The following is a 971,874-nucleotide window of genomic DNA, read 5'->3' as shown; positions in this document are numbered from 1 at the left end:
AAATAGCAATAAAGTTATCGGGGAGAACAGTGAGAAGTGTTAAAGGGAACGAAAGGAATAGGAACATTTATTTTATAATGTGTGTTGAGGGTGTGGGTGAAGGAAGAGAGCGCACATTTACACAGGTTGCGGCGAAGAGAAAATTCGCCCTTTTCTGTGTATAAAACTTCTAATAAGTACTTCCCTTTGCTGGTTGTGCATTTTAAGTTAAAGTTAAATATTTCGGCGAGCTGTGATGAATATGCCAGCAGTATTCTGTTACAAGCGGTGAAATGTGCAAATTTGTTAAAATGTATTAAGGGAAGGATAGGGTGTGTTATTTGCGAGCCGAATAAGCAGTTGGTGCAATCGGGTTGGGTTTTCTTCATTCCAATTTTTCAATTTTTTTTGGTTGCATTAGCGCAAATCAGCAGCAGTGGCACAGTGGATGACGGTGATGGGTGCGCATAGTCAACTTCAAAAAGGCATATAACTAAAGAATTCTAAGAGAACAAAAGATGGAAATAAGTCTATAAAAACAACGGCAAACTTTGAAATACAAAATAAGAAGTGCTAAAATACAAATACGAGATATGAAAAAATTGTGAAAATTGAAATTTACACAAAGGTGTTTCAAATGAAAATATTGTGTTGAAAAGGTAAATAAATTATTTGTGTGGTGTTTGGTGTAAACATAATGCAAGGGTTCTTTTTAGCTCCCTTCCGTTCAGTTCAAATACCAAGTTTGAAGTGAGGAATTTTAGAAGAAGTCATTAGATCTGCTTATATTATCAAAAATATAAGCTACCCCTATACATTTGATTATAAAGGATTAAAGAAAATGATATGGTAAGTTCATAAATATACAAAAACATTTAATGAACACTTATTAGTACCTAAAATCCATATTATTGTTACACTGTACACAAGTTATATTACATAATTATTATTGTAATATTTAAAATCAAATTAATTTATTTGGATACCTCCATACAAAAATTTATTTCCACCTACTTCTTTCGGTTCAAACTTTTAATTAAAATCATTTTTTTCATGTTTAGAGCGAAAATTCCGTTTCGCAAAGAATCAAAAACAGATAAATGTGTGTGTCCATTACCTGGTTTGCGTGACGAATATATGAATGTATATTTATTATCAGAGCTGACGCCGCACCGCGCATGTGTCTCAGTCTCTCTGGTTGCAAATAGAAAGTACGCATATGTATGTATTAACATACATATGTATGTACAAATATATCTATGTGATATTTTTAAGGACCTTTTCGCCTCCTCTTTTATTTAGCTCTTCCTTACACGCCCTTTTTCTCATGTGTTCACCTCTCTGTTTTTGTTGCTCTTTTAGTTTTTAGTTGGTTTGCTTTTGGTACAAATAAGAAACAATAATTTTCATGAAATTCATGATTAACGAGTAATTTCTTTTAATAAAATTCTTATATATTATATATACATACATTATTACAAAATATTAATCGTAATACCTACGATTCATCTGGACCATTCATTTTATTTTATTTTTTTAATTTTAGTGTGATCTCACCTTATGTATGTATGTACATAAGTACTTTCAAATGTACTACATCGTTTATTTCTAATAGTTTATTTTGTAACTGAACTAAAAAAATATATATTTTTCTGTAGTAAAACCATTTTTCTAACAAAATAGCGTCTATGGTGAAGTCGTTAAGAATAAAGTATTTTTCGTAATGAAGTTTTTTTTGGTACAAAATTTCTACAATATAAGCAATAATTTATCTGAATATTAAATAAAAAAATTCAGCATAAAAAATTGGACATTACACTTTCGACTTGCCCTTCAAAATTGCAATACAACAGTTATAAAACGATGCGACGGACTGGTTTGAATAGCAATAATATTCGTTTTTGCTATATTGGTAAACCAGTTTTTTACTCAAGTAACCGTAATATTTAAGGCATCCGTAAGCGCACGAGTAAAGCTTTCGGTATACACAACGCTTGCCATGTCTGCCACAAAGCATTGTGAAGTTGCAAAATTTTGAGGTATATTGCGCGATCTGAGGAGTTAAACGTCTGACTCATCAATTTCTAGTTCCACCATGCAAGCAGCTGATATTCTGCCTGATTGCATGTTGCAGTTGTCGAATGTGAAATTTACGTCTTTAAGGGCTCACGTGATAAGGCCTCAAACCATGCGCTTTATACATTACTATGTATATTATGTTGCTAACAAATCAACTGCCTTGCTTCGGTTAAAATAATATAAATAATAAATAAATAATATTCGGCTCATAGTTTTTTTTTGAATAAATTTTTGTATTCAACATTTTGTTGTTGCATTGAATAACAAATTTAGCAAAATATCATAGTTTCTTATGATTTTTCCAAGTAGGTATCTCTTTTTTATTTCGACGAATTTAATCAATGAGCCATTCAGCGGAATACCTAAAAGCGATATTGAAAAATACAACCAACAAATTTTTTGTGACTCAACCGTGTGTTGTGAAGTAAGCATAGAAAAAAAACAAAATGTATTTTATTTACATTGACGACCCCTTGTTTTGTTTTCTATGGGGAAGCTAAAAGCACAGATAAGATAAGTGTAATAACTACAATAAATTTAGAATTTCCAAATTTGTCTTTTTACGTTCCAACCTTTTGGTGTTTATTATTGTCTAATAATTAATATAATAATGTTTAAATGCACACCAAAAATATACTTATGTAGATACTTTTATGTCAGCTTAGGTGATCAGTTGCCATTGCTTGGACGGCGGATTAACACATTTATCGGTCTTGTTGCTCAACAATTTATTGGGCATGGCATGGCATGCCAAAAATCTTCTAAATTTTCTCAAACACTATTGCGCACAATCATAAGTGAAAATAAACAGGATGTTGAATTAAAATTTCATTTTATTATTAAAAGTTAATAATCGAGTAGAGTCCTTGTCGATAAAAATCCGTGCCCTTTTGTAAAAAAATGAATTATAGTACATTTTACAATGTAGGAATATGACTCACTGCACTTCTTTTGTTCAACGTTAACCTTTCAATATGCCACCCTGCTCTCTCCTCTTGAATTTTCTACTGCAATCTTCTTTTTAAGCTTAAGCTGCGGTTTGTCGGCCGACACCAAAGCACGCGCTCGCTCACGCGGATGTATGAGACGTGTTTTGTTTGGTAAACCAACGCATTTGTTGACTTATTGTCTTTCGTATCACTTCCACTGACATTGACTCCCGTCTGCTTATCGTTCCACTGCCTTATGCGTACTCTTATTCGTAATAAAAACCAATGAGGCTTATTTGCACTCTTATTTTTTTGATCTGATCGAAGAATCGACGCAATGCCGATCACTCAAAAAAGCACGAGGTGGATCTGCATATTAACGGAGAGCCACTACCGGCGTACCTTTGATTTCAATTTGAATTTTTCGCCGTAAACCCTTTTAGCAGACGTAATTAGTCGCCATTTAGTTGGCTCGCTTGCCTCATGGGTGCTTGTGTTGAATAGCGATTAGGTTGCTTTTACAATTATGACCACGAACTGGAATTCTTTCGAGTTTTAATACTTCTTTGGCGTTGCTAATATCGCGACAAATATTGGTTAATTCTTTAAGAAAATGAATTGAAAATTAGTAAATTAAAACGGCTTTATCCAATATGGTTTACCTGATTGATTTGTATGCGAATTCTTATACTGTCACTTGGGTTCTTGAATACACAGACACAATGGAATAAATGAAGTTGAATATAAATTATATAAAATTTTAGAAAATATATGAAAAAATGCAAAGATAAGCAAAAATTTAAATTTTGGGGCGATACAACTAGGCAATCGTCTTGTAGTCTTGATGAAACGACTTCTTTATGAAGGGAAAATGAGCAATGAACAGCATAAGCAAGAAGATAACAAAAGCAAATATCCAACTTACATAGCTTGTGGCGAGAATTAGTTATGTGTGGGTAAGGTAAGCTGGCTAGTTTCAATGACTGCAGTGAAAAAGTGTGGAATCTGCAAAAATGGGAAATGCAGTAAGAAGGTAACATAACACAGGCAATGAAACATAAAACTGCAAGTGAACCAACAAACAAACGTACGCTTAGTTTAAAATGCCGGCGACCAGTTTGGCATATGGTGTTGCCACAATCGCTCTGTCACGGTCAACATTCTAACCATATGGTGGCACGGTGAGGCTGCACGAAAGCCAGTGATCATAGGCTACAGACGCTTAAAAAATCTCAAATCAACACAAAAATCCCAAAGAATACAGTTTTTTATATCATTGGCTTACAGTAGAGTGTTTATGTAAGAATGATTTAATGCGTCTAAAATTATAATGTTCTATATTTGTACAAAGGTTTTTTCGGGAACTTTGTATAAAATAAATTGCATTACATGACTGAAAAAATATCTTAAGACGTGTGCCAATGTTCGCACATACGCCAATGTGCAAAAATTATGAATTTAAAAGCTCTCCGACTCACTCTTTATCCTCTTTTTGGTTGTGGTTTCCACAGATGGTCTAACTACGATTTTCTTTTTCACGGACTGAAAATTTTCAAGCCGACACGCCTCAGTGCACAGAAAAGCAACACAACACAATATATTAAATTGTTGAGTCTAATAAACTTTTATTAGATTACACCGCAATTAAACGAATTTCGTCTTGTTATGTTGAATGGCAACAAAGTGCGAAACAAAAAAAACTAACTCTTAAGAGAACCAACTTGTATGCAATTTGGGTAATGCGGTGTGCTGGTGCATATTTTTGTATATACTTGTATGTATGTATAATTTTTTATGAAAGTCTGACAAAGTATAGCTTAATTCCATTGCGGGAAGGTTTGCTTTACGTCTGGGTGACTTACTTAAATGTTTACTGCTTAAATTAGGTACATAGATCGAGCAATGTCTTCCTCTTTCGTATTTATACTTGAGATCCAATGATGATTTTACTGTTTTGTTCTGTGTATAAGTTAATTATAAAAAAATAAAAATAGAGACATCAACCTTTGCATTTTAGTTTTTCAAAACAAGTGGTGGGCGCCGATTTCAGCGAAACAGTATATACGAAATGTTCCCTATTCGGAAGTGAAAAATACAAATTTCTCAAAAACACCTTCAAAAATCGGAATACTTAGATTTTAAATATCTACCTAAAGTTAGTGCTCCTCGTCTTTTTCGCCTTCAAATTATAAACCGCATAAGAAAGCATGTAGTTTCACAAGAGGATTTAAAGCGAGCTTGTCGCTCTGAAACTCAATTTTGGATTCTATTTAGCGTAATTACCAGTTTCACAACCTCTGTTGGTGCTGCTTGCTTTGTATGTCAAAATGTGCCTACTCTAGAACGTATGTAAATATTTCTGGTGCCAACGAAATTTCCGGTTGATTACGCATTGCTGACTGCTGACTAAACATGGCTATCGTCTACCTACTTTTTCATGCTGAACATTTGTTTACGATTACAAATATAGTATAATTTTGGTTTGCTCTAGTTTCGTTTTTGCGATTAAAGCGGCCCTTGAAATTTTGACTTGGGCAACATTTTCTTCCATGATCCATCCAACAAAGAAAAAATTTATGCAATTCGTATTTGGTGCGCCAGTGGACAGCGGGCGGATCTGCTAATTCTTGGTTTACTTTACTGGGTGCTAACGTTTTACTAAGGTTTGTGTAAGATGTTTTTTAGGCATATATGTACAAGTATTGTTGGGCTAATCTCTGGAGAGTGACAAGTAAATACATATGTGCCGAACGTTTGGTTCAGTGCAGCGGTAAATGGTTAAAACTAGTCGGAGTGGTCAGTGTCTACAGCGGCAGTGACATCAACTCTTATACTCTCGAAGTGAGACTTCTCGGCAATGTGAGTGGCAGTTAGATTATATTCTTCACAAGTCATTTTATTGCTCCTTTTCTTACTGACTTTACATTTAATACCGATTTGGACTTGCAACGGGCATGCAAGCAGCAATACACACCATATATGCTTACAGCCCGACGACTTATAAAATTGCATATAAATCCGTACATTTATATGTAAATCCACTGCACCGAAGCCATTGAACTTGCTGCTGTGGAACCGCATGCAGAAGGGGTAGGTACCGCGACGTTTGTTGGAAGAAAGTGGGAAGTGGAGAACAAAATCGCAATCCAGGTGTGACGCATGCCTCATGATCGTCTTCTGGGAAAAAAAATCATGTACAATATGGATATATTCATATGAGTCTCTCTCAGTTGATAAATACAGTAAGCATATGCTGATAATTTCAAATAAAAACAAAATAAAAAAGAGTTATATTAGTACACCTAGATGTCTAGTCCCGACCATGAAGAAGTTCGAATTGCAATTGCCCGCCTCAAGAACAACAAAGCGGCAGAGGCCGACGGACTACCGGCCGAGCTATTCAAACACGGCGGCGAAGAACTAATAAGGAGCCTGCATCAGCTTCTTTGTAAAATATGGTCGGACGAGAGCATGCCCAACGATTGGAATTTAAGTGTGCTATGCCCAATCCATAAAAAAGGAGACCCCACAATCTGCGCCAGCTACCGTGGGATTAGCCTCCTCAACATCGCATATAAGGTTCTATCGAGCGTATTGTGTGAAAGATTAAAGCCCACCGTCAACAAACTGATTGGACCTTATCAGTGTGGCTTCAGACCTGGAAAATCAACAACCGACCACATATTCACCATGCGCCAAATCTTGGAAAAGACCCGTGAAAGGAGAATCGACACACACCACCTCTTCGTCGATTTCAAAGCTGCTTTCGACAGCACGAAAAGGAGCTGCCTTTATGACGCGATGTCTGAATTTGGTATCCCCGCAAAACTAATACGGCTGTATAAACTGACGTTGAACAACACGAAAAGCTCCGTCAGGATCGGGAAGGACCTCTCCGAGCCGTTCGATACCAAACGAGGTTTCAGACAAGGCGACTCCCTATCGTGCGACTTCTTCAACCTGCTCCTGGAGAAAATAGTTCGAGCTGCAGAACTAAACAGAGAAGGTACCATCTTCTATAAGAGTGTACAGCTGTTGGCATATGCCGACGATATTGATATCATCGGCCTCAACACCCGCGCCGTTAGTTCTGCTTTCTCTAGGCTGGACAAGGAAGCACAGAAAATGGGTCTGGTAGTGAACGAGGGCAAAACGAAATATCTCCTGTCATCAAACAAACAGTCGTCGCACTCGCGACTTGGCTCTCACGTCACTGTTGACAGTCATAACTTTGAAGTTGTAGATAATTTCGTCTATTTAGGAACCAGCATTAACACCACTAATAATGTCAGCCTGGAAATCCAACGCAGGATTGCTCTTGCCAACAGGTGCTACTTCGGACTGAGTAGGCAATTGAAAAGTAAAGTCCTCTCTCGACGAACAAAAGCTAAACTCTATAAGTCGCTCATAATTCCCGTCCTGCTATATGGTGCAGAGGCTTGGGCGATGACAGCAACCGATGAGTCGACGTTACGAGTTTTCGAGAGAAAAATTCTGCGAAAGATTTATGGTCCTTTGCGCATTGGCCACGGCGAATATCGCATCCGATGGAACGATGAGCTGTACGAGATATATGACGACATTGACATAGTTCAGCGAATTAAAAGACAGCGGCTACGCTGGCAAGGTCATGTTGTCCGGATGGATGAAAACACTCCAGCTCTGAAAGTATTCGACGCAGTACCCGCCGGGGGAAGCAGAGGAAGAGGAAGACCTCCACTCCGTTGGAAGGACCAAGTGGAGAAGGACCTGGCTTCGCTTGGAATATCCAATTGGCGCCACGCAGCGAAAAGAAGAAACGACTGGCGCGCTGTTGTTAACTCGGCTATAATCGCGTAAGCGGTGTCTACGCCAATTAAGAAGAAGAAGAAGATGTCTAGTTTTTTAAATATATATCTAATCATGTGAGTAAATGATGTGGTTATAACATTTCGAAATGAAGACATTTTTGGCAATTTCAAAGACCATACTGTCGATCCGAATTCGCATCGCTTTTTCCAGGTTAATTGGCCTAATCTCACCACTCTAATTCTACAAACTTACAACCCTCCCAAGTTTAAGTACTTGTGTTCGGTTTCAAAAGGCTTTTCTTATGGAAGAACCCCAGTTGTTTAGTTAGGAAGGTTATTTTTTTAGAGAGATTCTACTCCACTTCAAGAAGCTCATTCAAAGATTCGTTTCAATGACAGAGGAAACACAGTTTTAAAGCAAAGTCAATAAAGTCAAGAATGGATGAAAATATAAAAACAATAACAATATATTAACGAAAAGTAAAGGTCATATACATTTCTTTATGTGATTCATGTAATTTGAATGGACTTGTCCGACTATTCACAACTTTGTCATAATTGCAATTGATTGATAAATGTCAGCAAATTGAAAAGCAGGAAATACATACATACATACGTACATTTATATATACAGAAGAGCGCCTTGAAAGCGTATTGCAGCAGAAATATGAAGTGTAAGCACAGACATGACCAGGGCTCAGTTTATGCCGCGCGATGAGAGCTGTAAGATGAAATAATCTGTAGGCTGTGCGTCGCCTCAGGCGCTCTGCCCCCTTCATTATTTATGATGTTTGGGTTCATTTCAATACATAAATGACATTTTGCGTTCATTATTTGTTTTGCCTTATAAATAACCATAAATAATAGGAATTTATAAAAATCAAATATATTGAGGTCATTACGACCGACTAATGAAGGTCGCAGCCCATCGACTGACCGACTGGCATACCAACGGCCAGATCGGCAACCCGACTATCTGCAGTGGCACGGTGCAACGCACGCCGCAAGTTTATGCGGCCATTATATCACTGCCTTACGCAGTTGTGATCGTGTTCGTCAATTAAGTGCAGTCGGCACTGCGCTCGGTGCAGGCTTAGCTCCACTTCAGATTTGCCCCTAGCCGGTTTTTCGTATGCGTCATTTTATGACGATTTGTATGATTTATTGCACGCCCATCTGCTTCTACGGTCAATACATCGAACGTATGTGTGTGTGGACATCTAAGTAGGCTTGTATTTACACTTTAAAATGGGCATAAATGCTCAGTGCAGGAAATTTATTTCCGCTTGGCTTGTGCATCGCCTCTGAATAAATTACTGTAGAATTCTTTCGACATTTAGTTTACTAAAATAAAACAAACTTGCACTTGCAGACGCACATAAAAGAAAAATGGGTTGACTAATCAGTAGAAAAGTAATAAAAATAAATGATAATATTGTAGAATTGACGACTTAAGGAAATATCTATGTACTGATTAATCGTTGAGGAGTGTTTGAAGCGTAGTAGACAAATTTTATAATTATTGAACCGTAGAAAGTGGTCGGTCAAAATTTAGCTATTTTTACTTTCAAGCAATATCATGGACTCACCTTCTTTCGAGCTGTTTTCCTAAGTAACTCTGAACTGATACTTACTGTTGTATACATATACTATACATACATATTTTAGCATAATGTGATTAAAAAATCAAATATCCTTGACATTTCACGTTGGTCAGAGGGGTTAGTGAGTGGCCCTGTCTCAAAGTCGTTCCCTGTATATGCTAAGTAATTGCATTGATTGCAAGAGCAGTAAAGTGCGTCAATGTCTAATAATTTGAGCATTCTGCTTATGTAAGCATGTACTTGGGCACTTAAAAAGCGAACGAAGGAACATGGAAAATAGCGAGAACTCGCAATTGGTGCATGTCATGTGGCAATAGTTTGAATTAGAATTTCCATCACGGGCCACATACCCAAATAAACAACTTTAATTGCAAATAAAAGAAAAAAACAGAAAATCCGAACAACTACGTTTGTAATATTAAAGCGCCTGAAAACCTCTAACAAATTTGTATTGTCACGCCATGCTCACATTAACTCACGCTCTCGCGCTTTCCTCAGCAGTCTCACAAAGCATTGAAAAGTGAAATGCGTTGAGTCATTTTCAGTGAAAAGCGATGACTACTTCACGTCTTATCTTAAATGGGTCATATCATTCCCAGGTATTACGAAATACGAACACTATCTTAGGTAAACATTTAAGCCAACAATTTTCAAATGTTTACTTTTTATCAGTTACATGTTCTCCACTTTTTTGTTGACATCAGTCACAAAGTGTCAAATCTGTAAAATACAGTTGTAAGGTCAGTTCAATGTAATCGAAGCAGTTCTGACTGGCTTTGATACGCTGACGCCTATGTGTGCTATGTAAGCATAAATGTGCAGCTCAATTCAATCAAATGCGAAAAGTTACATATCTTTGAGTAGGTATGAGTAAGTACCCTTTGTGTTAGTGTCGGCACCTGTCGCATAATTAGAGAGACGCAAACAGTCAATATAACGAGCGTTAGACCAGTCAACTCTTTGCTGACAACGCAATGGCTATAATCACGACGATCGTCAATTTTAATGCGGCGCCTAACGTGGCTTGTGTCAACGAAGCCAACAAACGAAAGCACAGCGAAGCATTCATGTAAAGTTTCTGCAGCCAAGGGGGGAGGAGATGTAAATGCACTGCCGGCGTATGTGACGCAATGGATGACTGACGCCTTTGCTTTTGTTTATGTGAAAACCAAAAATATTGATAACAACAACAACAACTATCGTTGAGACAAAGGTGAGGTCGAAAAAGTTAATCAATGAACTCACCGCGCCGAACGATTGGGGTTCAAGAATCGAGCTTAATTTCTGAATTACTGAATGCGTTCGTGTCAAGCGATGGAGAAGCCGGCGAATGGTAAGCAATTACGTGTGTGCTTACTTCCACAGCTCTACCGTATTCCGCCTTGCTCAGCATTTCGCAGAATTTTCCTATGTTATGCATTATATTTACTGCAGTGAAATAAGATCTGGTGTAAGTTTTTTAGGGTTTCTTCGTAAAGCAGAATGCCAATTGCTCTTATGTTAAATTCAATGCATACAGGGTTTGTCCGGAAAGTAATAGGACTGAGTCGATTAAAAAAAAATTATTGAAGCGATCGTTACCATTCTTTAAAAACTTTCAAAAAAAGGTCCTTCTGAGTCGATGCAGCGCTGCCAGCGCGATTTCCAAGAATTGAAGGCGTCACGGAAGGCATTCTTCGGAATAGTCCTGAGAGCCGAGGTGCAGGCTGCTTGGTTTCCGTCTCTCTTCTCAAAATGCTTGCCTTTCATCGGTCTTTTCAGGTAAGGAAACAAAAAAGTCCGAGGGGCCACATCTCGGCTGTAAGACAGCTGCAGGACGGCTGCGGAAGCGTTGGGATGCCGTCCTTGGTTAGGTAACTGTTCCCAAGAAAGGCGGTGTGAGTCGGGGCGTTCTTGTAGTGCAACTTCCAGTCGGCTGCGATGTCTTTTCGGACCCGATTGACCCTTCGTTTGAGTCTCTTGAGGATTTCCACGTAAAACTTTGGAGGTGACGGTTTGTCCAGGATTACCAAATTCATGGTGGAAGATGCCTTTGATGTCAAAAAAAAAAAAAATAGACATCATTTTCACTTTGGATTTGCTCATTCTTCCTTTTTTTGGGCGAGGACGACAGCGACCTCTTCCCGGTCCTCCAACAAGACCTGGTGCTACCGAAACACCACTTCTTGCTAAAGCAACAGCTTGGTAAATGTAAAATTAGTTATGCTATAACAAATGGCCCACCCTGTATGCAGGCAGGTATGTGCATTTGTTTATTACCATCATTTGTATTTTGAATGTTGCAATTTGTGACTCGTTGCTGTCGCAGTCGCAACACACCTTTTGTCCATTTTATTGTTTCGCATATTTTCATTTCTTTATGTGACGTTCAGTGACTCAGTGGCTCAGTTTACTGCTTATCCTTTAACTTCTTAAAACCTTGTCGATAAGCGTGTAAGGGGGTGTTCCTGTGCGTGTATGCCTGAGCTCACATTTAGGTAATGGCTCTTCACTTATAGGTTAATGAAAAAATCCAGCTGTATTCGCTGACTTTATTCTTAAATCTACAAAAAATGAATTGAGGAAATCAGGTCATATCCTTAGTGCATGAAGGACACCACCGGACTGCAGTTTCCTGAAAAACTTTATGTTGTGTTATGTCAAACATATGTAAACCCTACACATAGCAACATATTCTTTTGTGTCCTCGTAGTAGAAGCGGTTAAAGAAGAGTTTTCTATTTAAATTCTTGAAATTCTAACCTAAATATTAACTCAGATGCACTAAGCAGCAACATCTACATGTCGATGTATCTATGTATGTATATGCACTTGTGGTACGTTGCTTGAATTTATGATGTAGTGGAAGAAATTCAGTTCCTTCTTAATAATTTAGAATTAGAGGTGATTTTTCAAAACCAAGCATTGAAGACGTCACGGAAGGCATGCTCCGGAATAGCATTGAGAGCCGAGGTGCTTGCTGTTTGGATCGCCTCTGTCGTCTCAAAAAGCTTGCCTTTCATCGGCCTTTTCAGGTAAGGAAACAAAAAAGTCTGGGGCCCACATTTGGGTTGTAGGGCAGCGGCAAAAGCGTTGGGATGCCGGCCTTAGTTAGGTAGCCTTTCACAATAAAGGCGGTGTGAGCCGAGGCGTTGTCGTGGTGCAACTTCCAATCGGCTGTGATGTCTTGTCGGACCCGATTGACCCTTCTTTTGAATCTCTTAAGGACTTCCACCTAAAACTTGGCGTTGACGGTTTGTCCAAGAGGAACAAATTCATGGTGGAAGATTCCTTTGACCAGCCGCTTGTTCGTTAGCTAGGAACGCCCTCTACCGAATCCAGTCGGTACGCGCATCAGTCCTCTTACTTTTCGGACAAACCCTGTATTTCTTAAGAAGGGGTCCTAGTAGGGGTCTTGCAACCGAACTTAGGCTTTTCTTATGTCTTATTACGCGCTTTTGAGTTAACATAGTTGCCACATTGGTGAAATTCATTTATTCGCTTTCCATTTACTTCGATGCTTCGCAACCATTTGGAAGCTCAATGCATAAAGTTCACAGGTTAATGCCCGACAAAAGTTGTACTTGCATTATATAAATTCAAATACTCGCACATTCAAACCAATGGCTTCATTATGTTGTTTTCTCCATGATTGCAACGCGGTTTTGTTTTGCTCTATCACTTTGTCGCATTGTCGTCGTCCAACCAGAGTCAGACTGGCTGCGCGTTACAGAAATAGTCACTAGCTTCCTTCCCATCATGCTGCCCACACACACCGCACTACTGCCATTTCCATATCTCCTTTCCACCAGCTCTCCTCGCACCTCACCTACACTACTTCTGTGCTCGCCTCTTTTTCATTCATTCACCCGTTCGTCCATTCATGGTTTGCGAATTCTTTGCTTCGTCTTACCCTTCGCCACCGCTCTATTGATACCACAAACAGACTCATTCGAGTCAATAGCGGAAATCGATGTATGGCCCTCCTTCGTTCCCACACACACACTTTCGTACGATTTACTATATGTTAATATTCTGTACATAAATACGTACATATGTGGACCAAAGGAAAATGTGTGGTTCGCACGTGAGTGTATTTGTTGGCTTTCCTTTGGATTTGTGTATTTTTAGTTTTCATGTAGGAATATATCCTTCTCCCTTCCGTAGAATACACACTTACATAAACACAATTTTTGTTATAAGTACTTCGTAGTGCCTTAGAGCTTAATTCTTACTGCCTGTTAGCCATATGTATGTGTAACGGATTCCATAGAGTTTTGGTAAATGCCTCAAAAGAGGGATCTCGAAACAGTTTGGGCATTTCCCGTGAAGTTGTGAGAGCAGCATATTTTAAACAATATTTTACATACATACATATATATGTATGTATATTGCTTACATATTTATTTAGATGTGCATACATACGTGTGTATGTATATATTTACAAGTTTTTTGTAATATCTTAATTGAATCGTTCCTTCTTTTGCAGATCTCATAAATATAGTTGCTACGACTCGAACGGAAAACGAATCCTTGCGTTATAATCAAGAATATATGGTATATTCGCCTCTTAACAGGAAAGACTCTCATTCGAAACGCCAGTAGTTTCAAAATCGACGCCTCTTACTGCATTTAAATATTTGTATTTATATATATTCTTACGAATTTGCACGCAAGACGCTTTGACAACATCAGTAAATTCTACAACAAACACCTAGTTATTAACTCGTACTACTCGGAGGGAGTGGAAAATTCGTTATACAATAGTGGAACTCCATATTAGCAAAGTAGCTCGTAGCGGTTCATCAGATTTTTATAAATATTTTACACAAAATGAAGTAAGTATTTGAAACTGATTGGAATTCATATTTATTATGTCGATATATATCACATTGCTTACATAATTAAGAGAAGAGAAGAGTGAAAACCGTTAGAAACGAGCTGCCACACTTTTTGAATAAACTGTTTACAATTTCATTGCCACTTTATCAAAGCAGAGAAGAAAAAAAATGCAGGAATTTAACTTTGAGATACATAAGTTCCATATGTATGTATGTGTGTGCATATATGTAGATATGTGGAAATTACAAATATTAGACAGAGTTCACCATATTACATATAGCAGATCTTTCGATATAGCTTTGCTCATATATCGAATTGCAACCGACACAATCGTCGTAATTATTGCTTGTTAGTTGGAAATTATTGATCGCAGCTTGTTGGCAATGAATAGAGCATCACAATTTGCGACGACGGTCCGTTCGTCCGTTTGTCCGTCCGTGCGTTTGTTCGTATTACTACAATTTCATACTATTTTGTGATTTGTTGTTGTATTAGCGCGTGCTTGCTTCAGCTTTCTGTCGTCAATTGCGCTTGTTTACAACAAATCAGCAATTTCGCGAGATATTAGAATAGGCGACTTATGAAAAAGACGAAGTGATGGAAAGAGAGAGAGAGAAAAATCACTTTTAAGTTGTGGTGATCGTAACTGTGATTGTTGTTGCTTAAAACTATTCAAGGACGTTTCAATTAACTTGTTGTCTACACATACTACTTCATAGAAGCAGAGGCTTACACAGTGTAAAGAAAGAGTTGTGAGTTTTATTTGGAGGTTATACCTTTTACTAGTATTTTTGTTTCGAGCTTTATCCATAAAATATGTCAACTTCTTGCCACAATTCAAATGTCCATTGTGCCAGCTACATACATGCGTTCAGTCACCTATGTAGCTACCGGGAAGCGGCAACAAAACTGTTTAATTCACTTAAAGCTCAACCTGGTAAAAAGCATACGCCCGATAGTGAACGGCACACGGCAAGCGGCAGGTGCAAACAGTACAGTCATAATATTTAAATGTGGCACTGTGGCAGTATGGCAATACTTATGGCACCATCGCATGTGACTTCATTTTGACTTGGTGTCTGTCGTTTCCATATTGTCTGTATTGTTGTTGTATGGTTTTTTGCGTTGTTGGTGATGTTTGCATTATCTCATTTTCCATAAATGGTGGATAATGGAATGGCGACACAGCTAGAGAAGTCGCAAGCGCGCCTATCTCGATTACCAACTTCAACATGGGTGTGCCACATGTCCACTGGGCTTTTGCCACCTCCACCGAGTACAGACTTTACTGCTGGTGCGCACAACACACACATGAGTGCATACATATGTATGTATATATAGTACATGCACATATGTATATATAACTGTTGACAGTGGGGCTGTTAATATGCTGTTGACGATGATGAGGCGTCAAACAATTAAATGCGCCATACATACATATGTACTCCTTCGTAGCGCGTGTTCCTCCCCTTCTGCGAGTCATGGGAGGTGCGCTATATGCGGAGCAAGTTGGGCCAGGCAGGCAGTCGGCAAAAGTCGACAACACAGCGCCTGTTACGCGTTGATGTGTCTATTTGCCGCAGGATCCGGCACTCGAAGGACGTGCATGCGGTCGCGGTCGGTTGAAACACGTGTTTGGAAGCGAACGACGAGCGTTCCTCCGAAGATTATATGGAATTTACGGGCAGACTGGAGCAACTGCTGTTTGTTGCAGCGCCAGCATCATGGGAAATATGTGTCAACACGAAGAGTGAGTGTGAATCTGCTTTCGGGGAATATTTTAAAAAGTGTATTAAGTTTTCAACAATATTAGAATTCGCGAGGTTTTAGCGTGTTCATTCGTGGTTATGTGTTCAGAAATTTGAAATCCAGTGCCGCTTTTACTACATCACTTACAAATATACGGTTAAAAGCAGTGATATGTATATCATATACATACATATATTGTAATGCTGTGAATTCGTCTCGGATTTTTGCCCCTTGAAGTATGTTACAAAAAACACAAATACGCACACCTAGCGGCTCTGTTGCTCCGCATATAGTGAAAACGATGTGGCCACAGTTCTGTGCTTACCTGTGTGTGCCAGAGTATACATAGGTATATGTTGCATCTTGTATTCGTTGACGGTACTTGGTATTCAAATTCTGTGTTCTCCAGTAGGGAGGCACTTGGAATTCATGTTCCACGGTGTAGTTTTTAGGAAGCGGTGTGTGGTTCTATGATGGTGATGTTGTGGTAACATCGCAATTTAGGTTGTCTTTCAATTCCAAGCCTGCACCAGCAAAACGTGGCTATGATTTAGCAACTGCTGTGCTGGTGCACACGCAATAGTTGAACCAGTGCTCCACTCTCCGTCGCGCTCCACTTGGTCACTAAAAAACATCTTCATCAGTCGTGCTCAGGTTCGGGCCTAAGCTGTTCTCGCGTCTTGTGCTCTTACTCTAATGAATTGCCCACTATAAGAGTCGTGGTAAGGTTGCAGTTAGTTGGCTATGCACCTCTCAAACGCCAGTGCGTCGTCTTGGAGTTAAGCGCGTTAATTGATGTAAAGTAGCCACTTGAGTTTGCCGCTATCCAGCACGAACGCAAAATTAAAGCTGCTGCAAATGTACTTCGTGAACGGCTTCTAAAAGCTTGAGAAATATATTTCTCTTCATTCAAATATAAATGTTATTTGCCTTTCAACCGATTTTGCCCGCATTGCCAGTTCTCAGTGTTAAAATAACGTTCTATAATTTGTAACCCTCTGAATGAAAACTCGATTGCAGCGGAAGTAACTTGAAAAGATTTTGAGGTCAACGCAATCGAATTAAGAACTATTGATTTAGTGCGTAAATAATATGTTCACGCAAATGTACATACACACATACATACAAAGCAAATGCACTTACAACCTTGACTGACTTTAAGCGGTTTCCAATTTCAAGCCGTGAATTACATAAGTATTTAATGTTTTTGTCGACTTAAATTCAATGAAAGAACATTTCAGATTTTGCTTCTTTTTATTTGAAGCTTCAAAAATTAGCTTGGAACAGCACATACTTTCCGTCCTCTCTTTATCTGCTTTCTTTACACTAATGCAATTCGGGCTTTGTGAGGTTTGTAAGCAAGCTCCACGGTTCTGCCTCTTCCCCCAATTCCCTTTTAGATTTTTTTACGAAGCCAGAAATTATGCTGTGCCTATTGCCGCTCATTTACACTCCAGCATTTGTGGGTGTGGTGTGTCATTTATGTTTTGGTTCTTTAGACAGCCGCCCTCTCGACCCCATAAGCAAATTCACAAATTCACCAGCACAAACAAAGCGAATTATTGCTAAAGGCGCAGAATGTGTGTTCCACAGAGTGAATTATCGTGAAAACTCTGCATAATCATCAACTTCTTTTGCGTTTTCTTCTGTTTGTGTTTATGTTCTCACCCGTCGTCTGTCATGCGGACATGTAACTTTTGTTGTATTTTGCTCATTTTTCTCATGTCTTCTCTCCGTTTGTTTACACGGCTTTTTCTCAGTTGTTACGCCTTGTTTTCCGTATCCTGCCAGGATATCCAGCACATCATTGGCGCCAATGTAATTCGTCATCGGTGTGTTGTGTGCGGTCGGCGGGCAAATGACTAGCTCTGCGGGGTAAGTGGTCGATTTGCTGGTCTGTCGTCCGATCGCCGTCGCGCCATTAAGCTTTGTCGGATGCCTTTTCACTATCAATGCTCCTTGCGACCGCTGCGTTTTAGAAAATCAAGATTTAATTAGACAATTTTTCGGTTTATCCCGCTGGACTAAATTTTCATTTTCTTTGCTTTATTCATCTGGTCTATTCATGTGTAGTCATAATGGATCGTCTACAAAAATGTTGCTGGGGATTGACACTGTAGAAACAATGTAGTGTTTGGGCGATGCGGTGTCGTATTTATGGACCACAAGTTCAACGTCGCTTGAGATTTCTACTAGAATAGTTAATTATTATAGCGAGAGTTCTGAGGGAAATACCACCCTATGTATGTATGTATGTAGGTGTACCATACTTACATTTTTTTTTTAGATGGGTATTGAAATGCGGTTAAATAAAAACCAAAAACAAATGAATTACAGCGCGGAAATGTGAATATTGCAAACTTTTTCTGAAATAAAGTAAAAGCAACTGACTTTGCATATAATGATGATAAGCAAAATCCCTCCATGATGTATATATTATAAATACATAAGATTATTTTCTACAGTTTGTGAAGGTTCCATGCCGCCGACATATTTGGTTTCATAAGGCGATAAATGAAACTAATAAAACAATGCGAATTTCCTTGTAGAGCTCGATCCGAAACGCATATACAAAAGTTGCGATATAATGAAAAACCGCATTCCGAGATTAGTCACCCAACACACCGCAGCCGATTGGGTTTTATACCCTGCGTAAAGTATTTACATATATTCTTTAAATTGTTTTTTCGAAGATCCGCCGCTGAATTTACATGGATCCAAAGGATATTATTATTTCAGCGACGAAATTTTAAAGAAATTTCTGTTACGGAGACACCCTATACCTGCAATGTCAATATTTTGGCGCTTATGTTGAATTTCTCATCCAATCGCTGAACTCTAAGCCTAAAAAATCGAGCGAAGCGCCATTGGACTTCAATCACAGTGATTTCTAATTGAGTGTTTGCAGATATAATTTTAAGTGAAGACATAATTGAAAAAACTTTGCTTTGACCTAAAAATTTTAATATGTAACGGTAAGAATGGCTTCACTTGGAAAATCGCTGTGCAACGCTACGATGCTCAACAACAAAGCAGTGTTTAACGATGAGCTAGCAAGTGACCACTCTGTGAGAACAACCTAAGCATCGCCTTCAAGCAATGTAGAAAACGTTGTTTCAGCACATTCTTGTCTTTATTCACTTCTTAATTATTTTTTATCGATGTGTATTTCTTTAATCATATTTTGGACTGAGTACCTTTGCGCCAAGAGTGATTGGCGGGAACAGCATGCGCGCACGGTTTTTAATTACCCCTAATTTTACTTCATTTATATTCGTTTATCCGTAGAAAGTTCTTTGCTTAGCACTTCCACTTGATATTCATTTCACCGCATGGAAAATGCCACATATTGCAACGCAGGCGTTGGTAGCGTATCTCTTAGTTTCCATTCACTTATATAGTCTTCCATGTGTACATACATATGTATGTACGTATGCGTGCATACTTGTGTGCTTATCAAGAATACATTGTTCGTTCCATCGTTTTCAGTAGACATGCCTAAAAGTGCGCTGGCGTCTCGAAAGCGCTTCCATTTGAAAAAGGCCTTACTCTTTTCATATTTGTATGCATTCACTCATATCTTTCGCTGAGCACTTCGTCTTCTTGATGACAATGATTTTTTAATTAATATTTTATTGACTCTAACGGCCGGTGGCTGGCAATTTGCTCTTGGCAAACTAGCTCTAGCAGAAGATAGACAATCTGACCATCTCTTACCGCTGAGTGTCTCAGTGATTATTGTTCGCTTGTTTACTTGTTCTCTTCGCCAACTGCGGCTTTGCTTGCCGAGTTGTACTGCTAAGTTTGTTCATTCAAGTTGATGTCGGTTCAATCAATCTGTCCTGTCCGTTCACCCCTCCGTTAACACCTTTTCATTGCCCATTGCCCATTGCGTTTTCTGTTTTTTGTATGTGCACTTACTATTCTATGCGGAAGACAACATTAAATGTGATTACTGTCGGTCGGCATCTGAAAGATATGCCCATAATTGTACATATGCATGTATGTATGGTGTATATATGTTGATACATGTAGCGCTGTCTCTCTGTGGATTATCGCGCTCCCAAACCGCATACCGTAGTGGTAGCGTTGGTTCTCGAGAGTCAATTGATCAGCGCTGCGAGCGGAGGCCGGTCGGATGGCGTTCAGTTAGATATCTGGCTTAGCCAGCGCAGTCTCAATCTTAGTCTAGAGTCTCCATGAGTACATTCGACATTCAGTGCGCGGGCCTTAGTTGTTAATCAAGTCTTGTTGTGATCGCGTTCGGCGAGCGCGCTTCGTTGTCTAGCGCATGCTATTTGTTACAGTTTCAACAGATATTGACTGATCGCCGTGGTTAGTCTATTATTTTGTCGATTGCGAAATTTCGGCAATCGAACTCGGCATACAAAATATATACTTAATACATATTTGACCAGCGATTTCTGGCTTATATGGGCTTCTAACAAGTATTGAGCGGTGTTTGTAAGATTTTTAAACAGAAATTCGCTCGTGTGGAATACAAAATATAAGTGAACTGTATATTCGATGAATTTTGCGAATATGTAATGATGAAGTGCATTCCCAATACAACCAAATGAAATAAGAAAAGTATAGATTTTAAACGTTAAATAGTTATGGTTAATATGCGGTCTTTTGTGGAAATGTTACCGAGAAGTTGAAGTATATTTACGAAATCTCAAAGTACAATCGAACGCCAAAGTATATTTGTAGTGGGCAGTGACTGTGTGCTCCCTATAACCATGAAAAAGCTTTACGCCAAAGCATCTTTTAAAAGTAAAAAACCCAGCAACAAAAATGTTAACGAGGACTGCGTCGATGGTGATATATACATCAATAAGTCGCAGCATGGCCCAATAATACTCGCGTATCAAAGTGGTCCCGCACAACAACAGGACCAACAAAATCCAGCTGATATTGATGTGAACACAGCAACAATGCGCAGAAAACACAGAAAGTCTACTTCCGAAGTAGCTCAGTCAGCAGCCAATGCCACAGCGGCCAGTAATGCAGATGAATCATTTTTCCCGCCACCACCCTCACGCACGCCCTCCTCAGCATCGTCACTGTCCGCGAGCAATCCCGCCATCGCGCGTCTTTATCAGCCAGACGATTCCCATTACTACTACTCGATACAGGAGCTGCAACAGCTTAATATGCTCGATCATCGACACCCGCACTTCCACCGCCATCAGCAGCACCAATTGCTACACCAATCCAATTCAGCGTCGGCCTCTGCAACTGCCGCGGCCGCAGCAACAACCACATTCTATGAGCATCATAAACTAGTATTGCACTTGCCTATGGCTGCAACAACAGCAACAGCAGCATCGCCCATTTATGAGGCACCGCAAATTGTCAACAATGCAAATGAGGGCGGTGGCGGTGCGCGTTCGCTAGACTACAACTACAATGCCCATCATCCGGCACCGCGTTCATACTTAGCAGCTGGTGGCATTGATGGACACGATTTGGATAAAGATAACGATTTTATGATGGACAGCGACGGCAGAATTGCTGGCTTTGGTTCATTGCCCATTGTGGAAGCTGCGATCAATGCTAGACGGTTGGGTTCGTCACCGCCCTCGTCCACGTCGCATCGCTCTTCCACGCTGTCGTTCAACAATGCACGCAAGTTGCAACACACGCACTCGATGCCGTCCATTTGTGTGAGGAGCGACAGGTCAGCGGGGGTTGAGGACAACGCCGATGATGATTATGACGGCTATGAGATCGGCGCACTGCAACAATTGCATGAATATAGACAACAACAACAACAGCAAATGCAGCAACAACAAGCTCAACATAATCAGCATTTTCATCCGCAGCCGTCGCGTCATAATTCGGTCAAAGCGAATTTAATTAGTAATTGGCCAACAACAGCCAACGCTGGATATATGTACGTAAGAGTGCCGATGGCCAATTACTGCAAGTGATATTCGTATGCATGGTACTCTAAATTGATTCTACTCGAATATATGGTTCCTTTAAACTAGGAGGGACGCTTATAGCAAAATTACAAACGCTCGAATTAGCTTCTAACGGCTGGCGTTTGTGTGTTGGAAAATCATTTGCATGACATACAATCGAATTGCAGTGATGATCTATATGTTACTTACTCTTTCTAAAAACTAAGTATTACAATGCTGAGGATATTTGTTCTATTTTGGACTTGCAGTTAAAGTTTATTGACCAGTTAGGCTCCTGCCATAGTTGAATGCCCGCTTGTTTTTCCTCACATATTTATTGTTCTAATCGCTTTCTTATACTCGTACGTGTCCACCGAGAACTTGATTTCTTATTTTCATTTACTTACTTCCTTCTTCTTATTGCATTCTACATTCGAACACCGTATCGAATCCCCGTGAGTCATGGCCTCAATATGTGCGCGCTGTGTTGTGCTCGTCTCATCCACACCGGGGACAGATGCAATCTTCAGCACACTCGCAGCCATTGCCCTGAAAACCATAACACATGACACACAAGATATTAAAGCATACAATTTTTATCTGCGCTCTGGCGGACACTTTTATTCGCGATGTTTTATAAACGCTTAAGTTTTACAAAAATTTATGTTTTATATTTTTTATTTAATCGTTTTCCAGTCGCTTTTTAGTTGCTTGAGCGAGAAGTTCGCAGCCCCAATACGTGCATAGAGGCGAGTGTTTGCATCCACACAGATGTGTCTCGCATAACCTTGATCTGCTCGTGTTGGTAGCGCAACGCCTTAAATATCGCTCAATTTTGCGCAATTAAGTTTCAATCAGCAAACGCCAATCAACGCATGATTTGTGTGCAGAAGACCAAAACTGCGATTTTATTTATACAATATCTTTCAACTGCAATATTTATATATACATATGTACATATATATACATATATATGTGTGTGCATGTTGCATATTGCTGCAAGTGCAACGCCAATTAGAGCCGTAAATTACTTGCAACGCTCGAGTACCTTGCAAATTTCACTTGCAATTTTCCAATTTATGCGGACTTATGGAATTTATGACTATAATATATCCATATGTAAGTAAATGCTTGCAACTAATTTGTAATTTAGCCAACATGTAAACATGCAAATACAGTTCTGGGGCGCAACGACTTGCATATACATATGTATATGTATGTATGTATGTATGTATGTATGTATCTATGTATATATGGTTAGACGCTTGCACACATATAAAGTTTTCACTTTTGACTCAAATGCTCCAAGTTGCCAATCTTGTGCTTTCTGTCCAACAACAACAACCCGTCCAACGGGGCAAGAAGTTCACTTTCATTACACGTAACACCTACTGAGTTATGTGTCTCTCGTACGTACCCACGTATGCTCATGTGCACACAAAAGGCCGCAGTACGTTTTTGTCATCGGCGCATTATCATCATCATCATTTGTTGTTGCCAATGTCAGAAGACGTAATGACAAACGCATAATCTGGCGTTGCATAGAAGTCGCGCTTAGCACACAACTTGCTTGACTTATAGCAACTCAGTCCATACTGGAACTAGTCTGCCATATGTTCATAAAGTTAAGTATTTGCGCACGGCGACTGGTTTTCAAGCCTTTTCTTTTCTTTCCTCCTTGCCTTTTATATTCTTTGCGTTTTGGTCGTTTGGTAACTGTTTTTTGTCGCTTTTGCTTTTTTATTTTGAAGTGAACACATCAACTCGACCGCCTTTTGTGTTGACTCTTGTTTTTAGCCATTGCAGTTTTTTCGTTGTTTCGTTTTCATTTTGGTAAGACCGGGTCGTTTAGGCGAAATGTAGGAGTGCAGTCGGTTTGCCGGACTGCTGATTGTCGCTACATAAAATTGTTCGAAGTGAAACCGCACAAGTAAAGTGTTGGCTTTTTTAGTGGTGTACGGATTTCGTTAATGCTTTTGACTTGTGATATTTTTCGCATTGTTCCTTTAAAGAATCGCACCTCGGTTTTTGTGAAACAATGCTTTATCTGTCTGTTTTTTCTTTGCTACACCGTCAATCTGCTATTGTTTGTAGCGTACACACTTATTGACTGCGCCTGTGGCATAATCAGAGAACTTGTTTATGGTTATGTATGTCGGCATGGACTAGAGTAAACAAAGTCGCACATGTGCGGATTTTTTCTAAGTCATTAAGTCAATATTTTTTTTGGTTGGTGTTAATCCTTAAACGAATTACATATGTATTTACAGTCGTTTTCTTTCAAAATAGCTGTGAAGCAAAAAAAATCCATTGTTCTTATTTACGCGTTTCACTTTACCCGGTTATTATATATGACAATGAGTGAGAATAAATCTAAATCTGGAAGAAGTGAGCTTTTTAAAATCAACAGGGTTAAACGATTTACTCAATACAAACCGACGAGTCAACTTGCTCTATAAAAATAGTTAAAAGCGCTTAAGCAGCACGAGTGCAAGTAAGTATACATATGTATGTACATACATATGTATATGCATGTGTATATATGGTGGACTTGCTTTCCCAGTTTTATTGTTGACGGTTCTTTCCGCTACCTAATCGTAATTTTTTTGCTACTACAACATTGTCAAACCGAACGTGTTCTTGTTTTCATTAGAAGTGATTCATCCACAGAAATGTTAATACCTAAGGTCCACTTGAACTATGTGGACAGTTGTGTGAAAGAATGATAGGCAAACCTGACACACCATGTGTGTAAGAGTGTGTTTGTCAAGCAGGGCACGTTGTCTCAGGTTTTGCGTTACACTTTCCTCACCATTGCTAGCTTTGTTTCAAATATGTGATCCATGTGTGAATGTAACACACACACATATGCATACATAAGTATTGAAGAATGCAATTGCAAAAAGTTTCTTACTTTGTAATTTCCTGTTAAACTCATTCAAGTTGCTGACATTTGATGCAATGTATTATATAATATGTGATTTTCCCACTTATCTCATGTTTGTTGCACTCTTTTCATGTTTTGTTTCAGCAGTGAGCAAAGTATTATTGGCGCCCGCGCCTCCGTCATGGTTTACGATGACAACCTGAAGCGCTGGTTGCCGTCGGGCACCTCGGCCGGCCTCAGCAAAGTGCAGATCTACCATCATCAACAGAATAACACATTCCGGATTGTTGGACGCAAACTGCAGGATCACGAGGTCGTTATCAATTGTTCCATACTGAAGGGTCTCAAATATAATCAAGCCACACCAACATTTCATCAATGGCGCGATTCCAAGTTCGTTTACGGCTTGAACTTTTCCTCTCAACATGATGCGGAGGCCTTTGCTCGGGCTATGGTTCATGCGTTGGATGTGAGTAATTTTAACTGATTTGGGTAGACGATTGGCAAATCTCAAATTTACTGATGTTTCTATGCTTTGCAGGTGCTCAGTGGTCGGTTGGCCAACAACCCGGTTATGGGCGGTGCAATGGGTATGGGCGGTTTACCCACAAATGGGAATGGTTTTGAGGAGGATATGGGCTATCGTACGATGACAAGTGAAGATGCGGCGATTTTGCGGCAGCAACAACAAATTACTGGACAAATCACACCTTCCGCTCAAACTCCAACTTCACAGGCCAATCAAAACAATATACCACAAAGCCCACCGACTCCGCAGGGACATCATCGCACCAGCAGGTAAATAATCGCATTAATATGTAGATTGTACTCAAGATGCTGGACTAGTGAAAATGGAGAAATTGTAAGATATGTGAAGTTTCAACAGAAATGTTGATATACTCATAGGAGTAGGATAAGCATTAAGTGGGAATTATCATATCACTAAGCAGTCATGACAAGCTTCTTTATTTGGTGAAATAAAAGTAACTACTTTTTTATGTTGCTATTTATGTTGCTATTTTATGTTGGTCGATTAGTTAAAATTATCTGGTGATACCTTGAGAAGTATTGGTTAAAATGCGCAGATAGTTCATTCTCCATTTTTTTTACGATAAGTCCAAGTTTTAAAACGCTTATTTAATATATTCATCTAATTTGCATATTCTTATAAAACATTTTTTCTTTTTTAATAAGTTTGGTTAACATCTTCTTTTTACTTATCTTGTTTTGTTTTGTCTTTTTTCTGCACCCGATCTATAAAATTCACGAATGACTTGTGTCATCGCCTCCTTACTAACCGACCTCCCTTTCTGAATACGACATGCACTCTGTTTACTTAAATTTTCATAACAATTTTTTTTCTCCTTTAATTGAATTCGTTACTAACTAACCCCAAACCTGTCATCTATCACTTTTTAAATTCCCTCACTTAATTGTCACACCAAATCACATCAAAATCAAAATCTTCCTTATCGAATTTGCCTATCCGAAAAAATCCATTTCACCACTAAAGAAATTCCCTTAGCGCTCCAGCGGCTCCGCAACCACAGCAGATGACAATACCGCAGCAGCAGCCTCAGCCGCCATATGGTCAGGCGGGCCAGCCCAACGGTTTACAGCAACAGACGCATATTCCACCTGTTCCGGGTCAGCCGCAGTACCACGCACCTCAGCAGATGCAACAGGCTCCACAGGCCTCGCACGTTTATTCCGCACAACAGCTGGTTAACGCCGGCTATCCGCCACAATCACAGGTATGTCTTTCGAAGGTAAACGTACAGTTGCCTTTGGTGTTTGCGTATTTAAGAGCATAGCTCAACACAAAACTATTTGTTTTTGTGATCGTTTATTTATGCTTTAAATTTCTCTTTCATTTCATCTGAAATTTGTGTGCTTTACATACTTTGAAATTCTGTTGTAATTTTGGTTTAAACTTGATCCTTGTACACAACTTTGGAATCCATTAAAAATTGGCCTTCGATCGGAAAAATCGATAATTGCAAAAACAAAAAAAAATCTAAATGTACATAAATATTGAAAACATCCAAACAATAAACTCCTGCTGCCTGTCCGCCCGTCCGCCTATCTGTAATGCCTGTATTGCCTGACTTGCCATAATTCTTATCACACCAACTACCACCAACCATTGCAACCAACCACAACATCATTCGTCATCATCACAGTACCAGCCCAGCCACTTTATGTTATCTAATTCTAATCCGAATCTTAATCTGCATCAATATTCACAACAGCAACAGCCGCCGCCACAATGCATACCAGGGGCGCCTCAGCCACCAATGCCGCCACCACATCAGAACGGTATCGGTGGTGGCGGCGGTGGCAGCGGTCCAATTTACGTTTCTTCTTCGCAATCGCAGCCAGCGCTGCCCACATCCGTTAGCTCGAGTAGTGGTGTATATGGTGGACAACCAATGCAGATGCAGCAGCCACCACAACAAGCTCCAAGTGGTGTAATGCAGAATGGTGGTGGCAGTGGTGGCGTAGGTGTTGCTGCTGCTGCTGGTGCTGCTGCAGCACCGCCACCGCCACCACCACCTCCATTCGGAGGCATAGGTGCTCCAGCTCCGCCTATGATGGGTGGTAGTAGTGTACCTCCAGCACCGATGCCGCCACCGGCAAACGTTAATCGTAGCGCACCACAAGCACCAGCCGCACCGCCACCACCGCCGGCAGCAGCTGCGGCGCCACCACCACCACCTCCGCCTCCCGCGGGAGGCGCTCCATCATCGAAAAAGGACGATCCTCAAGCCGATCTTATGGGATCATTGGCGGCTCAGTTGCAACAAGCCAAGCTGAAGAAGAATAAGGTAATTTATATTGATCTGCATTAAACGTAATCGTAATATCCCAATTAATTTGCAGCCATCGGCGGCACCTACAGAAAATAGCGGTAGCAGCACCTCAAGCGGCGGCAGCGGTAACTACGGCACAATCGGTCGGAGCTCCACCGGTATGGCTTCCATGATGGATGAAATGGCTAAAACATTGGCACGACGACGTGCACAGGCCGAAAAGAAAGAGGTAAATCGTCTATCGTTAACGTTTATACTGGAGAAAATGTATGCATTTCCGTTGCGCTATTTTAGCCCGAAGTCGAACCGGAAGTAAAACAGCGTCCCTGGGAAAAGTCAAACACTTTGCCACACAAACTTGGCTCTTCATCATCGAATACGAATTGCAATGCCTCTTCCAATAATACATCGAACAGTGGTAGCGAGTCACCACGACCGATGCGCAAGCGATTTGGTAGCGCTAGCGAGGAGACGATACTTAAGGTCTGTAACATTCCTCGTCATAACATTTGGTAGTATTCAAAATTTTGTATTTGATGTGGCATTTGTTATTGTACAGCAGGTTAATGGCGATGGTCTGTCATTGGCTTTATCAAGCACTGAGTTGGACACTTTAAAGGCTGATATTCTGAAAGAGATTCGCTCTGAGATACAAAAGGTTAAACAAGAAATTATAGAAGGTTAGTCTTGATACACACATCAGCTTTTCAGTCACATTCACTGTAAATATATATAATAACAATTTCAATGCTTGCAGTTATAAAATCCGAATTCAATCGAAGATAAGATCGGCAACAGTCTGGTACGAGCAGCTTTAGCAGCCGCCGAACGGTGATCAAAAATATATTTGTCGGTGATAAAGTGAAGTAGTTGGATGTGTGGAATGTATTGGAATTCGTTGTGGACCTATTTGTTTTAATTTAGCAACAAACTGCAGTTTGCAAAAAACAACAAACATTCTTTTATATATATACATATATATATATTATCTACAAACGTTTAAATGGAAAAAACGGAATACTTACTTCCATAATTATACATAAAAGCTAAGATAAAAAATAACACACATTACTCAAGCTAAATATATAGCTTAGGATATCAACAAGTTATGTAGCACGGCTGGTGCTAATCTAACGGTCATAACAACACAACCATATTAACAAGTAACGAATAAACAATGAACTGAATACGTATTGAAAATTTTTAAATAAATACAAAATTTAATGTAGTAGTCAATAATACAAAAATTACAAAAATAACAAAAAATAACAGTGAAAATGATATCCCAAAACACACACTTACTCAAATTGCCGGCGTTTTCATGTTCATTTACATACCGAAGTATGTACGCATTGTAGTAGCCATCGCGAAAAACCCTTCTTCGCGAAGCAAATAGTACGTTATCAAAACGCAACGCAACGCAACGCGTTCAAACAGCACGTGGGCAATCCACGTATTACGTGTTAATGTCGCTTTGTGTAGGTGATTGCAAGCAAACGTTTCATATTTCGAAAATATCTCTCGAAGTTGAACCTTCGTACTATAAATTTATTAAAAATTCGTATTAGATAAAAAAATAAATACATACATATAAAATATTTAAGTGTAATATATCGTTGCTCGCTCCATGAATCTACAAATAATATATACAAAATTTGAAGAAAAAATATGTTCAAACTGATCATACGATGTTCGCTGTATTTATATTACATTTACTATAGACATAGTTTTACTATTAAAAAACAAAATTGAACAAATAGTATAATTATCCACATACATACATAGGTTTAGTTGAATATGTATATTTTTTGTGCTTTATTTTGGCTAAACGGAATACTTCGTAAGTTGTCTTCGGGTGGTAAATCAAGCAAGTCTCTCGTACAAAATTTGCCAATATGTATTATTTTTGTGTATTTAACTTTATAAACTGCCGCATACATATTCTAAAATTCTATAGTTCCTTATCATATACGCAGCATCTGTAAGATAATTTTCCATTTTGTAGGCAAACGCGTTTTTAGTCCGGCTGCGAACATCAAAAACTGTAAACTTGGATTCTATTAACCCAATTATGTATGGTATATATGCTTTTGAAAGGAACAACACATGAAACATAACTAAATGAGCGAATCGTTTGCAATGCAATGACACCGCCAAATTTTGTATTAGATTTTTTTTATACACACACATACGCATATGTTAACATATACATACATGTGTTAAGTATATGTTTTAATTTCTATTACTTCAATGCATTTTTATTTCTTTTGCACGTACACACCGTTCTGTGTGAATTATTTATAACGTATACTTATACATATACATAAATATATACATACATACATAGTTATAGTGCGATTTAAGTGCATTCATGCGACCATTCATTAATATTATATGTACTACATAGCAATTATCTAAACACTTTGTAAAGCAAAAATTAAAAAAAAAAACAATGAAAAATAACAAAAACTAAACACAAATTCGATTACATACCAGAAGAGAACTGCTTTCTAAATGTTACTATTACTATTATATAATATGCATACTCTGATAATAATACAATATATCAAACGTGAATAAAAAAACAATGAAATGAACGATTAAAAACATTCATGAATTGTAAGAGATTAAAACTAAAAAAAAGTACTAAACATAATTGTTAATATATAAGTACATATGTACACGCGATTAGATCGACGCATCGAAGATGAGCTACGAATGCGAATGCATAAGAATTTGGCCGAAATATTTGGAAGCGTAAATTCGTAGATATGAAACTTCTTCAAATAAGTAGTGCGTAAGTACAGTAACACTAAAAATTATGATAAAACGAATACTTGCAGATTATACGCGAAAATGAGCGCTCATAGCTGCAGCTATGTCTTTTTTTTACAGTTATACACATAATTTATTAACTGGTAATTAGAGAATTTGGATAAACTTCAAAGTTGTGGATTTAGTGGCAGACACAGCTGCTGGCTGCATTAGAGACCTAAAATAAAAAAAAATAACTTTCAATTTACATTTGTTTTCTAAGATAATGCGATAGACCATAAACCGTACGTTGACATAGTAAAGCGGATGCTGCTGTGAAGCTGCAATATTTCTTATGCTGTTAAAATTATTGATTTCCATATTTTGTGTTTCGGTAAGCCGCTACGCAACTTTCAGCAATGACAGTGTTTTCGAAAGCATTCGAAACCCTTCCCAAGTCGTAAAGTTTCGAAAATGCAGCGCATTTCTGCACGCTTTAAACATCAATCAGTCGACAACAAGTCTGCAAATAGTAAAATTGTTTTAGAGTTTCCACATATACAAATACAAAATATAGGCTATAGTAAACGCACTACAAACAAACACATGGATTTGTGCAAAAAAGTGTGCATTGTATGGCAAACAGTTGTGAGTAAAGGAAACCAAACTAGTGAGTAAGTTTAAATAAATGTAGTTTACATAAGCACAGCGAAGCAAATCATTCGAAATGAAAGCTGTGAAAAGCAGCATATAAAGAATGTATGTATGTAAGTGTTGAGTACTAATACCAGTAAATACTTCCGTATGTGACTAAGTTGACAAGCCCAAAGGTGGTTGGTAAATCGAGCCGAGAATCGAAAGAGCTTGGCAAAAATTGTCGGAAAATACGGACTTGTATGTTATACTGATTAAAAGTTCAGCTCAGAAAGTGTGTACAAAGGCTTCTCAGCTGCTTACCCACTTTGTTTCCTTGCAGTATTTTGTTTGTGAACTCACGGCGCGCCGCGGCGTACTAGTTGTATTGTTGTATGTACTACATGTATGATTTTATTCTGAGCGATAAAAACTACAAAAACCACAATTGAAGATGTATTAAACTAATAACTTTGTCACATCCTTGTTTATAATAGATATACATATGTATGTAACACCACTAAACACGCTTAAAATCTAAGTAATGTAATAAGTTTTTAATTTAAACAAATACAGAATAAGGGAATAACGAAAATTGAAAACAAGAAGCGATGATTTTTTACAATTGACATTTAATTGATAATTTAGTAATAATAAAGTGTTGAATATACATACATACATACATGCGAAACCTACTTAATGAAAAGCAGAAAAAGAAGGAGTAATTGCATAATAAAAGAAAACATATTCAAGACGATATACAAAGACTATCAAGATTCATATGAACATACACACTTATGCGGCACCAAAAATTGACAAGTAGTTAAAATACAAAACTCGCCATTGAGCGATGCATTTCAACACACGAATAAGTAACTCAGCATTTCGGAAGTAAAAAACGATTTCAAAGTAATAATTGACATGCATACATATTTGCAATCCAATACATATGGTAATACAGAAGCAAAATAGACAGAAATGAAATAAAGCCAAAAAAAAGTTTATGTAAAATAAAACAACAAGAATTGTGTATATTTCAACAATTTGAATAAGGCGTGGGTTGGGAGAGATGAAGGATGAAGGTGCAAGCAAGCACGCTGCTCAATAATGCACATAATATTTCCTCACAGGTGTAGAATGAATATCAGGGGCACAATCAAAATATATTTTTCTACGCTCTGCTTCGGACTATAAAAGGCAAGTATCTTTAATAGTTTACCATAAATACCAATTTGGTTCCTTACGTTGAACTTATTTAAAATTTTGACAGAGGTGTGGTGTATGCACTCTCACGCTTGACGATGAATGCCACAATTATTGCTTATCTAGCGAAGTATCAGTTTGCACTAGTTCTAAGAGAAAACGGTACATTCAGCTGCTACTGATAGTTCTAGTCCCTTCAGTTATTCCATTAGTTTTTACTTTCACACTTTTAATTTGTATTTTTTTGTTATATTCTTTCTATTCCAGTCGTAAACCTTTATTGCAGCAGCTTTCATGTGCAATTTGAAAGTGGAGAATACCGTTAATAATTGCAAAGCTTCCAGCCACTGAAGCATATACACAGGCGTTCCTGAAATAAACAAAATGGATTAAAACGGTTAAATTTAACTTTAAAGCTGCGCACACGTCGGAAAGCTTACCAATAAACTTTTTGATGATTTGTAAAGAAAATAGGAGTGTATGCGTGAGAGTGAGAGAGCGGCGAGCGCCAAAACAATTACATCGCGAGAGTGGCAAAAAGTTGTGTGCTGTGAAGGGCGCATGTGGAGAACTGGGGCAAATAATGACGTGTTTTAAGCGAATCTGTGTGTAGCCGTGTGAAGGCAGCAGGCAGCTTTGCAAAGTTGCCATAAAAGCAGCAAAAACATTGAGTGAGTATCTGAGTGCGTGCGTGTGCTTGCTTATCTTATAGATTCTCGTTTGCTTGAGCAGACTTCAGTTTGAAACTGAAACTCTGCGAGTAAGGTACGTTTAGCGGCAAACAAACATAACACAAATATACAATATAAAGTGCTGTGTGATCAAAAGAATGGAAAAGAAATAATTATAACAATAAAGCCAAAGTAGAGACTAACTAAAATGTGCGCGCCGTCGCTGATTTTCGGCAAAAATACACTTGGATATTAATGTGTGTTGTGTGTGTGTGTGTGCTACGAATCGCTACAGTTTTTTTGTATTTAATGTGTTCTAGCTAATTTCTGCGTGCTCTGCCCCACTCTACTACATATTTTCTGTTTGCCAACCCCCATTTGCATAGCTTTCGAAAGTGGTTAAAACGTGGAATGAATTTCCACAACGATATCTATTTCAAAAATCCATCTCTGAAACAGCAAAGCAAACATGCTATTTATTCCATAAAAACAAACAAAAAAAAAAAATAAAATCGAACAGCTGATATCATCGTTGCAGCAGCCAACAGCCACTGTGCAGCAAGCGCCCCCTTTTGGCCATGATTTGTCAGGTTTTTATTGACATAACAGCAAAGTGAAGGCACCATATTGATACGCTCGGTAGCCAACAAAAACCAGAAGAATGTGTGAAAATATTTGTACATACATACATACATATGTATGTATGTATATGTGTAAATCTGAAAAATAGAAAAAGCGCAAGAAAAACAAAATAATAATTGTAAATCTGAAAATCCGAAAATCCGAAAAGTATACGATATACATAAGTATGTACATGAATATGCACAGTTGCACATACTAAGTACACACACTTATAATTCAAGCGAAATACTGTAATCTATTAAATTGTATTTTAAAGAAAAAATTCGAAAATTATATTAAATGAAAGGAAACTAAAGTGGCTGCCGCCCAAAATTTTTAGCCATAACAAACAAATGCGCTATTTTTGTCACTCAATAACCATTAGCATTAGCGAATTAATAGCGAGCGACCGTGTTCCGTTGATATGCACAAGGCATTCCCGGGCGTCGTAGCCCACATGATAAGCACATTGTTTACTAACAATAAAAAATAAACGTTGAAGTATAGAAATTCATAACTTAAACACATGCACATACACACATATACATACATACATATACATATGTACATGTACATATATACATACATAGTATGTGTGTATGTGCAAGTGTATTTTGAAGTGGAGTAGCTTGCCAAACACTTTGATGGTAAACAAATTTGAGGTGTTCCACGGCACTAATTAGTAATTAGAGTAAGAGTTGGATGTGTTGCCGCTAGGATAGTCAAGTATTGGAATTGGTTAAACTAAATTAAAAAACAAAAGTATTTCATATTCTTGCAGTAAATTTTACCGTGCGTAAAATTCAGATATCTCCATCGACTATACTCGTGTAAATTGAACGTAAACTGAAGCAAACTTAATGCAGCCGCTGCAGCGGAAGGCACACTGAATTCATATTGACGAGTTCATGGCAGCGATAGCATATCGTAATTGGTCACAAAAGCGATAATTGAAGAAACACACATAACTCAACTAAAACAACAACAAACGTCGAATATACGCAAAAACCGAACGATTATAGATAGAAAAGCAATTTATTTCGCAAAAAAAAGCACAGTGAAGAAAAACCATAAAATATAAAGGTAAATAAAGCTGACAAAAGTCAACATAACAAATAATAGAAACAGAAAAGAGAATTCTTCAACGCGCACTTTTCCTGCTGTTGCGCTTCGATACGTGCCGGCGTACAAATGTATAAGTGCATAGAGGACAGCATCTTGTAAGCAGTAAATATAGTACATATACATATATGTATATACATATATATATACACGTATGCGCATCGTGATCAGCTCGTCCTTACCGAACTCGCAGCAATTCAACCAGTGGCCTTGCTCCGTTCTACGCGCACAACGTTCATCCTTTCACATCGTTTAAGACACAAACTATCAATCGAGTGAGTTAACCGCTTTGGCATACTCTTTAATACAAGCCTCGCTGCTGCCTCACTCTTTGCTCCATTACTTATATACAGACTTACATATGTATGTATGTATGTATATACACCTGCTACATCTGTATATATCTATTCTTGTGTTTTAACTTTACCGTTAATAATATTATTTTTAGCTCTCATATATTCCCCACATACCCTCTATGGAATTCGTTGTACAAAATTTTCGCTTAATTTTTAAAATTATTTTTTAATACTTTTTTTAAATTTGTGCTGTCGTGAAATTGTTTTTATTGGCGGAGAATACTTTTCACCAACGAGCCGAGGAATGATTTATATTCGTGGAAGATTGTTCTTTGTGTTAAAGGCGTGATTTTTTGACATTTTATCACATTAAATATATTCGTATACATATTTATGACAAGCGCTTGTTGATTCGGTCGATGCACCTGTCAAAAAACGAGAAGGATAAGAAATAACAACAACTGCAACGTTGCTCTGCGAGCTGCGTCTGAAATAACGGATTATTGAGCGGCAAAAAATATAGTTTTTGACCTTAAAATAATATTTGGTAGTCGAAAAAGTCTTTTCGTATTTCTATTCAAATTTCAACTTATTTTTTTTACATTTATAATAAATAAATAAACAAATATGTATGTGTCATTTTGGTCGACCACTTTTTGCCATTTTTCCGCTAGAGACATTATTCCATCAGTGTAAATCGAAATTTCCAGAATGGAAGCGAGCAACACGATCTGATACAGCATCGTCTCCGGAAACTTCACAAATTTCATTGGTGGCTTGCGTGACATTCTTCCCATTTTTATACAAAAATTTCAAAATACTATAGCGAATTTTTGCATTATTTTTAAACATTTTTGATCAGCTGTAACTTTTTTTCCACTTTCTCGAATTTATGTATTTTTTGGTTAAATGCAGCTTAAAATCTCACCTTTCCAACACAATGATTTATGGTATGACACAATGTGATAGGTAGCAGTGGAGACGCTGCAACGACATCTATTGTCAAAATACGAAAAGACTTTTTCGACTACCAATATATAAAAATAAGCACCTAACGGTTTACAGATGACATCCGAATTTACAAAACGAAATTGGCGCTTACTAAATTTTATTTATTTGGTAATACATATCTATGTGTTTGTATGTATGTATCAGTTTTGACTAACTCCACCAGCACACACACATATTTAGGACGTTTTAACATGTGTTTTCTTTTTTCCTTCGTATTGATTTAACAACATTTTCTAAACAACATTTTATCTAATTATTTTAGCATTGTTTTTGTGGTGTTCATGGGAAGCCAATACAGTCCATGGCAGACAGTTACATGTATTTTGTGTGTTTGATATGCATATGTACATGAGTACATAAGTATGTACATATTGACAGCAAGCGTGTAGAAAAAACAATATTGTATTAAAAAAGTTTATCATATTTTTCATGGTTTCACTTGCTTACTGTCCATTTTATCTGCTTTTCCTTGTGTGCGGCTTAATTCGTGTACATTTTTAACCACATGCATACACACATATGAATGAATGTACCTGAACAAACAATTGAATACGAATAAAATCTAAAAAATCTAATTAAAATTTTTAACTCATCCATGAATAAACATTGGTGACACATCTACAACAACAAACAATTGCTACGCATAAATAACTTTCAAAAACCGAAATATTTTGAATTTGCGCACCAACGAAAACTACATACATACATACATATTTGCAATAAAACTTGAAACAACGCAACCCGTTGACGGATTTGGGCGCCTCTCATACGCCGACTTCGCTGTGGAACGCATTTAATGGCATGTAAGTAACTTTTTTTTTCTAAAAACTATATACATACATATATACATAGTATATACTCTTATGATGTAATAGAAGCTTATGCATGGACATAAGAGAAGGGATTTCATCGCTTAAAAATATTTATTAAGCTGCTCTGCTTAGTGAAACTCTGCTCTTTATTACGCTTTTAATTCCATACAAACAGTCTGTGCGAAGGAATCGTTTGTGAGTGGCATTTTCGGCTAAACTTCCAAAACTGGGTCACGTTGCCCGCTAACAAATTGCTTCATGATGAGCAGTCGTTAACAAGGAGTCCCAAACCGACTATTACCACGCAAGCCCTATCATTTACACCGTTGCCACCCAGTTCACAGACATGTAAATATTTTAGAACTGTTCGGCAGATATACCATACACACATATAAGGATGTATGAATGTATATACTTTTTTTTGTTTTGCTGTCTTTCCATATATACCTACATACATACAAACGTCTGTATGTTATAAGTGGTGGAGTTATTTATTGTGGTTACGAATTCTAAAAGTTTTGATATAGACCAGGAAATGCACACATACTTGATTTGTGGTTTTCAAAATTCAGCTTTTTGCATTGAAAATATTGGAACTGAAATTCCCTGGCAGTTAGTTTTCTGTCCAGAATTAATTTATTGCATCTCTGGTAAACATTGTAGCGGCAATCTTTCTTCGTCCTTCAAGCTTTCACAATTAGAACAAATAATTAAAGCTGATATCCTCGCTTCTCCTTTGTGTTCGAACAAGTCAGATTACTGCACTTGTCCCACATTTCTCTATATCTTTTACGCTATTCGCCATTTGTCCGTTTCTTCTTCATACCGAACACTTTATTTCCTTTACTTCTTTTATTTGCTGTTGTTGAACTATTCCTTCCACTATTCTACGCCACTAACCCAGTTTGCCACATCGACTTTCAGTTGTTGAAATTTCCGTATCGAAGGCAACTTAGCCCCAATTTATTTACGAAGTTCACATGAAAATGTGTATACTCACGTGCTGCAGCAGCAAAAGGTTTCTACCGTGTTGCTGGAAGCAATGACGACGTTCAAAGAATGTGTGTATGTTTCTAGACACGTTGGCACCAGTGTTTTCTCTGCACCCTGCGCAATCTCCGTTTGGATGGAGCGGCTGCAGTCGGTCGTTTTGTTTACAAAACACAACACTTTCGTCCTTCGGTATCTACAAACACAAATATATTCGAGTTGCATAGGTACATATGTATGCACGTAAATACGAATATTTCCCGGTGGTACAAGAAGTTCAGTTTTGATTAAATCTGAGAAATACATACATATATTTTATTCAAATACGAAAAATATTTTCGGATGATTATGGGTTTGCTTGTGTACTAAAAGTTAATTCGTTCTAAAAAAGCGAAAGTCACTAAAAACAAAATATCCGAAAGGGTTGACATATGGTTTAGGGCGAGAAGGAATGCTTTAAGCACATGCAGGAACACGAAGATCATGTGCAAGAGCCCTGTGGGTCTCCGTGGGACCAAATGGGCATACTGTAAGTAACGACGATACAGAAAGTACAGAGAAGTAGGCATGAGAGAAGCGCTGGAACAGCCCCTATGTCTCTGTCCAGCACTATCTACACGGAGAACATCCACATATATGGCGCGACAGCCGGGCAGTAAAACTTAACCTTCTCATTAGCTATATTAAAGGTCAATGCTTAACCCATAATAATTAGTCCTTTGTAGATGGGTTGAAAATCAGCTGTCACAATATCTCGTCATCTGTCAATACAAATTTCTTATTGACGGCCATTCAAAAAAGCCAATTGAGCACATCGTTGCCTAAAAGCAACTAACCTCGAATTAGTATTCCTTACTTGTGCATTGAATTGTATTTGTTTTTGTTTTACTCTGCTCGCACTATGTGGAATGTAAGCTATGCAAGTAGTTGTTGGCTACGGGCATCACCTTAGTGATCTCACTCCAATTGCCTCGCGAACGGGCAACGAATCACATGATCGCTTTATTACTTTATTTATTTATTTTTCTACTTTTTTATATTATTTTTATTTTGTTTTTCCAAAGACAACATTCATTTGAATTGAGCTCAGCATTTAAATTGGCAGTCAGCAGAATAAAAGACATGAAAAGGCAAACAAGGATCGTTCAAAGCGATCTCGTACAGACAAATATGGCGGATCAGCAACACTCATTGTATATACAAATAGGTGTTCAAATACATATTTTTGGTGACAAAATGCAAAAGGAATTTCGTTATACACACTGTTAATAAATTAAAAAAATGGAAAAACAGAAAAAAGATAAAAACTGTTAGTTTGTTGACATATTATCGAGAGTCTTTCTTCAAAGGGTTTCGAACAGCTTAGTGACTGCAGACCGTAGAAAACGTACCGGCTTGTACAGTTCCTTCCGCAATCTTCTCCTGTGTCGAAATTTCTTAGTTCAAACAGAGAACAGTCGACAATTTTTCTTTTAAAAATACTTGCCTTCTTTATACCTGATTTGCTCGAACATACAGCATATATAAATGCCAATAAATCAATATTTATATACAACTTATGTATATAGCCTTGTCCATTTTAACCTCAACCGAGGCGTTAATAGAGTAATTAAATAACTTGTTCGCATTAAATATTGTATATACATATGTATGTATGTATGTATGTATGTATGTATGTACCTATGCAGTGAAGTGTGTACTACAAATGGAAAGGTATTCTTTGCTTCACATAGCTTATTAAATATTTATAAGGAGCATGACTCTGTTTTTGCTTGACACTCTGTTCTGACCGCGACAGAAGAAAAACACGAACTTCCCGTGTCATTCCTGTGTATTCCAAAGGTTGCAAGTTCAACTGAGCAGCGAATATTAAGCATGAGTATGACTATGTTTATGCATGTGGATGCCCAGCAGGAAAATCAAATCATAAATATTTCGACATAAGGAAGTCATAAACAATTCACTTTTGGAGCTCTACCACAAGCTACGACTACGCGAAGAATCACAACTTTACTTAGATACGAGATCAAGCAGGTATAGGCATATACATATGTATGTACATATGTATAAATATAGATTTGCATGCATGCGCTTGGAACTCGGGGAAATTATGTTTCCATTTATATTTACCGCTTGCGTGCAGCGAAAATTGCGACAAACGCTCGAGTGTTCATTTATAATCATTTCTGAATGGCGCAGCAGAGCGTTTTGTACCAGTTTCTACATGCACACATACATACAAACGTGCCATGCTACGTGAATGTGAATATGTCACCGAGACCCAGTTTCCGCTTCCGTTGCACCTACATATGTATATAAGAGGTGTTTCAGTTTACACTGTGAAATGTGTGAGTGACCAAGAAGAGACTGAAATTTATTGGATCTGCACATGAAATGCTTTCACACTCGGCTGCGGTGATAAGCCGCCGGCGTCGTCAATGCCGCCTTACTTAAGCGTTGATAAATGCAAGAGTCCAACATGCAGAGTGGTCGGTAGTGGGACGTCAGTTTCCCTGTCCATTTACATGCTTATATGCATGTGTCTGTGTAGTGTTCTATGCACTAATGATATGGCAACGCTAAATTGGAGAAATTCTATTTCTTGTATATTTTTGTGGCATTTCATCAGTTGATCAAGGATTTCGAGACAAACTTCCTACTTGCTACCTAAAATTGCATTAAAGTGTGTGTGTGTGTGTGTGCGACTGATGATTATAATAATAGTAGGCGATATTTATATAATTTTCTACACGAACTACCTAAGTAATTGAAGAACAGGTTTCAGTAATAATAGTTAATCACGAGATAAACGCGGCAATTAGCTGGGTTGTGTAGACGCTGTACTAGTATAATATTAAGGGAGCAAAGTTATTTGCGGGACTCACAGAGTATAAGCTTGGCTACTTAACAGTTAGCAGCAATGAAATATTTATAGTTTGTTTGAAATATTTTAAATATGCAGTAAGACCTCGATTAAATGGAACATGCCAAAGTAATCATTTTCACTCAGATTTTAAGCAAAGTAGAGTAATCAATTACATTATAGATATACACGGTGTATACGTATACTATAGTATATCTATTGGGTAGTCGAAAAAGTCTTTTCGTATTTTGTCAATAGATGTCGTTCCAGTCGTATATCTCTAGTGAGTGTCGAAAATACTTGTTCGACTCAATATACTTATTTCCATATTACACATATATGTACATACATATGTACATTCACATTTAAGTATAGGCATTTTGTTGACTGCATTTGAAAAATCGAAATATTACACAAACACAAAGTTTTAATCTCAAAACACTCAGTGCATCGTTTTGTCCTCGTTAAACTAACTATATATACACATATGTATGTATGTATATAAATATGGCTTTTTGCATTGTCCAGCGGTAAATATAGTCTTCACGCAAACAAAGTGGCACAAATGATTACAAATATCAACAACAAATGAAAACTCGAATCCGAACATGCATCTATACATACGCACATACATAAATACTATATGTTTATGTGTATAAAAATACTGTTTGTGTACTCGCAAACTGAATTACTTGTTTTGTTGTGTACTTTAAACTTTACACCTGTAACCGACTTGAGCGATCACAAAATGCATCAATGTAAATTTCCAATGGAATTATTAATGACTGCAAAGAGACGGCGGCATAAAATGCTAAATAATTAGCCAGAGGTTCAATACACTCCGCGACCTTACGTGTGTGCGGCGTGGGTTTGTTCAGCAAAAGCTTTGACAATTATAGTACTAACATTCTGTAGACCATGGCGTAGAAACGGGGAGCTTTCACAATATTGCCGGTGTACTGATTGACTACCAGAAAGGGGTTGCTATCAGCCCAATTACGTTTGGAGTATTCACTAACACTCTGTCACTACAAAAAATGATAGACAAAGTTGCCTCAAAACCAAACCGAGATTTTGCCTCACCACCTACTTAAAGTTGCCATCCTGAAATTATTATGCCAAAATATTAAAATTTACGGTATCAAAAGATATGACTCAAAGCAAAAATATTGAGCGCGCGCTTCGAAAGTTCTGAATATCGAGTTAAGCTCTTATTTCTTGTAGATACTGATATGCTGATATATGTATGTATGTATGTATATGTGTATGTATGCACACGTACATATATCGCCCAACCAAACGGTAGGGCAAATTGGGTGAGTTGATATCGATTTTTTATCATGCTCCTTAGACAAACGAATGAAATCAGCAATGTGAGAAGCTTTTGCTCGGTGCTATGCAATTTGCAATGCTTGTATTGACTTGCGACGTGTTTATGTAGCTTATTTCTAATGAAATTGGACAGACAAATAAATTTCGTATAACTCATAAATGAAGTCATCCAGCACCCCAATTGGTTTGTCCGAGCACATGCTAGTTGTTATGAACTTCCTTTTTTCCTACCCCGACCCGGAGCTTGTTAATGATTCATGAGATATTGTTGCATTTGTCATTTGTCGTTTTAATTTGTTGAGATGGGCCTAATATTCGCGATTTATAAGTGGCTTGTGTGCGGCGTTGAGTGGGTGTTTGGGCCATATATTGAATTGGCATGTGTGGTTACGCATACGCCCCGTGGACGTTGCCTCCACCTAAATATTAATTAATTTACTAATAAACGCACAAATAAACCAATAAAATACACACTCGTGCGACTGATAACTTTTCGAGCAAATGATGGCCGCTTAATGTAGGATTTTTATTATACTCGTACGATAATGCTAAATAGATTTAATATTATTTCTAAAGATGACTCAATGCCCGATACAGTGGATGATTCAATTATTATTAAAAATGTAAACGTTGCCCACACACTTGCATTCGTTCACAAATCAGCGCCGAAAGCATTGATGCGCGGCGTGGCAAACAACTGGACATGTTGGAGCCGCCACAGGAGGGGGTAGGGGGGTGTGTGTGTGAGGGTTTGAAATTAATAATTTTTGAGAGTTTCATAAATCTGCGTTGTGGCCTTGTCGCATGATTAAGCACATCGTTCCGAGGGCTGATCTTGGGCGAAGATAATATTGTTGAAGCTTTGACTGAGATTTTGTTTTTGTTTTTAGCTGTTGTTCTTGTCGTGCTATTTAGTGTTATGCTGTGTTTTGCTCTCACATTTTGCTAAGCTGTTATTATTGTTTTAATAAATGCATGGTATGCTTGATTTATTTCCAAATGCGTTTTGTTTCGATAAAAGAATTTTCGAATAGCACTAGTTGAACCTCATCTAAGCACCCCTTTTGCGAAAACTCTTGACTGCGCTAGTTTCTTGCGAGTTCTTCAGTATGTAAACGGCGCGTTTAAACTTGGTCGGCGCGTTGTCACTTCTTAGCTGTTGTTAAATTGATTTAATGTTAGAGCTTATACCCGTGTACCGTTATTTTATTCGCGTAGCTGTAATTTTATGTTCGCCAGCAATTATTTTGTTACACTTTGTGGCTGTCATTTTCGCAAGTGCACATACATATGTATATACATACATGTACCCATATTCACACGTATGTATATGTAATTATATACATATGTTTTTACATAGACGTAAATGAGTATGCACATATGTTTATAGATAAACACATAAAAATGGAAATATGTGCACTTTCCTTCGCCAAGTTTCCACTCAATGCGTTTAGAGTCGTGAAGACACGTGAAGAATTGAGCTTTGCATGCGCACGCAACGCTTTTCCCTCTTCTTGTCACATGGACAACTGTCAGGCATTTCTGGCGGCCTCAAACCGTTTTGTTGGGCATTTTCTTGCAATCGGTGGATTGGCTGATGTGCTGGTTGATAAGCGATGAGTAACTCGCAGTGATGCATTAATTGAGCTCCAGTATTCAAATTTGCAAGTCTTGTTGGTATTTTATATACATATTCACATGTTCATGAACATATGTATGTATGTATGTATGTGTCATTATAGACGCAGAGCTCATGGTTATGCGCGCAATTAAGCCAAAATTTAAACTGAATAAATATATGTACATATGTACATACATACTTATGTACATACACATGCCTATATATTTTTTATCTACACAAATGTATGTTTCTGCGCTTGTATGTCTGTATGTACATATATAATCGTTTGTAGGTAATGAATGGAGTTGCTTTCTAAAGTGAAACTAGCCGATTAAAAATGAACCTCTGCCCAGTCCCCCACCTCACTAAGCGGCACAGCCACTGGGCCTAATAAGGGCTAGAGCCATAATTTCATTATTCAAATTAAGAATCCACTAACTTTTACCGCAACACTAATTTCACTATGACCGCAAGCAGCTGCCATTAGATCAGCGCTTCATAGCTACACTCACACTCACATTCTTATAGCAATTGCTTCGTTGTTGTTATGATTTTTTCATTTCGTCATGGCACAGTTTCGAAAAGAAATGTAATTTGAGTTGGCACAAAGAGTTTGTTGGCTTAGCTTGGCTTAAATAACGCGCTTTTGACTGTGTGCATTCGCATATGTTCGTATGTGTGATCGACAGTGTTCGTGCTTGTGTTAAGTGTACGTTTGGTTTCTGCCTTGAATGTATTTGCTTTCTTCTGCGGTTTTCTTGAATGACGCAACAAGTAGCTCTGCCTAACGTTAACGTGAACTCTCAGCTCCATCGCTGCTGGTTGTTGTCGCTTTGTTGTTGTTGCTGGCACATGCACACAATATGCCTCTGTCGGCACGGTTGTTTGAGCCGAATGAGTGATGAATGACTTCTGCGATTTATTTCGCTGCGATGAATTCGGCGAGAATAAGCAAAGAAAATCGAAATTTCACAAGCTAAAGCAGATCGCAATCAAAACCAACAACTCGAATGCCATAGAAGAGTGAGAAAATGCAACTACGCCACTCTGTAAAAACAATCCAAGCTTTGCTTGTGTTCTCATATTCGAAGCAACTCTTTGTGCATATATGTACATACATACACACATATGTAGGTAATTTAGAAGTACACAAATGTATCTGCTGGTATTTTTGCTGTGATGACGTGATTTGGGTGTGTTTGTCCAAAAATTTTCGCGCGTTGATCCCGATTCGGCTGAACTTCACTTTCGCGAAGACGAGCGCAATTAAAGTCCACGCGTTATCCCCAAGTGCACTGGATTTTGTAGAAAAAAATACTTTAATGCGTTGCTCTACATACAGTTGTTGTACTATGTATATAAGTATGTATGTATGTACGCATGTACTTATGAGCAGCATATAACATTGTTTTTAATTTAATTTAGCTCGTAAGCTTTTGGGTGTGCCCCAAAAATAGAACTCACACCAGTCCAGTTCACACCGAGTGCCATAAATGTGCGAACTTTGTTCTTTTTTTTGTTATTGGCACACGCAGAATTGGCTCACATTGTGCGACGCCGCTCCTCTTTATGCTCTAACCCGATAAATACAATGTGCTCTATTATGTCAGCACTTTAATAATTAAATATAAAGTACTTAAAAATTGCGAAAGGGGCTGCAGAAAGCAAAAAAAAAATGCGAAGATCCCAAATGACGAATGGTTTCAGTCGAGCGAACTTTCGCACCCATGAACCGTCGGGTGAAAGTCTGTCATACAATCCGCTGGCACCTTTTCATCAAAAGTCGCGTATCCGTTATGAATAGAAAGGATTATTTATTTTAGTCTAAAAGAGGTTTATGTGCTTTAATGGTTCCTATAGAACAATCTACTGCATCTATATTGCTTTGTTTTGATTTTTTCGCATTAACAATACGTTAGATCAGATCGCTACGTTGTTGTCTTTGCTCGCAGTTGGTTTGGGAATCATAAGTACCTTCATATTGGCCTATTGACTTCATTGGCGGCGTCCCAAACGTCACAAATATATATCGAGCCACATGTGTATACAATATACATACACACATGTACATATATAAATATTTGCATATTTCTAAGTTTACTCACACATGTGTATTTATTATAATAACTCTTTAAGAGAGCGGTGTGCAGTTGGATGTGAGTGGAGCATTTTCACAATGAAAAGTGTTGGCATTATTTTGTTTATATCTCCTCTTTACTACATATTCGCCATTGTTTCTTATTTTGATATAAAGTTGATTTTCATGCTTAAATTGTGTCTCGCTAGTCTTGTTCTACGAACTGTTGTTCCCATTCATCGTCAGCATAACGCGCTTTTACGCTGGCTTCGTGTGGTAAAGGTCATTAGTCTTCAAAGAGTGTGAAATTCCTGCGATTTCAGCGAAACAATCGAACCTTTCGGTTTTGAATGAAACAATGGAAGCGTTTTTAACATCAATTTTCAGTACACTGTTGGAAAAGACGGTCACAAATGAAATTTCTGAGTCTGAAAATTAGTTACACTTCTATTTTCTTGTTGATTTGATGCTCATTTTCTTTCAGTCCGCATTGTTGTATTAGTAACACAAAATATTTGGCTTTCGAAATTAGTTTCCTGCTGCGCTTCGGATATTCGTGGGTGGCTTTAAATTAAGATTTGTAAATAAGGTAATATACATATGTACGTCATCGTGATGACATCAGAGAGCAATGTCGACTGGCACTGCTAAATCTGTCTGCAAAAGTATAAGCAGATATACATACATACATGTATACTATATATACATAAATCTGTATATCTACTGCCACGTTGAGTGGTTAATGACGATTTGTTTTCATTATTGTATTAGTTACCTGCGTTTTGCCTGATTTTGGAGTGCCGCGAATCGAACGTACAACCGGTATAAATGTAATTAGTTAAGATTGAGTCATGTGTAGAAGTTCACGCAAGTGAGGAAAGTTCTCTGATCGCCATTCACTTCGGAGTGGCCAGAAACGATTCTTTACATATGGCTCAAGCAGTTCAAGACTTCCGGTCTTTGACCAAGTATCCTGTGGGTAGCCAAAGAACATCCGTTTGAAGGCGAGCTAAAATGAGAAGGCGAATCATTCCCTCCACAGGGTTGTGCGCTGGATTTGGGACCCGCCCCTAAAAAACAGTACCAATGAAACGAGCTTTTAGACAGGGTGATTCCCTCTCATGCGCCTTTTTCAATATAATTCTGGAAAAAGTGATTCGTGCTGCTAATCTGAACCGCAGTTGCGCTGCCTATTCTAAAAGTACATTGGTACTGGAGCACGGAGATGATATTAGAATAACGCTTGCCCACAGTTGCCGCCCTATTGTACCACGCAAAACATGGACGTTGACCTGATATAAGAAAACACTTGGAGCATTTGAGAAAATTGTTGTTCGAAAGATCTTTGGAGTCGTCCGCGTAAGCGATGAATATCGAACCACGAACTGCATGAACTCCACGTCGACACGGTTAGGCTATGGCGTTCGCATGGACGATGATGATCTAAATGCTCGAAGAAGAAGAATGACAGAGGTACTCAGGGTCTATATTTTCTAATAGTGCTTTTTCTTTCCGAAGGGTATGAAAAATATTCCAACAAGAGTCTTACTTTAACACTAGCTGTTGCGGGATGATGAAAACTTTGCCCAAAAATGTGTTAATGCATATTGCATATTATTGTTATTGCTAAGAAAACGAAATAATAAAACTCGCAGAAGACGTATCAGCTTCGATTTATAATTCACTAAAGAAATATGTATATATAGATATACGTATCTGTATATAGTAAGTATATATGTATGTACATATTTGTTGTATATTCGAACAGTATTGCCTGAATTTGTGTTTAAGTATTTATTTATTTGTTGCTGTTGTTGTTGCATGCTGTCTGCAACAAGTGCCAAATTCATTGCGGCCATTGTTCATTCATTCAATATATCATGTAAATTGTTTGTTTTACATCAGCCAAGCATCTTGTGTTTAGAAAAAAATAATTCACTCACAAGAATAGACATTTAGCTGAAAGAGATTTCGCAGATTCCGTTTTGGCAGCGCGCTGAATTCGGTGCATGCACAAAGCGCATACAGACTTCGATGTGTTTATATTTGCATATTTAAATATGTGGATCTGCGGAGGTGTATGCATACACTGTTTGCAATGAAAACTGTGCAACATGCTGCTGACAGCGGTCAAATCATCTGCTTTTCATTTTCAGTATGAAAATCCAGTGAATTGGTCATTATACACGAATTCATTCAGGCGAATGGAAGTAAAAAAATTTTCTATTGAAATATCAAGGCAAGAGATTGCCGAAAAACATGCTCTATATACATATGTACATTTCGAATATTATATATTGGAAAACATTTTTCCGAGAACAAGCGAACTGTGGCAGAGACAGATTAGCAAAAGATCGTATTGGCGGCTGAGTTTTGAAATCAAAAACGCACTTCAACACCATATGCACATTTGTCTTTTATATATGTACATATGTGTAAATATTCACAAGTATACTTGTATATAAGTATGTGTAAGTATATAAATGTTTATAAATACTAGGACCGTTTTTTTGAGCAAAAATAGTTTACGAAAAAGTGATTTTATTGCTTAGCATTCATTAACTTCTTGCTTTGGCATCAAACGAAAGCCATTCCAACTGCGTCCAGAGATACGATTCTTAAAATAGTTTTTGGTATTGTCATTGACGCCGTGTGAGCTATTTTAATGCGCTTGAAATTAATGCCTTTGTGGGAAAAACTAAATTAACTTCAAGTTTGTTGTAGTTGTTGCTGTATTAGCACTCGTATTGCCTAGAGCTCCACTAACGCCACGACGGAGTGGTGGCATAAATAGTTGAAATAGTCGAAATGAAAATGTTTCCATATAAAAACTCCGGTGAATCCATTATTCGCATAGCACTATATTTCGTATAAATTAAGAATGTCTAAGTAACACGCAGCTGCCATGAAAGCGTAATTATAGAAGCGAGAATACTTGCCCGTGTCGTGCGTCCTAAGTCAGCTCAGCCTTCGCACATATACATATATGTATATACATACATATGTACAAGATCTGGTTGTGCACCCAATTACGTCATCTCGTGTGAGCAGCCAACGATGATGTCGGCAACCATGCGGTAATAGAAAAAGTCACACACACACACACAATGTAAAATTTATTTTCGATTTTAAAAAGTATGACGTCAAAACTGAGAAGGTGTAAAAGTGGCAATAGTGGCACCCGCTTCCGACAGCTGCTACACACAAACATCCTGTTGAACAACAAGATCGGCCATCATACACACATACCTACATACCAGCATACGAGTAGCTGCATTAAGGTGTGAAAGAAAGTTCGGTGTAGTACTTATGAACAGATGGTGAGCGTCTGCGATTGTTGATTAGATGTAGTGGCCGAGCGTATTCGTGAACTCAGCGACATCTTCCTAACTTATTGTTTATTGGCCATTGCGTAGGGAGAGATTTACGAATTCAGAAAGCTTTTCCGATTTTCCAACACACGGCGTTTATCTCTTTGCGACGACGCAATGCCGTTCTACGGTTCGCCAAAGCGGTCGCGGTGACTTCTAGCTCCATGCGCAATCTCTGCCGGCTGTTCTCCTGCTGCTTTATGCTCGCCAACTCTTGACTGCCACCGACTGTGGCGGATTTCAGCCGATCTCCTTCAAATTTGGCGTTCAGTTTGGTTTCGCTTTGCTTTCGAAAGGTTTTCAATTTAGTTTCGTTCTATACTCCTCATTCGGTTCGGTTTCGTTTTGTGAATTTCGCTTTGATTTGGTGTAAAGAAATTTTGTTAATAAGCTAAACGGGATTTCTAAAGCGATGAGCGATGGCAAAATGTGATTGCAATTTCTTTATTGAACAAAATTGCGAGTTTGCCTCAAAACATTTGTGCCATAATTACTTGTGTACGCTAAGTCTTTAGATATATGGACATATGTATATCTATAGTGCTCAAAGTGTATGCTCCAGTTTTTCTGATTTCCAAAATAGCAAAACAACACAGATTTACAAAATATTTCAATTGTGAAAAATTCATCAGCTAGCGTGCTATAAATAGCTGGTTGAAATCTTTTTGGCTTCCATATTAATTTTCAGAATAACTTTACTCGCTGCGAATCCCCATACACTTCGGTCATTCGGCCGAGCACTTTTCGTCCATAGTATTCGGTCAACGAGAGTTTGGTTATTTTCGCAAGTGAAAGTGTGCATTTTTGTGTGCGTGTGTTGGAGGATCCCAAATGGGTTCTGACAAACATCACCCAATGCTCAAGTGAAAACCGCAAGTCCTACAAGGCCAAAGATAAACACTTTTTTTTTGTATCGAAAGTAAAGACCTTACGCAAATGCACTGATAAACAAACAAACAAAAAGCGGAAGACGATTGAAAAAATCATTTATGAAATGCAGGAATTTTGTTAAATTTGTTGAAGTGTGATTTTGTTTCTTCGCTGTGATTTTCGACGTTCTTAACTAATTTGAATTTGCTTATTCTTCTTTGACTGGAGCTAAGAAGTTCACTTAATTCGGCACGGTAAATATTTTTCTTCTAATAAATTGTGTTCACATTTGACCCTTTGACCCAGTTTTTTTATAGTCAGTAATGAAAATACATATTTTATATAAGGTTTTGTGTTCTTTTTAATTCGATCCTTTAACTTCTACCCGCAGTCACAAGCCTCCGAACGTATTTCTTCTTGAAAAAGTAGTATAAAGATGCGTTAGCCGTTCGGAGTCGACTCTTTTTCAGATATATCAAAGTCAGGGTGGGTTTAAAAGGGTTTGATGGATTCGTTACGCTGATGATTATGGTTGGAGGTAACGGATGTTGTTGTTGTTGGTGTAGAGTCTGAAAACATTCCTCGAGTAATTGACAGTCCGCGGCCGGATAAAAATCCGGGTCCGTTCAGGTTACTTAGACCCGAGTGTCATGAGAACGGTTAGTTAACGGATATAGCTTATTGCTTTGTTGCTCCCGATTGATGTTATCAGTGCCCTAAGTATATTTTTTAGCAATACATAACCCAGCGCAATCAAAGAGTTTAGCGAATATAACTTCACCAGACAATTTTAGATATTGTAGAAATGAATACTCAATCTGCTAGATTTTAACACTTTGTTGACTTAGCCAAAATCCCTGCTGTTATCTCTATTTTCAGATATGATGCGTAAAACCTGATTTATGCATCTGCCATCGCACTGAATTATGGATTTAGCAGATCAAATCGATGATTATATTTGTTCATTTGAAGGAATTGGTGATTTAACAATGGACTCACTAGCAATGTTCATATTTATTTGGGCTGTATTGGCCCTCTTCTTAGTATGGCTGTGTAAATTTTTATACAATAAATATGTGGTAAATAACAACAAAACGCCGACAAGTCAGAGCAACAGTCGGCAGAGCAGTGTGGCGCCCGGTGCTGCCAGCACAACGAAAACTGAAGCAAGCAAACGACTATCCGAGCCGAGAGAAGTGATGGCGAGCAAAGCGGATTTTAAGGTGGGCATAAGAAAATATCCTAAAGGCGGATCTTAGAATGCCATTTTAAAACTGTTAACCATATGTGTTTGTATATATTTTTTGTTGTAATTAGGACTTAGCTGCCAAACCCGGTGGTGCTGCACGCGGTCGCGCGCCCGGTGGCGGTGCTGCAGGTGCAGCTGCTGGTGCTGGCGCACGCCGCCGCATGGTGCGACAGGGCTCTACTGGACCGGAAAGCCGCAAAAAACGTTATGTGCCGCCACCCTCCAATGTTGTTGGACCCGAAACAGTGAGTTGTGCAGCAGAAATGAGTTGACAATATAAAGCTAAGTTATCTACATTCCAATTTAGACTTCCGTTACTTGGACCAGTCAAGTGTTCCGTTGGCTTTACAGCGATCTTGTGATAGTCAACGAATTGCTAACCTCTTGGGTTATAGCCTTAAATGAAACTCTGAAGAAATCGATGGAAGAGGTGAGTTGCCAAACGATTTACTAACAAAACATTAATATTCAAATAAACCGGAAAGTCTACATTTACAATTAATACAATAAAAAGGAATACAATTTAACATCGTTATGTACATACATACATATGTATGTATGTAAATCTAATGTAAATTGTGCAGAGCTTAATGTTGCTAGGAACGTAAAGCTCGGTATGACCTCATCAAACGGCAGCTTATCGATGATGAGTTTAATAACGCGCCAAATGCGGCACTGAGATTATTTCGCAATTAAATTACATTTAGGAAAGCAGACTCAAGAACTTCATGGGTTATTAATACTGTGATTTCCATGACTCTTTACCTGTAAACTAATAGACCGAGCGAATATCATTATTGGCAAAAAGAGGAGCATAAAATTAGATTCCCATTCTATTCCAAATTTGTTTCAGATTAAGATTCTTCTTTTCTTCAGTAGTAGTGATTGTAGTTCGTGACGTCATGATATGGATTTATGTTTATCTCTTTATCGTACAAACAAATACACATATGTATGTATATGTACATACATATGTATGATTACGATATGATTCACAGACAAAAATGTTTTCATTGATTTTTGAAAAAATGCGAAATATGCGCTCGAATACAAATAGCTCCTGCGCCTTAAGCCAAATTGCATGAAAAGTTCATTGATTCCAACCAAACTATGAGATCACTTAGCTGATTTGTTTTGTTTTGTTGTTGCACAAGTACGTGTATAATCCGTCGTTCCGTCGTCATCTAACAGAAACTCAAATTGAATCACGCATTACGTCAGACATATTTTAATATATGTTTTATATATAAACATACATACATATGTATATGTGAACATACAATTTTACATTCATAAACACGCTCGCCAAATTTAGTCTCACTTGAGTGTTTTTTAGAAAAAAAAAATCAAATAAGACCGGCTTATAAGAAGCATTCGACGAAAGCAAAAATCGAAGCGATGTTTAAGCAATAAAATTGAAATAAACATAAATATACGAAACGAGAAACACCAAAAACGCGGCAGACAATTTACATATCCATACACACTTACATATGTACATACATATACATATATTTATATTGTTGATAGGCGTGTAAATATGTATACACACATGTAAAGACACGAAATGGGTTTAATGTTAACCTTGGCCCCGGTTTCAGCACATAATAAAGAAGAAGAAATAATATAATAATAACAACAACACTGAAAACGTCAGGCCGGCGATAAAAGCAGCAAAAACAATTCGAAGCGCCAAAGGCCAGAACGACATGAAATTTTTCATATAATACATACAAACAGGTCTGCTTACAAATGCACATACATATTAATATTTAAAAAAACACGCGAAGTAACAATCATAAAGTTGGGTTCACACAACAATATTATAAATGTTTGTATATGTTTCACAGTCATTATTTACTGTATGTATTTACTATTTATACATGTAATATTAATACCAGGGTACAATAGACTACAGTTCGTAGTGAAATTCTCTAATATTAATACCAGAGGCATTTAAAAAACTCCTTAATATAAATTTATTTACCACTTTCAGCATGGCGTCGCAGTGGAGGTGGTGCGCGTGCTGCCCGACAGTCCACCACCCAGTTTGAACAATATATTTTGCAACTGTGATGAAACGAATCCTTCAAATATGGTAGGTCTCACTGCGCAATAATCATTTCAAGCCTAACGTTAACACCTCTGTCTCTTTTTCTTCTCTCCTCCACTGCCCACAGCTGATCACCTTCGATTGCGATGCACAGCCGGTGCTGCAGGTAAAGACGTATCGTCAAAAGGCGGGCAAGGTTGACACCTCGCATTACAAAGTGACCATCTCCCGCTTCCGTGCGCGAATGGCTACCGCCATGAATTACAACACACTCAAGGGCGAGATGAAGGTGGAGGGCTATCCTGATGTGAGTGTTCATGCTAGTGCTTTTTAAATTTAAACAAAATTAATATGAAATAATTTGTGACAATATTTTTATGTGCAGATCCGCGTTGCCATGAATAGTGTGGGCGCCATCAAGCCAATGGATCAAGATGAGCAGCAGCTGCAAGGTGTCATTAGTGACATAATCACCGCCACACTGCGCGACACTGTCTATCCAGTCGACTTTTCGGTCTACGCAACCTGCCCTCGGGCCGAGATCGACCCGCTTGACATGCCTGTAATATATCCCGTCAATTATGATGCGTTAGCGGTGAGCGTCAGTACACTGAGAAGAAACATATTCATAAATATCAAATCCGTATACGGGGTTTCCTTTTTTTTCGTTAATTTCATTGTTTAATTGTTTATGTTTTTATAAAACACTTTCCGAATCATTAAACGATTGGCAGTGACAACTCGTACAGATTTTGCATACTAAGCTGGTATGTGATTACAGAGGTACATCACTCTACATACATACAAACATACACATGCCAAGTATATATTTGGCATTCGTCTCGATCGCCCCAGAGTTTGTAAAAATGCCGTGTCACAAAATAAACACTGTTATTCTTCTCATTGTTCTACCCACTTCCGCGCATTGCATGTTTGAAAATGAAAAATTGTTTCAGCCTCAACATTGTTGCCGATGAAATTTGCCTTTTGTTTACTTAAACGTAACAAACATTATATAACAATTAACAACAGTTAAAAGTCAAAATCACTTTTTGAAATTCATTTTCAAAAGTTAAGTTCATTTTTGTTTTTGCTTTCTCTCATTTCAGAGGGCTTATCAATATTATTATAATTATTGAACATGATTTCGCAACTGAATTGTTACAATTTCCAAAAGACAAAACATAAATTTGTAAAGAAACTCTCATATTGTACCGAAAAATATACATATATGTACTTATGTAGAAATACTAGTTATCAAATAAAAGGCAAATTTCATTGCCTTCGTAAACTGGAAAACATGCTTTACATTGCCAAAAATTGTCCGCTCATTTTACTCAACAATTTTTCTCGTTTCATTTCTCTTTCATACTTCACAAAAAAAAACAAACTTAACACCCTTTATAGCAAAACTTGGAGGGCTCTAATTTGTCAGGTCTGCAGCCTATGATCTCTGGTCGTCGTTTGCTGGTAAAAATTGTGAAAGGTGAAGGGCTGGCCGAAGCCAAGGACCCCTACGTTGTGGTGGAAATGGACGAACCTGCACAAAAGAATCAAACCGGCGCTCGGCAGGGTGCCACGCCTTATTGGGATGAGCATTTCCTATTGTAAGTGCTTACGCTTCATTTGCTTAGCTCGATTGTTTGATTTTTCTTTTGTTTTCTTTTTAGTGAATTGTCTCCACAATCAGCGGAGATTTTATTCGAAGTATATGATCGGCCTGCTAATGGCGTCGAAACGGCCAAATTCCTCGGTTTGGGTTTGGTGGGCATTGATGAGTTGGCCGTCGGGCCTGCATCTACACAAGTGCTGACACTGCAGCCGCGTCCGTATGAGACGAATCCGGTGAGTGGCACCATCACTGTGGACTTTGTGTTCATTGAAGGTGCCGAAATACCCGCTGGACCCAAACCGTACAAATTGAAGGAGGCCTTGAAGATCAGCACGCCAGTCATTAACGAGCACATGAAGAACGGCGCCGGTTTGGCTGATGCGGCTGTACGCGCCTTACAGGATGGCGCACTCTCCACAACCGGACAACCCAGCAAGAGCACACTAATTATACATAGCGTCCAAAGGGTGAGTTCCAGACTTTCACGATTTTTCGAAATCTCATTTAAGCCTTTAGCTGCCTATGGAGAAATGGTGTGCTTTATACATATTTCAGGCGGAGATTCATATTGAACCGTTTATTAAAAATTGAAGTCTCAAATCTCCGCCCAAGCAGTGGATTTAATGTTTTATTTAATTTCGAATAATTTCGATGCTAAATTTGGTTTTTGTTTTTCATGTTGCTCACTCCCGCTCTCTCACCGTCACATTACGAAACGCTTTTGAAAAATAAAATTATTTCCTGATTCGTTCATATTGCACCATCACGCAACGTCAAAACAAATGTAGAACCAAAACAATTCAAATGCATTTAAGGTAAATTTGTATTTAAGTTTCTCAGCATCTGCATACCGATTCACGTTTTGTTAATTAAACCTCTTTCATTTATTTTTAACATTATTTATACAACTTTTTTATATAAAAAACTAAAAATTTCTTTTTGAGTTGCACTCATTTTGTGCATAAGTTATTTATTTAGTTTTTGGTATAGTTGAGTACATAACCTTAAAAAGTAGATAAGAAACTTATGTTTACGTATTTTTTCTTCGTTTTGGCTCGCTTTCTTCAATTGCTTGTAACTCTAATGATTCAATGCGCTTTCTAACTAAAATTAACCTGCGAAATCACTTCCAACCGAAATTTCGTCTGCAACGGAAATAGGTTGAAGTGAACAAGGACGGCAGAATCGAAGTGAAAGAGTCACCACAGGAAGAAGTCGACGGTGCTGTGACACAAATTTTAGAATCCCCATTAAACGACAATACGAGCGAATCGTTGCCCACCGCCAATACGACAGCGGATATCGAGCAAATACAACAGGAAATTTCGGTGGCGACGGACATAACCGCCAGCCCCACAGACTCATGTCCACCAAACGATGTGTCTCTAGATGAATCGGGTGTGGCATCAGGTAACAGCAGCGCTTTGGTTGCGTCCAGCGCCGAGGTGAGTATGCCAAAATTGTTCTCTTATTCGAAAGCACGCTGCGAATGTTGCAATTTTGCTAAAAATACTTTAATATTTTGTTGGAATGATTTTCAATTAAAACTGAATTCACTAAAAATAAACAGCTTTGTGTTTTTTAAGTATGTCAGGCTTAGCACTCAGTGATTATAACTTGAATCAAAATAAGCTTGAGTCAATAGTCCTCAGCATACCTTAAAATACACAAAGCTTCAGGCTCATAGAGCGGATATTTTTGTCGTTGTAAATTAATTAAAGTTTTTCATTTCATTGCACAGTTTGGTCAACCGAATGCCGCTTCCTCACCACAGGCACACAATGGCTACTCACCATACAATGGCAACTCGACTACAAACGGTTCACAGAATTATGGCTATCAAAGCAATAGTTTGCCCCGCAATGGTGCTGCGACTAGCACACCATTAAGCAGCGCTGAGCTGGACGAGAGAGGACGGAGTAAGAAACGAAATTTCTTTGGAACATTAAAAAAACGTTTAAGTCGATCCAAAACACGCACCCATTCGGCTGATCGTGGCGCTTTGACGCCGTCCCACAATAATAACGGTACCACCCCAACAGGAACACTTAACGGTGATTCACGTTCATTATCTGTCGATCGTGCTGTATTGTCTAAAAGCAATTCACTTGGTAATTACCATTCACCCACCTCTCCAACCAACCACTTGGTACTTGATCTAACACTTGTGTGGACGTAATTTTCACTCGCTCTCTTTCATAATATGCTTCTTAACTATTTATGTGTGGAAAAATTGTCGCTAGTTTAAGCGCCGTTATTGGATTTACTATGCTTTCCTTTATTCTATTTTAAAAAAGAAAAGAACTATTTTTTTTCTTTACGTTTGACAGGAACTGCTTTATAAATAGTTAAAAATATTTTGTAGACATCTTTATAACAATAAAATACTTTATTATTTTTTTTATTTTATTTTATAACTTATTATTTTTAATTGCTTAACCCAAATTTTAAACAAGTTTTCCAAATTGCGGATTTCAATTTCAAAAATGCACTGATTATTACTAATTAAATCTTATTTTTGCGTATTATTTCTTATTGCTGTTTTTATAGTTTTTTGTGTAGCTAAATCCACATATAACTGTACTAAGTAGTCCTTTTTGTTTTGTCTATCTCTGTTTCTTTATCTCTAACCTAACACTTTCTACTGTATTGTATGTATTTATCTTTCTTTTCCAAACACAATCCCTAATCTAACCTACTCTACCACGAAAACTATGCTACTTCAACGCCGAAAATATGAATTGTATGTATGTATGCCCCCTTAATCAATATTAAAACATATTTATGTACATGTGTAATACTAATATATGCATATACTCATGATATACTCACGCAAACATATATACACACACGTGCATATCAATTTCGTACTAACAAAACACTTTAACTCATTATTTCCTTCCGCCTCCTTTAATTTGGGTTCGCGTCAAAATTTTTAACATTTAATTTACCGCTTGATTTGATTAATTTTAAAATACTCTTAATGCATTGAAATGTGCATATTCAATCCATATACTACATATGTTATTAATTTAATTTTACTCTCTTTTAATTTCATATGTTTCCATCTTATGATTTTGGCCGATTTTGTTTTAATACAAATAAAAAAAAACGAAAAAAATCAAAATGGGAAATCTGTTCACTTTTGGATAATTGATAATCGAACTCCTTCACCCACCGCTGTATATTACTACCACTACTTGTGTTACTTAACAATATTTTTGCTGCAAAAAAATGGAAACACCCTGAAAATATCTTTGGTGAAATGTATTTTATCGTAAATGATGTGTAACAATTGAAACTAAACTTATAAATTCGTTTCGGTACTTCGAAACTGCACGCTTTTCTTAATTTTATTTTCGTAAAAAAAATGAATCTATACAAACTACACAAAACAACGAAAATACTCAGGCTTACGCGCTGGTTCGTCACGACTTGATCACTCAAGGCAATCTTCAATTTCAGAATCGTCCGCAATCTCAGGTTTCTCGTCAGCCAGCAACAAAACGTACGTACATGAAGCATCCACGCTGGTGCTGGAGACGATCGAGAATGGCGTGAAGCGGTGAGTCAATTGTCGAGCACTCGTTTATTATACTTACTCGTATGTCTTAAGTGCTAATGCGTACATTTTTTCTTAGGCATTTCATTGTGCCGCTGGCAATCGCACAACGGCCCAGGTGGCGTCGCAAAGGCACAAAACTGCACATTTACAATGACCACACCTTTATCGCCAAACATTTGAGCGGGTAAGCGGCGACGAAACTTTCGTTTGGCTTTCTGATAAATTTTCTATAAAATTGCTTGTTGCATCCACAGTGGCGGCTTGCAATGCCAAGTCTGCATGAAGTCCATCCCGCGACGACCGGGCAAGCAGGGCTACGAATGTCGTGACTGCAATTTGATCTGCCACAAACAATGCCACATACGCGCACCACAGGCGTGTCCGAATCCTACAGTGCTTTCAATGGAATTGTGAGTAACAAATTATAAATGTTGAACAAATTGATAATCTGTTTTTTGGCGTGCAGAATTGGCTGCCAAAACAGATTGTGGTGATCGTGTGTGGGAAGCATAGTTTTACTAATTTTAATTTTCTTAATTTTCTCTCTTCTCTCCTCACCCTGTATGGAAAATTTTTAATTTTGTTGTACTTCTAAATAAAATACGTCAAACACCAACACAGGACCTCATTTCCGGTACTCACAGAACAAGATATACTCTAGTCAACTTTATATTTGAATTTCTAGCGCTCATAAGTTTTATTGTCATAAAAACTTTGAATTTTTCATTGAAATATACATACATTGATTGATATGTTTTTAATTTATGCGAAATACTGGAGAAAACATTTTCTTTCAAAATTCATAATTTTAAAAAATCTCACAACAAAGACAAATATCTTAAGCTAGAGAAGTTGAGTTTTGAGCTTTTTACGGCTTTTACGAAATTGTTTCTAAACTTTCAACCCGCAACGCTTTCGCATTGAAAACCAATTAACTTTTACGCTTCAACCGCTTTTTTAAATATTGTTATTTTGAAAATGTTCATAGGAAGTCATTATTCACTTCACTTAAACGAAAAATTTAAGAATTTCTTTGTATCAAAACATTTTGAAGTTTTTAAATCAAAATTAGTTGTGTAACTTATAATTTTGCCTTCAACCGACTATATTTTGTCATTTATTTATTGTCACACTGATTCTAATTTTTAAGACGTATCACTCACAAAAGGTCAAGAACTGTTGGCCGCATGCTCATACATATAAAACTTGCTTTCAAAATCTTAAGTTGTAAATGGTTTCCATATACATATATGTATGTATGTATCTTCATGGTATATAACATCTGCTATACATACGCTTGTCATCTAACTGTTTACACAACCCAAAATAATGCCAATCCGCACTTAACCCATGCACTCTATTAACACAGGACGATGACTTCTAATGAAATAGCTCTAAAAACGCCAGCATCCACGCTTAACTAACCATTCTATAAACACAAGTTTGAAAACAATTTCACTGTCGTCAGCTTTATACACGAGCTTTTCGTGCAAGCTCAAGTTGCAATATGCTATACATACATACATATTTTCATGAGTTTTGAACTCAAAATCGTAAAAATTTTCCGCCGAAGCCATAATATTTAAAGCTCAAGCTGTATTCAATACTCAGAAGTCCATAAAAGTCAATAAGGTACTGCGTAATTCGGCGCCTTGTTTCATAGGTAAGCCAATTGCATGTGTTCACCGAGTTCGAAAAGTTCGACTCGTTTTTTTGAAATATTTTACTTAAAATCTTGAGTTGTTTGACAAATAACGCCGAAAATGAACGCTTAAATACTTGGATGTTTTTGCTCTTAAGCTAATACCAATCTTTGGATGCTGCCTTGAAATTTTTTTGCTTGTTTTTCAAGTGCTAACTAGTCGAAGTTGTGCTAATAGTCCAGCTTTAAAGCATGGTTTGTGCCTTAATTGTACCCGCCATTTCCGCTTGCTACTAAAACGCTTGGTAAATTTGAAATTAATTTCTAAACTAAATTTCAATTTGAAATTGTGATGTAAATCTCAAACAAGAAATTTATTAGTATACTGTACAAAAACTTTTCTGTGAGTTCATGTCCTTGTGTTATTTTCTTTGTTGAACCGGAAACGGATTCTAATGCGTTTTGCTCTTTCAAACCATTTAACACTTTCATTCGAATATGCAAATTCTTAAGTATTAAATATCTAAACGTTTTTAGCCGCTGCGGCATTCAATTCTATTCTGTTTCCTGCTATAAAACGCATTAAACATAAAGAGTTTTGTAGATAATATACTAATTTGTTTTTTTCTGACTATTAATACAGATCGAAACTTAATTCTGCCGCTGCGGATCGCAGTATAAGAAAATTATGAAAGCGTATATAATGCACAAACATCCACAACCATCTATGATCCGTCACAATAGCCTCGGCGCAGCACACCGTACCAGCACCGCAGAAAGAAAGGAACACATTCGAACTTATCCACAAAGGTTCCGGGGGACAGGTCGAGCGGTTACAAACATTTAACGTTTTATTTTGCTGTTATTTCATGTAATACTTCTAGTTTTTTTTTAAAGAAAATTTCAAATACTCGCACACGACAAACTACATAATTGATCATTGCAAAAAATTTAGATGCTAAAATCTTAATTACGTCGGAAATTGCATGCTAACTATTTTTTGTTATATTTTTTACTTCTCTGTGAATTTATTCTCACTTACTTTGTGGTAAAGAAAATTTTCACTTATTTGTATATTTTTTCATGGTAAGATTTTGTTTTAAGTTATAGTCATTATGTTATTGCAATTGCAATATATTAACTAAGTCTCTATCAAAAGTTACAGTTTTTAACAAATAATAAAAATTCCCCGTTAATTTTTTAAATTTTGTAAACCATAAAAATGGGAAATTTGTAAAGTTAAAAAAAAGTTTATAATTTTAATACTTGTTTATTTTAAACGTGCAATATTCACTATATAGTTTAAGTAAATAATTTTTTAAGAGCTTTTTTTGTAATTTTAAAGTTTTTAAATCTGTAATTAAAAAAACTTAAATCACGAAAACTGTACACATTACAAACTAAACGATCACAGTACGAAAACACAAATGAATGTTCAAATAACGTAATTATTAAAGCGAATATGTATCAGGAAAAAATAAAAACTGGTGGATTTTTAAGCGAAACTGCAAAACAACGTCTTTTGTTTATTAATAATATGTAATGTATTTAAGTCTTTCGGAAAAGTCAAGTCTTCGGCTACTTGAGTTTCTGTTTTATGGCAATAAAAATAAATAAATAATTGTTAATATTTTATAACACCCTGTACAACAAATTTAAAAAACAAAACACGAAACTTGACCGGTAGATGTCGCTTTAGTTGCTTCCAAAATTTCTATATGTGGAGTTTCAGAAAATGTCAAGTAATACATTGAATATTTTCATCAATTATAAATATTTCAAAGGAATAATACATATATTTACTATCCTTTCATTTCAAAATTACATAAATATATTATTTTCATTTTGCAATTGACCATGCTAATTGATAAAAAAAAAGACGTTTCCATGCAAGCCTAAATAAATATGAAGTTAGAAACCCAATTTGCTGTCAAATACGAGACACTGACAGCGCAGCACTAAAACGTCGACAGCGAAGGCAAGGTAGCAGCAGAGCGATATCCATCGTCTCATTTGTTAATAATTCGTTTCGCTGTTTTCGTGGTCGTCAAGTATGCTGCGTCGCGTATCGAGTGAAAAATGTTCAATTTCCAATTAATTTATAAACATAACAAGTAAAAAGTTAGAAATACAGAAAAATCATTTTACTAGTGTGTTAGTGAAAAAGTGTTGTACAAATGTAAAGAAAGTGTAAAATGTATTGGAGATAAAATACAAAAAATTAAAATGACTGTGTGGCAGCAGTAGCAGCAGCAGTGGTGCCTGCGACATCGCCCTGTTTTTTCAACCATCTTCTCCGCTATTGTCTGCCTATTCAGACAGCGGGTGCTGCCTCGAAGTCTTGCAATTCCGTAGTTCTGCCAGTATTATAATTTCCATGTTTTCTTGCTTAGTTTCTTGTGCGAAGTGAATTTCCAATAATAAAATCGTGAAATTTTCTGTTTAAAATTTGTATTGTTTTTTAGCAAATAACAAATTGAAAAAAAAAAAAAATGTTTATACTCCCAAAGTGTGGGATGTTCGGAATACAAATGGTGTTTCTTCCATTCGTTAAAACGTTTTTAAAACCTAAATGTGTAAAATTATTAAAGTTGTATACGTGTGTAGTGTATGGTTTCCGTCCTTCACTTTCTTTGTTTCTCTGCCTCTAACTCGCACCATTGCTACTGCGTTAACTCCTTATAAAGCGGAGCTTCGTGTGGTTAGTGGTGCGCGAAGCTAAACGTGGAAATCCAACTCTGCGAAGTTGTCAAAGTCGTGTTGTTATTTTAATATTTGACACGTATTACGTATGCAATACTATTTTACATTTTACAGTTCCTCTGAGGATTTAGTGCGTCCAAATAATCCTAAATGTGTGAAAGATTCTCACTCGGGAGCAATTACGCAAGCTCTTCCAAATGATAGGAGCGTCGGATATGTGAAAAGATATTAGCAGAAGTGTAGTGTAATTTGCAAAAAAAACACCATATTCACAAAGTTATTTGCACAGTAGATCTAGTCGTACCAAACCAATACTAAAGGCTGATTAAGAGTTATTTTGTGTTGTGCAAATATTTGACGCTGTGACGATATGGTGATCTGCGACGAGTGACGAGCAGGTGGTGGCTACACAAGTAGCAGCCGCTACACATAAGTTGTTCGTTTCCTAATTAAACAATCGTATTCAAAAAGTGTTGAAATGGCGCTTACTTGCTATTTTAGTTTATTAGAGAATATTGTTTTTGCTATAGAATATTTCAGACAGTGACTATAATTTATTTTTGATATTCATTTCCTCACAGTGCTGAACTATCACTTGGGTAACCGCAAGTTTCAAGTGACAATATTTGTAAAAATTTAGTGAAATATCTTTAATTTACCTAAAAAATCATAAAGTACAATAAAATAAATTAAAGATATTTAATAATACGTCTAGGTCAATTTAATGATATTACAAAAAAAAAAAAAAATAATATAAATAAATTATATTGAGTGGTCAGACTGCTCCTCGGCTTTCGAGCTTTTAAGACAGATACGTGATTATACTCAAAAGCAACAATATGGCACACGCCCACCATAATGCTGCTAATCTGCTTAGTTCAGATATATCACGACGCAATCCACAGGATGAATACGAGCTCATACAAAAGATCGGTTCTGGCACATACGGTGATGTTTATAAGGTAATTATCATTGGTATATATTTGTTTATTGTATGTTAGTCATGACAGTTTAATTGAACTTTAGAAAGACATTTGACACTTACGACCAATAAACGATATTTCAACAGCCATAATACGATACATATGAACGCACTCAGTACACTCTTCCACACATACAAGGGGAAATTTATAGCCCTCAAGTTAGAGTGCTCTTATCTTAACTATCGCCAGCAATAAAATTTTAAATTCTAATTTCGATAATATAAAGAATGGGAAGAGAGCGAAAAAAGAAAGTCCAAATAAAAAATGGTCTTTGTGGAGAAGTAATGTTTTGGAATATGAAATATATGCGGAGAGGGTGGTGTAATTGCTTTAAACACCATGCGTGGGAGTCTCATTTAGTTATTAGTCTGTACGGCTAAAATCTGTATAGCACAGTTAAACTCCACATCGATATCGTGTTCTAAAATTGCTGATTTAACCAATAATTTGATTCCATATTGTCACTTTTATTGCTCTATTCTATACAAATCAAATTAACTCATTCAACTTATACTTTATGACAAGTGTTTGCTTGTTGTTTTACCTCTTTTTGTTTTTTTTCTGTTCTGGTTTATTGCTGCCGCCTGAAAACCGTTTGATACCCTTGACAGGATAACCGTCACACCAATTTGTACAACTAAAGTTGCTGGCAAGCAATTACATATAATACCCTTAAGCAGAGCGTTCTTATCCCAGTCAGTCATGCCTGACAAATGTCAGACTGGTCGCACCAGCGAGCCTTCATCATTTACCAACAACCAGCGCCTTAGCATCTCCCTCTTGGTGACCTCTTGGTGACCGCAGTTCGGCTGCAGCTGTTGTTGCGGTGGCAGCCTCTAGTGGGGCAGTGTCCTCGTAAGCACTTTAGCCCGTTTATATAACACTTCCATGCGGCTATCTTCGCTTGTACGGCTTAAGGTTGCCCACGGCCCACGCTCGCCGCCGGCCATCCCTTTGCACCACAGTCACAGCTGTAGTCTGCGTTTGGCTGCTCCAACTTCATGTGGTAATGACAGGATTGGTTACTGCACAAGCTGAAGGCTGTTCCAGTGGAAGACTTGGCTAACTGGTATTTCATCTGTTTGCTGCTTCCGTGTCCAGGAGTAAAATGAAAAAAATTAAATGATACCACAAAAGGCGTGAGCATCCAAACTTGGTTTATTTCCCTTGCCAAACGATTCCGCTACGTCAGCCCTTAAATATACACATTTTGTTATTTTGATATGAACTCCCTTATAGCCTCTTATTGTTTTTGGTTGTCCAAAAAGTAGGCGGCATTGCGTTGCCCAGAGAGACCGTTAAAGAGTTATGTATGCATAAGCTAGCCACTAGAAGGCTAAAAGCGTCTGAAAAAAGTTATAATAAATAACTGTAAATTAAAAATTACGATTTTAAGTAGATTTTAGTTTGTGAGCGGAAAAATGTTGTATTTTTATTCTCCCTTCACTTTTAAATTCTATGCGGCTATGAAAGGCTGAGCAATTATCGTCATCGTTTGTAATGCTTTCGGACATGTTGTAATTACTTTTTTATCCACTCAATTCTCTGGGTCACTTTTGTTTGGCTTACTTTCCTTTGTCTAGCTTCGTTTCTGTATGCTTTCCGCTTTGCTTTCTGTTTGTCTTGTAAGCTGTTTGTTCTCTCATTTAAAAATCCTTTCGCCTCTTCCAGTTGCTTTGTCCACTGGAGACATTTGTATATCCGCATTAGTTTGCTTCCTTTACGATACAGATGTTATTTAGGAGATTCATATAGTCATAATGTTATAAATTATAACGATCCGAAAACATAGGGTTGAGAATTGTAAAGGCGTGAATTCATTTTCGTATGTAATCCAACAAAAAATTTATTGAGCATGTGTAAAACTTCATAATTTTATGATTTTACGATACGTTCTAACAAGGTGGGAGTCCCCTAAGTAGGTGCAGCTGCAAACTAGGACTTTATGGTCATACCTAGACAAAAAGTTTGGAACTCGAAAGCGTAAACGTGTTCGAGAATGACATCATAATGAGTTAAGGTGAAATTTTAACGAAATTGCGGAAGCAATAACAATAACAAATGGCGGACTTATGCTCATGAGTTGATACGAGTACATACAATGTAGAAACGTTTGCGTAGGCACACTCGGGTGTTTACTTAATATCCAGCAATAAAACAAGTATACTATAATTACTGCAAGAAGAACGAAAAAACTCTAAACGAAGTGCGAATTGAAAAATGTGCCAGAAGTGAGAAAAGAGTTCTGCAGAATTAACAAATTCGCAGACATAATATGCGGAACTTCGCAAGGAAACGCAAATAATGTAAAAGGGAAAGGTGAAGATACAACACAATACACTAGTAATGGAAATACACCTACAAGCAGCCAATTTGCAAACCATTTAATTTCCGCTTATTTATGTGAGTGCAGTAGACAGGAAAATCGAAATAGAGGAATAGCGTTGGAGGAGCTACTAAATATGTAGGCTCTAAGGCAGCTAACGTTTGGGTAATCGTCCTGGAGCAGTAACCAGCTGAGTTGTGAATGCAAGTTGACTCTCCAGATGCGTTGTGCTCTCTCCAAATACACACCCTTACATTTCAGAAATGAAATTTCGCTCCCATAACTAGAAAAATTCGCCTTAGTGGAATATAATCCCTGTGATATGTGCACATGTTCTGCTTTTATTTTATAAAATTCTTTTATTCTTAACGTTTATGTTGTTTTTTGTTTTTTTTTTGTTTTGAGTTTATGTACATACGTACATATGTTCTCGCATCTGTAAGCCCTCTAAATTGCATGTGCAGAGTTGCAGTGATGCAATGGCGAATACTAAGAACTCGTAGCTCGCCCAAAGAGGCCGGATGAAAACCCGACTTTGATAGAAGGGTGGCGATAGCACAGAGTATATATATAGTATATATATATATATATAGTATATTCGTACATACATATATGTATGTATGTGTATGTAGTACCATACATAGCTGAGGGTAGTGGTGTGATTGTGGCGGCTGTTGCTTTATGCCTTTTTATTCGCTCATTCATTCTTTCCCTCATTCACGGCTTCCATCCGTTCATTTCTCTGCGTGCACAGCGAACTTGTCTGACGACCTTGAGTGCTTTGCTGTTGTGTTTGTTGTGCATGTTGGACCAGTGCATAATAGTGTTAGTATGGGACGTTGACGACGTCCATGCAGGAGCCGCAGTGGCGGGCAGCCAGCCGAACCTTCACATTGGCATGCTTCCATCGTAATGGCCATTACTCGCCTGTTTGGCAAACTATTCCGTACAAAAAGTAAATGGATGCGAACATGGATGTTGCAGCACAAATGAAAGGAACTTTTCTCTAATTTAGTAAATTTTAAATTTCATTTGCGAAAAAAATGCGGAAAATCGAAAACGGTCGTGAAAGGGTTAAGTTTGTGTGAATGGAAAAGTTTCGCCGACGGACGGCTGACAAAGACAAATTAATGCTACTACATACATACATATAAACAAGCACAGCATTCCGAAATGCACATAAATAGCTGGAAGAACTGCGAAATCGACAAATTGTGATAAACAACAACTTTGCCAAAAAAAGTTGTAAAGTGTTCCTAATTAACATTTTAATTGCCATGACATATCGACAATACATATACATACATACATATGTATATCCTGAAAAAGAAATAACGAAGGCAAAATTAGATTGCTTTATTTCTTCTAATATGTTTTCTAATCATAAGCATTGTCACAAATAATTATCACACAATACTTTTGTACTTACATACATATGTATGTACATATGGTATATACACGTATTGGATGTGCGCACATAATTTATACCGTTTCAATATTTAACTACGGCTTGACTGGCGCAACGCCACAAGAAGTAGAAATTACCTAAATAAAATATGTGCATACATATGTGTGTATATACGTATGTATATATGAGCGCAAATGCACGTGTGTGTGAGGTCTCCACTTTTAAGCTAAAATTTGGTGATATAAGGTCATACATACATACACACACATATGTACTTCTGTAAGCACGCCGCTGCATTTGTGTATGTACTTGTACACATATGTACTTAGGCAACACTTTGGGTCCACAATGGCGTTTTTCACTTTCGGTTATTTAATTTATGCAGAGCCTCCACAAACTATTCTAAATTCCATCAAGTAATTTTATATTCTCACACCCATGAAGCCTAAATCTATGTATGTGTGTCTGTGAGTAAATACAATTGCATCAACAAAAGTTGTTTTTCGCAATGAAGACTCGTAAGCCGACTCACAGGTACGTTTGTGCTTATGTGTTGGTATGTATCATTTAAGCATGTTTCGGTGCCTCGTCTTGGAAATTAAACTTCATAAATTGTCAACAAATTGTTTAAAATACTCTTGTCAGCCCTAACTTTTTGAAATTCGTGAAGCGCTTTCTGCATTCTAGCTTAAGCTTGATTAACCTAAAAGTAAATTGATAAAGTTGCTGCAGCATATTGATTTCTACGTTAATCATTAAATTAAAAATGAGCCTGCTGAGAATTTTGGCTGATACTAGAGACTTCAAATAAGTATCAATGGCCTTTTTACTTATCAAAGCACCGAAACAATATTAGACCGTCGAAATAACAGTCCTTGACCGACTAAAATCCGGGTCTATTCCGGCATCGGGGGACCGGCTGTTGTGGGAATTGACACCTGGTAACTGTTGTATTTGTTAGCATCTGTGTAGGTCAAATCAAATGTTATGTTGATGTTGTTGTAGGGGCAGAAAACATTGCTGAGGTAATTTGTAGGATTGCTGCCAGTTTGACAGTCCTTGGCCGGATAAAAATCCGAGTCCGTTCCGATTATGACTGTCGGGGGAACGGTACAAATGGCCATCATAGTTTATGATAAGGTTTCCAAATCAAAATTATCATTTTTATGTAATATACATATATATATATAATAATTTTTATACCCTGAACAGGGTATATTAAGTTTGCTACGATGTTTGTAGGCAATTGAGAAGTAAAGTCCTCTCTCGACGAACAAAAACCAAACTCTATAAGTCAATCATTATTCCCGTCCTGCTTATGGTGCAGAAGCATTCGATGGAACAATGAGCTGTTTGAGATTTACGACAATATCGACATTGTTCAGCGAATTAAAAGATAGCGGCTACGCTGGCTAGACCATGTTGTCCGAATGGACTAAAACACTCCAGCTCTGAAAGTATTCGACGCAGTACCCGCCGGAAGAAGCAGAGGAAGAGGAAGACCAGGTGGAAAAAGATCTAGCTTCGCTTGGAATCTTCAATTGGCGCCACGTAGCGAAAAGAAGAAACGACTGGCGCGCTGTTGTTAACTCGGCTATAATCACGTAAGTGGTGTCTACGCCAGTAAAGAAGATTTAAAGCTTCGGTCGATTAGAAAAGTTCACCTTAACCTCACAAAAAATATAGACACCTATGTATGTATGTCTGTGGATTTTCAAGTAAGCACTGGAATTGCCGCTTACCTTATGCTTAAGTATAGACAAAGTGTGATAACAGCGGCTTTCTGTTGACGCCGCCGACGCTTCGGGCGATGTGGAAAGCGGAACTGCAGCGCGGTGGCGTTTTTGTTGTCTTTTGATTTCCCAAAAAAAGCAAGGTGAAGGAATTAAAAACAGCGATACGAAAAAGTAAAAGAGCACTTGACTTTTTGCCGTTGGTTGCTTATTTGTTTGTTGGTTGGTTGCTGGTTTGGGCTGTCTCGCTTCTGATTTGTTTTCTTTTCTGTTTCTGTTTTGTTTGCCATCAGGCGGTCGAGCAATAGGCTTGGGGACGTACTTATGTGTGTATTCAATTTTTAAAGCGCTCTTGTTTTCTGCTCATTTTCCTCGTTTGCCACAACAACAACAACTGTGCAACACTTAACTTTAGCATGACTTTTGTAATTTTTCCCTATTTTCATTTGCCATTACGTATTGCCATTAGGGTGCATCTGTTGAGGCGGCAATTATTTATAACTGTAAAGTTTGTTGAACCGCCCGCCAAGCGAGCGCCCACTGCCTAATCTGGCGGCTTCGGGTTTGCTGCTCTCAAAGTGTTTGCCGCTCTTTTTTTATACAGATAGTTTACAACGGCGCAGACGTACATAGTGTATACTGTGCGCTGCCCCTTTTGGCTTCGAAATTTGCTCATATGAATCACCGCTGATCGATTTCCACGCGTTGCGCACCACGAAAAGCAATATCTGCAAACATTTTCTATTAAATTAGTATCTTTTGCATTTTTCGTGTGCTGCTTTCGCGCATTCCGCACACTTATTTCATTGGGTTTCCATTTTATTCTTCGGCGTTTTCGGGCTGTTGGCAAATGCCTTTGGTTTTTACAATTTCTCAATTGCGGAAACTTATACAATTACCTTCCTCATTCCAGCAACATGCAAGCCGCTCGCACTTCCTTTCCTTTTAATAAATATTTCAATGAAATAGGGCAAAATACCAACAGCACCAATAGCATGGTGTGGGAACGGTGGCATTTGAAAACACAAAGCGTAAATAAAAAATCGCCCGCGTTTTTCTTTTTTCCGAGGAAAAAATACACCTAAAGGTGGCTAGTATTGAAATCAGTGCAAAAAACACACACACTTAAAACAATGGAAAACCAAACTTGGTTCTAAAGAAAAATTGCCAAACAACAGTAGCAACAACAATCCGTTGGCTCACATTTTGTATTCCATTATCGCCTTCACAATTGCTGCTGTCACGTCATTTCATGCTGTTTTCGTCACCTCTCGTTCCACAAAATGCTCGCAATCGCGCTTTCGTAGCGACGACCTACGCGCCCCTTCCGCAGCTGAAACACGCAATAAAAAGTAAGGAAAATTGTTGTGAAAATGTCAACTTCTCTATGTTGCGGCAACGTACAACGGCAACCACCAACAGTCCTTACGGGACCAGCTGTAACTGTTACTGTGCGCATCACAGACGGGAGGGATAAATTTCGCCGCGCATAACGAATTCTTCAATTATGCAATTTTCTATTTGCCGTTGTCGCCTTTTTCGGTGTCGCTTTCGGTTGCAGTTTCAGTTTCAATTTCGTCTTCGCTGTGGTCCGCGGCATGCCACCGCCTGCGTGTTGCTGGCGTGCAGCCATTACGCCGGAATGACCGAATTCCACGCTGCGACTGTAACATTCGAACAAAATATGTTTTCCTAAAAGTTTTACACTGCCGAAATGCCGCAATCTTTTATGCAAAATGCGGGCATTTGCTGCGGGTTAAACGGCGAAGCACAAATTTGCGGCAATTCCAATTGACACATTCATAAATTTCACATTTCTCAAGTTTAAATGTAGATTTTTCAGAAGCAAGGGAAAAATAAAACTGACTTTGGTGCAGCTGGAGAGGTGTAAACTTTATTTCAAGCTCCAATCTTTTGACTTTTATGGCGTCAAGATTTAAGTGTTTGTGAAAGGTTCTGCAAAAGATTTATGGTCCTTTGCGCGTTGGCTACGGCGAATATCGCATTCGATGGAACGATGACGTCCGATCTAGAAGTACTGTATTTAGTACTGCAGTATTTATATGATTTTCTGAAACTGCCAAAGCTCCTGCGGATCTTGAGAGCCCTTCCAGTAAGACTTCAAGCAAACAGGTTGCATACCAGTGCGAACAAGCCTAACTGCTTCTGAAAACCTCCGTGTTTCTCTGGCCGTTGAGTGCGAAAATGGAGGGCGTTGCTGAAACAGACAATTGGGAAGTTCAGACTGTGCGCATTTGCCAGTTAGCCGCAGGCAGTTACTTGACATCCGCCCGATCGGCTGCCCTTGCTGTGTCCGCTGCCAGAAACGGAAATTACATAAGTTTTTGTGTAGCGACTTTGGCGTTCGAGCCGCAAAGAAAGGCAAACTTTTGTTGCCGAAAATTTGTGTAAATTTTAAAGTATGTCTGTATGTGTGTGTGTGAATGTAGGCGTGACTGTGAATCTGCACGTGTGTATGTGGCTCCATCTATGGTAGTTACGCAAAGTTATCTAATAATTTTCTAGCTAACACACACACACACACACATAAGCGTGCTTTCACTGACTCGTACGTCTATGCAGAGGCAAGTCTTTTGAGTATGGTGGGGGGGGTTGATTTTTTGGACGCTTTAAGTAGGCACTGGGCTTCCGCACTTTGATGAGGCGCTCCATAAAGAATGAAATAATCCGCTTAGGCGCATTAGGCCTCCGAACAATTCCTCGTCCTTTTAGCGTCTACTCCATTCGATAGCGTATTTGTGCCGAGCTTTGCGCCAATGTTGCCAGTTTGTTGAAATAATATTAGTTGGCTGCCGGTCGCCCTGTGGAACAATTAAAGTGATTATTCTGAACTCGCAAATGGAACTTCCGTAATAAGAAAGTAAGTTTATAATTGAAATTTACATTTACTAGTGAAACATATTTTTTCTTACTCATTTCGTTTGGCAGCACCATCACTGTTAGTTGATTAGTTCGTTTGGTTTGGTTTGGTTTGCCTATTTGTTCGCCGCCTGCAATAACCGTTGTTCATTATTAACGGAATGGCCAAACTGATGGCGCCACTTAACTTTGGGCGACGCGCTTCGTTCCAGTGTCGAGTGGGGGACGAGCGATTCGTTGGCGTCAAAGTGCTGATGGCGAATCCGACACAGCAACCCACGAACCGAAATGGCTCAAAGCATATGTACACATGCATATATGTATGCATGTATGTATGGGTGTTGTATGACTGTGCGGCTGTGGGCTGCGATTTCGTCGTTCGATTTTTCTGTTTATTGTTTCGTCAAGTTTACGAATTTGCATACGATTATTGATTCATTGTATATGTGTTGTGCTACTTACCCACTTGTTGTTTTTGTTGTTGTTTTCACTTTTCACGACTCACACACGCACCTTTCTATGGATTCTCGCATGTTCGCAATCGATGGAATTATACCAATTGTAAAAATCGCTGTCAGGTATCGTAGTTCGCTCTCAAGTGCGGCCACTTTTTGATTTCAGTTATTTAATAGTGTCATATTATATATTAGAGGTATAATATAAGGAGGAGACGAAATGAAAGTTTTGTTTAATGAATTTTAAGTTTTGATTTTTATATCTGTTCAGGGTATATGAAGTTTTCCACAAAGCTGCGTCGATTTAGCCTAGTCCGTCTCATTGTCCGCTTCTCTGTCCTTCTGTTTGTCTATTCAGTTAACTAGTCCCTTAGTTTTTGATATCTCGATATGAAATTCCTTCCTCCCAAGAAGCTATTCCTTTGTCAATTACTGAACGATCAAAATTATATTCTTGTATCGAAAACTGTTTTACAAGGTTTGTCCTGAAAGTAATAGGAATGATTTTTTTTCCGTCGCGACTATACTTCGGAGCGTGCGCGCACCGACTGGCTTCGGTAGAGGGCGTTCCTTGCTAACGAACGAGCGGCTGGTCAGATGTCTCCGAGCACCTGGAGAGTCAGGACAAACATTTTCGCGTGACGTGTTTTTGTGAGAGGTGCAAGCCGAGAATGCAGCGCTTATTAGAGCAGAGGTACGTGATTAAATTTTGTTTGAAACTCGGTAAATCTGCGATAGAGTCGTTTGATATTATCAAGTAGGCTTACCCAGATGTCGTTTTAGCAAAAAGTGGTGTGTTTCGGTGGCACCAGGCTTTTTTGGAGGGCCGGGAAGAGGTTGCTGATGAAGACCGGAAGAATGAGCAAATCCAAAGTGAAAACGATGCTCATTGCCTTTTTTGACATCAAAGGCATCGTCCATCATGAATTTGTTCCTCCTTGACAAACCGTCAACCTCAAGTTTTACATGGAAGTCCTCAGGAGACCGAAACGAAGGGTCAATCGGGTCCAACAAAACTTCGCAGACGATTGACCCCCAGGACTTTTGTTTGTTTTCTTGCCCGAAAAGGTCGATGAAAGGCCAACATTTTGAGACGACAGAGGGGATCCAAGCAACATGCAGCTCGGCTCTCAAGGCTATTCCGGAGAATGCCTTCCGTGACGCCTTCAATGCTTGGAAATCGCGCTGTCAGCGCTGCATCGACGCAGAAGAAGCCTATTTTGAAAGTTTTTAAAGAATTGTAACGATTGGACAAAGCCTGTATCTTGAAATGAATTCCGCTTAATATGTTTGGTGTAATATTAATTTTTCTCTACGGAATTCAATTACTTTCTTTTTAACGCTGGTACTGCGAACATCGAATGCAATCGCCCCAACGCTCCTCTTTCTCTATTAGTAAAGCTATCAGCGCAACTAAGTTGCTCAACTATTGCACCCCCGTCTGCAAATAGTTTAATTGATGGCAACAATGTTTTTAATTGACGTAACTGCGTTGCATAAAGCGCAATTTTTGATTTATTTCCGCAGCGAAGTCTGCTCGGCGCTTCATATCCCAGTTTTATTCGCCCTGAAAGAATTTAAAACAATTTTGCCAGCGACGAGCATGAACCAGGACGGAGCAGCACGCTTGCCATAGCATAATGTGCTTCCCTGAACTTACGCGCACACAAACGTACACCGTGTGTGTGTGTGTGTGGGCGTTAGTAGTAATCAAAACTTTTGCTCCTCGTTAGCATGAACATGAAATATGCATGTGTTGGTGTGCTTGAAAAAAAGCGGCGAAAAATAAAATTATGCTCATATCACATAAGCATGTATGCATGTATATGTGTGTCGGTAGAGTGTGGGCGGTGGCGCTGCTGGCACACGGTAACTGATGCCCTGCGTGGAAATCCAACATAATGGAATTAAAGTGTTCCTATTCAACGTTGTTGTACGAAAGTTTTCTCCTATGCAGCGCTAAATTTCAATTGTTTTATGGCAGTGTGTTGGTGGCTGTTGTGTTGCTGCCAATTTGGAGATCCATAAAATGTTTTTGGTGTTTATCGCTTTGCTGTTGTGTGGCAAGAGTCCTTGAGGCAATTACTGCATTTCGAATTAATTCACTTTTAAGTGTAAATGTCTACTGTTTTCTATAAATATGTAATTGTGTATGTGTGTGTGTGTGCATCGCTGCTTAACAATTGCTAATGAAGCAAATGTTTTCGATTCGATTCTATTCAATGAAGTAAATGTGTTTTAATTGTTTTATTTTTATATGAAAATACACACACACACATATAAATAGAGAAACGAGAATAAAGTCAGCTGCATGAATATTTGAATATGCCATGTAAATAGAACGTAAAATATTAATCAAATTGAAAGAGGCGCGTGAAAAGTGTGTCCTGCGTTGCGTATACGCCGTGGAGTGCCATTCGATTGAGTTGTTTGCTTAGCTGATTTTGATTATTAATTGAAAGCGAAAAGCTTTTAGCGCAAAATTTTCTTTAATTTAGTGCTTTCATATACTTAATATTCTTTTATTTTCGCCATGATTATGAAACCATCGCGTTTTATGCAATTTTAACGCTTGTGAAAATAACGTGATTGTGGCCGTATCCAGCCAGTCGCTGGTCATTTGTCTGCATTAAAAAGTAAATTTTGAATATATATTTTGCAATTTCAATCTGCTCTTTTTCGTTATCTATTTTCATTTATATTCATACATACATACATGTATACATATATAGAGAGAAGTGTGAGTGTATTGGCTCATTGCTGTTTTATCTGGCAGTAAATTACATTTTAAGCTGCTTTAACTGCCATTGCTCGCCACACACGCCGCTGTGATCAGTAGATAGCAAGCAGTGAGCGTTGAGCCGGCGGCTAACGGGGCTGACGGGGCCTACGCTCATCAAATTTAAGCCATTTTAAATTGACAACAAAGTGTGCAAATGTTTGCGAAAATTCCACAAAAACAATAACAACACCATGCACATCAAGTAACCCAATGAAAGCAAAGTGTTTTACTGCGCTCACTATTCTACCTTACGGTTGCTATTAAAACAACAACCACACTAAAGCCAGCAGCATGTCGGCGCTGACTGGCAACCGATCTCCATATTTTACACGAGAATCTGAAAGGGATTAAACTAGTACCAGCAGACGCTGCAACGACGACGACAACACAGCGCCAATGCTGCAACTGGCGAGAGGGGCGAGCGGTGGGGGCGCTACTTAGTATGTGTATGAGACATGTGGATCGTCGAAGTGGGGGGGGGAGGCAAATGGTTATAGGTGCTTGTGGAATGCTTTGAATTGCATTTTCTACATTTTCCGCAGACTCAGGGATTTTCATGCGAAAATACACGAATTCATGAGTCAAGGCGGCAGGCACAACAATAGCAACAGCGGCGCGCAGCGTTAGCCAATTAAATATACAAAGTATTAAAAATGTAATTACCAAAGTTACGCTATTCCATTGTAAGCCTAGCGTACACAAACAAAACAACAACAACAAACGATGACTGTGAAAATGAACACACAACAACATGGCAACTAAAGCGTACGTGAAACAAATGGTTGAAACTGCAAAACAAAAGCGAAAACTGGCAAAAAACAAAGGAAAAAAGAACAATAACAACAACAGCGCAATCAGAAACAGTAAAGTGCCAGCAATGACAGTTGTGCAATACTTCACACTTAGTACAATAAATATTCTTACCGAAATTTAAAATGTATGAACCAGCTCGTATGTGCGTATGTGTGGGTGTATGTCAGCTGAACACGTTCAATCGTTTATATTTGGTAGTAACGGTCAGTAGTAGGAAAACTTAGTAGAAAACGCTTTCTTGCGTGAGGGAGAGTAAGCGTGTTAAGTGTCTATGTCGTCTATCAGTCATTGGGGTGCAAGCGGACTAGCATGTCATTCTACGGTGTTCTTCAAATAGTGATTATAAATAAGTATATTGCCAACTCTTTCCTGTGCTAACTGCACCGCGCAGAACTTCCGAAGACGCTGCAAGCCAGTTTAATTTAAAAAGTGGTTACGTGAGGAGTAAACTGACAGGTGCAATGTAACACTTTGACACTCACCTTCTCTCTCTTATCTCAAATTTTTCTGATTAAATTGTATGTATATTTGCAAGAAACTTTCGCATATGAACGATGACACATCGGAGTGCGTGGCCGTTGGTGGGCCATTATGTCAGCTTTGTGGTTGCTGTTGATTACGCGTTAATCGCTTTGCTCATTACTGTATTTTTTCCTCATCACCGGCAGTTTTATATGCCACAATGCAGATTATAAACTAGAACTTTCGCATGTATGCGAATAAAATGCTTTTTTCTGATATTTTTTTCGACGGCTGAAACGATTGTGTTGGCCATTCCATTCTTTGCCTACTTTGGCATAACATTCTGATGATTTCAAGCACTAATAATAATAAGGTTTATTGAAAAAATAATTTTGATTAATTTTGTTGTGCCAATCACGCTTTACGCTCATCCGTATTTGAGTACTGCCCACAGTGGATTTGGCCGCTGCCAGTTCCACATTTTATACCGCGAAGTCAAATTGTTCAACTCGTTGCTTAATAAACAGTGATAAAATGAAAACAGAAAGCAAAAATGAAATTGAACACATTTTCGAAAGTACATACACATACACAAGCAAAAACATTAAAGGAAGTGCTCAATGCCAGTGCAAAAGTAATTGAATAATAAAAAGAAAAGAGCCGATTAAATGAAGGAGGTTCGGTAGTAAATAAATAAAAGGGAATAATTAATTGTGGAAATACTTTCAAAAAATTCTCGTTAAGTAGTTCACAAAATCTAATAATGAAGAATTTACTCCTAAGAATTCAAACTTTTTCGTTTTTTAAAAAATGTCTCATTTAGGCCCTCTCCCCCGGAGAGTTGTGCGTTATTCCCTCCAGGTGTGCCATGCTCTTGAGCACTGCTCAGGTTTTCGAAAGCGGTTAAATCTTCAATGAAAACACAAGACTGACAGTAGTCCTATTACCTCTGTGTGGCGCAAACTTGAGACATTAAGTTGCATAAATAATATGTACACATGCATAAGAAAGCTCCGCTTGACTGACTTTCGGTAGCCGAGGCAGCCATCCGAAGAGAACATCAGACGCGCTTCGACAACAGAAATGCCAAGCGATTGAGGGTATGATGTGTCGCCATACAGTTCGAATGTTTCTTGTTTTTTGTGCCATTACCCGCCAGCGCATATCTGTAAACGTTGAAGCACATAATCAGTTTTTACTAATTGCGCCCATGCATACATATATACATACATACATACATACATACGTACGTCTTATATGTACATCGATACATATGCTGTGTGTAGTGGAACTCCAGCTGTTCTGGCTCGAGCGAACAAAGGTTGGTTCAACTGCGCAGTCCAAAGTTTGCGACGTGTTTATGTTCTTCCAGTCGGTTGGCTTTATTGTCATTGACGTGCGCTTCGATAGACATAAGAATTATGTATGTGGATACATATTACATACATGTGTCTTTGTCTGTACTCTTCAGTCTCATGCAAATTGCTTAATTATCCGCTTTAGCTTGTACTCATGTATAAGTGTATACTCTTGTACCTTCGCTTGGTTCTAGCTCTATAAGATTGCGCTTACTTGCCTCCATTTATCGTAGCTAGCGGAGTTTGACTTGCCTTCTTTAAATCACTCTCTCACTTCTCTCAAGCCCACACAGAATTATGTTCACTTTATTCCACTCATGAAATATTGAAAATATTCTCGTTAATTTCAATTTACATACATATGTACATACATATGTGCATAATTTATTATTCCACACCACATTCACTACTTCTCATTAAAGTATTTCCTTTGAGAAATTATGCCATTGCATACGCATTCGCGACATTCTCAAGCCAATTTTACGACTGGTTTTCAGCACCTCACTTTCAAACCTTTAACTAATTGATCTCTTTTTTTGTACGATTATCAGCTCCTCATGGTAAGGGATGTGGGTACTGGGGTGTGTTTTCTAGGGAGTTTATATTTATGAATATTTTTGCAATTAGACAAAACGGTTCACAATTTGATCGAGTTAGTGACATTTATTTAAAGAAGTAGCCTCTTCGTTTGATGAGAATCGCCGGTAACACAATGTAACTGATAAGTGCTGCTACATCTCAAGCTAGATCAGGTCATTTAGTTATCTTTATGAACTATCCTTTCAACGTTCTTCCGTTTGGACTGGCTGCTAGAATGTAGGGTAGAATATTGGTTGCGTATACTCGTACTGACAAGTCATGAGTCTTTCGAAAAGAAAGGAATAAGCTCTGTAAAAAACCCTGGTCTCGATAAAGACCATAATTTAAAGAGAGTTTCTTACGACACACATTTTGGCACACATTTTGAAAGTCGTAAGAAGGTAGGTTCTACTTTTCACTCTCCTAGTATCCAACTCTATTTCGCTGCTCGCGCTGAGTTCGCCCCATTGAAGATGGGAACATTTCAATTAACCTCCGCTAATCCCGTTGCTTTATTCGCTGTTATGGTGAGGCCGCATGTTACTCAGAACGCAACGGTAATTGTTATGTGTACATGGGCGAGAACTTACTATACACACGCATGATATGTGCCGACGACCTAAAAGCCAGCGCTTGTGGTCCAACAATTTGTTGACTGCAGAACGTAACCAAACCAAACCAAACAAAAAACGAAAAAAATAAACAAATTTTCAACCGTTAGTTATGGGTTTGCGCATGTACTTGTTGTCGAGTGGGTAATACCTTCTTTATTTATGTCTACGTTCACAGTTGTGCCGTTAATAATATTTATTTTCGTTTCTGTTTTCACAGTTGTCACTGTTATTGTTGTTGTTATCATTATGGCAATTCACTTTGTGACCAAACGTTGCCGGCCGTGCGTGAGCGCGGGTTTTTGTGACACATATGTGTATTCGTGCTACATACGACCCGGCAGGAAATGCACTTGCTAATTCGGAAATGACTGGACTCTAATATATTAAGCCACAAAATACTTCGTGTGACTTTTCTTCATGAGAGCAAGTGAATTCGGAGAAGAAGCCTCATTACTCGGTATAATTCTTTAAAAACATCAACAATTTCGATATAATTGATTTAGAGAAGCAGGCAGAGAAATGACCCATCAAAGGCAGCTATGATGGGTCATTTCTCTGCCTGCTTCTACTGTCTTCTTAAAAATTTACTTGTGAAAGCAACAACAAAGTTATAGAAACAAGAGAGTATGCGGATACCTCATTAAAGTGGTATAACTTCTATCTTCAAAGTTTTGTTTTGCATATTTTAGGTCACCTTTACTATTGTGAATGGTTCAAACGCATGGTACGCATTTCTTTTTTTTTAACATAAAACACGAATTAAATTATAATATTTTGTGGAATACTACAATAAATGGTTAAAGCAATATTTTTAAACATAAAAAAAAAATAATTTCGCCTTTGAAAAAGAATCATAACACTAGCGCAGGGTAGCATCACAAGTGTTGCCTCTTTGTTAGAGCTATATCAGATGTATAATTTGTTCGAATCGCTGGAGCATAACGTTTGGCGAATTCAAGACAGCCACTATGCCCTACTCTTAGCGACTACTGAAGTACGCAGACTGTACAGCATAGGATATGAGTTTTCCTACAGGGATTGTGTTTATGCGAAGTACGGCACTGTGCATAAAATGAGGTGCTTAGCCCGCTGATTAAACATTTGCACAACTCCAAATGCCCTATCTCACACATTGCGTCACACCTTGTTCTTTGCTTAGGCCTCGTTTGTAGCTCAGCATTTATTTCAGATAAATTCCAGTCATAAAAAAGCAGCACTAATTTCATTTCAAGACTTATGCTTAGCTTAGGTGCGAGATATCGCTGGTGAATCAGTAGAGTTCTGTGACCCTAAGCGTGTAATTGTCGTCCTTAGATACTCCCGATAGACCGACTGTCTGCTCGCTTATAAAAAATGGCGCATAAAGAGTGGTAATGAACTCTAATGAGGGCACAGCCATAGCAAGTTACCATATTAACAACAAATAAGAGAATCACTTCCATAGCAAGCAGTTCATTGCCATTATTGGCATTCGGTTAATCGCCCACTGCAGGTAAGACTCGGTGAATTCAACTGGGATCGGGTAGACGTGCAGATGGAGTCATTTAAGCCAGTGTCTGCGCCAGTCGAATATTTTGAATGCTCTTTGGAACTTACCATAATCTAGTAAAGACTGTGAACAAACGGAAAAAAGGTGAGCGAAAAGGAAAATAGCGAGAAAAAGAGAAAGATGTGTGAAAAACACAATGGTCGATAGATTTTCAGCGCATTACACACTTTGTTTTGAACAACGAAAACTGCAGTTGCTTCTGTGCTCTCACACTGGCCTACCCCCATTGCAACAGGCGCATGTAATTCAAAAAGTGGTGTAGCGTGTGTTTGCTAGTGCTCGTGTAAGGCTACACGGTGCAATTGCAACTCATTTTTATAAACTTGTACTAACGCATTTTACATGCCCTTAAATTGTGTACATATCTACATCTGTTGGTACGTGCCCCTGAGGGTGTGTATGTGTATGCGGCAGAAACACGATTTTGAAAACATACTCATGCCCTGGCATATGTGCTGTGATGAGTGAATTAACGGTGAACCACCCACACTTGCCACCACCGCCAACGGCAGCTGTGGCAACAGACTGATTGCCACGCCACATTCTGGGTGTTTGGGTGTGAGAGCGTACGCCAAAGTGGGTCAAGGTCAAGTAGTCATCCAGCTTGCGCTTGCTCACTCACCAGTGCTGCTTCGTCAGTCAATTTGACGGCCTCAGTGCATGGATGTACACTCGACCGGTGTTGCGACGGCCGAAGAGCTCGCCTCCCATATGTATTTTCTTGTATAAGCTTACATATGTACATATATGTAAGTATATGGTATGTATGTGGCCCACGTATAGGTCTGGTATTTTAGTTTTCGTACGTGCTCTCACATGTGCTGACCTTACGTGTTTCGTAACGTTTGTTTTTATTAAAAATTCCGTGTTGTCTTCAGCTTCGGTTCCCGTAGAAAAATTGTTATTTCTATATTTCTTTAAATTCATATTAAGGTGAGGACAATTTATGTAATTCATCGCATTCACAGTAGTTATGATCATTAAAAATTTTGGCGCTGCGACAACTTGCTCTCACTGTCATTCTATAATAAGAAAAGCCCCAACTTGCAGTCAATTCCGAACGAAAGACATGCTTTTATGACAGCTTTTTTGATAATTCTTGAAATAAGTTCAAGCAAGCTTTTAGGGGGGTTTATCTCGGTTAAATTTTCTGACCACTTCCACAAAATAGCAAAAACCACACAAACGGTCTAAATGATCCTGGCGGAATGTGACATTTTTGCCAAACTGTTTTTATAAAATTTATATTTATCACAAATATTTACGAGTTGGCAATAACGCTCGACTGCCTGCTGGTGAACTAATCTGCTTAACCCCCTTACCGCTGCAGTCATGCTTTGAGTGCTTTTTACTTGTTTTTTTTTTTAATTTTCGTCTGAGCGAAAAAAATTTGTCTATACTTTTTCATTTGGTCGCTCCGTTTGAGCGTTTAAAATTTAATAGTCTTGCTGTTTGTCTGTCCATCCCTAGATTGTGTGTGTGTGTATGCCTTCCAACCGGAAATTACCAGGAAATTCAGGAATATTTTTGTTCTGTGTGAAAGCTCAATGTTGACTATCCTTTTTATTATTTTTTCATTACTGCGCCTGCTTCTACAATATTTCACCTGCCGTGATTTTGCAAATTGCAATTTGGTATATTAGATTTGGCTGAAAATCGCCCTCAACCTCAACCCACGTGCTGCTGTCTGAGAGTGAGTTTAGTTGAAGTGACTCGCTGCATTGTGTGAGTGTATGGCTGCCACTTAGCAAAAAGCTTTCATTTTAAGCCTCCTCTGAGGATCCCAATAAAATTACGTTTTATTTGAATAATGGTTTTTCTCTCACTACCGCACAGGAAAGTTAGCATAAATTGCTCAGAAAGCGATAATAAAATCTGAAAATGTTTCCCTACAAAATATTCCGACCAAAGCTTACTATTTTTAAACCAAAAAACAAGCGTAATGGTTTTCGCTGATGACATAAGCGACTCGATACATGAGCTAATAGAAAACGTTTCAGCTTTCTCACAGCTTCTTTGCCAATATCTGTCGTGGCCTTAGTTCCTCAAGCGCGCTTTACAAAATCCTACTTTTACATGTAAACTCTTCAGCTCTGTTATGCTCCCTAACCTCTATTAAATGATCCAGTAAAATCATGCTTTCTGTCCACATCGATTATTATTTATGCAAATAAGTAACTGTCCTATATATGTACATAAGTATATGCATGCATGTATGTATGTGTGTGTGTACTTACTGCTTTTGTGATTAATGGGCTCTATTGTCTGTCTCTGTTAGTAGCCCATTTATCCACTCTTAGTTGGTTAACTTTCCGTTTTTATAACGCCCAATTTCTCTCGTTCTGCATTCGTTTTTCCTTTCGCTTTCATTTTGCATTCGTTCTTCTTCTTCATGGTTGCACGTACAGTTATCGGTTGCATGTTGCAATTAGCAATTGAAACTGTCTTTTCAATCCCCCGTGCTACAGTGTTCCTTGTATGCTTCGTGTGCCTTTGTGTGCTCGTACGTGGGTGTATCTGCCTGTGTGTGGTTATGTATTACCAGCTAGAGCTGAAGTCATTCTTTGTAAACACTCGGTGTACAGGGTGTACAGAGGCGAGACACACTTGTCTTTGTAGCTTCTTGGCTGTGCGTGTTTGTGTGTGTGTGTGTGTACTGTTCTCAATAAAAGCGCTTTGTGTTCTGCTAATTATGATGTTTGACCCCTTTTCTGCGATGACCTCATGTAGCTGCCTTTGTCGTGCTTTGTTTCGCTCCCCCAATGTAAGTCCGCATAATTTATGCCCGTCAATGTGCTGTTGTGTTCGCTTGCGTCAGTTTCAGAGGCTTTTAGGGCAGAAATCGTAAGTGTTTGTCATCATCGATTACAACAGCCTGTACATTGCACTGGTTTTTAAGATCGATTGTGATACCATGTCGCTCAATAAGAGCTTCGCTCCACTCTGCTCACTGCCATCACGTTGAAAACAATTTTTATGTGTCTCTTCTTCGCCTTTTCTTGCAAATTGTCGATTTATTAATTTCGCCTCTCGTCGTCTCCGTTTTGTTTTACGCATGAAAATTATGAAAATTGTGGGTTCGGTTTCCGGAAAGTTTTCCGCACTCTCCACCCCCTGCTAATTGCAATGTGATTTATTTGCGTGTTCGCTTTAGGCGTTGGACATTGATTTCTGATTAATCTGTTTAAGGCTACATAAAATGTCATCCTGCGCTAAAATTCTTACTGATTCATTTACTAACTGTCACCTTCTTTTTAACGGCCGCATTCTGATTGCTCTGGTTGGGCGAATCTCTGTCCTTTTATAGGCGAATGTCGTGGCGCAGATAAATGTACAATTATTTATAAATTACATGCGGTTTCTTTTTGTTGCGAAGAAGCTCCAAAATGCGCAAGTTGCTTTCATTGAAATTAATTTCGTGAACCCACAATATTTACAGCAAAATTTCTGTGGTCGCCAGCAGTTTTCTACTCCCACTCGTTGCTCAGCTTAAGTTGCGTGTGCTGATGCTCTTCTTGTGTAATAATTCTGCAGCAACAAATGCCGAGGTTCATCGAACATTCGCGTGGTTAGAACTCCAAGCCACTAATTTGATTTATTCACTTTGTGAAGTTGAGTTTCGTCTGCTGAATGCAGTTAAGAACTCAAGCCGAAGCCATTCAACTAAGTACTGAGTTTGCCGCTAACTCTCTCCCTCGCTCTTCTTTTCATCAGCAACTTGCGACTGTGCTACAAGAACTTACAGGGTATGTTCGGAAAGTCGTAGCACTGAGTCGATTTCAAAGCATTGAAGACGTCCCGGAAGGCATTCTCCGGAATAGCCTTGAGAGCAGAGGCAAGGAAACAAACAAAAGTCCGGGGGGCCACATCTGGGCTGTATGGCGGCTGCGGAAGCGTTGTGATGCCGGTTTTGGTTTAGTAGCTGTTCACAAGAAAGGCGGTGTGAACCGTGAAAGGCGATTGACCCTTCGTTCGAGTCTCTTGAGGACGTAAAACTTGGTGTTAACGGTTTGTCTAGCAGAAACAAAATCATGGTGAACGATGCCTTTCACGTCAAAAAAAGGCAATGATGTCTCCCAGCACGGTCTTCATCAGCGACCTCTTCCCGGGCCTCAAAAATGGTCTGGTGCCACCGAAGCACACCACTTCTTGCCAAAGTAACATCTGTGTAAGCCTGCATGATCATATCAAACGTCTCTGTCGCAGATATATCGAGTTTCACCCAGAATTTAATCGCGTACCTCTGCTCTAACGAACGCTACATTTTCGGCTTGCACCTCTCAAAGAAACACCTCGCGCGAAAAGGGTTTGTCCTGACTCTCCAGGTGCTCGGAGACAACTCACCAGCCGCTCGTTCGTTAGCTAGGAACGCCCTCTACCGAATCCATTCGTGCGCGCACGCTCCGAAGTACAGTCGCGGCGCGAAAAATAGTTCAATATATCGAAATACCCTTAAAGCACTTTTTTACTGCATCACAAATAATTAAAGGCTTCGCGGACAAAACGACAAAAACTTCACTGACCTGCTCCCCATAATGACTCAACTCTGCTTATTAGTATGCAGATTTCAACTTGTGAGTGTGTGTGGCCGCCAGCAAACAACACAGGACATTGCCGGTTATAATTAAAATACACAGATGGCGAAGTTACGGACTGACCGCCAACCAAACGCCCGCTTCCAGCTTGAGGGAACTAAAATAGCGTTCTGCATTTCTTTTGCATGAAATTGAAAAATGCGCTAAAAAGCCAAACCAAAAGGAAGTAAGAAATAGTAAAGGGAAAAGAAAATCACTGCACCCAGGCGTCGACGGTGGCAACTTCAGGATGATGAACTCTCGACTTTCAGGAAAAAGCAAACAAAAAAGGCTTTGAAACCGACCACCCTTTTGTTGTTGTTTTTCTTTGGCATTTTCCGTTGTTTATTTCGCCCGCAAGTGGCGACGCAAGTCCTGCATGTCGGCTGTCTGTCTATGTGTCTCTTTGTCTCCGCTGCCACCGCTAGCATCTACTGCGTTGCAGAGCCTTTCCTTCTTTCTTCCTTTGTTGTCTGGCGGTATCCACAACCCCAACTGTATATACCGCATTTTATTGTTTCGTTGCTTTGTTTTGCCTTTGGTGGGCGTTGTTGCTGTGCACATACGCACACACACACTGTCGACAGAAAGTGTTATGATGTGGTGCAAATGTAATTAAAAGAGACACTTTGTATTGCGGGTCCAAGTCGCTCGGCGTGTCAACTAAGCTTCACTTGCAGCAAAATTAAATAAATTGGCAGCATATTTGTTGGTCTTCAACAGACATATACCATATACATATATATTGTGTATATATGCAACAGATCAACTGCCTTGCTCAGCTGCACTACCGTTGTGTTGCAAGTACGCATATTGCATTGCATTCGGTTGTTTGCCATAGTGTCTGCACTGCATGCAGGTTGATGAGCGAGTCCGTTTTTGGTTGCAATGTATGCGCAGGAGTCCTTTGCGGTTTTTCACCTTCGATCAACTATATCTCTTGGAGTGAATGGAATCGGAAAACACAGGTTTTTATGGTCGATTTCTGTGCCAGAGACACAGTGTTGGCAGGTTAGGGAACTATATAAAACTAGTAAACATTTACAACCACAAAGTATAGACAATCAATTGAAAAGATATGTATGTAAAGCCCGATACTGTCGCAAAATTCTATTAAGTGGTTTACTTCTCTTATGGTTCTATGAGGTTTGCAAGGCGAGGAGGGTTAACCTCTATGCTTTACTGTTTTTCAATTTACTTTCAAGTGCATTAAATTTGTGCGGCCACACGTCCAAAATGATTCTTTATTCAGCTGTGTAACAATAAATATTTGTAAGCCAATGGGCTGAGCAGAAATCGTTTACTTTTGTTATTGGCTTTTGAATTTATTCCTAATCTACATTTTATTTATTTGAGCAAATGCCTTTGTGCATTCAAAACACCCTTTATCTATTGACTTTGGTGATTTGGGAGCTCAATAAAAAGGTTACTCATACGCCATGGCGCTCATATTTATGCTATCCCTGACTGTCGCTTGCTACACCCACATACATATGTATGCATATTTAACACCGTCAGCAATCTTAAAAATCTGTCGACTTTATTTATTGCCTTACGTACCGCACTCACACGCACTCACAGGCACACAAATCACGTGGGGCGCCGAAATTTATAGTTTCAACATATAAACTTGTCGCTTAAAGATTTAAAAAAGGCTTATCCATTGTGCTGATCCCCAGGCAATACCAATATATCGCTCGCAATTTTCTTCGTTGCTGTCCATTATGTTATTGTTTTTGTTGCTCCTTTTGCGTTTGTTTGGGCTTTACGATGTAATGTGCTTGCCATTTTTAACTCGATTTTGATCGTCAATTTATTTTCGTTTTACGCCATCAGTGTGTGCTTTGGTGCTTTCTTAACAAATAGACGTCTCGTAAAATATCAATAACAGGCAATAGCCTATGAGTTCAATATGGTCCGTTGGCACTTCCAACCACAGCTGCAAACAAAGCAAACTGGCAGTCCTTTATAGGAGTTTGCTGTTGTTGGAGAGCCGCATACACGCAAATATAAGTGTGTATACATGCTAGTGTGTCCAGACATGCCTGAGATGTGCCTGTGTTCATACTTCCCAATTTAATTGACATTTTTCCTGTTTCCGTTCGGTCATCATCATCAGCGCACGTCGAGGCACGAAACACGAGACTTGCGTTTGCGGGGTGTATTAAACGTTGAACGGGTTTCGTGTGAGTTTATTTAGCGGTTTACCGAAGGTGTTAGGCTCACAACGCTGAGTCAGTTTGATTATCATTCATACGTTTTATACTTTTGACTTCTGACTCCTGACTTTATTACCTTTGATCGCGTGTCGGAGACAACGTTTTAAGTGCAATCATTGTTTAAATACCTGTATCTATCGTTGCAGGCCATCAGATTCCTTTTTCCATCGTTGAAAAAGTCTTTTCGTATTTCTAATCAAACTTCAACTCATTTTTTTATATTTATAATGAACTTTAATGAACCAAATACCACTTTTTGCCATTTTTCCGCTTGAGACATTACTCCATCAATGTAAAACTTTTCTGGTTTCTCGGCGGAAAACTACGACAAGTAAATTTTACAGGCTTCTGAAGCCAACTTTACTCCATTAAGGAAGTTCTGCATTGACCAAAACAAATGGTAGTCCGATGGTACAAGGTCAGGGCTATATGGTGGATGCTTCAAAACTTCCCAGTCAAGCTGTCCCAGATTTTGCCGAGTCATCAAAGATGTGAGTGGTTTAGCGTTGTCCTGATGCAAGACTACGGCCTTTCTGTTGATCAGTTCTGGCCGTTTTTTCGATTGCTTACTTCAATCTCATCAGTTGTTGACAGTAAAATGTAGAATTCATCTTTGAACCAGGCTGGAGCAGCTCATAGTATAACCTGTCGAGGCGTAAATCCTGGCCTTGCAATCATTTGTTGAGCTTCACCACGCTTGAACTATGATCTTTTTCGCACGTTATTGTCGTATTTGATTCACTTTTCGTCTCCTGTTACCATTCACTTCAGAAATAGTTTAATTACATTTCGTTTCAGCAAAAAATCGCAGATGTTAATTCGGTCCATTAAATTTTTCACAGACAATTCATTTGGTACCCAAACATGAAGCTTCCTTTTGTAGCCAGCCAGCCTGCAATGGTTCAAAACCGTTTGATGATGAATGTTAAGTTCCTTAGCAATGCCATGGCCTTAGCAATGCCATGGCGGTCCTGGTCAATCTTTTCCATACTTTCATCGACTTTTTCAACGATAGGTCGACCAGAGCTTCATAATTTTCACTCATTTTTGAACAGCTATTCAACTATATTTTTTTTTTATTAAATGAAGCTTAAAATCTCACCTTTCCAACACTTTTGCCCGGTTTCACAGTCCATACTTATGTTGTACTTAAGATAAAACAGGAAAATATGAGAGACTTAAGCAGTCCTTAAATAACAGCTGATTTTTGTTTTGATTGAATTTTAGCACTCGAGATATACGACAACGGTTCTTTTGTTGTTTTCATCAATTTTTGATATAACAAAATACGTTATAATTTAAATAAAACATATTTTTTTTGTCGACTGCCCAATATATATTTTCGAAATATATTTTAAAGTCGATTGATTTTATTTCTTTAATATGGTATGACACATTTTTTTTCTACTTTCTACTTTTGCGACTAATTTTTGAAGTCGATTGTCTTAATATTTTTTTCTACTTTCTAGGTAATTGAACGATTAACACCACACCCATGGCTTCTAACTCTGAACTTTTGAAAGTAATCAAACCAATTATAGCAGGTAAGACACAATTTCATTCTTCGGGCTGCCCTTTCATGAAAGCATAATAAATTTAACGGAATCATAATTCAAAGCCAAACTTAAAAACTTTCTCTAAATAAACCAAATTTAGTTTCTGTGCTCTGAACTAAAGCATTCTTGGCTTGGAAGTAAATTTTATTTGATGTTAACAGATAATCACCCTCAACTGATTCCTTATGTGCGCATTTTGCACTAATGTGCATTGGCAATGCGTCCCGAGTCCTTAATTTGCCAACTATTTATAATAATGGGAACACTACTGGTGCATGCTGTTGGCCGCTTACCCTCCCCCTTCATTCCACACCATCAGTGCCTTGTCGTGCACTTGCCTCCACTTCATTTCTGCTGGATGCATTTGCTTGTTGTTTCCACTCATTTAACTTGGATTCTACTCTGCCCGCATTCGCATTATTAGCGAACAAGCAGGTAACGTCGCTGGCGAATCTATGCTAAACCGCATGCACTGCAGCACACCGCCTCACCTCGGCGCCGCCAACCTGGCATGTTGTCTAGGCGGATACAACACATTGCGCCGTGCAATTACGGTTACGGCGATGTTGCGAAATTGTGCCAATTTCCGACACAAATAAAAACGGTCCACTACTCCGTGGCAGCGTCTCGCCGCCAATCCGTCAATATGGTGGATATCGAGTATGGAGTTGGAGATGAAGTTGCGCGCCCACAAGCGCTGCCTTAGTCTGTGCATAGTGAGCGTTGGTCTCTGCTGCTTCACCGGCTCACTCTCAACAAGGATATTTGCGCTGATGGCACTGCTGGAAAACAATGGGGGAACGCAGCGTGCATTGCGGCTCATCACTTGAGAAAAAATCATGAAAATCATAAATAGTAGAATGTAAAAATCGCAGTTTGAATTACATTTCCAGCGCTGGCGTAAATCTGTGAAGCATATTTTATTCGTGCGCAAGCGGTTGGCTGGGTAGCTCAGCGCACCGTCTCACCGTTAGATTGCTGTTGGATCGCTGCCGAAGTGCTTGCGGTTCGCGGTGGTCCTAGCGCTGTTTTTGTTGTTACATTTCGTATGCAAATCCTAATTTATTATGCGACAGCTACACTTGTAAGGATCGCTCTCGGGCAGCAATCCGCTTTGCAAATATTCCCACTCGGCAATGGAGTGTTTCATAAATCGTTGCTTACAATTTCATGCTGGATGACATTGTCCGTAGTCTTTCAGATACGTTTCGTTCCTTTTTTACAATTTCCTGTCGTTTGCTCTTCGCGTTCCTTTGCTTGGGGCGCTGTTTCGGCGTTTTCGCATACATTTCTGACTTCTCCTGCTGGCGCTTAGCGCGGTCGTGCCGTCGTACCGCCGTGCTCTTCAATTAAATGCAGCGTATACAAATGCAAGTACTGCCACTATTTAGAATTTGTAGTTGCAGTATCCACAGTTCAGCCTCATTGAGCATTCCTCCTAAGAGGGCTTTTATGCGCATATTCTTTATGTTATTTTTACATAACTTAAATTATTCTAGCGAAACTCCCTCCTTTCCGTGTCAGCTTTTCCGCTTTCGCTTCTATGTGGTATTCTTTTTATTACTCCTGCATTCAGTTATTCTTGTTTTTGCTGTGGACCGCTGTAGGGGCAATCAGCAACGTGCTGCACTCGGTCCAGCTCCTCGTTAGCTAAATTAATTTCTTGGCTTTCTGTGATTTTTTCGCCAGTCCGCAGAGACTTTTTACCCGTTTCGCGCAAAAATACAAAGCGACCGAAGCGCTGTTAAGGAAATATGCACAAGATTTTATTATAATTAAATTGTTAAATTTATGGCAAGAAAGTGGTAGAAAGCAACAGAAGAAGCAGTTTGAAGCAAAGAAAACATGAAAAATGTCGACTAAAGCTCTTTGTTCGATTCCGAATAGATTCTGCAAACATACTTTTTTGCAGACACAGTGGCTAAGATTTTGTGGGTAGGTCTCTCCTTCTTCGTGCAAGTTTAGAGCTCCACTATTTGCCAATTATTTCAGCTAATTCAATTATAAATCCATATTAAAACATTTTTCCAATTCTTCGTTGGATTTGAAGCTTTTCCATAACGAAGTACGAATATAATCATATAATCGTAGACATAGTCACTGGCTCTTTTCAGCTATATCTGCCATGAGCACACACGAAATGAGTCTACGTGCTTACCCTCTACTCCACATTCGCTTATCACAAGTCTTTCATCTTCTATTCCCGAGCGTGCGTCCACCAAACTCGTATGTTCACTCTGTTTACACTAATCTGTCTGTACTTACATATCTTTACGAGCCAATTGAGACGCGCGCGCCAACGCTCACACGCACACAAGCATACGCGGTGTGAGTGTGTTAGTAATTTGCCTTGCTTTGCCACCATTGACAACGTTTGCATTTACATACATATGTACATTTGCACACATCTACCCTCGCGCCTCGAGTTGCTTTCATGGCTCCGTCGGCCATCCTATGATTCGTTTTGAGAGCATATTGTGTGCTCGAAAAGTTTTTGGCTGTGCTTTTCGTTGCTGCCACAGTCAAGCGCATGAAATATTTCAAACATATTAACATGCACACATACACGCGGAAGCATATGCCGTGACAAACACACCAACACACTCGCAGGTTTGCATACAATCTTGCATTCATACATTTTTTGTAGACCGGCTGCTGCCAGGTCCTTGGCTGTGGTCCGCTTGGAGAAGCGCCAATTGAATAAAGCGAGCGAAATCAATTGCCAGCGCAGGCTCACACATGTGTGCTGGGTAAGCGGCGGCTGAGCATGAAGACGCGCTGTCTGTCAATCGTAACCTTCAAAGCCGCCGCCTTCGTCTCTGTCTTTCTCTGTCTCAGCTTCGCGCGGTTGTGTTGATGAAGCCTCTCCAAGAAAGTTTGCACTTTGACTAGGTTTTATCGCCGTTTTTGCGCCCATATTTTGTCGAAGTTATTTAAACTTTTGCTAAATTGAATTCTATTACACAGACCAATATTGAAATTGGTAATCGGCGGCGCATGCTAGATGCACCAATTGAAGGGCAAACCCGGTGAGGGGCGAGCTCAGCTCACTTATGCTACTCATCAAATATTGGCGTACACACATGCTCTTGTGCCAAGCTTCTTCCTCCTTCCTCCTGCTTGAAGCGCCTCAATTGCGGCAATGTTCTAATAAGAGGCAGCATGTTTCATTTAAATTTATGTGCGGAGCGTCTTGTATATTTCCAGTTGCATTGCTTTTATACTTCGCATATGTGTAATTTTATCTTGCTCCAAAGTATTTTTCTCGCTTTCCTCCTTCCTCAACATTGATCAGCTTTTGGCTCCAACTCCCTTTGGTTTTGCCTTGCTTTTGATTTTGTATAATTCTCCTGATGGTCGAAAAATATCTACTATGTATGGCAGAGGCCAAAGCAATAGCCTGTAATTCATAAAATATTGCAGACTGTGCCTTTATCTAACTTCTTCCTCATTCTTGCAAAATGCCTGCCTCACACAACTTTATGTTCTTTCCCTTTATACGCGAAGCGGCAATTCTTCTCTGAGCTGCTGCAACGGCAAAACTCCTGTCGTAGCAATCATAAAATGTGTGTTTGAGAAATTCACTGCGAAAGTCTTGCTGAAAAAGTTGATAGAAAAGCTGAATTGTTTGTGCCTTGTAATCTTTGAATAAACCATGCTATGCAACTCCTATGAGGCAACCATTTGCATGATTTAATGTTGTGTTTTTACTTGCAGTGCTTGTTTGTCATTTACGCATCACCCTCCCTGCCGGTGGCGGCTGCTCCTCCATAAATTATGAATATTCGACTACATACCATGTAATCGCATGTCGGATTAATCGCGTCAACGAGCAGCAGCTATCAGGCGCAAAATAATATTTTGTGTGATCCACAAGTTCCACCTTTGCCTGACCGTCTACTCGTGGGGTCGTGTTTTTTCACGCTGTTTTTGACGCGTTGATATTTGATTGTGCTGTGGGTGATACTGTTTGTATCGAGTCCCAAATCCAGTCAATCGTTGTTGTTTTAATGGATTATCTAGTCCCCGTTAGAATGGTAAGGAGTATTTGAGTTGCCGTCGACCTTATCTAACGGGAGGCCCAGGAAACGTGCTGCTTCGACGGGGTCGGACCAAAGGGAAACGGGTGTCAGATGAGTGGAGTTCGCGGGCATGCAAAGAGGTGGCCAGTGTCATGCGGAGACCCCTTGCTCGCGGAGGTAGTATATTGGATTTGCAGGGGTCTATTCTGGACAAATAGGAGTTTAACTTGCAATATCCAGAACGAACCTGCGCAAGGGTTACTTGCGTTTCTCGCGGCAACTCGAGCTCTTCACCTGCATTGGGTGGTGATTTGACTCCAAGAACGCCATTCACTGGAAGGGAGTCGGTAAAGGTGTTGATAGCTTCACTGTAAATGGCGGTCAGTACCTGTCGGAAGTTAGTTGCGCCCGAAGTCCGATCAGCATATTGTCATCGACGTAATTGAGGAAAGATCTCTTAATGTTCCTAGGAGCCGGTTCCGCTCCAAACAGGTGGCTGCAGGGGTGATTTCTGCAAAAACATCCCAGCATCACTATCCAGTCAATCGTCTTCGCTGGTGCTGTAATCCAGGTCTCATAGGCCTTAGTCTCTGCTTTCTACGCTTATGTTCTGCTGATTTCTGTTCTGCATTATCAGAGAACTCACTTCTTCAAGACTTGATTGTAATAGCGTATAGTCCAAACTTTTCTATCCAAATCGTGAAAATATTGCGGTTTTCAACAGTTTTGGTCGATAAAATTGATTATGTTGCGAAATGTTAGATATTGAGCGTACCTCTGCAGCATTATTCTTGTGGTGTTACTAAGTTAAGTTTATCAAAAACGCATTTTTTTATATTTTTCCTGTCTGCAAATTCCACTTTTCTATAATTTCATTATATTTCACTCTTATCAGCTAATTCGGCGGCGTGCGATCAATCAGCTCGTCAGCTAGCAGAATAAAGTACATTTTTCGCTAATCCGCTTGGCAGAAGCTTACATAATTTATTATCATGACTTATCGGTGTTGAGTGAGTTCCCCGAATTCACCTAATATTAAATTATTCTATCAATATGTCGCATCGGTTTTCTATGCGCTTTCGAGTGTCACTATTCTCCCCAGTGCCGTTGTCTGTTTTCGACTAAGTACATGTGTGTAAGTGTGTTCAAACGCATGTCCTCTTGTTTTTATTGTTTGTGGCCAATGGAATGCGCTTGCCTTAGTTTGCTTTTGTGTTCGTGCACATGAAATTAACCATTTTTATTTGATTTTATTGAAGGTTTGCTGTTTTCAAGTGTCGTGACATGTTATCAATCTCAAATTACTCCAACTTGCATTTTCTGCTTTTATTTGATTTCGCTTCGATTGGCTCCTCATTTGGTGTGTGCTTGTTCCTAATTTTTATCAATTTTCTCGCATTTCAATTTTATGAGGGATCGTTGCTATTGTTCTCCCCCGTTTCCCTTTCTTATCAGGCGTTCGAGGTGTTTTTTATCGTTCCATTTCGGAGTGTATTTTCGAACCCAATCAAAGTCCATTTTACTGTGCGGCCGTTATGTTTATGTGTTTGCATATATTTCTGTTCGTTTTAAACAGTTTTTAGTACTCAATAAATATTTGTTGTTGTTTATTTTATCTGGTTTTTATAGCAAACGGTTTCTAGTGCGATTTCAAACGAAAAACAGAATTTATTAAGAAAATAATCATAAAATCTCACAGTTGTAGGGAAAGATCCCCACGAGTTTATTTTTAAAGGCTTTTTTCGCCAACATTTTTCAAATTTGCTTGATAACTTTATTACCAAAAATCGACGATAGTGTGACAAGGCTGTCACGCTAGGTGTGACCCTTAAAAAAATTAGTCATCGTGCCGCTATCGCTAAAATAATATGCCCCACGTTCTCTTTGTTAATTCCGATGAGTAAAGTGGAGCAAGAGTTTATCGCTGAACGAGGTCCCTTCTAGGTGCAAGGGATCCCAATATCCTGGTCGATTTTTCTAAAATGTCCTGTATTGAAAAGTATCAGAATATTCGAAAGGGTTTGGCCTTCTCTTCTCTTAAGCTCACATTTACCTATTAGTTTTTCTTTAGTTTCGCTACTCCTGATCATTCGCAATATACGAGTATACATATGTCTAAATATTAGCATAAATTCTAATAGCCAAAATAGCCAAGGCAGCGAAGTAGGAAAAGCTGTATTCAAAACTCAGAAAAAACCTAAAAATGGCAAATGTTGCACCAGCCACCCACTCTTATAGTTGGAGTTGGGTGCCACAAAGTTTTCGCATCAATGTTCGAAATTGACGTTGAAGGTCAGGTTCGCCCTGTGTAAATGAAAAGCTATAGTGTAAAGCTGTCGCAGCAACAATAATTCTAACCAAAGGCGCAAATCCACTTAATCCCGTTAAGCCAGACGGGAACGCGACACGCATACAAACCTTTACACAAACACCCTCAAACCCACATTGTGGTTGCAGGGTATACGAATGGTTTTACGTCTGAGTCCTAGACTAAAGCACATATGCTAACCCATACACAAGTAATACCTTTACCAGATTCATAAATAAAAGGATCATATTGTCCACATTGACATATTTTTAGCATTGGGAAAAAACAACAGCAGCAGCAACTGTGAGGTATAGCAAAGTCAATGCTTGGTTCTGTGTTGCAAATCGCTGTAGAAGTGTGTTGGAGCAAATGTTTGCCTGGAGCACATCCTGTGAGGAAATCAAAACCTTGAACGTGCTTCAACTGCCTCGAAAATTAAGAGGCATATTGAACGAATGTGAAGGAGTGGCACACGTACGTCTACGACACACTGACACACTCTTCCTAGCTCTGCTTCCGCCGTCCTGCGTCGAGAAGTAGACCGGATACCATTGTCACTGGGCTTTGCTTCCAGCTTTTTCTTCATCTTTTCGAAAAGAAATTAGGCGAATGCACAGACAAATGTATGAGTGGGCGAATACGAACTACTCGATTGCCATAAATCGCTTTCGAGTGGCGGAATGAGCACAAATGAGGAGCACAACAAAAGTAGCAGAGGGAATTGTTGCAATAAGTGGAGGAACGTGGTGGCCACCGAACGAAAGTGAAGCCAGCTAAACCATATGTAATTGTGGATCTGGAGCAGACGTGCAGCACAAGCGTTAGGCAGACTGGTTGCGCAAGCTTTGCGTAGAGGGAATGGAGCGTATACATGTGCACAGGGTGATATGTTGTGGGCGGGTATGCACGTATATACGTGTAACTGCCGCACGCGAGCAGAAAAGTAGGGCAGCTCACCGGCTTAACACCGCTGAGGCTCGCAGGTAACTCTGTTAAATGCTGTAATTTTTGTGGGTATCGGTTCCTGAAGCCTCCGACTCACATACTGACGACGGCATTGCCGGCGGCTGTGACAACGACCGCTGGCAAGCACACACACACTTCGTTGCTTCGGCCTTATGCTTGTGCTATAAATCTAAAGGAATTAAGCAAATAAGTTAATCCTTTGGAGCAGCGATTCCAGCGACATTTCTGTCGCCGTCAATTTGTGTGTGCCTGGCGCACACATATTTACACATTTCTCTTCTTCACCTCCATAAGTTTTCGTTTCTACTTACTAGGGAATTTATAGACGATTATTCTGGTATCGCTTTCCTTAGCTTTTGTGCGCTTTATACATTTATTGATCCTATATTAGGGAAAAGTTATCTTACAATGTAATTGAAATAGCGTTCGCCTTGCAAAAAATGGAGACCGAAATTGCGAAAGGAAGATGTAGGATTGCGCCTTTTTAGATCTTCAGCTGAGTTTCTCCTTTTATTATGCGTCTTGTTGTTATCTGAGAAATGTTTCGACATATAACTTTTAAGCCGGCTACGAACGGCGTTTGCCTTCATATGCCGAAAGGACAAATCTTTCCTGTATCTGTCGGACGAGGGATCAAACTTAAGATTGTAGTACGTACCCCTTCACACCTGGCTTGATTAGTCATTAGCATTGCCCAAAAACCACAATTACCGCAATTTTTTTAATATTGTTTATGGAGCGCTGTTGTTGTTGTTGTTTTAACGATTATTCAATCCCCGTTAAGATGGAAGGGAGTCGGTGGAGGTGTTGATAGCTCCGCTGTGAATGGCGGTCAGTGCTTGTCGGAAGTTAGTTCCGTCCGAAGTCCGGTCAGCGTATTGTTCGATGTCATCGACGTAATTGAGGAAAGACCTCTTGATGTTCCTAGGAGGCGATTCCGTTCCAAGCAGGTGGCTGCAGGGGTGATTTCTGCGGAAACATCCCAGCAGGAACTACTTGGAGAGAAGTTCATTATGCTCCTTAACTGGGAGCATAAGCGCCTCATTATGTAGATGTTCAATGAGAGACATCAAGAGACATCCTGTCGTAGTCCGGAGTACAGTGTTCTGACAAGTCTGTAGCTTCTTCATCTGTGTTCCACTGCATCCAGGCGACCATATTGGTGCGGCGTAGTTGAGGACCGGCCAGCCGATTGCCTTGTAAGTTGCCAAAAACGTTTCATTGTCTTTTCCCCATGTGCTGCCGGTTAGCGACTTGGAGATTTTGTTGCGGCTCTGTACCTTGGCGATAATCGCGGTCATATGAGGAGTGAAGGAGCATAGACTATCAAAAGTTACACCTAAAATCTTAGGGTTATTGACAGTCGGAATTTAGACGCCATCAACTGCAATATTAAGCTCAAGTCTGTACTCCCTCGTCCAGTTCGTAAATATGGTCGCTGTAGATTTGGTGGGGGACAGTGTTAGGTTCCGTGCAGAGAAGAAGCAAGAAAGGTCGGAGAGATAGCCGTTTACCTATAGCGTTCTTCTTGACTGCCAAACCTTTATAATTTGTACTCAGCTCTACATATTGAACCATAAACTCGCTGGAGGCCGACAATTTACGGCTAATCAGAGAACCGTTAAGGGAAATGGGAAATTGAAAAATATTACAAAACATCAAATGGCGCTTCGGCATTTTTATTATGCGAATTGCAAACAATTGTGGCCTGCAACCAACTCCCTCCACCGCTGCGGAGTGTCTCACTTTATATAGAGACCAGAAGGTGCCAAAGCAGAAAGCAACAAAACCAAATGCGAACTGCGAATTGTGACGAAAAGCTGAGAATTTTTAAAAATAACACAAACACTAATACAATGGCAAATGCAAATGCAAATGCAGAAACCGAACGAGCTCACCCATCCGCTTGCAATGTCAGCATAATAGGCATACCGGCACTACAAAAACAACTGTACTGATATTAATAATTTACGCTGGCCGGGCTGAGCGCTAAAAGTGGCACGCACATCGGCATCATCGTCATCATCGCTGATGACTGGGATGAAGAGGGTGTGCGGTCCAATCGGCTGTCAGTTGCATTGTCAGCTGCCGCGCGCTGGATTAGTTGCCACGACTTTGTGGCGGTTAATTTCTGTTTGGCTGCGGCTGATCCAACTGAAATGTGTTGCTGCGTCTGTCTGCCGCTCTCCGCACACGCGCCAAAGCCGATATTCCCGGGAGACATTGTCGAACTGCGGTTGTGGCTGCCACAAATTCACAATGCAACACATAAGCGCTAAATAGCGCACGCATCCGATTATATTTGAATTTTAGCTTTTGCTTTGGCATTTTTTGTCGTGCTGCCACAAATGGCACTTGCGGGTTCGCTCGGCGCACCGTGCAAAATATTTCAATATGCAACGAATTCTAAAAATGACATTTCTGTATTTCTGCATTGCTGCATGATTCACATTAGAAAGCTGTAAGCTGCCAGCTCACAGTTTTTTACTGAAATGAAAAAATTGCCTTTGGAGTTCGCATAAATTGGTATTTCGCGCTTCCATGACGCAAACGCTAACCAACACCCCGTTTTTTTTTAAATTCCTCGTTAAGTTTACGATTTTCCATAAAATTAAGTTGAATGAACGGTTAACCTAGTGTTTTTCCTTTAATTTCTCGCAGATATATGGTAAATGTGTTTCTGTGAGTATTTGCAACAAGTTAGCATAGATTGCTATGATTTTCATAAATCGCTCAGCGTCAGCGCTAGCTGCTTAGTTTTCGTTTCTCGCTCTTCAAACGTATTTGAACATCTTGGCTGGCCTGTGCTGCTCGGCAAACGCTGTGTCGACGCAGCGGAATCCGCTGGCGCAAGCTCGGCATTTGTTTTCGATCATCTCGTGCTGGCGCTTGCGAAGGCGAGCATTTATAAACAAAGCCAACGCATTGAGTTTGCCGTTGATTATTTGTATATTTTCGAAATCTTGATGATTTTCAGCAAACGACGGCCGGCGCATAATTGAAATTCACATTCTTGTTATATTTCCTTTTTTGTTGCTATTGTTTTTGTGTTTGCAAAGGCATTCTTTTTCACAAATTGCAACGTCAGCAAGGCAAACGCGCTGTTGTGTTTGCATGAAGAATTTCAGAATTTCAGAATTTCATAAAAGTTTTGAAAAGCGCTTGTTTTTGAAATGTGCGTTTCTTCGTTCGTTTCCCTTTTGTTCATTTCGTTTCGCGCTGCTTGCCATTTTGTTGTTTGCATACGCATTAAAATTCCTGCTTTGCTGTTCGGGGGAGCGCCTAAAAATAGCGCCATATAAATTGCACTGGTGTGAGTGTGTGCCAAACTATGCTTCGTCTATCATAAAGCGGCCTCTACTTGTCGCCCCTTGCCGCCACGCCTACGAACTGCTGGCGTGCGGTTGCGCTTTTGCTTCATTTTCAATTTCAGTTTCAATTCTAATGCAAATTTAATTAATATTCTAGTTGTTGTTGTTGCTGCTGCCGCCATTTGTTTGCCTTTGTTTGTGGAGGGCTTTGCGCCTTACTTGTTTGCTCGTATGTGTCATCGTCGTCGGCACTCGCTAGCTGCTTAATTAAAATCATACACTAAAGCGGTCATCTACAGTCACACACACACACACACACATCCACATGCAGATGTATATAAGCACCAAAACACACAAGCTCACATGTAAATAAGGTTTGTAGCAAGCAATTTGCATTCTGCTCGTCTGCCCACATACATACATATGTTCCCACTCACACATACACTGAAACAATTTTCCACTGTCCGCCGTTTATTTGATTGGCTTTATTGCATTCCATTTCTTGTTCTTTCGTTTTAGTTTTGTTTATAATGAAATAGTTGATGATGATGAATGTTTTTGCGTGTGTGTGTGTGTGCATTCGCCGTGGAATTTGAGTAGCCATTCATGATAAATAGATGCAGAGAAAAGATAAGGATGCATTTCGCTGGAGCAAGCGCTGTAGGAAATGGTTCACGGACTAAGGTACAGGTTTTGTCCAGAAAATAATAGGACTGATTTTCTTCCGCCGCGACTGTACCTCGGGGCGTGCGCGCACCGACTGGACTCAGTTGGGGGCCTTCCTAGCTAACGAACGAGCGGCTGGTCAGTTGTCTCCGAACACCTGGAGAGTCAGGACAAACATTTTCGCGTGACGTGTTTCTGTGAGTGGTGCAAGCCGAAAATGCAGTGTTCGTTAGAGCAGAGGTACGCTTTTAAATTCTGTGTGAAACTCGGTATATCTGCGACAGAGATGTTTGATATGATCAAGCAGGCTTATGCAGATTTTGTTTTAGCAAGAAGTGGTGTGTTTCGGTGACACCAGGCCTTTTTGGAGGGCTGGGAAGAGGTCGCTGATGAAGACCGTGGTGGGAGACCTGCTCTTTCCTGCTTTTAATAACATTGTTCTGCATAATTTAGCTTAATTTATTGTCGCATAGCTCTTAGCTTTTCGCCTAAAGCACTTCAAAATCCAGTTATTTCTTCGGCGTGGTCAATATGAGGCCGAAGCCGTCCTTTACACCTTTACACATTTACCTGTCCTAATATATATACATGTTTATGTTATTTTGCGTCAGTTCGTGGCATAAGTATTTGACAAATCACCCGCAATAAAATGAAAGGCCTTATCTTTGCTCTTTTGCAGACGACAGTAGCCATTTTACGATTGCCGGAGAAGTCAGTTTCAAAAAGGAAAGGAACTTCCTTCGTTTCTTTCTTTGAAACTTCATTTCTTTTGTGTGTCTGTTTATGTATTTTTATCGCCTTCAAACCCACGCCTCTTCATTTCAATGGCACCCACTTAAATCGTCTAAAAAATTTGTATGTTCTGGCGCCTTCTTTCTGACTTTTGTTTGTTTGCCTAGCTTCTTTTCCCACCGTGTTTGCTGCAATTTGTTTATATTAATTCTTTGTCGAAAAAACGACGCAGCGACGAAAATTCGTTTCTTATTTCTTGTCACCGGGCTCGCAGTATTGTGTGTTTGCCCGTTGTGCCCTGGGGTCATTTGCAAATTTCTTTGTGCTCTTGACTTTTAACTTAGCGTTAAGTTGTTAACAAATTTCGCAGACGCAAAGCGGGGGTGTTTCGTCCACACACACACATACATACGTGCCCTGCTGGCCTCCGTCTCAGTCCGTCATATTTGTCAGCAGTTCTAACGTCGCCGCTGTGTTGTGAAGCTGCGCTGTTGTTAAGTGAAATGATGGAAATGCTAATGTCTCGTCGCCCGGACGGGCTTCGGCAGTCAAACTTGGCGCGTTTGCTCGTTATTATTGTCGCTTCTATTTCCATTACTTCCATTAAGGCGCGACAATGACGACAGTCGGTATACATGGCAACCGTTCCCACAAGCGTGTAACTGTCTTTTTGGTCTCTGCCATTTAATTAAGGGAATGAAATGAAATTGGTGCGACCTGTTTTGACTATCGTAGCTATTACCGAGCACTCTGCTACTTGGAGAACGGATGGCGGTGACATTCGCAAAATGGTTCACTCGGTTGCTCTACCTCCCTCGCACTCTGCCCTTGTACTTTCTTGCGGAATTTCGAGGCGACAATTTAATGTGACCTTGAAGGTCGCAGATTTCCTCAATGCATTCGTGTCGCTACCTTTATTTCTGGAAAATATTCTTCTGTTTAAACTTTACGCCTTATAAATTTGACAAGGCCATTTTCCGTTAAGTCTCCTTTAGCTATCAAATTGGGCTGACAATGTTTCTTGCTTTAAAGAGTACTTAGTGTGTGAAGAGCGTAATATTGATTCAAAAAACGTAAAGAGTTAATTAAGATTTTATAGGTAGATAAGGGGTGCAGTGAAAGTACGAACTTTGTTAAATCTAAGAGTGCGACACGTCGACATGTAAGCGCCAGCAGTTTGTCTAAGGATAATTTATTCACTCAACTAACTGACCTACTGCCTGTTTGAGCAAGCAACTTGGTGCCGGTGCTAGCACACAATGAATGGTCAGGGCAACTGACAGCAATAACTTAAGCACCAAACTCTATACGCTGACGTAAACAAATATCGCGTCAGCTACGAGATGACTAAAGCAACGGAAATGGGAAACTGTGCGATGCTGACTTGACTCCAGTCCGGTTGGCCGTAGACAGCCTATTGCAAGCAAGACCCTCACCTCGTAGGGAAGTGCAAGAGCAAGGCGAAAAGGCTCATGACATAGCGGAGCAGAGAGTGGCAGAAATTAAATAGTTCCCACAATACCTGACAGCATGCCAAATGAGTTGGCAAGAGAAAGGCGAGCTGCTAAATATGAGGTTTGCAAATTTACGGTTGACCAGTACAGCCACCCTTTGCGTGACATAGCACAGCAATGTGGGCGGTTGTGTCTGCTATATTTACAGTTAGTTTTTCTCTCCTTAACTAAGAATACATTTGTAGTTGCCAGTTACTTCCTTGCCAGCCCCACCTTGATTTGTTAGTTCTGTGTAGTTTTGCATGCTTTGCGGCATTAACTGTATACAGTGCCATGCACAATCACTTCCCGTTCTTCTTTTGCCAACTTTGCGATGTTCAATGTGAAAAGTTCCGTCAAGTTGAGTTGGTTTTTATGTTGGCCACTTCCGCATCAACGGTTCGTTGTCCAGGTATACATTGCCAACCAATCGGTCTCCTTCCCCTTAACTTGGCATTTCCTATGCCTCATCGGTCTTTCTGCGTTTACCCTTTTAATTTACAGTCTTCCGAGGCTGCTCCCCGTCACCTTCGTTGGCGCTTTGGAAAAGTTCATTCATTTTCCGCGGCAGTGTTTTATTATGCATTTCCTTAACTAATTTGTTTTTCTTGAGGGCTCCTCTTTCATCCTCTCTTCTCCCTTTGCTTCTGCTCTTGGCTTGTCAGTGTACTTTCTTGTTCTTTTCTTCTATTTTCTTCAGCCTTGAGGCAGCTGGCGTATTTGTACATGTCGTTGTCTTGTTACTGTTGTTGATGTCATGGCTGGCATGGCAGGTAAAAATAATCTTCCACCGATTGTTTTCTTTGCTTGCATCTCTCTCTCTCTCTCTCTCTCTCTCTGGCGTTGCTATTCGCCTCTTGCTTCGCGCTTTTACCATATTCGCGTGCGTTTTATTTGTTTACTCCGGTCAAGTGAGGTACTTACGTTGGTTAGTTGGCATAATAATTGCACAAAAGTAGTTATAATGAAGGTAACGGCACATGCTGAGCACACGGAGGTTATGCAAAAATGAAATAAGCGCGCTGGAAAAGCAGGTCAGATGGACGTCTTCTGTATTTTGTCTAACGAACTTAAGCTAAAGTCGTTGCGAAGAACTCTCACAAGTTCTCTTCCAAAATTGCTTCCCTTATAGCGAAATTCAGGATTGGTTTTCAGCAGTTTCTTCTTTTGGTTCTGTGCTGGTTTCTGCTATTAAGAAAATCACTTTTGATTTTCAGTCTTTAGCTAAATAATTGGAGTCAGAGGTTCCCAAATGGCTCATGCAGTGACTTTAAACAATTCAAGTAATAGAACTGAGTCGATTTAAAAAAAATTATTCAACCAATTATTACAATTCTCTAAAAAACTTTCAAAATAGGCTTCTTTTGCGTCGATGTAGCGCTGCCAGCGCGATTTACAAGCATTTAAGGCGACGCGGAAGGCATTCTCCGGAATAGCCTTGAGAGCCGAGAGCTTGAGTTGACGGTTTGTCCAGGAGGAACAAATTCATGGTGCGCTATGAGTTTGATGTCAAAAAAGACAATAAGCATCGTTTTCACTTTGGATTTGCTCAATCTACCCTTTTTTTGGCGAGGAGACGTCGGCATGTGTCACTCGGAAGATTGTTTCTTCTTCTTGCTAGAGCAACATCTGGGTAAGCCTGTTTGATCATATCAAACATCCCTGTCGCAGATTTACCGAGTTTCACACCGAATTTAATCGCGTACCTCTTGTCCTGACTCTCCAAGTGCTCGGAGACAACTGACTAGCCGCCCGTTCTTTAGCTAGGAACGCCCTCTACTGAATCCAGTCGGTGCGCGCACACTCCGAAGTACAGTCGCGGCGTAAGATAATAAGTCCAATTACTTTCCGGACAATCCCTGTATATAAAATGTCACGCTGTTTGTAAGACCTGGAAGGAAATGAGGTGAACGAGCCATGTCCGTCTGTCTGTATAAACGCACAGTAGTTCGCTAGTTTTTGATATATCGATCTGAAATTTGGCAGACGTTTTATTCTTCTCAATAAGCTGCTCATGGCAAACTTTTGCTGAGATATCTTTATGGAGATATCTACCTAGGATTTATTACGTAAGGCGATAATGCAATCTCCGAGGAAATCGTTTAGATCGAGTAACTATAGCGTACAGCTAACATAAAACTGAACGATCGGCATTCGGCTTGTTCTCTCTCTTTCTTTTTGTGAGTTGAATTATGTGAGCGCGCGTAGCAGCTGTATTCTCCAGGGTTCTCATACATTTTTGAAAATCTGCTTTTGGCATAAAACTTAAATGTTCACCTCATAATGCTATTTGTGACGTTAACTCAAGGAAGATTGTCCACATCGGTGCTGCAGCTGTGCCACCACTAGTTTGCACAACTTCGTCATAAAGTCAAGCGCCTTCCCAAGTCTTCACTCACTCGCTCCACCCGGGTGCATACGAGCTTTCTTCCAGTTATGTCTCAGTTAAATGCCAAATATAAAATAAGCATTTTGCTAAACCAATGCTCACAAACACACGCTCACCAACTACCAGCAGAATCGCATTGCCTTTGAACATTTTTTGATTGCATGACAGCGGAATTTTTATTGCATTTCAGCTACGTGAAAATATTGCAATATTAAATGCGAGACACCGCTTCGGGGGTTGAGTGTTTTGTTAAGCAGCAGATTTAAAATTAAAGTTCCTTTTAAAAATAACTCAGCTTTAAACACAAATATATACATATAAAATATATACATTTTGCCACCCATCGCCATTTTCCAACAGAACTCTCATACAACATGAATTCCGGTACTTTGTCTAACCGTTCTTTTTATTCCTCCATTAAAGTCGCTGGTTATCGCAGCTCTTCGTAAAAGCCTCATAATACTTGTGGGTTATGGGGAATGCTTGAAGTACGGCAGCAGTTTGGTCGTTGTTAAAAAGTAGCAACAAAAACACCTGCTGTTACGAATTCGCCCAAAACAAAAAGCTTCGCTGTCAAAGTTCTAAAAAAGTACAGCAAATAAGATGAGCTTAGCATAATACACCCATTAACTGAAATTACCCAGAAAAAAGAGTGAAGATTAAACGCCTTATTAATCCACGCATTAGAAACCGAGCAACGTATATTCTTACATAACTGTTCGCACATGCACATGTGTGTGTGTGCGCTCTTTTATGTTTCATGGGGCGTTCGATGGTTACAGAAGCGCCACCAATTTCATTTGAATGAGTCTGCGAGTGCTAACATGACACAGACAAAAGCGCGGTATGAATCGTACAAAAGTGACACACAGTTACACACATACACAAACAGTTATGAACCGAATCACTTATGCGTTGGGACTCAAATCCACGCGAGCTCTACATTAGCACTTATATCCTGTTGGTAATAATATATGAGTCTGTGCCCCTGCAATCTCTGCGGTAAGCAATGCTAAGCAATCAGAGGTCGAGTATGGAGTGCGGGTTCTTGGCGCACAATTTTGCGTGTGCTCCGAATGCACTGACAAGTTTCTCACCTGCCGCGTCGAGTTAGCTTCTTTGAATTACACGCTTCGCTAGCGAAAAGTGTATGAATGTGTGCGCTTGTAACATTTCCGATGAGGACTTCGCTCTCTTGTTATCATTCCACATAACTGTCATGTGGTTCAGCCAAAGGTTGCTAATTATAAACTTTGCATTGTAGAGGAAATGTTCGAAGTATTTTTGCATTGAATTACAAACACATTCGCACTTATACAGATCCATACTTTGCAGTATGCGCGTCTAGTTATGCCGTTGCAATGTCTGGCGTTATCAGGAAATATAGTGTTCACAAATAAGAAGTGCAGCAAGCCACCAAATGAAAGGGAAGCTCAAGAGAAGCGAATACATTGCATAATTTCTAATTTTCTCATCGGCTTTTGTAGTTTCTCCACCGCGTGATTATTGCCACACAATGCGCTTAGGTAGAAAAGCTCGCACTTTTAATTTGTAATAACGAAAGACGAAAGACGAAAGAAATATTTATGGTTTTACTTTTCCGCCGCAACTTAACGATTTCATAGGTTTTTAACCTTGCAAAATACACCGCATTCTTTTGTATTGGAAAGCATTAGTTTGAGAGCGAAGAGAGCGCAGTGGCAGGTCGGTAGGAAAATATCTGCTACACAGCGTCATACAGGGTTTGTCCGGAAAGTATTAGGACTGAGTCGATTTAAAAAAAAATCTATGGAACCAATCGTTACGATTCTTTAAAAACTTTCAAAATAGGCTCCCAATGCCAGCGTGATTTCCAAGCATTGAAGGCGTCACGGAAGGCATAGCCGGAATAGCCTTGAAAGCTGAGGTGCATGCTGCTTGGATTCCCTCCGTCGTCTCAAAATTCTTGCCTCTCATCGCCCTTTCTGGGCTGTAGGGCGACTGCGGAAGCACTGGAATGCCGGCCTTGGTTAGGTAGCTGTTCACAAGAAAAGCGGTGTGAGTCGGGGCGTTGTCGTGGTGCAACTTTCAAATCAGCTGCGATGTCTTGTCGGACCCGATTGGCCCTTCGTTTCAGTCTCTTGAGGACTTCCACATAAAACTTGGCGTTGACAATTTGTCCAGGAGGAACAAATTCATGGTGGACGATTCCTTTGATGTCAAAAAAGACAATGTGCATCGTTTTCACTTTGGACTTGCTCATTCTTCCCTTTTCTGGGCGAGGAGACGCCGGCGTGTGCCACCATGGCTCGTCACCTGTGATTACGTTATTCAAACGTCTCTGTCGCAGATTTACCGAGTTGCACCCACAATTTAATCGCGTAACTCTGCTCTAACGAACGGTGCACCACTCACAGAAACACGTCGCGGGAAAATGTTTGTCCTAATTCTCCAGATGCTCAGAGACAACTGACCACCCGCTCGTTCCTTAGCTAGGAAGGCCCTCTACCGAGTCCAATCGGTGCGAAAGAAGAAAATCAGTCCAATTACTTTCCGTACAAACCATCTATTTAAAAAGTGTTTCGAATTGTATCACACAGAGCAGAGAGAGACGTGTCATTCAATCGATTGTTGTGAGGCGGAATGAGTCAAGCGAATTAAGAGAAATTTAAAAAGTGCTACAAAAGTCTTTAAATGTATGTGTGTATGTGTGGGTGTGTGGTGCATATTATAACTGTATAAAAATGTACTCATCAATGCATGAGGGTCCGGGGTTGCCACAGTGGCTGCCAACAACACGAGCGTCCAAGTAGCTGCCACAGTCAAAGCGGAACGCTCTTCGGTCTTATCATTCAATCACGCGCCGCTTTGCCAATAAAAATGTATGTACGATTTTATGTGCTTTTTTGAATCTTCCATGTTTTTCTTTCGTTTATTCTTTTTAGTAGTGCAAGTATGCGGAGACAAAGCATGCATTCGTAAGCACTTGATGCATTGTTTGCTCGCGTGTACGAGTGTAGAAATAAGAACTTAAAAGCTCATTGAATTTCGTAAGTAAGAACCGTTAAACGTAATGATTTGCAAGAAATTATAAATCTTTTCGCTACTTTATATTAATAAAGCAAAATGATAAGTGACAATGCACCGTCGTTATAGCTGTTCAAACATAAGATTTCAAAAGCTTCTCTGCACCAGTGGGCTTCAGATCTGACTAACCGAACAAAGTTTATGCCGTCGTTTATATTTGTAGTAAGTAAATGTTTCGGATTTTCAGAATTATGCAGTTTTCAAATCAGATCGGAAGTGCTCGCCAAATAAATTCAAACTTTTGAATTGTTTAAGCAGTAAAAAGCTTTGCAGTGCTACCCACACATACATGCTCGCAGTTGGTACTTGAGTGTTACACTTGGATCTCTAGCATGAATCCCTCAACCAACGCTTTTAATAACTCATATTTGTAGAGCGGCGGAGCAGTGTTCGCCGACCACAGTCGGAAGAAAGTGTAAATAATTTGCGATTTCTTTTATTTGCAATTCCAAACTTTTTACGTCTGCAGCTTCTTCTTAGCCTTGTCTCTCTTTTCGTCTTTCGAATCGATGTGTGTGTATGTATGTAGCCGATTTACCACGCCACTAACAGAGCGTCAGGCGCGCACAGACAACAAAATATACAAACACACGAACTCATCTTGGAGGCGTTGAACGGCATTTCAAAGACAGAAACTTTTCGAAATTCACTTAAAATGTTAGTATGTGGTAGTTGAAGAGCGTTTTGAGCGCATACTCTCATACGCGCCCACATACATATGTACATATTTCCACGTTTAGTGTTGTTGTTGAAATGAGAAATCCTTTAAATTTTTTCATTTAAAACGTTGTAGCAAGCTTTTGAAATGCACTCACATGCATACAAACAGCAACAACGGCGGGTGTACGACCCTCCGCGGCTGATCACACTGCCGACCCATCTTTTTTGAGTAATTGAAGACCTTTGTTTTTTGTGTGCGTTGCTTTTGTTTTTGCTTACCACATTTATATTATTTCCTTTATGAGCGTTGACTTTTTACTGGTCCATCGTTAATTTGATTAATTTATAATTGGAAAATTTAATATTGCCCGCTGACTCTTAGTTCAATTAATTGCAAAAATACGAGTGGTCAGGTGGATGTGTGTGTGTGTTCCGTTAAGTGCGCCTGTGTCGGGGGGAGGCAGGGAATTACGTGTGGCGAATCATGCGTATTGAGAATTGTTGCTGTTCAGACTCTTTTCGGATTAGTACTGAAGCTAGTTTGTCGCTTATCGCCTAAGTCATACTGCTATGCTGTTGTTGTTGTACAATAACAACGGACAATATTTCTGAGTACATTTAGAGCACTTCTACCGAGTTGACCGTCCTTGGTTGGATAAACTTTCGTGTCCGTTTCGGGAAACTCGACAGGCATGAGAATGCAAGGCCTACGACTGTCTGAACTGTTTAAACCGACATGTTTCTGTAAGTGGTGAAAGCCGAACAGCGTTCGTTAGAGCAGAGGTACGCGAATAAATCCTAGGCGTACCCAGATGTTACTTTAGCAAGAAGTGGTGTGTTTCGGTGGCACCAGACCTTTTTGGAGGGCTGGGAAGAGGTCGCTGAAGAAGACCGTGGTGGGAGACCTGCGACTTCGACAAACACTGACAATGTGACTCGTATTCGCAAAGTTTTGAACTCGGACCTTCGACTAAGTATTCGCTTAATTGGCCAGTTGTTAAGTTTATCAAAATCTGTGGTTCATGACATTGTGACGGAGCACTTGAACATGCGCAAGGTGTGCGCGAAGATGGTCTCAAAAGTGCTCACTGACGACCAGAAATTGCGGCGAATGGAAGTGTGCCAAAGAAATTTGAACATGTGTGAAAGGGACCCCCAATTTTTGAATAACGTAATCACCGGCGAGGAGTCATAGATCTTTGAGTATGATCCCAAGACAGAGAGTCAATCATTTTGAGACCACAGAAGGGATGTAAGCTGCATGCACCTCGGCTCTCAAGGCTATTCCGGAGAATGCCTGCCGTGACGTATTCATAGCTTGGAAATCGCGCTGGCAGCGCTGCATCGACGCAGAAGGAGCCTATTTTGAAAGTTTTTAATTTTTTAACTGTAAATGTTCAATGAATTTTTTTAAATCGACTCAGTCCTTTTATTTTCCGGACAAACCCCATACCCTTAAAAAGTCTCTGTTTGCTCCGCAGAATATATGTATATTGCTGCACCAAACTAATCAAAAGACTGGTTAAGGTTTCCTTGCATTCGGCGTATTGCTCTTTTCGGCGCTGAGTTCCATGCGACAATATCTACACACACTTAATTTATATGTTCATTTTTTTGCTTGTGTCTATTACAAATTACAAACAATTGAACAATGACTTGCTTACCTGAGATTGCGACAGACAGACGAACGCTTGCATTGCGCTGTTCAACGAAATAATAGCATAATTTCCGTGTCCCTGGCAATACAAAATTAATGGATCGCATTAAATTAATTAAATGCATTGTCATTTGGCAAATGCAGCAATAAAACGGTCGTTTCAGCGGGTGTGAACGAAGTGTTGTCGGGGCGTGAAAGCACAAGTGAACTATTGTACGACTTCCCTACGGCCGACCCCTGTTGTAATTCAAACCGTATTCTCTCAGAAAGACTACCAGAGAAGAAACCTTCAAAAATACGTTCCCAATTTTGCACAAACAGACAGCAATGTCCGTTACTTGATGTTGCTTCGAAATTCACTTCGTGTTTTGGTAGAAATTTTGCCAATATTTGAATAAAAAGTGTTGGTAAGGAAACCTTTGGACCGCGCTGTTTAATTACATGCCTACACAGCCACCGTCATTGGCTGTAGTACAATTGCCTACAATTTCTATTGTTGGAGACGCCGCGGCTGGCGGAGTGACAGTGTAGATGTAGCAACTGTAGCACCGGTCTGGGTCAATGTCAATTTGAATTCATTTAGAATACAAATTGAATTTCGTGTCAGTGACAAGCAAAGCAATGTTTAAAATGCATGCCGACAACGAAGATGTGTGGAATGAACGAAAATATAAAAAGACGTGCGAAAGGTACATCACTGATATATTAAGGGTCTGGCGAAAGAAATTTGTTTTCCGAGATACTACCGGGATAGAAAAAACAGCAGCCAAACAATGTACAGGGTTAGTCCTGAAAGTAATAGAACTGAGTCGTTTTAAAAAAAATTATTGAATCAATCGTTACAAATCTTTAAAAACTTTCAAAATAGGCTCCTTCTGCGTCGATCCAGCGCGATTTTAAATCATTGAAAACGTAACGGAAGGCATTCTCCGTAATAGCCTTGAGAGCGGAGTTGCATGAAGCTTACCCCTCTGTCATCTCAAAATGCTTGCCTTTCATCGGCCTTTTCGGAGGGCCACATCTAGGCTGTAGGAAGCGCTGGGATGCCGGCCTTGGTTAGGTAGCTGTTCACAAGAAACGCGGTGTGAGCCGGGGCATTGTCGTTTTGCAACTTCCAATCGTCTGTGATGCCTTGTCGGACCCAATTCACCCTTCGTTTGAGTCTCTAGAGGACTTCCACCTAAAACTTGGCATTGACGGTTTATCCAGGAGAAACAAATTCCTCTCCTCCTTCTATCCATAACTGAAAAAAATTCATATCTGGGTCCGCATTACATCATAAAACAATTTCGAATACTCATCAGTAAGAATTATGAACTTCTTCTCGGCGACCGTCCGAGTGTACGGCAGTTATAAACATTCAATTGTCGACTTCGCCAGATTTTTTATGTGCAAGCAGAAATAAAAAGAAAATAGTAAAAAAATAAGTCACACGTCTTGTGTGCAATGTACTGTAAATGCACACACATGCAATCGTACGCATAGCATGGCTGTCGTTGTGACAGGTCATTTTTGCTGGTGGCAAATTTATTGTTAACCCAACGATAAATTGCAAAATATTTTCACATTGTGCAACGAGTGCTAGTTTTTTCGCACTTTTCATGTGTGAAGGAAGCTCCAACATACACACACACCCACATGTAGGCACAAACATTTGCACTGAACACACGTTGATCTCCGCCCATGCAACACACATAGACGTGTGTGCGTGAGGCTGACTAAACGCTTGGGTTGGCCGAGAGAGGGGGGCGGAGGCAGGAAATAGCCAAACAGGGCAATTGGACATAGTACTTTTATCATTCGCTTTCACTTCCTTTTTGCTCGTATTTTGAAAAATTGTACAATATTTACACTAACTAGTTTGGCAATTTATCTCCGAGAAGTGCACACACAGCAAAACTGCAAGCTGGCAACCAACAATACGTGGACAAAACAGCATCCTTTTATAGCGAGCGTACACATCAAGCTTGACACACACACACCCACATACATACTCTTTTACATGAATATTAACAATAAAAAACGTCACGACTTGCTGCATGGAGCCAAATAACTGAAAGAAGACCATTAAAGAAAACACTTTATCATCATTATCTGCCCGAGGCAGGCGATAATAGAGAAAGGATTCTGTAGGATGTCCAAAAAAGTCCTTGCCCAGTTAGTTTGCCATTAAAATAGTATAGATAAGTTAAATAAGAAAGTTATAAAAATTTTACGAAATAAAAAGTTATTATTCGCCAAAACGACATACGAAAATAATAAAGATTAAAGATCGACCTCTTAGTCGAAGTAAAAAATAGGAAATGGGTCTGGTGGTGAACGACGCCAAGTCGAAATATCTCTTGTCATCAACCAAACAGTCTTCGCACTCGCGACTAGGCACCCACGTCACTGTTGACAGTCATAATTTCGAAGTTGTAGATAATTTTGTCTATCTTGGAACCAGCATCAGCACCCACAACAACGTCAACCTCGAAATCCAACGCAGAATAACTCTTGCCAACATGCTACTTCGGACTAAGGAGACAATTGAGAAGTAAAGTCCTCTCTCGACGAACAAAAACCAAACTCTATAAGTCACTCATTATTCCCGTCCTGCTATATGGTGCAGAGGCATGGACGATGACAACATCTGATGAGTCGACGTTACGAGTTTTCGAGAGAAATTGCGAAAGTTGTAGGGTCCTTTGCGCTATATGAGATATACGACGACATTGACATAGTTAAGCGAATTAAAATACAGCGGTTACGTTGACTAGGTCATGTCGTACGAATAGACGAAAACTCTCCAGCTCTGAAAGTATTCGACTCCACTCAGTTGGAAAGGTGGAGACGGACCTGGCTTCGTTTGGAATTTTCAATTGTCACCACGTTGCGAAAAGAAGAAACTACTGGCGCGCTGTTGTTAGCTCGGCTATAATCGCGTAAGCGGTATCTACGCCAGTAAAGAAGAAGAGGGAAGAAAGGTACTCTCTCTCTTCTGCCTTATAAGTTCATCCTTTTATACTTTTGACACCAATAATCCGTATCTTCTGAGCGAATTCTCGCAACCAAAAGCCACTCTTGCAAAAAAAATAATTATTATGCCATACTTAACAGTTAAGTAATTGGAAACTGCAAATGGAGGAATGTAAAACTCGAGAAATTAAATATAATATGAGCTTGTTAACATATACATGTGCTTTACTCCTTGTTAGTGCCGTGTGCTGGGAAACAAAGGAAAATATTGACAGAAAATAGCAATCAGAAAAGTAACAACAACAAAGGGAGTGCTGTGCTGAGTGGCGTGGAATCGTGTTGCAAGTATGTAATTTACCGCAACTGATGAATATGCTGTCAATCTCTGCCCTCAGCAGCGCGAACTTGCGTACAGCCCCTCCCTCCTAAAGGGTGATTGCGCCTTGTCATTGCAGTGTGGTTGAAGAAGGCAAAAAGAAGTGAAACGAGAGACATACACCCGCACTTTGATACAAAGCAGATATAATCCAGTTGCTCATATTTCGCCAACTGCGACAAAAATGCCGAGGAAAGGAGTCTTGCGCAGGAAAAAATTCGAGAGGATAACGAAAGAATCGCAGCACAATGTATTTAATGATTTGTGGATTTACAATGGATAAACTTATATAATGGCTTACATAATCCAAACCAAAAACAATATATTTTTCAGCGCTTCTACATTTGGACACTATTACCTATGATGAAAACGACCCAATTTGGCAATAACATTATTATAACGGCCAGGGCGCTACCGATGCCCCAAAGGTCGTTTTCCATGTAGCATTCGCTACTGCAAAGACAGCGGTGCGCTTGAACTATGCATTCGTTTCCCAGTTGCATAACCGGTGCGGCCCCAACACTCATCTGCGCCGCGTCCTTCACATCCAATCCACAATATATGCTCGGGTATCAGTACTGCGATTGGCAACGACGGTGATCCCATTGACCACATAGTCCTGCCCTTGCCCCGACCGACAAACACCATCCGATTTGCATAATGCTCGCACTATCCGGTCTCCGGTTACCTGTGCCCACAGGATCACTTCCCCAATAACATGGTGCTCATTTACATACATGTGTGTTTGTGTGCGTGTGGCCTGAGCTACTAACTATATACACTGATAGTCATCCCCACAATCTTGTTGGGCGTAAATGTTGCATAACAGGCGGCGTCCCTTTGCTGGCACGTCGTCGCATGCATTCGGCTGCTTACCCTTACGTTGAGTCTTCTGCACAGATTACGCTTATTTACTGCAAACGAATATGCTGAGGTGTTGTCAACAAAATCGGTTTCACGGCTGACCAGTTGGCCCACCGCCGTTTGCATGTAATAATAGGTGTCTGCGGCAGTATGTGCACAGGCCAGTGTGCTCTTTAGCTAGTAATTGGTTTTGGCTAATGTGGCTCGTCATAGATTTCTGTCTACCTCTGCTAAATAATAGAATAATATTGTGCGATGTTATCGAACGATTGATTTTGGTATCTATAGCCGTTAAGGAAACAAGCAAATATTTTGTGGTTCTAAAACACAAAAATCGAAGCTCTGCTCCCATTTACGAAACAATGTAGTTTGATTACAAAAGCTCACAATGCCTTCGATCCCTCGCGCTTGACACGAACACATTTACATTGTTAGCATAGCAGGACCATAATTATGCATACTGAACTTCCGTTATATAATGAAAGGTATATAAATCTTCCGCAGAACCTTTCTCTCGAAAACTCGTAACGTCGACTCTTCAGATATTGTCATCATCAATACATCGGCCCTGCCGCTTTGCTGTTCTTCAGGCGGGTAATTAATATTCGAACTTTTTCATGGTCGGGCAATGGAACATACGCTTCATCATCATCGATTAAGGAATCGGGTTCGCCTTCTCCTGGTGTTATACTTTCACTGCCATTCAGCAGGCTGTAGAAGTGTTCCCTCCATAATTTTAGTATGTTGTGGGCATCGGTCTATAGATGACCTCTGGGGGTTCTACAAGAGTATGCTCCGGTCTTGAAACCTTTAGTTAGCCATGTTCTGTTCAGCCAGATAGTTTGGTGAATTTTTCTAAGCGAAAGTTACTTTCTTTGCCCACCCTGGCGTTAAAATCGCCAAAATCTATTATTTGTCAACGGTCCGATTGAGTAAAGCTCTAACTGTACTTCGGTTTATTAAAGCAAATCCGACAGGTATCACTGGCGCTCACCAGTTTTGGTTTTATCACAAATAAAAGTCGATTCCAACAAAACGGTGAACCAATCTGCAGTCATTTACAGTATTACCATCAGCAATTACGCGTGAACTCAGCTCAACAAACAAATGAATATTTTTATTTCAGGAGCAGGAAAGAATTGTAAAAATTTCGCCAGTTAAATGCTCATTCCGATTTCATTGCCTCTGCTACAAAAGAAAAAATACCAACGAAGAAGAATAGTTCAGAGGCATGGCTTGGGCATTTTATGGCAGCTTTAAAAGAAAAACGTTATTGTTCCTCCCTGAGTGCTTTCCACCTGTTACCTCCACAGCGTCCCCGCCCCCGAATTATACCGTTGTATTTGGATTTTTGCTGAAAATTAAGAACGCAAACAGGCGAACTGGCAAACAGCAAGCAGTCAAATGGATTAGAAGAAAATCATAAAAAAAAACTAATAAAACAACTTAATAGCATCTCACTCAGCTTTCAAGTTCCCGGCGCTCACAAACCGCACGCATTGCGAATGCAAAATGCAAAAGATTGATTTCGATAAAACCGCATTTTGAGCGAAATAAATGCATTCGATTGTGAATCTAACGAAAATGCAGCAAAATGCAAATTGAAAAACCCACTGACCTGTAAACATGACAAATACGACTGCGATCCTTATCCAGCAGCAGCGACAACAACCACCCACTGCCAATTCGCAACCGCAAAATTGCAACCCCCCCATCTCTTTCGAGCGCCTTTACCTACCCACACGCCGCACTATCGGCTGGTTGGGTGGACGGGTGGACGGGCCGCTGGCGCTTCATAACTGATCTGCTGCATGCTTTGCTCATTTGCTGGGAAATGCAAACTGAGTTTGAATGGAGTGTCCTGCGCAAGCACCCGACAGCTGTTGAGCAGTATCCTTTCGGTGCATCTCATTGCACTTGTTTGCCTTTACGGTGGCTGCTTTTGTTTTTGTTGAACATTTGAGTAGTGACTTACGTTAAGATGTGGTGTAAGCTGCTTTCCAGCTATCAACTACGGCATTGAATTCATCAAATTTCACTCGGCAGCGAATTCGGTGCTTCTCTGTAAAGCGAATGACTCAATGTTGGCTCAGGCGGTCAAGTAGAGGCCACAAATTGGTGGCAGTATTCAGCTGTTCATTTGGAGTTCAGCAGTAACTGTAACTATTGTAGTTGTTTAGTTTATAAAACAACTCTTAGGGAAATTCGAGAGTTCTTCTTTGACATTGCATGAACAAACTCATCCTTCTAGCCTAAAAGTATGCATAGACATTTTAGAAAATACCTTCTAAATCATCACCAGGTACTACATATTATCTGGCGCTTAAAATGATGATATTTGCTTTTGATTATAGTATATATATAAATATAAAGTTATTTCTTTATTTTTAACTCTGTCTTTCTAATTCAAAATTGTTCAAATAGCTTTCGCTTTCTTAACTTAAATATTACTTAAATTTATTTCCAACCCATTAGTTTTGTCATTTTTGGTCGCACTTTTCCCTTCGGGATCGCACGCTGTCGCCAAGGTAGGAGTATCAGTCGCGATTTTGATACGACCGAGTCAAATAGCCAACAGAATGGCATTTAATGGATTTTCTTAAACTTCAACTATCTCCAAGTAAAGTGCAATCAACGAAACTAACTGCTCACTGCTTTTAGCCATTCATTTTTCCATCGCTGACGCTGCTAAATTCAATTCAACTTTCAATTCTCCCCCCGCCAAAGCGTTCACGTCGATTGCTTTTTAACCAAGTTTTGCATTTCTATTTGCGACAAAGAAAAGTGGAAGCAGCGGCGTCGCAGCAGCGGCAGAGAGAGCGCTCCAAGTGCAGCAGTGAAATTTATTGAAAATTCAAATATTTGCATGCAACATAAAATGGCAGCAGCCAAGCACGTTGAGCGAGCGGAGAGAGGTTGCGACAGGCGGAATGTAAGGTGTTGCGCTGGGAGAAGACACACGGAAGAGAAGCGCAAGTGTGTATAAACTTTTCTTCTCATTGTATGTGCGCGAGAGTATGCGTGTGCGTGCGTGCTCTTGTGTACCTGCGCTTGTGTTAGTGGCATAATAATAAAATGTAAATCATTTTTTTTTCGTTCCTTCCGCTTAACCACTTTCGCCTAGCACTTATTATTATGCGCCAAGTGAAAGCGAAAAGAATTGAAAATTTATTGGCAAACCCATCAACTGCTCGATAATGCAGCATCCAGTCCCCCACCAGCCTGCTTAGTCATACCGCAACGCGCCCTGCAACTCTTTTTCAATCAAGCGTGTAAATGGCAATCTTACCACCTTTTGCACTCGCTTCACAATGTTATTCTTCCATAGAGAGAGTGTTTGCCCAACACCAATTGGCACTCTGTCGTGTTTGAGGAATCATTTGAATAATAATAAGCTCAATTTGCATTCATTATCGGCGGCATTTACCGCTGCGTTGCTAGTATATTCACTTCCATCATTTCTTAATGTCTGCTTTTGTTCTCTCTTTGCCACAGGCGAAGCGCATACAGAGCAATGAATTGGCCGCAATCAAAGTCATCAAACTCGAGCCCACCGACGACATACAAATCATCCAGCAGGAGATTATTATGATGCGCGATTGTCGGCACAAAAACATCATCACATACTATGGTTCGTACCTGCGGCGCGACAAGTTGTGGATCTGCATGGAGTACTGCGGTGGCGGTAGCCTGCAGGACATCTACCAGGTGACGGGACCGCTAACCGAACAACAAATCGCCTACATGTGCCGTGAAACATTGAAAGGACTCGAGTACCTGCATACGATGGGCAAGATGCATCGTGACATCAAGGGCGCCAATATCCTGCTAACCGAACAGGGGGACGTCAAGTTGGCCGATTTCGGAGTGTCCGCGCAGATTACCGCCACGATCAATAAGCGGAAGAGCTTTATCGGTGAGTTTAAAACTGTTCGTAATATTTTATATATAAAAAGTACGTGTTTCGTTGTTTGTCCGCGATGGACTCCTAAACTACTGAACCGATTTTAGTAAAATTAAGCATACTGTGTCCGGTTTGAACCAACTTAGAAGATAGCGTTTCATGAAAAAAATTAATTTGTATATTGTTTATGAATGTTACCTACATTTAGGCGCCTCGTTCGGAATCTGTTAGTTTATGAATGTTGTCTACATTTAGGCGCCTCGTTCGGAATCTATTAGGTTATTAGCTGATTCGCTGTGAATTTCTTGTTACTCTTTTTTAAGCGAACCGCAGAAGTTGTGAAATAATGTCTCCTTTATGAAAACTTCGTTAAGAAAATTCCAGAAACTTCGGCCGACCAATAATTGAGCGAAATTGAAATACTAATGCAAATGGTTATGTGTGCGTTGTGTAAGTAGACGCGAATGGCGCTCCACAGCAGAGCGAGAAAATGGCAGAACTTTTAATAATAAGCTCGTAAAAATATTAAGCGCTGTGGATGGGGATAGGCAAACGACTTGCAGCTAAAGAAAGTCCTTATTAAAAAAGCTTACTACAAGACATTTGATTTCTTCAAGCTTCGACAACAAGGCAGTCCTATGTAAGCATGTCTAATGGCAACTGAAAGGCGAAAGCAAACAAAAGCAGCGAACATATAGCGAAGGAACGGACAAATTCTCGGTTGGCAAAAATGACCATTGTTTCGTTCTGTGCTTCACTGAATCATACAAGAATTTCGAAAGTAGGGTAAAAATTCAAAATAGAAACAGAAAAAACGAGTCGAAATGTCATGCGACGCCCACACTCAAATTACACCCGTCGCCCGAGGCCGGCACGAAAATGTCTCTGCGCTTACTACTTCCTCAATTGGTCAACGTCTATTGTGGTTTCCTCTATCGCCTTGCTTCTTCTGTCATTTCTCGGCTGCTGCACAGGATTTGCTCTACATTCTTCCATGCTTCGCCGCTGTTGCAGTCGCTGCTGATATTGTTGTCATTACTATTTGCTTGTTTACGACTGGCTTCTTTGTTGTCCTACACATGTAGGACCAGCATATGTGAGGTGTGTGTCTGTGTACGTTTACTCGCTCTCCTAGTCCCGCAGCCTTCCGTGAGCAGAGCGAAGATATTTAAAGAGTAGCTGGTGTTGGCGACTGAGCTGCCTCCTTCCTTAAATGGGCTTAGCATGTTTTCAAGGCTTGTTTGCAGCTCAACTATGCTCCCTATTAGTTTCCTCTTCCCCCATTGTGTGTTTTTGATTGTTCTTTTTTTTTGTAATCTGTTTGCTTGTACCAAATTGAAAAGAATGCGGCTTCTTCGCTTCGATGGCATTTTTATGTAATTTGCTCATGGCTTGGTCCTTCCCTGTGGTTGTGTGTCGTTGATTTCATTTAAATTTCATTATTCCAGTTTTTAATTTTTTTTATTCGCTTTCTCCTAATAGTTTTCTCAATTACGAAAAGAAAAAAAATATGTAAATATATTTGTCAAAAGAAAATCGAATATTTCGGCTAACAACAGCTGTGGCCTCCATGGCACCTCCAACCAGTTCCATTTCATTGATTTTGTGGTTTACCTTAACTCTGCAGGCTGTTTTAAGCCGTCCAGCAAGATTTCCTCTCACTCTGTGCCTCTCATGCATCCTTAACTTTCCTAATCTTAAAATTAATTATTTTTTAACTGTATCCTGTTCTCGTGCAAGTTTATTGAGTTTTATGCTTAAATCTTAGCTCTTGTATTACTTTGTTGGCGACTCCTCTTCAGGCTTACGTTTCATCAACGTCATCACAACTTGCCGAAAATGTTGTTTGAAAAATGAGCACTTTCCCAAATATTAATGAAGATGGATGTATACGTTTGTCCTTTCGTTTAATCGGCTCGTGTGTTAGAAAGTAGCTTTACTTTGATTACACTGAGAGAAATTAGCGGTCATTGAAATAATGCCTTATTGTGGTGTCTCAGCAAAAGTGGTGCGCTGTGCTCTATGAAACCATAGTTAAGCCAATAATGTTTCTTCTTGCGGTCTAACGCTTAACCTCTGGACCTATGCCCTCCAATGAGCTTGGCAGGCGCTGGTCAACAACTAGGACATGTGTGACTGCGAGATCCTTCTGGCCTAAAGTGCAGCCAGGTCCTTCTCCAGTTGATCCCCCCAACGGAGTGGAGGTCGTCCTCGTTCTCTGCTTTCACCGGCGGGTACTGAACGAAAATATTCAAAGCTAGAGTGTTTTCTTCCATCCGGACAACATGACTTAAACAGCGCAGCCGCTGTCTCCGGATTCGCTGATCTATATCAATGTCACCGTATATCGCGTACAGCTCATCGTTCCATCCACAAAATCTTTCTCTCGAACACTCCTAAGGCCTACTCATTAGATGATGTCATTCTTCATGCCTCCGCGCCATGTAGCAGGTTGTGAATGATGAGGGACTTGTACACTTTGGCTTTCGTTCATCGTGAGTGGACTTTACTTTTTAGTTGCCTGATTCTGCGTGGGATTTTAAGGTCACAGTACTACTAAATGGTTATTTTGTCGGACTACTAAATGGGTATATGACAGTTATTCTTATCAACCGAGCCATTTATCGAAAATGAATTGGAGTTCTCCTCCGCCACGACTACGAAGAAATGACGTTGTCCTTAGTCAACAATTGTGGGCTGTCCTTAAATTGTTTATGAAATCGAAAACACCCCATTACTGCCTCAATTGCATTCTAATCACTTTGTAATTTAAGATGGAAGTGAGAATTTGCACCTTTCAGTGGGGAACAATTATGTATGTGTGTGGTCAGAGTTAGTTGATCGCTCGGCTAGGTGCAAGATGTGGACCGGTGGTGGAGGGACATGCTGTTGATTAAATTAATTAATTTTAAAGCGCATATGTTTCATTTTATACGGCAGCGTCATGAGCCGGCGACATTCGAACGTGGGAGAATCTACACATATGTGTGTGTATGAGTTTGTGCGGATATTTACTTTGTATTTGTAACACTGTAAAGAAGTGTTGATATACCTTTATGCTCGATTTTATGTGCGTGTTCGTCTTCATAGCAGAGCGGTGTGGAGGGACCACTTTATGCAGTGTCCATGTAGCTTTTTTGCGTTTGCTTTTCGCTACATCTTCTTCAGTGGTTTACTGGGAGAACTGGCGGTCCATGCTTTAACCTTTTGATGTTATGCGCTATTTTGACGCTGTTTATCGTGCTTCATTTTGTTATTTGCCACCTCGCTGGGCCGCTTTGCCCTTCCGCTCGCTGCTTTCTAGCAATTTCATGCGCTCCATTAAAATGTCAATCAACAGAAGTTGTTCACTGAAAAGAGAAATAAACAAATGGCGCAAAACTAACAAATAAATATGGTCAACGCTGCTGCAGTGCGCGCGGCTATGTGTGACCGGTGCACCGCAGCGGCCATCATTGGTCAACCGAAAGGCTGCTGGATAAAGCGTTTCATTTAATTATCGCTGTTATCCTTTCACTGTCATCGAATTGTGGATTTCATTATTTTCGAATGCCGGTCATGAAATAAATTCGAAATTATTGACTTAAACCAGCAACAAAGGCAGCAATTACAACGCGGCGCTGCAGCAGCTGTCGATGCTAGCGATGGCGCGGTGAAAGCGGCGGAGGGAAAATGATTTTGGAAGAAGCAGTGTAGCGCAAATCTATTGAATATTGACCACGCTATTTACCCAAATTATCACAGCCATTTTCATTTGTCCGACAACGGTGTTTGCTATTGTTTTTGCTGCTTTTGTCCCGCACTTACTTTCTCATCGCGATTGATTGCCTTATTTAGTTGAAATGAGATATGCGAATTTTTGTGCGTTTTGATTTGATGCCGCCCATTTGAAAAGGCAATAGTGACAAGGGTTCGAACTTGGGGAGCGTCGCCCCTGAAAGTTTGCACTTCAATTAACGGAGCTATAATATTCCTGACAGCGCTCGCATGCCAATCGTGCGAGTAAAAGTGAAAAATAAGCTGTTAGAGAATTAAATGAATACTGAAAAATGTGGCATTAATAGACAAAGTGCCGTATTGTTTGGGGAAAATTGATTTGTCTTACCTTTTTGTAGCAGCAACGAATTTCAAATGAATTTTTTGTTGCAAAAGTTATTTACTGTAATTTATTCGACTACGTGTCAATAGAAAGTTTAAATATCCAATAGAAAGCTTAAATATCCGTGCACAGTAGAGAAAATTGGAGTTCAATCAGCTAGAAGGCATATGTTACTCATGCGCCATGTTGATCATAACAAAGTATAGCCATTGCTCACAATACAGTTAAAAGGCAAGAATCACCAAGGATAGCAGATGCTCTAATGAAATTCTACTGCACACTTATATTTTATAATCAAATCGAGTTTTTGGCGAAAATTTCCAGCGTAAATAATGAAATTAAGTTTCCCCTCTCTAGTAATAAAATACATGGAGCGACTTGAGGAGGAGGGTTTTTCATGCGAAAACAATGTGTAAACTCAGACAAATGCTTGTAATAACAAACAGTTGCACATTGTCATTGAATAAACAAGCGCAGACTAGTGGAGGCGGCGAACCAGAAGCCAATAAAATCAAAACGCTGGAAAATTTGCAGACAAATAAGCGAACTGAATGCCCCGTGCCGAGGAGCAAATAGCGTATTGAATCAAAAAGTCGGTTGAATTTTTGCAAAAATTAAACGAGGAAAATCATTGTAAACGTAATGAAGGGGGAATATGCTAAACGGAGCAATGGACCGTGCCAAATTCGACGGAAAGTTAGGTAACATTTGAGCTGGCGCACCTATCAAGCGGCAAATTGAAGTGGAAATGGTGGAAAACAAGCACTGCGTTGCAAGTAGTTGGAAGTGGAATATGTAGCGAAAAGGAAACGAAATTTCTGCATTCAGCATAAGCGAATTCACATGTTTTCCTGTGAGTGGAAATTCGCAGCATACGAAACGAACTTATGAGCGCCGGGCGTATGTTGCCAAGTTTTGTCTGGTGTTTGGTTGCTTTTCTTGGCTAGCAAACGGTGAGCAAACGTGCATGCGTACATGTGTGGGTGGAAACGAGTATATCATTTATTTTCCATGCATGTTTTGGCATGAGTGATGATGAGCGCTGCGAACGTGTGGTTAGTCAGAAACAAAAAAATTGATTTGAAAATTCTGGAAACGCTTTAAATTGTAAACAGTCTGCACGTGTTAGTCGATTTTGGTCGAAAGGCGCCTAACAGTATGCCTCGCTTGCATGCACACCACTCAAACACACACACACATACCGAAACAGTTGAGCAAATATGTGTATATGCTCGTTTGCTCCACTTCTTCCTTGTATAAAACTAGCAACTATTTCGGACAGCGTTTCTTGCTATCAGCTCCAATAGAACTTCTCAAAAACTGAGTTTAAAGTCGCTGAACTTTTAAACAATTTGTTATACTCCCGTCACATCCTCCATCTGGGCGTAATATAATTCAATCGAAACGCCGAAATTTCACATATGACATATGCTTTGTCAGACAGCTCAGATTTGTCATATTTGAAGCAACATTTGGGACAGCAAATGTCAAAATTCCCGAAATGTCTAACAACGTGTGCATTTAAATTTCGCCGCCGAACTGTCAGCCAATTCAGATTTGAACATAGCCAAATAGACATGTACCAAGCAACAATGTTTGCACAAACCTGCACTCATACAAACATTCATGCATGCATACACATGCGCGTGTATGTGTGTGCGTTCACGGGTGCCGATGTACAACACCACCACGACAGATTCGCTAAATGCAACCACGAACACATCAATTCTGGTCGGCTGCCATCCGCCGCCCTCCTTCGACCGCCCGTCCCTGACCCACTGTACCCCACCAAGCCGCCGTTTTCACCAGCGCGCACCGAGCAAGTAGGAAGGAAGCCGCCATTTGACATGTTGGCCTGCCTATCGCCTGCCAGTTGACGAACTGCCTCGTTCTCGTGCATGTTTGTGTGTGTGTATGTGTTTGAGTGTGGACGTGTGCGTGAGTTATGAATAGGCATTGGAAATAAACGTGCGCTTGGAGTTATATCTGTCGGTTGTTGAATGGGGGTTGGCAGCAAATAAACGCTTTTCACTCTGTCTTGTCATTAAATCACTTGAACGTTCTGCAGTGTCATTAGGCTAATTTGATAGAAGGCAAAGCGGTTGTAGCGCGCATAAAAACTAAATACTTTGGCTTTACGGTGGCACAATGTGCTGAATCCGCTTTCAAATGCGCCTTCTGTGCGCATAAACAGTACAAACTCATGCATGCATTCACGTGAGAGAACATGAAAATCGCTGCTGTCGTGCAGCATTTTACTGCCGTGTGCTGTGTGCGTGTATGCGTGAGTGTGTGAGTAGGCTATGCATATTATTGCACATTGACATTTGAAAGACCAAACCAGACGGAACATGCACAAACGCACTAATAAACTTACTTAGGTAATCATGACATGACACACTCACACACCTGCAGAGCTAAGTATTTGCAAGCGAATATCAGGCTACGACAACGAATGCGCGCCCTGCAAGTGTGGCATCAGCAGAAGCTAATTCCTATCTTTGTTGTTGTTGTTGAGTGAATTCATGGCGTGGAAATGTGCCGCAAACTCAACTCAGTTATGCACGAAGCAACAGTGGTTATTCTCACTGGCTCATAGAAATCCATGCACGAACCACAACTTTTTGTAGCGCGTTGAAGAAATGATGCGAGAATATGCGTTTTTCTATGAAAATATTGACAACTGTGAAGAACTGTCACTTTTTTATAATAAATTTTTAATTATCAAAAATATATTATAAAAAAAATTAAAAAAAAAAAGTCAAAGTCAAATTCATGGCGCTAAAACGGTCTCACATTTTCGTGCTGTGACGGTCTAAATTCACGTAGCTAGCGTCCTGCCATTCTCCTTGTTGCATTTTGTGCTTTTCAACACAACTTGACATTTCTCCTTTCAATATGTGAGCCCCTTTGGACATTGCTGGCTCTACACCAGCTCTTACCTTATATGTACTTTTGTATATGGTATGTAAGTGGTTGTTTGTATTGTGTTTGTGTCTATTTTGTTGTGTCATCGGGCACTCAACGCTGCTTAGTCAACGTTCCGCCACATTATGAAGGCTTTCCACTTGGCTCTTTTCACCTTTTCAACAAATGTTTGTTTGGTGTTAATGATGTGGGCCGTTTGTCATTTGTTGTTGTTGTTGTTGTAGATGATGATGTTGTAGATGTTTTTGTCGTGCTACCTTTCAACTTCTTTGCAGTTCGTCTGCACAACAACGACAGTTGGCGTCTCGGTGTCTCCTCTCTACTACCGGATGACTCTGATTTCCATGCTGCATCTTTGTTGCTGACTTGTTAATGACACTAAACGGTATACACAAGCGCCAACATGTACACGCACCCACACATGCATGCCGAGTATCTGTGCGATGCGCTAACAAAGCAGTTTGCCAGGTTTGCCAGGAAATTCGTATGAACTCGGCAAGGACAACGGCAGCAACGACAAAGAGTTTACATTAGTGGAACAGTAACCTTTCAACTCTGCTTTAGTGTAGAGCAGCAAAAATGCATACAAAAGTGCATTACCTGCATGAAACGAAGAGACTCGACGCACCAACTCGTCCTACACTTGTGCCACGCTGCGTACACGTAACAGCACCTGCAGCTGCTGTCAGTACAATAACATTTACTCAGCCGCCCGCATGTCTGCTGCGATTCCAGCAACTGCAGGAGTGTACGAGTTTGTTTGAGTGTGTGCGTGTGTGTGCTTGCAAGCTTTAAAGTGATTCTCATGACAGTGCTTAAATATGAACAAGACATGCCATGCCTATCTACGTAGAGGCAATATGAGTTGAGACTCCTGTTGCTTGCCACACTTCTCACGCGACACATGCGTTGCTGCCACAACACTCACATAATGCGCTCATCAGCGTTCCTATCAGCCAAGGGGCCTTGGTTGCTTGTGCTGGCTCTGCGGCAACTACCTGCAAGTTGGGAGTGTCCGCTGCCGGATGACAACTCCACAAAGTACTCATGCGTTATCAGCGAACGCGCACTCATCGCAGCGCAGCTTTCATAAGAGCTTCATAGCTTATGTAATATCATATTTTTGTATTTGATAATTAAAAAAAAATTAAGCGTGTAGTAAGTTAGGGTTAAAGCTTCAGTTTTAAATTCGTCTTCTGGTAATAGAAATACAATATTTTGACTAGATTGACTAATTTTCATAAGGCAGTCTAATAAATCCAAAGAAAATGTCTGTAGAATGCCACAAATTATGTCCGTCTGAAAATTCTATGGCTCATCTCTTGCCCGTTGAACGCTTAAGGCTGACTGTGTATTTGCTTAACCTCTGCCGGCTGCACTGTTCCACTTTAATAACTAAGTAGCTGAGCGTCAAGCAGTCGTGTGCCGACAGCTCGCTTTAAACTATTCGGATGTGTATTCTTCTGTCGTCATATTTTCCATTAACATTTATATTTAACTGAAAGAGGTACTATTTACTTGTTCGACGGTGGCGGCTAAGTGGTGCTTAGTTGGCGGACAAGCGCGTCTAAGCGGATTCTTCAAGAACTCGCAACACACATTTCTGATATCAACGGCGCATAGCGTTGACCAAGCGTCCCCACCGCGCTTTCATATCAGCTGCTATTGAGAGCTGGTTTAGCACATTGCATTGGTATTCAGCGTACAGCATTCAGCTTAAAATGCTTTTCTTTAGTATTCTTCACGCTTTTCTCAGCCAACCGTTCGCGCTGCTTTTGTGGCTGTTGTTGTCCTGCTCTACGGCCCGCCGTACTGTCGCACTCAGCAAAGCCAGCGTTTGAGTGCCTTTATTGACATGTCATCTTAGTTCAAAGAACTTGTTCGGATTTCTATTTTTACCTCGTGTTCGCATTATATTCTATTATTTGCTGCTTCCTGCTATATCTTGGCATCCCCGCGATTTCTTTGCATCCGGCTGTGTCATCATACAGCAGATGGCAGTCCACATAACTACTGCGATGGCTTAAAAGTTCAGTGATATTTCAAGTGCTAGTTTTGGCGGTGGATTTGCCAGAGTGCGATCACCCGCACCACTGCTCACCCTCTAAACGCACCCTCAATTGGCTGCATTCTTCAGCTGCTGCTGCTGAAAGCGAGTGCCGCAGTGCGTTATAAACCGACAGTATTTCATTCATTCATTCATTCAGTCAGCCGACCACTCGTGCATTCACTTGGCTTTATGTGCCAAATAACCGCATATCCACAGTTGCACAGACCCTGCCGCCGCGTGTTCCATGCCTGTGCTACACTGCGTATGAGTGATGTGCGCTTTATTGAGGCCCATTCAGCAAGCACGCGTTGAAAGATGATAGATGTACGAAGGGCTATTTGATTTGTTTGTTTTCTTACTGCCCTAGTGTATTTAAGCCAAATCCTTAGATTTGCAACATTTTCATGCATTGCTGAGTACTAGAGCGTAGTGTACTGAAATGTTCAAACATGAGCACACCGATTTAAGCGGTTACTTTTCAGAGCACTGCAGGCGAGAACACTACTTAAACATATTTTGAAATTCTTGTTCTAAATGCAGCATTGTGATAATGTCTGCAGGCAAAGTTACATTAAATCGTATTTTATTGCACTCTGTTTGCATTAGTTTGTCCTCAAATATTGTGGGAATCTGTAGAATTTCTCGGTTGAATTTAACAGCAATTTAATTGAATTAAATATTATTCGTGCATATTCTGCTTGTCCAAATGCCATGCTCCTTTCAACTATGTCACCAATTAAATGTATAAATTGTAGTAAATTCAAGCTCACACGACACGACACGCCTTCTGTGTGTTGCAGATTGTGTGCAGCTGACGCAACGGCACTGTGGTGGTTGAGCGAAGTGATATTACTCGTATTCTGGTATGCATGTGGTGTTTGGAAACTGAAAGGGATTTTGAGTAGTTTATGTGTAAATCAGGTTCACTACTTCAGGTTCTGTAAATATTACGGTGTTGTAATTGCTCAAATGCTACTTCTACAGCGATTTCGTAGCAAAATATGTTGGAACTGTTTTTTTTCCTTTGACCTACCTAAACTATCGGTGAATTCCTCTTCTTATTTTTAATAAAAAATCAATAAACCATTTAAAAACTGCTTCTAGGGTCGCATTTTCCATGCTTTCACATTAGTTACATTGCTCCCATTTGTTAGCCTTCTAACTTTTGGCGAATTTTTCAGTCACTTGTCGGGTGAACTCGCATCACTCATACGCCATGTGCGCCCAGAGTGCCATAACTGTGACTGCTGGGCCTTCTGTGCATGGCGGACGGTTGTTGTGCCTGCTGTTGCCCTCGGCTATAATTTATGCAGCTATACTAATTGCAAGTTTGTTCGAAGTTGTTGCTGCCACAAATTCATTAAATCAACTTGTAATTAAAATGCTGTAAATAAACCACAGCACATCGGCGCCGGACGAGAGTTAGGCGTGCTGAGTGATGCATCATGGGTGCAGCTGTGAACTGCCAGTGTGTGCAACTCAATTAAACGACAGTTACTTTGCGCCGAAATTAAAAAAAAAAAAAAAAACAATTTAATTCAACTGAAAATTATGACACCCTTTTAATTTAATAAATATTATAGGCATACATCTCTCATCATAATCACTCTCTATCTCTTTTGCGCAGGTACACCGTATTGGATGGCGCCGGAGGTGGCCGCCGTGGAGCGTAAAGGCGGCTACAATCAATTATGTGATATATGGGCGGTTGGCATAACGGCAATTGGTAAGTTTACATCATTTCAATTGGCACGTTTGCCATTAATATTTCAGAGAACACACTTTACAACAACAACAACGACGATCCACGTATGTAATTTGCGAGCGTCATAAATTATTTCTCAGCCAAGGACATGTACCCTAATCGATTACTTTTTGTTATTATATTTGAGTTGTTGTTGTTGGGAATAAAGTTGTACGCCGGGAGTTGATACCTAAGTTATTGCACTTTTAATAGGTTCACTCGCCGCAGCATTTCAATAAACCCACAACCGCAACACACAGCCACACACGAAAGTGTACGCACGACTTAGGACCGTGTAGGTGCGTTTGCGTGCGCCTGTGTGTAGGTTGTATGGGCCTTATGGGCACATATATTTGTAATATGTCTTGGGCATGCGTGTTCACGCACTGAAGCGTCAGCTCCTTGATCCCATAATGGCACAACATTAATTTCATTAGAAACTCGACGCAGCGCAGGCAAAGGAGAGCCGCACGCCTTCCAAGATGGCCCACAATTATTTCTACTTAATTTTTATGGCGATTGTGTTTGACGTTTGTCACAGCCAATACAATTTGTGCGGCGTACATATGGTATGTCTACTTTATGGTAATGGTCAACGGATGCCGAGGAATATAAGTGCTAGTGCCTCTCTGTCGTCGTAAGATGAATTGTTTCGTGAAATCTGAGTGTTTATTTGCTAATCCCCAGCATGAACCAAGCATCATGTTTCAATAAAAATATTTATGCACCAACATTTACATATTTTCAGCTGCGCACTGAAGATCCTTTGTAATTTTCGTGATTGCTTTCTATTTTTTTGCAGAACTTGCCGAACTCCAGCCGCCAATGTTCGATTTGCATCCGATGCGTGCGTTGTTCCTAATGTCGAAAAGTGGTTTCAAACCGCCCACATTGAGCAACAAGGAGAAGTGGAGCACCACATTTCACAATTTCGTGAAGACGGCGCTGACGAAGAATCCAAAAAAGCGTCCGACCGCCGAATGCCTGCTGAAGCATCCGTTCGTGCAGGGCGACATGTCGGTTCGTGTGGCCAAGGAGTTGCTGCAAAAGTTCTTGAGTCCCAATCAGCAGTTCTACTACTATTTGGACGGGGAAGAGGAGGTGAGTGGAAAATATCTGATTACTTAATAGTAGTTTATACTAAACGACGCCAAGCAGTCTTAATTTTTCGAAAACTTTCAAGGGTTTTGAACATAATAGTGGATATCGTGAACTGCTTTGAAACTTAAAGATAAAGTTATATAAATGTTCTTTGTCTTAAACCACAAGTTTAGGGTTTCTGGCTTTAAATACAGAAGTCTAGCGGCTTGTTGTCCACAGCGTATGAGTGACTCACGATGGTGTAGTCTACATTACCGGAACGAACCTTGGTTTGTATTTGGCTGAAGACTGTTACCGCAACAGCATTCCTCTGAAGTGTTTAGGGAGTGTTTTCTGCCGCTACAAAAACAACAATAAACGCATAAGGGAGGAATGACAGTTGTATATTTATTTGTAGTAGTATTTATCGGGATGATTTTGGAAGTGTTTAGGAGAAGTCTGATTCAGCAAAGTTGAAAAAATACGTCCTTCTGGAGATTTTGGCGAAAAGTCCAAAATAAAACGGTTTAAGGACTATGTCAGTTCGCTCAATAGGAAACCTGTAGGTACAAATTTCCACATACGCCTCTCTCGCCTCCATTTTAGGCGGACGTCTATAATTTATTGGGCCATCGAAGTTTACGACTGTCATTACAAGTGGAGAGAGCTGGTATTTTTGAAAGTCGAATACAAGGCACACATACACATCCATACAACCACACAAACGGGACTTGAACTGTAATTTGTGGCACGTGGAGTGAGCTGAAAAGGATAAATGTGACTTTTCGGTGACAAGTTTTCTGTTTAGATTTTCCAAAACCGACAACCTTTGTGTGCCGCCATCGATGACAACTTCTCATGTGCATATGCTCTAACCGTTATTTCTTGTGTACCAATCGCACTTGTTGTGACACTGGCCTATTCGCGTCTGTTGGGCGCCAGACATTTGTTAAAGGTTCCTTTGTTGACGCGTGTTTTTTTCTAGCAAATCCAAAAAGGATAAAATTTTTAGCATTTTCAATAGATTTGAAGTAGTTTTTGAAGCCTTCCACACTCTGGCAGATTGCTTTCGCCTTGCTTTTGTCATTTCGGCACTCAATTAGATTTATTGATTGTTAGGTAAACATTTTTGATTTATGTGCATGCTGCGGCCATGGTGGAAGCGCGCACTTGTGCACGCACACAACGCCACTTGCTGACACTCTATCAGTATGTGTATGGCCGTATCTGTGTAAGTAATGAAGCTTAAAGCAACACAGCGAAATGTGGCGGCTGGAAATGGAACTTTATAAGCACCAGCTAGGCTCGTAGGCATTTGCGGTGGCGTTGGTGGCGCACTAATATTATTATTTTTAAGCTGCCGCTTCAGCAATTCAATTCCGCTGAAGCCTTGGTTGCGTGCAATATTTTTATAATTTCTATTTTGTTTTGTTTTCGCTGCGCTGTGGATGCTATTGAAAATATTTACATATGCATATATGTATGTACATACAGACGCACTAAATATACCATTTTATTTCTAACTACCGCACGCAACCAAATATTCAAGTTGGTTCACTTGCGTGTTTACACTCCCTTCAGCTCGCTGACGCTGAGTTATTAAAGGGATTTGGGAATTTTTAACATTTTTGTTTCAAATAAAACTTTAAAATATGAAATACTCTTCATGTTTACATGTAGTGCTCTACAAATTTAATCAATTTCCTTTCAGCTACGATCTCTGCTCACGTGTGTGCTCGCACAAATACATGGACATGCTGAATTTTTCATCAGTTTAGATAGATAGTCGGTCAGTTGCTGAGTCCCTTTGTCAATTTGCGTAAACGAATATTTTATTTTATTTGCATATTTCTTTCATTAGTAAAATTGTAAGAGCATTTATTGATTGATTGATTGCTGCAGATACTATCCAATTTACAAGCCTCCTTCCCGCTGTAGGGCACTTTGAGGCAGGCCGATTGTGGCTGCTGCCATTGATGCTGATTTTAAGAATACTCAGTTCGTAAATTTTAAGTGGGGGCATTGAAGTGCCATTTCTATTGCATGGGCAGAGACATAAGGGCCGCAAGTGCAAACAAGAAATACACCAAATTCAAATACAAAATGGGAGAATTGTTGAAATTTATGTTTTTTCTTCCGATTTTGGAAAAACTATATAATAAATGTGGATTTTTATATCTTCTCTCCGCCACTGCAACGAAACAATAATTCCCTGCATAAAATCGACATTGACATGCTGCCGTATATTAATAAATTGAATTTCAACTTGAATTAATTTTTTGTCTCTTTTTTAATTTCCTTTTATTGCGCTCCGCGTCTGTTCGTTATGCTCCAATGTTGACCTTCGGCTCCATGCCCTGCGCGCTGGTCACCAATATTTTAAACTAACAACAACAACAATAACAACGGCAACCACAATCACTCGAAATAAACAAACGAAATGCCAAAATAGACTGTCGCCAGCGTACCACAACGAATAGCAAGCAAAATGACATCAAGGCCAAATGGTATTTCACCGCAAAATCACACTTTGAAAACAGGTAAGTGTTTCACAGTTAACCTCAATCGTCTGCCATATTATATAACGTGCTTACGTACGTAATCTTACCGAAATATACACCCTATACACACACATATCTATGCAACTGTGCTTGGAGAGGGGAGTAAACCGCGTCGTTGTGCTCGCTTCTTCAAAGGAAAGAGAGGTGCTGACGCTTAAGCATATTTGTGGTGTACTCCCCTTTCTTCGAATGCGTGCTGCACCCTTCTGCTGTAGCGCGTTTTGCTTTAACGCCACCACTTTAAATGCTCCTTTACTGAGATACTTTTGGGCTTTTGCTTTCAAGTGGAAAAGCATTAAAGTGATATTCGGCGGTTTTTGTTTAAGTGTTTCTAAGTAGCGTTAATCTGCTCATACACATGTACACACGTGTTATATACATATATATATGTATATATATATGAAACTAACTGATTTTTCATTGTAGGCATGACAACGAATTCGCAGTGGAATGATCGCTCATCTAGTCCCGAAACTTTGCCCAGCGACATGTACGTATATTCATTTCATTTTATTATTTCGCTATGTATTGTAGTATATTATATGTTTCTATGTACATATACAAATATTTACCGTATATTTCAATTTGCCAAAGCGAAAAAGGAAAAAAATTGCTTTTTTTCGCTGTTACACGTTTGCCGAGTTAAATGTGTCTGTGAAACGCCTGAAAGTATACTTCAATTTCCTGTTTGTCTACATAATTGCTTTATACGTCGTATATTGAATGTAACAACAAAAACAACAACCGCATAACAACACTAAAACGATTTTTTTCATTAAGCTTACGCTGTCTTCTTGTATTATTTCCGCCACATATATTCCCTCGAGTTTGACACGAGAGCTAACAAGCACATCTGCACACTCTTGCCTACGTTTTGGCGCGCATAACTGCACACAACACATGTGCGAAGCATATACATACGCCTGGGGAACATAACAAACACATTATTTATATGCACACACATACATACATACATACATGCACACATTGTTCAATAATCACACCACACCTATAAATACAAACATACATACACATCGGCGTAGTTTTTCAAAAAGAGTAAACAACTTTTTCAAATCACGCTTCATACACTCTGCAAACGGCTTTTTCGAAATCTCGCTCATTTTTTACTTTCACTACAACGTGAATCTTGTTCACAACAACATCATCACAGTTTTGCTGAAACTTTAATTTCATTCTTATTGCTTTTGATTTCTTCGAGTTACTATGCGCAGTTGCGTTCGATTTAACCCTTATTATCTGGTAATTATTTTTGTAAACATAATTTTCTCCAGCAACTTTTCGTTTTTCTTTATTTTTAGTCCTTTAGCTGCAGTGCGGCGCCGAAAGCTCACCGGCACTTTGATTATGAACATGTCCTTAAGGTTGGCTCACACAAACACCGAACCAGTACACGCACACATACGCACAAGTACAGTGTTCGCTGCACAGCAATCTCGCTTCAGTGCTTTTGTTTGCAATGTTAAGTTTTTTTGTTAATTCAAAAGCCGCTGCTGCACGCCTGACTTTATGTTTCGCATTTCTTCTGGCATCTCGGCTGCTTTTTTCGCACCTAATTGCTTCCGGTTTGTTGCTGGCACGCCGGCGTATTGATGAAAAGCGCCTGTCAATGTGCCGCCAAATAAATGCTGGGCGACTTTTTAGCGCAGCCAAACCACAAAAAACACAAAGTTAAAAATCCAAAAATGCACTTTTTGTGCCGCTCGCCCGTTTCGCAACCAAAGTTATGTTTCCGCTTAGCAAATTGCTTATTGCCGCTGGCAACTGCTGTGTGTATGCATGTAGAGTTGTGTTGGAAACTCTCACGCGTGTGTGTATGTGCAGTGTGTGCGAAATATCAGTGCACAAATGCAGCAATTTGCGTTCTTTGCTTCACTTTAATTTTTTTATTTACGATTTTCCTATTTTCACGCTTGAATTTTAACTTTTTCGTTTTCATTTCATTTTTTCTTGCATCCTGTTATCGCATGTTTAGCCCTAATGCACTATGATTATTATAAACTGTATGCCCTCGCTGCTCACGCTCCGCACTCTGCACTCCGCATACCAACCAACAGTTGGCAAAACGTTAAATGAAATTTCACCAAAGTTTTCCAGTTTTCCCTTCATGCAATTTACTAATTCACTTCGTTATTTTGGCTATTTTGTGCGTTTATCTATGATTTACTCGCTTTTTGCCGCCGAATTTGTGATAAAGGATTAGAGGAGCGCGGGGTTGAATTATGAAAAAATTTGAAAGCAAAATACTTTCATTTGCACTGAAAAAATATAAATTTTGATGATAATTTTTTAATGCCGCGCTGATATTATGTAAACTGTGGTCAATGTGTTTTCGCTAAGTTTTTAATGGACAACGAAAGCATCGAAAAAACGTTGGGAAATGAAAATATTTTTAATTGAAAAATATAATAATATTAAATGAATGAAATTATGTGGACATTTAGTTTGCAATTTTGGCTCTTTTATAGATGCAACGGTTAAACAAATTCTAGTATTTAATTGAATTTAGTTTTTACAAATATTGGGTAGTCGAAAAAGTCTTTTCGTATTTTGTCAATAGATGTCGTAGCAGTCGTACATATATCTCCAGTGCTACCAATCACATTGTGTCATACCATATAGAGTTGGAAAGGTGGGACTTTAAGCTTCGTTTAAAAAAATATTCAATTCGGGGTAGTAAAAAAAACAATTACAGCTGTTCAAAAATGAGTGAAAATAATTCGCAATAGATTGAAATTTTTGTATAAAAAAGGGAAAAATGCCACGCAAGCCACCAATGAAATTTGTGAAGTTTACGGAGACGATGCTGTATCAGTTCGTGTAGCACAACAATGGTTCGCTCGCTTCCGTTCTGGATATTGTTGGAATAATGTCTCTAGTTGAAGTTTGATTAGAAATACGAAAAGATTTTTTCGACTACCCAATATTTTCTTGATTTCTTATTAATTTCACTAGTTTACGGTTAAAACCAAAACCGAAAAGAAGAAACGACTGGCGCGCTGTTGCTAACTCGGCCATGAATCACCACGATTTACTAATATGTATGTCAAAAATAGCTGTACGTGATGGAAATTGTTTGAACTGAAATTCCTAATCAGGACACCTCAAATACCCCACAAACCTCTTAGCACATCAAACGAACATTTTTCCTTTAGTTTTTTGAGTAGTTTTATCTATGATTTAGTTGGAAGTGTATTGTTGTACGACAAGCGGCTCTACACCCACACGCTCCACTCAGGCGCGGAAGGGACTGCAAGAGAATAGGTCCCAGACACCAACGCAGCAAATACTTTGCACATTTTCGAAGTACATTTGATCTTATTTATACAAAAAAATGCAATTCACAATTGGGAAAATTTCAATTTTGTTTGCTTCTACCAGAGTTTTTCTTTAATTACCAGTTTTTATTTATTCAAAATTTTTATTTTTTTCTTTAGTTATTATCTGGCACTTATAGCTCCGCTAGAGCCATATTAAACATGAAAAAACTCCAAACAAAAAAATGAAGCAGCATTTGAGGCGCTTACACGTGCACCTTCTGCTTTCACCTTCACCCTTGTGGCGTTAGACGCTTGCAAATGCCTTCTGCACTTAACTCACACACTCAGACCGTCAGCAACTGTCAATAATTTGGCTATAAAGACGACGCACAAACACACGCGTACACACGCGTACATGCTTTGAATTCCAAAAAATATGTACTTATGACCTTTTTTTCATTTGTGTTTGACTGCAGATATTTATTCCCCATTTTTCGTTTCTATTTCTTTGCAATATTGAAACTGCAATTTCCAATTTATGAGCGCGAGCAAACATTTTATTTTATTTCGCCATTTTCGTGGTCTCGCCTGTGCTCTGCTCTTGGAACACAGTGTGTTTGTAATTTAAGCGAGTTAATGAAAAGTCCCGCAGCCCAAGTTGGACTCTTCGTGCCGTGTCAGCGCGTGCACCTTAACCTCAAAATTTTAATTCAACTAAATTTTATTTTATTTTTTTTTTTCAATTTAATTAATTTATATTTGACTGTTCTTTGCACGTTTTCTCTCTTCTTAACTGTCACCAACCACTACTCTTCCATTAGAATATCCTGCCTTCTCCCACCTCTAACTCCACTCTTTTTTGCTTTTTAACACTTTTCCGAAGAAACAAGCGTCTTTTCTAACTTTTACTTTTTGTTGAATTTGGAAATTTCTTTTTCAATATTTTAATTTATAAATTATTATGTTTTTGCCACAGCATTTGAAAGAATATTTGAATTTTGCTTGTATTTGATGTATTTTCTCATTCTTATGCTGTTTTTGTTATTTTTTTCTTCTTGCATTTTGTTTGTGTTACTTGTAGGAGCCTCTTACAGTATATTGATGAGGAGCTAAAGCTAAGGTAAATACTTACAATAATAAAAACAACAACAACATTTACAAATACAACTATCAGCACGTTTACTGCAAATGCCGTGCGAAAGAAAATATCCATTTTTTCGAGAATTTTTTTTTCCAAATACGCACCAATCGTATCGAAATGCTAAATTTAGTGTTCTACTTAAAAGAAGAACCGAGATAATGTCACCCAGCTATTCATAGTCATACGCAACATTTCTTGCCATAATTCACGAGCGCAGCTTTTGCCATAAACGCGATGGAACTGAACACTTTTTATTTTTATCATTTATTTTATTTATATTTAGTTGTTATTTTTATTTTTATTTTATTTTTTTATTTATGTTTTATTATACTATTATAATTTATTACCAAATATCAGCTAAGCTTAAAACCTGAGTGTAACCCTCGCAAATTTGTGCATTGAAGTTGAGCTGAAAGTTGTGAAAGAAATTAATTAAATAATTATTCACAAAAACCGCTGAATGAATAAATTATTCATTTTACGTAATTGAAATTAATGTTTTATTATGCTTTCATTTTTATTTATTTTTTTGCGAGTTTTTTTTTACTGAGAGAAGTTATTCCAGTATCGCTTAAACTGTGCTTAAATAAAAAATATTTTTGTCTCTCTCTCTCTCCCTCTCTTTCCTTCTGACATAAACTCCTTAATTTATTTGTGAAAGTGTGAAATAAATTCAGCGAAATATTTCAGAACTCCTTCAAATGCACAAATTTGCGTGATTGAACTTAATTATGATCATAAATCGCCCCACATATAATTTTGCATATAATTTTTTATCCAAGAAAAGCATCATCAAATTGGCCATAATTCAGAAAATTCAATATGACCCTTTCACACACCCTTCACCCATCAATTTCTAGTTTATATGCAATTTATTTTCGCTTTCTGTGTATATTTTATTAGCATATTACCCTCCTCGCATGCTAGTCATAGACAAAATAGACAATTCTCTTGTATACGTGGACCGTTGTATGGAAATGGCGCTAATCGCGCAGAAATCCATATTTGTGTGACGCAACTGTGTTGGTGTTGGTGTGCATGTTTTTAGCACTTTGGGAGTTCTTTGTCCCTCGATCCAAAGATGTCTATGTTCCGCATAATTTCCAATACATTAAATTTTTTATATGTTTCTGAGAAAAGAACACATGCCGACTCAGCAGATACACTGTCTGTGGAAAATCGTGCAGCAACAATGGACTCGAAACAGTCTTTTCGCATTTTGTCAATAGATGCCTTGCAGTCATATATGTATCTCCAGTGCTACCAATCACATTGTGTCGTACCATATAGTGTTGGAAAGATGAGATTTTAACCAAAAAAAAGTTACAGCTGTTCAAAAATGAGTGAAAATAATAAAGAAATTCGCTATATTTTCAAATTTTTGTATAAAAACGGGAAGAACGCCACGCAAGCCACCAATGAAATTTCTGAAGTTTACGAAGACGATGCTGTATCAGTTCGTGTAGCACAACAATGGTTCGCTCGCTTCCGCTATAGTAATTTCGATGTGAAAGATGTACCTCACTCTAGTCGACCTATCGTTGAAAAAGTCGATGAAATTGAGGAAAAGATTGACCAGGACCGTCACATAAGCAGCCATGACATCGTTGAGGAACTTAACATTCATCATCAAACGGTTTTGAACCATTTAAAAAAGGCTTACTACAAAAAGAAGTTCGATGTTTTGGGTATCACATGAATTGTCTGTGAAACATTTAATGGACCCAATTAACATCTGCGATTCTTTGCTCAAACGAAATGAAATCGATCCATTTCTGAAGCGAATGGTAACAGGGGACGATAAGTGGATCAAATACGACAATAAAAGCTCAACAAATGATCGCAAGGTCAGAATTGTCGCCTCGAAAGGTTATGCTGAGCGTTTGGTGAGATTGGAAAGGAATCATCCACTATGAGCTGCTCCAGCCTGGTTGAACAATTGATTCTTTATCCAGAAAAGTTTTACACTGATGGAATAATGTTTCTAGCGGAAAAATGACAAAAAGTGGTCGACCAAAATGGTACATATTTGGGTCATTAAAGTTCATTATAAATATAAAAAAATAAGTTGAAGTTTGATTAGAAATAGAAATCTTTTTCGACTACCCTATAGATTTATTTTCCAAGACAACACTACAATGTCTGAAGAAATTTTCTAGATCGGACTACTATGTCATATAGCTGTCATACAAACTGAGCGTTCAAAATCAAGTTCCTGTATGGAAACTTCATTATTTGTGAAGGGTATTATAGCCGAAGTGAACGTTTTTCTTGCTTCTTGTTTTGTTTTGTTTTTTTTTTTCGTGAAAAGATGCTTTGCTTGCTTGTTTTTGTATATATGTATATATTAGCGTCCATCGTTATATCTGTTTGTCTATGGTGTATTTATATAATTTATGTATGCTACATGTCTCCATAACTGCTCTATAAGTTTGCTTATTTTTCTTTATTGTAGTATATGTGTGTGTGTGATTTCAGTGTATAACTCAAAATTCGCATGTCAACCTTTCCATCCGTCTCTCCTGTTTTTAAGATGACTTTTTTCGCTTTGTTGTATTTTTTTGCTTTTATTTTTGTTTTATTATTGATTGCCCTTTAATCCACCAGCAGCAATGTGTAAAATATGAAAATTCGTTTGCTGTGTGTGTGGAAAATTATATTTAGGTGACACACACACACACACATGTTTACTTTATTAACTAGGGTTTTATTATTTTTTATTAAATTTCCAAATACTTTTAATAACTTTTTCATAACCTTATTTTAAATTATTTTTATTAATTTTCCAAATACAAGAAAAAATTATTACTTTTTCTTCGTTTTTTTGCATAACACTACTTGATATACAAAGAATGTTCTTGCTATCGCAAAATCGATGGACCGAACCAAATTTCAAATTGCCTACCGAACGATTTCATTTAAGACATCCAATAGTTTACATAAAAACTACTTTTTGTTTGGTTTAGCCCCAGGCAACTTAGCACGAGTCTCTAAAATTAAAGCCTTGCGAAATTTTCGCTTATATTCAATGCTTAAAGGTTACATAAAACAGTAAACAGTCAACAAACACAGCAGAATCCAAAAGCGACACAACCAAAATCACCAAAATCACCAAACTCCACACAGCAACCAATCAAGTAATCGTCGTCGGTTTAGTTCGAGAGTCTCCGCATGCCTTCTATTTGTGTGTGTTCCTTACGTAATCGCATACTTACACACATACATATGTACATGTGTATATGTGCATAACATAACTTTCGATTTTTTTTTATTAATATCTGAACATTATTTCTTTCATTTGCCCGAAATAACGGTATGTTTTGTTGTCGAATATAATTTGACTTGCATACACACTCTTTATTAATAATACAATAATACATTCCATTTAATTCACTAATTTTCATTAACAAAAATAACAATAACAAGTGCAGCACTAATCTCTCGTCCGCATAACTGTATTAATTAACTGTATTCAATGAGTAGAATTGCAAATGTTTTGGAGTTGAACTGAAAAACGCTTACCAAGTAGCAGTTATACAACAACAAATAACATAACTAACTGTAAAATGCATATAAACCAGAACAACAACAACATACCTTACTCAGCACAACGCATCTATTCGCCTCATTGCATATACACATACATACATACATACACATGTATCTGAACTATGTAAAGTATTCAATAATTTCGCTCTAAAATCTCGTAGCAATGTGAATTCATATATAAACATGTATGTATAAGATAGCCTAGTTATAGGCGCACAAGCGCTCCCACTGCAATCACTGCTCATTTGTCGCCTTTTATATCTTTTCTCCCGCTCTCACCTTCATGCACTCGTCACCTTTTTGTGTTCGGTGTCACCCAAATCGCTCATCACACATTTGTTTGTTACGCGCGCACACGCTGATTGCTGATCACTGCTCACTGCTCACATCCTTACAGAGCCACCCTACCGTTAACCGATACCAAAGATCTGCTTAGCACCGAATGCCACTGCGCGCACAATGGCGGTAACGGTAACGGCAACGGCAACGGTAATGGCAACGGCAATGGCAATGGCAATGAAAACGGTGGCGTCAGCGGCGCCAACGATGCCGCAGCGCCAACCGCGCCCGACGACATCAGCAGCTCCAACGCAACCTCCGCGGCGCCATCGACAGCTGCCACTGTGAATGGTGGCGATGCTGTCGGCTCGGTTACTAGCGCGAGCGGCTTGGGCCATTCGATGTCTGCCTATTTGGGACTGAGTTTCGGCTTCTCTAACATGCGCGCAACGTCGGTTGATGCTGTGGTCAATAACACCAATCATGACAGCGATGCGCGGCACCACCACCAACAGCAGCCACATTATCACCATCATCATCATCATCATTACATGCACTACACCAACAACAGTAACAGTAATAGCAACAGCAACGGCGGCGCCAGCAGCAGCGGCAGCAATATAAATTCGCGCTCAACCAGCGCCACCGGCCTGTCGATATCCACGTCCAGCAACTCCTATGGAACCGCAGTTGGGGCGCCAGCAAAGCTAAATGGCCAATCGCAGTACACGTCATTGTCCTCGTCCTTGTACAATCCACTGGACAATTTGAGTTGCGAAAGCGGCGGCGGCGGCATCGGCGGTGGTATTGGAGGTGGTGGCTTTGGCTTTGGCTTAGGCGGCAGTGTTAGTGGTACTAATGGTGGCGGGGGAAGTGGTGGTGTTGGTATGTTAGGAATTGATAGGAGTAGCGGAGGTGGTAGTGTTGGTAGTGCTGGTGGTTTTGGTGGTGTTAGTGGTGGTGTCGGCGGTGGTGGCGCGTCCCCATCACCATCGTCATCTTCGTCCGCGTTTGCTCGTGATGTGCTTATGCATTCCTCTGCTTCCACGTCACATTTATTCACTAATTTGCTGCGTAATAATGGCACCAATTATTTTAATAGCAACACTTCGGTGACCGATTCGGCAACAACAACTAGTGCATCCGTAGCAACGTCGTCCATATCGGCCATCCCTGCCGGCGCGGCGGCTCCGTTGTCGGGAGAGTGTACGCCCACATCTGGGCAAGCGATTGGCGGCAGCAGCAACGACAGCAATTGTGATTATAGGCATGAGAGTAATCAGGTGCGTATGCGCAAACTAGACGCCCTCGCTGCAAGAGAAGTTCGATTGACTTTTTCACTTTCTCATTGTACTATAGAACGGTCTGGAGGACTCACCACGCCGCCACAGCTCAATGGATCAGCTGATTGGGCTGCTCAATGACATGGGCAAATCGTCGAGAACACGCAGTCTCAGCGATGGCGGCACACAAGACGACGAAGGTAACACAAAAACAATTCTTACTTTTCAATATCACAAATTTTGTCTAAATATTGTCTTGCAGTGGAGAAAGAAGCGCAACCGGATCTGCTCAATAATACGCCTCCCGTGCCTCCGAAACGCTCACATCGTCGCCGCCATACCCCGCCACGCCCCATTTCCAATGGTCTACCGCCCACGCCAAAGGTACATATGGGCGCATGTTTTTCGAAAATCTTCAACGGCTGTCCACTCCGCATACACTGCACAGCCTCGTGGATCCATCCCGAAACGCGCGACCAGCATCTACTCATCGGCGCCGACGAGGGCATCTTCAACCTAAACATGAACGAGCTGCACGATGCCGTCATCGATCAGCTGTTTCCGCGTCGCACCACCTGGCTGTATGTGATTAAGGACGTACTCATGAGTCTATCAGGTGAGCGACATTTGGAAATTCCACAATTTGCACTTGCTAATCTCTGTTCTACGTCCAGGAAAATCTTGTCAATTGTATCGACACGATCTGATCGCGTTACATTCCAAGCAGACGCACCGTTTCTCGCTGCACATGAACAAAATACCCGAAAGACTGGTCCCGCGCAAATTCGCGCTCACCACAAAGGTGCCCGACACCAAGGGCTGCACCCAATGCTGTGTAACAAGGAATCCTTATAACGGCTACAAGTACTTGTGCGGTGCCACGCCCAGTGGCATATTCCTCATGCAATGGTACGATCCGCTGAACAAATTCATGCTGCTTAAGCAATGCGAGTGGCCGGCATCGAGCATACTGGGTGGGGGACATGGCTGTGTGCTAAACGGCCACACACCCGTCTTCGAGATGATCATCACACCGGAGCTGGAATATCCAATTGTCTGCACGGGCGTGCGAAAGGCACTCAACGGCTGCCTGAAGCTCGAGCTGATCAATATGAATAGTGAGACCGCGCTTTTACCACATGTGGACCGCATACTAATACTTCATTACATTTCTTCCTTAGGCGCCAGCTGGTTCCATTCAGACGATATGGACTTTGATGCCACGGCCACAATGGTGCCACGAAGAGATCTGTTGAAAGTTGTGAAGGTGCATCAGGTCGAAAAGGATGCGATACTGGTCTGCTATGGCAACATCATACAAGTCGTCACGCTACAGGGTAATCCAAAGCAACACAAGAAATTGGTCTCGCAACTCAATTTCGATTTCAATGTGGACAGCATAGGTAGGTAGCAATGTAGCTGTGAACTACCAAACACCTGAGTGCTCCATGCAATGGTCAAGGCCTCCTAGAATTAAATAAACTAATCATTCTGTTTGTTTGTGTGTGGGTGTTCTATGTAAATTATTTTGAATTTTCTGCTTATTCTTGCAGTTTGTCTACCCGATAGCGTATTAGCATTCCACAAGCACGGCATGCAGGGCAAGTCGTTGCGAAACGGCGAAATTACGCAAGAAATCAAGGACATGAGTCGTACATATCGACTGCTCGGCTGTGATAAGTAATTGCCTCACTCCATTACCGTTAGAGTAGAAAGTACTAATTTGTTTCTTTGTCTTCGCTTTGCAGAGTCGTCGCTTTGGAGAGTCAATTGCTGCGCACCGGTTCGCTGGGCAGCGAGGAGGGACATGATCTTTACATTCTAGCCGGCCATGAGGCCAGTTATTAATTAACTATATAATTACAAAAATTATAGTGTTAAATGCAATTAACTACATATGTGAAGCAAGTGAAACAAAATATTATGTTTACTACAAAAAAAACCGAAGCAAAAATGCAAAGGGAAAACTGAACAAACTGACTTATGACGTATGCATACATAAGCGAGTATAAATTTAAATAAAATGAGCATGTGAAATTAAGTGAAATGAATGTCGGAAAAATGAAAAAAAAATCTTACTAAACTTTTGGTATAAAATTAAAATTAATTTTAAGCATTTTTCTAGCGTCCGTTTTTCTTTTTTTTTTTTTTGTAAATTTGCACATAAAAACAAACAAAAAGTGAGTGTGAAAGCGCGACAAAACCAGCGAATGTTGCGCTGCGCCAATGCCAAAGCGTTTTGAGATTAAATGCAGATTATCTGCGTTTTTTATAGTGTGTACAGATCATGCAGCGCCAAGTCAAAATAGAGCCATTATAAACAAAGTTGTATATAAGCCGGATTTCATTAATTGTTTTGTGAATGATTGCGCAATGCGCATGAAATACTGAAAATATTATTTGTATATACAAGCTATTATCGCTTATGTAATTTCGTTATTTTTAAATTGCAAAATGATTTTAAGTTAGTGGCTGCAATACATGTAACTTTCTTAGATTTTACTAGACCTAAACACGTTTGCATATATGGAACTACTTTAAGTGAATATTTTATAGATTTTCACGGTATTTGCATACAAGGTATTAGAAACGAAATGGCAGAGCGCTGAATAAACAGCAAAGTGATTGATTGATTGTTATGAAATACATGCTTGAAAGTTGAAACATAAAACACTGCGAAAAATTAGGTTAATCAAGTAAATTATAAAGCATCTGACATTGCTTGCAATTTTTAGTATAAAAAAATAAAATAATAAATATAAAAAACAACTGAGAACTATGTATATTTACAAACACAGCACATAAACAATTTGAAATCAACACAACAAAAAGGACTACTGAATGCAATTGCAATAAAGAGTATTTTAGCAAGGGCTGTGCGAGCAGTCGTATGAAACATTTTAGATCCGCAGTAAATTTAGCTTTCACCTTACGCTCCTCCAGTTGATTTGAAACTTTGCAATGTTTGCAACAAATATGCGCACAGCCCCACTTCTACGAGCACGCTAGCTAATAAAACTGGAAATTTGAAAATAACTGACTTAAACCGTAAGAGGATATATATAAAATCGGATATGTTGTTTGATAAACTAGAGCATTGAATTTTAGATTACTTTAAGTAGCATGATAAATGTGAGTGTTAAGCGTAAGAAAGTATATTTTTAATATATATTTGGGCATACACACACACACAGCTCTGTGGACACACAACCCAAAACAGTGCGAAACGCTAATAACGCCACTGCAGATCTAAGTCATTGAGAAAATGTAAAAAATGAATATGCAGCGCGGCGAATTCCTAAACTTTTAAGTTTTTGTGAAGTTTTGTTAATTATCATTTAATTAATAATAATTTAATTAATGTTCTTCTTGATTATGTGCAACTTCCGCCATTTAGTCGCTTAGCGGAAAATATACACACGTTCACCGTTGACACTAATTCAAACATACCAAACTCCCATTCATACAACAACACAAAAAAGTTAATTGCGAACAGCTTTACACAATGTAAATGCATTAAAAAGCTATTTAAAGAAAAAATAGAAAGAATTCATACATACATACACATGCATTTAAACTGTCTAAGAACGAAAGAAGTCAACAAAAACTCACAAATTATTAATAAATGTAAATGTATACCATATATTTAATTGGACCATTATACTATACAAAGAAGACTTGTAAAAGCTATTCCAGGGTCTCCACAGAGATTCCAGCGCGTGTGTAGTAACAGCATTCACGCTTCAAAGCGGTTCGAGAACTGCATACGAAGCAAACAAACGCCGATTTAAGTGATACAATTGTAAATTTTTAATTACTCTAATTTGTTGCATAAGCGACCCTTTAAGCTACAAACAAATAATTGCCGTTGTGGCAAGCGATAGAATTATTAAATATTAACTATTGTATTTAACTTATGTTTTATTTTAATTAAGACAAGTGAAGATATAATAAATTAGCTTCTAGTGCGCTATTGAAATGTTAGAATTTAACTTTAAGGAAAAATATATACATACATATATGCGTATGTGTGTAGAAAAGTGGCGGAAAATCAAATCAAAGTGCGATGTTAGACATAGAGAGAGAGAGTAGAGATTTAATTCGGAAATTTGTACGCGAAGAAAGCTTTTTTGGAAGTTAAGTTACGTAACGTAACGTTTGTATGTAAGTAAGCAGCGTAGCCTCTAAGGGTGTGTACGAGTTTGTGTGTTTAAGGGACATAACGATTTCTATTGAGTATTAGGCATTAAATAAAGAAACAATTCGAATGCAAAACAAAAACACTATAGTTCGTTGAAAATAAATAAAGTACTAAATATATATGTATATGTATGAACAAAACATAAAAGCAAAAAAACTTTCTTAGTCGAAATTTGAAGCATTACAATGCAAAACTAATGGGGCAATGAATTGTTGCGCAGCACGAGATTGAAATACAGATTAATAAATTGCAATTAAAAAGAGAAAACAAATGCTTTCATTTCAATTTCATATAACAGTTTTTAAAGTTGTTTTTATAACAGTTTTTATAGTTTTTTTATAACAGTTTTTATAGTTGTTTTTATAACAGTTTTAATAGTTTCTTGTAACAGTTTATATTCCCTTTGCATTAGTTTTTTATTACCCCACGTCACTCTGTTTCTCTTTAGTTTCCCAATAGGTTTTGTCGCGCACAGAGCATCCTGTACCGCTTTCATTTCGGGGTGACAATTGCCCAACACTGGCGTATTGGAACTGATTAGAGATAACAAATTTACTTTACTTGTTTATCGATTTATGTCTGTCACAAAGAGGCGACAAAAAATTTAACTGACGGGAAAATAAATATCACGAAATAATTAATATCAAATAATAATTTTGTGCATCGGTTTTAGTTTTACGTCAGTCAAGTGTGGATAAAGAAACTTAGGAAATCGTAGTAAAGTTATCGATTATTGTTGGTAATCGTTCTTTGTAGCTGTTGACATCGCTACAGCTGCTCTGACAGTTTCTGTGCTGCAGCAATCAGCTGCGTTCAGTCAGAGAACTTATAAGTTTTAAGTTCTCTGGTTCAGTACACTTTGAGCAACGCGTTGAAACGGTTTGGTTGAATTTGGTTGGCACATGGAATATTTAGTAGCGACGGTGAATATATATACATGCTAATAGGTGTGTGGTGTGTTTGGCCAGAGAACACACCGTCGTTCTCTCATTTCTACCGACTCTTAGTTGGTATATGTAGCGTACTCGTTTTCACTTGTGCGAAGTAGGTGCGGGTGTGTGCAGCCATCTCTATTTTCGGTGTTGTGTTCATTGTGCAAAACAGCGAATTAAAGTGCAAAGTGTTTGTAGCAAAAATATTCGTGAAGAATAAGTGTAAACCAAAATTTGTGATTTTATTGAAACAGAGTAAAATTTGACGATATTTTCATTAAAATTGTTGCTAATTCTATGTTGGTGCTGTTTGAAGGAGTGAGTGAGCTTGTGTTACGGCTTAGCCGAGTGAATGAAATTCCATTAATACTACAATTATTATACCATACATAGGTATGTGCAGCTATATTCCAAAGTTTGTGGGCTGACCAGGATATCCAAACGTCTGGATTAGCCCTGATTTTTACTAAGCTATGAATGCCAATGTTAATATTTTTGATAAAGTGACGTCATAGTTGATGGTCTGGTCGACGGTTGGAAATACTAACCCTTGCATAGTCCGACTCGTCATCAATTGGGTGGCTTCAACGTAGTGTTTTATTGCCTTTTTTGTTTTTTTTCTTCGCTATTATCTATGTATAGTGTATAAACGAAAAAAGTGTGTGCAAAAATATTGAATAAAATGTGTAATACTACTGAATGTATTTCTGCAGAAGAAAACAAATCTAGTCGAAAGAGAAACGAATAGGTGACTTTTAAAGGTCGCTAAAACAAGAACGACTGCGAAACCTATTCTGCAAAAGAAGAGAAAAAACAACAACAGCGACAGACAACAAAGCACTCGTACACGAATGAAAACAAGAAGGATAGGTGAAGGCATTAAGGGACCAGAGGAATGATATGGAGCGTAGTGAAATTAATGTGTAGGGGGATAAAGTCCTTCATATAATGTGGAATAATATTGGCTATAAACTCTGTGCGTATGCTAGTGTTTCTTCAAACAGCTCTTGCTTGACTTTTCACAGCGCATGCGCATAGCTCATTCCTTGCTACACAGCTGTGGAATAATCAAATATGTCCTTGTTAAAAATGAGCAAATAATATTACTTTTAAGCACTTTATATCTTCGAAAACAATCCTTTGGAGCAGCTGCGAATTTCAAAAGGATTGTAAAAGTATCCTATCTTGTTAGTTGCTACCTCATATATTTTGAGTTGGTGTAGGTGCAGTAAAATACATACATATGTACATATGTACATTTTTATGTATGTACTTATATAAATACATGTATGATAAAAAGGTAGATAAAATTGAACGGTTTATCTTCTTATACTTTTCAAAACACTTTGTGATCATCTATGCTTAAACATCTGTTCTCCAATGGCTAAATATATAAGTATGTACATATGCTTGTACATATGCTTGTCCATTGGTTGGTTATATTGGAGTATAGTCAAAGATACAGTTATATGATGGTAATAATCTTGTTAATAAACCTCGAAAATATATTTCATAGCGTAGTCATTCGGGAGGGAATTTAATTCACATATCAACTGTGTCAAATTCTTCTGCACAGAACCTGTATTAGGTTTTCAATATGAACTTTTCAAGTTATTAAAAAAAAAAACTCTAAATTTCAGATTTTCTTAGTTTACTATTTTAGACTTAGTATGTCATTTTTGAAATTTATTTTATTTGTTTTTTTTGTAGAATTAAATATTAAATTTTATTTCCCTTAAAATAGCGAAAAATGTGCTCCGCAGCAATGAGCATGGTATAGAATCACTAATAGATGAATAAGATTAAAAGCATAGCAAAATGCCAATAGACTACAATACGAGAATTATATTGTTTACCTTCTTCGCTTTCCACTTAAGGTATATACGGACTTACGTATGTGTATACATACACATGTACATTAATACGCAAGTCTATCAAATGAAATTGCTTATAAAAATAACGCATAACATTGAAAATATACAAGTTCGGGTTATCAATGCACTGAACCAGCCTCGTATTTTTATATGTGTGTGTATGAATACTGGTGCATATGCAACGGCATTAACCGATACAAGTGCACGACAATACACTGATACATATTTGACATATCAGGCAAATCGGTTGTAGCAGAAATTGCGTTGTTTACCTAATTCCACGCAAAGTGTAAATTGCCTTTTAGCTGGCACACACAAACAACAACAGTAAAACTCATTAAAACGCTAACATGCAATGGCAACAAGAATATGTCTCTGTACCACATTTATAATTGACTTACAGTCGCATTGGATCGTCTATAAATAAGTCAGTCATGATTAATCTCAACGGAATATTGGCAAACACACAAACAATAATAATACATGTATATGTACATATGTATGTACATATGTTTATTAAACACTATGCAGGCATGTGTCTTTGGCTGTTAATACATACTTATGTATGTACATATGTACATTGCATATTTATGCATGCGATGTGCCAGTTCATCAGCTAAACTGCTAGAGCATGTAACGGGGCTCCCAAAGTGCTAATCCTGGCGTGCGAGCACATGACAGTGCGTCAATAAATGGACAACTACAACAAGTGGTAAGACTGGGAACGGCAGCTGTTAACTCGAAAGTGCTACGCAATAATCCGACAATAAGGCGTTGCAGAAATTTAAGAGAAAAACTATAAAATCTCCATGAATTTCGCAAGCAGACCGGACAGAATGAAATCTGTTTGAGCAAAACGTGTACCTCCATGCTAGCCAATAATAACTTATACCTACATACATACATATGTACACATTTGTAATGTGTGTGCACTACTTGTGTACGAAGGCATGTACATATGTATGTATGCATGTACATATGTGTTTTAGAGATTTAGTCACAATTGCCAAAAGACAACATGACGTAAAGCCAACAAAGATAAGAAAAGGCAGAGGCGGACTGCTGTGACGGAACTGCTGTGACTTAAATCGTATACTAAATACTTAGATAGAAGCACCCTTTCTTCGCTGGTTGTAGCTTGATAGTTCTTTATTTTCTTGTTTTAGACAAAGAACGCGTCACAGCGAGTAGTCAGCAGCAGAGTTGTTCACACGCGACGTCCGTAACGTACATGGTGCAGTTGTGTATGGGAATTTAGTTGATGTCGTTGTTGTTGTGCAAATCGTAGTTAATTAACGCGCAACTTGAGCATATCTTAACATGCGTACATAATTCTCTTCTTCAGCGTTTCATTACCCATTTACGAAAATAAAAATTATTTTTCGATAGTTTTGTGGAATAGTATCGGCAAAGTATCTTTGAAAACCGACGCAAGTAAAATCATAAAAATAAAAATTGAAGAACACCGCATAGTCACAGCAGGTGTACAGCTAGTAACAAATAAATCAAAGCCGTGAAAACCGAAAATCTAACAGACTTGTAAAAAAAAATATTTTAATTATATATAATTGTGGTCACCCAAGGAGTAGAAAAACCAACAACACCCTTAGCTCCAGCGCCGAAATCTTTAAACCGCTCAACTCGCCGCCGCTCAGCGCCTTTACTTTGGTGCTGATTTCTTGTATCTTTTGCCGCCTCCGAACCGTCGACGGTTAGTGCCCTGCAGCACCTGCAGACCACCTCCGCGGCAGCTGCCAGCGTCATGGGCAGCGTTTGGAAGCGTTTGCAGCGCGTCAATAAACGGGCCGCCAAATTTCAATTTACCTCATCCTATCATGAGCTGCGCCTAGAAACGACTGCCAAATGGTGAGTACTTTCCCACAATTCTTTTTAAATAAATAAAAAGACTACTGATTATCAAAAAGCATATTTTATATCATATAAATTGTCGAAATCATAAATATGTATGTGTATGAAATTTCAGTCTTTACCCTAGAAAAGGGTCAAACGAAAACAAACCCTTTATTTTCATTTAAATCGTGACGAAATCATATTTCTTTCTGATATTGTTGTATTTGTTGCTCTAAGAAAATATGCACTTAGGCGAAATTATTGTAACTAAACCCATAATAAGTAGCGAAAAGTACTCTCTGTGTAAATATCCAATTGAAATCCTGTCAGAAATTGATTATCGAAGGAACGCTGAAGTTACGAGCCACCGATTTTTTTCATAGAACGAGCTCATATACATACTTACATAAGTCAAATGTGCCGAATTCCGCAAGCTAATTGCCTAAAACACTTCGTAGTAGCCACACACTTTCACATATATGCACATAGATATAGTATATATCATTCCCATTTCTGTGTAAATATGGACACTTGTGTTCATACATACATATGTACTTATTCACCTACTTTGCATTGCGCTTAATGAAATACTTAGTGCATATTGGAACTGATTGCCACATAGACCCACAATATTCTCGCCGCAAACCGCACAGACAATTTGAGCCGCTTAAACGAGTACATTTGCTTCCATACATAGCAACATGTCCGCTATGTTTGCGGATTGCGGGCTATATGCACATACATATGTATGTACTTATATTAGCATAATAATCGAGTAACTTTGACAGACTTTGCGAATATAAAATGTGGACCGATGCCGTTGCCGTTGCTTCCCGAAAGGTGAAAAGAGCGGAAGTGGATGCGTATGCAAATTTCGGACGTTTTCGAACAGCAAATAACACTGAATGAAAAGTGTCATAAAAAGTTGTGCGATGGAATAAACAAAAGGTAAATGCACTGAAAAAAATTGGAGACTAACTCGAAAATTATCCACAATTTTTAATTACCCCTTGACATGGATTCAAATGTGAATGGCTCCAGTATATCCACATACTGACACCGGTATATTTTCCCCATTTATGTGAACCCGACGCCATGCCATTAAAACGCCCCCCAGACCATGATATTTACATCGTGCTTAACGGGTTTCTGGTATACCTAGGGTTAATGATTTGATCTTGTGCACGACGTACAATTGTTTTTCCAGCTGGACCCATCCTATTTATCTTGGTTTCGTTACTCAAAAACACGTTTTTCCAAAATTACGCTCGTTTGTGTCTGTGAACTTTGCAAATGCCAGTCGAGTTTTGATGCTAATTCGTCTGAAAAGTTGAGCTTCATTGAATCGTTTTCCTACAAGCTTTCAAGACCTATCCACACCATATTCTTCATTCTCTGGCTGACTTAAGAGGATCGGCTCTTCTCTTCCATATTATAATTTTGTTAACACTAATATCGGAGGCATGGACGATGACAACATCGGATGAGTCGACGTTATGAGATTTCGAGAGAAAGGTTCCGCGAAAGATTTATGGTCCTTTGCGCGTTGGCCACGGCGAATATCACATTCGATGGAACTATGAGCAGTATGAGATATACGACGACATTGCCATAGTGGAGTGAAGGCTGGGTAGGTCATGTTGTCCGAATGGACGAAAAAACTCCAGCTGAAAAGATCAGATGGAGAAGGACCTGGCTTCGCTTAGAATCTGCAATTGGTGCCACGTGGCGAAAAAAAGAAACGACTGGCGCGCTGTTGTTAACTCGGCAATAATCGCGTTAGCGGTGTCTACGCCAGTAAAGATAATATCAATCTTACGCGGTCTTGGTATCTTGTTGTTGACACAACATGGGTGTTCTTTCTTGCATAATAATCATTATAAGCCAATTCCACAAACGATCCTCTTCTCTGTTAAAATTAAAGCATCGCGAAGGTGGAGAGTTTCGATTTCTCTCCGTGTACGCGTTCCACATTAGCATACCCATACGAATCGCGCTCAATGGTCAGACAGCCGTTTGTGTGGTATATACATATGTGAGTATATGTGCTCGGACGGCCTAATTTTGAGCTCGTGCAAACTCAAAAGTGTGTTTCGTCTGTGTGTGTAGAGCCACTGTAATAATTTGTAAAGGTTTGTTTGTTTATCTGACTGCGAACGCACCGTTGCAAATGTTTTGTAAAAATTCATTCACCCATTCTTTCTTGATATGCTTTTTGCCTTTAACTCTCTGCTAATTTTGCCATGCAGCCGTACCGCCTTTGCTGGCAATGCCCGTTTTTTCTAACTCAATTACTTTGCCATTCAGTGCGGTTCGCGCCGCCTCAACTCGGAGCCGGGCTTACCTTTGTTTTGGCGCGGCAACTTTTCTTCAAAGCGGCAACTCGAGCTAATCGCATACACACATAAAGAAATCGTGAGTGCGCAATGTATATGTGTTCATGGCAGTTATCTGAGCGATGGAGCGGTTGCGCGGTTATGCGGTTGCGATGAAGCAACAATGAACGCTCTGCTTTTGAATTCGCTTTTAACTGTTTTGTATATGATTTGGTTCTGATTTGTTTTGTCGTTGAATTACCACCTGTAGCGCAAACCTACACTCAGACACGTTACCCATACAAATTCATACATACATACATATGCCCATGAGAAGTTTTGCTGCTGATCGGTCGCAGTACTCGCGCTTTTCAGTCCGTCCGTAATAAATTTTCCGCACTATTTGTGGCTATTATGATTTCTGTTATTGTTATTGTTATATAATGGCGCAAAAGGGGTACGCAAGGTAGTCTTCTATGGCTAATTCATACTCGTGTGGAACTTTTATGACGACTAGAATTACACATGACATACAAAGATACAGATCGGTCTATATATGACAGGATATATTTATAAATGTTGTCGATGTGCGTACATTTAGAATACAAGTACTATAGAGACGTTTTTCGCATTTTTTTCTTTTCATGCGCACGTATGGATGTGTGCATATATTTTGCAATGGGTGTGCTATAAATTATTGCATATATTTTCACAAATTTTCAATATATACATAATACAAATGTGTTGTTCTTGAGCGCATTTTCAATGACAAATAAAGCGAGCATGGCCACCTTCTGTAACACCGGTCAACAGCATTTTTTGGCACCGGTTATACAAACCTTATTTTTGTTGCTTCAAAAAATAATAAAAATAAAAAAGTTCTGTTTAGCTTTTATGAAAATAGAAAAATTCATTTCAATAAAAATGGACACAAAATTTTCATATAAAAATTTATTAAGAGTCTCAGATCACCATTAGGATTCATTCTAACAATAGGCATCATAAAATATTGGGTAGTCGAAAAGCCTTTTCGTGTTTTGTCAATAAATGTCGTTGTAGTCGTATATATCAAGTGCTACCAATCACATTCTGTCATACCATATAGTGTTGGAAAGGTGAGATTTTAACCAAAAAACCTTAAATTCGGGGAAGTTGAAAAAAAGTTACAGCTGTTCAAAGTGAAAGGAATGAAGAAATTCGCTGTATTTTAAAATTTTTATATAAAAAAGCGAAAAATGCCACGCAAGCCACCAATAAATTTGTGAAGTTTACGGAATCGATGCTGTAACACTTCGTTTGGCACAACAATGGTTAGGTCGCTCCCGTTCTGGAAATTTCGAAATACGAAAAGACTTTTTCGACTACCCAAATATAACAAGAATATATTAATTAAAATCCATTTTCAAAAAGCAAAAAAAAAAATTTGTTGACCAGTGTTGTGGATATGAATAATAAATATAACAATTCTTTTGCGCATTGGGAATTATTCGGAAAAGCTTTGGCTGAAAATGATTTCAATAAATAAAGCGCTTTTTCTTCTTATTAATTTCGCTTGTTGAGCTGTTGTTTGTGTGTGTCTTTTGCGTTTTTCGTGCATAACGTGATATTAATGCAAACTTAATTGCTTTTTTATTTACTTAGAAAATAAATAGGTTTTCCGACTTTGGCACGAAGAAAAGAAACCTCAATAAGACGAAACAAATTATACGAGAAGCCGAATTCATTACGGATAACAACAAATAAGAATATTGAAAAAGTCACACCCCTTTACAAAATATTAATAATGTTCTTATTTTGCTGCATGCCCCCAATAAATAATATTTTTACATTGTATCGAAACGTTTATTTACTATTTTCACTTTCAGGTAATATTCATGCCGTTAGATTCCCATAATTAAGTTGCCATATGATATTCAATTGCTTTTATTTTATTCGCTTTACTCGTACGCGGCTGCTCATCTGATGTCATGCGCTCCACATGGTGGCCCCCTTACATATGTATGTACATACCATACTCGCCACACACGCCCGCGCACACGCGCAGCGAAAAAACAACAATTTACATTTTCAGTTTGGGCAAGGGGTTAGTGTGAAAACATGTCACTCGTTGTCTGTCTGTCTGTCTGGCCGTCTGTTAGTCACCACCTGTCGCTTTCGCGGTTCTTATGTTGCTTCTGCCACTATTTTTGCGTTTTCCAACACTGCTTTGGTTCTTCTTTCCCGCGTGCTCTCTCTTAAACTGCCTTCTATTTAGTTTCTATATTTGTATTGTTTATTATTTGTGTTAATATTTAGATTAAAAAATTGTTGCTGTTCTGAAGGCACGCAATATTGTGTAAGCAATTTATAAGTAAACAAACGCTGATAACATCATTTGATTAGGAATTCTGGCCGCCCTCGGGTTTTGTTCCTATAAAGGCAGTATTTATAGGTGTTTGTGTCATGACTACTCTCTTGACATTTAGATCGAGAAACAAATGTGTGATATGGCTTCTAAGGATTAGAGAGCAAATGCTTGTACAAATGGGGTATTCTGGTCTAGATGCCTAACCTTTACTGGTTTAATTTGACTTTTGAAAAATCCTTTTAGGGTGATATTTTTGAACATCTAAACCATCAAATTATGAATAAAATTTTTTTTTCAAATTTCTAAACAAAAATATACCCATAAAGCTGCTTTTAAAAATAAAGAATGCTTCCACCAGTTCCATGTATAAAGCTCATCAAATATGATTCCATTTGTTTGAATCCAAAACTTTGTCCTCTAAAAACGAATGAAATCTCACTCATTTACAAATATAAAGCGTTAGTCGTACTAAGTATTGCCTAACTTTGAATCGAAGCAATATAATATGGAACTCTGCAGATATTTCTAGGTAAAGAGAACGTCAAAACATGAGTGTGAATGGGTATTTCTTCATTTGATCATGGTATGGGACTTCATAGCTCTACAAGTAAAGCAGTCCTTGCAGTCTAACTAAACCGCGTGCTATGTTGCCGGCATCTTTGTATCGAAAAAATTACCTATAAATCCTTTCACCTTCGTCAGCGAACTCAAAACGCAATTGGTAATACAACAGCAGGCGCGCCATCGAGTTTTCCACTCGTCTATTGCCTGGACACAATGACTCCCAGCTTCCTTCACACTTGCCGTCTGTTTGCCATCGGCGCGTCGAAAACTGATGTGTAAGAGAATGATTGGCATCGAACGGCAAATACAGATGTATTTCGCCTGGCGTTACGGCTCACTTCGGCACTACAATTAGTAGACAGTCGAATTGACAGACCGGCAAGAGAAGCTGAGTGGATGACGGAATAGTTGAAGGGGTGGATGGTTGGTCGGATGAATGAAAATACTGTTAGATTGCATCTGCGTTGTACTTCGTGCGAGCAATTAATTCCGTATGCATGTACGTACTTCCAGATGCTGCATATCACCGCTTCCTGCATGTTTGCTGCTCCGCACCGCCTCTTGATTTCCTCCAGCTAATGCTTGCCCGCAGGCACTATACATATAAACACTTGGAATGCGGTTAAAAGTTCACTCTCACTTAAGTTTAGATAAACTCCCGCCAGCCACTACCACCCACCCACCAGCGCCACATGCTTTATGCTTTGCATACATACATATCTGTCTGAAGCCTTATGCGTTTAAAACCGAATGAGGAACGACCTATTGTTTCTTATTCACTATGGATTTCAAAACATTTAATTATCGGAAAATTCATTACGCCTGCTGTACTACTACTATTGTATGTGTGTGCGTCTACGCACTGAGAAATAAGCCCTTCCATTGCTTCACTTAAGAAAGCATCTTTGATGAATCGTCGATGGGTTTAAATGCCTTCGATGGTTGAATAAATTTGATGCCCACAGTGAAGATCTCATTTAAATGCAAAAATTTTCATTTTATTTATTATTTTATTCATTATAAATAATATTTTTATTTTTGATTCTTAAAAGCATTGGTTGGACTAATTAACCAATGCCACCAATAAAATTACATACATACATATTATTTGTGGTGACGTGAAAATCAATAACTGTCAAACATTTCAGGCATTATAACGTGTTATTGTCAATCACATTGTTGTTGTGTTTGTGTTCGTTCCCACTTGTCAAAATTACAAATAGTCGCAATAACAATAAAAACACCATTGACTCAAAGAATATTAACAAATAATATTCTTTTGGCTTTCATTTGTTAACATCTATCTCCTTGTACATACATACATATATGTATGTACGTCTGGCTGTGTGTATGTATAAAGCCTTTTATTAACTACACTCATGCCCTGCCATTTTACACCAATTTATATACAAAGCGTTTATTTCATTCTGGTTGTAGGGTCGTTGCCGGGGGCCCTGCCCAGTTCGCCAGCTGGCTAATGATACATGTGTATATATATGTGGTGTGTGTACGTATTCGGTGTTGTTATGTGCCGGTGGTGGGTGTGTCGCCGGTGTGTGTAGCGTGAGCTGTACGCGTAAAATATCCGTCGCTTGCTTTAATAATCAATAAAATTTAGTATTGATAGCATGAAATTACTTTATCCAATATAGCTATATTAAGTTAGTAAAATCTCACTTGATTCAGCTGAAATTATAGTCTGAAAGACTACAGATTTTGGTTAAAATTCGTTTAACAAATCAACACCTTTGCTTTGCTGGTGCATTTTTTTCTATAAAAACGAGCTTTTGAGCCGCAGATGCGAAGCATAGTAAAATAATGTAGTGCTCTTTCGTTAGTTTCCTTCGTATTCCTATCAAAAAGCTCTGCAATTATTGGAAATTCTACAATATTCTGAGCGGTTATACTTAAGGGGTTAGGTGGGTTTCAGAGGTAAAAAAAAGATATTTTAACGATTTTTTGTCAATATAAGTAATCATATATTTAAAAAATATAATATGGCAATCAAAGGTACATATTTAAATAATGTCTCCTGAAATTTTGACATAAAAATGTTGAAAATTCAGCCGTTGAGACCTCATCTCCCTGGGTGTCTCACAAAAGGAGTGCTCTCGACGTGAACAGCATAACTGATTATTGGTTCATCTTATATTAAAAAACGAAACATATTCCGTTAATACATATATAAATCTCATTTTTTAACGAAGGAAATAAAAAAATATTAAAATTTTCATTTTTTTCTCAAACTTGGACGAAAATATATTGTAATGAAACAAAAAGTCCTTCGTTGAATAACTAGATAATGTTATTTTAAAGATGTATACACAATTCGAACTAAATCATAACTTTTCGAGAAATCGTGTCCGACTTTAAAACACAGTTTAGAGAAAAACGCGTTCAAAGACGGCGCACTTAACGCACAAATTCTCAAGGCAAATCTTCGAAATTATTACTCGGATCAACTTCAAAAATTAGGACAATATTCTAGAGGTTTTGTAGAATTTAATAAGACAAACGAAACAGTAATAATAATAGGCATTATCAAAGTAAATAGTAAATCTGCTTCCGAAATAAGCGGAACTCGAAATACAGCAAAGAAAATATTGAGATTCGAAACATATTTTCTTCCAATTACTAGAAAAATATTCAGTGGAGAGGTCATGCCGCGCTCTTCATTCTACCACTTATCACCATGCTGTAACCCAACGTATTTCCTTTCATGTTGAAGCGAGACGGGCTTGTTTATTCAGTTGGAACCTTTGCTTAGTGATTGCGTCTTACTTCATGCATCGTTGCCATGGTACAGTGATTAAAAGTGACTCACTTCCGTCCAAATCAGTAATTATTTCATAAACTCTACAATGCTATATAACACATACATATGTGTGTGCATAGATATGTACAGATCTACATCGTTTGCATATAATATAATTGTTTTGCTAAAGGCATAATTATAGTTTTGAAAATGTGGCGAACTGGTTTTAAGCTGTGACTGCCCGCGAACACCCAATAAAAGCTGATACCGAAACTACTGAATGTTCAAAGAGCAAGCCGTCAGCGGCTAATTTAGGCTGCAGCGCTAACTGCTATTAACAGTTTTTATTTCATGTTCGTTGGCTTTGCCACTAAGCTTTTGCTGGCATAACGCTGCTGTCATTAAATTGGCATTAAGAAAATTACATTTTTGGGCGTTTGTTGTTGTCCTTTAGTCTTTGCTTTGCATATCACACCAAAAACTTCCTTCATGGTGTGAAAGGAACGAGGAAAGAGCACACATAGTCGAGCACCACCGTTGCAAATCCAGCTGGTTCTACTATTGTTGGCGATAAAAAACCGAGTTTGTGCGTATCGAACTCTCTGGTTCCGCATAGCACTCTTGCGCAGCCAAAGTCGCATATGACGCCTAAGGGAGCATTTTGGGTAAATACCGTCGACGGCCAGCAGCAAGCCGGCTACCCACCAAGCCTTGTATTTCATTGTCAATAACAGCCATACGAACGGCTACAACTACTAACTTGGTTCTTCAAACTGCCGGCAGCCGTCTGAGCTTCTTCCTGCCGTTGATGTCAGCGGTATAGGAAATGGGCGGTATTTCGGGGGTGGCAGCGCCGCATGCGAACGCTGACTCATCTCGTTGTCACGGCTTTGTCTCGGCCGAAGGGTTGCTGCTTGCCTGTATCTGTATATATGTGTGTGTGTGTGGCAAGTTCGTGTTGATTATGTGCGGCCATTTACATTTCGTTTCTTCAAACGCCAATAACATTAGCACTGGCATCAGGATTGCTAAAGTGGCGAGCGGTGTAAGCGACGAAGAACTTACAAGCAGCTCCTTTGAACCGTAAGCCATAGCTTCTTCGCCGCAATCGATTGAGGGCTGGTAGCGATAGTCATAAGACATTCTTACTGATCCTTTGCCGGCGGTTTAGAGTTTCAAAAGCAATTTAAAATCGCAATAAACTTTGAATTCCTTTTCTAAACACTGTGGGCCTAAATTGGCGAAAACACTTTTTTGTTTACACACATTCGACAACAGTAGCTTTTAAACAAAATATATGTCTTATAACAAATTTTATTTAAGATATTGTCGTCAAGCCTTTTTAAATTTCATTTCCGGCTAGCGAAAAAGAAATTTTCACTCATATTTTATATGGAGTATTTCCAATTTTGTCCCACTGTGAATCGACACATTTTTATGCAGCTTTCTTTAATAGTATTTTACCTTTTTTGTCTTATCCTCCAGATTTGGTCGTATTTATTTGCTTATGTGCGGTTGTATGAGTAAAGTGGCCTCAATTTTATGCGGTTTATAGCCTATTGCTTTTGCTGCTTTTCTACGACATTTCCTAAAGATTATTTTCTATAATATCCTTGAAAAGGACCATCAAATCAAAGCATATACATATGTATGTATATTTTACAGGCATTCCACATTCCAGGCTTAACGTAAAGTTTATCCTAAAAGTAAATGATAATAAAATAAATATTTCTTGTGTCTTAGGAACAGCTTAGCTGAGCTGCAGCGAAATAATAATGACTACTCTTCCTTACGATTTCTGTGGCAGTTTCTGCTTAGAATCATTCCATTTGAAATTAAAAATTATGTTCACTTTTTATCGTAAAACTTTCTTGCTTAAAGGTTTACTATATTCTTATGGCTTTCTTAAATGCCTTTACGACAATCACAACAACAAGTGATTGTACAACAATAAGTGATTGCTTTATCGCTTTGTGCATGTTTGTTTGTTTCCCCTTTGGTTGTATCTGACAGTACGTTCTTTAAACCAAAAGCAGTGCCATGAAATGCCTCAAAGTGTAGACTCTTAAAATCCCCAGCGAGCGCCTGGTGTGAAGTGATAGGCATATTAGAGCATATAAGCACATATGTGTATATTTATGTACATTGTACATATGTGTATATGTATGTATATGCGCGAGGTAGTCATAAAATAAGAATTAGTTTATCTACAAACAATTTTTTATTTTCGAATAATTTGAGTTATGGTTGGAGCAGAAGCAGTACTTGTGCACTTGAAGCTTTTCTCATTTTGATTATCGAAGTAAAGCGATCGTTTTTTGTTTAGAAACATTCTTCTCACCATGACGTACGAAGTTTTCATTTTATATTTCGGGATTAGAGAGCAAAAACAAATATTAAAAATCAAAAATCGCTTTATTGTTTTTTTTTTAATATTCTTTATATTAATATTTTTTAATATACTTTTATATCTTTAAAACATGCAACCTGAACGAATCAATCGCTTCTGGTGCTGTCGAAAAAGTTGACCTCTTAGTTTATTTTTTTCGTACGAGAATAAAAAGAAGTCAAGCGGTGCCAAGTCCCATATTCCTTGCAATTCAGTATCGTGGTCATCCTTATAAAACATTCAGAATATAAATGAGTCCTGACAACATATCAAACCCTCGATGGAAACAGTTACATGCCAAATGACAACACTAATACACCACTATTGTGTGTCTAAAAGAACTGATGCTTTGTTGACTACGAATATTGTATGATGGACAGACGGACATTTAAATGCATATAACGCCGTACATAAATATTTATACGCTCATATGCATTATCTTCAGTTAAGCATATGCATTGTCTGTATGTAAAAGTGATTGGCACCCTTGAGGCGTTCATTCCAAAGGAACAGATACATATAACTCTTCCGAAGCAGGAAATGAGCTTCGGGGAGTGAGTAGCGTGCTCAAGTGTGTTGTTAACCGTACTTACAAATATGTATATACATATACACGTTTCGCAAGCATCCTTACTTCAGCAAACAAAGGTATGTCAAGGTATGCATTTGCGAATGCGAATGATCGCCTAAGTGCGTGCACACAATATGTAAGCACGACATGCACTAGGGAGCAAATATCGATTGTCGCCTCACACATTGAAGGTGTTGAATCGACGAACGTCACATACGTCAATATATCAGCTGTCGCCATTCACCAATCGCTACTCATCAGCTCCGTACTTTATTTTAGCTTTTGTTTTTTGCGAAGCATACGCGCTTTACGGTATCCACGGCCTAAGACAGCTGCGTAGCTACAGCCTAGCTGCAGCAACAACAAAGTCAACAATGTAAAATATTAAAGGCCATAAATCCGTGGCCGTAAAAGCCACTGTGTGTTGACACGAGCGCCCATATCGGGAGCGGAGATCAAATGACGTTGCCACGATGACGCCGCTTCACTGGCGCTGGGGGAGCTCGAAGCTGTTGTGATGTTTTGATGTTATGCTCGTTAACGCAAGCTCATTGGCTGTCAGCTGCTGAAGTTGTCGATGCTGCGATGAGGTTGAGCGGCGATGATGCAATCAGCGTTTGCGTTCGCTTATGCATACATCAGAGTATGCGTGTGCATGTGTGTGTGAGTATTGTGCCAAAACAAGCTTTAATAGAATTTTATGAAAATTTTCATGCAAAAATGGAGAAACAAGTCTGCGAATGATTACAAAAGCAATATTTAGAATCGAATAAATATATTCAAAAGCGAGCATGTGTGCATATGTGTGTATGTATGTGAGTACCACCACTATGCATGTAAATTTGTTGATTAAATTATAAAAAATCGACACAAGTGAATCGATTGTTGTACACAAGAGTATTAAAAGCGGTAGACCGACTCTCTTGGATATATCGGGGCATACATATCAGAGTAAACATGCCTAGATAAGGTGGCGCATTTCAAGGCGCTGTGTAAACATTGATAAACTGATAAAACTTGACGATTACTTAGTGAATAATTTGTGCGTCGAATGGGAAGAAGACTTTATATCTGCCACATATCTTTTAGTTATAACTTCATATGCTTATTCACTGCTTAGATAGGGAGTGCGACGCAATTTTTCTCAATTTTGGTTCATTTGAATTCCAAAAATATTAAATTATGATGAAGCGCGTTGGAAACCACCCGGGTCGTCGAACCCGCTGCTGTTTGTCACAATCACTCACCACTTTTCGGCTAGTTTAATTGAAATCTGCTGTTTTGTTGTGTAAATAAAATTTTGAGTTGCTTAAGTAAATATGTGCCTTTGCGTGTGTGTATGTATGTGTGTGATTGAGCTACATATGTATATTCGCGATAATTTGACTAATTGACCGCTCACACTTTCGAAATTCATAATTTTATTTGGCAAATAAAAATAAAAATAAAAGCAAATTTATTAACAAATTCATTTGCACCTGAAACAAACAGTTTAACGGCGAAGAGAAAACATTATACGAATAATTTATTGAAATTGATGACTTAGCCTGCTAATATTGACCCTGCCCTGACTCTGCACCATTGGACTGCCATTTGTTTAGGTCAATGCAGAACTCCCTTAAGGGGGGAGCCTGCTTTAGAAGATTCTAAAAATCGATTTTTTTTTGCTTAAATCTCTTTAAAAATAATATAAGAATATGTCCCCAAAGAAGGGAAATAGTGACCGAGCGTCAAGCAGATATATTAGCGCTTGGGCAGAAAACGAACATTTTGACGCGCGATTTCTCGGTTTTTCATTTTTACGATTGTTCTTAATTGGCGGGAAGGATAGAAAAAAAACTAAACGTCGTATGGAATTGGGGCAAAGTCAAGTTTGAACATATTTTTAAACAACATAAAGTAAAATTTTTTTGGTCAAAAACCACTTTTGTCAATTTTTCAAAAAAGTGTTTTGTGGAATTTTTTTTAGTTTAACTAGAAGATAAATTATTAAAAAATATGAACCTCTTTGAATTTTCTGTTTCCGATAGAAATTGCGACCTGCATCCTGTCCGCCGTACGATAAATGCACATGCGAGATGCATCGGTTAATTGCTTCCCAAAGCAGAATATCAAAGATTTCGTATCCAAAAATTAGTGAATGATGTTTAAATATATATATGTATATATAACTATAAACTCTAGAAATTTCGCTGTAATAATTTATTTCTTTCCCTCCCAAAAAAATTCTCAAAAAAATTGATTTTTTGAAGCTTCTAAAGCAGTTGGCTTCAAGAGAAGCCTGTGAATATTAATTGTCGCAGTTTTTTGTCGAGAAACCAGAAAAGTTTTACACTGATGGAATAATGTCTCTAGCGGAAAAATGCCAAAAACTGGTCGACCAAAATGGTATATATTTGGTTCATTAAAGTTCATTATAATTACGATATACATATAACAAATAAGTTGAAGCTTGATTAAAAATACGAAAAGTCTTTTTCGACTACCTAATGTTTTCTATTCCAAATTTAAAGTAAGCGGAGTAAGCGGGTCTTCTTAACCGACCTCAATCCCAAGAATATTGAATTGAGGCTGCCTTTCCTACCTGCCTTCACTGTCAGTTACTAGCCCCCAGCAATTTTCCCTTTGATTCTAAGATCCCATATGAGGGATTCAATTGACTTTTTCTTTTTAAAAAATTCAATATTTCTTATCGTGAAGGAAATGTTCTTCCCTTTAAAACCTTCAATGCAGCTGCCTGCCATATGTGACATGTCGGCCAACTTCGGCGACGTCTCCGTGGCAGCACGCGATTATCGGCATGTGGCAGTAGCAGAATGAGCAGCAACAGAAGCTGCAAGGGGCGTTGCAACAGACGCCACTGGTGCAGTGATTGTGCGGGCGTAATCAACCATCTAGGGAAAAGTAAATATGAAAAATCTTCGAGCACAAGCCGCAGTGCTGCGCTACTCGCAGCGGCGACAATACACGGATTTTTTGTTGCTTAATATATCTGTAATATTTTCTTACGCCGTTCTTCTTTGTGCTTAACTTTAGTATTTTCCGTTTTAATATATTTTTATTTCTGGTTTTAATACACACTGCTGCTGCATTTATTTGCGCGAGATTGCCATTGCCGCACGCCTGTTGGCAGTGATAAAGCGAGGCGAACGAGTAAACATTCTTTCGAATAAATCAAAAGAATGCGCAAGTTGCTTACAGTAGTGGCTATAAGTTCAAAGTACTCATTGTTGATAGTCCCGGTTGGTGTGTTGGCGCAATCTGCAATAATATTAAATCCTACAACGAGCTGTATATACCAGACATATGTCCAAGTGCATGTTGCCCCGCCTCCACCGAACATTGATTTTATACACATTTGCGCATATTTATGCTCACAAGGCTCTATATACCATCTAGGCCCTATAGGATTATATAAATATATACTTATAAGCACTTACGAAGCCTTGGAGCTGGCATAAGTCTAGTTTGTAATGAGTCACTTCTTGTACCATAGTTAATAATCGTAGCGTGTAAGTCGCCGAAGATATCTATATAAAAATAATAACATAATATGAAGCGTGTGTGTATGTGTATTGCGAAAATTATAGCAAAACGAAGAAAAAAACTTAGTTTCAAAGCTGTAATACCCTTCACAGATACAAAAGATGCCTTACATGCACTTTGATTGGACAACTATAGCATATAGCGGTTGACCGATCAAAATGCATGTAAGGCATCTTTTGAATCTGTGAACACTTTCTTCAGAATTTGCATTACGGCCTTAGAAATAACCCATGCCAAAATTTCGTGAAGATATCTCGTTATAAGATAAAGTTTTCCATACAGGCACTCGATTCCTATCGTGCAGTTTGTATGGCAGCTATGTATGTGGTATAGTGGTCCAATATTGGCCGTTCCGATAAATGAGCATCATCTTGGTGAGAAAAAGACGAGTGCAAAATTTCAGATCGATATCTCAAAAACTAAGATAGTACTTCCAATAATTTACATATACACTTAATAGAGCCTTCGTGGTTTCCTTCTGGTTGTTTAACAAACTTCCAGACAAACTTAATATACCCTGCTGCGGATATAAAATCGTTGCTTCTCTTCTAAATCTCACATCGCAGTTAAGTTGATTGCAGCTAAATCCCAAAGTTTATTCCGTCGACTGTCTAGTTACTCATCCCAACTAAAAATATTCAACTTTATTGTTTTCTTGAATTTTATTTTGGCTCAATGCCAAATTTCAAGTGACTTAATGGCGTTCGCGGGTGTGCTGTCTTCGTTATTTCTCCCCGCCTGGTTCTTCCGCGGGTTTGCTTCTGCTCGATTTTGTGCTTTGTTTCTTGAGGCATCAGAACGCGTTGGTCTGGCTGGCTGTCTATTGTCTGCGGTAGTTTCATAGTGACCCTGTCTACTTGACCGCTTTAGTCTGGCTGACACGCTGTCTAAATGCGCAAAACCCGTGCAAAGCTCGCAAATATGTGTGTGCTCTTATATGTGTGTATGGTAGGTTTGTGTGCGAAGCCATCTCCACATCCTTGAATTTAATTTGTAATTGAAATTGTAAATATTTACTGGCTCAGCATTGCGCGAGGCCCGAAACACCTATTGGCAGAGACCCCAATTTATTTATGCGCCACATTTAATTTAAATGTGTTGAATATTTTTTATTGCTGTGTGCACTAAAAACCGCTTATTCGCGACTTTCCTGAACTCAATTAAAATAATAATTGTAAAAAATATACCTCAACTCCATAGCTTGCTTCCAAGAGGTCTACATATCCAACCACTTTATTGTGCTTATGTCATAAATATCAAAATAGGGCTGTCAACAACGCCACTTCATCATCCTCATTCGTGAACATCATTTGAACGCAATGCACCTCGTTGCCTAAATATTTTCATCAACATTCCCAGCTCCCTCTTGAGTTGACATAACATGAAATCCGCACAATAGACCAGCCAACCATCCAGGTAACGGTAACTGTGCCTGAACATACGAGTATGCATGCTCAAATATAATTGCTTTGTTGTTGTTACACCGGCTGTGCGCAATTTCGATTCGGAAGCAGTGGCGCATGTGGGCACTCGTAAGCCCATCTGCCTGTATGCAGTTGTTAGGCCTTTTTGTGCTCTAAATTTTTCATATTTTCCACTTTCCTGCGAGTATTTTTCGCTTTCACAAATTGCAATTGACGTTGTGCAAATAGAAACAGGAGAAAATACAAAAATCAACGCAACTGACAACATTTAAAATGCACCTTCTGCCGCAAAAGCGAGCGCGCGCACTCGAGAAAGCTCAAACATGACATTTTTGTTTATAGAAAAAAGCTGGAAAATCCAAAAAATAAGCGACAAGTGAAAAAGGGGCACGAACGAGAGGCATGGAAAAGTGCGTACGCTGTGAAGAACGGATGCTGCCAGCTGACCTAGTTTAAGCGCCAATGTCGTTGCGGCAGCAGTGTGCGTCTCTCAGCCGCGCTGCAGCCACCACTTGCCTTTCTAGTCGCCAACGAGCGTCGAGGCAGAGCTGACAGCGACTGCTTGTGCAGCTTGAATGTGCAATATCCTTGGTGCCAGAGCAGCGATTTTACTTTCGTTTGGCGCGCCACTTGCAGCGTGCCGCGACCTTACTGCCGCTCTTTAGCTGGTGCCTCAGCTGCAGTCGCCAAGCGTTTGTTCTTAGATGTCTTCTTTGCTGCTGGCTGTTTACATTTGTGGCAATGCAAATTACGCTGCTCCTCTTCGGTAGCCTTACGGCACTTGTGCCTATCAACCAGTTTCAAAAAGCACAAATAAAACATTGAGATTTTGTATGAAACTACTACTTAATTGCATGTGTGTACAGGGATTGTCCGGAAAGTAATTGGACTGAGTCGATTAAAATAAATTTATTGAACCAATCGTTACAATATTGCTTGGATTCCCTCTGTCGTCTCAAAATGCTTGCCTTTCATCGGCCTTTTCAGGCAAGGAAACAAAAAAATGTCCGGGGAGCCACATCTGTGCTGTACGGCGGCTGCGGAAGCGTTGGGATGTCGGCGGTGTGAGTCGGGGGGTAGTCGTGGTGCAACTTCTAATCTCCAAAAAAGCCTGGTGCTTGCTAAAGCAACATCTGTGTAAGCCTGCTTGATTATATAAAACGTCTCTGACGCAGATTTACCGAGTTTCTAACGAACACAGTATTTTCGGTTTGCACCACTCACAGAAACACGTCACGCGAAAATGTTTGTCCTGACTCTCCAGGGAAGCGGAGGCAACTGACCAGCCGGTCGTTCGTTAGCTAGGAACGCCCTATACCGAATCCAGTCAGTGCATACACGCTCTGAAGTACAATCGATGCGGAAGAAAATTAGACCTATTACTTTCTGAACAAAGCCTGTATGCGCAAATGGGTGAGGAGACGTTGTGTGTGTAAACAAACTTGTGCGTATACTTTACTTTTGAACTGTTGTTGCAGCGCTTAAGATTTCTCTACAATAATTAGTCAAAGTCATAGACAATTTTAGTTTATATTTTATGGATCCTATGATTTTTATTTGAACATAATTAATATATAAGTATAATCGACAGTTTTTGGGTTATCGAATTGGTAATATAAACTATAAATTTCCTTCATTTCAGGCGCCCTTCAAATCTGTCCGTTGTTTGGACACGTCGTTCGCGCCGTGTCGTTTCGGTGCCGTTAGCCTGGGAGCCGGATATGGTGAATCCGCTGGTGGGCCACATATCCTGGCCAGTGCCAGACAATCATTCTATTTCGGTAACGCTTTTCAAGGATCCACGCACCCACGAACTGGAAGATAAGGACTGGACGTTTGTCATAGAAGATGTGAGTATCTGCTTAGTATTAGAACACAAAATGCTACGATTCATGGATTCAATCAGCAGTTCGAAGTATGCTTTTATATATCAATTATCAATTCTGGTTTAATTGGCTCAGCATTCGTGCTCCCGACCCAGCCAGTGGCGCACTCGGAAAGAACGATGCGAATGGCGTTTTATATTTTGGTATTTCCTACTCAAAACAAGCCAATTGAAACCAATTAAGCATGACTGATCGACATCAATAGCCGTAAACAGTAAATATTTTGCGTGTATGCAACAAAATCAAATTGCCAACGTCGGCAACATTCCACTTTTACTCTGCCACATTTATTTCAAACCATTTGGTATACAAAATTAGTTACTGGCGTCACTTTTTTTTGCTTAAAATCGCTTTTTCATAGTGTTTTAAAATTGTTATTTTTGTGTAGTACAGCTCTGAAATCGGCTGGCTTTTTGTTGGCTTGTTTAAATTCTTTGCAACTTAAAACTCCCTTTATTTTAAATGTGTAGCATAATTTCAAGCTTCGATAGAAAGTATGGAATTTGGTGATGCGCCTAAAAATATGTTAAATTTCTCTCCATTGTGTCCATTTGATCGAAGTGAATACTTCAAACCTTCTTTAATTCTTTTTTTACTCTTGAATCATAAACCATGTCAAGGCGAGTGCATGTTGGCTAACCCACCCATTGTCATTCGCGGATGCTTCTTTGTTGTCTGCACTCATATTAATGGAAGACATAATTTGTAAGACAGCACTCCTTGTGACCTGAATGACTCCATATTGCGTACGAGCCTGTGTGTGTGTGTTGAAGTGACAGTTAAGTGAATTAAGGATCCCTTATGGGAGTTTCTTTTAACCGCAGTCGTCAGACTTGCACCTTGGTAACTCGTTATTCCCTAGGCGCTTAGTGCTTTTTATCTCCCGAATGCGCCTCTACAACATTTGCACCGACTAATTGCAAATGCGTTTTTGTGGGAAAATATATTGAAATAAACAGTTGAAAGCGCATTTAAATTTTTGTACTTGTTATTTATTCCATTCTGACTCCCTTCGAAATGCTCATTTGCTATTTAAATCACAGCAATGCTAATGTCTTTGCTGAGCTTGACTTGCTTTAACAGCGACTGGGTTGCTTAATTGAAGTGAATGGAATTTAATGAATATTTTATTGTTTATTCTCATGCGAAATAAAAAGCGGAATTAATGTGGAGGAAAATACACCCGCATACCCCTTTGCATTTTGGGTGTTAAGGACGATTTATTTACATTTTCACTTTCAATGCCTCGAATTTCTGCTTCCGAATACTCAGAACGTTGTTGTTGCACTCCAAAAATGTTTCAGTTGCTCTTTTCCTTTGCGCTGACTGGACTCAAGGACGACGTTTCGATGGCATGTTGGTTGGCCTAGTCCCTGTGCCGTCACCTCTAATTGAATAGACGTTTTCGTCAACGTACACGGCAAAGGCGTTACCCAACGCTACCCAGTTGGCTTGGTCTCTGTAAGACTTGGCAATTTTGCTTTTATTTTCTCGTGTTTTCTGTGTCCTTCCGTACGCCTTTTAACCTTTCCAGTCGCTCAAAGTGCCGCTAGTTGCTTTTGTTGAATTATGATTGCTCAATTTTGTTGTTGGGGCTGGGTGCTTCGTCATTGCCGTTCGATATTCAAGTTCTGTTTTGTTTTACATTTTATTTTATTGCTGTATTTACCGTTTTTTGTTGCTCTAAGGATAGCAACATGTCGGCGCTTTCAACGACTTTCAACGCTTTGCTTGTGTGGCATTTCTCGCATTTCAAGGTTGATTTTCATTTGCAGTAACTTGCAGTGCTTTTTAAGTGGAAATGAATTGCACATTTGTACGAGTGCCCGTGAATGAACATTCACTCACACACACATACACATATCCAAGCATTTGTACAAACTTTCATTCGTCAGCGTTTGGCGCCTATAACTAAGCCATTATAAATATGCGATCGATAGTTGACAGTCATATTGAAATGCTAGTGGTGAGCACTCGCTGTTTTGTTGTTGTAAAGACTGTTTAATAAGAAAAGGTTGCAGACATAATAAATATATACTACTTTTATGCTAAATTAATTTGTTAAGCGTGTACATACATATTCTACGCTGCATTTACACACATACACATACAACCAACTAAGTCATCGTGGAGCCGCAGAGTCCACCTAGACCGCGCGATATTATTTTTGAGCAGTTTGTTAATACAAATAGTCCGCATAATTCGAATTCATCAAATATTCTCAGCGAATTCATAAACTTGCCGCATGCCAAAGTCACGTACACCTTCACGTTCACATAAGTATCAATAAAATTAATTCAAGAAAAGATAATCGTGAAGAACTTTCATTGCGTTGCCAAATGGCGCTCTATGTGGCGTCGCGAAGTGTGTCTCGGCACACACATTCCTTTTCGTCTCGACAGACGTCACACGCTGTATTCAACTTCCCTAAGAATATCATTAGGGAGTGTCGGTATTAAATTTAGAAAAATTTAAAATTCCCCACTTTTTTAGACTCTGCCAAACATTATAGTAAAAAAAAAGATTAGGATTACAAGTAATGAAAATTCAAATTAGTAATGTTTCTCGTTTTGTAACAAAAGCAACAGTCCCAGGCCAAAAAGCTACTCCTTTCCTCTCGTTCCCACGTTAGTCGGGGTAAGTAAACGGAACGGACCCGGATTTTGATCCGGCCAGGAACTGTCAACTCGGCACAATTTCTCGAAATTACTTTCTCTTTCCCTCTCGTTCCCACGTTAGTCGGGTAAATAACCGGAACGGACCCAGATTTTTATCCGGCCAGGAACTGTCAACTCGGCACCATTCCTCGAAATTACTTCAGCAATGTTTTCTGCCGCTGCAACAACAGTAACTCTTTCTTCACTATTGCTTTTCCAAGTATTAAAAAAATTATTCAATTCCTTTAAGAAGTATGTTTTGCGCTTTTTTTCAGATAACACATCTCGGCAAAAAACGGGTCTTGGCCTCGGCTAGCATAAATATGCGCAAATACGCGAGCATCGAGTCAACACAGCAGAGCTTTACGCTGAGCCTGAAGCCGACCTCGCGTAAGATTACCGCCGCCGAACTGGAATTGACAATCAGTTGTGTGTTCCTGCGGGAGGGCAAGGCGACGTAAGTGCATTTGCCATACAAACACAACATTTATATGCTTTACTAACATTTAGTTATTTGACAATTGCAGTGATGAGGATATGCAGAGCGTCGTCTCGCTGATGTCCGTCAATAATAATTGTGATGTTGCTCCACTGGACGACCTAGAGGATATACCCGATCTGGAGAGTTCGGGTGATATTTCGGATCATTTGTTTGATTTTACGCAACAGTTGGAGCAGATGACAACTAGTTTGAACGGTTGCATGGATCTGCCAACGCCATTGAGTGGTGCGTACCCGAAACTTAAAATATTAAATTTTTTTTCTTTTGGTTTTCATTTACTGTTTGTCCTGTGACTAAGAAACATAGTTTGTTACTATACACTCTAATTGAGGTTATGTAGTTGTAGTTGATTAGTGAAATTGTAATATTTTGATGAAATTTTTTCAAGTACAGTAGTGCTGTTAATAATTCCAGTCATTGTTAGCCACGCATATGTAAAAATATATCCGTATATATACTCGTATAACATACATGAAACCCAAGTAGTACAGTATCATACCGACACAATTTATCAAGTTTTGAAACACGTGAGGAACCATTCTCAGAGTAACAGGAGGGGGTGCTTAAAATCCTTCATTTCTTCTAATGAAGTACTTTCGGCCGAGCAGGAAGACATTAGCGAAAGTTTGTTAGCTATTTGACCCCATTTTATCCAATAAAATTTAACTTAATTTTTTTAAGAAGACAAGAAGTCTATTTTTTGGTTCCGATGATTCGAAAAAGCTTTCCTAACGAACATCAATTAAATGTACTTCGGAACTTCAAATGATCAATGGTATTTTCGTCCAGGGTAATATGGAGGCTCGAGAGCGGTTCAGTTATTACTAATGGGAGATTTTCAAAGTTCAAAATATGTGTGCTGGAAGTCGATACTTTCTTACAGGATAGTCTGTTATTTAAAAATTATAATTAATTTGACTGTTTTCAAAATTAATTGAATTTACATTTTCTCTTACCCGTTTCTCTTTCTCTTTCTTGACTCGTTTCTTAAATTTAATGCAATTGTTTCGCGTTTTTCTCTCAAATCAACTTTTTCACAAAAATCATTTGGTATTCACTCATTGCATCTGTACTTATATACATATTACATAACAACTATCAATTTATTAATTTATGTAAATGTGTGCAAACTTACTTTGTTTTATACAAATTTATGTTTTTGTTTTTGTTGTAAATAATATACTCGTTACCTTCGAAACACATGCATACCAACACACCCATACACTTGAACTACATACACACATGACCACCAATGTGTTAACCGTTTGTAAATGTCCGTATGTATGTGTATGCGTAGTTCCTTCCTTGTCCGAAGATCCAACTCCATTGGCTGAACATAATCGTTTGAATTTTGAATTCGAATCAGAGAAACAATTTGGATTCGACACTAGTGACGAGCTACTCAAGACGCCCAGCGCTGCGCAACCACAACCGCAATCGCAGCCCGAACCGCAACCAACAGAAAAAGAAAGCGCTGTCGCTGAACAGGAGTCGAAGTCATCGGCACCTGCGCTGAACCCTGCCACACCCTTAGAAGACAGCGTGCTGCCGACCAACCTAAAGAGCAAAATTATTACATCCACTCCAATCGCCACTTTTGCTAAGGGCGCGGATAGCAAACCGAGCGAGCCGAGTGATATTAGCGCGCGTCGTGAACTCAACTTTCAAGCCAACAAAAGCAGCAGCATTGACGTGTCATCTGCGCAGCAAAATGGCGACAACAAGAAAGTGGTGCCCAGCATTACTGCCGATGCTGCCTGTGAGGAGTCGAAGGCGGTGGATGCCAAACCTGAACAGAAATCAGCCAAAATTAGCAACGGCAAGTCTACAACACTCAGTTCATTGCTATCCATGTCGACTTCGGCTCCGACAACAGTGTCGACACCGAATACGACCGCTGATAATGACAACTTGAAGGAGACGTCCGTTACTGCAGGTAGCGGTAGCGGTAGCGTGGCACCGCCAAAACCTGCGCGCAGTGAGTCAAAACGCGCCGAATTGCCACCGCTTAATTTGAAGAAGAGCTACGATCATGACAACAACAGCAATAGCAACATAAGCAATAATATGACTACTACCAGCATTAGCAACACGAACAACAATCATTTGAGCAGCATTAACAGTAACAACAGTTTACAGCTGAATGGCTCTGCCAAGCCGGTCGAGAAGATCGTGTTGAAGGAGAATACGCCGGGTCAGGACTTGCTGGAGTGGTGCAAGGATGTTACGAAAGACTATCCCAACGTGAAGGTGACTAATTTGACGACCAGCTGGCGCAACGGCATGGCATTCTGTGCGATCATTCACCACTTTGAACCCGGCCTAATGTGAGTGTACAAGCGCTGACCATTATCCAAACTTATTTCTCTTGTCTGCTTACCTTTTCAGCGACATGTCAAAACTCTCCGCACACGACGTTGTAGGCAATTGCCGCATCGCCTTTGACGCCGCCGAATCGTTGGGCATTCCACGCGTGATTGAGCCGCGTGACATGAGTTTGCTGGCGGTGCCAGATAAATTGGCTGTGATGACGTATCTGCATCAGTTGCGTGCGCATTTCACCGGCAAACAATTGCAAATTGAGCAGATTGGTAAAGGCAAAAGACATTTCAATTAATCGATCAATATTTATAAGCAAAACAATTATTCTATTATTATTCCATTCTCAATTTACTTTTTTTAATTAATTGCTATTTTACACTATCACCTAAACTTGCTATGCAGGACCAACATCCGACGAGTCGAGTTATGTGATTGGCAATTACAAGTCGGATAACCTTTCGCAGAATCTACTCAATTTAAGCCACTTAAAAGCGCAACTGTTGCACCAGAACTCACTAGATGACGACATATTCGGTGTAGAGACGAAAAATAACTCGGGGCCCTCACAGCCGTCACCGACAGCGAAGAAAGATGTAAAGAACTTAATACTCTCTGGCTCGAAGAACATTTTGGGCAAGGTGCTTTCACCCAGCAAAGATAAGAACACGATCAACGCATCGCAACATGGTCAAGTGGGTAACCAGACACCGCCTGCCGAAGGTAAGGAGAGCACTAATGCTGGCGACCTAAATGTGTGTGCTATGACTCTTGAGTCCAATCCGGTGCAAGCCGATAAACAACAGTTGGCACCCCATTCACCTACAGCATTGGACCCGAATGCGGCGAATGTAAGTAATGAGTTCGTTGGCTACAATCGCTTTGCGAAATTTGCTCATAAGTCAGTTGCCTGTGAGAGTTTTTTGATCATATAATACATTTACGTAGAGCTAGGCTCATTTTGTTGGTTTTTATTGAATTGTTATATTTGCGCTAATTTTAGATTTAATTGACTCTATATTATTTGTATATAAGCTTATATTTCCTACGTTAGTTTATTTACTTAGTTTTAATTAATTTTGCTTTGTTTTTGCACGTTCATACTTTTGTTCGCTTACGTTTTCGCTTTCGTTTTTGGCTTATCGTTTTCGGTTTAACATTCATCAACCCGCGCGATCACCAACAAAAAACAAAAAACAAAAATATTTATATAAATCTGCAAATGCATTAAATATGTCACAGCGCATTTTGTCACGTCACAAGGAAATGAGCGAAAAGGCCAAGCTAATGATTGAAAAGCTGAAAGTTTCCAATGGCGTGGAGCGCAGCGAGCACGACGTAAGTAACCCTCGAGCGCGACATAACAGTTGGCAGCGGCGCAGTTAGAAGCCTTCGGCTCGAGCCAGCTTATTTACTTCATATTCGTTCGCTCTTTTGATACTTAAAAAAAAATATATTAATTTTTCATTTTGTACTTTGACATACTACTAATGTTTCGACCCGATTTCAGGAGGAACGTAAGCAACGTTTGCGTGAGCAGGCGCGTCGACTCATTCTCGAGACTCGAACCAAATCGGTGAATGGTGGCAGCGGTGGCGGCAGCTTGGACAGCCCGACCACGCCGACCAAACTGAAACGAATGAACTTCTCGCCCGAACGCACCATTTCACCCATCCCCAACGGCATCGAGGACTATGGCGTGCCCAGCACGGGCAGCAACTCACCAACCAAGGTGCCGATGTCGCCGTCGAAGAAAATAACACCGCCACGTGATGTGGACACGCTTTCGACGACCACAAATAGTAATAGTAAATTGATGAGTCCTAGTCATAGATTAAGCGAACGCTTCAGCAATGGCACAAGCAACAGCGGTAGTAATAGTCCACTGCAGTCGTTCAATGCCGTCATGGAGCGCATTTCACCAAAGAACGACAAGAAGGTATGTGTGCTCGGTAGGCGTAAAAAATTTTGAGTACTATTTTAAGTATATATTGTTCACTCTGCAGGGCGACAAACGCTCATACATCGAATCGGAACTGGAGGCACTCGAGCGCGAACAGGAGGCCATCGATCAGAAGGCCAGCTGCCTAGAGAAGAAACTACGCGCAGTCATGGGCGGCAATCCAAGTAATAATCGTTCACAACGTAACCCTTTTATTAGATTAATACGCAATAGTATTGGTGGTGGTGATAGTATACGTATTAAACTGCTTGACATGGATAGCGATGGCCAGTTTTCATTATCGCCTTCGGGCGAAGACACTTCGCCGTGCACATCATCGGGCTCGGTGACACCCTCATCCTTGTCCAGCGATGAGGAGACGTCCGTACGCGCAGCCGATGTGCGATCGGCGTTGACGGTGGACGGTGCTGATGTTGATGAGAATGTAGTGCGTCGACGGCGCAAGCGGCGACGTCAACACCGTCATCGCGCGCCTACGGCGGAGCATGCTAGTCAACATCAACAACGAACGCCACGCAGCCGTCCACGTTCACAATCATGTATTGTCGATGCGAATGAGAATCATAGAAATCATGCGCATCCGCAACAGTCGCACAATAGGTTTATAAGTAGCCGAAATTTCGCAAACGCTTTTGCGCCGTTCAATTTTATATTCTCCTCCTCCTCCAATACGAACACAACTACAACCAGAGCTTCCTCAAATCATTCCTCCTGTGATAATCTGCCAAAGGTGCACTTACACTTGCCTTGTGATGCTGAGGGCGACATTGACGACGACACACGACGGCGCATCCGTTGCCGAACCGAGGAGCCGCCTAGCGGCCGAAGACAATCGCGAAGCCGCTGCCAGTGCCATTGTCGCGCTGGTGGCGACTGCGATGGTGGTAAACAATCATTTTTGCATTACGCATTACGCCTTACGTCTTAACGCCTGTAGTTACTATTACAAACACAGTTACAATTATAATTACTGCTTAACCACTACTACAAGCGTCAGAATATATACTGCAACCAAAAAGGAAAAACTTGAAAGCAAGGCCGCACATAAATGTGAAATCGCCATTGGCATGCGCGCAACGCTTACTCGCTTACAAAAAATACACTGTTAACGCGGTGGAGCGCTCTTTGCTGTTTTTTTATTTGAGTGCATTAATGGGCTGTTACTTGCATCGCTGCGGATGTTGTGCTGACATTTAGCTAATTGGAAGTTCACCGCGTTCACTGTCGGCATTTCACTCGCATTCGACTCGCTTAGCTTGAACGCTTCTCCACGCGCACGCGAGTTGTAACGCAAGCGCTGCTCGACAAAGCAAATTTGTATAACTGCTACTTGCTTGCTTTTGCCGCTGTTAATAATGCAAGCTGTAATTAACACACTGTTCGCGTCCATTTACCTTTGTATAAAAGGCATTAATCGCTCATGCGAGCGGTTGCAGCGCTGCCGTTGCTCTAACATTTTAATCGCAACTCATACTCGTAATCTAACTGTTCTTAACACAATCCATAACTTGTAAAAAATCGTACATTAGACTAGTGAAGCTTGTTGGTTTGCGAAATGCCGCGCAACTTGTGTGCAGATAAAAAGGGTTAAAAAAATTTAGAATTAATCAAAGACTTAAATTGGCCGAAGGAATACAATTGAAAAAAAATTGCTGCACACCAGTACGCGCGCCAGCGGAACCATAACACATACCTATATTTGATTCGTAATGCGCTACTCACCACATACTAAACTCACCACTTGGATTCAGATTTTTACGCTACAAAAATTGCGAAAACCCGATTAACGCTTACTGTATTACGGAAATCGTTTAAATCTGAGTCCCTTTTGTAAATTTTTTCAATAGCTGCGTTGCATTATTCCAATAATATATATGTTAGCATAAGTTTGATTCCTTTTTGTAGTTGTTTAAATGTTGACTCATAATCTTAATGATTCAGTTATGTAATTGCCGTGCTAATGTAGTGGTCATATAATAATGTTCCTTCTTAACTTCTCGCGCAGAAACCGATGAGACGGAGGAGCAATTGCTGTCGCAGTGGTTTACGCTGGTTAACAAGAAAAACGCGCTGCTGCGCCGCCAAATGCAGCTCAATATACTGTAAGTGTGTGCGAAGCAGTTTGGAAAGTAGTGATTCTACGGTCGCAAGACCTTTATTTATGTACTTTTCAAGAGTAGCCTCTGAATTTTTCACATTTTCTTTTTTTTCTCTTTTCGCAGTGAGCAAGAAAGTGATTTGGAGCGCAAATACACGCTCTTAAACCAGGAGCTGCGGGCCGCGCAGTCTGTGGAAGATTGGCGAAAAACGGAAGCACAGCGTGAAAAGGAGCGGCTGCTGCTCGAGGAGCTGGTTGCTATTGTGGACAAACGTGATGAGCTTGTGCAACATTTGCATAGTCAAGAAATTGCGTAAGTTAACGTTAATAAGCGTATTTGACGAGTTGTGTTCTCCGACATTTGAATATTTCAGTATCGAGGATGACCACGAAATCGCGCGCGAACTGGAGCAAGTGGACATCAGCGGCGACAAGGACAAGTGCGTACTACAATAAGAGCACCTCGGCGCTGCTGCTGCTCGGAGCAAAGTGTCAAAGTCGGGTGAGTCGCATGGCTGTGCACGTGCGAACAATGGAAAACAAGTGAAACGACAAAAAAAAGTGAAATTAAATGTAGTTAGTGTTTGATAATTTGTGAATACGTTCCAATATGCAACTGACGTATTCATTTTCTACAACAACAGCGACCATTAAGGAAACATTCGCTTTAACTATAACCTATTGCTTATGAATTTATGTATTTACTTACATATATATCGTATCATATGTATGTTAGTTGAAATATGTGCGTAAAGCAGTGAACTATTTTATTTGCTAAATTAAAGTGGCGGTGTGAACGCTTTTGTGCAAAACAGGATTGAATACCTTAAAACGGGGAATAGACAAACTTAATTGCCAGCAATTGGAAATATTCAGCGCTAAATTATATTCATTTGTATGGGTGAATGAGTGACCTACATAGCACAACTTCTTATGCATACCCTCGCTTGCAGGCAACAAAATATTCAACGATGACAATTACGTAATACGGATTTGATCAGTGTAATATTCTGTCTAAAAGTAAGAAAACAAAAAATATAATCAAAGAAAATTAACTAAATACTTAACACGAGTTGCATAACGACAAAATACGAGGCCAGCGTAGAGCACAAAATCGATTCTTGAACACTTGGCATTGTAAGCGAAACAACTCCCGCTTTTCAGCACTACGCTCTATCGCTGGAGAATATTTCATTTCGTTCTCTGTGCTTCAAAAGCGAAACTTTTACTTTGAGCAAATCATTTCCATGGCAAGTGTGTCAAAAGAACAATGTCAAATGCAACTCAAACACAAATTTGAAAAACGTCCGTTAGTTTTGTAAGCAACAACTGAAACAAAAAATGTAAACACAAGAAGAAATACCGAATAGTGAATATAAACCATAAACCGTTAACTATGATTTTTTACACAGCTTTCATTTGACAAACGCTTATTGTGCCATTTTTCTGTTCAACTCACTTTCATTTTAACAGTTCAACTACTTAGATACTCATTTTCACACCGTTATATACATTTGTGCAAAGCCTTTACTGAAACACTTCAACATTTCACACCTGACTGCGTTCGGGTGGCGAACTTCATTGCTTCAACTTAAATTAGCTTTATCAATTGCTTTAGTTGAGTTATGTGTGTGCGTGTGTGTGTTTTCGGAACGCACCATTGTAAACTATTTTGAATAATATAAATATTTTTAAGTTGTAATTATGTTTTAAATAATGAAAATACAATGAAATTAGTTAATAATTTGACTAGTGTGATCCTAACTGTAAACTGTACCTACCTATTTATTATTAAACAAAAGCAAAATAAAATGTAGTTTAGATATGTATGTGTATATTTAGTTTTGTTGCAACACTTCTAGTTTATTTTTACTATAATTTAATTACTGCGTTGAGTTTTTTTATTTTAAGCAAATGGTGACTACTCAGTTTTACTACACTCCCCCAACGCCGCTGGTTTGCTTTTAGCGAGTTTCTTTGGTTTCATAAGAAACTGCCGCGAAGACTATCTTGTCTTGGCGTCGAATCTTAACATGGGTACTTAGGCAATTAACATTTATAATATTGAACTAGAACTGACCCTACGAGCAGAAATTGTATTACATATGTATGTAAGTCAGATAATATATAATATAAAAATACAAACATAAATATGTGAATGATATAAATGTAACATAATCAACTAAAGGATATATGTATGTATATGAATAAATATGAATGAAATGAATATGGGAAACCGCATTTTTTATTTATGAATATGAGCTAAAGAGCATCAAGATGAGGTGAGGTCTATCCGACTGACATGGGAATGTTGTATTATATCTGTTGTTGTTTTTGTAGCGGCTGAAAAAACTTCCTGGAGTAATTTCGATCGGACAAACTTTACTTAGACTCGACTGACGTTGGAACGTAGTAATTTATATGCTGTTGTTGTAAGGCAGAAAACATTCCTGAAGTAATTTCGAGGAATGATCCCAAGATGGAAGTCCTTGGCCTGCAGAAATTTGGACCGGATAAAAATCCGAGTCCGTTAAGTTTACCTAGGCCCGACTGTCTGAACTGGAACGGAGTAATTTATTTGTTGTAACGGCAAAAACATTTCTGAATAAATTTCGAGGAATGGTGCCGAGGTGAAAGTACTTGACCTGATAAAACTTTAGGTCCGTGCCGTATACTTAGACCTGACTGTCATGGGTAGAGATTAATATACCTATGCATTTTTATGGTGCCTAGAAATACATTTTATTTTATGCTTCAAACCGAATGTGTATAAAAAACGAAGTATATGCGCAGGCGCTGCTCAGCAATTATAAATAAATGTGTAATCATAACGAAATCTCTCTATTAAGAGAAAAAAACTAATACTATAAATGTTTATCATTTATTTGTCATATATTCATTAATTTTTAATACTAAAGAAATGATATAAAAACTTAAAAATTATTATTCTCATTATTTACATTTTATGTAGTATTATAGCTACATTTAGTTAATAATTTTGTTACAAACGGTATACGCACTTCACAATTTCTTAAGTGTTATGTAACTTATTTTAGTAATGTTAATTGATAAATATTTATTTAGGAAAAACTTAAATTCCCTATGCTACAAATATAGATGTAGATATGTATGTGTAAGCACACGATTTGCCTATCACCTAGATTACAATTACTCTTTATATATTGATATGTAGACGGTTTAGCGTAGACGGAAGCTTTTTAAGTGCACTTTTCAGAGGGTTTGCAGCATCTCGCGTGTCAAATGGAAGATACGAGTACTACATACTCTAAGTATTTCTTTCAACAGCAAATGTAATATGTGAGTAAATATGCCTGAAACACACGATTCCTCGATGCTCAGCGCTTGGGAGTCGAAACTGAATTAATTCCATTATTAAGGCACGAATTTTCGAGGTTTTATGTATTGTCACTTCTCTCTCTCACTCTCTCGCTGTAGTAAAGGATTCTGTGCAGTTATTATTTGAAATCTGTAGTCTTTGTTCGTTTTAATTTTTTTCCAACGGAAGCTACTTTCGGAAGATTTTATCTTTACTACACCTTCTTAGCGTTTTGGAAGTTGTTTTGGAAGTCTTTAGTATCATTAAAACGCAAACTAAAATCTATGTTCCTCAAAATTACACCTTTAAGCCCCTTACAAAGTATTTGTCCCTCAATTTAGTTTCAAATATTAATAACGTTTCTTTAAGCGGCGCTCTCTGTCGTGGTGGTCACCGCCGTAGTATGAGTTGCCGCTCGCGCCGCTGTTGCTGCTGCTGCGGCTGCTGCCTCTGCTTGGCGACGCTCCTCCTCCATTTCCAAACGCTCAACCTTCCTGATTTTATTCAGCTTTCCTGTGTGTATGTACATGTATAAATAATAAAAGTGGTTAGTGATTCAAGTATTTGCAAGTACTCACTTGCACATTTCAGCATGATCGTGCCCCACCAAATGGACCAGCCCCAACCGACAAAACAGAAGAGCACGCAAAACAGTTGCGCCATGGCAACGATTATGTTGATTATGAAAGAACCGAAGCGCGCCTTCGCGCTGTCGTATTGCGAAAAGCGTGGGATGCCAACGCAAAGGCAAAAAATGCCCGAGAATAAAGTGCCTGTAAGAGAAACAAGAGAAGAAGAGAGTAGAAAATACTCGTAAGTGCATTCGTTTCGATGCACTTTACCTAGTCCTGGAAAGATGGTGTTACAAATGGCGCAAAACCAGGCTAAAGAGAGCGGCATTACCGGAATGGCGCCTTTCATTTTCGAGCTATACTCCACTAGGTCGACATGTAGCTTGCGTCGAGTGTCCTGAGAAAGTTGTGCAATTCAGAACAAGTTCATTAATTTCAAAGCGGGACAAACTCACCTCACTTGGCGGTGGTGGCGCCTTCATGCTTGCGCGCCGACTCTCACTTGGCTTCGGCAACTTTTTGCGTCGACAACACAGCAGTCTGCTCCAAAAGCGTTTGCAACAACCCCTGGAAGAGAAATAATTTCTGTAAACAATACAAAAATTGTTGGATAAATGACTCACTGTGGTCGCACTACTTCGGATGTAGTCGCACCTTCCAAAACAGATGCATCACTAGCTGCAATACCACTTTCCGGATCTTGCCAGGCCACCGAGCCAGTCGGTGAAACCGTCGAGGCTATGGTAGCGCCCCGTCCAGCTTTCTTGCGTCGACAAGGTATACAAAAACAACACTTCTTCAATTCCGTCTCATCACCAGTTGTGGGATCGACCTTGTTGACACGTCGACAACAAAATAATTTGCTCCAGCAGGCGCCACAACCGCCTTGTTTGGAATGCGGTAGGTGCGGTAGGTGCGGTTGCTGCCACCGCAGACTCCGTTTTGGTCGCCACTGTCATTTTTGCGCGCTCATCCGTGTGGCTGGCAGCCACCTTCGGTTGCTTGCGACAACGTTTGCAGCAGTTCAATTTTTGCCAACAGCTCGTTTTGGTTTTGTCGCCGTCCGTTGGATGCCGCGCTTCGTCGATGACCTCGAGGTTGGTGGTGGAGGCGCTGCTGGTCGCAGAGAGCACTGGCTCCTCGCTTTCATCGCCGGCCAGGCTCTTTTTGCGACGACAGCAACGCGAGCAACGTAGGCGCCGACATGGAAGACAGAACTTCGTGCAGCAGCGGCAACAACCGGTCGGCGTCCCTAAGTCGTCTTCTTGCTCCTTCAGAAACTCTCGGCTGCCGTTGCTGAAAATACATAAGACCAAGGAAGAAATAATAAGTAGCTAGCAGCCAAGGTGTGTCCAATTGGAAATATAGTCAATAAAATTCCTTTGCATAAAGTAATATTAATTGGAACTTGGATCAACGAAACTGCTGAAGTCAGTATACTACATACCATACATTGGATACAAGCAAAAGCACAATATAGAAGCCTTTCGTCTATACATGGAAACATGCACGCCAATCTGCCCTGTGCGCGGCATTGGTGTAGAAAGCAACGGTAATATACAAGAAAACTTCGACGTGCCTATAAAGGATTATCGCGACAGGTGCGGTTAATGGACGACTTCCGCTGCTGCCAATCGGCCCGCAAGATAGGCATTTCACTAAGCAGAGACCTGTGTGCGGGCAGCGACCGCAAAGGCGAAACGGCAGTGCTTCTTAGTGGCAACATGGCATTGCCACTTCGAGGATGGTGAGTGCGGCATTTATTGATTGCAGACAGCCGTCCGTAGACTCGTCAAAATGCATATGCAAATTAGGGTCATCAGGCCTTCAATCTCATATATATTTGCAGCTGTGTATATGTTTGTTATACACACACACACAGATACTCGCATTCGTGGACTCAAACCCATTCAGGCAATGTGAGGGCCATATTGGCGACTCATAAAATGTTTGTAATGTACATCCGCTTCCGCTGCAGCGCCGTAAGTGCTGACATTTCCTTCAATATAATTACAATGTCCATTTGAGTGACCTTATAGACGAAATACCCACACACACATATACACTTGTATAGGCTGACAATAACTCAAACATACATATACACGTGTGTGTAAAATAAAGAAGTTGGTAATGAACCAACAAAAGTTTTGCTGCTGCAGTTTGCCTGGCATAATCATACCAGTGTAGATATGTAAGCAAAACATGTTCAAATATTCCAAAGCTAACAATCTGATTTCCTTAAAAATACAAGTTTTATTCCCTGCAGACATTCCCTGTGCTCATGCTTGCACCGTAAACTTTCTGGTATTTTGTGGGGTCCATATGTTACGATTAGTTACCTCGCGTACAAGTTTATTTTATTTTCCATATACATTAGTTTAGTTTTCATATAAGAATCTGTACATAATGAAAAACTCTCTAAATTCTGGGTTTACGACGAAAAACTCTTTCCTCTGTTGGTTCATATGTATAATACATTTTAAAAATCCTCCATTAGATTTTTCTTTTGGAAAAAATGGAAGTAACTAATTCGTCTCGTTGTTCAAAAAACAAAAAGGCACTGCGTATGAGTAACATTTTACCTTTAATTTGAAAGCAACAATTTATTGGTAGTAGCCCATCATAGATGAATATTGTAGAGATATTTTAAAATTATTCACAAAACAAGAAAAAACTCTAACTTCGGTTGCACCGAATCTAGAATACCCTTCACTAATAAAAAAAAAAAATCTTTCTATACAAGAAATTGTTTTAGTTCGGCCGGTTTGTATGATAGATTATGTAGATTTCAATAATATTTAATTTTGCCTGCAATAGCCAAAGCAACTCAACCATTACAAAAAGTATTCTGAATACCAGGTGATTTTATCACACCGCACACCAACAACACTTGAGATCATTCACCCACACTCACAATTGCTTTATTCCTTATCAGAATCACGAACTTGTTGGCCAAAACCGAACACTCTTCTCAAATGCGAGCGGATATGGATGCACAGCACGCACTTTTCGTTCAGCGGGTGAAGGCCAGTTGCGGTTAAAGGTCTTAAGGCAGCGTTCCAGTTACGTCAGTGGATTGCCGCAAAATGTTTCAAATACAAACTAACTAACTTGACGAATTAGAATCTCGAACTTCATTGTTTTTGCCTTCACACGCATTTTCCAAACAACAACGTAGTAACGAACGTTGAAAATGTGTGCGACCACCGCACGAGCCAACGACCAAATACGCTTTGGCTGAGCCCAAAAATCAGCTCACCAAAAACAAGCCGAAAATTATGTTTAGACAGGCGCTGCCTAGCGAAACAACGACATGCGAACGTGCGAAAAGTTACTGAAATGGTGGAATTTAAAAAGCATTGACAAGGTCAATAGCAGCACGCCGCAACGGAACCTGCACAGACTAACACATACACGCACACCTTTCAGACACTCACTGGGTTTTTGGTGCGACACTTAAATCGGTTGGGAAATTGTTCACCACAAGCATTGCTGAGTGAAACGCGAGTCATGGCCGGTTAACTGCCTTTTAATTGCAAAACTCCTTATTGTATGCAACGGACGGAGACATGATTATGAACTGACGACGGTGGAGTTCAGTTACGCGTGCCAAAATGTTTGTGAGCATGAACTGTTATTGGAGAAATGAATGAGCGCAGAAAGGGTTGGTTTAATCATTAATAATAGTAAGTTGAATATATTTGCATCGATCCTAAGCGCCAATTTGCGAATAGCGAACTATTTGGAAAAGTAAAACATTGAAATATCCGACAAAATTGCCAGAGATTTTTTGACATAACAGTTTAAGAAGCATTAAGGAAAGTGATATGTTAAGTATATTTAAGAGAAATGTACCCATGTACCAGACAAAGTGTTCGAATGTAAAAGTTTTAAACGCGGTATAAACAGAGGGATACTCGGAAATCCTCGCACAGCCAATTTAAACACACTCACTTAGAGAAAACATCGTTTTGACCATTTTCTCCTCAAAAACCAGTGATTTAGGAAACAATTTTATTTTTCTAAATTTCTGGGTAAACTCAAATTTAAAATTTCTTTAACAGAAATATGCCCCATGCGATTCTACAAATTTTTGCATTTTTACATTTTCTCTACGACCAGAGGTTTAGAAGTTATAAGCATTTTTGTATTCGGCGGCTACTTACTACATGCTTCTGGTCGCCTGGTAGAAATCTGAGATTTTGGCAAGTTTTCTGCAGCGGCGGTAAATGCACTTGCTGGATGTGTAGCATACGCAAAGGGGCGAAATTGGGAATACGGAAGCGGGCATATATAATGCCCGGAAACGGGAACAGGATTTCGACCGGAAGTGGAGTAACGGTATCATACTTCCGGTCCGAATACTCAACCGGAAATAATAAACCGGAAACGGATGTTCTCGACCGGAAAAACAACAACGGTAAAAACCAACCGGAAACGGGCGCAAATTTGGACCGGAAGTATTGGTCCTGTTCCCGGGAATATAGTCCCGTCACCCTACTTCCGAATGGCAGCTTCCGCTTTCGGTTGAGTGCCCAGACCGGAAGTATGATGTCGCTATTTCACTTAAAAACTTCCGTTTCCGGCTAGTCACTTCCGGTTGAGTGTTCGGACCGGAAGTATGATACCGTTATTTCATTTCCGTTTCCGGTTGAGAGTTCGAACCGGAAGTACGGTACCGTTATTCCATTTACTGTCGGTGTCCTTTTCCTATTTCCGGGCATTTCATATGGCCGCTTCCGTGTTCCCCATTTCGCCCCTTTGCGTATGCAAAGCAAGTGCATCTGCCACCGCTGCAAAAAAAATTGCATTCAATTTGGTGCCAAAATCTCAGATTTCTACCAGGCGACCAGGAGCATGTAGCAAGTAGCCGCCGAATACAAAAATGCTTATAACTTCTAAACTACTGATCATAGAGAAAATATAAAAATGCAGAAATTCGTAGAATCGCATGGGGCATATTTTGGTTAAAGAAAAAATAAATTTGGATTTACCCAGAAATTTAGAAAAATAAAAATGCGTTCCAAATGGCCGGTTTTTGAGGAGAAAATGGTCAAAATGATTCTTTATCTTAAGTGTGAGTGCTGAAATGGGGTGTGGGAGGATTTCCGAGTATCTCTCTGTTTAATCCGAGTCCAAAACTTTTAAATTCGAACACTTTGTCCATAAACGAATAGTTTTTGATGATAGTATACAACTTTTTGTTTGATAATTCTTTTTGACAATTAGGCAGTCCAGATCTGATCTGAAAGCCGGTGTGAAAATTCGACAGTGGGCGTGGCATCGCCTACTTTTTGGTGAAATCACAAATCTCGGAACCCGACAAACCGATTTCGACAAAATTTAGTATGTTGCATTCTTCTCATATTCCTATTTGACAGTGTGAAAATGGGCGAAATCGAACATTAACCACGCCTACTTGCCACATAGCACAATTTTAAAATCCGCTTGATTCTTTCACTTTCCAGTACACAAATGAAGAAGTAACTAAAATAACGGAATACAATTTTGCACTAACAATTCATTTGAAGAATTCCACTTTATGATCAAAAATTGTCAAAATTCAAACAAAACTGTTCAAGCCCCTAGGTACCGAATAAGTGAACCCCAGTATCTATAGTTGACTTCTGGCCGAAAATATCGGCCAATGTGTGAGATATACAATTGAAATTCAGACAGAGTCCGTATTTCTGTGTATCCAAAATGGATTGAATTGATGATTGTATGTGAGGTAGCTCAATGTTAAGTCTAACTTTTTTTATAATTATCGAATTTATTTCTCATAATATTTAATTATACCATTTTGTTGTAGCTTTAACTAAAACGCATTCACTCAAGCCAGTGCATTCTCTTGCAACTCTTAGAAGAAGTTCGGGAATACCTTCACATTCCATTAAATGTCATTAAATTATCCGCTTATTAAACAAATAGCAAGCAAATACCTGAAAAAGTATTTCTCAACGTCGGCAAAGTCCTGCGGCAGGTCAATGTGGTAGATTGCCGAATTCTTGCGTTTTCCCTTTTTCTGAATCATCGTGCGGCAATTGGGGCGCCTGTAATTGGCGTAGACTTTTTGGGTTTTCCAACCAAAATCACGATTTCACTTAGCACGACACTGTGTCCGCAAGCATTTGCGACCGCTTTTACGTTAATTATTAGAGGTTAGCACTCGCGGCTTGTTGGTCTCTATTGTTGCGTGAGCAATGCACGAGTTCGGTACACTGATTGAATTTTCGGATTAGGAATTTCAGAAAACTTTCACTCGAGCATTCTACGCGCGCCTTCACAGCTGGGAATGCAGTGATGAATTGAATTTCAAAATGCAGTTAGCCCCAATGTAATTGCATGCCACAAGCACATGCGGTCGCGCGGTCGCCAGCTGTGAGCGTGTGTTTGCGTGTGTGTGTGCGGTTAAACGGCAGTTGTGTGGTGTGACGTGTCGCGTTCGCCTCGATTGTCCAGCCTAAACTGATTTCATAGCTCGGGCGGCCGAACTTACGGAGCAGCGCAAGAAACTTTCAAATCAATTCAACTTAATTTGCAATGGCTTCACCACAGTTGCCCCTTCCACCCCGCTGCTTTCCGCGCACACATTTCGTGTTTCAATACGACAACAATAACATGTATTTATTCAGCTACATACATTTACATATCATCAAGAGTACCACTTAATTGCTGTTGCTGTTGCTGTTGTTTTTGTTATATTTGAAGCGCCGTTGTTTGGCGTTGAATAAACACGAAGGACGAAATGGCATGCCGTGGAACGGATATCCTTAGCCAAGTGCCGGCTCCAGCGCACTAGCAGTCCAAAGGGAGGTGGGCTAGGCGGGTGCCTTCGAATGGACTGCTGATTGAGGAACCCGTCGATTCCGTACTTTTTCGGTAGCAACTTTGCGTTGCGGCCCTGGCCGTTGTGCCCGCTTTGCTATGCGGTGGTGAGTTGGGCAAGAGACCAACCTGTCATGATTGCGATTACATACACATGTTATTGTACGTACATATGTATGTTTAACCTGTTATGTGTGGCCCCACTACTAATCCACACAGTGGAGAAGTTTATAAACGGGCCGAGGTATATATGTACATATTTCTATAAGTATGTTGCATGCAACGTTCGCTGCGTTATTTGTGCCAAGTGCTGGTTACCGTTATGTGTAAAAACCTAATATATATAAAGAAAATAGCAAAACAAAGCAACTACGTCGCTTTGAAGGCAAGCGGTATATGAGTTACAGTTTAAAAATGCTAGCAAATAATTACCAGGCACACAAATATCATTTCAAGCTGTCGTATGGGTCAGCCTCGATATTAGTATATTGGGAATTAAGTCTCCGAAAATGTAAAGAAGAAAGCAGTGCTAAAATAAACTCACTGATCAACGCGGGTGCTTCTTATTTTGCTTTAAAGTTCGAAAGATTTTGCTTTTCAATAACAGGTCTATCATTTTCAGGTTCGTATTCGCCAATGCAATAGACTTAAGATGTCTAATCAATTAAGCGATGTTCACTGTCTCAACTAATATCTTCTTTCTAACCCACAGATCCACGTGGTCATTTTGTCCGACCAATGCTCAAGAATTCTAAGGGTCTTAATACCATATCCTCTGGGTTTCTTCACGTGCTAATTCCATCACAAGTTTGCATAATTCTCGCCACAAGACTGACGCGCCTTATGTGCGCTCGACATAATACAAGAAGAGTACCCAAGCCTACATATAAATATTGTATCCTTCTGCATTTGTATTCTCACTGCACGACAACAACTCTTGAAAGCGCTGTAGCAAGTAATGAAAGCCGCTTATCGCCGACTAAATGTTACAATAATAAACGTGAATATATTTCACATGTAAATGGGCATAAATATGACAGCGCCGAGGGGAGTAATCAGCGGAAGTTGCATGAAAAAGTGTGCTGCATATGCTGCAGAGCCAAATGTATACACATATTTATGCATGTGTGTTTCTGTAAGTTTGTAGTTCGGCCAGTCGTACTGCAGCGAGCCAAGCGAATATCTAATAAATTATTTATGAAAATTTGAAGTGATTTGGAATTTCTGCAAATTACCCCATCCGTGACCTTTCAACTGCCGTCTAACCGAAGGTGTCGTGGCAGACACTGATGGTCACGGATAAGCGTCTTATTGCCGATGATATTGCAGGTGTCAAGGTGTCGGCGACGGGACTTGTGAAAGGAAACGCCACACTTTATGAGCATGATGGACATGGCAGCGCCTTGTGTTCCTCGTTGTTGCATGTCAGCGGACGTGTGAAGCCTTGGTAAGTGTCTTACAACTGCGCGTTTGTATCCCATGCATTCAGTGGGAGTTTATTACCACAAAGAAAGCGCCTTGGCATCTTGATGCCTACTAAATCATTTTGGCTTACATCAATGTAGCTTATAACAATAACAACTAAAAATCATCTACACTGATAATGAATATTTGCACTAAAAGGGAATAAACGTTAAGCTTAGTCTTCATAGTGTCTTGACATTGTGTACATATAAACAATATAATGGCTTGAATTGAACTTGAATTGTTATATAAAATATTATACAGCTCTGGTTGGCTGAGCTTTAGATGGCAAGACACATGCCTCGAAATGTAAGGGGCATGTATTTTCAGCGGGAAAGTAAGTGCGTGCCACACACTAATTTCTCTGCAAGCATCTTTTAATTTTCACACACACACACTCATACACACATACATAATGTGCAATAGGCTAATTATGGAAATTGCTGGTGCAGTTTCTAAATAAAAAAGGCAATTTCGCAATTTATTGCGTTAATCGTCGTTTGTTTGTATATAGTACATTTTTAGTAGTAGTTAGTTACATGTGTCACGCTACTGCGGCTTATATCTGGTAATACGAGTACACGATTAATCGTGCAATACTCTAAAACTCTATATAAATATATACATAAATGTAAATATATACATATATAGAGAGTCTTCTAGGTTTATGTTGAATTCGGTCGATTCAAGCATGGTGGGAATGCTGAAAGTGGACACCGGCATCTTACTTTCCATAGCTCCGTCTGAGTTTGCTTGCCACAGCCACATATTGATGCCTAGCTTGTTCAAAATTTATATGTATACCGACATATATATATATATATAGGATGATAGTGTCATGTGAAAAAGTTCACGCAAATGAGGAAAGTTCTCTGATTGCCATTCACTTGGGAGTGGCCAGAAAAGATTCTTTTACATATGGCTCATGCAGCTCACGACTTCCGGCCTTTGACCAAGTATCCTGTGGGTAGCCAAAGAACATCCGTTTGAAGGCGAGCTAAAGTGAGAAGGCGAAACATCCCCTCCACAATGAAATGAAAACTATTCGGCAACCTTTGATGACGACCCCCCTTTTGCTGACGACCATGGCAAAGTCCTCTCTCGACGAACAAAAACCTACCTCTATAAGTCACTCATTATTCCCGTCCTTCTATATGGTGCAGAGGCATGGACGATGACAACATCTGATGAGTCGGCCTTAGGAGTTTTTGAGAGAAAGGTTTTGCGAAAAATGTATGGTCCCTTGCGCGTTGGCTACGGCGAATATCGTATTCGATGGAACGACGAGCTGTATCAGATATACGACGACATTGACATAGTTCAGCGAATTAAGAGACATCGGCTGCGCTGTCTAGGTCATGTCATACGTATGGATGAAAACACTCCAGCTCTGAAAGTATTCGACGCAAAACCCGCTGGGGGAAGCAGAGGAAGAGGAAGCCCTCCACACTATTGGAAAGACCAGGTGGAGGATAACCTGGCTTCGGTTGGCATTTCCAATTGGCGCCACGTTGCGAAAAGAAGAAACGACTGGCGCACTGTTGTTAACTCGGGTATAATCGCGTAAGCGGTGTCTACGCCAGTAAAGAAGAAGAAAAATATATTTGTATATATAAATATACATACATAGAAGCTACGAGTGGCACTCAAAAGCAGACCACATATGACAGTGAAATTAATAAAACCGGCTTAACGCCGAACACCAAAAAGCGACATTCCGCCGCCGCCACCATTTGGATTGCACGCGATTTCAACACGGCTGTACATTTGCACGAACGTATGTACATAGGCATGTGACACATGCTCGTAAAAGTGGTAAATCACTTGCTAATTGGCTTTGTAATGCCGTGTTGATGGCTGTGAATTTTATAAATGGGCCTCACATGACCCAACCTATTTCTTTGGAATGAGAAATTATGATATTTTACTTACCCACTGCCTACCGCTGAGCCGCCCTGTCCATCCGGCGAGCGCCGTTTTATATCGTCGTCAGTAGCACCATCTCCTTTGGCACCATCGCTGCCAACTCCATTCCGCCCGTTTCCACTCGCATCAGCGCCATTCGCACGGCCTTCGTGATCCAATATTGCCCCAGCAACTGTTTTGTCCGCTGCACCGTCCCCATTGTATGTGTAATTCTGGAAATTTGCATCGTCACAGTCAACTTCTGGCATAACTGATACTGATAAAGCACGTGCACTAACCCGTTCGACGGTGGCGTCTACGACGCCCCCATGTGGCATCGCCATGGCGCCCGTTGTGGCAGCTGCTGCGGCTGCTGCCGCCACAGTGACGTGCTCCGTAGCGTGCATGGACGCGTTCAATACTGAAACATCTGCCTCGATCGGCTGTGTTGGGGGTAGCGGAGATTTTTGTGTGGGCGTCGTAGGCATAACACCGCTACTACCATTTTTGTGCGTCATTTTTTTCGTGCCCGCTGTTGAGGTTGGTCCCTCAGCGGTCGCTGTGCGTGAAATCGATTCTCCGGTCGCGCCACTCTCACCACCATTAGCAGCAGCTGCTTTGCCAGCCTGTTTGTTTTCCACAACGGTAGCTACACTCGATGTGGGTGATCCTGCGCTATCTGAAAACCGACCCATATCACTTTCGAGACTTTTCAAATCGGTGAGATTTTCATGAATGGTTTTATGAATTTCATCTGTCGCGACGGTAACAGTCTTTTGAATATTCTCCAGCGTCTTTTGCGATTTCTCTAATATTGCTGCAGGTAGACCAGCCATATCTTCAGGTGTCTTCAGTTGTGTACGACTGTTGCTTTTTTGTAAATATCCTGGTTTTGCTAAAAAATAATTTAGAGAGTTAGTAAGTTTGAATTATTGGAATATATGATACATTTCTCACTAACCGTTCTTTTTCAAGCCGTCAGTTGTCTCCTCAGCAACCGCCGGGACCGTTGTCTTCTTGCTAAGGTTGCTGTCGGAGCGCTTCATGCTGAGCAAACTCATTCGAGAAGCCATGCGGACAAGTGATACATTGGAAGGATGCCTTTTGATACCTGAGGTGGATCCACTGCTTCCCGTGCTACCAGAACTGATGTTCGGTGCGCCTTTTGCGGAAGTAGCAGCGACAGCAGCTACCCCTGCAGGTATTGCAGCTATTTTTGTTGCTTCGATTCCCACAGGGCTACCACTTTTCAGATTACTAGCATCTTCTTTGCTCGAAGAGGCATTTTCTTCTTCTTGCTTAGTCATTTCGGCGTTATTGTCACCCTTCCTCCCTTCAGCTGTTTCTGCTTTAGCCTCTTTTCCTTTTCCTTTGGTTGTTACCGATTGGCCCTTGGTAGTAAGCTTCGTTGCATTTTTTGATGTAGTATGACGTTTTGTCCACTTGCCGCCAAAGCCACAGCCGCTGCAGAAGAATTAGCAGACGCTTTCTTTGTGGTTATTGTTGCAACCGTGCCTTCGCGCTTTATATTTTTTCCTGTGCCAGCTTTTGGCGTGTCTTTTTTTTGTACATTGGAACGTTCTCGTATAAAGTTTACCCTTTCAGGTTTTTGAAGATTACTTGGTTGTTTTTTACCAGACGCCGCCAATTTATCCACGGACGTTGGTTTGCGTTTCACATTTGACTCGGGTTTATGTATCGATGACGGTACTTTTTTGGCACTTTTTGGTTTACTTCGTTGATTTAATGGAGTTCGCGCGGGCGATATTCGACCTACGCTTTTTGCACCCTTTGATTTCGAAAGTGAACGGCTGTTTAGCTCCTTTGGCACCACTGATGACGATTGCTTCGCTTTTGTTACACTACCAGCCCTTAATGGTATACGAGATCGCGAACTATGCCGCGACTCAGATCGCTCCCTAATTTTCTTCCCTCTCCCACGGCTTCCTGATCTCTTTTTGTGAGGTGGGCTGAGTGACTGTCGCCGTGTACGTACTCTTCTGTTTGAGGCTGGGCTGACAGAAATGGATGTTCGCCGTCGAGTGGTTGCTGGTGAAGGTTCAGTGCTTCTTTTTCCAGAAATAGGGGAAACATTACCGGTAATTGATGCTGTTGAATGTATGCTCATTCTTGAGTTAGATCGGGAATTTGCTATATCTTTAGCCATTTCCATTCGCGAATTCGGTCGTGTACTAGCACGTGACGCTGCTCGCGATATTGGATGGGTAGATGCGCGAGAAGTAGAACGTGATGCCGGTCTGGAATTGCCACGTGAAACTGGTTGGGAAGCATCGGTCCTTACCGTAGCACGAGAAGTTGTTCGACTAGATGTTCCTCTTGAATTCATATCAGATATTGGCAATTGAGACATGAACTCTTTCAATGGCGATGAAGAACGCGAAATTGGTCGCGAATTCGAAGAGCGCAAAGGTATCTTTGAAAATGACTCCCGCCGAGATGTCATATCCGAAAATGCTTCTGACGGTGCTAATGAGCCAGCAATATTTTGTTCAGGACTTTGTGGTGAGCTACTATCTTTGTTCGGTGTTCCAATGATGGGTGAAAGGGTTGAAGGCTTAGCAACTTTTGTGCGCGATGTTCGGCCACCAGTCAAACTTGCTGGTGGTATTAAAGATTGTCGACGTTTTGTTTTGGGGCTTATAGCTGGCAATACCGATTTTCTACGTTGCTGACGAAAACTAAAATCGGATGTGGTAATTGAACTTATATTAGAACTCCGCCGATCTGAAGCTGTTTGTGTCGAACTTCGACGCTCAGGTGATGTGGAACTTGAGCGTCGACGACTCTGTAAAATGTGTGTAGGTGTTGCAAGAGGAGTTTTAAGCTGCCTACCAAGAGGCAGGTCCTCCATACTTGTCCAGTTTGAACGTAATGGTAAATTCGAAGTGTTCCCATTTAGTATGCGGAGCAAACCCTTTTGTTTCCGAGTGGGATTGGGGTTGGGCTTAATGGGGCGAGGCAATGCGCCTGGTGGAAATACTGCTGGCTCTATATGTAGATCGGTGACGGAGCGATTGAAGCGTGGAATAGCAGTTCGGTATGGATCGGTGATAAAAGGTAGAGTTTCACAACTTTTTATTTTTGTTTCATTTGCTTGTTTGGCAAATGTTGGCAGTGTCGAAGGGCGACGCAATTTTGTTTTGGGTCCCGCTGAAGGGGATGATGGTGTAATATCTTGCGATGATGACAGTGACTCACGATGTTGCAGTATGCCACGTTGAGTCATCATGTTTGGCGTATGTCGCCCAGTCATGTTAAATTGTACAGAAGGGCGAGGAGAGTCATCGGCGGGAGCTTGAAGTTTCTGTTGTGACAACTGTGGCAACTTGAGTTGAGAGGCTGATAAAGATTTATGTTGCATATACTGTCGTGGTTTAGCAACAGGTTTCACTGGCGATATGGCGGACATTTTTTGTGGTGACAGCTGCTGGTGATTGTGCGGAGATGGACTATGAGTGCGTGATGATTGTGGTGATTTTTCTGAAATAATTGTAAATGATGTCTTCTTGTGAAGGCGTGTCTGGTCAACCCTGCAAAAGGCAAAATTAAAATATTAAACGTTTTCCGTCTAGTTTTCATCGTAAATATTATTTATTTATTACCTAAATTCGCCCCCAGTGGCTATTAAGTTCCGCAATATCACCGGTGACATCTCGCGTTTGATGAAACTTTGATTTTCGTCTGGCATTGCGGTTAGAAGATCCGGCGGTGGTGGAGCAGCTGGAGGAGGTGGACTCACCTGATTCGAACTACCTATAGGACTTTCGTCTTCGTGTTGCAAATACTCTTGAGGAGAGAGCAATAATTCTGTTTCAATTTCACGGAGCAGCGTTGGAGACGGGTCTGGTGGTCTAGCTGGTGGTTGGAAACTAGTCGAAGGCACAGTTGAGTTGTCTGCATTATGTGCCCTTTCCAGCCGTTCCTCTCCACTACTAGAACCGTTCGAATCATTTATCATTGCTGCAACCGGAGAGTGGTGCATAGGCATATCTTCTCTTTTAATCAACATAACGTTCTTGGAACTTGGACGTAGTCTTGGTATCTTACTGAATTCAGGATAATCTTGAGTTGCCGGCCGAAACCATTCGTTGCTTGTATACGATTCGTTCGGAAATTGATGAGGAAATGGATGATTTACAGAAGAAGACGAGTTTTCCATATGTGTCTCTTCAACGTTGCTATAAAGAGAGAAGATTTGTTAACATTTTTCATTAACAATTCGACATATTATACTATATATCGTTCACCTCAGTGCTCCAACATTCGATTTGAAATCTTCACTAAAACTAGATACACGCCTTGTTGCCTCTGAGTACTCGCGGACACCTTTTGTATCTCTGACTTCATAAGACTCTACTATTTCCGTTACATCTGTCGGTTGCCTGTCATCGTATATTGTGTGATGGCGATTTGTTGTGTCGGGTGCGAGTAATGTGTAATTTGGTGACTCCCGTGCTTCAGAGCTTGAATCACCACTGGAATTCGGTAATATTTGAATATCTGGTGGTTGAAGACGCGGCATGGGAGTGGGAAGCACGTCGAAGTTTCTGGGAGCTACATTGTCAGACATGCGTCTACTAAAGGCGGAGCTGAAAGGCACATTAGAAAATAGGCGTGTGGGTGCGGCCCTTTCAACTTCTATTGAAGCGAGACGGGCACTAGTGTCCTCCTCAGAGCCAGAGCTGATGTCCAACGACACTGGATGGAAAACACTCACAGGATTGAATTGTGTAGTGAGAAAATCGGGCGGAGGTGGCGGTGGAACAGGATCACCGAAAAGACTGTTATACTGATTATCCATCTCAACATCGACTGAGGTACTGCCGGAAGGACGCGTACTGCTGAGTCGGGAATGTGTGTGCAAATGATAAGCACCGCTTGTTGTGGAGGTGGCCGCAGAGGTAATGCGCCCGTTGGGAAATTGAGATATTGAGGATGGTGACATTGTATGATAATTGTAGTCTAGAGGAATGATTGCTGGTGTGAGTGTTGGTGTGCTGTGCGTGTTCGAGGAGGAGTTCGATGCGGATCTTGGTGGATACGCAGAATGGTGTGGAGGAGTGTTAGATGAGGATGAAGATGATGGCTTGTTGTTCATATTAACATCGAACGTTGGCTGCTTTTGGTGTAGAGGACGACTGCTGTTTCAATAAAGCTTTTGCCTGTGGGAATCTCGAGACGAGAAGGCGAAGCTAATCTGCAAGTAAAGTGAAAAAAGTGAATTAAATTGAAATACATTAAGCTCAACTCATCACCTGTACACATAGTCTTCGTTCGCAATGCGTTGAGATCGACCTGGTAGTTTTTTAGGCGCGTTAAAACAAAATACGTCCGCATTTATCTGCATTTGTGTAAGAAAGTTGAAATACACCTTGGTATATGTGAAGTTCGATGTTGGATGTTCGAGTTTGCAGTTACAACGTCTTGCTTCCAACATGCATGATGTGCGTTCGCAGACTTCAAACCAATAGCAATACTTTTTATTCGAGTTTTGGTTTTTGCTTAGAGATTTGTGCATGCATGGATTAGCCACTTGTGGCCCATTTGAGTTGCTTGTAGAATCTATTAATTTTGTATTTGTTGATGTAAATGCCCTTCATTGTTTCTACGATACTGGAAGATACATTTACAGTGCATGGAAGATTGTTCCGGAAGTTACTTCGTGATTTGATGACCGCCAAAAGTTTGCATCTACAAAAAGTTTATAAGCGGAGGAAACATTAAAAATTCTGAAGAAGAAGAAATCAATTACAAGGCTTCACATAGTTCTCGGAAGATACTTTTCTCTACTTTTTTGGCGAACGCGCACTTAAAAGTCGGAAGGCTGACGCGTGACACAAAAGGACGGTTGAGAGCGCCAAAGCTGCCGCTTAGCTTTAATACTTTAGTCGAGCAGTGGAAGATGGCAACGCGCAAAGACCGCACTGGACACTTTACTACACCGACGTGCCAATGGCAAGTGTTGCAGACGCTCGTCACTTGTCTGCTTCGACGTTTCACTTCGTTGGCGGCAACTATGCGCGCTTTGTGCATCGCATGTTGCACGTGCCAGCAATGCTGCAGTTGCACGTGTGAGTGTGTGTGTGTGGGCTGAGGCGAATCTTTAAAATTTTACGCTTCGTTTCACGTTTATCACGGGCGCAAGTAAGCATTCATTATTTCGATTAGCTATAATTTCTTTTCTTTTCGTCTTGTACATTTTACCGTTGTTGGTGGCTGGCTGTTGGAATTCAGGCATCGCTGTGTGAAAGAGAGCATCAAATTTAAGCAGCCTTCACAACATGCCACGAGATGCCCTCACGATTATAAATTATCAAACAACAAGTAAGTAATTAAAACACACATTCAACTACTTAGTTTCGTACATATGTGGGCAATTTGTATGAGTATAAGAACTCCAGGGAAGAGGCTATCGGGTTATAGTCAGTGTAGATGATGTTGCTTTCATAGTTAGAGATAAATTCCTAGGAGCGGAGTCACAGGAGAAGAGGCGCAGTAAGTGTTTTTACGGATGGATCGAAGCTGAAGTGGAAGATGGGAGAAGGAGTCTACTGTCGCGAGCTCTTAATCAACTCCCAAAGTATCTTTCAAGCAGGCAGTGAGCTCAAAGCTAGCCAAAAAGTGCATGACCTCACCAGCTGTGGCATCAAGTTACTTCGATATTCAACTTGTCCGGATGCCTGAGCGGAATCGTCAGCTAAGGTTAAAGCGTCTTGGTTGGCGAATTAGCTGGAGTAGATACCAGCCAGCTCAATCAATTTGTGGCTGGCTCTAAGCGCTTTGTAAAAATACGACGGTCTTTTACATTCGCACTTACAGTTCCGGGCAAGACAACGGATAAGCGTCTCTAGCAGTCCACGTGAGATTATACGTGATCTCGCGATTATCAGCCTTGCATAAAATAACCTTAGCTTACATAGCAAAACCTACCGAAAAACAGAAATAATGCCAACCTAGATGAAAAAACTTCCCGCTCAAAATAATTAAGCATCAATATCACCTGGCCATTCAAAGGGACTTAGCGCTTCGCTGCCCTAATTTCAGTATAAAGTTATTATTGAAATTAATTTGGCATTGATTTTTGCTTCTCTTTCGCTTATTAAGTATTTAGCCTACTTTTGTGCGCCATACCCCCGCTGGTCAGCGCATTTGGTGGTTACGCTTATAAAACTTGGGCTCTGCTTTGACCGAAAAGCTGTCGCTAAATATAGATTTCGACTTCCTTTTTGTTTTGATTGAAATGTGTATGTGTGTGTGTTCTGGCACTGTCACCGACCCCGCCGCCACCCACGTGCATGCATTCCTTTGTTTACTCTTTTCTTTCTTGTTTTCATGCGGATTTTATGGCACCCTTATACTTATTCGCACTACTTTTTGCCGCATTCGCGCTAACGGTTCTTGCGAACGCGGCGCACACCGTGTTCTTGTCGATGTAAAGATAAGAAATAAATAAAGGAATCTGGGTCAGAGCATTTATGCTTTTATGCTGAATGACTTCGGTTGCTTGACATGTCCTTTGACCCAAATGGCAGACTGAGTAAATTAGCGTTGTGACACCTGGTAATATCCGTATACCGAAGTGTTGAAGTGTACAGAAGTTTACGCACCCAAATGAGTGGAAGCGAACGGGCTAGGCGCTTGAGTGAGCGCCTCACAATGATTTACTAGTGACAGAGAGCCATTGAGAGCCGCAATTGGAATTTGGGGGCAGGCGGGTGTTTGCTGTTGAACGCGTGGCGTACGGTGGTGGGAACCTTTGCGGGTGTCTGCAAGCATTTTTCTCGTCGGAAATTATGAGGCTCCCGGTACAATTGAACACTGCGAAGCTACTGCCTTGTTTTTACAACCTTTTGCGGCATGTGTTCCTATAAATCACAGAACATGTTTTCGCAGATTAAATGCAAATTTTCCGTAATCATTGCGCTGCACTTCCTGTCAAATAAATTTCCAACTACACAAGTGCCAAAAACAAAATGTCAAATAAGTTTCGCCTCAGCCGCAATTAAACTGTGTGGCATTGTGGCTACCAAACCTTTGTATGGTCGTGTGAATGCCGGCTGCACGGCGCAGAGTGAAAGTGAGCCAAATAAATCATGTTGCAAAAATAAACTGTTGCACAGTTGCAGAGTTGCAAATAACGGTTATTTTTGTTGAAGCGCCGCGACGACTTTAAGACACACACTCACATAAACACGCTAAAGCAAAAACGAAAACTCGAACCGGGAGCTACAGTGGTTGAGCGGCGATAAATTTTACTCGTTGTTTAGGGGCTTTCTAGAAGAACACTTCGAAAAAGCTATTTATGTCGAGGCGAAGGAATGTCAGTACGCTGAGTGTTCACTTAAAAATTAAATTCAGCTTAAAAGATGCACAAAGCACGCTTCTTATTACCGGAGAGAAAATTGGTTCTCAGCTTGGTCTTATCATTTCACAGCTATCGGCAGAGTATCGTTGCAGTTTATGTATTGAGCGCTCTTTTTTCATCAAAAATTTTAACGCTGCACATACTTTTTCAAAAAATATCATTCCATTTATCACCTCACGCAATCACAAGTGCCACTTATACCGTTAATAATAATATTTGATTTTTATTTGTTCGTTGAAAACGCCAAAGTCTACGATTTCTCGTAGAATCAGACTTTGAGTGCATCAAATTGGTAAGTTTAATTTAATTTTGACTTTTCAATTTCAATTTAAAGTGTTTTTCACACGCGAGACACTAACAACGCCATACAGAAGTCAGAAGCAGCGAAGCGCCTTTACCGACTATCCAACAAGCGCGGCGCCAACACCAAAGCGTCTTTAAGAACAAAACTTTTGTCAGCGCAATAAGAAGGCCTACTAACTTCACTGAAATAACTTGGTTAGGTGGCGGCTTTGCTAACTCGTTGAATGCCCCGCAGGCCGCCTGAAGCGTGAGAAGTTCTTGTTCGGATTCTCCCATTGAAGTAATTTCTCACTCAAGCCGTGTAGTAGTGATTCTTATCGAACGCGCACACACACCCGTGCACATTTAGTAGTTTTGCAACACAAACCACTGGTGCACACCTACACATTCCCGCAGCACCATAACTACTAACGACTCTCCTCATACCTGGTATGGCAAAGCATGTGTAAGCATATTACCTTCATGCGCGCGTGTGTGTGTGGCACTGATTATTTTGCTTTCTGTTTTTATTTTGCTCTACGCGGCGAAATAACCTGTTGTTGTCGCTTTAAACTCGCGAACTTCGCCACTTTTCAGATTTTCCACGCGACGTGTTAATCGCTCTTTTGTAGAGTAGTCCACTATGAAAATTTTCTCTGAAATTCAATTATTGCTGTATTGGTGGTTGTTGTGTATTGCACTATATTTCAATAAACCCCGATTTTGTGCCTTCTGTGCCTGGTAAACAATTTGGCATGTGACTCTGAGCTTGTTGCAGCGAAGCGGGCAGAGGAGCGCGAGTGATCGCTTTGAAAATTATTTGTTTCATTAGTTCTCTTACAATCGGAGTTTGTGTCAATGAGCAGTGATTTCAATTATTCGACCCCTTTCCGTTTGCGCTGGGACTATCAAGCTCGGGAATAAGTATGTACAGGATTGGTCCGGAAAGTAATAGGACTGAGTCGATTTAAAAAAATTTATTGAACCAGTCGTTACAATTCTTTAATAACTTTCAAAATAGGCTCCTTTTGCGTGGATGCAGCGCTGCCAGCGCGATTGCCAAGCATTGAAGACGTCACGGACGGCTTTCTCCAGAATAGCCTTGAGAGCCGAGGTGCATGCTGCATGGATCCTCTCTGTCGTCTTAAAATGCTTGTCTTTTATTGGCCTTTTCAGGCAAGGAAACAGAAAAGGTTTGGGAGGGCCACATCTCGGCTCTAGGGAGGCCGCGGAAGCTTTGGGATGACGGCTTTTGTTAGGTAGCTTCACAAGAAAGTTGCTGTGAGCCGAGGCGTTGTCGTGGTGCAACTTCCAATCGGCTGCGATGTCTCGTTTGAGTCTGCAGACTTATACGTAAAACTTGGCGTTGACGGTTTGTCCAGGAGGAACATATTCATTGTGAACGATGGCTTTAATGTCAAAAAAGACAAAGAGCATAGTTTTCACTTCAGATTTGCTCATGCTTCCGGTCTTCATCACCGACCTCTTCCCGGCCCTCCAAAAAGGCCTGTTTGCTAAAGCAACATCTGGGTAATCCTGTTTGATCATATCAAACTCCATTTAAAAGAAGCGGACACACATCTTCAATTACAATGCTTTAACAGAGTCTCCACTATAAGACATGCGTCTAAAACATAAACAACTTTGCACTGTCTTTCATCGGCAAAGTTGATTGAATTTCCTTGGCTTTGGCCGAGGGGTCAAAGCAATAAAAATATTAGAACAACAACAATAGCAATACTAATAACAAAACACAAGTGTAACGACACTGCAAATGAACCGCACGCAAAGAAGTAACATAGCCAAGAGCACAGCCGAGTACCGAAAGCACCGGCTGTAAGCTGGCTCTCCGTGCGAACAAACAGCGCACTGAGAATCCCGTTAGACCCACTGCACTGTGAGTGTGAGTAGTAAGTTGGAGGAAGTGCATTGCTTCTGAAAATGTGTGGAAATCCTTGGCTAATGGCCACGCGCGGCACTGGGTTACTAGACAAGCCAGCGAGTCAGTCGGTCAGTATACCGTGTATACGAGCCGATGTGTGAGTGCACAAGAGTTTGTGTTGGCGAATCCATACATGCATGCGGCGTCTGCTGGCACACACAGGGGCAAACGTCGATTGAATGTCGAGTGCGAGGACGAGCCACTGCGGTCAGCGGCCGAAGCGGCCCACCTGAAGAAAGCGTACTATGTAGTTGAGTGCATAGCATAAGCAATAGGTAGGTACGTAAACCGCTGCCATGTGGTTACGCCATAGAGCCATACTGCTGACTGTTGATGTTGGGCCTTTGAATGGGCCGTTCACCAGCAAGATATTTATGTAAACATAAAGCTTTCAAAATGCAGCCGCTCGCTTTGTGACCGAGTGGGTGGCACGGTTATGGTATGCGGTAAGTCCGCACGCCTGTGTTCGTGATATTGCTTATATGAATGCATGTGTGTGTATCGGTTTTGTCATGCACCGCATTTTCACTGGGATTTTCCTCTACGCGAGCAATTTTTTGACGATTCATTACAGGTAAAATGTTGAAATTTTCATATGCCGAGTTAAATGACCGATTTAATGAGGAGTTGTAAGGCAAAAGCGCTTAGCCTTAAGTATTTTCAGCAGAATTTAAGCACATTTCATACCGAGAACGAGAACTACCTTAATCATTTTTGCACGGGACACATAGTACTTGTATTGTATATAACATATGCATATATATGTATATTCATATATAGTATTCACATATTTAGCTTCACTGCTATAAATTTATCTATTCCATTTTCTTCTTGCTCACTTAAATTTGGTAAAACCAAAGGTTGGTTTTGGGTTTGGGTTTGGGTTTTAGGCGCTTTAGATTCGCACAACAACAATTCCTTGCGCAACAAACTAGATTTTAATTTAAAGAATGTGCACATTCACAATATATATATATAGTAGATATATATTGATATAAATTTTTGCGACCGTACCGCAGTTTCAAGCCGTTTTCCTTTTCTGCATCGATCCGCTGCACTTGCCGTCCGTTAAGAAACTGAAAAGCATTTTTCCTCTCGCTAGCCAACTTGAATTTCCTTGCCACTTTACTTTCAGTGCCTGTTAATTTTTATTTTCCTTCTTTATTTTGTGAAATTTGCCTTTTTCCCAAAGAACACAAAGTTGAGTGGTTTTCTTTTGGACACATTTCTGCGCTGCACGTGTGTATGTATGCGACAGCGCATGTGTGTGTGTTAGTGTTAGAGAGTGTATGTCACAGCGTGCACAACTTTCTCCAAGAATTGTTTTTGCTTTAGTTGTTGCGATTGGCAAACTCGCATTGCTGGCTTGTGAATTGGCTTGGCCTGCGACGGCCGCGGCCGGTCACCGCTGTGGACGAAGTACGAAAACGTGGGTCAGTAAACCTACTTCCGGTTGACATAAATTCGCCTTGGACATGAAAACGTCGCTGGCGGCTACCACAATGCAAACTACACCGGCACTATACCTATACAAGTGACAACTAAAACAACAACAAAGGATAACTAAAAGCAGTACCGTTACTACAAATACCATTCCGAACTCAATGATCAACTCGACTGTTGCCGGCAACAGTCGCACATGTAGGCGAGAGACCCAGAAGTGAAGGCTGGAATTCCTGGCATCCAGAGCTGCCGCAGTGCTTCGCTTAGAACCGACAGTTTGACTCCTTGTAGTGCGTTGGCTGTAAAACCGATTACATTGCCATTCGCGCAAAAGTAATCGTCGCCAACTAAGGAAAGCATTTTTTAAGGAATAAAACTCATTTAATGGAAATTTCGCAAGCAACCTTTACGAGCAGATCACTTTATCACTGTAGATCTGCTTTAAATCTCTAGTAACAAGAGTCTTCACACTGGAAACTCAGAAATGTCATATCATCAGATTGACATCTGTAAGTACGTGTATGCTCAAATGTGTCATGTATGCCTATAAGTGCATAACGATAAATAGTGCTTGGACATATGCTCCTTGCGTCCCCCCTGAAAACACTTCCGTCACTAGCACTTTTGACAACAAAATCTTCGCCCGCTGACGCGCGTTATATTAGCCACGTTTCCTGTGCTTGTTGCCTTCGCTCCCACGCACCGGGCGTTTGGCGTTTTGAGTGGCCGTCGAGGAAGTTAATGCAGTCAGCTGGAAAATTGGTGAATTACCTAGCTTGTCGCCAACAAATACCTCATCACATGTGTGAAAGCGAACCGTTAGCCGGAGAGCGCAGGGAAGACCGACATGAAAAATGGACATCAGCAAACCTTTTTTGGCGAAGAAATTAAGTGAGTGGGGGGTATGTGGTGTGTATAATGTGCCAAGGCAAAGCGAACGCTGCTGAAGCCATGGAAATATGAGTACATATTTCGTGACACAATGAGAATTGTGTATTTACTTCCGCGCACACGCCACACAACTGTTCTACTTGAACAAAAATTAATGAATTGTAAGACACATTTTTAGTGGTGTTAATAATTACCGTTATTGTTATTAACCTGCCAGATTATACAACAAAACAGTCGCAGAGGCAGCAAAAGTAAGGCATTGCACTGATACATAAGTAAATATGACTCGGATGTGGCCTGTTGGAAAAAGCACACAAGGTTTGATAATCATCTTATGTAACAGAAATAATTATTAACAAAATATTAATATAAAAATCGAAGCAAGTATTGTTAAGGTCTTAATTCATATTTCTGCATCCGTTCATCCCATCGATTTAAAAAAAAATTATAGAACCAATCATTACAATTGTTTAAAAATTTTCAAAAGTCGTTCCTTTTGCGTCGATGCAGCGCTGCTAGCGCGATCTCCAAGCATTGAAGGCGTCACGGAAGGCATTCTCCGGAATAGCATTGAGAGCCGAGGTGGGTGCTGCTTGGATCCCCTTTGTCGTCTCAAAATGCTTGTCTTTATCGGCCTTTTCAAGCAAGGAAACAAAAAAATGGGGGGAGGTGGGGTTTCACATCTAGGCTTTAGAGCAGTGTGAGCTGAGGCGTTGTCGTGGTGCAACTTTTCTCATTCATCAGCGACTTCTTCTCGGCTCTTTAAAAAGGTCTGGTGCCACCGAAAGACACCGCTTCTTGCTAAAGCAACATCTGGGTAAGCCTGCTTGATCATATCAAACGTCTCTGTTGCAGATTTACCGAGTTTCATACAGAATTTTTTCGCGCACTCTGCTCCAACGAAGGCTACATTTTCGACTTGCACAACTCACAGAAACACGTCGCGCGAAAATGTTTGTCCTGACTCTCCAGGTGCTCGGAGAAAACTGGCCAGCCGCTCGTTCGTTAGCTAGGAACACCGTCTACCGGTACGCGCACGCTCCGAAGTACAGTCGCGGTGGAAGAAAGTCAGTCCTAATACTTTCCGGTCAAACCCTGTATCAGAAGTGTGGAGAAGTGTCTTCCAAGATAAATTTTGATGTCTTCTTATTACGACTCACAATAAGCTTGAAAATGTGATATTGTCTGCCAAGATTCTATGGTTTATCTCAAAAAAGTTATAAAATGTTCAGTCAAATCCTTACACAACAGCACCGACAGTCGTGGAGAAATACAACTTTATTTCACTTAATTTTTCCTACAATGAGTGTTAGAATTTCGGCATTCACACGCAAAATTTCAAGGTAAGCCAAATCATTTAACTACAACAATCAAAAGATTAACTAACGACCGACGTCACCGACATTTTTATTCATATGCCCAATTCGCTATATTTTGATTATTTTTTTGTTGTTTTTTCTTTGTTTATTTGTACTACTTTCACAATTCGGATCTGGGAAAATCCTATGTGAAGAGTTCAAGCTTGTTCAAGGCATGCCAAGAAAAGGGGGTGCCAACTGGCTGAAATGAAAGCAGGTCAAGGCTTTGAGTCATACGCAAGACAGGCGACTTGCCTGTCTACGCAGCTGGAGATAGAAGTAGTGGGAAATGCTTAGCCGAATCGTTATATTTAATGCGTGTATACCAGCATTCTTTTCTCCGTGCGTTTATTAGTGAAAAGTCACAATTGAAAGTTGAGTAACAAAAAGCATGCCGATTCGTTTTAGATCAATCCGCACATAGGCTGCCGAAGTACAGTTGTTTGGGGAGTTTCAAATTGGAACTACATTTAGGATAACGATTTCTACAAATCAAGCTCCTTTATCTAAAATGCCCCCATTCCCTTCCAGCGCCTATTATAATTAGTCAATTGACTCGTTGATAAATTGTACGCTTACTGTCGATAGAGTAATTACGCAAATTGCTGCAGGTTTCCATTAATTTTCTACAAATTTATGTGCACTTGTACTTACTTCACAAATGAGTTGAGCAAAGAAAAAGCTCAGCAAGTGATTTGAATAGACCAGCTTAATAGTTCAGCAGATTTCAGGGAGTGTTCAACGACGGTTGATGCCATGACGGCATGACACATATTTCAGGCAATTTCTTGCTTTGCGTTATATAATATTTAATAATCTTAAGTGAGCTACACCCTCGTATTGGCCAATGGAGCCGGCCAAAGCACTTTCATCAAACCACAGTCCGCCGTTAATTTGGTGCAATTACCCGCTGCACCTTTGACAACACCCTCAATCTCAGCAGCAATGCAAACAATTTTCCCTCAGCACACAAATTGTGAATTGTGCATCCGCTTTCCGGTCCCACTTTGGCTGCGTCTATTCTCGAGATATTTGTACAAAATGAAAAATTTGCAAATACTTGCAATTTGTCGAAGCCACGTGAGCGCAGAAATAGTTGGCTGCGGCACACCAACTGCCACATTCTACACGTGCCCGATGACCTGTGGCTTGCAGCCAATGCCTCACCTCGAGGCACGACATATGCAAATTCTTGGCGGCTGATTGCATTGTTTAAGTAACTCTAAGATACACCCAGATTATTGTCTGCTGACCCATATTTACTTTCGATTGAATAAATGCTTTGAAATTTGCCGCCGCACATGTTGCATGCCAGCCACGACAAGCGGCCTTAATTGAATGCTTTCAAGTTGCTATGATTGCCAATAGTGGCAGTATTTAATAAAAATATTTTACGGCTGTCGAATTTCATTACAAATCGAATGCTTTCATACCTACTGGGGCCTTTGACAAATGGTTCTTCCTTGGTTAATTGCAATAAGAAAAACTTTCTTTTTTGTCTTTCAAGAATTGGAAATTAAATTATTCAAATACTTGGAAAGGATTGCCGTGCCTCTAAGCACATACTTGGGGGTTTAACTTTCTTTAACTTTGGCTGTCCAATGTTAATTGTCTGCAGTTTTGGTTTGAATAATAGTTTCCGATGTCTTTGTAGCTTTCTGAATATTCTTCTGCTAAAATGTGTTCATCCATATTGAGGCTCACTAATAATAATGTACCCATTCCAAGTTATGATGCTCAGACATAGGCAAATAACGCAAACGTGTATGTATGTATATATACAAGTATATCTACCTAAAACTGTAAACATTAAAGCACGACGATACGCTCTGACAAGAAGCTTTCGTAAGTTTACAGGAATGAAACTTTTATCGGGAGGCAATAACTTTTTGCAATGGTGGTTATTACGGTTGAAAGCTATATAGCTTAAAAGCCATGGAAAGCTTAATGAAGATTAATGAAGCTTTCTGAAGCCTAATGAAGCTTTCTGTAGCTTTAATAGAAATTCGTTACAAATTATGTTTATTGCTGAATCAAATAATGAACTGTTTATTAGATTACTGCTATGATCGGTAAATATCTTATACACTTTTATTTGTCATAAGCTGCCTTTCAAAAATTTTTATAATCGTATTGCACCAAAATGATTGACCTTAAAATCGTTGAATTTGACTGCGCTAATAAAGCGTGTCCGTGGAGTGGGAATATACCCATAATCATCGGTTGATATGAGTGGCAAGCTTCTTGGAGGTAAAATTGTTCCAGCTGAAATTTGAATAAATTTTATATCGATATCAGATGAAAATATTTCCATACATACACTTCGTTCCCAGTATCGGTTCAATTGCCACACTTCCGAGAGCGTTTGCATTATTGAAAAACACGTCGCAAAATTCTTCCGTAGGCGTCGAAAAGCAATGAGAACCTCCAAACTGTCACCGCAGTACGCCGCAGCAGCGATTAGGAAGACTACAACGGACCATAAAGGCATGTTCATTGACAACGCCCCTTCTGGTTTCATTAAAGAGTATAACAAATATACAAAAGTGATATTGTACCAATAAAGTATGAATATCACGCAGCCTGCCTGCACACCCAGTATGGCAGTCAACCGATCGGCGAAGCGCTGCAGTTGCTTGCGCCTCGCCATCAAAGCATTGAATTCATTGATGAGCTGGGCACAGCGTCGTGGAAAGTTCTGAGGACACGCACGCCGCTGTGCGCTCAACATGGCTGCAGCATCCACTATGCGCTGCAACGCATCGTTGAGCGCTTCTAAGTGAAAATTCAAAACACACATGCCGAAAAAGAAATGATTCACAACTTGGTTGATTATTGCCAAATAAATTGCCATCAGTATAACAGGCTCCTGGTCCCGCCAGTTGCCTGAGCGCCATGCCGTCGCAAGGCGCAACATATCGTTGGCAGAAACAAGCAACAATTTTCGGAATAAAGCAAAGCGAAAGCGACGCACCGACAGTGACGCGTGTAAAGGATAATTGACTCTTATACGAAACAGACGCTGAAAGTCTATAATGAGCGCGATTATATCGTGACGCCGCCACCAATAAAGTGCCAAAATAAGCACACACGCTACCGAGCGTGCCAAGGACAATGACGTCAAGAGAAACTGAAAGAGTTGGCGCGCCTTGGGGTTGCGCGTAAAGTTCATAGCGTCGAGCTTGAATTGTTGCGGCATCAGTGCAACTACCAACAGATTGACTAGTAGCGCGTAGACTGCAACACGGGTTGTAGGTCGTATGTTGTGTGTGTGAAAATCATACTCGAACCGAAGTAAACCGAATGCGAGCGAGTAATAATAAGTAAAGCGGTAAAAATAGCGTAAAAACTGAGGCATGTTTTCGGACTAACGCTACGGCCTAGCCGCGTCTTGCAGTTAGCCTCAAAATGACTTGAATTGCCAGCGCATGAGCTCTACCGCGATGCGTATCGCAATGACAACTGAAGATGGCGGTGGAGCCTTCCTATCAGCATTAATTAATGAAACAGCGTCTATACATATGTTTATGTGTATGTGTGTATGTATGCCGATATATTGAAAGAGTATTGATAATATATTTTTGATTATAATTTACAAAAGTAGACAGGAACCAAAGTGTGTGGCCTAATAAACACTGCGGAAAATTGGAAACACAGTACATACTCATGAAAGTATTAATCCTTTTGACTATTGTTACTGCCATTTAAAAACGGTGTTTCGAATTATATCGCTGTGCAAGTTTCTCACCAAACCGCGATGGACTCCTCAACTACTTAGCCGATTTTAGCAAAATTTAGCACACTGTGTCCAGTTCGAACCAACTTAGAAGATAGGATTGTCCGGCATATACGTTATTGACCACATTTCCGGTGTATATGTATATTATATGTACTCTTTAATAGTTAGATACTTTGAGTAAAGCGAGGGAAAATTCGAAATCAGCAGACAACGTTTTTTCATTGGTCTCTGAACGAAATAGTAATAATTTTACTTGAGATTCCCATTACTTATTTACCGAGATTAACTTTAAACATAGCTTTAACCCTACATTGGCGGATCCCCTCATTATGCATCTGATTTACACTATGAGCGCCACTAACAGGGTCGATATGTTATGAACACGCTATCGTCCGATATATTCGCGGTCAACAGGGGATATCTGCAGGTTTTTTTTTTAATTCATTTTTTTTCTCTCAGTGTATTAGCAGAAGCATTGAGCGACAAAAATGACATTTTTTTTGTTCTGCTTTCCTCTACGCTATACCCAAATACGTTAGATATAAAGAGAATGTTGAACAGGAATAACGTGTGCTGACCAGATTTGAAGACTAATAATAAAAGCATGGAAGATCGCCAAGGAAGAGCTGTTGCAATAAGTCGTTGGTTACAAAAGTCTACCAACTATTTGGGTATCATTTGTGGTATTACCAGATTTAAGGTGGATTTTTATACGCAGACAATTAAGAGTTCGCGCTTAATGACTGTCTACGTTCTGATCATAAACATTCTAACTGCAGTTTCGTTGCCTTTTCTCTACTTCTACATTGTGACAAACTTAACAGGGGACTTCACAAACAACTTATTGACACTTACCAATATCGTGGATGTGGCAACACTTTTTAGCGTCGTAGCTTTTAATATATTATCACGCTATACCCGAGAAATGGCTTGCATTGGATTACTGAAAGAGATCTTCGCTCTAGATAGAGCATACTTTCGTGCACTACCGACGATGGTGGAAATGCGGCGTTGCACGAATCACATATATTTTACGAAAATGTTGACTTCATTATTCTATGCGATTTGGCCTTTTGTTGGCACCTTACAAGCAACGAAGAAAATCGATATGAAAGCGTTGTCACTATCATTTTACTTCAGCTTTATTATAGCCATGTGCTATGGCACTCTCAATTTGTATTTGATTCAAATGTACGTGTTAAAAACGAATCTTGAAAAGTTGCGGACGTCCTTGGAGAGTATGCGTAGGTGCTCCAGAGGTCGGGTGCATGGCAATTATGTGCCTCTACAGCGACTAGCTTTCGCTACTACCAGCGAATTGGGTGAACTGGCGAAAGTGCATGGACGTCTGTCCAGATTGCTTGTACGTCTTAATAATACCTTCAAGTGTCAAGTTATTGGCGAGGTACTCAGCTATATAATCACGAATGTTTCGTACTGCTACTTCATACATTTAGTGGCGAACAGTATGATAGAAACGATTAAAAGCCCATTCCTTTGGGTGGCGAATTTGTCAACCGCATTTTTGGCGCTCCTGGACATAAATTTGCTTTACTGGATCTCACATTCTACCACACATGCTTTCCTGGAAACGGCGCACATTCTGCAACGCTATCGGACGTTGCCATTTACGAGTCAAAATCTCGAGCGGCAGGTATGCCAAGCGTATTGTAAATATCTTCTCATAATTTTTTCATAATCTTTAATGGTTTATATTGCAGTGTGAACAGTTTTGCCTGCAACTTTGGCAACAGGAAATGCGAATAGGTGGCATGTTTTCGCTGAATCGGCAGACATCTTTGGCTATGGGGGCCTTTATGTTACGGCACACAATCATTCTAGTGCAGTTTGATTACGAGTCGCGTATGTCGGGAGCGAGTTCGAGTATCACAATAGACTCCCTTGTTGATATGCTTCAATTTAGTAAAGTTTGAATTACCCATTTTCGATGTGACGGGAAATTTCTTGTAACTGATCTTGCCTTTTGAATTAAATTGAATTTCTTATAATCAACTTAAAATCAAAACAAGATCTTTCGAACATTTTTGCTGAGAATCCTTCGGAGAAGGCGGTCCGATAAGTAGTCATTCTAACAGATAAAATTTACTAATTTTTGGTAAGGAAAATAGTTTAAAAAAGGGGAAAGAGCAAAATCGAACAGTACTTTGATCCTTTTTTTGGAAGAGAAAGGGAAAATCACACAGTAAAATAAAAGAGGAAAAAGACTCTTCTTCGAATTCTTTGGAATTTATCCAAAGAATTGTTTCTGCTATACCGAATTTGTGTAGCGAATCGACATCGGTTTGCAGAAAAGCGGTTTTTATTATGCAACACCTCCAGAAGTTATATTTTTGCGATGGGTCAAATGTATATACATAGCTAAAGGAGGTTAGGTTAGGTCGCAAGGTTGATACAGAATCTCTGAATCTAACTTGGACAGCTATTCGATTTTTCTGTTACCTACAAACTCCTAAAAGTGGGATCATTAGATCCACATCGATTGACCAAGCGTTTTGAGCTTACCACTAATTTATTAAGCTCCTCGTTTCACGTGTCTCTTTGGTGGGCTAAGTACTTACTAAACCGGCTTAATATGTAAGTAGAATATGAATATGCCGCACTTGAGCTGAGGCCTCATTTTAGCGTACAATGGATATTTTACAAGCATTTAATTGATTTAATTGAGTGCCTTGGGTATAAATGGCGATAGCTATCTGCTGCTTCGTGGAGTTGGCAACCCAATTACGGAATGACAGCAGTCGCTAACGGCATTCAATCGGCTACACTTCGCTTGATAAGTTACAATGTCAAAAATTATTACACTTTGTTTGCAATACATGAACTATACCGCTATTTTTCTCGGATTCACCAGACTTCGCATTGATTATAACAGCCAGAAGATATACGAATCGAGAATCATAGATGTCTATGTTGTGATTGCCAATATCATCACAGTGGTGCTGCTGCCATGTGCTCATGCAATATCCATCAAATATATAACCGCAAATTTCAAAAATAATTTACTCGCCTTCACCGATTTGGTCAATCTGTTGATCGTTTACACAGTTGTTGTGTTTTCGGTAGTGAGCCGCTGCCGCCGTGAGCGTATCTATAAGGAGATATCGCAAGATATTTTCAAACTGGACAGAACTTACTTTAATAAACTGACTATGAATGCACGCATCGAGAAACTGGCCGATTTGGTCATATTACTCAAAATGGTCACTACCAGCCTTGATCTATTTATTCCCATCTATGGCATATTTAATCAGGCGATACGCGTGGACGTTTATGTATGGATGCTGGCGTTGTACACAAGTCTCATAGAGAGCATTTTGAATTCAGTGCTGTTCTTGTTCTTCTACATGCTCTGGCAGGTGCGGAAGCGCATGTGGCGCCTAAACGCACGCCTCAAGGAATTGCTGCATAGTCTGCAGAAGTTGCATAAGAGCGCCGCTGGCTTATTGCTGCCAAACAGTTGCACTCTACAGCAGTTTAGTGCATTGGCAGCGGAGGAGCTGTACGAAATAAAGGGGGTGCATGCACGACTCAGCGCGATGTTGTTGCGTCTGAACTCAGTCTACCGATGGCAAATCATTGTGGTGTTACTAACATATTTAATAAGCAACATATCGTACGGATACTATTTTGTGGTCTCGCTAAGTGACCCCATTAATATGCCGCAGAGTGTGCCGTCTATAATTACGTCATTGGTGGCAAGTATGATTGTCTTTATTGACATCAATTTGCTGTACTGGGGCGCGGACGCTACGACGTTCGCCTGCCAATCGACCAGGCAAATACTACAACGCTTCCAAGTGCTGCCATTGATGAGCTCCGCTTTTGAGCGACAGGTAATGAACATTTTTTAAATAGAGTTATAATTTGCTTTAAACTCTACTTGCAGTGCGAAAGTTTTGCTCTACAGCTGAGACAGCAAAAAGTGACTATCAACATCGCCGGCATGTTCTCCCTGAACCGGCAGACTTCACTGGCTCTTTGGGCCTTCTGCGCGCGCCACATAGTCATATTGGTGCAATTCGATTTTGAAGCGCGAAAGAATTCGAAACGATCAAGCGGCGTACTGGAGCGTATTAACCACATGCTACGGCTTGGTGATGACTATATAGATGTATGAGGCAAAATGTTGGCTCCACAGTCATAAGATTCCGCTGAATTTGATAGTTGGCACAAAATTTAAACCAAAACTGTCATTATATTTATAGTCGTATGGGTAAAATAGTGTTTCTAAAACAAACTTATTTTCTAATTAAATAAATTGATATAAATGTGTTGCTCGCTTTTCCACCTTATATTTATTTGTGTTGTGGTATTAAAGTAATGCCGTCATTCCAAATAAACAACAATTCCAAATTAGTTGCGCTTCTACTTCAGAGAAAGTTTGTGTGCCATCAATATTGCATCTCAGTTGATGGCACCTAAAACCTTATCACCTGGATCGCATACCACCACCTCGTTAATAAGTCTGTATGTCATTAAGAACAATGTGCGTGGGGGCGACTTCTGAGTCGCTAATGACGCCCGACATTCAACGTGTACGCAGTAAATAGCTTTAGACAGAGCTTCAGTTGCCCTCGAAAGCAGGCACATGACATAGTTCACGCGCCAAGATAATTATGCATAAGCTCTGGTTCCAGCGCCTTTACAACTATGTCACCATCGCACTGGGCATGACGTCATTCAATTACAACGCCACATCAGGCACCTACAAGCAACAGCTATGGATGCAGGTGTTAGCTTTGGTGGCCAATCTGTGGACGATCCTATCGCTGCCTTTCATCTTTTGGAATGCCATGAAGCGCTCCTCCACGATACAATGGAACCCCATGATGACATATATCGATTATTTAACAAATATCATACGCAGTTTGGCGGTGCTCTACATCATACTGAAACGTCCAAAAATCGACCTGGTTAATTACGAAGTGTTGCGCAAGTACCGACATCTGCGGAAGACCTACCTAGCGCTGCTGCCGCGTGTGGCTTTCATCGAATGGCGCATGAATCGCCTCATATTTGCCAAGTATATCAATGTGAGCATACTCGTCGTTATAACCGCGGTGATTTTCGTACAAATCAAGTTTGAGTGGACTTGGTCGGACTGTTATTTCTTCTTGATGGTGCTACAAACCACGACCATACTCCGTCTGACGACATTCAATTTCTTTTGGTTTTTATGGTCTATTTGTTATAGCCTGAAATACGTGCAATGGTACCTAAGGCATTTGTTACAGGAAATGAGCGACAGCGTGCGGCATGGCAAGCGCTGGCGCCTCAATATGTTGGCTGGCGATGTGCAACGCATATTGGAGGCACATTGGCAGCTGTCTGAACTGGCGTGGGTGTTGATGCGGAACTATCGCTTTTTGGCGCTTGCCGTGTTCCTGGATGAGGTTACTTCGCTCGAACGGCAACTCTACTATGGCATCATTTTTACTTTCGATCACAGAGCTGAGCTTTATTCCTTAGTTGCTGGCACAATTTATTTCGTCGCCATGATATTTAGTATGTATTTGGATTTCTTAATATGTGATATAACGGTAAAGAGCTATTATGCGGGCATCAATCAATTGGGCTGTATTTCTGCAATGAACGCGCAATGCAAAGCACTCGAAGAAACGGTGAGTAGTCCTGAAGTTCGGGGAATATCCGATTTATTCTCACTTGGGATTTCAGGTGGAAAAATGTCTTCTACGCAATAACAACAGAAGATTCCACTTGGACTTGTGCGGCATGGCGACCATAAACAAGCAGACTTGGGTGTACATCATGCAACAAATCACCTACAATAGCCTCACTCTGCTGCAGTTCCATATAATCCTCAACATGAATAAAAATTTTAGTTGAACATCAAGAAGGTCTGGAGGAAATGTTTCATTCAAGTGAATATGGTGAACTTGTAATTGACGAAGTCCTGTCTCTCTCCAGAAAGATTTAACATTTTAAATCTTATTACACAATACGTAGTTCATAATTATAAGTGACTTTTGTTTGCTCAAATAAAAAAATTTGTTTGAATGGTTTTGTCTGCTTATTTGCAGACTTTAGTCAAAGGTCATGCCTGCACATGTTCTATTGCAAAGACAATTCAAATAAAGAATTAATTGGTACAAACTCTGCATGTTATTCTGCCAAAAATCTCATAAAAAATTGCGCATTCTAAAGACTAAGCCAAACACGAAGTGAATGCAAAAACCAAACCGATCGCCTGCTTGGCCGATGCAGTTGATACTTGACTCGATTGTTTTGCTCAAAAACCTCTTTCACATGTCATGCAAACTAATCCAAATGCATCTCCGAGCGATAGCTTTTTACAAAGTGCACAATTGCATTATTAAGTATTTTGAGATTCGATTTGATAAATTACACGTTCAAAAAACTCATTGCTGAGCCAAGCACGCACTCACTTTACTGTTCAATGACCAGTCGTTTTTTCAACTGCCAAGCGCTTGGCTCTGTACGCGCTCATAGCCACGGTTATGTCTGGTGCTAAGGTTTTCATATTCCGTGTGTGGTATTATTACCTGTTGGCCACCGGCTTTTCCTCGCTGTACTTTGACTTTTGTCGCAAACGGCTGCAATCGCCGCGTTGGCTGTGCTACTATAGTCTCTTCATAAACGCCTCATTGCTGCTGCTGCTACCCTTTTACTATATAAATGGCATAGTGTACCTAGACGACTTCGCGGAGAAACCGCTGCTGGCGACAATCGGGCGGTTCAATGTTGTGGCGCAGAGTTTCGTCATCGTCTACACATTCATCATGCGCCACCACCAAGATCAGCAATTTTGTGGAATTGTGCAGACTCTGCAGCGTTTGGAAAGGCTTTATTTTGAAAATTGGCAGGAAGCGTCTAGCGGCAATTATAGCAGGCTTTTCTATCTCAAACTCTTCACAATTTTCTCGCAGAATGTTACGCTTGTGTTGGGTTGCGCAACCATACTGGAGAAGCGTTCGCTGACTTGCATAGATTATCTGTTGAATGTGTACTTTTTCATAATATGGAATACTCTGCACACAATTATACTCGTCTACTTCCTCACACTGTTGCATATCGTTAGGCGCTATGACGTGTTAAATATTTATTTGCAACGGCGCTTGCGGTGGCTCAGCGCAACGCCAGCCGGCTCTTCGGTGCGCATAACACACAACTGCTTATGGGAATTGCGGCGGCTATTGCAGGTACACGGGAAGCTGCAGGCGCTTGTAGCGCAAATGGTGTATATATACCGCTTTCATATTACCGTCATGCTACTGATCTTCTTCTTCAGCAGCACGGCCACTTTTTACATGGCCTTCATCAATTTGCCGAATTGGACGAACCGGAAAGTGTTTGTCATATTGTCCTTCGGGCTGTTCGCCATTAAATCGTTTGATGTATTTTTATTAAATCACTGCTGCGAAATTTTGGTTGCGCGACACAGTGAGGCGCTGTCGTTGCTCCAGCGCCACCAGCAACGTCTGCACATGTGCGCCAAGTACGAGCAACTGGCAAGTGCAATAAAGATATTGGATTTACATTTTCATTTGGGTGGAAATTTATATTGTAATTTTAATTGCAGTGCGCAGATTTCGCTTTGAATGCCGCGCTGTCGAAATTCAGCATCAATATTTATGGCATGTTCGATATGAACCACCGCGCCACGCTCGTCGTCCTACGCAACGCCGTTATGCACGCGCTCATACTAATACAATTCGACTACATAGTGGATCCAGCAAAGCGATACGCAGCTTAAAAGTGTCCGTCTGTATTTATTGTCGTTTGTACTTTCTTATGTGAATGTGTCATATTTTCATTATTAAAGATTTTCCTCCACAATTTAATAGTGTTTATGGGATTTCGCTTCAGAATTGTTGGACGTGTTCTGCATTCTTCCTTCATATCAGCCAGCCCTACACTCAACAGTCGCAGCCGCAAAAATCTCTGCTCGCAGAAGTTGTTCGCAATTGAAGTAAGTTTGAACCTTCTCAACAACTCATAGGTTTAATAGTAAACATAGTGCATGTGGAGAACTTTTTGTGAGTGGCTTCCTTAAACCATGAAATGCCTCTAGATGAACTTTTATTTATCTACTCATTTGCTTGAGCACACGTGCCTTAACGTTGTTAAATTAGAGTACATGCAATTCCCCTGGCACCCATACACATTTTTCACCCCAACAACCGCGCAATCTGAGTTTTAAAATCGACAAACATTCGCTACATAGTAGGCCCTTTTCAAAACCGCAAGGTGATTGACAATACCGCCGAGAGATTTGGTTTTAAGGGATGAGTGGCTACCTGAGATCATAAACAAGCAAACAGCAATGCAGGTAATATGCATTATCTTTCCAATGGTTCATCTGCTAACGCAATCCAATCTTTGCATGGAAATTACCACAACCTCAACCTTTATCTCGAAAACTTGAGAAGAATATTGGCGACGAAGACCGAACCGAACCGATAACCACTACTCGAACTCACCTCACATTTTTCACTCTGGCCGAAAAGATTCAAATTTAATTACCACGAATTCAATCTTTGTCTCGAAAACTTGAGAAGAATATTGGCAAAGAAGACCGACAAGCAGTACTCGAACTCATCACACGTTTTTCATTTGCGTTATGCTGTATTCTGCTTTCCCTTCAAGAATGAAAAATACAGTTATGGTAAATTGCATTTACATACATATATATATGCTGGATAAGTTGATTGCTGCATTTCATTTCGAGTACATGCGGGGAATAGTCTCAGTAAGTACATAGAGTGATGGTATCGTTACCCTGAAGGTACTCCATTAAAAATTCCGATAGACTGCATTTCAATGAACGGTGGACGGGCTTTAGATTAATTATATTTATTTTCCGATAAATCGTGATGCTGATGTTGCGATAATGCGCACCGTTACAGGTACGTTACATCAGTTCGACTACAGTACATTTGGTGGTATTTAACGGAGCACTTGGAATGCAGACCGCTAAGCGCACGAAGCTTCGAAAGGGAATTTTATGTTATGTGAATATTGTTGCTGTCGTCCTTGGCATCGCGAGTTTCAAGCTGAATTTTAAAAAACAACGTTTAGATCGGCCACTTTGTCTTCGCTTTTATGTTGTTTTTGCGAATGTGGTGACGCTTCTGCTCATGCCGGCGTTTTACATCCAGCAAGCGACCGCAATGCAAAGAACTCGTAACAAAAACAGTCTAATCAACTTCTTCGATTGTGTGGGTATCATCTTCACATTTACAGCGACGGCAACTGCAGTATTACTCCGTTGGAAACATGAGGCTCACTGTGCTCGCATAGCTCAAGCAATTTTCAAACTCGACAAATACTACTACAACAAGTTTCCTTTCGACAATGGCAAGGACCGGCACTCAGACTATTTTCTATACTTCAAGACGCTGACTTTTTCGCTCCATGCAATCGGGGTTTTCTATGGCGCCATTCAGTTCTCGCACATCGACAGCTTCAGCGGTCTGCTCTTTGCTATATACTATGCTTATGTGTACAACTTGCTTTATGGCTCGCTCTTCATCTACTTCTGTTTCCTGTGGCTTTTGCAGAGACGGTTCTCGTTGCTTAACACCAATCTGAGCCATTTGCTCCATGCACTGCAGCCGTCGCAAGGGGTCAGTGAGGGCGCATTGCAAATACCACAGTTGGACATATTTGGTGTCAAAGAATTGTCGGAGATCTCCAAAATACATACACAGCTGAGCGCACTAACTACGTGTCTCACCGCTGGCTTCAAGCTGCAAATTTTAGCTGGGCTCCTAACCCAACTGATAAATGGCATCACTTTTAGTTATTATGCTTTCTTATTGAACAAGAAATATTTCCATATCCACTTCGATATGCCCACTACAATTCTGGCTAGCGCATTTACTTTGATGCTATTTGTGGATGGGTCTTTGTTGTACTCGATAGCGGAGGCAACAGCTAATGCTCAACGCTCTACATCGCAACTGCTGAGACAGTTTGAAACATTACCCCCTTCATATGAAGGCTTCGGACATCAGGTGAGACTATGAATCCCTATTAAGAAAGTACATTTTAGTTGAATATTTTCTCTTCTTACAGTGCGAGCTCTTTGCCTTGCAATTAAGACTCCAAAACGAAAATGTCAGCATCGCTGGTATGTTTCCACTCAGGCTACAGACTTCACTCGCAATGATGGAATTTACCCTCAGGCATATTCTCATTATAATGCAATTCGATTATCAGTTTCGTATGCTGAATGCAAATGAAAATACGGTACTGGATTACTTTAGTAGGCTGCTAAGTTTGAATTACTTCGAGCACAAATAAAAACCGTAAAATCCAAATATATTCCTCTATCTTCAATTTTCTTACAGAAATATTTCCTATCATAGAGCCATGACATTTTAAATGTTCTTCTTATATAATATCTTACTAATTTATACCATATACAGGGTTTGTCCGGAAAGTAATAGGACTGATTTTCTTCGGTCGCGGGGGCTGGTCATTTTTCTATGAGCACCTGGAGAGTCTGAGCAAACATTTTCGCGCGACGTGTTTCTGTGAGTGGTGCAAGCCGAAAATGCAGCGTTCGATAGAGCAGACGTCCGCTATGACATTGTGTGTGAAACTCGGTAAAACTGCGACAGAGACGCTTGATATGATCAAGCAGGCTTATTCAAATGTTGCTTCAGCAAGAAGTGGTGTGTTTCGGTGGAGGGCCGGAAAGAGATCGCTAATAAAAACCGTGCTGGAAGGCCTGTGATTTCGACAAACGCAAAGTTTTGAACTCAGAACGTCGATTAGGTATTCGTTTAATTAACTCAAACGAAGGGTCAATCGGGTCCAACAAGACAACGCAGCCGATTGGTACTTGCACCACGACAACGGCCCAACTCACTCCGCCTTTCTTGTGAACAGCTACCTAACCAAAGCCGGCATACCAACGCTTCCGCAGCCGCCTCACAGTCTGGGCCACATCTAGGCCCTGGACTTTTTTTATTTCCTTGCCTGAAAAAGACGATGAAAGACAAGCATTTTGAGACGACAGAGGGTATCCAAGCAGCATTCACCTCGGCTCTCGGATAATCTGGAGAATGCATCGAGGCAGAAGCAGCCTATTTTAAAAGTTTTTAAAGAATTGTAACGATTGGTTCAATAAAGTTTTTCAAATCGACTCAGTCCTATTACATTCCGGGCAAACCTTGTACATAAGTATGTAAATATTAGGGTGAGTCGATTCCGGACTTTTTTCGATTCGGGATTTCTAATAGTGCGGAAAAGTTGCCTTAGTACTTCCTGATTCCAATGCAACTTTTTGTTTTGAGACCGAATTGCATCTTCAACCCCAACGCCGGCCTTGAAATTTCGGAAATTCGCCTAAAATCGTGAAATTGTCTACCTAGCGCCTGAAATACGCATCTCATGGCACAATGTATGCAACAAAAGTTATTTGTCACGTCATTTGCTACCGAAATGGTATATGTGATCATGACCGTAGGACGAACCGTTCCCGAGATACGAGCGAAAATGCGGCGCGCCACAGCGCAAGGTGAAAATCGGCTTGCGGCCACACTTCTTGACGTTGATTTCGCCGAATGCTATCACTCACATTCATTCACCTGCGCCATACGACACGTTCGGACTGGTCTCCACATAAATATTTTTTCATCGAGTTCCTTCACTCTTGTCGTTGATTTCGCCGAGTGCTATCACTTATATTCTCTCAACAGAACACAGAACTCAAAATGTCTGTATCTAAATTTAAATTTAGACAGAAATGTCCTGTGTTTGGCATATATCCGTACAATCTCTCTGAGTCCCAGTTACCTACTTACCAGGATGTTCTTTTGTGTTATCAGCTTGAAACATTTCGTATAGGGCGACTTCGAGGCGACAACTATGAACCTAGGAGTAAAGAGGTTACAGAAATAGTTGCAAAAAAGGTTGAAAATACTTTCACACACCAGAGTTGTACAAATGCTCACCACATACCATAAGAAATTTCTGACTTTTAAACAAATGTTTTTAAGGAACACAATAGGTTTGAGCTCTAAAAGAGACGACTTTGTTTCTTCTGCCGGAAAATTATTTGACATCGACATGACACCAGAAAACATTCTCCTTAGTATGATGACTGACGAACGGATAGAAGTCGGAAAGTTGGCCCTTGACCGTCTTCTGGCAGCCAGAGAAGCAGAGTCTGGCACTGTAAATGGAAGGGTTAGATGTAATAAAGTGCCAAAGCTGAATTTCAAAGCTAATATTATTATGATTAACTGGAAGACTATTACCTTGACTGTTCCATCAGTTCTTTGTTCAGTTCTAACGAAGAACTCATAAAAGGGCTGTCGGGAGACACTGCAGAGGTATGGAATTTTAGTGAATTCCCCTCTCACACCGTGGCAGTCGAGAGAACCGTCAAACTGGTGACAGAGGCATCTTCTAAAGTTATTGACCCCCAATCTCGTGATCGTTTTATACGCTCTACACTGAAATCTAGGCAACAAGTGCCAAAGTTTAGTACAAAATCTGATTTTATCAATAAATTTGACACAGATTCAGACTAAAACAAGCCTGACATATGGTTGGTTGGTTGGGTTGGGCTTGGGAGGAACCCGAAGAGCAGCCACCTCCACGCGGTGGGTTCTGGGTGACCAATACAGGTTAGCTGAGAGCTGCAACAATTTTCACCTTGCGCTGTGGCGCGCCGCCTTTTCGCTCGTATCTCGGGAACGGTTCGTCCTACGGCCATGATGACATACACCATTTCGGTAGCAAATGACGTGACAAATAACTTTTGTTTTATACATTTTGCCATGAGATGCGTATTTCAGGCGCTAGGTAGACAATTTCACGATTTTAGGCGAATTTCCGAAATTTCAAGGCCGGAGTTGGGGTTGAAGATGCAATTCGGTCTCAAAACAAAAAGTTGCATTGGAATCAGGAAGTACTAAGGCAACTTTTCCGCACTATTAGAAATCCCGAATCGAAAAAAGTCCGGAATCGACCCACCCTAGTACATATCTCCCTTTCATAAATAAAAAAAACTCATTTCTATCAAAATTAGAACTCGATTTCTAGTTATTTATCTTGGAAACTTGTTATTCAGTAAGTACCGGGAACAAATTTGAAGCTCTCTTATTCTTCATCATCGTTGACACGAAATAATTTATCTAATCTGTTCAAGACTGCATTGTCCGTCGATGGTTGTAATTGCAAACCAATATCGAATTGTACCAGTACAATTATCTGAGTCAACGCATACGTCCAAAACGCCAGCGCTCTTTCACGATTCATTTGAAACATACCAGCCAGCTTGATGTCCATGTGCTGACCCGTCAGCTGCATGACAAAGAGCTCACACTAAAAACACACACAGTCAATTTCAGCCTTAAAATAACTGCACATACTCACCTGTTGATCAAATTCGTCGCCTAGTGAGGGTAACACCTGGAAACGTCGCATTATATCCGACATTTGCTGCTGTGCGTCTGTAATCATATGCGAAATCCAGTAAACCGAATTCATATCAACGAACAATATGGCTGCATATGAAAAGAACAATAAAGTGTCCACATCGAACTCCCAATCCATCGAGCCACTCAACCCCAAAGTCAAATAATACCCAAACGAAATGCACTCAATCACATTCTTTAGCAGCACAGCCAAAATCTGCACTTTGTAATCCCTGTTTAGATGCGACAGCAGCCTATTGAGAAGCGCATGTACTTGCGATATTTTAAGCAAAATGGCGGTAGCTTCTAGAACCGAACGCTGCTGCGTACGTCCAATAGGCATTTGCTGCAGCCGGCGCAGCAAACCAAGCACAGTCAAGTTGAGCAAACAGAAGCGCTTCCGCAGCACCCACAACCAGTGGTAGTACATGAAGAGGGCCATCGCCAGTATGCTTTGCGAGTAGGCATAGTAGAAGGTCTGCAGAAACGCAGGAACATCCAACGTATCGCTGACTGTCAGCCAATCGTAAAACGGGACAACGGTCTGCAGGCATAGTGTAAACATTTTAAAGTACAGCAGATGATCTGATCGATGAGTCACCGATCTTTGGCCAGCACACATATTCTGAAAGTGTCGTCGGTCCAGTGCAATAATTGTTTCGGCCAATTCTAAATGTATGCGCTCTCGCCGACCACGCATTAGCACCGACAGTGCGGCGGCAACGATACTAATGAACATATTCGCCGATTCCGTGAGGAAAACCAAATTTTCTTCGAATTGTGAAGAAGTATACATGGCCTCGTAAAAGTAGAAAACCGGCCAGGCCAACAAGTAGGCAATATTTACGCAAATCACAAAACGCGCAACGTGCCGGGATTGAACCACGCGCTGTGCTTTGAAGTCGATGCGAAACCGTGTTAGGCCCAAGAATATCGCGAGTATGTTAAAATATCCAATGATGCGTGGAAGCATCAGCGAGCGCTGTGTTTGATACATTGCTGAGATATTACCGAAGGACTTGGCTAGCTCCGTGCGGTTGGCGTGTAACTGCCGTTGCTTCCTTGCGTGCCTGTACAAATAGTCGGACAGTAGAATGTAAGTAAGTATTGCCCATAGCAACAGAGGTGTTGGAGGGGCATGCCAAGCTTCACACGTTATCACACAACGGCATACCGGCGCAATCCAAGTGCATTCTGGTGAACAGTTATAATTAAAGTGGATAACGGGTGTGTATTTAAATATTATCATATTGTGCGGCTAAATTGACGGTCGCCGGTGATTATTAATATGCATTGCATTGCAATGGATAACGCGCTTGTAGTATTCCATAAACAGCCAACCGGCCAGTCCTTTTGTTCGCATTACATAAAGCATTCACGAATGGCTTGCAAAAGTCAGCCAATAATAACAACTTTTCGCATTCGAAATTCGATGCATAATGCGACTTACTCAACTGGATGTGAAGCGAATTGCTTTTGCGATTTCATTGACCGATTGAAAAAATTGTGAAACAAGACCCGCAGGCATAAATGGCAGTGAGAGATCGCCGGCGCTGATAGTCCTTGTTGAGGTTGTAATTGCGTGGCGTACGAAGAGCCAATTAATCAACATTAATGCGTGACAAAAATAATTTCTATGGCAATCGGGATCTCGCAAAGAAAAATGCTCGGAAGCGCCGACAATGTGATAGTTCGATTATTTCATATTTTCATTCATTTAGTATGTGTGTGGGTGTTGGTGTACGGCCGAGCTCAACAATTTTATTCACAACTGAATGACTGGGGCTTTATGTTTACTTTTTATTCGCGCAAAATGACAAAATATTAATGCGGAGTTAATTTGAAGCGAGTTGTGTTTACTGCGTTGAGCTGCTGCTCTGCAATCAACAATTGATTTTTGTTGCTGTAAAATTCAGACACAGAAAGTCTTGTTGAATTTATTTTAAACATTATTTTAGACTCATTGTGGACCGTGCTTGCCAAGTCAGGTAGTTGGACACACCGAAGCCCGTTGCGATTACTATAAAGAGCTGGCTGCCACGCTCCGCCATAATGGCAATATTTTCTCTGGTGCAGGTGTAAAATTAGCAGGAAAGGAGGACGTAATGAAAGCAGTGTAGTGAAAACAGCAGCGGAGGAAGAACCCGTAATTGCGCAACACATGAAGTGTGTAAATTCTGGCCGAAAATAAAAATGCAATTTCGAAAATAAAATGCAATTCCGTTATGGTAATTCACTTCGTAACAAGATTTTGCGAAACAAATATTTGCGCGTCCATAAAAAACTTACATAAGCTTTAGTTAAGAAAGCTGGTAGGATATGCATAGCGCACAAAGTATTTTTTTCTATAGTAGGAGAAAGCATGGACAGCCATGTGCGGAACTTTAATCCGCTAAACCTAACCTACTCCCAACTCATATCTCTCCCACGGAACCACTGGATTAAGTATTTCTTCATGGGAGAAAGAAAGATCTTAAGTCTCATCCATCACAGGGACTGACGCACGAAGGTTGCAAAGGTGCCAATATCACCGATTTTCAACAACTTCCGTCTGCTTTCGGAATGGGCTCAAGAACTTAACATTAATCAAAAAAAATTTTGTTTTACAAATTTGGTGGAAATCTTGTAATTCTAATTTCATGCCTAACCAATTAGGTGTTGCTTGATTATATTAAGCAGCATATTCATGCATTATCGAATAATATTGCCGACCCTGTAAGGCCACAAGTCTTCAATGAGAACTCCAGAATTTCAAACTTTTGCTAATTTTTTTATTCTCCTAAAAATTATTTTTTTCTGTAATTTTATTACACTCAACTTCAAACCTATTTTACCCGCTCCTAATAGCTTATTGTGTTCGCCCATATTTGCCCTCTCTTTTTCCGGCCTTCACGGCGTGGCTGCATTCAGATTCAATCACCATTGTAAGCATTCGGCAGAGCAAAAGCAAGTAACGGAGCAATGCTCGCCAGCAAAAATGGCTTTAGATTTGTCAAATGATTTTTGAAACGGATGTGTTGACGGCACTGAAAGCGATAGTGGGAAATAAATTACATAAGTACGAACGAATAAAAGGCCGCTACAATTTGCCATTACCGCAAACCTTTTTATGCCTCTCGCAATTAATGTCAGGAACACACAAACACGCATACAAAAACTTCGATATTTCAGCGAAAATGTTAATATTTACTATATACATTATATAAAAATTATGTGTCACGTTGTTTGTTCGCGAAGGACTCCTAAACTAGAGTAGAAAATAGGATAATCGAAACAATTCATAATTAAGAAGTACAATGAAGCTGTATTAAATGGACGCTCTATGAAATCAACACCACATTAAGCGGACATCTCCATTAACATATTGACCGGTTTCACAATTTGTTGATATTTATTAAGTACAATTTATTAACCGGACAATTCTAATAACTGGACAGAAAGGCTGGTATAAATATATAAATTTTAATTTTTTTTTCATACCAAACGGCTAATTTATATTCGTTACGAGCACCTATAAAATTGAATATAAATGCTCCCCCTTCAAAATATGATTTCAAACATTTTAAAGTCCTTTTTTGAGTAGCAAAAGGTATTCATAGCATGAAGTTCCATACATAACAACCTGGAATTGGTGAACCCCACAATTGTTCATTGAGATCGTGTAAATACCCCAGCTTGGTGTATGGGCTTCCTAAATGAACACACATACGCATATTTAGGACAGAGAGCATAGTATACAGTGAACAGCATTGCAATACTCGACTCTTTTTGCTAATTAGCCAACTTTTTACATAGCTCTCTGCCTGTGCAATGCCGCAAAGGTAGCTTGGAAAGTTTTTCAATTTATCGCAATTATGCTTTTTGTCTTTATTTCGCTTTCATTGCAATCAGTAGAGGCAGAAGCCACAAAAGTCCTTGTGATGTGTTAAAAACTTTTCAATTTTCCACAGAACAAACTGAGCTCATGTGTATATGCCTACACCATTTCGTATGGCTTTGAATACGCTTAAAAAGGGCAACATTGACAACAAAAACTGGAGTCTTCCAAACTTAAATTATAGACTCACAATTGAGCAATTATTTTAACTCGTGCGGTTACTACAAAAATGGTTAAAAATGGTCACAAAATTGGTAATCCCCAGAGGGCAGAGAAGAAAAATAAAATAGGCGCTTTTAGCAATTGCCAAATAAACGCAACGTTTTATTTATATAAAAAATTTATTTTATTATATACTTGAATCTACGCTTATCACTATATTTATGTTGTTTTAGGTCCAAGTACATCACAAGATTGTGGAAAAGCCTGAAATATTAAAATAAACATCGATTTTTTTGCAAGCTCTTTAAAATTCGCACGATAATTTGCTCTTTATGATTACTTGGTCAACTCCCCTTAACTGAATTAATCCTGCTATCGCCGTAAAAAGTAAGAAACCAAATTTAATGTAAATGTCTTGCATGTTGCAGTGGTGGAAGCGCCACACAAACACCTCTACCAGAAACATGAAATGGCTTTAGCTTCAACGAAAACGTTTCGTTATGTGACGTACATGTGACGCCAAATACAATGCTACACTTCGCGAGAAATATATGTTGCAGTGTGTAATCCGCTGAGAGCACAAGGCTTCCTGCAATATTCCACCAATATGGCAGCGTGCTTTTATTGCCCCCTCAGCAGCTCATAAAAGTCCTCAACCATACAGATTTGTTTGCGCTCTGCGTTCAACAACTGCCGATCGTGCTGAGAATAGACTGCCCATACTACACGCATATGCTTACACACCGCACACATACGCTCACGCACTTAGATCACATATAAGACTAAGGAAGGTCAAGAGAAGACATTCGTTCAACTCCAAATAATTTTTTGGTGAACCTTTCATGTATCATCTGCGCTACCCCGCTCACGCTTCCTTGATGTTAAGCAGCTCCCTTAATAAAGTCCCTCACACTACCAATGCGGTTACCTAATTCTCCGTATATTTGGTTGTATGACTCCGTAAAGTCAGTTGCATCTCGAATAATTCAACCATCGCTTGGACTCTTGTTCCGCTCCAGCTCACAAACTCAAATGCCATAAATCAAGGCGCAGCAAGTGCCACCCAACCTGTGTACCCATAGTGATACTCACACATCTTCACGCATTTACACACACCATTATAAGTCATGAAAGGCTTTGGTATCTGAAATGAATGGTTTTGCGAAAATCAAGTATGTGTTTTGTCTTCATTTTTCATGAGAACATATTTATTATAATAAATATTGAATATTTAAAGATTAACTTTTAAATTTAGTATACAATTTGCTGCAGTTTATGCTTGATCTGCTTCGCAAATTGCCACAATCAATTAAAACAAAAGCAAACAAATACAATTCTATTCCATATGTGTATATATTTCAGCATTGTTTGCACTTGCTCTAGCCTTTTGTGAATTTTATTAAGAAATTTGCAGAAATTTTGCACAATAGCAACTCAGACGCAATTAAAATGTTACTCATACGCCTGGGCAAACAGCAATCGTTAACTGCGCACACTTTCATTAATATATTTGCGTAAATGAAAACTTATATTTTAAGATTGAAAAATTTCCAACAAAAGTTGCCGCAAAGCAAACGAGGTTCGGGGAAAGTCAACTTCTAGCCAGCAGAGAACTATTCGTTGCTTATTTTGCTTGCCATATTTGCCATAGGTGAATGTTTCGTGCTAAATAAGCATTGACCGCTGCTTTCTCTTCGTTTCAAGAATTAATTGAATTCTCCGAATTCTTGCGCTCAAATGCATTTACCGACCAACTACGCATCAGTGATTTTTATTGCCTAAATTTCGCATAAATATACGCTTACAATGCCCTGTTTCCACACACTGAAATACACATGCATTTGTAGGCACACACATGTATGTATATATGCGTGTATTCCTAAGGTAACGACATAAGATAAGGATATTCCTTGCTGTGAAAACTGTGTGAGTGAATTCTATGCCATCTAATGACTTCATGGAACTGCAAAAACACATAGTTAAAAACTTAAAGAGAATTTGCCACACTTTAAACCATAATTTCAAATGGTTATTTAAATGAAGCAGCGAAAGTTTTTGAGTTTACGAATTTACTTTTTTCCCTTAAATTTATCACCGCACGCGCAGTGACGGACCAGTCTTGGCCGAAAATTCGCCGCTCAATCAAAATCATATGTGTGTGTGCATGTGTGCGCGTTCGAGCAGACGTGTCAAATGGAAGCAAAGCTCAACTGTCACTTCCGAAGTTCTCGGCCTGCCCAGAACTCACTCACCAACTCAGCCGTCTGTTGCTTTTATAGCCAAAAAAGGTTTTCGCACATTAAACACGTTTCTGTATTAAAAGAAAAAGTGGCAAAAACACTTTTAAACAGAAGAAATCGGGAGGAAGCAAATGACAAATAAATTATGCGAAACGTTATTCTTTTCGCCGGTCCATCCATCACTTTCTGGCGCACAAAATTGTCATTTTACTTATTTTATACTGATAGCGTGTTGAGTGCGGGCGCTGAAGCGTATAGAGGCAGCTTAAATTTTGAGCCTCCTTAAAGAGGTAATCGTCTGCATGAAATTATCCCTTCTTGTCTCTAACATCATTCGCTTTGCTTTCGCGTGATGCTTAAGAGACGCAAGTGTACGCGAAAAGTTGATGCACTAGCACAAGCAGTTCTCTGCGACCTTATAAGTGCGAAGTTATGAAGTCAAAATTCTAATAAAAATTATCGTTTATGGATTATATATGTAAGTGAACTCATAAAAGAAAGTTGAATGTGGCGGTCTGCCACTAAGCCAAACACCCACAACAACCTTAGCTCACTAATGGAGACGGTGGTCGCAGGGTCGAAGCACAAAACTCATATCAATTAATTTTTAAGGTTATGCGCATGCAGTAACACTTAATAGCTAGTCTTAATAATGTATACATGTGTGCAAAAGTGTATGCGTTTGTTTACAAAAATTCACGCTTTTGATCATTCGCTCATTGACTTTCAAACAAGTTTCTTCAACTGCAATCAACTGCGCTCAGACTTTGGATATTAAATTTCTTTGCTTTGAGGCTTTAAGGAACGCTTTATGTTTTGCTGCTCTGCTTGTGCTCGAGTCAAAATTAAATGTTTCTGGTTCGAAGCGAATGGCAAGGCAAAACCAGATAATTAATGCGGTCGATGGCAATCACAAAGGCGAATGAAAATGGCTCAAAAGCCAAGCGCAAAGTGCAAAGGAAAACATTAAATGGAGTAGAAAATCTAATAGCAGAAAGGTTTAGTGTTACGACGTACTCATTACTATACTGAAAGAACGGTTCCGAAAACAGCTTGCAATCGTCATCAAATAAGTTTCCTCTAGGTTCGCATTCTGGCTAAATAAGAAAGGCGTCTGACAGAGTCTATTGCACGTGCGGAGGCGGTCCCCACATCTTGTTGGCTTATATCGAGACGCAGACGAAAAACTGGCCTACAAACCAATCATCTGACGAAAGCATAACCGCCAATCACACATACACATGCACATATTAAGTATACAAATTTAAATAAGGAAAGCGTCAAGTCGAAACACTGCTTGGTCTACTTGAGTTTTCTTGCCGTCAAATCTTACTCACCTGAAAATGGCAGCTGTGGCATAAATCGCGTTTTGAAGGCGTCGCTATCAAGTTAAGTGCCTGTGCCAGCAAGTTAATATTTAATTAACTCAACACTCACATGTAGACAAGGCGATTTTTTTTCTCTATGAAAGGTTGCTGTCTACAACATGCGGAGAACTTTTATTGGATAAATATTTCTTTTGAAGTCAAATTTAAAATTTTTTTTCTAGGATCGTTTGTAGATATGTTTAGTGCTATTCACTAAGTGAAAGACTCAAAGAGCGGATCTCAATTGTGTGGTGAAAGCACAAGAGGGCCAGCTTTAATGCACTGGATTTTCTGCATCAAAATGGCGCAACCAGCGCTAATTTAGCTCGAAATGGTAGCACCACTAACCTCTTACTTATAACAATTTCCAAAGCAATTTTCAATAAAACTTTCAAATATGTATATATATATATATATATATATATATATATATATGTATTTCAAAGTATTTAGGAATAATACTCAATTTTTTTTTGCCTATTTTAATACAACTTTTCTACTTCTTACATTGAACCTTCAAATCTGCTGAGGATAATATAAGACGAATTTATCTTTTAAAGATAAAACATGATTGCTTAGCTTGAGCAGCTGGGAAAATGAAAATCCCAATTAAATTCCCTTACCATGAACTTAATACTATTTCGCCGCCAGCATAGCCTGGGGTCAATGTTAAAAATATGCGAGTTTTGTTTTCATGAATGAAGTGCCAAATCCACAGGTGGTCTTATAGATTCCAAAAAAATTTTGTTTGCTTTTCGCAAAGAATGATTCGTCTTGATTTTTGTCTTGAGTGGCGCTCTTTTTGACGCAATGACTGCGCCTGCGCATAACCTCAGTTCCACAATTCATTCGCTTGTACCAGCTGGCCGCCTTTGCGGTGTAGCAGATAATATTAATACAGAGCCTTGGAAGCTGTGCGGCAGTGAAGACTTTGCGGCTGATCAAAAAATCCAAATTGTGGTGAGAGCGTATATTTTCGATATAAATACGATATTTATGAAATAACGTGGTGACAAAGTCGTGAGTTCGACTGCACATAATCCATACTTTCAATAGCGATTAATAAACATATAAACAATAACAGTCCGTCGCCAACTTTCAAATAAAATAAATTATATTTGCTTGTATCTTATTGGCTTCTTGCTTGTCTCTTCACTTATCTACTTTGCTTTGGTTAATTAAAACTCTGTCAAAAAAATTTAAAATACAATTTTTAAAATAATTGAAATTGAAATAAATTTACTACAAGGTTTATAATTTTGTGCGTAAAACGAGAAGAGCTTCCACTCCTCGTCACATCCACTTTGAAGAAAAGTATGCCTGAAAAACTGTAAAAATCCTTTATGTAAACGATGAATGAACAATGAACTGAAATAAAATAAATTGTTGACTTTGAAAATTATTTTATTGGAAGAAAGTTTAATCGAAATTTCTCGCTACGCTAAAAGCAGTAAATTCTTAGTAAAGTCAATTCATGTTGAAAAACTAAAATGTAAAAAAAATCAGTTCAGCTGCGAAATGCGAGTAGCGAATAGTTAGCATGGAAACTGCACAGAGGGGCTCTTTGTAACTGCACACTGCCCTTTTAGCAGCTAGGCTAGAAAACTTTGTCAATTTGCTGCCCAATAGTTGCGAGGAAAAATTTTATATTGGCGATTTTTCACAGTTTTGATTTCCTTACACTTCTTACAGTTTTTATATTATTTATGTATTTGCTCTTATAACCATTTGGCCTCGAAAGAAAAAAGTAAGATGTTTGCACTTCATTTTGAAGTCTTAAAAGTTTGATGCAAGGCGTTAAACTGATGCAAGAGGCTTAAGTTAGAATACTTTCAGAGCTGGAGTGTTTTCGTCCATACGCACGACATGACCTAGACAGCGCAGCCGATGTCTCTTAATTCGCTGAACTATGTATGTCAATGTCGTCGTATATATCATACGGCTCGTCGTTCCATCGAATGCGATATTCGCCGTGGCCAACGCACAAAGGACCATAAATCTTTCGTAGAACCTTTCTCTCGAAAACTCGCAACGTCGACTCATCAGTTGTTGTCATCGTTCATGTCTCTGCACCGTATATCAGCACGGAAATGACTTATAGAGTTTGGTTTTTGTTATTCGAGGGAGGACTTTACTTCTCATTTGCCTACTCAGTCCGAAGTAGCACCTGTTGGCAAGAGCTATTCTGCGTTGGATTTCCAGGCTGACCTTGTTTGTTGTGTTGATACTGGTTCCAAGATAGACGAAATTATGTACGACTTCAAGGTTATGACTGTCAACAGTGACGTAGGAGCCTAATTGCGAGTACGAGACTGTTTGTTCGATGACAGGAGATATTTCGTCTTGCCTTCGTTCACTGCCAGACCCATTTGCTTCGCCTCCTTATCCAGTCTAGAGAAAGTAGAACTAACAGCGTGGATGTTTAGGCCAATGATATAAATATCAAGGTCCTAAGCCAGCAGCTGTACACTTATATAAAAGATTGTACCTGCTCGATTAAGTTCTGCAGCTCGAAATATTTTCACCAGCAGCAGATTGAATAAGTTAAACGATAGGGAGTCACCTTGTCTGAAACCTCGTTTGGTATCAAACGGCTCGGAGAGGTCCTTCCCGATTCTGACGGAGCTTTTGGTATTGCTCAACGTCAGTTTACACAGCCGTATTAGTTTTGCGGGGATACCAAATTCAGACATCGCGGCATAAAGGCAGCTTCCTTTCGTGCTGTCGAAAGCAGCTTTGAAATCGACGAAGAGGTGGTGTGTGTCGATTCTCTTTTCACAAGTCTTTTCCAAGATTTGGGCATATATCTGGTGGGTTGTAGTTTTTCCAGGTCCAATCAGTTTTTTGACGGTGGGCTTTAATCTTTCACACAATACGCTCGATAGAACCTTATACGCGATGTTGAGGAGGCTTATCCCACGGTAGTTGGCGCAGATTGTGGGGTCTCTTGTTGTTGATTGGGCAGAGCACACTTAAATTTCAATCGTGGGACATGCTTTCGTCCGACTATATTCTACAAAGAAGCTGATGCATGCTCCTTATCAGTCCTTTGCCGCCGTGTTTGAATAGCTCGGCTGGCAATCCATCGGCCCCGCCGCTTTGTTGTTCTTCAGACAGGTAATTGCTATGGATAACATAACAGATTTAAAAGTTCTTTCCTCCAATAGTTTTAAATATATTTATGTATTTAAACTTTAAAGCACTGATTGTTCCATCGCATTCGTTTTACAGAGCTGCCACTGGCATTATTATAATATTGCAATAAGTGAAGTGAGAAAGATAAAGAACAACCTCGATTAAATATTTTTTTTTAATTTTGCATGTTGCGGAAAACAAAACCAACGAACACAAAAGCAAATTTAAATTTCCTCCATCTAGCCGGAATCCCTTTTGCCGAAAGCCCTAACAAATAGATATCACTCAAATACGCACACACATAAGCGTCCCCCTAGGCCTCTCTAAGCTAATAATTTAAGCAAGTGTGGACGCAAATGCATAGTTGTATTCGACAAATCGCCAACATTTCACATAAATAAGCACTCTGGTCTTTTGTGGTTGCCATAGTTGTGCGAAAATTTGCGAAATTATGCTAAGGAGGAAATTCGTAAACAAATGAGCGCATAAAGGCTGAGTGTACATTTGCGCCAAAGAGAATTTCCATCACACATTTCGCATATTTGCGGATACCTGCGCCACACTGGTTGTTTTTCAGCAATTTAGGCGCGTGCAAACAACAACAAAAAATGAGAAACTGCCACCAAAGCGTGTGTGTTACGGCATGAGGCGGTACTTGAAGTTCACACTATTTATATGTGTTCATATTTGGAATTAACATATTTTATATGGAGCATACGCCTTTGACTTGAACTTGAAAAGCTGCAGCCTTTACGTAAATCCAATTAACGCAAAATACATAAATGTTTCTAAACAATCACAACTAACGAAATCAGCGCTGAGTTCAATAGGAAATAATGACTTCAAAGGTAGAACAGATGGAATAGATGAATTCGATTTTTGAAGCACATCAACTTGGCAGCCACCAGCCCAACATATCTAATTTATGGAGCAGCCGACAGCGACCAAGTACGTAATCTTTAAATACATGCCAGCTAGCGTCCAAGCATATTTGTGTGCAAGTGTACTTACAGCACGCCGAGTGCCGCAATCCCTTGAAAACATTGCGGCATTGACAAATCGTTTCCCCGCGCTGGAGCATGAAGTCCCACCAATAAAACTCAGCAAAAATTACTCCGAAACCTCTCGCTAGTAAAAAGCCGCCGGCATTAGCAAATCTACCAAGTGAGCGCATACCCGTGCGGCTAAACAACACGCTTCCCCACAACTCAACCGTACGCCATCACTCATTCCAGACATGGGCAGTCGCACAAATTAGACAAACGACCGGCAGGCGCTGTCGGCTATCGGCGAATGCCGCAGTTACTGTTGTTAATTGATTGCTGCTGAGATTGTGTGCATCTCTAAGTATGTGTGTGTGTGTACGTGTAGCTGCGATGAGGCTTCCCTTGAAATGCTTGCTTTCTTCGGAATCTCACTAAATGTTTGGCTTATGGCGCGAAATGCCGCCGGCCATTGTGCTGCCGCGACGTAAGCAGGCAAAGTGGCGGAGCTGTGAAAACGTATTGCATAACCGCTGAAATTCGGGCTGCACAAGCATTATATAGAAAGTAAATTACAGCATCAGAGTAACGGTTCAATTAATTTATTTATTTTAATTTTGCGCATTTTGCCCCCGAGTGTAGAGCAAGCTGGAAGCTTGGAATATCATTTCAATAGTTTACTAAAATTATTACAAAATTATAAAGAAATCCAACAAACCATAAAAATAGTATTAAGAGCTTACTTTGGCATAGTTATAATGAGTTTAACTAAAATATTTTTTCGACAGCTTTTGGCGTACTTGTAGTTACAAATTGCTTGAACTCGGTATTTTGTTGCTCACCTCCATTGAGAAATTAAAGATTCTTTGTTTGCGTTTTGAGTGATTTCGTGCGCCGAATTGTCAGTTGTTGTTGGAAATAAAATAAGAAAGTGGAAACAAAACAAACGCAGTCATTGATATACCTGCGAGCGCATTGATGTGTACTAGATCCTGATGCTACTATTCCAACAGTTTGACCAAGAAATATTACTTTTTCTTATGAATTTTAGTGAAACTTGACAACATTAGCACGATTTTAAGTTGCACAAAAGTCATTTAATAATATGCAACCATTCTAACCTTATTTGACGAAAAGGTAATCAACTCATTAGTCATCGAAGTGAATATCACTCATACGCCACGCCGTCCGGCATTTTGCTATAACTGGGCTCCCTTTTCAAAGTAACTCATATTTCAGTGGAATTCTATAGATAGTATTGTTTTCCAGGAATTAAGAAGAATCAGCTTAAAACCTTAAGCGTTTGCTTAGTTGCGTTTCAGTCAATATGGCTCGTTAAGCGTAAAACGAGCACAGAACGCAAAATGCTTTTGCCACTTATTTATCAACCGCTGTGAAAAGTGAAAACGGTCGATTGAGAGGCAGTTTCTGCCTGCAACTTTTTATTCGTAGGAAACACACATACACACGTATCCTTAACGGACACTGTAGATTTCTATAAAACATAATGGATCGGCTCTAAACTCTTACGCAGCTGATTCATTACTACAAATTTGTACAATTATCAGCAATTATCAGCTTTCAAATTCAACTACAGCGGCTTTACTATGAAGACGAACGGAATAATTCCAGCTTTACAGCTTTTATGCCGAAACTTCTGGGACTGCTTTCATTAGTCCCATAAATATAAGTTCCTAAATCTACTTTTACCCTCGCAACTATAAATAGTATGTGGCTCGTAATTACACATACGACACCGGTAAACTAACGGAAAAATCATTCGAACTAAATATGGTTGAATTCAAGTAAGTTAATTAACTTCTTGGAAACCTTAACATGAAAGTGTTCCACATAATGTTACAATTACGCAAATAAGCTTGCTTCTACATAATTGAAAACAACAAATTTCTTCGAATTCGCTTTGAGCCGGAGAAGTTAAATAACCAAAACAAAGTTCTATATTTTCTCCTTGGCTCTTTAAGTTTTTAAACCTTGAAGTCAGCATAACTGCTCCCTCCCAAAAAATGTCGCCGCAATGTATTCCGCCACAAAACCAATAATTTAATGAAAAATATGGAATGGTTACATGAAAAGTTGTGTTATTTTGTAATCGCATCATAAAAAATATACTTCACATTTTTCATTTTTTATTAATGTGAAACCGAGCTGCAAACACCAAAAATTCCTCACAATTTAATTTCAGTGTTTTGCAACGCTGCATGGTTCAAATCACTCAGACAGTCATTCAACTGCATTCGTATTAAATTTGTAACGCGACTTTTGAGTTTCACAACAACAGTGTTGGCCTTCGTATCAAATGTTACAACAATAATATGTACTAGTTGGTACAACAGTTATTGAATATTGGTTTCGGAAACATATGGCAAGCTCAAATGCATACTAGTTACTGGACGGAAGGCTCTACGATAGACAGATGGGAGCACAAGCTATATCGTCTGCTTGTTTAAAAGGAGTTTTGACACATAGACTAACTTTTCAAACAAATAAATTAAATTAAATAATTTTTTTCAATTTCTTCATTATTTTCACTCAGTTTTGAACAGCTGTAACTTTTTTCAAATTTCCCGAATTTAATTTTGTTTTTGGTCAAATGAAGCTTAAAATCTCACTTTATGATATGACATAATATGACATGGTAGCACTGGAGATATGCGACTGCAACGACATCTATTGACAAAATACGAAAATAATTTTCCGGCTACCAATAAATACATTTAACATTTCCCTCGCCTCACAGAATGATTCACATACAAATAATGCATTGGTGTACACATAGTCTGGAGAGAATTTCTTATCGGATATAGACCCAATTTACGTTTCAATCGTTCAAACGTCTCCGAGTCATATCTGTATAAAGTTTAAAACAGAGCGATTCACTAAGCTTGAACTCTTTCCGAAAGTTTCAATGATAGATTTCCCACATATTAAGAGGTCGTCCAATGAAGTCCTTTCTACCACCAAGGGTTAAGTACTATATATTAGCTGAATATTCGATTTAAGTACGATTGACCCGTAGTGCAAACTATCGTTTTTAGAAGGCAGTAACAACAAGATTATTATGCAAAGATATCAATGCAACGCAGCTCATCAACAAAAGTAGATGGACATGACATGAACTAATTACATTAGGAACGAAAATTTTTATAAATTTCATGCAATCGGCATACGGCGCTCGTCAGGCATGTATCGCATTACTTATTGGCTACTTTATGGTCACTACTGTTACTCGCTCGCTCTGGGTACACTACGTTTTCGTTATGATTTCAATAGCAACAAAGCGCACATCACACCTTTCATCACATATTACAGCGCTGTTATGAATGTGCTGGCTTTAACAACATTGCCTTGGACTTACTACACAGCTGTATGCACATTTCTGAAAAACGAGCGTGTGAGCCGCCTGGGTCTCTATGTCTTCATAGCGACCAAAACACTGCGTTTACTGGCTGTGGCGCTGGTCATCGTCTACAATTGGCAACGGCGTCGTGATATCTTGAAGTTTATACGGGATATTAACCATTTGCGTTGCGTTTACTTTGCACGCTTTCCACTACCGTTCGAGTGGCAACGACGCTTCGAAATAAAGATCATAAAAAATATGCTCTCTGGTATACTCTTCGATGCCTTAAGGCTCATCATAGTGCTTGGTGTTCATAAAAATCAGGTGAACGTGACCTTCATTATCAGCAACGTGTTGTTCTCTCTCATCTCCAATATTCTCTATTTGAATATGAATCACTACTATTTTGCCATGCGAACCATTATACTCTTCGGGAATGTGTTAAATCGCCAATTAGCCGATATTATTAAATCTGCGAAATCCGTGACACGACTACGAGATCATCAGCGCTGCCGAAAGCAATTCAAGGCGCGCTGTCTCACGTTAAGCCGCGAGCTGGACGAATTGGCGTTGGTGCATGTACAGCTGCAGAGCTTGGCCTTACGCATAAATGACATATTGAAATGGCAAGGTGTGGGCGTACTGCTCAATGTGTTCATTTTAAATATTTCTTTAATACACACCATTTATTCGGTGTTGTGGGTCGGTGAGTTCACAATCAGTCAATATGGCTGGGTGTCTGTATTGATGGGCATCGCATATCTGGTCTACACTGTGGACATGGTGGATTTTTTTGTTACGATACTCGAGCACGTGCGTGTGTTTCACAAGTCCTCTATACATTTGGAGCTGCATGCTAACCTGCCGCAGATGAACAAGGAGTTCGAACGAAGTGTGAGTAAAGTGATAAATATTAACAAAAGACGCTTATATTCTCCCTTTAACTTTTCCATAGGTAGAGAGCTTTCAGCTGCAGCTGTCGACTAACGAATATCAAATGAGCTTATTGGGTTTATTCAATTTCAACAGCGAATGTGTGTTCTCAATGTTTGCTTCGGTGGTGGCTAACTCTATTTTAATTATACAATTTGACTATCAATATTTCCAGTAAACCAACGGCTTGGTTTAGTACATCGGTAGACTGTCAGAAGTGAATTTAGCCCCTCCACAAGCTATTACAGTCAACGTGGATCTCGTAGTCACCAAAAGATAGTACTTTTCAAAAAGTGTTCAACTCAGTGGTTAGTTAGTGGAGAAGACCAGTTTGCGAGAACTAAAACTTGCATTTTAAATAAACCAAAAGAAGAAATTGACGCCGCTTTATAAAGAATTCCTGTTCAACCCACTGTTCCAGGAGTCTCCACGAATGCTTTGTATCATCTTTTGGGCAAATAACGCGAGGTTCGGCACTTTTCGCTTTACTTGCAACCAAAGCTTTCCTATGGCACTGTCTAAACAAATTCGTGTTTACTCGAGCATCAAATGCAATTCACATTTTATTCGTCACTCTGGAAATTTATTTGCAGAAAGAAAATCGAAAGCAAGCAGAGAGAAGCCACCTCATTTGAAGAAGTCACAGTGATAGGAAGGGAGTAGAGTTGACAATAAGGCTGGGATTTCGGTGAACTGCAGTCATGTTAAAAGACATATATACAACGGGTTAAACTCACTTTCTTACTGCTATAGTCGTGCAGATTTCAAAATCTCTGACAAGACACTCACATATATTTCATTGAAGTTATTGGCAAATCAGAGACCACATAAACTCTCAATTTTACAAGAACCTCTGTTAACAACTCATTTGTGCACTAAAGACTCAGAAAGCTCGCTGCTGAAATAAACTTTTAAAGCATTTACATATCAGTAGAATATAATATGGGTATATATAATATTAAGCTTAAAGTAAACCGATTTTTTTTCACTGGCGTCTGGGAATTTGTGTGCTTCCATCGTTATCACCTTGTAAACCATTTGTGTGAGGTCATGTGCGCACACGTAAAAGCAAGCAAATACATGCGAATGTGTCTAAAGGTGAGCGTTGCCACGTAAAGGTGAGCATACATACATACCTACGCTGTATACATATTATATACAAATACAATTGGAAGAAGCTGCGGCATCTGAAAGCACTTGTTCAACGTCACGACACCTCAAGGTATATTTTGTTTGCTGCCGGCGAGGAAAGGGAAAACAAATGCGGGATTAGAAGAAAGCGACGATAAAAAGAGGCAAAAGGCCTGCAGCTGAAACAATTTGATCCTTTGCGAAACTTCAAAAAAGTATAAAAATTAAGTAGAAGTACAAACAGTTAACTGTTAACAACTACAGTTAATTGTTTAAGAGAAAAATTAAACAAATCAAATTAGCAAATAGATTAATATTCAACTAAAAGTACATGTAATGTAATATATTGGAAAATTTAAGCCTGAAAGAAACGTTTATTAATATTATTGTTTTTGTATACCATAAATAGCTTTTAATATTACTGTTATCTCGAATTTTGCTGTTTACCTTTATTCAATTTACGGGCAGTTTCTGCAACGAATTCCAGTGAAACAGATAAATGAAAAACTAAAATGTGAAGGTTCGGCATTTTATTTGATTTATTTGCTTATTTTCAAGCAGAGATTAGAGATTAAAATTATTTATAAAACAGTCGTATTTTCTTTTATGCAAAGGCTTCTAAATGAACAGCCGGATATTTTCTCAATTTTCAGGCAGAAACCATTTTTTTGCTAGTTATACTTCAAGAAATTAGGAAAACTAACCACCGAACACGAATCACTCTTCACCACGACATTGCGAGCTCTTACATATCAGCCGAAACAACTGCAAGTTTGAGCACTTAAAACATCGTTTTGATGAGTCAACTGTCATACAGACCTGACTTGGCACGGAATGACTTCTTTTTATTTTCGTACGAAAAAAATAAACTAAAAGGCCGAAAATGCTTCTACAATTGGTTCAATCGCTTATAAAAGTGTATAGGTCTTAATGCAGTATATTAAAAAAAAAGACAATAAAGCAATTTTCGTTGATTAATATTTGTTTTTGTTCGCTATTCCCGAAATATGAAAGGCCATCCACGTATGTGTATAAGTATATGTGACTGTGTGTAAGGAGATACAATCTGCTAAGAACATATAAATGTCTGTATTTAGTTAGCTTGACAGCTCTTTGGCGCTCGAATTTATTACTTCCTTAAGACACAACGACGAGGAAACAAGGATTAAATGGCTCGCATTAATTTGTCAATGTGTGTTAGAACTGTGCCAGCATATGCATGAGCATGTGTGAGTAGGCTTCAATTCTCTACAGGTAATAGAACCCGAATGGAGTCACGTCAGACGCACAACTTCGCAAATAAATAAAAAGGGTTAATATTGAAGAGGCGCAAATGGCTGGATTTATGAACACCATAAGTCAGTTTTGCATTCGCTCAAGAAGCTTATAGAACACACTTACACCGTTTTCGCTGAGTTAGCAATTATTTCGTATCCTTATTGAAGCCGTCATTTCTCAAAGCTATTCTATCAAAATCCAACGTAAAATCCAGCAGTGGCTTTAAAAATGCAGGCCATCACTGCCAGTAGAGTGTTAACTCCTTCGCATTTTGTTTTCATTTCAGTTTTTGTTTTTGCTTACTTTTCGCGGGTATATAACCAAAGTTACAAAGTCAAAACCATTATTTTCTTATATTTTCAATATTTGCGAGCACTTTTCACACTTAAGCATTGTTTACAAGCGTTAATGCCGCAGGACAGCACGTGCCTACCAACTTCTAGGTACTGCATTACATATTGGGTCGTTCACTAAGTAATTTCCCCTCTTTAGTGTAATTTAAGCACGATTTTTTTATTGTGTAAAACATTTTATGAAATTAGATATTGTCCATTTTAGACCAATACCTTTTATCATCTTTTGGACAAGAGATTGAGAATTGTTGACTGGTTCAAGATATTTTTGACGTCCTGATTTGATGTGAAGGTTCTCTCATCCGACCCATTTTGCAGAAATCGGAACAAGTATTGGGCCGAAGGTGCTAGGCATCGAGAATATGGTGGATGTGGTACCACATTCATGTGTAGAAATTCACGCAAGTGAGAAAAGTTCAGTGATTTCCATTCACTTCGGAGTGGCCAGAATCGAGACGACATCGTCTGGGTAGCCAGAAAACATCCGTTTGAAGGCGAGCTAAAGTGAGAAGGCGAAACATCCCGCCACGTAAAAAACACTACCATTGAAAAAGCATAAGCAGCCTCATATGTGAGACCCCCATTTGATGATGACCATGGCAAACGCACTAAGGATAGCGATTTAAGACCATGCACTTGGAATGTTCGGTCCCATAATTAGGAAGATGCCGCTGCCTAGCCGGTTGATGTCCTCGTTAGAGTGAAGGCTGACATCACCACCGTCTAAGAAATGCGATGGATGGGACAAGGACTGAGATGAGTAGGTCCTTGTGGCATTTACTACAAGAGCTATATAAAGGAGCGCATATTCAGTGTTGGATTCGTGGTGAGAGAGAGACTCCGTCACCGATAACTGTCATTCATGAACGTCTAATCACAATCCACATCAAAGTGAAATTCTTCAACATATCGCTAATTTGCGCTCACGCCCCAACGGAAGAGAAGGACGATGTGACCAAGGATGTCTTCTATGAGCGCTTGGAGTGCACCTATTAGAGCTGCTCGGTCGAGAAACTCAGCTTATGGGTTGAGGCTGATCGAAATATGGTCATCTGTGATACTAGATTCCAGCATAGAAAAATTCATCAAGCTACCTGGCTGTCTCCAGATCGAAAAGCCACGAGGCCAAAGCCGAGGTCCTAACATCGACTCGGACCACTTCTCGCATTATTCTGGTAGAACAGTACATCTTTTCTATTGTTCAATACTCGCCTCTTCTATTTGAGTGCATCACTCAATTTGTCCAGCTGATCACAATACACTTCAGGATTAATCATGGTATTGTCGGGCAAAAGCTCAAAATAAACAACTCCATTAAAATTCCACAACTAATTTTGCCATTAGCCTTCGGATAACATAGCTTTTCCTTGTACATCACATAATTTTCGCCTTTCACATAAATTACTGCTTTCGATATTTCATCTTTGACAGGGCATCAAGCAAAACCCATTCCAAAAAATTTAACAACTATTATTACTCTTTGTTTACAAACATACAAACAGGCCTTACTATGTCAGCTGTTCGAATATATAACGTTAAGGCGGTTAAGTGCGAAAAAATATAACGGTAAGGCGGTTAAGTGCGAAGTTCGCTGCGAAAAAATTCAATAAAATCAGCTGTTGTCATCAAACGAAATTACTTAGTGAACGACCCAATACTTATGACTTCGCAACCACAGCCTGTTTATGTTCACAGAAGTCACAATATTTTGTGATGATTTCAGAAGCTACGAAATTCCATTTCCAAACAATAATATTTATTTTTGTTAGCCTGTTTTAAATTTCTTTATTTTCGAATACATTTTACACTTTTAATATTTATTTTCACACTGACTGTATGTATGTATGTATGTATGTACATCTTCCTTAATTAATACGTTTTCCTCAAAGGCTTAAAGTTGCAATTCAGGCGTCCACCGAACAGCTCTACACGCATTGGAGCGCTTTTTATTACAATAAATCAAATTTTAGTTGCATCTAACAACATCGCTGCATAGGTGTACATACACACACCTACAAATACATATGTATATAGTGCCAATATGCGTATACATACATATATGAAATGCCGCGACTTAGTAACGCTCCAAGCTATCCAAAGAGTATCTGAAATGCATTTAAGCCTGAAATTAGCAAATAAATTGTAAACATATCTCAGCTATGTGCGTGTGTGGCGTATTCCGTGAGTTCCATTCGGCGCGCAAACGAAAACTAGTATCCAACTTTACTATCAACAAAACTGATTCCTTTTTTGTTTCTTTCTTTCTTTTTTGCGCTTTTGCCGTTTGTTTACTGCTGGACAACACTATTTTGCAGCAACAACTGTGCATGTGAAAAGAGTGAATGAGTTGCATGGTTTTGAATGAGAAAATTTTCGAAAATATTTACATATGCAACTGATTGGGTTGTGTGTGCGTGTATGCGTCGACTATCTTAGTGCAAAAGGCAGCTCGTATTCGGGATTGTGGAGTGAGGAGTGAGGAGGGGAAAGCACATAAAAAACGTAATCAAATCAGCTGTGCTCATCTGCAGAGTGAAGGATAATAAAGGAAACATGTAAAAATAAATTCGCTTGAGGGTCAGCGAATTCAACGAACTGTGCAAACACAGAAAACAACCAGAATTGCTTTTGGTCAAATGACAATAGATAATCTCACAGCTTTTTATATACATATATACTGGTAACAATTTTATAACAACAAAACATGATGCACTGACAGCTCGCGAAGGCCGAAAGCAGAAAGAGACAAAATAAAATGAACCTTTCAACGTCGCGCTAAAAAGACAACAACAAAATTTGTTAAAGCTGATCAAAATCGGTCTAAGCTTCTTTAAACGTAACAAACGTGGCTCTATGAAATTGTTGCCTTCAGCAACTTTTATTCTTGAACTTATTCTTAATCAGTTTGCTAATCTTATAACGCATTAAATGATTGAAAGCACTGTTTGGTAACTAGTAATGGGTATATGTATATTGAAAACTTTAAGCAGCCTCTCTCCTAGTGGATTTTACGAGCAGCTTACACAAGGCTTAACAAGGCGAGCGCGTTTTCCAATATGTGTCGGTGTCGAATGACATTAGAGCTTACAGCCCCTGACATTGTCAAAGCAGGTGAGTGGTAGTTCGCACATCTAACCCGCATACCCTGGAGGTCGCCTCTTCATAAACGGCTAAAAGAGTTACCAGTTTTTATCAGACGTGTTCACAAGCACGTGCACAAACAGGTTGCTTTAATTTCTTTACGTGGAACTGTGAAATTATTTCCAGTCACAAACCTTCTGTGCGGTTAGGTGGGTGTAGCACGAGGGCACCATTTCATTAATCTTCCGCGTGTTTTGCCATAAATTATGGCAGATTTGCATGTAATGTGATAAACAACATTGCGCCCACCCTTTACATTTTTATACTCAACGGTTTTATACTATTACTTACAAATGATTTAGTAGAAGAGAAAAAAGCTTGGGTGTTTTTATGTATTCGCGTCTCTTGAGTTCATTCTTTATTTTCATGTTACGCACATTTACTTATGTTTTTACTTTTGTGTATAGGTATGTATATACAAACATGTGTGTGTGAGCGTGTATTCTTTACTAGCTAAAATTACTTACAAACAAGGAAGAATGTGGTAGAATGGAGCGGGAATGTTGCCATATCGTCGTGACAAAAGTAAATTAAACAGTTTGCTTGAGTGTAACACCCCAACAATAACACATACCACATATGTGTATGTATGTACATATATATTCCCCGTGTGTGCGCACGTATTTATGTGTGTTCGTGTACATACCAGATCAGGATCTCAACTTCCAGTTCGGGTTGCCTTTCAGTTGTGATTTGTTATTTTTATGTACAGTTAACAAACGTACTCACAACTACACATATAGGGAAGTTATCAATTTATGCAAATATGTACATTCACAGTTAGAGAATTAGTAATTACACACATATAAAAATACTATGCGAGTATATACAATAACAACAACCTGATTTAACGTAAAAAGTCTTAACTCTACTTCTAGCAGTAAGTTCACAGTTAGGCGAAGTGTTTTTAAGCGTGGCTCAACACGACAAGATATTTGTGTAATTTTTTTATGTATTTCCATATTCTTATATAATTACTAAACTATTTACTAAACTGTTTACGAAACTATTTAGTTTACGGTTTCTTAATACAATTAAACAAAATTTCATTATATATACATAAGTACATATATATACATTAGGCAAATGTTTGTTTATACACTGATGAGCAAAGCGGTGATATTTAAACGGCAAACATTACATATACATATATCAAGAACACGTATACTTCATAAAAATCGCTTTTGAAAAGGCTTTTAATTGCCATACTCAACTTTTGCTCGTTAGTGTATTTGCAACAAACGAACGGTAGCAGCACCACCGCTTCATAATATCAACAAAAACAGTTAAATATAAAATCACCGTTAGCATAATACCACTTGGAGTGTACCCCTTAAGATTAAAACATAGTGAAGCGCAGCGTCATGTTGCTGATTAACTCACAGCGGCACTATATTCCCGCCCGAAGCGAGCTGGTAACACTGTCTGCTCGCCTTTTTCCGCTTTAAGTCGCTCGAACGCTTCATTAGTGCGCATTTAATTGCACCACACAATGTTATTCTTCCCCCTTACAATAACCCCAATAATGTACAACAATAACACTACACTTAACTCATTAAACTATCTAAGACCCCATCAAGTGGAACACGTAGTACATGTGATGGCACAACGGACAGTTGTGTGCGTACGTGTCTGGGTGTGGGTGCTGTTATGATCACAAGTGTTACGCAGTGCGTTACATACTTAAAGAAATTCGTCCGCTTCCAGCATCATGACGACCGTATCTCACCTCTTGTCGCCAGCGGCGTGGGTGCCGCCGCCAGCTCCGTTTTTCTGCAGCGTGACGCTGTGGTGCAGCGGCATTGAGGCTTGCCGTTGAAAGCTTGTGCTGGTGGTGGACGCGCCACCAGCGCTGCCGCCGCCGCCATTGGTGCCGCCCCTGTTATTGTTGATGTGCATCGATGCGCGATTGTAGTTGTTGACGGTGGAGCGCCGCATCGACATGATGCTCGTTTCCATCACGCCCGTCGCTGTGGAGTGTTGGCGGATGTGCGGCTGTCGTTTAATGCACAGGCAACACAAATAGCGTTTGAAGTGCTGCCGGAACACGCCGGAGACGCAATACAACGCGACGGGATTGACGCATGAGTGCAAAAAACTGCGAATATTAATAGAAACGGAAAGGTGGCGATCAGATCAGGGAAAAAATTTAATTAGTGCAATGATGTAAGCTTATGTGCGCTGTGCATGAAAATTACATTTTCTTAGACTTCGGCTGCTGAGGGTAAGTCTTAGATCTACATTCAGCTCCTAAATGTTTTTCTCAAGCACCTTACCTTTTCTCAATAAAAATGAACGAATAGGGGGCGAATAGGGGGCGAATACGAATGTAATTGCGAATACTATTTCCTTAGCTGCTTTAATTTGTGCAATTACTGAGCATATTTACAAGATAATCCACTACTCTAATTTATTTATAATGCAGTCGTTTGCCAATAAAAATTCCGCGAGAGTAACTGAAATTAAACTATCCGGATTAATTAGATAAAATTGCTTCTCGCGCAATATCTCTTTTGAATCTGCTTACATTAGAGTAACAACTGCAATAATAGCTCCACTTTTCCTATTTCCTATTTCAATTGCAAAGGCTACTTACTTTCTCGTAGATAATAGATACAAAAATCGTGAAAATCTCAAACGAATGTGCGAGCTACATGCATGACTGCTGAGGTACAGGAATGTTACAAAGGCAGTGAAGTCAGCACACAAAACGTTGAAGTGGAAAGGACAGAAATGTTGGAAAGTTTCGAGACATGCAAATCAACGCTGGATTTGCGGGTTCACATTGTCGCTTGTGAAGTCTAAATAGGCGCCATATTACCAATATGTATGTACACAAGACACAATGTTGCACTGCGTGATATATTGGAGTTATTATTTTACACATTAAGCTCAAGTTAGCGCAACGCCAAAAGTAAGAATTTAAGACAAGTGTCATCTGGCCCTTTCAAACCAAATTCGATCCAATGAAAATGGTAGACATTTTATGAACTTAGCCTATATAATTGTACATCTGCTACAACGTCTATATCCTGGATTTCTCCAACACCTCGTCTTCCACTTTCTGCCTGATGTTATATGTTCTATCAAACACCCATAAGATATAAGTTGAGGTTTGCACCACAACCCAAGCTATATTGTGCTCATATTGTCGTATACCCTTAACCTCTAACAGTTACCTTAACCGTTGCAGCACACTTCTCTCATTGCTTACCTTGCACAGAATCCTATTATGCGAACGGCATGCCAGAAGTCATCAAAGTCATCTATAGCCGTGGGATTTAAGTGGAACCACAACTCGAATACATGGTAAGGGAAGAAGCAGACAAAAAATACTACAAAGAATGAGAGATAAAATTAACATCAACATTTTTCTTCTTCGAATTTTCAAAAACACTGTATTTATTTTTCTTTTCTATTAAATATTTCAATGGCTCTTTTTCAGCTGACAACGCCTTCACACCGGGCTTCTACTAATTATGTTGACAAATCCAACTGACAACCCAATGCAAAAAGTTCCTTTGTCTGGCAACACCATTTTATGAGTAAACACTAAGCAACAAAGTGCAGAATTACATTGCAGTCAACCAGGAAAAGCTTGCGACTCATGGGAATCATTGTCGAAACTTCTCTTAAAATTTTTTTTCAAATACTCGTCGCTCTTTCAGGAGACAAAGAGACAATAAACGAAAGTTTTTGTTTCATCTATTAACAATAATTATGGTATTAAAATTTAGATGCTCGAATAAGTGAAGTTCGTCATTCAAATATATGACAATACAACTGGCTGTAGGATGAAGGAATAATATTGAAGAGAAAATGGCCCTCTTCAAATGCATTCTTACATAGCTGAAAACCTCTGCATTTATTGTGTCATATTTGGCAATAAAAGTTTTACACAATACAAATCCACACTGCCAACACTAAATTCCTCATTCGCTCGCTGCCTCCCCTGCACCCTTGCCTCCTGAGGCACGTTTGTGTGCTGGCGCAGATTTAATTAAGCATTTCTGCAGATGTGTCATCCCACGACTATTCTCCAAGCACTCGGCACATCAATATTACACAGCATATTGCTAAACTGTTTCCAAGCCCACACACAGCCAACTGCCCACAGGCCACACCCATACCCATTTATCTCCTTGCCATTATTGCAGTTGTAGAGCGACTGCCCATTATTTGATTTAGTTCGTGCGTCAACTTACTCACAACAAAGGAGACCACCATTCGCGCCACGTAACGACGCGCTCGCACCTGCGACCGGCTTTGCATGCCCAACGCCTCGCCGGGCATTTCACGTGCACTCGTGTGCAAACGCTTGGCCATGAGGATGTACAAGGCTCCGATGATGAACAGCGGCAGCACATAATAGATGATCGCCTTGCTGATCACAGCGTATCTGTAAGAGAATTAGGAGAAAAGAAAAGTAAAATAAGAGTGTTTACAGATAATATAGCTAAGAAGAATCTAACTCTCTGACGTGTACTTAATACAACACATATTTGTTCCTCAATTTTTTCTTAATAGATGTAAACTTTAGAATCTGAACACCAGTGTAAGACATTGCTAGAAGGAGTTCTTTAAGCGGTCATTGGTAAATGAAACAAGTGTTTCTGACATTGATTATGTAGATCGAAAAGTTTCCGGGCTTCTGTTTTGGCAAATTGCTCCCCAGTAGAAATATATTAAGTTGTCAAATATCTCCCTTCCTCATTTTTGTCTTTTGAATTACGCGGCTATGTATAAAGCGCTACAGAGCTCGTATCTGGCAATACTATACATCTTTGAAAGATTTTGACATAACCTACAAAATGACGCTATGCATGATTAGTTTGGATATTGCGTTCAACAGTTATGGACGTGTAAATATGGAGTTCACTAACGCCGAAATTCGCGCGTTCCGTGAAAACGACACCATGGATAAGCCAACCGGCGGAAGATCTGTGACGACGAATATCGATCAAATCATGGAAAACATCGAGTTAGACCGGCATGTGGCAACTCGTGACATCGCCCAGAAGATGGGAGTTAGTCACCAAACCATTTTAAACCATCCGCAGAAGGCTAGATACACAAAAAAGCTTGATGTTTGGGTGCCGCATGATTTGACGCAAAAATGCGTTCTGGACCGAATCAACGCCTGCGATATACTGCTGAAACGGAACGAACTCGATTCATTTTTGAGGCGAATGGTGGCTGGCGACGAAAAATGGATCACATGCGAATATCAAGCGAAAGCGGTCGTGATCGAAGGAAGGAATCGTCCCAAACAATGGTCAAGCTGGGATTGACGGCCAGGAAGGTTTTGCTGTGTGTTTGGTGGGATTGGAAGGGAATCATCCACTATGAGCTGTTCCCATATGGCCAGACACTTAATTTTACCATCTACTGCGAACAGGCTATCGACCAGAAGCGCCCAGAATTGGCCAACAGAAAGGGTGTAGTGTTCCTCACACTTCGTTGATGACTCGCCAGAAGCTACGGGAACTCGGATGGGAGGTTTTATCGCATCCACCATATAGCCCGGACATAGCGCCAAGTGATTACCACTTGTTCCTGTTCATGGCGAACGCCCTTGTTGGTGTAAAGTTGAACTCAGAGGAGGCTTGTGAAGAGTGGCTGTCCGAGTTCTTCCCAAATAAGGAGGGAGGCTTCTACGAAGGGGGTATTATGAAGTTGCCGTCTATATGGAAACAGATTATCGAACGAAACGGCGCATATTTCAACTAAATCCGATCACTGCAACACTTTTTATAAAGCATTCAATAAAGAGCAAAAAAACGGAAGGGAGGTATTTGACCACCTAATATATAGTCACTTAAAGTGCAAAGTAACCTACAAAAATCCAATTGCACGTCCCAAGGTAGTTCCATAGAATGAGAAAGTACAAAGGAGGGGAAATGGAAGTCACATTCTTGCTACACTCAGATATGGTCACATTGTGAACTGAGTAGAATTTGTCAAGCAAACACATTCTTTTCGAAACGACTCTTTTGTACCCATACAGTCATAAAATGTCAATAAAACCTAATGCGGTTCAATAGTTTAGGCAAAACTTGAAGCGTGTGGCTTGTGATTGTTATTGTATTTGAGTTGCTATACAACACAGAGTGGTAAAAAGAGAAATTTGAGCAGGGGGAAGGAAGGTAAAATTGCAAAATATACAAATTTGTAAAAATTTTCTGGTAAAACTCCATTGTTTTCATTTTAAGGATTATGTTTTGACTAAACTCACTTGGAATAAGTCTTATAATTGGGGCGATAACGTCCGAACGGCGAGCAAATGACAATTGTCAAGTTCTTACTATTCTTGCTTGGTGGAATGTGTATCTCTTGAAGATCGGAGACAATAAACGACGGCGCCGCCAGCAAAATGGCCACTATCCAGATCATCGAGGCGGTGAAAACGGTCAAAGGCCGCGTCTGCAAACAAAAAGCAAGTAAATGTAAATAAGAAAAATGTAATGCCATTTAAATGCAAAGTAAAGATGCGAAACTGAGCTCGCACTATTCATGAGCAGCATTTGCTAGCAACCGACAGGGACACTCACCTGCAGTTTGCGCAACGGATTCACAATGGCGAAATAGCGTTCGCCAGACAGGGCGGTCAGTGTAAATACCGAAACGCCAATGGAAATGTCTTTGAAGGACTCACTGATGCCACACATCTCGGCACCGAAGTTCCAACTCTCCTGTGTGTAAACGATGGAGGCCAATGGCACACAAATGGTAATGACCAGCAGATCGGCCAAGGCCAGCGAGAGAATATAACTGCAACACATTGTAAAAGTCGAAAGAACAAGTTGATAAAAGAAAATGCAAATACAAAATTTAAGTTATACAATATTTAGTTCAAAGGGTACAACAATAAATTTAAGCAAAAGTAAAACCTATATATTTATTTAAATTTTTTATTTCTTCCCTACTCGCTTGACAAATTGAAACTTCACTCGTATGCAAATTCTCGGCGAGCATTTTCTATGTATGTGCTGGGTCCTTGGAGCATTTCCCTTTTTGTGGACTTTTGGCTTTTTATTTCGCAACGAATATTTGGGTGTTTCATGCCACAAGTCGTATGAGCGACAAGGCAAGAAAATTTAAAAATGCCTAAGCACCCTAAGCACCAATATCACTCATACGCCCATGCGAACCCTTTGAAATAAACGAGTCAAAGGTAAATTGCAGCCCCAAGAGCGGCTCTGATGACACTCCCTCCTTCAATTAGTGGAGAGGCTTTTCAGTTCTAAATTTCTAACGTGTATAATAGATATCAAAGGACCAAAAGTACAGCAAAAACAGCGAAATGGATGAGACGGAAACAAGAACTCACATTTCAATAAATGTGACACATGCATTGAAGTTCTGAAAGCGGTAAAGCGAAGGTTCATAGCGACTTATCAACGCACAAAATACAGTCACAGCTCCAACAGACTGTCATTCGGTAAAATTTCAGCAACAAACATCAAACCAAATGAAATGAGGAAACAGCTTTATTGGCAGCGAAGCGAGGCGGCTCCCACGTCAAAAAGTCACGAAGCGAACGAGTAAAACTGCACACATGACTGGTCGCAGCGGCAGGCGTGTGTGACGTGATTTCGATAAGCGGGGCGCACACATCAAAGTGACGAGGAGGAGCAAAAATATCAACAATGAGGTAAAGCACAAAACAGTCGTTCTTCACTGCATGTGTGAGCCTACCGGTGCTGGTGTACAACCGGCTGCGGACACCAAGTGAGGAAAAAGCTGATTTGCGGTGTTCTTTTGTGGATTTTCATTCTTGTGATTGCCGTAATATACGCGCCACTGAAGCTGGGGAAATTTTTTATCTGAACGGTGTGGCTTGGCGCCCAGCCCAACGATATCACTCTGAGGAATCAGGGTAACAAATGTGTAGTTTTGAATGAATGCTGGATTGCCAATGCATTAGACGAGCATATTCGCATACATAATATCAACATAGCCCCGCCTGCGTTTGGCATATAACTACAGACACTGATTACCGCAATTGATCGAGCTCAACACACAATTTAAAGCAAATGAATAGTTAATAAGGGGGGGAGTGAATTGGTTTATTTTTAGCAGGAATAGCACATTTTTATCTCTGCAAATTTAGCCTTCAAAGGAGTGAAGAGTCTTGCCATCAAGCGCATTACCCACACCAGAGGGTCCCAGCAGTTCAAGCTGCGCTTGTATCGACCTGTCAACAACAGTTATGTAATTATGCAACAGTGAGGAATCACAGCCGGCAACTAACTTCTCTGAAAGACACTTATAGCATGAAAGCGGATGTGTTGGTGTGCACTCAAATAGCCAAAGGGCATACTTCATATTCGATCTACGCTATTTGAAAGCATTAGTGTTAGACACTCATACATATGTAAGTACAAGTGCATATATTTGTGTGAGAGTGCAAGCATGTATTTTGCTTTATGGACAAACAATTTTGAATTGTGGGCATTTGTGTCATGTCACTTGGGTTTACGAGTGCCGAGAGATGGCCGCTCCCAAGCTTTTTATTGTTAAACTTTCGATTTTTCTTTCGATTCGAATTTGAATTTGTTTATTGTTTTGGCAAATAATAAATATGAGCGAAGTTGTGAGTAACAAAACTTTAGTTTGGAAGAAAGGCTAAGTCTGTTTGCACAACCAAATATGTTGTTGGAGCCATAGGTATTTAAGAAAAAAATGCTGATAAAAAGTGTTATACTTATAGTTTCTTATATTTTAAGAAATGTATGAAATTTTTTCTAACCCCGATTTTTTCCGAAAATCTAAACTTGAATTGGCATAAATCGGCTTGTTTCAAATCGTATTTTAATTACTGTTTCTATTGGCTCCAAAAGTCTGGTGTGCTGTTCTGAACCACTAAAGCTTTTCAGAAATTGTTATTAAAGTGTATTTCTGAAAGTTCTGCAAACATATCATCAAAGATATCTAATGAAGTAACCTATTCACTATTACTCGATACCATGGAACAATTTTTTACAAACTAAAAACTCGCACTGTGAGCAAAACTGATGATTGGAAAAACATTTTGGCAACGCATAAATAAAATATAAGCCACCTAACACTTGGTCGCAATACCATCGCTCTGCTCAACTTAAGTAGCCCACATTTATGGGCACATAATAGCTCGCTAAATTCAGCGTCCTGGAAAAAGCACTTGCATTCATTGCCGGCGTTTGGCTTTTAGCAACTTACGTGTTGGGAATGTTGCGCATGGAGCGATGCCGAAAAAATATTATCACCAAAGTGCCATTACCTAAAACGCCAACAATAAAGATGAGCGCAAACAGCACTGTGATAATATAGGTTTCGGGTCGTTGTGAGGGTGGCACATAATCCGTGGCGGGATCGATGTCCGCATCATCACCCCACACCGCACCCACAAACGCACTCTTGTTGCGCAGGCTTTCTTCGAGGCTGGTGCTGGCTGCCACTCTACCGATAGCAGAAGCCAAGGCTGGGCCACCGATATCGAAGTATGACGAGCGTGACGTTGTGGTTGAGACGTGCATAGCCCACGGCAGAGCGGTGACCAGCCTCCCGGATGCTGGCTGTGACCCAAACATGCTGCAGTGTAGTGGCTGACAACGGTCGACGGACGCGGACTGTCGCACGAACTGCCTTATTGGGTTACTTAGCTGTTAACGCCTTGGCTGCACAGCTCGGCTCGGCTTTGACAGATGATTTGCCGTTGAGTGATGAGCGCCACTACTTGTGTGTGTACTCGTTGGAATGTCAAATATGTTGAGTGGGTTTTGACTATGCACTGGTCGGTGGAATAATAGTGTACATTTTGGCGATGTCTTTTGGCATTAACTTTTCGTCTTTATCTTTGTTGTTGTGGAGAATGTATGCTTTTATATTCTTGGCGTTGCGGCTGATACACAGCTCACATTTAGTAGAGTTTATTCACTGCAATAAAAAAAGAAGAAAACGTTATAACTACCGTCGGTTACTATGCGGAGAAATCTATTTTTAGTTATTTGTTTTTGTTTCTGAACTTTTTTTTATAATTTTTGTGTCGCTTTTTTGCTCGTAATTGTTTAGTGAAGCTTACGTTAATGGCCTGGTTCAATGGATCAACGAAAATAAGTGGATTTCAACTAAAGCATTGATGAGTGCAAACCCATATTTATGGCTGGAGTATCTCCTAATACACAGAAATCCTTTTACTTACTGAAATAACAATAAAAATGCCTTTTATTCTCTTACATCCACGCACATCTTGAACAGCGCAATTTCGTTACTCTCACTGCGTTGTGTCATGGCTAGATTTATCTTAGCTCGAGGATAATTAGTCATGTCAGCGGGAACAAAGCTCAGCGACGTTGAGCGTGCAGCTTTGAATCCCCCAACGCACTTACATGAAATGTCGTAGGCATGCCGCGAACATTTGCTTACACCGAACGTTGTTGTTTTTATTGTAACAGATTTTCCTCAAATCTGCTGAATTTTATGTGTGTATTTAGAAGACTTTGAAATTTCAGAAAACTCGAATTTACAATGGAGAAATCTTCTCTCGCAAATCAAATTTAAGAATTAATTATTAATGAACTTGATAGAATTTGTCAGAATGCTTTAATGTTTCTTCTATGTATATTTCGACTTATTTCTGGTTTCACCACACAAAACTCGCAGGTTAATTATATATATACTATTATTTGTTATTTGTATACTTACATATTTACGTATATGAGTATGTACGTACCTACATATTATGTACATGTGTGTATGCGAGAAATACTTTGCAAGTCAAACAGACAATACTAATCCCTTTGTTGTTAGAAGTTCTACGCTTTATACCCTGAATAGGGCATATTAAGTTTGCCCCGAAGTCTGTAATACGCAGAAGGAAACGTTAGAGACCCTAAAAAGTGTATACAAGTATATAAACGATCAGCGTAATGATCTGAGTCGATTCGTCTGCAAATACGTGAACTCGTCCTTCAGTTTTTGAGATATCGATCTCGAATTTCGATTTCGGACCACTATAGCATGCCGACCGGACAAAATCATTTTCTTATATATAATTTTTTTATTTGTGAAGGGTATTCTAGCTTCGCAGCAACTGAAGTAAAAATTTTTTCTTGTTTTCTGTTCGCTTTAAAGCATTTCTTTCTTGCGATTTTTTTCCAAGTCATTCGTTCGTGCTGTAGCAACGTTGTCGTCGTCCCGCCTTAAGCACATGCACGTAAATTAAATTGAGTTGGCATTTATTCAAGAAATATATTATAAAAGTGGTATGTCGGCGCTTAACTTTAATTGCCAATTCAGCAACAATTGCGCTTCACGTTCTGCGTGTGGTTCTTGCACGCTCTTTCGTTGCGTTTTTTTCATGCTCTTTCTTTTTATTACTTGACTGCCAACATGCTAAGGACTCTCGTGTTATGGTAATAACTGTTGTAATTACAGCGACACTAAGTGACAGTAATGTCGCGTATCCATGAAATATCACTCATACGCCGCGTACGCCCTCGCAACGGCCACGAACGCCGCAGCAGCGTCAACTGTCATGTATTGGTGTAATTAAAACGACACGTGAGCATGTGAAAGGCTAGTACGCACCACCCACACATACACACACTCTCAAGCACAGTGAGCTCAAATAAGTGTGCATGTGTGTAGGTGTTGGGACGCAAACGCTAAATTGCATAAAGGCCGCGCTACACATGCGTATAATCAACCACAACATCATATAAAATATGCCATTGCGTTTATTAATATTTCGCGCGCAATTAGAAACCGCGTTGTAAATTTTGCAATTAAATCGCCAAACTCTTTTCCAAAATCATGCATTGAACTGTAAATTTGGCCGTAATTTAATTTAATTGAAAATTATTTTTATTGACCTCATTTGCGCAGCACCAACAGTGCGAAATCAATTTCATAACTGTGATTTATGGGCCCGCACTGCCATTGCGAATTCCAGCGAAATAATTTTATTCCAGAAAACCAGCTCATTTCTGATTGCTATCATTGCAAGCGCTTCTAGGTAGCTTGTTGTCGATGTAAATGCTGCTAAATTTTTGCAAATTCAGCGGTAAATATAAGTTTTAAGTATCAAGCAGCAGACATGGCAATTTATATACTAGACATATCCTTTGTGAAAAGTTTAGGCAAGCAGTTCACATAAGCCCTTCCGAGCTACGCAAATCGGTTTTACATATGGTAACAATAGCAGCACAGAAGCTCCGTTATTTGCTCGGTACATAGTAAAGCAATATGAAAGAACTAAGCTTGCGAGGAACTAAAGACGGCATATTTAATAACATTCCATTAATTATTAATATCCTTGCGCTGCTGCGTCGATGGTAGCAGAGCAAACATTATCTTACAAACAATTCAGAAAGCGAAACATATTATATGCATAGTACACATATTTTGTAATGTATTACATATGTATAGGCAACATTCTATAGCTCGGAGGCATACACTAAGGTTGATGTCAGAGTGGAAATGAGAAGCGTCACGAAGACTGAAGCGACAACAGTTCAAGCGAAGGCCGAGCTATAGCAAGCCAGAGCGAAAGCGGGAAGGCGAGAAGAGTTATTGCATGACGTTTTGAGATAAAGTGTTTTGCATTTCCAAGTCTGGGAATACAGGGTTTGTCCGGAAAGTAATAGGACTGATATTCTTCCGCTGCGACTGTACTTCAAAGCGTACGCGCACTGGATTCAGTAGAGGGCTTTCCTAGCTAACGAACGAGTGGCTGGGTAGTTGTCTCCGAGCACTTGGTGGTGGGAACCGAACAGCAGCGTTCGTTAGAGCAGAGGTACGCGATTAAATTCTGCGTGAAACTCGGTAAATCTGCGACAGAGACGTTTGATATGATCAAGCTAGCTTACCCAGATGTTGCTTAAGCAAGAAGTGGTATGACAAAAGAGATAATCTTCCGAGTGGCACACGCTGGTGTCTCCTCGCCTAAAAAAGGGAAGAATGAGCAAATCCAAATTGAAAATGATGCTCATTTTCATTTTGACATCAAAGGCATCGTCCACCATGAATTTATTCCTCCTGGACAAACCGTCAACGCCAACTTTTACGTGGAAGTTCTCAAGAAACTCAAACAAAGGGTCAAGACATCGCAGCCGATTGGAAGTCGCACCACGACAAAGCACCGGCTCATACCGCCTTTCTTGTGAACAGCTTCCTAACTAAGACCGGCCCAGATGTGGCCCCACGGACTTTTTTTTGTTTCCTTGCCTGAAAAGGCCAATGAAACGAAAGCTTTTTGAGACGACAGAGGGGACGATTGGTTCAATAAATTTTTTTAATAAATTTAATTCGACTCAGTACTATTACTTTCTAGAATTAGCTAGAATTAGCACCAGTTTATAGCATCGCTTTTCGCTTCCACTCTGACATTAGCCTAACTCAACAGATATGCTCATATTTCCTGCAGATACGCAACACACTCGCACATCGATTTGCCGTAAACTTTGTTCGGCTTCAATATTGCTGCTCATATCACTGCTTACCATAAGTGTGTGTGGCACACAAGCACATCCACATCAGACACACTATTGAATTGTTGCCAACAAAAGTTTAAGCTCACACAACTTTCTGGCAACACTTCTCATGGAACCCAAACACACACTCATACACCCCTCCCCCACTTCCGACCACACTAACGTTTTAGGCAATCAATGATGTTTGCAAATGAGTTTCGGCAAGTCTGAAAAGTTATGCCAATGCCGTAAGACACTCAGGCAGCAATACTAACAACAATTCACAGGAAATAAAAATCACTAAGTGCTGAACTAATCGATTGATCCATTTGTTTCTAAGTTTTTGTTTGGGATTGAGTTGAGTAAGAGCCGCAATTCAAAAAACAGGGGAATATTGGAAATTTACGCCATTAAAATAGGCTTTCAGCAAGTGCGGTTTTGTCATTTGGGACAGACGATTGATACTACATAGACGAACATATTTGTAAAGTTGAAAATTTTGAAATTTTGTAAAATGATAAATTACTTGAAAAAGCTTCCTGGATAGTCGGAAGCATTAAAATATTCAAATATGTATGGCTCAGTGTGCCGTTAAACAGAGGCAAGTCGCTGTTCACATAACTGTGTAGTAAAAGTTATTGTTGTTCTTGTGGAGAGGTATTTGGTATGAGTGCATTTGGTTCGCATCCCCTTTCGCAAATGTCGCCAAACGGAAATCAACACAAAACATATTGCCACGTGGCAAATAATGTGGTTTCCCATATAAGCGACTTGCATGGCGAAACAAAAACCATTCACTGTCAAGTTGTCATTTTCACTTAATTTTTATTTTCACAACAAATGCATATGTGCTCATAAGCCACTTGGAAATGTCTGTCAAGTGCAAAAACGAAAATGGAACATTAGAAGGTTTCTGATTCTGATTCTGATTCAATACAAAAAGCGTACGGACGTAACGCATTGCCGGTGCCAGCGTGACGTAGACACCAAAACTCTACCATAGCCAACGCTGACCATCTGGACCAACAGCGTCCTCACGTAATTTCCGCACACTCTGTCAAGTTGTCATGCAGAAGCTTATACATATATACATAGATGAGTTGTAATTGTGGCATAAAGGTGCATGGATAACGGTTTTTCGCACTTTATTTAGAACTTTTACGACTCTTACTATTCCTCAGTGATGGCGACGGCTAGTGTGCATTGATTTGAGCATTAAACGTGTCTGCAGACATGCTCGACACAACTTTCAATTTCCAACACATTTGTAGCTCTGTAGTCTGTCTGCTTCAAGACTCGCTGAAATATGTATGTAAGCCACAAGGGCACCGCTACCACAAATGAGAGAGTCAGGATTTAGATTTTAATTAGTGAAATTGGTTTGGAGGCGGAGTATGCGTGGTCAACGTGATTTGTATATATTGGGGTATTGCGGTGGCTTGCATTGGCAATCAATATAGTGACGACCGAGTATTCAAATTTAAGCAAAATCAATATGTTTCATACATTTTCAAAGTATATAGAATTGAAAGGGAACGGTTTCAATTCCCATACTCATTTTCATCCAAGAATTACAAGACATAATATGTGAATTAAGAGTCTAAGTCAACGAAGCTAATGAAACACTTTTTGAGCAGAATATTCTTCGAGCACATGGATTTAAAGACATTTACAACGTAATAGGAAGATATTGGGTAGTCGAAAAAGTTTTTTCACATCTCTAATCAAACTTCAACTTATTTTTTTTTTATTTTATATTTATAATGAACCAAATAAGTACCATTTTGGGCGACCAGTTTTTGCCAATTTTTGGCTAGAGACATTATTCCATCAGTGTAAAACTTTTCTGGTGTCTCGGCGAAAAACTGCGACAAGTAATTTTCACATGCGGACAGCGGATGATTCCTTTCCAATCTCACCAAACACTCAGCATAAGCTTTCGAGACGCCAATCCTGGCTTTGCGACCATTTGTTGAGCCTCACCACGCTTGAACCATGATCTTTTTCGCATATTATTGTCGTATTTGCTTCACTTTTCGTCTCCTGTTACCATTTTTTAAATGGTTCAAAACCGCTTGATGATGAATGTTACGTTCCCTACTGATGTCATGGCGGCTTATGTGACGGTCATGGTCAATCTTTTTCATAATTTCAACTACTTTTTCAACGATATGTCGACCAGTACGAGGTGCGCCTTTCACATCAAAATTTACAGAACGAAAGCGAGCGAACCATTGTTGCGCTACACGAACTGATACAGCATCGTCTCCGGAGACTTCACAAATTTCATTGGTGGTTTGCGTGGCATTCTTCCCTTTTTTATACAAAAATTTCAAAATATAGCGAATTTCTTCATTATTTCACTCACTTTTGAACAGCTGTAACTTTTTTCAACTTCCCCGAATTTAGTATTTTATATTTAGCATACTTTAAAGACTAGAACCAAAAGCCGCATTGATTATGAAATGCAGCTTTGAAAGGGCATTCCAGTTCCTGAAATTCATTATTTTTTTAAGCATTATCCGTAACCTTCAAAACAAATATCTATATACATATGTACATATGTATGTATGTATATAAAAATGAAACCCGTTTTCCGTTGTCACGGCATCACGCGTGAATGGCTGGACCGTTTTCACTAATTCTTTTTTTGTTGTATTTCTTATTATTAGGAGAAGGTTCTTATGTAAAAAAAATTACGAAACTTGCCGGAAAACGCCTAAAAACAGTCCTTTTCTTTTTCCCATACAAACGTTTTATTTTATATATACATATGTACATACATTCGGTCGCTTGCTCTTTTATTCCGGCTATTTAAAAAAAAAAAAACAATTTGAAAATTATTCAGTGAAAACTTTATGTGTGTTTCAAACGAAGTGATCAATTACAGATCGAAATTTGTTGCGAAACCACGAAGAGGTCCCGCTAATATCGGTCGGTGTTCTTTTTGCCAACAACGCCAAGGCACATGGACGAGTACTCCCAGGATGCGATGACATACGTGTGGAATTATGGATCGGGGTCAATCAGCAAGCGATCGTCACGTTGTCACAGCACGACTTTTCAAACAACAGTTACGATGTTCTTCTTTGGATGGTGGACAGTGGTTCCACCAGATCAAATTGATGAAATCATTTCTGCGGAAATTCCTGATGCAGAGAAAGATCCAGTATTAAACGAAGTGATGAAAACCAATATGGTTCATGGACCTTGCGGACACCACAATCCCACTTCGGTTTGTATGTCTAACAATAAATGCCATCCACTTGCTTTTCTTTCGGAATCACAAGCTGGAAATGATGGATCCAATCTATCGTCGTAGCTCATCAGACGACCATACAACTTAGAGTAGTGAAAATCGAAGTTGACAACATATGGATGGATATTTGTCAATGTTTGATATTGTAGTTTGGTGAAATCGATCAAATATGTTTGCAAGTAAGTCACCAAAGGATGCAATATGGCGGTTATTGGTCTTGAACGATACAGTCGAACTGCAATAAAGCGCTTTGTAGGATATTTACTTCAACCCAGAGAATATAGTGCGGCCAGTGGAAACACCGCCAGCAACAAAATTACGCAGAAAGGAAGACCAACCAGTAGATTGACATCCAGGTGTGTTCTCAAATAATGCGTTTCGATGAATTTACACAATCCACCGGGAAAACGACCTTCGGTTCCTATTGGATAATGTACGCATTTCAACTTCATTTGAGTCATTGCGTACTGTAAATGGTACGGTGTGTACAATTTTTTTAGAAGAAAGCCTGCAAAATATGTACGATGCGATGTAAATGAAGCTCGCAGACTTTTCGGGAAGATCATTTCGACATATCAACCTTCAAATCCGCTCCAATTATGGTATACGAACAAAAATTACATTGTCGAAGACATTTTACATCGTAATCGCTAAGAATTGGAAATGTGTCAATTCTGGTTGATACTTCCGGTGGTTTAATATCAATTCCATCTGCCGTTTATCAATTCATGAAAGATGAACTCATAAAGAATATTCGGACATTGGCCAAATTATCGTAACTACGATTGTGAGTGCACGCACAATTATAGCTCCCAAAAATACCGATGTTGTTGACTTAAACTGGAAGATTTGCGCTCATAAAAATCGATCGATCGTCTTGACAATGAGACGAAGCCGCGAATTATCAAGTGGAATTTCTAAGTGCTTTGGAGAGGCTTGGTATGACACCGCATTATTTGCATCTCAAAGTTGGATCTGTCGTTATTATGTTTCGCAATCTTCAAGCACCGAAACTGTGTAATGCAACCCGACTGATTGTAACGTAGCTATCTTATAGAATGGGGCAGAATGCTTGACTCTACGAATTCCTCTGAGCTCCAACGATTTGCCATTTCAGTTCAAACCTTTTCAGTGTTCAAATAGTTCTACAATTTTTCATATCAGTTCCAACGCATTCCGTTTCCAGTGAAAATTGCATTTGAGATGAGAATCAATAGGACACAAGGATAGTCGCTAGAAGTGTGTGGCATAATTTTGGAAATGCTATGTTTTTCACACGGCCGGATATACGTGGCGTGCTCACGAGTTGGAAAACCATCTTCTCTGTACATTTACGCACCGAAACAGAAACAAAAAAATATTGTTTATCAAGCTTCGTAACATTGAAAAAATTTGGAGAAATCGAAAATAAATGATTTTCAACACAATATAAATTCAGCTTTCTTTTCATTCCAAAACACATAATTTCAGGCAGGACAACGGCTGGCGGGTCAGCTAGTATATACTTATGTATATATAAATGAGAATATACTCTGAAATCGACTGTTCACAAAATAAAGTTCTATTCATTTTTTAATTATTTCAATAACAGCAAAATTATTTGAATTTTTATTTTAAATTTTTTATTTCGAACATTTGGCCGAAAGCTTTCTTTTTTAAAAAGGAATTTGATGTTCTGTTCGTAAGTAGTTTTTATAAAGAAATTTATATTTAATTTATCATTTCTACATTTTAGGTTCCCTTTGATTCTGCAAATCATTTGTTTATACATAAAAATTAATTTGCGCGCATTTTTATTTATTTACCTTTTAGCAATCCAATTGAGTGAAATGAGTAAAGTGCTAAACGAAAATGAAATTGTTGTAGCGTGGGAGATACTGTTCGCGTGAAACCGGTAATTGTGCGAATACACGTACTTCTGGCTGTGGAAATGTGCGTATGCATAGAACATTGTTGTTATTTTTGTTGTGCGTATGTGTTCTATTAGCGCATAATTTTCAAACGCTGCTTAAAAATAATAAAGTAAATTAAATTAATTGTTTTTTTTTTCGCAGTTTCTCTCTCTCTTTTTAGTTTTAACGCTTTGTGAGTGGTTTATGTGGCGTGGAAAACTTAAAATGCCAAAGAGTTTGGAATGCAGTTTCTCATTTGTAAATTTATGCGTGCGTAGAGACACAAACACATTTACATAAAATATATTTAACCCATTTAGACCTGAAACTATTTTTTTTTTAATTGAAGTGTTTTTTGTCTATTTTTATGAGACCTAGGGTATCACAGAACATAAAAAAAATGTTAAAAAAATACATTTCTACAGGTTAGGTAGAAAAGGCCGTATCGTATGTGATACCGTAGGCTCATATACATTTGTATGTATGCAATAATACAACAAAAAACAGTTCCTTATCAAGGGTACTTCAAAATAATTTAATACTTCTGGTGTATCGTATATGAGACGGTAGGTCTAAATGGGTTAAGGCGTTGAAAGTTTTATACAATAAATAGTTTGCCATACAAAGAGCATTGCCGCCACCGAGACACGGTGCTTGCGGCTGTAGCAACTGTTGCCAGGCCACCCGGTGAACCGCAAGCTAATCAAATTTATGCTTCTAGTAAGACTATTTTCTAGTAAATCTACATTCTGCGGTGAAGTGCTTTCAAAGAGAAATTTTTGAATATTTGCCTGAACCTCAGACATACTATATATAAAGCAGGCTGAAAAAAGCACAAAAAATTAAATTGTCAAATAAATTGTTTACTTGAAATAAGGTGCAAGCCTCAACAGCTAAGAAAACCGAAAGCCAACTTCAGTGTTGTCACTACGCCAAGGAGGACGTCGCATGCTTCATTTTGATTACTTTTAGCGCCAAACAGGCGCAGACACCTAACGTCAACAAAACGAGTAAGTAAACAACGTGTGTGTTCATATACCAGATCCTTAAATTTCCTTAGCTCATCATTCACGGAATTTCAACGCATTTCATGCAAATTTCTGGCAGCAGCCGCCGTTGTGCTGTTTCCGGTATTCCGGGAATTCCTACACTTTTATGCCTTCGCTTTCTAAGTAGTTCAGTTCGTGGCGCTTGGTGTGCTTCACTTTGACCTTTTGTCTCACTTATGTGAGTGAATTCTGCGCTAATGGCCAGACCCGACCGCCAACGCAAGTGTCGCCCATCCACAGCTGTTTGTGAAATTCGGTGTGTGAGTGCGCGTCGTGGCGTGTGATGAATTCGAGGTGATAAAATTAATGCTTTAGCCTGGGGAAGCTTTCAAGGTACTCGCAGAAACATTACAAAACTGCATTAGCTCCCCGGTGTTGCTCAGACAGCAGAAATTTCAGTGGCACTACATAAGTAAAACATATTAAATTTGCATTATTCTCGTTTATTTACATTTTTGCTTTATTGTGCGTCATAAATCACTGCAGCAATATTATGTGCTAAATTTAAATTTCAACACTGGCTGAAAATTAGCATATATGTATGTACTATATATACTCCAACAGAAAGTGTAAGTAAGAAAAAAACTCCAGATTACAAGAGGAATGCGACAGATTTCACTTTGGTAGTGGCAGAATAACGCTTTTTGTGGGTAAGAAGGTTTGGAAACAGAACGAATAACTTTTATTCAAAAAATCCGTTTTAAAGCTAATAAATTCTTAAAGCTGTTGATATTCGATATTTAAGATACAAAGTAAAAAATTAGAAGCCATGCATATTACATTGGGTCCGTGAGGCTATCTTTACCACTCCCTCTCAGTCAACCTTTATTTTAGGGTTAACCATCGCTCATTAGACGCTCCATTGCGGGAAACAAAGGTTGCCTTAAATAAATACTCGCACTGCATTTACCATATCACCCGAAGCCATTCATCAAGTTTCCGCTAATATGAGCAGCAAATGCACACACGGTCGATTGGCGCATACTAATTCCTTCCAATCCCACTGTGTTACTACAGCGACCTGCCCTCTGATGTCATTAATCAAATTTCACTTATGAGTGCTTGAGCACAAACACACACGCTTACACATATTGATGTCGAAATAAAATTTTAGGAACTCTGCTGTTCATCCAAAACAAATCAGCCAAATCAGCATCCAACCACTGCGCAGACATGGCAATAACAAAAGTCTATATGTATTTTCGTAAGCAAATAAGCCGGAAGGTAATCATGTAGATACATATGTACATATACTTTTGTGACATTTAAGCTTAGTTATGAGCGTTGGCGAGCAACAAACAAAAATTAGCTCCGGAAGTCAATATTGAATCGAGCTAAACACACACACAGGAACCCCAAGCTGTCTTCCTTCGAATGTTTGCTTGTATGAGTGCGCCTATTTTCGGCTGCCGGTTATTGTGAATACAGACGAAAGTCAGGAAAGCCATGATTTCGTGCGAGCAATATTGAAAAATTCCTACAGCAGTGTATGTGAGTAATTGGAGTGAAGTGCAAGGAGACATATATGCATGTTTGTATACTTATGTCTATGGCGCCAGCCGCTCGCTTTGTGGCGACCGCAAGCAGTGCTATATGTAGTTATCGTTTCAGGGCTATGTGAGTTGGTTTGCATGCGTGAGTTAACAGCGTACTCTCCAGCCTGAAAAAATTAGCTGCGGAAGACAACAAAATGCAAATAATACATCGCTTTACACGAGTTTTGCTGCTTCTCCGCCTCGCACTTTCCATATTTTTCTTCTTCTTAGTTGGCGTAGACACCGCTTACGCGATTATAGCCGAGTTAACAACAGCGCGCCAGTCGTTTCATATTTTTAGGCGGTCAATTTACCCAAAGTTGGTTAAATCGGCTGATTTAAGCTGTCCTAACGGGTAAAGAAAATATTAAACAAAAAGTGCTGAAATTTATTGGTCAAATATACAAGTTGTGAGCCACTGATGCAGCGCCAACTGTGAGATTGCTCAAATTTTATTGTAACTTATGTATAGGTTACTGCAAAATCACATTTCCAATCACCTCAAGGCATCGGTGGCGACATCAACAGGTATTGGCTATCAGTCAGCTTGATAATTGAGTAAGAGCGACGAGAAAAGAGACAAAAACAAACAATCAAACTGGCTGGCTAGTAAAAATGGGGTATAGGCCTTATTGGAAATCACCTTCCACTTTAAATATAACATTACACTCTTACAACCGCCGTTATGTCACTTCCAGCAGATGAGCACACACTGATGTAAATTTTCGACTTTGAGCTTACAGCCAGCATCAAAATCATCCAACAGTTAAGACAGCTGGCGGCACTCACCCAAGCATTCGCAGCACAACAAAGTAATAACTTGCAAAACTTCCACTTTCTTCGGTTTTCAATGAAAAGTTTAAATGTCTCTTTCCTCACTTTCCTCTTCAAAGATTAGTGGGGCACAGCCATCGCTTTCGACTCTTTAATAATGCGAAAAGAAACAAATGGATTTGTCTAATAATCCGAGAAGCGACAACTTCCGTATGGAAGCAATTTCTCAGGCACTTAATAACAGTCGAATAAAAGAGACGTGACCAACATTATTGTAAAAAATTTTGATTGCTTTGCTTTGGCACGCGAAAAAATTCAATTTGCCATCATTGAAAGTGACACTTAAAGCCGCCGTTACGCAGCGGAGCACCAGGGTATCTGCATTAGATTGATCATTTTTATTGTCATTCGAATAAACAATGTTACTTGGTATCACAAATGGAGTGAAATTGAATTTTAAATTGACGCCAAATATAAGCATTCCAGCAAAAGTCTTTGAGGCAGCAGCCAATGGCTTACTGGCAGTAAGGGACAGTGGAGTTTACATTGCCGACGAGTGGTTGCGAAATAGCTTCTTATTAGCATTGCCGAAGATAGCTTTGAAATGCAAATGAGTTCAACTTTAAGGTGAGGTGAGCTTAATTGTGGCCAGGTAAGGCGGGGAGGGTCAAGTTGAGGCTATCAAAACCGAAATATAAATTAAACTGTGTAAATAAAAATTCACTCTTAGCCATTTTCTGCGCCTTCATTAGCCGGTGAGAAGATTTACTGAAAATTTTTATTTGTATTTGTGAAGGATATATTAGCTTTTTCCTTATTACTTCTGCTGCTTTACCACAATTTAAACATACGAGTATACATATTTACATTTTTCGTTTCTAACTTCGCAATCTTTGCTTAAACACAAAGCGAAACAGCTCAAAGCTATCCAATTAAAATATTTGCCAAGGCAAATGTTAATTTAAAATTACTCTGCGTGCTTTTTAAGTCCAACAAAATCACCTTACACCAACGACATCCTTCAATTCTCAATCGTTAACAAGCTAATTAAAAGTTTTACAAAGCTCAAAAATGCTTTGTCCACAATGTATTTAGCACAGCATACAACAACAAATGCTGAAAAAGATTGTGTGGCACTTAAAAATTTCCTCGCAGCAATTTTAATTTGACAAATATTTATCAGGAAAAATGTGAATAGGGGGTACGCTTGTAGATGGCTAGTTAGCTAAGAGGCTGCTACAAATGGTAGATAATAGTGGACACTTTTACGGCTCCATTAAAGTCCAGAACATAATTCATATAGAATTGGGATCTTTGGTTTCTTAATCCTTAAGCCGCTAATACTGAAGATAGATTAGTAAGTTGAGGATTGAAAACAAACAAAATTAAGGTTTGTGAATCTTTTATATATTTATGTAGTGGATCTGGCCACGCGTTGCTGTGGTATACATTTTCTACTGTTATTCATATAATAAACTATACTAAGAATCCAAGGGATTGTACTTGAAGTTAAATTTTGAGTGTGTTCATACAAATAAATTTCATTGGAAGCAATAACGAATTTAAGGCTGCTTTCTCAATGACCGGCCAATCTACATGGTTAATGAAGATGTCCGCTTAATAGAGCGTTTATTTAATAGAGCTTTCACCGTATTTTTTATTTTTGAATTGTTTCGACTATCCTATCTTTCAAGTTGATTCGAACTAGACACAGTGTGCTAAATTTTACTAAAATCGATTCAATAGTTTAGGAGACCATCGCGAACAAACAACGTGAAATATAATTTTTATATATAATGATAAAGATAAGTGCTTAAAGACTAGGGGATATAAATAAGGACAGAGAGTTTTAAAGTAAAATCCAATCCAATGAAAAAATTTTCAAACAAATTCTCTCACATTGCTCGTATAAAGTTCATGGGAATTCATATATTTTTTACATTTCCATTTGCATTGTCAACTGCCACTAACAGCTGTCTGGCTGTTAATCACTTTTTTTTTACATTCGCAGAAAAAATACACATACTCAATTAAAATGCAATATGATAAAATTAAACTAAATGTAGAGGATTTAGTATCACTATCTTCAATATGCTAAAAAGAACTCTCAGAACCAAATAAACTAAAAAAGGCGATTTGTAGTCATTTCTTTAATGCCTTTTACTAAAAATCACCCACAATGATTGCGAATCTTCTGTAATCTCGATGCAAGCCTGTAAATTTTACGCTTTTCTAAAACATCTGCTAAAACTTGTTTACTTCCAAGTTGAGTTGAAAGTTGAGTTTAAGCGAAGTGCATCTAGATTTTATTGTTTCGAGAGTGTGTGTGGGCATATCTTTAAGTTTTTTCTGTTTTCCAATTTTTTTATATCATTTAAAACTTAAAAGCTTACCAAAGTTGTATTTTCTCGTCGCTAAAAGTCAAGAGATCAGCACAGAGTTTTTTTTTTTAATTTTTGTGATTTTAAACACTTTAAAAGAATTTGGACATTATGACACTTTTTGACACTTATACATATAGTACATGTATGGATGTACGTAATATTTGCAAATTTTTTCTTTAACGCCTTTTACACCAACATGAAATCTGATTTTGATTTAAATCTTTTCTGGCATAAGCCCAATGACCACCAAAATAATATTTGTATTTATTTAAATTTTTTTTAGAACTTCGTACGTTTTCTTACATCACTTTTACGAATTCGAGAAACACCGCAAGATAATTATGACTCGTAAACACACATTTCCCTCTACCAAAAACACTTGGTTTTTTCGGTTTGGGGATTCGAAAACACGTCTGACTGCTGCGGAAGCGCACGAAGGACTAAAATTGCTGGCACCAAGCAGACACTGCAACATCTGCCAGCCGCCGCAGCCTGTATTTTTCTGTTTTCTTTCGCAAGAGCAGCGCTACCAAACTTTTGCTTGATTGGAGGGGGGCGGTGATAGGAGGAGGCACATACAACCAGACATCCGCAGCAACAATATCGCATATAAACAAACCATAAAGCATAGCCAATGCTCAGCGGCAGTCGATAAACTGTGGATCGGAAGCCACGCGGTATGTGGAACTCAAATTAAAGCGACACGCACGTGGTGGGCCGAAGCATTTGAAATCATTCGTATCTGGTTGCTTAGCTGCTGTGCTGCCGCTTTTCATTCGCGCCTTTGGAGGTAAATAAACAAAATTTGCCGCGGCTAAAATAGTCTCCCTATTTGATAGCTTTTTTCTTCAATAATCAAATCTAGGAAAACACAAAATTTAATCAGCTCATTCTTAAAAACTGCCCAGCAACGAGAGCGGCACAACCAAAGAGAGATTGCAATGTATGGCATAGCTTAACGGTTCAGTAACCAGCACGCCGCGCATTTTCGCCTTTTCGACAATTACATATATCCGTTATTTTGTATTCCTAAGGCACCGTTACTTATTTGCTAAGCTGTATTTTCGTCACTGACACGCATGAATTCACGTATGTATGTGTGCGTGTGTGGTTGAATTCTGCATGTGACGTGGGTTCGTTAGAAAATAGTCCGCACAATTTGGTTCTCCAACTTGTTTAAATTAGATTATTGTTATTTTTTTATTAGTGCTGCGAGCTTGATTATAATTTGTGGCTCATTGGCATTCGTTTGCTGCTCGGTGCTGAAATATGTATGTTCCTTCATTGGCGATATTTTAATTAAACATGACAGGCGACATAACAACTTTCATCTATGTCGGATGGGAAAATAACGACGAAGTACCTATTTCCGAAGTGACTGTGGCGAAAGCGTGCGAAGAACTGTTGCTAATACTCTTATATTTTGTAGCTTCTGATCAAATTTGACTCGGACTGGTCGATATAACTGCAACTGCAAATCGAATCGATATACATACATTGTTTTCCTAGATTTATACAACGTGAAGATTTTTTATCAACACAATCGCCATAAAATCGCCATTACCGCAGCGAAACAGTTATTTTTTGTAGCACTTTCAATAATTCTTAAACAAATGACCAGACGACCTCAATTAATTTTTTTGTGTTCCCGGTCATATCGTCTGCGTAAACATCCAAATAAAAAGGTTAAACGAAATTAGTGGGAGTCAAGCAATAAAGGAACTAGCCGGTCACTATTTCTAAGAAGCATCCCAGCGAATTCATTGTAGGCGGTTAGCAATGCGTGACCAATATTGATATGTAAATATATGCAGAGATCTACTTTTATAAGCGCACATTGTATTTTACTCCAACACTTGTCACTTTTTGCCAATGGATTAACGTATGGTGCGACCCAAGCACAATCTTGGAGTAACACTTTGTTTTCCGTCCCGGCTGGTATTAACGCCCTCCCGCCTTCACATCCATATGACAATATGCCTTGCCAGAACGCTCTTTCAGTGGTAACAGGTTGTGGCGGTTTTGCTTGCCAAAAGCTCTGCACAGGCCCTGACGCTCCAGCATTTGTTTTTTTACCAACGCCAACTGTTGTGAAGAGTAAAATACTTTAGTTCAGCTAACGATTGTTTATAACGCGGTAAACTAATCGAGAGAGATCATCAACACGACGGAATCGATTTCCGAATATTCAACTCGATTGAATTTAAATGTAACACCGTTAACCATCAACCACTAGAAGTATTTTCATCCCTCTAATTCGCAAATCGTGAGATTATATAATAATCGGTTGCAACCGAACTCCGTCCTCCTTTATTTATTATATTTGTTAGCTTTTTTCTTTCGTTTCATATCGCAAAGACGATATTTATGAATAATGGATTTCTTTAGACTCGTGTGTGTTGGCAGCCTTCCGCTTGTTTATATATTCATACTTATATACGCATTCTTATATTGTATATAGTAAGCAGGAGTTTAATATGGGAAGGTAAGTGAAGACAAATGGAGTCACATACTCGTATATGTGTTTGTGGCATGGAATTTTTTTGCTTTGTGCTCTGCTGCTGCAGGGATTACTAGCAAACATATGTTTGACGGATAATGATTTACAACGGAGCAGCTTTTAATCGCCGATAAGCGGAAAAGCGGAAACTGGTTTGAGATGGTTATTAAAGAAACAGGTGGCAGAAGCTTAGTCCTTCTCTTATTATTTCTTCTTCTTCTTTCCATGTTGAGATTTTTTTTGTGTACATATGTATGTGTCATTTAATCAACACATTCGTTTTCTCCACCAAAAAGTAGCAAAAACTTCAAATAGAGTGTGAAGCCTTTAAATTGAGGGAATAATTTCCGTAAAAAGCAAATTAGCAGATTTATATTTAAGCGAAAATTGCTGATGCTTGTGCCCGCTGTTAACACGTGTGGAATTTAAACACGCTTGGCACTTTTAAATCCTTTGTAGTAAGCTATTTCGCAAGATTATTCGTTCGAAATACCCAGTTTGGCCTAGTCCTTTGACCGACGAACACAGCGGATGCGACTTCTAAAAGCTAAACAGCTCATCCATTCAAGCAAACCACTGCAAGAGACTCACACGATTTGCATAGTACGCAATGCAAACAATGCTTGTTTGAGTCCGAAGCGCTGCAAAGCATAAAGTCTGCGCGTTTTCCATTTTCCACTGACCTTAGCCTAGGTCGGCTGACTGGGTAGCCGAACGTAGTTTTCGTAGTTTGGTTTCCGCCTCTTCGTTGATTAGCTTCATCGCTAATTTTCCCTTCACTTAACCTTGTTATCTGGCTAAAAGTGTTGCATGGGTCTTCAGTATTCCGTTATATCATAGATCAACAAGTTCAAACGTTTCAATTGAACAGAGAAACTTTGTTAAGGTGGTCTTTGTATTATTTTTGCGCTTTGCAATTTCGGCGAATTTCATTGTGATAAGCCCTTCATCTCAAGTTCAAGCTAAGTCCGTTCTACCGCTTACTGTACCATAAATAGAATTTTCAGCAAGCTGGACATCAACCAAGGGAAAGAGGCGAAGTTTGATCGTTTTCACTAGTTCACGCAGCAAGCCAAATGAGGTGAATTGCAGTGACGGTTATTCAACGGACCAACTTTTAATTACGTCCTCCATGTCGCAGCCTTGCAACATCAAATAATTACGCTTTGTAATGGGCAGCCGCAAAACTGTTAGATGCGCAAATTCGCGAAAACTTTCAAAACTTGTTAATAACGGTGATTACGTAATTATGCAATTAAGTGATTTGCCATAATTTCAACGATTGGCAGCCCTCGAGTATGCAAGCATGCACCAATTAAGAATATAAAACGCATACTTTCCACACAAAATATAATCAGATTAAGCGCGCGCATTAAATTGACAAGTTTCAATTTGAGTATCACGGTAAACTCATTGGACGTGCGTTCACCAGCTTTACTAAATGAACTTCAGATTTCTTTCGCGTACATTTCCACTGCGCGATTATTATTTCTATGTGCCGAAATTGTGTCTCGGTGCGCTGGGCTTTTGGCCGCTGGACACAAGTGCGCCGAATGCATCCAATGTATGGGCTTGGGTGAATCTCATAATTTTGACTATTGGAGTCTTTACCGAGATCCATGCGGGCTGCACGGTGCTGAAGACCGATCTGGAACTCGCTTTGGACACACTCTGTCCTGCCGGTACCTCGGCGGTGACATTACTCAAAATGGCTTTGATCTATTACTACCGCAAGGATTTGGCATGGGTGCTAAAGCGGATGCGTGACTTGGTGTATGAACGCAACGGTGAGCTCTTAGCGTTGTGCCAAGTATTTTGATTGTGTGATTTTCAGGCTTGGTATTTGAATTCTTCTTTTTTACGCGCTCATCTTTGCGCTCAAATTTTACAGTGTCAATAAATACCGTTAAGAAGCATATTGTACGCGCGCACGCCGTTACGGCAGCACGTCTCAATTTCATACCATTCGTTATGGGCTTCATCACGTGCACCTCGTACAATCTCAAGCCGTTGCTAATGACTCTGATACTCTATATACAAGGACAAGAGCCCATGTGGAAGCTGCCATTCAATATGACGTGAGTGTGCGTGAGTGAGTGCCTGCGCGCTTGTCACATGGCATACGAAGCCTCCAGGCGGCGTTTAGCTATGCGTGTGTGTGCGCGGCTGCAACAAGCAGCTACTAAGTTGAGTATCTGCATTTTCTCATTACAGCATGCCGTCATTTCTACTGCACGCGCCCTACTTTCCGCTAACCTACATATTCACCGCCTACACGGGCTACATTACGATCTTCATGTACGGCGGCTGTGATGCATTTTACTTCGAATTCTGTTCGAATACAGCGGCCCTGCTCGAACTGTTGCAGAACGATTTGAAGTCTATCATACACTTTGGTGAGTGAACGAAATAGTTCAGAAGAAACACATGTCTTAATGTTGTTACAGAGATTTGAGGTAATTAAAAATGTGCGACAGCGCTTGAAGAAAGTAAAAATTATAATGCACATGCAGCAGCAATAGCAATAACTTACTTTTTCAGACCAACTCAGCTTAACAACGGAGGAGTCCACCGTGCTGGAGTGGCGTTTAGTGCAATTCATAAAGCGCCACAATGATATTATCGAGTTAACGCGCTTCTTCTGCAAACGTTACACTGTCATCACACTGGCGCACTTTGTCTCTGCTGGTCTGGTGATTGGAGCGAGCATATTTGACCTTATGACGGTATGTCAGGGTATTTAAGTCTGCTTCAGGACACGTTAACCTACTCAGGTCAACTGTTACGCAGACTAAGATTTAATAGCGCGTTGAGCAAAGTAGCAGATACACACTTACACATTTGGTTGCTCTGCTCTTCGCTCCACAAAATGCAAGGGTTAAGCCTTTTTAATTATTTTTTAGTTTACCGGCTTCGGCATTGTCATCTACATTGGCTATACCATCGCAGTTTTGGGTCAGCTCTTCATTTACTGCTATGGCGGCAGCATGGTGGCGGAGAGCGTAAATATTCTAGCAAAAATAATATAACTACCCACCCATCGTGTTCACTTTGTCAATGTATTTTTTATATTTTTTTATTTATTTATTAGTATCATTTAAAAAAAAAAATAAGTTGAAATTTGATTAGAAATACGAAAAGACTTTTTCGACTACCCAATACAACATGTTTTATATTTTTTTTATATTTTGTTTAATTAAGAGTCATGTCATGCTGTGTAAAGTTAACAGATTTTATTTGAGCATTTAACTTCCCTTTGCAGAGCGTTCAATTGGCCACCGTGGCATTCGGCTGTGATTGGCATGCCTGCAACCCCAGACTGCGTCGCTATGTGCTGATGATAATTATGCGTTCGCAGCGTGCCATCAACATGTCAGTGCCATTCTTTGCGCCCTCGCTAATCACATTCACGTCGGTAAATTGTGCACTATGAAAGTTGAGAGCTCACACCAATTTTTGGCATTGCATTTTGTCTACTCCACAGATACTGCAGACATCTGGTTCGATTATAGCTTTAGCCTCCTCTTTCAAATGAATGATAGAATAAAATCTGTGGCAAACAATGAGCTTAATCGCTTGTAAATAACTTACAGCGATAATGGCAACGCATTAAATTTAATTCTTGTCGCACTGCAGTAGCTCAACTGGGCTAAATGTAACGTATACGCCACGCTGATTTTTTAAGCTCTTTTTTTATTAGTAATTACAAACAACCAGTGGTAATTAGCATACACAGATTAAATGTTATTTGTATTTGATTCTTATCCGATATTACTACACGGAATTGAGGTTGTGTAACCGTTACTCAGTAGTGTATTGAAAGCAAAAACACTTTCCTATTAAAAAATTAAAAACAAATAAAATAAGTGTACGTAGTATGTTAAATAAATGTTGTAGCACATAATTAAAGTTCATTCGAGTAAATATGAATTTATTATGGTTTTATTATTGCGATTTTTTCATTTAGCTTATGCATTTTAATTACAAATAAAAAAAATTAATATGCAAAACCATGCAGCTCTCTTTAAGCGTCGTTTTTCAGACACTTTTTACATGCCAGTAACGGCTTCAAATGAGTTAATCACTAAAGTAATTATAGGGAACTATTTTGAATTGCAATTTTCATTAAAATTTTTAGCGACCTCTTCCATTCTAGGCTAAAACGCAACTCTTAACTTTCATTTACTTGAAACACCTGTTTAGCACTTGCAGCAGATGCGCCAGGCTGTCGATTGAATGGATGGGATAATTAATAGGCAGCCTGGCCAAAAGTTAAGGAGCATAGCAGGAAAGCTGAACGTTCAATAGTAATAGAGAGCTGCATTTAAAATTGCTTCCAAACTGAACGTTGCTCACAAGTACTTGATTATGATCCACATAGCTCTCTCCTAAGGAGCAAGTTAATGCAAAAGCATTCATGATTGGGAAAACAAATTTAAACATTTTACTTGTAAGTTTGTATGTGTAGCGCAGTTTAGTGTTCGCAGAACAATTTGTTTACGCCTCCGCCAAGGGATTGCAGCCTACGGTGGCAAGGTGTATATGTGGCACTAAATATGTTTAAATTGTGGGCGAAAATATATTTTCATGGAATCTCTCTTAATTCCGAGAATATTTTTAATAAACCGATTGTGGAACATTTGCGGTGGCTTCGGTGGCTTATCTGTAAGCATTAATGTAATTACAGACTGAAATGTCAAGTTAAATAAATCAATTACAACAATTATGCGTGCTTTTACAGCAATTTTACAAAAACAAATTTAATAATTTTCCATACAAAATTTTGGTTGGCTGAGTTTTTGTGCCTTTCGTATTGAAATTCATGTCGCTGGTGAAGTGCGTACATGCATACGTCTGTGTGTGTGTGTGTGTTTTGGTGTAAATAAGCGTAGGCACGTGAGGGTTGATAACGTTCATTTGTGGCGCGTGCGGGAGCAATTTGAATGAACGGATTCTCTGGCGGCGGCGCAAAGTTAATGCAAGAATAATTGCCATAATTTAAAAGGAGCTGAGCATGAAGGGGGTAAAAATTAAATTTAAAGTAGTACCGGCAGTTTCTATTTCAAAATACACATTTGAAAGTAAGGCTGTGCTCATTGTACACATCTTACGATTTAAACCTTTTATGTTCACAGTAGCCGTACGTTTGAGCTTTTGTGAGGCCGCCTACTACTTGGTTGTTACTATTCATTATTTATTTATTTATTTTTATTATTTATTTATTTTATTTTTTGAAAGCTTTTGAGAGTAAATTACATTTCAACTGATTATCATCTAGATGGAATAAGTTGGCATTTCACGAGGCATATTTATAAGTTCATTGGTACGTCATGTATTCCCCACGTACGCCTTGAAGTGAGTGCTTCATAATTAAAAACAAACTAGTAACAAAACAACACAAGGTTTGCTCCGAAAAAGGCCACCACTACTAAATCAGATGCAAGATTAAACAGCAAGTTGCACAAGCTCGCCGCCTTGATGTCCTTCAAAATCACTGGCGTGCGTTGCGGCAAACATATGTGTGCTTGTATGTAACAACTTTTGCACTCTTTATGCTGTATTTTTCGTTTTTGAGTAAATATTTTCAAATTTTTTTTATGCGTCACAGTTTCTGTTTCACCGCCTTATGTTTTGGTGCGAATGTTTAGCAATGACTTGTTTCTCCTATCATTAAAGTGTCATTAAAATGTAAATGCGGCAAAGTTAATATATTCTGTATATTTTCATCAAAAATAATCTAAAATTAAATTAAGCACTAACAATATTTTTAACAACACAGGGGGCAAGGGACGCTCAAAATCCGGTTTTGTGGACTCATTCGGTTCTTTGTTGAAACGTAGAATATAACACCCCCAAGATTTGGGATCTTCTCCTAGGGATGGACTTACGATAGTTTCCCTTTAAGAATGTGCCAGGCAGTAGAATCCATACATTGATATACCTTTTAGGTATAAAGATTCCTGTTTTTAAATCCAACAGCATTTACAAAGTCAATAAAAAGTTGCGCTATATACCTTTTCTATTTGAAACTGTAAAATGCTAAAGGTTTAGTATTGATGGTGATGCAATTCGAAAACGCAATGTTGAACACTCAAAACTAAACGCAGTTCAACATGAAAACAAATTTATTCAATCAAACTACGCAGATCCAATTGCTTGCCTTAGGCCGCACGTCGCTCACCTGGACAAACGCTCACCCATCTTTATGCCGCTGCCCAATTGCAGAGTTCCAAACAGAATTATTTCATGCATTTTATGCATGGCAAATACGCCATTATTCAACACCGCGTGCTCCCCCTCGACCAACAACATTTCACCGCCGCGGCAGCTGCACCCTCCTCCTCAACCATCCACCACTGTAAACCAAACCAAATTTGCACTTTGCTTATGTGGAGCAAAGTGGCGTTTGTTTTTGTTCTTGTTTATTGGTCGGATGCATTCACCGCGCTTGCCGCTGCAACAACAGCGCTGCACGCTCATTATTGCAGCATAATTACCATTTTGTTGGAACTCATATATTCGCTGCACACGCTTTAAACTCCCTTAAATTGTATGCGACGCGTTTGTCGTTTGTGTTGGTTTCTCGTTTTTACGACCTGTCAACGCTAAATTTATTAGTCTTGTTTGCTTTGTTGTTGCAGCGAAATGTTGTTTACCACATAGGTGGCGCAAAGGCAGTGGACAGCCAACACACGGAGGAAGAGGGTGTGGCTGTGAGCTTCGCTTGTAATTATTATGGCAGCTTGAAAACACTCGTTGGCCAGATATGTTAATTCACAGCAAGAGTTACTCATACGCCATGGCACGCTGGCACTATTTGTGAGCTTAATGCGCAGGAATTACACAAATTTGTATGCGTTGATGACAAAGTAAAGCAATTATAACTCGGGAAACTTAAATAAACATGCAACTTATGTATGTACATATGTATTTACGTTAAACTTTCATTTTGAATAATTCGCTATTTTGCTGGTAACTAACTAAAATTCGCTTATTTAAACGTTTAATCAGTAGAGTGCTGATGTGAAAATTGTAGTATATGCAGTGCTTACAAGCTTGAAAGTCGAAGTTGAAACACAGCATCTGACACATTATGGGAGAGATAGGACCGGCTATGCTGTAAAAGGTGGCGCTGTTGAAATTGGTGACTTCATATGACGCCAATTACCCGATTTTGTGTCCTTGACATCGACTTGAAAAGCCTAAGCAAACTCATATTTATCACAACTTTAATGCTTCAAATTGCACACAGTTTACCAGCTCGTATATTTCAATCAACAGCACGCTGCCGCACAGCAGCAGCAGTCGAAAAGCCACAGTAGCCGCTCCAGCACCTAATTTATCACTCGTAGCACTAACCGGCATGCCGATTCAGTGCACAGTACCCACACATACACAATGTGCTGCAAAGTTTTCAAGTGTTGCAGCACAACAGGATTCGGATGGCAGCCTATGGGCTTTTCGCTCAAGCTACCTACTGTCTTCATTTCCAGCACCTCTAAACATTAGCACAGTGTCTGTCCAGTGGATTTACTGTTCGCACGCACACAATGTCTACAAAAATAACACAAATGCCACATAAAGCCACAAAGTCGCAGCAGCGTAAGGCGAGTGGCAAACAGGGTGCAAATAAAATTGCTTCGGCACAGAAGGCAGCTGAAGATAAGGAGTCGTGTGACAACTGCCACACACACTCACCCATACACATGTGTAAACATGGCAGACGGTTGCTAGTTTGTTGGCATAGTTTTGCCTGAGACATGAATATAAATGCAATTTATCACAAAACTTGTAACGGTAGTAAAGCACCCAACAATGACCATGTAGTTTATACTCCATTATGTTGCTGGAGTGCGGATAAATCCAATTTCATGCCTTGTTTTATGACAGCTCAAGCTTAATTTCGTTTAACGCTGGACAATGTTGCATGCTCGAGCTGGTGCTGCGCGGCGGGCGGGGGCGTGCCAAAGGATGGCAGTTGCTTGGCAGACATTTATGACAACAATTAATATGCTTATGTAATACCGCTCAATTACTAAAAAAAAATTGGATATACAAGTATGTACATGTCATGTAAAATTAACTGCGCAAACAGCTGGAAGCAATATCATTTCATTTGCTTTAGCATCTTCGCTGTGCACTTAAATTTACTTGGGCACGCAACTCCATCATTTCCCAAACTTTACTTTTCTCAACTTTGCTGAGTTCATTTTGTCTGCATTGTCTGCAGTCTCTGCTAATTATTATTAATAGCTCTTGTTGTTGTTGTGTGCCGCTGCTGCTCAAAATGTCTTGCTGGCAAGATGTGGCAACTCCGGCGTTCCGACTTTTGCGTACTCCTCGCATACTTAACGGTCGCAAACAGCCAGCGGCCAATCGCCAAACGGAAAAACATCGAAAGAAAATAACAAAAGACATTATAATTGAAAAAGTTGCGCTGCGCTCGTACGCTTGGGGCACCAGCGCAGCATTGTCAACCCAAATGCAAAGTTGTTGTCGTAACAGGAACCTCATTTTACCAACGCCGCGTCAAAACTAGCTACTTCTTGGCAAAGGGCATTCAAAAGAAAAGCGGTTCGTTGGACAATTTACAAAAGAAGCGCGATTTTATTTATCGCAATGCATTTCGTAGAAGTTGGTTCGAACCGTTCACACCAAAGTCCCTTATAAGCTGCAATGTTTTGAACCAATAATGAAAAATGCCAAGCGCAAATATTTTGGGGAGGAAATTAAACACTTTTTGCCACATTAATTTTCAATTCCTTCCCGTTTGTTTCTAGCCGCGTGAATTCTATGCTACACTTTGCCCTTAGCACAACATAAAATATTTGTTTACAAGAAAGCAACACTAAATAACTGTTTTGCATACCACATGTCGCATGCCACAGGCATTGTTGCAAAACAAATATTTGTTTTGACATAACTTTAACTCACTTTGTGTCGATAACAAAATGAACAACAAATAGGAATACAACACCACTTCCCACACCGGAATCAAATTCAAAATAGAACAACAAATTTAGCAACAAAGTATACCATTGCCACACGCCCGCAAACAGCATGCCACTTGTAATGCAAAACTTGTACGCGTCATCGCATAAATTTTAATTAAAGAACGGAAATAAAGAATGGAAGTCATCGACAGCCGCCAATGACAGGCGCTCCATGCCTGTTTTTCTGTCAGCAGGCTCTTCACTTCAGCCGCCTGCTCGCCTCTTACAGGCACATCGGCCAGTGTCAGGAGGGTAGCCAGGGGCGGATCCACGGGGGAGAAATTGAGGAGAGTTCCTCTCCCCAAAAGTTGAAAGTTATACATTGTTTCCATCATAAGTGACACTCCGCGAAGAAAAGGATTTTGAGTTCCAAGTACAAAATCATATAGTTCCCCCCCCAAATTTCTACTCTCGATCCGCCCCTGAGGGTAGCCCCGTCTCCTCTATGCAAATGCTGTGTGTCACAGCTGTCGCTGTGGTGTTGTCATGTTGTTGTTGACTCATAACTTGTGTCATCTCTTTTTACTGGCAACACTATGCAACAGACTGTAACAGACTTTTACGTGTCGTTGAATATGTCAGAAGCTGTTAGAGTGTGATTTCAACGTAAACGCAACGAACGAGCGGTGGGAGAGTCGGAAGCAGGAAACAACTACAACATGCTTCTTGAAATAATCTTAGAGACTGCGAAATTGCGCAATTAGAAAGCGGCAAGGCATATTAGAAATTCTTTACGCCTAATTTTACTGTAACAAAATGGAAATGTATGAGCCTCTGAATTGTGGTAGATTCCCTACTTCGAAATTCCCACAGTTATTAAAATTATTATATACTAAAGTTGAGAAATACTTATTAATGAGTATAAGTGTCAATGTTTACTATTCAAATCGAACAAGTCGAAAAACAATTTCTCCACACCATGAAAAAGAATTTTAAGTACGAAGTAAATTAAAGAAATAAAGAAGCATAAAGTCTCTACTTAACTAAGCGAAGCTACAAGTCAGCGACCAAAGCTCCATGTTGTATCTTTGCTTAGCACTCCTCTATAAAGACAACAAATATAAAATGAGCAACTGCTGCAGAGTAGTAAAAATACACTTTCTCATTGCACTTTCCTTTAACATTTTGAGCATTCATTGCAAACCCTTGTCCGCTTTAACTTTTTGATTCACTTACAAAACTTAGCGCCAACGAACTTTGTTTTACTCCATGTCAAACCTTTGGGGCGACAAGACTCAATGAGAAGAAGCCAGTTGAAAAATAGAACAAATTATGCGTTTGGAAATTAAAAATGAAATTAAAGCCTGAATTGAATAACGTTGGATATTTTTCACACCACTAAGTAGATTAGACCCAGCCAAGCAGAACATACTCACACAAACGGCTAGTCAGTTGCCTGCCACGTCAGATTTACGGCTCTCTTGCGAAATGTTCGAATTTCAACAAAAATACCAAGTGAAAATACGAAAAAGGATCAAAGACAATAATATACCTAGAAATATCGTAAACGATGTGCTAAGAAGCGAGCGGCATGCGGTGTTTGTGTCTTTATGAGCTATTCAGCTGTATTAATCATCCGCATCCGATTGGCCTGCGATTTTCTGTGGAATGAAATGCCTATCGAGTCTAATTAATCAGTATTTATTACTAATGTTTTGTTGTTGCTGTTGTTGGCAGTTGTCTGCCACATTCTAGCAGGTTTCGTCGCCAGTAAAGAAGAATTGCAAAGAAATAAGAAAAATTAAAGAAAAACCACATATATTTGGGGCTAACTTTGTTGCCTTTTGTTTTCTGCATAAAAATGAGCCACATACGAAGCTACAGCACCAAAAATTAAAGGTCGTGAAAGTGGGAAATTAGATAAAAATTTAGGTTCACGCTAATTATAAGAAATCCAGCGCAGTAAGCATGCTCGCATATCCTTACCCTTTGGTATTCAATCTTTTCGAGCTTTTCGCTTTGGCATAGATAATTAAATGTTTCGGCTTCGGCTTATTTTTATGCGGTCCCCACGGTATTTCGGTATTTTCCTTAATTATGAAGTAGTAATTTGTGCTCCAAGTGCGTGTGAACGTGTGAGCGTGCGCTTGAAAAATTGTTGGGCTTAATTGAATGCCGGAAATTAATTTAGTTTTTTCTTTCATTTTGCTGTCTGCATTTCAATTTCTCAGCGATAATATTGCGAGCATAAGTAATTAAGTAATAAGGCGCTTAAATTCAGTAACCGTTATTCAGAAAATGGGAACGATTGCAAATATCCGCCACTTTATTTCTTAAGTTCACTTTGATTTCAGCGTTTTTGCAGCAATAAATAAGGAAAGTACACGATATTATTATCTTCCAGCGGAGCTTGAATTTATAAAACAAATCAATTTTAATACCGAGCCCCAAACAGGAACAAAAGGACAGGTAGCGAAAATTCTCATTCAGTTTGGAGCCAGAAAAGATTTTTTCACATATGGCTCAAGTAGCCCACGACTTCCGATCTTAGACCAAGTATCCTTTGGGTAGCCAAAGAACATCCGTTTGAAGGCGAGCTAAAGTGAGAAGGCGAACCATCCCTCTCCAGGGTTGTGCGCCAATAAAAAGGATAACTCGGCTATAATCACGTAAGCGGTGTCTATGCCAGTAAAGAAGAAGAACACCTAACAGGAATCTCTTCAAACGTTTTATACAAAATTGTTTAAGCGGCGTGAAATATTAAATCTCCATTGTCTCCTAGGCTAGAGTACGCCTTGCTCGCGTTTAATCTAATTAATATAACAGTAATTTAACAGCTGGCTCAACAATCTTATTTGTGGTCTTAATTGTATATAAATATTGACTGGCTATTTATCTTGCAACTCTCAGCACGTGGCACATTGTGAACACGACGCGCTGAATAGAAACCGTAAACTGCGCGCCATGAGAACGTGATAATGTGACAACGGGCAACAATTGTCAAGTGAAATGAACACAATTTTAATGAAATCTTTAACTGCGCACAGTCCATTGTTGTACTTGTAAATGAGCGCTTGTAAAACCACTTTATTTTAAGTAAAGGTGTTCCGCTTATACATATATACATATATCAATGTAGGTTAGCCGATACACTTAGACAAGTTAGACGTGAAGTTGTGTTTTTGTTATAATGGACCTTTAAGTAGCAGAAATTAAGGCCACTTCAAGTAGCATAATATAAATTTGTCGGCAAATTTATGTGCGCTTTTCAGCAAGGGAACATAAAATCACTTGCCAGCACATTAAATCTGCATATATTACTCAATGCCAATAAAGTTGGGGCGTTGTCACGTCCGCCGCACCTCCGCGCTGCGTTGCGCGCAGTTGTAATAAATCCTTTGGGCCAAGTCGGTCGTATACTCATAAAATTGTGCTAACGCTTTTACATATTACTGCTCTGAAGCCAGCGAGCGCATAGCGTGTTGGCACTTACGACGGTATGTGCGTTGGAGCGTGCGTGCGCCTAAGCTGACAAAGATGTGACGCGCGTGACATAACTGCGTGCTTGGAAGCTGGCAGCGCACCGGCTGTGTTATAAATAAATAAAGAGTTCTGATATTTTTTTTTTGGGAAACGACTGCAGGAGTAATACATTAAAATGATTAAAGCACGAAAACAGAGAATTCGACTGCAGAGAGGTACAAATTGTCGCGCAAATTGATTTTAGTTGTTAAACCCACCGTGGACAGCTCGGTACTGTACTCGCAATTAACTTTATACATCGTTTCTGGTTGGTAGCTAAACCATTTGTCTTTACTACCTTGGACAAAACAACTACCTACCTGCACCTGCTGCAACATGAGTTTCTGGGAGCGTCACAAGCACAACATCTACAAGTATGGTCACATTTACGCCACACTCTACGGTCTTATGGTAATCAATTACATACCGCAGCGTCCTACAAATACCTTCACGCATCGCCTAGCCGTTATTTATGGGCACGCGCTCAGCGTTTGTCTGATCCTTGTGCTTCCGATTTATTTTGCGCGCAACATCTCCGTGCTCACTGCAGCTGGTGACCAGCGTGGCCACCTGTTGCTACTGGTGAATTTCGCCAACACCTTGCTTAAATATATCACAGTTGTGGTTACGTATGTGGCCAATTTTGCACATTACGCAGCCATACGCGCCGTCACTAGAGTGCGTCAGCAGCTGGAGGACGACTTCAACGGCAGCCTACGTGCGCTACCAGCATACGATGAGCGTCCACGGAAACAATTCGAAGCGATGCTGCTCTTTAAGTTCGGCCTTATCAACGCCATGATGGCCGTACAGGTGGCGAACATACTCTATCAGCATTTTAACGGCGCACATCCGGTACGCGTGCACATCGCTGTGTACACATTTGTATTGTGGAACTATACCGAAAATATGGCCGACTACTTTTACTTCATCAATAGCAGCGCTTTGAAATTCTACCAACAACTCAATCAACAGCTGCACCAAGTATTGCGCGAAAACAAACTGTTGCATTACTTTCGACTGCGCGGTCAGCGGCGCGGCACTGTGCCGCATTTGTGCGGCTTACTATGCGACCGCCTGGATACGTTAGCGCAGCGCTACCGGCAGATAAATCAACTATACCAAGACAGCCTGACAATGCATCAATTCCAGATACTCGGTCTTGTCTTCATTACGCTCATCAGCAACCTCACCAACTCGTTCATTCTCTTCAATCTGTTTGTGAAGCATTCAGAGTCAGGCGTCTCGCCAGCTATTGTGCTGAACGCGGTGCATGCCATCATCTTCTACGTGGACACCTACATTGTGGCGCTGGTGAGTGAGAACATCAATCTGGAATTGCGAAACATTAATCAAACCCTGCGGCAGTTCAATCAACTGGCCCTGCTCGATGCCCGCCTGCAGCAGACGGTGAGTACCGAGGGCAGAACGCTTTTGGCTTATTGTGTGGATTTGCAAATCAAATTAAGTACTTATATCCTGTTTTCGTTAATGCAGGTGGAAGGTTTCGCGCTCTACGTAATGAACAATCGGGTTGAGGTTCCTATCTGTGGCCTCTTTATGCTGGATAGGAGCTTGACATTTGTAACGGCGTCCACCGCTTTGTCATATTTCATAACGCTCGTGCAATTCGATATGAATTTGACGTAAGCAGTGTAAGACAAATTTTAATTGAAATCATAATAAAATAAGCGCACGTCTGGCGGACATTGAACTTGAACCGAAGCGTCTCAACTCATTACAAAAAACATTGAAATTTAAATATATTTTTACTTCTAGTTGAGCCACGCCAAAGGTATGACGAGTAATGCTAAGGCGTGGCCAATTTAAAAACTCCAACATATAGCCTTAATGACAAATGAATTGCCTAAAAATAAATCAAATTCACTTTGTTAGACTCTATTCTTGGAAATCATGGAAGTCTTTTAATTCGAAAATAAATTTGACGTTCTATATGGAAGCGTAATGCTCATTTAAAGACCGCGTCAGTTTTGTTGCGTAAGTCTTCGGCAAAACATAACTGTTTCAGACGAAAGAGGATTAAATATATTTTAGGCAGTTTCCTTTTTTGGTTGTCTCCCGGGAGAGTTCTCACAAAGTGTAGCGCTTATGGCCTACTCGCCTGGTGTACAATTTGTTCCTGAGCTACCAGTAAAATGAGTGTGTTTGTTGGCTCGAAGGCAAAGACAAATTATTTAATCTACTTTAAAATTCATTTGGCGCTTATCTAGACGTGGGTGGTGTCTCCAACAAACACGTAGGTCGCAAAGGTTCATATGTAAATGTATGTGAGCTCAGTAGCGCCGCAATGCAGGCAAGGTAAGGGTACATAGGTGAAGTAAATACATATATCAACAATTGTAAAAGCACAAAGGTAAATACTCCCGTTACGAGTGATTTTTTGATTAATGCGCGAATAGTAGAAAGGCAGTATTATTTTATTTATACTAAAAAGGGTGGCAGTTCAAAAGAAGATCTACTGAGCAGAAGCTTTAGTATAGTAGAAGTTAGGTCATAATGGTGAATGTGGAAACGAAGTGTTTTTAAATAAAACAGATCTCGCGATATTCGACCAAATTTAAAAACAAATAGCGTTCGCCGAACTTCTTCGAGGAAACGTTTAGCCTCTTAGAAGCTACACATCTACATAAAAGACACTCAACCACAGAAGTTTCGTCTGTATAAACAATGCAATTTTATATATGTATCCATTAACCCCCGCACCTTTCAAAACTCGGACAGTTTACTGACCGCGCTTAACAATGTATTGGCCAGTCGCTATACAGCAAAGCTTGAAGGTCCCACTGTCTCACAAATCCTTTAAAATGCATAGCCCTATCATTGAACTAATGGAAATATCTGCCTCATCAATCAACAGATAGTCACTCAGAGCAAAATGTTGCTAATTTATTAAAGGGTAAGCACAAACTCCAGCGTAGTCACGTAACAGTCGATACGTATTACGCTGAACGCCAACACGTCAATTTTAGCTGCACCAGACCAATGCCGTTAGCCGCGACGTCAGCACTGCCGACAGTCGAGCCTCGGCGTTGGCAAGTTTATACCTACTACTTTGCTCTCGTCATCGGACTTATCGCATTTCGTGCCGATTTCGCTCAACGTCGCGTCTATCGTTGGCCGCTCATGCAAATCTACGCCTGCACTTTAAACGCGCTGACAGTCGTTACTTTACCATTGTCGTACCCTACCGCCCTAACCTACTTAGATTACCTCAATGAAAATCGCTTAATGAAAATGGTAAACGTCGTCAATACAACACAGATATTTACGATTACCGCATTGGCCATCGTTTTTCGCTGGAAGTGCGAACATACAATATTCGAAGTTCTAACGCGGATGCTGGAATTAGAGCGCGAGTACTTTGATAAATGTGTGCCTGCTGTGGTGAAGCGATATTGCGAACACTGTTACAGCAATCGTTTGCTTTGGATAAAATACTTCAGCATCATCACTCAAGGCGTCTACACTGCATATAACCTGACTCTTATAATACCGGAAATTAATCTCACCTCGCTTCTCTATAGCTCACATATGCTCTGTTTAATCAGCGTGCTTTTACACATGATCCTACATTACTTCCTTGCGATGTGGTATGTGTGGCAGCGGTTTTGCTGGTTAAATGTTCAACTGCAACGTATTTTCAATATTCTTCAACTTTCGGTGCATAAGCGCTATAGCAGCTCTTTACGGAGGCACCTGAGAGGGCGCTTGGCGAGGGAATTGATGGATGTGGCGCGCGTGCACCGACAGCTCACAGGATTCGCTGAGCGTCTGACCGACTGCTACCGACTACAGTTAGTCGCGGTTCTATTAAGTAAAATCATCAACAATATCTCGATCGGTTATTTGTGCTTCAAATATGGTAGTAACCCCTATTTTAAGAACCTAGATGCATTTAACCGATCGTTCAGCTTCGTAGCATTTGTGATGACCTTATCAGACTCATTCTACTTGGACATACTCTGCGATCGTGTGGCTATTGCTGCTCGCGAAACAGCGGAGGTACTAAAACGATTTCACGAGCTGCTCAGAGTTGACGACCGTGTTGATTATGCGGTGCGTATGCTTTTAAATGTTATTTATGAGTGAGCACTTGTAAAAACTATCCAAAATTTTTCGCAGTGTGATTTGCTTTCCCAACATTTGCGCTTTTGCAAGCTAAGTATTACTGTGTTTGGCGTTATCGGTGTGAATAAGCGACTTTCCTTTCTAGTCTTCGGAGGATTCGTGAAGAATGTGTTGCTTCTGTTGCAGTGGGATCTGGCAAAGCAATTCGATTAGAAGCAGAATAATCTAAGGAATGCAATGATATCTTATAGAATAGAAATTATATAACAATATAGAAATTATATTACATTATAGAAATTAGCATTGGCAAAAAATTAATTTTTAAAGATGTTAGAACCTCAACAAATATCAGTAATTCCAACCCACATTTAAATTACTGTTGTTTTTTTTACTGAAATGTTTTTTTTTTAACATTATATCTAAATGGAGAAAAATTCAGTTTTATTTTTCTACGCACGTTCTGCAAGTAAATTAGACTACTAGTGCGACGGAGTAACTTTTCCATGTGTGTCAACTGCTGCAACAACGTGTAATGTTGAACGTGAACTTTGTCATTTCTAAACAAAAACTCTGTATCGATGTCGGGAAATAAATAAGTTTATTTATGTAGAATGGTGTAAACGAAACTCTAATTTGTATGGTAAACACAAATCATCAGAAAATTATTTTATATAAAAATGGGTGAGAGTGAAAAGCTCAATTGCAAATTCGACTTTCGGTGCTTTGATGAATTGATGTGGCAACATTGCAATTTAGTTTGCAATTTTTAACTTCGATTATTCACTGCCAAATTGCAACACGTACAAGTCTCACCAATTCAATTTTTGGTGAGCGCATTTGTGCGTAGACAGCGAGTGACAAGGTGTTCAAACATGATGTGCGAAGTCCACCAGCAAGTTGCTTCTGTATTCCATATGGAGTGATAGTAAGCGAGGGTATGTAAAGAATTCCGTGCACATTGACTGTTATTGTGTTCCGTTTTGGCAGCACACTACCAAGTCTGGATGCCAAGCGCCAACGGATAGGCTCTGCTGCATAGCTGTCACAGTTTTTTTTTTGCGTGTTTCCATTTCATTAAAGGTTCAGCATGTGTACGCGTCACTATTAAAGTATTCGAGTGGGGGCTGGTTGCGTGTTTTGGTGCGCAAAAAAGGCGATTGTTTCTTGTACTCACCACCGCTCAGCGCACCAGTTTGTCAAGCGCTATCAGCAACCCATTGTCATCGTGAAAGTGTCGTAGACAGCGCTTTAGAGTAACGCCTCATATTGGTGGCTTTTACAGGAACATGTTATGCGAGCACTAATCTACCTGGTGTGGATTTTTTGTGCTAGAAATCCAAGTTCCTTCTGCATTAAATTCTGCTTTAATATAAATGAAGAATTAAAGACACTTGATTAATAGGTCGTGGGCATAACTTTACATGGAAATTCGAAATAAGAAATAGATCGAATAAAATACTCGACTTTCAACCACTATTTCGGAGTAATATTTATATTATCAATTTTAACAACACTTATTCACCATCCAACCTGCACATCACACATATCCATATACACACTTTTATGCATATAACTTCGAATGAGTGCAAACGCAATACGATTCCCTTTCAATGTTCACCACTAAATAAATCACTTAATAATATGGACAGCTTTCGTTTTCTTGAACCTTGTGACCCGTACACACACACACGTCGACTTTCAGGCAGACACCGCACAGCCGCGAGAACTTTAATGAACATTTATTTCATTCAATCTCTGATTGAAACCTCGTTGCCCTGTCCCTAAAACCTCGAAGGCTTACTAGACTCCCTCTTCTCCACATTTAGTCTTAATTTATGCCTTAACTTGGTGCTTGATTTAACTTTTGTATACATAATTTCTCATTATACTGTCCCATCCACCGCCAAAGGTCTGGGTTATACGAGTATGCAGGTATGCGGTCGGTTGTTGTCATACGTTGAGGTCTAATTAACCGACATATGTAGATATTTGTTACGAAATGAAACAATGCATGCAATAACACATAAGTGCACGAAGATGGCCGAGTCAAGTAGTTTCGCTCCTGTAAAAAGCGTAGTGGACATTCTATATTAATTCATTATTTTTATACACTAGCATAGGTTTCTTTCTCATGGAATATCGAAGCTTTATCGACATCATAATGTAATCTCGCGGGAAGCTGGCTGTTAGCTGGCTCTATAAAAGAAAAGCCGGCACAGTGCCTGATCAGTGCTTCGATGACGCTCGCACCGCGATGTGATGTGATTTAACAGTCATAATGTAATCTCGCGGGAAGCTGGCTGTTAGCTGGCTCTATAAAAGAAAAGCAGGCACCGTTCCTGGCCAGTGCTTGGGTGACGCTCACGCCGCGAGGTGACTTCAACGGTAGCCAGCTGCCAGCTGTCTTCTTTTCTTATATAGAGCCATCTGTGTTTTTACCACAAAACTTTAACTGTTCCGCAGAAAATTGGTGATTATGGCTAAATGAAGATTTAAAACAAATTACTTGCGACCGCAAAGCAAGAGGGAGGAAATGCGAGCGTTAAGCATTTCTTGGCTTGATATAATTTCGTTTTCACTCAAGTTAATCTCGTTAAGGATTTCAATTAGTGACAGTTTCTCGTTTCACTTGAGAGTAACAGTCGCCTTCATTATACTTACACGCTCCCCACCTCTGTTTTGGTCATCTTAACAAACACAAAGGGCGATATGTAAGTATATGCGCTTTATATATTACTTGTATTATGTACCATTCCAAAGAGTGCAACACCAAGCCAAGAACACTCGATGAGCTTCGAAGTGGGTGCTATGTTGGCCATTATGACCATTCATATTTCTCATTAAAAGTAATTGTTTATTTTGCTGAATGACAAGTAAATAGCCAAGATAGTATAATGCAGACACATATGATTATTGAAGACGCTTGTAAACATCATTAAACACATAATACATATGTATGTACACACAACAGTAATAGCATTGTTAGCATAGTGGATAAAAGAAAATTGCGTTTCTTATTAGGAATAACGAGATCCCCAAATGTTTATTCGAAAACCCCCCATTTGGCAGAGTCTAGTCAATACAAGCCTTTTTTTCAAGAGCAGAGCGCAAATATGCGCACTTGGGAACCTGTGTGAGTGTGTAACGATATATTTAGATATACTCGTAAGCAGAAGCTCTGCCGGTGCCGCTGGCTCAACCCGCTTTTTCCTCATAAGAGCACAATGAACGTAGCCTAGAACATTAACACAAGTTGGCAATCCACAAAAAACTTGTTGAAAAGAGCACACACACCACCACATAGAGTCGTGCATAGACTAATGTCCAAGCCATTAAAGGATAGAACAACAAAGTTTACTTGTTGGACTTTATTGACCAATTTGCATGTACCCATTTTATTTGTTCTTTTTCATAGACCAAGCTTTCTTCGCCGACCTGCTCTTTCACCATTCTACTTAATTAATTGTGTTAATAGAAGTTTGGAGTTGTGAACTTGTAATGATTATTGCTGCCAAGACCTACACATACTTCCTAACCAATTGAAACATTTAATGGTATTACTGTCGGGAATAAATACAGCTCTCCAATGTGAAGATGTTCAGCACAGTCTGACCAAATGTTTCTTAACGTGTGGAAGCAAAACGCGGAGGGCAAAAAGCTCAGGCAGCGTGGCAAATTGCATCACCCGCAGCGTTTTCACTCCAAAGTGTTGAATCCCGGTTATCGCAGGGATGTGGCACAAAGATTGCGCCTTGCCATTGTGGACACCTTTTGGGAGTACACACAGACAACTAAAGTAAGTGGCATATGGCTACTACGGCGGAACAGAACCCATGGCGTTTCCAGGTATGTATTGTCGTCACCCCGCCATGCATATACTTACATATATTCGTACCCCATATGTCATCGTAATAAAACGATCCGATAATCAACTATGGCGATAGAAATTTAGTGAAACAAGAATATACTTTTAGTGGAGTTGAAAATGTAGAATGCAGGAGAAGTTGTAGTAAAAGAGTTTTAATAAGCTAGATAAAATAGTATAACAAATCTTAAGTTCAATTTCAGTTTCAGTTGAAATTTTATTTTTCATAACCTTATTTTCTGTCTATTTGAAAACCAGGTGGATTTGGTCGAGTGTGCTCATCAATCTGTTCCTGCTCGGAGTTTATTTGTCTCTACAATTGTGGCTGAAATTCTATTCGTACCCCATCTTGAACACTATATCCAGTGACCTGGCCATAACCGACGTCGCATTTCCGGGCATTACCATTTGCAGTCCCAAGGTGGTAAACCGCGAGCGTGTACAGCGTTATATAAAGACATTGTAGGTTTTATCAACTTCATCTAATACAGAAAGAAGCATGGATGCCTAAAAGATTTCAGAAGGTTTAGAATTTTGTGTAGCGTGCGATAATCTGGTATTCACAGTTTGTTTGCATATCTTAACGATTTCTTGAGGGTATCCCTGCCATTATATGTTCTTAGGTAAAAGCTTGCATGTATGTACATTAGGGTGTAGTATATTATTTCCCATGTTGATTTTTTTAATGCAAACGCTTCCTTAAGTTTCAGTTTTTGCCCCAAAAATTAAGGATACGTACACCATGTGGTATGAGCAACACAGAATGTATGGTAAATGATTTGTTGAATGCTCAGTTCGATTGTTGTTGTAAATCAACATGAAAAATAACGGACACCAAAATGTACATACATACATATATAGTACATATGTATTTATATATTTTTGATTATAGAAAAATTCCTGCTGGTATCGACCCACAAGATGTTGCCATTGGTTTGGAGTATATAAACGCCTTCACCGATCAGAATTGGAAATCACCACCGCAAGATAGCTTCAAAACTGCTGATGAAGTGCTGCGACTAAACAACTTGACAATTTACGACGTTGCCAAAGCAGTTAGCGGTAGTTGTAACGATTTTGTTCAACGTTGCTACTGGGGCATTGAAGAGTTCCCTTGCCGTCAGAAACACGAGTATCTGTCATTCATATCTACCACGTCATTTTTAGGTCCTTGTTGCTCATTTAATTATAATCCAAAGAATCTCTCCTATGTCCCTTTTTCGGCTAATATTTTCGGCATAGATGGGGGCTTAACTATTGTCGGCGTTGAGGGCTCCGAACGGAATCTTTCAACCGGCCTAATTGTGCTGGCACATCACCCTATGGACTACGTAACTGAAGCGACATCTTCAGTAACAATTACTTCGAACTCAGAGAGTTTTGTTGAAATCTCACCGACTGTACAAAGCTCCTCAACCGAAGTACTGGAATTATCACAAGGCAAGCGTGATTGTCTAATTTCAGATGACCTCGAATTGCATAGTTATCGGCAAGCAGCTTGTTCACTCGCTTGCCGCACAGAAGCTATAATGAAGACGTGTCAGTGCGTACCGTATCACATTCCGAATGCGAAGGCCGATTATCGAGAGTGCAAATTAAATGACAGTGTATGCTATTCCAAAAATTTTGGTTTGTATATCGTTTATCTAGCGCATACACTTGTTGATTCGTCTTAATTTGTATGTGTATCCTCTGTTCTAGATGCTTTTAAAAGCGTGAAGTGCGAAATTTGTCTACCAAACTGCTATGACGTCACATATTCAACTTTAGCCTACAAAACCGATCTGAAACTACATAATTGCTCCGTCAGCACACATTAGTAAGAGAAATAGCGTTAACTAAATGCTCAGCTTACAAAAAAAAAAAATCAATTTTGCGTTCACATATATGTATATATTTACAGTACGACTACCTTTGATACACAGGATATATTTATCGTTCGTGCTTATTTGACAAAGCAAACAGTACCAGCTATACGCAAGGTGGTGGTCATGTCATGGATCGGTTTGTTATGTGTGTAAATTTATATATTTTAGGTATAAGAGCACATAATCAGATTATCTATGTTCTCTTTCAGCGGATTTGGGAGGAGTGTTTAATTTGTGTCTAGGAATCAGCATGGTATCCCTAATAGAATTCGGGTATTATTGCACACACCGTTTATACACCAATTATAAAGCACGTTGCGTTGTACTTCAGCCGCTCAATCGTGGAAATGTTGAAAAATAATTGATTTCAAGTACGATTCAATAAAAACATTTTAAAATATCTTTAATAAGATAACAAATTTTATTTTTTAATTATCATAACCTCTAATTTTAAATTATTTTTACATTTTTAAGCCTATGTAAAGATAGTTCCATCAATTCACTCTTTCTTCTTTTTGCTTTTGTTAAAGTTTTTATCCCCTTTTCGTTTACTCCCGATTTTTTGAGATTTTTCTTCTTCCTTCTCAGCGTCGCTGACATCATCGTCGTCACTAATGCAAAAAATAGGTCTATTAGGTAAATTCTCTAACAAAAATACTTTAGACTTACCAAATAGTTTGCATATTTTCAAACATATCCTCGTACTCCTTATCCTCTGGAACAGTAGCTTTCACAATATTTTTCTTTTTTGTCGAGTTTTCGGTTTTATCCAGGTCTTCTTCAGTTGCTTCAGTTGTACTACTGTTGGGGTTTTCGGCCGACTGGCGTATTAAAACGCGTGTTGCTTTTGATTTAACATAGCATTGATACAAGAGTACTGTAGAATCGACGTGATGCACACGCACATAACGATCCAAAGAGGCTGAAGCTAGGTATTTACCCGTAGAGTCTAATGACACATCACTGATGGCACCAGTAAATCCTTTGTAAGTATGTACGAAAGTCTTCATGCGCCTTATATCAAATGCCTGCAAATATGAGTTTAGTACTAATATTGATCACACTTATTTTTGTTCTGTATCTTACCTTCATAGCGCCCATAGTAGTACCCGTATATATATAATTTCCATGTGCGACCAAAGTAGCAAAACTCATTTGTTCTTCGGTAGCAAAACACTGCACTGGCCGCCGTTGTTTACGTGTGTCATAAAGCCGCACATAACCATAACGAGAACAAGTAGCCAGCGTATGTGGTGAATCTATAAATCCAACATCACTATCCCACACAGGTACCTCCAACTGGAGGTAATCGTTTGGCAAATTTTTCGAAGTGAATATTTGTTTCCCATCTGCTGCCATATCCAAAACCTTTAAATTGTTTTGACGGCCTTTACCTCCTGTAGCTACCAGATTTCGATTGGTTGGACATTGCCGCAAATGTGACATGTCGTCGCCACTACTAATAATGAGCTCTGAATCAGTGCTGCTTGAAATGGATATTCGTTGCACTTGACCATTAGAAAATCCGGCGGCTAAGTAATCGTCAAAACGCGCAAAACCTACTACGGGCGCAAATTTAAGTTCGATTGTACGTTCTACTGTGTCACTGCGAAGAGAATGCATGTGGACACTTTCTTTTGCCCGCCCAATAAAAATCTCTGAGGTATCATTCCCAAAAGAAAGCGCAGTAACCCTATCGTCTTTCTCAAGCTGATTAATATCGTATAGATTACGTTGAACAAAAGGATTATCCTCAAAAGCAGGAACAAACCCTGAGAAATAATATCAAGGAAATTTTTTTGTATTAAATGGGAGTCAGATGAAAACATTTAAGTATGTAGATGAAAACTATGAACATGCTTCAATTAAAATATATTAAATTTCTTTTGACGAGGTAATTTGATGCGTTTTATCAGTATGTATTATGTATGTGGAACATTAATGCTAGAAATATATATAATTTTAACTTACTTTTGAACGTGCCGGTACTAGTGCCTACGTATATCTCGTGATTTTCTGTATAGTTTGGACTTTTTAAATTTGCTGTAGACCACTTCATTTTTAGCCACAAACTTATAGAATACCCAGAAAATATTTAAAAATTTAAACAATAAATTTACCACAAACAAATCGAAATAGCGCGCACGTGCATAAACAGAACAAAACAAATGTACAAAATATATTATTGACAATTCCTAAAATGAATAGTGTCAGAAGAAATGAACTGAATGTCAAAATCATCTGTTCCGAAGAATGAATTTTTCAATATTCGATTCAAATGTTTAATATTACGCATAAAATAGCAATTTGTTAATTTCATAATAATAAAAAACTCATTTTTTAAATATATGTAAATTTGATAATATAAAAGCATTTATCTAATAAACAATTTGTAAATTTTAATAAAAGAACAATTTGTAAATTTTAATAAAAGAAGTTCCGTCGATATTGCAAAATCAATTTAAAAAAATACCCGCCGGAGAAAGTTTACAATTTAATTTAATGAAAAATAGTTAATACGAAATACCCATAATCGTTTTTTAATATTAGTGAAAATGTCATTGACAAAGGTTTACGACGCGCCAACAGTTTTCAGATATTTGAACGGTATTATGAATATTTACAAACCTGCCGGAATGAAAGTTAGTCATGTAAAAAACGCAGTTCTTCACAACATAGTCCAAGGTAAAGATAATATAATAAAAATTGTTCAAATATCAATGACAATTATTTTTGTAGATTTGAATGATATGCAGGTACGAGAACCTCGAAGACTGGAAACACCGCTTTTAGAACCAGGAGGTGATGCAAATCCTTTGTTGCGTAAAATTCATTCGATTGATTTAGCCGACCATGTGTTAGCAACAGGGCCAAGATACCAAATATCAGACATACGTTGTGCACTAGTCGCCGGATTGGGTATACACACGAGCGGTGTGCTATGTAATTTTAAGTTACACTTAATTCTTTACAAATTAGCTCTTTAATGATTATTCACTTTACAGTGTTCGGATTGAATAAGGGCATACGCCAGTCGCAGCTCATTCAACGAAATCGTCCGCTGCGTGCTTTTCATATAACTGGTCGAATGGGTGTCGCAACTGAAACACATTTTGCTGATTCACGCATAACGGTTAAGTCCGATCATCGGCACGTGCATCCAGAACGTATAAGTGCTTTAGCAGCATCGTTACAAGCATCTCACCAACGTAAAATGTACGAACTCTGTGGTGTAGATTTACAATCACAAGCAGCCTATGAGATTGCTTGCAAAGGATTAATCCGTCCAGCGGATAATTCACAGCCAATTATATATGGTATCAAATTAATAGATTTTAAGCGTCCGGAATTTACAGTGGAGGTGCATGCGATCAATGAAAGTGAGGAGTATCTGGCCTCTCTGGTGAATGAGATGGGCATTGAATTGCGTACGGTCGCGCACTGCACGTCCATACGCTGCATACGGCATGGGCACTTCGATGTAGAAAATGCGCTGCTCCGACATGGTTGGAGCTTACGAGGTGTAATGAAAAATATGAGAGAACAACGGAAAGTTTTGCAGCAGCATCCACATCTCTTAAAACAAAATAAAATAGAACTCAGAAGCGATTAGAAAAAATAAGTTTGTTTATTGTTTAGTATTGAAATGTTAACTTATTTAATATAAAAATATAATGATAAGTTGTATAAATATATATAAATGTCTCCATTAAACTTCAATTCGTACAATATCATCCATCAACCGCATCCACACGTTTCGCTTTGGATAATAATGATATTGTTAAAGAGCGATATTTCATTTTTTGAGAGAGTTTATTCTGGGCGAATAATTTTTAGTTAAGCTCTTAAAGCTTTACGCCCTCGTTTTTCAACGGTAGAGCATTCGACAATTTTCAGAATTCGTTTTGAAAATGTGCCATTCGATCCACACCACATTGGTGTCGACCATCAGTCGAGGAGAAACAGCAGCCAAGTAAAGTCGCTTTCCGATAAGCAGTTGTTAGCAACTAGTGACTACTGCTATGAAAATACGTATTTAAAACATGTCTTAATTATATATATTTTTTAAATGAAAATGATCAAATTTTGTGTCAGATAATATCAGAAGTGCATGGAAAGTGTCGAAGTGCAGAAATAATCATCGTGTGCTAAAAATAAAATATCAATGTACAAACACACACATATATATGTATGCATATGCAATTATATCCATATACATAAATACTCTGAAATGAAGCAGATATAAAACTTTTAGTGAATGAATCGAAAATTAAACCAACGCTAACGGGAATACATTTAATATCAAAAAAATATTATTTTTAATAATACGTCAGAATTTTACGAATAGTACAATATTCAAAATTGTTCAAACATGTCTACCTCACCTCCTGATTCTCTCACGACAAATAATTGTGCCGTGTGCCAAACACCTGCGAAGCTATATTGCTCAGCATGCAAGCTAGTAAAATATTGCGGCGCTGATCATCAGAGGCAGCACTGGAAGCAACATAAAACCGAATGCCGGCCATTTCGCACAGCCAAAGACAAGGTTTTAGGTCGCTATTTAAAAGCCACGCGCCCAATTAAAGCTGGCACTGTTATTTTCGCTGAAATGCCTATTATTGTCGGTCCAAAGTGGTATCTAAATGAGCGCGAGGAACAAGTGCCTGTTATGCCATGCGTGGGTTGTTTCACACCTTGTCGAATGGGAGCACATCATTGTCCCAAGTAAGTCAAAATTTTGATGCGTCAGTTAATTTTTAACTTCCGCCAAACGGAACTTCCGAGCAACGGAAGTAAAATTGTTAGACGTGTTTCTGATGGAAATTTGTACATTTATACTCTGTTAGGAATAATTTGTACTATGTTGACCAATTTCAGATGCCTTTGGCCAACATGTTTACCGAACTGCGGTGGGTTAGATAACCCAAATCTTCATGGTCTTGAATGTTCTATATTAATGTTGGGACCTGGACCCGCTTCCTCGGATCCCCGTTCACTCATGGACTACTATCGCTCTGATGCCTTGGTTGTCTTAAAATGTTTGTTGCTACAACGTCAAAATCCCAAAAAATGGACTGAATTAATGGACATGCAAAGCCATGAGGTGGAACGCGTTGGCTCCGAGCTACACAAGTAAGCGAAGTTTTTTTCCAGAGCATAAAAACTATAAATACAACTTCACTATCTCTCACTCGACGAATGCTTAGTGATGCAGAGAAAAGGGTTGTGTCTTATCTTCAACGAAACTTCCTACAACGCCTTAAAAGTGTGGAGCAAAAACAAAAGGAAAAATATCTGCAAGAGTATGACACAGCGGTACTACATCGAATTTGCGGTATCATTGAGACGAATTATATGTGCATCAGCTTACCGTCTGGCATGGAGTTAAGTGGTGTTTACTACACCGCCTGCATGATGGAACACGCTTGCCAACCAAATTGTTATTTTCAATTCGATCAGCGCAAAGGCTTCAGAATCTCTGTCATAGCCGGCAGAGATATTGAACGTGACGAACACCTGATTATTATGTACTCGAATATGCTGTGGGGCACACAGATGCGTCAGGAACACTTGGCAATGACAAAGCATTTCCTCTGTAAATGTGAACGCTGTCGCGATCCCACCGAGTATGGTTCGCATTTCAGTACAATGCTATGTATGGGCGATGAGGGCGAGTCATGTGATGGCATTCACTTGCCAAAGGATCCACTTGATATGAAAAGTGATTGGGCATGCACCAAGTGCCCTATCATGATCAGTGGGGAAGAGGTGAGATGACATATTTATTTGTAATCCTTCTACTTACTAACTTATAATCTTCTCATAAACCCACACACATATGTGTATAGGTGCGATATCTTCTCACGCAAATGACCGAAGAAGTTGACAATCTACTATCACGCAAGCCCACAGTTAAGCAATTGGAAGCACTGATTAACAAGCTTTCGAAGTTTTTGCACCCCCATCACTACCATTTATTCAATTTGAAGCACACGCTCATACAACTCTACGGCACCGAAATCGGCTACTCACTGAAAAATTTAAGTGACTCTCTTCTGAATAAGAAATTACAGTTGTGCGAGGAACTCTATGACATTTGCCAGAAACTGGATCCATACACTATTCGTTTGTCCATTTACGTGGGTATTATTTTGTTTGAAATGCAAACGGTTCAGATTGAGCACGGTAAGCGCTTGCTTGCAAACGCCATCAAGCGCGAAGAGCAAGTCGCCACGGCATTGAATTATTTCAATTCCGCTCGCGAGAAACTGCTGAAAGCTGCTAAGATCTTGGAGAAAGAGCTGGACAATGTGGCAGGTAGCAAATTGAGCGATGCTGTATTGAAATCACTTAGCGAATTGGATACGCTAATCAACAACAATAGCTAATTGTATTTTTGTAGTCATCCAACGATCGTTTTTCAATATTAATACATTTTTTAAAATGAACATCATCTTAAACAATATTTTGCCTCGATAGATTCCAGTAATGAATGTTTAATTTATTGAAAATCAACTCGTCTTTTTACCATGTTGCATTCGCATTTCTTATTTACTTTCGTAAACATGAAGTATAAGAAAACAAAAATAACAAATAGTAATGTCTGTCTTGCGTTTTTAATTAAATTTAAATCTTGTTTACATAAGAGTCTTACGAGTTTATTTAAATACAATGAATATAGCTTTTTCATTCAGCATTAGTTAAATATGTCAACTGGTTCTTGAGGGGCATCCAAGTCCCTGTACTGTGTTAATTGACGATACTTATTAGCGGGTCTGTAAGCATATAAACATAAATAGAATTGTTTTATATTTAACATACTTCACTTTTTCTTTGTAGTTTATTAAAAATTACTTAGTGCAGTAAATTAAAAACGAAAATCAGGAAAAGTGAAAATTAATATTGACTTCAAGCAATAGTATGCGAAAGGCTTTTTAAGTGTTTTCAATACTCTCTTTCCTTGGCAAATATTTTACAGAAAACATTTTTAAACTAAACACAACCGCTAAGATAATTTAACTATTTATAAGGAAATCATAAATTGTATACGGTTAGTTATTCGCTGAATGTCATTTTATGTTTGTAGTTGTAAACAGTACATTTCCTGTGGCCTCTTTCAGATTCTACATGGTACGTGTATTTAAATCGTATGTTTATATTTCTTTTTTTTATCTGAAATTTGGCGTGTAAATATAGCAGTTGTATGTTGTTGTAGTGCTCCTACGAGTCAACACAATTTATTCGAACATATCGAAATTCGCGGGCGCGTCCAAGTCATGATAACCAATAATACGACGTTGTTGTTCCATTGGTTCTCTGTAAAAAGGTTGTACACAACAAATTTCACAATACGTTCGTAAAATATACATTTTATAAAAGAAAAATTAAAAAAATGATCAAGCAACAAAGGACAGGAACCATAACTACAGCTATCAATACTTTACAATATTTACAACATAAACATTAACATCTATCTATATATACATATATGAATGTCAGTTCGTTAACTATAAACTACCTGCGACCAGGTCCAAATCCTCGTCCCCCACGGCCAGGCATCATCATCGGCGGCGCATAAGCCGCATATGGCGGCATAAATGATGGTGGATATGCCGGTGCTCGATAACTATAGAAATAAGGAATTGGTATCAGTAAATATATTGCTAAATATTGAAGTGAAGTATAACTCACCCAAAACCACCTGACTCTGAAGTGGTACGCTTAGTGGAACTGGCATGTTCGGGAAGTTGTGGTCGTTTGGGGTCCCGTAGATAGTTATTGAAGAACTCCACCTCCTTCCGCACTTCGTCAACCTTCTCTGTATGCTTATTGAATATATGTTTACGTATAAATTCTGGGCCTTTGAATTTCTTGCCCGAAAGCGGACACAACCACTTGTCTTTCGCCAACTCCTGAGTGTTCGCTTGAATGAACTTCTCGACTTCAGCTTCCGCATCTTTGCTGCCCAAATTTTTGAGCTCTTCATCATCTATTGGCGTCGTCTTGGCCAAAAATGTTTGCATTTTGCTTTCGAAATTCTTAATATAATCCTGTATGTCGTTCTGTAGAACTTTTGCTGGCGGCGGTCCACGTGCGTGTATTATGCCACAACGGTTTGGCATCTCATCTTCGTAAGGGTATTCACAGTGATTGTAAAAATCCACAGAATGCACAATGCGAAGATATAAAATTAAGTTGTCAAGCACCGAAATGAGCTGTGCATCTCTTTCAATAGTTTCACCCTCGGATTCTTTATTTTCACCTGATATACCCAGTAGTTCATCTTCTTCAGCCGAAGCTTCTTCAATTAAGAAATCTGTTATATTTTGTAAAACTGGGTTGTTCGACTTGAAGCCATAGGAGGCACCGGCATCATCATTGCCCTTGCGATTCTCCATGTTTTGATCTCCATTGTCCTCTAAACTCTTATCCTGTCAAAAGATTGTTACTTAGCTAAACCAATTTTCCAATTATACAACATATTTCTAAATATTTACCCATAGCTTGAATTTCTCATCCAAATTCATGGCAATCTTCGCACATAACTTGATGTCAGCGCGCACAATAGTTTTATGAGCCGTCATTCCATTTACTGGACGCACCCGTCGACTTAGGTCACGATTCACAATCGCACCCATTTCGCAATCCCGCAGCCGAGTATTATTTAAATTCCAACAAATCTCTTTTATGTTCACATCCCTTTTGAATGTTACCCAGCCGCGACGGTACCAACGGCGATCCACCAAGGGATCGGCAATAGCTACACGCAGATATCCATCAAAACGTTGGCACAAGGCTTCAATCTCCGCTTTGGTAATTGATGGAGCTAAATTTCGCAAGAATATGGACGAAGTTCGGTGAAGCGCCCGCGGTTGTGGACCATCCTTTACCTTGTCCAAATCGATAGTCTCAGGCTGGTCTTCAATATCCATTGTTTTATCTTTTTCTTCACTAGTTTCCTTGTTTTCACTTGAGAGTGATTCATCCTGGTCGGCTTTATTTTCTTCGTTCTTTGAGTCTTTTGTATTTGAGCTTATTTCTTTCATACCTGTATCGTCAGGTACTGTTTCATCGACTTTGTCAGAATCAATTTTTTCAGTAACTGATTCTCCATTACTTTTTTCTCCCACTTCTACAGACAAATCTTCTGTATCCATACCATTTTGAGTGACCTGTGACTTGTTTTCGTCCTCACCATTAGATATATTATCAACCGTGGCAATTTCTGACACTTTTGTTTCTTCTTTTGTCTTATCCTCAACTTCTTCTTCTTTGTCTACTGCCATTACCTCTTTCTCCGTCTCTTTATCTTCTTTAACACTACCCAAATCATATTTGTCTTTCAGTTTTTCATCATCGTCTTCGTCACTAGAGCTGGAGCTACTGGAATCCGAGTCAGAAGACGATGAAGATGATGACTCAGAACTGGTACGTTTCCGTTTTAGGGACTTCTTGTCTTTACTCTTTTCATCTTCATCACTTTTATCTTCGTCGTCCGAAATATCTTTTTTCTTGTCATGCTTGTTATTTATAGTTTTGCTATCAGCGTCTTCTTCGTCCCAGTTCTCTTCATCATCTGAAATTGCTGCCCGACGTATCGGCCTTGGGGACACCACCTTGGGTTCATCCTCGTCTACATTGCGTTTTTTGCCAACTGAAGTAATGATGACATCATCATCGTGTTCTGGTTTCTTATCAAAAGACCTTTCCGGAAAGGTGTATTCTCGGGGTTTTTCATCAAGAATTTTCAAATCATCATCCGTGCCACCTTCTAATTTAATAACCACCGTATCAAGCAAACGCAACAAGGGATCCGTTTGTGATGTATCAATTGATACTGCTTTCACTTGACCATTTTCCAAAACTTCATTAAAAACTTCAACCCGTTTCTGAAATAAACAAATTATCAGGTATATATTGAAAATTACAAATTTTATGTAGGAGCAGTATAATACCTTCAAGAAGCTCAATTGCTCTTCCTTACGTTTAACGCTGTCCAAGGGATGGTATTTATTTTTAAACCTGTTTAAATGAAATTAAAAATAAGAAAAAAATTATATTCACATCATTTAAGAATTAAAATGTACGAGAATATATAAACATGTATTTCTTTCTTAGTATTATTATTAAACATAAAGTACGAAGGCTGAAGACAAATCTGCATGACACTGGATGTTTAGTTTGAATTAGCTGTAAATGTTAATTTTTCGAAGATTCATCATTGCTAGTAAGCTAAAAAAATTGCAATTTTCACTCGGTACAGAAGTAGTTGTAAAGTGCCATATCATTTAAATTTAATTAAGAGTTAAATACCCAAATCTTACCTCTTGGTCAAAATTTTTCATATCTTATGTGTATTTCGTTTGAATTTAAAAGCGGATAAAATTAAAACGCGATCAAATTAACACACTAGAGCATTGCTCGCCCAGTGCAAAAGTTACAAAAATTCGGATATCTCGATATATATTTCTGAATATATACGAGCAGCGCGAAAACGAGAATGTGATAGTAGTAGTGGTAGTTGGGAACATATTGTAGTAGCTACGTGCGTGAGCGTGTGTAGCCTTTTCGCTAAAATTGAGCTGCTGCTGCAACCAGCTGCACAATATTTTGCACATACATAAGTTTAACAGCAAATCTCAAGTAACGTATAGCTCCCCATACGCAAATAGCTGTAGAGAAAAACTTTGTTATACAAAACTTTACAATAATTTTAAATTGTAATTCATATCAAAACATTTTAAAGGAGTTGTTTAAATAAAAAAATAAATGTAGGTACATACATATACATAATAAAAGAAAGTTAACAAAAACTTTCATTTTCCAAGTTGCATTGGTTTTCATTTCTAACGTACTATATTATTGAGTATCAACAAACGATTACAAAACTACTTTACCAAAAGCAATCTGGATTTCGTTTGTTAATTTTCTTTTATATTTATTATGCCTTACCATTCCTCGTCTTTGTGAGCGACGAAAAATTCATTCAATTGTTGGCGCTTGAACTCTGTTTTATATTCACTGTATTTTTTCAAGACTTCGGAGTCGGAAATTCCATCATCCTGTGTGTCTAAAAACTGTTTTAACGTAAGCATTGCGGGCTGTGTTTGCAAATCGTTTGCGCTTTGTGACTCTCGAGCCGCATGTGGTGCATGGCCATGGCCACCGTAACCGCCATGATAGCTATGTGCAGCATAATGTTCATTCCATGCGTGCATAAGATAGGGATCATAACCTGTGATAAAATATAAAATCATAATTTACGCAAATGACATATAAATATTAGTCTTATGTGCATACCATAACGTGGAGTAGCACGCATGTCATCACCCCAGTCTGGTCGCATTCGTTTTGCGGGAGGCATTTCCCGACCAGGAGAGCCATAACGTTCACGACCGCCGGTACGATACTCTCGATAATCTGGCCTAGGTCTGCCACCGCTTCCACTTCCACCGCCTCCTCGGAAGGGATTACTGTAAAAAAAAATATATTGCTAATTTATATTTACAAAACTGAAAAAAAATGTATATACTAACCGTTCTGCCCATTCATCGCGCCCACTTGCGCCTGTGCCTCCACCACCGCGACGGTCTTCACGACGCTCTGAACGGTAGCTATCTCCCGAGCTGCGCTCGCCACGGAATTTATCGCGACGTTTGCGATCGTACTCATCATCTGAATCGGCCATCATCTATCAAGTGCAAACAAATAAAAATATGAGTTTTAAATACACAAAACTTCTTCATATGTACATTCTAATTTTGTGGTAGGTGGAAAAAATGCTAGTTCAATATCAAGAGAAAGCGCTGAACATAACCTCAACCTGAACTGAAGATAACAGCAACTTTGTCCACGACACATTTTGTAACACCGACATCGATTGTAAATTGATTTTGTAGTTATTTTTACATTTAATATTGGCAATTTCACTTCACATTGTTTATAAATCATACATTTTTATGTCCATATATATAATATATTACACAAACTCTTATCACGAAATCGGGTCGTTTTTACTTTCACAATGATATTTATTATTTAAATAATATAAATCACACAATATTTTAATTACTTACCAAGAAGTTCTCGAAAAAACTTACAGAAAAGACGCTGACGACACGAAAAAAAATTAAAGTAACGTTGGTATACTTTCAGCAATGATAGACGTATAAATGACACATATATCAGGTAAACACCGCTTTATATCGCGAACTGCTGAAAGTCAGCGCTTGTTGTTAAAGCATTGATCCTGCAGATGGCGCTTCTGAATACAGGGTAATACAAGTGAAAGGTTTTTGGAAAACAATATAAAGTATATTACATTTAATTTTACTTTGTTTTGTATAAACACTTTAACCTTACTTTGAGAAAAATTGAATGAAAGATATATTGAAATATTTTTAATCTGGCTATATATAAATGTCAAACGTTGTCAATAAAGAAATGCAAGATTTATATACACAATTTCTTCCAGGGTATGTTCATGTGATTTTTGTATATGTGCATATGTATGTATGTAGAACCGCAGGTAAGAAATTTCGAAATCTCACCTTTCCAACACTATATGACATAGCATAATGTGATTGGTAGCACTGGAGATATAGCTATTGACAAAATACGAAAAGACTTTTTCGACTTACCAATATAACGTTGAACTAAGATCCAGGATCATTAACAATTACACATTGCATGACATACTTGAGTGCAGTCATAGATAAACATGTGCTACTCGCTTATGTAGACCCTAATAGCTGTTTCATATACAACTTTTGCCGCACGTTGCTTCAGATATTTCTTTGACAGAAAAGTTTTATGTTTTCACACATTTTTCGCAATTTTCATTTCATTTTCCTATATTCTTAATATATCTACATAGCTTTATAACACTTATGTACATCAGAACTACATTGGAAAAACTCATTCGAGTACAAAATCCCTTGATCTCTTCACCCTTGTCTCTTTGTTTGCAATTTTCTATAAGCATGCGAAATTTAAACAAACAAAAAATTTCAACCAGCATCCACGACAACAACAACAGAAATACGATATGAGCAGTCTCCCAAATATGTTGTCACCTGAGCGCTGTTGAATGTGTGTTAAGGTCAGGGTGAAGCCGCGCGATGATGAGCCGGCGCTAATATACACCATAAAAACAAGCATGTACACAAGTTAACAACAAACACACCGCATACAGTAGGTGGTGGCAGCGTCTGCTTGTGCGCATTTGTATAACACAGAAATTATCAAAAGGCGCTGCAGTGAGCAATATTAAAATTAAAAGCACAACAACAGACTACGCATCGCTGCTAAAATTGGAAAAGTGACAATAGGTCAACATGGCTATGGCCAGCTTTTGGCCACAAAACTTGACGAATGCAAAAACTGCATTTTCCAGTTTGCAAGCACGTTTCTTAATAAGCGCTCCTTTTTGAGACTGGCGGAGACTGGCTCTGCGTTCATTAATAAACCAATTGATTGATGCAATTTTTTCACATATTCAATAATCGCCTACTCTCCATATTCGCAATTCGGCAATACTGCGTGTTCGGCATTTGTAAGCGTGTAAAGCAAGCCGCATTTTTATGGTAATACAAATAAAGTGTTGAAATTATTGCCGACTGAAAATGTGTTGCTCACACGGCGAGTATAACTATTAAATTAGCACGTCAATCGCTGGCGCGCTTCACCGCTTGACGCTTGAGCAACCAACAGCATCATCATCACCAACGCTAAGCATCATGATCCGCAGTCATCACTTTTCGGCCCGACCACAAAATTGAGCAGCCAGCGACATATGAACCGCGTTTCTAGTCATCTGCGGTTATTTCTTTACAAACTGGTTCATAATTTAATAAATTTAACTACATTCATAGTCATTTATGAATACGTGGATGCGATATACATATGTATGTACATACAAATCTACAAAGTCATACTAGTTTTGGTTAATTTGTATTGGACGCTAAAACTCAAATTCATATCTGCTATTAAATCGATGTTGGGCTTTAGGTTATATAATTCATAGTTTTATTCATATGCACATCTAAATTTAAAAGTTCAGTGCTTTACCTGTTTATTGTTTCGGAATTCTAAATTTTCCATATCTCAACACGGTCTGAATAATACGGTCATGCTTAGCCATACATACATATGTATGTAGGTATGTATGTATGTGCAGTTGTATATAAACTATCTTTGTTTATAACTTAATGAGAAATTAGGCAAGTCAACACTTGGCTGAATATATTTGTATGTTTTGACGTCAACAGTCATGTCTGTATAATTTTCAAACACCTAAAGGCACGAGATAAATCACCAGCTTGTTGCCCTATTATTAGAGATTACTGTTTATTTATGTATTTATTTTTAATGATGAATGGAGAAATATAATCCGCAGCCAAATCTGCAAATCTCAAGTACAGAATAACAGTAAACTTATAGAACATATTCTGTAACATGCAATTGTGTATATGTATTTATTATATATTTATATACCCTCATTAAAAATATAGGGCAGCTGAAATGAATAATTATCATTTAGTCGAAAAAGTATTTTCGTATTGAACTTAAATTTTTGCCATTTTTCCGCTAGAGACATTATTCCATCGATGTAAAACTTTTCTGATTTCTCAGCGAAAAACTGCGACAAGTACTTTTCACAGGCTTCTCCTGAAACCAACTTTACTCCATTAAGAAAGTTCTGTATTGACCGAATGACAAATGGTAATCCGATGGTGCAAGGTCAGGGCTATATGGTGGATGCAGCAAAACTTCCCAGCCAAGCTCTCCCAGTTTTTGGAGAGTCATCAAATATGATTGTGTTCAAGCGTTGTCCTGATGGAACACGAAGCCCTTTCTGTTGATCTGTTCTGGCCGTTATTTTCGATTGCTTGCTTAAATCTCATCAGTTGTTCACAATAAAATATTGAATAAATCGTTCGATCAGGCTAGACCAGCACATAATGGATGATTCCTTTCCAATCCCACCAAACACTCAGTATAACCTTTCACCATGAAGCTTAAGTCTCACCTTTCCAACACAATATGACACAATGTGATTGGTAGCACTGGAGATATACGACTGCAAGGACATCTATTGACAAAATACGAAAAGACTTTTTCGACTACCCAATATTTCCTTTCCAGACGTGAGCTAATATTTTTTGGAGGAATTCAAATGTTTTATATTCCGCCATTATTCATCTAACTATTAAAAAACAATAAAATCGAGGATATTCCCACCGATATAAATGTGCATGTGTACATACATATGTATTGCTAATACAATAAACAATGCAATTTCAATAATTTTTAATAAAAACCCGTAATGCAATAAAGTTAAATCCACTTGACGCCGGCTTAATGTATGCGGCAGTTGTGGGTATTTAAATAAATTATTGATTGAATAAGCACACGCGAACGACAACCGCCAAACGGTAAATGGCTTAAGGCTCACGCTTAACGATCTACTCTTTACGATACCTACGAAACTACACAAAGAAAGCAGACAAGTCATAGAATTGTGTATAGAAACCGGGCGCGAAATGAAAACAATTGGCAATATCACGGCCACAGCCAATCCCGGATATCGGCTCGTTCGTCTACACCGTCAAACAATAGATAGAAATTCACAAATATTAATTGCTAGAATCTGACGAAAAGCAAAAGCTGCACGATTATCAATTTGCAAAAATTAGCAAAAACAAAAACAAGTACCGTACTCACATACTTATGTATATACATATCTACTACATACATGTGTTCATTTGTATATAATTAATTATAAATCGCACGCCGCTGGCTGGCAATCAAGCCATGTTTAAGTCCGAGATCCACCTAGGTAAGGCGATGTAGACATACGCCCACGAAATGAACGTTGGAACTTATATTTTGTTAGTAAAACCAGAAATTGCCCAGCGCCCTAGAAGCTGTGAAACCAATAAGTGGTCAAAATATAGATACGTACGTAAGCATGCAAATACAATATGTATGTATGTATGTATTTACAAACCAAACCTTATCTATAATATTTGCACAAGACTCTCCGCTAAACCCGATTGTAGGAAATATGTTTATGTGATTAGGTAACCTCTGAGTGTACTGATCCTCTCGCAGCATTCTACCCGCTGCCAATCCGGCATGACCGGAAATTTTATAATCACTACCGGTACATGCGTAGAATGTGTTGTTTTGCATTTTGTTAAGAACAATATGGCAGAAATGCTTAAATACTCAGCTTTTTCTTAAGAATAATATCGTGGAAATGCTTAAAATCTCCGTTTTCCAAAATCACCAATCTGTTTTAAAGTAGCTCTGATGCAATTCAGTAACAGATGATTGAGTTTGAAAGTTCGGGCTGGAATCGGAAGCTTTCCTTTGCATAGAATAGCATATTTAGTGCATAGCATGGACATACATACATACATACAAACATATATGCACACATTACTGTAATATATTCCCGTTTCTATAGAAAATAAGAGTCTTTTTTTCTTGCCCGCTGAATTTGATAGAATTCTCGCAAACTGTTCCGGTTCTTCTATTTTTATATCTTCTCAGAGTTCAACCAGTTTTCAATTAGCATAAACCAATAAAGTTCGGCACCAACATGCAAATCCACAAAAATCGTGTCCCATTGGAACAAAAACAGTAAACTAAAATAAAGCAACACGACGAGCATGCCTCGCTGGCGAAAAGACACCGCGCTGTGCACCAACACTAAAGCTTACAATTTTCTTTTGAAGATGCATGTCAAACGAAAATGTTTGTCTCAAGAGTCTGTTTAATTATGATTATGAGCGTCCTTGCACAATCCGTCATTGCCATTAGTTATGCTGTTTGTGTATGTACATATGTATGTATCGAGTCTCTCTATATTTGCGTTACGTCATGGCAATATTTTATTAAGTTTCATTGAAGTTTCGTATCCGATGATTATAATTGTCTATAAGCATGCATGTATACGTAGCGATGGTGTTTATAGACGCTATCGAAAACCTGATGGCAGCTGACGGCTGGCTTTTGCTGGTTCAATGGAACACTGCAAATTTTAATTACTGTTTAATGCATTATTACAGTGGCAATATCTTACCGCCATTCTATTTTTTAGCTGCATATTAAGCCCTTAATGAAGGAAAAGATTTTTAATATCTGCACATACATATGTACATATGGATGTATGTATGCATTTACTAAATGGCATATGACATACTATAAAGTTACAACAGTTACAGTGTTATGACCTCACCAACATTTCGATTCGATTATGTATGTTTTAACAACCGTATTTCATAAGTTACGGCGCTAGCTGCATGGTACCATTAATTGCTTCGTTAATTGATCCATTCCATAGCTGATTATGAATTCGATAATGGGAATAATTATGATGATGATTTGCAGTAGGTACCGTTATACCTATGTATAAATAACAATTTTTTATTGGTTTTCCATATGCATACATACATATGTATGTATGTGTATATGTATATACTATATATGTACATATGTGTGTATAGATATGTATGTATATCAGAAATGATATTTGGCATGGATCCGGAAACTATGCTGGTGTATGCAGTGTTTCGTTGGAGATTTTACAACAATACCAATTAAACATAAAAGTATGTTTTTAAATCGGTCAACTTAATATTTCTCTATTTTTAAAAAGTCTTTTGGAAAATCGTAATTAGAAAGATCAAGAAATCCAAACGCACTCATTAAATAAAGTTCTTAATGACTCAGGCACTCTGCACTAAGTCAAGTCAAATCTTCGTAGATTCATACTTACATATATGTACATATGTGACCTGGTCTACGAAAAGGGAACTAACGTGCGAAAACTAGTTTTCTGGGGAACAGCTGTTAAAAATAACAACTCTCATCTTCCATCCGAATCAACCCAAAAGTGAAAATGACACCTAAGCCCCCTTTCCGTAGATCAGGTCACATATACATATGTATGTGGATATTTGCATTCCACCTATGTATGTATGTATATAACTCCTTGGCATTTGACACAGCCATGTACTTGAGTACGTACATATGTATAAATACATACATACATGTGCATATGTATACATATGACATATATGTATGTACATAATTTTACATGTAGTGGCAAAAACTCCCAGCATCGTCTCAAAGTAACAGTAATAAAGTGCATATATGGCTGTCGCTTTGAAATGAGATTTTTTCCAATGCATAGCTAATAAATTTCCTAAAAATCACAGCGCTGCAAAACTAAGCGCTAAGTTATTAAAGACAAAGCTTTATACACACAATCATACATAGGTACATACATATGTACATTGTAGTATGTACATAGATATGTATTAACGAGCATATAACAATGACTGCATGATATAAGCAGTAGTAATGTAAGAAAGTTAAAACGTGGTGTTGAAATATGCATTGAATGCGCTGAGCAGTCAGCAATAATAACGCCCCAACACCGCGATTGTTCATTTGTGTGATCAGCCAAGCAACCGATCGATTATACGCGATGCAAAACAATCTCGTATTCATCAGCATCAGCAGCAGCATTTGTTTTGCCATATTTATATATTCATACATATGTATGTACATATATGTATGTATGTGTTTGTTTGTATTTTAACTTTGCGGTTTCGAAGCGCCTGCGCGGCTCCCTATTTGCGCCTTACATCAACGCCAAAATGATCATTAAAAAAGTAGAAAAACACAAGCAAAACACTAGATTCATCACGGAGCGATTGAGTTTCGCGACGTGATGCAGCAGCGCAGCGGCTGACGATCGTTCGATCACACATCGTTATTGACTAGACGTCGCCGTCAGCAGCTCAGACGGACGACCTGTTAAGCGCTGGGCGCACAATGCTTTAAGTTGTGGTGGCGAACTGTGGCAAGACACGCTTAAGAAACGCGCGCTTATTAAAACTGTAGAACTCGTGCGGTGCGGACGTATTTTTTGACTTTCCGCGTTCACATTAACTACACAGAAAGTGAAATAAGTTACCACAGTACAAATGTACGCTACTTAATTTAGTAAATCGTGCTGCTATGGCTATTATTTAATGCCTTCTTACACTCTTTAAATATAAATGTTGCTTCAATCGTCTCATTATATGTATCTATCTGTAGATAGTACACACAGTTTGATTGTTTCTTTTTTTTCTGTAATGAAGTGGCCAATTTTACGTATGTAAATAATACGGCTATGTGAATGTGAAAAGTTACTTTTGTATTGCGGAAAATCCTCAAAGTGCATCTTACTTTCAGACTCACAAACACGGATTACCTCACATTTTACATACATACATGTGTATATACATATGTATGTATGTATGTAGATACTTAAAGTACTATATGTTAACCGAATTAATGCGATATGCTGAAATAAAACTTGAAAATAAGCTGAAAACAGTGACATAATGTAGATTTTAACAGAAACCCGAATAAGTGAAAAAAAATAAAATAAATTTTATTAAATAAATGCTGTAATAAGTGTTAGCGGAGAAATCGATAATAATTCAGTTGGGAATTAATGCCCGCACACATATCGAAAATTTGAAATATTAAAGATAATATTTGTGAAAATCAAAACACTGAACAAATCAATGTCATGTTTCATTTATTGGCCGATTATATCGCAATCGTAATTTTGTGTGAAAAGTGCCCAGCTGAGATATACATACATACGAGTATATAATAAATGATATAACATAATATTTAAAAGTTTTCGCGACAACTTGAATATAATTCACATTTTCCTCTTCTTTTTAACTCAACAGCTCTTGAAAGAAAGTGGAGTTAAGCGTTAAAGTGATTTCAAGTGCCAAACAACCAAGAAACAAAATTTTAAAAAGGATTTACAATTGCCGTATAATACAAAGCGGGCATGATGCGGTCACCAAACGGGCGTATGCCTCATCAGGGTCTGAACAGACTTTGGATAGCTACCACTATTTGTGCCATTACCGTTTTGAGCGGGTCATTTGTGCGCCCCGCTTTCGGAGCACCAGCCAAACTTGGTATTTTTAGTCCTTGATCACTTGTTTTTTGCTATTTTCTTTTATTATTTATAAATATAAATATAAAATATTTATTGTATATACATAAATGTGTAGATAAATAACGTTAAGGTAACTCGTATATCTTATCAATCTTGGCTTCTGGTTTTGGGGCTTCATTACTAATGCTACTCTGCTATAAATCTTATTGTAATTTCCGCTTTGCATCAATGCCAAAAAAATTATTACAAAAATGCAAACTTTAGGCGACTGGAATAGACATACATACATACTAAGTATATCCTCTCAAATGAAACAATATTGGGTAGTCGAAAAAGTCTTTTCGTATTTCTAATCAAACTTCAACTTATCTTTTTATGTACATATATACTAATAAATTAATAAACAAATATGAACTATTTTGGTCGACCACTTTTTGCCATTTTTCTGCTAGAGACATTATTCCATCAGAGTAAAACTTTCATCAGTGTAAATCGAAATTTCCTGAACGGAAGCAAGCGAACCATTGTTGTGCTACACGAGCACAACAGCATCATCTCCGTAAACTTCACAAATTTCATTGGTGGTTTGCGTGGCATTCTTTCCTTTTTTATACAAAAATTTTAAAATCTAGCGAATTTCTACATTGTTTTCACCGAATTTAATTTAAAAAAAAAAAATATTAAAATCTCATTTTCCCAACACTATACGAGTATGGTATGACACAATGTTGTTGGGAGCACTGGAGATATACGACTGCTCGACATCTATTGATAATAAACGAAAAGACTTTTTCGACTACCCATACATATGTATATACTGTTGTAGCTAACATAATTACTTATATATACAAATTAATTTGTAAATAACATTCATTCACACCACTGTTAATGTAGTCATTTACCTGCTGAATTTTCTCAAACCCAACTGAAAGTGCATTTGATTGTGTGTTCCACTACTATGTTGGGAATTACCAATCTTCGGAGCTAATTGTTTGGGCATATGGCGGCATTTCCTTGTTGGTATCCGCACTCCAAATGATTAAAGACATTACCTTTTTTTGTTTTGCAACTAGTCGTCTAATGTATTGGTTTCTCCAACGAAGGTATATTTCCTGATGCTATCCTATGAATACTGTATAAGTTATGCCCGCTTTTGATGGCTGCATCATTTTCGTAGCTCTTGATTTTTACCATTTGTTTTATAATTGCTCAAAGATTATGGCAATTTTAAACTTATTATCGTTTTGTCAATAAAACTTTGCACCAATTTGCTTTGCCAAAGCCAATATTTACTCACTGTCATGTATTTTTTTACAAATCAATAATAAAATAAAGATCGAACCATATTTTTATTTTATTTTTGGGTTCACGAAACTGAAAAGTTATTTATTTTATGGACCTGTCTAAGTAACAAGTACCCTTTGCATTTAGCTTTTTAAATACTTTTTTATGTACAGTAAGAAATTAGCTTTTCGGTATTAAGTCGACAGAGACATTTGTTTTGCTAATTGAGTTGAAAAAGAAAAAAAATTAAATCATACATATATTTGGCGATTGCCACTTCCAAATGGCATTCGAACTTGAGATCTCTCAATGAGCGTGGGACTTTATTTAAATGGCTTTGAAAGATTATATTAAGCTAAATTTATGCGGTCGTTCAACGGAATGTCATTCATATAAATATGACAGTTGTCAAACCAGTGGGACACATTTGCTCACACCCAATGCTCCCTTAAAAGGACATGCAAGATACAACCTACAACCTCCAAATCTATACACCATAAGAATAAATCAAAAAAATTAAAATAAAAATCTACAAGTGGAATAAGTATGGAAAAGAAAGGTCACATGTGCATATACATACATATATATATATATATACATACATACATATGCATGCTCACACACAGCTTTTTTTACGCATCAACCGGAATTAATTAAATATTAAAGATAAATATTTTTTTCATGAAACGTTCCCCGTTGGCTTCACACCTCAAGTAAACCATAGTCATTGAAATGTCAAACAATTTATTTAAACATTATAATTGGCTTTCACTCCCCGCCGCGCGTTCAAAACTTCGACAATGAAGATAATTAAAGCGACAAGACAACTGATGTTTGGGACTTTGTTATGGTATCTTTTTAAGTATTATTTTGATCAATTATTCAAATGGCTAGTTTGTAGATCCACTTAAAGAGTGTGAGAATATTTATACACATGTATTCATAAGTGCGTATGTGTGTGTGAATATATTTGGATACATTTTACTGCTTTTAACGCAAATCTAACAAACTGTTCTTTTTATATACAAATTCTGTTGAAGATCTACAATTTGCCATTACAAATTTATTGCATATTAAATTTATTATTTATGGCTTTAATCAAAATTTAATTAAGTAAAAAGGCAGTTATAAACCAGTTTGACAAGCGAAATTGTCATTTTAACAACAAATAATAATCCTCCTCCTTTGCCTTGGCATTATATCATACAAACATACACAACTACATATATACAAGTATATATTTACTCATCCGTTTTTGTGCAGTAGAAGTCATTCGATTGTGCAAGCCACGTACCGTGTATGTAAGTATGTATATACAGAAGACGCAAATGTAGATAAGTATGTATGTGTATATGTACATATGTAGATTCACTATATTTACGTAGAAGTAGTAGAAAAATATGCACGCATACATACAAGTACACACTAGGGTGACTCTACGAGTATTAGCACCCGACCTGACACCGACCACAAAAATCACAGTCAGTCACATAAATAGTCGTTTTTTACAGAGCAGGTCGGGAACTTTAGGGCCACCTTGGTAAGTGCATCCATTTGAAAACGTTTTGATAATATAAGCATCTTTTGTAGATATGTATGTGGTTTATAATGAAAATACACTTTTTATCAAATGTTTGTGCGTGTGTGTGTGTGTGTCACACAATTTAAGCTGGAATTTCTGAGAATTCTTTAACAACCTTTGTTTCAAAACAAGCTGTCAGCCATGGCTGCGAATACTAACTTGGTGAGCAGCAAGTTTTTTTTAGTTGTACAAGCCCATGAGTCAGTAACATGTTCAATAAAAATTCTTGCAAAATCTCCATAATTAGTGGTACTAGGAGGCGTGAGTGATTAATGGCAGAATAATACAACCAATTGATGGAATGTATGTAGTATATTGTACGGGAAGTGAAAATTAAAGAAACTCGCATTTCAGATGTAGAAATTTTCTAGCGTGGCAGCTACGATTCGTTAGCGTTTTTCAATATGAGACACTGTGAAATGAATTCTAAAACATAAATTTTGAATACAGATATCTTAACTGTATTCAAAACTTGTTTATTGAGAGATGGCCTTAAATTATTAATTACAATTCGAATCCTAGTATGAGCCATACAGTTAAGGTGTCTAATGGGAGATTTCAGCTGATATTACAGCGGATAAGTAAAATGTGCTGTTGATACCTGCAACAAAAATTGCGACAAGTAATTTTCACAGGCTTCTCTTGAAGCCAACTTTATTTCATTAAGGGAGTTCTACATTGCCTGAAACAAATGGTAGTCCAATGGTGCAAGGTCAGAGCTATATGGTGGATGCGTCAAAATTTCCCAGCCAAGCCCTCCCAGTTTTTGTCGAGTCATAAAAGAAGTGTGTGGTCTAGCGTTGTCCTGATGGATGATCCCTTTCTGTTGATCAGTTTTTTTCGATTGCTTGCTTCAATCTCATCAGTTGTTGACAGTAAAATGTATGTAAAATCAATCGTTCGAGCAGGCTAGAGCAGCTCATAGTGGATGATTCCTTTCCAATGCCACCAAACACTCAGCACGACCTTTCGGGGGGCAATCGTGGCTTTGCGACCATTTGTTGAGCTTCACCACCACGTTTGGATAATGTTCTTTTTCGCACATTGACGTATTTGATCCACTTTTCATCTCCTGTTACCATTTGCTTCAGAAATGTTTCGATTTCATTTCGTTTCAGCAAAGAATCGCAAATGCTAATTCGGTCCAATAAATTTTTCAACACCGGCTTATGTTATTTCTTAATTACTTGAAAATAAAGTGTTAACGGTGTAAGTGAGCCTTATTTGCAATATATGATCATCTTAGCCAACAATGGGTCAGAATATTATGAATGTGGTTCACCTTGGTAATACTATCGTGGTGTAAAAGTCCACACTCAAAATAAAGAAAGAGTGTGGAAAAGACGGTAAAATACAGATATTAGTTATGAGAAAACTTTTATTCGACACTTTTGACTATTAATTGTTTGATTTGCTTTACGTGCCTATTCTATGCAATGACAGAAATGTAGTATAGAAAATGTTTTAAATTGAATATGTATGTATGTAACCTAACTTTAACAATTTAGGACACAATTAATAATTCTAACAATCAACTTATGAATGTTTTGCATAATTTTTGCATGTTAATTTTTCAATAAATGTGCGTAGATATACACATACATATGTATATGTTTGTATGTTTTTAATTGTTTGCATTCGCTCGTTTTATACATAAAAAATACACGTTTTTTCAAATATGTGCGGTACAATGCACTGAACTGCGGCACGAACATAATGATGCACGCAGTCAACTCAATTCCATGATTTATTACCAGCACACACACACCACATCCACCAAGTACACATACGCACACACTTGTAGTATATAATACATACATATGTATGTAGTATGTATAGAATATACTTTGATATACACTTTCCACAAAACATTAGCACATAAACACCAAACACAATACAATAAGAGATCAGCAATCGAAAAACAACAAACAACAACAAAAACTTAATTTTCAGATGGTATTGGGCCACCACCAGAATCGCCATTCCCTTTAGAAGCACAACCAACACAATTTTCCGATGCGATAGCTGCGGCTCTTAATAATGATAATAGTGCCAGAGACGTTAAAGGCTTCAGCAAAAATCAACCGTCGGCGGTCGATAGTTATGGTAATCCGATTGAGACGCTGAAACCCATCGATACACCCGATGGGCGGAAGGTAATCAGTGCGCAGGGTTTACAATTTGAAATACCCAACTATGCTTCGGGCATAACTGAGATAAAGAAGCCGGCCGACGACTTACTGCCACCATTCATTGGTGAGTTAATAAATAACACTAATACAAAATATACAAATTTTAGTGCACCAAACCAATTTACCAAGTCAAATACGAACGATCAACAACAGAGCGTCACAAAAGGTCGAATTAGCAAAGCAAAGTTCGAAACAATGTCTGGTGAGGTGAACAGCGACAAAATGATCGTATTTGTTAGCAACAATGATTCGATGGTCACATACCCTAATATCAACAATGAAATTGATGCTAAAGTTAAACGTATTAACAAAGAAACTGGATCAAATGATTTCAGTTCTCCTCAAATAGCGCCAGATCATGACGAAAAATATCAACTTATTAATTTTACTGATACTGACATACATACAGCCAAGAGTTCTGGCAGCAATAAAACACCAAAACAAAGCAAGCACTGGTATAACGCGGAACACACGCTTAATGGCACTAACGCGTTCGAAAGAACCACAAATGCATTCGGTACAAACACTACCAACACTGCCAACACACTCACAAGCGCACCAATTTCGTATACTTCTACGTCTCCGCTCTCGCAAAGATCACCATTATTTACACAATTAGCTAATTATATATTTACTAAGCATTCCTTAATTGAATTAACCCCCAAACATCCAAATAACATAGTATTTAGTACACCATATCCATTAACGTCCCCATCAATTCCACCACACGCTCCTATTGACCGGGCTGACTTTAAATCACCTCATTTCTACCCGTTTGAAAGAGAAAATCAAATATACATCGCTAATCCTAGAAATAAGAATTTTATTTCCCGAGGCAAACGAAGCTCCATCTCCACACATCACAAAAATATCCCTCAACCCCTAAGTAGTGGTAATTTTAACTATCCAAACGTTCCTACTGATATAGCCACTATTAATCGCATAGCTGCTAAATACCAAACTCCCCTTCCCGCCTTAGATCCCATTGCCGTTGCTGTATCGACGGATGGAGAAACCGGTAGGAGTTCAGTTCCAGGACCTTTGGCTACAGCAATCGCGGCAACGACAGTGGATGTGGAAAATGCTCAGCTAGTCGAATTGAACCCGAAAGGCACGAATGTGCTTACTACAAGTCAAACAGATAAGAAACTACCAAATCATAACCTTAACTCGTTGCCATCATACATACTTGAGTTAAACGACCCGGATATTGGAGGACCTGTAGAATACATGCCAGCTGAGGATGGGTCATCCTTGAAAGTTATCGCATGGGATTTATTACCACCAATTGAACAAGAACCTACCATAACTACATCGGGAAATCATTTACCAAAATCTGTATCTGGTACACATAACAATAAAGTATCTTTAACTGCGGGACAGAGCTTTAGTGCACAAGCATCTGAAATTGGTGTTTCCAATAAAGGAAGTGTTTCCGTGGCATCCCTTACTAGTCCACAAGAAAATAGGATTTATTCTACGAGTTCAACTACAACTACTCCCAAATTGACTACCGCGCGTACGACCAGGCCCACAACCACAACTACTACGACAACAACGAGAGCTACTACGACAACCCGCCGTCCAACCACCACAACAACACGTCGTACTACAACTACTAGACGTAATCCAACAACTACATCAACAACCACACCAGCACCACTTAATCCAAACGACTTTTTCCAATTAGAAAATGGTGACTCATATACTCTACCATCCTGGTTAGCTGATATTGATGATCCTGAATTGGATGCAGCAGTTAGTTTTATTCCACCAGAAAATATACACGAATATAATGATACCATTTCGCGGGATATTCTTCCTCCACTTGAACCATACACCGATCTTAATGACATTGAGTTGCCTGAAGAGCTTCGTACAACTTCCACCACTACCAGTCGGCCCCGTACCACATCTACGACACCTAAGCCGCGTCAAGCATTTACTACCACCCCTAAAAGTGTAACTGTATCCACACCTCGACCACATTGGGTACGCGCTTATCCCACAACTGCCAAAACAACCACTACTACAACCACTCAACGACCCAACTCTTTTGATGATCGTTTTTCTTCCAATCATATTGCACAAACGCATGATTCGACATTTGCCTCATCTTCTACCTTTCCCAATTCGAAAGTGCACACGTCATTCCTTAGTAATAGCGTCATCAGTACCACGACTAGCACGACGACACCAAAACCTCGACTAACGACATCGGCTGCACCATCGCACCATATCAATAGATATCAACAAGACAACAATAGATTTAATGAAAATTCTTTCACTATCACAGATCATACAGCAAATGCTGAAGTGAAAAACAGTCAAGCAGTCACAACATCAAAATTCTCTAATTCAAATCCCTTCTTGCCAGCACACAATAGTGCCACACGTCCGTTTTCGTCTCAGAATGCAATTAAATTTACTACCAGCACGTCAACGACTACTACAACTACAACTCCTGCAACTCCAATAGAAGAAAATCCATTCGATTCCGTCACTTTACCATCGTGGTTAGCTGATTTCGATTATCCCGACTTGGCTCCAGGTGTACCGTTCATATACAATGCTGAGGAATCGAATTCGGATGTCTCCAATGATTTGCTGCCACCTTCGCAGCTGTCTGCTGAAACAACAGATACAACAAAACCAATTTTCATAACATCCTCTCCCACATCCTTTAACTCCTTTCAAATTGCACCAAGTTCAACTAATCGGCACGATTCCACTTTCGCTTCCGCCTCCACCTCTACTACACGTACTTTCGCTTTTAATAATTCCCCATCAAAAGTCATCACAACTGCCAAACCATTCAACATCCAAAATCCATTCGCGAAAGTGCCTAATAGCAACAATAACAATCAAGAGCCAATCACTGTGCCACCAGTGCTATTTAGTCCACCAACCGCAGATGCTGAGAGTAAAGTCGACATTGTGGCCGTGAACGATGTCAGCAAGGCAGTTCCTCATTTTGATCGTGAAAACGCAGCAACAACAGCTGACCAATTTCATAACAACAAACATTCCTCATCAAGTTTTAATAAAAATTTTGCAGCTCCATTCGAACCAACGTCGACGGCTGGCAGCGCCGATTCATCGGCTTCTACAGATCAAGATTTTGGTAGCTCAACGAAAACCACATTTTCGAAAAGTAACGAAGGCAAAGTGATAACTAACAACGTATTTGGTACTTCCAGCGGCGTTACAAGCGCATCTAAACAAAGTGGATTTAGTGCAGGTACCACTGCCGGGCAAGCAGCTTTCCAAAAAGGTAACTCTTAAATTTAAAAAAATAATAGTTTACACATACAGCCAATAGTTAGGGTAGTCCATAGTATAGTAGCTTCCAGGAATCAGAATCCCACTTGAATAAGTGGTTTTGCAATAGATCTAAGAGAATTTGATAGATCGATTAGTAGTACCAACAATTGAACAGTTAAGGATACAACTAAACTAGGAACCAAAATTCAAACACTTTTACTGATAGCATATACTAATAATTATTATTGTACACCTATCAACAAATAAGACAATAACCCTATATTAGATAAGGACTAGAAGTTGAAGGTCGCCGAAACCACTTTTCCACTTCACTGAGAGATTTTATAGGCATCTAGTGGTCCTATATGGCTTCCGGCAATTGATCAGTTTCTTGGACTACGATCAACTTCTCGACTACTTTCCTATTCAGAGATAAACAATTAATTTGATATTTTATTAATTTTTATGGAACCAATTGCTAATTTCATTGTATGTATTTAAAATGTTTTAATTTCCATTGACAGACTTCCAACATAGTAGCAGCAGTTTCATCGGAACTTCAAATACCTTCAATAAGGCTTCAACTCCGAGCGCGTTTTCAACTTTCAACGGCGCTCAACAGAGCACGAATTTCAATAGTTTTAATAACAAGGGCAATAATAGACCAGTAACCAATGTAAATACTGGAAAATACACTGGAGGTTTTGGCGGATCTCCAGGTGTTTTGGGTAGTGGAAAAATAGGTTCCGCAGTGCGATCAGATGGATCCATACGCCCTGCGAATGTTGCATTTACACAGGGAACGGCCATTGCACCTACAGCACCACCAAAGCTTCCAACCAATCCTAACATTGCAAATCGCGTTGGAATTTCAACTTCCGCCGGTTCCCCGGTCGACACTGGTGTGGGTGCTAATAAGTACCAAGGGACATTCGGTGGACCACCCGGAGTGTTGATCCCGTTTGACAATGTCAAAGCGAATAAATAGAAGTAAGGACAGCTACGAACTCATCGCAGCATCAAAGATTATTTATTTATAACATACTTTTGTTTTTACAATATGTCAGAGAGTAGTATTTTAGAATATCTTTCGCAATTCTGGTTACATTGAATATATCGAACATGTTAAGACAATGTTAATCCCACACTTTTCTATATGTGCTTATGTATGTATGATCATGAGTGTAACATTTTATGTAATTGCAAATAAAAATTAAAAAAATTGCTTATAACTTACTTGGTTTATTAGTTTCCACATACAATAGATAAATATACATTTCTCGGACATAACACTATTTCCTTCAGTGAGGTTTGTATAGACAATTTGAGAGCGGCATTGTGATTTGAAAGTCATGAGGTTGCTTCAACGGTAGCTGGCTGCCAGCTGGTTCTATATAAGGAAAGCAGGCATCGTGCCTGACCAGTGCTTAGGTGAGGATCACGCCGCGCAGTGATGTGATGTGAAGTCATGAGGTGGCTTCAACGGTAGCTGGCTCTATATAAGGAAAGCAGGCACCGTGCCTGACCAGTGCTTGGGTGACGCTCACGCCGCGCAGTGATGTGATGTGAAGTCATGTGGTGGCTGGCTGCCAGCTGGCTCTATATAAGAAAAGCAGGCACCGTGCCTGGCCAGTGCTTGGGTGAGGCTCACGCCGCGCAGTGATGTGATGTGAAGTCATGAGGAGGCTTCAACGGTAGCTGGCTGCCAGCTGGCTCTATATAAGAAAAGCAGGCACCGTGCCTGGCCAGTGCTTAGGTGAGGCTCACGCCGCGCAGTGATGTGATGTAAAAGTCACAAGGTGACTTCAATGGTAGCCGGCTGCCAGCTGGCTCTATATAAGGAAAGCAGGCACCGTGCCTGGCCAGTGCTTGGGTGATGCTCACGCCGCGAAATGATGTGATTTGAAAGTCAAACGCTGACTTTACGGTAGCTGGTGGCGCGCTGGCTCTATATAAGAAAAGCAGGCACCGTGCCTGGCCAGTGCTTGGGTGAGGCTCACGCCGCGCAGTGATGTGATGTGAAGTCATGAGGTGGCTTCAACGGTAGCTGGCTGCCAGCTAGCTCTATATAAGAAAAGCAGGCACCGGCCCTGGCCAGTGCTTGGGTGAGGATCACGCCGCGCAGTGATGTGATGTGAAGTCATGAGGTGGCTTCAACGGTAGCTGGCTGCCAGCTGGCTCTATATAAGAAAAGCAGGCACCGTGCCTGGCCAGTGCTTGGGTGAGGCTCACGCCGCGCAGTGATGTGATGTGAAGTCATGAGGTGGCTTCAACGGTAGCTGGCTGCTAGCTAGCTCTATATAAGAAAAGCAGGCACCGGCCCTGGCCAGTGCTTGGGTGAGGCTCACGCCGCACAGTGATGTGATGTGAAATATGAGGTGGCCTGGCCATGTGGTGGCTGGCTGCCAGCTGGCTCTATATAAGAAAAGCAGGCACCGTGCCTGGCCAGTGCTTGGGTGAGGCTCACGCCGCGCAGTGATGTGATGTGAAGTCATGAGGTGGCTGGCTGCCAGCTGGCTCTATATAAGAAAAGCAGGCACCGTGCCTGGCCAGTGCTTGGGTGAGGCTCACACCGCGAAGTGATGTGATGAGAAGTCATGAGGTGGCTTCAACGGTAGCTGGCTGCCAGCTGGCTCTATATAAAGGAAGCAGGCACCGTGCCTGGCCGGTGCTTAGGTGAGGCTCACGCCGCGCAGTGATGTGATGTGAAGTCATGAGGTGGCTGGCTGCCAGCTGGCTCTATATAAGAAAAGCAGGCACCGTGCCTGGCCAGTGCTTAGGTGACGCTCACGCCGAGCAGTGGTGTGATTTGAAAGCCACAAGGTGGCTTCAACGGTAGCTGGCTCTATATAAAAAAAACTGAAAAAAGCGATCATGATAAACTCTTGAGGCTTGTCGCGTTACTGCTAAGCGGATGATTGCATATATACATACATATGTATGATCATGAGTGTAACATATGTTGTAATTGAAGATACAAATAAAAAAAGAATTGCTTATATTTTGGATTATAAATTTGAATAAATAAAAGGTAAAATATATATTTATTTTTAAATGTTTTATTGTTAAGTAAATTTATGCGGAAGTAGTCAAACTACGAATTGAACATGAATGAGATGAAATATAAAGATGTATCTATTTTTAAAGCTAAATAATTTTTAAATTAACAATAGAGTTCACTTTTAAAGAGGATAAAATCAATCCTTCTTTGGTTGGGCGCTAGTGGTCGTACTGTTACTATTGCCGGATGCAGAGCTACTGATGGAAACCGACGGATTAATCGGATTTAAAGTTATAACTTTCGGTGAGGTTTGTATAGATGATGTTGAGCCAGCGGCATTATTTTGACCACTATCCTGTGCTGTGGTCGCCTGAGCTACTATGGATACACCAGGTGCGGTTGAGGATGAACTAACTGGGTTTGTGCCGGATATGATATTTACCATTTTACGAACCGTTAAATTTCGATTAAATACGTGCGAGCTCAAAGCTGGTATTTGTTTCAATCCTCCGGGTTTTACAACAATATTTCGAATTTGAGGGCGGTCGTTCAACACACTGCTACCACTACTTGTAGCTGTAGGATTTCCGGTGTTAGTGATACTGCCCACAGTCGAAGGAATGGCTGCCCCACCAGCAGTTGTACTAATAATTTGCACTTGTGGTAACGACTTTGTGGAAACATTTAGTATGCCTGATGTCTGTCGCGCACCAATACTAACTGGAGACTTTAGTGTCTGTAAATTCACCTGTTTCACAGACGACACAAGTGGACTGCTGCCACTAGCTGTACCCACTGGCAGTTGAGTCGTCGTTAATTGCATTGCTGGACGGGGTACAAGTGTTGTTGCAGATGTCTTCGGATTCGTTACAACAACCTTAGTGTATTTCGGCAATTGTTGTGCGACATTCGATCGGGAAATAATATTCGGGCACGGTTTCATGGTGCTACGATTGATAAAAACTACCTTATTCTGCTTATTGACTGAGGTTTGAGTAGTTTGTTGTAAGATTGGGCTTCCAATGGTTTTATTAATTATATATGTGCCACCACCAGTCTTAGGCGAAGTGGTCACAATACCAGTCGTGCTAGACCCAGTGGAGGTAGCTTCTTTAATAATTTTCTGACTTATAATCAGTTGCCCGACACCGGAAGTATTGGCTACAAAAAGATTAATGCAATTTATTAGTTACAGAAGAAACGAAAGATTTGAAGTACCCACCTGACTTGACAGATGCGGTAGAAGAAGCCACCGAATCAGACAGATTGCCATCGTTATCAGCAAACACAATTGGCATATCGATTATGTTTGACAGATCCATATTGGAGGTGGATGAAGCTTTGGGCGTACTCCCTTTTATGCCACTAAAAGCTGCGTTTGCTATTTGCAGTGTGGTTCCACCACTTACATTTTTCATGACAGTGTACTTTTGCTGAGCCGTACCAGGTGGTGCAGCTGTAACAAATTGCGTCGTCTGACCATTGGGAGATTTCAAAGTGAATATCTGTTGTTGATGATTTGCAACGGAACTGCCAGTTGGTGATGTTGATACAATACTGCCGATGTTTGTATTTCCAGATGTGCTATTCTGTTGCATCGACGCCGTTTTTATTGTATAAATTTTCGATTGTGATTGCAAGGGCGGCTTCAGTTGCACGAACTGATTAGAAGGTATCATCTTTATTTTTGCACCAGCCGGAAGAGTTTGCTTTTGCAGAGGATTCATTAATGCGGTCTTTATTGGAGTAGACTTTGATGGTGCAACAATTTCATAATTCGTTACTATTTTCTGTGCACCTTGAGCAGTGTCGTTACCGGAGTTCTGTATCGAACCATCTTGCTCATTCCCATCACCCAATATTGACTGTATGGCCATATTCAGATCATCGTTCGTAATAGAAGAATTTGTTGATAACTGTGTCTTCTGTTTTTGTACCTGAACAGTTTTGGAAGTACCACCTGCCAATGCAGTCGATGTTGTTTTAGCTGAAGTAGTTGTGGATGCTATCAGGGGACGCGTTCTAGGTCGGCCGACTGCAAATATACATAGGAACACAGATTAACCTTTCGAATTAAAAGAATTCATCATCAAATTATTGTTGAAAGTAATAAAAAATCAATTTTACCCTTTCGTTTCACTTGGAATGGTTCTGGGATTTTTACTTTTTTTAGTTTGGCTTGAATATGGAAGGGATTTGAAGGTAACGGAAAATTCAAATGATGTCATATGATGATGATTAGTTCATGAAAAATTAAATATTTAAGTATTTGTTAAATTTGATTAGTATTGTTATACTATAATAAAAGTTAGATTTAACAAAATATTGTGACATACTTGAATTAACATATTTGGTCTTCGCTGGCGTTTCTTGATCTGAGTTCATAGCATCATTTTTACGCTTCCTTTGTAAAGATCCATTTTTAGCATTACCTTCAGCGCTACTACCACCAGCGTTGTTATTAATTGAGTTTCGTCCTTGTTTAGTGTTAACGAAACTAGTTATTGTTGTTGGAACCCGTGGTCCAGGTGGATTAGTGAGAATTCTTTTTATAAATTCATATATTTCGTCCTGAACACAAAAATAAATTAGTTAACACTTTTGACGATCTAATTCATAATTAAACGTACCACAACCATAGCGTCTACCATCGACTGTGTAACATTATCTAACTTCCTACGGCTTTTAGGAACGCGTAGAACATCATCTCCACTCCCCACCACCACCAAAGAACTTTCCGATTGCATTTTTTCACGTAACGATTCCATTTCTTCGGTACTGAAATATAAAGTTGCAAAATTAACTTTTTAGTAAATGTGGCATGAAAGAAGTCTTTCTATATACCCTCTACCTTGTTTTTGCTGAATTTTGGCCAACCACAAATAGTATTGGTATCTTTATGTCTAATAAGCGGTCATCAGGAGTACCACGAATTCCGTTAAATGTGTTATAAGCAAAGCCCATACACACTACGCATGCTACATTCTCCGACATCGCCACTTGCAAAGCAAGAGCAGCGCCAGCGTTGAATCCAATCAATATGATACTTCGCTGAGCATTTTCGTTGCGCAACTCTTGTATTTTTACTCGAGTGATTGACACTATTTGTTCTGCTACTTGCTCTAATGGTTGCCGAACTATGTGAGTAACTGCGAATTAAATAAAAATTTATATAAATTGATAATTTAACATATGTATAGTTGAGACTATACGTGCGTTTGGGTACTTACCATTCGATGGTAAAGTTACTTGTACAATTTGTGTTATGCTAGCCAATTGATGATACCATTTTTGAAGGCGATTAGGTACTGGACCACTGGTAGGCACAGAAGGCAGAGCAACAATTACGGCATTCTGTGTTAGTTTTCGGGTCTTCGTACTAACAATAGGCTCCCATTTGTTTTTCATTACCGGCGCCAGAAGTTCTTGACTAACATTTAGCGGTCGTCCAAATAACATTTTATCCATGAGTGTTGGCAATTTAGATTTTAATGTTTGCAAAATATCTAAATAAGACGCCATATATGTTGCTGGAAGTGAGTCCATTAACATACAATGCAACCATTGTGTGAGTCGCGAGTCCCAGGCAACAGCAGCCAACGCTCTGCGCATTCGACTAGCAGACTTATCGACTGCAGCACGACGCTGCATAGATTCGTTTTGACGATTAACATTGGCTAGACGTCCTAATTGATCATTATCCAAAATATTTGCTACTTTATTGAAAAGTGTCTTTTGCATGTTACTCCAACCAATTCTAGAAGTATTTTACTTAATAATGTTTTGCTAATGTTGTTAATAATTTTGTACTTACTGGTTAATACGTGCTTCCCAATCGTCGTCGTCTGGATTATTATTTTTAACGTATTTAGCGATTCGAGAGCACTCATTCATTGCTTCTTTGGCCGCTATTTCATTGTATGAAGGCACATTGGCCTGATTAAAATCTTCAAAATCATGCTCTTCGGGATGGGTATGACAGGAAGGGCACTGTGGCGTACGTCGAACCAGTATTGTGCGAGCTGGTAACAAACCAGTGGTAACACTGCCTATTGGCCGGGAGTTATCTCTCGTATAACTATGTTCCATTTTATTATTACCACCACTCCCACTAATAGAATTAAGAGTGTCACACACAGATTCAAAAGATGAGTTTTTATGCTAAAAAACATGGGATAACGACAGTTTACATATTTTTCTGCGACATTACGACAGTTAATTATTGATATACGATAAATATATATATATTATAAATGACACAAAAAAATTGACTTTTTTCAATATTCGGGCAAAAAATATTAACAATACATAAAAATATGCCAATTTATTAATGAAAATAAATATCTTTCATCTTATTGGGATTATAGTTTAGAGAATTACACTTTGTGGATTGCTCAGTACTTTTGCTAATGAATAGAGATGTTAATGATGCAGCTTGTTAAAAATATACACTAAAAGCATTTAAGTATTTCATTTGGTATAGAGTTATATAGTGCAAACACATTTTTAATTTCCAATAATATTTTATAAATTTATTTCTCTTTAATAAAGGTTAATTCTTTCCATCAAGACACTATTATTGAACAATTTGCTTTATATCACTACTTAGCTTTTTCGCAATATGGCGTCACTACATGTAGTTGCCATATATAAAATTTTAAAATTTTTACAATTAATCAAATTGCAGACTGCAAACATCAATTTTTCGATATATTTTTTGTATTTAAAATTGGAAACTTTAATACATCCAGCTACGATTTTAAAGTTGAAATGTTTTCTCTGCAGTTTATAATTATATTTATTCGATATAGTGGAAAGTACATGGAGAACCTCTTCTATTCAACCATAGCTTTTTTAACCCTAAATTGGTATACTAAAACCCACTTTTATTATTAGATGCAGTTCAAATTTATATGGTTTATAATAACACTCAATGGTGGTAGAACACAAGTATTTGATATTTACCACAGACAGAACATTTTTGTACTTTTCAATATAAACTATATTTAGTTATGTGTGGCATCATTGTTTTTCATTCTCACTAAGTGTTGTAATAGATTGTTTTGAATTTCACCATTATTTTCCACAATATCTATAAACAAATAAGCAATTAGCTCAAAATCTAAAAAGTTAATGTTCACAAGTAGGGTTTACTATTGAGGCACTGTTTTTGCGTTCTGCGATTAACGAAGTAATTACAAAATTTGTTACCTCTATATCTTCATCATCAGAAGCACCAGATGCTGTGCGAGTTCCATCACATTCTTTGCGCTGTAAAAAGTCTTCGAACAGTTTCATATATGAAGTCATCATCACCTGTAGTTTTCCACCTAAGTAAATACTGCTTCACGTCTGTAATTTTTTCAATAGTATTATAAACTGAAACATTTAATGTAAGAACTTTTGCAATGTGCACTTATTAAGCACATCATCCAACACTCTGCCGATAACAACTTTGACAACTAATAATACAACTTGTCATCAAATGTCAAATAATTAAAATCGCGACTTGCAAAAATCTGTGATTTCCTAACCAAAAGGATAGAAATTTAGTTGTGTGAATAATTAACCAAAGAATGTGTTCTAAAAGTTGCATTAAAAAGTTGTATGCGTTTTAATTTGTAAAAATCACATCTCAATGATTGGTATTGTGCTCATGTTGAATGCATGCAAAGGTATGGTGACTTTTATTTATGCTGCCAGATCATAGAAAACCTACTTATATATTTCATTGATATCCATATAAAAATCTATAAATATTTGTATTATACAAAAAAAATTAAAACTTTATTGTGTGAATATGGGTTAAATTTTTTGGAATGAAATTCAATGCATTATACAAATTTTTTCATTACTGTTTACGTAAGACAAATGCCAGAGAACGTAGAAAATATTTTCAATCTATTTACTCAATCAAGTGGCAACGGTAAGAACTGACAAGTGCGTAAACTGCATTTATTTATAAATTTGTGTCTTTACAGTACATTCGCGATGGCATTAGGACAACAGCACGTGTTAGGCTTTTCGCCTAATGGCAAATTATTTGCTTTCATCAACGACCAAGGTATTCTGAGGATATGGGACACAGAAACCAACGAACTAAGGCAGGAGTACACACCCAATCTCCAATTGTCGGGTCCTTGTACTGCTCTCACGTGGGTTATAACTACTTCTTCAACCGGACATAGTGCTGAAGGAAAAAAGGTTTGTTAGTTATCTATTTTTCTGAATTGTTTTAATACAGTATTTCCAAAATAGGCGAAAAAAACTCGAAAATCACACAACGGTCCAAACCATGACACAGAAGCGATATACCTGGCGCTGGGTACTAGCAATGGACACATTTCTCTTTATTCTTACGCTTTAGGCAAGGTAAGGCCTTCTAATGAAAAATTGAGTAAAATTCATATAACATATACGCTTTTAATATATGCAGATCGAGCGAAACTTAAAAGGTGAAGGACACAGTGGAAAAGTTACCTGCCTTACTCAAGATGCTGAAGGTCACTTATATAGTAGTGGAGAAGATTGTCAGATAATAAAATGGGCACTATCTGAGGAAAAGCAAATCTCATCTTGGTCAGTGGGGCCGGAGAAACCGTACAGCATTGTTTATTTAGAATTATCAAATAACTTGATTGTCGGAGGTCGCCAAATTAAAGTTTATTCAGTGGCCACGCAGGAGTTAGTACAAACGTTTACCGGACACACATCCGACATTAATTTGATGAATTCGTTGGTACTAGATGGGAGCAGCGAATACGTCGTAAGCACATCACGAATGGAACGGATAATATGTATATGGAAAATTGGGAAAAAAGGTCGTAATAAAAATGCTAGCTCCACTCTAATTATGGAAGACGTAGCACACTGTCTTACTTGTCAAGTAGACATTGATCGCAATGTAAGAGTTGCGAGTGTAACACGCAGTGGTGTGATTCATATGTACCTTATTGCAGTAGAAAAGTAAGTATATATTTATTTTTGTTCCATCAGATTATCCTAAATTAAGTGTGTTTGCAGCATTAAACCTGAAAAACCAATTAAACCAAAGTTGACCATAGAGGTTGCGTCAGATAGTGCAACAGTAATTGCTCCAATACCAGCTGTTTCCGTATCACTACAGCACAGCAGTCGCCCACAAGAATTAATTTTCGGTTATGGAAACAAAAGCTTTCTGGTTTTTGAACATTTGACTCCGAATTTCACTGAAAAGTTGCAAGTGCTCATACGCACCGACCCAAAAACGTTATACTTGATGCGTGGGAAACTATCAAAAAAAGAAGGAAAAGCTGGTGACGCACAAAAAACTATTACTCCAATCGTCAATGAAGCCGACGTAGAATACAAATCTTCGGCTACAGTTCCAAAGAAGAAGTTAAAAGCAGTAGAAATGCCAATGGAGTCCCGACTACAAAATTTGAATTTAAACGCTGTTGCTGGTACTGGAGCACCCCAAGCTCAAAGCAAAGTTCAGTTGCTAGTGCAGGCCTTACACAGCAAAGATAATGTGTATGTATCAGTTTATTTTTTCATATAATATTATAAGATTATATGGTATTGAAGAAGTGACCATTAATTCATTTATCAAACTTGTTGTCCCCTATTTAGTCTTCTACGTTCTGTATTGCATACGCATGATATTAAAACTATTCAACTGACCCTCCACAAACTACCTGTGCAATACGTAGGGCCGTTAGTCAATGAGTTAACTCAGTTTATGCAACAAAAACGCATGAAGTAAGTAATACCTAAAGTTCTGAAAATTGTATAAATTTTGGAAATAATAGCATAAATACATTGCAGTGTCGAGTATGCAGTTGATTGGCTTAAAATCCTTGTCCAGACGCATTCCAGTCAACTAATGGCTTTGGGATCTGAAGATCTTCTAAATAAATTCGGTCCATGCATTGGTTTAATAGAACATCGCGTGAATTGTCTGAAGGAGTTATCGAAGTTTGTTTATTTTATTATTACGAAATATTCTCGAACTGATGCAACTAATTATAATATTTTTTTCGCAGGGTTGCTGGACGTTTGGATTTGTTGATCAATCAAATAAAACGCAACACTAATGAGGATAATTTAAACAGTTCAAATGTGTTGGTCTATGAGGATAATGGTACATATGCTCTAAATATCTTTTCCTGCAAAACAAAAAATTTAATAATTGTTTTCAGATTCTTCGGACTCTGAAATCGAAGATACAGGCGAAAAGAGTGCCTCCGATGATGAATGGGATGAGGATATTGAAGAGGACGTTGAGAACATGGATCAAGCTGATGAAGATAATGATGAAAGCGAAGCTGATGACGCAGAAGAAATGGAAACTTGATCGTAAACTTTCTCTCAAAACTTCTTTCTTAAACAGCATATGTATGTTATTATATATTATAAGTAAAAACATTAGATTTTTAACAACATTTTTTTTGTTTTCCTTTGAACCTTCGGAAGCACTATTAATTTGTATATTTTTGTAAGTAAAGTTTGTTGAACTCGGATCCAAAAGTAATTAAGCTGCGAACAAATTAAATATTCAGCGAAAAACAATTTATTTCCAGCTAACATCAAATTTATTTTTATTTTGATATACATACATACAACAATTACTAATAGTTTTTGTCAGGACACGTGAGTGAATCCTTTGTGACATTAATAATAATAATCATTCAACAACAGCAGAGGATAGAACGTTAACAAAACCAGAATGTAACTTTACTAATAGGCTTAATGAGTCTAACAGCCATTTCTAAGTGTCTTCAATCCGCTAACCACATCATTGCGTTTGATAACTAATCTAAATTTATTACGCATTCACAAGTAAAAGCATTTTGTAGAACAACACATACAAATTGAGACTTTAATTTATAAGTTTTTTAGATTATAAGTTTCAATCAATATCATTAAGCATGCTGGTGAAAACCATATTTTAAGCTGCAGTGTTTCATTTTAGTTTAACAGAATTTTTGTTTTTGTGTGATCTCATAGCTGTTTTTTGATGATTTTTACGCTTCTAAATGCTTTCGGTCTTTTGTTCTTCCTCTGGAAAATATTGAATGTGGTGCATTTTGAAATAGTCCACAATCTAGTTTACCAGTTTGCTTTAAGGAAGTTGATGAGACCATTAGTGGACGCATCGTGTGTAGTTATTTCATTTGACGTGGCCAATTCTGGTTCAATCGCTTTTGCTAATTGTTTACCTAATTCCACACCCCACTGGTCGAAAGAATTAATATCCCAGATGGTTCCTTGGGTAAAGATTTTGTGTTCATATAAAGCTAAAAACAAAAATTATTATTTTTTATTTGGACAATTTTCCATCAATAAGTTACCAATAAGGACGCCCAAAATGAATGGTGTAACTTTCTTTACAACAATTGAGTTGGTTGGACGATTACCAGTAAACGTCTTATGTGGCAAGAGCGCATCAAGTTTCTCGCCAGACAAACCCGCCGCTTCAAGTTCAATGCGCGCTTGTTCTTTTGTTTTCCCTTGCATTAAAGCCTCAGTTTGGGCCAAAAAGTTTGCCAATAATATTTTGTGATGAACACCGCCGGCGATTGGATTCTGTGTCTGAGCCGGCGCAATAAAATCACAAGGTATTAATCGAGTTCCTTGATGAATCAATTGATAGAAGGCATGCTGCCCATTGGTGCCAGGTTCTCCCCATACGATTGGGCCGGTATTGTAATTGACAACCTTTGAGTCGGTCTTAGTTACAAATTTTCCGTTACTTTCCATATCGCCTTGTTGAAAATAGGCAGCGAAGCGATGTAAATATTGATCGTAAGGGAGCAAGGCATGTGTTTCGGCGTTGAAGAAGTTCGAATACCAAACACCCAACAGTGCTAGTATAACTGGCGCCTGATAAGTATATAATTGTTTTATTAAAACATCGTACAATTGCTAATTATTCACAACTTACATTCTGCTCCAAAGGCGCAGTCCGAAAATGATTATCTAAGAAATGGGCTCCTTCGAGCAATTGCTCGAAATTCTCAAAACCTATTGAGAGACATATAGACAAACCAATGGCAGACCAAAGCGAGTAACGTCCACCAACCCAATCCCAGAAACCAAACATGTTTTTACTGTCAATACCAAAAGCTGTTACTTTTTCCTTATTCGTAGACAATGCCACAAAATGCTTAGCAACAGCGGCAGGCTAAATTCGGTAATTAAATAGAATGCATTAGCATTGACAAGTCTAACATAATATATTTTTATAACATACATCTTTAGCGTGCTCCAGTAGCCAGTTCTTTGCTGATGTTGCATTAGTTATTGTCTCTTGCGTGGTGAATGTTTTTGACGCAACAATAAATAGTGTAGTCTCATAGTTCACACGTTTTAGCACTTCAGCCAAATGTGTACCATCAATATTTGAAACGAAATGAGAGTGCAAACCCTTGCAATATGGTTTAAGTGCTTCGGTCACCATTAATGGACCCAAATCAGAGCCACCAATGCCAATGTTAACCACATCGGTTATTTGTTTGCCTGTACATCCACGCCATACGCCTGATATGACTTGATTAGTGAACTCCTTCATATGTGACAATTCAGCGCGCACTAATGGCATGACATCATTGCAATCGACAAGGATAGCATCGTTTCCACGATTGCGTAGCGCTATATGAAGTACTGCTCGATTTTCTGTAATATTGATGGGTTGGCCCGTGAACATGGCATCGCGGGCAGTAGTTACTTTGCGGGCTTTAGCCAACTCAAGTAGCAGGGGCCATACGTCTTCCGTAATGCGGTTCTTTGAGTAATCAATCAATATTTCGCCATCATTGGGAGTTTGAAGACGCAAACTAGAAAAATAAAAATTAATTAAGAGTCAAAAATATAAAACGGCTGTATAAATTTTTTTTATTCAGTATACAATTATTTACAGACCAAAAAAACAGTAAATTATATTTTCAATCATTCTGCAATTATTGCTTAAGGTCAATTCATTAATAGCAAGTTTTTCACACAAAAAAACTTTAAGATTTTGATCTTTTAAACAGAGAATCTTATCATTTCACTTGAATAACATACATTATACATAAGTATGTCTCACATATGACTTACATTTGCCCACTGACATTCAAAGGCTTAGTGTATAACATATAGAACAAAAAAATTATAATTTGATAACTTTCGTAGCAAAAGGATGTTGAGAGCAGCCTTATAATCTTCCTAAACAAAATCTAATTGGTGAAAATAAATTATCATTTGGACACACTTATGTATGTACATATGTATATACGCACGTACATACGGTGTGCTGTAGGTCAACGTCAAGGTCTAAAATACATTCACTCGCTTAGTTTAAACATGTAACGAAATATTATCATTAATCGCCTTCTAAATCATTGCTAACATAATCAACACCTGATTTTTTGAAGAATATATATTAAGAATACATACATATACTATTATACATGTTGGCATAATTTCTCGTTTGTAAAACAGAAAATAAAAAATGTTTATCAAATTGGTGTACACATCAATATATGTATGTACTCATATTCAATTAAGGATATACACATTAATAGAATACATCTACCTACAAATTCTCTGCTAAACCAAAATTTTTCACGTAACCGTATTTTTCACCCATTCGATATAAACACCGGACTACTCACCTGTACTTCTTAAAACGATTTGTATCTCGGGCGAAAAGATCCTTCATATTAATGTCTTTGCCATGAGCATTATAAAATTGTTGTAGCTTTTGGTAAGCCGGTTCCTCCGTAAGCAGTGGAAGTGGTCCTGCCATTTTTATTACTATATAATTTCTTCTGATAAAAAAATTGCACAGAATTTGACTTTTATGAATACTGAGTGTAAATTGGAATTTGTTATAAAGTATATATAACAATGCACAATTGTGTAAAGAACTTCGTTATTTTATAAAAGAAATTAATTGAAAACTCGAATTATTCCAACTCAACAACGTTCCCACAAATGACCAGAGGAATTGTAATTTATAACGACTAAAGCAATCCCACTCCACGTTCGAAACAAATTCAACTTCTCTCTACGTTGCTTTGTCAATGTCGAATGAAAAACTAAAGCCAAACACACAATGCGGTGCGTAAGATTTGTTTAAGTTTTATGTAAGTTTTACTATTGTAGCCGATTTAAAGCTAATAATTTATATCATTACAGTGCTTATGTTGACTGTCATCATCACACTTGTCAGAATCAACAAAATCAAATAATCTTTGAAAAAAAAATTAATTATAGACAAATGTTTTTAGTACAGAATTGTATATCATAACTTAAGCATAATGCTTAAGTTTAATATATCCCCAGGTTTAACTTATCATTAAGTTCTCTTTTCTTTTGGACAAAAGTTACAACAGCGCCATCTATATGCCTTTTCGTTTATAGCCTAATGCAAAACTAACTGCATTTTCAGTTACCTTCAAACTTAGTTTAATATCTTTGTTAAAAATCAGAATTGTAATGAAGAAAATTCAAGTTATTTCATATAAATTAGGTTTGAAAAATGTTCGGAATATAAATAAAATTAGCAGAGGTGGTATTTCGGATCTGGTATCAACTGGTTGATTGGTTCATTCTGTTGTCAGTTGGCTGCACTGGAATATAGTGTGTATTGGTGTGTGTAATTAAGAAGTCAAATTCCAACAAAACACTAAAACTAAGTAGCGCATAATAATTGGGAAAAATATGGTTCAGTGCAATGGATTTACGTGAGATTGTATTAAAGTTTCAATAGAATGTTTAGAAAATAGTAAAATGCATTTTTAACTAGAATAATATATTAAAGAAATATGTAATGTGATTATAGCAAACCTAATCTCGCGAAAAACGAAAGATACAAGAAAGTGTCACAGGTCTATTGCAACTGCTAAAGAGCGGAAAGCGAAAAGAAGATAGTAAAAGGTAAATAGGCATATAAAAGAGTGCTACTTATCCACAATAGCGATTCGTTTAATGAATAAATGTTATTAAATTTATGAAATTATTTTCAAATAATAAAGTTATGCCAGTGTAAGTTAGTAGCATGCGTTGCCGCGTGTACGTATTCAAAGCAGTAGAGAACCGACGCCTTCACCTAATGTTAAGAGCGGTAACTATATAAAACTGTGCGTGGTTTCAATGATGTTGCATACGTAACCTTGCAAATGCGTAGCACAGTAGCATCTTTTGTCCAATGGCCAACCGTAACATTGGAAAAATTTATTTAAAAAATTTACAATTTAGTGAACGTGTTAGCTACTAAAAAGGATATTAACTGGATATCGAGTTTTTGTTAAATTATACTATGTGTTTAAATCATTACTAATTCATGCATAATTAAAAACGAATAATTTTAATAATTTGTGTGATTTTTGTATTTACAGAATAAAAATATCGGAGTTCATTACAGCAAAGTTATTCCAAGGCATTGCCGAACATAAAAAATGTCCAATTCGACGTCGTGCAAATCAGATCTTAGCACTTCCAACAGTAACTCTACACAATTATCCTCAAGCAGTAATAATCACAATTGCAGTAGTAACACCAATAACAATGCCGAGCAGCCCCAAACAAAAAGACAAAAAATTGAAAAAATCAGTAAAACCAGTAGAGTTGTTAAATCGGTTTCTTCCAAGGCAACGGCTGTGGTAGAGGCAAAATGTTCTCCCCCACCAGACATTGTTGACACCGGCGGAGTTAATGCAATGCAAGCAAACATCAATGGCAAATTATTAAGTAATAATAATCATCAACAGTTACGATGTTCCTCGCTTTCGTCATCCGCCAATTCAATATCCACACCCAGTTCTACGAATAATTCTCCTACATCCACACCGAGTGGATCACGTGCTACTTCATTGTCTCATTTATTAAATGAACAAAGCAATGCAGCACAAATTTTGCCTGGAATTTTAGATGTCACAAGTAGTACAAGTTCCGCAGATATATTAAAAAAACAAGAAATACCCTTAAAGAATGCCGATATTATTGGAAACAGCGGTAGTACTAATACGACTGGTGTAAGCTCTGACGAAGTCGATCGAATACCATTTCAGATGCCTGATTTATTATCTATAACTGTAAATACAAATAGTACTAAGATATTAACGGCACAAACGATAGAGCAAGAGATGCAGACAACCGCAAGTCTGACGTTAGCGGCAACACATTCAGAGGACATGCGAGAATTTGAAGCCTCCTTAAATAAACAATGCCTTTGCGGTGTATCCGAACGTACACTACGAAAGCCATTTCAGTCACATTACTCGATCGACACAAATGGGCAAAAGCGCATTGCGAATCTTTCGGAATGGCCCACGGAAAAGCTTCTGCAATTTCTCTCTAATTTACAGCTTTTGTTCGATATATACCTTAAACAAAATTCCAAAGGTTTTATATGTGCAAGAATAATGGACGTCTGCGACGTTCTCATTCGTAACGATCATAATCTTATTGATGAAATAATTGTTTTGTCTAGTTACAACAATGAATATGTACAGTTTTTAGCTGCTAGAGTATTGGCATCATTCTTGGTGATTGCAAAACAGGAGCTGGATGATAATTGGCTTAAAAAATTGGTTGATAATCTTTTTAGCTTTGAACGATTGGATAGCTCGGCAGTTCAAAAAATTCATTTCAGTTTGGAAATCATCAAAAGAATAGTTGAATGGAAAGATATGGATTTGCACCCGCTTGAAGACGAAATCGTTGACACCCAGGTGGGTAGTGATGTTTCTCCGGATCAAAGTAGAAACACATCATTCGGCAACACAAGCGCAAATGAAGAAAGAGACACTTTGGATAACGAAAGATTTTTTCATTTCCAACCACAGCAACCAACATTGGAAACGAATTATTTTGCATTGCAATTTCGAGGTGCACTTAACGGTACAGTTGACCACGAGGAAGGACTGGACGGTGCGGAGGAGGGAATCGAAAATGATGAGGATGAGTTGGATGATGACGTGCTAGAGGAGAGTATGGTTCAAGCGCATGCGCGAAGACACCATCACCATTTATCACAAATGTCGATGCAACATCAACATCAGCAGCGTCAACACCATCTTCAACATTTTCCCTCCTATGATATTATTGAAAGGACAACAATACAAAATAACACAAGCTTTCTTCCTACAATATCATATGACCCATCTAATGCTGTACCGCACTTCGTCAGTGCTCCTACACATCTATTTGAACAGCACGTAATTCATCAAAATCACGTTGATGATCATTCCCATGCGCCGTCTTTAAATACTCATGCAACACACTTTTCGAGCATTCACAATCCAGCTGAGCTGAATGTGAGTATTGGCGATGTCGAAGAGCCCCAAACAAATTCTGTTTCCAGTTCTTTTGTATCATCAAGTTGTCAAATAATCACACTTACGGACTCTGAGAGTTTCGATACGTCACATCTAAAAGGTGTCACAATTAAAATACTCGAAAATAAGTGGCCTGCATTGGTAAAGAATATGAAAGCTCTTATTGTTAATCATATGCATATGGATCATGCGGAGCATTGCATACTAAATTTCCTACAGCTGTGGGAAAACATAATTTCAGTTAAGGCGAATCTCTCTGTGGTCGAAACACGCCCATTTTATGCCCAGTTGGATAAATTTGAATTACTTTTGCAACAACAGCAACTTTCCTGTACTGTTTATAAACAGCTGCTATGCTTATTTAATGAAGCATTGTGTTACGGCTCCACACTTGCACTGCAGGACATGCTACCGGTCGAGACTTGTCATTTAGCACAAAGAATTGTGCGGCATGTGAAAGAGGCACGTATTTTAGACTCTCTACCGCGTCGTCAACCTGAAAATATGGTCAGTTTTTTGGGCTTCAAGCGCGCAGCTGTTGCTTATTTAGAAGGTACGCCATGGAATCCAAAGCTGGAACGATGTACAGCACAAATGTGTGGTTCAACGCCGCACTCTGGTGAAAACATTGGTTTGTCCACTCCGATGAATCGAGAATTCGCTAATAACGAAAGCATTCCAAATTCTTCAGGAATATTGTCAGGTGGTCCAATTGAGCTTGACGCCAATGCCATTGAAATGGATAAAACAATTTTACAAAAAATGGTGCTTCTAGTTCTGAAATCTGTTGCTGTAACTGTTAAAGAGATACGAAGTGATTCTTCGGATTCGTCGATCGATTCTCAAGATTGTGACGCCTATCAAGATATGGTGTTGATTGAGCGTTCAATACGCGATGTTTTACGGAAATTGGAATCATTTATAAAGCACAAATTAGAATTTCATCCTGAGTGTCACTTTAGCAAAATACTCATACATCTTTTCGACGATCAGGATGATCATTTAATTGAAGCTATGGTGTGTACCTTGGATGTCACAGCAGGCATATCTTTTCGCAATAATGCATTTCCTGAACTCGTGTCCATGTTGAATCCGGTATATACATTTTTAGAGTTCCTCAAAATGATTTCCAACAGTTCAGACCTCTTACTGGATCTACTGGTCAGCAATGAAACTTGTTTTCTACTCTATCTCCTACGACTATTAAAATATATACGAGCAAATTGGGACATGTTTCTACGTAGTTGTCACGATTTTGGAATGGGATCACCCGTCCTCGACGAAGCAATGAGTGTGTTGATACGATTGCGTCTGCACATTTCCCGATTAGTAGCTCGTCAATTGTATCCCTACGATATTTCACCGGTGCTGCGGCTACTGGAAAGCTGTGAGAGCCTTTATGAGGGCAATGAACGTAGCTTAACATAAAATGTTCCTTGGGACCTTTTTTTATTTTAATCAAAAATCGCCTAAAATACTTTATCGAAGAAGTTATTTATTTATTTTGTATTTAATTTGTTACGATGATGAATATTGTTCTATATATCTTTATATATGTATAAGCCTTAAACATACGAACATTAGTGTTAACATGAAAGACTTGAATAACTTTAGCAAATAGCAATTTTTAGTGATTTAAAATATTTGGTTTTAAATCAAACGTCAAAACAACTTAAATCTTAATATTAGCACTTCTAATTAATCTAATTTAATTTGTTGTTTAGTGCCTTTTATTAAATGAATTTAAGTAGCATTAACATTTTAAAATAACTACAAAAATTTTGGTTTTAATTAGAAAACCTTGATATTTTGTTGTAATTGGTCTTGCCTTAGCTTAAGTTGTACTATTCTAAATTTAAGATAATTTTATATATATGTACTTCGTAAATTAAATAATTCTTAATTGTTAACATATCAGCACAATACATATGTCCTTTTATATATTCTTTTATTAAATTAATATATTGTATTGAATAGCTTTTTTAATTTAAAACTTAAGTGGATGTAAATACGAACTTCCAAGAATGCATATATATACGTATATACTTATTTAAATATAACGGACGAATGTCACACTAATTTTAAAATATACCTTTGGTATTTAACGGAAATTGAAACATTATTTTTTTATAACACCAAAAAAATCATGTACATACTTACAATATTTGTAATAATTTTTAAAAGTTTTTACATAATAAACAAATCTTTTATATTATAATTGTAAAGAAAAAACATTTTACTTTATGGCTCAATATAAATACTGCAGACACTGTCGAAATTTGATGTAACTGGACTGGTTCTTGCCAACCAATTAATCAGAAAATCATACAATAACGATGTTTTTAAGAGAATACCATATATTGGCGTTCTTTTATGTTCCTATTTTGGAATTGAATCGTTTTAGTTTCTAGTGGCGATTTATCATCCGAACACGTCGTTTAACTTCATGAAATGGTATATCTTGTCCATGGTCAATCAAATTAGTTTCCAGACCAATATGTGCGCCGGATAAAGATGTACGACGAGCCAGATTCGAAATCGGCAAAGCGACGACTTTTACGTTGTGACGTTGGAAACTTAATGAAATTGGCACCGAGCAACGTCGGCCAGAGATTTTTGGCGGAGTGTATTCTGAAAATCGGATAAACGACCTCATTTCCCTATTTCTTAGACTTCCATTCGTTTTGTGTTATACTGACTTACCCAAAGGATTAGATGAATTTTCACCACAACTCTGTTTTTCCCTCGATGGCCGCAATGGTAGACCATGGATTCTGCATTGTATATTTGCTATGCGCTTATGCTCGTCGAAAGATGTGAATTTCCGTAAATTGGAAAGTATTACAGATTTTTTCATTGTAGTGTCATTGAAACGATCTACGGATTGTGATCGCATTTCCAATAGTGATTCTTTTTTTGATTTGCTACTTGAAGAGTCTAAAGCAAAATTTGTAAATGTCAAAATGATTTGCCAATTTGTATAACATTTCTCATCCTCATCAATCACAACCAAACTTATGACTGCAATTTCTTATTTGTAGTAGTCAAGTGTAATTAGAAATCTTCTTATCAATTACCAATTTGCATATTCCCACATTTATATATGTATATAAGTAATATATTAAACATATGTTGTTTTTAGGAAAAAGTATTTTTTAAGTTTTAAGTTATCATCCCACATTTGTAAATGAAACAGCAAACATTTTTAATTACAGTTAGAGAGAGTTAAAAATTTATTGACTTTTGATGCGTAAATCTTGCATATGAAATTCTTGTTTAAAATTCATACAATCCAATAAACGTTCAGACTATGACCAATACTTGTCCAGAATTTCCATTTAGTGTACGAAAACAATAAAATAGTAATAGTCTTAATTTACAACAAGTTTACATAGGTATTCAAACATAGTTAATGTACATTTTAATATGCAATCGTATTTATACATACTCATATATTTTAAACATTATAGGATAACAACAGCTCACACATAGACAACAAAGTTTTTATGAATATTCGAACGAAATATATTTCTGATATGAAAAAAATGCAATTTGAAATAAAATATATAGTTGGAGTTTTCAAGGAGAGTTAGAACTTAGAGCTGGAAGGTTGTGCTGTTAAAGTGCGAACAATACACGATACCATAGATAAATTGAACACATTTAGCATGTAGGAAAGTGCAAGGGTCTTTCAGTAAGTACGAGTACAAATACGTTGGAGACCTGAAATTTAAAGAAGCAAACGTAAAGAAGGCGAAAGGTTTGACTTAGAGGGCTTATCAATCTATTCTGTTTACTCATATTATTAAAGAAGTATTTTAGCTAATAGGTAACACGCATAAAAATATTAAAGAAAAATGTATGTAATTAATAAATATGTACATATGTACATGTAATTCCAAAAGAAATGTAATCAACAGAAATAGATATAAACATTTTTATATGCATACGTGCACATACATATGTATGTATATTTATGCAAATATATTACAAACATCAAAATACACAACACATTTCTTTTCGAAATATTAACACCACGCTATATTTTGTGAAACTGAATTCAAAGAGCAACGCATCCAAGAATAATTCTATTAATTTATTCAAAGGCATGTAAAAATATACATATGCATGTGTATCATGTTTAATCAATAAGGCAAAGGATAATCGTCGAATGATTTACGGTAAAACATAGAAAATATTTTTTTGATTGAGAACATATGTAGAAGAATTTATCTTACGTTCTATGTTTTTTATTTAGTAGATAGGTTGTTTTAGAGAACGTAAAGTGAACGAAAGTTAGTAAGTGAATGTGTATTTTCTATTAAATTTTGGCATCCTTTAAAGATAAGGCGAAACGCTGTTGCAAAATATGACTACTTTAATCACTAAATTCAGCTAAAGTTATTTTTACTAGATACAAATGTAAATGTAAATATTTGACTACGTTAAATACTTCATATTCGGTTTGGTAGATTTCCGATAGACTTTTACCATTATAAATGAGAGTATTTAGAAGGCATACATAGATAGCTGTTACACTTTCATTAATAATTATTTTAATTTTTTTCTAGATCTAGTTTATATCTGCTAACAATTACAGAATTTATTTTTTATGTTTATTAATAATTTTTTTAAATAATTATATTTTTATATAATTTTTAATTCCTAATGAATTCTAAAAATATTAATAGCACCCTTACGATTTATTAAATGATGTACCTTTTGAAGCTCGACGGTCTTGTTTATGAGTCTGAGCGTAAGATTGCAAGGAGCAACGTCGTAACCTTTTGTCGCCTTTGTTTTGCTAGAAAACGTAAAATAATTATGTGACGCAAATGAGTTTATAACTCCTCTGTGCAGCAACTGTACAATATTATAGAACGTTCGCAAACTTACCGATTTGTAATGCTGATTTATGTCTGAAGCGGCTTTTAACAGCAAATATATAAACACCAATGCAAACATATAGATGATGGGTTCTGCAGTGTTTGATTTTTTTGCCGTTGATTGATCCTTTTTATTATTATTGTTGATGACCGTGCTGTTATTATTCTTAGCATTTTTGTCATCGATTTGTGGCGGAATTTCGCTTTTATCTTTATTAGTATGTTGTAAATCAACTATGTCTCTATGTTTTGATTCTTTCTGATCGTGGTTTTCACCATTCTCAACATTTAAGTTTATTAAAACCGATTCTTCAGTTATCTGTTCACATGCAGTATCAATTTCTTTTAACTGATTTTCTTTTTCGATAATCTCGTTTACCCAACGCAAATCCTTTGTAAAAACTTCTAACTCAGTGCACAGGTCTTTGTATTCCAATAGTTTTTCAAGTATTTTTATTCGTTTAGTTGTTTCCTCTGTTTGCATTTCTTGGTCTTTTAAAGTATTACCAAAATCACTATTTTTCTCATCTTCTGGATTACCATAACTCAAGTATTTGAATTGAATTGCTGTTGTTGTTAAATACAATGTAAAAAATACAATCAATACACCTACTGGCACCACATGGCGAATATTGTTGTTTTTGTTAATGTTTATTTTAGCTGGTGAACCTGATCCTTTCATGCTAGCCTCATACAATTTCACTCGTTCAGACACATGATGTCTGAACTGTTCTGAAAGATCTTTGTTTGTATCTTCACAATCTTTTTGCTCATTGACAAATGACATGATTTATAAACCTAAACAAGGAGAAAAATCTCAAAAATGTTGCATAAATACTCCCAAAGAAACAATAAATTTGAAACTAAAAGAAAGAATATTTCGTTAAGAAACATTGAGAAAAACCCTAATTTAATTCAATTTGTACTCGTACATATCTGTATACATACATACATATCGTCACCTGAAATGCAAAATAACGTAACAACATTTTCGGAAATTTACAGTGGCATGAATGAAACATGAAATAAAATGGAACATGAGTGAATCAAAGTTTTAATATTAGTTAAAACTGGTTTATATCTGACCGCAGAACCTGCAAATGTTGAACATATGTAATATTATGTATGTAATTTGAAGTAGTGAAGCTTAATCAATAAGACACTCAATTTCGAATTTTTTGATGATACGTTATTTTGCATTTCAGGTGACGATATGTATGTATGTATGTACTTCATATATTAGTAATGCGCTTAAACAAATCGGTATTACGAGGATATTTGTGTGAAAAATCAATAGGATTGCTTCTGTAAGTCTAAATACATATATTTATGTCTTAAAATTAGCTGAATTTCCATTGTTTCATTATCCAATTATTTTCACTTAACATTGCAAATATACATACTTATATCCGAATAAATAATGTTATTGTAGTACTTGTTGGTAAAAACTTTCTTAGTAAAGTTTAATATATTTTGCTGTACATTATTTAAACTTCACATTTAAATCACACCAAACTTTATTTTATAATTTACTTTAACATTTAATGTTTCGATATGTCTTTCCATTTTCTTTAAAGTACTAAAATCATTTAAAAGTTTGGTCTTTGACGATAATTCACGAATATGCATGTATCTCCCAGCATGCCGCGTACAGTAATCTGCCTTTATTGCACTTCCGGACAACAGACCAAACTTGTGTGACAATAATGTCAAATAGGTGTAAATGTTCGCTTGGGGAATAGTGCATAACAGATATAAACTACATACATACGTGCAGCTTTTAGTGTTTTCTTTATTGTACCTGTAACAAGCAACATGTTTATATAGCATTTTATAAACTATCTGTTGCACCAACCCCCAGCAAAATCATTTAAAACGAAGAACCAGTAATGCCTCTTCCAATTCTACCCAAGTCCGAAATTTAATTGAAGGGAAAGCAACGTAACTTAATTTGTTTGAAATACTTTCATTTGAAATATTGAGACATACAACAATCCTAAAATAGTTATATTGATCGCAATGCTATGCATCCAGTTTTTTAATAAATAACTTAGAGAGGGAATGAATTCTGTAAAGTTTACAACACTTTTCTAATGTCGTAATTTGTATGTGACGTCACTAAAAGTCATTTTTGTTTATGAATATAACATCTTGATTTGTAGAACAGCGAATGCATTAGATAGATAGAATGCATTGAATTTTATTTGTTTTTCGTGTTTATTTTTGATTTTGGCAGTAAAGAAAAAAATTGTAAAATGTATGAAAATGTTTAGTGGAGAATGTTTACAAAACATATGTACTATATATGTATATTAAGTCTGACATGAGTATAATCATTGCGCTTCATGCAAAACAAAAAAATGTTTGTAGAGAGCATTTGGGTGCTGCGCTCTGTTCCAAAACAAACGGTGGTGACGTCACAAACGATGATTCTATCGTTTGCTTTACTTTGAAATGTCTATCATTCGGTGCACTAACAGATTCAAATTTATTTTAGCTTATACCGATATCGAAAGGAGAATCAACTTCATCAATCGGACAAAGCAATTAGTAGCCAAATGAAAAATAATTTTCAACTTTAAGATTTCAAGCGAAAAATAGTCAAATATTAAGTGAAAAATAGATAATATAATAGATAATATTGCTCTCCAGAGCATTTGTGAATATAAATTTGTTAAAATTTGAAGTTTGTTTATGGTTTAAAATGGTTATGGTCACGGGTATGTAATTTTCTAAACGTTAGAGCTACTAATTTTTGCATACTTAGAAACATTTGTAGCATTATTATCTGATCCAAGATCATTTCAACAGTCCTTTTTGGGATTATAGGCTTTATTTGAAAGCTTCCAACGTCTTTTTGCAAGTTAACGACGTACATAGTATGTACATATATAGCGGAAGAACTGTACATGCATCTACATACGTACATTAATAGATATTATTGATATATAAATAGATAAATAGCGAAGAGTATCGATGATCTCACATATACCCCAATCATCAACGCTTCCTATTGAATATTAACCCATATACATACGTACATATGTAAACATCGTATGTCCATATGTGTTTAGTTATATTTGCAGAATATGATTAGTCATTAATTTTGTTTTCGCTCTCACTGTAGAAGTAACATTAATACATATCTATCCAAAGGTTAAGCCGTCGGATAAGCTTGTGTTTCAACAATTTATTACAGTTTACCCTTTCCAACTTTTCTAACTCTTATAGAAATGTCTCTTACTAATACAGTTAATATACATATTGCCTATATACTATAAGTTCATAAGTGGGAATATATAATTGCATTTACATATAATATACATATGCACTTTAGCGTAATTATGTTTCAACTAGCTTCGTGTAGCTAGTAAGGTCATAGCGGATTGGATAATATGGACAAAAATAATACGCATTAGGAATGACAAATAAAAAGTAAACCGATAACGTGTACAGGTTGATAAGGCTCAAAATTATTATTTTTTTACTTTTTCAAGCATATCCATTCTTAATTATCATTATCTTCATAGAACACTTCGTCAAAACCGAGAGTATTTTTGAAATTGACAGGATGGTGCAAATAGAAATGCAGGAGGTTTTAAAATGGGCGCATGAGCACCAGTTATATGCCACACTCAGTCCTATGATATGTGGCATTTGCTTAGCATTTTTTTCATATATGCTTGTGTATTTGGATAGCGACGTGCCAGGCTTGAATCCTCCTTCACCTTTTTCACCGGTAAAACAAACGTAAGTTAAACCCTATATTTACTTGGATTTTATTCACTTGTATTTTATTTCATTCACAGATACTTTCGCGAACGACGCAGTGCCTTACATTTGGGTTATATAATAGCTTTAGCTTCTGGTTTAATAGTCACTATCTTTTTGTATTGTGATTTCAGTAGTGTAAACTAGCTTGAAAATTATTCATGAATAGTACCTGTTAAGAAAATATGATTAATGAATTGAAAAAAAAAAAATAAGTACAAATTATTTTAAGTATTCGGAAAAGTATTAGTATCCTTTAATATCAGCAAATGCATAATTTATTATATTATATGAACACATCGCGTACATATTTGTAGATGTCTAACCAAATATACCTGCTTATTCTCATATATTTGATGTTTAAAAAAATTTATTTCACTATGTTTTAAAATTTTTGAAGTAAATTCTAATTTCCACTCTGTAGCAGCGCAAAGGAGGAAACGTTTTGAATTCGGTTAAAGTACCGAATCGACTGCATGTACTCTTCCTCTTCGATCCTGTTTAGTTTGAACGTCTGGAGCCGATTTTCCCCAATAAAACGACCAACGGCTCGTAAATAACAACCTAGGCAAAGAAACTATAGAAATGGGGATTTTGAATAATGGCAGACATACCTGAATCTAATCCAATTAACGTAAAGTCATAATAAATACTTTGCAGTATTGGACCTCCATCGAAATTTCGCAACAATAAAACATTTTCTCCTCTTTGTTTTCCAGTAATTATCTTTTTTAATTGCCCTAAGTAAATACGAATCCGTAAATTTAATACAATATCAAAATATTAGTTTTTTACAAACCGTAAACATCCCATAAGGCATCCAACGTTGGGTATTGCTTATGAATTTTTAAGCAAAAGTCCACTCGTCCCACTAGTACCATTTTATTTCGCCCATTCTTGAATAAATTCGACTGCTCTTTCATTGGTGAATTTGCGCCTTTCACATCAAAGCACTCGTTGCGAAAATCTTTAACAACCACGTCAATAGTTCTATTAAAACTACCCTTTATTGGTACCGATTGTGTGACACTTGGTTTTGGAAGTGGTAGGAGGACATATTCCGAATTTCGGTGTGTATTCGGTGTTAAGACTGTGGTATTAAATCGTCCTTCAGGTTGTGGGTTTTTAAAGAAATAGTCATTGGATAACTTCATTTGTTTTAAAGGTTTGTCAATGGTGTAGCTTTTATGTAAGTTTTCAGCGGTTTCAAACTTTCCATGTAAAGCGGCCACAAATCGGTGACACGAGTTAGATGGTTTGGAACCAGGTTCCACCGAATACTTTCGATTACCTAATTATGTGTACATATTTTTATTCTAAAGTTTTGCTAATACTATGAATACTTACTGGAAGCATACATTTCCACTAATTCTAAGCGATTTTACTTCAATGTTTACCGCTTTAATAAAGTTCTTTTTCCTTTCTCGGAAACTTTTATAACGGAACTTTAACAATTTACAGTAAGAATGAGTTATAACATTATTTGCCTTTCAAAAATAACCTTGACAATTTTTTGTTTATTTAAATATTGCAATGTTCTTATTCATTCACAATATAAGCTTGTAAAATGTACCGTAATATATAATTCACGTTATTATCAAACCGTTCATTTACACTTAATCGTTATTCTTACACACTATGTATGTATATCTACATTCCTACTACATAATTATATGGCATTCAAATATATTTTTTACCTAATATTATAAATCGATGCATTAAAAATCATATTTTTCGAGTATTATTTACAAATTCCCAACATCATTAAATCGCTTCAATTTCTCAGGGAAGTTATCTCTAAAGAGTACAGGATCTGCCCGAAATTCTACACTGCGCAACGGCATGCGACCGTAAATGCTGGAAAACCTGTCGATGCAAGCTGATCTTTCGCGCATATGATTTAAATCAGCAGATAGCATTTCTGTATTAGTACATTCAGGACATTTAAATTTTTTCCGTGGTGTGACTTTTATCGGGGGCTTATTAGTAATGTTTGCAACAAGAAAATTCATAGCGATATCTTCGCAATTCATATGCTGGTCCACCCATTCTTTAATATTTCCAGGCATTGCATATGTGTACATATGACTCCAAAATTTATGATGAAAAGCGGCGCCAGTGAGAACCATTGAAATTTGGTTAGTCCATTCTGACTCGTAACGCCAATGCATCGATGCATTGTCCCACACATGAATTCGACTTGGAAATCCTACTATGCGATCTGGAAACTCTCGCCAAACTTCATATCTAAAAATAAAGCAAAAGTAATTAAGTTTCGTTAATCATTCTTCAGGTGTCCCTAATCATTACCCGAAATCCAGTTCATCAGTGGTAAGCATATTAATATCATCATCAATCGTTAAAATTGCTTCAGTTTCAATTTCATTGTAGGGATAAAAACGGTTTGATAGCTTGTTTGCACGCGTTTGAATAACCTTTAGCGGTTTCGGAATTGTGGGAAATGAGGATACTGAAATGGAAGTTATCAATTAAGCTATATGACTTAAGATATATTGAATATATTACAATGTGGTGGCATCTTATTTTGATTATTCCAAATAACAAGTATGCTCTGAAGAGATGGCACCATAGCTAACTTTTGAATTAACGTGAAAAGGCTCTCAACTCGATCATATGTTAATATCACAGCTGTAAATCCTTGTGACTTGGGTGAAATGACAGGCAAAAATAGTGGGTTGAAAGTACTTCGATAATTATCATCTGGTTTATTCCAATCCATTATGCTACGAGCTCTATGAGGAAATATCCTATTTTCCAAAATTTCCAATGATGTAAGCGTTATGGTATTTAAATCTTTAAAATATCGATTGTACACCCAACGGCCGTGACGTTGTAGTTCAAAAATTTTTGTATGCGATACTCTGCTCAACTTTTTTACTATAGAATGAATTTCTGCCTCACGAATACTTATCGAAAACAATGTCCAATCAAGCACGTCCTCAAACGGCAATATAAAATTATCAACAGCAATCAATGGAATGCAGTTATAGGCTAGCATTTCCATTAAATCCGATTTACCTGCGTTTACACTATGGGAATATAAACAGAAGGTTCCTTTTTCGTATGCCCGTGGATATTCAACACTTTTACCACGACTGCTATTACAACGTAGCATATTTTTTGAAGAATAATCTATACCATTTTTAATACATTTATCAAGCAGTAGCACTTCGCTTGGGTTATCGTCCACTAGTGAATGAATTTGTCTATGGTATTTTGGATACACGTTTGGTAAAATTATTACCAATAAATTTTTTCGAGGTAAATGTGTGGATTTTGGCGATAAATCTGACACATGTTGTTGTGCAGGACTATAAATAGGTAACGATAAATCAAATCCGTTCCGATAGCTCCACGAATCAAATCCTCCTCCAAGAATTATGGCACGATCAGTTTTCAAAGTACTCCCATCGATCCGTGGTATCATATTAAAAATAATATGATTCTCTCCATTATCCCAATAATTTTGCATCGCTAGTGCACGTTCCACTGCATTTGATTTAACTAAGTTACTATTCAAAGTATCAATGCTTGGCAGGAACAGGCAGGCTTCATTCGGGTTAGGCGTATAATATCGACTTCGGACAACCGCTTCAAGTATTTGGTAGTATTCTCGAGTAAGAATTGAGACTGCTTCCCCTTTTACCTCATCGATGTATTCTTGAAGGGGATATACATATACAGAAAGACGGTCGTGTCCTTTTTGTCCGCATTTGTATAAATTTATACAATCCCACATTCTACAACTGTCGTCTCGGTTACGTGCTTCATCGCTGTCTTTTGATAACAAGATTTCACGTACATGAATAAGGTCAAGCGGAACTTTATTGTTGTTTCGTCCAGCTTCATTCCGTAAATTAAATATATTGCACACGATGCAAACACCACAGATAGTCAAAATCAATACAATTATATATGAAACTAAAGTTTGGAAACGTTCGCTGCGATGATTGAAAACTGCTAGCAATTTCTTCATTCCTAACTTTTTGGTGGTCGCTAGAAGGATACCAATGTTTTCCAAAGACCACAAACTACGAACTTCCTCCAACACCAACTTAGTGATGCCACTTGTTAGCATTACAACAGAAAGACATAAATCGGTAATATCAAGTTTTCAGATATGGAAAAGAAAGTGTTATTCTTATAAATATTCAAGTTTTTGTAAATTATTATTGTATTCTTCTTTTAGTAATAGGCTTAGTTGGCGTATATTAATTGTTATATCAAACATTGTAAGAATATAATAAAACTTTACTTTCAAAGCCTGGCAACATATAATGTTTTTGAACATTTCTAATTTTTGACATTTGACGTCTCCAACTTTGCATTCGACAAATCTCTTTAAAGGAACTCCAGTTGATTGTCCACGCGTTATTAAGGTTTTTTGTCAACAAAAGCTTTATTATTGAAAATAATATTTCTAGTTTTTAATATAAAAGGTTTGAGGAAAGAACGGCAAAATGAGTACAATACTTGAAAAAATTGCTGCCATCGAATCCGAGGTAAAACTAAAATTCCAAGTGAAATAGCAAACTAAATAAAAACTAACCTTAACATTATATGCCGCCTACGAATGTATGGTATGTCTACCAATACCATGGCAAATTTGGAATAAAATCATAGATGGCACGCACCCAGAAGAACAAAGCGACATCGGCTCATTTGGGGCTTTTAAAGGCTAAGTTAGCGAAGCTGCGTCGTGAGTTAATATCCCCAAAGGGCGGTGGCGGTGGTGCCGGTGGCGATGGTAACAGTGTTAATTAGATATATGTATATAATTTCGGGTAAATATGGTGTTTTTATAGGCTTTGAAGTTGCGAAAACTGGAGACGCTCGAGTTGGGTTCGTGGGGTTCCCGTCAGTTGGAAAATCAACTTTGCTTTCTAATTTGGCAGGTGTTTACAGTGAAGTCGCAGCATATGAATTCACAACCTTGACCACGGTCCCTGGATGTATTAAATATAAGGGCGCAAAAATTCAAGTAACTCGTTTAAATTCTATAAATTATTAAAAGTAATACTTTTATCTTTTTTGTTATTGTGCAGCTTTTGGATTTGCCTGGAATTATAGAGGGTGCGAAAGATGGCAAAGGTCGAGGTCGTCAAGTTATTGCGGTGGCTCGAACGTGTAATTTAATTTTTATGGTTCTTGATTGCCTTAAGCCTTTAGGACATAAAAAACTACTTGAACATGAATTGGAAGGCTTTGGTATTCGTTTGAATAAAAAACCACCAAATATTTATTTCAAACGTAAAGATAAGGGAGGCGTGAATCTGAACAGCATGGTGCCGCAATCTGAGCTGGATGCTGATCTAGTTAAGACTATTCTTTCTGAATATAAAATACATAATGCTGACATAACATTACGATATGATGCGACAAGTGATGATTTAATTGATGTTATTGAAGGAAACCGGATCTATATACCTTGTATCTACTTGCTGAATAAAATTGATCAAATATCCATTGAAGAACTCGACGTTATTTATAAGATCCCACATTGTGTTCCGATTTCGGCGCATCATCGATGGAATTTTGACGATTTGCTAGAAATGATGTGGGAATATCTCAAACTGGTTCGAATGTGAGTTATACGATTCTATGGATTTGAGAAATCATCTAATTTACGAATTTGTTTCTTTTTACAGTTACACCAAACCTAAAGGCCAACTTCCGGACTATAATTCGCCTATTGTACTACATAATGAACGCACAAGTATCCAAGATTTTTGTAATAAGCTGCATCGCTCAATTGCGAAGGAATTCAAATAGTAAGTATTTCCAATTTCAAATAATTGGGTTTTATTAAAAAAACTTTAATTTATTAGCGCTTTAGTTTGGGGTTCTTCTGTTAAACATCAACCACAAAAGGTTGGCATTGAGCATATTCTTAACGATGAAGATGTCGTGCAAATTGTGAAAAAGGTTTAATAGTCTAACAGCTGTTACATACATATACGAATATGCGATTGTCAAAAGTTTTAAAATGAAATAAAAATGTAATTTTTTCTTCAAGAAATGTTAGTAAACTTCAGCAGTTATTTAATAAATCAGAAATACGATACACCTTTGGGAGATAACAAAGCCAGAAATTATTTTTAAATATATTATATTCAATCCAGTTTTCTCGTTTCGTATGTTTGCATGCATATTTATATGTGATTTTTAGAGGCATATATGTTATACATAAATACTTAAATGCTATCTAAATTAATTTCTTTTCTTGTTTTATATTATTGTATATAAACGAAACAATTTCTTTTTATTACTATGTTCTTTGTGTAATTGTAATAATGAGGCATAACAATAAATCTGGGATTACGAGAAGTTTGGCTGAATAGCAATCAAATCCATAACATCGGCCAAGACTCCCAGTTATACATATTCAAAAAAGAAAAAAACATACACACAAACATTAGACTCGGCCAGAGAGTTTTAATCGGCTGTTTTGAGCCCCAGATGTAGACGTAACAGGAAAAGCGTGTCTAACAATAAAAAAAAGAAAAAAATAAAAATTCACCTACTAGTAAGGATTTAATAGGGTTTCTTTATCGTTTTAAAAATGTACAAATTTCCGTTACTAAATGTAACGAATAGGTGTGTATGTATTTAATTATGTTGTTACGATTCCCTGCATAGTACGTATGATTGCTCCAAGGCGCTTTGCCGGTTTAGGAGGGATGTAAATATGGACGTCTGGTTATTTCGACCACGCCATTGTACAGATTTTATGAAACGGTTCTTCCTGCTCGCAATGGACCGCGCGTTCGCTTGGCTGGTGGCTCAGCCATACTACCATCGTCGTACGTGACAGCGTTATCCTAAGAATAAAAATACAAATTGTATTAAATCTTGCATTAGTTTACCCTATTCCCCGGTTTACTCACTTGTGCATTGGTTGGCGAGTTTTCATTGCTCGGCAGATGATCAGTTCGCTTATCACCAACTAAACGCAATGTAAGATTCGCACTGCTGGCGGCCGAAGTATTGATTTTTTTAACGACCGGTGCTGAGACTGCTGTTGATGAGGTTAACTTTGACGCCGCAGATATTGGACCTGACGCTAATGTGTAAGTGTCTAAAGGTATGTATACCTTTGTATTGTTGTCCGGTTTATCCATAGGTTTATAATACATTTCTGGTAAGTGTATTGTTACAGGAAAAGAGTTTGAAGATGTGCTGCCATCGCCTATTTTCGAGTTGATTATGTACAGTGCTAGATCACATGCTGCCCACATTTTCTATATTAAGAAAAAAATATATATACATTTATATAATTTTAACAAATAATTATATTTTTACTTACTAAGTTATATGAATTATCTTCTGCATTCGGTGTCGTGTCCTGGTGGTTTTTCATCATCTGTATCAGATTCACATAGAAGCTGTAAGAGAACGCTTCACGCTTCATCATAAGTGGTTCAAGAATAAAGCGCAAACATTTCTCCACTTGTTTTAGCTGTACACGATCTTCATAGTCGGTGAAGGCTGGGTCATGGGCTAAAACAGGTATCGCAAACGCTAACATGAAATCAGGTAAAAGGTAAGCGGTTTGCGCATCATTTTTGCTCTCCGTCGCTATAAATTAATTTGTTTTAAAAATATTTTTGTGATAAATTACCAAGAACTACGTACACATTGTCGCTATTGTTTTGATATATTCACGCCTTTTGTTGACGTCCATTTCCACATAGTTCCGAATGACCTCAGATTGTCTATAAATAAGCAATCAGGTTAATATTACAAAATTAGTATCTGAAAGCAACATATGAGGTTAATGTGGGCGCACCTTTTTTCAGTTTCACGACCAACTAGAACATAATATCCCATAAAATCGAGTGGTAAGCATTTATTGGGCAAACCTTTGCCCAATCCTTTATGCAACTTCTGAGCGAATATATCGCGCACCTCAGACACGGGATCACACTGTAAGAACGCAAAAGACATAAACATACATGATCTATAAGTATCTATTTAGATATATATTTTCTGATTCTCACCATGACTTGCGATAAATTGAAATATTGTTCAGCATTGTATTGATCTCCAACTCCTTTTTGCTCGCAAATCTTCAGCATAGCACAAGCAGCACTAAGCCTTAACCATGATTTTTCAGCGGGACACAAGCGATTCTGTTCCAACAAATCACCACGCTGATTTATGAAAGCGATCAGCATACGAAATGTTTTCTGTGCTGCATGCTCATCTGATCGCAAACCGATTAGCCAACGTGCCATTGTTTTAAGAGCGTCCAATTTGCAAAGTGTGTCAGCAGGCAACATTTCTTTACTACACCAGTCACCAACCGGCAGGTCGCAGTCCCGTGTTTCAGAAACGCCTTGAATCAGTAACTCCTTGACAACACGTCTTGCAATCATATTTTTGACTGGAGTGAGAAAGGCTTGTGGCATATGGTAGGCAATATGGCCCAGGGTACAAATTTTTGTATGTTGATATGGATCTTGTGGAGAGAGTGTAACCCGTAAAGATTCAATGATTTCATTAAATATTGGATGAATTATAGGCGTTTTTGTTGCAGGATTGATAGAATCAGCACCAGCACTTCCGGCCATTTGAGTTTGCACGTTAACAAATATGCAACGCACTGCGTGTTTGGCCTGCTTTACCGTTCCTGTTAATGCAAAGTCTTTGCAAATTGAAGCCAGTGCTTCCAAAACAGTTGGATTGATGTCACATAAGGGCTGATATCGGCCTAGATGTACGAGAGCCTTCAGTATAAGAGGTGCAGCGTAATCCTCCTCGTGACTTAATAAGGCGATCATGTGTCCTAAGGTTTCATCGGTGAAAAAATGCGCAGAAAATATATACGAAAGCATCTACATGAAAGAAAGGTTAGGCCACAACTAGGATAAAATAGTCATTAATCTTACACATAAGAATTTAAGACCACGTTCACCGGCTTCCTCACTGGGTACACCCATTTCTTCTACAATTTTGCCACGTTGCATGCATTGGTCAACAAGGCTGAAAAAATATATTAGGATTATCAAAAATTTCCAAATTGCCTCATAAAAACTATGATCTTACCCTATTAAAATACCGATTGATTCCTTATCTACCATGACTGACGCAATTCGTTCAATCAACATTTTGACGGTATTGTAATATAAGTTGGCCGCCATTGGATTTCCAAGTTTCTTTAGAAGCAGTGACATAGTGTCAGCACATTCTTTGCAAGACACATCCCGCTTTAAAATTATCTCCATATAACGTAGTAAAGATGCATCTTTGCGCATATTGACGCTGAATTTCGCTATAAATTCAGTCGCTTTAAGAGGATCTGGCAGTAACCTATATTCATTATATTATATTAAAATTTGCTATACATTTTATTGTGTCAACTTACTTGCAAATTATGGCCTGTTTAACGTTAAGTTGGTTTTGCATTTTTTGTGTAAGTTCTTTGGTGTGATGCATTTTTACCCAATCACTAACGGTTTTTCTTGTTTTCATTTGATTTTTTTGAATTTCCATAAACGCTTTCATAGCATTATCATCGAGTGTACCCAGAAGGAGGTATAACTTCTTCATTCTTTCCTCTGAAGGCAATTTGTACGGTACGAGGCAGGTGATAAGTAAACGTTCAACGAGGAGCCGATCCTCGATTCCGGGCATATAATAACCATGTAATATTTTATTTTTTATCCAACTTACAGATTCCTTTAAGTCAAGCGACAGGTCATTGGGTTCACATAAAACCCTTTTGTAAATAAATGCCAGCCCATTCATAGCTTCTTTACGGATTTTAAATTTTTTATCCAGCGTGCGTTCTCGTACAATATGCAATAAATCTTGTGATTCACATACTATATTAAATTCCCTTTTGGCCGTCGCAACAATGGCCATAACCACTTCATAGCGGACTGTTTCATCGGAATCATGTTGACGGGCGCGTAAACAGTCGGTTATCTCTTTTCGCAAATGTGGATGATTTAATAGAAAATGCATTGAAGATTGTACACACTTAACGCGTATCGCTGCAGCAATGTCGCAAAAACGACCCAAAAGCATTCGCAATAATGAGGTATGTTTTTTTGAAAGCTGTGAGTCCTTTTCGGAAAACATTCGAGCTAATAAGGATACCGCCTCTGCATTGGAATAAAACAAAAATACATAAATTCACTATATAAACTAGAGAAATATTAGAAGAAAATTCCTTACTCATCCTCTCTATTTCAGTTGTAGACTTTAGTTTGCATTCCAGTTGTGGCAGCACGGAGCACATCAGATTCGGACTAATTTGATATAGTTCGTAGATGAGATCATACATTTTTGCTGTAACCGCAATATTTTTATCAATTTTACCCAATATAAGGACTTGGTTAAAAAACTAGAAAATAAATTTGATTATTTATTTTCAATATACAAAATAATATAGTAATCATACAATTTTTATGATGGGTTCCAATGCGTAACTTGTCTTTTGAATCAATTGCTCCGCTAAATGATAGGCGTGAATGTTAGCAGATTTTTGAGGCTCTACAATGTTAATCAAGATTAAATCTAATAATGGTGTAGTCAAATTGTCAGCTTCCGTAATAAGAGGACTCATGATATCAATCATGAAATTTTTTACTTTGGTGCTGTGATCATCGCTAAAATACAATCGTATATTAATTTCATTCAATGAAGTAATATTTTTAAAATGTGAACACTTACTTAATAATTCTAAACATCATAGCAAAGAGTTGGCAGAAAATTTTTTGGCAATCTTCAATTTCAAAGCACATATTGAAAGATTTTACGAAGGCTAAGTTTTCAAGCAGGTAAAAATACCTTTTGAAAGACGCATCTTTTGGATCTTTGAGACCGTTAAGCTGTTTGATGAAAAACATAAATATAGCTTTGATTTGGTCCTGGTCTTTATAAGGTGCCTCGGGGGCAAAAACTCGCAATATATCAGCAATGCAACATGCCACTAAAAGTTGAACATCGCGCGATGAATGTTGTAGAAAGTATTCATCTACCAGCATCAGTGCTAATTGTATATAATCAGGAACGTGTTTTTCATCTTGGCCCATAGCTTGTAACGCATGAGCTAGAGTCTAGAAATGAAAGTAATGAAATCAGAGCGTTTTTTGTAGCATTCAATCTCTTACCTTAAGTCTGCGGATAAGCTCGTCCGTCCCTAAATCCTCAGTCAGCGGACGACAACCTGAGGGATATTTTACGTCCGTCATATTTGTTTATGAAAATATGCCGATTTATTTGTTTAAAAGCGGACTATTTTTTTTATTTTTTTACGAATACTTCGAAAAGACTGTATGAGGAATAGAAAGATATGTACTGCTTAATAAAATGTTATTAACTCAGGATTGCATTTATTCATATATTTAATATTATTGTCAGAACGCAGCGCTATATGCACAAAATATACAAGGAATGGAAATGGAAGAAAAAATTAGTAAATGTAAATATCGCGAGTTATTGAGGATAACAGAGTTGCCGAATTACTAAATATTTATCATATTTTTTGATAATTTAAACATCTATTTTTTTCACTATTTTTTACAAAACCCATAGAACTGGATATAACATTTTCTTATCTATATATAGATCGAGGAGGCACAAATTTCATTTTTAATTATAAACAAAGTTTTGAAACCAAACAACACCCCAATCAATACAAAATTTAATTTTTATATCTTGCAATGGCATCACTGGATACTGTATAAAAAAATCTGTAATTCTGCTTAACAATCTTGGGACTTCTGCGAATGCTTTTACATATTTACACAATATAAATATATTAACAATTTATTTTTCACTTAGAGCTACTTCATATACCGGCTCGTTCTCATATATTTCTCGTTTTTTGCATTTTCTTATCGTCTTAACAATTCACATCAGCTATAGTTGCCGCTGTGGCTGTCACTACCACTGATACACAACACAAAACATATTTTATTCTTACATATTTACTTAATAAAGATTACGCTCTGTAGCAGACATCGAACGCTCACTTTTCTTGTTTTTTTCACGAAATCTGCATATCTTTGCACAAATTCTTAATAGATTTTCGCGCAATTACTTCACAATATTTTTACGCTATTCTTTCCGTGTGTGCTTCTTCTTTAACCGAATGTAAAACCGAACGCCATCTTTTGAGGCGTCGCTATTGCTCAAACTTCCGTTGTAGATGGCGCTTCTGTCAAACTAGTTCAAGTTTTACCTCCAGGTGGCACTATCATCAAAAAGCAACTGCAGTATTATTGAATATTCAGCGCTGATTTCAAATATAATTTATAATTATAATATAATCATAAAATAAAGAAGAGAAATATTTTAATATTTTCCATTCCGTGTGAATCATTTGAAAATATTAATTGCATGATTTTGTCTCATAAGCATTTTTATGCGAAAGTATTTTTATGAATAACTTTATATCCATGAACGTTTGTGCAACTCTGGCGTTGCTTTATCTCGTTTGACTATTAACAATCGTTTTTATGTCTGGAATAAAAATTTAGAATCATTCATTTAGTTCACCTCCTTTAAGAACTAAATTTAAAAAAATTTAAACTTATTCTATGACGCATATTCGCATATTTTATAAGAATAAACTGTTGTGAAATTTCTACTATATCTGATTGTGATAATTGCGTACAAATATTATTAAGATATGATGGAGCAAATACCATATACTTGGTTATTTTTTGCAGCCGGTGCGATTTGGTTTATCAGGTATTCGATATTGTGATCTATTTAATACTATGAATGACAACAGCAAATTTTTAACAGATTATATATGCAAGGAGGCAAATACCGGAAGAGTACCACCGCAATGGGGAAAGTGGTAATTGTAACAGGAGCAAACACAGGCATTGGAAAAGAGACTGCTCGTGAGCTCGCTAAGCGTGGAGCTACTATCTATATGGCTTGTCGTGACATGGCAAAATGTGAAAAGGTGAATATTACTATCATTAAACATTAAACCAACAAATTATTTCCATTTGAATTCTAATTGTTATATTTTTACACTATATAATCCTTTTTCGAAATTGGAATCCAAAATCGAAATATTTGCCTTCGAATTTCGAAATTAAGCTTATTGAAAATATTATTATTAGTTATAGTAAGTTCATGACAAGGTCAATTAATGGACATACATATTATACGTGTAATTCTTATTTCAATGAAGTACAACACTTTTTGGTCAAACTGATGTGGCAGGTGCTACAAGGTTTCAAAAACAGAATTTCGGTAAAAATTAAGAATTAAGAATCATTTAAATAAAAAGAAAACGTAGATGAATACAATTGGTTTGCTCCAATACTAATCTGATTGTTATACCGTGTTATTAGTACATATGTACATATAATTTTTCGTATTTCAGGCACGGCAAGAACTCATCAAAGATACTTGTAACAAAAACATTTTCGGCATGAAACTTGATTTGGCTTCCCTAAAATCAATTAAGGATTTTGCTGATAAGTATGTATAATATATTTCATACTTGACTAATCTATTAAATTTGAAACTAAATTTTTAGCTTTAAAAAAATTGAGTCGAGATTGGATATTTTGATAAATAATGCCGGAATTATGCACTGTCCGCGCATGGTTACTGAAGACGGTTTCGAAATGCAGATTGGTGTTAACCACTTAGGACATTTCTATTTAACTAATTTGCTTCTTGATCTTCTAAAGGTATTTATTGTGCAATTATTAGTGAAAATATTTTATTCATAGTTTATATATATTGATTCTAAAGAAATCAGCACCCAGTCGGATTGTAGTTCTATCAAGCTTAGCGCATAAATTTGGACCTTTTAAAAAAAATGATTTTCTTAGTGAACATTCATACAGCCCTTCAAAAGTTTATTCACACAGTAAAATTGCTAACATTTTATTTGCACATGAATTAGCTAAGCGATTACAGGGTACAAAAGTGACTATAAATTCATTACATCCCGGTGTAGTTGAATCTGAATTAACGAGACATCATACTATTATTAATAACGCAGTTTTTCGGTATGTACATATAATATTTATTTCAACATTTACTAAAATCAATTAAATATTTATTATAAAGACCAATTGCGACCGTTTTGAAATGGCCATTTTTCAAAACCACACCTAATGGAGCACAAACTACAATATACGCAGCCTTGGATCCCGACTTGGAATTAGTTAGCGGAGCTTATTTTGCTGATTGTCAACCGAAAAAAACTACGGCAGTTGCTCGAGATGACCACTTGGCTAAATGGCTGTGGGATGAAAGTGAGCGTCTAATCAATTTGAAGTTGATACAGTTGGGTATAAATGAAAACTAGTATTGATAAAATCTGCAAAATTTTGAACGATTTCTTTGTGATTTAAAAATCAATATTTATCCCAAGCTTTATATGCAAAACAAAAACTTATAATAAATAAATATTTACAAATACATTGTATATGCTAAACACTTCAATATTACTTTAATTTATTTTCGAAATAGACTCGTTTAAAAGGAAATGGGGCGCACATGCTACAATTGGTCTGAATGACGTGAAAATCAATCAGTATTTATTTATCTTGGGAGTTTCCTCTTACATATAATTCTTTTCCTATTTTACACAAATTTTAAATTATTTACTACCCATTGTATAACAATACTCCGGAGTATTTTATGCTCTGTATCCCTCTGTACGCTTTTAAAATATTAAAAATTTTGAACGAAAAGAAGCTTTAATTATTACTTGCTTGATTAAAATTAGTCGTTATGCCCCTCCCCTAATAAAACAAAATTCATTTGAACATATTTTTTTTTTGTTATTTATTATACAAAACGAGATGCACGAAAAGTTTTTGGTAATCTATATTTTTAAGTTCAAAATTAATGTAAAATTGCGTTTGTGCTATTAATAATCAATATCTGAAATGTGCCCCCATAAAGATTTATACAAATTTTTGTAATTTAATAAAAGCACATTGTTTAATGCAATAAAAAATATTATTTGGGCGATTGTTTATAAAGCAGATAAATATCTAATGGATGGCTCGAAGAAAAAACATTACTAAACTGGCAAGAGTTAGGCTTATAAAGGATTTGGCATCCGATGCGCCGGAGGTGCTTGACTCAATAACCTCAATTCGACCTTCCAATTCAGGATATATGAAATCACGATGTTTTAAATATTCAACTAGCGCTTCATCATCACTCCATTTCATCAATATGGGTTCTGTACCATTCTCAACCAAATTGTATTCATCTCCACCATTTACCAAGAATGCAGTAGATATAATCTTATATGTTTTGGAATCGTCCAACGGTTCGTAATCTGGCATATCACATTCACCACAGCGTACTTCCACCGAAGTAACCCGACTACCCTCCTCATTGCGGTAATCGTATGTGACATGTAAACCAGAAAATTGTAGAAAACCGCCATTAGAGTCTTGAGTGCGTTTTTTGGCCGACAATTCGAGGCTTTCGCGTAGTCGTTTTCCAGATATACTAATCACATACAAATTGTTCTTAAACGGCAGAACAGTTATAACATCATTTTCTGTAATTGAACCATCCGAGCGCTTATCGATTCCGGAACGTATACCTATTTCGAAAATAAACATAAATTTTATATCCATTTGAATATTTCTTGCCACATACCTCCGCCATTCATGATTGCAATTGGTGCATCAGTCCAGAAAGCACCACCTTGGTCTTCGATAACTCGAGCATAAATCATTGAGTCAGCAACTAAATTGCCCAAATTACATTCCACACTGCGACACACAGTCGAACGACCATCTAATTGCACCTTTGTATGACCTACAATTGTGTTCTCCAGATCGGTAATGTTTGGACGATACACATCAAGTAATTGTAGAATATCGCTTTCTCGTGGCACATCAGCGTTCAACAAAATTGGCGTGCCATCAATTTCGATCAGATTTCCGTCCTTATCGAACTAAAATCATTGTGTTCTTTATGTATCAAGCAAAAGTAAAAATCTTAACTTTGTGATAATTTACCTGTAAATGCAATTTTCCTAAATATTTTGTGTAGGCATATGCTTGCACAACTGGCACTTCTTTGCCGCTCTGCTGCTTCACAATTGTCGGATAGGGGCCTTCAATAGGTTCCACATCGGGCGCGTTCCCGGTATATAAAAATGTGTGTGAATGACCTGAACACATAGAAAATGTAATTATATAATAGACAGTAGATAAGGGAATATAAATTATTTTATTTACTTATATATTAAAAACTTACCGCCAATAACCAAATCAATTTCTGGACAATTAGCCGCTATCTTCTGGTCTGTTTGATAACCTGAATGGCCCAAAGCGAATAATATGTTTATACCTTGTGCTTTCAACTTTGCAGCCTCCTCACTAAAATCATCGTCAGATTACAGATTTTGTATTCCATTATATATGTATGTATCTGCTACTTACTTAATGCATTCAATTTCGTCTTTAAATTCAAGGGTGTTGGGTGTTATTAAAAACTTGGTATCGGGTGTCAAATAACCAATTAGACCAACTTTTGTACCGTTAACTTCGAGGACTGTTGAGTTCATTAAATTCTTGGCCGCACTCAGTTCGGGCGTCTTACTTAAATCCAAGTTGCATGTCAAAACGGGGAAATTAACTTTTTCCAGGAATGGCAGGAGACCTTCAATTTTTTCATCAAACTCATGATTGCCCAGTGACTGAAGATGAGAACAGCAAAGTGAATAATTTTTAATACAATTTTTACACTAACTGATTTAACATACAATTGCATCTGGTTGCAATTTATTCAGGAATGCTGCACTAATATTATCCTTGAAAATAGTGAACCATGGCGTGCCGGTGTATGTGTCGCCAGCATTCAAATAAATCACGGGTGTGCCACCGTTCTTCGCCTCTTCTCGATATTTTCGCACTCTGCAATTTAAAAATGTGCGAATGTTGTTACTAAAAAAGAACAGAACAGGAAATAAGACTTTCGCACACTTACTCATGTGCAACTCGCGCGAATCCGCCGTAGCATTTATTGGAATCGGCATCCGCTTGCAAACAGTTGCCGCCATTTACGTTCGTCTGTTCGAAACGAGCATGCATGTCATTGTTGTGCAACACCATAAACTCAGTAGCCACAAGCGCTTTTCCACCGATCGGGTTGGCACGTGATTGGTGCATCAACACGACACAGAGCACAAAAAGGTATAAAATTATTTTGGCCATTTCTTTGCTAAGTCTGCAATGAAATTAAGGTTACTTAGATTTGATCGTCTATTGATTATAATTTCCTTAATTATACATAATATACTAAACATCGCAAGCTTATACTCGTCAGTTTTAATATATTTTGCTTATTAGTTTTTTTTTTAATATTTCCGTTTTATTATTGTTGTAGTAGTTTTAAGCCCTTCAGTAAATATAAAAATGCAAACAATAAATTTGAAAATTAACGTCTCATTATTTTTTTTACCGTCTTTCCAAAACTCTGATGATAGTTGGTTGTAACTGAGCCTTAAATAGACTTAATTTACTCTGAAACTTAACTATTTCATTGCCCAAATATCTGTGTATTTCTTTTCCTTAAGGGGCTATATCAGTGTGAAACTTTCAAAAAATCGATATTTTTTTTTGCTTTTTCGATAGTTTATATTTTGAAAAATATCCAGTGAAATCGGCCGACCGATTGACTTCAAATTGAAACTGAGTATTCTTGAATATATAATATTTACTATACAATGACCTACGATATTTTTGATTGGTTGAAAATTGTCAATTGGGCATTAAAAAACGACCGTTTTTTTTACCTAAAAAACGAATTTTTTTCAGAACTACGCCATTTTGTTAATTTTTGATATTTTTCAAAAATCGTAGGTCATTATATAGGAAATACCTTCAGCAGTTGGAGAACTTTTTTTTTCGCACCTCCGAACACAGCACATATGTAACTCCGTTATTTTTCAATATTAAAAAAAAAATCTTAAAATATAGCTTATTATGTCCAAAGATCTTCGAAACATCCGAACGAATACTTTCTTATAAAAAATTCACGAAAATCGCCTAATTTTTCATGGATTGCACTGGTATAGCCCCTTAAAGAAACTTATCCGTCGTAATTATATCTTTTTGCACAAGAAGAAAAACTCCAATATACTCGTAATCAACGTATATTTTTGGAGCTTCTCATTTTCTATTTTTCTTACGAAAATACCGTTATTTTTGAAGTTGGCTTCGCATGATCAAAAATAAAACACAACACAACCAAATTGAATATAAAACGTGACTATAAATGTGTACATGTGTATGTATGTGTGCATAGAACGTGAACCATGGTCCAATATAATATAAACACATAGTTACATATACTTATGTATTTGATTTCGTCAAACGAATGTCGTGAGTAATTAACCGTTGAATTTGAAACTACCTTTTCTGCGGCAGGCAAACAAGTGAACCGATCTTCTACAGGATTTAGACGCGATTAATCGCTCTAACTAAGCTGACAGGAGAATTGCGCTAAGTTGTATATTTTTACTTGTACATACATATGTACATACACGTGTTTGTGTAAAGACATGTATGTACATACATAAATCTGCACGTAAATTACGCTATCTGACAAACATCATTTTGGGCAATAAAAGTGGCAGACTCGAGTGCTATAGTGTCGATAAGATACTATGTACTTACATATGTACATATACACATACATATACATATGTATGTCCACAAATATACATAACAGCTTTGGCAAATAGTTCCTCAAAATGCAGAGTTTTGTTTTTAGAGTTACATAAAGTAACGAAGTTCTAAATCTTATCTTGTCGTGAGTGCTCGATGAACTACCAACAATATTTCGCTAATATAACTCATTAATTTTTGTGTAGTATGTTATATGTCAATTATGGCTGTGAGATTGTTTTTATTGACATTCAGTTATATACAGCAAGAAAATTTCAAGAACCTTATCAACTAACTGTAATTGCTGACCAGTTTTATACACTCCTGTTATAATATTAGGGCATGTGCACGAAAGTATTATGTGTGTAGAATATTTAAGCACACGTTTTTTGCAACCGAGAGGCTTAGATCTGTTATGCCTCACACAAAGTCCAGTCAGCACATTTTACACATCGTAACACCCAGAAGGAAATCACAGAAACCCTTTAAAATATAGATATAAATGATCAGAATGATTAGTCAATTAAGCCATGTCCGTCTGTCTGTGTATACGCGAAATAGTCTTTCAGTTTTCGAGATATCGATCTGAAATTTTGTTCAGAACATTTTCTCTGCAAGAAGCTGCCGACATTGGATCACTATATGCTAACTTCCATACAAGCTGAATGATCATGGTCAAGTTCATGTATGAAAAACTTTTTAATTTGACGAGATATCTTCATAAAATAAGTCATGCATGATTGTTCAAAGCACCGCTACAATCTCCGAATCACTATCATATATTGTACTCTAACTACAAAAGTATCACAACTCGAAAAATGACAAATGTTCAGGAGAAGCAAAAAACAGTTCAGTCAAATCGTCATTAATAATATAGAAAATCTTCTTTAAAAAGCGTCTCTCTCAAATATGACTGATTTTCCAGATAAACAGAGAAATTAAGACACAATTTTTAGTTAAGGGATCCGATAACACCGTGGTGATCATCATATTTATTTCATCAAATGTGACACATTTCATACAATACAACTGATTAAATTCACTGTATTCCAGATAAAGAGGCACAACTTCGCAGAATACAACAGAAAATTCGCGATTTATTTCAGTAGTATTCTTTAGTTATTACAGGGTTTGTCCGGAAAGTAATAGGACTGATTTTCTTCTGCCGCTACGATGTTGCTTTAGCAAGAAATGGTGTGTTTGAGATTGCGACAATGTGACTCGTGTGCGCAAAGTGCTTTTGAACTCAGACCGTCGACTAAGTATTCGTTTAATTGCCCAGATGTATTGTAACGGAGCAAGAGACTCAAACGAAAGGGCAATCGGGTCCGACAAGACATCTCGGCTCTCAAGGCTATTCCAGAGAATGCCTTCCATGACGCCTTCAATGCTTGGAAATCGCGCTGGCAGCGCTGCATGGATGCAGATATGTAGGTTCAATGAATTTTTTTAAATCGACTCAGTCCTATTACTTTCTGGACAAACCCTGTACAGCACGAGCGAGGCAAAAACAAAAAGTAGATCTAACGGTGATTTTGTAGTTACGTGAGATAGTGATGACAAAGCAATTTCTTGGATAGGTAGATATGTAATTGTATTGCGAATTGAAATATTAAAAAAAAAAATTGTTTTGAAAATTAAGTTCTTGTATTCAAACTTTTTTATATGTATGTATGTGAAAGATAATACAGCTTCGGCGCAACCGAAGTTAAGGATTTTTCTGGTTTTTATTTGTATTTATGAGGCTGTATATCGTAAATAACCCGCCAATGACATATTTATAAATTACACAATTACAATAAATTAGCACACTAACTGCTGCCTTTACTTGTAAATTTTAACCGCAGGACACTCCTTTAGTTATCTGAATACATACATATGTACATACATGTTTAAAATTTTTTACTCATTCATGACATGCATATGTATGGGTGTGTAAAAAACTGACAATCCTACCAGTGCCCTTAGTTTAATTAATGCAATATTCTTAGTAAAACGTGATTAAAAGATGTAAATACTACATACATACACCTACATGAAGTTCATTGTTTTGCGTCTCGGTTTGTATAATTATTGTTAAACATGCAAGCCTTAAATCATATGCTTTTATATTGTATGAGTGAGCATTCGCAGCTGAACTAATTTCTTTAATTTCAAAATAAACATTTGGGGCAAACAATGGAATTTAAAGTGGGTGATAGGCAACAATTGGCACAACAGCAACAAGGCAGTCTGGATGCCACAGAACCGAACGCCCGAAAAGTGCTAGTTCAAGGTTGCCTGTTGAGCATGGAAACACCATCACAAAAGTATTTCAAACCGTTATGCCATACACATACGGATACTACATATTAGTATATTTAGTAAAATAATTATAACAAAAACCATGTTACGTACATTCTATACATACATATGTACTTGAGCAATAAAAAATTGCTAATTCAACATTCCTTATATGTATGTATGTATGTATGTACATATATATAATATGGTATATGAAGTCATTTGCGAACATTGTTAATTGCAAATACATATCTGTATATATGCACATCCATACGTACATACATACATACATATGTACATATGTACATAAGAACGTTGATACGTTTTTCTCCAAGTGTCCGACTTTTAATTATTCATTACTTCTTTTTAGGGAGCGTTTTATTAAGGCCATTTATAAATGCAAATAATGACCGTTTCATAACGGATTCCGTTCCTTAAATTCATGGAAAGTAATTTGCGAGTAATCGACTTGGAATGTAGCAGGGCGCTAACATAATTCATATAATAAAAGAATATTAAAAATGTAGATGTTATAAGTAACCAAGATATATAATACAATGTTAATTACACCCATACTCGTGTTGTATTTGCAAAAATTATTAATTCTGAGGTCATGTTCATAAAGTGTTCACACAGCAAATTACCCATACGCTGTATTGTAAGTGGAGAATTTAGGTATTGGTATTTGAGAACTTAACACGCAGAACTTTGTTTACGTTTATTTTATATCTAAGTACACGCATACTTATGTATGTATGTATGTTCGATCTGAGTATTGAAAAGTATTCAGACCTAGATCTACGAAGAGAGCTTAAGGGCTGTTTTTTCATTGTCTGCTTAGCAGCCATCTGTCAGTTAAGTTCTGTTTGGCTTAACCAAGACTCCTTCTTTTGGTATAGAAACTTTTTTTTATCCAGAACTTAACTGCTAACCTGACATTGAGGAAACGTCCCTAAGAAAAGCAGGTACTAAAAAAACATAGTTTTCCATTTTATACTAATAAATAAATAAACAAATATGTAACATTTTAGTCGACCACTTTTTGCCATTTTCCGCTAGAGCCATTATTCCGTCATTGGTGGCTTACGTGACATTCTTCCCTTTTTTATACAAAAATTTCAAAATATAGCGATTTTCTTCATTATTTTCACTAATTTTTGAACAGCTGTAACTGAAAAGTTCCCCGAATTTAATTTTTTGGTTAAATTAAAATCTTACCTTTCCAATGCTATATACATATGGTGCGACACAATGTGATTGGTAGCACTGGAGATATACGAAAAATACAAAAAGACTTTTTCGACTACCCAATATTAAGCTGATTACTCGAAAAAGGATGCGAAATATGTCTATATAAATTAATTACTTTATTTTGTTTTTTATTGGTTTGTTTTCAGCAAAATTGCATAAATCGCGTTTTCATTGTGGTATATTACTTTGCAATTAATTTAAAATATGTAAATATTCTAATCGCACTTGTATTAGGATGCTACAACTTGAGCCACGCCTGATAATTTGATATATCTATATTCATACACACATATACATATGTACTTATGTAGATATCATTCATTCTTACACCTATGAAATGTACTTAGCCGAGCTTCTCCTCACATTTGAGATGTGTACGTTGATGTTATCTTATGATGAGTTTTAAATCATCTCTGTCGCCATGAAAAAGGCTCGTTTGCCGGAAACTTAATGTTTTCAATGAAATTATTGCGGTAGCTTAATGTGGGGAGCGAGTGAATCGGAAACTCAAATATTTAAATTCAGTTAGGTTTGTGGAGTGGAAATCCACTCATCAATTCATTTGGTTAATGTTTCGATTGGGAAGCGTCTTTCATTACTAAAGATCTGAAATACGTACAGAGTACACCAACTTTGACTTTCTCCAAGTCTTGAGGCTAAAATATATGAACGCATCATAGGTCACTTGAGGACATAAGAAAGCGAAATAAATTAAAGGTCGTTGCAGCCAAGAAGTAACACTCGTTTTTCTCATAATGAGCCTGTTTTGTAAGAGAAGTAAGTTTGTAAGGTGAGAATGGAAACTGTAGGGGACTTGTTGAAACAAAAGTGTGGAGTTTACCTGCAGTCAATATGCAAAACCTAATACAATCTTACTTATGTACATACATACATATGTACATACATATACACAATGATGCAAGATATAATTTGAAATGCGTTACATATGTATGTATGTATATGCTTACATATGTATTTTTTAAAACATATTTTTTGATTGGAAATTTTGAAAATTTACTTCAGATCTTTTATAAATCAGTTATGTACATATGTACATAGTATATAATAGATTTGAATTTTTAAAATATAACAAAATATAATATTAATTTATAGGCATATGTAAAAATTTAACCTCATTTATCAATCGAACCGTAAGAAACTGGTTGCAGATGTTTTTTCCTATACTGTAAGTATTATAAATAAATATGTGTGACGGCAAACAAAATCAACAGGAAAACGCATCTGACAAGCACGCGATCATTGTATCTGCAAGTGGCCAATGACAAAAAGTGGAGAAAGAAAAACAAATCAAATAACATATAATTTTCTAAATTTGTCCTATTATATGTACATAACATTATTTTAGATACAGTGGCGGCAAAATTTATGCCGGGGTCAAAGAGTATATCACTTTTATCAATTAAAGAGATGTAAGATGGGAATTTACAGAGATATTAACACATATTCGCGCAAATAGGCAATGCTATCACTCACTTGATATGTATGTGATCATATGTTGTATAACTTCTCGATAGGTAAATATTAAAACGAATGCACAAGCGTAAAAATCTCGTTCACTTAAGGCCCTATTTAGCACTTTATGACAATGTCACGATCAAAAACAACCCGGCAACTGGTTCGTACTTGTACACCTACTCGCGTACGTACATTTCGTACATGAGTTCGAGCAACTAAACAAAACAACAGTGGACGCAACCTGCAAGACCAGTGCCAACGACTCCACTAGATGTTTTGAAACAAATTTTGTATATTGTGCCACAGGGCCCAATACATGCGCACATTCATCAGTAGGAATATGCGAACAACCAAACACACTTAAATGACTGTAGGAAAACGAATGCCACGACGAACAGAGCATTACGCAGTGTTCCTGCTGACGAGCGTTTTTAGCAAGCTTTTAAAATATATACATATGTATATCGTTTTTCTAAGCTCGGGAGAAAACGTGAATGGTATTTGCCATACTAAACCGACTCATGACGCCCAAGTGTGAAACTAGTGATGATGAGTTCCTAGAATAGTTTAAGTCTAAATGATATTTGCACGTACTTACATACATACGTACTAAAAATACGCACATACATATGTATGTATTATGTTTGTTGTATTCCGCTGGCTCTGAATTATTGGAAATAAAATGTAATAAATTAATAAAAATAAGTGTGCGTGTAAAGCTGTACTAATGCTGTTATTTTAGTTTACGGAGATATTCAAAATTGTCCCGTTAGTTATATAAATTGTTTTATTAGTACTTACTACACGAATGCCTGTGTGCTATAAGCTTATAAACAAAGTCGATCATAAAGATTAGATCATATATGTATGTATGTATATGGTATTGTTGGTTTTATTCAATAATATAATTTTCATAAGATTAAGAGTGTCGGTAGCGAGTATTTGCTAGACCTATAGAAATATAAACACCTATCTCTAACTTATCTGGAAATTCATATTTGCATTCATATACATATGTACATACATACATATGTACATGTGTACATTTGAAGTCGTTTGTATGTAAATACCCGTACTTATGTATATAATTTTATGTTTAGTCAAAACTACTAATCGCAAATGGATAATATTTTAAAAAATTAAGTATTTGAAGTATCCTTTTTGTTTTGATAAAAAATTATTTCGAGTTAGCAATCAGAATTTTAACTCAGAAACATTTATACGTACATATGTATGTGCTACCCAAGTATAATATATCCGTTACTGCAAAGGAAATAAAAAATAATACAAACGTAATTGAAAGAAGTTCTTCAATTTTCATACCTTGTACATATGTATGTATTTATAATCATACAACATATGTATGTATGTATGTATATATGCGAATGCACTATGTATATATAAAAATAACAGCTGGAAAACCACGAAACGAATGTACGTATTTATATAAACGTTTATATATGAGTTAATAACACGTGACAATAATCAATATTTTTTATTTATGGCTAAATTTGCAGTTTGTGTAGAAAAAATAAATAAAAATACTTCTATTCTCATGGAAGTAAATTCAACTTTTTTAGTTCCCAAAACATTCTAATCAATAAAAATGCCTTTATAACAGAAACTTAATATTATTATAAATAAGTTGAACATTATTTACAAATTGTCTTCTGTAACCGTTTGCATAATAAAATAAAACATAAAATACAAAATTCAAAAATTTTTTTTTTTACGAAAATACTGAAAATTTTCAGACTGTAAATAAAATTACCTAAATGAAAGTGTGTGTTGTGTCGAATTTTTAAAAATATGATTATAGAATGTATTCGTTTTTTATTGTTTTTAAAATTAAAACAATACATACGAATGTCGAATGTTTAAAATAACTTACTTGATGAATATGTTTTACACTTATTTCGCAGTAACTGTATATGCTTAAAAAAATACATACATATACATATGTATGTACTTCCTATAAACACAAAAACCAACTGTTACTTTTCAAGTTTTTTTTTTACATCGAGTTTTGTTTTTGGATATGTATGTATACGTTGAGGTCGTTTTTTAATCTCTTTATTAACAATTGTAAGCGGCTCTTCAAGTTAATTAATATGAGAATATCTTGCATTTATAAGATAACGAAATTTTAGGGCTTTGTTCAAGCAATTTGAAATGAAACTACATTGCTCGCAAAATTATTTGTCGCACAAACGTGTTATTTTTATGAAATAATCTCCAAACACTTATACGTATGTAAGTATGTATGGGCTTTGTAATCTCCGTTGCTGAATTTTTTACAATTATCTGACATTAACGACTAAGCGTGTTCTGTTCTGCCGCCCCTACACAACCTTTCGATCGACTAAACTTTACGTGATTTACGATGTTCGCCCACGCTCGGATTTCTTACGAGTAAAAAATATCGTTTGACATGTACATATTTACTGTACGATGTGCAGTTGTGAAATCCGTAAGTAGCTGAATTCGCAGTAACACAATATACATATTCACATATCTACGATAATTGTATTGGAGTTACATGGGTATAGCTAATAATGTCATAATGCGAATACAGATGAATCAACAAATATGTATATAATAATTATTTTGATAAGAATTCCTTTTATTTTTGTAAATATAATGAAATTTAAATTTTCTGAGTATACGCTTAGCAAAAAAAGAGTTATCCAAATCGTTATTAAACGTATATGAGTTACTCTTTAATATTTTACTTAATAACAATATAAATTCAACAGATACTGATTACACTTTTAATATTTAATATTATTTATAGGTTTCAACCTTTACAGAATATGGATTTTAAGTTAATTAATTTTACATTTTATATACATATATGTTATATCTAAAATTAAGACATGTTTAAAGTACGGTTGTATAATGATTGACGCTTAGCTACGCGAAATGGGCATCGCGTCATCATTCTGAACACAATGAAACCACAAATTGATAGAAGCAGCCAAAATAAATATAAAAACAGATAAATGAATCGGTTGGGCAGCCAGAGTACTGTGTAGCTAAGTTGATAGTTTTCTGCAAAGTAACGCATATATTAGTATGAAAGTATACTATTAATATTTATCAAATCGAATAATCATAATTAACTCACCTAACACCGCGTACCCAAGACCCATCTTCATTTTCCCCATGCGGTACGAAGCTGTAGGTACCATAATCTCCAGATACTGATGCTCCTTCTCTTTTAGAGAGCGCAAATCGAAATGTCGCACTGTCGACTCATAAAAATTTACTACGTGCGTTGATGGATGTATGAATATTCTAGATTCATGCCAGTGGCCAGAGAATATAACATGAGGATCCAATTCACTAAGTACCGAACGCAAAAGTGGTCCACCACCAATGAGAATTGGGGCATGCGAAATACCTACACGTAAGCGTTGTGCATTGTGTTCACGGTCTGGATTCGAAAAGTCGAGCATCATCCGATTTATTTTAAAAAACCGTAACATATTTTCGTAGTCAAAGAGATCTTCACTTTGGAAAGACTCTTCGAAGCGGCGCACATTTGAATTTGAAATATATTCTCCATCCTCACCGCCAATGTCGTTATCTCCCGGTACATGAATCCGCTGCGCATATGGAGAGATTAATTTGAACTATATACATTCATACATACATATATATATTTACATGTTAAATTTTGAATGTAGCTCAACCTGAAATGCGGGTAACTTACTTTTATGTTTGTGTTCGTATTGTAAATTCGATTGAATCGTTTGACGTAGCTATCAAAGTCTTGTTGGTTTGCAATGCTTCCCTCATCTAAGAGATCGCCAAGAAAGCAAATAATATGTGGCTGTGTAAAGTCTAGTGTTCGCTCAAAAGTCTTTTTCAAATATCTGGGGCGAAAAAATTAAAGTAGAATTTATTTTTTAAAACTTATAATGATTAATGATTTATTTTCACATGGTGAACACATAAAAACCTTATAATAAAATGATTTCAACCATATTGGTACAAAAATTGTATTTTTACCTATCTGCATCGTAACGCGAAATAGGGCTCCAAAACCCCTTCTCGTAAGAATTGCCAATTAATTGTGGATCCGCTACAAACAATATTCTTGTACAGTTATCTAAATAAAAGTAATTAGCAAAAAGTTATAAATATTAATGAATTGTATTAATTACCGTGTTTACAATAAATTTGTTGCCATGTGGTCTGGTTGATGTAATAAACTATAAATTCGTTGAAGAAAACCAGCAACAAAGACAGAGATATGAATCCACGTATTATTAACCTAAAAGATAAGCTTTATTAATCATCAAGATTTGAAATATGTCAATACAAACGTACCGATTTATCAATCGAAGCGATGCCATAGTATATGTCTCGAAAATGTTTCACTTTGTTTCTTCTTAATAAATAATAATAATTCTATAAATAATTTAATTCCATAAAAGCAGCTAAGCTTTCAAAAATGTAGTTCCTTTTTATTTGGTTGCTACATAACACCGTGTTCCTTTTACTTCTTAGGCTCCAAATGGCCTTTAAAATAAAACCAAACTAAAGTTCATTTACTATGTCTGTCTTAACTGATAATTAATTTTGCAACGAAATTTACATGCACTAAAATAGCAAACAAGCATTCTCAATACTCATTGAGCGATACTGTTCCGGTTGAGGTCCACTATTTATGTTCACAAATTCTGCGATAAAAGGCAACCGCTTTCAGCCTGGCTGTATAAATAATAAACGCCATTGTAGCAGTCTGCTACGTCACTTCTTTCATAATTTAATTAAAGAACATTAACATTTGGCTTATGGCTTTCGATTTGTTGATTGTATAAGAGCATATGGTGTATGTTTATACCTATGTATGTTTGTATGTGGTTATATATTTTTTGTTATGCTGCCTGCTCCATTTACTTAGTATATTGTGGGTAGGTCTCTTGTATTCGCATTAACTCTTTTACAATCTCATTATTTATTTGTAGGTACTTAGTTAAAGGTTCTCTAACTTTTTGGCTTTAATTATGCAGATGTATATTCTTGTGAAGAAGAAATTGTTGCTGCATCTTATTTGGCTGCATATTTATTTTGGTGTTTTTCCCTTTACAGTTGTTCTTCAGTTTTGTTTTGCTTAAGCCTTTCGTAAAATTGTTCCCAGTTTGAAATTTTTTCTGCGCGTGGATAAAAGTTGATCGTTTTAAATCATGAGAGAACCTTAAAAAGTGGCAACTTTCAGTACAAGGGCTTACATATATTCAAATTAGTGAGCCCCTTTTTCACAGTTGGTTATTATTATTTTTGGGTATAAAGCCAAATATTAATGGTTTGATATAAAGCAAAGAAATTATGGCTATTTTTTTTCGGTGCTTCCAAGCAATCAATACAAGTATTTAACTAGTAGATGTTATGTATATTCCGCACGTGCTCTCTCAATCCACATTTTGTTGTGAAGCGTCTTTGGCAATAGGAGCATGGCACAACACTACGTTTGCATTTATCCTTTAAAATATGTTCATCTAGCTTTTCTTTGAAACGAAAAGGATAGCCACAATGTGGACAATATACAATTTCATTTTTGTGAATAACTTCATTATGGTATTTCCATTGATCATAAACCTTAAAGTATTTGTTACAATCTACACAATGATAACGTGAGCTTGTTTGTTCCGTGTGTGTAGTGATGAAATGACGTCTAAGAGTAAACGTTCGAGTGAAAGATTGCTCACATAGTGGATCAGGACATTTGAAACTACGAGGTCCATGCCGCTGCTTTATATGTTCTAACAAGTGGACTTCCCGCATATAAGCACGACCGCATTCATTACATAAATGTTTTTTATCTGCAGGTAGTATTTTGTGGTCTATCTCTATATGTCTATACAGTGTTGGTTTCCAAGAAAAGCTTTCAGAACAAATAGTACATGTATAGATATTTGGATCGTACACCCCATGCTCAATTTGTTTGTGTTCTATAAAACGTTTACCTATCTTGGTAGTAAAGTTACATCGATCGCAATCAAAGCTGGACACTGGTGTAACTTTTTTACTCTTTAAACGTTTTTCTGCTGGTTCGTAATTATCTGAGAACTGACTTTCGTGGTCTCCAAGACATTCAGAATTGTTGGGATTTTCATTTTTTATCATATGAAGTTGCTTGACAGATTGTAACAAATGCTCACCATTTGGTTCCAATGGTATTGATTCTTCCAAATCACTACAAGCGGAAGCAGGCTGGTATTTTCCATAGCTTTCTACGTTAGAGCTTTCTGTCTTCGGAGTTGGAGATTGTCTTGATAAGCAACTTTCCTTTAAACGACGAAACTGGACAAATTCTTCTGATTCTTGGCATCGCAATATAATCTTTTCCGCAACCAATATCGATGCAGCGCAGCGTCGGCAAATGTGTGCCTCTGGCTCAAACTTTTTTGAAACCTGTGGAAAGTACGTACATACATAGTATATTTTAAAATACGACCATTCTGAATTAATAGCAAATTTTATAATGTACTTTTACTCCACTGATGTTAAAAATAACACTAGGTAAATATTTTTTCCTCATACATTCGTAGAGAGAAAAATTCTTAGGATTTTCTTCAAAACAAATCCGACAACAGAGAGTCATTTTTGATTATTTCTATGCACCTTCTCAAATATTTTGGTTGCTCAATACGTTCCACAACATACATATGTATGTCTAATCCAACAGCTGTTGTAAAGCGTTCGCTTTTGGATGTAATTATTCAGACATGGCATATTAGGGTGGTGAAGTTGTGGTAAGGTAAAAAATGAACTTTCCAGGTGGCAGCGACAATAATTGCAATGTGACTAATATCTAGGAAATGACTAATATCCGAGAAGTTAGGTATTTCGACCCGTGATCTTCACTGCTCTGGACGTTTGCCCCTGTGAATAGGCTACATTTCTTTGTACATGTATTCCAAAAGGTAAATTGCGTACAAGCGTAGTATAAAGGAAGTGTTTAGATATCTACATAAGTATGTATGCATGTAGCACCGAGCATTTGCATATCGCAAAACTGTTTGTATGTGTGTTTGAAGGTTTTTAGAATATCTACATATTTATGTGACAGTGTATGTGAATCGGGTGAAAAGGAAACAACTTTAGGGGTAGTCAATAGGAAACCCCCTCGGAACACTATCGTAACAATAACAAAAGGCACTTCTTTGGTTTGGCGGGCGGTCGTACCATAAATCTTTAACTTTATGGCATCAATAAATGTCGAGGAGAGCTGCAAAATCGTCGTCGAGCAGAAATGGCTGCGTCGGCAGCGACGTGCTGAAGGATTCGTAAACACATACCGACTGCTTATGTGACGGACAACTGAACGGTAGAGTGCCAAGATAAAGCTGGTTGGTAGTATTCCGATTAAGTTGGCTGACAATTACCACCCCTCGCTAAAATGTTTATGCTTTCTCTGCCTCATTATTTAGAATTGTGTTTATGTACCGTCATGCGTACATACATACATACATACATTGGCCGAGTGTTTTCTAATACATATGTACATATGTATGTATGTAGGTTTGTGCTGGTGTACCCGGTAGTAAAATTATGAAATACACAAACAAGATACATTTATGTTCTTGTTGTTATGTAGCAAGGTTCAAGTAGACCACCGCTTTGACTCTTTTAATTAGAATATTGATTGATTTAATATTTTGCTAAACAAATTAGAGAAATAATTTGAAACTCGCACAGTATGTAGTAAAACTTTTGCAACTTACATGTCGTTGCCGCTTGAGGGGCTAGTACAATGTACAATCTCTGAGTTGTGTTGCTCAGAAGCCTGAAAATTCGTCAACCATGAATAGTTGGTAGTTTCGTATTATGAGCGCTCGGAAATTTTCGACGGGGTAGGAATATATGTATGTATGTCTTATTACTATCCCCCATAACTGCGCCAACAGCAAGGATATGTCCTTATTACATGCCACACCATGTCGGCGCATAACGCAAGGTTAAGGGGTGTACAAAAACTATAAAATCCGAATTACTCTGCGCAACGTCACTATGACGCGGCTGTGCGGTTGGGTCGTTTGAATGAACGGTCGTAAAACAGCGAGCAGTCGTCGATGCTCGTAAATGCGAACATCATTATCGGCTTTAGGGCTGATGAACATTATCGCGCAGGATTAAAACATGTACATATGTATGTGTGTTTAATCATAACAATCTTCAACTTTGATGAAATTACTACTTCTTGCGCTTTCTCCACGAGTTTGTCATAAAAATCCACTTCCACATGCGGTCGTGCGTTTCACACCTTACTTGCACAACAAATCAAACTGCTAGAGCGCATAAATTTTCTACTTTACTTATACCATACACTTCTGCTACTCATACTACCAAATCCGTTCATTTACTACTTTTAAAAACCTTACCTAGTTTTATCATCCAGCTTAGCTCTCTGCCTTGTGCAACCCCCAGCCGTACACTTTACTAGTCTAGAATGCAAGCGTGACCGTCACGGCGTCCTTTGGTTTTCGTCCTTTTCATTTTCATCGCATTGTTATCAGGAGCTCGCAACACAAAACGCTCATGAGAAAGGCTAATAAAAAAGTCGTAAACTCTTAAATTGACGCTTAGAAAGTGGCTTTCCGCTACAGAACTTTGCAGTTGAATGGGTGGAATGAACTTCTATTTGCTGCCACAGCATTTTACGATCGCGCACGCACAGTTCTCCTTGCGCCGCTGTGTTTGTGGGATGTTAATTAAGCCCGAATACGAAGGGAAATTGCTAACAAAGTTTATGGTTTCGCTTCCATAAAATTGTTTATTAAATAATACGCACACATACACGTATAGCAGTTTGAACTTTCTCAATTCAGTCGAATGCGCCTCATTTTCCTTTGCACAAGCACACAAATTCGTAAACAAACTTCACTTGTATTATATGTGTGTATGTACAAATGTGCACAACTCATATTTAATAAAAGTAAGAATACATACTCTTACATTCATACTTACGTATGTGCTCATAAATAATTTCCTTTATATTAATTTATGTACCGTATGTAATTATGTAAGAATTTCTTATGTAGGTATACATATGTATATCTGTATGTAAAATTAGTATTGTTGGCAACAGTATGTATGTACCTGTAGACTAAACAAAATAAAAACATGAAAAGAAAACAACAACATTACCGAAATTTCAGTCAGTCCTACCAATGTTATTTGGAGGTGTCGACGATCGTTTTCGAACCTGGTGGCGTGCTCTATTCGGGCGACTTCATGCTTCAGCAGCAACCATAAAATAAAGTAATAAACACAAAAATAAAAATAAAATGCACACCGAACTGCTTCATAACATCAAAAGAAGTTCTCGTCATCAGCATCAGCTGCAGCAGGAAGAACGGAAGCATTGCATTACCAGCAGCGAACGCTCCAAGTAAACAAGTAGTGACCCCCATAAGATGCGTACAGATCGCTCGACACCTCGAATAGTTTGTAGTTTTGTACCACACAGAAAGACCGAACGTCGTATACGAGTATATTATATAGCGTAAGTTCTCGTCCCATAAAAAAGCATAGAAAATTGTCTGCGTAAAATTTGATTGCAGTTCGTGAGACAGAAGCGTTCGTTTGTTTTCTGAAACAGCAATAAAAGAGCGATCAAACTGGAAGCGGTTGGATTCGTTACTTTATGTGGCCGCATTAATAAGGCATTAAAAAGTTTAGCAGTTGTGATACGACAATATCCACATTCTCATACTTTAATGCATACTATGTTGTGTGTGATTGGACTGTCGAGGGAGCAGGTATTGTATACATGCATACACATGTATGCACATATACACACATGTTTGAAAGTAAACAAATCGCTGTGTAATGTTTTTAATTGCTGCGAGTTCAAAGTGATCGCAAAGATCAAGGTGTGAAGTTTGTATTTGATGTCATTGCATACATATACACACATGTGTATGTATATTATGAGCATCTTTTTTAATATTTCACATCATAATTCAATGAAATATTTTCACTTTGTACTGCTTTACGGTAAATACGAATATGCATAAATATTTACCAATTTACTGCATGAATGTACATATATGTACATTCATGAGTAAGATACATGCATATGTATATTAATTTTTAACTTTAGATCCCAATACTTAAAAGCATTTCATCGACAAAAATAAATTAATATTAAATAGCAATTAGCAAATAACAATAAACTTTTTTCCACAATCGAATAGTTAATATTTCTTTGTTCTTTACAGCAGAATGTTGCACAGAGTTTACTAATTTTTTCACATATCGAGAGACATGCAAGAGAAATAGGCTTAAATATACTAAATGTGTACATTAAAATGCCAAGAAGAAATGGCTGTTTAGACGGACAATTTAAAAAGAAAATTAAATTTTCTCGAAGAAGTTAACAGATAAAACTGTAAATTTCACGAATAATTGATATGTTACAACAATCCTTTGAAAATGGAGTCCAAATACTCCTCTCCCTTCTATACATAATAAAATGATTAATTAACCCTTTGCTCAATGCTTTTGATCAACTTTCTTTTTATGAAAGATGCCTTAATGGTATCCTGCAAAAAGAAGAAGGAACTCACTAGTTCGGATCCGATCATGAGAAGTCGTAGTTCTCATTTATATTGTATAATCACAATTGAAAGTGAAAATTTGTTTCAAATATTTTTCGAAATTCAAATATGATATTTCTTATCAATAACGTCTGATTGCACTCCTCAATATATGTATGTGAGTATGTCATGAGTAAGATACCTAATATAAAATGAGAACTTTTCATTATTAAAATACAACTATATTGACAAAAATATGGATTTTATTTAACATTAAATATCTTATTAGCCTTATCACACGAAGCAACTTTTGTTAAACTTGGTTTTTCCACAAGGAGAATCGCGCCGAGTTTCCCGTGTTTCTTTGTTCTTTACAGCAGAATGTTGTACGTTTTTAATTTTTTTTCTATCGAGTACATGCATTTGCGTATATAGAAATAGGCTTATTTTGAATATATACTAAATGTTAACATCTTTTGGTAAGTAATTTGCAAATATGTAACAAATATACATAATATAATATAAATATTTTAAAAAAAATGACGATAAAAAAATCGAATTAATTAACGATATTTTGAAATGTATGGATGAAGCCATACAAATTGATTCAGACGATAGTAAGATGCTTTTGATATATCTTTGTTTTAATAAATAAAATGTATTTCTTAATTGACAGAGCTGATTAATATATGTATGTGATAGAGTGGCCCAAATACCTATAATCAAAAAGAAGCGACAATGGGTTAAAGTAAATTTTTAGACAATGGGTTAAAGTAAATATGAAAGAGAATAAAAAACTATAGAGTTGCGCAACACAAGTTGCTCGTGTGAAGGTAATGGGCAACAGCAAAAGAGAATCGCCCGAGAATCAGCAACAAAAGTTGCTTCATGTAATCGTACACTTAACAAAGCTGCTCTCCCGGGAAAGGGTATCAAAATTTCTCATGAAAACATAACTACAAATACCATACAATCATCTGAAATTATTTTCTCGCATTTGTTTTGTTCTCTCATTCATTTTAAAGTACCTACCGCGTATGGAGAAATTGGGAGAGATAAGTACATATAAGTATATTGGAAACCGGCTTTTGGCAGAGATACTCCAATAGGATAGATGCCGAAAGGTAGCTGGGTGGTTGTTTAGCGTTTGGGTGTTCATTGCTGCCTGGCTGCGTGGTTAGCCGTTCGTGTTCCTGTTCTTCAACTTCAGTTCTTGTCGGACATTGAATGAATACGGTCGAGTTCTTGTTAAATACGCGCGTGTTATTAAACTCTTCATTTATGTGAGAGGGATGTGTATAATTGAAAATAAAATTTAATATTTTTATAAAAAAGTAAACATTTAACAACAAAAAATATTTATCATATGCGTTAAGAATAATTTTCGTTGTTGTCAGTGAATTTTCGATACAAGGCCTATTCATTCAAACGTTTTTTAATTAAGCTGTACGAAGGTAATTGAACTGTCTCGCGTCGATTTGTCGCAGTTGCAGACGCTATTCATTGATATATAATATAAGTATATTAACACGCCGCGCATATCTTCGCGATACATATTTCCTATGGACACATTAATGGATATACCATATACAAATACATATGTATGTACACATCAGCTAGTACACTTAAAGCAGCATATGAACTTACATTAATGAGCGCGTACAATTACCGACGACGGCAACAAAGTCGACGATTGTAGCTTCATTTGTTTAACACATACCAACACACGCACACCCATAAGTTTTCAGTTTGCTGTTGACGGTATGATTGTTGTTGACGGTATGATTCCACACAAACGATAGTGCCATCAATCGTGCCGCACGCCTCCTTTTATCACATTCGGCACAAATACGCGTCGACAGAGCCGTGGCCGCGAGCATTTCTCATTGCGCGGTTCGATTTCAAAGTTAAATAATACAAACAATACCCATAAAAAGATTACAAAAATACTATGCCGGTATGGTACAACAACATCAATTTATTAATTACACAAATATCGAATGCATTTTTATCTCTGGTTTCTCCTTCGCTCCGGTCAGAAAGTTAAAGTAATAGACAATAACCAGTGAATACCCAAGGCATATAGTGAGTGTGTACATAAGAAACGCGTTTATTTGAAAAGTGCAACGGCGAAAAAGTGAACATCAAACAATCCAACAACTTCCCTACCAAAACGGTACTAAATAAACTTGCGGCTTTCGACAATCAACGCTCGCCAGAAACATCGATGCATTTACGGCTGCACTGACCAAAAAGTGCGAAATTGCCGAAGTTCGGTACTGTGTTTATCTCCAGATACGTGTATGTCGATGCGTACCGGTGTATAAATGTACTAAGGAAAATAAATATTGGCTGGAAAACAACAAATATTTGCTTAAGTGCCAAGTGAAGTGAGTTGGTTGTGACCCCACACGCATATACATATGTACATACAGATGCGTTTTCCATTGCTTCCCTGCTTGGTGTAATATTTCTGTGAATAATTATTAAAACCATCGTTCACCCATAATAATCGTTTTCGTTATAAATTTACACCAATGTGGTCGTTGCAAATCCGCGGCCAGTAAAAATATATATATACTTTTACGTGCTTACTTCTGGATCTAAGAAAAATTATCCGATAATCGAAATGGATTCTTCCCGCATTTTTAATTGGTTATTGACTACAGCACTCTGTCTACTCCAACTAATAAGTGAGTACATCATAAAACCTAATCACAATTAAATGATAAATTATATGTGTATGTAGTTATATATAATACCGTGTCACACATACTTTAATGGCACTAAAAAGTGATACCTAGGAATCTAAACCGTAAATGTTAAGATAGATAGATTTATTGTGTGTGACTGGACCAAATTAAAGTTAGGGGAAGATAATACCGCTCTAGACCCTTGCTAGCTCCCATAAAACACTAATAATACTCATAATGGGCGATCACGACGAATCGCTCTAAAAGATCTGTTATTGTCTAGAATAAATAAAAAATGTTGCTTTATTGTCCTACCAAGGAGTTTTTGAAAGCTCGAATTTGATTATACCTTTTACCTTATTTTTCGGATATGTGTGGCTGACTCAGCCAGGTCAAAGCTTATCAACGTTCTTCTCGGTTAGTTTTATAGGGTAATAGTATATACAAGTATTTATCGAAACAGGGGAGTCTTGACATGCATACACTTTCATGTTACCTGTAAATATAAATTAAGATACATAATTAAGTTAATTACGAACAGCAATCTTAATGTTTTTATTTTTTTAATGGGCGAGTGTGTGTGCATGTGTTTATTGTCTATATGGCTTTGGCAAAAAGTTGTGGATATGCAAAGTAGCTGCCTTGATTAAATGTTGGCGGTCAATAACTATGTCACAAATTCTTTCAGTCCGTTACTCCTAGTAGGTACAACAAAATAGTACGTATTATCCACCTTCTGAGCTGTGGTTATTACTAACCTGTTTCCTATCATTCCACATGTAAAGTATATTGAAACAGTCATTGAGAATGTAACAAATACTTCGTTCGTTTCTATGAGAATCTTAATTTATTTAAATATCTACTTAAGTCCCTTGGAAGAACAAAGAGAGATTCTAGAGAACAGTCTTAGTTGAAGAGCCGATCTTATTGTGCTATCTTTCTGCATAGATACTTACATATCCATATATGCATGTATGTAGTGTGTACATAAATTTTCACATATACATACATACACATACATATATGTATAAGTGATTATAATGACGCAGCTTTACATTATTATATTATGTTGTACCATTGCAGTAAGTACTCGTAGTAGTAATGCTTGTACCTAGGTTCAGCACTATGATTGTTTCCGTCTCGTTTCGCTTTGTCTTCTTTGCTGCCGGGCTGGTATAAAACGAATTAATTTCTAGGGTTACTGATTTGTTCTTTTGTGTTATATTAAGTCGGATCTATTTTTATGCACGAGTGTGCTTTCTCCATTTGAGCAATTAGCCACTGACAATGCCTTTGTAAACCGTACCCAACTCACTTTTCTTGCGCTCCTTCCGAGTTTCCTTGTGCGGTCGCAAGACAATATTTTCCTTTCAGTAGCTGTCAGCGCTTACTTACTTACTAAAATCTTGTATTTGTTGGTTTGCATATTTTTTCCACATAAATAACTTAACATAAATTAGTCCACTTGAAGAACTCTTAAAAGACAAACTTAAGACTACAACCGAAATACTATTGGAATTTTTTTTTTTACTTCAAACAATGTGCTTCACTATTCCTTTGTATTTGGGCCGCCGTCGTAGCAAGTAATCATTTGTAGTTTCTTCCAAGGTTTCAGTTTCATTTGTCGATATCTGCTTTTTTCGCATTAAATATTTTCTAAGCGGAATCATCATCTATTTTGACATCGTTGTATTGTTCATGCAGTCCAATACGTTACGGAAATTTCGAAGTTTTCAGTTCACATTTCTGCCATGAGAGATTCTTGGGCACTCGCGAATTTATTATATAGGGATATTGAGCATTTAACAGCCCAGTTCTCCGCAATTATCCACAAGAATACATGTACATATATCTTAAAAGCAGCATTTATACACCTACTCATTTCTTCTAAAACCCAATGGTTCATCGATATTTACGTGCATAAAGTGTAGGATTATAGAAATTATTGACTGTTTATTTGCGGTTGCTGAGAGATTATGCCTGAAATTTTTTATCTGCTTTCATTCCTCAACAAATGGTATCATCCATTGTTTCTTTTCTACTTATGATTCATCCACAATCACTTTCGCGAATCTCGATGTACAATAAAATGCTTTCAGCAGCCACAGCAGGGCCAACGAAATCAACAATAAAAGCAAGGACAACACCGCTGATTGCCATTAATGCAGTTGCTGCCATTCAAATGTAGCGGCAGCAAACGGCGCCAGTTTAGGTCGGTGCAGTAAACTCTCATGGGCGTAGCGAATATGCTTTGAGGGGGAATTATCCATGTGAGGCCGAATTGGAACCAACTTACATTGCCGAATAAGAGGAAAAAAATATACGAATATACATATATATATATATATACATATATATTATAACCGATGCATTTTATGGGAGCGATACGCATGCGCTCCCCTTGCATTTTAGCGTTAAAACGTACTTAGGCAGTTACACGCAAGACACCGGTTACGAAAGTATTTGTGTATCGTCAATAAGTTGGCATTACCTGTTTGTACGTTACGCCACTGTAGCGAATAAGCCCTTTAGCAGCTTCAGACATTTTTGCATTCAACAGTCAGTTTGTATGTCCGCGCGCCAATTGTCTGCCGACCACTCAGTTTAGCCTAATTATCTGGTGTAGGCACTTTTTTGTACAACATACTTCCTCATCTTCTGGTTCCTCACATTCTTACTGTTTGCCGGCAAAACTTCATCAATGTGATCACAAGAATCTGTTTGAAGTGTTGCACACTAACTTTCGACTTTTGTTGCGATAGTATTGGATACTTGCGCTTCTACCTTCTTCCAAACCTATAAACGAACAATTTGAACTCATCGCGCCAATTTTGAACACTTCTGCGAAAATCGTTAAACCCTGGTAATATACTGCTAAAGCTATAGAGATCTTCAGTGAATTTTATTCGTACATTCAGCAAGCTGTGTTTAAAGCTTCGATGCCTTCATACCATCAAAATAAATTTGGCCCGACCTAACAAAAATTCCTCTAGAAAATATGATGTTATTAGTGATTTTAATAAAAGTTTTACATTAAAGATTTTTAGCGAATATTTTTTACCATATATGTACATCTGCATGGATGGATAGTAAATAATTAGGTATTGCACTGCGACCTAGGGTCGGTTGTGCCCCCTCTTATATCACATATGGTCACCAAGGTCCAGCATCATGAATAATTCCAGGAGCCTGCTGGGTGCTACTGAGGGGATGTGATCCCTGTCCACGTAGATGGAACCCTGGGCCCTAAGCCTGCTTCTGCAAATTGCTGGACAATCCAGAATAAGGTGTGCTGGTGTTTCCTATTCCAACTCGCAGTACCGGCAGTTTACGCAAGAGACTCTGCCCATGTTAGACAAGTGCTTCCTGAAAGTTAGGTTAATTATTTCCTTAAATCTAGAGAGGTTGTACCCTCCTAGAAGCAGCTTGGCATGGCACATTCCTGCTGTCTGCTGCCAGTACTGTTCTCTCTCCGCTCTCTCCTCCGTGCGGAGCAGCTCCTTAAGAGTGTGGGATCCCACTGCGATGCATGATTCTGGTCCCGTCATCTTGGACGCTGCCGCAGAGCGGACTAGTTCGTTGACTAGCTAGCTATAAGTTATATGCACATACGGTAATTCTACTTCATCATGCCTGATGAGGATTGATAAGGCTCAATTACCTCAATAAAAAAATTCCTTAATGACCTCAGATTTTATATCCACAGAGCAAAACTGAAGATTAGAACGAATACGGAATAATTCTGGAATAACAAAATAAATGGGGTTATAACATATATTCTTCATAACAATTAAAAATTCTTCATAAATGTGACAACAACAAATACCTAAAACTTTTTTGCAGCTTCGACTCGGTTATTTCTTCTTCTATATCCAACTGAATGCCTACATGTATTTAAACATACATATGTACATACATATAGTATGTACATTTGTACACACTGTAAAATTCTCAAAAAAAGTTTACTCAGTTGTCATTGGAAATACGAACGGTTGAGTTGCTGTCTTTATGGCTTCATGACACATAATGGAGAGGATCGAAAAACCGTGAAAAAGTCCTCATAAAAGGTGGAACGAAAACAACAACCGCAGAAGTCGCAAGACCATCGATTGTGTGTGTTAGCCATTACCACTGAGTACAAAGTTTTTCTAGCCATTAATGGATGGCGACGACCTCAAATGTTTTCCAACATCACTCCACATACACATACATATGTATGTATACACTTGAATATGCTCGTAAACAAATGTACGTTTGTACGGGCTCGAACTTGCATGTCCAATCACACCGGTGTGTACATATGTATGTCTACGGGTAATCGTTCATATACATACATATATATTTATGCAAGTATAGCTCCATATTTCAAACATTTGTGAGCTTGTCGGTTGCTGTGATGTCTGCCCGTGCACTTCCTTTCCTCCTTCCGCTTCCCTTGCCTGGCTGTCTGTCTGCCATCGCTATTTGTCTGGCTGCAGACGCGGTCCTCCATGTTGTTGCTATTCGTGCCGTTGTTCTGCAATTTGCCCGTAACGAGAGTTGGTTTGCGCTCTTGTCTTGCTGTTGTGCGACTTTTATTTTTTTCCTGTCTGTTTTTTTGGTTCGGCGTTACTCTTTCTTTTGTAGAAAATGCTTGTCCCTACTGTTGCAACGAAAGGTTGCTTATTTGTTCCATATTGTTGACTGTTGCAAATACAAGTGCTTGCGCGTCGTTGAGCTTTAAATGAGTTTTAAAACTTTTGCAAAATAGAAGCATCATTAAAGCGTATCTCGATTTCAAATTAGTATTATTTTTATCGTAAACGATATAACTTCGTTACACATAAAATGCATAGCTGATTATTTCAAATAATATTCTACAGCTTCCGCCCAATCAGAGTCATCGCGATTCATCACTACGCCTCAAAGTCAAACCGTCGTAGAGGGCGAACCAATTGTGTTTACATGTCGGGCAAGTTCTGCCGATGGCCTCCAATACGCTTGGCTTCATAATAGTAAGTAAAAGTATGCTTTATATGAGGTATGCCTGTCTTTAACCTCATATTTCTGACTTTAGATGTGCCGGTAAAAAATTCGACTCGTGTGCGACAATTGGAATCGGATCTTCACATTGAGAGTGTGCAGCGCGATGCCGATGTCGGTGATTATGTTTGCATAGCGACTAGCACGGCAAGCGGAGCTCGTCAAGCTTCACCCCCGGCACGACTTAATGTAATATGTAAGTAGACTTTTACAAACATTAGTTAAACTCATTGGAATATATGTACATATACAAACTTTCCTCTTGGAGTTGTTAATTATATTCAACTAATAATTAAATTAAACTCTATAAATAAAAGTAAATAAAATTTCGTAGTCATAATCAAATAATGAGTATTTAAAGTGATTAACGTCTGTCGTGGCAGATGTGCCACGAAAATTAGGTCCTATGAAGTCACGAACAAGCTATTTCTTTTTATCAGTTTATACATTTCAGCATTAATAGACTCATAAGCATTCATTTCTTTTGATTTGGAACCGCGAGTTGGCGCAATAACCGCGAAATCGTTGTCCATAAGTAAATAAAAAATCACTTCAATACGAAATGCCGGTATAACATATGTTAAGATGGCTCCAAAATAAGCAGTTGGTAGCATGTGTTGCACAGATTTTCGATTTAGCGTTGTTTTATCTTAGTTTTGTTTACTTTTCATAAGATGCATCAGCGCCAAGTTGCAGACTTCTTCATCTTAATTGACTGCAGTTTATGTTCTTGTGGTTATTTGTATGGAGTTTATGTTTACCCCGTCGTTTTTACGCTGTTTTCTGTTGTTGTCAGTACATTAAATATGGTTCCACACACGCAGTAGAATATGTACCTTTAGGTGCCTCGTGTCAATTCTTCAAATGGGCGCTCCAACTGCACTTGCTCGCCCCATTTACAATAGTATTCATTCTCAACTCGCCTCTTCATTTGGCTTTTCATATATTATGGGTCGATTTCCCTCTCCAAATGTCTTTCAACAAATCATTTACGTCTCGAGCGTATTCTCGCTATTTATGTACATAAATATAGAACACATGTATGTGTATACATATGAACACAATTTGTATATGTACACTCATTTATATGAAAAGAATTTACCATGTTATAAAACTTCATCTGCATTATACAAGTGTTTAATGGGAAGAGATTCGATAATCACCTGATTTTCTTACATTTTGATGTCAAATTTTACTATATACAAGATTTTTTCGGAAAGTAATAGGACTGAGTTGCTTTAAAAAAATGCATTTAATTCGTTACAATTCTTGAAAAACTTTTAAAATGGGCTCCTTCTGAGTCGAAGCAACGCTGCCAGCACGATTTCCAAGCGTTGAAGGCGTCACGGAAGCCATTCTCAGGAATAGCCCTCTGTCGTCTCAAAATACTTGCCTTTCATCGGCCTTCTCAGGCAAAAAAACAAAAAATTCTAGGGGGCCACATTTGGGCTGTAGGGCGGCTGCGGAAGCGTTGGGATGCCGGCCTTAGTTAGGTAGCTGTTCACAAAAAAGGCGGTGTGAGCCGGGGCGTTGTCGTGGTGCAACTTCCAATCGGCTGCGATGTCTTGTCGGACCCGATTGACCCTTCGCTTGAGTCTCTTAAGGACCATGAGAAACAAATTCAAGGTGGACAATGCCTTTGGTGTCAAAAAAGACAATGTGCATCGTTTTCACTTTGATTTGCTTATTCTTTCCTTTTTTGGGCGAGGAGACGCCGGCGTGTGCCACTCGGAAGATTGTCTCTCGGGATCATACTCAAAGATCCATGACTCGTCACCTGTGATTTCGTTATTAAAAAATTGGGGGCCACTTTCACACATGTTCAAATTTTCTTGGCACACTTCCACTCTGCTCTAACGAAAAAATCAAAATTCGGTGAAGCCATCTCAGCCGAGAGATAAAACCAGTGTTTGGAAAATTTTATTAAGAGTTGCCATGCTTGTACTGGCTCAAAAAGGGTCTATTTTAAAGATTTAATGTAATTTAAATGCAAACCTATAAGATTTTTATGTGATCTTCAGAATATACTTATATTTTCAATAGTCTTGAAAAATATAAAACAGTTCACATAATACCAGAGTAGGCACGTATGTTCCATAGCCACCACCTCTTGCCGCCATTTTTCTTGTTCTTATTTGGTTTTAAATGTGTGTGCGTATTTTTGATATAAGCACATTCATACATACATATAACTTCACGTGGTTCTGCCCAAGCCAAGTCAATTTTATTTCATGATTTGCTGAAGGCGACATTGCCTCCACCGCTATCACTGTTCACACTGCTGTCTTCCCGCTATTATTCTGTTATTCGTCTGCGTTCAGCTGCTGCTCGTAAAATTTTATGCGTTTTTCCGGCGTTGAAAACGAAAATGAAATGGAAGTTGGTGCACAATTCTGAACAAATGCCAGCTTCTCGTATTCAAGTCAAGCCGAGCCGGGGTGTAAATGTTATGAGCGACTGTAATGTTGGTAAACTTTACGTAGCAAATACACAGTATATACTATACATATGTATGTGTGTGGGGTATGGGTATTATGTGTGTGCATAACAAGTATTACATACTCTTGTTATGAGTGTTTGTATGCGGGTGGGTGATGGAAAAGCAGTGGGACATGGTGTGCGGAGGGTCGTTAGAATGTTTATTCCGTTAGTTGTTGGGTTGTGCTGATGTTCTGCCGTTTTTAACGATTTGCCTTTTTATTTTGTTTTTATGTTTTCATGCCGCTCTGCTGCATTTAACGACTTTTCTCCGTCTTCTAGTGTTATCCGGCCACCCCAATTTCAATTTTATAAGCCCGTTTGTGCGTATATATGTAGGTATCGGTGTAATGCGATTATTTTATACACTCTGGTGTTCTTTGCAAATGTTCTGATTTTTCCAACATTTCCTTAATATTTTTGTTTCACTTCCATGCATATTTGTGTTTCTTAAATACCATTTGGTTATAGAAAATAACTCTGAGAAATGAAGTATGAAGTCTCGTTTTTCGCCAAGTGAGTGGGTGGCATTGGCGTATTACGTCGCTCAAGATGTAGACAAACAACCCCGTGAAAATTACATTCCAATTGTAAAGGAACAGCGACTGACTTTGCAAACATTGTTTTTAGCGATTGTTGGCGATTGTTTCAATGTCCTCATTCATTCTCAACGGCATTCAGTAGATCCTTGGTTTGCCATTCATTGTCAGACAAATATTATTGCTTTTGTTCGCTTTCTTTGTTGTAAGGGGAATGATTTTGTTGTTTTTGCTCTCCTGTTGTTGACGTTTATTGTTTACATTGATGCGTGGGTTGGAGTGCTGTTGACTGTTATGTTCACTTCAATTGGGTGGCAGAGTGGTACTGGTATATAGGGTAGCATATACTGCTTCTTTGTGGAGACGGTGAGAAAATGTGTGTTAATATTGCATAAAAACGAAAATTGGTTAGCAACAAGATAATCTTTACCAAAGTAATTAGGCATTCAACAAAAATTTCAAATTTTAACACGAATTATGTATGTATGATTAACTTAGGAGTATGTAAGGTCATACATATATGCACTTTATTATAAAAATTAAATTTTTGATTCTATTCTTAGCAAAATACCTATGTAAATAATCTTAGGTTTAGGCAGTTAAGAGTCGTTTTCTCAATTTCTGCTTAGCTGCCATCTGTCAGTCAAGTTCTGGTATACTAAACCAAGACTTCTTCTTTCCCCAAAGAACCTTTTTCTTTTCAGAACTCAACTAATAAATGACTGCTAGTCAGACATAAACAGTCCTCATTCGTTTGCCATAGTCTTCAACAAAAGGGGGTCTCTCATCCGAGGCTGTTTAAACATTTTCATTGGGGGCGCTTTTTACGTGGCGGGTCCCAAATCCAGAGGATGTTTCGCCTTCTCACTTTAGCTCGCCTTCAAACGGATGTTTTTTGGCTATTCAGAGGATACTTGGTCCAAGGACTCGGCTATGACCGCGTAAGCGGTTTCGACGCCAGTAAAGAAGAAGAAACAGTCTTCATAGTCTCCCATAACTGGAAAATTTCATGAACACAACGTTTTCGAACACTATTTTGGTAATATTTCGTTCAAATTATCTTTGATAAACGGACAAGTTTTCATAAAATTTGTCAAGTAATTCATAGATCCCACTTTTATAAGTTCTTATTAATATTTTGTGTTCTAAGACATTTTTTTAAAGATTAAGACGTAAAATGAGCACAGCAAACAAATTGTCTGGTTCGCGCTGGCTCAACGGAAACTAATAGGAAAATTGTCATTCATTCACTCCTGGCTGAAATTTATTAATCGACAGATTTGCTCGCATTTATTAGATAAATAGAAATATAGTTCTGAGTTGCAGCTTCTAACTCTAAGAATACATTTTAAATAATGTTTTGCCACGCCCTCACATATAGACTAAGGGAACTAGCCGGACAAACACACTGGGATGGTGGGTGTTCGGTTATGACGAATTTCACTGTATTACTAAAACGAGTTTCGTAGTATCTACATATGTGTTTATATGTGTGTGATATAGATGGTTGATTGCAAATTTACATGTATGTATATATTACACATGTATTTACTTTCATTTGTATTCGTCTAGTTGAAAGGCAATTGAACTCACATCGCTCCTTGCATCGTCAAAGGTGCAGCAATGTAATCACTTCGCGTTAAATTTATTTCCGTCTTTTAACACCTTCATTTACCTTCGAACAATCAAAGTGAAATATTTCTCGCACTGCATTTCCAAACAACGTACTATAAACAAATTTTTTGTAAGGCTAAAAATAAAGCAAACATGTTAATTACAATCGCTGCATCAAGGTATAATTGATTGATAAACTTAACCTATTTGTTTACTCAGTATACGATCGCTGGCACGTCAGGGTTAGGTAGCAAAGAAGACTAGAACAGAGCACCAACATATGTATATAGTATGTACGTAGTGCTGGAAATGTTTGTCGTAAACCAAAAACTAACTATCTAAGTAAAGGAATGGCAGCCGACAGTTAATATTGGTATGTTGATTGGCATTACCTACCTGAATTATCTTTTATCTATGCAGAAGCATTTTTAAATTTGGTTGCTAAATAAATTATACGTGTGAGTTCAATTTCAATGTAGCAGGAGGAAATAAATGATTATAATTTCTATTAGCGCTATGTATTCGTATATTCAAATAGATTACACTACTTTCGCTATACACTCCAAGCTAAGTAGCAGCCAATCAATCAAAGGTTTTATACTCATACTTAAAAAAATTCGTTCACCACCTTAATTTGTAAGCCACTTCAGTTGCCAATACTCCGTTTTACCTCTCTTTAATATCTTATTTCGCCAATTTGCAGGGATTCAGGCGGCTTCTGTGCAATTGTCAAGCAGCAATCACAATGAAGTCACTCTCAAGTGCCATGTGGAGGGCTCTTCTGGCGACGGAATGCTCGAAATCGAATGGTTCCGCAACAGTGAAAAATTGAGTACACTCAAAAATATTGAACTGCAACAAAATCGACTTATTATACGCCAACCCAGTGCCGCAGATAGCGGACTCTATCGCTGTATAGCCTCTAATGCAGCTGGGCGTGCGATGAGTAAGAAAGGCTACGTATTAAAATGGTCGAACAACAAAAGTGGTTCGTTTGAACGCGACAGCGCCAGCTTTACGTCTTCCAGCTGCATTCCGCGACTCAAGAAAAATCAAAAATTGCCCATAAACGCTATGAAACAGATATTTCTTTGCCGTGGCAAGCGCGGTGATCAGACAAGCGAAGACAAATTACCAGCCGCTACAGATGTTACCATCACAAAGGGACCAGTCAGCAAGCAAGTCAAAGAGAATGAGCCTACAGAAATGATTTGCCTACATTCAGTACCGGAAAAATATCATCAAGTGCAGTTACGGTGGCGAAAGGACGGTAAAATATTTCGTATGGTGGAACTCGGTGCATCTGCTACCTCATCCATGTCTGCACCCACTGAAACCGGCAAGGAATTGGCACCACGAGAAGATACTCGCATAGTGCTCAGCCGATCTAATGGCTCATTGCTGTTCAGCAATGTGTTTGCAAGCGATGCCGGGCAATATGTTTGTCAAATCTACGTGGACGGTCTTCGCCCCATTACTTCGGAACCTGCCGAGCTACAAGTCATCGAACAGTTAAAGTTCATGCCGCAACCGACGTCAAAAAACTTAGAACTGGGTAGTGTTGGGAAGGTGCATTGCAAGGCGCAAGGAACTCCATCGCCCAATGTCAAATGGATACGGGTGAGTAGAAGTTGCATGCCACAAGTAAAGTGGCATTAAATACACAATACTACAAATGTTAAAGAGCTTATATGCTGCTGCTGATGATGGTCATTATAATACGAATATTCAGCACAAGCTGGAGACAACGAAAAGATGAAATATTAAATGTTCAAACAACATGGCAGTGCCACAAAAGCTCAACGGCTTTTTCACTTACCATTGTCTACTTTAAGTAAAACTTGGTGAATGCTTCTGTTCACTTTTCAAACAAAGGCACAATAAACGATGAAATAGGCATGAGAATAGAGACAACTTCAGCATGCCTCACTGAGTTTCTTGGCTGTTGTTTTTTGACAAAGAGAAAAAAAAATATCATATAAAAAACTGTAAACATATTGCTAAACTTGAAAACCTTATGGTTGTATACAGTTTTAATAAATTTCTGAATTTAATCGTCAAATACTGCAAGACTGCCTTTAAAGAAGCTGGAATTGAATATCTATTAGAAATTAGCTGTACTGATATTGACTTGCATTAGTCCTAACTTTCGTTTATGGCTACACAAATCCAAATCGTCCCTATGGTCCTGTTTTAAAATGCCTTTAATAGATAGGTTTGAGCTCCCTGCATTAGTTTCAGGTTGACTGCAGCACAAAGTGATAGAATCACTTTGGAAAATGAAACTGCGGCTACCCAAACTTGCAGCCAATACAAACACAAAAAAAATCTCGATAGCTGGGCGAATTAGTTTGGACTATTGCCTCAGCGTCCACTTTTATGCACAAAAGTACATTCATAGACGTATGATTACCTGCGGTGGTCCAATAGTTACACTATTTTAAAACACACGCCAACGTGTCGAACACACATAGTATTTATATGCAGATACCACAAAGCTGACGAGCTCAAGGGCATGCTTCAAACGAACAACCGACAATTGTTTCTGATGCCTGAAAAAATTTGAAAACACAGCTTTTTTGCTTTAATATGTACATATCCACAAACTTCAAAGGATTTACTATTCATTCTAGTTGTAGTTTTTTGTGGAAACATAATATTTTTTTAATCCTTAATGGATTATTATGTGTGCACATATGGGATGCATGTGGTTGAAATTTCCGTACAAACTTAGTAATATATTTTAATTAGTAATGAGTAAAATATAATATTTTTATTTATATTGCATTCATCAATTTCCGTGTAGGAACCTGGTGCTCAATTGCCCGAGGCAATCGATGACATCAACGGTACCTTAATATTCAAGAACGTCAGTGCTGAGCTCCGCGGCAACTACACCTGTGTGGCGAGCAATTCGCAAGGTCATATCAATGCCACTGTTACCGTTAATGTAGTAGTGGCACCACGATTCTCCGTTGCTCCCGAAGGTCCTATCGAAACTGGTGAAATGGGGGTGGCGGTCATGCACTGTCAGGCAATTGGCGATCCCAAACCAACAATAAAATGGGATAAGGACTTGAAGTATTTAAGCGTGAATAATACGGACAAGAATCGCTTTCGTTTCCTGGAGAATGGCACGCTCGAAATACGTGACGTACAGCCGGACGATGAGGGTCGTTATGGATGTACGATAGGTAATAGTGCTGGACTGAAGCGCGAAGAAGTGCGATTCGTTGTGAAATGTGAGTAAAGTTAATTTTAACCATTTTCCATTGAATTTAAAAATAATAAAACAAGAACTGGTTGGGGCTGGGGGTTTCTTAAAAGCGAAATATTTGCTTACAGTTTCCTTTAACGTTTGCAGCTTCTGATGCAACATCGGAAGAATCCGGTGATGGCTTTCTAATTACACGAGCTGTTCTCATCACAATGTCAGTAGCTTTTGCTTACATAATTTTGGTTGTTGGTTTAATGATTTGGTGTCGCTTCCGTCGTCAAGCGCGTAAAGCACGCCTTAATGAAGCGAATAAAGATAACCCAGAGTCCGGTGAGATGGGCAAATTACCCGAAAACGAGCCATGCCTGCCAGATCACGCTTCTTCGGGAAAAGTACGCAAAGTAAATGGTAACAACAACCCGCGTGGCAGCGGCAATGAAGCAGCGAAATCCGATGACACTGCTTGCAGTAACCACTCCAAAGGCTCAAAACGTTCGCACGCCTTGGATCAGCTTTCCCTGCCACGTTCTGGTATCTCTGAGTTGATACAAATAGGTCGCGGAGAGTTCGGTGATGTTTTTGTGGGAAAGGTGAAAGCGTCGGTTATTCGCCAAGTAGATGAAAAAGATAACGAATCGGAAAGACACAATGCCAGCGATAATAATTGTGCAATCACTTCAATCGAAAAACGACGCTCGAAAACGTCAATGGACGACATCGAAGAGATACGAGAAGAGCAGGAAACAGGAAGTGCCGATGGTGATACAACTTCTACAACAACAGATGAATACAAATTAGTGTTAGTGAAGGCTTTGAATAAGTTTAAGGATGAAAATATTTGTCAGGAGTTTAAAAGGCAAATCGATATGTTTCGTGCTATTTCACATAAAGGTGTGGTCCGATTATTTGGCTTATGTCGTGAAAAAGATCCTCATTATATGGTTTTAGAATACACCGATTGGGTGCGTGCAATATGAAAATTATACCAGTGAATATCATTTAATGACTTATACAATTTTTACTATAAATAGGGTGATCTGAAGCAGTTTCTTCTAGCCACTGCCGGGAAAGTGAATACTTCAAATAATTCTGCTCAATCTCCTCCGCCATTGCAGACCGGACAAATTTTGGCGGTAGCATACCAAATTGCACGCGGTATGGATGCCATTTATCGGGCTCGATTCATACACAAGTAAGCATTTTGCAATCACATGACCTTGTAGAAGTTTCATTATAGCACATTTCAATTTACCATTATCATCGTGTTTCATTTTGTAAGGGATTTGGCGACCCGTAACTGTGTCATCTCTAGTGATTTCATTGTAAAAGTATCATATCCCGCCCTATCGAAGGATAAATACAGCCGCGAGTACTTCAAGCATCGCAACACTCTTCTACCCATTCGTTGGTTAGCACCCGAATGCATTCAAGAGGATGATTTCACAACTAAGAGTGATATCTTTGCATTCGGTGTCGTTGTTTGGGAATTATTCAGCCAGGCCACGAAAGTACCTTTCGAAGAGCTGAGCAACGAAGAAGTCATACAACGCAGCCAATCGGGTAATTTAGATTGGGCATGTGCAAGTGGTACACCGGACAGTCTCAAGGATATTTTGGTGAGAATAACATTCATGATACATATAACAAACTTAAAATAATTAAATATTTATTCGTAATTAATTTACTAAGAACATTTTTTTTTGTTTTGAGGACGTTGCTGAATGCATTTGAATACAAATTTAACAGTTTTTGCACGTTTCCTTTCTTTTATAGGTTACCTGCTGGAACTCTAACCCTAAGGAACGACCCTCATTTAGCCAACTGTGCTCAGCGCTCAGTAAAGCAATGCAAAACGGTGATAAATAATTTTCATACATAATATTACTTCTACTTAAAATATGATTTTACGTGTAAGTAACATATACATATATACATATATATATTTATTTAATTAGCTGCATAGATTAATTTCGAGGGATTTTAGTGTTAAGTCTAAAAAATTTGATTCCAATAATTATCGGCTAAGTAGTTTCCAGAATTCTAAATGGTTTGATTATGTAAGTGTATGTGGACTTTGACTGAGCAGTTGTGGAAAATGTGTTAAACACATCGATAAAGAGTACTGGTTTATTGCCGCCTAAAGTTTCTTAGAAATTACCCGCCAATCAGCTCCACAATATTTATGAAACAACTGGAAGAGTACAGATAAATGCATTTACTAGATTTAACTAATAATCGATTTGGTTGTACAAAAGTATTGGACATGCATATATTTATAGCCAGAAATAATGAAAAAGTAGTATTTTAATTACAACATTTACAACAAACATATGTACATACACATCCACTTACCATATAAGATATTTGTGAAATTATTTGCAATGTATTGAAAACTAGGAGCAGCTACAAACCGAAACTTCCAATTAAGTTTTCCTTAGAATAATTAACATGTTTACATATGTACATGTTTTATATGTGTGTAGGTATAAGGTGGGTAATGACATCTTCTTCAAAATGTATTATATGGCATGCGTACTTTGAGCTCATATTTATTTATTTTGTACAATTTTTGCAGTGCAAATGCACTTGTAGTCTTGTTTCAATGTCCATATGTATGAACTTGATTCAGAAATCAGCAACGAATAATTTAGGTTAACATGCAATAAGTTTAATCATATCTTAGGGCTTTATATTAATAAGTTACTAGCCATTTTAATAAGCATACAATCATAAGTCATAGAAATTTCACTGTACATACAACATACATATGTACACATATAATATTCACAACGATTATTTATTTATGTAGAAGCGATATTAAATTCATATAAGCAGAGTACATCCGCATATAACCAGTGAAGCATTTACATATAAACTAAAAAAAAAAATCGCCCAATCTCTTGTACATCAAGATTTAGAAAAATGGTTACCACATAGTATTTATCTTCATACATCCGTACATCATATGTACAAATACTTAACAAAATGCCATAAGATATGAGTGTATACATATACATATGTATTATAAGTATTAAAAGGATGTAATGATTTATTTAACATTCGAAACTCTTCGAAAAGCATCAAAAACACGAAACCGCTACCAGCCTTTTGCTAAATAATAATCCTCAGTGTCCATATGCTTTCCACAAAACTGATTAAATTATTAACATCGACTTAAATTTGCAATATATACTTCTTGAATGGTTTCTAATGTAGCTTTATAAGAGTTGTATATTCTTATTACTTTTGTATGTTGGTTTCTTCCATGATAAATAGTCATAATAGTATGGTTAAGTTTAAAATTATTGAAAATTATTAAGTTCTTTTCAATTTTTCATTGAAATTTCAATGAAAATCTATAAATTAAATATATAGTAGCTTACCATACATAAGTATGTATATGTAGTATGTATGTATAGTATATTAGTTCTAAGTGCAATTTAAGCTTTTCATGTTTGGAAAACAATATTTTTTTTTATAAAAAATACATTTATGTAACTAATAACTAATAAAATATGCAATAGAGATGAAAACAATCCTTGTTTGTCTTAAATTGTCCTCTCTTAGCGTTCGTCCATATAATATGCCAATTACAATGCGTGTATGTATGTTTGTAAACACTTTTCAAACTTACTTCCCATGCTTAATGGAGCAGCCGAGATGCTCAAACTTTTGCGCAAATATTACAAATAAATCTGAATGAATGAAAGTCGAGCAAACAAATTAGCGCCAGCGCATCGCATAAGAACACTAATTGTGCACAAACAAACACACACATATTCGTACTGGATTTTTACAAGTATGTGAAAATATATGTGTTCTTGTTGTTAACTCTGCGCTTGCTTTCGCACACGTCTGTAAATGTTCTGTCAAACATACAAACAAGTATACGGACAATGTATATGTATACATGTGTATATACTTAAGTGTACCAATTCAAGAGCCGACAAGTATGATGAAGTTTTCGGGTTAATTGATGAAGCTCATGCTTCATTTCCGTATCCGTTTCCGGAATGAAGCATATGGTGCATACGCAGCCTCAAGAGGCGAACTACGGAGCGTATGCGCAACATTGGGTTAGAATAGTAAAACGGCACGAGTGTGTAGCAAGCGTGAACTTTCGCAGTCACTTTAATATTGACGCATCCTAGTGAAGTGAGAATCCTCGTATACACCACCCTACGCAAGAGAGAAGCTCATTAAGCAGACAGGAAAATATGAAGAGGAAATAAATGAACCATATTTATTCACTCATTTGTCATGAGTAAATGCTGAACATGCTTGTGTCAATGTTGCTGATAATGAATAGACAATGAGAACATAACAGGCCACCGTGTAAACTGAGCATTCTTTGTTTTTGCTTGTTCGACATAGTTTCTGGAGAGCTTGTTCGCCGTTGTTGTGTGATTGCGTGTAAACGTGCATGTCCTTATTAAGTGATAATACAGCCTATAGGCCTGTACAAATTTATAAATAAGCATGCAATAAATGTGTCGAGTATGAATTTGAAGCAAAAATAGGTTTGATATTTTTTTCTCGGCGACTCAGCGCACTACTGAGATGCCCAATGAATTATTATTATAAATAGGCGCCTCTAAAATACAAATAAAATTATTAGTTGAAATTTAAATTTAAAAAAATAATAATTTGGTTTCAGTGAACACAGATGGTATCAATCGAGGTAAAATATGCAAAATGAGTGAGGAGAACAACCATTCATTGTTGCAAGACAAATCCCATCAAAACTAAACACACAGAGAGTTGTTCCTTTTCTCTCAAACATATCACGAATGTTCATGTGCGAACTGCTGCCCAAACACATACATAACTACACACTAGATATGCATTTTTTCACATTAGGCTGCATTGCAGCAATCGAAAAAGTAACGACTTTTTGCTGCTTTTCATTTAGCCAATGCATTTTGTGCAACAATTTTTGTTGTACAACTATAAAAGTCCGCAAGCAAAGACTGCAGGGGTCAATATTCAATACTGTCCTCCAAACTCGAAGCGTGTTTATACACATGGATTAGTGCAGCTAAAACAACTAGGCACCGTCATGTGTGAATAGTATGTATATGAATATACATATGTATCTAGTATACTTTTTGTAGTTTTTGTCTATTTTTTTGCTTGCAAATTCATAGTGAACCCTTCTTCCAAATAAGTGCAAGCACCTGGTGCACACAGAATTTCAATTGAGCATTGTGTTTGTATTTGCCGTCTGTCTCAGGCATGATGTGTTATTTGACTAACACCGCCGGCAGCAGTTGGGCGAAATTGTATTATGAAAGAAACCAATCCATGGACGAGACTGTTTTTATACTCTTGCAACCAGTTGCTACAGAGTATTATAGTTTTGTTCAACTAAGCGAGATAGATATATAAATGAACAGGATGACGAGAAAAAGGACGGTGATTTCATGCTGGAAAGAAGTTTCTTACGAGATTTACTGTAAAACTCTGAAAAAATCGAGCCTTTATTATTACTCCAGATATTCTTAGCTTCCCAAATGAAGAACTGATCTATCCAATTGAAGGATTTGCTTGAATGTTTTAAATGATATGAAGCAAATCGAGGAGAGCAATTTTTTTCTTGTAACCTCAATATTTTCGTTACAGAGCTTTAACCGCGTTCCTTAACTAAATAATGTATTCAAAATGCCTAATTTCTTTAAAAACCGGCGATTTAGGACACAATTTAAATTTTATTAATTTCTGGGTAAACTCAAATTTAAAATTTCTTTAATAAAAATATGCTCCATGCGATTCTGCGAATTTCTGCATTTATATATTTTCTCTACAACCAGTAGTTTAGGAGTTATAAGCATTTTTGTATTCGGTGGCTGCTAACTACATGCTCCTGGTCGCCTGGTAGAAATGTCAGATTTTGGCACCAAATTGAATGCAATTTTTTCTGCAGCGGCGGCGGATGCACTACAAATTTGTATGATGGGTATAGCGTATGTAAAGGGGCCCAATCGGGTACACGGATGCGCATATACAATGCATACACAAAAGGGCGAAATTGGGAATACGGAAGCGGGCATAGGATCTCGACCGGAAGTGGAATAACGGTACTAGTGTTCGGACCGGAAGTATTAAATCGAAAACCGATTTTCTCGACCGGAAGTGTGACATTGGTACCGTACTTCCGGTTCAATAACTCAACCGGAAACAGGTGCATATTCGAACCAGAAGTTTTGATCCGGATTCCTGGAAATATAGTATTGTTATCCTATTACCGGTCGACAACTCCCGTTTCTCGTTTGATACTTCCGGTTTAGTATTTGAACCGGAAGTATGACACCGTTGTTTCACTTCCGGCCGAAAACATTTGTTCCGGCCGGTCACTTTCTGTTTGGTATTCGGACCGGAAGTATGGCACCGTTATTTTACTTCCGGTTGAGTGTCCGTTTCCGGTTGGGATTTCGGTCCGGGAGTGCGGTTCCGTTATTCCATTTCCTGTCGAAGGCCTTTTCCTGTTTCCGGGCATTGCATATGGCCGCATCCGTGCTCCCTATTTCGCCCCGTTGAGTATGCTATACCCACCATGCAAATAATGTAAATGTAGTGCATCCGCCGCCGCTGCAGAAAAAATTGCGGTTCAATTTGGTGTCCAAATCTCAGATTTCTACCAGGCGACCAGGAGCATGTAGCAAGCAGCCGCCGAATACAAAAATGCTTATAACTCCAAAACTACTGGTTGTAGTGAAAATTTAAAAATGCAGAAATTTGCAGAATCGCATGGAGCATATTTTTATTAAAGAAATTTTAAATTTGAATTTACCCAGAAATTTAGAAAATTAAAATTGTGACCCCATTTCGCCGGTTTTTGAGGAGAAAAACGTCGAAATGATTCTTTCTCCTAAGTGAGGGTGTTGAAATAGGGTGTGGGAGGATTTCCGAGTATCCTTCTATTTATTCCAAGTCCAAAACTTTTAAATTCGAACATTTTGTCCATAAATGAATAGTTTTCGTTGGTATTATCCAATGTTTGTTTGATAATTCTTTTTGACCATTAGGCAGTCCAGATCTGATCCTCAGCTCGCTCTTCGCTGCCTTTAATGCCCGTCTGCTGCCCTCCAAAATACAATGACCCCCTCTCTCTCGAATCTTAAAAGTTGCAAGAAAATACAATGTTCGGTTGCAACCGAACTTAGCCTTTTCTTACTTGCTTTTTAATAATTTTTTTTTGAACCCTTGTTATTACAGCTAACTGTATTCCATTAATCTTAATGCTTTTTATTCTCAAAAGTTTTCCAATTCAATCAAAATATCTAAAAAAGAGAATAGATTAGATATTATATGAACAAATTTAATGAAACTTTTAAGTGGTTTCCTTGCATTTGGAAGACTGTGACTTAATTTATTGGGATATCAGCGAAATTTAACATAGACTGAGTTACTGCCAAATACGAAATAGCTAATGTGTTCAATAAGGCTTACAATATCTTATACTATATTATGCTGCGCCTATGGACAATTTACAAACATGCAATCTATACACACACGCGTACAGATGTTGACGCACCATAACCTCCACGGTAGGTGCAGCAGTGAATTGGAAGAGAAGACACAAATAGAACACCAACAACAACGGCAAATAAAAACAACAGACACATGTAATATATCAGACATTGTAACGCCTCATGCCCATGGAAACTTCAAACGGTTACATAAACTTCTGCAGCGAAGCAAGTCTGGAGAGTTTGTAAATGAACTACTTTCGAGAACAGCAAGGCTGTATGAAATGGAAATAAATATGAATGATTTGTTGAAAGATGAAAGCCACAAATTGATGAGCAGCGTGTGATGCCTTGAAAGGCAAATGTATTGTCGAACTGAGGGGTCGGGGCGCACGATAGCAAGACACTACGTGAATGAGCAGGAAGCAAACATGAGATCACACACATACATATGCATGTGCACCTGGGTCAATGGTTCAAATTGTAAACATTTTTATTTTAGAGATCTAACGCACTCTAGACACACCTAAAACATACTTTGTCAGGCAATGGGCTCATATCGTCCAAATTTACCTGATGCAGCGGAATAACTTTATCTGTAATTTATTTTAGAGTATAGAATGTATTCATGTATTCATTGTGTAGAATTCTAAACTCTAAATATATGTGTACATACATTCATATATAATGTATATGTATTATAGTAACTATTGTAGTTAAACAATGTATTGGTCATACAAACGCCCAGTTTCATTGCTCAGCAGTTGCTACCGTTAATTTGAATTGCATAAATAAGTGGTGCATCATCTGGCTTTATGTAAGAACTCCGCACTCCCCTTGTTGAACCATGGCCATTATAATAATACGCCACGAGCTCCAGTCAAATCCTACACCAACTAGAACGCGATGTACTTATTCCAAACTGTGGCACGTGTGTGTGTATGCTTGTATTTCCACTTGCTGGTGTTTCTGCTTGGCCTGCTCCACCTTGAAGCATGGCAAAATGCCACTTCATCCGCTGTTGGTTCATGATTTGTACGCACGCTTGCATAGAATAAAAACAAAAACAAATATAGCTGCAGGCATGCATCTCGGATTATTTTAAGGCATTAATTGAAGCCAGAACGGGCAACACTGCGCAAACCACTTCACTTAACACCACACAACTCCCAGCTGTACGATGCGATGCTCTTGGTTTGGTTGTTACACACAAATGCACGCATACAAAACTGCACTTAAATTGCAATTGAAGCCTCGCCATTGCAGCATCTCTCACATGCCACTAATACACCTATGCACATATGGACGTAAATCCGTACACAGGTATGTAAGGATGTGAAAATGCCCGGAAGCTTTCTACTATAGAGCCGACCAAATATAGGCTATCTATGAACTAGTCACATTTGGACTAACATGAAAGGTAAAATACAGTTCTATTTTTAACTTGACTTAAAACGAGTATATAGTATAATATATATATTATGTATACCTGGCGACTGAAGCTTATGTTAGAGTTTTTAATTAATAAAAAACAGAATTATATTATTTTTGCTTTTCTTTTGCACGACAAAATAAATCCTACCACTACATCGCTCCAGAAATATGTTATGTCAAATTCGCCGTGGAAAAGCGCTGATTATATACATATATATATATATGTATATATGTATATGCTTGAGCATAGAAATTTTCCTACTGGGTATTGCGATATTTTATATTGTATATGTATGTTGCACATAAATACATGTTGGTGAATGGCAACCTGCACATTTATGTTGGCAGCACGCTGTTCTATCTGATGACTGTGATGATTATTCTCGCCTGGACCGTTATGCTGACATTGCAAAGGGAGGCGTAGTTGGTGGCGCTGGGGCATAGATAACGCTGGGGAATAGGGGAATACTACCATCAAAAAGCTCACATAAAGAATATTCAAATAAAACGAAAGCACAAAATGCTTAGGAATGAAAGTGTTACATAAGTGCTGAAGTGCAACAAAAATTGCAACCATTTCGAATAATACCCTGCACCCTGCACATATGCACGCACATCCACGGATATGAAAAGAGAAGTGAATAAAAAATTATAATTACGATGTGTATAAAACTCGCCTGCACAATTTAAGAATCCAGATCGAGAAGCAAGAGCTCGGCTGACTTTGAATGCGCTATAACACAGTATATTTACTTATGTACGTAAAATCCGGCGTTGTATTTGGTGTTGAAAGCCTTACTACTTCATACATTCATAAAAATCTCCGAATTGGCAGATAATCCTGGATGCTACAAATGCAAATTACTCTTGGCAATTTTTGTGTGATGACTTTCAAACGTCTGAATTCAGAGGCTGTTAAGGAAGCGTTGTTTGTTACAGATGAAATATAATATGAAAGAGACGCGTCAGTAACAATTTCTAAAGCTCGGCAACCCACTACGTCCTTTTGCGACATCATTTCATTTTAACAAATCCGCAACCTGAGTGTTTAAAAATTTTTCGATTCCAACACAACTGTTATGTTTACAGTCGATCTCAAAGATCAGTAAGTTTAACTGAGTTTAACTCTCTTATTGTTCATATTCACCAAGTTTACCTGAACTCGCTAAGTCCTAATGTTTCCACATGCGAATATGCACTTATGTGCCACCTAATGCGAATGAGTAAGCATAAGTTCCACAAGTAGTTGGGGTCGAGTAACCGTCGAGTGCACACATCAGGATGCATAAATAAACAATTTTTTGTACTCAAAATCATAACCTAACAACACTCGCAAGACAGACAGCAAAAAACAAATAATTTATGCCGAGAGGTAGGTACTCAGGTTTATTTTTTTAATGAATGGCGAAATGACGGGAATAGCTGTAGTCTTTATTACATCGTAGCCAAAATTGAAAAGGCTCACGCAGCCGTGAAGCCAACCATCGCCAGAGACTTTTTTTACAAACGTACAAAAATGTGTTCATATGTATAATATTATAGCTAATACAGACATTCATACATATGTACGTACATATGTATATGTTAAAGTATCGCACTTAGCATAGCATCTGCAGATCTATCCTGTGTCACAATTAACACACTCGCACACAGGGACCTCGTAGCACAGCTTACCAGACTTCTTCAATTGCCAAGTATTTCTTACTGTCTGTTACCTGCACACTACTTCCTTTTTTAAGCCAATATAAATACTATATCAACGTTTAATCCAACATCAATAATGATGCGTTTAATAAATCTAGGGTCCTCAGCTACGTTCAAGCAACTTATTTGCGACTTCTACTCAACATCGTTTTTGCAGGTCTATTAAAAAGTTCATGAGAGATTTCGATATCCGCTATCTCTCTGATGCCATCACGAGAATTTTCAAGCACTGTTTCTTTAACAGCGGTGGATGGACTACTCGCATGAAAAGTCTTTGGTGACTTCACGATTTTCAATAATTTGTGCCACTCGAGTAATTTGGTTCGTAATAAGGTAGACTCCCTAAGACAATTCTGCAACAATTTCAATGATTTCCGTAACAGTCCGTGTAAATTTTGGTGTTACAGCCAGTATCGAGCCCATCAGGAGTAACAACAACAGTAATGTTTAACAGCTTTAAAGGAATAAAAGGAGAAAAGTAGAGCCTGTGCGACTTGGCCTTCGTATACATCCAAATGGGTTATGTGTATTAAAAAAATGTACATATGTGCATTAAATTGGATTATTTTCCTATGAAAATATGCAAAAATAATGCAATATTAGTATTTTTAAATTTTTGGTCTGTGGTGAACCAGCTAGTGTAAATGCCCATACATATGTATGTTGGTATTGCAACATAAAATGTTCCTCCCAACGCCGGATGATGAAAATTTGGATCTGCCCAGTTTATGAAAATCTAATCGTCATTGGAATGACGAATGATGGATATAAATTTCAAAAACTTAGTAATTTCACTACTTTGTCAAGAGATTGAATAATCCGTTTACACATAAATAAAAACATAAGATTTGTCGCCGGATTGAAATTTCTACATATTTATTTTAAATAATTCGTTTTTGGAAACATTTGTTTTTGTATTATTGAATACTGTTGGCTTTGTTTTACGAATGTCTATTGTAGTGTTGTTACCTTTGTAAGAAAAAAATAGAGTGAATTTGTTTAAATAATATATATGATCAAATAATAAAACGCAATTATTTAATTCCGATATAAAAAAACAAATTAGGAATACAATCGCTGAGCTAATTTAGCTAGAAGTGCTCGATTTGACGTATAAGACTTCATTTTGCAGATACAAATGTATGTGCATATGTGTGTAGTAAGTTTGTAATCAGTGCGAAAAACTAGTTTCGGCTTTTAACCCACTGTTCAACCCGGGAATTCCTCATAAACACATGTACTTATGCCAAAAGTTTATATTTTATTTAAATTCTCATTTCACCAGATCAAGATAGGTATAATTAAATTTTTATATTGTTCGGTTAAAATATTGTTCAATATTGGAATTGATTTATTACTGAATTTTTACCATTGCTTCAGGGTGGACCAAAAGGTGTCCTAATGCCTAAATAATGAGAAAAACTAGATAAATAAGCTTTTATTTTTGCAATATAAAAAAAATAAGTTGAAGTTTGATTAGAAGTACGAAAATACTTTTTCGACTACCCAATATTTGAATTTCGGATTGCGGTTAAAAAGATGTTCCGATTTTCGGGTACAGTAATACGAGTTCAGGTTGTTCATGACAAAGGTTTTCGGAAACTATTTTAAATTTTCATTATCGAAAAATCCTTGCTTCGACCGTAATCTTGCATTTCCTAACCCGACATCGCTCTCACGTACACATTCAAATATGAAGGGACTTATGGTCCACCCTGTATTTTGCATGCCCATCCACACATTTGATCGGGCGCAATTGAAAATATTCCCGCGGTTCGACTTTGAAATTTATCAACGGTCTTACACATACTATGTTTTTTATATTTGATAAAAGTTGTATATTTATAATTCAGTTATTTCATTCATTATATTTATTGTGTTTTTCTGGTCAGCTAGGACCGTTTTTATATTAATTTTGCGATTTTTTTTGTTTTTATTTTTAAGTTCTGCTTGTCAGCGGTTGTGTCTGACGTATATATATTTTCAATTTTTATTATATTTGTTTAAAGTAGCAAAAAATCATTGAACGTTTACTTTTTCGCCCTATTCAATATTTTCTTTTACAAGCAATTCTATTCTCATGTTGTTTGTTTGTTTTATTACATTCAGAGAGTGGATGACAGAACTGAGCCGTTCTTTTCGGTTGATATTAATATTTTTTATCTGTTTGAATAACCACACTCCAAATTTTTCATTTTTTCATACGCTTTTGCAATTTTTTTGTTTGATTTTTTCAATTATTTCTCTCTTACATACATGTTAATTACTTTTGTTTACCTAAGCCTGCCCAATCGCTTCTCAAGTATATAGAAGATGAAACTCTCTTCAATTCAACCAAATGCATTCATTACAAAATAGAGCAACTTTCAAATTATAATCCATTACAAATGTACACTGAAACGCATTTGCTTCAAGTAAATGACAAAAACAAATTTTTATTCAAGTGAAAAATATGAAAATTTGGTATTGTTTGCAATGCTTGTATGAGTTTAGTATGGTTGTTGTAGTTGGTGGTGGTGGTTATAAAAAAAAAATATATTAAAATTACCTCATCGCGCCAGAGATTATGAAACTATTACAATTTTAGGAAATTATAAAATTCAAACCACAAGTGTGGCTGGTTTTCAGTTTTGCTTTTGTTTCTTTCGGCGTGCCACCTTCCGAATTCTTGGTTTCAATTCTTCTTCTATTCCAAGTTTTGATTTTTTCATTTTCAGTTTTAGTTCTTGATTTTCATATAATCTTAATACACAGTTTTGAAATTACTGTGTACACGTCACTTGGCAGCTTTGCATTACTCGCTAGGATGTTATATTGATTGTATGTTAAAAAACGCTTGCGTTTTGATTGGTTGAATTGAAAAGGTAATTAACTGAAATCAGAAGCGAAAAGGCATGAATCTTAATTATTATGGGGAAAATCATGAAAGTTGAAAGTTGACAAAAGATTTTCAGCGAATGTTAAATGGTATTACTTTTTAGATGTGGTTCTCATTATTCAGTTTTCAATTTTTAAAAAATATTACATATTTATATCATATCTACCTGACGTTTTTTGTTCTGAATTGAATAATGAGGACCACTTCTGTGTTTTCTGACGTTGAGGCTAGAAGCAGTATGAATAACATATTTAAAATTACGAAACTTTTTAGTTCGGCTAGCATGATGTGATTTCCATAAAGGTATTTTAATTAGTTGGCTCAGCAACACGATGAACCTGCAAAACGGCAACAGCTTCTTCAACTTTGGCTTTCAAAGCATCTTGATCCTCTATCATGTGCAACAATTCGGAATTCTCTATCTCTAATAACATTCCGGTAATCTTGCCAGCCATAAGTGGATGCATGCGCTCGATCATAGGATACAAGCGTTCACCCAAAATTTGTTTTTGTTCCTGTGGCTTGGCATTAGCCAATAAAGAAGCAATTAGCTTCTCTTGACCTAAAAGAAAACAAAATATTGTGTTTATTTCAATAAATTCTAGTTATTTTATGATGCGACTAACAAAACAAAAATGTAACTTACCCTTCTGGTGCATTGGCTGCACTTGCGGTTGTTGTTGGACCGGTTGTGGAGGTGGATTGCGCATGTTGGCGGTATATTTATAGTTGGCAGCGCGTTGCTGAGCACCGCCTGCAGTAATTGGTGCTCCAGCCATTGGAATATTACCCGCAGCGACTGTTTGCTGACCTGTGATAGCGCGTGCGCCAGTATTGCGCATTGTGTTGGCAGCGGCGGCTGCAGCGTGCGCGCCTTGAACTGTCTGCGGTTGGCCACGGGCAGCGGCTGCTGCTGGGCGGAACTGGGCGTTACCGGTTGCTGCCATGGCGGCGGCATTTGTGAAGCTACCAGCAGCGGCTGCAGCGCCAGCCTGTGTGACACCTTGTACGCCAGCGGCAGGGCGCACCTGTGGTGCCCATCTTGGTGTGTTACGAATCGGTTGGGTCACTTGTGGACCAAAGAAACGTTGCCCTGGCGCCATGGTTGGTACGAAAAAGCCGCCTGCGGCGTTTGGTTGGAATATTTGACCTAATTGTTGCATACGCATACCCGACATATGACGCATGTATTGTGATGCCAAATGTGCTTTACGGTCTTCTTTACGTTGAGCCAAAGCTACATACAATGGCTTCGAACCGACCACACGTCCATTCACTTCAGTGACGGCACAGGTTGCTTCATTGGGCGAAATGAAGCAGACAAATCCAAAACCTTTGGAACGTCCCTCTTCATCGGTCATAACCTTGGCAGATGTAATGGTACCATACATCGAAAATTCTTTGCGTAGACGCTCATCATCTACACTGTCATCCAAGTTTTTAACATACAAATTAACGCCAAATACCGATTCTTGCCGTTTCTTCTTTAATTCTTCGAACTTGCGCTTCAGTTCTTGTTGGCGTTCAGCTTTCTTCTGTGCACGAGCAACATATAACACTTTACCCTCGCCCATATCTTTTCCATTTAACGCGTCAACAGCGGCTTCAGCTGCTTCGGTGGTCTCATAAGCTACGAAGCCGAAACCTTTACTTTTCCCATCGTCTTTAACCATTACCTGTGGAAGATATAAGCAACATGGTCATATCGGTTATATTACTACATTTATACATTTAATTTAACAATTAATTCCATCTCTAGTATATCTGTAAGTCTTCAACTTTTGTCAAGTGATCTGAAGGATCCATCGACATGGTAAGCACAGAATCTGGTTGTTTCTTTTACAGCCATAAATCTTAATCCTGTGGCAAGTTTACCAAACAATCAATGGGTAGTAAGCTGTGTAATTTTCTTAATTTTCGAGACCTAGACCAATTTATATTTATATAGTACACTTTATTGGAAACCTGTGATTCGTCAACTTTTGTCAAGTGATCTGGAGGATCCATCGACATGGTAAGTACAGAATCTGGTTGTTTCTTTTACAGCCATAAATCTTAATCCTGTGGCAAGTTTACCAAACAATCAATGGGTAGTAAGCTGTGTAATTTTCTTAATTTTCGAGACCTAGACCAATTTATATTTATATAGTACACTTTATTGGAAACCTGTGATTCGTCAACTTTTGTCAAGTGATCTGGAGGATCCATCGACATGGTAAGTACAGAATCTGGTTGTTTCTTTTACAGCCATAAATCTTAATCCTTTGGCAAGTTTACCAAACAATCAATGGGTAGTAAGCTGTGTAATTTTCTTAATTTTCGAGACCTAGACCAATTTATATTTATATAGTACACTTTATTGGAAACCTGTGATTCGTCAACTTTTGTCAAGTGATCTGGAGGATCCATCGACATGGTAAGTACAGAATCTGGTTGTTTCTTTTACAGCCATAAATCTTAATCCTTTGGCAAGTTTACCAAACAATCAATGGGTAGTAAGCTGTGTAATTTTCTTAATTTTCGAGACCTAGACCAATTTATATTTATATAGTACACTTTATTGGAAACCTGTGATTCGTCAACTTTTGTCAAGTGATCTGGAGGATCCATCGACATGGTAAGTACAGAATCTGGTTGTTTCTTTTACAGCCATAAATCTTAATCCTTTGGCAAGTTTACCAAACAATCAATGGGTAGTAAGCTGTGTAATTTTCTTAATTTTCGAGACCTAGACCAATTTATATTTATATAGTACACTTTATTGGAAACCTGTGATTCGTCAACTTTTGTCAAGTGATCTGGAGGATCCATCGACATGGTAAGTACAGAATCTGGTTGTTTCTTTTACAGCCATAAATCTTAATCCTGTGGCAAGTTTACCAAACAATCAATGGGTAGTAAGCTGTGTAATTTTCTTAATTTTCGAGACCTAGACCACTTTATATTTATATAGTACACTTTATTGGAAACTTGTGATTCGTCAACTTTTGTCAAGTGATCTGAAGGATCCATCGACATGGTAAGTACAGAATCTGGTTGTTTCTTTTACAGCCATAAATCTTAATCCTTTGGCAAGTTTACCAAACAATCAATGGGTAGTAAGCTGTAGATATTGATGTTTGCTTATAATGCTAAATAGTTTTAACTTACCTTATAGCTGGTTATTTTTCCGAAAGGCTCAAATAACTCCTTCAACTTCTCGTCATCAAAATCTTCTCCAAAATTCTTTACGTACACATTAGTAAACAGTTTTGCTTTTTCTCCCAATTCCTTCTCGCGTTCCTTGCGTGGAATGAATTTACCTACGTAGACTTTTTTAGCATTTAACAACATGCCATTGACCTTTTCTATCGAAGTGTTAGCTGATTCTTCGGTTTCAAAATGTACGAAACCATATCCTTTTGAATTGCCCTTTTCGTCGGTTGCAACTTTACAACTCAATATGTTGCCAAACGCAGAAAAAGTGTCATAAATCGCTTTATTGTCAATACTTTTATCAAGATTTTTAATAAAGACATTTCCCACGCCCGAACGACGCAAAGATGGGTCCCGCTGTGACCACATAATGCGTATAGGCTTGTTACGAATTAAATCAAAATTCATCGTATCTAACGCGCGTTCCGCTGTTAAAAAGTAAAATAAATATTTTAGTTATTAATGGAATTCAATGGTAGAAAAAGTTTCGTTTTCCTCAAATTGAAAAACTACGTTTTTGCCAAAATGTTACAACTAAGCGAAAAAACATCAAGATAAGGAAAAAATTTAAAAGGTCTTAAAAAAAAATGACACATACGAACGCCAAACCCTTTGGAGGGTTTTACTATACTGACCTAGTACCATCACCCTGACTTGGAATTTCTCACCCCCCAGATTAGCTGTTGTACTGTGTAATTCAAATAATATATTATTAAAGCAAGTTTTCTTTTGTTCGCTTACTAATGATGCCAAGTATAATAAGATTTAATTAGAACAGCATGGTAAGTAAAGCGATCTTTCTCTTGCATTTTCTGTATAGTCCGTGAGCACTTGGTAACTCATAAACTACGTTACGAGAAATGCATGTGATACTAATAAAAAATATACCTGAATTGTTCTTCAATACTTGTTCTACAAAAGTTTTACAAACTTTTTTAAAATTATTCTGTTTAATATGCTTCCTCCCTCCCTCCCTTTTTCCATAATATTCTTCAAGCAAAAATTGTGCACCCGAAATACTTCGCAAATGTCAATATATGTAAATAAATACTAAATGGCTGATTTTCAAAAGTTTGTGGCAGTGACCAGTAAACACATACAACATGCACCGATGTCTCTTTATCACGATATTACTAAGTCATATCGTAAAATTTCTTTTCACAGATGTGCTTGTCATGCAAAGCACGTGCGAAAGTGTCAACGTAGCATTTGCACTAAAATTTAAAAAACGTAAATATTAATTAAAACTATATCCCTATGCGAAATACACAATCTAAATACAAATGTAATCGTGTTTAGGTAAAGTGTTTTTCAAATAAAAAATATATATATGTACATAAGTATAAATACATATCAATGTGAAGTCAATGAACCCCAGGTAAAAAAAAAATAACGTAAACTAATCCAGAGTAGTGAAAGTTGAAAAATAAATCATTCATGAATCCTGCATACGTGACATTTTTTCAGGGAATTTCAAATATAAAAACATATGGTATATACATATGTATATACATAAATATACGTAACAACTGAATTTGTAATTAATAAATATTGACTTCTAAAAATATCTGAGTCATAACTCAAATAACCTACGGTCCAGAGTTAATGATGAAAACATAAGTAAAACGGAAACAAAGAAAATTGCTTTTGTTTCCCCATGATAGCCTGTAAATCAGGTACAAATACATATACTGGAATTAAAAATGGCCGACACATGTGGTGAAAACTACAGTAATGCCAGATCACATAATCTATAACCACACTAATTTAAAAACTACATTTCCACTACATATCAAATCGATTATTCGCAATATAAACATCTTATATCTTCCAAAAAAAAAAAAAAAAACTAAAGAAAAATGTCTTGGAATTTCTCTTCATATTTCGCTACCATAAATATTTTGAAATCTTACCGTCAGCTGGTTGCTGGAAATTTACATAGGCATAGCCCAGTGAACGACGTGTAATTACATCACGGCAAACTCGAATGGATAATACCGGACCAGCGGTTGAAAATTTTTCAAATAAACCAGCCTCGTTGATATCCTGATGTAAATCGCCAACATAAAGTGATGCCATTTGATAGTTGGGTCCTCCAGAATTCATTTTATTATCTGTCGGATACAATTTATCTTTGCACGCTTCTTTCAATTGCTCTCTTCAATAACGTTGAAGAGAAAAATCTACACAAAAGAAAAACTTAAAAGAACTGTAAAGAGAAACAAATTAGTTATTTAGTATTATTATAGTACAGGAAAATTTTCATGTTAAAATGCTAATAATAAAGTGGCAACCCCAAGAAACACACGTTTCGTACTAATGCGGCGCTGGCAATTGCTATTCAGTATAGGGAATAACAAGAAAAAGAAATTAATTTTAATACAAAAATTGTTATAAAATCCGAACACCTTCCATAAATATATAAAGTTAAATTTCAAACAATTTTATATGTGTTATTCCGGTCCCCCCACGAACCTACTTTTTGAAAACCTCGTGTGCATAAACGACCACCATTTTTCTTTAGCTTTGCTTCGCCATGCCACGCCACAATCGAATTTCACCTTTATCGGTTATACATAAAGATTACATTATTTTGTAATTTTACTTACGTTTTATACACTTGCTCGATTTTTGCTACTTTTTGCAATTTTTTTTGTTGATTTTTATATATTTTTATTTTTTTTTTTGGTTTTTTAAATGATTTTTTCACAAAAATATGTGATAGTCGCGAGCTTAATTTACCACACGACCACTCACCACGTCGGACTCAACACGACTCAATTCAATTTCCATTTTCTTTCGGTTCACACGAATGCGCCATTTTCGACATTCCATTCACCTCTCAATCATGGAATGTGATTGATGAACCTCAGAGTTGCAACAAGTATGCGAATACATTATGAAGTGCTTACACTCTACTTCTAATCTCCTTATAGTTCAAGGATTGTTTAGTGTCATAATACCAATCCATATACATTTCGTTATCAATATATGTATGTATGTATTATTGTAAAATTTTATGCATTTCTAAGGCACATGTTTTTGTGATTGTTCCTAAACGCTATTTATAAAGGGAATACAATTACCTTTGATCGAAAAATAAATTAATCCTTTTACAAATCACCGCTTTTAACCAAATATTCACAGGATAGCAATGAAGATTTTTTTAGCGACGGACACCTTATGTAAGGATTTCCACAGTAGTATCGGGCACACTTTTATAGTTGACGTTGGCGATTATGTTTGTATGTATCAATTGAAATAGTAAAAAAAAATGTTCACAAATTTGAAATGCACATAAAATCGGATTTCGGAATTAAAAAAATATTTGGCTAACTATCGGACATTTAATCTTTTTTTTGCACAATCAAAATGCGAAAGGAAAAACGAGACATTTTTGAGATTAGAATCAAACAAAATATTTTCTTTTTTTTGGTTGATTGCGAGAATTATTTTATTTGTTTTTTACAAACATGCAGAACGAAAACTACAATTTTTCCAAAATAATTTTTCCTCAAATGTTTCTCGATGTATTAAAAATTCATTGAGTGCCTAGATTCAATCATCTACCGTAGATTTAAAGTGTATCCATGAGGAGTGTATGTGCACATAAACATATAAAACATTTAATTGCGCTTCTTTTTGCCCTTCTTTTTTTCAACTTTCTTCTTGCTACGACGATATCTCCGAAAAGCCCGTTGGATAATTTTTGCTGCACGGGTCATCATGAATAGCATTACTCGTTCCTCGTGCTTCCGACGATCTTCCTCCTCTTTTGTTTTAACAATGGCTTCATATTCAGCCTCTTCTCGTTGGTATTCGATAAGAAATTCATCAAACTGTTTTTTCTGCTCGTCGTATTCTTCTTGTAGGTAAACGTTCTCTTTAATTTTTTCACCAATGTTTTGATCAAATTTTTTCAACAAAGCTTGCAATTGTAAGAGTAGTTTATTTCTAAAAATATTCAAATACTTACTATTAGAAGTATTTATAATTATGATGTTAAAATGTTAATTAAACTAATTAACTTTAACTAATTTACTAAAAAGTTAGGTATCTGAATTTAATACAAAGTCATAAACTGAGAAGTATGTTTGGACATTATTTCTTACTTTTCATCACGCACCTCCTTTTCATGTAAGAGGTTTTGTTTTAACATTTTTTCATAAGCTGCCTTTGTTCTCTCGAGTTCTTCTTCCAGTTCCTTTTGCTTTATAACACTGGCCATATGTATATTGTGAATTCGTCTACTGGACTTCACCCTGCAATACAGCAATGGATAAGCTAAATACGTGACTGGATTAATGGGTTCGTAACATAATATATTTACAGTTCTTCTCTAATGCGCACATTATTGTCCCATTTTTTAAATGCTAGATCAGCCTCATATTTTTTAATAACACCATCCTTTGCAGCTAGTTTCCAACGTAAGTTAATTTTTTGATTGTGTAATTTTCCCTGGAATTCTATATTTTAAGAAAATCAAGAGGGTACCCTTAAATGTGTATAGAAATCGTCTATACAATCCTTAATCTACATTTTACCTGCTATATTTTTCTTCATCTGCTCGTTATCATGATAAACTTGATGAATTTTCTTTTCCTTTGCCAACTCGGCCATCGCCGATTTACTCAATCGCTCTTGAGCTATATTTTGCAAAAGTGTAAAAGCATTCAATAGAGACTTATCCTCATCGCTTAATTCATCGAGCCAATCGGGCAAAGAATGCAACATTTCATAGTTTTCATGGAACATGTCAATTAATTGTAACAGTTGTAGATTTTCCTCAGGATTAAATTTTTTTTCATTCGTTTTCTATAGTTGGGTGGAAAGAACTGCTAAATTATAGCCTGAAAGATGTACGCATTCAAAACTTACATACCTTTATAATTAAGAACGATTGTATGGTATGCCAGCACTTTTCATATTTTGTTCCTTTCAAATGTCTTCTCACCGTCAATGGGTTCTCTAACACACGAGGAATCAGCAACGATATCTTTAATTTCTCAATGGACTCATTTACAATACGCATGACACTGGCAACCTGAGCAGCTCGCTCGGCAGACATCTCAGCTGCCAAAGGGAATAAACAAATACACATCAAATATAACTTCCTTTTGCAATTATTAATCTTATTCTGGCCTACTTACCATTTTCATATTCGTTTTTGTTACTCATGGCAATTATTTTATCTTCATAGATTTAAAATTATGTATTTAAAAAATATATTAAAATTGTAAATTGAAAGCAGTTAACGAGAAAACTGAATGCAAAATAAAGAAAGGGTTGCTATAGAAATTTATTTTCTATGTACATATGTACTATATGTATGTTGGCTCGTACGTTATAAGTAAATCATTCTATATTCTTTAATATAAACTGAAGCTGTTATTCGGTGTTTTTTCTTTAAACGATTTGTGGATAAAATATTTTGAAACAAACATTTATTTTTCCTTTTACTTTTTTAATACATAGACATCCCAATTAAACATATTACATACTAAACATAATTCAATTAATTTGTATTTATAATACTCAAAAAATTGTCAATAGTTCCATAAATTTATGGGTTGCTTCTAAAATAATGGAAATGTGTTATCCACATATAACATCCAGACTACAATTTCGCTATTGGAATCCTCCTCAATAAAAAAACTCTAATTAACATATACCATATATAAAGATATTTAATAATAGACGCAAAACTTTAATTTTACTTAATTTACTATACCGATTTTGGCTACAAAACTTCTCAGCAGTGGGCTTAAGCTTAAAGAGAATTTTGATCCAAAGAAACTTCGCCTAACCACGCAAATTTCAGTTTGGCTGTTCGCTCTTGTCATAGTGCGCATATAAGTATGTTTCATGTATGTATAAAAATTTGTATGTGTATATTACTACTTGCGCCATTGCACTTTCAAACCTGTATAATGTTAAACTTTTCATTCAGTACACTCCTCGAAATTAATACTTATATGTATATGTTACTTAATCATTAAATATACATAACTAAAACTGGCAGTGAAGAAAATTATAATTGAAAAATACGTGAAATATACATACTTATATTTATATTTCAAATTTGCGGAAACTATGTATATTATAACTGAAACGAAAAGTATAAAACGAAATATAATCATTCAATTCAACATCTTTATAGCATTGTTTCATATAATATTAGACTGGTTTAATGGTTTGGTAGTAGGTTGAAGTGATATCATTAGAAATACACGAATACACAAATCGAATTACTTCCTTTGTATGTGAAAGTAAAATAGTAAAATACCGAACATTGCTGATAATTTCAAGCAAACCATTTCTTGTTTTGTTTAAATATTATTCGTTCATGTATTTATATATTTTTTTAAGAATGGAAAAAATAAATAACAGCCAATTAATGCGATTGGGACTTAAATTTACTATAAACAGTCTGTACCAATATATAAATTAAAGTAAGAACTTAAAAATATTTTAGTGCTCTACTTACAATTCGCATTGTTCACAATTAACATGTCAAATATATGCAAACACAATAATTTAAGGCAACATTTAAATGAGCAAATATCGTAAAAATCATATGACTGTATATAAATATCCAATATATTCCACGAATTTTGGTATATGACTTAATGTGTCCGAAAGCGATTTTTGAACAATTGTCCACGATTAAGTCTTATTTATACACAGTAAACTTGCATAAAATATAAATCTTGTTCGGGAAAAGAAGCTTCTTTTAGTGTTCACATTCTACCGTTGCTGTTGTGAATTTTGTTGTTGTCGGCGAAATTTTTTGGGTTAATTGTCCTTGCGACGAAGCTGTTGCCACATCGCCCCATTCAATTAGATATTGCCGCTGACCATCGGCCAATTGTCGCTTGGCACGAATGCAAAATTGTTCACCAGATTCAATGCGATTCACTGCGCCACCAAAGTACTCCTTAACGGACTGTTTAAGATCTTGCATACTATTCGCATTCGAACTTTTGTTGTTATTTTTATGTAAAGCCTGTTGTTGCTGTTGTAATGTTGCCAGCGTTATATTGCTGGATGAGTTAGTCGATGATACAGTGCTTGCACTAGAAATTGAGCTACGACGACTATTAGCGGGTGAAACCTTTTGGGGACGTTGCCTCAAACGTCGACCATGCGACGGTTTAGCTTGTTGTATTATTTCTACTTGTGCATCCACCCCCGAACTCGTTGAGCCTGGCGGCGACGAAGACGATGACGATGATGATGATATTGATGAAAATGATGCAGTTGTAGCTGTTGTTGTTTGACGTTGACTTTGTTGCTTGTTAAATGTGGACAATACTTTAGACGTATTTGTTGTTGTGAGTTGGGTTTGTGTAGTAAGCAAGTCTTTGGCATGTATAGGGAAAAAGTTCCTAGGAAATGGATTGATTGTTGTCGTACTAATAACCTGAAAGTATAGTATAAAATAAATAAGTATTTTACAAATATATTAGACCATTTCACCTCCACATTTGATGATAGGCGACGAGTTCGTCTCCTCCGCACCTCCTGATTCGGACCAATTGTTATGTCTTTGGCACTCAGTCTTCGCTTGATTGTGCGTACTGTACGGGGCTGTCCGGCAGCCTTGGCTAAATTACTTGTACTTAGATTTGAAAATATACCTGCGTTTTTAAGCGCTGCCAGCTTAGAGCTGAAGTCCAAAGCTGTTGTATTAAAAATACTGCTTTTAATCATTGTGCCGCTTCGATTAAAATTTAATAAGTTTTGAACACACCCCGATGAAGTTCCTGTCGTTTGGGATGCGGGTATATTCTTTTTAGGTGTAATTAAGCGAAATGGGTTATTAAGACCTAAAAAGTTTTTCGGCGGTGGTATGATAACATCAAGTGATGTACCTCGACTACTGGACGAATTCTCATCCGAAGACGAATCACAGATGCGACTGCTGTCATAGCGCTTAGCGGCTGCCTCAGCAGCAACCTCCTTGTAGGAATTTGATAATTTAAATGCTTTGCGCTTACGACTGTTCCGCTCTGTAATCATTGGCGACACATTGTTATATACTAATGATGCAGAATTGGGGTTGACTGTATTAGACATAAGTGCCCTATCAACGATTTTACAATCAAATTCACTCTCATCTGTAATCTGTTTAATACTTCCAGTTAAACACTGGGGTGTCTTTAATGGAGATACATCTTTTTCTTTAATTTTATCTTTTCTTATTGAATGGCTAGACTGTATTGTACTATTAGCATCATTAGCATTTTCATCGTCCAAAACCGATATCTCCTCACACAATATAGTATCGTTATTATTATGCTTTTTGACTGATTTTTGCCTCAAACAACTTGTGTTTACATTTTGTGTTGAATCCTTTATTTTACGACTCTTTTCCATTATATGTTTAATGGGGATTTCATCATCTGAAGTAAATATTTCGTTTTCTTCAACACGAAATTCATATATATCTGGAGGAGCATTCCGCTGTGAAGATGAAGAAATTTTGGAAATTTCGTCACTACTCTTGTATCTATAAGAAATAATAATATATATAGTATTTTTTTCCTTGTGTTAGTACCTTATTTATACATACTTGTTGTTTTGAAAATGCTTGTCCACTAGTTTTGCTCGATCCTTCATAGGCTTACTGCAACTAAATTTTAAATATTGTATAAATTTGTGAAAATACTAAGTTGATTTTGAGCTTACCGAAGGCAAAACCAAACCCCGCTGCCCGGTGTGGTTTCTCTGGTACAACTACGATGATATCCACGCCGACAATCCTCACATGTTTCTATAACATCTTGCTCTTGGACACGCTTGCACGCTACACACATTTGAGCATTACCATTCCCACCACTATTTTCCAGCCGCCTCATCTCTTCAATGCCGCACCATAGCTCGGAGTTATCGTCAAAACGTATCAAGTACTGAATTGTTTGTATCTTACTCATCTCAGAATCAGCGCTGCTGCCGATAACCGTTCCCAGATATTGACGGCCATCATCCTTTCGGATAAACACATCCTCGCCCATCATAAAAGTGGCCTTTGATAAAGAAACGGATGAATTTGCAATTTTCTTGTCATCTATTAAGCTATCAAGAGAATTAGGAGACGAAGTAGTGGGTGTTGGTGGTGTAAGTAGAGTTACTGATGAGGCTGTTTCATTAGCAGCAACTTGCGTTATTTTTACCGGTGCGGGCGATTGTGGTGACACCGATTTTGTGTGTTTCAAATCGACATCTTCACTTGAGTCGTGTAATACTGCAATGTTATGTTGCTGTAATATAAGATTTGGAGAAGAAACGTCATCGCATTTAGTTGTGTTTTTCATACGAATTGCCTCCGGAGTTGAAAATTTTATTTTATTATCTTCTATTTCGACAATGCTATTTTCAGATATTTCATTCGTTTTAGTCACTCTTTCAGTATCAGTTGCATTCTCCTCATCGCTAATGACGTATTCGCATTCTTCATCATCCAGTAGGTCAATACTGTGCGTAATTGTTGCAAAGGGTTCTCCCGCAGCACTAGATATGGTTTTGTTCATTAATCTCCTCTTTGAAGGTGTACAAACCGTTGTTTGTGATGTTACACTATTTCTTTTAGTTTCAATTGATGCATTTCCGATTATTATTTGAGATGTTGATTGTGAAGCTAATGCACTTCTCGCAGGCGCCAAATTTAATGACAAAGGTGGTGAAGTACTATTTTCGGGGGAGGTGGGTGGAGTATGTGGAGTTGTTGTTGTAGAGTCCGGTTCATCAATCACTAATGTAGAATCGTTGCTAGCGTAAGAATCGCTATGTATCGCTCCACCATTACTGACCGGGTCCAGCACTACTTTGTGATGAATTGCTGGTATAATTGGGGATGGCTGTTGTGGGGTGTGAGTAGCTAGAGAATATGTATTATCGGGTGATGTTATTGCAGAAGTTGCCACTGTTGCGGTAGATTCAATACCAGTATTCATCCCGGAATTATCGCTATAATGATTATTAATACAAATATTAATACGATCCAACACAAGAGTTGAGTTCGAACTTGTCGTTGTGGCGGGGGAAGACACCAATGTGGGTGAGCTGTTAACTCCATCAGCAACCGGTGAAGATTCTTCTGTAAGAGTTGACATCAGCTTTGAAGCAGATGAAAGATTATTTGCTGTAGCTACGCTATCGTTTGTGTTATTTGACATAGACATAAAGAATTGGTGTTGAGCGTCATCTTGCGTGATATGCAAAGCAGTCGCCGATGAAGTTGGAGCAGAAAAATGTTGTTGTGTGAAATGAGTTGGTAATGCTGTCGACAACTGCTGAGCATAAGCAGATTGCTGATGTGGTGTGTGATAGAACTGTGGGAGTTGTATTATATCGTCGTGCCCAACAGCTGCTTCATCTTTAGCCATGTTATATATATGTTGTTGGTGTTGTTGTTGCAACGTGTTTGGCAGTGTTGTAATTATACGAATATTATTGGCGTTCCCGTTGTGGTAACAGCCCGTGAGTGTATTAACATCTGACGACCTGCTGTTAATAACTCCTGAAGTTGTTCGTGGTTGCATCTGCGCTGAAGCTCCATATTGACTTGCAGAAAAATTATTTGTTATTAAAATAGTATTGCCATGTTGATGCTGTGACCGGTTCGCTTGTTGCACGGAATTTGATGATGTAGAAGTTAAAGACGTTGTTGCTACCCCGCCATAGAATCTCTGTGATGATGGTTGAATTCCAGGGACAGTCGTATTAAAAAAAGTTTTGCCCAAGGTAGTGGTCAATGGTATTTGACGTGGACCGAATAATTCAGTTGCTCCGGTAGTTGTAATCGGTATAGAATTTGTGGTAATTTCGGGTCCCTTTTCTGAACATGTGCTAACATTTGGAAGTTGTAATTGTATTGATTGCTGATGCTCAGATATGGGTAAAGTTGAAGCAGGAGGAAGGAAAAAGTTACCAAGGGCTGATAAATGTTCATTCGGTGCTCGATGCTGAACATTATGAGGATCCTGATGAACGTTTAGGTCATAAGATGCACTATTCATGGTTAGAAAATTCTGCCAAGACTACAGATGGACTAATAGTAATTTCGATGTTAATAAGTATATTCGATTTGTCTGCAATTGTGAAGAAATTGTTATACATACATTTGTTTATTAGTGGCAGAATACAAAAATTCTACCAGGATGATTTTTTGTTCAATATTTTTTATAACAGCTGGCAATACTACCTTATTTTACCGGCAAGTGTCTGACATTAGGTGTGAAGAGGACAAATTAATGTGCACTTTTCATTTTCCATTACTGGAACAGACAGTGTAAACGATTATACACATATATTTCAGCAATTCTTGTAAACCAATGTTCAAATTTTTATATTAATTTCATTAATTTTACTTATCACCAATATTGTTATTTCAATCAATGCAATATAATCATTTTTCATACAAAGCACATTAAAGAATGTGAGCAATCTTTACACAAGTTAAGATTCGTAAAGCATTTTTTGTACTCTTGGAAATTTTCTACTTCCGAGTCCCTCTTAACTCAACTAATGTGGAGTATTTTATATAATCTTAAATATATTGAAATTATAGTTTAGTTTATTCGATTTTCAATCATATTTAATAATATTCAAACGATGAAATATAAATTTTCCACTCGGAATTTGTTTTAACACCGTCAGCCATTTTCCCAACACACGAACTGATTTTTCCCATTTCTCTTTACCTTCCCAATTCGTGCGCTTCTTCACTTTCCAGGCTAGAATTGGTTATTGACAACTACTGTAGTCACAGGGTTGCATAAATGACCAGATATAATTAATTATATTATATACACTTCTCTGGAATTAGTTCGCTTTATCGTTTCGTTCAGCCACTTCTTGGGCCACGCTTAATTCCTTTAATCTTTTTGACGCCATAAACGAAAGTCTTTGTTTATAATTACTATGAAAGCTTGACAGCTGCAAATTGTTTAAATTTTTTCTATGTCATTTATGGTTGAGATACAAAGTATTTGTTCAAGCACATTTATAAAGTTTGAGTTAATATTTTTATGATTATTATATAGCGTTTTTAGATAATTCCAACTTTTCAAATAAAATAAATAATTTGTTGAAATCAACATTGCGATAACCCTTATAAGAAGAGTACAATCTCGTAAGTAGACAACATGTACCTTTCTATCACACTCCTTTACATTTATTGTTGTTGTGAATTTCAATCAAATGAAAAAGTGAACGCAGTGAAGTCAGACATTTTTTAATACGCTATATACATTTTGAAAAAATATAAATTAACTTTCAATAATAGTGGAAAAGTTGTAAAAAGTGTCGTACGATTGAATTTACATACGCCAGATTTGTATTTGAAGCATATATTTACTGGATTTGCTTTTAAATTATTGGTAAAAGTTGGAAATTTTCCCTTGCCTGTTTTGCTTCGAATACGATATTCGTGATGGTCGTTCTGTTTCGAATATTGTGCTACTTCTTAAATTTCGTTACCATTTACGTTTTGACACTCGCCTTTGCTTTTATTTCCGTGCAATAGTTTGTCCATCCATTCATTTGTTTTTTATACGATTAGTTTCATCTCCACTTTTGGTCTTTTGTGTTTTTGATTTTGAGGAAAATGAGCTTTGAGAAGTTAATTAACAAAGTTATAATTTAAAGTAATTAAGTACTAGTGATTAAAAAGATTAAGTGAAAGAAAAACAACAATAAAATACAGTTGTTAAAAATCACACAGAGACATTTAAATGAAAGCTCGGAAGCAGTGTAATAAAAACTTGTAACAAATGGAAATGATTTTCAGTTTTTAATCAATAAGTACAAAGCAAAACGAAAGTGAAGAAACCATCTATATGGCAAACACACGTAGTAAAATTGATGGGAAAACAAAACAACTGGGAATAGAAAAAATATTTTATGACGACACACAGGTGTGGTGTAATTCATTCACTTTGCAGAAAACAATTTTGTTTTAATTATAAATCTAAAATAGTTTATGTTTTCTTAATTAAGCATAATTGAGCTATACAAAGACTTATTTGATTAGAAATATACTTTTCTTGGAAATCAAAATACATAATTAACATTTTTAGGAAGAGAGTACTACTGCAACGAAGTCATCTAAAAACAAATTAAGTGCTACTAAACTAAAAGCGAGAATTGGACATTTAGAAGCCGATCAACTTAAACAAGAATTTCTAGAAAAAGAACAAATGCACACTTTTAGTGAAACAGGCGCCGGTGTGCCGGCTTTCTTGGCTAAGTTATGGCGACTGGTGGATGATCCGGATACCAATCATCTCATCTGCTGGAATAAGGTAAGTTGTTTAAATACATTAAAAATATATGTAACATTTATGCATATGGAACATGTGCACTCATTTAAAATTAGTTTTTTCTTGCTTAAAGAAATTTGGCAACAATGCCAGTGATTTTTAGTTTATTTGATATGTATCGTCAATTATTTTCAAGTAAAAGCCTAACAGTGGATTTTTATTCAATATCAACCACCCATATAAATACATACAGAGAGTAATGCACTTGTTTTTGTTAAGAGCGTAGAAAAAAAATCTGTACAATTTATAATTTATTTGTTAGTTCCAATGTATTAAAAGTGTATTGTTTCAATTTGTAAGCATTTTCAGTGGAGAAAATCAAATTAATATTAATACTTACGTATTTTTTGTATATAAATATATGTATAATAATTTCGTATATTATTAATGACAAAAATATTTTTTAGAATGGTGGCTTAAGTCCATAGCGACAACATAGCGTTATTATTCCTTATATGAATATCTAAATTGTGGTCACTTTTACCACATTCATATGTGTGTATATTCTTTAAACTGATTATAATTGCAAAACATAAGTTGTACATCGATAGGAAAGCTACATACATATAATATTTAATATTTTTTTCAGGATGGTCGAAGCTTTATAATTCAAAATCAAGCTCAGTTTGCTCGTGAATTGCTCCCTCTGAATTACAAGCACAACAACATGGCCAGTTTTATTCGGCAATTAAATATGTGTAAGTTGAATGAAAACATAGACTAAAGTTAAATGAATTTAATGTTATATTATTATTATTAAAATTCCAGATGGCTTCCACAAGATAACATCAATTGACAATGGCGGCCTAAAATTCGATCGGGATGAAATGGAATTCTCTCATCCATGCTTCAAGCGAAATTGTCCATATTTGCTTGAGCATATTAAGCGAAAAATCGCCAATACAAAAAGTCTAGATGACAAATCAGGTTTGAAGCCCGAAGCTGTCACGAAAGTGCTGCAAGATGTTAAAGCAATGCGTGGTAGACAGGATTCGCTTGATTCACGTTTTTCAGTTATGAAGCAGGAAAATGAGGCTTTATGGAGAGAAATAGCTTCTCTGCGGCAAAAACATGCCAAGCAACAGCAAATTGTCAATAAAGTAAGTTATATTTCACTTGTATTGATTGATTTTTTCCGTACATCAGTTTTCCTTTGCTTTCAAGCTCATACAATTTTTAATCACAATTGTTCAACCATCGCGCAACATGACAAGTGTAAAACGACATATGCAGTTGATGATACATGATACACCGGACAATGCAAAACTTCGCAACAAGAGTGAATCCGAATCTGAATGTGGACCAGTTATTCATGAGCTCGGTGAAGAGTTGCTTGACGAAGTCGCTGATCCTGACATTGATCTAATGTAAGTTTACTGTTAACATATTATATAAAATATAAATTTTCTAATACGAGACATGTTTCCTTGATTACCTTAACACTATGCCAGGGATGCATCAAGTCCATATAGTAAAATGATTCCAAATAATGATACAGAAGGAAATAGATCACCGCTAAACATTGAGCGACCCCATTCTAGTGTTAGCCAAGGATCCCAACACTACGACTTTTCGAATCAGAGCACGGATGACGCAGTTAACACTGCTGTGACTGGTCCGACTTGTAGCAGTGGTGGTAGGAGTAGTGTAAATGCAATAAACAACATGACATCTCAGAAAATCGGTATGGAATCGGACTCATCAATTATACAGTCAGTAAATCCAGATGGATCGCAGATTTTCTATCACGTTACCGAGGTACCCGATGCAATAGACGCGCATAATAACGACGTCATGCCTGGTGCATCGCCAAGTTACAGCGAGGAGAACGTGTTGACTACACCAATGGTTCGTGAACAAATGGCACGCTCACAGCAGCTGAAACAAAGAAATAAGCGACGCCGTATACAAATTGATGATGATGATGATTCCACAGATATCACCGCTTCAATGTCGAAGATAAGAAACGTTGAAGGAAAACGGCAGTCACCACTATTAATCAAAAACGAGAAAGAGCCACAAATCGACCCAATGTCGTTCTTAAATGATTTTCCAGACGACCATAACACACATGCAAGCGTTTCCGGAAATCTTAAAGAAAATCTTGCAGCAAACCGAAGTGGTTCTAGTTTACTAAATGCTGGCAATATAGTAACTGGTGCCATATCACCAGTCAGCACAGCTAACAAGAGTCCCCTACTAGGCCAATCGACAAATTTTTATAATTCAAATGAGTTTATTACATCCGAAATGCCTGCTGATATATTTGAGGTGAGATTCTATTAAATATGTGCATAAATTAAATTTTCTTCTCACGTTAGTTAATTTAAAATCTTAGGAATCTCCATTAATATCCGCTGAGCCAAATAGTTATAATCAGCAACAACAGAAACAACAGCAACAAATACAATATGGTCGAACAACGGCTAACAGTGGCAAGTTTTCTTCATTTGTCGCGCGTAGTAATAATAGCGGCAACGTAGCAGCAGCTTCCAATAGGGCCTCAACATCTGCCGCAGCTGCTGCCAACCAATTTAGCAACGATGACAGGCAGAGCAACATCAATTCTCCTGTAACCTCACAACAGGGAAAGACCATCAATAATGGAAATAATATGTCTTTAGCTAAATATAAAAGCGGTGGTACTGGAAATGAGGGAATTATGCGGTTAGTAACTGAGAGAGATCTTAGTTACAATAAAGAATTCTGAAAGCTAATTTCTTTTACATTTATTTACATTTAGTGATGAAGTGAACGACCATTTGGATAATGTGCAGGATGAATTGGAGTCGCTTAAGGATTTGCTACGCAGTGATGGCTATTCGTTAGATGCAAATACTCTGTTGGGCGTAAGTATTTCTTTATTGAAATGTTAGTTCCTCTCTTATGTGTACCACTTGCAATTCACTTTTTTTCGTTGCACCTCAGTTTAAGTGTCTTGTGGTAACTATAGTGTATAAAAATTGCCTTAGTACAAATAGTAACTCGACGCTAGTTTATTTTTATTCCAAATGGATATGAAGTTAATATAAAGAATGTTCTAGTTTTCTTCCACACCAGTGCCTAAATATACTGAATGAAGGAAATAAACCAAAACACACTTATATGAATATTGTACACATGTTTACAAAAATATTTTTCAAGTTTGCTTCATTGTGAACGCAACTTTGTCTAATACTTTTAGATTTTTGGAAACTATTTCAAAAATACTCGTTCCTTAAAAGTTATGAATTAAGTATAAATAATATTTTACGACTTACAATTATTATTTTTCTCTCTTTTTGATATGAATTCTAAAAAAAATGTACACAAACAAAACATTTTTGAATGAAACTGCATTATGTCTTCAAAAAATGCATGATACATAAAACGTTTTTTCTGATGAAATTCTACAAATGTGCCAAAATCTAGAACGGAGATGCTACAAACACGAATACAACCAATCGATTTTCCCTGTCATCACAACTGGATGGGGAGTTTCTCACGAAGGTCAGCCAATTATTGACGTTTTCATTTAAAACTGAGTCTGAGCTAAATTATGGCTGAAGTGTCATTAATGAAACTGTTAAACCAGTACAATACGTATAAAATTCCCAATGAAACTTTAAAATTACGTTTAAAAAGTTAAGAATGTGTGGTAATATATAGGCTTTAAAAATAAAACGGCTCATTTGATATTATTATGGCTTTGCACAATTCACAATTTATTGTTTAACCCATATTCTTATTGTCCACATATATTAAAAATTAATTTTAAATATATTTTACTGATGTTCTCTTTTATTTATTATAGCTATTCAATGATTCCGATATTTTAGGACCATTCGGTTTAAATTTGGTTAATGAACCCAACAATGAGAAAAAAGGTGTGTGAATCAAAAATGATGTTTAATAATCTTAATATATTTATTAATGCCATTTACAATCAACAGGTTCGGAGCTTATATCGTACCAGCCAATGTATGATCTTTCAGACATCATAGATATCAATGACAAAAATGAACTGGAATGTATGTTTTTAATATTACTTATTTTTAATAATAAATAAATATAAATCTTTATTTCAGCTGTTGATCAAGCGAATAGACCAAGTAGTTCAAGGCAATTGCCTCAGTTGGAGCAACAGCAAAGAGAGCCGCCAAGTGGACTGAACACACCATACAATGATTATTTTGCTAATGCACTTGAACCAACTAACACACCGCGTAAAATAGAATCTGCAAGTCTTTCTGATAGTAAAACTAAACATCCAAACTAAGACAGTCTTCGCACTGTTAATAACTTTGTATATTAAAAGAAAACCAGAATTGAAAATTATCGTTATTCAAATATTGTTAAAATATAAAATATTAATATGGCATCACAGAAAATCCCCTCGGCTTTGCAATGGGTATAAAAAAGAACAAAAATCATTTGAATCTACATATATGTATTCCTTAAATTCTAACTCTTGTTAGCATAACACCGAAGCAATTATCTGTGCTAAACGCAGTTATAAAATTAATTGGATTTTTGTGTACATAACTGAATTTTATATTCATTATTATTGTTATACTCTTGTAAAAAATTTAAACTCGGTACCAAAATGTGAGAGCATTAGTTTTGAAAGTAATCTAAGATGTAAAAATAATAACCTGAAGGTTAAATTTTTAAAAACCTGAAGGGAAAGGTGTAATATTGTGTCTATAATCCTTGCTAAGATAGCTGTGTCAAATAAATGTGATTACAACTTCCTCCCAGATAGCAACAATAAAACATTACAGTCATTTCATTACTGGTTATTTACCTGATAAGCGCGTCCCAGACCATATTTGCAAAGCAAATTTTTCTTTGACTTTCATGGAATTGACACGACTAAGCATTCTTAATTTTCATTATTATTCCATTAAAAAAAAATATTTTTATTATATCGAAATTATATTTTTTTAGACTAAAATACATGTTATTGGCGCTAGTAGCTTGTTTCATTTTGTTTTTTTTTTTTATACAGAAACTTAAAAACAATATGTAAGAATTAAAATTGAAAGTTACCATTAAAGTGGTAAATATATATATCAAAAGTACGTTTAGTTTAGCTATAATTCTGTCGCAAGGAAATCACACAAATGTTTACACAGTGTCGACTCACTTGGATGTCTACATTATTAACATCCGTTTGTAACATCTATAATAACATAAGAAACAAACACAGTGAAAGAAAGCATATAATATTCTTATTAGATATAGAAATGAAAACGACATTTCGTTTCGTCTTTTACACTAACTATAGTTTATACGCTAATGTATTTAGAAATTTAAGTGAATTTTGGAGCAGTGGAAATAAAACTAAAATAGACGCAACGCAAAACCTTGTATTTTTAGGGAAACATTTGAGTTGTATTTCGGACTTAAAAATATGTTCCTCATTTTGACATTAATGTTTACTTTACAGCTATAGAAATGAAATATTATGATTATGGTACAATTAAATAGTGATATTAAATGACGTAATTTGAATTGCTAACTAACTTTGATCTTTATACTTGGCGTCTTTAAGTATTTTGGCAAACTCAAATTTAACGCGTTCCCTTTCAGGACGTGGCATGTTACGCAAACTATCTACTAATGAGAGGCAATATAGTTCAATTGGATCATTAATAGGCGTCAAAACTGGAAAGGGAGCCGGCATGGACTTTCTTTTTGACGCACTAGTCATAATATCAATTGGCTGCCGTTGGAATGCTGCCGTTTCTGCCTGCTTTGGTATTGGATATTTATTATTTTCACAATTCCGTTCCTTGCCCAAAATTACGATTGGTGTTAGTAATTGCGACGAAAGACTTGAAGCGTTTGAATGCGAGGGTGAAGAAGGCGCCATTGGCGCTACCATGTTTGAGCTATCAATTTCAGCCTTTTGAAGTGGAGTTGATATATTTTTATGTCCAATTGTTTGATCATGCTGTGGTTTGTTTAATTTTTCAATTTTGGTTGGAATATTTAATTCAGGGAGTATCTGCTCGTCGTCGTAGCAAACATTGTTGCCCGTAGGTAGAGAAATATCTTCATTCTCGTGGATTTGCTGGGATGGCATAGCGACATCAACGTTATAATTTTCAATCCCGTGATCTCTTGCTGCGCTGCCATCGTCACTGTGTTCTATTTCAATAATTTCAAATGTGCTGGTGTTTTGAGGGTCCATATACATGAAGCTGTTGCTATCATTATCGCTGGAAATAATTTAATATCCTGTCCATATTTGTTATAATCAGTGGGATGTTGAATTATACTTACGAGCTGTTGTATGACGAGTTCATATGCGGCACTTTTTTGTAGGTTTGTGCAGTATTTTGCAAAAAAGATAGATCTTCTGTAAACCGACGTTTTCTTATATTCGCATTTGCCAAACCCGTTTCCAAGCTTTTAAGTTCTTGTAAGTAATTATATCGAATGTTTTTCCATTTGGTTTGAAGAAATTTGGCTGAAATTAGTTTTTAAATGATATTAAATATTTTCTATGTTAATATTAATTAATATGTTCATACAAGGCGTTCGCATCTCCGCAGCAATTCTTTCCCAGATTGCGATTCGAACTTGATAGCGTCTGTAATGTTCGTGGTTAACATCATATATAGCCGGATTATCGCGCACTAAACGTATCAGACGATCGTCTAAAATTTATTAGAATTTGAATTATAGGATAATTATGACATTTTCCACCATAAATATTTGTGTATTTTAAATCATATAGCTAAATGTGAGGGATATCGTCCCGACTGGTGAAAGCTTACCAAAGTCCGGTCCATAGGTTTCGCGCATTTTACAGAAAATACAAACACTTTTTATATATGTTATCAAGTTTTTTATTTGAATATAATTGATGATATTATATTTTTAATGATTTTCACCAGGAAAAATAATATTTTTCAACACCTGCTTAGTATAAATCCTGCATCCTTTTACTTGTCTCAATTTGTTATTGTTTAATATCTGCGCATGTCCTTCGACGATGTTATGGCAACTATTAAAAGATATTAACTTGTCAAATTCCAGTAGATGTCGCCAATACAATTTTTCTCATAGCTATATAAATAAAAATTTATAATATAAAATATATTTATTAAACGAATTTTAAAAATATTTTAAATATTTATGTAAAAAAGAGTCCAGGTTGGTTTAAAATGGTTGATCTGTATCGTTTGAGCGACGATACTCCCAATTAGACACTTGATTTTGAAAATTGATTGTACCGGGGCCCTTGTCAAGCACGTCAGAGATGTTTGTTAGAACGACAATTGTATTCAATCACGTTTATTTTTATGCAATCGTTTTTGCAAAAACAAAGTACGGCGTGAATGTCTGTTGATAAAACAAATCAATTAACCATTTATTTTTGCGTTAAAGTGGATACCCTTTTCAAATTAAGAACGGCTGCATACGTATTTCAGCTCACTTACTTAATGTCATGGGCAGTCCCAGTTTTGGGAACTTTGGTCCATTAATTGGTGTGGTCTATGTGAGCAGTACACATTGCCGATTCCTTGTATGATTAAAAATTTAAACAGAAACATACATACATTGCAACAAAAATATTAACTTATTTCCATAAATAATTTCAGATTTACTCAACCAAAAATGCGGAAGTTTTAACATTTCATGAATTGAAATTACGGCAAATTGTGCACAATGCTGGTTGGTTGGAGTACGATCCTATGGAAATATGGAAGAGTACTCAAGAATGCATCGAAGTATAATAGTTAACACACATTTCTATTATATATTCTTTCAGTAATATTAGTTTTTTTTTTTGTGCAGACTGCGTACAAAAATCTTATTATTTTGGAAATCAATCCGTATGATTTAGTAGCAATAAGTATTTGCAATCAGCGTGGAACAACACTGTTATGGGACAAAGAGACGGGAACTCCTTTGTATAATGCTGTTGGTAAAAATCACTTTACATACATATTATAAAGACACTTAGACATTTTATAATTAGGTTGGAGCGACTGCCGTACATCCTCTCTTTTAAAGACGGTTCTTGGCAATGTAAATTACGATGTAGATTACTTGCGACACAAAACAGGGCTACCATTAAGTACATGCTTTAGCGCGCTTAAAATCAGATGGCTTCAGGAAAATATAACATCTGTATCAGAAGCAATAGAAGTGGGCACGTGCCTGTTTGGCACACTTGATTCTTGGATTCTATGGGTATATTTGTACTATCGCAATAAATTTACGCAAAATATTATGCTTTATATTTTTTATATAGAACCTTACTGGATCAAACATAAGTGGAGTGCATATGACTGATGTTACCAATGCAGGTTATACAAGTCTGATGAACGTTCATACTCTCCAATGGGATGCTAAGATATGCCAATTTTTTCGTATTCCCATGGAAATACTGCCGCGAATTCGTTCAAATTCTGAATTATATGGTTACGTAATAGGAGGTTCACTAAACGGACTTCCGATAGCAGCGGTATGTAATAATACTTTTTAATGTTTTAAAGTTGCATCAACTTTCAGTTTAATTTTACAGTGCATTGGCGAACAGTCTGCTGCCCTATTAGGTCAGTTACAAACAAAAGTTGGTCAAAATGTTTGTATAATTGATGACAGTTGCTTCGTGCTGCTAAACACGGGGGAAGAGTTAATAGATTCTTTTAATGGATTACTGTCGGTAGTTGCATATAAATTAGGCCCAAAAGTTCCTGCTTACTATTCCTTGGAAGGTGCTATTTCTAATGCCGGGGCTACGGTCAGTTGGCTAAAGCAAGGATTACGTATATGTACTGAAATAAATTCTAATGATAATGCTGTTGAAGTCCTCAGCACATTTCTTGGAGAAAGTTCAATGATTTCATCTTCTTGTTCATCAGGTACGTTATTGACGGAGACACAGAAAACATTCTCCCAATAATTTCCCCCCAAAACAGGTATCTTAAATGTCGATTGTGGATTAGCAGCAAAGCGTTCAGAGATAACATTTGTGCCTGCTTTTCATGGATTATACGCGCCATATTGGCGTTATGATGCGCGAGGGTAAGCTTTTAAAGCCTTTAGATTATGCGTTGTTACCCACATCTTTTTTATTTCACAGCGTCCTACTAGGTTTAACTAGTCAAACCACAGCAGAAAATGTCACGCAAGCTGCTTATGAAGCAACTGGTTTCCAAATTCACGAAGTAATTGATGCATTTAAACGTGACACACCAACATGGAATCGAAAAAGCCACAAAGATCGAATTATATTTTGTGGCGACTATGCAGAGAACAACGCTTTCGTGCAATTCATTGCGGACATTGTTGGTTGTCTGCTGGAAAGGCCTCAAACGACATCACCTGCATGTTTAGGAGCAATGATATGTGCTGGCATAACAATGAATGTAGTATCTTTGCTACAGGCAGAAGTGATGTATCCGCCACCCGTGGATGCATTTACTCCAACAACCACCGCCAACCGTAAGTGAATTTCTCAATATTAATAAATTAAACAACCAGTTAATTTGATTTAGGGCGAGAACAACTGTATAAACGATGGAATTATGCGGTACGAAAATGCTTAAATTGGAATAACTTTGCTACTTATGAGGAGGACTTGGAACTTTTTGCGCAACGTGACAGTGATCCCAATCTTCCAATACGCCGTTCGCTACCTGGCAGCATTTATATAACTAGTTCGTTTCTGCTTTTGCTTGTAGCAAACTTTTTGCGTGGCCGTAACATTACATAGATAAATGTATGTACAGTTATAAAAAAGTGTTTGAAAAGATAAATGTATTCCTATTGTTAGCGATCCTTATGATGTTGCATTAATGTTGTAATTCTATCATTTTAGTTTAGTTAGTTAATGATTATGTGTGCGTGCATCTAGTCACGGAAATTACTCAACGCGCTTCCTTTTAGTATATCATCAAGTTTTTTTTATCTTGCATTTATTGCATTACATATATTTTGATCTGCAACTTTACGCAGATTGAATAATTTTATAATCTCGTTAAGTTAAATTGTGACATTTCCGATGTAATAAAAAGAAGATTTGTGTCTTCGTCAATTTATGATAATTAGGTATTTCTTTCAAGATCAATTTAATAAATTGTCTTAAACGTTTAATTGTGAATAAAGCGTTTAACTATTTTGATTTATAAACTATATAATTTAAACAAAAAAGGGTTTGCATTTCAAACCCAGTTAAGCAAAAAGTATTATAGTATTTTATGATTTTTACCCACTCGAACTTCCTGTATCTTACTTTGGGAGGGGAGGAGCGTTTGCTATAACAACGGGTAGTTGCAGTGGCGTTTATAAATTATATTGGCACAAACTCTTTAAATTAAATACATTTGACTTATTAGTTTAAATATGCTTTAATAAATATTAAACTAAACGAAAATGTTAACTAGAAACATTATTAAAGGAAAATTAAAGGCTAGTTTGCTACTAAATAATGATTATATTTTCACTTTGTGGCTTTCCTGCCTGCCGGACGTTTAACTTGTTTTAGTCATCGTCATCATCGTCGTCATCCTCAGATGGTACGAAAAGGTCATTTTCTTCCAAGAAGTTTGCCACACTCTTGCTTATAGCAGCACCAAGAAAGAGACCGGGCAGCACGGCGCAGAAAACAAACACAATACCAAAAGGTGTTTGTTGAGGTTTAGGCTTCAATGCACCACTGCGAAAATGAGTACCTTGTGTCATATATGCTAATTTGGTTCGTTCTTCCAGAGATCGACCAAAGGCACCACGGGTTAGCAATAATGGCCGTATAAGGCGAGAAAAAACCATTATAACTTAATGTGCGTTTCCAGTGGTGAATTCAAATATTTTTCTAGAATAAATAATAAAAAGTTGATGTATATTAGCGTACACACGAATACAAAGCGCTGTTTTTACATAAATTATTACTTAATTGGAATTGATACTCTAATTTTGCCCATTTTATATTTTCAGAAAAATTTGTCAATATTACTTACTTTTCGACCCACAAGTATTTGTGAATGTTATTGTTGTTATTTGACTTTTCGATCGAAACAGCTGATTTTGCAGAGCATGGTTGCTTTTACTGTTCATAGTAACGGTATATTTATTTTGAACTATGTAAGTCCTTACTATATTTTTGTACAAATAAATTGATATGTAATTATGTAAAAATATATGCAAGGTTCGAAGAAAAAGGAAGCAAAACTAATTATTATTTGTACCTTTGATAGATGCCTATCGAGCTAACCTATAATTTATGATAAGTATAAATACATTTTATGTTATTAAAAAATATGCACGCCTTATTTTTCGGTTATTTGGATTCATATATGTATTTATAAATTTATTTAGAACTAAAAACACCATATAAACGTAAGGTTTATTTTAAATAAATATTAATATTTTATATATAGAATGTCTTAAGCCGTCTCAACATCATTATACAGGATTAAATCTCTGATTCGCCCAAAATCGAAAAACCTATAACAAGCCCCTCATCAGCGCAATGAATACCGTTCACTTTAATTAAATTAACGTACCGTTCCCACGACAGTCGGGCCTGAGTAACCGGAACGGAGGCGGATTTCTACAGAATTTTAAATTTATGTTTCGACATGCGAAGTAAACGTTGCAGCATTAATTATTAAAGGATCCTTGTTACTTTTTCGCAAGATTTACTGCACTTCATTAGTGTGTTTCTACAAAATAATTGTCATTCAAATTATTATTTCTAGTAGATTGGCTTAATCGTTGCTGAAATGAGATATTAGGCCAAGATAAAATAACATCCTTTACAAACCCGTTTTATAATAATTTCAATAAACTGATTTTTTTTGATGCTACTGTATTTGTCACATATCTTATACATGTGCATAATCAAATATTTCATATTGCCCTTAAAAGTAAATGTTAAACGAATGTTTGAGACATACTTTATGAATATAGGTGCATAAAAAATTAATGTGCTAAATAGTTTTCAAATAAGTCAGGAGAAATGTCTTATAAATATTGATATTGTGGAGGAATCGTAAATATTACTAAACGAAGCAGTGGTTGAAGTTCTTTCAGTCATTCTACATTTATTATGCTGCCTTTACAGAAATTTATTATTTATGTTATGTATTCATGGCAATGATTTAAAATGTTATTTTCTTCATGATTGTGCTTGTATAGAAAGTAAATACATGTGGGATGCACCCTCATCCTGAACTTTATTTTAAGTATAAAACGTTCAATATTTTTGTTATAAAGTTATTAAACTATAGACCGTTATTTTGGATCTGTTTCTTTTTGCTGTTAATCTTAGTTTATCAAATAGTGAATTGGACATGATACAAATAATTTTTGTAGCATATGCAAATAGTTATATACGTATGTACATATACATATATATAATATATGGCAGCCATTCCGGTTATTCCAAAGAATTTTTGAGGCTTTTTGCTAATAATAAAAATTAACTCAGTTAAATATTGTAATAATTAATAAAAATACGTTAGCGTAGTTTACCTCTGGTTTGAATTTTTTCTGGGTTTTTGTTGAAGCTTTTGAACAAAAACTTTATTGTTCTGATTATTTTGTATTTATAATTAATTAGTAATATTTCTTCATTTATTTTTAAAAAACGTTATGCAAGTTGCACATACAATGTGTAAAAATATATTTAACTAATTTTTGTTTTTGATAATATAGCACTTACAAATTCTTTACATTTCTCATTTATTTTGTGTCCGGATTATTATAATATTTATTTCGTATGTAAACGTAGATAGTTACTGTTAACATAAATTCCTAAAAATTCTCTAACAGAAAATACTTTGTTGAAATGAACTAATACAAAGAATACGTGAACATTTACACAATAGAAACATCTACTTAATATATCTTGATAATTCTACAAATTATATCAAATATGAATACTTATTTAACAGGTGGGAAGGTAGGTCAACGATCAAGCAGTGTATTGATATTTTCCAAATAGTTTACACGCATATAAATTCATACGTATATATGTACATGTCTCCAAGGAACTAACTGAATGCAGGTATTTTATATTTTATCATTAAAGTTTGATAACAATAATATATATAAGTTTAAGCTTTAAACTAAAAAAAACATATAAGTATGTACATAATTAAATTTGTTTACACACAAAATCTTAGAAAATGTTCATTAATATTTCAACAGACTGTTATACACAAGCATTTACTATAACTTACACACTATAAAAAAGGATTTGCACAATGGGATTACAATTGTTTAACACGTTGAAAATGGCTAGTAATATACCATCATTATACAATCATATAAATACATGTCAGCTTACTTTGAAATATTTGTAATAAAATTAGTGGCGAGTTATTCGCGTGAAAATATTCTGATTTCAAATCACACTTAAATTCGACAAAATTAAATTGACGCAATAATTACAATGTCAGTTATGTATATTGTTTGAGCCTATGACATACATAATTATTCAGTAAGTTTAGGTTAGTAGTCAAAAAATAAGATAAAAATGTTTAAATTAAGTTTTGAAATAACATGTATGTTCATACATTCATATACATATAATACATAAGTATGTACATTATTGAATATATACTTAGTTATATCGTGCATACTATACTTCTTATCGCAGAAGTATGTAATATACACTACAATCAAATAATGTAAATGCATTGAATGGTAATTGTATTTAATACATTTTTTGGAGCTATTATATTGAAATAATAGGAGACGAATAAACATCATATTTTCGTGATGTTATTAATGATGGATCAATGCGATGATTACAGCTTTTTATTTGTCTCCTATGTACACTAGTCTATTTCATTAAAAGTGGTATGCGTCTTAGTTCTGATGTCGCTGGTAGCATTGCGGTTTAAATCGACGCTTTCCGTCGTTGGATGCTGCTGACCTGTTGCCGGTCATAAATCTGGGAAACGACGGGCATCTTCCACATAATGCGACGGTACATCGAATAGTGTTGCCGGTATGTTGTCACGAAATTCAAACTTTTGGAAAGTTATTTTCGCTGTCACTGTGTGCAAAACTGGTATCTCTACTTTGACGGGGAACCCACTTGGTAATTTGAGCGTTATAAACTCACGCAATTTATTAATGTGTTTGAAAGGAGCAATTACTTCCAATACATTTAATAGCATTTCGACGCTAAGGGGAAAATCTTTACTCATAGCTACTGTGGCCCGTATAGACTTGTTTGATTGCTTATGTACTGGTGGTCGTCCCAAATGGGGACATTTACCAATTGGTGTGTTAATATACTCCTCCCATGTAATGGTTGGTGGGGGCGGTGGTTGCAATGAACTTCTTCGAGGCATTTCTGATGCAGAGCCATTTATTGAATCCCTATTTAATCCACCCTCCCCGTTTGCACTTGTTAAGCTAGCACGACGACCACCACGTGTTATTGTATCAACAATAGCTTTATTTTTTTGGAGATCCTCATGTGAGAGATGCTCTCGCCTTTTACGTTGTTTTAAAATAAGACCCTGTATCGAATATAAATCGCATTGGTATTGTCCGCTGACTAATTCTTTTCGATCCTCGCGGAAAATCCAACCGCTTTGCGCTCGAGCAAACTGTATGCTTTTCGTTGACATTTGAGCAGCTAAAATATCCGTAGACATTAGTACATCTACTTCGTCTTCAATATCTGTATCTTCATATCGAACGTGCTGATAACATTCATATTCGTTATCTAAAACTGTTAATGATTCATGAGGTGGTCGATCACCACGAAAAATAAAAGAAATGTCCCCCCTCTCCCAACGCATATCATTGAAATCTACTAATGTTGTGTCAAGGCGTAGGGTGGCTCCCGACTTGTGAATTCGACAGATATCGGACGGCAACATACGGGATACAAGTGGAACCCATGAAGCAAAATCCCATTTGAGTTCCATATAAAAGTCTTTCATTTGTTCAAGAGCACGAACTAATTTAGCGCGACGAGTTTCCATATGCTGACGGGATTGCTGTTTAAGTTTACACAGCACAGCGGAGATAGTTTGTCTATCACCGTAGCTAATTGCTTCAGCTAGTGGCGACCATCCTTCATTGTTTTTTACTTTTACGGGAGCGTCATGAGATAACAGCAAATTGATACACTCTTTCCTTCCTAACATTACTGCTAGATGTAAGGGTGTGTTTCCATGTTTATCTTTACAACCGATTTCTTCTTGCGTTCGCCAGCTATTTCGGGGCCGTTGAAGAAGTCTTGCCAAACTTTTAAAATCACCTTGAAAAACACTTTTGTGTAATGGGTACTCTTCATTCTCGCTTAATATATTTGATGAGCAAGCACCCATAACTTCCCTCTCTATAATTGGAGATGCAATAGGAGTTGAAGTTAACGACAATACTGGTGACAAGTACGGGGGAGATTCATTACCAGCAATTAGTGTCGACTCAATATGCCCCCCTCCACGATCTATACTGCTTTTAGAAGCATCAGAGTTGGTCTTACAATTAGATTCAGGACACACATCTAACCCGCCTTTACCACTGCCACCTGCCCATTGTTCGGTGTGTTTGTTTTCAAGACTTTCGACCTTTTCCTTGGACATTGTTTTTGACATGTAAATGCTCACCACTTAAAGTTTATTTTGGTTTTATAAATTTTTCTAAACACTTAAAACAAATAGTATTTTTAATCTTTCCTCCTATATTATTGAATTTTCACAACAGTCTCTGCTTTTTCTACTACTTCGTATTTGAAGTATTCAGGGTTGATTTGACTTTCTTTGGCTATGCATTGAATTTCATACCAGAGAATGTACAGAGAGTGTGCATTAAATTCTCTGCAGAAATTTCGTCAATCAGCTGTTTTACATTAGTAATAGATTTTGTAAATTGTAATAATCGTAACCAAAATATTTTGTTTCTTCCTCTGTTAGCGCGTCATGTAAATTTGTGGTATTCTTGAATTAAGGCATAATCTATATTATTTGTCTTTTGAAAAATATGCCCCAATCACTCACAATTAACTACCGGCCTCCAATGACCGATTCTGAAGATTCAGATAGCTATGATGGTTATTATTTCGGTGATATGGCAAGTAAAAGTGTAAAAATGAGGATACTTTCAATGCACTCATTCGTTTCAAGGACATTAGATAAATATTAGCACAGTTCTAATAGGGATTCTTATTCGTATTTGCAGCCATCAAAAAAAGCTCGTTCGCCGACTATATGGCAACAGGAACAAAACAGTCGTGAGGAAATAATACTCTCAATCATACAAGGAGATTCTGAAAAATTTAGGCAGCAAATAAGTGACCACAAGATATCGGTCAACGAACCAATAAATGGTAACACCTCTCTTTTATAAATATAAAAATGGTAAATTTTGTTAAGAATTCATACATTTTTAGGAGAGTTTACTCTTCTCATGACTGCTTGCCGAGAAGGGCAATTGTCTATCGTGCGGCTACTACTCGAGGATCTCAATGCGGACGTCAATAAACAGGTGGATTCATTTACACCACTAATGCTAGCATGCCAATGTACAAGTAAAGATTCGCATACAATTGATCAGATAGTACAACTATTGCTAAAACATGGAGCTGTGATAAATCTTTCCGACAAATATGGAACTACTCCTTTCATGCATGCCTGTAAAAACGGGTATATCGCCGTTGTGAGACGAATGCTAAAAGATGTGTCCTTCGATGCTGTTGACAATCAGGGATGTACGCCGATATTTCATGCAATAGAGAATAATCGTACAGATGTGGTAAAACTCTTGATGGAAGTTGGTGTAAATGCAACTATAGCTAATAGAAAAGGTTATACGCCAGTACAAGTAGCACAATTTCATGGATTTTACGATTTACTTGAATTTTTACCGAAAGAAAAAGTGACATATGTTGTCCCACCTCAATTTCTTGGCTACAACACATTGCGTGATTACATACCAAGAATTTTTTTGAAATCTGATTGTCCCGAATACTTCCAAGAAATCAATGCAATCCTATTATCTTTAAATATGGATCGATTTTTGGAACATTTTGCCAAGGAACAAATTACACTTTTGGATTTCCTATCAATGAATGACGATCTATTGAAAGATGTTGGAATTAAATATCCTATTTTTCGAATGAAAATAATGAAAGGACTACTTGAGTAAGCTTGCTGTAATATTATAATGTATACGCTTTAATTTTTCTTTTATATAGTTTTCACCTACATCATTGGTCAAAAAAATCAATCGCTCGCGTCAGTAGATCATCAAAAGAAAAGTAGGTTCTTTATAGAATCATGTATATGTTTATATTTTTAATGTCTTTATAGTTTTTACGAAATTTTAATGATTACGGCCAATCATTTACAACATTTGGTAATATTGACAGCAACGCTTCGCTTTATAAAAGAAAATATTCAGTCCAAAGAATTAGGATATGTGTCACAGGAACAATTACAGTCATTGCAACAAAATGTTAATACATATCGGGTAACAATAAAGGAACTCCTCAGAACTACGGAATATGTAAGAAATTTCTATAACATAATAATTAGGTGAATTCACCGTTATCATTTAATTTCAGTTATCTTCATTTAGTCCTTCAAAAAATCCTTTGTATATAGATTATGATGAGTATCTGGCTGAAACCAAACGCTTGAAACTGAAAAGTTTTTTCAAATATACTACAATTTTTGTTGGAGTATCCGTATTTATTTGTCTCAAAATACGAACGATTTTCTTCAGCTCATAAAAAAAAAAATATTAAAAAAGTTTAGTACTATATGCGAAATTTTTTGTCCCTTGAATTGATTTAAAATTTAATATACATAATTGCATTTAATGAAATTTATATGAGTTTATATTAAAATTGTGTAAAAAAAAAAAAAAAAAATTTGAACCATTATAATTTAATTATATTTTTCAAACATGAATTTTAGATATCTTTAAAACAGGCAGACTTGTAGCAGAGAAAGTATGTGGTATTATTTTAGTTATCCTTTGCTTACGGCATCTATTTAAGGACAGTGTGAATTCAATAATGGAAAGAGCGTAAATATATCACCCTGTTACAAAGTGTACCAATATCAGCACGTTCCACTATTGGGATCCGCATTAGCATCAAGGTAGAATTCTACGTCAAAACACTTAAATAAATATCTGATTTTCAATACACCGACAGTATCGAAATATCCTTATTTTTTAATAAATAAAAACAAATCAGTATTTAAAATGTTGCGACAATTATTGGTAAGCTCAAATAAATAGATGTTGCATAACTTTTTTTAGACAATGTAAATATGTACGTGAGTGTACAAATTTTATTAGAGTCAGGGTTCTCGCCGGACGATTTTAAGAATGCAGACATTTTCTTCAAAAGCTACAATTGGGGATGACAAAAATAAGCTAAAGGTATTAAATAACGCTGATGTTCCAATAATTGATTATGAGGATCCGGATTATTTACCGCTTCCCGAGTATCCTTTACGACCAGATGAGCCGCTAGAAGTGCGGAAACAGCGGTAAGTCCTATTTATATAATCTTATTTCGAAATAACTCAAATATAATTCCACAGCCTTATTTATCAATCTCGAAAGCGTGGTATGCTTGAAAATGATTTGATACTTAGTACATTTGTTGCACGTTACTTAAAAGATATGGATGCTAAATTAACAGCACAATATGACCAATTAATCAATGGCGTAACCAATGATTGGGACATATATTACTGGGCCACAAATGTTAAGCCAACACCCCCAGAACATGATAATGATGTTATGCGACTACTTAAAGAACATGTTGCGAATTCGAAACGCGAACAACGCCTGTGTCAGCCGGATTTGTAAATATTATTGTTTTGAAATTAGTTTTATTCCCTGTTGCTTATGCACTTATAGTTGTTGATAAATATTTCTAAACAAATAAAATAAATCATTACTACATCAAGCTACACTAACATCGTTCAAATACTTTATATAGTTGTGACAAATTGGTCAATTCGTACAATTGTTGCTTCAAATGATTCGGTGGGAGCAAGTACCGTTTAAATGATGGATATAAGACATGCTCTACAAGCCAATTGTGCCGTTGTGGCAGTGATTCTATTTCCAGTACACTCGTTAATGCATAAAATTGAGCGGTTTCTCGACAAAAAGTTTCAAAACATTCTACTTCTGATTCCCAATCCACTTCTGTAGCCAGGCGCAATATATACATCGGCAAATGTGTGCTGCTGGGATAATGTTGAGGTAAAATGGCGGGTAATGCCTCTAATTGACCTTCCTCATTAATTCTTAAGGAGAAATATTCACGCATTATGGGAGCTTTTTCGATAAGTATTTTACATGCACTTTCAGCGAGTTCCATTTTATCGCCATCCTCAGGCGACCATCCAGCTTCTTCGCACTCCAATGCTATTCGGACAAGCTCTTTAATATTTAGAGGTGTCTCCAATTGAATATGGGGAAGATTTTGAAACTCAAATATCAAGCGCTGATAAAAGAGTTCCTCACTGGAATAATATAGTAGCAAGTAAAAGATTATAGTAAATAAAATGGTATATATAAAAATATATAATACTAAGAATGTGAGTTCATATTGAATGTTTATGAATGTACATACCAAAATTTGGACGTGTTGCACAAATATAGTTTAGTGTCATATTGAAATAAAGCATATGTTTGGTTCACTATTCCAACAAACACAAGGTCCTTCAATATTTTTCGTAGCATGACATTAAGTCTGCGTTCTACATTTTCCTGCATTTGTTTTATACTTGTAAGCAGCAATTCGGACTTTCGCGCTGTGTTTATTTTAAAGCTCTCATCTTCAATATGAGTGAAAGAAGTTGAATGTGAATTGTTGACTTCTTGATTAGGAATGGGTTTTTGTGAAAGAAACTTGTCCAATTTTTGTTCTTTAGAATCGGTTCGAACACGATCTTTATCCATACGTTCCTTATCAAAATTTTTTAGAGACGCTTCATTTTCATTATCCTTCATGTCTGGATTGGATATACCCGGTAATCGCAATTGTTTATAAAAAGTCCGTGATGTATTGCTACCTAAAAGCTTCAGTTCTATGCGACGCTTAATTTTATCTATAATTTCATCCTCGTATAGGAAATGAACTTCATGTTTTGTTGGATGAACGTTAACATCTAAATGTGTTGGTGTTATTTCGAGGCTTACATATGTAAAAGAATGCATTCCTTTCGGAAGGTAAGTACTGTACACACTATCTATGGCCGCTTTTAAAGCTAAGTCATGTAAATACAAATAACAAGTTTAAGATGTAATATAACCCCATGTGACAGATTCTCTTACTCACCACTTGAATCTACCAGTCGATGATTAATGAATAGTAACATTATTCCCCGTTTTTCTGAATAGTCTACATTCGTTACCAACGCTGTGAATTTGAATTTATGAACATCATCCTCCAATTCAACGGGCAATAAAGAACGACCAATTTGTGTTCCATATATATCAGTGATATTGCATTCGCGTGTACGACGACCAGTAGTACGCAATATTGGGGGTTCGCCATACTTTTTGAGTGTAAAAGCAACACTTGAATTGTGTACAGCATATTTGGAGATAACATCACAAATTTTTTGCATTTCCTCAGCTGGCGATTTCAAACACTGCCTCCTTTGTGGCATATTATAAAAGAGATCTTCTACCGTAATAATAGTTCCTTGATTTCCGGCACTAGCTTTTGGGGTGCCTTTCATCATTCCATCTTCATAAGAAGCTCTGTAATAGTTTTTCATTATTTTTATACATATTATTCAATCGAATGAGAAAGTAAATTGGTATATACTTGTAGCCGCACGATTCATTTGCTGTTTTAGTTTGTATACTTAAATGAGCTACATGGCTTATACTAGCCAGAGCTTCACCACGAAACCCAAAAGTTCCTATGTTGCTCAGATCTTCAAATTTTGTTAATTTAGATGTTGTAAAGCGTTCGCAAACTATCGGAAGATCCTCCCGCCGTATACCGGTACCATTGTCTTGTATCTGTAATAGTTTCAGGCCGCCAGTTTTGACGGTCACTTGAATATGTGTCGCTTTTGCGTCCAAGCTGTTAATTTTGAAAGGAAACATCATTTTAAAATTGAATGGAAGGTATTATGGTATCTGGATTAATCTGCCAACCTATTTTCGATGAGTTCTTTAAGCGCATTTGCAGGCTTTTGTATGATTTCTCCTGCAGCGATTCGGTTAACGACAACTTTATCCAACTTTTTTATTACCCCAGGCTCCATTAGGACAACAAAATATTTACTCCTCTATTTCTTCCTGAATCAATCATCTAGAAATATTTGTAAACAACTAACTTGAGCGCTTCCCAGTATTTCATATACGTACATATACATATTTACATACAAATCGTTTAATATAAGTTTAATACAATGATATGCAAAGCGAAAAAAATTGTTTTGATATCATGGTGTGAGTTATAAGCTTATATGTATTCTGGAAAATGTTAGAAGTGAAACAGAAAAGGATAATTTTTGTAATATAATGCGGGACTTGTTTGAAATAGTTTTTGAACCACGTTAAAAACACACCAATTTCCATTACGGGATTTCTGAATCGTTTCAATCATACTTAAGTTGCTTGACAATTTTTCGCCAGCTGTCAGTGTTGTTTATGTTCTATGGTTTTGTTTCTATTGGCTTTGCTTTTCTGCCATATTCGTTACTCGCTTGGTAGGTTTTGCTCAGTCTCTCTTTGAAATTGTACGGATAGGTAACTTGACGTAAATGTTGTATGGATACGTGCGTGGATACGGATGTTTATAAAGTGTTGTCGCTTTTGCAATGAATTAAATCCTTTATGTATTTGTAATATGTGGAGTTTAGTGACTACAAATTGATAGATTTTTTAATAATATTAAAATGTCGACGTCAATAATTCAAATATCATTCTATCCTGTAATGAATTTTTAAATATCTCGGTGCTTAAAATTAGTGATTTAATACAGAGAGTTGCAATTCTAAAAGGAATTGTATATGCATACGAATGTGTGTAAGCAGTAAGTAAAAACGTAAAGTGGATAAAGCAAAGTAAAAAGGTAGCAGGCTTGTGTGTGATGTGAAAAAGGATAAAGTCTTTGAAAAAAGTGAATAAAAGTAAAATGTCATATACAAAATATTTGGATATTAAGGAGAATTCCATACACGTTTTATTTTAAGAGCCTGGGTAGGTAAATATACCAATTGCTTGATAATGTTAAAAGAAGATTTTCTGCTATGTGCAAGTGGCGACCGGTTTCAATAAACAACTCGTTACTATTGGTGCTGCGGGCGTCACAATAATTCTAAAAAATAAAACTAGTTTAATATGAGAAGGGAGAGATAACTTTTTTAACAAATCTACAAAATAATTGAAATGAATTAAAAAGAATATATGTAATTCTGATTGGACATAAGAGTTAGTGACTAACAGGTATACAATTTATTTATGAATACCGCGCATGCATGATTCGCACATAAACAGAAGACATATGTATGTATGTACTTACCATATAATACATAAGATGCATAACCAGCAATAACATATTTATGGCAATTGCAAAAAGTTCGTGCTGATGCGGTTATTTATCTACGTATGTACATATGTGTAAATGTGTGCGTTTAAGTCCTTATCAATATCTATGTACCTTCAGCCTTCCTCTACCGTAACGTCTTCAGTTCGAAAAAATCATCTACATATCAATGTGCCAATTGTTAACCGTGAAGACATTTACATAAATATTAGACTATTCTAAAGTGCAATATATAGATGTATACATAAATGTATATTTGTATATAAATACTTGAAAATTGAAGTAAATAAAATAAATTAGTGATAATCGCAACGGCAATAAATTAATGTCAGTGTGTTTGTTTAAAAAGAAAGCGCTTTGAGCGCAAAAAGTTGTATAAAACATTAAAAAAAGAATATTGAGAACCTAAAAATTAAACAACTATACGAACCAATATGATTTTGTTTGGATTGATTTGCCTAAGTGTGCTTGCTGTGGATGCTAGGGATTTAGCAACGAGTAGCGAGACAGCTTATGGCAGTAAAACTGCAACAACATCTGGACCAGAAATCTCCACCAGAACTCTTAATGAAACACGTAAGTTAATGAACTTCATCTTCCACATTATTTAATATTAAAAAATGTATTCCTAAAAAATATTGAAAAAAATAATACTAATGACATAAAAAATTTGAAGGATTCCTTAATTAAATTATTAGGATTTCGAATGGTTTATAGTTTTGGGTGGCGTTCTGATAAAAGCTTAAGCCATTCAATGAATTTAAATTTAAATATGTGTGTTGGGCTATCTTCATTGTTATTTTTCTTTATACAAGATTATGTATAGATACATACATATATGTACATATGTACATACATATATACTCGTATATACATACATATGTATGCATATACATAAAGTCTCTATACTGAAACAGAACGGAAATTAATTAAATACATTGAGCATATGAGGTCTAGAAAATGTGTGTGATGATTTGGACGATTTTATTTGAGAGTCTTCACATGTCAGAAACTTTACATGTGGGAAATATCGTTTCCATCTCTCAAATATTTAAATTAAACTGGTGTTATATGGCAAGTAGGCACATTAAATTACCTTCTCAGTTTTTAGCGCTCATATAGAATTGTTGACGTACATATGCTCTACCCGACTTATGAGTCGGATATTCTCGGCCGCTGTTGATATTAGAAACTAAGGGTTAGGCATTACGAACCTGCAGAAGTCAACGTTTCGAATTTGGTAGGCGCGTTGGATGCACTCTAAGTGATTTTCGGCAATTACATGTCATTAATTTGCGGACACGCCAGAGCAATAACATGAGCACAGCACTTTGGGTAGCTATGGACACAACGATTTGTAGCTGGAGCCACATTGAAACTGTGAACGTTGTTACAAAAAATACTTGTTAGCATTTTTGCGAATGTGTTAATGTTGTGGCAACGTTAAACTTACAAGACGTGGTACATACCGCTTTCATATGGGTTCTGTGTGTACTGCGTTTCACTGTTCCGAAAAATAATTGGCTCCTTGGCGAAAAAGGAACATGTGCGCAATTGCAGGTCAATATCTCAAAAATTCTCTCAGACCAGTTCGCGTACAGGCCGACGAAGTCGCGCACTCGTTTTGTTCTTGGTGTTTCAAGTAAAAGAATTGTGGGTCATATGGACGCAGGTCTCATTTCAGTAGAGAATAAGTGAATATACATATGTAGGTCGAATTCTGGTAGGTAAAAGAGTTCCGTTGTCAGAATACTTTACATTATAATTATTATTTTGACAGCGCTTAAGCAATAAAAACAAGCGAAAACCTATAATATATAAATTTGTGTTTTCTGCAAATGATCCATGCATTCGCTTAAATGATGAAGCCAGAATTGTTACTCTATAATTATACTGATATATAAAAATACATAATACTCACAATTTACTAAGAGGTATTATTCTGGTTTTTTTTGGACTAGTTTATCTTCAGTCCGAAATTCTAGTGGAATTAAATTATTAGCAGCAAATTATGTAATATGATATATTTGTATCATACGCATTTGAGTTATTTAGCAGCGCTTAGCTGTAGTCAATGCTGCAATACTTTCTCTGCGGTTTTGGTGTCCGATTTATCTCACACCTAACTGATTGTGGCCGTTGTGGCTGACAGATATCTGCGAATTTATATACATATGTACATGCGGCACCAGCAACGAATAGTAAATTTTCCAATTACTAAGCAGAAACAAGTATTTACACGGCAACTATTATTTTTTAGCGTTAGCAGTGTCGGCCGACTGATGCACCGGAGCTAAAATCTGCTTGATAACCTTTTATATTGCTTACGAGATTAGTAGCTAAGCGTTGAATCAGACTGGTGAAAGATGCACGCAGTAAATTCATGTGTGTGTTAGAATATACGGATGTGATACTGAATACCTAATTGAAAGTCGAAAGAAAATCAGAATTCGCTGTTTTTGTGTACTATCTGTTGTCAGACATGGTTTGATACACATTTGCTCGACCGTGTGTCGCTGACGTAGCCAGGTTATCGAATGCCAACAAGCGATTATGCTCGATCGGTGCCGATGTTGTTTGCTACGTCTATATTTACATACCATACAAGGTTACTGATACGTTTGCTAACGGCAGTTCTGGGGATCTTCATTTATATATGTACATATATCTGTTGAGATCACCATGTGAACATATAACGGCTGCTGACAGCTGCGACACAACTTTGAAATTTGAGAAAATTTGTATGCAATTCATGCCTGAAGCTGGGATCTTCACTTCTCTCATCAGCTTAAGTTTAACTTACCACACATACGCCCATTTCAGATGAGCCGAGCTGCTTGGTAGGTTTTTCCAAGCCGCTCTGCTCACTGGCTCACTGGAATCAATATGTTCGCATAGCACTCAATAGCGAGTTGTGTTGCTATTACTCTCGCTCGTTATTATTAAAAATTAAAGGACCAAATTGACTATGCTTGTAACAAACGTCTTAACATATCTTACTGCACATTATGTTGTAGTGAATTATATTAAAAGTAGAACATTGCAATTTACGTGATTGTTTGGCTATTTGATTCGGTTCTGCCTAAAAATATGATTAACTCTTTGGTCACCGAAGCACTAACCAGACACGGTGCCTGCTTTAATTATATACAGTTAACTGGTAGCTATCTTTCCGTAAAGTCACCTTGCGACTTCAAAATCAAATCACATCACATTACGGCGCGAAAGTAACCAAAGCACTGACCAGGCAACGAGCCTGCCTTTCTTTTATAGAGTCAGCTTACAGCCAGCTTCCTGCGTGATTGCATTATGACTGTTAAATCACATCACATTACAGCTCGAAAGTAACCAAAGCACTGACCAGGCAACGAGCCTGCTTTTCTTTTATAGAGTCAGCTTACAGCCAGCTTCCCGCGTGATTGCATTATGACTGTTAAATCACATCACATTACGGCGCGAAAGTAACCAAAGCACTGATCAGGCACCGTGCCTGCTTTTCTTTTATAGAGTCAGCTTACAGCCAGCTTCCTGCGTGATTGCATTATGACTGTTAAATCACATCACATTACAGCTCGAAAGTAACCAAAGCACTGACCAGGCAACGAGCCTGCTTTTCTTTTATAGAGTCAGCTTACAGCCAGCTTCCTGCGTGATTGCATTATGACTGTTAAATCACATCACATTACGGCGCGAAAGTAACCAAAGCACTGATCAGGCAGCGTGCCTGCTTTTCTTTTATAGAGTCAGCTTACAGCCAGCTTCCCGCGTGATTGCATTATGACTGTTAAATCACATCACATTACGGCGCGAAAGTAACCAAAGCACTGATCAGGCAGCGTGCCTGCTTTTCTTTTATAGAGTCAGCTTACAGCCAGCTTCCCGCGTGATTGCATTATGACTGTTAAATCACATCACATTACGGCGCGAAAGTAACCAAAGCACTGACCAGGCACCGTGCCTGCTTTTCTTTTATAGAGCCAGCTTACAGACAGCTTACAGCCAGCTTCCCGCGTGATTGCATTATGACTGTTAAATCACATCACATTACGGCGCGAAAGTAACCAAAGCACTGACCAGGCACCGTGCCTGCTTTTCTTTTATAGAGTCAGCTTACAGCCAGCTTCCCGCGTGATTGCATTATGACTGTTAAATCACATCACATTACGGCGCGAAAGTAACCAAAGCACTGATCAGGCAGCGTGCCTGCTTTTCTTTTATAGAGCCAGCTTACAGCCAGCTTCCCGCGTGATTGCATTATGACTGTTAAATCACATCACATTACGGCGCGAAAGTAACCAAAGCACTGACCAGGCACCCTGCCTGCTTTTCTTTTATAGAGCCAGCTTACAGACAGCTTACAGCCAGCTTCCCGCGTGATTGCATTATGACTGTTAAATCACATCACATTACGGCGCGAAAGTAACCAAAGCACTGACCAGGCACCGTGCCTGCTTTTCTTTTATAGAGCCAGCTTACAGACAGCTTACAGCCAGCTTCCCGCGTGATTGCATTATGACTGTTAAATCACATCACATTACGGCGCGAAAGTAACCAAAGCACTGACCAGGCACCGTGCCTGCTTTTCTTTTATAGAGTCAGCTTACAGCCAGCTTCCCGCGTGATTGCATTATGACTGTTAAATCACATCACATTACGGCGCGAAAGTAACCAAAGCACTGACCAGGCAACGAGCCTGCTTTTCTTTTATAGAGTCAGCTTACAGCCAGCTTCCTGCGGGATTGCATTATGACTGTTAAATCACATCACATTACAGCGCGAAAGTAACCAAAGCACTGATCAGGCAGCGTGCCTGCTTTTCTTTTATAGAGTCAGCTTCCCGCGTGATTTCATTAGATATGACTGTTAAATCACATCACATTACGGCGCGAAAGTAACCAAAGCACTGACCAGGCAACGAGCCTGCTTTTCTTTTATAGAGTCAGCTTACAGCCAGCTTCCTGCGGGATTGCATTATGACTGTTAAATCACATCACATTACGGCGCGAAAGTAACCAAAGCACTGATCAGGCAGCGTGCCTGCTTTTCTTTTATAGAGTCAGCTTCCCGCGTGATTTCATTAGATATGACTGTTAAATCACATCACATTACGGCGCGAAAGTAACCAAAGCACTGACCAGGCAACGAGCCTGCTTTTCTTTTATAGAGTCAGCTTACAGCCAGCTTCCTGCGGGATTGCATTATGACTGTTAAATCACATCACATTACGGCGCGAAAGTAACCAAAGCACTGATCAGGCAGCGTGCCTGCTTTTCTTTTATAGAGTCAGCTTACAGCCAGCTTCCCGCGTGATTGCATTATGACTGTTAAATCACATCACATTACGGCGCGAAAGTAACCAAAGCACTGACCAGGCACCCTGCCTGCTTTTCTTTTATAGAGCCAGCTTACAGACAGCTTACAGCCAGCTTCCCGCGTGATTGCATTATGACTGTTAAATCACATCACATTACGGCGCGAAAGTAACCAAAGCACTGACCAGGCAACGAGCCTGCTTTTCTTTTATAGAGTCAGCTTACAGCCAGCTTCCTGCGTGATTGCATTATGACTGTTAAATCACATCACATTACGGCGCGAAAGTAACCAAAGCACTGACCAGGCAACGAGCCTGCTTTTCTTTTATAGAGTCAGCTTACAGCCAGCTTCCTGCGTGATTGCATTATGACTGTTAAATCACATCACATTACGGCGCGAAAGTAACCAAAGCACTGACCAGGCACCCTGCCTGCTTTTCTTTTATAGAGCCAGCTTACAGACAGCTTACAGCCAGCTTCCCGCGTGATTGCATTATGACTGTTAAATCACATCACATTACGGCGCGAAAGTAACCAAAGCACTGACCAGGCAACGAGCCTGCTTTTCTTTTATAGAGTCAGCTTACAGCCAGCTTCCTGCGTGATTGCATTATGACTGTTAAATCACATCACATTACGGCGCGAAAGTAACCAAAGCACTGACCAGGCACCGTGCCTGCTTTTCTTTTATAGAGCCAGCTTACAGACAGCTTACAGCCAGCTTCCCGCGTGATTACATTATGACTGTTAAATCGCATCACATTACGGCGCGAAAGTAGCCAAAGCACTGACCAGGCACCGTGCCTGCTTTTCTTTTATAGAGTCAGCTTACAGCCAGCTTCCTGCGTGATTACATTATGACTGTTAAATCACATCACATTACGGCGCGAAAGTAACCAAAGCACTGACCAGGCACCGTGCCTGCTTTTCTTTTATAGAGTCAGCTTACAGCCAGCTTCCCGCGTGTTTGCATTATGACTGTTAAATCACATCACATTACGGCGCGAAAGTAACCAAAGCACTGACCAGGTACCGTGCCTGCTTTTCTTTTATAGAGCCAGCTTACAGACAGCTTACAGCCAGCTTCCCGCGTGATTACATTATGACTGTTAAATCGCATCACATTACGGCGCGAAAGTAGCCAAAGCACTGACCAGGCAACGAGCCTACTTTTCTTTTATAGAGTCAGCTTACAGCCAGCTTCCTGCGTGATTACATTATGACTGTTAAATCACATCACATTACGGCGCGAAAGTAACCAAAGCACTGACCAGGCACCGTGCCTGCTTTTCTTTTATAGAGTCAGCTTACAGCCAGCTTCCTGCGTGATTACATTATGACTGTTAAATCACATCACATTACGACGCGAAAGTAACCAAAGCACTGACCAGGCACCGTGCCTGCTTTTCTTTTATAGAGTCAGCTTACAGCCAGCTTCCTGCGTGATTACATTATGACTGTTAAATCACATCACATTACGGCGCGAAAGTAACCAAAGCACTGACCAGGCAACGAGCCTGCTTTTCTTTTATAGAGTCAGCTTACAGCCAGCTTCCTGCGTGATTGCATTATGACTGTTAAATCACATCACATTACGGCGCGAAAGTAACCAAAGCACTGATCAGGCAGCGTGCCTGCTTTTCTTTTATAGAGTCAGCTTACAGCCAGCTTCCTGCGTGATTGCATTATGACTGTTAAATCACATCACATTACGGCGCGAAAGTAACCAAAGCACTGATCAGGCAGCGTGCCTGCTTTTCTTTTATAGAGTCAGCTTCCCGCGTGATTTCATTAGATATGACTGTTAAATCACATCACATTACGGCGCGAAAGTAACCAAAGTACTGACCAGGCAACGAGCCTACTTTTCTTTTATAGAGTCAGCTTACAGCCAGCTTCCCGCGTGATTGCATTATGACTGTTAAATCACATCACATTACGGCGCGAAAGTAACCAAAGCACTGATCAGGCAGCGTGCCTGCTTTTCTTTTATAGAGTCAGCTTCCCGCGTGATTTCATTTGAAATGACTGTTAAATCACATCACATTACGGCGCGAAAGTAACCAAAGTACTGACCAGGCAACGAGCCTGCTTTTCTTTTATAGAGTCAGCTTACAGCCAGCTTCCTGCGTGATTGCATTATGACTGTTAAATCACATCACATTACGGCGCGAAAGTAACCAAAGCACTGATCAGGCAGCGTGCCTGCTTTTCTTTTATAGAGTCAGCTTCCCGCGTGATTTCATTAGATATGACTGTTAAATCACATCACATTACGGCGCGAAAGTAACCAAAGCACTGACCAGACACCGTGCCTGCTCTTCTTTTATAGAGACAGCTTACAGCCAGCTTCCTGCGTGATTACATTATGACTGTTAAATCACATCACATTACGGCGCGAAAGTCACCTAAGCACTGACCAGGCACTATGCCTGCTTTTCTTTTATAGAGTCAGCTTACAGCCAGCTTCCTGCGTGATTGCATTATGACTGTTAAATCACATCACATTACGGCGCGAAAGTAACCAAAGCACTGATCAGCGTGCCTGCTTTTCTTTTATACGTCAGCTTCCCGCGTGATTTCATTAGATATGACTGTTAAATCACATCACATTACGGCGCGAAAGTAACCAAAGCACTGACCAGGCACCGTGCCTGCTTTTCTTTTATAGAGCCAGCTTACAGACAGCTTACAGCCAGCTTCCCGCGTGATTGCATTATGACTGTTAAATCACATCACATTACGGCGCGAAAGTAACCAAAGCACTGACCAGGCACCCTGCCTGCTTTTCTTTTATAGAGTCAGCTTACAGCCAGCTTCCCGCGTGATTGCATTATGACTGTTAAATCACATCACATTACGGCGCGAAAGTAACCAAAGCACTGACCAGGCAACGAGCCTGCTTTTCTTTTATAGAGTCAGCTTACAGCCAGCTTCCCGCGTGATTGCATTATGACTGTTAAATCACATCACATTACGGCGCGAAAGTAACCAAAGCACTGATCAGGCAGCGTGCCTGCTTTTCTTTTATAGAGTCAGCTTCCCGCGTGATTTCATTAGATATGACTGTTAAATCACATCACATTACGGCGCGAAAGTAACCAAAGCACTGATCAGGCAGCGTGCCTGCTTTTCTTTTATAGAGTCAGCTTACAGCCAGCTTCCTGCGTGATTGCATTATGACTGTTAAATCACATCACATTACGGCGCGAAAGTAACCAAAGCACTGACCAGACACCGTGCCTGCTCTTCTTTTATAGAGACAGCTTACAGCCAGCTTCCTGCGTGATTACATTATGACTGTTAAATCACATCACATTACGGCGCGAAAGTAACCAAAGCACTGACCAGGCAACGAGCCTGCTTTTCTTTTATAGAGTCAGCTTACAGCCAGCTTCCTGCGTGATTGCATTATGACTGTTAAATCACATCACATTACGGCGCGAAAGTAACCAAAGCACTGATCAGGCAGCGTGCCTGCTTTTCTTTTATAGAGTCAGCTTCCCGCGTGATTTCATTAGATATGACTGTTAAATCACATCACATTACGGCGCGAAAGTAACCAAAGCACTGACCAGGCAACGAGCCTGCTTTTCTTTTATAGCGCCAGCTTACTGTGAGGTTGTAGCGTGGTCTTGTGCTAGTACATGATGTGGTCCTGCTTTTTGCAAGAATGTTTAGCCAAACTATCGCTATTTTTGTCGGAGATCATGAAGATCTCTTTCATTTTTATAGCCAGCTATGCTTCATTTTCGAAAGGCGTGGGCGTTTTCAGGAATAGTAGCGACTCTTCGAGTGGTAAATTATTTTTGGTCTGCACTTAGAAGTCAATTCATCGTTCCTGAGCGATTTCTTCTCTTCTTCACACAGGTTTAACTGGTGGATTGCGAAAGTGTTGACTACGTGCTCGTGCTGCTATTCAACTCCTTTCTCGACTGTAATGTTTCGTCAGCCGTATTGGAGCGTATATACTATGTGTATATATGGCATATGACTTGGGGAACACCAACATATCTAACATAGGCCGATTCACCTCACACTTGACAGTAATTCATCATCTACTTCTAAATCAATTAACATATTGTGCTCGCGGAATGTGCTGCCTCGCAGATGGTAGTACTCTGCGCCACCGTCTTATGGCGTGTGTTTGAGCTGTCACAAAGTGAAAAAGTTAAGTGTCACACACTTGCCACTTGTGGCTGCCACTATGCTGCGTGCACAAACACCTACACAATCGATTTATTACAGCACTTGCGTGTACTGCCGCGGGATAAGCCCGCAAAATTTCTGTCTCAGGGAATTTTTTCTACAGCAGTATCTTTTGTGTTCACTCCACCCACCACTCCATAGAACACTGTACCTTGCCACACTCGGCTCCACGCTTGACATACATATCTGAAATGACACAGAATCTGCAAGCAAGCCAAGAAAATGGCAGCTAAACGAGTTTGAATGCTTGATCATGCCCCAACTGGCTGCACTGCATCCAATTCTTTCTCGTTTTCCCCGTTTTTATTTGACAGCCGTCAGTTGATTGCTGACGCTATAGTTGTTGTTGTTGCTTTGGACGTGTGGCAAGCCGTTTGCAAATACTGCAAGTGTGTTGCGTGAGTAATGGAGTGATAAGAGTGCGCCTTGAAGCATTTGCACTTGGCACTCGTGCGGCGCGCACCCAGCCGAGAATGTTTTACTCGTAGATGCAGTTTGCCTCCACATGGGCGCGTATTTGCGGTGCGAGGGGGTGCATGTGCATTGCCGTTCGCCTCTGTTGATGTTGCACTTGAATAATCGGTGGAACTCGTGTGCTGGAAATTTATTTACCTCATTCAATGAACCGCCAATTCAAGTGGCAAATGCAATGCGCTGTCATCGAAATCTAAAAGTGGGACACAAATATTAGAAAAAGTGCAGAAACCAAAAATAATATATGTTTACATAAATGTATTATGAAAATCGACGCGGTGTTTGTGTAAAAAAGTGATTTCCATTCATTCTTCTTTGCTTTTGCCACTTGAATTTCAAGGGTGCGCCTAGCTAAAGTAACGCCAATAATTTATAGGACTGTTCGATTGATGACTCCACTCAGAAAATGGACGAACTGTTCAACTTAGCCACATCTGTGTGTAAAAATGTCGAGAAGACGCGTATTTGGAAACTGTAAGAAGTTGCAACACTCTGAAAGCCTCTAACGTTTTACTACGAGATTTTCTTCCGTAATACAATATTTTCCCAAATGACTGCACACCTATACCGAGTTACTGCTGCCAAGCCGTTACCCGCTAAGAAGGATGATGCGGCTACTGATGGCCGCTGGTAAATTGCTGTCTATTTAATTCTATTAAAATCGCATTTCATTCCTTGACAGCTGTGGCTTTTCGCCACTCCTTGCAGATAAAACTACCGCGCTCCTTTGCGCGGCGGTAGCTGCTACATTCTTGAGTGCAAATACCTTCATTAAAATTCTAAACATTTTCATTTTCAAATCATCTGCAAATTGTTCACGGCCAATAATTTATTTCGTCTGCCATTTGCCCTGACAGCAGCCTGCTCTGCAACCGAACGGACTCTGGGTTGTGGGGTGCTGGAATACTTAAGCAAATAAAATACTCGAACGCTTGGGAAGGATTTTATGCGTTTCAGCGAATTCTTAATTCAAAATCAACTTAAGTACGTGGGTGTAAATGTCGGTGTATTGAGGGGGAAGGATGGGTTTGACAAGCACCTGCAAAAATCGTATATATGTAATATGCAGCGCGTTTTCTACTTTCAAACAACTTATGCAAATTCAAATTCGAGAACCTTTTGTTCGCTTACGACACTGCCATATTTTCGTCGATAAGAAAAATTGTTTATTTTGGAAATATTATTTTTTAATTTCGAAGAAGAAATTTCAACCACGAAACCAATTGGGTGACTGCAAAGGGATTGGCCTAACTAACTGATCAGAACGTTGGAATGAACTGATGTTAACAGGCCCTTTAAACTAACAAGTCTGCGAATTTGTCAAACTGAATGTTTTTCCTACATTTCCTTCGCTTCGACCGAGTTTTCATTGCAAGCCTTACTAAAATGGCTCAAAGAATTCCGAGACAGGCAAATAAATGGTGTTGACATATTTGCAAACAATGGACAAAGAGTAAGTCGGTAAGTCGCGGAATAGTTTTATTAAGACGGCGTCGTTTCGGCTGTATTTTATGCTAACAGCAACTTCATTACCCACTGAGCATACAAATTATACGTACTTGAGTTGAATCAGGCGCGACCGGAAAGGTCAAACGATTGACAGTAGCTGCGAAAAGCGAGTTTAAGAAGCAATGAGCATATGCAAGTGAATGTTGAAAGAATATCGGAAAATAATAAAGTCAGCAATGCGTTCAAATGCTTAGCCTTAACAGCATGCCTTGGTTGAACACTGCAAGTCCATGCCTCAGTGGGCGCACTGGATATGCTGTCCGGCGAAGAGATCTCGCTGCGATGTGGCAACTGGGCGAGGCGTTGGCGCACAAAGTCAATGTACTTTGTGATCGTATAACCATACAAGTATATATTCATATATCTTGGCGACTTCCAGGCCTTTCGCTGTTTGCTGCAGCATTTTTTTATTTGCCATTTCGTTTTTGTTTGCCTTGCTTACGAGCCTGTCGTTTGTGTGCGTATTATTGTTGCTTGCCTTTTTCATAGACTTTTTGCTTTTTGTTATTTGCTTTAGTCGCGCTTCGCGGCCACTCGTAAAAAGTCAACAACGTGTCATAGCAATTTGCACTTTTTCTTGGTCTATGGTCAGTCGACCGTTCGAATCTATTTGTGTGTTACTCGCTCGCTGCATTCACTGGCTTAGCTGAGTAAGCATTCTGTGTGGAATTAGTGATGTGGTTGCCTCACAGTTTCTTTTATCACTTGCTAGCCTACAATCATATGCGCTCATACATTTTTAATAATGTCCTGTGAATCGAAGGGGAAAAAACACGGATGTCACTCCATGTGTCATTAAAGTCCAAATGTGGTAGTTCAGCACTGTACATCGAAGTAACTTCGGGAATGTATACATACATGTCACTCAGATACATACATATTTGCATATATAAGTGTATTAATTATGCATTTACTATGTATTTATGTGATTTCGGCTAAAATATCATCAGTATATTTCCAGGAAAAAGTGAATATTGGCTAGTCGAAAAAGTCGTTTCGTATTTTGTCAATAGATATCGTTGTAGTCGTATATCTACAGTGCTACCAATCACATTGTGTCACACTATATATTGTTGGAAAGGTGAGATTTTAAGCAAAATTTTAACAAACAAAAAATTTAATTCGGGGATGTTGAGAAAAGTTAGAAAAACGAAAAGATTTTTTCGACTGCCCAATATATACACAAATTGCAAATAGTATTGCGATTGGTGTATGCAAATTCAGCAATAAAGCGCTAACTTAATTGTAGGTACTTTTTGGTAGCACTAGCGTCCATATTCTTCATACCTAATCCAGTGTGTAAATTTCCAAAAAGTTGTTTGCTTACATAAACATAAGCTTTTATTATTTGGCATTCTCCCTAGTCCGTCATTAACGTTATTTCGCACATCTTTCGAGCGTGTGCTCCCCTAACGCAGATTATTAACTAAGTTTTTCCGCTTTACTACCAAATTAAACAGTCCTATTGCGCTACTTTGAGTCGTCGTCACCAACATCGTCGTCGTCGTTTCTGTGTATTAATTTGCGCAAAAGTTGGTAAACTTTTCTCATCTTATTGTCAGTGTTGTCAGCAGCCAGCCAGCCAGCCAGCCAGCCAGCCAGTCAGCTCATTTGAAACCCATCCAAACCCACATTGGTTGCATGCTAACTTGCTTATGCACAAGCAGGCCTCCAACTTGTTGTCCTTGGTTTCAACATAATGTTTCCTTAGATACGCATCAGCATACTCAGTCACACTCTAACGTCTTTGCTGTGCTTGAGTCGTGCGGATGCTGAGCGTCTAGGCCAGAACGGTGGGCTCTGGGATGTGTGGCGTGTGGGTCTGTGTCGTTGGAGCTGGCCTGAAGTTTCTACGCTCACTACGCTCATTTCCGGCTATATTACTTAATTGTAACTTCTACTTACTCCTGAGTGTATGCTTGAGTGGACGAGTGTATTCCCAGCAATTAGCTGACTCAGTTTTTTCACAGACAACATACCAACTAGGACACAGTTAACTACAGCCGCAAGCAAGACGAGTAGCGTTTAAAACAGAAAAATTCTGTCGTTGCTTTTGCCATCGAAATTTTTATCGCATTCACACATACATACATACGTATACTTCATAGTGAAATTGGTTGCTGCAGAGCGTGCGGCCGCTTGAATCGCCGCTGTTTGACACACTGAGTGGCTGAAAAACTAACAATTTCACGCTGCCAGTGACGCGGCTATACTCCCAAGGAAATTATAACATATTTCTACTTATACAGTTGCACCCCATGTATCATTTATGTATGTGTACCGTGTACTGTGTTCTTGGTTTAATAAACTATTCAACGAATAAAAGATGAAACAGTACGAATGCAGCGTTGCTTTAGATCCCCTGCAGAGTGCTCAGTGATCATATGCTATTATGAAATTAAAAATTTCTTTCTTTTTTTACGTATACTCTATGGAGATACACTTTGTAAACGGACTGTATAAATATGTACATATTTATATATATCCATGTATGTATATATTTTTTGTTTTTATTCACAAATTAACAATTTCGTTTGTGTTTTCTTGCTGGTTCTTCGTAGGCGCTGTGCCATTTATACTGGACCGGGTTTATTGTCATTAGGGTACTTGTAGTATCAACATTTTAATTGTTTCATTTACATTAATTTGCATTCATTTGGCATTAACTTTGTATTTACTCCGCCCGCCACCCATTTCCCACACCCATTTGATGGCCTGTTGGGTTTCATATTTTCGCAATCGCCACTGCGGCCACGTTGACTTCTAACTGCGTGACTTTGCTCCTCACACATTGTCAGAAATATATATACTAGCGCTGCTCTAATTAATTTGCCTACAATTTCATACTGAAATGTATAAATATCCGCAATTCGTTATTCTTCAATCATTTTGCGCAATTTGTAACGTGGCGCCCAGTTATTTGCGCAATAAAAATCAATGAAATTATGAACGCTTCTGCGGAAATTGTTTTCAATTTCTTTAAATTCGAATAGAAACTTATTTTTTGATAAACAATTTCTGCATTTTGGAAATTGTTGTTTTCGACAATTTTTTTTTACTTGAAACTAAGAATTGTACGCCAAAAGGCGCTATCAAAGTGTTTCGTAGTCAACGAAAATTTTTTTGTAAATGATATTGTTGTAACAACATTGGTTAAATGTGGTACATGAATGCTTCCCAAAGCGCCTAGTATCGTACTTGTGCACTCCGCGCCGCCTCCGAGCTTGTAAGCGAGCGTATGGGCATATGAATGCGACAAGTCGTTAATGGTTCGTAGGCACCGCCCGCTTTGTCCCACATACGAATGTCGAATGAACATCCAGAAAGCGGGCATATCATAATTCATCTATTTTGCCTGCTGGCGGGTAGTTATGCCTTTCAGCGCGCACTAATCGAATTAACTACTCGCTCAATAGGAATGAATTAAAACCATTTAAGTCGATGTGGCTGGTCAACAACAAATCAACAATTGTGTGCCACAAATTACGAAAGTAAGCTAGTAAAAAGATCGCAGCAGAGTTCATTATTCCTTCTTTTACCCTCAAATGAAATTTGAGCCGCGAGTTTTAGAAATTTGTTTCTTGCTAATGACGTGTGAAACGTATGTCCTATTGTTAGTTTCCAGCATTAGAAGAGCACGGCATTAAAGAAAGAAATAATTGTTTGGAAGATTGAGAATTTTTGGGAAATCAATGACTTCAAATATTTCAGGTGTTACCGAACATTTTGTACTCTCGCAACTTGTAAGAATCAAAGTCCGGGAAATTTCTTCAGTTCACAAAATTGTATATTAAAAATAAGGGATTCGGCCACGCGTTGCTGTGGAATACATTTTATACTATTCAATACAGTGAAAATTTTATTTACGAATCCAAGGGATTGTACAATTGTACTCTAGTTTTGAATATGTTTGTACAAATAAATTTCATTGGAAATAATAACGAATTTAAGGCTGCTTTCTCAATGTCTGGTTACCAGCGTTTCTGATCAGTTAACAGAGTTGTCCGCATAATAGATTGTACTTAATACATATCAACAAAGTCCATGGTTAATGGAGATGTCCGCTTAATAGGGCGTTCATTTAAGAGAGCTTTTACCGTATTCCTTATTTATGAGTTGTCTTAACTATCCTATCTTTTCAGTTGGTTTGAACTGGACACAGGGTGCTAAATATTACTAAAATCGGTTCAGTAGTTTAGGAGTCCATCGCGGACAAACAACGTGACATGTACTTTTTATATATAAAGATATGGGAGTTGGGATAGCATCGAACAGGTTTTTGTCTATATTCTGTTCATAATGTGGCATACTTCAAATGCACTATCTGTGCAAAGTTTTATCCCTTTATATTAATTGCTTCAGAACCTTCCTCTCGAAAACTCGTAACGTCGACTCATCAGCTGTTTTCTTCTTCCATGCCTCTGCATTAATAGGAGGACGGGAATAATGAGTAATTTATAGAGTTTGGTCTTTGTTCGTCGAGAGAGGACTTTACTTCTCAATTACCTACTCAGTCCGAAGTAGCACCTGTTGGCAAAAGTTATTCTGCATTGGATTTCGAGGCTGACATTATTGTTGGTGTTAAAACTGGTTCCAATATAGACGGAATTCGAAGTTATGACTGTCAACAGTGACGTGGGTGCCAAATCGCGAGTGCGACGACTGTTTGTTTGATAACAGACGATATTTTGTCTTGCTCTCGTTCAATACCAGACCCATTTGCTTCGTTTCCTTATTCAGTTTGGAGAAAGCAGAACTAAGGGCGCGGTTGTTAAGGTCAATGATATCAATATCATCGGCGTACGCCAGCAGGTGTACACTCTTATAGAAAATTGTACCTGCTCGATTAAGTTCTGCAGCTCGAATTATTTTCTCCAGCAGTAGATTGAAGAACTCGGCCGATAGGGAGTCGCCTTGTATGAAACCTCGTTTGGTATCGAACGGCTCGGAGAGGTCCTTCTCGATCCTGATGGAGCTTTTGGTATTGCTCAACGGTCGTATTAGTTTTGGCCTAAAAGCCTTCAATTGATAATTTGGGTGGAAACTCGTTTCGAAACACAACACAAATTTAATATATTCTAAGCAATTATTATTAATTCATTTCAAAATAGAACTCTATTTCAATAGTGATGGTAAATATTTCTAAATTTGACGGATGATTGATCAGATGGCCAGCAGTCATACAGTGCGTTAGATTGTTCTGAAAGTGACAATTGGTTACAATTTAGTGTAACAATAGAAGCTGCCTATCGGCTTTCGCATACGCAGATCCATACACACACACACCAACATATGTATGTACGCGCACGTGTGTGTGTACGCGCGTTACAATAATGATGAATCGTCGTAATATAACAATGGCTAAATTGTAAATTGTAATTTATAAATTGCAAATTGCAAATTATAAATTGCGCGTTACACACTCGCTCACTGCAATTGCCACTGTAGCGTTGGCGATCGCTATTGTGCGCCGGTGTATCGCCAGTTGTCTGCTGTCGTCTTTGTTGTAGTTGTTATTGCAGCGTGCTGATGCCGCGGCAAAGTGCAATGCGCTCCCGTCGCAGTCTCTTACAGCGCCAGCTTCAGCTCCAGCTCCAGCCCGTTTCAGCTCAATACAAGCTATTGTTGTGTTTTTATTGTTGCCTTTGCGTACGCAAATGCCAGTAATTTCGAGTGTTTTTGTTGTGGTTGTTCATGGGTTATGTGTAATTGTTATTGCTGTTACTGGCTCATAAATCGTACAATTGGGTTAAGTGCACGTCTTTGAAATTCATACTCTCGCATATACAAATGAGTACGTATGCCCGTTTATATTTACATATATGTATATAGAATACATATATGTACGTATATTTTCAATTCCATATATTACATATAGATGTACGATTCCCGCTAATCTACAGATAAGTATACCTTCGCACGCAGACTGCAATGTATGTACATATGTATGCATGCAAACATGACACAGAGCCCGTGACAAGCTCCATCTCTTGCTCCTTCCCCACCATAGAATGCTTCACTTCGCTGCATAGTGCTGTACTTAAACTCATACTCATACATACATATGTATGCGTGTGCGTGTAATTGAGTGACTGCCTGCCAAGTGCCGCCTCGCTGGCAATAATAAATAGGTTCAAGTGGGCGAAAAAACCGGCAGTCCCATGAATACTTCGGAGCAAATATGGATGATTTTATATGAACCGCGCGAATTGCAGGCTCAGCGCCGCAACTGTGCGTCACAAGCGCGAGTCTCAATTGTGTGTGTGTGTGTGTGTATATGGTGTGCACGATATCTCATCTTGTCAGTTTAATTGACAATATAAATGCCTTGGAATTTTCGGCAGAGGAATTTTCGCTTAAAAATAAACTGAAATCTGTTTTTGTTGGCCGAGTGCCAAATACTTTGACTTTGCTCCAAATTTTTGCTTGCATTGTTGCAAATTTTCGCAGCCAGAAATATATGAACACTCGGGTTTATGTGAGTATTGCTAATACATGTGTACCCTATATACATATATCAGTAATAGGCCGTTTGCTGACAAGCGGAATATGCCATTAATGTAACACATGTACATGCATATATACGTATGGACATCAAAATGCTTGCTGTGTGCCCTTTAGTATTAAATGCAGAAGGCACGAGTGGTTACAGCTGCTTTAAAAGCGAACTAATACAAAAATACGTGTTGATTCCCGATCTCTTTATAACTATATAATCAGCAATGATTTTGCTGTATTGCATATTTTTTTATTTAGAATTTCTTACAAACGTCGACTATTTTATTTCGCTCGTCAATTTAATCCTTTTTTGCCAACAAAGTCATCGCGGCTTAACACACCCAAATGACAAACAAACTCGCACAAAGGCAATGCAATACAATGTCAATAGCGCGTTTAATATTCTAGCCGAACATCGAGTGGAAACGCCTTGAATACACAAAGGCGTCGGGCGTTCAGCAAACTGTCTACTCGCAAATTGATTAATTTACAATAAACACACAGCCCAGGTAAATATTGAATGAGTTGCTTTTGCCATTAATGAAAGCCACTTATCCACACCCACACACACATACATGCATTTCTACTCATTGCATGCTTGCAGCTGCCAACCGCTGACCACTAATGCTAAGTCCGCTTGCTCTTCGCAAAGCCGTCTACTTGCCGCACCTCGTGCATCGCGGATTAAGCACAACTTTTGCAGTTTTCATTGCCGATGAAGTAACGTTCTCTGTGAACGCTAGGTAGTCTGACTTGTCTACACATTGCAACAGCGGCAACGAACGAGACGAAGGCAGCAAATGACCATATTCGTGCGGTCAATGTGCCGAAGCTGTCAGCTTCAGCTGAGCTGTAGTTGAATCACGATTGATAAATAAAAAATATCACATTAAAAATTTAGAAAAGCAGTTGGCTTCCTGATGTTGACCGATAAACCACCATCCATCACTGTCTTATTTATTGCTTGGCCTCGAATGTGCCAAGTTTGTCGACTTTTCGAAAAGTGCAGTTTTACTCAACACTCGTCTTATGTTTTCCATGTTTTTCAAGGTTTCTAATCAATCGAAGGAACGGAAATGTATGAAAATTCGAAAATATCTAGTGAGCTCTATTATTTTACGATTATTCAGGCCAGCGATAATTTTATCGCCGTTTCATGGATATGTACATATTTCACCAATATCCTTCCCAACAACTAAGTTAATTTCTAGTATAAAAGAGTTCTCGGAAATTAAAAATGGTTCATAAAAGCCATAAATTATGATTCTGAAAAAATGAAATGGTCTTTGTATAAGATTGCGTTCCTCGTAACAACCATCGCTAAGATATACCAAATCACATTTCGGTTTTGTAAAAAATTTCGTTTCAATGATATTTTTGTGTGTTTGGTTGTTGTTACAGAAAGCGAAGCATTATTAAAGGGAATTCGTTCTTTTCTTATATGTACATATCTGGTACCAACAATCCGTCTTCGGCTTCGGCAAAACTTTCGAATAAGTACCGAGCTAAGAATAATGAAAAAGTGTTATTTTCAGAAATTACTTTTGGATTGTGATTTAAGATCTAAAGAATGTTTTCGACCTGTAGGCGGTTAACATTAAGAGTTAAGAAGTTTTTGGGATAAGAGTTCCCTATCATCCCTTTTGTTTCATGCTGGTTGGACTGAACGGCAGGGATGCTTTCATTTCGTCCAATTTTAGCAAGCGCGTGTCTTCAACTAACGATTGCTTTCATTGAAAAATTGATAGACGGAATACTTTTATGTTTCTAGATTCACTCCAGTTTTATGAAGGCTCGTACAAATTGTGGACTCTTTTAGATTAATCCATTAAAAACTTGTTTCAAAATTGGCTTGGCAGCCGACAAACACATATAAATATATGTTGATGTATATGCCTGTTTCTGTAAGTATATGTATGTATGTATGTATAATGGGGTAATTGAACCACCTTGAAGTTGGGAAAGAAAATTTCATTAAAGAAAATGCAAACAAAAAGTTTAATAATCAAATGTGAAATATACGAGATGTGTGTATGGTTTCGTAATTTCGGAGGGGTGGAAAAATGTGCTGTAATTTCATAAGACACAACATGCCCATAAATGAATCTGCACATATTGTTCTTACAACCCTGTAGAGTTCCTAATCGTATGTACATATGTATGTGTGTATGTGACAAGCAATGAAACCAAGTAAAGTGTACATTTATTAGACATGCTCGTCTGTGGTATAGCGAGTGTCTAGCCCACTATGTTCGAAGAGACCAAACGGGAAGGCTTTATGAATTTTCGCCATGCACAGGAACGTTTGCCTAGCTAAATCGGGCGCTCAAGCGGGCATGGGCAATGATGAGATGTGTGAAGAGATGGCGGGCTGGCAATGTGGCAATATTGGTGATGACAGAGGGAAGCAGCGCCACCGCTTAGTCGTAGTCACTCGCGACGAAGCATGGAGTCGCCGTCGTCGTCGAGTTAACTTATGTGCGGCAGAGGCGAAGGCAGTTACAGTGGCAGCTTTATGCCTTCATTAATTCCGTGTAACTCATGCGGGCTCGACACTCATACGTACCCACTTCTCACTAGCACACACATACACACACACATCTAGTGAAAATCACATGCGTAAGAATAAGGCAGAATGGATGTTAAGAAACAAAAAGAAATGAAAAAACAGAAACAGAAAACTGAAAGGCAACGAGGAGATCTTGTAATTGGCTTGAGTCACGCAAAATGAGTAGTCGCGAATCGACTTTGGCTTACTGATAATGCTCGTCGCAAAGCATGTACTGGGGTGTGGGAGTGTGAATGGAAGGCGACAAATTGTAACTTTTCAAATTTAACATTGACGCAGTACGGTGGCGGTGTGTGTGAGCTTTTGTGAGCAGTAAATTGGAAAATTAACACGAAAATTTGCGCAGAGCCGCATAAAAAATGAAGTGTTGACAAGGAGGAATACAAAAAACTCTAGTGAGCAGGAGAAGCAGGGAACAAAGTTGCGGTAGTTGAATTATATTCTGTTAGGTTTAGTAATTACATAAGGAATCGTATCCATATAAATGAACTCTTGTTCAGAAATCGTTTTTCAACTTATGTTTTGTTCGACGATTACTATTTTTAGACAAATCGGAAATTTTATAAAGCAAAACAAGAGCATTTTATATGGAGCTTATCCTGTGGCCTCCTCTATCTGATTGGAATAGCCAAGAAAAAACGTTAACTTCGGCTGCACTAAAGCTACATATATACCCTTCACAAATACTAAAGATTCCTTACAAGAAATTGATTCCAATCAGTCAGTTTGTATGGCATCTATATGTTATAGTGATCCGTTCAGAACTTTGGAGATTACAGTATTATCTTAGGGAATATCTCTTGCCGAATTTCGTGAAGATATCTCGTCAAATGAAGAAACTTGTATGGACAGCTTCTAGTATTTGATTCCGATTGTTCAGCTTGTATGTATAGTGGTCCGAGATAGGCGGTTCCGATAAATGAGCAACTTCTTGGGGGGGTGTAAATCGTGTGCAAAACTTTACACAAAATATCAAAGCATTTTTTTTACTATCCGAGCGCCACTAAGAATTATCTCTCCATGGGCCTTACTTTATGGACGAGACGCTCGAAGTAGGCGAATTTTCCATATTTTTCTCACGTCTGCTCTATCGCGAAAATTCCTCTTTAAATAAAATGATTGACGAGAGCTAAGCTGCTATTCAACCCGCTAACACCAGAAAAATCTTGTTTGTTTTTGCGATTGAGCGTGCTTGCCAGTCAGCTGCGTAATTTGAGGGCGTCCAGCTGCGTTGTGGCAGCATAAAATTGACGTTTGGGCATTAATGGGATTTCTAATAATGACAAAAGCAGACTCTCGAAAGCTGAGAACGTTACAAATAAGCAAAATTTCGCGCTTCATTGTAGTTTCTATTACCCGCTTGCAACGTGTTCCCGGTCCTCGTTGTCCCTGAAGTTTTTATAGTTTTTCAGCTATTTTACTGCTGCTTCACTATGATGACGCATAAAAATGTCACAAAGCAGCTGCTCTGCGATGATGGACAGCCAGCCGCATACTCCGCACTAACACTTGATGCTATCGATTGACATACGTGGTCATTAAACGGAGCAGGATGCGTTATTGTGGCCAACGGTACTCCCACGGCTACCGCTGTGTCGCTTGGTGATGATGAAATGTGTGTGAAATTGAGTGTGCACGAGTGGGTGGATAGTTCACGTATTACATGTCATGATATTGAAAACGGAAGAATTCGAAGAAATGCTTGTGCGGACTCACCGATTTATGGACGATCTTGCGAGTAACTTTGTGCAACTCTCATGTCTACGAGTTCTAAATAGTTTTTAAGCTAAATATATATGCATTTGTTTTGAATTTCTTATGTGCCTAAATATTTAAGTTTTCCACTCACAGCTCCCACCATAGATTTTCGTTGAAATTTTTACTTTTGTCCACTAGAACTTTCTTTTGAATAATACAACTGTCCTTGTGCACAGATTATGCCCAAGTACGTTGCTTTCATATTCATATTCCCCACTGTGTTGTACGCATCAGTTCATTGAAGCCGCTGCAGTATCAACGTCAGACTCCACTTCAAGTCATTCTTTGCCGCATCTTCATTAACATCGATTTTCATTTTCAATTAAGAACTGTACGTAAGTGATTAAGCGATTCCCTCCAAAGCGGCACGGCATTGTGCAGTTGAGTGCTGTCGAGCAATCGCCTCACCGCCGCTGTCGTTTTCAACATCGCAGCGCGCACAACCAATGCGCTTTTCCAACCAATGCGCGTACCCTCAGCAATGCCTCAGTTGCCGTCGTCGTCGTGCGTCGGAAGTGCGAAGTCATACAATCGTTGCGCCCCGAGGCTTCTTTGCCACCGCACTGCGGCAGCACCTGCAACTTTTAACAACCTTTCACATAGCTCCACGCAGCATTCAAGAGTTGCAAAATATTCCTTTATGGCTGGCATGAAAAGCAATAACAAAAACCACAGCGCAACCAATGCCAAAGGCGAATTGCAGAGCCATATGCTAAGTTACAGTTGCGCGATAGGGATGGTGCACGGTGAGCGGAGAGGTGGTGGTGTGCGCTGTGTGTTGGGTGGTAGTTGATGGGCGTCGCGGCGGCACTCAATTACCCTTTCGCACGGCTGCGGCCATTTCGAGTTCGCTCAGCTTGCCGCATAGGTAGAGTGTGGCTGCCAAGTTGGCGAATGGTGTATTAATTAAGCACCCGACCGCAACACTTGCTGCCTTGCCGCGCCCCTTCATCACTTAACGACGAGCGATCGGTACGTTATTTGTACTTCACCGTCGTCTTTCACTGCGCTCTGCATTCTTCCAAGGTTTTGAATAAAATTATGGATTTTTAATTGAAACGAACTGCGTTGCCTTACAGCAGGTGCTGTGTGTGCGCGTGTCTTTGCGTGTGTGTATGTGGGGCGCGCATTTGGTTTCTTTTAAATTATAATAAAACGCTTTCGCGTACTGTTCACCAGCTTTCTGTTTCTGCTGCTTTGCATCTGTTCGTTTTCAATTAATTCATGTATTTTTCATTTGCTCTTTCGATGAGGAAACTGCAAATTGAAAGTGAGAGCGGTGTGGTGGGTACATTCAAGCAATTTCATAGAAGAAATGCATTGTAAGATTTGCCAACAGTCGAAACTGTTTTCTGGCATAAATATTTCAGAATTTGCGCTAAAAAGGGTCAATGGAAACTTTAAATTGGATTAACAAGAACCCACCAATGAATGTTTAATTCACTAGTCCTCTCCATAACGGACTAAAGAGTCTGCGCACGATGTGAATTTTATGTATTTTATTACAAAAATCCATTTAGGAAAAAAAATTGAGCACTTTTTTCCAATTTTGGGCCTTCGTTGGTGCTCAAGTTAGCCTTTCTGTGTGGTTCGGTGATTTTCTAACGCGAGGTTCAGTTAATTTTTCAAGCAGTTTCCCCAAATCCGTAGTAGCGCCTCACTGTGGTTTCTCAGCCGCCTCACATAGGCTAAACGTGTCGCTTTGTGCCTGAAATAGGAATTAACAATTAACAACTTAATTAACTTCCAATTAAAGTTCAAAGGCGCGGAGCCACAGAATCAAACATTTCCGCTGTTTACAAGCTTAAAAAACCCACACCACACACACACTGATAGACGAGTGCGATCATATATAATACATGTAAGTGTGCATGTGTGCATATGTGAAATAGCGCTGGGGAAACACCTGGCGGGCAAATTGGTGTGGGCGCGTGCTGCACCTGCATAAAAGTGCCGTTGTATGTGCATGCTGACAGCAAACGTAGTCATGCTCACATATTTATGTTGTTTCAATGTACATATGGATGTATATAGGCGCATTCGAGTTATTGACGGTGTGGGTGTGTGTGTGCGTGGCACAAGTGAGACATTTGTTAAACATTTAATTATGCGCTTGAGTGAGGCCAGCTATGCGATTTTCGAGCTGCGCTTGCGCTTTTTGCGGCTGAGACCATTTTTCCGCTTATTTTTTACAGTGAACTTTTTTCTTTCTTTTGTTTTTTATATGTGGCTGTTTTTCCTTATTTTGCTACATTGTAATTGCATGTGGCATGCCGTTGTACATAAATATACACACACACATACGAAACTGGAATCTTTCGTCGTCGTGAGTTATCTGGCAATTAGCAAGTTGCTTTGCTTGTAAAAATTTACAAGCTTAACCATTTGCAGACGAGCGGGGCTTATCCGCTTGGCGGCGTCTGAGTCATATGTGTGACACACTCCCGAGTACTCGCACACGTTTTGGCGTGCAACATTTTTATACTCTGGCAACATGTCGCTGTAGAGTATAATAGTTTTGTTCACCTAACGGTTGTATGTATCACCTAAAACTAATCGAGATGAATATAAGGTTATTTATATATAATTGATCAGGATGATGAGACAAATTGAAATCTGGGTGACTGTCTGTCCGTCCGTCCGTGCAAGCTGTAACTTGAGTAAAAATTGAGATATCTTGATTAAACTTGGTTCCTTGCCAAAAAAAGCAGGAGTTCGTAGATGGGCGTAGTCGGACCACTGCCACGCCCACACAACTCCATTAACCGAAAACCATAACTAAGCACTAAGTTAAAATATAAAATTGTAATTTGACATTGGCGTTAGCAGTAGAAAAGGGCACCTGTGGGCAAAGAGTTTTGAAAAGTGGACGTGGCCCCGTCCTCTAATAAGTTTAATTTACTTATATCCTATACCACCAAAGCTACCAAATTCACCTATTCGCAACATTGTAAGAATTCCTATCGGCAGTGTGAAAATGGATGATATCAGATGATAAGCCACGCCGAGATGGTATGAGAAAGCTTTAATGGAGCCGAGGTCAAAATTAGATCATGGGCGTATCACAGCCCACTTCTAGGTGAAATCACATAGCTCGATTTGAATCAAAAATGGTACGAGACATTCCTATGAAACAGACTAAAGCCACGCCTACTGCCCATATAATACAATTTTGAATATCAATTGAGTGAGTCACTTTTCAGTATACAATCAAATGACTAAATATTGCGTATATGGAACCAAAAAAGTTCTAGCCCCTAGGTACTGAACATGTGAACCCCAGTACTTAAAGTTGACTTTTGATCGAAAATATCGGTCAATGTGTGGGATATACAATTAAAATTCAGAGAGAATTCTTTCTTATCATAGTAGTTCTGTGTATCAAAGATGGGTTGGATCGGGTCAATACATTCCTGAGCCCCGATATATGTACCTAATATAATGATTCTCGAACTTCGGTGTGACTTTATACCGCATATATTGGTCAATATGTGGGTTATCTTAATAAAAGTAAGAAAGCGAGCTTTTCGTATACCGGTTCCTATTTATGCTTACAATGAATAAAATCGGGCGAAAACTGGATCTAGACCCCATATACATACTTAACAAGCCTTACGTACCTGAAGGTACATCTCGGTTTTTGATCTTTGTAAGTTGCAACAGTATGAAATGCTCAGTTATACCCGAACTTAGCTTTTCCTCACGTGTACAGCATAGTCTAAATGCTGTTGTCTCCAGTGTTGCCACACAACAACTTGGCATTGGCCGTAGTGGCGGCAGCGACAATTTTGCTGAGCACTTTTGGTGCGACGGCGCTTTAGCGGCATTCCACCTGCTGGCCACCCACATGCTTGCCAACACCTACATATGAATATACGCTATTTTGTGTTCGCTGCAAATTTGTCGTTATTTTTCTTTTCTGTCACTTTGGTGCTTGTTTTTGTTGTATGTTGTTGCTGTGCTAAGCTAATGTGTTTAATTTGGTTTTGTTGTTTTTTTATCTGGCTCCTAGAGCCGGCACTTCAAAATAAACAAAGGTGTGTATTTGTGCCGGCATTAAGTGTTGTTGCTGTCGCTTTAACCATTTTCAGTTGAATTTTTGCTCGAAACTTGACTGAGCAAATATTTTCTTACATTGATATTTGATTCCATTATGTTTTTTAAACTTTTTTCTATGTGTTTGTTTGATTTGGAAAATATGTTATGTTTCCGTCACAAGTTTATTGTTGTTATTTTTATTTATTCGGTTTTTGTTGCAGTTTTTGTTTATTTACGTTTCTAAGTTCTCAAAAAAAAAAAATTGCAATATACTAGCCACAAACGAGAGAAAAGGTACACAGATGGCTAACATAGGAGAAAGTTATGCATGGAAATGGTGGACAATTAATGAAATCAGGTGTTGATTTTCGCACGGACGAACCAGAATTCCTTTCTTCCGTTATGCGAAGTGGACTATGGATCGATTGTCGAGAGCAATACATAACAATGCAATTGGAAAACAAATTTGTTTTCAAGTTTGCCTCCCAAATTTCTAATTGAAAGTCTGCACAATATTTTGTCTGATATTTATAATATTTATTGTATCTCAAACTAATGTCTGTGAACAAAAGCCGCACAGAGCCGCCCGACCATAATTCGCAAGCGAGAAAATTCCATCAGTTTCGTTGCCGCGTGGGTGACTGTGTAATTAAGCAAATTGAGCATAAATTAATGCATTAAACACCCACCGTGAACTGTGGATATGCAAACAACGGACCAGCTGAAAAGTACCAACCACAATGAAGCGAAAGTAATAATAATAATTACAACAACAACAATCACTGATTGTTATAGGCAAACGTAGCTAACAAAGCCGCGTCGGACCGAAGAGATTCTGGGGAATTTACATACACATACACATCACATACATATGTATGTACATATGTATATGTATATAAATTAGAGCGGGTCGATTTTTTTTCTCTAAAACCGCATTTGCTAGAAATGTTCTACGAATCATTCTGACGAATTTTGCATAAGAGACTAAAACCGGTTTTGAACCAGCGATTTTTAAGGCGAAGTTGCAAAGATCTGAATAATCAGTTGTATGGGAGATACATATGTGATAGATTTGTTCGATCTGACCGAATCCGACAAATTATCAATTGTATATCAAAATGCACCTACAAATATATCTCAAAAACCGACAAACAAATTTTTATGATCCCTAAAAAATTTCGCTTTAAAAAACGCTGGTTCGTTTTTAGACCCATAGTCTCTTGGGCAAATGTGTTCCGAATGATCCGCAACACATTTCTCACATACACGATTTTTCCGATTTTTGGCCCCCTATAAATCGACCCGCTCTAATGTACATATACCACGTTAAGGAAAATAAGTGCATAGCACTGTTTCTTGAAGTCTTGTGCACGTAAATTGACCACAAAAGATTAAAGCACAATAAAATCCAACAAAATTGAACAGAAAATGTGCAAAAAGGAAGCAAAAAGCACGCACAGGAGCTTTCTTCATATTAAATATACTTGTACATGCATGAGCAAAAAATTACGAATAAATATGTATGCATATCCACATATACATATGTATATATATTTGTATGTGCGTGCGTTGCTTTTTTCGTAAGTCAAAGCGCAAGTATTACGCTGGTAATTCTATACTTTGCCGAAAATCGTAGACCGCCACATTTGCACGTACCGTCTGACTGCACTTATTCGCGCTGGCGTCCATTAAATATGTACATATATAATATGTACATATGTATGTATGAATGCGTGTCATATGTACAAGCACTTGCTATACACTTGCTTGGGCACTTGATGGCATTACCCACTCAACGCCGGGCATCTACACGCTCCAATTTGCGCGAGCACTCGTATGTGATCAGTTGTGGCACATGTGAATATGCATGTTTCATTGTTTTTGTATTCTGACCTGATATTATTCTATTATATTTTTAATACAAATCAACGCCTTTGTTTAAGTTTTTATCCTTTGGACAAAGTGTGAACAATCTGCATACCTTTACACCCTGCTTAATGGTTAACAGTTAGCGATCAAATTTTCAGCAGTAGAAATGGGATACTCTTGCAATCAACAATGGTATGTATAAAACCTCCATATATACTGTGTTCCTGTGCTTGTGTCATACCTCACAGGGCTGGATTGTTTTCATTATCAAGAAATTTGGTTGATTCTTACATTACTCGAGGAAGGAAAGCGTCGTGTAAGTACCACAGTTGGTTCTGCATACGCGTTGCGGTTCCGTACAGGGACTGAGTCGATTTAAAAAAAGTATGGAACCAATCGTTACAGTTCTTTAAAAACGCGTCGATGCAGCGCTCCAGCGCGATTTCCAAACATTGAAGGAAGGCATTCTCCGGAATAGCCTTAAGAGCCGAGGTGCATGCTGATTGGATCCCCTCTGTCGTCCCAAAATGCTTGCCTTTCATCGGCCTTTTCAGGCAAGGAAACAAAAAAGTCCGAGGGAGTCACAATTGGGCTGTAGGGCGGCTTCAGAAGCGTTGGGATGCCGGCTTTGGTTAGGTAGCTGTTCACAAGAAAGGCGGTGTGAGCCGGAGCCGTTCTACCGAATCCAGTCGATTCGCGCCCGCTCCGAAGTACAGTCGCGGCGGAAGAATCAGTCCTATTACTTTCCGGACAAACCCTGTATTTCAATGCGATAAAGGTATGTGCACTTTAAAGTTTTCCTCAAAACTGTTTGAGAAATAATTTATGCAATCACAACAACAACGTGGATTAGACATTCAAACTTTTGCACTTCGCACATAACTGGAAAATCGCCTTAGCTTCCAAACTGGAAAGCTTGGAGGGTTGTTCAACTCGCACATTTTTAAAGAGGCAAGATCCACACCACAAAAGCATTTGCATTGTGAGATACCCCGCTTCAACTGATTTATTTAAGGTTTTGTGTTATAATTTTAGTTATATTTAACAGGTTGCACTGATAACCTACAACCGGCAACCGACTAACCTCACTATCCATTGAAGTGGCAAAATTTTCTTTTACTTTTACTTAAACACCTTCGATTAAACAGTGTCCTTACACATTCTATGCGTTCCATTTATTCAGTCATACTCGCATTATCGGCTGCTTCGTTGGCTGAGCTGAAAATTCAATAAATTATTTTAGCTTCAATGCCTGATTATTTTAAATCGATTGGCTGATGCATCATAATTCCATTGAGCGGTCTCAAATATCCTTTTGCCTTCATCCTTTCTTGAGTGCCGAGCTTGTGGCTGTGTATGTCTGTGTATCTGCTTTTCTTCAACTCACTGCAGCGTGTTTTCTCATTTTTCAAACTAAACAAGTGGATACGCGCTTACATTTTACCAGCATAAATAGGTATATGCATACACACTCACATACATAAATACATACATACATAAATGTCTGTACGAATACGTGCGAGAATGTACTTTGCTCGTTTGCACCTCCGCTGTGCTTTTGTTCCCGGTGTGCTGCGTTGCGTTTCGATCAAAATCAATTTAATTTGACGCTTCCTGATTAAATTTCAAAATCCACAGACGGACGAACGGCGCTGTGGCAGCTAAAACCACAGGTGAAAGGAAGCTGCACACTTTCGCTTAGTGGCGTGTTCTTTCACAGACATTCCGCGGTCCATTTCTGCGCTTCGAAGAAAATGAAAAAATATTAAACTTTGCTTTTGTGTAAAAGTCAAACGAAATCGAACAGGGGTACCTGAGTGGGGCAGCTGACAGCTAGTTTGCTATCGAATACTGTCAAATAAACGAAAGTAGAACAATTGTTGCAATTTCCGAATGCTTTCTTCTTTAACCGTCGCAATGTGGTGCTTTTCTAGAAGATAATCGTGAGTTTGAAATGTACAAAAACTGGAAGGGTATGACGAGGAATCAACGATTATCTAGTTAACAAATGTTTAAAGTACGTAAACCTGAATCGAGCAGATTATAACTCCTCAAAACGCTATTCCATTTGATCCCATTATAATGGGTAGTCGAAAAAGTCTTTTGGTAGCACTGGAGTACCAATCACATTGTGTCATACCATATGGTGTTGGAAAAGTGAGATAAAGATTTAACCAAAAAAAATTAAATTCGGGAAAGTTGAAAAAACGCTATAGCTGTTCAAAACTAAGTGAAAATAATGAAGAAATTCGCTATATTTTGAAATTTTTCTATAAAAAACGGAAGAATGCCACGCAAGCCACCAATGAAATTTGTGAAGCTTACGGAGACGATGTTGTATCAGTTCGTGTAGCACGACAATGGTTCGCTCGCTTCCGTTCTGGAAATTCTAGAAAGATGTACCTCGCTCTGGTCGACCAATCGTTGAAAAAGTAGATGAAATTATGGAAAAGATTAACCACGACCGTCACATAAGCAGTCATGACATCGCTAAAGAACTTACCATTCATCATCAAACGGTTTTAAACCAATTAAAAAAGGCTGGCTACAAAAAGAAGCTCGATGTTTGGGTACCACATGAATTGTCTGTAAAAAATTTAATTCACATCTGCTATTCTTTGCTGAAACGAAATTAAATCGAACCATTTCTGAAGCGAATGGTAACAGGAGACGAAAAGTGGATCAAATACGACAGTAATGTACGAAAAAGATCAAGGTCCAAGCGTGGTGAAGCTCAAAAAATGGTCGCAAAGCCAGGATTGACGCCTCGAAAGGTTATGCTGAGTGTTTGGTGGGATTGGAAAGGAATCGTCCACTATGAGCTGCTCCAGCCTGGTCGAACGATTAATTCTACATTTTACTGTGAGCAACTGATGAGATTGAATCAAGCAATCGAAAAAAAAAGGTCCAAAACTGATTAACAGAAAGGGCTCTTTCATCAGAACAATGCTAGACCACACACATCTTTGATGACTCAGCAAAAACTGGGAGAGCTTGGGTGGTAAGTTTTGATGCATCCACCATATAGCCATGACCTTGCACCATCGGACTACCATTTGTTTCAGGCAATGTAGAACTCCCTTAATGAAATAAAGTTGGCTTCAAGAGAAGCCTGTGAAAATTACTTGTCGCAATTTTTCGCCGAGAAACCAGAAAAGTTTTACACTGCTGGAATAATATCACTAGCGGAGAAATGGCAAAAAGTGGTCGACCAAAATGGTACATATTTGGTTCATTAAAGTTCATTATAAATATAAAAAGAAATAAGTTGAAGTTTAATTAGAAATACGAAAAGACTTTTTCAACTACCCAATATTTATTATTTTTTTCAGATTCTAAAGTTAATGAAATAGGCTCCATGTGCTGCCATCGACTTGGGAGCAAAGTTCTTATTGCATGTGGAAAGCTTATATAATTTATCAAATCATTTGCGGCTCTGCTTTTCCAACTAAAAAATATACTTTTATTTGCATTTGAATTAACGAATGCAAACATTTCTGCAAAGAATGGCCTCCATCTATGTTTATTTCATCTTTTTCTAGTCTCCCGTTTGCTGTTACATTCAATTGAAATTAAGTAACACAAAACATGAATAATTCCATTACAATTCGGTATCAAATGCCAGCGAAACGGAAAAATAAATTTGAAAAATACCTTCAAATACAAAAACAAAATAAAATATATTGAATAAATATGTACGCAAATAAGCATTCAACATCAATTTAGCGATTACTTCATTCCACCATCGAAATTGATTTGTGTCGACGTCTTTCTATTCAACCGATTGATTTATGAGAAATAAACGCAATAAGAAAATAGAAACAATATTAGCGAGCTGCACAATTCAATTAAGGTTTCACAGTCAAATCATTTCAGTTGATTGAAAACTGTTCTCTTCGAAAAAATGTTTACTTTAAACTTAAAATGTTGCTATCTTCACTTAACCCACTTTGAATGGATTAGCAGACATACATACATACATACTTACCTGGGCTAAGGGCGGTAAGCTTATAAGCACTATAAGCGCCTAACTAATGATTTATTAACAATACCTTTAACCTGATCAGCCAATTTGGAGCTGGCAGCAGCAGGCAACCCTGTCAAACGCCGTGATTTATCGATCAGAAACATTGATTATTCCAATTTAATTACAGTTAGTATATTATTTGCTCCTCGTGTGCCAAAGTGTTGTGATTTATGATGAACTCATTAAGCTGCCGAGCAGCTGCTGTCACACGGAGTTGAAAATCATCGGTTTCGTTTTCTAAACGTGAGTGAGTGTGTGTGTGTGTGTAGAAAGTAAATTTGCTTGCGTCAAAATCGATTTAAAGCGAAAATACATTTAAGTACGATGCACAAGCCGCGTTATCAATTACCACGAGTGACTCCAAGTGAAACACCGTTACATTATATATATGTACATACATATGTATATATGTATTGTACGTGATTTTATTGAAGAAATAGCGAAAACAAAAGTTTGAAAATAGACCTGGATATGACTAGCATTAGGCAAATAAATTTTTGGCTCATATAACGGTAATAAAGGCAGACCGGAAGGCGTTATTTGATATGACCGAGCATGTAAAAATAATTTTTTCATAAATATGTATGTATATGAATTCAATCGAATTATAGCACGTTCCCCGGATCATTTCACTTTTGCGTTTACGTATTTGGCTAAAAATTCAGTCAAAATCAGTGAGAATTGCAATCTCAGTGATATCATTAATTGTTCGCTCACAAATTCGGTTACTTATCATAACTTGTTTCAGCTGTAATTCTGCGAGCGTGTAGCTATTTTTTCCAAGTGTATGCTGCTCCTTAATTCCTGACCCGCCTGCTAGCATTAAAAACTGACCTTCGCCGGGTCGTTGCTTTTAGCCTTCGCTCCATTAGCTGTCTGTCTGATAATGCAGTGCTTTCCAATGCTCGGCGCAACCAGTTTGTTAGCCATAATTGAATTTGTCTTCAGAGCCGAAATGTGATTTGCGCTTTTATCTTTATTTCCTTGCACTTTTCTTCCCTTCAGTTTGCACTGCCGCTGCAACAACTCTTGCGTAGGCTTCTTAGTCTCGATCGCACGATACACGAGGCACTGTGTTTGCCTGCTCAATCTGTCGGAGCTGCTGATTTGCAGCTGCCTTCAATGTTTACTTACTTTATTGTTGTAGTTTTGTTATGCATATTTTAGTACGCGTTTCTGTGTCTGTAGGGTTCCACGTCGTCTTGTCGTAAGCAACTTTGTTTGGCAGTTACACTACGCGTCGTTTTCTTGTTCAGTGAACAGGTTTATGATATGCTTATTCTGGACAGCAAGCGCTTCAAGCACAAAACAAAAAAATAGCAAAAAGATCAAGTGGGGTCTCTGGTCTTGGTTACTTAATGTGACCTAATATATGAGTAGAGAAGGGAAAGATGGAGAGACTGAATTGAAGTGATTTCTTTGTTCATTCGGATCTGACCTGGCATCTGTCGTTTTGTTCATTTTGACTGAATAATTAGCCGTTTTTGAGTAACTTTGAAATTTATTCATATTTCATATAATATTTATATAAATTGCTAAGCCTTGTACTGCTTAATAAAAGTTCCTATATTTTTCTTTTTTTCAGGTAAGCATTCAATCATATTTTCCAACCAAGTAAGATCTTTTGGGTAAGAAATATAGTAATTTTACTTAAGTATTTATGGTGGTAATACGAAACTAGGCTATACAGGGTTTGTCCGGAAAAAAATGTATTGAACCAATCGTTACAATTCTCTAAAAACTTTCAAAATAGACTCCTTCTGTGTCGATGCAGCGCTATTTTCAAGCATTCAAGGCGTAACGGAAGGCATTCTCCGGAATAGCTTTGAGAGCCGAGGTCCATGCTATTTAGATCCCCTCTGTCGTCTCAAAATGCTTGCGGAAGATTGCCTCTTTGTCACGGGATCATACTCAAAGATCCATGACTCGTCACCTGTGATTAAGTTATTCAAAAATTGGGGAGCACTTGCACCCATATTCAAATTTTCTTGGCACACTTCCACCCGTCGCAATTTCTGGTCGTCATCACCTTTGGGATCATCTTCGCGCAGACCTTGCGCATGTTCAAGTGCGCCGACACAATGTCATGAACTACAGATTTTGATAAATTTAACATGTGGGCAATTAAACGAATACATGTAATTAGTCGACGGTCTAAGTTCAGAGACAACTGACCAACCGCTCGTTCGTTAGTTAGGAACGCCCTCTACCCAATCCAGTCGGTGCGACCACGTTGCGAAAAACAGTCGCGACGGAAGAAAATCAGTCCTATTACTTTCCGGACAAACCCTGTAACTTTCTGCAGCATTTGTTTTTGTCAAAGTCGAGATTTTTTCGGCGTATCGAACCGCCGTACTATAGAAATTTCAGATATTAGCGATCGCTAATAAATAGAAGTAAATATCCGTAGAATCTTCCTCCTGACAATCTACGCCCAGAGGCGCAACTTGGGGTTTTTACAGTTAGCAGTGTCGAAACTACTTCGAAAACATAATATAATTTTTATTCAAAAACAATTTATTCTATTAATGATGAGAAATAGGCAATGGTGTCTCATGATAATATTGCAGCTTCAATCGCTTAGTGAAAATTTTGGTCGCAGGCAGCGATTTCTCACCAACTTGGCACTATGCTTTAGAGCAACTTGCCCAATCTTACTGCTTTCCTTTGCATCATTGCAGCCACGACGGCAACCACTTGTTCGCCACTTGGCACTTGCGCCGTCTGCAATGCCTGCGTCAGTGGCAACAACAAAAACGCGTCGCGGTGTCATGCGTGGTCGGCGAGGCGCGCAATCAGTGTCGCTTGCAACATCAGTAATCCAGCGCCAACAAACAGACCGACTTAGCCCGTGCAGAGAATCTGTGCGGCATTTATTATTATTTTCTTTACGCTCATTGCCTTTGGTGCAATGCCTCACGTTGTTGGCGCATCGATGTTTCTTGTTATTGAGGATTTTTATTTGTGTTTTTTGGTCTCTAAGTTACGAAGAATCTGGCGTTTTGCTCTTAAATTGCATCATGGCTCCATCACTATTGCTGTCACGTACTCAAATATGCGCTTCATTTTCCTAGTATGCCTCGATTGTTATAAAAATAACATGGAGAGGGCTAAGTGTGTGTGCATTTGTGGCATGTTGTTTACAATTTTTTGCTCAGTTCACGCCGCTGTTGCAACTTTATTGTCGTCGCCGGTCTGTTTGTTGGCAGCAATCTCCTAAGAAAATTACGTCAATCTTCAAATCGCATCATTGTTGCACACCCGTAATAACAACAACTTCAAACAACAGTAAAGCAGTAACAATGGCAACGGCTCCTGTTGCGCTGCATTGCAGAGTCAGGCACTAGAACAAGAGTGCACTGAAGCAGCTGTATACAAACAGTTTCGTTGCTAATGCTGAGTGCACACAGCAGCTGTTGTCATGGCGAGCAAGCAAGTAAGCGACGATATCGACATGTTTTGTGTGGCAGCTAAAGGAAAAGTAGCAGTTAAGCGCGTGCTCTATTTTTGTCTTGGCCTTTGTTTGCTCTGCCTGCTCAGTGTCACAGCGCACAATTTTGCACTAAATGCTGCTATCTTCTAATTGCAATTTATACCCAAAATAAGCTGCGGCATTTTAAATTCCAAAACTAATTGACACTGGCTTTAACGCTGCTTTATTGTGGCAACATTGATTTTTAGGCATTTTGCACAATTATTTTCTTTTTCATTTAATGTGTGCAACCACTCTCGACAACAACAATATTTGCTGCATTATGACATTATATCGCACCTTTCACCGCTATTATGCTTTTAACGCATTTTTGCATTGCCTTGTAGGCACAGCGACGCGGCAGCGCTGAAATAATAACATAAATACAAAGCACCATAACATTTCAATAACACTGTCATCAACACAGTCAGCGCCGCTGTCGTAGTCAGTCCGTCCGTCAGCCAACCTCAGCCGCCAGTTAGCCCGTCATCCGGTCGGCCACAGCAGCTTACCGTCTGACAACAGCAATCCGCTAAGGCAACTAAAGGATTACGCTCTCAGTGCATGGCGGTTGGTAACCCACTTTGTGAAATTTTCATGTTGTCACATAAAATGTGGCAGCTCAGCCATGGCAAGCTCACACACGCACACACCCACACAATTACTATCCATATGTGTGTGTAACCACGGCGCGGCAGCATGCACGCCTCATCTAAAACTCGACTAGCTGGCTGCCGGCAGCTGCCATTCCACCCGCTGTGCTTTGGCCTAGTACTCGTCCGTCCGTTCGTTGCTGCCATTGGATGCCACAACTTTTATGATACATCCCTGGCTGTTGCTGGCGGTTTTTACTGCAATTGTCACTCAACCCTCCAGCTCATCTCCCTGCTCTCTGCTTCGTCTCTCTCTGAATCGTCCATTGTTGCCTGCATACATTCATATCCTCGTGATCCTTTGCATCAGCTTGCCACATTTTATTTGTGACAAAGTGTCGTTTAGTTTTGTACACTTTTATTCAGGCGCCTCCTCCGGCTTCACTCCGCCAACGCCCCTTGGAGGCAACTCTCCGTTGTGCGGCTGCACTACATTTTTTGTCTGCACTATATTTTCATGCCCCGAAAATCTGTCGCTGACATTTCGGTCACGTTTTTCTATTATTACCCGTTTTTTGTCACTACACGCGATTGTTGTTGTTTCTGCACGAATATTGTTGCTGCTGCTGCTGCTGCTGTTTTTACCCGAGTTTATGTTTTGTTGCGAAAAGCTCAGCGCCCGTCATTTCGCAAGCGCTGCAGTCTCGCTTTTTCAACAATTTCGATATTTATCTATTAAATACATATTTGACTTTCCAATAATCCGTTAGTGAAAAAAACACGTACAAAAATATGTAAAATGGAAAGTAAATAAACAAACTCGTCGTGAAGCGCCCAAGCATGTATGTAGCTGAAGTTGTGGCTTTTTTTGCGGTTCTGGCTGCGTACCAACAGTTGACGGCTTATGAGCGCAGCACAATGCGCCGCCTGAAATGGATGACTGTAATGAAATGACTATTGATACGTTGTACAACAAATTGTTAAATACTCATGCCTGCGATTTTGTAATATGACACCATTGCTTGCGGTTTTTTGGTTATGTCACCGGTCGGCCATTGTTGAGCTGACGGCAAAAAAGTTGAACATAAAAATGTAATCGAGATGTGGCTAGGCTCTCTTTATCTCTCGTTTTTTAGTCAGAGTAGTGAAACTTAGTGCTGCCTACCGGTTTTTTTTGCCTATATTTGACACTTTTTCTCTCGAAAGAGAAGTCTATCCAAAAAGACAAGTATTATAGGTTATATAGTATAATGTAGGGAAAATCTGGATTTTGAAATGATCTTGGTCATAAATTTCTACTTCTTCTTTACTGACGTAGAAACCGCTTACGCGATTATAACCGAGTTAACAACAGCCCGCCAGTCGTTTCTTCTTTTCGCAAGGTGGCGCTAATTGGAGCGAAGCCAGGTCATTCTTCACCTGGTCTTTCCAACGGAGGGGAGGTCTTCCTCTTCCTCTACTTCCCTCGGCGGGTATTGCGTCGAGACTTTCAGAGCTGCAGTGTTTTCGTCCATACATACGTCATGACTAAGCCAGCACAGCTAAAGTCTCTTAATTCGCTGAACTATGCCAATGTCGTCGTATTGCTCATACAGCTCATCGTTCCATCGCATGCGATATTCGCCGCGGTCAACACGCAAAAGACCATAAATCTTTCGCAGTACCTTTCTCTGGAAAACTCGTACCGTCGACTCATCAGATGTTGTCATCGTCCATGCCTCTGCACCATATAGCAGGACGGCAATAATGAGTGACTTATACAGTTCGGTTTTTGTTCGTCGAGAGAGGAGAGAACTTACTTCTCAATTGGCTACTCAGTCCAAAGTAGCACCTGTTGGCAAGAGTTATTCTGCGTTGGATTTGTTGTTACTGTTAATGCTGGTTCCAAAAGGAGCCTATTCGCGAGTGCGATGACTGATTGTTTGATGACAGGAGATATTTCGTCTTGCTCTCGTTCACTGTCAGACCCATCTGCTTCGCTTCCTTATCCAGTTTGGAGAAAGCAGAACTAACGGTGCGGGTGTTGAGGCCAATGATCCTTCCCGATGCTGATGGAGCTTTTGGTGTTGCTCAACGTTAGTTTACACAGCCGTATTAGTTTTGCTATGAATCATGCATACAGACAGAGGGGCGAAGATTGCTAGAACAAGCTACAGCAGGGCAGCACCAATTTAAGCTCCACGCTAGTAAATTATATAGAGTGCTTGCTAAAAATGAAAAGATACCCAAAAACCAGAAAAATGCATATGCGGGATTTTTTAGATTTTTTAAACGTAGCCCTAAAAACCGCTAAGCGACCCGCTCTAATGTGCATACAATAATAGGTTTATCAAGCGATTAATATATTTTCACTACTAAGCCTATCTCCGTAAAAGGGGGTACATAGAGTGGGTTGATTTGAAAGAACAACATATTTGTATATATGTCTTAAGTATTCGGTTAAGAAATTCAAAGAAACGGTTATAAAATGTGGAATCTTTCCTTGCTCCCCACTCAAGATATTAACACCATCACACGCAACCGAGATGATATATTTATATAAATGGAGGCACATGTGGATCTCAATAGCTTATTGTTGTCCTACCAACGTGCACTTGTTCTGCATCACGTTTCCGTTTGGGGTGAGCGTTGATTTGTTTTAAGGTCGGAAAAGATTCCCCCCATCGCTAGCAAAGCTAAAACTAATGGACATACTTAGCGGGCCGAGCACTTGCATTAAGGGTTTATTCGGTTGGACTCTAGCCATCTGCGTGTGGCGGTGTGTGTGTGGTGGCCTGTGCTGGAAACGGAGTGCCCACCTGCACGCGTGCAACGTGTTAATGCCCTTAACCCTTTGGGCGAAGCAAAAGCGCGTACGTGCAAAACGGTTTAGAGTCAGCGTGCTGTCGAGCTGCAACGAAAGTGTCTTGCGTTTTTAATCCCGCTGCTTTCAAATACTTATAAAACCACATATACATAGACATACATATATACAAATGTACATTATATATAATATTTGTATCGTAAATATAATCGTAAATGTTTGCTGTGTTCATTTCCTTTAGCTCCGCTTGGGCAGGCGGGGTTCGTTGGCGTTGGCTCCAGCTGCCTTCTGTAGCGAGCTGCACGTGCTGAGGCCAAATGCGCCATGCCATAAAGTGCTATCTACATTGCCACAGGCACACACGCAAACACTTAAATAAGCATAAAGTTAAAGCACTCACTCGTACGCGCACTCGCACACATGCGTATAGAACGTACATATGTACATATATGTGTATATCTATATGATGAATAAAGTATATGTTTCCCGTACTTGATATTTTGGCACAGTGTAACTAGTTATAAACCAGGTTCCAACTGGTATGGACCACTAGGCAGCCAGTTCGTTTTTATACAATCTACTCTCGTACCACGAAACATGTTCGTATCATTTGAACACAAAATTTACTCGTATGTAAGCTAAACAGCTGGACGAATGGCAAACTGTTCGCTAGAAAATCCTTAAATATTTAAAGCTTGATAACTTTTTTAAAAAAAAACGTGTGGTCGGTAAAATCCAGGGAATTTGCAATAGATAAATTCATCGGTTCTTTATTTGAAACATATGATACATATATTCATTTAAATGTATATCTATATGGGTATATAGTACTTGGGCATTGCCATAAAACTCAACATGCGTGTATGTAAGTTTACAAGTACTCAAGAATTGGTGCCTTCATAAAAAACATATAATATATATAACCTAAAGCCCTGCAGTGTAACTAGTTATAAACCAGGTTCCAACTGGTATGGACCACTAGGCAGCCGACAGTTCGTTTTTCATACAATCTACTCTCGTTGGCCCACGAAATGGCAGTCGTCAGTTTTCGGTTATTTCGATTAGAAATGTGGCCAGTTCGTATCATTTGAACACAAAATTTACTCGTATGTAAGCTAAACAGCTGGACGAATAACATAATTCGCTAGAAAATCCTTAAATATTTGATATACATTTGACGTTTTTCTGTATACCTCGATTTCGTGCGGAAATTTCTTGCTTGAACTAATATATTTCTAGACTGGTCGGCGCTGCACTGCGTGGTATACATACGTGCAAAATATGGATTATGGAAATTTATATGTACTTGTATGTGTGTGATTCGTTCTAGTGTTATTTGAATACACTTAAGTGGGTGGCACTAAGCACAAAGTTCTAACTAAAATAGGCGTAAGAATATTGCTTATGAGCATAAAGCATATGTTTATTACATTATTTGTTGTTTTTGCGTTTCTTTTATAGCCACATGCGGTTACTTTAGTGTAGCTAAGTCCTTCAGATCTCTGTCTTTATGAGCTACGCTTAGCGAAACACATTTTCGCGACACTTACGAGACTTACATATCTGCTCCTTCGAGCGATTTGCTCTTGCTTTCATTGTTTGGATTGTTAGAACAACCAATAAGCACCAACAAAATTAGTCCTTAAAAGTTTTGCTTTAAAAGCAAAAAAAGAAAATTTGAGCTTCTAGATACTTCAGAACAACGTCATTGCGGTCCTTCTTCAATGTTTGTGGTGTGCTGAGTTATTGGACGTCTCTTAAAGGGTGTTCTGGACTAGAGACTCTATTTTCGAGAATTTTTTGGAAACTGATACAAAAAAATGATATTTTTACTATCAACTTTTTTTATATGATTAATAAAACATTGGTCGTCGAAAAAGTCATTTCGCATTTCTAATCAAACTTCAACTTATTTTCTTATATTTATAATGAATTTTAATGCACCAAATATTTACCATTTTAGTCGATCACTTTTTGTAATTTTTCTGCGAGAACCATTATTCCATTAGTGTAAAACTTTTCTGGTTTCTCGGCGAAAAACTGCGATAAATAATTTTCACAGGCTTCTCTTGAAGCAAACAAACCGAAACAAATGGTAGTCCGATGGTGCAAAGTCAGGGCTATACGGTGGATGCATCAAAACTTTCCAGCCAAGCTCTCCCATTTTTTGCCGATTCATCAAAGATGTGTGTGGTGTAGCGTTGTTCTGATGGAAGACGAAGCCCTTTCTGTTGATCAGTTTTGGCCGTTTTTTTCGATTGCTTGCTTCAATCTCATCAGTTGTTGACAGTAAAATGTAGAACCAATCGTTCGACTAGACTGAAGCAGCTCATAGTGGATGATTCCTTTTCAATCCCACCAAACACTCAGCATAACGTTTTGAGACGTCAATTCTGGCTTTGCGACCATTTGTTGAGCTCATTTGATCCACTTTTCGTCTCCGTTACCATTCGCTTCAGAAATGGCTCGATTTCATTTCGTTTCAGCAAAGAATAGCAGATGTTAATTAAATTTTTGATAGACAATTTATGTAGTACCCAAACTTCGAGCTTCTTTTTGTAGCCAGCCTTTTTTAAATTATTCAAAACCGTTTGATGATGAATGTTAAGTTCTTTAGCGATGTCATGACTGGTTATGTGACGGTTGTGGTCAATCTTTTCCATAATTTCATCTACTTGTTCAACGATTGGTCGACCAGAGCGAGGGACATCTTTCTAGAATTTCCAGAACGGAAGTGAGCGAACCATTGTTGTGCTACACGAACTGATACAGCATCGTCTCCGTAAACTTGACAAATTTCATTGGTGCCTTGCGTGGCATTCTTCCCTTTTTTATACAAAAATTTCAAAATATAGCGAATTTCTTCATTATTTTCATTATTATGGAGATATACGACTGCAACGACATCTATTGACAAAATACGAAAATAGTTTTTCGACTACCCAATATAATTTGACATACATATGTACATATGTTGTCACCTACATATTTGTATGTTTCTATAATATTTACTTGCATATAAATATTAACCCCTCCCATCGCTACGTTTAGTTTAATGATTATTTGCGCAACTTTGTGTTCGTTTTGTGCGCGTCGATTGTGGCGGCTTATCAGGTTCTACGGATGACGGCAAGGGAACAGGCACGGAAACGGATATGAACATACACGTCGCTGAAGATAATTCTGACGCTTCATTTGCAGTGTTTGCGGAGGGGTCACTTCCTTCACCTTGAAATGGGCACTAAACCTTTCTCAAATCAACAGCTTTAGAATTGCCCAAGCGGTAGCGTGAAGGCGTTATTTGTCGCTGGTTTGTTTCCTGCTATTTGTTTGCGAAGCGCACACACCCATACACCATGTGTACACGCGGTTGCACGCCTAAATGAGCGCCGCATTGAAACGCAAACAGGCAAACAAGCAGTTGGACGAATTCGTGCGCATTCATAAAGAGCGATATAATCACATGTGTATCTCTATTTACTCGCTTTCGCATATGCAGCGGCATAAGCTGCATAAAGAGGTTTGAATGCGCGAGGCTGGGTATTGGTGGTTGCGGCACATTGTGTTGACACATAAATCGCACAGTTGAGTGCTCGGCTGCTTATATCTTGGAGCAGTTAAAATCCATACACACATACATACAACAATCGATAGGCACATTGCCGTTTACAAATATGCCACAAAATGTTGCATATCGCTGTGTGCTTTCACATGCCTTTCCTTCGTCGACGGGAAATGTTAACTCATATGACATGGTTGCTCCAGCCTGCGCTCAGCCCAATTCTGGGATGCCACCTGCCGTTGCTGGTGAAGTTAAAAGGATTTTCCTGCGACACATTCGATTTTATATGACTGCTAAGCACCTGCAGCCATTTCGTTTCGCGCACAAATATCGCTCGGGGAGCAATTTAATTTGAATGTTCGCAACGGTCGCATAGCTTGGAATCATTGCGCCTTGCCGATAGGCGAACTCTGCTCGTCATTTTACGTGTATCTGCCGCGGTTTCGTTTGAAACTAGATCTTTATAATGAAAATTCTGGTGAAATTCTTCGGCGTATGTTCTGAAAACAATTAAGCTAGTTTTTGGAGATATTTTGTTTGAATTGGGATCGCAGGGCTTAAAGACATACTGCTGTGAGTATAAGTGCACAATAATATTAAAGCTGTTAATTTGCCATATTCGAGAGCATATAACTCCTAGCTCCCTCAAGCAGAGTTCTAAACTCGATTTATAAAATATGGCAGGCAATCGACTGAAATACTCACCATTTAGGGGCTTTCAATTCGTGTTAGGATTTGCGGAGTTAGAAGTTGCCTCAGGTCGTTTATGGCAGAAATGAATTGTGGTTGCATTTTGCAAATGCTTTGTAGTCGCGGACAGCATGCAAAACAAATAGCAATAAATGAATGTTTGTAAGTCAAAGTTAAATGTGCTCATATGTAGTCGTATGTATTCGTGTGAGTAAGTATCGCTTATGAAGCAAAGACACCGCTGTAGGCATGTGTAGGCAGCGTGACTCTTGTGTGTGTCATCAGCGGCATTTAATGTCCGTCCATTTACGTCAATCACTCATTATAGCCGCTTTCGTCATGACTTGCGGTCTCAACAAAGAATATCAACTTTTTAACACAAATATGTACGAAGTAGCCAAATACATAACCACATACACGAATGCATTTCTGTAGAAACACAGATTGAATTGGTGGTATTAAAAAGACGAAATTATCCTTATCAAAAAATCAAAGCGCCAAGTGTTTTCTCACAAGAAAATCGTTATTTATATTAAGTTTGTTATAAATGATTAGAGAGAGGATACTTGTAGAAGATTTTACTTGCTTGAGTTTACAAGACGGGCAAAACAATAGTAAAGGTGTCATACCAAATCGCCATTAAACAAATTTTTGTTCCAACAAATATACTATAACATACCTTTCTGGGTAGAGCTTCCTTTGCAATAGTTTGCTTATGCTTTGGCTTGCGCCTCACCTTTCTCTTCGTCATCGTCATTACCATTATTGTCTGCATATCCTTATTGCTTCCATGCACTCAGCGCCCACTTACACACTGCATACTTCCGCTTCCGTCGCCAACACTACCGCAGCCGTGCCCACACCAACGGTCTTCCGACGCTCTTACTGAGTTGGTTTTGTGGAGCGAAATTGTCGGTGACTGCACATTTGGATTTTGGTTTTGTACGACCCTTTTGCTGCTAGTATCGCTTTGGTTGTTGTATGCGGCTTGGTTATGCAACTTGGACATAAATGGTGTGCAAACTACCGTTACAAAGTGTTGCATGTACACAAATTGGTAGCATACATTTAGGCGGCCACGCTGGCGCTTGAACAAGGTTATGTATGCATGGATAAGTCTAGCTTTTAATACCGTTAATTACTTGCAAATCTGGAATATTGCTAGCTTGAGCACGATTTACTTGTTATTGTATTACTATTTGGTATTTGTTGGAAAGCGGCAATATTTTTTGAATATAACCTAAAATCTCGCACTTACACTATTGAACAAAATTTTTAATTTTTTTTTGGACTTTCCACCGCTGTGTTGATGGCGCGCTGCCAATTTGCGCGATTTTCGCGACTTTCGTCGGATGGCGCTGTCCAATGCGTTACCTGCCTCATGCGTTGCACGTCAAACAATCGCTTATATACAGAGCTCTGCATGTATTCCATTATGTATGTGTTTTGTTGTTGGTTGTGTTAAAATTGCAAAAATGCTGTCACTTGCACTGCGAGTGAGCTATTAAAAACAAAAGCGTTGCGTGTTGCATACATTTTCACGCAATTACATTATTCCAGACATGCCACTCCACCCACCGTGCTGCATACATAAATACCTGTATATATGGCCGTTGAAGAAATTAAAGTGTCAACCTTCATGCACACATATGTATGTATATTCGTGAGCGCAGTTAATTATCACTTACCGCGCTTCTTACAAGGATTGCAATTGGTTTTTTCAGGACTAGTTTTCAACTAGTTATTTTGTAGTAGTTCTTGAGTTCGGATATATATTTTAAAGTTTTGAACTCTGCGATTGTTTATTCACTGTACAATTATATGTGTGTTCCTGTACTACTGCAAGCCGCAATATTCCTACAGGGTATTCTTCTGACACTTATATGCAGGCAACCACAGCGAGGCTTGTGTGTGTGTGTGTGAGAGGCATTTGCCTGTTTCAATGATGTTTGCAAATGCAGTTTTATATCTTCGCGTATCTTGAATGAGTACGTGCTCTCAAATGGATTTGCACATATGCATGCACGCCTGCCGATCCGTGCACACACGCACGCCATATACCATTTGCCGCATACATATAGATTTTAATGTGTTTACGCAATTGCGCGTTGCGTAGGTCCTTCAGGTTTTATCGCCTTGTCATGGCGAAAATGTCCACTTCAGCATTTTGCCATTCGTGCGCAGCATTTGCTCTGCCTTTTTGTTTCGATTTAATTTGCGGCTGAAATGTGTTGAAACACCGCGTCGTCAGTTCGGACGTTCTGTCGTGCTTGCAGCGTGTTTTCTAGTGATTGAAAAAGTATGTACAAATCTGAAGAGATACATATAAAAGTGTGCTGAAGGTCTTTCGAGAGCGTTGACTGCTGCGGAGTGAGCTTGTGTCATTATAAAGAAGTATGTCTGGTGCAAGTAATGGTTTTTATGTGAAAAGCGATGGGTTTTGCGGGAAACTTCACAACATCTGCTTAAAGTATAAAAGTGAACAGTCCAATTATCTATTCGATATATGAAAGATCTTTGTTTCTTCTTTTCACAACGTGGTGCCAATTGAAAATTCCAAGCGAAGTCAGGTGCTTTTCCACCTGGTCTTTTCAACAGAGTGGAGGTCTTTCTATTGCGGCGAATACTCTCAGAGCTGGAGTGTTTTCGTCCATACGTATGACATGACCTAGCCAGCGCAACCGCTATCTCTTAATTCGCTGAACTATGTCATACAGCCATACCATTTGCTATGCTTCCTTATACAGCCTAGAGAAAGCAGAACTAACGGCGCAGATGTTGAGGCCAATGATATAAATATCAATTATTTTCTCCAGCAGAAGATTAAAGAAGTCGAATGATAGGGAGTCGCCTTGTCTGAAACCTTTCCTAAGTTATGCTAGTATTAGTGTTACTTAATTAGTCCGACTTGATGGTATCCCTAAAGCGCAGTCTTTCAAGTTTCGTCATTTCGTTGATTTTCCTTTTCTATAAAAATTATGGCTTATTTCTTCTTCATTAATGCGCTCTCCGGGTAAGTGTGCCCAAATCTGCGTAAACTGTAAAAGCTAATAAAGCTTACAAGTCTTAAATGCTTACGTGTAAAACTCGTTGGTGCCGTAATCATCCCCTCTTAGCGGCAGGTCTCGCCATCAGTCGTTCTATACTCTGTTCTCTGTTTTCAGCGAGTGTGTGTGTGTGTGTGTCTGAGTTAAAATTTATTAAGCGGCCATTTGGCGTATTTAAATTTGCACACTAAGCAAAATCCGCAACAAAATTCACATTTTAACCGCATTTGCATGCCACGCTGAAGGTCTGGACTCACGCGCATAGGCAAGCGAGCGCAGCCAAGCGCGATTCATGCAAACTGTCAATGTTGAAACGCAGAAGCGCTGAGCTGTCATTAGCGGGCTTCCGCCTTGGCGTTGGGGTCACAGGATTTTCATGTCATTGTCAACACTTTGGCGTGCCACATTAGCGCCATGAAATTATGTTTTATGTAGGCGGAGTTTCGGCTTGCAAGCGCGCACGGAGAGGGACTTCGAACGCACGAAGCATAAAGCGGAGAGACGGACGATTGTACTGCTTTCCCCACACACGGGCCCAATTTCTCACAAAGAGCTTTTGTTGTTGCTAAACTTGTCACTGTTGTTTTTGTTGTTGCCGTCGATAAATTGCGTGCTGTGAACGTAAAATGTCGAAAGTTCGAATAAGTTTGGAGCGAAAATCTGCAACTAAAACAATGAGTTGTAGCGGCGGCTCAGCAATAAGGAAGAGTTATGAGTTCCATGCCCCGGGTAAATATATACATTTATCCCTAAGTTAAAGCGTATGCATATGCTCATGCAAATCTCACAGTCACTTAAAACGCTCGTCTTGGCAGCGAGTAGGGCAAAGGGGAATTGGTGAAAATGGAACTTTTTATTTTTCTCCGCTCAGATAGAAAGAAACTTTGTCGCTCACTTCATTCGACGCTTTGCAGTGCGGCTACTTCAAGGCTGCAGCCCGCACCATCAGTCCTGCATTCACTGCACTCCGCTAAGTACTTTGGCAATAAACTTTATGCTGCTGCAAATCTTCAATGCAGGCGTTACCGAAGTTAAGCTGCCGGCCATTTGGCACTTGCGTCGCCTTATGCCACGGCGTATAAGCAACAGCCATCCGGGGTCACCCCATCACCCTACCGCCTGTCGAAGCATGCCGACTTGCAAAAAGTTTTCAATTTCCACTGCATATTCGCAACATCTCATTGGGTGCATGCTTCTTGCTGCTTGGCCGACGGACGTTGAAAACTTATTCCGATTTCTCTGCGTTCTACTCACGCTTCTTATTTGTCTTGCGAGTACGCGAGCACTGGCGCACGCACTCACAAAGCGCTTAGCAGTTTGGAGCTTCTCATATTTCATGCAAAGCAACCAAACAAAAGTAATAAAAAAGCATTGAGCGAGCATTGTGGGGGAGAGAGGGAGCGACTGTTGAAAAATGTGCGCATATGCTGGACCTAATCAATGTACTTTGCATACACGTAAAGCCTGCCGCTCAGTCACTTTCGACAGCCACAGTTCGCTTTGCGTTGCCATTTATTCACTCAACTTTTTCATTTATCTTCGCCAAGATGTTCACTTAGAGCTTTTCTGCCGCAAAGTTTGCACTTTTCCGCATAGAATGCAGAACACACACCCACAAATGTGGGGCCTCACTTTTTGCAATCTCCATTATCCTTTGTGGTTTTGTGTGTGTTCGACTTGGCTTGTGTGGCTCCCTTAAGCCTCTTAAGTGGTCTAATTTTTTTACTTATGGCTAACCTTCGTGCACTATACTTCCTTTGTGAAGCAGATGAAAGTTGAAGAACATTTCAGATGTGTTTGTTCAGTACTAAAATTTTTTTCAGTATAGTTTAGTTAGCAGATTGTAGCTTAGAATGTTTATCGATATAGTTGAACTGCATTTAGCTCAAGGCCTAACTGGAAAGTAAGGCGTCGCTGTAGGCATAAAGTCGTTGTTGATGATGTAAGATCCAGGCCAGATCTTTCTTTCTTCTTTACTGGCGTAGAAACCGCTTACGCGGTTATAGCCGAGTTAACAGCAGCGCGCCAGTCGTTTATTCTTTTCGCAAGGTGGCGTCAATTGGAAATTCCAAGCAAAGCCAGGTCCTTCTCCATCTGGTCTTTCCAACGGAGTGGAGGTCTTCCTCTTCCCCTGCTTCCCCAGGCGGGTAATGCGTCGAATACTTTCAGAGCTGGGGTGTTTTCGTCCATTCGGATGACATGACCTAGCTAGCGTAGCCGCTAACTTTTAATTCGCTGGACTAAATGTCGTCGTATATCTAATAATATTCGCCGTGGCCAACGCACAAAGGACCATAAATCTTTCGCAGAACCTTTCTCTCGAAAACTTGTAACGTCGACTCATCAGATGTTGTCAACGTCCATGCCTCTGCACCATGTAGCAGGACAGGAATAAAGAGTGACTTATAGAGTTTGGTTTTTGTTCACCGAGGGAGGACTTTACTTCTCAATTGCCTACTTAGCCCAAAGGTGGTAGGCAAGAGATATTCTGCGTTGGATTTCGAGGCTGACGTTGTTGTTGGTGTTGATGCTGGTCCCAAGATAGACGAAGTTATCTACGACTTCAAAGTTACGACTGTCAACAGTGACATGAGAGCCTAGTCGGAGATAAACTTTGCCAAACCTTTCGCCTTCTATCTTTAGTTCGCCTTCAAACGGGTGTTCTGGGGTTACCCAGAGGATACTTGGTCTAGGACCGGAAGTCGTGAGCTGCTTAGGCTATATGTAAAATAATCGTTTCTGGCCACTCCTAAGTGAATGGCGTTCAGAGAACTTTCCTCACTTGCAAGAACTTCTACACATGACTCCATCCTCTTGACAGGCCAGATCAGGACCAATAATCTCTCCTTTGGCACTTGTCAAAGCTCCTTGTGTCTTCCAGTCACTGTATTGGGCTAGAATACATATATATTAAATATAACAGCAATTCCATGGAGACACTAGCAAAAGGTAGCTTAAAGAAATAACTGTGAACTAAAAGTTTGCAGTTGTTCATTTGTCGAAATCGCCATAAATTACATATTTCTTGTTTCAGCATTACACAAATTATTATTTAACTTTGAACACGCACGCATGTCGAATTTCGAAGTACATTCGTTTATATTTATATGCTTTGTATACATAGTGTCTTAAACAATAATCTCCATGTAATCCACTGCACTGCCAAAGCCCTCCAGCATTCCATGGAGCCGGAGCCCACATCACCACCCTGCCATTCGCTTTAATCAGTTCGCCCCATGGTTGATTTAACGGTCAGTCAATAAATGTGTGTTTAGGAAGCAAGTAAGGCTAGCACATAACACGCACTTTGAGTGTGTCAGTTGTATTTGTATGCGTGTCATATATAAGTTTGTGTATGTGCCTACACTGGAGAAAAATAAATCACAGGATTTCATAGTTCTTTTGCTCCTTCATTATTTTGACATGCTCCCACACACGCTCGTGCGTTTGCAGTTGGTCGGTCGGTCGGTCGGTCGGTCGGTCGGATCAGGGAACAGTTACTTCAGCATGCTTTGTAATGCATGTATTGGTGATAAAATACACTCATACATGCAAGCATAAATTCTCAAAGGATTTCCGTTTCATTGCACGTCAGCGTCAGTGTCCAAGCTAGCAACTCTTATTGGAAATGCTACAACAAAGTAACAACAACACAATAAAGATATATTAACAAGCTGAGAAAGCTACAATCCTGCCATAAACCCTCGTGTGTGTAAGCTCATACAATGCGCACATATGTATATGTACATACACACAAACGCTAGTGAACAATAAAACCGCACTGAATGAGCTGAAGTGGAAAATGCCGCCAACTTTTTGGTACTTATGAAAATGCATTTCCTGCCCGGCAATGTCCGGCGCACACATACACACACACACACATGAGTACCATTGCCATTAGAGGGTGTTGCTTGAGCGGAGAGAGCGTCAGCCCGTGCAGACGGCAAGGGCTGCAAATTGATTCATAGAAGGCTGCTTTGTGCAAAACGAGAAATCTGAGCAACTGTCAGACTATCCGACTGTCCGATTGTTGTACTCACATTTCGCTTTTCATATGCTGTTGTTGGCATTTGTTGCTGCTTTCTGGCATCTTTCAGCTGTCAACAGTTGTCTTGCTGTTTGCAGTCAAGGATATGCTAGCATCTCTCAAATAGATTCAAACATGTATGCACCTACACAAACATACGAGCTGAACATTACGTACCCTGTAGCGAATTGTACTAATGTATTTGTCTCTAAGTAACTCAAGGCCGTAAAGAACTATGTTATATCGATTTTCTGCCGAGTGCGAATCGAATCTTTCTACGCACCTCTTCCTTAGTTTCGAGCTCGTAATAGAATAAGCGGGCCTGAACACAAGACCGAAGTGGCTGACAGTTAAGGACAGGCTTTATGCTTATAAGATTATGCTTCAAATCGTAGTGAAGGTAAACATATATAAATCTTGGTTCGGGTTTTTCCTAAAATGGGGTCTTAGCATAAGCTATGCATGACCACTGCCTTTTCAGTGCTGCCAGCCTGTTAGTTAAATAAATGAGGTTTGCACAGCGTCCTACCATCTATTGGGGCTCTGGCACAATGCTAGCCGGTTTGAGCAACTGCTATAATGTGTTCGAGTCTTACTCTCTAACGCTGGGCGAATCGAAATCAGCTAAACTTTTAGAGCAACGCCAAAAGATGCGTGCTGGTATAACTTCTGCACGGCAGATGTGTTGCGGGCTTCTGTGCAGGGCACGGCGCTCTTTGTGCTTGTGTTGCGCCAACAAAGTGTGTGTGTGTTTTTGCTTGTGGACAGTTTTGTTTCTGCTTTTATTGGCAGCACTAAAATAAGCACACTTCGCAAATATTTATATAAATAAGTGCTTTGAAATAGCGGTTGTGTGTGTGTGTGCACTTGCTGTAAGGATAATACCAATTTTATTTGCTACTAACGATACGAATGAAAAGGACATACGAGCTGCGGCATACTGCATGCTTTGAAATGTAGTTGTGTGTGTTTGTCCTCGTATGTACAATGAGTATATATATTTACACTTGGCGTGTAAAAAGCTTTGTTATGCACTCACCTTCATCTCTACATACTTGCCTTCGAGTATATCCTTTGGATTGTTCTTCTATGTACATATTTACTATATTTTAGTTCATATGTATGTGTGTGTTTGTGCACATCCACTAATATTTATTTATTGTAATATGGCAATCTGGATAATGAAAGAGCACACACACAAACTTTGAAATTCATTATTTAGTTGTTTTTGCCTTTGATGTACTTAATACGAGCAACTTGGGTTTTTTGAACCTGTCCCTAAAAGGTTGTCAGCGTTAAGCTTAGAGTTGTTGATATGTGAAAAACACTGAAGCTGGTGAATTAGAACACTTTCTGAAAATTATTTGTAATTTTGTCATTTGTTTGTTAAACTTTCGCTTTAAATTACCTCTTGCTTACTGGCAGACTGAAGTATAGGGTAGTCGAAAAAGTATTTTCGTATTTCTAATCAAACTTCAACTAATTTTTATTATATTTATAATGAACTTTAATGAACCAAATATGTACCATTTTGGGCGACAACTTTTTGCCATTTTTCCGCAAGAGACATTATTACATCATTGTAAAAGTTTTCTGGTTTCTCGGCGAAAAACTCTGACAAGTAATTTTTACAGGCTTCTCTTGAAGCCAACTTTACTCCATTAAAGAAGTTCTGCATTGACCGAAATAAATAGTAGTACGATGGTGCAAGGTCAGGGCTATATGGTTGATGCAGCAAAACTTCCCAGCCAAGCTCTCCCAGTTTTTGTCGAGTCAGCAAAGATGTGTGTGGTCTAGCGTTGTCCTGATAAAAGACGAAGCCTTTTCTGTTGATCAAGTCTGACCGTTTTTTCCGATTGCTTGATTTAATCTCATCAGTTGTTGACATTAAAATGTAGAATCAATCGTTCGACCAGTCTGGAGCAGCTCATAGTGGATGATTCCTTTCCAATCTCAACAAACACTCAGCATAACCTTTCGAGGCGTCAATCCTGGCTTTAACCATTTGTTGAGCTTAACCACGCTTGGACCATGATCTTTTGCGCACATTATTGTCGTATTTGATCCACTTTTCGTTAGAGTGGTCTCCAAGAGCTGATGGTATGCTGGTCACCGATACATTTTTGTCCACTCTTCTAAGTGAGTTTATCTTGTGTAAAGTTTAAAAGCACTCTGTGGTCCCAGCATCGGAATGCATTTACTTCAATAAGTTTGTTGCACTTTCCCTTCCGTAATCTCACTTTCATGCGCAGCAACTTGTAAGAATTCACTTAATCGCGACAAGTGTTTGTCATCAACTTATGCGCCCCGGCAGCTGCGCTCCGCTCGCCTGCTAGCACCGTTATGTATGCGCAGCGGCAGCGGAAGCAAGCCAAGCATTCAAGCGTGCCACAAGTGTTGTGCCGACCGCAGCACTCACCGCCTTAACGCCACAACGTGTGGACGCACATGACAGGCGCTGAAGGATCAGACGAAAGGAGTCAAGCACAATGCGCACGCTTCCGCACAATCACCCACAGTCATGCGAATATAAACTAAATAAATAATGGCACTTGTAAATGTGTGAGTGTGAATGTTCAGAACTCGCATGTTGTGGATAGCTGCAACAACAACGCTTATCACTTGCTATATACGCTTATATATAGATTTTCGCGGCCATTGCTTTACGCCTGACACGTTGGTGACACGTCCCACGCCCATCACCGTCCATCATTGGCGGGAGACACGACACTTCCTTTGGCTTGTGCAGCGCTATATTAAAATCTCTTAACTTCGGACAAATATTTAGAAACCTCATTTGTATCTACAAACACATTTATCTATGCAGAAAGCGTTATCTTTAAAGGCAGTCGGCAGTTAACGGTTTATTTCGCCAACTTGGTGCTCCAACTCCTTTCGATTGCTACCCGAGAGCGTCTGCCGTTGGCACGTTCTGCTTCATCGCCAATCGAGGCTTCCTCGTAGTATCCGTCGCTGTGTGTTCACTGCTTTCCATCGTATGTCCTAGAGTTAAAGTTCCACGTCTTCCATGCTAATATAAATAAATAATAAAATGAACATGCGCGTGTGTGTGTTGTTTCCCTCAATTCCAATGCCCAAAGCCAACTATGCGTGTTGAGAACCCTTGCGCGTCGTGCTCCTCCGCTTCCGAGCCAGTGATGCAGTCAGTTTGACAATTTTCATTCGGTTATTATGAAGTTTGCATCACGTTCATCCCGCCGTTTTACCGCTAACATTGTCGCGCAAACATTCTCTGCAACGCAAGCATACGTACCTGGAGCTCCGAGAAGTATTCTCGTTGTTGCCATTTCAATAAGCACTAACTTTCTGCGTTACTTGACATGTTTGTGTCGCTGTGCAGGTGTCGGAGCGGAAGTCTGAAAGTCAAACTCATGTCATCCCGTTTATCCTTGCAGTTTTATGATTTTTTAAAGCTTCACTGTCAATCATTCGTTTTACTTATCCTCGAAAATCGCAATACAGAGTGTTTGTTTGAAGATATACAAGTCCTCGATTCAAACCCGGGTTTCCTATTTGATTCTCCTCCTACTATGAGCAATTATCATAGTAAGAACATGCACACTGAGTGTCTCCTACCTTAATAGAATGCTGACGCTGTTATGTCAGGTCGATTGTTTCTCAGGAGCCTCCGAGGAGGCTCAAATCGATTGCTTTACCCTTATGGCTATAACTTTAACTACGACATTGAGCTCATCTATTTGGAAGGCTGGTCTCTACCGAAACAGGACTACGAAGACAATTTTAAAAATATGAAATCAGTAAATTGTGCGACGACTGTTGTGTCCTTATTCACTGAGCCACAAGGTATTGGCTTGAAAGCCTGCCTGACCGAGGTAGACGCATTGCATTTTATTTAAAATTGTTGTCTCTCAACCTTCTGGACAGATGAAAAAAAACAGTCGTCGAAACATCCAGCAAAGTTTTGAGCAGTATTCAAATATATTACGTACGAGTATACAGGTCACCATGAGTAGGAGAATAGAAAGTCTTTGACCCTGACTTTGGTAATATCTTAGAAACATATCATTAGAGGAGAAGTATATGTAATCTTGCGGGAAGCTGGCTGTTAGCTGGCTCTATAAAAGAAAAGCAGACATGGTGCCTGGTCAGTGCTTAGGAGACTCTCCCGCCAGGATGTGGTTTGATTTGGAAGTCATAAGGTGTCCTCACGGTAAACTGGCTGCCCGCTGGCTCTATAAAAGAAAAACTGGCTCCGTGCCTGCCCAGTGCTTAGGAGGCTCTCGCGCCAAGATGTGATTTTATTTGAATCTGAACAATTTCTTCGAAGATTACATTTGTTCCTTAGACCCATGCCAAATTTCGCTAAGATATCTCGACAATTGAAAATGTTTCCTTATAAACTTGAATCTGACCACATGTATCTGAAAACTGTTTGAGTGGAAAATTGGCTCTATTAGGACCGTGTAACTCCGTCAAGCCAATTATAAGCGATGATTCGTTCCGATCCTTGTTGTCGAATGCATTTACCGACACTCTTACAGTTATGCTGTCATCATTCGAACTTACCGTTAGAATGTGTTTACATCGCATGACAGAAGTCAATTAAAAACTTCGGGTTTATTTGTTAACATAGAGCAGCAGTCCTACCACGTTGGCACTTGCCCTTCACTTCGTGTAAGCAGAATACGATGGAAAAATGTATTCGTGCAACAACTAAACGACACAGTGAACGACTGACTAACTGTCTGCCTGATAAAGTTGAAACTTGAACTGGAAACATTTAACACTCAATATTTCCCTTGGTTGCTTGTTGCACCACCCGCTTGTTGTTGTTGTTGGTCGTTGCATCAATTGACTCTAGAATGTAAATAGTATGTCTAAGGTAAACGAACTCGGTGCTGTTAGCCAAACCAAACTTACACACAACCACACACACACATGCACATACACTTAGCCAAAAGTAAATTTAAACAAACCAAAAGCAAAGTTAAAACCGCAACTATTCCCCTTGCTCGGCTATCAGCGCAAATATGAAAGGTAAAAAATGTGTGTGCGAATATGTTTGAATTGTGAGGCAATGAAATGAAATGGAACTGCAATCGAAACACCCAAACCGGAAGTGGAGTACACAAGTACCTGGCAATTGGCGCACACCCACACATGCATGCATATGTGTTGTATGTAAAGCGATATTTGTGCTTCGAGTAAATATGTATAGACATGTGTGCCTGCTCGTACAGGTTCGCATTCATAGGGCGACTTGTATAAAGGACATTCTGAAAAGCTAGCAAATTTCAAACGACAAAGATAAACCATAAACCGAACACTGCGCAGCAAATGAATTCGAAATGCCAGCAGAAAGCAAACAGCGCTGCAGCCACTCTGCTAATGTAGACGTGCCGTCATTGACATTGCCACAACACCACCAACAACAACAACAGTTAAATCGAAAAATCTTACCACATATGCACATTTGCTCAAACATAATTGAAGGCATAACAGGGTCATGACCTCATCTGCAGATGCGAGTACGCAACTTGCATTGTAGAAAGTTGGGCTTTCATTATGGAGCTTTGCTCAAAAAATTTAAAGCTCTATTTTAGTGCCATCTCCCTACGGTTTCTCATATGGCAGCTAGATTTCATTTCCATATCACAACGATTCCTTGAGTTGTATCAATGTTTAACACCCTTATTGAGGCATTAAACAAGTCTGTATTCTTACTAAGAACTGTGTGAACTTAATTTGTCTTATGAGCGGTTTGCTTGTGTGAAATGATGCGTTCGCTTTTTGGTTTTCATTATCACCAGAGTTCCATTAAAATCCTTAAGTTAGGTCCTTTGGTTTTGGTTCCTTTGATAACCTCTCAATTCTGCTTCACCTTCTAAGGTCAGTGGCAACGCAATTTTAATCTTTTGCCATCTAATTGCTCTATGTTCATTTCTGTATGTATATGTATGTTTACGAAAAGTATAGGGTGATTCATTCTGGGACAGGCCATTAACTAGTGTCATGTGGTGATAGTGCGTTTTTGGATATTTTCTTTCATCTGCCGAGAGGTTTTCGAATGACAAACTCACAATCTGGTACGAAGTGGTCAATAAGAGTAAAAGGTATTGAATGGGTCTTTGCGTAACATGTCCGCAAAATATAATAATACTCAACTGTGTTTGAAATGAGTCCCTAACGAACTTGCGCGCTCGTATTGCTCCATACACCGATATGTTCTCATCATTATTTAATGCCCTTGAAGTTTTCGCGATGAATGCTGCGCTGCTAGAGCATGTTAGCCAAAATGGCAGCCCATTCACAGTTATGTTCTTATTATAATTGTTGTTGGCGACAATCAACCAGTCGAACGTGAACAGGCAGCCAAACTGCCAAGCAACCGCGGCAGATCCAATGTAAGCATTAAAAAGCAGGAAGCAGAAAAGGCAAGAGGAAATGAAAAACAAATGTTGAAGCCGCGATGGAACTCGCAGCCCCATTCAAATGGAATTGAATGAAAGAGCAAACTAACAAAGGCGACCGTGGCAGCGACCACCAAATGATGGAATGGCAGAAGCGCCATGCGAATGAACTGCCAAAAAGGGGCGAACAAAAGCAACAAGCGGCATTTAGCATGTTCTAGGTCGTGAAGAGCGGTGTTGGCGATGGGCGTGGGCGGCGGGTAACGGCTTGTGCTAGGATACGATTCGGTTACGTTGGCGCTTGCTTGATGGCCGCAAGGACTACCTCAATAAATTCTAAAGCAAGCAAGGCACGTGTGTATACTGCACCCAGTCAGATACACACACATGCATCCATATACTGCATAGAAACCCGTTTACTCAACTCAAAGGATATGGAATTTGTGTGTTAGCACTCTTGCCGCTTTGTTTGTGTTTCGGTTCGAATATGTGAGTATTTCGCCTGTTGAAGTGGAAAGGAAATAAATAACATGGCCGGGTGGGAGTGGCGTGTGGCGTACGGACGTGCTGTTATTTCGGTGTTTGTTTGGTCACGGCTAGGTGTGGGTGGGGAAGACACATGCTTGTTCACGAGCGCATTTATTTTATATAGTTGCGCGTAGTTATAGGGAGCCAGTGCTCGACAAGCTGAAGTGTATAAAAATTAAAGTTGAAGCATTCTTTGCTGTTGTTGTGTTGAACGCAACGTAAGTAGTATATTAAGAAAGGGTGAATATTATTTGCAAGCAAATGTATTCTTTACATGTGAACAATGATTCGAAATATTTTTGATTTTACTTGCGAAAGTAGTTTGAAAGCTTTGGAATTTCTGGAATATGCCGTCACTGAATTAATACACCCTACAAAATTTTTCCCTTTCCGGAAAGCTGGCTTAATTATTTATACTAATACTATACTAAAGTGGATTATTTTGTTTTATTGTTGGAAGTTATGCCTATCTTTTCAGACTGTCGAGTCTTATGCATGTTTGAATACCTATTTTGTTTTTTCAGCCATTTGAGAGATTAGACGGTTACGGTGATTTTATCGATAAGTATATTTAACTAAATTACATGTATGGTGATTAAGGATGAGTTACTTAAATATTACACCTTTGTTTACATTTAGCCAAGTTCAGAATTTTAGTTTACATTTAGCCAAGTCCACAACCTTTGTTTACATTTAAGGTCGCTGACCCGTTTGTTGACATTTTATGAGGTCAATGACCCTTTTGTTTACATTTAGCTAAGACCATAGCCTTTGTTTATATTTAGCCAAGTCAACAAGCTTTGTTTACATTTTATGTCATTGACCCTTTTGTTTACATTTTATAGGGTCAATGACCCTTTTGTTTACATTATGAAGTCAATGTTCCGTTTGTTTACATTTTATGAGGTCAATGACCCTTTTGTTTCCATTTACCCATGTCCACAACCTTTATTAACATTTAGCCAAGTCAACAACCCTTGACATTTGTTACATTTTTTATTTATATTGTCTATAATCTGAGCAGGGTATATTATGTTTGATTGGATTCTGAAGTTAGAGTAAAAAAATACTTTATTATGACATCAAGGCAGTTTTCTTAATTGTCTTCTTACTTACAAACATATAGATAAATATATACGAACATGCACAGCAAACGAATGCGAATCTTTAAAATGTCAAAAGCAGTATAACCTGTGTCCATAAAGAATTTTCAAAACTTTTAGCAACCTCGGTTAGCGAGGCCAAAACACAGATTCACTCACCAACCAACAACATAAAACCGCAGAACCGCAGCCTGCATTAAGGTGACTACGAAAGCGGTCAGTGGTGGGCAGATGAACATAGAAGCGGGTAACGGTGCTATTTTGCCTGTGGCTGTTGATACTTTGTCGAAAACTATGATGGCTTTATGCATGCAGTGTTGAATTTCCTTAGCTTGAGCTTAATGTGAGAGTGTAAACGTCATTAAATTTAAAGTTTATATTTTTGACTTCGAGGCTATGGCGGCATTAAATTTTGAGTTCCCCATGGCTGCTGTCCGTTTTAGTAAGTGTATTGTGTAAAATGCGTAAGATCTGGGTTTCATCGTTCTTCTAACAGAAGTTACGTTTCGGCGGCTAAACTAAGAACTAAAAGTTCTTTAAAAAAACCATAAGGCAATCGGAGGCGGTTTAATATTTTTACGATATTTTTACGACCCTCAATTTGCGACTATTTGTGTCACCAATATACTCACACAGATCTGATAATATTTATGTATGTGTTCATATGAATTCGGGTCAAAATATTCAGTTTGAGAGTTTGCGGCGTCGGCTGCATTACTTAGCAACCAACTACATTTCAAGTTTCACACTCTAACAAAAAAAATATTTTTCTATTTAAAAGTTTGGGGTCATATCAGCGCTAATCCCTTTGGAAAATAATCAGCACATAATCAGGCATTTTTCTTTGATGTTTTGAATTGTGTCCTTTTAATCGCCGCAAATTACGAGCAGTTGCGACTTTTCTTAAGCTCTTTTCTTTAGTTTCTTAATTTTTATGTATTTTCCGTGGTGCTTCCAAAAGTTTCGCGACGCCGGTTGCTTCTCGCTACACAAAGTGCTGCCAGCTTTTGTTCTCATTGCGCAAACGATTTTGGTGAGCGGAGGGTCGGGTCGGTTCTTTTTTGTTTCCCATTGTTATTTTCTGCTTTTCAATATTTCTTCTTTTTTAAACTTTGCTGCTGCCTTTGAATTTTAAGGTGTTTATTGGCAGGGAATGCATACGTTTTTGTTTTTTTAATGAAAGAGTCTGAAATATTTTCCAGCTTTTAAAATAGTTGTTATGTTCACTTACTGCCTTAAAGTTGGTTTGTGCGCCTTTCTTACTTACAATAGAGGGGCAAATAATAAATGAAAGCGAAAATTTATGGCATAACGTGTTTGTGAGCTCAAGGAGCTTTCAGCTGTTTCTGCTTTAAACTCAAAAATATTACAATTTTTACAAATTGTTGGATTTTCAGTATGCAAATTGTTAAGCATATCGGAATTTTCCAAATATCAGTTCTCTATATGCACTTATGTATGTACATACATATGTACGTATGTATGTATGTGGGTGTGTAAGTCAGTGCGTATCAATAAGGAGCAAAAGCAAGAATTAACTTCCATAAAAATGAAATAAATGTAAGAATGTATTCAGAATAACAAAATTGAAGTAAATTCAAAAAAAAGAAAAAAAGCGCAAAACAAAAGACCTTATTCCGCTAACATGTGCGCTCGTAAAAATATAAATTTATGATGCTATTGCATAATACATAATTTCCAGTTATAACTGGGCGGGCGAAGCGGTGAAAGGGCGCAAGCTGACGATTGGGTTGTGAGAATGCCGGAGTGAAGCGTAGTGCTGGTTCCCGCACGTACACACACATATGCATTTTTACACACATATACATACATATATACACACATACACATGTATATTGAAATACATAAATATATCGGGTGATTTTTTAAGAGCTTGATAACTTTTTTTTAAAAAAAAACGCATAAAATCTGCAAAATCTCATCGGTTCTTTATTTGAAACGTTAGATTGGTTCATGACATTTACTTTTTGAAGATAATTTCATTTAAATGTTGACCGCGGCTGCGTCTTAGGTGGTCCATTCGGAAAGTCCAATTTTGGGCAACTTTTTCGAGCATTTCGGCCGGAATAGCCCGAATTTCTTCGGAAATGTTGTCTTCCAAAGCTGGAATAGTTGCTGGCTTATTTCTGTAGACTTTAGACTTGACGTAGCCCCACAAAAAATAGTCTAAAGGCGTTAAATCGCATGATCTTGGTGGCCAACTTACGGGTCCATTTCTTGAGATGAATTGTTCTCCGAAGTTTTCCCTCAAAATGGCCATAGAATCGCGAGCTGTGTGGCATGTAGCGCCATCTTGTTGAAACCACATGAGTCAACATTTAAATGAAATTATCTTCAAAAAGTAAATGTCATGAACCAATCTAACGTTTCAAATAAAGAACCGATGAGATTTTGCAAATTTTATGCGTTTTTTTTTAAAAAAAGTTATCAAGCTTAAAAAAATAAAATACATATATCAACTCACTCTTAAGCTTATGCATTCATTTATTCATATGTACATATGTACATATGTATGTGTGCGTGAGTGTGTTTTTGTGTGTATTGTCATAACCGCGCGTGTGCGAATATTATTTATACCATGCACTAGCAGCAGCCGAAAAATTCCTTTTGAACATTTTCGCAATAAAATCAAAATTTACTACCGTACACAAAATGAAATGTGCTACATGGCAACAACAACAAAAATAATATTCACAATAAGCAAATACAAAGCCAGTATATTGCAACATAAGTAAGTATGTATATATGGATATATCTCAATATATATGTACATACCCGAATATGACTTAGTTTTGTACGTAAAACACCTGCAGTTTTATTAATTTGAAGTGTGTTATAAAGCCTGCAACTGAAAAGACTTGTGACACTTCGACTGTGTAGCCCTGGTGCCATGCCCACTGCATACAGAAAACTCGTCTCTGTTTGAAGTGACACAATATATTAAGTACCTAATAATTAGAAATCTGATTTGCTTAAGTCTGTCATATCATATTATCATGGAAAGTGAAATACTATCAGAGCTAAAAGTTACTCATCCGCCATGTGCACCCGCCATGTCTGTGCTAAATCTGTGAATCACTGGAATCACGCGTCCAATTTAGCGCTTCAGTTATTTTTTTTTTCGTTCAAAGGCAATTATTTCACAATAAAGATGGTACTCGGTGGATACTTCCAAAAAATACTCTACATACATATGTATATGTAGTCCATTTCTCCACTCCGTATTCATCCTTAAGTTTCAACTCATAAATGTAAGTAAGCATCAGCGGCTTTTATTGGCAGCATTGAATCGCTTATCATGGATTTGAAATGCGTGCTCACCTTTTCAAGCTATCAAGTCCGTGCAGCCTCAATACGCTTCTCGATATTTGGGTACCACATGAAGTGTCTGTGAAAAATTTAATGCACCTAATTAACATCTGCGATTCTTTGCTGAAAGGAAATGAAATCGAACCATTTATAAAGTTGATCAAATACGAAAATAACATGCGAAAAAGATCATGGTTCAAGCGTGGGGAGGCGCAACAAATGATCGCAAACCCTAGATTGACGCCTCGAAAGGTTATACTGAGTGTTTGGTGGGATTTCATTCTACATTTTACTGTCAACAACAGATGAGATTGAAGCAAGCAATCGAAAAAACGGCCAGAACTGATCAACAGAGAGGGCTTCGTCTTCCATTAGGACAACGCTAGACGACACACATCTTTGATGACTCGGCAAAAGCTGGGAGAGCTTGGCTGGGAAGTTTTGATGCATTCACTATATAGCCCTGACCTTGCGCCATCGGACTACCGTTTGTTTCGGTAAATGCAGAACTCCCTTAAAGGAGTAAAGCTGGCTTCAAGAGAAGTCTGTGAAAATTACTTGTCAGAGTTTTTCACCGAGAAACCAGAAAACTTTTACAATGATGTAATAATGTCTCTTGCGGAAAAATGGCAAAAAGTTGTCGACCAAAATGGTACATATGTATGTGTATGTGGTTCATTAAATTTCACTATAAAAAAAAAAAAAAAATAAGTTGAAGTTTACTTAGAAATACGAAACAACTTTTTCGACTACCCAATATGTGGATTCCAGTTCCTACTGGGAAATTCTTCCCGAAAATATCGGTCAACCTGCTCGACATACTATTAAAATTCGAAAAAAAATTCCTGGCCTTGATGCTTGAGAGAGTTTTGCGAGACTCTAAAATGTTCGATTACACCCGAACTTAGCTCTTTCTTACTTGTTCAATTTACTATTTAAGCTAAGTTTCGTTCATTTAATGCAACTTAATTTCTTGTCAATGCAATTCATCTTTTTCGAAATATTTTGAGCTGCAACGAAAAGGAGCATATTTATTCATTTGCGCGGCGTCTCGAACGCATTCATTCATTATTTGTTCATTCAGTTTGCGCTAGCTGCATAACAACGATGACAACAACAATAATAACAACACAATAATCAGTCAACGCGGTCTGATCTAGTTTGCTAGTGTGTTGTTGTTGCTATTACTGTTGTTCTTGCTATTATTGTTCTTGTTGCTTTTGTTTGTCGTTCTGCCACAATGGCCTTCTTTCATTAGCGTCAGCGCTGTCGTGTCGAATTTATGCGCATTTCATGCACATTCGCATTCAGCCAGCAGTTGCAGCATTGAGCTTTCGAAGCGCAACGGCACTCGTTCCCCAACAACTCGCCTCCAATTGCTTGCGCTCATTAATTATGATTATTGATTCGTTTCCACATGAATGAATGGGGATAATTATTAAATTCCCATCATTGGCGCAAAGTCAGCACTGCTTGACTGTGTGTGTGTGTGTGTATGTGTCTCTGTTTGTATATTGGGTACAAAACACAATAAAAACAATGTCCATTATGTCTGCAATAAAAGTCGCCACCGCCATCGCTGCGCAGTTTCAGCTCCACTTCACACTCGCCGCGAAGCAGGCAAAGCAAGCGAACAAAGCATTTCACACATTTGGCGGCAAATGCGGCACATCACTCTCGCGCTGCGCTCCGCTGTCGCTGGCTCCATGTCATTGACCATACCGGCAACATTAATTAAATACTACACACGTATTTCTTGTATTCCGAGCATGTGTGTGTGTATGCATGTAGCAGAGCAACAACAACAACAATGCGGCAACCGTTGTCAACGTCACAACAGCGTTGTTGTTGTGGTCCGCGTGCGCCTAACAATATCTAGTAATTTGTTAGCAATTTGGCTACCGCGCATTCAAATGGACGGACATACCTGCCGCCGAATTCATCGTAGACAGCAAACAATGTGCTAATGGCCAAATTCGCGGTGTGTGTGTGTGTTCGTATATGGCAAGCGCTGAAATAATCGTTTTGAAAAGTGTTGACAACAACAACAATAATGGCAGTTTCAATACCCGCTTGTGCCATATTAATTTATGACTTTGCACGAAATTTTTATTGCCACCCGTTCGATTTTGTTTGTTGTATTCAACATCGAATATATGTATGTATGCGCCATCCAGCTCACAGCTGCTCTTAAACACGCGCCAAAATAGATTTGATTGTTTTCGCTGAACACGTACACACATATACATACATATGTAGGTGAATTTAAATAAAATAAAACATGTATGTACATTAGAGCGGGTCGATTTACAGGGAGCCAAAACAAAATGAGGAAATCATTAATACGGGGAGTGTTCTACGAATCGTTCGGTACAGCTTTGAGGTGAAGTATGTACGTGAACTAGTCCCTCAGTTTCTGAGATATCCAACTGAAATTTTGCACACGTCCTTTTCTCTCTAAGAAGCTGCCATTTGTCGGAACCGCCAATATCGAATCACTGTCATATCAACGGAACGATCGGAATCAAGTGCTTGTATGGATTTGTCCGGAAAGTAATAGGACTGAGTCGATTTAAAAAAATTTATTGAACCAATCGTTACCATTCAAAATAGGCTCCTTCTGCGTCGATGCAGCGCTGCCAGTTTGATTTCCAGACATTGAAAGCCGAAGTATATGCTGCTTGGATCCCCTCTGTAGTCTCAAAATGCTTGCTTTTCATCGGTCTTTTCAGACAAGAAAGCAAAAAAAGTCCGGGGGCCACATCTCTTGAGGACTTACACGTAAAACTTGGCGTTGACAATTTGTCTAGGAGGAACAAATTCATGGTGGACGATGCCTTTGATGTCAAAAAATACAATGAGCATCGTTTTCATTTTGGATTTGCTCATTCATCACCGACCTCTTCCCGGCCTTCCAAAAAGGCTTGGTGCCACCGAAGCACATCACTTCTTGCTAAAGCAACATCTGGGTAATGCTGCTTGATCATATCAAACGTCTCTGTCGCAGATTTACCGAGTTTCACACAGAATTTAATCGCGTACCTCTGTTCTAACGAACGCTGCATTTTCGGCTTGCACCACTCACAGAAACACGTCGCGTGAAAAGGAACGCGTTCTACCGAATCCAGTCGGCTCGCGCACGCTCCGAAGTACAGTCGCGGTGGAAGAAAATCAGTCCTATTACTTTTCGCACAAACCCTGTATCTTTACGAAATTTGGCATGGGTTATTGTCTAATGAAATATTGTAATCATCGAGGCGCAAACCATCTAAGCATTGACCAGGCACTACGTCGGCCTCGCTTACATAGGTCAACTGCCATCAGCTATAGTGCTCAGTTCGAACCACTATGGCGCATAGCCGCCATACAAATGGAACGATCTCTTTTATGCTATAAGAAATAAGTCTGTTAAGGATATTATTGCTTCAGTGCAAACGAAGCTAACTTTTGTCTTGTTAATACTTTTTTAAACTCGTTTAGTTTTTCTTTTTTTTTTAAGTACAAATTTTTTGTTTCTTTAAATACAGTAAATTATTTTTACGTTTTTTTTCATTTTGTAGGCACCTGCCCATCCACCTACTTTACTTGCACTGATGGCGGTTGCATCCCTATGCGCTGGAAATGCGACTCTAAGAACGATTGTGCCGACGGCTCTGATGAACCGAGTGAATGTGGTGAGTTTTGGAAGATCGGATGTGTTGTAATTTTGAGGCTTTGGAGTGTAAAGGCGGGTCTAAATAGTCCTGTCTGTTTTCCGCTTTTTATAAATCTTCCTTAGAAACTGAAAATTCTTTCCGTTGAGCAAATTTTAACCTCCTTTGTTCTAAAATTGCAGTGAACGCCTCCAAATGCAATGAGGGCCAATTTCAATGCACACATTCTCGCAAATGCATACCCAACAATTGGGTGTGTGACAGCGAATATGACTGCGGCGAATTCGATACATCCGATGAGACAAATTGTGAGCATCGTTGATATTTGTCATAAAGATATCAAAATATTTAATTTCTTAATATCTCAACTAAAAATAGGTCACAGCGATGAACAGAAATGCCTGCCATACCAGAGCGAGTGCAACAACGGTGTGTGTCTGGAGATATCCCGCTTCTGCGATGGCACCTGGGATTGCGACAGTGACGAGCTGAAGTGTGGTAAGTTGGCGAATGCTGAAAAACACGAAATCAGAAACAAAAGTGTGGTGTAAATAACAAGCAGCTGTGCTCTCGCTCTCTAACCTTTCCAGATAAACAGGATGCAGAATGTGCGCATCTCAATTGCTCCTTCAATTGCAAGTTGACCTCGCGCGAGGGTGCCACTTGCTATTGTCCGCCGGGTCAGGTGGCCGTCAATGGCACCCAGTGCGCGGATTTCGACGAGTGTGGCGTGGAGGGCACCTGCGACCAGTTGTGCCGCAACACGCCTGGGTCGTTTGAGTGCAGCTGTGTGTCGGGCTATTCGAGGCAAAAGAATCGTTGCTTAGCAATAAATGGTAACAAAACAAAAGCAGCAATTTTCAGGTTTTAATTCTTGAGATTTTTTGTCCACAGTGCCGCCTAGTGAAAACGCTTCGCTCGTATTTTTTACGCAAACTGATATGCGGAGGGTCGACAGCAATGGGCAGCTGCAGGACCATTTTGTGTCCGGCGAGGTGTCTGCCATTGAGATATGGCATCGCAATCGAACGGTATGTGCTATGTACTCCAGCGCTTGGACGACGGTGAGCATGCGCTGTCATCGCATCGATGATCTGAATGCCAATTGGCTAATGCCGTTGCCGGAGATGGTCGCCAGCATGCATTGTAAGTACCATTTGCATGTCTTGTCAACATATGCCAGTATTAACATTTTACTCATATGCAGCCATTGATAAGTTATTATTGGACTGGATATCGGGTAACTGGTATTTTCTCAACAATGAGCTGAGCGTCGTGTTTATGTGCACGAATTCTATGCAATACTGCAACCTACTGCTGGAGGATGTAATGAATCCCTCGTCATTGGTTTTGGATCCCACCAAAGGGTATGCAATATTTTGTGCGGTTTCATTATATGTCCATATATATATATCTCTCGCTTTACAGTTATCTGTTTTTTACCGAATGGAGTCCCAGTTTGTCTCGCGTCACGCTCGACGGACGCAATCGCACCATTTTGGTTTCCACACAGATTTACTACCCCAGTCGCATGACATTGGATTTACCCAATGAACACATTTACTGGATAGACATCTATAAGGATTTTATAGAGCGCGTCGATTACGAGGGCCGTAACCGTTGGGCCATGAAGAAAACCGCAGACGTGAGTAGTGCTTTGAACATTAAGTTCTATCTCGCAAAATTGCTTACCTGATTCCCTCTCCCATTTATGCAGACTCACGTGGTACTGAAATCGCTGCACGCCGTGGAAGTGTTTGAGAACACCGTTTACATAGCGCCTTGGGTTGATACAGTTATTGTGAAAATCAACAAATTCACACTAAAAGCTGAGGAAATCGTGAAGGACGCAGAGAGACCGTATGATTTTCGTGTATTCCATCGGCAAAAGCAGCCCGAAGGTAAATTTCTATTCTGAGTAAACATTTTTCAAAGCAGTTCAAAATACCGAGCTTTTCAATTTACTATTTCGATTTCACTTCGAAACTTCGTTGGTCGTTATTCTAACCAGTGGCGCATCAATGTCGCGATAACAACGGCGATTGCAGTCAAATTTGTGTGCCGTTATGGACGAAGAATTTCGCCACCGCCCAATGCCAGTGTACCGCCGGCTATAAATTACGCAACCGCACGGACTGCATACAGCTTAACAATAACAAATTTCTGCTCTACGCCAAGGAACGTTTGTCCAGCATCACCGGTGTCTCGTTGAATGTGATGGAGGTGCAACAGTTGCTCAAACGAAACGAGCACACCGACGCCATTGTGCCGCTATATAATGTAACCAGACCGCTGAGTATCGACATTAACGTGCGTGATAAATTGATATATTTCGTTGTGATGAAAGCGTGAGTATTGTTGTGCCCCTCTAGCGGTCCAATGCTGTTGGTGTGAGGGCCACATACGAAAATTGCTAAATCGTTTGCTTCACTTCCAGCTCGAGTTATGCCCTCTACAGCCACTCCATTGTAAGCGGAAAACGCACAGTGCTGGCCAATGGCAGCGGCAGCTCCTCGATCTTGGCCTACGATTGGATCGCGCAACACATGTACTGGGGTGAGGGGAATTCATTGCGTGTGGCGCCTACCAAAAATATGAGTAACATTTTCACATTGCCGCTAGGCGAAATGCCCATGTGAGTGGACATGTTGCATGACTGCTACTCCTTGCTTACAAATAAAGAATTATTGTGTATTTTCATATTTTGCCTAAGCAGCTCTTTGGTGCTTCATCCCGCCGAAGGCATGCTGTATTTTACCGCTTGGATAGGCGATGCGAAGGGGAAAATCTATAGCGCGTGGCTCGATGGTACGCACAGAAAGGTGCTTGCTGAGAGTGTGAAGGATATGCCCATGTCGTGGCCACTCAGCTTGAGCATCGATCGCAGAGGCAAAAAAATATATTGGTATGTTTGTATGTTCCACTAACATCGTATATGTGTGTATATATGCAACTAATTCGGTTTTCGAACTCAAAATCAGGTGTGACGTGAAAACGAACAGCATAGAACGAATGAATGTGGATGGAACGCAACGTACTTTACTCTTTAAAGACGCCGAATATCAACCCATATCGGTGGCGTTTCATAACGGCGTTGTTTTCTGGGCGGATAAGAAGAAAGGAACTATACACCGATTCACCGTGAACTCGCACACCGTTAAGACAGCAGCGAAGGGAAGGTAAATACGAAAAGATAACAACGCAATTATGCATAAGTATGTATAAACATTTTTAAACTCCACTCAGTCAAATGGTCGTGCATCTTTTGGAACGTGGCGATACCACACACCTTAAAGTTTACGACGCCGACAGCCAGCCAGCCACGGTTGCTTTGAACGCATGTGCCACATCAAATTGCCCTGGTATTTGTTTGAACACTCCACAAGGTCCCGTCTGCCGTTGCCCGGATAATTTCACGCTCAACGCCAATGGCCTGCAGTGCATTCCCCAAATGTTGTTAAGTGAGCCGACGGACAACTGCACTTCGGGCTTTCAGTGCATTAAATCGAAGCAATGCGTAAATACGAAGGACGTGTGCGATGGATTTGACGATTGCAATGATGGCAGTGATGAGAGCAGCGAACCGAATGGACCGTGTAATATCAATAAATGTGACTTGAGTTTGCATTTTGTCTGCAATAATCGTTGCTATCAACGCGCGCTGCTATGTAGTTCCATTGTGTACTGCAAAGATGGCACCGATCAGCAGAATTGTGAGACACACACTTGCAATAGCAACGAATTTACTTGCGCTAAAAGCGGAAAGTGCATCCAGTTGTCGTGGGTAAATGACGGCGTGGCAGATTGTGGTGAGTATATTGAGTTTAAACCGAAAAGTCTCTTGGTTGATGGGCGTGTACTTCACAAAATAGGTCCAGATGACTCTTCGGACGAGATGACAGACTTTGATTTAGAAGAAAAGTGTCCAGAATTCGATTGCAAAAATGGCAAGTGCCGACCATTTTCCGACGTTTGTGACGGCATAGATCAGTGCGGGTAAGGTTTTCTACTACAATACGGCTATATGTTATGGCTCCGTATAAATGTTGTAAACATTCTCTCAACTGGCGTTTCTTCTTCAATCCGCTGCAGCGATAATTCTGACGAGCGTGGTTGCGAGTTTGAGTGTGGACGCGATGAGCACTACTGTGTACCCATTGGCTGTTATGGGGAACTGCACATGTGCGACGGCATACAAGACTGTGTTGACTTTAGTGACGAAGCCAATTGCAATGAAACAAAGAGTGACAATCATCCAATCGATTTGGGCGACGTACATGCCTGTGGCAGTAAGGAGTTCGGTTGTACAGATCCGTTTGAGTGCATCCCGGAATTTTTACGCTGTGATGGTATTCCACACTGTTTCGACAAGTCAGATGAACTCAATTGCACATCATTGAATGCTTCCCGCGCCGATTTCAATGAGACAATATTTTCATGCGAGGCACCCGATCGCCTCTGTGCTGTGTCGAATAAATGCATTAGTGTTCATCAGCTGTGTGACGGCAATATCGACTGTGAAGACACGACCGATGAAGGATTTTTTTGTGCCGACAAAATGTGCGACAAGACGAACGAGTGCTCGCACTATTGTCACAACGCGCCAGAGGGCTTCGTGTGTTCGTGTCCGCCACACATGTTCCTGCAACCAAATAGGCGTCGCTGCAGCATGCAGCATGCGTGTGAACATTGGGACACTTGCTCGCAAATTTGCGAAACTGTCAGCAAAGTATATGAATGCAAATGCCACGAAGGCTATGATTTGGAATACGATCGCTTTAGTTGTAAGAGCACCGCTGTAGATGAACCCTATGTTATATTCACGAATCGCCAAGAGATACGTGGAGTCAATTTGAGAAAGTCAGTGGTGAGCAACTTCTATACGTCGCTCCGTAATACGATAGCTTTGGACTTTCTATACAACAACGAGTCGGTACAGATTTTTTGGACAGATGTGATTGATGACAAAATATATCGCGGTTATTTGGTGGGCGAAAGTTTGCGTAAAGTGGAGGCGGTGGTGCATTCAGGCTTGTCCACCACTGAAGGTTTGGCAGTAGATTGGATCGGCATGAATCTGTATTGGGTCGATTCGAATTTGGATCAGATAGAGGTAGCTAAGTTAAATGGTAGCTTTCGGCGTACTTTGGTTGCCGGAGCGATGGAGAGTCCACGCGCTATCGCATTGGATCCACGTGAAGGTCTTCTTTTCTGGACTGATTGGGATGACAACTTTCCTCGTATCGAACGTTGTTCGATGGCAGGTGAATATCGGCGCACTATATCCACTACGTCTCAAGTGTCAGCTGGTTGGCCAAATGGTCTGACATTGGATTACACACAGAAACGTGTGTATTGGGTGGATGCTAAGTCGGACTCAATATCAACCATCAAGTATGACGGTTCGGATCATCATTTGGTGGTGCGTGATAAGGACATATTATCGCACCCCTTCGCAATATCTGTATTTGAAAACTACGTGTACTGGACGGATTGGCGGACAACATCTGTAATAAGAGCCAACAAGTGGAACGGTTCGAATATACAGGTAATACAACGTACACAGACCCAGCCCTTTGGTATACAAGTGCTGCATTCAAGTCGACAACCGAGGGGTGAGAATCCCTGTGGTACTAACAACGGCGGTTGTTCGCATTTGTGTTTGCTGACGTAAGTAATATATTATTAATGCATTTCTGTCAATTTGCTATAATTTATCACTCGTTTTCGTTCAGCGTTAAAAAAGGTTACAAATGCGAATGTCCGCACATAATGCGATTGGATCCTGCAGACCATCGCACTTGCGTACCCAATGAACAGGTGCTGCTCTTTATAATGGGGGACGAGATACGCGGTATTGATTTGATGCAGCCTAACCATCACACCATACCCACCATACGGCAATCACCACAGGCAAATTATAAACAAAATTAGAAAAAATAAAAACAAATTTTATGGAGATTACAATCTTGCAGGTACTTGCGCCACAACGCATTGACTTTACCGTCGACGACAGCCGGATTTATTGGTCTGACATACAACTGAATGAAATCAAAACGGCTGGCATTTCAAATGGACTCATCGATACCATCATCAACACTGACATACACAAACCGTATGGATTCGCCATTGATTGGATAGCACGTCACATGTACTTTTCGACCGGCAAAACGAAGTGCCAGATACTGGCGAGCAATTTGAAGGGAGAGTTCGTTACAGAAATACACAGAGATCTCAATTTGGTGGAGAGCATTGCTTTGGATCCAGCAAAGTAAGTTAGTCGGCACATTATTAAAAAGAAAAAACCGTTATTACAGCGTATTGAATGTTTGTGTTTTTTAGGGGAAAGATGTATTGGATACACTCCGAACGAGACTCAGAACTGTGGCTAATTGAGCAGAGCAACTTAGATGGCTCTTCGCGCAGCGTTGTTTTCCAATACAACAAGACTTTGTTGAGCTTGACGATGGACTTTGATTCACAGCGTTTGTATTACGTCTACGACAATTCCGGCATTGCATACTACGATATAGTGCGAAAGATAATGGTAGAAACATTGCAATCAAGTGAAATTATGACCATAAGCTCTGTGACGGTTTATAATGGCTCCATATATTTTCCCGAAAATATACAAAGTGCCATAATGAGTTGTGGAAAAGACTCTTGTCACAACATGACCAGTGTGCGCACAAACACAAGTGAGTCCACAATTTTGCCTCCAACTACAGAATATACATTTGATTTTTTATTGCAGAAAGTATACAATCACTGAAGATGTTTTACTCGGAGGCACAAACCGGCACGAATACCTGTGCAGGCCCACAACGAGGTGGTTGCGAACATCTTTGCTTGGCTATATCATCTACAGAGCATGTCTGTCGATGTGCTATTGGTTATGATGTACTCAATATAAAAACTAGCCACTGTCTTGGAAAATCTGAATTCATATTCTATTCAAACCACGAACTCAAAGGAATTGAACTTTACGATCCCAGCACACCAGACACACAGCTTGAAGAGAAACCAGTGAGTAAACAACTACCCACTCACGATTCTTAAAAACATAATATGTACAAAAATTCAAAAATCTTCCCCAACTTGATTTCGTTTTTCAGGCCCTAGGTCCGATTTCTCGAATTTCTCTGGCCACATATATTGACTACGATGTGGATAAGGACTATTTGTATTGGGGGGATAGTGAACGTGGTACGATCTCACGTATAAAACGAGATGGTACACAGCGATTTGATCTACTACCTGCCATCGACACCACTGACCCTAAACAGCAAGATTGGTTAGGCGGAATCGCTGTGGACTGGGTGGCTGGGAATATCTACTGGAGCGATATGAAGCGAAATCTAATTGAGGTTGCTCGGCTGGACGGCTCCCACCGCCATGTGGTTGTCTCCAGTGTGGAAACACCGACGGCATTAGCTGTTGATCCTGTTCAGGGCTTACTATTCTATGTGGGTAGCGGTATTATTGGCCGAACGGGGCTAGATGGCAGCCAATCATTTATACTGGTTAATCAAACTGGCACAGTTAGCAATCTTATTTTGGACATTGATGCTACCAAAGTATATTGGTGCGACAGTGGTTCGAATAGCATCATGAAGGTGGACTATGATGGTAACCTGAAGACGCCACTACTCAATCACAGCCTTGACAATCCTGTGGCGCTAGCTAAAATTGACGACTACCTGTACTGGGCGGACAATAACAACAATAAGGGCAGCATAAAAGTCGCTCCGCTGTCGAATTTATCTGATTTTAAGGAAATACTCAAATCGGAGGGGAATGCACTAAAAGATTTAAAGATTTTCTCTCGGCGTGTGCAGAAAGGTACAAATATGTGCGCAGAAAATAATGGAGGTTGCGAGCAATTGTGTCTATTCAACGGCACTAGCGCTATATGTGCTTGCTCTCACAGCCGAGTAGCAGCGGATGGTTCTTCCTGTGAGCCATATGATAACTTTTTACTGTTTTCGTATCGCAGCACAATCGAGAGTATTCATATGACAGATCATACGAACAAAAATGGACCAATTCATGCGGTGCATAACACAACATTTATGCGAAATGTTATAGCTTTAAGTTACGATTACGAGAACAGCGTCATATTCTACTCGGATGTGCAGATGAGCACAATTAATTCGGTACAATTTAATGGCAGTAGAAATCAGGTATTGGTAAGCCATCAAGGACGCGTCGAAGGCCTCACTTACGACATCGTGAATAAGATGCTCTTTTGGACCTCGAATAATGATGCGTCTATACGTAGTTTGGAGCTGGACCATGTTAGTGAGAATGCTGATAACAATACGCAGTTTGTGAAACGAATATTGATGTTGAATTCTAATGATAAACCACGTGGCATTGCAGTAGAGCCTTGCATGGGCATGATTTATTGGACGAATTGGAACGAAGAGACCCCTTCCATTCAACGCGCGTACGTTACCGGTTATGGTATCGAGTCCATAATACGTACGGACGTAAAAATGCCGAATGCGCTAACGCTAGATTTCGATGAGCATAAGTTGTACTGGGCCGATGCACGTCTTGATAAAATCGAGCGTGCTAACTACGACGGTACACATCGTACTGTGCTGGCGCATTCCACACCAAAGCATGCTTTTTCAATGGCCGTTTATGGCGACTTGCTCTTCTGGACGGATTGGGTGCTACATGCCGTTGTACGCGCAAGCAAATACTCAGGCGCGGATGTGGTCTTCTTGAGAGAGAATATCGATCGACCGATGGGAATTATCGCGGTGCAAAACACCACTATCAATTGCGACTCGAATCAATGCAAGATATTAAACGGTGGATGCGAAGATGTGTGCATACTAAGTAAGAATGGAACGGCTAGTTGTCAGTGCTCAAGAGGCACTTTGGCACCGGATGGACGCCGCTGTTTACTTTTGCCAAATATGAACTGTGATAAGAATCAATTCTCATGTGTATCGGGCGAATGTATTCCCTTAGAGTTGACGTGCGACAATATTACACATTGCCTCGATGGTTCGGACGAGCGCCGCAGTTACTGTATACTAAGAGAGTGTCCAGCACGTTTCTTTATGTGCAATAATCATCGCTGTATACCGCAGAATCAAACATGTGACGGCATACAACAATGTGGTGATGGCTCAGATGAGTCGGAGCTGGTTTGTAAGTGTGAACCCGACAAGTTTCGTTGCAATAGTGGAGAGTGCATCTCCATGCGGTTCGTTTGTGATAATGTACGCGACTGTAAGGATTTTAGCGATGAGAAACACTGTCCGCCGCGAGAATGTCCCAGTGGGGATGTGCTATTTCAGCACTGTGCTAACTCAACGGCCTGCTTCATGCCTTCTTGGCGATGTGATGGCGACAATGACTGTCCGGACGGTAGTGACGAATTGAATTGCGAAAATGTGCATAAGGTGGCCTGTGGACCTGGTCAGTTTCAATGTCCTAATGGGTTGTGCATAAATGAGAAATGGCGTTGTGATGGTGAAAACGACTGCAAAGATATCAAGGGCGGGTTAAGTGCCGATGAGATTGGTTGCAAGACGCAGTGCCGTAAGAATGAGTTCCATTGTGGCAATACATGTATACCAAGTAGTTGGCAATGCGATGGCAAACCGGATTGTGAGGATGGTTCGGACGAGGGTGCACAGTGCCCGAATAGAGCTTGTCGACCACATTTCTTCCAATGCAAATCGTCTGGCCGTTGTATACCACAGAAATGGGTATGCGATGGTGAACATGATTGCCCAGCACCAGGTAGCGAAGATGAGGGTAAGCATTGTGCAACCGGATCGGTACCACAGGAAATCGATTGCTTGTCACCGTCGTTTCTCTGTTCGAATGGCATGTGCTTGGAGCGTCAATATGTTTGTGATGGGGACCACGATTGTCCTGAAGGAGATGATGAGTATGACAATTGCGAACCGTTCCTGCAAGCGCAAATCTGTGACAATGGAACAGAGTTCCAATGCCACGACTTGCAATGTATTTCCAAAAATCTTACATGCGATACAAAACCCGACTGTGCGGATGGCTCCGACGAAGATGCACAGCTTTGCGCCCACTCACATAACTTGTGTCAAGGACCCGATGACTTCCGTTGTAGTAATGGCGCCTGCATTTCCACAGATTTACTGTGTGACGGGCGAAACGATTGTGCCGATTTCACAGATGAGGAACTCTGCAATGTAGACGAATGTGCTATTCCCGATCTGTGCGAGCACAAATGTGTGGATAAAGTTATTGGTTTTGAATGTCAATGCAACCCCGGTTACAAGCTGCTTGCTTCCAATCAACATTTATGTGACGATATAGATGAGTGTGCTGAGCAACATCCTTGCTCGCAGATCTGTATAAACACATACGGCTCTTACAAGTGTTTGTGCGGCAAGGGCTATGAATTGGTGGACCACAACACATGTAAAGCCACAAGCAACGAGACCGTGAAGTTCATTTTTGCTAATCGCTACTATATTCGTCAAGTGGACATGCGCGGTAATGGCTCCATACTCATTCACCAGTTGTCTAACGTGGTCGCCTTGGACTTCGATTGGGAGACGAAGTGTCTTTATTGGTCGGATGTGACGTCAACAGTGGGTATGATAAAGCGATATTGCCCTGCTGAAAACAAAACAAGCACGTTACACCAAGCGATGGTGAAGAATCCAGATGGCTTGGCCGTAGATTGGGTAGGTAAAAATTTGTATTGGTGCGACAAAGGTTTAGATACGATCGAAGTCTCAAAATTAGATGGTAAATATCGTCGTGTACTAATCAATGAAAATTTACGTGAACCACGTGGTGTTGCATTGGATCCCTTCAATCGTCACATATTCTGGTCAGATTGGGGCGATAATCCACACATTGGCAAAGCCGGCATGGACGGATCTAACCCGCGTATGATAATAAGAGAGAACTTGGGTTGGCCGAATGCGCTCACCATTTCCTTTGAAACGAATGAACTTTTTTGGGGAGATGCGCGTGAAGACACGATTTCTGTATCCGACTTAGATGGTAAAAATGTACGGCTATTGCTAGCGCGCAGTATTAATCCACAATTAAACTTGCACCACATTTTCGCCATCGCTGTGTGGGAGGATAAAATATACTGGTCCGATTGGGAGACCAAATCAATTGAATATTGTAACAAGTATAACGGGCAAAATTGCTCCACGCTTGTGACTATCATTCATCGGCCAATGGATCTACGAGTCTACCATCCATACAGGCAGCAGCAGCCATCAACACCCAATCCTTGCCTAACAGCCGGTTGCTCTACTCTGTGTTTGCTATCACCGGAAGCGCCACACTATAAGTGCGCCTGTCCGAACAATTTCGTATTGGGCGAAGATGGCAAATCATGTCACGCCAATTGTACAGCGGCTCACTTTGAATGTGCGAATACATATAAGTGCATTCCTTTCTACTGGAAGTGCGACACGCAAGACGACTGTGGCGATGGCAGCGACGAACCAGTCACTTGCCCGGCATTCCATTGCGATCCAGGACAGTACCAATGCGACAATAAGAAATGCATTTACCCTTCAGCTATTTGTGATAACGTCAATAACTGTGGTGATGGTTCGGATGAGCGTAATTGTGAGAAATTCACTTGCTTCGAGAATTACATGAAATGCGAGGCGTCGACGAACACGAGCGCATTCTGTATAAGCAATGGAAAGAAATGCGATGGTGTAAACGACTGCCCGAATGGAGAGGACGAGACTGGTTGTACACCTCTCGTCTGCAATAAAGAGCAGTTTCAGTGTGGTAATAATCGTTGTGTGCCATATGTGTGGGTATGCGATGGAGACACCGATTGTGCGGACAAATCGGACGAGGAAGGTTGTGACTTGGTTACATGTGAGCCAAGCGATTTTCAGTAAGTCTAAAAATACCGGCAAACCCGACTACTTGACATTTGTATAATTTTTGCTTTTCAGATGTAATTCAGGTCGCTGCATACCGATGGCTTGGCGTTGTGACGGCGAGAATGACTGTCCAAATGGCGAGGATGAACCACCCACCTGTCATTCGTCGAAGGAGAGTTGCGATCCCACCTACTTCAAGTGCAATAACTCGAAATGCATACCTGGACGTTGGCGCTGCGATTATGAGAACGACTGTGGCGACGGTAGCGATGAGTTGAACTGTCAAATGCGCAACTGCTCTGAAAGTGAATTCCGTTGCGGCACTGGAAAGTGCATAAAGCACGACTATCGCTGCGACGGTGAGATCCATTGCGATGACAGCAGCGATGAGATCAACTGCAACATTACATGCAAGGTGAACCAGTTCAAATGCGCCGCATTTAATACTTGCATAAATAAGTAGGTGCCTCTGCAGTTTTAACGAAACGTTATGCTTATAACTTATACTTTTCACACCTTAGACAATATCAGTGCGATGGTGATGACGATTGCCCGGACGGTTCGGACGAGGTGAATTGCACTTGTCCAGCCAATTATTTCACATGTGCCAATGGCAAGTGCATAATGTCGAGATGGAAGTGCGATGGCTGGGACGATTGTACTGACGGTAGTGATGAAAGCATCGCCACCTGTGCGCACGAGCATTGTCACGCCAATGCATTCAAGTAAGTGCTAGATAGAAAGTCTACAATGGCAATTCGCGTCTTATATTGTATGCATTTGCAGGTGCTCTAATTTGAAATGTATACGCAAATCAGCGCTATGTGATGGTGTGAATGACTGCGTAAATTCTGAGGATGAGTCAGATGAGGTTTGCGCTGCGCTACCGAAGTGTAGGCACGATCAATTCCAGTGCGAGAATGATGATTGCATATCGAAAGCGTTCCGCTGTGATGGCCAATATAACTGCATAGATGGTTCCGATGAGATGAACTGTCAGCCACCGGTTTGTGGTTTTGGAACATGCTCACAGATCTGTATTGAGAAAAAAGCTGGCCACTACAATTGCAAGTGCACGGAGGGTTATCAGAAAGGATCAAAGAAAAACGACACATGCTTGGCTTCAGGTATGTTCATTAAGCTCTTTATTGAGGGCAATAATATTTTGCGTTTTTGTAACATTAATATAAACTATTTGATTTGTTGTAATTGGTGTAGGTCCTGAACAAATACTTTTGCTCGCCTCTGAACAAGAGTTCCGTTTCATTTTGCCTGCAAAACAAGAGGGCACCACCGTGGTGGGTTTCTTCCAGACAGATAGCTTAAAAATTGATGTTTTCGACATACTTATCCGAACGAAAGATACACTCCTCTTCTGGATTGACTCGCATCATGGCAAAGTGCATACAATGAAAATAGCAACTCCGCACGCTGAAACGGGTACGCGCATGCGCAGAGATCTGAAGGAGTTGACGGCTTTTAATGTGAGCCTTAACACTACGGAAAATGGTACAGAAATTAATATTTAACGTTTCTTTCTACGCAGATACCGGATCTGAACGATCCGAAATCACTAGCGGTGGATTGGATTACCCAAATGGTTTATATAATAGATTCGCGGCATAATCAAATTATTGCTACGGATATCGATGGTAAGAAATACGTCTCGTTGGCGTCGACCGGCATGAATCCCACCGATATTGTACTTGAGCCGGAATCGCGTATTATGATATGGTCCACACTGGAAAATGGCATTTTGGTGGCATCACTCGATGGTACCAACAAGAAGAGTTTGGTCGAGCGCGATGTTGGCTGGCCCATTAGTTTGTCGATTGACTATCCTACCGGCCGCTTGTATTGGGCTGATTACCGCAAAGGCACCATCGAGACATGCAGATTGAATGGCAAAGATCGAAATGTAGTGCGACGATTTTCGAACAAAGGTCCGTACATTACTTCGAAGGGTTACACTTTGTGCACATTTCCGTTATACATAAATATATTTACAGAAAAGCCACAGAAAATTGATGTCTTTGAGGACTATCTATATATCAAGTTGTATGATCAAAGCATTATTAAAATGAACAAATTTGGTGTGGACAACGGCACATATTTGCTAAAAGGATATCGCTCATCGGATATTGGCATATTGCATCCACTAAAACAAAATCGCAACAGTAAGTACTAACTAATACACATGCGGACATTCGTAAACGCCGACCACTTACAATTTACACCTCTCTGTCATTGTTTTAACCTTCACCTTTCATGAAATTGCAGTCACAAATCCTTGTGCGAAAGAACCATGCAAAATGAAGCGCGCGCTTTGCATACTTTCCTCAGAGGCACGCAATGGCTTCGCTTGTAAATGTCCCAACGATCTGATAATGGTGGACGATGAGTGTAAGGCACATAGTGAGGTTCCCGATTATTGTCCGCTAAAGTGTAATCTCGGTACTTGCAAAGTGATTGATCATGTGCCGAAATGCATCTGTCAGCCACAATTCGAGGGTGAGCTGTGTGAGCACTCTCGTTGTTCCGGCTACTGTTTAAACTATGGTCTCTGCACGGTAGCACCCCAGCTGCCCGGTTCGTCCGAGCCACCACCATTGAAATGTAGCTGCACTCCTGGCTGGTCCGGCCCGCGTTGTGAGACATCGGTACCGGAATGCCAGAGCCGCTGTCACAATGGCGGATCGTGCCTAATCACAGACGAAGGTATGAAATGCACCTGCCCGGAATTGTATGTCGGCGAACAGTGTGAGCATTGCGTGAATTTGACCTGTGCCAATGGTGGCATCTGTCGTGAAACTCTGACTGGCACCACACAGTGCGAATGTCCAGATGGGTGAGTGCACAAGCGTAATGACTATAAATCGAACATTACTAATACATGCTGCCTTATTTATTTCCACCAATAGTTTCACTGGCAAGCGTTGCGAGGTGAATGTTTGTGATGGTTTCTGTAAGAATCAGGGTGTATGCAGCATTGGCACCAAAGGTGGCCCACAATGCCAATGCGCAGTCGGCTACTATGGCGAACAATGTGAATCCGACTCTTGTCAGACATACTGCTTGAACGGGGGCGTATGCACCGAACGCGATCAGCGCTTGATGTGTAGCTGCGGTGAGCGCTTTGAAGGCGAGCGTTGCGAAACCGACTTGTGCAAAACTGCAATACCACCACTCTGTAAGTAACGGTCTTTTGCGGATCCACTTATGTTTCCATATTAAATGACAAAATATCACAACTGTTGTAATTTACTTTAAAATAGTTTGCGATGAATCTGAATTGCCATCACGTAATCCCTGCACCGGCATCATATGCCAGAATAGCGGCACATGTCACGTTATCAAAGGCATGGCCATGTGCAACTGCACCGATCAATGGAATGGCGAGTTTTGTGAGGTAAGCACGCTCTTCCACATATACATAGATACATATGTGTGTTTGTACATACAAAGCAGAGCTAATTGCGTTTACTATTGCAGCGGCTGGTGGCCGAGGAGAATCCCTGCATTGGCTATTGCAGGAATAGCGGCGTTTGTCATTTGGATGCGTATACTGTGCCGTATTGTAGTTGCATTGGTGAGTGGGAGGGTGATGACTGCAACACGCCACCGAAATGTGTCAGCAGCTGTGGCTTTTGCCGCACCGGCAGCTCAATTAATGAATGCCTGTAAGTTTGCAGCAGCCTAAAACTGATTTCATTTCAACTACTGATTTACGCATTTATTTCATGATTTGCAGCTGTTCGGGCGGTAAAATCACGCCATGCTTGGCCGAAAGTGCGGACAATGTGAATATCGAGCGGCAGCAAGGGCAGGAACACACAGCGAATGTGCTATCGATATTAGCGGTAGTGCTGTCTGTCGCCATATTACTACTAACGCTCTTCGGGGGAGCGATATATTTCCTAAAGTAAGTGATGACAACTAATTGCCACAAGTTACTAAGTAAATATTATATAATTAATAATAATATTAGATATTAACTATATACACATACAGACATACATACAACCATATATATTAATATGTAATTTGTCTATTATTAAACATTTGCAGGAAGCATCGCATATCACAGCCATTTTCACATGCACGTCTCACCGATAACGTGGAAATAATGCTAACGAATCCCATGTACAGAGGCGATGCAGACGAGGCGCCAGCCTTCGTGCACGAAGACGACAAGGTAGCATTGCACAATGAAAATAAGTCACTTTTCTTTCAACACTTGCTCTTTCCAGGGTAATTTTGCGAATCCTGTGTATGAATCCATGTACGCGGATGCGATTGTCGAGCCGGCGGCGGTGGTTGAGAATGTTTTGAGTACGGCACCAGATGAGCGCAAGGGCTTGTTGCAGCACTCACACGATGACACAAGCACACCAGACATTCTTTGATGATTAACCACGAACGAAGTGTGTTAAGTTGGCGCTCGCCACAATCGTATAGGTTAGAAAAGTTAGAAAAGCTTAAGAACAAAGCTAAATGCTATGTAGCACCAAGAACCTTCACAAGCAGCCATTTTGAATAGCACATTTACGAACACACTGCTATTCATACAAACATACATGTAAAGGACTGATAGCGTAAAGATTTATTTTGTATTTATTAGTTTTCATGTGTAAAATGCCATCTTCTCAATTAGCGTGATTAATCGGTTTAATACAGTGGTGAAGTTTTAGCGTAAAAATGTCAATAACAAATTATAGGATTAAATTAGCAGATTCATTGTACAATCAGTCACCTTGTGCAGTGCATATTGAAGCAATGTAATGTAAATAGTAAATAACGAATTAGGCTGGTGTTAGTCGAGCTTAAAAATAGCATATCAACGCCAGGCATTTATTTGTATGTATGTAGTTAGTAACTAAGGCAGGACAATGTAGGTGTCTGAAATTGTATATTTTGTATTTTACGCTTTAGTTCTTCGTTGAAAACAAACGCCGTAGTTAAGCCAATGACGAGGTAGCTAAATAATCGATTATTATGTAACGAATAACTGTGAAATATCTTTCTATTTGCCTTCTGTGCATTTTCTCTCTTATTTATTTATTTATTTTTGTTTTTATATTTCATATTTTATGCACCAAAGCGTTAAAATTTGTAATTCTTCACAGAAAATTTAAATCGTATAGCATATAAAGTATAACTGCAACTTGCATATGTATGCAGCAATCTCATTGGGTGTGGTCAATTAATACAAGCAATAGTGCCATGCCTGTTGAACGATTTTCGTTGAAGCTTCATTAATAAACTAGTCTTTTAAATTTCGTACAGCTAGCTATATTCTCAAAGAAGCTCTTTGAATATACATATGTACATATACGTATGTTTGTACAATTGGTGCATTTATATACAACTGAGTAAGGTCTTTAAGTAGCCACATACCTGGAATATTCCAAAAAAAAGCATTTTATTGTAAATAACTCCAAAAATGAATGAAGACTTGTATATGCCATTATCTGTAAGTTTAATTTTTATTTAAATACAAATGACTGTTTACTTCGTCGTAGACTAGAATCGATAACGAATATGTTTAAAGACTTTAAATAGGTACTAATATACATACATATATAATATACAACATATTTACTGGTTAAGAAACGAACAAATGCTTGCATTTAAATGAAATCGTGAGATTCTTCAATAGTTTTAAGTTTAAATTTACAAATATGCACACATTACTACATATGTACTAAGCTATAAATGCTCACATGCATGCATATGTATGTATGTAGGCAACCGGCCAGTGCGGCAGGAGTGCAGTATGATGCCCCGGTGGTAACTGGTACATCACCACTAACTAGTGAACTCACTGGTTGCTCACTGGTGAGCGGTATTGGCGGCCAATTGTAACATAGTGCTAAACACACACACACATACATACGTATGTATACATATTTAGTTGTTGTAAATTAAGTAAAACAATGGCGTTCTAAAAACGAATGACAGTGCACTAAGAAACAAACATACATGTATACATACACATGTTCTCCTTTTGTAAATTAAAAAGCGAAATAAAAGTTTTCGAATTTCCCAAATATGTTCAGTTTATTGTTTTTGTATTTGATCGCCTAACAATTTTTGAAACTTTAGTTCACTGTAGTGCAAAATAAACTGGCATACTCGATTCCGTAGGCAAAAGTTTCAGATGCGCGCACGAGGTCCATGATTATATTAAAGGTGTCGTCACGCGGATAGAAGTAATTGTTTTTTATTAGGAAAACTAGCCGTCTCGCTGGCTGTGCTAAAAGATTTGATGTTTTTTCCTTTAATTGGATAATCAATTTGGGGCGTTTTTGACGTGGTGGGTTCCAAGCCCAGCTCACAACCCTTGGGAGAGATGGTTCGCCTTCTCACTTTAGCTCACCTTCAAACGGGTGTTCTTTGGCTAGCCAGCGGATACTTGGTCTAAGACCGGAAGTCGTGAGCTGCCTGAGCCATATGCAAAAGAATGAGAACTATACAAACATATATTTAAAATAAGCATCTAACTTATCTAAATTCTATTTCTAGATCGTTCGAAAAGTAACTTAAATTCCAATATACACACCTTATCAGTTCATTAACTTGCATACAATGTATAGAGATCATAGTTCGTTTGACTTTTGCAATCAATGCTAATCTCATCACTGTTAGATTCACCAGCCAGCAATTTCAGCCGGTTCGATTACGGATGAGGAAGTTTTGAAATCAACCAGTTACAACTACTTTCTAACTAGTACTAAAAAACGACGCTACAAAAGTAGACCGATATTTTTCCCGCTCTTTTTACATTTCTCTTCAGTAAGGTTTGCCATTTCATCACGGAAAGACATACAATCTAACAGCGAGTCGAAATTATTAAAGATGACTACCGAAATTTGGAGTTTGTGGTCTCGACTTTAAGAGCGCTACGTCTAATTAATAGTCGTTAAAATCGTCCTGTCAGATCAACAATTGAGCATCTAGGGGAAAAATTTGAATCCAAAGACACAGTACAAAATGTTCCCGTGCCAGTAAGAAAAACAAATGCCCGTAGTGTCGAGAATAATGCTGCCTCTAACGCATCAATTGAGAAAGACCCAAATCAGTCTCTCACACGTCATTCTCAAGCGTTGGGCATCTCTGGGACGTCGTTGTGGCGAATTTTGCGAAAAAAACTTGGCCTGCGTCCTTACAAGATCAAATTGACGCAAGAACTAAAGCCGCTTGTCCACCAGTATCGTGGTATGTTCGTGAATTGGGCCGAGCAACAACTTGAAAATGATCCGGATTTTCATCGAAAAATCATCTTCAGCGATGAGGCTAATTTTTGGCTTAATGGCTTCGCCAAAAGCAAAATATGCGTTATGAGTCAGGCAGCAATCCACACATACTCCATGAGCCACCATTGCATACCAATATCAATGATAACCGAATATTTTTGGGCCGATTTGGATGATAAGGATTTGGACAATATGTGGTTTCAACAGGATAGCGCCACTAGCCACACACCGAATGTGACAATCGATTTATTGAAAACCAAGTGTGGTGAACGTGTTTTCTCACGAAATGGACCACCTCGGTCGTGCGATTTGACGCCATTAGACTATTAGCTGTGGGGCTACGTCAAGTCTATTATCTATGCCAACAAGCCAGCGACTATTGATGAACTTCGCACGAATATCGAACATGAAATTGCAGCAGTATCGGCCGATTTATGCTTGAAAACCATCGATAATTGGGTTCAGCGACTGGACTTCTGCAAGCGTGACCGTGGTGGCCATGCAAAAGAAATCGAGTTCCTTACATAATAGCAACGAATGTTCTTTCACAGGAAAAAAGAATTTCATTGATATCCCAAACCGGTTTTGTTTTATTTATTTTTGTAGTGCACTTATTGCTAACTGTTAATATGTTTGGTAAATAGGGAAACAGGGAATTGTGCAATGTCAGCAAACCTTTGCTTTGCCGTAAAACAAAAATTGTGTAAATAAAGGGTAATCGGAGTAGTAAAAATAATCGCTGTGAGCCGAGCTAACGTCAATAAACATACGGTAAACGTAGCTTAAATTGAGATATCGAATGATAAATTCTAGAAGCAGAAAATTGTCAAGCCATCGAAATCTATACAAATACCATATATGCATGGGTGATAATGTTATTCGAATATTTTACAATATAAGAGGGCGGTTCGATAGATACTTCAAACCACGAGTAGATGGTGCCAGTATTGCAATAGAAATTTACTACCCTATAGTACATTCTCGGAAACGTAGAAAAAAAGAGCAATATCTGTCGGTTAAGGAATGTGCGTTTAGTTCGGATTGCTAGACGATAGTTGAACCGTTTTGTTTGCATTTGTTCCCGTTGCAGCAAAGTTAGAACAGACGAAAAGTTCAAAGTCAAATAAAAGTATACGATATTTTATAAACTTTCTGTTAAGCAACAATTCTAATTCTCCAGACTTCGTAGTTTTACTCTTACCTTCCTGTATGGGAAAGTAATCAATGATGAGGGCCACATCTTCAGGGCGACAGCAGAACATGTAGCCCAGTGTTGGTAGACGTCGCAAATTCCCGAATGTGCTATTTTTCAACCATTCAATTTCGTCACACACGTCCAACTCACAGAACTCATCGTGCGTTGGATTCGTCGCCTGTTAAAATCGAAAAGACACAGTATAGTAATCAATGACACTTCGTTAAATTTGCTAAAAGTATTTTTTTCGTACATAAGGTGAATTGTGTGCAATGACCACAATATCGTCATTTTTCTCCTCGTCTGCGGAAAACGGAGATTTCAAATAGGCCCAAATATACGTAGGCGCCGTGATTGCTATGCTATCTTTGTGAATGGCCACAATTTCTGGTTCGCAATTTCCCCGACCCGGAGGTGCCGTCAAATTACCGTAAGTGCCCATATGTACGAGATATTTTACGGAGCGTGTGCGCTCCTTCAAGGCATCGAGGAAGTGGCGCCAGTTATGTTGACGCAGTTGGCGCCACCACATGGTGTTGAAAATGTATGCGTGACTTTCCAGTTGACTCTTTAGCGGTTCGTCTTGCAATAAACTGGTAAAGTCGAATTCGAAGGCATCGAAAAGGGTATGTGATTTGCGCAGCTTATCTCGGGTCGCATTAAAAGTCTCTTGACTGCCATATACATATTTGAATTGGAGTTTAAATTGGTTACAGGAAGCCCTAGATATTAAGTGTGTAAGTACTCACCTCATAAATGGAAAATACGTTTTGAGGCTTCTGACCTTTTGACCTAAATCTACGGAAAGTTCATTTCGGTTCTTCTTCTAACGAAATTAGAAATGAATTTTGATGTTAAGACAACGTTAAAAGTGGGATTAAATAGCAGGTTAAACATATTCGTCACGTACCTCGTCTAAGACGATGGCCTCGCCATTCAATTGTGCTACGAAACTGACAAATTTCAATTTAAAGTAATCGAGATCATAACAGATACCCGCTTTGATATCACTTGCTACCGTCTGGATTGGCGCACCGATAGCGTAAGTCATGTAATTCTCGCAATTCGGCAATAATGTTTTACTTTCATAAAGATCATAGTTCGTTTTAGATCCGCATAGAATAGTCATTTTTGTACTAAATGCGCTGAGAATTCCTTTTATGCCAATTTGGTTATTCTCGTCACAATTGAATTCTGCGGTGTTTGAGGACAAAACCTGGTCGATTTTACTATCGTAGCCATATCTGTTGATAATAGATGTTACATTAAATTAGCGACAGCAGGATCTCTTTTTACACGTCTATGGGTGCTCTCATATAGCGCTATCGCTGGTACTAACTTACCGCTCATCACGTTTCTTATAAACTAATCCCGAACTGCAGTATGCGGTAACCGATTCTCCGATGTCTAGATGTATCGCAGATGCTTGTGCTTTGAAAATAACTTTTTTTGAACCAAAATTTTGCGCAAATAAGGGAGCAGGACTTAGAATATCCAGTTGACAAGCAGATATGACTTCACATCCGGTCGCGATCGCGAGTAAATACAAAAGAGTGATGTGCGACATTATTGGCCTCACCACTTCGCTGATAATCTATAACTGAAATTAAATATTAAGCATACTCGTATATAGAAACTCGTTCACATAAACGTAGGAAATTATTGTATATGTGTATGTGCGTATCTTGTGATTGTTGAAAAGAAATGCGCGATGCATTGAGCATACATGCAAAACTACTCAAATGCGAACACAGAGCACACCAAATCGAGGGGGTTCCCCTGATTATATGCGCACGTTCATATATATTCATATATAAGTATGTATGTATATAAGAACGGACATTAGTAATACACGTGTACTCTGGTGTTTAGCTGATAAGTTGCAAACCTGTTTGTTTAACTCAACATTTGTGCATGTGTGTGTATGAATCCGTAGACGTATGTTCCTTTTAATATGATACCCTGAACGGGGTATATTAAGTTGTTTGTAACTCCCGGAAGTAAACGTTGGAGATCCTATAGAATATACATACATATAAATGATAACGTTGAGTCGATTTAGCCATGTCCGTCTGTCTTTCTGTCTATATATATACAATCTGAGGCACTAAATTTTTGAGATATCGATCTGTAACTTCGTACCTACCCTTTCCTCACCAAGAAGCTGCTCATTTGTCAGAACGGTCGATATCGGACCACTATAGCATAAAGCTGTCATATAAACTGAACAATCGGAATGAAGTGCTTGTTTATTTGACGAGATATGTTCACAAAATTAGACGTGGGTTATTGCCTAAGGCAGTGGTGTAAACTGCAAAGAAATTGTTCAGATCGGATCACTATAACATATAGCTGCCATACAAACTGAACAAGCGGGATCAAGTTTTTCTAAGGCACCTTTTATTTATATTTGTGAAGTGTATTATAGATTCAGTGCAACCGAAGCTGACGTTTTTTCTTGTCTTTCCTTGAATTGACCCCTCACATATCTCTTGAGTTCTTATTGTAAGTAAGCGTAAACCTTTATTCAAATAGATACTCTCAGATACTTGAAATTATATTTATTAAACGTCAATGGGTTCTTTGAAGTGGAGAGCAGCCAGTATGACTAAGTAGATAGCAAAAATCGAAGCGTTGAGAGTTCATTGCTCGTCTTTTTACTCAATCATGCTTTCGTAACTTAAAAGTTAGTTTTTTATTATTACCACATCGTGGTAAAGAGACAGTTCTTCAAGTTGATTTCGAACATATAAAGTCCACTAGACATATGTACATATATTGAATAGTAAATTTATTGAAATGCAACAGCTACAAAAAGTTATTTCAATGCAAAATTTCAGAGACTACAAATGCTGTTATTATTAAATTGATAACAGCTGCGGTTGTTCAAGGTGATAATGAGTGCAAGGGAACAGCGGCAGTTGTTGTTTCCAAGATTTTGGTTGATACCGGAAAATGCTCGATGATCTTCGCTACTTCTTCCACACGACAACAGAATGTATAACCGAGTGTTGGAACACGGCGTAGGTGTCCAAATCTGCTCTCTTTCAACCAGGCAATGTCGTCACAAATATCCTTTTCACAGAACTCTGTGTGGTCTGGCGCCTCTATCTGTAAGCGAAATAGAGCAAAAAACTCTTAAGTGCGTCATGAATATTTATTTGGTGTGATATAGTTGGTTTACATAGGGAGAATTGGTTGCTATTACAACAAATTCCTCTGCAGTATTCGGTATGAGTGGTTTCACATATGCCCATATATATTTGGGAGCCGACACGGCCAAGTCAGTTGATTGTACAGTCACCTCTTCCGGCTTGCCATCTGGGGCCTCCTTCGCTGGCATTGTTGCATTACCATAACGTCCTACAAAAACTGTATATTTCTCAGAAAATGTACGTTTTTTGAGTGCATTTAAGAAAAAGCGCCAATTATTTTCACGCAGCTGTCGCCACCACATCGTATTGAAGATGTAAGCAAAATCATCGAATTCATTGCGAAAATTATCATCTTGCAGAATGCTGTCGTAGTCATATTCGAATGCCTTAAAAAATGGATTTGAATCTCTGCGCATAAAGTCTCTTGATATATTGAAATTTGACTGGCTGTGCGTCAATAAAAAATAAAAGTATAATTTTGAAAATGTAAACTGAAAATAATTGTTTACCTCATAAAATCGAAATAGTTTTCCAGATTACCAACTGCTTGCGCAAGATCGACACCGAGTTCATTCGAAAGGTTTGGCTTTGTGATAAATATTAAAAATCAAGGATATACATATAATCCATATGCAATCGAACCATATTTATTAATGGCATGTAATAGCCAAAAGCACTCACCTCGTTTGAAATCCAAATATCGTTTCTTTGGTAAGCTATATAGTTGGCATACTTCAGCGCAAAGCTCTCAAGATCATAACATATTGCTGACTTAATAACTGTACCAACTAACGGTATATTTTCGCCAATTGCATAACTCATGAACTCATCACAGTTCGCCAATGTCCTTTGACTCTCATAAAGATTTAAACTAATCGACGACGAGCATCGAATAGTAAAATCGCGATCATAGATATTTTCAAAATGCCCTTTCACATAGATGTAGTCATCCTTCCCACAAGATAGTAATGCCTTCTTATGAAGCGAGTGACGTTCCACGCTGTAGCCACTGTATCCATATAAACATTTATGCTGACATACATAAATAATTACAAAAAAAATTTGAAAAATCCGCTTACTTAAAGATTATGCCGCTCGCACAATAAACCTCTATACTTTCATTCTCACTAAGTTCAAGCCCGCTTGGCTTTGCTCGAAATGTTAAATTTTTGGAACCGAAATTTTTCGACAACAAAGGTCGCGGATGCTGCACAAATAGTCGACAAGCTTTTGCTAAACTAAAAGCTGTCAGAATCAGCAAAAATAGTTTCAGATTTACTTCAAACATCGTTACAATCCGCCGATCTAATGCAACTGACAAAGGCATAGCCTGGGTCTGTGCATTTTATATCAAGCGCCACTTATTGTTTAAAAATATTAACATTGTTGCTTTTATATATTTTGTTTGTATGTATGTATGTGTACAGAAATATAATTAGCTATATATGAAACCGATATTGCTGAGACATCATTTTTCTATTTGCACATTAATGCGGCATTGCGATTTCATTGGATTATCATTGAAGGCACTGTCACCGATTGCTTTTACTGAGTGCATTCGGGTGTCTGCGGAGTGGACGCTTACAGCCGTATTTATGTTCGTCTCGACTTTCAGCGTCCAATCTGCAGCGCCCCTACAACTTTTTGGGTGTGGAGCCGACACATTTTCTTTATAGGGAGTAAAATATGTGATCGTCAATATACCATCCCATGTTCTCAAAGAATTCATCGATATCATATAGTGTGGAAGTACATTAAGAGATATATTTGCCAATTCTCGAATACAAAACACACAAACACACAAGTTAGTGAGTAATTTCGGTGAGAATTATGATCATAAATGCTTCTTCTTTCTTCTTTTTATTTCATCATCATATTTGCCTAGTTACATATGTATAACTAATTGTCAAGATGGCATAGTTCTAATAAGAACACGTGTTCTAACAAGCTCATTCTCTGCTTAACCCTTTCAGGCCTGAGAAATTAAAGTTTACAGATTTTAACGCCGCTTCGCACAGTTGCTAATATGACCATCGTGAATGTAATAAAAATAAGAAAAAAATTATCCGAAGAAAGATTCCTAGAAAAGGGACTCGCACAATTGTGTATTACCGGTCTTAAGGCCATATTATTGAAAGAAAAAGCAGTACGATTTAAAAATCTTATTTCAAGAAAAAAATGATTTTATATTGATGGAATGTATTTAAAAATAATATTCATTTACATTGATTGAAAGCGATCATTTTTTTGAGTGGTACTCCTGAAAACAGTTTTTATTTTTGGTTAGGCAGAGAAATACATCGCATTTGGAGCATTTTATTCTAGTTCTGCTTGTACATTCCTTCACGCGGCACATCCGCGGTGTTGTCATATCCATTGCCTCTGGCCAGTGATCATACCGATCAGTACGTACATCAACGGGAGGATACAGTGGTCTGTTTCTTTTTGCAGCTGGCTCTGCTGTGCAATACGGAACAGGTGAATTAATTGGCCTTTCAGTGAATTTGGCCAATACTTCGCCGAGCTCAGATTTAAACTTAAATAGGTCTTTAATATTCTTTTTTCGCATGCCCGCCTTTAGTGCATCGGCTCTGTACTCTCTCCATGCATTGCATACTGCCATGTCAATCAAATGAAAAGTTGTTTTTACAGTCCATTTCTTCGTTTTTATAAAAATTTTGTAGTATTCCATTGACTGATCAGCTGCGTCGACTCCGCCCATTTTAGCGTTGTAACGCTTCACGATTTGAGGACATGGTACATTAATGTGCTTGCGTTCCTTTTTGCACCACCAACTGGGTCTTTTCCACATTCTGTGGATACTAGCGTAACGCACTTGCTATCGCGCCATTTAACTGCAACTACATTACCTTTCACAAACTGGCTTATGTCTCCTCTATTCACATTTCGGTCTAACGGAAATCCATCCTCTGCACAGGCAATCGGTTTAAAGCTATGCTCCCAGTAGCCTTGTAGCCGAGTTCCAGGAGCTTTTCTAAAAGCGGAATCGTGGTAAAGTACCGATCAAAATAGAGAAAACTCCCTTTCGGCAAATGTTTTGTCAATCTGATGACAATAGACGGTCCAACTCCCAAGCCAGTGTCAGAAAAAGTTCCTGCTCCTTGGAATATTTCGAAATCGACGACGAGCCCGCTGAAAGTCGCAACAACAAGGTTCTTAAGACCAACAGGTCTCGGTTTATTTTTAATGTATTGCCGCATGGACGCCCTTCCTGTAAATGGGATCATTTGCTCATCAATCAAGTATTCCGCAATTTCTGGTGCTAGTGCTTGGCATCGAGATCTAACGCAGTCTATAACCGGCTGATTCCTAAACAGTTTGTTTGTCGGAGGCTGTAGAGTATCACCAAATTGAAGGCTGTTCCTTAATGTAAAGAATTTATCTCTGGTCATCGCGTTTTTTATTTGTGGTAATCCGAAGCCTTCCGACCAATACATCCGGACTCTGGGGTAAGCTAGGCACCCATTATGATATGGATTCCATAATGATTTTTAATATCGGCAGCAGTAGCATTGAGGACACATCCATGCTGAGATAAGTGATACTTATTCGTGAAAAACGCGGCGTTTTGAAAATGATCTTCAGGAAAATATTTCTGAAAATACTCCATGGGTGTACCAACTAAAATATTTCCTTGATGACTTGTTTGTTGGGGGGCGTCGAGTCAACAAAACCGACGCTCTTCCAGACTTCATCCCGAGCAGATACGCTTGTATTTACATGACTTACAGTGGGTCTTGATTAGCTGGAAGTAAAATTTCATCTTCCGAAGAAGTTTCATTAAAATCTGACTCGGATGAACCGCCCATTTGCCTATTTGGTTGTTCCCAGAGCGCATGATCATTTGAGTCACCAGAACTAAAGTCATCATTGGAATTTTCCAATATTTGGAGAACTTAAAGCACGTTCTCATCAAGATTCAAATTGAAATGACCTGGAATGACACAATTGTGCGGGTAAATGAAAATGCGTGGTCAGAGCCTGAAGCACACAATTGTGTGGTCCTTTTTTAAACTTGTCCAAAACACTTAATTTAATTATAATTTTTGACAATAAGACAATATATAATTTATTTAATATTTTTCAATACACATTTTTGCAAAACATCACGAATTTTAAACACTGCACAAAATGTATTTCAATTTACCTTTTTCCATTCTTGACGAAACGGCTGAACACTTCAAAACTTTGCAAATTGTGACAAAAATATACAAACAATCAAAGCAACTGTTAAAAAGGACCGTTAGAAATAAATGGCACAATCACTGCTTTCGGGTCTTAACACGTAGTAAAGCGAAAAAAATTTTTAACATATTTTTAGTCTTACCCGCACAATTGTGTATTGAAGGTCTGAAAGGGTTAAGGGGTTACATGGTTTACGAGTTTACAAAAAAAACGATGTGTTATTGTCTTAATAGATTCTACAACACCATATAATTATTAAATATTGTCATAAATTTTCAAGTTGATCCGAGTAATAGTTTTGGAGATACAGCCTTGAGAACTTGTGCGCTCGAGGCTAGCTAGGCTGAGTGCGCCGTCTTTAAAGCGTTTTTTCTCGAAACTGTGTTTTTGAAGTCGGTTGGCAAGATTTCTCGAGAACTACTCAACCGATCTTCATGAAATTTTTACACAGGTCTTTGAGATACAATTCTTAAAGGCTTGGACGAAGGATTGTTTTTTTCAAATACAACAATTTGCAAAAAAATGTCGCGAAATTTTCACTGAAATTTTAATTTTTTTGTAAAAATGTCTGGCAAAATCCAATTTTCAGTTTTTTTCTTTCGTCCAAGTTCTAAGTTAAGGTTTTAAATAAAACACGTATTTTTTGACTTTAGATGCCAACGTGAGTGAATTTTTTTTTCGAGGGGTCTTCTTTTTTCCAAAAATTTCAGCATTTCTTTGTTAATAGTGTATGTTTGTTACAATAAAAAATTCTAATAAAATATTTAATTTTTTATATGAGAAAAACTTGTTGAAAAAAGTCTTTTTTTACCCGAGGAAACTCATGTAACTCCTTAAAAATATGCTTAGAAAGTATGTATGCTGAGCCATAGCATTAACCAGCTTTGTGAGCAAACTCGCTTCTAAAGGCACTCATTCCAAACGAAGCAATCTTTACAATGTTAACTTTTGCAATCTTGCTATGCTGTAATATTTCTAGAAAACTATCTAGTCGGGTCAAAGAGTCAAACTAGTTGGAAAGTGGTTTACATTTTATGAATTTCACTGGCGGGACATAGGCAAACGTGAAAAAAGTGAAGTCAAATTACTTTTCTAAACTCAGCCGAAGGTTTACAGTTGCAATAAAAAATACTTTCATACTTCCGTATACAAACGTAACGAGTATTGGAATGAAATTCTATTTATTTTAGTAAAATGAGTATATTTTTTAGTTATTAGTTTTAATTATTTGTGTTCGCTCAAATAACATCATAATATCCTTCTGTATTCTTCACTGTAGTTTCACCTTCAGCCGTAACATGTAAGGGAATATAATCGATAATATTGGCGACCTCGTCTGGGGGGCAGCAGAAAGTGTAACCAAGCGTTGGTAGGCGTCGCAAGTAGCCGAATTTGCTTTCGTTCAACCACTCAATTTCGTCGCACATATCAACAGCGCAGAATGGATTATGCTCGGGGTCTTCAGCCTATATACAAACACATGTAAAATTGTACAAGGCATTTGTGTATGTATGTATATGTATAGTATGTATTTTTTTGCGATTGGGGCATATCACTTACATAAGGTGAATTATGTCCGATGACAACAAACTCTTCCACATCATCGGCGGCTAGGGATTTCACGTAGGCCCACATATATGCCGGTACCAAAACCTCTGTGTCACTAGTTTTGACGGTTAGTAAATTCGTTTTTGATGAAGTGCAATTAATCGTAGCCGATGGCATGGTGATGTTGCCATAAGTGCCCACACTAACTACATACGATCTTTGGGCAGATTTCGTTCGTTGGCCAAGCGCTTCGAGGAAGTAGCGCCAATTCTCCTCGCGTAATTGACGCCACCATATGGTATTAAATGTGTCCCAATGTTGGAGTTCTATCATTAGCGATTTGTCCTGTATTAAGTTGTCGACTTGAAATTGGTTTGCCAAAGCGCTATCCAATGAGTCCTTTCTACAAATAGTAAAAAATGATATGCTGGTTATACATAGTATGTATTTGTATCTCCTATATAATATGAAAAGAAAGAAAACTCACTTTATAAGATCAAAGAAATTGTTTAAATCGTTGGTTTTCAGGTCGAAATCGAGGCTTACAGACAACACTCCGGAGTTATGGTTCTATTTTATGCAAAAAATGTACACGTGTCTGTTAAAGGATTTGTGTGCTGCTTTACGAGTAGAAGGGAATGTGCATACCTTTTTGGATATTAAGACATTCTTCGGAGAGACGACATACATGGCGAATTTCAGCGATAGTGCGTCCAGATCGTAACAGATGCCAGCCTTGATCACCTCGCCCACATCAACATGGTTAAAACCGATTGCGTAGTTATTGAACCCATCACATTTTGGTAGAACTGTGGTGCTCTCATAAAGTTTGAGTTTTATTTCGTTTAAGCATGATACTCTTACGTTCGTATGAAAAACATTATTAATTTTAATCTTTTTGTTAAAGCAATCGAACTCAACTGTATTTTGATATATTTCAGATTGTAAACTATTATCCCAGTGGTTGTAATCGCTAGAAAGGCATTATTTTCATTAAACAAGTGCTAAAACTGAGGCATTGGAAATGTCTCTTTCCCTTACTTTCTTTGGCTTTCAATTTCAATTCTCCATCACTACAATATGCTTTAACTGAATCTTCAAAATACACAGTATTTTCACGCGCTTTGAAGGCTATGGTCCTGGATCCAAATGTTTGCGTGAATAATGGCGAGATTCTTTGAACCGACAGTGTACAAGTTGACACATAGTTAAAGATAGAGGCAACTGCCACAAGAAATACAAAACAGTGCAGATTCAACATTTTCACTTCGTCGTCACAAATTTTGAATAGAACTGTAAAGGCAGTTATTGTTGAAGCTCCTTTTATACACAAAAAGCAACAATACAAATATACAATTTAATACTGGGTGAATATTTTCAACGGCATAAAATTACGATGACAGATAAGAGCAATGCTGTACGGGTTTTATTCAAGACTGTTTGCTTCCAATGACTTTACTGGCCTGGCATGTTGCCTTTGCGGCGAATGTTTTGGTGGTGATGGTTAAATAATGTTATCATAAAATTGTTTATATGTTCGATCCAATATCATTATAGTAATATGTCAACCGGAGACCCACTGAGCGTTAAGTTTCGAGAAAGTAAACATTTTAATAACTGGAGTTCAAATTCGGTGAGATCTCTTTACTTCTTCATAAAAACGCAAGGTATTGCGGCAACACCCTTTATTTGTAATTCTGCGATTAAAAAATGCCATTCTTTATAGTTGATTCATATTAATTTGTTATCTGAGTTATATAACTTCATATACATGATTTAATGAAGCAAGGGCTGCAATCAAGTTGTTGTAAAGCAATTATTAATCACAAAATGCCTCAAACATTTTTATACTCTTGCAACATGTTGCTACACGGTGCAAGTTTCACGAAAGACGGAATAGCCTTGAGAGCCGAGGTGCAAGCTGCTTGGATTTCCTCTGTCGTCTCAAAATGCTTGCCTTTCATCGGCCTTTTCAGGCAAAAAACAAAAAAATTAGTCGACGGTCTGAGCTCAAAACTTTGCGCACACGAGTCACAGTGTCGATGTTTGTCATCAGGGGGACCTCTTCCCGTTGCTAAAGCAACATCTGGGTAAGCTTGTTTGATCATATCAAACGTCTCTGTCGCAGATTTACCGAGTTTCACACAGAATTTAATCGCATATCTCTGCTCTAACGAACGGCTTGCACCACTCACAGAAACACGTCGTGCGAAAATGTTTGTCCTGACCCTCCATGTGCTCGGAGACAACCGACCAGCCAGGAACGCCTTCTACCGAATCCAAAGTACAGTCGCGGCGGAAGAAAATCAGTCCCATTACTTTCCGGACAAACCCTGAATTTTCCTAATAACGGTACATATTTGTGCTTATAATGAAAAATCTGCCTTAGACCCCATATAACTAACAAGCCTTATTTTTATTACCTCGGTTTTATTCCTTGCAGGTTGCAAGAGCATGAAATGTTCGGTTATACCCGACATTAGCGCTTCCTTACTTTTCAACAAAGTATTTTATCGCATTACTGCTTGCTAATCTTTTAAGGGCAGCAATATTTCAGAGAAATTACAAGTTTCCGGTTAGACATGATTTTAGTTCTTTATTCGAAACTGATAACCGTTATTTTCTATAGTTCATCGCACGGTTAGCAATTTTCTACAGTGCTTTTAAATTATTTTGCCGCACTAATCTAATGGAAATTGCTTGAAAGACTGCGCCACCTCTTCTGGGCGACAGCAGAATGCAACTCCGAAGGTCGGCATCAGACGGGTGTGGCCAAATTTGCTTTTCTGCAGCCAGTCAATCTTGTCGCATATATCGTGGCAGAATATTGCTGAGCTCCTCAAGTAAAACTGAAAAATGTTGAATATATTTAGAAAATTTAGTTATATGGTGCCGTGGTGGATATGCTCACATAAGGCGAATTGTAGCCGATGACAACAAACTCTTCGTTCACGTCGTCTTTCAGAGACTTCAAATATGACCAAATATATACCGGCGGCTGTACCACTAAACTGCCGACCTCAATCGATAAATGATCTCCGTCGGCGGTTATGTTGTTGCTGCCAGTGTCCGGTATTCTCAACTCACCTGAAGTGCCAACATACACCCTGTATGGGATGAGCTTAGAACGTGCGATCAGCGCGTCCAAATAGAAACGCCAATTGCCAATGCGTAAGTTGCGCCACCACATTGTATTGAAGATGTGAGCAAATTCGGCGAACTCGGCCTGAAGCGGCATATCCTGCAGCAGGCTAACATAGTCAAAGTCGTATGTCTCCAATATCGGCACTGTTCGCTTGACATTGTCCAATTGCTGATTAAACTCGGTCTGACTGCAGAAAAAATAATAGCCATGAGAGGTTTTTGGCTGGACCATATACGCTTGCAGACATACCTCATAAAAGAAAAATATGTATTGAGATTGCCGAGTTTCGTTTTGAAATCTACAGTCAATTGATTTTGGCTTAACGCCGAACTGTTTAACTGTAATTGCAAAGCAAGTTAAGGGGTTGCGAGCAATTCTAAGAAATTTGACTCACATTGATGGTTTCACCATACTTAGGCCGGTAGGCCACGTAGTTAACGTATTTGAGCGCGAGTGTGTCGAGATCATAGCACATGCCCGCCGATATGATATCCTTCACATTCGGCACAGCAAGACCCATGGCATAGTTCATGTACTGCATGCATTTCGGCAATTTCGTGCCACTCTCGTATAGTGTTAGCGCCCAAGCATCCTTGCAGCGGACATACACCGAATTCACGTTCGTATCCTTGTAAATGCTGGAATTCGCATTTCTATAATACAGTCGATAGCCTTTGTGGCACTTAAATTGTTTACTGCCATCGATATTGGTATTCTGCGGGCTCCCATTCAATTTCGTTTGAATACTAAAAAGCAAAAACAAAAGTATATATCCAAGCGAATCAATACAATTGTGCAATCACTCACAAAATCCCGGTTAAGCAGTGCACCTCCACTTCGTCCGTTTCATTAAGCTTGATGGAGCCCTCTTCCTGCGCGTACATGACACGATGGACACCGTCCGTTTTCATTACCACCGGCAAGTTGTCGTGGAAGTGCAGCACACACTCGGCGTGCGCATGCGCGACGCTGCTCAGGAGCAACAGTGTTAAAGCAAGGAACATCACTTAGTCTAATTGTCGTTTTAAGCCGTTGATGGACGTTGTGTTGCTGCTTGCGGCGCTTAAGTTGTCACGTATGCAACTATGTGCTGCAAGCGCTCCACTTGGCTTTTTATTGACACTCAGTTTTCGTGAAAGCATTGATTGACAGTTGCTTTGGCTAACGGTGGACCTCATTTGGGGGGGTGGTGCAACTAGAAAGATGTTTTGTTGGCTGCGGCAGCGCTTAGTATCGCCGTCGTTCGCTAAGAAAACATCTGCGCGGCAGATATTGAGAAGATGTCGCATTTATTACATACAGAGCTATTAAACGCAAGTTTTTTGTTGCGTGCGCTTCCCAAAATTATGGCAAGGCGATGCCAGAGATTAACGGTACTTTAGCTCAGCGCAGTAGATCCGTAAAAATATGGGATGGGAGGTATCTCATTCCCGTTCACTAGCCTTGTAAAAGGTTCTCTCGATAATCGATCAGCTTTTTTGGCTCTCCATTTACCGTTCACCAAAAAAAGCGTTTTGGGAATGTCGTGTCAATTTCGCGTACCGACTTCGGAACACATTCATTAGTCAGAGGAGGGTACAAGTTGCACCTACTCGGATGTTACTTTTTCTCAAAGTTCTTCTTTTAAAAACTCCAATTCTTTTTTTAATATCCCTCTAAGGTATTGTATAGGGTTTAGTTCAGGAGAACCGTTACATTACAAGTTTTGAGAAATATGTGCTGTCATTAGCTTGCAAAAACTCCCATTTTAAGGTAATTTCTTCCTCGGCATATGAAAGCATCAACTTTTCCAGTATATTAACGTAGTCCGGAGTATACTTTTTTCTTTTAACCAAAATATCGGACCAACTCCTGAGGCGGAAAAGCATCCCCATAGCATGATATTGTTCACGCCATGTTTGAAGATTTTTTGGTGTGTTTAAGATCGAAGGCACTATTTTTTGGGCGTCTTGAAAATATTTTTACATCAGATCCGAACAAATTAATTTTAGCTTCTTCAGACCATAATATGTTACTTGACTGAAGACAGTCTTTTTACGTTATTTTGGTTTGCTTAGAAGTGAAACTTTCCCAGCTGAACGGGCCCTCAAATCCCTTTCAATTAGGCTATTCCGCTTTGTCTGACTGGTCATCGATGCCCGCAAGATATTCTTGAGGTCTTTTGAGGAAGAAAAGGCTTGTTTTTTCTGTAGGAATCAAATGCCCATCAAACTTTTGGGATGTGGTTCGCTTCCTGCGTCGTTCTTTTTTTCTTCAATAGTGTAAATACACAGTACCATCTATAAGTTTATCGCCACAAGATTTATTTAAATTGACGCCAAACAAAAAATGTCGATTTCAAAATATTGGGCCAATTATGAAACAATCAAGCGTGTGAATTTCATGAGAACAGAAAAATCTCCTCAATATTCCCATGCACTTTATATGAGTATTCGTAAGCAAGAACAACAATAACAACTGCTGCATACGAGTATATGAATGTAAGTATGAACGCACATACATATGTACCTGTTAAAGGCATGTACATATGTCTTTATGAAAAGAATCAAGGAAGGCCCAAAATAGTAATCGCAGTTGCAGGATGAGCAGCTCGAGCAGAGAAGCAATGAGAATGAACCTGTGCAGAGTGCGGCAGTGGATTCCTGAGCTACCGCATAACAAGTGCACAATGACTTACATATCTATAACGCGATGAGCATTTGCCAACATTAAGGTAGTTCAAATTTTTCTCAAAAATATTGATGGTACAATAATATGTATTAAACATTGAGTAGTCGAAAAAGTCTTTTCGTATTTTGTCAATAGATGTCGTTGCAGTCGTATATCTCCAGTGCTACGAAACTCATTGTGTCATACCATATTGTGTTGAAAAGGTGAGATTTTAAGCATCATTTTACCCTTTAAAAAATTTAATTTGGGAAAGCTGAAACAAAGTTACAGCTGTTCAAAAATGAGTGAAAATAATGAAGAGATTTTCTGTATTTTAAAATTTTTGTATAAAAAAGAGAAGAACGCCACGCATGCCACCAATGAAATTTGTGAAGTTTACGGAGACGATGCTGTATCAGTTTGTGTAGCACAATAATGGTTCGCTCGCTTCCGTTCTAGTAGTTTCGATGTGAAAGATGCACCTCGCTCTGGTCGACCTATCGTTGAAAAAGTCGTTGAAATTAATGAAAAGATTAACCAGGACCATCACATCGTTCAGGAACTTAACATTCATCATCAAACGGTTTTGAATCATTTAAAAAAGGCTGGCTACAAAAAGAAGCTAGATGTTTGAGTACCACATGAATTGTCCGCGAAGAATTTAATGGACCGAATTAACAACTGCGATCCTTTGCTGAAACGAAATGAAATCGAACCATTTCTGAAGCGAATGGTAACAGGAGACGAAAAGTGGATCAAATCCGACAATAATGGGCGAACAAGATCATGGTCCAAACGTGGTTAAGCTCAACAAATGATCGCAAGGCTAGGATTGACGCCTCGAAAGGTTATGCTGAGTGTTTGGTGGGATTGGAAAGGAATCATCCACAATGTGCTGCTTCAGCCTGGTCGAAGGATTGATTCTACATTATACTGTCAACAACTGATGAGATTGAAACAAGCAATCGAAAAAACGGCAAGAACTGATCAACAGAAAGGGCTTCGTCTTCAATCGGGACAACGCTAGAGCACACACGTCTTTGATGACTTGGCAAAAACTAGGAAAGCTTGAGTGGGAAGTTTTGATGCATCCACCGTATAGCCCTGACCTTGCATCATCGGACTACTATTTGTTTCGGTTAATGTAGAACTCCCTTAATGGAGTTAAGTTGGCTTCAAGAGAAGCCTGTGAAAATTATTTGTAGTAGTTTTTCGCCGAGAAACCAGAAAAGTTTTCGACAAAATGGTACATATTTAGTACATCGAAGTGAAAATGCTTGAAGTTTGATTAGAAATACGAAAAAATTTTTTCGACTAACCAATATTACGTACAAAAGATGATCAATTTTATATTATTTGATTTTATCAAAGCTAGACTCTTCCTTTTTACTATAACTTCTTCTTCTTCGTCTCCACCTGGTCTTTCCAATGGAGTGGATATCTTCCCCTTCCTCTGCTTCCGCCGGCGGGCTCGAATACTGAACGTCCAACAGCCTCGGATTATGTATAACACATCAGCAAAACCACAGCTTAATGAGCTATACATATATGTATGTGTTTTGCATCGTTACCAAAAATAATGAACCACCTTAATATACATACATACTACATATCTATTATTTCTGTGTATATGTATGGATAGGTATAGTTGTGTGCCGATATTTACGCTGTCTTCAACAACAACAAAGCAGTGTAAAATCAGAAAAAGTGCACAATAAAAAAGAAGCAACAAGAACAACAAAGCGGCAACACCTTCGAGTATGTGTGGGAATTTTTCCGCCGCAGCGAAAATGAACAAGTGAAATGAGAATCCACGCCTACGCACACAAAAGCCCACACCTACACACTCACACAGGCCGCGCATAGATATCGCCGGCACACATGTGCCTCCTGAAGAGGTGTGCGTGTGAATTAACGATTATTAATGCATGCGAAAGGATACGACAAAGGATAAACGCAGTTAAAGGAAATGAATTTTAATACATTTTATTCACTTTTGATTTTTTCCAAATACTTTCCTCTGCACATTTTCTTTATTAAACCACAGCATCGAGATGAACGTGTGAACTTGGTGGCTCAGGTGTAGCGCACTTGAGGATCGGTGTGTCAGCATATGATGCTTGCACGCTTAATGTGCATAGCGGAAAAGGAGTGTGTTTGTTCCGCTATCACGACGGCGATGCTTGTGTGTGTGAATGCGTGCAAGTAATTCAATCATTTGCCTCTCTCCTGCTTCGCAGCGGAAATGCTGTAGTTGGAGAAGTGGCAGCACGCAAATCGAGTGACTGCCACACGCTTACTCTTCTGACAATTAAAAGCGGAAGTCAATTTGTTTGCATTTACAAGGATTTCCCATTGAAATGTTTCGAACAGTGTGGAACCAAAGGTATTGTCTGCTTGATAGCTGCTGACAGAAGCAAGTTTTAAAAGAAATTTAAATCTTTTTATTAGCAAGATAATGCAGATTTTATTCAAAGTTCATCTAAAGTCAAAAAGGGGTTCCATGGTTTTATCGAATAAAAAACAGCTTTTTTTCTTGGAAAATTATTTTCTAATATAAAAACTGAAAATTGGACTTTTGGCAGACATTAAAAAAAAATTAAAATTTCAGGTAAAATTTCGCGACATTTTTTTTTCAAATCAAAAAAAATTCCTTCGTCCAAGTCTTTAAAAATTGTATCTCAAAGAGCTGTATAAAATTGTATGAAGATCGGTTGAGTAATTCTCGAGAAATCTTGCCAACCGAACAAAAACACAGATTCGAGAAAAACTCGTTTAAAGACAGCGCACTCAACATAGCTGTCCTTAAGGCTGTATCTGCGAAACTATTACTCGGATCAACTTAAAATTTAGGCTAGAGGTGTAGCAGAATTTAAAAAGAAAATTAAAAAAAATCGATTTTTGAAACCCGTAAAAACCAAAGTAACCCTTTAATTGGTTATTCAAGTTTATAAATTAAAAAAAAATCGAAATCTTTTTTTCATAATTCGATTGTTTAGATATAAAAATATGTTAAAAAAATAAAGTTCGAGCTTTTCTTAAAATTGCCAAAAACGTTCGAAATTCATGCCTTTAGACTAGGATACCTCCTTTATCTTCACACAGCCAACCATGTGAAAAGCTGGTTAACACACTGTGCACTGTTACCGGAAGTATTGTTAAATGTTTTGTGTCTATTGGCGGAAGTAAACAGCTCTCCTATTGGCACTCGATAGAAGAGACTGTAGGAGCCTGATGGGAATACTAACTGGCCACGGTCTGCTGGCGACCCGCAAGATGGGGCTGACAGATCGGGAAAGACTGCAGGAAATGCCAGAGCACGGCACAGGGAAACAATGGAGCATCTCGTGTGCACTTGTCCCGCATTGACAAGACTACGCTCTAAGCATCTGGGGTCCCCACAGTATTATATACTGGAGGAAATACCGACAGTGAGGCTGCAGAGTCTGTTGAAATTCGCGTCAAAAGATGACTACTTCTCTTGGACTTAGCAAGTGAACTCCATCTGGTATCGCAAAGAGCCAAACAGGTCTATGCGTGGCCTATCGGCCTATCAGATTAACCTAACCTAACCCAAGTGCATTGTGAATACTTAAGACGGAATTATTAAAATTTATTTTCACCTATTGGACGATCTTCGGAAACTTACCCGACCACTTTGAGTCTCATATTTTCTGGTCTTAAGCCATAAAGTTGCTTTGTACCACAACGGAGAGCAGTGTGACAAGCTGTTGAAAATAGCAAAGTGCTCACAATAATTTGTCGCGCACTGTATTTACGTATGTTTGCGTATGCCGTGCGGAAGCGGCCTTCAATCATAATTATTCGCACTTTGTGCGAACGTGCAAACTTACATACACACTCACGCATACGCTGACGTTTATGGTCACATACAAATACGTAGAGAGTAATATTTGCATGCCTGCATGTATGTGTGTGTCTGTCCATATGCATATATTTAAAACTGCACGCATTTTGATAAGACCCGCGCGTGTGTGTATGTGTGTTTATGCTATATAAAGCCGCAATAATTTGTACTACTCACAATCGTGTGGTGCAAATATTGATAAGCGTGTATAAAATTAGCCCAACTCCCGTTATCGTTGCTATAAAAAGGCGATCCACGCCAGGGAAGTGCGATACATGAATGCCGTTGAACAACAAAAAGGTTGAGTGCCAAAGTCAGGTCCAGTGAATTCAACGCAAACGCAGTGTTCGAAGGAAGGCAGGCGTTTTCCAGGCGATCAAGTCCACAACCGTTTAATATAAGAAACAAAAGGAGTTCCACAATGTACCACTTTGTAAGTATTTGAACTATTATGGAGGTTGCCTTTTACTAAAATCGATTAATTAAAGCTAATTCTTCGTCTTAATTTAGAACATAAAAGCAATTGTACTCTTTTCGTACGTACTACTTCTCGCTCTCCAAACGACGACTGCACGGCCGCTCAGCTCCCACGAACACAAGCCAGCCACACAGCAGCCTTACGGCTTTTTGCCAAAGACGAGAGACCGTGACATGGTCACTGAGTTCCCACACGCCGTCGATGAGCCAATACTACACGAATTGGATGCGGCTTTAATGAAATTGGCCAATGTTTATATGCAGGCGCTTTTCTCCGGCACACACACGGCTGAGTTGGAGGCGGAGTTGGATGCCTTGGAGCTGCGTCTCTACGATTTGTTAGACTCGCTTTATAGGGAGGACCGTATGCCGGAATATATGAAGTATGAGGCCGAGGTTACGCATCAAATGATTGTCTACAACTTGCTGAAGAGACTCTTTGGGTACGCAAGAGATGATGCGGCCGCGTAGAAAGCTGATGAAGTTGACGAAGGCAAGAAATGAAGATCGCGTGAGCGCCAGAGACAGCAGTAATAGCAGTAATGGGACTCGTAATGATCAGCTCGCCACACAGCTGACTTTTCTCGAAACAGTGACGTTATTGTGTCTGGCAAGGGATCAAATGGTGCATAAAACAGTTAGTGCTAAGTGCTTATGAAATTAGGGTTTTAAATGTGTGTTGTGGATTGAAAGAGATTACATTTAAAGGATGCTTCACTTGTAAGTCCAATCAGTGAAATTTCTCCATATGCAAATATTTATATATAAATCTTAAAGTTATTGCTCGAGGAGGATATGATGGTATGTACTTATTGCAGAGAGGTAAATTGCGCATAAATAAAGAGCAACTGAATGAAGTCCAAATGTTTTACTCCTAACTCATCCCTTAAATAAAAAAGTACTATTTTTTTTATAATGGGTTGTCGAGAAAGTCTTTTCGTATTTCTAAATAAATTTCAAATAATTTTTTTTTTTATATTTATAATGAACTTTAATAAACCAAATACATATGTACCATTTTGGCAGACCACTTTTTGCCATTTTTCCGCTAGAGACATTATGCCATCAGTTTAAAACTATCTGGTTTCTCGATCAAAAACTGCGTCAAGTAGAGTCATCAAAAATATGTGTGATGATTGCTTGCTTCAATCTCATCAGTTGTAGACAGTAAAATGTAGAATCAATCGTTCGACTAGGCTCAAGGGGAATGGTCGCTTTCCAATCCCACCAAACACTCAGCATAACCTTTCAAGGTGATCTCGGCTTTGCGACCATATGTTGAGCTTCACCACGTTTGGACCATGATCTTTTTCACAAATTATTGTTGTATTTGATCCACTTTTCGTCTCCCTTCGCTTCAGAAATGGTTCAATTTCATTTACTTTCAGCAAAGAATCCAGATGTTAATTCGGTTCATTAAATTTTTCACAGACAATTCAAGTGGTACCCAAATATCGAGCTTCTTTTTGTAGCCACCCGTTTTTAAATCATTCAAAACCGTTTGATGATAAATGCTAAGTTCCTTAGCGATGCCGTAGCTGCTTATGTGACTATCTTGGTCAATCTTTTTTATAATTTCATCGACTTTTTCAACGATAGGTCGACCAGAGCGAAGTGTATCTTTCACATCGAAATTTCCAAAACGGAAGCGAGCGAACCATTGTTGTGCTACACGAACTGATACAGCGTCGTCTCCGTAAACTTGATAAATTTCATTGGTGGTTTGCGTGGAATTCTTCCCTTTTTTGTTTATAAAAATTTCAGAATATAGCGAATTGCTTTATTATTTTCACTCATTTTTGAACAGCTGTAACTTTTTTTCAACTTCCCCGTATTTAATTTCGAAATTAAGTTTAAAGTCTCGCATTTTCAACACTATATGGAATGACACAATGAGTTTCGTAGCACTGGAGATATACGACTGCAACGACATTTATTTTGACAAAATACGAAAAGACTTTTTCGACTACCCAATATTATACTCACATCTCACTCCTTAAACAAAAAAGTAGTATTTTTAAATATTTTGAAAATTTATTTCCACTTTTGGTTTGTTTACACGTCATTCTTAAAGTACAAATTAAGGAATTAATTGCTCTACTTTACTCTCCATTTTTCTTGGCAAATGAATGCTCTCAAAAGAATTAAATTTATTTACAAATAATATTTGCATGTCTCTCATATAGAATTCAAAATACAATGCATTGTAATAAGAATAATCATTTCTCAAATAATTAATGAAATATAAGATTATAATTTCATAAACGCTCTTTTCTTAAAATATGATCACGTGTATATCCTAAAAGTATGCTTAACAAAAGAAATGACTTAAACATGCAGCAGTCAATGTGCGCTGACATTAATTTCTAACTGTATTTCAGTTTGAATTTTCAATAATGTGAAATTGGCTGCCTTGTATTGGTCGTCAGAACAAACAAAAAAAACAAGCGAAGATAAAATTGATTAAAATTAAAATATTTGACTTATTTGGTATTACTCGCTAAGTTAATCAAAACATCAAAATGAAAATATCCATTAAATCTATATAATATATACACATAAACATATGACAAATTTGAACAACCTTAGACGAGACTTAAAACATAAATAATCTCTTCACAATTAGATGAAGCACAAAAACAAAATATGCAAAACTTAAAGTGACGACGTAAGCGTTGGTATATACGAGTATGTACATGGGCGTAGGCTTACATCTGCCTCTTTCTATTGACCATAAGACTAAAATGCGAGTTTGCCGTGTTCCTTTTCAAAAATTACTTTCAACACTAATACATGTACAAAACATTCAAAAACAAACGTCAAAAATTAAATTGGCAAAGAAAAACCTTAAAACTTAACATTGACAAGTGTGTGAACAGAAAACAAAATAGTTGTTGTTGCACTGAAAAATCTCGATAAATTACTTCAAATTCATCAAAAAACCGTTAAGTTGGTCAGCTATTCAGCACGAATAGTTGACAGCTTCGTCGTTTGAAGCACACAGCACCGCAGCTCTGCCGTCTCTAAATCGCACTTTGCGCCAGACAAAGTCGACCAGCTCAGCGCTTCACCACGGTCGCCACATATTATCGCCGTCTTCTTTCAGCTCCTGCAATTTGTGCTTTTGCTTAACCAAAGTGGCCTCCGATGACGTCTCATTGCGTTTCGGCAAGTCCAAGGCAATTTTTTTGCTGGCTGGTGTCTCGCACGCATCGCTCGAGTCCGCTTCGTCGTCTAGCGAGCGTTTCAATGAACCGTTCAATTCGACGCCACTGTCGCTGCAATCGTTGTTGTTGCCACCGAGGCCGAGACTGCTGGTGCTAGTGTTGCAACTGTTGCCGGCGCTGCCGCTGGTGGAGGACACCTGTTGCTGTTGCAAATGCAGTGACAATTTGGCAGTGCTGCTGGCAGCTGACGAAAGCGATGCAGCGGAGCTGGTTAGCAGGGATGACTCGGCGCTGGTTGGTGTGGAAAAAACACCGGAGAAACTGTGCTCCTGTTGGTGGTCGCCGGTCACGTCGAGCGGTGGTGTGGCTGGACGCGAGCCAGTGAAGTCGGAGCTGGTGTGCATGAGTGAGTCTTCGCCCTGGCTAGACACCGATGAGATGGGACTGAGCGGCGGGCTGTTGGTGGCTGTGGAGCTTTGGTGGTGCAGTTGGTGTGCGGGTGCTGCAGCACGTTGTTGCTGTTGCTGCGTTTGCAGTGCGCTTGCAGCCAAGAAGCCGACATTGTTATTCAGCTGAGCGCCATTGACTGGAGCGGCTGCGTTCACCTGCAGTTGCGTTGGCGCAACTGGCGGTCTGCTGAAGGCGCTCAAACGCTTGTAGTTCGCCGCAAAGTCGTTGATGGGGATGCCTGTTGCGGGCATGGCTGTGGGTGCTGCAGTGCCTGTTGTTGCGCTCGCCGCTGGAGATATTGCCGCAGCGGCACTTCGGCCGTGCGGAAAGTTCACAAATGGTACGGCATTGTTGTTGTTACTCACAATATTCGCATGCGCTGTGGTCGGCATAATGAGTGCGAATTCGCCGGATGGCAAACGCGATGGTATCAATTGTACGCCACCCATTTGTACCGGTGGCATGGCCGACGCAGCTGCGGTGAGATTGTTGCCGAAACTGCCATTGTTGTTATTGTTGTTGTTTAGGTCTTGTGGCATCGGCGGAAAAAGCGCTGCAGGCGCGCCAGCAGCAGCCATTGCTAATGGATTAGCGGCCAAAGCGGCACCAAACAGACTGCTCGGGGCAGACATGCCGATGCCTAGTTGACCGCGATAGCCATTATTAAAATTGCTCATCGAGCCCAGTTGCTCCAAGTTACTGGCGCAGCTGTTGAGGTGATTGGTGAGACGCTGGCGAACCATAGCATCAACGCCGTCCAGTTGGTTAATGTAACGATTGACTTCCTCGGCGCATTCTATGAAGCCGGTCTTGAATTTGTGCACCACGGTCGGATCGGTTTGAATGGCCATGTTGAGCTGTTGTCGCTGAACGGATTGCAAGTGCTTTACCGTCATCTCCAGAATGTCGGCCTTCTCCAGTTTAGTGTGACGGGCGGGCTACAGAAGGGAAAGGAATGCTTCATAAGTATTTGCATAACAAGGTTTCTTTTAAAAAAACGGATAAGAGCGCCAAGTTTTAAAAATTATGAGTAAAATGAAAATAACCAATGGTTTCATTAGAAATAAATTAAGTTTTATTATTAAGTAACTAAACTAAAATGTGGCCTTTTTTTCGACACAAAATATTCTAGAAAGATTTGCTGCCGCTGGATTCTTTTTAACAAAACTCTAGTCTTGGGAATATACGAAAGGCTTCGTTATGACATGAGAGTATGCTTCAGCTCTAAGCTCCACAGCTCTTCGCGTTTGACGAAATGCTCTGCTATGCCTTCAAGTATTTCACACATTTCCGTGAATTGAAAATATTTTGAGCTCTCGCTTGTTGGCTGCTTTTTTCCATTAAGCTTCTAATTGATTGCAATTTGTACGAAAAATCCCATCATAAGCGTTAAGCGAAAAAGCCAGACCGCAGAGCACTTCGCCGAAAACACAGTGGGGACAGAATCGCAAGATGAAAGCGTAAAAGAGGTTCAGTATGCAACATACATGCACAAGCTCATAAGTATGTGCCACATAGGACCAAACTGACCACAAAACTGCTTATTTATGTTCGAGTTAACCGAGTCACTTAAAAATATCAGTACAATATTTGTTTTTGTATTTGGCTGCCAGAAGAAGCATTGATCGCTGATGATCGGCACACGATCGTGACAGACAACATAAAAATGAGCAAAAATAGCGAGCTGCCGGGCTGATGGGAGGCTGGAATGCAAGCGAAGCTCGATGAAACGCGAACGGGTGCGCTGTCAGGCGATGTGTGAAGCTACTTGTAGTCGGTGGCAGATCAGCCAAACACCTAGGCATCCACGTGTGTACATAGCAGAGATCACTTATGGACAGCCCGTGTGCTTTGCAACCGTCTGCAGCCGACGCTCAAAGCCAAAAGCCACTAGATGGCAAAGTGCAATTGTTCTGTGGTTTGTTGTCTTTTCACATTCGCATTGCTCTTATTTTGCCGATGATCTGCGCTCGAGTGAAGCGGCTCTTCGTAAAGCGCTGATCAATGCACATGCATACATACATACACACAAGCACATGCAACGTCCTCGTCGTTTTTCGCATATTTGCTTTTTTTGTCTCACTGCTGAATTTTGCTGATTCACAACTGCTCCACACGTTTCTTTGTTTGTGTGGGCTCATGTGTATGTGTGTGTGTGTGTGTGTGCTGACCAAGTTTCCCACGCAACACGTTTACCTTCGACTTGGTTTTGTTGTTGCTATCGTTAAGCGTGTTGTTGCTTATATTGTTTACCTTTGCTACTCCTTCTTCTGAAGTCTGAAAGCGAGCGCCGATCTGCCTCACGATCAGCAACTAAACTCAAGTTCGCTCTCAACCAAAGCGACGACGATTCGTGATAATGATGATCACATAATCATTATCATAGGCGGCATAATGGTCAATAGTGGTGCTTGTGTTGTTGGCGTTTTTTCTCACACTTAGCACTCGAAGGCGAGGTTTTGCAGAACAGCAGGATCATTTTATTTTTTTCGTTTTGCTTCCCAATATTTGTTCGTGTCTCATAAACACATGCAAGTAGTGCTTGTTGGTACGTTTTTTCTTGGATTCTCGCTTTTATTCAGCGTCACAATGACCCGAAACAGGTTCCCACTCAATGGCCTCGCAATTTTCTCATATTGCCCTTTAGCCTGAAACAAGTGATTCTATCATCGTCAGTCGTTCGCTTTTATCAGCGCCGCCAGTGCTGCCGCCGGCTTGTTCACACACACTCAAAGGACATGCGTTTTTTGCTGAACCATTCTTCCCCAACTACACACCACACTACACTACACGCTTTCTTCGATACGGTGTCTTTAAAAGAATTTTACACTCAATTTAATTGTTTATAATAACAAGGGAATATAAATTCCAACAACAAAACCGCAAGGCGTATTGGCGTGGCGCACCGCAGGACACTGCGGCTACAGCGAGTCACTGTCGGCGAGAGCATTAGCGTGCGAACCACTTGATCTTGTCATGATTTGTTGTTGTTGTTGTACTTTTTAATTGATTCTATTGAAATTTGACGCCACTCAGTAATTGATGGAAACAGTTTCATGGCACTTGCTCCGCCACGAATTAAGTATGGTAACCGTCTTATTAGTAAGTTGTAAAAGTTGGGAGGCTAAAGGCTTTGGTCGGACTTGCTTCGTGCAATGTGTACTTACATACATTTAAATATGCATATATGTAAGTGGAGGCTTGCAGAAAATGTCGAAATACTTTCAGCGAATTTACTTGCCCTATTGAACTCAGCAATTGATAATCTAGTATTCTATGATTTAATGCTTGTATTTGCTGCTGATCTTCACCGATCTTTTTGGAATGCGAACGCGCGTTGTGGTTTCGCGCGAAAGTCTATGTACAAAGTGGTCTAAATTTGCTTTATACACTTTAAGAGACTTAAGAGGATGTGTGCTAGAGATATTATCAGCAAGAGTTATCCTAGCTTCGTCCGTTATAACCTCAATGCAAAGAGTTTCCCATTGCGTTAGAGTAACTAAAATAGTTCTACAAGGCACTATTTGTCAGAGGGTCTAGGGTTTTTAAAGAAAGTGGCTTCAAGAACTTACGTCTTTCTTCATTGCTTCCAGTATTAGTGATTTCAGCTCGTTCAGGCAGTGATTTATGCGCGCTCGCCGTCGCTTCTCCATAATTGGCTTGTTCGTCTGCAAAAAAAAGAAGTAAAAAGTGAGCAGCATGTCTATTCTTTGAGACAGAAAGCTTACATGGTGGATAAAAATGTATGTATGGTAAGTTATTAGTATAGAGCAAGTGCAGTGAATGAGCTTGGATCGCCGGTTTAGCTTGGTTTATAAATTAGAGCTAGGAGCAAACTTTTACTTTCATTGGTGCTGAATTTCTTGGTTTAAATAATAGAGGCTGAAGATCTTTAGGTGTGATAAAAATAAGACTTGGGGCTATGAGTTAAGTTTCTAGGGGTTACCCGAGAGAAATATTCTATTTTCTTAGGAACATCATTTCAAAAAAGTGCCTTCCCCGTTTTTGAATGAGCACGGATAACAAAAAAAAGCAAATAAAAAACTCAAAAAAAAACAGAAGGGTAAGAGGAATTTAAAGAAAAAGCTTAAAAAAAATACAAATTTCAAGTTATTAAGGCAGGCTCCCCTGCTTTAGAGGCTTCAAGAAATCGATTTTTTTTTTAATTTTTTTGGGAGAGAAAGATATAATTTTTTAAAGTGAAATCTCTTAGGTTTATAGCTAGTATATATTTAAACATCATCCGAAAATTTTTTGGATACAAAATCTTCGATATTCTGGCAATTGCAATTGCCCGTTGCATCTCGAATGTGCATTCGTCAGACGGCGGGCAGAATGCAGTTCGCAATTTCAATTGGAAACAAAAAATTCAAAGAGATTCATATTTGTTAATAACGTAGCTTCTAGTGAAACTAAGAAAATTCCAAAAAAAAAGTGTAAAATTCAAAAAAAATTGAAAATTGAAAAAAGTTTTTTTTTATTAAAAAAATTTTACTTTATGTTGTTTAAAAATATGTTCAAACTCGACTTTTCTTAGTTTTTTAGTTTAAAAAAGATAATTTAATGCCAAAGATAATAAACTTTGTCCCAATTCCATATGACGTTTAGTTTTTTTTCTACCCTGCCAGCCAATTAAGAAAAATCGTAAAAATGAAAAAACGAGAAATCGCGCGTCAAAGTTTTCGCTTTCTGCCCAAGCGCTTATATATCTGCTAGATGCTCGGTCACTATTTCCCTTCTAGCGTCCACAATATTTCGAATTCCAATCTATAACTTTGGGGATATATTCTTAGATAATTTAAGCAAAAAAAAAATCGATTTTTTGAAACTTCTAAAGCAGGCTCCCTCCCTTACTAAATCACAGGAAAAAGCAAAATTTTGAAATTTCTCGCAGCAAGTTTCGAAATTGATGCGAAAGCAAAATATTTGCTCCAAGACTCTTTGTATCTAATTTTAACCATTTTACTCCAAAATATGGAAATTTCGCGGAACTGTTTAGTTTCGAAATTCGAAAGCAAACTGTTTGCTTCAAGACTCTTCGAATCCAATTTTACTTAATTGTCTCCAAAGAGTTGGGATATTGGAGCTTTCCGCGGAGCTTCCGTCATGAAATTGTTCGCTAATATTGAGCAAGATTTCTAGTTTTTTTTTTAAATCTATGTACCTTTCTCAGCTCGGCTTTCGATAGTCCATGCGGATTGGACATTTGACCCTGTCCGCTGCCGTTGGCACCGTTATAACTGTCGCTATAACCGTTAGAGCAATCGAAGTCATCGTCCGAATGATAATCGTTTTTGTAATCCATTTTTGTAGTTCCAACAATTGCAAGTTTCTGTTTATCCACTTATTTAACGATTTCGTACTCGAAAAGCACTTTTAACAGCAACAAAAATTTTTGGTATTTTTTTAATTAGCGACACATGCGCACACAGCAGTTTAAAATGGTTAAATTAAAATCTCCAAACACAACACTTAACAGAAAACTTTGGTCTACACAAGCGACTTAAGCGCAGTGCTTTTTCTTTTGCTCTTTATTGCACAAAATTTCTCAAAAACATTTTTCTTCAATCGTTTAGTAGCATTTTATTATTTTTTTGGCATGTTTTTTGTCGGTTTCACAACATTTAACGAATTCTGCAATTCGTAAACAAAACTCTTAGTACGAAATATACGCTTGCATGCTTTAGCGGTTCTTTTGCAGCGCGCACAACACACGACCACGCGCGTTCAACTCCAGCAGGATACTGATCATCAGGATAGCGCACACTCAGAACGATCCTTACGTTTGGCAGAACGGTGCTTACGAAGGCGCTGCCAATGGACGAGGATCGTCACAGCGCCTTTGACTAGCATGCGCACGAAGTCACCGTAGCCAGGCAGCAACTGCACACACGACTTGCACACGAACAAACGACGACTCGGCTCCTTTACGTATAGTATTTTCTCACGCTCAGCAAAACCGGCTGCCTTTGCACTTTTATTACCTGAGTGTCTGAGCTCGCTGCCAGCGCGCCAGTGAGTTATGGTGTGCCGTTTGTTGGCGTGTTGGTGCTGACGGCGGTGGTGGTGGTGTGTGTGTCGTGAGACTCACAACGGCACAACTAGACGTTCAGCCAGCCAACAAGACTGTTAGCCAAAGCGCACAGGTAAGGAGGCGCTGTTGTCTTCTTTGCAGTTTGTTGGATGTTTGTAAGTGTCTGCTGCGCTGGGAGGCGCTCGCAAAAATCGTTGAGTATGTGATAGCCGCGTCTGCGAAACTGCGCTTACTGCAACTGTGGCGGCGCGCTCAAGTCGCGAGTATGTGAATTGTGACGAAATGTATCGATGTTGTGGCAGCGACGGACGCAACATTCCAACGCGCGTTGTGCGAAGGGGGCGAAATTCCGCTGCATGGTCACTTTCCGGTTAAAGCGTGGATGTGGGTGAGTGTGTGTGCGTGTGTGGTTGTGCTTGCCACGTATATTACCCCTATTGTCATCATTTTTATCACAACATCAACGTGGTTACGGACACACCAACAGTTGTATTATATTGGGCTTTTCATTTATTTAAATGACGGATATGAGTGCTGAAATTGATACAGTGCAACGAAAGAGAAATCACTCAACTCAACTACAGAGATTTTAATTTATTCATATATGTTATATATATTATATGTTCACATATACATACATATATCAATTATACGAATCGGGTGTGTAAAGCCCCCGCTTAAGTGTAAAAATGTGATTTATTTTGCGGAAAAAGAACGCCAAGTACTAATTCAAAATATTTCAGCGGATGTGATGGCATGTGAAGAACTGTTATACTCATACATATATATACATACATGCCGTACATATGTATGCAAAGCGAAAGAGTTACACGAATTTAAAACGATTTCTACGATAATTTACACCTCAACCGCCGTGGAAAAATCTAAAAATCCACTTTTATCTCGGAATTGCGCTTTTCTCAACTTTCACTGGCCAAAATCAAAATATAAATAAATTTTATTTATTGAAAAGGACTATTTTTGTAAAAAAGGTGTCTGATATCGCAGCTATGACTTCTCTCATAATTGGTGAATTATTAAACGGCATCTTTCCAATATATGCACAAAGCAATTCGGTTTGCTCGCAGCTTCCCGACTCAAATCACCGCGCGTGTGAAGCAATCAAGGCGCACACACACGTAAGCAGCGTTCCTCGATTGGGGTGTCGGGTAGGTAAGAAAACTTTCTTTTGCTCTCACAATGCAATTGCACATATACACACACGCACACACACAGACACTTCGGGCTATGCATATGACGTGCCTCAATATCGACAGCTGCACTGCAAGACATATCAGAACTGAACTTGGGCTGTACTTAAGGAGGCAGGGTAGGTTGATCGGTCGGTCGAACGGTTGGTTGATTGCTACTTCGATATGGCGATATGGGGGTTGGGTTTTTGTGTGTGAGGCGCACATACTAAGATTAAGATTTCGGCACAAAAACAGCAACGAAAAAGCAGAAGTCATTAAGAGCGTTGGGATGAAGTTGACGGTGGGTTGCAGGCAATAACAACAGCTGTCGCAGCAATAATTAAAATTAGGCGTGGGAAAGTGTGAAATGCTTGAGGCTGAGACACCGATATAAATTCATAAATATATTGTATTTATGTGCGTTTACGGCTGATTCATTTAGTTTTATTTGTTGTAGGTCCCATACAATTTGCGCGAGTCAGACGCGTTGCTACTTTTATGGACAGCCACAAGGCGCCTGCGCACAAGTCGAATTGTAATTTTGAAAATTTGCAGCGTTCCGTATTTGGCAGCTGCGACGTTCGCATTGTGTGAAATAATAACAAATAGCAAACATTTAAAATCCTTGCCCGTACTCGGCGACGGAGTCTCTCTCCCACCGTATTTGCGCTCCACTCCATGGCCACTGTAGTAAATGCCACAAGGACCCACTCGCCTCAGTCTTTGTCCCGTCCATTGCATTTCTTAGACGGCGGTGATGTCAGCTTTTACTCTAACGAGGACATCAACCAATTGGACAGCTGCACGTTGCAATTAAGGAACCAGACATTCCAGGTGCATGTCCTCAAATCATAACCCTTAACACGTTTGCAGAGGTTGTCATCAAAATGGGGGTCACTTATTCGAGGCTGGTTTTTTTTCTTTTCATTGGTACGGGTTTTTATGTGGCAGGGACCAAGCCCAGCGTACAACCTTGGGGAAGCGGATGTTTTTTGGCTACCCAGAGGAGACTTGGTCTAGGACCAGAAGTCATGAACTGCTTCAGCCATATGTAAAAAAATCGTTTCTGGCCACTTTCAAGTGAATGGCGCTCAGAGAATTTTCCTTATTTGCGTGAACTTCTACTGCTATTGTGACTCTGGATGAAAAAATACCAAACTCTATTAGTCACTCATTATTCCCGTCTTGCTATATGGTGCAGAGACATGGATACATCCGATGAGTCGACCTTACGTGTTTTCGAAAGAAAGGATCTGCGGAATATTTATGGTTCTTTGCGCATTGGCCACGGCGAATATCGCATTCGATGAGATATACATTGACATAGTTCAGCGAATTAAAAGACAGCGGCTGCGTTGGCTCGGTCATGCCGTCCGTATAAACGAAAACACCACGGCTCTGAAAGTATTCGACGCAGTACCCGCTGGAGGAAGCAGAGGAAGAGAAAGACATCCACTTCATTGGTAAAATCAAGTGGAGAAGGAACTCGTTTCGCTTGGAATCTCCAATTGAGAAAAGAAGAGCCGACTAGCGCGCTGTTGTTAACTCGGCGGCACTTTACTCGCCTTCTATGCCAGTAAAAAAGAAGAATTATTTTAAGAATGACGCGCAGGGCCTTACTAGTTACCGACATATAACGATAAGCTGAATAATTTCATCTTCAATTACAATTTGTATATTTTTGCGAGGACTTGCGTTTCTGTGTGCAGGTGGCATAGATGTGCATTCTAGTATCGTCTATATAACTACATAAAATTCACAATTATTGGCACCATATTTTGCAAATCTCATTTATGAATGTTGAACGCACGATTTACACATTAAAATACGCAAGGATACGGCGTCTTCACGCGCACTGCGAGTTACAAGTAAAGACGTGTATATACATACATACAAATCTATGTATAAAATGCTATACTTGAAAGAACCCAGTGAAGTCCAATTTGGTTTTGTTTCAACTTCTTTTGGAAAAGTGTGAGAAGGCATAAACTGGGCGCAACGAACGGAATCAATAAGCCGCTGCCGCATTAAGAAGCATAATTTTTTATTACTCTTCATCTTATTTCCATGTGATCGTCAACCTTAACCTCAAAACGCATACGCGGCTGCCAGACGACCAGCCGACACATCGGCTCACCGGTAGCCCTTGCACAAATTGTGGGCCATGTGAGAGCTGCGGGCACGTTTCGTACGTGAATTTTTCGGCTGCCGCTTGGCAGACGCGTCCATGCGCCGCGTAGTTGGCACCGACGTTCGCCACCTCTTGTGGTGTTACAAACCATATATGTATATGCATATGTGTGCCTACGTGCGTACATGTGGATACATGATGCAACCGTGGCAGATCATTAATCCATGAATTAAGTTGTTGTGGCTGTGGTTCTTGCTTTCCGTTTATTTTTAGCTACTGCATTAAGGCGTAAACAATGTAAGGCTAATGTCTACCAAAGCTACCTGTGGGAACTTTTTTTGGGTTGTCTAACATCTGTTTCATTTTTAGTCATAAAAAGGATCGACTTTAAGGCAGAACAGAATTGAGCAATTAATTGACATTAACAACTGACTCACCGCTATAACGTCATATTAAAATAAAAATAAAATATGAGCACATAACACTAACATGTCTAAATGTGTGGATAAATCCGTCCCACGCCCAACTTTCCTTTGCCGTCCTGAGCTCATTGAGTCCTCACCGCTGAAAGCGTTCTCACCTCAGGTCTCGTCAAAACAAATTCCCATGCATGTCAAGTTGCAACGCCACCCCACTCGCGCTGCCACTCACACAGTCACACGCACGTATGCACCAACTCCCCTACCAGCTCGAGGGTTGCCCACATTCTGCCGTACACTGCTTTCGTTGTCTGTCTAATTTCAATATTTTAATTTCTAAAGCAACAAAAACAGACACACAACACTTGTCCTCTCATATTGCGGACGCGCCCTACACTTTAAAGTAGTTGTTGTACAAACGTCATACTTGTGTGTGTGCGTGTGTGTGTGGACTGCGCCTGCATGCCGATGCAACAAAACACCCTTGTAATTCCTTTACTTACGGACTGTTTTGCTTCCTTTACTTCCTTATATGCTTCCGTTGTTTCCTGCGGCCTGCGGCCTCCTTTATTTTATTATAAAATACATATTGTGTTTGTTTTTGTTTTCGCTTTTCAACGTTTAGTTGGTGTGTGTGGACGATGACTTCCCCCTTTTGCACGTGGACTTCGCTGTAAGCCCTTGCATGGAAGTTTAGACGGCACATCTGTGCGCTTGTCCTACAGCGCTCTGGCCTGCGCTGAGCTGAACTGCACTGCCTGTTGGCCCTCAGGTGAGCGTGAGAAAAAGTTTTTTGTGGGAAACTTTACATTTTTGTAAATGCATTCAACACATTCAACATTGCTGCGTATTCATGACTTTGTACAGTTGTTGTTTTAATTCCCAAAGTATAATATATTCGACCATTTGATTTCGACTTCTAGTTTCAATTGAAGTCATTGTCGCTAGACAAGAATGTACAGTTTGAGCTGGAAGCGGGTGTGCTAGGCTTTTATTCGAGTACGAATTAAATAATTGCGATAACATTTAACGTTCATCGCACAAAACATAACTACAAACCAACTATTCCAGCGTATCCCACAAATGATAACCAAATCTCAAAACTTTTCAACTATATTAACTAAACAGATTGTAAAAGTAAAGCAAGACCTCATTGGTTTAGTCCAAGCGACCTAAAAATTCCATGCTCATTTCGATCTTAACTTTAAGCACTTTTTAATTTGTTAAACACCTTCTTGCGCGTTTTCTAACACATTTGGCATTGCGCATCTGCTTTGGTACGCGGCAGACCAAGCGGTTCAAAAGATTTAAGGAACAAACCAGTGAACAAACAACAATCTACTCGACATCTAATTAACCACACAAAGCAAAGCATTAAATACCTTTGGCTCAACTCTTTCCGAATCGGAGCATTATACAACATTATATGAACATATACACGCACACCGCTTTGAAAGTCGTTTCTTGCCTTGCCTTCCGTTTTGGAGCCTACCGCATCTATCAAACGCTGAGCAATGGTATAAAGATTCAAAACGGTTGTTACTTTTGGTGTAACCGTCACTTTCTTGAAGATAAAGTCAATCTGACTGCAGCTGCTTTATGGCATGCGCGCGCGCCTCTGTTTATGTTTCGGATTTTCCTTTACATTCACTTTACAGCACGTTTGTACGTCTTGGCGCATGCCATTCGCCGCCTGCGATCAGCTGGCCGCGTTGTTGGTTTTTCCAATTTTCGACAATGATTCTACAATGGCGGCTGGATTTTCAATTGGGTCAAAATGCAGCCGGGCATATGCGCCTATGGTACACAATATCAAATAAAAATATTGCGTTGCGCATACATACATACACATATGTACATATGTACCTACATATATTGTATAGGTCATTATTTGGAACATTGTGATATGTGGCTGCACATCTAACGGACATTCCTATTTATTAGCACACGTGTGTGTTTGTATGTTGCCATTGCGCAATTTGCTGTGGCCTTTATAGGCCGACACCCTCCTTATTGACACATTTGGGTTATCTTTTAATAACCATTAATAAGCATTGTGCTCACTTCTAAGTCGGATTTCATTTGAACTCGAATATCAATCCAAGATTTCAGTGGATTAATGTTATTATTAAGGCCTTTACTTGGTAATTCAAATTTTGAAGATTCCCACAAAAGCTCTTCGGTGGCTAGAACCACTTACATACATAAATATTTGTGCACCTGCTTTCACAATTAGATGCCATTACGACTAAAGTCAAGCGACTGGAAATCCCGAAACTAGAAATAAGGAAAAAGTACAATTTGGCGAATCTTACAATTTAGTCTAGTAAAATCTATACGCACGCAAGAATTTTCTATTTTTATGTTCATACATATGTACATACATACATATGTATATGTGGTTTTGTGTGTCCAGCAAATAATTTGCGCAAAACTTCACTGAAACCAAATATTTTTCATAAACGCCATTTCTTTGAATCTAATGCCAAAAATATTTTATGTGCTGTTTGAAGAATTCTTTGATGGTGTTAGTGTGTTGAAATCTTCCCACACATTCTTTGTTATTGCAAGCTCACTGGAAGGAAATGAGCTTTACCGAATAACGGAAACGGATCAAAGTTTTGATTTGACAGTTCAAGTGTAATCGCAAAAGAAGGCAGTCGGTTCGTAATCTGCTGAAATTTCTGAAAATATATAAATTCGGTTTATACTAAAATGTGTGTGCAAAATTGTTAGTGCTAGTTCAAAAGGTCAAAAATAATAGAAGTGTTTCGAAAGCGTTATTCTTCCATATGCAAGTGTTAGTTTAATTTCTTCAATAGAATATTTCGTTTGGCGCGTTAGTCGGCGTTGGAGAAAGTCAATAGCAAGAAGATTTAAAGAAGAGAGCATAAAGGGAACGCGTGTTGAATGGTGAGTTTAGATGGATGCTTATAATCATTAAAATTATACATAGTATATAATTTGTGTACACCCAAGGAATGATGAATTATTTATTAATTAATCAATTGGTACAATAATACAAATGAATTAAATTTCGTATTCGTTTAAAATTAAGTGCATGCAAGTGCGTGGTGAATTGCAAATTTAGTATGAGCTGTAGGCGAATATGTGTTTGTATGAGTGAGAGTTTAAGTGAGTGCAGAACGTTTGTGAAAGAATAAGGAAAATCTATTAGCAGGATCGGACATATACTTCCGACATGCACTACATCTGATATTCATATGTCTTCATATATATATATATAGTTTTAAAAATAGGAAACAACGCCACAGAAACTGTGTGAATGTATACAAGCAGAAATTTAAACGGGAGAGTACACATTTTCGAGTTTCTCTTTTGCTTCACTTTCATTATGGCGCTAAACCATGTATCATTGCCATGCCAAAGTGAGCATTCATATAAATAATTGTTTTCGACACTTTATTGGTATGATTTCAGTATTTCACTACACTTTGAATATAATGAAAAAGAAAAATGTTTGAATTATGAATTTATTGCAATTACAAATTTTTCCATTTCAATTATTTTGTGTGTGTGCTTGTATGCCAAAACAAATGGAAAAATAGGCTGCGACAGCTAAATAATGCTAATCTTCTGTTTAGAATTCTATATTTGCACAGCAATAACACTTTTTCGTGTTTTTTATGTATAAAACCATAATTTTAAAATGTACAAATCTTTGGCTCATGTCTGGCAAGTCCGCAGCTGTCATTTCTGGAAAATGCACACATGTATTTAGCAATTGCACTGCGACGCTGACGTAAGCTTCGTTTGAGCGCAGAGAGTACTTTACGTTCTCTGGTTCACTGGAGTGAGAGCGGCCAACGACTTGCCTTCGTGCCTGCTTTCGCATGTGTGTCACGTATTAATGACTGGAATTTAGCCGACTGCTTTGTCTCTGTCTGACAAATAAGTAGTAGCTGCAGGTCGTGTATTTGGCTGGAGTCATTTCAGTGCGCGTTCGAATTTTGTTGACACAAATTGACATACAAAAGTGGGATATACGAAAAAGGCACAAGCGAATTGTAAAAAAAAAAACTCTTAAAACATAAAGGAAGAAAAATAGGTGTGACAGCGCGTTGTGAAGAAAATACATAATAATCGAATAAATTTGTGCAAAACTTATATTAAATTGTGTAGTAGGAACGCGTTGAAATAGTTGAAACGCGTGAAAAAGTTGCAGCATGCAAAGTCCGAGAACGAATGCAGTCAATGGAGCAATACAGTCGCTGCCCAGTACATTGGCTCAACTCGCGCTAAGGGATAAACAGCCTCCGCAGTTGCCACAGACACAGCCACCAAGCGTGCCCAACAAGAGTCATCTGGTCGAAGGCACCTCGACCACCAATGGCGGTGGAGGCGGTGTAGGTAGCAATGTAGCTGGCAGCGGCGTTGCCGATTCGAACAAAGTGACCACCGAGCTGCAGGAGAAAGAAAACCAAAATCAACTACAGCAGAAGCAGAAACCGCCACTGCCTGTGCGCAACAAACCAATGGAAATAGCGGGTTATGTCGGCTTCGCCAATCTGCCAAATCAAGTTTACCGTAAAGCGGTAAAACGTGGATTCGAGTTTACATTGATGGTTGTGGGTGCTAGTGGATTAGGCAAATCAACATTGATCAATTCCATGTTCTTAGCTGATATATATAATGCGGAACAATATCCTGGTCCATCACTACGTCGCAAGAAGACTGTTGCCGTAGAAGCTACGAAGGTGCTTCTCAAAGAGAATGGTGTAAATTTAACGCTCACTGTAGTTGACACACCTGGCTTTGGTGACGCTGTCGATAACACAAATTGTTGGGTTCCCATACTTGAATATGTTGACAACAAATACGAGGAATACTTGACTGCTGAGTCACGCGTCTACCGCAAACAGATTCCAGATAATAGAGTACATTGCTGTTTGTATTTCATTGCGCCATCCGGACATGGTTTGCGACCATTAGACATCGCTTGCATGCAGAGTCTCTCTGACAAAGTGAATCTCGTGCCCATCATATCCAAAGCGGACACAATGACACCAGATGAGGTGCATCTATTCAAAAAACAAATTCTCAATGAAATTGCACAGCACAAAATTAAAATATACGACTTCCCTTCCACTATCGAAGATGCAGCCGAGGAGGGAAAAACAGCACAGAATTTGCGCGTACGCGTGCCATTTGCTGTTGTGGGTGCCAATTCCATAATTGAAATGGATGGCAAGAAAGTACGTGGCCGGCGTTATCCTTGGGGTTTGGTTGAAGTGGAAAATCTAGCTCATTGCGACTTTATCGCGCTACGCAACATGGTTATACGCACACATTTACAGGATTTGAAAGATGTTACCAACAATGTGCACTACGAAAATTATCGTTGCCGCAAATTATCTGAGCTTGGTCTAGTCGATGGCAAAGCACGCTTATCAAATAAAAACCCCTTGACACAAATGGAAGAAGAAAAACGCGAACATGAGCTAAAAATGAAGAAAATGGAAGCCGAAATGGAACAAGTGTTCGATATGAAAGTGAAGGAGAAAATGCAGAAATTGAAGGATTCTGAGCTTGAGTTAGCGCGACGTCACGAGGAACGCAAAAAAGCGCTGGAATTGCAAGTGCGAGAGCTTGAGGAGAAGAGGCGCGAATTCGAGCGAGAAAAGAAGGAATGGGAGGAAGCTAATCATATCACACTTGAGGAATTGAAGCGACGCAGTCTTGGCGCTAACAGTAGTAGCGACAATGTTGATGGCAAAAAGGAGAAGAAAAAGAAGGGACTGTTCTAAATTTTAAAGCACTAATCCTAGAAACAGTATTCGAGTAACTAGAAACACACAAAGTAGCAGAAGAGAAGTTAATGAAAAAATCAAAGTAAAAGCAAAGCGAAGAAAGACCAGCTGATGCGGGTGGCCGAGAAGGTAATACGATGACGATAACGATGATGATTATATGTAGACGATGACGATGTTCATGACGAATTGTGTTAAGTAATAAAATACCTAAAATTGTATTTAAAATACTACTTTACAAAGCAAGCAACCGAAGCAAACACACAACCCTTAAAACGATTCCCCAACCCCCTCAGCTAATACACGAGTATCGTTCATACTCCTTGCATTAATTATAACACTATTACCTACTATACATACCTACATAAATATAATAAAATATATATAATAAAGTCTTCTTTAGTTTAAAATTTGTACTGATTTTACTACATATTAACCTCCCCATAGATGTTCTACTTTAAACACTCATGGTTACCTCGATTGGCTCCTGCGTTGCTCCTTTATTTTCATAATTTTCCTAGGCAGTTGCTTATTTTATACATATGTATATTATTATGATCGCGGCTTCTACTTCTATATGATAATTGTTGCCCGTTCCCGCGTTGCTGCTGATAAATTTATTTATTGAACGGTAGTCATAATTGATATGGAACACACGACGCATACACAGTTGATGCATCTTCTGTATATTTTCAACACATTAGCGAAGTGACGTGAGAATCTACATACACATATGCATATGTAGATATGTACAATGACTGTTTTGTGCGGTTGACAGCGGGGCTAGACGTTGTATCAACCAAAATTTGTTTTGATAATTAACACAGACTTGTCGCTAGATCATTCAGTGGATCATTTAGTGGATATGCTCCACTCGCGTGCCACTAACTGACATTTTGTTGTATTTAGCAGCGGACAATTAACATTTGATTGAAAGGCAGTATGTACATATGTATGTACAATAGGAATTAACCAGCTAATGTATTTTTACGAAACGAAGTCAAAAGGTACATATATTTTGTAGAATTGTTTTATTCATATGTTTGTGGGATAGATTTTGTATATGGGACATGTTTGTGCATATGTATGTGTACTCATGCAAGTATTGGTTACTGATTAGCGTTTCTCAATTGCATTTCGAAATTCCGTTTAATTCAAACTATTTTTTTTTATCGGAACGAGTGTTTCACATATAAAAAGTGGCTTATAAAATTATTAATAATGAAGTTAGTGAAAAATATATAATAAGTTAATAATCTTCGGAAGGCATTTTGGTATTTGCACCAATTTGAAAATTTATTCCGCTCAACAACTAAATAAAAGTAAATAAAATCAGTGCACGGCAATTAAACCTCTATACAATAAGTCATTACCCCGCTATGTGCATTCTTGTATGTATGTGTCTGTGTATGTACATGCATATGTATGCATTCAAAGAAAGCACATATTTGTTTGTATATTCATGCCTGCGCGCATATGGAGTGACATATGCACATATGTGGACAGGCCGTGTCACTGGTATTGTTGACGCTGTCTCCCGTCCAATTCCAGCACAGCGCATTCCATATAAAGAAGTTACTTAGAAATTACTTAGCGGTTTCGTTAAGCATTTTGCGCCGAAGCAATGTGCCGCTGATCAATGAACGTTTCACGCCAATGTATGTATGAGTATGTACATATGTTTGGAACGAGTGGTCAGTCGAGAGTTTCGAAAGAAGCGACCGTTAAGTGGGCAAATCAAAGAGGGGTAAAGAGTTCGTTAGACTGCCAAATACATACCGCCGAACGAACGCTTGATTGGGTGGCAGGAATTTATTAATAAATGTAGACACACATACCATAATTCATCAGTTATTGGTGTGCATACATATGCACATACATATACACAAGCATAATTATAAATATGAATCTTTGCTTTGCATGAGTCAAACTTACACATACCTCCGTACAAATGTATGTATGTATGTATATGCGGGCGCTCAACGATTAATATACACTTTCATTAGCGCGAAAACAAAGCAAAAGCAAATTCATTCGCTAAGTTCGCGTTGAAGTCAGAAACCCCGATGAGCATCACTAAAACAATTTCAGACATATTTATCTACAAATAAACTCAATTATGGCTATAATTATATGTGGTTGACTCAGCCAACTGAAAATCAAAATTTATTAATGCACTAAGTTAAAAAGTTCCAAAAAAACAAATTTTTTTAAGTTTCTGGTAATTTTATATTAGAGTGCATTTTCGGCAACTTTTCCTGTTGGGTCTGTTGCGCCATTATTTTAGTGAAAGGTTTAAAAATATAAGCAATTGGCTGCTATGCCCCCATCGAATCGAGGCTTTTTACCGTTCTGCCTGCTTGCCTTTCTGGCATTATTTGGAAATGCATGCAGTAGACGCTCCGTTCAGCCACTCCTCCCCCTCCAAACGGACGCCGGCATGGCCACTCGCGTCATGTTGCAATCGCTAGCGTCGCTCACTCAAAGCCAAACGCTTGTAAATGCATTTCAAAAACGTTCTTACTCGTACTTTATTGGCATATTTTGGTTTGGTTTTTGTGCTGTTGTTACAATGCCCCATCGAGCAGCCGCTGATAAGCTATAGGGGGAAACGTATAAACAAAATGAAAAACGAAAACAAAACACTATAAAATAAATATAGCAATAGCAACAACAGCATATCGGAAATTATTGGGTCGCGAACGCCAAGGCATGCACGCCTAAAATCATGCACACATACTTACACATTGTATGTATGTGAATGTACTTATGTGCTTGTGTATTCAAGTATTCAAATATTTCTTTGCATATGGATTTGTATGTATGTATGTAAAAAGTACTTGGTACATACAAACATACAGCACCTACGGCTGCGTATATAAAAGTACATACATATGTATGTATGTGTATAGAAATTCTTGAGGAAATGCTTTTACCGATCTAAAAAATCCCAATAGTGGCAGAATATAAATGGTACCTACATATGTTTCAGATCGAACAACTAGTATCTAACTGCCATAAAAGCTTTCCAAACAAAATCGAGATGAACATCTTACAGGGTTTGTCCGGAAAGTAATAGGACAGTCGATTTAAAAAAAATTATTGAACCAATTCTTTAGAAACTTTCAAAATAGAGTCCTTCCGCGTCGATGCAGCGCTGCCAGTGCGATTTCCAAGCATTGAGGAAGTCACGGAAGGCATTCTGCGGAATAGGCTTGAGAGCCGAGGTGCATGCTGCTTAGTCGCTGTCGTCTCAAAATTCTTGCCTTTCATCGGCCTTTTCAGGCAAGGAAACAAAAAAAAGTCCCGGCGGGCACTCTCACACATGTTCAAATTTTCCTAATACACTTCCACTCGCCGCAATTTCTGGTCGTCAGTGAGCACTATTGGGACCATTTCGCGCACACCTTGCGCATGTTCAAGTGCTCCGTCACAACGCCATGAACCACAGATTTCGATAAACTTAACATCTTGGCAATTAAACGAATATTTAGTCGACGAGTCACATTGTCGGTGTTTGTCGAAGTCACAGATCTCCCAGCAGGGTCTTCATCAGCGACCTCTTCCCGGTCCTCTAAAAAAGCCTGGTGCCCACGAAACACACCACTTCTTTCTAAAGCATTATCTGGGTAAGCCTGCTTGATCATATCAAACGTCTCTGTCGCAGATTTACCGAGTTTCACACAGAATTTTATCGCGTGCCTCTGCTCAAACGAACGTTGAATTTTCGGCTTGCACCACTCACAGAAACACGGCGCGCGAAAATGTTTGTTCTGACCCTCCAGCCGCTCGTTCGTTAACAAGGAACGCCCTCTACTGAATCCAGTCGGTGCGCGCACGCTCCGAAGTACAGTCGCGTCGGAAGAAAATCAGTCCTATAACTTTCCGGACAAGCATTGTATTATATCCCTTTATACCATAAGAAATGCAGCTGTGAAGGGTACTACGAAGGTTACGTTTTATATTTCAGAATTTGGCAACTCTAAGTCAAAGCATTTCCAAACAAAGGGTTGCCTTGTTATTTTTGGAATTGGATATGTCACAACCATATCACTGGATCAACGCAGAACAGTAATTTCTGAATGGTGTACAACCATTTGTTTTCCAGTTGTCTTTCAAGAAATTGGGAAAATCAATCGCCGAAGACGACCACGAAAATACGAGCTTTCAGACATCGACTAAAACAACTCCATTTTTGAGCACTCAAAAGATCGATTTGCTGAGTAATTCATCGTATAGTCCTGACTTGACACCGAATCACTTCTTCTTATTCCCGTACGTGGAGACACATCAATCAGAGTGGCAAAAGTCCTTCGAGAATTGGCTCAAACGCATAAGTAGAGTTAGGTAGAGCTTCTGGTCACGTTTTTGTTATATTCCGATTTCGCACGACAAATTAATCCTGTCTCCGGTCGGTTGTTCTACTCGTAGGTATTTGATGTGCCACAAGTATTTGGGTCATTCTTGGTTAATAGCTGCTACTTTGTGGAATGATGTAACTGTTTTTGGTGAAGGGTGGACAAGCATGAGCCTCTAAACTGTGTTCCGAATTCCAACTTATCTGTACTAGATATTCATTGCAAGCTTGTAAAGTCATAATTTTTGCTTTACTAAGTACATACCGTTTTACACAAGTATGTAATTTTGGATATTTCTTAATAATTCCGTTTCCTGACCTCAGTTCCCTGCAGAATCGGTGGATTGGACTGCTCCTTCAACACAAAGCCCTTTTTGACAATTGAATGACACTAAAAATTAATCATGCAGCTGGAGGAGATGCCCAACGATTCGAAACCACAATGCAAAGATAATTGCTCACCAGCTTTGCAGCTTTGTCAAGGTTTATTGTAAGAATTTTTGAAAGCAAACACTTTCCCGCATGCAAAAACGTTACGAGTAAAGTGACCTACTTACTTACTTGTGTACATATGTATGTATGTACTAACTGTTTGCTAGACAATTTTTGGTTTTCACGCTCATTTGGTAACCGTAATCCTTATTTGTATACCATATGTATGTATGTATGTATACATGTATGTAAGTGAGCACATGCGAAATTCAATTTTTGACAGCTTTTGTTCTTTCAGTGCGTGAGAATGTGTGTGTGTGTTTGTGTATGCGAAATCTGTTTTCAGGGCCATTTTTTGCAGAAGCTTTTAACGCCTTTGATTTTGACACTTTATCCATTTAACGTCATACATTCATACATGCACTTTGTGGCTGCCATCGAGTTCGACCGCAAAACGTTTAGCTGCAAAGTGTCCATTTAACAATCTCAGCCCTTTACAACGATGAGTTGAAAGCGCTCGAAGACTTCACGAATTACATAAGCGTCGAGAAGCACAAATCACTACCACGTACTCAATTAATTTGTATATGTGTGTGTATATTTGAATATTTTCGGCTCTTAATTTATATGATTCCCATCATTCGTGTGATCCCTTCGGGCAATGGTCAGCAACAACTGTTCTCCTGACAAGCGGATAGCAGCGACGCCGACCAATTTGAATGCCAATTTCATAATAACAGTTGCTTAATGAATTGTAATTTTAATGGTCACTTTACGGACGGCATGCTGAGATCGCTCATTTCGAGTGTCCGACTGAGCATGCGAAAGCAAAAACTACGAACTTTTCGGAGGCAAAATCTAACGATCTAACGCCTGCGCTGATTGCCAAAGATATCCCTAACTATCTTTTTGCTTTGGAATTCTTATTCTGCATTTTTATATTTTCACACAGCAATCTTGCCAATTAACTCCCTATAAAATAAATAGTTGCTTTCCTCATTTACTTCCCCGCTTTGATCACATTTCACGTTACTCCAGTTAATTTTTAATATTTATGTCCCCTTCTAATTGGCGCTTTGTTCCCAACTCTCCTAAGGACTTTCCTTTCATGTTTATTTTAAAAATAAATATTTGAATAGCAATAGATAGGGTCCCCTAAAGCAAACGCTTGGCTGCACACCTAATCACCCCACATTATAGTCTCATTTCCGCTCGTCGAATTCCTTTAAAGGCAATGCTCATGACTTGTGTGAACGTGTGAGCGCCGACTTGTTGATCCTAGCGGTGCGTGAGTCACTAAAACAAGAACACAGATCGTGGGGCTGAAGTATGGACATACACCATACCTTTGTGTATATTTGTTTGTGCATCTATGAATGCTTGAGGCTTGCCTGCATGTCCTTAGTGACAGTTAAAGTCAGCGCTAATTTGCTTTGGCCCCTGGCTTTGCTCATTGAACTCCAAAAGTGTCGATGGAGTGGGGATGACAGAGAGTTCTCACACATTGTCATCGGTGAAAGAGTGGGACAGTTGAGCGAGCTTAAGTGAATCGTAAAATTATAAAATAAATAGCTAATGAATTAAAATAGAAGCTAATGTTTTCTTAGCATCTTTTAATTTGAGCTGAGCGTGGTTTGGGCCACGTGTTTACAGGGCCCAGTTTACAGGGTCTGTCCGGATAGTAATAGGACTGATTTTCTTCCGCCGCGACTGTACTTCAGAGCGTGCGCTCACCGACTGGATTCGGTAGAGGGTGTTCCTAGCTAACGAATGAGCAGCTGGTCAGTTGTCTTCGAGTCTTCGAGGAGTGGTGCCAGCCGAAAATACAACGTTCGTTACAGCAGAGGTTCGCGATTAAATTCAGTGTGAAACTCGGTAAATCTGATGATGATCAAGCAGGCTTAACCAGATGTTGCTTTAGCAAGAAGTGGTGTTTCGGTGGCACCAGGTCTTTTTGGAGGGCCGTGAAGAGGTCGCCGATGAATGATCAAATCCAAAGTGAAAACGATGCTCATTGTTTTTTTGACATCAAAGGCATCGTCCACCATGAATTTGTTCCTTCTGGACAAACCGTGAATGCCAAGCTTTACGTGGAAGTCCTCAAGAGACTCAAACGAAGGGTCAGTGGTCCGACAAGACATCGCAGCCGATTGGAAGTTACACCACGACAACGCTCCGGCTCACACCGCCTTTCTTGTGAACAGCTACCTAACCAAGGCCGGCATCCCAACGCTTCCGCAGCCGCTCTACAGCAAAGATGTGGTCCCCTCGGACTTTTTTTGTTTCCTTGCCTGAAAAGGCCGATGAAAGGCAAGCATTTTGATATGACAGAGGGCATCCAAGTAGCATGCATCTCGGGTCTCAAGGCTATTTCGGAGAACGCCTTCCGTGACGTCTTCAATGATTGGAAATTGCGCTGGCAGCAGCGATTGGTTCAATAAATTTTTTTAAATTGACTCAGTCCAATTTCTTTCCGGACAAACCTTGTATATCCTTCCAATATCACTCACATTTCAATAAAAATAAATTTAAAAAATTCTTTGGTCCTTTCTAACTTACGAATCGGCATAATTTTGAAAAATTTTCATATGATTCTAAGCATTTGCCCGTCTTACAAGGCGTCACTCGTGTAGATAAGGATTTGAACGCAGATAAGACATACTAGAAGTGCTATCTCCTTTTGGTTCCCATGCCGATTAGCATGGAAATTCTACTGCGACCATAAATCATGTACTTTATGCCGAGATACATAGATAACAACCCGCATAAGAAAGACTGCGTTCGGGAAGTGGCAACAACCAGTGCAAGAGCAACAACAAAAGCGAAATGAGAAAATTGTGAATAAAGGATAACACTTGTATGCATAAAAATTTGCGCTGACAAGCAAAGTAACACCTACAAAAGCCAAAAAACAGTCACACCACACATACCTTCATACATACATACACACACGCTCGCATGCACATCGGCGAGCATTGCAATGAGCGAAGGAGAATGAGCGGCGCAGGACACCTGTTAATGTTAATGCCAATGAAAATATGAACTGAAATGAAATGAGTTGGCATGAATATACATATATACATACATAAATACATACTCGTATGTGCGAGTAAACTGTTTAAATAATGTGGGAAAAAGGAGCGCTGGCACAACAACAATACGCCAGTGAAGAGCGGAGCGCCAAGACATGCAAAATATTCCCAGGGACTTCTGAAGAAATTAAATACGTTTGTATGTCTGTATGTAATGCATAAAAATGAAAATATATGATCAATGCGAACGGTTTAAGTGGTTGAGATCAATAGTTCGAAAAATTCCCACAGTTGAGATAACGACAGGTCGCAATTTAAAGTGTGTATGTGTGCATGTGTGAGTGCGTGTTTGCAAATAAAAAATATAACTGCATATAGACATGAAACGGTATTCCAATTTACGCTTACAAAACGGTGAATCCCCATATCAATCACCCATCTCGTATTCCCGTTGATAAAACGTGGAGACTTCGTGCTCGTGTGTGTGCAAGGAGCGCACACTTCCAGCGTGTGTGCCAGAATGTGAAGAAGAGGGAATCCCACGAAGCACATGCATCGGTAGAAACAGGCTTAGGAAATGCAGATTTTACGTGCTAGCAAGATCTTTAGTGACATGATTTCGTTTTGGGGCATTTCCGGTTGCGCCCACATAGGTATACTTTATATTATATACATATGTATGTAGATAGCGAACTCTGTAATAATTAATATAGAGGTTATGTACTACGAGTTTATAACCCTTTGCTGTCATTACAGTTATTTTGAAGAGTTAAGTAACTCGTATTACTTGTTATACCTTTAACTTAACAGGGCATACTAAGTTTGCCACGAAGTTCGCAACGCCCTGAAGAAAAATTCGGAGACCCAATAAAATATATGTATATCTAAATGATCAGTATCCTAAGCTGAGTCGAGTTTACTCCGTCCGTCTGTCCGATTGTGTTTACGAGAACTGGCCCCTCAGTTTCTGAGATATCGATCTGAAATTTTGAACATGTTCTTTCCTCCACAAGAATCTGTTTATTTGTCGGAAAGGCTGATATCGGATCACCATAGCATATAGCCGTTTAATTTGACGAGATATCTTTACAAAATTCGGCATAGCTTACTTTCTAAAGCAACGCTTTAATACCTGAAGAAATTTTTCAGATCGGATCGGATCGGAGCTGTCATACAAACTGAATGAACGGAAACAAGTTTTTGTAATGAATTTTTACAAAAACTTTGTTTGTGAGAAGCCACGGAAGTTCCAAAATTCTTCAATACGCTTTTTGAGGAAATTGATAGTAAATTTACAAGACATCTTATTAAAAACGAAAAAACAATTTTTCTAGTTTTACTTTTGACAAATTTTCAGAAATTTTTTATAATGGATTTCATACATACATTTTTGAAAATTTGGAGAAATAAAAGTATTTGTTACATTGGTCTTGACACGTCGCTAGACAAAGCTAGAAAATGCATCTTTAAATTCTATCACTATTTTTAAGAAAGATGTAAGCCAAAAGATATAAGAAATTAAAAGGCTGAGGAGTATTCGAGTAAAAATTAATATTTTTCATTGTTATTCAGATTATTTCATTGTGAGTGTACAACTCTTTATCTTTTACAATAAATTTTGTAAAAAAATTTGTTGAAGTTTTTTTCTGAATATTAAAAAACAGCGAAGATCGTTTTGCCGCCCCCCAAGACGTTGCGCCCGGGGCGACGGCCCCCTTCGCCTTAAAAATAATGAGTAATATTTGTTCGATCTTGGTGGATGACAACTCTTTAACACCGAACAAAGTGGAGAAAACGGAACACAGATCGTTTATAAAATCTACAATAGAACTCCGCTATGATACTGAAATTAGCAGAGCTTAATACATATTTTTAATGGATCTTGGAATTGAGTGCTATTTTAAAAATCTGTGGAAGGTGCAATATTAAAGTAAATAGCGGAAATATTTTAAAAACTATTTTAATTAAATTTTCACATATTTATTTGACTCTGTTTTCTAAGACCATCTGCGTCGATTAGAGGAAAGAATACTGTATGCAGTTGCACATTCTTTAATAATCACATTCTTGAATAAACAGCAGCTCGCTGAAATAAATGCATACATACACATATACATACATACTTATAAGTATTGAATACTTGTGTAATGCACTCATCTCTACGAGTTAACAGAAAAAAATGTGCGATCAGACAGACTCCTACAGACTCTTAGAAAACCTTAGAACGGCTCGAAGTCCGTCAATAATTTTCTAGTGCAAGTACATACATACATCTTTTATTTTTTCAAGTTTCAATGCAATAAAAATATAGAAAAAAATGACATTTGAACATTGATTTTGTACTGTTAATAGGCCTTTGATCGCAAGTGCGCTGCATTCTAAAATGTATGACAGTACAAAAATATTTAATATTAGTCATTAATCTCGTAGAAAACACTTTTCTTCATCTCCACTTCTGAATGAGTGTTTAGCGCGAACAGCTATTGTGAAGCACATTCGTTGTCGCGAAAAGCGTAGGTGAATCGGTTTCCGTTAAATGAATCATTTATAACAGGTCAATTGAAAAGTCCCCGGTCTAACATAGTAAACCATATTTTTGGGGAAAATTAGTTTTTTTACATTCAACAAAGTTCCCTTTAAGGCTGATAATCTGATTATAGCGACCGTCTAACTTTTCAATAGCATTTTTGTATTACGATTAGTCCTTTGCTTCAAAATAGACCTCTGTTTCGGCGATCACCTCGTCATTCGACAAAAATTTCTTCTCAACGAGCATTTTTTTGAGATCTGAGAAAAGTAATTTGACGTTGAGGGTCTGATTTGTAGAACACAGCTGATGCGGAAGCAACTCGAAGCCCAGTTCAGGAGTTTTTTTCCATCATTTCCACTGATTTTTGAAAAATCACTTCCATTTTCTTCCAATGCGGCAGTTTTTTCGGCGATTTCATCGTTCAAACGGTCTAATAACGCTTGCGAATAGTCGCTGGTTCTTTCTTTTTCAAGGTAATCAGAATTATTTCTTACGTATCCCAAAATACAGACGACATAACCTTGTCAGCCGAATGTTGCGTTTCTCAACGATTTGTAGTGCTTTGGAGCCTGTTCATCGTGTGCAGTCCACACGGATGACTGTCGATTGGACTTTGGAGTGAAATGATGGAGCCATGTTTCATCCGTTGTCACATATCGATGCAAAAACTCTGGTTTCTTACACTTGAACATCTACAAACACTGCTCCGAATCATCAACTAGTCGCTGTTTTTGGTGAAAAGATAGCTCCCGCGGCAACCACTTTGCACAGAGCTTTCTCATACCCAAATCCATGCGCCTTTTGAAAGATATGGCTAACTAAAAATCCTATTTAATTTCAGTAGCGCCATCTATGTGTCAGGCCGGGGACTTTTCAATTGACCTGTTATACATACATACTATGTATGTGCCTTAAATAATATTTGTACCTAACCCGTAATTTTTTACTTAAAAGTAGATGCATTTATATATTATATACTTATAAGGCATCTAAACAATTCTATAACCTCAGCCAAAAATGTAACTAGACGAATATTTCATTTTCATTCCTTCTCTAGCATTATGCACTACAACTTTTTATATCGGCTGCCTTTCGGTAATTTCTACATATTTATGCATGTATTTTGTTCCTAAGAGAGGGGTCTATGGCCCAATCTCCCACATCCGCATGTGACAGTAAATCAGATCACTCAATTATTCTCAATCAAGCCAAGGAAAAGTGTGCGCGTAGTGCCATCGCTGACAGCTCGGCTTTCGGACATATGCATCAGCGGCTCATTGAGCTATCTAAGGCTGCTAGTGAAAACATATCGCAAAGAGCAAATGTTGGACCACTCACGACAGCCTTGGAAAAGTCGACGAGCAATTATTCATAATAATAATAAACAAACGACGACTGTCATACATAAATACATACAAACAACAAATGTTAGGGAAGGGTCGGGCTGGCGTTCATTGACAGTGCCAGCATTTCGGCATTTTTGTGTGGAATGTGGCATAAGATATTTATATTCAAAAATTTATATTAGAGATATTTCCAAATTTTGAATTTTTCAAGTTAATGATTCTTCCTGCTACATAAAATCTACGAAAAGTCAGTGCCGTGGGAACATGCCCTGTATTTTCCAAGCTAAAACTAAACAACGGCAACAAGCTTAGCATCCCTACCACGTATCGCTGCACTTTGTACGTACTTCTGTATACTCGTATGTATGTATGTGAGAGCTCTTTACAAATTAACTTATGAATGAATTCATTGTCGCACGCTCACTCGTCTCTTCCTGTGTTAAGTCGTGGGTTTATTTACTCATTTTTTCTACAAAACACTTTTGCTCACGAGCAATCAATTGCCGCTACGCGTTCTATTTGAAAATGTTGTGCCATGTTGTTATTGCTGTAATGCTATAAAACGTGCAATTTATGCATGAAAACTGTGACAAGTGGTTCTTAGTTGCTCGTCAGCAGTTTCCCGACAATCACACTCATCGTCAAACAGCCAATTGGTCACACCCACTCGCCCGCCCGCTGCCCGCTCGGTTCGCTCCTTCTTTTGCTCTTGTGCTCAGTTGTCTGTGTCACTGACATAACTTTCCGTTGCATCAGCCAATTCAGACTAATTCAGAGCAGTCAACTTGTAAGCTTGTCGCCCTTTATTCGTGTGTGTACTCGTGTTTGTGAGTGTAATTTGTAAGAAAGTAGCTTTCTCCCCTGTAGTTTAGACAGTGTTCGCACCCTTTTTCAGCAATTTGTTGGAACGTTGCCAATTATTGGCAGAAAATTCGTTTTGTTTGACGATGAAGTGGATTTAGTGATCTCGTATCGATGGAAAATGGAATACAAGTATCAATTAAGTGGCGGAAGAGGTTACTGCTTTTGATTTTGTGTGATGTGTTAAATGGAAATTGGTTGAAGCGGTCGTGTGCGGCAAAAATTCTATATAAGAAAAATATGTTTTGGTACGAAAATAGAATTAATAAGAAAAACAGTTACTTTGGGTTGCACCGAAGGTTATACCCTGCACTGCTGCGTTTTTTATAGCATAAAGAGGTATAAAAAAACTTAATCTTGATTTAGATAGTTCAGTTTGTATGGCAGCTATATGCTATAGGGGTCCAATCTGAACAATTTCTTCGAAGATTGCATTATTGTCTGAGAAAATACTTCATGCCAAATTTCGTAAAGATATCTCGTCAAATGTAAAAGTTTTCTATACTTGCATTTGATTCCGATCCTTCAGTTTGTATGACAGCTATATGCTATAGTGGTCCGATATCGGCGGTTGCGACAAATAGGCAACTCCTTAGTAAGAAAATGAAGTGAGCAAAATTTCAGAACGATAACTCGAAAACTGAGGAAACAGTTCGCTTATATACAGACGGTCAGGGTCTTCGCCGTTTCCTTTTGGATGTCACAAACTGCGTGGCAAACTTAATACACCTTGTTTAGGGTATAAAATCTCGGAAGTTGCAGCGGAAAGATCAGAAGGAGCTTTAAATATGGGGTTTCAAAACTCAAAAGACAGTCAGCTACATCGAAATCAAAAATGCAGTGTAATCTTACAATTCCATTCAAGTTCGATGTATATCTTACTACTGCTGAAATGTAATATTCCTAAAAAGGCTCGGCTAATACAGATTAGCAGAAATTCTATAACAACTTTTAGCTCAAGAGTTTTTAAAAAAAACTCTAAGAACATTTGAGATAACTCTTAGGTCAATGAGATCGATAGGAACGTAAACGGCAGCAATTAACGTAGTTAAGTTGTTTCCAGAGTTAACATAGTCTTGACATTTTTTTTTGACGAAAAATAAGTTTGTATATTTGAGGTTATGATAGTTCAGAAAGTGGGAACAAAACCAGTTTGGAACGGTGCATATATGGAATTTATTATACTCCTTCTCCGACACTTTATGCTTCAGCCCATCACTACGGCAATTACTTTATGCCCAGAGACTAATCGAAATGCTGTCCACAAATTGTTGGTTAGCAGCAAAACTAAACTGATCAGTCTCAGTGTTTGCCACTTCTCCGAAGCTGCACCGTCGGATGTCCATTTTGATGCGTAGATATCTTTTCTACTAACACCAGCGGGAAGTTCTCAGCTCGTTAGCGAAGTTGTGTGAGGCCAAGGTGCTAAGTTGGCTAAGTTGCTAGCGTTCTGTTGTCAGCGCAGCGCAGCACGACAGCGTCCAACTTGAAGAGATGTTTCATCAACAAATTTCCGCGAAAGAAAGCCGTATAACCGAGAGGTTTGCTACGCTTTTCTTCGCTGAGGGTAACATATTATCGCTGTCTATTGACACGACACGACACGTAGCGACCTCCGAGCAAACACTGGATGGTGGACCAGTTTAACACAATGCCACTAATTGGTGTTTTTGGGTTTTTTCCAACAGAGTTCGAAAGTTGCTATTGCGACGTTTGTCGTTTTTGTGTGCGCTCTTCCTTTGAGAAAATGCGAAATTTTACGCGAGTGCCGGCAGGAGGCCCACGCCAACAAACCGATAACTAAGTAGGAATATGTGGAAGATTATAAAACCAACAATCGCTTTGGCTAACGGCCTGCCTGCGTGCTGGTAAGAGATTCTGCGAAGCCGCGTTTGGCCAGGTAGTGTTTGCGGAGCGCGTAGCCGAAGCGATGGTAGTGGCGATTGTTGAGCGTAACACACAAAACCGCCCACGACAAGGATTTCGTCAATATTTTTAGTATTCGAAGATAATGTCAACTGAATGGAATGGCTAAAGTGAGCATGTATGCACGACATTTGTGTGTGTGTGAGTGTACAACGCGAACTATTCAATATTTATGAGCACATTGTTTTCTAATTTTTTCTTATTTTAGTCAAGAATGACGGTAATAATTGTACATAATTTCGCATTTTCGTTTGTTTGTTAACAAATTTGGCGATGTTCTTTTACGAAGGATGTCTTTTTATACGAATTTTTGGAATATTTCCAAAAATAAGTATGTCTTATATTCATAAGAGCGTCTCTATATGCAGCAGAGAGGTCACGAAAATGACGGCCAGCTGAAAGTTTCTATGCTAATGTGACAAAAACAGCTGCAATTAAAATTCAATAAATATTTTTGTGTACTTAAAAACGCTTGGCGAACATAAAGAAGCGCTTCGCTCACGGCAAGGACACTTGCGAGCGGCACTTAGTTGAACTATCGCCGTTAATGATGGATCATTTGTAGGAAATTAATTCGAAAATATTTTCAGCCGCTTTTTGCACTGCAGCAAAGGTTTCGTGCTCTGGAACACTAAGTACCACTGCTCCGGACTTCAGGCGAACTCAACAATACCAGGAAAATCAGAAAATATAATAACTGCATACCCTAACAGTTATTAGAGAGAAAATAGAGCGCACTCAGCTGCTCGATTTGCCTGAAGAAATAATTTTGCTGTAATCAGTTATGATCGTTCATGTGAAACACACGTCAGACGCATTCCTTCAGAGCCTTGATAAAAGAAATGCGCAATTTCTGCCAAGAAATACATTACAGCTAACCATTTTATCGAAGAAATCAGAGACCCACCCCAAAAGTTGGCTGTTACGTACACATTTCAGGTGGCGTGCTTACAAAAACCATTGCGCAATAACACAGCGCCACGGTCGGCGGCGCATGCGCCTTGCCGACCCCTTGCCATCAACGAAAATTCAAATTCCAACGCCTCGTCGTGAGCCAGCGCTGGCAAACAAAATGGCTGGAGCGTGTCCTTGCGCACTTCAGTCGCCGTAACAAAAACTTTCACACGCGTTCGCCACCAGGAAGCGTTATCGAAGTAATCGTAAAGGAAAAGGCAATGCAGCCAAGCGCAATTGAAAAGGGAGAAAATGTAAGGGCCCTCGCCCTTTATTGTAGTGACACAAGATTGACAAAAGTCTCGGAGACTTGCCATTCAGGCTTTTTATTGTACTTATACGAGTATGTACGTGTGGTTGTGCGTTCGGATTTCATGATATGAAAATTATTTTGCGCATGAAAAGATTCTTGTTTTCCAAATTATATTTATTTGTTTCAACTTTCCCCTCACCGCTGGCGTCTTATGATCGCACGCAACAATTGTTCAAACCATGAGTTATATGTATGTATGTATGTATATACAAATGTGAGTATGACTGCTTGTGCCTTGGTCTACTTTTTTATGTTTATCGCAAGTAAGAGTGTCCGGGGGTGCATGAAGCACGGCAACTTCTTGCGCTCAGCCAGAAATGCCATGCTTGACGGATTGCGACAGCTGTCGTGTAAAGAATCGCTCGGTCGACCCGCCTGCCAGGCGTTTGTTGGGCTGCTTAATGTTGCTTGGCAGTGAAATTGCTATTTTTTACACCGCAATCCTTTTACTGCCTCAAAAGAAAACTTTGCTATTTGCTCTGGTTGTGAGGAGTTGTTTAAGGGTGGGCTAAAGTGGAAGTAGAAGGAAAAATCTAAATATGAGAAGCGATCAAACTTCCTTATGTTATGTACATATGTATGTCTTCAAGCGAAATTACTACTCGGTAGCGAAATGGTTACCAGCGAGAATGATTAAGACAAGATTGCGGCACAGAATGTCATAAATGGAACGAACTGTCAGACATTCATGGTAATTAATCCTGACGTTTATGACGTCAATAATCGATATATTCAGCTGCCAACTGCAGTCAAAAAGTTTAGCGGGATGACAGTGTCGTAATCTTTATTAGCATCACTCTTGCTTCCCAGCAAGTTGTTACTAAGAGATATAGATATTAGTTTGCACGTCCTCACTGAACGGTTAGACGAGCTTCTTTTATGTTACATGCTGATTTCGGTAGGACTTTTGACGTTGCCTATAGTAGACTGACCTTCTATTTCCTCTCGATATCTTCGGTTTCTATTTGCGGTACTAACTGTTCTCTACTTCACATCACTATTGAATCCCATAAGCAAAATAATTGATATGCATGAACGCAGCATATAAAAGCGCAAAGTAAATTGGAGAATCTTTGTTCCTAAAGCCACCCCTTCTTCGGTTGCTCTTTACAACACCAAAGTCGTAATTCGCTTAAGCTGCGCCTGAAATGAGACTTTGTCTTACCAATCATAGTTTCTTGGCGCAGGCAAAATGTCGCTCGTTTGCGAGTTCTGCGCATGCGCACAAGAGGAACTATTACCAGAAGTATACGAGTACAAGCAACAAATATTTAAATTGATTCAACCGCTATAACAATACATACGCACAAACTCGCGTATTTTTATATATGCTTCTAATTATAATTTTTCCTTTGCACCAGGGTACAGTTATTTGCGATTCGATACATGCGCTGCAAATGGTAGCGGCTTTCTACGGCGCTCAGCAGTCACAAGCCAAGCGCACACCTGGTCACACGCAAAGAGTCCATAACTTCAATGTAGTTTTCTATTATTTCACCCTACTCAATTTCCTTAATTTTTTATTACTTCTCCTTGTTGCATGGAACCCTTGTCTTATACGGTATCATGTTTGTGGCAAGCATACACATATATGTGTGTATGTAGTATATGCAAATGAGTCTAGTTTCTGCGAAGTTTGAGGCAAATGTGTCATACTAGACTTGACATTTCTTTAGACGAAGTTAGGTTAGTCTTAAATGTGATCAGTACTACCCTGCCTGATCAGCATAGCTTTACGAAAACAACAATGTGATATGAGGTGATTATAACTTGAGGAAGAGGTAGTTGACTTGCATTTCAGACTGAAAACTATTCAAGAAGAGCGTTTGTGAATTAGAAAATTAAGAAGAAACAAGTAAGGAAGAGCGGAAATACCTTCAGGTGCATAAGGTTTGTAAGTTATACTATATCGGGTTTAGAACAAATTGTCACCCGATTTTATACATTCTTAGAACAAATATGCAACTTTTTAAGAAAAAAACACGCTCTCTCAATCTTATTAATATAGCTCACAAATATTGGCTGATGTATGCGGTATAAAGTCACCTGGAAAGGATTCTCTCGAAATTTCTGTTATATATGTCAGAGAATGACCGATATTTTCGATAAAATATTTTCGCAATTGGAAATTTGATCCACATATTCGGTATCCGGGGACTTGAATAGTTTTCGTCCGATTTGGACACTTTAGGGTCATAAGCTGGCCTACTTAAATTGAGCCATTCGGGCAAAGTTAGTGCCGATATATTCATTGGTGCCTCATTAGTTTACTGGAAAGGTAAAGAATCAGATGGCATTTAAAACTTGGTTATAGGGGATGTAGGCGTGGTTATAGTCAGAATTTGTTTGTTTTCGCACTGGAAGATAGGAATGTCAAGGCAATATTATATCCCAAATTTGGTCGAAATCGGTCGACTTTGTGAGATATGGCTTTTCACTGAAATGCGATCGATCGTCCATCGCCGATTTTTGACCCCGGCCCCTATAAAGTTTCTTGTACCACCCAGGTGTAAAATTTAATGTCTCTGGCATTACTGTACCGTTATACGGGGAGTGAGCGGGTTTATGATCCGGCTTCAACCATTTTATCACTGTCGGTAGGAGTTCTTATAGGATTTATTTTGAGCGATTTTAGGTTGAATGGTTTGGTATATATGTAGGTACGTTAAACCTATTAGGGGCCCTTGATAATGCGATCCCCTGTTCTTTATCTTAATTTAGTGCTTAGTTAGTGGTCCGATTACGCTTACGAACTCGTCCTCTTTTTTTTCCCAAAGAATCTGTGAACCAAGCTTCATAACGATATATAAATTTTTACTCAAGGTATCACTTGCACAGGCAGACAGAAGGACCGACGGACGAACAGACAGTCACTCGTATTTCAACTCGTCTGTGATAGATATGTGATTCAAACAACCGTTAGGTGAACTAAATTACTATACTCTGTAGCAACTGAAGCTCGCTAAGGAGCTGCGGTGGCTCCTTAAATGACTAATTTAAAGAAAATAACAGCTAACTGATACATAAATACATCATCCAGCGCTGACCCATCCAAAATTAATGCAATAACTTGTTTTGGGGTGAAAAGGTGGAATTTTCCAAGAAAGTAAAGGCAGAATATGAAAATGAAAAAAGGCGCTGCGCCCATACGCGTTCGATCCGACAGTCTTTAGACCTTATTTTACTAGATATTTGTACACGCTGGTTTCGGTGTTGTCAACACAGCATGACAAGTGCACTTTCCCATGCTCATTTACTCCAATTTCTCTACGCCAAACATTTCAACAACGTGTGAACATTCCCCATCGTTTTCCTCTGCTTCTTCTTCTTCCTCTCCTTCTGAATATATAAATACAATTTGACTTATTAGTCTAAGCGTCCTTTTGTTCTCTGCATTCCACTGCACAAGTGCATGTATGCGATCGTGCTGATAACACCGATACCGCTATTGCGGCCGCCGAACCGAGCAGGTCTACCTGAGCGAGCCGGCCAGTTAGGCCAAACGCTGCGTGAGAATCTATTCCATTTTGCGTGTTTATGCATTTAATTTGATCCTTTTCGCTGTTGCTCCTTCCATGCTTCGTGCACTTGTTTCGTGTGAATGTGCGTGTGTTTGTGTGCGTTTGAAAGGATATTGCGCTGCTTTGGAATGTGATAAATGAAGGAGAGCAATAAATGGGCAAATATTCGTAGGAATATATTCTCAAGTAGGCGCTACCATTTATTGATTCACAACGAATAAGATCGAGTGTGATAAACACAATAAAAAATGCACTGTAGGTGATCGGGTTCGGTCTGATCCTTCCCATAAACTTTGTGTGCGCTGCGATGTGCTCACTGCTCTGTGTGCAGTTCACACGCACTTGTTCTCTGCCGCTTTGCCGATTTGTTTTCGTTGGCTGTTTTGATCGAAATAATTCCGAGAAGTTTTTTGTTCGCAGGATAATGGGGATTATTATTGGTGGCTGTGAAAATAAAGAAATTGTGTCAAAACTATAATTGGGAATGCCTTTCAGCGCTTGTTTGTTTGCACAGCGACTGTATAATTAAATTAATTCTCTGCTTGAAGGCTGAGAAAATGTATAATTTGTGGAATGTACAATATTTAAATCCTGAAAAAGTGAGAATGTATAAAAAATAATAGTTGTAAAAAATAAGAAAAAATGTTAATTTGGATACCGAGGCTATAATAAAGCCTTCAAAATACAAATATTGTTATTTCATTATGGAAAGACGGCTTAACAACGCTTGCAAGTCGTTCAACTTTATCACGAAAATTCACATACGTGATGTGATTCGCGCGCTTAGCTTAAATTATGGTCAACATAATCGGTCCACTGAGCGCACTATTCGCAACATCATCACCTATCTTGAGACCCTGGACTCATTATTGGATAATATTCGACTGAATAGGCCAAGTCCATCCAGCAGTGAAGAAAATATAACAACCGTAGCTGAGAGTGTACACGAAGACCGTGAAGAATCGATTCGGCGTCGTTCGCAGCCACTCGGACTGACGTATGGCGCATTTTACGTCGAGATCTTAAATTGAAAGCATACAAAGTACAGCTAGTGCAAGAACTGAAGACGCTCGACCTCCCCAAGTGACATCACTTCGCCCTATGGACTCTTGAAATGTTCCAAGATGATCCGACGGTTTCAAGGCAAATTTTGTTCAGCGACGATACCCATTTCTGGCTCAATCGGTGCGCAGAAAAGCAAAATTACTGCATTTGAGATGAAAAGCAACCTAAAGAAATTCAAGAGCTGCCTTTTCATTCAGAGAAACAACTTTTTGGAGTGGCTTATGAGCCGGTAACAAGAGATCCATATTTCTTCAAAAATGATGCCGCTGTGAACGTAACCGTCAATGGCGACCGTTATCGCGCCATGATAATCGATTATTCGATGCCTAAAATTGAAGCCCGTGATCTCGGCTACATTGAGTTTCAACAAGCCGGCGCTACTTCCTACACATCGTATCAATCAATGGATTTATTGAGAGAATACTTCAGTTAGCAGACAATTTCACGTTTTGGGCCTGTCGTTTGGCCATCGAGATCGTATATATTATACCGTTAGATTTTTCCTGTGGGGATATGTAAAGCCTTAGGTCTATTCGGACAATACTGCTTTAATTCAGGCCTCACGCGAGTCGAAATGCTCGAAAGAGCCTTCGAAAATTGGACTCAACTGATGGACCATCTGAGACGTAGCTGCGGTCAACATTTGAAAGAGATAATCTTCATAAAATAAATGCCAAATAATGTTCTTTTGAACGATAATAAACGATAGCCATTAAATTTCAAGTTTCTGTGACTTTTATTTATAAAACCTCTTTATATTTGTATATTTTATAAGGTCTTTGACGTTTCCTTTTGAGAAAAAGGAGCAAGCGCAATATCGATATGTAATAGAGTTTTCATTTTAACTCCTCAACCCTATTCAATCGACTAATCAGTTCGCACTGTGGAATTAATATCCACAGCAGTCATTATAAGGCAATGGCCTTGAAGCCATCTCAACTAGTGGTGAGGCAACTCTTTGTCGACGCAGCTGCTTAACTGCCTGGTTTGCCAAATCAATTCCTTCGGCACACAACGATTTTTCCGTGAAATATTTACATTGGCATAGTGTTTCTAATTGCGCATATCCTTGAATATCCTGCGTAAGCTCACTAAGTAAACACTACATTACCACTTTTCAGCGCTTATTGTGTCAGAAAGGCTGCAGAGTGACGAATTTGAAAAAGTTAAATTCTACGATCCGGTTAATGAGCGAAAATCCTTGAACGGCAAAGGATTCCTAGCAACTAACGACTTCGGTGCGTGTCGCTCATGACCCAAGCATTGTGCAAACAAAGATGGTCAAAGTGATTATTTACCTTTGAGTTGTCGTTTGTGTGCGCTGAATGCAAATTCGTGGAAAGCCGAGCGTAAGGCTACGTCAAAGGATAATGCGGCAAAGTGTTGCAAGTCAGTTAAAGTTGCAAATGATTGCAGTGTTAACGGCAGTTAACGCGAATTTGTCAGAGATTGCGTTTGTCTGCTAAAGATCATGTACGAGTCCTGGCTCGCAAGTGAGGATTTCGACTAAGGATACTCGTATGTGGCAGTAAGAATGCAATGTAGAATCGGATTGTAGGCACTTTTTGCCGAATTGTTGCATAATATTTGAGATTCGAAGGGTTTCCAGTTATTTACAGCTGATCTAGAATGCAATTCACGCCCTGAAGAATACACAAGGTTGCGTAAATTTTGTAGAAAGAGTCATTTGCACGCAACAGAAGTAGCATTTTCTGAATTCTCCCGTTTATTTTGTATGCAGAAAGGATGCTAATGGATTCTGAGATTTTTTCGGTTGAAAAAATAAAATAAAATTGCATAAGCGGCGCATATTGTATTGAACCCTGTCTGCTGTTTTTTTCGAAAAAAGGCTATTAGGAAACATGTTGAATCGGAAAAGGTAAAGTTTTAGAATTGCATAAGTGACGTGCGCCCAAAGAATTAGTTTTGCTCATGGAAAAATGCAACGGAGTAGGTCTTTTGAGTTCTACGGCAGAAAAAATTCTACGAACTCCGTCAAATCGGCACATTTTATTATGAACAACTCTCTCTTTCTTTCCCTCTCTCTCTCTCTGGGAAAGAGTTTAAAAAAAAACCAAGAATTCCTATTGGGATTGACAATAACATACATATGTACATATACTCCAAAGAAACTGTCACAATAATGTCTCCAATAGAAACCAGCGGAGATTCTGTACATTTTTAATAGAAAATAATAAGATCCTTGGTCCTTATGATTATTTTATGATAAAACGCCAATTTCATACACTTCAAAGGTCGATATTAGCATTGGGCTAGCTTTTACCACCCTTCAGAGAGATGTCTTTTAAAAGGCTTTACTTTCTTTGAAAGTAGTCTCACCTCCTTCCCATTAAAACGCATGGAAAAGATTAAAGATCAGAAAATAAGATCGATGGCGCTGAAGGTCGCACCATTACATGTGAGTCAACATGCTTACAAAACAGGTAGATCAACTAATCCACTAGTAGTTAAACTCGGAAATCCAGAATTCCGTGGATAATGGAGGGAGACGATGTGCTCTTTCTTGCCATCGAAGTTGCTTTTGGCAATGCATCTCACATAAGTGTAACCAAAGCACTGGAGAAAAGGTATGTGGCAGCTCCAGTATGCAGAGACCGTACTGCGCGCAACATTAGGTGGAATCACAAAGATTATCATTCTAAGAGTCTCAGCACGACAATAGGCTGTCTCTCAGGGTGGAGTATTATCCCCTTATAATGGTGTCTAGTCGTGGTTGAGCTTCTTGTGTTGCACACCAACTACTGGACACTGTAGGCTCAAGAAGTACCTATCATCGAGCCGGAAACTCCCGAGCATCTATTGCTAGACTACACATCAGACTGTAGACGCAGGATAAAGGTCCTTGGATCCATGTATCCGAGTGAGTATCACATGACCTCAATAGTATCCAGCAGGGCACTGGAATTTATTAGTGTGCTGGGCCCAATGGACCTCACACATCTTTGATGACTCGGCAAAAACTGGGAGAGCTTGGCTGGAAAGTTCTAATGCACCCACCATATAGCGCTGACCTTGCACCATTGGCCTACCATTTGTTTCGGTCAATTAAGAACTCCCTTAATGGAGTAAAGTTGGCTTCAATAGAAGCCTGTGAAATCTACTTGTCGCAGTTTTTCGCCGAGAAACCAGAAAAGTTTTACATTGATGGAATAATGTCTCTAGTGGAAAAATGGACAAAAAGTGGTCTACCAAAATGGTACATATTTGGTTCATTAAAGTTCATTATAAATATTAAAAAAAAATAAGTTGAAGTTTGATTAGAAATACGAAAAGCCTTTTTCGACTGCCCAATATATTATTTTCTTTGTGATGATTTTTCAAAAGAATACCTTCGAAATACAGGTGTCAATATGTATTTGTAGATGTATTGATAATCTCAATGTTACCGAGAAAAGTATCTTCTGAATGCAAATACATCTGTACTTACTCACTTACGTAAACATTCAAAAGTGTTTCAGTGCATTTTACCGCAGCGCAGCACCAAATCCCAGCTAAGCTGTTTGTTTACAAATAATCTTCGGCTTTCTTCAGCTACTGCATTCCTCTCATCCGCTAATTTGATATTTTCTCAGCGTCCATTTCCTCGCATATCCCTTCTCATGCACTTGTCTCGCTGCCTACGGTCGATGCACTCGCTCACACACACACACACCCACACAGCGCTGAGGGTGGGCGTAGCGGAGGAGCAACTCGAGTTTTTTACCTTTCTTGTTGCCATGGCAGCCTCTTGTGGATTCCCACAGTGTGAAATACGGTTTTTGCAACTCAGTTGCTCCTCTACTTTTTGTACTTCCTTTCGCTTGCATATTCCTTTCAACATAATTATTGTCTTCTTCGGCTTGAGCCTCTGGGATGTGTGTGGGTATGTGGTGGATTCTTGCTGTTCGGCGTTTTGCATTTGCATTGTTCGTTTTGCTGTGCAATTTGTTGTTGCACCGGAAGGAAATTTCATGCGGTTTCACTGGGAAACGCATATTGTTTCGGTGGCGGAACTGTTTTTTTGCTGTTGCTTCCCATAGGGTCCCATAAAGGGTATTTGTTTGATTAGATAAATGTGACAATTTACGTTTCCTCCAAAGAAGAGTGCAGAGAACAAGTCCGATTGTTGATTGTGTGGCAGTTTCGGTACACTTTTGTGAATTCTTTGAATGAGTTCAAGGTGAGATGTTACGGAAGATTTTACACCGAATGTTTAGAGGGTGTGGGAACTAATGACATGTTGAGAAAGCAATCAGAAAAATTGATTGTTTTAATTTTTATTGTAGCATTTTTAGTTCATAAAAATGTATTTTCTATTCCAAGTGTTTATAACCTTAAATTATGATAAAAAATTGTCATTAAAATTGCATTATAGGCAAATCTTTTCATCAGAATGAAAATAATGAAAAGCTAATATCGAGTTGTTAAAAAAATATGGATTTGTAAATAACAAAGCCACAACTGCGAATGAAACTCTAGGAAAGTTGTGGTCAAAGCTTCACGTATCAAGCTTTCATAAAACATGCTGAATTGAAAGCTCGTGAATATTTCAAAAGCTTTCACCACTGCTAAAACGAATGATTTAGTGATTTCAGAGCAAGCATTCGAGAATTATATGTCCGAATGTTATAGGTTATAGAAGAATGTGACCAAATTAATTCTCATCTTATAAACTAGACTTTATTTCTTCTGAAATGTATAATATTTATGCAGTCAGTAATTTCTTTTGCCACGACGTTACTGACTGCATAAATACATATAAATACATGAAAATATTTCAATATAATTTGTAAAAATAACAAAAACACATTCAAATGTTGAGAAAGTATGTTAATGATGACTTGTAATGGGTCAGTGGAGCTCCCACGCATTTCAATAGCTATGTAAATACTTACAAATGTATAAATAATGTGGGCTAATGTTAGAAAATCGTAATTGGATACGCATAAATGAAGGAGAAGACACTTGAGTCACTACGCTCAAGGACAGCAAAACATGGCTCAGCACTTACGGTACCTCTAGGCAGGTAGTGGTCATATAACCCATGTTAATCTATGCGGAATTCAAGTATTTTTGTATCTATAAGTGCATGTGTACATTAAAAGATCAAATTGTACACACACATGCATGGAACCCTTCGTGCAATAGCCTTCAATATCCTTGCTGCCTTCCTTTTGTAGGTTGTGGATTTTGGGCACTGCGTTAATTGAATTTGCTGTGATTTGGAATCTCTCGTTGCTCAAGTTGCATAAGACAAAAAAATTGACGCATTCTTCCACATATGGCATTACAACTTCTTCTTCTGCGCGGTCACTTTTTACTTCTTTTTTTGTTTTCTTATTTCAATGCTGAAAAGGACATGCATTTATCATTCGCCTGTTGCATGAATTTCTTTGTTGTATTACAACAAATACATATTATTGTTGCAACCATAAACTGATAAATAATACATTTTATAGACATTTGAACGAAAGAAAGGGCAGTGACCACCACGAACGCCTTGGACCGGACCTCCCTTACCTTTGGCATTAAGTGTGTAATGCATTCCTCCGAATGTAAGGGCAAAGCAGAATAGCAGAACACACAAGGGAGCTCACCTGCACCGCTATTGCAGCACGACAGCTACATATTTATTTTTATATGCCTTTTGATACCACTTCAGTGCTGAGTGGCGGCGTAGGAACCTGCAATTATTGATAGACAAACACTCTCACCCTCCTACTTGAATCGGTTTCTTCCTTCCTTCCTTGATCGCCTTCGACATTCATGTGTTTCATTGAGCTGGCTGGAATGTGCCGCTATGTTTGAGTGCGACTTCTTGCGTGTTGTTGGACTCCGTTGTTCCGGTTTCTTGATTTCTCCACTTTGTCGAATTGACTGGCCTTTTGACGTCCATTTATGACGCGTTAGACACACAGCCATACATGGTAATTGTTGTTGCTGCCACTTCCGGTTTGTGTGCGTGCTGCGTCAGTTGCGTTTTGATCACTGCATGAAGGAAGGGAAGGAATTGTGGCATCAAGTGTTTTCTCCTTTACTTTTCTAAAGAATTAATTATAAATTTTGATTTGCTGGAATTTTGAATTTGAACATCTGTTTAACGTTGGAAACACACATGTATCTATGTGTGTGTGAAGAGCAGAGTCTTCTTGCAAGTTTTTAAGGTTATTGACAGTTTTGTAAAAATTGCTTGTCATATTAGGTCCTTATGCGTTTAGAGAGGGTTCACTTGCCCAGCACTTGTGCACCATCACGGCCTGAAGGCTTGAAGTCTACGCTAGTTTCTGGAGTATGTCTTGTTGGTGCGAGCAGTCGGCGTCTAGCTAAGGTTGAGGCAGAATTGGAAAGTGAATTTGGAGTAGAGAGTGAAAAACGCTAATTGAGACCTATAAGCATGGGGCTTTTCATCTGGCCTCGTGTATTGCTGTTACATAGCGGTAGTTAAGCAAATTTTGCTTTACGGAGCCAAGGTTTGATGGATCAGCAAAAAGCTCCTACAGAGAACCGATGTAGAGGATACATCCATCGACCGCGCCAACAGCGGCACCAGAAAAGTTACTCAAATCAGCTGTAAAATTGGCATCGCTAGGTGAATTCTCCACAAGGACCTTCGGACACAACTCAATAAGCAGGGGTTGGTGGATAAAATAGCCACATACCCTCACGCTTTATTCGGGAGAGGAGGTTTCATGTCACAGCATGTCACACTAAAAGAGGGTGGATGGCGCAGGAACATGCGAATTCCCAGCGGAACTTATAGCAGTTTTATGTAGACGGATCAAAAATGGCAAATGGAGTTAAACACGGAATCTATTGCTTAGAGCTAGATATCAGGTAATTCTTCCAGCTTCTTGAATACTTCAGTATTTTCCAGGCGGAAGTATTCGCGATCAGGAAAGTGGCTGAGATAGCCAACAACGCAGGAAACATAAAAAAGATCTATATATACGTCAATTGCTCTGTGGACATTAAGGCAATAATCTCACATTGCATTACGCCAGAGAATGTCCTTGGAACCAAGAAGTTAGTTGATGTGGTGGCTGCCGGTAATCGGCTACATACATATTGGGGTCCGGGAAACGAATTAGCTGTTCAGGCTGCCAAAAGTACCATCCGTCTGACTATCGAACCGGAACAGGAAAGGCGGATGTCACTAAAACCAATATACAGTGAAACTTCCGAAAGGGCCAACAGACAGATCAAGGCGAGATGGATTGTCTAAGAGACATGTAGCGTCGCCTACATTATATGCAAGAGCCCCGAAGGAAAACAGGGAAGCTTTTTACTCACAGATCCCGAACGAACTGCTGGGCTATTGTTGGTCTAATAACAGGTCACAACCTACCGGCATTACTTGCTAACCGCATGGGCGTAAATAACGGCGATATATGTAGAAACTGCGGAGAAGTATACATGAGGGAGGTGGAACACCTAGCGTCCAGCATCATCTAGGACTCGGCTTAAATATCTAGGAGCTGCGCAGTTCAAGGGACTAAATGAAGTACTGAGATTAGGTATCAAGTCGCAAGACTTGATGTCCTGTATGGCGACGACTTCATCTCAAATTAAATTGTAATATACCCCATCTATGGGCAGTTTATCAATATTCTTAGCGCCATCTGCTGGCGAGTAGCGGCGCAGTTGCATACGGAATCTTCCAACGGAAACTAGCAACCTTTCGTTTTCGCACTTTGTGCGCCACTGCACGGATAGTAGTTAGCGAATACACAAGCCGTCGAAATTGTATATAAAATGCAAGACATTCACAGTTTGAGAGGCGGTGTTAATGAAATGTAAATAAAAGAACTTCTTGTTTATAAAACGAATTTAATTATTTAAATGTAAGAAAGTATGCTTTATACATTTTGCAATTATTGTTGGTAAAGAAGTCAACTCACCATATATATTCATATTTCCACTAAATACTTAACTTCCGAGACGAGGCATCTGCTCATACATACACATGTGCGTATGGCTGTGTGCAGGCACAATAGTTGTGTTGGCTTCGTTTTAATTCTTTATTATCTTTTAATTTTTATTAGACTTTCGAATATTAGCCGCGGCTTTGGTGTGTCCACTTTGAGTTATTTTCCAGCTTTGTCGCTGCACTTTTTGCTTTTATTCCCTTCTTGCCTGTGGCGAGCTGAGGATGTTGAGTCGGGTGCGGCTGTCGGGTAGCTGGGCTGGTCCGGCTGTGATGTAACATGTCGCGCGCTTTCTGTTTGCCGTCTGTTGGTGTTAGTTATTGTCCTTTAGTGACTGTTTACGACAAAACACACGCCGAGGAGTAGGAAATTAAAAATGGCCGAAATGAAGTTACAATTTTTTATGATTTTCTACTCGCGAAAAAAGTAAACACTACAACAACAACAACAAAAACACATATGTAGATGACGAACGTGTTAGCAAGCAAAGCAAAAAATAATAAAATAAACATGAAAACACAATAAAACGTATTAAAACGTGTAAGGAAGGCGAAGTTCGCCTGGAGCCGAATGTTTAAAGTGTCGATAATTGTAAGAAACAAATGCTTGGGAATACGTTTAACAAAGCGTTATAACTCATTCGTTATTAGACGAAATTGTGATGGATTACAAACTATCACATATTATTCGAAACTTTTATGTTAGCTTAGGCTAGTCTGGTAGGCCAATGAGCTACGCATAGACCAATTTTGGTGCGATACCAGATAGAATTCCGTGAGGAGTAGTTATCCTTTAGGATCCCTGAGCTTGGCGCGAATTTCAACAGACTCTGTGGTCTCACTACTGATATCTCCAGAAGCTTAAAGCGTAGTCATCCCAATGTGGGGCAAGTGAAGAGAGTGACATTATATTCCCGCACCAACTCCATCCTATAGTTTCGATCCATCCGTATAAAAGTTTAGAGAGTTGTGCCATGCCCGAGGGTTCTATATATAAACTCTCCTGAAACCAATAGTCGTCTAGCCGATTTTGCTGCGCAGTTTTCAGCGCAGAGGTCTGTAGGTGGCAGGTTTAGCACTAGTTCAAGAGCTAACTGTGGAGTTGTTCTTAAAGCTCCCGTAGAGCAGAATTAGCCTTACAGTAGCTGTGTAGCACTAGTGCATGAGAGAAGGAGAGAGTCCCCAGGTTGTGCCGAGCGTCTGGCTAAATGCATATAACGCATTGCTAGCCTTCTCACTCCTTTCATATTGTGCTTCCAAAGCTTTTTGCTCTCTAAGACCACCCAAGGTACTTGGTGCAGTCTGAGAGAGAGAGTTGTCTCCCATTTATCGACATACATGGAGAAGCGGAGATAGCACCCCACCTAGCGGAGTACCTCTACAGAATTGCTTGGTCATTCTAGCGTCATAACTTTCTGCTCTTATCCTTCTAGAAACGAAGAGGCTTCTGATCCAACGTTGTCAACCCTTATTGACTAGATACTATTCAGAATATATCATCAATTTCCGGCGTCAAACCATATTATGTTTAAAATAAAAGCTTGTCTCCGTTCGAACCCCAACTTGATCTGCCTTGACGCCTGGATTGACCTCTGACTAGTTTGAACTAGCTTGTGCTACCTTGGTTCCTAAGTTGACCTCGCTTTCATGGAGAGAGGATCATAAAGACAAATGTCCTGAATTCAATCCTTTAGTCGTCCTGATCGTTTTGATATATAGGTTATAATTTTATACCTATTTCGACTAGTTTCGTTTGCTACAAACAACCGTTAAGTGCATGAAACCGCGAGCAACATGGTGCGAGGGTATAAAAATACTAAATGAAATAAAGAAATAAATTGCGAAAATAAATAGAAGAAACTAATTTGGCTTTGAAGGACAGTGTTGCAAGTTTACCATATGTGTGTGTGTGTGTGTGTGAGCGCAAAGCCAATGTTTGGTACTTAGTGCAGGAGCAAGCATTATGAGAAAAAAGCTGTGGACAATATCCAATTAAGAAAAATAACAAAGGGAGTGGGTATTCATTTAAGTTAGCATTTTCATTTGCGCTGCCAAATATTTGTAACGTGAAGGCAGTAAACTATGTAAAGTAAATAACTGTACATTTTTTAATTGTTTAAATTTCATAAATTTTATGAGAAAAATTTTATGTTTTTTTTCTACATAATTTACTAAATTGTTATCTAACCTCATCAACGCATGACCTGTCAACTCTGCCTGTTTCAAGTTGATAACAAAAAACACTTACTAACGGTATCTAAAGTTTGCTCTAAAGATTTTTAACATTAATTTTTCACTTCGTAATCGATCAGCCTTGACTCTTTGCCACAGCGCTCGCTGGAGGTCAATCATATCACTTTCGTTGGACACCGTTAAGTGCGAAGTGACAAAGCGCTGCAATAACTGCACAAAAGCGCATGGTAGATAAATCAAAACGCCAAAATAAAAATAATGATGCCCCGAATGGAAAGTATTTGAAGCAAAATGATTGCGACACAAGGCTTAGGTCCGAAATACCGCACAATGCTGCCTGGACATGCCGCATCTGTAACAGGTCTGCATACTATAGAACTATACATATGCACATATATGGTATATGTATATCCGCAAAGATGCGAATCTGCGTACGAATTTGTGTGGATTTCAACCCTGGCTAAGCCCTTTTCCCGTGTGCTTTCTCTTATTTCCAATTTTTTTCTACGAAACCAAACACCAATTGGCGAATTTAAGCGCCCGCTCTCTGAAATTTTCAAATTTGTTCACAAATAGTACATGCATTAGAGCGGGTCGATTTGCAGGAAGCCAAAAAATCGAAACAACCATTTATGCGGAAAATGTTCAACGATCATTCTGAACAACTTTGCCTAAGAGACTATGGGTCTAAAACTGGTTTCGAGCCAGTTTTGAAGCCGAAACTTTTAAGGGAGTATAAAATTTTTTCGTAATTTTTTGAGATATCCCAATGAAATTTAATACGTACTTGCTATTGATCATTTTTCGGGTTCGGCAAGGTTGAACAACTGTTTCTCATTTCCCTCACACAGCCGATTATTCTCGAAACCGAGTTTAGACCAATCATCTCTTGGGTAAAGTTGTTCAGAATGATCCGTAGAACATTTCTCACATACGCGATTTTATAGTAAAAAATCGACCCGCTCTAATATGCATACATATCATGTTGTATATCATATATGTATATTCATACCTAAAGGCTTATTTTTCAAATTATTGCGCAAATTGTGATTTGAAACCAGAAAAATGAATTCTTACCATGCAATTCAAAAATTGAAAATAACAAAAGAAAGAAGATGACGATCGCTACTCCAAGGAAAAGTCAAGCTCTCTAAAATATTTCTGACTTGGCAAAATCTTTAACGAAACCACCACGGACAACTAAGCCAGCCTGAAATCTCGAAACCTTCAAATTTTTCGCTCTGATAAGACAACTTGCACTTTCTTTGCCAACAATCAGGCGGCGCACTCAAAGTTAAACGAGTGTGTACGTATGACTTAGCTGAAGAATTGTCTTTGGGTCAAGCGTACATTGACTCTTATCTTAACAACAACACATTTGCGTCGTATGAGACAGGTTGTGATCGTGGTTACCTCGTGGCCTTTGGCCAAATGCGAACGAATAAATCTGCAATTATCGGCGGCACAGCTTCCGCGCCGGCAACGCGTATGACCCGCTTTTACATTTGTTTTCCATCTATCTTCCAAAGCCGTCGCCGAATGTGGGCGTTCTCTTGAAAGTCATCGTGCCGCTGCAAAGAATGAAAGAGAAAGCAAGTGACTATGCAAAAGATAAAACGAAACTAAGTGAGTGCACGAAGACAGTGGGAATGCAAATCAGTGCCCGAAGACATTAACAACAGCTGATCATGCGGTTGGGCTCAGGGTAGCCACAAACTTGCGTTTTTGGTGCGAACAAATTATTGAAGAGTCAGCTTTCTGATGGCGACGCCAACTACTAATATTTTTTGAAGTGAAAGAAAGTGGGAAACGTGGAAATATACTTTTTCCTGCCGTTGTACTCTGCTTCGGCTCGAATTCGTTACTTCAAATATAAGTAACAACCAAAAGTATTGCAAAACTCCACAAAAGAAATTTCTTGCCTGGCAACTCTTTTCACATACAATCCGCTATTGAGCATAATGACTGGCGGTTTGTGTTAGAAATTTAGAGAAATCTTGATCAAAAAGAAGCAGTTTCAAATTTATTGATTGCCATGTTAAGCTCCACGCATGCGCAGTGGCTAAGCTCAGTTGCCGTAGATCAATCGTGCGTGTTAGATGTGTTTCACTTGGAAAAGACTTTAAAAAATTCTGCAAAGTTTTGATGTCGATTTTAAAATGTCTTCGAAATTCAAATTCGGTTTCCTTTTGATTCAATTTGTGAATGTAATCGTTGCGGCGTTCGGTTTATTTGAGCAGTGCAACCATACGCTGGACTTAAAGGCCGGCCAAAAGATATTGATAAACTCACCTTTATATCCAAATGCATATCCGGCTGGCACTTCCTGCCGTTATACGCTAAGGGCGCCAACGGATCATCAATTGAACTTCGAGTGCGATATCGATATAAATATGGTAGGGAAAGATATTTGAATCAAACGGTTTTAAATATTAAGTGAGAGAAATTATAGAGACAGGGTTTGTCCGGAAAGTAATAGGACTGAGTCGATTCTTTAAATTCTTTAAAAACTTTCAAAATAGGCTCCTTCTGCGTCGATGCTGGCAGCGCTGCATCGATTTGATTTCTAAGCATTGACACCGTGACACCGAAGGTATTCTCTGGAATGACCTTGAGAGCCGAGGTGCATGCTGCTTGGATTCTCTCTGTCGTCTCAAAATGCTTGTCTTTCATCGGCTTTTTCAGGCAAGGAAACAAAAACTGTCCAGGGGGCCACATCTGGGCTGTAGAGCGGCTGCGGAAGCGTTAGGATGCCGGCTTTAGTTAGGTAGCTGCTCACAAGCAAGGCGGTGTGATCCGGGGACGTTGTCGTGGTGCGACTTCCAATCGGCTGCTATGTCTTGTCGGACCCGTTCGACCCTTCGTTGGAGTCTCTGGAGGACTTCCACGTAAAACTTGGCGTTGACGGTTGGGACAGTCGCGGCAGAAGAAAATCAGTAATATTACTTTACGGACAAACTCTGTAATTATCAGCAAGCTGCTACCCACGCTGTGGAATTGTCAAAAGGAGAATTTGCGGCTTTGAAACCCAGGCTTTGGCTTTGAGTAGAAGTCTCCATTATGTTCCAGACTTCGAAAGCGAAATTTTGGTTCATGTCTAGCAGGAGCCGTGGCGCCTGATACTGTTGTTGGAGCGCTGGTGGAGTTAATATTCATCACTTTTAAAGAGGAAATTTTAAAAAATAATTTTTCACTTAAAAAACTTCAATTCTTTTAACTTAAAATTTATAGCTGACAATAAAAGAGAAATATTTTTTCCAATTCTCTCAACTCAACGCGCAATTAGTTCCCTACGTTTCTTTTAATAGAATTTGTGCTTTAAGCTCTTCAATGTTGATAATTGCAGTAGAAAAAATAATTTAATACTAGTCAGCGGAGAATGCAGTGCTCAGCCAAAGCCTTGGTGCCTCCTGTGTACGCCTTGCTTAGCGTTACTTTCCACTTGTCAGAGTAAGTCAACGCTTCGAGTGCTATAAGCTCCCTACGTTGACTGCCCGCGCACATTAACTATGAAAAAGTGAATTTTTTCCAAATTTTTGAGGAAGGCACGCTCTTAAGCAGCAAGTAAAATATTTTTATAAAACTTTATTTACTTCTATAAAAACGAATTTTTTCGGCACACATTCACACACTCTCTCACTCGTCCATTTTTTGCTCCTCTCCGCTTTCGCTTGGTTTATTTTCGCATGTTTGCATAGACATACGCTGCGTCCAACGTGCAGTTGAGTGAGCGTTGTTATGATGAGATTTTCTACTTCAACCGTGAAGGAAGCGAACTTTTATCCGGTTCGGAATATTTTTGTGGCCGCGGCAGTATGACGAGGAGGAGCTTCCTCAATCGCGCTGTGATCTCGTATATTTCCACGCGTCCGCCGCTCCGGCTGATGAGTATCGGTGTGAAAGGTGTCACAATTGCTGGCGTACAGATGGCCACAACGCCAACAACAGCAGCAACAACTGCAGGAGCCGCAGGAGTCAGTGCATTGAATAGTACAGCAACAACAGTGAACTTGTTCAATCCATCGAATGCGCAAAAAAATCAAAATAAAAACAAGAATAGGAACAAGCGTAAAAAGAAAAAGCCAAATGTCGCTAATGTCACTGGGCATCATGGCTTAACCACAACTCCCCGCCCATCAGTGTCAGCGGGCATTAACAACGCTTTCGCCTATTTGGCCACACTGCTCTCGAACAGCATAGAGACGAGCGTTTTTATAGCGCCATCCACCCAAAAGAACCACACAAATGCGAAACGCCAAAATCAGCGGCGCAAGGCGACGCAGCCAAAGCAGCAAGCGCTAATAACAGCGACCAACTCGGATCCGTTGTACCTCGCGCCGCTTCCACTCTACAAATTTGTTGGAAGGAATGGCTCTAACCCATTGCCGGCCGCTACAGCAACGGATCGAATATCGGAAGACTATCTCAGTGACCATCAGTTGACCCCCACACCGGAACCCTTGGAAGAACGTGATTACCGCATTTTATCAAATTCAGCAAATTATGATGGCTATCCGGATGGTGCGGGCAAGGGGCGTTTCTCTTGTTTGGTGGAAGCGGTTGAGTCACAGTGCGACTGCGGCTGGAGCACACATACACTAAAGGTGGTTAGCGCGTCAGGTGTGGCTGGTCTGAATGAGTACTCCTCCATGGCCGGTGTATTAACGGTGAATTATGGCAAGATCTTCTGTGGTGCGGTGATAAGTGAGTATTTCTGCCGCGTCTCTCCTTAATGATTTTTATAAAATGTTGGTTCTACTCAAATAGTTCATCACCGGTTTTTGCTGTCTGCCGCCCATTGTTTTATATCTGCGGCCACAAGTCGTTCGGATTTGATAGAGGCGGTTGTCGGCGAACACGATTTCTCAACTGGTAAATAAGCTTGTATTAATTCTCAATACAACTTTGCTGCATTTCAACTTCTCCACTTGTTTTGCAGTGCTCGAATCGGTTTACACGCGTTACTACAAAATCGACACGATCATACTGCACGAACACTTCCGCGCCACAGCCGAACAGGTGCGCAATGATATCGCCCTCTTGCGCACAAGCCAAACGATCGAGTGGAACCGTGGCGTCGCGCCGGCATGCCTGCCTTTTCGTTCCATCACCGGCACTGATGGTGGGCGGAGGCCACCTGTAGCAGGACAGCGCGTGGAGACTGCAGGATGGGGCAGCATTTCGTTTGGTGGTCCGCAATCTACGCAGCTGCTCACAGCGCGACTGGATGTCATTACCGCTGAGGAGTGTCGTAGCTCATTGGGCGCGCTTCCAGTTGCCACTTTCTGCACCTACACGCCGGGCAGGGATACGTGTCAGTATGACTCGGGTGGTGGGCTTTATTTGCGCGAGGGTGGACGCCTCTTTGTGGTGGGCATTGTGAGTTATGGCTACGGTTGTGCAGCGCGGCAACCTTCGGTGAACACGAAAGTGGCCTCACACTTACGTTGGATTAAGGATAATACTGCGCCGTTGACATATTGCATCAAATAGGCGGCAATAACGCGGATATCATATTTTATATTTAAATGAAGCTATGGTTTATTGAAAATAAAGTAATTTATATATATGTATAAATATCGCAAGTGATGTTCTTTTAGTGCTACAATGACAGCGTGCGCCTAAATGTATGCCTTGGCTCGTTACTTGTTTCTCATATTTGTAATGATTTCATTTAACTTAATTTCTATGAAGGTGAAAGCACTTCAAGCGAAGCACATGTGCATTTAAGCATCTCCTTTTCAGCACCCAATCAGCGTTTTCATGTCGTCATTTTGTCGCACAATAGCTACTCCATTGAGATAGGTGTAATTTTTAACACTTACGCCTGAAGGAAAATCAATCGAAGGCATTTAACGCTTGAAAACGTTCGACAAATAAAAAATTTCTCATTTCTGTTCGTCACTCAGAACCGCCAGCTGCTCAAACCCAACTGCTTGTGCTCAGGTGCTCATTTAAACGGAAATGTTTACTAATTAGCGCCTGTGTGTAGGCAATACGACTTGGGGAGCACGATTACATGGATACCGCGGCTGCAATCGACGGCACTGACAGATTTCCAATTAAATATTTTATGACGACACTCACACACACGCTCCCATAACTCATCACTGCGAACATAAGCGCTGAGTTGGGGCGGCTGGGGTGCTTCGGTACCAATTCTGATGTGTCAATATCAAAACTCATGGAGGCAATTTTTCGCCGTGCTAGATTTGTGACGCTTTGTGCCGCTTCTTTGGTATGCGCATTTGATATTTCACTTTGTCGATTTCTTTTCAAACACTGTTAAATAATTAAAACGCGAACGCATAACATATGAAGCATGCTTTTAGGCTTAGCGAGTGAAGAATGCATTCGAACGGGTTGACGGCGTGTGAGTGTGTAAGATAACGCGTTGTGAGTGAAGAAAAAAGGTAATAAAAATTATAAGACAATTATAAAAAAAATAATAAATTTGAAAAAATAAAAATACAAGAGTGAAAAAAATCAAAAATTAAAAAAATTAAAAAATATTAATTTAAAAAATATGTCAAAAAAAATAATTTTTCAACTGCTTTGTGTTCGGGAAGCTTGTGCTGCGCGAGTCTGCATGAATGCGTTCACATTTACGCTTTTAAACTCGAAAAATGATTTGTATTTAATAAAAAATACCAAATCTAATATCAAGTGCGGTGGGCTGTGGAGAGGAGTTGGAGCACAGATGCCTAACGATAGGTTCCTTAGCTCTAGTTGCGCTGGAATAAAGAAGCATGAGGTTTGCTGAGTGCACTTATTGTTTAAAGGCAGCATATTTTTAAGCGCTTGCAGTGTATTTAGTTAAGCCATTAACCGATTGTGGACTAAAATGGATTTCTCCAAGTTTACCATGAATAAAAAACGCGTCCACCAAAAAGGTATAAAATGGCCAGAGTAAAAGAAAGCAGCTTTACCAATTATCCATGAGCCACTTTGGCCGATAACCGCGCTCTTTTTGAGCGATCTTTTGATTAGAAAATCGTTCCTAAGGCGCTCTGGTGGCATGGCGCTTTGGAATATTGCGCACTAATTGCAAAACAACCGCGCTTCAAGTGCACACCGTGAAAACTGGGCACACCAACAGCCACCAACGCAAACATGAATGAGTCTGCAGCACATTGCAATTTCCAATTATTAAGGAAAGCGAAAAAGGAGCAGCTCAAACAACGCCTAAATGCATGCTACAAATTCGTGCATTGCCTTTTTATGTATGTGGCGCAACGGCTATGCATTTACACGGTTGCATTAAGGCAGCCAGTGCAGCCGCGCCGCGCCGCGCCGTTCGATGGGCGCAGCGCAGCCAAGTGGCGTGCGGTCTGAGTGCGCTTAGTTGCGCTTTCTAAGCATTAATTTGGCGTTTTAGTTGCGCTTTTGTTAGTTGGATTTAGTGTTTTTTTTGTGCTGACGCCTAAATATATGCTTTCAATAGCGGTATTTTTATTTCGCTCTTTATTTCTTCGTTAGGCGCTTAGCATCGCTCGGCAGACAGGTATTTGCCTAATTCTTTTTCATTCTAATTTTCGTTAGATTTCGCAGTTGCCTTTTATATTTTTTTGCTTGCAAAGGATTTTTATATAACGCTTTTGCGCCTAAATGCATGCAAAGTATGCCAACTAACGCTTGCCTATTCATTAGCGTTGCCACAGTGCAACACAAAACCAATTTAGTATGCCATACAATCACACCTACACACAAACACATTCACATACGTGGGGTGCATCATCGCATTCTGTGTGCGTGTGTGTGTTTGTGTGCGCATGCAACGTGATTGCGAAAAACGACGAATGCGAAATTATCGTAAAAATACTAAGTGCAGTTACACTCGCTCGCACATGACTAAGTAAAGAGCGCGCTCGCATTGATGCAGATGAGCTTTGGCGGAGGCGCAGAAATTAGAAACGAAATTGGATTGGTGGCTTGCTGTGGAACTCGTCGTTGGCTCCGCTGATTGGTAGGGTGTGTGGGGGCGGCTTGTTGCAGTCACTTTGCCGTTTCACGTCCAAACCGTTGGTTATTTGAAACTATGGCCTATGCGCCCAACGGCTCAGCCAGATAGTCAGCGTAAAAAAAACGTTGCCTCTACTCGAAATCGCTTTAAAATGTACCCAAGAAATTTGAATTTAATCGTTAAAAAGTGAAGGTTTTAATTCTGTTGAACGACTTTTGGGCGAGAGCCAGCCAAATTAAATTACCTGGTCTTCAAGGCTTTTTCGTTTGAACCTGCCTTTTGAAAAGCGTTTGTAGATTTATTGGATAATTTAGGAAAGGTCTTAGCGAAAGGTGAGTTTTGAATTAAATCTTTTTTTCATGCATGGTTGTTACAACCATATAATCTTTTCAATGTCAAACGCAGGGATCAGGGTTTAGAGTTCCAAGACCTGCCAAGAATCTTGGCCCATTGAAAAGAGTCCCGGCCGGTTGAATTTCTATACTTTTCCAGAGATTATATGAATCATTCTCTGACAGCGACGATATTTTCTGTTCATCTGATATTTTCTGGGTCGCTTTGTGTCTAGTAATTAAATAGGTTTACGTCGATTTCAAAGATCCTTTCGACATCACGAAAAGGAGCTGCCTTTATGCCGCGATGTCTGAAATTGGTATCCCCGAAAAAATAATACGGCTGTGTAAACTGTCGTTGAGCAACACCAAAAGCTGCGTTAGGATCGGAAAGGATCTTTCCGGGCCGTTCGATAGCAAACGAGGTTTCAGACAAGATGACTCCCTTTCGTGTGACCTTTTCAACCTACTTCTGGAGAAAATAATAATACGGCGAATATCGCATTCGATGGAACGATGAGTTGTATGAGATATACGATGACATTGACATAGTTCATCGAATTAAAAGACAGCCGTCGTACGTATGGACGAAAACACTCTAGCTTTGAAAGTATTCGACGCAATACCCGCCGGGGGAAGCAGAGGAAGGTGAAGACCTCCACTCCGTTGGAGGGACCAGGAGAAGAAGAGCTTGGCTTCGCTTGAAATTTCCAATTGGCGCCACGTTCCGAAAAGAAGAAACGTCTGGTGCGCTGTTGTTAACTCGGCTATAATCGCGTAAATGGTGTATGCGCCAGTAAAGAAGAAGAAGAATTAAATAGGTTCTGGTCACCCCACATTGGATTGTTCATAGATAGCTGTACCAGACTCTAATCGATTAAAGCTTAGATCTTTTGGCAGAGTTCTAACGGATATTAAACCAAATTTCGTTGACAATACAATATTGAATTTAAATCCTTGAAACCGTGAACATATAGTCTCAAAGTAAACTCTTCATTTACGGCTTTTGCGACACTTACCTAATTAGGCATTAGAGAGAAGAAACTGTGCGGGGTATTATAGCGATGCAGGTTCAAAAGCCATGAATGGCCGTCTAACGGCCGACGAGCGCAAATAGGAGAAACAGACGAGTCTCGCCGACCGGCAAAAGCAATGGGATGCGGAGGAAAAGTAAATTAAGTTGAACATATAGATTCATTAAGAACGTACCGACCTAGATTGGGAGACAATACGTGGAACAGACTTCTATTTACGCAGTTCTTATCGGACCATGGCTATTCCAGGGAGTACCTCAAACAAGATGTTCCTTCTGCAGAAGTGCCATAGATAACGAAGATCACATCTTTTTCTCCCGCTCGAGGTGTATAGTAGAGAGAACTAACATAGATCGAATAATAAAGGAAAAGAAGACGCCGCACAACATTGTGAGTCATGTGCTGCAATTGAAGCACTTAGAATGAAAGAGCGGTAGTAAGGAAGCATAAGACATAGCTGAATAACTCTACAGAAAGTGTGTGAAATGCTCAGCTTGGCTCTGCGAAGTTATGCTTAGCGCGGTTTCGTAGGTCCAAATGTAAGCCACATCAGCCGGAGTTAAAGGTTAGTCGTAGGTGTACTGTTTCCCAAGTCCAGCATAATTAGATAACACTAACTGGGCGTGGTCCTACATGAGGTGCATTCTTAGCGGATGATATGAGTCGTGCATGCTGTTAGTCTAACTTGGTAGATCCCTCCTTTGGATACAAATAAAAACAAAAAAAGACTTAATTAGGCACTTGCCTATTAACCCTCCCACGACAACATAATTAACCCTTGACAGCAACTTGGCAGCGACTGCAACACACGACATCAAAGGTTAAAGAGCAAAACAACTAATTGCCACTTAAACTCCAGCGGCGAGGCGAAAGCCATTTAAGGACCTGACCACTTTTACTTTAGCTTGAACGTGAACTTGAAATCTCACGCAAATAATTTAGCGACAATTAAGCGGCAAATTTGCACAGAAAATATAGTAATTATGGAAATGACAAAGAAAAAATGTGAAAAATTGAAAAGCGTAATAAAATGTAGAGAGCACTCGCGCTAATACGCGCGCGGGACATCAAAGCGTATACGTAACATGAATGCGGATGTGTGTATGCGTGTGCTGGTATTTGCGCTTGTAGTGGTTAGCTGCCGTGCTGAAAGCGCACGAAATGCAAAAGTGCAGTTTAATTGTGGCTGAAGTTGTAACTCTGCAACAGGCAAGTGAGAGATGAAGCCGCGCATAACAACAATAACAACAAGCGAAAGGAAAATTATGTAAAAACGCTAAAAATCATTTGAGACACAAAGCAGCAAGCACACCGCCGAACCGTAACATATTTATGCGCCAACAACAACAAAAACACAAACACATACATTGCTACTAATGAAGAAGGTCATGAAGCACGGACGTCTAACAATTGCATAGTTAAAATATCAAAAATTAACTTAGCAGCCGCGATGGCAATGAGAAGTGGCGCCTCCGCACATAATGCTCGTTAAAATCGTTGTAGTTGTAGTTGTGATTGTTTGCTAGTTAATTGCATAGAAGCACTAAAGGATAAACAGACGAGCGCCTGGGAAAAAAGCGCGAGGCTGCTGTGGACCAAGCGGCATGCAGGAGAAGGCGGATGGATGACCAAAGGCCGCTGCTTGCTGTCGTATTTATTTTTGTTGCACTTATTTTATTATTTTTGTGTGCTTTTATTTAATAACGAAAAAATGCAAATATAAATAAAAACGAATTGGCCGAGCGCACGCGAAACGGGGTCAGCGGCGGGCTGAGGTATTGAAGTGCACACGGCTGGTGGTAGGCGGCAGGCGGTGTGGGTGTGTTGTTGTTGGTGGTGTGGTTGTGCGCCACTTCAATTTTGCTGCCACTCGGCGCAGCGCAGAGCACTCGGCGCTGGGTAGCCCACTTGAATTAACCCTTTTTTGTCTTTTGCTTTCTGCTTTCTGCCCTCTGCCCTCTGCCTCTGCCATTTACATTCTGTCTTTTGCCAACGCCGTTTTGTTTCTTTATTCGTACTTGCCACATTACCACTTTTTATTGTGTTTGCTTCATTATTGCTGTTGTTGTTGTTGTTGCTGTTGCAGTGATTGCGGGTGCTGCTCTGCATCGTGCTTTTGTGAGTGTGTGCGTTTGTGTGCGCGTTTCTTAACGTTTTTTCTATGCCGCACTTTTTTCCTTTAGCCACTTGCGCCTGAAGTGACTATGTTGCAACATTGTTGTGTGTGTCCTTTAAATACAACTTTGCTTTGTTTTTGTTATTTCTTTTGCTTTGTATGCTGGCAATCTGACTGATGCGGATGTGGATGTGGATGCTGACGCTGATGCCGCTGCCGGCAGCTTTGAGGAAGTGCTCGCCGTTGCAGCTGAAGCACCGAGTGGCTGACTGACGTTTGTGCCGGTGTGCTGCAGCGGCCGAGCGAGCGTCTGTCGGGCAGTCAAGTGTCCTTTTTGTTATATATTTTTATATTATTGCACTTAGATGTTGTTACTTGTTTGCTTTTGCTTTAGCTTTTGTTCTTGCGCTGCCCTAGTACGGCGACACAAATGAACTTAAGCGCTTTGTGTCAGCGTGTGGCACGGCGGCAGCGTTATTGTTGGAGCCAGGCAGGAAGAACGTTGACAATAACAATTATGAAGAATTACTTAAGTGCACTCGACCACATTTGTTCGCAATAATCACAAGTGGAAGCGACTCAGAACTGCATTACAAACGAGCTGCTAGCAAAGTGTGTTGTGGAGCAAGCTTAAGAGAAGAGGAGCAGCGGAAAGGTGCGGTAGAATTAGTAATAAAAGTTTGAAAAATATTACAGCAGATAAGAACTAAAGATTTGCACACCTACTTCAGTTTATGTAATGATTTTTTCGCTTTACAAGGTTGCTGCAAAACTGATGAGTTCGTCTGCTGAGGCTCTAAGCTGTTTATGATTATTTGAGATCATTGAATAATTTTGCAAATGGATCTCAAAGGTTTTAATCTAGATCTAATCGGCTAGAATCCTCCCAAACTGATCAGTTCATCTGCTGAAGCTCTAAGATGTTAATGATCATTTGAGAGCACTGAAAAATGCTGTAAATGGATCTGAAAGGTTTTAGTCTCAGCTGAATGTTACAGTTTGGGAGCTCCACGTGTTTATGTATTTTTCGTATATTCATTTTCATAAAGTTTCACTTAAAAACGGATTTTTGCTTTATAAACTTTAAGATTGGGGTATACACACATATATACACACAGTTCAGTTACTCCCATTGAATTTTCAGCCGCAGTCTTTAAAGCAAGACGAGAGGCCTAAATTTTCTTAGCAAGCAGCGAATGTGTGTGTTGCTTTTGCAAAGTGCTTGCTTTAACGGTGATTGTCCTTAAACTATAAAACAGTTGTGGCTGCAATGTAGAGCAGCGGTGAATGTGGTGGCGGCAAGAAAGAGGCCATTTTAATTTAAATGCAAATTCAGTCTTTTGTCATCGTAATCATCAAGCAGAACAACTGCAGTAAGGAGTCTCCGAATAGCCAATAACTATTACATGAAGACATGAGAAAGATGAGATTCACACAGACTATAGAAATGTCAGGTCTTGCATATGTATGTGCATTTGTAAGGCCACATGGCAATAATAAATTTATAAAATTTAGTGGAATTCGGCAATTTTTTACATAACATTACAGAGCTTTATGCATTTAAGAGAGCAGGAACATATTTAGAACAAACACCACGATAACTTTTAAGCATGTCTGACCTCTTTTCTACACTTGGCATGAGACATTTTTGGAGAAAAATAACAACTGGGGCATAGGAATCGCGATCGGTGTTAGGCTTCGCATAAAGCGCAAGAGTGTTAAGAAATCGGAGAAAAAATGTGACTCATGATTTCTCTCATACATATAAAATATGTCTAATACTCCAAGAGCCCAAACTCTCTTCCGAACTAATTTATCTTGAATACTTTCACTACTTCATTTCCTAAGCTTTTATTTCTCATCTCAGTTATATAAATCTATGGTATTTGGTACTCCTGTACGTAAACCTAAGGCACACACACACCGCCAACATTTTGCAAATAATTCCAGATCCAGCGCAGATACGAAGTGATCCGTGTATTCACGCCCACCGCATAGCGTGAACCGCACGTGCCGCCATAGCTGATAACTCCGAGCGCATACATGCGTGACGGTTGAGAGAGCTGCTGCTGTTGCCGCAGTATGACCGGACCGCCGGAGTCATATTGACAGGAGTCCTGCCCCAAACCCCGGTAATCATGCGTGCAAATGTGCGCGGCGGTGATGGTGGTATTGAACTGGGTTTCGCAGGCGCTATTCTCGACAGTCATAAGCTCGACCTTTTGCAGCGTGTTCGACTTGGGACCGGCGAATGAAGTGGTGCCCCAGCCGGTCACATCTACAGTGCGGTAGGTGAATAAATCAGAGCTGAAATTTAGTTAAGTCAATGACTATATTAGACGAGCAAATGTATCAACAAACGATTGCAGTAATGGCAGACAGATAGGTCCAACACCACGTGACCATTCGATGCGTGCGATCGTAATGAGTAAAGCCAAATCGTTGACAACACCGTTAGCTGTCGAGGCATAATTCGGATGTATGATAATCTGCTGGATGCGATGTTGCACAGCAAAAATAGATTCGGTGTCTGAAAAGGGACGGAGGAAAGGCTCTGGTTATGCATTGTTACTTCAAGAATAAAAGTAATGCGAGACAAAATCTAAAAATAGGCAAAGTTTAAGCAGGCGCTGCCGCTTTCTTTCTCTACTACGCAAAAATCCGTGTTATACGTGCTATATTTTACTCACTGCTGCTTAGGTCGTGATCTCCTACATAGGCGATGATCCTTCGTGCATCTGGCTGTACGTTTATACAATGCGCTGCCGTCATAATGTGACGATTACTAACTAGAGACGAAAATGCTTTAGAGCATCAAGCCTTTCAAACGCATTCAAATGTGCTACATACCGATACTGCCGCCACAGAAGATCTGTTGAGAGGAGCCGATGTCTCGTAAAGCCACCATAGAGGGATACTCGTGTTTGGTTGCTTCCTGTCCGTTAGTGATGCGCGTCTGTGTGGTCCAGCCGCAGTTGCAAGGTTGACGCTGTGCATATGCCTGGCAGAAGAAACGACCTTGCTGATTGGTACCCAGTGAGGACGAGTAATAACCCACGGTCATAGGACGAAAATACGAATTGCGCACTATATTCGTATTGGTGCAGTAGGTCTCACCCTCACGAAAGTCCAAATCACCATCACGTGATATGTAAAAGTACTCCGTGCCACATGCGTTTGGGTACTGGGTTTGGAAGTTTTGAAGAAATGTGAAATTTATAGAAATGAGCGCTTGGGAAGAATGCGGACACACAGCTCACTTACCACATCGAAGATGCAGTTTAGCACAACCACATGCGCATAAGGCGCAATTAAACGAAATCTGCAATTCGTGCCTGGTCTGTAGGCGCCCGGATAATTCGGCGAAGTTATATTGAACACCTGCTGATTGGAAGGCAGATAATAGTCCTGCGTAATGCAACTCATTTGTGCTTTGACGGTAGCCAGCCGAGCCGCCAGGGCAAGCACTGCGAATACAAAACGCTGAAAATTAACTGATCCTCGCAAAAATACCGACGCCACCATCTCAAGACTTATTGTACACGACGACTGTAGCAAAAGTGTCAACGTATCTTAGCTGTAGAAAGCAGCTCCCCAAAAAAACTTCCATATACCCCAATTCCGCGGCTTATCTTGTGGTCTACAACCTCACGTCAAAATTAAAACCCATAAGTCTTAATTAAATAGCATTTCTTGTGTAAAGTTATGCATATAATATATATTTATTTACACAGTAATTGATATGGATATCTTAACAGTACTAACCCAGTGCTTTCACGCAGGTCGTGTAACCCGTTACTTGCTGAATCCAGTTCAAAAAGTAGGTTATACGCGTATTCACACCGGTTCCATACGGCTGACCGCAGGCCTGGCCAAAGCTAATGCAGCCAACGAGAAACATACGTGAACTGCGCCAGACCACCGGACCGCCCGAGTCATACTGACATGCATCACGGCCTTGGCCAGAGTAGTCCGTGGTGCAGATTTGAGAGGAATAAATTGGCACATTGTACCTTTCCTGACACACAGAATTCTCGACCACCATAAGATTAGCTTTCATTAGTGCATCTGTGGTCGGACCGGCAAAGCTTTCGGTTCCCCAACCGGCAACGTCCACGGTTTGGTAAGAGAAGGTCGATGAACTGAAGTAAAATTAAGCATTTCTGTAAGTATGGCTATATAAGCGGCTTAGTGGGATCAACTTACCCAGCTGGTGGAAGACAGATCGGTCCAACGCCGCGTTCCCATTCAATCAATACTTTGGTTACCAGCACACTGATGTCATTAACGGGCGGATCATCCGTGTAGCCTGGATGTATAGTTATACTTTGAATACCATAAGCTGCCGCATAACGGGACGTGTTCACTGAGGGAATGAAACAACAAGATAAAATAGAGACATGCGTTGTAAAATAAGGAAGTATTTACTTGTCGATATTTGTGTGAAGCCAACGTGCGCTATGATTTGAGAGGCGTCCGGTTGCATCTTAGCACAGTGAGCGGCGGTGATTATGTGGAAATGCGAGACTGAAGAGAAATAATCAAGCAATAAATCGGCAGAAGCAATAATTGCTGTTGAGAACACTCACTAATGGTGCCGCCACAAAAAATGTGCGTGCTAGATGCCAAATCTTGCAGCCCGACCATAAATGGGAACTCATTACTGCCGACTGCCTGCCCATTGGCGATTTTGGTGGACGTCGACCAACCACATTCGCATTGCTGCGGTCGTATCGTTAACGAACACTGGAATCTGCCTGTACTTCCATAGGAGGCATACGCCAAAGTTAGCTTACGAAATAAGGAGACACGTGTAAATGTGCCTTGGCCGCAGAATTGTTCCGAATCGCGAAGTTGCGGATCGCCCTCGGTGCTCACATAAAAATATTCCGTTGTGCATTGACCGGCATTCTAAATGAAGTGGAAGAAAAATGAAAATCCCGTTTAGGTTTTGTATAGTAAATAAGCGAGTATTTCTTACACTAGGTAACTCGATGGTGCAATTGACTTCTATGGTATAGTCCACCGGTGCAATAATTTGATAGCGACAGGACGTCCATGAAGGATATGTTTTGGGGTAATACGGAGATTGCAAGTAGGTGGTGCCGGGGTTTATGTTAATTGTGGTATCGCAGCCCTCGAAGAGTGCTAAGACGCCGTAGTTGCCACTTAGCACAATAAGTAGCAAGATACTGCAGATCAGAACTGGAAAAGTGGCAAGTGTGAGTAACAAAAACTTAAAATACCAAAAATAACTTGAACTTGGACAAAAATATGTTTTTGAGTTCCGTAAACTGTTTGCTCTTTGTGTTTATGGTTACCCTCCCGACTTATGATGGTAAATATGAGCCAACAGTACAGTACATGTATTTTTTGGGTTGCTAAAGTGTAAGAACAATCTCAAGCTGGTAAAATATTTACAAAACAAAGTTTATGCTTAACGAAAACAATAATACATATACATATATGTGAAAAGTAAAATAATAAGTGCATATATGGAGCCCTGGAGACACAAATGTGCGCTTATAACTGTTATTAAACGAAAGACCTGATATATTATATTTGTCGTTGGCTTTGGGGTAGGTAATCAAGACCAAGTCCAGCGATTATATTTACTTTAGAACCATGCAAATATTGGGTACTCGAAAAAGTCTTTTCGCATTTCTAATCAAACTTCAACTTACTTTTTTTAATTTATAATAAACTTTAATGAACTAAATATGTACAATTTTGGTCCATCACTTTTTGCCATTTTTCCACTAGAGACAGTATATAATTTTCACAGGCTTCTCTTGAAGCCAACTTTACTCCATTAAGGAAGTTCTGCATGGACCGAAATAAATGGTAGTCCGATGATGCAAGGTCAGGGCTATAGGGTGGATGCATCAATACTTCCCAGCCAAGTTCTCTCAGTCTTCGCCGAGTTATCAAAAATGTGTGTGGCCTAGCGTTGTCCTGATGGAATCCTTCTTGTTGATCAGTTCTGGCCATTTTTTTCCGATTGCTCTCTTTAATACTATCAGTTGTTGGCAGTAAAATGTTGAATCAATCGTTCGACCAGGCTGGAGCATGGATGATTCCTTTCCAATCCCACCAAACACTCAGCATACAACCTTTCGAGGCGTCAATCCTGGTTTTGCGACCATTTGTTGAGCTTCACCACGTTTGGACCATGATTTTTTCGCACATTATTGTCGTAAGTATATGATCCAATTTTTGTCTTCTGTTACCATTCGCTTTAGAAACGGTTCGATTTAATTTCGTTTGAGCAAAGAATCGTAGATGTTAATTCGGTCCATTAAATTTTTCACAGACAATTCATGTGGTACCCAAACATCGAGCTTCTTTATGTAGCCAGCCTTTTTCAAATGGTTCTAAACCGTTTGGTGATGAATGATAAGTTCCTTAGCGATGCCATAGCTGCTTATGTGACGGTTCTGGTCAATCTTTTCCATATTTTTATCGATTTTTCCACCGATAAACTTCACAAATTTCATTGTTGGCTTACGTGGCATTCCTTTTTATACAAAAATTCCAAAATATAGCGAAGTCTTCATTATTTTCACTTAGTTTTGAACAGCTGTAGCGTTTTTTCAACTTTCCCGAATTTAATTTTTTTTGGATAAATGAAGCTTACTATACGACTGCAACGACATCTATTGAAAAATACAAGAAGACTTTTTAGACTATCCAATATTAATAGAGGAAACCTAAAACGAGTGGTTCGGCCAGGAAGAAAGGTGGTCCAATGAACGTCGAAGGTACAGAAGATACTGTTCACAACTATTCCCTATACCAGTCGAAGTATTATCTAGCGTGTTTCTCTGATTTAGTCTCAGAAATGTAATTAGCGGAACTTGTGGAGGAACAGAATAAAAGGGCATATGTTTTGCTGAGGAAATCGATATGAAATTAGCTTTTTTAATAGAAATACTAAGCTGAGACAAAGGTTAGAAGAATATTATCTTAAGTACAATATTATCTTGATAAAAATGTTAAGAAAGTATTAAAAAATATTGGCCTGATTCTGTCTGAGCTTAGGTATAGTTTCGGAATAATAAATCGAAGAAAGTACCCTTAAATAAGCACTATTATGTTATGTTTCCAGCCACTTCCTACACTCAGTTTTGAATGCTCTTTTTGAAATGCTTTTGAAATGCTTTTCTAATACTTTTCACTTCTTTCTTATAGCTTAACCAGCCACATTAAGGACCCAGTGTGATTAAAGCGTAAGACTAAATAAGACTCATCTATAAGACACTATAGCTTCACTTACTTTTTTTGCGCGACATTTCACTCACTACCGTTACGCCGACAAGAAACAAAAACGACTGATCGTCGCTGGGATCGTCGGGTTGATGAACGTCTAACTCACCGTTACTAATACTGTTTTTAGATAAGTATTTCACTAAATCGCACAAAACACACACACGCGTATTTTTACTTGCGACAGATTCGACTGATAAAGACAACGCAGATAATTTGCAGATAATATAAGAGACAACAAGACAGCATTAAATATTATGCAAATACGATTGCGTTGAATTAAGCGGATAACTGAAACACTTGTTTTGGTGAAAAGTCAACACAAAAAACACAACAATTGAAGCATTAAAACTTTGTTGCCTCCGCTACTCGATACAGTTAAGCAAATATGTATTTTTTTACAGTTTTTTTGTGTTTTTTATTCTTCTTCTAGTTCACAAGAAGAAGTTGTCGCGCTTTAAACTTCCTGCTAATAATATGAGGCGTGTTCTTAATGGTCTGGCTTTCCTTATACTCTTTTGTTATCTCTTGCTTCCGCTATTTTCCGAGTCGAGTTCGCGGAACTGCTGAGGGCCTGTCAACAAGTGTCAGTGTCAGTGTCAGTGTCACTGCAACGCTATGGCAAGCGGTGCGAACTGATTGCGCTAAGCTCACGAGGTTCGACTCGTTTTCTACTGATAAATGAGTTGGTTGGGCCTTTAGCCAATCTACTTAAATGGGCCGAATTCAATTGGTTTTTAAATAGTCGGGCACGAACGCGAAATTCTAATTTAAATGACAATATTTTCCGCCACACACACGGACGGAACAAGGCGGGTGTGTGACCGGGTGGATTTGTACTAATTTTCGTGTTAATTTTTATGCATTTTCAAATACGCCTCGAGGCTTTTTGCATGTTACGTGATGTACCCCGGCGATTTTTCATATTTTTATGGCTTTGTGTAATCAGTAATGTTAATTGTTGTTGCATATATGTATGTACATATGTATGCTTTTATTTGAACAAATGGCTTTAAACGCTTACCTTGCGCGGCTGACGGCCGGAAATTTGTTGATAAAAAAGAATTATGCAATGTATATGTATGCCTGCTTGTTAGTATGTTTGTCGAGTGTGCAGCGGCATGTTTTTGAACTTGAACGATTGCTTTGCGAACTCGCACACACACACACAAGCGAAATGGGGGTATGTTGCTGCATTTTTGTTGCAATGTCATTACGAAAGAAAATGCGCCGAAATGACACGAGCGCTTTTATTGTTCATAAATAATTATTTGCCAATAATATTATGGAAATTATTAGCGAAAACCAGATGATCCATCAATTTGCGAGCCCTTTTCCGCAGTATTTTAGTCACCGCCTTTGAATTATGTGCCGTTAATTAGTTTTCTCTATTTATTCGTTCTTACATAATTTTCGAAACTGAAGCTTTAAGCTCTTATCACTTAATTGGGCGTAGGCAGAAATTATAAATAGTTGTTAATGGCTTTTTAAATGAGGGTACATTGTGTGCAATCACGGTTAGTATAGACGACAGTTAACGTTTCAGGTACAGGAAAGTTAACTACCTCAACTTTCTAGTGGGCTTTTCAAATTACCTGTTGGCTACATATTATTACAGCCTTATCGCACAGCCAACTTGATTTAATACATTGATATTATAATTTTTTGCCTTTCGCACAGCCAGCTACTCAATTACCGAGAGGTTCGATTAACGATCAGCTGGTATACTTGTTGTGTTCTTCATTTTGTATTTTTGCAATGATTATAATTCATCAATTGATTGCTATTTTATCAATACACACAACCAAATCACAGCCTTGAGAACAACCCGCAGAGTTAAGCAAAACCAAATTCACAGCGTGGACAACAACCCGCAGAGCTGCATTCCAGTTTCAACTCAATTCGAATTCGATTAAGAATTAATGTAGTATAATAATAAGGGTTCAATTCTAAAGTGTTTGGGAAACAAGTCCTGTTACCGCTCTGAGAACTGCCCTCAAGCCTTTACAGATGCTAAAGCACTTCTAAATTTCATTCTCGAAAAGAAAAGTTCCAACTTTATAACTCGCTCGCTCCTTATTCTAATATGATCCAATGGTATTCTACACTTGATTATGTAATATTGGTGATCACATTGAGAATCTGCACACAGTTGCTTATCAGAAACACGTATCTTGAGATTCATAATTACTTAGAATTTAATATGGTTCAACTCACAAGTAAATGGTAAAGTGCGGCTATTAACAAATGAGTTTCTCTCTCGACGAGTTTTGCCACACAAGAATATAAATATACTTCATAAAAGGTTTATAGTCCATGGTTTGACAACAAACATTTCTATAGAACGCACATTTCGATTTATTTACGTATGTTTTTATAAACATATGTACAAACAACTAAATTTCTTTCAATGCCCTACTTTATTTCAAGAGAAAATCTGTTAATATTATAAAATAAAAATAAGTTCATGATCTTAAATCCATGCCTAATTAGGTAGCTGTGTCTATAATTTATTAGCATCACAAATCTTTCCAAAACTCTCTTGGTTTAAATGTGACTGAAAAGACAAAAATACGATAAAGAAATTAGAACAGTTGAGGATATCATTTGGTTTTCGTGTTATAGACTTACACTTGGTCTTTAAATAATCACTTGATCATTGTTCTTATAGCCTTATCAGTTTATCCGGATGGTTTCTTATTTCTCATATCTCTATACACACCTATAATAGTGGTACTTAGTCCAAAGACATAATAGTTAGCGGCGGGTGAAATGGCTGGCAACGAAAAAGACATTGTAAAAATAAAAGCTACTATTAAAGAGCTATCTTCATTTACGGCATGTACTTTGGAAAACCCTGGTGATGGATTTGACATCAGGTCTTACAACCTTTTTACGTAACATACCACATATATACTCATACGTATGTATGTATCTCACATAACTATGCCACCACTTATAGTGACATCAACAACCCTTAAGTTGTACACATGATGTAGGGATTTTGACTTTGCTAAATATGTCATCGAACTCACTAAAGGTCTTTGACCTAGGGAATGGTTGTTGACTTCGTTAAATGTAAACAATAGGGTCAGTGACTTCAGGTAGAGTTGTTGATCTCGCTAAATGTAAAGAAAGGAGTCAATTACCTGGAAAGGAGTAAATGTAAATAAAGGGGGTCATTAACCTCAGGGTTGTTGACCTTGCTAAAGGTAAACAAAAGGATCATTGTCCTCATCAGAAGTTATTGACCTTAAGAATGGTTATTGATCTTGCCTAAGGTGAACAAAAAGTTTATAGAGCTCAGGATTGTAGACCTAGGTAAATGTAAACGAAGAAGTCAATGACCTCAATAAGGGTTGTAGATCCCGTTAAAGCAAGAAGCAAAGAGGTCTTTAACCTCAATGAGTAAGAAGGGGGTCAATGCAAACAAAGGTCAGTGACCTCATGAAGGGTTGTTGACTTCGCTAAATGTAAATATAAAGCATACAAAACTCGAAAATCAAGAACTGGACGCCTATGGATGAATTTGTACTGATTTGTACGATATCGTCACTAAATTATGTGCAACTTTTTGTGATCATAATGTGGTCTGATGATAAATTTGTGGCTCTTAACCTCCACGGTTCTTTAATAATCTTATTAAACATAAAACTTTAGTATATACTTTTAAATATATATTTCTGGAGTTTGTGGTCAAATTTGTTTAGGCTCTGTCAACATTTTATTTTTGGAATGTTATTAGAGACAAACTGGTCTGCAATGTTACCAAGTATTTGAACCATGTTTCTAATAATCTGTGAATGAAGTAGGAAACGTAAGCCCAGAGGGAGAATCCATATGAATTGGCTTTACAGAATGACTATGGAGAGGCCAACAAACGAGTAAGTGTGATAGTTGTCGAGCCGTTGATATGAGTTATCAAAATACCGTAACTGAGAGATGCCTAATAGTCTGGTAATTTTTTTTGAAATGTACCTGCTGTTCTTTGAAGACAATGCTATTTATAGTTCTTATTCCTGTGATCCTTTTCTTTTTGTTGTTTTCCTATTTGAGTATCGCGTTGAAATCTTAAGTGGAATTTGAGTTGGATTGATCGTGCTTTGGATAACACTGCAGCAGGGAGATGCAGATAGAGGGCTAATATCCTAGATAATGTATTTCATGCTTTCAGTTCTCATCTTCTTATAATTATGTCTTTAACCGAATTATATACAATATTTAACAAAATTTCCGAAAAAAGGCTTAATGAAAATATTTTGAGTAAAAAAAAAAAACAAAACTACAAAGAAACTGTAGGAGATATGAGAGTAAAAAGGTATTAATCGCAAAATATGAAAAATTAGATCTTCGGTGATAAATTGTAGCTGTCAAGCTTTGGAAAATGAAATGCGTAAAGCGAACAAAAAATCGCCGAAGCACACATAAAAAGCAGACGAAGCATGAAAAAGTGAAGAGGAGTTAGAAATGAAAACCATAAATACATAATAAAGGCAAAATACGAAATGCAAAAGCAATGCTGGAATGGCAAGCGAAGGCCCGATACATGCGTTCGGAGGCAAAATTGCGCCGCCTAAAAGTAGGCAACCATCAAGCGTACACACACACACACAGCGTATATGCGCGAGTGTAGGTATGTGTGCAATTACTGGCGAGTTTTTATAGCCGCACGCCACCGCCCCCGCCCGCCGCAGTCACAGCACTAATCACCATTTATGTAAGCATTTTTTCTGCGCCACTTTTAGTTGATTTCTTTTGCGCCGCGCTGCCGCTGTGTGTGTGTGCGCGTTCGTGGTTTTTAGTAGAAATTTTTAATTACCCTCCACTGATGCTAACGCCAGTGGCAACAACAACAACAACAGCTGCAACACCTACATTAGCCACGGCAAAGCTTCTAATACTAATGCACAAACGGGAGGCCAGTGGCTGGTGGTTGGGCGCTGGCTCGCTTGTTTCTAGTTGTTGCTGGTCACCACCAACGGTCATACACACACACCACTATTTTTTGCTTTGCATATTTTTCTCGCTACTTTGGCATTGTTGTTGGCGTGCTTGTTGCTTTTGTTGGCTTTGTGCTTATCAAACAGCCAGTCGGCCTGTTTGGGGATGTGCTTTTGCGGTTACGCCGCTCACACGCAACGCAATACACAGTCGCACCAACACACACATGCAACATTACGTGTACTTGCTGCAACGCGCTGCATAATGTAGTAAGTGTAAGTTCACGTGCGCGCGTGTGTGCCGGCCGCGCTGGTGTGGTTGTGCGGCCACACGCACACTACTGCTCCGCCAATCAGCTCAACGCACAAAAATTGTGGGCCGCAAGTGTTTTTGCTGTGCCGAGGCCGACGCTGGAGCATGGCGGCGTGCGCGAGCTGAGAGGGGCACATTTGCTGTGCTCTCATTTGCTCTTGGCTGTGGGTATGAGTGTGATTTTGAGGTTTTCAGCTTTTGTCCTCTTTTCCTTGCCATCGCTTGTTGTTGCCGCACGCACTTTGGACAGCAGGCGCACGTTGAGCGTTGGGAGGGTTGAAGGGTGCCGGCATACAACATTTTAGCGCTGCTTATTTCTAGTCGTTGTCCTCTTTCGCTCATATGCTTATTTGTGTGAAATTGAGGCTGGAGGCTGACCACATCTGAAATTAATGATTTGTAATTTAGTTTTTTATGGGTTCATCAGCAGCGCAATAGATTTCGTTTGTCGTGAATGCAATTACACGGAGAACTATCAATGTTTATAGTATGTGGTGTGCCAGGATGTTAGATTTTGACCGAAATTTTAATAAAGTTATTCTTTTTCTTTTTTTTATTGCATTTGGAAAGGGCCATGGCAGAGAAAATGCAGTTTCTTTTGTCTGTTTTTGACAGGAACGCAGTTTACTTTGGTCGAAATAAATAAATTTTAGATTATAGCCACATAATTATTAAAATCATATTTAATTGTTTCTGCAATATTGGAAATTTGTACCTTTGTCGTGACTCCACTGTAGTCCAAGAACTAAAAAAATGACAACTAACGAAAAAGTGGGTTTTATTACTAGAAATCTTTCAAAAAACTTCGAGTTTTCGTTTTGTCAAAAATAAGAAAAAACAATGACTTCGGATACAGCGACCCTCAGGCTGAGATCTTTCACAAGTGCGTTTCTTCTAGCACAAAAAAGAAGAAAAGGGTCTTTACCTTGATTTTATATGGTCAGTTTGTATGGCAGCTGTATGCTATAGTGATCCGATCTAGACAATTTGTTCAGGGATTATAGCGTTATCTTGGAAAATAAGATATCTTGCCAGATAAAAAAGTTTTCATACAAGAACTTGTATTTGATCGGTCAGTTTGTATGGCGGCTATATGCTATAGTAGTCCAATCTAAACATTTTTTTCAAATATTATGGCAATGCTTTGGATAATAATTGATGCAAATTTTCGTGAAGGTATCTCATAAAATGAGAGAGTGTTCCATACAAAAACTTGATACCGATCGTTCAGTTTGTATAGCAGCTGTATGTTATAGTGGTCCGATATCGGCGATTCCGACAAATGAGCAGTTTCTTGGGAAGAAAAGAACGTGTGATAAATTTCAGATCGATATCTCAAAAACTGCGGGACCAGTTCGCGTATATAAAAATAGACGGACACAGACGGACAAATAGAAGGAAGGAGGGACATGGCTAAATCGACTCAACTTGTCAATCAGATCAATTATATACATATAATTTATAGGTCGTTTCCTTTTGGGTCTGCCTTTGAAATAGGCAGACTTTCTACTGCTGCAAAGGGCCATTTAAAGGTTCCCTAACTCAACCTTAAATAAAATTCAATTTCAATGATTTCGGTAATTATCTCATTCTCAGTCAAAGATTACAAGCACGCCAGACGCAGCCAGCAGAAAAACTTTAAAAGCAATTTGGAAAATAGAAAAGATGAACGCAGAAAACGTACAAATTAAAAATGAATGCCAGTAGAAAATTGAAAAATAGAACAAAGCATTACGTACGAAGTAAAAAGCAATTTACGTTAAAAATGGACAGACCTTAGGCATACAAATTGTCGCTGGCAAAATTGGGCGGGACAGCAGCCCCCACCAAAGCATTCTGCTCGCACCATGGACAACAACTAAGACTATTGTTTTACACGCCGCTGTACTTACGGCCAGTTGCATAAATGCGCACTCTTTTCAGCGCAGCATGCTCTCTCACTCTGCCACATGCGAACGCAGTCTCCCTCCTCTACCCGACTGCCATGTGATTAACATAAACACACCCAAAATATATGAAGAGTACGTGCAGCAGGCATCACACCGCCAAGCCCTGGCCCAGCAACAAATTTCGGTTGCTTTTATAATGTTGCACAGCAAAGCAAAAGTAGAAAGTTTCATTAGAGCGAGATGCCATTATCATTACTCATTTGGCCGCAAGCAAAAAATTCGCAAAAAGTAATGAAAATAAAAAAGAAAACACAAACAAAAACAACAAAAAAGGCATGGGTAACAATGCAGGAATAGATGATAACTTTTTAGTGCAACAGCACGCACACGGCAAAAGAAAATTAGAGAGCAATAATCTATGCCGCACAGCTCAGCTCTCACGCTAAGCACCTTCTGCCGGACCAAATGCCTAGCAGCCTAACTCCGAAAGAAAAATTAGAAAAACTACCATCTACGTTTTTCATAATGCTGCTACACAGGTGTGTATGTGTGTGTGGCACACTCAACCCAATCAGCTGCGTTGTGCGCGTTAATCAGGCGCTGGCGATGCCGAAGTAGCCAGGCGGCCGCAGCTTGCGGATGAGCGCAAATGGGAAATAGAAAATGTGAACGGTGCTTTTCTGCAAATTTCCACCCAACAACTAATGTGGTCAACACACACATGAACATATGTATATGTGCTCGCATGTAGGACTCATGTGTATCGCCACAAGCTGCTACTCACACCTACAAAGTATACGTGTAAATTGTTGTTGGCGTCTACAAACAACAACGCGCGGGCGCGCCTGTTTTCCACTGGGTGCCTACCAAACATCCAACAACAAGCGCAGAACACCCTGCAGACCGAGGCGCACACACGCGCGCACATGCACACAGGCATTGGCGCAGGCCGCAGTGGTACGCCAGCCCCCATCGCTGCATAGCCTGCCAACAACAACCAATCAAAAAATTTGTTTACGAATAGTAGCACAAAAAAGAGAATGACAAGCCAAGCAGCGGCGAGAAAAATCGAAAAGTGCGGAAAAAATTCAGCGACGCCACTGCCGCTTCAGCAGTCGACGCATGGCACGCCGCTCACGTTTGTTTTTTGCCTTTTCCGCTTTCCAGCGACATTCGCTCGCGTGTTGGGAGCAAAAAACGAAACGAAAAAGCACGTGTTCGTTGAACAACACAGTGTTGTTGGCGCTGTGCACTGTCGGTGCGTTGTGGTGTGGTGGGGCGACTTGTGCCATGTGGCAGAGCAAACTCTTTCGGAGAGGTAATGCCGAGTGCGCGAGAGCTCAACAAGCGCATGGGTACACAGGCGGCATAGCACAGCTTTGACTGCGGCGTACAGCCACTGTTGTTGGCCGCACGATTTTTCCGCTCTTGCGTTGCCATTTTTGTGGCGCTGTGCCTGTGCTCTCCGTCAGCAAGCGCCACAACAAACAGGTTATGAGTGTTTACAGCGCACTCTTTTGTAGTTTGCTTTCCTCTCCAGCGGAGACCGCGCTGCGCTGGCTCCACGACTTGTCGTTAATTTTTATGCCTTTTTTGTTGCTTTCCTCATTGTACTTTTTGCCTTTTGAGTTTCGTTAGGTACTTAGTGCTTTGCTAGCGCTGAAGGTGACTAGTTGCAGTAAGGACGTTCTGCGGAGAATTACTATGAGCTTTTGTTTAATAAGTTGTGGGTAAAATAATGTAAAATATCTTGAGTATTTATATTGTTGATATTTTATATGGGCAGATGCTGAAAAGAAAATTTCCTTTAATTTTTTTTTAAGGTTTCTTCAATATTGTTGTTCCCGATTTTCTTTCATCCCAACTTTACCGAAAATTTTAACTTCTTTGGGTTAAGTAGTCATCATATGATATGAAATAGGAAATATGTATGTGGTCCTAAATTTGTCATTTCAGCCGTATTGAACGCCGTTTAGGATGATGAAAGCTGAATGCTTTTCCGCATCTGATGATAGTTTGGAAAATTTACTTTTATTAGGGAAGAAACATAGTATCCTTGTAGGATGGATAATAAAAAGTTTAGGGCTCTATTGACCTAACTGAAACGTGTCTCTCGTCTTTAGTTTGACTGAGTCCAAATCTATCATTTATATACGAAGTTTTCAATACCTAGGAGGAAACGTCGGAGCTCCTATAAAATATGTATCTAAACGATCAGCATGATGAGCTGAGTCTACTTCCCCACGTTCGTTTATCTACCCGAATCGATGGCACGTGTTCATAGGTAAACGGCTATCTCATCGACCCTTCTCGCTTTCTCTCAGCACGGAACTTAACATTTTCCCTCACTAAATGCACAGTGACCATGTTTACAAACTGGACGAAGGAGTACAGATACAGCAAAAACCTCAATTCGCTAGCTGGCAGCACATGGAGAAAGAACAAAGAAACGTTTTTGGTAACTTATAAGGCAATCGGCTGGCCGGTCCTTAACTACGCCGCACCAATATGGTCGCCTGGATGCAGTGAAACGCAGACGAGGAAGCTCCAGACTTGTCAGAATATTGGACTCCGGACTATGACAGGATGCTTCTTTATGTCTCCTATCGAATACCTGCATAGTGAGGTCCGTAAGCGCCCAGTTAAGGAACATAATGAACTACTCTCCAGGCAGTTCCTGCCTTGCGCAGCTTTGTTCTGGATACTGTTGCAGGTTAAACTCCTACTTATCCCGAATAGTCCCCGACATATCCAATATATGTCCTGCCACTCATCTGACACCCTTCTCCCTTAGGTCCGACTCCGTCGAAACAGCAAGTTTCTTGGCTTAGCTTGAACTTTTTCTTGTTCTTGTTAAAGAAGTTACGTTAATACCAACTAGATAGAAGCCCTATTGATTTAGAGCATAATTCAGCATTTTTTGCTTTTAAATAAAGTTAATAGCTGATAGGACGCGCACAGAAAGCACTTAATTTATTTTTAAATCGAATTCAAATTAAACTCGATTTAAATTCAATTGTAGAATATTTTGTAATTATTGCAAATTTAGCACGAGAAATGGTTGGCAAAATGAGCGGAAGTGCTCGAGCTGCGTGTGTGTGTGCTTGTGTTAGTGTCAGTGCGTGTGTTAATTAATTTGAAATTGCGGAAGTGAGGCTGCCAAACATTCAGCTACATATTCCACATATGTATGTATGTATGGCATATACAAGCACATATTTGTGTACGCATATACCGTTACATTTAGTTAACCTGCGAGTTGACAAGCCACAAAAATGTTTAATTTGCAAATAAAACAATTGTACAACTCAATTTTGAATTGCGTGTTACGCGCTGTGATTATTATTTTCAAAACAAATGCAAATGCACATACATATGTATCTGCATGTGTATTAGGGTTGGTCGAAATTTTTTTTGTTTGGTACTCTGAAATGTAGGTTCTTGAGCAACTCCAGGAAAGTCTTTCAAACAATGCAAAAACATTATTAAGAGTCGAGATCTCATAGTTTTGAAGGAAATTTACTGCCGCCCAAAAATGGTCTCTGCCATACTTGGAGAGATTTTCGTAAAGATGTCTAAGAACGTGAAATTCGGAATATTTTGTAATTTTTATATAAAAAAGGGAAGAATGCCACGCAAGCCACCAATGAAATTTGTGAAGTTCACGGAGACGATGCTGTATGAGTTTGTGTAGCACAATAATGGTTCGCTCGCTTCCGTTCTAGTAGTTTCGATGTGAAAGATGCACCTCGCTCTGGTTGACCTATCGTTAAAAACGTCGATAAAATTATGGAAAATCTGCGATTCTTTGCTGAAATGAAATGAAATCGAACCATTTCGGAAGCGAATGGTAAGAGGAGACGAAAAGTGGATCAAATACCACAATAACATGCGAAAAAGTTCATGTTCCAAGCGTGGTGAAGCTCAACAAATGGTGACAAAGCCTGGATTGACGTCTCGAAAGCTTATGCTGAGTGTTTGGTGGGATTGGAAAGGAATCATCCACAATAAGCTTCTTAAGCCTAGTCAAACGACTGATTCTACATTTTACTGTCAACAACTGATGAGATTAAAGCAAGCAATCAAAAAAACGACCAGAACCGATTAACAGAAGGGGCTTCGTTTTCCATCAGGACTTAGCTAGACCACACACATTTTTGATGACTCGGCGAAAACTAGCATAGTCTGGCTGGGAAGTTTGAGGCATCCACCATATAGTCTGACCTTGCACCATCGGACTACGATTTGTTTCGGTCAATGCAGAACTCCCTTAATGGAGTAAAGTTGGCTTCAAGAGAAGCCTGTGAAATCTACTTGTCGCAGTTTTTCGCCGAGAAACCAGAAGAGTTTTACACCGATGGAATAATGTCTCTAGCGGAAGAATGGCAAAAAGTGGTCGACCAAAATCGCACATATTTGGTTCATAAAGTTCTTTATAAGTATAAAAAAATAAGTTGAAGTATAATTAGAAATACGAAAAGACTATTTCGACTACCTTATGTTTTGACTCACCCTAATGTTTATGTAGATACATGTACGCTCATATAAATTGCAATTGCCTTAAATTGCATTGACTATTTTTGTTGTTGTTGTTCTGGTGTTGTTGTTGTTTTGTTTCGCAATGCTGTTGTTGCGGTTAATATTGCGTAGCTGCGTGGATACAATTACAACAAAAAGAAACAAATGCACACACACACATGTATCTGTAAGAGTACATATCATGTGTAGAAGTACTGAACTAGAATTATTTGGGCTCATTTTTTTTGGTAGATTATGTATTACGTTTTTGGAAATTCGAACGACAAGAATTAAAGCAAATAAATTAAATTAAAAAAAGATAATTTATTTTCATTTCTTAAATTCTCATGATGACTATTGTATATAAGTAGGTTACCTTTTATATTTCGGGAATTGGGAACAAAACAAACACAAATTTTAAACGTTCAAAATCGCTTTATTGATTTTGAAAATATTCTCCATTAAGACCAATTTTCGAAGCATTTTTGCCATTCTGATTGTGGTATCTACAAAACATGCATCAAGCGGCCCTACAGGTGTCGAAAAATGTTTACCTCTTGGTGACTTGAAGGATGACACATAAAAACGACGTTTTGTATACTCAAAATGGTATTTGTTTCAGTCGATGTATGAGAGGTCGCATTGTCGGTGGGAAGAATGATATGTACCTTTTCGGAGGTTGGTTTTACTGATTTGTTGAAAGACAACTGGCAAAAAAATGACACTCAGAATTTACTGTTCTGCGTTGCTTTGTTGTCTGATAAGGTGGCTATATATCCAGTTGTTCCACCATTTGCTTGGAAGTGCTTTTTAATCGAACAACTTTTGTTAGATTCGGCTCATTTTGAAACACCCATACAGTCGACTTCTATTTACTTTCGGGCTCAAGCGCATATATTCATGATTCATCATCTGTCACGTCAGACATCAACATAGTCATGTTTCGAAGCAATATTATTGTATTTTTTTAATATTTCTCTCGACTAATCGACGCGAACCTTTTTTTGAGCGATCGACAAATTGTATGGGATACAACGTAAATAAATTTTATTACAGTCAAATTCTTATGCATTATTGGATGTATGCTAGTCCCACTAATGTCTATAGTTTTCTATACTACTATGTTACTATAGGTCACATGACGCTCTTACATAATCAGTTTGCGCACAGCATCAATATTTTCCGAAACAAGAACTCATTTTGAAGGACCTCCACGAAATTCGTCTTAGAGTGATCTATGAACTCGATTGGATGCACCATACCATCGATAAACACTGGTCCTTGGTGAGGCTTGGTCACTAAAATTTGAGTTAAGTTCATCAATGCACTGTTGCTGAGTAAATCCACGTCGAAATTTGAAAAAATATAATCGTCAGAAAATGTTTGCGTTTTAATTAAATTTTTGGCAGACATGAATATTTTAAGTAACTGTAAATAACGCAAATAGCGCTCGTATGTCAAAACGTTCTGAGTATGTGTAAACTAAAAAATGTCAAACTTTACGATAAAGTTGTGAGTGGGCAGATTGCAACACTAGGGTTGTTAACGTATACATATTTTAGAACGAAACCCTTTGGTTTTCAGGATCAGTTGGCCTTCATTTTCTGCATACACAGGTAAAATTTCATTTCCAACAGGCTTGGTACAAAACTCAGCCATTGACATTGTCTGTAAGTCACATAATTACACGTATGTGCGTGCTTTCACAAGCACACATACAAACATACGTACATAAGCACACATGTAACTGCCAGTGTAGGCGTTGAAGTGTGTAGGCGTTGGAATTTGCAAATAAGTTCGCACCTTGGGTTCGACATAATGACAAACACGCATTATTGCTGTCAACAGTTAACGACAACAACAACAAATATATCCTTGCATACATATAATAGCAACGCAAGTGTGTAGCTGCGTACTGAATTGGATAATTGAAATGCTAAATAAGCCAATTAAAATTTATTTGACCAAACATTTTGTGAGTTAATTATTTTAGCGAAAATTAATTTGCTGCCATAATGCGAACGCACTGCTGCAAATATACCATATACATATGTATGTGTGTATAGTCAAGCTGAAATTATGTGCAACACGCAGCAACAGATGCCAGACTGATAAGATGCCGTTAATAGCAAGTAATGTGAGCTCGGAAATTCATTGATAATTTATGATTTATTGAATCGTGGCTAAAATGAAGTTAACTGTATTAAATTACTGCGTTCTTGCATTATTTGCTCCATTTTCTGCCGAAATCACTTTAATGAGCGCCATTTATGGGACAAAGAGGCGCCTAAAAGCCTTCTTTAGGGCGCTTAGCCATTGTTTGCCTAAATGCATGACGTCAATGAAATTTTATTGCTAAAGGCAATTACAAGTAATTGACTAATTCATTCACCTAATTTGCGTGCATGCGAAGTCAAAAGACGTAAGCATAATAACGGTTAATGTCTTTGTGGAAATGTTGCTAGCTGAAAGAGCTTTCTTCTATTAAAGAGTTTATGGGGAATAGTTAAGAATAGTGTGCTAAAAATTAGACTAAAGGAACACTTAGCTTGCCAAGCTGAGAAATTAGCATTTTCTCTTGAATTCTTTGCTTTGTTGTTGCCAAATTATTTACATCACACAGTTGTAATGCTCAGCCCTGTAAAATGAAGAGGAAATTAAGTAAACAATGGAACCGTAACATTTTGTTAGATAAGCGAGTGACAAAAGAAAGCTCCACTCTGTTAAATTTCATGCTTCAGTTTGTTCTTTTTTGGTTTTTAAGACATTTTATAGGCTCGTTCACTTAGTAATTTCGCTTGATGACAACTGATCCTTATGTGGTTTTTCAGCTAACTTCACACTTGACTGCTTTACCGTTATATATTGGAATAGCTGATATAGCAAGGCTTCTTTGCAAAAAATTTTCTTAAATTTTTTGGTATAGTTTTTGTATGACGCTGTTTCAAAGATGGAAGATCGCAAACAGCATTTTCGGCATATTTTACGGTTTTTCTATTGAACAATTAAAAATGCAGTGTAAGTAAGAGTAAAATTATGTGATGTGTACGGAGAAGATTAGTTGGCCGGCCAAAATTGGTTTCGAAATTTCGTTTCGGAAATTTCGATCTTGAGGATGCACCACATCCTGAGAGAACTCGTGAAGCCGATGTGGTTAAAATAAAGTTGTTGGAAATAAAATCGAGAGATTGCTGAAAGATTAAATTTGTTCTATGCAACCATTCTTAAGGACATGGAACATCTAGGACCAATTTCGAAGCTTGACATATGACAGAAAAGAATTTGCTCTAAAAAACCAAAATTACTTGGTGAAGCACCCAATAAATGCTTAAAAACACCGTATTGTTTTTTTTTGTCACGAAGTTGTTGCATTTTATTGTCTTGTCGTTTATTTCTCTATTCGCCTATAAGAAACTCGGCTTTCTTCCTAACCTCACTTTATGACTTCCACCAATTTCCAACAATGAATGACAATGTTGTTCTTCCACCTTCAACCTTTCACCTTTCACCTTACTTCCGTTTTTCCACATTTTTCCACTGGCGTCGGACACTTGCACGCAGCTTACATTTACCGTTAATGAAGTAATTACGTCAATTAGTTTAATTATGAATTAAAAGGCTTTCGTGTCATTTTACCACAATTTATTGACAACAACACCAACAATATCATACTTATTGAGGCTAATATTGTTTGATTTGCCCGAATTGTTTTCACTATTGTCTTGTGTACATATCTTTGTGTTAATTCACTTTATTGTTGTTTTAATAATGCTCGCACTGAATAATTTAGTTTTTGGTGCTGAGAGCAAATTACAGAAAGGTTAAACATGAGGCGACGGCGGGTTAATAGTAAATAGTATTTATTTTTATTTATTTATGGTCGACTAATGTATACGTAATAGGCTTCTTCACTGTCCAGCTTTCGGTAGGCTAAGGTGGAAGCATCTTGGTTGCCATATTTTCTACGAAACCGGCAAATTGGCTGGAGTAGGTACCAGCCAGTTCAAGAAATTTGTGGATTTGTAAACTTGGAGAGATTTTCACAAAAGTATTGTGTTTCTGATTCATACTTAGAAAGTTCTGGACATTACGACGGACAAGTGTCTCAACAGACAATGAATATCATCCCATTTACTCAACCTAACCTAACCTAAGCCAATACTCGGTGTAATATAGATTTAAAAAAAAATTTTGTTTTTCATTTTTATGTAGAACGAACGGTTGTCAAATGATCTTTAGCTCTGTATCCTTCAAAATTTGCTCTCAATGAGTAGGACACAGTTGGCAACTCTGCGTCATTTAAATTAAGCTATAATTATTTGGTAAAAAGACGACCTTTGAACGTCAACACGTAGAGATATGTATATAAATATCTAATAAAACACCAATCCAATAATAGATATATACATTAGGGTGGGTTAAAAAAAAACCGAACACTTTTTTAATAGATATTAAAATAAATACCTTAGTATTCGGTTTTCTGACCCACCCTAATATATATATGTATATATATATATATATATATATATATATATATATATTATTGATATATATGTTATATTAAGGTAGGTATATGTTACATTAGGGTGGTTAATAAAAACGATTTTTTTTCGCTTGAAACGATAAAAAATAGGTTCTTAGACAGCCTTACGAAAATCTCTCAAAGTATTAGAGAGACAATTTACGTAGAGCAGTAAATTTCATACAAACCTATGAGTTTAGCAATTTTAAATAAATTTTTATTCACTGAGTTATATAATTCTTAAGAAGAAAAAGAGATCAAACTTCATTCATTAATATCTTTGAAACGGTTATGTCTAAGAAAAAATCGTTAGAGAGCATTTTCTAAGCATTCTATTTCCTACAAAATCTATGAAACGAGATATTTTCTTTAGCAGTGGGAAGCCAGAGTTGAATTTTTCGATAATAAGAAAAAAAAAGCAGAAAACTGTAAGGCGGAGAATCTTCCTGTTATAAATAAGAGCTCATACTTGTAAAGTGTAGAGTCACAAAAGTATTGAAGAATCTATTTTCGAGGGCGCCAAGCGTTCGTTTTTTGGCTCACCCTAATATATACAATACACATACCAATATATAGTCTTTGTCTATTTCTATGTAGAAATGCTCGCGTGTGTTTGTCGGCAAGTGTTTGGTTAATTTAGTGGCATTTAGTCGCAAATGTGCTTGTCTTTCATAATTTCCTCCGTTTTGTTGTTTTCTCAAATTTTTTCCTATTTATTTTCATATGTTTACTTAGGATGAGCCCCAAATGCACACTTAGTCCTTGATAATTGTAAGCACACACATACACACACGCACAGAAAGGTCGCGTGCGTTCGCTTGTGTGTGGCTTAATGGTGTTTAACGTGTCGGCTAAATGAGATAATTTGGGGATAAAAAAATGACAAAATTTTTGGGGAAATTATGTAATTACCGAAGGCTTATGGGCTTTTCGGTTGTGTTTGGGAAAACAAACAAAGCAAATGAAGGCCAAAGAATAAAAAAAAAAGTGGGTAAGCAAGGCAATTTATGCTATTTTGTCAGTTGTTGTACAGATATAAATATGATAAGTGTAAAAAAGAAGAGTGTGAATTATATGTGAAAAAAAAATGAATGAAAAATGAGAAAAAACGTTAATTTTGGCTGCACAGAAGCTTTAATAGGCGCTCAGTTTTTACGACAGCTGTATGCTATAGCAATCCGATCCGCACAATTTCTTCGGGGATTGTATTATTGCCTTAAACCAATTATTGCCAATCGCCAAATAAAAACAATTTCTTGCAGGAACTTGATTCCGATCGTTCAGTTTGTATGGCAGCTCTATGTCATAGTAGTCCGATATGGGCGTTACCGACAAATTAGCAGCTACTTTAGTAGAAACGGACGTGTGCAAAGTTTCAGATCGATATCTCAAAAACTGAGGCACTAGTTCGTATATTTATGAACCGACGGACTTCGCTCGTCACGTTAATCATTTATATATATACTTTAAGGAGTCTCCAAGGTTTCCAACTGGGTGTTACGAATTTCATGTCCGTAATGTATCGGAGGATGGAGACATGTGTAGAAGTTAACGTAAGTGAGAATTGCCATTCACTTGGAAGTGGCCAGAAAAGATTCTTTTACATATGACTCAAGCAGCTCACGACTTCCGGTCTTAGACGAAGTATTCTCTGGGTAGCCAAAGACCATACACTTGAAGGCAAGCTAAAGTGGGAAGACGAACTATTCCCCCCAGGGTTGTGCGCTGGTTTTGGGACCCGCCACGTGAAAAACGCCCCCAATGAAAAGGATAACTCGACTATAACCGTGTAAGCAGTGTCTACACCAGTAAAGGAGGAGAATATAACCCTTCATCCTAACATAAAAAGCTGTTACCTTCTCTTATTCAACCTTTTCTATAAAACCCTTTTGCACCAAGGCAGCTTTAACTGGTTTGACTGGTTCTGCATAAGCAGCTGAGGTTAGGCGATCGCTCTTATCAAAAATGAGTTGTTTCCATCTTTCAATTTCCAGATAAAATGTCGCAGACTTCCACGTTGAAAGCGCGACTTCACTTTGCTGTTCCTTCTTTGCTTTTCTTCTTCTTATTATTGAACACTAATTTAGTTTGCAGTTTAAAACCCGCTTTGCCGCACTAATTGTTTTCACTCTTTTGTAAAACTTCTAAGTGGACGCTGAACACTGGACGCTCGAAAGCCTGTCCAGCGCACACACAAACACACACACTCACAGCTGAACAAACGGCGCAGAAATTGTGTATCGAACACTTGCGCAATTATGATTGAGCCGAAACTATTATGAAGTACGCAACTATGCAACTACCAACTCAATTAAACTAAATATTGGGATGCCATACAAACAACACTACATATGCTATAACTACAACAACAACAGCGCATGCATAAACGCACACTTACTTAATAGCCAAGTATCCGCCTTGCGGAGTTCTTATGTAATAAACGCAAGAGTTTTCAGCCGCAGCTTGAGACGGGTTGTATTGGAGAGAGAGAGGAGGGGGGTTGCTAAAATGAAAAGTTTGCAATTACAAGTTATTACTTTTCTTGTTTTATAAATTTTCTTTTGCCCTCATGTTGTTATTATGATTTTATTAATTTTTGTTTAGAATTCCTCGCAAATATTTTCTGTATGCTCAGCCAGCTTGAATGCATGTGCGTGTGTATGTGTGTGTGTGTGCGAGTCTTCCAAAGTTTGCTGAGTGTGCGCAGAGCAGCAGCTGTTGCGTCATATTACAGTGCTTTAAACGTGTGTGTATGTGTGTTTGTATTGTGCGGTTTTCATTGAAATTTTCTTTTATAAATTATTGTGAACTTTCGCAATCAAATGTTCGGTTTTTACAGTTAAATGAGCTTTATAGTAATATAGAATAAGAGTGTACTCTCCAACGGGAGTTCAGCGACTCCAAACCTGAAATCTTCACAGAAAACATGTTTTAAGTTTGAGAAGCAAACAGTCGTAACTGTTAATGTTCTGAAAGTAGATCAGAATATGTTCGGCTGTTCTAGACCTAACAGAGCACCAAATCGTCACGTAGAGCGTACTATATTTTACTGCCAACATTAGGTTCAGCTCTCTAACAGATTGTTGCAGTGCTTTTCGGTATCTCCCGAAGGTGGTCAAAATCGTTACGATCGAACTCTGTGACGAACACGAAGAAACTAACATTTTTTCACCGCTCCGGTTAGGAAATATTACTATGAGCAATAAATAGTAAGACTTTGTTTATAATTTTCAAATTCTTGATATATTTTTCAAAATCTATGTTGACCCGCTCAGAGTAATCCCTCTTGGCCCCAATATACTTGTGCCAACGTTTCTTCTCATCCTCGAAACAGTTGTTAAAGTAAATTTCCGGACTAGCTTTCAATGCGCGTACCGATGTCTTCAATTGACTCAAAACGGTTTCCCAGGAGCGGTCGTTTGAGTTTGCTGAATAGCCAGATGTCACACGGAGCTAAATCAGGCGAAGGCGGTGGTTGCGGCACGCTAATGATTCAAAAAATAGCGAAAAACTCACGAAGAATCAATGCAGTATGCGACGTTGAATTCGATAATCAAAGAAAACTGTCGACATAAGCTTGATCTTTGACCAGTTTTGCGTGTGTCTTTAAGGCCTCGGCTCACCTTTATCACGATATTCGGCCGATTGATCGCCTCTTTTTGGGACGCAAGCATAGATCCAAATTTCAATAGATCCAAAACTCATCATTCTTTCACAGACGTTAAACGCTACGCTGTTTTTCGAAAAAATTGAGTAATTTTGGAACCAATCGTGCTTTCACTTTTCCTAGGCCCAAATGATGTTTCAAAATGGTTTTCACTGATATTTCCGATATTCAAACGATGTCTGTAAGATCTCTGACTATTATTTGTCGACTCTCGAGTACCAATACCTTTATTTTATTGACATGTTGATCATCAGTTGATGTTGATGACCAACAAAAATATCAAAAAAGTACCCAAAATACCTTTGAGTGACCGAAAAGTGAAGCTGTTCGAGATAGTAGACACTATAAAGATATAAACTGAATGCGTACACTATATCATTCACGAATATTTGGATATAAGACCGCTCTATGCAAAGTAAATGCCGTACAAATTCACTTTTTACTAAAACCAACGACGAGCTGATGATTCGAAGCAGTATTTGAAGAGGACATGTGACAATGGATGAAACATGGCTCCATCATTTCATTCCGAAGTTCAATCGACAGCCATCCGAGTGGACTGCACACGATGAACCCGCTCCAAGCGCTCCAAAACGTGGAAAAGCACAACAGTCGGCTGGAAAGGTTACAGCGTCTGTTTTGTGGGAAGCGCATGGAATCATTTTTTTATAGACTTCCTTGAAAAAGGAGGGACCAGCAACAGCGACTATAACATAGTTTTATTGGACCGTTTGAAGCTTGAAATCGTCGAAAAATGGCCACATTTGAAGAAAAAGCGAGTGCTGTTTAACCAAGACAACGCATCGTGTAACAAGTCAGTGAAAACGATGGCAAAGTCTATGAATTGAGCTTCGAGTTGTTTCAGCATCCACCGTATCCTCCAGATCTAGTCACCAGCGACTATTTTCTATTCTCAGATCTCAAAAGAATGGTCGATGGGAAGAAATTTTCGTCGAATTAAGAGATGATCGCCGAAAATGGGACATATTTTGAAGCAAAGGACCAATTGTACTAGAAAAATTGTATTGAAAAGTTGGAGGGTGCCTATTATCAGTGAATCAAGAGAGCTATGTTGAATAAAAAGAAAAGAATTTTGCCAAAAAAATATATTTTACTATGGTAGGATTGTTTACCAAATTGTTAATAATAACTGTCCAATTTTGATCAATATTCTTACTGCAGATCTTTATGTTTAAGATATTTTGGGCAGCAGGCAGCAAATTGAACAAAGTGTACGTTGCCAAGTCAAACTTTAGGCTAAAGATTTTGTTGGAATTCGAAACACAAAAAAGAGAGTGAACTAAATGAACATAACCTCAATAAATAGAGGCATGACGAACAGTCAGAGTTCAAATTGCATATTACACACACTCGTTTCGCACGCCCCTCGTCCAACCGCTTTGCCGCAAACTCAGCGAACGCGCCAACAGCGCGAGCAATCAATTGTCGAAGTTCGGCTGCACTTCAGTTTAATTTGACTTTTACACCTTCGCGTCACTTTAGCAACAATTCAATAAATTCACAACAGCACACTCACACATATATACACATATGTACATGCGGCATTTAATGCGTTTTATGTAATTGCAAGCGCCGCAAAAAGCAAAGCGACACACGAGGATGTACGTGTGTATATGCAAGACCATAGACGTATGCATGTATGTGTGCGTGTGTGTTGAAATTTAGTGCAAAATTCACAAACCAAAAATCAAATTACAAAATGCATTGCATATGGACACGCAACTTGCCGCCGCCACACTTTGCGACCACTTTTCATTGCATACTTTTGCGCGCGCGCTATCCGCTCCTCCCCGCAACAGGCAGCGCTTTGCGCCAACCAAATTGAATTTCATTGAATTCTGAAACAGATTTTCGCCGAATTTCGAAATTTTCGCACAAAATCGCTGTCGTCTTCGTCTTCGTTGTTTTGTCGGCTGTCGTCGACTCGAATAGTTTTCAACCAAGTTAGTTAAACAATGGCCGCTGCGGCGCGGCACAGTGAGGGGCGCATTGCTCAAGGAGCGTGTTGTACATTTCTTGGCTAAAATTTATAATTTTATTAAATAATTGCTTGGCAATGCAAGGAATGGCGACACATGTGAGCGAGTGTGTGTGCGCGTGCGTGTATTGGTGCGAAACTTTTCGGCCCAAAAGTGGAGCGACCAGGCAATGAAATGGCAGTGACGCTGTGGTTGTGTTGTTATTGGTTTTGGTCGCTTGGTGACATGTTCATTTAGTTATACGCATTTGTTGTTGTTGCTTTGCCTATTTGCTTGTTAACATATTTTTCGCCTTATTGTGTGTGTGCGTGTGTGTGCGTGTCGGCGAACTCCAATATTGAATTTACTGATTTCGCATTGCAATTTCGATGACACACATGCCGTTATGTAAGCATGCGTGTACTTGTAAACTTTTTGCGAGCGAGAACTTCCCACAAAGTGTCAACGGGAAAGCAGCAATTAGTTAAGATGCCGTTGTGTAGCTGTACACGCCTTTGTGGCAGACGGCAGGTGGAGGGGGTATAAGTTTTCATTCATATACATACATACATGTGTACATATTTATGTATGCGTATAGTCACTGAAGACATCGTCTTATTCTTGGCTGCTGGTTCCACTCGTTACAACTACAATACAACAAACATATGGTACGCCTTACCTGTCGAAGCTTTTGTGTGGCAAATAAAATTTTCTTCATACATATCAATATGAGGATGTGTGTATACGTGTAAGAAACATTAATAAGCGTGGACAAGTCACTTTGCGAAGCAATTAGTGTGACCAAGACGACGGTAAGTGCTAATTTTGCTGGATCCATAAAGAGATTTTCGGCGTTGGTGCTGTTTTTTTATTCTGGCAGAGGGGATCCAAGCAGCATTCATCTCGGCCTTCAATGCTATTCCGGAGAATTCCTTCCGTGATGTCCTCAAGGTTTGGATGCCCTCCTTGCATTGACGCAGAAGGAGCCTATTTTGAACGTTTTTAAAGAATTGTGACGATTGGTAAAGTAAATTTTTTTAAAACGACTCAGTCCTATTACTTTCCGGACAAACCCTGTGTATACAGCCAGACGGACGGACAGATAGACGGATTATGGCATCAACCCAGCTCGTCATACTGATCATTTTTATAATGGATTGTGAAAAAAGTCTTGCGGTATTTTTATTGAATTTTTTGTTTATTGAAATTGAAATGAATTTTTGATGACTCATGCCCAGCTCTTGACCGATGCTACGGCTGCTACTATGCCGGTCTCTCTCGACCAATTCAGCGATTTTATCGCAATTTTCGACGACAGGCCTTCCGGAGGGTGGCGCATCTTTGACCACCTCTACACCAGAACGAAAACGTTGAAACCATCGTTGTGCGGTGGAAATGGAAACTGTATTGGCGGCTTGAGATGCATTTTTGCCTTTATCGTAGTGGTACTGTAAAGTATGACGTATTTTCTCTTTATTTTGCTCCACGAACGACTTAAAAGAAACGACAATAAATCAAACACGTGTTAGCGCGTCAAATGAGCTTTCCAAAAAGGTATAGCATGACCCGATGCGACGAATAAAACTAGAACTACGCGTTTTCAGCGCCAACTAGCGAAAATATCGCAAGACTTTTTTGACAACCTATTATAAACGAAAATTTATTGCCCTAGCGATTTCCTGAAACTAAATAGTTCAGATTATATCCTCTCAACGTTGGTTTTCAAAAGTGACTTCCAGTTGAGAATACCCTCTAGGCGGGAGTGAAAAAGTAGGTTACTAAGTAAGGGAGGAAAATACTATCTCAGTCTATACCGTCGAAAATGGACTGCTGACGTTGATATACTCCTAGGATTTTAATACCTTTCTCTCCTTCCGTCTTCCAAACTTAACTATCATCTTCCAAGCGGAAGGTCTGAGCGTAGATAAGGCCCTATCCATTGAATAACTACGGGAAGATTCAGAGAATGACCATATATACAGATAGTCAGGTGGCACTGTTAGCCTTGTCGCCGTCAAAGGAAATCTCTACTCCAGATAACAAATGTAGGTAGGCTTACTACACACTGGCAGGTCAACGCTTACGTGGTTATAGCCGAGTGAAATAAGATTTTATAAGCACATCAACTCCAATTGTCCATAAGGACGGAGCAGAGGCAATACCGTGTTTGCTAGGAACGATCAAGAAGGAGAAAAATATGCAACTTGGTCAAATAGCTCAGAACAAAAGGAACTCTAAAACAAAATGTAGGATAGCGCAACAGGTACGGCCAAATTAGGACAAAGCAAAAACTAAGGACTTACTACATAGCTCCATGAAAACTACTACAGGCTACCACAGCGGAGCATGGGCATTTGGAGAACACGAGTTGAAAATGCGAATGCCTCATAACAATATTTGCCAAGGGAAGTAAGGAAACATTCTACACTTCTTTTGCGAGTGGCCAGTTCCAGCACAAGCGCAGTGTAGAACTCTTGGAGCCCATCTGGTATCAAACCTGGAATGTCTTCCTACAAAAAGCATAATGGAGATAAGTAGTTTCATTGAGGACTCCGAATAATTTGAAACCAACAATGAAATGAGATAGCAATAAATAAAGTCTTACGAATAGTGTATTAAAATGGCGCAGTTCGGCGCTAATGGAACCCGTTTGGACGATATTCTTACCTACCCTCTAACAAGGTCTCTAATGTCTTGTTTAGGGTGTGGCAAACATCGTGGCAAACTTAATATACACTGTTCGGAACATAAAGATAATCTCGGTAGGAAATCATCATCTAGGCCAGGTCAAAGATCTACAGTCGTCGGCTTCGCATTTATATTACAGAGAGCGGGACATAGAAAGCTATAATAGGAAATATAAGTTTTATAAGTGCTATGAGTTCATACAACTTTCATTGAACTCAACTGAAATCATTCCATATCTAAGCACAAACATATCAACACAAACTCCAAACACTTCAGCCTCAACGTAAAGCAGTGGAACCGTGCCCAGCTAAGAGCTAGGCATTGCACCAATCTCTAAGTGCCTAGTGCCCCTGCGCAGCCACCACCCACTATCCACGTCGCCTCAAACACTTTTTAGTTAATGCCTCGGCGTGTTTTTTCCTATTTCTATTTACTCAGTTGGCTGTGCTTAAACAAATTTCTAGTTTGTTTGATTTTAATTGCAATTTGAAGGTAGAAAAACACTTGCGCGCATCCAATTTTTTACGTTGGCGTCGACGTTGTTGCTGCCGCTGCCAGTGGACATGTAGCTGGTTCACTTGATGTTGTTGTTTTTATTGTTGTTACAGCATTTCCCATGCGCAAAAAAATTCGCAGCAATTTTGTAGAAATAAAGAAAAACAGCGACAAATTGTAACACTTATTGCAGCGTTGTTGTTGTTGTTGTTGTTGATTTTGTTTTCCACTGCATTTTTGCTGTTGTTGTCGCTTTCGTTTTTTCGGTGGTAACGACGTAGCCATTTTGTAGTTTCGTGCACTTGAGAGTTTCATTTCATTTCGCACCGGCAAGCATATGCATGTGTTTGTGTGTAGGTGTGTGTGGGTGTTTGCTTAGGCCCCTCCGTCAGCTGCTGTACGCGTGTGTTTGCGCTGTTCGCGAGTTTTGCACGGAAATTAAAAATTTCGCAACAACCTGCAGTCACCACACACCGCTCGCCCGCACCCGCGCTCTGTTGGCAACGAGTTATAACGGTTTTTTGTGCGTCTAGCATAAACTAACATTAGTACAACAACCACACGCTGCACCACCCGCTCCATGTCCTTAATGCAATCTAAGCAAAGCAGGTTGCCGCCGTTCGCCACGTTTTCCATCATCATTACTCGCACTCGCTACACTCTCGGCCACCGCTTCGCCCGCTCTACGCGCTGCATTCGCTGTGTGGCGCTGAATTTTTTCAAGCTGCACTTCGCCGCGCTGAGATTTAATTCCGCAAAGTAACGTCACTGTGTCGCCTCGTTGGTGTTGTTGCCATCCGACTGTGCTTAAGCTGAGTGTGGCTGTGTGCGTGACTGTGCTAGCGCTGATTTTTATTGCTGCCACCCGTTTCTTGGCCAGCCTCTGCACTAAATATGTATTTATCTAAGTTTTCCCTGCCACTTTGGCACTTTTCCTGCCGTCACTTCAACCACATGTGACACACGCACACACACACTTAAAGCATACAGTTGTATCTAGTGACCCTTGATATAAGGCGAATAGAAAGCAAATTAGAACTCTCCTTAAAAACGATGTAAAAAGTGTTACAAAGAATTATTTTCATTTGAGTCGGCAGTTAAAGAGCATGGCGTTTAAAGAAATCAAATAATTTCGGTTCCTTTTCATGGACCTATATTTAACTGCATTCTCTCAGGTGATTCTTGTTACATAATTGTCGTAATGTATAAATGTCCGATTTCTCTAAAATATTTGTGCTAATTGGTCTACAATACATAAACTCGTAGCCTGCTCATTAGGGTGGGTCGTATGTCCACTTGCCGTTTTCATATGCAAAATTGGTTAAATCACTGAACGACGGAGTTAAAAATAATTTCTTCATTTCTTGTGATATTTCAGTTCTGATATGGCTGGGCGGATTTGTGGGCGGGGCAAAGGAGCTGGAGAAGACGTGCAGTGAGCTTTTTCTCGGATGTATCGAAGTTTAGAGGGAGGGTAGGAGGTGGAGTCTTCTGTCGAGATTTCTCCATCAACTCTATATATAAGACAAGATTACCAGATCTCTCTAGAATCTTCTAAACTATTAACAAGGTATCACTCGTACCAGTAGATGTACTGCTCGGAAGTGCAGCTTCCTTCAGAAAGGTGTGCATTCACTTGAACAGTCGATCGGCTACATTGGCCTTAAGCTTGCGGTCTGACCGCTTTAATCTGGTCAAGGAGCGTACGACCTCATAAGCGTAACTTTAAGCTTCGTTCATATCAGATTTGAATGGGTGTTCGGTCAAAGCGGAATCGCCAGAAACTGCAAAATCGATGAGTTTGCTAGGGAGTACTTCCTTTCTCGAATTTCATCCGATCGGAAGCGAGTCGATTTTTGATATCTACTTGCATTCTGGCGTTGGATCTTTGGACTTTTAGTGAGCTTAGCAAGTGCTGAACAACAACAAGATGTAAGAGGTTCCGCGAACTACTGGCTCTTAGTTAAGTCTATCTCGCAGCTATTGTTGGTGTTCTGACTGAACATTGGCCTATAGTCCTCCTATCCTCATCCTCCATTGCCCGGTTTTTGCCAGACTGAGATTGAAATGTCTCGGTAGACACACCTTTGGACAACCTGGCGAAGTGGCTGAGATTGATACTAAGCGCTTTAATAAATTTATTGTAAATTCAAAACACTTCGTCGATCTCTGAGGTGGAAAACAAAACTACTACACTCAGGGGCAGGATGTTACAATACTATAAATATCGGTTCAAGTGAGATCTCCCGATTGTGGGTCAAGCCTACGACCTGCGCTAACTTAACCTAAGAAAACACGCTTGGTATGAGTTTGTACGTACTTTCCTTCGACTTATTTCATGCTCTCTGCTTCCTTTCATCAAACCCGCTGCAAATCTTTTAGCTTTTCGACAGCTACCTAGAGAATGACATTTGTTCAAAATAAATTTTTTTTTTGTTAAATTATATTATATAATATAATTTGCGAATCCGTGCACACTAATGTATTAACAGACATATGCCATGAGCAGCATCTAATGAAAGCCACTGCTCCGAGTACGAGCTCTGCTCTGCTGCAGCGCTGTGCTGACTGCGTCTTCGAATTTTACATTTTGCCAATATTTTATCAGCTTGTAAAGCAATTACTTGCGCTATTTGTGCAAAGTTTTATTTAATAACTTCAATTAAAACTTATTAAAAGCAATAGAAATGCCAGGGCGATGCCTTGCTGGGAATGCGAGAGCTGCAGCAGGTGATAGAGAAACGCAAAAATAAGGAAAGATAGTTTTTTTTGAATTTGAAAACAAGAATATAAAAAGGGGCATATTCTCCTTAAGTGATTTTGTTGGAATTTAAAATACTGACTTCTTGAATTTAATTTTTAAAAAATTTTAAAAATTTAAAAAAGTGTGTTTACTTTTCAGTGCCTTTTTATGAAACAATAACGGAACTTTTGGCGTACAAATTTTGCTGAAAAATTTGCTGTCCCTTTTAAGTTTAGTTTTTCATAAATTTTCCATGCATTTCCAACACAATTAGCAGTATGTTTTTCATGCCCGAATAACCGTTAGAATGCCATAAAATTCCAATCTGCTTTTCTCTGCATTTATCGAAAGTCATCCCTAGCGGCAACATTAAACATTTAATAAAATAAAGAGAGAAAAGACTTCACCTTTTTCTTGTTTGCCAATTTATTGCGAATGTATGCGTGTACCTACATATGTATATGTGTATGTGTGCGCTTGTGTGTTCGAATTTTCGACCAATCAGCAAATGTTTATGCTTTTCCATCAAACAATACTTTCAATACATTTATTATAGAGCAACTTGAAGAAGCATGAAATTTATGAGCACAAGAAAAGCAGTGAGCGAGCGGGCCGAGACCGAGACCGAGACAGTCCGGGCGGAGCGACGAAGAAAGTGCGGAAACTTAAGAAAAATTGCCAATGCGAATATGTGAAAGCCAAGTTTACAACGCTCGCCTAGCAAACGTGATTAAAAAGTTTTGACATTCACCCCACACACATGTGTACATAGATGTAAAATCACACCGTCATGGGTGTGTGTGTGTGGTGATTGAATGAGTGGCATGCAATAAATATGCATTTATATGGGCTTATTGCCTAGAATATGCATACAGCATGCAAATATAATGGTATGTACATACAAGTATATAAATATGCATGCATGTGTGTGTCTGTGCGTGCGTGTGCGTTTGCTTGCTTGCTGCACTTAATAACTTTTGCATACTTGCGTGCATTTTATGAAAATTTTCTTTTAATTTTCTGCAGCAACTTGTAAACATGACTTGCAGCGTTGTCGAACACACACATACATACATACGTATATACATGTAGGCACACATGCGTTAGGTCATTTTGTGTTTGTATTTGTGAGAGTGGCTTTACATTTGTGCGTGTGTGTGTTTTGCTCTGTGGTTTCGTTCATGTGTTTGACCATTTGACGCATGCTGACCACTTCATTACATAAAAGCAAAATCAATTTGCTAAGTTTTTCCTAAAGAAAGTGGTCGGCAGCAACTAAGACGAAGATGAAGAATGCAATAACGGAAAGTTGTGCTGTTAGCAACATAATAGAAGTTACTCTATTTGTGGAGGAAGTACAGTTATATAGTTTTAAGTGTGGGAAACTCTACAAAGTTAGGACGAAGAGCATTAGCGGAAGGTATGGAAATATTTTGTTTAAAGAGAAACCGATAAAAAAGTAAAACCGGAGAAAAACCTTAATTACGGTTGCACCGAAGCTACCAAAATCCTTTACAGCTGCATTTTTAATAGCATAAAAGGATATAAGAAGTTTTTGGTCTTGAGCTTGAATGGTCAGTTTGTATGGCAGCTACACGCTATAGTGGTCCGATCTGAACAATTTCTTCGAAGATTGCATTATTGCCTTAGAAAATATTTTTTGCAAAATTTCGTGCAGATATGCCATGAAATGAAAAAGTTTTACATAGAAGCACTTTATTCCGACTGTTCAGTTTGTATGACAGCTATACGCTATAGTGTTCCAATATAACCAGTCCCGACAAATGAGTAGCTTCCTTTGGAGAAAAAGACGAATGCAAAGTTGCAAATCGAAATCTCCAAAACTGAGAGACTAGTTCGTATATATATATATATATATATATAGGCACACGGGCAGATGGGCTATATTGTTTCAGCGCGTTATGCGGATCATTTAGGTATCTACATATTATATTCATAGGACCTCCGACGTCTCCTTTTGGTTCTTGTAAACTTCGTGGCAAACTTAATATACCCTTTAATGCCTGCTTTCTGTTCTTGACCTTGGTCTGAAATGGTTATCAGCTGGTTTTTTGGGGGTAACAAAGGCTCATTTGAAAGTTTTGGTAAACGGAATGACTTGAAATGTGGGGACAACATATGCAGGGATTACAGTATCTCTCCCGTTCCAACGACAGTCGGGTCTAAGTAACCGGCACGGACGCGAGTTTGTTCCGATCAAGGACTTTAAAGTTGGCACCATTCCTCGAAATAACTGGAATTATGTTTTCTGTCGCTACAGCAAAAACAAAAACATTACAGTTTTCTGTATCTGCCCTAACCTCCTACCATAGGATGAGATTAAAGTATCTATCCCGTGCCAACGACAGTCGGATCTAAGTAACCGGAAAGGACCCGAACTTGTTCCGTTCAAAAACCCAAGAGCCAGCACCATTTCTCGAATTTACTGGAGAAATGTTTTTTGTCGCTACAACAACGACAACATTAGAGCCTTCTGCATCTGCCCTAACCTCAATTGGTGCCACCATTAGAGCAAGCTCGAACTTCAATTCATTCATTATAAACTTCATCTTTCAGCGGTCGAACGAATTCCACTTTGTCTGCGCCCCGCGCAGCGCTGTCGCGAATTTCTGCTCATTAATGTATTACCCGCGATTACCTCTGCTAACTTTTGTTGCATCAATTTTCATTAAATCCAACCGGCGCTCGAGTTCTGCGGCCGCAACGCCCCGCTGCCATTTGTTAATCAACTTTAGACCGGTTAGAGCGGCCAAATTTCGGCGGTTAAATGTCGATAAAAAACAATCGCCAACACCAACACACAAGCGTATACACTCATACATGCATAAACCCACACACTCACACAAATGGCTGCTATTGGAAAAAATATCTTTCGCGTAATTTACATAAAACAAAGGTGAAGCGCGCCCGCACATGTGTCTGTGTGTGTGTGTGTGTGTGTGTGACGGCGAAATGGCGAAATTGGTAAATGAAATGCGGAAGTCGGAATCCCATGTGCATAAATTCGTATAAATCCAAAATAAATTGAATTAAAAAAGGAGCAAACAACTTTTTGGCTATTCACTGTTATATTCGTATTTCGTGCATGTGTGTGCGAGCATGCACATGAGTGTGTGTGTGTGTGTGGACCTTGATATTTGTAGAAATGATATTTTTTCCGAACTGATTATCTCACAAACGTTTATTATCCATTTTTTCTATTTTTATGTTTTTGCGTTTCTTTCTCGTTCGTAGTTGTTGCTGTTGTTAAACCTTCCAGTAAGCCGCGGCGCAGACTTATCGAACCAACATTTGTTGCGATCCGAGGTGAATGGCGCTGGGCGCATGAAAAATCGGTCGTGTCCTTCCAGCTTTTGGCTTAAGTACGCTCGCAGATAAATTATGGCTGCAGTCGGCGCTCGGCTCGCTGGATTTTTGAAACTAGCGGTGAACGGTAAGTGCGCGCTTAGCGTGCAAGTAAATATGAGCTGTGCACACACACTCGATTTTTATATTTTTTATATTTTTTAATATTGCCTTCAAGATTTGTTCAGGATACTTCTGTGTTAGTTGTTAGGATGACAATATGGGAACCCACTGCTTTTGAAAGAAATTGAGAAAGTATGTCGCATCTTGATGGACTTTTGCAAATCTTTTACTCGGCAGTACATTTTCAATAAAACCTGACTTTTTGTTCAATCAATAAGAATTATTCTTAAAGCCCTTTTTATGGGACTTATGGAGAATCTTCGCATAATAAAACTCATGCATACTTCCCGGTTGTTTTTTTGTATTTTTCCATACGGTGGTGACATACATATTGTATTTGATCTTGGAACAAGAGCTACCACCAACCACAATGTTAGCCACGAAATCCAACGCAGGATAACTCTTGCCCACATGTGCTACTTCGGACTGAGTAGACAATTGAGAAGTAAAGTCTTCTCTCGACGAACAAAAACCAGACTCTATAAGTCACTCATTATTCCCGTCCTGCTATATGATGCAGGGGCTTGGACAATGACAACATCTGATGAGTCGACGTTGCGAGTTTTCGAGAGAGAGGTTCTGCGAAAGATTTATGGTCCTTTGCGCATTGGCTTCGGCGAATACCGCATTCGATTGAACGATGAGCTGTATGAGATATGCGGAGACATTGACATTCATATGTAGTTCAGCGTCCTATAAAATCTGTAGCCTTCCGCCTGGGTGCCAATGGGACAGTGTCTAGTTAAGACACCTATCATTGCGGACATGTGAGTCTTGTTAAGAGCTAGGTTTCATGGTATTTGTGCGTTCCACTCTGGTTTTTCGCGACCCCAAAAGTGCCGATAGACCGATCGGCCGAGCATGACGATAGGGAATATGGGTACCCTTTCTTCAAAGCTCTTCGGCTGCGTCCAGGCACCCAGATAAGTTTAATACGGCAGTAGCTTGATGTTACAACTAGTGAAGTCATACACTCCTTGACTTAACAGCTGCCACCTTTTTTTTTTTGAAGGACACTGCAGTAGTCTGGTAGTCTGAAAAAGAAGTTGAGCTTCGATCCATCCATGATGGCCTCTCACCTCAGAGGCATGTACGCGGGAGTAGTCTTCACTGCACAGTAGTCCAAGTTATCAGGAATGCAATCGAAGTGCAAGAGGATTGAGGAGCCAACCGGGCTTAAGCGAGTACGAAGTTACCTGAAAGTAGCAGCTGATAATCTCTTCTCATATTGAAATTCTCATTTCCGCAGCGGAAGTTGATAAAGAGTTTATTCATACTTGAGTACCTTCCATATATTGTATGAAGCTGCATTATTCTTCTTCAAATGTAAATATAAACTATTATATACAAATTCACCGCAATTTGAAAGTGAAAGCTGAAAGAAGACGTGCTAATAGTTGGGTTAAACTGAATGGGAGCAGCGAATGGACTTTGAATGCCTCAATAGACTGAAGAATACTTCACAAACAAGTGGGAAGGAAGCGCCAGAAGATAAATGTGCGCAGCCCACCACTTTCCACTGCTTATTACGCGCCACAAATACATAAAAATGCACCGCTTTCCAGCCACCTCCAACCCACCTGACGCATTTGCCACATTCGGTGTGGCGGCGTAGTTTCGCGTTTATGCTCAGACAGCAACGCCTTTCATTGCGTTTATCTTAAATGTTTGGTATTCGCAAAAAACGCGCACAGACAAAAGTACAGCGATATTTTGAAAATAAAATTTTCATTTATCCGTTTGGAGGGGAAGAGCAGTAGCGCTTTAGTAAACGCCAATTCAACGCGGCGCACCACTTGCCTTTCCTTTCTTCCACTGCAGCCCTTTCAATTCGCTCCCAACCGCCCAAACAACGCTGGTCAAACGCCTCCGCAGTCAGACAGTCGCATTTACAGTTACACTCAAGAGCAACGCCGCGTTGCTGTGCTTTTATTTGCCTTTGCGCCTAAAAAGAAACTAAAAAAATTGATCTTCACGTTGCATAAATATTTGTATGCGCGCACATATGTGCCTGTCTGCTTGCCTACTTTTAGGCGAAATTCTTTACACACCACGGCGCTGCGCTGTGGCTGGGGTGACGCGGCTACTTCGCCGTTGTAGTGCTAAATTAATGCGAATTTGTGCGCGCCAAATACGAAATTCGCGTTAAATTTGTAGAAAGCGCTGCAAAGCAGCTGAGCGGGTGGGCTGTGCCAGTGCTTGAGTGGTGCTGGCATAAAAATATTTTCGACTGCCGCGCTGCTTATCACTCCAGCCTCACTTGGGTACGCGTTGAAAATGAGGCAGTTGTCTGCTCGCTCGGCACACTCGGTGTTTGTTGGTGTTGCTATTGTTTGCTTGTGACGCTGCTCACCTGTCTATGCCGCTGATGAATGGTTATTATGCGTCGTCGTCATCATCACCATTGCCGCCTCCATTAAGCGCTGACTGGCGCGCTGGTCACCACTTTACGCTAACCCCAAAAAGTTGACTAGCTTTCTCCTACCCCCGCGGCGCAGGGGTAGGGGTAGTATGCAGGCTCATACTCTCCACCGCTTTGCTGTGCCTGCTCGCGGTCACCGTTGTTAGTCTAAATTTTTTTAATGCGCTCACATGCTTGTGCTCCCTCCCCGCTGTGACTCGCTCACATGTTAGTCACGCCTGTGTGTTTGTGTGCGTGTGTTTTCTGGCATTTCGCGTCGTTATAAAATGCCAAATTTTGCCAGTAGCCACACACACACACCACCGGCTCCGCATCCGGCGCAAGTTGCTGGAAGAAAAACTGCCTAAAGCACTCGCCTCGCTGCCAGCACCAGTGGTTGGCAGTCAACCGCGTTCACATGCTCCGCGCTCCGCCTAGCGCGCCGCCGTGCTCAATTGAAATTTCGGCGATTATTTTTTCTTTAGTTTTGTGTTTTTAATTCGTTGATTTTGCTTGTTCATTTTGTGACTTCTTTGTTTGTCGCGCGCTTTGCGGCAATGACCAGCGCGCACTCACACACGCGCGCGCACACACGTGCATTAACATTTCATTATACTCAGTTATGTGCTGCGCCCAGCACGGCGGTGGTGTTTGGATGGTGGCGCCACTGGTCATCAGCAGCGCCATCAATGTCCTCATCAGCGGCAAATGCGCTGTCATCAGCAGCAGCAACAACAAGTGCAACAAACGCAGCGCTTGCGAAACGCATCAGCGACAACGCCAACTTATTTGCCTTATTTTTATGTGTGCTGCCTCCAAAAATAAACTAATATGACAACAACAATATTGCTCACGCTCACGCTCCTGCATGCTGTGTGAGTTGAACGAGTGGCCTGCCGAAAAAAGATGAAAATGTGTCTAAATGACGCGCTCGCCTTTCGTCCTTTCGCTGACATTCACCCTTCGCAGCTTGCTTTCCACATTGTTGTTTGTTATGTATGAATTGTTGTTCCATTTTTTGTTTTTGTAAATTTTGCACCGCTTATTTCGATTTATCATTTGACGCGTTGGTCATTCGGAGTTCATTTTGCTCATTTTTTCACGTTTGATTGCCATCGCCAAAGGATATCATCAGCACAAATTTGATGCTCGCTCACTCAAAGTTTTCGTTTTGCACTCTGTTGTTGTGTTTTTTTTTTGTTTTGCAATAAATTTGTCTTTTTTTGTGTTAATCAAAAGGATAATGAACGTAAATGTACAAAATGGTACGCTATTCAATGCATGTGAGGGGAGGAGGGGAGTCACTCGTCCCTGAAAAAGTGGCATGCTTGGCATAATGAGACAGTGTAGCGGTGAATTGACTTTTGCGTAGTCAATTTTAGATCTACCCAAAGCATTTGCAGCGTACATATTTTGACACTTATTTTTAGAAAAATATGCGAAGCTTTACATTTTAAGTTAAATCATTTAGTCTAAACTTTAAACTGTCTACAGTTGAGCTTCGAAATCTAATATAGAAATAATAAAATATTTATCAAAGGTGGCAGTCATTAACGCAGTCTTTGCCATTACTTATAGAGAAGTGTTGGAATTCTTTATATGCGGAGAAGTTTCTAAGCACCTCATATTTTAACTTTTATATATGCAGTTTTGGTTGTTTAAAATGGGAGGCGAGACAACGCCAGACCGCATGCGGCCGCACTTAAGCCACTATTAGACCCATTGTGTTGCCGGGTGGGAACCAAATCAAGCCTTACTCACTAACTTGGTGGATTTTGGAAAAGACCTTATTTTTTCCACCGATGCCCGTCTCATCCGCCTGAAGGTCAGGGTATTTGCAAAGATAATGTTCGAAGGTCTCATCATCCTCCACGCATGCTCTGCATTTCGCCGAATCTACTTTCACACATACTACTAGATTTATTAGATGTTACTAAGCTCCGCATTGCCAGGAAGTAGTAGCTTTTTGATGTGTTCCTCTTGGAACCATTGAATGAGCTGAGTGGTCTAGGACAGCTTAGGGAAGCTGTGTTTCCAGCCGCTTCAGAGCTTTTTCGTTTGTTTCTAACCTTATATTCCTAAATGACCGGTCACGCGGTTAAGAACCGAGCTCCCTACTGAGAGTCTAATCATTGCCTGCTTGTATAACCAAACATAGTGAGACCTGGTATTGGCGCTACGGATAGCCTTCATTGCCGGTTAGCTATCCACTAGAAGGATTATGAACTTGCTGGTTAAAACAGAAGGCCACCTGGCACAATTTCTGCTTTAAAGACTGAATTAAAGTCATTCAGTTTGAAGCTACTTATGTATGGGTTACCACAAAAGGTTACCAATCTATGATTTGCTAGTGACTATGTAGATCGTTTAATAATAACTTGTAGATTGATGAAGAAAACAGAAATTGCACTAGTTATGAAGCCTGATTTGATAAGCTGAGCTTGTTACATTATATAACGGCTGGAGAATACGTTACAGCGCCTAAGAGCGCTAAGATAAAGAGCAGTAATATTCTATAAGTATGAAATTAAGAACCTTCGCAGTGTGATTGAATAAGCTCATTGATAAGTCTAAAGTTCCAGAAATGTGCTATTCATTACGCCGAAATATAAGAAAATACTGCTGAGCGCTTAGAAATGCAGTAAATTTGTTAAAGACAAGTGTTGGAGAGTTGAGATTTTAAGCTTCTTTCAACCAAAAATAAAAATGTTTGAACAGCTGATATAAATAGTAAGACTGTAAAAAATTGCAAAAAAATTTCTAAAATTGTTTGCATTAGTTTTTGTTTGGTAGCCTATTCAAGTTGGAAAATGAGGCTGGCTCAAATAATTTTTTAAATTTGGAATTAAAGCTGTTGTTTTATTGTCTTCGATGTCGTAACTTCCGCAGTATTATCCCGTTCGGTTAACTAGTCGCGTTTGTTAATCCAATAATTAAGAACTCTGCGAGGTTATTAAATTAATTTGCCAAGCACTGTGCTATGCGTCTCACATGTGCCTTTTGCCTTGCTGAAACTGCACCGTTCTAGAGTTACAATGTTCCAACAAAAACAAAAAATTACAAAGCGCAAACAATATAAATACTAAATACGAACATATGTGCACTTATGTATAAATAGCATGTGTCTTTGTGTGTGTGAAGAAGTTCGGTAAAAAATTCACTGTCAAATTAAAATTAATTTTTCAACATTTCGTAACCTTTCGCCAAACAAGGACAACTAACAAAGCAGATTCCCACATGTTTGTGTGTGTTAGTGTGTGTAGAAGGACTTCACGTCCGCGTCTCGGTTGCTTGCAATTTGAGATTTTTTTGCGCAAATATGCGACATAACATGCAATATATTTTTTCCGGCAGCAATTATTCTCTAAGAGGATGTATTTTCTATAAAAATAAACAATAATATGCCACAAGCGCTGGGTATATAAATATATGGAGACGGTAGCCAGCAGGTTGGCGCGAGCTGGGGGTAGCCAAGGGGTGCCGAAGTGGCCACACAGTTGCATGAAATCGTATATTCGTGCATGTAACGGGTTATATTACTATTATATCGCCCGGTTTGAGTTTAAGAGTTAATGAACATGCTGCGAATGGCAGAGGAAAGCATAAGAAAAAGCGACTTTTCTCCTTTTCTTTCACTAATTAACCAATTTTTTGTTTAGGAACTCGCTTTAAGACTGTTTTCTAATAAAAATATAGTTTTATTTACAATAAATTTGAGTGCCACAAATTCTCTACATTTGAAAAAGGTTTTGAAAAATAAATAAAAGCACTTCTTAAAGTGTCTGCCTGCGCCTCAGCTTGACTCCACACCGCCCTGACGCAAATCTCTGAACTCTGTGAGAATGCGAGGCGCCAACACAGCAGTTGTAATCAATGTTCAACTCGAGTTACCAGTGTTGCCGCTTTGCGGCAGCCACACTTTTTAGCACCCAGCAGCCAGCTGCCGGACAGTGGCTGGTAAAAACGTGAAAAATTACAAGTGTGGTCGGCAAAAAGCGCAAAAACGAAAGCGAATAGAAAAAGTGTTAGAGCAGCGGCCGGCAAGGGCAGCAGGCGGCAACACATTTCCGGATAAAGTTGAGAAATATGCGCAAATTAAAAATATGCAACTGCAGTCGTATGCGATCGCACACACACACTGCCATACACAAGTGGAATTATCAAAAGTATACGTCTGTGTGTGCGTGCGCTTTGCCACTGCAAGCATGTGTTTGTGGTTCGCACCGCGCTGGCTCCACCGCTCATGGTGTATTTTTATCGCATGTTTTTGTCGCTCATCTGCATACATTCCTCATATTTCTCAGCGCGCTTTCATTTATTTTTAATGCCCGAGCAGCGCTCCGGTTGCGCGCGTTTTTTGCTCATTTAGCAGTTGGCGTACATTGTTGGTTGGCATTTCGCTTGGTTTTTTGTAATTTTTCTCTAATTTCTCTAACGCGATTCGGGAGTTGACTGCAGCTATGACTTATAAGAAGAATTTTATTTATCAGAAAGCACACTTTCAGGCGCTGAGTCCGCTTTGCTGTTGTTTAAACTGATATATCTTGTTATATGCTCTGCTTTTGTAATTGTGTGGGTATAATTTGATCAGAAAACGTCTAATTAGCAATGTGATCGCCTGCCTTGCTGCATTAAGAGCGTTGCCACATGCATTTTTTTAACCCATACTTGCTGTCGCTTTTCCAAATGGCCAATTTATAATCTTTGCTGCTATTTTCTGCGAAGTTCGTGCTTGTTCGGCGGAAGTGCTGATTTTCACATGTCACAGCATGTGGCAAATGTAGTTTGTAGTTCGCGCTGCAAGTGTTGCATCACTGCTTAACATTTGAAATTTATGACTTGGCGGTCAAGGTGAGAGTGGAGTTGGTGCTTTGTTAGATATGACAGCATGTAGGGAAAGAGAAGTAAGAAAGAATAAAAAATCAACACTTTAAAGGAAAATAAGCTGAAATAATTTTTTAAATACTTTTTTGAAATATTTTCGAGGACTCGCTAACAGACCAAACCTAATCCTGACATATTTGCTTATATCGGGTAGTTGAAAAAGTCTTTTCGTATTTTGTGAATAGATGCCGTTGCAGTCGTATATCTTCATTTCTACCAATCACAACCTGTCATACCATATAGTGTTGAAAAGGCGAGATTATAAGCTTCATGTAACCAAAAATAAAATAAAATTCGGAAAAGTTGAAAAAAGTTACAGCTATTCAAAAATGAGTCAAAATAATGAAGAAATTCGCTATATTTTTAAGAAGAAGGGAAGAATGCCACGAAAGCCGCCAATGAAATTTGTGAAGTTTACGAAGACGGAAATTTCGATGCGAAAGATGTACTTCGCACTGGTCGAGCCTTTGCTGAAAAAGCCGACGAAATTATGGAAAAGATTGACCAGGACCGTCACAAAAGCAGCCATGACATCGCTAAGGAACTTAACATTCATCCGTTTGATGGTTTTGAACCATCTAAAAAAAGCTGGCTACAAAAAGGAGCTTGATGTTTGGGTACCACATAATTGTCAATGTTGATTGTGAAAAATTTAATGGACCAAATCAACATCTGCGATTCTTTGCTGAAACGAAGTGAAATCGAACCAAACAAGATCATAGTCCAAGGAAGGTGAAGCTCAACAAATGGTTGCAAAGCCAGGATTGATGCCGCGAAAGGTGAAAGGTGTGTAAGAGCTTAGCTAAGAGTATTTGAGGCATCCACCATATAGTCCTGACCTTGTACCATCGGACTACCGCTTGTTTCGGTCAATGCAGAACTCCCTTAATGGAGTAAAGTTGGCTTCAAGAGAAGCCTGTGAAAATCACTTGTTGCAGCTTTTTGCCGAGAAACCAGAAGAGTTTTACACTGATGGAATAATGTCTCTAGCGGAAAAATGGCAAAAAGTGGTCTATCAAAAGGGTATATATTTGGTTCATTAAAGTTCATTATAAATTAAAAAACTAAGTTTGATTAGAAATACGAAAAGACTTTTTCGACTATCCATATGTCTTTTTAAAGTTGCAGTTTTGTCATCATTTTTGCAAACTCGTTCAGGAAATAATCAGCGTAATAGCATCACTTGTCACTGATTTGAGTAAATTTCGCGCAAACAGCACACACTCTCCCACACTCGCACACATACTGACTTACAGCGCCAGCGCCCACAATATCGCCATATCAACTAATACCGGAGTGATTTTATAAACGCTTTATCACTTCACCGTCACAACAGCATAAATATCACTTAAATCAGTGTATGACAGCGACACGTGTTAGTGGAGAGCAGCAACAACAACAACACTATCACGGAAAAAGCAAAAATAGCAGAGGAAAGCAAAGCGAAAACTTGGCAAAATATCAGCAAATCGCTTCGAAGTAAAATAAACTTGTAATTGTGACAGTTCGTGTCAACAAAGGATGACGGCTGACAAACGTCAGTTGACCGGCGCACAGCCACACGAACAGTCTGTGCAAATACCAGAGGAAGTATGTACGAGTGTATTTAAAAGTATGTGCCGGCAGTGACGCGAATTCGTCATTGGTTTGGCTTTGAAACGCTGATGAGCTCAAATAAGATGAATGACTTCGAGAAGGACTGCGGCAAGCTAGTTGCCTTGACGTCTCTCGGCCTTCTGTGCATGTTGTAATGTGTGGAATCACTACTTGCTGGCAAAAGCCGAGCTTAGTCTGGCTTCTAGCGGTTAATAAGGATATGAATATGCATGAGTAGGTGATTGATAGTGAATCGATTGTTTTTTCAGGCATAATCAAATTAGCAAATGAAAGAGCTACTCAAATATATTTAGAAAAAGGAAATGCAATTTGTGAAGACTAGAGCTCTAAAAGTGACAAATTGAAGGCTTCCGAAATAGCAAAGAGGGCTAAAAACGGCTGATTCCTCTTGAACTATTATGTACAGTGCTTTTTGATATCAAACGAAAAACTCCTGCAGTTGAATATCAGCTATTGACAAAAACGTCCTGAACCTGTCACCTATTCTGCTTAGGAGTTTTATTTCTATTTCGAATTTTTCTGAATGTCTAAATGTATGACATCCGTTGCGTTTTTGCCTTGATCTGGCAAAAGCTGGGTATTTGATGAGGAAGTGCTAGGAAGATTCTATCTTAAATATTTCCAAACAGTTGATTCCGCAGGCATCCAGTAAGATATCCAATCGTTCTTTAAAAATCTCGGTAGAACAATGTTCAGTGAGAACTCCTACAAGCACTGAAAAGGGGACCTTGCTGAGTGTTAAAACTTCCGTGGATTTGTTGCTATTTACCTTGAGCCAGAAGACATGACATTGCTGAGAGCGAGGAGTTCCTTGGATGTGCTACTTTTTACCCTAAGCCAGAAGCATCTCACGACTGAGGAGCTGCTGGTAATTGCTTTGATCTGAGACTCAACAGACCAGTAGCGAGCCATAGGAATTCAAAGGAGCTCCTACTCGTTCTCATTCCACTGTTATTGAGACTGAAGCGGAGGTCCTAACTTGTTCATCAGCCTTACAGTTTAATGCAATGACGCTACAGTCAGGCATCCAAACCAGTTCCTCCGCTTGAAAAACGCTGTAGGAAGCCTAAAACTGGCGCTGGCCCTCCCAAGCTTTGATCCAACCGTAAAAAACTCACCACACCTCACTCCCATGCTTCTCCCTTGCCTCTCTCGAAGATATGTCACCAGAGAAGAAAGAGCCAGGGTAAGGTTCAGCTACCTGGTGATTCAGGTATTTTGGTATAAAATCAGAATAAGGGAGGATTCCAAAGTTCCCAGACTCGCATCGTCATCTTAGTATCCAGAATTTTTGAGGCTAAGGGCTGTATGCACAGGTGCTAAATGCAGCAAGACATTTAGTGTTATAGTTGTTGGGCTTCGTAATGCACCAGCAATTCCAACTTCTTGGCGAATGTAGTTTTTTCCAGCACCTGACAACAACAAAAATTCCTTAGAGCATAATAATATTCACTACGCTTTCATAGAGCTAAAGAGCTACCTTTGGTGAGTGTCTCCACCTTTTCCCTAGGGCTCATCTTCAACAGTACAGAACAACCGACACTTGCTTTTACCTCGATCTTCGGTTGCTATGATAGTCTAGGATGAGCCTTCTATACTTAACTCTGTCAGCAGGTTGAAGACGCGTTCATCCCATTGATGGCAGATGATTTTATTTATTTATTCCTGAGTTAGCTCGTGCGCGGTATTCAGAAAACCCTCAATACAGAGCCAATGTGTGTGTATATGAAGACCTGGTGGGGCTACAAAGTAAGGTTATTCCGTAGTATTTTATACTTTTGCATTGACTATACTTTTGAGACTGGAAAAATTCTGCCAAATGTTTACAAATATTATTTAAAGTTCATATTTGAATAATTTCCCCCAAACCTTTCCACTAGTGAGAGACAGGACAATAGTTTAATTTTTTTGATAAAATCATTTTTATTTTCAGTTTTCTTTTTGAAATGTCTGCAAGTAGTATATACACCTATATATATGTACAATATGCTCTCTTTCGAATTCTGTGAAAAGAAATAGGCCTCAGACTATCTAAAAAGCCTGAATTGCCTATTGTGTCTGTATCTGCTAAATTTAGGCACATATTTACAATTGAAGCCATTATTGTTCCCTTACAAACAACAACAGGGAGAAATGGTAAAAAGAGCGTAATAGCGACCATAGTTTCTACACCCAGCCTCTCCATACCAGATTTCTACACAGGACATATCGTTCTGGAGTTGCGGATCACCCACCACCACAGTTCAACAAAGTTAAAAATCAGCGCTGGTGAAAAGAAGGTACAGAAGAGCAGTGTAGGGACTATACGGAACCCACACTGCACTTTTTTAGCAAAACATTTTATGTACCGTTCTTTTTTTAAACTGCAAAGAAACCCTAGGCGCAAATGTTTATCTGTGGCACGCAGTTACAGACTCAGCAGAAAGCAAAGTGGCAACAAAAGATTGCCCATAACGTTATCTAAACTTTTAGTTTGTCTGCTTAGAAGGCTCTTTTAACCGACTTGCTGCGCTCCGAACCCTTTCCCCGCACACGAAAGTATTAAAAACCATGGAAGACGACTGGGAGCGACCATTGCGCAAACAAAGCGGTGGCCCAGCTGCGTTTTTTGTTGAGTTTTTTGCGCCTACTTTTCGCAAGAGACGGAGGGTGGAGCAAGTGAGCGGTTTGAGCTCGTTTACTGCGTTTAAATGAAAACTAAAAGCGATAAAGGAGTGTGCATAGAGAAATGAAGTAGATAAAACTCATAGTCGAGATTTCGAAATGTAGTAAAAATAGTGCAGTAAGAAAAATTCAGTTTAAAGACAAATGAGTAAGAGGTCAAACATATGTAGTTGGCCACACAGTGACCGGAAAGGACTAAAACGCAACACTTTTGTGCTCACTATCTCGCCTTCTTGTTTACTTCTCTACTACCTGCCCATTCAGGCTGGCGCAGATCCCGAAATTGCTTGAAATTCAAAAATCGTAGCCTACTTTTTGGCGTCTGAGAGGTATTCAACTCGCAGATTGTGGCACTAACAAAATGCGGCAAAATGTTGAAAAACCAAATTGCGAAGGAAAAAATTGGAAATAAAATGGCAATAAGCAGCGGCTCTTTAAACGCCAACAACAGTTTGTGGCGCAGTTAGAATGGGGTTTCGCTTATAAGCGGTCGTTGAAAAAAAGTATTGCAAATGTAGATAATTCGTAGACGGTTTGGAGTAGTCGCCATGGCCTGTAGGAACTCGTGGTTTAGTAAACACTGCTGCTTTAGCGACTTTGAAGACGACTAAATCGGAAGTGAGAACAATAGTTTGTAGACTACTCATGTTTAGGGTAAGAAGTATCGGTTTTATAACCGTTGAAAATCGGTTCTGCAACCATCTCGACCTGTGTAACCGAAAAGCTGTTCTTTAATAGTTTTAGCGCGTTCTTTCAACTTCATCTTCGTCCGTTTTGACACTCGTTCGTTTTCCTGGCAAATAATTCCATTCGGCGTTCACGAAATGTGTGCCCGACGCACCCAACAGCACTATCTCGTCGGCATATACACATGCATACGCAAACGAGATAACTGTTTGTGTATGTAACGGTACATTTTTTCGTGCAACATTTAGCCTACACAGGGCGGAGCCTATGCCGCTCAGCATTCGCGCAGTTTTTATGACTTTTTTGCGTAGCTGGGGCCGAGTAGGTGGTGGTGTGGGTGGGCGTGCCACACACACACACGCAAGGCTCTATTTATGCAAGAGCTGCTCTTATGCAAACATAATAGATGTACATGCTCGTACGTACACATGCGTGCTTGTATATGTGTGTGTGTGTGTGTGAATAAACGCATTTATCTATCTACAGAAAAATCAACAACAACTTTGCTGTCAGTTACACCAACACAGTGTAATTGCATTTTTTGCGCCTTCGTTGTTGTTTTTGTTTTTTTGCGGCAATTTCGCAGTTGTTTTTACTAATTTCAAATGGCGCGCATGCTTGTGCGGGCAGCCGCGGCTGAGTATTTGCATGAGCCGCACTAACTTCGGTCGCGAGCTCGCATGTTGCACAAACATTTGCTGATTTTGTCGAGGAATAAACTAAATTTTTTACTTCCGCTTATCTCCTTAAATAGGCGGAGGAAATTCTTTTCACATTTTCTTGCTTAATTTATGTCGGCTTTGTGCTGTGCTTCTCTGAGAACCCTGCTTGTCGTTGCATGCCACGTAGACACATTGAAAAATTGCAGCGCGGCAGTTGAAAAAGAGGTTGAGACAAGTAATGACGGAAAAACAAAAAATTATATGCTTAGAAAGATGAAGACAGCAGCACTAATAACAAAAAAAAATGCAACAACAAAAACGCTGTTGTAGTGGAAAATGCTTGGTTTTTGTGCTTGCACTGAGCTGGTCACCAAACAATTTAAATGACACGACAGTAACTTCAGCTCACAAGCGGCAAATGCCTACCAACGCATACATGCATACATATGCACACATATATATACAATATGTATGTATACATATATGTATATGCTCATATACCATATAAAGCTAAGGTATTTTTATATAGCGTCTGGCTGCTTATGTAACAAGATAAGAGCGTTTGTATTCGCCCAAACGCTACATATATTCTCACCCACACAATTTAATCTCAGTTTTTCTAGTTTTCATTTTCTTTTCTTTTACGGCTGTTTGTAAGTGTGTGAGTGTGTGCAAATATTTTTCTAGTAGTAATTGAATGCGAATTAATTGAAAGACATTTGTCAAATGCAGACTAGAGAAACAGTAGCAAAAACAAAAAAACAAATTAACGCTTGATGGCAACGCCAAACAAAGCGGAAAGATATAGGCTCACTTACAGGGATGAGCATATCTATGATAGTCATCACTGGTGCATTTTTGAAAGCATAAAGGGATCTTTATCTTGATTTTAATCATCTAGTTTATATGGTGAAGTGGTCCTATCTGAAAAATCTCTTCGGAGATGGAAGCGATGGCTCGGATACTAATTTGTGCCCAATTTCATCAATGCACCGTGTCAAATAAAACAATATTCCTTGCAAGGACTGGAGTTCGATCGGTCAGTTTTAATAATTATATATATAATAAATGACTTGGGGTCTCCACCTTGGATATTTTAAGATTTCTTCAATAATACTTATTTTGATAACCATGAGAAAGGGTTGGTAATAAAGAAACAGTTGTAACGGTGCTTTGGTGTAATGAAAAATACTAATTTTTAAAGATTTTGTGATTTCCAACATACAGAACTGAAGTTCAATTTCATTTCATGGAAGTTTGTTCGAAATATCGTACTGCTTTTGGTACTTGTGGCAGTTGTGATATGAAAAAGTGAGGCTAAAAGTACACCATTAATGGTTAAAATGAAGTTCTGAGTTATTTAAGACATGTTTCTCTATTGACTGTTGATTTGCCGAATCTAACATGATTCAGATTTAAGAATCTCTTTATAATTTTGCTTTTGTCATCTTAAGCGAGAATTTTAGTCTATAATTAAAAAAAAAACTATATTTTTCCATATTAAATGGCATAGATATTCAAAATTATCTCCCTGATAAAGATGACGATGATGGATTTTTCAACATTTCAAATCATATCCGAAGTTATAACCATTTTAGTGGCACATCAACTGGACCAGAAAACGTTAATACGAAATTTTCTCGAAATATTTCTCGAAACTACTTTTTTGAGTTGGTTGACATGCTATTTCTAGTTCTATTTCACTAATTACTTTGAAAAGTCTTCGTTATACATCTCTCAATCGTGCGTGCCTCGATTTTGTCTAATTTTAATTTTAAGTATTTACATAAAATTCGGAAAGGTGAAAATAAGAAAATGCATTTTTTTCAAGTCGACGCCATTTTGTGATTTTTTTTTGGTAAGGGTGAATTCGATAGCGACATCTTTACTTATTGAGAATTCTTTCAGTTTGTTTGTTTAAGATGACTAGAAGAATTTTTTGTAGAACCCACTCCACCGGCCGATAATTCGACGTTATTTTTGTCTTTTTTATTTTAATCTTTTTCATACTCTTACTAGTCTTTATATTATATATAAAAAATTACGTGTTACGTTGTTTGTCCGCGATGGACTCCTAAACTACTGAACCGATTTTAATAAAATTTAGCACACTGTGTCCACTTTGAACCAACTTAGAAGACAGGATAGTAAAAACAATCCATAAATACGAAATAAAGTGAAACCTCTATTAAATGGAAGCTCTATTAAGCGGACATCTCCAGTAACCATGCACATTGTTGTTGTTTATCAAGAACAGTCCGAACTAGGATTCTGAGAGGTGTCCAGACTCCCCTTGCTCAGGCCTCGAAGACAAAATAAAAGTAACAATACCTTTGTGGTTGCTTGAAAAAAGACATTGTCGTCAATAAATGGCTGCAGTCTAGGCGATAGACTGTCCCTATAAATCTATTGCCCCTTATAATCAGCTAGTTTTATTATTTCCTATTACTTCCATTTTCCAATAATTTTTTTTTGTATAATCACAGTTTTATGAGCATACGTTCTATTGATGATCAAAGCAAGCTTCAAAGGGCAGCCACTGCGTATGAGTGATTTTATCATGATTTTTACTTTTATTAGTATTCATGTAGAAAACAAGAACTAGTTTAAAGATTGATAGAAGAGCTTCCAATACCTTTCGGTTAAGTTACTACAAATCAGCTTGCGAGCATTTCGTGCATTTAAGCTTGACCTCGAATGAGGCAGAAAAAGTCCTTTCGCCGGCGACCGACCGCTTTCGCTTTTATTTGTTTTCACATTGGACATAGTCGACGCGTCAAATATTTTCAATAGTTCATTCACTTAGCAGCGCACGAATGCAACTAATAAAAAGTAGAAAAAAATGTTATAAAATAAAATAAAGCGAAAGCAACAACAAAAAAGTGCGACAAAGGTGTCCTAAAAAGTGGCGCTAAAAGTGCCACGCTCACACCGCTACCTTCACATCCAAATAGTAACTGCGTTGAATTGAAAACATGAAATAAAAGTCTCTAATACATACACAGACGCAGCTACACATGCACACACACACGTAAATAAATAGTAAAAGTGAGTGAAAACTCCAGTTGGCAGTTACAATAAATCAGACATTGATCCATATTTTTTCAAATGACCTTGAAATTCAAACAGCAACAAAGGAAAGGACACACAAACAAAAAACAACATACACACACACACAGATGCCGTCACAAATGCCACGTAAAGCGCCAAATCAGCTGTGTTGGTATGCGTGCGCGTGCATTGTGCATTTTTATAGATATGTGCAACAGAAATAAAAGTATTTTTCTACAATTTGTGTATAAAAATCTATAAAATAAATACTCACACACACACACACACATGTACGTGTGCCAAATGCAGTCTGCAGTTGTTGCTGCTGTTGGCTGCGTGCAACAGGACGACCAACGGCCTACTATGATCCCCCCTGCCAGCAACGACACACACGCCACACACATACAGCCGCATATATGCATGCACGCATCAACAATCCTTCAAATCACTGGCTGGCGTGAAAAGTTTGGGGAAAGCTTTTCTATGTGTGCCTGCATGCCTGTCTGCGTGCGTGTATGTGTGTGTGAGTGCGCTGAAGTGTTGCATTTTGTTGCGTATTGCAGTTGCAACAAACACGGCTGGCGCGGCCGATGGCCGATAGGCATAAAAATGCATTTGGATCACTGCAATGCCACACACACACACACACACACATGCCGCCACACATACATACGCAACAATAATAAAAGTGGCAACTAAAAATTGTGGCAAATGTAAAAAGTGCACTTCATAAATTGGGGCCACGTTGCACATAGCCACGGCGCTGCCGGCCGGCGCACAGCTGTTGCAACTGCAACTGCACGCGGTTTTGCGAAAATCCTTCGCATCCATTTACATAAATGCCACAAACGGCTGTGTGTGTCTGTGCCTCAGCTGCTTCGCATATCTGCCTGCATTTAGGCCATTCAACCGCTCAATAGGCGACATGCGGCGAGTTGTTGCATGTGGCATGCAGTTGCTGTCGACAAAGTGCAGCTGCAACTTCCACTGCCGCTGCCACTGCTGTCGGTTGTCAATGCAACGCTGACAAACTCCTCAGCGAAATTCCCCCGCGTCGCGTTCGCCAAACACAAACATTTAAATGCAACTCGGCGCTAGTGTTGTTGGTGTTGTTGCATGGTGCGCAATTGCCATTTGATGTTTGCCAGTTTTGTTGGTGGCCAGTGGTCAGTTGCCAAAGTGCATTCAATTGTTGCAGGTCAAAGTTTGCATGCGTAATTCAGGCCAGTTGCACTTTTTTGCTGCTTTTGCTTTTGTTTGTTGCAACAATGCGGTTATGCCTCATCTTTTATGCAATTCCTTCAATAACAATGCTCTAAAATGTCTTGCAATGCAAATTAGCTGAATTGGTTTTTGCTGCTACACGAATGACACACGAACACTTTGGGGAGATTTTACATGAAAATTTTGGTGATTTTCGAATTGTATGGTGGTCATCGAAGCTATGGGAGCAAGGGTGTGGTATGAGGAAATTTATTACGAAATTAGATACTTTGACGGGGTATATAGGGTAAAGAGAATAATAGTAATAAATACTGTTATGTGACATATACCATATATGGCAGTCGAAAAAGTCTTTTCGTTTTTTGTCAATAGATCTCGTTGCAGTCGTACTTGTATATCTCCAGTGCTGGCAATGACCGAAATACCGCCTCCCAATTTTGTTTGCGTTAATTTCGAAATTAGTAACTGTAAATTAATACTTTATTTCAGGCATCAAACTCAATGTCTGGCAACATCACTTCAAAGAAAGAAAAAATGAAGCCGGATTAATCGCTCATCTGCTGGAGAAAGGGTAAGTCCAAAAAATTTCTGTTCTCAAAGCAACTATTTTATTTGAAAAATTGAATTGCAATATTTTACACGAAAATTTCTCTACATTCATATTCGAATCTAACAATTAACAACAACTGTAGATGGCTGGCCTTCTGTGCATTTAAAATGAGTGTTTAGAATCGAACTTTTTTCAGAAGATACTGTTGGTTGTTGTAAAATATTTTTTTTTTGTCACAATGACATGCTTAAATAAATAGTAATAATCAACATAAGTACCAGGTTGTTCAATAAGTTGTATCGTTTGATAAGAAAAACACAATTTTATGATTCAAAATACATTTTATTATTCAGTATAATCTCCCTGAGCATTAGTCCACTTACCTCAACGATCCTCCGATTTGTGGATCCCATCCTTGAAGTGAGAATCCGGAAGGTCTGCAAAATACGTTTCAACAGCCGTTATGGTCTCTTTATTTGATGAAAAGCCCTTGCCACGCATACATTTTTTGAGTTCTGAAATCAAATGGAAGTCGGAGGGGCCAAATCTGGTAAATACGGTGGATTTTCCAACAATTCGAATTTCAATTTATGGATTTTAGCCATTGTTAAAATGTCTACATGGTGACATGGTGAATTGTGCTAATGAAAAAGAAGAAGATAATGTTTTAACGCAAAGGTCGGGGAGTTGCCACAAAATATGCAGGCTAATCGAAACCAAGCGTTTGTTATTTACACTCATATTTTCCATTGCGAACAAACCATATTTTTTAAAGCTATACTATATTTCAAAAGTTTTTTCACATAGGTCCCATTGTTGAACCCACTTTTGACGTCAACCGACAAAAGGAAACGTCAGAGACCTTATTAAGTATATATGGAAATGATCAGGCTGACGAGCTTAGTCGATTAAGCCATGTCCATCTGTATGTCCTTGTCTGTCTGTATACACGCGAAAAAGTCCCTCAGACATTAGCAAGAACTGTCATACACTCTGAATGATCGAGTCCAAGTCCTTAAATTTAAAAGTTTTTCATTTGACTAGGTAACTTCACATCTTCGACCTGAGTACTGCCTGAGTAGATAATGAAATATCTGAAGAAATGCTTCATTAATTGCATAATTGTATAAGGCATTAGTGCAATCTCCGAAGAAATTGTTCCGGTCAAATTGTTATAACAGGCCTTCCAAAGTAAAATACATTTTTTGGGCAAATTTGGTTTTCTTTTTTTTCCAACATAGTTCCCTTCAAGGGTGATATACTGATAATAGCGACCCTCCAATTTTTCGAAACCAGTTTTGTAGCTAGTACAGTGTGTTCTTAGCTTCAAAATAGGTCTTTGTTTCGGCGATAATCTCTTCTTTTGGCGCAAATTTTTTCCCAGCGACCATTCTTATCTTAGGACAGAAAATGGTGGCCAAGTTCCAAGTGAAGTGATGGAGCCATGTTTCATCGACGCATATCGACACAAAAACTTAGGTTTATTACGATTGAACATCTCCAAACACTTCACCGAATCATATACTCGTCGTTGCTTTTGGTCAAAAGTGAGCTCGTGTGACATCTACTTTGCAAAGAGCTCTCTAATACCCAATTATTCGTGAATGATCTGATGTAAACGTTTAGGTGATATTTCTGGAGTACTTGCTCTCTCGAATAGCATCACTTTGCGGTCATTCAATATTATTTTGAGGAATTTTTGACGTTTTCGACGATAGCAACCTCTTTTGGGCGTCAACTGCCTTCATGGTCCTTGGTGTTAATTTTGCCTCGTTCAAACTTAGCAAACACCTTTTCAGCTGTTGATTTATATGATGCAGACTCTACATAATGTTGATCAATTCAAACCTTGGTTTTAGCAGTATTTTTTTCCAAAAAAAGCATGCTTTACTAACACACGTAAATTCTTTTTATCCATTTTTTCACTGCGAAGTTGCTTCTTTCAAAATTATATAATTCACAAACTAAAGATCTGACAGCTGTCAAATTTATACACTCGCCTTTTGAAGGTTCGGGCTAACTAAAACTTTTATGGATTTAATTCTAATAGCGCCATCTATTTGTCAGTCAGAAGACTTTTTAATAGCCCTGTTACCACACAGCTGCTATACAAATTGACTGATCGAAATAAAGCTTTTGTGAGGAATCTTTTGTATTTGTGGAGGATTATAGATTCGGTACTACCGAAGTTAACATTTTTTCTTGTATTGTATAGACTTCAAGAGACTTGGGAGGACAGCAGGCCTTCTGAGCTGTTCAGATCCACACACTTGCAATTTTCATGAAAAAAGTGAATAAAATATATTTCTTGTGACTTTAAAGTGATGCTATATGTATTTACATATGTTGCCTTTAGTTCGAAATATGCTATACTTTGGCAAGTCGAACGCGCTAGCCCTCGCTTACTCATGCCACAACAGAAGAGTGTACGCGCCATAAACACATGTGGTCTGCGCCCACAGCTTCTCCCTTGATGGCTTCGGCGCTTGCTTCACATGCCGGCCGTACATCATTTAAAATTCGCATAAAACAATAAAAAACAACAATAACAATAACAATTTTTCGACACCACCAACGCCGATGACCATTTCAAATGCCACTACGTTGTTGTGTTGTTGTTATTATTGTTATTGCTATTATTGCCGTTCGGTCGGCACTTGGCCGCTACGTGTATTTTGGCAGACGAAAAATAGAAAGGCAAGAAAGCAATAGGAAAATGCTAAAAAATCGCTTGCCAAACCGCGGGATGACGATTGAGAAATTTCCAAAACAAAAACGCGAAAACAACAAAACGAAATAGGAAAACGTACAAATAAATAGGGAGACAAAAGAAGTCAACGGAAATAATAGCAGCAGCCGTGAGGTGGCAGGAAACGGCGGAAAAACGCGCGGCAGCGGCGCAAATATACACGAGTGAAGCGATTGGGATTGGTGCCGCGGCGTTGCGGATTGGAGACGTCGCGCGACCACCGAGCTCAGGCGAAACGCCGAAGGATGGCACACGGTGACGATGTGTAAGCATTGCTGATCGTGGGTGGGGCAAAGGCAATGGCGGCCATTCCGAGCTAGAGTCACAATGTCAGCTACAATAATAGCAAAAACACACAGTCGCGGTACCACATCAATTGTTGCAAAAATAACAAATGGCTCAGCAGAAACGCGAAAAAAATAGTCCGCGCGACGACACATACGCCATGATCGCCCACGAGACCACACACGAACCAGCGAACACAGCTGGCAAGGGCCAAGGACCAGCAGCATTGGTAAAGACGCTGAGTTGGGGACCCGCGCACGAAGCAAATTTTCATTGTTGGAACCGGCTGTGTGGCAGGAGCGCAACAATGAGCAATTGTTGTCGACAATTTCATGTTTGATGAAATTTCGTTGTCGCTGTCGCTTTTTTGCGGCCAAAATTGCGAGTTCCAATGGAGTGTTTGTTGTTGGTGTGTTTTTATTATGTTTCTTTTTTGGCCAGACTATGAAGAATTTGAAATCTTAATGAAATTTGCTCATTTATTATGGATCTATGACTACTGTCTGGTCATACAGGGTGGCTCATTTGAAATTTAGCAACGGAGAGGGACCCGCAATATATTTTGTGTATCTTTATATAAAATCAGCGAAATCTACACTTTATTTTGAGTGAAAAATATTAACTAAAACACATCCAACACACACACATATACGGTATATCTGCAAGTAATCTTCTTACCTTGACGCATCTAATGCCAATCGCTCAACCTTTCCATCTGCGTAACTGTTTAGATACATTATATATCTACAACTATATGCCAGCAGGCCTCCACACGCTCCCCAGCCTGTGTTTGCATAGGCTGTCTCCCTTCTATGCACACATGCAGCCTAAACTATTCTTCGTGTGCGTGCGTGTGTGTGTGTTGTTAGAAAATGCGCGTCGCCGATTGGCTTAGAAAGTGCGCACTGTCGCAACGAGTAGGCCTGGTCTAGAGGCAGCCTAAAAAATACGAGATAAATGAATTAGTGCAAAATGAATAAAAAATTGCTCATTGTTGTTTTTCTTTGTATCGATTTTTCGCATTCATGCTTTGCCTCGGGCTTTCTTTATAGCACACATACTCTTTACTTTTGTAGAAAACCAAATAAGAACTTAATTTTTCTAATGAGTAAAGAAAATGTGTGGAAAAGCAGCTGAGAACAGTCTGAGAAAAGAAAGTGTGCCTTAAGAAAGAGAACGCGAGAAACAGCCGAGCCGTTCGTAGTTGATTTTAAGAGAAAAATAAGTTTACGCAGTTCAGACAAATTATAATTATCATTTCTTAGTAAAATTTCTGAGGATTTAGTTCTCTTTTGGGATTGAAGAGTACACAGGATGGTATTTACGAGTATATATGATGGATCTTGGTCGATTGCATTGCAATACATCTAGCTCAGACGCTCCCTTTATGTCTCATGAGGTTGCTTTTATACTGATAGCTGGATGTCTTTGAAAAGACTCAACCATAGTGGTCTATCGTGAGTGCTGTAGTGAAGCTCGAAGCTTCTATGGGAAATGTTAGACAGTTCTATGGGTTAAAGAGAGGTTTCACATAATGTAACAATCCAAAGTGTTCTCAGAAACTAAAAAGCTTAACTTCCTCTTACAACCTGATCGGTTTCGAAGCACTGAATTGATCTTACCGACCGAAGCACGAGACTTCTGGGAGATCTCAGATAATTTTATTCGTATGATTTATTATTACGCGTGGCTTATTAGTCAACAAGATTAACCTAACCTAACCAACTATTTAATTACGGTCCAGTTGGGTTCACGTCCAAACCATTCAGGTCAGTGCCAGGTATTCGACCTATTATTCGATTACGGTCCAGTTCGGTCCACGTTCAAACCATTCAGATCAGCGCCTGGTATCCGACCTATTTCAAGATGCTTGATTGCTTTACCCCGGAAATATTGTTTTACAGAGTTCGCATGGGTTCGAGTGGCTTCTACTTTTTGGAGGTTAACGATCCAACTATTTTCAAATGATTCAACAGTTCATAGGCCTAAGCGGTGATGATCCCCATAACCGTTCTCACGACAGTCGGATCTAAGTAACCAGAATGGACTCGGATTATTAACCAGCTAAGGACATTCAACTCGGCGCCATGCCTAGAAATTACTTCGGGAATGTTATCTGCCTACAACAACAACAACCATAGCATCCAGGAATCCTATCAGTTGACACTAACTTTCTTTGAGTCCTAATTTGATCACTATAGTCTAAAATCTGGTACTTTTGGCCGGACCAATATATTTTTTCAGATAATGCCAACCACTAACTAACTAACGGTTATTATAACCGTTATAAGCTTCAGTGGAACTTGAAAATTGTTCAAAAATGAATTTCTTTGCTTACAAGATATTGTATTTTAAGAAAAAATAATTATCTGAGATAGATTTAAATAAAGAATAATATCGCTGCAACTATGAAAACTCACGGAGAGCATTTTTTGCCCTTTGAGAAAACTTATATTCTCTTGTGGTTGCGCTTATCTTGAGTATCCCTACACAGCACAGAAACTTTGCCATTTTCCCCATTCAGCTGGCCAATTTCTAAACTTGCGCACTATTCTGTCACGCTCTCTCCGCGTGGAGGCAATACGCTCAATCAAAAGAGCTCGGCGCGCTCTCAAACTGCACGCTAAGCAAAAATTTACAAAGTAAATTTTTTAGTTTCGAAATTTCTCCTACAGAGATGATGTCAGCGAGCAGATTGCCAACGTCTAACGGTGTACAAGTGCGCCCGCTTATTTGCTGAGGCAGAAGCTGCGCTGCTTGCTGCCGCCAGTGTTAGAAGCGGCGCTGTGAGAGGCCTCAAATACATCCTAGGCACCCTACGGTGGAGAAACAAACAAGCATAGCTACATCTTTCGAGGGAGAAAACTTAGAAAAAAGCACAAAAAGAAAGTGGAAAGGCATATAAATATAAAAAAGCGTGCGCATGAGTTTTCCGCTGCCCACCCTTACTCGCATTTCCACCCTTGCAACCAGCGCAGTATTCTTGCTTGCTTACTTCCGGCTTGCCGCGCGTTGAGTCTTCACTGTCGCAGCATGCTTGTTGTTTTTGTTCGGCACATTTTTTCCACTTTTTCCGTGTGCTCGCTTTTCGCTGATTTTCTTGCAGCGCGTCGCAAAGTGAATTTGTGATTGGTTGGCGCGCGCGAATGCTTGGCGAGCGCAGCGGCTGGCGGTGGGCGGCGACGGTGGCGCTGGTGATGCTGCCGTAGTCTAAATAAGTCAAAGCGCGCGTACGCACACACACACCCAGTGCCAGAGTGTAGCGCACGGTTGCGAACGCGAAAGGATGAAATGTCGCTTCGTAAGTAGGAAAAATGTGGAAAAGCTGGCGCTTTGTGGGAGTGAGCGCGCTTTCGTGGAAATCGTATGTGCGCGCTTGCTTTTTTTGTTGCTCCTTTGTTGCTGTGATTTGTTGCCATGAATTCGCAAGTAACAAGCAGCATGACAACAACAACAACAACGATACCCAACGATATGCTGCTTATGTTGTTGGCGTGTAGTTTTGTCTCTGTTTAGCGCGCAACTTAATATGATTAAAGGGATATATTTGACAACAACAAAATGAGGAAGGCAAAATGAGGGCGCCGCGCGGTGGAGGGCCCGTCGGCTAGTCCCTCATGCTGTGGGCTGAGCGCAGCATGTGCGACTGCGGCTGCCTCGGCATGATTTGTGGCGCTTAAGAGGGTTGGGGCTAACGTTATATTAGTAATTGCTGGCTGTCATTGCTGTTGTTGTTTTTTTCGCTTCTTTGCTTATTTGTTTTTAGTATTTTAACTTTTTTTTGGATTTATAGTGCCTTCTAATGAGACCGTCGCTTGCCGCAGCTCGTTAGTTGTGGCTCTGGTTTTTGTTTTGCTGTTATGCAACTTTGTTGTTGTTTTCATGTAACAACTACTTGACGATTAATTGGTTTTTACAGCACTCCTTCGCTGCAAATTAATTCATTTTCTCGTGTTTGTGTTGTTAATAAGCAGCAACTGCAGTTGTTGCAAGCACCATGTATTTGTACGTTTTACCGTTATGGAAAAATCAACTGACTTCCAAAGCTTGCGCCAAATGCACGCACTTCTAATTCGTCCTTCAATGCGTTCTACTATTCTTCCCATCTTAGACACCACACCCACGGCACATAGCCACGACACAGACTTGGTCAACTTTTGCATATCCTTAAGTCGTGTCCTTGACCCAATAGCACCTTTTGTGTTGGCGCGCGCATATCACACTTCAATTTCCACCGACCGCCTTTGATTGCCACACTTTCTTCTGCCTCACTGTTTTTTCCCTGTGAATTTCCATTTTATTTTGTTGTCCAACTTCTTCTTTGTTGCAAGTTGAATGCACTTGCCACATGCTCTCAACACGTCACACACCTACGGCAGGCAGCTTTTGCTATTGCCAAACCAAAACCGAAAGCACGACAAAGCCACCTCCGCACTGGCTGCCAAGCCAACCAAGCTCTTGCAGGCAAAAATAAAATTCAAAAAGGGCAAGAAACTCCAACACAAACACACTTGCACACCGTGGCTGACTTACATACATACATGTTGCATAGTAGAAAAATGTCCTTGAAACAGCAAATACTCAGTTCACAGCTGTTACGAGACGAATTTTATTTGTCTCCCGTCTAGTGTCTGCTCTAAACGTCTACCCATCCGTCGTCAGCTGGTCAACACTTTGCCAAAGTCGATGTTTATCGGGGTGTGTGTGTGTTTGGTTGTCTGTTTGTCTGTCCGTCTGTCTGTCTGTCTGTCCTTGCATTCGGCACTTCCCTACACAATGCTTCGAATTGGTTTCCTTCCGTCCGTCCATGCAGCAAACCATTCATTCAGCCACTCATTCATCCATTCGTCTGTCTCGCATATTCGAGTGCCCCTCGTCTGCTTGCCACACATCCGTAGGTGTATAGGTGCCGCCAGTCGTGTGAGTGCTTTATTCTTTTCGAACTCTTTCTCCTCAGTCGAGCCGAACTTGTTACTTCCTTGTCGCTTGCCGGCTTCTTCGGTCTGTGCCATAGCCCGGTGACGTTTGTTTGCCTGTTTCCTTCGATTTTTCTAACTCTCGTGTTGTTGTATTGTTATTTTTTGTTTTGTTGTGCCGGTGCCAATGTTTTTATTGCAAACACTTGAGCTGTGTTGACTTCGCTTGGATTGCTGTTAGCTGTGGAGTATCAGTGTACTATAACGAATATTGACACACGTTGTCGAACATCTTCATTTCCTTTTGGGGGGAGTTGACTGCAGGTAGCATTGACGCTTAGGGGAACTTTTGCACACAATGCCATATATGTTTGAGCAAAGGTGGGAGAGGGAGTGTGATAGAGGGAGAATTTGGCTTTGCTGTTGTTCAATGACCGCGAATGCCTTCGATGATCTGGGTGTGGTTGTTTGCAACCCTTCCGAAAGTAAATGTATTCTGCAAACGTGAAAGAGATTTTTCGAGGAGTCGCCAGTATAAAATATAGTGTTTTCCCGGAAAGTAGTAGGACTGAGTCGATTTAAGAAAAATTAATGAAACAATCGTAATAATTATTTAAAAACTTTCAAATAGGCTCCTTCTACCTCAATGCAGCGCTTACAGCGTGATTTCCAAGGTATAGCCTCGAGAGCTGAGGGGCATGCTGCTTGGATCCCCTCTGTCGTCTCAATATGCTTGCCTTTCATCGGCCTTTTCAGGCAAGGCAACAAGGATGTATGGCAGCACAAGAAAAACGGTGTGAGCCAAAGAGTTGTCGTGGTGCAACTTCCAATCGACTGCGATGTCTTGTTGGAGCCGATTGAGCCTTCGTTTAAGTCTCTTGAGGACTTCCACATAAAACTTGGCGTTGACGGTTTGTCCAGAAGGAACAAATTCATGGTGGACGATGCTTTTGATGTCAGAAAAGACAATGAGCATGGTTTTCACTTTGGATTTGCTCATTCTTCCGGTCTTCATCAGCGACTTTTTCTAGGCCCTCTACAAGAGTCTGGTGCCGCTGAAATACACCACTTCTGGCTATAGCAACATCTGGGTAAGCCTGCTTGATCATATCAAACGTCTCTGTCGCAGATTTACCGCGTTTTACATAGAATTTAATCGCGTACCTCTGCTCAGACGAATGCTGCATTTTCGGCTTGCACCACTCACAGAAACAACTGACTAGCCGCTCATTCGTTAGCTAGGAACGCCTACTGATTCTAGTCGGTGCGCGCACGCTTCGTAGTACAGTTGCCGCGGAAGATAATCAGTGATATTACTTTCCGGACAAACCCTGTAATATCCTTTGTCCAGGGTATAAAAATGGATCTTCTAAATACTTAGGCTTGGCTGAGAGTCTGCTTGAGCCAGTTGGAGTCTTAATGGGGGAAGCTTTTTTGGTAATTTTCCTCATTCCTTTAAGAACGTAAACGAAATTTCCGGAACAGTTTAGCTAAGGAACATTTAACAAAGGAAAAATTAATTATTGAGCTAGTTTCTTAAAAACTTTGGTGCCATTTCTACAAGGATCAACACCAACAAGTTAAAGCAAGGATCTTAGTGACGTCAGCATTGTCTTACTTCTTCGAACAGATCGATGTCGGCGTCATATAACCTCGTCTTACAAGAGAGTTGCTTCATAACTGCGATCGGAAAACACGGTCGGAGGACAATATTTCATTTTCGGTAATTTCCGCAGAGTTCTGTTGATTTAGAAGCCTGAAGCAACAACAAAAGCAACTAAACATCAACAAATATTTTTTTTGCAGCCAAAGACAATCGAAGCTGACGATCGCCGTCAATATTCTTAATTACAATTACATAACCATTTGTTTGCACACACCCCGTCCTCGTCCCCAACCCCGTCCGCCGGCAATAACCGTTAAGTGCACAGGTAATCATTTTACCGCGCTAATAAAGTAATTCAAATGTGAATTGTTTATTTGTGTTTTTCTGCGCCACACACACACCCACAGCTGCAAGCGCCGCTGCCGAAGCGCCGCTGTTTCGCGTCTTTTGCCTTTGTAACGAATTTAATTAAGCAAAAAACAAAAAAACAACACCAAAAAATGGAAAAAATCGCGATTTTTATTATTTTTTGTTAAATTACATTTATGAAGTAAACATTTTTTACTCAGCAACGCGCCTGTGTGTGTGCGCGCGCGTGCATGTGACAAAAGCAAATGTCGGGATTACAGAAAAAAGCAACAACAACGAAGCGGAAAAAATTACAAGATCAGCGCAGAAAAAACGCAAAGAAATTAAATTAAATGCAATTTTATGGCTTTCAAGCGGCGACGCCGAGCCAAAGTCAAAGCTAAAGCCAACGCGACGACCCGAATTGCGCTGAAAAAACACGCACGCACACACACACATGCGCCTCCGCAACCGCACACGCACGGCGGCTGAGCGCCAGCGACACGGTGGTGCAGTTGAACGCTAGTGTATGTGTGTGTATATGTCACTGTGTTTGTGTGTGTGTTGGCGCATTTAACAGCATATTTACGTAAGGATAATGAAATTTATTATTGCGGCTAAAATGTAAAAATGCGGCTAAAATTACAAAGCGCGACACAAAATGTTGACAGCAAAAAAGTGGCGCGCTTGAAATTTATGACGCAAACAGCGCGCAAAACACACACACAGGCACACGTGCTTGCGCGCTTAAGCAGCCGATAGATAGTGGCTTCAAGCAGCGCATTAAAAAATTAGATTAAAATAATAAAAGAATGCGTAAATAGATAAATCAATTGCAATGCTGACAGCAGCAAAAACAACAAAAATAAAAAACGAACGCGGCAAATGTCTACATTAATATCAAAGCGCATTAAATTGAATTACAAAAAATATTATTGAAAAAGAATATTTCTATTAAAAAGCCGAGGTTTCCTAAAATGACATTTTCCTCCTGTAATGCATTAAACACAAGCTTGAAAAGTAAAATAAAACCTTAAAGAACAAATATAAAGTATAAACATAATTACTTTTTAATTTAATTTTTTATATTTTTTTCCATTTTTATGCTCTTGCAACATGCTGCCACATAAGATAAAAATTATGGTCGCCTAACGGTTGTTTGCTTTACCTAAAAATAATCAAGTTAGCTGTAGATTTATATTGGGTAGTCGAAAAAGTCTTTTCGTATTCCTAATCAAACTTCAACTTATTTTTTTATATTTCTAATGAACTTCAATGAACCAAATGTATACCATTTTCCACTTTTTGACCACTTTTTGCCATTGCTCCGTTAGAGACATCATTCCATCAGTGTAGAACTTTGCTGGTTTCTCTACGACAAGTAATTTTCACAGGCTTGAAGCCAACTTTACTCCATTCACACTCAGCATAAGCTTTCGAGGCATCAATCCTGGCTTTGCGACCATTTGCTGAGCTTCACCACGCTTGCACCGTGATCTTTTTCGCACATTATTGTTGTGTTTGATGCACTTTTTCAACTCCTGTTACCATTCGCTTCAGAAATGGTTCGATTTCATTTCGTTTTAGCAAAGAATCGCAGATGTTAATTTGGTCCATTAAATTTTTCACAGACAATTCATGTGGCACCCAAACATCTAGCTTCTTTTTGTAGCCAGCCTTTTGTAAGTGGTTCAAACCCGTTTGATGTTGAATTTCAAGTTCTTTAGCGATGTCATGGCTGCTTATGTGACGGTCCTGGTCAAACTTTTCCACAATTTCATCGACTTTTTCAACGATAGGTCGGCCAGAGCGAAGTACATCTTTCACATCGAAATTTCGATAATGAAAGCTACACAAACTGATACTGCATCGTCTTCATAAACTTCACAGATTTCATTGGTGGCTTGGGTGGTATTCTTCCCTTTTTGTACCAAAATTTCAAAATATAGCGAATTTCTTCAATATTTTCACAAATTTTTGAACAGCTGTAACTTTTTTCAACTTTCCCGAATTTAATTTTTTTTTGGTTAAATGAAGCTCAAAATTTAATCTTTCCAACACTATATGGTGTGACACAACGTGATTGATAGCACTGGAGATATACGACTGTAACGACATCTATTGACGAAAGACTTTTTCGACTACCCAATATATCAGTTACCGATTCAAGTGATGTACTTTGAAATTCCGATTAACTTTGACGACCATAAACTTTTGATTAACAAATTAATCAGTCTCTTAAAATTTTTGTAAGTCACATTCTATGTATGTACGTATGTATGTTTATCATCTGCGTGGTGAACTTGCAACAAAAATTATAGAAAAAAAATAAAATTGAACTTTGCATGACGTATCACTTTGCCGTGTGACACCAATTTCCGGCTTTAAATTAGCCTTTACAGTTAGTCGATTTCAATACGTGTCTTCAGCTTCCATGTCCTTTCCAAATATCCTGTTCGTTGAGCTATTGACACCTTATCAGTGACTGGGAAGTGTTGCACGAACTCTCAACTTGTATTGCTGAATTCACACAACTGTAGTTATGTAAACACCTGCACTGAAGTGTACCGAAAGGAGCTTCCTGCTCTCTTCTGATGCCCGATCTGCCATAGAGCTTCACAGGTGATTGTGGCTGTGTAGAGAAATTGGAGGGCACACACTGTCGCACGTGGACTTTTATTCATTTGTTGGATATAGAAGTCCATTTAGGTAATTGATAAGAAAAAATGCAGTTATTATTGGTGTAAGCACAGATATATTAATAAATTTTATATGCGACTGTACTCAGAGAGCAAGTTAAACGAATTGTAATGCACTTTGGACTAGACACGTTGGCGTCAGAGTGCTAAGCAGTTAGTTTTTATGCGACAAATTGTTAATTTATGAATTTTGTATTTGAAATATCACGCTCCAAATCGGTTATCTAGCAAAATGCAAGGTGGAGCTGTGTACCATATATGCGGAGCGATTTAAATTTCTTCCTCTCTTTACAAAAGGGCGGAGCTTCTGAGTTTAATTATATATTACTAATGAACTTGACGAAGAACTAGATTCATTGAGAGTGTAGATAGGCTTGAGTACCCTATTAAAGTTGTAGTCCATACTGAAAGGTTTTTAAACAGGCTAGATCAATGCCCCTTATTTTTTAGAATTTAAAAGTTACAAGGATTCTTGAAAAAAACTTTCAGACTTGTTGAAACACCCGGAATGATTAAGTAACAAGTTTTTCAATAAGAGTGCTACAAAAGAGTTTTAAATAAAACAAAAACGGCTTGCAAAAGTCCAGACGCTAAACCCAATTTTCGACGGTTTTCAAGCATAAATCGGCCGATACTGTTGCAATTTCACGTTCGATATTTGTACGAAGTTCATCAATCGTCGGTGGCTGGATGGCACAGACCATATACTTGACGTAGCGCCACAGGAAGTAGTTTAACGGCGTCAAATCGAACTACCGAGGCGGCCAATTGATTGAGCCGTGCTGTTGGAACCACATATTGTCCAAGTCCATATCATCCAATTCAGGCCAAAAATATTCGGTTATCATTTAGAGGTGGCGATTCCCATACACAGTAACTTGCCGGCCGACTGACGCCACCGGCTCATAAACTGCAACAAACCGTAATTTTTTCGGAATGCAGTACTGACTCGTGGAGTACGTGTGGATTGCATGTTTTTGTGTCAATTTGATCTTGTAAAGATGTAAGCCAAGATATTTTCGCAAAATGACGTCAAAGAGATGTCCAACGCTTGAGAACGACGTGTGAGAGACTGATTTGGGGTCTTCCTCAATTGATGCGCCAGCGGTAACTATATCCTCGACACTACGGGTACTGTCTCACAAACTTCCGTATACTCTATACATTTCGAACACTACAGACTAAAGTCATGACGAAGTTCGTAAAGCTATTCTACACCACCCATCTCGACATACTTACAGGTTTTGTACGCAGTCAACCAGGAGTCTATGTTTGCATCTTCACAAAGCTCTTTGAAACAAGACCTTTTGGTACGGGTAAGGGCTGACTTCAAGAAATATTTTTGAGTTTAAATGCTTCTCTGATGCGGTTTTCGTTATCACTTGCCTGATTATACCCTGAACAGGGTATATTAAGTTTGTCACGAAGTTTGTAACACCTAGAAGGAAGCGTCGGAGACCCTATAAAGTATATATATAAATGATCAGTATGTTGAGCTGAGTCGATTTAGTCATGTCCGTCTGTCTGTCTGTCCGTCTGTCCGTCCGTCTGTCTGTATACACACGAACTAGTCCCTCAGTTTTTAAGATATCCTTTTGAAATTTTGCAAACGTCATTTTCTCTTCAAGAAGCTGCTCATTTGTCGGAACGGCCGATATCGGACCACTATAACATATAGCTGCCATATAAACTGAACGATCGGAATCAAGTTCTTGTATGGAAAACTTTTGGTATAGATTATTTTCTAAGAAAACAATGTAATCTCCAAAGAAATTGTTCAGATCGGCTTACTATAGCATATAGCTGCCATTCAAACTGAATGATCGGAATCAAATGCTGGTATGGAAATCTTTTGCATTTGACAAGATATATTTACGAAATTTGGTATAAATTATTTTCTAAGGCAGCAATGTAATCTGTGAAGGGTATATTAGCTTCGGTGCAGCCGAAGTTAACATTTTTTTCTTGTTTATTCGTGACTTTTACACACATTCGAATTCAAGCAGGCTTCTGGTCCAATATCGCTGTATTTTTTGAGGTGCTTTTGCTGCAACAGGATTCTAGACTTGATAAATGCCTGCCGGCATTTGAACGCTACAACAACAAAATATTTGTGTCTTAAAGGACGGAAGGGATAAGTAAGCTCTCATGTAGGATAAGTTCAACTCAATAGATGAAAGTATTTGGCCCATGAGATCAGTTATAGATATAAGTTTAAAACTATTTACAAAAATGCCAGTCACCAACGAGAAAATGCGTATACACACACACATTTCAGGGCATTCATCCAAAAACCGCAATTAAGGAAACTCATTATTTGGAATTTTCATTGTGAATATTAAAATTTTACTTGTAAACCAAAGGTGTTGATGGCGAATTGAGGCCTGGCTTTGAATGTCTTAGCAAATTCTAGAGCGCACAGGCCACCCAACGTCTGTTTGCAGCCAGGAATCCGCAGGCCATGTACAGTCATATTTATTTGCATATATAGACTATTCCGCAAACACACACTTACCTACTCACATAAACGCACACACACTGGCGTTTGCGTTTGGTTTGTCTGCAATTAAATTTCGTTGCGCTTTTCTTGTAATAATTTGAAGGAAACAGAAGTTTAGAAAATGGTTAACCAAAGCGCCGCGCGCCGTGCATATTGGCATGCGACCCAGCAACAGCACACACTCAGCGCTTTTCTTACTCATTTATGCAAATGTATGTTTCTTAAGTGCACACACACACACACAGTCACGCGTGCGTTGGTGTGTGTGCTCCACATGTGTCTGACATTTAGTACAACATCACACTTTGGCTGACAGACCACACGTAAGCAAGCGCGCCCGCTCCCCTGCTAGCCCGTCGTATCCCGAAGCAAATGCTGCTGCAAAGCTGGCTGCTGTGCGGGCGACCAAAGGCTCAGCAACACACGGCAAGATGCCTTCGCACAAAATGCTGGCGAGTTGCTGTGAGTTGGCTAGCTGTTCACCTTCGACCGTGCCGCCGCCCTGCCGCGCTCCGCTCATTCAAATGCGCTGCTACCTACCAGCTATTGTTGCTCTTGTTGTTGCAGGGCGCTGCTGCTGCCGTCTTACGAACACTTTTGCGCCACTTACTCGACCATTACTCCATTGCAGCGTCTTCACACCCGCCGCAGCACTTTCGTTCCACAAACAGCATTGTTGCTGTTGTTGGGGTAGTACAACTATTGTGGTTTCAGTTGTTGCCGCCGCTTCGTCTATTCGCATCCTATAAATTAAATTATGTTTGGAAATTATGCATGCATCGACATCCACTTTGGCCGCGCTGATGGCGATGACGATGGCGTTGGCGGCGGTGGTGTACGGAGACCAGCAGCACAGCGCCATGGGCAACAGCATTTCCTTCGTCGTTGCCTGCAGCTCGTCGTAAGTCTTCAGTAGTTTCACTCGAGTTCAATAGAAGGGGGCTGCGACTGGCCGCAGTAGACGACGTAACCGCCAAATAATACCGGTAACAACAGCAACAGCAGCAATTGTAGCTGCATCGTCAATGCAAATGGTCGGACTGGCAGCAGCCATGCTCAAATTGTAGTTGAACTGACGTGCAGTTGGTGGCTAGCAACACCTTTATTGCCTCTTACTATTTAGTTGCACTGGTCGAAGACTGTTTAGCCGTTAATGTTGTTGTTGTTGTCATTGTTGGTGTTGGTGTTGCCGTTGCTGTCGCTGTCGTCATTGCACTAATTCACATTTGATGTTCATTGAATGCGTTTGGTCAATGAGGTTAACTCTCAAGTGCTGCTAGTACTCGCAAGCTCATTCTTTATTGCTGTTGTTATTGTTGTTGTCATTGCTTTTACCTTGCTATTGCTGCTGTTATTACTGGAATAATTTAAGTTTGCGATTAAAAGTGAAGAGCTTGGAAAAGATGTTAACCGAGGCTGAAATGTGGGAATCATTGCTCTTGAAGTCATTTCAGGGTTCGGATAATCAATTCGCGAAGTCGGAAGACTTTAAGTTATGAAGGTAAGAAGTCTATATTGATCCGTATGCTCAATTTTAAGACATATAGCGATCCGTACCAAGGTTATGTTATAAAGTTGGTGGATCCGAACACCAATCCAAGATTTCTAAACCTCTAATACAGAAGCTCAGCCTACAAACTTTTCTTTTCTCAAATATCTAATAAAGCAAGAAATAATATGTTATAGGTTAGTGGAGAATTTAGGACCGGATTTTCTTGTTTTTAACCATACTTATGATTCTGGCAAAGTTTGAATTCCAAATGAGAGACTGAAGAAGCTTACCACATACAGTAAATCGGCAGTCAAAGTGCCAAGTCGGTATACTAAGAAAGTTTTATGACAAGCTTTGAGTAATCTTCCTTCATGCGGACAAAAGAGTTCTATAACAGCCGCTTGGTCTGTGGAAGTTGCTCTGTGATCAAAAAGTAACTTCCAACAATCCAGTTCAAAATATTTACTAGACGATTAGTTCTATAATTATATACAGATATTTTAAAAATAATTATTTGCATATTTCGTTACTCTCAACACATTCTTCTCACATCCTTTTTTCGCAGTAAAATCCCACAGTTCACAACGCAATTTCGCGTGATGGACTCATTCAATTAACAGCTCTCCCATGACCTATCCCACTGCATTCATAACTCACGCACGTCTTCAACTACACGTGTGTGCATGTGTGTGGCTCTGTGTGATGTACATTCTTTATACAAAGTGGAACCAGTTTCGGCAACTTCCTCCAGGTGACCTCCACCAATTTGCCTTACTTTCAACTCCAACTCCGTGCTCCATTAATCACAAAGACTCCCACTCTCGGCTAATGTGTTCAATCCTGTTTGCTTACCTTCTTTGCTCAGCCAAGAAGCTGCTTCGGCCAGCGTCTCTTGTGAGCCAAGAGCGCTCAACTTAAGTGCCAACTTATGCTTTTGCGCTCATCTTCGCCTTCTTCTGGCAGCTTCGTTGTTGCTCTCAATGCGCTGCTCTGCGAATGCAAGAAAGAAAATAGTTTCTCCATATTTTCGTTCAGTTTTCCCCTTTTTAGCCAGCTTTGTTGTTCTTGTAATTTCTCCTTCAGTTGCGCTCAGGCGCTTAGCATACATAAATGATGACGTCATTAATGCTTGTAGCTAACCAGCAGCGTGGTTGTTGTTGCTTGCCGTTTGCAGCACAGCGCCTCATCTTTTCTTACAATGTTGCATGGCTGTTGTTGTTGCGCTTATCAGTTGTACCTCAGTGTCTTCGCTCGTTGGCCAGCAGCAGGGGTATGTGGCATGCTTTGGCTGTAGCTTTGGCGTTGGCTCAGGCAACGGTACAACGTTGGCATAAATTATGCAGCGCGCACATGCAAAGTGGTCATTAACGTTTGGCGAATTAATGCGTCCACATTGGTCACCTGACGTCTGCGGCCGCAAAACTGGTTAGCCGGCGAGGTGCGAGCTTGTTGGCTCTCTAAAAAACTTAGCAACTTTGTAGTCCGCTGTTGTTTGGCATGTAGTAATGAGTATGCCGTTTTGCCATTTGGGGCATCGTTATCCGACAATTCACTGGAAACGGCTCGGTTAATGCTATTCGCGATTTAAAAGAATTTATTAAATTTTATGGAATGTCTTCAAATTGTCTGCTCTAATGTATTGAAAAGTTTGATCCATATCTATTTTATTTCGTTCCGTGGTGCTGAGGAGAGTAACTACTATATTGAATGAAAGCACTCCTCAATGTTTAAATTTTTCAAAAAATCTTTAACTTCGGATGAGCTCGGCAACTTGGAAATGTGAGATTCTGCAAGCAACGTACAAATCTCGGTAGTTTCTTCAATAGTTCTGTCTTGTAAAGTTGGTTTAGTCAAGAACATTCTGTCAAAGCACGTTAATCAGATTTAAAAAAAATCCCGTAGCTGTGTTTAGGTCGATAAAAGAATTGACCTTAATGTTCAGAGCACTAAAGGTAATAATGTTCACCACAGTCTAGATTGTCCGCATAGACTAAATTCAAAATCTCTGATTAATGTGCTATTGAGAGACGGTACTTCATTTCATCTCGTCTGCCTCGATATATGTCGATGCTCACTCCTCATACACTGCTCTAGAGACGTCGATTTTGAACTATCTTATTTTCGAAATGTTCTCGCTTTTAGACGCAGTATTTCCTGACCAGTTCCTGCATATGTATAGTTTTGGACAGTCAAGATAATATAAAGTTCTTGAAAAACGGAGTAAAAGAAGCGCTTTCAAAAATCAGGTTGTATTTTGGTACTTAAAATTAGTGGTAGGTTAGGTTAGGTTAGGTTGGATGGCCGATCTAAGATCGCACATGGACTAGACGTAGTCCTTTGTGATGCCATATAAAATAGAACTCCCATATTCGGACTTAAAGATCGGCAAAGCGTTTAGTGGCCGATACAAATGTGCAAATGCGCTTGATATCTACTCCAACCAGTTCGGAAGGATGTCTGAAGGTATGTGCCCCCAAGTATTTAAGTCTTAACCTCCCGAATGCGGGACAGTCAAGTAGGAAGTGCTGACTAGTTTCTGCCGCATCTTCTTCCAAGCAGCTTTTGCAAGCGGCATCCGGTAAGATTCCTAGTCTTACAGCATGCGTTCCAATAAGGCAATGGCCTGTCAAGAGCCCCACTATTAAAGAGAGGCTTGCCTTACTGAGGGCGAAGAGATCGTTAGATCTTCTGTGATCAATCTTGGGCCAGAATGCTTTTGCGACCGCGCAAGTAACAGTGCTGGCCCAGCGTTGACCAAGCATCCGCGAGGCCCAGATTTCCAGTAGTAGGACACAAGAGGACACCGGAGCACCGACCTGTTGCCATTCTACCGATAGGGACTCTAGGGTACCCTTCCTTGCTAGCTCATCAGCTTTGCAATTACCCGCTATTCCGCTGTGGCCCGGCACCCATACAAGCCTTATAGTAAATACTGTCGAAGCCAGGGACAGTGAAGCCAGACACTCCTCAACCAGCCCTGAACGCACTGTGAGTGCCTATACCTAGTGGTAGGTTTATGTTATTTGAAAGCTGGGTAGGATTAGGCGCATGGTAGCTTGTGAACTTGGACTTCTACGGATCTTCAGCGGATATTATGCCCGGAATATGAAGGAAGAAGACACGCAGACGCGCTTGCTGGTAGACTGGTGATTACGGAAGTCCTTAATGTCCTCTAGGAGTTCCAATTGCTTTCAGACGATCAATTTGTTTGACCCATCAAGCTAACATACACCGGCCGCTAGATGGCGCATTGCAGCAGTGTGTGATTTTCTAATGATTTGGACCTCCACGGAGCTCCAGTGGATATTGTCGCGGTATTTTTATGAACAGAAAAGGTATCACGAGCAATTGAAGCTAAGTAATCTGATATCTATAACGCTTCATGGCACAGTGGTCATTACTTATTTACTATATTACTATCTCCTCTGTGGCACAATCCTTGCTCGTGTGCACGAGTACATAAATAGCAATAAAACATGGCATAACCGAAAATTATTGTACGTGCGTGGGGCTGCTATCATTCGCATTCGTTTGCTCACTTTATGGTTGCTCATTTTGTTGCAACTAATTAGTGGCATGCAAAAGTGTAACAATTTTAAAAGTTGTTTTTGTTGCTGCAAGCGAATTGACATGCTATCTCGGCGCGATCGACACGCAGCTGCCACAACATTGTTGTTGTTGTTGTTGTTACATTATTGCACATAACTAAAATAAGGACATTAACATATTTGGAAATTTATTTTAAAGAACCGTAAAAAGTTAATGGCACGATGGCGGCGCAGCGCACGGCTATCGGCGGCGAAAAGGAAACGCGATAGCCCAAGGCCTTCGGTTAGCTTTATTGCTTAGCGTAATTAGTAGCGTAATCAAATGGCTAATAAATAAAATTAAAATGCAGAAAGTCAGTGATAATCAGCTACTTGCAACCGCTGGCCTGCCATGGTGTCGGCGAGCTGATGGTGTTGCATGCCACCGCCGCGGGCGCAACATTGTAGGCGCATTAGCATTTTTTATTTGATATATTGCTGGAGTGCATGTCGCTGAATGCCATTTCGAGTGGGAACAATGCGAATTCTCACTTATTTACTTGGCGGCGGCGGCGGCAATATGGCACTTGCCACGAAGAGCTCGCAAAACTACATAGAATGCGCTCAAGTGCGGCGAGAGACGCTGGCGGCATGTAGCTGAGAGGCTTTGTAAAGGCAACAGCTGCTTACTTTGTTGCGTCAGATTGCTGCTAATTTTCCAATAAATTAAATTTACCATCTAAATAAGTGCTCGTCGGCAAGGCAGTGAAGGTGTGAGTGTGTGTGTGCGGGTGTCTTGGTTGGCTGAAAGAAGACTACTTTCAGGAGTGATATGTAAATGCGGTGTCTTGAAGCAAGTGTCGCGCGCATATGGCAAGCCTAGTTGTTGGTGTTTTTGTTTTTGTTGTTGCTGTGTTTTGTTGTCGCCCATACATTGCAGCGATCCGCGCGCAGGCTGAGATATCCTTGCTTGAATCGGCACTATTGCCACCCAAACCATGGTTCGCTTGTAGTTTCTAAAATTTTGCTTCCTCTCCGCTTCCCCTTCCGCCACGAGGGCAATGTTATTATTTCTGCTTTGGCGTAAAATTAATTTTCAAACACAAAAGCGCCCACAAAAGCTGCGCTGAGGCATCGCATGTGTGTATGTGTGTGTACCTCGCCAAGAAAGCCTTCAAAGTCATGAGACATGGCGTGCAGGTGGCGGCGGGTATGTGTTGGGCGCTTTGCGTGGCGTGTGGCTGTTGCAAGCGCATAATTGCATTTATTATTGAGACATTTTGCGTTAAAATTAGAAATTTCCAAAGGACTTGCACAAGGACTCACAGCACGCACACCACTACGCACATAATTGGTAATATGCACAAACTTGGCAACTAGTCGCTAATAAAATAATAATATTGTAATTTCAATAGCCTCAATGTCAAAGACAATATGGCCACTTTGCATGGAAATTAATTACGAGCGGCTTATGTAAGCAATTCTGCGACGAGAAATTTCATTAGGCGTTGTTCGGATTACAAGCAACGCTTTAAAGCTCAATTCGTCGTAAGCTTTATTAGAAGAGTGCAAGTGAGCAAATGCCAAGCTTTGACAAATGTTTTCTGACAGCTCAAGTTTGAAGTTCTTTCTGAAAATTAGAAAAAAATACAAGAAAAAATTTTAACTTCGGTTGTAACGACCAACTTTAGTTTTGAGTTGTTTAGCCGAAGAAACCGAAATCCATATCGTCGTCTTTCTCGGACTCCGACTCCTCCGTTTTTGGCTTCTTCCTTCTTTTTGGCAGCAGCAGCAGAAACAAGCACGAAACCCTCCACAAAATAATAAAGTTTCCATACAAGCACTTGACTCCGGTCGTTCAGTTTGTATGACCGCTATATGTTACAGTAGTCGGATCTAGACATTTTTTTTCAGATATCGTAGCGTTGCCTTAGAAAATAATCTACACCAAATTTCGTAAAGATATCTCCTCAAATACAAAAGATTTCCATACAAGGACTTAATTACGATCGTTGAGTTTGCATGACAGCTAGATGCTATAGTGATCCGATCTGAACAATTTCTTCTCAGATTATATCATTGTCTTATACAGTAACTCACGCTGAATTGCATGAAGATATCTCTTCAAATGAAAAAGTTTTCCATACCAGTATCTGATCGCAATAGCGCAGCTTGTAGGACAGCTAAATCCTAAGTAGTCCGATGAGCTGCTTCTTTCGGAAAAAGGGACAAGTAACAAGTTACAGATCGATATCTCAAAAACTGAGAGACCAGCTCACGTATATACATAGAGACAGACAGATGGTCATGGCTAAATCGACTCAGCTCATCATGCTGATCATTTATATATATCTATTTTATCGGTTCTCCAACGCTTTATTTTGACTATTACAAACTTCGTGGTAAACTTCGGGTGTATTATTATTAGGCATGAAACCCAATAACATATTTTCTTCTATTTTCCGTTTTAGCATAAATTTAGGGGTACCGTGTGTGACCATTGCCATTTCATATTTTCTCCAGCAATTTTGATTATTTTCATTAAAAATTGCAATAATTTTCCACTTTATTATAAAATTAATTAACTTCCGCTTGATTTGCGTCAAAAAACGCCCCTCGACTGCTGGCGTATCTCTATGTGAATACCTGCCACGTCTATGGCGTACCGCGTACGGACCTTTGCTTGCTCTACTGAGTGCGAAAAGGACACTCACGCACTATGCGTAAATTTTCATTAAAATGCACACACATACAACCGGACATATACACATGTGTATTTGTGTTGTTGTTTGTGAAGTGCTGAAGACTTTTTGTTCGCACATTTTGATTAACCTTCATTAAAAAGTAATTTTAAGCAGGAAATTAAAAATGTTTAAATGCGAAATGCTATAATTAATCGTAAATGGTTGGTGTGACACAAAACGAGAAGAAATCAAATAAGGGCAGATCTTTTAATTTGGGGAAATGCTGCATATATTTTATTTTTAAAATTCTCTTAAGCTGCTTGATGTGGATTCTTTGCAGAACTCAATTTGCCGAGTTTGAGAGATTGATTTCCTAAATTGAATCATTAATCACTAACAAATTTACTACTTCGCAGAGTATTTTTATAAATATCTGTTGCTGATCTAGCTTAGAACAATTTTATCGCATGATATATTTTGTAATTTTTTCAGCAAATCGCAAAGTTGTAATGGATTCATTGTTTGGATTAAGTTTGCCTAGAGCAATTTTATCTCAAGATGGTGTTTTGGGTTTGACGTCAAGTATTGACTCTAGCCAAGGTCAAACAATGTATTATATGGCAGGAAGTCATATCGCCAAAATGCTGGATTAAGCGCAAACTTTTCAAAAACACCTTTCGGATCATAGGGAGAAGGGTTTTAGATGACTGAGGTTCGTCGAGCGTGCAAAGAGATCGTTAGGGTTATACGGGGGCTCATTGCAGATGCGCAAGTCATTCTAGATTTCCGTTGCAACACGATCTCTCTTCTGCAATGGGTGGTAGTTTCATTTCAAGTACGCTTTTTACTTAGAGGTAGTCGAAGGAGTGAGTATCGGTCGAAGTCTGGTCGCCGTAGTGTTTCATGTTGTGGATGTAGTCAAGGAAGGACATCTTGATGTTAGACGGCGGTTCGGCATTAAGGTGGCGGTTTGACTCCAAGTACGCAAGTCACTTAGAGGGAGTAAGTTTCGTTCAATTTTTGGTTGGCGTTGTGTTTCATGTCGTCGACGTGGTCAAGGAAGGACCTCTTGATGTCGTTGTTGTTGTAGCGCCAGAATTATTACGAGTTCACAGTCCTTGGCCTGATAAAAATTCGGGTCCGTTTCGGTTATGTAGACCCGATTGTTGTGGGAACGGGACCCACCCACCTCTTGGTGTGCCTAGACGGCGGTTCAGCAAAAAGTAAACGACTGCAAGGATGCTCGCCCATCGCTTTGTAAGCGTAATTTGTAATAGTCCGGAGTATAGTGTTCTAACACGTCGGAAGCTTCGTCGTCTGATTTTCACTGCATCTAGGGGACCATAAGGGTACACCGCACCTTTAAGTCCGGGGGCGGATTGCATTGTGAGTTGCCAACAACGTTTCTATGGCTTTTCTGCTTGAGTTGCTGGCTAGCGACTTTAGGATTTTATTCCGGCTCGGTTTTTTGGCAGTTATCGCGGTGATAAGAGGAGGTCGAATGCTACACCTAAAATCTTAAGACTGTTGACATTCGTAATATTAGCGACAACGACTGTAAAATTACGATCCAGTCTGCACTTCTTCGTCCAGTTCGGGAATATGATCACTGTGATTCGGTGACGGAGAGTGTTTAGCTACTTGCAGAGAAAAAAACAAGAAAGGTCAGAGAGATAGCCTTCGGATCCATCGCCCGACGTCAGCATCGTGCAATCATCAGCGTACGAGGTGATGGAAATTCCTTCTGGTGGTTGAGGGAGTTTCGAAATGTAAAAATTTAACAGTAAAGGGGAGAGGACACTACCCTGCAGAACTGCCCGTTTAATTCTTCTTAATTTAGTGTTTAGAGCTCGAAACTGTGAGAATGATAGCTTAGGTAGTTCATGGCTCACCTCTTCAGTCCTGAAAGGAGCGTGAAATGTTTATTCCTCAAGTAGCGAGGTGTGGTCGACTGCGCAAAGTCTGTGGTGGCGTTGTGCAAGACCACAAGACCTTCTGGAGGAAGGAGAGTTGCCATACGATAACATTCTCCTTAATGGTCGGGTTTCCCAGGTTTCAGTTGTGGGATCATATCATTTGGGTGTAGTGTGAACTGCCGCCTAATTGAGCTCGCGCACCACTTCGGGCTTTCAGCAAAGTTTATCGCAATTTTGGCAACTGATAGTTAGATGTAAGGACCTTACTTCGGCTGCTCAGCAGAGAACTAAATTCTACGCAACAAATTTATCTATTAATTAATATTTCAAGTTTCCAGAGGAGGCCACGGTTTCGCATTTTAATTATCTTCAATTGAGAATCATTCTTCCTCGCTTGTAATTAGTTAGTTCGTAGAAATTTAATTACTTCTTATTTTGCTTTTCATTAAATCAGAGCTTAGCATTCAATTCCAATTAACTGCGGCATTTCTACGCTTCAAATTCTCGAGCACTTATATTTTAGTTTCTGCAAAAATTGCAGCAGCAGCTTCATGTAGAAAGAAGTCCGGCCGACAAGATGAAAATTACTAAGAATTTGCTTCAATTAACACAAACAAATGCCTAAATGCGTGCGTAAGTCAAATATACTAGATATATTATTTGAGATATGGCGGCTGGACGCTCCAACCAATTATTGGCCTATAAGTCTGGCTTCTTCTCGTGCATGGCGTGTGTGTGTGTGTGTGGCTGCGATGCAGCTGGAGAATGTGCTTGTGTGTGTGCGTGCATGTAAATGAAGACGATTGCTGGCGAAGTCATGACTAAGCATTTATTATTAAATATTATGTACCGAATGGCCATGTGTGTGCTGGCTAATGTTGTACATAGAACACGCCCTAAATGTACATAAGGGTCACATATACACATGTATATATATATATGGACAATACAAACATAAGTATGTGTATAATAAATAATCTATTTGCATATATTCCAAACCTCTGACACACGTCCCTCCATGTATGTGCGCGTGTGTGTTGTTGCACATTTAGTTGCATTTGCGGTCAACGTGTGTGTGTGTGTGTGTGTCAGCACATAAATATCTATCAATTATCCTGTCAGCTCGCAGGCTTCACTCATTTATTGCCCATTTGCATACATGCAGGCCTAAACATATACAAATGCATTTAATGCTCCATACATATGTGTATGTATATGTATGTATGTGTGTGTTAAGTGTGAGTTTATATGCTTTGTATATTTAATGCGTGTGTGCATGTATTTAAGTGCACTTTAGTTTCTAATTATAAATGTAACTCGATCCTTTGAAGATTCGGCTGCGACGCCACCACCGCCGACGCCGACGCCGGCGTCAACACCTCCGTGCGCCCGCCGTGCATGCGGGTAATCAGCCCGGGCCGCCGTCGTCGGCAGAGACAAAGCAAACAATCTCAAGTTATTTACCACGCCATACAAGCTTGGCGCTGTGGGCGTGTGTGTGTGTAGGTGCCACAAATGCAATTGCCTGTTTGTGTGCCTGTGTGTGTGTGTTGAAATTAAGCGCATGCATGCATAAATGCATGTTCACCTGCGTAAGTGCCGAGGCATTTGCTGACTTGTCGTTATCGTTGCCACCTCGTTGTTGCCATGTTGTTATCATTGTTATTGTTTTGGGTTCTGCCTGTGTTACGGCTGGAAAACAGTGCGTATTCGTCCATTACGATTATCATTTGTTATCCTTTATATTGAAAATGTTTTGGTATGCGGGTTATTTTAGGCGCTTGCGTGTTGTTGTTGTTTTATTTGCATGAAGACAATCAGCACAAATTAGAATATTAATGCCTATCGTTAGTTAGTCTACCCCTGACGTGGTAAAACTTTTTTTGCGGGCCCGATGGCCGGTGGCAAGGCGGCTTCCTATAATTTTTAGTAATCATCTGTAGGAGTAAAAGCTAAAGGCTGTATATGGAGAGGGAAGTCTCTCATCTGAGGCTGTTTAGTCTTTTTCATTGGTACTGTAAAAGAATCGTTTCTAGCCACTCCCAAGTGAATGGCGATCAGAGAACTTTCCTCACATGCGTGAACTTCTACACATGACTCCAGCTCTGAAAGTATTCGACGCAGTACCCGCCGGGGGAAGCAGAGGAAGAGGCAGACCTCCACTCTGTTGGAAGGACCAGATGGAGAAGGACCTGGCTTCGCTTGGAATATCCAATTAGCGCCACGTAGCGAAAAGAAGAAACGACTGGCGCGTGGTTGTTAATTTGGCTATAATCGCGTAAGCGGTGTCTACGCCAGTAAAGAAGAAGTATATAGAAAGACATCAATAAGAAAGATCAACAAAGTTAATAAGGATTTTAAGCTTGTCTGAAACTCCTATTCTCATGTCATAGAACATTGATTTGTAAGTACTTTGGCTAAAATCCTTATTACGTCTCGCCATAACACCAATATTTTGACAGTATTACCTCCTACAGGGTCCACCAAAAAGATCGACTTGATATTAAAATGACATAATATGAACGCAACTCAAACAACACATTGGCTCCAGCAGTTAGGGATGATCGATTGTAAGATATCCAAAACGCGATAAACTTATCATAGACATCTGGAAAAGTAACTGCGTTTCCACAATAATGACTTTGTTTCTGTGTCATATACTTTTGGTTAAGCGAATGTGTCTGAATTTCTGAAATTTTCATTTGCGGGAAGTGTTGATCTTTTCTTTCAGTCAAAGAAATCGGCGGCTAAAGTACATCGGGGACTCCAAAGAATTTACGGAGATGCTGCCCCAAGTGAGGCAACGTGCAGTGATAAGGTTCGTCGCTTCAAAGGCTGCGATTTCGATATTCGTGAAGGAAGGATATTTCGTGAAAGAAAAACTATCAAAGACTGTGAATTGGAAAATGTTTCCAGCTCGACGAGGATATGTCTCAAATATAAAAACAGCTTGCTTCAGCATTAAGAGTCAGCCACCTACCGATTTCAAAGCGACTACATGCACTGGCATTGATTCAGAAACAAGGAACTTGGGTTCCTTATGACCTCACTACCAGGAGATGTACAAAAAAGTGATACTACTCCATGACAACACTCAGCCTCATGTTGCCAAGCCCGTTTAAACCTGCCTCCAAACGCTAGAATGGGAAGTTCTACCCCACCAGCCAGATTTACCATACATGGAAACTCTTTTTGCGTATTATTTGTTTCCTTTGATGCTACATGCTCTGGCTCAGAAGCTGTTCATTTATAACCATCTCCTTACAATGAAATTGCATTTTCATTTAACATAAAGCGAGAATTTAGTTGGTTACCTAATAAAACACTCAAATTTGGTCAAAACTGTCGTCCAAATGACCACCATTTACATATCTCTATCCGTTTGCGCCTCGTTTCGATGCACCGGTGCAGCATTTCGCCTGGAATTTCGGCTATAGTTCGTTTGAATGTTGTCTTCGAGTTCCTCGAGCATTGCTGGTAGGATTGGCGTAAGTCCCTGATTTAAATACCCCCATAGAAATAATCTAAAGGCCTTAAATCACATGATCTTGGCTGCCATTTTGCTGGACCACTTCTCGAAATTAGGGAGTCGCCAAACATTGCACGCAATGTATCCGTTTTTAGACGTGAAACATGAACAGGCGCCGTCTTGATGCAAATTCCGGTGGAAAAAAGTCGGTCAACACCATGCTATGCTTATTTCGTGAGTCATGTTGGTTTGTCCATCTGTATACATGCGTCTTAGTTCTTCTGTTTCAGACATCGCTCTGAGGTCTTTATCTTCGCGTCGAATACTTTCAGAGCTGGAGTGTTTTCGTCCATCCGGACAACATGACCTAGCCAGCGTAGCCGTTGTCTTTTAATTCGTTGAACTATGTCAATGTCGTCGAATATCTCACACAGCTCATCGTTCCATCGAATGCGATATTCGCCGAGGCCAACGCGCAAAAGACCATAAATCTTTCGCAGAACTTTTCTCTCGATAACTCGCAGCGTCGATTCATCAGATGTTGCCATCGTCCAAGCCCTTGCACCATATAGCAGGACGGAAATAATGAGTGACTTAGAAAGTATTGTTTTTGTTCATCGAGAGAGGACTTTACTTCTCATTTGCCTACTCAGTCCAAAGAAGCACCTGACCAAATATCTACAAGAAATTTGGCAGGAAATACTAGCTATGGCAATGGAGTAATCTCCGAAGAAATTTCTAAGATCGGACCACCATAGCATATACATAGCTGTCATACAAACTGATCGAAATCATGTTGAAACTTTGTTTATTTGTGAAGGCTTTAGCTTCGATGTGGCCGCAGTTAACGGTTTTTGTTGTTGATTTTGTATTAGCTACCGGAGAACTTGAGTTTGCACAAATTGACACAAGTCGGTAAACAAACATGGCCGCCACGAGCTGTCAAAGTCAAGTCTCTTGTCATTCTTCTTGGTAAGACGCAGTACGAAATGCCCTTGGTTCTGATTCTGTATATAATAATGTGCATTTGTAGATATGTGGATTATTGTTCTAACCATTTTCTTGGAAATCGGAAAATCAAAATTTTATGTACAATCCAGGCATATGGAATACACAATTTTTTAACACAAAAACATACATATTAAAATATATATATATAAACACTTATTTGTTAGGACCACCTCCACTTTTTTCTTATGTCCTGTGTGTGTTTCAATTGGATACTTAAATAACTTTATATAATAAATCACTGAGCCACACACACACACACACACATAAGTGTTAATTCAGTGTGCAAAAATGCTCGAGTTTATCGCCACATATTTACAGTGTATGTTTGTATGTATAAGTATATATAAACATGTGTGCATTTGGCTGCATATCGACGCTATCACACAATCAAGCTTTAAACTTTAATTATTACTATTTTAATTAACATTTGAATATTTTCCCCAGCAAGGACAACAGCAATTTGCATGCCGTGCGATAGCTAATGTGTGTGTGTGGGCAAGTGTTTTGTAGTTGTAGCTTTGCTATATACTCTATATACATACGCATTAAATACACACACACACACACACACTCGCATGGCGCTGTGGCCAGATTGTCCTGCGCATTTCCACTTTATTTTTGATGCATAAATGAATTAGCAGCACAAGTTATTGTTGTTGCTGTCTTCTGCTGGTCTCAGCTTACAACATTGATTTGCCATTGCTGCTGTTGCTGTTGTTGCTATGTTAAGTAAAAACTGAAATTTTCGAGTTCATTGTGCTCTCCGACACAGCCACCGAACTCAAGTCTGACGCCACACCGCCCACCGCCCGTCGCCATCTTCATTCGTTCTTCACGCTCCACGCTCCACGTCTTTGCTGTCGCCTCGCCAATTCACTTTTGCTCTTACGCCGCACACAAGCCCACATAGTTTTGGTAAGTTTAGATTTGTTGTTGTTTGGCTTTGTATTGTTTTGCATTTCCTGTTTCGCATTGTCAACCATACTTCCTCCACTGTTTCACTTATTCGCATCCTTTCTCGGCCATTCCTGCCGCTTCTACAATTCGACGACTGTCGCAGTTGTACTTTCAACACTTTTATCCACATCTGAGGCCTGATTGTTGCACAAATTATCTTCTCTGCCAGTCGAATTTATTTGTTGTTGTATTTGGTTTCTCGCCTTCCGCCCTCTGTGGCAGTTCCCTTCTGTTCGCATTGTTCGCCATATCTGTCCGAATCATTTCAGTCCAACATTTTCATTTATTCATTCACTCCATTTTCGAGCATCGTCGCCGTCGTCGCCGCCGCCACTTCGCATGTTTCTGGCATTTTAGTTTGCATATTCATAATTTGATTTTCGGCAGTTTAATTAGAATATCAACAAATATATTGTATTTGCCGCACTGCTGATTGCGCGCTGATGAGTCGATAGCTCGAAGTAGTTCTCTAATCATAAGTCCATAAATATACATATATTATGTTTATGGATTCGCTAGTTATCTACTTTTTATTTTTATATAAATTAATTTTCAAGAGTAAGCTCATGAGCTGGCAGGAAAGAGTACCCTAGCGCAGCTATCAGTAGAACGGGAACGCTTCTTTTCGTGTGCTCTACTTCTGGATAGCTGCACTTCGCTGGAACTTGGCTAGCGTTGAGCTACAATCGGTTCATGCGCTGATGGAAGATTCTTTTGGTCCAGGATTGATCGCTAGAGATCTAGTCAGCTCTTTTCCCTCAGCAAAGTTAGGTTTTCTAAGAGACCATTTCTCTTTCGACGTCCATGCCGCAAGGTTGATAATCTTAGCGGACGCCATCTGAAAACCAGTTGGAAACATCTCAACACTCCCTTCTTGATTTCTTCACGTTTGCAAGATTACGACGCAAACCCTTGGAAGCTTACACTTTCAGATATCCCACAAAATTTGTGGGAATAGAAATTAAACACCTGAACAAATTTTTATTGATCAAAGGCTGTTTGCTGGCTTGTAAGTTCGAACTACAAGGGTTCTATTTTTATGGCTTCACAAAGGTGTGCGATCCCAAAAGATAGTTAGACTATTGGAACTTGGTCGAAAGTATATATTAAAGCATCATCTTATTTCTTTCCTAACTCTAGAAGGAAGACTTAACATCACTTGCTGTTTTGAACTGGGAATATGATGACAGCACGGGCCTACTGCCAAATAGTAATGGCGTTTCGAGTTATAGAGAAAGGAAAAGACGAGGAAGGGAGTTATAAAAATATGTTATCGGTTCAAAGGCCTGAAATTCAAGCTTTCTCATTGAGCTACCGGCTATACACTGGAGGATTTGCAACATTGTAAATAAGTGGATTTTGTTAGGACGAAATTCTGAGCAAGTACTTTGAAGCCCCTCTAAGCGTTGTTCCAGCCCTGGCAGTGAAGTAATTGTGTCCAAGGCTTCGAAAAATTATTTCTACTTAATGAGTGCCTTATTACTGATGTGGATTGTTGTGAGTTTGTCTACAGGAGCCCAATACTTGGCGCTGCTCCTCCTTCGCTCTAATTGTGGCAGGCATAAATATATTAATTCAACTGCCGACTCTTTCATCTAAATTTGAACGCATCAAATGTGCAGTTAGCGTTGCCGTAGCACCTGCCCCACCGCTTACCTCAACTGCCGCTCTGATTTCATCTGCACACTTGCCGTGCTTGGTGTCGTTGTTAAATGAATCTCATTTGCATTTAAATTAAGAGTCCAAAATGCTCGCACTCAAGCCTCGACTTCGCAGCAGCACACCTAACAGTGGCTTTGCCCAAGACTCTGGCTTGTTGGGCATAGACGACCAGTGAGTAACCAGCAGCGCTCCACTCACACACACTTTCCACTTTGTGTGTGTATGTGCATGTCCAACTGCGGCGATTCCTTGAGGGCAGCAGGAGTCTTCGAACGCAATAACGGTATTTATGTATGCAAATAATCCAGTAGGTCGCTTGTTGCCACATTAGGTTCTTTGCATACCGGCATACCTAACATCTGTATATATCGGCATGTGGAGGTGTGTGTGTGTCTCTTGAAGCTTAGAGTGCGAATTGCAGTACTTTTGGGTGTAAAATCTAAAATCTGTTTGGACATTTCGATAAATTTGCCTGAGCATTTTGCATTTGCCAACGAGAGCCAACAACTTTCTGGTCACTGCTGAGTCGATTTGCTAGGTGTTGTTATGGCTTCAAATGTTTATCTATGTATGTATGCATAAATATGTGTAGAGTTTCGATGTGTGGCAAGTTTGCATAAATGTTGATTATAATGCAGCGTTCGAAGCTCTTAGGCCAAATAATTAAGGCAGCTGCTTATGTATTTGTTTGTGTATATACAATTTGCAATACCTTTGGTGACGGTTTGGTTTCATGGTGTATATATACCATACTCGCTTTTAGCTACAGTTACGGCAATATTGTAAATTTTGAAACACGATCTTGAAATTATAATTCGATTAAGTTGCTGCTCCAGTTGTCGAGCTCCATGCCACAGACCGGAATGTAATAGGACTGATTTTCTTCCGCCGCGCCTGTACTTCGGAACGTGCGCGAACCGACTGGATTCGGTAGAGCGCGTTCCTAGTTAAAGAACAAGCGGATTGCCAATTGTCTCCCTCGGCCAATTGTCTCCGAGCATCTGGAGAGTCAGGAAAAACATTTTCGCGTGTTTCAGTGAGTGATGCAAGCCGTTCGTTAGAGCAGAGATACGCGATTAAATTCTGTGTGAAACTCGGTAAACCAGTTTTTGAATAAGGTAATCACAGGTGACGAGTCATGGATCTTTGAGTGTGATTCTGAGATAAAGAGGCAATCTTCTGAGTGGCACACGCCGTCGTCTTCTCGCCTAAAAAAATAAAAGAATGAGCAAATTCAAAGTGAAAACAATGCTCATTGTCTTTGTTGACATTAAAGGCATTGTCCACCATGAATTTGTTCCTGCTGGACAAACCGTCAACGCCAAGTTTTACGTGAAAGTCCTCAAGAGACGCAAACGAAGGGTCTATCGGGTCTGACAAAACATCGCAGCTGATTGGAAGTTGCACCACGACAACGCCTCAACTCACACCGCCTTTCTTGTGAACAGCTACCTAATCAAGGCCGGCATCCCAACGCTTCCGTAGCAGCCCTACAGCCCAGATGTGGCCCCCCGGACTTGCCTGAAAAGGCCGATGAAAAGCAAGCATTTTGATACGACAGGGGGAATTGTAACGATTGGTTCAATACATTTTTTTAATACGGCTCAGTCCAGTAAAATCTTACTCCTCTCCTTATCAAACAGTAAACGTCTGTCTCGACTCAAAAGCCTGCAATTATAATCTCCCATGTGCACTTGGAAATCCGTGTGCGCAAAACTCTTATACTTTACATATCCACAATATCGCATTGTTCGCCTCCCAAGTCCACTTATTATCATTATACTCCAGTGATTATTAAAACAAAGCACTTTACAATGCAACCGAATTATAAATTCGCACCAGCATACACTAATACATAACGGCACATATTCAGCTGACAAGCCACACCGTCTACACAGCAACCCCCTGCCACGCTGCGAGCTGCGAAACTAGCCTTACGCATTGATCGGTGCAGCAAGCGGCACCGACCGACGACGATGTTCGGCCAGCTTTGACTTGTCTGCTTAAGTTTTCGACATTAACATAACCCCTCCCGCCAGGGCATATGTGCACACCCTTCGCACCGCTCTCCACCGCGCACAAACTTGTCTTACAACGACACTAATGTGCTGTGGAAGCGAAGCGACAAGTTTGGGCACTATGAACCCCCTTCATTACTGAAATCTACGCTTTTGTGTGCCACCGTTATGTGTGTGTGGGCGTGTATGTGCTATAATTTGGCTGCTGTCATTGTTGTTGGTTGGCTGTCTTGGCTTCTTACCGAAAATTAGCATCGCACACAGACGCACGGACGCTCAGGATGACCGCAGCGTGTAGGTGAACGAGCGGAGTTGTTGATGTAAGTAAGTGCAGACGTTGTGTGGGTGTGTGAGTGCATTTACTTGTCTTTGCTTGTTTGGCAGAGTGAGTACCGAACTGCAACAATGAAGTAGAAAGGCTTAAGAGCGATAGACAGTCGTTGGCTCTGTGAGGCGGCATTTGTGCGCTTGAGTGTGTGCGTGAGTGAGGAGAGGGGGGGTCGATGAGCGGAAGGACAATGCAACAGACTCATTTGGAATTAGGAAAATTCAAAATTTACAAACACAAATTTACGCAAGTCTGACAGGCGAATAAACGCCGAGCAGCGGCGTTGTTTGCCCAAGCGAGGGCTTTCGAGGAGTCGAGATGCTTGGCAGCAGCATGTGGGCATGGCAGCGTGCTACGCAGGACAATTGCCGGCTGCGCTGCTCATAAGGAGTACAACATGTCGGCTGCGCTGTGCGTGTGTCTGTGTGTGGGTGCGTGCGTTTGTGCAAACGTCGGAAACAAGTTAATTCAGTTAAAGGACATTCTGCCTGAGACGCAGTCAAATATTCATTTTATGTCTGTTGTTGCTGTTGTTAGTGTAGCTGTTCTGTTCTGCTTTGTCTGTGTGTGTGTTGCATGCATGTATTGGTAAATATATTGGTATCTAATGCAATCTAATAAAGCTGCAGCGCTCTGCTCCGGAGCGTATGCACGAGTTGAAGGAACTTCTGAGCAAGCAAATGAACAAGAAAGACAAACAAGTGCGACGCAGCGGTGTGCGTGTGCAGTCTACTTGGGTAGCATTACACTAGCATGTCTGTATAGCATACATTTAGGAGCTGGAGCAAATTTCAAAGCCATTTGCCTTCAATATAATGACATGCAAACTAAAATTAAGCAGCGAAGTGAAAATGTTTTGTGCGAACTCGATATAAACATTGATTCATACATGTGTGTGTGTGTGTGTGTGTGGTTTGTTGGTGTATGCAAGTGGGAGAGAACTTGTATGCGAAATATTTTATTTCAAAATTTCGCTAATATATCCTCGTGTATTTGGAAGGAGACTGTTTCGGCAGCAATTCGACAAATTTTCGTCCTTGATGCTTAGCGTAGGCGCTGTCTATTTAATTCGCTTCCGGAGAACCTTTCCCTCTAAAATACGTAACGTCGGCTCATCAGATGTTGTGATCGTCCATGCCTCTGCACCATATAGCAGGACGGCAATAATGAGTTTGGGTTTTGTTCGTCGAGAGAGGACTTTACTTCTCAATTGCCTACTTGGTCCGAAGTAACACCTGTTGGCAAGAGTTATTCTGCTTTGGATTTCTAGGCTGGCATTGTTGTTGGTGTTGACGCTGGTTCCAAGATAGACGAAATTATCTACGAGTTCGAAGTTATAACTGTCAGCTGGGTGCCTAGTCATGGGTGCGACGACTGTGTGTTTGATGACAGGAGGCATTTCGACTTGCCCTCGTTCACCACCAGACCTATTTGCTTCGCTTCCTTATCCAGTCTGGAGAAAGCAGAGCTCACGGCGCGGATGTTGAGGGCAATGATATCGATGTCATCGACGTACGCCAGCAGTTGTACAATCTTATAGAAGATAGTACTTTCCCTATTTAGTTCTGCAGATCGAACTATTTTCTTAAGGCTCTTCAATCTGCAGTCGCACGATGGGCAGTCGCCTTGTCTGAAACCTCGTTTGATGTCGAACGGCTAGAAAAGGTCCTTCCTGATTTCGATCATTTTAGTCTTGCTTAATGGACAACGTCCTATAAGAACCTCTACGATTGTGGCAAGCTGAATTTTGCTAAGAGAAAGTAATTGAAAAGATCTTCTGTATTTTAGCCGAGGCCAACAGGATCTTGCAGGCGAGGTTCGTTGTTCCAGTGCTAGAACGCAAAGTGCCAACGGAAATCGGAGTTGTTTTCACTCCGATATGAGCGGAATGTGTGTACTTGGTTCTCAATGAGGCAATACGCTTTTCGGAAGTAGTCTTTTTGAAAGCTTTTACTTGATTTATGCTCAGTTTTTGCCATTTTAATAATATATATGTAATACTTATGTAATGGGTGATCTCGATTTTCACAAGAAAAGCTTGTTGAGGTGATGAAGCTCACTTTTGGTCGAAGGGGAGTGGGTTTTGGTTCCACAAGTCTTTGTAGAGACGAATTTAAATCCTTAAAAAGTCAATGATGTTGTTGTTGTGGTGCCGAGTTTACAATCCTCGGCCGAATAAAAATCCAGATCCGTTCCGGTTACTTAGACCAGACTGTCATAAGAACGGATATGCTCTATGGGCACGCTTCCGCTTCAGCTGACCTACGTCCCCAATCGCTGGAGCTAGAATTTATTCGAGCTAGCCCCGAAATATCTAATAAAGCTATATACATACTTGCCGTTAATAATAAGTTATATACGTTTCTTTTCTTCTTGAAAACCACATGTCTAAAAAGACACCCTTTATGCTTTATTTTGAAATATTTCGAAGTCTAAGCCATTTTATTTTTAACTAAGCAATTTTCATTACAAATACATATCTTGGCATCTACGGACTTATCTTTAACCCGGCACCAACTGCGCCTATTTCGTGTTCGCCCCCCTCCCCTCTTGCCAACACACATGTACAGCGGGAATATATATTTCGCTTATGTTATGACATGTGTTTCTTGTGCTTCTTTTTCTTCATTTCGTTGCTCCGCTTTGTCACACACCCAGCCACTTACAGTTCGCGTGGTGGTCAACGTGTGACTTTTTTGCTTCGCCGAAATACACTTGCCCCCCTTTGCAGGGATGTGTAGGTGTGTGTGTGGGTGAGTGAGTGCTCCACCTGAAAAGCGCGTATATGTATATTGGTGTTGTTGTTACAGCTGCTCTCGTACTTGGTGTTTTCTCTATTTGCACATACGAGTTTTTTTGGCTGACCAAACCGAAGTTACCCATTTCGATTTTCACTTGCCTCTCCCCTTATACCCCCACCTATACTTGGAACCGTATACTCCTTCCTGTCAGTATCTCTTGCGTGTACCCTCTATGTATTTTGGGTACATTCTCTGTTTTGTGTTTTGTTATGCTGACCAACTTTTTGCCAAGCGGTGCAACACGCGCTTCCCCTCCTCCCAGCCGCCGCTCTGCCGAATGCGACCATTCACGTGTGTCTGCACACAAGTCAGTTTGTCCGCGGGCGGGGCGTGGTGGTGGTCGGTTATTGTTGCTGTCGACTAGCGTCAGGACGACTGCGTCCTGGTCATTCTGGTCCAACTGCTTCGGGAATGTGTCTTTTTTGCTGGCTGCGCTGCTTCTTTTTCAGTCGCCGCCTTCTCAACTGGCGCTGCTGATTAAACATTAATTAAGGAAAAACAATGCGCCGCACACACACGCATACGTGCACACTGTTTGGCAACAACAACACTTTCATTTCCTCTACCCAATGTTGACGGCAGCAGTGGCCGTGTATTGCTTATGCGGCTGTATGTGTGTGTGTGCGTGTGGCAGCTTGTTTGTTTGCGTTTGTGTGCAAATAAGAAAAAATCGCGAATTTTGTGGTCATTCTCCTATTCGTTTCACGGCGTGTCTTGTGTGTGTGGCATGTGTGTGTGCGTGCCACTGCAACAAAAACGAGAAATCACAAAATCGCGAAAAACTCTATGACGCATTTTTTCTATTTTCGCCCGATGCCAATAGCACATGATAATAAGAGTAGTAAAAAGCAAGCGCTTGCTGTTTGACCAGCTGAACGCATGGTAACTGAGGGGCTGGGGGAGTGGTGGCGCGCATTTGAATCGCTCCGCGTATTGGCTTTCGTACCGATCTCCTTCCAATCCGCGCACCCGTTTGGCAGTGTGTGGTTTAAGATGGATACGCGCGTGGATGTGTGTGTGTGCCTCTGTGGGTGGCTGGTTGAAGGAAGTCGAATTTTTAAAATGTTAAATCGCCAAAAAACGAATAGAAAATAATCATCGACAGACGCAATAAATTAAAGAGCGCGTCGCCCTGAGCAGATAGGAATTTACCACACATACAGACACTTTTTATATATTCACCTATGTGCAACAAATATGTATGTGGTATTCCATGTAGTAATGCGAACTAAATATTACGGAAATTAAGCCGTGGGTCTTCAAGGGCAAGTAGTAGCGCCAGAAATGATTATAGGTTCCTAAAGTTTTAGCTCGCAAAATAAAAATCGACGTAATTATAACTATGTCCTTTCTGAGCTGAATTTCTAGAAATAATTCCTGCAAATATTACCGTTGATTCAACCTCTGAATGGCCTAGGGCACCTTAAGGTCCATTGTGTCGGGTGATTATCTAGCTGTCAGTGAACTTGGTAAAAAACGGATTGTTTTCCGACCTAGCTGTCGAATGTCTATCAAGTTCGAGCCTTGGTAGTCGTGGCCTGTTCATCTGCCTTTTCAGCTACTTCTACTCCTATATTCCTACCGGGTACCCATATGATGGTAACCGAGTTACCTGCTGAGAGTCTTTTTATTGCATGATTGCATAACCTAAGGTAGTGAGATGTGGTTTTGTGCCTACGGATAGCCTTAATTACTGCTTTTCTACCCACTAGAAGGTTTACGGGCTCGCTGGTTAGAGTAGAAGCCTACTTCGTACCTTCTGTTATGCTCACAATTTCGACTTCAAAGATTGAATTGTAGTCATTTAGTTTGAAACTAAATTCTGGGTATGGATTACTACAGAGGAAGCCTGCTCCAGCTCCCATTTTACCTTTTGATCTGTCGGTGGGTATGTAAATTTTGTCATTGGATTTTCTTCATTGACTCTAGAACCATTGAGCCATTCTTCTCTAGTGTGGAATGAAATGGTTGCGTTTATTGCCTCATATGTCCCCCTTTCTCGGTCGCAGTTCTATTATATGTAGCTCAAGATCATTAACAAGATCGAGTATGAGACCATATCCGTGATGACGCTGAGTCTGATTCCAAAGACCTAAAACCATAGAGTTGTTGGCCGTAAGGATTGTCTGTCATGGACAACCTGCACAGCTTTATTTGACGCAGTTTTCCCTGTGCCCGTGATTCTCTGCAAGCAGTCTCGTGGCACCTGTTCCAAGGCTTAAATAACGCATTTTTTGATAATACTATACACCACCGTTGTTATGGGTCTGATGACACTTGTGTAGAGCCTACAGATCATATGGGGTCGTAAATCCCATTTTGGGGCAATGACTCCTCTGCAGAAGCTCCAGATTCGAAAGGCTTTGGGAGTATCTATGTGTTTTCTTTAGCTTGGATTTTTAACTAGGATAACTCCGGGATATTGGGCAGAGCTCGAGCTATAGTTCTACCCCTTAAAAAAGAGAGATGGAATTTCGAATTTTGCCAAAGTCAAGGGCTCAATTCGTGCTCTGTCAAAACAGATTAGTCTCTTAATAATAAGGATAATAGGTGTATAAAATAATCCTAAGTAACATCTCGGAAATTCTAATTTTAGTTCACTCAAAGCTTTGAAAATCTGAAGCTAATTTATTTGTGCCAAATATTAAGTTTTGTGTCAACAACAACGACCTTCCGGTGTTAAACAAATGGGCTAACCCACGGTAACTTTATCTATATAATTATGCAGTAGAGAACAACTTGTGGGGTACTAAGCTAAAGCGCGACCTCATTGGCGCCACACATTAAGCTTTCGTTTCAGCAAAATTCGAATGCGAGTCACGTTTGCCTTAGATACGCGGGCCATGAACATAGTTTAATTAGATAACGGTATGCCGTTGCATAATTTCAGGCGTGCAGCAGCGGAAAACCTTGATATTATCAGCAAAGTGGCTAATTGAAATGAGAGCACTAATTTCCGCGTGACTGATAATTTATAAACTGCGCCAATGAAGCGCCTTATTATGTGCAGCTGCGAGCTGTTGCCTTGCGAATTAACTGCATTAAAACTTGACCCGCTTTCAACAGCAGCATCTGCCGGCACATCGTTAGTGGCGTGTCCTTTCCACGCCTTGCTAATTGGGTGTTGCTTGCTTGCCGCGTTACTTATTAAATTTTCGCATAAATTGCAAGTGCAAATGTCGCTGACGACGGTGCAGCAAACGGCTGAGGTCACAGCACGGGCAGCGGGTGAACTACATCAAAGCACATCAGCGCAATTAGCAACACCGGGACGAGTACGACCTGCCGGCGCTACTACTGAAACTACTTGGTGCTTGCAACCTCATTGCCGCATCATGACCAGTCGAGTTGGCGAAGTCATGCAGTTACCTCGTTATTAACAGCGAGAAGCCAAAGGTGCCTCGCAAGCAGTCGACAAATTTCCAAGTTGCAAGAACATTTCTTGACAAGCAATGTGTGTTGTCCTGCGGCGGCGGCAAGCGCTGCCTAATTGCCACCAATGCTGACCTAGTACGGTGCAGCGGGAACGGCGTACGCTATGGAGCTGTGATTTGACGAATTGCTGCGAATTGTGGCGAAGAAGTTGGGTGCTGCCGCACGACCAAATGGCAGCTAATTTGCAAAAGCACTGCTCCCAAGATATGTAAACGATGGAGGCTGCACATCAAGATGATAGCACGATCCGGGGAGTAACACGTGGGACGGCAGTGGAAACTAGCCAGCAATAGTGATCGTAGAGGCGTTGTGATGCTATGAGGGGTGGCTGAGAAGAACGCATGTGCGCTTCAATAGTGTAACGGAAGTTGCATGCCACAAAAGCCACTGTAGTTGAGCGGCAGCTGCTGGGAGGCACACTGTCTTCACACAAGCGGCCACACTAATCTTTCAGCGGCAAGCAGCAGCGCCTTTTTGCCATCGAACCGGATGTTTCGTATCCGTTGGCAGTACACTTACTCCCGTCCGTCCCCTCCTCCGACCGCACCATCGTCACTTTACACACTTTAATTGCTGTTAATTTTCTAAAATGAAATTCGTGCAAATAAGACGATGTCCTCGCATAATGACGACGAAAGGAGCGGACTAACGAATCGGCCAAGCGAGGCGAGGAGCGCTCTGTGCGCTGGGAAAGGATGCCAACGAGCCGCTGTTGGCGGATGTTGTTGCTGCTTCACATACTTTGAATCTGACCTGCTATTTTGCACCTGTAACACTTGCAACAGCAGCAACAACAACAAGAATAGCAGTCGCGGTGTGTTAGTTACAGTGCAGAGTTGAATTTGCAGTTCGCGGTCGTGTCCTTTGGTATTTTCGTCAGCACTTAGGCACTTCCGTGCACACACACCCACACTCAGCTCAAACTCGTTGTACTACATAATGCAATATAACGGTAGCTCCCGCTTTACTTGGCTCTTCTGGCCTTCATCGTCATCATCTCAGCTCGTTCCAGCAATTATGACCGTTAGATGTTGCTGTTGCTGTTGTTGCAATTGCATATTATATATGTTCTAGTAAATAAATAGGTTAAAGGTTAATTTCAGTGCAAAGTTAAAATAAATTTACACCAGCGGGATGGCAAAGCAGTCTGTGAAATTGAAACGAAGCCCAAATGAGTAGCTCAGAGGTCTATTTCGTTGATATTCTTCCAATTGCAATTTTTTTTATATTAGAAAATGCGGTAGATTTCAGACTCCCGATTATTCTTTGAGTTCCATAATGTGTTCGCAAAAGACTTCCTTTAAGCGCCATAGCCTTCAGTAAGCTGCTTTTGATCATACTTTCTCGGCTTTCACGGATATATACCAGAGCTTTTTTCCAATCGAAGTGTATTAACTGCCTTTTTTGCATAATCTAGGTTTCCAAAATACAATGAAATGGTCAGAGTTGTCTTCATAAATTCATTCAGTACTCTTCGGCATATTTTCAAAAACAAATGTTCTTTTTAGGGAGAAGGAACCATCAGAAGTCGGAGTGCATTTATTCAGCTATACCTAACCTACTCCCATCTCAAAATTTTCCATGGAACCACTAGACTAAGTATTACGTCGTAGGAGAGAAGAAGGCTCTCTTATTATACGGACTGTCCCTCGACTACTTTGTTGTAAAGGTCTCGGTATTGTCATAATTAGAGCTGACATTTCGCTGACAGCATATAACAGAGGACTCCCTCCGAAGTGCCGCCACATTTTTCACCGTGGAACTATTGCCGTGTGTGGTTTTCGGCTTTTTTTATACTTAAAGCCCGATTACAATAAGAAAGTACTCTATCAAAGTCTTCCGTAAACTTGGTATACGTCGGTCAGTGTGGACTGAAGTCATTACGAAATTTGTAAAGCTAGTCTACAGCACCCATGGCTCCAGACTATTTGTGCCAAGGGGAAATCCCCATACCGTCTTTGAGTCCACATTCTCCTTTGGTTGAATTTTGCCACCATTACATTCGCGCTAATTCGTCTCCCTGGATGTCTACGGGCGCCTTAATGGCCACTACTTTACCAGCTTCGCTTGATATGCCTCGGAGAGCTTATCACGCCTACTGCTGAAAACCTTACTGTGTTAATTGATCTAGCATATGTTTCCATGTCCCATCCATATTGCAGTTCAATACATTACAACTGATCTCATTACCTTAGATATTAAATTTCGTAAATTGCGGTTGTGTCATTTCTGTGTCGAAGTCAATATTTTTGCTGCATTCCGGAAGCCAAACTTCTCAGCACTCTTCATCATAAGATTTATTACAAGAAAAACGCTAAACTTGCCAACAACCACCACAAACAACTGTACCTTCCGTTGAGCTTACCATCAATGTGACTGTCATTTGCAAATTCAGCGAATGCAACCGATGATCCGGCCGCCCCGCCGCCGAACCGTTCTGCCAGTTCCTTCCCAGAGACAGCGAATTCGCGCTTATCGATGTCCAACTTAAGGCGAAAAAACTAATGAAAAATCAGCTAAGCAGAAAAAAGGGCTAAAACAACAATAACAGCGTGTGGATGGAGATGAACAAATACGAAAATCAACAACAACAAAATACAAAGAAAAACAAAACTTTGAGCGACCACAGTGCAGCGGAGAATAGGATGAAGCAGCAAAATGAAAACGAATTAAATTAAATTGAATTAAATTAAATGAAAACTAAAATTCAAATGAGTTTTTTGGCATTAACGAGCTGAGTTGAGCAGCCGAGCCGGCGTGCTTAAGCAGATGGCAGTTGGCAGTTGGCAGTTGGCTGATGGTTGCTGGCAGTTGACCAGTTATGCGCTTGATATTGCCTTTGTCAACTTATGTTGCTGACATTGGCAGTGTGTTTTTGTTTTTGTTATTGTTGGCGTTCATTGTGCTATGTAATGAAATAATCCACAAATCGATTTCATTTGCCGTTGCGACTGTTGATCGCAGACCCGCACGCCGGCTGCCCTGTTTGTCCACTGCCGGCTTAGCGTACCCGCCCGCAAGGCGCAGTGTAGGGTCTTCTTCTCTGCTGCCAACTAAGTCTAAGTTGTGTTGCTTTCAACTGCCTGTTGGCTGGCTCTCCTTGCTACGTTTGGATGCAAATTAGCTGCAAGCAGGCGACTCGCTGCAAGGGACAGCAGCAAGCAGCTACACTCCGCTGCATAATGCAAATCCGTTTGCTTATTTGTATTTAGCTGCTGCTGCTGGTCTCGGTCGGGACTGCAAGGCAGCGGCAAGCAAGCGGGAAATGCAAATTGATTGATTTATTTTGTAAATAAGCAGACGACGTTGAAGCGTTGATGCGACAGCCAAGCAGCAAGCAGCAAGCTTCTTTCACTTGAGCGCACTCATTGCTTCTGCTTGGCGCGGAGCTCATTGCGGGAAGTGAAATTTAAGGATCTCAATTTGTATGCATTCACACAGCAGCGATGAGCAGCGATTCCTGGAAATTGGCGATTAGTGATGGGCTTCCACTTTGCAGCGCTCCACCACAAATGACCTTAATGAAGGCGTTCATTAGTCGCCAAATGGCTTATATACATGCTTGATATACTATGTAATAGTGTGTTGGCAAATTTCAAAAAGCACTTACCCAAGCCACTGCCCTTCATTCAACACGCATTTTCGTTTATTGTCAATAAATATTTAATTTTAATACAAAACTCAAACAAAACAAGGCAAAACTATTACATTCGTCACAAAATTCACTTCCAAATTCTGGCTCCCAGCCTTGCCCCTTCGTCTTATTCCTTCTTCTGCATGTATCGTATGAGATCGATGATGCGCCTAGAGTAGCCATACTCGTTGTCATACCAAGCAATCAGTTTCACGAACTTGTCGTTCAGTGATATGCCCGACTTTGCATCGAAGGTGCACGAGTTGATGTCATGCAGAAAGTCCGACGAGACCACCTCCTCCTCGGTGTAGGCAATTATGCCTTTTAAGGGTCCATTTGCCGCTTCCTGTATCTTCTTCTTGATTGCCTCGTACGGCGCCGGCTTATTGAGACGCACCGTTAGATCCACCACAGACACATCTGGCACCGGCACCCGAAATGCCATGCCAGTTAGCTTGCCATTCAACGAAGGTATAACCTTGCCGACCGCCTTGGCAGCACCCGTTGTGGCGGGTATTATGTTTTGTGCGGCGCTACGACCATCACGCCAAAGCTTGCCACTTGGGCCGTCCACCACCTTCTGTGTGGCCGTGACGGCATGCACGGTGGTCATCAAGCCCTCGATAATTTCGAAATTCTCATGTATGACTTTGGCCAGCGGCGCTAGGCAGTTGGTGGTGCAGGAAGCCATTGAGACTATGCGCATTTCCTTGTCGTACACATCCAGATTGACGCCCACCACCAACATCGGCGCATCCGGTGAGGGTGCGCTAATGATGACTTTACGTGCGCCGCCCACGAAATGCGCTGCGGCCTTTTCCATTGTCAAAAAGACGCCGGTGGACTCGACAATGTATTCGGCGCCGGCGCTGGACCAATTGATCAAGGTCGGATCGCTGTGTGTGAAGACTTTGATTTTGGTGCCGTTGATGATGAGACAGTCATCTTCCGCCGTTACCTCACCCGGAAAGCGGCCGTGCGTAGAGTCGTACTTGAAGAGGTACGCCATGTAATGCGGATTGAGGAAGGGATCGTTGATCGCCACTACGAAGGCGCAGTCGTCAATGGCGGCGCGGAGTACAAGACGACCGATGCGTCCGAAACCGTTGATGCCGATGCGTGACATGCTTATCGACGTGGATGTGCGTGTTTGGAGCCGTTTATAATTCAAAGTAAATCTCTGTAATTAAACTGCGACAGGCGAGACCTTTCAAAATGTCTAAGATTTTTCGAAATTTGCTGCGATGTCTAATGTGATTTCAAAAATGCTTTAACAGCAAAAAAATAATATAAAAACACGAGGAATTTTGAATGAACGGAAAGAATCGCTTTCCAAAAATAAATGCTGACAGCAAATTCAAAAAAGTGATTGCCAATTCTAGGCAATTAAAAGAATTTTCGGGTTTCGATCAGTGAATACATGTCCAGGAAATCATTGATATTGTTGTTTCAGACTAATAGTTCTTCAGTTTTTGAGTTCCGAAACTGTTACCGAAGGAGGGAAGTTGATAATATATACTAGGACTTACTGTCTTATAACCGCGAATTGGAAACATAGACCTGGAGGGAGAAACAGAGAGAAATAATAAAGAAAAGCAGAAGACAAACTGGAGTTTAAAGCTTACAAGACTCAAAGATATATAAAATCTTAGCATTATTTCAGGCGATGAAGAAGAAGGAGCAGCGAGGAAAGCATGTTATGTCCGACAGATGGATTAAATTCAAGGCAGTCTAGTTGAAAATAACAAAAAAGTAATATGCATAAGTCACGAATTAGTTACGAGCGCGAAAGAGGACATACCCGGACACGGAACACACATACAAAGCAGACACAGCACTACAAAGCAACGCGATGCTTAGACCAAAGGCTAGTGAAGTATAGCGAAGGTAGTTGCGTAAGGAATCCACACCAATTAACCCTTAAATAGGCGTAGCCAGGCGTAAGCAAGCAGCCGAATACGAAGATAATTTGAAGTGTAGAAGCCGAGCTGGATGATGGAAGTCTCGTAAGCCTCAAGACGACTTGGGCAATTTCAACGAGGTGACAATGAAAATTGAGTTATTGTTGTTGGTGTTGGAAGTGCGCCTGTATTTGTAGAGGCATTATAATTAAAATGCATTAATTATACGAACAAGATTGAGACTTTTCAAGAAAATGCGACCATAGCCGTGGTGCGTACCCCCCCCCCCCCCAAAATGTGATGGACCTGTTGTCGTAAATATTCTTGCCGATATTTGTAAATGAAAATCAATTGAAGTGTCTGCGTTCAGGCAACTCGCACTTTATCCAACAAACACACACATACATGCGTTCCGATTTGTAAATGCGCTGCGGTTGGAACGCTATTTACGCTGTTTAGCATACGTTTAGGCGCAAAGCGCTTAGGAAACTCCTTTCATTGCTCATTAGCATAGAATTTGTAGAAAATTTACAAGCAAATGACAATCTTAACATCTTCTGTAATGAAGAAGTGGCGTCGAAGACGTTCGTTGTGGCAAGTCGACCGCTTTTGACAAAACCAGCCGCCGCGCTTGCCTTGCCGCGGACAATTAATAATGCGACTCATTTGAATTTGGCTCAGCAGTTTACCCTCCCATGCAAATAAATGGCATAATTGTGCGGTTGGCCGTCTGCTGCGTCGGTTGTTTAGCAGTATTTGACTTTTGTGGCATATTCGCGGCGCTTCTTTGTATTAGGCGTGCAATTATTTCTACTCCCTGTGTCGATGTGCGTAGGACATTCGTTAAAAAGGATTTTTGTTGCTCGGACGCAAATTAAATGGCATTTGAATTGCAAATTATATTGTAGAATTATTTGCATAAAATTTGGGCTGGCAAATACCAGGCTGATGATTTGATAAGATGCCTGTTTATGGAATTAAAAATTTGGCAAATAAGAAGTTGTTGAAAGAACTCTTCAGAAATAAGCAAACATAATTCGAAAATATAATTAATGTTGAAAAATAAATAAAAAATTAATTAATTAATACAAAACAAAAAAGAAAAATTTCCAAAGGTTTAACAAAAAGCCAAAAATGTTTTAAGGCTGGAGAGTTTTCTGAATTTTGGTAGGGCAAGAGAGGATACCTCACACAATTGTATTAGCGAAAAAACACTGTCCGTTTTGTTTGCTGTTGAAGCGAGTTAAGGGTGAGAGTTATAATAAGGTTATAGGGTTGTCGAAAAAGTCTTTTCGTATTTTGTCAATAGATGTCGATACGACTTCAACGACATCTATTGACAAAATACGAAAAGACTTTTTCGACAACCCTATACCTCAAGTACTACCAATCACATTGTGTCATACCATATAGTGTTGGAAAGGTGAGATTTAAAGATTTAACCAGGAAAAAAAATTAAATTCGGGGAAGTTGAAAAAAAGTTACAGCTTTTCAAAACTGAGTGAAAATAATGAAGAAATTCGCTTTATTTTGAACTTTTTGTATAAAAAGGGGAAGAATGCCACGCAAGCCACCAATGAAATTTGTGAAGTTTACAGAGACGATGCTGTATCAGTTCGTGTAGCACAACAGTGGGTCGCTTGCTTCCCTTCTGGAAATTTTGATGTGAAAGATGCACCTCGCTCTGGTCGACCTATTGTTGAAACAGTCGATGAAATTATGGAAAAGATTGATCAGGACCGTCATGTAAGCAGCCATGACATCGCTGAGGAACTTAACATTCATCATCAAACGGTTTTGAACCACTTGAAAAAGGCTGGCTACAAAAACAAGCTTGAAGTTTGGGTACCGCATGAATTGTCTGTGAAAAATTTAATGAACCGTATTGACATCTGCGATTCTTTCCTGAAACGAAATGAAATCGAACCATTTCTGATGCGAATGATAACAGGAGATGAAAAGTGGATCAGATAGACAGTAATGTACAAAAAAGAACATGGTCCAAACGTGGTGAAGCTCAACAAATGGTGGCAAAGCCAGGATTGACGCCTCGAAGGTCATGCTGAGTGTTTGGTGGAATTTGAAAGGAATCATCCACTATGAGCTGCTCCAGCCTGGTTGAACGATTGATTCTACATTTTACTGTCAACAACTGAAGAGATTGAAGCAAACAATCTTAAAAAAAATCGGCCAGAACTGATCAACAGAAAGTGCTTCATCTTCCATCAGAACAACGCTAGACCACACACGTTTTTGATGACTCGGCAAAATCTGGGAGAGCTCGGCTGAGAAGTTTTGATGCATTCACCATATAGCTATGACTTTGCACCATCGGAGTACCATTTGTTTTGGTCAATGCAGAATTTCCTTAATGGAGTAAAGTTGGCTTGAAGAGAAGCCAGTGAAAATTACTTGTCGCAGTTTTTCGCAAATTCAGAAAAGTTTTACAATGCTGTAATAATGTCTCTTGCGGAAAAATAAAAAAATGGTAGAAATTGGTCGACCAAAATAGTATATATTTTTGGTTCATTAAAGTTCATTATAAATGTAAAAAAAATAAGTTCAAGTTTGATTAGAAATACGAAAATACTTTTTCGATTATCTAATATTTATTCAACGGTCTCTGTCATTTCAATCCAGGAACCACAAGAAAAACCCCAACAGCGAGCCAAGCTATCTCCTCCTTTAACCAAGTAACCTTTAGAATGCTTTAATATAACACGAAATTATTATTTTTTGACTGAATCGTGTTCGATGTTCACGTATTATCCATGTCGCCACAGACCTTGTTCTCATTGGTGTTATTTTTTAAGTGTCCAACTGTCATAATTCATTACATTTAAACACATTTTAAGAGATCAAGTATTGCACTTGACAATCCAAACAATTAATTATTAAAATCAATAGTTGTTGTTGCCTTCGCAGTTTCATTAAATGAAAAACCGTTGCGCTGCTGTCAAACTTGTGGCGCTTACTTTTTAATATTTGCACTTAGCTACGCACAGACAAACAGCCGGCGCACATCCGCTGCGCTTATCGTGCGCGCTAAGAGATAAAACGCCTGGCAGGCAGCTAGCGCAGAGAAAATGATTATTGACCGCATTAAAAATTTAATTAACATCCATTAATCGAGCGATGAAACACTTGTGAACAAATGCAACAACACACACAATGTGGTTGTTGCACTGGCTGTGGATGACAATGGAAGCCACTTACCTTAACGGGCGTACACGTCGAAAAGTATGCAACGAAAAAGCGCACCTCCATAGGTTTGGGGCGAGGCTGTTGGAAGCGCCAGCTAGTGCATAATGACGGGGTGAGATGGGCGCGCTTGGGGCCGCATTCATCATTCATTCATTTCGCTTGTAACATGTGTAAACCCGCTTTCGCGTTTTTTTTATGCTCGCCGTGCAACTTTCTGAGTATTTGCTGGCTATTTTGCGCACATATTTACATATATTCGCATATATGTTTAAAAATCGACGAAGAGCACTAGACCAATAACAGCCATAATGCAAAGTGAAGCGCGTTGCATACTTTTTGGCGTGACCGCATAAAACAATTTTCATTTCCTTTCAGCAAGCCAAGCAGCATTAACACAAACGCAGCAGCGCAGCCCAGCCGTCCGCCTTCTGCGCGCCCTCGCCGAGTTGGCCGCGGCAGCAAGCATCAAGCGTCATCAGTCAGCCAAAAACAGCGGCAACAACAATGCAAACACAATAATAGAGCGAACATACTTGTGAAAAAGCGGCGCTGCCACCCTCCTGCCTCGCTCTCGGCTGACAATGCTGCAGAGGCAAACTCTTTTAATTGTCAACGCATAACAAAATGAAAATGACCTAAAAAGATGAGCAACAACAACAACAGCAAACGCACTTTACAGCACAGCAAAAGCGTCAAAAATAAATATTAAAAATGTATTTTTTGTGGCAAGCGGCACTTGCGGCGGCGCGCACACATGTTCACTAGTTGCTAGACGCAGGGGGCTAAGCGCTGCGAGCGGCAGCTGCACGACACGGAAGAGGTGGTCAGTTGTTGGTGAATTGGTAAAATAATTGCTTCGCATTTCCGGTGAACTACATACATTTTGTCTCTCAGCGCGTCCTTTTACGTATGGGCTGTGTGTGGGTGTCCTTGTATGTGCTTGATATGCGCCACTCAGCGCTCAAAAACATGCAACAACAGCGACTCAGCGGAGCGCGTCAATGCAAACCGCGAAAATCCATTGTGGTCGCGCAATGGAAACGACCACACAGTGGCGGCTGCTTCTTCTTTTTCCTCACGGTGCCAACAACTGTCGCCAGCAGAAGACACTACACCAGCGCTGCTGTGAAATTTCAAAGCTGTGCGCCTAAAAGCACTTTCTCAAATGTAAATTCTACGAGTAGCATATACAAAAGCTTATAGGCAGTGCAAATGCGATTGAACGGTACCTGGTAGAAGCCATAGCCGAACCTAGAAGAAACCACAGCTAAACTAAACATCTTATCTTAAAGCTGAGGATGGTTTGATGTATAAACACAATTATTTACAAAAGCCGCATTAATTAATTATTGTTTTTAGTTTGCGTACAGAAAAGAGTACACTTGAATTAAAAATTCGTGGCGCAATCACATTTTTCTCATTTCAGTTACTTTTCAAGCTTCAGCTACTTTCGTGTAGCACACTTTTGGGCACTTGAAAAAATGTCACAAATTCTTTCAGTCATTTCCACTGCGTTTTCGTACCGCTCCTTCACTTTTTTTTGCTGCAGCGCGTTAGCATACTTTTAGTTGCTTTACCAGCGCGCCTCTCACCGTCTCTTAGCCACCCGCTCAAGTTGTTGTCGTTGCTGAAGTCTTTTGCATTGCTTAATTATTGCATAAGAATGCCCTTCGGTAATTTGTCTTCATTAGACGGCACTTGGCGTGTGTGAGTGCCCTTCTTTGGCACAAAGCCTGGAAGTAGGCTTTCATCTGCTTGGCAAACAGCGGCGCTGCACTTACGCTTCAACTGAGCCGGGTAATTGTTATTGTGCTGCAGCTAAAATGTTGACTTGACGTGCCTTGTCAAGCAGGCTGCAAAGTAGGAAGTCCTAAGGACAACAACAACAACAACAACAACAACAACAACAACAGTGAAGTGTGCTCTCCGCTATTTCCTACTAATTAAGCCCATAAGTAGGCAACTTCTGTGCTGCGTCGTGCACATATTTATTTATTTGCTGCTGTTTGCGTAATCAGCATGCCACTAACTGCAGGCGCCATTGCACCGTTTGTGACTACAACAATAGTTTTCCCGCATGCATTTCCACATTCGCTATGCTATCTCAAACGTTTCCGTTGTCTTGATAATACAAAAATAGCCTTAAAGTGTTTATTATGTTGTTGGTGCGCCTGAATGTATGCCTCCAAGTTGACTAGGTGAAATGGCGAATTGTGCACGTAATGGAAATAAAGTATTTTTACTGAGCACTGTTGCATGTGTGTATGCACCGATGTGCTGAGCATGTTGCACCAATGCATACAGACATTTATAAATAGATACCAATGTGTAGGCGCTGTATCTTTGAGAATGCACATAAGTGTGCTTTTGGTGTAGATTTTTTCCCTCACAATACCTATTCCTTCAAGGATTTTGAAGTATATGCGCAATATATTCACGTCTCGCTTACTTTATGTATTGCAAAGCAAGTTTACATAGAAATTTATGTGTGAGAATGCAAGAGTGGTTAGAAATGGGCGAGCGTGTTAAGCATTTTGTCAATTCATTCAATTTGAATTCAAATATTGATTTTTATTCTGCCTCAGTTCACCTAAGCTCTTTAAGGCACATCTCCAAGGCAGCAAACGGCTTTTATGTTTGGGAGTGATATGTGTGTTCATTGAAACTATGAAAGGTGTTTCATGCAAGGTGTTCTGCCAAAACAACTCTGTCTCACAAATGGCTTTAAGTAAGCAGAAACATATCTCTAGCTCAAGTATTGCTGTCAAATGGATGTAAGGCTCATAGAACAGATAGATAGTACTATTCAACTTTCTTTGCTAATTTCGCTATCAGCGAGTTGAGGCATGCCATTAGCACTGTAAATTGTTACTTTACTTTTTGGACTATTTAATAAGAGTATATTGGGTTGGCTGAACTTTCTTTGAGGTATTTAAAATCTTCTTACTTACTATTTAGTTCTCCAGCAGCAGGTTGAAGAAGTCGCACGATAGGGAGTCGCCTTGCCTGAAACCTCGTTTGGTATCGAACGGCTTGGAGAGGTCCTTCCCGATCATGACGGAGCTTTTGGTATTGCTGAACGTCAGCTTACACAGCCGTATTAGTTTTGCGGGCATACCAACTTCAGCTTCAGGCAGCTCCTTTCCATGCTGTCAAAAGTTGCTTTCGACGAAAATGTGGTGTGCGTCGATTCGCTTTTAACGGGTCTTTTCCAAGATTTGGCGCAAGGTGAATATCTGATCAGTTGTTGATTTTCCTGCTCTAAAGCCACACTGATAAGGTCCAATCAGTTGGTTGACGGTGGACTTCAATCTATCACACGATACGCTCGATAGAACCCTATACGCGATGTTGAGGAGTAAGCCTCCCACGGTAGTTGGCGCAGATTATGAGGTCTCCCTTGATGTGGATTGGGCAAAGCGCACATAAATTCCAATCGTCGGGCATGCTTTCATCCGACGATATTCTACAAAGAAGCAGTCCTTCGCCGCCATGTTTGAATAGCTCGGCCGGCAAACCATTGGCCCGCTGTTTTGTTGTTCTTCAGACGGGTAATTACTTCTTCATGGTCGGTCAATGGAACGTTTGCTTCATCGTCATCGATTGGGGAATCGAGTTCGTCATCTCCTGTTATATGTTATGCCTTCTCTGCTATTCAGCAGGCTGGAGAAGTGTTCCTTCCATAATTTTAGTATGCTCTGGGCAGCAGTTATTAGACCACCTCTTGGTGTTCTACATGACTATGCTTCGTTCTTGAAACCTTCTGTTAGTCGCCGCTTCTTTTGTCTTTCGGAAAACCAATGTTTTATTTTGCAGCTGTACGTAAGGAGCTCCCTTATACTGAGATACTGATGAGTGCTCTAAGAGAGCAGGAGTGCAAGTTGAGTAGAAAATCATTCGGCTGTCTGTTGTGATTGCAGCTTACAACTGGCTCAACAAATGCAACAATATCAACGACGTTGTTACCGGAGAAAACAGCAGAAAGGAAGTGCTGCTTCAAATCCATGAATGAGGCTTCCATCGAATTCTTCAGAGCTGGGTCCCAGTGACTATTTTCTATACTCAGATCTTAAAAGAATGCTCGCTGGAAAGAAATTTTCGTAGAATAAAGAGGTGATCGCTGAAACTGAAACCAATTTGGAAGCAATGAACAAATCGTACTCCAAATTGGCAGAGAAAAGTTGGAGGTTCGAATTTTACCAAAAAATGGCGGACCAGATAAATTTCGATTTCCTGTTATGAAAAAAAATCCACTTAAAGAGCGCGTGTCTTTTGAAAGACACAGAAGTTAATCTATTTAAATTCTACCAAAACGTACTCAATCACTGTCGGGACTTATAAGCAAGCCTTTTCGCACAGAAGGTATTTGATCAATTAACCGACCTTTGCTCGATCAAAGCGCTAATTAAGATCCATTTACCATACAAAAAAATCTTATTTTGAAACATTAATTTTCAGTCGAATTCAAATTGGGTTGAAACTGAAATGTAACTCTGTAGGTTTTTGTCCACACTGTAAATTTGTCTGTGTTTAACACTGCAGGTTGTTGTCCAGGCTACAAACTTGGTTGTGTGCATTGATGAAATGGCAATCAGCTGATGAATTTTAGTCATAAGAAAACATATAAAGTGAAGAAGACAAGCAAGTATAACAGCTGATCGGTAATCGATCCCTCGCTAATCGAGTAGCTGGCTATTCGAAAAGCAAAAACTGGTTTCTCAATTATCTCAATTATAATCTTAACATTAATTTGGTTGTGCGAAAAGGCTATAAAGTAATTATGTGAGACTTCCATATAAGTATGTATATAAGGTGTGGTTTAAGGTAGAAAACGAATCGATATCTTCAACTCCCAACTCAGAATACATATTTCACAGAGAGATTCTTCGAATACCTCACATACAAAACCAACTTTGTTTCAGCCCGATTTGCAACTTTTTTTCATTTATATTGTTCATTTATACGTTGTTGCACATCCGTTTCTTCAACTGATATAGAATTCCGAGAATTATATTCTGCTTCTTAATTTTATGTGCAGCATTTTATTCAGTTCACAGTTTACACACATTTTTATACTAACACATGCAGACAATTATAAGAACATGTAGCTTTGTTCAAGAAATTCAGAAAGCAAACAAGAGATTACTGCAGCTGGTCAACTGACTTGCGGAGGCCGTCGGTGCGGGTGTGAGTGTACAATGTGTCACGAAATTAGACGTAAAGGCATTCAGAAGACAGTTCATGTCTAGGCTGACACTGGCAGGAGTCTTATATACACGCACCTACACAGCTGCGCGCGTGTTTGCTGAGCAACACATACGAGCGCACGACCACACGAGGCTTGGACATTTTTCGGACAATTAATACGTCACCTGCACTCACACACACACACCTACATGAAGCTGCAATTGAAAACTAAGCTTCCTGGCAGGATATTGCAAGGCGCTGATAAAAGTTAAGGCCTAATACAGTTAAACAGACAAGCACACAAGAGAGATGGCAATAGAAAGAGAGCGAAAGAAAGCATGAAGAGGCGCCTTAACGCGTAATATGTGAGAAAAGGACATCTAAGAATTTACTACTTTCAATTTAAAGATTGCAAAAAATATCTAAATAAAGTCGGTCTGAAAAAGTGGAGAAATAATTTGCCTAAACAAGAGGGTTGAGGGGCAAAGCGCGTGGCAAATAGCATTTAAAGCAAGCAAGCAAACGCTCGAGAAATAAACACGAAGTAAACTGCAGAAAATGAAAATTTGTAGAAAATGAAAATTTGCAGTAAAGGAAAATATTAAAGCAAACTTTTCTGGTACCGTTAACCGGCGCACAGCGCAAGCAAAGAGTGAAATCAAGAAACTTCAAGAACTATTGAGGAAAGTCAAAAATGAAAGAGCAGACAAGCAAGTGAAAAGCTGCAACAACACGCACACGCACACACACATGCACAAAAGTGCAACTAAGCAAAAGCTTATGTGTGTGTGTGTGTGTGTATAGTGATTAAAAGGCAACGCTGCTTGTGGGTGCAGGCGGAGGCGCGGCGAGGGTGAGGGCGACCGGCTTCTACGAATTGTTTTTCTAATGAATTGCAGGTGAGGGTTTAATCGAATTTTCTCAAGGAGGCGCCTACGAAAGTAGGAGACATTGGCAATTGCCCACAAATAAACATGTGTGTGTGTGTGGCTGCGCTCGATTTGCATATGTTGGCCAAGTGCGTGCGTGTGCGTGAGCATAAAAATTCCTTGCATGTGATATTAATGTTAATGCGTACGCATATATTTATAGGCAATTTCATATTTATGGGTCTTCAAGGCGCTGGTAAGAGCTATATACTGTGTCTTCACAGAAATGTCTTCACACGCACATACACACATACAAACAATTATATAAGTCGACACTGTTGCCTGGTTGCCTGAGCAGCAGCAGCAGCATTTTTGCATATCCAACACATGCGTGTGTGTGTGTTCCGCTTTCTCTGTGCCTGGGTATATAATGGCGGTACATAAGCAGATTCTTCTGCATTCGGGCAATTTATTAATTTTGAGATTTTTCGCTATTGGTTGCAATCTAATCGGAGATTAATCGGTGTGAGTGAGTGAGTGATTGGCGCAGCGCAGCAGCAGCAGCAGTACCGAAAACAACAACAACTACAATGCCGTGGCATTGTTGTTCATATTGTTGTTTCACTGTTCGTCAATTGCATTTGGATTGAGGCAATTTTGTCACTTTTAATTGATTTCCATTATCACCACATGCACGCACGTGTGTGTGTATGCGTGTGTAGTTGTGTTGCAATCTTTTTGCTGCTTTCGCACATGGTTTATTTAGTTGCGTGATTTCACACCCCAACAAAGAGGCCTAAAGGGGCGCGAAGTTAACTAGTTAAATGCACACACACACTCAAAAACACACAAATATATACATATATATATATACATATGGTATATATAAATATACGTATGGTATACATCCACATATAAGTGCTACTTATAATATACCACATAACGGTTAAGTTGACATAAAAATGTATGTGCATACAGCATATACTTTTATTGCCCGGGTACAATGTAGTACATAGATTGTATTGTTGTTTTTGCCCATATTTCTTATGAAAAGAGACACATTCATTATATGTGAAAATTTATCTTGATTGAAGGCAAATTGTTATGCCTAACTCTTTGTCATGTCATTTTTATTAGGAAAAATATATTAAATTTTATAAATTTGAGTGTCTGTGTGTTGGTGCAAATAAACGCACGCCAACGCTTAGCAACAAAAGGACAAGCCTAGACATCGGCATGGAATTCAATTACCAAGCAAATCCATCAGTTGTTGCTTACAGCAAATTAGTTTACAACAAAATCGATAATCGCAAAAATAAATTTAAAAAAATATTAAAAATTGCAAATTTCAGCGCTGGTTATCATCGAGTTACGGTAGTTTGTGGCTTCAAATTGTATATATACAATTAACTAGGTACTTATAAATAGATCTGCTGTGAAGGTCGCAGTGCAAAGTAGTTGTAGTGCTACTGCCAAACCTGTTTAACGACGCAGAGGTGTCAAGATCCAAGAAGAGTCGGACCTTGAAAGCGTTAGTACTATCAAAGTGAAGACTTTTTTCCCACTCCTGGGTTTGTTAAGGCTGCTGGTTCGACACTAAAAGCTAGGCTCTGGGCAAAAGGGGGGTTGACGGCGAAAGCTAAATACAAAGCAGCGGTTGAAGTCCATGTTGGCTTAATTGCAGGTACAACCTGACAAAAGAAGAGTAGGAGAGGTTGGTTTGGTCTAAGAAAAAGACGGAGGAAAGCCGAGCCTACTACGCATTGCGATTGTGGTTCTCGTCCAAAGATCCGAAGTTTGCGAAGCGGAGGGAGGTGTAAATTACGGCTAAAAGGCAATTGTCCGCTGACCGAACGGCCGAAGTGAGAGGATGAAGCTGTAAAGCTAAACGCCAAGTGAGACCAGGAAAAACCTACCAAAAATCTCCAAGGTGACTACATCGGTCAGTAAGATAGCCAAGAGCCAAATAATCGAAGCGCTCGTTGGCCGCAGCAAACCGTGGGACAAAGCAAACAGGAGTGGTGGAAAGCAGCGGAGCTGAAGTATTTTACATTCTACGTAAAATTCGGATCAGGACCCTGACACGCCTAAGCCAACTTTTGAAGATGTGAGTTGGCTGAATGGAGTCAAAAGCTTGAAACGTAAGGACGACTCCTCTCTGCTATGTGTAAAGTAAGCTGTGTCAAATCTTCAAAGCTTGTACTAGGGGACCGTTATCGAGTTAGTGAACCAGAGCTGCATCCCGAACATTCTGAAACCGACATGCTTAAGGCTTGAACGGTAAAACCGCGGGATGCACTGCGGCTTCTTCAAAGGCAAAACCCTGATGTGCTGACGGAGGATTGGAGGGTGTTGAAAGTCATCAAATCCTTCATGGAGGATGGTAGACAGAACTACACACTCCAAATAAACAAGCAGGTCAAGAACTTTTTGTATAGAACTTTCTGTAAGATAGGTTTACCTTCATCTCGAAAAGCGCAACCCGGGCAATAATAATTTAAACAGGTTAGAGGAGGGAGGGATCGAGAAGAGTCTATGTGGGATCCAGAAGCCACATTGAAGCTCCATGTTGCAGAAGTAACTAAATCGGAGATGCCACCCAACCCCACGAAGAAGTCTGATCTAAACAGAGTAGGGTTCTCAAATAAACCTGCATAAAAGCAAGGCCGTCTCAGCCGAGCTCCTTCTCAATTTAGAGAGGATCGGCTACGATGTTCAAGAGTCATGTAAAGCCTCGGTTAACATGAATTCAAGACTAAAGTCACCGTCATTTTACACGTATATCACGATTGCAACAAACAAGGTAAGAACTGTTATTCTGGTAAGGAGAAGAATGCCTTCATATATTGACTAAAATTTCTCCTGACATGATCAGGAGAAGTTTGACGTAAAATCCCGTCCACAACTATTCGATTTTAATTTTACTTGGTTATGCTCTGAGTGAGTATAAATTTGGTTGGAAAACATACTGCCAATGAGGCAATGAAAACATTAGCAAATATCCTACTTAATTCCTAATACAATTGTGCATATAAGTCTTCCAAAATTATAGAAAAATCTTTAAACAAAAACAGTTATGAAAGATATTTTGCTTTTAAACTCCGTCCTTTCGTTTTCAAGCCTTTCTATACATTTACCAATACTTTCTGCCAGCGCTTCTGTCAGTCTTTAATGTGGCAGCCTCCTCTGTACTTAAATCTAGCCTGCATGTGCAACATGCGTGCATTGGCGGATATTTATCGCACGCACTGTCATCAACGCTGACCGCCGAAACCGTTAAAACCGAAAATCCCGTCGAGTGGTTTGTTTGCGGCCGCAATTGCAGATTGCTGCGGCCAGCCAGCGAACAAGTCGACCATTGAGTCAGTCGCCACGCGCAACAATCACAGCAGCGTAACGGCAGTTTGAGGCAGGCGCGTATAACAAGCGAGCAGCTCCGCGGCAGCGCGGCGCGGCGCGGTGGAGATGCGTTAATGATGATTTACCAAATTATGCTAGCCACAAATAAATGCGCTGTAGCGCGACACGGTAACAACACCAGCAGCAACAGTAACAGCAACAATCGCGCGACATTTACACGCGCCTACATATGTGATGATGATAATTGTGGCAACAGGCGCTTTAATAGTGGCACCAACAATATGGAAATATTATTAATTGAAAATGCATTGCGATATGAGCGTTGCTGCGTATCGTTGGCATGCGGCTTGCTGCGTGGCATGTGTGTGGGGCTGTGGGGCAAGCGCGTTGGTTGCCGCGTCGCATTTTCGATAATGTGGTCGCTGGCCAAACGGTAATGCGGTATGCGCGCTTTGCGCTTGTTGCATACCTACGGCGGCGGCGCCGGTCAGCGCGGCAGCCTGGCGTGCCTGATATTGCGCGTGTGGCATGTGGCAAGTGGCGTGTGGTATATGGCGCTGGTGTGTGTGCAAAAATTGCCCAGCCGCTGTGCCAGCGGCAGCAGAGGTAGTTGCCAACGCTAAATGCGATAATTGGCCAATGAAAGTAGTAAATATTTGTAGCTGATCGCCGTCGCCACCATTGTCATCGCCACTTAACGGGTCTTATCAGTTCGCTGGCCTGCGTTGCCAATAAATCAGCGATGCGCTTTCCGATGCAAAAACAAAAACATTCGAAATTAGCGCATGCAATGGTTATGCGTTGCATTTGCCATGTGAATGCGTGTATGCATGTGTGTGTGTGTGTGTTTATGGCCACAAATGCGAATTCATTGACTCGCACAAATTATGTATTTAACAGTAATTTTATGACTTTTAATGACTTGGTTACTGGTGCGTCTGGCTGGCATTGCCGGCCTTGTGGCAAGTCTGCTTGTTGCATTTTGTTAATTCATTGATTTCATTATAACTACAATTTAATTAAAGGTTTGGCAAATAAACATTGCATTACAGTAGTGTTAATTGGCTTGAGCTATAATAATTTTCAGCTCTTAATCCAGTGGCAAGTGATAATAAGCTCAATTGATTTTACATTACATAAGAATATTTCTACAAACTGTAGGTAGACATTGGAGATGCAGATGTTGATATAAAAATACTCATCGGTTAGATATTTGGCTTGGTCTTTGGCTATCTTAAGGCCTGCAGCGCCGCTTGCTGTTTGATTAGAGGGTAGTACATCCCCGTCTATGATCGCTGCGGTTCATGGAACATTACAATGCCGCCAAGTATCGCTGGAAAAAATAAACAAAAAGACGGTGATGGAAAGAAGGAGATATTTGATTACATATAGGAGTCCAAGGAGAAATGAATTAGCCACAACTCCAAATAAAACTGAGTTAGTTATATTTACGAGGATATAAAAAATCCCTGATGTTACTCCCTCCTCTTTGGCAGGCCCAGTTCTTCAACTGGTTGTCAGAGTGAAGTACTTGGGGCTTATTGTTGATAGGAAACTCTCATGGAAGCCAAAGATCGTGGAGAGATCAAAGAAGGCGTAGGTCGTTTTATACTGTTGTAGGGTCGCTTTATACCGTTATAGAGCAGCAATTGCGGACTCGGTCTCTTAAAAATCACTATGAAACCGTTGTTAGGCATGTTTTAACGGTGGTTGTCTGGAGTGTGTTCAAAGAGCGACCATCAGCGGCTTCTGTAGTGCACTAAGGGCTACCTCAGCAATGGCACTCAATGCCATTCTACATGTTGCACCTGTAGACATAAATAGCTGGTAGGTGCTTGGCGACTAATGCTACTATTAGACTTAGAGAGCTACTTGTATATGGTATAGATATTCCATGGCGTGGACACAGAGAAGTTCTCCTCTGCTTCGATCGCTTTCCCTATAATCTAGATCACTGCATAACCTTTTCCTGGCGGTTCCTTCTCAGTTCACGCAACTGCGAGACATCTGTGGGTGGGGAGAAGCCATTGAAAAGGGGATGTCCTGAGATTTTTCACGAATGGATCGCAGTTAAGAGGGAGACTAGGTGGTGGAGTCTTCTGCAGGGAGTTCTCCATCAACTCTGGTTTCAGATTATTAGACCACTGTAGCGCCTGTGAAGCAGATGTGACGATCATTAAGGTAGCAGTAGATGTATTGTTCCAAAGTGTAACTTCTTTGGTGTGCTTACAATTCGACAGCTGAGCGACTATATTGGCCGTGCGCTCGAAACTAGCTAAGGAGCCCATGATATTATTAGCAATAACTTCAAGCTTCTACCTTAATACTTTTGTAAGTATGGGAGCCCGGTGGAATTGCCGGAAACTGGGGTCAGTTTTTTATTGTCTTCTTGCGTTCTAACGTTGTACCTTCGGACTTCCAGTGTGCTCAGTAAGCTCTGAACTAGTGCGACTGCGAGATTCTTTTGGTCTAGAGTGAACCTCCGAAGAGAGCCTCCGAACTACTGGCTCTTATCAATTTACATCTCGCAGCTTTTTTAGGTGTTTTGACTGGACACTGTCCTATAGGATCACATGCCGTGCCGCTAAATATTCTGTTGAACGCTCTTTTCCAAAGCAGTATGGAGGAAGGCGAGGTGGAATCATACTGGCACTTCCTCTCCTCTTGCTTGGCTTTTGCTAGGCTCAGACTGAATTCACACACCTTTCGAAGCTAGCGAAATTTGTGGGTGTTGATATTAACTCTGAACTCCTCTGATTCGTCTATAATAACTACGTGACCTAGGCGACTTAATAAGTTATTCCGTCTCTTCATAAGATTTGCTAGAAGTATAACAGCTATTTAATTTGAAAAAAAGGAGCGACCAGGAAAACTACTAATAAAAGTTTCGATTCTGATTAGCTGGATGTTCACAATCACTTCGCGACAAAGAAAAATGTTCATATGAGATTAAGTGCCCCCTCTTTACCAGTAACCGTGAATTGATAACTATTAAGGGTTTTGTGAGATCAAAAAGTTCACCTGCCATTGACCTTCAACTAACCTCATTCCCTCGCAATCACAATCAACACACTCCACACTAGTTTACAGAACGCTGCTTTGCTGCTTATGCAATGCTCTTAACCCGCCTATTCACCAGCCGTAATCAATTAAAAATTTCGCTTGCAAATGAAGCGTGCAACGGCGACACAGCGAGATAACAACGAAGTTCGCAGAAAATAGCGAAAATGGAAAAAAGTTACATCACAGGCAAAAGGATTAACGGACGCAAATGAAGCGGAGCAAAAAATCGAAACTGAAGCATAAAAATGGGCAAAAGGATGTGCAAATGGTGAAATCAACTGAAAATAGAAGAAAGAAGTAAGCAAAATGAATTAAAACAAAAATCTCACAATGAAAAAAGCACAAAAAATAGCAACGATTATAATTGCCAAAGCGTAAATACAGAAATGTCGCTTATTATGTTTGCTTAACACCAATGTCAGCCACCCCTCGCCCATCTGCATGCGCACTGCCAGCATAATTTTGCCCTCGAGCGCACAACATCAGCACAAGTGGCAGCAATCAATGCCAACTGCACACATACACACTCATATATCAACACACACATATGTATATCAGTACACATATGTAGCGTACCCCCCTCCCTGCTCACACTCTATACTTTACGCTACTCGTTCTTGCCCTGTTTGTGAATGCAATTGACTGCACAGTAATAACAATCATAACAACAACAAATTATGAAACAGTTAAAGAAAGCAATAAATAGCCACGCGTAGGTGAAACGAACGAGAAAAAACGCAAAAAAGCCGTTGGAGTGGAGAATGAAGATGAGCAAGCAGCGCTGCCGTTGATATTGTTGCATGGAGAGCAGCGATGTTGCAGAGCTGTGAGAACGGTGAGTCCAACGAGGAGTAGTTGGTTTGAGTCGTTGTTGTAATAAAAATGCGAAAAGCAACAAAAAAGGGTGAAACAGTTGTCGCTATAGTAAAGCGGAGACGGTTGACCAAGCATTGGAGTTGCAAGCAACGCTGCTGCTGATGCTTTAGATCGGTTGCAACAATCAGGCACATTTATCAAATGCCTTAGCTACTACGACAATAATTTTATATAATATGATATGCGAGAAAAATGTTAGTTTGCTTTTACAAAGTCACATATTTATTATTAAAATTAATTATAAACAAATTATATAAAGGAAACTTGGACTCCACAGACAAGTCTCACATTTCCAGCCTTTTCGAAGTTTGGACTAACATCTGCTCATGCAAAAGTGGTTATCAACAATAACTGGTTTCAGCGAATTTTTCAACTTTTCTTCAAATAGACACATATGTATTTGTATATCAGAAAGAAAATCGTCTGTGTACGTGTGTGTAAAATGGAGAAAAAACTAACATCAGCATCCCCCGCATGCGAGCGTTACTATGCGTCCATTTGGGTGGTTACGTTTGACCGGCGAAAAGAAAAAATATGCCGCAAAACGGCCGCCATTGATGGGTGCGCTGCTTTGGTATAGGGCGGAGCCATTTCCATGGACTAAAAAAATTTACGAGCCGACATGCTGTAGTACATGTGTAGCAGTAGACGCAGTTTTTCTAGAGTCCTTTGAAATGCGCCTAAAAAGAAACATTTCTCTGCACAACTGCTGAAATGACATAAGTCCAGACTCATGCTGCTGCACTTAGCAACAGTATAATTGCATAAAGCAGCTTTACTGCTGGAGTTGCTTAAGTTGTTTCAGGCTATAAATGTAAGATACAACAGTTTTGTGAAGTTCTGTTAAATTTAATACCGAATATCACAAAGTCTGTTACTTAGCCTGGTCGCCTCTATAAAAAAATGTAGTTTTGGCTTAAGCGCTTTTTGTAAATTTACATTTTTTTTCACATTATTTGCGGCAAAGGTGAGAGCGCGCAGCAAACGAAAGTCGCACGAGAGCGCAGAGCGGTCGTAAAAACTATGGCAGCCATTGTTGCAATGAGTTAAATTAAATAAATAAAAATAATAAATAAATTACTGTTATTAGTGGTAAAAAGTTGTAAAAATTACAAAATATTTTATAAAGAGAATTCAGAAATCGTTTTATACTAATACATACAGACAAGTAAAGCAACTAGGAGAGTACGTGACGCTGAGTAACTCACGCCAATATTGCTAGGAAAGGCTTTTTATCTCGATTCAATTCATTGTTATTTGTTTTATCCATATTTAGTTTGATTACATAATCAAGGTCGACACTAAGTATACACTCGTAAAGTGTGCCATTAACTTATCCAAGCCACTTCGAATAACTTCAAATAACATCTTTTGGAATTAAAATACCATAAAAAGTCTCATAGGTTTGGTAAGGTGAATAGGCTCATATTCGTGTGACAACGAATAATACCACTTGTACTGCTAGTGACGCTTGTCCGTTGTAATGTCCAGAGCTCCTAAGTGTGGATCAAAAGGACCGCCGTATATCTACAAAGCGTCTATACTCAGCCACAAATTTATTGAGCTGGCCAATATCTACTCCGGCCAATTTGTCGGGTTCGTAGAAAGTATGGCAACCAAGATGTTTCAGCCGTTTGTTGTGTGTTTCTCTGTTTTCCTTCCTGCACCTTTGACAAGTCTTGTCCTCCAAAATCTTTAGTGTGTGCCAATAGGACAGAGTACAGCTGCGACTACTACCACTGAACCCTTCTAAACATTGCTAAGAGATAGTAATTACAATTTCCGACGACTCCGCTGTGGCCAGGTACCGACTGTCAGCGAGATTAAGGCATGTATTGCAGCTATCAGAGTGGAAGCATACCTCCCAAAAAGAAGCCGCACTTCGGAGAAGTATATCTGTTGCTACCTTATTGGCTGACACATCTACTTGAAAGACGCTTCAGTGGCTCGGCCCAACAACAATAGTTGATTTAGAGCTCACCCCTCCAATTTTCGCCTTGAGCTTCGATCCATACGTGAAAAAGCTCCCTGTGCCTCTTTTTCAGCGACTGACCGCATATTTCTTATCCCCCATGCCTTATCCTTCCGGCCAGAACACAGCGGCGTGTGGAGCAGTATTTACCTGCGCGCCTTTGCTGTAGGTATGCTGATTCCCTAATCTCATGCCTCTGGGTATACTGCTTTTGCGTACAGGTCCATAGGTCTCTCCACCATCTTTTACAAAAGCAAGGAAAGGCTGATAGGCCTGAAATCCTTGGCTTTAACATGAGAGCTCTGTGCGGTCTTGACGATGAACATCTCACGTTGTGGTCAGACTTCAAGTCACAAAAGTTTAATTTTGTGACTGTTGGACTAAATATACTTACCCGTTGGTGAAACATTTATTCCGAGGTCTATTGTGGTCACTCTTGGCTAGCCTGTCGTGCCTGCCGTGTAACTCACCCCTTTCTCTAGACGAAACGACAGGTCAGCTAGGTGTTGGTGTGTATTGAAATTCTCAATGTGACCAAAACTAATTCGTAGTGAGCTGTAAATACGGAAGGTTAAAAAAAATCTAAAATTGTCTATGCAAACTCACCACTTGGCGACTTAGACAAAATTATTCAACGCTTTGACCTCTATCTCACCATCCTGTGAGGATGCCGTTTTTTTAGCTTTTGTAGATTCTTAAAGTCGTTTAAATGCCTCAAGGCTATACCGCGCACAGTGTCATACTGACGAGCTTGCAGTCTTCTGAGATGAGTAGCCAAGTATTTCGGCCCGTGGTAAAACCAGCACTCGAAATGTCGTTCACTGGAAGTGTGTAGGTGAGGAATCACGTGAACGATGCTCATAATACTCTTGCTCATTGTTGCTCTATGAGTCGATTGTCTCCTCCCAGGAGGTCGATATGTCAGTCATGCCAATCTCATCGCCATTGTCGGTGGTATTGCAGCCGGGTAGTGTGAGCTTGCATATGTTATGGTCAATGCGTTCGGCCGGAAACGGCTACCGATCTGCGAAGTAGAATAAGTGAGATCTCTGGACTGCTCATACTAATTGAGCTTTGTATGTTTTACGCCATCAAGTGGCATGTACTGGAACCATTTGTTGTTCACTTCGAAATGTAAACAGTACGTCTAGTGTTTATAAACGTGATCTCGAGCTGCCGATTTGATGAACCAATCACACTCATCACTCGAGTGATTTGGCACAAAGTACAAATCTATTTTCATACCCAACTCTTTGGTCTTGGCCAGCATGTGTTTGAAGTCCTCCTTAGTGCTAAATAGTGGATCAAAGGCTGTAAAGTTTGAGATATCGTAACCAAAATCGGCTTGGGCGATTCGAGGAATGGCGGAAACCAAGTACCGGTAATGCCGATCTCTTTCAGACACGGTGGAACACTCGTGACAACATTTAGATCGCCAACACCATCCATAGCTATCTTTAAAGAACGATGATGAATCTGATATAACTACACGGTTTGGTTAGTACGGTTTTTTCAACAAATCTTAAAGGTCAAAAATGACAAAATACGAGTATGCGAGTCCCTTATTGGCTTCAGAAAACGATACTTGACACACATCGAATTATACATATTGACTTTAATAAGTTTATATTTTGTTTTATGTTGCAAAGCAAAACCGAATAATCCTAACCATTTGTCTGTCCATGCATGATTAGACACTTCCTTTTTGATATTTGCGAACAGTTTGCTTTTCTCTTTTTTTTGCAGTTCCAAGCCGGCACTGAGTCATTTCCCTGTCTAAGATTTACTCTGAATAAAGCCAACACAATGCCAATACTCTTATCGTCTTCCTGTCATTCCTTCGCTCTTACACATGCTCTACACTACCCACCCACTGCCCTTGCCGTCACGCTACCTTTCTTGTGGCGACTTTGAGTACAGCAGCAGAAAAAGAGGTGGAACTGGCGTTGCTGTTAGAATTGTTATCGGCATATGCGTCTTTGCTTTTGTTTTGCATGTGGTCTTCATGTACTATGCGTCTGTGTATGTGTACGACGACCGTTAGCTTCCCAAGCAGTGTATAAAATTTCACTTTTTGGCTGCTCCTTTGCACCCTTTTCATGACACCAAGCAGACAAGCACGGCTGGTCTACCGACGGCAAGTCGGTCTTGCCGTCTGCGGGCGGAATAAAGGACACGCTTGTGGGTGCTGAAGTGCAAAATATTTTCACTTTTTCCCCCCTCAATAACAAACACACACATATACACATGCCTGAAGTCGAAAAGGCAAAGCATTTTTGTGTGTCTCAAATGCTTCTAAATGTATGGATTCGGTTGCGGGTGAGTGTCGGGGTGGCTGCGGGGCTGTGTGTGAAGCGGAAGCCAAGTTTTCAGGTTTGCAGGATGTTGCAGACGTTGTCACGTTTGTTTGTAACCATTTTTGAAGGTTAAATGGTAACACTTAAAAATTCTTTCAGCGGGCTAAGCAAAGCCAAGAGCTCTGCAACCACACAAACAAAAAGCCTTTGCGAATGCAGGATAAGAGGGCGGATTGCTGTGGCAACAAAAGCGGAGAAGACATGCAACAACTGGCAGTTAAGTTTTATGGAAATGGTAGTACACAAGGTTGGTATTTGGGTCAAGGACACGGAGCAGCTGTTGGCACTTTGTGTTTTCTTATTTTTGCTTTGAGTGTGGCGGGTTTTTGGTTTCAAGCACAGTTTGGGAAGCAGCGATTAGAAATTTGCGAAATTTCTTATCTTTTAAATTTCGCTTGCAAAAATATTTATAATTAAGTTTTATTTGAAAAAATAGTGGAAATTGCTTTTAGTGCGCTTTGTTCGTCCCTCAACCACTTTGAAGCAGCTATAATAGCGCTTTATTGAACTGCGTCTGAAGTTCTTCAGAATATGGCATCGTTTGTCATCGCATCTGTACGCGATAACCTCGCGCTCAGCCACACATGACCGCATTAATAGTTAATATCGCGCTGAAGCAGCACTCTAAAGATTCATACGCCATAAATTCACTTCCTTTCGCAAGCTCATCCCTCAAAGGATCGACCCACGCATATGCATTCTTCATTTGCGTTCATTCAAAGCCTCCAAAAATCGCATGGCAAAATAATAAATGCGCGAAAGGTATTTATTTTGCAGCCCTTTAAGTTGATGCATGAAATTGCTTATTAACAAAAACAACAAAACAGCAAAACAGCGAGATACAGCGCTCCCACGCCGCCGCCGCCGGCAGTCGTAGTGTCCGCGCGGCAGCGCCAATGCCAACACCCGCCCTAAAAGCGAATTCCCTAGCATGTGCGAGGACGAAGTGCGCACTTCAGCGCGGTGCCATCCCACGGCTGCAGCCAATCGGCGCAAAGACGCCGCGACCGGCACACACTATGCGATCCAATCGCGAATTTTCGCGACTTCAACCGCCGCGCCAACAGCAACTACAGCAACAGCATCACGGTGCAGAGCAGCTGACGCGCAAGTCGAAGTTGGGAAAAATAATGAGCAAAAAATCAGCACCAAATTATTTGCGCCTTTTTTAATGAGCAGGCGAAAACGCGCACCTTCGAGTTAGTGTGTGTGTGTGGGAGGTTAGGCGCAGCTGGCGCATAGGGTTGGGAGCATGTCTAAAATGATGACGATGCTTGGCAGTCGGCTTGGAGAACACGTGCGCGTCGGGTGTGAGTGTCCTTGCGTAGAGCCAAGGCATTGGAGACAGCTGAGCGCAAAATTGCTAAGCTTCCTAGATGGTTACACAAGTGGGCCTGCAAGCACAAGCTTAGCAAGCCGTTCAAGTGCCAATGCAGTGTGCGGGCGCGTTAGACGGTGGTTGGGGTCGATGCTGCTCAGTGCGCATACTTTTTAGTTCGGTGAGAGGAAGAGCGCGTTAAGCGAGTGGTAGTGTTGTGCTGGAGAGTGCTTTGCATTTGTTGTGTTAGAAGGAGAAATTGTGACGTTGAGTTGAAGTGAGAGCGCCAAGTGCAAAGAGAATGCGAGAGTTGAAATGATTTAGTTTTATTAGTGCCGTTAGTGCCGTTAGTGCAGGGTAGATTTGTGCATAATGAGATATTTGGTGATTGCTGATGAAACACTTGGTTGTTGGAGTTACACAATGCTTCTCCATTTTACAAGTTTTAAATTAAGAAGGCTTAAGGATTCATAACAAGAGCGTCTAAATTTTTAATTTTTGTATTTTTGCGAATTTTCGATAAAAGCGAAGTATTTCTATGTTATGATGCTATAAGGTGCAAGAAATGAAGTCTATGAAATTTGCCAAAGACAAGTCAAAAGCTAGAAAAAATTATATGGACTTGAGGCAAATGCTATATGGCAGGAATAGGATCCAAAGAATAAACTCGAATTACTTTCGTATTCCAAAGGAAGTTCTTGTATGACACGAAACTGTGCTATATAAAACTTAAAGGTTTTGAAGACTTACCTTCGCTTTGCAAGGATGTGATAATTACCGGGTTTCAGAAATCATAGTTATTGAATTTTGCAAAATTATCTTAAAAGTTCCGAAGATTTACTTCCGTTCTCGTCTTGTCGTAATCATCTGGTTTCAGAAGTCGTAGTTATTGAAATTCGTAAAATTTTCTAGTTGGAACTAAAAGCTGAGTTAACTTAAAACCCTGTCTGCTGATTTGGTCATACTCTATTACCGTTAGTGACTTCGTTTTGCCTTGGCGGTATGAGATAATAGACTTTGTACTGCGTTGACCTCTCATCAGCCCTTTCATGCTTTCATATTTCCTTATTATCAACGCTCACACCATGCCCAAGCTCTAAGCCGCCCAGCCAAGCGCTCACAACGCAAATAAGTTCTTGCGTTTCCACAGTCGTGCACGTCTAGTCCACTCCGCTGTCATGCCTCGTCTTATTTACCTTCTTGACGTACTTTACACGCAGCTTGCCCTTTCCGCTCTCGTCTGGCAAATGTTTAACTGCCAGAACTTATGGACATTCGATAACTTGTAGCCTTACAATTTGGATTTCACATTTGGGTTCGACGCACCGGTCGATTTGTGTGTGCGAGCTTACGTGTGTGCTTGTGCGGGGTATTGGCTGGGCACTGTAATGTAAGTGTAATTAAAATCCCTTGATTAATATGTAAATTTAATGAGATTACGAATTCAGCGAACAAGATTAGGAACAAGGCAAGGAGTGCGAGCGAATGCAGTGACAGCCCAAGCCCGAGACAGTCAAGCAAACAAACGGACTGTATAATCAAGCTGAAGGAAAGAAGGCAGTGACGGCATACATACTGGTGTGGAGGGAATAGCAGGGAGCGTGTGGCCTTTGACGGCTGCAGACACATGCTGAAACAAACTAACCAACGCCTTTAACTTATTGGAAGGAATGTGGGATGAGGAATATGTAGAAAATCTGAAGCCGCAATCTGCTTGGTTTGCTTCTTTACAGAAACTAGCATGGCAAAGGGATTGAGTTGAAGTATATGAACTTCAAGGATGTACATGCAAACATAAATAGTAAAACTATAAATTGAATATAATATTGGGAAATAGTCATTTTAATAATAAGGGTTCTTTGATGACCTAGCGGCAAAGTGACAGTAGATGAAGCGGCTGCATATATACTGGGTTCCAGGCCACAAAGAAATTCCGGGTAACGAAAGAGCTGATGAGATTGCCAAAAGTGCCATCTGTCTGGCTACCGAACAAGTAGAGGAAATGCGGAAGTCACTAAACAAGATATATTGTATTTACAGTGAAAGTTCCGAAAGAACTGGTAGGCGAATAAGAACGAGTTGGAATACCTTAAGTACATACAAGCAGGATCGCCAAGATCATGTGCAAGAATTCTGTCGGAAAACTCGCTTGCTTTTTACTCACGCAGTCTTGAAAGAACTGTCGTGCGTTTTTTGGCCAGATCACAATCTACTGGCATTAGGAAGTGGAGGAACATAAGCATGAGAATGACGCTGAAACATCTCTTATGTTTCTACCCAGCACTATTTAGAACTCGAACTATCTAGACGAACCATCAGCCTTGGATATCCAGTCGCTCTTAAAGTTCGCAAAAAGCCTTAACGTGCTGTATTACGAATACTTCACCCCATATTACACCAAATCTCCATATGACATTACTAAAGACTCTTTGGTCTTCAACTACGCCGCACCAATATGGTCGCCTGGATGCAGTGGTACGCAGATGAAGAAGCTTCAGACTTGTCAGAACACTGCACTCCGGACTACGACAGTATGCCTCATGATGTCTCCCATTGAACACCAGTTAAGAAGCATAATGACCTCTTCTGCAGACAGTTCCTGCTGGGATCTTTTCGCAGAAATCACCTCTGCAGCCACACTGCTTGGAGAGGAACCGCCTCCTAGAAACATCAAGAGGTCTTTCCTCAATAACGTCGACGACATTGAATAATACGCCGACCGGACTTCGGACGTAAATAACTTCTGACAAGCACTGACCGCAATTCACTGTGGAGTCATCTACACCTTCACCGACTCAGTTCCAGTGAATGGCGTTCTTGTAGTAAAACCACCACCCATTGCAGACGAAGAGCTCGAGTTGCCGCGAGAAACGAGAGTGACCTTTGCGCAGCTTCGTTCTGGATCTGTCGAAAATCTCGTTTGAATCGTACCTGAAACCAGAAATCTTAATATTTCTAAAACGAATGACTAAATACGTGTACAGTCAAAGGATTACGAAAGAGCCCATTAATTTAATTCCATATTTGTACAAAAATTAATTAAATTAATTTATTGCATATCGGAGTTAACACCCTGCAATTTTCTAAATTACACACACAACACTAAAACCAAGAAAACAAAACGCAGAAACTGTGAGCCCTTGCCATATCCTAGAATGTTATCGCCATATTTTAATTGCGCATGCGTAGCATTCCTTGCCGCAGCGACCTGCCGTAGCCGTAACGCGCCCCACGGAGCCTAAGCAAACAGCATCGTGTTGCGTCGCTGGCTTAACTCTGAACGCAACGGCGTACGCGCGACGCGCTTGGCCTGATTTATGGAACTGCTTAATTACAACAATTTACAACAACAACGCAAACATACGCACACATATGTGGCGCGCAGCGTATTAATTAAATCAGCTGCAACAGCAGTCGGCGACGCGATTTAATCCTTGAAAAGTTTCGGAAATTAAAAATGAGCGCAAAAACGAAGAAATAAAAGCAAAACGAAATCACGCAAATCGTGTGAGCCAGCAAAGGAAGCGCGAAAAGCGTACACAATTAAAGTGCCAATACAAAACCAACAACACGAATCAAGTCAACCAAAATGCAAAGAGCAACAGCAGCGACGATCATGCAGCGCCTGCGCTGTCTGCGATTTTAATCGACTTTAATCGAAACGGCATACAACCGACCAGATTCGCAGGAACAACAATAAACAATGAATATAATCATTTCTGACACGCCCACATGCAATTATGTGCTGACTGAAAAAAGCAATAATTTCGAATGCCACAAAGCGCATATGTGCCCGGAACATATGTATAAGCTCCATTATTAATTTTTATTATTTGCCAACAATGAGCAGGAAATGCGAAAAATAACGAAGCCTCTTGATAATTACGAAAGTAAAAATAAAGAAATAAATCAAAATCGGACAGTAATGGAACTCGAGCCGAGCATAAATTGTTAATTCCAACGGCAAAGCTTGCTTATTATTAATGTATTAAGGGCAACTGTAGCTAATTATGAGGACGCGCCTCATACAGGTAGCCGAGTCATAAGCATATACTGAACTCATGGCGAATTGTGTACAAGCCAGCGAAAGCGCTGAAAGTAGACTATTATTGATAATTAGAGCTCAAGCTGCTACAAAGACAACAATTTCTTCTGTTTAGACTTTATAGAATTCAATTTGACAGTTGGTTACTTATATGTCGTTTATTGCTGGTCGTGAGACCACGAATAATCCCTCTTCGGCTGCTAGAAACGCTTGTTCATTGTGAACTCCAAAGTACGGATCAAAAGACAGTCATATATCTACAAAGCCTCAAAAGTCAGTCACAAATTTATTGAGCTGTGAAGTCCTGAAGTAAAATTATTTAAAATTTAAAACTCATCTCAAACGACTCATAGGCGAAGCTTCTCTGTATATATATGGCTTCCTAACGCCAGAATTTCTCACGATAGTGATTGTTGAAGTAATTGAAATTATGGCTCTCTCGATCTCACTTAACTCGACTCATCGGAATTTCTTACGATAGTTATTGTTGGAAAAATTGCAATCACAGCTTTCCCAAACTGACCTAACTCGGCTCAGCTGACACTCCTCTACATTCTCATCAGTGGTTTGACAAGCGCAGGTTCCGCCCTTTAGGGTAGCAGTAATCTAATCTAACTATGTTATTTATCACTTTTATGGATAATACGGGAAAAGAGATTAGGAATATAAATCCAGTTTTTTTCTAGTTGTAAGCAGAAAGCTCTTTATTTTGTTCGGAATCATATGTCGACTGAGCTTTTTCAATGCTGAGAGATCCGAATCAATTGCCGCTGAAATCTTGAAACCACATCTGATGACGAGACAACAACGCTAAAGCTTTCAGTCAGAAAAGAGAGCTTTTCTGAAATTTTTGGCTTTTAATTTGTGGGTGCGACAATATGGCAGATCATTTTAGATTAATTGACCTCAACAACTGCAGACCTTCGGAAAATATGTCTTACACTGTCGGCCTCTCTTTCCGCGTATGTAAGACGAGCTTAATATCGACAAATTCAGCAAATCGAAAGCCAACAGTTGCCTCCACAAGTTGGCTGAACCAGCAGGAATAGGCATTAATGCAATTAGTGGTGCTCCTACTTTCGAACTGTCATGCAATTATACGCGAATCCCAATTCATTCGCATCCCGCTTTGCGCTCCATCACTTCCACTCGGCTTGGAGGCGCTTTAATTATTGTTGTAATAATTTCACGCAACAACTGCGCCAATGAATTCAGAGCTGCAATATAAATATCTACTAAATACACATATGAGCCAAGATTTCATGTAATATTACACACACACACACACACACACACACAAAGGCATCGGGGTACATGCATATGCGCGTCCGTCAACAGAAAATGAATTATGTTATTTGAAATTAGTTTACAACCTCACAACAGCCAGCTGTACGCGGCGGATAGCAGGGGCAACAACTTTCCTGGTGGCTCCCACCTCCTGAGGCGCTGCGCATGCGCAAATGCACAAAGCTGCTTGCCAGCCAACCGTACATCCAGCACGGCCAGGCAATGGCCCACTATTCGGCGCAGCAAATGTGACTACTAAGCCAACTGCTGCTGCTGCCGCTGCTGTTGTTGCACTCGTTGCAGCATGAGTTGCTGATATATTCAGGTTAATTTCAATAGGTGGCATGCAGCATGCCCCGCGCTGTGCCGCGCAGCGCTCAATTCATTTCGTGCGCATTGACAGCAGACGCTAATGGGAAATTACAAGATGGCATTGGCACAACTCACATTATAAGCTGTAATTAGAGAGCTCCACACACACACACACATAGAAACATAGGCTATTACATGCTACTTTCGTGCATATGAAGATGTTGTTTCAAGGAGCCGAGCTGCCGTGGCCGGCAGCTGGTGGCAGGAAGCGTTCGCTCACATGTGGCTGGCCACAACAAAGTCGCGTACTTGCCACAATTTGTTTTTATAATTACAGCAGCGACAGCAGCGACAGCCGTGGCAGCAACGCGCCGCAAATTTGTGGCAATGCATCGATTATTGGTGATTGCCAGCGCAACAATAATAATAACTGCAGTTGTGGCAACCGCAAACGCAACAATTTATGCTTTTTATCAATTAATTTTGTTTGGCGCAACATGCGAGGCTGAAATTATAAACAAAATTTGCTAACGTGCCGCTGGCCGCTTCCCGCGCGTCCTCTCCGCTGCGAGCGCTCGGTGGCACTGCCGCCGCGTGCATAAATTAAGCCGCGAAACAACCGTTTGATGCCCCATGGACCTGTTTCTTAAGTGGTCCACAAACAACGTTGCCGTTAATGGTAATTTTCTGCGACGCTCCACCCCCCCGGCCCCCTCTGCCAAAGGATTTTTAATAGTTTATGTGATTTTCTACGCATTTTAAAAGTTATTGCCAAGTTTTGCCTGGTTTGCCTTTGTCGTCATTGTTGTTGTTGTTGCATTTTTTCTGCAATTAATGGTGTCGATATTTTCTATTATAATATATAATTTCCTAGACACGATTTTATAGATGATTTTCGATGTGCTCATGTATATCCAATTATCATTTTGCGGCCGCAAAACGAGACGCGACAGCTGGCAGCTTGCAACAAAGTTGTTGTTATTGCGAATTGCAGGTCTGCATGCCAAGCCAGACGCATATCTGTTCATGCAGTTTGGCCCCAAGCGTTATATTATGGAGTTTAGAGCGGTTAGCGACCGCTTATGTGGCAACTTAAAATTAGCAAAGGCAAGACTTTTTTGTTGGCTTGATGAGGAGGGGGACTCAAAACACGCTTTTTGAATTAGGCGCTTTCGTGATTTTCGAACTTGAGAAAGTAAGAAAGTGGTAGGTTCTTCTTTCATATCTTTGTATATCTCCATGAAAAGCTCTCTTCCATGCAACCGATTACGGAATGTTACAGACTTCTTCTTTACTTGGTAGGGAAACGATAATCCATTCAAGAATGAATAATCTATCTAGTTACTAATCTAGTCCGTCCTCACTGCCTTTGGAGATTTATAAATAAAACAGCTGTTTTTGATTAGCCGTTCGAAGCTGTGGCTTTTTTCACCAAATTTGGTATACATTATTTTCTAAGGCAACAATGTAATCTCCGAAAAAATTCAGATCGGATCACTATAGCATATAGCTTCCATACAAACTGAACACATAGTTACTAAAATAAATGCACCTGTGAAGGGTATATTAGCTTTGGTGCAGCCGAAGTTACCGTTTTTTCTTGTTTTGATATTATTTTCCATCATTTTCACTTATTTACTTAATATTTCTTTAATGTTTTACTTTTAATTTTATTTATTTGTTTATTTTTTCACTTTGGCTGTTTGTGGTGTCTAAATCAGCTGTTATAATATGATAAATATCTCTACTGGCACACAGATGGTGCTTAATCAGAGTCGCATTGGGAGATTTCAGGTAGATTAGCTTCAAATATCTTCGGTTAGCAATAGCTCGCTTGAAATAAATTTTCGTCGAATGAAGAGGTGAAGGGTGTTGATGAAAAAACGAATTTTCCCAAAAATGTGGCTTACTATGGTAGGTCGAGGACTTTTCAAGTGATTTAAAATCCAGTAATGAGCTTGAATAACTAATCAAAGTGCAACATAAATTTCTGGTTCCGAAAAAAAAACCAACAAACACTCGTATAGCATGTTGTTGCTTTGCAAAATTAAATTGGACCAAAAGCTATGTTTCGACCTAGACAAATCCACACATTGCTTGCCACACGCAGCAACGAAGAAATGCGCCCTTCCTACGGTTTTACTTTATTGCCCTTCCGCTTTTCTTCTTTCCGCGGTGTTGTTGTCCGTCAGTATTGATGTTTTCTGTCTTGTTGTGCACATAGAATTGTACTTTGCTGTTTATGTTAATTGTTATTACACTTTTATGTTACTCAAATTGCCAGTAAATGCCAGAAGGAGTTGTCAGACTGCACAAAAGGGCAAGGTCCAAAGAAAAGCAACGAAATGAAAGCGGAAAACGTAAAATAGTGTGAGCGAAAAGCATATTTTGCTGAAAGTTAAAAAAAAACTATTAGATTATTCGGTTAGTTAGTCGTAAACTTCGGGTCAAATGTTTTTCCAACGGAAGTTGATTTTTGAGTTAAGAGAAGAAGCGAAGAAGAGATAGTAAAACTATTGACTAACAATGCTTAGCTTTATTTAATTTTATATTTTGAAATCAATATTGATGTAATAATGACTAGTCGCCAAAATGCGCCACTGTGCGCTACTATTTTACCTCGCTAATGGCACGCATGCGCAGCAACGCGCAACTGGACTGCACATTATATATGCTACGCAATCTATACACGCGAAAAAACCGGCGATGCCACAACGCAGCATTTGCAAATGAGCACTTAGTGCGCCCATCAGCTGCCGCGTTGCCACCGTGCCATCGAGCCAACGATCCACCGCGCACCTTTTTTGCGTTTTTCTTTTATGCAACTCATCTCCGCCACAACCCTCTGAGTACCACTGCGCTTTTGGGTGTTATTAATGTTGTAGTTGGCGCTGCTGCTGTTGCTGTAAGTGTTGTGTGTTACTACTTGCAACATTTGCTGTAATATCGTAAAGTATTTTTTAATTGATCACACGGCCGTGCAGCAATGGCCATTCAGCTCCTTCTGGCGTATAGATGCAGGCGCAACACGGCGGCGCGCCCCTCCGTGTGATATGTGTTGCACGTTCACATATGAGTATGTTGCACAACTTGCAAGTTAGCGCCTGCCGCACATGCGCACACACGCTGATACGCGCTGCGGTTTGGCTGCGCGGCGGGACGGACGCGAGTCTGGCAGATAGGCTGGCTGTTTATGAAGTGGCAAGAAATTATGTTCTTATAATTTCTGCTTACATTTTTGCTGCTGCTGCCGCTGTTGTTGCTTTTTGTGCTTGCCACCATTTCGCACTTCCTCTTTTTGCACTCTTTAGGCAAGCAACAACAACAACGTTTCTTATTAGCTGAAACAGGATTGTAATTACAGGCTGTTCGTGCAACGTTCTCAGTGCGGCAACCAATAAATTATTCCAGCATGCTGATGTGCCACCAGGCGCGATTGGTGCGGCGCTGCACACAGACGCTGGCGACTCCATCAAAAAGGGTAGGAAACTGAGAATTTTAATTTCGAAAAAATGCGAGAAAGCCAAATCAGACATCGCAAGTGTGTGTTTGTTTGTTGACTGCGAAATACTAATCCCTTGCAATTTGATTAAAACTGCGATTGCTTGCCTTCGCTCAGCTCATTATTTGCTTCTCGCATTTTCGGCCTTTTGCGCTGCCTCTTGTGCAATTTTAATTCGGTCATCAATAATTTCTGCACACACACACATACATGCAGGATTTTGTGCACATATGCGCTCGAAGTCGGAGCATCCCTTTTCGAGTGCAGCAAGCCTTACCCCGAGGCATTTGCATTCACCTCCGCCGACTTTCTTGGCTCTAAACGCGCCGAGCTCATTTCCGTTCCGTCTACCTTTCATTCATTCATTCATATCTCATTGCGGGATACAATAACTTGCAACACATCTCGAAAGCATGTAGATATTAATTGAGCTCATGCTTTGTGTTCTATATTATTTAAATGACCCTTTTTGCTTTGCTCACTTTGTGATTTATGTTCAACTTTGCTAAAAATTACCTAATTATGGTTTTGCGACTTCGTGTCGCGTCGCGTCGCGTCGTTGCGCTTCGAGACTCACCAATTAAAATCGATACTCCGCAGAGGCGAGTGGTCCACTTGTGATCGTAAATCAATAATTGATTTATGACTTTGGCCATGGCGGCGCTGGTGGTTTCAGTTAAAAGCTTTGTGAGCCTCCGCGACGGCTGCGCGCGACCCAAGCCGTAATGTAGTGATTTCAATATGAGCAGTCAGCGGTGACTGATTCCGCCGTAGTACGTATGCAGTCGGTCATAATATTTTAAATATAACATTGGACATAATTACACTAAGCCGAAGTTAGTCAGAAATCTGCTTAAATGCTTCGACAGTGCTGGGAAACTCCACGAGTGCCTAAACTATAATATTTAGAATCACCTAATTTATGGCCATAATTAAGCAGATAGCCTTGAATTTCTAAGTATAAAAAATATATATTGCCTGAGTTTGATTGAAGTTCTGCAATTGTTAATTATATATATATTAATATAAGGAAGCATAGCCGAGTAGAAGAGCTCAAATTACGAATGGACCAAAATTTAAGAAAACGTAGAGAAATCATAGGTTAAGTCGACCCTAAAAGTGACCACACACCTAAACAAAAGTATATGATAAGACCCTTACGAATCGACAAAGCGCCTTGAAGCTGTCACAAAGTTGTTTACACCTCACCTCATCTTACAATACTCCTAGACTCTCCTCCTACTTCTACACTTTTGAGTATTTACCGAGTATTTGAGCACTTAGTCTGCTAACGAAGCTGTCACAGCCTTAAAATTCCTGTATCAGTATTTTAAGACCTGTCAATCAAGAGCCTACTACTTTTTCATAGGGCAGGTTCTTATGTATGCGCTCCTATAGTATAGCTACTATGCAGGTCTTGAGCTCGTTGGTTGGCTGGTCAAGGAGTGTATGGCCACACTAGCGGTAGAATCAAGCTATTTCATTAAACTTATATGTGCGCTTGGTCACAGCGAAATCGTCGAAAATTGCAGAGTAGATGAGCTTGCAAGAAAAGGTACTCATATCCAAATGTCATCAAAATGGAGATGTCCCTAAGCAGCGGGGTTGCGGTTTCGATCTATACCTAGTAATTCGGGCCATCACAATGGACAAGCGACTATAGCAGTCCTAGTGGAACTACTCTTGCTTAACGAGTAATATAGGCTATATTTACCTTACCTAACTTAACCAATCCTTGGTACCTTCTTCTCAGCAAGAAATCTGGTTCTTTTCTTTTATTTACAATGTTTGTTTTCGTCTCCAATCGTGTGGTCCCAGCGTTACAGGATACAACTTTGGATTTCTTCTTCCACTGAGCGAGTTTACACCCAATATTCACTAACGAAGTGTAATCAGCGAGTGCTGTGAAGAAATTGTAAAATCCAGTGGTCAGAAACTTAAACAGAAATTAGACATGCTGAAGAAGGTAGAACGGAACTCTAGACCCTTATCTTTTTCTTCAACGAGGGTCTTCACTAGCACAGAACCAGCACCGATAAGTAGGTAATCTTCGAAGCAAAATACAATCCTCTTTTTAAGGATTGATTGGTTTTTTATATGTTCCCCGGGCTGAAGCAATACCAAACGAATATTTAATAAGTACAGCACGACAACAAAAGTTAGTTCCAAAGCTTTGCAGAACAAAACCACTCGCACACTCGTTAACATAGAAACACACACTCACACCACAACCACAATTCATTTGTCCGCCGCATAAGCGCCTCAGCACCAAGCTGCGTCTTGTTCCTTGCTGGTGTCTGCCCCCAATCGAGTGAGTGTGGACACAAAATAACAAAAACACCAATAACAGTTGTAATAGCAACACCAACATTAATTATTATTACCTTGCAATTTTAGCCTGATTCACTAAACCATCGACGAAAACAGGTTAGCAACAGTGCATGCCACACCACAACAACAAACGCACCACCACATGAGAAGTGTTTGCAACATACACGTATAGCGACGTCGCCTCGTTTGGGGCTCCTGCCAACCGACTTCCTCCAACGCCGCCACAGAATTTAACTACTCATTATCGTCGCGCAGTCCGTTGTTGCCGCACGTTGCTGCCTCCACCACATCACACACATGTGTGCTCATAATCACGATTTATATTAATGAGCATCGGGTTGCATATTCGTAGGAATGTCTGTCCCGATGGCAGTCATAGCTGTCCGACGCAGCCCTCTCACCCCACCCGACTCATTTGTTGTTAACTGCCGCACATGCAGCGCCTTGTTGCATTGTCTGCTGCGGCGCTTTACCCTTTTCCTGCTGTGGCGATTCGTAAGTCCAATTCATTTGCGACTCCTCGTCTCACAGCAACGTCTTGTTGCTTTCTTGTTACTGGCGAGCTTCTGCTCGATTTTGTTACTATTGTTGTTGGACAAATTATCCAAATGCAACGCGTTTGACTGTGTGTGTGCATATTTTTTATTAAGCACATATGAGCCGTTCGTTGGTAGTCGTAGCTCCATTATCCAAGCACCCGACCGCACTACTTGGAGTCGTCTAATTCTGTCAATTTCGTGGCAGCCAACAGCGTTTCAGTTGCAGCCCCGGCCTCTTCTTGTAACTGCTCCGCTTGGGCTTCTGGTTCGTTTGTAAGACTTTATGCCGCACTGAACAATGACATTATGATCTTCACCCCGTCCGCTGCAGGGCCCTCACTTTTGTTGTAGGTGCTGTAGCCGTATCTTTTCCCTCTAAGTCTTCACAATTATTTGCAAGCTCGATTCCTGGTGTTGCCCTTTTTGGGTGGTTTGTTCTGATGGAGGCGCTCATTTGCACTCACTCGCATACTTGGTTGCCCTTGGTGCTCCGGCTCGCTTTCGTCCATTTCTGCAGTCATTAGTAATTATCATTGCAGTTGAAGTGGAATTTAATTTCGTTAGCTTAAGTCCTCACATGCAGGCATGTCACTTATATTTTGTTTATGAGTAAGCTTCGTATATATGTACATTCTGCTAATGACAGCGAATTTACATTCAAATAGAGATTTGCTATACTTTATATAAGGGGTTTGTAGTGAGGTATTTTGTGTCATATGAGGCCCATAAGGCCAGAATGGTTAAAAGAACAATCTTTCTCTACATTCTCTTAGGTATCTCCTATCATGTTAAGGATCCCGAAAAAACATGTTGTAAACTCATCGAATCCTTTTAAAATTTTGAGGAAAAAATATTCAAATAGACACTTCTTTGAATTTCTTAAAATTACACTATAGTTTTCTTGCTATGTAGGAACGCCAGAACTCAGTTGCGCTTTCGCTCTCAAAATTATTTTTTCATTCTCGTAAGTAATCACTGATATTTTCGTGATCAAAACAGTTGATGATTTTGTATTTGATTTAGGAAGTCTTTGTGCTGAATTTTGAGCCTAGGTATCCCGAAAGACCGTGGTAAGATCGCTCGATATCTCGATACCTCATTTCTCAAAAAGAAGCACTTACTACGTACCCACAAAACTTGTTTGGATAGCCTGATCTAGTAAAAATTCACACCATCACTAGGATTCTGACGTTTTCCTATTCTTCTTTAGTTCCCTTATACATATTTTGATATATGTATCTCCGGTTAATCTACTGGATCTCAACATAGAGAGTGTTTAGGCAGTCTTTATGCAGAATGAGCATAGGAACTTTACCTGGGAGACTATAGTGAAATCGCTCGACACCTGGAGCATTCTCCTTTCACAGAAACAACCTAAAAAACGGGTGTAGATAGGATAACCTAGTAAAAGCTTGCCTATTACTCGGACTCTAATATTTTCCCACTCTACTTCAGTTCCCTTAAACTTATATATCAATACATATCTTCAGTTAGCTTACTGGACCTCAACAAAGGTTCCGTTTAAGCAGTCTTTATGAAGAATTTTCAGCCAAGTCATATTACCCAGATGACCATGGTAAGATCGTTTGACACCTGGAGTATTCTACTTCCATATAAATAAGCCACAAAACTGGTTTGGATAGGATAACCTAGTAATAGGTTACCTTTCACTTGGACTCTCATATTTTCCTACTCTACCTCAGTTCCCTTATACATTTACATCTAATATATTATTATACATATATCCGCTGTTAGCTTACTGGACCTCAACATAGGGACTGCTTCCCTAATTTTCCTACAGAATTTTCGAATAGCAGATAAATGAAACAACAAAGAGCACATGGTTGCAACCTAACAGCCAACGGAGCGAAGTAAGCGAAGCCACAACAAAACTAAATCATTTGTACACTACAACAGTACCACAACAACAACACTGCCAACAACATTTACACCACACAACACAACACAACATGCCGTTGAACTAATTGTCGAGACGAGTGGAGCAGAGCAAGACAGCGCCACGGCATAATGCAATTGCAACATGAATTTTATGAATGTTTATGTTTGTTGGCAACAACAATAGCCATAACCAATGCCCACAATGGGCGCAGCATAAACAACTACTTGAGGAGAGCACATATTTACACCGTGATGCTGCTTGAGAGAGTCGGGCTCGGCCTCGGACGATGCCAAAGTGGACAGACGGGTATTTGGACGAACGGCGTGTGTGTCCACATCGAACCATTATTTTGCATGAGACTCTGCGAAGGAGTCGACGACGAGCGGGCGGTGTTTGCAGAATTAGGCGAAGACGTCGAATGCGACGAATGGAATGATTAAAGCCTTGAAGAAACATAACAAAATTAGTTGTTGGCACAAGCTTGGCTCCACGCGTAGCTGAGACGAGCCGACGGTTGAGACGTGTGGTCCACTAGACGGATGGCTGTTTAGATGGGTTGAATGCAAAGAAGGCTCTAAGCAGTTGGCTTATAAATTTGCAGTAACGTTAATTTCAAATTTAGAGCTCGACAAATGACAATAACAGCAACAAGAGCAAGCATCTCAGCCAAGCTGCCAACACAAACAAGCTGCGAGCTGAGTAGGAAAACGTACGAGCTATGCGCGAGGGGGTTGGTACGCAGTGTTGCAAGGTAAGTTAGTTGCCGTTGCCGGATAGATGAAGTAAAAGACTGCCGCAGGGCGCGTGCTAAATTCACAACGGACGCTGGACGCAAGAATGCACTGGCAGAGGCGAATAGACGGACGAACGAATATGCGGACGAGAAAGTCAGTTAGGCAGCAGACAGCGAGCCAGTAGGCAACAATGACAGCAATATGGTGAAGGTGGCATGGAGTCGAATAACATAAATTAGAGCGAAGTGGTGGCGTTTGCGACCCGCGCAGCACACACATACTACGGAGCGTGCGGCTCGACGGCAGCGAACGGTCAAGCTGGCGGACGGGACAAGAGCTGGCAGTGACAACACAGGCGGCCGATCGGATGCCACGAATGCTTTTGGTCGCCGTTCGGTAGGTGAGCCAACAAAAATGACTGGAGTGACAAACGTTTAACGGTAATCTTTAATGTTGTTACCAAAGTTGGTTTTGTTGTTCGGCTAATGCGCTTTGTGTTCCTTCTTAATTTGTGGCGGCCGCTATGCGAGTGCCGCTGGCAACACGAAAACGAAATAAAATGCATATTTTTCTTGGCCTAACTCCCGCCAGAGGATGGCGAAAACAAAATAAAATCATTGCAATTTGTGCTGGTTAAGAGCACCGAAGTCGCTGAAGCCAAATATGGAAAGTCTTTGAACACTTAAAATTAGCGATAAGACAAATCTGACACCTAGCAAAGTGGCAAAGAGAAAAATTAGTGAAAATCTATTTCCATGTGCACTTTGTGGGCAACGCAACCGTCTCCAAGTCCGCACAGCAAGTAGTATGGGAGACGCGGGAGTGCAGAACCACCCGACCTACCACAACAAATCGCCGCGCATCAAAGTCACAAGGAAGCACAATAAAACAGCAAACTGCAAAGCGCACTAAATCGCCGCGAAGAAGACAAAGCGCAGTCAAGTCTGCTCATGCCAAAGGCGATCGATGAACAACAACAAACCACCAAATTGACGATGTGCTGTTCAATTGTCTGGGCCAACTCAGCTCGAGTCAAGAAGCAGCGGGTGAGGTGTGGGGGTCCACACAGCTGAGCCAACAAGTGGCCATCAAGTCACTACGCCGCCAGCATAGAGGCATAGCGCAGTAGAAGTGAGGGCATGCCGACATTTGCCAAGTTGCAGGGAGCCTCTGCTTGCTGCATGGCATTCTGAGGCTGTTGCTGTTGGTAGCGCAGGCAATGAGTCGGTTTGGACTATGAGTATCGGATAACCTCATTGACCAAACGCATTCGAGGAACATCAAATGTGAATTAGTGCAACTACAAGTTGCATACGCGACCGAGGAAACCAAAAGGTAGCAGTGAAATAGGCAAACTGCAGACGGACACACTGGAAGACGAACAGCGGCTACAGCCATGTAGATGCATAATAATTCGGAGCAAGCATAATTTAAACTTATTCCGTGTTTACACACACTCACACACATACAGGCGCATGTATATTTACACATATGAAGGAAATTAATGCAGCCGCGGGGAGGATGAGTCAGCGTTGTTTTGGGCGGAGTGAGGCGGAGTCGGCATCGACGGAGAAACAGTTCAATGGCTTCGCTATTCGGAGAATGCTGTCGTGGATGTAGTCAATAATATTTATTTAAAATAAGTAGATGTGCCGTTGCAGGATGTCTACAGTCAGACAGTGTGGCTGTGGCTAGCTGGACACGGCAGCTCAGCCGTCAGTGTACCAACATATTAGAGAAATTGGAGTTTTTTGGCGGTGTAGTAGCGCTGAGATGATGATGACCTAGGCAAGAAGCTGCAATATGTTGTAGAGAGAGTACTGAACCCCATTAATTCTCTGTTAGTGTCGGAAGCGATGATTGACATTTTGGCAAATGTCGAGTTGTCTTTGGAAATGTTGATTTTGTGCCGAGCAATAATGCTGCCTTTGTTTGATGTTGTGCGAAGTTTCTCATACCATTTTGTGGTGGGTGTCCAGCTAATGGCAGTCCGAAAGTCTAATGAGTATTTTCTGAAATTATTTTGATACAAATTGGTCTGCCGAAGTGCCATCGTCAATTGCAATAACGATTCTTTAAGGGGTGGCAACGTACTTCTCTAGGGCAGCCGAAAAATCTAAGTATAAAAAAAAACGTTTCTATGACATTCGAAATGGACCAGGACTTCTGTTCGGCCAATGCTGTCCATTAAGCCCCATTCCTCGAAATTACTTCAGGAACGTTTTCTGACGCTACAAAAACAACAACAACTACCTAAGTATAAAAGAGTTAAAGCACCAGGCTGCTTCTTACTGAGAAATTACTCCAAGTCATAGTCCAAATGCTAAAGTTTTGGTTTTTCCATCTACAATAATCGTTGTGATTTACGTGAGTACCTACCGGCGATGGCCTAACCTCACATTGCGCATAGATCAATACAAGGCGTTTTTAACAGCGTCCCAAGTAATAAATGTTTTTTGCACGTATTTTTTAGTTCCAAATGGTCAGGTGGAAGGGATACCATTTCCACCTTTAGTCGGGTTTGAGGCCGATCTAAAACTTCTACCGTGCTGTGGGTCCGGCATCCGGTCACTTGAATTTTTCAATCCCACCTGCCTTTAGGTTCAAACCTCAGCCACCACGAATCTCCTCAAAGCGCCAAACCCAATTAGCAGATTGGAACGAACTGAAAGGACTAACTGCTCCTCGAGGTACCATACTTAAGTCCCCGGTCAGACTTTGTAGCTTTTGCTACCACCAGCTGAGAGCCGCACAACTCAATGACTGGTGACATTTATCGCTTTAACTTCAAATGTCTTTCCATTAGAAGGAATCTCATTCGAAGTCTATAATAGCATTTCAGGCAGAGTATTATAGCAATACTTGTGACAAGAACTGTGCTGAAATTTCTAGGCAGGCCAAAAATACAAACATAGCGCTTATGGATTTTAGTCACCTCTTACGACAGGCATACCTTATCGCGGGTAAATTCTACCGCCTGCCCGCTGGGTGAATTCTCATCTATAGTCTTAGCTAATCAGAGTCACGGCTGCTCCTCATAAACTTCATTGTGCGGCGTTACAACATTTCGTTGATTTTACACCACAAACTGTCTTTCGTTGGATGTAAGTCATTTATAGGAGAATGTGCTAAGCGACTTTCAATGACGAAATTCCGATGCTGTGAGTCTCACTGACTGAGTAGAGATTCACAGGTCGGATGTTTGGTCTTTGAATATTACCTTGCGTTGTCCCAATTATGTTAAGTTTTATATATTTTAAAACAAGAATGAATAAAATTACGTTTCCCTGCTTTTTTGATAGAATAGTTGGAGAAAGGAGGTTGTATCATGGACACTTTCACCGTCTCATCTTAGCACATGGTCACTGACTCTTCTAGAAATTTCGCTTTAAGGGGTTAAATGGACTTACGGGTTTCAAATAATCGACTTTTTTTATTATCTTATTAAGTTCTACAACACTTCTAGCATACTGTCTTAAATTTCCAAATTGATCTGAGTAATATTTTCGGAGTTTGATCTGAGTTCTCAAGGCTGTAGAGAACTTGTGCGCTCGAGGCTAGCAAGGCTAAATGCGCCGACTTTAAAAGCGTTTTTCTCGAGACTGTGTTTTCAAAGTTGGTTGCTGGGATTTCTCAAGAACTATTCATTGTTGAGAAGATGCTGGTTTTTTTACCAGAAGAAACCCATGTAACCCCTTAAAGGTTCGGCGAGACAACCACTTAGTCTACCATCGCTTCTGATTTGTGAGAGCTTAACACAAACTTTAAAATCCGCCCCTTCCATTCCCCGCATTAAATATATCACCAAACCCACCCTTCAATCCCATTCCATCCATTCCACGACCACTCTTGCCCTTTTTAATTTAAAATCATTAAAATTGAAATTACCAAAAGTGATTTTTTGTTTGCATACGCAAAATCGGGACCCTCATACACCCATGCGCATATGTGGCAAGCAAATAGTTCTAAGTCCGCTAATGCTGATATGTGTATCTAATGGAAATCAATATCGTTTTTTATGCCAACAGTCTCCGCATTGCCACCGGGTTTTCCGATTACCAATTGATTATGCTCGAATGTCGCTTATTTTCTAATTATAACAAAGAGCATAACACACATGTGTTGCCTCGCATGTGTGCGTGTGTGTGAGTGTGTGTCCAAAGTGCATTTGTCATTTATGCATTTGCCGACACTGACAGCGCTACCCCGCGCGCCACGCGACCCGCAAAGGCTACACCGACATTTTTTATCAGCGATACGCAACCCTTCTTGCAACCAATATTTTTTCGTGTAATTAGTGTGGAAGCGACACGGCGCAGCGCACAACAACAAATCATTAATGGCCATAAGTAGAGGGAAAGCAATAAAAATAGAAACAATGGGGGTGGAATGTGCATGTGTGCATGTGTGCACATACGCGGATTAAAAAATAGTGGTTGAAAATGTTGCGAAACATTAAGTGGCCACATACATATGTATGTGTGTGTGTGTATATATCCGCGTGTGTGGATTTGTTGCAAAAAGTGCGAAAAGTCAAAAAGGGAAACAAAAGTACAGCGAACGCAATTGTAAAAAATTATGAAAATTATAAAATTGATTATAGTTTTTCGCACTCCAATTATTTGCTCTTATTGCGCGCCAAACGGATTTGGCACCTCACATACGCCGGCAGCGAGCGCCAACATACGCCGTGAGAGCGAAATAAACAAAAGGGGAGCGCAGCTTTCACACGCGCACAGCAGAGACTCCACAAGCGCCAACGGCTGCGTTGGCATCCAGCAAGAAGACTGAATTTGAGCAACTGCCGCGTTTATTTGCTCTTTAGCTCGCTCTCTCTCTCTCTTTCGCTACTGCCGCGCCAAGTCTTCGTTAAGCTGGCGCAGTGATAGTTCCCCACTCTTGCACGCTGCCTGTTTAGTGAGTTATTTGGGGCTGTGGCAACAACAATGTTGTACACAGTTAATGAGCGCCTCACACGCACACACACACACATGCCGGCGCAGCTCTCGTTGTGGGAGCGCCCCATTTGTATATTAGCGCGCTGCACAACCGCCTCAATTAATGACGTCATTATGTTTTTTTCGTATTTTTGCCGTTAGTTCGCTCTCGCACGCATTCGCTCGCTCTCAGCTAAGCTAACACAGCTGTTGGCCGTTCTTAGCGGAGAGAGCGCATCGCTAGCAGCAGCGGCGTAGAGTGGGTGGTTTGTTGGTCTGCTGTTGGCCGGCGGCTGCGCTTCCACCACCAACACCAGCGCCGCCCGCCCGAACGTGCGTCTTGTCGTAGTCGCGCCGAAATTCATTCTTCGGCAGCGTTGTATTTTGCTTTACTTTGTTTGCCGCCTGCCGTTGCTCATTCGTTCGACACGGGCATTTGCATTCGGTTGTGTTCGTTTTGCTGTGTGGCAAGCACTAAGCAGCGCGGCGACGTCGTTATCGCACACACAAAACAGCAACAACTCGTGGCAGCGGAGACTTCGTTGGCACGTTGTTCGTTTTGCTTGCCAGCGCTCGTTCGTTCGGCTGGCTGTCGTGCCTGCTGCTCGTTTTTTAACTGCTGTCATATTAATGTGGTTGCTTTTAATTGTTGTTGTTGTCCACTTAACGTGTTTGTTGTAAGTCGAAATGTTGTATGCATGTGTGCGCGCTGATTTAATTGTTGTTATTAGTGTTGTTGCTGTTAGCGCTGCCAACGCGTTGCTGGCGTTTCTTTTGGGGGGTCCACGGCAGCGTAGCGGCAGCGCGCGTCGGCCGACAGGCAGCAAGCGGGCACAGGCGGCCTGCGAGTTGGCAGCGCTGCTCAGTCTTTAGACGGCGCTCTGCCTGCTCGTACGACTCGCACGGACGACTCTTGAAGCCATCGCTGAACTGTGAATACATTTGGAACTCGCATGTGAACCGATTACCATCTCGGCGTAGCGAGCTCAAAATTAAACAGCTAGTAATTGCATAAGTAGCATAATTAAATATTTTGTTGTGCGGCAAGTTGAGGCAAGTCGCCTGTGTCTGTGTGTGTGATGAAGTAGTGTTTAGTGGAACATATTGGCGCTGCAATATTCCTGTGATGCGGTGCGCGTGTTTTTAATAAGTGACAATTTGAATTTTTAAGCCATACCGCGCGACCGTTACAACTGTTTTGGCGTTGCAAGTGCAGTTTAAGCGTGTGTTTGTACGTGTGTGTGTGTTTGAGCCGAGCTTTGTTTTGCATGTCGACGCCGTTAAATTTGTTGCGAGTACACTCAAAAAAGCGTGCATTAAATATTAATAGCTCCAAACAACAACAATAACAATAACGATCACACGTTGCACGCCAACAAACAGCCACTTAGCGCCAACTTTTGCTACCAATTCGAACTAACAACAATTTAGCAACAAAAAAACAACAACAAATAAGACGCAAACACAAAAAATCGCTCCAACAATCGCCAACAACAACAGTAACAGCACCGTTACGTTACGATCACAGCAATCGCCGTGATTAATTGCATGTGGCAGTTGAAAGTGATTGATAAATTGCAGCAATGCGATAGCCGTGTTGTTGCCGCTGCCATACTTGCCACTAATAACGCCAGCGCTGCCTGAGATGTTGCCGCGGAGGCGCACAGGTAGCCAACAGCAATGCGTTTCGCCAAAAATAGCAGGCAACGAATTTTTTTAAAACGAAGAAATTTATAAATTTAATTTGTGTGCATGTGGCGGAAAATTTTAAAATACAAAAACAGCAACAACAAAGAGCAAGTAATATTATTAAAAACAAAACGGAAAGCGCGCAACACAACAAATGTGAGTAATAGCAATTATCTGGTGCACCAACGCATTTTTGGAGCCGAGAAAGTGACCGCATTTTAATGAGACAAGCAGCGCCCCACTCGGCCAGTGCCACAGCGCAAGGATAAACGAAAATGCCAAAAGTTGCAAAGTGAAATTTTTTGAAATTAAACAGTGTGCGCTAATTAGCGCTGTGCGTAATATAGTTTTCGAAAACAAAAACAACAAAGTGCGAGCAAGAAAGTTGGAAATAAACAATTTTTGTCGCGTCATGGTGAACTAATGCAAAAACAACAAGTGCGCTAAAAAATAAAAGTAATATTTAGTAATATTATGAATATTCAAGATTTGTATAATAAAATAATTACACTTTAAAAAGATTTTCAAGAAATAATTTTAAACTTTTTGCAATAAAAGCTACGAAAACCAATCTCCGCTGAACAGTTTTATCCTGAAAAATATGCAAAAGTATGCCGAAAATCTCCAATTTCATTAAAAACATCAAGTCGAGGTAAGTTTTTTTGAATATAATGTTTCAGCGTTATTTAAATTTTATAATCAAGCGCAGTATTGAGCTGGGTTGCAAGCCATGTTAAAAAGAAATGATGAAATCAACATTTAAATATATTAATTAATAAATAAAATAATTAAAATAATTTTTATTCCAAAAAACGGATAAAAATTTAGGTTAGGTTATGGTTAGGTTAAACAGATAGGTCAGTACGCCTCGCATAGACCAGTTTTTCCTTTGCGATACCAGATGGAGTTCCGTTCCTAGGCCCAAAAGAAATAGTCATCTTTTAGGATGCTTGCGCTTGACACGAATTTAACAGACAGATGCGAATTTTAACAGGATTGAAAAATAAAAAAAGAAACATTCTAATACTAAGCTTGAAATTGAGATAAAAAATATAATTTGTTCTAGATTCTTGCGCGTTTGCGCACTTCATGCTACTCAAAAAAATTATATTTTTGATTTTAAATCACACATCCGTGATTAAAAAATAAAAAAGTGTTTATCTCAATTAAAAAATAAAAAGATTAATTCCATCATAAGAATTAAAAGATAACAATTTAATTTTCGATACAAAAATTTTTGAACAAAAAAAATCGCAAAATGAGGTCAACATCGGTATTAAAATAAAAATGATTTTCAATACAAATTTTTTGATAAAAAAATTCGCAACCCTGGTATTGAGCTTTGGCCTTGGTCTTTTCCTTACAAATTTAAGATACTTCAATATTTAAGTAAGCTCGGTGCATAATAGTTGAAAACATTAGAGTGTTCCTAACTGAAATTTTAAATTTTGAAAAATGTTGCAGAAACAGAATTTTTGAAATGAATTTTAACATTTATTAATAATTTCAAATGGCATGAGTGAATGCTTTCCAGTATATCGTTGAGATTTTAATTGCTTACGATTCCCTACGTCATATTGCATATATGTGACCTGGTCTACGAAAAGGGGCTAACGTGCTAAAACTAGTTTTCTGGGAAAAGCTGTTAAAAATAATCGTCAGTTTCTCGTTATCTCATTAATTGTTCTCCTTTTTTTTGACACCTAAGCCCTTTTTCGTAGACCAGGTCCCATATAGTATGTTGTAAAATATTTTCAGCTTACGCTGACAGGTATAACCAATATATAACCAAACCTCAACTTTTTTTCAACATTTGTGGTTTCTATTGTATCGTTTTGAAAAGTGAGGTTACATTATTTTGCATTTTAGGTGAAGATATAAAGGGACAATTATGTTATTTATAAAATATTTAGTTTGAAAAGTACGAGCTAAACATTTTACTCTTATAATTAAAGTATTACATACTACTGTAATCAAATTGAAAGGTGAATTTTGTCCATTTCATCTCCTTCAAAGTAATCCCCTCCAGCTGCAATACGCCAACTAATTTTCCAATCATTATGGCACTTGGAAAAATCCTCCGTCGTGATGGCGATCAGAGCCTTCTTCGATTCAGCTTTTATATCCTCAATTGAGTCTAAACGGTTTCCTTGGAGTGGTCATGTGAATTTGCTGAATAGCCAGAAGTTATACGAAGGTAAATCAGGCGAATGTGGTGGTTGCGGCACGATATTAGTTGAAAATGTGGCGAAATGATCACGAATAACCAATGCAGTATGAGATGGTGTATTATCGCACTTATTTGTTCAATAAATTCAGACATAGTAGAAATCGAAGAATTCACTTTTAGAAATTTAGGATAGATGTCACTAACATTACTACCAACTTACAGAAAAAAAATTTACCGATTCGAAAAATACGCGAAGTATCACAGTAGTATAACAAATTTTTAAAACGCCAAAAAAATATAAAGGAATTTTGAATTTTTGGTTTTACATATCACTGACATTTAAAACCATAACTTAAAATAAACCATGAATTTCAAAATTTATTTTTTTTAATTAATGAATAATGAGTAAATGAACGAAATCTCCGATGGTGCTTTAAACAAAGGTCCTCCACTGTTGAAGTGATTCCGAACTACTTCGAGAATGAAACCTACAAATAATAGATTCGAGTTAAGCTACAAAATATACTCCGTACCATGACCTTCAATCAACAAAAAAGAGCAAAAAATTTAGGAAATGAAAAATTAAAAATAAATAGGTTTTTTCAAAATTTCACACTTTTTGAAAACTGAATGCCAAATTTTTTTCATTTTGAATATTTACAATTTTCTTAAAAGTCCTAAATTTATTGCATACGCGAGTCACCGATCGCTTCCACCGCCATTGATAGAATATGTTCCGATTTTTCCGATTTCCAAACTTCAATTTTAGGCTTTTATCATTACGGAGAGCAATGGAATGGAAATCATGAAGCGCTGTGAGATGTCTCACGCTTTTAAAGAATGCAAGGTGGTATGAGGTCTTGAAAATTTACCCTTATTATTTTCTATCCATTGCGAACTACAAAAACTACAAGAGATTGGTAACGAATAGTAATCTCTAGATCGAGTACAAACCAAAGTTCTAGTTGCGTACATACTATAAAAGATCAGCTTAACGAGCTGAATTGATTTAGTCATGTTCGTCTCTCCGTCTGTTTGCATACACGCGAACTAGTCCATCAGTTTTTGAGATATCGAAATGAGATTTTGCAAACGTTCTTTTCTCCTAAAGTAGCTCTTTATTTGCCGGAGCCGCCGATATCGGATCACTATAGCATATAGCCGCCATACAAACTGAACTATCGGAATCAAGTTCCTGTAAGGGATTTTTTTCATTTGACGAGGCATCTTCACACAATTTGGCACAACTTATTTTCTAAAGCATCGCTACAATCTCTGAAGAAATCTTTCAGTTCAGACCATTATAGCACATAGCTGCCATACAAACTGAACGATCGATATTAAGTGGTTGTATGTAAAACTTTTTTATTTGACGAGATTTCTTCACGAAGTTTGGTACAAGTTATTATCTAAGATAACGATGCTATCTCTAAAGAAATTGATTCGATCGGAATACTAAAGCATATAGCTGCCATACAAACGGAACGAGCCAACTCAAGACCTCATATGGAAAACCTTATTGTTTGAAGAGATATCTTAACAAATTTTGGTATGGATTATTCTCTATTGCAATAATTCAATCTCTGGCAAAATTGTTCAGATCGAGTAAATATAGCATATAGCTACCGTACAAACGGAACATTCAAATTTCTTCTAAGGTTTGTAAAGGGTATGTAAAGGGTAGCTTCAGTGCAAACGAAATTAATAGTTTTCTTGTTTTTGTTTTTAATTACATATGTTATTTGTCGAAAGAATCTTAACCAAAAACTAGCGCTAATTATTACACAATTTTATTTAGATATTTAATTTTGAAGTTGTATTTCTTGGCGTTCACCAAACCGCAGCTTAACTTGTTGCGAAAATATGAAAAGTGAATGAAAACTTCAAATTCAGTTTCAAATGCAAATTAATTACGGTAATTACCGTGAAAAATGGCCGCTGTTTGAGCGTCGTGAGTCAATGAACAGCAAATTTAATACTTTTTCATACAAAAGTTGCTGGCAGCTCGAAAATATGCTCGGCGCTGTTTACACTTGTAATTAATTTCGCAATTTGCTATAAAAATGCAATTCGCATGCAAAGCGCGCTAGTTGCTAAAGTGACAACTGCAACGACAACAACAACAGCAACAGCAAGAGCAGCTTAATTTACAAAGCGTCGCTTATTTTGGACGCTCCAGCATGCATGTGTGAATGTGTGAGTGTGCATTTAGATTTATTTGCATGTGTTTGTTTAGTTTTCAAAGTTGAAGGCCAGCCAGTGTCAGCTGAAGTCGGGTCTATTGACTTCTCACTAAGTAGCAGCGCGCTGCTTGCCGCTGTTGCCATTACACTTGCATTACTAACTTGCCGCAGCGGCAATTGTTCGGCATAATTAAGTTATAATAGAAAAAATAGAGAAAAAAGTAGTTGAAAACATATTTAGAATTACCATTTAATTTTAATTACTGTCGCTGTGTGTTGTGCTCTTTCACACACCAACGACGCAAGCGACACAGCAAATTACTTAATATGCGCGCGTGTGTGTGTGTGCGTTGCCTGAAACAAACTACATTTTGTATAATGCAAGAGTTAATCATTCTATTAATTACAATTAATGCAACTAATTATTCTAATTACAAGATTGGAGAGGCAGAAAAAGGTGCATAAAAAGCGGAAAATATACAACAATAGTAGCAATAACAAAAAACCCAATTGCATTTTAAATCTAATATGTAATAAATTGTTGCTAGAAGCTTCTTAGTTAGCATTGCCAGCCGTAACTCAATGCGCTGCAAGTGGAATTTGCACATTCGCAGCTCCGCAATCATTGATATTAAGGGCAATGCGCTAATGATTGCAGAGCGGCAAGCGGTGCGCGGCGAGCGGGCAGGCGAAAATTATACAGTTATTATTTAGCGATTACTTACACGAACGTATGTGTTCGTATGTCGCTTTGTATGTGCTGCAGGTGCTCATTAATTATTAATTAGTAAAAGCGGATTTCGATTTCCCAAGAGCGTTTGATGAATGAAAATAGAAGGTATGGAATGCTTGATTTCCAAGCATTTGCAATTTAAATTAGGACACCCTCGCATTAATGCGATAATTACCCGGGTTTTACACCATTTATTAGTTCCTGTTGCAAGTTGTTCGCACTTAGTAAGAAGCACGTACGTAAGTAATATTCATGAAGCATGCTTTTGGTCGGAATGAAAACGATTATCGATAACTGTGGCAGCTGCAAAGAATAACTGAAATTGAAATGTTTAATTTTTGATGGCGATGATGGCAGCATATAGTATTTTTTAGGTGATTCAATTTGTTTGAACCCCCCGCACCCGATACATCTTTAGTTGGAATGAAAAAACTGAAGTTGTCAGCTACTTATCTCTACCTAAAATGTAAATTAGCGTATCACCAAAACGGTCGAAATTGAGTTTTTTATTGCCCATATTTCACTTCATCAGTTTAGATATATATAACATAAAATTTTGAGCTGCAGCTGTCAGATATAACCACTATATAACCATTATATAAGCAATTTATAACCATTATATAACCAATATATAACCATTTTATAACCAAAACTAAAATTTTGGTTCAATTTGAATGGTTTCTATTGTTTCGTTTTTTCTACGCCTGTAAACTTATGAAAAGTGATTTTACGTTATTTTGCATTTTAGGTGACGATATATTGACATTTTTTGAACTGTGTTTATTGAAAGCGTTAAAAGAAACTACCGACCTTTGAAAGCGTTCAAAACATAGATTTAGTCGGAATTCGTTTATAAAATTTGTACGCTAAGGGGCGCTTGAGAATTTAGGATAGCTTAGGTTGGTCAAACCGCTTTCGCTCCTTCAGCGAATTTTGTTTTATCTCTTCCACTGACTGAAAACGGGTTCAACGGAGCTTCAATTTCAGCTTGGGGAACAAGAAAAATCACACGAAAGTAAATCTGGTGAATACGGTGATTGATCGATGGTATTCATTGCGGTTTTGGCTTTTAATACGGTCACAATCGTGGCTTGCTGCGATGGTGTGTTATCATCGTGTAAAATCCATGAATTGTTCTTACACAATTCCGGCCGATTTCGACGGATATTCACACGCAAACGTCCCAAAATGGCCAAATGGAACTCTTAATTGAGCGTCTGTCCCACCGGATCAAATTCATGAATATCGAATAAAACATGGGGTATCACCTTGATTTTTGAGCGGCTTTGGCTCGTTTTTTCCCTCCATTCCGATGATTGTTGACTGGTTTGCATGTCAAACTCATAAACCCATATCTTAACGGCAGTTATAATGCTCTTTATATTACAAATGTGTGATCAATTCGCATTTCGCATTTTCAAACATATTCAAAGAGATTTGTTTACGGGATTCTTTTTGAGAAAAAGTCAGCTTTATCGAGCAAGAACGCTTTGTATACCCAAAATATCCGCCAAAATCATTTGAACGCACCCGCGAGAGATGTCGAGCTCACTTGTAGTCTCTCTAACACTTGTCTGACAATTTTCAAACACCATATTCTTAACTTTTTTAATATTTTCATTAGTTATATAGCCACTCTACCTACCTTATATAATAACTAGATTGAAGAACTTACAAAAATTGTATTAGGCGCGAACTTTCAAAAGCGATGAAACGCCAATCCCAAGGAAATCTACTTAATTGGACGAAATTAAGCGTCTCAGCGGGACTTCGCTCACAGTTCGAAGTCGGCCGTTCCAATGACGTTATCCGAGTTCAATAAAAAGTCGCAAATTATCTTTTAATTACCGCTGCTTTCTGCTCATATTTCACCGTAATTACAATTAATCAAATCATCTTATATGTATATCACATGTTTTATTCTAAACAAAGTCGCGCAATTTTAATGAACTCCAACTAATTCGCCACACAGGCGAGGGCGACCTCACACAGCTTGCATCATTGCCACATAAATGCACTCGAGTACAAAAAAACTAAACAAAAAATTAATAATAAACACCCATTTAATATAACAAGTTGAGCCGCAATGCAGCACATTTAACAATAAAATTGCAGATGCAAAGCAAACAAAACACATGAAAGCAACAAAAAGCGCGACAACTACAAAAACTGCATAGATTAAAAAAGTGACAATAAAATGACAGCTAACAGCAGCATCAATAACACAGCCGGCCGCTAGAAATAAAGTGAGCTGACAACAATGCAAGCGAAAACGATAATCATAACATCATTAGTGGCAAGCAAAATGAGGCGGTGAGCCAACGCCACGAATGATCGCATCGCCAACAACGGCAGCGACAACTGCTCAAATGGCGGCGGAGCGGTGCAGTCGGCGCGTTGGTGGCGGCAGCAACGCGACATGGTGTAGCGCGGCGCGGTGCAGGCAAACCGCGCTGATGTGTTGCGGTATGACGCGCGGTGGGTTGGCGCAACGCAGGTGGATATGCGCTTGACTGACCGAGGGACGCGCGGCCTTTTAATCCAAATAATCACGCTAAAAGCAACAACAACAACGAGAGTAAATATGCTAAACTGATCAACGGTAATCATATGTAAATCATGCTGCAAAAAGTGGGGTGTCATATGCGCCCAGTAGGAAAACGGGCGCTGAGTTTGATGATGGAAGCAGCAAGTTTGATGATGCAATTACAAATATCTCTACTCTGATGTTAAAAAAGAGAAAAAAATGAGTTAGTTACCCCAAAATTTTTGTTAGTTTTAGGCAGTAAGCCTCAGCTTGGTGACTGTGGAAAACTTCACTTGTCAAAATTTAACGCAAAGTTGTACACTTTGTGGCCAGCAGCCTTCGAAGACTAGTTTCGTGCTTTTGATTCCTTCTTAGTGGGTTTTTGAGAACAGCAAACAAATTCTTAGCTTATTTTAAAAGGCCAAACACAATAGTTTCTCAAGAAGTGGCTTATGTGGACCTTTCGTATTTTTTCATAAAACATTAAACTTTGAAAAATAAAGACTTGATGTACTATTAAATTAAGATGTTCTATCTGACAGGTCGAAATTAAGTTCATTTTCGTGGGTTAACTTCCATTTCTCCAGTGTCTCATAGCTTTTCCTGCTGGTCGTGTTACGATTAATGCCCATAAATGCAAATGCACATAAGTACTATTAAGTATGCACTAATATACTGGCATGTGGACCTCGGTAGGTGACTCCGTTACCTCGGTAGAAACGGCAATTGCGCGTACTTAACCCCATGGCACAGATTTATTTTGGTGTTGGGGCATCATTAACATTGGGGAGGTAAAATTATCGCAACAACAAATCAACTACAAAAACAGCAATTGTAATAGCACCCTATTAACGCAAACCATATGTGTGCTTGCGCATGTGTGATTGCAATTGCGAATGCAAGCGATGTTCTCGGCAGCGGCAGCGGCAGTGACAGCGTCAACACCGGCGCTAAAACGACTCCAGTGAATGAATGAACGAAATGGATAGGCGCTGGCAGCACAGAGATTAGCAGAAGGGGATCCACACCGTCACACACCTGTGTGCTGACGTGACACCGCAAACACACACACACATACAAGTTTGCCAGCAGTTGGCAGCGCACTGGACACTTGCCTTTCGACGCCGCACAGCACCTGGGGGCTGAAGCAATAACAATATGCGCAACACGCCTCTATCCCAGCACTGCTGCCTTGGAGCCCGCACAAATCGGCAATCCGCTGCCCAGCGCGCTGGCCGGCTGTCTGTCCAGCTGGTGCTGGTGCCGGCCGATTTGATTTTCATTTCCAAAGTCAAACAATGCGAATGTTTTACAAAGTTTTGTGCAAGTGCAATGCGCCTTCGTGGTGTTGTTGGTGACGTGTGTGTATGTGGGTGATTGTGAGCGCTATGGTGTGGCCGCTCGGCGCTCGCTGTCTCTCAAGTAGGCAAAAATGAATGCATCGCCGTATTTTTATGTCGTATTTTTGTGGAAAAAGTAATCAAGCGCACAATGCGAATTATAATAATAAGCACATAATTCAAATAAAAATGCCACCCACACACATACAAACTCACACATATGTATATTTACATGTGTATGCGTAATAAAATTGATGTCATGTCACTCGTGTGCTTGTGTGTGTGTGTGTGTCCATTAAATATAGCCGCTGCAAGTAATTTGGTTTCTTGTTGTTTTTGTACTTGGATATTCTTATTTTATTCTAGTTTATTCGTCGCTTGTAAAATTAATGTTGTATTATGCATTTCTGTCGTGTTCTTTTGCCATTGTCGCTGTCAACTGCTCGTTTCTGAATTGGACAGCTGCCGCGATTTGCCGTCGGAGGCCAATAAACGGTAATTTTAAATTAATTTATATGTGATAATAAACCTTTCGCAATAAAATAAGTTTTCTGATATTACGACCACAACGCGCGGAGAAATATTTTTATATTATTCGTCATAACTTAGTTGAGATATATTTTTTTAATTTTTTTACGTTTTGAAAAAAATCTAAAATCTTTAGTATTGTAAATTCTTCCACTTCATAAACTGTACTTTTAGAAAAATTTTAGTACTTTAAGAAAAGAAAAAAGTCAACTGCAGCTGAAAACTATATACATAGTTCCTAAAAATATAGTTTGGTATGGAAGAGTTGACATTTTTTAGAATACTTTTTGATTATGCCAATTATTTGTCTAATTGGCTATCTGAATACTTTTAATATATAAGAACAAATTTTATTATACCAGTTTAAAGTATTTATACCAGCTGCATGTTCGATTCACTATCCCCCAAAGTTAGGCCAATCGAAGACAGCTGAAATCTCTGATTTTTAGAATGCAAAGCGAGTTAAATTTATTTTTACCAATTTATATAAATATTTTTCAAATTGTATTAACCCATTTCACTGACTTATATCAGCTGATTGTTCGACTAACTATCTCCCAAAGCTAGGCCAATCGAAGAATAGCTAATCTCTATTTTTAGAATGTAAAGCTAGTTTAATTTATTTATACCAATTTATAATAATTTATTTATACCAGTTATTTTTTCGGTTTACAATCCTTATATTTATACCTGTCTTTTGTTCGAGTCACAATCTTAATTTTTTTCTGTATAGGGTAAATTTTTACTATACCAAATTTTCGTTTTTTATACCAGTTTAACTTAACAATTTTACTTATTTATACCTGACAACTTTTTTTCGATGGAAAATCGAAATGTATTATACTAGTAGGGTGTTCGATTCACTAACTTTCAAAGATTGACCTACTGAAGGCAACTAAAATATAAGCGGGCTTAATTTATTTATACTACTATATAGTACGATATTTATACCAGTTGTTTTTTTCGATTCATTATCTGAATAATTTTTCTGTATAAGGTAAATTTTTATTATACCAGTTTGATGTATTTATACCAGTTTTTTGTTCTATTCACAATCTCTCAGAGATTGACCATTCTAAGACAGCTAAAGTTTATATTATTTTTTGTTGTAATATCCCTTCGAGTAATCACTGTAGCAAATTCGAAATAATTTTCCGAGAAAAAGTGCTTAAAAATAAACTGAAAGAACTGGTAGAATCAGGCGGCTAACCTTGAAAATGGCAGTAACTCTTATTAAACTATTTAAGAGTTCGATTTGAAAACGATTTTTTCAAAATTGTATACAAGTTGTGCCCCTTAATACTACATTTTCATTCAAAAATTGGTTTTGGTTTCTTTATCGTTACTTTTTCTAACTCCTAAATTATAACATTTGAAGGTTCTCCCTAAGCTATGCTATCTAATGCCGCCAACATTTCCTGCCATCAGCTACTTATTAAGTAATTGCGACTTTCGAAAACTTTCCGTTAAGTCAAAATGTATTCAAGTCACTTAAGTTATGTAAAATAAAATTAAAAAAAGAAACAATAATAATTGTTACAAGATTCAACACATGAGATCCGCAATCAATGCAGGGAGTTAGCGGACGGAAATGCCTTTTTGTAGTCGACAATAATGAGCACAGCGTTTGACGCTTTCGTCGTCGCTTATTAAATACAATACATTTTAAAAATAATTTATACCAATTTATTAACTAACTCCGTCGCTTATGAGCGCTTAGCTTAAGTACGCAGCAAATTACGACAGCAGCACAGCAGCTGAGGCTCGAAACTTAATTTACGGCGGCTGCTCGTGACGTTTTGACGTCAGCGTGTGAGCAAAAAGGGGAAACTGTTCAGTAATTGATAACTTCATTAACGGAGAAGTTGACATTCGAAATCGAAAAAAGTTGCATAAATGAATGGAGTGAGCAGATAGAACACAGATAGCCAGCTGGTGATGTGAGCGCTTGTTGCGCGCGTGATGTTGCGATGTGATGTCGCGAGGCGCTGCGCTGTGAAATTTGTATGTAAGCGTGGGTGCAGACGAGCACAAAATGCGTAAATTATCGGTAGCGGAGAATGCGTGGAATTTTAATTGCTCACATTTAAGTGCGCGCGCTGTTGTTGTTGCTTTTTCTAGACTTTTTTCTTTATTTTCTTATTGTGGCTGGCGTCGGTTAATTTAGTGAGCGATCATGCAATGTAATGTCAGCGCCCGCCTGCTCGTCTTTATGTGTGTGTCTTTATAGGCGCACATGAGCAGATACTCAAATAGGTTACAAAAACAATAAGTGTGTTTAAATTGTTTAAATGCTAATTAAAAATAAGAATTAAGTAGCACACAAAATTTAATGACAAATTGTTTTTGTAGCGTTTGTGTCTGGAATGCCTTCATTAGCATTGTGGCTTGAGAATGTTCTCGCGCCAATTAACTTGTTATGGGGTCTTTAGAGAATTGAAAGCACCTTTTGAGTGGCAGATAGTTTAGTAGACATTTTTTGGAGCTTGTGGAATTTTCCTGTAAATATTAAGTTGGTTTAAGGGGTTGCCTTGAAAGGTGCGTCAAAACGCAAATGGTCTTGTAAGCTAAGTCTGTCAGGCATCTGCTTGTTCTATTTAAGAATATATCCTCACTGATCCAGCCGTTGAAAGATTTTGGAATACACGCTAAAGAAGTGAAGCAGAAGTCGGTTTTTGGCGCTATGAGAGAGTGTTCTCAGTTATATATGTGTTGCTAATATGAGAGCGAATCATCTTGCTCCAGAAACAGACACTTAAACTCTTACCATTTATCGAAAAATTGCTAAGAAAGCTGTTGAAACATAACAGCAAAGCGCTTGGATTTATAAACAAACAACTAAGTGCTTCACCACTACAACTGCCTACTGAGAGAATGGCGAGAACTTATATTTTTCCCTCATCCAGAAATGCAGTATCTTTAGACCAAAACTCCCTGCTTAGCTGCGGCAGCTGGAGGCGGAGAGCAACAGCTTCACAAACGAATCTCCCCGGAGTACTTGAAGCGAAGCGAACGCGAGCAAACAACTTCAACCCCACATACACAAGCGCGCAAAGGCATGCACTCACGAACTCCAGCGGAGTGATGTGCGCATTCCAATGACATTTTTATGTTGGCTGGCCTTGTTGTTGCTTTTAATTGAAACGAGGCACATTAGTGCGACGTCGACGTCAGCGCGGTCGCCACTCATGCGTGTCGCGCTGCATTCGTGTGGGTGTGTAAGTTGAAAGTGATCGCGTTTTTGTGCTAAATTCTCATTTCGCTTTCGTTAAAAGCAGTAATTTTGAACATGCGATCCGAATCACAAAAAAATAATTAAAAAATAAAATGAAATACCGCGAGCGCTGAGCTCACACTTGAGAGCGTATATGCGCGCATGCAAGCGACAGCAATTTAACATTACGAAAACATTAAGCGCTGAACGCGCTGACAATTAAGTGCGGCGAAAATGAATTGAAATTGTAATTAACATTAGAATCGGAATTGGAATTAGAATTAGAAGTGAAATGCAAACACACACACACGCGCATATATGTGTGGGCAGCGGTGGCGCGCGGGAAAGTGCTGGGCAGCGCGCTTACTTAATGAAGGCAAAGCAAGCCGCCTATGCCAGCAACGGTAACACTGCTAAGCCGCATACGGCAAGCGCTCAGCGGCAATAATGATGAACGACGTCGGTAGCTAAGTATCTAATAGATCATTATCCAGCCAACACATGGCATCACTCACAGCGCGATGCGAGGCGCATGTTGACATGTGCGCGTGTGTCGCACGGAACTGCTGAACTAAACACGCTCTCTGCCGCTGACGAGATCCGCCTTCAACTAATTAAAACTTTTAATTAGCTTGTTAATTACTTAAAACGACAATTTTTTTGTTGTGCGGGAAAATGGTCCATACGAAAGTGATCGAGTCTTATTTCGCGTTTTTGATTATTTTTGACATCAGTGCCTGCTCGGGCGCCAGCGCGGCGTGCGGTTGAGCTGACACTAATTAAGAGATCGGCAGGCATTGATCTATTTAAAGTGTGAATTAATATTAAATGCCGCCGTTGTGTGTATTAAGTGAATAATATCAATGTTTGTTATTATTGTTATTGTGTGTGAAGAGGTTGTCATTGGTAATAATAAATATTATTTTAAAAATATACAGGGCTTGTCCGGAAAGTAATACGACTGAGTCGATGCGTCAGCGTTAATGCAGCGCTGCCAGCGCGATTTCCAAGCATTGAAGGCGCCACGGAAGGCATTCTCCGGAATATCGCCTCAAAATGCTTGCCTTTCATTGGCCTTTTCAGGCAGGGAAACAAAAAAGTCCGGTTGGGCCACATCAGGACTGTAGAGCGGCTGCGGTAGCGTAAAACTTGGGGTTGCCGGTTTGTCCAGGAGGAATAAAACACAGTCGCGGTGTAAGAAAATCAGTTCTATTACTTTTCCGGACAAACTTTGTATCGAAAACAAGCTCTGGATAAACTCTTCCATGAATTTATTATATCAGTTCTTTCAGTTTCCTCGAGATATATTTATTTAAGTCTTCATAACAATTGGTTACCTATCAGTTAGCTTTGTATTTCCGTAATATTCGGAACAATTAAAGTTTTTTTTAGTACCCATAGTTAAGAGCGGCTATACTGAGAATGAGCGAACGAGGAAATGAAGCGAGAGAGAATTATATAAACGATTACTTCCGCCTCAGCATGCGAGTACACACTTTTCACTAAGGCGGCTTTTAAAACACTAATAAAATCTTGCAAAAAAAAATATTGGGAAAAAAGTGAACTAAAACCCAAACGCTAAGCAAATAAAAATGAAGTCTACTTAACAAGAAATAATCAAGCGCATACATATATTAATAAAATCGCTATTAAAGTAAAATTAAGCATTTGGCATTTTATGACAAGCGTTTGGCGGCTGCAGTAAAATTGTGGCGGCTGCAAATGACGGCAGCGACACCAGTCGGTCGCCAAAGTGCGGTGGCAATTACACTTGCAGCTTAAAATAACAATAAAACAGCATGCGCAACAACAACAACAGCAACTCAGCATTTGTCCACCAAACCAAATCAAATCTGAGCGCGCGTATGGGTTAGGGGAAAGTGGCGCGGTTGGCGAGGGCGCTGCACCCGCCATCGTAAACTACTTAAACAAAATCCTCATAAAAATGCATAATTATGCGAGTTCGCGTAATCAAATGAACTGATCGCCTTGCCACATGCTTACTTTAATAAAATATATAGAGAAGCGCGCACACACACTTGCACCGGGTTGCGTTTGCGCTGATAGTTTATAAATGTCCGCGCTGCTGGCTAAGTCAACACCACTGGGCAGCTCCCCGCCAGCCGCGCGCCCACCTACACTCCCGCGGAACCATTAGCGGTGCATTACTGGCCTTAATGCCCACTCTCTTGAGATTGCCTAACTTTTTACGATTTCTTAAGCATGCAGCCGGTCATCTAGTTTAAGTGCGCCTGTGCGTGGCTTGTCGCTTATCGGTCTTGGGTTCGGTTTACACTGCCGCTAACATAATTGAAGTAATTCGGGAAATGCCGGCCCGAGCGTCGTCGAGGACTCTGTGCGCCAAAATACTGTCATTACTTTTATTAGCCACACACACACACGCACGCACACCAGCTCACATGTAAGTAATTTGTCTGTCTGCATTCTCGAAAGTTCGCTGTGATTTTACATTAATCTTAAATTAGTTTCTGTGTGCTTGGCAGCGTTCACTGAACAGCAGCCATTAACCTAATTAAATTGCAACAAAAAATGCATAAAAATTTATTAAATAACTTTGGAGTTCTTGCAGCCGAAAGCGAGTGTGTGTGTGTGTGAGCATGTGTTGCAGATGAAAGAGATTTGCAACGCGGCGCAGTTGTGAGCCGAAAGTTTTCTATTTGTTATTAAGTAGTAAAATAATTATTTCGCTTTGAAGTTGAAACAACAACAACACGCACACATACACACACATGCTCATACTGCGGCCTGCGTTCATTAGCCACTGCAATCACCTGTGCTACTTAGTGTGTGGTATTTATAACGGTGAATGGGTAATTAACTTTTTACCTCGCACTGCTCTGCAGGACCAAATGGTGGGCGGTAAGAGATATTTCTAACTTTATTAATATCTAAGCAATAATATTTCCATTAAAGCTTCACATTAGTAGATTTCTAATTCAGTCGACCCATGTGGGGCAATGTGGATAAATTTTAGTTTCTACTCGAGGCTTAACATAAGTTTTGACTCGTCAGAAGTCTAATAATTAACGAATGATTCTCTATAGCTATTTCAGACAACTGCTTAATTTAGTCTATTGACAAGTTGGTCCCACTGAATCTATCTCTAATGGCGAAAATCCCCTGCTGAACCCTCCCAGAGGGTGCCGATTGGTAATAGATATTCCGACGAAGGCAAGGGCAAGCTGGTAACAGTCCAGCTCTGTAGAAGTTGGGTGGTATCTAGCTAAAGGTCTGACTTTTTATTTGGGTGTTTGTTGTACAACGTTACTATGATTGAGGGCACGGAATGAGCTGGGTCAACGTGTCATGACACCCATGCTGAAGACCAGCCTGACTGTGGGCCCTTAAGTAGCCCAGTCTCGAACGGAACTTACGGATACCTGCCGCCCTTCGTTATAAGAAAGCCTTATTTGCGTAGTCGGGGCTATGCGCAATGGGACATACTTTCCCCTATATTCGTCGGCCAAAAACATGAACCAAATCAATAAAAACCGAAAAAAGGACATCATTTGCAACGAACTTGAAAGCAGCCAGTACAAAGACAGAAGCGAAACTTGGTCTAGGTGCAAGGAATGTCTTCAGAAAACTAGTTAAAGCTAAGCCTAGCTGACGGAGGGCAGCAATACCAGCGGCCCGATAGCCAAAGTATGGCTTTTAAGGCCGTTGATTCAGTGACCTTCCGCCAATCTATTGAGAACAGTGCAACTGCAACCTGCTAAACAATAAGGAGCTCAAGGAAGAGCTCCAATAATCCAACATTGCTAACTGACTCTGTCAAAGGTAACTTGGTAGATGCGACACAATTGGTAAATTATTAACCCACAAGATAAGAAGAATGAAACAAAAAGTGCTTGTGGAAGAAGCAACCACCGCAGCGGCACTTAAGGACGTGTATACAAGCAGCCACAGCCAAAAACCCCCGACTCACTGCGAGAAAAGCTCCAACAATTGATAAGCACAACACTAAACAGCATAAAGGCCTCAAAATACCGTAAAAATATGCTGCGTGACACTTCTAAGCGCCTGGTAGTGGCACGCGTTAAGGGCGGAAGAATGCGAAGCCACAAGCAACCCCTAACAGCGGCCAACCACCACAAAAATACGACATGGACGGCTAAAACGGCGTGGGCCCCAACTGCCGCAAGAGTGACGGGCGCCAGGTGGGAGCAGTCAACAAATTCTGTCAAAGCACTTGTAAACTCAGATTGAGCGATTGGGTGAGCCAAAGAAATGCCGACGGCATTAACGCAACGCCGCGTTGGTGGCGGCGGGTCAAGCGCTATATGCCACGCGGAAGCTACAGATTTCTTGCACAAATCTTGCCCTTTTCACGCTTGAACTTTGCGAATTTGTAATTTATTTTTTGGTGGCTTTTAATGCATGACGAATTCGTTCGGCACATTTTTGGGGGTCTTACTTAATTTTATTATTTTTTGCTTGCTTTCGCAAAAAGGGCTTTGTTATTTTTTAATTTTGGCTTTTGTTTGACTTTTCCGCCAACAACGGATTTGGGTCTATTTTGCTATTCCTTCCTTGCCGCAGTGTTTAAGGCGACAACTGCTTATCCGCTGAAAACAAGCCAAAGCAAGCCGTAGGTACACAAATCCGGCGGCCAGCAAAAAAGTGTTGACATTATAATAATAATTTTTAATTGCTTCAAAAAACACTTTTTCATACCCCGCTCATGAAAACGGGTTCGTATTTCTTTGGTCAGTTTGACTCGCGTTGGCATTAGCGCTCGCGTTCCACCCAAACTTGTTGGGATTACTTAGCATTACGTCGTGTCTGTGGCGCTGGTGGCTAAACTTTCAAGCATTGCAAAGGGTAATTAACATTATTTGGCATTTTTTCAACACACAACCCACGAAAAGCATCCCTGCGCTGCTTAACCCTGCCTTGCCCAACTCTCCTCCGCCTCCTTCCTCTGCTTGAGCACTTTCTTCCACTTTATTTGCTTGCTTGCCCAGCAAAAAGGTTGCTTCCACCATTAATTTTTTGTGGTTTTTGCATTTGGTTGCATTTTGGGTTGTTGTCTTCTGTTGCCCAGTCCTTGCAGCGCTCTCTTGCCGGTTATGCTTGTAGTGAAAAGGACTTAAGTATGTATGACGGTGCATGTGGGCGTGTGTATTAACAGCTCGATTTTTTCCGCACTCATCCGTCGTTCACATTTTTTCCGTGCGCCGTTTTGTGGGCTTACAATGAGGCTTTCCTCATTTTCTCCGTACGCTTTTCGTTTTTTCTGGGTTTGCTTGCTTTCAGTGGTTTTTTCTGTGGCTCTTTTGGCTTTCAACACCTGCCAGGGGCGTGAAATAAGTGCTTTAGATTTTCTTCATTTAACACTTAATTCTTTGGATCCCATGAAGAGGGGCGTGTTAACAGCGGAAATGAGATTTTTCCCTGCAGTTGCCAGTTGAGTTGTTAAGTACGTGTCGAAACGATTTCATTACTACAATTTAATGTTTTATTTAAAAAGCAAGAGCAATTAGAGGAAGAGAGAGAGTAAAGGCAGTGGCAACAAGAACAAGACAGAAAAGATTGCATTGTTCTATTTTTTATTGATAACTGTAATATTTTCTCAATCCCGATCTATTGTGCGAGTTTGAAGGACTAAGAACACGGGACACATCAGAGTTACTTTAAAGTGGAAACAGGGTTCTATGGTTTTTGACTTTGTTTTAAGTCAGTGTTGAGAGATAAATCTCCAAAGCAACTGTCGCAATGAAAATAACGCCATACTCAGTAATAGCCAACTGGCACTTAAAGCGATCTCAACTTGCGAGATTAAATCTTTAATGGTAGGGGAGTGCATAGAACGGCTGAATAGCTTATCAGGTCGCAACCAAGTGAACTGACTGACGAGCTTGCCGGCACTGCAGCTGCTACCAGAATGGTAGGACCGGAATCCTGTATTGCGGGTGGTCCTCATGTCGTAATGGCGCTGCTCCGCATGAAGGAAAGAGTGAACGGGGGAAGTATTGGCAACAAATTCAATGCACGCGCCAGGCACAGTTGCTATTGAGTGGTTAATACCACATTAGGATAAAGGTTCTGCGACATGGAGTCGGAAACTCCCGGGCATCTGATGTTTGACTGCACAGGCAGTTGAATCCATGTGTCCGAATAGAGATTACATAGCCTCAATGGCACACAGCAGTATACTGCAATTTATCAGTGTGCTCGGGCTAGATCAGTTTTTGTGACAGAGGGGAGTGCATAATAGACCTTAAGTCGCTGTCCAAAGATCAGTTTATATTTATCTATCCCATTAGATTTTGTACACTCAGCAGTATTCGCTAGAAACATTGGGTAACCAATTTATCCAACCTAGTTAAATCATAATATGAGCAACTCGTTAACTGAGCTGAAGGTCGTGATCTATTTTTGCTTTCCTTTAGGACACTATACCGTCTGCTGACTCCGTTCGCAGACTCAGATCGCAGCCTAAAGCTACAACAGTTATCATCAATGTTGTTTTTTCGAGAAACAGTGTTATGTCTTCTTCAAAGTTTTGTTCTTTTGGAACCATTTTTATAGAAGCTTAGTTCAAACGTGTATTTCCGTTCCATATATCCTGTACTCTTGGCATGGAGTTATTCTTAGCGGAAATAAGACTTGGGAACAAGACAACAGTCATAACATTATTTCACATTGCAGTTTTGGCGACGTTTTCCTTGAAAGCTTGAAACATTTTAACTATATTTGATTGGCTCTTCGATCCATGGACTCTCAGCGCCTTTCATAACCTTTCTAGCTCAGTAGAGGGACTTTTATTAATCAGTAGACGCAAAGTTAAAAAGGTTTCGCCTGAACAGAAATAAATCCCTTCGAAAATGGGCCCTCACTTGACTTGCGGATTTAAACGCGTATATGTATGTATGTATGTATCAACTGTCTTCCGCACTAGCATTGTAAGCCCCCTCCTGCTCCAACCACAATGTAAATAACTAGATAAATACATATATATCTCATTTTTTGCCTCACATTTTGCTGTCGCCGTCGATTTTTATGAATGAAAACCGTAAAAGGCAAAAACGCAGCGGTTTGCTTTTCAAGTTAGTTCCAGAGTGATTTGTACCAACAAAAACAAACAAACAAACAGCGCAACCACAGTGCATCAATAAAAAAAAAACGCAAAAACTCACGCAACAACAATGAGCAGCTGAGTAAAAGCAACAAAGCGTGAAGCGCTTTTCAGCAGCAGATGTTGGTTTGTTGTTATTGTTTTTGCTAGCTTTGGTCAAACTCGCGACACTGTGTTGTTGCTGTTGCTCCATCACTGCGCCCACGTGGCGCGGCGCTGCCAGCAGCAGCATTGTAACAGCAGCTCAGAAACATGCGAGAGGCAGCACAAACAACAAAGCACAACCAACAAAGGAAAAATAAACGCGAAAGTGAAACAAGAGAATGAAAGAAATATGCCGGCATATCCGACACGCGGTCGTAAAAACGTGAAACGTACAAAGCGTCACGGCGCGACAGCACCCGCGCGATAACAACGCGCCAATAGCAACAACAGCAGTGGCAGTGCTGACGACGGCGACAACAAAAGCAGCGTCAGCAACGAAGCAACTTGGCGCGTCAACTTAGCGTACAACGAAGACGTTTTGCGAAGCTTACTTCGCCTTTTCCGCTGTTTACACGCGCTTCCCTTGCACCGGCTGCTTCCTTGCGACGGCACCTTTGGCTCAACGTCTTTCTTGTGCCTGCTGTAGCGGATGTACTTTTCGGTTTCGCGCGTATCGCTTGCCCGCCTGGCACAACTGTTGACAGCTGTTGTTGCTACTTTCGATGGCATCGCCACCAAAAACAACCAAAAACGACCAAATCAGCGAGGTCATCAACGCCTTCGTCGTCATCATTATAGCTTTTGGTAGCTGGAAAAAAGAACAGCTGCAATAAAAAGCGGCGAAACGGAGTCAAAAGTTTGCACACATCTTGTTGTTGTGACTTTTTAGCCAACTTCCCTGTGCCAAGGCGACTTGTTGCTCTTGGTTGTCGGAGTGGTGTGTTTGATTTGTTGGTTGTTGGCGTTGCATTTGTAATGGCTTTGCACCTTGTTACATGTGGGGATGAGGGCATGAAGCCAGGCGTGCGAAAACAGCAGTCAGACGACATTTTTTGCGGCAAAGAAACAACATAAGGAATAGAAGATGAAAAGGTAAAGACGTCACGGTCTTGAAAGTGGTGGTGTGTCGAATGGTGCAATCATAAAGACAGCTCTTGAGAGTGGTTCCTAACGGGTCAAGGTCAGAACTGCTCTATCTAAAAATGGTGTGGTTCGGTTGTATCTCACGCAGTCAGTTAGACAGCTCACTCGGTCGTAACTAGTCTAATTCAAGCTCGAGCAGCTTCCGATACAAATTTGTGCCAAAAACAACTTCAGTCTCGACTTTTTTTTCATTTCCGACCACTGTTGTCTGCCAACCACAAATGCTCGCTCAATTAGTTGCTTATTTGCCGAGAAAAAATAGGAAACTTTGTGGCACGCGTCTGGCACGACCTCAATCCAAGCGCCGGCGTCACCTTTGAGTGCTGCCAGCACGAATAAAAGGAAAAACAACAGAAAATAAAAACGCTTTTGTAACTTCATACCCACATACAGTTATATGTGTGCGCACATACACACACGCCCCGGGAAAGCCCATGCAGTCAAGTGTGCAAATGCGAGGCCAAGCCAGGCCAGGCCAGGTTAGCGACGGCGGCGTGACGTCTGTGGCGAGGGTGGAATCACCCACAACGAAGAAATTCGTAGACACTTGCCAGACACTTTGAAGCGCCACTCACTCACTAACATTACCCAACACCAACACACACACGCACAAACAATCGGGTGGCGGTGCTGTTAGTAAGAATGCGGCACGACTGCTGGCGCAGCTGTCGTGTTAGAAGTAGTTGTGGAGTTGACTCCAAGTAAAAGTGTATACCGTTATGAGAGTGCACGTGTGTGTATGGTGTGTTTGTTGCGGTTTTGTGTGTAAAATGTGAAAAGTTTTGATATTTTTCTCACAAAATGCCACACGAAGCACACACACACATACCCACCGTCTACACTTTGACGACGCACTGGCGCTCCCTGCACGCCGCTCGCTCACTCACTCACTTACTCTTCACTTGTGTTTCTAATGCCGCTTTTTGCTCAATCTGCCCTCCCATTACGGGTCCCAACACGTCGCTTTTCTTCATTCATTTCTTTGTTGTTACTCACAGACGGTTTTGTATGCGATTTTTCCTTTCCCCCCTTCACGCTTCTTGCTCATACTAGCAATGCTCTGCCGAGTGTGCCGCTGTGTGTTGTTGCCTTGCTACTCACATACTTCGGGCGAATTCCTTTTTATTTACCACTTGGGAGGTATGCCAAGATAAAATAAAGCTCTACGTGCCTTGTGCGTAGTGTGGGGGGGATATAAAACTCTGTAGCTGTCCTGGCTGTGGCGTGCTGGCCGATTTGCTCGTAAAGTGCTGGCATTTTGGCAACTGTTGATGTGCTACTGTGATTTTTACGAAGCCACATTGCTTCTCTCCCACGGTCGTTGGTTGCTGTTATTGTTGTTACGCCTTGTACTGTTATTTTATTTTTGTAGTTCGGTGTGTTTTTATTTTATTTTTCTACCCCAAAAGCAGCAAGCAGCAACAGGTTGCTATTTGGCCTGCTGGCTTGGCCCTTTGTCCGCAACGTTAAGCGTTTCTTTCACTCTGCTCCATTGTTCAGGCACTGGCTCTTTGGTGAGGTCTTGGTACAAAATAGCAAATATATTTTTACTAAATTACGGTGATTTAAGCTTTGCGGTGGTGAGAGGAAGCTACAAACACCGACTAAGTGCTCCGCTTTTCTCGCAGTCACTTAGCTCTGCTTAGCTTCATAATGGTCTTATTACGCTTGAAATATAGGAAAACACCCCGCTAACGGTTTTCTTGTGGATTTTTCTATTTTATTTATTTGCTTTTTTGCTTTTGCATTTCTTTTGTATTTCTGTGCGCTGCTGAGCTTAATTGTGTTTGAAAAGCCAGCAACGCTTGCAAGTTTTGCTGCTCTCCCGTTAGCTTGTGTAGAATATAGTGTAAGCGTTGGTGAACTTCCGAAGCCATTTTATTTGCGCAAATTGTGTGTGCTGCTAGTTACGCCAAGTGGGTCAAGAAATTATAATACTTATGATTATAGTTCTATTTAAGTTAATTTATTACTCAAAACTTTATAGATTTTATCCTATTTATTTTCAGTTAGTCCCAGCAGCCAAAAGCAATAAAAACACGTTGGAAAGGTGAGAATTATTGGCCCTGCAATTTGTTGTTATCGAATAACTGTCAAACGTCAACCCCCTTGTTTGGAAAAGCTGGACGAAATTCAAGGTAAGCTCACTTCCGCAAGACCAAAATGACTATAATTGAATGTCTCTAACAAAATAGACCTAAGGCTAAAATGGAAAAACGGTTGAAAAGTATTGTATTTTTGTTGTTGTTTAGCACCATAAAATAATACTCAAAATGTTTTGGTAATAACGACTGACGTGACATTGATAATGTACTTGTATATATGTAGATCGTTTCGGTTACGTGGTTCCCATTGTTTTGAACACGATTGTCATAAGGGTCACATAGGCGACATTTTTACTTTGGTTTTAATACAAATCCTTAAGCTTGGAGAATCTCGACACGTTATTCACCAATAACTGTGATCTACTACATTTGGTGAACGGCAGTCTACTAGAAATTTCTCGTATCTTCACTGTTAGGGGCCTAAAATCCTCACCGCCAAATCCATGGCTATGCTATTTACCCACTGAACGAAGAACTGGACATCAAGATTTCCGTCGGCGATGTCGAAACTCGGCCGATAAATAACCCTAAAATTATAGGTGTGACAATCGACAGTATGGTACTCCTTCTTTCCGCACATAACCGCGATTGTTACAAAAGTCCAAACCGTAACAAGATCCTCAAGTCGCTAGTCGGCAGAACTTGAGGCAAATACGTTTTTGGCAACATGCAACACAATAGGTCGGCATGTCATTAACTACGCCGCCCCAACACACAGTTGGAGAAGACATGGACCTGCCAGAACACCACGCTCCGGTCTATAACATAATGTCCACTGATGTCTTTTATCGAGCATCTACATAGTGGTCCGCTTCCTGTAAAGGAGCATAACACATTTCTCTTCAAGCGGTTTCTGTTCTGATATTTTTGTCGGAATCATGCCTGCAGTTACCTTCTTGAATCGGAGGCGATTCTTAGGAACAACAGTAGAACATTCCTCCAACATGTCCACGACCTAGAACCATACTATATATCGACCAAGTTACGGATGCATTTAACTTCCGACAGGCACTGAACTTGTCTCTTCAAGCAGAGTCTGTTCGGATATTTTTGCTGGAACCATAGCTGCAGTCATTTTCTTGAAGCGAAGCCGACTTTTAGGAACATCAGTAGAACATTCTCTAATACGTCCACGACCTGGAGCCATGAATCGATCGAGTTTCGGACGTGATCAACTTCTGACAGTAACTGAACATGCCTCTTCAAACTAGTTACATCTTTGCATGCCCAACGAAACCTACTCACATAACCCCCCCTCAAACTATGGTCCGAACCCGCCGAAACAGCTCATTTCCTGGGCCTGCCGTTAAGTGACTTCAGTGATAGCTAACCTATTGGTTTCCCCCAAAGAGCGTCTAGAAAATCGTTACAACAACAACAAGCTGCTACGTTTAACTTCAGTAGAGATCTGGAATACAGGTACAAGGATGTTCGAAAAGTTATAGGACTGAGTCGATTTAAAAAATTTATTGAACCAATCGTTACAATTCTTTAAAAACTTGCAAAATAGGCTCCTTCTGCGTCGATGCAGCCTTAATCGCTAGAGCTGCATCCATGGCGGTTGGGAGTCTGTCTAAGTTTCAAGTCTCTAGTTTCAGAAGAGTTGCTTCTGAGCATTACTAGCCTATTAAAGGACTTCCGGAATATACCTCATAATTTTTTCCAATGTAGGAAAGAAAATTTAAAATCTTTGCTCTAATAAATCTGCTTGCGGTTTGAACTTTTCATCATCTGATTTATTGCCTTGAAATAAATCATCATTACACTTACGCGCTGCCGATTTCTTTACTTCTTCTTAATGCCAAATCGGATAAACAGTAACACTAATGTTATGACCTTCCGACTGGCGTACCCCAATTGGGCGCCTACTACTCTACTGGGCCCTTCTTGTCACAAGCGGCACATAACCTCAAAGGCTTGACGTTGTTTTCGCAAGAAAGTAAATTCAGTTTTCACTATCTGACTTGCGGGCTTCATTTTGTTTGGCATATTTATATTCGCACATTATTTACACACGCTCATACGCATATATCATATAGTCTGCTTAAGTGTGTGCGTGTGTGGCAACGCTTGTTGGTTTGCGAGTGCAAATAAATTTAGTGCGAAATTAGAAACCAATCAACAGCAATGCTTCAATCGACTTCAATCGCGCAAAAGACATAGAAATATCGGTGTTTATGCGCATATGCATGTATGTATATATGTATGTATGTATGTATATTTGTTTGTATATATGTACATACATATGTATGTTATTCGTGGCTTCAATGGCATGCGCTAACAGTTATTTGTGCCTTGCGAATTTCCAAGTTATTTTCAAATTGGTTATCTTTGTAATTGTTTTGTGCCAATTGCAATTATTGTACGAAATTACCGGCGAACACACGCACACATACACACACACACACACGTATGTAGACACATGGTTAGGCATTTGTGAGCGATTTATGTCTATTATGATAATTTCTATGGCTGCTCATTATTGTTGTTGTGATTATTATTATTATTGGCAGCCGTTGATTGTGGCAATATGCAAATATTGCGTAAAAGGATTTGCGAAAATGGCGATAATGCAAACGAGCATGGATTTATGGCTTAAAAGATAATTGCGGATACAAGAAGCGCGGCATTGACTTGCAATACAAGCTTAGTCTACATACAAAAAATAAATACATACATACATATATTTATTTGCATTTGAAATATAATTGCAGCGCCAAAATCGAACAAAATTTGTCTGAGTGTGTGTGTGTGCAGCATGTTGCAGTTAAGCAGCCTTTAAAGCGCCTCCGAAGGCTTTTGGCACTAAATAAGCGACGCTTACGCTCCAACTTTACCTCGCAGCTTTCCTAGAAATACAAAAAATATTGCAAAATATCTAAAGCTGCTAATTAATAGCAACGAATGGCGCACGACAATAACACGCAACAACACAAACAACACACATATTAATTAGAAAAAAAAGTTTTTCTGCAAAAGCCGAATGCAGCAATGGCCAAAGCAGGCGCTTGATATGCTCGATACACGTACATATATATGTATGTATATGTGGTTGTATGGTTGTTGTGATTATACGAAAATATACAACAAATAATCACGCAACAATTAATTTAGCGCGATTTGCATGCAACAGCGAGCAGCTCCAAGTTGGAGTGACATTTTGTGCCAAGGAGTTGTAAACAAGCAGACACACACGCACACGTATACATACATATACACCTATACATATGTACATACCTATTTATATGCATGTTTATTATACTACTTACGTGTTGTTGTTGCACTCACGCCTGCATTTCTAAGCAACATTGTACGCGGTAATTAAGCGCAATATTTTATGCTGCTTTATGCTTAAGCTGAGTTCGGTTTCGAAAGCACTCGCAGCCGGTAATTTAGCAAATTCATATGCATACTTACATATGAACATATGTATTTAAGTAATTTTTAATTTCATATCTTTATGTCGGTAATTTGAATGGCTAATAAGAATATTTTGGCAAGCCAAACGTGCCCCTCGAAAGCCTCCAGCTGAAATGGGCGTGAGCAAGCAGGTTTTTGTAATTTTACATCAATTTAAATTGAATTTTTTATTAACAAGTAACATTTTAGTTTGCGAAATATTTTTTTTTTACAAAATAAAAATGTGTTCTTTATCAGCGCCGATTTGAAGGGGCATCGCAAATCCGGTTTCTAAAGAAACCATGTGGCATGCATTGACATTGGTATTTGGCGCCGGAGAACTGCACTGGTGAAGAACTATAGTCTATGGCTCAAATAACCAATACCTTGAACACTTTATAGACTTTTAGATGAGGTTTGAGGAAGTTATTTCCAAGTTCCTACAGAAATTAACAACAGGGAGTCCAGCTTATAGTCTCATTCAGACCAATATAATAGAACGAGAATAACCTTTAGTTAAATTTCATGTAAGCTGGAGCTTGCACAGCAATTAAGGACGTAATTTTTGTCTTCTTCATAACATGTTTTACACATATCAATATAACGAGTGTTCCAAGTAGAGGTACTCATTTGACAGCGTAATACTTTTATTCAGTATTGTTTGGCATTTCATCATGGAAAGACTTACGCCTGAATAATGTTTACAAATCGTTCGCTTTATTACGAAAATTCACGTTCCGTAAAGAATGTGTTTCGAGAGCTTCGCTCAACTTGTGGTCAACATAATCGTCCTACTAAGCAAACTAATCGCCACCATCATCCGCCTTGAGACCCAGCATGTACATGAAGATCGTGGAGAGTCGATTCGGCGCCGTTCGCAGCAACTCGGACTGACGTATGGAACGACTTGGCGCATTTTACATCAAAAAATAAAATACAGCTTGTGCAAAAATTGAAGCCGCTCGACCTTCCCAAGCGACATCGCTTCGTTCTATGTGTTCTTGAGAAATGCCAAGAAGATCCGACATTTTCGAGCCAGCTTTTGTTCAGCGATGAGGACCATTTCTGTATCAATGGGTATGAAAACAAGCAAAATTGCTGCCTGAAGAGATTCTAGAGCTGCCAGTTTAGCCAGACAAAACAACGATTTGGTATGGTTTGAGGGCCGTGGAATCAGCGGTCCATATTTCTTCAAAAATGATGCCGGTGAGAACGTAACCGTCAATGGCGACCGAAATCGTGCCATGATAACAGACTATTTGATACCTGAAATTGAAGCTTGTGATTTTGGCGACATTTGGTTTCAACAAAACGGCGCCACTTCCCACAGATCGCATCAATCAATGGATTCATCGAGAGAGCAATTCGGTTAGCAGATAATTTCAGGTTCACCAAGATGGTGTGAAAACTATTACAGATGAGTAAACTTACGTTGAGCAACACTAAAAGCTCCGTCGGAATCGCAAAGGGCCTATTCGAGCCATTCGTTACTAAGCGAAGGCTCAAACAAGGAGGCTCTCTGCCGTGCAAATTCTTTGTCTTTTTTTCTGAAGAAATTAATACGGGCTGTAGAGCTGAATGAACAAGGTATAATTTTCTATAAGAAGATACAATCCTGTGTAAGAGTGTGCAGCTGTTGACGTACGTTCTGGTGATATTAATAACATTTGCCTGAACAACGGCTTTTTCTAAGCTGAAGTCGTAGATTATTAACACCAACACAAATATCGCCTCGAAATCCAGCACAGAATCACAGGTGCTACATTGGACTAAGCAGGCAATTGAAAAGTAAAGTCGTCTCACTCACAAAGACCAAACTTTATTCAAAAATATATTCCCGTCCTGTTATATAGTGCGGAGACATAGACAATGTCAGCATCTGATGAGACGGCGTTAGGAGTGTTCGAGAGAAAGGTTTTGCGGAAGATTTATGGTCCTGCGCATCTTGACAACAGCGAATACCGCAGTCGATGGAACAATGAGCTGTATGAGATATACGACCACATTGGCATAGATCAATGAGTCAAGCGACAGCGGCTACGCTGGCAATGTCATGTCGTCCAAATGGATGAAAACACTGAAGCTGTGGAAGTAATCGTTTCAATATTCGCCGGTGGAAGCCGAGGAAGAGGAAGACCTCCACTCCGTCGGAGATTTCAGGCGACAAAGGACCTGGCTGCACTTGGAATCTCCAATTGGCGCCACCTTGCGAAAAGAAGAAACGACTGGCGCTGCTGTTAACTAAGCGACAAAGATTTAAACACTCTATATCTAAATCTTAACTCCGCAACTGCGCCCAGTTTTCTCAACACTTAAGCGAGATATGCACAAATTCGACTCTTGTCCACATTTTATATTCATGCCAACACACGCGATAACATAATGCCGTACATAACAAATTTTAATATTTTATTCAAGCATTAGCCTTTCCATCCTGCTATAAGCTCGTGTAATTTATGTGCCACATTATGCAGCATCGGCGGTGTGTCTGCGCGGCCAGCTTTGTGGCTCCGATCACGGCAGCGATCTTTCATACGCGCTGCCACAATCTGTCACGATCATTATTACGAGCTGTTGTCGATTGTACGCAACAGGCGGTGACGGCCCACAGGCCAAGCGACCGATAAAGCGTCGCACACACGCACAAACGTCAGCAGGCTCGCCGCGACGCACCCAACAGGCGATCAGGCATCACTGGTGGCAACACTAAATTCGCATATCTGCTTGCGGTGCAACAAACAACCGTTTTTTCTATTTAATTCATACAAAATGCACTATTTTATGGCGCTTTAATGTCAATAACATGCATTTTATATGCGTTATAAAGCAATGTGGAATATTTTCAAGCGATTTTATGCTAATTGCACTTGAAAGTTTCGCTGATTTATGACGCAAATTGTTGTTGTCAAATATTAATTGGTTGATTAGTTGGCTGCTCGCATGACATATAGTTTGAGTTAGTGTACCGTTTGAGATACAATGTTGTACTTGTGAGATTTTTTAGATTTGAAAAGGTAAAGGTAGTTCAATAGATCACGCAGTTGGCAAGTTCCTGCTTTATTTGAGTGAAGGGTCGATCTGTTACTTGATTTCGCAAAAACGAAGCATCTGAGAATTAAGAAGTACTCGTTTTAATATTCATAGTTCTCACAACGGATCATAAAACAACGCCAAAGTGTGATTTTAAGGTTAGAAGGGATTCAGCAATCTCATCTGTTGAACTTTCCGATTATTTCTCTTGTTTTGAGAAGTAAGACCGTCAAACGCATGTCCTATTAATGTACGGGAGAGGAAGTTTGAAAGCAACCGGTTAAGTAACTAGTAAATACTTTTCCACATTTAACTGGAAGAAATTTGTGTCTACACAATATTCCGATAACCACGTTCTCACATTCAAATATCCACAGATGTTCTATTCTGCTATGCTTCCTTGTTTCTTACCGTTTGGTGGTATCTTCGTTCAATGGTGACGTCTTTTTAGGAAATTGTGTTATGTTCTAAAAACAAATCAAATACTTATGGCTACCCTGCGTCTCCAATAAATCACAGTTATCAAGCCATACACTTTAGAATGAAAGATTTCAAACACAACTGTACCACATTTGTATTCATAACGGCGCTAATTGCTTCGCCTCATTGCGAATAACTCATTAAAAGGTTAAATATCTTTTCATTGAACTTTGTACTCAATTGCGTTATTGAACTGATGAAATGACGAACGATCGAACGACCGAGTAATGACGGCGATTGCAACGAGCGAATAAAATATTCAAATGAGACTCAAATTACAGCTCATTGAATACAATGAGCGCCACAACTAAGTACTTACTTACATATATAGAAATAAATTAAAAATCACTCGACGCAGTAGCAATTTAATAACGGAAAATGATTCACATACAGACCCCGCACAACACCCCTCGTCTGCCAGGGCAACAAAAAACAAAGCATCGCCCTAAATCAATACAATCAGCGGTTCATAATTGAGAAACAATCTAGAATAATTACGCCGAACGGCACTCAAATCAAAGCAAATGAGTTGCCGTTGGCGGCGAAGCCTGGATTTTTCCCAATCAATTGGCCCAAAATGCCGAGGAACGAGCGTAAGTAGCAGCCGAAATGTAACGATCGTCGCAGCGCCTGGCTATGCTGTGCCGTGCCACGCAAAGCTAATGATCGCTCAATGTCGAGCGCGGAGAGTTATTAATAGTGATGATGTTGATTGTCATCAGCGTTAATAATTGAAGGAAATTATACAAATTTATTGTGCGGCTGTCGGTATGGTGGAAATGTTTGTGACGCGTTTGTAAATCAGGGCTAAATTAATAAGAGGGGCCCCCTGCATATGCCTGCATACGTGTGTATATTATTATTATTATAGGAGATGTCGTCGTGTAGACATATAGTACATACATACATACATATATACTTATGTATATGTATACTTATATAAATGTGTACGCTTGCCTCGTTTCAGCAGCCGTCAAGTTAATATCAATTTATCGATTTCGTGGAATTATTTCAATGAGGTACATATGTATGTATATGAATATCGTGATGTGATACTTTGCACAAATAAGCAGAAATTGTCAGTAATTTTGTATTGGAAAGTATTTTATCTAATTTATTTATATTTTCGTTATGTCTTTCTATTTTTAACTTGAAATTAAATAAATACAAAAATTATTTATAAAGCATTATTAGGTTAGCTAAGGTTATACTGGCCGCCTGTCACCTCAAACTTATATTTACTGGTCCTTCGTAGTGCCAGATGCTGGTTCAGTTTAATGTGAGCTGAAGTATTCTTCAACCTCAACTCATCTCAAGTCGTACTGATATCTAATTTTATTACTTCACATAGTCTCTTGATCTGCGAAGCTTCTAGATATCTAAGGCGAGTTCTTGATAATACTGCACAGAAGAGGTATTCCAGTGTCTCTCGTGCCTACTTCCTTACATTTGTTATACCTATCCACCTCGCAATGATGCCTTTAGGCCAACAACCGTCTATGAGTCATATCAATATCGTGTGAGTAAAAATCATGCGAGCTTTCCTCTCACAAATTATCTTGCTGATCTTGCATGTTGTTAAGACATTCCATCTCGCCCTGATCCGTCTACCAGCCTTTTCAGAAATTTCATTCCATATCTACGAATAATTTCCAATAAACTAAAGCAACTCAGATGTCTTTTGGGAATATGTAACGGTTGCTATCTACTGAATTAATTAAAAAAATTGTTAACATATGTTTTGTTTTTGGAGAGTCATAGAGATAGAGACGCGTTTTCAAATGATAATTTTTTGCCTTAAGTCTTGTCATCGCTCATTCCTCAATAAACTCCTTTGAATCGGCTTTTTCATCACTAATTTATCCAAACAAATGACTATTCATCTTTATACCCTGAACAGGGTTCACTAAGTTTTCCACGATGTTTGTAACACCCAGAGAAACGTCGGAGACGATATAAAATATATTCATAAATGATCAGCATGACGAGCTTAGTCGATTCAGCCATGTTCCACTGTCTGAGATATCGCTCTGAAATTTTGCTCATATACTTTTCTCAAAAAGAAGCTATTCATTTGACGGAATCGCTGATATCGGATCACTATACCATATAAATGTCATACAAACTGAACGATCGGAATCAAGTTAGTGTAAGGAATTTTTGTTTATGTGTAGGGTGTTATGGCTTCGGTGCAGTTCAAGTCCACTTTTTTCTTGTTCTCTTCTATTTGATTAATTTTTTAATCAAAATTACAATTATATTTCTCTCAGTGTATGTTGAGCGATGAATAAGTAGTATGTATGTATGCACTCAACATATCTTGTGGCGCCAAATCAATACATGCTTCATTAAAAAATCCTCTGCTAATTTAGATACATATACAATTTTGATTTAACTAATACATGCGCACACACATACACACACGCATACATTATAACTCTTTTATCTGTGTGTGTGTTCATATTTAATTCGTTCTATTTGCGCCTCATCAGCATAATAATTTGCTGGGTACAGTTCTCCAGCTTTCAATTAATGAAGCCGCATCAATGCGCGGTCGCACACACGCACACACCCATACACACTCGCCTACATTTAGTTTAATGTGCATAAATACATTTGCAATTATTTATTTACTTCACTCATTTGTTGTTGTAGCTAGTTATTTATTGTATTATTGGCGCACTTGTATATACATTAAAGTATTTTTGTTATTGTTGTTGCGCTCGTATTCATAATAATTGGCAGCGGCAATGAGCGCATTGACGCCACAAGCGTGTTGCCAGCCAACCAATAATAAACGAGTAAAAAAATCAAAATACGAATAAATAAATAAAAGCAAATTGAGACGAAAAGCAAAGCGCACAACACAATCAAATATAACAACAACAACAGTGCGCGTGAGAGAGATGTGAAAAACGACACACACACACACGACGCACACACTAAAATATCAATCGGCATTATTTGGTTGGCAAAGTTGTTGTGATTGTTGTTGTTGTTGTTGCTTTAAAGTGCGTGTGTTTGCGCATGCGCACAAGCAATTTGCTGCGATAAACGAATTGGATATCGGTGGCGGCACATGTGCGCGGTGGCGGCGCGGGGCGGCGGCGTTGCATGTTGGCACCCGCTGCCGTTGCCGCCGCCGTTTATGTCGCTGATGTAATTCAACAAAATTTTGTTTATATTAAATGCAACGGCTGCCTTTTTGGTTGATGTTGCTGTTGTTGTGTTTCTAGTTTCGTTTCACCTCAATTGACTGCCATTAACGTTTGACAGATTTAATTATTTACAATTAGAATCATAATAATAACAGCGGCGCGAGCAGCGGTGCAGAGGGGAATGCAACGCACAAATATTGGAAAGCTAAAAGCACAAACAAAAAAGTAACAACAACAATTTGTGCGCATAAAATTTTATTTTAATTGCGCGTTTGAATGCAAAGAGTAACCATTTTAACTGTAATTGCGGGCACAGCAATTAAAAATTATTAATGTTAATTAACATGATTTTTTCGATAATTTATACACACACATACGCACACTTATACGTAATCATTACGTGTGTACGTCAATGAACAAACTCAATAGTTGATGAAGTTCTCGAAAGCGAAGAGCGAGCGATTGGTTGACACAATTCTGTGAATGAGCACTTTCCTTGTTTTTCGAGCCTTTTCTAAGTATATATTATCTGGTCTAAAATATGGTATTCTATATCTTAGGTAACTGACCAAGCTTCTCTCTTTTACAAAGAATGAAGAGAGTGACTCTTCTACTGCATGTTGCAAGGCGAGATGATTTCCACATTGTACTCCGGTTTTTGCCTACTTTATAGGCCCTACACGAGCACACAAGTGCGTTCGATTTGAATTCGTTTGCCCATACACGACACACAAATCCATTTTGCGTTCGTTATTCACAGAGTTAACATGTGCGACAGGCAAGTGGAACATTTCTTGGAGCATTTTTATCTATTTCTTTATATTTCGTTAATAAGTTATTCCAACTTTTATTTTTCTTACACTATGTATGTATATACATATATGAGTAGGCAAAAAGCGAAAACTTTGAAGCGTGATTTCTCGGTTTTTCATTTTTACGATTACGATAGAAAAAAAAACTAAACGTCGTATGGAATTAGGGCAAAGTTTATTATCATTGACATAAAATTATCTTATATTTAAACTAAAAAAATATTAAGAAAAGTCAAGTTTTAACATATTTTTAAACAGCATAAAGTAAAATTCTTTTGATCAAAAGCCACTACTTATTAAATTTTTAATAAAATTTTAAATTTTACACTTTTTTTTTGGAATTTTTTTAGTTTAACTAGAAGATAAGTTAATAAAAAATATGAATCTCTTTGAATTTTTTGTTTCCGATTTTGCATCCTGGCCGCCGTCCGAAAAATGTGCTGCATCGGGTAATTGCTTCCCAAAGGCAGAATATCAAAGAGTTTTGAAAGATGTTCAAATATATAACTATAAACTAGAAAGCTTCAATCAATTATTTCTTTCCCTCCCAATAAAAATCCTCAAAAAAATCATATAAGCTGCCATTTCGACTGTTCGACACATTTTTATAAACTCTCTTCTGCTCTCTTGATAAACCGCAAGCGCACACATAAAAACTACACTGTATAAAAGCAACGACAAAGTTATCGAGTTGATTTCGTGCAAAAGAATATGCAAATACCTCATAAAAGAGGTACAGCCGCTAACTTCTGTGCCACCAAGCTCTGGTTTGCCTATTTTAGCTCTCTTTTACCATTGCAAATGGTCCAAATAACAATTGAAATACAAATTTCTATTGGTTTGATTTTAAAAACTCAAGACGTTAAGTGAAATATATTGTCTCACCTTTCCAACACTATATGGTATGACCCAATGTGATTGGCAGCACTGGAGATATACGACTGCAACGACATCTATTGACAAAATACGAAACGACTTTTTCGCCTAACCAATATATAGGTTATAGAAAACATAAGTATCTAAGCGGTTTCTAAAATATTTTTTGGGCGAAAAAATTATTTCTCTCCTAAGAAAGATTCTCGCCACTACTGCGCTTGCGTAAGAAGACCTTTGAGTGCAGGGTTGCACAACAAGCTCTGTAAATTTCTTTGAGCATCTGGTATAGTTTGTTCGATTCCTCGAGAGTAACGCTTGGCGAACTGAAGAGAGCTGTTACATTATACATACATATGTATATACTCCGATATCCGCATTTCGACGCATTTGTTGCTCCTTCATAGGATTCTAATCGATTCCCTTTTAAGTATTTTGTAGTGCACACTTTGGGACGTAGGATAAAATAAGAATATGCTTAATTGCTACGCAAAGGTGGTACTCTCAGGGGAGCAGCTACTTCTCAGCTGTTGCAAGTGCCATTATTTTAGTGCGTGTTGATGCAACTCATTAAATTATTTGCAAAATTTAGCAATTAAATGGCACTAAAGCAAGGCATACGTCCAATAGCATTGCATAGACTACACACACAGCATATACTGGCAGTTAGCAAACGCAAGCGCTCTGTGTCCGCAAATCACTGCTGACTGAGTCAAATTGCGCGCATGGGTAATCATGATAGATTCTTACAACATGAAAACCGACCAGCTTTACTTACTCATTACAGTCGATACTCCCGTTTGCGGACACACTAACAACTCATAATTTATGCAACAATGATTATGAGCTCTCTAGAGTGTGCTTGTGCCACATTCCACAAATGGCAATTATTATTGAAAAGTTGTCCATTGATCGACCAGCTAACGATCGACGACGACGACGACGATCGCCGCCACAATGGATGGACAGGCGTTTGCTGGCTGCTGTCTGCTGGACGTTGCACTTGCCGTAATGTGTGGCAAATATGCACGCTTCGCAGTTGAATTTCACGCCATTTCGTGCGGCACTGGACGCCACTTATTTGCCGAGCGCTGGCCATTGCGTTTGTACCAACAATAAAGTAGAGGATTTTATTAATTGTGTTGCACGTTTGTGGCATAATAAAAATGAATTAAATGCGCGGAGTGTCTGCGGTGTGCATGTGAATTGCAATAAAAGGAGAAAATGTGGCAAACACCAAAAACTAAGAAGTTAAATAAAAGCATAATCAACAGCATCTGCGTTACGTGCGGGAAACGGAGGAGCAGCAGAACAAAACGACAAGACAGCGCTGCTAAATGAGCAATAAAATGTTGCTGCACGGCGCATGCAAGCAACGCACGCTCGCATACTGGCGTATCAGCGCGCGGCAAGTGTGGAAAGCAGCAGCAGAAATCAGATTTGCAACACGAACGAACAACGAATGCGCGAGTGACGGCAGCAAGACAATATTGTTTAGCAATTGCCAGCGCTAGCCGAGTGATGTTTGTGGTGGCAAAATCGCCACACTGCCACTCACCGTGTGCTCCACCCCCTTGCAGGCCGTCCAACTGCCAACAAGCGAACAGTGACGCATGCGCAGCTGCTGGCCACTGCCAACGACGGTTCTTTCCTTGCGTTGTGTCGCTCGCGTGCAAATTTAATAAATTTAAATTAAAATTGAGACAAAGTAGAGTGTTTTTTCCTACTGGCTGGCAGTCTTTTTGCCTTTGTTTTCTTGCATTTTTAGTTCTCAATTAAAAGAAATTGATAGCTCTGAATTATGTACAAACGCGCGCGAACGCCATGGCTGCCATGTCGTTCCTTCTCATGTTCGTGTGACAGTGATTGTGTTCCTGTCGGTGTTGGCGGCAGCGGAGTGTGCAGCGCCAAGCGGGTGGTATGGCTTTGTAGCGACAGCCAATTGACATAAATGAATGACTTGAATTTTATGCAAATTTATGTGCAAAGATTTCAATTATATAAATATGTACATATTTTTATGAAAAGCTCGCACATCAGCATGAAAATCGAAAATAAATCAGTAAAATGACAAGTAAGCAGCGGTAACTTATCAACGCTCTAATGAGCAGAACGTGTGCGAGTGTGTGTTTCGAAATAAATGTTTTCTGCGGGAATCAAAGTGAGAAATCAGAATTTATTTATAACAGTTCAGTAAGCAGTAAGCGCTCCTTTTTGTATCTGCGTCAACTCACAAAAGAAAATAAATAAAAAGCGGCGAAACAAGGCAACGTGACATTCAATATTTTTTGCTTGCTTAGCGAAGTCGCGCACCGCAATGCGCACGCGTTGTTGCCAATTTTCCATTGCTAAGTTGGCAAGCACTTAACATTTAACTATCATACTTATATATATATTCTATATGTAGGCCTGTTTTTCCTTAACTTTTTAAATGACTTTTGTCACTAAATTCGAAATAATTTAATTGAGCTCTGTTTGCTTTGTTAAACTGCATTACTTTGTATAATGTCAATATTTGAAATGAATAGCGCGGCGTGTTAAACAATTTTATGTTTTTAATCGCACTAAATTCATATTTTTATGCAAATCGTATGCTAGTGCTTAATTTTAATTGCTCTACGCATGTCATGATTTAATATAAATTAACTTAAATTTATACATATTTGTTTTTGTTTGCTCTTTGATACGCATACCGTCTTGATATTTGGTTTTAGGCGATTTAGGGTGCGGCTGTTGTTGACATTAAAAATTGAACATACCGTAATTGCGCTGATTTAATTGGCGCTGGTAATAATTTGAATTTGATCAAGGCGGTAGAAATGTTGCACGAATATTACTTCTATAATTTACATATGTGTTTTTTTGAAATTTCAGGTCAAATTTTTGAATGTGCAACTGGTCAGGCGTGAGCTAAGGAAGGTTTAACGTGCTCAAGGCGGCAAAAAATAAACTCGAAGTGCAAATAAAAAGTAATATTTTTTCATTAATAATGTACACACCCAAATATAATATTGGCAATATGTATGTATAAAAAATATTTATCAAAACTAACACATCTTCAGTGGTGTCGACAGCCTTACTGGTATAGACGAATGTTGCAAGTGTAGTATGTGAAATGTTTATAAACCTGTTATGAAAAACATTAGACTAGCGATTTTTCGAGCTTGTAGATTATGAAAAAGACCTCAGGTGTCAAATTTTTTTTTTTGAAATCTGACATTGAGTTGTATTTCGAAAACAGAGAATGAGTGGAAAGTATTATTTTAAATGGCTGGCTACAGTAAGGAATAGTCAGAAATAGAGGTTTCCTCCAGTAGTGGCTTGCACCAATAGAGATTTCCGCCAGATATTCTGCTCAGTATATGATGCTTTTCGAAGAGGTGAAATTCCTGGTACTGTCCTAAATAGAAAAGAATATTTTTTTTTTATGTTTTCAATTTTTTTTTAATAAGAGATTAGAGGCCTCATGGCATTCATTACGTGTTATGGGAGCGCATGTTTAGGAAGTGCAAGGCAGAAATATTGGCAAGAGTAATTTCTAAAATTCTACAGTTAAATTCTCGCAAGTGCTACTACACAAAACTCATTAACACCCCTGTTCAGTGGAACACAAAAATCGATTTGCTCAAACCTAACAGAAATTTCCCGAAAAAAATTGCATAATGAGCTAAATTTCCTGTGTATATGCAGACACATATATTATAACGGTAAATGCGAGTGCAAACTCCCCTAGAAAGCCGGCATTTATAATTCGATAACCCCTTTGAACAATCGTAAAGCCGAACGTTGTGCTCAAAGCCCACATTGGCGTGTATGTATGTGTGTATGTGGTGTATGTGCGCGAAGCCTTTGAGGAAATTAATTGCAAAATCATGCAAAAATGCGTCGGTCTTCGGGGGTTGCAAAATTTCGTTAATTAGTTCGAATGGCGGAGCCAATAAAAAATAAAATTATCCACCAAGCGAAGCTAGCAAATAATTAAAAGCAAAAATAGATGAATTTATTCGATTTTTTTCGCCGATTTCGTCGCTTCCCCTCACCCGGCGCCTGGTTTTTTGCCGATATATTATGATATGTGCGCGTTTTGAGCTGTGTGCTTCTTAATTACGATTTTGTTCTACATATTTCCTTTTTGTGACCATTGTTTTTGTTGTTATTATTACATTTTGCTAGTGTTGTTGTTGTTTGGACTGGGCTTTCAACTTCAGTGCGTGCTCAATTGGGGAGTTTTTGTAAATGTTTGTGTCGGGTGCTGTTTTCCAGCCATTATTATGATTATTGCTCGATATCCTTTGTTCTAACAACTGCTGTTGTTTTTGCTATTGTTGTTGTCATTGTTTTGCGCTAATTTAACGAAATTATGTTTGGCGCTTGACGCGCGTCGTCATTATCCTGCCGGCTACTAACCGCCGTCACTGCCGCGCTTCCCGAGCCTTTGTTGCGCTGTTGCCCGTGTGGCATGCCATAGAACTGCCGCTTTCGGCGCACCTTAACCGCGCGACATGCATTCGCTTGGCCAAGTAATGAATCATAAAATATGAATATACAAAGTGTACTTACGAACTGCTGAAGTAGACGGCGCTGCCACATGCGGAAAGGGCGATTGTTGGCAGCGCGGCGGGGCTAGAGCCGGTCATAAGTATTTCGAGTTTAGAATTTTAAATTAAAAGCAAATACACGCTTAATGCGAATATGCGAGCTCATTATGAGTGTGCAAGGCGAACACGCACACATACACACATTGACAGGATGTATGTAGGTAAGTCATTCGCGGATACGGTGGTAAGCGTCGCTTAGCTGTGCGGGTGTGGGGATCAAGACCTCGAGTTTTAGACTAATAAAGAAGGGTTTATTGTTTTAGGGGTTGCAGTACACATGTGCTTGGTATTGTTTTTCCTTACCGTTGTTGTTGCATTACATTTTGTTATTACTTTTTCAGCATTTATCCAATTTATGCTGATGTTGTTGTCATTGCTGTGGCTGGCTTTGTTGTGATCGCTGCGTGCTCATGTGTAACACGCGAATTTCATTTCAAACGCCCACACTCAACTCAGCTCGTACCACAACACTCTTTCCTTTTCCTGGACTGCTTGCAATCCTTCCACCTTGTTCGTACTGTCGCTTCGCTTTGTTGTCGGCAGTCATGTGTAGTGAACAAAGTTATACTTTAGCTCGAACGAATATATTTATATACTAGACGCCGATAGTTATAATTGAAGCTATCGAACTCTTGCGCATAACCTAATAAAGATAATGGGGCCATTCGGCATTTAAATTTTCTTTGTAGACCGCTCCGAATGTCTCGATTTCTGTTGACTATAACTCGGTTGTCGACATTCTGCAGGTATTTCCCAAAATTTGAATAGAAATCTGTGGAGCTATTGCAGTTGCTCAAGTATTGTGGAGAAATAATTAGTTCTATCTCGATGAAGAAATTATAATTCTGGAAAACTGAAAAGGGTACTCACTATTCATACTATAACAGAAGTTTAATATCGACTGTTAATCCAAAAACAATCGATGAATCTCACTTGGACAGATATTTATCTTTTGTGGTACCCATAAACTCCGAAAAAATGAATCTCCATCATCGACCCTAGCAACTTTGCAAGGTTCGCTAAGGGTGCGTCAACCGAGATATTTGTCTAGCAAAATCCGAGTAATTGAGGAGAAAGTGATAGGATGACTCCACCTCTCCTTCCTGCATACAGCTTTTGCAAAAAGCGTTTGATAGAATATTTATCTGCACCGCGTGTGAACCTAATGGACAGTGTCCAGTCAGAACAACTATAATTGTTGCGACATTGACTCTGCGAAGAGCCAACAGTTCGGATGTCCTCTTACGGTTCAGTCTGTGCCAGAAGGAACTCGCAGTAGCACAAATTCTGGTCATAAATCAGCCCCTCCTGAGCTTCCTGGAGTTTCAACGGCGGAACGCAAGCAGACATCGGAAGACCAACTCGACTCCAAATGGATGAAATTGGAGAAAGAGTGACATACCTATAAAGCGCATCGTTTCCAGCGATTTCGCTTTGACCGGGGACCCATTACGTGTCGAATGTGGAAGAAACTTGAAGCTTTGCCAATGAAGTCATACACTCATTGATTAATTCCGAGGGGACAGTCAGCGAACTCAAAACCAAAATAGCTGGACTGTCGTAGTGAATGCACACCACTGTGAAGAAAGCTGCACTTTCAAGCAGTACATCTACCGCAGCCACCTTCGCTTGAAAGACGTTGAAAGTGGTATGGAAGTCTGAAACTAGAGTTGATGGAAAGCTCCCGACCGAAGGCTCGATCCATCCGTGAAACAGCTTACTGGTTCTCTATTCTAACGGCTTTGCTCGACCACTAATCCTTCGTAGGTGTGTGAACTGCGAAAGAACCGTCAGGAGAATGTTCTGCGTTGCAGTGATTTAGGTTGGAAGGAATGCAATGAAAGCAATAGAGAATTTCTGTGTGACCACGCCCCTCATATACCCACTTATACTCTTCATATACCTACTTTTCCTTCCAAAAAGCAGTGCTTGCCGCCAAGCACCTACCAGCTAAGTACAAGTACTCTAGTATGTCTGCTGGTGCAAAGTGGACATTGTCAATGAATGCCGTTCTTAGGGTCTCGATTATGTTAGTAAAAAGTCAGATCTGTTCAGTCGTTTTCCATAACTATAAACTTATTTTTTTTTTACCGAAAAGTTTACCTTTGTATTATATTTTCTTTAACTGGTAAAAGCATGTACTTCTCAGCGGGTTAATAAATACCAGACCATATTGCTTTTCTTAAGATTTCGGATCCTAGGTCATATATGTACATATGAGTATATATGTTGATAGCGAACATGAGTAGACGAACTTGGAACATTAACACGCCAGTACACCATCGCATTATAATCTAGAACTTGTAGACCTCTGTAAAGCAAGTGGTGGTGCGGCAAGGTGTTCCGTGGCAGGATTTCTTTCAGCTGCCGTCAGCAAATGATTTTCCAGCGTTTCTGCGTAGCTTTTCCCATATTAAATTTAATTTCTATTATTAAAGTGTTTTCTTTTTTTAACTTTTTAGCTTTGCTGTTGGCATTTCTGCCCTGTCTTCCGAACTGTTTTGCACGGCTGCGACCTGCTTTTCCTTTGCAACGTCATTAGTTAGTATTTTGTTGTCTTAACAATCCAATTTCTCATGCATATCTGCCACTAACTGACAATTAATCGGCTATTCATGCATTGTAATTGCCGTGCTGCGCCAATATTATTGATGTCAGCACACCCAAACACACACACACGCACACAGCCATAAATAAGTTTGCATATTTGCACTAACACACATGCGAGAAGAGAGAAAAAAGTTTAAGTATATGTCCCAACTGCTAAAAAAGTTGCTCTACTTCCTGTGCATGGCTAAATTATTGTGGTGCCAATACAATGTAAACAAACACACACACTGACACACCGGCAGGTTGGCTATCGATCGTTGACGTCGTTTAATAACAACTTATCATAACACGGCAACAACAGCGGCGGCGGCGACGGCGGCAGCGCAGTCCATAATGACCAGAAAAATTAATGCTGATCACCGTGATATGCACACATGCAGCAACAACGCAACAACAACGACACCAACAAGCATAGACTAATAATAGCAACATCAGTGTGCAACGAGTTGCTGATCAGCATTCGTTCGATATGCCTCACACACACACACACGCGTGCGCAAAGGCTTTTGGCTGTGAATATGTCTGCGGCTCCGTCCAAATGTTCAGCCACGTCTACATCCATGTCCAGTTAAGAGAACCGGTATAATTATTGTTCGGCTGCATATGAGAACATGCGAGCGCCTTGTTTCGCCACATTTGAGGCATCGCTTCGCTGAAAATCGCAGTTAGAATATGAAATTATCCGACACAGCTTTGGCTTGGTGTTATTGTTGTGGTCAACTTTATTGCCGCAACTTTCCACTTGTGGCAAATTATTCATTTTAATTACAAGTATTGTTTATTATTAATGCAAAGAAAATACTGGAGGTGAAAATGAGGTGAAGTTTCTCTGCGGTGTCCCGCTTGTTTCGGGCATATGTGACTCGAGATAGAAGGCGAAGACGGATTCAACAACTTACGATCAGTCCCATGTAGTCACCGCGTCCGAGAGGATAGATTCGATATCCATTTTCGAGTGGATCATCGGTCCCCATTGAGGCAGTGGGTCATCCGCCTTAGCTTCTGTTTCGAGTATTCTGAGTACCACGAGCCATAGCTTATGCTTCTTTTGTGTGTCTGATAGGAGTACTAATGTTTGCCGATTAGGCTCCTCGGTTTGCCCCGGTCTAATCACCCTTCAATCTTGCGTGGGAAGAAAAGGATTGCAATAGTGAAACATTTCTACAATTTCAACCGGGGTAGAAGGTTCGATGCCGCATCGAGATCCCCAATTTTGTCACCGCCACAAGCCGTGCTCCCTTTCACACTTACTCCCCCACTTTAGCTACCACCTTCTTATAGAAGGCACTCCTTACCAACTTGTGCATGCTGAAGTGCCGCCCGGCCCTCTTGCATCTAGGCGGTGGTTCACGATTTTCCCTAAGCATCTTCATAAAGACAGTGGAAATAGCAGTCGCTTCCGGATTCCACCTTTCATGGGAGATGGCTGTATTTTGCTGAGTCACACAAATTGTCAAAGTCAAGATTAGCGATTTCTTCATCGGTGAATACTTTTTCAAAGCAGGATTTCTTCACCTCTCAGATATATGGACTTTTCCCTTTTAAGCCGCTTAATTTTTGGCCCATCAGATGCCTGATTAAAATCTAAGAGTAGTATAAAGTCAATCTGTATTTTCTGATCAAAAATTGTCAAAGTCATGTTTCTTCATCGAATATTTCAGTCTGTACTATCAGGTATATGGACTATTTCTCTCGAGTTTATTAAATATTTGGATTTTGAGAACTCTGCCTATGCTTTTGCTAGGTAAGAGTCTAATAAAGGGTAATTTGATGTACTAAATGCGCTTATTAAGAAACGCCTGTTTTTCTTCCGAGTTGAAAAGAAGCTAAAAAACAAAGAAGTATGGATATTTACACAAATACATGCGCTCAATGCAACAAAAACGTCATTACAACTACAAGCAGTTGAAAATTATGCTCAAGTCAATGGCATTCAGAGTTGTGGGTTGAGGGGTCGCCACTTGTAGAAAAGCGAGCGCAACACACAACGTAAAATTGAAAGAGTTGAGACGACAACAACAACACGCAATTCGGCAACGACATCAACAATGAAATCGAGCCATGTAAAGGTTCGACCAACAGAGAAGAAGGCTAATAGCACAGAAAGGATATGCAAGCCAGGCGCAGCCCGACCGACCGACCGACCGTCAGCAGTTGCACGTGCTGGTCAGTTGTGGTGGGCGCACAAGCAGCGAACATATGGAGGTCTACAAGGCAGTAGCAAAGCTCGCGTCGCTGTCATCAACAACGCCGACGACATTTCCTCGTTGAAACCCACAGCCGACTGCAAGGAATGCAACCGACACAAGCAGACGGACATACCGACATGTATGGAGTGGCCGGCCAGGATAATGCGAAATTATGAGCAGACAGAGCTTCAAACGTGTTGAAGAAGAAGAAAACCGAGGAGAAAGCGCACGAAAAGCAGACGAAAGCGAGGAAGAAAGCAGTGAAATAAATTGGGAATAGCGAGCGGCAAGTACACGAACAATGCAGGCAACTTAACGCAGTGCATAGGCAATGTGGACACATTAACTACTCATAGGCGCACACATACATATGAGCTTATCACATGTACGTGTGTGCGCAAGCAATGCATTTTCCTTGCAAATTTAAAGGTGTTTCCATTGGTGAGCAAAAGAAAAGTGCTGCCACTTATTATTGTTATTGTTGGCACACACTTATGTTATACATTGTATTTGTGTTGAGCTGATATGTGTAAGCATATGCATGTGTGTTTGAATGTGTATGAGAGCCGAAGGCGTTCAGTGCATTTAGTATGCAACGAAGTACAGAGACAGCTGTGCTTGGATAATGTGGCCGTGTAGCATTCGGTTCGTCTAAGCTTGTTGTCGTCAGCTGCTACACCAACACCAGCAAATAGCAACAATAACAATAACAATAGTTATGCAGGGAATAGTGCTGCCTGCTGGCAAGTGGGTAATTTGGTAAATTAAGAATTAGAGACACTGGCAGTGTGTGGGTGTTAAACGAGGGCGGAGAAATACTACTTTTGTGAGAGTACGGACCTAATGTTGCCAGCGGTTCGCAGAAATATCGATTTTTGTTTAGAAAATTTGAAACGCAGGCAAATAAGTAATTAAAGCAATTGAGTGTAATGAATTTAGTAGCGAAAATTATTTTCAAATTTTAGTTGAGGGCTAAGGGTGGCTCGCAATCCGCCGCTGCTAGAAATACCCAATCGTTGTGGTAATGCTAACTGTTATACAATCGGTTCGTTTTGTAGTTCGTTACAATTCGACAGGGGACAGAAATAGGACCGATTTTCTTCCGCGACTGTACTTCGGAGTGTGCGCACACCCACTGGATTCGGTAGAGGGCGCTTCTAGCAAACGAACCAGCGGCTGGTCAGTTGTCTCCGAGCACCTGGAGAGTCAGGACAAACATTTTCGCGCAACGTGTTTCTCTAAGTAGATCAAGTCGAAAATGCAGGTTCGTTAGAATAGAGGTACGTGATTAAATTCTGTGTGAAACTCGGTAAATCTGCGACAGAGACGTTTTATATGATCAAGCAGACTTACTCCGATGCTGATGTAGCAAGAAGTGGTGTGTTTCGGTGGCACCAGGCCTTTTTGCAGGGCCGGGAAGAGATCGCTGATGAATGAGCAAATCCAAAATGAAAGCGATGCTCATTATCTTTTTTGACATCAAAGGCATCATCTACCATGGATTTGTTTCTCCTCGACAAACCGTCAACGCCAAGTTTCAAATGGAGGTCCTTAAAAGACTCAAACGAAAGGTCAATCGGGTCCGACAAGACATCGCAGCCGATTGCACCACCACAGCGTTTCTTGTGAACAGCTATCTAACCAAGGCTGGCATCCCAATGCTTCCGAAACCGCCCTAGAGCCTAGATCCCCCAGGCCTTTCCTTGCCTGAAGAGGACGATGAAAGCAAGCATTTTGAGACGAAAGAGAGGATCCAAGCAGCATGCACCTCGGCTTTCAAGGCCATTCCGGAGAATGCCTTGGAAATCGCGCTGGCAGCGCAGCATCGACGCAGAAGAAGTCTAAATTGTTCAGTTCTTTTACTTTCCGGACAAACCCTGTATGGTTATCGAAAACTATGTAAAACACGACAATAATTTTTGTTTTATATTTTTTTCTAATAAATATTCTTCTAAGAAGTGTTTCAAATAAATGCCAAAAAATTGGTTTTGATATCTTTCGGGTTTGTTGAGCTTCTTAGAAAAGGCACGCTGCCACACCTTGTAGCACAATATGTTCAAAATCTACATTGACCTTCCCACATCTGCGCTTTATGTTCTTGCATGCACTACGCTTTCTTTTCCATACAATTCTTCGTCTTCCCCAATTTCATATTGATTTCGGAATACCACATTTTCCTTATCTTGCAACTTTCCTGCTTCTGCATTTGCATATTCCTTGACTGCGCTCGCTTTCTTGCCGCTAGCTTCGGTCAAGCGTCGGTGTAGTCAGCGCTGCATTTCGGTTGTGAGACGATTTACCGGCGTACATGACCAATTATATAGTTGAAAGTACATACATAAGCAATAAAGTGTCTATATAAGCACAACTACACCTACACACACACACACACACATACATTGCAATGTGTTTGCATGAGCCGCCTTTGAGCCACCCTTTGCCTCACAGCAAAAGGATAATTAATGAAATTAATGCCTGGGTGTGAGTTGAAGTGCGCAAAATATTCGATAATGTTTGCATAAAATGTAAATTCTAAAATATGTGAGCATTAAGTAAGGCAGCGCTGGCGAGCGAGTGCGCCCGCTGGGTCGGAGAGTGAAATGCGCAACATTTTGCAGCGGGCGAGCAATGTTCGAGGCGCTGGTATGGTTAAATGCACTGCTGCACACACACACACACAGGCACCCACATGTGCAGTTAAATGTACAGTTAGCATTTGAAACTTTTTGTGCGAAGGTGGCAAAGTTTGCAAAATATATTTGCATTCTGCATTTGTCGGGCTAAGCGCAGCACGGAGGCTGAGTGCGGCATGTGGCGGAGACAAGTCAGGCAAGGATAACGTAATGAGACTATGGCGTGTATGATTGCGGGCGTATGTGTGCGGGTGTTTGTGGGCAAATGTAAGTGTTAGCATGCTTTTAGGGGCACATAATGTGCAAACCAGGTTTAATGTGGGTGTGTTCGCTCGAGCCAGGCGCTCCTTGCGCTGTGCGCTGGCATTGAGTGTGGACACATGCACATACTATAACAGTTATAAATGCATACATGGACGCACGAAATGAGGGCTTACATACAGACGTGAATAATGCTTTGGTAAAGTAGTTGCGGGAAATTCTTTACGAAAGTCGCAAGATTTGTTGCATGCATTAAGGTGTGGAACCAAATTCATATGAGTAGATACCGAGCGCTTGGCTTCATTTTATAAAGTAGTTAGAGTGTCGAAGACGATCAATAGCATAATTCTGGACTTTACACATATGTATGTATATATTTTTTCCTTTACCCGCAGGCTTTCCAAAATGCTTTACTGACATGGCGGAGGGCTGTGAGGAAACAGAGAGCCAGCCAAGCAACCGTAAAGCCGATAACGCGCCGACCATGCTCGGCACTGTCCTGCCATGCGAAGCCACCATTACAGCCGCCTCACTCGGTACTACCTCGAACGCCGGTGGCGGGATTGTCATTAAACGCGAACCGACGACCAACTCCAGCGCCTACGTGGACGCCAGCGTACATCATTTGAGCGGTAGCATTTCGGCCACAGTCAGCCTAACCACCGCCGGTACGCACAGCCCCGGCGTCGGTACACCACCGCCGCCCACAACGCCAACGGTCACACATTTATTGGCTATCTCGCCAAACGGTTGCCGACCGACAACACCAGCGCTACAACAACAGCAACAACGCACGCCCACACCCATAACGGGCATACGCGGCACAGGTGCAACTGCATCAACAGCGGGCGCGGCCTGTTCCTCCTCATCGTCATCGTCATCTTCCTCATCTTCCAATTCTTCAATGACTTCATCCACTTCGTCCTCATCATCGACGGCCTCGTCTTCGACGACAGCGGCTGTCGCGCCCAACTCAAATGCTAACAAATCGCCTTGCAGCATAGCGGGCTCACCGTATTCCACATCGGCGGTCGCATCTTCGGTGCGTGGCGGTATCTCGCCAACATCGCCGCCGCTCTCCTCCGTGGCGCCCGGCACACCCATCGGTTTGGAGGCCAGCAACGGTAGCTGCGGTTCGACTGCTGCTAACGGTATTGCTGTGGTAGGTAGTGGGTTGACGGTAGCGCCAGCTGCTGCGGCGCCGGTGACGTCGTCAGATACGCTGACGAACGCCATATCGCCGATCACAGCGGCGCAACACCAACGTACACCTTCGCCAAGCGCTGAGCCGACGTCATTGCTGCCACATGTGACACTGAACATCAAAACTGAATCGGTAAGTAAAAATTTTGATTATCTGTATTTGGCTGAGAACTCCTTTTAAGTGGCGAGTGGAGCTGATCTGTCTCAAAAAATATTAAAACGGTGAAATGGGAATGCTGCTTTGAGGTAACGGTCTACTTTGAACATAATTAGCAAAAGGTAGCAGTTGCAGTTACCAGAATTTGGTTAACATTTTCGGTTCTCACTGCTTTAAAGCCTGCTTGAGATGGAGCTTTTTGTGTATTTATCTGCTTAAACCTTCTTTCCATTATTATGACAGTTCAAGGGTTCGTCTGGGAATAAAATAAATTAAAGAAGGAAAAACTGTCAACCCTTTCACGTGTCTGAGCCTCTTCTAACCTCTGCTCACTTCAATTCACTGGAATTAACTTCTTAAGTATAGCCGCCTACTCACCTTTGCAATCGCTTCCCCATCACCTCGGCATGCTGCACGAATTCCGCTTGCCACAAACAACACTGCGTAAACTGAAATCGGAGCCGCTTGCGAGCTACCTTTTTTCGGCCCGTCAAACTACCTGTTTGGTGCCATGATTTTGTATTTATTCTTCCAAAGTCATTTGCTGCTGCGCCGCTTCACTTTGACTTTGGCCTGATTTCGAGCTCCGAATGTCGTAGTGCGCGCATACGAAATATAAGCAAATATTTCGAGAAGGAATACCGGCGCGGCTCACCTCATTTGGAGCGCAAATAAACAACAAAACTGAACGCAGCAATCTTAAGCCACCGCAGAAAAACAGTCAAAAATGAGTTCTTCTCAGCGCTGAGTGAGCAAGAGAAGAAACAAAGTGCCGATAATTAGCGAGAAACGAGTTAGAACGAGTTCCATGCCGCAAATTTGTTGAAGCGCGCTTTTAAATATTTGACTTGGCACACTTACCGGTGAAATCTTGTTAATTGCACTGTTAAGTTGGTGAAATAGACTAATGTGACCAGCGGCAAAAATTGCATGGAAGATGTGGTAGCTTTGTTAAAAGCGCATAGAGTTTACTGTGCTTTGTTTGAATATGTATTTGGAATGAATATCGATGGATGTGATACACTCACGTTACTTTTGGATCAAATTTTCGAAATGTTACCAAGCAATTTTTGTCAATTGCTGTCACAAACTGGTTCTGGTTCTAGCCCTCAAATGAAATGTACTGAAAGAATTGAGCCTATGTTGAGTATAGGTAGATTAAGGGTAGATTTTTGAAAACCGGTTTCTGGAACTATTAGCTTCCATCCGTTTTGACTTTTTTGTGGAATCACCAGCTGCAAGTGAGTACTTTTTTTTATCAAGTTAAGCTTTACAACACTATATTGTAAATACGAAAAGACTTTTTAGACTACCCAATATAATGATTACTGGCGGTGTTTTGGGTTGAGACTCTCTTATGTTCCATTGTATGAAATCCTGCTGAGTTGACAGTCTTTATACTGTTATACATTTAAGTCGATTCCATTGTGTATACCCGATTAGATTTGAAAACTTTTCAGAACGAATCCACGCGACCAAAGTACAGTCTCTAGTACAACCTTCTTTTCGTTCCCTTTCTGTTGTGCTTCACTACAATTTTATTTAGCACAGAATTCAGTTATTTGAGCATTTTCACACATATTAAAATATAAGGTATATTGCTTATGTGTGGTTTGCAATTGCAATTTTTTCTTCTTCTTATTATTCTTTGGCAATAGTTTTGTATTCGTTACACTTCCATGCGGCCACTGTGCCATGATCGTATGTCACTGTCAAATTCCCAACATGGCTTACTCATTAAGCGTTCAATAGCGTTGCTCGCTGGCACCTTTTCGTCCAAATAATTTCTGGCATTGCATTAAACGCGCAGTTTTTTATACCCTGAACAAAGCGTCCGCTCCTCTGGCAGTCTGTATCTACGCGAACTAGTCCCTAAGTTGTTGAGATATGGTTCTGAAATTTTGCACACGTCTTTTACTCGCAAAAAAGTTGCTCATTTGTCAGAAGAGCCGATATCGGATCGCTATAGCATATGGCTGCCATACAAACTGAACGATCGGTATTAAGTGCTTGTATGGACAACTTTTTTATTTGAAGAGATATCTGCACGAAATTTGGTACGAGTTATTTTCCCAGAATAAGATGCTACTTATGGAGAAATTGGTTTGATCGGATCACTATAGCGTATAGCTGCCATACAAATGGAACGATACAACTCAAGACCTCCTATGGAAAAATTTTCATTTGACGAGGTATCTTCACGCAATTTGGCATAGCTTATTTTCTAAAGCATCGCTACAATCTCCGAAGAAGTCGTATAGATCGGACAACGATAACACATAGCTGCCATACAAACTGTACGATCGAAATCAGGTTTTTGTGTGGAAAATTTTTTTATTTGACAAAGTATCACCACGAAATTTAGCACGGTTTGTTATCCAAGGCAATGCAATAAATATCCGAAGAAATTTTTGAGATCGGAACACTATAACATATAGCTGCCGTACAAGCCGGATGAAAGTTCTTTTTTTTATTTGTGAAAGGTATTCCAGCTTCGGTGTAACTAAAGTTAACACTTTTTCTTGTTGTTTTTTCAATTTTTGGTCTGCTGTTGCACGGCTGAATCGCTGATTTGTGCGAAAGTTATGTGCGCATGCGCGCGATCACCGCCGCCACCCACTCCGCTGCACCACGAAGCAGCACCACATTATTTTTTGGATTGCACATACATATATATGGCCAAATATACATACATACGTACATATAAAGCTGTTTGACCATTTGGCTTCGAGGACATGCGAATTTTATTTATTGCTGACAGTTACAGTTATTTGGTTATTTTGGCTGCAATTCTTACCAACACTCGCGCAGCTGTGTTGCTTGTTGCTTATTTTTTTGTTGTTCTCCTGCGGTTGGTGTCGCGCTCATTTGTTTGTTGGTCGCGTCGTGGTGCAGCAGTTGTTGTTATTGGCGCTTGTTGTTATTTCTTAGCATTTTTTAATTGTTATTTCGCTTGGCGCTCGCAGGCTGCGCACAAAATTGGGACACTGCAAGATTTGTTGTTTTCATTGCCAATTGCCGCTTGCCGCGTGCAGCGGTAGCGGCGTGCGCCTTGGCTGCTAATTCGCCGCGCTTTGGCCCAGCAGACACACACACATGCATATATATGTGTATATATATACCTAGTTGGCAACGCGACGGCGAAGATGTGGAGGGTAATCCATTTTTTCTTGGTTTCAGAACAAGAAAAAAACTTTATATGTCACACGCTGTACCTTCGATATGTTTGTTGTTGTTTTTTTGTCTTTTTTTATCGATTTATATATTCCATGTAAAATAATTGAAATAATTTTCGCATTACAAGCTTTGGCTTTGTCCCTCAATTGATTTGTGGCTGTGCTCATTATTTTGGCATGTTGCACTCAAACATCGACGCCCGTTATGCGCCCAGCGTCGCAGCTGGTGACATGCAATTTATTTATTTATTTAATTAATCACTTGTGTTGGATAATTGCATTTTTAATAATCTCGATTCAGTATGAAATAGCTAAGTGCCTTAGCGCGGCATTGCCGAGATATTAAGGCTTTGCATTTACGCGCTTATATCACCGTTGTCCATATACATACATATATACATATAGCCAATTGGCATGGCAGTCGCTTATGCTTGCGAGCGCTTATGACGTGTTGCCCGCTTTGCCTTATTTGTTGCTGGCCTTCGCTTAATTATTTAATTAATCATGCAATTATCTGTAATTTTTGTTATGAAGCCATTTTAGTTGGTGATTATAAATCGGCTGTGTTCGCGGCGCGGCGCAGCGCTACTTTTCCCCATGCCCAATGCACCTTATATAGTATATTGCTGCCACCGCAATTTTCTCTTCAAATGCAATAACAAAAACAATCAAGACTACCGAGTAATTATTGCACGCCAAGTAGAGTATGTATGTGTGTATGTATGTATGTATGTGTATCAGTAATGGTGAATTATTCAAGTGGCCACCACAAGTTATTGCATGAGATCGATATCGTTATTGTTTTTGTTTGAAAATAAAGAGCTTAGAGTTCCTCAAATAAATGGATTCGTAAATTTCACAAGGTTTTAAGAGACTACAGGGTTTTCCTCGGGTAAAAAGCAGCCTTTTTTTTAATGATTTTTTTTCTCATATAAAACTTAAATATTTTATTAGAATTTTTTATTGTTACAAACATACACTATTAGCAAAGAAATTTTGAAATTTATGAAAAAAAAAATATCTTCAACTCTGTCATTGCGACGCCATTTCCGGCGACCCTTCAGAAAACAGATGCGCCCGGGTTGGCAGGACAACTCTTTAAAGGATCAGCTAAACTGAAAAAATGCGTGTTTTAGTTAAAAATGTTAACCTAGTACTTGGACGAAAGAAAAAAACTGAAAACTATAATTTTACCAGATATTTTTACAAAAAAAAAAAGAAAATTTCAATGAAAATTTTTCGGTATATTTTTTAGAGACTTGTAATTGACAAAAGTCCTTCGTCCAAGTCTTTAAGAATTTTATCTCAAAGACCGGTGTAAAATTTCATTAGGATTGCTTAAGTAGTTCTCGAGAAATCTTGCCAACCGACTTCAAAAACACAGTTTCGAGAAAAAACTTGTTTAAGGACGGCGCACTGAGCCTAGCTAGACTCGAGCGCAAAAGTTCTCAAGGCTGTATCTCCGAAACTATTACTCCGATCAACTTGAAAACTTAGGACAATATTCCAGAAATGTTGTAGAATTTTATAAGACAATAAAAACATTCGATTTATTGAAACCATATTATTCACCCAACTCAAAACAAATAGTAGTTCGAGAAAAATGTGCTAAAACGATCCGGTTACCAGAAGACTAATCACCCTATAACTTCAGAAATAATTTGAATTTTGAAAAATTCTTTTTGGCAGACATTTCTGAATATCTAATCTATCGAGCTGTGTCAAAAAAAGAACTTAAAATTTTTCAAATTTCGAGACTGGACCCCTTAAGGTTGTATTTGAACAGACTTTCAAAAGTAGAGTCCTTTAGGTTTATAATATAATCGGGTCTTTGAAGTTTTCTTTCAGGATCATTAACATAACTTCCTAACTGAAGATCGTATCTGCCATTTCGGCTTATATATACCAGATCCTGCATTCATGCAAGCTTACCTTCAATAACCAAACTTGTAGACAACTTATTTTACAACTAGAGCAAAGCAATACAACCTTTCAACCTTTATATTCAGTTCTTTCGAAGAAAATTAATTAAATTAAACTTGACTGTAGATCAATCAAGTCTTAACTTAAATTTCTCGAAATCTGGCTCTTGAAATCCTGTAAAAGTTTGTTTTAAATTTTTGGAGTAAAAGTTTTGCTTCTCGAATTTTGCTTTGGCTTAAAAAAATAGTATCTTGCTCATATCAAATCGCAACATTTTCAGCCTTTGTCCGATAAAGTAAATTTTCGCATTCTACTTATAACACTTATCCATTCTACAATATTTACTTAACGCCTTTGCAGCCTCAGAAGGGTTTCACAGGCGTGCCAGCCAAAGCACAGACCAATATAGATACATATAAACTTGCTTAAGCGCCTAATTAATTGCCGATAATTGAGCGCTTTGCAATTAAGCCGAAGACAAATTTTTATCGCAACCGTCAGCGTCGCCATTGACAGCTGCCCCCCGCCACCACGCGCGCGCTCGCCTTTTCATCTAATCGCCTGCAATGTAACTACTCGTGTACGTGTGTGCCGCGCACATCTGACCGCCAATAAGCGCGCCATTAGCTCAGCAGATAACTGCGCGGTGGTGGTCGTGATGGCTGACCATAAAAAATTTTGTGTCTACATTTCCGTGCCAATACCTAATTGTTAGTCATACCTTTGGGTAAACAATTTAAATGCGCGTTTCTCTATTTTTGGCGCGGCAGTGACAAAAAATGCATGCAAGACACAACCACCGCTGGAAAACTACATGAAAAGCCAGAAAAAAGAATGCCAACACAAACTCAAGCGCGCTGTGTTTGCAGCGTAAAAACCGGCAATTATACCAAGCTATAATAATTATAAAGGCAACAATAACAAACAATAGTATAGAAACGAATAGAAAGAGGTAATAAAAAGGAGCCAAAAAGGAGTTATGTGTGAGTAAGCCAATATGCCCGGTGATGTGGTAAAAACTGGATTTGTACTGGCGGTAGCTGACGAGAGTTCTCCGACGAGAGAGCGCGGACAGTAGGAAAAATTCGCGAGGTTAGAGAAAAAAGAGACCACAGCCACAAAATATTGGTAATCGCGCTAATGAAACTGTCCAAAATCAGAAGACTGGTGCAGGTACGCTATCTACCAACCGTGTGAGAAATTTTCTCCATGACTCCGCCGTTTTTCCAACAGGCTCTGCTTCCCTAAATCGTGGTAACCAAATAGCTAAATCGAGCGTTACGTTCTTTCATTTCGCTGCAGTCAATCGGTCCGCCGTTGGCTGTGCGCTCTACTCGCGCGCTGGCTACTCAGTTGGCGTGGCGCATTGGCGGGGGGTAGCCAATCAGTGTTTGCACAGCTTTAAGTATCGAAAAAGAAGGAAGCAAAAATAACTACATAGTGCAAATGATCGATTTAAGCCTTGAAAAGCCAAAACGCCTGAGTGTGCGGCCCAAAGTATCGTCCGAAGTAGCAATACGTAGGAAAGAGAGAGAGTCCGGCGGAAGACGTGTCGCTAAGGGGGAGCCGGCTAATGGCCACAGCGCACAAGCAATGATGAATAGCATAAACATTTCTGGGACTTAATTCTACTCGACGAAACAGGATTTGCGCCCTGCTTAATTGAGCAATCCCCCGCCGTTGCAACGCGCCATCTAGTGGCGCGTAACGTTGGCGTGTGATTTCGCCAGAACGCGCATACAAATGCCTACATTTTTGTTATTATTGTATTTCTTTTATTAATTTGCAACATCATTACTGTTGGTGTTGTTGTTGTTGTTTTTTCGGATTTGTTTTATTTGCTGGCCTGTTTATATTGCCTGTACTCATTTGTAATTAGTAGTAAAGTGGCATGTTCGGCTCAGCAGCTGGCTGCCACAGCAGCAAAAGCGGCAGTGGCAACAACGGCGTACACTTTTTGTTGCAGGCGGGAAATGAGTTTGCGATTTTGCCGTTTTTGTTGTTATGCATTTGTACATTTGCCCACATTGTATTACCAATGCATGCAGTTGCCTCTTGCCGTTGTTGTTGTTATTGTTGGTTGGTCGGTGGCAGATCATTTGGCTTAATGCGTTGCTGCGGCTGAAATTGCAGCTGGATTTTCTAGTTTGCGACGCTCGCTCGCTTGTCATTATTAAAAGAGCTCGTGTTGTTGTTATTGTTGTTTTCGTTGCTTTGAAAATGTTGTTAATTTTAATGTCCACTTGCATGCGCTTGCTGTTGTTGCTGTTGCTGTTTTTTTCATTTTCGTTTTGATTTTGGTGTTTGCGCTTGCTGTTGTTGTTGTTGTTGCCGCTGCTTGATTGTAAGTGATCATGCGTTCATGTGGCGCATTACTCATTACTCAACTGGCAACGTGCGGCAGCTTAGCGGTCGACAGCGACACACATTAAGTCTTGTAGCACGGTGTGGCGCTTGAACGTTGCACACTGGTGTCGGCGATAACTCTGCGATTTCATTGGAAATAAATCTGACGATTTTTTCGATAGTATTTTTGTGTTTACTGAATTATTTATGTTTTTTTTCATATTTTTCTTTCTGTTTATTATTCAAAGTCGCTATATGGATTTGAGATACTAATTGGTAGAAGCATGCGAAAATAAATCCAAAGAAGGGCAGATCTGTAGTATATAGATAAGTCCGTTGAGATCTTAACTGATGTCATCGATAGGTCTTTCGGGTGTCGTTTTAAATATACTGAGATTCCTTATGAAACAAATTTTTTTGCATTTAAAAAGAGTGGCTTCTAAACTAGAACGGAAAATGTTCTACGGATCATTCTGAAAAACTTTGCCTAAGAAGCTATGGGTCTTCAACCGGTTTCGAGCCAGCTATCTATGAGGCGAATTGTTTTAGAGATCATATAAAATTGTTCTTCAGTCACAATCAAAATGTTTGTCCTTGGCGTTGCCCTGATGGAACACAATTCCTCTCCTATTATATTATTCCAAATGTAAACACTTTGGGCGATTGTTTCCTTCAGACGGCCCAATTATTGACAGTATAGGCCGCATAAAGATAGCTCATAAGTAGATAATTCCCTGCCAATTCCACCAAACACGCAGCACGTTTTTTTATGATAACCCATGTAGTTCCCAAACATTAAGCTCTTCTATATGCATCCTGATTTAAAAGGACTTCCATTATTTTACCGCTATTTTCGACAAATGGGCTTTCAGAGGAGTGCAGCGCGTTTTTGACATCACAATGATGGGAACGGAATCGTTTCCGAAAGTGCCCTACTCTACATGTTCTATATTAAAGAGAAATACCAGAATTCGCTCTTGCAGTTCTCTAGCTTAGCGCCAACCTTTCCAAAAATAAGACAAGTCAACACAATAGAATCTAGTCTTAACCTCAATAAATTTGTTCAGATACTTATTTTGGACAAATACAACCAACGATAAACATATGTGTGTCCAAATGGCGGATATATAATTGCGGCAGAAATAAAAATTAGTGACGGCTTGTCAAGTCAATCAATTAAATTTCAAATTCTGCCGTAATTCTTGAGCGAAACTCGAGGCATTCTTCGTGTGCACGCGAGTACTTACGTTCGACAAAACACGCCGTAAACATTGCAGACGTCGTAAAGCCTTGCGCGCTTGTTCCTAGATCGCCTCAACGTGCAGTTCCTGGTTGCCTACGAGCGCCAACAACAACAACCACCAGCTATCGCGAGCTCAACGCGGGGCGCAGTCAGCAAAAACGGCTGCAAATCGACCAAACTCGCAATCCGCGGTCCGTCAATACAGCGTCACTCAGACGGCCAGGCGGTCGGTCAGTCAGTTCGATTAGTCATTGTGACGCGGCGCGCATGCGTCCATCAAATCGCCGTCCAGCTGCAATGTGGAGACCCTCTCGGCTGCCGGCAATTTGTTGTTGTAACACATTAAATGCGTTTTTATTGTCTTAAAAGGTTGGCAGGAAAACAAACGCGCGCACACACACATACATGCATGCATGCATGCAAGGCTGGCCAAGAAGTCCAAGCGCACATAGGCCGCAAGAGGCGCTGAGCAGCGGGAAGAGGTTCGAAATTTGTCGAAGACATTTCGTTGCACATTAAAAGCCTTGAACAAATGTTGCCCCTTGTTTTTGCTGTTGTTGTTTTGTTTGTTACGTTGCTTATTGCCATATTCTTATTTATTTATGTGCTTGTTTTTGCCTTCGTTGCTGCTGTAGCTGCTGCAATTGCTATTACTGTTGTTGTAATTTGTACGTGAGTGCGAAGCGGATTTGCTGGTGGCCGCTGCTGCACATTGTGCGGGTGTGCTGCGTCGTCGATCAGCGTCGACCGACGGACTGGGCCAGCTGGCTTCTTGGCCGTTGGTTTCGCGTGGTTTTCTGCGCTGGCCGAAGGGACCGTTCGTGCGCTTGTGTCAATAAAAATGTTCGTCTGTTGTATGCCAAGGGAACCGGTTGCTAGCTCATGTCTCGCTTCTCTTGTTGTTGTTGTGTGTTTTATTTTCGCTTTGCTGGTGTGTGCCCGGGCTTTGTGTGTGCCTGCGAATGAGCCACATATGTCAATTCGTGAAAATTTGACATTTGCATTTGCGTGCGTGCATGCGTGCGTGTGCGTGTCTAGAATGGCGATTGCTTGCCTTTTAAGGTATTTTATGTGCCTAGAAATTAATTGGATTTCCAATGTACTTATGTACGGTTCGTGTAATTAAGCTAAAAACACTTAGCAGCTGTCACTGGGAGATTGAGTTATTGACAAATTGTCCATTGTGCCTTTGGAACTTGAAGAATTATTGGCTAATTTGTCAATTTCTTTCTAGCGAAAGGTCTCAGAATACGCAAGCAGGGTCTATTCGAGTGGATGCCTTTAGTGCCATAAGTATTTCGGATTCCTTAGCAATCAGAGTTAATTCTCAAAACAATTTCAGAGACATAGTCGAAAAAGTCTTTTCGTATTTTGTCAATAGATGTATATGTAGTTGTAGTCGTATATCTCCAGTGCTACCAATCACATTGTGTATTATCATATAGTATTGGAAAGGTGAGATTCTAAGCTTCATTTAACCAAAAAAATTCGGGGAATAAGTTGAGGTTTGATTAGAAATACGAAAATACTTTTTCGTCTGCCCTATATATACCTACATATTATATATAATTGCGGATTATGACAATAAATCATAAATTTCTCGTTTCATACTTACATACAGTTATGCATGCAAAGCACATATCAACTTCTCTTAATCACTATCCATTTCTTTTTTCCAACAACAATGTTCGCCAGCCGAACGTTGTAAATTAAAAAGCGCTTAGCGCGTTGCATTCAATTGATTTTCACTCGCAATTAAGGCCAAAACACATTGACCACTGCCAGTATATATATGTATGTGTGGGTGTGTGCATTAGAGCGGGTTGATTTAGAAGTAGCCAAAAAACGAAAAAAAAATCAAAAATGCAAGAAATATTCCACGGATCATTCTGTATGTAGAACTTTGCCTAAGAGGAAGAGACATCTGAAGTTTGAAAAATCTCGAAAAATAGTGCCTGGCTCCGCCCCTAAAAAGTGTAATACTACTAGAGCTAAATCAACCAAATCTGCTAAGGAAAAAACCTTCGATGACAATGTGAAAATGTATAAAATCTGAATATAACCTCACTTACTCCCCACCCCACGATCCCAAGCACGTCTACTCCTCAAATATACCACAATCTCAAGCCCTTTCAACCTTAAAAAATTCTGGCTCGAAACCAGTTTTAGACCCTTAGACTCTTAAACAAAGTTCTGCAGAACGATCCGTAGAACATTTCCCGGAAACGCGGTTTTAAACGAAAAAATCGATCCGCCCTAATATACATTTTTACTTGCACGTAAATATGCTTGCATTTTGCATTAAGACTTTCCATGATTTATTCGCACGCTTCCCTCACTTTTAAACACGAACATGTCAATGTGCATGTGTGTGTGTGTGTTCGTGTATGGCTCTTGGTGCACTTCTTTCTCATTTTGCTGTAAGAAGTGTGTGAGTGTGCTTGCGATTGCCATTACTGTGGTGGCGTAACTTACTTCATTATTATTCTAGTTGTTGTTGTTTTTGTTATCGCAATTAAATGCTTCATTTCACAAATACATGCAATATGAACAAGCAACTGTCTGCTGCTGCTCCGTTTGTTGCATATTAACGTCAGCGTCTTGACGGGGTTGCCATGTTGGTTGAAATAAGACTTTTATTTCTACCAGCAACACTAGCTGAAGGGGTTACATGGGTTGGATGGCTTCAAAACAAAAAATATATATTGTCATTTTTATTTCTATAACAGCTCAAGAATATTGTCCTGAATGCTCAAGTTCATCCACGTAATAGTTCTGGAGATAAGACCTTGAAAAGTTCGGTGCTCGATTTCAGCTATATAGACACTTAAAGCCTTAAACGCATTTTTCTCGTATCTGTGTTTTCAAAGTCGGTTCGCTCGCTTCTGTTCTGAAAATTTCTATGTGAAAGATGCACCTCGCTCTGGTCGACCTATCGTTGAAAAAGACGATGAAATTATGGAAAAGATTGACCAGGACCATCACGTAAGTAACAAAAGGCTGGTTACAAAACGAAGCTCGCTGTTTGGGTACCACATGGATTGTCTGTGAAAAATTTAATGGACCGAATTAACATCTGCGATTCTTTGCTGACACGAAATGAAATCGAACCTTTTCTGGAGCGAATGGAAACAGGAGACGAAAAGTGGATCAAATACGACAATAATATGCAGAAAAGTTCATGTTCCAAGCGTGGTGAAGCTCAACAAATGGTCGCAAAGCCAGGATTGACGCCTCGAAAGGTTATGCTGACTGTTTGGTGGAATTGGAAAGGAATCATCCACTATGAGCTGCTCCAGCCTGGTAGAACGATTGATTATACATTTTACTGTCAACAACTGAAGAGATTGAAGCAAGCAATCGAAGAAACAAGAACCAGAGCTGACCAATAGAACGACTACAAAAACTGGGAGAGCTTGGCTGAGAAGTTTCGAAACATTCACCATATAGCCCTGACCTTGCACCATCGGACTACCACTTGTTTCGGTCAATGCACAACTCCTTTAATGGAGTAAAGTTGGCTTCAAAAGAAGCCTCTAAAAATTGCTTATCGCAGTTTTTTGTCGAGAAACCAGAAAATTTTTACACTCTCTCTAGCGGAAAAATGGCAAAAAGTGGTGGACCAAAATCGTACATATTTGGTTCATTAAAGTTCATTATAAATATAAAAACAAATTAATTGAAGTTTGATTAGAAATACCAAAGTACTGGAAATTAGTTACCTTTTTGAATAAAAACAAATGAAGTTGGCAACCCTACGCGGACTCACATGCATTGCCTGCTGAAATCACCAATAGAGCGCACTATCTTTCCCTCTTTCTCTCTCTGTCGCTCCTTTTCGTTTTCGACTGTCAAAGTAATTGACCCCACATGAAGCGAGTGCCGGGAGTACATTAGCGCGGCAAGCAAATCCGTCGAAAACGTGCAAATAAACAGCAAAGACGTAAATGAATTGAAAAAGAAACAGAAAAGCTAGAAGAAATGTGGCTTTGGGGCTAATAAGAGCGCTGCGCGAAGGGCAAGTAAAAATGTTAAGCGCATTAAATTGGCTGTCATGCAATACAAGCTGCAGCTACATGCGTCAGAGCAAAGCGCGCCAAATGGCGAGCGGTGGGGTGCGCAGGGGTCGAGAGGGGGGCCAATGAAGCGCGGATCTGCGGCGTTGGAGTTGGTTGGGACTTTTGGCTTGGCTGCTTGGCTTAGATTCTAAATGTGCGCGCTCATGCCGTCTGCGCTTGTGTATGTTTGGTGTAGCTGTCTGCCAATCGCTGCGCGTCCCTACAGCCCCCTCGCCGCCGGAGTGGCAGCAGCATAACGCTGAAGTCGCTTCATTTAGCAAAGCTTAATAATTAGTTAGCCACGAGTGGTGTTAGTCGAACGACTGCAAGACACGTTTAAAATCACACAAATAACAACAACAATAATAGTAACAGCAGTGAAATGTGCCATACAAGAAATATCATAAAATTGCAACAACAACAATTCCGCACAACAAATAAGCATTGCGAACTGCTAGTAAATAGCGCACAGTTTTCGCCAACCAACACAACAACAACAACATATGCAAACAACAATTAAAAATGCCAGAACAAGCACAATGAATAGCAACAACAACAACAAGCACTAACACGCCGCCGGCCACTTTAAATGAAATGTGTTTTCTATGTGCGCTGTTGCAATGTTATTAATATGAGCGCGCTTGCTTGCTGCCACCACCACACACACACATACATGCAAACACACGCGCTTGTAAATGGTTGCCTTGCTGTACAGTTGCTGCTGTCACTGCGCGCTGCTACTTAAGCTAAACTGGCAACGTGCAACACATCCGTAAATTCATAATTCGCACACATGCTCAGCTAGCGACTTTCGCAGAAGCATGCATGAATGTGTGTTTGTGTGCGTGTCCGCATAGACCACTCATTATTGTCGCTGTTTTGTTGTTGTGCAAATTGCTATTTTAATATTTAAGCCAAAAATAGCATTTCAACTCATTAATTTAACGCGTGTTTATGGCCGTGGTCCAGCGCTGCCCTCGCGCCCAGACCAGCGCGCAGCGATGACTGCCACAAAATGTGGCAAAAACAATAGTCAAACGTGTGGTGAACGCGCACCGTAACGAGTTCACCAATTATGTGTTAGTTAACGCATGTAAGTGTATGTGTGCGTGTGTGCGTGTACTTGGCGTTGGCGCATGCGCACCAGCTAAATAAGTGTGTTGTTGGCTGCGCGATGCTGTCGCGTTGATAATTTCACTGTTTTGCTGCTCGCTTTGTTTGCACAATTGCAACTGACTCCTTTGACTTCGCCAAAACATTCAACTCATTTTCGTTGCGCTATGCCCCCGCCTGCCCCAGCCGCCACAGTCTGCTTATTAATACCTCATATGCTTATTGCCAATTGCTGTTGCTGTTGTTGTGGCTGCAGTCCTTTGCTGATTTTGTGGTTGCGTTGCTTGCACTAGAATTTTGCTGCATTTGTTGTTGTTGTTGTTGGTTGTATCTTCAGCAACATACACACGAGCATGAAATGCATTACATTCTGCCCGTCGGCGTTAATTCGTTTTTATGCTGATTTTCCAGCTCCAATCTACCCACACACCGACACGCGCACATATTTTAACCAACTGCACATGTGTGTGTGTGTGTGTGAGTGTGCGCAGATATGCGCGCTGCTTGTTTCGCGTTCCCTTTTCATTGCCTTTTCTCGCCATTATCATAATAGTAATAAGAATAATATTATTGGATTTTTAATTCCTCTCCTTCAGCCATTCGGTGGTTCGTTGGTGGTTGTTGGTGTTTGCTTGTGCCAGCAATAAAATGCTTCTAAAGTGGGTGTGCCGTGCGCTGGTTATTATCGTTTTATTGCAGTTGTGTTTGTTGGTGTTGTTGCTGCCGCTACGCCTGCATCGATTAGCCACAACATTCCAAGAGATAAGACATGAAGGCAAATAGGAAGAGCATACGAAAATTGCAAATCGTGAACAGCACGCGATGGCAGATCCAACGCCAACGATTGCCTGTGTGTGTTTGTATGTGTGTGGAGTGTGCAGAAATCTATCCGAAACGAATACGATTGCCATAACAATTTCTGTAGAGAAAATTGCTGGTGTCGGGAGACTGCAGATGTTTGTTTTTGATACGTTTTTGCAAAACTTTTTCAGAGTTTTTTAGAAGAAGAGGATTTTTTCTTTAAAGCATCGATAGTCTACATTTACCTAGTTTAATGAGACTATATTTCAGTAGAGTCTCCTGCGCTCAACGTTTTCTCAATGGCAGACCTTATTAATCTGGGGGTCGATTAGTTCGTATATTTTATCCAATAGCTGTTCTTGTGTTGGCTACCGTTACCCCTTGATGGAAAGATTTCATGGAGGCCAAATATTGATGAGAGAGTTAGGAAGGCATCGGTTACCTTATATTGATTTAGATGAGCTATAGGGAAAAGGTGCGAACTCTCACCAAAGGTTGTGTCTTGGCTCTTTGAAACCGCAGCCAATGCAATAGTGTTCTATAATGTATTAAACAGGCTACAGTCACTAACGCGTCTAAAAGGCGGCTCACATCCGCATCTTTGGTTCACTGCGGACTACATCAACAATGGCACTTTACGTCTTTTTACATTTCTACATTGCTGCGAATACAATTCTAAGACTCAGAAAGTGAGTGAGTGTTTGAAGTAGCGCAAACAGAGTTACTCTGAAATTCTTGAACTTGAATCACTGCCTCGCAGAGCTTTTTCACGGATGAATATAAACTAGCAGGGAAGATTGGAGGAAGATTTTTCTTTAGTGAGTGTCTGTCCTCACTAGAATCAGCATCAAGCTACTTTTGCGTCAGATTTGTTTGGGTACCTGGTCTGAATATAAACTAGCAGGGAAGATTGGAGGAAGATTTTTCTTTAGTGAGTGTCTGTCCTCACTAGAATCAGCATCAAGCTACTTTTGCGTCAGATTTGTTTGGGTACCTGGTCACAGCGCTGCCAACTAGAAAACCGATGAGCTAGCCAGAGAGTGATTTTTTGACCCGCTCACATCGGAATGGGACCGTGTTGGATATCCATTTGCAACCTGCGTTCGAGGACTGGATCAAAAGACCACCCGCGCACTTAGCAGACGCTGGTCGATGACGATATCTTTCTGGCTCAGAGTAAAACGCAAGAGATCTGCCGAACTACTTGCCCAGAGTAAAGTTAATCTTGTCGCAATCCAAGGAGTTCTAACTAGACACTGTCCAATAATTATTTACTCGGTAATGCTAAAAATCTTGTCGGATACTAGTTGTCAAAGTTGTATGGAAGATGGTGAGGTGGATACATCTAAACCGCCTAGTCTAGTGTTTTCAAGACTGTGGCTGAAATATGTCGGTAATCTTACCTTCGGGTAACCAGAAGTCATTGCGAAAACTAATATGAGCCGTCTCAACAAATTTGTGATAGCTTCAAAGCGCTTTGTTGATCTGTAAGTGTTTTATTATCCAGGTTTTTTAGAAGTGAGATCACTCTTATCATCGAACTCTAAAACCTAACATTAGTTTAGAGATAAACCCGGCTAGAAAACCTAGACCGCACTTCAGCTCTTAGCTATAGTAAAAAGCCCTTCAAATTTGAATTACATTGTGAGGTTTATTATTCAAGACACAATTTCTCTCACAAACTATATTGCTGGCTGATCAGTAATTCTATACTTTTGATCCGTTTCACTTGGAAAGTGATATTCTGAATTTTTTTTAACGGAGACATCTACCAATTGAGCGGATACACGTTTCAATAAAGTTGCTGGTCGGTCGAAGTATATATTTGAGCGCATCAGCGTCTTACGAGCACCATATCTCTCACATTCGTATAATAAGAGTTCAAATTCACTAAACAAAGTACGCAAGGACTTGAAATTCTGCTACAACCCCGTTTTGGAAGAAATTTGTCGCTGTATTCTAAATACTCGAATAGTTTTCTCAAGCAAAGTCCACTAAATTGATTGCTATACATACATGTATGTATAATAGAGGGGGCTCGCTCTTATACTTATACATATGTATATAGTTTCATCAGTTTCATCAGTTGCAAGTCGGAAAAATTAAATTTTATGGAACTCACTGTCATCCGCTAATTGCCTAATTTATTAGCAAACACAAAAACATAAAAGCTCCGGAAGCTCTTTAGAAAGCATAAACAAAACACATAAAAGCAGTTAGTACAATAACGGAATATCATATAAAGTCAAACGATGAAGCCGCTTACACAGCTTACAACAAACAGCAACAACAATGGTGACAAAAATCGAAAAAACCAAAGGAGCATGTCGCTGCTGATTGCCGCAATGACGAGGACATCGCTGATAGTGGTGATGATGATGGCGGCTATTAGCCGAGACTTCCGCTGGAACCATGTCCTGCCAGCCAAGCATCACACACACAAATTGACAAATGAACTGCGCACGAAAGCTGGTTGGTATATTTCGTTAGTGTTGCAACACTGATGTTGCATGCCATGTGACAGCAACGAACCGACGAGCTGCTGCTGTTAGCGACGTCGTCTATATGTCGTTGACTAATTAAAACTGGAACAATAGTAAATTAATTACGACAAACAGGTTAAGTTGTGAGCAATAATTGTGGCACATACACAAACACACACACTCACACACAAAGAAGCATATATGATAAAAAAGACAGCGGCGCTTAGTTGCTGCCCCAACAACTGACTTTTATTGTTGGCTTATAATTGTTGCTGCATTGTATTGTTGTTGTGTTTGTTGTATTTTAGCTGTTTGTAAATGCTGTTGGCCATTACAAAATTGTCGCACGCGCCAAACATCAAAAACGACAAAAATTATCGTCGAAAACGTCAACGAATACTCCGCGCCCTTTCTTTTACGCCTCTCAAACACACACACATGCACGGCACTTGGCACCGTGTCAATGTTGCTGCCAGCGCGCTTACAACACACCATACGGACGCGCGCATGTGTCCGTCCATGAGTTTGTGGTACGTGGCTTTCTACTCGCGGCAATGTTAGTTGCTGCCACACATCGCGCTGCTCTTACCGCTGTTGACAAAATACGTGGCAAGCTTGCGGATGCGACGCCATGGCGAATGCCTTTGGCCAATGTTGCATGCCGACACAGCATAGACAGCAACACGGCGAGGCATGCAGCCGACACTAACTCACATAATTGTGTGTGTATGAGTGTGTGTGTGTTGAGTTTGTAGTGTTAAACAGTTTGCGACCACATAGCCACACCAGTATCCCCAATGGCTGATGATTTAGTGGCATGTCGCTGGCCAACGCGTCGCTCTCCTAGTCAACGCTTGTGCGCCAGTGCCTTCGCATGCAGCTACTTATGTCTACTTAACTGTTCATATGGCTGTGTGTGTTGCATATGCTTATGTGCCACATCATCAGTGTCCTTGCCACTGCGACATTAGTGTTTGCGGCAAGCGCAGCACGTATTTAGTTTATTGTTGCGCAGTAATGCAAGGCATCCTCACATGAGTTGGTGTGTGTGCGCTTAATTGTTGAGTTTTTTATTGTTTCGGTTTGATAGAATTATTTACAGTGGCTGTAGTTGGTCTTTGACAATCTCCACCTACTTAGATGAAGGTCTTTAAAAAATATTGCACAATTTTTCGAGATAGCGCCTTTGACAACTTTTTACATGAACTTTTGAGAATCGCCTCTGTACAATTTATCAAGGTCAAATTATACCACAACCAAGCCTCAGTCTACTCATTCCCGAATTTGTGGCTGCAACTATAACCCGCGGCACCAGCTTTCATTACTACTTACTTACCGATCCAAAAAATGCTAGATCGCCTAAATAACAGTCCTTGGCTGTTAATTCTGATAGCGTAGAACCGACTGTTGTGAATATGGACCTAAGTTCGATCTAATCTTCGGTTCAGATTCAAAGTTAAGTTTTTCTCATCGCCTCTCTGTCACGAAAGAGAGAATCTCATAAAATCCGTTGGTGGTTAGAAAGTAGACCCTACATAGATAGATAGTTAATAATGAGGTATTGCACTGCGACCTAGGGTCTGTTGTGCCCTCTCCTATATCACATATGGTCACCAAAGTCCAGCATCCGGAATAATTCCAGGAGCCTACTGGGCGCTACTGAGGTGATTTGATCCCTGTCCACGTAGATGGAACTTAGGGCCTTAAGCCTGCTTCTGAAAATTGATGAACAAACCAGAATAAGGTGTACTGGGGTTTCCTATCCCTTTTGCGTTTGCGCAAAGGGACTATGTCCATGTTGGACTAGTGCTTCCTGAGCCTGCAGTGCCCTGTGTAGAGCGCGACGAAGAGGCGGAATTTGTCACGAGGGAGATTGACTATTTCCTTAAACCTTGAGAGGTTGTACCCTCCTGGAAGCAGCTTGGCATGGCGCATTTCTGCTGCCTGCTACCAGTGCTGTTCCCTCTCCACTCTCTCCTCCATACGGAGCAGCTCCTTAAGAGTGTGGGATTCCACTGCGATGCATGATTCTGGTCCCGTCAAAAAGAGAGAAAGAAGGATTGATAGCGCCTGAAACGCCTCCGATTTGTTTTACGAGTCGCCAATAAAGAAATCGAAACTATTTAATGAGTGTTGTAATGAAAACTTAGTGGCGCCTACGCCTGTCTCTGCCACTTAGTCTCTGCCTGAGAAAACCAGGCTTGCGGTCAATTAAATATTTTATTAACCACATATACTCCCCAAGCAACATAACCGCAGTCTCACACTCGTCGCCCGACTATGGTGCCAGCGAGCACTTCGTTACATTTACTCGCTCGCTAATGCAATAAGTTGGCTGCGGACTGAACTCTACTCCACTCCAGCTAACTCAACCCGCTCGGCTCTCGTGTAATTATCAACGTAATTAACCACTTTTTTCTCTAATATATTTAAGTTATTATAAAAGTAGTTAAAAAATTATAGACGACGACTTGTGCTTGGTCCGGTCCGGTCCGGTCCGGTTGTTGTGGACTCGCCTTGGTGGTGAGTGTGTGTTGCAAATGGCTGTGTATAAGAGAGCGGTGGGGCGTTGTTGTGCAGTTGTAGTGTGCCGTAATACTTGCTTAACAAACTAAATACATTTTTAATTATGATTTAGCCGCAGCCGAACAGTGTAGGCTAATATGTAATTATGTCAAATGGCAAAAGCCGAGAGGAGTGCGCGGCCGAGGAGAGAAATAGGGGCGGCAACGCACACACACATAACTACACAAATGTTGCAAATAAATATTACAGTGTTGTTGTTGTAGTTTTGTTTTGACGTCCGTTTGCGTTTTTAGTGACGCCAGCAACAACAACACGACCAACAAAAGCGGCCACTCTCCAGCACGGCACGTTTAAATTAATAATTACGCTGACTCAACTAATAAACTAACAGCAACAACAAGCAACAACAACAGTGTGTGGCGTTGGTTAAAAAGCGTACGTGGCACTTGGAGCGTCGCCGAGGTCTTGACGCTGCCGCAAAGGATATTGCTGTTGCAGTTTTTGTTGTTGCTGCGCCAAAGTGGTGCCACTGAAAGTCGCTCTGAGGACACACGCGGAGTGCGAGGCGGCTGCGGTATGCACGAGAGAAAATAATTAATGCACTTAATGTGTAATTATTTCAATTAAATGTGGCACAAACGCTCGCATAGGCTGCCGCAACTGCGTTCCCGCCTCCTGCTTTTCGCACAGCCGCGCGTAGTTTTCGCAACAGCTCCGTACGCTGCAGCGGGTGAAAGCGATGACTCAAGAAAGTTTTATAAGAAGTGCTAGTGAGGCCTTCGAAAGTTGCTAAGTTATGGCCATCCCTCTCCGCACGCTCGAAACAAGGCAAATATGTTTTTGACGAAACGAATAATACGATAGCTGTCGGCTGCACAGTTTGAATCTCGATATATCGAAAAATCTCGACTTGGACCACTATGACTTTAGTTATTTCAACTCTACCGACGATTGAGGTCATTAAGATTGAGAGAGGACACTTGGACTTATGATTAATTGAACTTAAGCCACTTCGCAAATAAAAAAGTTTCCATACAAAGACTTGATTTCCTTGATGGGTCAGTTTGTATTATCTTGGCGTGATCTGAAAAATTGTGCTCGACTGTGATGTTCTGTAGAAGAATAATTCGGGCCAAATGTCTTGTGAAATACAAAAGTTTTGCTTTAAAAAAATTTATTTAGAGCGGCCAGATTGTTTGCGATAATTATTTCCTACATTGTATAGGTGTTCATTTTATATTTCAGAATTTGGCAACCCTAGTAGTACAATCTGCCAACTCACAACTCTCGTAAAGTCTGACAATTTCGAGTTTATACATACTCAGAACGTTTTGACATACGCTCGCTATTTTTGTTGTTTACAGTTACCTAAAAAATTCATCTCGGCCAAAAAATAGAATTAAGTACCTAATATTTTCGCAAAATGCTCCACCTTGGACCAGTGTTTAGCGATGGTATGGTGAATACAATCGATACTGTAGATCACTTCTAGGCAAGTTTCGTGAAAGTCGTCCAAAATCAGTTGTTTTGCCGGAAACTATTGATGCACTGCACAAACTGATATTCCCAGATAGTCATGTGACCTATCGTGAGATTATGACAACTATAGACATTAGTGGGATCAGCACACATGAAATGAAATCGTGACAGGTAAGAAATCGTGGATTCAGGTGTATGAGTCCGAAAATAAACAGCAGTCGACTGTCTGGGTGTTTCAGAATGAGCCAAATCCAACAAAAGTTGTTCTCAAGTCAATGATTATTTATTTTTTTGGAAAGACTGAACATATTGCAACAATACCACTAGAGCAATACAGAGCAGTAAATTCTGAGTGATGCACGACCATCTGTTTGCCAGTTTTCTTTCAAGAAATTAGGAAAACCAACCGCCGAAGATGGATCACTCTTCGCCACGACATGCGAGCCTTGCGACACATCGACTTGAGCTTTCAAAATATAGATTACTTGATTCTTTCACCGCATAGGCCTGATTTGACACCAAAATACTGCTTTTTATTTCTATAAAAACTGAACTAACAGGTCAACGTTTCCGACATCTGAAGAGGCGATTGAAGCGTTCAGCACCCATGTTTTCGTGACACCTAAATAAAAAGTGGCAAAAGTATAGATCTTTATAGAGAATATTTTCAAAAACAATAAAGCGTTTTTCGAAAACTAATATTTCTGTTTGTTTGCCCATCCTAAAATATAAAAGCTTACCTTCTTATATCTATTTAGAGCGTTATGTCTCCAAGCAATCAAAAGAGAAAATTTTTACTGCCTTTATTTAGTGCCTCGAGCGCGCTAAAGGTCAATTCCCACCAATTGTGCGACACTAAAACTGTAGATTCTCGCTTAATTAGCACATTTTTGCTAATTACATTGAACGTCCACTTTCCAAGTAAGTCACAATACGAACACAAACATACACACACGCACACACCGAGCCGTAAGCAGCACTTTGTGGCGTCATAAAGTGCGAATAGTTGTGGCAAGTTGCTACACTGGCACGACATCTGACATAATACACATGCATACAAGCGCACATGCTTAGAAAAAATGCCGCACACTGTACACATTTTTATGGAAGGCTACTGTTTATGGTCAGAGTGAGATGTTGGACGGCCAAAAGCGCGTCGCGTCGCGTCGCCTGCCTGCAAATGGTGAGCAAATACATAATTGCGTGCAGCTAATAATTGGATGTAAGTAGTTGGAAATTAAATAGGCAACAACAATAGCAATAACAATAAGAAATAATAGTAAAACAGTAAAAAATTGTGAAAAAATGGAAAAAGTTGTGGCATGAATTGGAAGTACAATAATTAATTTCACTTTGGCACAGGCGTTACACACACAAACACACACAAAGACGAAATTTGTACATTAAATTAAATGTATAAGTACATGCTTGTTGTTGTTATTAATTGCGCGCCAACAACAATTGTAATTGCTTAGATTGCGGTAGCTTTCGGCCGCGGTCCTCGGTACCCGGTCCTCAGGCCTCCGGCCTCAGTCCACAGTCCTTTTAAAGCAAGCGTTTATCTATTAATTAAGTAATAAATGTGGCTTTACTGCAGCGATATCGATTGGCCAGCACAATTAATTAGAAAACAAGACTCGAGCACTAACACAAGCACACCTCCGTGTGCGTGTGTGTGTGTGTGTGTGATTGCTCGTCATTATTCAATTGAGCGTTTGAGTTATTGGCGACGGACAGTTTGCGCAAACATCGAAGAACCAAAGGTAATTACCTCGCGCGCCCGTGTGTGTGTCTGTGTGGGAGCATGCCACACATACAAGCAATAAAATTTACACTTTTGCTGCTTGATGAATATGCAATAATTGCAAATGAATTAAAACATTAAATAATTATGTGTAAGCAGGCACTTGACTACACATTCTCGCCCGCCGCTGCCACTATATGCATGCGTGTGTGTATAGATAAGTTGGGCGGCTTGCGAGCTGCGTGCTTGCTGGCAATTGCTGTTGCCACAAAATGTTGTACACACATTATTGACGCATATATACATATGTAATCGGCTGCATCATTCATTTGGACGACGTGCCAACAACATTACCACGTTCTGCGCATGCCGCTCTGCATACTCGTCAATATCCACACACACATATACATATGTATACTAATGTACCCCTTCCACAGGCGTTTTAATGGCGACTTGCATTAGCATTAATTTTCGCTTAATTCAGTGAATTATAAATGCCAATTAGACGTCTTACAATGTGCTAGCGGCAAAACAACAACAACAACAAACCGCTAATAAGTCAGCAAAAATAAAACAATAAATAATTAGAGTGATTATGAAAGGGAGAACAGCAAATACATTAATATATATATATGGACACGAAGGTTTGTGTAGTGGTGTTGCCACCTTTTTAGACAAATTTACTTCATTCCTAGCTTTTGCTATGCAAATTTTTATTTTGTGGCATGAACAATCATACAATGATTTCAAACTTTCTGTTCTCAAATGCACTACTGCTCATTTTACAAGCGATCTGGCAACACGATCGGAGGAAAATGAGAAAAATCGCGCTCGCTACATACTCATTTGGCAGCTCACAAAAAATCGTTTTTCTGCGCTTGCCGCTGCTTTTATGTAATGCTTAATTATGTGTGATAATGCACGTTGCATAAATATGAGTCTCTCTGCCTGTCTGTGTGTGTGTCTGCGTGCCTGTATATGCTGCTAATTAAAGTTGTGCAATTGCTTTTAATTATCTAAATTGTAATTGGCGCATTAATTTCTTCGGCTTTTTGTTTTGGTTTTTGCAACTCAGTTATTAATTGCTACTTTTTGCCTCACACACACACACACACACACACACACACACATACAAATAGTTGACTTTTGATTGTGTAAATGCAATTATCAGTTGATATACTTAGTGCTTGCTGGCCGAACTGCGAGACATTTTAGTGCAACACTTTGTGGTGTTTAATAGATGCAAGAATGCGGCAAGCCGAGTTATTAATTCGCACAAGGAATGCCATTTTAGAATGCCTTTTGCAGTGAATTACATAATCACCATGAACATTGCTGAAATACTTTGGACGTGTGAAGGTAACTAACGACTGAAAACGGCTTATGTTGCATGATTCCGATGAACCGTTGCTTAAATTAATATTTCTATGAAGAAACTGAACTATCCTCCGGAGACTTGCAACGCACAACAACAACAAATAATTTATTAATATGCGCTGCGCTTGTCTTAAGCACAAATGAAAGGGTTACAGGGGTTTTATCGGGTAAAAACAGCCTTTTTCAACATTTTTTTTCATATAAAAAATGAAACATTTCATTAGAAAGAGAAAAAAATATTTTAAGAAAATTCTTTATAGAGATCCATATACGTTTGTATGCGTTTGTCGAATTGTCGAAGCACTTTTGCCACTCTGATTGAAGTATCTCTAAAATATGTGTTTCGAAAGCATTGAACGCCGCTTCAGGTGCCGAAAAACGTTGACCTCTTAGTTTACAGCTTCGACTGAAATCACCACAACATCGTTAAACACTAGTCTTTAATGGAGATCTGTCGCCAAAAATTGAACTAAGTTTATCGGCGCACTGATGCTGAGTTAATCCACGTCGAAAGTAGAAAAAGGTTGGGCTGGATTAATTTGGCAAGCCAATAAGCCACGCATAGACCAGTTTAGGTCCTTTGCGAGATGGAGTTCAGTTACTTCCATAGGTCCATGAGGAGTAGTCATCCTTTAGGATGCTTGCGCTTGACATGAATTTTAACAGACTCTGTGGCCTCACTACCGATACCTCCTCCAGTGTATCATACCTTGGGGGCTTCAGATGCCTACAGGGTATCTATGTAGTCTTGTCAGTGCCGGACATGTTAGAAAAACAATCGCGGGAAATTATTCGTAAGTTAATTCCATTTTTCGGCCAAAGTGAATATTTTAAGTCACTGTAAACATTCTGAGTATATGTAAAAACAAAAATGTCAAACTTTACGATTAAGTTGTGAGTTTACAGATGGCAACACTGGGGTTTTCAGATTCCGAAATATCAAAAGCAACTTTCGTATAACACTGGACCAGGTACCTCATCTTGACTGTTGGAAGAATTCTACGTATTCCATAGATATTTATATTTATTTTGTCTACTTGAGGAGACTTTCTTTATTTTTATTCCTATGCCCTAAAAGGGTTCTTTTAAGTTTGCCGAAATGTTTGTATTATCGGAAACGGAAACCTTTAAAATATATATGTACATAAAGGCTCAGCATGTGTTGATGGAGTCGATTTAACCATATCTGTGTGTCTGTCTATCTATAAATAAACGAACTAGTCCCTCAGTTTTCGAGATATCTATCAGAAATTTTGCATACGCCTTTTTTTCACAAAAAAGCCACTCATTTGTTGAAACCGCCGCTAACAGACCACTATTGGCAGCTATGCTTTACAAGCTCACCGCTCAAATTCTTGCATGACAAACTCTTTTCTTATTATTACTTTTAATTCATCTCTACGACTTTGTAAGCCTAATGACTTTTTTAATTTATTCCGCAAATAACGAACACCATTCAATTTATGGCCTCGCTTAATTTATTATAATGTAAGATGCAAGTAGTAAAATAAAATAGTTGAATGCAAGAAAAGGAAATTTATTATTACGATTTGCACGACATTTTATAATTAAGTCCAATGGACATGGACATGGACAGCGCTGCAGACAGGCGCAGCGAGGAGTTGAACAAGCACTTTGCATAGAAAAGGCGCTATTGGAAGTGTGGTAAACGAAATGAATATAAATTTTGTGTTACAAACCATGTGGCACGCTACCTTTGGCAACGAAGTAGAGAGGTGGCGCATTGCCAGTAGCCAAGTTTGCTTGTGCCCAAGTGGGCAGTTGACGGGCCAGCCGAGCGCACGAGCAATTTACAATAATTTTTAAATAACGAACGGGACTGCCAAGCTGATCGGTGTTTGAGTGCGAACAAATGAGTGAATGTAGGTGGGCTGGTGCTTGGGAGTATAAGGCAATGCAGGGTGAAGTGAAAATAATGTAGAAAATTGTTTAAAACATATGTTTAATTCAAGTTAAAGTTATTAGTTGGCAAAGCGTTGATGCTGCTAGCGGAACGCTTTCACTTTAAACTTTGAAAAACAGCTTTTGAAACGACAATTGGTGAAAGCTTGTGCCTTGTGTATGAGCTATAGCAATACTTGTATTCTAGCTAGGAATGTTGCCATTCTAAATTTCTAAAAAATAAGCTTTCGAAATAAAAACAGGTACATTAGTGGCTTCTTGTTGAAAACGCTTTTACTCCAAATTTCAGGAAAAAAGCTTTCGAAACGACAAGAAGTTAAAATTTATGCATTCTGTGTGAGATATTATACTATTTTTCTTATAGTCAGGAAGGCTTTCGTTTTAAGCTTCAAAAATAATTTGGAAATGATAAAATGTGAAAGCTTGTGGCTTCTCTTTCAGATCTTACATTAACGTATATATCTTCTTTTCGGAAACGATTTCATTAAAATTTTCGGAAAAACGTTTTCAAAATCACAATTAGTGAAAGCTTATGTCTTTTGTATTAGATATTAATGATTAATTTTCTAGTTAGGAATATTTCCATTCTAATTTTCGAAAAAAAGGCTTTCAAAATTACCAGAAGTGAAAGCTAAAGCCTTCTGTATGATATACATAGCGTATCTTCTAGCTAGGAACGCTTCTAGCTGGAAACGTTTTCACTCTTAATTTCGAAATCACAACGAAGTGAAAGCTTATATCTTTCATATGGGATATTCCAGTGTCCATCTTTTAGCTAAGAATGTTAAGTGTCTTCTAGCTAGGAACCCTTCTATTCTAATTTTCGAAAAAAAGCTTTCGAAATCACAACAATTTCGGAAAAAGCATTAAGATCACGAAAAGTGAAAGCTTATCTTTCCGTATGAGATATTTCATTACTTGTCTTTTAGGTTCAAATAATTTTATTTTTCAATTCAAAAAAGCTTACAGAATCACAGTGAAGGCTTATGTCTTCTAAATTAAAAAAAAAAAACTTAAAATCACAAAAAGTGAAAGTTTGTGCGGAAGGTCCGTATAAGGGATTCCATTATTTGGCTTTTAGTTTGGAAGATTTCATTCTCAAATTCGTAAAAAGCTTTCAAAATCACAAGAGGTGAAAGCTTATGCCTCCTGTATGTTAACTGTCATATATCAACGAGCAATTATGCTCAAACTAAATTTGAGCACCTACAACAAAAAGCTCATCTAGAAACAAATCAGAGAAAGCTATGAAATTACTTTTGAGAACTCTTTGCTCGCTGTGCGTGTGTAAGTGCCTATGTACTTCTATATACAAGGACAATATCCATTTATAATTTAAGTTGAGTACACTTACATTAAACACTAACAGTATTTATATAATTTTTATACTCTCGCAACAATGTTGCTAACGAGAGTATTATAGTTTTGTTCACATAACGGTTGTTTGTAAGTCCTAAAACTAAAAGAGTCAGATATAGGGTTATATATACCAAAGTGATCAGGGCGACGAGTAGAGTCGAAATCCGGATGTCTGTCTGTCCGTCCGTCTGTCCGTCCGTCCGTGCAAGCTGTAACTTGAGTAAAAATTGAGATATCATGATGAAACTTGGTACACGTATTCCTTGGCTCCATAAGAAGGTTAAGTTCGAAGATGGGCAAAATCGGCCCACTGCCACGCCCACAAAATGGCGGAAACCGAAAACCTATAAAGTGTCATAACTAAGCCATAAATAAAGATATTAAAGTGAAATTTGGCACAAAGGATCGCATTAGGGAGGGACATATTTGGAAGTAATTTTTTTTTTTGGAAAAGTGGGCGTGGCCCCGCCCCCTACTAAGTTTTTTGTACATATCTCGGAAACTATTATAGCTATGTCAACCAAACTCTACAGAGTCGTTTTCTTCAGGTATTTCCATATACAGTTCAAAAATGGAAGAAATCGGATAATAACCACGCCCACCTCCCATACAAAGGTTATGTTCAAAATCACTAAAAGTGCGTTAACCGACTAACAAAAAACGTCAGAAACACTAAATTTTACGGAAGAAGTGGCAGAAGGAAGCTGCCCCCAGGCTTTTTTTAAAAATTGAAAATGGGCGTGGCGCCGCCCACTTATGGACCAAGAAGCATATCTCAGGAGCTACTAGACCGATTTCAATGAAATTCCGTATATAATGTTTTCTTAACACCCTGATGACATGTACGAAATATGGCTGAAATCGGTTCACAACCACGCCTTCTTCCAATATAAAGCTATTTTGAATTCCATCTGATGCCTTCTTTGTATAATACGAGTATAAACATTAGGAACCAATGATGATAGCGGAATAAAACTTTACACAAATACCTTATTTGAAAAATATGTAAATGACGGATAATGAAATCTCGATTATCACTTTACCATGCGAGAGTATAAAATGTTCGGTGACACCCGAACTTAGCCCTTCCTTACTTGTTTCCATATGTATATGTTGAAATTTATGTCTTTAGAAGCGTGTTTGTTTGTGCGTTTGTCGGAAAGTGGGCGTGATTGTTGTTGTTGTGTTGGTGCGTCTGTATTTAAAATGCAAATGTAATTTTAAATATGACAACATAATATCACGGACAAGAAACAAGCCACCACCACCAACAACAAAAACAACAGCAACAATAATAATAATAATTACAATAACTGCAATGGCAGTTGAAGAAGAAGAAGAAAATGAAGCAAATTACTGCTCTAACTCGTGCACTTAAACGAAGAAATTTGCATAAATACACATTTGCCCCACACACACACGCTCAAAACACACCCACCCACACATACGGCGCATACACTAAGTCACCGTGTGAGTGTGTGTGTGGAATAATTTTCGCAAATTGCAATATTCATGCACAGACGCACACACACACGCACACTGGCTGTTAGGTGAGGATAAACATTTCTCATTAATATAAACTGAAGGACATGGCCGAGGGTGGCCGGCAGACAGGCTAGGCTGCAAGGCAAGCTGCTAAATAATGGCTAAGCGACGGCCGAAGTGAAGGGGTGTATTTAAATGCACACAACTAAGCGTAAGTGTGTGTGTGCCATGTGTGCTTAGTTGTTTCACACAGCAAGCGTCGGTTAGGTTATGTCTCTGTTGCATGTGTGGCAACATACCCTTCCACAGGCATGCTCACCTTGTAATTACCAACTCAAAATTATTTTATTAAAGTAGAAATTTGCAATTTACTCCAACAGCTGCGCACAACAACACAAATTTTGCAAATTTCATAAAGCACAAACGCACGCACACACACACACTGTGCGTCCGTCAGTAAGACGGCAAGTGTCCTTTTCCACGCACACACACAACAAAAGCGGGTCTTATGTTATCAACGCCTTGCCTTACTGTTGCCGCCAACTCATGCTCACTCGGAGCGGCGCTCTCTTACTACATGCACACTCACGCACACACCGACTACGAAGGTCCTGCCGTCTGCACTATCATGGAAAATCGTTTAGTTTCGGCCTCCCAGTCCACTTCCTGCCCACTCGTTAAACGTATGCTTGCTTCCAAGGAAGCTGAAACACTCAAGAAGCGAGCGTCGTGCAGTGAACGAGTGTGTTTGCTGTGGTCAGTTCTTCGGCGCACTTCGTTTTTTCAGCTGGGCGCCAAGCAATTGACCCTCAGCATTTGGGCGCTTTCACAGTGGCCTTTGTAAATGGTCTCGGTGGCAAGGCACGACAATAAACAGCGCAATATATGAGTGTGTGTGTATTTGAATATGCTGAATCTGTTGCAGCAAAGTAAAGATTGTGGTCAAGAGCGCTGGGCAGCTCACAACGCCTGCCGCATGCGCTGCCCAAAGACACTAAAATGACTTGTTCTTCAGTTTACACGAACTTTACGTGTACTTGAGCCCATTCTGCCACTTTATTATTGCAATTCTCCAATCACTTCATCTTGCTGCTTCTTATTCTTTCGGTACACACACGGACAGGCACACAAACGTGTGAAATCGACTGACCAGTAGCTTTCGCTCCCTCCATTACTACCAAACACACACACACACACTTGTACCGCTGAATTAGCCACTGGCTTTGCCGTGCTGTGCGCCTGGTAGTATGCAACGGCAAAGAGAGAAATAGCAACAGAGAAGCGTTGGCCAGCAAAATTGAGCAGAGAAAATGCAAAACTGCATAAAGGTAATGTAATAAAAGAAACTCGAAAGTTGCAGAAAAGTAAACGCACCCATACACACACACACACATTATCTCGCTTTGCGCAGCAAACTTAAACGTAAGATGCGAACAATAAAATTGAAATTGTTGCTGTGGGAATTCGAGATTTTACTTGACTTCCGTCCGTTTCACCCAACAATTCCACACATACTAATATACATATATATACATAGATGTAACATATATCTCTACAAGTTTGTATGTTAGTGCCTGCAAATCGATAAGAGCGCTCACTCTCACCTAATTTGCTTGTGGTGGGTGAAATAAATGAAAAATTTTATAAATATACAAGCACACAAATAGCAATAATATATAAGATATTTTATGCACACACACACCTTCATTTTTAGTGCAGTTAATTTATGTAGCCAAGGCGGAAATTAAGTTTATTCTATATTCTCTCGCATACATGAATATAAGAGCAAATGCCTTGCTGTTAATTGTGAGCATGAGAAAGCATTTTACGCATAAATAAATGAACACTCAATTTGTGGAAATCGAAATGTGGAAATAGGCTTGCCAAGGCATTAAATAAACATAGAGGATAAATTGTTGAGTTCAATCCAAAATGTGTAAGACTCGCTAACTCAAACGCTTGCGTGGCTGAATGTCTTGAGAACTTTTACTAGACCAAAAACAAGAAAAAACATTTACATACTTCGGTTGCTCGGAAGCTATAAAACTCTTCACAAATGCGAAAGGTTCCTTACACGAAACTCCGATCTTTCAGTTTGTATGGCAGCTATGTGTTAGAATGGTCTGTTTTTAACATTTTCTTTGGATCTCACACCGTTGTTCGTGCAAATATCTCCTCAAATAAAAAAGTTTCCCATACAAGGCCTTGTTACCGGTCGTTCAGTTTGTATGGCAGCTACATCTTATAGTGATCCGATATCGGTCGCTCCAACAAATGAGCAGCATATTAGTAAAAGAAGGGCGGGTGCACAATTTCAGAACGAAATCTCAAAAATGAGACACCAGTTTGCGTATTTAAAACGGAGGGACGAACATAAGGGCAGAGAGACGGACGGCCAGCTAGGTCGACTCAGGTCGTCACGCCGATCATTTATATATATAATTTATAGGATATCTGACGTTTCCTTTTGTGTATTATAAATATCGTAACAAAGTTAATGTAACATGTTCAGGGTATAATGACTGTTTGTACTTCTGTGAATGTTTTCTAATTGGCCCTAAAAGTGGGGTTTTGACCCCAAGTATTGTTTTTTCACATTTTCGAAAAGTTCTTAGAAAAACCTGGCATCTTTTGCTGTGGCACTACAACTGTGCGTCAGTTTAGGCCGAGAACACGAAACTTCGTCAGTTGTCTTTAGCCTTTGCGAGTTCACGCCAGTTGTACAACCACTTTCAGACAGGTTGCTAACTTGGTCGTGAGCGCCCTTGCTTCTTTTTTCCACTCATGGTCCTTGAATCGAACGTGCATTTCGCCGGAGCATCATTCATATGAACAACATGGCCGGCGCATTTGCTGGTTTTTTATCCACTTCACTATATCCAGGTCGCGATAGAGCTCACACAGTACGTGGTTCCATCTTCTTGGGCGGAATAGTTCTCTCGAATACCCCAAGTGCTTTTTCATCTCTGATCCTCGTCGGCCAATTTTCGATGAAGTACAGTAAGACGCGAATGATAGGAGTCTTATAGAGCGTAATTTTTGTTAGTCGAGAGATCGATCTGCTTCTCAACTACCTACCGATCATAAAGTAGCACCTGTTTGGCATGAGTCGTTCTGCGCTGGCTTGCACGTATCACTTTTTCTAACATTATATTGAAAACACGTTCAAGAGAGAATCACCATGTCTAAAACTTCGTCTGGTATCGGAGGGTTCCTTCGCGATTTCAACGGAACAGATGGTTGTGCTGAACGTCGTTTTGCAAAACCGCACGAGTTTCGCTGAGACATGGCTAAAATACGCAGCTCCTATCATCGATCGATCTGTTTGTCGTTTTGTGAACACCTGGTCCATGATGGACTTGCTAGGTGTAAAGCCACACGGATAAGATCCAGTCAGTTTGTTTACAATGGGTCTAAGTTTTTACCAAAAGAACCTGTTTAATCCTTGATCTTACGCACAGCTCAGGCACATTTATATCAAAAGTTCGGGTCTTAAGATATCGGTAGAGAAGAATCTTGCGAATATTATAAAAATAAAATCGCACTTTGCTAAGTGATTAACACCAAACACGCAGACTGCGGACCGCAGCGCAAGTTTATGCCACATAAAGTGGCATTAAGTGTGAAAGATGCTGTGCCAAGTGTGATCAACGGAGCAGCAGCAGTAGAAAGCACAAAACTGATTACCATTTACTACAACAACAAACATAACAAGAACTGCACTAGCAACAACAACAACAGCATAACAACGGCAGCAACAACGGCATAGCAACAATAACAACGACATGGACAATGCAAACGAGCGTGCAGCTTTCCGGCTCGCGTCGCGCACTTCAAATTTCACGCACGCTGGCAACCGATCACGCCGCACCGCGCTTACCATCAGCAGTTAGTCGGCGCACGTTGTTGCCTCATCGCAAATGCAAAATGAAAGGACCACTGTTGTGTTGCGGATTAAGCATAAAAAAGTTCCAGCTTCATTATCATTTTCATAAATCAGCATAAGTAGTTGTAATTAAATTCACACTTGCCGCTTGCAACATTATGCGCAACTGCGTGTAAGTGTGCATATATGTACGCATGTATGAGTGCTTGCAGTAGAAATGCTAGTAAGTGTTTAGGCTTTGTTGTTGTCTGCAATTTATATGCGTTCTTATATGACCAAAGGCGGCCATTAATGCGGCGACTCAAGAATGTTGCCGCCAAACTGAGAAAGTCTCGTTGATTGCAAGGCATTTGTGTTCGTGTTTCCTCACTTTTGTTTGTTGTTGTAACGATGTTGTTGTTAATTAATGCAATCGCATGCGCCTTGGTATGCGTATGATCATTGTTATTAAACTGATATTTGGCTGTGACTCTGCGAGCTTTCGCTTTTTGGCTCACAAGCCGTTTTGGCGCAGAATTGCAGCGGAGAAATGTATAGTTCGAGAAAGCTCAAAGAAATATGCTCTGCCTCTAAACTTGTGCAACGTTTTCGAATTTTAGACATATTTAAAAAAAAACCGTAAAAGTGAACTAGACCGTAATCTTCCAAGTACCACTCTACTCATACATATATTGGTCCTTCCCACTCTTCATGCACACTTTCCAATGCAAACCTCGTTTTCCTTAAATTCTAATTTAAATAAACTGAAAACTCAATAATAAAATATCGATAAAAAACAGGAGTACTCAACGTCTGCACAAAAATCATGGCCAAACTGCCGAAGGCCTTCAGTTGCGAAGTCAGCGCGTCCCGCAGTGCTCCAATTCCAATTCGAAAATCATGCGAGTGGCTAACAAGCGCAGCGCCCACTCGTCGAAATTACTTTTATTATTATTGCCACCTCACCACATATCTCTCCTCTTCACACATGCACACATAACACTCACATGCCTCACAGCCCATATGTGCGGGCGCTGTGTCGGCCTGAGTATGCGCGCCAATGCCCGACGGTTAATTTTTTCTAGGTTGCAAGCCATTTTCTACTCCAGTTTTTAATTTTTAATGCATTTTTTTATTTTTACTTTTGTTTTTTTGCCTTTTTTTGTTTAAGCTCTTGTTTTGCTTGTTTTTGCGTTTTTTTGCTGTTGCTATAATTTATATGGCAGCTCAGCTCGCCGACTCCGCTTGTCGCTTACCATTTGCTGTCATTGCGATTTCTACACAAGCGACAAGCGCGCGCCTGGCCGCTTGACGCCTTCTTGCAACATGCGCTTGGTGCCACATTGGTTGGTGTGTGCGGCTGTGCGCGTTAGTTCCTGCGCGCCGCGCCGTTGGTTTGCTGCGCTGCATTCGTGTCCACTCCTCGGTGATGTATGCTAATGAGCTTCATTGTACAACGCCATGTGGCAAGTATATGTTGTAGCAAGGAGGCGCTAGTCGACAGCTGGCTCACTGCCTGAGTGAGTGGCTATAAGCTACGAATAAAATATATATACTCTCCTATGCCGGCATGGTGCACAGGGGGGTAATGTAGGGGCGTTGCATATTTTGTCAGGATTATAATGTGTGGCAACAACACTTTCACGCCACGGTATTGGGTTGTGTGGTGTGGCACGACGTGGCATGTGGCTGGTGTGGGGCATTTATGTGGCAGATGGCAATTTTTCTAGCATTATTTTTGCCAGCGGGCGCGGGGCGTACGAATTTGTGTGGCACATAATATGCATAACGTAATTACACCAAAACGTAATTGCAAAAATTTGCACTCATCAGTGCGCGGCGCATGCGGACGACAGCGGAACGCCGGGCGACAGCGACTTGACGCCTCAACTCAGCTCAAATCAACTCAACTCGTTTACTTCATTAAAAATGTGTGGAATCCTGGCTGTGGCGTGCCATATGAGCGCTGGCATTAGCATTTGCCAGCGGCCAGTCCCACTAATAACGTTAATAATGTATTTATATGAGCGAGTGTGAAGGCAATACGTAGATTTTTAACCCTCTTCGGTTAAGTGTCTAAGCTAAGTCACACACCCATTACTCACTTACTTGCGCTTTTTCCTATAACACCTCTGGTTGCTTTGCTTTAAAAAATGTGTTTTCAGAGTCTTCCTGTTAACATTAATATCAGAAAAAAATTTTTGATACCGAAAAGTTCTTTGGAAACCGAAGTTGGAGCCAATTTCTGCTAAAACGATCGGTATTCACCAGAACACATTTCTTGTGCTTGGCGAGTCATCCCAAGAGTATAATCAGCTTATGAAGCATCACAATTCTGAGGTTCTTGTAGCACAATTATGGCTTAAAGGTGGAACCACCCGGCTCTGTGTACCCTGCAACTTAAGTAGTGCAAGGCGTCGACAATAAATGAGAAAATATAATTTCCAGCAACTCGCTTTATCGCTGCCCGAATCGCTCCCAATTTCGCTCAACATATGTCCTTTTGCTAATCATCATATTAACTGCAGCAGCGGCAGCGCATACTCCCATTCATATCGATTGCTTTCGACTCCTCCGCCTGCAACAAACTGCTATCACCAGCGCTGCCACAAAAGCCGTAGCAGGAGCTGGTCGAGCATCTTTGAATATGCATGCATAATCAGCCGGCTATGGGTATTGTAAAATTTTACGACACAAATGTTCGGCATGCGACGGTGTTGGGGCAGTTGGGGGAGCTACAGAACACGAGGTAATCAGTTTGTTTAGGCGAAGGCCATTGGACTGGGCGCTGAAATGAGCTACGCTCGTACGGAGTTGCACAGAAATTGCGGAGCTTGAGCAGGTGGACGAGAAGTGGTGGCCTTGTGGACTGGCTACGGCTTGCTCTTCCAAATTTTCGACCAAACAAAATTAAGTAAATGCAAAAGTTTTGCAAAATGAGTATGCACTGCAAGGACACCACTACTAAATATGCATAGAAGGAAGTGCAGATAAAGCGCCGGCGAGCGGGTGTGGCGCGTGGTAAAGGGATTTCGAAATGAATGAGCTTGAGCAGCCGTCTAAAGGAGGCTTGCATAATTTTCTGCTAAGCAGCAGGAGCGCTCGGCTTCGGAGCAGTGTTTGCTAAACTTTACTAACTCGAAGGGCGATGGAAATGGACATTACGAATTAGTGCTGAATGATAATTATACACCCAAATGAATGCCTGTGGGGGTGGCCAAGGCGGCGGTGGTGAGGGTGGAGGGTTGCACAAAATGTGATTGGGTTTTGGCGCGATCGTCGGAGAAGAAATGTCTCGAGGAAGCGCTGCTGAGGGGCATACTATGCCATTGTAGTTGTGCTTGTGTGTGTGTGTGCGTTTTTGAATTTGTAATAAATGGGATTTGCTGAGTAAAAGGATTTGGGCAAAATTATATGCAACACACGCACACATACCGCCTTGCCAGCTAACACTCTTAAAACTTGCCACATGCACCCACACTCGAGCGCTGGCCGACTTCTGTCTGTCTTTTGGCTGCAACCAACCAACTGTCTCACTGCCGAAAAAGTTGTCAGCAACATGTATTAGTGTATTAGCAAAGTCCGACATTTCGTGGGCGGAGAGAGGGGAGGCCGCTTCCTTCTTGTGTGTGTGTGTACTGAGGCGAGGCGTGTTTGCGACACTCCACGCCAGAACGTAAGAACGTCCGAATGCCAGAACGTCAGGACACCGGTGCGGCGGTGCAAAGTGGCGGTGAGTGTGTAAAATGCAAATTCAAATTCAAATCCAAACTCAAAATAATAAGTACGAAATTTTGTACAGAAAAGTAATCATATTAAAAATGAGCAGAATGTACTCGGTAATGCTGCAGCGCATGATGTGGGCGTTGACGCTGCGCGTGGGGGCAGGGGTAACAGGATTTAGAAACAGAATTTGTTAGATATTTATTTCTTCTTCTTCTTATTTTTTGCCATAATAATTTGCTATGCATTTTCGGCGAAGCCTTGTACTTGCTGTTGTTGTTGCACTTAATACACAGCCATATTGCAACACAGCGTGAGTGTGTGTATGTATTTCGCTGGTTATGCGAAGTTTGCTGCTCAGTTTCGGACAAAGCATGCAGGGAAACTAGCATAAAAACTAATTTAATTTGAAATTAAAATGGAAATGAAAGTTTTCCAACAGAAATATGACTATTTCGAGTGTGTTGCAACATATCCTCGTACAATGCCTTTGTATGTGTATAACTAATTTTGGCGTGGCATTAAAATGTCATCAGTGCATTAGAAGTAGTTGGAAAATCTGGGATTAAGTCTTGGAAATGAGATCTGGCAGCAAAAGAGTCTTAAAATATTGGGTAGTCGAAAAAGTCGACTTCAGAATTAATCATGTTATTGCGGGGCAAAAGCTCAAAATAAACGATCACTTTGATATACCACCAAACAGGCAGCATAACCTTACTTTTTTGTGACTATGGACTTTCGAAGTAGTTTGAGCAATTTCGTCCCGTTTAGACCATGATCTCTTGCGCTTGACATTCTTTTCAACAACCCACTTTCGTCGCCAGTAACACTGCGTTTCGAAAATAGATCACTTCTTTGACCTTCGATAAGCAAATCACAGCCGTTAACGCGACGAAGCAAATTTTGTTCTATAAGAACATGAGGAACCCATATGTCAAGCTTCGAAACTAATCCTAGACGTTTCATGCGCTTGTCAACGATTACATAAGACAAATTTAATCTTACAGCAATCTCTTGAGTTCTTATTCGACCATTTGCATCGAAAAACGACTTTATTTTATCCACGTCGGCTTCAAGTTGCCATTTAGGATGTGGTACTCAAGATCAAAATTACCAGATCGAAATTTCCAAACCAATTTTGGCATTGGCGTCTAGTCAACACATCTTATCCACAATCAAATAATTTTCGCCTTGCTCGAAATGCCCCTTCGATAGTAAAACACTAAAATATGCCGAAAATGCTAGTTTCGATCTTCTGTAAGAAAAATTTTTACAAACAAGTCCTACTCTAGCAGCTGTTCAAATATATAACAGTAAAGCGGTTAAGTGTGAAGTTGGCTGTAAAAGAATTCAATAAGATCACCTGTCCCGAGAAACGAAACTATTTAGTGAACCATCCAAAATCTTTATGTATAAAAAGTACGTGTCACGTTGTTTGTCCGCGATGGACTCCTAAACTACTGAACCGATTTTAGTAAAATGTGCACAGTGTGTCCAGTTTGAACCAACTTAGAAGATAGGATAGTAAAAACAACTCAGAAATAAAAAATACTATTAAATCGACGCTGTATTAAGCAGACCATACCATTAACCATGCACATTGGCCGGTCCCACAATTTGTTGATATTTATTGAATACAATACTTATATATGACTTAAGTGGGCAACTCTATTAACTGGACAGAAAGGCTGTTAACCAGACATATCGAAAGCAGCCTTAAATTCATTATTTTTTCAAATGAAATTTATTTGCATGAACATATTCAAAATTAAACCTCAAGTACAATCCCTTTGTTTCTTATACCGACAAAAACGTTTTCGAGTTTATTCGAAAATAAAATGTTCACTGCATTTAGTTTATTATCTGAATAGTAGTGTAAAATGTATACCACAGCAACGCGTGTCCGGATCCCCTAGTGTACGAGGTGTGTTTAAAAAGTATCGCGACAGTTTGCTGACAGTTTTCTTCCATTGCAAGGGCGTGGTGCATCATGAGTTCTTGCCATAGGGAAGAACGGTCAGGTAATATTCCTTGCAAGTTATGCGCAATTTGCGCGAAGCAATCCGCCAGAAACGGCCGGATTTGTGGAAGAACAAAAATTGGCCTTTGCACCACGATAACGCCCCTGCTCACACATCGTTGCTTGTGCGCGAATTTTTGGCCAAAAACAACACACTAATGATGCCGCAGCCACCGTATTCCGCAGATCTGGCCTGTGACTTTTTCTTGTTCCCTAAACTAAAGAGGCCCATGGAAGGACGACGTTACGCTTCTCTTGACGAGATAAAGACGGCATCGAAGGAGGAGCTGAAGAAGATAAAAAAATTGATTTTTTGAAGTGCTTCGAAGATTGGAAAAACCGTTGGCACAAGTGTATAATATCTCATGGGGATTACTTTGAAGGGGACAAAATAGATATTCATGAATAAATAAATAATTTTTGAAAAAACACAAAATTCGCGATACTTTTTGAACACTCGTATGTATATATTTTCATTGATTTGACAACTTTCAGTTTATGCTAAAATATATAAGCTCAGACAATCACACTTTTTTGAAACAAATTTTATTAAAAGTTAAAATTTTATAAAGGTTTGGCCAAAATTGTATACCTCATTTTGTTAGGAAGAAACTCAGCGGCTCTTTGGCCCAATATTCACAGCTTCCACTGACTTTTCAGCTGGTTAACAATGTCACTTCAGCGACTTTTGTCATCATCAGCAATATTTTTGTTTTTTTTTAATTGACCAAATTTCTGCGATATTTTTCCAAACTTGACTTTAAATGTAAATTTATTTTTATTTGTTTAAATATTCTCTCATAAAAACCAAATTAGAGACACAATTTTACTCGCAAATATGCAGACCTTTCGGGCAAGCACATACAAATGAGTACATTTCAGCAATATTTATTCATTCATCAATTCCTTCGTCTCGCCAGCTTCCCTGCATCAAATGCGGTTGTTGTCTGCTATGGCGCTCACAAATAATTTATTTCGTTTTAATTTTACCACGAAGTAGTTTTTATGCCAGCAGCCCAGCCACACACACCACCGCCGGGTGTGCGACCCACCAACCGCGCTGCTGCTGCTTCATTTTCTGACAGTTACTCCGCCAACAACAGCGAGCAGCCAACCAACACGGCGAATTGTTAGCCAAATTGTTGTTTTTGTTGTCGTCGGTTGTGGCGTTTTCTTTGTTTTTGCTCAAGATATAAAAAATAATAGTGCTGTTGGTTGTTGTTTTTATTACTGTGTTGTTGTTGTGGTTGTTGTTGTCGATGTCAGTTGATATGTTGTCTGTTGTAATTTCGCATTTTGTTTTATTTAGTTGCTTTTAAATGATTGTTGTTTGTGTCACATTTTTATTGCTGTTGTAGTATTTGTTCCCGTCTGTTTTGCTTTTATTGCTATTGCCGTTTATTGTTGTTGTTGTTATTGTTGTTCAGCTGCGATTCGCGAATGGCAAAATGTGCTTTTAACCAACCACAAAACGTTTTCGAAGGTCTTCGCAATGACCACAGCGACCGCGACAGCGAGCGAGTGCACGAGCTCAGAAAGCTGCAGTAGCAACAACAACAACAATAACAACAATTGCAATAAGAAGAACGTAAGGTAAGAGTAGCCGGTAGCAGCAGCAGCAGCCGGTAGTCAACGCTGGACAGATAAACAGTTGAATGGCGAAGCGACTCCTATACACACACACACACACACACACACACACACACAGAAAAACAGACGGTAAATGCTTGCATATGCACATACATATATACACACAGTCACACATAACATACAGACTTTTATTATATAACAAACAAACCGATAACTGGCAACAAAAACACAAATACCGGCATTACTAACCGATTGTTATAGGTTATGTATAGGGTTGAGCAGCAGAAGTGTTGAAGCAGGTACGGGAGAGAGTTTGTTGACTTCCACAAAAATAAAATTATAAAGCGATCGCTAATACAATGACAACGTACATTCCTATCAACACTAACAAGAACAAGTATGTAAAAATGTAACCACAACAACAACAACAACAATAACTCACTATTTATGCGGCATGTAAAAGTTAAGTAAGCGACAGCGAATGCTGAAATAATAATTAATGATAAAACAACAGCGCGAGAAATTTGAAAAAAATGTAACTGCACCAAAATAACAACAACAACTATATGAAAAATATTACATGCTACAAATAGTTAATTGTCTGCTTGATTGTTTTGGTTAAAATGCGACAAATTCGAGAAGACTGAAAAGTGTTTCTGAAATACATGTTCATATAGTATTGAGGAATGCCTTTCAGGAGTGGTTGGGCAAGATAATGAACAGCTTCCTCGTATTTTTTCTCTCTGAATAGTGGTTCGATACTTTTTATCGCTAAAAAATAGAATTTTTATGCAATCGTCTTTAGGCTACTTATGCAAGCTCTCAGGTTTGTACTGGCTTGAGTGAAATATGTAGCCTACATTTCGGCGCAGACACCATTAACTTATATGAAAAATTGCATAAGGCTTCAGTAAGAGGCGTGATGGAAATAAATTAATTTTCAATTTTAATATTTATTTTCTTTTGTCTGGTTGTCCATCGGCCTGTCTGCATATAAGTGAACTAATCCCTTGGGTTTTGAGATATAAATTTGAAATTTATTTGAGCTTTTCTCTCTAAGAAGCTGCTCATTTGTCAAAAACGCCAATATTAGATCACTACAAGTATAACATACACCTACTTACTAGGAACTGGTCGATCAAAGCCAAGGACTTCCTATGGGAAACTTTTTATTTCCTGGACAGGGCTTACCACGTGTATGTATATATATGTATGTGACCTGGTCTACGAAATGGGAGCTAACGTGCGAAAACTAGTTTCTGGGAAAAGCTGTAATCGTCAGTTTCTCGTTATCTCATTAATTGTTCTCATTTTTTTGACACCTAAGTCCCCTTTCCGTAGACCAGGTTGTTATACTTTATAGGGTCTCTGACGTTTCTTCTTAAAAGCTACATATATATATATATATATATATAAATGACCAGTGTGAATAGATGAGTCGATATAACCATGTCGGTCCATCCGTTGGCATATACATGAACTACTCGCACAGTTTTTGAGATATCGATCTGAAATTTCGCAAACTTTCTTTAATCCTGATGAAGCTGCTCATTTGTCGAAATCGCAGATATCGGATCACTAAAGCACATAGCTGCCATATAAACTGAACGATCGGAATCAAATTTTTGTATGAAAAATGTTTTCATTTTAAGAAATATCCTCACGAAATTTGGTACGGGTTATCATCCAAGATAACGGTGCTATCCCTGAAGAAATTTTTTCGATCGATCACTATAGCATATAGTATGAAAAACTTTTCCAGTTGATGAGATATCCACACGAAATTTTGTATGGTGTAATGAATAAAGTATTTATGTAATATCCGAAGAAATTGTTTCGATCGGATCACTGTAGCATATAGCTGCCATACAGACTGAATGATCAAACTCAAGTCCTCTTTTGGAAAAGAGCTTCATTTGACGAGATATCCTCACAAAATTCGGATGAGTTATTATCAAGAACAAATATATTAGATCGGACAACTATATCATATAGCTGCCATGCAAACTTACTGACAAAAATCACTATGAAGGTGCCTTTATATAAAACAAAAAACACCTGAGGAGGTTAGAACAGCTTTAGTTTTGCCAAAGTTGACCACTATAACATATAGCTGCCATACAAACTGAACGATCGGAATTAAATGCATGTATGAAAAACTTTCACATTTGACAAGATATATTCCCCAAATTTGGTATATATTATTTCCTAAGGCAACAATGTAATCTCCGAAGAAATTGTTCAGATCGGTTAACTATATCATATAGCTGCCATACAAACTGAATGATCGGAATCAAATGCTTGCATGGGAAACTTCCTCATTTGACAAGATATATTCCCCAAATTTGGTATATATTATAAGGCAACAATGTAATCTCCGAAAAATTGTTCTCGGTTAACTATATCATTTGCCATACAAACAAGATATATTCATGGGAAACTTCCTCATTTGACAAGATATATTCTCTAAATTTGGTATATATTATTTTCTAAGGCAACAATGTAATCTCCGAAGAAATTGTTCAGATCGGTTAACTATATCATATAGCTGCCATACAAACTGAATGATCGGAATCAAATGCTTGCATGGGAAACTTCCTCATTTGACAAGATATATTCCCCAAATTTGGTATATATTATTTCCTAAGGCAACAATGTAATCTCCGAAGAAATTGTTCAGATCGGTTAACTATATCAGCTGCCATACAAACTGAATGATCGGAATCAAATGCTTGCATGGAAAACTTCCTCATTTGACAAGATATATTCCCCAAATTTGGTATATATTATTTCCTAAGGCAACAATGTAATCTCCGAAGAAATTGTTAAAATCGGTTAAATATAGCATATAGCTGCCATACAAACTGAATGATCGGAATCAAATGCTTGCATGGGAAACTTCCTCATTTGACAAGATATATTCACGAAATTTGGTATATATTATTTCCTAAGGCAACAATGTAATCTCCGAAGAAATTGTTTAGATCGGTTAACTATAGTATACAGCTGATGATCGGAATCAAATGCTTGCATGGGAAACTTCCTCATTTGACGATATATCTTCACGAGATTCGACCTAGATTACTGCTTAAGGTAACAATATATTCTCCGAAAAAATTGTTCAGATCGGGTTACTATAGCATATAGCTTCCATACAAACTGAGCACATAGTTACTAAAAGAAATGCACCTGTGAAGGGTATATTAACTTCGGTGCAGCCGAAGTTAACGATTTTCTTGTTTTTGTATCATTTCCTACAAAAAAATATCATCTAAAAGATATATCGTAATTTTTCTTTATCACCATTACTTCATAATATGTTCGCAGACTAGTATTAGATATAATAAATATAAAAAAGGAGCCAGCTCTCAAGAGATGCTTTATTCTTATAAACAAAATTAGCAGAATGAAAAAGTTCGAGATATTTTGAAATACAATTACGAATATAAATGCAAATAGCCACTGCCACCGACGAACACTCAACTGTAGAGCCGAGCCGCACTAAGCATGGCAATAGCAACAATAATAAATATAGTATTTCTGTTGAGAACTTTTTCTAATTAAAAATAATACGAAATTCAGACAGAACGGGCATTTGCATATTCAAATCTAAAATGCGAGTTACTAACACGACTGAAATCGCATTACAAACACTCACACACATATGCAGCTACACAAGCTACTAATATATTATATACATACATACATACATACAGTACGTATACATAAATGCAATTAAGTGATGAGAAGACTTAAAACTTTTGACATGTAATCCTGGCTGGAAGGCTGCTACAATTGGCCCAACAGCTAACAGCTAGCTGCAAAACTATTAGATTATAAATGCACATGTGTATGGGTGTGTGTGTATGTTTATGTGTGGTGGGTGGTCCAGGCCAGCAGAAGAAAGCACAGTAAGTGCGACGGTCGAGTGTCTCGCAAGTATGAGCGACGCGTGTGCCGGTGAGTTGTCCTACTGTGTGGAGAAGCTGATGAAACGGTCACTTGTCACACCATTCCCCACTGACTGCCACACGCACACACGCACACAACTAAACATGATCAACGAATGCTTGCGACGGCCAAGAGCCGATGTGGAAGAAAGCAAAACTCAACTGCGGAAGACAGGGGCGATTGTTGCAGCTACGCCAGAATAATGGCATTGCCAGTTGTCGTTGACATTGTCAGCAACGGCGGCGGTGGCGGTGGCGGCAGCAGGGAAGTGCCAACAGCAGGACGGTGGAAGGAAGTGGCTGTTGCAGAAGATTTATAAAATTATGTACAAAGGCTGCTTGCAACGCACGTGTGCGGAAGTATGTGTGCGTGTGTATGCGTGTATGCGTGTATGTGTGTGAGCGTTTGGTAGGCGTACTGAGCGCACAGTGGCTGGCATTAAGTAGTTGCAATTCCTGCACAAACAACAACAATGCGACATCTACTAAATACTCATACAATATGCAAGTTAGCCGAAGCGTAGGCCTGCAAATAAGTCTAATCCGCATAGTTGTTTTTGCTGCTGCTGCCACCAGTGATTGTGCCGGCAGATGCTTGCAGAATTTCAGCTGCTGCATGGCTTCAGTGTGGCCAACGGTGGCGGGCAGTGGCCAGCAGACACACGAAATGAAGAAGTAACTGCAGATGTTGCAGCTGCAACAACAACACAACAACGGCCAGCATCTGCTGCAACGGTTGTGTTTCGTGCACAAAAATGGCAAATGATGAAGGGAATAGCCGTGTGCGTGTGTGTGCGTGTATGTGGTTGTTGTTGTTACAATTGCAGTTGTGTAATTTGCATAAAACATTATTTTGCATTAAACGCAGTTACGCAGTTTTGTTGCCACAGACGCTTGCCAACACAATGCAATAATAATACATGGGCACATATTTACTTACTTATAAGCAAGTGCATTAGGGTGGGTAAAAAAAAAAATTATTTTTTGAACATGCACATTAGGGGGGTCAAAAAAAATTTGTACCCTGAAAAAAAAACATCCTTAGACACATCAACGAAAATCTCAACAAGTATGAGGTTAAGTTATTCATAATATAAAAGATATTCAAAGCTAACAATAATCAAAAAATTTTTTTTAATTAAACAAATATTAGACCTTTATAGGCGGAGGACCTACCCTCATTTAGAAAGATTTTCATAGAAGTGTCTAATAACCTATTTTTCAAAGCACCGAGTGGAAAGAAAACAAATATTTTTTTTGGCCTACCCTAATGTTTATAATATAACATATTTGTATAAGTATGCTTTGTAGCGCCGGAAGTGTATATTGAAGCAGCAAGCTGGTATGCCACATAGTTGGCTATGGCAAATGTTCTAGTAAAAGCTGCAAAAATCCCAAAAATTTATAATAAATGGAACTTATGTCTCTTAAAAAGGCCAAAAATAAAGTCCAATCAATATTTCCACATACAAACTATGCTTTACAACTTGAGCTGCTAAAATTTGCTCCTGATATCTCTACAACAGAAGTCGTAGCATAAAATATAGTTTACATTTAGGAGCGCATATTAGAAAGGTAGAAAGTGGAAACTCTGCAACTGACTAATTTGAATTGAATATACAGGATTTGTCCAGAAAGTAATTGGACTGAGTCGATTTAACAACATTTTTAAATCAATTATTACATGTCTTTAAAAACTTTCAAACTAAGCTCCTTCTGCATCGATGCAGCGCTGCTAGCGCGAGTTCCAAGCTTGAGAGCCGAGGTGCATGCTGCTTGGATCCCCTCTGTCGTCTCAAGCTGGCCTTCCATTGATCTTTTCAGGCAAGGCAACAAGGATGTAGGGCGTATACGGAAGCGCTGGGATGCCGGCTTTGGTTAGATAGCTGTTCACAAGAAAGGCAGTGTGAGCCGGGGCGTTGACGTGGTGTAACTTCCAATCGCCTGCGATGTCTTGTCGCACCCGATTGACCCTTCGTTTTAGTCTCTTGAGACTTCCACGTCCTCCTGGACAAACCGTCAACGCCAAAACAAATTCATGGTGGACAAAGCCTTTGATGTCAAAAAAGACAATGAGCATCGTTTTTACTTTGGATTTACTCATTCATCAGCGACGACTTCCCAGCTCTCCAAAAAGGCCTGGTGCCACCGAAACACACTACTGCTTGCTAAAGCAACATCTGGTGCTCGGAGACAACTGATCGGCTGTTCGTTCTTTAGCTGGAATGCCCTCTACCGAATCCAATTGGTGCGCGCACTCTCCGAAGTACAGTCGCGACGGAAGAAAAGCAATCCTATTACGTTCCGTACAAACCAGCTGTCTTCAACTGATCTTTTCTTTGTCTCTCTCTTCTCAAAAAAAATTTGTTATGAAAGCAATAACAAAGTTAACTAATTGGATTTAAAAAAGAGAGTGTGCGGATACTCAAAGAGAATGGTAAAACTTCTATCTTCAATGCTGACAACTGGGGTGTAAGGCTTAGCCAAACGAATACTGCTACAATCCTGTCACCAGATACTCGAAACTGAACGTCTAAAAAAAATTTTATATCTGATCAGATAATAAATACTAATTAATAGCCATTACCATATAGCTCGCGTGAACTCTTTTAAATCATATTCATTAAGCCCACGAAGCACCACGCATCGCCTACATTAAGCAAATATGCAAGTCAACACAATACTAATCAATTAGAAGCGCGAAAACAGCCATTAAGCGCGGCATTACAAGCGCGCATGCGCAGCGCTGGAATTCTTGGCGAATGGCAGTGTGCTCTAGCGGGCTGCCATTAATGTCAAAGCAACCGAAGTGGCGTAAAAGTAGAGCAAATGTTTATGGCTTTTGTCTGCAGTTTGCCAGTTTTTTGTCAGCGGCTGGCACGCATGCGCAATTAACCGATTTTGTGAGTGTGTATTTTTAATTTTGGTTTTCATTGTGCCCACGCGTCGCACACCCCCAACACAGCCAGCCCCTTTTTCCGAGTGTCACATGCGCTGTGACTGTGCTGGCAGTGAGTGAGCGGTGCGCATGCGCCTTACGTCGCGCGCGTTTAGCTGGAATTTGCTTACCAGCGTTTGCCGCTTTTGTAATTGCCAAGCGCAACAGCTGTGTCTATGCCTATTGTGTGTGTTGTTGTTATTATTGGTCGCAATGCGTAGTTGACAGATTCGTGTGCCACATTTCTGCCTCATTTATTGCAAATTAACCGTTAGCGTCATTTTGGTCCGTCGCTCGTCGTTGGCAAGTCGCGTTCGGCCCCCTCACGGCCACACTCTATTATTATATGCAAGATGCTGTTTACTTTTTCTATAATTGTTGTTGTTGTTGTTTTCGTTTCTAAAGCACTTAATGCCGCTGCCATTAACCCATTCACGACAGCAAACTGCAAATCATGTAAATTTAATTGAACATTTAAGCAAATTAAATGCGCAGTTTAGTGTTTTGCTTTCAGCGGAGTCGCTTTGCTGCACTCTTTCGCTCTCTCTTTTTGGCTTATTTATCTTGTGAAAATTCCGAAAGCAGATCATTAAGTCACCACACATACACATGCGCATACAGTTTTCAAATTAAAATGTGAACTAGTTCGGCGTTCATGAGACGCAATAAAATGCACCGCAAAAAATGAAGTGACCGTTAATTATTTCATTTTGGTTAGAGAGAGCGATATATCTCCTGTCATCAAACAAACAGTCGCCGCACTCGCGACTAGACCCCACTTCGATCTCGTAGTGTCGTTCGTCTATCTTGGAACAAGCATCAACACCAACAACAACGTCAGCCTCGAAATCCAACGCAGAATATTTCTTGCTAACAGGTGTTACTTCGGATTGAGTAGTCCTCTCGACGATCTCTATACAGGTAAGTCACTCATTATTCCAGTCCTTCTATATGGTGCAGAAGCATGGACGACGACAACATCTGATGAGTCGACGTTGTGACTTTTCGAGAGAAAAGTTCTGCGAAGGATGTATGGTCCTTTGCGAGTTTACCACCGCGAATATCGAATCGAATTCGATGAAACGATGAGTTGTATCAAATATACGACGAAATTGACATAGTTCAGCGAATTAAAATACAGGGCCAAGTTGGCTAGGTCATGGGTCATGTTGTCCGAATGGACGAAAACACTCCAGCTCCAGTCCTAAAAGTAACTCGCCAAACAGCCAAGATTTGAAGGATCTCAAGACGTGTTCCAAAAATTAGACTGTTTTAAAAAAAAAAAGGAGTGAAGGTCGGAAATTTTTATTTTGTCGAAAGTAATGAACCAAATAATTAAAGAAAGTATGCAAAATAAGCACTAAAATTATTTGCGGTGCCACCACTTGCCACATGCAACGCTGTGTGCCACTTTCAACCAAGTAGCTACTGCTAGTTGTTGTCAGTATGTTGTTTTTATTGCTATAATGTCTCAAATTACACTGACACTGGTCGCCCGGGACTGAATTGCTCGCATTTAATCTGGCGCTGCGTGAGTCGCGCTGGTTAAATTCAAATCGCTCGCCAAAGCGAAAGGTGCATCCACAACAACCACGACAACACCGAAATTGTGGTAAAAAGAATGAAGTGAGCGCAAAACACACAAACACCATGTAGTGCTTGCAACATGTGGAAAGCGTGGTGAAAAATTTATGCTGCACACAGCGTTTAAATTGTCGATGCACTGCTACCGATAAGCCGCTGAGTTGCTTAATAAAAGCTGTAACGCACACATAACCGCCTGGCTGCTTCTGTAAACAAATACAAAAATTGGAAAATAAAATAAACGGTGATTGTTGTTGTTGCTGTCCCCACTGAGATCAAGCGATTTGCCACCGATATCGCTGGCATCTAACAACAACAACTGCGTCGACCGCCGCAACAGCAGTTGTCGTCTAATGATCTCGATTACGGTACGCCAAATGAACGCGACAAGTGCACACGAGCACCGCGCGACTTTCGGGCCTTCATTGGCACTTTAGTGGCTAATTAAAATGTGCGAACACAGCGCAACGCTACGCCAGTGCGCCGCCGCGTGGATTAGTTAGAGGTCATCACCGGGGAAGTTGTTTGCCGACTCTTTTCTGGGTGTGTGCGCGAAATCAACGATTAATCAGGTTCGGCCGATCTTTACGGAGATCTGTGTTCGTTTACGAGCGATATCGAGTGTATGTTTTGGAAAGCGACCGACAGCTGGGACAAGTGCTGTAATTTTGGAAGGATTTCTAGTTGAGAAAATTAAATTTATAAAATTTCTTGAGGCGGGGTTCGCATTTTACATCGTTTTTGAATATTTACATGTTATTATTTATTTGGAAAGCACTCTAAAGCGTGCAAAAGCTCATATTTTCTGAAAGAAGGCCAATTCGGTTATCGATAGCAATTTATTATGCCTTTAGTGCTTTTCTGTCATATTCTTCTCCTTCCTCTTTCCACTACACCCGTGGGTCGGTCTGAGCCGGTATCGCTAAACTACGCCAGTTGCTTTTATCGTCTGTTGTACATCCCAATCGCAGACTGGTCGCTATCCACTTAGTCCTTCCACTGGATGCTTCCGTTGTCTAGCCATGGGTCTCGAATCGAAGGAAGATTTCACTGGAGCATCACCTTTCATGCAATCGAGATGGCTTAACCAGCGCATTCGTTGTATTTTTATACGCTTAATTATATCCATGGAAGCTCATACAGTTCATGGTTTTGTCTTTTTAGATATTCCTCGCTCAAGCGGACGGCTCCAAAGATTTTGCGGAGAATAGTTCTCTGCAGTGCTTCAAGTGCTTTCCCACCTCGGATCGTCATCGTCCATGTATTTGCGCTGTATAATAGGACGGGAATGATAAGAGACTAATAGAGCATAATTTTTGTCGTCGAGAGAGATCTGCTTTCTCAATTGTATACCGATCCCAAAGTAGCACCGTTGGCAAGAGTTATACTACGCCTGACCTCCAGATTTCAATTACTAGTGCAATTTATGCTGGTTCGGAGTTATACAAAGTCCTTAACTTTTTCAAATGTATGTATAGTTGCCAACAGTTACGTAGCTCCCAAGACGGGAGGAATCTTTGTATGTGGCCTCCAAGTACTCTGTCGTATCCTAGTTCATCACAAGACCAACCACTTTCGGATGTTTTTTAGCCTGGAAAAGGCTTCGACCGCTGACGGCTCAGTTGTTTATGTCTCCGATGTCAATATCATCTGCGTTCCCCAGTATCATTGTACTTTTAGAATAGACAATGCCCTCTGTTTCAAAGACGTCTTTGCTAACACGGAGTATGCCTTTGGATCAAAAAAGTTCATAAGCTCGTTTGACGCCATCAATTTAATATATCTTACATGTCTACTTAGCATTTTAGGTTGCTTTTAAATTTTTTTCTATTTATGATATTTCATTTATGTTCTCTTTGTTTTGTGTACCGAATTCGACGAAAGTTGCATGCATAAATAGCGGTTTAAGTATATGCAAAATACAAGTTCACTCTGTTTCTTATACACAAAGCTTGAGTTCTAAAAGGAGAGGGGAAGCGGACATTAAACAACACTAATAGGGACGTCAAAGACTTTGGGTGGAGTTAAATAATTACATTTTTTTGGAATAAATGGAACTAGTATTAAAGCAAGTTCTCTCGTCACCTGCAAATTGAGTTGTTGTTGTTTTAGCGGCAAAAATCTGCCGAGTTGACAGTCTTTGGCTGGAAAAACATCCGGGTCCGTTCCGGCTACGTAGACACGACTGTCATGGGAACGGCTAGAAATTCAGTATTACCGTGTGGTAGTGTTTCCTCAGATTCCTGGAATGATTGTAATTCCATCTAGGAACTTTTCTGTTCTTAAAGTGGACCGTTGCCACTAACATTCATTATATAGCTTGCGACATTTCCTTGCAGTTTAGAGATCATAAAACTAGTAAACTTTTATGCCTGTCAAATGTGACGTTTCGTACTCTTTCTCTCTCTCTCTCTCTCTCACTCTATTATCTCCAGTAATACAACATGAAATCGTTACAGTCCCTCATAAAAACTGTTGGAACATTTTAGAGATCCGAAGAGATGAAAATTTGTATTTTCCATCAAGACAAAGCTCAATATTTCCTCAACTCCGATTTTGAGTGACATCTACCTCCGATGCATAATGCTATTGAAATGAACGAAGTTTTGTTAGAGAAACTTCGCCGTTCCTCCACACTTCCCAGCCTGCTCGCAGCCACGGCACGTCCTCGTGATCACTTTCGCATTGCGTGCAAATATTGGGCTTGCCTGAGTGATTGTCTGTCCGTTGTAAATGGTTTTATGCTCATTGAATGATTGAAAGTCGTTTTGAGGCATTACCAATTCAGATTTGCTTTTAAGTGTAACAACATGTGAGCGCGGTTAGTATGGTAATGCTATGTATATGCTGCGCTTGTTGTCGTTGTTGTTAGCTTATTAAAAATGCATGCGAATAATAATGATCAACAGGAAAACAATAAACCAAAATGCCAAATGAGATGAGGCAGACAACAAAAAGCTAAACAGTCAAAGGCAGCTATGCAAGGAGAGCGGAGAGCGGGGAGCGGGGAGCGGAGTGCAGCAATTTGAGGATTTGAGGATTGAACAAAAAAAGCAGCATACATCCACCTTGCCGCCGCTTCGTGCTATTTATTGCATTTGGTTGCATGCAAAGCAAACGTTGCGAATACTTCAAGTCGAATTGAAATGAGCCAAGGCGCGCTGAGTGCGGTTGAGTTGTGTTAAGTTGAGCGCCAACAATGCAGCGACAAGCGAATCAGCAAAGCAGCGTAATTGATGGATTACCAAGCACACAGAACACATATCCACACACACGCGCACACATACAGATTGTAAAAGAAACGCAAATCATGCTGCCAAGAAGCGAGTTTGTGGCATTTGGAAAAAAATAGGGAAAGAGAAAAGCAAGCGCAGCCGCGAGTGAAGGATGCTTGGGGCGCCACAGCGTGGTTGTAAGCAACGCTAATGTGGCATGCCGCATGTCATTGCTGAAGCACGACAAAATGCTGCTGCCAATGCCGCTGCAGTTGCTGATAATCATCGTGTTATTGATACTGATGATGATTATGGCGAACGCATGGCATGCATGTGTATGCGTGTGTGTGTTTGTATGTATGTGCGCAAACACGCGTGTGGCTGTGCGCCGAACAAATATATGCTGGGACTATTAGATGCTCCACTTCTTCGGTAGATGTTGCGTTTGCTCCGCCGCGCTACGTTTTGCATAACTACTCACACACACATGCAGGCGCGCATACAAACGCGTCTATGTAAATTTAATATTGTATGTATTTATTCGCAAAGATAATGATGTCGCATTATTTATGGAGATCAATCGTCGACTTGACGGCATTTGCATTTTGTCGTCTTTCGCTGCGCCGCACACAAGCGCAGGCACACGTTGGGTTGCCGTTTGCTGGGAGTCTGTCTGTGATAGCACATTTCTTTCTAGTGCCACAGCGGTGAGCGCTTTTTTGCACTACGCCAGGCCAAGCACCCAGTTTGCTGTGAAGCGCTTGTAAACATTTTTTAATGTTAATAAATTGTGTTTTGAACGCTTTGGAATGTCGAGTTGTTTGCGTTTCAGCGTCGCAGCTTCCAATGCTGCTTGCGTCGTCTCCCAATTGCTGTTAGCAATTCAAGGAGCAACTTGCGCCGGCAACTATCCGCTCCTCGCTGGCTCTATCTATGCTTGCCGGATTCTTTCAGCTATAAACTCAATTGGCGGTAGCGTTTGCGGCAGCTCCCATTACAACTCTGTGTATGTGCGTTTGTGTGTATTTATATCGCCTGCCGCTGCCGGCATGCTGCGCGCCTGCGCATGGCATTGTAGCAATTTTGATTGGAAATTAATTGTGTCACATTCTGTTGTGCTCGTTTTGAAATATGCCTGTGTGCGCTGACTCGAAAGTAGTCAGCTTCGTAGGAATTAATAGCAGCCTTCTGTGAGATGACAAGCAACGCCACTTAGTCGACACAAATTGCTTTAGATTTTCAATTTTTATTATCCAGCAAGCAATTTGAATGCCGCTTTGAAATAATTACCTTATGCTTACTAAAAATAAAAAAATTTCTTCAGACATGATTTTCACCAATTACGATTTTCTTTCTATTTGCAGGTAAGACCCGTCAAAACCATATAATTGTTTGAACCATAAATGCAGCTAAGTACACATACTTTAAAACATTCATTATACTATATATGTCTTAAAATCATTATAAGTGAGCGTAAAATCTAATTGGCAGGTCAAAAATCACTACTAAAAAATAAAAAAAATAAACCGAAGCTATAATATCACAAATGCTTATAAGAACCTGATTTTAATCAGTCAGTTTGTATGGCAGCTATATGCTATAGTGATCCGATTGGAACAATTTCTTCAGAGATTGCTCTGTTTTCTTCGGCAATTATCCATATTAAGTTTTGTGAAGATATTTCATCAAATAAAAAAGTTTTTCATACAAGTAATTGTTTCAGATCGTTCAGTTTGTATGGCAGCTATATGCTATAGTAGTCCGATCGAGATACTGTCTTTGAATATTATAAGGTTGCCTTAGATAACAATCCATACTAAATCTCTTAGAGATAACTCGTCAAAGTTTTCCATACAAGGACTTGAGTTCGATCGTTCAGTTTATATGGCAGCTATAGGATATAATGGTCTGATCTGAAAAATTTCTTCGGACATAGCATTATTATCTTACACGATAATCCATGCTGAATTTCGTGAAGATATCTTGTGAAATGAAAAAGTTTTCCATACAAGGACTTTATTCCCATTGCTCAGTGTGTATGGCAGCTACATTTGTATATAATACTATAGTAGTTCGATATTGGCTGTTCCGACAAATTTGTAGCTTCTTGGAGAGAAAAAAACGTATGCAAAATTAGACAGAGGGAAAGACAGGCAGATATGGTTAAATCGACTCAGCTCGTCATGCTAATATCCTATTTAAATTTTATGGGGTCTCCAACGTTTCCTTCTTGTTGTTACAAACCTCGTGCCAAACATTATATAGGTACTCTGTTCAGGTTATAAAAACAAGCTAAGACCCACAAAAGATAATTTATGTAAAATTTCAAACCTATGGGAGCATTTAGGAAATGCTATAGTGAGAGATTTCAAAGCTTAACCGAAGCTTTCATCAGTGAATTGGTTTTAAATTTGTATTTGCCGTATCGGAATCTATGGCATACAATTATAAGTGGATACAGAGTCTGTATTACAGACGTACTGGTTCGGCCGAGACTTTGTGCTGGTAGAATTAGAAAGAGCTGTTCGTTGAAAACGATGTACACCAAAGCTACTGTATAAGCTTTTGAAAGCTTCGTCTTGACTTTTATCAGATTTACACATATGTGGCTTTTATTTGAGATATAAAACACACTTAGGATACTCAGAACTAGTCATAACGCATTGTAAAATCATAAATTTATACACTTTTTTTAAATTGTTGTTGGATTATATACAAAAATGAGTTTGCCCAGTTTGAATTGTTAACTCTATGTTTTCGGTTCGTTATAACTTATAACTCTATGAGACTATATGAAACCCTTAACTTTATGGCTGTGTTGAGAGCTTCCAGAGCTTTTTAACAAAAGCTCTTTAGCAGAGAACTCGTCTATTGTTTAAATACTTGTTTCAAGTCATATTTACCACAGACAAACCGCAATAAATGGCATCAATATTCCAAATTATGGCTCCACCCATGCGGCCTTTCTTTTCTTTGCTTATTTTTCGTGAGCTCAAAGCAACACAATCGGTTTAGTCATATAATGATGTGACACGAATGAGTTTCGCCTTTCGAAATCATATTAGCATATGTGCATGCGGTGCATAATTTAAGATGGATATGCAGATAGAGGTGGCAACAGACCCGCTAGGAAATCGAACACGTAATAGAAGACGCTCAAAGTTGGATTACAGGGCCGGGTTTCTCACTGATAGCTGGAAATGCGTCGATGTGCTGTTTTTTGTGTAAGCTGTGGAGTTGCCTACATAACCTCAATCTAAACACAGCTGAGCTTCAAATTTAGTGGTACGCTGATAGATTACTCAAACACATTGTGAATCAATTACCGTTATATATCGTGATGCCTTCAATCTATCGACTATGGAGTGGCACTTATTTATACACAATTCTTTATGTGGATATTCAGGTAATCTTCGGCTGATAATTAATGCTGAGGCGGGAACACAAACATATGGAAGGCACTAAATACATTAATTCATAGAAAAAGAAAACAAAATTGAATTTGAATGCTTGAACGAATGAATGAACATTTAATTCAAAATTCAAATTTTCCTTAAGACGCGCCAGCACACGCACACACCTATACTTTCATAGGCCTACACACATACATGCAAGCACATGTTTCGATATATAACGGCATAAAATCTACCTTTGCTTTTGATTGTGTCCGTATGTATGCACACATTATGTAAGGAAACTGGCTGTGTCTTCCCCCGCTCCACCGTCAGCCGTTTGGTGAATGCCTTGTACTCGCTTAACCGCAAAAGGATTGCAGCGCACACAAAACACTTAATTAATTCGCCAGACAAGACAGAGGACAGAGGCCACGGTGTGCGCCGAGGAGATGAGCTGCGGTGGCGCGCTGGACGAACAGCGCTGGGGGCAGGGCGGGCGTTTCAACAGACCAGGCGAAGCGCAGTTTGGGGTGTGGAGCGTTGCGTCGACTTGCAAGAAGGTGGCATGGATTGGCAATGGCCGCAGGGGACAGTATTCATGCAAACACAGACGCACACATACATATTTGAAGCATGTGCAGTTGTATTGGTATTGCGTGTAACAAGCCAAGTGCGATTAGTTAGTGAATAGTTTTGGGGAGGCGTTCGAAACTACACGCACACACTCACACACACACGCACACATATAAAGGCAAATATGTAAATTGGCAGCGACTCCACACAAACACACACACATAGCAGTACATGCAACAAAATAATTAGAATTTATAATGGAAAATGTAAGGTTTTCGGCGCCGGACAGTTGGCTAAGCAGCATTTGGGGTTAGCTGCGGTGCGGCATAATCAGCAAGAGTGGCAGATCTATTTAAAGATGGCGGCCGCTTGTGGAATTGGGGCATCTTCCAAAACATTACATGACAGCATCGCCAACGGCTTGCGTTTGTTCGCTTATATGTGTGCTACGCAAGTACATGCAAGCTTATTTGCCATAAACCAACATTTTCGGTTATTCAAACTATCCAATTACTCACGCGCGTACGCGTGCCACAAATTTCGAAACTTCTAACTAACTTCTTACTGGAAAATTTATACTGCAAAGGCGTGTTGTTGTAGCCACGTAGCTTGTCTGTTGCAATTCACAATTGAAAGCGAAACACTCGGCTAATTTGCGCTCAAAGTCTGCAGAAAGTGGGGGCCTTCTTCTTCTAAGTCCGTCCGCTCAATATATACATATATATATATATTCAACGAAATTGTTCTTACTGCAGCTTACATTGTAAATCCTAAATTGAGTCGTTCACTAAATAATTTTATTTGTTGACAGGAGCTGATCTTATTGAATTTCTTCGCAGCCAACATCACACTTAACTGCTTTACAATTATATTGGATAGTCGAAAAAGTCTTTTCGTATTTCTAATCAAACTGTTTTTTTTTTTTGTATATATAATGAACTTTAATGAACCAAATATGTACTATTATGGTCGACTTTCTGCCATTTTTATATTTTTCCGCTAGAGACATTATTCCATCAGTGTAAAACTTTTCTGGTTTCTTGGCGAAAAACTGGGACAAGTAATTTTCACAGGCTTCTCTTAAGCTAACTTTATTCCATTAAGAGAGTTCTACATTGACCGAAACAAATGCGGCAAAACTTCCCAGCCAAGCTCTCCCAGTTTTTACCGAGTCATCAAAGATGTGAGTGGTCTAGCGTTGTCCTGATCGAAGACGAAGCCCTCTCTGTTGATCAGTTTTAGCCATTTTTTTCGATTGCTTGCTTCAATCTCATCAGTTGTTTACAGTAAAATGTACAATCAATTGTTCGACCAGGCTGAAGGAGCTCATAGTTCATGATTCTTTTCCAATCCCACCAAACACTCAGCATAACTCTTAAACTTTCGAGGCATCAATCTTGGGTTTGCGACCATTTGTTGAGCTTCACCATGCTTGGACCATGATTTTTTCGCACTTTACGAGTATTGTCGTATTTGATCCACTTTTCGTTTCCTGTTACCATGCGCTCCAGAAAAGGTTCGACTTCATTTCGTTAAGTTCACAAATTGCATTGGTGGCTGCGTGGCATTGTTTCCTTTTTTATACAAAAGTTTCAGAATATAACGAGTTTCTTCATTATTTCATTAATGTTTGAACAGTTGGAACTTTTTTTCAACTTCCCCAAATTTAATGTTTTTTTAATTGATGAAGTCTCACCTTTCCAACACTATATGGTGTGACACAATGTGATTGATAGGACTAAAGATATGCGACTGCAACGACATCTATTGACAAAATACGAAAAGACTTTTTTGAAAGTGGGTACATACATATGTCCTAAACCTTCGAAAAGTCAGCCCACATCTTCAAAAAAGAGTCCTCCAATCACAGCCTACTGATAAACTACATTTCCACTATCTCTTTTTGAGCCTGCCGTCTTCCGAATGTCAAAATGACACATCGCGCACTAAAATAAACACATAAACGCGCATATAATTAAAAACACACACACATTTACACACAGTAAATGCGGATTGACAAGTGAAAACTATATTGTCCAACTATTTCCCTCATAAAGGTAACACTACTGATATGCGAGCGCCTTGAGGAGTTGGTGGTCGCAGATATTAGCATACAAACTCACACGCACACACACATATTGGCATTTGTGTATGTGTGAAGGCGAAATGAAACACTTAATTGTAAGGACAGCTCACATACTATACATTCCACTCTCCACAATGTTTAGACAGTCATGGCAACAACAACAACAGCGCATACAAGATATTCGTGCTGTGGCCCACAACAACCACCAACAGAACCAGCTCAGCAGCTAATACACATACACACATACAAATAAGCATATTTACTGTTATAATAAGCAAACCACTGCGCCTCCCACCCCCCTCTTAGCTGTGACCACTGCAAACATTACGATTATCATATGTATGTATGTATGTATATGTGTGATTAAGTATATAACCCTTCCACGGTCGGTAGCCTCACCGGTTTTCTGTGTGAGACCCAAAAAGCAATTCAACATGATTTTAGTGTTTTCGAATTTGAATTTTAAACAAGTCATAATGTAATTTTGCATTAGAAACTTTCGCATAAACACGCACACACACGCACACAAATACGCCACTGTGAGATATTTCCCTACTTAAGCGCGCAAAGTTGGGCAGAATAGTTGAGTGGAAATTGTGTGCTAAGGATATGCTGTGCTAGTTATCCTGTAAGTTGTCCGCAGACGACATGCAACCGAAGACAGCGGAACTTTTCGGAAATTTATATATATATGTATGTTTGTGTGTGTGCGTTTATGGATTCTATAGGTTTGTGGTGGGGCGCAGTAAGCACGCTTAGCGTTGGTAGAATCGTTCATACATATTTGCATGTGTGTGTGCGGCTCAATGGACGGACGTGCCAATTTAAGGGAGTATTCTGGTCTAGACGCCGAAATTTTAGGCATTTTTCAAAAAAAAAAAAAAACGTTTTTACCATTTTTACACAATTTTTTTAAATTTTTATTGACATTTAAAAAATATAAAAAAATAATAAAAACATCAGATACTCGTCAAAAATTCAAAACAAATATTTTTGAATACAAAAATTTTGAATTTTAAAAAATCGAAAACATAGCATTGAGAATTGTAAATGTGTAAACTCATTTTTGTATGAAATCCAACAACAATTTTTTTAAACAAGTGTAAAAATTTATAATTTTACGATTTTACGATGCTCTACGACGGGTTGTGAGTACCCCAAATATAAAAATATTTAACGAATTAATTAAAGAAGAAGCGCTTGTCAACTAACTAAATAATATTTCAAAATTAGTATTTGCAACGAAAAAACTTATTCCTCATTTGATAAAAGTGTCTCAAAACTAAAGATAGTTTCAATATATATTTCTGACTTTATTCATTCCTAACTATAACTAACAGCCTCTCCATAGTCTTACCTGCACTCGAACTACTCCAGTTATTCACATTTTAAATATATGTCTTTTCAAGACCTCACACGCATACATATACAATTTGCTGGGAACCCTTACTTTTCGAGGCAACAAGGACCAAATGCGCACAGTCCGATATTCAAATTAGTGCACCAAACAGGCGTCGCGTGTTGTTTTTGCCTCCTTGAGTGGCTATATAGTAAAGGACAGCAGCAGAGAAGGGTGTTGCAGCGGTGTGCACCACAGTGACTTACAGACCACAGACTCTACTGTGTCTGTGTCCCTTATCAGCTTGTATTTTGTGCTTGATTATGCAAATGCACGACAATTTTCATAATTATAATTAAAACATTCAACATTTTCGAATTAAAGTTGAGCGTTAATGTTTTTATTTTACTTTTGCTTTGGTTGCTGTTGGTGTAAAATGAAAAAGTTTGTGTTTTCACTGTTGACATAAAACATATGAAAAGCTGTAATTGAGAGATGTTAATGTAAAAGTGTGGATGGGGGGTCACCCGGTAAAGCATTAGGCGCCTTCAGTTTGATGGTGGCCTTCTCTTCATTTACCGTTATTTTATAGGACACGTTTTGAATGGCGCTTTAGTTGTGTTGTTGGAATGTTCAGAAGAGACAAATTATGGCCGAAAATATATAATATAATATATGTGAATTAAGGATACATCTCGCTATACATTTTCTTCCAAACGATTTAAAAAAATGGTTATCTTTTGGTTAGCTCATAAAGTGAAGATGCGCAATCTAAATATGTTGGAAAGCTCAGTATAACTTTAACTAAAGTATATTCAATATGGTTATATATGTTAGTATAAAAATATTGATTAAATCTTAGTCAAAGTTTGACTGAGCTTTCCGACACATTTAGATTGTGCACCTTCACTACATCTGCTAACCAAAGATTTTACATTTTTTGATGATTTGGAAGAAAAATGTATAACAAGTTGTATCCTATTCATCCTTTTGTAAGAAGTCAATTGAAAAGTCCACGGTAGCTTTAAGCTTCACAATGCACGAGTATAATTTTGACAGCTGCCAGATCAATAGTTTGGGAATTATATCATTTTGAGTGAGGCAACTTTCATTTTTGTAAAAGAATTTGATTAAAATGAAATTCACGTGTTGATAAAATATTGCTTTTCGATGGGGCAAAATACAGTTGAAGCAAAACTTGGCTTTAGGATTAGTTTTCGGACACTGCCCCAAAAAAACAAACCATTACGGATTGATAAGCAATATTTAGAGGTGATGAAATGAGCACCGAAGACGGACACCCAAAAGAGGTTGTTCCCGACGAAAACATCAAAAAGGTTGCCAAAATACTTTTAAATGACACTAAAGTGAAGTTGTTTGACATAGCTCAGACTCTAAAGACCTCAAAAAACGAAGTAAGGGCTGGATATATATATATATATATAGATAGTGAAAGAATATTTCAGCATGAGAAAGCTCTGTGCAAAGTGGGTGCGAGCGCGAGCTCACTTTTGACCAAAACTAATGATGTGATGAGTTGATGATTCGGAGCACTGTTTGGAGATGTTCAAGCGTAATTAACCCGAGGTTTTTGCGTTGATATGTGACAGTGGATGAAATGTGACTCCATTATTTCACTTCGAAATCCAATCAGAAGTCATCCGAGTGGACTACTTACGAAGAATCCGCTACAAAGCGTGGAAAAACGCAACAGCCGGTTATCGGGCTTATGGCAACTGTATTTTGCGATGCAAAAGGAATAATTTTTTTTACTACCTTTAAAAGACATAACACCGATTAATACATACCGTTCAGAATCAGTGTATCACCCCTGAAGGAAACTATGTGGAGTAAATAAAACGAATTTTGCCAAAAAAATGGAAGGCTGTGGACTTTTTAATTGACCTGTTAGGATGTAGATGGAATTAATTAATTAAAACCAGGTCCTTATATGGAAGCAAGTTTATTTTACAATATATCGTCGCGCATTTTGTCTTGGATTATTTTTCAAGGCATTCCCCAAAACAAATTTCTGGATCGAATCATTTTAGCATTTAGTTGCAATACATACTGAACGATCATTTTTAAGAGAAAACGTTAACTTCGGGTGCACTGAAGCTATAATTTCGTTAACTTGGATGCGCTCAAAATATTCCAAATTTTGCATTTTCTTTCATGGTATCTACTTCTACGTAATATAATATATTGATAATCTAGCGACCAAAGAGATATACAATAAGAGAGTACCATTGATTTGGCTCTCATGAACTTTTCTCATCATTTAGAAAGATATTTCCAAATATAACATTTCAAAATAGAACCTTCGTCCAATCTGCCACTCAGCCGCCTCGCACCAGCTGAGATTCATTGCATAATAAATTCAATTCATTTTCGTGTGTCCTCGGCCAATGTAATTGCGAAATGCTAGTCAAAATGGACTTTAATTGAATTTCAGTTGCTATTAAATGTGTTCCGAAATGAAAATCGAGTATACGCCACCGCAGCCCAACACATACCCACACACACACAGAAATCCCTTATATAAACTCATATAACAGTATATAATATATGCCATGCCACAGCATGTAGCTGAGAAAGCTTTGACATTTCATCACGTCAAAATTTGCAAACCACTACAGCCGCACGCGAGTCCACACACAAGCATGCACCACACGCACACGTTTAAAACGGCTGTGTGTGGGGGTCACATTAGATGCATGAAATCTTAATTTATTCCATTTTAAACGACAACATCCTCGCATTCACCGCAGCACTAATGAAAGTTGCCAGTTCTCGGCGCACAGCGCTGCCAAAACTATATTCAATAATATGCAGGAGCGATAAGCGTAGCAACACAGCAACAATAATGAGCGCAGGTCGCGAAGAACGGCGGGCTGGAGGGCGGTGGGGTAAGGCTGTGGGTATAATAAAATTGTAAACGCGACCATAGGGATAATTAGAAAGCATTCAGCAGCGGCAATCAACCCACTTGCGCACACATATAAATATACAAACACACACACACGTGATTGCATTAACAGTAATTTTCTTGGAAGCAACGGAATTGCGTTGGCCATCCTTCGTGGTCGTTTCTAATTTCAATAAGCGAGTGTGAGTGACAGCGTCGGCGGGGCAAAGTGACAGCGATTCTGTGTATGTGTGTGTGTGTACGAACATATACAGTTAGCCGCACACATACATGCACAGCACTTTATAATATGAGTAGTTAGTTAGCTGCGAGTGGTGCCGGCTAGCGAGGCGTAAAGTTTCCGAGCCGATACAAATTCCACGGCGCCGAAAGCCAAGCCAAAGACGCCGCTGCCGAAGATGAGAGGAATTTCGAACAACACGGGCAGGCGAGTGTGGGGGTGTCTGCTGCGTTTCGACTTGGACAGGACGACCGAATAATCTTCAACATTTAATTAGTCTTTCAATACATGCAAAGCGGCGAGGCACACGCGCACACACAACAACAACAATAACAACACAAGCGGCTTAGCAAATCACATGTGTATAAGTACATTGAAAATCACTAACATGGCAGCTTATTACTTGCGCGCATGTGTGAGTGTGTGTGGGGCCTGTCTGCATGCGGAAGATGTTGGCCACCACTACAACGACATGCGGAGGATGTAGCAGACATACAAGTGAATAAGTTTGCAGGCGCAGCGGTGGTGGGTTGGGGCAGCAGGCGGTTATTTACTGGCTAAGAATTGCGGACAGCAGCGAAGTTGGGACTGGCAGGCAGGCGGCAACATTGAATGGCGATAGTTATGCAGATTCCATGCCAACACCTTGCACCAACACACACGCACACATACAAGACCTCACTCGTACACATGCTCAAGCTCAGGCATTTTGGACGCAGGCATGTGCTCGAACACACACGCGCGCTGGCTGAGCGGGGTTGAGCGGGGCTGGACGAGGATGAGCGGCTGGGCGGGTGTGGTTGTATACACTTGCACAATTGCCTTTTATAATTAATTTTGCAGTTAAGTTTATTTCAAGAAAGTTTAAATATTCCCATCCGCCCTTGCGCTTGTTCGCTCGCTTCACTGACCTCTGCATAGCAACAAGAGCAACAACAGCGTTGATTGTTTTTGCGCCATAAATACATATGAGTGTATTGAATTGTTGCGGTGTGGCGGTGGGGCGGGCGGTGTGTGCGGCGGAGCGCATGCAAATTCGAATTCGACCGAAATCTTATTCACATTTCACAAATTTATTAGGCAAAGAGGAGCCGGCGGCGGCACGAGTACAAGTGGCTCCAAAGGATAAGGCAAACTTATTACGATGCCTTTTCAATAAGTAGCTGCGGTAACTTAATGCCAAGTAGACGTGTTGGCGGCGCGGCGGGAGGGGAAGCAGGGCTCAGTGGTTGAAACTCATGTAACTAAAGCAAATGACATGGAAAGGATAGCCGCCGTTGTAGTTGGGGCAAGTAGTGTTTGTGCAGAAGCTGGTTTGGATGTGTGAGTGTATGTGTGTGTGTGCTGTAGCGAGTTGGCAGTAAACCCAAAAGTGTGAGGCAAAATATAAACTAAAGTTGCTCGGCCAAATATACCTGACATTACAAGAAATATGTAGATCTCACTTGTTGTCATTGTTTTTATTGTTTTGTGCGAGCTAATTTCCAAATAACTCCAGTACGTGTTGCGGATAAGAAGAGAAGGGTGTAGCGAATTTTCAAATCAATAATATTGGGTAGTCGAAAAAGTCTTTTCGTATTTTGTCAATAGAGGTCGTTGCAATCGTATATCTCCTTCTGTACCATATAATTTTCGAAATGTCAGATTTTAAGCTTCATTTAAGCAAAAAAATAATTAAATTTGGGGAAGTTGAAAAAAAGTTAACTTTATTTTTATGCTAGAGCATAAATAATGCTTTATGAGTCGAAGTGAGCGTTTTCTCCTCGAAAAAAGCCTAAGTGAATTAAGCTAAGTGCTGTATTTTGATTTCTAGTAAATATGAGATCATTTTATTTATATATGAGATTAAGATAATTTCAAATTTTTAAACGCAAAGTATTGTTTGAGTTAAACTACACACAACGAGACTCTAACAATTTGCACAAACAAAGGCAAATTTTTCAAAATAACTTAAGTTGACTTATGTTAGTTTAAAATTTTAGCTTCTTCTTAAGTTGAAATACATTTCTGTCACTCAGACCATATTTTACGCTAATTTTTAGAGAACGTCTACATCACGCTCGAGACGTTTACTCCGAGACATGTGAAGCGAACTGTCGAGAGAATATAACAGCAATTTCAATTATGCTCATATTCCTGTGTATGTGTGCGAAGAAATTCTCACATTTACATCCAAGTCTTTGAATTGTACAGCCAAATAACGCCTAAGCAAATAACCAATCTAATTATGCTGCATATAAAATTATCTGCAACGACGGCAACCGAAGTGTACGAACAGCAAGCGCCTAAGCCACAAACACACATAAACACCTCCTCAAACACGGACGCATGCACAAAGCCGTTGGATGAATGAAATTGCCGACTGCTTACCTACTTCAACTGCCTGCCAGTCGAGCTGATTACTTGCAACAGTGACACCCACACTCAAACGCCACACACACACACACACACACGTATAAACGGCAATGCACTCATACAGCGGCATATGTGCGGTTGCTGCAAACAAACTGTGTGTCCAGCGGCGACTTGAACATGATCAGTGACATGTTCTGGCCCATGTGGGGATTTATGTTGCACGGTCAGCACCAATACATATGCAAATACGTACTAATGTTGCTCTGGAGTTTTTGGAAAATGTCTGTGTGCTTGTGTGGAAGCTGCTGCCGCGTTCGCCGTCAACGTTGGCAGCGAGGTAGGGGCCGACAGCGCTCTTAAATATGCAACATGCCACAGCAAGCTGGTCCGGAGGCAAGACTACACTTATTGCTGCAGCAGCCAAGTTAATAACAATAAAACTGAGAATAAATCTTGCTACAACAACAATTGCCAGCACATTAATGCAGCACTGCTGCAGTCGAACACACACATATGAGCGTGCTTGCATTGCTTGCATGCATATCTCTACATGTGTGTGTGGGTGTGCGTTTTGTTGTGTGCGTCGATTTTAAATATGCACACAAATGCCGAAGCAAGCGTACGAAATCGGACAGACATCCATGCTGGAAGGGTAGAGCATTAAAATGTCATGCACACACGCATACAAACACACACACGCACACGCTTGCGCTCAATACCATAATGCCACTATGCAAAATTCTACATTTTCTTCATTAAAATGCTCCCCCATTTATCGCCGGCAAATGCCTGCCGGACACTTCCTTTGCAGGCGCCAGGCAACAACAACACGAGCAGCAACAACAACAACACACTAGCTCATTCCTACACAGCTTCGTGCTCGGCGCTGCTACGCTTTTCATTCCTAATTTAAATGCAAATGAGATTCATTTGAGGATGTCGACGACAAGTAGACGCAATTCAAGGCAACAACAACAACAAAAGCAACGTGCGCATGTTTAATACACGCCACAACACATCGACAAGCAGTAAAATATGCAAGTTTTAGAACGTTGGCAGCGGCGTTGACGTCGGCGTCGACAGCAAGAACGACGTCCAGCAGCGCCTGCTCGCCTGCTTCATTGTCTCGGCAGCCGTTGCGTGTTGCTGCTGGCAATGATGACACCAACCACACCACCTAGTCCATGCAGTTGCTCCACTTCCATTGTATTGGTGCGCACGTGTGTGTGTGAGTAGATGTATGTATGTTGTTCGATAAATGTAGCATACGCACAGGCGCACATACTGGACCAACGAAAATGGGCCGTAAGTGTGGAGCAAGTAGTCCAAACTACTGCTATTGCTTAGTAGGCATATCATACAATGGCCACTCAAGCAAATTAACTGATTTTCTTCTGTCAGTGTATACAATTTCAAGGCCTTATTTTAAGAACGACATTATATGGTGTCCGCCCTTATTAAAAGTCTACGTTAAGAATACTTTAATGTACCCAAAAATTTTATTTCAACCAATAGTTCTATAATTATACTAAGTAGAGTCAAACTCTGCGAAAAAGAAGTAGAACTGCCAGCATCAACAACCACAAACCACTTACAGAAGTCTGAAGTCTGCAGCAGCAAACAGCTGGCGCACAATCTGACGGCGTGGCAGAAATGTTTACAATTACGTGAAGTCAACGAAAAAAAGGCCACAAAATGCAGCAGAGAACGAGGAAGAGCACAGCGAAATGTCGGCGCAAGCAGCGCTGTTTTAGCTGCATTATACTCACATAGAGCCGGTGCTGCCTGCTGCTAGAACTTCTTAGACGCAAAGCTGACATTCCTAACCCCACACACATCTTTCGATAAGTCACACACATACGCAGCACAGCCTTGCTACAGCTAATATGCCGGCATAATGCATATGCAATATATATTGCCTACATTTAGGCGTTCGCACTAATATGTTACTTTGCCGAAGCCTACTTTCCGGCAACCGAGCTACGTTTCTCCCAACTTTACCAACTTTCCAAATTACAAACACACAAGCGCATTAACTGGACTTTCGAACGGCATTGTTGAGGCGTTCAGCTGCAAGTCGCCTGCATGTTGCGCTGCCAAGTGCAATAATCAGTGGTGTTGAGATTTTTGCATATGCAAAATACACACGAAAAGCACAATTGCACTGGCAGGTAAGTCGGCCGAAGCAACTGCCACTGGCGCAAGCGAGATAGCGACAAATCGAATGTGAATACATTTAAGCAGCTGCATTTAACAGCAACGGCCGGCATGTGTGTGTGTGTGTGCCGAAAATTAGCATCGAAATGCCAACGCATTAGATATTTCACCACCCGAGAAAAGAAGACAGCACAAATGAAGACTACAAACGACAAGTCGCCACACAGACAGCCAGTGAGCCTGCCAGGCAGACGGTGCAGTCAACAACCGGACAGCTTCAAAGCCTCTAACCACTGGAGAGCGTGCACTTTTGACAAACTGACTGAAGGCCTAAAGCTCCAAGCTAAGCTAGTGCAGCACTGATGGATTTCGGTTGTAGCAAACTAAACAGTTATATTTGTAGACGTAGCCGACGCCTTGTCATGCAAGTGTCACCACTTTCTTCCATCACTTAGGCAATTTACATGGTAATAGTTATTAGTGGGGGGTGTGAACTCACAACTGAGTAATTTTATTTGTATAGTATGTGCTAAATAATGCTGATATATTGTGTTCGCACATATTTTCACTTGAATGAGTTGCTAGCATTGAATATGAATGAAAAGCTTATATTGTGTGGCTTTATGGTAGCTTAATAACCTTTCACTGTAACGGATTCTTAACGTGTCTCCGAAGCTTTGCCAACTGCTCGCCAGAAACAGGACTCTCCTTTGAATTGTACAAGTATGTAGCTGTTCGCTATAACCTAGAGCGCGAGACTTCCAGACGGACTGTACATAGGGTAGTCGAAAAAGTCTTTTCGTATTTCTAATCAAACTTCAGCCTTTTTTTTTTAATTTATAGTGAACTTTGATGAACCAAATATGTGCCATTTTAGTCGACCACTTTTTGCCATTTTTTCGTTATATTACGTCATGTAAAACTTTTCTAGTTTCTCGACGGAAAAACTGCGACAAGTAATTTTCACAGGCTTCTCTTGAAGCCAACATTACTCCATTAAGGGAGTTCTGCATTGACCGAAACAAATGGTAGTCCGATGGTGCAAAGTCAGGGTTATATGGTGGATACATCAAAACATCCCAGATAAGCTCTCCCAGTTTTGGCCGAGTCATCAAAGATGTGTGTGGTCTAGCGTTGTCCTGATGGAAGACGAGCATTTTCTGTTGGTCAGTTCTGGCCATTGTTTTCGATGAATGTAGAATCCATCGTTCGACCAGGCTGGAGCAGTTCATAGTGGATGATTCCTTTCCAATCCAGTCAATCCTGGCTTTGCGACCATTAGTTGAGCTTCACCACGCTTGGACCATGATCTTTTTCGCACATTATTGTCTTATTTGATCCACTTTTCAACTCCTGTTACCATTCGCTTCAGAAATGGTTCGTTTCAGCAAAGAATCGCAGATGTTAATTTGGTCCATTAAATTTTTCACAGACAATTCATGTGGTAACCAAACATCGAGCTTCTTTTTGTAGCCAGCCTATTTAAATGGTTCAAAACCGTTTGATGATGAATGCTAAGTTCCTTAGCGATGCCGTAGCTGCTTATGTGACTATCTTGGTCAATCTTTTTTATAATTTTATCGACTTTTTCAACGATAGGTCGACCAGAGCGAAGTGCATCTTTCACATCGAAATTTCCAGAACGGAAGCGAGCGAACCATTGTACCTGCTTACGATTTAATACATCATCGCCTCCGTAAACTTCACAAATTTCATTGGTGGCTTACTTGACATAATTCCTTTTTCTGCTTTCTGTACAAAAATTTCAAAATACAGCAAGTTTCTTCATTATTTTCACTAATGTTTGAACAGCTGTAACTTTTTTGCAACTTCCTCGAATTTAATTTTCCGTTGAATTTTTCATTAAATGAAGCTTAAAATCTCACCTTTCCAACACTATTTGGTATGACACAATGGGATTGGTAGCACTGGAGATATACGGCTCCAACGACATCTATCTATTGACAAAATACGAAAATACTTTTTCGACTACCTAACATATGCATTGTTTTTGCAAATTTCCTCAGAAAATTCTCACGACAACTATGCGTTAGTAATAGTATTAGTATGTATTAAGCTCTCTACGTATCGGAAGCGAAATCAGAATATCACTGCGATTAGATAGATATTTAACACATTTAAAAGAATCATTTGAAGAGTTAAACAGCCCAAACATGAAGTGTTAACAGAATTTTCCTGGAACGTACTCAATTTCATGCACATAAGTGAATGCTCACACTACTACAGACACACAGATCGCTTGCCTCAATTTTTGTGGCAGAGAAAAATAATTTCAAGATATTTAAATGTGTTAAGTGAGTGGGCCGAGTCGGAACTCAGCACACAATCGAAATGCATATATGTGTATAGTATAATACACCCGTATGTGCACACGCATTCAGGACTTCAAATAGGTGTGTTTGCAAATTGCCTACGATTTTCGCAAATTTGTTGTTGATTATTGAATTTAGTTGTGTATGCAACAAAAAGGGAGCAAGTCGAATTGGATACATCGAATTTTCCAAGCAATTCACATGGCGTACTGCCGTTAGCCAAGGTGTGTCTGCGTGTGTTGGCAACGAATTGCTCGAGTCAAATACGAAAATAAAATGCGATAAAATAAAAATATGTGTGCTCCACAATACAGTTAAGTCGTCCTTGTCCTGCAGCTTGAATAACATTTGAATTATGTAATTGTTTGTTTTTGCTACTTTTATTTTATTTGTATTTGTGAGCTGGCCTACAAATTGTGAGCCACTTTTTCATGCATTTGCCTGTGTGAGTACAAGCAGTTAACGAAATGCGCTTGTAGTTGTGTGTCTGCAAATGCGGTAGCATACTCGGGGCGTTGAAGTGCGTAAATGCCTCTATATATGCAAGTGTAAAGTTGTTGCAAGTAGTTATGTTGAAAAATTTGCCTCAAACTGTATCTTGTTGCTATTTAATTTCTTGTGAATATAATCGTAGATGAGCGCCTTACAGTTCCCCGAAATGCTGGCAGCTTAAACTTTGCTTTAGATCATTTCAATAATTATAGAGTTTAATGAAGACCTCAGACCAAAGAAATGGTTAGATTCCATTGGACAATAAAAGACTTCGACTACTTTTAGCAACGATGTCTTTCAAAAAAGTATTTTTTTGGCATTATCTGAGACCTGAATGAAGTAGTTACGTCTTCGATCTTCTTAAGATTTAAACTGTCATTCACCTGGGAGTGGCCAGAAAGCTAAAGCAGCTCACGACTTCCGGTCGTCCTTCTCTGGGTAGCCAAAGAACATCCATTTGAAGGCGAGTTAAAGTGAGAAGGTGAAACATCCCCTCCACAGGGTTGTGCGCTGGGTTTGGGACCCGCCACGTAAAAATCACCCCCCATGGAAAGGAACAAAAGCCTTAGAGCAGAAAGCAACTTTCGATTACGAACATGGCGAACGAATTAAGGATAACGATGTAAGGGCATGCACCTGGAATGTCCGGTCCCTTAATTGGGAAGGTGACGCTGCCCAGCTGGTTGATGTCCTCGTTACAGTGAAGGCCAACATCACCGCCGTCCAAGAAATGAGATGGACAGGACAAGGACTGAGGCAAGTAGGTCCTTGTGGCTCTTATTACAGTGGCAAATTCGTTGTAGAATTCGTGAATACGTCTCCAGTGTCTTAGACGTACGTATGCTCCGAAGTCCTAACATCGACTACTATCTTGTTGCAGCCAAGATACCCACCCGCCTCTGTGCAAGAAAACACTCACTTCAAAAAACATAAGGAAGGTTCGACATCGAGAAGCTGCAAACACAACAGACGGCCGAACGATTTCCTACTCGACTTGCACTCCTACTCTCTAAGAGCATTCGTCAACAACTAGGTATAAGGGAACTGTGAGACGGCATTTCAAGCTCCTTATGTTGAGCTGCAACTGAAAATATTGGTTTTCGGAAAATGCAAAAGATCAGCTGGTACGACGAGGAGTGCCGTGATGCAGCGGAGAGAAAACAAACTGTCTACCTCGCAACATTGCGACCAACCACAACACGTGCGGGATGGAATAGATACCGAGACTTTAAGAAGGAATGGAGACGCATTTGCAGACAGAAAAACAGTGAGGCCGAAATGCGTGAGTATGAAGATCTTGACAAGCTTTCCGACAAGGCTATTGCTTGAAAATTCTTCAAAAAATACTGCGACTTACAGAAGGTTTCAAGACAGGAGCATACTTGAAAGCTGGAGATATTAGGATCCTCGGAATGTACCCCTGTCGCTGCAGCGTAGTCTATTATAGACCCGTCGGCATGGATTGAAGGAGTATTCTCCTCCCCTACTAAAACTCTTCTCCATTTACATCAAAGGGGTTTTAGTTACCTGAAGAACCTTATCTAGAGTCCTTCAGATTTAATCTCTCTTTTCTCAATTTTTGAAAGTCTATAGGGTTATCAACCCTGCAAATCCTTTAATTTCATTCTGAAGCTAACATCGACTTTCCGTCTGCTCCCTATTCTCATTTGAAATTCAAGACACGCCATAATTTGCGAAGGTTAATTAGATTGCCGGGACAATAGCGACTCATGCAAGTGCATAATTCACACACTCAATAATAGAAATGGCGGCAAGAAGAAAAAAATATCACACACAAAACAGTAGGTGAGAAGGTGGGCAGAAGCTAAGTAGGCCCACAAGCTGCAGACAATGCTCGAAGCCCACCACCTCTCACTCCACTGACAGTCATTCCTTTCTTTACTGCCATTACTGTCAGGTAGTTGTAACTGTTATTGTTGGCAGTTAGACGAACGGTACTGAGTTGAATCGCCGATTTTACTTCGAACACATGCACAACTACTTGTCGTCATTAAGTAGGGGCGGCTGGTGTGTGTGTGTGTGAGTAGACATGTATGTGTGTGTGAATGCGCTTAATTGGCTGTTGGCTAATGTTGTCCTTGTTATTGTTGTTTTTGTTTTATTGCCATTTTCGTTTTTTGTCGACAGTTGAGCTGCAGTTGTTTTAGTTGTAGGCTCATAACTTTTTAATGAGGCTAATTGAATGTGTTGCAAGCAAGGCGAAGTTGCACAGGGCGGCAGGGTGATCAAGTGGCGTTGTGGCACCCAGACGAAGGCGTCAGCAATGGCCGCAAAAAGCCGAAGCTATTCAAAGCGGCGATGGATTGGTGAAAATTGAAGAGACACAGCAGGTGAGGCAGACGATCGCACACACATACACTCACACATGCAAAGACACGCTGATTAGTTCTGTTTTTGTTCTAGGCGCTCATTGTCGTTTCGGTTCTTTTGCTTGCACTCACACACACACACATTCATAAATGTAATTGATTAGCTGGCTGGGTGTTGGGCTGCAGGGACAACTAGGCGCTGCTCAACTGCCTTATTTTAAGTTTATTAGGCCATAATGGCGGCAAGTGTAGGACATAAAATGCAAATGATGTATAATTAATGGCCAGATTGGCATTATTATAGAGCCAACGGCTGCGGGCATGGCAGCAAGCAGGGAAAGCTAACACTTGTACACCATATTTGATGTGAGCAATTTAGAGCCTTCGAAGAAAATCTATATAATCACACTCACCGATTGTTGGTTGCAAGCCGTAGACAGCGCTTGCATTTGCCTGAGCACCTGCTCATCGATTTTATATATAATTTCGCTGCACAAGCGGCAACAATACATAAAATAGATATATCCTTTAACTTAATTAAAAATGATTGCCACCCCCCTCTGCACTTGCGACGTCACCGGTGATTGCAACATTGCATGTGTGCGCAATAAGGTAGCGCATAAAGTTGCAAGTTATCAATTACAGTTGCGGCTAATGCAAAATGTCAAGTCAAAGTAGGCTCCTCCGGCTAAGTGACAGCTGGAAAGATAGACGGCAGACGCGCTAGCGAATTGCCGAGCAGGCTGAAGACAAAACAACGCCGCCGCAGCAAGCTAAGCCGCAATGGCACGATAGTTAGGGGCAGTGTGAGGTGTGCTGTGGAAGGTGGCAGGCATTTAGCTAATTTCTAATGCATTTAATGCAAATGTGTGTGTGTGCGTGCAATTTACTCCTGCAATTGTGTAATTAAATTCGCTGGCACAATTACAGTTGAAGCTTGTATGCCTGCTGGTTGCAGCACGCCAACATTTCGCCATTCCATGCTTGCAACACACACACTGCGCCGGCAAGATATGGCAACAGCAACTCATTTAACAAAATTAATTATTATGAAAGCATAAAGAAATGCAATTCTCATTTATAAGCCGCTTCCTAACACTACCACGCCCCCTGCCGCTGTCCTCTGCACAAATAAAAGCACCTGCAGACACATACATCAGCCATAAGCAGGGTCCTCTCGTTAGCCCTATCCAATCGGTAAACATTGCGCGCTTTCTCCCTCTCTTCGTGTGCCCTTAATGAGTAATTACTTCGGTCGGTTTTGCAGCAAAATATGCTCGTGTTCAGCTTTCATGTATTTCATTGCACTTTTATAAGGCTTTTTTTGTCCTTTGTTGCACTTAAGTTTTCAATGTGTTTGCGGCACTTGCAGTTATGTTGCTGCCCTTGCTGCCAAATGCTTTGCAAGTAACCATTCATTTCTGTCATTGAAGATGACATTTACATTTGGGTGCAACTGTTTGAAGTCGCTGCTCCGTCTTCTTTAACCCACATCGATGTCCTTCGGCATAACTAATGTTGCTCTACAAGTCTATTATGAATTAAGTGTTTGTATGTGCAATTGGTGTTATTGTTATTGTGAATTTATGAGTAATTATCGAGAATGTTTTGAAATTAGTAGGGACCGGCGAACCGTCAATCAAATCAGCAAGAATATTTGCTTTCATTACAAGAAAGGTTCTTAAACAAGAAAAAATATTAACTTCGTTTGCACCGAAGGTCTAATACCCTTCATAAATGCCTTGTTAAGGTTATAAAAAGTGTCTTCCGCTAGATGATTTCTATGCAGAAAGCAAAAATAAGATTGTGATTTTCTTTCTCGAAAATTATATAGTCGACTTTGGCATTTTAAAAGGTCAGTTCTAAGAATTTTTGGGAACTAGTAAGTACTAGTAAGGTCTGTCAATAGTTAAAATTAGACAAAGAGCTCAATGGTTACTCTCAGCGACAGCCTTCGATACCTACATGTTGTCTCACGTACGAGCTAAAAGATACCGAAGAAATACTTCGTGGTAAATCGACTTCCTGTAAAGTCTCTTTGTTTTAACAATGTTTACCTAAGCGGGAAAGTGCATTCAACCATGTTGCACTGATATCGGCTATTGCTTATTTTTACATTAATCAGAAACGGTACTTGAGATCTCCCCCAACTGGACGGAGGGTCAGGAACTATCTGCCAATCCGAAAAAAAACAGAAATCTGTCTTTTTACAACAAGTCCGAAAACTTCACAATTCAATATCCCTCCTTTAAGGGGTAGAACTATTGTATTCTCGAGCTCTCTTAAATGTCCCGGAGTCGTTCTGGATAAAAAAGTCTCAGCTAGATAGAACATATTAAGAGCACGGCTTGCAGAGCCTTTCGAATCTGGAACTCTTGCAGAGGAACCAATGGCTCAAAATGGGGTTTACGACCTCATTTGGTCGACGCTAAAGTAGTATAGAGGATATGAAGCAATGCTTATAGCCAAAGAGCGAAATAGGAAGAGAGGAGCGAGTTTCTTCTATAATAATCTGTACGCGGAAGGCAGCTTCAAACTAAATGACACACGACAGAACAGAAGGTGCTCTAACCAGCAAGTCCACAAACCTTCTATTAGATAGCCAAGGAGCAATTAAGGCTATCTTTAGCGCCAATGCTATGTCTTATAGGGTTAGGTTATGCAAGCAGGCAATAACTAGACTTTTAATAGGAAATTCGGTTAATATTATCTTGGTACCCGGTCATATAGGAATAAAAGGAAATGAACTAACAAGCTGGCCGATCAGGGGAAGCTGGAGACACGATTTCGCTAAGCTGCCCCAGGCCATTGAGCTCTTTCAAGGGTTGTTTGAAGCTATGAATATCTCACAAGAGCAACGCAGGGCACCCCACAAAGTTACTTTGCGGTAGAGTTGATTGTGGACAGACCAAAAAGCTCCTACTGCTAAGCAAAAACGAGCTGAGTAGCATCGTATGGGACGCCGAAACATTATCTATTCATATATGTATGCCCAGACCTCAGCCGGATGAAAAGGGCGATGTTCTACGGCTCAACTAAAAAGACATTAGGCAGTTAGAGTGGAAAAGAATTGGGGTTTTCAACAAATCCACTGAGTTCTTGGATAACCCTTAAATTGGTTACCAACCGGGAGTCACGAAAAAGCAATTGCAAGAGTAATTCTAAAGCACTGTTAGGTTTACAATAAAGTGTATTTATTAACGAAATCAATGTCAATATGTCTTCGAAATCGAATATGGTTCCCTTATTTCTGTAACCAATTGCACCTACCGATCAAGCAGTACTAAGAAAAAACGATTATTGGCCATATTGTCAAAAATAAATAGGGGTACAGCTAAAAAACGAAGTCTCAAAGCAGACGCAATATCCGCTACTTGCGCAAGCAAATAGACACAATAAGAAATAACAACACATAGGAACGAACGAAATGTAAAAATTAAAAATTATAGGAGTAACAGCGTCACATCGCCACACATGCACTTGCCAAAGTTTAATATGAGGCAACTGTGCTCGACCAATCAGCAGTCTCATGTGAGGACTTAACCTGCCGGCGAGTCACATACGTGGAAGACGAGATGGCTAGCATTGAAGAGCGCTACGCAAAGGGGAAATCATGGACTGGCTGCTGTTGGGCTGGCAAAGCCCATTTGCGCCGACTTTTTCATTTTCTTAGGCACACAGGCAACAAAACACACAAGCAGGCACGAGAATTGCGGCGCCCGACAGGTGGCATGTGGCAAGTGGCATGCGCGTACCGGTGGCTCACCCCTACACATGTTGAGGAGAATTAATTGAAAAAATAGAACAAGAAGTCAGAGGAATTTTGCATTGCGCCTAAAAAGCGACTATGAAGAGCAAAACAAAACATAACGACAAACGAAAGGCGGAAATACATGTGTAGCGGTAAGCATGTGTGCGGCTTGGCGCAGGAAGGAGGAGAAAAGCGGAGTCGAAATAAAACGATAAACAGGATACAGTGTACTTTATCAGCAATTGGGTGGCACTAAAAGAGAATAAACAAATGAAAAATTGCGAAATGCACACGCATATGGCTATGTGCCACAAGCCACTTGCCACATTTGTGCGAATGTGCATGTGTGTGTAGTAAGCAAAGCAAAAATGTGAGCGCGCGCTGTAACCTGGTCAATGCCAGCTTGCGAACGCAGGCACGAAGTGTGGCAGCGGCGGTGCAAAAGGGACGGGTGTGTGTAACGATGCCATCATGAGTGTGTTCTAAAAAAATGAAGACAACTTTTAGGCGATGCAATTGGATGTTGAGAAGCGTAAAACCAAAACAGAACAAAACAATTGCTTTGCAAATACTTACAGCGGCGAAGAGGAGGAGAAGCGGAAGTGAAGTGGCATGCGAAGTTGCAAGCACATATTACTTGTGTTTTTTACTCACATCGCTCTAAACTTTTAACCGTGTATCGCTAAGTTTTTGTTGCCTACATTTTGGCGCTGTATGAAGGCGCGGTGCTCAGCTTCTTCTTAGTTTTTTTTGGTTCCTTGCCATTAGCGTTTCCATTTATGGCAGCTCCAAGCCTCCCTTCTTTGGGTGTGGCCTTTCCACTGCTACACGTTTAAGGGCTGAGGTGCATATGTATTTTTTATAGAAGCGTGGAATATTATACAACTCCTTGGAAAATTTTCAAAAAAATTTTGAAATAACAGTCAAATCAATGAGTAACAAAAATGTTCTAAATTTTATACTTGTAACCAGCCAACACGTTAAGAAATCGCCAATAATTTTAAAAGTGAATAGTTCCTCACTGCGCCTTGCTTCACCGCCTTCCGTAGCCATTTGAATGTGCATAAATCTCTCTCTCTTCAACGCGCTCCATAATGATTTACCGTCAAATACACACACATACAAGCAATCGGCTGAAGTAGTGTCCAGTTGGATTGCCATTGTCACAGCAGTCCAGCAAGCAGCGTAACCAGCCAACACGTTAAGAAATCGCCAATAATTTTAAAAGTGAATAGTTCCTCGCTGACCATCTCTCTCTCGTAATGATTTACCGTCAAATACACACACAGCAGGAAAACTTCCAGCAAGCAGCGCAAGCAAACCTGGGTCCCCAGTGCGGCTGAAATGAATTTTAGAGGCCACGAATGCCAGCCGCCTAGCCATATTAATAAAAGAAAAGTAAGAACAAACAAAATAAAAGAGAAAATAAAGAAATACTGATAACAGAAATTAAAAAAAAAAAACAAGAGCCACTACAGGCACCGTCAAGAGACCAGCAGTCAACCCACCAACCAAATTGAGGTACACAGACAAGAAGTCAAATTGCAAAGGCTGAACAACTGCTGGCCAACAACAGCGAAGAAATGGGAAAGAGGCTAAAAGTTTCGTTTCACTGTGCGGCGGAAGTGTAAGCGCGAAAAATACGCGCCCCAAATAAAGCAAAAACTAGGACGCTTTTACTTTTATTTTCGAAATAAAAAAGTTCGATGAAACAGCTGAAAAGGCATACAAACACAGTGGGCGCCACCCTTACCACCCTCACGGCGAAGCACGTCGCTGACGTCGAAAAAAGGAAAAGTGAAACGTGAGTCCAACGAACTGGCGCACGAACGGCGTACAAAAGCGCCAACACAAAAAAATGTTGGAAAACGCAAAGCAGAACGCTGAAAAAAATATTTGCTTTTCAATGACAACAAGTTGGGTGGCATAGCATGGCGCATGCGGTAGAATTGGCTGTGGGGCGTAGTGACCAGCACCATGCGCCCTCACCAACCGTCTATCTCGCACGCGAGAAGAGGCGCGACGCGTCAACGCATACGGGAGTGTCCAGCGCTGTTTCGTGATAGTCAGCTGGGGCATTAACGCTGTCACATACAAAGTGAAAGAAAAAAGTGTAGCATGTCCTCGCTCAGCCGCGCGGCCGTGCGTTGTCAACCACTCAATATCTGATGCGATTGGACCACTCGAGAAATCATTAAAGTGCCGCTGTCTGACCGGCTTTCAGGCACTCGCGCACCTAAGTCAGTGTCCACTTACATTTCTGCTGGACAACAGCGCACTTGCCACGCCGCCGCTCGTCTGTTCAACGAACTGTTGTCCAGCCTATTATCTGGCAGGTCCAGTGTCCAGTGTCCAGTGCGGAAGCGCGTTCAATGAACGAGAAAGAATAACTGTGGCCGGCCACTGACCAGGCAGTCAGAAAGCTGAAGTTAGCAGTCACGTGCTGGGGAAAAATAAATCGCAGGAAAACGCCAGCAAGCGAGTGCGGCGTGAAAAAATGCCGGCGAAAATGGGAAAAACTGTCGGAAAAATACACAGAAGAAGTGCAAACAAATCGTGAAAAAAACGAAAAAGGAAGAAATTTTTTAAATGCCTTCCTCACCCCAAAAGCGGAGGAAACATAAAAAATGGGACGTGTCGCAGACGTCGTCAGCGACGGCCGCGCGGCATTGACCAGCTGTGTGCTTGTAGATGGCAAACTTTTTAAGGGATGAAGTTGAGGTATGGCTGTTTGACAAGGAGAATGATGGAAACCCATATCCGCCCGGCACTTGTGTAGCTAAGAGTGGGTAAGTGGTTGGGACAGCTGGGTTGGGTTGCGCGACTGTTGTTGTTAATGCAAACGGACATCAAATGTTGTTGCACGCAATGTCTATGAAGAGCAGCAACTCTGACTGTCGGTGTTAGTTGGCAGCACTGGTCACTGGCCAATTTGCTAGGTCTATAGCAAAGAAGTGTCTCAAAACAGTTTTCACTCACTCGCCTTGCGCCCCACCACTTTAAAGTTCACCGCGACACCAACAAATGTGCCGCTATGTACACAACACACCACAGTTGGGCGCAACAAGCACAAAGCAGCCAGCGTTTATTCCCCAGCGACTTGTCGGCTGCACTTCAACGCGTGGGTGGCTGCGGCCTATTGCCATTGTTTGGCATCCGCGCCTCGCAACGCCTCACCCACCCTCGTTTGCCTGCTTGTGTTTGGTTTGATATTTTAAGTGCGCGCACTGCCTACCGCGCTGCCTGCCTGGCCCGGCAGGTCCATTCTCCAATACTCTGCTGTACATGCATTTTCAAGTTCTCGCTTTATTTTTTACGCGTTTTATTTAATCTTTTCTTTTTTTTTGCTTTGCTTCATTAATGCGCCGTCGACCAGCGCCCTCATTGTGGTCTTCTTGTGCAGCATTAACGGCGAATCCTGCTCGTGTTGCCAAGGACTATCTCGGCGCGGACGTTCGTGGCCGTTCGCCTGTCAATGCTTCCTGTTAATTCATTTTTTTATTATCTACCTTAGCGCTCGCGTCGTTATTGTTGTTGTATGTGCGCTTTTACGGCGCTCGTTGTGTCTATTTTTTACGTTTTTATTTTGCTCATTGTATTTGTCGCGTGTTAACATTTTGTTGCCTTTTTGCCGGCTTTGATTGCTGCATTTGCCCAACTTTTTATCTCCATTCGCGCGCGTTTCCTTTGCCGTTGTCGTCCTTTTATCCATTGATGATTTGCTTCATTTGCCTTGCAACGAGTTTGTTGTTGTTTATACAAACCATGTTTTCGTTTTGTTTTGCTTTTATTTTTCGCCTGGACGCCGGTTGTAATGCTCCGCTATGGTACTTTCCCAACCGTTTTCCATTGAGGCGCAGGTAAGGCACAAGGGTAGGGGAAGTGTGAGTGGCAAGTCAGTCAACTGCAGCAGCATTTGACACTTTATTCTTCCAGCTATAACTGAACTTAATAAGAAGAAAAACGCACAAACACACACACACAAGTTCGTCTTTTGTTTACGCCTGTCTGTATACTGCACAGAGGGTGTTGATTGGAAATTTTAGATAACTGGCAATTTAGCAATTACACTTTGATAGAGAAAGGGATCACCGAATTTTCAGTTTTATATTCGAAGTATGCGATGGTGCCACAAAAATGCGCTGAAGCACTTAGAATATATGCAGTAGCATAGTATGAATTTTAATTTTTTCTGATTTGTCTCTCCTTCTTTTGTTCTTTGCCAGGTTGCATGGTTTTTGATAGAATTTAGCTGCTGACTTGTTATCAGCTACCATTGGGTTGTGCTCTTCCCTTGTGTCATCAGCTTCAACATCTCTTTCTGCAAGATCTTTTATCTCATCTTTTCCATTCTCCTCAATTCCCAAAGTAGTCATTTCATTGTTCACATCACTAAATGTGCGTTGTTCCTCAAAAGTAATTTCCTCTTCGTACAGCTTGCCTTCATTTATCAACCCAACGCTTCTCGAAACGTATATCTGCTACACGCAGCTTACAAAAGGTATTAGCATGTAAGATGGTTTTTTGGACATTTTTAGCTTTCAAACTGACATTCTAAGAGCTGTGAGAAATCAGAATTTACGCTAATCGGAAAATGCATCTCTAAGTTGTACAAGTATCGAATTTGAAACCAAATACTTGATACCATTACTTGAATAAAGTAAATGAAACTGCTTAAGTAGCCTAAAACTGTGCTTTCCCAAATTTCAAGGAACAAATCATGCACTGTGATCTAAATATCAAACTCGATATGTCATAGATACTACTTGTCCAATAAAATACCATAACCATACCGGTTATCATAACGGCTAAGCTACAGAAAAGTATTTTAAAGGGAATAGGAAAGTATTTAAAAGTAAACTTTTAATGAAATCTCCTATAGAAATACTTCTACAACATATTTCCGAAATATTTATTTGGAAAACTGTAACAAACTGATAAGTTTTCCAAACCAAGCACATTTCCGTAAGCTTGTTGCTTTTTTTCCCCACCTCTCTATAACTGTCTTCTCCCTCTCTCTCTCTTCTCTCTCCATCTCTTTCAATACACAGCATTTATGTTTTACATTTTTCGTCCGCACTCACGTTTCATACAAAAAGTATGCGACTCTACAAGTCATGTACTTCAATACACATATGTAAATCGCCAAAAAGTATGCAAAGAAAAAATGCATTTAATTTTATACACACAAACGAAAATATTCACTTTTTCGACAACGCATACTTGATTGCGCTACTTTTTCATATTTTTTTGGCGCGCGAAAAATGAGGAGCAAGCATAAACAAAAAGCAAGAAGACCTGGACACAAAACAAAACAAAGAATATACTATATACTTTTACCAAGCGAATTTCGCCAGCCCATTGCCAAAGCCTGCACATTTGCTTTGTTTGCTTTCGGCCGGCTAGTCGAGGGTGTTTGCTTGCCATGGGTTGGCCCGAGCAGGGGCGGGGTGACTGGTCAATCGTTGTCAGTGTGCTTGCGCGCGGTTGGCATGGGGCGTTGGTCACTCGAGTCGCCATTTGAATAGCAATAATTTTCGGCGCGCACTTTTATTTCATTTTTAGCAGATTTCCAATTCGGTCTCCGCTACTTTGTAATAACTTTTATTTTTGTTTTACGAATTTTTAATGTTTTGACTGCGACGAGTGAAAAATAGCAAAAAACGGCAGCAGAATTGAATTAAAAAACGAAAAATAGAAAATGAATTGAATTATTGCGAAAATCAACAGAAAGCTGGATACAGCGCCCAAAAGCGAGCTACGATAAAGCCGCTTTTGCGAAACAGACCGGGTTGGATGTTGGGCGTTGGGCGTTGGGCGTTGGGGTGTGCGCCTCAATGCGCCGGTATGTACTTATGCGTCAGACAGATGCTAACACACTCGGGTACGGGGCTGTCGTCTTTTCAATGTGTCGTTTTTGGCGCGCACATTGCATACTTTTAGGCTGTGCACCGCGAAATTATCATGCAAACAACACATGTGACCGTACACCACAGCGACAAACGAGCATGCGAGCAGAAATACGAACAAAAACAAAATGCAAATACACACTTACGGCTACGTTGGGTGCAAGGCGTTTCAAAATAAAAGAATTTTCGGAAATATTGAACGCGTTACGGTCAAATGCAGTTGGCATACGCAGCGCGGAATATTTGATTTCACAGCGCGAGCTCTGCGGCCCGGTGGCTATAGCGGCAACGAACAGGAGGTAGGAAAGAGGGTTGGCGCTAAAAATTGCCAAAATAAAAGCAAAAACTTAGATAAATTGCAATTTTGCTTCGCTGATTCATTTTTTAATGAGTTGCTGAGTCGCACAACAAACCAGCGTCTGCCCCCCTTCCTTCAGCGGCATGGCTTGTGTGGATTGGTGCCCACCCTTCGCCATATACGGCGCTGGTCAGCACATATGCACACATGTGTGTGTGTATGCACGTAGTTGCCGCCTGCAAAGGGTTGTTCTCCTCCTTGCTTGGTCCGGCTCTTTGCTTTTTTCTGCGATTTTCTTTTAATATCCTGGCGGATTTTCTTGTTCACGTGCTCTGTTTTGTTTTGGAAATGCATTTTTCTGCTTTCTGCTTTTCTGGTCAACTGCTGCATTTTGTGTGCATGCATTTGGCACGCCCCAACCCCGAGCGTGGACCCCCGCTTGATGTGGGCTGACAAAGGGCAAGCGCATCGCAATTGCAACGCCACTGAAATTGCACGCCGACTTATTATTTGTTTTAGGCACTTGGCTGCAACGCGACACCCACCCTGGGTCCACCCTTTTGGTTCACAAATTTCGGATAAAGTGTTGCCACCCTCGCTGCTGATCTGTTAATATGCTTTTGTTTTTTCTTCATTTTTTGCTCTAAATTTTATGAGCTCTCAGCGCCGTGGCAGCGAGGCGTTAGGCAAATATTTTTGCAACCCCCGCCGTTCATTGCACATTTTATGCATATTATACGCTTTGCTTAATGCAAATACACATAATTTCATTAATGCGCGCCAATGTGTTGGTGTGTGATGTGGTGGTTGTCTGGCGCACACCTTTATGTGTGCGTGGGCTCAAGGCCCGCGACGGGCGTGTGGAGGCGCTTATTTTGAGCATCCTTTGTTGGTCACGTTTCCGGCTCTTTATGCTATTTCAATGCTGCCATTTGAATGAGCGAAATCAATTTCTTTTGTCCAAATAATGTGTTAACTTTATGTACGTGCCGTTATTTTACTCACACAGAGAACACCGACTGCCATCAGTCGGCGCTGAGGCTTCTTAAATTGGCTTCAAATCATAAAAATTACAAAATTTCAATTTGAATATGTAATAACACTTTATGCGAGCAGTTATTGTGGTTGTTGTTGTAGGGGCAAAAATATTGCTGAAGTAATTCTGAGGAATGGTCCCGGGTTGGCAATCCTTGACCGTAAAGAAAGCGGATCCGTTTCGGTTACTTAGAGCAGTCTGTTGTGGGAACGGATCAGTTCTCAGCTTCCGCTTTAAGAATATTCTTACTTTTAGTTGATTTAATTCCGAAGAATAGTCCTTGGCCGGAATAAACCGGGACCGTTCCAATTACTTAGACCAGACTGTCGTGGGAACAGAGTAGTTCTCAGCTTCCGCTTTCACTGACTTAAGAATATTCTCATTTTTAATAGATTTTAGTAGGTTCGTTCTGACTTTTTGGTTGAAGACGAAAGGAGAGTCTTTGCTCAGCCATCGTATTCGCCAGACTTGGCCCCATGTGCCTTTTTTCCTTTTTTCGAAGTTGAAAAATCCGCTTCGGAGCAGGCGCGATGAGTCCATGAACCCTAGATATAAAATCGGGAGACAAACTTCTGACGTCGTAAAAAACCGCTGCTAAACACGCACTAATTGGCATGCGGAACCCAATCTTCACAGAAATGTAAAACGAGACTAGACCAAGCCAGTTTGACTCGGTTTTTATATAGACCAGTCCGGGTCAAATTTGATCTCGCAGTTCGGTCAATTTTAAAAGTCTGCCAGCTATGAAAGTCAAATGAAGATTTTTAAGGTCTGAAAGGATTGCTAACGAAACAGAAAAGTATTAGAATTAGGGAAGTAGCCAAAAACTTCTAGAGACTTTTATATTAAGAACCGCGTGGTTCAAGGGAAGTTATTCGAGAGCTTATCACAGTGACAAAGGGACAAGTAGTAAGTCCTTATGATTATCAAGATCTTAAAGAAAGGTAAGGTTAGGTTAGTCTAGTAAGCTAGTGAGCCACACAAATACCAGTTTTCGTCCTTTACCATACCAGCTAAAGTTCCGTTACGAAGTGCATGAGGAGTGGTCATGCCTTAAGATTCCTACACTTAACGCGAATTTCAGCAGAGTCTATGACCTCACTGACGATGCCCCTTTAAGTGCCTCTTACTGTGTGACATCCAAATGCTTAATTCGTGGCCTTGCAAATGCGAGGGAAGTGCACAGACCTACAGTCTTTTCGATCTGTCAGTCCCTTTCAGTAGACTTGTGTCGCCTCCAGACTGTGACCAGTGATTATACCAATCATGTTCCTACAACTCCTTCTATCGAATGTCAACAGAAACTTTGTATTTTTCCGATCTACCGTTTTACACATTTTTGTTGCAACTTTGCACCCAGTTAGATCGCTTCCACATGTTTTGATTTTCGTTGCCATGCTTTTGTTCAGATAGTCGTATAAACGATACATGGATTGTCCAATGCCGATCATGTTTCAGAGTGGCAGCCATACACCATACTCTTGCCAATCTACTTCACTACCTCATTGCCCTCGATGCCTTCGTGACCTGGTACTCAGATTAGGTGATATCCTTTGGTTCTGGCGGCACTCTACACTGCTACTCTGCTCTCAAAGACATGCGAAACGAGGTTAAAGCCTTGATTGCTGCTTGGCTGTCCACGTTTATGTTGACACTGGAGTTGGCTGTTGCATTAAAGCCAATCACCGGGGCTTTCCCAAAAACAGAGATCTCTGCTTGAAATATACTGCAGTGGTGCTTGAAGAAAACTGTCAGCAAACTATGCAGCTCAAGCTTTAAAACCACAAAGCTACCCAGCATCCAACACAAACTTTAAGGTTAATCAGCACCTTTCAGAAGGCGCATAAAAATCGCTGATTTCCGTACTAGCGCACCCACGTTGACCTTTTCAATTGCCATAATTACTGCGTATGTATGTACTCACTTATAAATAAAATAAAACATACTTAATTAGTTCATTGACTGAAAAAAATGTTATTGACTGCAATTGTTTGCCTTCCGACTCGTAACTCTTATATAAGTATACTTCATGGCGCATTTGCAGCGAAATCAAACGGAAAATCCAAATGAAGTGTAAATACGTAGGTGCACAAAAGTTTTCGCGAACAACAACAACAAATTAAAATAATAGCATAATAATAATAATAAAGTTTGCGCATATTGCAATTATCATATGAAATCAATTAACGCGAGTGCGCCTTAGCATATGCAATGAGGGCCGATAGCCCGAGTTAAATACGCCGTCGGTCAGCGAACATATTTTTCAACGTTTTTGCACGGCGCATGCAAGCTACACACATACAAGCAAGTGTAGTGAACGAACATATGCCTAGATATACATATATATGTGTGTGTGTGGACACAAGAGTGTTTAAACGGTTCTTCGCCCGGAGGACGCGCGATTGGACACATAATCGAACACTTTGAAAAGTTACACTCGCCAGCCAACAGCCCGTGGCACACACAAGCACAGACGCCCAAGTATTTTAAGGGCATGTCGATCACACAGCCACACACGCATACAAATATACATACATGTTGGTGCGCACTATTTGCGCTGCAGTGTCTTTGGGAGCCTTGCTGAAAGGCGTGATGGTGCTGGTGCTGGTGGTGGCATCGCTTAAAAGTTCAATGTTTGCCGCACAGATCGAAACTGTGTTGAAATTTATGACTGTTGCTGTATGTTGATAGTTTTGCGCTTGTTGTTTTTGCTGTTGCTTGCAGGCGCTATCACAACACCAGCAGTTGCCAATACGAACATTCACGATTAAATGTGCTCAAGTCTGTGTGCGATAGTGTGAATGTCCTAGCTGCGGAGAGACACCGGCCACCAACCAACGCCGATCACTATTGCCTGCCACCGCTTACAACACCAGCGCGGTCATATGGATATGTGACGCTCAATATACATATAAGTATATTAGTGTCTGTATGTCTTTGGATTTATCGACACGTCTGATATTGCGCCAACCGAGAGGATTGTGCACGAAAAAAGGAGCAACATTAAAATGAAGTTGGCCATAAGCATTGATGTGAAATGAATTAACTTTTCAACAGATTTGCGAATGCTCAATTGAATACGGCGACGAGCAGACTGATTGTAACCCAGTTGATATAAAATGTGTATATGTATGTGCGTGTATGTGTGAGTCACTTCTGATTGAGGCAGATAAGCAGGCAACTTTGGCGTAGCGAATTAAGGCGCTTTGCTGAGCTTTCAAAAAGTCTAAGTGAGCCATTTGGCAAAGCCACTCCTCAAGTCGGCGAAGTCAAATGTTGAAATAACCAATTCATAAAAATTATTAATTTATTGAAGACCTAAATCCAACATTCTACGAAATATATATATTTCGACCGGTGTTTCTGGCGGAAATTTCGAAAATTTACTTTAGAGCACATTTCGCAGCCATACACCTGCCATGTCCACGGGTGCTGTATTTAAAATGGCATTAAGTTCTGGATGAGAACCACCCCTTGGATATGCTGAAGTCGAATACACCTCAGAATATTATTATAAGTCAACCTATGCCCTCCCAACTCTCTCTTCAATATTTCACCTCCAAGGAAACTTTCTATCAAGGATAAACTTTAGATGTTTCACTTTTTCAGCAAGTGGAAGACGTGAACCCCCGTAGAAGGGCTTCTTCGTTCGTTTGGGATCTTATACCTCCTAGTAAATAAAACTATTTCAGTTTTACTAGAATTTACGACTAGGTTGCATCTAAGCGCCCGGTTGGATACCACATTGAGGTACCTCCCAGTCAGAGTATTTTTCATTAACCATAAGACCAACGTCGTCAGCGTAGGCTATCACCCGAGAGTCTCATTCTCCGAGTTTTTAAAGTAGGTCGTTAACCGCCAAGATCCAAAGCAGTGAAGAAAGTACTGCGGGGTTCCCCTATTAACTTTTTGGGATATCTTTGCACTACCTCACTGTCGCTAAGAGAACTATATATGAGATGCTTGAGGTTCCATTCCACCTTTTCGAGGGCTTTAACTATCGCCTCCTGCCGTACTTTGTTGAAGGTGCCTTCGATGTTGAGAAAGGTGTTTACAGAAAAATTGTGCATAAGGGCTCTCTCCAGCTATGGCACTACATCGGGCAAAGGAGTGTCTATCGATCTTTTAAATACACGGCAGCAGATTGCCGCATACTTTTGTTTCATATGTTTTGTGTTATGTAATAGTATACCATTGCTTGTAAATATTTTCAATACTAGCAAAGAGACTCGCATGAAGCAGAATACTGTATTCTACAAAACTATTAGCAGATAACATTTAACTGCATATTCTATTGATAAATATCAAGAATTTATTAAAATTTTCATTGGTGTCCTCATGAAATCCACATCCTTCAGTAACTGTAAGATCCCAACCACTCCAAAGCAAATAAAATTCAATTATTTTTCTATTTTATTTACACACAATAATTGTGTTAACCGACAGAGCCTTGCAACCGCACACCGCCACAATTAGCAATACATGGACGAAAGTACTCACATTCCGTTAATGCAACCCACAATTTGTCCACCTAGAGAGCGCTGCCACTTGTCATAACAAACCAGCTCGGCGGTCCTTTAATTATGCGCCGAGTATGGTTGCAAGGCAAAGCTCGGATGACAACTTTCTTTTTATTCCTCTATTTTTACCCTGCCGACCTTGATTGACCACAACGGTGTCGTCTGATTGCCAGACGCTTCACCAAGGCATCCAACTGCTGTTAATTGCAGCGTCGCCACTGATACCCTACTTAATGCTAATGCTGCAAATTAGGAATAAAAACAAACAGAAATATTCTGAAAAAGTTGAGAAAAACACGAAAATCCGCAAGGATGACAAGCATAAAAAATATAAATAAAAATGTGAGTCGTATCAAGGCAAACGAAGCGAAAGCAAGCTGCGCACAAAGATATCATTTCACACGAAACGCTTGAGAAATGCTGATGGAAAAAAATTGTATAAATTGTGGAAAAGTAGAGGGCAACACGTTTGGCAAAACCAATAGTAATTATTGGCAATTAATACCGGCCACTATTACCCCAAGCGCCGCCCCCGACCACGAGTGGTACGCGGAGAGTGGCGGACATGGGCGCAGTGACAGCTGCTCTGGCCGCCGCGGCTACTAAGCACAAACATGCTTAAAAACGAAACAAGAAATAAAAATAATAATAAAAAAAAGGTAAAAAGGTCGGTGAGCGCCTGCTTAATGATATTTGGTTTAGGTGTCCGTCTGCATGGCCAGCGGCGCGCACGAAGGTCCTGCTTTAGCGCTAAGGTGTTGGCGCTGCTTTCGTTGGGTGGGAAATTTTGCCAGCACTTGCAATTAAATGCGCGACAGGCTATTTGCATAGGAAATTAACATAATTGCATTAAACACCGTCTTGCCAACGTTACGACCGTTAATGGCGCTGCTAATATTGCCGCATTGAGAAGCTCTGCTACGGAGAGTTTGAGTATGAAAAAATTTTACTATTAAGGGTTCGATTAAATGCAAAAATATTGGTTGCTAGAATTTAATATATAGATGTGGGGAATATTGAGAAAAATGCAAAGAAAAATATATTGGGTAGTCAAAAAAGTTTTTTCGTATTTCTAATCAAATATCAACTTATTTTTTTATATTTATAATGAACTTTAATGAACCTAATACGAGCCATTTTGGTCGACGACTTTTTGCTATTTTTCCGCTGGAGACATAATTCCATTAGTGTACAACTTTTCTGGTTTCTCGGCGAAAAACTGCGACAAGTAATTTTCACAGGCTTCTTTGAAGCCAACTTTACTCCATTAAGGGAGTTTTGCATTGACCGAAAAGAATGGTAGTCCGATGCTGTGAGGTTAGGGCTATATGGTGGATGCGGCAAAACTTCCAAGCCAAGCTCTTCCAGTTTTTGCTGAGTCATCAAAGATGTGTGCGGTCTTACGTTGTCCTGATGGATGACGAAGTCTTTTGTCCGTTTTTTTCCAATTACTTGCTTCGATCTCATCAGTTGTTGACAGTAGAATGTAGAATCAATCGTTCGACCAAGCAGGAGCAGCTCATAGTGGATCATTCTTTTCCAATCCCATCAAACACTCAGCATAACCTTTCGAGGCTTGGCTTTGCGATCATTTGTTGAGCTTCACCACGTTTGGATCATGATCTTTTTCGCACATCATTGTCGTATTTGATTCACTTTTCGTCTCCTGTTGCCATTCGCTACAGAAATGGTTCGAATTCATTTCGTTTCAGCAAAGAATCGCAGATGTTAATTCGGTCCATTCAATATTTCAAAGATAACTCAAACATAACCAAACATCGAGCTTCTTTTTGTAGCCAACATTTTTTAAATGATTCAAACCCGTTTGATAATGAATGTTAGGTTCCTTAGCGATGTCATCGCTGTTTATGTGACGGTCTTGATCAATCTTTTCCACAATTTCATCGACGTTTTCAACGATCGGTCGACCAGAGCAAGGTGCATCTTTCACATCGAAATTTCCAGAATAAAAACGAGCGAACCATTGTTGTGCTACACGAACTGATAGAGCATTGTCTCCGTAAACTTGACAAATTTCATTGGTGGCATGCGTTGCATTCTTCCCTTTTTATACACAAATTTCAAAATATAACGAATTTCTTCATTATTTCCACTCATTTTTGAATAGCTGTAACTTTTTTTCAACTTCACCGAATTTTTTTTTAACTGAATAAAGCTTAACCAACACTACAACAACACTTTCCAACACTATATGGTATAACACAATGCGATTGGTAGCACTGGAGATATACTACTGCAACGATATCGGTTGCCAAAATACGAAAATACTTTTTCGACTACCCAATATTTATATTAACATTCTGGGTGACCTATTGACCAAAGGGACAACCATTACGACATTCCAGATAAACATGATAAAATTAAATTACAAGTACTATTATGGGATTAATTAAAAAATATATACTGGATTACTGGACATCGTAGTAGTCTCGTCCCTAAGTGGGGAGTAAATATTTTGCTGAAGAAACTACAATGGGTGAGACGTATAAGCATACCTTGGTTATCTTGTGGCTGTCTGAAGACAAGTACATACATAGCAGAAATTTTTCCTTAGACAGAGTTAAAAGAATACCAACTTTTACCTGGAAATTCTTTCCACCAACTGATTTTTGCTTGCCACCAGAAGACTTCAATCTTGGAAGAGATCGCAATATCAACAAAAAAGCGGATACAAAAATTACTATAATTAATTCAATGGGATTTTCTATTAACTACGATTTGTAGCACCACAAAGAAATGTCCAGTAAAGCGGTCTCCGCTAACCAGTCATTCCGCGTCCACCATTCAATCAGCAAAAGTTCTCCATGCAAGCGATTTTTTGGCCTCCCAACCGTGTGTCTCTTAGATGCCACAAACATCATCGCCCCTTTGCCTCAGCACACAAACAGTAATGGGTTGCATCCACATTCATATGAACGCATTCGTCCAACATTAAATTTATTTCGCACATGATTAATTTACATCCTCTTCTAGTATTCAAATGAGCTCTGCATTAAAAGCGGCAATCAAATGTTGCACGTTCTGCATGAATTAGTGTCAGTTGCATTACAATAAATTAACATATTAACAAAAACAACGACATAAACACCAACATGATATATGCAAACGTGCGAAACGCTTTAAATAAGACAAGCGCATGGAATTGCAGTTAACTTACTAACACTGCAGCACGAACACACACACCAACACAAGCACAGCGGCCAACTGGTCAACGGTAGATTACATTAAATGACTGTTATAACGCCTGATATCGGCGCTGTTTGTCAAATGTACAACTTGTTCGACGCATAGCCTAACATTAGCCAGCTGTGCGGGGGCATATGTGTGTCCGCTGCGCCGCGCGCTTATTAAGGGAATTATGAAAATTCGCAATTAGACTGGCAGCAGCTACACATCCGCCACTGCGCGCCACTCTGCATTGGGAAAGCTCAAGCGAATTTGCATATGCTCGCTGTACGCGCTGGGCATTTGCCGGCCTCATCAGCGTGTCAGCAAACATATTGTGTAATTACATAATACAAATATAATTTAATAAAGTCACTTAATGCGAAATGCTACTTGCTACATGTGGCAGTTGAAAGCTGACTGTTAAGTTTTGAATTTCGCCACACGCACTCACACATATACATGAGTACTCGGTTCAAACACCGTTCTGCGGCGGGAATAGAGTCATGTGTAGGTTTTTTCATGACTCTGCCAATTACATTGTAATAAAGGCACTACAGTGCGTATGCGCGATATTTTTGCAACGAGCAAAAACGAATAAAGTGCAGTGATTTGAGTTGAAATATGTTCAGTTGTGAGCAACACTAATTTAGTGAATGTGAAATTCCAATTAAATTTTTGTTGAAGCTATATCTGACGGCTACGACCAACAATCAAACATTGAAACTAAAATCCATAAAGCATTAGTGAAAAATGTCCTTAACTAATAACCTTTCTCTCTTTACTCTGACAGGACTATGAAAAGGATATCACCAACCACAAGCTCAACTCACCGCTTAGCAATCACAGTCTGCATGAACTACACAATCAGAACTCTTACGAGAAGGATCACGTCAAAGAGCTGGAATTTTATCAAAGCTTAGCCAAGGCGGCCTCGCTGGCCAATCACAATGACGCCCACTCACGGCATTCGCATGATTCACACGAGCTCTCACCACCCACTTCGCCGCAACCGATGCAAATCGACACCGATGTGGGTGAGGATTGCGATGCGCGCGATCATCTCAATCCGCTGTCCGACGCGGAGGAACACGAGCAGCAGGCGAAGGCGTCCGCATCGGCTTTAGCGGTGGCAGCAGCGGCAGCGCAGGCGCATCTGAACGGAACTAGTGAGTACATATCGAAATCCAATTCTAAGAAAATTAAAAAAAAAAAAAAAACAAAAAGAAAACATCACAAATATGCAATGAGAGGAAGACGGAATATTTTTTAAGGAGTATAGACTTCTCTGTTTCGATACAAGAATGTTACTCTTCTTAAGTTCAAAGATGGCTTTACACTAATTTCATAAAATAATCCTCAAAACACTCTGAGGTGTGAATAGAAAGTCTTAGTTTTTACTCGAAATTTTAATTTCCTAATTTTAATTTTATCGAAATGTTTACATTGGTCTATTTGATTATAGTAAAGACAACAAAATCCAGAATATTCCTCAACCGTTTCTCACGGTTCAATTTAGCGAACAACGTTCAAAGCAGCTCAATTTAGAGCCTTCAAAATTATAACTGTTATTTTACATATCAATGTACATATACACAAGTATTTGTAAAAAATACGAACGTCCTTTTTCGACTACCCAATACATAGTTTATTTTAATATATTTAGAGAAGCATCCGTCTGTACTCACCCCTTCGATAGAGAATCTGAGGTAGAGGCCTACTTATCATGCCGCCGGCCTTTAAAATGTCCCGGGTTTCGTTGAATTTGAGCTCTTTGTTGTTCAAATTAACTGGTCTATGCGGCAAGCGTTTAGGGAATCCACACAAATGTCCAACTAATCGAGCAAACTAAGAGACATCAGCGCACACTGACATATACCAACAGCACACACACACTCACACATCTACACTCGCACAGATAACTTACAAGCCGAACACGAGGCGACTGTAGCAAGCGCACACAGACGGGTCATTAAGTACCTCGAGCAGACAACACCGAACACAGCATTTAACTCATCAAAGCCCAATCCACAAAATTTTACTAATAACTTGCAACTTGTCTCATTTTTACCCCCCTTACTACACAAACACACCGCTACGCTTCAAAACTGCACACACCGGCCACCACATACAACTTCATCAACAACAATAACAACCATGCACCCAACGTAACCGTACACTCTGCAGTGCAAGACATGATAAATTTACAAAAATTACAAAATTTAGCCACGCTCCAGCAGCAGCAGCAACAACAACAACAGCAGCAACATCATCACCTACAACATTCCAGCGGCGGCAATGGCATACACCAGCATCAGCATCACCACCACCACCACACACAGCTTCCGCACTTGCATACGCCACCTGGCGGCTCGGCCACACCCGTGAGCGTGGCACAGAGTGTCACACCGGCGACAGCAGCAGCATTAGCAAGTCTTCAGGGATTAGCGGCTGGTATCAGCGCCTCAGCAGCAGCGGCGGCAGCGCTCAACTCACCACTCAATCTGACTGTGAGCGCAGGTGCAGGTGGCAGCGCTGGCATTAGTGCTTGTCTACCACCAATTGGCGCCACTGGCCCACACAGCGCACCCTGCTCCCCCAACGCGTTATCTGCCTCGAATGTGTTGGCTGCAGCAGCAGCCGCCGCGGCGGCTTCTAACAATAATAATAATAAAGTCATGTCACATGCTGGCGGCTGCGGTAGTGGCCAGGACAATGGCGGCGGCACATCGCCCAACTCGAGCTCGGTGCAGGCCCAGACGATGGCTCAGAACACTTTGGCAAATGTGTTGAATTCAGCGGCAGCGGCCGCGGCGGCTGCAGCAGCAGCAGGAGCAGCGGCCACCGCCTCACCGCCGCCCGCGCTGCCGACACCGGCGACAAGCGCCCAAATGCCGCAACTGATACTCGCATCCGGGCAACTGGTGCAGGGCGTGCAAGGGGCGCAGCTGCTCATTCCAACGGCGCAGGGTAAGTAGCGTAAATCGGTATTTATTAATTGTTTGATGATAATGCGGTGAAACCGATGAAAGACTGTTTATGCAAACTGACCGCAGTTTGAAGCCTAATTCTTTAAATGCATCATAGTATGGGTTTACGTTTGAGTCTTTCGAAATATCTTGTCGAATTGCTGGAAGAAACCTTTTGAAGTTTTTGAAACGAGACTTTGCTTTTCTTTTTTTTGATGACGTTTCTCTCTTTCGCAGGTATAGCCGTTCAGACCATTCTGACCATACCGGTGAGTCCGCAGATCAACACCAACGAGCAATTCTTGCAGAACTTCGGCGCCTTTGCATCATTTCAACAACAGCAGCAGCAACAACAAGCACTCTTGCCACCTCCTTTGCCACCAGCGCTCGCTGCCTTGCAACACGCTTCAACGCTGCCTCAGCTCGCACAAACCCAGACGAATTTACTCAAGCCCAACCTCTTCTCGAGCAGCGTGCAACAGCTGTTAGCCGCCTTGCATCCGGAATTGTTTGCCGCGGCCGCCGCTAATCATCACCTGCACGCCTCGTCGCAAGCCTCACATCATGCCATGCACCATGCGCAGCAACAACGCAGTGACCAACAATCGGCGGCGCCACCGCCGCACCTTGCCCATCTGCCACCACCGCCACACCATCACCTAGCCGCACATTCACACACGCTGTCGGGTGATTTGCATTTAGCTGCCGCAGCAGCCGCGGCTGCGGCGCGTAACAGTGAGAGTGGACATTCGCCTACCAGTTCACCCCCGCCGCACAGCATAGGCGGCGGAGCAGAGCGCACGGTCAATAGTAGTGCGTCATCAAGTACAAAAGCCGCCGCGGCGGCAGCGGCAGCAGCAGCCGCTTTTCATCTTCAACAGCAATTACACATTAAGCAAGAAACCTCTCCGCGCCATCATCATCACGCGCTGCACTCACATACACACCATAGCGGCGCACATCACCACTCACTTCGACACACAGTGGATGAGCTCGCCTCACCAAACCGGGAAATTGGAAAGTCGACAAACCCAAGCTCTTCGGTTACATCGATGCATATGCCACCGGATGTGAGCGCATCTCCACCGCCTGGACTTAGTGCACACCATCATCACTTTCATCACCGCAGCAATGTGTTGGGAAGTGGTCACCAGACGAGCTCGACCCCATCGCCACGTCCAAACTCGTCCACTTCGACGTGTACGATGACGTTGCGGGACCGTGATAGGGATAGGGAGCGGGAGCGAGAAAGAGAACGTGACCGTGAACGTGATAGGGAGCGTGAGCGGGAACGTGAACGCGCTGAACGCACGGAAACGCATCACAAACGCAGTCCTACACGTGGCAGCGGCTCTCTAAACAACGGGCCCAACGCTATCACGTGCAGTGGTATGAACCTCAGCCATCATTCTAATAAACGTGAAAGGGAACGTGAACGCGAGCATTTGAGACGTTCATCTTCACCTACACTCGGCTCGGCATGTAACTCAACACAATTGCCGGTGAGCGGTCGCAACTCATCCGCCGTTGCAAGTTCGTTGTGCGCTTCCAATACCAACTCAGCCTCAATCAATGCATCAGCGTCAGCAACATCCGCCTCAGTATCCGCAACTGGCAATCAACATCACCAACATGGGCATCACTCACACCAACATCACCAAAGCCATCATCAGGCACACCACAGTCTACACCATCATCCGCATACGCTGTCGTCAGGCGTCACAACAAGTTCGGCTTCCGCCTCATCGGCCGGCGGCGTATTGTCGTCTTCGACATCGACGACATCCAACGAAAGAGGCTATTCATCTCCTTTGCGCGGCACTGCTGGCCAATTGTTCCGCACCCACTCACCGCCACCGTCATCGTCCGCAGCGGTAGCAGCCATCACGCACTTGCATCATCATCAACATCAACAACAGCAGCAGCAGCAACAACAGCACGGCCAACATGCACACAATATGAGCTCACCGCATGAGCGTGATTTTCTAGGAAATGGCGGCGGAATGAGGGCATCTCCACTGGGTATTGGCGTTAGTGGCGGCGGTGCAGCGGTCGGCATGGGCAGTGGACAATCTTCAGCGGCCAGCATGCTCAACAGCATTAATAGGTAAGTTCATAGGGGTACGAAATTTCACAGAGCAATTGTGGCGCGCAGCAAAGTGTGGTTATGGTGTGCTAATTAGACTATAGAGAAGAGGAAAATTAATATGCGCCTTTGGGCCCACAAAATAACTTTTAATGGTTGCGTATCAGTGAAAGATATTTATTAAAACTCGCAAAATTGATATTGCCGCACACAAAGCCACTGGTGCCACAACATAGCGGCGCAGCAACATAATGTATTTTAAGTACCAATTAATACCCCTCTACCTGTATTGCAGACTCTCCGCCTCGGCAAATGGTGAATTGACCATCACAAAGTCGCTAGGTCCGCCTTCAGCGACCGCGATACGTGCATCGTCTGCCTCGCCCACCTCGCCGGGTCTCGGTTCGTCGTCGCTTGGCATAAATACCTCATCCGCGTCGCATCTGGTGCATCACCCACACCATGGCATGCACGCGATGAAACTCAGCCCGACAACCAGTTCGTCAATGCAACGTGAACGTGACCGCGAACGTGAGCGGGAAAGAGAAAGAGAGCGGGACCGCGAAAGAGAACGCGAACGTGAACGAGATCGAATCAGCGGCAGTGGCCTTGGAGAACCGACTTCTCAGCTCTCTCCTAATGGCACGGACGGTTCGAGCGGTGCGCACGATCTGCTAATGGATTCACCGAGTGAGTAAAGATCGATTTCCTTCAATTACTTTTACTAGTTTAAGGCCTATTATTAAACATATTAGGAAACCTTGGATACTTTACGTTAAGTGACAGTGAATTGGCTGTTGAAACTTTTCCTAATGTGTCTTGCAAGCTTTTAGGCTAGGCTAGGATATCCATATATACATTTGTAACGAAATTTATTGCTTTTGTGATGTCAGAGACCTTATAAAGTATATATATATAAATGATCAGAGTGATGAGTTGAGTCGATGAAGCCACGTCCATGTGTTCGTCCGCTGTCTGCCCGTCTGTATATACTCAAACTATTCCCTCAGTTTTTGAGATATCGATCTGAAATTTCGCACACGTTTTTTTCCCTTTAAGGAGTTGCTTATATAAATATCTGAACCACCGATATCGGACTTCTATAGCATATAGCTATCATAGAAACTGAACGATCGGAATCAAATCCTTGTATGGGAAACATTTTTATTTGACGAGGTATCATCCAGAAATTTGGTATGGTTTACTGTTCAAAGCCACGGTACAACTTCCGAAGAAATTGTCCATATCGGACGACTATAGCACATAGCTGCCATACAAACCGACCGAACTAAACCTTTTTCTTGCATAGAAATTTCTTTATGTGTGAAATTATTCTTGCTTCGGTGTTTCTTTTTTGTTGTATTTATATATTATTAAGTGTTCAAGGGACCGACAATTTTCTTTGGTTGGTTTCAAGAAGGGCTACTAGGAAATATGCGAGAAATTTTCAAGGAGATCTTGATCCTTTCTTTAAACTGCTCAAAATTCATGTCATGTAACTTGTACATACATACATCTTCTCCATTGTTGCACTGCGCTGTGTTTCCTCATTTATATGCACCGTGAGCGCTGTAAGAGCTGCCACAATACCGTTAGGCGGATTTTTATTGTAATTACTGCGCGGATTTGCCTTCGGCGGCAAGGATGGCTTGCATAAGATGCTTGTAAGTCGATGAGTGCATTTTGATTTATTTATTAATACAAAAGTGCGAGCATTATGCAAAGCATCATATTGTCTCCGAGGCGATGCGCTAAGGCCTTGCTGCACGGTACACCGCGCCCCGCTCCCCATTCTTGCGCCATTGTTGTTGTTGCTGGGCTGCGCAGTAATTAAGCAACTACTAACTGTTTGCTTGTTTATGCCAGCGGAGCTTATTGCATATTGCCGTGTTGCATGCAACACTCGGCGGTACTTGTCAGCGGCTGACATGGCATTCGCTGGGTATTATGGCAACATTAGCAGCAACAATGGCTGCAATAAAAACAACAACAAGTCTTTAGTAGTGGGAAATTGGAGCTGCTGCCGCGTCACGAACAATAATTCAACTAACTAGTTGCTACAATATTTTGATGCTGCAACACTCTGCTGCTATTGTTGTTGTTGTCACTATTATTACACTTAGTTTGCAAGTGAAATGTGTCATTAAATGCAAAAACAAACTCATTCCACTTGAATGCCAAACGAGTGCTGCCAAGGAAGCTGGCTGCCACATCTTAGAAACGCATCCTGGCGGCTGAAGAATCTGATGGGGGGGGAAGGAGGTGACTTACGATAGCGCACTCGAGTTCTGCAAGCGTCAATTAGGAGTAATTAAGGCAAACATTGTGTGCCGCAAGTTATTGTTATTGGTTTGTTGTTGCTGTAGCTGTTGTTGTGGCATGGCGCGTGTTGCATGAATTATGCGCACATTTAAGTACAGCTTCCGAACGTTGCTGGTGGCGCGAATGGCATACAATCCAAGGCTTTTGTTGTCAGAACCTCTGCCGCCGCCACTGCGGAATATTCGCTGCAGTTGGACGATAAATAATTTTTCGGAAAACTAGCGAAGTGCTGGCTGTCGTGGTTGCTTAGAATTTAAGCGATTTTTGTTGACAAAATAAATTACTTCATTAATTAATTAATTAAAATTTATTCAAAAAAATTTTTAAATTTTCTAAAATTTTCAAAATTTCTGAAAATCTGAGACTCTACAGATATCAAAGGAACTTATTGAATAGAATGTGGCTGAATATTTGGGTATGAGAAAGTTCTGTGTAAAGTAGGTGCCACGCAGGCTCACTTTTGACCAACGAGTTGATGATTCGAAGCAGTATTTGGCGATTTTAAAGGATGATAAACCCGAGATTTTGCGTCGAAGTCATCCGAGAGGACTGCATGCAAAGAATCCGCTGCAAAGCATGGGATAACGCAACAGACATCTGGCAAGCTTATGCCATCTGTATTTGGGATGCGCATGGAATAATTTTACTATGGAAGGCAGGAGACTTTTCAATTGACCTGTCATACAACTAGTACCAGAGCTTGCCACTGTCATCCTTACCAACCATTAAAGCAAATCTCAAGTTTCGCTTTACTTTCGCAGGCAATCGCGGAAATCTATAATACATTTCTGCTTATTTTCCATTTTATTATTCATTCGTTTGCATTTACAATAGCATTCGAGCCATTTGTGTTTTGCACTAACTCGTATTTGCGTTTTTCGATATACATACATATGTACCTACATACATACATATGTGCATGTATGTCGGGTAAACATCTGCTTCTAGTACCGTAATATGCTGAAATATTCACCTTTAATTGGCAAAAAGCTGCAAAAAGTATCCAATTATTGATCCAATTAAAAGCAAATTCTTTGCATAGGTACTTTCGTACATGGCGCACACCCTTGGCCGAGCAAATATGTACCCACACTCCCATATGCACATAGTTATTCATACTTATGCACACATGCACACAAGCGCCCACATGTATTCGCACATAAATGCATATTTGGCACTCATAAATTACAACCACTCCCTATTATTGCACCGTCATGCCCCGGCGCCGCACCCTCGGGCACTCGCGCTCGCGCTGTGTGTTCGGTGTTCTAGTGGCACTCTTTGCTTAATTTCTAACTACGAGCGCGGTGTAATAACCTCTTACTGTTTTTTGGCAAATGCGCCACTATGCTTAAAAAACACAATTAAGACCGGAGAGTGTGGCAGCCACAAAAAAAATTTGCATCGCCGCACATTACACATGCAGGCATACAAATAGAAACACCCATACATGTGCGCAGTTGTAAAGGCAAGCGAGTAACGGCATTTTTTCTATCAATCGCTGATTTATTAACTATCATTCGCTACTTACCCGGCAGTGCAGTCTGCGCAAACAACTATAAATTTGGTAAAAAAAAGGAGGACGACAGCACTGAATAGGAGAATTGGAGAAATTAGCTTTCATAACCAACTCACATATACAAATTTTCATTGAAAGGGAGTGTGGTAATTAATGTGCTTCCTTACTAACCACTGGTTCAGACTTGACACCACAATAAACACTATAGGGTTGAACACTCTACTTTAGTGGCATGATGCCGATCTATTGGCTCAGTCAAATTAAAAGTAGAGTTGGTTCTTGTCTAAAGGTTTGGGTAAAATATTTGAACAACTTATACTCAGTATTCAAAATTTTGGAATTACTATATTAAGTCCACAACTATGTAATTTTTTACTAAAAAATTTAATAACTGATTAAAGATTTTCATTCTCGTTAACCTCGGCATCCAGCCAATATACATACAAGTGTACAAGTGAGGTATGAGGCAATGATTATGGCCATCAGCCTTGTTATTTTCACATTTGAAACTTTCATCTTAGAGTTTCGATCAAAGTGCCTTGAACACTCGACCAAATCGTCTAAGTTAGAAGTCTTCGATTTAACCGATTTCTCAAAATTGCCTGCTGAAGTTTTCGAACACTATAACTACTATCAACTACTTGTTTGGCAACCGTTGGGTTCAGACTAGGCGTTACTGTGGGCATGGTATCATATTCCACCTTGTTTTTGAACTCGGCTTAAGCTGGCAATGCGACCGACGAAAGGAGACCGAAGGGAAACTAAACACATCGTTTTCATTCCCAAGTAGATAAGATTCGGGTTAATGTTTCCGTGATCGAGTGTTCCAAAATCTTCGAAATCTACAACGTGTTAAATCCATACACAGGAGGTAGCTTCAAACGAAATGACTTCAATTCACAATGTTAAATATATTAATCTTGATATACTCGCAAACTTTTAATACTAATTAGTCGAATTTAGCAAATTTGTGTCTCGGCGAAAACTTTAAATTTGGAAAACCATTCGCGAAATCCGTTAAAAGTTTTCACGAAAATCCGCTTTCAAAATACAAAAAAAAACCTGATTGAGTGACGAACTTTAATAGGACTTTGCACATACATACACACGAAGTGGAAGACTGTGTTAGTGTGTTGCCAAACTTGCAGCCTTAATGATATCAACAAATGTTTTTGTGCAACAAAAGTCGTGAGCTAACAACAAGTGAGCAGCGACTGACTCATTCATATTTTATGAGATCTGCTAACAGGTAACAAGCTCATACGCACACACACATACTGACTTGGATCTACATGCATGTTGCCTCACACGTGCAACACACCTTCTGCAAGCTGCCACAAGTCTATCTCGTCAAAGTTTATTAGCTGTTGCTTTATAACTTCCAATTGACGGCTGTCGCGAGGCGTGAGCGTGAGTAAATGTGTCTTTAAAAAGTCGCTAAACTTTCGCTGCGGCGCTAAGAAGCGCAAAATCCACACACTCGCACACACACATGCATATGTGTGGCTGACACTGAGATTGCCAAATCTTCCTTTGGTTGCAAAGTCTCATTGACTTGCGGCAATTTGCATTCAAGGATAAATGCATTTGTGTGTGCTAATATGTAAAGCTTTCGCATGGTTGTTGCCGCTTTTGTTGTTGCAAACTTCAATTTGTCATCGGGAATGGTAATTGCGAATTAACGTCGACGTCGAGCGGCATATGTATGCATTTGTTTACCTGCACGTCACAATACCTTTGCCAAAATGTCGCACCAATTTAAACTGAACGCACAAGCAAAGCAACAACAAAAACTTAAGTTGACGAAGTTGGCGAAAAATGCAATTATTTCGATAATATTAATGGAGACAATATATTTAATAAGAATTTTTTTAGGACTATTATAGGAATACTTTATATGGAACCATTTTATAGGAAACTATTTTAAATGACTGTAACTCAATTTGGCTTCCTTGACGATTTTTTTATGAAAAGTTAGAATCCTAATTTATGCCAGTTTACTTAGTGTATTATAAAAATTCGTTCAGCTAATTTTTTTTGCGTAGAATACCAATGTAATAATTAAATTTGGAATTTTGAATTTTTAACTTTTTTACATTTACTCATGCAACGATTCTCTGTTTACCCCGCTAGATGAGCCCACCATCAACCAGGCGACCACCAATGTGGTTGAGGGCATCGATTTGGATGAGATCAAGGAATTTGCCAAAGCGTTCAAGTTGCGACGTCTCTCACTGGGTCTCACACAAACGCAAGTCGGGCAGGCGTTATCGGTGACCGAGGGACCCGCCTACAGTCAGAGCGCCATATGCAGGTAAGAAGAGAAGAGTTTATAAAGATGATTATAAGAACCAAATGTATAAATTTAAGAGCTCAGAGTTTTCAGAACACACGAAAAATATTTTTTTTCTATCTAGAGATCGAAAGTAGGCAATTGTCTATAATTCGTGTTCTCAATTGACTTAGCGGCAGACCAAAAAGTGTAATTAAAGCTTTTCCGCAGCTTTTCTGTAGCTTTTACTAAAGGTTTTTTGAGGTTATGGCCAACAGACTAAGCTTCAAATAATCAAATCAAGTAGGATTCGTAACCCAAGAACAATTTTAGTTTAAAATCAGCAAGCTTTAAGTTTTTCTGCAATTAAAAAACGCAAACTTTTCACATTGAAAATAAAAAGAATTGAAAACGTAAAAATGTTTAATAAATAATACTATATTCCCACCGACAACACAAGATTTCAGCTGCTGAGTAGATTATTTCACTAATCTACTATATTTAGCAAGATTTCGCCATACAAAAATAACACTTGACGCTCGTCACCGAAGAGATTTGAAGCTAATCTAGTCGAAATCTCTCTACTCTGGACTTTATCACATGGATTTTGACACTCCAAACTGTCAATATGAAAAATTAATTAAATAAATAAATAAAGTAAAAAGTAAAAAAATTAAAGCAATATCAAGTAAATAAGTGAAAAAGGTGCAAGATAGTATCAAAAATAGGAGAGTAATGTGGAGTGAGGCTGCCGAAACCAATCCAGTAGAGCTGTGGCAAGCAAAAATGACACAGCTTCGAACGACTAGTCAAAAACAGCTGTTTAATGAATCTCCAAAAGCAGTGAGCACAGTCTACATTGTTGAATAGATTAAATGTAATCTAATCACTTCAAATTATTGAAGAGAAGACGGTCTTATTTTTATAATTTAACTCACTGAACAGAAGTTAATGAAAAATGACGTTAGTATACGAGGAATGTGGACTTACTAATAGTAATGTATCCCGAGTAGATCCTTGGTATCTGTTTATGAGTTCTGTTATTATAGATCACACACTTATTCGTGTATAAGCTCCTTCAATCTTCATTCGTCGAATTATGGCATTGCTTTGAGAAATATATGGCACAGCAATGTGAAAATTTTAGAAAAGCATCCCCACACTTTCAGGAAAGACCTTTAATTTTTTTTTTTGGAAACTTTGAACAAAAACTTTGTACAAAAAATATACATATAAATAAATAATAATAAAATAGCGGTTAAACAAAATTTTGAAAATTTGTATTGAAACGTGTGGAACCTTCGAAGAAAAGAGGTACTTTCCCTGTAAAAATAACTGAAAGCTTTCGAAAATTTGATTAATTTGCTACTAATTTTATACTCATATTCGCGCAGAAAAGTTCGTGCTTGTGTTCTGAAAACTCTTTGGAATTTTTACTGTGCCAGGACATTTAAGCATAATTTGATTTTAAGCTTACACCAAATAAATTCCCACAGTTTTTGAGGGACCAACAACTAAACTGAAATATATATTTATTTATTTTATACTTTCTGCTACGGAAAACCAAAAAAAAAAAAAACAAAAACAATGTGCAATTAAATACAATGTAAATGCAATTAAATACAAAAACAAATGCAACAGTGCACTCGCCGCACAGATGTACGCCGCCCAATTGTCGTCGCAGCAACAGAACATGTACGTGCCCCAAACTACTTACACACACACTTAGAGCTAAGAAAGCACACGCCTAACAACGAAACATAGAAATCTAGAATCATTGAGTCTTAGTATGAGTATTTAACTAACAAAAGTAGATTGTAGACTAACAAATTGCAGAGCAATAACAAACATAAACAACTACTAATACAACAACAAACAAACAACAACAAAGAATAATTATACCTAAGTATGCGCTGTAGAATTGTTTATTAATTTGCTTGCCGCTTGCCGCTTGCCGTTTACTGCTGACAAAGCCATTTCTTTCACTTTTTTGTTATTTTTATAATCTCAAGTCTTTGCTTATTGGCCAGGGCATTGCCAAAGTTTTTATTATACGCACAATAATTAAAGAAGAAGTTATGTCAAAAAAAATATTTTGTCGCAGCGTTGAAACCATATTTTGTGAATTTACTTATTTGCTCGCTTTTAGCACATTTGACAATGTCCTGGCACTTAAAACTTCCACAGTTAGTTCTAACAGTCTACTTGCGCATACTTAACACACACACACGCACACACACACCAACCAACATACGCATTGTAGCTTTATGAAAGCGTTCTTTTCTAATTTACTAATTCTCGCCTCTCTTTTGAAACCACCACTCTCCACACCCCTCCCTCAACGCACAGGTTTGAGAAGTTGGACATAACGCCAAAGAGCGCGCAGAAAATCAAGCCAGTCTTAGAGCGCTGGATGAAAGAGGCCGAAGAGAGGTGAGAGTATGGAAGAAGTTCCACACGTCGACGATCTCAAGCTCGAACTCGTTTTTTACTAACACTTGAATTTTCTCTCATTTTACACACTCGCCGTATACAGTCACTGGAATCGCTACAAATCTGGCCAGAATCACCTAACCGACTACATAGGCGTGGAGCCGTCGAAGAAGCGCAAGCGACGCACCTCGTTCACGCCACAAGCGCTGGAGCTGCTGAATGCCCACTTCGAGCGCAACACACATCCATCGGGTGAGTGGTAATTTCGAAAATGACATTTCTCCAATAACTTACCGCCCGCGCTTTTGCTAACCCTCTTCTCTCTCTACTCTTCCCACGCTAGGCACCGAAATCACCGGCCTGGCGCACCAATTAGGCTATGAGCGCGAGGTGATACGCATTTGGTTTTGCAACAAGCGCCAGGCGCTGAAGAACACCGTGCGCATGATGTCCAAAGGCATGGTGTAGGACGCCATGCCCTACGACCACTTTCCGAGCACTTTCTGAATGTGAGTAAGGCGCAGGCGGCAGCACGAAATCGTTGAAGCGGCAGCGGTGTTGTGACGTCTCGCTTGAAAACCGATTTACTGCGGACACAAAAATCGCCTGGCAGTCCTTTAAGCACAACACTGCTGCACAAACTGTAAATTAATTTAGCATTTATTCCAATTTGCCTCTGCAGCATGCAAGTAATCATTAGTTATGCATTAAATATATATAATTTTGTAAACTAATTACATCACTTAAGCACGGCAACACTCAATACTCTAATGGCTAGCTATTGATTTATACTAAACTAATGCAACAGCACGCGCTAATAGTGCGAAGACAAGTCTCCTTTAGATCCAAAAAGGTTCCAGTGCATACTGTACAGCTCATTCTTATAGCTACGAAGTTATGTTCGTCCTAAGCAAAAGTAAATTAAGTAAGTGTGCAGCCTTGTGTGCCACACTTTCCTCCTACGAAGTCGCAACAGTATGTCATAAAAGTATAGATACCGAGAGTTGTATTGTATAGCATTTCAAAAGGTATTTATTTGAATTGTGAAAGAAAAGTAAGCACGTGGATAACAATTGAATCGGCACACTCGTCGGCATAACTGTAAATATGATATTTGGTGCATAAAATACAATAACAACGCAAGCGCAGTGGATGTTCGGGAGTATTCGCAGAGACTAGGAAAACTCAGTTGATTTTGAAATGCTCTTATTCGATGTAAAACGTTAGTTTAGCGTATGTACGCTGCGCTTGCGTATGCATAATTGTGGAAAATATATTAAATTGGCAAATAATAAATTAAAATTAATCATCCAGGCCATGGCATTGTAAATGGTGTGTCATATATGTATGTATGTGTATGTTCAAAACAGTCTACACAATAATATTTATGTTTATTTGTATGCATTATTAAGCAGTAAAATAAAAGTAAACTAAGCATAAATAAATACTAGCAACCAATTAAATTAGTCCAACTAAACATTGTATACGAATAGCAAACTAAAAGCAAGGAAAAATACAAAGCATCTAAGCTATGTGTGTATAATTTAGCTGTAACAGACACTATCACTTTGTTAATTCTCCATTTAATTTTGTTGAAAGTTAAATTGTTGTACACTCTTTATGTTTTCAACTTTACGTTACAGTCTGTTAAAATAAAATTTCTAATTATGTTAAAAATTTTTCTACCATTAAGTCTCATTTACCGTGTGTCTTGTGTTGATAAGTAGATTTTATAACGGTTATTTCTTCATTTAAACTGTTTCCGCCTTTTCATTATTTTCATATTTTGAAATATTTTTGAACGCAGATTTGTTTTTATACCAATATAACATTAGTTAAATGAATTCGCTGAATTTTCAATTATTTTTAATAACATAAGAATTTAAAATGAACTTTTAAATATTTATTTCCACTAGTAATATTAAATAATTCAGCGCATAATAAATAAGTGTTTGAAAAGTTTATGAGAAATTAACATAAATGACATAACATAGCTGTAACCTACTAACAGAAATTCTATCCACATGATGTAGCATATTAACAGAGCATATTATTTTATTAACATACTCTGCTATTAATTATGTTATTTTAATAAGAGATAATAATGTAAAAGAAATAATAATATAACGGTTTAAATTTAAAGCGAAGCGTACTATTTAGCCCTAAGAGACGGCCGCAAGGCACTAGCGTTAGAGAAATACTTGTAATTTAGACAAACGAAAAATGTTAATAAGGCAAAAATTAACATAAACATGTTTAATGTAATTAAGCTTAAGGTTAAAGTAAGTAGTTATGTTACGCTCTGCATAGCTGCATGAAATTAAATGAAGAAAGACCCCAAACTGTACTAACATTAAAATAACTAAATAATGAAGTAATGAAATACGTGTGTATGCGTGAACTTATTTAAATGGATTGTAATAAAAAAACCAAAATCAAGAATATAAACGAAAAATGGAGTTTTATTCAATGCAAACAAGCGTATGGATTTTGAGATCAGTTCTCGAATCAGCAAACGGGGAAAAACTCAGGTGTCATGCAGCTAAGGTAAAATGGTTGCTTGATATAAAGCTTTCAAGGAGGCCAAATATTATGTAGAGATTAAAGAAGGTTGCCTCATATCGCAGTAGAGAAGTTATAGGGGAAAAAGTGGGGACTCTCAACCAAGTCGTAGTCAAGCAAGTAAGGTACTACGGTGTATTTGCCTGGTGGAGGGCGCTCGAAAAGGCTGCATTCGAGCAGAGCGGTTCCTATCCGCATCTTCGGTGCACTACAGACTACACCAATAATGACACTTAACGTCATTCTGCACATGGTGGCACTCCTGGGCTTTGCTGGTAAGTCTATTGCTGTAAAGTGTACTCTAAGACTCAAAGAAACTGAGTATAAAAAGGAGTCCAAACAGAGTTACGCTGAAAGTCTCTCCTCCTTCAATTGCATCGCTGAACACGTGTATCACACGTGTATAGAGGCAACTCGTGTTGGCTGTTTCTCCGCTCAATAGCCTCACAGATGGATCGAAGTTAGGAGCTGGGGTCGAAAAGGGGACCATCTGTAAAGAACTTAGCATCAAGCTACCGGACAACTATAGTGTTTTTCAGGCAGAAAAAGCTACTATTGAGTGGCAGTAGATTTACTGCTTCGGAGTGTAGCTTCGTTCAGAGTGGTGAGCATGCAATCCAACATCAGAGCGACGTATTAGTAGTGAGCTCGGAAATTATGCGCTCGAAGTTAGTGTCCGAACAAGAAATAGCAAAATGCTGAAAAGCAAAAGGTGAGGTGACAACATCCATGCACTTTCCTCTCTATTATCCAGTCCTTTCAAGATTGAGGCTGAGACATCTCGGCAGACACATCTTCACCGAACCAGCAAACAAAGTCGAAACTGACATTGGCCGCTTCAACAAATTTGTGATCGGCACAAAGCTCTACAAATATTTTTATTGAAACAAGCTTTTTTATTTCTAAAATCTTTATTCTAAATGTTTAACAAAATCGTTTTTTCGTAGCACTAAAATACAAATACACATTCATAAATCAACAGGTTAGCTGCTTTTCAATCACTTAACATAAGCTCCAGAGCTTTTTGCTTTCTGCGTAGGCGATACTCGGTGATGCCGTAACTGCAAAGAAATTAAAACTCAAATATTTCAGATATAAAAAGATTGTTAGTAACCTTCTGTCAGTTAAGTTCTGGTTAACCTTACTGATAGGAAGAGTCTTGGAACTGACAGGTGGCTCTTCAAGATATATGTATGTATATGGCTTTCGAAAACATTTAAAATAATATGCTAAATTTCAACAAAAATTCAGCTGATTCACTTATTAAAGTCTACTTGTAGGCGCCAGCTTATAACTCCACCATTCACAATTGTATTCTCAGTGAAGCTTACATATATGTCTTTTCATGTACTCACCCTGCACTTCCAATGCCGAGCACACAGAGCAGTATCACCAACTTTGTGGAAGTACACAACTGTGAACTGATTATATAGCCAATAACAGAACCAGTCGATTCCCACAAGCGGAAGTTGCTGTAGCCAGCGATGAGATGGTTCGGAAAGAGAATGCCATAAAAAGCTGCAAGCATAAAGACAAAAACCAATGTGACCAATGTCAACATTTAGCCGAGACAACAACGCAACTCACCATTCACCACGACCAACCATACACCATCGCAAATGCCCCAAATCGCCGCGAATGCACAATAGGTGACATAATCACCCTCGCGCGCCTCATAGAAAAACATATAGACGAAGAGCGAGGCATTCAGCAGCGCACAAGCGACGAACAGCGTGATGCGGCCCAGTTTCTCGACCAGAGCGCCGGCAATGCCCGCAGCGATGGCGTTGGCAACACCAAAGCAAATCATGGCGAAACCAATTTTCGAAATGCCCCAACCGCAGGCGACAAAGGACTGAAAGCGGTGAAAGGCAAAGTATGTATAAATCTCATGTAGAACATTTATGTAATAGTAGTGCGGAGACAATACTCACCCGTGTATAGTCCACGGCCAAGAAGGCTTCCTCCAAGCCAATGAACATTGTGATGGGTAAAATGAGTAGTTGGCGACGCTTGCGCAACAAATTTAGCGTAACGGTGAGCAGACGCAGCCCAGACATGCCGTCGCCAGAGTCGTTGCGACGAACGCCGTAGCTGTTTAGCGAGGAGTGAGCATTTAGCGGACGAGTACACTTAGAAATAGAACAGAAATAGAATATTGCTTTACCGTTTCAGCGAGTTGACACCGAAGAGCATAAGCACCACAGCTATGGCCATGCAAATGAGGAAGATGGAGGTGAGCAGTTGGATTTTCGCCGGTTCGGGTGGGGTCAAATTCGGATTCTCCTCAGCGCCAATGCCTGGACAAAAACGCGCACCACAGATCTCACCCACATGACTTTCCGAAGGTGGAGGCGTCGCGAGCGCTTCGAGTGTGGCATTCAGCTCCACAACGGCAGAAGAGCCGAAAGATAATACTGTAAGTAGAAAGTGTGGAAGTGTGAAAGTGAGAGAGGGAATGCAAAATAATGCAATTTTTGTGTATATTTACCTGAAGAAGATATCAAATTCCCCCAAACCTGTGCCATTTGGTAGAATATGAAGAAGAGCCCAAAGAATTTGACGGTATTCACATCTTTGCGTGACGCATTGCCACGCACTTTAGTCAGAGCCTCGGCGACTGTTGAGAGGTAAGTGCACTTTGAGCACCACAAAGGTCCACCACCAAAGCCGACCATTAAACCTGTAAGGATAACGCAAGAAATTGTAGAGCTTTTATGGTAATAAAGAGAAAGTACATATATACCTGCTGGTATGAGCGTCTCGAAGCGTGGATAAAACTGCGCGGCAATAAAGGGCATATAGGCGAAGAAGGACAAAGCCATGGTCAGATGACAGCCAAACCATCTAAAAATATGTTTTCATTACCAAAAGGTGTCACTGAAGTACAATCGAAATACATGTTATGGAATAAATGTTAAAGCTAATAGTTGGATGAGGTTCATTGTATAATATTCGATTCTTAATATATAGGGAAGAGCGAAATTCTTATTTTTTTAGAGTCAGTTGCCAATAAAGGATCTGCTATAGCTAAGCTGAAGTTTTTACTCGTTAACCACAACTCTTACAGCTTCCTCCGGCCACAATTGACATGGATTAGATATAGCTTTCTTTTTCTAGGACTATATATTTCTCAAAGTTAAACTCGTTGTCACTTAGATTACTTAGAGGCTTTAACTTAACTTGATTTTAACTTTTTAATCTCCAAATAAACAAACGTGGAACAGAAGGAGAATGAATATGAATGATATAAAAGATCTGTCTCCCCTTATCGAGCGGGAGGTTGCTCTCATCACTCATCTCCCACTAAGCAAATTAACTTAGCTTCTATGCAAGCAATACAGCCTAACTCAGTGGCTGATCCCTCCATGCAATATGGCAGCATATTAATATGCGAGGTCCAACAATTCACGATTGCATTCCAGTTGAAGCCACATGCCCCACACACAATGCCGACGCGTATCTGCAACAATGCGAAACAACTAAATACTAGCGCGCAACAACAGCAAAGCTAATATGCAAACAGACAAACAAAGTGTCAGATATTTGCACGGATTGCACAGCAACGGCCCAGTGTGCCGAAGGGGCCGTACTGTAATAGTACCGTTATGTTAACCGAAGTATACTTTGACCCTCCATGTTGTGCCCGCCCGCTTACACACTCAGCAGACTCAGCAGACTTAGCAAGCGCACTGGCCAAGTGTGTGTGGGTGTATATGTATAGATGTAAGTGTGTCGTTTGGCTTTGCTTGCTAACCTCCTACTGCTGCTTCATGGCGCTTTCATGGCATAACAGCTGTATCAACAAATAAAAGTTATTAAAAAAGCAATACACGACTTCTAGTCAGATACGTACATACATATGTATATAGAATGAGTGAAAGCTAACACTGTTGTTGTTGCAATGAAAACAATAGCTTTAGGTTAGTGGAGAGCTGGGTGTGTGCAGCTCTTATGTGGAGGTATTTAACTTTTTTGCGGAGCTGGTGGGAATGGCAATTATTGAATATTGCTAGCTGTGGTTTGCGCGAATTACTCGTTAGTTTTAATACTTTCTTTTGTTTAATTTTAGTTTTTTTTAAGAAATTCGATTAACTACATATAATAATGTTAATTGGAGATTTTCATAATTACTTTATGAATATATATATATTTTTTTATATATTAAATGTTAATATTCTGGGTAGAACAGGGTAGATTTAGATTGTAATCACGTTTCTAATACCCAAACGGTAACGTCAGAGACATTAAAATATAAATTATCAGCATAACGAGCTGAGTTGATTTTGCCGTGCCCGTCTTCTGTATACATGCAAACTAAACTCTCAGTTTTTCAGATAGCAATCTGATATTTGGCACCCGTCTTTTTCTCACTAAAGAGCTGCTCATTTCTTATATATAATAGTATAGCTGCCATATAAACTAACCGATCGAACTCAAGTTCTTGTATGAGAAACGTTTACATTTGACAATATATCTTCAAGAAATTTTACATGGATTATTGCTTAAGACAACAATGTAACCTCCGAAGAATTTTTTTAGATCGGACATCTATAACATATAGCTGTCATGTAAACTAACCGATCGAATAACCGATCGACTCCTTGTATGGAAAACTTTTTTACTTGACGAGATATCTTCATAAGATTTGGTGTTGATTATTACCTAAGGCAACGCTATGATATTAGAAGAAATCTTTCAGATCGGACATCTATAACATATTGTTGCCATACAAACTGAATGATCGAACTCAAGTCCTTGTTGGGAAAACTTGTTTATTTGTCAAGGTATCATTCACGAAAGTCGGCATACATTGTTATTCATCATATAGCTACAATATCTGAAGAAAATGTTAGATCGAATCACTATAGCATATAGCTGTTATATAAACTGACCAATCAAAATCAAGATAAAGATCTTTTTATGCATCTTTATGCGTTAAAAACTACATTTATGAAAGGTATTATACCATAGCTTCGGTACAACCGAAGTTAACAATTCTTCTTGGTTTTTTTATATTGTTTACATTTTTCTGATTGACTCAATAAATTAATATTAATATCTTTTTCGTTCACCTTTGTATTCCAAATTTTTTTGCATTTTAATAATTCATATTTAGTTACTTAAATATAGGTATTTGCTTTACTACAAACAATTATAAATATTAATACTGAACGGCCACCACAAACTGTTGCTGATTTTAATCCTCAACTGAGTCACAAAAGCCTTGCCGTTGTACCTCAGCCTCAGCTATAAATCTGCAATATACTTTACAAGTCAGCATCGCCTTGACTTAGCTTGAAATAATCCCAACTTTGTTGGCTTTTGCTGCAACTCGCTTATAGTCTTCTTAAGATTTGTTGTTATTGTAATTCAATAGCAAATTCAGGTCAAGAAATTAATATGCCGAAGGCTAAGAAAACAGAATGGGCAAATAAAATTGGGTGTGGTGGGGCCAAGATAGATTTTGTAATATCAAATTGAGATTCTCTAACAAATGAAGGGATAATCATTTGAACTACTAAGTTTGTAAGCATACCGAAGTGTCTAGTATGTGTTAATAAGGTTAAGTGTATGTACATATGTGCCACTTAAGTAGTGTGCCTTAAGAGCCAAGTACTTATTTGTCAAACCATAGAGGCATATCAAAGTTCTTTGCAGTGCATTCAACGACTTGCTTCATTTTCCGTACTGGAAGCGCACTAAAATTACGCTATTTACTGCTTAAAAGCTGGCTAGGAAAATAAATAGACGCACACAAGCAGACAAGCAAACAATGCCGTTTTTATTTTCTTAAAATGTTGCCCGGCATAAATCAGGTACAAAGAAGGAAGTGCCAGCATTTCCGACTTCATAAATTACAAAGGAAAGGAAACGCTCGACTTTATTTATTGATTACAATAGCTTGCCGAGCAGGTAAGGCTCGAGCGCAAAGCGAAACTTAAGCTTTCATTTAAAATATATGTATTTGTGAGCATGCCAGATAAGCCTAGAAAATACAACAATACTTTGTTTGATTAGCAAATATAGAATTGATTACTTTTGAAAGCAAATTTCAATATTTTACAGTTATTATTTATTTCAATGGAGCATGTTTCGAAACGCTTCTTCTTTTGTATACAAGCAATGGCGTTAAAATTATTATGGCAGAAATATTACTTATTGCATATAAATATTTGTATACATATATATGTATACATTAGGATGGGTCAAAAAAACGAATGTCTTATTTTCGCTTAGTACTCTGAAAAATTGGTTAGTAGACACGAAAGGCTGTCCAAGTAATTTGAGAAATACTTATGTATATATATGCATTAGGGTGGGTCAAAAACACTTTTTTTCATTTCGTATTCTGAAAAATTTATTGGTAGACACTTCTCAGATAGGCTCTTCTTGTAATTTGAGAAATACAAATAAATGCATTAGGGTGGGTCAAAAGCCGAATCTTTCTTTAGTACTCTGAAAAATTGGTTAGTAGACACTTCTTCGATAGGCTCTCCTTGTAATTTGAGAATCACATATATGTATATACCATTGGGTGGGTCAAAAGACGAATGCATTTTTTTCGCTTGGTTCCTTGAAAAATCGGTTAGTAGACACTTCATAGAATGAATTTCCAAGTAATTTGTGAAATGAATAAGTACTCTGAAAGTTTATTGGTAGACACTTTTCTTAGAAGCCTCTTTAAGCATGAGTTAAAATAAGAACGTATACTTGGAGATGCTTTCTTAGAGGTGTCTGGCAATACATTTTTCAGAGCACGCAGAAAAAAATTTTGATTTTTTGGCCCAGCCTGTAGCGCCTTCGCTTGGCCGCACACTCAAGTCAAAAATGTATGACTTCAATTCAGCATAGAATAACTGTACAACTCTGTGCTGCCTTTGACACATACACACACACATTTATGGGGGTCGCACTCACCTTATAACTGTCATGGGTAGAAAGATATTGGATAAAATCAGCGAGCCATAAATGACGGCGAGCGTCGTGGTGCCCAGCGCCTTGTCCGAATTCACCGAGCTCTGCAGATTCGAAGTGCCGTGGAACGCTGTGAACTGTATCATAAACGCTAGACCAATAACAATGACGTTCTTCGTGATGATATGCCGCTCGCGTGGCTCGTAAGTGCGCGCTGACAATTTGGCCGCACTGCTGCCGTTGCCGTTGCCGGTCACAGCGCTGCCATTTATATCGACATTCGAATTCCCAATGCCATTACCGTTACTCAGCCCATTATGCAGTGCGATTATTATGGTGTCTGTTGTATTGTTGTTGGGACTGCTGTTATGATTATTGGACGATTCATCATCGCTGTGCTGTTCGGTGACATTGTAACTGTGCCTGTGATTGCGGTTTTCATTGTCAGCCATTCTGGGATTAATGTCCAACGACGTGACGCTCGAAGAAGTCAAATTGCCCGTGCGGTTGGATAATTACTGTTGTGGCTGCTGGATGGAGTGGATGAAAAGAAAGAAACAGAAAAACGAGCAAAAAATTAATGCGGCACTTTTAATGGCAAGCAGAAATATAAAGTCGCAGAAGTTGCTGCTTAGCAGCCTTCAATAAATTACAATTATCTTGATGAGCAGCAGAAACAGATGAGTGATGTTGTAAAATAAATTTACTCTGAGAAATTGAGAGTCCCGCGGCCATATCCAATATGCTTCTCCGCATTAATGGCTGTGGCGTGAATATTTAGTTTAACTGATTCAAAGAAGAGTGAAACTCCCTTGGACTTTAAATTCAAACCAAAATTTGCTGGCCGGCGCTGCAAAGCGCTGAGATTTCATAAAGTGCCAGGAGAGCATTTCAGTGAAGAAATTCCATTCCAATCATGTTCCAAGTTCGCTTAAGTGTGTTGGCCCTAAGAACCTTGATTTGCAATGAACACTTACAATTAAACGAAATTAAAAACAAAGTGCAGGCAATCTGTGCGCTTTTGTGGTTGCTTGGCTTTCCAATTCATTGAAAGTTCAGAATCAAACCGCACGAAGTGTGGCAAGGTACAACACCTACTTCTACAATCAAACACGCACAGACCCCTGCCTTTGAAGCATTAAAAGCCAACACATGCGAACCAAACTAAGGTCGAGTACGTGTGAACGGCAGATCGTTTGCCTCGATATAGAATAGCAGGGTGAAGCAGCAAGGCGAGGGGCGGCGAGAGCAACGCACATTCAAACGGCTCCGCGCCCCACATGCTCGGTATGTAATTATATAAGCAAAAGCTCTAAGTAAATAAGACGAAATTCTGAGTTAATTTGTTTGTATGTGAAAACCACATGCTTCACACACACACACACACGCATGCTTAGTTGAGCGTACTCGTTTAGAAGCACACTCACGCTCACTTACTCGATTTGATTCCCGATGATTGCTGTTACGGCGTGCGGTAATTGGCTATGCGTGTGCATGTGTGTATGCGTTTGCTTGCGGCTGTTGCTGTTGCTTTTGTGTTGTAGCGGCAGTTCGCTTGCGGTATTTAACGTTGTTTGTGGTGTTAACAAATCAGTCAATAAACACATCAATGTATAGGTAATTGAATTTGCCGTACGGGTAGTCTGCTTTTAGGCGCCTTGGCGTTATCTGCCATTTACATGTGTGTTTATGTGCGCACACAAGCGAACCGGCGGTCTATTGACGTTATAAATTGCAACCGAAAATATTTTTTTTTTGGGTTTTTTAAAATCTGTTGCCAAGTTCAGCAGCTTCGTGACCTATTTGCTCCCCTATTTTATAGTTATTAAGCACTTATTTTGCTGTTGATTGCTATGTTAGTTTTCTAGCATTAATTGAAGTGGTCCACGTGTCACTTATTGGTTTTGGTGATTAATCATTAGCCTGGCTAAAAATACATAGGTTAAAAAAAATTACATAAAAAAATATTTTCTGGAAAAATTTAAAGTAATTCATCGAGAATTATATATTTTTGCAAAAAAAAAATAAATAAATATTAAAAAAAAGTAATATGAAAATATTGGGAAGTCGGAAAAGTCTTTTCGTATTTTTAATCAAACTTCAACTGTTTTTTTTTATATTTATAATGAAATTTAATGAAACAAATATACACCATTTGGTCGACCACTTTTTTCCACTGGAGACATTATTCCACCAGTGTAAAGCTTTTGTGGTTTCCCGGCGAGTAATTTTCACAGGCTTCTCTTGAAGCCAACTTTACTCCATTAAGGGGATTTGGCTTAGACCGAAACAAACGGTAGTCAGATGGTGTAAGGTCAGAACTATATGGTGGATGCATCAAAACTTCCCAGCCAAAAGATGTGAGTGGTCTAGCGCTGTCCTTATGGAAAACGAAGCCCTTTCTGTTGATCAGTTCTGGCCATTTTTTCGATTTCTTGCTCCAATCTCATCAGTTGTTGACAGTAAAATGTAAAAGCAATCGTTCGACTAGGCTGGAGCAGCTCATAGTAAATGATTCCTTTCCAGTCCCACAAAACACTCAACATAACTTTTCGAAGCGTCAATCGTGGCTTTGTGACTATTTGTTGAGCTTCACCACTCTTGGACTATTTGATCCAATTTTCTTCACAAATGGTTCGATTTCATTTCGTTTCAGCAAAGAATCGCAGATGTTAATTCGGTTCATTAAATTTTTCACAGACAATTCCTGTGGTAAACTTCACAAACCTCGTTGGTGGCTTGTGCGGCTCTTCCCTTCTATGTACAAAAGTTTCAAAATATAGCGAATTTCTTCATTATTTCCACTTATTTTTGAACAGCTGTAATTTTTTTTCGACTTACCCGAATTACGATTTTTGTTTTGGTAGAATGAAGTTTAACGTCTCAGCGTTCCAACACTATATGGTATCACACAATGTGATTGGTAGCACTGGAGATATACGATTGCAACGACATCTATTGACAAAATACGAAAAGACTTTTTCGACTACCAATAGATGAAAAAAAATTAAATTAAAAAATATATATTTTTAAAAAATGTTCAGTGCTTTATACAGAATTATATTTTTTATAAATAAATAAAACAATATTCAAAAAAAAAATATAAATAAAATAAAAAATATTTACAGATTTAATATTTATTTATTTACTAAAAAATATTTTATTCTCTATCAATCGGAAAAAATTACAACATTTTTGATATAAAATAGCTTCAATAAAGCTGCTGATTGGCCATTGTTACATGACGTGCAACTAGTGTCTATTGTTTGGCGTATGTCTCTTGCAGACCTCCACTCAACTCAGTTTGATATGCCACAATAAAATGAGTGCCTGTTCATGACAGCTTACGCACCGAATACAAAAGAAGTATAAATTAAATCCATAAATTAATTAATTAATTAACAATTATATAGCATATAAGATATCATACATATGTAACTATGATTGTCAAGCATTGCTGTAGCTCATGACTAAATGGCCATTATGATGAGCAATCAAGTGCAGAAATGAACAAATTTTGGTGGTTTTGTTGTTTAAGTGGCATGTTTTCTTTTGTTTTTGCACAGCTATGTATGCTAGAAAATATCTCAAAACTACATAAAAGCTGATAGTGTTGCTAAACGAAAAAATATAGCCTACTGCTAGGCGCTAATGGCTACAAAACTCGAGAAGTTTGTCATTTAAAGCGTTAATTTGTCATAAATATATATGTATATATGTTTTAGATAAACAGGTGGCAAGTTTTCACCTCTTTGCTTTCAGTTTTTTGCAATTTTTAACCAAAAATGAAAATGGAAATCAATTTAGGCATGATCACAAGCTATTTAAGCACAAAATTTGGCTCAGTGGCGAGGCTATAATTCCAAAAGTATTTCTGCTGATTTATGAGCAGAGTTGCGAACTCACTTATTTACCACAAATCAGCGCAGATATCGCTACCACATACGCATGCAACGCGGCTGATTTGCGGAGCGTGGAGTCAACCAGAATGGGGGCATCAATGTCTCAGCGCAATCAATCAAAGCTGCTGACATACAAACATAAAACGTATATAATGTGTATCTGTATGTGTGTTTGGCAGCAGCTGCAGGCCAAACAAGCAACTCAAGAAAACAAGAAATTGCGAGCAAAAAGTTTGTCTGCGCATAATGGAAAAATTTAACAAATTAGTAAGCCAACACACACACACACACACACACACACACACATGCATGCAAATGCTCAAATGCATACAAATGTTTACCCATTATCATAAATTTACCAAGTTGAAACTGATATGTTGCGTTGACGCACACACACAGCCTTACACTGGCCACGAGTATGCAGCACCATACGCGGGCACTCATACGCACTGTTGTTCGCCTCACAAACAAATCGCACACATGCAGGCCAAATAGTAATTAACTTTAGATCAGTCATTTTGTGGCTAAATATTGAGCCAAGAAAGTACGTGCCATGAGTGCGAGTAAGGCAGTTGGCGCGAGAGTTAATGTGTTCGTTTAGTTGTCGAGCGGCGACAAGAAATGCGGGAATAATAGCATATGCAACAATTAGCTTCTCGAAATTATCATGCTAATGACCGCAAAGTCTGCCAGCGATTTGTTGGCAAAAAAGTTGCAGGCGCGCGAAAATTAACTGTGCTTAAGCAAATGACACTCGGTAAATTGTTTTATGGCTTGGCGTTGTCATCGAGTTAGAGCGGGGCGAGTGATTTAGTTAGCAGCAGGGAAGAGTTGCTTCGTTTTTCTTATAAGTTAACTTTAGTGTTATCTTTAGTGTGTATAGTTATACACTCGTATGAAGACAGCTGCACACAAATCCCTCCAATCCAATAGTCTGCATAGTAAGTCTGCGGTAAGTTGGGTTTTGAGGTCTTAGAGCGTAAGAAGGACGCGGAAAGCGTACAACTTTGTAGGAAAGAAATAAAAAATTAGTATGGGAGTAAACTAAAAGCTTCAATATTCAAAAGGCAGTATTAATTTAAAGTAATTTAAAGTGAGGTGAGCAACAAGTTGGTAAATATTGTGTAGTCGAAAAAGTCTTTTTGTATTTTGTCAATAGATGTCGTTGGAGTCGTATATCTCCAGTGCTACCAAACACATTGTGTCATATCATATAGTGTTGGAAAGGTGGAATTTTAAGCTTCATTCAACCAAAAAAAAATATTAAATTCGGGGAAGTTGAAAAAAAGTTACAGCTGCTCAAAAATTAATGAAAATAATGAAGAAATTTGTTATATTTAAAAATTTTTGTATAAAAAAGGGAAGAATGCCACGCAAACCACCAAACTCGAAAATTTTTAAGATCCATTTTTTCCAAAAATCAATTCATTTACCTAACTAAGATAAATAAATGAGAATTGCACCACGACCTAGGGTCTATTGTGCCCTTCCACCTAACTAAGAAATTTCATTGCCATCAATATCTTATTTACATCTAATACCACAACAAAAAATTTGACTGATTTTTTTGCTTCTCCTGTGCTTTTGCGATTTTTCGAGTTATGCCTCTTTTGTAATTAGTGTGTGATATGTTTCCTTTCTACAGGCGCACCAAAAGTTCATTCTCTATACGTGCGTAATCAGCTTTCGTTCGCTCCACCGCATTCGAATATTATTCCTCGCTTTGACACAAGCGTCGGCATTGAATCTGTTGTGCCACTAACTTTGACACATAGTTGTCGCAACAGTCGTGCGTTGTTGCCAACATAGAGACGTGACTGCGCGTGCTGGCGTGAACTGCCAGCTGTACCGTTACAACAGATTGCCATCAAGTTTGTGCTGCAACTTTCTTTAAAGTTGCAAATTTTAAGCTGCCTTGTAGCGCCTGCTTGCCGTTGCATGTGATTCGTGACGCGTCGCACCGGGCGTATGAGTGACACATTTCGGGTTTATTGGTCACAGCCGTCGCAGACGCTGGCGCCGTCGCCGTCACTGAGGCCGTTAAGTTATTACACGCCTCAATACTCTGCATGTCTAGCGGTGACCTTTCATTTTATGGCCAGCAATACATTACAACGTTGCCACCTAAATTTGTTGTTGGCTCATTTTATTATTATGCTTTTGTGTCTGCCGCTCAAGCAGTGCAATTTGTAAACAATGCGGCGCAGAACTATAAATTTGTCTAATCGCAACGTTTGATGTAATTTAGTTAGATTTCGCAAGCAATATAAATAATTGACTATCTCGCTTAATATACCGCCTTCAAGCTGCTATTATGGAGATTTTCAGTTGCAGCAGCTGTTGTCAGTGAACTGTTTTATTTATGATCTCTTTGCCACATATTTAAAGTAATTTATTTAGTGATAATATAATGCATGCATTTCATTTAAAGCGATGAGTTTTAAGTTAAATTCAATTCCAGTTCATACTATGAGCCATAGTGATATTATTTCCAGCGTGACAGCGTGGCTCACATGCCACATGCGGTCCATAAATCATTAACAGTGATAAATCACCTATTTAATCGGCTGATTATGCCACGCAAGTGTGTGTTTACAGATTTGCAAATGTATTCATATCAATATAAAAATATATAATAATTTAGAAAATTATTTTTTTTTTTTTTCAGAAAATACATGTTTACAAACTGGCATCAATCAATCAATAGCACAATCATGCAGTGAACTCACAAACAAAATTCGACTGTTTTCATGCAAATTTGCCGCACAGCAGCATTCGTTTACTAGGCATATTAGTTACTAGCGCACATGACTCTGCATCACACTGCATTATAAATATGTATACCACTCCCGCGACATAGCGCTGCATATAATTGCTTGCCACACACGCGGCGACTCATCGGCTTGTGTTGCGACAATTTTGCACATTTTGGTTAATTTTAAGCCAAATACGTGTCTGTCCGCCGCAGTGCGAACCGCGCGTTGCCCTACAAACGCCGGTCTGGTGGGACATCAGCTAAGTGGTGACATGCGGATCATTCATTTGTGGTTGTGGCTGCGGTCATTTTCGTGGCCTCTGAGCCTAATTTCAATCAGTGAACCTAATTTGTGTGGGCGTAGTTGCCATTTTGCGTTCGGTGTGCCAATCAGCTGACGGTGTGACTGTGTTTTGCATATTTGGCATGTGAGTGCATGCATTCGTGGAATATTTCGTTGACGCCAAAGCTATTATAGTTGGCTTTTCGAGGTTAGAGATTTAAAAAAAAATTACATTCGAAATGAAAATAGATTTTGTTGGCGGTTTTGGATTTTCTGAAAATTATTTTTAGGGTTTTCGTTGTAGAAAAATGGGTTTAGATCGTTAAATTTATGTGAATTCAGTCACCAAGTGCAATTGGAATACATTTCTGTATACATAGGAGTATGTATATGTACAGGGTTTTCCAATAATATTGATATGGTTTCTTTTCAAAACAAAAAAATATGTATATAAAAAAATAAAATTAAAATAAAATTAATTGTTAAAGAAATTGAAGTGTTTTAGTTAATGTTAAAGGTGTTCAATCACAACTTTTAGAGGTCATGCATTGTCACAACTTCATGAAGTAATCGAATCTTGAAACTTTTCTTGCCGCAGTTCTGTTGTTGAACGTGATGTGTGGAACAAAACCTCATTTTGTTGGAACCTAATGTTATCAAGATCAAGTTCTTCCAATTGCGACCATAAAAAGTTGGTTACAAACGATCTATACCGCTCTCCATTGACAGTAGCGGTGCCATCAGCTTCGTTTCGAAAGAAGAGCAAAAATCACACCAAACTGTCAATTTAGATGAATGTAATGAATCGGCGGTTTTGTTTATTTACCGCACCACTCAGATAAAAGAATAAGATAAAAGATGAGGCTCATCGGAGAAGTTGATTTTCTTAAAAGAATCGTTATCGTTTTCAAGTTGTTCTAAGCCAAATCAATAAATTCAGGACGTCTGCGGTGGTCCAATGTAGGCAGTACTTCAGTTAGAACAATTTTATATGGATGCAAGCCTAAATCCTTTCTCAAGGTTGTGGTTTGAGGCAGTCGCAATACTTGAGAACGGCCTGGAATCGATAAAATGCGGTCTTCAGCACTACTTGCCTGAACGGCAGCAATATTTTCATTACTTAGAACGGTTTTTTATCATATTACAATTTGAAGATTTTGTAAATGAAACGGACGCTCGAAATTTTACACAATTCGAAGTGTAGTGAGCACATATGGACGATTATTACGACCATAAAATGGCAAAAGCGCACGAAAAGTTGCAATTGAATAATTTGTAAAGGTTATTCTTGCGTATATCTCTCCATGATGAAATTGTAAACATTACAGAACATTTTCAAAAAAAATATAGATGAAAATGGCTCAAACAACACTTAGGAATCCCCGTTGAAAGCCCCTATTTTTATCAACTTATTAGTACACTGTTCCACTCAAAGCCTTGAGGTTAGGTTTATTACAAAAATTTATAAAAATTTATAAACTTTATTTTGTAGCAATGCTTAAGCCTTAAATAGAAAAGTAAATATATTTGTCTAAACAACTCGAAAATCAACAATTAATTCCACCTTAATTATAGTGGCCTGGAACTATCTAAACTTGAAAAATTTCACACCGACCTTCCCTATTTGCATGTGTGTGCGAATGCAATTAATAAAAGCTTTAGCAACGCATCGTCAAACTCTGAAATGATTTGCGTTTTTGTGCCATAAAACTCACTTTTTGCTTGTTATCACAAAATTTGGCAATTCGCAGGCACATAATAAATAAACGAGCATACAGCAACAGCAACTATAACGAATATGCTGCACGCAACCCTTTGAGTATTTGTAAACAAATGTATGTACATATATATGTTTAGGTATGTGTGTATGAGTTTGTTTTTCGACACGCGGCCAGTAGAGCTATTAAAATGTCATGTCGTAAGCGACACTGCGGCGCGAAGTGAATGGCGCACGCTCGTATTTATATACCCAATCAGCCATTTAATTTCGGCTCGCTACACTAATCGACTCAATGGCCTACAAGTCATGAGGCAAAAAACGCCGTCAAATAAAAAATGCGAGCGAAAATAACTGTAAACAAAATTTAAACAACCGCGCGTATGAAACGTGCAAAATTGAGCGCCATTGTGCTGGTGGCTGTAATGCGCTTAGTAAAGCATTTTAGCGGCCAGCAATGTGAGTGGAAAGTTCTAAAATGTGCGCGTAGCTGCAAACAGTACACACACACACGCCCAGAAACACATATGACTGCTTTGCCGCATGAGTAATATACCGTTAATGCCATTGTCTGGCTACTTAGTCATAGATTGTAACGGTATATATGTGCATACAAGCACATTTGCATGCCAATAACCATGCAATATTTTTTATTACAGCCACACATACACACACACTTTTGTTGCAGCGAGTGGTGGAGTACTATGCAGAGCTCACACACACACGCATGCAAAATTTATGAAACGATTTAATCACATTTTTCGCACAAATTCCACTAAAAAAGGTTAAATGCTGATAAAACCCAGCACAGACAAATCTCTTAGCGAAAATTGAATATGGCAGTGGACACGAGTCGGGAAATTTAAATATATTTTTTTGTATACATACATACATACATATATACATAAAAAATAGCAGGGTTTAAACTGTGATAGATAATAAATATTGAAACAAAAAATAGCAATATTCAAAAAATATTTTTCATTTGGTTAAATTGAAATTTAAAGTTTGCAACTTTAATATTTTTAGTTATTTTGTAGATTATGGAGACATTTAATACTAACTGCATTTTCATATATTTAAATGCACATTCTGTTTGTGAGGCTTGAATTTATTTGCTATTTCTATCAGAAAACAGGTAAAACCCTTAAATCCGGTTTGCCCGTGCATTTACCCTTCACAAATAAAAAAGGTTTCCACACAAGAACTGGATTCTGAAAGTTTGTATGACGCTATATTATCTAGTGGTCCAATCATGTGCAAAATTTCAGATCGATATCTCAAAAACTGACTACTAGTTCGCATATTTAGTACAAAGACTACTCAGCTCGTCACGTTGATCTTGAATATCTGGGTCATTCCGTCCAAAAGTTGTATTCAAAATTTTTTTTTTCGCACAAAACATGGTTTTGTGTTGTTTGTTGCAAAATATTGGACATTCATTTTTTCCTTTTGACTGAATATGTAACATATGTGTGTTAGGAACTTTCAAAATTTCAACGCTTGAAAAAAAATCCTTTAAACATTTGTGTATACGAAGAAAATTATTTCATTATAAAAGTAACTAGCTGGCCTATTTTTTACGATTTTTCCTCAGCTTTCCAACGACAAGACTCCTTTTGAAAAAAAAAATTAGCTTTATCGTATCGGGACGAGTCGAGCAAGAAGGCGTTTCATACCCAAAGTATCCGCCAAAATCATTCAAACGGACTTGCGCGAGATGTCAATCTCTCCAGCCATTAGTCGAACACTTGCCTGATGTTGTCAAACACCATATCCTTCACATTTTAAATATTTCCATCAGTTGAAGCGGTCGAAGTTCGTCCAGAAGTAGTCATGTTTTCAACGATCTCCTGACTGTCTTTGAAGGCTTTATACCGCCCGTAGGCTTGTGTTTTGGAATCACCGTAAGCCCTTTTTCAAATTTTTTATAAAAAAAAGGTACATTTTTAAAAGTAAATAATTTTTTCATCAATGAAATAAACGAAAAATTTCTTTTTAAAGAACAAATAGTGAATAAATAAACATCTCAAGATCTACAGGCTCAGGTCAGTCAAATATTGGCAAAAAACCAAAAATACTCGTGAAATAGGCAATATTTTCTGAAAAAACACACTCTATTGTTTGGTACATTACTGATAAATTCAAAATGACTGTTGGAGTTAGAGCGCTTGATGCTAGTAAAACCCCCTAAAAAATTGCACAAAATGGGCCTAATGTAAAGCTGCTTGGAGTATTAAGAAACAACCTAAAATATCCGCTGTCGTTAACGCCAAGAAGTTCGAGAAAGCTGACATTACAGAACTCTACCCGAAATCTAATCAAAACTGCTTGCTTTCAGCCGATTTTTAAGCGTATACACCATGAAGCAAGCCGCAATTATCGCCGATATTTGAAAGAGTGCTTATATCCTAATAATGAATTTTGCGATTCTGAAATGTTTTTCAATGAGACTAGATTTCTTTTATGGTTGTCAATTTCTATCCTCAAAGGAGGATTAAGCGCTACAGAGTACAAAAAATGTAATAAGACTGTCTACATGAAGAAGGCTGCATTGTGTGAGGTATGGTATAATGGAGGCAAAAGCGATGTAATGGAAACAAATGGCCTCTGCAATCTTGTTTTATCGAAGGAATTATGTAAAGGCTTGACTACTAGGCAATATTAAGTAATAATTTGGCTCCCTCAGCAGCTAAATTCAATTTGAATGGTGGCTACCGCTTTATCAGTTTAACGAACATTCTGCATTCAGCTTTGTTGGTTAAGGAATTATTCTTGTACTACTGAAACATCTCCTTCAGAGTTCAGATCTCAATTCCATTAAACACTTATGGGCTTATATAGTGACAAAATAATGACAGCGCAAAGTTAATAATAGAAATGAGGTTAAGGCTGCTCTTCAGGAGGTATCATATACTTATATCACTTGAAGTTATACAAAATTTGGCATATTCAATGAATAAAAGACTACATATCATGATAGAGGCCAAAAGTGCACAAAAAATGAAATTCGGGAAAGATGAAAAAAAAGGTTACAATTGTTCAAAAATTAATGAAAACAATGATGAAATTCGCTTTAGTTTTAAATTTTTGTATAAAAGAGGGAAGAAAGCCACGCGAGCCACCAATGAAATTTGTGAAGTTTACGGTGACGATGCTGTATCTGTTCGTGTAGCACAACAATGGTTCGCTCATTCCGTTCTGGAAATTTCGAAATTTTGATTTACACTGATGGAATAATGTCTCTACCGGAAAATTGGCAAAAAGTGGTCGACTAAAATCGTACATATTCGTATGTTTATTTATTAGTATAAAAATAAAAAAAAATAAGTTGAAGTTTGATTAGAAATACGAAAAGCCTTTTTCGACTACCAATAGTATAGGAGACAAATCACTTCAAAGTCAAACCATCGCACTTTAAAATATATGTGTAAAAATATTAAAAACTACATAAAAGAACAAAACGTAACGTAAACTTGACCTGACATACTATATATAATCTAAATTAAATGTACATAACAATACTAATATAATATATTAAGACTGCACAGTAACAATAACTTTAAAACTTCAGTTAATTTTCTTTTATCATTTTTACTTTCACTAAATTAAAAACAAAATAAGCCATAACTTTTTATGGACAAAGCGAACACTACTTAAAATGTTATGAACAATTTAAAGCAGCTTTAGGACGGTAAAAGAAAATGGCCAGAAATGTCAGCAAGAGTCAAGCAACTATGCGAACAGCGCAGAAAGCGGAAAGGCAGAGAGGATTTGCTGGCGAATTTATACAGAGACGGCAATAAAGAACAAACAAAGTTTAAAGTAATATTCCATTTTAATTTAATGTTGGGTTTTACTTCGGCAAAGTTTGCAGCCAAAATGAAAAATTTGCGAATATTGCAGGGCAAGGCAAGTACGTACATACACAAAGCCAATATTTACATGTCATAAAGCAGCAGAAATACTTTAAAATAATGGTGCTGAGCAAAAGTGCATAAAAATAGTTTTTTGATAAAGCTAAATCGAAGGTCGCTGAATTATTTAGCGCGGGAAGAAAGTTGTGGCGCAAGAATTTCAGTGCGATAAGTGTTTAACTGTTATTATTGTGATGTTGTTTGGGCGCGACAATTTCGATTCACGAAAGTTAAATGAGGTATCATATAATTTGAATGTAAAATATTGTCAAGAAGTAAAAATTATGCACGAAAATTGCATGGCAGTAATCTGCTGCTGCAGAATACAAAAAAATTAAAAGAAAAGCTTTAAAAAGTAGCCAAAAATGTGCATCGGAATCACTGTGACCAAATGGCAAACGAAGTGAGTGGTTCATTTTGCTAAAAACCAGCGAAAGTTATGGAAATATTATATTAAATGTGCGCAAAAATAAAGCACAGCACAAATTGAAAAAAAAGTTGGTACAGCGAACTTTTAACGCAGTTTCACAGCTGGAAAAAAAAGTTGAGTACAAACCACGCACACAACTTTGCATTTGCTTAGCAGCGCTCAGCTGCATTTAGCAGATGCTTGCAGCGGATGCAGGAAAAAAACGAGTGAAACTAAAACATAAATGAAAACTGTGTGCTGAAGGGCCCACTCAAGCCCGCTCACCCTCACGCAGCACACTAATATGGCGTGGCTTTCACTTTTTGTTTAATTTTTGAGCCGCTGTAACGGATGGAAGCGCCTTGGGTGTAGTTTTCATTTTCCACAGCGCAAAGTTGAGCTGAACCGTAAATAACGGTATACAGAAATATACAACAATTATACTGTTATATGTGTGTTTCACAAAATGTTTCCAGAAATGTTAATATCGAACAATGAAGCGCCATGTATTACAAGCAGCTCGACGTAAAGAAACAAACCGCAACATACACACACATGGCAAATAACAGTATACGCCACTGTGTGCGTATGCGTGTGTGCGTGAGCTTCACGGAAATTTATTCAAAACGAATTTCCTTGAAACGCGCGTGTGTCGTGGGTGGAAGGCGGTCAAAGTTGTGGCAGCGCGCTCACATGTTACTCATACGCCGTGTCATTTTTGACTTTTCAGCGAAATGCGTTATGCTGTAGTGGGAAAGGTGGAAAATGTCTGCTTTTATCAGATTATAGATACAATTTGCTCACAATCACCTATTGTCTCGGTGATTTTGAACATGTGGCTCAGCCAGCTGAGGACTCTGCAACATATCACATCCCATCACACGCCACATTTCACCTGCCAAACTTACGCAACGCTTGCTGTTGTGCTGGTCTCCCTGCTGCGCTCACAGTTGCACTCAAGCGCCACTATCATGCGCGTGTATGTGCTTTATTTCCGTGTATAAACACTTCAGCTACGTGTGGCTTAGCCAAACAAACGCATTTGCTTATATTTGGTAATATGTGATGCCGGGTCTTTTACAGCGCTGAATTTGTTACGCTTCACTTGCATCAACGCCTCGGCATATGAAACCATTAAACCACCAGCAAGCGTGAGCTGCAAACACTCCAGCTCACGTATACAAACATATATATATATATCTATATATGTATGTATATATATTTGTAAATGTTATAAGTGTGTGTGCGCAATTCAATCTTTGCTTCCTTCTTTCGCAAACTTATTCCATGTATTTATCCAATTCAGCATCTGCATTAGCATCACTTTGCGTCGCTTTACGCTCATTTGATCAGCGCTGATTGACTATATCAGCGCGTCGCGTTGTGAGCGACATTTTTATGGATGCTACAGATTGGCTTGCCATAAGAGACAAGATTTTAAATTCACATATTTACATGTACTTAGCCATACTCATATAACCACGTACAGACACACACACAAGAAAGCGTTTCGGTTGCCTTTCACTCTGCATTCAACGCTGAACTTGCTCTAATTTCTTGCTGAATAGCGTGCTCTATAAAAGTTATCCTCGTATGAGTGTGGGGTGCGATGCAGGGAGTTATGTCAACCAGGTTTTATGTGGCCATAAAAATTAGTAATCAAGCAGCTTCACACATTTTGAGATAATTTGAAGTTTTGCTGGCGTTTGCGAGCAAAAGCGTTGATGAAACTAGTTTTCGAAGCAGGTAATCAAGAGGGGTGTTCACATATAGCTGTATGTATGTGTGTGAAAATGTCCACACTGAAAATAGAGCAGTTATTCTAACTGAAATTATGTGATAACAAAAAAAAAGTTAACTTTAGTTGCCCCGAAGCTGGAATACCCTTCACAAATAAAAAAGTTTCTATTCGAGAAATCGATTTTGTTCAGTCAGTTTATATGGCAGGAATATACTATAGTTATCCGATCTGAACAATTTCTTCGGATATTGCGTAATGGCCTTACGCAAAACTTATGCCGAATTTCATGAAGATATCTCGTCAAATGAAAAACTTTTCCATACAAGCATCTGATTCCGATCGTTCAGAGTGTATGGCAGCTATATGCTATAGTGGTCCGATATGGTCGGGTTTGACAAATGAGCAGCCACTTAGGACGAGTAGGACTTGAGCAAAATTTCAGATCGATATCTCAAAAACTCAGAGACAAGTTTGTGAATATACTGACAGACGGACGGAAGGACGGATAAACGGCGGACAAAAGGAATGGAAATCTCTTTGCTACGATAAAATAATCTTTACCTTTTGGCTTTTATAGTCAATTAGTTTAAAAATACTAATATTAATAGCCAATACTGACCTACAACGACACACGTCAGTGTTCACAAACACTTGAAAACCAACGGTACTCCCAAACGTACAAAGTCAACACGATATCAGCTGCACTTACATTATAAAGCTCTTAAGCTTATAAGGAAATCAACTGATAAATTACCCACACCCGGCTAAAAGCGCTCCTACATACATACACACTTACACCTACACCTGCCTCCTCCCGCCCTCAACAAATATAATCGCGTCGCGCAAGGATTGCAGAAATCAAAAGTCTTCATTACCTTAACGACACCACATCGCAATCAGTCGCAGTTTTTCACGTCATTCCGTTATGGAGCAACTATAAAAAGTAGCGAAAATCGTGGAAATTGATGCAAACAAATGGAGACACGCTTTTATGATATTTTTTATGATGCCCTCGGCGTTGGTTTGCGTAGCAAAGCAAATAAAGCAAGAAGAGCGGAGGCATGAAAGAATGAAAGCGAGGTAAACAAGTGAGAATAACGTGATTGAAAACTTCAATTGAAATAATATGGATATATTTCCATGACAAGACAACAAAGCGCTTATGGAGAAGAAAATGGTTTCGCCTGCTCAAGTTAACGATTTAAAATAGTTTGAGTAAAAGTTGTCAGTTTTAAACAAATCTTTATTGAGACAATATTTACTGTGGCATACACTCTTGGCTATAAGCTGTGGCTGCTTTATCGTACATTGTATTTTTTTTTTAAATAAATATGTCTAGCTTTGTAGCACACTTATAGGCGATGTGCCATTGTATTGTAGTACAAAGCTTTACTTAAAATAATATATAAAGACTTTTAAACAGTTTTGTCCATTAAATCGCTTAAGCTGAACACAACCAAAAATTCCCATGCCTTTAGTACAAAATTAATATATTCTTAGTAACAGCAGCAACTCGTATTTGCATTGTTTAGCTAAACTAACAAAACTGCTGTTAAAGTCCTGTTTATGCTTATTTTGGTCATACAAATTTAATACTCTTCGAGAGAGAGAGAGAGAGCGCGTACACATATACTATCTTGCGAGCGCTGTAAAAATATCCCTAATTTGTTCGCGACCAACACACGCTGTCCAAAAATGTTATTTAAAGAGAGCGTTGCCTGAGAAAATTAACAGTTAAGAGCATTCGGCTCACACGCAACAGAATTTACTTTCAAAATAATGTTAACATGAATATGTGCTATAAACTAGTTCTCCATACCAAACAGACTTTTTGACAAAATTTGCTTTTTTTTACTCAACCTAATCTCATCAAGGGTGACACACTGATTACAGCGATCCTACAACTTTTCTATACCATTTTTGTAGCGCGATTGTTCATTGCTTCAAAGGAGGCCTCAGTTTCGGACATCAGCTCTTCATTCGATGAAAATGTTTTCCCAGTGAGCATTCCGTTGAGATCTTAGAACTGGAAATAGTAGTTCGAGCACAGGTCTGCGGAATACGGTAGATGCGGAAGCAATCTGAATACAGTGCATTGTTTTGTTGAAGCAGCACTTAATTTTCTTCAAATGCAGACGTTGTAATAGTCGTTGCTGATATTCCTTTCTTTTTCAAATTAGTCAATAAAAAGTAATCCATGCACATCTCAAAATATGGACGCCATTACCTTACCAGCCAAACACTTTTTTGGCCAAAAGTGAGCTCGCGCAGCACCTACCTTTCGCAAAGCTTTCGCATACTCAAATATTGGGAAATGATATGATGGGCACGTTCAGTTTATGACTTCACAAGCAAAGCTTCACTTTACGGACATCCAAAATTATTTTGAGGAATTTTTTGATGTGTTCTTTAGTAACAACTTCTTTTGAGCATACACTGGGTTCACCGTCTTCGGTTTTTGAAGGTTTGGGCAAACTAAAAATCGAGTGGATTTAATTCTAGTAGCGCCATGTATCTACATACATACATTACTAGTGGATCCGGCCACGCGTTGCTGTGGTATATATTTTATACTATTATCCATATAATAAGCTAATAACAGAGTGAAAATTTTATTTACGAATAAAGCCGAAAACGTTTGAGGAACGAATAACGAATTTCTAAACGTCTGGCTACCAGTATTTCTATCCAAATAATAGGATATCCTCACACACCTTGATTGTACTTAATAAACATCAACAAATTGTGGGACCGGCCAATGTGTATGGTTAATTGAGACGTCCGCTTAATAGGGCGTCCATTTCATAGCTTTCACTATATTTTTTGTTTATGAATTGTTTTTACTATCCTATCTTCTAAGTTGCTTTAAACTGGAATCAATGTGCTAAATTTTCCTCAAATCGGTTCAGTAGTTTGGGGGTCCATCGCAGACAGACAACGTGATACGTAATTTTTATATATTATGTAAAGATTTTTTTTTTTTTTAATTTTTTAATAATAATATATTTTTTTAAATAATGTCTCCATCTATTTTCTAAATCCAAGTTAATATTATTACGTCTCTTGCTCACTATACTTAAGAAGCTGAGTACTTAGAACGCAAATTAGTGATCGAGCGACACTCAAAAGTGCGAAAGACTTGAGTTTCTTGACACTTTGTTATTGTTGTGAACAAACTTCGCTAGCAGTGAAGCTAAATTGCTAAAGAATTAAAGTTCATATTGTGTATAAATTATGCATAAAACTTGCAATTAAGTTATTTGATTAATTATCGGACTCTAAAGTATTATAATAAGAAAAATTTGGAATGTTTTGTTTAATATTTTCATCTCCATTGCAATTAGTTTCGGTCAGTGACCCCCTCCATAAACCTAAAATGTTTGTTTTCCCCATCTTTAAGTTAAGCAAGTCATCAACGCCCACATATTTTCAGCCTTCTTTCACTATTTCATGTGCACCAGGAACAGCGAAGCCTTTGTCAACCAACAACCCAACCGAGAAGCATCGAACCCTTGGTAAACCAACAACCCAACCGAGTGCGTGCGGCTTCTACGCCCATTTGACTTGGGAGGCATTTTGGTGTATATAAGTAAGATATTTGAATCCGTCCACCATATGACATGCAAAATAGTAACACAGACAACCAAGTGCCGAGTACACATATGTATGTACACACGTCTCTTCCTGTATATAACATAAGAAGAGCTTTGTCAAAGAGGGATTGACGAAAAATGACAAATCACAAAATAATAAACTGTAGCAGATGCAGACCTCTTGCACCCATCATTTAAATCGATACGGCCAAAGTTCATGAATGAAAGACGAATCGCATCATTCATAATATAACGGCACATGACAAAAAAGAAGCATATAAGTAAGTGAGCAACATAAGAATGCACTCGGAGAAATATGCAGACGCATTTTCTTGTCATAAGCAAAAGCTGGTTGATATGAACTTGGAGGAGTGACACGGAGGAGTGAAGTACAATATTGTTAACGGCTGCATGGATGCAGACGAAGCTAGCGAATTAACTTTAAATTTTTAAAGGGTTAAGTAGCTTCTACTCATGACGCAGGGTTCTCTCACAGCAGCTAGTTGGGCTAATAAATGATATATTGTAGAGAGAACAGAAAAGTCTGATCATAGCATGATTATAATCAGCATTGAACCCAAGCTCGGTAGAGCTAATAGTGAGCACAATGTACGCTGAACAGAATCTTAGTTGACTTTCGTCTATGTATAAAAGGTAAAATGCATAAAATGGAGGAAATTAACTAAGAAAGTCTAAAAACTTTACACTTGTAATCTACATGCTTAAGACTAAAGCGAGACGCTGCACCTAGAATGTGAAATTTTTCTTCTACTGGCACGCCCATAAGAGCATATGTGCTGAGTGCAACCTTATCTGCATCTCAATACATGACGCTATCCATGCAACACCACCTGATGCGCCCTCTTGTATGCAAATTCCAGCTCAATTGGTTTCCTTTGCACCGCACGTCTGCAGCACGTACGGAATGTGTGATGTGTAGGTGTGTGTGCGGGTACAAAAGCATATTACTTTAGTAAAATTCATACATATTTACTTTGTGGCATGCAAATTTGATGTGCAACCAAATAACTGTGTGTTTTTAGCTCAAACGATTTTTCTTCTCTATTTGCTAGTAATTATTTTTTGAACATTTAAGCCACATTTGGATAATTTTTTGAGCATTTTTATTTGATATTTCCGCATTTTGCTGCGCTGATGTAAACGTTTAATACGGCAAATATTCAAATACATTTTATTTTCGAAAGGTAAATTCATTCGCGTAAATAGATTTACAGTTTCCAGTTGGATTACGGTATTAAATCCCCACTCAATGCCAGGAAATTATTTTTATTTGACTGACTTCGACGGCGCATATGCATTATTTGCGTTTAGAATTTCATTGGCTCCGCGGCAGAAAAAACGAAATCCCTCAAATGGCAAGCGTTGGATGGATCAAACGCGGAATTAAAAACAACAAACTGCAAGCGTAAATGCTTAAAACATTCAATGGAATTTATATATGAAGCATGTTGGAAAGCCAAAATAAATTTTCCTGTTAATTCGCGTGACTGTTGTAAATTCTATACACATTGGCATATCCTTAAGCGCACATAAAATATGGCGACATACTATACATGCTATGCCAAATTGAATTCATAGCGGTGCGAAAAAGCAGACAAAATTGTTGTTTGTTTGTTTGTTGGGAGTTTGTTGCAGAGAGATTTACACTGCAAACAAACACACATGCGTTATGTAAATAAGCAATGTACAGGGTGCGACAAAGGTTGCGCCGGAAGAGGTGGCAATCACTACTTGACACTTACTAGCCGTTTGGGTTGGTTAGACAAGGCGTTTCATATGTAGGAGAAGTGGCCACACAGACCAGCAGATTTGACTATGAAATTCTAGGAGCATTGGCAAATTCCAGGTAATTGTTCAAGCCGAAGTCAATGCTAATCTACAAAAAACAAAAAAAAAGGCTAAATAAATTATACACATAATAACAAATTTAACGAAAACTTCCGAAGTAGGTAGTCGAAAAAGTCTTTTCGTATTTCTAATCAAATTTAATTTTTTTATGTTTATAATGTACTTTAATGAACCAAATATTTACCATTTTGGTAGACCACTTTTTGCCATTTTTCCGCTAGAGACACTATTCCATCAGTGTAAAAGTTTTCTGGTTTCTCGGCGAAAAACTGCGACAAGTAATTTTTACAGTTCTCTTGATCAGTTTCTGGTCGTTTCTTCGATTGCTTCGTATCAGTTTTTGACAGTGAAGAATCCATCGTTCGACCAGCCTGGAGTAGCTCATAGTGGATGATTCCTTTCCAATCCCACCAAACACTCAGCATAACCTTTCGAGGCGTCAATCCTGGCTTTGCGACCATTTGTTGTGCTTCACCACGCTTGGACCATGATCTTTTTCGCACATTGTTGTCTCCGTATTTGATCCAATTTTCATCTCCTGATACCATTCGCTTCAGAAATGGTTCGATTACATTTCGCTTCAGCAAAGAATCGCAGATGTTAATTGGGTTCATTAAATTTTTCACAGACAATTCGTGTTGTACCCAAACATCGAGCTTCTTTTTTTAGCCTTCTTTAAATGATTCAAACCCGTTTGATGATGAATGCTAAGTTCCTTAGCGATGTCATGGCTGCTTAAGTGGTGGTTCTGGTCAATCTTTTCCATAATTTCATCGACTTTTTCAACGATATGTCGACCAGAGCGAGGTACATCTTTCGCATCGAAATTTCCAGAACGAAAGCGAGCGAACCATTGTTGTGCTATACGAACTGATGCAACATCGACTCCGTAAACTTTGCAAATTTCATTGGTGTCTAGCGTAGCATTCTTCCCTTTTTACACACAAATTTCAAAATATAGCGAATTTCTTCATTATTTCACTCATTTTTGAACAGCTGTAACTTTTTTTCAACTTCTCGAATTTAATTTATTTATTTTTTGGTTAAATGGAGCTTAAAATCTCACCTTTCCAACACTATATGGTATGTGATTGATAGCACTGGAGATATACGACTGCAACGACATCTATTGACTAAATACGAAAATACTTTTTCGACTGCCCAATATTGTACAAAAGGCTTTGTTTTTACTCTCAAAAAGGTTGGAGCACCCTCTATATGCAAAATCGTCGATCAACCGGAAAAATTGGCAAAAATAAATCAATAGTTGCGCCACAATATTCTATTCCATGCGCTTGTTAACACACTTTTCCATTTTACGGTTCGCAGCGCCGAGCAAATCGAAAGCATGCAATATTCATGTGCAATATGTATGTTTCTAATATGTGCGTATGTATGTATGTGTGTGTACAGTTGTGAATATAAACAAGTGTGTAGTTGAAGTGTGCATATATTGTGTCATTGAAGAGGCTTAAAAATACACCGATATACATATTTGTATATATACACATGCATATGTGTGCCGGTGTCGGTCATATTCATAAGTCGTATGCAAATGTAAGCTAAATGTGTGTGTGTATGTGTAAACAGTCACGCCAACTAACCTGAATGGGACTCAAATCCGCAAATAAATGTTTTCCCACACACATATGTTTATATGTATGGGTGTGTATGCTACCAAAAATGCTTTCAACGAACCAATCAACGCCAGTGAGTCGAAAAATTGTTGAAATTGATGTTTTATGCACTCACTTATGTGTGAGTATGTGTTTGTGTGTGTGTGCGGGGCTTAGTGGTATGAAAGTCCTTAGAATTTATGGCATTGTTGACAGAGCATTTAAGCGCCGTGCAACAAGTCACCTTTGTCGCTGCAACAATTATGCTCACGTGTGAAAAAACCCAAACTGTAGTAACACAGCACGGTAATATTACTCTCTCAATACTTTTTGGTTCTAGTATTGGTTAATACTTGGTATTTAGTGGTGGTGTACGTAGGACCTGGTTTTGATGCCAGTTATCGTCCGTATTCAAACAGAAGCCTATTTTAACAGCACCGACCCTCTGGTGATCCACTAATAGATTTCTGTTATCAAAATATGAGCAGAGCCGATTCAGCCTTGCTTGTTCCTCCAGCCGTCCGTCTGGCCGTACATTTGCGAACTAGTCCCTCGGTGTTAGAGATATCGATATGTAATTTTACACAAGTCCTTTTCTCTCTAAAGAATTCCTCATTTGTCGGAATCGTCGATATCGGCCTACTTTAGTATAAAGCTGTCAATCAAACCGAATAATGGGAATCAAGCCTTATATGTAAAGCTTCTTTATTTGACGAGATATCTTTGGCTTGGATTATTTTCTGAAGCAATGTTATAATCCCCGAAAAAATCGTTCAGATCTGATCACTATAGCATATAGCTACCATACAAACTGAACGTTCGGAACGAAGTGCTTGTATGAAAAACTGTATCATTTGACAAAATATCTCTTTGAAATTTGGTATGGGTTACTATCTGAGAGAATGGTTGAATCTCTAAAGAAATTGTTTAGATCGGAGCACTATAACATATAGCTACCATACAACCTGATTGGTCTAAATCACGTTCTTGTATGGAATGTACTAATGTATTTGTGAAGGATATTACAGCTTTTCTTGTTTTGCATATCTTCCAACACAAGCCACAAATTGCTTAGATTGGAAACTCGCATAAATATCTGACACAATTTTAATTGTTTATGGCTATATTCATACAATTTCGAATATGTTCCGGTTCGTAACCCCCTTTAATTTGACTTACAATAGCGAAATTAATCATTTCGATTTGATTTAGCAAATTATGCAAATTTTATGGCGTCAAACAGTTAATAAATCACTGTGCAACATTTAAATGTGAAAGGCAACTATGCAAAGCCTCCGCTGATATCTATCACGCCAGCTGTCAGTTAGTCACGAACTATGCGCAAACCTATCATTGCCCACACTTAATGCAGCAAATGCATATTTTCATTCTCACAAAGTATGTGAGACATGCATTTAGAGTTCAGTGATATTTGTTTAGCGCTAGCGCGGATTGTTAACAATGTATAAATAAAACGCACGAAATGATATGCTTTAACGGGCTGAGCGGCTAAGCGCTGCAAACACAGCATCCGATTCGCATGCATTTGCATCAATTAGCAGCTCATTAGACAAGACAACTAGTAAACGCAATGCGGCGCGTTTAGTACAAGCATTCCTCACAAACTTTCAATTGAAAAGTTGAAAAAATTGTAATTGCAATAACTCGCAGTTACATAACCACAACATAAACACAGTCAGCGCAACGCAATTACATAAGCGCCGCCATTAAATCATGTAATCAAATTATATATAAGTAATTAAGTGATAAATACATCATCATTAGTGTCGCAGCTGATTAGCAGTTAAGTTGTAATTTTAATAATCTTTACGCTTGCCGAATAGTAGAGAGAATAAAAAAAATCGCGAGCAATCTCATTAGCATATTTTCAAGCATTTTGTCAATTCAATATTTGCCTGCACTTAATTAAGCTGCTATGAATATCAAGCACACACAACTATGTAATGATACAATGTCTATGCACACACATCGCCCCGCTGTCGTGTTATGCTAATGAGCGCGAAGCGGACACCTGTTAGCCACACTCGGCACTGGGCACTGGGTGCGCGTAGGCGTATGAGTAATACGGGCGCTCATATTTAATGAATGCACTTTTCAACACCACACACATGCATATGAGTACTCATGTTTACACTTGTTGTTTTATTACATTATAACAGCACACTAAGCACAGTAATAAATTCAAATCGCACACAGCGCTGAACAGCTGTGATTAGTGCAAAGCTAGAGTTGGCGTTAAAAAAGTGAATTAAATAGTGTAAACAGCAACAATTTAGCAGAACTGGCTCAGTTGCCGGCGATTTGTATGCGCGCCGCGTGCTAACGTGACAAGGAGTGCAGTTCCGCCTTTCGGCCCGCCGACAATTAGCAATCAATTGCTGAATGACAGCGTGAAAAAGCTGAAGTTTAACTCGGCCGCATATGTTATGAGCTCGCATTTGTTTTTTGTGTTGCTTGGAATGCAGCACAGCTGTTGGCCGGTTGGCTGTTGGGCGTTGGGTGTGCTAAAGGTGCGCGTTAGTTTAAATGCATTAATGAGGTGTTGCGCCGATTAAGATAGCATTTTACTTCTAGCTGGGCGGTTGAATTTTGAATTTTGGTTTAAGCTGCTGCTTCCGCTTTATATGAAGCATTGTAAAAGTGATGTGATTAACAAAAATGTTAACCTTTTGCGTACAGAATTTATCGCATTTTTTAAAAATATGTTTAATTGAGTTTTTAAACTAATTAACATACAAATTAAATATTTTGAGAGCAATTCCGAGAAGCTTTTAATATGAACTGCTTTAAGAGGCACAGCTAGTGTGATTTTTCTTAATAATTATACAGTTTAGTATATTTCTTATTAATTCGGAAGTTTATACTTTTAAAAATAACATACAAAAATTTTAAATCAATATCTCTAATAGTTCAAAGTTACAGCCATTTCAAATATAGCTGGTCAGTTCAATCAGCACCATCACTTTTTTAACGCGTTTTTCTCAAAATAGCATTTTTCGAATTTTCTGCAGTGATTACTCGAAAACAAATGATCCGTTCATGAAAAAAACTTTTGTTTGTCCATAAATCTACGTACCATGATCTATCAATTTTTTGATCTAATTCATGACTTCAATTTCGACAGACAAAAACGATCAAAATTTGGGCTAAAATATTATTTTGTCAATTTTTGATTTTTTCTGATCGTAGGTCATTACACGGAGAATATTTTCTAGTTTAAACAGTCGGAGTCACTGACAAAAAATATTTAATTTTTTTTTGTTAATTTCACTGTTGATTATTGAAAAGTGTAAAAATATATTCAAAAAAATTTTCAAAATTAATTGTTTTTTTTTTAATTTTCAATGTTTATTCTTGAAACATGTAAAAATATATTACAAAAAGTTTTCAAAATTAATCTTTTTTTTCAAAAATTTCATTGTTTATTCTTGAAACATGTAAAAATATATTAAAAAAAATTTTCAAATTTATTTTTTTTTTCCAAAAATTTCACTGTTTTTCTTGAAACATGTCTTACTTTTGTTTTAGACTGTCACACTAAGTGTGATCCTTAAATAATTAGTTTCACCTGTGAATTTCTAAGATCGCATTTTTTTGCTTATATATCATATTTGAAAATATTCTCAGAATATTGGAAGTTGATCCAGCAAATAGTGTCATATTTCGTATGAGCGCATTCTTAAGAATTTTTTAACATGGTGCAATAGGTTTCCAAAACTTTTAACGCGTTTTCCCGAAATGCTGTTTTCATAGCCGGCAAGGAAAACTTTTCCGTTGCGGCTGAATCAATCGACATAGAATTCTTACACGAGCTTATACATATACATATCTAATATTTGTCGGGTAATGAGCGATATGCGGAATAAGATTTTTGAAAAATATTGTATTTTGTTCCAAAAATTACAGCTTTTTGGGAAGCAGCCATTTTCCAAATCAGAAAAATTTTGACTATTCCGCGGATCTTTACATGCATTCATCTATTAGAATAAAAACTTCTTTTTTTAATTAGAGAATTTAAGCAGAAAAATCTTCTTCGCCGCCAGACACCTTTTCGCGGAGATACTAGCAGCACGGCTACAGGATCAAGAGCATCCAAAATTTTTCTAGAGTACTAAAAGTTCATTAAATTCTGCCAATATGCATTATTTTTACTTATTTATTAAATGTTTTTATTTAATAAAAAAAATCACGAAAAATTTTGTTTTTCTGTCTGCAAGTGGAAATAACCTCAAAAGGCAAAAACTAACATCACAGAGACGTTTTTCAAATAGCTTGCACCTTTTGCATTTGGGAGCTCAAAATTTCAGATATCCCACCGAACTATTGGGAATAGAAATTAAACGCCTGCGCAAGTTTTTATGGCTCAAAAGGCGCTTTGCTGACTTATAAGTTTAAATTACAGGAGTCCTATTTATATGGCTTCACTAAGGACTGTACGTCGGAGTCGAAATTCCTTCCTTTTGCATATTATATTTCGTACAAGGAGAAACTTTTTTATAATTTTCATCAAGCTTGTATATATATTTATAAGAACCTGTAAAACACTTTTTTCTACTGATAAGATCACAAATAGATCATAATGAACGCTCAAATATTTATCAGAGATATAAGCCTGAATAAATAATATAGTATATATACAATATATAGTATATAGAAATTTGCGGAAGACAAATGTATAGAGATATTGCCAAATATGTCTCCTATGAACACTTAGAACACTCAGTGCTAAAAAAACTATATTTTAATCATATTTTCCTAATTTTTAAAGATTCGTCAGCATATTTTTAATAAAAAGTGTCTAATTTTTATATTTCATAATTTTCACAAACTTTAAAACACATTCATTTTCGCCACCATTTCATATGTTTTACAACTAATTGATCAAAATATCCGTATTAATTTGGCGCGAAGCTTGAAAAACTTGTTCTTCTTGATCTTCTTGTGTTTTTTGTATTTATTTATAAAATTTGTATTTGAGTTGTTGTAGTATTGCCGTTAAGTTTTACATGTCATGGCCTTAAAAATTATTTATATGGGATTTTATGAATTTTGTTCTGTTTTTTCTTCTCTTTTGCTTAAAATGGAGTGCAAAAGGTAAGACGAAAATCGGTTAGCAGATGAAAAATTGACTACAAAGCAAGTGCGCGCAAACGCATAACATAGCCTTGTAGTCAATGGAGATTTAGTTCTACTGCAATTTGTTAGAATATTTGTTGCGATCATTGCTCGATAAAGAAGAAATCATTATTCACTTAAGTTTCTATGTTTCACACACTTTCTTTTGATAGAAATGCTTGTCGTAACACTTTTTATCTTATTCCATTTGCACGTTACTTCCGTCCACTATCTCCAACTCAAGTGATAACTGTTTTCACACACCCACCTGACAGTCGTTTGATGAATGCAGCAATTTTTCACACCAAAAGCACTTAAGCGGCAATCAAACTCAGTTAGCTTGGCGCGGCGGGTCGCACACTGAGACTGCTCGTGTTATTACTCGTAATGCAATTGGCGGCAATGAATCAAATATTATGTCGTTAATTTAACACCGCATGTAATTTAATCGCAGTGTCTTACACTCAGTTGCGTTTATTTAATAAAACGCGCGATGCTCGATCTAGCGTTGGTTGCCCCGTAGATCAACGAATCAAAGGCTGGTGCGCCGTACCGAACCGAACTGCTCCACTGACGATCACAACTGATTTTGAAGTGTTCTCGGCAACGCCGTCGAAGCATAAACAAATCTTGCGCAAATCTTGTATTGTAACTAAAGTGAATCTGAAGTGTATTAAATAACGCCGAAAGAGCCGCTCTTAGTCAGCGGAGAATAATGATCGTGAAATTATGGTGAAGGTCGCTAAACGACTCTTTCTGACGTTACATTGTTGTTATGTTATTTATTGATTAACTGCGGTTTTGTGTGTTCGAACTTCACTTGTTTTATCTTGATTGTGTGTTGGGTGTACGCTGAGCTGTAATTAATATTATCTGTAATTTTCGATTTAGCATGTAATTATAATTATATATGATAAAATATTAAATTAGACATTAAATATTGATTTTACACCGTTAAACTGACGCAACTGAGGGCACTGAAGTTAAGGGGTCCTAGTCTTGAAGTTTAAAATTTATAAAAAAAGTTTTGGAGATATTTTGACAGTTTAAAATTAAAAAATAGCTCTCTGAAAGGAGTTTTCAAAATTCAAAATTTTTAAATAATATTCGAAGTTCAAGTTTTATAAATTTTCTAAAAAATTTTTCTGAAATATTTTGACAGTTTAAATATTCAAAATAAATAATCTAAAAGAATTTTTCAAAATTCAAATTTTATAAATTTTTAAAATTTCTACAAATTTTTTCTGAAAGATTTTGACAGTTTAAATATTTAAAAATAACTCAAAACTCAACTCATAATCTTACAGACAAAAATTTTTAAAAATTTTAAAATTTATGACGGCTTAGGGTCGTTGCAACTTGGCGGTCTTAGTTGTAAGGAGGTAATCTTGTCTAGAAATAAAAATTAAAATATTTCTTATGAATTCTATGTTTAGCTATTCAGGAATATGTTTACTAGAAGATTTTTCAAAAATTCAATTTCTTTTGCTGAACCGGCATCCAAACAGTCTTTTTCAAAACGATAGCCACAATCTCTCAGTTTCTATTGGACCGATATACTTAAAATTTTAAGACAGTTTTCTTTGTAGACTTGTCTATGACCAGAACTAGCCACATCCCCAGATTTCAATTATTACTATTTTTTTTAATTAGAAACATACAAACAAAAGGTAAAAAATATTTTTTTTTCAAGCAGTCAACATTTCAACTTCTTCATCAGCTGCTGGTTTTTGAAATTTTGAATTTTTTTGTATTCATTAATATTGTCTTGTAAGTAATTAATCAGTAACTGATTGAAAATGGGTAGTAAAAATATTAGTTGCCTTCGTTTTTCGACACTTCAAACATTTCCTGAAACTTATGCCTCTAGACTAGAATATCCGCTCAAGTAAGAGATGTAAAAACAAGAAGAAAATGATACTGAAATCCAATTCATTGTAGATCTTCCTTGATCTTCAAAAACACACGCATATACACATCTGATCATATCACCAGCTCGCCATAATCAAACGCCTACACTTTTTTTTAGCTTTAGTGTATTCTCGCATTGTTCGCTTGTTTACTTTGTCGCCGTGTTTCAAGTGTGGCTGCGTATTTTTGTTATTTTTTACTACTCAAGCTTTTATCTTCTCCAAATAGACAACTTTATTGAATTTGCTCGGCAATCAAATGATATTTCTTGCTGTTGACGAAAGTCGCTTTTAATATTTGAGCGTTTGAGTACCTGTTTACGAAAGAATTTCTCTGCTTCTAAAGGGGTTTGCTAGCAAAGTTGGTATTTTAATGATTTGACGTCATTTTCATAGACTCTTTTTAGTGATCGTGTCACATTACGGGCCTTAATAGTTGAATAATAAAACCACAAATTAATGAACGGCTTTAGTCTGTTTGTATGTGTGTATGTAATATATAAAAAATTATGCAAAATATACTGCCTGCGATTCCGGTGAATTCGCCTGAAAATATCAAATAATATCATTTGAATTCTAATGAGCACCACAATAAATATAAATTCAATATTTAATGTGAAATGTTATATAATTATAGGAAAGTGCTAAAAAACGATTATACAAGTTTAATTTACACATTCCTGCTCAATAATGATAAAAAATATCATAACAACTATTTTATGACAAATCGAGTGATAAGTAATAAGGCCTTACTTAACACCCACTGCTTAACACCCACTGCTATTAAAAAGCATATGCAAATATGTGTAAACTACAAGAAACACGCCCACTGCAATCTGCATCTAAACTACTTTTACTAACTTAGTCAAGTGGCCTTAATGAAGGGAGAACGAACTTACAAGTATAAATTAGATACTTTATGAATAACATGAAAGCAATGTAATGACTTATTTAGGTCGATTAAAAGCACAAGCAGCGTAGTTGCATGACGGCTTTCCAATTTTGTGAAAATGTGTTTATGAATATGCAACATGGTGAAGGCAGAAACAGTACCTTAGGAAAATACAAAGGTTGCCTTTTATATTTCGTGATTGGAGAACTAAAAAAAATTGGTTATCGAAAAACGCTTAATTTTTTTTCAAACTATTCTCTATACAGATTTACACAATTTTCCATGTATTTGAAGCATTTCTCGAAGCACTTTTGCCGTTCTTATGGAGATATGTCCAAAATATGCGTACTGAATGCATCAGAGGCAGTTGGAGTCGAGAAAACATTGACCTCCCAGTTTTTTGTTGGAATAAAAAGAAGTCATTCGATGCCAAGTCAGCACTATACGATGGTTGACTTATCAAATCGATGTTTTAGGTGTTCAAAAATCCAATTCTTTCAGTCGATGTGTGAGAGCTCGCATTGTCGTGGTGAAGAGTGAACCGTCTTTAGCGGTTGCTTTTCCTAATTAGTCGAAAAAAGAAATGGTTGAACACTTTAATGCTAATAGTTGTCTCTATCTCATGATAGGTCACATGATTATCTTGCAATATCAGTTTGCGGACAGCATCAAGAATATCCGGAGGCACATCTTGGAATGATCCACAACCTCTATTGCATTCACATATCATCGATAAACACTGTTTAATGGAGCTTTGTCGTCTAAACTGGAATTAAGTTCAGCGATGCACCGTTGCTGCGTTAATCGCGCAAAAATATTTCTCGGTCGAGTTGAATATTATAAGTTACTGTAAACAATACAAATAACGCTCTATGTATAAAAATGCTGACTATGTATAAAAACAAAATGTCTAACTCTACAATAAAGTTGCAAGTTGCTAGTTTGCAATACAAAGGTTCCCCAAATCCCGAAATATTAAAGACAGCCTACGTATTGCAACAAAGTTCACTTGGCTTGGCTTGGTGTAACGCTTTCTCATAGACTAAGCACTAAGTGGCTTGAGCCAATAAGCAAAATTTTTGTTTTATGTATAACAAAGGCTGGCGTATTAGCCAAATTCAAAACTATTAATTGCGCATTTTGAAAATGTTAAAAAATCGGCCAACAAGCGCGCTTTGAAAGGAAACACGTCTGATTATTCATTAAAAGCTATACTTAAAAGTAATCTTAGCAAGCAAAGAAACACTCAACTGGTTTTTTGTGCGTTTTTTGGGTGCAGCAGTGTTTTTTCCCAACATTTACTGCAAGCAAATATTTTATTGCATGTCGTTGATTGACAATTTGTGTTGAATTTTTTTTTTTGCAGGTGATTGCCTCAAAGTCATATAGAAGCACATGATAAGCCAGCCGAACGTGCGGTCAAAACACTTGGCGACTGTTTGGTGTATTCAATTGCCAATATTTAACCTTTCCCAGCGACAAAAGCGGCTGCAAGTAAACCTTGAGAAAGCGCATGCGCACCACAACTCGTTCGACTGCTTACAAGCTGAGCGCAGCACAGCTGCTTACCGGTTGTGCTACCGCAAAAAACAATAGTATTTAAATAAAAAAAGCGAATATGTGACCGATTGCTGCATTTAGCCGCAAAAATTGCTAATTACAAGCATCTGAAGCGCTCGATGCAAAATAAGAAGAATTATAAGGCGCATTTGTAATCGACAGAAACGCTCAAGTGCCTAAGGCTCGTATGATTTGCGTTCAACCACATACTAATTAGCATTTTTCACGAATACTTATGCTTTTAAGATGCTGGAACAAACGCAACGCAGAACGAATTTTGCGTATTCCGGGTTTTCCAACAACGAAGTCGCATGTGAAAGGGACTTTTCACGCTTCATTATGCGTTCGTCAGTTATTTTCTAGTCGCTATGTTATGTATGTATGCGTGTATATGTGTAGAAATATAAGTCAGGCAAACAGCAAGGCACAAAATGTTCATTGGTGACGCCTCAAAGCGATTCTTCATCGTCTCGCCTCGTGAGTCACTTTGCTGCGAAAAATCCCCTGGGCATTGAACGCTTTTGCGCATCTACGTATGTGGGCATATTCCATTTATTTTTATTTTTACGAGTAAACAAATGATTTTATTTCTCTTTAATTAATAATAGCAAATGAATTCAGCATATTTTAATAAATGAAAACATCAATTACAATAACAATTAATTGTTGTAGTGGCAGTTTATATGGAAAGTAAGGCAAACAGTGAAAATGTAAATCAATTCTTGCTCTCCACTTATCGTTAAACTAGTTGCATGTAAATTGTTTAATAAATAAAATTTTAAGCGGAACAAAATGCCAAAGCTTGTAATGTGCTATAAAGAATTGATTTGCTCTCAGTTAAGTGGAATGATTTTTAGTTAGAAAAATATGAAAGTCAAAATTTATTTATTGCTTCTAGTTGAGTATGCATGATCACGCTTCAGCCGTCTGGGTTCAACTGCAATTCGAATCCGGTATTATATGGAAAATATAAAGTAATAGTTCGCACCAAAATAGACAGCGGTAATTGAGAGTAGTCATGAAAAAAATATTGTCATAACGAATGTAATTGTAACGCTCCCCAGTTTGGGCTCGTGCTTTCAAATGCACTTGCTCCATATTTGCAAAGAAAAAAAAAAGCAAAAACAAAAAAAACAATAAAACGAAATCAAAAAATAAACAAAAAATTAACAACAAGAAAAACGTTAGCTTCGCTTGCTGTAACACCCTATACAAATACAAAATATACCTTATACGAACTTTCATCATCAAGTTTGTATGACAGCTATATGCTATAGTCAGCCGGTCTGAACGATTTTTTCGGCAAGTATACCACTGCCTTCAGTAATAATTCATGCCAAATATCGTGAAGATATCTTGTCGAATGAAAAAGTTTTCCATATAAGCACTTCATACCGATCGTTCAGTTTGTATGGCAGCTATATGTTATAGTGGTTCGATATCGGTGGTTCCGACAAATGAGCAGCTTTTTGGTGAGAAAAAGACGTTTGCAAAATTTCAGATCCAAATCTCTCAAACTGACAGACTAGTTGGCTCATTCAACTCAGCTCATCATTTACATACACATGTACATATGTATATATACTTCATACTTGTATTGGCTCTGACATTTCATTTTGTGGTTTATAAACATCATTGCTTGCTTAATATACCCTGTTCAGGGTATAAAAATTGCACGACAGTATTTTTAAAATGCATATACGTATGTATAGTATGTATGTATGTATATCATTTCTTATTTGTACAGATGTATGTTTAGTTAAAATTAAAAAGTGCACTTGTTCTTTTTATTGCCATTTATCGAGGCGACGCTTATTAAACATTTTGTTTTGCTTGCATTTTCAACAGCTTTTGTTTTATTTTGTTTGCCTTTCACGCTGCTTTTGGTTTTATTACTGTTGTTTTGTTTTTGTTGCTGTTGGCATTGCGGCTTTAGCAGCCAGATATTGTCGTGGCAACGCTGGCGCACGCCACAAAATACCGTTAAGCGTAAGCAGAGAAATTCCTACGACAAATGTGCAGAGCAATAAAACACTGACACACGCATACACACACACATGCATTCATCGCCACATTGCGATTGCCGGCGAGCACAGCTCAGCAACGGCGATTCAACAGGTGTCTTAAGCTAACAACTCTATCGTGGTTGGGGTCCTCTACGTCACTCGGATTTCGTCAGCTTCTTTTTGCTTGCCTTTTGTTTTTGTTTGCCTTTTGTTTGGCGGCGCTTATTGTTTGTTGTGATTTTATTTTTGCTCGCAGGTTTTTGTGCTTTTATGCTTTTCAACTTTTATCTCCACGTTCGTCGCACAAATCGGATCAAAGAAGTTATGCTAATCATATACGATTTTTATTGTTGTTTTATGCTTTGCTTAATTATTCTAACGTGCGATTACTTAGCCACACATCAGCCATATTAGCCGCAAAGTTGACGTTTGGCTTTGAGCTATTCTTTGAACGTTTTATAACAGTTATGGAAATTGAAAGTTGAAAACGTGAAGATTTTATTGTTGTTAAATTATGTATGTAGATATGTATGTATGTGTGTATTAATAGGCGTTGAATTTAAAGGTCATTCTATAATTTTATTAAACTATTTTTAGACTGTTTCAATAAAATGCTTACTATGACTATTATTATATAAAAGGCATTCATATAACAGGTGAATTGAAAAGTTCCCGGACTGACAAATAGCTGGCGCTACTATAATTATATCCTTATGATTTTTACTTAGTCCTAATCTTCAAAGCGCGTGTATGAATTTAACAGCTATTGGATGATAAAATGGAATTTCGTGTGTCAATATATCATCGGTCTTTGGGTGGAAAAAATACTGTTGAAGCCTAGGTTTGGATTAATCAACCGTTTAAATGTGGTTTGCTAATATTGAACGAGGCGAAATGAGCTGCGAGGACGGTGAAGGCAGTGAACCCCATGAAGAAGTTTTTACCGAAGAAAACATCAAAAAAGTCGACAAAATAATTTTGGATGACTGTAAAGAGAAGTTTTTCGAGAGAGCTGAGACTTTAAAGATGTCAAAGGAACGTATTGGATATATTGAATGAATATTTGGGTAGGAGAAAGCTCTGTGCAAAGTGAGTGCCACGCGAGCCCTTTTTTGATGATTCAATGGCAATGAATGAAACATCAAATCCCTCCGAAGTCCAATCCACAGTCATCCAAGTGGACTGCACACGATGAAGCCACAGCGTGGAAAAATCAAACAGTCGGCTGGCCATATTATGGTGTATGTATTTTGGGATGCGCATGGATTACTTTTTATTGACTCACCTGAAAAAGGAATGATCATTAACAGTGACTATTATAAAGCGTTATTGGAATATTTAAGGGACGAAATTGCCGAAAAATGGTCCATTCTGAAGAAAAAGAAAGTGATGTTTCATCACGACAATGCACCGTGCCACAAATCCATGAAAACGATGACAAAAATCATGAATTAAACTTCGAATTGTTGGAACATCCACCGTATTTTCCAGATCTGGCCCCAGTGACTATCTATGTTCCCAAATCTCAAAAGAATTCTCAATAGGAAGAAATGTTCGTCGAATTAAGAGGTGATCGGTGATTTGAAAGCAAAGGACAATTCGTACTCCATAAATGGTATCGAAAAGTTGGAGGGTCGCTATAATCATTGTATCACCCTTGAAGAGAACTATGCATAAAAAACTATGAATAAAAAAAAAACAATTCTGCCAAAAAAAAATATATTTTACTATGGTAGGCCGGGGACTTTTCAATTGACCTGTTTGTGAACTTTAGATTGTAACATCAGTACTTATTGTACAGAGAGGGATGAGAAATATTTAGTTTTTATAATTTCTTGAGAAAAAAATTAGATATAAATATTCCAATTACTTTTTTATATTATATATATTATTCATATAATACATTTAGATTTTAGTATACAACCGAATCACACAATCAGACACACACAAATGAAAACAAATGCAATGCAAGCAATTCACAATTCACCAGACATACATACATACATACATATGCATACTACATAAAAGCGAAGCATGCAAACATGATTAGGCAGCAGTTCGGCAATGCAACACCACGATGATTGATTGCTCAAATACGCGCAATCGGTGTGAACAACTGTCACTGCCTTTCCCACCTGTCAGCGCCTCTACAGCTTTATGTTTGTGCGATTTCCTTTCGCATTATTCTCTCCCCCCCCCACTCTATCGATTCCTACTGTCTCTCGTTCGCAGTTTCGATGGCAATTTAAGTGATGATATAGGTTGTTATCTAAAAAAAATTAAAAATGTTTTCCACATAATTGCTAATAATAAATATTTATCTATTTTATATACCGGAAGTCTATTAATCGGAATAACAAGCATTATTTTCCTTTGCATTCATGTAGAATTTAAAATAAAATTTTAATTACGAAAACACATTCCAAGCATTAATTTTATGCTTTAACGGTACTACTCTATTGTATTAAGTATGCGAAAGATTTTGAGATAAAACCAGGCTTGCACGCGAGTTACAGAATAATTTTATCTAACAGCATTGGCTGAGAACAGTGACTGTAAACAAGGAATGTGAACGGAAAAAGTTAACAGAGACTGTTAACAGAAAAAGTTAATAGAGAATATCAACAGAAAACGATAACAGAAAACGTTAACAGAGAATGTTAACAAAGAATATTAACAGAACAAGTTAATAGAGAATGTTATCAGAGACTGTTAATGAATTTAGTGAATGTTAATTAACATTCCGTGCTGTAAATACATAAATTATAAATAATATTCCTTTAACATTCTTAGCTGTAATAATTTTTTGAGAAAGCTTTGAAATCGCAATCCACTTTTGGGGTAATTTTAATAACTTTTATTGTCTTTTGGCCATTTTCGCTTTGGATTTGAAGCTTTTGAAAACTAAGTTTGTTAGAAAATTCTCTGTTTCTACTTAACTTAGTTCAATAAAAAAGCTTTTGGGACAAACCAAAATTACCAAAATTTACCATAATTATAGCGACGATAATACTATAATAATTATAGCCTTTTGGATAAGCGAAAACATGTATAATTGTGGCTTTAGTGAAGTCGTGGAAATGATACGGCCAAATCGAACATTTCTTAGATAACAATACTCAGTAAAATAAGCTACAATGCCGGTGTTGCTAGAAAACTATAAAACTGTGAATATTTTTAAGGACTATTTAGAAAATAGTTTCACTATTTTCTAATTGAGGAAACCCCAAATATATCCACTTAATTCCTTATTGAGTGCATGCAAATAGTTAATTTGTAGCATCAGCGCTTTACAACAATCACATAAGTGTTGAGTCAAGTGCATTATAATTAGAATTCGCGCGCAAAATCGAAAATGTTAAAATTTCATTTAAATTGCGTAAAAGGATGATACAAACAGCGTGACGCCACATAATCCCCTTGTACTTATGGTAAGCCTAATTAAATTGTGGTTTAACGCCCAAAGCTATGCAAATAATAAGAGTGTATTAACGCACACATTCACATGTTTGTGCGTGTGTGTGTGTATGTGCAGGCGCCATGTGAACAGCTGTAGATTACATAAGTAGGCACGAGCAGCAGATACTCGGAGATACAACTAAAAATAAACACAACAAGCGGAAGCATTGTGCAAATTAGTAAACCACAAAATTTGTTAACAAAACCGAAGCGAAAATGCGGCAGTGAGACTACGAGTGCAAAGCAAAAATGTTAGTTTGTCGCGAATGCAACGAAAGGGCTTTATTTAACTTTAAATTGATTTGGTGTACCATGCAAACGAGAAAATTAAAGCCAAACAGTTTTATTGAATAAAAAAAATGGAATAAAAAAATATATATGCATATTGAGTTGAAGTTTGATTAGAAATACGAAAAGACTTTTTCGCCTATCCAAAATTTCACTAAAATACGCAAAAATTTTTGTACTAATATCAACTTTTTTGGTGGGTATGCTAATATTTATTCGCTACTCTACTTAATTAGAATATTAGTAAGCATTTGCCGTTACTACGCTTCGTTTTACCGATGACTTCGTTACTATGCACGGCTGTGCGCTCCCATTACAAATAATCGGCTTATGGGCTGCGTTGTAAATCGCATTGCTCGAACCACGTGAGCGCAGCTAATGCAATTGCCCATTCGATCGAGCACCGAGAAGCGAGAAGCCAGCGAAATAGCTGTGTGTGTGTGCGTATGTGTTTGTTTATTCAGCGAATTTAACCCATTTTGTCAGATTCCGCCCAAAAATTGGCAATATTGTAGTTTAGATTAATAAACTTGATTTGATTGCAGCCAAATATTGAATATTTGAGGCACATCAGCAAATGAGAAGACACATTAGGAATATCAGAAAAGAAAGAGTGTCTAAAGTGTTTGTATGTGTTTAAGCCGGAAAAATGTGAGCTAAATACATATTTTTGTTATTTGCGCTTTTGCTTGGATTAATATGTATGTATGTATGCTATTTGATTATTTCTTTAAAAACAAAATTTTCAGCATTCTGCAAATAAATGTGGAATTAATAAAATAAATTTGAAAAAGTAAGGAAGAGCTAGACTCAGGTGTAACCGCACATTTAATACTCTTGCTACCTGCAAGGCTCAAAATCGGTTATATAGCTTCAGTTGTTTCCAAAACTTCATATTGGAAAGTATTATGCATTCATTATTCAACGAAATCGCGAATGAATTAATTATCAAATTAACCGATATATTGGTTAGTCGAAAAAGTCTTTTCGTATTTCTAAACAAACTTCAACTTGTTTTTTGTATATTTATAATAATAAATAAACAAACAAATAAGTATTTTGGTCGATCACTTTTTGCCATTTTTCCACTAGAGTCATTATTCCATCAGTGTAAAATTTTCATCAGTCTAAATCAAAATTTCGAAATTTCCAGAACGGAAGGGGGCGAAACATTGTTGTGCTACACAAACTGATACAGCATCACACAAATTTCATTGGTGGGTTGCGTGGCATTCTTCCCTTTTTTATACAAAAATTTCAAAATATCACGAATTTCTTCATTATTTTCACTCATTTTTAAACAGCTGTTACTATTTCTCATTTTTCTCTTATTTAGTTTTTGGTTAAATGAAGCTTGAAATCTCATCTTTCGAAAACTATATGACACAATGTGATTGATTGCACTGGAGATAATTGGACTATTGACAAAATACGAAAAGACTTTTTCGACCACACAATATGTATATAACCCTATATCTATTTCTATTATTTTAAGAATCGTTAGATGAGCAAAACTATTCTACACTGTAGCAACATGTTGCAAGAGTATAAAAATTTTAAATATTCTATAAATATCATCGTAAAATGTTGTAGTAATTTCACAAGCACAGTTTTCATGTTTGCACACAGAATGAAATGTTTTTCTCCCAACTATCTTGTAGCTAAATCAATTAAAATTATATGTTTTGCTTGTATATTTATATAATAAATATATATATATAGAAAGGCCATTTATTTGTAAATATATTCAAATATTACACATTCAACAGGTGTGCATGTGTTGGTAGTTAACTGTAAGTTGTAACAGCAAATGTAAAAATAAATTTTAACATACCCCAAACCGCAAAACGTCCAGGCAGCGCCGATAACAAATGCAGTGACAACCGCAGCCGCAGGCACCCAACACAGCATTATGACGCTACACACACACCTGCGTAAAACATATAAAAATACACCAGTGCACACACACACAGACATACATATCTGACCACATATGGCAGTGACAAAGTAGGTCTACAGCTAACTCACACGTAGTGTTTTGAGGTCCACAAATGCCCACCACTAAAAAGCCCAGATCCAGAGCCACTCGAGTTGCTTGTTTATGAAATAGCAAATTTGTGCAACGGCAAAGTAATAGCGTTGCAAACTGCAATTTCAAATTGCAAATATGTAACTGTACAGCTCTTCTAAAATTTGCTACAGCTTCTATGCATGTGTGTGTGACTCGCAGTGGCAAGCACCCGAGTGGACGTGTGCAAACTGCAGACTGCATTTTCGAGCTTTTTCCATCACATTGATATTGCTGTTGTTGTGCATTTATTTACCTGCCACAATGCGGCACGGCAATGCAGCAATAAAATTTGCATTATGTGCGATTAGCTTGTTCGATTAGTAGAGACAACGTGTAAGTGCCGCCTTGACCACAAAGTCCGCCGCATAGTGTCATCGAAAAAAGGATCTGCGCTCTTATTGCTCAAACTATGCATAATATCGGTATGGTATAAATCATGAGTGCGGGCAAAATCTCAACACTTCATGCATGTTACTAACGCTTTAAGTGCAATTCATAGCAGATTCTTCTGAAGGTAACAAAGTGTGGAGTATGCGAATGCTTTGTACTTTATGGCAATTGGCTTTCACAACAATTAATACTTAAAGATTGATATTACGGAGAAACTACTTTGTGTTCCTTGATTATTCATTTGCTTGATATTTGTCATTCAGTTGTATCCTTCCGTTGTATTGTAATTTGGAGACTGCTTTACTATTCAACTCGTTCATTCGACTCTCGAAATCGTCAGCTGTTCCTTTTATGGCTGAATGACAACACTTAATGTCTGAAGCCCGGTAGGAATTTCTCCGAGTGCATTGCAGTGTAAAAAAGTAGCTTAAACTATATTTGCTAGAAGAGTGCATTACCGTGTAAATAAAAGCAACACTAACACCACGAATCTTTATCAATAAGGAGGTGAAAAAGATGAAGCAATCGTTACTGGATTGGTAGCTTTGCTTTTTGTTTTTTGTTCAAAGCACTCTCGTCGTCAAGATATCATGCAAAATTATAGGTTAAGGTGGATGGTGAGCGCGGAGGTATCATGTTGAAGACTTTACCTAACTCGCAGTAAAACATCTGCGGAAAACAGCGCAGAAAAGGACGAATCTTTATCAATAAGGAGATGAAAAAATTTTATTGATGAAAACTTTCCAAAAGCAATCGCATTTACGTGGATTTGGTAGCTTTGCATTTTTGGAAAGCTTGCCTTTCATCAGCCTTACAGGCAAGGAAACAAATGAGCCGGGGCGTTGTCGATGGTGCAACGTTGTCGTGGTGCAACTTCCAATCGGATGCGATGTCTTTTCGGACTGAATTGACCTTTTGTTTAAGTCTCTTGAGGACTTCCATGTAAAACTTGGCGTTGACGGCTTGTCCAGGAGGAACAAATTCATGGTGGACGATGCCTTTGATGTCAAAAAATAAAAAAAAGCATCGTTTTCACTTTGGTTTTGCTCATTCTTCTCTTTTTTGGACAAGGAGACGTCGGCGTGTGCCACTCTTTGTCTCGGGATCTTACTAAATTTCTGCACTGATATCCGTGACTCGTCACCTGTGATTACGTATTCAAAAATTAGGGGTCACTTTCACACATGTTCAAATTTTCTTAGCACACATCCACTCGCCGCAATTTCTTACTTGCTTCTGGCTTGAACCACTCGCAGAAACTGCTCGTTCGTTAGTTGGGAACGCTCTTTACCGAATCCAGTCGGTGCGCGCACGCTCCGAAGTACAAACGCGGCTTTCTTCCGTCCTATTACTTTCCGGACAAATCCTGTATATTCAAGAAGTAGTGGCTTACCGTCTTTAGCAACGGCGGTCTATATAAAAATGCATTCTGGAACTCATGACCAACTAAGTATATAAAATTGCGAAAATGGATATGGTTAGGTCACACAATGTCAAAAGATTCTACAGAAGATTTCCGGCAAGCTTTGGATTGGAACCCCCAAAGGAAGTCGTAAGGCCGCCCTAAGACCAAGTGAAGAGAACCCTATAAAAATAAATCAACGAATGCGGAATACGGTGGAGCGAACCAAAGCAAAAAACCGTAGTAGATGGAAATGATTTATTGAGGGCCGTATGCTCCAGTGGGAAATACACGAAATGGTAATGACTATCATAAATAAAATATCAAATACCTTTGAATTTTTTTACAAAACCATTTGATAATCTTTTCTTAAATGAGCATTATAGACTCCTCAAAATCAGTGGCTTTGCCTGAAGGCAAGCGCTCAAAAAAATTATCAAAAATTCTTACTGGTTGTTTTCGTATGTGAGCACAGACAGACAATATTAAACACACACGTGTTCAAATGAGACACACATATACAAACACATACACACGCGCGCAAAACTAATGAAATGATTACTTACTTGAGCGTGCAGCGTTTGTTGCTATTATTTTTGCTAATTTCCCGAAAATATACAACGTTTACTCCATTACTTTTTATTGTGCATTGTTGTCAGGACCAAATTTGTTTGTTTGCTTGATTGCTTTTGTGTGATAAAAGTACGCCGATAATATAATTTTCTCACACTCAAGCCCAACCAATACACAAACAAACAAAGGCAAGAAAATAAAGTGAAACAGACAACAGTCAGATGATATTCCGAGGCACTGTCAAGTGCTCAAATGCCTAGGATACAACAAATATACAGCAGTGTGGCGCCGAAGAGCCTTTTTTTCCATGACACACGTTTGCATTGTAATTTTCTTATGCCTTTGCCATCGCTTCGCTTTTTTTGTTGTTGGCGCAATTTATTTGTGGCTGTTCAAACATTTCGAACTAAGCCATCTGCATGTGCCGTCTGTTGACGGAGTTGCGGCAGGTGATCAGCTCAATTCCGATTATATTGCTTTTAAGGTATTTCCGTCGGTTTGCACACGTGTTTGCCAAAATTTGCGCTCGGCTTCGTATTGCCCGCACGAATGCACAAATTGTGTTAAGTAAATGTTGTGGGGCAGCATGTCGAAAAGTAATTAAAATTTGTTGTCCCTTGTGATATTAGTTTGAGTGCTCAGTTTGTCGGCAAGAGAGATAATAGCGATTAAGTGAGCGCATATAAAAGACCAGAACTTCGATTGCACCGAAGCGAAGCATTTTTTATGCCATAAAGTGGTATAAAAATATCTTTATCTTCATTTTAACTATTCAATTTCTATGGCAGCTATATGCTGTAGTAGTCCGATCTGAATAATTTCTTCGGAGGATATAACGATGTCTTCAGTAATTATATATGCCGAGTTTCGTGAAGATATCTCGTCCAATGAAAAAGTTTTCCATACGAAGACTTCATATCCATGGGTCAGTTTGTATGACAGCTAGCTATAGTTGTCCGACTTGAACAATTTTTTCGTAAATTGCATTATTGCCTTACACAAACACCTAGGTTAAATTTCGAGAAGATATCTGGTCAAATGAATAAGTTTTCCACATAAGCACTTAATTCCGATCGGGTAGTTTATATGGCAGCTATATGCTGCAGTCGTCCGATTTCAGCGGTTCCGACAACTAAACAGCTTCTTGGTAGGAAAAAGACGTATGCGAAATTCCTTGTCGATATTTCAAACACCAAGGAACCAGTTTGTATATATATGGACGGAGAGATAGATGGACTAAATTGATTCAGCTCGTCGAAATGAGTGTTCTTTTGCTAACCGCTTACACAAAACAGATCTAATGGAACATAGGTACACCATAAGTTATAGCTTTTATTTATGAGGTGAATTTTTAACTTTATTTTACTAATTGATTTTATCTGTATTTATATATGCCTTTTTCCCCCGAATATCTTACTTCCGCTTTTCTTACACTTTTTCCTTGCGTAGTGCTTTCAACGAGCCTTTTATATTTTTTGCCAATAAAAATTATACGCTCGTGTATTCATTGCAATTTGTTTTCATTACTCTGGACTGCCACTCTAAACAAAATTTCCGATTTTTCATTTATAACTTTATTTCCCCCACTCAATGGTTTTCGACAAATTTTTATCTGTGAGTATGTGTGTTCGAGTCTGCTTCTGTCTGATTACCTAAGCAACCAGTTGCTTCGCCAGGCATTGACACTTGATTGTCGTGGCGAACCACACAGTGACGCCTTCACTGACAGTCGAGCATAAAGTTTGACAATTTTTTAACACCAATTGTCAACAGTTATAGCTGTCAGAGGGACAAAATTGACAAGTGTGGAAGCTTTGCTGCCTCATGGTTGAATTTTGGTGGCGAATAGCAAATAAAGGTTGTTAGTTGTCAACACGTGCGGCGCTATAAATGGGATATAAAAACCTACAATTTATTACAACAACAATTTGTAAAGAAAGTTATGCAAATAAGAGCAGATAAATGAAATAAAAATTGAAGGAAGCACAAAAAATTCTCAAAAATTGAGCTCTAAAATTGGTGTAAGCGGCCCAGATAAACGAAATTATCGATTCGGCACTCTTTTGTTATTGTTGTTGCCAGTTGCTTTCACGTGCACGCCCACAATATTTGCAAATTGGCTAAAGCTGATGGTCAAAGCGGAAATGCCGGCAATAAAATGGTGATAAACTTCTCTCAAATTGGCCAATTGCCAAAAGACAATTTCGCACTTCCCTCCCTTCTACTTGAGTAACTTCGCAAGTGCTTCGGTTATTGTGCAATTTTACTGTTTGAATTAAATTTATGAAACGTGAGTACCGCACTTCCACAATAACAGGCTTTTTGATTTTGCCTTTTTTGTGGCGCTTCTATTTATAACACAAATGAGCTTGCGAACTTTTGAGTAAATTGGCTTAAGCTTTTGCCATTTTGTTGACGAAATTTAAAATATAATTTTTGGCAATAAAGGCACGTGCACTGAAGCCTTAACGCCCTTTATTAAGCAGCTAAAAATATTTTTAATAACTGTAAATACAATACCGTTATGTATTTAAACTTAATCGTACTATAAAAAGCTACAAATTCAATTTTGATGTAGGATTCGAACATTCGACATCGATCAAAGTCGCAAAGTATATTGTGTATTATAAAAATAAAAAGCAAAAGTAAAAGTGAAGCATACGGGTAGGCGCCGCGGCGGCAAGGCCAACAAGTGACACCAAACAATCACACGCAGCTCTTATAATCATTATTGTCACAAACATACACACTCAACTTAATGACAAAGCTTCTACTTTCGCTTTGACAGTTCTATGTTTAGTAGTATAACGGTTAGCGCCTAAAAATATGCCATGAAACGTTACATTCTTCCAGGAAATATCTCGTAAATGCGACTCAATAAATATTTGCCTACACAGAAATTGAAGTATGTTAGGAAGCAACAGTTAGCAGACGCGCTTCAGGCGCCACAAATACCTTGTCTATATGTATATGGATATGTGTATGTATGTATATAGCAATGTATAGAACATCCCTGTATTTGGCTTTCAGGTTTTTGGCTTTTGCCTTCAGTGATTTATCATAGAAATTACTCCCACAAGTATGGCTGCACACAAAGATATCGAAGAAGAAATGCTGGTAAGTGCTTAAATGTGCGCTTTCTTATCGCGAATTTATTAATAATACATATATATTTCTGAACGAACCTTTTGCAACCGAAAAAGCTGCTTAAAAATGCAAAATGTGTGTAAGCTTTAAGATTCCACCAGTCTTATCATTCCACAATATTGCCAAAAAAGACGTTTTAACTACTCGCTGTCAATGAATTTGCAACAAAAGCCTCACAAAATGGTCTCAAAATGGGTGCCACAAAATATTTGCACTTTAAAGCTTAAATCTGGAAATTTTGTATGCCCACAATGCCTTTACCTACAGCCACGTGTGCTAATATGTTTGTGTATGTATGTGTGCGTGTGTTAGTGTGCGCATGTTTGGGCAAATTCATCATTTCTATGCTTGTAAGCTTTTCAGGAGTCTTATATTGGTGAAACCGCAATATTTTCAGCTGGCCTTGCTTTTGAGTGCTCATTTTTCAACGCTGACCAGGCTGCGGTCTCGACGTCTCGCCTTCATTTCATTTTCCATATTTCGCTCAAACACCATTTTGTATGCTGCGTGTCTTTATTTAATAATTTTCGGCGCGCAAGCTTTGCGTGGCGGTCAATGGCGTTGGGGATAACTTTGGCGCAAACTTCATTAAAGCGCCCGT

General features: G+C 39.3%; 59 protein-coding genes and 4 long non-coding RNA genes across 149 annotated transcripts; 32 read left to right on the top strand and 31 right to left on the bottom strand.

Annotated features, from left to right (window-relative positions):
* The first annotated feature begins 20,171 nt into the window (after positions 1-20,171).
* On the top strand, positions 20,172-31,971 carry LOC126757124 (protein enabled). Of its 6 annotated transcripts, none has more exons than XM_050470748.1 (9): positions 20,172-21,849; positions 24,894-25,215; positions 25,288-25,544; positions 26,260-26,500; positions 26,930-27,574; positions 27,630-27,788; positions 27,854-28,042; positions 28,119-28,239; positions 28,317-31,971. In XM_050470748.1, the coding sequence occupies exons 1-9, from the start codon at positions 20,693-20,695 to the stop codon at positions 28,343-28,345; spliced, it is 3,120 nt and encodes a 1,039-aa protein (XP_050326705.1). In that variant the 5' UTR covers positions 20,172-20,692; the 3' UTR covers positions 28,346-31,971. The 6 variants fall into 6 exon arrangements, with proteins under 6 accessions (XP_050326705.1, XP_050326706.1, XP_050326703.1 ...); XM_050470749.1 differs by having other exon boundaries at positions 24,891-25,215; positions 26,272-26,500; XM_050470746.1 differs by having other exon boundaries at positions 24,891-25,215.
* Positions 31,972-32,896: 925 nt separating this feature from the next.
* On the top strand, positions 32,897-61,443 carry LOC126757159 (uncharacterized). 18 transcript variants are annotated; one of them, XR_007666700.1, is made up of 18 exons: positions 33,119-33,410; positions 34,223-34,838; positions 50,686-51,029; positions 51,124-51,300; positions 51,363-51,485; positions 53,052-53,153; positions 53,236-53,415; positions 53,494-53,670; positions 54,516-54,715; positions 54,779-55,187; positions 55,509-55,535; positions 55,881-56,165; positions 56,462-56,831; positions 58,132-58,285; positions 58,362-58,469; positions 58,540-58,695; positions 58,907-59,948; positions 60,571-61,443. XR_007666700.1 is itself a non-coding variant. In XM_050470830.1 (17 exons), the coding sequence occupies exons 3-17, from the start codon at positions 50,796-50,798 to the stop codon at positions 60,617-60,619; spliced, it is 2,784 nt and encodes a 927-aa protein (XP_050326787.1). In that variant the 5' UTR covers positions 33,120-33,410; positions 34,223-34,838; positions 50,746-50,795; the 3' UTR covers positions 60,620-61,443. The 18 variants fall into 18 exon arrangements, 16 of the variants coding, with proteins under 16 accessions (XP_050326789.1, XP_050326787.1, XP_050326788.1 ...); XM_050470830.1 differs by lacking the exon at positions 58,907-59,948 and having other exon boundaries at positions 33,120-33,410; positions 50,746-51,029; positions 53,494-53,703; XM_050470831.1 differs by lacking the exon at positions 58,907-59,948 and having other exon boundaries at positions 33,120-33,410; positions 50,743-51,029; positions 53,494-53,703.
* Positions 61,444-61,918: 475 nt separating this feature from the next.
* On the top strand, positions 61,919-146,757 carry LOC126757344 (mitogen-activated protein kinase kinase kinase kinase 5). Of its 11 annotated transcripts, XM_050471170.1 has the most exons (15): positions 61,920-62,290; positions 62,745-63,592; positions 117,885-118,305; positions 128,998-129,096; positions 129,917-130,215; positions 132,647-132,734; positions 133,182-133,245; positions 137,115-137,153; positions 141,121-142,285; positions 142,362-142,485; positions 142,548-142,901; positions 142,960-143,403; positions 143,467-143,688; positions 143,839-143,965; positions 144,034-146,757. In XM_050471170.1, the coding sequence occupies exons 2-15, from the start codon at positions 63,470-63,472 to the stop codon at positions 144,131-144,133; spliced, it is 3,669 nt and encodes a 1,222-aa protein (XP_050327127.1). In that variant the 5' UTR covers positions 61,920-62,290; positions 62,745-63,469; the 3' UTR covers positions 144,134-146,757. The 11 variants fall into 11 exon arrangements, with proteins under 11 accessions (XP_050327124.1, XP_050327125.1, XP_050327123.1 ...); XM_050471167.1 differs by having other exon boundaries at positions 61,919-62,041; positions 63,212-63,592; positions 142,960-143,688; XM_050471168.1 differs by having other exon boundaries at positions 61,919-62,041; positions 142,960-143,688.
* A 556-nt stretch (positions 146,758-147,313) lies between these two features.
* On the top strand, positions 147,314-180,706 carry LOC126757576 (EH domain-binding protein 1). Of its 10 annotated transcripts, none has more exons than XM_050471576.1 (14): positions 147,314-147,409; positions 150,682-151,158; positions 168,697-168,904; positions 171,873-172,054; positions 172,125-172,324; positions 173,397-174,426; positions 174,488-174,690; positions 174,824-175,269; positions 175,661-175,756; positions 175,929-176,357; positions 176,425-177,265; positions 178,387-178,483; positions 178,604-178,792; positions 178,854-180,706. In XM_050471576.1, the coding sequence occupies exons 2-14, from the start codon at positions 151,055-151,057 to the stop codon at positions 178,933-178,935; spliced, it is 4,107 nt and encodes a 1,368-aa protein (XP_050327533.1). In that variant the 5' UTR covers positions 147,314-147,409; positions 150,682-151,054; the 3' UTR covers positions 178,936-180,706. The 10 variants fall into 10 exon arrangements, with proteins under 10 accessions (XP_050327533.1, XP_050327542.1, XP_050327541.1 ...); XM_050471585.1 differs by having other exon boundaries at positions 147,315-147,409; positions 173,466-174,426; positions 176,425-176,545; XM_050471584.1 differs by having other exon boundaries at positions 147,315-147,409; positions 176,425-176,545.
* A 640-nt stretch (positions 180,707-181,346) lies between these two features.
* Positions 181,347-201,166, bottom strand: LOC126755359 (protein stum). The gene is given in 13 exon segments (XM_050467870.1): positions 181,347-182,329; positions 182,395-182,589; positions 182,659-182,785; positions 182,844-182,955; positions 183,012-183,298; positions 183,300-183,684; positions 192,613-193,480; positions 193,547-194,023; positions 194,026-196,136; positions 196,209-196,784; positions 196,854-197,803; positions 197,862-198,297; positions 200,998-201,166. Coding segments are annotated over 11 exon segments (6,138 nt in total). The 5' UTR covers positions 197,705-197,803; positions 197,862-198,297; positions 200,998-201,166; the 3' UTR covers positions 181,347-182,180.
* On the top strand, positions 189,410-190,876 carry LOC126755360 (uncharacterized). The gene is made up of 2 exons (XR_007666481.1): positions 189,410-189,838; positions 189,929-190,876. It is a non-coding gene; the product is annotated as an uncharacterized LOC126755360 (long non-coding RNA).
* Positions 201,167-211,815: 10,649 nt separating the features above from the next.
* Positions 211,816-212,560, top strand: LOC126755907 (putative gustatory receptor 58a). Its single transcript, XM_050468631.1, has 2 exons — positions 211,816-212,280; positions 212,348-212,560. The coding sequence occupies exons 1-2, from the start codon at positions 211,816-211,818 to the stop codon at positions 212,558-212,560; spliced, it is 678 nt and encodes a 225-aa protein (XP_050324588.1).
* An 829-nt stretch (positions 212,561-213,389) lies between these two features.
* On the top strand, positions 213,390-214,773 carry LOC126756020 (putative gustatory receptor 22c). Its single transcript, XM_050468809.1, has 2 exons — positions 213,390-214,480; positions 214,534-214,773. Exons 1-2 carry the CDS (start codon positions 213,431-213,433, stop codon positions 214,762-214,764), a joined length of 1,281 nt encoding a protein of 426 aa, XP_050324766.1. The 5' UTR covers positions 213,390-213,430; the 3' UTR covers positions 214,765-214,773.
* Positions 214,774-223,705: 8,932 nt separating this feature from the next.
* Positions 223,706-225,059, bottom strand: LOC126755906 (gustatory receptor for bitter taste 93a-like). The gene is made up of 2 exons (XM_050468630.1): positions 224,022-225,059; positions 223,706-223,970 (listed from the first exon to the last, which is right to left on the bottom strand). The coding sequence occupies exons 1-2, from the start codon at positions 225,057-225,059 to the stop codon at positions 223,746-223,748; spliced, it is 1,263 nt and encodes a 420-aa protein (XP_050324587.1). The 3' UTR covers positions 223,706-223,745.
* A 13,969-nt stretch (positions 225,060-239,028) lies between these two features.
* Positions 239,029-240,987, top strand: LOC126755905 (putative gustatory receptor 36b). Its single transcript, XM_050468629.1, has 2 exons — positions 239,029-240,081; positions 240,143-240,987. The coding sequence occupies exons 1-2, from the start codon at positions 239,029-239,031 to the stop codon at positions 240,296-240,298; spliced, it is 1,209 nt and encodes a 402-aa protein (XP_050324586.1). The 3' UTR covers positions 240,299-240,987.
* Positions 240,988-246,346: 5,359 nt separating this feature from the next.
* LOC126755594 (neuropeptide CCHamide-2 receptor) lies at positions 246,347-270,798 on the bottom strand. Its single transcript, XM_050468286.1, has 7 exons — positions 270,380-270,798; positions 255,225-255,941; positions 252,575-252,794; positions 252,259-252,446; positions 250,229-250,422; positions 249,238-249,358; positions 246,347-248,121 (listed from the first exon to the last, which is right to left on the bottom strand). The coding sequence occupies exons 2-7, from the start codon at positions 255,593-255,595 to the stop codon at positions 247,749-247,751; spliced, it is 1,467 nt and encodes a 488-aa protein (XP_050324243.1). The 5' UTR covers positions 255,596-255,941; positions 270,380-270,798; the 3' UTR covers positions 246,347-247,748.
* Positions 270,799-274,217: 3,419 nt separating this feature from the next.
* On the top strand, positions 274,218-276,800 carry LOC126756188 (odorant receptor 10a). Its single transcript, XM_050469047.1, has 7 exons — positions 274,218-274,657; positions 274,762-274,948; positions 275,085-275,266; positions 275,412-275,596; positions 275,774-275,872; positions 276,133-276,285; positions 276,355-276,800. Exons 1-7 carry the CDS (start codon positions 274,312-274,314, stop codon positions 276,403-276,405), a joined length of 1,203 nt encoding a protein of 400 aa, XP_050325004.1. The 5' UTR covers positions 274,218-274,311; the 3' UTR covers positions 276,406-276,800.
* An 8,861-nt stretch (positions 276,801-285,661) lies between these two features.
* LOC126755904 (gustatory receptor 10a) lies at positions 285,662-286,975 on the top strand. Its single transcript, XM_050468628.1, has 2 exons — positions 285,662-286,735; positions 286,823-286,975. The coding sequence occupies exons 1-2, from the start codon at positions 285,662-285,664 to the stop codon at positions 286,973-286,975; spliced, it is 1,227 nt and encodes a 408-aa protein (XP_050324585.1).
* Positions 286,976-288,328: 1,353 nt separating this feature from the next.
* LOC126755903 (uncharacterized) lies at positions 288,329-289,627 on the top strand. Its single transcript, XM_050468627.1, has 2 exons — positions 288,329-289,402; positions 289,469-289,627. The coding sequence occupies exons 1-2, from the start codon at positions 288,329-288,331 to the stop codon at positions 289,625-289,627; spliced, it is 1,233 nt and encodes a 410-aa protein (XP_050324584.1).
* A 3,203-nt stretch (positions 289,628-292,830) lies between these two features.
* Positions 292,831-295,566, top strand: LOC126755697 (sodium channel protein Nach). The gene is made up of 6 exons (XM_050468443.1): positions 292,831-293,260; positions 293,538-293,741; positions 294,172-294,908; positions 294,981-295,098; positions 295,183-295,292; positions 295,357-295,566. Exons 1-6 carry the CDS (start codon positions 293,031-293,033, stop codon positions 295,506-295,508), a joined length of 1,551 nt encoding a protein of 516 aa, XP_050324400.1. The 5' UTR covers positions 292,831-293,030; the 3' UTR covers positions 295,509-295,566.
* Positions 295,546-297,318, bottom strand: LOC126755698 (WD repeat-containing protein 74). The gene is made up of 4 exons (XM_050468444.1): positions 297,119-297,318; positions 296,234-296,919; positions 295,817-296,175; positions 295,546-295,758 (listed from the first exon to the last, which is right to left on the bottom strand). Exons 1-4 carry the CDS (start codon positions 297,204-297,206, stop codon positions 295,647-295,649), a joined length of 1,245 nt encoding a protein of 414 aa, XP_050324401.1. The 5' UTR covers positions 297,207-297,318; the 3' UTR covers positions 295,546-295,646.
* A 119-nt stretch (positions 297,319-297,437) lies between these two features.
* On the top strand, positions 297,438-298,848 carry LOC126754455 (pseudouridylate synthase TRUB2, mitochondrial). The gene is made up of 3 exons (XM_050466423.1): positions 297,438-297,832; positions 297,887-298,090; positions 298,153-298,848. The coding sequence occupies exons 1-3, from the start codon at positions 297,703-297,705 to the stop codon at positions 298,758-298,760; spliced, it is 942 nt and encodes a 313-aa protein (XP_050322380.1). The 5' UTR covers positions 297,438-297,702; the 3' UTR covers positions 298,761-298,848.
* A 39-nt stretch (positions 298,849-298,887) lies between these two features.
* LOC126754454 (SET domain-containing protein SmydA-8) lies at positions 298,888-301,872 on the top strand. Its single transcript, XM_050466422.1, has 4 exons — positions 298,888-299,875; positions 300,029-300,283; positions 300,358-300,919; positions 301,000-301,872. Exons 1-4 carry the CDS (start codon positions 299,520-299,522, stop codon positions 301,537-301,539), a joined length of 1,713 nt encoding a protein of 570 aa, XP_050322379.1. The 5' UTR covers positions 298,888-299,519; the 3' UTR covers positions 301,540-301,872.
* LOC126754453 (serrate RNA effector molecule homolog) lies at positions 301,746-307,312 on the bottom strand. 4 transcript variants are annotated; one of them, XM_050466418.1, is made up of 9 exons: positions 307,228-307,312; positions 306,688-306,842; positions 306,452-306,624; positions 306,104-306,386; positions 305,107-305,173; positions 303,649-305,040; positions 302,843-303,582; positions 302,670-302,777; positions 301,746-302,467 (listed from the first exon to the last, which is right to left on the bottom strand). In XM_050466418.1, exons 2-9 carry the CDS (start codon positions 306,840-306,842, stop codon positions 302,389-302,391), a joined length of 2,997 nt encoding a protein of 998 aa, XP_050322375.1. In that variant the 5' UTR covers positions 307,228-307,312; the 3' UTR covers positions 301,746-302,388. The 4 variants fall into 4 exon arrangements, 3 of the variants coding, with proteins under 3 accessions (XP_050322375.1, XP_050322376.1, XP_050322378.1); XM_050466419.1 differs by having other exon boundaries at positions 301,746-301,926; XM_050466421.1 differs by having other exon boundaries at positions 307,252-307,300.
* A 6,677-nt stretch (positions 307,313-313,989) lies between these two features.
* LOC126756527 (uncharacterized) lies at positions 313,990-324,694 on the top strand. Of its 4 annotated transcripts, none has more exons than XM_050469643.1 (5): positions 313,990-314,156; positions 314,920-315,159; positions 319,960-320,262; positions 321,178-323,472; positions 323,987-324,694. In XM_050469643.1, the coding sequence occupies exons 2-5, from the start codon at positions 315,027-315,029 to the stop codon at positions 324,448-324,450; spliced, it is 3,195 nt and encodes a 1,064-aa protein (XP_050325600.1). In that variant the 5' UTR covers positions 313,990-314,156; positions 314,920-315,026; the 3' UTR covers positions 324,451-324,694. The 4 variants fall into 4 exon arrangements, with proteins under 4 accessions (XP_050325600.1, XP_050325603.1, XP_050325602.1 ...); XM_050469645.1 differs by lacking the exon at positions 313,990-314,156 and adding an exon at positions 314,333-314,829 and having other exon boundaries at positions 314,930-315,159; XM_050469644.1 differs by lacking the exon at positions 313,990-314,156 and adding an exon at positions 314,333-314,829.
* Positions 324,695-325,446: 752 nt separating this feature from the next.
* On the top strand, positions 325,447-326,233 carry LOC126756530 (uncharacterized). The gene is made up of 3 exons (XR_007666599.1): positions 325,447-325,621; positions 325,961-326,022; positions 326,139-326,233. It is a non-coding gene; the product is annotated as an uncharacterized LOC126756530 (long non-coding RNA).
* A 268-nt stretch (positions 326,234-326,501) lies between these two features.
* Positions 326,502-332,055, bottom strand: LOC126756525 (KAT8 regulatory NSL complex subunit 3). 3 transcript variants are annotated; one of them, XM_050469640.1, is made up of 8 exons: positions 331,675-332,055; positions 330,278-330,624; positions 329,694-330,220; positions 329,315-329,612; positions 329,094-329,241; positions 328,800-329,034; positions 327,686-328,498; positions 326,502-327,624 (listed from the first exon to the last, which is right to left on the bottom strand). In XM_050469640.1, the coding sequence occupies exons 1-8, from the start codon at positions 331,774-331,776 to the stop codon at positions 326,660-326,662; spliced, it is 3,435 nt and encodes a 1,144-aa protein (XP_050325597.1). In that variant the 5' UTR covers positions 331,777-332,055; the 3' UTR covers positions 326,502-326,659. The 3 variants fall into 3 exon arrangements, with proteins under 3 accessions (XP_050325597.1, XP_050325598.1, XP_050325599.1); XM_050469641.1 differs by lacking the exon at positions 331,675-332,055 and adding an exon at positions 330,844-331,134; XM_050469642.1 differs by lacking the exon at positions 331,675-332,055 and adding an exon at positions 330,865-331,134.
* Positions 332,056-332,118: 63 nt separating this feature from the next.
* Positions 332,119-334,886, top strand: LOC126756528 (WD repeat-containing protein 43). Its single transcript, XM_050469648.1, has 9 exons — positions 332,119-332,389; positions 332,445-332,667; positions 332,722-332,835; positions 332,900-333,429; positions 333,487-333,975; positions 334,075-334,203; positions 334,270-334,419; positions 334,488-334,585; positions 334,644-334,886. The coding sequence occupies exons 1-9, from the start codon at positions 332,283-332,285 to the stop codon at positions 334,796-334,798; spliced, it is 1,995 nt and encodes a 664-aa protein (XP_050325605.1). The 5' UTR covers positions 332,119-332,282; the 3' UTR covers positions 334,799-334,886.
* A 105-nt stretch (positions 334,887-334,991) lies between these two features.
* Positions 334,992-338,495, bottom strand: LOC126756529 (glucose-6-phosphate isomerase). The gene is made up of 5 exons (XM_050469649.1): positions 338,100-338,495; positions 336,698-337,280; positions 336,389-336,628; positions 335,796-336,327; positions 334,992-335,741 (listed from the first exon to the last, which is right to left on the bottom strand). The coding sequence occupies exons 1-5, from the start codon at positions 338,231-338,233 to the stop codon at positions 335,554-335,556; spliced, it is 1,677 nt and encodes a 558-aa protein (XP_050325606.1). The 5' UTR covers positions 338,234-338,495; the 3' UTR covers positions 334,992-335,553.
* Positions 338,496-339,079: 584 nt separating this feature from the next.
* LOC126756631 (protein lines) lies at positions 339,080-343,994 on the top strand. Its single transcript, XM_050469838.1, has 2 exons — positions 339,080-339,366; positions 339,828-343,994. The coding sequence occupies exon 2, from the start codon at positions 339,888-339,890 to the stop codon at positions 343,194-343,196; it is 3,309 nt and encodes a 1,102-aa protein (XP_050325795.1). The 5' UTR covers positions 339,080-339,366; positions 339,828-339,887; the 3' UTR covers positions 343,197-343,994.
* A 156-nt stretch (positions 343,995-344,150) lies between these two features.
* On the bottom strand, positions 344,151-348,379 carry LOC126756633 (uncharacterized). Of its 2 annotated transcripts, XM_050469840.1 has the most exons (5): positions 348,058-348,379; positions 346,665-347,452; positions 346,488-346,572; positions 344,472-344,705; positions 344,151-344,399 (listed from the first exon to the last, which is right to left on the bottom strand). In XM_050469840.1, exons 2-5 carry the CDS (start codon positions 347,439-347,441, stop codon positions 344,176-344,178), a joined length of 1,320 nt encoding a protein of 439 aa, XP_050325797.1. In that variant the 5' UTR covers positions 347,442-347,452; positions 348,058-348,379; the 3' UTR covers positions 344,151-344,175. The 2 variants fall into 2 exon arrangements, with proteins under 2 accessions (XP_050325797.1, XP_050325800.1); XM_050469843.1 differs by lacking the exon at positions 348,058-348,379 and having other exon boundaries at positions 346,665-348,035.
* Positions 348,380-348,798: 419 nt separating this feature from the next.
* Positions 348,799-350,777, top strand: LOC126756636 (ADP-ribosylation factor-like protein 6-interacting protein 6). Of its 4 annotated transcripts, none has more exons than XM_050469848.1 (3): positions 348,799-348,911; positions 350,185-350,404; positions 350,464-350,777. In XM_050469848.1, exons 2-3 carry the CDS (start codon positions 350,226-350,228, stop codon positions 350,570-350,572), a joined length of 288 nt encoding a protein of 95 aa, XP_050325805.1. In that variant the 5' UTR covers positions 348,799-348,911; positions 350,185-350,225; the 3' UTR covers positions 350,573-350,777. The 4 variants fall into 4 exon arrangements, with proteins under 4 accessions (XP_050325805.1, XP_050325803.1, XP_050325806.1 ...); XM_050469846.1 differs by lacking the exon at positions 348,799-348,911 and adding an exon at positions 348,929-349,374; XM_050469849.1 differs by lacking the exon at positions 348,799-348,911 and adding an exon at positions 349,385-350,089.
* LOC126756635 (uncharacterized) lies at positions 350,765-351,702 on the bottom strand. Its single transcript, XM_050469845.1, has 3 exons — positions 351,225-351,702; positions 351,040-351,165; positions 350,765-350,989 (listed from the first exon to the last, which is right to left on the bottom strand). The coding sequence occupies exons 1-3, from the start codon at positions 351,577-351,579 to the stop codon at positions 350,832-350,834; spliced, it is 639 nt and encodes a 212-aa protein (XP_050325802.1). The 5' UTR covers positions 351,580-351,702; the 3' UTR covers positions 350,765-350,831.
* A 102-nt stretch (positions 351,703-351,804) lies between these two features.
* Positions 351,805-354,539, bottom strand: LOC126756632 (exostosin-2). Its single transcript, XM_050469839.1, has 3 exons — positions 352,952-354,539; positions 352,736-352,895; positions 351,805-352,672 (listed from the first exon to the last, which is right to left on the bottom strand). The coding sequence occupies exons 1-3, from the start codon at positions 354,522-354,524 to the stop codon at positions 352,171-352,173; spliced, it is 2,235 nt and encodes a 744-aa protein (XP_050325796.1). The 5' UTR covers positions 354,525-354,539; the 3' UTR covers positions 351,805-352,170.
* A 211-nt stretch (positions 354,540-354,750) lies between these two features.
* Positions 354,751-356,530, top strand: LOC126756634 (GTP-binding protein 128up). The gene is made up of 7 exons (XM_050469844.1): positions 354,751-354,825; positions 354,886-354,948; positions 355,070-355,193; positions 355,252-355,427; positions 355,492-356,030; positions 356,095-356,217; positions 356,275-356,530. Exons 2-7 carry the CDS (start codon positions 354,907-354,909, stop codon positions 356,375-356,377), a joined length of 1,107 nt encoding a protein of 368 aa, XP_050325801.1. The 5' UTR covers positions 354,751-354,825; positions 354,886-354,906; the 3' UTR covers positions 356,378-356,530.
* An 8-nt stretch (positions 356,531-356,538) lies between these two features.
* Positions 356,539-362,554, bottom strand: LOC126756630 (sister chromatid cohesion protein PDS5 homolog B). Of its 4 annotated transcripts, none has more exons than XM_050469834.1 (14): positions 362,382-362,554; positions 361,567-361,727; positions 361,127-361,512; positions 360,855-361,062; positions 360,629-360,797; positions 359,814-360,555; positions 359,495-359,758; positions 359,338-359,431; positions 358,447-359,283; positions 358,236-358,372; positions 358,082-358,161; positions 357,753-358,024; positions 357,334-357,687; positions 356,539-357,267 (listed from the first exon to the last, which is right to left on the bottom strand). In XM_050469834.1, the coding sequence occupies exons 2-14, from the start codon at positions 361,645-361,647 to the stop codon at positions 357,175-357,177; spliced, it is 3,717 nt and encodes a 1,238-aa protein (XP_050325791.1). In that variant the 5' UTR covers positions 361,648-361,727; positions 362,382-362,554; the 3' UTR covers positions 356,539-357,174. The 4 variants fall into 4 exon arrangements, with proteins under 4 accessions (XP_050325791.1, XP_050325792.1, XP_050325793.1 ...); XM_050469835.1 differs by having other exon boundaries at positions 362,390-362,554; XM_050469836.1 differs by having other exon boundaries at positions 362,431-362,554.
* A 348-nt stretch (positions 362,555-362,902) lies between these two features.
* On the top strand, positions 362,903-364,879 carry LOC126757142 (retinol dehydrogenase 12-like). The gene is made up of 6 exons (XM_050470795.1): positions 362,903-363,151; positions 363,209-363,374; positions 363,804-363,901; positions 363,960-364,116; positions 364,181-364,440; positions 364,502-364,879. The coding sequence occupies exons 1-6, from the start codon at positions 363,090-363,092 to the stop codon at positions 364,740-364,742; spliced, it is 984 nt and encodes a 327-aa protein (XP_050326752.1). The 5' UTR covers positions 362,903-363,089; the 3' UTR covers positions 364,743-364,879.
* A 316-nt stretch (positions 364,880-365,195) lies between these two features.
* LOC126757139 (protein 5NUC-like) lies at positions 365,196-376,400 on the bottom strand. Of its 2 annotated transcripts, none has more exons than XM_050470790.1 (8): positions 375,980-376,400; positions 367,397-367,636; positions 367,173-367,323; positions 366,850-367,106; positions 366,665-366,786; positions 366,424-366,578; positions 366,059-366,359; positions 365,196-366,002 (listed from the first exon to the last, which is right to left on the bottom strand). In XM_050470790.1, exons 2-8 carry the CDS (start codon positions 367,621-367,623, stop codon positions 365,437-365,439), a joined length of 1,779 nt encoding a protein of 592 aa, XP_050326747.1. In that variant the 5' UTR covers positions 367,624-367,636; positions 375,980-376,400; the 3' UTR covers positions 365,196-365,436. The 2 variants fall into 2 exon arrangements, with proteins under 2 accessions (XP_050326747.1, XP_050326746.1); XM_050470789.1 differs by lacking the exon at positions 375,980-376,400 and adding an exon at positions 374,107-374,547.
* Positions 376,401-376,780: 380 nt separating this feature from the next.
* LOC126757141 (metallophosphoesterase 1) lies at positions 376,781-379,435 on the bottom strand. 2 transcript variants are annotated; one of them, XM_050470794.1, is made up of 6 exons: positions 378,424-379,435; positions 378,258-378,367; positions 378,103-378,202; positions 377,804-377,966; positions 377,216-377,696; positions 376,781-377,139 (listed from the first exon to the last, which is right to left on the bottom strand). In XM_050470794.1, the coding sequence occupies exons 1-6, from the start codon at positions 378,447-378,449 to the stop codon at positions 376,958-376,960; spliced, it is 1,062 nt and encodes a 353-aa protein (XP_050326751.1). In that variant the 5' UTR covers positions 378,450-379,435; the 3' UTR covers positions 376,781-376,957. The 2 variants fall into 2 exon arrangements, with proteins under 2 accessions (XP_050326751.1, XP_050326750.1); XM_050470793.1 differs by having other exon boundaries at positions 377,216-377,723; positions 378,424-378,523.
* LOC126757140 (zinc finger protein 425-like) lies at positions 379,310-380,738 on the bottom strand. The gene is made up of 2 exons (XM_050470792.1): positions 380,588-380,738; positions 379,310-380,511 (listed from the first exon to the last, which is right to left on the bottom strand). The coding sequence occupies exons 1-2, from the start codon at positions 380,699-380,701 to the stop codon at positions 379,474-379,476; spliced, it is 1,152 nt and encodes a 383-aa protein (XP_050326749.1). The 5' UTR covers positions 380,702-380,738; the 3' UTR covers positions 379,310-379,473.
* A 5,025-nt stretch (positions 380,739-385,763) lies between these two features.
* On the top strand, positions 385,764-402,614 carry LOC126754804 (tyrosine-protein kinase-like otk). 3 transcript variants are annotated; one of them, XM_050466942.1, is made up of 9 exons: positions 385,764-387,334; positions 392,197-392,328; positions 392,391-392,552; positions 397,691-398,607; positions 399,794-400,229; positions 400,352-401,166; positions 401,236-401,396; positions 401,484-401,820; positions 401,978-402,614. In XM_050466942.1, exons 1-9 carry the CDS (start codon positions 387,271-387,273, stop codon positions 402,068-402,070), a joined length of 3,117 nt encoding a protein of 1,038 aa, XP_050322899.1. In that variant the 5' UTR covers positions 385,764-387,270; the 3' UTR covers positions 402,071-402,614. The 3 variants fall into 3 exon arrangements, with proteins under 3 accessions (XP_050322899.1, XP_050322900.1, XP_050322901.1); XM_050466943.1 differs by lacking the exons at positions 392,197-392,328; positions 392,391-392,552; XM_050466944.1 differs by lacking the exons at positions 385,764-387,334; positions 392,197-392,328; positions 392,391-392,552 and adding an exon at positions 396,071-396,412.
* A 6,861-nt stretch (positions 402,615-409,475) lies between these two features.
* On the top strand, positions 409,476-413,166 carry LOC126754827 (uncharacterized). Its single transcript, XR_007666427.1, has 2 exons — positions 409,476-409,864; positions 409,943-413,166. It is a non-coding gene; the product is annotated as an uncharacterized LOC126754827 (long non-coding RNA).
* On the bottom strand, positions 412,053-419,670 carry LOC126754807 (polyadenylate-binding protein). 3 transcript variants are annotated; one of them, XR_007666425.1, is made up of 6 exons: positions 419,494-419,670; positions 418,798-419,093; positions 416,840-417,312; positions 414,336-415,365; positions 413,856-414,251; positions 412,053-413,683 (listed from the first exon to the last, which is right to left on the bottom strand). XR_007666425.1 is itself a non-coding variant. In XM_050466958.1 (6 exons), the coding sequence occupies exons 2-5, from the start codon at positions 418,988-418,990 to the stop codon at positions 413,998-414,000; spliced, it is 1,950 nt and encodes a 649-aa protein (XP_050322915.1). In that variant the 5' UTR covers positions 418,991-419,093; positions 419,494-419,670; the 3' UTR covers positions 412,053-413,683; positions 413,956-413,997. The 3 variants fall into 3 exon arrangements, 2 of the variants coding, with proteins under 2 accessions (XP_050322915.1, XP_050322914.1); XM_050466958.1 differs by having other exon boundaries at positions 413,956-414,251; XM_050466957.1 differs by having other exon boundaries at positions 412,053-414,251.
* On the bottom strand, positions 415,643-416,829 carry LOC126754826 (uncharacterized). Its single transcript, XR_007666426.1, has 2 exons — positions 416,660-416,829; positions 415,643-416,458 (listed from the first exon to the last, which is right to left on the bottom strand). It is a non-coding gene; the product is annotated as an uncharacterized LOC126754826 (long non-coding RNA).
* Positions 419,671-420,325: 655 nt separating the features above from the next.
* On the bottom strand, positions 420,326-422,135 carry LOC126754819 (meiosis-specific nuclear structural protein 1-like). Its single transcript, XM_050466979.1, has 6 exons — positions 422,035-422,135; positions 421,767-421,957; positions 421,429-421,699; positions 421,215-421,350; positions 420,997-421,146; positions 420,326-420,838 (listed from the first exon to the last, which is right to left on the bottom strand). Exons 1-6 carry the CDS (start codon positions 422,060-422,062, stop codon positions 420,511-420,513), a joined length of 1,104 nt encoding a protein of 367 aa, XP_050322936.1. The 5' UTR covers positions 422,063-422,135; the 3' UTR covers positions 420,326-420,510.
* Positions 420,654-435,556, top strand: LOC126754805 (heat shock factor protein). 7 transcript variants are annotated; one of them, XM_050466952.1, is made up of 13 exons: positions 420,654-420,752; positions 421,086-421,192; positions 429,967-430,191; positions 430,799-430,907; positions 430,978-431,309; positions 431,374-431,576; positions 431,661-432,480; positions 432,548-432,876; positions 432,953-433,058; positions 433,621-433,698; positions 434,003-434,075; positions 434,142-434,219; positions 434,277-435,556. In XM_050466952.1, exons 3-13 carry the CDS (start codon positions 430,087-430,089, stop codon positions 434,465-434,467), a joined length of 2,424 nt encoding a protein of 807 aa, XP_050322909.1. In that variant the 5' UTR covers positions 420,654-420,752; positions 421,086-421,192; positions 429,967-430,086; the 3' UTR covers positions 434,468-435,556. The 7 variants fall into 7 exon arrangements, with proteins under 7 accessions (XP_050322909.1, XP_050322908.1, XP_050322905.1 ...); XM_050466951.1 differs by having other exon boundaries at positions 420,658-420,756; positions 421,074-421,192; XM_050466948.1 differs by lacking the exons at positions 420,654-420,752; positions 421,086-421,192 and adding exons at positions 429,083-429,267; positions 429,612-429,804.
* Positions 422,307-428,582, bottom strand: LOC126754803 (uncharacterized). Its single transcript, XM_050466941.1, has 5 exons — positions 428,091-428,582; positions 425,576-427,977; positions 425,460-425,519; positions 424,364-425,396; positions 422,307-424,307 (listed from the first exon to the last, which is right to left on the bottom strand). Exons 2-5 carry the CDS (start codon positions 427,903-427,905, stop codon positions 423,618-423,620), a joined length of 4,113 nt encoding a protein of 1,370 aa, XP_050322898.1. The 5' UTR covers positions 427,906-427,977; positions 428,091-428,582; the 3' UTR covers positions 422,307-423,617.
* Positions 435,177-437,215, bottom strand: LOC126754820 (uncharacterized). Its single transcript, XM_050466980.1, has 4 exons — positions 436,977-437,215; positions 436,731-436,856; positions 436,480-436,666; positions 435,177-436,415 (listed from the first exon to the last, which is right to left on the bottom strand). Exons 1-4 carry the CDS (start codon positions 437,002-437,004, stop codon positions 435,713-435,715), a joined length of 1,044 nt encoding a protein of 347 aa, XP_050322937.1. The 5' UTR covers positions 437,005-437,215; the 3' UTR covers positions 435,177-435,712.
* Positions 437,216-437,487: 272 nt separating this feature from the next.
* LOC126754808 (glycerol kinase) lies at positions 437,488-440,343 on the top strand. 2 transcript variants are annotated; one of them, XM_050466959.1, is made up of 9 exons: positions 437,488-437,728; positions 437,805-437,933; positions 438,001-438,130; positions 438,185-438,399; positions 438,461-438,673; positions 438,734-439,073; positions 439,131-439,236; positions 439,295-439,656; positions 439,710-440,343. In XM_050466959.1, the coding sequence occupies exons 1-9, from the start codon at positions 437,651-437,653 to the stop codon at positions 439,925-439,927; spliced, it is 1,791 nt and encodes a 596-aa protein (XP_050322916.1). In that variant the 5' UTR covers positions 437,488-437,650; the 3' UTR covers positions 439,928-440,343. The 2 variants fall into 2 exon arrangements, with proteins under 2 accessions (XP_050322916.1, XP_050322917.1); XM_050466960.1 differs by lacking the exon at positions 437,488-437,728 and having other exon boundaries at positions 437,818-437,941.
* Positions 440,344-440,542: 199 nt separating this feature from the next.
* LOC126754825 (essential MCU regulator, mitochondrial) lies at positions 440,543-441,255 on the bottom strand. Of its 2 annotated transcripts, none has more exons than XM_050466987.1 (2): positions 441,171-441,255; positions 440,543-441,025 (listed from the first exon to the last, which is right to left on the bottom strand). In XM_050466987.1, the coding sequence occupies exon 2, from the start codon at positions 440,980-440,982 to the stop codon at positions 440,695-440,697; it is 288 nt and encodes a 95-aa protein (XP_050322944.1). In that variant the 5' UTR covers positions 440,983-441,025; positions 441,171-441,255; the 3' UTR covers positions 440,543-440,694. The 2 variants fall into 2 exon arrangements, with proteins under 2 accessions (XP_050322944.1, XP_050322945.1); XM_050466988.1 differs by lacking the exon at positions 441,171-441,255 and adding an exon at positions 441,103-441,136.
* A 746-nt stretch (positions 441,256-442,001) lies between these two features.
* On the bottom strand, positions 442,002-445,928 carry LOC126754811 (ankyrin repeat domain-containing protein 13C). Its single transcript, XM_050466963.1, has 2 exons — positions 445,592-445,928; positions 442,002-445,519 (listed from the first exon to the last, which is right to left on the bottom strand). The coding sequence occupies exons 1-2, from the start codon at positions 445,776-445,778 to the stop codon at positions 444,105-444,107; spliced, it is 1,602 nt and encodes a 533-aa protein (XP_050322920.1). The 5' UTR covers positions 445,779-445,928; the 3' UTR covers positions 442,002-444,104.
* Positions 445,929-446,068: 140 nt separating this feature from the next.
* LOC126754814 (uncharacterized) lies at positions 446,069-448,008 on the top strand. The gene is made up of 6 exons (XM_050466973.1): positions 446,069-446,253; positions 446,362-446,509; positions 446,573-447,323; positions 447,377-447,439; positions 447,492-447,687; positions 447,746-448,008. Exons 1-6 carry the CDS (start codon positions 446,164-446,166, stop codon positions 447,911-447,913), a joined length of 1,416 nt encoding a protein of 471 aa, XP_050322930.1. The 5' UTR covers positions 446,069-446,163; the 3' UTR covers positions 447,914-448,008.
* Positions 448,009-448,292: 284 nt separating this feature from the next.
* On the top strand, positions 448,293-449,111 carry LOC126754823 (succinate dehydrogenase assembly factor 2-A, mitochondrial). The gene is made up of 3 exons (XM_050466985.1): positions 448,293-448,410; positions 448,489-448,682; positions 448,737-449,111. The coding sequence occupies exons 1-3, from the start codon at positions 448,393-448,395 to the stop codon at positions 449,005-449,007; spliced, it is 483 nt and encodes a 160-aa protein (XP_050322942.1). The 5' UTR covers positions 448,293-448,392; the 3' UTR covers positions 449,008-449,111.
* On the bottom strand, positions 449,009-451,762 carry LOC126754806 (DNA mismatch repair protein Mlh1). Of its 3 annotated transcripts, none has more exons than XM_050466955.1 (6): positions 451,740-451,762; positions 451,324-451,480; positions 450,986-451,249; positions 450,491-450,918; positions 449,783-450,419; positions 449,009-449,672 (listed from the first exon to the last, which is right to left on the bottom strand). In XM_050466955.1, exons 2-6 carry the CDS (start codon positions 451,431-451,433, stop codon positions 449,114-449,116), a joined length of 1,998 nt encoding a protein of 665 aa, XP_050322912.1. In that variant the 5' UTR covers positions 451,434-451,480; positions 451,740-451,762; the 3' UTR covers positions 449,009-449,113. The 3 variants fall into 3 exon arrangements, with proteins under 3 accessions (XP_050322912.1, XP_050322910.1, XP_050322911.1); XM_050466953.1 differs by lacking the exon at positions 451,740-451,762 and adding an exon at positions 451,537-451,713; XM_050466954.1 differs by lacking the exon at positions 451,740-451,762 and adding an exon at positions 451,555-451,713.
* Positions 451,763-451,901: 139 nt separating this feature from the next.
* LOC126754801 (low-density lipoprotein receptor-related protein 1) lies at positions 451,902-536,111 on the top strand. Of its 2 annotated transcripts, XM_050466929.1 has the most exons (34): positions 451,903-453,295; positions 518,090-518,203; positions 518,365-518,490; positions 518,561-518,680; positions 518,773-519,018; positions 519,077-519,328; positions 519,390-519,549; positions 519,611-519,827; positions 519,900-520,083; positions 520,194-520,530; positions 520,620-520,817; positions 520,899-521,087; positions 521,164-521,361; positions 521,429-521,991; positions 522,055-522,178; positions 522,275-523,852; positions 523,918-524,095; positions 524,158-524,453; positions 524,525-524,880; positions 524,937-525,208; positions 525,298-530,072; positions 530,134-530,520; positions 530,583-530,786; positions 530,848-531,188; positions 531,280-531,545; positions 531,608-532,004; positions 532,071-532,238; positions 532,342-532,909; positions 532,983-533,251; positions 533,337-533,470; positions 533,554-533,741; positions 533,813-533,983; positions 534,130-534,256; positions 534,312-536,111. In XM_050466929.1, the coding sequence occupies exons 1-34, from the start codon at positions 453,154-453,156 to the stop codon at positions 534,465-534,467; spliced, it is 14,001 nt and encodes a 4,666-aa protein (XP_050322886.1). In that variant the 5' UTR covers positions 451,903-453,153; the 3' UTR covers positions 534,468-536,111. The 2 variants fall into 2 exon arrangements, with proteins under 2 accessions (XP_050322887.1, XP_050322886.1); XM_050466930.1 differs by lacking the exon at positions 534,312-536,111 and having other exon boundaries at positions 451,902-453,295; positions 533,813-533,987; positions 534,134-534,226.
* A 2,237-nt stretch (positions 536,112-538,348) lies between these two features.
* Positions 538,349-540,124, bottom strand: LOC126755902 (uncharacterized). The gene is made up of 5 exons (XM_050468625.1): positions 539,856-540,124; positions 539,423-539,756; positions 539,262-539,338; positions 538,766-539,186; positions 538,349-538,690 (listed from the first exon to the last, which is right to left on the bottom strand). Exons 1-5 carry the CDS (start codon positions 540,077-540,079, stop codon positions 538,349-538,351), a joined length of 1,398 nt encoding a protein of 465 aa, XP_050324582.1. The 5' UTR covers positions 540,080-540,124.
* A 1,158-nt stretch (positions 540,125-541,282) lies between these two features.
* On the bottom strand, positions 541,283-542,991 carry LOC126754815 (uncharacterized). Its single transcript, XM_050466975.1, has 5 exons — positions 542,747-542,991; positions 542,349-542,676; positions 542,177-542,253; positions 541,697-542,114; positions 541,283-541,623 (listed from the first exon to the last, which is right to left on the bottom strand). The coding sequence occupies exons 1-5, from the start codon at positions 542,953-542,955 to the stop codon at positions 541,399-541,401; spliced, it is 1,257 nt and encodes a 418-aa protein (XP_050322932.1). The 5' UTR covers positions 542,956-542,991; the 3' UTR covers positions 541,283-541,398.
* Positions 542,992-547,013: 4,022 nt separating this feature from the next.
* LOC126755901 (uncharacterized) lies at positions 547,014-548,891 on the bottom strand. The gene is made up of 5 exons (XM_050468624.1): positions 548,881-548,891; positions 548,070-548,394; positions 547,909-547,991; positions 547,434-547,824; positions 547,014-547,339 (listed from the first exon to the last, which is right to left on the bottom strand). The coding sequence occupies exons 1-5, from the start codon at positions 548,889-548,891 to the stop codon at positions 547,112-547,114; spliced, it is 1,038 nt and encodes a 345-aa protein (XP_050324581.1). The 3' UTR covers positions 547,014-547,111.
* A 1,108-nt stretch (positions 548,892-549,999) lies between these two features.
* On the bottom strand, positions 550,000-551,635 carry LOC126754816 (uncharacterized). Its single transcript, XM_050466976.1, has 5 exons — positions 551,374-551,635; positions 550,961-551,312; positions 550,816-550,904; positions 550,333-550,753; positions 550,000-550,270 (listed from the first exon to the last, which is right to left on the bottom strand). The coding sequence occupies exons 1-5, from the start codon at positions 551,568-551,570 to the stop codon at positions 550,103-550,105; spliced, it is 1,227 nt and encodes a 408-aa protein (XP_050322933.1). The 5' UTR covers positions 551,571-551,635; the 3' UTR covers positions 550,000-550,102.
* Positions 551,636-557,261: 5,626 nt separating this feature from the next.
* On the top strand, positions 557,262-558,417 carry LOC126754824 (uncharacterized). The gene is made up of 2 exons (XM_050466986.1): positions 557,262-557,516; positions 557,594-558,417. Exons 1-2 carry the CDS (start codon positions 557,505-557,507, stop codon positions 558,029-558,031), a joined length of 450 nt encoding a protein of 149 aa, XP_050322943.1. The 5' UTR covers positions 557,262-557,504; the 3' UTR covers positions 558,032-558,417.
* A 1,152-nt stretch (positions 558,418-559,569) lies between these two features.
* LOC126754809 (protein deadpan) lies at positions 559,570-567,462 on the bottom strand. Its single transcript, XM_050466961.1, has 3 exons — positions 566,342-567,462; positions 564,750-564,845; positions 559,570-562,115 (listed from the first exon to the last, which is right to left on the bottom strand). Exons 1-3 carry the CDS (start codon positions 566,480-566,482, stop codon positions 560,628-560,630), a joined length of 1,725 nt encoding a protein of 574 aa, XP_050322918.1. The 5' UTR covers positions 566,483-567,462; the 3' UTR covers positions 559,570-560,627.
* A 7,439-nt stretch (positions 567,463-574,901) lies between these two features.
* On the top strand, positions 574,902-577,135 carry LOC126754813 (protein peanut). The gene has a single exon (XM_050466972.1). It carries the CDS (start codon positions 575,142-575,144, stop codon positions 576,720-576,722), a length of 1,581 nt encoding a protein of 526 aa, XP_050322929.1. The 5' UTR covers positions 574,902-575,141; the 3' UTR covers positions 576,723-577,135.
* A 28,164-nt stretch (positions 577,136-605,299) lies between these two features.
* LOC126754810 (uncharacterized) lies at positions 605,300-612,708 on the top strand. The gene is made up of 4 exons (XM_050466962.1): positions 605,300-605,578; positions 610,878-611,883; positions 611,947-612,051; positions 612,119-612,708. The coding sequence occupies exons 1-4, from the start codon at positions 605,558-605,560 to the stop codon at positions 612,670-612,672; spliced, it is 1,686 nt and encodes a 561-aa protein (XP_050322919.1). The 5' UTR covers positions 605,300-605,557; the 3' UTR covers positions 612,673-612,708.
* Positions 612,709-620,531: 7,823 nt separating this feature from the next.
* Positions 620,532-622,149, bottom strand: LOC126754818 (venom serine protease). Its single transcript, XM_050466978.1, has 5 exons — positions 621,889-622,149; positions 621,475-621,808; positions 621,315-621,413; positions 620,986-621,154; positions 620,532-620,931 (listed from the first exon to the last, which is right to left on the bottom strand). Exons 1-5 carry the CDS (start codon positions 622,147-622,149, stop codon positions 620,532-620,534), a joined length of 1,263 nt encoding a protein of 420 aa, XP_050322935.1.
* A 150-nt stretch (positions 622,150-622,299) lies between these two features.
* LOC126754817 (venom serine protease) lies at positions 622,300-626,611 on the bottom strand. The gene is made up of 6 exons (XM_050466977.1): positions 625,901-626,611; positions 623,606-623,829; positions 623,214-623,535; positions 623,053-623,151; positions 622,831-622,990; positions 622,300-622,766 (listed from the first exon to the last, which is right to left on the bottom strand). Exons 1-6 carry the CDS (start codon positions 625,914-625,916, stop codon positions 622,385-622,387), a joined length of 1,203 nt encoding a protein of 400 aa, XP_050322934.1. The 5' UTR covers positions 625,917-626,611; the 3' UTR covers positions 622,300-622,384.
* Positions 626,612-718,998: 92,387 nt separating this feature from the next.
* Positions 718,999-720,285, bottom strand: LOC126754821 (glyceraldehyde-3-phosphate dehydrogenase 2-like). The gene has a single exon (XM_050466981.1). The coding sequence runs from the start codon at positions 720,034-720,036 to the stop codon at positions 719,038-719,040; it is 999 nt and encodes a 332-aa protein (XP_050322938.1). The 5' UTR covers positions 720,037-720,285; the 3' UTR covers positions 718,999-719,037.
* A 43,199-nt stretch (positions 720,286-763,484) lies between these two features.
* LOC126754802 (hormone receptor 4) lies at positions 763,485-919,612 on the top strand. Of its 8 annotated transcripts, XM_050466932.1 has the most exons (13): positions 763,485-764,945; positions 787,228-787,356; positions 801,950-802,044; positions 811,762-812,702; positions 904,350-904,725; positions 905,744-906,526; positions 906,763-908,632; positions 908,907-909,301; positions 914,586-914,766; positions 916,366-916,419; positions 917,074-917,157; positions 917,261-917,409; positions 917,501-919,612. In XM_050466932.1, exons 4-13 carry the CDS (start codon positions 811,785-811,787, stop codon positions 917,623-917,625), a joined length of 4,935 nt encoding a protein of 1,644 aa, XP_050322889.1. In that variant the 5' UTR covers positions 763,485-764,945; positions 787,228-787,356; positions 801,950-802,044; positions 811,762-811,784; the 3' UTR covers positions 917,626-919,612. The 8 variants fall into 8 exon arrangements, with proteins under 8 accessions (XP_050322889.1, XP_050322891.1, XP_050322888.1 ...); XM_050466934.1 differs by lacking the exon at positions 801,950-802,044 and having other exon boundaries at positions 905,783-906,526; XM_050466931.1 differs by lacking the exon at positions 801,950-802,044.
* A 999-nt stretch (positions 919,613-920,611) lies between these two features.
* Positions 920,612-954,169, bottom strand: LOC126754812 (UNC93-like protein). Of its 7 annotated transcripts, none has more exons than XM_050466967.1 (10): positions 953,844-954,169; positions 928,075-928,564; positions 926,641-927,167; positions 922,466-922,566; positions 922,211-922,402; positions 921,887-922,136; positions 921,654-921,813; positions 921,307-921,574; positions 921,075-921,237; positions 920,612-920,780 (listed from the first exon to the last, which is right to left on the bottom strand). In XM_050466967.1, the coding sequence occupies exons 3-10, from the start codon at positions 927,087-927,089 to the stop codon at positions 920,714-920,716; spliced, it is 1,650 nt and encodes a 549-aa protein (XP_050322924.1). In that variant the 5' UTR covers positions 927,090-927,167; positions 928,075-928,564; positions 953,844-954,169; the 3' UTR covers positions 920,612-920,713. The 7 variants fall into 7 exon arrangements, with proteins under 7 accessions (XP_050322924.1, XP_050322925.1, XP_050322926.1 ...); XM_050466968.1 differs by having other exon boundaries at positions 926,641-927,164; XM_050466969.1 differs by lacking the exon at positions 953,844-954,169 and adding an exon at positions 953,736-953,809.
* Between the last annotated feature and the right edge of the window lie 17,705 nt (positions 954,170-971,874).

The sequence above is a fragment of the Bactrocera neohumeralis genome, chromosome 4, assembly GCF_024586455.1.
Source record: "Bactrocera neohumeralis isolate Rockhampton chromosome 4, APGP_CSIRO_Bneo_wtdbg2-racon-allhic-juicebox.fasta_v2, whole genome shotgun sequence".
NCBI lineage: Eukaryota > Metazoa > Arthropoda > Insecta > Diptera > Tephritidae > Bactrocera > Bactrocera neohumeralis.
The sequence above is the reverse complement of the archived record's forward strand: the minus strand, read 5'-3'. Positions and strand labels throughout refer to the sequence as shown.

Excerpts from the sequence above, each read along its gene's own strand:
- LOC126757124 (XM_050470746.1), top strand. The coding sequence starts at position 20,693 with ATGAAAAAGCTTTACGCCAAAGCATCTTTTAAAAGTAAAAAACCCAGC. Across the intron at positions 25,545-26,259 it reads GGACATCATCGCACCAGCAG|AAATTCCCTTAGCGCTCCAG; the intron begins GTAAATAATCGC and ends TCACCACTAAAG. Across the intron at positions 27,789-27,853 it reads CACAGGCCGAAAAGAAAGAG|CCCGAAGTCGAACCGGAAGT; the intron begins GTAAATCGTCTA and ends GCGCTATTTTAG.
- LOC126757159 (XM_050470822.1), top strand. The coding sequence starts at position 50,733 with ATGGATTTAGCAGATCAAATCGATGATTATATTTGTTCATTTGAAGGA. Across the intron at positions 51,301-51,362 it reads ATGTTGTTGGACCCGAAACA|ACTTCCGTTACTTGGACCAG; the intron begins GTGAGTTGTGCA and ends ATTCCAATTTAG. Across the intron at positions 53,416-53,493 it reads AGGTGGAGGGCTATCCTGAT|ATCCGCGTTGCCATGAATAG; the intron begins GTGAGTGTTCAT and ends TTTTATGTGCAG.
- LOC126757344 (XM_050471167.1), top strand. The coding sequence starts at position 63,470 with ATGGCACACGCCCACCATAATGCTGCTAATCTGCTTAGTTCAGATATA. Across the intron at positions 129,097-129,916 it reads GGTTGGCATAACGGCAATTG|AACTTGCCGAACTCCAGCCG; the intron begins GTAAGTTTACAT and ends ATTTTTTTGCAG. Across the intron at positions 133,246-137,114 it reads GAAACTTTGCCCAGCGACAT|GAGCCTCTTACAGTATATTG; the intron begins GTACGTATATTC and ends TGTTACTTGTAG.
- LOC126757576 (XM_050471576.1), top strand. The coding sequence starts at position 151,055 with ATGGGCAGCGTTTGGAAGCGTTTGCAGCGCGTCAATAAACGGGCCGCC. Across the intron at positions 174,427-174,487 it reads CACTTTGAACCCGGCCTAAT|CGACATGTCAAAACTCTCCG; the intron begins GTGAGTGTACAA and ends TTACCTTTTCAG. Across the intron at positions 177,266-178,386 it reads TGGTGGCGACTGCGATGGTG|AAACCGATGAGACGGAGGAG; the intron begins GTAAACAATCAT and ends CTTCTCGCGCAG.
- LOC126755907 (XM_050468631.1), top strand. The coding sequence starts at position 211,816 with ATGTACGTGTTAAAAACGAATCTTGAAAAGTTGCGGACGTCCTTGGAG. Across the intron at positions 212,281-212,347 it reads GTCAAAATCTCGAGCGGCAG|TGTGAACAGTTTTGCCTGCA; the intron begins GTATGCCAAGCG and ends TTTATATTGCAG.
- LOC126756020 (XM_050468809.1), top strand. The coding sequence starts at position 213,431 with ATGTCAAAAATTATTACACTTTGTTTGCAATACATGAACTATACCGCT. Across the intron at positions 214,481-214,533 it reads GCTCCGCTTTTGAGCGACAG|TGCGAAAGTTTTGCTCTACA; the intron begins GTAATGAACATT and ends CTCTACTTGCAG.
- LOC126755906 (XM_050468630.1), bottom strand. The coding sequence starts at position 225,059 with ATGTATCAAACACAGCGCTCGCTGATGCTTCCACGCATCATTGGATAT. Across the intron at positions 223,971-224,021 it reads GCGACGAATTTGATCAACAG|TGTGAGCTCTTTGTCATGCA; the intron begins GTGAGTATGTGC and ends GTGTGTTTTTAG.
- LOC126755905 (XM_050468629.1), top strand. The coding sequence starts at position 239,029 with ATGTATCGCATTACTTATTGGCTACTTTATGGTCACTACTGTTACTCG. Across the intron at positions 240,082-240,142 it reads ACAAGGAGTTCGAACGAAGT|GTAGAGAGCTTTCAGCTGCA; the intron begins GTGAGTAAAGTG and ends ACTTTTCCATAG.
- LOC126755594 (XM_050468286.1), bottom strand. The coding sequence starts at position 255,595 with ATGTTTGGGTCACAGCCAGCATCCGGGAGGCTGGTCACCGCTCTGCCG. Across the intron at positions 252,447-252,574 it reads ATCCGTTGCGCAAACTGCAG|ACGCGGCCTTTGACCGTTTT; the intron begins GTGAGTGTCCCT and ends TTTTGTTTGCAG. Across the intron at positions 249,359-250,228 it reads GGTGGTCTCCTTTGTTGTGA|TATTTTTTGTCTGCTTCTTC; the intron begins GTAAGTTGACGC and ends CATTCTTTGTAG.
- LOC126756188 (XM_050469047.1), top strand. The coding sequence starts at position 274,312 with ATGAACTTCAGATTTCTTTCGCGTACATTTCCACTGCGCGATTATTAT. Across the intron at positions 274,658-274,761 it reads CTTGGTGTATGAACGCAACG|TGTCAATAAATACCGTTAAG; the intron begins GTGAGCTCTTAG and ends CAAATTTTACAG. Across the intron at positions 275,597-275,773 it reads GCATATTTGACCTTATGACG|TTTACCGGCTTCGGCATTGT; the intron begins GTATGTCAGGGT and ends ATTATTTTTTAG.
- LOC126755904 (XM_050468628.1), top strand. The coding sequence starts at position 285,662 with ATGAGTTTCTGGGAGCGTCACAAGCACAACATCTACAAGTATGGTCAC. Across the intron at positions 286,736-286,822 it reads ATGCCCGCCTGCAGCAGACG|GTGGAAGGTTTCGCGCTCTA; the intron begins GTGAGTACCGAG and ends TCGTTAATGCAG.
- LOC126755903 (XM_050468627.1), top strand. The coding sequence starts at position 288,329 with ATGCCGTTAGCCGCGACGTCAGCACTGCCGACAGTCGAGCCTCGGCGT. Across the intron at positions 289,403-289,468 it reads ACGACCGTGTTGATTATGCG|TGTGATTTGCTTTCCCAACA; the intron begins GTGCGTATGCTT and ends AATTTTTCGCAG.
- LOC126755697 (XM_050468443.1), top strand. The coding sequence starts at position 293,031 with ATGTTTCTTAACGTGTGGAAGCAAAACGCGGAGGGCAAAAAGCTCAGG. Across the intron at positions 293,261-293,537 it reads AGAACCCATGGCGTTTCCAG|GTGGATTTGGTCGAGTGTGC; the intron begins GTATGTATTGTC and ends TTTGAAAACCAG. Across the intron at positions 293,742-294,171 it reads CAGCGTTATATAAAGACATT|AAAAATTCCTGCTGGTATCG; the intron begins GTAGGTTTTATC and ends TTTTGATTATAG.
- LOC126755698 (XM_050468444.1), bottom strand. The coding sequence starts at position 297,206 with ATGAAGTGGTCTACAGCAAATTTAAAAAGTCCAAACTATACAGAAAAT. Across the intron at positions 296,920-297,118 it reads TAGTACCGGCACGTTCAAAA|GGTTTGTTCCTGCTTTTGAG; the intron begins GTAAGTTAAAAT and ends ATTATTTCTCAG. Across the intron at positions 296,176-296,233 it reads CTACTATGGGCGCTATGAAG|GCATTTGATATAAGGCGCAT; the intron begins GTAAGATACAGA and ends TCATATTTGCAG.
- LOC126754455 (XM_050466423.1), top strand. The coding sequence starts at position 297,703 with ATGTCATTGACAAAGGTTTACGACGCGCCAACAGTTTTCAGATATTTG. Across the intron at positions 297,833-297,886 it reads TCTTCACAACATAGTCCAAG|ATTTGAATGATATGCAGGTA; the intron begins GTAAAGATAATA and ends TTATTTTTGTAG. Across the intron at positions 298,091-298,152 it reads ACACACGAGCGGTGTGCTAT|TGTTCGGATTGAATAAGGGC; the intron begins GTAATTTTAAGT and ends TTCACTTTACAG.
- LOC126754454 (XM_050466422.1), top strand. The coding sequence starts at position 299,520 with ATGTCTACCTCACCTCCTGATTCTCTCACGACAAATAATTGTGCCGTG. Across the intron at positions 300,284-300,357 it reads GTTGGCTCCGAGCTACACAA|TGATGCAGAGAAAAGGGTTG; the intron begins GTAAGCGAAGTT and ends ACGAATGCTTAG. Across the intron at positions 300,920-300,999 it reads TCATGATCAGTGGGGAAGAG|GTGCGATATCTTCTCACGCA; the intron begins GTGAGATGACAT and ends ATATGTGTATAG.
- LOC126754453 (XM_050466418.1), bottom strand. The coding sequence starts at position 306,842 with ATGATGGCCGATTCAGATGATGAGTACGATCGCAAACGTCGCGATAAA. Across the intron at positions 306,625-306,687 it reads CGCGATGAATGGGCAGAACG|TAATCCCTTCCGAGGAGGCG; the intron begins GTTAGTATATAC and ends TTTTTTTTACAG. Across the intron at positions 305,041-305,106 it reads AGCAATTGAGCTTCTTGAAG|AAACGGGTTGAAGTTTTTAA; the intron begins GTATTATACTGC and ends TGTTTATTTCAG.
- LOC126756527 (XM_050469643.1), top strand. The coding sequence starts at position 315,027 with ATGATGCGGTCACCAAACGGGCGTATGCCTCATCAGGGTCTGAACAGA. Across the intron at positions 320,263-321,177 it reads CTTACTGCCACCATTCATTG|ATCCCATTGCCGTTGCTGTA; the intron begins GTGAGTTAATAA and ends TTCCCGCCTTAG. Across the intron at positions 323,473-323,986 it reads GCAAGCAGCTTTCCAAAAAG|ACTTCCAACATAGTAGCAGC; the intron begins GTAACTCTTAAA and ends TTCCATTGACAG.
- LOC126756525 (XM_050469640.1), bottom strand. The coding sequence starts at position 331,776 with ATGATGACTTCATATATGAAACTGTTCGAAGACTTTTTACAGCGCAAA. Across the intron at positions 329,613-329,693 it reads AGTAACTTTACCATCGAATG|TTACTCACATAGTTCGGCAA; the intron begins GTAAGTACCCAA and ends TTTAATTCGCAG. Across the intron at positions 329,035-329,093 it reads TGGTAGACGCTATGGTTGTG|GACGAAATATATGAATTTAT; the intron begins GTACGTTTAATT and ends TTTTGTGTTCAG.
- LOC126756528 (XM_050469648.1), top strand. The coding sequence starts at position 332,283 with ATGAAATTCAATGCATTATACAAATTTTTTCATTACTGTTTACGTAAG. Across the intron at positions 332,668-332,721 it reads ATAGTGCTGAAGGAAAAAAG|GCGAAAAAAACTCGAAAATC; the intron begins GTTTGTTAGTTA and ends TTTCCAAAATAG. Across the intron at positions 332,836-332,899 it reads ATTCTTACGCTTTAGGCAAG|ATCGAGCGAAACTTAAAAGG; the intron begins GTAAGGCCTTCT and ends TAATATATGCAG.
- LOC126756529 (XM_050469649.1), bottom strand. The coding sequence starts at position 338,233 with ATGGCAGGACCACTTCCACTGCTTACGGAGGAACCGGCTTACCAAAAG. Across the intron at positions 336,328-336,388 it reads CTGCGCCTTTGGAGCAGAAT|GCGCCAGTTATACTAGCACT; the intron begins GTAAGTTGTGAA and ends TATACTTATCAG. Across the intron at positions 335,742-335,795 it reads CATTTTGGGCGTCCTTATTG|CTTTATATGAACACAAAATC; the intron begins GTAACTTATTGA and ends TTTTGTTTTTAG.
- LOC126756631 (XM_050469838.1), top strand. The coding sequence starts at position 339,888 with ATGTCCAATTCGACGTCGTGCAAATCAGATCTTAGCACTTCCAACAGT.
- LOC126756633 (XM_050469840.1), bottom strand. The coding sequence starts at position 347,441 with ATGTCATTTGTCAATGAGCAAAAAGATTGTGAAGATACAAACAAAGAT. Across the intron at positions 346,573-346,664 it reads TAAATCAGCATTACAAATCG|CAAAACAAAGGCGACAAAAG; the intron begins GTAAGTTTGCGA and ends TACGTTTTCTAG. Across the intron at positions 344,706-346,487 it reads AGACCGTCGAGCTTCAAAAG|ACTCTTCAAGTAGCAAATCA; the intron begins GTACATCATTTA and ends ATTTTGCTTTAG.
- LOC126756636 (XM_050469846.1), top strand. Across the intron at positions 350,405-350,463 it reads TTTTCACCGGTAAAACAAAC|ATACTTTCGCGAACGACGCA; the intron begins GTAAGTTAAACC and ends TTTCATTCACAG.
- LOC126756635 (XM_050469845.1), bottom strand. The coding sequence starts at position 351,579 with ATGAAGTTATCCAATGACTATTTCTTTAAAAACCCACAACCTGAAGGA. Across the intron at positions 351,166-351,224 it reads TGCCTTATGGGATGTTTACG|GGCAATTAAAAAAGATAATT; the intron begins GTTTGTAAAAAA and ends GTATTTACTTAG. Across the intron at positions 350,990-351,039 it reads GTTAATTGGATTAGATTCAG|GTTGTTATTTACGAGCCGTT; the intron begins GTATGTCTGCCA and ends TTCTTTGCCTAG.
- LOC126756632 (XM_050469839.1), bottom strand. The coding sequence starts at position 354,524 with ATGCTAACAAGTGGCATCACTAAGTTGGTGTTGGAGGAAGTTCGTAGT. Across the intron at positions 352,896-352,951 it reads AAATAAGATGCCACCACATT|TATCCTCATTTCCCACAATT; the intron begins GTAATATATTCA and ends CTTCCATTTCAG. Across the intron at positions 352,673-352,735 it reads ACTGATGAACTGGATTTCGG|ATATGAAGTTTGGCGAGAGT; the intron begins GTAATGATTAGG and ends CTTTATTTTTAG.
- LOC126756634 (XM_050469844.1), top strand. The coding sequence starts at position 354,907 with ATGAGTACAATACTTGAAAAAATTGCTGCCATCGAATCCGAG. Across the intron at positions 355,194-355,251 it reads CGGTGGTGCCGGTGGCGATG|GCTTTGAAGTTGCGAAAACT; the intron begins GTAACAGTGTTA and ends GTGTTTTTATAG. Across the intron at positions 355,428-355,491 it reads ATAAGGGCGCAAAAATTCAA|CTTTTGGATTTGCCTGGAAT; the intron begins GTAACTCGTTTA and ends GTTATTGTGCAG.
- LOC126756630 (XM_050469834.1), bottom strand. The coding sequence starts at position 361,647 with ATGACGGACGTAAAATATCCCTCAGGTTGTCGTCCGCTGACTGAGGAT. Across the intron at positions 360,556-360,628 it reads AACTGAAATAGAGAGGATGA|AGGCGGTATCCTTATTAGCT; the intron begins GTAAGGAATTTT and ends ATTCCAATGCAG. Across the intron at positions 358,162-358,235 it reads GGTCGTGAAACTGAAAAAAG|ACAATCTGAGGTCATTCGGA; the intron begins GTGCGCCCACAT and ends GCTTATTTATAG.
- LOC126757142 (XM_050470795.1), top strand. The coding sequence starts at position 363,090 with ATGATGGAGCAAATACCATATACTTGGTTATTTTTTGCAGCCGGTGCG. Across the intron at positions 363,152-363,208 it reads GGTGCGATTTGGTTTATCAG|ATTATATATGCAAGGAGGCA; the intron begins GTATTCGATATT and ends AATTTTTAACAG. Across the intron at positions 363,375-363,803 it reads ACATGGCAAAATGTGAAAAG|GCACGGCAAGAACTCATCAA; the intron begins GTGAATATTACT and ends TTCGTATTTCAG.
- LOC126757139 (XM_050470790.1), bottom strand. The coding sequence starts at position 367,623 with ATGGCCAAAATAATTTTATACCTTTTTGTGCTCTGTGTCGTGTTGATG. Across the intron at positions 366,787-366,849 it reads GACGAAATTGAATGCATTAA|TGAGGAGGCTGCAAAGTTGA; the intron begins GTAAGTAGCAGA and ends CGATGATTTTAG. Across the intron at positions 366,579-366,664 it reads AATTGATTTGGTTATTGGCG|GTCATTCACACACATTTTTA; the intron begins GTAAGTTTTTAA and ends CTATGTGTTCAG.
- LOC126757141 (XM_050470793.1), bottom strand. The coding sequence starts at position 378,449 with ATGGCATCGCTTCGATTGATAAATCG. Across the intron at positions 377,724-377,803 it reads ATACGAACACAAACATAAAA|TTCAAATTAATCTCTCCATA; the intron begins GTAAGTTACCCG and ends GAATGTATATAG. Across the intron at positions 377,140-377,215 it reads TCTTGGGTACGCGGTGTTAG|AAAACTATCAACTTAGCTAC; the intron begins GTGAGTTAATTA and ends GTTACTTTGCAG.
- LOC126757140 (XM_050470792.1), bottom strand. The coding sequence starts at position 380,701 with ATGACTCTCTGTTGTCGGATTTGTTTTGAAGAAAATCCTAAGAATTTT. Across the intron at positions 380,512-380,587 it reads TTAACATCAGTGGAGTAAAA|GTTTCAAAAAAGTTTGAGCC; the intron begins GTACATTATAAA and ends TACTTTCCACAG.
- LOC126754804 (XM_050466942.1), top strand. The coding sequence starts at position 387,271 with ATGGATTCTTCCCGCATTTTTAATTGGTTATTGACTACAGCACTCTGT. Across the intron at positions 400,230-400,351 it reads AGTGCGATTCGTTGTGAAAT|CTTCTGATGCAACATCGGAA; the intron begins GTGAGTAAAGTT and ends TAACGTTTGCAG. Across the intron at positions 401,821-401,977 it reads ACAGTCTCAAGGATATTTTG|GTTACCTGCTGGAACTCTAA; the intron begins GTGAGAATAACA and ends TTTCTTTTATAG.
- LOC126754807 (XM_050466957.1), bottom strand. The coding sequence starts at position 418,990 with ATGAATTCTGGAGGACCCAACTATCAAATGGCATCACTTTATGTTGGC. Across the intron at positions 417,313-418,797 it reads TTTCCAGCAACCAGCTGACG|CGGAACGCGCGTTAGATACG; the intron begins GTAAGATTTCAA and ends ACTTTTTAACAG. Across the intron at positions 415,366-416,839 it reads GAAAAATAACCAGCTATAAG|GTAATGGTTAAAGACGATGG; the intron begins GTAAGTTAAAAC and ends TATCTTCCACAG.
- LOC126754819 (XM_050466979.1), bottom strand. The coding sequence starts at position 422,062 with ATGAGTAACAAAAACGAATATGAAAATG. Across the intron at positions 421,351-421,428 it reads GATGAAGAAAAATATAGCAG|AATTCCAGGGAAAATTACAC; the intron begins GTAAAATGTAGA and ends CTTAAAATATAG. Across the intron at positions 421,147-421,214 it reads GTGCGCATTAGAGAAGAACT|GGTGAAGTCCAGTAGACGAA; the intron begins GTAAATATATTA and ends GCTGTATTGCAG.
- LOC126754803 (XM_050466941.1), bottom strand. The coding sequence starts at position 427,905 with ATGAATAGTGCATCTTATGACCTAAACGTTCATCAGGATCCTCATAAT. Across the intron at positions 425,520-425,575 it reads GGGGTTTGGTTTTGCCTTCG|TTGCAGTAAGCCTATGAAGG; the intron begins GTAAGCTCAAAA and ends TTTAAAATTTAG. Across the intron at positions 425,397-425,459 it reads AAGCATTTTCAAAACAACAA|ATACAAGAGTAGTGACGAAA; the intron begins GTATGTATAAAT and ends TATTTCTTATAG.
- LOC126754805 (XM_050466948.1), top strand. The coding sequence starts at position 429,727 with ATGGCAAACACACGTAGTAAAATTGATGGGAAAACAAAACAACTGGGA. Across the intron at positions 430,192-430,798 it reads ATCTCATCTGCTGGAATAAG|GATGGTCGAAGCTTTATAAT; the intron begins GTAAGTTGTTTA and ends TATTTTTTTCAG. Across the intron at positions 434,220-434,276 it reads TGACAAAAATGAACTGGAAT|CTGTTGATCAAGCGAATAGA; the intron begins GTATGTTTTTAA and ends TCTTTATTTCAG.
- LOC126754820 (XM_050466980.1), bottom strand. The coding sequence starts at position 437,004 with ATGCGCGAAACCTATGGACCGGACTTTG. Across the intron at positions 436,857-436,976 it reads AACCTATGGACCGGACTTTG|ACGATCGTCTGATACGTTTA; the intron begins GTAAGCTTTCAC and ends AATAAATTTTAG. Across the intron at positions 436,416-436,479 it reads AACTCGTCATACAACAGCTC|CGATAATGATAGCAACAGCT; the intron begins GTAAGTATAATT and ends AATTATTTCCAG.
- LOC126754808 (XM_050466959.1), top strand. The coding sequence starts at position 437,651 with ATGGGCAGTCCCAGTTTTGGGAACTTTGGTCCATTAATTGGTGTGGTC. Across the intron at positions 438,131-438,184 it reads TCCTTTGTATAATGCTGTTG|GTTGGAGCGACTGCCGTACA; the intron begins GTAAAAATCACT and ends TTTTATAATTAG. Across the intron at positions 439,074-439,130 it reads TTCATCTTCTTGTTCATCAG|GTATCTTAAATGTCGATTGT; the intron begins GTACGTTATTGA and ends CCCCCAAAACAG.
- LOC126754825 (XM_050466987.1), bottom strand. The coding sequence starts at position 440,982 with ATGGTTTTTTCTCGCCTTATACGGCCATTATTGCTAACCCGTGGTGCC.
- LOC126754811 (XM_050466963.1), bottom strand. The coding sequence starts at position 445,778 with ATGTCAAAAACAATGTCCAAGGAAAAGGTCGAAAGTCTTGAAAACAAA. Across the intron at positions 445,520-445,591 it reads TGAGTCGACACTAATTGCTG|AGAGGGAAGTTATGGGTGCT; the intron begins GTAATGAATCTC and ends CTCCAATTATAG.
- LOC126754814 (XM_050466973.1), top strand. The coding sequence starts at position 446,164 with ATGCCCCAATCACTCACAATTAACTACCGGCCTCCAATGACCGATTCT. Across the intron at positions 447,440-447,491 it reads AGTAGATCATCAAAAGAAAA|TTTTTACGAAATTTTAATGA; the intron begins GTAGGTTCTTTA and ends ATGTCTTTATAG. Across the intron at positions 447,688-447,745 it reads TCCTCAGAACTACGGAATAT|TTATCTTCATTTAGTCCTTC; the intron begins GTAAGAAATTTC and ends ATTTAATTTCAG.
- LOC126754823 (XM_050466985.1), top strand. Across the intron at positions 448,683-448,736 it reads CTAGAAGTGCGGAAACAGCG|CCTTATTTATCAATCTCGAA; the intron begins GTAAGTCCTATT and ends ATAATTCCACAG.
- LOC126754806 (XM_050466955.1), bottom strand. The coding sequence starts at position 451,433 with ATGGAGCCTGGGGTAATAAAAAAGTTGGATAAAGTTGTCGTTAACCGA. Across the intron at positions 450,919-450,985 it reads AATGAATCGTGCGGCTACAA|AGCTTCTTATGAAGATGGAA; the intron begins GTATATACCAAT and ends AAACTATTACAG. Across the intron at positions 450,420-450,490 it reads TCGACTGGTAGATTCAAGTG|CTTTAAAAGCGGCCATAGAT; the intron begins GTGAGTAAGAGA and ends TACATGACTTAG.
- LOC126754801 (XM_050466929.1), top strand. The coding sequence starts at position 453,154 with ATGATTTTGTTTGGATTGATTTGCCTAAGTGTGCTTGCTGTGGATGCT. Across the intron at positions 520,531-520,619 it reads TATTTCGTTGTGATGAAAGC|CTCGAGTTATGCCCTCTACA; the intron begins GTGAGTATTGTT and ends CTTCACTTCCAG. Across the intron at positions 520,818-520,898 it reads CCGCTAGGCGAAATGCCCAT|CTCTTTGGTGCTTCATCCCG; the intron begins GTGAGTGGACAT and ends TTGCCTAAGCAG.
- LOC126755902 (XM_050468625.1), bottom strand. The coding sequence starts at position 540,079 with ATGTCGCACATCACTCTTTTGTATTTACTCGCGATCGCGACCGGATGT. Across the intron at positions 539,187-539,261 it reads ACGTATTTTCCATTTATGAG|TCAAGAGACTTTTAATGCGA; the intron begins GTGAGTACTTAC and ends TGTATATGGCAG. Across the intron at positions 538,691-538,765 it reads TTGCACACAATTCACCTTAT|GCGACGAATCCAACGCACGA; the intron begins GTACGAAAAAAA and ends CGATTTTAACAG.
- LOC126754815 (XM_050466975.1), bottom strand. The coding sequence starts at position 542,955 with ATGTTTGAAGTAAATCTGAAACTATTTTTGCTGATTCTGACAGCTTTT. Across the intron at positions 542,677-542,746 it reads GCGAGCGGCATAATCTTTAA|TGGCTACAGCGTGGAACGTC; the intron begins GTAAGCGGATTT and ends ATATGGATACAG. Across the intron at positions 542,115-542,176 it reads AACTATTTCGATTTTATGAG|CCAGTCAAATTTCAATATAT; the intron begins GTAAACAATTAT and ends ATTGACGCACAG.
- LOC126755901 (XM_050468624.1), bottom strand. Across the intron at positions 547,992-548,069 it reads ATGTCTTAATATCCAAAAAG|AACCATAACTCCGGAGTGTT; the intron begins GTATGCACATTC and ends TGCATAAAATAG. Across the intron at positions 547,825-547,908 it reads AATTTCTTTGATCTTATAAA|AAAGGACTCATTGGATAGCG; the intron begins GTGAGTTTTCTT and ends TACTATTTGTAG.
- LOC126754816 (XM_050466976.1), bottom strand. The coding sequence starts at position 551,570 with ATGTTCCTTGCTTTAACACTGTTGCTCCTGAGCAGCGTCGCGCATGCG. Across the intron at positions 550,905-550,960 it reads AGTATGGTGAAACCATCAAT|TTAAACAGTTCGGCGTTAAG; the intron begins GTGAGTCAAATT and ends TTGCAATTACAG. Across the intron at positions 550,271-550,332 it reads TCGGCTACAATTCGCCTTAT|TTTTACTTGAGGAGCTCAGC; the intron begins GTGAGCATATCC and ends AACATTTTTCAG.
- LOC126754809 (XM_050466961.1), bottom strand. The coding sequence starts at position 566,482 with ATGGATTACAAAAACGATTATCATTCGGACGATGACTTCGATTGCTCT. Across the intron at positions 564,846-566,341 it reads CGAAAGCCGAGCTGAGAAAG|ACGAACAAGCCAATTATGGA; the intron begins GTACATAGATTT and ends TTTTTTTTGCAG. Across the intron at positions 562,116-564,749 it reads TGGAAGCAATGAAGAAAGAC|CCCGCCCGTCACACTAAACT; the intron begins GTAAGTTCTTGA and ends TCCCTTCTGTAG.
- LOC126754813 (XM_050466972.1), top strand. The coding sequence starts at position 575,142 with ATGCAAAGTCCGAGAACGAATGCAGTCAATGGAGCAATACAGTCGCTG.
- LOC126754810 (XM_050466962.1), top strand. The coding sequence starts at position 605,558 with ATGTTTAAAGTGTCGATAATT. Across the intron at positions 611,884-611,946 it reads CTTCTGTGGTGCGGTGATAA|TTCATCACCGGTTTTTGCTG; the intron begins GTGAGTATTTCT and ends CTACTCAAATAG. Across the intron at positions 612,052-612,118 it reads CGAACACGATTTCTCAACTG|TGCTCGAATCGGTTTACACG; the intron begins GTAAATAAGCTT and ends CTTGTTTTGCAG.
- LOC126754818 (XM_050466978.1), bottom strand. The coding sequence starts at position 622,149 with ATGGTGGCGTCGGTATTTTTGCGAGGATCAGTTAATTTTCAGCGTTTT. Across the intron at positions 621,809-621,888 it reads TAAACTGCATCTTCGATGTG|TACCCAAACGCATGTGGCAC; the intron begins GTAAGTGAGCTG and ends TTCCAAACCCAG. Across the intron at positions 621,155-621,314 it reads AGATCACGACCTAAGCAGCA|ACACCGAATCTATTTTTGCT; the intron begins GTGAGTAAAATA and ends GTCCCTTTTCAG.
- LOC126754817 (XM_050466977.1), bottom strand. Across the intron at positions 623,536-623,605 it reads GCACCATCGAGTTACCTAGT|AATGCCGGTCAATGCACAAC; the intron begins GTAAGAAATACT and ends CACTTCATTTAG. Across the intron at positions 623,152-623,213 it reads TTTTTGTGGCGGCACCATTA|TCTCGCATTTCCACATAATC; the intron begins GTGAGTGTTCTC and ends ATTTCTCTTCAG.
- LOC126754821 (XM_050466981.1), bottom strand. The coding sequence starts at position 720,036 with ATGTCACGCATCGGCATCAACGGTTTCGGACGCATCGGTCGTCTTGTA.
- LOC126754802 (XM_050466931.1), top strand. The coding sequence starts at position 811,785 with ATGGCGGAGGGCTGTGAGGAAACAGAGAGCCAGCCAAGCAACCGTAAA. Across the intron at positions 812,703-904,349 it reads TGAACATCAAAACTGAATCG|GACTATGAAAAGGATATCAC; the intron begins GTAAGTAAAAAT and ends TTACTCTGACAG. Across the intron at positions 906,527-906,762 it reads GCTCATTCCAACGGCGCAGG|GTATAGCCGTTCAGACCATT; the intron begins GTAAGTAGCGTA and ends TCTCTTTCGCAG.
- LOC126754812 (XM_050466967.1), bottom strand. The coding sequence starts at position 927,089 with ATGGCTGACAATGAAAACCGCAATCACAGGCACAGTTACAATGTCACC. Across the intron at positions 922,567-926,640 it reads CTACCCATGACAGTTATAAG|ATGGTTTGGCTGTCATCTGA; the intron begins GTGAGTGCGACC and ends ACATATTTTTAG. Across the intron at positions 922,403-922,465 it reads CGAGACGCTCATACCAGCAG|GTTTAATGGTCGGCTTTGGT; the intron begins GTATATATGTAC and ends TTATCCTTACAG.